We start from the raw sequence: 967,618 nt of genomic DNA, 5'->3' as shown, positions 1-967,618 counted from the left end.
GGTGCAACTTCCTGGATTTCCTAGATCCAGGGCTGGACTCTTGACACAAGCCTGTCTATCAAGGTATTTCATTTTTCTGGTCAGAGATATTTGTTCGGCATTAGGCATGGATCAAGATAATCCAAAGGAGATTCTGCTGGAATGATGGGACAATTGTGGGTTTTTAAAATCCAACTAATACATTTACATTTACAAAAACCAATTGACCACCAAGTATGTGATAAGATAGGTATATACTTTAATTAAAGGAGTTCTGTGGTAAGAGCTATAGAGCAGCAGTCACCAACCTTTTTGGCACCAGCGGCTGGTTTTGTGGAAGACAGTTTTTTCCAGACCCGGGGGGAGAATGGCTTCAGGACGATTCAAGTGCGTTACATTTATTGTGCACTTTATTTCTATTATGACATTATAATATGTAATGAAATAATTATATAACTCACCATAATGTAGAATCAGTGAAGCCCTGAGCTTGTTTTCCTGCAACTAGATGGTCCCATCTAGGGGTGATGGGAGACAGTGACAGATCATCAGGCATTAGAATCTCATAAGGAGCACGCTACCTAGACCCCTCCCATGTACAGTTCATAATAGGGTTCACACACCTATGAGAATCTATTGCTGCTGCCAACTGACAGGAGGCAGAGCTCACTTGCCTGGCTCACCTCTGGCTGTGTGGCCCAGTTCCTAACAGGCCACAGACCAGTACCAGTCCGTGGCCCAGGGATTGGAGACCCCTGTTTTATTGGGTCTGACAACCTAGACTGGGGTTATTAATGAGCAGCAGGTGGGGTAATCGGAGGAGGCAGGGTAGACAAAACTACTTTTGAAAATTTAAAGAATAATTCTTTGTTCTATCTCCTTTACTCAAACTGTTCCTGAAGTCTGCATATTATGTATTCATGAAGTTTGATAGTGCAAATGGTGAGTGGTCAGGGGAGGGGGGAGAGAGCAGGGAGAGGGAGAGGGAGGAAGAGAGAGAGAGAGACAGAGAGAGAGAGAGAGAGAGAGAGGCTTACAAAGAGGTTTCAGGGAATGGAGAAGAGCCCACCTGCCTCCTTTTCCTATCCCCCACCCCCATCGTAAGGCAGAGTCGTTCAGGCAACTTGTGGGAGACCAAGCTGGCCAGGAGCTGCCTCGTCACAGAGAAATAGCTTAGGATTTTTTCTCACCTTGTGAACTCTTCATTCTTTAATATCTAGCTTAACTGTCAGCAGTTAGTAGAGGACAAAGAGCACTTAGCATGGCAGGATCCCGAGTTGGTCAGACTTTGGTTCATCTCTCAGCATATGTGACCTTAGCTTGTTGCTTCACTTGTCTAAGCTGCAGAGCCTCCTATGAGAAATAGGGGTCCTATACTTACCTCATAGGACTGCTGTGAGGGAGTAAATATAATCCCATAGCCTTTGTATACAAATCAAATACAGTAAGTCCTAACTTGGACTAACTTAACCACCTGATCTTGGAAACTGTGATTTTAAGTGAAACAATGTACAGCAGGTCCTCGATAACATTGACAGAGGAAAAAAAAAGTTTTTTTAATATGTCATTTTACTTAAAGTCACAGTTTCTCAGAACTTAATGACATTGAGGATTTACTGTATGCTATCATAATTATTTCTTTATATATATAATGATCTCTTTCAATACACAGGGAGCTACTTTAATACAGGGCTACTTTATATTCTAAGTACTTAATACCTAGTACTTAACAAAATTCTTAATAATGTTGGTTAAGTATAATCAGATAATATATTATCTGGGATACATATGGGGCTGGGATTTCAAGAAATAAGTTGTCAGAGTCAGCAAGAAACCATGAAGACTTAGCAAAATTGCCTTTCCTCAGGTTCCTTCCTCCCATGACCGTAGGCTCTGAAATCCCAACACCGGGTAGCTTTATATGGTTTGAAGCAAGATTACTGCTCTTCTCCTTCTGTCTAGACAATAATTCTGAAGCCCACTCTCATCACCTGTTTCAGTGGCAGACTTTTCTCCTGGCCTCACCCAGCTCTGAGCTTTCTTAATGCACGCGCATCAAACAGCTTTAAATCTGACTGTTTTAAATTGAACTGACCAGTTGTTTTTGCCTCTTACTGACCCAGCCTAACAGATAATCTTGTGTCTTGTAGACCAAACAAATGGATGATTTAATAGGGTAAAATTCAGTCAACTGTTTAAAAACTATAAATAACTGATGCATTCATGTCTCCAATCTCTTTATTGCCTCAAATTTTATGTTGATGTAACTGTGTTTACTTTGCTTTACAAGTTAAAGCCAGCATGGTCTATAAAAAGTTAAGAGCTCTTAGAAAGACAAGACTAGATCACAAAAGTTATTTTACTACAATGCAAGATGAAAGTAGTGCTTGCTTACCAAGTGTTTCATGAGAGGTGATGATTATTAAATACATGAGCACACTTTCAGGTAAGAAAAAATAATAAAATAACCTAAAAAGTTAATAATGTCTCTTTGAATATATTATTTTGGATATCTATCTATATTTGAAGATACTTTTATTATCTAAGATTCTATTAAAGATAATTCAGCGTAAATGTATTGCTTATTTTTTGTTAAATTGGTATCCTCTAAACCAAAGTTATATAAATTAGTCATGGGTTCAGAAGAAAAAGATGGAAAGAGGAAATATACTATGATGAGAGACGCAGGAATCAATTTTTTGATATGTCACGTACTTGAAATAATTTGGCAATTGGACAATAGAGTTGTCTCTTTTATTAGCACATTCAAACAGCAGCAGAAAACAACCTTCCATTTGATTCTTACTGAGATTTATTATTTTTAATAATGCCACTTTTCAGAAGTATAGTCATGTGCTCACTTAGACAGGCTGACGAAGTGAAAACTTGTATGTGATGCAAAGTACCCTTTGGGCCATCGATTAAGACATAATATAGTGCAGTGACAAGTCAAGTCAAATGCCCACAGCAGACAACAAACCCCAGCCTCCCCTTCCCATGGCCTGGCTCCCATTTTGCACCATAGAACCCACAATGGAAATCTGGCAAGACATAGAACACATATGGCTACTGACTGACATGAAAAGTAAATTTTATTAAACATGTTTACATACATGAATTGGAATTTCATTTAAAAGCACAGGGGAGTGTTAAGACAAGTGGTCAAAATAGAAAGATACTACCCAATTATAATCAGTTGATTCTTGGCCACTAAGACAGAACGGAATCTAATAGAAGTGCACCAATGCTTCAGTTCCTCCTGCTCAGCATGGTGAGCAGTGGTCAATCTGTGCCCTGTGGAATGATGGGCAGATAATTCTGGCATGTGTAAATAATAATAAATAATTCACTTGGTGCAGGCAGTATGTCTATGAATTAAAACCTAGTGTGTACACAGTGTCTACATGTGTTACAGCCCCACAGTAGGAATCTACACCAAAATATGTATTAGAAGGAATTTGGTCCGTACTACATCACGTTTTCCGGAGGGTAAAAAATAAAGTCCATCTATAGACATTTCACCACAGACCCAGAGACTGAGTCTGGCTAAAACCTGCAAAATGTCTATAACAAAAATGGATGGCTTAGATTTCTTGGTTATTTCGGTATAGTAATTAACAAGCAAACTGTACAAGTACATGCAACATACAAGCTGGCCTATGTGGAACTAACATACATTATTAAATAACCTTTTGTTTCTTTTCTTTTTAAAATTTTTTTTTTTACAAAATGTGCATGCAGCTCTGAACAGTTCCAAGTCATGCTGCTCTATTTGTGTAATCACAAAAGTGGAGGGACTCATAAAAGGAGGGAGAACATATCAATGCACCTGCAGAGACTGCAGTTTGTAGCACATGTACAGAATGTCACAAGGGAAATTCAAGGCCAAGAGAAACTAAATGAAAATGCAAATTGAAAGTTCATTTTGTTTATTTTCCCCCCAAAAAGTAAGATACTTTGCATTAAAAAATCAAGCTTTGTGCTTGCATCAATCTCAAAGAAATGTAAACTAAAATTCAATAAAAACAATAGTTTAGTGCAGAATATTTCAACTGGAATTTCCAGTGGAATATTGAACAGCTCATACCATGCTCTTTCCAGGGCAGATGGGTGTGTCTACACTGAGGCATGGCTGAGAAGCCTGGGCGTAGCTCAAAGTGTCTTAGGCTCAAATCCATTCCTAGTCACCATTTTTGGGAAGTCAAAGTATGGTTTATACACATGAGCATTTTTTTAATATCAGGAAGAAAAAGGCATTACAAGGAGTGTTTTCAAAGTACAATTATGCAGTTAGTTTTAGTCCCCAGCATTAGTTGCAGATTGACTTCTTTAAAAGTCTTCCATGCAAAACAATGGAAACCATAAATTAATTTTCTAGAATGCAAACAGATAGGCTCTTCATTAAAAAAGTACTTCTGTGATTATTTATTTTGGAAGATAACTTTTTGTCTCTTGGGTATCCACACATAAGACTTTAAATAATTATAAAATGAAAGCTAGTGAAACCCTTCCTTGGCTTCACCTTATGTAGCTGTTTAACACTTTGGGGAGATGCTACAGAGACTACTTCAGCCCTTTTTTTTGGTACTTTTGGAAAAAAGAAGGGAAGAATCTCTGTTAGCATCATGAGGCCTGTCATGACACAGCCAAAAAAAACTAGTGGAAATAACAGATGTGGTGAAAACAAAACAAAAAAGAAACGAAAACCAACAAACAACACACAAATAAACAAAACACACAAAAGAACAAAACAACTCAAACATCAGGGAAATAACACTGCTTGTGGTCTGTGCAGAAACGTGTAGAATACAACTTTTCACAGAGTGAGAGTTTCCAGTTTGTTCAATATGGTGTGTGTGTGTGTGCATGTGTGTGTGTACGTGTATGCGTGGATTTAAAGTTTCCTCTTTTTCTATTTGTTAGAAGCATCAGTGACTCTCACCAGCATGTTGATTCTTCCTGTAAATTTGATAGATTGCCTTGTTCTGTCATATGAAGCCATGTTTTAAATAACAATTGGGACATATTATTGAAAAACTACTACAGGCAAAACACAAGTTGATTGTCTGTCTCCAACAATGCTTTCGATCATGAAATATGTGGTTCAGATTATTATCCTGAAAAGTAGAGTTTTATTGGAATGACTCTGGTATGAGTTCACTATGATCGAATACAGGGAGGCCCAGTTGAACTTTCCAGAGATGACTGGGAAGCCCGCCGGGTGAGGGGAGTGAGTGTGGGATCCACCAGTGAGGACGGTGGGAACAATTTGTACCATCCGATCACCATGCTGGACAGGTCGAGTTCTTCCAACAAGATCTGAGCCACACCCATAAAGCATTTGTGGTCCATTCTGCCATAGTCTCCCCAGACAATCACCTGCAGAGATAGAGAAATGCAACATTACCTGGACTTCTCTCTGCTTCACATTCGAAGGGCTCAAAGCAACTATGCTGTAAAAGTGGGCCAGTCAGTGAAGCAGAGGAAAAGAATAATCAATACAACTATCACCAAGGAGAAGGCACAGATAAGAAGATACACTAACCTTAAGGTGCTCATAGACACTTCACAATAATTTTAGTCTGATGGAATGAAGGATTGTGTGTTCCTAGTCAATGAGGAGTATTATCTACATAAGCCATGTTAAAGAAATAAATACATAAGAGTATTTTTATATGAATGCAACACCTTTCTTGTGTAACTACTATCTAATTAGCGATGTACAGGACCATAAAAATCTAAAAATTAAAATTTGTGCAATTTAGGAGGGCAAGATGAGCAATCCAACTCAGTATACCATGGAATGTATGTACCAGAAAGTATGTACAAAGAATGAGAGTATTCATTTGATTTCTTTCATATTATGGTCTTTTTAGTGAAGGGGTAGGTCAAAAAATAATTGTGAGCTGGTACCTTTTGAGGACTTGCCTGCCAATTTTGATTTAGATGATTAATATTTCAATTAGATCATTAAAAATTACCACAATCTAGGTCAACTTCTATTGGCTACTAGTGTCAGACAAGCCTTCCATTTCACATACTCCCAGGTTCTATTTTCTAATACTTCAGTCGTCTGTAAAGGTTCTCAACTGAACTCATTCACCTGTTTTACACAAGCAGAGTTGGTGGTGAATCATGTCTTCAAAATTTACTGAGTAACTTTGTGAAATTACTTTACCTCTTGAATCTCAGACATAATCTTTAAAATGGGGATAATGATACTTATTGCACATGTTAGTTACAAAATTTAAATAATGTATATAAGCACCTAGAAATGCATCTGGCACTCCACCAGGGCTCAATATTTGCTGGTGTCTGCACACTTCTCTTTTCCTCTCCCTCTTCCTCTTTGTACCCCATGTTTGGTATATAGCAATGCTCAACCAACTATTATTAACATTGTTTTGTTTGCTATATCTGTATCTATCTATCATCTATCTATCTAGTGAGGACATTATCTATCTATTTATTATCTATCTATCTAGTGAGGAGTGAGGAGGGCTGGGAACAGGGCAAAGCTACAAGGAGAGGATAGAGAGAGAAAAGACAAGAAGAGAGAGAGATAAAATAAAATTGTTCTCTATTAGACCCACCAAATATTTTTGATATTATATATTATTTATATTATAAACTAACCATTTGAATTTTGTATACTCAAGAATATTATCCTACATTTATCTTTACCAAATTTTATTCTCTTTGTGTTTGACCATCTCTTCGATGTATGGATAAAACAGACATTTCAATGTAAAAAGCCAAACAAACTATTACTGACCTGAAGAACTTTACCCTGTGGACTTTCATCAAAAACCAGAGACTGCTGATACAAAGGATCAAGGGTTTTTCGTGCAATTCTTGTCTTCTTCTTGGCTATACAGGCCCCATTTTCCAAAAGATATACTTTGACATATGGAGCTAAACAAAGGTATATTAACATATAGAAATTATTCCTTAAATTCAACTATTTTTTTAATTAGAGAATTCCCTATTAGAGAATTAGAGATGCTTACTGAAAGTTTCCCATTGACTGTTTAAATTACTTAAAATTTCCATTGCTCCATAAATTCTGTTCCTTAAATCTATATGTTACCATTACTGCCATTTTCCTCATTTTGACTCAATGTATACAAAGTTATTTGAAGACTTTGACTTACTTGGGTTACAATGCAGGTTTATATCTTAAAGCTCATTGTTCCCTTTTTATGATTAGAACTATATTCTTTTTTTCTTTTGCCTTTCTAAGTGTGCAAAAAGAAAATAATTGACACAAGCTAAGAAACGACCATAACTAAACTTTAAAAAAAATTTTATAACATACTTCCTAACACCTTCTGAAAGAATAACTGTGCAAGGAAAACCCAAATCCGTTTTAATAACATCAAAGAACACAGAAACACTGCTTTTTTAATCAATCAGATGATGCAAAACAGAGCATATGAAATTCAAATGCAGCAAATGTTTTTATTTGTTTGCCTATTAAATAGTCCCTTCACCAAATTCAGGAATACTTCTCCTTACCAGGTGTAGATTTGGAACCAGGCTTTTGTGTGAGGCTTCGTGCTCTAATGACTTCCACTTCTAATTGGCCCTTTTTGTCCTCCATTCCAATTTGTATATCACCTGTAAATGGAAAGGAGCAAGATGTGTTTCAGCTTCTTTGCAGTTATGTGCAGTTAAAACAAAAAGGAGAGCCCGTAACAGACTACAGATTTTTATCTTCATGATTTTGATAAGAAACTAATACTTAGACCCCTCACTCCACAATCCACTTTTCTTTCTCAGTTTCCAAATCAAATCTGGAAGCCATTCTCTTATTTTTTCTGGTATTAATACCTCTTATGAGATTTGCAAATTAGTTAATAAATGACTATAACAACACTAAAGTATTTCTATAATTCTTGTACTTAATAAGATTTCTTACTCTTATTTCATCCAGTATATAATAAAAAATTGTAACCATATGTATTTTCATTATCCAGAGAAAGCCACCATTAATATTTGGTGAATATCCTAGCATTCTTATACTTCTATCAATCTCTCTGCCTGTCTATCTATCTATCTATTTATCTATCTATCAGCAATCATGATCATACACCATCATTTTATTGACTGTATGGACTACTGCATGGACATGTCATTACCTATTAAATCAGACTCCTATTGATGGAAATAAAGGTAATTTACATAAACTATTTTATAGTGCAGTGTATGTAAATAGGGTTATAATGAACAGTTTTATAGGAATTCTTGTACGCATTCTTGTATCAGTTATTTTTTGAACATAAAATTCCAAGATTTTAAATTTTCATATCTAATAGTATGGACATCCAAAAATTCCATGCATACTGCCAACTCCTCCAGAAAGGCTGTACCAGTTTGCACTATCACCAGAAATATAGCTCTTCCTGCTTCCCACACTCTAACATTGGTATTAGCAATATGTCTAATATCAGTATCAAAAATATGCTTAATTTTTGCCAATCTGGTTAAAACGATATTTTAATTTGCATTTCTTTGATTATTAAGGAGCACTATGTAGCCCATGTATAGTTTGATACAAAATTAGATTAGCAACTAGAATGAGTCCCTTCCTTTTTATTTCATGAAAATATTTGTTTCATAATTTTCATGTCTCTTGAGTTCATATTTATTAGAACTCATCTGTGAAAATATCTGGGTGTATTCTCCCCATTTTTTGGTAAGTAGAATGTTAAATACTGGTAGTTATAGTTCTACTCAGGTTTTTTCAGCTTTCTATTTACTCTTAAATTCTTTGTGGTAGGTTATAGTTTTTAACAACTGTCCATCTTAAATAAATTTCCAAATTTTAAGCTTTATTTATTTATTTATTTATTTATTTTTTGAGACAGAGGCTTCCTCTGTCGTCCAGGTTGGAGTGCAGTGGTGTGATCTTGGCTCACTGTAACCTCCATCTCCTGGGCTCAAGCGATTCTCCTGCCTCAGTCTCCTGAGTAGCTGGGACTACCGGCATGTGCCACCATGCCTGGCTATATTTTGTATTTTTAGTGGAGACAGGGTTTTGCCATGTGGGTCAGGCTGGTCTCAAACTCCTGACCTCCGGTGATCTGCCTGCCTTGGCCTCCCAAAGTGCTGGGATTACAGGTGTGAGCCACCGTGTCCAGCCTAAGCATTTGTATAAGTGGTATCATTCAGCAATTTTCCTTCTTCACTTAGTAATATTTTCTTAGATATCCATCCAAGTTGATGTGTTGAGATCTAGGACATTCCCTTTAATTTCTCTATAATATTCCATTACATGAATGTCATATTTATTTATCTACTCTCCAATTAGGGGTCTTGGTTTTCCTATTTGGTGCTGCTACAAAAAAATGCTGCAAAGAGTTTCTTGAGGATATGTAAATTAGAAGTTGTATTGCTGGGTCACAGCACATCTACATTTTTATTTTTACTAGATGCTGCCATATTATTCCAATTGGTGACTGCACCAAATTATGCTTCTAATAGTAGTGTATCAGAATGCATATTTCTGAATGTCTTTGCTACTTATATTGAAAGATTTAAAGAATTTGGACAATCTGATGTGCACGTGTGTTTTGTAGAAACGTTAACAGATAAGTAAACTCCACTCTATTTTCAGTCTGATAATTTTCTATCATAAATTAAAACTGAATTTTATCAAACTTTTTTTGCATACTTAAGATGGTCATTTTTTCTTTTTTATTACAGCAATGTGATCAATTATATTAGTTTTCAAATATTAAACCAACCATGTGTTCATAAAAAAAATCCCATTTGGTTGTGATAATATTATTTTTAGCATTGCTGAATTTGCTTTTCTTGGGGTTCATGAGGGTCTCTGGAAAGTATGACTATATTTATTTTCAGTTCTGAAAATTTTTCAATTATATATATAATTTTTATTGTTACATTTTATTGTCTTTATTTTCCATTTTACTTTTTATTTATTGATACATAATATGTACATAATATATGTACATATTTTTGAGGTATGTGTGATAATTTAATACATTCATATACTTTGTTATGATCAAATCAGTGTAATTGGGATATCATTACCTTAAATATTTGTTTTTTCTTTTATGCTAGAAACGTGAATAATTCTCACTCAACCATTATATTTTCAATGGCTTCTGGCCTATACTCCTTCTTTCTCTATTCTGGGACTAATTAGACATATATTAGACCTCACTTTTCTGCTCGGTCTTATAACTTCTTATTCATATTTTCCATTATTTTATGTGTCCAATTAATTCTGGATACTTTCTTATGGCTCTGTCCTCCAATTAACCATTAACCAATTCTCTCCTCAACTCTGTCTAAACTGCTGGTAATTCATCCATTGAATTCTTAAGTTTAGTTTATTTTTCAATTCTATAATTTCTATTGGGCTCTTAAAGATTTGAGTTTTCTGATGAAATTCTCCATCATGTTTTTTATTTTAGGTAATCTTCTTTTTCTTCTTCATGACTTGAGATGATGTCCTGAAATTGCATGAAGAAGCTTTTCCTTGTTTGTTTGTTTTGTACAGATTGTTCAGTTCACCACTCAGTGTGCTCTTTCAATCTCTCAGGTTTTATGTTTTTCTTAAAACAGTTCAGGCATCATTATTTTTCTCCAAAAACTGTCTCTCTATTCTCTTTTTAGGCTCCTATTAGAGTAAGTTTGAGCTTTTTGGTTTATTCTTCCTACATCCTGAATTCTCCTCTCTTACAAAAGATTTTTTTTTAATTTAAATAAGCCATGTTATTGGTGGTATTCTATAGTTCTTGTAGCTAATTATATCTTAAGCTTTATTCAGTATACTATTTAGCTCATTCAGAGTTTTAAATTTTAAGTCACTATATTTCCCATTCTCTAACTTTCTTTCTTAAAATATATATACTTCTTTTTTGTTTAATAATCTCTTGGTGTTTTTCTCTGTGGATTATATGATACTTTATCTCTGAAAATTTCTAAGTTATTTTTACTTAGTTGAATCATTTCCATTTTCTCAGGCATGGATTCTCTTTATTTGTCTGGTCAGTTGATCAACTTTGTTGTTCTAGACATTCATTAGTTTTATAATTCTGTTTTAGACCTCAGTTCCTAGAAGTCTTTTGTTCTCTTTTTGTCCTTTTAATATTTCTTAAAGATTTCTTTTTAAATCACACACATATCCCCAACTGTTCTATAAAACCTGTTATGTTTATGCATAACTAACTTCTACCTGTCTCTCAACTTCTTGTCTTCCAAAAATTATTGCTTCCAAAATTTTCAATATTTTTATCTGATTTACTTTCTGGAATTTGCCTCCTTATTTGTAAGCACTATACTTATATTTTCCTTTTTGCAGTTTTAGATATTATTATTGACTTCAATTTTGATCTCTTTCACTGCCTTCCTACCCCTACTACATACTTGACAATTTCTGTCATCCCATTCTCCCAATATTAATATTTATATTATTTTGACTATGTAACCTTATGCATAACTTTGTGAACTAGAATATTATAACTACTTCTTATTTCTTAGACAGACCTTCTTTTTCCCTACACTTAATTAGTATCTTTTAAAAAAGCATTTGCTTACATTTTTATGAAGACCTCACTAGTTCAAATCTTAGTTTCTCCTGGTTGTTTATCTCTTCCATAAAAATCAAACCCATTAGGTATTCTATAGATTTTATCTCATGAAGTCTGACATGATGCAATTTGAATGCTGCTTTGAAACCTAGCTGCAGCTATCTTTAGTTCTTCCTTTGCTATCATCCTGGGTATCCCAATCATATTTACCTTGTGAGGAAGCATTTATTTTTTGGTTCCATCTTTTTTTTTTTTTTTTAGTTCATAATTTTGAAAAGTCGTTTAGTTCATTCGGTCAAAGTAAATCTTCAAGTAGCTTTCTGAGAAATGTTAGAAATGAGGAAAATGATTTGAGGCCTTGCTTGGGGCCGAGTATATACCTACTCTAGCCTCAAAATTACGTGATAGTTTGGCTGGCTTTTGTATTCTAGGTTGGAAATCTCTTGTTACTCCGAATTCTGAAGGTAATGCTCACAGTCTTCTGGCTTCCAGTATATTGAAGAATCCAATGAAAATACGAAGAGCTCAATGAGAATCTGATTTTTTTTTTTTCTTGGAGACGGAGTCTCGCTCTGTCGCCCAGGCTGGAGTGCAGTGCCCTGATCTGGGCTCACTGCAAGCTCCACCTCCTGGGTTCACACCATTCTCCTGCCTCAGCCTCCCAAGTAGCTGGGACTACAGGCGCCCACCACTATGCCCAGCTAATTTTTTTTGTATTTTTAGTAGAGACGGGGGTTTCACCGTGTTAGCCAGGATGGTCTCGATCTCCTGACCTTGTGATCCACCTGTCTCGGCCTCCCAAAGTGCTGGGATTACAGGCGTGAGCCACAGCGCCCCGCGAGAATCTGATTTTTGATAGTTTTTTTGTAAAATTATTTTTCCTCTTAGGAGGCTTGCATGATTTTCTATCAAGCCTCAGTATTGTGAAATTCCACTATGTTGTGTCTTCAAGCTGATCTATTTTCATGCATTTTGCTGAAGTTCTTTCCCACTGCAAGATTACAGACAGATTAACTTAAGTGTTCTCCAGTACTTTTTAGTGTTTTTCTCCACCTTCCCTTTTCTTTTTTATAGTTGAGTCTAAAATATTAACTTTTTTGGTAAGTTGTGTAGGCATGAGGGAATTCCATTAATTTTTTCACACAGGTAAATAGTTATGTTACTATACTTTACTGAACAGTCTTTTTTTTTTTTCTTCCATGCTGTGAAATGCCACCCTTGTCCTACATTTACATCTATTATATCAGGGTTTCTGGTAATTCAAATATTTATGGCTAATTTTACTTCCTTTTTCATAATATCTCAAATTAGAAAAATGCACTTGAAATTAGAATAGTTGTTTGCAAACAGTAACTGTAGCTAAAATGTTGCTTCTCACTTGTATTGCTATTACACAATTTTAAATATTTTAAATGACTTTGTCAAACACAAAACATCAATTTTCCTGTAGAAAAAAAAAATGATTCTTACCCATTGCAGGGGTGGCAAGGGTTTGGCGGCCAACAAGCTGGGCTGGTCCCAATCCATCAAGAAAATCACTGAATTGACTGTCAGCTCCCAGTCGCACTCCAGGAAATATTAAACTATCAGCAAAAGGATAAAAACCAAAGGAAAAAACCCATGAAATCTTCTAGAATTCTTTTCACTAGTTTCCACTTGACTAATTATGATCATGAAACATAAATATTACTTAGACAATCTGTTTTTTTAATTGATTCTTTGCATTGCCTTTGAGCCAAGCATATGAGGCTTAACATTGACTGAGGAAAGGTGTAAACTCTCAATTTAACACCTAATGCCCTATTCAAGAGGGCTCAGTTATAGTTTTTAATATACCAAGTTCCAAATCCTTATATAAATGTGTTGCTGACAAAAAAACATAAGATGTGAATTTTTATATCATAAACTTCACACAGATACTTGCTCATGAACATTAGGTAACATTCATGCTAAATTTTTAAAGTGGCCAATAATTTCTTGAATAAATGTTCAAGTTCTTATTTATAAACATTTAATTGATTCAAAGATGAATTATTTGAGACTTTTATTTGGTTCCAATGGAAATTAATTGGTTAAAAAATCTGTATTTCTTCCTATAATACAACTTCCTGATAGCCCCAGGATGTAAGCTGCACAAGGGCAGTGCCTGTTCTCTTCTTGTTGACTGATGTAGTTATCACTGGGTAATGACAACTATGCTCAGTATGTGATAGGCATTCAATAAGCATTTTTTGAATGAGCATATTTCTATAGAGACTTACTCTTTCCATTGTGCTTTCACATCTATTATTTCTTTTAACCAAGGGAATTAAATGGGACACAGATTATAATCCCATCCAGAGACCATGAAAATAAATCCAAGAGATTAAGTGGTTTATGATGGAGGCAAATTTTATTTGTTACTTTTTTATATCAGAAAATGATGTGTTCAAGTCTCATTTGTATATTACTTTATGCTACTTCATCAAATATGGGTATTTTGTCAGTAAGTTTATCTCTGTAACTTTCATACCTGCTGATTTTTGTTCTTATATTCCTTACTGGAAACATGCATAACAAGCCAATCATTTGACCAAACAGAGACCAACTAGTTTCAGGAATGGGAAAGAATATCACAAACAGTAACTTGGCATAATTCTGTTAAATTTTCTAAACAATATAGAAAAATTCCAGTAAAGACAAGAAATTAGAAATATCAAATTGGTATATGAGTAATGTGAATGGTAATGAACAAATAATTATGGAAAATTTATATGTGGTGAATCTCCATGTAATCCAAAACAACACATTAATTACTTATTTGTAAGATCCACTACCTCAGTAAAAAGTCAATTTTACCAGAAATATTCTCAAGCATAGGAAGAAGCAGGTTTTGTGCAGGATCCATATGAAATGGTAAAAAAAAAAAAAAAAGAAAGAAAAAGAATCGAACAGAGTAAATTTTTAAAAATCGTATTCTATTTTTTCAGAATTAACTAAAACATTTTAGTCAGAAAAATAATGAAGCTGATAGACCCTGGATTATTTCCTAAGGTAAAAATGAGTCAGCAATGTTTTAAAAACAAGAAAATGTAACTTACATATATGACAGTGTTAGACTTAGAAAAGCTTAGGGTCCAAAATAGCTTGGAGAAAATTAAGAAAATGGGAAATCAGTTCCTTACTTATAAATTTTAATTTGGACTTTGGTGACAGGGACAGACTATGAGTTTCCCATATGAAAGAGTCCATTACCTGTGGCATTTGTGCACTAAACATCCGGTAAGGAACTAGTCTGGGCTTTCCTAGATGGAGGAAATCAATTTGTTCATGTGGACTCAGAATTTCTTCACCCTTTGAAAGGTATGAATGACCAGGTGTAGAGGTGTGTCCATGTGTACTTACTTATAAGCCATCAGGGTGGTTTAAAATGGATGGTTGAACTTCTGATTAAATAGAGAAGCTGCACAGTAACAGTGGCTTTGTTATCTTACTGATTAGTACACAATTCCTGGTTCCACAGCCATGCAGACGTGCTGACAGCACTTACTTGCCCTCAGAGCTGTAACTGTTGATGCTGCCGTCAGTAGACTCTCGGCTCGGCTGCCTTACCATCTTTCTCATTTCAGCTGCCATGCCTGTTTCTGTGCTTCTCTGGATGGTACTTTTTAACTTTTTGTGGCCAGACTCTGACAGGAGAGAGTAAAAGAAACTCTAAGTTTTATTTAGACAGTTTACTCCTGAATATCAATTGATCCTGCAAATACAATAGTTAATTTTACACATAATTACAAATTTAATCAGAAAAATAGTAACCTAAGGGAGTACTTTGCTTGATTCAGGCTCCTTGCCAAAGTATGCTTGGCTAAGGGGAGTACCACTGGATGCTATGCCATGGCCACAGTTTCAGTGACTGCCTAAATCTCAATCAGCCAAAATGAAATCATTGTATTATTGATGGTGACAACTTCAATGAAAATCTGAATTTGGCACCCAACTGTTATGTGGAAAGATAATGGTGAACAATCTAATAGGTTTCTCCTAATACGGAATTCACTAAATGTGTATGAATAGTCCTAAAGGACAGGTCGTGTTCTTTTAAGGAGAAGGTGCATTTGGAACCCAGTATGAAAAATACCACAGTTTTACTGTCACGTATCAGCAATCCTCATAAAGAGAAACTAGTATTTTAATTGATGATTTTTGCAGCACTTTAACATACACTATATAATATTTATACTTATTTATACTCCATATAGATTATGGAGTTAGGTGTAACAGGTTTTATCTTAATTCAAAGACTACACAGCTATCTCATGGCCTTTTGACTCAGCTGCATGAGTTCTGACTGGCAGTTTGGGGTGTACACCTCCATTTGTACTGGGAATTACATACATTTGCATTTCAGTTCTTGATAAGCTCAGAGGAATTTTCCTGAGCCACTTTGAAATGCACTAACCAGCATTCTATTCATAGCACGGAAATAAATTCTAAAATATTTACTTGCTTACATGTATAAGCAGTATCAGTAGGTTAGGAAAACTGTTAGACTTTATTACATCTATACGTCCTATATAAATTTCTGGTTTTTGCTTTAGTTTCTGTATAGTATCATATAATACCCATTAATAATATATGAAAAATGCTCTATATACATAATTACATACATAACTACTATATAAACACATTAACTTTTCAATCCACATAAAACCTTTACAAAGCAGGTACCTAAATACACTCTTAGATAAGCCATTTGAAACACTGCATTTTTTCCCTCTCATTTTTGGTCACTGGATTCCTTTTGTAAATTGTCTAATCTAAGATATAACAGGTTATGCTATATGAACTTAATGCTGATCCTTCCTACACATTTAGTATGTTCATTAAAATTTTTATTTCTTATTGTTCTTAACCTTTTTATTGCTCTTTTTGCTTACAAAGACAATATATGTATGTTACAAAATATTTAAATGTTACAGAAATTGCCAACATTGAATGCCCCCTATAATTTCACCACTCAAGGAAGACAATGGTTAGTAATTTGGGAACTATTTTTTCTTTATACCTATACAAGCTTCTTCACTTGGCTACTGTGATCCACATTCTCCATTTTTCCTTCTTTGACATTGGTTGTTACTTCTCAGTCTCTTCTGCTGGATTTTTCCTCTTTGAGATTTTTAGAAATAGACAATCCCTAGACCTCAGGCCTCAGACCTTTTGCTTTCTTCTACACTTACTTCCTAGGTGATCTCTAACATAGCTTTAACATAGCTAACAAAGCCACCTATGCCCTTGTGCCTCCCAAATATACATCAAGGTCTTAGCCTTTCCCATAAATGCTGAAGTCATTAATCCAATTGCCTAGTAGCTCCATTTACAGATCTAATAGGCACTTCAACATTAACATATCCAAGACAGAACTCTTCCCCACCTCCACCACACTACCACCTCCTACTACTAAATCCTCCTCCCACAGTAAATGGTACTACAATTCACTTGGGTGATAAGGCCTAAATCCTTGTAATCATCTTTGATTCCTCTAACACACCCCACACCCAATCCATCAGCAAATCCTCTTGGCTTTGCCTTCAAAATGCATCACAAATCTGGTCATTCTTCTTCCTCTCCACAGCTCCAACCCTATGTCCAGACACTATCATCACTCAAAAGAGCAGTGCCATACCCGTACAGCTAGTGTCACTGCTTCTATTCCTTTCCTCCTCAGAATATTCTTGACATAACAGCCATGGTGAGTCTTTAAAAATGTAAATCTGAATATATCATTCCCCTGCTCAAGATCTTATAATGATTAATCACCAAAGTAAAATGAAAATCCAAAATTGTTATCGTGGCCCAGGAAATGCCATATCATCTGGTCCTTGGGCATCTCACATCTCATCTTCTGCCCCTCATTCCATATGATCAATGCTCTCCAGTCACACTGTCTTCCCTGCATTTCCTCAAGCCTGCAAGCATGCTGCTTCTGGGCCTTTTTTACTTCTGTTTGTCTCTTCTGACTTTCTTGCCTTGCTCCTTATTCAGATTTCTGCTTCAAGACAGGCTGTCTCCTCAGGGAGGCTTTGTATAGTATCCCTTTGCTGTGCTTTTTCTTCAAAGCACTGCTTTATCTGCCATTAAACCTTTATCTGTTTGTGGTCTGTTTTCCAATTAGAATTTAATTTCTATGCGAGCAGGGTCATTGTGAGTATTGTTCACTGTTATTCCTTGTATCTAGAACAGGGGTATAAACTGTTGATAGTGAAATCACACCACATATACTAATGTGCAATTTTCACATTCCATTTAATATAATGTAACACAAACAGGTATATATTTATTCTTTTTAAAGATTGCACTATTCCATTTTATGACTATGTGGTTCATCATTAAACCATCTCTTTATTGATGGGCTATTGGATATTTCCAGTTGTTATAGGAGAGCTTCTACAGAATGAATTACTAGAAGTTGAAATGCTACTGAAAGGGTAGGAATCTGTTTAATTTAAATAGCTATTTCTAAATTCCCCTTTAGAAACATTGTAGTGATTTATACTCCTACCAAGAGTCACATGGATGTTCCCACTTACCTACCTATGGCTCAAGAATTCTCTACCTATCCCCTTTTTGGACTCTTGTCTTGCCCACTTGACTTGTCATTGTGGAACGTGAACACTTACCGAAGGCAGGGACTTCATCTATGGCCATTGTAAATGCTGTTTAGTTTAGTTTTGGCATTTATTCATTTATATGTTGATTCCTTTCTAGAGGTAATTCATTTGTGAAGTCACTATGGTAGAGCAGTGGCCACTCATGGCCACATACTGGCCCGATCTCACTTGAAGGACAGGGGTAAGCCCCAGGGGTATATTACCAAAGTATTGAGCCAAGATGAATTACAAGTGTTTATCCAAGACAGCATGAGATAATAAAATCTGGGTAGAACACCAGTTATTGAAAATCACGAGGATCATGGCTAGAGAAATTGCAGGAACTTTAAATCTAAACGGTGAGGTGCTGCTGAAAACTGGAGGAGAAACAGTTAAGAGGATCAACAATATGGCGGGTTCAGGTTAGAGTGTTAGTTCATTCTGTTTTTTGTTCATTCATCTATCCTATAAATATTTATGGAGCATCTATTATGTGTCATACACTGCTCGAGGTGCTGGAGATATATGGATGGATGAGAAATTTCCTGCTTTAAAGGAGCGTAGATTCTAGTTTGCGTGTGTATACAAGAAAGACAGCGAATAGGACGAGCGCGGTGGCTCATGCCTGTAATCCCAGCACTTTGGGAGGCCGAGGCGGGTGGATCACGAGGTCAGGAGATCGAGACCATCCTGGCTAACATGGTGAAACCCTGTCTCTACTAAAAATACAAAAAAATTAGCCGGGTGTGGTGGCGGGCGCCTGTAGTCCCAGCTACTCAGGAGGCTGAGGCAGAAGAATGGCGTGAACCTGGAAGGCGGAGCTTGCAGTGAGCGGAGATTGCGCCACTGCACTCCAGCCTGGGCGACTGATCAAGACTCCGTCTCAAAAAAAAAAAAGAAAGAAAGACAGTGAAACAAAGAAGATACAATATCGCTGATAGGGAAAAAATTAGGCAGGATGAGAGGGGTAGAGAGTGATGAGGTAGAGCGGGAATTGTTTTGTTTGAAAAGGAGCCAGGGTCTGATTAAGCAGGGCAGGGGGAAGTGACGACACAAGCCATGAGGAAAGAGGGAAGCAGTACACTGCGGGGATCAGTCCTGGTGACGGGAGGCTGTGAGTAATGGTGGCTGTGGCAGAGGGGAAGGGGAAGGCTGCAGTCTTGCAAGTAGTGCACAGGTCCCCAGGCTTCCTCTCCAGTCTTTGTAATGTCGATGTTGACTCCAACCCAGAGGCTCTGTCACCAGTGATCTCGGGCTCTGTGTGTTGCTGGCAGTCCAGATGATGGTGAAGTGCAGACTGTCAATAACTGATTTCTCTTGCATTATCTAACACAGGTTTCACATGATTGTTGTTTATTACATATTTGGTGACAAATGAAAATGAAAACTGAAAAGAAAAACTTTAAAAGTGAATAATCTTTATTCATTTGTATATTTTAGTTGGGATATCAAGTTTTCTTAAAGAAGGGTATATCTACAGGGTGTCTCAAAATTCTTACAGCAGTTTTAAACTTTACTAGCTTCCACGGTGTAAAGGACACAAATGCTTGAAAAACATCATTTGAGGGGCTAGTTATTGAATTTTCTTTTATATTTACTTGATTTTGTGAATTTGAATATTTTTAATATTAAAGTTTTTGTTTTCGTCCTGCTGAATGAAGATGGCAGATGAACTGACATCTAACTGTTGTCTTATTCATATTAATAAATATTCATGAAAAGAGCTTCAATTGATTAAGCAATATAAAGGTCCAGGCAGAAACTCAATAAACAGTTCTAGTTTTAAATTTGCCTTATTTAAATTCATAAGGGCCCCAATATTAATTTGGAATGTGAGGATTAGAAGAAACATTGTTTTATAGATGTGGAAACTAAATCTGGAGAAACAGAATTCATGCAACAAATTCGTTCAGCCCTTACTCTGGGTCCAGTCTTTTCCAGATGCTGGTAATACAGCAATGAGCACAACAGACAAAATCCCTGCCCCAATGGAGGTTACATTCTAGTGGATATAATGACTTGCTTAACATCACATTAGTTAGCAGCAAAAGCTGAATTAGAAACCTGTCTTTCTAAATCTTAGTCTTGCAATCATTCCATTATACAACATTTTAGGAAAATGTAAAGTCTGGTCTTTTTTATTTTGCAAATAGAACAATGGTTATCTACACAGGTATTTTTATGTATACATTCACATATGGCTTTACAAGTTAGTTTGTAAAAGTTTGTTAAAAAGCACATATATTCTATACAAGCACAAATGTATAATTATCTGCATCTATGTACATATACTGTAATTATAACAAACGTGTTACATCTATGTAATATGTTTAATGTCAATATAGTCCATTAAAATATGTACAATATTAGAAAATGCTTTTATGCTTTTAGGAATGCCATCATTATTAATTATTTGTATCCATTGAAGAATCATTAACCTTATAAAGACATAAAGTCTACTACAAATTATGACATGAAACCTTTGATTTGTGAACACCATCTGAAGTATTCTATTAAGAATAAAAAAGATTAGAAAAGTACTGCATTTTAATATTCTCTAGTCACATGAAAAATTACTAAAATCCAAAATGTCTGGGGGCAATATTTCACCCGTGTTCCGGAAGGGCAAACTTTCTCTCAAAGAGTATTCCAAGAGGTGTCATATTTACAGGTGAACTCTTTCTCTCTTTGCTTATTTAGAGATATGTGTTATATTTAGAAACATCCACTGACTTATTAATTCATTCTATAAATACTCATTAAACACCAAGAACCTATGATATAGGCATTGTTCTAGGTGCTTCAGATACAACAGTAATAAGATAGAATAGGGAATACAATAAACATGTATTTTTAAGTTAGGACCATGAGAAACAGGTCAAGGCTAGAAAGATAGAGAGATAGAATATATTGACATGCAGATACAATTAAAATCTATGCTGCTAAATATAAGAACCTGGGGAGGAAATACACATAAAGAGTAAAGAGAACGGAGCTTGGAATATTCCCACAGTTAGAGGTACAGAAGAAAATCAGGACTGTCAAGGAGGCTGAATAGGAGGACCTTTTAAGGTGGGGGAAAAGCAGTAAGTGCAATGGTACAGAAATCAGAAGAAGTAAGTGTGTCAAGAACTAAAAAAATAATGTTGATTACTACTTAAGAGGTTTAGTAAGAAAAAAATATAGACATGACCACAGTGCTTGGCTTCATGGAGATAACTGACTGAGAGGAGTAGATTCAGTGAAGCAGTAAGGTTAGGTGCCTGAAAGGAGTGGCCAGTCAGAAGAGGGAATGAGAGGTGAGTAAATAGAGACAGCTCCTATGACTATTTTGTAAAGGTTTGTCGTGATTGAGAGGTAGTGTTTGGAAAGTCACACAGTATTAGGGGAGGTTGTCCTTTTCTTTAAGATGTGTGGTAGTAGAGCTTGTTTCTATGTAGATTGGAATAATTAGATGAACAGGGAAAAACACATTGTTAGACTTAACATTATCGGTTGGAGAGATGTATAAAGATAGAAAACATCAGATAAATCATCTTCCAATCAAAGCAGTCTCTGAGGCCAAAGCAGTCTCTGATGGAACTGGATACACTATCCAACTCCATCAATTAATTGGAAAAATCAATAAAAGAGTATCACCTGATTAAGCAATTTAGGTCCAAAATAAATGCAATAATGGTTTGTTAACTCACAAAAACAAAGTATCAAGTAAGCATAACCTTTTTGGTTATTCTGAAATAATATTTTTTTTTATTTTTGAGGTGACAAATTCAGTTATTTTGTAAAAATTAATTATTTTTTTAAGAGACAGGGTCTTGCTAGGTCTCAGTAACAAGATCACAGTAAGCTATGATTATGCCATCACTAGGCTGGAGTGCAGTGGTGTGATCACAGCTTACTGTTACCTTAAACTCCTGGGCTCAAGCGATCCTCTCCTCTCAGCCTTCTGAACAGCCAGGACTACAGGCACATGCCACCACACCTGACTAATTGTTTTAGTTTTTTTTTTTTTTTTTAGAGATGGGGTCTTGCTATGTTGCCCAGGCTGGTCTTCAACCCCTGGCCTCAAGTGATCCTCCCATCTCAGCTTCCCAAAGTGCTGGGATTACAGGCATGAGCCACTGTGCCTGGCCAAAATTCAGTTGTTTTTTTCTTTCTTTTTGTGGAACCGCAGTGAGAACTTGAAAATTCAGTTTAAAAAAAATTGTTGTGGTTAGTATATTATACTTGTTCATTTTGTCCTTTAGTCATTCAACAAACTATTTCCTTAGTGCTTTGTGCCCCAGTACTGTATATGTAAGTGTGAAAAGGAAAGAAACCCATCAACCATTTCATAGTCTAGAAGGAGACATAGACAAGTAAAAGTCTCATTGTGATGTGGTATAAGTGCTGTGCAGTGGGTTTATTTTATATGTATTTAACTTTATGTATTTATGTTATGTAAATTCAATGATATGAAGAGAAGAAGAGAAGGGGAGAGAATAATTCAAGCAGTGAGTGTGAGTCGCAGCTTGCAATGCCACTTAATGAGCATGTAAACTGGAGAGATCATGAGCTGAGAAATACAAATCTTCTTTGTTTCAGTTCCTCAAGATAATTCTTGTGTTTATGAAGATTTCTAAAAAAAGGCTGCCTAAAAGCAAGCCAATGGCTTTATCTGGATTCAAACAAAACAGCACCAATGTAGTCAAACTGTGTAAAAGCAGACAGTATTGGACTTATTGAGAGACTGTAGATTGCTATTCAAGAGATTTTCACAGGAAATTTTAACTCTGTGTAGAGGTAGAGGATGGATGGAGGCAGGGTGGAAGGGAATTGTATAGTTCTATTTCAAGCCAGGAGAGCAGCATAGGTAAAGGTCCTGAAGAGAAAGAGTATGGTCCCTCGAGATAACTACATTTCCTGAATCACCAGAGTTAATTTAATGGTGAGTGAAGATAGTGAGGTGTGAAGCCAGAGAAGTAAACACTGGAGGGTCTTTTATCTAAGGCCCTCAGGGTGCACAGTGACATATCATTTGAACTGATGTTGTATTGTTATTAATGCTATCCTTAATAATCTCAAGGTCCTGGTCTTCCTTATACAATTTTACCCATATACAATTGTGTGTAGTTTGTATTACATGCAATATAATATAGTAATATTGTCATCTATCTCCAACAATTATTATTTAAAAGAAAATATGCAGCAGCTCTCCTATGTTGATGCCAGATGCTTCCAATGCGTGGTAACCATATAGTTGGAATTTTTTATTAGTCTTCCCTAATAGTGCCATCATTTTCTTTAGTATTTAAGCAAATAAACACAAATGTTCCTTTTGTGTTGTGCCAAGGTTTTTGAATATATTTTATCCTAAGCCAGATAAGTACAACTTGTAAAAATTTCATAGGTTGGAGGATTATTTTTAGAAAATGGCACAAGAGTTCTTTGGCTTTCATTGCTTTCCTCATTTTCTCTCACTTATTCTCCAGGTTAATCCTATCAGTCATAAACTCCACTATTTTCCTTCCATTTTCCCATTTTCCAAAGATATTTCTAATGAAAGAATACAGTGGTCAAGAAACTAAAAACAGTATCATTCTGAGTATTTTTGTGAGATAGATGGAATCATTCTTTTGATGATATTTTCCTTCAAGAGAATATTTCAAATCTTTCCTAGTGATGTACTTATCCACTTTTATTGCATTTCCCTAACCCAAAAGATATAAAATGTTTTATTTTGTTACAATGTACTTTAAGTTATTTACAGATACTACTTCAGAAAAGGATTCATCTGTTCGAACATTGACCTTTATTTTTATTTTCAGCTCTTCCATGGCTAATAGCTATTCTTTCATTAAAAACCTGGTATTGCTATGATTGACTATAAAGCCTTGCCTGTCAGATCTGCTTAAATCACTCAGTTACACTTACATTTTCAGCAAAACATTAGCTAACATAACTTTGATTTTTCCATTTGCTGAGCTATTGAAAGTATAAACAATAGCAAGTTCAACATGGCTTTTCATGTTTTAAATAATCTTCATATTAAACTTAAAAAGGCTGCCCAAAAATATTTAAGTAAAGAGATTTGTGTACACTGAAACATACCATCTGTACTACCTCTTATTTTGGCTAAAGCCAGATAAGAGACCGGGAAACATCCAGATGCTGAACTTCTCACTCGTGTAAATTGTTTGATTTCACAGCTTCAATGTTTCCAAAGTATTTCTAGTGTTGGGAGCTAAATTATGTCCCTCTAAAACACATGTTGAAGCCCTAACCACTGTACCTCAGAATGTGACTGTAGTTGTAGAAAAGGCCTTTTAAAGCAGTGATTAAGTTAGAACGAGATCATTAAAGTTGACCCTAATCCAATTTGACTGGTGTTCTTATAAGAGCTGGAGATCAGGCCTCACAGAGACACCAGGGGCCACCGGCACAAGAGGGACCACCCTAGGAAGACGCAACAAAATGGTGGCCAACAGCAAGCCAAGGAGAGAGCCTCAGAAGAAACCAAACCTGCTGACACATCGATCATGAACTTTTGACCTCTCGAATGTTAAGAAAATAAATATCTGCTCTTTAAGCCATCCAGTCTATGGCATTTTGTTACAGCAGCCCTAGTAAATAAACACATTTAGGGAGTGGATTTTATTATTTTATCATGTTATTTAATAATTGTGATGATTTAGATACTTTAAGCATGTGGGGATAAATAATCACCTAAATTGCTGAGGATGAGATTAAGCCCCAAATACTGGAATGGACTTGTTTTTCAGGTTGCCTTAAATAAGAAGTGGTCTGAAGGCCAGGCATGGTGGCTTATGCCTGTAATCCCAGCACTTTGGAAGGCCGACGTGGGAGGATTGCTTGAGTCTAGGAGTTCAAGACCAGTCTGGGCAACACAGCGAGACCCTATCTCAACTAAAAAAAAAAGTAATCTGAAGTATTACACGGGTATACTGAAATCATTTATTAACAACTCTTGACAACAGGAAGATAAAGGCTCAGATTTTATTTGCTCAGTAGTAGTAAAAATAGCACATTTACTTCACATTCGTTTTCTTTACTCTTCTTTGGTCTAAGTTAATACCTCAGATGAAGCTGGATTTCATTTACTAAGCATAAACCTAGAATATCTCCTTACTGTCTACCACCCTGACTATAATAATAAAGTAATACTTCAGGTTGAAGCCTAGAAAGAAGCAAATGCTTTATTGCATTGTTTCATATATATATATATTATACTTTAAGTTATAGGGTACATGTACACAACAAGCAGGTTTGTTACATATGTATACATGTGCCATGTTGGTGTGCTGCACCCATTAACTCATCATTTACATTAGGTATTCCTCCTAATGCTATCCCTCCCCCATCCTCCCACCCCACGACAAACCCCAGTGTGTGACGTTCCCCACCCTGTGTCCAAGTGTTCCCATTGTTCAATTCCCACCTATGAGTGAGAACATGCGGTGTTTGGTTTTCTATCCTTGCGATAGTTTGCTTAGAATGATGGTTTCCAGCTTCATCCATGTCCCTACAAAGGACATGAACTCATCCTTTTTTATGGCTGCAAGTATTCCATGGTGTATATGTGCCATATTTTCTTAATCCAGTCTATCACTGATGGGCATTTGGGTTGGTTCCAAGTCTTTGCTATTGTGAATATATATTTTTAAAAACTTTTATTTAAACTCAAGGTTTTGGGGAATCTTTCCTCCTATCCAATCTCAATAGGCAGACTAATATTCCAAGTGGAGCCTGGACCAGAAGTGGTTTGAGGGGCAACTCTGGACTCAGAATGCCTGGATTCAAGTACCAGCTCTACCACTTACTAGTTCTGTGCCTGCAGGCAGCCTACTGAGCCTTTTACACCTTAGTTTCCTCATCTATGAAATGGGGGAATCAAAATACCTAGCTCATAGGGTTGAGTATTAAACGAGATAATTCATGTAAAGCACTCAGGAAAGTGCCTGGAACCTATTTAAAGTTATCTATTGTTACAGAATAAGATCTCAAAGTATTCTGCACAGATTACGTCTTCAAGTAGAATAATGCCAATTCTCCTTGCTCCATTCAAAGCACATGTTCTTTCCGGGCCTCACATTTAATTCCAAATGCTATTTAGAATGCCGTAAAATTAAGCTACAACATGTCACAGATAATTACATGTGCCCCCAATATCTGTTCATTCTCACCATTTGTTTTACTGGTAAACTTCCTATCCTCTAAGTTAAGGACTGACCACATTTCCCTTCCCTCCTCTGCTCTTGAAGGCATGGGGACATGATGGTGGGAGCTAGAGCAGCTACTTTGGGTCTAGGATAGGAGAATTTGATGAAGCTGGCGAAGCCTACTCCTCTGACATAAAGGAGTCGCCATAACAGCCCAGACTGGGATGACCACTGGGACTATTATGTAAGAGTCTTGATTAAACACTATCTGTGGGTGCCTTGTTACAGCACCCTATCGTGTACCACAGAAGATAATATTCTAAATCAAACCCAGTGTGGATTTTTGAAGTAATAAAATTAGTTTTAGGAATAATAAAGAATACTCTCAGTTCTGTAGCTTCAGATAGAACATTTTAGCCCTCTACAGTTTCATGTTTGGAAGAATAAGGCTCCTCTTCTAATAAGAGAGTTAATGGAAATTTTTCTTCCCCACAAAGTCTCAGAGAATGTTGGGTTAGAGGGGACGATTCTAGCAATAAACACCGTTTATTAAATACCCTCATGGCACCCCACAGGGTACAATAAACAGAGGTGTCCTTTTCTTTTTCTTTTCTTGTCTTTTGAGACGGCATCTCACTCTGTCGCCCAGGCTGGAGTGAAGTGGCATGATCTCGGCTCACTGCAAACTCCATCCCCCAGGTTTAAGCGATTCTCCTGCCTCAGCCTCCTGAATAGCTGGGATTATAGGCACCTACCACCACGCCTGGCTAATTACTATTATTATTATTATTTTAGTAGAGACAGAATTTTTCCATGTTGGCCAGGCTGGTCGTGAACTCCTGACCTCAGGTGATCCACCCGCCTTGGCCTCCCAAAGTGCTGGGATTACAGGCATAAGCCACTACACCTGCCCTGAGGTGTTCTTTTCTAATAGTTTAATATTCTGAAACAAACACACATGTATGAAGTTCTTAATTATTGTGTGGAAATGACTGTACTGCACAAGTTATAGATAGAAGAGAGGGTTTTAGGTCACAAAGAAAATTAAGAAAAAGTGTTTTCTATATTCTGTAAAATGGAATAGATTCTCTGTACTTCTTACCACATTCCACAAAATAAATTAGATGGATTTTCATCAAAAGTGGGGTGGTTTGATTTAGAATAGAAGCTATGCAGTATTGTGAAATTCCTGTTGGGAGACCCAGCAGGGCAACTTAAAGAGATAGGCAGCAATTCTTGAGAAAACCTGAAACAGAAGTACAATTGATCTAGGAGAGATGTGGCATATGTAATTAGTTATCACTAAAGAAGCCCCCACACTGAAAATTAAAATCACAGCATCAGGTACTCTAAATGGTAGGGTGATAAGGGATAATTGGGCAGTTTCCTGTTGGGGGACTCAATGTACCTTGAAACAACAGCAGAGCAGGTATTTATTTATTCTTGAGTGCTTATGATTTTCCCAATTCACAATGGAGAGGCAGACAGCATGTGTAAGTATACTTTTGTAAGGATGGGTGAGGTAAACACTTAGAACAACTTACACGACCATTACTGAGAAGTCAACATTAATATTGTTCATATGAAGTAGTTAAATGTTACAAGGAAAGAATAAAATATGTTTGATGATCTCCTAAAGGCAAAGTTTGTGTAAAGAGGAATTTTGATTCCTTTACATCTTTTAGTTGTATACATTGATCATATCAGGATTGGCCATGATTTCCTAAGAAACAAGATGAATATATGTCTGTATATATAAAATAAAAATTCACAAAGATGAAATCAGTGAGTTAGTTAATCAATACAGGCAGTTTATAAGAATATATTATGTTCAAGACACTATGAAAAGATAGTATCAGTTTGGCCTTCAAACCTCTGCTTGGGGCCCTACTCTGTTCTTGCTTTCAAGGGTCTTGCTCTGCCCTCTTCTTATCTTACCTCTTCACATAGCATATAGCCTTCCCTGTCCCATAGACCAAGAGGGGGCCAAGAGGATGTGCCCACCCAGAGTCCATGCCCACTCAGAGCCCATGTTCCCTTCTGAACTAACCTTCAGATCCATGGGATCCTAGAATTTCCTGCCTCAATGGCCCTGCATCCAATCCCAGAGCTAGCCCAGATGTCTTTCTAGGGTTTACTCTCCTGAGGATGGATAGTATCAGCAGTGTGCACACCCTAAATTCCAAGTGGCAGTGGACACAGCTTGAACACGTGCGCAAGGACACTCAAGGTACAGGACGGAGCCAAGGTTTGGGAACAGAAGAAGGTGGGTGACAGCTTTCAGCAGGAGGTGGGGTAAGCCAAGCCCAAGCACAGAACTCTGGAGAGCCTGAGAATTCTAAATTGAAATGTGACCTCCTTGGTCATTAAAAAGATATTTTTGTCAAGGAAGGAGACTAAAAGACCTTTTATTTAGCATTTTGTTAGTTTGGTTTATAACTTTTAAATGGCATATATGAATGTGTACTTCCATTTATTGCTCAGGGCCTCCAGTAAGCCTAGAATCTCTCAAGCGTAAAACTGTCCCATGCTTCATAAACAATGAATCCTTTATTTTGATCCATTTGAAGGAACTATCATTAGAACAAGTCTGTTGCATAATTTTGTTTGGAGTTTTGGTCAGACTCTGAAAAACCTGTGATAAATTTCTGTGATTAAAAACCCAGGGAAATCTTATATGAGTAGCAAAATCTGATTCTCTTTTTTTTTTTGAGACAGAGTCTCTCTCTGTCACCCAGGCTGGAGTGCAATGATGCGATTTTGGCTCACTGCAACCTCTGCCTCCTGGGCTCTAGTCATCCTTCCACCTTAGTCTCCCAAGTAGCTGGGACTACAGGCATGCACCACTACGCCCAGCTAATTTTTGTATGATTTTGTAGAGACAGGGTTTCATCATGCTGCCCAGGCTGGTCTTGAGCTCCCGATATCTGCCTGCCTCGGCCTCCCCCAGTGCTGGGATTACAGGAATGAGCCACGGAGCCCAGCCCTTCTTCTTTTTTATAGAGTTTTTTTCTCTCCTTAGTTCAGAAGACTTGGGGGCCGACAAGGAAAGGAGCAGATGTGGAAGAGTAACAGGTCTTACTGGAGACTCAATTCTCACATTAACACACCGGGGACTGGGAAAATCTATAGACCCAGACAAAATATTCCTCATGGAAGTGAGGCAGGATGACAGCAGGGTAGTCAGAGGTTTAGGGTAGCAAAACTTACACTTCACAGACTAAAACAAGGGTATGCTAGCACATATTGTAATGACTGGTTTACGATCCTCACATAATTGGGTGAATATTTCTCTATACATTTTTAATAGAATGTGAAAGCATTATTTACAAAGATTTGATTTAAGAAGAGATTAAAAGAAAATTGGGGTGCTAGGGTCAGTCCCTCCAAAACTTATTGGAAATCATATAGTCTTTTTTCTAACTTCAGAATTTTCATGAAAAAGTAAATTCAGATGTACCAGAAACCATCTCTTTTCTCTTGCATTTATAAAACCAAGAGGCAAGAATGTGGTCAGAGATATTTACCACTGCTAACTTAAAAATATTCCATTTCCATTTTATTAAAAGGGAAATTTGGAATTTTATTGGCAGATAATTCAGTAGGCAAAGATTACAAACATTTTCACCAGTAAGCTCCCAAGGAGCAAGCCAGCAAAAACTGCAGAGATCCCCTACAGGCCATATCTTAGTTACAAAGCAATCCAAATCCAATCCAGGTTTGGGTCCCTTGTGTACCCAAACCTTGCCCCAGTCCCTCCAGAAGTACCTGCATACAACTCTAGGAGATTCTGTCATCATAGAAAAAGCAAATTCAACTGTGAAAAGCAATAACTACTCAAGGTAGCTGCACTCTCCCAAAATATTATCATCTAGAAATGTTTCACTCTGTTTAGTTATATCATAATTGGAGGCTTATTTGGATTTATGATAACTAACCACATGTGGCTGGTACAAGTTAGTTCATCAGTGTAATTTCTAACATCCAGCTGACATACCTATTCTAGAGGAAATGTAATGAAAACTTAAAAAAAAAGTTATATATTTACTGAGTGATCAGAAAGGTCATTTATGCTTTTAGAGGAGAAAAAAGTATCAAGATTATTTAGTAGGTATAGAACGAGTTATTAGTAAATACAGGAGAAATTCTGTAAAATGTAAGAAGAGAGATAAAAATCAATTAATTAGAGAGAGAGGCCAAGAGAAAATCAGAAACGCTAAACTTGATGAGGCAAAGAGCTCATGAGAGTGAGGGTGGCCATCAGCACAATGTGATTCTGACTGGCTAGTCCTTTTAAAGCAGGGGTCCCCAACCTCTGGGTCATGGACTGGTACCAGTCTGTGGCCTGTTGGGAACCAGACTGCACAGAGGAGGTGAGTAGTGGGCGAAGCTTCATCTGTATTTACAGCTGCTCCCCATTGTTTGCATTACTGCCTGAGCTCCACCTCCTGACAGCTCAGAGGCAGCATTAGATTCTCATAAGAGAATGAACCCTATTGTGAACTGTGCATCTGAGGCATCTAGGCTGTGCATTCTTTTTGAGAATCTAATACCTGATCTGTCACTCTCTCCCATCACCCCCAGATGGGACTGTTTAGTTGTAGGAAAACAAGCTCAGGGCTCCCACTGATTCTACATTATGGTGAGTTGTATAATTATTTCATTATATATTGCAATGTAATAATAATAGAAATAAAGGGCATAATAAAAGTAAGGCACTTTAATCATCCTGAAATCATCCTCCCCCTTTACCCCCTGGTCCATGGAAAAATTGTCTTCCACAAAACTGGTCCCTGGTTTTGTGCCAAAAAGGTTGCTGACTGCTGTTTTAACGCAAAATACTCTGACCACTTCATTTCAGACTGGCACTGAGATCTACTCTAGCTCAAAGTATGGATATGACAAGAGAGAAAATAGGCAAATAATGTAAATTGTGCTAATTTGAGGCCTGGCCACACAGGCCTTGGTAGTAATTTGAGGGCAGGTTGTGTGACACCAATGAAGAATCATTCCATGACTGGGAAGAATATAACTTATGCATAAAAACTTAATTAGAGCCTGTGTGCCCTAAGGGTTTTGGGAAACTGCTGACTGGTTGCTTTTCCACTGACTGTGGTCAGAATAGGTACTAAATAACAAAACATAGTTGCATATCTGAAGACCAAAAGAAAACTCTTAGGACATAAAAAGAAATGGTTTGGTGGTGAGAATTGGTACAATGAAGTATTAAAAACTTTAGGTCTTTAGGGCCGGGCGCAGTGGCTCACGCCTGTAATCCCAGCACTATGGGAGGCCGGAGCGGGCGGATCACGAGGTCAAGAGATCGAGACCATCCTGGCCAACACGCTGAAACCCCATGTCTACTAAAAATACAAAAATTAGCTGGGTGTGGTGGTGCATACTTGTAGTCACAGCTACTTGGGAGGCTGAGGCAGAAGAATTGCTTGAAACTGGGAGGCAGAGGTTGCAGTGAGCTGAGATCCCGCCACTGCACTCCAGCCTGGCGACAGAGTGAGACTTCAACTCAAAAAAAAAATAAATAAATAAATAACAAAATTAGGTCTTTAGTTTTCATCTCACTACTCATCTTTTAAAAATTAGATGAACATGAACTTGAAATATGCAATACAATAAAAAGTATACTGATGAAGAAAAAATCTGGTGGATTAAGGTTTACCAATCTTCAGAACTGCATTACTGTATCTTAAGGAATTGACTAAATTACTTCAAGTACAGTATTTAATGATTCTGTGGGAGAAAAAAAAAATGTGCCTAAGCAGATGTCTAAGCTTTAATGAATGAAAACGTTAACAAAATGTGACATAAGAATGATAACATATTACTGACTCTAATTTAATTTGACATCCTTAGCAGAATCAATTACTTTCTGCCTCTCTTCCTTCCAGTTTGCTTATTACTTTCAAGGCATTGTCCTCAATTGACTATAAACAATGACAATCCTGATAATTTGAGGAGTAGGAGGTGTGTTCAGTGTTAATCACACACAAAAATGTTTGATTCTGGTTCAGCCACACTTCAATAAGTGGGAATGAACAAACATGGCCATGAATGTGGAATTGATAACTCTTCCTGAGAAGGAAAACACTGTAATTCACAAGGTAAAAACAAACCTGATACTTTTTCATTAGAGCAGGAGTATATTTATAAGAATATTAAATACTGGCTTATGCAATACTAAAGCAGTACTAAAAATAAGCACTGAGCTGAAAACCCTGAAATTCAAATTATAGGTGGGTTAAATTGATCCATTTTAGAATAGAACAGATCAGAAACTTAGCATTGAAACCTTAAAAATAAATGACGGAATCCAAAGTCTGATCAAAGAATCCAAGGTGCAGTAAGGTTAAACCCTTAGCCGGTGGTTACTTAGCTCCTTACCAACACAATGAAAATTAGAGCCTTAATCTTTCCACTTCTAAGTCTTTGACCTTTACTGTAGATAAAACTTTAATTTTAATTTTGTTTAAAAAAGAATTGTCTTATTATGTAAGCAGTGGACTGTGTCCTTTATTCCCAGGATTGTTTGTTTCAGAAATAACACACATTGTTACACTCCATTTGTTCACACTCTTAACAGGCCAAGTCCAACCTCCAGTGACTTTAGCATCTCCCTGCTTCAATAAATTGTTATGTAACAGGTCATGCAACCTGGCGGCAGCCATATATAGTTTCCCAACAATGAATAGCAAACCAATCGCTGAAGATTAGACACAGTCCAGAGAAACCACTTTTAGTTCTTTCCGATGTTCTTAGAAACAGGGAGATTTTGTTTGCAAACCTAATTCTTAAGTATGCTCCTTCAAATTGCCCCTACAAAGGTACAAAAAGGAGAAAAGTACTGTATGTCCCTGTTTACTCTAAATTCTTGGTAAATTGATTTTGGCTGTATTTCTCTGTACAATAAGTTCACATTTTTTGGAAAGAAAATAAGCAGTCAAGTTCTAAATCAATCTCAGGAAAAAAGAACATTTTTGTAGATTTTAATGTTTCACCTACCATTTGCTAAGTTAAACACATAAAAAAATCTTTAAAACATTAAAAAGACGGAACCCTAGAAAGCATGGCAAAAATAATTATCTCAGGAGTACATTAACAATTTTGATGAGAAATGATGGGTAATTTTGTAAAGGTTAAATACCATGGAAATATATATCATCAATCTCAATTATTGAATGAGATACTTTTACCTTTTATTTCCCTCTCAAGAAACCACACACAATATAATATTGACATGAAAATTCATGATTCTTACCAACACACGTTTATGGCCTGTCCAACACAGATTATGAGGTCTGATTCTGACCCAGAAATTTCAAACAGGCTTCTAGAACCACAGGCCCAGAATCCTTGGCCCAGGTATTTTAGATTCTTATTTTGAAACAGCCGTTAAGGTTGCTGCCTTTATTCTAATACTCCACATTCTGACTTGCTGTGAGCCCAAGATGATCTAGACTGTCTCCTGGTTAGACTGCAACCCAGAGTAGAATAATTATATTCATAAAGAATTCCACTATTTGATAAATATTTTCAGTTTTTTGGATGAGGAAACCAAGGATGAGAGAGGTTAAATTATTTTGCTGAGATCATCGCCAGTAAATGGCAGAATTAGAACTCACATTCAGGGGTTCTAGCTCCAAGTTACCAAAAGCTTTGCCACTTAAAAGGCACCAGGTGAACTATGGCTAAGGGGCTCGTCTATCTACACAGGGACTGGTTGGGTCCTGCCCATTGCCTCTTAACTTCCTCTTGAATGCTGGCCAGCACTTCAGGACGTGACCTAACAAACTACATTTCTGTCTTCCTAACTCTGGCCTTCAACTGATTCCTGATTCCTTCTACCTTTCTGGTGTCCTTGGGAGAGAAGTTAGTCAACTTTTCAGGGTATACTTCACACTTCAACTACATATGCAAATAAACATAAAACTGTACAATTCAAATATGGACATAGTTTCAAGTCTTAATTAAAGTTGTCTCTTTTAAGTAGAGCACTTTAAAGTAGTGCTCTACTAGAAAGAAAAACAGGATGACAGTTTGCTTACACATCTTAGCATCTGCAGAAATCATGTTTCTCCAGAAGAGTACTGTTATTTTACCAGAGTAATAATCCACGAATTTTTTTCAAAGACACATATTTTGACTTACTAGCGCTTGTAATTAATCCTATGATAGCATATGGCTGGGGGGATGTCACACATAGGTGAAATATCAATTAAATAAATTTGCATAAGAACCACCCATAATAGACCCTCCAGACCACACATGTGCACACACAGCACACACACACATACATACACATACAGACACAGACACACAGAGATATGAGAGAAAAGGAATAGCTTTCATTGTTATAAATACTTTAAATGCTTTTGATCAGAGTTGACAAATATAATTTTAAAATTTCAAGTTTTTCATATAAAAAATCTCATATTTTTAGGAGAAGGCAGATTTTCTCATATCCGTTTGTCTTTAACTTTCATGGGAAGACAAATTTCTCCCATACTTCCTCCCAACTACATTCTTCTCTACATCAAACCTCTCCTCCTTTTCTGTACTGGGAGAAGGTATCCCTCCTCTTCCTCTGCAGCATTCCTATCATATAGTTCCTTTCCTCCCTTTTCTTCTCTACTTTCTTCTCTTTATTTGTACTCTTTAAGCCCCAGTACTCCCCAAATTTCTTTTTTCACAAGCTGCTTATAAATATTTATGTCTGCTTTCTAAATGCTATCCATACATGTACAAATATTCATACCTTCACTCCCCAAATATATATGCAGCACTTAAATGGTATTGTTATAAGCACTGTAGATTAAAAATTAAAAGACACTTACAACCTGGTGGGGGAGGAAGGAAACCATATAAGCAATTCTATTTCAGTAGAATCAGAAGTAAAAAATATTCCTAAGTGAGAGATGAGACAGGGGATCAAGTTAGCATCTCTCCTGGGGTAAGTTAAAGAACTTCCTGCTGAGGAGGAGATACTTGAACTATAATTTGAAAGTTAAATATAACTTGCTAGACAGATGAGAAAGGCAAAGGGCATTCATGATTGTGGGGGCAAAGGTCCCGAATGGTCTTTTCACTAAGTAATCATAACAGTTGTACCTCTAATTCATTATTATCTACTGTGTCTTGAAATACCTGAGATTTGGAAACCCTTTTAACAATCTTACTTAAATTGTACTTTCAAAGTTCACAATAAAACCACTAGCCTCTTCTCAGGGCAAATTCTGTCTGAAACTTTGGTAGCAAGGACCCCAAATACAGGTGGAAAACAGGGGAACCAATGCTGTGTTCCCTGCCCCACTGGAAATCTTGGAAAACCAGGGAGAAAGTGTAGCAAACAGAGGAACAACTATGACTATGTGCTATTTTAGTTCTTTTCTTAGCTCTTTAATCTTTTTCCCTTTATCTTTAACTCTTCTTTCTTCTGCCCCTTAAAAATGGTTTCTTCCAAGAATTAATCTTTGATGCAGAAGTTCTACAGCCTTCTCTGAGGATCTCCTTAACTCTCTGAAGATCTTCTTAACTCTTCATGTGGATAACTCCCAGGGTGGTATCTCTAATCTCCATAACTTTCATGAGTTGCAAATCTTAATTTCCAATAGACTTCTGGCTGCTTTCACCTAGAAATCCTACCAGCATCTTAGTGTTTACAATACTTTGGGGTTTTCTGATGTGTCAACTTGGCCAGGCTACTGTTGCCAGTTAATCTGGGGTTTCAATCAAACGCAAATTTGGGTGTTGCTGTGAAGGTATTTTGTAGCTGTGAATACAGTCTACAATCACTTGACTTTAAGTAAGGGAGATTATTTCAGATAATTTGAGTGTGCCTAATTCAATCAGTGGAAAGCCCTTAAGAGCAGAGTCGAGGCTTCCCTGACAGAAGAAAATCTACCTGTGGACTGCAGCTTCAGCCGGTGCCTGAGAGCTCTAGTGTACCCTTCTCTCATGACCTGCCCTAGAGACTTGCCTAGCCACTCCTCACAGTCATATAAGGCAGTTTCTTGTAACACATCTTTGAATATACATGTCCTACAGATTCTGCTTCACTGGGTAGAATCTGACTGAGATATACAGACCCAAATCGGCCTCCTATGAACTTCCCATTTCTGGTAAAGGCACTGCTCTCTATCACTCACTATCCTCTCACTATCAAAACATGACTGTTAATCTTAACTGCCTTATCTCCTCTACCTGTTCCTCCCTTCTTATTTCAATTGGTCTTCCCATATTGAGATTCTTATCATTTCAATTGGCTTGGTACAACCATAACAGCTTAATTTTCATAGAGATGGCATATTGATCTCTTGTTCAAATTTTACTGGTTCTCCCCTAGTCTACCATAACATTTACTGTGCTCCCATACTAGATTCACACCACCTTTGCCATATTTACCTCTTCCTACTCCCTGACAGCAACCCTCTGCTCCAACCAAGCTGGTTACATCCTGTTTCCTCTGTATGAGCTGGCATGTTCTGCCTCCAAGCTTTTCCTTATCCCATTTACTTGGGATGTCCTTTCCTGTGTTTCCCCTACCAATCCTTTAAGATTGCCTCAAAACATCTTCCCAACAACCAAGTGTGACCACCCTAAGCTGTAGTGATACTGCTCTCTGAACTCCTATATTATTTTCCCTGTAAATAAATAATTGACCATGAACTACTCTATGAAAACAGATTAATGCAATGAACTTTAAATCTTTCCCTTTTATCTAACTTGTCATCTGAATGTATATGCTTCTAAATCTCTCCCCTCAACACACTCCTGCCAGAGTGCTTTGTGAAGACTCGTGCTTACTACATCTTCATTGAGTGAGCTGGTGACTGAATTTTAGTAACTAAAACTTATAACATTAACTGTGTATGTATCTTCAAAGAAGCCCAAAGTGGAGGCCAAGGCGGGTGGATCACGAGGTCAGGAAATCGAGACCATCCTGGCTAACACGGTGAAATCCCTTCTCTACTAAAAATACAAAAAAAAAAAAAAAAAAAAAAATTATCTGGGCGTGGTAGTCCCAGCTACTCAGGAGGCTGAGGCAGGAGAATGGCATGAACCTGTGAGGCGGAGCTTACAGTGAGCCGAGATCGCGCCACTGCACTCCAGCCTGGGTGAGAGAGCGAGACTCTGTCTCAAAAAAAAAAAAAAAAAAAAAAAATCAGACAACACTGATTCTGTACTGTTGGTCTTACACCAAGTTTATAACACAAGGGGGAAAAAAGAAACTTTTTTACGTAGGTAGAAAAACAATTTCTTGCTGCCTATAAATATTAAACAAGCACAGATAAGAAATAAGAGGACATTTTATGCAGTTGGTTAAGCACAATGATGGCATAAAACCAAATAGATGTTAAGATTCCTTTTAAGACAAATGAATGAAACTAAATTGGAATTATGGGAGGCAAAAATATAAATTACAAATGTATTAAAGCCATCCTAAGTACATTTATACCTTTATTCCACGGATAAGCCCTGCTTCTGAAGGTAATTATTAAATAAAATTGAAATTAGGAATTAATTTCATACAAGTATTACTCAGAATATAAAAAAATATATAAATAAAACACAAGCAACATGTAGATGACTCTTCTTGGATAATCTATGAAACCCTTCATTTGCAAAAGTATTCTCCATCATATTTTGATTGACAGTTCTTTTAGAAAGAAGTAAGAAAGGAAGTTACTGATAAATATGGATAGTACTGCACAGATTATATGTTTAGTCTTTGGAGAACAGCACTGTTTTTGAATATATATATGTATGTAAGACTGTCCTTTTCAAACTCTAGTGGTGACAACTGTACACTTTCAATTTCAGCCAGGGTGTTTGTGACATCAGAGTATCAGTGAATAAGAAAATGATTCTAGAAATAAATTATGAGGTTATACTTCTACCCACACTTTTTCTGAAAGCACAAAATAAATCTATTTTTGAAATTTCATCAAATTATTAACACATATGTTTCCTTTGGATCTAAAAGCTGACATTTCCCTGGTCCTTGCCTGAAAATAACAAAATAAAAGGCAAAATTTTGGAAGCCTAAATAGAAAATGTGACTGATAATTTCAAAATGCAAAGTAAATATACTTCTGAATTTCCAAAAGAAATGCTCATATATTTGCACTGAATTGTACCTAGAAGGGCTATATTGTATACAGTATAGCTGACAAATTTTAAATAAGAATAAAGTTGCTTTAAAGAAAAATATAACTTTATGATACCATTAAGATTTATGTTTTGGTAGTAATGAGTTTAAGGACTGCTCAACTTCAAATCCAGCTTTAAAATCCTGTAAGTCTAGCTTTAAATTTAATCATATTTGGATATTAAATGTTATAAATAAATCTACTGTTGCAACATCATTTTTTAATTATTTCGTCCACTGCATAATTTTTATGTTTTTTCATTTTCATTTAATTATTTGCAATCTGAAGTATAACACTACCTTTGAAAACCGTTAAACAACACTGAAAGCTTCAGACAAATATAGAAATTTGGCTTTTGGCTAGGTTTTATGAAAAGTTATAAATAAACAAACTCCCCTTATAACTTAGTAAATACATATAAGGAACATAGACTTACCTTGTCTATCTTGAAAAAATTAAGTATCAGCATTAAATTGTTCTCTGGGGAAAACTGAATGCCAAAGAAGCTTTGACCTGGTTTAAATAACTTGTGCGGTGGCTGGCTGGAATATCTGTCTGAGCTGTCTGTGAACTGTCTTCTCTGTCTCTCTCCCATTCTCTCTCCTCCTCCCTCACCCTCCGACTCTCTCTCCTTCTCATGCATATACAGAATATAATTAAATTGCTTCTGTCAAGAGTGCTTCTTTCCTATAGCTTATTGTAAGACCATGAAGTACAACATCACTAAGCAAATTTGCCATGTGTCATAAATTTGAAAACTGCTAAAGGGCCACAATTTGAAAACTGCCACAGTCACAACATTTTAAACAAACTATGTAACAAAGACATTTAAATCAAATGAAACAAAAATATGTTGCTTACTTTATTAAATATAATATAGCTTCTCCAATTGGGTAAGAAATCTCAGAGAAGTAAAGCTCAGGGCTAATACGTGATTTCCAGGATAAGTTTGTTTAAAAGGTTTTTACACAATTAAGGGGAAGGTTCCATATCGATCTCTTGTGTTGTACTCACTTGGCACTTGTAATACACATTTAATACACTTAAGCTGTCAAAATTATCACTTTCAATATATACTTATTAAACACTGATAGGTTTCAGCTGCTTTCCCTGTGTCGTTTCACGTCCCACCCTACTGCCACGAGAAAAACACTGGAACACTGGAAATGGAAAAACTTAGAAAAAAAAGGTTCTAACTTCTGTTGAGCACTTTTTACATACCATGCCTTATGCTTAGAGCTTCACACACATTTCCATTAACCCTCATCATAATTCTCTGGTATTGGTATTGCTGTTTTACATGCATGAGAGGTTCAGAGAGTTAAGAAGTAGTAAGTGTCACAGCTACCACCACAAGTGAAAACAAAACCCTCCAAAACACAACCAAATTCTAAGGCCCGTCTTCTTCAAACGTGTGTAAGCTCTTTAAGCTCTTTTTATAACATCATGTTCATGGAAGGAATATGGAAACAACAGGATCATTTTACCGTAAGAGCATATTTCTGTGTGGCTCCTCCTCACCTCCATAGTGGCACTAAGGAATTAAAAACATTAGAGTCTAGAGTGTTCTGTTTTTCCTCTTTTTCCCTCCAGGGCTATGTCAACAGCATGAAGGAGTAAAAGTCAGCAAGAGTGATCATTTTTCATGGTTAACCAGGATAATCCTGGTTTATGCCTGTTCTAGCATATTACTAATGGTGGCCCTCTTTTACTTACAAAGATATTCCAGTTTGGATGCTAAATTATATAGTCAATAGACATATAAGTGGTAGAGCAATACAAGTTAAACTAAACCTGCCTCAAAACTGCAAGTGATATTTTGGAATTTTGACAGGACTGTTATTAAAATTGAAATGGCAAGGGATGAAGTGTATGTAATTCAAAAGTTTAGCCTACTGGTACCTTGGTAAACAATGTATCTGCCTCTCAGAACTTGGAGTATTTATCTGGGTTTATAGAAGGCTGCCATATCCATGTGGAATGCCATGGTTGGGTGCCCTGAATAAAGGTGGAATATAAACAGTGTTAAAATCCTGCCAGAGGACCCCAGCAGGGAAGAGAAGGCACAGAGAAAGAACGTAAAAGAATGGCTTCCTCAAGCACATACTGCAAATTTGAACAAATCAGAAATGAAATAACCTCATAGAACTTGTGGTTGGGCAAAGAGCACTTTTGTGCCTTAGAGCCCCTCACTGGCTGGGCACCTCTGTGCAAAGACCAAACCACACAATTAGGTGGAGACTCTGGGTAGAAAGCTACGGGAGCAGATGCTATTGGTATCCTGGCTATGCCCCGTTGACATTCACTGTTCCTGTATGCAAGGATGCTGTCTTACTGGAAGCACCTCCAACCCTCTGCTGAGGGTTCCTTCCAATTGTGTAGTCAGCTGTGAGCTGTTGACATTCACTGTTCCTGTATGCAAGGATGCTGTCTTACTGGAAGCACCTCCAACCCTCTGCTGAGGGTTCCTTCCAATTGTGTAGTCAGCTGTGAGCATAAGGAAAGCAGGCCTGAAGAAGTCAGTGACTCTGCAAGCAGTCCCATAGCCAAGGACAAATGAGAGATGTTGGATAAATCCTACAATTTCCTCACGCTCAGAGGAAACACTTCTCATAGTCTCCCATAGAACCCCAATTGCCTACAGCAGAAATCTGATAATTAAACACCGTATTTTGACTTCCTTTCCCTGTCTCATTTCCCCACAATCAATACTCGTGCTTCCCGGGGATCACCTCTCAAATAAACTACTTGCACTCAAATCTTTGTTTCAGGGTCTGTTTTTAGGGGAGCCTGACCAACACAGTTGCCAAAGAGAAGCTTACTCTACCTTTTAAGGCTGGAGGACTATGTGGTTTAGCCAATATTTGAGAAAGATAAGAGAATTTTTCATGAATTAGTCAATTGATTAGTATTTTATAAAGATTAGAATGACATAACTTTTATGTCACAGATTATAAATGATACACATTTCACAGGTAGCATGCGGGGACTGCACATAGAGTACAGCCTCCTTCAGATACTCATGCTCTATGGAATAATTTTTATATGGCTATCCATCTTGACTATTTTTAAAGGTGTAATTAGATCTTGATCAACAGAGAAATGTATCCCAGTGATACATTTCCTCGTTATAATGTATCAGAAGGGGCAGTAAGCTTTTACAAAACAGTGTAAAAAGCTGGATAAAGATATGCAAAAACCACAGAGAAAACAAGTGATGTCACTGGCAATATTAGGGCAGAAAAACAGGAAAGCCAGAATAGAGTTATTTTAATAGAAGTAAAAGAGAGGGCTTGGCCTATTGCCAGGCTTGAAAAGGCAAAAAGAAAGGCCCAGAGTGGAGGAGTTGATGCCAGGTGACTCATCTCAAGACACCTCATGTTCCATGGAATCTGGTGAGGAAGGCATGGTGCCTCTGGGATCAGCAGTCTTGGAGTGTTTAAGCCCACAGGAACGGGAAGCTGTGTGGGATGAGGTTGCCTTTCCTCCCCCACACTACCACCAAGTACTAAATCAAATAATCTTTAAAATCAGTTAAAGAAATCTTGGTGTGATTTGAGAAGGAGCTTTTTAATACCCGAATTATCCCTTTAACCAGTTGGTTGATGCCTGAAATGCCTATATTTAGGGAAACTGTTTTCATTATACAATTTGAAATAAAATGCAAACCCCTGGTTAAAGAAACAAGCCAAATGAATCTCAGCACAAAAGCAGTCAATGAGGTATGCTTTCAATCTTTTTTGTATGTTTCCAGTAGTGCTTAATAAATAATATTTTTTAAAAAAGAGTCATTGTCAATGAAAAGGCATGCATATCAGAATTCTTTTTAGAAGCGAATTAACTTGTCTTTATATATTTCAACTCCAAATATTTCTCTTCATCCTAACTCATTTTCTTAAATCCACTCTTGCCATTTCCTCTTGCCCCAGCCCCATTCTCCAAACAGGAAAATCTTTAAATCTGCAAATCAAATTATGCACTATCTTTGCTCAAAACCCTTCAATGGCATTCTACTGCACTTTAGATGAAACCAAAATTGCAAACATGGTCACAAAGCCTTACTGGAGCTGGCCCTAACTTGCTCTTAAGAATGTTTTTGCGCCACTTTTTCCCTTTCTCCCTATACTCTACTGTTTTGACCTTTTTTTACTTCCTTAAAATTAGTTTCACCTTTTCCATCATAGGTCTTATCTATAATATTCCTTTTGTATGAGGTCCTCTTCTTTCCCTTGCACTACTCCCTTCTGCCTTGCACACCCTTTCTAATCCCTCAGGTCCTGAAGTAGCAGCTTCATTGCCACCAGTCTAGGTTAAGTCCCCGTGTAGGACACTCACAGGGCCCTATACCTCTTCATAACATTTAATGCATTTGAGATGACCATCCTGTTTCTGTCTTCTTGTTACATTACAAGATCCATGAGGGTAAGGACCATGTCTGTCCTGCTTATTACTGTATTCACTAAGCCCAGCATAGTGCCTGGCATGTACCAGATTTTTAATAAATATATTTTGAATGAACAAATGAGGAGGGACTTGATCCAAGGTCTTCTGGTCCCAAATTCCATATTCTTTGTGCTACAACTCCCAGAACACATGGAATTGAACAACTGAACTATAGGGAAAATGACATAAATAAATAAATAAAGATGAAGAGATGGTTAGAAATCAAACTTTGAAGACAAAATTTTGACAAGAGTTCTACCTATTTATTTTTAGTCAAAAGATATAGAAGTGCTGAATGAAGCATTTTATCATGCAGTTGTTTTATCTACTATATGGGTATATTAAACAACTGGGGATAAAATTAGTTGGGATTAAGTGAGATGCAGTTCGCTTTTTTTTAAATTTGTATTTTGTTGTCTTCCCCCCTCATTACACATAAGTATACATTTTAGTGTCTAATTTTGTATTCATAATTTTATTTCTTCATTTTCTTAAAGAGGGCTTTCCACAAAATTCCGACCCTGTAAAACCTAAATCTGTCTCTGGTAAGTAAAATAATCTCCTCCATACCATGATGTCCCGACTTGGAGCAAAGGAACCATGGAGCCAGTCCAGTAATAAATATGGTAATACTCATTTTAAAATTTCTTTATGCTTTATCCTTAAAGAAAACTTAAGTGGTTGATTAGCAGACTTGTACTACTTCATCCTAAATTAAATTGGTAAGAAAACAATATGTTTAGTTTCTACTATTCAGAAACTGTGACCTAGGGAAAGATTGGTATGAAAAAAAAATTCCTTTCCCTTTCTCAGTGTATATAGTACAACTCTTTGTTACATTTAAACTATATCCATGGATATCAGTCTGCTTTGGAATCCTCTGCTAGCATTAAAGATGGAAATAAAACCATTAATTTGGGCCAAAAAATTACAATACAATACAATACAATACAGTAATGGTCTTCCAAAGATGTTCATGTCCTAATGTTTACAACCTATGAACATGTTAAGCTATGTTACATGGCAATGGGGAATTGTGCTGGCAGATGGAATTAAGCTTGCCAAACAGTTAAAGTTATCCTGGATTATCTGAGTGAAGGCAGTATAATCACAAGAGTCTTTATAAGAGGAAGAGGGAGGCAGAAGTGATGTGAGAAAGACTTCATTAGCATTGCTGGCTTTGATGATAAAAGAAGCCAAGGAATGTGGGCAGCCACTAGAGGCTAGGAAGGCAAGAAAATAAGTTCTCTCTTAGAGCCTCCAGAAGTAATAATTTGGTGCAAAAGCAATTGCGGTATTTATCATTACTCTTAATTAATTAAGGGTGATAATTGCAAAAAACACACTTACTTTTGTGCCAAGCTCATAACACAGCCTTGACTGTGTTGTTGAAATACTTTGAAAATACTTGAAATACTTGAAAATACTTTGACCCATTTTAGACTTCTGACCCCTGGAATAAGATATAAAATTTGTGATTTTTGTTAATTTATTAAGTAGCAATAAGAAAGTAATAGCAGCCGGGTGCAGTGGCTCACACCTGTAATCCCAGCACTTTGGGAGGCCGAGGCGGGTGGATCACTTGAAGTCAGGAGTTCGAGACCAGCCTGGCCAACATGGTGAAACCCCGTCTCTACTAAAAATACAAAAAATAGCAGGGCGTGGCGGCATGTGCCTGTAATCCCAGCTACTTGGGAGGCTGAGGCAGGAGTATTGCTTGAACCGGAGACGGTGGTTGCAGTGAGCTGAGTCGTGCCACTGTACTCCAGCCTGGGCAACAGAGTGAGAATCTGTCTCAAAAAAAAAAAAAAAAAAAAAAAAAAAAAAAAAAAAAAAAGAAAGAAAGACCCGTTCCTACAGAAGATTACTCAAAAAGTTATCACTTTACAAAAGGAACCTCCCTAAATTTCTCTTTTATTTATAAGAAGATCTCATGATCTCATGATCCAAATCCTGAGAATAATATGAAGGTTTCCAAATAACTTTAAAAAAAAAAAAAAAACCTACCACTTAAACAGAGGATTTCTAAGGCTAGGAAACATATCCACTATACCCATTATTATGTTCTCACCTATGGAAAATAGAGTTGTTTGTAATTAGAATGCATTTAGTCAAATATTTATTAAGTATTAAAGAACTATGCACAAAAAATAAAACGCCGTCTTTTTTCCTATCTTGTTTAGATAGCTGGACTGTAACCACGGTTTTATATATATAGTAAAAAAATATAGTATACATATATAGTATAGAATATATTAAATATATAAATATAGTATGCATATACACACATATACATGTAGATATGTATTTCCCTTTTATTAAGACTCTTTGCAAATCTAGATTTAAATCCAAATGCTAGCACTGATACGACTTTTGGTAAGTTATTTAAGTTTCTTTTTAAGTAAAGTGGAAATTGCTCAGTTTCCTGGGAGGAATGGAAATGACAGATTTATCCACTGAATAACAGTGTACTGTAGACCCTCTGGCATTTTCTCACAAATACAGATTCCAAGTAATAACATTTCCATATATGTTTGAAAGCAGATGCTAACAGAAAGACTATTGTACAGAAAGACACAGTGCTCTGGTCAGAAGGTATGTGATAAATAGAACAGATTAATCTTATGAAAATAGAAACTTGTAATTAGCATTAACTATGATTATTCAGAGGGTGTTTATAGTCTATTATTTGATACAAATCAAAATACTACAAAAGCTAGATGCTGCTTCTTGCTTTTCAAGGTATGGTGAGGAAGGGATGAAATGTAGGAGTCACTCAGTGAGTAAGCAGAAACTAGTCTCTGCTTGGCAGTTTGAGATGGCTATACAATTTGAATTTGGAGGGTGAACAAAACTCTGACTTGTAAATTTTTCTGTTTTAGCCCAATCACTCCAATTAAGGCAAATAGACTTATCTGATAAATTTTATACAACTTGCGTTAGAAATCTATGAAAACTATTGCATATTAAGTCTCCATGTTAAGGTCTCTGTAGTTAAAAGAGTACACGATGCTGTCAGAGAGTTGGGTAAAACAAGTATTTTATATGGTGGGTTGTTGTCATGATTTTGGACAATAATTCTTTAGATATCTGCTCATGGGAAGAAATCACTTTAAAACATAATAACGTATTTTGAAACTCAAACTTGGGATGCACTTTGTGATTTATGTGTTGTGTTATTTCTCTCACATGACCCTTGAAGGAAGATTTTCAACTGGAAAGGAACCCTTGCTATTTTACACATTTAGTTAAAAGAAATGCACATCAAAATATAGTAGTCAATTAATTTTCTTGTACTAGGGACGTTTTGATGACTCTATGGGTGCTATATGTTAATTTAATGAGCTTTGCTATTTATATTATAGTGTGAAATGGTCAATATTAAGGCAGGTCATTGAAGACGTGCCTAACTGGCTTTGTGATATTTGGAAAGGTCAGTCTCTGGATTAAAGAAAAAAAAAAAGCAAATTGCTTTTAGGGAAACAGCCTGTTGCATGGCAAGAGTGATTCTATCTTGAAGTGAAGCCACCCTAATAACCGATGTTTGACTCCCACATGTAAAGGTGTTCTCAGTAACATCTTTAAACAATGCCTGCAGCACAGATAATCATGAAGATGTTTATCTAATCTCCCCAGTGGTCATTTGGTAAGAAAGTCTGAAGATGTGACCAGCACATTGAAAGCTTGCTATATAAAGAATTCTTCCTGGAGATTGGTGCAATGATCCACCATCTTGCAGCCACCTGAGACATCACTTCTGTTTGTAAGTCCCTAGTTAATAATTCTTTCTGATAAACTGTATTTGTTAGCCTCTTTCTTTGGCCTCTCAGCTCTGTTGGCCTTTGGTGGTAGGTTTGCATTTACTTGCTCAACACAGAACATTGCTTTCTAATGATGTAAGTTAAAAGTAAAGATGAAGCCTAGAGAACACAATAAATAGGAGATTAAAGAATGACCCTTAGGTGGCCTCTTTGAGGTTTAAGATGTCTCATCTGATCTGATATTTATGGCTAAGGCTCTGTTATGCCCTCTGAGGGCAGTCAGTGTATTATCTGAAGACCTACCTATGGACTTAGGTAGCACCTAGGTAGTTAGCTGGAGCCTGATGTGTCAGATCACTGTACCACTAAACTTCCCACATCTATTCTTTCCCTCTTTCTCTCCTGTAACAATGCAAAAGGTGTCTTTCCTCTTGCTGGATGTGATCCCTCCTGCCTTCAATCAATAGACAAGGCTCTATTGATTAATTCTCTCATCTTTTTATCTTAAAATCTTCCTTTCAATAGAATATAAGTATTTTAAAACCCATGCTCTTCCTTGACAAACTTAACTGCCTCCCCTTCTTTGTTCATATCTCAGAGAACAATTTTTAAACAAATGTCTTCTTTCTCTGTCCCCACGTAATCTCTGGAAAGTGTAATATTTTGCAAACACAAATTCTGTTGAATTTATCAAAGCAGTCTTTGCTAACCAGTAATTCTGGAATCTCAGCAGCCACTTCAAAATATTTGTTCCAGTTCTCATACAAATGAGAACTTTACTTTGTATTAGAAAAATACTCACTAAAAAAAAGAGAAAAGTACTCACTTAAAAAAAGAGAAAAATACTCATTGAAATGTTTCAGAAATAATGATCTTAAAAACAGAATTGTAAAGATTTCTCTATCACTTTCATTATCTACCTTGACTCCTGGCCATAGTCTTTAATTATATTTTGTTGGATTATATTTTACAGTACCTATGCTTCTAATCTATCAGCACCTTTTTTTTTCTTTCTGTTCTTTACTCACTTCTATGAGCAGCAAAAGGGAAAAAATAATTTCATATATAAATCCAGTAATTGTTTTGGGACTCTACTGTGCTGTACAGACAAGGTGGTGATACTGTTTAAAATGAATTGTTTCCTAACAGGCACCAGCTGTGTTTGAAATCAATGTATAATGTGTGAAAGTTACAGTTGCATAAAAGTGAAATGTAAAGACGTTGAGCATCACTCAGAAACTGCTATTTTTTGATGTCTCAATCTCTATGAAGAACCAGACCTAATATATGTTTATCTTTAGAGAAAATTAAAAAGTTAGGTGACACTTTTAGCATTGTCAATTACCAATAATGCAAATTTCAGAACATTTCAGAGTGGAATTATGACTGAGATACGGTTATGAGCAAGTTTGGTTCCAAGCTTACAGAAGTGCTAAATGTTGAATATCACATATATGTAAAAATCAAGTAAAGAAGGATTTGATTAAAGTCACTGTTGTGAAAAACAAGTTACAGAACCATAGACTGAAGAGCTTGGAAGTATTAAAGACCCTGTAGAATCCAATCCCATGATCCTGCTGCAAAGAAAACTGGCTGAAAAGGTGAAAAGAAAATTGCCAAAGTCATATAGCTAGCCTCTGGCAGAGAGGCACCTGAAATCCAGGTCTGTTGACTCTCAGTACGGTACATATTCTAATACAAGTAAACATAAATACAGAACAATCCCCTAAGTCTATTTGTTACACCTTAGAATATTCTACCCATAAAATATTCCTATCCCAGGACGAGAGGCTGGTGCAGTTCATGTATGTGCACCACTCAGCAGCAGAACTGATCCTTCATCTGAGTAAAGAGATGGTGGATTGCAGGATGCCCTTGGGCTGCTATGAGAACATTTCAGCCCAAAGTGCTGGTCCCACTCACCCTCCAACTGAACCTAGTTGAGGATTAAACATCAAAGCAACCCCAAACCTGCAAGGTTAATGGGAAATATTTTCTCTAGAGGCTCCATGGAAAAGAATCTTTATTCTCTGGCCCACAGGCTAAACTGAACTCAATACAAATTACTGAATAGCTTAGACAAATTTTGGTGCCAGGTAAAAAGAAGTTTGATATCTGTGGTATTTAGCTGTGCTTTATCCTGTAGTCACAGATCCTATAGCTGCAATAAAAAATCTTTGCTGTTCACCCACAGATATGTATGTCTGGCTTTAAAATTTTGAATTATATTCATAGGAGGAATTAAGCAGTGTTTCAGAGGATATTTGAAGCTCAAAGATAAAGGTAGAATTTAGAGAAGAATGCTCTTTTATACTAAAATATTTTGGAAAATTTTTGATAGTAAACATTAGTATATGATAAGCAGAAGGCTAAAGTCTCATTTTATTTTATTTTATTTTTTATTATTATTATTTTTTGAGACGGAGTTTTGCTCTTGTCACCCAGGCTGGAGTATAGTGGCGTAATCTTGGCTCACTGCAACCTCTGCCTCTGGGGTTCAAGCGATTCTCCTGCCTCAGCCTCCTGAGTAGCTGGGATTACAGGTACCTGCCACCACACCCAGCTAATTTTTTGTATTTTTAGTAGAGATGGGGTTTCATCATTTTAGCCAGACTGGTCTTGAACTCCTGACCTCAGGTGATCCACCTGCCTCGGACTCCCAAAGTGCAGGTATTACAGGTGTAAGCCACCGTGCCTGGACACATCTCATTATTTTTTAGATAAAATTGAAGACTTAAAAGAATATTCCTCTTTTAGCTGCTGTTTGAGGCTATGCCCTGTCTTTCTGGAGATAGGCACTACTTCCCTTTGCCATTAGAGGCCTTTCAGTGGAAGAGTTTAAGAAACACAGAACATCATTTTTTTTTTTTTTTAAACTTACCTAGGCAGTACATTTCCAAATTCCAAAAAGCAAGCCATAGAATTTCAAGTCTTCTTGAAGCTTAGTGATTTGGAGTTAAAGTAGTTTTTAGTTCATACATTCCAAAGATAGGAAATAATTATGTTCTAAAGATACCGTTAAGGTCAGTTGTCAGCATAAAGTGGACATAATTTAGAGATTGTTGTGTCAACTGACTGGATATATAATGTTAACCTGTGTTTGGTGTATCACAGGAAAGCTTAATATAGTAGACTGGAATCACCTTCCAGATTATGTGGAAGAATTACGTCAATGATGATATACAATATTCTTTGTACTTTTTGAGATGTCTAAGCCAAATAAGTATCTAGAACGCAACAACAGAATCTTCTGAGAATCAACAGTGGGAGTCGTTATGTGTAATCACAGAAACGTCAAAAGTGTATTTTATCAGCAAATCTGATTATTATGCTCATTATGATATTTTTGTTATTGTTGGGGGAGGAAGGAAAGATGGTTATAAATGACAGGTATCGAATTAGACATGTCAGAAGACTTCATAGAGAGCTCAACGATTCATTTAACCAAGCAATAAACCACTGGGAAACTAGATGGGAGACATGTATGTTTATTAAAATATCATGCAGAATAGGAGGTGGAAATATCCAACATCTCGAACTGGCAGTCTCTAACCTGATAACATAACTGCTGCACAATTTTTCAGTGTAAAAAATCAGCTGCTTGTTCTAAAGGTGTTTTCACCCATCTTTATGCATACAAAAGAGGAATAATAACACAATTCGCCTTTTGGATATAAGGAAAAAAGGAACAATCAAGGAACAATAATTTTAATAATTTAAAAATCTTTACAACCCCAAATATATTGTAATGCTATTATTTTCCAGGTTATTTTTGCTCTAACAACAGTATGTAAATACATATATTTTCTTGTTTTGAGAAGTTAAGATTTAGTTGTAATACAAGTAAATCCTCTAAATAAACTATTTTTTAAGGGTATGATAAATTGTAATACTTACAGGGATTTTTATGTAAGTACTGAAAGATGAAGTTTAGAGACAATATAAAAGTTTAGAGACAATATAAAATCAACTATGGATTGACTAGAAGATAGTTGCATGTCCCTTTAACCCGTATTTTCATTTTGTCAAAAATTATTAAGTGACACAACTGTTGTTTAAAAACAGAAAATAAAACTTTAGTTAAGTATACAAAATGAAAGTATTCACTCTCCTTTCTAAGATATTGTCTACCTTATTGGTTGATAGCATTTTCGGTGCACTATTACAACACATAACAGTTCTCCCCACACCAATTTGGCTATATAGGTCTATGAACATTCCTCGCGTTTAATATTTAAACATGCCACTGAGCACAAAAAAAAGAATTAAAAAAGTAAAATCTAACATTGGCAGTTGGGTTTTATGTATAAAGTAGCAACAGGGCAGACCTCAGGTGATGTTTAGACTTACTTCTTGGCCTAGACTTATGTTAACAAAACCCCAAAAGGTCTAAAGCACTAAAGAGGTCTGCCAACTACACTTAGATGTGGGTAGATGTTCTATGGGTTTACAAATACAAGGTGAATAAAACTGAATATACCCATCAGAATCTTTATATTCTACATAGCAAAAGAGTACTAGGAAAAATTAGAAATAAATCAAGTCTCCTATAGTTAATCAACAGCAACTCTCTCACTTAAAAAGTAACACTGGGCATAGCATACAGAGCATCTAAGAAACAAAATGTATGCAATTCCAAATTTTAGATATTACACATTTTACTTCTTTTTGTTAAAGATGTGCTCTGTAATCATTACAATTATTTTAACTACAGCAAATACATGAGTAGGTTAAAAATTGGTATCTCATATATCCCATAAATATATATACCTTTTATGTACATACAAAAATTAAAAAAAATTGGGCTTAGTGTTAGAAGTAAATTTAATAAAATAGAGTTCTAGCTTAAGAGCTAGAATTTTCCATAGTGAGAAAACTGTCCCCATGGAGTAGCTAAGAAGACAGAATATGTAGGCGCAAAGCCTGGGTTTTATTTATTTGTTTGTTTGTTTATTTATTTATTGAGACGGAGTCTCACTCTGTTGCCCAGGCTGGAGTGGAGTGGCATGATGTCAGCACACTGCAACCTCTGCCTCCCAGGTTCAAGTGATCCTCCTGCCTCAGTCTCCCTAGTAGCTGGGATTGCAGGCACGTGCCACCACGCCCGGCTAATTTTTGTATTTGCAGTAGAGACGGGGTTTTACCATGTTGGCCAGGATGGTCTCTAACTCCTGACCTCAGGTGATTCACCTTCCTCGGCCTCCCAAATTGCTGGGATTACAGGTGTGAGCCACCGTGCCCGGCCAAAGCCTGAGTTTTAATACTAGCTCTGCCAACCCCCAGTTACTTAATCTTTATACCTTAATTTCCTTACTGTATACAGGAAAAATGTTAGCAGAACCTATTCCATTGGCTTGTTTTAAAGATTAAATAGTGTTGATAAAACAACCTGGAAGAGTAAATGATATATAAATGTACATGCCTGTTATTTGTAGACATAAACAAGCCAGAAGTAGTAACTGAGTATCAGAGGTGAGAGAGAAGAGAGAGAAAAAGAGCAAAATAATGTGTGCTTTGTGACGTGACCACTTCCCAATCACCTTCCCTCCAATCCCCCCATGACTAACAGTTTCTTCATCAAAGTCTGTTAAACTCATAAAGCCTGGACATGAACAAACGTTTTTTGTTCTGTTTTGTTTTATAAAGCAAGGAAATGGCTAAGCTTTATGCAGTCTATGTTGTATTGAACAGGGGAACCTGGACTCTAAGAGTCAAAAGAGGCCAGGAAATTTTAAAACTGACGAATGAATAGAAATTGTGGGGTCAGTTTTGGATTCTGACAGGCTTTGAAACTCGGATAAAGGGGCTCTCAAATTACATTCTCAGTGCACAAATTTTACAGTAACATAAGAAAGCACCAGTATTTTCAGACTCTACTTTAGAACAGAATTAAAACTCAGCCAGATGTGGTGGCTCATGCCTGTAATCCCAGCACTTTGGGAGGCTGAGGCTGGTGGATCACCCGAGGTCAGGAGTTCGAGACCAGCCTGACCAACATGGTGAAACCCCGTCTCTACTAAAAATAAAAAAACTAGCTGAGCGTGGTGGTGGGTGCCTATAATCCCAGCTACTCAGGAGGCAGGAGAATCACTTGAACCCGGGAGGCGGAAGTTGCAGTGAGCCGAGATCTCGCCATTGCACTTTGCACTCCAGCCTGGGCAACAAGATTGACACTCCATCTCAAAAAAAAAAAAAAAAAAAAAAGAATGTAAACTCTCAAATGACTTAATTATTTATAATGAAAGCCTTTTCAAGTTGTGTGTGTGACAGTCAGTTAGTGGTTTCTCCCCTTTCCAGTTACAGAATTCATAGTAAGTGGTTGCTAAGTCAGAGATTGTATTTCTCGGCTCCCATCCCTAGCATCTAGGCTTGGTCATGTGATTAACTGTCATTAATAGAGCATTAATAGGAATGATGTGTGATGCTTCTAGAACAAGGCTTTTAGTAGTCAGATATATGTTCTCCATTTCCCTTTTATACTTTTGCGATATGGATTCGAATGACAAAAATGCATAACATGTAAAGAACCTGGGCACCTGAACCACTGCACAGAGGAGAGTTGACTGCCTGCCATGAGCATCTGCCTCAAATTATTAAATTAACAATAAATAGAATTTTACTAAATGTGAGCCTTTATACTTTTAGGGTAAATTTTTATAAAAACTAGAATTATGTTAGCTAATATATCAAATTACTTGAGGATGATATAATAGTATGATGGCTAAGAATAAATTCTACCACACAAATACTGTGTCTATCAGTTATTAGCTATGTGATCCTGGGCAAATTAATCTTTCTGAGTTTTAGTTTCCTTATCTAAATAAAATGATGATAATAATGGTACCTGTTTTAGAGTGCTAGAATTGTGCCAGTATGACTCATTGTATGTACCTGATAAACCCAGTCTTCATTAATATCTACAATTAGGCTTATCCCTGTGGATGAGTGAATTAGCTAAATAAGCAGAACAAATGAATCCAGTTTTCTTGTAAGTATACAGAAGCATTCTGAACAGTTTAAGATAGTCTACCAAGAAGCTGGCATGGTTGTACAGTAAAATGGTTGCAGAGTCAGAAGGTTCACTGACAGTGCCACCTCCTCGGCCAACTTCAATGACATGCCCCATTTAGAGCACAGACTCTGTAGCCCAACTGCTGGATTCAAATTCCAGCTCTGCCCTTACTATGTGAACTCAGGCATGTTACATACCTCTCTGTGTTTCAATTTCCTCATAAGTAAATGGGACTAATAAAGTGAGGCATATCACTGAAGGTGAAAAATAGTGGTGTGCTTCAGCTTAGTCTTAGGGTATAAAATTATACAGATATACATGTTATAATTTTCTCCTTGTAAAAAAATGAAGTCCAAATTAAATATTTTTCTGGTTATAAATGACAAAATGCTCACCATCGACACTGAAGATTCTGGATATTTACAGGCAATTATACATTTAACTAGTATATAATAGCATTTTACACATACTGAAGGCATGTGGTATAGTGGTTAAGGACTGAGGCTATAGGCACAGACTAAAATTCTAATTATTTCTTTGCCACTTACTAGCTGTGTGACAATGGTTAAGTGACTTAACTTCTCTCAGCTTCTGTGTTTTCCTTGAAGAATCCAGCCAATTGTCAAGGTCCTGTGTCACAGTCTCTTGTATCAATGTCATAGGGTTGCTGACAGGGTTAAATGTGACAATACACATTATAAGCCTTACAAAGGACAAGTTTACATAATATGGGCTGAACAACTCTTAGCCATTCTTATTAGTAATTATTAGGCACTTGATCAATATCTGTGGAATGAATGAAATAAATGTTTGACATCACCTAAACATGACTGTCAGTGATGAGTGAAAATAAAAACAGTAGCCATTTAAGTTCAGTGGAAAATGATTGCTGGTTTCAGGCAGTGCTGACCTAAAAATTTAATGGTGGGAACAAAGGTAAAGCTTAAAACAGAGCTAATGGAATTTGGTTTTTTTTACATCTTGGGGAGGTGAGTAGGATACAACTAAGAATAAATAAGATAAATGCAATATGATATGTTACTAAAAACAAATTCTCTAAAAAATTACATTTCATATACCATGTATATAAATATGAAATATTTATGCTCCTTTAAAATTGTATTTAATTCTCACAATTATTTTTTAGATGAGAAGAAAGTGAATTATTAAGAATATATTAAAATTTATGGAAACTTTGAGGAATAAAAAGCAGATATTTATATTCTACTTTAAAAGTCACTTTCTTCCAGACGCTTTCCTTAGTTAATGCATTCCTAATCTTTCCCAATCTGATCAGCCTTTTATTTTAAAAGCTTTCAATAATTTTGCACTCTGAGCTGGTGAGCATGAAAGGGCTTTGTAAAAGCTAAAGTTCTATAAAGAAAGAATCTCTCTTTGCCTGTTGATATACTACTTAGTAAATGAGCTTGTAAATAACTCCAGGGCAAGATAAATGCTTTTACTTCTTATGTACCATAAAGAGTGCTCAGTGCCAAATTCTAAAGGGCATAGGATATTTTCAAATGCTTCAGCCAAAGGGTATGCAATGGGTAACAACTATGAAAATATAAAAGCAGAACAAAAGAACAGACAACTGGCATTACTTTAAATAATGTCACTAAGCCATTTACAGAGTAAAAAGCTGCCTGCTGTATTGTGCTATCTGGGCCAGTGAATCTAGGACATGCTGAATATGAAAAGAAAAGCACAGGCAGAGGCTCTAGAAGACATGCTGTTGCCTCCAGTGCCATCAGCAGAAAGGAGCCAACAGAGCTCACTTATTACAGAGCCACTTTGATTTAGGCACCAAGGGACTCATCATTGAAGCTACAAACCTCTTAGAAATTAAAGTCAATACTTGCAATTGCACTGAGAGCAAATTCAAGCAGCTCTGGAAAAAATATGCTTTATTATCATGGTCAACACATTTACTGCAACATCAAAATATCTGAATTTAGTCTTTTTTCCTTCCTTTTTTCTGTGTACAAAAATCAGATTTTTAAAATTCTGTGATTTATTAAATATTTTTCCCACAAAAATATACTTTTCAAACTGTGATTTGAATGAGAATAAAGAATGATCCATGAGAAGACAGAATTATTAAGCATTATAGAAAGCCAAAAAACTGAAGTGAGAGTAAATTTTTACTTCAAAGGTAAATTTTTCCTACTATTTTCCTTGCTATTCACAACAATCTTCTCAATAAGTCTCCAAAACCTATGACAATTAGTATGTTTTCTTCTTTGATTAGCTGAAGATCACAGAATCCTACACTAGTTATAAATCTCCATAAATTTTATGTAATATTTTCTTAAAATGATTCTTCTGTTTTTTTTTTTCCTTTTTAAAAACAATTGAATAATAGGTTGAGTGTATTTCCCAAGGTAGAAACTATAAACAGGAACTAGCATTTTCAGCAGCAGGTTAAGTTACCTAAAGATGATTAACTTTGTTTTGGCTTTATTTTTCCTGTGGGTTTCTAATCAACCCTTTCCGGTAAGTTTCTAATCAATATCCTTTCCTTTAAAGAATCCTTCCTCATTAGAGTATTTACATCCATTTTCAGTTTCCATAATGCAGGTAGACAGGTCAAATATTCATTCTTACAATTTCAAATTCAGAGTGATAAAAATATTAATATATATGTTCATTTTTATATTTCCCAACTAATATACTTTTACATCTTACATCACTAGATATAGCAGTGTTTCAATGCAACTATATGCCTATTTATAAATGTAACTTTAGTTATTACAAATAAGTTTTAATCTCTTTCAGTTGAAACTTTCCTAAATGTAGTATAATTATTTACTATTTGATTACTTGTCAGAATCTTCATAGTTTCAAATTAAGAGAAAAATAAGTATGGTATTTCCATTTACAAAAACATCCTATGGCACTGACTTTGAATCTGGAATACAGAATGTTTTTTACCTCCTTGTAGACCTAGAACATAAAGTCGGTTAAGCTTCACTAAAACTATGACTAATCATTGGGTGTACCACATTTTTCGGTTGTAAGAAAATAATCTTTACAGTATAAATGATTTTGTAATGAGTATCACAATGTACTGCTTCAATATCAGAGGTTTGTTTCCCAAGTAAGAATTCACTAGCTTACTTGAAAAGCAGTTACAGTAGATCCTTTGTTCACAAGCCTCCTCTGGCCCTATGCCCAACAAAAGAAAGATTCCCAAAAAATCTGGGCATTTTTGCTTAAACACTTAAGTATTTTCATAAGGTTAATAAACCTTTTATAAATGATATAAAAGGATGTTGTAAATTAATATCTTTATCAATCATTATTATTTCTCATAAATGTACATTTTTATCTTTCAATAATTTTCTAATAAAATATTACTTTATTTGACATTTACTGTAATGGTAAAGTAGTTAAATCAGCACCAATTCTGGAGGATCCACAAGGGGGAGAGGGCAGTAAAGGGAGTGAGTGCTGAAAAAAAGTACCTATCGGGTACAGTGTTTACTATTTGGGTGATGGGTACACTAGAAGCCCAAACCTCACCATTATGCAATTTATCCATGTAACAAACCTGCAAATGTACCCTCTGAATCTATTAAAAAATCAAAATCTTAAAATGATAATTATTTATTCTTGCTTATAAAAGAGTTAATATTTAAAAGCAATAAGGTAGAATTAACTGGTTAAATCTATCGAGAGCAATGTTCAGGTGCTTTTGAAGTGATATATAAGCAAAGAAGAGAAAGAAAGGAAAAGGGAGGTTGCAAAGTAATAGACAAATCACTTCTACAGTCGTCCGACAGTAAACGTTGGGGATTGACTCCAGGATGACCACCATGTATACCAAAATCAAAGCTATCCCTCTGCATATGCAGGTTTCTATAATATTTCCCATGAATACTTTATTTTGGATTTGCATTTGTTTGACAAAAAAATTTGTGTATAAGCGGGCCTGCGAAGCTCAAACTGCATTGTTTAAGAGTCAACTGTACTTGTTACAACTTAAAAAACATGTTTTTATTTCCTAAGAATAACAAACCAAACATAGAAGAAAAATTTACCCACTAAGAAGAGCTTGCTTGTCACAATGTTAAATGAAATATTATACCATGATTTGATCAATTAATTACCATTTGAGCATTATGTTTTGACTAAGCAAACATCACATTCACCTATCTAACAGATGTTTATCAAGATTCTTCTGCATTAAATGCACTGTTGTGAAAGACCAGAAAAAACCTGTTGCGTGGTCATTACCCTTGATTTACTTCGGAGTTCATTTTGTGACATGAATTCTGCAGATGTAAACAGCACCACATGAGAACTCCCTAAAAGTCTTATAGGACTTAAAAAAATTACTTTTGGTCCTGGTAGGAAGTTGATATTTGGTTAGGGCTTGAATGAAGAGAAAGATTTTGACAGACAAACTGACAGATTAAGAATTTTCTGGGTAGAGCACCTGTAGAGAGGTACAAAGAAAGAAGCTTTAAGTTGTGTTCTGTGAACCCCAGGAAGATAGGTCTGACGCATAGAAAGAAATGAAGTTACACATTTGAGAGATGGAACATAAGTAAGAATCATTTGCTCATGTCAAATAAAAGTGGACATTTTTTACTACTATTTTTCTGTTACATACATCACATTGGTTTCACATGTGCACAATATCTGTGGCCTACACCATAAGTTAAATTATTAAAATAAGTTCATATCTATAAACTTTCTGTGATCTACTAAGAACAGTTTGGGGAAATCGAATAGACAGAATTCAGACTGCAGTGAGGGGGACTGAGTGGCCTCAGAAAAAAAGGGAATACAGAAAACTCTTCCAAAAGTTTCTTTCATTCCAGAAAACTTTTCTGTATGTGGTACAGGCTTTGTGCTACATACTGGGATACAATCACTGAAATCACAGACTTGGTCCTTGAGCCCCCAACTGGGAAAATTAGGGTTGAGTGACGTGCTTTTACTACTTTATGTAAACAGCTAAGCCAGGTATCAATTTTAGGGCAAAGTTGAAGATATAAAGAGTCTTATCTATGGGGGCATAAGTCTTCGTTCTGAGAATCACTGTGTCTAACAAGAGATATCAATAGACGTATGGTATAAATGTAAACATGACAGGTATATGGAAAAAAATAAAGTCATGGAAGTAGGGTAAATTAACTCCTGACTCTGAGAAGCAGAGAACAATGATAGAAATGATTATTGTTTACTAATACCTTCTTCTGCATTGCAGGCACTAAGTTGTTGGCCTACAGCAGACCTTAAGGAATGTTCTCCTTAAAGGACCAGACAGTAAATATTTATAACTTTGTGGATTAAGCGGTCTCTGACTTTGTAGCACGCAAGTAGCCATAGACAACATGTAAATGAATGAAGATGGCTGTATTTCAATAAAACTATGTTTATTAACATAAAAATTTGATTTCTCAGAATTTTCACATATCACAAAATATTATTCTCATTTTTATTTTTTTAAACCATTTAAAAAACATAAAAATATTTATTCTCTGATGGGCCCTAAAAACCAGACTCTAAGCCAGACTTTGGTGACCTCTAACCTAATAGAGTGAAGGCTGAGTAACAGAGCAGAAGGGAGGGAACTGGCAAAAAGAAAACTTGGATTTCTGTCTGGCAGATTATGCCTAATTTGGGATGAACATACTTCTGGGAGTTCATAAACATCTTTCATGTTTGTTTACACAGTGGCATATGTGAACAAGTGCAATTTACTGAGGCTAGGACTAACAGATTTCACCAGATCCTCAAAGGTGGACTTGACTTGAGGAACTTTGAGAAATACTGACTTAGAAGAACTCAAGCGTTAGATCCTAAGATTCTATTCTTGTATTCTATTAACTACATGTAATGAACAGATAAAAATATTAGCTGGATTAATCTGCCTCTGACTGCCATTCATGAACGATGTCACTGATACCTTTTCTTTATCTACTTACCCTTGTATTTGGTTCCCCAGAATTATTAAAACTGCTAATTATTATTACTGATCCCTTGTCAGGTACTTTGCTAAACTGTTTAAAACATTTATTTAATCTCCACAACAGTCTTCTGAGGTAGGTACCATTTATGGTTCCATATTATAGTTGCGAAAATGGAGGCTCAAAAAGGACCTTTAACTTTTTGTTTTCTGCAGGAGTCTCTTCTAGATCCTCTTTACTTGTATTTTATACTTCTTTCCTAAGTAACTTCATTGATTTCAATTGCCAGTTCTATGTTGTTGATCCTCAAATTGCCTAAAACACATTTCCTATGATGGTCCCAAGCTCAACACTGCCAGAATTGGCAAATGTGGTCCTTTCCCAACAACCACCCTCTTAGTAAATGGCAACATCACGTAACCTTATCTCTAATATTCCTCTTCTCCCTATTGCCCAAATGCTCAGATGCAAAAGACTGTTTATTCTAAGATATAATTCTAAGCTCCTTCCAGTTCCACCCTAGTACAAGCATCCCGTGATGGTGTACTAAGTGGTCTTAAATACACATTTTTTAAAGTGAAAAAAGGCAAGATTATAAAACAAAATTAAATATTATAAATCTATGCTTGTTTAAAAAATCTATATCAAAAAGGTATCTCTCTGTGTGAACATACAGTTGGAACGGAATTATAGTAAAGTGGTTAAGAACATAAGCTCTACTTCAACTTTTAAGAGTTGTGATACCTCAGACAAGTCATGGAACCTGTAAAATGCAAATAATAAGAGTATTTCATGGCTGTTTTTTGTGAATTGAAGGAATTAACACATGTAAAAAATTAAAACACTGGTTGGCATGTAAGAATTGCTCACTAAATCACAACTATTATTGCTAATGGTTTTATCAATATTAATAATACAAATGCATAGAAAGATTATCCAATAATAAACTATCATTTTCACACTGACTTTGCAATTAGTGGTGATACCACAGGAGTTTTATATATCTTCTTTTTGCCTTTCTGTATTTAAAATGTGAAAATCAATCAACAAAAATCTCTATGAAAAAGCACTCTGAATTAAATAAGGATGTATTAAAATTGGTCATCTTAAAAATAATCAGACACATTTCTTGTTACTTCTTTAGCTGCCTGAAATGTTTTGTGACACCTATTTTGAAACTGATCTCATGCTTAACAATCATCTTAGTATAGTTAAAAATATCACCATGTGTAATTATTTTAGTGCTAAGTGTTGTGCTTTGAAGGCACTTAATAAATTTAGTTTCCTTTCCTCCTCCAAACCCTGAAATACAAATTAATTATAAAAATTAATTCCACTGAAATCAATAATTTTTTCTGCCAAGCCAACCTAAAAGTATATCTATATCTTAGCCAAACGTAAAATTTATATTTCAGAGCAAGGAAAAGAACAAACATAGACCAGCTGGAGTATGTTTGAAAATACTAATCCTTATTAGGGCATCTCTTTAGAAGATGAGTTACTTTAGCTGAATTGAATCTCTATTAACAGTAGTGAATTCCTAAGGCAGACAGCAACAGTAAATAAAAGAACCCATGCTTACATTCATTTGATGGTTTCGCCGACTTGAGAATCATTTCTGGTACCATGATTTTGTGTTCAGGAAACAAAGAACATGAAACATTACATTCTTCAGAATGTTTTTCTTGTGCCATTAAACGAATCAAGTAAATGAGGCAATAAGGCACAAATAAGGAATTTAGATTTCAGCAATATTTTGATCCACTGTAGCTTTCAGTTTCTGAAACTTCGGAAGGGCCTACATACTTTGTAAGAATTTTTGGCTTATATTGTTAATAATCAACAGAGCCAAGAAAACATTTCTTAGAATGTTCAAAGACACCACATTAGCCTTCCTTCCCTGCAGCTATAACATTATTTTTCTAAGAGAAAAGGCAGAGAGTCTTCACAAAGCCATACCAGACTTAAAATTACCAGAGAACATTTTGGTAAACTGTATTGGTTAGAAGGAGAAAAATAAGTCCTAGGGCAAATGTCATCCATTTTCCCAAGGTAAATAAAGTAGGCTCTCCAGGAAGGTGCTCATTTGATTTATTTCATGACTTGCATTACCTGTGTGACTTTTGGGTAATAAAACTGGAAAAAATTAACAGAAGGAGATTTAATATTTTTCAAATTTGTTGGCATAATTATTGTCTAAGGACAATAAGAATTTTAAAATAATACCTTGAACTCATTGTAAATTAGCTTATTCAAGCACTATCCCTTTAGATGTGAGTTACAGTTATATCAGTGTATATTATTCATTTCTTGACAGTAGAACAAGGAAAATTTTGATAGTTTCTATATATGATTTCATCTTGAGAAGTTAGTGATACACCTTGGAAATTCATAAACACTTATTAACCCATTTTGAAATCTAACATCTATAAATCTACCTAAAACACCTTAGAATACTTATATTATTGCCTGTATAATCTTGTAGAATAGTGAACTCCATATGGTTTTGAACTCCACTATGGACCTCCTGAAGTCTTTCATTCCCTTGATTATAATGAAAGAATTATTTAATTTCCTAGAAATAAATTGCCAAAGCAAAAAAAATAAAAAGCCATTTAGAGCCATATTAAGAAAAAGAATGAGCCAGGTGTGGTGACTCATGCCAGTAATCCCAGGACTTTGGGAGGCTGAGGCAGGAAGATCATTTGAGGCCAGGAGTTCAAGACCACAAAAAAAAAAAAAAAAAAAAAAAAAAAAAAAAAAAAAAAAAGAAGAAGAAGAAGAAAGAAAAGAAAGGAGTAAGATTTTCTTATTTCCTTGAGAAGACACAATATTAATAGATAAGAATGAAAGAGCAGAGCTTCAATTTTCTCCAATAATAATAATAATAATATGCATGCTAAAAAGAGTCAAACTAAACAGTAAATAGCAGCCCAAGACAGGTGAATCATTAAATGGGCTTAAGAATCTAGACTTAACCAGATATTTTCTCTAAGTCTTAAAGAATGTGGCAATATATTCTCAAAGAATCTTATGGTCATTTCAGACACCTTGGCAAGGACACTGGAGATGCACAAAGGCAGGGGATGACAATCTTGAAAGACAAAAGAACAGCTAATGTGAACCAGATACCTGCAAGGGAAGCCTTGATCCCTGATAAATGTTTTTTTAAAGTTACTTTCCACATGACTTGCATTATCCAAACTTAGCTGGAAAAGTGCTGCTCAGCAGGATTTTATTGATACCAATTAATTTCTTACAACATTGCTCACCCTATATCCTCACTCTCTCCATTTGTTAATACCTCATTTGCACTGAGAAGATCAAGCAGCCTCTGACTCAAGCTCCTTCAGCTTTCAATATCCCCATTGCAATATTCCTTTGTATTTCAGCCATTTCCTCTTTTCTGTCATACTCAAGGAAAAAAATCAACCTTCTCTGTCTCCAAGAATAAACTTGTGTTCTTGAATTATCGCCTCTGTTCTCTGGAACTCTGCACAATTAAAATTATTTGTATCATCTTTCAGTCTCTCCATCTAGAGGTGTTATATCCACTCTTCACCTGGAAAAATGATCAGATTCCTTTGTTCTGAAACATGTGTGCCCACACACACACACACACACACACACCCCTCTTACTCTTACTACTCCCTCAATTACAGAGTCTGGTACAAGAAAAGTGCTAATAAATGTTGGTAGAATCAAAGAAAAAAGGACTGCTACATTTGATCTCTTTCCTTCCTAATGCTAAGCTCCCTGAAGAAAAGTTCATAAGAGTTACCTCTATTTATCCATCTTGCCAGCCCCAGCACCATGCATGTGAACAGATTTTAGGGATGGTGAAGGCAGCCTCACTCTAACCCATTGTAGACCTTCTAGCCCTATCCCCTTGGGCTCCCACCCAGAGTATATCCTGTTCTAGCCTTTCCCACCCATGACAAGAACTGCGTGCTAAATCTAATTGTGGAGAGGAAAGAGATGAATGAGATGGTTAGAGAGAAGGAGCTGAAATGAATGACAAAATGGAGAGTGGAGTGGGCAGCAAGTTGACAGTGAAGTCAGAGAGCTCTATTTAGGAATTCAGAAAAACAAACTGTTCAAATAATTGGGGACAACATATAGAGTTAGAGGGTCTTAAACAGGGTCTTGAAGGAAAGGATCTGCACAGGGGAGAAATAAACTTTGATAGTGGAAAAATATTGGAAAGGTACAGAATACCTATTACTAAAGAAGCATACAAGTGATTTTTAACACATTCATAGCACATCATAATTGACAATTGTTTGAAAATTGTGAAAGAGTCCTGCAATATTTTCCATAATTAGAATATAAACATCAACATCTTGTCAGTATTTGGAGAAAAGATATTATGCTAACAAACTATTCTCAGCTGTTAATGATATAATAAATAATTTTACTAAATGGTTAGAACAAATCATCTACCAATTCTGTATGTGCCCTCATCCTAGGGACTTAGATCCTTGACCAATTTGTCTCCCCACTACCTTTGATAACATACATAAATAGAACTAGATTTTATTATTTCGGGCATTTTACTTTATGTTTTTTCACTTTGTTGCTTGGTTCATGTGTATTTCAGGTGGGAATGATTTCCTTCCAGTGTAAATGATACTTCTATATTTGAAACACCCACTGTGCCTGGGCTAGTACTGCAGATACAGTTACCCAATAGTACAAGTTAAAGTAAATTGAGTAATTTCTAGTTTATAAAGCTGATATTTTACATTTATAGATGTCTTCTTCATAAAACTTAAAAGTTCTATTAGAAATCATAGTCTCAGTTGTACGGAGCTTATTTGATTTGAGATCTGTCCTGAGATGAGGTAACCACTGGAATTAGAGAAATATTTCATATAGTTTTAGATTCCACACAGATTTCTTTCTCATATCCCAGGAAACTAAGCACTATTTTCAACATTTAATCAATGGCCAGGGCAATCAGGCAGGAGAAGGGAATAAAGGGCATTCAATTAGGAAAAGAGGAAGTCAAATTGTCCCTGTTTGAAGATGACATGATTGTATACCTAGAAAACCCCATCGTCTCAGCCCAAAATCTCCTTAAGCTGTAAACAACTTCAGCAAAGTCTCAGGATACAAAATCAATGTGCAAAAACCACAAGAATTTTTATACACCAATAACAGACAAATGGAGAGCCAAATCATGAGTGAACTCCCATTCACAATTGCTTCAAAGAGAATAAAATACCTAGGAATCCAACTTACAAGGGATGTGAAGGACCTCTTCAAGGAGAACTATAAACCACTGCTCAACGAAATAAAAGAGGATACAAACAAATGGAAGAACATTCCATGCTCATGGATAGGAAGAATCAATATTGTGAAAATGGCCATACTGCCCAAGGTAATTTATACATTCAATGCCATCCCCATCAAGCTACCAATGACTTTCTTCACAGAATTGGAAAAAACTACTTTAAAGTTCATATGGAACCAAAAAAGAGCCCGCATTGCCAAGTCAACCCTAAGCCAAAAGAACAAAGCTGGAGGCATCACGCTACCTGACTTCAAACTATACTACAAGGCTACAGAAACGAAAATAGCATGGTACTGGTACCAAAATAGAGATATAGACCAATGGAACAGAACAGAGCCCTCAGAAATAATGCCACATATCTACAACTATCTGATCTTTGACAAACCTGACAAAAACAAGAAATGGGGAAAGGATTCCCTATTTAATAAATGGTGCTGGGAAAACTGGCTAGCCATATGTAGAAAGCTGAAACTGGATCCCTTCCTTATACCTTATATAAAAATTAATTCAAGATGGATTAAAGACTTAAACGTTAGACCTAAAACCATAAAAACCCTAGAAGAAAACATAGGCAATACCATTCAGGACATAGGCATGGGCAAGGACTTCATGTCTAAAACACCAAAAGCAATGGCAACAAAAGCCAAAATTGACAAATGGGATCTAATTAAACTAAAGAGCTTCTGCACAGCAAAAGAAACCACCATCAGAGTGAACAGGCAACCTACAGAATGGGAGAAAATTTTTGCAACCTACTCATCTGACAAAGGGCTAATATCCAGAATCTACAATGAACTCAAACAAATTGACAAGAAAAAAACAAAGAACCCCATCAACAAGTGGGCGAAGGATATGAACAGACACTTCTCAAAAGAAGACATTTATTCAGCCAAAAACCACATGAAAAAATGCTCATCATCACTGGCCATCAGAGAAATGCAAATCAAAACCACAGTCAGATACCATCTCAAACCAGTTAGAATGGTGATCATTAAAAAGTCAGGAAACAACAGGTGCTGGAGAGGATGTGGAGAAATAGGAACACTTTTACACTGTTGGTGGGACTGTAAACTAGTTCAACCATTGTGGAAGACAGTGTGGCAATTCCTCAGGGATCTAGAACTAGAAATACCATTTGACCCAGCCATCCCATTACTGGGTATATACCCAAAGGACTATAAATCATGCTGCTATAAAGACACATGCACACGTATGTTTATTGCGGCACTATTCACAATACCAAAGACTTGGAACCAACCCAAATGTCCAACGATAGACTGGATGAAGAAAATGTGGCACATATACACCATGGAATACTATGCAGCCATAAAAAAATGATGAGTTCACGTCCTTTGTAGGGACATGGATGAAGCTGGAAACCATCATTCTCAGCAAACTATTGCAAGGACAAAAAAAGCAAACACTGCATGTTCTCACTCATAGCTGGGAATTGAACAATGAGAACACATGGACAAAGGAAGGGGAACATCACACACTGGGGACTGTTGTGGGGTGGGGGGATGGAGGAGGGATAGCATTAGGAGATATACCTAATGCTAAATGATGAGTTAATGGGTGCAGCACACCAACATGGCACATGTATACATATGTAACAAACCTGCACGTTGTGCACATGTGCCCTAAAACTTAAAGTATAATTTTAAAAAAAGATATAAATAATTCAGAAAATGAAAAAAAAGTACTCTTCCCTCAGTTGTGCAAAGTCCTTCCTTGTGTACTTATCCTGATTTATTTGTGTTTTTATGCTCAGGCTTTACCTCTTCAAGAAAGCCTCTTGGAATGAGTCTCGTCCTTTCCTGTGCTTCCGTTCTACCACTCTGACACTTGTATTTAATATAATTGTCTTTTCTGAGCTGAAATATTTATATGTGATTTGCTCTATGATACTGTGATATCCTTGAGAGCAGGAACAGTATGCCATTCATCCCTTTATCCCTAGCTCTTATCCCAGTGCCTGGCATGATGCCTAGCATGTACTAACCACATAGATGTTCAATAAATGCTTGAACTTATTTCAAAATCTCAAATGTGCTTGCACTCACTTTCTCTCTCTCTTTCTCTCTCTCTCTCTCTCTCTCTCTCTCTCTCTCTCTCTCTCTCTCTCTTCACAAATTGGTTAAAAGCATGGGTTTGGCACCAGGTAGCCTGGGTTTAAATTCAGGCCCAATCAGTTATGAGACCTTGGGCAAATTACCCAATCCCTCTAAGTCTCAGTGTCTTCAACTTTAAAACGGGAATAATATGTCTTGTGTGTTTTGGCTGCATAAATGTCTTCTTTTGAGAAGTGTCTGTTCATATCCTTCGCCCACTTGTTGATGGGGTTGTTTTTTTCTTGTAAATTTGTTTGAGTTCATTGTAGATGCTGGATATTAGCCCTTTGTCAGATGAGTAGGTGGCAAAAATTTTCTCCCATTCTGTAGGTGGCCTGTTCACTCTGATGGTGGTTTCTTTTGCTGTGCAGAAGCTCTTTAGTTTAATTAGATCCCATTTGTCAATTTTGGCTTTTGTTGCCATTGCTTTTGGTGTTTTAGACATGAAGTCCTTGCCCATGCCTATGTCCTGAATGGCATTGCCTAGGTTTTCTTAAGACACATGAAAAAATGCTCACCATCACTGGCCATCAGAGAAATGCAAATCAAAACCACAATCAGATACCATCTTACACCAGTTAAAATGGTGATCATTAAAAAGTCAGGAAACAACAGGTGCTGGAGAGGATGTGGAGAAACAGGAACACTTTTACACTGCTGGTGGGACTGTAAACTACTTCAACCATTGTGGAAGTCAGTGTGGCGTTTCCTCAGGGATCTAGAACTAGAAATACCATTTGACCCAGCCATCCCATTACTGGGTATATACCCAAAGGACTATAAATCATGCTGCTATAAAGACACATGCACACGTATGTTTATTGCGGCACTATTCACAATAGCAAAGACTTGGAACCAACCTAAATGTCCAACAATGATAGATTGGATTAAGGAAATGTGGCAGATATACACCATGGAATACTATGCAGCTATAAAAAACGATGAGTTCTTATCCTTTGTATGGACATGGATGAAGCTGGAAACCATCATTCTCAGCAAACTATCACAAGGACAAAAAACCAAACACCGCATGTTCTCACTCATAGGTGGGAATTGAACAATGAGAACACATGGACAAAGGAAGGGGAACATCACACACCAGGGCCTGTTGTGGGGTGGGGGGAGGGGGGAGGGATAGCATTAGGAGATATACCTAATGCTAAATGACGAGTTAATGGGTGCAGCACACCAACATGGCACATGTATACATATGTAAGAAACCTGCACATTGTGCACATGTACCCTAAAACTTAAAGTATAATTTAAAAAATAAATAAAATGAAATAAAAAAAGAAAAAAATGGGAATAATAACATTTCATAAGTTTCTTGTGACCAATGAAGGAGCGAAATTGTATACACTCACACAAACATAACTTAAGAGAGCATGGAAAAAGCTCTAGAAATGTAGACATATTACTTTTATCCACTTAGAAACATGAATACTTATCATTCTTATGATACTGATTAGTATAATTTCAAAAGTGTATTTAGAAATGACTTTGCACAGATTTGTAGAACCTTCCCAATAATGCCTTCATTTTCAAGTGAGGAGAAGATATAGGATATTATATGGAATATTATACAGTTAGTATTGAGTGAGGGGAGACAATTCCTTACATTACACAGGCTGGGCCACTAAAATCAACAGAGATTAAAAACTTTACATTTTAAAACCCAACCTGCAGTTTACCTAGAGGTTCATTCAATTCCAAAATATTTCTGGCTTGGGGACATTTTCTTAAAATTTACCATTCTTTACTACGTCATACCCTTTCTATCTATATTGAAAGTAAGGGCTGAAAATTAAGAGAATCCGAAGTTATTTTAAGAGAGACATCTAAGAGGGGCTTTCTTATGGGAGATTAAAATTAAGTAATATTTCATGGGGGAAGAGGAATCCAGAAATACAGATCTCATGGTCAATGCAGAATTTGAAGCAATAAAAACTAACATTTCTTAGAATAATTCTGAATTTTGTTAAATCTCTGTAGGAGAGATGAAAGATAATCCAATTAATGGGAAAAAATCACTAGGGGAAGTCCTAAGAAAGAGAAATATCAGGCTATGCACTAAAACAAAGAGGAGTGATAATTGAGGGTTATCAACATTTGTCACTTGCTTTAGAAAGATCAAGAAGATTGAAATCTAAGGATAGGCTATCAAATGAAAGGTAAAATTATTATGTAGAAAGAGAAGCATAAAATTTTACACATAGAAAGTTCACAGGAGGACATCCCATTCAACCCATCATTATATAAGAAAACTGAGTTGTAGAGAGAAGTCAAAGTTCATTCATTGAGTCACTTTGGAACAGAACTACATATTTTGGTATCTTGGCTTCATAATCCCATTTCCTTTTTGCACCTGTACACTGGAATCCAGTCTCTGAAAAGAGGATATTCCATGAAGTTGTTAACAATACATCTTCTGGGAAGGAAGATATTATTTGAAGTCAACATCTGACCATAACTGAGATAAAACATAAATGAAAAAAGCAAAGAGGCTAAGTGTTTTGATGACCATAATTTGAACCCATTACTTATTAATACAAAGATGAGCCACAAGTATAGTTTTTATGCAAAATTGCTGCTGTGTTTTATAAGAAAACTATGCTCAAGTAATGAATGATAGGGTACTAACTAGCTAGAGGGGAAAAGAGGGTAAAGAGGGAGAAGAGAGAGAAAAAGACAGACTGGAAAGTTGAGGGAAGAAGTAAAACCAACTCGTAAACTTACAATCTCTCACATAGGAAACACTGGTTTCCTTCAAGGACATCAAATAACGTTTCCATTTCATTTAAGTATTTTGAAGTCTGGTGGTCAAAACCTTCTCCACCACCTCATGCTGTAAAGAATTACTTCAATACCAATAAAATCTATCCATCTGACAAAGGGCTAATAACCAGAATCTAGAAAGAACTTAAACAAATTTACAAGAGAAGAACAACCCCATCATAAAATGGGCAAAGAATATGAACAAACACTTCTCAAGAGAAGACATTTAATGTGGCCAACAAACGTATGAAAAAAAAGCTCATCATCACTGGTCATTAGAGAAATGCAAATCAAAACCACAATGAGATACCATCTCAAGCAAGTTAGAATGGCAATCATTATAAAGTCAGGAAACAACAGATGCTTGAGAGGATGTGGAGAAATGGGAACACTTTTACACTGTTGGTGGGAATGTAAATTAGTTCAATCATTGTGGAAGACAGTGTGGCGATTCCTCAAGCATCTAGAACCAGAAATACCATTTGACCCAGCAATCCCATTACTGGGTATATATCCAAAGGATTATAAATCATTCTACTATAAAGACACATGCACATGTATGTTTATTCCAACACCATTCACAATAGCAAAGACTTGGAACCAACCCAAATGCCCATCAATGGGACTAGGTAAAGAAAATGTGGCACACATACACAATGGAATACTATGCAGCCATAAAAAAGGATGAGTTCATGTCCTTTGCAGGGACATGGATGAAGCTGGAAACCACCATTCTCAGCAAACTAACACAAGAACAGAAAACCAAACACTAAATGTTCTCACTTATAAGTGGGAGTTAAACAATGAGAACACATGGACACAGGGAAAGGAACATCACACACCGGGGCCTGTCAGCAGGTGGGGGCCTAGGGGAGGGATAGCAGAAATATCTCCTAGGAGGCCTAGGAGAAATATCTAATGTAGATGTGGGTTGATGGGTGCAGCAAACCATCACGGCACGTGTATACCTATGTAACAAACCTGCACTTTCTGCGCATGTATCCCAGAGCTTAAAGTGTAATTTAAAAAACAAACAAACAAAACACCAAAAACCAGGAAGCACCACCATAAAAAATTTAAACAAAAGAAACAACACAAATGAAAAATGCCTCTTATACTTACTGTAAAGGAACTTGACTCTAAAGAAGACAAATAATTCTCCTTCATAACAAATAGAACAGCTCATCTGATTGGAAGGGCAAAGATGCAGATCTATCACAGGGATGCTAGCTATTCTAAGTTCATTCTAATCCTGTAATTTTAAGACATGACTCAAATTTCCTACTTCTAATTTATTTGCCAATATATCCAGTAGAATGAATAATTTAAAATAGGTACTTTCCAGAATGCTGAGTGAGATATAAAAAGGATTTTGTGAAAGCTTTTTGGTATAAGTAAATTTTGTGATAAGGCTCTTGCTATTAAGGAACAGAAAATGGAACCAATGTTGGTTTTAAGAGAAAAACAGTTGCTGGCTATTTAAATTGCTTCAATGTTTCACTTACCTTTGATTTTACATAGTATTGAGCATAGTAATGAATAATCTAATCTGTCTGGCCAATTTTATATAATTTTAAGCAGTGTTTTGTTATATTTTACAATACAAAAATAGCCACTCTCCCTTTTGTATTTGCTTTTTAAATATATACCTTTAGGACATTAAGCTTTTAAATTTATAAGCAGCAGAAAATATCTGAAACACATATTTGTATTAAAACATTACTCCTTGCATAAAACCACTGACCCATTTTTCTAAAGTAAAAATCACTGCTGGGTTTTTACTTACATTGAAACTATAGCAAGTACAGTTCAATTATTATATTTATACAGTACCTTGAAGAGTATATGTCACGTTGCACAACTGACCTTCTTTTCTATAAAAAGTATAGACATAGCCAAAAATAAGTAATTGAATTATGGAACATTTTGAAAAAGAGAACCCTGTTGCTTTTGTTGCATGTAAATAAATTTGGATGTTTAATACTTCTTTGCATTTCCTTGCATATTTGCAAATATGACCTTAATTTTTTTAATTAAAAAATCTGTCCACTTTACAGATTTAAAAGTGATACCTTGTGAAGAGAGCTGTACAGAAAAAATAAACGCATAAATTTAGCAGATTTTCAGAGACAGAAAAATAAATTTTCTTTTCAAAGAAGAACCAAATATGCCACAATTCCATCACAAGCCATAGCATGAAGATCAAGTTTTTCTCTCCATAAAAGAATTGAGTTGTTTAGGTTGAATTCACATCACTCACCTGTTTGACTAAGCTGGGATGTGCTTCTACTCCTTCGAGACACTATGGCAACCACTTTGGCACTAAGGCTGGATCTCCGTTTCTTTCCACCTGCTCCAACTGTACCCACAGCTGTGTCTGACTGGCTGCCGTCATTATGCTCCAGTGTGTACATCTCTCCACTGACACTGGTGCTCTTCATGATGGATCTTCCTGAAGTCCCCATCCGTCTGCCTTGCATTTTGGGGGTAAATGAACTATATTTACAAAGTAAAAACATATATGCATCCATAAATTACAGGTCAGCATCACTGAAATTCTAAATCTAATTTATTTTGAAATAATCCAGACACATTTTTAGGGAGAAAACGCAGTTGAGTAGTGGATCTATACCTACAAATACTTTAGTATCACACCACCACCTGCAAAGTATTTATTACTAGACATGGCTTAAAACAATGCCATTTCAACATGGAATAATTTATAATCTTTTTAAAGATTGTAAAAATAAGTACAACAAATGCCATGCATGGGGAGATGAATGTTACTGACCAATTTTGTAAACAGTATAGTTACTATGTTACCAGAGAAAAACTAAAATATTTCAATTATTAAGAAAAGTTCATATATATTCCACAGAGAAAAATATTTTTAAAAACTTACACTCCTTAAATGTGCCAAATAACAAGGCTTAAGAAATGAAAACAGTATTTGTTCTAATTTCCCTTTGGGATTCTAACTAACACATCTTGCTTAATGAGTCTAAGACTGCAAAGAAAGCAAAAACTAAAACTAAAACAACAACAACAAAATGCTTTTGGATTAAGTTTTCCCTCCTCCTTCCTTGTCCCCTCATGCTCCACTTCCTCCACACAAACTTCTTCATCTCATTTCCTTCTTTCAGTGCCTCACACTTGCATGATGTAGGCTGATTTCTTTTTACTTTTTTCTTTCCTATCAAAACTTGTCTATGTTACCAGCTTGTACCAGTTTACCTGAATAGATTCCTTCTCTCCCCAAAGAATATATTATTGTTAATTATTTTATGCAGCATAGAAAGTTAGCTGGGAAAAACTCCTTTCTACTAGCCAAAGTAAACTACGTCTGAGAGTTGAGGAGAGGTAGGGCAAGCAAGCAGGGAGCATGGATGTTAGGATTCTTTTTTTTTTTTTTATACTTCAAGTTTTAGGGTACATGTGCACAATGTGCCGGTTAGTTACATATGTATACATGTGCCATGCTGGTGTGCTGCACCCATTAACTCGTCATTTAGCATTAGGTATATCTCCTAATGCTATCCCTCCCCCCTCCCCCCACCCCACAACAGTCCCCAGAGTGTGATATTCCCCTTCCTGTGTCCATGTGTTCTCATTGTTCAATTCCCATCTATGAGTGAGAACGTGCGGTGTTTGGTTTTTTGTCCTTGCGATAGTTTACTGAGAATGATGTTAGGATTCTTACAACCTTTTAAATTACAATGCATATGCAGCTTTATTATCCATCTAGACCAGTACATTTCTCTCTAATAAAAACCTGGTTTGATACACCTAAAATGACCCTCTTAATTTTATGTTTCCTCAAAATATTTGCAAAAACTATATGACCCTTATTACCATTTTGATCTTCTTCATTTTCTACTTCTTGTTTTGAACTACAAAATACACACTAGCTGATATAGCATCTTTAACAGTGAGGACATTTAATATGTGAGTCAGAATAAATCCTAATATGATTATAAATTATAAAACAGAAAGTCTTGGGATTATGTAACAAGTTTGTTGTCATATATAAAGAGAGAGAAATTGGTATGAGGTGAGTTCATAAAGGTGGGAGAGCAAAATCAGCAAGGAGAGTTTATAAGCTATGGAAAAGAGGTAAGACTGGTCCTTAGGATCCTTCATGGATTGTGAATTGAAAATTGAGACCTCTACTTGATGAGGACAATTTGTAATTTTTAATACTTAGCTGCATTACTTGAACTTGTCCACATCAAAATTCTGATAATAATAAATGATTCTTATTCTTTCAACTTATTCCAGTCAGTTTTTCATTAACTCAAAATTTTAAGTCATTTGCAAATCTGATAATTTTGCTATGCATTTTATGTACATTTTTCGAGACACAAATGAGAGTATTATTATGTATGATCAGTCCCAAACTGTTTCCTGTGGGATTTATATTCCCAACTCCAGGAGACTTTCTTTCCTGATAAGTATTATGGTCAATTTCTTCTGTGTCTTCACCAACATATTTGAATGCATTATCTAATATGCCACCCATCCTTAAGGCTACTCTATCTGCTTTTCTTTACTATTTTACTTGCAGAATTCTGCTGGAGAATCTACAGAAATGTCAGGATTTGGTCAATTTCATAGTTACAATGTCCATGCTCAATCGAATGCCTACAACAGAGAAAGCAGTGGTTTCTCATCTCTCATCAATTATTTTAGCCCACTCTCCACAATGGTTATTGAAAACTTCTCTTCTGATGATTTTCTAACCTTTAAAGGAAAGTATGAATTAATTAACATGTACCCTTTTTTCTTCCCATTATTTCCATAAAGATGGAATTCTATTACAGCTTGAAATTTCCATCTCTAATATCAGTCACAAAAAAACACCATTGTGAAATTCTGGGCAATGTTCTTTAGTTTATAAAGAAGTTTAAGAGTATAGGGAAATGTCTACTATCATATTTTATTATTAAAATTTAAGATGAACTGGGAAGATTCAAAAGTTTATTTCACGGATATCCAATTTTAGCAGTGAAATATTCTACAATTTTGACAAATAAAAGTTCTGGAAAAAACAGAAAAATATGTATAACAAGTGTTATCATTGGGAGGGGGTTAAGTTATATGAAAAATGATTGGCTGAATAAAATATGAGTTTTTTTCTCAAAAAATATATGTCTAGATGCTTAAAAGCATTCTTTTATGAGGACCTGTGTAGCTTCCTAAACAGTCTATAATATTATAATATTCAATGAAAAACATTTAAGGTATTTTCATTTCTTCTAACTGAGGAGGCAGTTCATAGAATCTAATCAGTCAGATTAATCTAATCAATCTGAAGATTACAGCACAAATATGCTTTCTACTGCCCCATTTCTTACCTTTCATTTGTTCTGCTTCTGTTTCTTGAAAAATTATTCCTATTGCTCATACATATCTGAATCTTTTAAGACACATCTTAAGGTTTTCTGCTTTATAAAGCTACTCAGTCTCTCTAGCTTCATGACTGTTGTCTCCTGGTCCTTTGTTTTACATTTTGTACTGGTTATATTGGGATTCTGATATTTCATAACAGCATGCACTTTATGCACCACTAAAACTGCTACAGCCCCCTTCCCATTGCTGAATGAATAGATTTATGAGTAGGAAGTGAAAAAAAGTGATCAGTATAGAAATATACTGTGCTATAACCCATCTTTAAAAGTCAAACAAAATCCCTTTCCTTTTGATCCCCCCCTTCTTGTAGACTTTTTGCTGAAAAATCTCAAGTAGTTATTTATATATCCTCTCCTCCTATTTTTTTCTGAAGTAATTTGAATCAGGCTTTGTCCCTAACGTTTCACTAAAACTGTCTTTTATCAGTCGCTAATAACTCCACACAGCAAATCCTGTCACTTACCAGTCTTTATCCTCTTGACCTGTCAATATGTCATGCATTTGTCAAAGAATTTGATTCCCTTGTCTTGAAATACTTTATTCTAATGGATTTTCCAAACTCGTGCCTCACTGGCAGGACCTTGATCCTCTTTTATCACTAAATGTAGGAGCTCCTCAATGCCCAGCCCTTTGGCCTATATTCTTCTACATGAACTGAACTCCATAGATGTCTCACCTGGTTCCAAGCATTATGTAGTATCTATATGCTGCAGATCCCAATTGTTTTCCTGCACCTTGTACTTAGCCCTGGACTCCAGATTTATATATCTAGCTGTCAACTGACGTATCTGCTTGGATATATCTAATAAGGCTCTCAAACATAAAGTGTTCAACCCTCAAAAAACCTGCTCCCTCTCCAATCTTCCATATCACATTATAGGCACCCATCTACCCAACTGCTCAGAGTAAGAACAAAATATCCAATCTTGGAAGTAAGACAAACCCAACCAACCAACCAAATTGGTTTTCTGGCCACTTTTCTTGAGCATTCCCTAACATGCTTGTGCATTGGCTGTGCATTGGCTAACAAGAGCACCTAAGGGTCATTTGACTCTCTACAGAAGTGTAAAATTTTGACTTAGTATTTACTCTTATAATTGTAGTCCAAACATTTTATATTCTTTGTAAAGTTAGATGTTAATTTGAAAAAAAAAACTAATAAAGGGCATATGATTACTATCTGGCTCTAGAGTGGATAACTGGTAAGTCATAGTTTCATTGACTTAGAATACATTATCCAGTTTTGAATCTAACTTAGTAATCTAATTTTAGTATTCCATTTTTCCCCAATAACTATATGTACATGTACAAAATTACAAGGGTTTCTTGGATCATCTTTGGAAACAGCTTGTTATACTGTCGGTTTTCTCACTAATTAATTAAAGCTCCAACATTTGCTATTTTTCTGGTGATTAGTGTTTTAATTTGGAGAATTATGTTCTGATAGTACTGGAAGTCCCACCAAAGACACTTAAATGAACTCCCTACTTAAGCCAATTAGCTGTGTTGTCCAAGCAGGACATTTCATGGGCTCTATAAGCCCAAGGATGCCTTTTCCTGGCTTCTAGATTTAACCTCAAGAGGCAACAGCACAGTCTTCTTTCTGTTTTCTTTTTTTCTGACTCTGGTTTTCTATGCATGTCTTTGTTTTGTTTTGTTTTGTTTTCTTTTGTTTTGTTTCTTTCTGGTTCCAGTTCTTGGCAAGACTGGCTCTGATTCTGCATTGCTTATGACTAATAATACTTTCCCAACTAGTGGCAGTAACAATAGGGAATCTACCTATGGGTGAAATCTGTCAGATGGCTGGCCAACAGATTTCAGTGTTAGGAATACATTGAAAGCTGGGTGGCAGATGACAGAAAATCTAGTTTGGTAGAATTTTTGCAAGTATTTTTTTTTGAATGCTACTAAAAACTCACATCACTCAAGAAATATATTGTGCACACTGAAAGAAGAAAAACCCTTTAAAATATAGGCTTAGATTCCTGTGTTAATTTTAACCCTATAGCTGAGTGGTAACACTGAACCTGCTAGTTCTGTTTGCTAAAAAAAAATATTTTTAATTGGTGACAAAAACATTCTTACTTTGTGTATACCATAGGGATAGTTGTCCAAGTAGCAAATATTAGATCCCAAGGTATTTTGTTTTTATACTTTTGTTTTAAAAATAAGTTTTAATTTTCGATTTCATGGGTACATAGTAGCTATATATATTTATGGGGTACATAAGATTTTTTGGGGGGAGTTCTTTTTTTATTACACTTTAGGTTCTGAGATACATGTGCAGAACATGAAGGTTTGTTACATAGGTATATACGTGCCATGGTGGTTTGCTGCACCCATCAAACCCATCATCTACATTAGGTATTTCTCCTAATGCTATCCCTCCCATAGCCCCCTACCCCCTGACAGGCCTTGGTGTGTGATGTTCCCCTCCCTGTGTTGTCATTGTTCAACTCCCACTTATGAGTGAGAACATGTGGTGTTTGATTTTCTGTTCCTGTGTTAGTTTGCTGAGAATGATGATTTCCAGCTTCATCCATGTCCCTGCAAAGGACATGAATTCACCCTTTTATGGCTGCATAGTATTCCATGGTGCATATGTGCCACATGTTCTTTATCCAGTTCTATCACTGATTGGCATTTGGGTTGGTTCCAAGTCTTTGCTATTGTGAATATTGCTGTAATAAACATACTTGTGCATGTGTCTTTATAGTAGAATGGTATTTTACATTTAATAGAACTTCTGTTCTGATTGATCTGTACAGGTAAGTACTTACCTAATTCTAGCATAGAGAATTAAAGAATCCCAGAGAAGAAAGAAACTCAACTTCTAATACTTTAAAAATGCTACCATTTTAAGAAAATTCCCTTTTCAAAAAATTGCTAACTCAGTAGAATCAAAGTGAATTCTTGAAGATAGCAAAGTAGTTTGATAATTTTGGCTTAACAGCAGGTTTATGAAAACCACAATGATATTCTACTTTAAATGTACTAGGATGGCTATAATAAAAAATAGACAATAACAAAGGTTGACTAGAATTAGGAGAAACTGGAGCCGTCAACATTGCTGATGGGGATGTAAAGTGATGCAGCTGCTTTAGAAAATATGATGGCACTTTAAATATAGGTAAACTGGAGCTACCATATGATCCAGCAATTCCATTCCTAAGTATATACTTAAGAGAATCGAAAATATATATCTACACAAACATATATGAACTATTCATATCAAAATTATTCGCAAAAGTCAAAAAGTGGATGGAAACAAAACAAATGCCCATCAACTGATGAATAGAGAAACAAAATGTGTTAAATCCATACAATGAAATATTATCAACCATAAAAAGAAATGAATTTTGGGGACCTCATACTGATAGGTATGGAAAATGAGATCTGGTGGTAATAACACTTTGGTCCACATTATAAATTACACATATGATTTGGTATGAAATAATTAAGCATTAAATGGAAAAGGTGATAAAGTGTCTATACACATTCAGCCAAATCAAAGATGCCATCAGTATTAAGACACATCATTATTTTATGTATTTTTTTGGTGGCTTAAAACAACACAAATTTATTATCTTTCAGTTCTGGAGGTCAGAAGCCCTAAAATCAAGGTGTCAGCTGGGCTGTGTTTCATCTGGAGGCTTTAGGGGAGAATATGTTTCTTTGCCTTTTCTAGTTTATGTAGGCTGCCCAAATTCCTTAACTGATGGCCCCTTCCTCTGTCATCAAAGGGAACAATGGCTGGTTGCATACATGTGGAATCACTGTGACCTCTGCTTCTATTGTCATATCTCTGTCTTTGACTGACTCTGCTCCCTCCTTTTTTCACTTATAAGCACTCCTGTTACTACACTGGGCCCACTGGATAACCTTGTACAAGCTCCCTACTTTAAATTCAGACGATAGCAACCTTAATTCCATCTGACACCCCAATTCCCCATTTTTCTGAGGATTATGATATAGGAACCCTTTGTCGGGGGCACATTGTTCTGCCTATCAGACCAAGTAATTCTGGAATGGGGGTATGGAGTCTCTCTCCTAAGAAAGAAAAATGCTAATTAAACGATGACATGCCATCAATTGTAGAATATGTACTGATTGTATAGATGGTAAAATACAAACAAGTAATGTGGATAAAATCAATTAAATTATGGTAACAGACAAACAAGAAACCAATTTAAACAAGAATTTTTAAAAATAATAAAATAACATTAAAGCATCAGAAGCTTACTTTCCCAAACATAGACTGTTACTTATAGATACAGAAGTGATGGGTAATGTAAGACAATCAAATCTGTACCTTCATTTGCCAGACTTTGGCCCATTATTACAATGTAAGGAGGCTGACACAACGTTTTGGAAGAGGATAAAAAACAGAAGTCCTAAAACACCTTCTTTCAGAAAGCAAGAATGTTTTCAGAAGACACGAGGGGCTATGTCAGGATAGTTCCCACTCTTCATGACAAACTTAGCTTAAAAACAATTACAATCAATTTACATACATTCAATCCACTAAAAGAACCTAAAAGTCTACCATAATTCTATTGTAAGCCTTAAGAAGGAACAAGTAGTATAAAGAATAATAATGCATATAAGTTCACAATGATGTTTACAAAAATTTTAAAAGTTAAATAACAAAAATTATATGAGCCCTACACTTACATCTGGATCAATACACAAATTACTAACCACAAACAGTAGATCAATATTGTTGATCAATATTAAGAAGCCATCTCCAGGCATCCATCCTATAATTTTCAGTGGTCATAACACAGGGACTGGTGATTAATAATCAAGGTGGCATTAAATACCTCCTAAAGGTGTCTGGTGGACCTATTTTGATAATAAGAATCAGAACTAAAAAATGAACTCAAGTTAGATCACTATTTATATTCAATCTCTTCAAGTAAGCTGGACCTTAAGAAGTAATGATCTCTGTAATTTTTATTAAATCTCATTCCCACACACATACATGTGTTGAGTTTTATGTGAAGCTATAAGTAGTCTTCAGTGTTGAGGGCTTATGCACATTTTGTTAGTTTATTCCTAGGTCTTAGATTTATTTCTAGGTATTTTATATTTCTGACTATATTACATTGATGGCATTTTGTAAATTTCATTTCCTAGGTTTGTTTGTTGCTAGTACATAAAAATAAAATTCCTTTTCATACGTTAACCTTATACCCAGTGACTTTGCAAAATTCATTAATTCTAATAGTTATATATATATTTATATAGACTTCTATGTTCTTTTAGTGGATTGAATATATGTAAATGGACTGTAATTGTTTTTAAGCTAAGTTTGTCATGAAGAGAAATATTTTATATATTTCCTATATGCATAATCACATAAACTGTAAATAATGATCTATGAATTCATCCATCATTTATCATCCCTCTCTCTATCTGGATTCAATTTGCTAAAATTTTGTTTGGGGTCTCTCTATTTTAATGAGAGATTTTGTCCTATTTTTTCTATCTTGTAATGTCCTTACCAAATGCATCAAGGAAAGGCTGCCATCACCGAGTTTCAAAATGTTCCTTAGGAAAAAATTGTGGAAGATAAGAGTATTTATTCTTTAAATATTTGTAATTATCAGGATCTACCTGGGTCAGGATATTTCTTGGTGAAAAGGTTGAAAACAATTACAGAATCATTTAAGAAACTAAATATAGAACTCTTCAGCTTTTTAGTTTATTCTTATGTCATTTTTAGTAAGTTGTACTTTTCAGAAAATTTGTATATTTCATGTAAGTCAGGGTTAGGAAAATTTATTTTGTAAAGGGCCAGAGAGTAAATATTTCATACTGACTCTGTTGCAACCACTCGACTCTGTTGCAACCACTCAATTGTTGTGGCGGGAAAACAGCCATAGACAATATATTAGGAAATGGGCATAGATGTGTTCCAGTAAACTTTTATTCACAATAATAGGCAGTGGGCCAGATTTAGCCTGCTGGCCATAGTTTGCTCACTGTGATCGGAATTGAAAAACTTACCATCGTAAGTTGTTTACAATATCATTTATATATCTATAATATGTATTATTGTCCCTTTTCATTCTATGATATTGGTAATTTTTACTGAGTACATTTACTTTTGATGCAATTATTGATACAGATGTAGATCCATCCACCACTTTCTGTTTATTTGTAGTCATCCCATCTGTTTGTTGTTTTACTTCTCCTTTTGCCTAATTAGGTATTTTTATTATTCCACACTTTTTCAACTATTAGCATCTGAGTTGTGCATTCTTCTATTATGCTATTAGTGACTACCCTAAAGATTAAAATATGCACTTTGACTTACTTAAATCCTCAAGTTAGACATTTTAACCAATTTCAAAATAATGCAAGATCTGTACAATAACTTACTTCCATTTACTCCCCTCCCACCTTTCACTCAGGTATTTTATATATTTTTCACGTCTACATATGTTTTAACTACCACAAGATGTTGTTTTTATCATTATGAACTCTTTCCAATGTTCTTCATTCTTCCTCAAGGCTAGTGCTTCCAACTGGAGATACTTTTCTTCAACATGAACTCCCATTAGTATTTTTTGTAGTGCTGGTCACCTCGTGATGAATTCTCTTTGCTATCTATCTATCTATCTATCTATCTATCTATCTATCTATCTATCTATGCATGCATGCACTCATTTATTTATTTCCTGAAAGACATTTCTGGGTAATATTTACTAAGCATAAAATTGTAAGTTGGACATTTTTGTTTTTTCCTTTCAGAATTCTTTCTTTTGGCCATTCCACCAAATTTGGGGTCTCATAATATGTGCTGAAATTTCAGCTAGTCATATCTTTGCTTCTCCAAAGATATTATCTCTTTTTTCCCCTGAGATTCTTTTAAGAAATGTTTTTCTTTAGTTTTCTGTACTTTGATTACAATAATGCTGATTTTTTTCTCTCTTACATATATTATTGGGTATGTAAAGATTTCAGATTTGTAATTTGATGTCTTTTATCAGTCCTGGAAAATTGTCGGTCTGTAATTCAGTATTCAAGTGTTGCTTCTGTCATTTCCTCTCCTTCTGGGACTCTATATACATTAGAATTTTTCATCATGTTCAACTTGTTTATATTCTCCTCCAATTTCTGTCTCTTCTCTCTGTACATCAACTCCTATACTTTCTACTGACTAGTTCATTAATTCTTGGTTTTACTGTTTTTCATATGTCATTAAACCCACTATTACTTTTTTTTAATTTTTAAATTATAATTTAATTTTTTAAAATGGATTCCAGGTCTCTGTTAAATAATCCATCCTCCTTTGATTTCTTTAACATATTAATCACAGATATTTTAAAGTCTCTCTCTATTTGATAACTCTTGTTACAAGTGTTTAGCCAGGTAGTCCTTTTTTTCATTGTTAAACATGACTCATAAATTTTAATCAGATGTAAAACTGTGTGGATGAAACCCTGTGGAGGCTCAGGATGATATTATTTTCCTCCAAAATAGGTAAAATTCTCATTTGATTGACAGAAAGATTTCATCTTGTTCTTGTACAGAGTTTGGGTTTAAAGATTTGCTATTATTCACAGAGTGTAATGCTTATTTCTAGAGTTTGGCCCTTCTGAGATATTTAAAAGAAACCAAAAGTGTTTGTCATACCCCTCTAACTATGGGAACTTGAAGTCCAATCCATCTCCCCAGCACTGGCAGCTGCTGGAATTTGTGCTTGGCTCTTTGGCCTTCCAGCTGCTGCTTTTTGTTTGCTTTCCTGGAAACGTCCCTGTGCATAGACAGCTCACTGGTCAACGTATGAAGGAAATCTATAGCAAAATTTGAAGCCTTCCACCCTCACAATTTCCCATTTCTCTGTCAGTTCCTGAATTGTGAAATTTATTTTCTCAGCCTAGTAAGTAAGAACACTGCTCTCTGCTTAAGGCTCTATTATCCTATGTCACCAAATTGGAAAGTAACTTCAGAGGAAACTAGGATGAACTTACCGCTTACCTTGTGTTTTCCCCTCCTTTCAAAAATTGAAACTACTCAAATTTCTGCCTGCTTTGTTGCTCTCAAAGGCCTTCCAATAGTTTTTGCTGTTGTTGTTCATTATTTTTTCTTGTTCAGCTTTTATAGTTTTATATGTGGAGAAGTTAGTCTGATATAAACTATACTGTCATGCCTGGGGAACTGGGACCATGTAATATTATTGCTTATTTTTGAATAAGGGTAGAATTAGACCAGTTATGTTGCTATCAAAATGTTCATAGGATTTCATAATGAAGACATACGTTAAAATCATGCTATACCAGTTTATTTGTAAATTATACTGAATAGCTTTTGCCACATTGATTCCTATATACAGTCCCCCAATACCCTGCTTCTGCCACAGAATGGCAGACCTGAGATGGTCCTCTTCTGAGTCCATGTAGTCTGCTACTATGAGGTATAAAATACTGTTTCAAGGTGCTCCAGGGCTAAAACTTCCCCTAGCTCTTACATATTCTAGAAGGGAATTTTTCATTGGGCTTTTTAAGGCTGTGACATTTATTTTAGAGAGCTTCACATTCTGTTCAATAGCTGAACAAGTAAGCATCTATTTTTGGCATTTCCTCTCATTTTGGTTCAGATTTCACTGAATTTGAAAATTGCTTTCTATAGCTTATTATTTACAGATGTGGTTAAATCCTAGTTTCATGTTAGATGGAGTTTTTAGTCTTTTTAGTCTTCTTATAAAATTGAGGTGAGTAAACACATCTGTTCTCTGTAACTTTAAATCTGTGATCATGAGTTCTCTTTGAGAAGTAAAATGAGTAGGCCTTGATGACTCATTTGAACGTGCATTCCCATTGGGAGTGATACTGTCCCCAGAAGGGGATAACTGATTCTTGATGAAGGTAGAGGGAACAAAAAAATCTTAGATAATACAATGGTTAGTGGTCCTCCAAAGGCCTGCAGTATATAAATAGTATGTCTCTAGTATTAAAATTTCATGTAAGGAGGGCAATTAGGAAAGGAACACCTAAAAGATCCCTTAGGGGAGTGATAATAAAAAAGGATTGAGAAATATTGAATTAGGAAGAGGACTGGGGAGAGGTAAAAATCTGGGTGGCTTCCAGTTCTTCGATTTGGGAACTGGGTGGATAATGGTGTAAAAAGCATATAATTATTCTGTTAAAATACTAAACAAGCCAATAATGTTTTCATACTTGTTCTAAGAAATGTTGTTTTACAAGTAACCAGTTAAAAATACATCTGCTCATGTATTTCTAATCTATTGTAAATGCAACACATACAAAAAACAAACGCATACTTAAACAAAAGCTGATATACATACTCAGTGAATACCAAAACATGAGAAAACAATGACTTACATCATGTATGGACCATAAAACTATATAAATGAGTCACAAATAATAAAGTCATAAAATTAAAGATGAATACACACAAATGCTGCCTTGATATATCTGTTGTAGTTTACAAAGTAACAAATACTACAACTAATTTGTTGTATTAGTGATTCAGAAAGCTTTGAAAATATTTCCACTAATTATAAGAAAATAGCATATATGCCATCTTGAGGATACATCAAGGTCTATGCTTTCTTTATTCATTATGCTGCATAAGTAGTACGTATACAGTTAGCAAATATCAATCAATCCACACTTGGTTATCATGTCTATGCTTTAAGAGAGTCTAGCTGAAATCAAGGTAATCATATGTTAAAATGAGTAAAGAAACAAAGCTTTAAATGATGACTTTCTAAATGAATAAAAAAAAGTAAAAATATACTTTAAAAATTTTACTATATTGCTTTAAATTGAACATATATCAAGAGTAGTATAAAAAAGCATAGTATAAAGTCTATTAACTGTACAAGCTGAAGTAATGAGCTTGGAAATAATATATATTTCCCTGGACAATCTATATAATGCTATTTAAAGCTAAAATGCTAAAAAACAATAATAAGTATTTATCTCATATACCAAGTGTATAATAAACATAATATATAGTAGAAAAACAGACCAACTAAAACCAATATAGAACATTCTGGTAGTTTTCTTTTTCTTTGGAATTTGTTTTTTCTTAGTGTATTATACTGAAGTTTCACTATACATTGCATAATCCTTCAGCCAAATTATGGTACTATCTGAATTTTAAAAACAGGTAATAACTAGAGAAGTAGACCACATCTCATATTTTAATTTTCTCCTTGGAAGTAATAGCACTAGAATTTACTGTGCCATATATTTTGGTTTACAATATGTTTTTAAAGCAGCAGTGCCTGGCTTCCTTTTTAAAAATAAACTACTTCACAGACTTCTGTTGTACTAAACAAATACTAGTAGAACTGCTTTAGTTGAAGTTGCTGAAGTCCTACAGTCTAGGAATTCTCCTCCCCGTTTAGTTTTTCTCCTGCTCCTTGGACAACTTTCTCCTGTCTATCAGGCAATTCTTGGAGACAATAAGGTTCATTAGAACACCAACAGTCCATGGGCATAACTTTGAAAACCACTCTAATAAAACTGAACTCGTCAAGTGTCAAATCCAACTGTTAAATTCATCCAACTCACCATGAAGCACTGTGAAGTGGATAAGTTAAATATTAGTAATCAAAATTCGAATTTTAAATGCTGTTGCACTATATTATGTGTTAGCCGTCTCTCAGAAGACATTCAAGGATGACTTAAAAGTATAAAGTAACTTACCTAATACTTCATACCATGTATGCAGTAACTGAGTTATAAAGCACAATGCTATATTTTCAAAGTATTCTGATATACACTATTTCATTTTATTCTCAGTCTGGTAAGGTAGGAGTGGCAGGCATGATTCGCATTTTTCAGACGAATATACATTTAATATTATTATTACACTTGTATGAAAATCCACTAAAAACATAGATCTAGGAATCATGTGCTTTGTTTTATACTAGATAGTGTACGGCACCTGCGTATAAGATGTACCCAATAAATGACTGGTGAATAAGTAAATGAATAAATCTATGACTAAGTGAAAAAAAAATCAAGGTCTAAAGAAGTTGTACACTTGTTGAATGAAGCTCTCAATATTGGTTAGTAGAAGTACTGAGCCATAGCTGACAGAACCAAAGATTCACATCTGAGTCAAAAGCAGTCTTTAAGGGCAGGCTGGTAGTCTTCACTGGCATAGGAACTCTGATCACAAGATGCTGTTTATTCAGCAATCACTAACCACTCCCTTAACTTCAGGCTCACTTCATTCTTCTCCCTTATATTCAATATCCTCTGAGACTTCAGAATCTCTTTCTCAGTTTGAGCTGTATCAACCTTTACCTCCCACATTAGTTCTTCATTCTCCTGCTTCCATTACACCTCATGACTGAAATGGTCCTGTCTCTGCTGGCGCTCTCTTCTTTCCTGAAAGTTTTCCAGTTCTTGGCTCCCTTCACCATCTCCTTCTATGTTCCTGATTTTTATTTTTCTTAAGCCCCTTAGATATTACTTCCAGTTCAACATCCAACTCTGCTTGCTCTGCCTTGGCATTTGCCCTCTAACTTGGGATAAAGTCTCTAGGGCCATGATCCTTCTTACTTTTCACACCTACATGTTTTTTCTTATTTATTAATTATTTTTAAATATTATCCTTTTCAAGTAAGCAAATTTAAAAAAAATTTTTTAAAAATGGTAACACATCAAATATGAACTATTTCTGGCAGTATGGTAGATGATATATTCTGATTCTAAAAAATCCTTTCACTTCCAAATGCCTAGTAATTATGATGGGAAAATTACAACAAATGCCTGTTAAAATACCAACTTGAGGTCACAAGAAAGAAAGGCATATGTCCTTAGCCAAAAACCAAACGAGAACTAAAACAGGTCAGTAAGTGAATGATGAATCTTTGGAAACCTTTCAGGTCTAGTGAGGAGTTAGAACTGAAATCCTCATGAGTCAAGACCCTTAAAGAACAACAAGGAAAAACGTGTGTCTCAGTCTAAGCTCTCACAGACCCTCACTGGTGGCTTTCTAATGCACTTTTCTCAGAGAGGAGAATGATCCAGAATGAAGGTCTAAGATGCATGAAAAATGGTTAGCAAAGAAACTAGAATACATATGGTTTAATATAAGGCATTTAAAAAAATAACATGCAATAAGGGGAAAATGAACCAATCTATAATTAAAACATTGTACAAGAATATGCAATTGGGGGAGGGATAGTAGCACAGCGAAGCATATGACAGTCATTTTTTTTCCTAGGAGAAAGTAGAGGTAATTATTAATTTTAAATTGACTACTTAACAAAATTTATATGCTTGAGAAACTAGTCAGTAAAAATCACAGAAACTGCATAATTTCCAGTGTAATGGAGGGGGGAAATGAAAGAAAAATAATTCAATTAAAAACCGATCAGGAAAGAGAAAAAATAGAATAAGAAAAATTAAAAGCATACACCAATATAGAAGTAATTCCAAGTCTATAAGAATCAAAATAAATGCAAATTGATAAGCTAGCCAATTAAATGATAGAGATTGTGTGGTCAGAAAAAAATTAAACCTAGCTATTTGCTGTTTACGTGAGTATAACACATTGGTCATAGAAAAGTTGACACAAAAAGATGTGAACAGTGAATAGTTAGATTGAACACTAACTGAAAATAGCTTGTGTTATCATGTAAGAAAAATTGACTTTAAAACAAAATAATACTATAAGGAATAAAGAGATTTATTACATAATGATAAAAGGTTAAATCGCCAGAAAGACAAAATAATTCTGAACTTGAACCTAATTAAGTAATCTCATATAAGAAAAAATGGACAGAATAATAAAGAAGTTGACAAATCCTCTTCATAGATCTTAACTGAGCATTTTCAGTAAATACCAAATCGAATAGGCAAAAGAGTAGTAAAGCCATTCAGTGTAGATAATAAGCTTCATGTATTGGATATATAGATAACTCTAACTCAAGATTTTCATATGCATCACAAAAATCCAAGGATTACTTTTGAATTTTATCCTGTATTGCCTTACTGAATTGAAGAACTATTGTGAAATAAGGGGCATTTGAAATTATTTTCTATAACACTTTTCAAACATAACTGTAATATCAAGATTGACATTCCAGAATATATTAACTTCTATATTTGTTATCACAACTTAAAATATAAAATAATTTAACCTATATTGTTTTAAAATCCTCAAATAAATAGAAGAACATTCCTTTCAGTATATGCTTACTGATTATTATGCCTACTGACATCAAATGCCAAATTTTACTAAATGTATAGTTGTGGACCCTGCAAAGCTCCAGGCCAAGGGCAACTTCTGGGCGGTTGACATAAGCCTGATCCCAGCAGAGTCACTATGGTGGCAGAACACAGCCCTGTGCAGGTGCTGGCAGAACTGGGGTGCATGTGGAGCCTTCACCAAGGACCTGGGGCCCTACTTGCTGCGAGATGCTCCCAGTCCCCTGCTGCCACCCCGTGAGGGCTTCAGCATCAAGTCCCTGCTAGGGGACTCTGGGGAGGGGGCACCCTGGTCGGGACTGGTGCCACAGAGCAGCCCAGCTCCTTCAGGCATGGGGAGCAGTGGGGAGGAGGTGGTGCCCACCCCACCCCTGCCCTCCTCTGAGAGGCCTCTGTGGCCTCTCTGCCCTCTTCCCAGCCCCATAAGAATGGAGGGGGAGGCTTCCCAGCAGGGAGCCACTGGGCCCTCGACCCTCTCCACAGAGCCTAGGGCCTGGTCTCTCCACTCTACTGCAGGACACCTCAGTTCTTGGGTGGCTGTCCAGTGGGGGACACAGGGCCTCCCCCTGGGGGCAGCTGCCCACCTCCTACTTGCCTATCTACACTCTCAATGTGGTAATGCCCTTGGCACCACCACCCACCTACTGTCCCCAGTGTCTACCGTCAACCGGCCCTGCCTACTAGGGAGTGGCCTCTGAAACCAGAGGGCCCCCAGGACTGCTCTGGGATCTAGACACCCTCTTCCAGGAGGTGCCACCGAATAAAAGCATCTATGACATTTGGGTCAGCCACGCTTGGGACCTGGTGGCTCCTGCTCCAGGCTGGTTGCTCTCTTGGTGCAGCCTGTGAGGCTCCTAAGGCAGGGGCTCCTCCTCCCTCCACCTCCCATCCCCAGCTTCTTGATAGGGAGCCAAGGCCAGGAGGGTGTCTGCAACCACAGCAGCCTCAAAACACCAGGCAGCAGCCTTGCTGAGCATCCACGGTATTTATTGGACTACCCCACACGTGGTTGTGGCCAGCTGGGCATGACCCTGATCCTGGTCATGCCTCTGTTTCCCCTACACCCAGAGGCAAGGCTAGAGGAGCAGGGCTGAGCCTGGAATAGCCCTTCCTTGTCTCCTCTTCTCTGTCCACCACCCATCCATCTGTCACCAGGTATCACCTCCCCTCCTGTGCTCCAAGCTGGGGGAGGGAGAGCCTAATGGTAGATCCAGCCTGAAGTCCTGCCCTCTCTCATCTGTCTGGGAAGGAGGTAGCACCTTTTTTGGGAAAAAGGTTAGGGAGTAGACTGGACCCTACATGGTCATGGTGGTGGGGAAGATAACAGGAATTTACAATTTTTTTTGTTTTGTTTGTTTTAAAAAGAAGATAATAAAGTCCTTACACATGATAGGAACTAAAAACTTTGCTGCTTATTATTACAACTTATATGTAAATATATTCTATCATTATAATTAATTAGCTGAGTAAACAGAACTATAAAAAATATGCAGATGTTAGTTGCTAAAAAGTAAAGAAGAAACAGTAATATATTAAGAAAAATTATTCCTCATAGTGTTACCTATAAGGGCAGGGAATATTTACATCTGAAGAGCCTGCAATGCTTGTTCACAGGACTTTGATGCTTTTATGCTGATGTCATTTTATTCTTTATCATTCCAAACTATCATCTCTCAGGTTTTTACCACAGGATTGACGATGGAAGCAAAATAACTCCATGTGTTTGTGTGTCTCTCTCTGTGTGTGTGTGTGTACTGCTGCATGTGTGTCTATGAGAATATGTAGACAGAAGAATGCATATGAAGGGATAACTAGTCTACGAATGTCAGAAGAGAAGACGTGTCACATCTTATTTTTTCTCTCTATTCTTCCTAATTATTCTAAGAGCAAATATGTACCGCATATGACAAATCACTGACATATAGTATGAGATTACAAGAAAAGTAGCTCTTTATGTTAGCTTAAGGGGAAACTTGTTTAACTATTAGCTGTAGTGCTTAAATTTACATAATCCACTTACATAAAATAAACTCTCAGTTTATACGGGTTTTAAACTACAAAGAAGGGAAAGGAAGCTGAAAACAAAAAAGTGCTTAGAGAAAGTAGATTTATCACTAAGAAGTTTATTTATACTCTTTTTAGGTCCACCCCTCTTCCCACCATCTTCACTAAATATGAAAATTCATATGAAGCAATGAAGCAAAAATATCCTCTATCTTTTGCTTCTTGTCATGATATGGTTATAGTCCATGCTGATTTGTTGAGTTGCCATGTTCTCCACAAAGTAACACTGGTTCCAATACACTACTAACATGTAGTTTTCCCCATTCTCCTTGTATAAAATCATAGTCTCTTGTCATTGTTTTCCTATTCTTTCTAAAAGAAATCACATAGCCAAATTTTATAGGAAGATAAATTTTTGAAGAATCCTACTTCTGAAATTTTAGGAGAATGAAAATGAACTCACAAGTTATTCTATACAATTGGTTAGTAATACAAATTCTATTCACTAGTAATACTTTAAAGCATAGGGCTCAAGGTACTTGGCTCTACAGTGAATACAAACAAAAATTACTTCAAATTGTTTTCAGTGAATAAGGTAAAAAAAAAAGTCCTTGGTTACATCCTATTTATTACATTCTTTGGTAATTCAACAGTTTTAAAAACATTCTATCTTATTAAGAATTCAATAAAAAGGAATCTATAAGAATACTTCTTACCCCTTGATCTTAGCTTAATATGGCTACATTCTTGAGCTCTTATAATTCTTCCTTAAATTTTAAAGAACTTTATATTCTTTTAGAGTCAGATGCTGAGAACACCAAAAGTAAAGATAAAAGATTTTCTACTAATATCTTTATCAGTTGAAATTGCTCATGTTAGATTATCAGAGTATGAAATTGTTAAATAACAGCAGGATGATTACTTTTAATTTGCTTCAACAAACAAGAGAGAATTTTCAAAATTCAATTCATTGTACATCATCAAAATGTGCACTAACATCAGACTTTCAGAGTATTGGAAAAGTGTTTGTTCATATTTTTAACACTTATATTTATTGGACCTCTCATCAACACCAAAATTCCTTAAATTGTAATACATTTTTAGGTTACATGACTATAACTATATGAAACTTTGACTTCTGAAAACTAGTAAAGAACTAATACAAAATATGTTTTGTCCATAATCAATCTGCTTTAGTTTAGATAGCACTTGGATGTCTGGGGTCTTTTCCCTTTCAGCAGGGTATTTGTCTTTTAAGAATACAAAAGCACTACTGGTGACTTAAACAAAATTGACGCAAATGCCTTTCAACTCATAACGTAACTAGGGATGTCTATTTTGTTAACACATCCACTACACCCACATACACACACACACCCATGTTGATTTATTTGTGTAGCTGTCACACTATAATGACATTGTTGAGTAGTTGCCACAAAGACTGTTCTGCAAAGCCTGAAATATTTACTGTCTGTCCCTTTAAAGAATACACTTTCTGATGTTGGACTAAAGGAAGGGAATTTAATCATATTAGAGGAAACTACTACAAATGTGACTCAGAGTGATCTCTAAAATTGTGACTAGGGTTATAAGCTGTATCTGATAGTAGTCAATACTAAACATTCTGTTGGCAATACTACATAGTAGTCGATAAATACTTAACCCACTGTGACCTAAACTGTATTATAGAAAAAATATTCAGGAAGCTAGTTGTATTTTTATATCACAGATAAAGATCCAGTTTATATAAACAGTATTGCCAACTCACCTGATTCTACCCCTGGGGCGCTCAGATTGCTCTGACATAAAGCTTGTGCTGCTGAGGCGTGAGGCACTGCTGGTTCGGGAAATGGCGGAAACATCACTGACATCACTATCTGATGATTTGGCAGAGACGTTATCACAGCTTCTGTACTGATCTTTATGTATGTTATACTAAAGATTAAAAACAAGAAAGTGTGAGCTCCATCATTAGACAATGGAAAAAACATAGATGGTGAGATGAATGACTACTTAGCCCACACCAAATAAAGGTGTACCTTCATAAAAGTAGCTGTAATATCTAAAATAATCCAAATCTAAATATCTAAAATAATATCTAAAATAATATCTAAAATAATCCAAATATGATTTCCAATATAAAAGCATTATCCTTTGAGTGGTAGGAGATGGCTTATGAAGACTGAAATATAAATTAAACACAATCATTAAATGCCTGATTGGAAAAGTCATTAAATTATTTGTACATATTTAGAACCTCAAAAGTGTATTATTCATTTTTTTCTAGTACATACGCTTCTTTTTTGTTTTCATTTTCATTCTTGTCCATTTTATTCACCTTCTACTCTAGTCAAAGTATAGGCTGAGCATTCCTAATCAAAAAATTCAAAATCTGAAGTGCTCCAAAATCCAAAACTTTTTGAGCACTGACATGATGCGCAAAAGAAATGCTCAGTGGAGGGGACTGTGGTGGGGAGGGGGGAGGGGGGAGGGATAGCATTGGGAGATATACCTAATGCTAGATGACGAGTTAGTGGGTGCAGCGCACCAGCATGGCACATGTATACATATGTAACTAACCTGCACAATGTGCACATGTACCCTAAAACTTAAAGTATAATAAAAAAATAATAATAATAAAAAAAAAAAAAAAAGAAATGCTCAGTGGAACATTTTGGATTTTCAGATTAGGATGCTCAACTGGAAAATATATAATGTATATAGAAAAAATATACCAAAATATGAAAAAATCCAAAATATGAAACACCTCTGGTCCCAAGCATTTTGGGTAAGGGATACTTGACCTGTATAGACTGCTTCCACCTGTATATAGTTTTTGATACTTTCTAAAACTAGTCAATTTTGTTAAATACTTTCTAAGACATTATAGTGTCTCTAACATTTCTTAAAAATATATAACTTTTCAAAAACAAGGGCTGATATAAACTGAGCAAAGAGGCAGTGACTGGTCTTTAGCTTTCTACTATGGCTTCATTAGACAGTTTCAGATTTAACCTACTAACTTAGAATCAAAAGTAGAATATTGGATCCTTATTAAAATTTCATTGTACATTATATCTTTTATTCAAAGATGCCTTTAAATTTGTCTCTGATATTCATTTCCTAAAATTTTAGGAATCATCAAATAAAAGATTAAAATATGCAAAGCTGTCAAAGCAGTTAATCTACTCTTATTTCTACTTCACTGTCTTATTGTGATGAACCACACAGTGAATAGCTTATATATTACATATTATTTTTATATATGTTATAATTGTAATAAATAGGTTACATAACTATAAATAACTGAAAGATACCTAAAATGTGAGTAGTTTTCTTAGATACTGGAAGGTAAGATACTATAACTTCTTCTGTAAAACAAAATAACATATGGGTGTTTGTTTCTTAACAAGCAATTTAATTTTAGATTTATGAGAAATAAAGTATGAAATATCAAATGTTTATTAAACCTGTAGAAAAAGTCATCTATCCTTTGTGATGTTCCATGTCAGAGGAATTTTAATGAATTTGAACTGTCTTGCTAAAACATACTAAATTAACTGATGCTACAACCTGGATTTATATGTACTAAAAAGAAGATTAGACAATAACACTTAAAAATTACCCTAGAGAAAGGTCTCATGTTTATTTAATAATTTCTTACATGAGAGTAGTTTAGGACTGAAACATTAAATGTGAGTTTTGTTCTTGTTTTTGGAGACAGATTCTCCCTCTGTTGCCCAGGCTGGAGTGCAGTGGCGCGATCCTGGCTCACTCCAACCTTCACCTCCCAGATTTAAGCAATTCTCCTGCCTCAGCCTCCCAACTAGCTGGGACTACAGGCGCACGGTGCCATGCCTGGCTAGTTTTTTGTATTTTTGTAGAGACGGGGTTTCACCGTGTTACCCAGGCTGGTCTTAAACTCCTGACCTCAGACAATCCACCCACCTCGGCCTCCCTAAATGTGAGTTTTATTTCTTTACCTCTCATGTGTATGTGTTGATAAAAGAATTTCATATCAGGCATGAAAATAATTCCCAACATATAGGATATATATACAATTAGTTTTCCCAAGGATTTTTCATAATTGTGTGATTTATCTCTCAAAGTCATATGCCAAATTAGAATTCAAAGGAAATTCATATGTTATTATATCTAAACTGAGCTATTAATATTTATATGATTTCATGTTTGATCTAAAATTAATGTGATTTAAGACAATGTATTGAAAGCAATGTGACAATATGGTTTACCAGCAAATTCAGTTATATTTAATAACATGATTCTGACTAACACAATTCATTTTAATCAGATCTGTTTTCAATTTACAGAGTATATGTGCTAAAAACTCAATTATGTTCAAAGAGTAGAACCTGAATTTAACACTGTTGCTGCATTACAAACACAACTCCTGTATTATTGGTTTTTTGAAACACTGTGCTAAAAGAGAGATGCTATGTAATTATTGTCTCCAAATGTATTGGGATGATACCTTGCCCATGACAGAATATGAAATAATCCCTGTTTTGGGTGTTAGCATTGTGCTGATACCCAGAGCAAATGCTCCCCTTATTTGATATTTGACAATATTAAGCAGTGTACACTAAAGCATAAAGGTATGTGAATGCATATGAAAATATTTTTCCAACAAAAATATTTTTAGTTGGAAATAAGCCAAAAGATGGCTTTACTTAAGCCATCTTTTCTTCAACCTTTTTGTATACAGACCTTTGTTATTCCAGAAAGTGGACAAAAAGGGATTTCAAAAATTATGTCATAATACATTTTTTAATATTGAGATAAAGAATAATCTATCATTCTGATATGATATCACAGTTTTATTCACATTGATTATTTGAAGAAAGTGAAATACTTTTATATTCACTTTTAACTAATATGTTAACATTTTAATCACTTTGAATTTCATCAGGCATGATGTTAAATTTTGAATGTAACAATTTAATATTTTAATGGAAATACATAAAATATATTTTGAGGAACATAATTCCTCAGAAGGAATTTCTACCGATCCTACAGAGGGGAAATAAGTCATTGATGTGAGGGAAATAATTAAATACTACTATTTTTAGAAGTAAGTAATAATAAACACTCTTCAGCTACCTACAAAACCCATCACATCACTCTTGGTTGCTGTTCCTGGGTTACATAAACACAAACATAAACATTCTTTAAATTGTGAGTACCTAAATGTGAATTCACCTCTAATTATGAATTTCACTTCATCATTAAGGTATGCCACTCTGTATACCACCAATAAAAAAAAAAAATAGAATGGTGACACATTTCAAGGATACCTAAACAGCATTGTTGTGCTTTTTCAAAAGCAAAGTTAGTCCTAATTCCTTACTCAGGATGGATGTTAGGGTCATTTAGTCTTCTAAAAGACATACTAGGTTTCAAGAAGCATCTCAGGAATTACGGTTGTCTGACAATGTTTTGCCCTGAAAAAAAGTCCAGTTCTACTAGTGGTTGGTTAAAAGTATTTGAGAATAGTTAACTAACTTTGGCTTGGCATAAATTTCAACTAATGTTCGTTGCTTCGTCCAAAATGTCAAATGGATTAAGATACTAAAAAAGAGTCAATAACAGAATAAAGTTCAAAATTTAATGAATATAAAATTTGTGCCAATACTGGCTCTTAATTATAGCCATAAAAATAGATCTTTATAAAATAGTTATAAAATACTTGATGTAGAAGAATAAAAATGAAAAAGATAATTTCTCAAGTATATGCAAAAGGCTTGAATTAACAAAAATGGCTACTGAAAACAAAAAATTCTATTGTATGTGTTAGTATATAATATAAATATTAGAGATGTGGAGAGTATTTTATCTTCTACTTGACATATAAGAAAAGGCTAATCATTTGTTTTATTTTATATAATTTCCTATCCTATATTCTTACAAGTTTTTAAAGCTACCATATCTTTGATCTCATATTTAGTTATTACAATTTTATTTAACATAGTAGTATCTATTCAGTAAGTTCCATAGTATCTGAAAGTAATAGGTTTTAAAATAGTCAAATGCAAAGAGAGAGAGGAAAAGAAAAAGGGTGCCTATGCAAAGGAGGGAGGAAAGATAGAATATGCTAATCTAATTTTTAGGTAAATTGAAAGCCACATGGAGACCTTTGAATCAATCTAGAGTAATGTGTTCATTTCAATGATGTAAGTAGAACAAAGTCATACCCTAAGTCCCAAATCCATTGTTATAGGCCTCTTCACTATACAGAGAGGCCCTACTAATTTTAATACAAATTTTAATTAATTACCTCTTTCATTCTGAGCCCCAGTTGTCATAAATTTGGTAAATAAGTGAGCTGGAGTAGAAGATTTTGAGTTATTTTCAAGTTTTTAATGTTATGAGTCAGAGAATTTGGAGTTTGCACACCTACCTTTGGTTTACTATGACTACTAGTGGTGGTTTCGACTTCTGAGTACTTCATTTTGTTGATTTTTTGGATCGACTAATTAATGATCAGAATCCCAGCTCAGGAAGATCCAGAAAGGCTTTCAGTATTTTACTCTGATTCTTTACTTGCCTCCTTCTTGTTTCCTATACTGGCTCTACCTCTCCTTGCTGTTCTATTTGACCTCATCTTTTGAAATAAAGCTAAGAAACTGATAAAAATTTCCAGCTTAAAAGGAGCATTTCCAGTTTAAAGAAACTTTCAAATAACTGCATCCAACTGTAGAGGGAAAACAAAACCCCAAATTACCCTGCCTTCTAATTCTCACTGCATTTGTAGTAAGAAAACAAAAACGATGATGATATCTATGAAGACAGATAAGTAGGCTGATTAGGTGATAATACCATAAATAACAAGTTGCAGACAAGATAAACCTGTACGGAGCTGAAATAGGCAATACTACGGGACATCAGGTTATTTTGCTTACCATTTTTTTGGTAAGACTCTTAGGGAGTTGGGCATCACTGAATCACAGTGACCCTCCACACTGTCTCATTTGGAAGCCCTTCTGCATCTAACCTAACATGTAAAGTGACAGACTGTATCAAACACACATGACTCTATGGTAGTCTTGGTGATAAATCGTATTTTGTAGCCACCTCTTTTTATTTTATTTTTTTATTAGTCACAGAATATCTGGAAAGATAATGAACCACTTACACTGCTTAAAAATAATTAGATTTTTCTAGGTCCATATTTCAAGCTAATAATATTAATTTAGTGTAGTTTTATTTACTTTTGATTTCTAATAGCTTATTACCTCCCAAAGAGTTTGTTGATATTAAATTACAACAAAGGTCAACCTTTAATGGCTGCTGCTACTTTTGTAGTATTCTATAAAGAAAAAAAGCTTTTAAATAAACCAGATAATATATTTAAAATTACTTCATGAAGAACAAAAATCTATGCTATTTTATTTAAAATTATCAGATATTAGCAGTTTATAAACTCCTTGGTGTTTCCTTAGAAAATATTATTGAAATAAAAATTAAATGCTTATTAGCACTTGAAATTGTGTAAATTTCAGCTTCTAGAAGTTTGAAATCAGTTACTTTTCTTACTAAAGACAGAGCTGTAAGAAATCTCAAATCACATAATTTTTATCATTCACAAATATCAATAGTCAAATATCAATCCAAAGTTGTATTTAAGACTATAAATATATACCTTAATATCTTAAATAGAATATTTAAATAATGTTCAAGCAACAAAATGGCTTCATATATCTTGCTTATTTATGTGAATTTGACTAATGCTAATCAATCATTAAGTGATTTTAATATCAAATATTTACATATTTTTAGAAAAAAATCAAATCCAAGTTAATATTTCAATGAAGTTATATCACACGAAAATATCAAGAGGAAAGAGTTTTTTGTTTTTTCGGCTTTGGTAGAAATTATGATGCAGGACTATCATTTAATGATACCTTTTCTTTTTTTGTTTTTTTAGATGGAGTCTTGCTCTGTCACCCAGGCTGGTGTGCAGTGGTGCGATCTCGGCTCACTGCAACTTCCGCCTCCCAGGTTCAAGGGATTCTCCTACCTCAGCCTCCCAAGTAGCTGGGATTACAGGCACACACCACCACGCCCGGCTAATTTTTGTATTTTTTAGTAGAGATGGGGTTTAACCATGTTGGCTGGTCTTGAACTTCTGACCTTAGGTGATGTGCCTGCCTTGGCCTCCCAAACTGCTGGGAGTACAGGTGTGAGCTACCGTGCCCGGCCCAAATGATCACTTCTCTTATATAATTCGGTGCTTTCTAATCCTGCCTGGTACACACACTACACATTTTTAAAAGGGAAACTATTTGTTGGATACTACTAATTTTACCTTGGAATATTGCTCGCGATCAAGTTCTTGACTAGAACCAGACCCTGTTGTCTGCTTAAATCGATGCACTTTCATTTTCATCTGTCTTGTTCGCTCCTCCACTACTAAGCTTGCTGCAAAAACACATAATGGAAGCCTATTAAAACATGTGAAGAACCTTTCAGGAACTGAATGGTTTAAGATTTCAATGCTTTTGAAATGACTTCAATTAAATAAAATTTAGAAATAACACATGATTAATAAATTAAACAAAAATGCAGAATATACAGTACTAGCAACTGTTAATCTAAAGATGAACATGATTCAAATTACACAGAATGGGGAACGTAAATGTTAGTAACAAAATATACTCTATTTCTTGATTTTATATGAAATATTTTCAATTTCCTTCATAAATTATTATGCAAAACCAAATTTAATTGTAAAAATGTTTTCAATTTAAACAACTGTTTGTTGCATGTACATATATAGAGAAAACAAGTATGCATACTTAGCACATCGCACTATATGCACATGCTTACATGCATGCACACACCCACTTAACACCCTCAGCTAACAGTAGTCACCTAAAAATTGTTTTAATTAATAAGTATCTACTTTATTGAGGCATTCTTATAAATCTTTAATTTCTGTCCGTGGCTTCTCATGACTATTTCCCAGTCCCTAAAACTGACTTACTAAAAGATTAGCTCACTATTCCTTATGGCTATATCCGGACCACATAAATGAAATTCGTAAGTTTGAAAATGAATACATGACTTTTAGCCCTTTAATTTATAATATGTAAAGAATACTTTTAAGCTTTTATTAATCTCCTAAGTAGCAGAGGAGGGCAAGAATTACAGCCTTTGATAAAGTATGAATTATTCTAAGTTAGAATCCACCATCAGCAACATCACTTCAAAACCTTGCCTTTAAATTTTGCATTTTTACAAATGAAGGAGAAAGAAACAGCTAAGGTACAGTCATGCGTAGGGTAAACGACTCAAAAGCTTATACCTATGTTGTATGAGACTTATGTTTACTTTATACAACATTTGCCAACTTCCCAGACAACTCAACTTCTGCAACAAGTATTCAGATTTTTAAGTTGTAGGGCTGTGTGTGTGTGTGTGTGTGTGTGTGAGCATGCGCGTGTGTGTGTATGGAAAATTGCTTATTGGTCACTGATGTAGTGGGAACTTCTGCCAAGAGACTAATGGTTTACAAGTTAATGGAAATGTTGATATGTTTGATTGACTTGGCTGCTGATTTTATCTCTTACAAGGAGTTCATAAAGATATTTGCTGACAATTTTTTTCCATTGCAATGACTAAATGTGGCCTATCATCCTTGATTATAAAACGCCAACACACACTTTAAAAAAAGAAATCATTCTGTAACTTTTATTGTGTTCAAGTGCAGACCAATAGCCCAAGAGATAATAAAATTTGGAATTTGTGGCTAAGTGTTTTAATCATACTTTTATCAGTAAATTATAAAATGTTTCACTTTGTTTAAATTCAGCAAATTAGATAACCAATCTCAAATCCCTAACAACCCTTAGTTATGCAAACTAAGCAATGATACACCCCTGCTTTAATAATGTTGACTTCAGAGATAATAAATGGTGACTATTATTACCATTACAGGATAGTTCAATGGAGAGCTTGAGCAATGTGCTTCAGAAATTCATTACTTGGCAACATATAAGGAGTTAAAAGGAGTATTATACAGTAAAATGCTATGTAACAGTAATTAGAAACTGAGACAGTTATTGAAAAATGTGAGTTATATTTACAAAAGACATATGCAATATAGAAAATGTGAAAATATCTGTTCTCTGTCTTTTGCCTATGGTGTGAGTACTTCTGGGTACATGCTCAATCATTTGCTTTGAGTTTTGAGTAAGTCAAATGGACTGCAAATTTAGTTCTGCTCTATAATTAAAGCTTAAAGCAACTCAAAACAATCTCAATTTGTAATAAAAACAGACTTAAATGGTGTTAGCTTAACTATTCTCATAAAATGATATTAACTTTATTTAAAAATATGTTGACATTGATTAGCCCACAGCTTTGCAAGCTTCACTTTTAGTGCCACGTAATTTTCAGGGTAGATGGTTACTTAGACACGGATAATTATATCCCAATAGCTACTGGCCAGAAGCAGTCTGACACAGATCTAGGGACTGAACCTTGCTAGGACAACACTTCATTTCTCTAAACATTAATAGGATTACTTAGCTTATGCTATAGCTGCATTTAAATCTTTATTTGCAAAATGTAAAACTAAATCATAAAAAGACTGGTAATACAACTAACATGAACCTAAAAATGGTTCTAAATGATTTCATTTTACCTCCCTCAAATCATTACTATACTATATTTACTCCCAATGAAGTTAAAACTGACCTTATTTAATCTGTGAAAGGAAAAAAAAATCTCCAAATTAACATTATGATTCAAAATGATGAGTAGACTCCCTTGACTCTCAATCAAAGATGTAGTTGCTATGCTATCCTCACTGCTTGCTCTCGGATTCCAACAACAAAACCAAAATGCTAATAGCTTATCATTATTTACTCGTAGCAAAAAGCCAAATAATTACATAGTATCACACACTTTTTTAGTACTTTTCATTATTTCCCAATGACATGTGCCTTAGTGCATATTCTGAAATAACTGTTTATACAAGTTATTGTGCTTCAGTACAAGTTTTTTCATAATCACTGAAAAACCTTCAGTGTAAATGTGGAAATTCTTTAACTTTGCTAAAGATTTTACCATGTTTATTTTTCAACTATGTATCTAGAATAAAATGACATTATTTCTGTATTGCAGATGTGTCAAGCCAAATATTAAGACAAATTTATAAAATAAGATAATTACCACAAATTTGAACCAGAAGGCACGATTCCAATAAATTATATGATTTATATGGAGAATAGTAGTAATGATTAAAAGTTAATTGAATTCTTGAAATGTGACTGTCTCTCTAGTATCTTAGTATAAGTAAAATTAACTGTAACTCAGACAGCTCAAATATCTTCCTTTAAAAAAAGATTACTGTCATTTAAAATTTTTATATTATTTTAACAATTTTAAACCCAAGAGCAAAACTAAAATAGTAAATAAAGTATTTTCCAATTACCCCACAAATCCTAGCATTACATTCACATTTTAGGAACATTCTGAATGTTAATAGTATTGTAAACTAACTAAATCATTAAAATGCCAGTTGCTATTTCTTTATAGAAAATTTAAAACTGGGAGGCCCTGTGGTTTTTATTTTTAAAAATTTCATAAATGCCACATAATCAAGAGCTAAATAATAACTTTCATTTTTTACAAGAAATGTAATTATCATGCAATTTCATTTAGTCTTTTAATGAAAATTTAGCTTATGTATAATAAAGTCGAAAGATAAAGATATTTACTATAGACTATATTTCAGCATTAATTATAGATTTTGTGATTATAGATCAAAAATGTATGTATCCTAGTTCCTCAGATGTAATATTACAATTTTATAAAAATGGGGTTGAAGGGTTGAAATATTTCACTATAAGGTACCACCTGAATTACGTGTCTTATGTTTTAAAAAAATGGTACTTTCAAAAAGCACTTATTAGTTTACAAAAATGTATTTATTGAACAAGATCCATTTTATTTATTCCAACTTTATATACATTGTTCTTTCCAAACTATGGCTTTTTTAATATTAATCTATGTATGTCACAAATCAATTCAATGTTAAAATTAAGAAAGTATAAAACTGGAACTTATTTTTAAGAGTTAAATGAAAACCATATCTGTGAAATAATTTCTTGTCTTCTAAAGCTCAACAAGAAGGAATCTGACTGGAGTATGCAAGATAAGAAAAATAAATATAATTTACAAAGTACTGTAATTATTACAATTTTCAAAAGTAAAGTATTAGTATTAAAAATAAAGATATTAAAATAACTACTCTTTTCACATTCTTTGCTAAGGATTCCTAATTTAGTGTTATCAATGATCTTTAACAAATCTATGAAGAAACTAAAATCATTTTATAATCTTGTTTGTCCTTTATGCATTTTTCTAGATCTATCCCTTTCATATTATTAAAAGGCCTATGACTTTAAAAAACCCTCAAAAATCCTTAATAAATCTTCCCTAATCCATCATTTAAAATTTTCTATAATATAACCTCCTTCAAAGAGATAAAGTAATTTTCTAGGAAACCTCTTTGACTTATCACATATTTGTAATTTGCTTTAAAATATTGTAAACATTATAGTTATACATAGTTTAGAACGCTTATAATTTAAACTTGCATTAATATATTTAAAATATTCATAAATTTAATTTATATAAAAATAAATTTGTTTGGATCTCAAAATTCCTTAAATCTTTCACATTTCTCTCTATGCACCTTGAAATTAAAATGAATTTGAAATTTCAGACGTTTGTGTTTATAGGCAAAAAATAATTTATATTAATATATTGTTAAACCTAATATTTTCAAGCATTAGATGAAATATGACTGTAAAAGGACAGAAATAAGTAGAACTTTTATATTATTAAATATATTAATGTAAAAATTATTTTTTAACAAGTTCAGCTCATATATGTATCAAAGTTGACACATGATAACACCTGGACAGGATATTTAAGCCTGTCTAGTTAACTATGATGTGCTATCATATTTTGTGAATGAAAAAACTAGCATCTCTGCTTCCTTGCTGTATAGCAACACAATGAGAGCTCCATGATAGTGCAGTCCCATTCTTGTTCCAGTACATCTCTCAGGAAGAGCAGTGATAAATGACCGCTTATTTGGAAGTTGTCAGGTAGACAGAAGAATATAAATGACACACCTCCTATGCTTCAGTTATTGACTGCAGTGGAAAAAAAAAGCTGAGATTAACAAGAAAAGATGAAAAAGGTTTAGCTAATTGAATCAGTATAGACTATACCAAGACTGAATAGGAAGATCAGATCTGATACATTAAATATCAGAAATATTTAATGTATAAACTATATCTTAAAATATATCAAGAAAGATGGTTTATTTGAAAATTCAAAAATACAATACTAGTCTCTGCCCACAGTTTTTTAGACTTTAGAGAAATAGGAATTGTTTATATGGATAAGCATTCTGCATATACCTGGAATCAATGTGGCAAAATAGTAAGAACCTAGGAATGGGAATTACTAGGCATAGATTACAGTCCTAGATCCATCACCATTCATCAGTTCCTCAATGTTCCTTTGATCAATTCCTGATATATCCCTCCATTACAGAGTTTTTATCTGTAAAAAGAAGAGACTGCTCAGAGAAACTTCCAGCAGTTGTAGTCTATGATTCTATAGTATTTCAATAGGGTATTGTTAAAATACTTTTCTTATATTTGCAAAAATAGGAATCTCAATGACTTTGTCTCTTGCTTTATTACCTAATTTCCAGATTTTAAAATTTTCCAATTGACTATAGGTATCACGAGGAAAAAAATTCACCAGTTGTATTTTACACCACTATTTTCTATCATGTTATTTTCCCAATTTAAAAAACATCTGTTCAGGATTGATTCCAGGAACCCACCCACCACATGTACCAAAATTCACGGATGCTCAAGTTTCTTATATATTTTTATTTTTTTTATTTTATTTTTATTTTTATTTTTTTTTATTTTTTATTTTTTATTATACTTTAAGTTTTAGGGTACATGTGCCATAGTATTTGTATATAACCTAAGCACCTCATCTCATATACTTTCATCTCTAGGTTACTTATAAGAGCTAATACAAGGAAAATGTCATGTAAATAGTGCCTATATGCATTTTTCTAAATCTATCCCTTTCGTATTATTAAATGGCTTACAACTTAAAAAAATCTCATGAATCTGTTATACTGTATTGTTTATAGAATAATGACAAGAAAAAAAAGTCTGTACATATTCAGTACAGATGCTACCAATCATTTTCCCCCCAAACATTTTTGATCCATGGTTGGTTAAAGCCACCATTGTGGAACCCATGGATACTGTGGGCCAACTGCAATGTTTTATTTTCATGCTGATCCTTATTTTTGGAGTCATGCAAACATAGTGAGAGACTTTGATGTAGTGCATACCCAACTTCTACATCTTCACACACATATATACTATACATAAAGATTAAATTTTAAAATATTTTGACTACATAGAAACGCCCTAGTTCTGGCACATTTTCTTGGAATAAAATGACCCCTTTCAACTTGTAAGTGTAAAAATGTTCCAAGTAGTTTCCCATTTTCCCTTATATAATTCTCTTGGATGTTAAGGATTATGCTACAGTAATATAAACAATAAAATAACATCTATCCAGCATCTACCAATAAAATAAACATTTACCCATCATCTACCAATAAAGCATACATCTACCAGCATGAGAAACAGAAAATGCAATAAGTGAGTAACACATAAGTGAAAATACCACATTGCCTTACGGACTTTTAAAGCAAAGCACCTATGTTTAGATAAGTGAAATTTAACATTGGCATAGGTGAAAGAGGCAATTTGTATATATAATCACTTAAGTCTCACTGCAGCCAAAACCACAAGACCATCTCCTGTTTTAGCACACCTATTCCCATTGAACTATCTAAAACGAAGCTCAGGATGTCCAACTCCAGACATAATTTCTCAATGTAAAACTGCCAATTCTCAGAGTGTCACTGAAAATACTAGTCATTGGCAAGTAAGAAAGTCAGGCTCTTATAAAAGAATTTGTTATATATCTTGTCCTTTAGGGTTATACAAAGTTAAACAGTTTTTAAAAGCATGTTTAGGTTTTGAGAGGGAACACTATCTCCCATAAGATGCACTTCAAATACAATTTTTACATAAAGCAACCTGTGTAATTAAGCCTTCTTTGGGGGATAACAAAACCAATCACTGAGGAAGCCATGTTATTTATACCAAGTGATCTCTAAAATGTTTAGCCATAATTTCTCATTACTCCAATAATACTAATGGATACAGAATCTATCCTGAAAGACTTGATTGGCACAATTCTGCTAAATTTAAATTTGATTTTTGAAAGTCTTTTCCTGTGTTTTACAATATTTGGGGAACATATACAACTTTAGAGAAAATACATCAAAGAGCCTGTCCATGGTTAGACATTTGTTTTCCTCAATTAGGTCTCTCTTGCAAGTTGTGTCTTGGTTAACATGTGTTAAATCCTTTGAAGCTTTAAAAGCCTATGATACTATAAATAAACACATCTGAATCACCAAATGGGAAAACAGGGTCAAAAGCATTACTTCTGAATTTTTCTAATCAATCTGCTTAACCCTCTGGGATCCTGAAGTTTAAAGAGAAGGCTACAATGACAATATATTTATAAGATTGTGCCAAAAAAAGAGATGGATAAATTACTTTTCCTAATGGAGCTCTAAATATTTATGAGTAAATATTCATTAAGATTCATAATAAGTGTTCAGGAGAAGCAATGCCGAGGAATATTAAGAAACTTGTATTTTTGAAATCTTAACACACAATAACAGAAAATGATTCACCTGGACTAATATGCATCTACTACTACTAATAAAAATGTAAATAAAACTGAGACCTTTGCTACTTAATGACAGTTAAAAGAATGCTGATTCTGAAAAACACAAAAATTGGTTTACTTATTTTAAAAAGAGTACATAATTTGTTCTTATAGTGTTTCACAACCACAGTACACTATTGAAATGTGCTTTTTATTTATACAACTGTACAAAAAATGCTAAAATTAATGTTTTTCGCTTCTTTACTTGAATTCCACTAAAGCAAAGTTAATGCTCATAAGTTTCATGGAAAATATAGTTTGCATAACTTAGCATTCAAACTGTTCTTGCTGACATTTAAAGAAGGAAAACACAGTTAACTTACTTGAGAACTTATTAAAGAAACCTGGTACTTAAAAAAAATATAGTTGACTAGAGACAATCCTAATGATCTAGTTACAATCTCTATGATCTAGTTACAATAATTATCACATATTTTATTAGTGAAACAGAAAAGCAAAAAGCACCAAAATGCTATTTACTTTGTTCCTATAAATAATAATTTACTTACTTTAATTGCCTTTCATTCTCCATGTGTATAAATTACACACTATTATGATTAAGGAAATTCATATTTGTAGAAGAGATAATATGATGTGTTTTGTTATGATTCAAAATTGCTTCCAAGAGCCAAAAACTTAATGCACTTAAAAAATAGTATCTAAAGGCATATAAATCATAAATTTATTACGACAATAACATTTTTCTCACCTTGAAGTCATTTAATTTCTGGTTCAGTTTTGATCTTCTTATATCATTATTTCGATGCCCCCAAACTACATTCATGGGCTCTTTAAAACTGTCCAAGAAATGTAGCAGAGAGGGAAAAATTGGCTTACTTTTAGAATGAATAATTTAAAATAGGCCTATAAAGCAGTTTGTGAAGACTAAAATGATATGGTCTTTCAGCTTTCAACATAAAAGAGGGAGTTAAAATGTAAACAAAGTACTACGAACATTTATAGTCCCTTGGTTAACTTTTCAAGCCAAAGGATGTGTTATCTTTGTTAGCTTTGTTAACTTTCAAGCCAAAGGATGTGTTATCTTTGTTAGCTTTGTTAACTTTCAAGCCAAAGGATTTGTTATCTGTATGGCAATTGGAGGAGCAGGCCAGATGTAGAAGGTTTAACTGAATGCTGCAAAATTGGGTCAATAGGGAAAGGGAGGAGAAACTAAGTGGGCTTCTCCAAAATCCCAGTGCTGAGTGGTGATTGTTACAGGAACGTGGTGTGGAGCACAGAACATGGGCTGTGGATTCAAAATCTGGTTCTGCCTCACAGCAGCTTTTTTACCTTTGGCATTCAACTTAACCTCTTTCACTCTATTTCAATAAAACAGGGGTGAAAAAAACCTTCCTTGCAGTTGTAAATGTGTTACTATAATTACGTGGTGATGCAGGCAAAGCAGTTACTCAGTAAATGCTGTCTGAATGTTGAAGAGCCTACAGAGCAAAGTGGATGAGAACAAGTTCCCTGGAGAGGGATCTGTGTCTCGTTTCCTATTCTATCATTTACAAAATGAAATACTGACTGATAAGGGGCCAAGTTTTTAACCTAACTTTTAGCTTTTCGGCAGGAAAATAAAGATACTAATAGTTAGGTCTCAAGTTGTTGTGAAAATAAAATGAGATAAATATGTAACACTTTTAGTAGAGTCACTGACATATAGTAAGTGCTCAGTATAGCCTATCTACCATTAGTAATGCTTTGAGTATTTTACACTTCTCTTTATGTGACTTTAAAAACATATGCTGTAAAATTAATAGACTGGTGCCCTATAGGGTAACCAACCATCCTCGTTTGCTTAGAACTGTCCCAGTTTCAGCACTGAAAGTCTTGCATCTTGGGAAAACTCTCAGTCCCTGACAAACTGGAACCACTGGTTGTCCTACAAGTTCATCTACAGTTAATCAAAAATAAACCCTAATGAACCCCTTGGCTTGTGTACTGGTCTTCATTTATCCGGGATGTACTCACAATAACCTGAATTCTCTAATAAGATAGATCCCAGCAAAGACAAACTTCAGCTCACAGAAGTAGGATTTCTATGCTGTGAACTTTTCCTTTCTTTTGGGTTACGTGAGCTTAAAATACGATTTTAATGAAATTTCTTGACCTTGCTTCTATTCTTTCAAAGTTTTGAGAGCCACGTTCAGTGGCTAAACTGTGTTATCTTAAATCCCTAAGGAGAGGCGCAGCATTCTTTTTCTGACCTATACCTTCCTGGACGCATTTTGGGATGTGCTTCTTTGGTTATTTCTAAAAACGTGGTCTATTCTGTGAGGCATTTCTACATCCTGTTTCCAAGGAACGCTTGGAGGGGTGAAGACATCTCTCAGCCAGGACACACTGACTGTATAAAAACATAAACTGACATGTTCTGCACAGAGGCCCTAAATGTGCATATTTCATGCAGACTTTAGGTTATACTTATGGATTTTGTTTTGTTTTATTTAGCTAGGTACAGCTTTTGCCTAGTAATATATATGGAAAGGGCTCTAAATGAAGAATTATTACATTTTTCTTTCTTTTGGATGGAATTAGATCATGGCCCATTTCTAATATGAATCTAATACTTTTAGCCCACTAAAATTTATCTTGCAAATCCAACTACATTCTTCTGACCTAAGTAAAGTACATTGGTCATTCTTGTACTACTGAATCTAATGTTGTGTTTTCAATATCTGACATAAAAATGCAGCAGGATGGCTAGAAATCTATGCAAAATCTATGGCCAAAACATCTTGATCTCACTGAATTTTTTAATTTTTTAATTAATATATGTATTGCCTAATATATCAGACACTACGCCAGAATAATATATATATGTATAGTGCCTGAATATAAATATTGTTAAATACATTTTTATAAATACAGATTAAATATGTAATTGAAACTGTTCTCTTTGTAATACCGAGATACATAATGCATAACTAAATATGCTAAGGGCGAGAAATAATATATTTGGTATTTGTACTTACTAAAATAGGATACACCAACATGTAGAGGAAAAGGTCGAAAGTAAAAAGATCTGGGTTTGTAGTCTACTACTGACAAGCAGTTTGGGCAAATGTCATAATCTCTTTGAACTTGTGTCCTTATTCCTAAAATAGGAATGATGTTACTTTCAGAACTAGCTTTGAGTTAATTTGTTGTTACTATGGGCAACAAATTAATTCAATCAGTCCACTTTCAAATATTGAGAAAATGTACTTTTATTAAATTATACAGAATTATATAATTATTAAATATAATTAACCTTATCACATTAAGCTGAAAACTCATGTTCAAATAGTTAATTATCAGGCCAACAGCAACTCTGAACAGAAAATGGTGTGGGCAGCATATGACTGTAGGGGGAAGCCTGCAACCTATTTGAAATTCAAGTGCAAAGACCAAAAATGCTGAATGGTTTTCTTCTCCCATGACTCTCAGAAAGATAAAATTAATGGGTATTTCAACAGTATTGAGGCAAACAGAAGTAACATTTAGGCAGCAGCTTCTCAGATGTATGACTGCAGCCAGGGCCAGAACATTCACTAAGGTTACCACTATCTGGAAAGTAAAATCCAGAGATTTTCTACTTTTACCAGGTATTACCCTGAATAGAATTAAATCTTTTATCTATGAGAGCAGGGAAATGCAAACAAACAGAAACAAAGAAAATGTCATTTTCCTAGGAGAATTGTTTTCTAGTTGTCAGTACAGATAAATAAATTTTTAAAAAAACATTAATTTTAAATAAAATTTTTTAAAAACATTAATTTTAAAGTAATCTCTTCTTTGATGTGAACATAGAATATGAAATAATTAATATCAAATACACTACAAAATCATTTGAGGAAAATAGCTACCTGTTAATTTTGCTCATTATTTCAATAAATACAGTTATATAACTCTTGTATATTATATTTTTAAAAGTAACAATATTAAATGGTTAAAAAGTTATGTTAATATTTACCTTTTGTGGAAGAGTTATATTTTTCTTGTTCTTCAATGAATTAAATGCACATAATGATGGAAACAAAAGAAAGAAATCAGCAAATTTATAGTTAGACATGGAAAAGTGAATTAACACAATGGCATGAATAATTAAAATGCATAACATATAATGTGACATGATAAATTGCAATGAAAAACCATGAGTTCCCAAATATGGTACTAAAATTAATCAAAGAAAGAATGAATACAGCAATTTAAAGATTTAAAATGAAACAAAAACATTGGGAAATTAGTATGTTTGGCATTTGAAAAATATATTCTGTATTATTTTTTCTTTCCTTTTAAGAGCTGTATAAAACTTCAGTACCAATTTTATTAAAACATCTTAACTTGAATCCATTGTGATTTTTTTTGGAAAAGCATTTAAAAGCATACTTAATTTTCATAACAAAAATTTTTATCATTTCAAAAATGAAAGTTCATATGATAAAGGCTCATATGATAAAATGAAATTTATTTTTTTATCTGATAAGCAAAAAATAAATTCCATTTTTACACTTTGTTTGCACCATGGAAACTATTCTGTAACATTTTCCACATGAAAGAAAATTCTAATTTAAGTAATCCTTTTTTCTTCTGAAATTAATTAGATTAAAATACCCCAAAGTAAAATTAGTTGTTTTGTAGAGACTATACTTCTTAGACATTTTATAAGGCTTTATATCCACCTCTTTGTTTTGTATTATTTACAGAGGACTAATGGCCTGTTTCTGTATTTCTGAAGAGGAATATCATTGGAGTTTTAGATAGGTGATATAATAATGGAAGATATAAAACATAATTAACACATCATTTACTGTTAGTTTGTGAATCATCTCTAAATCCTTCTTTAAAAGATCCAGTTGAGCACAAAAAAGTTACTGGTTGGCTTCAGAAATCCATTTTTATACAACCAATTAAGTTATCTTCAGCCTTACTCTACATAAGGGATATGCTGGGATATTGTGTTGAAATATAACCAGAAAAATTTTGTGGAAGTCTTTGCTTTCAATTATCACATACCATTAGAGTTACTTAAATTATAAGGCTACTTTTTCAAGTACTCTACCGCAAAAATCTGTATTGTGATCACCTCTTTGTTTTTCCCCTAAATCTACTTCAACATAATCTGGCTCTATGTAGCAAATAGGCTAGCATTCTCAATTTTTAAAATGAACTTTAAAACACCTTTTCAAAAATTGATTAAACATGTGTTTCCAAATGATATGTTAGCCTTTAAGAGATACTGCCTTTATGGTATAAATAGAGAGTGGTATATTTGATTTATAAGAAAAAAAATACTTCCAGTGAAACAGTCAAATTGTCCTGGCATACATTCCAAAATCAGTAATGTAGATAACTGTACCCAGAAACGGTATATGAATAAAATTATTTTATAAGTGCCTCAAGAAGGTGTATCAGTATCTAGTAATCTAAACCATTTGAAATATTTGTTCTTACCAATCAGCTGCTTATCAAATTATTTCTAAACAGAAAATCACCCTTTGTTAAAAATTTTTTAAAAATGGGAAGGAAGTCAAGTGCAGTAGGGGCTTAACCAATTGTAACAGACTGTGGTCAGCATTAATCTTCATGGGAGATGGAACTAAAATTTAACAAGTAATTTCAAAATAATAAAATGGCATAATTCTACAGCCTTAAGAACAACAATGAAATCAATCTTAAATAGAACATGCTAAATCCTATCTAACTCATAAATCAAATTAAAATTTACTTTTTTAAACATATTTTAGGACAAACAAAGCTGTCATGTGGACTGTTCATTTTGAAATAGAACCATAAAAAGATGATGGCAGACAGTATAATCATTTACCAAAAGTCCCAAAGCACATATTTATATCATAAAAAACACCAACCAGGTCTCTTTTATTTATAGAACATTTAGATATATAGATATATAAAATACATGCTTGTTGTCACATTTTTTAAAAGCTGTATGTATATAACTCTAAAGATCATATATTTCAGGAAACTCAAATAACCAAAATGTTTATTAGTGTATTTGTCATATTAAATATCAAAGTAACTCCACCAATGTAGTCATTCCCTTCTTCCCACCTCAATTCAATCCTTACAAATTGATGATTTCTCTGAAAGACAACTGTGAATATGAATATCATAAACAGTAACATTTATATTAACAATAGAACATGAGCTTTTTTAAAAAACCAAAATCCAACATACAATACAACTTATTTTGTGGAAGGAATTCTTATTTCTACAGAAATAATGTAATCAGAATCTCACTATAGGAGAGTTATATGCAGTACCCTTATATGCTTTTGAACCCATAAAATGTTTTATTTGCAACTGGAGGAAATGCAAAGAATTTTAGGAGCACATGACTTTTAGAATATCAATCTTTAGCAAAATATGATCGGTAAGACCGAGTTTGTAACTAAACACCCACATTTGTAGTTCTTTCAGTTGTGCAACAGGAGCTCATGAATAGATAATTTAAATAAACACCAACTTTTGTTTTAAAAAATAAATTTTAAAACAATTTCATCTGGGTTATTGTCAGATTAATTATGAATAATTTTAAAATGTTCCCAGAGAGGAGAGGAAAAATGTTAAACATGTCAATGAATAATTCCAATGAATTAACTGCGATTTTAAAAAAGAAAGTCAGAGTTTCACAATGCATCATATTTTCATGATTCACTAAATGAATACCTTTTTAGCAACCCTGAAAACTAAAGCATGGAGTATCAATAGAATGTATTTTAAAAAATATAAACTCAGAGTTTATCACACCAGTGTTACTCTATTAATAAGTTGATACCTTTAAAAATCTACACTAAGTTTTCCATAATCAAGTATTCTGCATGGCAATCTATGCCACATCAGTCTTTGAAACAATGCATTTACCTTCTGAGATCTTTGACATATGTGTGATACATTCAGTAAATCACTTGAATTAAGTGAGAAAAACATGTACCCCCGTACCCTCAATATAAAATGAAATGCAAGTTTTCCATCAGCAACAATAACACTGCTGAAAAAAATATTCAAAGTGTTAACCTTTCAGTTGTTTCATAGGGATAAAGGTTTTTAATAAATATCTTAAAAGTAATTCTACTACATTTATATTACAATCCCAAAGTAGAAATTATTTTAGTAAATTGCTTACCAAATCCCTGATTAAAAATATGTGATAAAAAATAATGATAACAAGTCATGTCATCTACTAAGATACGTGATAGCACTTTGGGTCACATGAAGAATACTATTTTAACGTAGTGTCTAAATCATCTAGCTCAGGTAGTTTAGAGAATTTAGTTTCTACTAAAATCAGACCGTATACATTCTCTCTCTCTTTCTCTTTCTTTGTTGCTCAGAAAATGAAATAATATATGCATAAAATAAGGAAATCTTTAAGCAATATGAACTGCTGAAGACACTAAAACATGTGTTCTGTCATTTTTTTCATCATCAAACTTAAAATATAGGCTACTGCTAATCAAGTTAAATTAAAAAATTTGTAAAGGATTCAGTATGATTAATTTTTAAAAAATCTTTTAAAAGGTAAAATATTCTTTTAACACATAAAATGCCATATTGCAATGAGATTTTTAAATTTTATTTTTTTCCTTTGTCACTTTGGAATAAGATGTTTCTAGGCCTAAATCCCTTCTGTTAAATGACCATCTAAAATTCAATCATCCAGCAAAACTCACTCAGCAAAAACTGAGTGCATGCCATGAACCACTGTCACTAGGTGTTGGGGATAAAACTGTAAGAAAATCAAATTTTTAGGATGCAGCAAACTACATATAATCAAAATACTATTCATTTAATAAAAGGGGTATAAATAGAGGAGGTACTCAAATCCAAGATTTTTGGACAATGATCTCTCTTTATCGGATACCTTGTTCTATACTGCCGCTTCTCACTGGCACTTGTGGGAGCTGTCTTCCCCTGCGACTGCTGAACGATGTGTCTGCTGGAGGAGATTGTGTTGGACTTCTCTGACGGTGCATTCTGCAGGCAAAAAGCAAAGCGGGCATGAAACAATGAAATTCCAATGTGGTCTGACAAAAATCTTTTCCTCCTTTCTGTTACGATTAAAATAGACATAAACCCCCTCACTGGGCCAATGGGAGCAGAATCAAACACTTTTTATGATATGTGTAAATGGAATATTACAAAAAGGGGTTAAATGAGATAGGGCAATGTGCACCACACACAGTTCTACATAATGAATTCTTAAACTGAGCAGAATCCAATTCACTTCTTTTCATTAACTTTCTATTAAGTTGTTCTACCTGGGCAAGTTATTCAGTTTTGGCAGTACTGAACCAAATACATCTAATTACAGCCTCTGGATCTTAACAATATGGATAAATGAGGCAAGAAAGGCTGTTGCCTAAACTGCTACTCTTAAATTGATATTGACTATAGAATTATTTATAACTGCTAAGAATTCTAGCTGCAGACTTTTATAAATTACCACTCACTTGTACTTTATTTCTAAATAGGAACAAATTTGAAAGATATTTAAAATAATCCTGGACATATGTTATGAAATACACTGGTGCTAGCATTAAAATTACAAATAAAAGTTTGAGAAGTGTGCCGATATATTACTACTGCCCAGGATTAAGCGGACCTCCATCTGTTGGCATTTAAACACTTTTCAAACTGAAGAACTTTAAAACACTCTTAACACTTTACTGAACACATATAAAAGATTTTTAAAATTTCCTCTTATGCTTTTTAAAGTAAGCACACATTTAACTCCAAGTAATTTATCATAAAAATTTCACATAATTAAAAAAATTATATATGAATATGCCACAAACAGATGAAAGGACATAACACAGCCAAATTTAATTTTCAATGAGAGCTAATTGGCAGAAACTATAGTATACCACCAGCACAGTGAAGATAGATGCAAGTAATAGAGGATGTGAGAGAGATTTAAGTGTCACAAAGAAAGGATTAAAAGTTATGGTGTCAAAATGAGTGAAAGCTTCAAGTGCTCAGGAAGGTACAACACCACACCAACACCCGGAGGCAGGACATGAATGCTGAGGGGGACACTGAATAGCGACCTTGTCAGAAGCGGAGAAGGTGGCGCCGACCCTCCAGGGACAAGGTGGTGCATAGAACACAGTGTTCTGATACTAGAGTGCTCACTCGACCTTGAGCGAGCAGGATGTTTTCCCCTAATGACTGGCTGATCAGTTGCTCTTGGGGCTGCGTGTCCCCTTCTAGAAAGACATGTTGGGAGAACCCTAAAACATTAGGGCCAAAAAAGATCTTCAGTCAGCAGGTTCACATTAACTTTGATACCAACACATTCGTCCAAGGAAAACCTGGTTACTCGTACATGACAGTAATTTCAAAGAAGAGAACCCATCACGCAATTATTGAAATGGAATTCAAATCAAACTGACAAGTTATTATTGCAAATGTGAACGCCATGTGGTTTTTAAAGACTAATTGGTGTTGCTCTAATGTAATAAACCTCTTGTATGTTCCACCAACAGCAGAGACTCCTGTCTCTGTTTTTTTTGTTTTGTTTTGTTTTGTTTTATAGAGCTGTATCTCAAGTGACTACAACACAGCTGCACAGATAGCAAGAGCTCAATAAAGGTATGTTGCTTGAATGAGTGACTGTAATTAGGATGATGAATACAGGAAAGCTTCAAGTGCTTGCCTTCAAGAAGAAATACTGTAGGCCTCTATATTTTTACAATGTTCATAATTTTACTCTGTAATAAGCAAGACTATGCCAAAAACAACAAAAGAAGCCTGCCTTTTGAGGTTAGTCTAAGTAGACAAAAATTAAAACAATATAAGGTGGAGAATGCTCCATTAATTATACACCTGATTAAATATAAATGGCTGAAATATGGATAAAAACATGTTCTCTCAGATATAACAATACCTGAAAATGTATGTGTCCATATTTTGACAACTATATTACTATGGCGTTTAAAATTATTATAAAGCCAATTAATGAATTAAAAATAAACAACTGATGTTTATATAGATGTACTTATTTTTTAATGCATGCTTTTGCCTTTTTCATTGATTTTGGTTATTTATTTTAAATAAAATGCATGATTAAAACACCTAGCAGGTATTATTTTGACAGAAAGAATAAAATGATACCTCATCCCTTTTTAAAGCAATACTGTAAAATTCACTTAGTGACTAAAAATGTGTGAGAATAAAGAATACATATTTATCACCAAAAGCACATAAAGGAGTGTCATTCAACTTCTATTCAGATTGGCAATTTTTCTTTTAAGTAAAATGATTTTTATAGCTATAATGATTTTGATTCTGAGTACCTTATTCATTCAAGAACAACAAAACAGGAAAATGTCAGGTTGAAGATAACAAAAAGATGTTCAGCTTAGGTCTTTAATAAAGGCGTATTTTACTTTCTTGAGCTATAAATTAATGCTTTATCACGTCGTAATTCAAATGCTGAAACCTGGGCTGTTACCTCAATTTCCAAATTAAAATAAAAAGTAACTCATAGTGTTCTATATATTAAAACTGTTTATTCCAAATTGGCTTTTCACATTAACTCAACTACATAGAATGAATTTCTATGGGATAGAGTACATGATCAAGTCCTTTCCAGTGATGAGAGTTTTATCTATTACTCTTTAAAAGTCATTATCATGACAATAAACTTCAATCTTTGTTCAAGATACTCTTTCTAAATGTGGCTCGCAAATGGAATTATACAGTTTTCACCTTAGTACTGAGAAATTTCACGGATATTACAATTTCACTTAAATCTTGCTCCACTCCTTAAAGCAATTCACAAGCACTAAAAGAAAAACTCAAATGTGACTTGAAATGTAAAAAATTTCGGTGAACTTTCTGTGGCATCAAACTAAATGGCAAAAGTATAAAAAGCAATTTCAGGAGCAAATAAATGGCTTCCTGGGTGAATATTCACAGCTCAACCACATATAGTGTTCCATCTCCTGAGCCACGAGGCTTGCAGTGTCTGAAAACAGCCTGTAATGTTTGAGGTTAATCGTTTAGCACAAGATATGTTTTTTTCTTTGACATGAAAAGTCCCTCAATAATAAAAGAGTTCCCGCCCCCAGCCACTCTGTAACAAGCATGAGATCACAGACCAAAGGAGAAGCGTAGAAAGCCACTTTGCCAGAGGAAGAAAGGAATGTGGTAGCAATGCTGAATTATGAAGGGGAAGCTGGGTAGAGGAAAAATGCAGAGCTTAGAGAGAGAAGAGCAAGGTTTTGCAGAGGAGAGATAATAGAACCAAGTATAGTTTGTTTTTAGGCAAGAGGAAAGGACAATTAATCAAGAAATTCTGAGGTACAGAGTGTAAAGTTGAAAGAATCCAGGCTGTTGTGCCCTGATCTTTTCAATGAAATGGGATGTGCTAAGAATGTAAGGATGTAAGAAGAATGATAGAGATTTAGAACAACCTGTTAGAGAATGAAACAGGGAGTGTAGGATGGATAAATAACATAACAGTAACAGCTATTCCTTACTGAGCATCAATATAGGGTCATCTATTCATGCCAGGAACTGAAAGTGTTTGTGCGCATATGCAGGCATGCATGTATTCATGCATATATGTATCTATAGGTTTATACACACAAGTATATACATATGTACCTTTTTGTATTCTCACACACTAAGAAGCGTTATTACTATTTTATTTTATTTTATTTATTTTATTTTATTTTATTATGACTGAGGGTCATAGAGTGACCTGGAGAAAGATAAACAGCTAAAATGTGGTAGAGGCAGGATCCACACAGGTCTGTCCAGCTCCAATGCTTGCTCTCTTTTCTGTCTAGTGAGATAGGATTGTTTGTGTATCATGAGAAAAAAGTGGTAATTTCACATCTCAGGATGTACCATGAATCTTTTAACACAAACCATATGTCCAAGTATCAAATTATTTGGCAGGACTTAACAGAACTGTGTTTGAGAGTTTGTGGAATCAAAATATATGGACAATGGTATTTAACAAATACCTACTCTATTATGTATATTTACATCTCCTCATTTTTAAAAAATGAGGTTTGCGGCCGCGCGTGGTGGCTCATGCCACTATGGGAGGCTGAGGCAGGTGGATCACAAGGTCAGGAGTTCAAGAGCAGCCTGACCAACATGGTGAAACCCCGTCTCTACTAAAAATACAAAAATTAGCCGGGCGTGTAGCGCGCACCTGTAATCCAGCTACTCAGGAGGCTGAGGCAGGAGAATCACTTGAACCCAGGAGGCAGAGGCTGCAGTGAGCCAACATCGTGTGATCACACTCCAGCCTGGGTGACAGAGCAAGACTCCATCTCCAAAAAAAAAAAAAAAAAGTTTGCAGAGCAAAAGTTTAATTCAAACTTATGTATGCCTGACCCTAAGTTTACCATCTTCAAGTATGTATCTAAACATTTACCACTAAGTTCAATCCATGCCTACTCTCCTTCATCTAAGACTAGAGTTTTGATTTACACTTAAGTAAAACATACTTCTCAATAAAAATTTGCGTCTTTAGTCAGACATTTTTGTTGCTGCAAATGGACTTGCAGTAAATTGCTTCTACCAAAGCCTAAAAGCAATGTAGTTCTGTTATTTGTTTTTGTTTTTAAACAACTTGTTAAAGAATGGACATGTATGTGGTATTTAAGGTCAAATTTTCAAAGTGGTTCCTACTGTGCTGGTCCGTTACAGGCCTGCACAGGCTCTTTTGCAATAACACACCATAAAATGCATATGTAAGCAATTCTAAATAGTAGTCCAAATAAAGAAATAAGGCATCCCCAAGTTAGAATGTAGAGTGTAGTTTCTACAGGAAGAAAAGTCACTAGAATGGAATGCAGAAATGATGGGCAGCAGTTCTCACGGGTGAATTCACATGAAGATGAAAAGCTAGACTTTTATCTTATCAAGAAGCTTCCCAAGAAAATATGATGCATTTCTTTAAGTGGCTTGACACAAAAAATATAAATCAGTTCTACTTGTCTCCTAACGACAACTGGTCATCATCTCTTTCAAAATATATTCTTAAAAGGCTATCTGTCATGAGGTTACATTTGTTGAGGGCAATAAAAGGCCTTTAAAATTATGATCATTAAACAGCAAATTTCGCCAGAAACCAGTGCAAAACTGTGTAGTATGACTCCTTTTGGGAAGTTATCAACTCTCAAAGGCCAGGAGTCAGTGTCCAAAGCATTTATACTGTGTCTTCGGTTCACGTGTAGCTTGATGTAAATTCAAGGTATCTTCTTGATAGCTCTTATTCAGAGCTAACATAAATTAGAAAACCCAGGCCAGTTCTTCTTTTGTAACCTGCTATTCAACAATTCACAAAGAAACTAGGCATGTAGTTTACACTCTAATAAAAATCAATGAAAAGCTTTAATTATAATCAAACACATCTAAAAGGTTACAGCTTTCTACTTTAAACTATAAGCAAAGGAAAGGCAAGAGTACTATGAATATGATTCATAAGTGTCATACATTTGAAAATGAAAGTCAATCAAATCCTTGCTATTCTGATTGGAGGATTTGTGTTTATCCACAGATTACATTTCAGAGTTGCAAAGGCAGATGCCTCAATATCATTAATCTGGAGTTAAGCACCTCCAGCTGACACTGGCATCATCTATCATTTTCTAAAATAGTATCTTATTGCCAAAAAAACTTGTTCACTGATGTATCCTTAATATATAACTACACACAGTAGTCACTCAACTAGCATTTTTTTTTTTTTTTTGAGATGGAGTTTTGCTCTTGTTGCCCAGGCTGGAGTGTAATGGCGCAATCTTGGCTCACCGCAACCTCCGCCTCCTAGGTTCAAGCAATTCTCCTGCCTCAGCCTCCCGAGTAGCTGGGATTACAGGCATGTGCCACCAGGCCCAGCTACTTTTGTATTTTTAGTAGAGATGGGGTTTCTCCATGTTGGTCAGGTTAGTCTCAAACTCCCGACCTCAGGTGATCTGCCTGCCTTGGCCTCCCAAAGTGCTGGTATTACAGGTGTGAGCCACCATGACCAGACTCAACTAGTATTTTTAAAAAATGAATGAAAGAATACTGAATAGAATTAAAAGAATACAACTTCAAGGAAAAGGTTTAATCATGTCAAAATAATTGAAATTGTGTAGAGGGGGCTGAAAATGATGGTTGAAGATTGAAAATTTATCTAAGAAATTATAGTTATTTACAATGATGGTAAAGAAATTGCAGTTAACTGAGCTGGGATTAAAGAATGTGAAAATACAAACATTGTTTCATCAAAGGCTATCTATCTATCGATTGATCAATTTCCTTCCTCAAAGTCCAACTCCTTGTACTACTCAACACTTTTCATGGGTCCCCTGTACCCTTATTCCATTGTGAATCAAGTTCCCTAAATAGTCAATTTCTCCATGGACCACTGTCCAGAAATAAATTTCATCTCCCTTTTACCTACCACATCCCTTGATATGTCTCACACCTACTCATTTTTCAGATCTCAACTCAGTGTTAACATCCTCTGGAAAGCTTTTCTTTTTTGCTACTTGCTATTTTACTACTTGAACTTAGCACATAGTTGGTATATATCTGTTAACTGAATGAATCACTGAATTGTACAAATTCTATCTCTACTAGGCCTATTGAGATAGCCTGGCTGATGCCTTGCATCTACCCCTAGATCCTTTGATCTACCTTCCAAAAATCAGTCAAAGTGATCTATAATTTTGGAACTCAAAACTGATCCTCTGCCTCCCATGTTTAAAGCACATCTGTGGCTCACAGATCAATAAAGAAGTTGAAATTCTTTAGCATGGTATTAACATGGCATAGTGATGTCATTCATTTAACCTCTCAGAATTTCTCCAATTTTATTTTCAGGCCTCTTTTCTATCCACTGAATCCTGTTCTCCATCCCAAAACTGGTACCATTTCCCCAAACTCAAGATAGTATTTCCAATCTCAGTGTTTTCTCACGTTGTCCCCTCTCAGAATACTCCACTCTTCACACATACTTTTATGTATCTGGATTTAGCTCAAGGGACATCTGTTTATGAAGCATTTCCTAATTTCATCCTTACTGCACAACTTTCCTTGTGTTCATACTGTACCTGTGCATGCCTCTATAATGAAAGCTATGATACTTGAATATACTCATTCATTTACATCTGTGTCCCTTTACATGCTCTCAGTCATTGTTGGATAAATGAATGGGTGAATGAATATATGTTAGTTGCAATTCTTAGGTCTTTTAACACTATGTTAAAAAAAAGTGTCAATATGTTGTACCTAAAAATACTTAAAACCTTTGTGGAATTGGACAAATTGCAAACAAAAGGTTAGTAATCCCTTATAATTTTACATTAACTCAATGTATATCCTTGGTTATAATATACCAGTAGAATATTAGAATATACATTTGTAGAAAAGTGATTTTTTTAAAAGATGGCATTATTTAGATAAATAAGACAGTCAATAATTTGCATATTCCAGGCACTACATTCATTGGTAACATTTAAAAGATATCAGAAACAAAATATTAATGTCCTAATATGTATATAGGAATGAGTATGGATTTAATCCTTATTAGTAATCAGAATGATCACTAAGAGAAATACATAATTATTTTTTAAACCCTAAGATTTAAGAACCGCCTTGAAATTATCCTTCTCTTACTTCTTCAATGAGATCATTTCCATTTAGGGGTAGGTTTAGTTACATGAATGCCTTTAAACATCACAATTTGTGTTTAAGAACTGATCATGTAAAATGAGAGTGACAGCACCCCTAAATATATTCATAAAATGGAAGATGTCAGCACACCACAACACCAAGCCTACCTTTCTGCATCAGAGGCAGTGCCTTTCCTAGTCTGTTTTTGGATGCTAGATCTTTCAGACTTTCTGGAGTGCCTGTGGAATGAAATGTTAAACACAAAATATATGATGAATAAAGCTACATTAACATCATACAATGATAAACACAATAGACATGAAAAATGGCAACTATATTACCTAAATGATTTTGTCAGTCAGTACTTTTCAAAACTAAATAAACAAATAAATGAATGAATGAATGAATAAAATGAAAACCAGAATTGGTGCCAAGTGGAAGACACAAGTTGCCCAATAGAAGACACGAGAAGCTGACATTTCATTAGTCTAGACAAGTATGTCTACAACAATGATCTAATATGAACCCCTACTGAGCAACTCGGCCTCTGCTGATGAGCAAACAAATGCAATGGTGAAATGTAATAATGATAAATGTGATGATGGTAATAGTTTAGGTGCTGAAAGGCTTCAAAGGGGTGAAATGCCCCCTACTTTTACAAGTTGAAACTTGGTGCTACAAAGATTTTTTTTGTTTTGTCCCCCACAAATTGTGAAGAAAAGAGAAGAAAAATGCTACAGTTAAAGATGTTTTATATAAATGAAAGTATTTATATAAAGTATTAAAATCATTTTAAAATTTTTCATAAAGATGCTTTTATAAATTACATAGCATTTTTAAAAGCACATAGCATTTTAATCACATTACAAATCATATTCCCCAGTTTATTCTACTTTTTAAAAGTACATATGTGCACTGAACACTTGAAATGCATTTTTCCCACAGAAATAATTTTTCTATAAAAAGTTTGCTTCCCCACAGCAGCTTACATATGTCTAATTAGCCTAAAATGTCTTCAGTACCATATATTTGAAATAAGTAATGTAAAATATTGTGGTCAAGAAGCTCACATTTATTACAAAAAAAGAGAGAGAAACCCTAGGAATGTGCATTTAATATTAATTATTAATTATCTACAAATTAAGCTTATTTTTCTTTACTGATATCCCTTTCTCCCAACAATGTTGAGAAAAATATCTGTCTTTACTTATTAATGTGTGAAATCCTAATTAAGTATCTAGTATATACCAAGTTCTGCTAGGCACTAGGAACACATATCAAGGTACAAGCCTTCACAGGCTGTTACAGAGTTCTGGGACTGCTCATCTCTCCCAATCTCTTCCGCTTTCGCCAGAAATTGTGTTCACACTCTCTTGCCCCTTCAATTCAGGGTTTCAGCTGTGTGTTTTCAGACTCATGTTAATCTGACATACCACTTTTAAGATAAAAAAGGAAGAAATAGAGGAGTGAGACATCATATTCCCTTACCGGTTGGAAAAGAGCGTACTCAATATATTGAGGGATAACTATGTCAGGCACTGAGGGGGATATGAACTTACTTAAACTCCATGAAAATCCTTTAAGAATGTGTCATTTCCATTTTATAGGTGAAGAAACAGGCTCAGGGAAAAGCTACTCAGTTAGAAAGTGGCAAAGCTAGGATTAAAATCTAAGTTTATCTGGCTCCTAAGCTGTTTCTGTTCTATACTATACAGCAAAGAGAGTGGAAGAGAGAGATTCTGGCACATGCCGTATGTGTGTATCTGTTCTGGAAGGAAGAAATGAAACCATGAAATCAGGTGCTGGGATATCACTAACAGATGACTCTCTCTCTCTGACATTAAGGTTCTTATTTACTTTATTGCTTCTGTGGTCAGGAGAGGGGATCATGGGTGGTAGGGGGGCAGAGATTTCATGATTGATTTCATGGCTGAAATCAATGAGACATGGTTGTTGGGAATGGAATCTTGTTCCTGAAGCACAGGGAAGAAGGCATAAGCATAGTGGGAGGATGAGAAGTAAGGGGAGAAGAAAGGATTAGTAATTAGATCTGCAGGCTCAGGAGGTATTGGAGCTCAAAATAAAAATAGTTATGGGAAATTTATGCTTGGTCCCCACAGTGCTCAAGGCAACTGACTGGAAGATCAAATGCTCCTTTTCTCATCTTCAGCACAAGTAGAGCAGATGAGAGTGGAGAGATTCAGGAAGACCCACAAAACTCACTGTCATTAAAATTTCCACTCATTCATTCATTCATCCAACAAACACTTGTGCATGTATATATACTAGGCACTGTTCTAGGTGGTTGGAATATGTCTGTGGAAAAAAATACACAATTCTCTCTACCTTCAAGAAATGTACACTTTGTTGATACAAGACAAAAAATAAACAACAAAAAGTAGCTCAAACAAGTACATTATATAGTATGGGAAAAGGTGATACATGTCAACAACAAAAGTAAACCAGGGTAAGAAGGTGGGAGTTTAGGGGCAGGGGCATATTGCAATTTTAAGTAGGGTGGTTGGAAAGGACTTATTGAAATGGTGACATTTTAGCAAAGATGTAAAGTGAAGGAGATACCCATGTATATTGTTAGAGAAAAAGTATCTCAGGAAAAGGGAAGAAATAATAAGAAATAATAAGAAGGCAGGGGTCAAGAGAGGTGATTCAGATGAAAAATTTTGCAGGAGAAGGCAGAGAAATTGTGTAGAATCTGGTGGACCCTTGAATAAAACTTCTGCACAATCAAAGGGCTATAGGCATCTTTTTGAAATAGCCTGCTTTTCTTCTGATCCCTGGCAACTTCTATTAATTTCTAGACCCAAGTGATATTTCATTTCCTCTGTGAAACTTTCAAACTCTTCCTCCTCTTTTCATCTCCTAAAATGTAATGGATTCATATATTAGATTATCACAGCAATCAATGATTGTTGTAACAGTGATTATGATATTAATAATATATAACATTTACTGAGAGCTTTCTCTGTGATAGCATGTTCACTTTATCTGCATTATCTCATATAATCTTCTTTCCAATCCAGAGGTAGGTACTACTCTTTTATCCTTTTTAAGAATAAGAAAATTGAGAGTTAGAGAATACTTTCTCGCTTACATGGTCATTCAACATCTAGCCAGGAGGTGAACTGAGAGTCCATAATCTGAACAACAGTAATCATGTTGTATCTCTGGCATAAATGGCTAAAATAATGAACTGGGTGTAATCTCAGCTCTGTTCTGGCTAGCCAGGCGATTTTGGTGAAATTACTTAATGTCTCTGTGCTTCAGTTTTCTTTTACCTAAAAAGTGGCAATAATACCACTACCACTGCACACACACACAGGTTTTGCTAATTTTAAATATTTCAGTAGTACTCAGTATTGTAGTATTTGTAGTATTACACAGAACTAGAATTGACTATGTTTTTTGCATTACTTGGAATTAGCAAGTGGTGCTATTAAAATATTGCTTTAAATATTTGTTTCTTGAAGGCAAAGGGTTTTCTTACTCATCTATAAAAATATAAAACTTAGAGCCAGTGCTCTATAACTGGATAACAAATATTCATGCAAAGGCTCATAATCTAACCTTTTAATTTTTGTTTTCATTTTTAACCCTCTTATTGAGGATGCCCCTTTTTTCTCTTCAAATATCAATGAAATTTACCTCCATTAAAGATTCTTCTAAAGATAACTACAAAGGATATGTCTTTATAATTCTTCTAACCCCTTAAAAGAATATGTAAATTAAGTTAAAATGATATGTGCTTAATTGCAATAATTTTCTGTAAAGGAGCAGAGAATAAAATAGAAAATTCTAATGTTATTTTCTATTTTGAATCCAAATTATAGCCAAAATATTGTATATTTTAACACAGCCATGTCTTAGAATAAATTGGATTGAGATATGTAAAATAGGAAAGGTTAGAACAATCCACCTATATTCATGTACCATACTACTGAAACTATTAATTGTGTAATCACAAAATAGATCATACTAAAATGAATTACTTTCTACCTTATACCACTTTAAGTTCCCTGTGGTCAGGAATTGTGTCTGTTTGGATTATCAGTGTAATATCAACACCTAGCATATGGTAGTTGCTCAATAATTATTTGTTGAATGGATAGTTTAAAAGGTAATATTTTGAGTATTATCATTAAATTTGAAAGCCCAAAAATTACAATAAAAAAGAACTAACTAGGGCTATAAAATCTAGTTTGCCTCAAATGAAATAAATTAAAAAATAAAACTGCATAATTTTCTGGCCTTCAGCAAAATATAAAATACTTAAATACAACATGACCTTTGGTTTACTGAATAATACATAATGAACTGTCAGTCATTATCGAGGGCCTAATGTATGTTTTAACATGATGCAACAAGGCAGTATAGACTCAATTTTAGAGTCTATAGGACATTAAAATTCAGCTTTCCCATGTATAACCAGTTAAGTTTAGAGATGAGGAAACTTAGTCCACAAAAGTTTAAGTGTCTTATCCAAGCTATGACAGACCTTAATAAGTTGATGAGGATAACACCATCACACCCTTATGTGCTTAAGTTCTCTGCTGACTCTGCCACATGTTCATTTTGAATGATTAGATGTTTATTTGAGAGATCCCTGGGCACGAGTGAACAAGACAACACTGTTTCAGTGTTTTCATTATGTCTTATTTTTAGTTTAAACATGATTTTTTGTTCTGGCATAAATTTTTTATCTTTACAACATTATTCATAAAGAATATTTACTTGGTTTTAAACATGCAAGAATCAGGAATCTTGAGTTTTTCTCCCTTTATTCACAACTTAATAGTTGTGTGATTTTTTGCCTTATGCTTTCTAGTTCACAATGTACTAAAGAAATTCTTTTAAAGCTATAAAAGTACATTCAACTGTAAGGTATAAAAGCAATTATTTTATTATTAAATCAAAGCTAGAGTAAAAATCAGAAAATGGGATGTTTCTACTTAAACCCCAATTCTTTTGAAGTTCCATTTTCTGTGATTATTTCCTTTCTATTAATTTAGTGTGAAGATTTGTAAAATGAACTGATGAAAAACAGAGGTAATTGTTAAAATCTATGTGTTTTCTTTTCCTTTTCAATAACTAATTTCAGTTAGGGTAACTCTCTAAAGACGTTGGTAAATAAAGCTTTTCTGAAGGCATTAAAATTTTATTAAAGGACAAAATTAATAAAATCATAATTATTTAAGACTATTTTATAACAATGAAAACATAGTCTGTTCTGCCTTGGAAATACTGTAACAAAAGTCTACTACATAACGTTTTCACTTAATTAGAGCTAACACTGATATCATAAGAATATATCTGTCTATATTTTGGCTTACTACTTACATGGCTTATACTGTCTTAATGTGCAAAGCAAATCTCTATCACCCTATTTACTCATTAAGTTTGGGAAGGAAAAATTAAATTTGAATAGAATCAACCTAAATAAGAGATGTTCCTATGCAGTGAAGATGGATGCATGCAATTAAGATACATTTACCTTCCTGTATATTATTGATATTTATGTATACGACTGTAGCTATTAAATAGACTCACCATATTTTAGTTCATGGATACACTTTGTTCATTCAAAGAAAGAGTATTTTTGAAAAGCACAGATAATAAAGGATATTATAGAACAAAAAGAAATAATAAGTAATATACTATATTTATTTATAAGTGGTTCTACACTAACTTTGAAAATATGTGGCAACTGCCATGAATCCTGGAAGCAAAAAGTTTGTGATTTGTTTGTCCCAGAATATTTTCAAAGGAGAAATAAGATTAATTCATTTTATATCAAAAGAAACCACTTGATACTCTTGGTTGAGGATTCTTATAGACAAGTAGCTGCTACCAACTAATAGGTATAGGAAACTACACAAATTTGGTTATCTGCAAAAGAAACTAGAGCCACTTTAGCAGAACAACTCAGGAATTAAACATAGTGGGATGCTTTACTTAATTGAAAAATTTAAAGTTCTGGAAATAAGATTATTTAACCAAATATTTTTGGTATTTGAGTCATGCACTACTAAATTGTACCCTTAAAAATCATATATAGATAGATAGATAGATAGATAGATAGATAGATAGATAGATTAAAAACCATTCTCAATCAAAATATTGAAGATAGTCACTGCAGTGATTTGTAAAGCCAGTGACATGTTAAAATATACCTCAAAATGTACCCAATGAAAATATTGCATTTTCTTGAATAAAACATTTACCAAAATAAAGTTTTATTTAATAATAACTTACACTAGCCTTTCATTCTTAAAGACGATTGATTAAACTGTAAGCACTAAACTCAGAACTCTGATGCTTCAGGGCCATATTAAAATATATTTTTTCTAAATGGCTACTTACAAATTTTGGTTAATTTCAAGCTACAACTCAATCTACATTTAATTTACACTCATATAATTACGTATATATAGGTTCATTAGCATTTTCATGTATTAAAATAATGTTATTTCTAAAGAGATGCTTTGTTATTGGAATGATGATTTTTTAAGGGTCAACATTTTTAGAAATAAAACTACAAGGAAATTTTCACTACAATTTTAAAATCGAAAACATCCCCTGGGATTCCAAATTTATGTATTTTTTCTTCATCAATGTTTTAAATTTCCTCAATTTCTAGAAAATATTCTTAGATAAAAGTACCTTCATGTTAATTCCAAATAAATCTATGGTATCACTTGAGAAAAACTGAGAATGCTTACTGTTAAATTATGGAGAAATGGTTCTCTAAAAATTATGTATCTGTGTACACATATATGCTGTGGGAAACAAGAGGGCAACTAAATGCTTTTCAATTTATTTGAATGTACTGGATAACTCTCTTAAGGAATAATTTACGTTCTGCATTACAATGTTATTTTCAAAATAATCAACTATGGCCCTGATAGAAGATATCCAAAGTTGAATTGTATAAATTGTCATTAACTTTAGAATATTTTCCTGGCTACCAGTGTCCAACAATAAAAGTCACCTAACGCTGAAATTCTTATGAACATTCACTATATCCAAATCTGATGCCATATTTACTTCATTTAGAAATTGGTAGAAACTTCTGAATGAGTAAATAAAGCTGATGAGAAATGAAATGCCAACGTTCATTACGATTTGCCAAGTGGTTGACATAGTAACCTATGAATGTAGCATTAGTGGACATAATTTATTTCTCATTTTATACGTACATATTTGTCTTATATTTTAATAAAATTGTATTGTAAATAATTCTCTATTCTCTATAGTAATAAATAATAGTATCAAGAGATGTAAAGTGTATTTATTTTGGTCGAACATAGGACTTATCTATAAATATGTTACCATAAAAAAGCAAAACATGTATTCAAAATTATGTATTTAATAATAATTTATCTTAATAATCTTATCTAAAAGGATCATTTCTGGTCCCAAAATCTACTCTTATAGTTATATATACTATCGAGACAATCAAATGGAATAATTCATATACCACTAAATTAAGCTAATAACATCTCGTGTATGTAAGAACTGAAAGTATTATTTGAATTTCCATTTTGCTTAATCAATGCCCAGATAAACTTACATTTATATTCATTACAAAGATCATCATGTTTAATTTTCCTATACTCAATCAATACAGAAGATGAAATCTACTATTTTATTTGTTTTGGAACACATACAAAGGTTTTCTAGAATTATCTTTTCTTTTTTTCTTTTCTTGGGGATCGGAGGGGGCAGGTTCTCACTCTGTTGCCCAGGCTGGAATGCAGTGGTATGACCATGGCTCACTACAACCTTGACCTCCTGGGCTCACAGACTGTGTGTGCACCTCACCCTTCTGAGTAGCTGGGACTACAGGCATGTGCCACCACACCCAGCTAATTTTGAAACTGTTTGCAGAGATGCAGTCTCACTGTGGTGCCCAGGCTGATCTCAAACTCCTGGGCTCAAGTAATCCTCCCCACTTGGCCCTGGCATCTCAAAGTGCTGGGATTGCAAGTGTGAGCTACCATGCCTGGCACAGAAGTATCTTTTCTAAAAGAAAATTCTAAGTTCCCTGATGGCCAGGACTTTGCCTGTCTTAATCACTGTTGTGACCTAGCCATTTGGATAGGGTGCATAGTAGGGGTACAATAAGTTTTTATTGAATAAATGAGTAGCAATATAGATATAAATTTTTATTGAATTTACACAATTATTTTATATTCTTTTTTGAGAAGACTCTACATTTGTAATACTTTTTAGATTGGTTACTAGTTTTTCTAGTCCGAGAATTTCTATCCTAGAAATCAGACAGTAGCAGAAAGAATTATATTTAATTTCCAAATATGTAAATATAAACCATATTGAGGCAAGTATCTTAGAGATTAAAAGATGCTAAAATGTTCCTGAAACCTTCATAAAATATCAGTTTGTAGTCTTTTCCAGTATTTGTAAAACAACCTTAATTTTTTTCTTGGTGACAATGTTTCCTTTTTCTTTCAAGCTAAAATCCTGAGGATATCTTGATTGTTTACAAATACATAAAATAAATTGTGTCACGGTTAACTAGGGCTTAAATTACTCTGCCGTACGCACACACACTAAAAAAAATCTGTACATTTACATGACTAATTATGCTGCTTCTGAGATACCACATCTACTTATCTGCTGAATAAATATTACCAATGCGTTGGCTGAATTTCTGCTTGAACCAGAAGAGAAGCATCTCAAACACCCAAAAACCTTTGTGACCAGTCAGGAAAAAACATTTAAAGATAAAGCCTATATATACACACATATATATATATATATACCATAAAATAGGAAAACTGGGTCAACTTCACACTGAGAAGAATAACAAAGTAATGGAAAATATATGTTGTGGCACTTCTGACATATCAGCATAAAGTGGATTCAAAGCACTGATGCTATTTTTAAAAACCTACCTTGGGGACTGACCCCTTAGCCCTGGACAATATTGTGTTTAACAATACAATATTTATAAAATATATAAAAACCAGGTATTTTGCTTAATAAGACAGACATTATTTAATATAATCAAAGCCTAAACTTCATTGTTAACAAGTGTACACAGCAGCAAAACAAGACAACTGAGATAAAACCATCAACCAATATAACATATAGGCTCTGTGACAGATTTTAATATACTCTAAAGCACCTGAGAATTTTTATTTACTTGTCAACAAAAACAGTATTTAAATTTGTTTCCAGAAATTCAAAACACAATCAAATGCTCTTCAAAACAGAACATCCTTTCAATGGATCCTGACTTCACTGTGTTTAAACTCTGCCATTTGTATGCTATCCTCATTTCAGTAAATATTCTGAGGTGCTTTACTAGAGTTGGCTACATCTAACATATCTGGCTCTGGCTCCTGGAATAAAGTACATCATATTCAACATTTCTCTTGGTTATCCTTCAGTTGGTGGCCTATAAGCTTCTAGAAGCCACTTGTCTGTGAGGAGGAGTTGACTAGTACCTGTCATTCTCCGGAGACGCATGCTGGATTTGAATCCTGGGACTAGGAGGTCGTCTCCTATCTAGGGAGGGGGACCATCTACCCCTGTTTGCCCAGTGAACAAGACAGGAAAAAACAGGACATTTAGTAACTCCTAAAATAAAAGAATACATGGAACAAGAGGACTGGAAAAGCACCCCATAAAGGCAAAGTGTAGATTCTTTGCTCCATAATTTAAAATCTTCACTGTTATAAGCCTTGGAAAGATAAGTTACAATACTTTAAGAACATAAAACCTATAATCTTATAAGTGAATAAAGAAACAATTTATTTAGGAAGATGTTTGGAATCCGCCTATTAAGTGTAGTTTTTTTCTTCCAAAATGTGCTTCTATGTGCATATTTAATCTATAAATATACAAATATTAATGTAACTTTAAGTTCTTAAAGATGCATCTTTAGGAATATGGCTTATGTTTGAATAAATAGGTTTAATAAGCTACCAATGATTTTGTGATACCAGGCCTTGAAATTACTGGGTAGAGTTGCAAAGGTGGGGATGTGTGAATTTAATACAAAGTAAGGAGCACAGTTAAGTAGAAGAAATAAAAGTGTTCTTCAGTGTTGAAACAGTGACATGAAGAAATAATTCATGGGAAAACTACCAGTGAATTCTTAAGTTTTCTTGTCAAAAACCACAGGGCTAATTACTGAACTTTAAAAGCTGTAAGTAAACGATACTGATAAATAAAAGCAAAGAACATAGATACATGAAATGATAAATTAGCATTAATTTTTTTTTAGTTTCACTGGTTTTTATTTGCAAAAGTATGTCAATTAAATGGATGCTTTTTAGCTCAGCATTTACAATAATACTTTTCTTGCGATTAACAGTAAACACAAGTTAGAAAACTGTTTCATTCCTTTGTTAAGCTACCTTTAGATTCTGTCTGTGCACAGACACAAATTTCAAACATCTAGTTAAAACTGAGGAAATAAGACACTGAATGGGTCAGAATTAAAATTTTTTATTTATTATATATGAAAATTCTAACAGGATATTTTTCTCTAGATATTGGCTTTCTTGTATGAAAGAAGGAATAACTGGATAGTCTTAAAGGACTCATTTAGGTATAAGATTTTATAATTATCCAAAGGAGTCTAGTCATACCATTTCAAAAAGAAAGTTTTCTTTTTGAAAACTTGCCAGATATAACTTGGTTTACTGAATATTTTAGACCATCTGGCCAAACATAGCAAAGGGCTTCTGTCACTCAGGATATGCGAGGTCATCAGATACTCAATTCTGAAATTCTCTGGAAGCCTTTGTTTAATCTATCTTAAATAGACAAACTTGGCATGATTCAAGTCAGGCTTTGAAGAAGCCATGAAGCAAGTGAAAATACTGAATAGCAGATTTTGAGCAGAAGATAAAAATGTGTGGAACATACTCTTAAAGGTGATAAATGTTGATGAAATAACATTTTGCATTAATTTTATTTAATTTTTAAAAATTATTTAAAGGATTGGTCAATCCAATCTGAATGTTTTGAAAAGTTTCTTTTCACTGTACTGGCTTTTGTTTATAGATAAAATGAAGAAATAGTTGTAAAATAATTGGAAAAGAATTACAACGACGGCATTTTCTACATTAAGGTATATACTCAGTTATGTTAAAACTTTTGGTGTTATTTGGAAACACAAATATAGACTTCGTATTTTTCTGTGAAGTAACAATATTAACTGGACAGAATTATGAATAACCTTGCTTCCTAGGGCAAAATTCCAGTCCTTGTGCTTATTTAAACATAAAAGTAAAGAAAAAGCAAGTAAAAACGGCATAATTATGAAACATGCAGTGAAAGCTGTGGAGGAGAAAGATGTACATTTAGAAACAAGCAATTGTGAATGCAAGCGATTAAAAGGTAATTTTAAACGAATATTTGGTTTAATACACGTATATTTGTACACTTAGAGTCCTTCTGAATATGCTGATATGTAGTACCAATATAATAAATCTGTTTGCTTTTTCCCACATACAGTGGATACAACAAGAGCAGGATCAATTTATATCCAAGCTTTTGTCCTAAGAAAAGATGTCACTTAAGTTTTAATAACACATCTTTGTAAGTTTTAAATATACTAGCATATTTTATATGCTTTCTATAATAGGTGCTACTTCTGGTTTTTTTTCCTATTACAAGGAATGACCAAAATTAGAATCTTTATCTCTCTTCCCAACTCTGGTTATTGAGAAATATACATAGCTTCAACTTTCATTTCTATTTTCATTTTACCAGCTAATATGGCAGGCTACGTTGGAGATTTTAATCATAAAGTTGAACTAAACCGGTCCTTTCTTGATTTGTATTTCCAAACCAGCCTACCTAAAAGTTCATTGCTTAGTTACTTAGTAAATTATTCATACTTTAGTATCACGTATTCTAAATTCATTAATTGAGGAACATCTATTTCTTGGGAGCCCACTCCTTTCACTGTGATCAGAAGAAAAGAAGAAAGATCACTCTGGAGGCTACAGGATTGAATAAACAGGCTGTGAACTCCCTGCAGAAGGAAATACAGTGAGGCTTTTTTTTTTTTTGATAATTGCATCCATTATGCATAGCACAGAATAAACAAATATTTGTGAATGTTTAAGTAAATAATGACATAAGGCTATTGGCTTTGGGGATAAAGAATAATGAGAACCTTAACCAAGAAATAAACAGTGCTATTGACATAAGGGGATTGAGAATTGATAGGCCTCAGAAAGCAATTAAATGATACTTATGTTGCAGCTCTTCCCTCTCCCCCAGGCATTGATAAACTTTAAAACAAATGTATATGTGTATTATTAATACCTGTACTTGCATATACACACGTCTTTCAATGGTGCATATCTCTTGGCAGAACATGGCTAAGAAGCTTAACTATCTAAAAAAGGCATTAAATAAAAATGTAAATCATTAATTCCATAAATAGCACAAATTAAAAATATGAGGTATTGCAACATTAGAAACCAAAACAAATGAGATAACTGATTATACACATATATATTTTTATTGTGTTTTCAATTAATAACTTTAGTCCTTAAAATTTTTTCCCTATTAAACTAAATTTCACTTATTAACATATATATATATATATATATATATTTTTTTTTTTTTTTCTTGAGATGGAGTCTTGCTCTGTCACCCAGGCTAGAGTGCAGTGGCACCATCTTGGCTCAGTGCAACCTCTGCTCCCCGGGTTCAAGCGATTCTCCTGCCTCAGCCTCTCTAGTAGCTGGGACCACAGGCGCACACCGCCACGCCCGGCTACTTTTTGTATTTTTCATAGAGACGGGGCTTCACCATGTTGGTCAGGCTGGTCTCAAATTCCTGACCTAGTGATCCGCCCGCCTCAGCCTCCCAAAGTGCTGGGATTACAGGCATGAGCCACCACGGCAGTACTTCTACTTTGAAACAAGATCTATGATACATATTTCAATTCGATATGTAACTATTGATTTTTAGGTAGGAACCTCCTTTCCCTTAAGTCTCATGTTTCCATTTTGAGGGAAATTCATTCAAGTAAGCCTTTCCTCATTGCACCCCAAGGAAGAAAGAGTGGCTTATATGATAGGTGACCATGGTAAAGAATTGGGCACAGGAAACTTAGCCCTTTCTGGATTCCTTTTTCCAAATTATGATGCCTGCAAACAGCACAACAAACAAACTTGTAAAGCAGTGATGAGATCTGAGGCCTGACCCTGTAGCAGAAGTTTGTGTGGCTCAGTGAATCTGGCTGATTCTGGGATTAGTTATTAGCCATCTTGCAGACTCAAAGCCACAGCTTTCAATTCTGTTCAAAGTACTTATATTGAAAATTAAATCTCCCATCTTTCTAGTACTTGGGTCTAACTCACAGCTCAATCCAACTTTGAAGTGAAAAGTAGAAGGTGTTTTTTAAGCCCCTAAACTCCCCAAATGAACGATTTACCAAGTAAAAAATACATCATGTTGTCACTATAGATGGAAAAGAGAAATAGGATATTATCCCTGCCCTCAATTAGAAATTATAACATTAAAAACCAAACAAAATGAGATAACTGATTACACACATATGTATTTTTATTGTCTGTTCTAATTATTCATTTTAGTCCTTAAATATTTTTCCAATATTGTTTTAAACTAAATTTAACTTATTTTAATTAATACACATAGTTATACTCTGAAACAAGACCTATGATATCTACTTCAATTCAATTTATAGCTGTTGATTTTTAGCCAAGAACTTCCTTTCCCTTAAGGCTAGTGTGTGTGTTTCTTCCACTATATGGTGATATCGTGGAAGAATATCACAATATAGTGGAAGACACAAAGATACTACAGTACTAAATAAAATACAACGTATTTTAATAGAAGTATATAAAATTAGGTGGGCCCAGAAAAGATAGTAAATAATTCTGACTGGCAAAAGAAAAGGAAGTATGTGCGTGTGTTGGTGGCGGGACTGAGGACAGGGGAGGAGGTTAAGAAGGGTTTTACAAAGATATGGTATTTAACCTATATTTTTGAACAGTGAGCAGAATTTTTAATCAGACAACAAAGGAAGAAGAATATTTTAATTTTAATAGGAAGAAAATGAGATATAAGTTAATAAAGACTATTAGAACTTAAGAAAATTAATGGGAGCAGGAGTGTCACTGGAACTGGAGAAGGGCTATCTATTAATATATTCAAGGTGAGGGACCTGTTCCGAAGGAATTGATTGAATTTATTGTGACTGAATTTGTGACGGAGCAGGAAGAGAAGTAGTTCCAGATTGTGTGGCTGGTTATACGTCAAAACCATAAAATGAGAGAAAAATTTAGAAAGAGGAAGGATTTTGCTGTAAAGGGACTGAAGGGGAGATAATGAAGTTGATTTAGACATCATCATTTAGAAATTTAGGCCTGACAGGGTCTGGTCAATCATAGTGGAGGGTTGTCTTCATATGTATTGGAGTGGGCACCTTTTATAGAAATAAAATTTAAGGAACAGTACAGTATGGGTGGGGCAAAAGAAGAAAACTGGAGGTGGAGCTAGGGAAATACCTATCTTTATAGGACAGCGGAGTAAGACAAGCCTTCAAAGGAGACATCATAACAGAGGTTTAAGAAAATCTGTAGAGGTACTTAATGGAAGAGAGATTCAAGTGACAGGGTGGGTAATGTAAAATGTTGCAAGATGTTGCTGAACAACTAGGGAGCCAATGTAAACCACAGAAGAATTTCAGTACAGCTACAGATTACAGGAATTACTGGAAGGTAAAAATGCAGGCGGTAAGTATAAACTACCCTTTCATAAGCCTTCATCAAGGATGTGATTGCTCTGAAAGGCCAAGGAAGAAGGTAAACCATCCAAGAAAAGTAAGTTTTCTCTAGTGGCTCTAAAAATCATTGCTTCTGAACATGTAAGTAACAATTTGTTTGAAAACCTAGAAAAGCAAAGGTTAATAGCAGGCCTGTAACTCACTCCTTGCCAATCAGGGAAGCAAGGGAAATGGGAAGATATAAATGATAAATTATTTCTTATTACAAATAAACCTCAAATATATTGATTTAAGAAGCATAACTGAATTGGAATAATTCACTGAATTATGGTAACCCATAAGCATGTTTTCCATCTGTGTAATCAACAGAACATGAAATGGAGGTGCTCCTAAACTAAAACGGTTTCCTTTCCAAACTGCGTTTTACATGCATTATTCAAAACTCGTCTGTTAAAGTTGGCCAAACCATGTAACAAGGGAGAAACGATAGGTGTATCTGATGGTTTTCAACTCCTTCAGGAAAAGAATGCTGCTCTTTTATCTTCTGATTCATTAGAAAAGTATTATATTGAGTACTGAGTGTGTTTGGCAATTTCACCCTTTATCTTAACAGAAAACTTGTGTTAAAGGTTAGGAGTTAAGTTGGTATAAAGGCATGTAAATGTTAATCAAAATCATTTGACCATACATAGTTGACAAATTTGTAGAAATAATGTTCATCTCTTAAGAATATAAAATTAAGTTTTTAAAACATTTGCTCGAACATTTTATCTACTATGTATATATTAGGCATTAATACAATAATCCCTGCGGTAAATTAGAAAAATTAAGTAGCCTCGAAAACCCTCTAAGCCTCCCTTCTCCTACTCTCCGCATACTGTCTGGGGGCTTTAGATGCACTCTCCAAAGATAACAAAGTCACCACTCTTGATATTGTTATCTTCTGCTTCAAAGCTGCTTCATAGGCATGTTCACAAAGGGTACTTGTAGTCTCTATCCTCCAAACCAATAAGCATCTACAGCTTCTGTAATTACTTGATGAAACCTTATCTAAGTTTTATTTTACATTACATAAAATAATTGTTTATTTTACATTACATAAAATAATTGCTGTTCTTCTTGGCAATAAAGTGATCCCAATAAACTTAGGATCATTGATAATACTAAGACTTGTTTCATTGAGTTTTTAAATGAAAAATTCCTTTTTATTCAATATGTAGAGTGAATATATGTTTTCAATATTTTTTCTTCTTTTATTCAAGGTAAATACACTCACTTGGACTTTACAACAATCTGTACAATAACTGTCCCTAGATTATTTGCCTGCTGGTTGACCTGCTTTAAGGGTATTATCTGACAGATTAAATTTGCCAACATGGAGATTTATAAACTCTGTGGCTTCAGTGTCACAAGGGAACATATGCTAGATAGGCTCACCATAAGAATAGACCTGCACTGTCCAGTACAGGAGCCACAAACCACATGAAGCCAATGAGCACCGTAATGTGGTTAGTCCAAAGTGGGAGTGGTGCAAGTACAAACTATCTTTAGTATCTATGGCTTATTATGCTGTAAAAAAGGGAGTGCAAAATATCTAATAGTTTGTATAATAATGACATGTGAAAATTATATTTTGAATATACAGGGTTAAAAATTAAAATTAACTTAATCCTTTTAGTATGGCTACTACAAAATATTAAAGTATCAGCTTGCATTATGTTTCTATCAGATGGCACTGATATGGGTAATATTAAAAATGTCAGGCTGCTATGGTCAGAAGATTCCACTGACTTGAGAATTTCTATCCTTGTTTTACTACTAACCAGAAACATATAAGAAAATAATAACTAAACATATTTTAAAATTTTCTTGCTACTCTTGAAATTATTTGGGGAAGGGGTTATATTTGACTAAAGAGAATGATAAAACAATTCCAATTACGATTTTAGAGACTCTATAGTCCTTTCAACTAAAATTTATATTACAAAAGTAAAGGGATACAAGACAGAAATTAAATTTCACTTTTTTCTATTACACATTTTACAAATGTAAAAGAATACACAATTTTAAAGTAAATTCTTAAGGCGCTAAAACAAGGTATATACACACGTGTACCTATTGTTCAATTCCAGAAATAAATATCTCATAAATAAATGAATAGACTCAGATTAGAAAGTTACCTAAAGAAAAGCTTTAAGTAGCCTACTAAGAAGGAGGAGCGGGTTACATTAGTACAACTAAATATTTTTCTTCAGGATTTGTAAAGAGGTAGTATGCAAATGTCTTCTGAATGACTTCTAATTAAAAAGAGATAGCCATTATAAACAAGACTATCAATTATAACTAAGTCTATTAAAATTATAACTAAGTCTATTAAAAGAGTTCCATCACAGTGGAAAAATTAGATGCTTACAGCTAGGAGACAGTGTAACACAACATCAATGAATATATTTGAATTGAAATCAGAATTTATTAATTAAAGTTTTAAGCAAAATTGTCTGTGTACATATATATGTATTTCTTTTTGTTAGGCATCAGGAAATTTATGAATAACATCATTTTTTGTTGTCAAAGTATAATTTAAGGTAAAACATTATATCAAAGAGTAGATTGATTAAAAATGAATGTAGATATACAAAGGAAGTATTCTATTTAAAAATACTTCCTGTTATGAGTTTATAGAAGATTGTTGTTAAACCTATAAATACTATTTATCAGTGGTACTAAGAGGAAAGTGATCCTCCCCTTCGGATAATTCACTGGACCTTATAACATTATCAGCATACTGAAGGTTTCCTGAATAGTCAATAAAATGACTGAACAGCAACAAAAGGGGAAAAGCAGCAGCCAGAAGCAGTTACAAATTACACCACACCATTTGCAACAACATTCATAGAAATATGTGTATGTGTACCCTTGGGTTTATCCACATACGCATATCTCTAAATAGACATGTATAATAAGGGAAGGGGAAATGTAGACAGTTAGCAAAGTGTACATGAATGAATAAACCTGTAAGGCTGTCATGAAACAAAACAAAGTGACTGAAAAAAATCACTAGTACAAATGATAAGAAATTAAGAAAGTCTTTATTTTATACCTTTCTCGTTCTGGTGAATGCAAACTAGTATCTGGTCTCAAGCAGTTGGTACTAGCACTCCTAGCCCTGTCAAGAAAGGGCTGCAGTTCACTAGTGCCAGTGCATTGCATCCAGTGGTAGAAGAGAAAGACAGAGAAAACAAAGAAAGGAAGACCATGTTAGAGAGTAAAGCATAAAATAATGTCCCCTTTACACAAAATGTAGAATCACTGGGATTCCGTTCATAAGGGTGTGAGAGAGTTGACAGAATGACAAGTGTAAAATTTTGTTTAGAAAATGAAGCTAAACAAAGATTATGCTTAAATTGCTTTGCATAATTTTTAAAAGTGTCTCAGACTGAAAAATGAGACTAAATCACACCTACTTATGAAAAAAACTGGATACAGAAAGCACTAAAACAAAATGCCTAAAATTTCATTACCAGGAACAGATGCCACACCAAAACAAAATGAAGGACATCAGAGGAGAAATAATTTTACAACTCAACTTTTTTGGTTCACAACAATAAACAAGGGAAACGGAAGATATCACTTCCAAATGTTCTTACCTAACCAGTATTTCATCAGTAAATCTCAATACTGTTGAGTTAAAGCATTCATGATGAAGGGAAATGTCCTGTCTAGTCACTGATTTGGTCTTAGTATGTGCAGGCAGAATTGAGCTTCACAAATTAAAATTACACAAAAATAAAATAAAATAAATTATAATTAAAATCAACAAGTACAACAATATACAAATGACAAAGCAACTAGAATTCTGACATTTGAGTTAGTAGATGTCATTCAGAGAATTATTCTAGTACTAAGTTTTATAGTTAAAACGATTTTAGATATCATTAATTTAATGTCTCTCACTGTATAATTATTTCAAAAGAATATTTTATTAGAATGTAAATTTCCTATTTAATATTTTATTAGAATGTGAATTTTCTATTTTTAGTAGGCAAGGGATTAGGAATTACTTTATAACTGGGTGGGACTCACTGTTAGGGCTCTTACCTGTAAATATTCCAGTGAGAACTGCTCTGTAATAAAGGCATCTTGGGAGGTAATGTTTTATAGTGCCTAACAAGATGTCTGGAACGTAGCAAAACAAACACGCAGGAAACAGAAAAATATATATGAAACCAATTTTATTAAGATATTCAGAAAGTAGGAGGCCTATAAAGCTATATAGATAAATCTTTTGTCATTTTTTTCTCAAAAGAACCACAATAACTATTTGAAGGGAAGACTACAATTATTAAAATATGAAATCATAGACACTTGACTTCATAAAATACTCAAAATTATTATTTAATTATCTGAATTAGAAAAATACCTGCTAACCAAACTCTATGAATTATCATTGATCAATATGTAAATGTGCTACTTAATCTCTGATTTAATATTATGCCTACTTCTACGAAAGTAAACAACTCATAGCTAAAAGTAAAAATCAACTAATTTATATAATTTTAGAGTTACAATATGACTAAAAGAATTAATGTTCTAAAACAAAACAAAGTGTTGACTAGCATTCCAGGGACAAAGCTGGTCATAGTATCAGACTGCAGCAAAAAAAGGAAACAGAAAAAGGCCAAGAAGTGATTGCAGAGGAGCAAGCTCTTTCTACTTATCAGCTTCTGTCTGGATCCAGACCCAACCACAGGAAATTTTCCTTTGGAAGTAGGGTAAGATAGGCATTAGATGCAAACCAGAATATGGATTTTGAATTGGCAGAAAATTGGCCCAACGGCATCTGATTCCTTTAAAATCTGTGAGGGTTTCTGGACTGTCTATGCCATGAAGGACAAACTAGGTCCAGCTATATATTTTTTTGATAATTTAATAATGTTCTATAAATTTAATTACTAATTATGAAAATCCATCATCTATCTCAGCTAGCAGTAAAGCATAATCAAGAGGGAAGGGAATAAACATTTATCAAAGGCTTCCTAAACATCAAACACCTCACTGGTTTAATCATGTTTATATTAATGATCAAATCAAAGGAAATCCCTTAAAACTTCAGTTAAAAAATGAACTAAAATGCCATTTTCTTTTCTTTTCTTTTTTGAGACAGAGTCTCACTCTTGTTATCTAGGCTGGAGTGCAATGGTGTGATCTTGGCTCACTGCAACCTCTGCCTCCTGGGTTCAGGCAAATCTCCTCTCTCAGCCTCCCAAGTAGCTGGGATTACAAGCACCTGCCACCATGCCCACCTAATTTGTGTGTGTGTGTGTGTGTGTGTGTGTGTTTTAGTAGAGACGGGGTTTCACCATGTTGGCCACACTGGTCTCAAACTCCTGACCTCAAGTGATCTGCCCGCTTCAGCTTCCTCCTGATTAAGTACAAGTTGAGGATAAATTTTACTGAAACTAAGGATTTAGCCTCCTTTCTAGACAGTCGAGTCTTCTTTTCAACTCCTAACCTCAGGCAAATATCTTTAGTAATAGGTTGCTATAAAACTTTTCTAAGCATTGCTTCAAAAGTGATTTTTTTTTCAAGAATGGGATCAACATAGAATGGGAAACAGCTAGAAAATAGCACAAAATGTATAGTCTGAATGTTCAAGTTCCTGCCTTGGCTTTGCCACTTATTGGCTGTGACCTGGGTAATTCGATTAAGTCTCCAAGCCTGTTTCTACATCCACAAAATGTGGGAAATAACTTCCACTTAACAGGGGTGTGTGGTAACATGTACACAATATTTAGGACACAGTAGGATACAGTAAGGCAACTATAGCATTTTCTCTATACTACCACTTCCTCGAGACACGTTTTACAAAAAAAAGGTTGGGAAATTAAACAATTTGGGAGAAAAGAAACTAAACATACAGATTTCTTTAGAACATGACTTTAATATGCTGTGTGTATTAAATTTCAAGGTAGACACTTTCAGTTGCAAAGTTTCCAAAATGTATTTGACTCACAAAAACTCTTATTGGTGAAACATCTCATAGGACAAGTTTTCATATTTTTGGAAAAACTAGTTAAACAGAAGATATCAAATAGATCTGATTTTGAATCCTTACTCTGTTAGTTGTAAAATAAACTTTCTTAGCTTTTTTCCTCATCTCTAAAATCAGGATAATAATATTCATAACATATAATTACTGTCAGGAAATTGACAAAGTACATTAAATATTTAACACCGTGCTTGTTATTAAATAAATGTTATTTTCCTTATGTTTACTAGAGACTAGTAAATCCTCAGATTTTATTTTTATAAGTCCTAAGTGAACATGGTATGATGTATTTTGAAAGCTTTAGATTTTAGCCATGGATAGTTATATAAATAATAAGTGTCCATAGTTTATATGAAACCAAACTATATTATTGATATATCCATATAAAGTTGTTGTTATTTATATGTACATATTTTGACATTCATTTTTATACAGATATAAATTAATGTTTTTATAAATACATGAATATAAACACAGAAGAGATTATATATACATACATGCACATATTTTTGAACTCATGTTGTCTCTATCTCCATACTTTTAGCATTACACATTAGAGAATGAAAGACAGGAAAGAGAAAAGACACTGGTGACATATGTTTCGCACTGACACATTTGGCTAGCTCAGCTTCCTTCCACTCCCTATCTTATTGTCGTAGTACCTGTCCACAGGATGTTATCTGCCTCGCTGAATACTCATTTATTTTTAAATTGTATACATACAAATGTGATTATTTGCTTAAATCAGGAAATGCAAAGTCAACATACAGAGACTATTAAATAGGACTTGTGGAGCTCAGAATTATTAGCAAAGCACCAATCTTAAGGATAAGATTATATAAAATGATGCAACTATTATATAATATTATATAAGTATATAATATTTTACAAGTACAAAATAAGGGAAAGAAAAATATTTTTAGTTATTATATTTAGACCACTGGTGTGAGTATCCTAGAAATATTCACACACTGAGTGCCAGGCACACACTAAGTAGCTTAAAATATAAGGATTTTTTTTGTGTTTGTTTTGTGTGCATGTTTTTTATTTCTTTTGAAGCTTTAGTCACATCAAGAGGAGTGTGAGAAAACTTTCAGAATTAGTAAATAAACCATTATTTTAAGAAACTGTTTGTCAAGAACAAGTAATAATAAACCTGGATAGTTCATGCTTTGACTTTCAGTAGGTTTTTACAATATGCATGATTTTACATTTTTTTCTCAGCAAGCAGAACTAATATTTCCTCGATTTTTTCCTGTGGCACTCCAAGCAAACATGGCAGTAGTTATGAGTAGTATAACTTCAGACTGTAAAAAGTTCAAACAATTTTTATTAGCCCAATTTTGTTTGCATTATTGGGCAGAACTACATATTACACACAGACATAATAAATCATGCATTTGTCTTTGCATCCCAAGTACTGCGGTAATACCTCTTTCTTTCTCTTTCCTCTTGCTTTTTATTGGCTAAAATATTTGAGTTCGATTATTATGTGTTAGTTTGTTTCACTGACTTACTACTTCCTTAACTTCTATATTCATTTCAAATATACATTAAGTATTTATAGAATATGTTCCATGAGTAATCTGTAAGAAGTTTTACTTGGATATGAAATTAAAGATGTAATAAGATTAACATAAAGCATCAGGCTCTAAGCTCCAATTTAGAAGCAAAAATTATATCTTTTGTCGCTTCTAAAGAGGCATTCATACTGTTATATGCCTTTGTGGGAAAGTTTGTACTGCAGCATTTCTGACAACTGGTGGGCTAGGATAGTTAAGATCAGGTTGAATATCTTCACTTTTCATCAAGAAAGAAGCTGAAGCTCAGCCATTAAAAGTGAACTGTTAAAGATTTTATCAAAAGCAAACAGAATATAAACAACAATAAATTCTAAAAGAAAATAAAAAAGGCTAAAACAGAGCAAACTTACAATTATGAAACAATGACACTGCCATACACAGATTAGACCTCTTGTGACTAGACAGGAATATGTGTGGGAAAGTTGGGGGCACTCACAGTGAGCATTTAGAATTTTAATTGCAGAAACTGGTTCCTCAGTTTTAGGAACGCAAACAGTCCCAGAGAGGCCCACCAGTCTCTGGATTTTTGAATCTACAGATGGCAAAGTAGTCAGCCTGAATCGGAACTGAAATATATTTGGAACCTTTTCCATAACCTCAATATAAAACAAAACAAATTTCAAATACTTGGGAAATTTATTTGACTTGCTTGTAATAATACCACTAAGGGAGAGACGGAAGAATAATAGAATGGAAAGAGAGTCATCACACACAGTCACCATTACCAAATCCCTGTATTTACCTGGTAGTATGTAGGCATTCTGCACTTCGTCCTCGTTTTGCTCTGGGCAGCATAAGAAGCTCACTGCACAGACAGGATGGGTGGTGAGTGAAACAGATAAATTATGAGACATGGGTTATGCCAATGGTATGCCAATGAAAACATGAAAAGGGAAGAAACCAGATTGTCTGCACTAGCATATTTGCTTGAGAGGTTAAATAAAAATAAACATAAAAGCATTTAAAAAATTTAAACAATAAAGTACAAATATTATGGTTGAAGTCCTAGCTGTTGCTGATTTGCCATTGTATTTCAAAATGATTTTATAGAATATTAAAACAAAACAAAATTAAATATTCCTCAAATAAGATATACGACTCTGTTTCCAATTATAGACAACTGAGTATTTTTTTAATACTATAAATTTGGCCTGATACTAATGGGAATTCTGAACATTTTTATAACTTTATAACAAATTAAAGCGTGATAGTTTTCTTGGCTTTTATAGCCACTGAAAATGCAATACCATATTATGTTTCTTATTAACCAACTAACAATATAATTGATTAGAATTTTTATTTTACAATTAATACTTTATCTATATCCAAATTAATTTCACTATATTGACTGCCCTGGTCAAGTAGCCCTGTGTTTTCCCTCCTCACCTAAATTCATGGTGGCCCAAATGAATGTTGATAAAATAGCCCTCATTCAACTCAAGCTGAGATGTCTGGAATCCTATTCCTCAGAGCAGCTCTTCATCCTAGTACCTATTGTGACTCCATTCTTGAAGGTCACAACGCTACTTTCCACAGTAGGATGGCAATTAGGTAGATTAAGAAGTTCTACTTTGTGTCCTTGACTCCATGGCGAAAAATTATTTAGCACCACTATCATGACCCTTCTCCTCACTGAAAGTTTCTCCATTTTAAAAAGCCAGAAGAGAATATTCAACAAGGTGGGTATTATAAAACCTTAAATCAGATCCTGAGCTTATAATCAGGCTAATTGTACAGGTATATGGTTACTTCAAGAAGAAAGTCTGTGGGCATGCAGAGCAACAGATTCATAATGTAGACTTATAGTAATTATTTCCGTGAAATATTAGTTCACAAATGCAGAATTAAATCTAAGCACATATCCCCATAAGAACCCATCTCAATAATTTGTATTCTATAGACATTTTCTAGAAAGAGATTTTATGAAAAGAGGTATATAACGGAAACATTATTATTGAAGTTCTCATAGAAACTCTGCAATTAACTTTCAAATGGCATGTATCCACAATGTTTTAAATTATATAAATAACATAATTTTTATGATTACTTCATACCTCAAATATTGTGACCCACAATAAATAAAATATTTGAAAACTCCTTATGCAGACTCCCTTCTATAATTTAGGTCAATATCTAAGTCAACAAGCTGTACCTTTAAAGCTGTCTAAGCATAAATTCTGATTTTGTAAAAGAAATTGGATAATTATAACAATATAATATTAGCCAAATATTTCCTAGAGTTGCATTTCTATTACAATATGTTAACAGTTGTTGCTTGAGAGCAGCTCATTTTTGAGTGATAAATACTTTTACTCTCTAATGTGCTATGCCACAATATCTGTATATATTAAAACAGAACAAAAAATTCATAACGTTGAGATCATAATTTTGACAAATACCTGTCTTGTTCTGATAAATACTGACTATCCACATCTCTGGTTCTATGATCAACTGGACTTCGGGAGGCATCATGGTGTCTGGTTGGAGAACGTGACCTTCTTGTTGGATGAATTTCATCTAAACTCCTAAAATGATTACAAAATTCTTATGTGTCAAATTGTATCATCTTCCCAAAACAGGCAGACAGACTAAAGTGAAGGAACTGAGAGTAATATGCAAGTAAACACTGAAAAGTATTTGCATCATAATCAAAACCTACTTTTAATGAGTTAAGGGTATTTGCTTTCTATGAGTTTTTGCCTGTGGCTGCATTTCTCCAACCTTCTTTCATACTTCTATCAAAATCAATTTTCATCGGCATAATTAATTACAATTTCAGGAGTGTATATCAGAGTAAAATGAAGTAGAGCACTGTATGTTTTATTTATGTTTCCAAGCATTTAAAGTGCTTCAAAGAGACAATCCTAAATCTCTTCAAAGTCCATTCTGTCTCTTAACCTTATCCTCTTCGCCACTTCTCTCCACAATTCTGATTTGTTACAATTTTTTTTCTAACAAGAAAGAAAACTAGCAAAGAGAATACCAGACAATTATTCAAAAACTATTCCTGGGACATAAACAACTTCTGCTCCCTGGGAAATTTCTTCAGATTAAACAACAGACTGTCACATAGGTTGGATAAAGAATAAAAAAAATTTTGCCTACAGTTAATTCTGAAAAAAATAATTTGACCAAACTATTTTTTCATTTCAGTTAGTTTTGCAGCAATTTACACTGCATTATAATAAAAATGTACTGTCAGGGACACTGAGCCCATTTCAAAGCCTACCTCTGTAATGGCACATTTGGTAAACGTGAACGCGGCTTTCCCTGATCATTGCCGCGATGAGGAGATACTGAACGTGAGCGGTGATGAGTTGTTCTTTGCTGTTCTGGCACAGTTAATGTTGTAGATTTACTTTCTCTAGCACTAGACCTATAGCCTACTGGCAAAAGTACACACAGAAAAAATTTAGTCAGTATTCTTCTATAATGCAAACATTAACACAGGAATATAAAATTATTCTAAAGCAGCCATTGATCTATGAAGAATAAATGTCATGCAATCAGTATTAATAGCCTTATCTTCAAAAATATTAAGTATACCTACACAGAGTGTAACATATACATGCATTGAAACAGGTTACAGTTTTGCTCAAAGGAACCATGGAGATAATAATATGAATATGACAGTTGATGCCTCAGACATTACGATGAGTTGGGATACTGTTTCAATTTAAATAATGAATGAGTTCGTGACTTAGCAACACAAATGAAGTGCTTGACATGAAACTATAGTTAATATACAAGTCAATGCTTAGAAGTTTGGTGTCTCTTTAAATTTAAATAAATTCTTCATTTCAATTTTTATTCTAGAGAATAAATTATTTTAGTTGGATTGCAGATGGCCTCTTCAATAAGAAAACAAATATATTGTTCCAGTTTTAATTAACAAAGAAGAGTAGCAGATCTTCACCATTATACTCATTGTGAATTTTGCAAACCACAAATAATACTGCAATTTTCAAATGTAGTATATGACTGAAGATGACTATCACAATAATGTAGAGAAAATGCACCCTTCTAAAGAACCAATCGCCAAATCTGCCTTACACATCTGAAACTACTCCATAATTATTTTAATTAGCATAACTAAGATAATATAGTTAACATATTGCAATTTAAAATAAATTATAACAGTCACTTTTTCCCTGAAGTAAAAAGGTTTATATTGTCTCTGATTTAGTTAAGATAAAACAGTAATCTCAAAACCAAAAGAAGAGTTTAGAGTTTAAAATTTTTTCACAAGGGTAACTGTTTTTTATTATCATAAGGAAAATAAAAAAATTATGTGGCCAAAGTAAAAAAAAAAACTATATTTACAACTACATAAAACATACATAAACCATAAATATGTTAAATTTAACTGGGAAGCTAAAACTGTTGTTCATTTTTTACTTGACAACTCTCACATTATCTCAAAAATATGTTATGAAACATCATGATTAAAGGCAGGCTAATAGTCCCTAGCAGTTTATATATTGTGAATCCATGATCTTATGCCGAATTTTAAGGGACTTCAAACATTTCATTAAGTGTACTTTGACAATATTCAGACTAAAGAAATACAAACATTTTGTCACTCTATAAAAACATGTTTAATATTCATAAATGGTATAATTTATAATTTCAAATACTTTAATTTTTTCTTATCAAAATATCAACTAAGCTATTGAGTTTTGTATAAAAAGTCTGTTATTCAGATGTAATATTATATTGTAATTTTAAGACTAGAAATTATAATATTAAGGCTAGAAAGAGACCAACTAAGTTAACATGTAGTGAATACACTATTAATACATAGCTCATTGTAAAAAAAAAAAGGGTGACTATTTATAAAGACAATTAATCCATAGTCCGAATTACTTAAACATTTTTAATTGCTATCTGGTATCAATTACACAATAATTATGGAAGGCCAATATTGACTTATGAGCCCTATTTCGAGATTTAAGTGAGTATTCAAGGTATATAAATAGATTTTGTATAATTAATTATTACAGAATAAATTTTAGAGAATTTTGGCATCTTGCTGTAAAAGGTATATAAGTGTTTCCTGGATTCTTTGTGGTTATATAGAAATTAATGCCTCTTTTATCCTTTTAACAAGGGACTTTAAGGAAACAAGTGAAATCTTGAAACTTTTAACATATTAACAACTTTTAATGTAACTTAGAAAGTTCTGAATTCAAAAAGTATACTGACGGTAATGTGTACTATTTTGGTGACTCAAAGTCATTTTGAATATAACATATGCTATAATATTCAAAGTTTTAACATTTGACTCTATAGTGAATGACCTTAAATAAATATACGTTTATAGTTCTTTGCATTTTACAAAGAAAAAGTTCTTTGCTTTTTACATTTATAGTTGCTTTTTACAAAAAATTTGATTTTCTTCACATTATGTTTACGTTATTGTTGACAACATGCACTCTATCTTCAGAACCATGACTGGGATTAAATTTTTTTTTTTTTTTTTTTTCAGATGGAGTCTCGCTCTGTCACCCGGGCTGGATGACCTTGGCTCACTGCAACCTCTGCCTCTCGTGTTCAAGTGATTCTCCTGCCTCAGCCTCCTGAATAGATAGGATTACAGGCGTGCGCCACCAGGCCCAGCTAATTTTTGTACTTTTAGTAGAGATGAAATTTCATCACATTGGGCAGGCTGGTCTCGAACTCCTGACCTTGTGATCTGCCCACCTTGGCCTCCCAAAGTGCTGGGATTACAGGTGTGAGCCACCGTGCCCGGCTGGGATGAAACTATTTTATGGTAATCCCAGTGTTTTAGTTGACTCAGGGTTAGAGACTAGAGAATTTTTTTCTCATTTTCTGGTTGAAGTTGCTAGATTCCTCACCTCAGATGAGGGCATTCTGTATATGGTTATTTTTGTTCTTCTTAACTAGCTAAAATTATTTACTTTAAATAACAATAAGGCTATAACTACAAAGTTAATAAAATGTGGCTCTGGCAGTCTCAACTGCTGAAAACCCGCTATATTTCCCTAACTGGAAAAAGATAGTAAACACATCAAATAAAAACAGAGAATTTCGTGTTCTAGAAAAGCCAAGGCATTAGGAAGTTTAAGTTTTGGCTGTAGTAGAACATTTTGTACAGAGCTTTTGAGCTTCTCTAGATAATAAACAACCAGGAACTTCCTTGAGTACATTAAACATATATAGAAGACGACTTCCATATCTAAACAAATTTTTTCTTCATATTGGATGCTAGGAAACGTAGACGCAAATTTGTAACCAACATCTAAAAGTACATAAGAATGCACTGTGCTAACTTATCACCTCACTTTATTTTAGCCTCTTGCCCTTATTTTACTGACTCATCTTTCCTCTTCATTTAAAATGTATTGCATGTTACTATGTGACTAGTTATATTTGCCATACAAATACTACCACATAATTACAATGGATCAATGAAGAGTATATCTGAAAATATTAATGAATTACATGCTCTCCTTTAATTTATGAGGAGATCTTTGAAACATAAAATATTACTTATCAGTTTTATAAGTTACTAGTCATATTCTATTAAAGTTTGACTCATTACATTTTTAAATGCTAAATAAAAATGAATAATATTATTTGAAAAATACTGCTTTGTATGATAACAGAGATTATGCATGTTTGCAAACACTTTGAGGGACATGGTATATTTCAGTATGGAATATAAGTATATTTAGAATTCAGTGCTCCTTGGTGGTACTCAAGCACTAATCCCATCTCTAGTGGATTCCATAACTCACTTTGACTTCTCACAAGGCGTTATCCATGTTGCTCTCTCAGAGAAAGAGGAAGAAACTCATCATTTGTGCAAGCATTTATTTAATTGGCCATTTATTTATTCATCATTTACTTCCCTGTCTCATAACTAAAAATATGAAATTTCAGGTGAATAAAATTTGGGAACCACTCACCGAAGCAAACTCTATTTAGATAAATTGGTAATGACAACATTAAGGCTGACTAATAGTTAAGATTCTGTTAGAGGTGATGATTTTTCTACCAGGTATAATCTAATTCCTATTTGAATATCCCAAATGAATTTAAATTTATAATCACTTTACTCTTTGAATTTCATGACAAACTAATATGATGTTACATTTTGTGTGAACCTTTCTGTTGAGAATGTGTGTAATTACTATGGCCTTCTAAGAAATAAAAACAGAGAGCAAAAATGAATTTCTCTCCAGTATGATCTAAATCTCTCACTGATACACTGACATCAAAGGTTAATATATAAGTATATAGATTTTCACAGCACTAGATTTATAATAATAAATTTAACAATATTTTCTACTTTCACACAGTGATTAAATACTACATTTTTGGCCAGGCATGGTGGCTCACACCTGTAATCCCAGCACTTTGGGAGGCCGAGGTGGGCGGATCATGAGGTCAAGAGAACAAGACCATCCTGGCCAACACGGTGAAATCCAGTCTCTACTGAAAACATAAAAATTAGCTGTATATGGTGGTGCACACCTGTAGTCCCAGCTACTCGGGAGGCTGAGGCAGGAGAATCACTTGAACCTGGGAGGTGGAGGGTGCAGTGAGCTGAGATTGTGCCACTGTACTCCAGCCTAGCGACAGAGTGAGACTCCGTCTCAAATTAATAAATAAATAACTACCATATATTCTCTGAATTATAGGGAACAAATGAAACCTGATTTTAGAGAACTCTCCATAATTTTCTCCCAGTTTTAATAGTTGTATGCATCTCTCCAAACTGTGAAGTTAGTATCATAGAATCTACCAATTTGAGCAAAACCATTGCCCTCAAATTAAGTACACTGCCATCTGAGAAATTATGTAAATAAAGGGCATACATATCAAGGGCATATATATATATATACTGTCTTTAAAAACTGCCTTTAAAATTCATATTTATACATTTTAAGACTGTCTCTTTCATTTCTTCTTATTTGCATATTTACTTCTCCTCTCATTAGTAAATTTTTAAAAAGTATAGAATTAGTGCCAAGAAAGTAAGTCTTTACCACTTGATTTTACACTTTTCTGACAGAAGTCAGATGAGAAACATTTAAACCCTACAACATCACAAAAGTTTTACTAACTTACACAATGACAAAGAGATGTTCACTTCAAATTAATACTTAATCTTTCTTAAACATATTATTGTATTAAAACATATACACACATTCTAGGTATAATCAGTGGGAACACATCACAAAAGCTTTAAAAGTTACAGCCATGCCACATGCAATTTTAAACCCCGCCATGCACCTTTCTCAGTATATTCCATGGAGGGCTACATTATTTTCAGAAATGGTGGAAGGAAAATCATAGAAATGCAAATATAAAACACAGAAAAATGGAATTTTTATTTAATAACCCCATCTTTTCAAAATAAAATTCGTATTTTCACTTACGCTCAGAGCATTGTGAAATAATGATTTGTTTCACTAGTTAGACATGTTTCTACAGAAGAACCTCACTATGGGAATGCTAATTAGTAGAGACTAGTCCATTTAAAACTTTCTTAATAATTTGAAATGTAAGTCACCATGGAATAATATAATACTGATTTCTCTGTGCTATAAATCTTCAGTTTAGTATCCTAAAGAGGTCTGGAAGCTGACAGAGAAAACAAGCAAAGCAGCACAGTGAAGCAGGGTCATGCTCCTCACCCACGCACCTGGAGGAACTACGCCAATACCATCATCAACCTCATAATCTGAGATGTCACTATCACTGATTCGCTGAGATCCTGCACAACAGTAAGGCAAAGAGATACTTCTGTGTCTGGTTGGTTTATGAAACGTAAAGAGCACTGTCAAACTTTTTTTAAAAAGTGAATTGCATTATTACTGAAAACTTATGAAGACTAATACAGTAAACACTGAGCTAATTTTAAAAGAAATGTTTGTTCTCTAAGGATAACATTTTATCAGTATTTTTTTCCTCATTACACCAAAGACATATAGAAACAAGGGGACTTCACAGAATAAGATTTTCAGATTAATTCTTTAATCAAAATATTATACTAAAAGCCTTCAGCACAGTATATACAGTACATTGTTTTCTACACAATTAAGTGCTTTCCTCTGCAGTTCAGAGATAATAGGGCTGAGTGGAAAGGTTCAGAGACATTTCTTGGCTGGAGCTCTATTCAGCCTATATTAATGAAAAAACATCAGGGCCCTTTATAAAATATTTATGTTTAGCTCCCCAAATTAGTCATTATACTTCATTAAACATTAACTTTGAGGAAATTACTGATCAGGGAAGCATCAACATGAAATATTTAATTATGTGAGAAAAATAATTTAGTTCCAGGTTACCAAAATGAGGCTTCTTTCAGCTGTTAACTTAGAAATGTAGTTATGACACAAAAATTAATAAGTACAGAAAAAAATAGCTTTTCCCAATCACTAGATGAATAGCAATAAACATACCTTCTAATATTTTAAACAACATTTCTTATGAATAACTATTAAAATATCTTTGAACTGGCTGGGCATGGTGGCTCACGCCTGTAATCCCAGCACTTTGGGAGGCCGAGCCGGATGGATCACAAGGTCAGGAGTTCAAGATCAGGCTGGCCAAAATGGTGAAACCCCATCTCTACTAAATATACAAAAATAAATTAGCCAGGCGTGGTGGCGCACTTCTGTAATCCTAGCTACTCCAGTGGCTGAGGCAGGAGAATTGCTTAAACCCGGGAGGTGCAGGTTGCAGTGAGCCGAGATCACGCCAACGCACTCCAGCCTGGGCAACAGAGTGAGACTCTCTCTCGGTGGGGGAGAAAAAATCTTTGAACTATAAAGTTATTAAGACTTCACAGGTGGCAACTCACCAGTGATGACAGAAATTATTCCATCAGTCAATAACCAACAGCTCAACTGGCCCTGTGCAAGAATTTTAATTCAGAGGTTTTTGGCTTGCAGCTCTGCAATTACTCTGCTATGCTATCTACATTATTTTCATTGTGAAAATGTAGAAATAGTTTTGCCAAGTTTCTTCATAAAGATGAACAATTTTCCAGTATTTTGATCTCTAATAAAACATTTAAAAAATCTTGAATTATTAATCACTAATTAGATCATTACAGCATAATTACTTTGTGGCAACTAAAAGGACCTTAACCTACTTTGTAGCTTTTTGCTAGAGCTTTCTCCATGAATATGTCGCCTTGGCATGAAAGGTGATGGCTGAGGCAGAGGTAGTGAAGACTCATCATGTGTCTGAAGTTTATACCAATGCGGTTCATCATCTAAAAGCGCTGTCTCCAATTCTATGAGGATCTGAGAGGGTAATTCTCAAATTAAATCAAGTACCTTTATCAAAACATAATGTAATAGTAATCATAATAAATATCACAACACTTTATTAACTATTTGACTTGAGTTTTTAAAATATACATCACCTCTCCAAGAAATTCACTTTCTTCTTCTTGCACTCTTGGTTGGTCCCACACAGTTATTTCTAACATTCGTTCTCTAAAATCTCTACGATGTACATGTGAATAGACAAAAGTTTGGTTCCATTTTGGTTCTAGTATTTTCTTTACTGTTTTGGTCCTCCTTTTACTTTTATCACTGAAAAATAAGTATGTTTTGTAAATGAAAAAGCAAGTACATGCTGCCATCTACTGTAGTTACATGTAACACTGCCATTGATATTTATATTATTTTAACTAATAACTCATTGAAAGTCTATAAAAAGATAATAGAGTTTAATAATATTCTAACTTCAATTACAATATAAGCAGTAGTTGTAATTATAGGGACACATACAAAGGTACATTCTAAATGATGTGTCGCTATCAAAGACTAATATACCTATAAACAAGGTAATAGATTTTTTTAATTGACAGATTATTTTCAACTATTTCCAACACAATTTCCAACACTTGAGGGACTTCTTTTTTCAGAGATAATGTACTTTTATCTCCTCAGAATTAGCTATTATATTTTTTAAAAACATCCCAAAAGAGAAAATTCTACCTTTTCTATTAGTACAGATTTTAAGATTTTTTTTTTCTAAAATTATTCACTACCTTCTATCTGGAAGAAAATACATTTTTACATAGGGATTTCGAGGACGTCCATCTACTCTAGCAGGTAGATCTGTTGCTTGCAGAACATTTACAATCAGCTGGTGTCCCACTTTATCATACCACAACTTCACCTAGGAGCAATGAGGAAAGGAATTATTTGTAAAAATCATGAGGCATTACAATTTTACATAAAACAAAATTAAAGTTATATTTAAATGAGGAAATTTTGAATTACAATATAATGCAATTACAGATATTTCTAAAAACACATCAATTTGAAAGCATAAACACACAGAACTTTACTTTTCTCTTTGAGTACTTTAAACATAACCTACAACTGGCAGGCCTTCAGTGTTACTGTATATTCTCACATATCATTTTATAAAATAAAACTAATAATAATTTTTCCAAAAAACTAAGGGAAGAGGGAGACATAAAATCATTATTACTGTTCTTAAATGTTAAAAATAAGAGTTTGAAGATTATATGTGTCTAAATTATTATAGCGTGACTAAATGCTTTCTCTGGTGTCACAGGTAGTTAAAATTAAAAAAAAAACCAAGAGTTTGGACATTAGGAATAAGAAATACAAAGAATTAGAAGAGATCATAAAACATATTTACTGTGGGCCTATTTTATACAGGCACCGTTAAGTATTTCCTGGTATTTTTTCTCACTTATTTTTTTATTTTTTAGAGACATGGTCTCACTCTGTCACAGGCTGGAATGCAGTGGCATGATCATAGCTCACTGCAGCCTCAAACTGCTGGAACCAACAATTCTCCCAGTTCAGCCTCCCAAGTAGATGGAACCACAGGTGTACATCATCATGTCTGGCCATTTTTTTAAATTTTTTGTGGAATCGGGGGTCTTGCTATGTTGCCAGGCTGGTCTTGAACTCTTCAGTCTCTCAAAGTGCTGGGATTAAAGGTGTGAACCACTGCACCAAGCCGTCATTTAATTTTTAGAATTAAACTATTACAGGTTATCTTTCATGAGAGAAGGAGGAAAAAACTAAGGATACAATACACAAATGACATCTTCAAACTACAAGAAGGCCAAATGATATTTCTATTAACCAAGATTTCATGACAGTAGACCAAAGAATAATGGGGAAGTAACATACTAAAATCCTATTGTCAAACTCACAAGAATTGGAATTTTATCAGTCATTATTACAGTATCTGCCCTGGCAGTGGTGATGACACTTTAACAATGTTAACTTTAATTTTTTTCCTTTAATTTAGAAGTTACTTTTCATTTTATGTTTAAGTAAGCATATGCTGTTAATAGGTATATGTTAGAACATATTTGAGAGTCATTAAAACAAAATAAACTAATTTAACATAGGATTAGCTTTTCATGGTAAGGAACAGATTAAGAATTCAAACCTGGATCTGTGTAAATCCATTTCTCTGATTCCCAATTGATACCTAAGATGGGGTTTCACAGAACCAGAATGGGTTTCCATCCTCTTTTAAAATATGTGGAGAATATGAGAGATTTACACATACATTGAAGAAAAAGATGGCCGGCAGATAAACCCAAAGGGTATTACAAAGATATTCAATATACTAAAAATAAAAGTTAAAACCATAAAAGCCCTTGAGCAATAAGCTTACATATATCTTCTCTGTCTCATTAAAATCAAGAGAAAACCACAAAGGCAAACCACAGAAATCCACACATTATCAGAGGAGCAAAAGGTCATTATTTGTGTAACAATTTGAAACAAATAGTTTGAAGTCCTTAAATTATAATATCAACATCACATTTTCCATCATAATCTACAAATATGTGGTTCTTCATTATACTTAACCCTAGTTTCTTCACTCCAGGTTTCCCCAGATCACATAATAAGGCAATAGTGAGAAAATGGTAGCTTTTTCAGAGAGCTTTCAGTGGCAACGAAGAGTTTTGCCAAATGCCTTAGGAAGTTGAAAAGAATATTCCAAATTTAGGCTCTTCAGGCTCTAGGCTCATAAGGTTATTACATAAATGGGGTATGAACTCCTAATATTATGTGTAAACAATTATTTACCTTAGAAACTTTTACATAGCACACAAAAAATATGAACTCTTTATTTACTTATGTTACCATTCATCAATTAATGTTCAGAGTATCTGGCACACTGCAAGCACTCAGTAAGTATTTCTGAATAAATATGTGAATAAAGGAATAATAAAAATTGCATGAAAAACTAATGAAGTATATTATGGTGTTAAATGACTATGTATTTATTGCAGGCTTCAAGGAAAGGCGAACATATTTAAAGACAGACTCAGACAGTGTATGCAAATACTAACAGCCTCCAACATGTACAAAAAATACATACAGAAAGTTGCCCTGGTAAGACTTGTGGGGCATCTTTTAGAGCTCCAGGACTTGTTGGAGAAATAACAGAAATGGAAGGCCTTTCCATCTTCTGAGATTCAAAGGAACTTGAACCTAAAATGAGAAAAAAAAGTAAGTAATATTTGTAAGTGTAGGAAATATTTTTAATAAAATGTTAAATGCATCCTTTATTTGTATAAAACCATAATTACTATCACTGATAACAGAACCTACTTTTAATGGGATATATTGTCTTTAGTTGTCTATTTAAAAAATATTAAGAATGATATAATGAAGTATTATGCTTATTTCAACTGGAAAGAATTGATCTACATTTCTGGAGTGCATGGTATTGCACAGGCTCTTGCATGACTTCACATATGGGTAAAAGTCTGCTTCAGAGATAAAGAAGATAGTGCCTGTTAACACTAATTATCTTGGCTAATGGATCATCTATTATAAACTGTCCTTACTGAGAAATTAAAATGAATGCATACATAATATAATTTATAAGCCACATCTAAGCCAAGACTTTGCCACTGTTTTAAAATCAGATATACCATCTATCTTAGGTTTGTTTTTTTTTTTTTTTTTTTGAGACAGAGTTTCGCTCCTGTTGCCCAGGCTGGAGTGCAATGGCACGATCTTGGCTCACCGCAACCTCCACCTCACAGGTTCAAGCAATTCTTCTGCCTCAGCCTCCTGAGTAGCTGGGATTACAGGCATGCACCACCACGTCCGGCTAATTTTGTATTTTTAGTAGAGACGGGGTTTCTCCATGTTGAGGCTGGTCTCGAACTCCTGACCTCAGGTGATCCGCCCGCCTCGGCCTCCCCATCTATCTTAGTTTTGATCTTATAAATGAGTATCCTGAACCTCTGAAAATGCTGCTTCAAGTAATTCACCACTAGTGATTTGTTTCAACTTCACATGGAGGAGGCTGGGTCTCCTCTCAGCCACTTGGTGGAGTTCTTCACTGTTCCAAGTATACCCTGACACAGAGAGCAATATAGAGTGTTTATAGAAGGCTATTGATCCAGCAAGTACAACCTTGAACTCACCACCATTCAAACTTAGCCAATGCTTCATTGAGAAATACTGTTTATGAAGCATTGCCTGAGTATGTGCAATCCGCACATTTTTTTCTATAAGTACAAATTAATTCTCATGTCATCCTTTTGTGCCCTCCGAAAACATTTAGTGATAAAAAACAGCTATATAAAATTGTTACTATGTGTCTTTTCCCAGGTATATTTAAAATACATTTTCCTTAAGTCTCAGAACAGGAACACTGTTATTTCTAATAATGCTTGTTTGTAATATTATGGCAATCAGTGTATTTTTTAATCATATCAATAATATAAATTATGCAATTAGTCCCACTTCCCTCTTTGTATTGGTCACCAGAAAGCTCAAAGCCAAAACTGGGTCCACCTCTAGCAGAACATGATGGTATGCATTTTATATGATAACCTAGTGTCTGTTTCCTTGTTTATCCTACTTTCATATTTTCTTCTCCCTTCTAATCACTATCACTGGTTTTCCCCTAAATCACCTTTTATTTTCTATTTCTTTAACTTGGGTTCTGTAAGAACACCTGGGGAATCAAGCCCAAGTATTAACTTAATTCCCATCCATTGCAAAGTAAATATTTGGGTCACTTCTGCATTATCATTGAAAACTTAATTGTCTATATTTTATTGCACACAATATCATCTTCTGTCATACAGAAACGACTTAAATTCCCATATAGATAATTCTTTCAACCCTCTGGTTTCACAATCTCTTGACCTATTATGTTTAATGAAGTTTACTCCACCCATTCACTTCCAAAATCAATCCACACACTTTGTTATTCAGTAATACAATTATTTGTTCAAGTGTCTACCTAGTTTCTTCACTAGGCTGCTCTTGAGACTGAGCTGCTTAGCAATCAAACTGAATAATCCAGTATCACAATAAATGTTAATGTAACTAGAACTATTCCTGATATATTAAGCTCTGTAAGGGTCCTGACTGTTATGATGCTGAAGAGTATTCCCAGTAAAGATTTTTTTTTTTAATCACATAAAAAAGTAGAGGAAGAAAAATCCTGAAGTAGGACTTCTTTGGATTTCCAGTTATTGCCATCATTGCCAACATCTAGTACCAATGGAGACATCTTTAGTATAGTAACCCCAATTCATTATATCAAATAACTAAAGAAAATTAGAAATCTTTACTTTCAATTAGTTCAATACTTTTATAATAACAAAGAAACCTTATACTCACTGGACTCCAGTGGAGGGTGGGAGCTCTCAGGAATCCGGGGAATGTCACTAAAAGAAACAGGATATGGTGAAAATCCCATTAGTTAAATGACCCTGCCTGAGGCAATCATAGCCCATTATACGTGATGTGAAAAATCCTGCTGGGTCTTTACAGGTGTGGAAATGAATAGGAGTTACTATTAAGGCAACTACTAACGTGCATGAATGTCAAACACCACACAAAAAAAACTGCAATAAAAAAGTTTTTACATATTTAAGAGCAAAACACTTTAACATGACAACAATCAGACTAATATTGTGGTTAAAATCACCACAATATTTTTACTACCAAAACAGCAGGTTTTGGAAATAAAAAATGTTAAAGGTAATACTTTCCTTCAATTATAGGAAATCAAAATGACACAAATTTTACAAATCAGTAATATGCTTTACAAACACATCTGAAAGAGTTTACCGAGTGAAAGGGATGGGAACATCTCAATAATAAAATGATGTGGTGAATATCATGGGCAAAGTTAAATGAAAAGGATGAGTTGCTTTGGAAAGTAAAAATGGTTCAAGCTTGCAACAAAAAAGCCAAATTATTTTATATATGTGAATATATAATATATATACACATATATACCCTTTATAGAGATTCATATCTCTATACTGAAGTTAGCTAAATATATGACTATTTACTATATGGTTAGAAAGTGACTTGTGAGACCACCCATTCCTGCCACACTGACAAATTACTCTGAAGAAATATATGTACTATAATCTCAACTTAATCCATTACCCACTATGACCTTAAGAACCCTAGATCACCTTGGTTTAGGTATTATACTGCATAGGACTATTTTACTTCTCATTTTCCAAAGACGTTTTAATATCAATTTAAGATTAACAATATGCAAATATTAACATGACATATTAAAGCAGACTGGAGTTAGCTAGTCCCAACAAAATTATAAGCATATTTTTTAAGAATTTCTAACCACCTACCTTATGAGCTGACTTCACTTTTTCTTTTCACTTTTGGGGGGAATGAAAACAAAAAGAGTTTTCCCTGTTTGTTCTCTGCAGTTGTCATTTTGACTATTTTGTGCAAAGTAATTCTCATAACCAACTATAATTTATACTTCCTAAAAATGACAATCTGGCCTATGCTGTGTATTTTATAAATTTTATTATATATTTTTGTATGACTATACATTTATATAAAATCATTTGAATGAATTAAAAGACTAATTTACAATACCCAAAACACAGAAAAAACTATATATTCTGCTACTTTCTTCCAAATTAATGCAAGCAAATAAAAGTAAATTGTAAAAAAATCCAGGAACAATTTTTAGATAGTATGACTTCTTAAAAAATCAGCCTCATAGTCCATTATGAAATCAGAATTTGAAGTTCTAAAGCCAGGTACAAACTTTGGAATTTACATGCCTGTGAAAAAAGAATGGTGGCAAAGTTGTTGAAAATATGTTAAAGTGACTTTTAGTTAAAATTTATTTATGTTAATTGCTTCAGCAATATTTTCAGGCATAAATTTCCACTGGATGTTTACATATCCAGTGGAATTCTTTATTAGTTCTATTTACCAGTTAGGTAGTAGAGTAGTTTTAATAACAATTAAAAGCATAAAGGTCAAGGATATTGTATTTGGTGGGTTCACAAAAAAAGTCAATACCTCAAGATGGCTGATGCCTCTTAGTGTGTACTGATCAATGTGCTTGTAAGTTATATTTAGAATGATTCCTGAAATCACTATGCCACTACATTATGAATAAATATTTTCTTTTTCCTTTAATTATAGTTGTTAAACAGGACTACATTAAATATTATTATTAAAACATAGCTTTCCAGCCTGGGTAACAGAACAAGACCATGTCTTTAAAAAAAAAAAAAAAAGAAGCTAAAATTATTTTTCTAGGATTCCAATAATGTATTCACTAGAAAGAAAGTTGATACCACCTTTGATTCTGATTCAATTATAATCTTTGTATTCCATGTCCTTTGAATTCTATAATCTTTAAATTATAATTTTTGTATTCCATGTTCCTTTCAATTCTATAATCTATAATAGTTTAGAATTTGGCTGTGCAGATGATTACTTCTTAATTAATTTTCATAAAAAGTAAAAATAATGTTATTCCAGTCTACTTTAATTGTCTGTTACTTTTTTAAGTCACCATGAATCAATTGTTTTTGCTGTTTACTTTTAAACCACTATATATTTGAAAGTATTTGGCAAGTGCACAATGCTTGATTCTAAACTTTAGCTTTCATACTTTTGATTCATTTTCCAATTTACTTACCTCTTTTCCAGCCTTATATTTACCTCAGCACTAGAACATATGTCATGTAAAACTAGCATAAATTGTAGTATTGTTATTTTAAAAATCTACATGGAAATGTACAACACTTTTGCAAATGTCTTCAGTGTTCACTCTTAATAATAACCAGTTAAAATTGGTTAAAAGCTTGCCTTTATTTTAGAGTTTTATATATTAATATTATTTGATATATGATCATACATTTTCATTCTTTGAGAATTATGATAATTATATCTTCTTGTATGTTTTGCATTGACATATATTCATGAGGCCAATACAAATTAAAGGTTAGCATTTTTTCAACATAAAAAGCCTTGAAATAATGGCTGTATTAAATTTTGGAGAATAGGGAAAAAAAGAATCATTTCCAAGAACACATTCAAACATTAAGCCAAGTATAATAAAACAGTTCAAAACGCCTTTAAAAATTATAGACTGGCAAAATGAATATTTATTTTGGACCATGTGGGTTTGCCAGAAAAAGGCAACGATACGGGGAAATCTATATACATACATAGAAAATATCCCACTGGCTATAGATAATTAAATTGTACTGAAAATTGAGGTTTTAAAAATATCATTATGACCAATTAAAATGTTAAAATATTTAACACTTCTTGCTTGATTTTAAATAAAAGTTGAAATTACTCATGGTTAAAGAGACAGAAAAAATATTTTATTCTTTCGTAGAATAATAAAAAGTTCATGTAGACATATGAAATCATTAATATTTTAAATATCACAAGAAGAGGAGTTTGTTAGTGCCTCTCTTAAAGGAAATACTACTTATTAAATTAGAATTACTTAAATATATCTGCCATTAAAAGAAAATATTTTACTTTATATTTCACTTGCAAAAAGTACATATTGATATTTTTTGATATTACAATTGTTAAAGTGTGGAGCTTCTAAAATGTAGTGAGGTAAACTCAGAATTCCAGTTAAAAAATTAAGAAATTTTTAATAATCTAAAAATGTATGCCCATAATTGATGCAAAAACTATCCATGTTAACATGTACTGTATGAATGTATAAAATTCTTTTAAAAACCCTACTAATACATGTAATTTACTAAACTTAAGAAGTAAGTTTTTTTAGCCTTACCCAATAGGCCTTGAAACAATAATTTCAACTTGAGGTTCTGATTTTGATTCTAAAATAATGTTGTAAACTTCTTCATTTGTAGCTCCCGGCAGGGGTTTACCATTCCATTCTAGAACTTCATCCCCTTGAATTTAAAAAAAAGGGTATTTTTTTACCTTATATATTCTGTTTATTTTTCGTATCTTTTCTCTTTTTTAACAAAGAAATGCAAAACATATACAAATAGTCTAATTGTCTAGGCTCTGCTTTCAAAAGCAAATTGATTGCCATATAATGTCAGCTAAATGGTTCTTCTAAACACTTTTTCTTTTCTTTTGTTTTTCTTTTTTTCCCCCAGAATATTACTGGTGACTGGAAACAGTACAATACAAAACTACCTTTATCTTTTGAGATATACCAGAAATCATATAAAAATAATCTCATGCTATGGGATGGAATTAGCACAGCCTATTTGGAAACATTAAAAAATAATAATTAGCAGCATGCCCTCCATATAATAAATGTAGGCGGCTCTATTTTTGAAAGATTCTTATTAAACTGTGCATAAATCCTGTTTTATTTTTGGAAGAAAGAGCAATTAATATTTGTTAGCATGAGTTTCCCAATTACAAGTCATGCTTCAGTGTCTTCACCAGATGCACAACAGAATAAAAATGCATGAAAGGATTTGAATTCACGCCCATCAGTTAACGCAGGTAGCTATGGCAAAATTACAAAGCAAGCAGATGTAAAACTGTTGCATGACAGTTAACCCACTTCCAGATGTTCAAAACACATATGTACTATACATAATCTATATTGTGAACATTAAAGTACAATTAGAACACACTTTAAAATAACAAAACATTAATACAGTACATAGTTGTTAAATATTCTAAGATTAATCAAGGGGAGTTAAAAGATGTTGCATTAAAAAAATACAGGCTAACAACTTACAGTTGTTATTTTAACTAGGGTTTTCACACCATAGGTCACGTGAAAAAAAGTATTTATTTTCATAAATATTTAAGAAGTTGTAGGTACCAAATGGTTCTCTGCCTTAGATTCTTCACTTCAAAATGGTAGTCTCAGCTGAAATATTTCAACCTCGATGCACTGAGGTGTCTTAATTTGTTGATGCTCATGCTTATTTTGTTGTTCTCAGTGTCTAGAACATTTTATGAGCAAAGTAAATTTGTGTTGAAATACTGGATCAATATCATCAGTATACATTTTATAGCCAAGTATAAGCATAAAATCTTTTCAATGTGTACCTAGAATTTTTTAAATAAAAGTAGGAAAATTGCTTTGCTAGTATTACTTTAAAGTAATTATTTTTTCCAATTGTTTGCTCACTGAAGAGTAAAAAGTAAATATGCAAAAAGTACATGATGCTGCTTTGGTTTGGTAAAATACTATGGTAATCACCAATTCTTTTTTTTGAGATGGAGTTTCACTCCTGTTGCCCAGGCTGGAGTGCAGTGGCGCAATCTCGGCTCACTGCAACCTCCGCCTCCCAGGTTCAAGCGATCCTCCTGTCTCAGCCTCCTGAGTAGCTAGGATTACAAGCATGCACCACCACGCCCAGCTAATTTTTGTATTTTTAGTACAGACGGGGTTTCACCATGTTGGCCAGGCTGGCCAGGTCTCCTGAACTCCTAAACTCAGGTGATGCACCCGCCTCAGCCTCCCAAAGTGCTGGGATTACAGGTGTGAGTCACCGTACCTGGCCACCAATTCTAATAGACTGCCCTAAGCTGTTACCTAGAAAAGCTTTTCAAATAGGCAATGAATATACTTCACTGTAAAAAAAAAAAAGAAAGAAAAAAGAAAAATAATAATTACAAATTTATAATATATTAAGAATGCTTTCAAAATTTTTTGACCAAGAAACAAAGTTGACATCATGATCCTGTACACATATAATATGAACATGTATATATGTACGTGTGTATATATATTCATATTATATGACTACATACATATATATATACACTAAAAAACATTTATGAAACAATACTTACCCTGATTTTTCTATTCTATTATGTTCTACTTCAATTTTTTAAAGTGGTAGATGCAAACGATTAAATTGATTTTACTACCCAATAATGAGTTGCAACCAGCAGTTTGCAAAAGCACTGCATTTTAAAACTCTCCTTTTTATAAGCGGCAACCTGGACGCATAACTTTTAATATCAAATTAAGTTAATACATACGTTTATTTACAGATTAATAATTCCTAAACCATAATGCTTTTTTTTACATTATTTATGTATGGATAATCAAGCAGGGATGTAGACAATGAGGGTACAAAGATGAAAATGACATTTTATCTGTCTTTAAATTTGGTCGTGAAGAAATGATAAAGAAACAACTCTAATAAAATATTTTATATGCAACAATAGAAGTTCATTTGAGGACCAGAAATAGAGTCAAGTGGTGCCAGGGACATAGTAGTTAGTTATTGTTCCAGGTGAGATATTAGGAACCACTTCAGAATTAAGGCAACTTCAGATGAATTGTGAAGGATGGAAAGGCCTTCAACAGGAGTAGTAGAAAACTAGGTAGACAAGAGGCATTGACCACATCTTCTAGGTGGGAAACAGCCTGACAGGAACCTACAGGTGGACCAACATCCTGGACAGCTGAAAGTGTTAGTAGAGGACAAGGCTACAGAGCTTTGACTTGAACAAATGATAACTAGGAAACACCGAAGGATCTTCATAATAAACAGAGTGTCAGTGTCATTTTTGTGTTTTAGAAGGTTAAATGAAGTAGCAGTAGAGTGCACAGACTTAAAGGGGGGCAGGACTGGATAAAGATATTGCAAGATTAAAGCAAGATTGCAAATGTTAAATAAAAGTCACATTGATTGCACCGTAGTTTTATAGGCTAAGGATGTTTATATGCAAATAATTCTATTTGCATAAATGCAAATATTTAGTCAGTTCCTAAATTATAATGTAAATCAAATAGGATATATGATTGAGTCTGCAAAATCACTTCACTTTCTTCGAATACATAAATTGCTTAGAATGAAAAGTACACTTGTCTGTTTTATATTTCTTTAAGTTGAGCTTTTAACATTTCAGATTTAAGTTTCTCAGGCTCTTGGCTCATAAGGGTGTTAAATGAAATGAATCACTAACAGATATTTTATATAGAACACCCCTCTTCTTTTACTTCCTAAGTAACTTCCTATTAAAACATAATAATGTGTTTATAATGTGTATATAATGTTTATAATGTGGTCTGCAAACTCAGGTTTCTGTAGTTAAAGTTATTTTACATTAGCCAACAAGGGATTCTCAGACTTTCTGAGGCTTATTTTTGAGTCATTAGACAAACACACACTCAGTTTACTGACAGAGTCAACCCTGATTGAGTTATTTTCCTACTGAATCATAACTGGTCCTTCATAAGAAATAACAGTGTAACATATCTCTATACATATTCAAAGTTGTATAGCAAATGGAGAAAAATCCGATTAGAGTTTTCTTCCTATACACCTGCACAGCAAGTCCTTGTCAAATTAAAAAAAAAATGAAAATGATTTTGAACTGATATCCTGGTAAACAAATATACTGAAAAGTCTTTAAGAGTTCTAGAATATTTTGCCAAAGTTTTCAAGAATCACAAACTTAAGGCTTAAAAGTTAAGAATATCACCTGGAAATGTACTCTTTGTGTTATGGGTTATTAATCTTTAATTCTACAGCTCAGCCAACTCTGTTTCCTTTATAGTTGTCTGGCAAATACATAAACAGCCATCTAACCAAAAGATTCCTACTAAGCTCTGCAGTCAAGTCAACTGGAAGAAATATTTTAATGTGATTTTAACAAAAATGAAAAGCAAACAATTTACCAAAAATGGATTTTAAAATGTGTTACTATTTAATATATGATACATTTACATATATTAAATAATTTCATCGTGTCATGTTCAGTTATAGGGCAACAAAAATAAATTTCTAAATACTAAGAATTAGCACATCTACATGAGTCACTTTTAAATTTACTAATATTTTATTATACAATCTGTATAAGAAATGTGATTATGATTATGCTTTATAAAAAACACTGCCCCTGAATAAGTGTTTTAGGACCACTCTGAAAAAAATTTGGTAATTACTGTAGCTTAAAATATAAACTAAATAACTAAATAGTGATATAAGATTTTTTTCTCAAAGATAAATTGTTTTAGATTTCAAGTTTTGTAGCAATATTATGACGTCATCTACAAAGATGAGTAATTCTTCTATATTTTACATCTATTTATTTTTATAAAAAGAAGATTCCTACCCTTACTCTCCAGATTGCTGCTGATGTAGAGTTACTTATTATTGCAATTGGTAAATATTTATATCAGGAAATAAGTCTTTATTCATGCATTAAAATTTAGTGACTTAATTGATATATACATACATACATGTATGTATGTATGTATATATAAAACTAACCCCAAATTGAAAACCACCAATTCATGTTCATGCATGGAGAACACACTGTTTAAATATTAAAAAAAGAAACTTTACCTGCTCTTAGGTGTCCAACTACATCTGCTAGGCTACCCTTCTTTACTTTGGTGATGAAAGCACCAAGTCGTCCTAAGTCAGTCATTTTTCCTCCAACAACCTGGATAATTACAAATTTATAAGTTTCCAAGACTCATACTAAAACATAAGCTTATTAGTTTGAGGAATTAATCCTACATTCTTTTATGATATACTTGAAATTGCATGTAGAAACATTAATGAAGTGAAGCACTTTTTTTTTTTTTTGAGATGGGATCTTGCTCTGTCACCCAGTATGGAATGCAGTGGCATGATCACAGCTCACTGCAGCCTCGACCTCCCAGGCTCAAGTGATCCTTTAACTTTGGCCTACCAAGTAGCCTAGACCACAGGCATACACCACCACGCCCAGCTAATTTTTAAAATTATTTGTAGAGACAAGGTCTTGCTATGTTGCCCAGACTGATCTTGAACTCCTGGGCTCAAGCAGTCCTCCTGCCTCGGCCTCCCAAAGTGTTGAGATTACAGGTGTGAGCCACCAGGGCTTCACCTACATTTTTGATTAAAGTAGCTGGGAGCACAGTTTTGAAAACAAAACATCTCATATTTGAGATGACTATGTGTCTAAGGAAGTTTGTGTACTGATTTCTTTCTTTCTCTTTTCTTTCTTTCCCTTCCTCCCTCCCTCCCTTCCTTCCTTCCTTTTTTTTTTCTCTCTCTCTTTTTTTTGAGACAAGGCCTCACTCTGTCACCCACAGAGGAGTGCGTTGATGTGATCATAGATGGCTGCAGCCGTGAACTCCCAGGCTCAAGTGTTGCTCCCACCTCAGGCTCCCAAATAGCTGGGACTACAGGCATGTACAGACACTACAGTCAGATAATTTTTTAATTTTAATTTTGTAGAGAAGGGGTCTCGCTATGTTGACCAGGCTGGTTCCTAACTCCTGGGCTCAAGTGACCCTCTCACCTTTGCCTTCCAAAGTGTTGAGATTAAAGGCATGAGCCACTGCATCCAGGCTGTAGTGATTTCTTAAAAGCAAGCTTGTCCAACCCGCTGTCAGTGGGCCACAAGTGGCCCAGGATGACTTTGAATGCAGCCCAATAGAAATTTGTAAACTTCCTTAAAACATTGCTTTTTTTTTTTTTTTTTTTTTTTTTTAGCTCATCAGCTATTGTTAGTGTTGATATACTTTATGTGTGACCCAAGACAATTTTTCTTCCTCCAATGTTGCTCAGGGAAGCTAAAAGATTAAATAGCCCTGTCTTAAAGTGACCTAACAATAAAAGGGCACCATAAATAATGCATATACATAGAAGACAAGTGCCAGGTCTTCCCTACTTAGTATCAAACAGCAAGTGTTTGACACTGTTTACATTAAAATTCATTTTTCTTTATCATCCAAATTCATGTGTACCAGTTGAATTATTATTTCTACATGAAGATAATATCCCATTGTCAAGATCAGTTCTTGATCAGATCTTAATCTCTTTTGTATATGTGTAGTAAAATGTAGGTCTATGACTATAAAGACTGTAGATTCAAAGCAAGAAAATAACACCTCTGGGAAGCAATTTACCATTGTGCAAAGCTTAATAGCCTAAATGCATCTCTGCAGCTGACCATCTCATCTGAAACATGTATCTATGCCCATAAGACTATCAAAGTCTGAGTTTTATTATAGAATATTTTAAAATCTATGTTTAAGTTCTTCCAATGCAGGGGCTCAAATATATATAATTTAAAATGAAGAGAATATCACCAAAAGTTGAGATTCATCCACAATTCTTAGTGGCATACCCATTAGTGGAGGTAATCAGAATTATTTCATAGCAGGAGTAGTTAACGGTAATAATCAATAAGACAGCACTATTAAGTACATTAATTTTTAAAAAATTCTTACAAAACTATTGTAATTAGAAAGTGATCCCTTTAATGATGTTTATGTTGCTGCTTAAGTTACAACAAAAGTCCACATTATCTATGCTACTTTCCATTTAAATCTTTTTAATGCAAAAAATCATCCTGAACTTTATAGTCAGAAGAAAATACATTAGTTTCCCTAAATTTTATTCAATTTTCCTAACACATCTATATGCTATATCAATAAAATTATATAAAATATTTAAATGACATTTAAAAATCATTGCCAGAAACTCCGATGAATGCAGACCATACTGTAATTCACCCTTTAAGAAACATTTTAAACCAGCATACTTACTTTCAGACCCAGCAATGCACCTGAGTCTTTGGGCATGGTTGTTCTCTTGTTAAGAATAACACGTCCAATTAATCGGTCCCCCTCTTTAGATGGTTGCCACGTTACAGGATGCTGTTAAAACATGAATGAGTTTAAAAAGTAATATATACAGAATGTAGTGCATTCAGCTATAAAAAGAATGAAGTCTTGTCATTAGAGGTAACATGGATAGAACTGCAGAACATTATGTTAAGTGAAATAAGCCAGGAATATGTTAGTTCCCACATGAAAGTTAAGCACTGCATGTTCTCACTCACATGTGGAAGCTAAAAAAATGTTGATGTCGTAGTAGTACAAAGTAAAATAGAGGATAATAGAGGCTGGGAAGGTAGGGAGAAGGAAAGGGTAGGGAGAGATTTGTTAAAGAATATACAATTACAGCTATACAGGAGGAATAAGTTCTGGTGTTCTATAGCACTATAGGATGACTATAGTTAATAATATATAGTTTCCAAAAGCTAGAAGGAGGACATTGAATGTTCCCAATACAAAGAAATGATAAATGTTTGAGATGATGGATATGCTAATTATCCTGATGTGATCACTATACATTACAGGTGCTGACACATCACTATGCACTGCATAAATATGTACAATTATTGTGTCAATTAAAAAATAAAATAAAAGAGAATAGGAACAACTGGCAGAGTAACTTAGAAATCATTACTGAAAAATATTTTCATTTATAATATCAACCTAAAAATATTTTAAAATCCTAAGGAATTGATAAACAAACTGGGCATATCCAGACAAAAATATTATTCAGTGATAAAAACAAACATAAAAGCATTATCAAACCACAAAAAGACAGGGAAGAACCTTAAATGCATATTGCTAAGTGAAAGAAGCAAATCTGAACAAGCTATAAACTGTATGATTCTAACCATGTGACATTCTGGAAAAGGAAAAACTATAGAAACTAAATGATCAGTGGCTGTCAGGGACTCAGTGGGGAAGAAAGGAGAGAGGGATGAATAAGTGGTGCCAGGGATTTTTAGATCAGTGAAACTATTCTGTGTGATACTGTAACGGTGGACGCATGACATTATAAATGTGTTAAAACCCACAGAATGTATAACATGAAGAAGGTACCCTAATGTACACTATGGACTTTAGTCAATAATAATAATACATCAATATTGGCTCATCAGTTGTAACAAATGGACCACACTAATGCAAGATGTTAATAACAAGGTAAACAGGTGGAAAGGGGTGGAGTAAGGAAGTGTATGGGAATTCTGTACTTTCTCCTCAATTTTTCTGTAAACTTAAAACTGCTCGAAAAAGGCCTATTAAATTTTTAAAAAATAAACAACTTGCTTTCTTTCCTATAGACACAAGTTATTGGTTGCAGCATGATGCAATTTCTTCAGTTAAAAGACACTCTAGAGGAAATTATTTCAGTGGACTCCATCCTTGGCTTATAACAATTTTCATTTAGAACTATATTTTATTTGTAGCAGAAATTTATACTAAAAGTTTCTTAAAGTGGTTGGCAAATAAGTATACATTTTTAAATAGTTCTAAAATGGAATTAATTGAAATTTAAAAATATATCTGCTTACATAAAACAACTGATTCTGTATGTTGACTTGTTAATGTCAATATCCATAACCAAACATCTCAATCTTACTTATAGTAATTATTTAATAATTGTTTTTTACTTAATTTAAAATTTGTTATAATTATCCAGTAATAACTTTTTTCTTCAAAATTGTACTATCTTAAATGAAATCAATATTTGCCCTTACCAAATGAATAATAGAGCAGATATCACATATCAGACAAAGGACAATTAACGAGCACACATATTCCCTAAACTCCAAACACACTTTCCAGAAAACTTACCGAACTAATAGGTGATGTCTCCCGGCTGTGCCACGTGGCAGGATCCAACCAGTAATAATCCAAATCACCTGTGCAATACAAAAAGAATGAAAAGTGTAATGGTATTAAAGAGAAGAGTGTATCACTTTAAGCTTTACTTCTTCAATCTATAAAGTAAAGAGTTTTAGTATCATAAGCTTGAGCGTGTACATTGCAGAATGATGCACACCTGTGTTGCAAAGGTTGTGACTTGAATCACTGGAATGAATGTATGCTACAAATGCACTTCATACAATGAATGACTACCTTTTTCTCTCATAAATCAGTCTGGAAACATATAAATGTACAGAAAAAAAAAAAACAGGGTTAATCTGCCCCTCCTAGCCTTAAAGGACAGTCCATACCCAGCCACAACCTGCTATCTAGTGATGCTGGCTAAAATTTTATTCATTGACATGAGGTAAGTACTAAAATATAGTGTCTCTCTTTATACTTTCTGAACTAAATAATATCTTTCAAAATTATTATCTGATCTTTATCTTCTCTCATCAACTAAAAAACATAACATACATTTTTTGGGACACAGTGATGAGTAAATAAATATGAAAAATAACTTTTTCCAAAAGACTGGCTACAAATGACAGAGTACTCAAAAGTTCTAACTTTGTAAATATGTGTTTATGAACCTTTATTTTTGATCTTTTGGCTTAACAATATAATGCTAAAGAAGGCATCTGAGAAAAACTGAAAAAACTTCAATGGAAAGTATCAGTGCTTTCAGTATTTGTATAGGATGAAAGGCCGGAGAAAAATTGGGTAACCTACATGAGAAGAGATATTAGGGAAAGCAGGGGAATAATTCCCTTTTAAATTTTCAACATCAGATTAACTCAATAAAATTTTTCTCTGCATAGATCTTGAAAGAGAAAAACATAAAGTGAGTAAAGCATGCTAGTTAATAATGAGCTATCAACTGTTGGGAAAATATGCTTGGTTGATGCCTGTAAAGATCATAGGTAAGGAATTGTATGTACATGACAGGCATTGCAGATACAGGCACTATAAACAAAATGCTACATGAAATAATTTTTAATAATATTTAAAATATTCAGGCACTTCAATTCCATACACTTCAATCCATACACTTCAATTTTTTAGGAACTGCTTCCCTTTTCCTTAAATGTTATTTATACAGGTACTACAATAAACATTTTTCAAATATTCATGTAGATTACAGTAGTATATTCTATGCAGGGGTTAATATTAGAAATTTCATTAGAAAAAACTATATTCTGTTAAAATTTACTTCACATAGATTCCATATCTCTCTCCAAATCACATACTTTAAAAATGTATACATGGTTTGATGCCAAAAAAGATAAATCTCTATACTCCTACTGGGCCACCTCAGTTAATGGAATATTAGGAAGTCAGAAAAGAACTTTTCTTCTCTTTCATATTTACTGTTTGTAAAAGTTCACGACTATTCTTAAAGTAGCTCTCTCTTTAGTATTATGACAGCTTGTTCTGAAAGAAAAACTATATTAATAAAATTGAAATTACTACTAACACAAATGTTATAATTCAAAAGGTAATTATTGCAATTTGTAAAACTCTATCCTATAATTTCATATACTTAGTAAAAATGCCTAATGACTTCCTGAATGCTGATTCATTTTGAAATTCTGTGAAAATTAATAGAAACACTGAGATATTTGAAGAGAAAGAAAATTATATTTCCCCCCCAAAAGAAAAATTGATCATTAATTCAAAAGCTACCTTAAAAAGTCTTTGAAGTTTAAAAAAATGACAAAAATTCTTTCTACTTTAAACACTTCAAGAAAACAAAAGTTTATTGTATCCCTCAATAACCTGACTTAGGTCTTGAAAACTACTCGTCAGGATTCTTCTCTGGTTCATGCCCCAATTTCTCATATGGCGGTTCAACCCCTTGTTTCGCTCATATTATCCTAAGTAAATCTATTAATATTATAAATCAAATATGAGTAAAACATGGAGTTGAACCACCATATGAGATACATATATTCGTGAATATTCGATCTGCAAAAAACTGTTCTTATAGGCAAAGGACCAAAAGCTGATGTTTCTGGGTAAGATTCAATGGTGATACTCAACACACTTTATTATGAAAACAGTGCTATCAAGCAGTGCTATTCTATGATATATAAGCTTCGTAGAATAATGATGCTGAATGAAGAATCTAATTTAATTGCTTTGGTACTGGATAAGTATTACACATAGTCTGTCAGATGATTCCAGTGAGGAGCCAGGACTCATACAGTATCCCGTAATAAAATGGATGCTACAGATATTGCAGCTTAAACAAATTTTATTTTTTCCAACTTTGGCCATACACAGTTTTGTAGCCATCTACTAAATATTGCTAACAAATGTAAATGTAAAAAACACATTCATTATTTTAGCATACAATATTTGTATATATTTTAGTATACAATTATACTTCCTTCATATTCTGAATGGCTAATAGTTTTCTTATCACTAATTTCATCATTACCCATTAAAATATAACACTTTTGCTTAAAGACTTACAAAAAATAAAATCTAAAATCTAAATACTTAGTTGTAAACTACCTTTGTTTGTTCTATCCCTCTAATTACTGTTTGAAAAATATTACTGAACTTTTAAGCACTCTTAATTTGTCTTTATAACTAAGATTTCACTATTATTAACGGAATAAGCAACACTCAACAAAACATGCTCCTAAAATATTCAGAGTCTAATATTTCATTAACACAAAACATTTTCCTTGATTACTTTTGTAATAGTTGATTAAAGATATTGGCTGCCAGGTGGCATAGCTGCAAAATGATAAATTCATGGTATTTGCTTAGGGAGTCAATACAAAAGCACCTTGGTCCTCACAGTCAATAAAACGTCCTAGGAACTAATTCACTATTACCATTAATTTAGAATCAGGAAATATGTCAGCTGCTTGTGTCTATGGAAATGTCTCAAGTTCATAACTAGCCAAGTTCAATGAAGTGTTATAATTTTGAGCATTATTTTTTGTGAGCGATTTTAAAATTTTTATACTATCCCTTGTGAAAAAGTAGGTTATTAAACTTAATAAACACCCAACTATCAGTGCAGAAATAAAAGTCAGCTAAATTACACATAAATTTTCTCTAAAGAGAACCAGTGTTTCCTAAACCCAGGTCATTATGATTAGAGTATGTAACAAGGCATAAACATGTATCTCTATCTCTATAATTTAGAATTGTGTATCATGATGTCTAGTGTTAAAGCGCAGTGGATTTCAATAAGATCAATCAATGCCAATTAAACAAAAATGCCTTCAAAATAATATACAGGCACGATTGAGCATGTGTATGTTAAAAATATAAAAAAACCATTCCTCTAATTTCAAATATTAAATATCTATTTAGCAATTTACATGACAGCTCTACTTGACCAAGTGGAATGTGTACCTAATGTGCAGGTAGTAAAGGAAAGCTTATCTGTCCCAAAGCCTTGAAGTATTAGAAAATTTGAACTTCTTGACTATCTCTAGAAGTAATATGCAGCATATTTTTAACATCATTATAATGAATAATAATAAAAGATGGAATTCAAAGCAATTCTAAGATTGGCTCACAGCAACTCACAGCAATGAATAGCAATTTCAAATACATACATGTGGTCACCTTCAAAAAGAGATTGTTCTTTCTAGATATTAATAGAATAGATTTTCATTCAAAAAAATGTAAATTTCACAGACCAAAAATCAGAATTATCCTTCCCAGGTATTTCCTGAACCTCTTAAAATATTTTCCTCTTTTACTTTTTTGAGTCCTCTATAGCAGGATGTGAGTTGGAACTAAATGAAGCATTGAACAAAATATGTTTATTGAATGTTTTTATGCACTGCATACACAAAAAGCCAACTGAGTTCTAAGAATAGGTTTTTAAGTTGAGACAAGGTAAGATATTGACACGTGGACACATACCATGGTCAGCATACGTGAGTTAAATACTGTTTTAGTTACACTGTGATATTAAAAATATAAACATTTTAATATTTTACAGGGATATTCATTTGGGAAACAGTCTCATAGACAAGAGTTAAAATCTGAAGTCTAAGAACTAAGATAAACTCTTAATTCTGGATTAATATACTGAAAATACATTTTGAAATGTTTCTTCATATTTTAGAAGTCTATTTAAGATGTTTCCATGCCTGCAATGGAAACTTACCCTAAATTATACATAATAGAGGAGCTAACTTTGGGATAAATAAGCAATAATTTTCTATACAGCAAAGTCCTAGAAAGTCTAATTTCACCTAACTACAGGTCAGGGATAAGAAATAAATATTATTTAATAGGGCTTATTATCTAGGCATTACAATAAAATGCGAAGATACACTTGTTAAATTTAATCATTAATCATACAATCTATAAAATATTAAAGTGTATTTTATAAATAAATCTATGTGTACTGTTGCAAAATTTACATAAATTATCTTTCACAACTGAATTACTGTCATTCATGATTGAATTATTGTCAAAGTTCCTAGTATAGTGAAAATACTGGTCCTCAAATACTTTCTGTTAATTTTATTCTAAATTCAGGCCAATATTCACTCCCTAAACATATCGGAAGGCAAACACTGCATAAAATTAGGTAATACAGATTTTTGTCCCTTGAGCTCAAGGCCCAAAGCAGGGCTAGAGGCCTCTTCAGACCACCGGGCTTCAGCAAGAACTTCTTTAACAATTTTAAGTAACTTAAAATCAAATTTCTGGTTTTGGTTCCAGGACCAAAAAAAAAGGTATAAATCATTGGGAGAGTTGCATATTATCTCTAGCCATTAGGAGTTTGTTAGCGCTATTGTTTTCTAAATGCATGTTAGAAATTTCAGTTTGGATGGCAGCTATGTTTACCACCAAAGATACTCAACATAAATAACAATCAAAGAAACACAAATCAAAACCACAATGAGATAGCACCTCATACCTGTTAGGATGGCCTATTATAAAAATTTAAAAAGAAGTCAGTGTTGATGAGAATGTGGAGAAATTTTGGAACCTTTCTACATGGCTGATGGGAATGTAATCAGTACAGTCACTATGGAAAACAGTATAAACTTTCCTCAAAGAATTAAAAATAGAACTACCATATGGTCTAGCAATACCACTTCTTATCCAAAGGAATTGAGATCAGAATCTCAAAGATATTTCTGCATTCCCATGTTCACTGCAGCACTATTCACTATAGCCAAGAGGTTGAAACAATGTTCACTGACAAATGAATAAAGAAAACGTGGTATAAACATACAACATAGTATTACTAAGCCTTGAAAAAGAAGGAAATCCTGCCATTTTTGACAACATGGATGAAACTTCAGAACATTGTGCTAAGTGAAATAAGCCAGATAAGAAGGAAAATATTATATGAGGAATATAATGAGGAGTATAAGTAGTATTATATGAGGAATCTAAAATAGTCAAATTCATGGAAACAGAGAATAGAGTGGTGGTTGCTAGCAGATGGGGAACAGGGGAAACGGGGAGGTATAAGTCAAAAGGTACAAAGTTTCAGTAACACAAGATGAATAAACCCTAGAGATTTACTGTATAGAATTGTGTCTAGAGTTAACAATACTGTGTGTCATACTTAAAAATTTGCTAAGAAGGTAAATCTTAACTTTAAGTGTTCTTATTACAAAAAAGATAATAATAAACAGGGTGGAAGTTTTGGAGGTGACGGATATGTTTATGGCACAGAATGTGGTGCTAGTTTTATGAGTGGATATTTCTCTCCAAACTCATTAAGTTGTATACAATAAATATGCACAGTTTTTTCTATGTCAAATATACCTCAATGAAGTGGTTTTTAAAAAAAGAAAAATATTTCCCTTTTAAAAGTTCCCCTTTGTTCATAATTGCACTCTGCTTCCATCCTAAAACCAAAAACATCCCCTGTGTCTTTCTCTCTGATATGTAACTTTGATAATTCAGGTAAACTGAAGTATTATTAAGTTGATTCATGTAAATGCATCAATTATTATTTATTAAGTTATTGGTGTGACAAAGATATTTGTATTCAGAAAATATTCGTACTCAATGAAACCTCCGGAGTTGAACTACCCCAGAGAGTGATTAAATATTTGTTTGAAGCCCTGTGGTGCCATCCTTATGTTTTATAATTTTAGGACACAGGCAAGGAAACCCAGTAGCTGGTCCAGGAAAGGGAAACTTTATTAACATATTTGGTAGAGGCAGTACTTTTTCTGGTTGTATGTATAGTTTGTTGAATTTGAGAGCAAATTTTTGGGATGCAAACACCACCATGACACAACTCTACAAAGCAGTTATATTGAACTCAGAATCAAAATTTCTGGCTGAATCATGAGCTCAGTCATTCGACTCAGAAGATAACTCTCATAGAACCCCTCTTTCTTCTGAGGGTAGAATGAGATAATGTGCACGAAACTGCATTATAACTATAGAGCACCACAGAAATCCACATTGTCAGAGTATAAAAATGTATACTAAAACATTTTGCATTTTTATATAATTATAAGCATTTCTGTCAATTCTAATAGCACGTACAAACTAAGAAAAATATATTTTTCTACCCAGCAGTTTACTTATTTGAAATCTTGAGTAATCAACAAAACTTCATTATGTTTTAATTTCTCCATCAACATTATATGCTAATATTTATAATCATATTCATATAACACTTATAAAATCAGCGATTATGCAGTAAAAAGAACTTTGTACTCCGAGTTGGAGACTTGTGACTAATCCTAAATCTGCCATATTAGGTGCATTCTCTTGATAATATCTCCTCATCTCTATTAACCTTGTCCTCTTTTACAAAATAAGAATAGTGCCTTTCCTCACAAACACTTCATGAGGATTAACTGAGATACGTCAGTGTTGTGAATTGTAAAGGAGTTTAGAAATAGAGCTTAATGTCTCATTACACACTTGAGATGAAGAATATGAAATCATGGTGTTAGAGATCAGACTTACAGTTAATTAGTGATTGTAACCAAAATATATGTAATATCTGTAATCTTTGCAAAACATGCTTTGAAATGGGCTTAGAAAAATGCCGAAGTCCTATTGTTTGTAAAAATTATTAATTGGCCAGATTGTTCAAGATATCCCTAACAATGTTTCCTTGAAGCCAGCTTGTATTATATCTTAAAAATTATTTAGTAGACATTAGATGTAAAATATATTTTAATATTTATTTTCTAATAGGTTGTAAGCTTCCTAACTTCCGGTAATTCATTTTTTAGTTTGTATTCCTTTAAAAATTATCTAAACAATACCAGGATTGATGGTAGTAAGAAAATAACTATTGTAATTTTAAACATGAAATAGGGTCACCGTAGATAATGGGGCTTTGAGAAAACAGAAAACATTGTGGGTTTGCTTTGAAAAGGGTAATCGATATTGAGAAATTAAAAGAAATTGGAGACAGTAAACATCAGTCATCAGATTAATTCTTCCTAGTTTTAAAAGTTATGTACATTTATATAAATTTAGATTTTGAGATCACATGAAGCTTTGGGGTCCAGAAACATTCCCAAAACACCATGATGTTCAATGCCATCTTTCTTACCTCTATATTGGCCTGGTGCTATAATGCCTTAGATAAATTTTATAAATTAAAATTCCGGAAAACTTGAACAACAAACACACAAACACATACGCACACATGCATGCGCACACAACTTTGTGCCTTAGGATTATAAAATAAGAATGTGGTCATGGTCTTCAAGAAATCTAGACCATACTGTATTATCTGTATTAAATGACAATGAAAATGTATCTGAAGATAAGTCTTCAAGGTCATTGATAATGGCCAAAATGCTTTCCACACAAAACAGTTTGGAGAAGAATAAATTTCATGTGTAAATATGACCTGAGGCCTAATAACTGAGAAATTTCTCTCCCAGAATCTAAATATAGAATAGTAAGGTAACCTGGATAACAAATCACAAAATTGACAATCTTAGGGATACTTGTTTTGTTTCAACACAATGACTCTTCATAAATAAGAATTTGGGAAGTGCTGTACACAGAAGGAAATATTTTACTGCAACTTTCCAACTGACCAGGCTTCCACATTGACACTGAGTATTCCATTCACGTGGGAGAACAGGTTGTCAAGTGCAAAGTCTCGGAATAACCAGCCAGGAAACCCTGTGGAAAAAATTGGGGTTTATTTGTTTTCATTGTTTGGGGACTGGATGTTAACCATAGGTTTAAGAAATTGTTGTGCTGGGCAAGTTCACAGCAAAGACATTACAAGAACAAACTCTACATATAAATATCTTTGATAAAGGAAAATGTTAGTCCTTATCCAGACCCAGGCAACACTAGCAAAACAGCATTAAGTTGAAATAATATTCTGAATGTCAAATCAATTTTTACCTGCCTCTATATCCCAAAGACAAGGAAATTAAAAATGTAAAGACGGATACATGCTTTTAGTGATATAAATGAAAATAGTAAAATGATAATAAAGATGAATTTTAAGGATATGTAGAACAAAACAGAAGTAATTATGTGGGACTGATACTTCTTATTTTAAAATATACTATTAATCTACAAAAAAGTAGAAAAGTTTATACTGTAGCAAACAGTGGATAATATAAACAAGTTTTGACACCAGAGATCCCTCAAGTGACTATGAATAGTTTGTTTTTGCCTTTCTTTTCTGTTTTATTCTACTTATTTTTTGGTTTGTTTGTCTTTGTTTTTATTTTGGCTATGCAAACAAATAATTTATAGATACATTAAAGGACTTTATTTTTAAGTTGGAAATTCTTTGACTGGCAGTGGAAAATCACCAGACACAGAAGTTTGGAGAACATTTTATTTTATGCCTTGGCATTGTTTTTGAGAAAACTTCTAGATAGCCATATTAATAAAACTCCAAAACTACAGCTATAGGAAATCAGGTTGCAAAACATTGCAGTCACTGGTCTAAATCTCTGACTCAATGAAAAAGTGGTCAAGCTTTATAAAGTCACGTTCTTTCAACTGTACTCCAACTCCATGTGACAGAAGTAAATAATTTAAATAAGATAAACCACAAAAAATGAGGATAAAGAAGCAATATCAACAAATCCATATAGATTGTATATACATGTTTCATTAAAAAGCAAACTACGTTAATGTCGGTCAAAGACTAACTTATTGACTTAAGAAAGGAATTATCTCCCAGGGGTCCTAAATATTTGACTGAATAAACAGTTTTAAATCTATATTTCCAATATAATTATTTAAAAATATCTTCCTGTTGGAACTGTTACTTTAAAAAATAAGTAAGCCTCACTGACCTAGACTAAAATTGTTCAACACTGGTTTCTTGGCTTTGTCACAGATGCAAGAGAATCCAATTCCCAGATTTACTGGCTGTTTAAATATATGACTTCACAATAACTAGCTGCATGGAACTACCTGCAAGTACACTTTAGAGAGTTTATCCTTGAAGATACTGCCCTACAAATTTTTGAAATGTTTAACACAAAGCAACAATATATACAGAAGTCTTTGTGAGGGCTATGTGGTAAATCAATTTATATTTTCTAAAACAAAACTACGAATTAATTCACACCATCAAACAACCATGCACCTGGAACACACTATATTTCTAGACAGTCCCTCTCCCCTCACTGCACCTACAGTTCCTTTTATTGTACTGTCCTTTATCATTACTATATCAGGTTGTTTACTATATGGATCATGGTGACGATGATTCTCATATGGATCATGCTGCTTCTGCTCCTGCTGATAATCTCCTCTATGAAATAACAGAAAAGAAACTTTCTTTTGGTGTTGGTATCAGGAATAATTAGTGTGCACTTATGCAACTGGCTTTTTTTTTTTTTTGAGACGAAGTCTCGCTCTGTCGCCCAGGCTGGAGTGCAGTGGCGCGATCTCGGCTCACTGCAAACTCCACCTCCCAGGTTTACACCATTCACCTGCCTCAGCCTCCCGAGTAACTGGGACTACAGGTGCCCACCACCACGCCTGGCTAATTTTTTTTGTATTTTTAGTATAGACAGAGTTTCACCGTGTTAGCCAGGATGGTCTCGATTTCCTGACCTCGTGATCCACCCACCTCAGCCTCCCAAAGTGCTGGGATTACAGGTGTGAGCCACCACGCCTGGCCTGCAACTGGCTTATTTTGTATTAAAGATGTTGTGCATTTGTAATGAATGACACTTTTTTGTGTTGGGATATTTGTGATTAAATATGCAGCCTAATTTTCTACCCTTATTTCCCCTTACTGATCTTTTCTATGTATTTTAAATTTATTTCACTTGGCTACATTTTTACATTTTCGCAGCTACTGTAAATCACTTTTGATATTAAAATAGGCTTTAAAATGATATTAACATAGCAATTAAAATCTGACTAAATGATATGTACACAATATAATTTATTATATTTATTGTAACTCTATTTTCATTAAAATGCAGTTTTCCCTCCTTCAAACTCAAAATAACTTTGATTCAACAGAAAACAACAAAATGGAACTGATGTGCAGGTATTACTTTACAGTAAATAGCAAGTTATCTTAATTTATTTGAGAGTCTTGCCAAAGGATGGGAAGTAAGTGAAAAGGTCTTCTCATCTGGCAAAAAGCAATAGAACAAAATCTGAGCTCCTAGACTTTATTCCTAGAAAAACACACTAGCACCTCGCTCATAACTTTATAGCCACAATAATACAAGAGTTTCTTTGGTATTCAACCCCACAAAACCATTAAAGATGCACACTGTAAATGGGAAAATGGTTTGTTCAAACAAGCACATTGACAGCAATAATTATTAACAAGAAAGTGGGCAGGGAAACCTAAACAAACAAATACACAAAAACAAACAAATCAGCTAAGAGTCTATGTGCCCTCAACACTGTGATACTGTGTGTAGCTCTATGAACATAATTGTGTTAAAGAGTGCATGAACAGTTATATATGAAAACAACTGGATTAAAGGGCAAAACATTGATGTTAAAACAATATCCATTAGGCAACAACTAAAAATATTACAGCATGTAAATTTTTATAAAAACAAGGATGAAATCCCTTTATAGCCCTCCTAATTAAAAACAAAGGTTGGTAAATTATAATTCTGATGAGATAAACTTTAATTAAAACAATATAAACAAATAGCAATATCATAACAATAAGCTGGTTGGCAAATATCTGGCACATCGAAAAACTCAGCTGTAAATAAGAAGAGATCAGAAGCTAAGTTTTTACAATTAAGTCATTATTTATCAACGCAACAAAAAGCAGAAACATACAGCAACTGTTTATTAAATATTGCTTCAGATTAATCATGAATTTAACTTAAAGATTAAATGCACTGTAAATAACTCTTATCCCTTTGCATGTTCTATTTCCTGATATTTTTTGAATGCAGTACAAAAAAATGGAAAAGATCAAGTGCTCTTTGCATAATACTCCCCACACAGAGTAGCTGAATTGTCTTTTAAAGATTCTTAAATCAATGTCTTTTAAGAAAGAGCAAACCAAGTGAACAAAACTATCTTTTTAGAGAATTATGTAACTGAATTAAATTGTGAAATTAAGAGACATTAGGTCAAAAAAATAAAATTGCAAACCATTAGCACTGATAAACTATTCAATAACACTAAATCTGAAAATTAAAATTACCATTTGAAAGATTACATTTATAAAAAATTAAATTGAATATTATTTCAGTAATGTTAAGAAGTCAATTTTTCATATTTTATAATTTTTTATAAATCCATAACAAAACGTTCCCAATTGAGACATAAGGTGACATCACTCACAAAGACAGTAAATATGTTTAACTCAGTTCTGTCAATAAAAATGTGCACATTGAAGATTGACCTAATAATATCACCAATCTTAACAATATAAAATCATTCTATTTCACCTAACTTCTGTACAAACCAACCCAAATGCTAGCTAAAATATCTTATTGATCACAGCAGGACTGAGCTGGAGAAATATAGAATCCATGAGAAATACCAAATTATAGTAATTATAATAATCTCAGTATTAAGAAAAAATATCATAGCTTAATTTTATCTTTTATAAAACAAGGCATTATGTTATATACAGGTATACTATAAATAAAACTAAAGGCTGATCTCCATTTCAAAATAAAAGAGCCAGTCAATAGCACCTCCTAAACTCAACCTCAGTTTCTTTTTAACTGGCAAGACCATAAGTAGCATTTAGCTTATAAATAAAATGTTTATTATTCACGTTTGAAATATATTTGTAAAGAATTTGTGATAATTGTTGCAACTGTATTCTAATGGCTTAGTTTTCAAATGAGAAACTCATTACTACCCTAGGCTAGCCATTTTGCATTATTTACAGTTGAAAGGGACTAAAAACACTGAAAAACATCTTATTGGCCTTTATAATTTCCATTATTACCAAGAAGTTCTATGGTTCTATTTGTTTCTCAAAGTGATGTACTAACAGTTTTAATGAGAAAAAAAAAATCACACACACACACACACACACACACACACACACACACACACTCACCCCAGATCTTCGGGCCTACCATAATCTCTGACATAATTATCACTGTATCACATTTTAGATCACACATATGGATGTGTACTTAGTTCACAAGTATGCAAACTGTATCCATTGCAATTTAGCTTTGTTAAACCATCCAGGAAATCTGTGGAGAATAAAGATATTACGTTTAAAGACTCTATATAGCAAACTCAAAGGGGACAGCTTCAAGCAAAAACTTCAGAAAGACTATTCTTGTTACAAACCACATGTTTCTTACCAATACTCAAAGGGTCTTTCAGATTAAATAGATGTTTTAGAGCCCCTTATTCTGTGCTTAATTTTTCCATCACTTTTATGTCTTAATTGACTAGCTCTGATTACAGTAAAATCTCATAATAACAAACCTTACATAGAGATCTCTATAACTAAATGTCTGCCTAAAACAAAACTAGCCTCTGAAATCAAGAAATCACAACGTATTTGTCAAAGAAGCCTATTGTCAAGAGAAACCTAGTCTCTGTCAAGCCATTCTAAACAGAAACAAGCTCAATGAATTTGCAGTCATTCCTAATGTCTTTGCTTATGCCAATGATCTGTCTAATCATCATATATTTATCTTTTGGAGATTTAAGCTTTGGGTGTATTTGTTTATGATATAAAATGGCAGAGCCAATGAAAACACCAACTAGTAACTAAGGTTTTTTTGTTGTTGTTTTGTTTTTTTAGCAAGAGCAATTTGAAGCTGGTCTTGAGTTTATTCACTAACCATAGATGAGAAGTGGTGTACCTTTGTGTAGGCAGGACTTTTTCTACCACTGAATGTCAAGTACTTCTTTGTTGTGACTTTTAAGGAAAGGATTATAAACCTGAGTTATGCAAGTCCTTTTACATGGTCCATAATTACATTTAGGGGATCCACACACTCTTTTAAATTGCAAGTAAAATTTTGTGTGCAAAAGTATTTTTTCCCTCAAGAGTCCATTGCTTCCTTTATTTCTCAAAGGCCTCTGATCTCTCCCCAAATTAAGAACAAATGGTTAAAGGGACTAAAGGAATGAGTGACCCTGAGTAGGGTATTATGATATGGACTTGTTGCTTTACCTTTAGCTCCCAGAATTATCCTCTCTTGCAGGTCCTCAGCCTCAGCAGTATGCTTTCATGAAGATCACTATTTAAGCCAGGCACTTAGGAAATCAAAAAACCATACTCAGAGAAAATGAGCTTTGTGAGTACATATAGAGAGCAAGGGAACTCACCTCAAAAAGCACTTTCATGACCTAGCAACACTCCAATGAATTATATTTTTCAAAAGCCTTTAATATAGAATAGGCAAGAGAAATATCACACACAAATGTACTAACATCTCTTCTCTGATGAATACCTTAGACAATTTCAGATATATGCTAAATAGGAAAATATAGAAAATATAATAATAAACTTTATATAATCTAAATAAATGATTACAGAACATAATCCTGAAATAAAAGTAAAAAAAAAAATTAAGTGGATAAAAAAGTTGTTGCAATTTGAACCTACTCAGAAGAACAAGTTTCAAGGGCTAAGCATTCTCTAGAGAGAAAAACCACAAACATTGCAGGGCTAACAGCCTCTTGTAACAAAAACAAACAAAAAAAACCCCTCAAAGCTATTTATAAGCCTAAAATATAAGACAGATATTATAGTATTGAAATACATTTGTTAAAACTCACCAGTCATTATATCAATATACCCCCTTTTCTGAAGTCAGTTTTGAAATTTGTTCAATGTTTACAGTTCATCATATGAATTTATTTCCCAGATATTCAAGACTCATAGAAGTCACGTAAAACCTTCTCTAAAACTTAAATTAACTACGCAATCAAGATTTTTGGTTACACTTCTGCAAGTAATTGACCCACTCATAATTATGATGATTCCCTTCTTAAAGACAAAAGATTGGCCTACGTGAAGCAGGTTATATAATATCTAAAACCATTTCATTAGCCTACAACTTACAGGCATGATGATAAGTATTTAAAAGTTTTCTTGACAATTATCATAGTATCAAATAATTACAAATTCTTTCATTAATTTATCTTCTTTGATAAATTGACATGCTTCTTCCCAATCTCCCTAGCCTTAGAAAATTGAGAATGGCAAGCATTTGTTTTACTTATTAAAAGTGTTTACAGATGACCTGGGGAAGGATAGGGGAGAATATATATTTGCTGTTCATTGAGATTAATTTTTGTTTTTGTTTTCCAAATGACTTCTTCATTTCTCTAACAGAACCCTCCTTGCCAGGAACATTCACAGGTAATACTTCAAAATGAAAATATCTATTCTCCTTGAAGATCTTCCTAACTATGCACTAATAAACAGCAGCACCCCATAAAATCAGGAAGTTGGAAGAGACTTGAGCAGACAAACTTCTATGGAATTCATAATCACTTTACTAATAAAGTTATTGCCCTCATAAATATATGTGTAGAGACTATAATTCAGACTGGTTCCTCAGAACTAGACAGAGAAATCAATCACATTGTTTCTCTTTTTCTTTCGTCTCTCATGTACATATATGTGGGAACATGAACCATCATTGCCTCAGCCTTCCTCTCATAATGGTGGGTGTCTATTATTAAGAAGAAACAGCAAGTATAAACATCAACAGAAGATTCATGATCATTATAAACTGGCAATTATTAGCCACTCTGTAAGCACATTGTTCAATTTACAATAAAATCCTTCCATCCTCACTAAAGAATATATTTAATTAGGCTAGACTCACAAACATTAACTAGTATTTGGTAGGCAGCAATCTGATTCATATTTTTGCCAGTGGAAGGTGGCTACTTTTCCAGTTGCCTCTGACCCTTTGGATTTTGAGCTTGCCTTCAGCACAAAGTAGACCTCTTGAAAAACATTTGCTGAGAAAAGAAGGCAGGAGCTCTCTTCAGCTGCCCTCAGCAATACACACTGAACCTGAGGGGGAGCAAGGGAGCAGTGAGGACAGCCCTTGTCCCTGGCCGACTTTCAGAGAGCCCCAGTGCCTCTCTGCGTCCAGGTCCTCATCAGGCTGCAGCACAACTGTGATGCCTCTTTCCTCTCCCAAGGAGTGCAGTCTTAATAGTAGGTGCCCTCGGGACACCTCAAACTTACTCAATGCCTATTTGGCAAAATAGTTACAATGAAGCCAATTAAAAAAAAAAAAAAGCAAAAAAACCGCTGTATTTACCTCTTGTATTAGGAAAACTGCATACCTTTGAACATTTAATAATTGTGTCTTTTTTCTACATGAAAATCATCAATAGATGATCTTGAGCATCTGAAAAAATGTTTTGCCATTCCTACAGAGAATAACAGGAGAGTCTTTTTCCAAACTGGCAGAAGGGAAACAAGGGCCAGAAGGGGTTAGTCACTAGTTACTCTTTTAACCCAAGGTCACACACCTAAATCTTTGATGCAAAAGATTACACTTCTCTTTCCTTCTTTGTGTCTTGGGCTCTCTGTTCCCCTCATCTGAACAGTTTTCCCTTTAGTCCACAGCTTAACATCACCGAAAACACAGGCATTTCCACGAATGTGTTCTATAATCAGGACTGTCAATTAGGAGAAACCAAACCTGGTCAGCATTTTTTCTAAACACTTGAAAAGAACAATCTATATTTACTTAAATCTTTGTATTTTCAAGAAGATTAAGCTCTGACATTTTCTAATTTTAGTGAAAGTCACTAAATAGGGAAAGCAAACTCTTTGATCCATCAGAGAAGAAAAATGTATCTTTCTGAATTAATTGTATATTATCTATATATCTCAAGTTAAGACTTAAATGTAATACTAAAATGTATATAATTTAATGTGTACTTCAGATAAACATTTAAATCATAAAAATAACTTTATGTAATACAAGTAATCATTATTGCATCCTAAAATTACATATTTATATAAAGCAAAACATCCTTATTCTCTACTGATAGAATCTAAATGAAACATTTTAGTATCTTACTCTTTTGGATAATTAAACAATAAATTACATTAACTTTACATTTATCCATAGATTAATATAATTTAGTTTACCTGTTCCTGAGTGCAATGTATGAAGTAGTAGAAACTGCAGAAACCCAGCAAACATAACAGCAGCATCGGAGTGGTTAACTAAATGCCACTGGCATCAAATCATTAAATTTCAGCTAGCAATGGCAGCAAATGCACAACACAATTTAAAAATCCACCAAAATACAACATTTTAAATAAAATTCCCTGTGGTCCTTGCATTCTAAATCAAAGCCAAAAAAGCCTGCAGTGTCCAACATTATACAACAGTGACACTAAACAAGGCCATAAGTGCTGCTGTCATCAAAACAGATCTCTGCAGTGAACAGATTCTCATTGATTACAGCATTAATCTATAGTGCTCTGTGCTGTACTAAAGTGGCTCCCAGTGTAGCATACACTAAAGCTCTTTTAGCTCCTCAATTAACCATTTCCTAAAACAATGCACAGAAGCTGCTACCTTCCTGAAGCCAGAGAGATGAAACGTTGTGGTCCTTAAAGCTAACACAGAAGAAAAGACTCAGGCAAATGTTCAGGAGCTCATCTTGTACCCACTGACACTCACTGGGATACCCATGGGTTAAGATGACAAGGTTGAGCAGATGCCTGTCAGACCACAGAAAACTCACCTGAAATGATTTGGTCCCATTATCAATCACTGGCAATGGTCCTGCCAAGCCCTGTGTAACAGATCATTTCCTCTGCAGTTTCCCTAACTGAGGAATCTTACTCAGCTCAATGACAACTGGCACCAGTAAGCATAAACCAAGAGTATACACAATTGATTGTTGGGAACACAGGCAAAAGTGCTTCTTCAGGCTTTTCTGGTATGGCCAGCCTAGTGCTAATGGTGGCTCATCTCCAGAGGGCAAAAGGACAACCTCAAACAGGTTTTGCCAGAGAGCTGGGGACAGGAGAAGGTGGCTCGTATTTCTGATATTTTTAAAGATGCATATTTTTGAGGACTGTAGATGCATAATTCATAATACAATAGATTTTTTTTTCTCACTGAGACACAGAATAATTATCCTCTCATTGGGTCACCTACATTTTACTTCATCCACCCATATTTTGTGTTACAGAACAACAGCAACAGTAACAACAAAATTAGTTGATTTGAAATTATGTTACTATCTCAATTACATTTTTATTGTAGTACAACATTCAGATCCCAGAAACAGCAATGAATAATGATACACTTCTCTAATCATCTAGGGATTATTTGCTGAAAAATCAAGGTGGACTGCTTCTACTTTGTTTTAGAAAATGAAATGGCCAAATGAGGATAGAGAGAAAATTAGGAACATCTTTCATTTATTTAAAACAAATGGTGCTGTGTTTACTTAAATTACATGTACTTGTCAAAAATAATTATCTCATGAGAAAAAAAATTAAAACTGAGCCATGGATCATCTCATTACCAAAACAACTGCAAAATATCAGCCTTAAATGAAATGACTAATTTGAACAATTTTTCTCTCTTAAAAGAACATATTTACGGTCTCACTCAGAATCTGTTTGCTTTTTTTTCTTTTCCCAAACTTCCGCCTATGCTTAAAGCTGGCTGTAGTCAAAACCTGACCAAGTTATTGTTGGGAAAAGCGAAAGGGAAACAAACATTAATTGAATGCTTATTAAGTGCCAAATATTATACTATTAATTTTATTTAATTTATTTCTCATAGGCATATGGAAAAATCAACAACACTTATCCCATATTAGAGATGGAGTTTAGAAAAGCTAATTAAATTGCCCGAAGTCCATGATTTATAAGTAGCAGAGTTGGGATTTGAACTTGGTTTTGTCTGTTTTGAAAGCCATGTATGAGCTTTTCACTACACCACAGTAGTTAGGAGTTACTGCAATTATTTTGTTGAATTACTTCAAAGTTATGTCAGTTTTTGTGAAAGTACTCGTGACTTGTTGGAGGTGCAGCGGGGGGCCTATAATGATATACTTCTATTTCCCATGTTTTGAGGTGGTGAAGATTTTCCGGAGCAGCTATTGGGGCTGAAGTCTTATACTTGCTGAACTTAAGTTGCTTCCATTATGATATGGTCATTAAGAAGACATACAGATGGCATGATCTAGAGATAGACCTGCTGGTCCAGCAAGTATACAGAAGAGAACCAATAGAAAGGGAGTCAAAACTTTCAACAACCAATATACTCATTTTGTCTGGTTGAAATCGCTACCATATAATGTTCTTTGACTAGAATTTAAGAATGCATGAATCAGGCTGGGAGCAGAGGCTCACGCCTATAATACCAACACTTTGGGAGGCCGAGGCGGGTGGATCACCGGAGGTCAGGAGTTTGAAACAGCCTGGCCAACATGGTGAAACCCCATCTCTACTAAAAATACAAAAAATTAGCTGCGTGTGGTGGTGGGTGCCTGTAATCCCAGCTACTTGGGAGGCTGAGGCAGGAGAATCGCTTGAACCCAGGAGACAGAGGTTGCAACGAGCCAAGATCGCACCATTGCACGCCAGCCTGGGTGACAGAGCAAGATTCCATCTCCCAAAAAAAAAGAATGCATGAATCATATAAGCCTATGTAGGCTCAAGTCAACTGAAATAAAACATTTTAATACACTGCATGTGTCTATTGTTGTGCTTGAGTTTTGAGATTTAAAAAAATATTTATTTCTCTATTCCTATTTCTTTTCTCTTGTTTATTATCCAGTATGGGCTTACTTCAAATTATAAAGTCATTTTGAATGTCATTAATCTAATATTTGTCCCTCATTCCATCTCATGAATTCATATTAATTTAGTATACTTACCGTGAGTTCCCCAAAGTGCCTTAAGAAAATTTATCAAATAGTAACAAATTGCATTTCTAACAGAAAATACAGGGTTTACCAAGTATTTTCTGTTAGAAAAGCAATTTTTTACCAAACCCTGTTTGGATTTATTAAGTATTTTCTGTTAGAAATGCAATTTGTTACCAAACCTTGTTTGGTTTATTAAGTATTTTCTGTTAGAAATGCAATTTAATAAACCAAACAGGGTTTATTAATCAAAATGGTATTCATAGATTTCAAAATTACAGAATCAAAGCAGAGAATCAATATTAGAAGAGATTAATGTTGACCTTATTCTAAAATATCCTTACTTATTTCTGGGTACCACATACTATGAGCTTTCATGCATAGTAGCAAGTGTTATTCACTGGAGCCACTGTCTAGGTAAAAGTAGAAAAAATCCTTCTATTTTCATTTTTTAAATTCCAAAATTTATGTTAACAATATTTACTCATTTAAAATATTTCTACAACGCTTCCATCTTGAGCTATATATATCTTTCTTCTGGGTTATATATTTCACAGCCTCATACTTAGTTGTGATTCCACAGCTATATCAAAGACCAGAAAACTGATTTCCCTTGGGAGAGAATACATAAAACCTAACATCAAATGCAATTTTGAGCTTGCTTCATATATTCCATTTGACCTTGTGCTATTGTAGTTTAGGTCAAGGCCTGCATTTGTGAAAAGGTTTTGGTACTTTCGCAAGAACCCAGGAACCATTATTTTAAAAAAGTGACACAAACTTCCTATTTTTGCATTGACATTCCACTAATGATTACTGCAATTTGTCATGTATTTCTCATTCTTTGTATGAGATAGTAAAGCATGGAACACATTTACAGAAAAGAAAACCCATGCACAATTAAGTAGCCTGCTATTTTTTTTAAATTATTTTCACAGAACATTGATTTTCTAATCTTCAAATCTCCCTTGATGTGGCTATTACACAGGAATCAATCATAAACATAATTAATCATCTTAAAATCTTTAGGGCTATATTATAAACCCTACAATCTCATTTCAGAGTAACAGATTAAAGATAAAGTTGGTAACTGGAAACTTTATTCAATTAAGAACACTGTGCACCTGACACACAGAGAATAGAAATATTTTGACTGGAAAATAGATACAGAGGGAGTGTTAAATACAGATTTAGGTACAACTGGGACAAAATGAAGTGGGATTACCATTATCTATTGCTTACCAGCAACTGCTCGTCGAGCTTCAATTGTTCCCTCTTCGGAATCAACAGACCTCACTTCTTCCCACCCTTCTGAAGAGACATGAATCCCAGGTGCACACATGACAGCAAACTTGCAAATAAATCCAGCTTGAGAGATTTAAGCCTTGCTGTTTAAACCACTCTCTGCTGCTCAAGATCTTATCTAAGAAGAGTGTGAAGCGCCTCCTTCATCACTCTGCTTATATCATTGAACAACAGGACCAGCAGAAAATGGAAACTGAAATAAAACATTGGTGTGAGAACAAGAAAGTCTCCTTGCATGACTGACTCAGGTCACTGCAGGCACTGTGCAGTTACCCAAAGGACTGCTTGGATAAAATACTGTAGACAAGCTTCGGTGGGCCTGGTGGTGTGGGGACTGGTAGCATTTACTGAGGAGAAGCATATTGGCATCTCTGTTGGGTTTTAACCAGATCCACAGGATTCAGGAAATAAGCTCTCTGCCAGATGACACTATGCTCCTAGCCATTCCTTCTGTTTACTTATCGCCCAAATTACTCTAACTAGTGTCCTTTGTCGTGCTGTGAGCTTATTTGTGGAGAAGGCTAAATAAAGGATTTTTATGACAATGAAATGGCCATTGGCCCATAGAATGATTTCTTAACCTAACTCTTCTGCTTTTGTTCAGTACCATTAAAATTAATTAAATGGGAGAACTTATTATTATATCTTTGATTTATGAAGAAAAACACTTTTGTTTCTTCTTGAAATATTTGAACTTAGGCTGTATTTTTAACTGTTACATATTCTTTAAATAGTACTTACCTCTTATTACATAAACTTTTTAAGGTAGCTTCCCTCTTCCTATTATTTTTCTATCAGATGCAAATACATATATATGTGAATATATTATATATAGATTCCTATTATATGTGACATGCTACAAAACTAATACACATTTCTGAAATATGAAGAGCTGTACCTTCTGATAAATGAGATGCATATTCCTAATTTATGAAAAAAATTATATATTTTTATCTACCTTAACTGTAGTCTTTTCACTAAAACAAACTAAAAATTTCACATGTAATTTTAATTTAAGCATATTTTCCTGCAGGTAATTATTATTTTTTTGGATTTCAATACAGAAAATGTTGTAAATAGCAAAAATAACACAATCACCTTGCATTTGCCTATATTTCATACTTCCTAAATAATATTCATATGCTTCAAAATGAATCTGAGAGGTAACAAAGATGGATAGCATTAACGAGAGAATCAACCATGTAGAGAAACAGACATGGAGTATTACCAAGACTGGTTTATCCTGGAAATGAAATTCCTAAGTCACTAACCTAAGGCTTCTACTTCACCAAACATTCATTTTCAAATTAAACTTTGGTACTAATATGACAGCCAGAAAGTACAGATAAAAACCTATTACAATCAAATGCCAATATTTTTAATGTTGAAATATTGATCACATATAATATCTTAGAAATTCCTTTTTATTCCTCCATAGTCCTATTAATTCCATATGCAAAATTAATCTGATTTTCAAATCACAAATCTCCTACAAGTATCCTTTGAAGTAATAATCAATAATGTATTGATTTTCTAAGTTCCATACACCACCAGCGTATTAAGGACAGTATTGAAGTACTATATGAAAAATGTATATATTATTTCCAAACTCTTCCAAAGTACTTTCAAAAGCTGAAAAACATCTCTACTAATCTACAGCTGACTCACTTATGTAATATCCTGTTGCTCACAATTATATCTTGTAAAAAATGTATACTTCCATATAGACAAATATGCTAATCATTTTAAATAATGAGAATGTCTACATAATTTACTTTGATAGGATGTAAATCTAGCATCTCATTCTTTATGGGACTACAGAATGAAGACTGCCCAGGTAGAACTAACACATTACTACTGAGTTTACTGGCTAAATCTGCTGTGTGAGCCCTGCTATATTGTATTAATGTATTGGCGCTTAAGAAACAATAGCAGGACAAACTCTGGACAGAAGAGGGCAAATATATTGTCTTTTAATCTGTACATGTGGAAACTCCAGATCCTTTTAGTAATACCAAGATTCTTAATCTTTACAACCAGTAGTAGAATATAATATTTATGAAAGGTTATGGCATAAAAACATGTTCAGGTTCACGATACCTCCTCTGAGAGGTTTTCATTGACTAAACCCAATGCACATTAATCTTTTTATTGTTTAGCACTTCCCTTTAGGTCTTCAAGGGACAGTCAGCCTTGCATAATATTTCATTCTGTTATTTCTTCCAATTTTCACTGATCCCTGCATGCATGCATTCAGAACTTCTTTCATCAAACAAAAATTCTGAGTATCAACTATACTAAGCACTGGAGTAAAAGAAAAAATACATAGAACAGGTCTGTGCCTCAAAGGTTTATTGCTATTATTATTCCCATGTTACAGATGAGGAAACCGAGGCTTAGGTATGATAAATGACATATAAAGTCAGTGGCAACACCAGAATTTGAATTCAACAAAAGCAATAATAATCAAAGCTAATATCACTTTAGATTACCACTTCCTTAAATTTGGGGACTCTCACTTAATATCTGGTTCAAGGCTGTGTTCTTGGCAGTTTGTGATTGAGGCAAATAAATCTGCACTAAGTAGAACATACATTATGCTGTTGGCTAAGATCCTCCATGAGAATATAGTATAGCTATGCCATGTCTTGATCTCACAACACCAGTTTACAGAGATGTTAGCAGATGGTTTAAAATAAAAGGGCCCCAATCACATGTATTCAGGACACACTGCATATTCTATTCTTTTCTAGAAAAATAACAAGGCACGTTACCAGAAAAGGTGGTCAGAAGTCCTGCATTGAGGACATTTTTAACTAAAGTTAGCACTGGCTAAACTTACTTGAGCATAAACAATATTTTTGGAAATATTTACTAAGCCTGCTATTTTGCAGAAATAGTTGGAAAAATGCTTGCATTATCAATACTGTGTATTCTGATTTTTGTTAAGCTATCCTAAGGAACAAGAAAGAGAAGTATTGGATCCCATTTCATAGATTAAGAGTTGATGTTTAGGACCATGTTGTTCCTTTGGGTAGTTTCTGTAATAAAAGGGACTCATGTCTTGTTCTGTCACTGGGATATCTGTGATTCAGCTACCACAAATTATCAGCTCAGCTCTCCTTTTCCTGACCCAGATGGACAGCTTCTGTACCAAAGTTCCATTTATTCAACTCTACATAATCAAATGGGCAAATGTTTTTTGTTTTATGTTTCTTTTTTTTTTTTTTTTGAGACAGAGTCTCACTCTGTCGCCCAGACTGGAGTGCAGTGGCGTGATCTCAGCTCACCGCAAGCTCTGCCTCCCGGGTTCATGCCATTCTCCTGCCTCAGCCTCCCGAGTAGCCGGGACTACAGGCGCCTGCCACCACATCCAGCTATTTTTTTGTATTTTTAGTAGAGACAGTGTTTCATCGTGTTAGCCAGGATGGTCTCAATCTCCTAACCTCGTGATCCATCCGCCTTGGCCTTCCAAAGTGCTGGGATTACAGGCATGAGCCACCGTGCCCGGCCTGTGTTTATTTCTTTTGCTGAAACTTAAAATATTTCAAGACAAAGTCCAACTGACATAGCCCAGTAAATTCCGATTGCATACAGCTAAAAACAGAATAAATCAATATTCAAGACACAATTTGTGGAGTAACAATAACAAGATAGAAGGCAAAATTAGTTTCGAAGACATAAGAATTCTCAAAATGTTAGGATGTGGGAAATTAATATATTTAGTTCAATTTCTTCCAGGATTGAGAACCTCTTTCATAATTACAATTTCCTGAGTTATAAGGCTTCAATGCCTCTTATATCACTATTTACAGGCTTCCCACAAGGGTGATTTGGACATTAGAAGCAACTCCGGTTATAAAATGCCTAACTGGAAAAATTTAAAAGGTTAAAAAAGATTCAAAGTATTTGACGCTATCTATCAAGGGGGCTCTGGATCCCAAATTGCTCTGAAATTCAAATTCAAATTAAGTTACAGGTATGTAAATTATTGTTTTCAAAGTGTAGTAATGATGCCATATATAATATAAATGAATATGAGTATCCAATGAATTCTATTCTTTGTTTTACAGTGTGTTAAAGGAAAAGCATGTTTAAAAGAGATCTTCAATGAGAACTGGTCTGTATCATTTGCTTTGATTTGTGATGTCTTCTAAGCTACAGAGCCCTAAAGCTTCCAGACCCTGACCCAACCATATGGAGTAATTGAGGCAATTACTGGATATGGAATAAAGGGGATCAGAATAGCAAACATGTCAAAATGTCAGACAGTGCCAGGATGTGATCCAGGGTTGAGTAGGGAATTTTTCAGAGATAATATTTTTAAGATATTTGGAGAGAAGACGTTTGGGTAGGAAAGGAACATCAAGAAAGATATAAAAGGTAAGTTTGTAGTGTGCCTAATTAATAAACCTTTTTCACCTACTACCATGGAATGTCTCTCCTCCAATTTTTACCTTCTGACTGATCTTACACATTACCTACAGGAGACCTTTTGAGTGCTTTTCATGGTGATTAGATATTTAAAGGATAATCAGAAGTTGACAATTTCAGCCTCAAGCTTGGCACAAATGTTTTAGTCATTACTGTATTTCTCTGTAAAAGACAAAAAACATGTCAGAAGAAAAAGGATTCCAATTTACAAAGCCAACATTTTAGCTCTCTGAGCTCCATTTCTTAGCATTTGCCTGTTCTTTGTAACTTTAATAATTGATCTTACGGGAATGGAAAAAGTTTTGAGCTTAAAACTGGATGGGAAAGGTATTATAGAATGAGGTATCACTGACCAAGGACCAAATTTAATGTTATTTTCTTGATGCGGGACTACATTACAATGTAGGCAATATAAATTCAGTCTATAAAATCCACTTAATGAACAGGTGAGCAGAATGAGACTTCAATTTATTACAACAGACTTGTTGCTTGTTTTTGTTTTCACCCACGGTTCAGATAGAAATAAGATTACTCATTTACCTAAGCTGTGTCAAGTTTTATATTCATCCTTCTTTCATTACGGAGAAAGCACTCTGAGTGTCCTGGTCTTGTATAAAGATGCAAGGTTAAAAAAGAGGTTAAAAAATTGCCATTTCCGCTTCTTAGGAGGGAAACATTCTCATGGCCCTGTGTGGTTTAAAAATGCAAGCCCCCAACCATTATAAGTCTTGATTTATCCAGGCATATTGCTGAAGTATCACCTCACATACTTACAGATCTAATTTTCTCATTTCATTTCTGGCACTTGGAGATTAGAGATTCCTCTTTCACACAAACTCCACTATGCCTTAAAAAATGTTATCTTTATGAATCATTTATAGGTTTTTCTCAGTGGAATTTGGGGGGTTTGGGGAGAATTTGTTTGTTTGTTTGTTTGTTTTGCCTACGTTTAATTTCCTCAGCCTTGGCAGCAATGTTGGTGTAAACTGGAAGTAATTTCAAATGGTGTCCTAGTTAGTTTTTTCCCTTTGATATGTTGACAGTTTTAAATCTGATTTGTCAGTTCAAATGCCATTAAATAGATATATTTATTTGTCCTCACAGAACTACAATTCAAGTAATGCTATCTGAAGTAATAGTGCCTTCTTTATCATCCTATTGCCCACACACCTAGTTGCTTCCTAGGTATAGTCATGGACATCAGCTATTTCTCCACAAAAAAAATCAACAAATTAAAGAAGCTAAGTAGAAATGTTAGGCAAAATATGATAAGACTTAAAATACCAAGTTATTAAAGAAAGCACATAGTCAAGTAGAGTCAAGATCATTTACATGATGTACAAGCTAAGTAATTAAATGCTACACAGGAGCGTATGTCACACTCTATTATTTCTACACATCATTCTACTTTTCTATTTATATGTATCCACCTGTTGTCCTCTCTATGTGAGAAGTATTTTGAAAATCTATTAGGAATTAAACAAAACAAATCAAAACCAGTGGTTTTCCAGAATAGAAGGCTCCCTAAATTCTATCTCAGCTGAATTTCTAACCAAATAACATAAAGGCCAGTACTTTCTCTGGGTTATACCTTGCCTATAGGACCAGACTACTTCTTGCTTGTTTATTCCTCTCTCAAATAATTTTCAAAAATTTTTCTTAAAAATATTTATGAACTTTGTGTCAAGATATAAATACACATAGTCTTCTACCTCTAAAACAATATTTATTTCAAAAAATAAATAGTCATACTACAAAACATAAATAAGATAAATGCAGAGCTGGAATCTTTAAAATGCAAAGTGGTGAAAGTGGCTGAAGCCACCCAGCCCACTGAAAGGTAGTGCAGGTGGGTAGAGGCTACTGTCGCTGCAATGTCCTGTCCTGCCAGTAGAGAAGTCAGTCCAGGCCTAAAGCTCCTCCCATTAATTAGGCTAAAAGTAACCCCAGTCAATCTCTCCCAGGGTTGCCACTTGCAATGTGCTATATACCCTGTGACTTGGGATCAAGGTACTGGAAACTATGGAAGAAAAAAGTCTATGCTATATACGCAACTAGAATATCATTCAAGAAATGATAACAAACTAATGGCTTCTTACTACCCCCAGACGCTCACTGAAAAAATTAACAAAGGACATGCCCTGACAAGAAGAAAAATAAAGCAGAAAGGGAAAATGAGAAGTAACCAAGAACAATGAAATCATTTAAACATGTTGGCAATTAAGTATTAACTATAATAATAACACTGATATCTATTTATGTGAATATTGAAACACAAGTTGAACTTAAATTCCAAATCATATCATAGAAGACAGAATAAAGACAGTAAATTTTTGAGAAAAGTGAAAGCATGCTAAAGTCTTCTTTCATAGACATATGATTTAATTTTAGATTTTACTAAAAAGTTCTAAAATTAAGTACTTCATTGAAAAGTGAAGGTTTGCATTAAATGATAGAAATGAAATGCATAATGCCTTAAGCTCTAAAAGAAATGAAGAGACACGGAAAACAACTTGATCGGTCTTTAAGAATGCGTGAAAGGTAAAAAAGCAAAGCCAAGGAATGAATGGTAAATAGAAAACCTAAGCAAATACAAATACAAGAGAATATAACTATGGTAGGGGTTTAAAAACACACACAAAAAGAGACAACAGAAAAAAATATAAGTATACTCATTTTGGTATATATCCTGTTAGTTCTCTGTGCACATATGTAATCATTTTTTCAAAAACATACCATATAGTATAGATATAATTAGCAATCCCTTTCCCTCAAGTATCACAAATATATTTTTATGTCATTAAATATAACAATATATAACAAGATTTTCATGGCTACACAATATTCCTATAATCAGTGCTTTTTAACCAGTATCTTATTGTTGGAAACTAAGCTGACTTCCAGTGTTTATATTATAGAGTTTGTTATCATAAAAAATACTTGTCCATATCTATCATAAAGTATTTATTATGCCAAGATACTCTTTGTGATGCAATCACATTTTATAAACTAAATTTATAAATAAGTCAGTTAGAGGTAATGATTGCAGCTATTAAATAAATTTGACAAGTTGACTCATTATTTGGGTTACAGAAAAGTTCTTACATGATTTCAGTTCCAAACACCAGGCTTGGTTGAGTTTGAACCACTCCGATCACTATTCTAGTTCCCCCATTAATTGTGAAATACACAATCTCATGCTCAATTCAACTCAGTTTCCCAAAAGTCCCTAATTTCTAACCTAACTCATGGTTTCCCAAAGAAAGAGCTGTCTTGGCAGCCCCTACACCTAATTTAGAGCTCTTATTCTTTCTGGGGATTATGCCAATTAAAATTTCCCTTCTGATCACTTAGCTGTCAGTCTGCGCTTCCTAACCTGTTTTGTGTTTCACTATTATTATTGATGTTATTGATGTTGCTTTATTTCTTTCTTAAATCTAATAGCAATTCTCTCTTAATAACTCAGGTAGTTTTTTCCGTGCATAATTTTTTTTCTCTGTCATTAGAATACACACTAAATTAATGTCTAATGGTAGGAATATTACAGTTACCTCTTTGTAGTTCAAAAATTAATGTCCAAATTACTAAAATAATTAAAGAAACAGAATCCTGAGAACACAGAAATAATTACTTCTCTGTAATTAGGAGAAGTTTCCGTAATTACACAAGAAACAAAGTAAATAATGTCTTGTCATCCAATGAAAAGGTACTTATTGACCTAAGTAATTTTTCCCAAATGCATGGCCATTAAATCAATAAACTTAACAGATATGCCAAGAATTAGAAGACAAGAAAAGTTACCCTTTTTCAAACCCAATCATCCTCAGCAGTACTTTTATATACATCTTTTCTCCCTATGAAATTATAAAATTTATTAGTTTCTTACTTTCTAATTACTTCTATAAATTAAAAAAGAAACATTCAACAATGTACAACTTAATCCAACAACTATAATTCCATGTATGTAACTATAAACTATCACTTTAGTAACCATAAAACAATATATAAATGTAGAAAGATGATTTCTCCATTTATGCTTATAATTAATTTCCCTTAGGAAAGCACATGCAAACATTAAGAATAAAATTGGGTATTCAAAGAGAACGATTGACGAGAAGGCGAAATTTGATTTTAGTTTTAAATCACAGCTAGAGATAGAGGACATTTTAAAAAGGCAGAACACTGCCAAATAATGGAGATGGAAAAGTGTATGGTAAGTGTGAAATACAGGAAATAAATGCTAATCAGTCAGGAAGAACAGAGTTCTAGAGGTGATTGTGTCAAGACACAAGACACTGTGAAGATTGAAGGGCATGGCTGAAGTTTTTTGGATTTCATTCTGTATATAATGATAACCTAATCTACAGGAGTTTCACCACCGCACCGACTGGAATGACAAAGTGTTAGGACAGTTACAATTACTACCTTTGTATGATCCTCAAGACTCTGAGCAAAACTTTCCCATTTATTATCTCAAAGTAGACAGGACTTTCAGTTTCTGTTCCAAATATATGCAAAGTCACTCTTCTGTTCCTTAATCCCTCCCTCATTTATGTGCTCCCAAGCACTACAGAGCTATCCCAGGCAGAATTCACGCCTGCTAGTCAGTCAGAAAGTGAAGGTTAAGAAGTTCCAAAATATACCTGGATTCATATAACTCTGTATTTTATTCCCCAAACATAAGTTAAATCATTTTGGATACTTTCCCAGTCAAATGTGTCTTCAAATTAATATTCAACTTTTTATTGGAAGCTCATCTTATGATACCAAAAAAAAATTCTCATGGGAGGACTAGCACTTCATAATTTATGAAGGGTCAGGTTTGAGATTTGCCAATAACAATAGTCAGGCCCCAACCCATAACACTAAAATCAAAATCTCTGGGCTTGGGACCTGAATACTAGCAGGTTTTTCAAAAATCTCCTCCCTCAAGTGATTGCAACGTGCACTGAACTTATTCAACTACACATTAAAATAAATTTGGGGCACTGCTCCACATTGACTAAACTAGATTAGTTTTTGGTGCTACTCCAGCACATATTTTTAAATGCTCCTCAGATAATTTTAAAAGTACATAAAAATTTTAGGATCACTGATCTAATCCAACCCTCTCCTTCTGTTGCCCAAGGTAACCCAGTTCTTGACAGAACTAGGATAACCTGTTCCCTCAACCTGTAACCTCTGGGCTCTTTTCTCTCTACAGGTCTATAAGCTTATTCTTCCTAGAACAGTGTGTATGCTTGTCTTTCTTTCTTCATGCCAGTCTCCCTCACTAGAATGACACATTGGTTCTTTCTGCCCCAAATCTACCCCAGCTCTAATATTAAATGTCAGCATTCAAGCATCCTTCCTCACTACTGTAAAATATATTATCTATGCATCCTATTTGGTGCCTTAGAAATAATATTTATGGGGCCAGGTGCGGTGGCTCACGCCTGTAATCCCAGCACTTTGGGAGGCTGAGGTGGGCAGATCACAGGGTCAGGAGATCAAGACCATCCTGGCTAACACAGTGAAACCCCGCCTCTATTAAAAATACAAAAAATTAGCCAAATGTGGTGGCAGGCACCTGTAATCCCAGCTACTCGGAAGGCTGAAGCAGGAGAATGGCGTGAACCTAGGAGACGGAGCATGCAGTGAGTCAGGATCGCACCACCACACTCTGGCCTGGCGACAGAGGGAGACTCCGTCTCAAAAAATAAAAAATAAAAAAAGAAAGAAAGAATATTTATGGAGTACTTGCTATGTATCAGGTACAAGGCACACAGAGCCATGAATAATCTCATTTAATCTTTACAACTACTCCATGCGGTATGTGCAATTATTATTTCCAGGTTCTAAAACGATTGAACTTGAGACTTAGAGAGGGGTTAAGTAACATGTCCTGGGTTATCAGTCTCTGGCTATGCCTAAAACTTATTTATGACCTCATGATCTGGGATATTAAACCCTCTTCATAAAGCAACCGCTCAATAAGGTTCTTCATGATCATGTTTTTCATAGACAACCATGGAGACAAATGCCAAAATCAGTATTTATCATGTACGTACACAAACATCTACAGGACTTGGTCTCTTTCCTCCTATGAATATTATCATTGAGTTGAATTATGTCCCCCTCCAAACTCATCTGTTGATGTCCTAACCCCTATTACCTCCGACTGTAACTATATTTGGAGACAGAGTCTTTAAAGATGCAATTAAACCAAAATGAGGCCATTAGGGAGGTTCCTAATCCAATATGACTGGTATCCTTACAAGAAGAGGAAATTTGGACACAACATGCAGAGAGAGAAGATCATGAGAAGATACAGGGAAAAGTCAGTCATCTATAAACCAGGGAGAAAGGCCTGGAACAGATCCTTCCCCAGGTTCCTCCAAAGGAACCAACCCTGCCAACACCCTGATCTCAGACTTCCAGCCTCCAGAACTATGAGAAAATAAATCCCTGTTGTTTAGGACACCCAGTCTGCAGTATCCTGTTATGGTAACCCTTGGAAACTAATACAATTATTATCTCATGTGGTACACAGCAACCTCAGAAGGGTTTACTGGAATTAAAATTAGATCTGCCCTTTGGGATGAAACATGTGCTTTTAAAAAAGACACAATTGCACAAGTTTAGCTCAGTAGTTAAAACAAGACATACAAAGAAGATGGCTAAATACAATAAACCTAGAATAGCAGTAAGAATCAGAAATGCCCCACGAGGTATGAATAAGTATGATATGGAAGGTAGTATCTGGATTTCCAATACAGTAGTTGACATCAGTCAGTATCTAGGGATCCAGCTTCTATCTAACTCCTGGACAGGGATTGGTGACGGCAAGCAAAAGCTTCAGTTCTGAAGACTTGGGCAACAGAATCAGATTCGGTCACAAGATCTAGGGAAATGGATCTAATAACCAAAATAAGGCACAACCCTGGAACGTGGTCTCAGGAATATGTTAAAAGTTAGATTGTTAGGGTTGAGCCCAGACTGCAGACAGAATAAGTAGAAGGACTGAGTAAATGCTTGTCCTCAGAGGGTACAAGATGAGTTTCAAGCTCTTCCATCTGCATATAATAAAGGGTTTCAAAGGCAAGAAATTCGGCAGATCTCAATACCCATGTTTCCTTCTCTGATCAACAGTGTGTGAAAGGAGAGATTTTTGTTTGCTTCTGAACCCTCTTCCAGGTCTGAGATTTCTGTTATTCTGTTAAATTGAACCAAAAGTAAGGACAATCTTTTCATTCACTGGATAAAATGGGTCAAAAACACTGCAGTATGATTCTGCATTTTAAAAGGATACCAAAGAACAACTTACTGAGGTAAAACAGGTGATACTGAAATCTTCAATATCAAATCTTTTTCTAAATGAACTTTGAAGCGTAAATGTTTCCCCTTAAAATGACCTTTAGTTACACATCTTTTTAAAAGTTCTATATTAAAGTTGTAAGCATATATTACACGTAAAATTTGTATGATTATTTTTGAAAATGTAGCCCTGATGTTAATTTAGTTTCTCCTGATTCAAGAATAGAAATTTCTTTCAAATGCAACTAAATGACTAATATTTCTAGCCATGGACTAATTTGGAAGAAATATTATTGGGTATAATCATGTTAGATTTACCAACTTAATTTCTTTCCTTTTTATAGAACTTATGTTTCGTCATAACTCCTGTTTTAGAATCAAGGAGACTTTTTTTGGTCGTTTATATATTAGGCAGAAATTGAAACTGAAAATCCAGCCTCTCACCATGATTTCCAAATTTTTCTTAATGCATATTCTTAGAAATTAGAAATTGGCATGTTAGCTCAGACCACACACACACACACACACACACACACACACAATTGTGTCCTTTCAATCTCTTCTCAAGATTTAAATTGCACAGATGATTAAAACGGCTAATGTCCACTCCATATCCACAGTAAGAAGAAATTAGTTCTCAGACTTTCTCTAAGTCATTAAACTGAAGCATCTAATGCCCCAAGTCATATGTCTCCTTTTCAGTAGCTAAGAGGGAGAACTGTTTATCCTTCCCTCATCAATGGCAGACAGTAGTCTCTCTTCTGTTTTATGCCTATTCTCATCTCTATCCTTCATAAGACCAGAAAAAGTCAGGCCAGGTAAAACTGTTGAGCATTAGTGCTAAATGTCAACCTGTCCAACTGTCCAAATGTTTCCCTATGGCAATTTCTTTCCTCTTTTGGAGTAATTAAAGAAGAAATTACAGAAAGCCTTTCATTGAAGGTTAAGAAGTGGAGGTAGAGGTCTCTGAAAGTGTGTTCCTCACCTTGTGTGGGAAAGGGCCCAGGGCAGATGTAGATAAAAGGGAAAAGCACAAAAGAAATCAGGTGGACTCTTTTGAGAGGGCCACTGAGGTCAGGGACTATGCTCTAAGCAATATACTCCCCAAACCTGGTAAGTGCCTGTCATATAGTGGAAGCTCAATGAAAAATTAATATATGAAGAGAAAGGAAAGAGAAACTAGTATAAAAAGAGAAGTCAAGGCTTTTACAGTTCCATGTGAACCCACTGCTTTTTGATGTTCTGATTGCTAAAATACCAATTATGGAAGGCCCTAGAAGACACCAAAATTGGTTACTTGCAATTTAATAAAAGAAATATTAGATAGAATTTTTTATTTTCTTATTTTAAAGGATATCAAATTAATGCATGCGTATGATAAAAATTAAAATAAATAAGAGCTTCCCATGCATAACTATAGTAATTGATTTCTCCTCATATCCCTTCTTCCCACAGTATCAATTCTACTTCCCAACCTTATTTTTAGATATTTTCTTAGTCGTTCTAATGGAAAACATCCTAATTTTAAAATAATTTGTCTCTATATGTTGACTGCTTTATTTGTAATATTATCTACTGGTTTCTAATTTTAAAATATTACCTATTGTTAAAACTGATTAAAGACAAGATGCTCACTTTATTTACATCATTTTGGTTTCAGAAGCCAATAGTTTTATCTTTCTACAATTCTATATTTAAACATACTTAATCCTCTATTTCTTGTCCTAAAATCTGAACACAATCTTTTAACTCTTCAATATTTTACATAAGACTATTCATATTCCTGCCTATCTCTCCACCTCTGCCCTCTCCAGAGCACTTCAACTCCCATATCTGTCAGTTTTACCTTTATTTCGATGCCGACACAGTATTCATATTCAATTGTGTTGACATTTTTAAGTATTAAATGAAAAAAAGGGTTTATTCTAAAAATTGAAAACCAATAAGCAACTTTTACAATATCATTACATCTAAATACCCTAGAACCAAGAAAATGGCAATAATGTGCAAGGGCTAAATTTCCTTTTCTATAGATGCACTGTCAGGCACTCAGAGAAAAATGTAGTTAAGTTTATGGCCCAATTGGCTGTATCAGTTACTTAAATTACATCATATTTTTTCTTGCTTCACATTTGGACAAGGATTTTTTTAAGTTTTTTTTTTATCAATTTTAATTGCCCCTTTTTATTGTTGAAAGAAGACACAGCCTTTCTTTAACAAGTCTATGATGTCATGTAACTCATTCATTAGTCATTGGATATTTCTTGGAATCCATGACCTTCTTCTTAATACAGACTTTCTTATTGGAGCCTCCTGGAAATGACCTCCAGTTTTAATCTGAACAAACTTCTTTTTGCACATGTCATTCAGGGACTTCCTTGCATTGAATTTCTGGGTTAGTTCTACTATTTCTTGTTTATTATTTGTCTTGACTACATGATTATTATTCAGTTTTCTTGGGTGCATATATCCTTAAATAACATTCTCAGAACGAGAATAAAATGCAGGTTTTCTGAGAACTTTGAAGTTGATAGTTTAGATGAATACAGAATTGCGGTTTCAAAATTACTTTGCTCATAATTGATTCTGTATATTTTTATTAACACATAATATTTATACATAATTATGAGGTACATGTACTATTTTGTTACACGCATAGCATATGTAATGACCAAGTCAGGGTATTTAAGATATCCATTATCTCACGTATTTATTGTTTCTATATGTTGGGAACATTTTAAGTCCTCTCTTCTAGCTATTTTGAAATATGAAATATATTGTTGTTAACTATAGTATACTTACTCTACTATCAAACATTAGATCTTATTCCTTCTATCTAACTGTAAGTTTGTACCCATTGAGCAGCCTCTCTTTTCCATCCCTCTCCCCTCAACACACCCTTCCCCATGTCTGGTAATTATCACTCTACTCTCTACCTCCATGAAATCAATTCTATTAGCTCCCACATATGAGTGAGAGTATATGATGTTTGCTTTCTTTGCCTGACTTATTTCACTTAACCTCCAGTTCCATCCATGTTACTGCAGATGATGATGATTATTATTTCATAATAACCTCCAGTTCCATCCATGTTACTGCAAATAAGAGGATTTCATTCTTTCATATGGGCGAATCGTATTTAATTGCGTATATGCACATTTTCTTTACCCATTCATGCACCGATGGACACTTAGTTTGATTCAGTATCTTTGCTATTGTGAATAGTGCTTCAATAAACATGTGAGCGCAGGCATCCCTTTGATATTCTGATTTCCTTTCCTTTGGATAAATACCAGTAGTGGGACTACTGGATTATATGGTTGTTCTATTTTGTTTTTAGAGAAATCTCAAAATTTTGAAGGCATTCATCAACTGTAGTTTATGTTCAGTCTGTAGTTCATCATTGCTGATGAGAACTATAAAGGCAGTTAACTCTTTTTTGTATATGACCTGGTTTATTTTTTAACCTCCAAAAGCTTATACATTTTTCCCCTTTTCCTTGGCATCTTTAATGGTGTTGGAGTTCCTCTTATGTTTCACAATTATAATCTTTGTACTCATCTTTGGGCATCCCCATGGCTGTATGGGCTTCCTCATAGGTAAGTTTAATGGTTGCCTCTTTGTAGTTTCAAAATTCATCATTTTTACTTCAGCTTTTGTTTTAATGCCTAAGATCAGGTTATTTTATTTCCTGGCTTGGAGAACTGTCCAGATACCATACCTGTAGGCAAGTGTGTGATACTGAGTTTGGTCATATAATCTTGTATTTGGTCCAGTCACCTTTGTCCAAGCACTTCAATGCTATAAATTTTGGTACCCAGAGCTTTCTCTTTATCTTGAGTTCTGTTAATAACTTTAATACTTAAAAAAGTATTTTACACAGAATATTTGTGTGTTTGGGTGAACAAATTTCCCTGTGGGTTAGACATTTCAGGAAGTATTATACTAAACTTGAGCAACATGTGTGGCATTTTGTTCTGTTTGTTTTTTAAGCATTCTTCTGCTCTTGAATGATCTCTTATTTCCAGGGTCAATGTGTCTTGGTTTATCGTGGTTCTTCCTATCTTTTGGGTTTTGTTGTTCATTCACATTTAAAATGAGCGACCAATCAGTGGATTTTCCCGTGTGGCTGGTGAGTGTTTCCACGTAGATCATTTTAGATAGGCTGCTCTGGTAGATACTAAGTGTATCTCTGACATTTGTGAATAGAGTATGTGAATGGATAGCTTTCACTTTAGGATGAATGAGGTGTGAAGCTCAACTTTAGGATGGTATGGATGGGGGTTCCACAGTGGGGAGGCACCTACTCCTAGTATCTGATTTTTGCTCAAGCAGTGTGCTGAATTGCTTCTTGATATTTACCTAGGATTTAAATCTTGGGCCTTTAGTGTGTGCAAGGCAATAAAGAGGAAGGGGGAATGGTAAGAAGAGTGATGTAAAAGTGTGTGTCAACAAATACTGAATGAACATGCCAACCTGAAGTGCCCCCTTTCACTTCAGCTCCATTGAATCTGATGTCTCTGAGCCTGAAGTCTTCACAAGATGCTTTATGGCAAATAGCTCTCTACTCCACCACCACACCCTCATGCCTACCTGACAAGCTCTTATGTGGAAAAGCAGGCTATATTCGCCTTTCCATCTGCTATAAACATCTCATCTACTCATAGTTCACCTTTTCTCATCACTTTTATGAGTATTTTATGGGAGTCTCATGGAGTAAGAAAAACAAATGCTGAGATTTGACAGCCATTTGAAGAGAAAGCTCCTTTTAACCCATTTCCTGTATAGGTTAAAAAAAAAAAAAAGTGCAGCTGGCTGCCAGCACAGAACTTTTAGGGCAAACGGGAAATGGGTTAAGTTGTAATTGTTTTAAGGTTACAATTTTTAAAATATATGTAGCTAAATTCTTACCACAGAGCCTGATTTTGTTTTGAAGCATCCTGTCTCTCTATAAAGTCCCCAGTTAGATAGATAGATAGATAGATAGATAGACAGATAGATAGATAGATAGACAGACAGACAGACAGACAGACAGACAGACAGAGGAAATAGCCATGGTCCTTGCATTCATGTCATTTTCAATTGACTAGCTAGAAGAGTGCACTCATAATGCAGTAGGTTCTTTTTAGATATTTATTAAATAAATTAATACATGAATAAATAACAGCCAAATTTTTGAATTGCAAACCCTCTTAATGTTACAAGAAAAAATACCAGGACTATGAGAAGAACACAAAATGAATTATTTGCTCCCAGGAAATATACATAAACCAATAACTTCTTGATATGGTTAGGCTTTGTGTCCCCACCCAAATCTCATCTTGAATTGTAATCCCCATGATCCACATGTATCAATAGAGAGACCCGGTGGGAGGTGATGGATCATGGGGGCGGTGTCCCCCATGCTGTTCTCATGATAGTGAGTTCTCACAAGATCTGATGGTTTTATAAGTATCTGACAGTTCCTCCTTCATACTCTCGCTCTCTCTCACCTGCCGTCATGTAAGACGTGCCTCTTCCCCTTCCATCATGATTCTAAGTTTCTTGAGGCCTCCCCAGCCATGCAGAACTATGAGTCAATTAAACCTCTTTATAAACTACCCAGTCTTAGGCAGTTCTTTATAGCAGTAAGAGAATGGACTAATACACTTCTAGTCAAAATTATAAGCACTATGTGAGCAGTATGCATTATACTGCTGAAGCCCAAAGAGGATACTCCCAGTACGTTTAGTTTAAGAACTAAGTGACCATATAAAGCATTGCATAAGTTACATTTAAAGGATGTATCATCTTATAAGAGTTCCCGATTCCCCAATGATTGTCAGGTACCCAAACTTAACAGGCAATTATTCATATTGCCACAATCTACACTTGGTACCCTAACACCATCTCTATATTTAGGGGTAAAAGTCACATCTGTTATTAAGGGTCCTCAGTCTTATTCAGCTACTCATTGTTTGATATTCTTGCATGTATCATTTCTTAGACTAATCCAGAAACCTTATGCTCCTCAAAAGACTGCTAAACACTGCCTAGCAGTAACAGCTATAAACCAACCAACTGCCCCTTGTTATACAGGTTGACATCTGAAGCCATTCACAAAGCACTGTAGAAATTCAAAGGCATAATTAATTTGTGTTGTACTTTCTCAGTTTACTGAAAGTCAGCATGGAGAAGATAAAGAAGGAAGGAAATCCTGTTATCCTATGCCAGGCTCTTCTTCCAACTCCCTGCCTTAGGATTTATATATTAAGTTCCTTAAGTATAAGTGGCTTTCCCTTGGATCAAGACAGCACCTTAATTTCACTGTTTACTCTTAGGCCTCTTTACTCAATTCCTCACAGGCACGAACCTTCAGTATGAATCTTCAGTAGACCTTCTTTCAATGAATTATATTACATATTTCATTTAACTTTAACTGTTATTTTATAAGCAGGATTTAGTTCACTTTTTCTTCCATTTAGAGAGATTTATATTAGTTAGTATTTATAAGCTAAAAGACAAGAGACGCCCAATTTTTCTCACCTGGCAATAGCAGTATGAATGGCAATCACTTGTAAAACGTGGTTGTTAATCTCAATTTTTAGATAATCCCACCAGATAGAGCCCATTGTTAATCAGTGTGTGTGTGTGCTTTGCATGTGTATTCAAAGGAATTAAACTATATTTGAAAGATTATATTGACTATAAAGGCTGTGTTATCTTTCAGATGCCATTTTGACCAGGTTATCTTTTGGTTTTGTGAGACAGCAAAACACATAGGAATATTATATCAATACATCAAGGAGAAATGTCCCTTTGAGGCATTTATCAAGTTGTATTTTATTGTGTAATTATTCCTTATTGTTTATTTTTCTCAATAGAATATAAACTCCATTAGAGTAGGGAGCATATTTATCTTTTTTTTTAACCTCAGTAAATACATAGAAAATGTGAAATACCTTTTTTTAACAAACATAAGAACAAACTCAGCATAAAATACAAATAATAGTATATATCTATGACAATAATAGTACACATATATTAAGTAGTTACCATATGCCAGGTACTGTGTTAAATGTTTAACTTATATGTGTAACTGATAAACTGTCCTTTTAAATTTTATTCCATGAGGATAATCTTCCCCCACCTGAAATTCAAAAATGACATACTATTCTTTTTAACAAATCTAATTCTGTGAAGAATGACATTGGTAATTTCATAGGAATTGCATTGAATTTGTATATTGCTTTGGATGGTTATGGTCATTTTAACCATACTGATTCTTCTGCTACACGAGCATGAAATGTTTCTCGATTTGTTTGTGTCATCTATTTATTTCATCGGTGTTTTGTAGTTCTCCTTGCAGAGATCTTTTACCTCCTTGGTTAAATGTATTCCTATAGAACACATCTTCCACAAAGTATTAGATTTTCAATTGTCATTTAAACTAAATATCAAGAAAACTTGAATTACTCTAAAAAAAAATTTCTTCCCAGATCATCCTTTACCTTCTCACTCTATTGGGGCTCATAACATACGAAACTGTTTCTTTTCCCTTTTCTTTGTATATTACAGATATTGATAATTATCTCATAATTATGATAATAAACATATATGGTATTAGTACCACAGGCAAAATAAAGATATGAAGAATGTTAATTTAGCATCCTATTATAGATGCATTATCTCATCCAAACCACTCAACAACCTTATGAGGTAGATACTTTTATTTCAATTGTGCTAATAAGAAAGTGGAGATTTATGGAAGTTAAGTAACTTGTGCAGTGTCACAAGGTGCTGGAGATTATCACGGCTGGTTCCCAAAATCACCCTTAGTAGGCAATGGTGGGGTTTGCTAATAAAGTTATTAATAGCTATTACAGATGGCATTTCTAATTAAGTTTGAAATAAGCAAATGTCCATGCTACAGTGATAAAAGGTGTTGCTCTTTGTGTTTCATTTTGTAAAGGCTGAGATTGGTTAAAATATTAGAGTAGGATGACCACTTTAAGGTATAGTCACACAATTTATTTGAGAATGAGATCATTTATGTTAAGAGGAACCAGGTTGTCTTTATCAGATAAATGAGCGTCTGGTATCCTTGTGTTCCCAGATGCACAGGTTTAACACTAACTTCAGAGATGTGTACAACCCAAATGGTAACCAAAGTCTCCAGAATGATAAATTCCCAAGGAGGGGAAACAGCATGGTGAGACAATAAGTTCTTCACATCAGACAAGCTCCAACCCTCCAACTACCCATGCCACCAGTCAGGTTTCTTTCATCATCTGCTGTTATTGTAAATAATTTTAGAATTTAACTATGTCTGATTCCATGCTCACTGTGATTTATAACACATATTCAATAAAAACTGGTGAAGAGCCCTTTAAGGAATGGGAGAATATACATATTGTGATGGTTAATACTGAGTGTTAACTTTATTGGATTGAAGGATGCAAAGCATTATTCTGGGTGTGTCTGTGTGGGTACTACCAAAGGAGATTAACATTTGAATCAGTGGACTTGGAAAGGCAGACCACCCTCAATCTGAGTGGGCACAATCTCATAAGCTGCCAGCACAGCCAGAATAAAAGCAGGTAGAAGAACATGAAAAGACTAGACTGGCTTAGCCTTTCAGCCCTCCATCTGTGCAACTGGAATAATTAGATACTAAGGTGGCAGGAGCCAAGGGCAGCACTCAACCATCAAAGGCAAGGTGGGCATAGCTACCATAATGGACAGCAGAGGCAAAGCAGCAATCGGAATAGCCTGACTCACGTAGAGCTCTGGCATTGGCTAATTAATCACAGTGTTCCTAGAAGTGAAATTGATAGGACGCCTACTGCATTCTTAATTTATATAAGCAGAAAACTTCCAGGTTGAGTGGACAAAAGACTAATTTGAATTATTAAAACAGAGAATCACAGCCCTTCAATCAATTTCCAGACCTGAGACAGTTTACAGACCCAGCACCCATTGAATGAAGGGAAAGCTGGGTGCTCTTGAGAAAGGACCCCACTACACTATTGACAATTTATGCTGTTACTCTTTCTTCTATCCTTCCCCAAGGAGACCTCCAGCCTTTTACCAGGGTAACTGTGCATTGGAGGAAGGAAAAAATGATCAGACAGTTCAGGAACTACTAGACACTGGCTCTGAGCTGACACTGATTCCAGGGAACACAGCACGTCACTGTGGTCCTCCAGTTTAAGTAAGGGCTTATGGAGGTCAGGTAATTAATGGAGTTTTAACTCAGATCCAACTTACAGTGGGTCCAGTGGGTCCCCGGACACATCCTGTGGCCATTTCCCCAGTAACAGAATGCATAATTGGCACAGACGTACTTAGCAGCTGGCAGAACCCCCACGTTGGCTCCCTGACTGGTAGGGTGAGGACTATTATGGTAGGAAAGGCCAAATGGAAGCCTGTAGAGCTGCCTCTACCTAGAAAAATAGTAAATCAAAAACAATATCACATCCCTGGAGTGACTGAAGAGATTAGTGCCATCATCGAGTACTTGAAAGACCCAGGGGTGGTGATGCCCACCACATCCCCGTTCAACTCTCCTATTTGGCCTGTGCAGAAGACAGATGGATCTTGGAGAACGACAGTGAATTATCATAAGCTTAACCAAGTTGTGGTGACTCCAATTGCAGCTGCTATACCAGATGTGGTTTCATTACTTGAGCAAATTAACACATCTCCTGGTACTTGGTATGCGGCCACTGATTTGGCAAATGCCTTTTTCTCTATTCTTGTCCATAAGGCCCATCAAAAGCAATTTGCCTTCAGCTGGCAAGGCCAGCAATATACCTTTACTGTTCTACCTCAGGGGTATATCAACTCTCTGGCTTTGTGTCATAATCTTGTTCTGAGAGAGCTTGATTGCTTTTCCCTTCTACAAGGTATCACACTGGTCCATTACATTGATGACATTATGCTGACTGGATCCTGTGAGCATGAAGTAGCAAACACACTGGACTTACTGATGAAACATTTGTATGCCAGAGGATGGGAAATAAATTCGACTAAAATTCAGGGACCTTCTACCTCAGTAAAATTTCTAGGGGTCCTGTGGTGTGGGGCTTGTCAAGATATTCCCTCTAAGGAAGGTAAAGGATAAGTAGCTGCATTTGGCAACCTTCTACAACCAAGAAAGAAGCATAACACCTAGTGGGCCTATTTGGATTTTGGAGGCAACACATTCCTCATTTGGGTGTGTTACTCTGCCCATCTATCAGGTGACCCAAAAGGCTGCTAGTTTTGAGTGGGGTCCAGAATAGAAGAAGACTCTACAACAGGTCCAGGCTGCTGTGCAAGCTGCTCTGTCACTTGGTTCATATGATCCAGCAGATCCAATGGTGTCTGAGGTGTCAGTGGCAGATAGAGATGCTGTTTGGAGCCTTTGGCAGGCACCCATAGGTGAATCACAGCAGAAGCTTCTAGGATTTTGGAGCAAGGCCCTGCTGTCTTCTGCAGATAACTACGCTCCTTCTGAGAGACAGCCTCTTGGCCTGTTCCTGGGCTTTACTGGAAACTGAATGTTTGGCCATGGGTCAAGTCACCACGCAACCTGAACTGCCTATCGTGAAATGGGTACTTTCTGACCCATCTAGCCATAAACTGGGGCCCAGCAGCATTCCATCATCAAACGGAAGTGGTATATATGTGATCAGGCTCAAGCACGTCCTGAGGCACAAGTAAGTTACATGAGGAAGTGGCTCAAATGCCCATCATCTCCACTCCTGCCACCCTGCCTTCTCCCCCACAGCGTGCACCTATGGTCTCATCAGGAGTTTCCTACAATCAGTTGACAGAGGAAGAGGAGACTAGAGCCTGGTTCACAGATGGTTCTGCACCATATGCAGGCACCAAATGAAGGCAGACAGCTCCAGCACTATAGCCCCTACAGCCCCTTTCTTTCTTTCTTTTTTTTTTTTTTTTTTGAGACAGAGTTTTACTCTTGTTGCCAAGGCTGGAGTGCAATGGCGCAATCTCAGCTCACGGCAACCTCTGCCTCCCGGGTTCAAATGATTCTCCTGCCTCAGCCTCCCGAGTAGCTGGGATTACAGGCATGCACCAATATGCCCGGCTAATTTTGTATTTTTAGTAGAGATGGGGTTTCTCCATGTTGGTCAGGCTGGTCTCAAATTCTTGACCTCAGGTGATCTGCCCGCCTCGGCCTCCCAAAGTGCTGGGATTACAGGCATGAGCCAGCTTCCCCAGCCTACTACACCCCCTTTTTAGGACATCCCTGAAGGACAGCAGTGAAGGGAAATCTTCCCAGTGGGCAGAACTTCGACCAGTGTACCTGGTTGTACACTTTGCATGAAGGAGAAATGGCCAGATGTGTGATTACATACTGATTCACAGGCTATGGCCAATGGTTTGGCTGGATGGTCAGGGACTTGGAAGAAGCATGACTGGAAAATCGGTGACAAAGAAATTTGGGGAAGAGGTACGTGGATGGAACTCTCTGAGTGGTCAAAAACTGAAGATATTTGTATCCCATATGAGTGTTCACCAACAGGTGACCTCCACAGAGAAGGATTTTAATAATCAAGTGGATAGGATCACTCGTTCTGTGGACAACACTCAGCCTCCTCTTTCCCCAGCCACCTCTGTCATCGCCCAATGGGCCCATGAACACAGTGGCCATGGTGGCAGGAATGGAGGTTACGCATGGGCTCAGCAACATGGACTTCCACTCACCAAGGCTGACCTGGCTATGGCCACTGCCGAGTGCCCAATTTGCCAGCAGCAGAGACCAACACTGAGCCCTTAATATGGCACCATTCCTTGGGGTGATCAGCCAGCTACTTGGTGGCAGGTTGATTACACTCGACCTCTTCCATCATGGAAAGGGCAGTGGTTTGTCCTCACTGGAACAGACACTTACTCCAGATATGGGTTTGCCTATCCTGCATGCAATGCTGCTGCCAAGGCTACCATCCATGGACTCATGGAATGCCTTATCTACTGTCATGGTATTCCACACAACATTGCCTCTGATGAAGGTACTCACTTTACGGCTAAAGAAGTGCAGCAGTGGGCTCATGCTCATGAAATTCACTGGTCTTACCATGTTCCCCATCATCCTGAAGCAGCTGGATTGATAGAACAGTGGAATGGCCTTTTGAAGTCGCAATGACAACACCAACTAGGTGATAATACTTTGCAGGGCTCGGGCAAAGTTCTCCAGAGGGCTGTGTATGCTCTGAATCAGTGTCCAATACATGGTACTATTTCTCCCTTAGCCAGGATTCACAGGTCCAGGAATCAAAAGGTAGAAGTGGAAGTGGCAACACTCACCATCATCCCTAGAGACCCACTAGCAAAATTTTTGCTTCCTGTTCCCATAACATTATGTTCTGCTGGTCTAAAGGTCTTAGTTCCAGAGGAAGAAACCTGTCACCAGGAGACACAACGATTCCATTAAACTGTAAGTTAATATTGCCACCTGGCCACTCCTACCTTTAAGTCAACAGGCCAAGAAGGGAATTGCAGTGTTGGCTTGGGTGAATGACCTGGACTATCAAGATGAAATCAGTCTACTACTCCATAATGGAGGTAAGGAAGAGTATGCATGGAATACAGGAGATCCCTTAGGGCGTCTCTTAGTATTACCATGCCCTGTGATTGAGGTAAATGGAAAACTACAACAGCCCAATCCAGGCAGGATTACAAATGGCCCAGACCCTCAGGAATGATGGTTTGGGTGACTCTACCAGGTAAAAAACCACAAACTGCTGAGGTGCTTGCAGAAGGCAAAGGAAATAAAGAATGGGTAGTAGAAGGTAGTCATCAATTCCAGCTATGGCCATGTGACCAAGTGCAGAAATGAGAACTGTAATTGTCATGAGTATTTCTTATTTTGTTAAGAACATATTTGTGCATGTATACACTTGTACTAAGAAAATATCTTCATCTTATTTCCTTTTTCCTTTATCATGTGACATAAGATTTATTGACTTCATATCAGCATTTCAGTGTTGTTAACTCTATGTAACAGCATTTGGGTTGGGGATTGGTACTTCCTGGTTGTACGAAGGATAGTTGTATTATGTTCGGCATAATTATTACCTTATTATTGTCTTTATTTGAAGATTACGTATGATTTCAGATGTGTATGGGTTCAAGTTGACAAGGGTGGACTTGTGATGGTTAATATCGAGTGTCAACTTGACAGGATTGAAGGATGCAAAGTATTGTTCCTGGGTTGTCTGTGAGGGTGTTGCCAAAGGAGATTAACATTTGAGTCAGTGGACTGGGAAAGGCCGACCCACACTCAATCTGCACAGGAACAATCTCATCAGTTCCCAGCACGGCCAGAATAAAAGCAGGCAGAAGAACATGAAAAGGCTAGACTGGCTTAGTCTTTCAGCCTTCCACCTGTGTGGGATGTTTCCTGCCCTCCAACATCTGACTGCAAGTTCTTCACCTTTGGGACTCAGACTGGCTTTCTTGCTCTTCAGCTTGCAGACAGCCTATGGTGGGACCTCACCTTGTGACCCTGTGAGTCAATACTCCTTAATAAACTCCCCTTTATATATACATCTATCCTGTAGCTCTGTCCCTCTAGAGAACCCTAATACACATATCAATCTCCATCAAGAGGTTTCTGGGCTGGGCGCGATGGCTCCCACCTGTAATCCCAGCACTTTGGGAGGCCGAGGTGGGCGGATCACGAGGTCAGGAGATCAAGACCAACCTGACCAACATGGTGAAATCCTGTCTCTACTAAAAATACATAAATTAGCTGGGTATGGTGGTGCGCACCTACAGTCCCAGCTACTCGGGAGGCAGAGGCAGTAGAATCACTTGAACTCAGGAAGCAGAGGTTGCAGGGAGGCAGAGGTTGCAGTGAGCCAAGATCACATCACTGTACTCCGCCTGGTGACAGACCGAGACTCTGTCTCAAAAAAAAAAAAAAAAAAAAAAAGGATATCTGGACACAAATTAAGTATATCTACATTTCTATTTAATACCTACTTTATTACCTCAGGGAAAAATATGTGCTCATACAACAATATTAAGGCACAAAAGGCAGTCAAGAGAGTCTACCTGCCATTTGACTTTTTACAAGCCTATAAATAATATGCAACTTATAAAGAGAAGTCATTGGAAGGTGAGCTGACTGATCCCATATACATATATTACATTCCAAAGATACTATTTTAAGTTGGGTTGCAGCAATAATAACAGAATGAGCCCTCCCTTCCTTCCTTCCTTCCTTCCTTCCTCTCTTCCTTCCTTCCTTCCTCTCTTCCTCTCCTTCTCTCTTTCCTTCTTGACGGAGTCTCGCTCTATCGCCCAGGCTGGAGTGCAGTGGCACAATCTCGGCTCACCGCAACCTCCACCTCACAGGTTCAAGCAATTCTCCTGTGTCAGCCTCTCAAGTAGCCTACAGGCGCATGCCACCACACCTGGCTAATTTTTTGTATTTTAGTAGAGATGGGGTTTCACCATGTTGCCCAGGCTGGTCTCGAACTCCTGAGCTCAGAAAATCCCTCCACCTCGGCCTCCCAAAGTGCTGGAATTACAGGGGAGAGCCACTGCGCCCGGCCAGAATGAGCTTTCTTAATTGTTCCTATATATAGTATGAGATTGTTCGGACACATATATATGGGGGGGGGGGTACATATATACATGCAGTTCGGACATAGAATGAGGAAGTGAAGTAATTCTTAAATTATAATATTTTGTATATAATTTATTATGCAATTTGGCAATTACAAACAAAGCCTAAAGCTGCAAACAGTCCCCCTAAATACAAAAACATTAAGAAACACTGAAGGGCTCCAACACTTCTACAAGGATGATAACCAGCACCATTAAATTTAGGACTGTGGCCACTTTAAATCTGAGTGAACAGAAGCAAAATGAGGAGAATCTTCAAACTAAGCACATAATTTTAATATTACATTGAAACCTTTTCTATATAAGCACTATCTAATGGAACTTTTTGTGATAATCATTCTCGAGCACCAGGCTTTTTGGCTAGTTCTTCAGAAGAAGGGGAGTTTTAAGTTCATTTATTTAATTTAAATAGCTACATGGGGCTACAGCATTATATAGTGAAAATTCAGACCATCACACAATATTCCCACAACTTTTGGAGTATGAACTTTTTACCTCAAAGTTACTACCCAAAACACCATACATAACACCTTGCTTGATACAAAACTTGTGAAGTACAGTTGATGCTTGAATAACACAGGGGTTAGGGGTTGACCCCCAAGTAGTCAGAAATCTGAGTATAACTTTTGACTCCAGAAAACCTTAACTACTAATAGCCTACTGTTGACAGGAACCTACTGTTTACTGATAGCATAAACAGTCAATTAACACAAATGTTGTATGTTATATGTATCATATACTCTATTCTCACAATAAAGTAAGCAATAGAAAAGAAAAGTTATTAAGGAAACCACAAAGAAGATAACATATATTTACTAGTCATTAAGTAAAAGTGGATCACCAAAAATGTCTTCATCCTAAAGGTTTTCATCCTCGTCGTCTTCACATTGAGGAGAAGGAAAAAGAGCCTTGCTGTCTCTGGATGTCAGAGGCAAAAGAGGTGGAGGAGATGGGAGGGGAAGCAGAAGAGGCAGGCACACCTGGTGTAACTTTATGGCAATGCATAGTAATTTCTGTCTGACATTTTTGCTTTTTTGTTTCTCTAAAAATTGGTTTTTGTATGGTACCAATCCTTTTTCCACCATTTGCTTTAGTGTCATTGTCTCTATCATAGAAGGATCCATGTGGTAAAAGAAGTCAAAAGGAGTCCTGAACAACAGGAACCCTCTACCAGACTGTCTAATGTCAATCTGTTTTCTGGCACTGCTTCTTTTACCTCTTCTTCCTCAGTGTCTGTCATTGCTTAAGAAGCACTCATCCATCAAGTTATCTTCTGTTAATCCCTCTGGTGTGGTGTCTATTAACTCTGGAATCTATATTTAGAAACCTTTCACCCCACACCTTTTTTTTTCATCATATCCACAATCTCTTTCATGATTTCCTTGATTTGCCAGTGAAGTCATGCACAACATCTGATACAGTTTTCTCTAGAAGGAATGAATTGTTTTGGGTCTGATGGCTTTCATGTTTTTTTCTATAACAACGATGGCATCTTCAATGGTGTAATCCTTCCAGATTTTCATGATATTCTATTCATCGGGGTTCTCTTCCACAGTGTTACAATCTTGTCCATACAGTACTATGTGAAATGAGCCTTTAAGGTCCAGAAGCCAAACTGGAATCTTTGTGTTTGAAGGCAAGTAGACCACTTCAACACCTTTCGTGTTGAACTCATGGGGTTCTGGGTAGCTAGGGGCATTGTTCAATATAAAAAGAACTTTAAAAGACAGTCCCTTACTAGCAATGTTCTTCCTGACTTCAGGGACAAAACATCCATGTATCTAGTCCAGGAAAATAACTCTTGTCTAGGCCTTCTTGTACAACCAAAAGGCTGGCAGTTATTGTTTATTTTTTCCCTTCAACACTCAGGGGGTTAATAGTTTTATACACAGAGGCAGCCCTTACTGCATTTGCACAAAACAGTAGAGCTAGCCTAACCCTTCCTGCCTTAAATACTAGTGCTTGCTTCTCTTCCTTACTACTAAATGTCCTTTTTGGCACTTTTTTTTTTTTTTTTTTTTTTTTTTTTTTTTTCAGAATAAAGCACCTTGCATTAAAAACCTGTTCAGGCACATATCCTTTCTCCTCAATAATTTTCTTAATGGCATCTAGAACTCATCTCTGCTGGTCCACAGAAGCTGCTTCTACTTTTGACATTTTTTAAAAGCCAAACCTCTTCCTTAAATGATCAAGCCATCCTTTTCCGGCATTAAATTCTCTAGCTTTAGGTCCTTGACTATCCTTCTGCTTTGTTATATGACGACTTTGCTTTTTCCTAATATTAGAGTCTATAGATACACATTTTTATAGCAATCCTGCAGCCACATAAAAGCTGCATTTTTAAGGCAAGATAAAAGTTTTTCACAAAAAGTGCACGGGTTTTGCTCCTGCTGACGTAGCTGCAGCAACAGCGTCACAAATTTCTTTTTCAACAATAGTCCTTACACTGGTTGAATTTATCTTGAAATGGTGGGCAACTGCAGCTGCAGACCTCAATCTGCGGTACACATCAAGCAATTCAACTTTTTCTTGTAATGTCATGACGTTGCTTCTTGGGAGCACTTCTAGTGTCACTAATGACACTCTGTATGGGTCTCATGATATTATTCAAAGTTAGTGGTATCGCACTAAACATCACAAAAAATACGTGAGAACCACAAGATACCACGCAATTTACTGGAGAAAGAAACTGCTCAAAGGGAGATGATAAGCAACACAGGGCATTTTAAAGTGGTGCTCGCAACACTAAAATCACTGGAAGAGGCTAAGGAAATTATTATAGTAATACAGTATGCACTACAGTTAATTTCATGCAGCTATGATTTAATACCGCATGTTTACATATTTACATTTCTTCCCACTGCAAATGGCGCCATGTAGTCTATAAGTGTGTGTTTAAGGTTTTATCATTTTTAACTTTTTATAATAGATTCATGTACATTTTATGGTAGCAAATGATAAAACAGACTAGTATCTATATATATTGTATGCATTCATGACATACCTAACTTTTTCTTAGTTTATTAAAATATTGCCAGGCTACCCGGTTCGTCCACAAGTTTTTAAAATTGCTGCAATTCTCAAAAAAAAATCCAGTATATTTATTGAAAAAACATCCATATATAAGTGGACCCATGCAGTTCAAATCCGTATTGTCCAAGAATAAACTGTAATCTGTTCACAACTCGTGAGAAAGGTTAATTTGAAGTTTGAAAAAAAAAAAAATCTACCTTTGCAACTGTAATATTACGTAACTGATGTGGTTTTTTTTTTAATGTCTACTTCCTTTATAAGGCATAATTTTCATTTTCTAGCAAACAAATTGTTTTTCACAGAATAATAAATCCACTCTAAAATAATATCTTAAAAATATTAGACTGCATACCAAATTTACCAGAATGACAGAATGCAAAATCACCAAGAACTTTTGTAGCCTAAATTTGGAGCTTGTTGTGTTTTAAAATCCCACAAATCAATCAATAAAATTAAATTAATAAAAATAAGACCTTCCACTGGCGGTAACGCTATCTTATCTGTGAGCATTCCCAGCCTCAATGCTGAACCCAGCAACTAGCCTAGCACCTGCACCTCTGCCCACGCCTCTTCACTTGGCTGAAGTCCCCGCACGGCCGGCGCCGCCCCCTTACCTTTCTCGCTGACGCTCTCGCTCTCCAGCTCCACGTCCTCGCAGCTGGTGTACTCGGGCGTCGACACGCCCTCCTCCTCAGAGCTGCTCACCGACATCTGCCGCTTCTTGCCGCCTCTCTTGGACCGGTGCGGCTTGGGCGGGGACGGCCGCACCGACTCGGACTGGTCTGAGCTCAAAGAGTCGTTCCGCAGCATGGTCTCCACCTTCTCGCGCTTGGCCTTCCGCATGAGGACCGCCGAGCTGGGGTCCAGGCGGCTCTGCTTCCTGAGGGGCTCCTGGGCTTTGAGCTCCGGGGCTTCTGCGGGAACCGGCCCATGTCTGGGCGCCGGCGGGCTGTGGTTCGTTAGCTGCTTGGCGCCCGGCGCCCTGGTCTCCGCAGTTCTCTCAGCCGAGTAAGCCCGCGGCGAGTCCGGCGGCGAGGCCCTGGCTGCCGCCGGCGCGCGTTTGCCGGCCTTGCCCTCCGGCAGCGCCGCGCCCGCCTCGGTGCGCGGGAGCGCCACGTCGCTGTGGCGCCGCTCGTGCCTGGCGCGGGACACCCGGGCGTGCATGCGCATCTGCTGCTCCTCAGGCGGCGGTTTCACCGGGTACCGAGCCAGGTTCGGGTCGCTGCGGTACCTGGTCTGATAGTCCTCCTCTTTTCTTTGCTTTTCCTCATCCGCCGCTTTGCCCTCATCCCGTTTTTCTGGCGTGTCTGGGTAATCCTGTGATCGCCCTTTCTCAAGCCTTCGGCTTTCCCGCCTTTCTTTGCGCTCCCGTTCTTCGACGGCCCCCTCCACGGGCTGCGCTGAGGTCTTTGGCACGCGTTTCCGCTCGCTCTTCAGGGCTCCTTTGCCATTCTGCTCGGAAAGCCCTGGGGTCTTCTTTCTATGATATACAAAGGAACGTCAAGGAGAGCAATTTATAAAGACTAGACATAAAAAACATGTTTTCTTCTCATTCCAGTCTTAAATCATTTCAGTTACAATAATTAGTTATAGGGATTTGGATCTGAAGGTGGAACTGTAAGGGTGTTGGAATTTTACAAGGTAAGGGATCTAATGGGAACACATATTAATTATTACCAAATATAGTTTTCATAAGAGTGTGATGCTTGTACTACATTTAGCAGCTCATTGAAGCATAGTTGCTCTTGTTAGAAGTTTACATTGAATCAATCTACTTTTCTTGAAATGCTGAAAAATACTTACCTTGCAAGGTTCATGTGAGGATTAGAGACACCATCTGTGAAGATGTTTTATGAAAGGGTAGAGTGTCATGCAAATGGAAGGAGTTCTCCAGTGTCTCTGATTCTTTGCTCTACTAATTATACTTTTTCTCATCTCTACCTTTAATTTTCTGTTTCTAACTCCTTGACAGTACAAAATATGGTCAAGAATTCTTCAGTAATTTAAAACAAATAAACAGTGTCTCTTTCAATCTTGCTTCTCCCTGAAGTTGCCCAGCTCTTTACACCGGCCACCTCTCTTCCTGCTCCTGTACTTCCCAATTCCTCATTGCTTTTCTGTGAATTTATATCATTAGTAAAGGTATTTGTCCCTATCAATCTTCTTCAAATTTTAACTAAAAAGTCAGAACAAAAAGTATCTATTCAGCCCTTATTCTTGAAATTTTTGTAGTTTTTCACTATATGTCAAAAACAGAACTCTTTTCTCTTTAGAAACTTTACAGCTCCAAATTCTCTATCTTATTTAAAGATATCATCTTCCAACCAGTTCCAAACTGCAGCTTCAGTATTTTTGTCTCTTCTTCTCCCACAACAATTTGTCACCAAATGCTGTTAATTCTACCTTCCCTGAGATATCTCTGGTGTCCTTTCTATCCTTTCTCCAAATAGCTTAGTTACACTTATTCTCTTGTACTGCCCTCTTATACGCTGTGTAGCTCCTCTACAACTCCTGAGTATCTTACAAAGCTTAATTCAGAAGTCACTTCCTCTTTCCTAGGGCTCTCAAAATACTATACATATTGCCTAGCTTTGATCAAATTAGCATCCTTGTTAATTGCCTAGGTGTCTGTCTTCCCTAGATTAGTGTGTGGTCTCTTCCCTAGGATTTGTCAGAAAAGGGACCAGGTATGTTCTAATCATCTTTATGCCCTCTGGTTCCTGGCACAGTGTTTATCTGTAGTAAATACACAATGACTACTGGCTTGAATAATAGTTACATTCACTGAAAGCCTACCATGTGCCAGCTTGGGAACACATGTTCTCTTTTAATACCTGCCACAACCCTGCAAGTGAGTTTTTACTGCCTATTGTGGCAGAGCCAGGACTAGAATCCAGACCTATTTAACTTTGAAGTCCTTGATCTTTTACTGTATGGGCTTTGCTTGAAAAGGGGTTCAAAAGCTTTCCTTGGAGCCTCCTTTCTCCAAGTAATGGTTACACATACAAAAACAATAAGCCCAGTCTAGGTGCTAACAAAAGTCCTGGCCCCAAAATCATGAGCCTCATGAAGATAAGGGCTCTGTCTTCTTTGTCAACACTTTTTCCCAGTGCATAGATTCATGTTTGCCCATGAATACATTTTTGAATGAATCAATCAAAGTAAATAATCTGATCATATTCGTCCCTGTTTAAATATTCAGTGGCTTCCCTTTCACCTACAATAAAAGCTATAAAATGTAACCTGTCCCTTCACTACCTCACCAGCCTTTTCTCCCCCACATTCCCTCTGCTACTTGCACTGTAGCCACCAGCTATCCTTTAGGAGGCCCTCACGTTGGGTTTGTTCCTTCAGGCCATGTGCCTATGCAGATACCTGGAGCACCCATCCTTCCCTTCTCCTGGTTAATTCCAAAGTCACTCTTTAGAGCTCAGCATAAAAGAAATACCCTTAAAGAAGGCTTCTCTGATGTGTCCACATACTTTCTGATAGGTCAGATTCCCCCATCACATCCTCTCAGAGCACACTTTTAATTAAAGGGCTAGGTTTATAAGTGAAACATGATCTAAGAGCTTTTCTGAGTTCATCATTGGAAGTTGGTAGCTCAGCTGGGTGACTTAGTTCATGTTTACATCTGTGCATGATATGAAAGAAATGCTTTCAACAAAGGTCTCCTAAGGAATACATTCTGGAGATAGACAACGCCCCTCAGGCCTTTTGTTTTTCCATGTAGGGCCTGAGAAGTACTACTTCCACATATTCCTCGTAATAGAAGTTAAATTCTTGAAAACGGCTTTGCTCTCCTAGCAAAATCTTGCCTTTTGCTTACAGGGTGAAAGAACTATTACCTCTCTCTAGGAGGTTCACTTCTAGACCTGGATGAAGCCTGCTTCTGTTCAGGCCCCAAGGCTTGCTGCGAGGGCTCAGCCCCTTTGCTCCTGTCTGGTGGTGCGCTGGGAGGAGCAGCATCCTGGGAGGAGGCAGCTGCTGTGCTCAGGGGTGTCTGAGACCGCGATCGCTCTTGGAGTCGTGCTTTCTTTTCTCTTGGTACCTCAGAGCCAGCACCTGTAGCTGTATCACTCAGGGTTCCATCCTGACTTGTCTGCTGAGGGCCACTTCCAAAGAACCATGCCCCAGATTTAGTTAAGATTTCTTGTTGCTTTCGACATAAATTGCATACCCACATAACCTATTTGAAGAAGAAAGAACAATATAAATTTTTATGCCCTCTTGGAAGTAATTTTTCAGTATCTTAAAATATATTTAAGAAAAAAAGAACAGTATTCATTTTCATATTTATCCTTGCAAATTTCTTGTGGAAATGGTCCTCCCACAAGTCACAGTCAAATATATGAATGCCTAGACAGGGACTTGTCTGAGACTAGAGAGCCTCTCAGCAGCCAGAGTAGAGTTTTTTTCTCAGCATTTCTGATTTGATTATTCTGAATTTCCTTTTACCATATATCTGTCATATTTTTTATAATTGACTCTGGAGTGTTAGCAAAAATGTTCTAAGCAAGGTAGTTAACTGATTAGAAAAATGTTACCAGGAAAAAAAAAGAAAAATGTTACCAGGAACTACAGAATCAATATGTAAATACATAAACCTCAGTACTTGCAAGTATTTTTAAAAAGTCTGTCTTTTCAAAAATTATCCACAATTAAAGGCAATATTAAAAATATTAACATAGAAGAAACATACAAAGTAAGCACACAAAAAAGGTCAATGTGTATATTTTCTCTAGTTTCTTAGTAATAAACTAACCTTAAGCTTATTTATGCTATAAAATATAATTTTCCATGCACATATTTACTAAAGCAATAAATCTGACTCTGAGTTTATTCATATGTGACCACTCCAATGTAATGTTCCCCAAGGAGAGCTATTGGGGAACCATCATTTAGCAACATATCCACTGATAAATTATAAGATGTAGCACCACTTAAAATAACCTATATATCTGTTCTCCATTTGATGACCTTTAAAATGAATGTAATAATGAGGACGATTATCATAATAAAAAATAATGATAGCAGCAATGACTAGCTGTCACAGGGCAAAGATAGGTGCTAACAGCTCCATGAGCTGTCTTTTCAAATATCCTCAGTACCTCTGTTTCTTTGTGCTGTGACTTTACATCGCTGCCTCAGTTACATGCCTCCAAAGGCACTTCAGGTGTTTTGTGTTTGTTTCTACTTCAGAAACTACCTCCACAGGAAAAGCTAATTACCAAACTCTAGGCTTCCTTTTCACAAATACTGACTCAATCAACACGTACTCAAAAATATTGTATCAGGATGAATAAATCATAGAAACATTAACTGATAAGTAATAGAAAATAGTAAAAGAAGCATTGTTTAGTAGGTCAAATGAAGAAAATGAACTACTGAAAATATTCAGATAAATGGGGAAAAACTGTAACTGTAGCCATAGAATAAGATTAAGCTAAAATAAGAATAAGAAAAAGACAGGAAAAAAGTAATACACTTTTTTAAAAGGAAAATACTGCAGATGAATTAAGAACTGCTTTCCAGGAAAGAAAACTCAAATGAATTATAATATAGGAAAAATTAAGACCGAAGAGAAATACTTGCTATAAAAAATTTAAAATTCATGAAGGTTAGTTGATTTATTTAGACTTTCCCAGTCATAAAATGAAGTGTACTAGGTTCAAAAAAGCAGTTAGGTATAATGTCTACACAAAGTATTATAACCAATATTACGGAATTCTCATCTACTAAGATGTCAAACAAGATGAACAATTCATTGCATAAACCTATATCAAAATAAGGATTTTATGGAAAGTAACTTCAATTTAAGTGCTAGCTAAATAAGGGTATATTTTACAAAATCTATTACTGAGTAGGTCCCTCAGAAGTCCTGATTGTTTGAACATGGGCATATTAAGGGTAACATTAAAAGGTGCAATACTCCAGGGCCAGGACCTTCATGAATAGTCAGTGACACTGAGTCTCTTCTGCCCAGAACCCTGAGTGGGGACAGGACGTGTGTGGTGGGAAGGTTTTGGTTTGTTTGTTTGTTTTTTGTCTCTTTAGCTGACAGACCATAATAAGAAAGTTTGAAATCGTGTAATTCAACAAGATTGGTATGAAATTTTGACTATTTTACATCAAATAAGAAGACGTTAAATTTGTATTTCTCAGACTAATAATAAGCAACTTATTACTCATCATTTAAAGTAGGTTCTTTTCAGCCAGGTGTGGTGGCTGATGCCTGTAATCCCAGCACTTTGGGAGGCTGAGGGGAGCAGATCACCTGAGGTCAGGAGTTCGAGACCAGCCAGGCCAACATGGTGAAATCCTGTCTCTACTAAAAAATACAAAAATTAGCCGGGCATGGTGGTGCACGCCTATAATCCCAGCTACTTGGGAGGCTGAGGCAGAAGAATCACTTGAACCCGGAAGGCAGAGGTTTCAGTGAGCTGAGATCCCGCCACTGTTCTCCAGCCTGGACGATAGAGTGAGACTCCATCTCAAAATAAATAATAAGAAATAAAATCAAGTAGGTTCTTTTCTACAGAAATATCAAGGTATACTTAGGATAAATATGCAGTTTTTAAAAAACCAGAAAACACAAATTTACAATTATAAAGTTTCTAAAATTGAATAAAGCTAAATAAAGAAGCAGAAAGGAGCACAATAATACTGATAGAAGGGTAAAGGATACTCTTCATTTTACATTTGAATATTCTCTAGAAATCATTATCACAATCTTATTTTGATTGCTTCACATTGTTAAATGTTACAAAAAATGGGTCAGTGAGAACTAACTGCCAGATTTGGGCATGTTCCAAATTTTGAGTATGTGCAGAACTGCTACCAGATCAATTAAAAGAAACACAATTTATTATTATTAAATAAGTTGAATTTTAAAATTTAATTTAATTTCCAATTTATTCAAAAGGTTACAATTAGTGACTATGTCAAAACAGCATAGGCATTTTAAATTCTATTCTTAAAATACTTTGTATTCATTTAAGTCTGTGATGCTTTGTTAATTTTTTTCTGTTTTTAACATTTAGTAAAATACTGTATAATTCCAAACTTTTTCTATGTCTTATTTCCTTGTACACCACAACATTTTTAAATTTGTATTTTTAAATTAACTATAAGTGTAGTCAATCCATCCTCCAAACTGAAAGTAAAATTAACCATGACAATGTTAAAATATTTATTTTTATCAAAATATCACCTCCCAGTCTTTATTTTCAGTTCTACAAATTAATCATACCACAAATTTTACAAATAAAAATAAATTGCTCATATGAGTTATAAAGAAAAATATATAATATTACAATAGAATATTGTCATACATTTCAACACAGTTAATACCAAACATTGCAGACCTCTACAGTACATTTTTTGAAGTCAGTATTAAGTATTATATTTGCCTGAAGCTATAGATAATACAAGAGTGCTGTAGGGAGTCATTTTTAACAGATTTTTTTTAGAAAAGAGGATAAGACGTAACTTTGCCTACAAAAAAATGCTATTTATTTAAAGCACACAAACACACCTTTTAGAAATTGCACTATGCAGGATTATACCCTGATTAAATACCCTGGGATGTGTTCCAAACTAATCTAAACTAAAGTAGGCCTGTGCAATAACTTATCTTAACAATTTACAGATGTTAAGCAATCACACACAAACTCAATTCAAATACTATCGTGAAGTTACATGACTTTTGAAACACCATGCCACATATCAGAAAATATGCAGGATTGAAAATTGTATTCTGACCTTTTGCTGTAACTGCATTTTTAATTGTCTTTTCCTCTTAATTCTTAAGAAGTACAATAAACTATTTTATAAAACCCATAGGAATTTTTTACCCAGAGAAATAAAAATTGCAACACTTTCTACTATACATATACAGAAAATTCCATAGATAAAACCACAAGTTTGGCAGAAAAACTAAAAAGGTATTCGAGTGGAAGAAATATTAAAATATTTACAGGGCCGGACACACAGAACAAAAGAAATGTGCCCTTGATTTATTCTTGATGATATTACTAAGGTGATTCATGACGAGGTCTAGAATAATTTCTTTTTTTTTTGGAGGGGGGATGGAGTTTCGCTCCTGTTGCCCAGGCTGGAGTGCAGTGTCGCGATCTCGGCTCACTGCAACCTCCGCCTCTTGGGTTCAAGCGATTCTCCTGCCCCAGCCTCCCGAGTAGCTGAGATTACAGGCACCTGCCACCATGCCCAGCTAATTTTTGTATTTTTAGTAGAGACGGTGTTTCACCATGTTGGTCAGGCTGGTCTCAAACTCCTGACCTCAGGTGATCCACCCTCCTCAGCCTCCCAAAGTGCTGGGATAACAGGCGTGAGCCACTGCACCCAACTCAGAGTTCTTATATTAACACAAATGTCTTCCTTATAAGAATCCATCTGAGGTATTTAGTATTATAACATAAAGAATAAATATAAGCATGAAGGTTTAGAAAAAGAGATTGTGATTCAATTTTCATTTGATACTTTTACAGATAAATTTTAAGATCAATTTTCAATGAATATAGGATGTTTTTAAAAATTATTATGGTACCATTTTGAAAAACATGAAAAAGAAGACGAGATAGTCAATTACAGTTGCTCATTTTCCTTTCTCTATTCAGTAAGCACTCTAGCAGAAACTGGGGGCAAAATTATCAAGGTAATATTTCAACTTTGTTGACAAAAGTAGATGAGAGGGTAGAAAAGAGTAGATGTCAGAATAAATGAGAATGAGTTCTCTTTGGTTCTCGTAGTGTGAATGTGTATGTGGGTGGGAATGGGTGGGTGTATGTGGGTATGTTTCTCTTAGTCTTTTATTGTTGTTATTGCTATTTCATAAATTTATTTCCCTTTGGAAGTTTATAAAATATGTGGTTTTATGAAAGACAAAAATATGATATAGAATGTTTCTTTTTAATGGGTAAATCACTTCCAATTCCACTCTTACTATTAGCATTTTAATACAATTTTCTATGCAAATTTAAAATAACTGAGATTCCACTGTAACTCTATATCCTATTTATATATTTAATATTATAGCACAAGTATTTCTATGTGATTCTAAACGTTTCTAAAGCATTTTAATATCTACAAAATATTCTATAGAGCTGGAATATCACTTACCTAGTCCTTAAACTGCTTATAACCTTTCACATTAACACAGAACTCTGCAGTGAAAAGTGTGTTGATCAAACTTTTTTTCATATTTATGGTCTTTTTTTAGGATACATTAGAAAAAATCAAATTATTTGGTAAAATTTTAGAATATTTAAAGCTCCTCTCATATAATCACTGTGTGGTAACAGTTGGGGCTCTCTGTATAATTTGCAAAATAGCTTCCCAAAAGGGGTGCTACATTGTAACCCAAAAGTGACAATATCAATTCTGCACTTTAAAATCTAATGACTTAATAATGCCCCCAAACCCTATACTCTTACAAATGTTTCAAATTTGAAATAATACAGTGAGATTCATTTAGATAATAGAACCATAAACCCCACAGCAAAAGAGGACTCTCAAGGAAGGGAGATAACAATGAATTTCTGCTAAGTGTATGTATGTAAAAGGGTGGTAAGTGAAACAAAATGGAGGAAGCTGTAGCTCAAATCACAGATGGAGGAGGGCCGTAACCAAGAACGGAGCTGATTTTCTCTGAAGAACCCACGAGAAGATCTAGGTTAGATGGCAGATACTATGGCAGGAGAGAAGTGAGAAATAGAATTAAAACAGATGACTATTTGTCTTTTTTTTTTTAAGTTTATTTTCCATATGCAGAATGACCACTTTCCCACAAATCTGAAACAGACAGGTGTTGTTGACCTGCAAAGAGCCTCTCTCATTCTGGCAGGTAGGTTTTCTCCATCCTAATGGCTGGTTCTCCAGTTGTTCACTTAAAAACACCTCCCACATATGCACACACAAACACACACCCCAATCATCCATTCTCATGCCTCGCTTTTGTTTATTCCCCTATATATGGCTAATCAAGGAACACTAAACTATTAAAATAAAAACTATAACATTAAAGAGAAAGGCTAAAATCAACATAGAGAAGAATTAATGTTGGAAGAGTAAGAGATAATTCCAGGAAATATCTTAAAGAAACCTTAAAATAACCTTTAATTAGTGTTCAGATGTCAACCTTAAAAGAGCTTTTAAAATTAATGGTAAAACTGTCTCAATAAAAGAAGAATTTAAAAGAAAGGATGTATGAAAAAACAAGAGATAAGAAAACACATGAGATAAAATGTTAGAGAGATAAAACACATGAAATAAAAAACATGAGATAAAAGTTCTAGAAAAAAAGAACAAAATATGGAGGGGAATAAAGTTGCAAAAATAATAGAAGACAAATTCCCAGAATGGAGAAGTCATTGCATATTAATACAATGAATGGAAAAAGAAACCACCAAGATAAAAATCATTATGAAATTTCAATATAACAAAGCTAAAAAAAAGATCCTAAAAGTTTCCAGAAAGAAAATGTTGGGTCCTAGAGAAAGGTATAGGAAATAGAATGGTATCAGAATTCCCATCAGCAATACTGGATGTTTGAAGACAAGGGTGAAATACTATCAATAGTCTTCAGGAAAATGATATGGGTCCTGAAATTTTATATATAGGTAAACCATCAATCAAATATAAGGCAGTTTAAGAAATCTTCAGAATTTGGAAGAACTTGGAAAATTTACCACTCACATATCCTTGTTAGCAAAACAAAATCTACCAAGAAAGAGGGAATCCAGGAAGCAAATGGTTTTCACAGAAGAGCAGATGTTAAGGGAAGTCTCATGATGAAGAGCCCTCTTTGAAACCCTAGAGAGAAATTTCGAGCAGGAGGATGGAGACTCTAGAATGAGGATTCTGGGAGCAAAAATTAAATAAACCAGAAGACAACAGCAACAACACAAAAGGCAAATTGATCAAATGCATAGTGCGATTTTGAACACAAAACAAATGAAACAAAAACTTCATAGGATAAAGGAATTTAGCTAAAGGGAGGACCCATTTATATTTGAAGCTAAGAACATTTCCCATCAAGTAGGACAGTGGTCATGGTATCCGATCCATAGAATATGAAGCATAATCTAAATTCATTGCTTGGCTCTGGTTAATGACTGTGTTAAGCTGCAGAAGTGAACCATAGAAGAAACAAAATAGAGATTTTGGGTGGAAGGACAGAGGAGTGTCCAAATGACATCTTTGTGCTTTAGTATCTTCCTTTATTTTTATATGTCATTGCAATACTATATGAGCTGTGAAGAGTTTATTAGCCCAAATATAAATGCTTAATAGTGCCTTGTCTCTCATGAATAGACAAAGTTGGGGAAGAATAGTCAAAAGACTTTTGCTCTTTAATATTAGCCTTCTATTTCATCTTTTATCCACATATACACAGTTACATAGTTATATGTGGTATTACATATAGCTATACATTTATCCTTTAACATATTCATAACATGATTAAAAATATTTTTTGATCATTTACCATTTATTGATGATTTTATCATTTTTTTATTCATTTAAGTTGTACCATTAAGGTAAACACTTTGTTTCGAATGTTTTCCGTGTTTGTTAGCATGTAAACTAATCAGGTTTTTTGTGTATTTATCAATTAAATTCATAGTATTTCTTACCAATTTAATTGATTTATTAACTCCTTGATATAGTTTTTTATTAATTTTGTTGCTTGCCATATTGGTTTTTTTCTGTTACCATAAAGATGGTTTTCATTTTATATCATCTATTCTATTATTCTCTTCCTTTGCAATCCTTCTGTTGTACTTTAGCTCAGAAAGTGCTTTTATAAATATTCACTTTTATTTTCATTGACTATTTATATGGTTGAACATTTTACATTGTCTTTCTTGATCTCTCAGAATCTATTTTGAAGTATAACAAGAGTTAGGGAACTACACTCATTTCTTTTCATAGATAACCGTCTCAACATGTTTACTGAAGGATACTTCATTTCACTATCAACCTGCAAAGAAGAGTGATCTCTAGAGTTAAATTGCCTAGGTTCTCATCTCACGTCCATCTGTCAATCCACTTACTTGCAATTCACTCAGGCCAACTTGCAAAGCCTCCCAAAGACTCATTGTCATCATCTATAGACAGGGGGTAATAATAGTTCCTATCTCACTGAGTTGTTTTGAGAATTAAATGAAATAATACATCTAAATTGCTTAGCATAGTGCCCGAAATATAGTAAGAAAGCATTATCAGCATTATAATGGTTATTTTATCATTATCAGAAAGGTTTGGGGGGGCTATCAGATTCATACAATATCAGTAAGAAAATTATTTTTTCCCATGGAGGTGTGTGTGTGTATGTGTGTGTATATATATATATACACACACATATATATATACACACACACATATGTAATATATATTTATACATTATATATGTATGTATATGTATTAGGTATAAATATATGTATTATATATAAATTCAATATGAATTATATTACATTATTTAAAGTTTCTACATTTTAAAGTTGAGTTTACACACTATCTAATGGTCTGTCACTCACTTTTCTTGTTTCTGTAAATGACTAAAATTTTTATTACCCTGATTCTGTGCAGGTAATGGCAGGTAAGAGGCAGCAATGAATACTGAATCATGGTTAAGGAGCAGCTCTTGGAGGTAGAATATATAGGCCTGAATCCTTATTTGCTGACGTTCTCATTATCTCACCTAGGACAGCTTATATCTTCTCTCTGTGCTTCAGTATCCTCATTTATAAAATAGGGAAAATAATAATAATGATTTCATAGACTCTATGTTAGGATTGAGTTATACAAAACTGTGTTTGACACATAGTAAACATTCAATAATATTTTTATTAGCATCATACAACATTTATTGCTGATGTGTCTTCAAACTAAAGGTAAATAAATATTATTTTATTTTGCAATATAAAGTGATACACTCAGTACATATTATTGATTTCCACAAATATTTTAGGTGCCTGTTATGTGTTAGGCATTGTTTTAGGTTCTAGGGATGCAGCACTGAAAAAAATAGACAAAAATTCTCCCCCCGGAGTTTATGTTCCAGTGAAAAAAGACAGAAACAAAACATAATGGTAGGCTGGGTGCAGTGGCTCATCCTAGCACTTTGGGAGGCTGAGGCGGGTGGATCACAAGGTCAAGAGTTTGAGACCAGCCTGGCCAACATAGTGAAACCCTATCTCTACTAAAAATACAAAAAATTAGCCAGGCGTGGTGGTGGGCACCTGTAATCCCAGCTACTCAGCAGGCTGAGGCAGGAGCATCGCTTGAACCTGGGAGGCGGAGGTTGCAGTGAGCAGAGATCACACCCTTGCACGCCAGCCTGGGCAACAGTGCAAGACTCTGACTCAAAAAAAAGAAAAAAAAATAAAAAAAACCCATAATGGTAAACATATGTGGTATTATAGATGGTGATAAGTACTGAGGAATAAATGCAAAAGAAAAGGCATTGGGCACTCCGAGTGGTGGTAGAGTACAATATAAAATTGGCTAGTCAAAGAAAACTACATTGAGAAAGTGATATTTGACTAAGAGTAAGCTATGCAGGTATCTGGAGGAAAGCATCTCAGGCTGTAAAAACAGTAAATAAAAAGGACTTTGTGGAGCTTATACCTGGTGGTTTCAAGGCACAGGTGGAGCCGAGTAAGTGATGGTTCAGGTCGTATAAGATATGTTCAGTAAAGTAATGAGTCAGACCCAGTAGGTCTTTGTGGACTATAGCAATGACTTTGACTTTTATGATGAGTAATGACGAGCCATTGGAAGATTCTGAGGAGAGAAGTCATCTCATATATCTTTTGTTTTTGAGACAGGGACTCACTCTGTCACCTAGGCTGGAGTGCAGTGGCACCATCACAGCTCACTGCAGCCTCAACCTCCTTGGCTTAGGTGATCCATCCGCCTCTTCCTCCCAAGTAGCTGGGACCACAGGCAGGCACCACGCTCAGCTAATTTTTGTTTTTTTTGTGTTTTTTTGGTAGAGACAGGCTTTCACCATGTTGCCCAGGCTGATCTTGAACTCCTGAGCTCAAGCAATCTGCCCGCCTTGGCCTCCGAAAGTGCTGCAATTACAGGCATGTGCCACCGTGCCCAGATATAACTTGGGTTTTAATAGGATCTCTTTGGTTGTTGATTGAGAATAAAATATAGGGAATCAATTATGAAATATTTGTGACTTGAATTCTATTACTGCAATTTTTGCTCTCTTTTAGCTCATCTTCACAAAATGTGTTCTCTCATTCCTTTAGTTTACCTTTTTGTGTTACTTTGTTGGAGGTGTTACCTCTGATAGACAGCACAAGACTGAAATGTATTTTGGATCCAACTGATAATTTTTGTGTTATGATAGCACCTGAATATGCAGCAATCCTTATTTCTCTGTCTTATCTGAGGTCCTCCATTGATCAAAAGTAAATGCATAGACTCATGCACTGAATTTCATACTTTCTGCCCATTGAGTACCTCACTTATCATTGACTCCTTTATTTTCCTGAGCCTTCAATCTCATCTTCTCTACTACTCCCTTCCTCTTGGCATATAACCACAAAAGTATACAAAATAATCAAGACTTTTCTTCCAGTAATAACAATTTGAACCTCCTCTTTCTCGTCACTTTTTTCATTATCCTCCTTAAAACCAAGCCACTTGTTAAAGTAACCTAAACTCATAGCCTCTCAACTTTCTCACACCTCATTTCCTCCCACCATTTTGAAATCTGACTCATCCCTACAATTACACTTTCCTTCCAAGGACATTAGTGATTCCTTCCATAGTGCCAGTTCTACTTAGTGCAACTTTTTAACTCTCATCTTAATAAGTTCTTTTGAGTATTTGGAATTCCTAACCATCCCTCATTTTTGGTTTCTAAAATTCAGTGACAATTTTCTTTTCTGGTCTTTTTCCTATTTGTATCACCTCTTCTCATATTCCTGGCTAAAATCTTCCTTCTTTACTCTTTTATTAAATGTTGATGTTACACAGGACTCAATTCTTGCTCTTCTACATTTGTTACTTAAATAGGCTTCATGAAAGATGTAAAGTTTTCCAAACATTTTGATCTCAAGCCCTCTGAAAAAATATTTTTGAGAAGGCTTATATAATAAATATTTGTGTAATGCATTATGCATGCCTATTAGAATAACACAGTATTTGCATTGTAAAACATGCAGAAGTAGAAATTAAAATAAGATAAAAATATAAATAGAATTTCAATTTTATTTTGTACCCAAAAAGAATACCTTGCACTATAAACTGCTGACTCTAAAATCATAATTTCTAGCTCAGACATCTTTACAATTATCCAAATCCATTTATATTCTTATTTACTATATATGGCCACTTAAATGTTAAACAGGAGCCTCAAACTTAAAATATACAAAACAGAAATGATCATGCTTCTCAGAAACTTTCTTGTCCAGTACTTCTTGTTTTAGTTAACAGTACCACCATCTGCAGAGTAACCCAATATATTGATCAAAAATTGATCTTAGCCTACCCTTGTTACAGTAGACAGACATGAGCAGGGCAGGAGAGGGCTCCCCGCCACCACCAGGAATGTCAGGCGACTATCAGGTGATGGTCAGGCAAAGTTGTTAACTGTCTCTCTAAAATAATAATTAATCTCAGCCAGCGCCAGGAAAAGGCAGTCTCCCACTAGAAAAACAAAAACAAAAACAAAAAACCCTGAAACTAGTGATCAGCAGCTTCCCAATAAGATCTCAGGAGTTGGGTGAGTGGGCTCAAGCATGTGCACTATGAGACAAAATGACAGAGTTTGACTGGTATATGACCATGGTCTAGGAATGCTAGACTGGTAAAGGAAGAACAACTCAAGTGAGCATTGCGTATAATTCCAGTAAATACACTGTGCATGTTCCCCTCCCAAGTGCTAGCACGCCACTGCACATGCGGACAGCCCACCCCAAACGAATAATCAGGAAAGAAGGGACACAAGACCTTAGAAGTATGCCAACATATAAAACCCCAGTCCAAACTTCAAACCATGCATTTGATCTCACCAGTCACTTGCTTAGTCCTCTTCCAAGTATACTTTATTTCCTTTCATTTCTGCTCCAAAGCTTTTAAATAAACTTTCACTCTTGCTATAAAACTTGCCTTAGTCTCTTCATCTGCCTTATACCCCTCAGTCAAATTCTTTCATCTAAGAAGGCAAGAATTGAGGTTGCTGCACACCCATAAGGATTTGCCACTGCTAACACCCTTTCCCCAATCTTTCATCAAATCTTCTTAATTCTGATTCTGGAACACAGTGACTCAAATTTATTCCCTCATGTCTATCCCCATTGTACTGCCTTATTTGGGCCATCATCTCTAATAGCAATATCCTAATTGATGTTCTTGCCTCTTTTATTGCTCCTGCAATAAATTATCCATACCATTTCCAGATCTTTCAAAATTTTAGATTGCCAAAAATCACATAAACAAGAAAATAATAAATATTAGAGTGAAAATAAATGAAATATAAACTAAAAAAAAATAAAACCTAGAAAAAAATCAATGGACCCAAAAATTTGCTTATTGAAAGGATTAATAAAATTGATAAAATCCCACAGCACTGGTCAAGAAAAATAACAGAAAATATAATTACTCAAAGAAAGGAGAGCACTACAGAGCCTAGAATTATTAAAAATACAAATAAGAGAATACTATGAACAACTGTATGTCAATAAATTCAGTAACATGAATAGAGAAATTTCTCAAAAACTCAAACTACCAAAACTGATGCAAAAAAGAAACTGAAAACCCAAATAGTCCTTTAGCTATTAAAAAAGTTGAATTAATAATTGAAAGCCAATTTTTAATGAAAATGCCAGAACCAAATATCTTCATTGGCAAATTCCTTAAAACATATTTAAAGAGCGAATGATATCAATCTTACTTGAAGTTTACTATTTAAAAAGAGGGAGGAGAACCACATTCGCTTCTGAACTCACTTTATCAGATCAGCTTAGCCCTAATACTAAAGTCCTAACACAACAAATTTTTGAAAATGATTAAAAATAAAATTAAAAACTAATGTCTCTCAAACAGGGAAGCAAAAACATTTAAGAAAAAAACTACCAAACTTAATACAGTACTATATAACCATATAAAAACATTATTACAAAGTGAGATTTATCCTAGCAATGCAAATTTATATACACATATATATGCAAAATAAACATATTTTATATATAAAATATATGTGTATGTGTGTATAAATATATATTTAAGAAAAAGTATTGACAAAATCCAACACTTTTAATGAGAAAAAATGCTCAACAAACTAGACATAAAAAAGATTTCAGAATAATTCCTGAATATGATAAAGTAATCATCAAAAAACCTACCACTAACAGTACATTTAAGGATAGAAGGCAAATGTTCTCTACTTAAGATCAGGAACAAGGCAAATATATATACTTTTTAAACCTCTATACGCCAGTGTAATAGAGATCATAACAAATATAATCAAGCAATAAAAATAAACAAAGATTAAAAGGGAAAAAGTAAATCCATCTTTGCAGAAGTTATGATAGTATATGTAGGAAATCCAAAAAAAATCTACAAAACACTATTGAGACTAATAAATTAGTTTAGCAATTAGCAAGATACTAAGTCAATAAACATAAGCAATTTTATTTCCATACACCAGAAGCAAACAATTAAGAGAGTTACTTTTTTTTTTTTTTTAAATAGAGACGGGATCTCATTACGCTGCCTAAGCTGGTCTCAAACTCCTCAGCTCAAGTGATCCTCCCGCCTTGGACTCCCAAATCTCTGGGATTACAGGTGTGAGCCACTATGCTCTACCTAGCAAGATAATTTTTAAAAATACAGTTTATTTGTAAATACCCAAAAAACAAAATTCATAAGGATAAATTTAACAAAATATGTCCAAGAGATTTACACTAACATTTACAAAATATTGCTGGGAAAATATTGCTGAGAAAAGTATCCCTACAAAATTTGTATGTTGAAGCTCTAATTCTGAATGTGGCTGTATTGTGAGGGACTACAAAGAGGTAATCAAGTTTAAATAAAATCAGGTCATACAGGTGTAGGCCTAGCTCAATAGGATTAGTGTTCTCAAAAAAAAAAAAAGACACCAAGGAGTTCATCTGTCTCTCTTTCTCTCTGTCTCTGTCTCTGTCTCTGTCTCTGTCTCTCTCTCTGTGTATGTGTGCATGTGTGTGTGTATTTGTGTATTTCTCTCTCTAGCTCTCTTTTCACATAAGCCCAGAGGAAGGTCCTCTGAGGACAGGGTGAGAAGGTAGCCAACTACAATTCAGTAAGAGAGCTTTCAACAGAAACTAACCCTGTCAGCACCTTGTTATTGGACTTCTCAGTCTCCAGAACTGTGAGAAAATAATTTTACATTATTTAAGCTACCCAGCTTATGGTATTTTGTTATGGAAACCCAAACATATTAATACAAAGAGCAAAATAAATGCAGACATATACCATACTTAATGACTGAAAAACTCAGTATTGTTAAGATGCCAGTTCCCCCAAATAATAGGTACCAGTAGGATACCAGAGGTCAGGAGAGAAAAGTTTAGATATTTTTCCCTCTGTATTACTGGTAGTTTTGACCATTACTTCATCCCATCATGGTTCCTTTTGGGTGGCCTCCTCATTCATTATTCTCTTATGACCCTACTAGCAGCATTTTTTCTCCTTACTCATTAGATCTAGGTATATTCATGGGTTCCAGCTTCAAATCTGTTCAATCTCTGATTGAATTAAAATAATCTGCCTCTTCTCTTACTGCATGCAAGGAGCAAAAGTACATTGTCTCCGTGGGTAACAGGACATAAACCTCAAATTATATCTATAATTTTTCAAGAAAAATATAAGGCATCCCTACGTAGGCAATACCACATGAAAAGACAGAGACATACACAGATAGATATAAAGGCAGAAAGAGAGGAAGACAGAGAGAGAGAGAGGGAAACATACATAATGAAAATAGACCAACCGACCCACAGGAGATACAGAGATAATGGAGTGGATGTGTAAGGCACATATTTCAATATGTTGTTTGACAAGTTCAGTAAGTTACATAAAAACATGGAGAATTTAAACAGAGAACCAGGAATTACATAAAAGAAATGAAAATTCTAGAACTCAAACTAAACATTAAATGAACTTATGTAATTAAGAACTAAGTAGACTTGTGTATTTTCAAATTAGACAAAACAGAATATAAGATCAGTAAGATTAGTGAACTCAAATTAGAATAAAATACATAGCCTTAAGTAGGGAGAATAAAATGTAAAATACAAAACAAAGATGATTACAATAAACACACGAAATATGGAAAAAATATTTAATATATGTATAATTGGACTCTCAGAAGGAAATAATATAGAGTATGGAGCAGAAGCAATACTTCTGGCCATGGTTTCCCAAAATCAGTTGCTATGAATTTAAAGTTATTGTCACCCCAAGTTCATTTATTGAAGCCCTTATCTGAAATATATTTGGAGTTGGGGTCTTTGGAGGGTAATTAGGTTTACTTGAGGTTATGAGTGTGAAACCTCCATGATGGGATCAATTCCTTTATAAGAAGAAAGAGACCACACTGTTCTCTCCCTGCCATTTGTAGATATAGTAAGAAGGTTGTTGTTTGCAAACCAGGATTTGAGACAACAAATCTGCTGTTATATTGATGTTGAACTTCTAGTCTCTAGACCTGTGAGAGAGACATGTTTGTTTTTCAAGCCACATAATCTATGGTATATTGTTATAGCAGCTGGAACTGTCTAATAAACCAATGAGAGACATTATGCCAACAGATTTAAGAACTGCTGCAAACCATCAGTAGAATAAATACAAAGAAAACAACATATAGGAACATCATAATAAAACTACAGAAAAATACAAACTTTTGTGGAGCCAAGATGGCTAAATAGGAACAGCTCCAGTCTACAGCTCCAGGCGTGAGCGATGCAGAAGATGGGTGATTTCTGCATTTCCAACTGAGGTACCGGGTTCATCTCACTGGGGAGTGTCAGACAGTGGGTGCAGGACAGTGGGTGCAGTGCACCGAGTGTGAGCCAAAGCAGGGTGAGGCATTGCCTCACCCAGGAAGCACAAGGGGTCAGGGAATTCCTTTTCCTAGTCAAAGAAAGGGGTGACAGATGGCACCTGGAAAATCGGGTCACTCCCACCCTAATACTGCACTTTGCCAACAGTCTTAGCAAATGGCACAACAGGAGACTATATCCTGCACTTGGCTCGGAGGGTCCTACGCCCACGAAGTCTCGCTGATTGCTAGCACAGCAGTCTGAGATCAAACTGCAAGGCAGCAGTGAGGCTGGGGGAGGGGCACCCACTATTGCCAAGGCTTGAGTAGGTAAACAAAGTGGCCGGGAAGCTCCAACTGGGTGGAGCCCACCACAGCTCAAGGAGACCTGCCAGCCTCTATAAACTCCACCTCTGGGGGCAGGGCATAGCCAAACAAAAGGCAGCAGAAACCTCTGCAGACTTAAATGTCCCTGTCTGACAGCTTGGAAGACAGTATTGGTTCTCCCAGCACGCAGCTGGAGATCTGAGAATGGACAGACTGCATCCTCAAGTGGGTCCCTGACCACCGAGTAGCCTAACTGGGAGGCCCCCCCAAGTAGGGGCAGATTGACACCTCACATGGCCGGGTACTCCTCTGAGACAAAACTTCCAGAGGAACAATCAGGCAGCAACATTTGCTGTTCACCAATATCTGCTGTTCTGCAGCCTCCACTGATGATACCCAGGCAAACAGGGTCTGGAGTAGACCTCCAGCAAACTCCAACAGACCTGCAGCTGAGGGTCCTGCCTGCTAAAAGGAAAACTAACAAACAGAAAGGACATCCACACCAAAAACCCATCTATACATCACCATCATCAAAGACCAAAGGTAGATAAAACCACAAAGGTGGGGAAAAACCAGAGCAGAAAAACTGGAAACTAAAAATCAGAGTGCCTCTCCTCCTCCAAAGGAACAGAGCTCCTCACCAGCAATGAAACAAAGCTGGACGGAGAATGACTTTGATGAGTTGAGAGAAGAAGGCTTCAGATGATCAAACTACTCTGAACTAAAGGAGGAAGTTTGAACCCATGGCAAAGAAGTTAAAAACCTTGAAAAAAAATTAGACAAATGGCTAACTAGAATAACCAATGCAGAGAAGTCCTTAAAGGACCTGATGGAGCTGAAAACCATGGCACGAGAACTATGTGACGAATGCAGAAGCCTCAGTAGACGATTCGATCAACTGGAAGAAACGGTATCAGTGATGGAAGATGAAATGAAATGAAGTGAGAAGAGAAGATTAGAGAAAAAAATAATAAAAAGAAATGAACAAAGGCTCCAAGAAATATGGGACTATGTGAAAAGACCAAATCTACGTCTGATAGGTATACCTGAAAGTCACAGGGAGCATGGAACCAAGTTGGAAAACACTCTGCAGGATATTATCCAGGAGAACTTCCCCAATCTGGCAAGGCAAGCCAACGTTCAAATTCAGGAAACACAGAGAATGACACAAAGATACTCCTCGAGAAGAGCAACTACAAGACACATAATTGTCAGATTCACCAAAGATGAAATGAAGGAAAAAATGTTAAGGGCAGCCAGAGAGAAAGGTCGGGTTACCCACAAAGGGAAGCCCATCAGACTAACAGCGGATCTCTCAGCAGAAACTCTACAAGCCAGAAGAGAGTGGGGGCCAATATTCAACATTCTTAAAGAAAAGAATTTTCAACCCAGAATTTCATATCCAGCCAAACTAAGTTTCAGAAGTGAAGGAGAAATAAAATCCTTTACAGACAAGCAAATGCTGAGAGATTTTGTCACCACCAGGCCTGCCTTACAAGAGCTCCTGAAGGAAGCACTAAACATGGAAAGGAACAATCGGTACCAGCCACTGCGAAAACATACCAAATTGTAAAGACCATCAAGGCTAGGAAAAAACTGCATCAACTAACGAGCAAAATAACCAGCTAAAATCATAATGACAGGATCAAATTCATACATAACAATATTAACCTTAAATGTGAATGGGCTAAATGCTCCAATTAAAAGACACAGACTGGCAAATTGGATAAAGAGTCAAGACCCATCAGTGTGCTCTATTCAGGAACCCATCTCACATGCAGAGACACACATAGCCTCAAAATAAAGGGATGAAGGAAGAAATACCAAGCAAATGGAAAACAAAAAAAGGCAGGGGTTGCAATCCTGGTCTCTGATAAAACAGACTTTCCACCAACAAAGATCAAAAGAGACAAAGAAGGCCATTACATAATGGTAAAGGGATCAATTCAAGAAGAAGAGCTAACTATCCTAAATATATATGCACCCAATACAGGAGCACCCAGATTCATAAGGCAAGTCCTTAGACACCCACAAAGAGACTTAGACTCCCACACAATAATAATGGGAGATTTAACACCCCACTATCAACGATTGACAGGTCAACGAGACAGAAAGTTAACAAGGATATCCAGGAACTGAACTCAGCTCTGCACCAAGCGGACCTAATAGACATCTACAGAACTCTCCACCCCAAATCAACAGAATATACATTCTTTTCAGCACCACATCACACTTATTCCAAAATTGACCACATAGTTGGAAGTAAAGCTCTCCTCAGCAAATGTGAAAGGACAGAAATCACAACAAACTGTCTCTCAGACCACAGTGCAATCAAACTAGAAATCAGGCTTAAGAAACTCACTCAAAACTGCTCAACTTCATGGAAACTGAACAACCTCCTCCTGAATGACTACTGGGTACATAATGAAATGAAGGCAGAAATAAAGATGTTATTTGAAACCAGTGAGAACAAAGACACAACATACCAGAATCTCTGGGACACATTCAAAGCAGTGTTTAGAGGGAAATTTATAGCCCTAAATGCCCACAAGAGAAAGCAGGAAAGATCTAAAATTGACACCCTAACATCACAATTAAAAGAACTAGAGAAGCAAGAGCAAACACATTCAAAAGCTAACAGAAGGCAAGAAATAACTAAGATCAGAGCCGAACTGAAGGACACAGAGACATAAAAAACCCTTCAAAAAAATCAATGAATCCAGGAGCTCGTTTTTTGAAAAGATCAACAAAATTGATAGACTGCTAGCAAGACTAATAAAGAAGAAAAGTGAGAAGAATCAAACAGATGCAATAAAAACTGATAAAGGGGATATCACCACCAATCCCACAGAAATAGAAACTACCATCAGAGAATACTATACATACCTCTATGCAAATAAACTAGAAAATCTAGAAGAAATGGATAAATTCCTTGACACATACACCCTCCCAAAACTAAACCAGGAAGAAGTGGAATCTCTTAATAGACCAATAACCGCCTCTGAAATTGAGGCAATAATTAATAGCCTACCAACCAAAAAAAGTCCAGAACCAGATGGATTCACAGCCAAATTCTACCAGAGATACAAGAAGGAGCTGGTACCGTTCCTTCTGAAACTATTCCAATCAATAGAAAAAGAGGGAATCCTCCCTAACTCATTTTATGAGGCCAGCATCATCCTGACACCAAAGCCTGGCAGAGACACAACAAAAAAAGAGAATTTCAGACCAATATCCCTGATGAACATCGAAACAAAAATCCTCAATAAAATACTGGCAAACCAAATCCAGCAGCACATCAAAAAACTTACCCACCATGATCAAGTGGGCTTCATCCCTGGGATGCAAGGCTGGTTCAACACATGAAAATCAATAAACGTAAGCCAGCATATAAACAGAACCAAAGACAAAAACCACAAGATTATCTCAATAGATGCAGAAAAGGCATTTGACAAAATTCAACAGCCCTTCATGCTAAAAACTCTCAATAAATTAGGTATTGATGGGATGCATCTCAAAATAATAAGAGCTATCTATGACAAACCCACAGCCAATATCATACTGAATGGGCAAAAACTGGAAGCATTCCCTTTGAAAACTGGCACAAGACAGGGATGCCCTCTCTCACCACTCCTATTCAACATAGTGTTGGAAGTTCTGGCCAGGGCAATCAGGCAAGAGAAGGAAATAAAGGGTATTCAATTAGGAAGCAACGAAGTCAAATTGTCCCTGTTGGCAGATGACATGATTGTATATCTAGAAAACCCCATTGTCTCAGCCCAAAATCTCTTTAAGCTGATAGGCAACTTCAGCAAAGTCTCAGGATACAAAATCAATTTGCAAAAATCACAAGCATTCTTATACACCAACAAAAGACAAACAGAGAGCCAAATCATGAGTGAACTCTCATTCACAATTGCTTCAAAGAGAATAAAATACCTAGGAATCCAACTTACAAGGGATGTGAAGGACCTCTTCAAGGAGAACTACAAACCACTGCTCAATGAAATAAAAGAGGACACAAACAAATGGAAGAACATTCCATGCTCATGGATAGGAAGAATCAATATCGTGAAAATGGCCATACTGCCCAAGGTAATTTATAGATTCAATGCCATCCCCATCAAGCTACCAACGACTTTCTTGACAGAATTGGAAAAAACCACTTTAAAGTTCACATGGAACCAAAAAAGAGCCTGCATTGCCAAGTCAATCCTAAGCCAAAAGAACAAAGCTGGAGGCATCACACTATCTGACTTCAAACTATACTTCAAGGCTACAATAACCAAAACAGCATGGTACTGGTACCAAAACAGAGATATAGACCAATGGAACAGAACAGAGCCCTCAGAAATAATGCTGCCTATCTACAACTATCTGATCTTTGACAAACCTGATAAAAACAAGAAATGGGGAAAGGATTCCCTATTTAATAAATGGTGCTGGGAAAACTGGCTAGCCATATGTAGAAAGCTGAAACTGGATCCTTTCCTTACACCTTATACAAAAATTAATTCAAGATGGATTAAAGATTTAAATGTTAGACCTAGAACCATAAAAACCCTACAAGAAAACGTAGGCAATACCATTCAGAACATAGGCATGGGCAAGGACTTCATGTCTAAAACACCAAAAGCAATGGCAACAAAAGCCAAAATTGACAAATGGGATCTAACTAAAGAGCTTCTGCACAGCAAAAGAAACCACCATCAGAGTGAACAGGCAACCTACAGAATGGGAGAAAATTTTTGCAATCTACTTATCTGACAAAGGGCTAATATCCAGAATCTACAGTGAACTCAAATTTACAAGAAAAAAACAAACAACCCCATCAACAAGTGCGTGAAAGATATGAACAGACACTTCTCAAAAGAAGACATTTATGCAGCGAAAAGGCACATGAAAAAATGCTCATCATCACTGGCCATCAGAGAAATGCAAATCAAAACCACAGTCAGATACCATCTCACACCAGTTAGAATGGCGATCATTAGAAAGTCAGGAAACAACAGGTGCTGGAGAGGATGTGGAGAAATAGGAACACTTTTACACTGTTGGAGGGACCGTAAACTACTTCAACCATTGTGGAAGTCAGTGTGGCGATTCCTCAGGGATCTAGAACTAGAAATACCATTTGACCCAGCCATTCCATTACTGGGTATATACCCAAAGGATTATAAATCAGCTGCTATAAAGACACATGCACACGTATGTTTATTGTGGCACCATTCACAATAGCAAAGACCTGGAACCAACCCAATGCCCAACAATGATAGACTGGATTAAGAAAATGTGGCACATATACACCATGGAATACTATGCAGCCATAAAAATGATGAGTTCATATCCTTTGTAGGGACATGGATGAAGCTGGAAACCATCATTCTCAGCAAACTATTGCAAGGACAAGAAACCAAACACCGCATGTTCTCACTCATAGGTGGGAATTGAGCAATGAGAACACATGGACACAGGAAGGGGAACATCACACACCAGGGCCTGTTGTGGGTTGCGGGGAGGGGGGAGGGATAGCATTAGGAGATATACCTAATGTTAAATGACGAGTTAATGGGTGCAGCACACCAACATGGCACATGTATACATATGTAACAAACCTGCACGTTGTGCACATGTACCCTAAAACTTAAAGTATAATAAAAAAATACAATCATTTTAAAACAACCAGAGATAAAAGACACATTATTTTCAAAGGAGTAACCATAATATTGTTAACTAACTTCTCAACATAACAGAAGAAAAGACAATGCAATTATACTTTGGTGATGAAGGAAAATAAATGTCAAATGGAATTCTGTAACAGGAAAACATGTTTTTAAAAATAAAGGCATTTTGATTCAAACAAAAAGTGAATGTGTTACCAGAAGAATCACAGGAAAAGAAATACTAAAGAGTGTTTTTAGCTGAAGGAAAATGAAGCTAAATGGAAATAAAAATACAGGAAAGAATAAACAGCAACAGTTGGTAAATATAAATGAATATTGATGACAAACAAGCATAATTTAACATATTTGTCATTATAATAAATCACACAATAATAACATAAAATATTTGTGGGGATAAGCTATGTTAATGGTGAATGAGGTTCTTATATTGTGGTAAATATGTTAGTATATACTAAGCATTAATAACATAAGATTTTATGAATAACAAAATAATAGCAATAGAGTGTATTACTGGCAAGAAAATGAAAAGATAGAATGCTAATATAACTAATTCAAAAGAAGGTAATAAAATGGGAAATAGAAAATATAAAGATGACAAATTTCAATACAAATATAGTGCCACCTACAGTATGCAAGACAATTAAATCTTCCCATTTAAACAATCATCACAATGGACTGTGTAAACAACCTAAGCCAATGATTTGCTAATTAGAAGAAAGACTACTAGAACATAAGGATACAGAAAGATAGAGTAAAAGAAATATTATACAAACACTAAACAGAAGAAAACTAGTATGGTTATAATAACGATAGTACAGCCATCACACAAAGTAGACTTGATGCAGTAAACCTTACTAGAGATGAAAAGGACCATTTAATTATGATGAAAAATTAATTCACCCAAAAGACACACAACTCTGATTTCATATGCAGTAACAACATAGTCTCAACCTATATAAACTTAAATAAAAAAATAGGCAAATCACAAATACAGTGGGAGACAGAAACACATCTGTAACTGACAGAACATACAGAATAAAAACAGCAAGGATATAGAAGAGTTGGACAAAATTTGATCTCACTGACACATATAAAAAGAGCTGTGCTTGTTAACTACAGAATAACAAATATAAATATGTTGTTCTACAAATGCTCTATATATTTGATGCAGTCTGTTCCCCACATGCCTGACACATAAATCCCGAAAAGGTTTTCCAGAATTGTATAAAGAGAGTCTAAAATTATCATGGACATTCTGAAGACAAAGAAGAACCAAAACAATCTTGAAAGAGAAAAATTTCAGAGACTTATACTGTTTTTTATTCCAGCATTCCTAAGTACAGACAGATTGCTTTTTTAAGCATCAGTGCTACTAGACCAATTGCACAGTTATTTCTATATTATTTAGGCAGATGATTATTATCTGCTCTAAAAGAAATTAGTATAAGATACCTATACATGATTACATCTTGGATTATCTGGTAGTCTTGCATTCATGTAATTTAATTATTTCCATAAATGTCAATTAATAAAATGTTTAATTACATGTGGATAAATGCTTTCACACTTGTAAGCATTTTCACATTAATCCATTTGCATTTTTTCTCAGCTTTAATTGTAACTGACAAATAAAATTATATATATTTGAGATATACCAAGTGATGTTTTTAATACATAAACATTGTAAAATGATTACCACAATCAAGGTATCAACATATCCATTACCTTAAGTAGTAGTAGTTACCTTTTCTCCGCCTGTGTGGGGAGGTAGAACACTTAAGATCTATTCTCTCACCAGATTTCAAGTATACAATACACTATTATTCAGTACCGTCAACATGCTGTATTTTAGGCATCCAGACCTATTGATCATAACTCAAAGATAGTACCCTTTTACCTACTTCTCCCCATTTCCTTCATCCCCCAGGCCCTGCCTAGTAATCATTCTTCTGGTCTCTGTGAGTTCAACTTTTTCAGATTCCATATACAAGTGATAAGTGGTATATTTCTTTCTAAATAAGTGGTATTTTTCTAGCTTATTTCACTTAACATGATATCCTCCAGGTTCATCCAGGTTGTCACAAATAATAGGAATGCCTTCTTTTTTAAGGCCGAATAATATTACATTGTATGTTTTTATCACATTTTCTTCATCTGTGAGTGGACATTTAGGTTGTTGCCACTTCTTGGTTATTGTGAATAACACCACAATGAACATGGAAGTGCAAATATCTCTTCAAAATATTGATTTCATTTGCTCTTGATGTATATCCAGAAGTGAGATTGCTGGATCATATAGTACTTCTATTTATAATTTTCTGAGGGAACTCCATACTGTTTTCCATAGTGGCTATGTCAATTTACATTCCTACCAACAGGGTATAAGTGTTATTTTTTTCTCCATATCCTCACCAACACTTGTTATCTTCTAACATTTTGATAATAGGTGTGAGGTGATATCTCATGGTGGTTGTGGTTTCCATTTCTCTGATGATTAGTGATGTTGAGCCCCTACTGATATACCTACGGGCCAGTGATATGGTTTGGCTCTGTGTCCCCACCCAAATCTCATCTTGAGTTGTAACTCCCATAATTCCCACGTGTCATGGGAGGAACCTGGTGGGAGGTGATTGAATTATGGGGTCAGGTATTTCCTGAACTGTTCTCGTGATAGTGAATGAGTCTCACTAGATCTGATGGTTTTAAAAAATGGGAATTTGCCTGCACAAGTGCTCTCTTTGCCTGCTGCCATCCAAATAAGAAATGATTTGCTGCTCCTTGCCTTCCACCATGATTGTGGGGCTTCCCCAGCCATGTGGAACTGTAAGTCCAATTAAACCTCCTTCTTTTGTAAATTGCCCAGTCTTGGGTATGTTTTTATCAGAAGCGTGAAAATGGACTAATACAGTATATTGGTACCAAGAATGGGGTGTTGCTGAAAAGATACCTGAAAATGTGGAAGCAACTTTGGAACTGGGTAACAGGCAGAGGTTGGAACAGTTCGGAGGGCTCAGAGAGATGATTTAGGGTATCTGGAGGAAGAAATTTCTAAGCAGCAAAGCATTCAAGAGGTAACTTGGGTGCTGTTAAAAACGTTCAATTTTATAAGGGAAGCAGAGCATAAAAGTGTGAAAAATTTGCAGCCTGACAATGTGATAGAAAAAGGATTAATTCCCAAGACAATGAGAAAAATGTCTCCAGGACATGTTAGAGGACTTCACGGCAGCTCCTCTCATCACAGGCCTGGAGGCCTAGGAGAAAATGGTTTCCTGGCCAGCCAGCAATCTATGCAAGATGCTTATTTTTAGTGTCAGCAGCAAGATTCTTGGGGACACATTTGGGGTGCCCATGAGAGGGTTAAGGGGTGTCAACATGAGAGGAGTTAATTGTCAGGCTTCCTGATAGAATCCATGGAGTGGTAAGTAGAGCCCACAGCCTCTCTTCCTGCTCCCAGCCTCTCTCAACCATTCGGCTATGATGATTATCTCAGTAATCTGGGTGAAGCAAGAAAGAAGTGGGCCTCTAGGGCAGCATCTTGCACACCAGAAGGAGCCAGGAGTTCAAACACTATGTTCTCATTTTTCCCCATGGGATAAATAGTGGGCCAAAAGTCTCTCTTAGCACTGAGCTGTACCACCTTGAGGAAAGTGGGATACAAGAAGTGAAACTGTTCTTTTTATCCTCTTTGATGTTTCTATTCTTAAATTTCTTGCTTTGATGATGTGCTGGAACTTCAGTGAACTCCTAGATTCTCACAAATGTACTCTTATCTGTGGGTAGTTGTCAAAGTTGATACTTGCACAAAGGCATGATAATAGAAAGAGTCTAGTCTCTCGTCTTGCTGATGTTACTCATTCAACTCACCAGGTTGTTCTCATTTGTTAACTTCTCATATTATGTTTTGACATATTTTTGCCTTTACATTGGTCTTTAGATTTTTTGCTATTTTGGTCATTGTTTTCATCTCTAATAAACTGCAATTCCTTGACAGGTGAATCTTTTTCCTTTTCTTTTATCAAACATCATATGTCCTAGGCATAACTAATGCCATGTATTTTATAATTATACAATCAATACATCCATCTATCCATCAGTTGTCTGCAAGCATAGCAACATAGTCCTTCATAGAAGGAGCCAAAAACCTCAAGCAAAAGATAAAATAGAAAGATTTTGCTGTCTGTAAAACACATAACTTTTTCCACATGTAATTATTCTCCTAGCATGCAAATTTGTAGCTATTTCATATACAGCTATTCCTTATATCTTGTCTGTGTGAGTGCGTGCGTGTGTGTATTTTTTTTTCTTTCCAGGAATCAAGCACTCTGCTAAGCAGAGATATTATGAAGTAGTATAATTACTTGCATATTCAAGATAATAATTATGTTCCTTCATTAGGTAAGAGTTATGTTCTCAATAGCATCTCCTCCTGCAATTTTATACCTAGCTAGCATGCAAAGAAGTTCTATTTTTTCATGCCTTATACATTTCAATATTTTGTACGTTTTTAAAATTTTAAACTATAAAAAAGTTTATATAGGATTACAACCACCTGTACAAACAAATGAATGCAGCTGTTTGTTATACTCATCAGATTTCTCAAAATATTTAAGAAGATACCAGTATAAATGGGCAGACCCAATCAAATTAGGTCTTCTTCCATAGCCCCTCCTCTGAATGTTTTCTAAAGTTCCTCTGGAATATTATCCCTTGGCGCAGTAAGTGCACAAGCTTTGTATGACTGCAAGTATATTGGGGGTAGTTTTATCTGATTATTATATAATGCAGTAATGTCCACTTTGATTTCATTGCATAATTTATTGTAAAAAATCTATAGATTATTTACTTCAGTATTTTTAGAGCTAATAGAGATTAGAACATGGCCATGTAAACATTTAATTTATTTTATACTAGAAAATGATATGTTATTGTGGTTCTTACAAACTTAGAGATTTTTAAAAGTCTTAGGATTGTTTAAGGTTTAAAATATTTGACCAAAATAGGGTGTAGTTCTTTCAAATGTCAAGGGTTTGCTCTTTCAAATGTCAAGGGTTTGCTCTATACTGAAAAAAAATCTCCTTACTGGTTGCTTTAGAAGTTCCTGATTCAGTTCTAGAATTTGAAGATGAAAAAAAATCAACCAGTCCAACTCTCTTATTTTGAATATAAGTAAATTGATTCAGAAGTGTCATAAATTGTCCATGGTCTCACATGCAATTCGTTATGAGGTTTATTGGAGGACATAGGGGAATATATACATATATTCCATACATATACATAGGGAATATATACATATATATACACACACACATATATATACATATATAAACATATATTCCATATATACATATATATACATATATACCATATATACATATATAAACCTATATTCCATATATATACATATATATACCTATATTCCATATATATACACTCACATATATATACATATATTCCATATGTATCTCTATGGAATATATATGTCTTTCCTCCTAATGTAAGGTTCCACTTGTGCCAGAATCTCCATGAGTGCTGTGATAATATCAAACACATGCAAGCACATATTTACAAGCACATGCACATACATTGTAGATATACACTGCACAAGAACACTGGGAAAATCTGTAGTATAAATCCAAAGTTGGTGATACAGTTGGAGAACAGAACCATAAAAAATGCCTTAAAGATGTCAGAAAAGCACGCAGATGATTTCACAAAGAGCTGCATAGCATAGTGGCTAAGAGTCACCTCTGTCACTTAACCAATTGTGATCTTAGACAAGCTACCCAACTGTTCTCTGCTTCAGTTTTCTTGTCTGTACAATAGGCATAGTGATAGTACCTCTCCCATAGGTATGTTGTAAGAGTTAAATTAGCATTTGTGAAGTGCTTGGAATAATGCCTAACACATAGTAAGTGCTATAAAAATGTTGGTTAAGAAAATGAAATATGGCATTTAAAAATGTGCATGTCGCATCCAACCCATGTGATATAGTTTGGATGTTTGTTCCCTCCAAATCTCATGGTGAAATGTAATCCCTCATATTTGAGGTGGGGCCTGATAGGGTTTGGATCGTGGGGGAGAATCTCTCAGTAATGCTTGGTGCCATTCTCATGGTAATCAGCGAGTCCTCCTTATGAGTTCATGGGAGAGCTCTCTTAAAAGAGTGTGGCACCTCCCCCATCTCTCTTTGTTCTCAATCTGGCCATGTGCTACACTGGTTCCTCCTTTGCCTCCCACCATGTTTGGAACTTCCTGAGGCCCTCACCAGAAGTGGATACTGACACCACACTTCTGTACATCCTGCAGAACTGTGAGCCAGTTAAACTTCTTTTCCTTACAAATGACCTAGCCTCAAGTATTTCATTATAGCAACACAAAAACTAATACATCATGCTATCCTTTCTTAAAGTAAAATGTCCTGCCCTATATGCAATGACATATTTCAGGAAAAGAGAGAGACAGTTAGACAGACAGATAGAGAGAGATATATGATACTCCTTTTCTTGGTTACAGAAAAACAAAGAATTAGTGACAAGAGCCCATATTGTATTGGCAAGGATTTGCATCTGATATAAGGAAGAACTTATTGACAACACAAGATGCCAAATACAGCTCAGAAAATAAGGACTGCAAGTTTTTCTTCCCTATCAGATTATTGTTAGTTCACTAATATGAGTAGGTTGTAATGAGGAAGCTATAGAAAAATCAGAAACCCTCTCAAGATTTCTTCTTTATAATTTTAAGACTCAGATATCACATCTTTAGACTTTCATCCTGATTCCGCTGGTTACATGTTCCATTAAAATAGAATATATGGGCCGGGTGCAGTGGCTCACGCCTGTAATCCCAGCACTTTGGGAGGCAGAGGCGGGCGGATCACGAGGTCAGGAGATCGAGACCATCCTGGCTAACACGGTGAAACCCCGTCTCTACTAAAAATACAAAAAATTAGCCGGGCATGGTGGCGGGAGCCTGTAGTCCCAGCTACTTGGGAGGCTGAGGCAGGAGAATGGTGTGAACCTGGGAGGTGGAGCTTGCAGTGAGCTGAGATTGCGCCACTGCACTCCAGCCTGGGTGACAGAGCGAGACTCCGTCTCAAAAAAAAGAAAAAAAAATAGAATATATGTCTTTCCAACTTTATGTTAATTGCTTTCAGAAACCCTAAACAAAAATGATTTCAAATGCATTTATGACTGTCACCATGGTCCATCTAAACCAAATATAACAATAATTCTGTCTGCAATTATTACATTCCTCAAGGTTAAAAAGCAGAAAAAGACATCAAATGGCACAATATAATCTGGAACCTGTGGCCCTTCACCTTAGAGCAGATGTCCTCAATTTGAGGAAAAGAGCATGAGGGGAAGCCTGAAAAGTAGAATGGAAAGGAAAACAAAAAGTCAGACTTAGGGGAATGAGACATGGGAATAGTAATGAACAAACAAAATGAACAGGCAATTACTATTGCATATTCATTTACTTCAATTCCTACGAAACTAGTTCATGACATTAGATCACATGTAAGGTGACACACTTCTGGCTATACTAGCTTGAGAGATTTCTGCACAATAACCTGTATCTATGATTAATGAGGACAATGGAGTCAAATATTCTTGAATATTTTTCCTCACAAATACGAGAAAAAGTCTTCACAACCCATATTTCAATGTCTTCAATATCTTATGTCCTGATAATAGTGGCAGGAGGCAGACAAATCCTAAACAGATAGGGGTGGGTCCCTGGTGAAACCCCACCTTCAAGCCAAAAGACAGTTTAAAGTCTGAAAGCCAAAATACAAGTCAAATCCACAGACCAAATTGAGAACCTCTCTTCCCATTTGGTGCTTTCTTCTAATTGATCCTCACCCTTCACATATTTTACATATACCTACCTTTCCATAATTGTTTTTTTTTACACTGTCATGCCCACCTTTGACTGGCCTTTTTTTAGCCTTTTTTTTTTGCATAGTCACAAACCAATCAGCATGCCCTCCCTATTCTGAGCCCATAAAAGCCCCAGGCCCAGCCACACTGAGAGAAACCACTTGACTTCAGATGGGGGACCACCCTCACATCCCCTCTCTGCTGAGAGCTGTTCTGTCATGAAATAAAATTCCTCTCCACCCCCCTCACCTTTCGATTGTCAGTGTAACCTCATTCTTCTTGGATGCAGAAAAAGAACTTGGGAGCCACTGAACATGAGTATGAGCTGTAAAACAGGCAGGCTAGGTCATGCCCAACCACAGGCTGAACATGGATCCCCTGGTGAGCACAGAATACAGGCTGGTCTGCAAGCCAGGTGTGGCCCAGTGGGCCGAGTGAATGAGACACATCCTGCAGCAGGCCTAGGGCCAAGAAAGGCTCAAGCAAGGATGTTGCTGGCTGTGGAAGCCCCCAGCTAGCAAACTTAACAAGAAAAATCCTGCATCATTTCTAGGGGCTCATCCAGGATTGTCAGAGGGTGAGTGAATGTGGGCATATAATTCTTCACTTTTTTCCCAAGACTTTTTGTCCTCAGACTTTTTTCTGAAGGCAGATAAGCACTGTACCTCCAATTAGCCAGTTAAGAGTGAATGGCATGGCTACAGAGGACAGGATGTGGGGAGGGCTCTGCTACCACCCCTCACCCCCATCACTCTCAGGTGTAAGGAATCTTCACTTTGTTTCCCTTCACAGACGTCTAGCTGTCACATGGGATCAGAATAAGGTCCTGAGGAAACTGAAGGCATCTGGCCAAGGCAACACCTCATTGTCATCCTAAGGCCCCTAGACCGGCTCCAGTCTGCAGCTGGAGGGGGTGTTAGGGTGTCAGCCAAGATGCCCAGACTTTTCAATGGTACTTTTTTTCTTTCTTTCATGGATTGTGATGGCTGCTAGCTCTTCTTTTATAATGTTAAAGGTGCTGTTGCAAACTACACAGATATTACTGGGTAGAATGGGCACTTGGCCCAGTCATAAGAAATGCAGTTTCTGTCTATTCTTAGAAACAGGGAGGATGCAGCAATTAAAGTTTTTTTTTCCCCCTGTTGAAGGAATCCATTTGCATAGAACAAGAGGCTTTTTCCCACAGGCACTTAAGCTGTTTTTTTTCTTTCCTCCACCATGTCAGGAGTTCACAAAGTCCTGTGAATAAAGGGAGCTTTTCTACGTGGCAGATTTTTTTTTTCCTTTGGGGAGGCATCTTACTAGGGCAGGTTCCCAATTCCTGGGACTCCTTTTCTCTCCCTTGTTTGAGGAGGCCCTGGTTCCACAACTTCACCTTAGCACTCTGCTTATGATAGGGAAGCAACAGAGAAGTGGCCCCAACTACCCCCACCAGTCACTGACTGCAAACATGAGGGTCACCTTGGACTTAATTTAATGAGTCTGTGTACCCTACTGAGGCACCTTTTTGTCCCAAACTCAATCCTGAGCTTTGGATTGAAGCCCTAGAAAAAAAAAAAAAAAACCCAAGTCTCCGCAAACCCAAAGGTTAGTGACAGCACAAGTCTAGGGGCACAACATAGTTAAGCATAACTAATTCCTGCTGACTTGGCTCCCCACTTCATGGAAGGAGGTCATGCTCGTATCCATGGCATAGATGAGGTATAGGGAACTCAAGGTTACTGACAGCAGGGAGTATAGACCAGTGCATTAGGTGAGTGCAAATAATCCTACCCTCTAGGCCTTCCTGCTACGTGGTGAAGGTCACACTGGCACCCATGGATGGCACTGCCAAGGTCACCAGGACTCGAGGATATAAGGATAGAAGAGAAAATGGGGACATCTTTTTTTTTCTCCCCCTCTTGTACCCCAGGTTTTTCTAGAAAGAGAAAGGAACAAAGGGATGCCTTTTCCTCCTTTTTCCAGATGGTTAACCAAACATCTTCAGTCTGTACTTCTCTTGAGTGCATCTTGAATCATTGGGACTCTTTGGAAAATAAATGCTTTCTTTTTCCTTTTTCTCCTTTATCCTCTCTTCCCAGATGGTTAATTGTGTCCCTGTACCACAGGACACACCCCTCAGATGCATCCCCCAAACTGGAAAAAGCTTAATTTCCTGAAGCCTTAAACTGTTTGGCTTAAAAATGAGCTGGTAAGAAATTACAAATTTAGCTGAGCAATCTCTTGAGGAGGGGCTAACTTTTACAACATGAAGGTAACCTCTTTGTCTGTTTCCCCATCACAGGACTCCAGGGTCAATAGGGCTCCACAGTGTAGGGGAATGGAACCCAGAAGCCTGAGATGCTGGCAAAAACATAAAATTTCTTGCCAGTTGGACTTCTGGCCACTCTCTGTGCAAAATAGTTGCAGGAATGGTAAAAATCTTTGTATTTTCTGTCCCTCTATGAGTTCAAAACCCAGAAGTATTGGCCATATACCATGGCTAAGGTCAGGTAATAAAAGATTCAAAAGGACTTTTTTAAAAACAGAGCACTATAGTTAAAAGTCAGCTTAATTAAAAGTGGATATTCAAGCTATAGGTATATTTAAAAGGCCTTTATGTCTTTTCTCTTTGTGGATCTTGTTTTGCCAGAAAAAGATTCTTTTCTTCTCAGTCAATGGAATTATTTTTCTTCACTGTTAATGCACACACACATGAGAGGCCCTAGAATAGCTTTTGATAGCCTGGGACTCCTTGGGAAACAGAGGAGGTGCCACTGACCCTGTGTTGGAAAAAATTTCTGTTTTCCTCATGGAACCCCCAGGATAGAGCCCTCTCAAAATTTGTTTCTGTCTTTCAGATATGCCTGCTTATTAGGTCCTAGAAACCACATGCTTTCCTAGCCCTGTTTCTTCAAGGGCTCCACCCTGAGGCCAGTAATCCAATTAAGAAACTGCCCAATGAAAAATCTTACAACTACTCAATTTTCTGTCTCTCTGTGTAGTTATATATGTGTTATGTATGTGATGTTTATTTAGAAGAGCTCTAATTAATTGACTAAAGAAAAATAAATGCATAGATCAAATATTTTTGAAGGAAAAATTAAAGCTGTAATGCCTTTTAATTCATATGACTTTAATCTTTGAGAAATAAAAACAGCTTTAAAGATTATTGGTAAAGTAAAAATGTCTTCAAAATGTAGACATGCGGTCTAAATTATACAGGTCAGATATTAGGTTTGCTAAATGCTTTAAGGTCATAAACTGCTTCTTCGGCTTTTGAAAATCGTTTGACTTGCCTGCTTTACAGTTGGTAAGGTCTGGGGACATACGGAGTTAACCACGCCCCTGATTATGCTGGAAAGAGTCAGACCATATCTACACCTAGTACATAATTAAAATAACTTACTAGGTTTTACATCAAAATTTAAAATTGCTAAGAATTACCATTATAACTTGTAATTGAGACTACTTAAAATAGATTTACATGATAGGTATGTAAGGAAAGTAAAATGTGTTTTTAGTAAAAGATTATAAGAAGGCATGGGAATATAAATTTTTGTCTAGGTTAGAGGGTTAAAGGATTGTTTTAAATTAAATAAATCTAAAGGTTTGAACAAGGTGTGGAAGGTTTGTAAAAATTAATCTTGTAAAAGAAATTCTGTGTATGAACATATTGACTAAATTCAAAAGGTTATTATTTGGTTTTTCAATTTGGTAAATTGAACACTGAAATAAAAGCACAACAGGGTTTTCTTAAGGCACTAACCTTCTCTTTAACAAAAATTTGTAAAGGTTTATAAAAGATTTATAAGAATTTCACCTCATGGTCAAACTGGTTAAGATTTATCCTTAAGGTTTTATTTAAAAAATGGGCTTGACCTTAATGGTAGAGTAATGCAAGGATGAAATTAAGCTTTCTACCTCTTGAACAAGATTTTCGTGTAACATAAAAGGATAATGAAAGATTTTTTTTTGCCTTGCAAATAAACTACTGAAGAAAGAAGGGAAAGACACGTGACAGATTTTTTGGAAAGCTAAGTCTTCCCTCCTGATGAGTAAAGATTTTGCCTTTTTAAAAATATTTGAGACAATGCCGGTTTCCGATAGCTGTAGAAATTGTGACATTAAAATAGAGGAAAAATATTCAGGACTCATGAATGTCATGCAGAACAAGAATTAACTGAATGAACTAAACTAATAAAGGACTGAAGTAATCATTTTTTACTTTTTGCTTAAAATATTGCTGATCCTTTGTTTCTCAGAGTCAAGAAAATTTTTATTTTGAACTATTTACAGCTTTTAACAATTGAGTAAGGTATACTTCTCTGAACAAAATTTCCAGCGTATTTGTTTCTCTCTGCCTGGTTTCTCCACAATTTGGAAACGATTTGTGAGTATTCTTAACTTATGACAATATAGCTATTTGCATAAGTGCAATAAGAATCCGTTTTCTCTTGCAACAGGATGCAATTGGAGAAACTGTTTTTTGTTTGTTGTTGTTTGTTTGTTTTTGCCAAAGCTTTGACTGGAAGGGTGTGCTTCCCTTTAAGGAATCAAGCTTGACTTGCAGAGCCAATAAAAGCCCCTTGGGAACACTGGCCTCATAACTTGTCTACACAGTCTTTATACGGGGTTCCTAACCTGTGGTCAGTAAAGAATGTAACTTTCTTTTTTGATTTTTTTTTGAGATGGAGTCTCACTCTGTCACCAGGCTGGGGTGCAGTGGCGTGATCTGGGCTCACTGCAACCTCTGCCTCCCAGGTTCAAGTGATTCTCCTGCCTCAGCCTCCCGAGTAGCTGGGACTACAGGAGCGTGCCACCAGGCCCAGCTAATTTTTGTATTTTTAGTAAAGACAGGCTTTCACCATGTTGACCAGGTGGACTTGATCTGTTGGCCTTGTGGACCGCCTGCCTCAGCCTCCCAAAGTGCTGAGATTATAGGCGTGAGCTGACACACCTGGCCAAAAATGTCACTTTCTAATAGGCCCAGGAGCCCAAGTTATCTTGGGGACATCAAGAAGAGAGGAATTTACCCAATTCATAGGTATTTGAAGGTGCAAACCCATGGCTGGGCTTGGCTTTAAAAGGTCTTATCTGAGATTCCTTATGAAGCAGAATTCCATCAAAGCCAATTTTAAAAAGCCTATGGGAAACATAATTATTTTTGCTGCACTTTATGCAAATAATCAGGCCAAGTATAAGACTAAAGTTTATTTTACAAACAACCCAGTTCTATTATGATTTGTTTTTAACAAAAGAACTGGAGAGAGAAAAATTATGCTACTCAGGAGGCTGAGGCAGGAGAATCACTTGAACACAGGAGGCAGAGGTTGTGGTGAGCCAAGATCACTGCACTCCAGCTTGTGTGACAAGAGCGAAACTCCATCTCGAAAAAAAAAAAGAAAAAAGAAAGAAAAAAAACCTTATCATACACTTGTCATTACATTCTAGTCTCATTAGTTGTTTTTAAGTTTTTGTCTGCATTTTAGACTAACCCTCATTCCTGTGAACCAACCAGTGATCTCCAGCTGTAGCTCAAAAGAAATAAAAGGGATGGGTAATGTAAAAAACTAGATCAATATTCTAATTCTGGGCAATTATCCTGCAAATCCTGCCAGGTGCTGGGGGTAAATGGGGTGTCTTTAACCTGGAGGCTTCTTTTTTTTTTGGAAAAGAAGACCATGGGAGCTAACCAAAGCGAAGCCCCATGCACCCAAATCTTAGCAGGCACAACTGTAGCCACCAATTATCTGGTCATGTCAGCAGCCTTAGGACTTTTAAGCTGTCTTTATCCTCTACTTTCATTTTGATAAATGTCTACGTCTTGATACATGTCTCTTCACGGAGGACCCCAGAGGGCAAAGTGACCAAGAAAAATACTGCATCACTGATATTTCATGAAGACAGGAGACACATTCTTTAGAGCTTCCATCTCAAACTCCTGCTCTACTCAAGAAGTTAAGTAGATGTTACTCCTTATTTATTCTCTAACAGAGTGCATATTAGCTGCTTTTCTGAAATTCAGAACCATTGAGGCATTGGCAAGAAGTAATCTTGAGTAAAAATGAATATGGCCTTAAAGTACACTACTTTGTTAATGGCCAACTGCTTGAATAACACTTAATAGATGCATAATGAATAGTTGTCATTTTTGTTGTGACTGTATCTTAAATTGGTTAAATAATGATATGCTGCTTTAGTAATACTGGCCTGCATTCGCTGCTATAGTGGAAGAACTGGAAGCCATGAATTTCATGCAATAATTTTATCCACCCAAAATACTGTGGTCCAGGATATGTTTACTTGCTATTATTGCCATCCTCACCTTTCTTTACTTTTCCCTGTCCTTTTACTCACCAATTCCAGGATACATATGCTATCCTTTAATTTCTAAAAACTATAGATGGCTCAGAGTTTTCATTCAAGAAATGGGGCTTTATGCAGTAATGTGTCATTTGTTGAAGTGCATGCTTCTAGCAGAAAAGATGTAAAAATACGATAATGTAGAAAGTATTAAGTATGTTTAGAAATTGATTGTATCCTCTTTGGCATTGTCTGGAGCCAACCTCTGCTCAAACTGGAGTTTGATCTTCACAGGCAGTGCTAAACATCAACTAAACACCAACACAGCGTGATAGAAGGCTGGTTCATCACCAAGGTTTCAACATAGAACATTCCTTTCTCTGCCTTCAGTGCCATAGCCCATAATCACAGAAGCTGTGAAATACTGCACACATTTCCACATTCCATTGCTGACAGCCTCTTGACTTCATCCTGACTTCCACCAAGATCTACCTTCTGGAATTGACCATTTTTTCCCAAATATCAAGGCCATAGGTTGAGATATTGTGAACCCAGTATTTTGCTTTGGACTCTCTTTATGATGCCCAGCTCTCATTAAGTAATTTAAGCTGACTATCTTTTCTCCAAAACTATGGCACTTAAACAATATCCTATTTGGATATGGCTTAAATTGAAATAGAAACAAGGCTAAATCCATATCCCAGTCATCTAAAATGTATTTCTTTCTCTCAGAAACCACAACTACGTATATATTTAAAAAGAAATAATATATCTTTCTGCTCATAGTCTTGAGATAAATATCACATTTAAGAGAATTTTATCACTAGCCTATATGTTAGAAACAAATGGAAACAGCTTTCAATAAAGGAAAACAGGCACATCAACCACCATGAACACTACATTCCGGACATAATTTTATCCACTACATACCAGTACATCACAACATCACAATTCTTTGATCACGATTATCATGGTGATCAAAGAATTTGCAAAAATAGCCTGCTTAATAAAACTGTCCTATGGAGAAAGCTGTTTGCATAAATTTCTCTACTTCTAATAAATTAGTATTAGAAGAGTTTTAACCATGTACTTCATATACTAGGTTAAATTGTTATTCCCTTCCTAAGTCCATATGTATTATTGTTGGTTACAATGTTTATTAAAAATGTCATCTACAAGTTTTTATAAAGTTTTTGTAAGCGTCCTCCTGCTGTTTATTTCACACCTGCTAGCATAATCCTTCCTTTATGGTGCTCTGTTTAGTTACCATGGAAATGATATTATAATAAAGCAGAAACAACTGTCATTGCAAGATGATTCCTGCTTAATTTTAAGCTGGCGATAACCTCATTTCTATATACATAATGGAAAATGTTATTTGACAGTGATTTCACACTAAGATCAGTCTGTGACCACTCATAAAAGAGCTATCTTTTATTGATGATCTGGGGTAGCTCTGATAGATTTTGAAAACAATATATGAATAATTGTCTCCTTTTTTCAGGAAGTAGAAAGAGGTAATATCATAGACAAGGAATTTACCATCTAACCTGTTAAAATACATAAAACGATGTTCTACTACTTTCTGTCAGAATATCACTTTAAAATAGCAACAAAATACCACATATTTTGTTCCAAGGAAAAAATAATGTGTTTTCATTTAAAATGGCACTGTAGGGGGGGAATCACCATCTTTGGAGTTAGGCATACCTGCTTTGTAAATATAGCAGGTCAATTTACTTTTCTCCTATAAAGGGAGGACAATAATGTTTAACCCAATGATTTTTTTTTCTGCCAGAAGAGATAAAATATTAAATGGCTTGATATTTAGAGGGGCCAGATTAAATTAATTTCCAGTCACATACTTAGTGTACAAATTTAAAAACAGTGATCTCTTATAGGACATCATACAAAATTTAAAAGACCCACTAGCAACTAAGACAAATGCAGTATGTCACTTTTAATAGATGTTTTAAAAGCATGATATAAAATATTTTATCAAACAACACAAAGTAAAAATATTTTTATTACAAAAATGTTAGAACTTAAAGGAAGCTAATAGGCCACCTAATTCAATACCTGTTACTTTCTAGGAAAGGAAACTACATTTAGATAACTTGTCCACAGTGATACATTTTACTAATAGCTCAGCTGAGGTGAGAACCAACCACTTTAATCCAAGTCTAGTGACTTATCATGAAATTCTGAAAAACACATTTTAAAAATATAACACCAAAGATTTTTTTCACTATGCTTAAACACTTATTTAAAACTTTAAAACTTTAGTACTTACTCTATCACGGGTTATTTAAATTGTGTGGTAAAATTTAAATAAATTTATAAAATGTCAAAATGTAAGGAAAATTAATTAGGACTCTCCTTATTTTCTTTCATTTGAAGGCAAGTTTTATTCTTCTGAGTACTAAGCATGCTGGACACCATTCAACACTATTATTCTTAGGGAAAATGTAACTTATTAATGAGAACTTTGCCTCAAATTGCAGCCTCTAATTTACCAAGTGTCACAATAATGGATTATCAGATTTACTAGTCATTTGACTTAAATACCCAAAACCTGGAAGTACATTTAAACTTTTTTTGAGGGGGAGGAGGGAATTTGGAAATTTAATAGCATTAAAAGTTCCACTGGAGTTATTTTCTAGTAACAGCATGCTGATGGCCTTCATGCTCAACTGTCTGGCACTATGTCACTGATGCTTTTATTATCCCTCCCATATATTCATAGACCATACAGTTTCTCAATGAATCTTTATCTAAACTCCACAACTGTGTCATTAGATGGCTAACTTTATAGATTTGTTTCAAATAGTTTGTTAAACTATTAGTGAAAACATCTACTCCTAGAAGATATGCAGAAATGTCTATCAAAATATTGTTGGAAATATTGGAAGTCATACCCACCTTAAAATACAGATATGTATAACCTACTACTCATCAACTGGGTAAATTACCAAGTTTTTCCTGCCATCCTGTGGAAGGATAGAGAACATCACCATCTTAAGAAATAAATTCCTCCCTCCTTGAAGACTTGTTCCCAACTTACTTTTCTCAACCCCAAACCCTTAGGAAAACTATGTACTTTTGCTAAAAAGTATCTTTACATCTATATGACAACAGGAAAACAGTTATATTTGAGTATATATCGTATAAATGTTGATGTCTCTTAAGGACAGAAATACGAAATTGAACTAAAATGGTCTGTAATCCTTGATAATCTGAAGATGGGAAATGCAATCCAAATGTCTTCTTTTCTGATCTCAAAAACTCTGGGAAGTTAGAGGTCTTACAGCACTAACACACATAACAGGGCTCTGCTTTCTTGTTGGAGAAATCAAAGTGCTTTTTCTCACACACTCAGACAAAATACAAATAACTATCATAAAGGGTGCAAGGTGTTAAGTTTTAAATATAGTAATCATGCCAAGTGGAAATATTTAACCATTATCTGTCATACTGTATGACAGGGACATGTTCTCTTCCTGATGCTTTGTAAATTCTACCAGGGAAAATATTAAAGAATTTTTAAAATTCTAAATGTACTGAAATACCTTGGAATTATTTGATATCTAGATAACCTCCTTACAGACTGTAGCCTCTGTTTAACTATGTTACCAATATAATTTGTGATTTTTAATTCTGTTACTACTTGGCAGATAGGATTATACAGAAACTAAAATAATAGTGTTCCTTGCTGATAATTATACATTTAAAAGCATTAAAGTGAAGACAATATTCTTTAGAAAGGTTGGCAGTTCAAGTGATTTTTTTTAAATAAAAAAGGTCACAATAGAATAAATCAGTCTTTTATAGATTACTGATCAGAACAGTTTTCTAAACCAAGATAGCTCCACTTAGTCAGAGCTCAGACGTCCACAAGAATGAGGAACATTTTTCTTTCATAGTAGTAGAAATAAGGTAAGCTGTTCCCTGTCTGGACCAATGCTACATTTATCCCACAAAGTTAAATACAAAGAAATTAACTTGCTGTTTCCTTCATGACTGTTCATGTAATATCTTAAATCAATCTTCAAGCCTCTTATGTAAAATTAAGGCCTTTAATTAAATTTAAGCTAGAATTTGTTTAGGTGATTTGGAAGAATGTAACTAAAAACATGCTTCCTGAATTAATTTGGAAAGATGAGAGATTGATTTGCATTTGGTCTGTGATTTTTAAATAACTTAATAAAACAACAATGTACACATTAGGGAAATGTATTCTTTTGAAAAAATATTAAAAATAAAGAACTATATATATTAAGAACTGAAATCTGAAACTTTCCCTTCATACCAAATCTATTATAATTTAGTCCATCCACATAACATTTAATATATATTATTTAGTGTCTATTATGTGCCAGGTACTAACCAGACCCTAGGGAAACAAGTCTCCATGATCACAAAGCTTATAATCTAGTGGGAAGAAGCAGATACACTGACAATATATACTATGTTAGGTAGTGCTATATGAAATGTAAATTAGCACAAAGGGCCAGTGCAGAGTAGGAGCAGTGGGTGGGCAGTGCTTTTTAAGAAGTTTTTAGAAAGGGCCTCTTTGATGAGATGCCAAATGAGCAGAGGCACAAACCTTGGGCCAGACTTATAAAGGAAGTCATTCTAGGTATAGGAAACTGAAAATGTCAAGACCTTACTTGGTGTGCTCATGAACAGCAAAGTAACCAGTGTGTGAAGGGGATTACATGAGAGGATGAGATCAAGTTGGGAGAGGTGTGGTGAAGACGAGGAGCCCTACAGCTCTAATAGGACTTTTTAGGTCCTAGAAAAGGCCAGAGTCTTTTCATATGTATCCTTCCAACACTATATGCACACATACACACACACACAGACACACAGAAACAGGCATGTATCTTTATGTATACCTACATGTGTGTATCTACATATATATACATATAAACATTTATATGCATTTATGTTTGTGTTTATAGGAATTTTAATTTAGTTATTATAAAATACAGCACTGCTCATCTGTAATTTCCCTAGAATTTAAAAATATAAAAGTAGAATTGTTCATGGTAAACTCCTTTTAAATGTTCATGGAGGCTAACAAATTGCCCTTCACAACAAGCAGTAGTAACCTACACTTCCACCAGCAACATATGATAGTGACCACTTCTCAAAACCCCCAACAACACTGGGTGTTATTAGTCTTCTGAATTTTTGTCAATCTGATAGTGAAAATGATTTTTCATTGCTCATTATAGTTGATTTTTTAAAATATATTTCTTCATTTTTTGTAATGTGCCTTATGCAAATTTACTTTTTATATTTTTTTGTTGAATTATTTTTTATTTAAGAGTGTCTATTTAGTTGTTTTTGTTTTGCCTCCCTTGTTCTCATCCCACTTCTCTGACTTTAACCAATGTCAACAGCCAGATGTGTATGCCTTCTCAGCTTTCTCCTGTTCATACAAACATATAGAAACATTTTTACACATATATAAAATTATTTGATTTTCATTTATTTGAAAAATCCAGAAAAAGCAGATTTATAGAGATAAAAAGTAGATTAGTTTTTGCCTGAAGCTGGGGAGAGGAATGAGGATTAATTGTAAATGGGCTTAAGGGATTTTATTGGGGAGATTAAAATGTTCTAAAACTGATTTGTACTGATGATTGCATTACTCTGTAACGTTACCAAGAAACACTGAAAGTTACTAAGAAACATTAAATTGTACATTTGAAAATAATAAGTTTCATTTGTATATATCAATTAACTTCTTTAAAGAAAATGATGTATACACATTTCTAGCAACTTGCTTTTTTAGATAAAAATGTATCATAGATATCCCTACAAGTTAAAAGGAGGAAAGTCTACCTACCTTTTTGAACCGTCTATACACATATACATACACACACACACACAGACTCACATACGATCTTTGCATTAAGATTGTATAGACTTTGCCGGGCGCGGTGGCTCACGCCTGTAATCCCAGCACTTGGGGAGGCCAAGGCGGGTGGATCACGAGGTCAGGAGATCGAGACCATCCTGGCTAACATGGTGAAACCCCGTCTCTACTAAAAATACAAAAAATTAGCCGGGCGTGGTGGTGGGCATCTGTAGTCCCAGTTACTCGGGAGGGTGAGGCAGGAGAATGGTGTAAACCCGGGAGGCGGAGCTTGCAGTGAGCCGAGATCGCGCCACTGCACTCCAGCCTGGGCGACAGAGCAAGACTCCGTCTCAAAAAAAAAAAAAAAAAAAAAGATTGTATAGACTTAATTTTTGCAGACAACTTTGCATCTTAATTTTAGGACAGAAGAACAAAACAAGAAAGCTATAAAGTAAACACACAATATCAGATTGGAATATATATATATTTAAAATGCATTTAATATATAAAATGCTAATGTACTTAATATACAAAGAATGCTTACAAATGGACAAGAAAAATACAACTCAATAGAAAAATAAGCAAAGGTTATGAGCAAATAATTCTCAGAAAAATAAAAATTAAACGTCTCAAAACACATGAAATAATGCATAAGCTTAACAAATCAAAGAAATACAAATAATTAAATTAATAATAAAATGTTAATTTATATGTATCATGTTCACAAGATTCCAAGAAAAGTATTAACATTTATTATTGGTGCTATGTGAGAAATGTATACTTTCAAACACTGCTGAATTGCTAAAACATTTTTGGAAAGCAGTTTGAAAATAACTTTTTTCTGGAATTTATTCTTATAAAATGCTACTAAGAATATATGCACAAGGAAAACTGTGGTATTGTTCTTAAAAACCCTTGAAACAACAAGAATGATGAATAAATTATGGGATATACATATGGGATTTTTCGAATTTATATTTAGCCACCTCACTAAATTTCTCAATAATTTTCATTATGGTATACAACTTTATAGTCAACAAAAAGATACATCTTTACTTCTTTCTCTCCACTTTTATTCTAGTTATTTTATTTTATTGCCTTATTATATTAACTAAAACATCCAAGACTATGTTAAATGATAATCGGTTAGTGTCCCATGTCTTGATTTTTATTAATATAGTTTTAGTGTTTCACCTGTAAAAATAATAAGTGTTGTTAATTTTTGGTAAATGTTCCTATTTATATTTAGGAGGCTTATTATATTTAAAGCTAGTGTTTCATTAGAAATGGCTGTCAATTTTACCAAACATTTTTCAAGCATGTATTGATTTAATCATATAATTTTATACTTTACTTGTTTGATACACTGAGTTATGTTGTTAGATTTTTTTGGTGTTAAGTCATCCTTATCTTCCTGAAGTAAATATTATTTGATCATTTTTTGCACTAAATTTTGGAGTGATTATTTTAGAAACAGAATGTAAAAGGTAAACTTTCTGAATGTTTTCACGTCCAAAAATTTGTTAACTTTGCCCTCACAACCAGTTAGATACAGAATTCTCGATTTCAAAAATTTATGTTTGTTTCAGAACAGTGAATATATTGCTTAATTAACTTCTAACATTTTGTTAAAGATAAATCAGAATGCAATGTTTCTCCTTTCTTTGTAAGTAAACCTTTTCATTTTTTTTTCTTGAAATATTTTAGGATTCTTCTGTTTATACTAAGAGTAATAAAATTCCACCAAGACGCATATTTGTGTAAGTATTTTTTCAACAATCATGCTTAACAATTTGGGAATATTTTCCTCCATTTTTGTATTTATGTTCTCGATTATTTTCTTTTTTCATCTTCTGGAACTCCTATTACTTGAAGTTAGACTTCCTTGATTAAGCATCTATGACTAACTCTTCTAACATTCTATTTGTTTTTCTTAAACCAGTGAAAATATCATATATTTATCTTATAGATTACTGATTCTGTCCTCAGTTCTGTCTGTTATTTACCAGTTCTATTGACTTTTAAAGATAATTTTTGCAAATCTATTTTAATTCCTAACTCATTCTTATCCTCTCATTGCCCCTTTCCTCAGCAGACTGTTTTTATTTGGTGTATGCAAATCTTTGTTATTTCAAATGTCATGGAATCATCTTTGTTCATTCTGGAATGAATTTCTTCTGCCATTGTGCAGGTAATAGGGTTATTTTCTAAAGGTCCCCATCTTCTAAACAGATGGGGTCACCATGGGTTTGGTGTAAATGGGTAGGTATCTTGACTGACTGGCTTTGTTTTATCACTTAGGCATCTTACACATGTGCAGAATGGCAGTGACCACCCACTGCTACCCAAACCCGCAAAAACATTTCTCAATTTTTCACTTATTGAAACAAAGTTGGCTGTTCTCTGATTGTAGAATATCCTAGTGAATTTCCCTGTGATGTAGCTGCTTTAACTTCTTTTCTTCTCCTTTCCACGTCAGTTTTGGATATCAAGTTACCTCAGGCTCTCCTATTCCCTCATACCCTGACACCCACACTAAACATTCATTCTCAGACACCAATGCCCATTCTAAGCATCTTCCTCAAATAAGTAGCTAAATTTCCTTAGAGTACTGTCTACAAGTTCTCAAGTGTTAGAGAGTTAGCTGCTGCATTTTTTCTTTAAGTGGACATGTAAGGAGTAGTGTTGGGAGGTGAGGTGAATTCAAATGTTCTTGACAGTATGCATGATATTTTTGACAGTGAGGTGACATTATGCATGATAATTGCACTGACAGTTTCCCCTTCTTTTAAGATTTATATTGAGTATCATTAAACATAATAAACTCTCCAGCTTTTATCTTTGTAATAATTTTCTATTGCTTGTGTTTTGAGCTGACATGTGGTTTGCTTTTATTAATGAACTCTTTTGGGCTTTCTGTCTTTGAGGAGTATCTAAAAAGTTATGGTCTGCTAATAACACCTTTTCTTACACTTAACTTTGTTCTGAATTCTCCTTGTTATTTAAAGGAATTTTGGGTGGGTGGTGAGGTGTTTATATATGTGTTCTATGCAGCATTTTGATCCAGTCTTCTGCATTATATATTTATTATTATCATTTAATGAAAATTTTGTGCTTGAACTAAATGTACTGAAACTGAATGTCACATTCTGGAAAGCCTTTATCTCTCCAGGTTGAATAATCACTCCCTTTCTTTCTCCCATTTAACTTACTCAAAACATCTAAAACATCTGTGACCCTTACTGGTATTTGTTTATGTTTGTCTATCCATTAAGTGTGTTGTCCTTGAGATTAGGGAGAATGTATTTTTATTTCTTTTTTAGAACTTAATTATTGAAAACTAAGTGATCAAATTTTATTACTATCACTATCAAATGTGACAGTCAAATGAAAAATAGACTAGCCTACCTCATCTTAGGAATTTATAATGTGTATCATGTTAAGCACATTATAAATGCTAGTAATCATCCCCAAATACTAAGTAGAGAATATTATTGCCTCTATGAATAAGAAACTGAGACTCAGTGTAGTTACATAGACCATCCTAAGTTACCAAACTCATGAGTAGAGAAGCCAGGTTTTAATTCTTTTACACTTCTAAGTTCAGAATCCTAACTATGTTTTTCTGTTATTTTCCTGAACAGTAATAATATCAATATTAAAGTGTATTAAAATCTGAAATTCTCATCTCAAAATAAATCTACACAAGCTAATGTTGTAAGAATAAAGATATAAAGCTGTGTGTAATGCTGAGAATGAAGGAAAAATGAAAATCCACATATATACATATTTTTATAAATATAAATATATATCACAATAAAAATTCACAATAATAAAGTATGTATTTTTTCTGTATGAAGGTAAGGCTTAAACATTACCCTATAAACAACCAGGAACCTGATGAATAAATTATATTGAAATACTAATGGTTTATGATTTAGGATACAAATCTTTCCAAAATGTATAACATATCTGCAGTATTGTCTTTAAAAGAAGACATTGAAAATTAGAAATATAATCATTACTATCATCATTTATTGAAGGCCTAATATATTAAAGGTGCTGTATGTATATTATTGATCACTCTTATATTAACCTAGAAAAATAGGCATTACTAACTCCACTTTGCAAATGAAAAAACTGAGGCATTGAGAGTTGAAATCATTTACCTAAAGTTATCCAACTAATAAGTATGCAGCCAGGATCTGAGTCCTCAGCTGCCTAACACCATATCCCACCCTCTGTAACTATCTTTCATGCTTTTGGAAGATGACAAAGGAAAGATTTTGGATTTCCATTATGTGCTAGGTATCCTGATAGGGAATTTTCCCACCTGCATTATTTACTCTATCTAGGGAGGTTGTTGCTATGACTGCCTCATAGACCAAGAACAAACAAACAAAAAACCTAGTTGCAGAAAACTTGGTGTCATCCACAGTCAGTGAGTAGATGAGCTGAGATTTGAAACTACTCCAAATGGAGTATATTTGACTCTAAATTACATACTTTTTTCTCTCTCTATAGCCATCACTGGAAGAAGTGGATTTATTTGCTCATGCTGCAGCAAGGGAGAACTGTAAATAGTCAAGTCCAACTGATATGTGCAAGCCAGCTGCACTGTGCATGTCAGATCCAGACTGCAAGTTTTTGAATTCTTGTGTCTGTTTTTCTAGTTTTGAATATCCTCTGAAGTTGTAAGATTCTTGTCACCCAGCATATCTGCTAAATTGGAGCAGCCTTTCTTTTTTTCTAACGCATTCTACAAACTTGAAGGCTAGCAACAAAACCTAGATTTTAAGAGCTATGAATGACTGAGCCACTGCATTCTAGCCTGGGGAACAGAGTGAGACTCTGTATCAGGGAAAAAAAAAAAGAGAGAGAAAAGAAAAAAAAGAGAGAGCTATGAATAAACTATGAGTACACTAAGTTCTCTTATGAATTAATGGCATGGATTTGACATGATCAAATTATTTGTGAAATTCCACATTATCTTTTTGCTTATTTCCTGTTGCCTGTCTGTTTTTCAGACAGCATTCTCAAAGTGATGCATGAAGCAGGTCAAGCATGGCCTGGAGCAATTGTGCTGTGACTCAATTTTCTCATTTGTCATGAGGAGATAGTAATAGGGTTGTCTTGACAATTAATAAAAAACATATGGATATTTTACACACATATACAACAAATAACACTGTATTAATATTATGTGCTCAATAAATATTAGTCCAAAAATATCTGTTTTTCAGACAAGAAAGGTGAAGTTGATAGAGAGCTGAGTTTTGGATAAATGAGATATTACTTCATTACTAAACCACATTCTATGTTTAGAACATAATATGATAGTATAAGATGTTTGGGGTGGGCCCAAGAAATTTACATTTAAATGAGTCTCTTAAGAGATTTGTCTGCACTGGCCTAGAGTTTAAAGTGACCATATTTGAGTAATACCATTCTCCAACTGAAGCATGTAGCAAGTCAAGCATGACCTGGAGCAATTGTGCTATGACTCAATTTTCTCATGTGTCACATGGAGATAGTAATAAGGTTACCTTAACAACTAAATAAAAATATATGGATATATGACATACACATATGCAACTAAGAACACTACAATAATATTATGTACTCAATAAATATTAGTCCAAAAATGTCTGCCTCAACAACTGGTGATATTTTCAAGTAATACATGTTTTATGAATTAACTTGTTGTGGGAAGTCAGGGACCCCAAACAGAGGGACCGACTGAAGCCATGGCAGAAGAACATGGATTGTGAAGATATCATGACATTTATTAGTTCCCCAAATTAATACTTTTATAATTTCTTATGCCTGTCTTTACTGCAATCTCTAAACTTAAATTGTGAAGATTTCATGGACACTTATCACTTCCCCAATCAATACCTTGTGATTTCCTATGCCTGTCTTTACTTTAATCTCTTAATCCTGTCATCTCCTAAGCAGAGGAGGATGTATGTCGCCTCAGGACCTTGTGATAATTGCGTTAACTGCACAAATTGTAGAGCACGTGTATTTAAACAATATGAAATCTTGGCACCTTGAAAAAAGAACAGGATAACAACAATGTTTAGGGAACAAGAGAGATAACCTTAAACTCTGACCTCCGGTGAGCCAGGCAGAACAGAGCCATATTTCTCTTCTTTCAAAAGCAAATGGGAGAAATATCACTGAATTGTTTTTCTCAGCAAGGAACATCCCTGGGAAAGAGAATAAGCGCCTAGGGGTGGGTCTATACACGGCCCCCTTGGGTGTGGTCGTCTTCTATGGTCAAGACTGTAGGGATGAAATAAACCCCAGTCTCCCATAGTGCTCCCAGGCTTATTAGGAAGAGGAAATTCCTGCCTAATAAATTTTGGTCAGACCAGTTGCTCTCAAAGCCCTGTCTCCTGATAAGATGTTATCAATGACAATGGTGCCCAAAACTTCATTAGCAATTTTAATTTTGCCCCAGTCCTGTGGTCCTGTGATCTCGCCCTGCCTCCATTTGCCTTGTGATATTCTATTACCTTGTGAAGTACGTGATCTTTGTGACCCACACCCTATTGGTACACTCCCTCCCCTTTTGAAAGTCCCTAATAAAAACATGCTGGTTTTGTGGCTTGTGGGACATCACGGAACATACCGACATGTGATGTCTCCCCCGGACGCCCAGCTTTAAAATTTCTCTCTTTTGTACTCTGTCCCTTTATTTCTCAAACCTGCCGACACTTAGGGAAAACAGAAAAGAACCTACGTGACTATCAGGGCAGGTTTCCCTGATATTAACTTTATGATATTATTGACACTAATTGTCAATAATGCTAATTTAGTCACAGTTGTTAGGTCATCATACTCCTACTTTATCTTTAGAGAGAAACAGGTCCGCTTTCCACTATGCTCAGTATAGGAGAATTCTAACTCTCTTAATGTTGAAGAATGAAGATTAATGAATCTCTCCTTTCCAATCACAGTTTGAAATATCAACAGATGTAGGAGATGGTACTTTCTCCATTAGAAAGGAAGGAACCAAGTCAAAAAGATATATTAAGAACACCATAGGAAATTAATCAATGCCTGGGAAACCAAATTGATCAATTTCTATTTCCTTCTTTCCCTCTCATTTTTAACTTTGCACTTTCTGAACTGTTGAATTTCTTTGAAATAACAAGATAGAATATTTCCTGTTTTGGGGAGTCTCTCAAGGCTTTTTGATAAATATTTTGCCAATTTCTTTATTTTTGTAAAGAAATGCCTGGCCTTCGTATCCCTTACTATGGGCTTATAAATATTATTTTTCAGTGCCTTAGTGTATTTTCCTCAAGGCATATCAAAATGTCAATATTTTTACCTTTTATGAACTCCCCAAATAGTTGTGGGACATAATATTTTCCTGCAACACAAATGTCTATCATATATGTATTCCAAAATATATTTAAAAGCAATGTGGTGTTGGTGGAAGAAAAGATAATAACTAAAACAATAAAAGGACTAAACTAAAAATTTACAATAACACTATCATCTTGCTGCTACCATAATAGAATTTAGTGGATCAAGCAGCACAATATCCCCAAAACACATGTCTCTAAGGAGATTATCCATCATTATGACCTACTTTCATAATCGGTTCCTATCTTGATATTATACTTTAAAAACAGAAGCAGAATATACACAATTTAGGCTTAATGGCACAGCAGTAGCACTGTTAAATTTTGACCTAAAAATATTCAAACCTCACAGAAAAGAAATGAATATATGAATAAGGTAAAAAATGATTTTCTCTGAAAAGTAAGGTGAGTATACAAAATAATACATTCAGAAAAAAAGTAGCTGGGAATGGCTTACACCACATAAAAGTAAATGTCATTCAACATATTAAAAAATAAGGTTTCTGGAATAATCATCTAGTCAGAGAGTTTGGGCTCACACAAATAATTGGTGCATTCAGAGAAAACAATAATTTCAACTTCAAAATAGCCAGCAAGATAAGTAAATAAATAAATAAATATATTTTTCCAGAGTAAGTGAAACAAAATCAGTTGAGATTTCTAACTAAAATCAACTTATTAAACTGGTTTTAATTCTACTTATTTTACAAGACTGAAAATGATATTATCCTGAAATAATGTAGGTAGAAAAGAAAACTTGTAAAGAAGGAATCATAGAAAAGTCATACATCACAATAATTGAACAGAAATCATAAGTAACAAATGATCTAGTTTTGCACTGTGACCTACCAGGCCATGTTTTGTTTATTAAAATTCATGTATGTTTCTCGAGACCATTTGGTCAGGCAGCCCTAAAGTAATGGTTGAATGCAGTTACCATTTTACCACAAAGATTACAAGCCAACAAAGCTGAACTGTCCATTTTTTTTAGCAGTTTTCTCTGGTTTAATACATTTTAAGAGAAGTAAATCACATAGGGTCCCATCTGCATTAAATGAGCAGTACTGATTAAGGCTTATCTAGATCTTTCTGTTCTACTTAGAATCCAAATCATATGCAAGAAAACATAAACTAGAAAACTCTTATAAAATATAATCTGATATTAGAAATTTCTTACTATTTTTATGGGCTCAATAGCTCTGAGAAGTATGTATTGGGTAATAATGTTGTTCTTATTTTTACAAGTAAGCAAAAAAATCTAGGGAAGCTGTGATTTTTCTTTTTTTCAGGTGACAGGACTGCAACTCAGACCAAAATGATCCAACTCCTAGTGTGTCACTAATCTCATCATCCTAAACATGGCTACCTCTTATACCCAGTGAAAATTATTAATTCTCTATATAGTGAAATGTATATGCCATTTGACACACAGATTCACATGCTGCTGAGGTAATTATGGAATATTACGATGCTTCACGGATAATATTTCATAAGGATAGATCAATATAAATGGTTCTTTAACCATATGTAAACTTGCCACCAGTTTAACTTTTCAAAGATAATTTTAGGGCAAGACAGATAAAAAGACACAGCCTTCCTGGAGTCCAGAAGAGCTAACAGAGAATATTAAAAACAATTTTGAAGGAAACAATTTAAAATGTGGAGGAAACATCCGTAAAATTTGTTAAAGGCAGTAATGAAATGGGAACAATAATTATGCTATGTTACAGATTCTGACTTGATTTAATGTCATAAAATGATCTGGAATTACTGTATGCAATGTGGGAATATTAAAGATGAATATTATTCTCACAAAGGAAATTAACACCTCAATGATGTATATGGTAGTAAAGCTACAGAAGGAAGAAATATTTCCACAAAAAAATTGCTGTGTCTGGTCAGTTTGGTTTATTTCAAACATATTTAAGGAGTAAAAGTAATGATAGTGGTGTGGTGGAAAGTAATTTAAGATATTAATCTGTGTTTGTTGTTCCTGGATTTTTGCAGTCACATTCAAATCAGACAAAATATTAAATATTCTTGATTTATTTGTCTCAGGGACTTCGTATTTTTTCTGTACAATAGAAAACACATTGTGAATTTTAAGACAGGAATCCTGGAAGATTCCCCATTCTTGAAGAAACTGGAGGCTGGCAGCCTGGGGACCAGCAGAGACTCACTCGTGGTTAGCTAGTCATGTCCTGGGAAATGTGGTAACACTTAAGAGGATGGCTGTGTTCTGGGTATAGGGAAGCTCTGTAAGGGCAAATACATTTTTTTTAAAGGGGGCAAATCCAATTTTTTTTTTAAAAAAAGGACAAGAAGCGGGGAGGGGAGGGGAAGGAAGTGGAGAGGACAGGAAGAGACAGTTTTCCTTCTTAAAAGTAAGTGAAAGGACTCTCTCCTTCTCTGGTTTTCTTGGAGCATTTAATTCAAAATTTCTCTGTCCTTTGAAATGTATGTACATCTTTTTTAAGGTTAAATAAGACTTTTGCCAGCTTTAACACCCAGTATTGTCTTTTTTAAGGACCTGGAGCCATTTGTTTGAAATGCAATCATCCAGGAAGATAGCGCCCCTCTCTAGGTTTGTGAGGAAGAGTAGTCTAACTTCAGCAGGCACCTTGCTCCACATTGCCAAATAACCTCTTGTCATAAGGATAGGAGAAGCTTATTTTCCCTTTGGACAAAGCCAATTCCCTGACATACATTAGTTATCAATTTACCCAAATTACCAATTTAGGGCAGACTATGTGCGCTAACTGCTGCTGCCAAGTCTTCTTACTAGAGGATTAGTTATTTTTAATCTTGAGAACATGTATGGAGTGGGTTGTATCTACTTGGTTGTATGTAAGCATAAGATTTATTTCTGTCTGTGCAATCTCAGCAGATTGCCTGTGATAGGCATCACATATTGGCTTAATGCTTATTCAACAAAAAAGTGTTTTCTTTCTCTACTACCTTCATGGAGAAGATTTCTGGGTTGGAAGAAGATTTTATTTTTAATTATATTTCCCTCAAAAGCTGGACCAGAGGAACAGGGCTTCAGCTTCATCAAACATAGCCATGCTTCAATTAAGGCACAGAACCTCTGGAGAGTGTCTGTACTAGCCAGTGTAGACTTGATGACTGGAGGGGCCTTTATAATGCTTTGATAGTGTCTATATAAGGCACGTCTCTGAGGTCCTGGGAGAATTGGAGGACTAAATTTCAATGATTACTGAGACTGAATTCCTTGCTGGCCTCACAAAATAAATTCTCAAGACATAATTAAGTTAATGAAAATCAATTAAGATAATTTAAATAACTTTATGTACACTGCACAGTTTTTATCCCTAAAAGTTGAAAAACAGAATACATTTCAGCAGAATATACACAAGTGACACAAAACACACAAGGAGGAAAAAAAAAACATCACAGCATGTACTGGTATTAGCCTATGAGAAAGAAGAATGCAGATATAGTTGGTGAAGTAAATTGAAGCTCACAAATTAAAAACTACTGATATTTTCCTTTTGCTGAAAAGAGACAAATATAAAATATTAACATCAATAATACCATCACTATGCACCAAAATATATGGAAAAATACTCTGGTAATGGGGAAATATGCATTGGGGTAGGTGTTTCTTCTCTGATATAAGCAAATTTATAAAACATGAATATAGAGAAGCTTTGAGAAGGAACTTTGGATCTTCATTCTCAAAATTATGCAAACTGGATCTTCATTCTCAAAATTATGCATGTGCATGTATCTTTTTCACATAATGACTTCTTTCCTTTGGTAGATACCCAGTAGTGGGATTGCTGAATCATATGGCACTTCAACTTTTAGTTGTTTAAGGAATCTCCAAACTGTTTTCCATAGTTGTACTAGTTTACCTTCCTACCAGCAGTGTAGCAGTGTTCCCTATTCACCACATCCAGGTCACCATCTTTTTTTTTTTTTTTTTTTTTTAACTTTTTAATTAAAGCCATTCTTGCAGGTGGTATATCATTGTGGTTTTAATTTACATTTTCCTGATAATCAGTGATGCTGAGCATTTTTTCATATATTTGTTTGCCACTTGTATATCTTCTTTTGAGAACTGTCTATTCATATTCTTTGCCCACGTTTTGATGGAATTATTTTTTGTTTGTTTGTTTTTCTTGTTGATTTGTTTGAGTTCCTTGTAGATTTAGGATATTAGTCCTTTGTTGAATGCATAGTTTGTGAAGCTCTTCCCCCATTTTGTGGGTTGTCGGCTTACTCTGCTGATTATTTCTTTTGTTGTGCAGAAGCTTTTCAGTTTAATTATGTCCCATTTATTCATTACTGTTTTTGTTGCATTTGCTTTTGGGGTCTTAGTCATGAACTTTTTGCCAAACTAATGTCTAGAAGAGTTTTTCCAATGTTATCTTCCAGAATACTTATGGTTTCAGGTCTTAGATTTAAGTCTTTGATTCATCTTGAGCTGATTTTTGTTTAAGGTAAGAAGTGAGGATCAAGTTTCATTCTTCTACATGTGGCTTGTCAGTTTTCCCAGTACCATTTATTGAACAGGGTGCCCTTTCTCCAATTTTTGTTCTTGTATGCTTTATTAAAGATCAGTTGGCTGAGGAGTTCCAAGATGGCCGAATAGGAACAACTCTGGTCTGCAGCTCCCAGTGAGATCGACACAGAAGATGGGTGATTTCACATTTCCAACTGAGATACCTGGTTCATCTCACTGGGAATGGTTGGACAGTGGGTGCAGCCCACAGAGGGTGAGCCAAAGCAGGGCGGGGGGTCGCCTCACCCAGGAAGCGCAAGGGGTCAGGGGATTTCCCTTTCCTAGCCAAGGGAAGCCGTGACAGATGGTACCTGGAAAATCGGGACTCTCCCTCCCTAATACTGCACTTTTCCAATGGTCTTAGCAAACAGCACACCAGGAGATTATATCCCACACATGGCTTGGTGGGTCCCACGTCCACAGAGCCTTGCTCACTGCTAGCACAGCAGTCTGAGATCCAACTGCGAGGTGGCAGCCTGGGCTGGGGGAGGGGTATCCACCATTGCTGAGGCTTGAGTAGTTAAACAAAGCATCCAGGAAGCTCGAACTGGGTGGACTCCACTGCAGCTCAGTGAGGCCTGCCTGCATCTGTAGACTCCACCTCTGGGGGCAGGGTATAGCTGAACAAAAGGTAGTAGAAACTTCTGCAGACTTAAACGTCCCTGTCTGACAGCTCTGAAAAGAGCAGTGGATCTCCTAGCATGGAGTTTGAGATCTGAGAATAGACAGACTGCCTTCTCAAGTGGGTCCCTGACCCCTGTGTAGCCTAACTGGGAGACACCTGCCAGCAGGGGTCGACTGACACCTCATACAGCCGGGTGCCCCTCTGAGACGAAGCTTCCAGAGGAAGGATCAGGCAGCAATATTTGCTGTTCTGCAGCCTCTGCTGGTGATACCCAGGCAAACAGGGCCTGGAATGGACTGCCAGCAAACTCCAGGAGACCTGTAGCTGAGGGTCCTAACTGTTAGAAGGAAAACTAACAAAAAGAAAGGAATAGCATAAATAGCAACAAAAAGGTCATCTACACCAAAACCCCATCTATATGTCACCATCATCAAAGATCAAAATTAGATAAAACCAGAAAGATGTGGAGAAACCAGAGCAGAAAAGCTAAAAATTCTAAAATCCAGAGTGCCTCTTCTCCTCCAAAGGACTGCAGCTCCTCACCAGCAATGGAACAAAGCTGGACAGAGAATGACTTTGACGAGTTGACAGAAGTAGGCTTCAGAAGGTCGACAATAACAAACTTCTTCGAGCTAAAGGAGGGTGTTTGAACCCATCGCAAGGAAGCTAAAAACCTTGAAAAAAGATTAGATGAATGGCTAACTAGAAAAAACAGCATAGAGAAGACCTTAAATGACCTGATGGAGCTGAAAACCATGGCACGAGAACTATGTGATATATGCACAAGCTTCAGTAGCCGATTGGATCACGTGGAAGAAAGGGTATCAGAGATTGGAGATCAAATGAATGAAATGAAGTGAGAAAAGAAGTCTGGAGAAAAAAGAGTAAAAAGAAACAAACAAAGCCTCCAAGAAGTATGGGATTATGGGAATAGATGAAATCTTCATTTGATTGGTGTACCTGAAAGTGATGGGGAGAATGGAACCAAGTTGGAAAACACTCTGCAGGATATTATCCAGGAGAACTTCCCCAACCTAGCAAGGCTGGCCAACATTCAATTTCAGGAAATATAGAGAACACCACAAAGATACTCTTTGAGAAGAGCAACCCCAAGACACATAATTGTCAGATTCACCAAGGTTGAAATGAAGGAAAAATCCTTGAGGGCAGCCTGAGAGAAAGGTCGGGTTACCCACAAAGGGAAGTCCGTCAGACTAACAGTGGATCTTTCAGCAGAAACTCTACAAGCCAGAAGAGAGTGGGGGCCAATATTCAACATTCTTAAAGAAAAGAATTTTCAACCCAGATTTTCATATCCAGCCAAACTAAGCTTCATAAATGAAGGAGAAATAAAATCCTTTACAGACAAGCAAATGCTGAGAGATTTTGTCACCACCAGGCCTGCCCTAAAAGAGCTCCTGAAGGAAGCACTAAACACGGAAAGGAACAACTGGTACCAGCCACTGCAAAAACATGCCAAATTGTAAACACCATTGATGCTAGGAAGAAACTGCATCAACTAACAAGCAAAATAACCAGCTAACATCATAACGACAGGATCAAATTCACACATAACAATATTAACCTTAAACGTAAGTGGGCTAAATGCTCCAATTAAAAGACACAGACTGGCAAATTGGATAAAGAGTCAAGACCCATCAGTGTGCTGTATTCAGGAGAGCCATCTCACATGCAGAGACACACATAGCCTCAAAATAAAAGGATGGAGGAAGATCTACCAAGCAAATGGAAAACAAAAAAAAGCAGGGGTTGCAATCCTAGACTCTGATAAAACAGACTTTAAACCGACAAAGATCAAAAGAGACAAAGAAGGCCATTATATAATGGTAAAGGGATCAATTCAAGAAGAAGAGCTAACTATCCTAAATATATATGCACCCAATACAGGAGCACCCAGATTCATAAGGCAAGTCCTTAGAGACCTACAAAGAGACTTAGACTCCCTCACAATAATAATGGGAGACTTTAACACCCCACTGTCAATATTAGACAGATCAACAAGACAGAAAGTTAACAAGGATATCCAGGAATTGAACTCAGCTCTGCACCAAGTGGACCTAATAGACATCTACAGAACTCTCCACCCCAAATCAACAGAATATACATTCTTTTCAGCACCACATCACACTTATTCCAAAACTGACCACATGGTGGGAAGTAAAGCACTCCTCAGCAAATGTAAAAGAACAGAAATCACAACAAACTATCTCTCAGACCACAGTGCAATCAAACTAGAACTCAGGATTAAGAAACTCACTCAAAACCGCTCAACTACATGGAAACTGAACAACCTGCTCCTGAATGATTACTGGGTAAATAACGAAATGAAGGCAGAAATAAAGATGTTCTTTGAAACCAACGAGAACAAAGACACAACATATCATAATCTCTGGGATACATTTAAAGCAGTGTGTAGAGGGAAATCTATAGCACTAAATGCCCACAAGAGAAAGCGGGAAAGATCTACAATTGACACCCTAACATCACATTAAAAGAGCTAGAGAAGCAAGAGCAACCAAATTCAAAAGCTAGCAGAAGACAAGAAACAACTAAGATCTGAGCAGAATTAAAGGAGATAGAGACACAAAAAAACCTTCAAAAAATCAATGAATCCAGGAGCTGGTTTTTGGAAAAGATCAACAAAATAGACCACTAGCAAGACTAATAAAGAAGAAAAGAGAGAAGAATCAAATACATGCAATAAAAAATGATAAAGGGGATATCACCACTGATCCCACAGAAATACAAACTACCATCAGAGAATACTATAAACACCTCTGCACAAATAAACTAGAAAATCTAGAAGAAATGAGTAAATTCCTGGACACATACACCTTCCGAAGGCTAAACCAGGAAGAAGTTGAATCCTGGAATACACCAATAACAGGCTCTGAAATTGAGGCAATAATTAATACCCTAAAAACCAAAAAAAGTCCAGGACCAGACAAATTCACAGCCAAATTCCAACAGAGGCACAAAGAGGAGCTGGTACCATTCCTTCTGAAACTATTCCAATAAATAGAAAAAGAGGGAATCCGGCTGGGTGTGGTGGCTCACGCCCGTAATCCCAGCACTTTGGGAGGCCGAGGTGGGCGGATCATGAGGTCAGGAGATCAAGACCATCCTGGCTAACACGGTGAAACCCCGTCTCTACTAAAAATACAAAAAAAATTAGCCAGGTGCAGTGGCAGGCACCTGTACTCCCAGCTACTTAAGAAGCTGAGGCAGGAGAATGGCATGAACCTGGGAGGTGGAGCTTGCAGTGAGCCAAGATAGCGCCACTGCAGTGCAGCCTGGGAGAAAGAGTGAGACTCCATCTCAAAAAAAAAAAAAAAAAAAAAAGAAAAAGAAAAAAGAAAAAGAGGGAATCCTCCCTAACTCATTTTATGAGGCCAGCATCATCCTGATACCAAAGCCTGGCAGAGACACAACAAAAAAAAGAGAATTTTAGACAAATATCCCTGATGAACATCTATAAGAAAATTCCTCAATAAAATACTGGCAAACCAAATCCAGCAGCACATCAAATAGCTTATCCACCATGATCAAGTTGGCTTCATCCCTGGGATGCAAGGCTGGTTCTACATATGCAAATAAATAAACGTAATCCATCACATAAACAGAACCAAAGACAAAAACCACATGATTATCTCAATAGGTGCAGAAAAGTCCTTCGACAAAATTCAACAGCCCTTTATCCTAAAAGCTCCCAATAAACTAGGTATTGATAGGACATATCTCAAAATAATAAGAACTATTTATGACAAACCCACAGCCAATATCATACTGAATGGGCAAAAACTGGAAGCATTCCCTTTGAAAACTAGCACAAGACAGGGATGCCCTCTCTCACCAATCCTATTCAACATAGCGTTGGAAGTTCTGACCAGGGCAATCAGACAACAGAAAGAAATAAAGGGTATTCAATTAGGAAAAGAGGAAGTCAAATTGTCCCTGTTTGCAGATGACATGATTGTGTACTCAGAAAACCCCACTGTCACAGCCCCAAATCTCCTTAAGCTGATAAGCAACTTCAGAAAAGTCTCAGGATGCAAAATCAATGTACAAAAATCACAAGCATTCCTATACACCAACAACAGACAAACAGAGAGCCAAATCATGAGTGAACTCCCATTCACAATTGTTTCAAAGAGAATAAAACACCTAGGAATCCAACTTACAATGGATGTGAAGGAGGTCTTCAAGGAAAACTGCAAACCACTGCTCAATGAAATAAAAGAGGACACAAACAAATGGAACAACATTCCATGCTCATGGGTAGGAAGAATCAATATCATGAAAATGGCCATACTGCCCAAACTAATTATAGATTCAATGCCATCCCCATCAAGCTACCAATGATTTTCTTCACAGAATTGGAAAAAACTACTTTGAAGTTCTTATGGAACTGAAAAAGAGACCATGTTGCCAAGACAATCCTAAGTAAAAAGAACAAAGCTGGTGGCATCACACCACCTGACTTCAAACTATACTACAAGGCTACAGTAACCAAAACAGCATGCTACTGGTACAAAAACAGAGATATAGACCAATGGAACAGAACAGAGGCCTCAGAAATAACACCACATATCTACAACCATCTAGTCTTTGACAAACTTAACAAAAACAAGAAATGGGGAAACGATTCCCTATTTAATAAATGGTGTTGGGAAAACTGGCTAGCTATATGTAGAAAGCTGTTAACTGCATCCCTTCCTTAAACCTTATACAAAAATTAATTCAAGATGGATTAAAGACTTAAATGTTAGACCTAAAACCATAAAAACCCTAGAAGAAAACCTAGGCAATACCATTCAGGACATAGGCATGGGCAAGGACTTCATGACTAAAACACCAAAAGCAATGGCAACAAAAGCCAAAATAGACAAATGGGATCTAATTAAACTAAAGAGCTTCTGCACAGCAAAAGAAACTACTATCAGAGTGAACAGGCAACCTACAAAATGGGAGAAAATTTTTGCAATCTACCCATCTGCCAAAGGGCTATATCCAGAATCTGCAAAGAACTTTAACAAATTTACAATAAAAATCAAACAACCCCATCAACAAGTGGGCGAAGGATATGAACAGACACTTCTCAAAAGAAGACGTTTATGCAGCCAACAGACACATGAAAAAATGCTCATCATCACTGGCCATCAGAGAAATGGAAATCAAAACCACAATGAGATACCATCTCACACCAGTTAGAATGGCAATCATTAAAAAGTCAGGAAACAACAGGTGCTGGAGAGGATGTGGAGAAATAGGAACACTTTTACACTGTTGGTGCGACTGTAAACTAGTTCAACCATTGTGGAAGACAGTGTGGCGATTCTTCAGGGATCTAGAACTAGAAATACCATTTGACCCAGCCATCCCATTACTGTGTATATACCCAAAGGATTATAAATCATGCTGCTATAAAGACACATGCACACATATGTTTATTGGGACACTATTCACAATGGTAAAGACTTGGAACCAACCCAAATGTCCATCAATGATAGACTGGATTAAGAAAATGTGGCACATGTACATCATGGAATACTATGCAGCCATAAAAAATGATGAGTTCATGTCCTTTGTAGGGACATGGATGAAGCTGGAAACCATCATTCCGAGGAAACTATCACAAGGACAGAAAGCCAAACACCACATGTTCTCATTCATAGGTGGGAATTGAACAATGAGAATACTTGGACACAGGAGGGGGAACATCACACACAGGGGCCTGTTGTGGGGTTGGGGGAGGGGGGAAGGATAGCATTAAAGAAATACCTGATGTAAATGACGAGTTAATGGGTGCAGCACACCAACATGGTACATGTATACATATGTAACAAACCTGCACATTGTGCACATGTACCCTAGAACTTAAAGTATTAAAAAAAAATCAGTTGGCTATAAGTATTTGGCTTTATGTCTTGATTCTCTATTGTGTTCCACTGGTCTATTTTTATACCAGTACCATGCTGTTTTGGTAACTATAGCCTTGTAGTATAATTTGAAGTTGGGTAATGTGATGCTTCCAGATTTGTTCCTTTTCTAAGTGTTGCTTTGGCTATTCAGGCTCTTTTTTGGTTCCATATAAATTTTAGAATTGTGTTTTCTAATTCTGTGAAGAATGATGATGGGAATTGCCCTAAATCTGTAGATTGCTTTGGGTATTATTGTCATTTTCACAACATTGATTCTACTCATCCATGAGCATGGGATGTGTTTTCATTTTTTGTGTGTCATCTATTATTTTTTTAGCAGCATTTTGCACTTTCCTCGTACAGGTCTTTTACCTGCTTGGTTAAGTATTTTATAAATTTTTTGCAGCTGTTGTGAAAGGGATTGAGGTCTTTATTTGATTCTCAGCTCAGTCATTGTTGGTGTGTAGCAGTGTCACTGATTTGTGTACATTGATTTTGTATCCTGAGACTTCACTGAATTCGTTTATAAGCTCTAGGAGCTTTTTGGATGAGTCTTTAAGGTGTTTTAGGTATACAATCATATCATTGGCGAACAGCAACTGTTTGACTTCCTCTTCTCCAATTTGGATGTCCTTTATTTCTTTCTCTTGTCTGATTGGTCTGGCCAGGACTTCCAGTATGATGCTGAATGGAAGTGGTGAAAGTGGGTATCCTTGTCTTGTTTCAGTTCTCAGTGGAAATGCTTTCAACTTTTCCCCACTCAGTATAATGTTCATTGTGGATCCATCATATAGGGCTTTTATTACTTTGAAGTAGGTACCTTTTATGACTATGTTGTTGAGGGTTTTTATCGTAAAGGAATGCTGGATTTTGTGAAATGCTTTTTCTACATCTATTGAGATAATCATATGATTTTTGTTTTACTTCTGTATATGTGATGTGTCACATTTATTGACTTGCTTATGTTAAAACATCCCTGCATACCTGGTATGAAACCCACTTGATCATAATGTATTATCTTTTTGATATGCTGTTGGATTTAGTTAGCTAGTATTTTGTTGAAGATTTTTGCATCTATGTTCATCAGGAATATCAGTCCATAGTTTTCTTTCTTTGTTATGTCCTTTCCTGGTTTTGGTATTAGGGTAATACTGGCTTCATAGAATGTTTAGGGAGGATTCCATCTTTCTATATCTTTTGGAATAGTTTCAGTAATATTGGTACCAATTCTTTGAGTGCCTGATAGAATTCAGCTGTGATTCCATCTGGCCCTGGACTTTTACTTACTGGCAATTTTTTTTAATTACTGAAAAAAAAATAACATAGGGGGAATCAGTGGAAAAAACCTCCTATAATGGCAGATACCACTGCTTGTTATTGATCTGTTCTGGGTTTCTATGTCTTCCTGATTTAATCTAGAAGTATTGTATATTTCCAGGAATGTATCCATCTCTTCTAGATTTTCCAGTTTGTGTGCATAATGGTTTTTATAGTAGCTTTGAATGATCTTTTGTATTTCTGTGGTATCAGTCATAATATCTCCAGTTTTGTTTGTAATTGGGCATATTTGGATCTTATTTCTTCTTTTGTTGGTTAATCTTACCAATGGTCTATTGATTTTGTATATCTTTTTAAATAATTGATTTTTAGTTTCATATCTCTTTTGTATTATTTTACTTCAATTTCATTTAGTTTTGCTCTGATCTTTGTTATTTCTTTTCTTCTGTTAGGTTTGGGTTGAGTTTATTCTTGTTTCTCTAGTTCCTTGAGATGTGACATTAGGTTGTCTATTTGTGGTATTTCAGACTTTTTGATGCAGGCATTTAACGCTATGAACTTTCCTCTTAACATTGCTTTTGCCGTATCCCAGAGGTTTTGATAAGTTGTGTTACTACTACCATTCATTTCAAAGAATTTTTTAATTCCATCTTCATTTCATTGTTAACCTAAATATAATTTTCAAGAGTATATTATTTAATTTCCATGTATTTCTATAGTTTTGAGGGTTCCTTTTAGAGTTGCTTTCCAGTTTTATTCCACTGTGGTCTGAGAAGATACTTGATATGATTTCAATTTTCTTAAATTTATTTAGACTTGTTTTGGTCTATCTTGGAGAATGTTACATGTGCTGATGAGAACCATAATAGTGAGAGGCTTTAATATTCCACTGACAGGACTAGACAGATCATCAAGAGAGAAAGTCAACAAAGAAACAATAGACTTAAACTATACCAGAGAACAAACAGACTTAACAGATACTTACAGAACATTCTTACTGCTTCTTTTGTTCCACTTAGGACTGATTGGCAGTAATGATCAGAAGAGAGAGCTATTGTACTAAAGAGGGGTCAGAAACTTATGACCTACAGGCCAAATCCTGCCTGCCATCCATTTTCTATGGCCCAGGAACTAAGAGAAAGATTATTAGAAATGCAGATTTTTTAGCCCCATTCCAAACCTACTGAATTAAAATTTCTGGGAGTGACACCAACAAATCTACCTTTAAACAAGCCCCTCAGAAGATTTGTATACACTTGCTTAGAGTTTAAAGTGACCAGATACGAGGAACGGAATTCTCCAAGACAAGCATAGAGCAAATCAAACATGACCTGGAGCAATTGGGTTGTGACTCAATTTTCTCATCTGTCACATGGAGATATTAATAAGGTTGTCATGATGATTAAATAAAAACACACGAATCTATGATATACACACACACTTACAACAGACAGCACTGTAACAATATTATGTGCTCAATAAATATTAGTCTAAAAATGTCTGCCTCCACAGTTGGTGATATTTTCAATGGTAATGTTTTGTAAATTAATAGCTATTATATTTTAATGGTGAGAGAAGAAATTTAAAAATTGATATTTCATGACACATAAAATTTCAGTTTCCATATGTAAATTTATTGGATCATGGCCACATCTATTTGTATTATCTATGGCTATATAGAGGCATAAAGACAAATGTGAGTAGTTGTAACTGAGACTGTAAAGCTCACAAAGCCTAAGATATTTACTCTCTCATCCTTTACAGAAAAAGTCTGCAGACCTCTATAAAGTAGGGAAATTAAGATGATTAAATAGTTGCCTAAATGTAAGTAAGTGGGGATTTGAAAGAGTAAATCATGTGAGTATAAATTTGTGGAACTGCATCCTGCGTTACATTTATATGAAACAGTACAACTGTCTTCAGACTACTTCCAGTTTTCTTGGATTCTGACAATGGTCTTTGGGCTAGTTCTCTTTCATCTCGTTTTTGTACACCTTGACCCCCACTCAGAATTAGTTTCTGATGTGACAACATCCCTTCCCCCAACATCTGTACTTACACATCTTGATGACTCTTGTTACCAGCCTAATAAAGATCACCATGGTCTAAGCCAAACAGTAAGAGAACTGGTGTTGGGTACTGCCTATTTTTCTGTATAAAAGTTGAGGCAGAGATACTTCAAGTGAGTTGCCAATCCTTAGAAGACAGTTTAGATTGTGACTAAACTCAGATTCTCTAGCATTCACTGCAGTGCTTCTCACTCTAGTCCAGACTGCCTCAGTAGTCATCTCAGCAATGTCACAAGAAATACATTAAGTAGGAATAGAAAAGATGTATACTATTCCTAAACAAAAATATATAGTAATTACATATTTATATTGTCAGTAAGAATTATTTCTGCTAGCCATAGTCTCTAGTTCTAAAATATGTTTAAACATGTACAATTATATCTGTAACACAATTTAGAATGAAATATTTTAAAGATATTTTTGAAGACTTCTGTGAATGCAAGCAAAAAAAAGCTGGGTTCAAATGAAAGCATCTTAATATAAGAAATAAAAGATATGAAAAAAGAAATAAAGGATATTAATGAACCTCGAGATGTGATTTTTGCATATATACCGTACATTAAATAATATTAACCCCACAGTTGAGTGAGATGTAGGAAATTAGTTATTTGCTATATCCAATTCACATAGTACAATTTGTTACAAAGTTTTAGCTTCCTGAAATTAAAAAGCAAAAATAACACCAGCAAAAGCCTTTAAAAATCACAAAAACATAGGGTAACTTATTATGGAATAATATTATTTTAGAAAATCATATTTACTCAAATACTTTCTAATGCATTAACCAAAAGTCTAAGCGGGAAGAAATTCTTACAGAGCATTGACAAACCTAGATAAAGGCAATCTCAAATATAGGTAACAAATTTAATCGCTTTGTAAATTCATCAACTTGACACTGTACATTTGATTGACATACGAAGGACAGCAAAAATACTATATACATTATGTATTTAGGTCACAGAATTCTCAATAGATGCTCTTTCTAATAAAAAAGTGAATTAAAATAATGGATGAAATCAGTTTCCAATAATACTATTCTTTGTTTAAAATGTGCTATTTTAGGTATGTCTAAGAAAATTGAATGTCTGTAATCAAACTCATATGCCAATCAAAGGTATGAATTTAAGCAATACATTCCAATTAATAATAAATCACTGACCAAGAAGTGTAAGATTAAGAAACATTCATGAAACAGAAACTGGGTTACTTGAAAGATTTGAGTGAATGGTCCAAAACAATAAAATTTATCTGTTTCCACTTATCATATATGCAGCGTTCAGTAGGTAATTTATATTTGGACATGGATAAACAAAAAAGCTGGTGGGAGCCTCTTTTTATTCTGCTCAACTGAAGTATCTTCTAGAACTTTGTGTGAGGAAGAAGACCAAACATCCCTCTCATACCACAAAATCTGAATAGAGTAGAGAATGCAAAGCCAGAGATCATAGGTTTGATAAGACAGCTCCACAACAATAGCTAAGTACAGTTCTAATGATTTTATTTTAGGAAACATATCCTAAAATACAAAATTATGTTTTATAGTTTTAAACACTGGAGTTTCAAAACAACTTAATTAAGGAAAAAAAAGGTACAGAGAAGTGCCATTCATTCATTCACTCATTCATTCAAAGTTCACTGAGTGCTTACTATACTTTCAGCACTATAAAGGCTGAGCAAAAGCACCATGAAAATTAAGCATGGCTCATGTCACCCAAGCAAACAGCAAAGTGAAGGAATTAACAAAAAAAATTTGATATTTCCTTTAAAATCTGTTATAAGCAGCATAAAATTTTTATAACAATAATTTATCTTGACATAAATTAATCAAATGATCTTATTTTAAAAGTCAGGAGCTCTGAGGTACGTGCCCTGGATTTTCAACCACATGCTGTCAACTTTATGATGTATAGAAAATCACTAAACTTCTCTGGCCTCACTTTTCTTATATACCTATAAAGAATTTTGCCTGTAATAACTAATACGACTCCAGTGCGAATACAATTCCATGAAATAATGCATATTAGAAACTACTCTGTACACATTTAAAATAATACACAAATTTAAAAACAAATTATAAAAGTATATTTTTGACTTACTTACATTTACTACATTGTGTCAAGTCAAATTCTAATTTCCTCATTTTCTCTAATCATCACAATATCTTACTTCACCAATGACAAAGTAGCTACAGTTCAACAATGAGTTTCTACATTTGAAACTTTTTTCTCTTTAAAATAATTTCGAGATGCATTAAAGAATAGTTACTTAATGTTCATTTGATATTTGACATAATTATAGTTCATAAAACAGTCTCATTATTAAAAAATGAATATACTACAGGTTACATTATTGGTGTCTTTTTATGTATTTTAGGGCAAGGAGTGAAATGATTAAAAAGTGTCTTGCATACAGCATTTATTGCATAGGACTAACCACTAATTGAGAATCCTATATTTTTCTTTGATATTTCAATATCATTTGCATTTTTGCTGTGTATTTTCCCATTGCAGTCACTAGGATACAAACTCACTGAATTTCACTAATGGGTGATCAGCCCAGTTACAGTTGCAAATATTAAGAATTAAAGAAGAAAAAACACTTGGGGTTTATAAGAAAGAAAATAAAAGTACTAAAGTAATATTTGAATATATTTACCAAAAAAGTAATTTTTAATTCTTTTTTGCTGCTTATTCTAGAATTCAAAAGAAAGTTTAAAAATTAATCGTGTAAAATGTCAACATAAAAGCTAAAAGTTATTCAATTGGCAGAGGGCTACTATTCTATTCAAGGCCTTTCATTATTTTTCCAAAAGTTCAACTTTATCAAAATTACTCAACAAAGTTTCAGTTCAAAAACACAATTTCCTAATATTTCAAATGCTATAAAAGCATAAAAATAAGAATAAAATATAGACATATTCCATGCCACAAGGATGGAAATCATTAATCAAGTAGAAACCTTGAGAAAATTTTGGAAGTCATACAGACGAGAATCAAGCCTAGTAAAACAATGGTCAATCCATGATCCAAGATGGATGAACGGAAACCTTTGAAATAAACAGATTTTCCCCAGAGAACCCTAAACTAAATGACACATGATCCTAGAGCAAGGATAGATTGGGGGTGAAGTGGGTGAGGGCAGAAAAAGCCTTTAATAACTATACCATGACTCTGCACACTGCCCTGTGGCTGCAAATTTCATTTATTTCATTACCTTTCCATGGCAAATATAGCATACCAGGTACAGCAGGGCTTTGCCTGTTGGGATTCTCAAGGTACAGGGATTGTGCCAATTTAGAAGTGATACTTTGCCCTGGTAACATGAAGCTGACTCCACAAACTCAGAAGTCAAACACTTACTTCTCAATATTCATCACATATTTAGAGTGGCTACCTGTGCCAGGCAAGTTTGTTGGCACTGAGAATACTGCAAAGTTAAAGTCCCCCTTTTCTACAGAGCTGGCAATGAACAAAGAAAGAGGTAGATATATATTTCACAGGGTGAAGTACTGTGGAGAAAAATCAAACATGGTAAAAAGAAAGGATGTTCTATGGTTGGGCTGTGGCTACAATTTTACATGGAGTAATTACAGTGGGCCTCTTTGATAAGGTAATGTTTGAGCAGAGACCTGAAGAGAGTTTGGGAGTGAGGAGTGGAAATAATGTTCCAGGAAAAGAGAGTTATGCTAGCAGCCTGAGGCAGGGCTTTGTTTAGTATGCACTGGGGCCAGGAAGAATACAGTGAGCAGAAGGTAGCAGGCAGATAGGACAGTGACAGGAGAGGATGTGTGTATGTGTGGAGTACAGATGATGCAGGGTGTTGGGTACAATTGTAGGGGTCTTTGCTTTCACTTTGGATGAGATGGGAAGCCATTGGAGGGTTCTGAGCAGAGATGTACATGGCATGGTCTGGTTTACACATTCAAACAATTATTCTTGCTCAGATTTGTCTTTGGGAGTGGGGTGGGGGATGAGGGGTTGAGAAGGAAAGGCCAATTAGGGGTTCAACGCAATAAACCAGACTAGATGGTGTCTTGGACCAGTTTGGTGAAAGTGGAGGTGGTAAGAAGAGGTTGCATTGTGGATATATTTTGAAGACAGAGCCAAATTCCTGATGAATTGGATGCAGGGGGAGGAAAGGTCAGGAGGAATCCAAGGTTTTTAGTTTTGTTAACTTTAATAATGTTTTAGTCATTTGCTACAGTGAAGAAGGCTGGAATAAGCTGGTTTGGAGAGCTAAAGCAGGGATTGGGTTTTACACGTTAAATTTGAGATGCTTATTAAACATCTGCTAATATATTTGACTACCAGGCTGAAGCCTCTTTGGTGGTCTCCTCACTGTTTACTAGGACAATTAGAACTCTGTTATAGATACTTGGAAGTTCAGAGGCACCTCCAGAGGCTGGAGACAAGTATGATCCATGGGACAACTGTGGGGAAAGAAATCTGAATCCCCTGAACAGTACTGAGGATGCTACCAAAGGAATGCAGACTAGGAATGCTAGAGTGGGAGTGGCCCAGAGAGAGACCTCTCCCAGAAACCCTGCCCTGAACTCCCTGCTGCCTGGCATCCTACTTGTTGCATCTTTCATAGACTTTTCAAGAAATGGACAGATGGGACTCATAGAAAAGTAAAACTCCCCTCTTTATCTAAAACTAAAATTTAGAAGAAGATCAATATAAAAGTCCAAAAACAAACCAATGGATGAAAACTTGAAAAAGTGGAACTTTACTGAGGAATCACAGCAAATGTTTCTCTAAGAGACAGCCATATTATACAGTATTACAAGAATTTGGGGAAATCACATTAAAAAGAAAACTGCAATTCATATTCTTAAGGAGTTATGAGAAGACATTTCTTCCACGAAAACAGGGCAACCTGCTATCAACAAAATTTTGTTTTCAGATTATTCAAATTTACCTGGATGAATAATCATATAAGAGTAGCTTTGAGATTTTGAAAAATATTACTAACGGAAGGTGGTGAAGATGATGAGAAAAAGTATGAGAAGGTAGGTACAGACAATTCAACATACATTGGGTAATAGAAAGGAGAGGTCAAAGTAGGTAGGTGAGAAACAATGATCAAGGATAAAGAAAGACATGCCTACAGATCAAAAGAACACACAAAGAACTAAGCAACTTTAATAAGACACTGACAATTATCCATGTCTTTATACAATTTTTTCTTTTATCTTGAATACAAGGAAACATTAAAGACATCCAAAACAGACTCATCAAAATTACTTTGCTTTTTAAAGAATAGTTTTGAGGTGGAAACACAAGAAGTGCTAATATACAATTTCTTAATTTATTTTAGACACTCCCTATTACCTTTTATACACCATAACCACTAATTCATCTTAGGATCACAACTTCTACTCTTCACTAAAAACTGAAACCTAGGTATTGATGGGACGTATCTCAAAATACTAAGAGCTATCTATGACAAACCCACAGCCAATATCATACTGAATGGGCAAAAACTGGAAGCATTCCCTTTGAAAACCGGCACAAGACAGGGATGCCCTCTCTCACCACTCCTATTCAACATAGTGTTGGAAGTTCTGGCCAGGGCAATCAGGCAGGAGGAGGAAATAAAGGGTATTCAATAAGGAAAAGAGGAAGTCAAATTGTCCCTGTTTGCAGATGACATGATGGTATATCTAGAAAACCCCACTGTCTCAGCCCAAAATCTCCTTAAGCTGATAAGCAACTTCAGCGAAGTCTCAGTATAAAAAAATCAATGTACAAAAATCACAAGCATTCTTATACACCAATAACAGACAAACAGAGAGCTAAATCATGAGTGAACTCCCATTCACAATTGCTTCAAAGAGAATAAAATACCTAGGAATCCAACTTACAAGGGATGTGAAGGACCTCTTCAAGGAGAACTACAAACCACTGCTCAAAGAAATAAAAGAGGATACAAACAAATGGAAGAACATTCCATGCTCATGGGTAGGAAGAATCAATATCATGAAAATGGCCATACTGCCCAAGGTAATTTATAGATTCAATGCCATCCCCATCAAGCTACCAATGACTGTCTTCACAGAATTGGAAAAAACTACTTTAAAGTTCATATGGAACCAAAAAAGGGCCGGCATTGCCAAGTCAATCCTAAGCCAAAAGAACAAAGCTGGAGGCATCACGCTACCTGACTTCAAACTATACTACAAGGCTACAGTAACCAAAACAGCATGCTACTGGTACCAAAACAGAGATATAGATAAATGGAACAGAACAGAGCCCTCAGAAATAACGCCACATATCTACAACTATCTGATCTTTGACAAAGCTGAGAAAAACAAGCAATGGGGAAAGGATTCCCTATTTAATAAATGGTGCTGGGAAAACTGGCTAGCCATATGTAGAAAGCTGAAACTGGATCCCTTCCTTAAACCTTATACAAAAATTAATTCAAGATGGATTAAAGACTTAAACATTAGACCTAAAACCATAAAAACCCTAGAAGAAAACCTAGGCATTACCATTCAGGACATAGGCATGGGCAAGGACTTCATGTCTAAAACACCAAAGGCAATGGCAACAAAAGCCAAAATTGACAAATAGGATCTAATTAAACTAAAGAGCTTCTGCACAGCAAAAGAAACTACCATCAGAGTGAATAGGCAACCTACAGCATGGGAGAAAATTTTCGCAACCTACTCATCTGACAAAGGGCTAATATCCAGAATCTACAATGAACTCAAACAAATCTACAAGAAAAAAACAAACAACCCCATCAAAAAGTGGGTGAAGGATATGAACAGACACTTCTCAAAAGAAGACATTTATTCAACCAAAAAACACATGAAAAAATGCCCACCATCACTGGCCATCAGAGAAATGCAAATCAAAACCACAATGAGATACCATCTCACACCAGTTAGAATGGCAATCATTAAAAAGTCAGGAAACAACAGGTGCTGGAGAGGATGTGGAGAAATAGGAACACTTTTACACTGTTGGTGGGACTGTAAACTAGTTCAACCATTGTGGAAGTCAGTGTGGCGATTCCTCAGGGATCTAGAACTAGAAATACCATTTGACCCAGCCATCCCATTACTGGGTATATACCCAAAGGACTATAAATCATGCTGCTATGAAGACACATGCACACGTATGTTTATTGTGGCACTATTCACAATAGCAAAGACTTGGAACCAACCCAAATGTCCAACAATGATAGATTGGATTAAGAAAATGTGGCACATATACACCACGGAATACTATGCAGCCATAAAAAATGATGAGTTCATGTCCTTTGTAGGGACATGGATGAAATGGGAAATCTTCATTCTCAGTAAACTATCGCAAGAACAAAAAACCAAACACCGCATATTCTCACTCATAGGTGGGAACTGAACAATGAGAACACATGGACACAGGAAGGGGAATATCACACTCTAGGGACTGTGGTGGGGTGGGGGGAGGGGGGAGGGATAGCTTTAGGACATATACCTAATGCTAAATGACGAGTTAATGGGTGCAGCACACCAGCATGGCACATGCATACACATGTAACTAACCTGCACATTGTGCACATGTACTCTAAAACTTAAAGTATAATAATAATAAAATAAAATAAAATAAACTGAAACTTTAGTTTTAAAGTTTCAAAGTTAGAGGAAAAATAGAATCAAATATAGATTGGGAAAAATGAGATACATGTACTTGTAGTTAACCCACAGTGAGGGCAGGAGGATAGTCTTTTGTTTCCTCAATCTCCATGAAAAGAGGGAACTTTAAATAAAAAATAAGGGAACATATGATCTTGGTAGATAATAGAAATGAAATAGTAAGTTAGGTGATAGTATTGTTTTGTTTCTTAAAATAGTTTAGCGGTGATGATATAGTCAAAGAGTAACAATTAAAAACAATAGAACTGGGTAGGGCCCAGTGGCTCACAACTGTAATCCTAGCACTTTGGGAGGCAGAGGCAGGAGGATCACTTGAGCCCACAAGTTCCAAACCAGCCTGGGCAACATGGTAAAACCCCAGTCTCCACACACAGGCACACAAAATTATCCAAGCATGGTGGCAGGCACCTGTAGTCCCAGCTGCAGGAAGCGAAGATGGCCTCAGCCACCTCAGTCCCAGCTACAGGAGATTTCACTTCAGTCCCAGTTACAGAAGGGTGAGGTAGGATGATGGCCTGAGCCCAGGGAAGTCAAGGCTGCAGTAAGCCCTGATCATGGCACTGCACTAGAGCCTGGGCAACAGAGTGAGACCCTGTCTCAAAAACAAAACACAATAAAACAAAACAAACAAACAAACAAAAAACAGAAAGGAATCGGGCTGATACCAGCAAATGCTAAGGCTGTTGTGGAATCTCTGATATAAACATCACAGGAATTAGGCCTTGTGATCAATCTAGTGTTTGAGAAAGACATGCCTAATAAACATTAGTTTCTAAGAATGATTTACTGCAGCTACCACTATTAATATTTAATACACATATAATATGTCAGAATTGAAACGAACCTATTTCTTCTCTCATTTAATTAGCATTTTCCCAACAAATATGAAATTTATTTGGTATATTTTGTGTAAATGTCTTCTCATAACCCCTTAACTGGCCCCTACCCAGTTCCATTGTTTTTAATTGTCCTTTGACCATATCATCACCACTGAACTATTTTAAGAAGCAAAACAGTACTGTCACCTAACTTAGTATTTCATTTCTTTCTTTCTTTCTTTTTTCTTTTGAGATGGAGTCTTACTCTGTTGCCCAGGCTGGAGTACAGCGATGCGATCTTGGCTCACTGCAACCTCCACCTCTCAGGTTCAAGCAATCCTCCCACCTCAGCCTCCCAAGTAGCTGGTAGTACAGGCACCTGCCACCACGCCTGGTTAATTTTTGTATTTTTAGTAGAAACAGGGTTTTGCCATGTTGGCCAGGCTGGTCTCGAACTCCTGACCTCAGGTGATCCACTCCCCGCGGCCTCCCAAAGTGCTGGGATTACGGGCGTGAGCTACCGCGCCTGGCGGGGTTTCATTTCTATTATCCACCAGGATTTTATGTTCTTTTATTTGTTCTTCAAGCCAGGTGCTTATCAGAGTATTCAAGGGTGTATATATTCTCTCCTTACCTGCCAGAAACTCACACATCAAAATGGAATCTGTGATAATGATGAAGTGTAAATGATGCAGAAAGAGCTAATTCTGGCTGGGACACTCAGGGAGCACTCTGCATGGAGGATGGCATTTGAGTTGCTCTGACCCTTTGATAGACAGCTCTTCATCAATTGGAAAAAGTTTGACAAAAAGTACTTCAACAAAGAGAAAAACTGAAAATAGGTATGAAAGTATATAAGAGAAAGATATACTAAGAGAAGTTAGTAGTTATTGATAGCTGGTAAGTGAAGTTAATCTGCATATGATGCATAAATCTCATATACAAGAGTCCTCCCAAATGGTCCTTTGACATCTAATAACAATTTAAGCATCTCTAGCAATAGTAAATTTTAAAGAGAACTAAAATACATAGATTTCAGAAGATATATTTTTATGGGGAACAATCATAAACTAGTCTGACACGTAATTTAACAAAGTAATTGTAAAAAGTAATACAAGTTTTAACCATGTCTAAAAGTAAAATAAAACAAACAAACAAATAATAAAAACAGCAACAAACAAAAGAAGAAAAATCCCAACTACCGATCTGAGGCTTGACTTACTGCCCTACCTAGAAACTTCTGTGATACTGTCCGTCAAGTGCATCTTCTCCTTGTGATTGTCATTCCTGGTTTAGCTTGTACTGAAAAACATTATAATTGCACATTGGCTCAGTGACTGACATTGTTGGTCTTCTGTGTTTCTATGTAGTTTAAAAGACACAGACATTTTCAAATTCCGTAGAAGTAGTTGAAGAGTCACAAGGCATATCATTTTCTCCCTGAAAGATTTAGTTTTCTACTCTTTCCCATGTAATTTGCTGTAACAGCACTTTATTGGTCAATAAAAACAACTTGATTGATTTTTATAAAAATCAATCTTTTATAACAATCTTTTATAAGTCTTTTACAACAAAGATGTTCATAAATTAAATGCACAAAATTATTTTGCCACCATTATAAAGTGATTCAAAAGGATTACTTTCTGAAAACAAAATATTTGCTGTTGAAGTTTACATATGAAAAAACTATTGCATATATACATACAAAAACAAAATAAATCGGCCAATGAATAAATGTATTTGTTAAATGCCTTAGTAAGGCCATATATAAAAACAAGGACTTTTTAAGATCTACATATCTAATTTCAAGTTATGGTTACAAGCTTTAGAACATATTTTTAAAGTTTTTAAAGTAACTGCAAAACTAATAAATTTAGAACATATTTTCCAAAATTTAAAAAATATCTTCAAAACTGCTTTAATAAATAGAATATGAGGAATAGTTATGGCCTAGTAGACTTGAGGCTTATAAGAAAATCGGCACAAGATGCTTTTGGCACTAAAAGGTTTGGTGGGGTGCTGGCTGAATTACTAGACAGTTGTCATCCTGTACACTAAGGGGAAATCTGAGGGAATTCTATTTATTCTTTAATATAACATTCATAAAATTATTATGCATCAACATAGCATTATAGTTATACTATACGTATACATATGCATATAGATACACATTTTAAGCTGAATTTATTAAATAATAAACTTGCAAAAGAAAGTGTTTATTATCTGCATTGCATATTAACTATTTAACCTAATGTAGTCATAATAAAATTAAATTAAAAATCCCTGAATAAATGAATAAATGAATGAGTTCATGTAACCCAAGGAATAGAATTTACTCTTAATTATAATAATTAATTTTAGTGGCTGCTTGGTTAAACAAAAGTAAGCTTAGTGATGAAATGCAATTGAATTTTCTTGAATACAAATAACTTTTATATTAAGATGAACAGAAAGAGAGCATCTTGGCATGAATTACCATGTAAAATGCATTTTTTGAAAAGAATGAGATAGTAATTTTGAAATAAAAATAATTATATATGAGACCACTGATGACAGTAAGCCAACAAATGAATAAATAAATGAATAAAAAATGAATAAAAAGGCTGCTGTGGTGGCTTACACTTGTAATTCCAGTACTTTGGGAGGCCAAAGCAGGAGGATCGCTTGAGCCCAGGAGTTCGAGACCAGCACTGGCAACATAGGAAGGCCCTATAACTACAAAAATTTTTAAAAAAAAATTTTTTTTTAATTAGCCAGGCACACCTGTGGTCCTAGCTGCTCAGGAGACTGAGGTGGAAAGATGGTTTGAGCCTAGGAGGTTTAGGTTGCCATGAGCTGTGATTGCACCACTGCACTCCAGTCTGTGTGATAGAGACTCTGTCTCAAAAATAAATAACTCAATAAATAAATAAGTGAATGGATGAATTAACACAAAACTATGAAGAGTCTATTTGAGTAGCTCCAGATTGGTAATGTGAGGACCTCTGCAGATCCTTCTCCCCAGCAAAACAACTACAACTAATAAAAATTATTATTTTTTAAGAAACAGCTATTTAAAGTATCTGAAAATTGTCTGAAGTGTATACAGCAAATGTAGAAACATCTGTTAGAGAAACTCTACTAAATTTTTATAAGAACAGCAAGAGACTTGAGCCACAACCAACTTCCTTTCTTCTCTGCTCCATGCTCAGCAAGATGCAAATTCTATTCTTGGTAGGTACAGCCAAGTGAATGGGCTCTCTCTCTCCCCAGTTCTGAAAGACTACAGTATCAGTCCCAGAGGGAACGGCTACCAACATTTCTTATCCCCATTTCCAGCTCCATGGTGCAGAAGCTCCATTATAAGTAACTGCTGTTGAGTGGTCAGGAGCTCCCTGTCCATGAAATCTGTTGGATGGCAGGTATGTGGCATATATTGAAAGTTGGGTGGCAGATGACAGAAAATTTGGTTGTCAATATTTATGCGCATCTGTTTGAATGCTACTGAAAGTTCGCTAGAGAAAATATATTATGCACCATGAAAGAATAGCCTTTTAAAGTAGGCACTTAAGTTTCTCTGCTAATCTTGGACCTATGGCTGAGAGGTAAAACTGAAACTGCTAGTTCTCTTTGTGAGCTTAAAAAGCAGTCTTTTCATCTGGTCATAAAAATCTCTTACTTTGCATCCTAGGGATAGTTAGTCCAGACAGACAGATATTAAATTCCAAGTAATCTTAAATTTCAGAGTTCCTGTTTGGATTGACTTATACGGATTAATAAGTACCTATATAATTCTAATTTAGAGAAATAAAGAATCCCCAGAGAAGAAAAAAATTGAACTTCTAAAACTTTGAATATGTCTTAAAAAATTCATTCTCAAGAAATTACTAAGCTAGAAGCATTTTTATGGATGAATAAAAGTTCACACAGAGGAGATGTCAAACAAGTTTGATAATTTTGGCTAAAAAAAGTTTTATGATAACCACAATGAGATACTACTTCATTCCCTTGCAATATGATGGCTCCTAATCAAAAAGACAATAACAAACATTGATAAAAATGTGGAGAAATTGAAACCCCCATTTATTGCTATGCAGCTGCTTGGGGAAAGTTTGGCAGTTCCTCAAAAGGACAAACATAGAGTTTTCATGTGACCCAGTAATTCCACTCCTAGATACATAAACGTAAGATTTGACAACATATGTTCACAAAAATATCAAGAATTTTGTCCATAGTCCTTAACTTTTTGGAAGCTCTTTCTACCATAGCCCTTTCCTTATACTAGAAAAGGCTAATTTTCTAACCCTTGAGCAGCTCCCATAGTCCTACTATGAATCCTTATTTAATACTGATTTGAAAAATTATAATTTCTTGAAACAGATTTTATAACTGTACTAAAAGATGATGCGGGAAGGTACAAAACCAAGACTAACCAGAACTTTGATAATATGCAATAATATGCAATATGCAATAATCATATGAAGTTTAAAGAATAGTAATGCTGAATGCAAGAGGTTAAAACAGGCTAGCAAATCTCAAAAACAGGCTAGCAAATTTCAAAAATAGATTTGTCATAAAAAATTCACAGCTTTCTGAATTATCTTCCATAAAAGTTTCTGCAATTTGATGTTTTATTCCTCTCTAGGATAAGCTCAGCAAAACCAGACAACTTGTGAAATCTAATCAGCCAAATTGCCAAATGAAAGTTCTCTTGATACATTCTAAACTTTTCTTATTGATGTATTTATCTATATTTATAAACTTTCTATATAGACCTATGTTATTTTTCTGGAAAGAATTTCAAAAGAACTTTTGTCAGAGAAATCTATCAAAACATCCAGATAAAAACAAGAAAACATAAAAGTGGGTCCAGGCAAACTCTTATAATCACTCTTTCAAAAGATTGAAGGTTGTAAATTAGGATCATATGCTTCATCATGCCATGAGCTAAATATGGATAACTCTGAGAAGACTTTTCATAACAAGAATAAATATTTAATGCAATCATGCAAATCATTTTTAAAATGGTTATTTTTCTTGGTTGCCTTTAATGCTAGCCAGAGAAAGAAACAAATCATCACTTTGGTATTTAAGAGTTGAGTCTTTGAGAGTAATGTTTTTTTAAGCTGTTAAGAATCAACCATCCCACAGACAACACCTTATAATACAGCCAGGTTCAAATTCAGTTGGCACTATACCATTCAAGCCAACATCCTGTCCCATCCAAGCCAATTCCCACCTTTTATAAGCCTTTCTATAAAAGCATATTTATTTACTAACATATCATTTATTATGATGTCTTAAAACAAACTTCAGTGGACAGTTACGAAAAACTAGTTGAAAAATTGTAACTTCGTCAATTTAGTGTCTTGTTATTACTTTGATATAAAAATTATTTTTTATATGTGATACTTAAAAGGTAGGTATGTGCAGCTTTCATATGTTGAAAGAATAAGAAAATAGTAAGGTTCCCATTACTGGGTGTATACCCAAAGGATTATAAGTCATGCCAATATAAAGACACATGCACATGTATGTTTATTGTGGCACTATTCACAATAGCAAAGACTTGGAACCAACACAAATGTCCATCAATGATAGACTGGATTAAGAAAATGTGGCACATATACACCATCAAATACTATGCAGCCATAAAAAATGGATGAGTTCATATCCTTTGCAGGGACATGGATGAAGCTGGAAACCATCATTCTCAGCAAACTATCACAAGGACAGAAATCCAAACACCGCATCTTCTCACTCATAGGTGGGGACTGAACGAGAAGATCACTTGGACACAGAGTGGGGAACATCACACCAGTTGTGGGGTAAGGGGCTGGGGGAGGTATAGCATTAGGAGTAGTACCTAACGTAAATGATGAGTTGATGGGTGCAGCAAACCAAGATGGCACATGTATACTTATGTATCAAACTTGTACGTTGTGCACATGTACCCTAGAACTTAAAGTTTAATAATAATAATAAAAGGATTTCTCATCAAGTAAGTTTGGAAACAATGGGTAAAATAAAGGTAAACAACAGGTAAAAAAAAAAAAAAAAAAAAAAGAAAATAGTAAGGTTCTGTTTTTCAGAGTAATGCTAACATTTATTGTAGAATAATCTTAACTTATAAAACCTGACACTTTCTTTGTGAAAATACAGATGAACAAGAAACGTAGCAAGTTCATTTTAGTTGCTATATTCATCAACCAATCATCCCTACTAAAAAAATAGTGATGAAAATTTATGGGAAATCCCAAAGGAATTAAGTTTGCAGGATTCAATTCAGTTGGCTTAGCAGCAGCAAAGTGTTAAATATTATCAAGAGAGCTATCTAAATTCAATCCTCTGCCACCAAATAGTAAAACAAAGATAAAAGTAATTTAAACTGGCTATGGGAAATTTTAGAGTATTGCTATATATTTAGGCTTCAAGGAGGGCTTTTAATGAAGTAAAAAATATAATCATAATTTTGCCAATGAGAGTGTGCACTTGACAACATAATTTTCTTTTATCAACCATTACATATGCCCATCACAAAGTCATTCTTTATGACAGCAATTTTCTTTATAAGTAAATACAAAATCTTCCAAGTTATTATTAGATATGATTTAGGCTGAGGATGAAGTTTTAAAATAAAATATTGCTGATATGGAAAATATGACAATAATTTTGCTGGGCTTAACAAAGGAAACATTTATAAATTAGCTGTTCTTAGGACTTCATATCACATACTCCTTTATTTTAATCACAGTTCTTCACCAATTTACCAGATCAAGTAGAATGTATTATTATTATATTGATCAAGATGAAGATTACTTTTAGAAAAGTTTTATTCACCCTTATCTCTCTTCCCTTTCCACCCATACCAACACCACACACATGTAAATTATAATTTCTCTACTAAAAATAAAAAAGATTAGAGGAATAGGGAAAGAACTGGCAATAAAGTATTTCATTTAATAGTCAGTTATTCTCTTTAACATGGCTAAGACAAAATGTGGCTTCAGTTTCCCTTGGCTAGAAAGGCCATTCATTGAACTCCTTCAATAAGCTAAAATGGTGTTTAAAGAAATTATGACAGAGTACTTAAAAATAAAGTGATAGATATATACATTCTAACCAAAGTGAAGAAAATAATTGAAAGTGATTATATTTTACAGGTCTTTCCACTCTATTTTTAGTCTGAGTCCACAAAACCCACCTGTATTCTCATTACATTATAATCATAACAAGCACAAATAACCCACCATTATGGGTAATGCTGTCAAAGGGATAGTGAGTTTGGCCAGCCCTACAGGAGAGCAGTTTAAATTTTATCACCAAATCTGCCTAAACACCAGCATTATTTACTTACACTTTTACTCTTTAAAGGAACTTTACCCACGTTTCGACTGTGAACTCATCCAAAGTAATAATATTGATGAAATTGGCATTATAATAATATCCCCTAAAATTATCCCACATACAATCAATGGTACAGACAAAAATAAATACCAAAAATAGATTATCCTATATAATTTTTCAACTCTATTTCTTTTTCATAGAAAAAATCAATAAGCATATCCTAGCATAAATTTAGAAACACAGATTAATGTTCAATTTAATGTCAGGCTTGCTAATTATGCACTGCAGTGTATCATATAAGCTTTAAAATTTTTGAACAAAGGCAGCTCAGTTGATATATTAAACCTGAAATACTCATTGTCTCATTCTCATATTGGTAGATTAATGAGCTGCGAGGAAGTTTACACCAAATGAAGGTGTATAGTATGTATAAAATTTACACCAAATGAAGGTGTATAGTAATTTACACCAAATGAAGGTGTATAGTGTGTATACAAAGGAAAGGCTGACTGAACATTCTACTTGGAGCCTATCTTCCCAGGCACAAAGAGCCTCTGTGGTTTCTACAGCTGATAAGAGTTAAAAGTGACCTTTTACTCTCCTAACAAGTTATTCATATTCATAGGAGAGAAGAAAAAGGCAAAATGTGGTTCAGTATGACAACTCTGCTACTTGTGTTCTATAGAAAAATAATTATACTTTGGCCTTTTTACTTGAATTTGATCCATTCCCTTTACTAAGTGTTTTCCATTCCTTCTGCAATAAAGTTTCAAATCACCTGCCTTTGCATGCTGAAAAAGGTAGAGCCCATTAGAATTTATTGTTTCTGAAAGTAGTTGGAATAATCATCAAAACTCAGAGTCAAGCAGATAAATGAGCTTGCAATGATATAAATTATATTAAAATTTCACTGTCATCATGAACTCAAACTATCCAGACTTTATCTATTAATATCAAACTCTGTAATGCTCCTAAATGTTCATTTTTTTCATGAGAGCTGGAAATGAGCTCTTCCTAGTATATAATTTCTTGTGAAATATAGTTATTAACAATACTAGGTGCAACATTCACTTAATAAAGTTCACAACAATACAATAACAAATGATAGAAAAGAAAGTATGGATTCTAACCACTTTGTCCTCCTTTGGGAAAGCATCCAAGGAAGCAGAGTAGAGAAAGAAGACAAAGAAAAGGAAAACAAAATTGAGCCATGTATTAATAAATTGGTTTTAAGAAAACAATTCTGTGTTTCTTCAAAGTATTAAAGCACAACTATTTTGAAAAGTAAATGTTTACTTTTCCTAAAAAATAGTAATTGTTCAATCCTTCATTGAAAATGCAAACATTATGGGTCCTGCTATATGTTAGATACAAGAGTTAGGCACAATAATTTCCTAATATTTTAGAACTTGGATTAGTAAATCTAGATTTAAAATATTCTTCATAAAGAAGGTTAATTCACTACCACATGTAGTCTACCTATTATTGAAAAATATTTTATTAAAATGCATAAAATTGTATCAATAATTTTGTCAAATTATTGTTAAAATATTGATAGTCACAATTTGGGAAAATGTAAAGAATGAGAAATGTTTATAATAAATAAAAATGGGAAGAGAAATATGTTAACTATTTTGGCAATAAATTATTCCACAGGCAATATTTATTTGTGATACACATTTCAACGTTTGTTATAGAAAAAAACAACTTTATACAACGTTTTTGTCTTGTGCTCCAAATGAAATATCTTAAGATGTGTGCTTTCTTTTATTTTGTTCCTTTAAATATTTTTTCCAAGATTGGATGGGTTTAGTAAAGATGAACTACACTAGGCGTGAGTGTCCTCTCCAAAGCGTAAGTACCTCCTAGCTCAATTTTCTTTAAACACCCTCTCCTTTTTAAGACCTGATGACTTTAATATATCAATCATTAACTGTATTGCTATTGGCATGTCTCAAACCTATAATGGGAAGTTAAAAGCATTTAACAGTTGTGGGTGCTTAGCAAGCACTAGCACTCAGCTGATCTGCGCCTCATTGTTCACTGCGAACATCTTTTCAGACTGAACAATGTCCTTACCACATGGGTTGTTAAGTATTTTGATGTTGCCTCCAAGTTTTACCTGTAAGAATGTATTCCAAAATAGTGTATTAAAGAGCACTATAGAAGGGGAATTTAACAAATAGATCTTATGTACTTTCTATGTGCCAGATACAACCTTAATATCCAAGTTTATTTTAGAAAGCCTATAAGGTGGCATATGATGATTGCCTGTAACAAACCACTATTAGGAGAGGAAAAGAAAACTTATGGAGTCATAAGAATGGGACCCTAAAGAAAGATTAAATATACATATCATAAAGACCTAGATTTTAGTTATTTTTATTTAATTTTCATAACACCCATACAAGGTAAATATTACTATCCAGTCTTCATAGGTAAAGAAACTGTTCAGAGAAGTTATCTTCCTAAAGCCACAGAGGTAGTAACAGTCTCACCTTAAAGTATAAGATATATTGATCGGCCAGGTGCAGTGGCTCACACCTGTAATCCCAGCCCTTTGGGAAGCCGAGACGGGTGGATCACCTGAGGTCAGGAGTTCGAGATCAGCCTGGTCAACATGGTGAAACCCCGTCTCTACTAAAAATACAAAAATTAGCTAGGCATGGTGGCAGCCACCTGTAATCTCAGCTACTCGGGAGGCTGAGGTGGGAGAAGCACTTGAATCCAGGAGGTGGAGATGGCGGTGAGCCAAATGCCACTGCAATCCAGCCTGGGTGACAGAGCAAGACTCTGTCTCAAGAAAAAAAAAAAAAAAAAAAAGATATATTGATCATACTCAGTGTCTTAAGTCCACTGGAATAAATTTTAGAATATCTGACTTGTAACTCAACTAGACTACTAAAGAATATAATGTTGATTGGGAGGTTTGCTTTAAATTTAACTGTAATGTGAAAATTAGAGAAATATCAAGAGGGCTTAAAGATTTCGTGTTATTTTTAAACATGACTTCGTATTATAATCTATTAATGATTAGATAATATGACAAATTCTTTACAGGAACACTGGGAATTCTTTAGCTACATGCTTGTAACTGTTCTACATTAAGCTGCAGATCTCTATCAAGGAAAACTCAGATTTCCCTATAAATAATTATACTGAACTATTTTAGAGAATATGATAAAGTATAACATTAAAATGTATTCTAAACTAAATATTTATTAGAATTACTCTAGTATTTCATAAATAATAATATTGGTTCCTATCATATTAGCATCTTAACGCTTCAAAAATTGCATTTATTTAAAGTACTGGCATAACAGGAGTAGCTCTTATTTAAGCCAAATAAGGAAACATCATCAGGTAAGAATATATCTTATAGAGAAGAAAATGAGAAGTGCAAATCTCAATAGACTTTAAATATCTAAATAATTTCCATGAGATAAGCTTGCCACTGTATTTCTTTAACATGTCAGTAAATCTGAATTTACTCTCATAGAGGCTAATCATTGCTTAATATATGACATTCAGTTATTTTGCATTTTACGTGCATTCAATCTGAATACTAATGTTACAGAAATCAAAAGTAGTTAACTTTTTTAAAAGAATTGGTCATAACTTTCAAGAGTTTTATAACTTATGATAATATTAAATCTACATTAACTGCATTTTTCAAAAACCAAATGAATTCTCACAGGTAATCTGTTGGTTTTGAATTGGAATCATGTATTAAGAAACAAAGATAAAGTAAGTTCTTTTTAGGAATTACTTTCATCAGTATTCCACTACCTTATTAAGGACATGAACAAAATGAGGGAGGTTCATTTTAATGTGTATGTTTATGCACATGTCTGCTTTCTAAGATGCACGTGTTCTCATGTTTGGAAGGCGTAATAGTTTTTATCCACATTCACAACGCCCCTTATGTTCATGGAATACTCACGTTGTTTGACCGTAGAGACACGCGGCCTCCGCAGCGCGCACAGAACTTAGTGCGACAATAGGAGCAGAGATGACCGCACCCATCAGCAAACTTTGTTTTATGACAGATTCCACAAGTCGGAGCATCGTCTTTGTGCTCGCCCTGGTAACGCCGCGCTTCTTCCCCTATTTTTCTCACTTGTTCCTTATAGCTTTCAAACTGTTGATGCAATCTCCTAGGCAAAAGAGAAAATGGTAGCAAACTAAGTAAATAGTGGAAGACAAAACCAAGAACAAACAAAACAAGGAATATTTCCTAACAAAAAGGAAGCATAGCTATTTGAACTAAAGCAAAACATACAAAACTATTTTCCCCACTAACCTTACCTTCAAAGGTAGGATATGTATTAGCATGATTCCATAATCCCTGTTTTGCTTATTAGCACTGAACTATGTGTATGTAGAAGCTACATAAGCCCTGTTTGTCGCCAGCAATGAAATTTGAGTATCTATTCCATGCCTGTTTCTTTTAGATGTTTCAAAATATTTCAACTGAGAGCTCAACACTTTACAACTACAGTCATGTGTGCATATAACTGAAACAAAAATTACACAAAATATTTAGCCTAAATACATATGATGTACTCTACTATTTTCTATCCTATTCTAACTTTAATACTGAATATAATTCAAAAATAAGTTTGTCACAATAAATTGATTCCATGACCCAGTATTTGAGCATGATGCATACTTTGACAAATACTGTTTTAGACTATGTTGCTGGGCAATCTGTCTTCTATCCCCCATTCCTGGAGGCTACTTATCTATTTGGGATCAAGTATCTAATTTAATACAGTACACAGAATGTTAGCTTTTACATTATATTTGAGCTCCTAGTTCTTGCTGTTCACATCAAGAGTTCTAAATCTTACCTTGTAGATATGCAGATTTTTACATAGTTCAATTTTTCATTATTTTAACCCGGTAATATGTATGAAGCTTGCTAGCAACCACTCCTGATTAACTACTGACTGTGGGGACAACTAAAGTTGTCTAGGGAAACCTCCCATTAGAATGTTCACATTTAATGTGATTAAAGTCTCCTCCCATCGACATCAGTTCAAATCCCAATCTTAAATCTCTATAAATAGAACTGTTTGCTGTTCTGAATAGAACACAAGAACATCCAGTGAATGCCCCAGTGGAAGGATGTCTTGGTTTTGAAAATGAGAACTGAGAGTTGTCCTGAGCCTAGCCAATAGTCATTGGCTATTTCGCCAAAAGAGGGACTCCTGCTCAAATTCATCTGGGTATCTGAGCTAGTTTTCTGGATTTGAGTATTCCCTAGGACACAGAGTACACAGATGCTTTTGTTAATTCAGGCAGTTAGTTTGACGTTCTCAATCTAAGATAACTGTGAGGAACTGATACTCCCTGGAAATAGAATCAAATAAGTTAGGTCCAGGTACTGCAGTGTTTGAGGTATTGAGACTTCATTATATTTTCTTTTTAACCTTAATAGCTCTTAAGCAGAACTTCTGTGATTACTTTAAAAATTCTCAAATCCCTTTGCTGCTTTGCCAGTTGACACCTTTTCTATTTAATTCCAATAATTAAAGCAAACATCCAAGCACCAGCACATAACAGTGTAGTTTAGGATCTGAAATATTTCCCAATTTAAAGGCCAGCTAATATCACTTCATAAAGGAATATATGTGATATTTCATTTAATGAATGCAAGAATATCTGGTCAATTTATCGAAGAGTTATTTGATACACTGAACTTTTTATACTTTAAGTATAATTAATCTAGGGTCAAGCTAGTAGAAAACAACTGTGGGCACTTGTTATTTCAAAAGTTATCATGCAAAATGGCACCGGCAATCTTACTTCTTCCACTAAAGAAAATTATTTTAAGGAAGGGCTGGGCGCGGTGGCTCACGCCTGTAATCCCAGCACTTTGGGAGGCCGAGGCGGGCAGATCATGAGGTCAGGAGATCAAGACAATCCTGGCTAACACGGTGAAACCCCGTCTCTACTAAAAATACAAAAAAAAAAAAAAAAAAAAAAAAAAAAAGTCGGGCGTGGTGGCGGGGGCTGTAGTCCCTGCTACTTGGGAGGCTGAGGCAGGAGAATGGCATGAACCCGGGAGGCAGAGCTTGCAGTGAGCTGAGATCGCACCACTGCACTCCAGCCTGGGTGACAGAGCGAGGCTCTGTCAAAATAAATAAATAAGTAAAATAATAATAATAATTAAGTAATAAGAGCAAGGAAATATATCTAACCAAGGAAACTCTAAGCAGAGAGTACATAAATAAATATTTATTGTGAGAACCACCAAATCAAATCTATTTAAGTAAATATAAATAAGAAGGAGAAAACTAGGCTAAGGAAAAAGTTTCCCTATACACTTATTCTAAAATATAGAACATGATGTAGTATGAGTGTTGGCAAACTTTTTGGAATAAAGCCAGACTGTAAATATTTTAGACTTTGAGGGTCATGTAGTTTCTTTTGCAACTGCTCATTTCTGCTGTAGTAGGAAAGTAGCCACAGATAGTATGTAAATGAATGAATGTAAATATGCTCCAATGAAACTTTATTTACAAAAACAGATAGTAGTCCAGATTTTGCCCATACAGCAGTTTGTCAATTCCTCATTAGTATGTGCTTTATGCTAAGATATAATGGCTTGAAAACCAAAGCCTCTGTGTGTTTTTAAATTCAAACATACGGGAATTTTATATGGTGCAATCAAAAGGGAACCTGTTTCAGGAAATCTTTGTACAATATATACAGGCAGGGCACTGACCACTGAGATAAAACCTTACTCTATTGCAATCTCATAGCATTTCATTTGGGTCACTCATAGACCATTTAATATTTTTACTATGTTTTATTACTGTACATAACACCTCTCTTCTACCAAACAGTAAACAATATTGGAAATGCAGTTTAGCAAATAGTTCAGGCATACACTTCCTTCGTAGCAGCCAATACACACACATATTTGCTGAATGGAAAATTTATACATATAGGTATTATTTTTCTTAGTCTGTTTTGAGAAAAAAGTCCATACAACTTACAAACAAGTTCATATTGAGGACAACATATCCTAATACACCCTACTTCACAAAACACTGAAAATTCTGGGTGTAATATTTAAAAAGATAACTTTTAATGTACGTTTGAGCTGGAAAGTATGCAAATTCTCAAAGGACAAAAATGAAAGAGAAGCAGTAATTCAGAAAAGTAACGTATCTCTGAAGCAGATGCCAAGAAACATGTACTGAGGTTCTATGACCAAGAACTTCAGTTTTAACTCCTGTACAAGTGATTGGAAATAAAATTTTAGTTAGGTATTCACCAAAAATAATTGAAATAGAGTGTATGATATCCAAACCAGTAGCGGAAAAAATACGGAATTAGAAAAAAGTCAATCTAAAAGAAGATAAGAGTTAAAATAAATAAATACATAAACATAGACAAAGCAGAACATTTAAATATTACAGTATGACATGGTAAAAAAAATCTAACACATGAGGAATCACAAGTGTTATACATTACAAGACGCATCATCAAAAGACAAAGATCACATTAGATTTTAAAAATCCAGCTAAATGAAGTTTTGAAGAGATATACCCAAAATATAAAGGCACAGAATGTTTGAAATAAAAGGATAGAAAAAAGAGATCTCAGGGAATTATTAAGAAAAACAAACAGACAAGCAAAAAAACAAAAACTGGTATAGAACTTAAATTTAAAAGCATTACTACAGAGTGTAAACTACTAGTAAAAAGTATTCATTTTATTTTGCACATGACAATGATAAACCTAATTGCATATAACATATGTATATCTATCCAGTAGATTAAACTTACTAGTTAATCTTGTTGAGTTCTCTGTGTGTGTGTGTGTGTATACATATATGTATATACATATATACACACATGCATATATATACTCACATACATATGCTTAATACATATCTAAACTTTTCCCAAACTCTCTAGGACCCGCAATTCCTAAAATCGTTTTATTTCTTAAGCTAATGGCGGAGGGGTTACATGATGTAGTTTATTTTTTCTTTACACCTTACATGTATGTTTTATAATACTGTTTTGTATGTATGAATGATTTAATATTAGAAAGAAAAAGATTCAGATTCAGTTCTGTCTCATCAAATAGCATTGAATAGCAAATCAGGGCTACATAGAATTGAAGGTCTCCTGGCTGTGACAGATGGGCAGGCAGCAATTATTCCTTTTCTAGTTGGTCATGGCAAGTGAGTTGGTTGGATGAGACTTCTCCACTGAGGTATGACGGTGAGATCTCTAGCTTCTCACTTTCTCCATGGGGGATCTTGGAGTAGGTCCTAAGGAAGACAGCCACCAGGGCACCATGTTCTTCTCCCAGAGGGACATACCTAAGTGGCCTGGGGCAGCTTTTCACCAAGTGCTTCATCCCAAAGCTCATGAGGCCATTCACACAGCCATCACTCCAAACTCTACAGTGAATCACATCCTTCTCAATGCTGGCCCTTGGTGACCTGTACCCATCTATGCCCTCCTCTCATGTGCTTTAGAAATTCCTTTTTTGTTTCAGCAGCAGGTCTTGTTTAAACTACTGGTATAGACGTCCCAGTAGGGAGTATAATGAGAGAAGAAAGAGCTTGCTTTTTCTCAGTCTATAACTCTCTTAATCTTCAAATATTTTTTCTTTCTGGGTTTCTTCCTTTACTTACAGATAAAATTCTCTTATTCTGCTCTGGAAGAAAAAGTCCAGCTCAGGTCCCTGTCAACTTCTCCAACTTATTTCCTGCAATGCTCCTTATTTTACCAGCCAATATTATGGAAGGAAGGAAGGGAGGGAGGGAGGGAGGGAAGGAAGGAGGAAAGGGAGGTAGGGCATTCCTCACTCCTACGTCCTTAAAATCTACCTATTCCATAACCTGCACTGTTCTATTAAATTGTTCTCTTAAAATACAACCTTAATGCCCTTTTCTCAATTCATATTCCCCTTACATTACTCTGATATCTCATGTTGTCAAGATGCTGTCCTCATAATAAAATGTGCCTTTGGAAGCAAGATACTGGTAGTGAAACCATAAACAGCACATTTATTTTTTGTATCTGATGTTTTAATGCTTTAATCTATATCAGATTTGTGACAGTGTTCTATCATGAATAATAAATGGAAATATATATTTTATTAAGTGGTCTTACAGTAAATGTGGGACTGCAAATGTAAAACCTTTTTGTGAAATTTATTTGTACACTTCGATTTTAGAATTAACAATGTATTCTTATTGACTAGTGAGGTTAACAAAATATATGATCACAAATCACAGATTTAAATTATCCACATGGAAAATGGAGAGTATTGTAAAATACACAATGCTATCAAAAGAAAAGCATTGATATTGAAACTTTCTCCCAGGATATGAGGTTCTGTTTTTTTTTCATTGTTTCACTATATAATAATTGTTGCATTATTTTAATAATTGTACATTCAATTCAAGAAACTCTAAAATTCAATTTGTAAAAAAGTTGTTTGGGTGATTAATAGTATATATTTTGAAAGAAACAAAGATGAATGCCTAAAAAACTAAATATTATTCTATAAATGTCTGAAAATCTAAATATCATGCTATGAATGCAAAATAAATAATTTAAACAAGCAATTATTGATGACATTTGTACAAATTAATATGTATTTGTTGAACAAGTAAATCATAATAGTGGAATGTAGAGAAATCCTTCTAATTAGTGCAGAAATTCACATTTTTCTATTTGGTATTTTTTCTTCTCCCATTCCCAAAGTAATGAGAATCTAGGAGAAAATTCTACCTTTCTTCCTGGATTTCCTTTATGAAGTCTAGGCAAATAGAACTGGATTTTTCCAGAGGAGGAAAGGATGGAAGCTATTGTTTTAAAGTTTTAAAACTCCAAGTGGTAGGTTCTGAGAGCAGGTGAGGGCTTTCTCTGAGATAAAAGCAGGGCAGAAGCCAGGATAGTTTGCATGCAGGACTTCCAAAAGGAGGATTGCTTTAGGATGTGTATACAATGGTGGAAGGGCATAGGTGCTGAAAACAATAAGCATGGCCTCTGTTTCCCTTGTCGCCTTTGGCACAGAAAACAGATCAGTACCATCATGCGTTCCCTTCGTCAACCTTAGCACATGGGCACCACCAAGTCCTTATGAAGTTAGTGGCATGGATATTAAAGCCAGGAGAGTTGTTCTGAGAATGATGGACTGATTAAGAGCCTCCAAAAAACATGGGGGTTGTCCAAGAGGGAGCCCTAATAATGACTGAAATTCAATGTTTTGCTAGTCTAGTAGGTTGGAGGCTTGTTTATACACATTTTGACATCACACTATACTGTTGAACATAAATTCACAGTTCTTGACTTCAATGAATGTATAATCAATTTAGAAAGTAAGTTATACATAAATATAAATTAGCAGTTCATGACAGCATGTACCAGTGTCAAAGAAGGACAGTAAGTCATATAGTTTTACAGTTAAAAAACTCTTTGTTGTCCCCACAACACAATTGTCCCCCTTTTAGTGAAATTGCCTTTTTGATTCCACTCTATAATACAGGAGCTATAAAATTTTGCAAAATTTCAAGGGTCACTATTTTTTTTTTAAATGATGTTTGTACATCGTGGCTTCTTGTGTCAGAGTTGAGTAGAAAATAACAAACAGCACAGTCTTTTAGACAAAAAGGTTAAATAATGGAGTTTTCTGCTACAAAATAGTTGGAAGAGGGATGGTTGTGGGGTCTTGGATTGATCTCTTGGAATGCCCCTCAAAACAAAATCACAAGCTAACTACTCAAAGTTCCACCATCAGGCCAGGCACAGTGGCGCATGCCTGTAATTTCAGCACTTTGAGAGGCCAAGGTGGGCGAATCACTTGAGCCTAGGAATTTGAGAAATGCCTGGGCAACAAAGCTAGACCCAATCTCTATAAAAAAAATTTTTTTTTAAATTATACTTTAAGTTTTAGGGTACATGTGCACATTGTGCAGGTTAGTTACATATGTATACGTGTGCCATGCTGGTGCGCTGCACCTACTAACTCGTCATCTAGCATTAGGTATATCTCCCAATGCTATCCCTCCCCCCTCCCCCCACCCCACCACAGTCCCCAGAGTGTGATATTCTCCTTCCTGTGTTCATGTGATCTCATTGTTCAATTCCCACCTATGAGTGAGAATATGCGGTGTTTGGTTTTTTGTTCTTGTGATAGTTTACTGAGAATGATGATTTCCAATTTCATCCATGTCCCTACAAAAGACATGAACTCATCATTTTTTATGGCTGCATAGTATTCCATGGTGTATATGTGCCACATTTTCTTAATCCAGTCTATCATTGTTGGACATTTGGGCTGGTTCCAAGTCTTTGCTATTGTGAATAGTGCCGCAATAAACATACGTGTGCATGTGTCTTTATAGCAGCATGATTTATAGTCATTTGGGTATATACCCAGTAATGGGATGGCTGGGTCAAATGGTATTTCTAGTTCTAGATAAAAATATATTAGCCAGGCATGGTGGTGCATGTCTGTAGACCCAGCTACTCAGGAGGCTGACATGGTAGGATTGTTTGAGCCTCGGAGGTCAAGGCTACAGTGAGCCATGATCATGCCACTGCACTCCAGCCTGGTTGACAGGGTGAGACCCTGTCTAATACAAAAAACAAAACAAAACAAAAATACCAAATTCCTCAATCAGGAAGCCGTAGAAATCAGAAACCTACTGTCCAAATGGCTAGTGTTAGTGTCCTACCACCTCAGCTAAGGTATTCTGATCCAGAAGCCACCACAAGAGCCACAGCAGGAGATCCCGGGAAAATGATGCCCAGTGTGTTGTCGTGGCTCTGCATCTAATTCAGTTTCAATTCAAATCTCATGCAAGCCCATTTGACTGATGGAACCTAAATTACATCAGGAATTCTAGCTGCAGGAGAGTCTATGAAATTCAGTTTTCAGATTTCTAGCTTTTTCGTAAGGCTTCCTAAAATGATTTTGAAATGTATATTGTGAGGGTCAGTCTTCCACTTCAGCTACAATCCTCTAATCTATGTCAAATTGCTTAATTCCTTCCACTGTACCAGGGGTGAACAATATCTGAGTCTAAGTCTAAGATCTCCCTTTCCCATTCATTTTCCATTTTATCTCTCTCCCCTCCCTCTCTTCCCCTCCTTTCCTTCCCCTCCTCACCTCTCCTTCCCTCTCTTCTCTTCTCTCCTCTCCCTCCCTTTCTTTTTCTTCATCATACACTAAGCATACATTACTATGGAAAGCATTTTGCCACCACCAGGAAATTTAAAAAATAGATTCAGTTCCCCAAGCAAATTACTTATATGAGGGGTCTTCAAAAAGTTCATAGAAAATTAGTATTACTAAAAAAGTATGCATTTTCAAAACTTTCTTGCACCAAAATGAACTTGTAATAACTGTTATAACATGTCTGAAAAGTACCTACTAATAGTTTGAGGCACTAAGAAGGATAAAACATAAGTTTGAAAAGAGCTTCTATGAGAGCAACATGAATTCCTCTAAAACTGAAGCAAGAACAAACATGAAATTTCAAGTGACCGGGCACAGTGGCTCACGTCTGCAATCCCAGCACTTTGGGAGGCTGAGGCAGGTAGATCACCTAAGGTCAGGAGTTCGAGACCAGCCGGGAGCCGGGCCAACATGGTGAAACCCCATCTCTACTAAAAATTACAAAAAATTAGCTGGGTGTGGTGGCAGGCGCCTGTAATCCTAGCTACTCAGAAAGCTGAGGCAGGAGAATCGTTTGAACCTGGGAGGCAAAGGTTGCAGTGAGCCGAGATCAGGCCATTGCACTTCAGCCTGGGTGACAAGAGTGAGACTCGGTCTCAAAATAAATAAATAAATAAATAAATAAAGTAAGTAAGTAAATAAATAAAATAAAAATTAATGCAAGTGAAGTTTGGGCAGAAGAATGGTGAAATCACTGACACTTTATGAAAAATTTATGGAACAATATTCCCAATAAGTCAGCAGTTTACAAGTGGATGACTCATTTTTAGAAGGAATGAGATGATGTTGAAGATGAAGCCTGTAGTAGCAGACCACATACATCAATTTGTGAGGAAAAAAATCATTTTGTTCATATCCTAATTGAAGGGTACTGATAATTAACAGCAGAAATAGTAGCCAGCACGATAGACATCTCAATTGGTTCAGCTTACACAATTCTGACTGGAAAATTAAAGTTGACCAAAGTTTCCATTTGATGGGTGCCAAAACCATTGCACCCAGATCAGCTGCAGAGAAGAGCAGAGTTTTCAATGGAAATTTTAAAGTGGGATAAATACGCTAAAGTATTTATTTGAAGATTTGTTAATAGTAGATGAAATATGGCTTTATGAGTATGATCCTGAAAACAAAGCACAATCAAAAGAATGGCCTTCAAGAGGTGGAAGTGGTCCAGTCAAAGTAAAAGCAGACCAGTCAAAAGCAAATGTCATGGCAACAGTTTCTTGGGATGCTCAAGCCATTTTGCTTGCTCACTTTCTGGGGAGCCAAGGAATGATGACATCTGCTTATTATGAGAGCGTTTTGATAAAGTTAGTCAACCTTTAGTAGAAAAAGTCCCAGGGAAATGCCATCTGAGAGTCCTTCTCCACCATGACAATGTTCTTGCTCATTCCTCTCATCAAACAAGGGCAATTCTGCCAGAGTTTTGATAGGCAATCATTAGGCATCTACCTTACAGTCCTAAATTGAATTCTTCTAACTTCCTTTTGTTTCCTAATCTTAAAATGTCTGTGAAGGGCACTAATTTTTCTTCAGTTAAAGTTATAAAAAATACTGCATTGGCATGGTAAAATCCCCAGGACTCTCAGTTCTTTAGGGATAAACTAAATGGCTGGTATCATGGGTTATAAAAGCATCTTGAACTTCATGGATCTTATGTTGAGAAATAAAGTTTGTAATTTTTTATTTTTAATATCTTTTTTTCTGCAAGCTTTGTGGATATATGTACTTGTGTCTGTCTCGCTCATTTTATCTGGTTAAGAAGCTGCAGGGACAGCAAATCAACGTAAAACTTGGACTGAGATACAAGGTACATATGCAATCAAACAAACAAACAACCTCCTTTCTGTAGTGATTTAATGCACAGCACAAATCTATCACCTGTGAATGAAGGCCCTCATTATTCTTAGCTTGTATTATTTCATTAGCTTTCTAACTAGGCTTCCTGCCGATGGTTTCCATCATTCTAGTGCATCTTTCATACCGCCTGAATGATCTTCCTAATAAACTGAACCAATCATGTCAATCTACTGATTAAATATCATCTCTGAGGTAGTTCAATTTCTCATCCTGTGGTACAAGGTCCCCACTTACTTATCTATTAGCATCTCTCACATACGTTTTCTCATACATCTTACACTACAATCAAATTAAACTTTCCAGCTGTTTGTCAGACACAGTAGAATCTTCCAAACATCAATTCAACAAACATCTACTGAGGTCTGTTGCACAACCCACACTCCTTAAGCCTCTGGGAGTACAAAGAAAGTAGCATAAGAAGGTCTTGAGTTTCTATTATTTTATTACCTGATATTATAAATACAAGTTGTTTACAGGTGTCAGGCATATGCATAGTATCCTGCAAAAAGAAGCAATTGCAATTGCAAACGTATGTAACTCAGATGAAATCGCTTTTACAGCAGTGTATTTTTCCTTCAGCCTTGAACTTCCTTTCATAGCTTGAACTCTTACCAAGTGTCATTAAAAATTATCAATACTTTACTAATCTAAATTTACTTAGGTGAATTTTTCACCTAACACCAGCTGTAGGAATATAATATGCTATTCTAGATATGAGCATACAGGCTCTCCTTTGGAAGAAGTATGAATTATTCTACCATTTGCCTTTGTCGTCTCCTTCAACGCTTTTTGTGAATCACTTCTGAAATTTAAGAAATGTAGTTGTACAAGCTTAAAACCAAGGTTTTCTTCTTTGCCAGGACTTGGGGTTCATCACTATGGCATTCGCTTAAGCACTTTTCTTAGAGTGAGACAAGATGAAGGAAGGATTCCAAAACCCAGTGTAAAATGAAAACATTTGGGAAAATATAGACACAGGAGAAACTCCGAAGATTAGTGGGTACAATTTCCTCATTTTATAAATGGGAAAATTTAGGGACACGCTTTATGTGCCTTACATAAGGCTGGTAAAATGGTTGGTGATAATTAGGTCCTCTATTTCAAACTTTCCACTACACCATTCTATTTTCAGAATGCTAATTTTAATTATGGCTAAAGGAACAGAAAGTTATTGCTTTGTAAGAGGTGTTTCCTTGGTATCCTCAAACTTAATATGCATCAGAATTATCTAAGGGGCTTGTTAAAATGCAAATTTTTGGACAAACCTACAGAGCTTCTGATTCAGTAGGTTTGGGATAAATTCCAGGAAGGAGCTTTTTTAGTAGTTCTGGTGCAAATTATCCAGAGACCACCATGTGGCAGAGACTGCAAACATTAAGAATAAACTTGAAAATGAAGGCAATTTTTTCACAGATCTGTCATCTCATTTCATAAAAATAATCATCCCAATGAAACTTTAAGCATAAATGCAAAATCTGGGGCACTACCCCTCTGAAAATATGCTGAATAATTTAATATTATGTTATATACACATATTTAACCTGATATCCATCACTGTTTAAAACTTACAATTTTATGAATCACAGAAATGTGCACATTTGTATATGTGAGTTTTAAAAAGCATCACAGTGTTTTGTACACAGGCTTAAACATAGGTTGCTTCAGAGGCAATATTCTAAATATCTCAGTAATTCAGAAATTTACCCCAGATGTTATTGAGTAATTTTTGAAAATTACTACAGTTCTACAAATTATCAGTTTGTATCTAAAAACGTATTTGGTCTTTAGTTTAAAATGAGTATACTTTTTTCTTATTGCAAATGTCCAGCAGATGGCACTAAAGCATTTTATTTTTGCATTCAATTCTGTCACAGTTATTTAAATTACTTTTCTTTACAACATCTTATGTGTTAAAAAAAATTTAGTACAATCAGCAGGAGATTTGACTTATTAGGAAAATGTGTTTTCAGAGTTGGCTGAAAAAGAACAAGAGAAAAATTTATAAAATGTTGCAATTTCTGCTCTTTTGCAGATGACTATCATTCTACATACCCTTTTAAAAAATTATATATTAAGGGTTTTTGTATATTTTTCTATTGTTGGTAGTTTTTATGGTCCCCCATTTAGCATTGTTAAAAATGAAGTTCATCCAATCAGCATCCCACAGTGTTCTGAAAGCACTGAGAGATGACACTTACAAAAAATAAGAGCATAACCGATGATTAGCTATTAGTGTTTTATAGTCTATTGCTTCAGTCAAGCATTTATTTTTAATTCCATTTTCAATTTACCATAGGAGGCCACTCCTGAGTAAGCATTAAATGAAGACATCTGAGGACATGGAGGCCCACTAGCATAGATTTGTTTTCTGCTGCACTCCATCTCCCAATAAATACCTTCACAGTGTTCCTGAATGCTGTGAGGTGCTACATGTGTAGAAGGCTCATGTGCTGGGTCCTAGAAATACTGTTTCTAGATTATGGAACAATATCACTGCTTTCTAATATTGGAGATATATCAGAGGTCTGAAACTGAAAACCTCTTCAAGAAAGGGTCATTTTAATATTTTGACAAACAAGTTATCTCATTCACAGTACAATTCAAGAGAAGAAAATCAAGTAAAATTATGAGAAATCATAAAGTAGGATATGAATTAGGAATATAATTTTTAAAAGGAATGAAGTAAGTTTTAAGAAAATAATCTTAATAGGTAATATTGGGATCATCTATATAACAGATATGTAATCAACTGATATTAAATAGGTCTAATCATACTCCATGCAAACTTTTCCAGAATGTGTCACGTGATCATGCCAACCTAACTAATGCATAAAGAGCAAACTCCATGTGTTGGCAATTTAGAAGACAGTGGTGTCTACACATATGAGCAAGCCAAAGTGTTAAGTAACCAATTCATGCTTGCATCTTCTGGAATGCACAACACACTGTAAACATTGCCTTTGCTCTATTGTTGACTATCTTCACCAAATTGCTTTGTTATGTTACTATAAGGAGGGAAAAAAACCAACCCAACTACATTATACAACTGGACACGTTTTGGAAGGAATTAAATATAATAGTTCAGGCATAAGTGTGAGTCTGGCCTGGTCAGGATCAAATCTAGTTCTATTTCTCAGCTTCATGACCATGAGGAAGTTATTTAAACTCTGTTCCTCAGTCTCCTCATTTATGAACTGGTGATAATAATAGCAACTTTGTAAGATTATTGGGAGGGTTAATTGAGATAATCAATGTAAAGTGCTTAGCACCGTGTCTAGCCTATGGCAAAAGCTCAATAAATATTAGCTATTATTATTATATGTAGACATAGATAATACATGAGGGAAACAGAGTACTTCGCTTTTAAGTTTCTGAGTACACTTAGCTGATAACTTTGGGAGGCAGTGATGACTGGCAGGATTTCCTGGCAGATGGGGATCAGTATGAGTGGCTTGGATGATCTATCAATAGACCACTAGCGAGGGGCAAATAGGTCATCTTGTGAGATGGAAGTCAGAGTGAAAAATGAGCCCACAAGCAAAATTTGTTTTGTGGAAACTCCAGAAGATACAACCACTGGTGGAACACGTGTAATTTTGTCTGAAAATTTTTTCGGCATTTTTACGGTCATTGCTGATTCACAACAAACAAAAAAAAAAGAAAGGAGATTCTAAAAATCTGATATTTATAAAAAGAGTATTATCATTAGTATTATCACTGCACTGATAAATGTAAATTGGCTGAATCACAAATATTTCCAATGCTCTGAAATTCTTGGTGAATGAATGATATACAGAAAAATTTTAACGTGAAAGACTTGTTTTCCTTTTCATGTTTAATATCTGATAAATTTACATACATCAAATGCATCCTTCTTATTAGTGAGTTAACCAAATTTTGTTGCCTTTTCTTCTTTTAGGTGAAAAACTATGTTCAGGCATGTGTTACCTAAGGGAGGGGGGCTTTCAACATTACTTTGACAAAGTATCATTACCTTACATTTTTAATATTTGATCAGAATAATTCCTTTAAAACATCAATGGTCCTATAAAGCTCTTCAACCTGCTTTGTTTCTCAGAAATCACAGAGCCACAAGGGAATAAATGAGAAGTGCAATGTCCCCTAATTTCCAGAACATCTAATGGCTTCATCTCCCTGGACAAACTCTTCTGTTGGTAAAGTTTGTGCTCACCCATTCTGGTTACCAGGGTCTCTATGTGGCCACTTGTGACATTCCTGTCTTGTCTGTTCAGAGGTTCTGAACACCCACTTATCCCTAGTGAGGGTATAATGAAGATATGCCGCTCCTACTCTGAGTGTAGAAGGAAAGTATATTACTTGCTTCTTGACCCCAAGAAGTGAGTGCACAAGCATATTTCTTAGTTTTAGATTTAATCTCCATGTGCGCCAATACTTGAGAAAAGAGCAGAGCCCAGTGGTTCTAGTGCCAAATTTCCTGGGTTCAAAACTTTCTTGGGCTCTTCCTCCTATTAGCTTCTGATCTGGCCAGTTATTTAACATGCAAAGACTCCACCTCTTCCTCTGTAAAAGGAGGATAATAATGCCTACCTACTGTGGGGTTGTTGTGAGGATTAAAATGGCTAATATGTATGTGCAAAGCACTTAGGGAGGTGTGAGACAATAGTAAGTACTCAGTAAAATATTAGCTATTTTATAATGTATAGAGGAAACAGTGAACAAAAATCAGATAAAACGTCTATTATGGTCCTGTGAAGTGTAACATTATTCAATGGATTGAAATACATAAATAGGATCTAGAACTATGAAATAAAATACACAGATTGAATCCAGATTCTTAAAAGCAGTGCCATCAAATATTCTATTTGTAAAGCTTAAGTTGAATAGCTGAGTAATAAAAAATTTATTCCAAAAAGCCTTCCTCTTTTTCAGTTTTAAAAGCAGAAGAATACAAGCTTCCTGAATTTTAGTTGCACAGTATACTGAATTAGTCAGCCATCATTAGGTACAGTATTTTCTAATGCATTCTGGAGTGCATTTCAAGGCAAGTGACAAGATGTAATTTTCTTCCCATTACATTTGCTAATGATGACATCTGTTTTCATCATTTAATTAAAATACATTGTTAATATGCATATAAAACCTAACTATCATCTAAATAATATAACAGGTGTTGTAAATAACTTAAGTTCTTTTATATCCACGAAAGAGAGATCATAAAACCAATAATTCAAATATTACTGCTAATGTAGAATATAAAATTCCAGAGACTATCAGAAGGATTTTTAATTTATACAAATGCAGATGTATTCTATATCTGTCCCATGTAACCCAGAACCCCTACCACTGTTTAATCAACTGCAGACAACCTCTTCTACCCTCACCAGCCACTGCTTGGTAATAATCAAGTCTATTTTTAAAACTTACCATTTTATGGTATGGTATATTTAGATACTAAAAAAAAGTGTCATAATGCTTTCACTAATCACAGTGCACACAAAGCTAGGAGCAGTCATTTTACCTTTCATAATATTGCACCATCTATGCGAAACTTTGAATAATATCAAGGTACTTTGAATTTGAACCGCATTTAATTCAATAGACTGTGTCAGAACACTGGACAGAAAATCTTGCAGTTTTTGTCACTGTCATGATCCAATCAAATTAACCATGATCTAATTCCAACTCAACAGTTCTATTGATTTTGTAGCAATTGGTCAAAATGAAAACACTTTGCTGTACTTCACTTATGAGCAACACCCTATTTTATCTATTTTTGGTCATTTCCTTTGAGTATTTGAGTAATCCCCTCTGATAAATCATCTTAACCTTAAAATCTGGGTCTCATCCTTTCTTACCCAATTCAGTAACCCCTGCATCAAGTCCCTTAGAACAGGCAATTGGTAAATATTTAGAGTTCAATTGAACTGAAAGCTATTCAGTGGAGTAGCCCAGGAAACGCACCCTGTGTGTGATGCTAAGGAGAAATCTACTTGTCCTCTGACTCTTTAAGTTTTATTGCCCTTTGCCCTTCTTAGGGTTAAACTTAGCATATTGAAAACATTGTAGCTACTCAGAGTGAAATTCATATTATATTATCATCTGAGGACTTTGAATGCTAAGTAATGTTTTGTTACTACTGATTTCCCTGTTTTTTTAAAGTGTAAGTAAGGTAGTTAGAGAAGGCTTCACCAAAAGGTGAAATTTGAGCAAAGACCTGAAGGAGGTGAGGGAGCACATTACAGAGAGAGGGGCTTGGCAGAGGACGCAGCAAATGTGAAAGGCCTGAGGTGGGAGCCCACCTGGTGAGGCTGAGGCAAAGCGGGTGGGCGCCTGTGGTAGGAAAGGACTGAGCAAGGGCAGAGGAGGAAGAGGGTACACAGGTTATGTGAGCTTTCTTCATCATCATCGGGATTTGGCTTTTACTCTGGGTGAATGGGAAGCCACTGGAAGAGTCTGAGCAGAGGAATCAGATAACTGGACTTACATTTTCATACGCTCCCTCTGGCTCCTATGTTTGTAATAGAAGACAGCAAGGAGGAAAGCTGACTCCAGTCAGGAGGCCTGGCAATAATCCAGCTTACAGACAATGGAAGTCTGGACCATAGCTCTGATAGTGGAGGTGGGGAGTGTTCAGTTACATCTTCCTTCTACCTTGCTTTAACTCTCCCAGAGTCTGTGCAGGTAGGCATATTTTATGTTCATGACTGTTATGTACTTTGCTTTGTATTTTATTTTATTTTTGAGATGGAGTTGCGCTGTGTTGCCCAGGCTGGAGTGCAGTGGCATGATCTCGGCTCACTGCAACCTCTGCCTCCTGGGTTCCAGCGATTCTCCTGCCTCAGCCTCCCAAGTAGCTGGGATTACAGGCATCTGCCACCATGCCTGGCTAATTTCTGTATTTTTTTTTTTTTTAGTAGAGACACGGTTTCACCATGTTGGCCAGGTTGCTCTTGAACTCCTGACCTCAAGTGATCCACCTGCCTCAGCCTCCCAAAGTGTTGGCATTACAGGAATGAGCCACCGTGCCCAGCCCGTTTTGTTTTTTAAAAAAAGATTGTCAGGTTGCATTTTTCTATTTTATTTTATTGATTGATTGAATTTTGAGACAGAGTCTCTGTCTGTCACCCTGGCTGGAGTGCAGTGACACAATCACAGCTCACTGTAGCCTCAATCGCCTGGCTCAGGCAATCCTCCCATGTCAGCCTCCCAAGTAGCTGGGACTACAAGCACGCCCCACCATGCCTGGCTAATTTTTAAATTTTTTTGTAGAGACAGGGTCTCACTATGTTATCCAGGCTGGTCTCCAACTCCTGGGTTCAACTGATCCTCCTGCCTTGGCCTCCTAAAATGCTGGGATTACAGGCATGAGCCACCTCACCCAGCTGTATTTTTCTACTTCATACTGTGCATGTTTTCTCAGCATCAAAGACAATTATTGCCAAATCACACCAAGTGAAGGGTGTTCAACTTTCTGAGCCTGAGTGACATCAAAGAAAACTGTGTCTCATAATTGGAAGAGGGTGCAGAAGTATGATAATATATTATCTCATAGTTAAAAAATCCATATTTATTTGACACTCTATTGGCTTCATGAATGAAGTATCCACCTGACACCTACCCAGCATCTGAAACCTGGCAATCACTATAACATGAAGGTAGACCCTGCTTGATACATCAAACAGCTTAAAAGTTCCCAGAAATTTTAATTATTTTATATGTGCTATTAATATTGTGTAAGGAATCTGAATACACAGTAATCCCACATCTGGAAATCTTATGTAAGTAGTGTTCCTTCAACCTCTTTTTGTTTCTTCTTGCTTCAGTGCTAAGCCCCAGTGGTCATACCTTTTTAGTCCATGTACAAATCAAGGTAGAGGTTATATTAAATGGTTATTAGAATGCAGGCTCTATGAAGGAATAAAAACAGCTCCAACTCTTAAGGGCTTTTTAAATCATCTTTTTCTGTTTGTTTTGTAATAGATTCCACCTTTTCTTAGGAAGTTATACAAACGTGAACTGTGATGTGATAAAGTTAACTTCCTCAAATATGTTAAATGCTTAGTATGTATAGTGTTTGGGTGTATCTGTGTGTATGTGTGTATAGATATACATACACATATAAATATATTAAAAAAACTTTGTTAGATGATCCAGGATACTGCAGAGCCTCAAGGTCTTCCATTTAATATGAGTTCTCATTGTGCAATGCTATAAATTTAGATATGGAAAGTAGGCATGTATAATTGGTTCAGATGCTGAGAAAATGCTCCTTTAAATAAAGGAGCATTGTTTTTGTTTGCTTGTTTTTTTGTGTTTGTTTTTGCTTCTCCTAAGTCTAGGAGAAAGCTTCTACCTAATGAAGCAAACAGGTAGTGAACTAAAGATAGGTTTGGTATAGCAACCTGTCTCAACTTCCGATATAGGCACTAGTCTCTGCATAGTAAGCTCTGGGCATGGCTGCTGCAGCCACTACCAGTTTTGTAAGGATAAGTATCCTTGCCAATATAACAAGAAAATATTTCACAGAAAAAAGGGAACTTGCAAGGAAGATAATACATGAAGTATTAGGGAATAGAACTGGAAGGAAAGAGAGAGAAATAGGGAGAGCTCAGATTAACTACAGGCAAAGAGTGAGGTAACATTTCATAGTAATTACTTGCATCTAAAACCTGGTGTGTACAGTATGTCTCCTGCCTAAAAATAATTTAAACAGCCTGGCTAAGAGCACCGCTAATTTGTCACTGTGTGCAACCTGCTGCTCACCTTTCTATAGTATCTGTGTGAAAAGGCATTTTAAATCCTACTATAACCACATAATCCAAACATCACCAAATGATCAGATTGCAAGCTTCATTTAGAAATGCTCTCAAGTCTAAGGATACATGGATTATTATAGTTTTTAACAGATTGCTTTCAAAACCCAAAGATTTCTGGGTTTTGTTTTAGCTTTAAATACCATCATAGTAAACAAAAGCGTAGAGGCATGAGGCAAGGGGGGATTGTGTTATAAATTTTAGAAAATTTCACTATCATCTAAAGTGAAGCTATCCCCTTTCTTTTACTCCTAGGTTAATGAAAGCCCAGAAAAGGGTTTCGTTGAATGTCCATGGTCAGCATCCCCTAAGTAAGGGCATTATTACCAGATACAAGCCAGGGCTGGAACAAAGGCTCTGCCAGTGATTTGCTGAGTGATCATGAATAAGTGAATTAGTCCATCTAAGCTTTATTTCCCTCATCTGTAAATTGAGGGTAGTAACTGTACCTCTTAGGACTTTAGAGAATGTTGGTGTAATATCTGACACAGCTTTAATGCTTAGTAGATCTCAGTTCTCTTTCACCACTTTCAACTTTCAGAGGAGTGTGTTTTGCTCCTTATTCTGTTTCTACAGAAAAGGGTAGGAGAGAGGAATGGAAAGACCAATAAAGTAAGAAGACCTAAGTGTGAGTTGTGGTTTTGTCTCTTACATCCCGGACAACTTTGGACATAGCCCCTTAGCACTTCTGAACTGGGATTCTTTCTGTCTCTTAAGAGTGATACATTCATAAATTCAACACATAATAATTGAGCATCTACTGCATACCAGGTGCTTTTGAGGCACTGGTGATATAAACATGAACAAAACTAAGTCCTTGTTCACAGAAAACTTGTAGGTAACTAAGAGAGGCAGGTGATAAATCAGATTAACAAAAGAACATGGAGAAATAGCAGGTAGCTTTAATAGCTAGGAAGACAAATAAAAGAGAGAAACATACAGACACGCCCCTGGCTAGGGGTAGGACATGGCTACATAGACAGGATTGTCAGGGAAGCCTGAGTGAGGAGTGGGATCCTGAAGGACGAGGAGAAACACGCCTTCCACTCATGTGGGGAAGAGGATTCCAGGCAGATGGAGCAGCCCGTGCAAAGGCTGGACAGGAAAGAGCTTGGGTCAGGGCAGACGAGGCAGAGTGGAGTGGGGATTGGAGATGAGGTCAGTTACATGAAGTCAAGAAGGCCTTGAGAACCATGGAGGGAATTTTTTATTTTCTTCTAAGCGGAATGGGAGGTCACTGAAGGACTTTTATTGACAAATTTATGTGATGGGACAGAGAATTGAAAGAATCCCTTTGTTTTTCCCAGGGAAACCAGACCATAAGCAAGGCAGTCCGGGAGAGAGGCAAGCCACATGGTTCTTTGAAAGAGTGCTTATGCTGGAGGTAGTAAGGAAAAGTCAAGCTGAGGATTTTTTTAAGCCCTCACACCAATGTAAAATATTATTTCAGTGCAGAAAATTATTTCCCAGGATAGCATCATCCCTGGAAGTCTCTGGAGCGCACTTTATTTTTAACCACTTACTAGCTCTGTAACACTAAATAAATTACTCTACCTCCTTTAACCCTCAGTGTTATCGACTGAATATTCAAATGTTAAATTGAACCCAGAATTCAAATATTAAAACCCTACCCCTCAGTGGAGGAGTCATATTTGGAAGTGGGGCATTTGAAAGGTAATTAGGTGGAGATGAGGCCATATGGGTGGGGCTCTCAAGGTGGGATGAGTGTCCATATAATACTTGGAAGAGAAACCAGAACCCTCTCCCTCTCTCCACCATGTGAGAGCACAGTGAGAAGGGGGCCATCTGCAAGCCAGGAAGATGGCCCTTGGCAGGGAACAAAATTGATGGGCACCTTTATCATGGACTTTAAGCCACCCAGCCAATGGTATTTTGTAATGGAAGCCTAAGCTAATATACTGAGTTTCCTCATCGGTAAAATGGGGATAATAGTATTGTTTTTTCCATACTATTGTTGTGAGATCTCAATGAAATAAGGTAAGTAAAGGACTTAGCACAGTGTCTGGATAAATAGCAGCCACAATTAATGTAATTTAAAATCCTCTCAAGTCATAATGATTAATAAGGGTAAATTCCTAGGAATAGTAATTTTAAAAGTCTTAAAGCTTGCCAGTGAATATTTACAATAAATGAAGTTCACATGTAATTACACATGAACAAACAGGTCACATACTCGCATATTTACTCATAGAGAATTTTTTTATTTCTTTTTTCCTCTAGCTGGATGAATATGTTAAAGGTCTAGTCTAAAAGAACAGCCTTCATGGAAGAATTCTATAAAAACAATTCTTACTATTTAATTTTTAAAAACTTATTCAGAACTATAAGACAGATAGCTCTGTAACACTAAGCAAATTACTCTACCTCCTTTAACCCTCAGTGTTATGGACTGAATATCTGTGTTCCCCCAGAATTTTTGAACTTTTGTGTTATTTAGAGACCCACAGAAGGGATTTCTAATGAACTGATGAGAATTATAGATGGGCTGGTGAGCATTCTGTTTTCATCTTTCTAATCTTAGTTAAATAATTTTTTTTAACTTCATTAAGCATGGATGCCAGGATTAAAGCTCTTTACATGATAGTCCATGTAGAAGTGAAAAATGAAGTTTACCACAACCAGAATATGACATAAAGTAACATCTCTTCCAAATGATTATTACATGTTTCTTAAAATGATTTCTGAATAATGGACTTTATCATTAGAAGGATATCTCCCCTTTTTCCTGTCTGAAAATACTTAAAGAGGCTGAGTACAGTGGCTCATGCTTGTGATCTCAGCAATTTAGGAGGTTGAGGCAGGAGGATCGTTTGAGCCCAGGAGTTCAAAACCAGCCTGGAAAAACTAGTAAGACACTCTCTCTACATGTTTTTTGTTTTGTTTTGTTTTGTTTTTTTAATTAGTTAGGTGTGGTGGTATATACCTGCGGTCCTAGATACTTGGGAGTCTGAGGTGGGAAGAGTGCTTGAGCCCAGAAGGTCGAGGCTGCAGTGAGCTGTGATTGCACCACTGCACTCTATCCTGGGTGACAGAGCAAGACCCTGTCTCAAAATAAAAGACTGAAGCCAGGCACAGTGGCTCCTATCTGTCTTTCCAGCTACTTCGGGGATGAGCAGGACTATGCCTTGAACTCAAGAATTTGAGATCAGCCTTGGTAATACTGTGAGATTTGATGTCTTAATTTTTTTAATTAAAAAGAAATAAAAAAGAAAATACTTAAAAGGATAACTGCAATTGCACAGCTTCCATTAATTAATCCATAGACTTCATGTCTACGAATTCACTGATGGATATTTGCTTATGTTAATTACACCCAGAAATCAGTTTACACCCTTGGAAAGTACTTACTGTTTACAGCAGCAGCTATCTAAACTGCAGAAACAATACACATACTTTAATTACCTTAGCTCAATCATCTTCAAGATACTTCCCTGCTAACGGACACAATGTTTCACTCTAATATGATATATTTTTTTCCCCTTTGGAGGCAGGATCTCACTCTCATGCCCAGGCTGGAATGCAGTGGCACAATCACGGCTCACTGCAGCTTTGACTTCCCAGGCTCAGGTAATTCTACCACCTCAGCCTCCTGAGTAGGTGGGACTACAGGTGTGGGCCACCATGTCCGGCTAATTTTTCATATATTTTGTAGAGATGGGGTTTTGCCATATTGCCCAGGCTGGTCTCGAACTCCTGTACTCAAGTGATCCACCCACCTCGGACTTCCTAAGTGCTGGGATTACAGGCATGAGCCACTGTACTCAGCCTCTAATATGATTTTCAATAAGTCAAATCTACATTTTAGTATTTCTGCTTCTGCCTAGATTTCAAACAAAAGAAAAATATACCAAGAACACAAAAAATAACTATGAATACCAGCTATGTAACACAATCCATTATGAATGTTGCTTTGTGGGTATCTTATTTCATGAATCCCTTTAGCATATCTAGTTAGAATACTACCTCTCTTAAGGTAGTAACAGGCAAATGGAGAGTGGGTCAGAGAATGTGCCCTACTCCCTTACCAGAAATATATGAGACTTAAAGGTTCCAGACCATTTTTGTGTCATGGACTCCTTCGGCAGTTTATGGATCCCTTCTCAGATTAATATTTTTAAGCATATATCATAAAATACATAGAATAATAAAGGCAATCAATTATGTCTAAAATGCTATCAAAATATTAAATAAACAAAATTTTAATGTAGGCATACATACAGTCATTTTAAGTTATTGGACACATTAAGGAGAATACTTTAAAAAATGGAATATAATAAACTGATGTGTACTTAAGGGGGCAAAGCAATGACCTAGCTATAGTGATATTCATTGCCTAACACCACAGAGTTAACAAATGAGGGAACCATGGACCAGAGAAGTAATTACATAGATAAAGGCAGAACTGAACAAAATCCAGGCCACTCACTCAGCAGTGAGTAGAATACTTAGTTGTGTTTGATTGACCAGAAAAGCCACTCTTTTTGAATAGTCATTTGACCTGGACACCAAAGTTAACATGCTTCCCTTTGTGAAATTTAATATGGCATTTTTCAATAGCGAGAAGCAATCAGACGCTCAGTGTTAAGTTTCATGTGAAAGAAAAATGGTGGAGATAGAAGTCTGATATCTATCAAGAGCGAAACCCATCATTTGGCATGAGAAGTATTTTTATCTTTACTGAATTTTTGGCTCGCATTTTGAATTCATCTCAGTGGAAAATTCATGTTGCATTCAGTATTTTTCTCTTTATTCTGCTAGCAATGAGTCTCAGTTTTAACCTTCAAGTATTTGTTCTGATTTCGTTGAGATAAGTGTTTAGCTCTGGCAAGGATAAGATTTGCATTTTATTTGTATGAAGAGCCAATACGGATTCATACAACAAGAGATGTTTAGAGTGACAAGAGCTAAGACACAAAGGATGAAATTTCCAGTTTAAATTTTGCAGGTGCTAAAACACAAAAACAAAACCCCCTAAAAATGGCATGGATGACAAAAATACAAATGCTGCTCAAGAAAGGAGCACAGGTTTAAAGAGATACTGCTGAGTATCTCAAGCCATTTGCTCCACAGTCAGGGCTCGAAATACCCTTCTGAAAGCCCCAAGAGGTATTTCTCTATGGATTTTGCTCTCTCAAAATTTGTAAAACAATAAATATTGTTTTATTTTTCTTGGAGAACCAGGGAATAAGAAAAAAATATGTTTGGCTTACATTCTGCTCTGCATGAGGGCTCTGTCTATTTTGCTCACTGATAATATCCCAAGGAGACAGAACAATTCAGAAGTTCAATAAATATTTGTTGAATGAAATGTTGATGAGTTTTTTAAGCTGGAGGAATACAGTCCAAGAAATTTCCAGTAACTTATCTCATGGCTGAATCACCCAGGAGTTAAGTTACTATAGAAGGGTGGTGTTGACACTAGTTTTCATTTTACTGGGCTGGGAGCTGCTTGAGGGCAGGAATCTTTTTTTGCTCATCTTTGTAACCCCCTTCACACCTTGCTTTGCATTGTGGTTTCCCAAGGTGCTCCTTAAGTGTTGAATGAATAACAAATGAATGTTGTTCTAGCAAGCATTTTTCTTCCCTGCCATACATATCTACTTTCCTAACTGATACTTGTTCCTGCTTGTTTCATTACCTAGAACCTCTGTGCCTTACCACCACTTATCCAAATTCAAACCAATCTTCAAAGCTGCTTTCAGAGCTCACTTCCTTCTGGAGGTCTTCACTGATCCCACTTTCTTTGAATGACTATAGAGTTTCAGCTTAGGTACCATTCCTCCTGATGTTTTATGTCGCTCTGTCTTGTTTGCAAAATTCCTTTGTCTCCTGGAAGCCATATCTTGGATTCCCTTTGTATCCTTCACAATTATTTAAAAAATACTCTGCAAATAGTGAATGCTCAATGAATATTAAAATATGTGCATAATACAAGAAAATTATTCTCTGAGACACTTCATGTAGAGAGAGATTTTAGGTGTAATTTAATCTAAATTTCCTTCTGATCCTTAAATCCCTTCAACATCATCCTGACCCAGAGTTCTTCCAGACTCTGCCCACACCTTCAAGGGAGATAAGGGAATCACCTTGTGAGGCATATAATTCCATCTTTACAATAATTAGTGTTTTTTTATATTGAGCTTAACATGTCTGCACTATCTCCATAACTGGCATTACCCTTTTGGCTTATTCAGAATAAACCTAACCCTTTTTCCACATGACATTAATCCAGATATTTGAAGACTGCTATCTGTTATGTCCTTCCCTGAGTCTTCTTTTCCTCAGGCTAAGTCATTTACTATTTGGAACGATTTTTTAGCCCTTCACCACCCTAATAGTTCCCCCATGAAAATGCTTCAGATATCTATCCCATTATGAAAGTAGGACATCTCAAACTGGAATCAATTATTTAGGTGTAGTCTTTCTATTCCTTATTTTATATTCTATACTTCTATTTATAGGTCCATATCACATTAGATTTTTCTTGGTCATAATCATACAACTGATACATATTTGAACTTAATGTCAACTAAAACTCCAACATCATTTTTACACTTCCAAAAGCTAAATTGCTCTAATTGTGTGGTTGTTTTATTTATGCAAACATATAGGACCTTACTGTCTCACCTGTTGAATTTTCTCTTGCTAGATCTAACCCATAACTCCATAAGGACAAAATACTTTTAGATTGTGACTATCTTATCTAACTTACTGTTTCTCCAAGTTTTCTTTCTTTCTTTGTTTTTTAAAGATAAGGTCTCACTCTGTCACCCAGGCTGGAGTGTAGTGGTGCCTGTAATCAGGGCTCACTGCTGCCTTAATTCCCGGGCTCAAGTTATCCTCCCACCTCAGCCTCCCAAGCAGCTGGGACTACAGGCATGAATGACCACACCTGGTTAATTTGTTAAATTTTTTTGTAGAGACTGGGGAGTCTCACCATGTTGCCCAGGCTGATCTCGAACTTCTGGCCTCACGTGACTCTTCTGCCTCACCTCCCAAAGTGCTGTGATTACAGGCATGAGCCACTGTGCTGAGCCTATTTCTCCTAGATTTATATCTTGTGAAATGTAATGTATATTCTGTTCTCATCACCATAGGCAAACTTTTTCCTGAGGACATCTGTGTTCTAATAAAACTTATTTGTACCCATTGAAATTTAAATTTCATGTAATTTTCATGTTACAATGTATTATTCTTTGGATTTCCTTCAACCATTTAAAAATGTAGAAGTCATTCATACCTCACAGGCTATACAAAAACAGGTGGGTTTGCTGACTCCTAATCTAAAAGTGATGTGAATGTGAGGGCCTTTGTCAAAGCTCCTTGACATGCACAAAAACCTCCCTCCAGGTTATTCCTTCATAACGAGGGCTTAGCAATAAAATTGACCAAAGAAATTTTAAAATGTAAAGTTGCGGCTCTACCCCCCAAAAATCTTGTTCAGTGGTTCAGGAGAGTTGCTTGGGAATGTGTATTTTGAAAACACTCCCTGGACGTCTCTTACGTACAGCACAGGTTTTAAAACTTGATTTTAAAGTTGTTGTTAAGAATAAGAAATTCAAAATTTTGAATTTCTTTTGAAGAATGTCTTTATTGTTTTTATGACTAAGTACTGAGAATATAATGGTGAGCAACACAGGCAACAGTACTTGCCCTAATAGACTTCATCATATAATGATATTTTGTTGAAATCATTTATTATAATGCCTTTCCTCCAGTTGACCATAAGCTCCTTAGGGCTAATACCATTGTATTATTCATAATCAGAAATCAATACGAGTTCATCAATGTAATACTATTTCATATGATTATATGAATAAAAGGAAATATGAAATATGAATAAAAATAATTCATATGATTTTCCATTTTACATATTTTTAAACGACAGATTTCAAACGACCTCTTTTATTAAATGATCCAAGAATTGTCTATGTGCTAATTTTTACACACAATCTTGCTGATCATTGTATTATTAGTCCCTAGAATCTTGCCTAGCATATAGAATATTTGTTATTCAAGTATGTTAATTAAATACATTAATATAAGAGAATAATATGCAAGGTATTAAAGGAAAAATTGGGAAGGTATGATAAGCAAAACAAGTATGTCAAATTAAAATGTATGCTGAAACTATTGATAACATAATTTAAGTGTCATACATGTTTTCCTGGGAGCAACAATTCATATAGTTATTCTGAGCACTGTATCTGCACCTCCATCTCATCCCAACACATACAAACAAATCAAATTAAGTTAAGCATGGACCAGAAAACAAAACCAAGAATGCTTGCGTGGATAGGAGTGGTCTTGACTGCTGTAGTGATGATCTAAGATGAACTTTTCAATCTGAAGCCTCAATTCACTAGTAAAAAACGAAAATCATATAATTGGCCTACGCTCAAAGATACTGTAAGAACAAAAGAGAGAGCTTCATCTCTCAGGAGCATCAAGAATAAAGAAGGTTTTGAGCAGCAACATATAGATCATAGGGTGAGTAAAGCAAGTGCTCACCTGCATTAATGCAGGAAACAAAGCATTGACTTCATATTCAAAAGAAACAGAAACAAATGCATCAGTTTTTAAAATCCTGAGACATATATTTTTCATTTACCTTTGCCACAACACTAACTTTCAGAACTAAAGCTTCCTCAAATAATTTCAATCTGATATTTATCACAAACATGGTTGAATTTGCCCTTACAGGCTCAACAAACCACCAGAGACTTCTATTAGAGAAGCTGGACAGTGAGCTACAGTTTGTTAGCTCCCTGACTGTTCAGGGCCTTCAGCTACCTTTCCCCTTTGCACTGCCACAACAGAAGCTGCTGCTATTCTAATACTATAGCAGCGTTAACAGCAGCAAAGCACCTAAGTGCCACTGGCATCTCCTACAGCAGTAAAATCAGAAGCAGGGAAAATTAGGTCCAGCTTCCCATTTTTCCCCCAACTCAGTAGAGCATTAAAGTCATGCTTCCACAGTATGACAATATTACATTCACTTCCTTAGCTGTTACAACCATTGTTAGCCTCCACTGTACATCCAGTGTACTTTAATTGTATTACTCCCAAACACCTCACCATCTATTATAGATTACTCCCTCAGTTTGTTATTTCTGGAGGTTTCCTCTTTCTCTGCTTGCTTCAGTTCAATTCCTTTCAGCAGTCTCATCAGCTCATTGCACCTCATAAATTTTTTTTTTTTTTTTTTTTTGAGACAGAGTCTTGCTCTGTCGCCCAGGCTGGAGTACAGTGGCATGATCTCGGCTCACTGCAAGCTCCGCCTCCCGAGTTCACGTCATTCTCCTGCCTCAACCTCCCGAGTAGCTGGGACTACAGGCGCCTGCCACCACGCCCAGCTAATTTTTTGTATTTTTAGGAGAGACGGGGTTTCACTGTGGTCTCGATCTCCTGACCTCGTGATCCGCCCGCTTCAGTCTCCCAAAGTGCTCGGCTTACAGGCATGAGCCACCACGCCCCGCCAGCACCTCATAAATTCCTATTGGGCATTGCCACTTCTTGTTCATCATTGATGATACTGTTGCAATTCTGGCCATCTCCTTTCAATCTTCTCATAGCTTTGAACTGTTTCTCTCTCATTTACTCCCCCTACTCCTCCACTTCTCCCAGCTTTATTGCTATCTGCTTTCTCTTCCTCACCTCTTTTCTGCCTTTGAGGACAACTGAGCAGACCTGCAATTAGTGTGTAAGAGTAAAGAAAATATTTTATCTATCAGTGCTTAAGCACGATGATTTTTTGTGGACCAAAAAGTGGTTTCAAATTGTTTTGCATAATAATTACCCATACCATGTAAACTGAAAATCAATTTAAAAAAAGCTACAAAGGTTAACAGAAAAAAGAATTGAGGCTGGTTTCATGGCAGAGGTTTGTGAGGCAGATGGAACATGGTAGAATATTACTGGATATTAGAACATTTTCTAGTATACTTGTTACCATGGACCAAAAAAATTGGTCCCTTGCCCTGTGGGATGTTTTTATCTTCTTCCAGGCCTGAAAAAGAAGAGTCACTGGCCCACCAGTGACATCAGCCAAATCTTGTGATCAAAAGAGTGACATCCTTTCATTTAAATCACCTTCTGTTGTATGATTCCTGAAAAGTTTGGGTCAAGCATGAACTTCTAATGATACTGTGATTCTGGGCAAGTTATCCATCTTTCTAATCTCTCAGTTATTCCATTTGTAAAATGGAAACATTGCCCTCACATAATTTATGAGGAATATATAAATAGATTTTTAAAAGTACTTGACTCACATTAATGAAGAATATAACAGGCTCTGATTTTCTAATGTGTATCATTGGAAAAGAGTATAGTACTCAGTATGCTCCAGGCAATATATGTTAAGTGATTTCATTCATTTATTCTTATTTTGAAAAATCTATATTGCAAATCTGCCATGTGCCAGGTACTATTGTAGGCACTGGGGATATCATGTTGAGTAAGACAAAGACCATGAACTCAAGGGGTATATGTTCTAGATGGAGAGAGAGCACATAAACAAATAAAGACATCACACAACAAATAATAGATGCTATGATCACTGAGTAAGAGGTTGGAGAGTAACTAGGCATGTGGGAGGGCAGTTTTAGATAAATTATCCTAAAAAGTCCTGACCAGCCCCTCTATGAGCAAGTGAATTTGAATAGAGATGAAAATAAGGTGAGGCAACAGGTCATGCAAATATCTAAGGGAGAATATTCTAGGTAGAGGGAATAGCAAGTAAAAAGGCACTGAGGGAGGAACAAGCTTGAAGTAACTAAGTAACAGCAGGAAGGTGAGTGGAGCAGCCTCAGCATGAGCAAGGTATTCAGGAGAAACTGAATACATGGCCGGTGGCAGATGCTGTAGGGTCATATTATCAATGACAAATTGCATACATTTTATGCTTAGTGGGATGAGACCTGACTGTAGTATTTTAATCAGGGGAGAGACATGATCTCATTGAAAGATGTACATGATCACTCTGGCTTTTTCTGGGGTCAGGAGGAATCCATAGTCAAGAGTAGGGGGTAGAAAGAGCAGATATGAATTGCTCTGGTGAAGAAGATGGGGTTCACCTAAGCAATTCATATCTGTAGTATGAAGTGGAGGATGGTCTAGGGTGATAGCAAGGGAGGTATTGAAAATGGCCAGATTCAGGTCTTATTTTGAAGGTAGAGCTCACAGAATTTAGTAACGTATCAGCTAGAAGGTATGAATGAAAGAGAAGTTTTAAGGGTGCCTCCTAAGTTTTTGACTCCAGCAATTAGGTAAATTGTGAAAATTAGAAAGCCAGGGGAGGAGTTTATTTGAGGGAGAAAATTCAAGAGTAGCATCTAGATTAAGTTAGGTTTGAGAGGCCTACTAGATATGTGAATGAAGATGTTGAATAAGCAGTTATTTACAAGTATTGGGCCCTCGGGAAAGTGGTTTGGGGTAGAGATACACATGTAAGTCTTGCTTAATGCTCATATTGTTCTAAGATATAAAAACTATTATTATCTCAGTTTTACAGAAGAGAAAACAGGCTTGAAGAAATGAAATAATTTGCTTTTGAGCACAGGGAAGAGTTATAAAGAAAACAAAAGAAGAAAAGGATCCAGTTTCTTTATAAATAGGTGGACTAATATTTGGGTTGGCCGAGGAGATAAATCCATCTGCAGTCAGTAGCAAAAATCTGAAAATGTATGATGACAAAACAAACTTGGATATTGACTGAGATTCAATCATAGCATTTATTATAATACTGAATGACCTCATAAAGAAGATTCCAGTTTTACAGTCAGTGAAATGCAAGGAAATATTTTATCAAGTCACAGGTACATAATAGGTCCAATCTGCCAAGGATGTACCTGGAAAGCAACGAAGAAAACTGAAAACTCTAAATATTTTTTTCTCGGCTAACTACATATTTAAAGGGAATATTGAAATCTGTAGATATGTAAGAAGATAATGAATCATTTACCAACTTGTGTGTATCTCAAATGCACTTAAATATCTCAAGAAAGGAGGTTGTCCACATACTTAGTTTAATCTGAGTTCCTCCATGGTCTTCACCTGCATATATACAACTACCCCTGAGAAAAAGTTCAATGGAATGGAAAAGGCATGTGTTCCTGTACTTAATCTTGGAGTATTCCCAAAACAATATAAATTCAGTTGGAATATCCACATCCAAAGTTCCTTTTTTTTTTTTTTCGGCTTCTCATTCTATTGTTTCTCTCTCAACATTATTTCTGATTTCTATTCTGCAAGCGATTATTTCTCAACTTTCATAAATATAGCATATCTGGTTAAAAGCATGACTTCTTGACTCAGCTAGCCTGAATGTGAATCTCAGCTCCATCATTTACCATTATATGGTCAAAGGCAAGTCATAGAACCTTTCTGTGCCTTACAGAAACTTTCACCTGTAAAATGGACATGATAATTAAATCTTCCTCATATGAGTATCAATTGAGATAAATAAAGGCAAAACCTTTGATAAAGTACATGGCATGGAGTAAGAGATCAATAAAAGTTTAACATTATTATTGTTGTTATTCTATTATTTCTATTATTTTTACATGTACTTAGAATTCCAAGTGTCCTTGGTCTCTTTTTTCCTAGGAGAGGAATAAACAACTAACAAAAAGATAAAAATTATAAAAAGTAAAATTAACAACATTAATAATTTTAAAAAGTTAACATTTAAAAGGACAAAAGGTTTTTGACAAACCTTTTGCAATTTCTATTAGTAAAATTAGGCAGTGTTATTATTCTTTCATACATGTCTTCAGCAGATATCGATGGGATGTTGTGATTCAACTACTCATAAAAATAATTCCTTCTTCTGTCAAGTTACTCGTAATACAAGTGCAGATGAGACAGGAGCCTTGACAAGAATTTGGTATCCATTAGGCACCACAAAATCACTCTCAGGCTTGGGTTTGGCCTAAGACCTGTTTAGCTCCAAATGGCTCTCTTTTTGCTCCATGTTAATCCATGGAAGACTTCCCTGCACCTTTCACCAGGACATGTTCTCTAATCACAGATAATTAATAACTAATCATATCACCATAATTTAGATGAACAACATAAACAGATATTTTAAACAGGACTTCAAATAAATAACCTTCATACTATTGCTCTCTATTATATACTGAAAATGAATAACAATATTTTAAAGAGGTGACTGTAGTATACACCACGCCTGTTACAGCAAACGCATGCCTGCAAAAGGCATACACTACCACAAAATCACTCTCAGGCTTGGGTTTGGCCTAAGACCTGTTTAGCTCCAAATGGCTCTCTTTTTGCTCCATGTTAATCCATGGAAGACTTCCCTGCACCTTTCACCAGGACATGTTCTCTAATCACAGATAATTAATAACTAATCATATCACCATAATTTAGATGAACAACATAAACAGATATTTTAAACAGGACTTCAAATAAATAACCTTCATACTATTGCTCTCTATTATATACTGAAAATGAATAACAATATTTTAAAGAGGTGACTGTAGTATACACCACGCCTGTTACAGCAAACGCATGCCTGCAAAAGGCATACACTAGAAAAAACAGGAACAAAATGCAGGCGTTGAATGTCCAAACCGTAACCCCAAACAAAATTCATCATTTTAACTTTCTTTCAAACAGAACCCCGCACCTGTATTTATACAAGAGACTCCTAAGGTGGTCCTTCAGAGCCCAGCCTGCCCTGAGCACATCTTAAATCCACTCTCAGCTGCTGAAAAACATTTTTTTTAAACTTCATCATCTGAAAAACAAAGTCTAGCTCTTTTATTTGCCAGATGAAGTCCAGTGAGGTTAAATCGCTTGATCAAGATGACGCACCCAGCTGTGCTGGAACCACATTGTCACAGCATTGCATTCACAGCTTCCTGTCAAGTGGGCTGATCTTCTTCCCTTTATGCATTTCTTCCTTCCTTCCCTACCTCCCTCCCTCCCAGAGGACAGAGTGTTACAGGATAAGTCATATCCCCTCAACAATTCATATGCTGAAGTCCTAACTCCCAGTACCTCAAAATGTAATTCCTTCCTTCCTTCGTTCCTTCCTTCGTTCCTCCCTTCCTTCCTTCCTTCCCTCTCTCTCTCTCTTTCTTTCTTTCTATGGAGTTTTGCTCTTGTTGCCCAGGCTGGAGTGCAATGGCACGATCTCAGCTCACTGCAACCTCCGCCTCCTGGGTTCAAGCAACTCTCCCGCCTCAGCCTCCCAAGTTGCTGGGATTACAGGCACCTGCCACTATGCCTGGCTAATTTTTGTGTTTTTAGTAGAGACGGAGTTTCGCCATGTTGGCCAGGCTGGTCTCGAACTCCTGACCTCAGGTGATCCACCCACCTCAACCTCCCAAAGTACTGGAATTACAGGTGTGAGCCACCACATCCAGCCAAGTAATTTCATTAGACTAATTTAATATGACTGGACTCCTTATAAAAGGAGATTAGGACAGACAAGTAAAGAGGTAAAGAGGGAAGATGATGTGAGAACACAGGGAAAAGATAGTGATCTACAAGCCAATGAGGCCTCAGAAGGAACCACACAGCCACACTTCAATCCCAGACTTCTTGCTTCCAGAAGCCATCCAGTCTGTGGTACTTTGTTACAGCAGCCCTAGCAAACTGATGGCAACTTTAGTTTTTACAGATAAAACGAATACAAACTAAAACAGAGATGAGATTTAAGAAACATGCAGTGGCCACATCATTAAGAACCACATTTAAAAATGTGAAATTTCACCTAGAAGTAAATGTGAATCACCTGCCTAGAATGAGACACCACTATAGTTGGAGGGTCCCTCCTCTGATCTATTCCACACGGATTGCTTCCTACTTTATCCAGTCCTTGAGTGTTGTGACTTCCTTGGTCGGTCTCCCACTAGTGGACAACATTCACCAGTTCCTTCAGGGTTTGAAGGTATGCCCAAAGTCCTGCTCTGGTTAACATCTGCTACTCCAGATTTTAACTTGCTTTGTATTTCCCTAGTACAGTTTGGGTTGTGTGCTTTTACACTTATTGTTTCAGGTATTGTCGCAGACGCTGTTGGTGTCCCTCCCACGTTCCCTTCCTCTACTTCACTGGGGAGTCACATTCCCCCAGCTCCCATCACTTGCATTTCTGTGCCTGAGGGCTTTCTCTGACCACTGGAGCCTGCTTTGCCTAAAGTGCAGAGCAGAAATAAGGTAAGGGGGAATTAATACTTCCTCTCCCATGACTGATAGGGGTTTGTAAATATATACTCCTGCTCCTTTGTCCCTTTTAGTGTGATAACTCTGAAGCTTGTATTTTCAACATGTTCCTAAGTGTTGTTTTCCTGGAATTAAGTTCATTCTTCATCTTCCTTGTCATATCTGTTGTTATGGGTTGAATTATGACCTCCCAAAAAAAGATATGTTGGAGTCTTAAAGTCCTAATCCCAAGTACCTCTGAATGTGACTATTTGGAAAACAGAGTCCTTATAAAGTAATTAAGTTAAAACGAGATTATTAGACAGAGCCCCAATCCATTAGGGCTTACGAAAAGGGGAAATTTGGCCACAGAGACAGAGAAGTACAGAGGAAAGATGATGTGCCTTGTGAAGATGGCGGTTGTAGTGATGCCTCTACAAACCAAGGGACACCTGACACTACCAGGAGCTACAGAAATGATATGGAACCATTCTGTCCCTAGTGCCTCCACAGGGAGCATGGCCCTGCTAATCCCCAAATTCTGATGTCTGGCTTCCAGCACTGTGCGGCAATACATTTCTGTTGCTATAAGCCCCCCAGTTTTTGGCACTTTGTTAAGGCAGCCCTAGGAAATCATTATACCTGTCTTCTCACTTTACCATTCTCCTACAGGTAGCTCCTTTACCTCCCAAATAAACTACTTGAACTCGAACTATTATCTCAGAGTCTGCTTAACTAAAATGTATTTTTCCAATTAGGTTTTGAGATTCTTTAGAATAAACGGGGTTTCTGCTGTTTTTAACCCATCTGATAACTAGCAAACTATTCTCCATATAGTCAGTACTTAACAAAGGTTTGGAAAGGAAGTGAGACAGGGATGGAAAGAAGGAGGCAAGAAGGGAGAAAGTGGTATAAAAAAAGCCATAGGATCCAAGTAGTTTGTGCACATAAACATAGATAATTGAAAAAAATAATACAGACCAAATAAGTTGAACTACTATTTGGAAATGGCCAGTTTATTGTTGTGTCACAAGGACAGAATTGTCATACTCAGTTGCCTCATGACTCCTTTTAAATAAAATATAAAATATTAAGAAATAAATGGAAAAAAACCCTAAATCTAATAATGAATTTGAAAACATTTTCAAAGTTCCCTGTTAGATAGATACTACGTAAGTTTAAATGCTATTCATTGCAGGCTATATTCCTCTGTCCCAATAGTCCCCTGAGAGATTTAAAGTGCCAACATAAAATGGTTTCTTTTCTACCGTGAGTAAAAGTCAAGCACAAGTTATCCCCGTAGTTCTTGCTGACATAGCTGTGCTGAATAATTATATTTATGAACACTGCCATGAATATATTTATGAGAATGCAATTGTTTCTGTCTTTAAAAAGAATTAAAGATTCCCCCTAGGGGAAAAATAAAAATGTTATTGTGTTATCAATCTTTTCTAGAATTACTGGTAACATATTTCAAATATTAAAAAAAAATACTTTTACTTGAACTTTATGCATGTAATACATTGACCACCTTTGGCGGCTCTTTTGATTTTACAGTCAGCTATTTTCTCAGAGATGCTGAAACAGGCTTAGCGGAAAACTAGAGGAGGGTCCAGGAACAAAGGGTGAACTCCAGGCCTCTCCATCTACCACCACTGCCTTATCTATACCCACACTTTGACAAGAAACAGAAGAAAAGCCAGAAGAGGATCAGAAGTCAGAAAGCGGGTAATGCACAGCCGCTGAGTGAGTGCAAAGCGGACCAGTCCATCCGTGGAAACAAACAGACTGTCAACCCATACTTTCTATTAAACATAATCCAAATGTAAGCACATGCTTTTGAGTTAGCAACATTGAGCAATGACCAGCCTAACTGTGTAACTAAAAGGATATTAAATTTTTTGGTGTCATGCCTCAATATTTCCAGTTAAGCTTCGCATTTAATCCTGTTAATCTAATCTTTAATACCACATTATAATTTTGAATTAACAGTTTTTTTATAGTTTGTATATGATAGTATTATAATGTCAACAAAGATATAGTGCAGGTATTTCATAATTCCTTCTGAATTATTTTAGTAGGTCTGAGTTATTAAGAACCAAGCTATATCATGGTAATTATGGAAAAAAAAGATTAAATAAGAAGGTCAAATATTTGATTATATACAAGGCTCTAGAGTTCCAAATAATCACATACCTCACACAAATCAATATTTTAAATACACACATCTATCATTTACCTAATTGAAATGCAAAGATCAATATCAATATCTGCGTCTCAGAAGATGTTACTTACATAAAGTATACTGGAAAAAAAGAAGAAAATTTTCTCATTCAACAAATAATTATTGAGTGGCAAATAAATATACGGAAACGTGTTAAGTACATGTGGAATTCAAAGTGAACAAGATTTAGACCCTGTCCAGTAGTTGAAAAAAGCCTTGGTCACACATAATTTCAGTATAAAAGATTATACATTCAGTAATTTGAAAGTCAGAAAAATCAGTGTTATGAGTCTAAAAGAGGGAAGAACTACTACCATCTTCGCTGTTCAGGGAAGATATAACTGAGATGCTGAACCAGGCTTAGAGGACCTAAAAAAATGGCTTTGGTATTTGTACCCAACTACAGATGGGAAGGAATTTGAGGGAGAAGAAAATGCATAAGAAAGAGAAGAGGTATAAATGCACAAGCTGTGATCTGGTAACAAGTAGCCCTACTTAATTAGAACAATAGTACCCAGTGGTGGAGAGCAGAAAATAAGGCAGAACAAAACAGGTAGAGGCCAGAACAGGAAGGCCTTGGAGGTCAGATCACAGAGTCAATGAGGAGCTGAGGAAGCTTATTAGAAGTGGGAGAGTGGCACACTTACTGTAATGCAGATGGAAGTTTAATCTGGAGGCAGAGTGTAGGATGCACTGAAATAGTGTTTAGATCGGGGCTGCAAATTCAAGTTCTTATCAAGGTCAGGAAGATTCTGTAAAAAGCAGCTTCAGGCTGGGCGCAGTGGTTCATGCCTGTAATCCCAGCACTTTGGGAGTCTGAGACGGGTGGATCACCTGAGGTCGGGAGTTTGAGAGCAGCCTGACCAACATGGAGAAACCCCGTCTCTACTTAAAAAAAAAAAATAATAATAATAATAATCAAAATTAGCTGGCTGTGGTGGCGCATCCCTGTAATCCTAGCTACTCGGGAGGCTGAGGCAGGAGAATTGCTTGAACCCAGGAGGCGGAGGTTGTGGTGAGCTGAGATCGTGCCATTGCACTCCAGCCTGGGCAAGAAGAGCAAAACTCCATCTCAAAAAATAAAAATAAAAATAAAAAGCCGCTTCATTGAGGACCTACTCAGTTCTAGCTCATATGAAATTTGGCATATCCAATTCTGCCAAATATTTCAGTTATTCCAGAAAAACTGCAAATCCAGATTTTGATGTGAAATTTTCTAATTCATAAATTTAAAATAATTCACATTTAATTGATTGATTCATTGACTGATGACTGAAAGACGAATTCAGTTCACGGGCTGTCAGTTTTTAACAGGACCACCACTAATAAGTACATTAGAATGATTTTAGCATAAATTAATAAGGCATCAAATTGTATAGTGGCATTATGTTTAACTATTCCTTCTTACAGCTTAATCAATCAATAAATTGAATTTTAATACATAGTAGTTAACAAGTCTAAACCAATATGATTTAGAAGGTATTTTAAATACCTGGTAGAGGGCCAGATATGGTGGCTCACACCTGTAATTCCAGCACTTTGGGAGGCCGAGGGGGGTGGATGGCTTGAGCCCAGGAGTTCAAGACCAGCCTAGGCAACATGGCAAAACCCCGTCTCAACAAAAAGTTTAAAAAATTAGCAGGGTGTGGTAGCAGAAACCTGTGGTTTCAAGCTACTCAGGAGGCAGAGGAGGGAGGATTGCTTGAGCCCAAGAGGTCAAGGCTGCAGTGAGCTGTGATTGTAGCTCTATACTGCAGCATGGGCAACAGAGCGAGAGCCTGTCTCAAAAAAATTAAAAATAAAACAAAATGCCTAGCAGAAACCTGTCATAGTTATATGAATTCATGAAACATATAACTTTTGTATGAAAAATCTAATAGAACCATGTCATTGTTATATTCTCTGTATATACCATATAGTTGTTCCCAGTGATAATCATGAATTTAAATTTAGAAATAAGAAGACAGTACAGGTAGTAGATACATAGTTCTGAATGGAGGTTCCTTTTACTATCACTATTAATATGTTTAAATGAGTAAATTAATAGCTCTGTTGTAGTACTTTAAACACCCAGTCAGGAGGCTGTTTTCTTCCACAGCTAGTTTTAATAATGCAAATATTTTCAATGTTTATTATACAGATAAAGAGGTCATCTGGTACTACTTTAATAAATATTTTCAGACCAAGTGCACTGCTTCTGTGAATTATGTGAAGCAAAACATTTTTCCCAAAACTTTGTGTTTCTCATGTTCATGTTAAGCTTTTTTATAAGGTGTGCTCATAGAATTTGGGATGTCCTCGGCAAGAAATAAGAGGAAGGAGGACTCCTCTGAATGGGTCCACAGACCTGCTGTCAATAATTCAAGAAAAAGGTCTTTGGGGAGGAACCAGAACCTAGGAGAGAACCCAAAGCAGGAAGAGAGAAAACACCAATTTCTGGGCTACCCTCTCCTCTACATGAACCTCTAGGAGCACAAACACATATGAAAGGATTCCTACAAGGGATGGGAGAAAAAAGACAGACTCAGTCAGGTGGAGATACAATGAGAACCTGGCAGGCAGTGCAACCCCAGAGGGGCTTCCAAAATGAAGATGGGTAGACCATTTTGTAATCAAACCACGTAATCAAGATGTTTATCAGTTTCTGGGTATTTCTATCTATAATCTTGGAGCCTTTTGTAAAATTTTGTTTAAATGATACAGATGGGTGTCATCTCTGAAAAGAAGAATCACACAGAACATTTGTCTTTACAGAACCTCTCTGAGGCTAGTCTGAGAGTTTCAATGGTGATGAGTGAGAAATCCAAAAAGTAAGGTAAGTTCTGGGAATAAAGGTCAAGATCAGAAAGTCATGCTGTGAAGTCTTTTCTCTATATACATTTTACAAGATCAGGGTTTGATTATTTTGCTTTAAGAGGACCAGTTGGTTTCCCTAACAACTTTATATCCACCTTCAGGGGAATCAAGTAAGTACTTTATAAATTCATGAGATTGTTGGAAATATTTTGTAAAGCAATACTGATTTCTAAGCAACTATGCAACTGCACCTGTATTAAGTAGGGAAGCCTCTACATGGGTGGATATGTAAATATGTTCTCCAACAGCCTTAACAATTGTTATTCTGGCTGGTGTCTAAACAAATGATCACTTTTACTAGGGTTACCTTCATCCCAGTTTGCCTGGGACAGTTTCTGTTGGGATATTTTTGTCAAAAGTGTACTGGTTTGGGGCTGGGCGTGGTGTCTCACGCCTGTAATCCCAGCACTTTGGGAGGCTGAGACGGGCAGATCACGAAGTCAGGAGATCGAGACCATCCTGGTTAACACGGTGAAACCCTGTCTCTACTAAAAATACAAAAAATTAGCTAGGCGTGGTGGCGGGCGCCTGTAGTCCCAGCTACTCAGGAGGCTGAAGCAGGAGAATGGCGTAAACCTGGGAGGTGGAGCTTGCAGTGAGCCGAGATGGCACCACTGCACTCCAGCCTGGGCAACAGAGCGAAACTCTGTCTCAAAAAAAGAAAAAAAAAAAAAAGAAAAATAAGGTGTACTGGTTTGGACAATAATTACATAACAACAGAACCTTTAACTAGTAGAGAAGGTTATCCCCATACAGCCATGTCAAAGAATCTGAGCCTGAATTTGCTGCATCCAAACACTGCTAATGATTCTCTTTTAGTTAGATAATATATGCCACAGTTTTGTTGGCGTGGTAGTATCCATTCTTCTGTATTTGTCGTATGTATTGGTTATATGGTTGGAGGTCCAGAAAGCAGTGAATTCAGACAATGTTATCTCAGCACCAAACGAAATCCACCAGTTTGGAGAGCCACAACTGAATATGTGAGTTTGAATTTTTTTTAACTTTTACTTTAAGTTTGGGGTACAAATGCAGGTTTGTTACATAGGCAAACTTGTGTCATGGGGGTTTGTTGTACAGATTATTTAATCACCCAGTTATTAAGCCAAGTACCCATTAGTTATTTTTCCTTTCCCTCCTCCCACCCTCCACCCTCTGATAGGCTCTTCTTAAGCATAGCTTCAGAAAAATATCTGCAGATTACTTTGTGTTAGAAAAGTAATGTAGATTATAATATATATTTTCCTTGTTTTAGCTGTCATGAAACAGAATTATTTTAGAATCTAGGTGTGCAAATTAGCTTTTCTTGGATATCCTTTAATATCTACTGTATATAGTTTAGGTAATCTATTTATTATTTAACCTTAATTTTCTTATTTTCTATTATGTTTAACTTATAAACAACTTCAACTTCCTTTGTAAAAGTAAAAGTGCTAAATGAATACTGAAATTAAGGATTGAGACAAATATTCTAAGACAACTACCCATTTAAAAGATAATGGTCATATTTGTCATTAGAGGCCAAATGCAGCACTCATAGGGCTGGCATGGTAGAATTAAGCTTTTAGGCAAGAGAGTCATTCATATACTGAAGTCAAAATATGAAAATATGAAAGTAAAAAGTCTACCGTCTTTCCAGTTTGGAGGAGAAAAATCAGAGCAACAACTTCAGTTATGCATAATAATGCATAAGGCATTCTTTTATAGTATGTTTTAAACTTCCATAATTTACATTTTTAAATTTATGTTTTAACTTTTATTTTAGGTTCAGGGGTACATGTACAGGTTTGTTAGACATGTAAACTGCATGTCATGGGTGTTTGGTATACAGATGATTTTGTCACCCAGGTAATAAGCATAGTACCTGATAAGTAGCTTTTTTTGATCCTCACTGCCTCCCACCCTCCACCCTCAAGTAGGCCCTGGTGTCTGTCATTCTCTTCTTCGTGTACATATGCACTCAGTGTTTAACTCCCACTTGTAAGGGAAAAAATATGGTATTTATTTTTCTGTTCATGTGTCAGTTTGCTTAGGATAATGGCCTCCAGCTCCATCCATGTTGCTGCAAAGGGCATGATCTCTTCTTTTTTATGGCTGCATAGTATTCCATGGTGCATATGTACCACATTTTCTTTATCCAGTCTACTATTGATGGGCATTTAGGTTGATTTCATATCTTTGCTATCGTGAATACTGCTGCGATGAACATATGCATGCATGTGTCTTTATGGTAGAACAACTTTTATTCCTTTGGGCGTATACTCAATAATGGGATTCCTGGGTCAAATGTTAATTCTGTTTTAAGTTCTTTGGGAAATAACCAAACTGCTTTTCATGATGGATAAACTAATTTACATTTCCACCAGTAGTTCATAAGCATTCCCTTTTGTCCACAACCTTACCAGCATCTGTTATTTTTTCACGTTTAATAATAGCCATTCGACTGAAGTGAGATGATATCTCATTATGATTTTGATTTTGATTTCTCTAATAATTAGTGATGTAAAAATAATAAGATCCATCTATGAAAAACCCATGGCCAACATCATACTGAATGGACAAAAACTGGAGGCAATCCCATTGAACACCAGAACAAGACAAGGATGCCAACTCTCACCACTCCTATTCAGCACAGTGCTGGAAATCCTAGCCAGAGCAATAAGGCAAGAGAAAAATATAAAAGCATCTAAATAGGAAGAGAAGAAGTCAAACTATATCTGTTTACAGTATTTTTGAAAATGTCTTTGGGTTACTCGTGTAAATACAAACTGTGTGACTTTTGGCAAGAAAATTCACATCTTTGAATCAGTTTCTTCATCTTTAAAGGAAGATTAAGATCTCCCTCATGTACTTGTGAGAAATAAATATAATAATATATAAGGAACACCCAGGAGTGTGCTCTGAATGTAGCAGGTGCTCATGAAATGCCACTATTATTCTATTTTAAAAAGAAATAAAAAGCAATTTCTTGACAGTCACAAAGTTTACATCCCAAGGCCTCTGTGAACTCCCCAATTCTCAAATGTCCCTCTATTATTTCATGATGAAAATAATAGAGGGACATTACACCTTATACAAAAATTAACTCAAGATGGATTAAAGACTTAAATGTAAAACTCAAAACCATAAAAATCTTAGAAGAAAACCTAGGCAATACCATTCAGGACATAGGCATGGGCAAAGACTTCATGATGAAATGCCAAAAGCAATTGCAACAAAAGCCAAAGTTGGCAAATGGGATCTAGTTAAACTAAAGAGCTTCTGCACAGCAAAAGAACTACCATCAGAGTGAATAGGCAACCTACAGAACGGGAGAACATTTTTGCAATCTACTCATCTGAAAAAGGTCTAATATCCAGAATCTATAAGGAACTTAAACAAATTTACAAGAAAAAAATCAAATAACCCATCAAAGAGTGGGCAAAGGATATGAACAGACACTTCTCAAAAGAAGACATTTATGCAGCCAACAAACATGAAAAAAAGTTCATTATCACTGATCTCTAGAGAAATGCAAATCAAAACTACGATGAGATACCATCTCATGCCAGTCAGAATGGCAATTATTAAAAAGTCAAGAAACAATAGATGTTGGCGAGGCTGTGGAGAAATAGGAACGCTTTTACACTGTTGGTGGGAATGTAAATTAGTTCAACCATTGTGGAAGACAGTGTTGTGATTCCTCAAGGATCAAGAACCAGAAATACCATTTAAGCCAGCAATCCCATTACTGAGTATATACCCAAAGGAATATAAATCATTCTACTATAAAGACACATGCACACATATGTTTATTGCAGCACTGTTTACAATACAAAGACATGGAACCAACCCAAATGCCCACCAATGATAGACTGCATAAAGAAAATGTGGCACATATATACCATGGAATATTATGCAGCCATGAAAATGAATGAGATCATGTCATTTGCAGGGACATGGATGCAACAGGAAGCCATCAACCTCAGCAAACTAACACAGGAACAGAAAACCAAACACCACGTTTTCTCACTCATAAGTAGGAGATGAACAATGAGAACGAATGGACAAAGGGAGGGGAACAACACATACCAGGGCCAGTTTAGGGGGTGGTGGGCAAGGGGAGGGAGAGCAATTAGGACAAATAGCTAATGCATGCAGGGCTTAAAACCTCGATGAAAGGTTGATAGGTCCAGCAAACCACCATGGCACACGTATAATGTAACAAACTACACATTCTGCATTTGTATCCTGGAACTTAAAGTAAAATAAAAAAATAAAAATAAAAATAATACAATGAAATTTGGGGATGGGTTTCAATACTCTGTGAAACAGTTTCATGAATTATTACTGCTTGATTGTATTTACAGAGTATTGTAAACTTATTCATGTCATATATATTAATTACTGCCAAATCCGATATTCTACTCTTAAGTTTTGTAAACCTGAATTTATTTCCTGATTCAAAAGCATTATTTCCTTAGACTTCTTTGTGTTCTTTTCTATTCCAATACCAGCCATTAAAATAGGCTTCATTTCCAGGACCATTCTTCACAAAGGAATGAAATGCACCTCACTTGGGGAGAATAACTGCATATATCTTTATGTGTATAGTCCATGAATTTTCAAGCAGATGCCAAAAACACTCTATGTAGATGGCAAGCATTCTGTGTAATCTTTACTCCTGTCTATCTTATCTCATGGTCAAAACAATCCAAATCTGTGTCTACAAAGTAACAAACCAGTACAGGAACGGGGCTGATTGGGTCACTCGTAAAGAGTAAGGTATTTCTCCACCAAAGCCAAGGGTCTACTGATTCTCTGTTTTCTTTCCCAGAAATTTGAGAAACACAGAAAGAAATTAAATAGGCAACGTAAATATGCCATCTAAAAAATCAGATTGAAGGAGACTATGGTGCAAACATTTCTACATGAGCTACAGTTACCAGAATGTATCTATGAGCCATGGGGAGGAAAGAAACACAGTTCAAAGAGTCTGGTCATGGTGAGGAACATAGGGACTGGGGACACTTTAGAGAGAGGAGTCAGACCTATGCCAAGGTTGGTTAGACTTTGGGATAGATCCTGAGAGAAATGCTTATAGAAACAGCCTGGGTTCTGGGACGTAATTAAACTTGGAAGGTTCACTTCAGGAAGTATGAGGCTATCGTTCAGCTCTTCCTGTCTCTCCAGCTAGTAAATGGGTTAAATAACATTAACCCTGTGGTCCAACATAGTAGAACTAGTGTAACTGCAGGGATCCTCTCACTCAGAAGCAAATTCCCCACCAGCTTGTGAATACAACCTTTGTGCTTTCCCTTTTCATACTAAAAGTGTAAACTGACAAACAACAGATCAAATAAAGCATCTTATATGGTATAATTATGTTTGTGCTATATTACTAGTCAAGCAACAACTAAATCAACAAGGAAGAGAATAACACATACGCAAAAAATAGATGCTTTACCTATAGCATCTCATTTAGCTCTCATTAAACCTCAGTAAATCTCATATTATTTTTACACATAAGGAAATTGAGATTAAATGATTTGCCCAATGTATGCAAGTGACAAAACTGAAATACAAAATCTAGGTTGGTCCAATTTCAAAGTCCATGATATTTACAGTCCACCATGCTTACACTCCAAAGAAATGTAGATGATGAATATTTTCTAATTTTAATAGATGAAAAAGAGTGAAAGCAGGCCAATGAGTGGTCAACCAAGGAAGTACACCTGCGGAGATAAAAAAGTGGAAGTGAAAGTTTCCAGAGTTCCTCTAAATACTCTTGTCCCTATTTCTCACTATTACTCTGTTCCTTCTACATCATTCCTCCTGGAATTCCGCAAGATACTACAGTATCCCTTAAGCAACCTAGATGGAGTTCCCTGACTTACGATGGAAAATATCCTACTATATACATGTGCTACAGAGGTAGCAGGTCTTTAACTGGTAACCAAGCAAGCTGGAGGAGCTTCAAATCCCTCTAATATTGTGAGGACTACACTCTCATCTTGTTGGAAGACAGAATCAACATTTCATTTGAGAAAGTGCAACTGTATTCCAGAGGACTCAATACAGTTTTAACCACTTGAAACTATGTACACCACTATCTTTACAATAAATAGCTTTAGAATTCTGCGATTTGCCATTGATTGTGAAATTTTCGCAAAGCATAATATATCATGAAGAGTGCATAAAATTATTCATTTGTTTCCACCTTGTTTGAATCCACCACTAATCTGTGAGCATCATTTTTTAAAACTTCTTTGGTCATCTAATAAATCTACTACTGATTATGCTTGGGTGTACTAAATTGAAAAAAAAAACAGCTAAATGGGCACTAAATTATATAATACTTTGCAAGATTAACCACTTTTGTAGTTAATTAGACAACAGAAGGAGAGCACACTAAAATAATTATCATTTGTTTTAATAGGCTTTTTATTTAGACAGAAAGTAAATTTACTAGGATCTTACCATCTCTGGGGTCAGTGATTTACTGTCTTGTAGTTGATACCAAGCTTTAATGAGGCTTCACAGCATTATGACTTGGAATTCTCACTGGTAAGAGGAATATTCTCAGGTGTGTCCTCTAAGAGTCACACCCTACTGTTTTAGGATTAGGCTTTCACAAGCCACGACTAGGCATTACATCTAACAAGCGTCAAGAGGAAGTAGTTAGAACTCAGCCTCTCTCGCTAGATTACCCAGATTTAAATTCTGGCTCTACCACTTACTAGCGTGTGACCTTGGACAGACAAGACAAACTCGTCTGGGCCTCAGTTTCAAATGAGTTAGGTAATACCTCTAAACACATAGTAAACGATCACTATTACTAGAAGGATAATGTAAAGTCCTTCCTTCTCTCCCTACCCTTCACAAAACAGAATGAGATTATTGCAAAGATGGTGCCTTGATAAAAGAAAAGTTGAGGAAGAAAACCCTAAAATTTCCAGGGCCAAGTTCAAAGTGGGTCCTATTCTTCATACCCTCAAAGGCAAAAGAAGACAAAGCAGTCTCTGGCCTTTGTCAGAGTGAGATAACGAAAAGGGTAGGAGGAAAAAAGAAACGATCTTTTGGAAGAGGTACTGAATTGACATAGTGGCGACTCTCTCTTCACTCTCCCTTCAATTTCACACTTCCTTTTTTCAAGTGTGAAATTTGATAATTCACACTGGATTCACACTGATAATTCTGTCCACTGACTTGGGAACTGGTGATTGCTTCTTGTCTCAAAGGTATATCTGATGTCATTGGAACTGGAGAAAGGGGCAATATGAAGAGTGCTAGCAGACTGCATTCCCACCATTTGGCAAGGAAAGATAGAAAGATGATAAAATAGAGTCATTCCTGGATGTCCCACACTGGAGCACTGTGCAGGTTCCCATAGAGCCTTCTAAAAGTCTACCACATAAACCTTACGAAAAGACAGACATTTGGATATACACCCCACAGAGGGCTCATCAGTGGGAGTCAGAGAAGCAGTGATGACTCCCCAAAGGAGGCCAGACACACCCTGGATGCCACAGGAGGACTGTCTTCTCCCCTCCCAGCTCCAAGCCCCAGTACTAGGAGGACAAGGCAGGGAGGAGGGAGTCAAGTATCTGAGGAGAGAAGACACACTCACACCCCAAAGCCTACACCCTCCACCACAGGTCTGGGCCACAGTGACATATACTGAGGAGACAGGGGAGAGAGCAAGGTGTGGAAGGAAGAAACTTGGGATTAAATGTGAGTCCGAAATATTGAAGAGGATGGATAACTCACTCTTGATACCAGCTTATTTTTACTAAATGAAAGTGACTGAGAAGTGACAGAATTGGATGGAGAAGGCTTTAAGAGAGATGAATTCATAGTAGGAGAATAACAGCAGGAGAATCCTCAGGAGGCAGTTTTCACTGGAAAAAAACAAATAATTTGATGTCTAGTCCTTGTGAGTTGAGAGTTGTCAATCAAAACATTTTCTTAAAAAAATAGATATTACAATCTCTGCCACGGTCAAGAACACTACGCAGATCTGTGCTCAGGATCATCCTCCGCTCAGCCCAGATCCATCCCTCAGCAGAACCGATGGTGGTGGGGTGTGTGTATGTGTGAAGGGGTGGGGGTCAGGTGCAAACTCTTTATCACTAATTAACATTTTAGCCTCTTAAAAATCATTTTTCCTTTTCCCTAAGTAATTCTCTAAGTTCTGGGAAGCAGAGTCATCCTATTCTCTTTAATTTTTCTGACCATGCCTTCATCATGGCTTCTTCAATTTTACACTTAAAAAGAGAATTTTCACAAGAGTAATATATACTTACTCACTCAATGTGGAGCTTATGACATAAAATAAGTGCTTTTTCTGAAAAAAACTGAAAATATTAGAAAATGCTAAAAATAGATAGCAAGGATCAATAATGGAACCACTAAGAAATATTACTGTACTTCTCCTTTCTTAATTATCCTTTAATATTTTCTTCAACATTATCCTTAATATTTTTCCCCAAATGAAAGCCGTATGTCTACAAAGCAAAAATTATACCCAAAGTCTTTTTAAGGGTTGGGAGTGAAGTAAGAACTTATTTTATGTTGTTTGCTGACCTTACCTCATACCTCAGTATTATGCAAACCTAAGCAATTTGGGAAACTGTTCTTTCTCTTTTGCTTAAGTTAAGCAATGACACTTAATCCTCCCACTTTGTCAATTCCTGATACTACACTTGCTGTTATTAGAATGTTCACTATCTTACTGCTGTTGAATTTGACCATATCTGAAATAAAGTATAATCAGATGTTGCAATTTGTGATGGATGCTTCTGTAATAAGAAGTTCTCAGTCATCTCTGCCCTCATGCTAAACCATAAGAGGGGTTGAGTTCCCAAATACGGGCTCTGAACTCTGGAAGTTCATTCCAACCCAGTCAGTGAACACATAAGGAAAAAAAAAAAACTTGTTTCCCCACAACAGGGCAAGGCAGTATTTTCCCGGTTCTTATGTCCTTTATGGGGCCCACGCTGCCAGGATTCAGACACTTTTGTTTCTTCAACCTCTTATTTTGATTCTGGATCCCCTGAACTTGAATTCTGATCTTGGTCTCTGGCCCTGTGCCCTCCTGAATCAGTGTAAAAGCTTGGTCTGCTCTGAGCTCAGCCCCTGGTGGTCCTGCTTTTTAGCCTCACTCTGAGTCCTCTGCATCAGCAGCACTCCACCTTCTCCCCTATGTCCAGCCTCCCAGCTTTGTGCAATCTTTGCCTGCATCCCTTTTCTTCCCTGTCTCACCTGCCAAAGCCCTGGATCATGCCCACCATGAGGGCAGGATAGGGACAGCAAGTCAGGGGCAAAAAGCCAACACATGATAGGGCTTATACAGACTGCAGTCCACCCCTTCCTCAAATATTTTAACTCCAGTGGGAATTCGAGTTTAATCTCAGACATAAGAAATGAATTTACTCTCTGGTCTCAACCTATTTTCATGATTAAATTTTTAAAGGTAAGAAAATAACTTTGATAGGAGGATACCGTTTTTCATTAACATTTTTACATTTAACCTATTTCCTAGCAGGCTCTTGATGGAACACCTCATCCACCAGGTCCAGATCCTTCATTATGGTAGTATCACCTACTGCTGCAGATTCAGGTTTGTCTTTTCTCAAACTTTTTTTTCTATTTTATTTTGTTTTCTACATCCTATAGATGTTATCACACAACTCTTGAGAAGGCAACTTTTAGTCCACATTTTTTCTGAAAGTCACTGATGAATGGAAACATATTATTGTCAGCTTTAAAGAATACTGTGCTTTTGGCTCAGGACTCAGGAGAAGGCCACAGTGTTAGCCAAAAAGGACACATGCCATCTTGGCTAAGCCCCAGCAAAGGAACTTCGTTGGAAGAAAGCAAGCACTCACCCATGAAGCTGATAATTTTTAAATGTTTTAGTGGGAAATCCTTCTGCTTTGGATGCAAGAGCTCTGGTTCAGGGCTAGATTTTTGGACTATGAGTCAAAATAGCTCTTGTTATATTTGCCACATGAAGATTTTTTAAATACTTACTTTGTGCTCCATTGTCCACCATTCGTACTTAAAAACATTGCATTTTGTTTATCTTCTGTCTCTCTCCAATAAAATGTAGCTTCATGAGAGTGGGATTTTTGTTTGCTTTGTTCAGTTTGTGTTCCAAATACATAGAAAAGTGCCAAGCACTCCGCAAATAATTTTTGAATGTATAAGTTGTTTTGCTAGTAGTAGTGATGGGTTTGAATCCATTACTACTTGCTTACTAACTGGAATAATAGAAGTAGAAAGCAAATAAAGACAAACTGCCCAATAAACCCAAAGATTTTGGTGAATAGTCCCAAGCAGTATCCAACTGACTTATTCAGTCACAAACCACACAAAGAGAATAGAATTAACAAAGACTTTCTGATTGGGAAGACGATGTTAAAAGTAACCTAATTCAATCATGTAATTGATACTAACTTCTTGTTTGTTTTAGTGGCCTAGTGTAAATTTTATCAAAGCAGGGAATTTAGATTATTTGTATGCCCTCTAATTTATTCCATTCCAGATTGCCAATGAGGCCAAAATAGCTGCAAACTAGCCCGCACGGTTTATAGATCTAGTAGCTACATGCTTTAAAAGCTGTTTCTCTGTTCCATTAAACTTCTTTCTTTCATATATTATGCTTAAATCTTTAGCTTTGAGATTACAAGGTGTTTAGTTCAGGCAGATTAACAAACTGCTTAAGGCTGGTGCAAATTAAAATAAGGTAGCTCAGCAATGTCTAATGTGATCATCATTTCTAGAATTACTCCAGCCCAGAATCCCTCCTCTGCAGCATTTATCAGGCCTTCAAAGAAATGGAGAAGCTGAAAATTCCATGATTTGCATTGGGAATTAATTTGGAATTGTTAAGTGTCACAATGGTGCTTCTCAGAAATAAAGCTCTACTAAGTAGTTATGTCTGATGAGCTTATTCAAAGAATCTCAAAACTGCAACAGAAGCACAAATAGAAAATCAATCTGCAAGTTGGAGGGTCACAAAAAAGCAATGAGGAGCTAAAACTAGAAACCTGAAGTTGCTTTAAAAAATATCTATTGTTTCTTTACACAGGACACTGTAAATTAAAAACATTTCATTTTAGGCTATATAACAGTAAAACAGACTTTTTTTGGTCAAACATATATCATAATCTTCCTACAGTGAAAAAGGTATTTGAGTAATTTATTTAATAAATATTATTTACTTTCCTGAGTCATATGACTTCAAACTTTATTTCCTTAATACAAAACAAAAAGCATTATTTGGGGTAATTTATTTGTATTATTGTAGTTTTTTATATAACACTATAGCTTATAGTTAAAGAACAGAGAAGTATAAATATGGGAGCAGAAGTTGTTAAAATAGTCGCAGACATCTATTTTATATGATCTATTGGCCTGAAACAAATATTTAAGGCAAATATTTCTTACAAAAGTAAGAAATATTCTTCTGGAATTCCTTGTTTTCAAAAATGCATTTTAAAATTCCAATTCTCAGTACGAATTTTCAAATGAATAACTGGCACCTGCCCTGAACCCCCAATTTATAGTAAACAACCTTGCCCTGTTCCATAGAAATGACATGGGTAATTGGGTAAGATTCACCTCAAGTCCTCCCACATCTTGTTTGCAAATATACCTTTCCCTGTTCCCATCCTTCTGTGTGGCCTAGTAGGCAATAGTTTTCTTCTAATCAAGGCTAATCCCTCTTAATGTGTTTGGATGTGGATCCCTGCAATATTCTCAGCAATACTGTTTTCAAACTTTTCAGGAATTATTGACTCCAGCATCTAAACATGGTCAAAGTTCTTCCATGTCAACACCTTCCCCCAACAATAAAATCTCTACCCTATCTCACTCCCCTCCGAACCCCTTTTCACACACACACAATGATGGATATGAGAACAGCACCAGGCAGCACTTTCTGAACCAACCAGAGGGTTACGTAAATAGAAAACCTGATACTAAGGTTAATATCATCATAGGCTGGTCCCAGGAGTTCAACAACTTCCTGAGAGCTCAAAAGAGACACATAAGTGCTGAATCAGTCACTATCAGTCCAATTATTAAACCACTTATCTGTGAAGCAAAATATTATACTTTGCTTTTACATTAGCAGTGATAATTTTTTAAAAGAAAATTATGTCTCTGACATTATTCCAAAGACACACACACTGTAAGGGAAAATTTCTGTTATCAGAACATTAAAAACAAATGTATTTCAAAAATAACAATACTGAAATTTAGCATAACATCTTAAATTAAAGGGTGCCAATTTAAAAAAAAAAACTTAACACCAATAAATAATACAAAGACCCAAATTGAGGGAGGGGAAAGAATAAAGAATATATATAAAAAATTCAAAATGGAAACATTATAAATGGCCAATAAACATCTGGAAAATATTTACATTTACTATTAGTAGTAAAAAAATACAAATGAAAATAATAAAAAAGAACCACTTATTACCTATAAAGCTGGAAAAGATTTTAAAACATACGATGTCCTATGCATCTGTGGAAATAGTCACTGTCATGAAAATCGGCACAGCCTTTAAGGAAGACATTTGTCAATATAACGAAAGCATTAAACTTGTTTAATTTATTCTAATTCATTTTAATAAAATAGCATTGTAGCTTTTTTAATAATTACAAATGCTGAAAGCATTTTAAATAACTTAGAATATATTTTATCCGTGAGATTAAATACTATGGATTTCCCAGTCTACTAAAGTGAAATAAAAATTGTTTTCTTCAGGTCTTAGAGTTTTTAAGATAATGAATATGTTTGGTGAATCTCTAAGAGGGATCTAGTGTTCCTCTGTCTTTTATTTTTTATGTCAGGTTAATTAAATAAAATTTAATGCAATATAATACGACATCATATTTTAGTGTACAGTTTGATGCATTTTGACAATAAAGATATAAAACATTATCATCTTTACAAGTACCCTTATATCCCTTTGCAGTCAATTCCCACTCTCTCCCCGAGTCACTGTTTTCTGACCTTATCATTTTTGCTTTTCTTAGCATTTTATATGAATAGAATCCTATAGAATGTAGCCTTTTGGGTCTGACTTCTTTTACTTAGCATGATGTTTTTGATATTCATCAGTGTTGTTGTATGTATCAATGGTTTGTTCCTTTTTATTGCTTACTAGTAGTAGTATAGATATACCATAATTTGTTTATTCATTCACCAGCCAAGACATTTGAGTTGTTTACAGATTGTGGCTATTATGAATAAAACTGTTATGAACATTGGCATATATATCTGTGTGCACATGTGAGTTTTTCTTCCTCTTGGCTAAATATCTAAGAGTTTGATTGCTGGGAAATATATTAAACATATATTTAACTTAAGGAATTGCCAAACTGCTTTCCAAAGTAGCTTTCCATTTTATGTTCCCAACATCAACCTATGATAATCTCAACTACACCAAGATTTTGTCCACACTTGTTAATGTTTGTGTTTTTAATTTTAGCCACTCTAGTGGGTATGAAGGGTAGGCTGCTGTGGTTTTGATTTATATTTCTCTGATGACTAAAGATGTTGCACATCTTTTCATATGCTAATTTGCCATGATCATCTTTGAAGGGTTTGTTCAAATATTTTGCCCATTATCAGGGGGGTCGTTTGCTGTCTTATTATTTAGTTATTTTTGGTATATGTCTTTTATTAAAAATGTGCTTTATAAACTTTTTCTTTAAGTCTGGTTTTCAGTCATTTTCTGAACAGTGTCTTTCAAGGAATGGAAATTTTAATTTTGATGAAATACAATTTATCAATTTTTTCCTTTTATGTTTTATGCTTTTGTGGCCATTCCAAGAAATGTTCACCCAATTAAAAGACAAAACTATTTTCTCTGATGTTTTATTTTAATAGTTTTCTAGTTTTAGCTCTGATACTTAGGTTTATAATCCATTTTGAGTTAATTTTTATATACGGTGTGAGGTAAAGGTCTAATTTTTTTGTTGTTTTCTTTTGTAGATGGATATCTAGTTGTTTCAGCAATGTCTATTGAATTACTTTAGCATATTTGAAAAGTTCTCCACACTTAATTTAAAAACCTATTTATTTTTAAACATTTACTGATTTCTCAGAAAAATACACACCAGTTTTTAATAAATCCTTTAATAAATTTTTAATAATATATTAAAATGTTAATTAAATCATTAAAAAGAAAAAGCTGGCAAAGCAAAACAGTGTATACATATCTGGACTACATGTGCCAAAATATACACACAGGGGTTGTTGGGTTAATCATGGGTAATTTTACTTTTCTTTTATGTATTTCATTAAATTTTTCTTCATTAATGTATATATAAATTATAATAAACACTTTGAAATTTTATTCATTAAATTTTTGATTCAATGCTTCTTCAGAGTTACCTTTTTATTTAAGCTATGAGTAGAATTAATAATTACATCAGTAAATAAAGTAAGGTTGTACTCAGTCAGGCAGAAAAGGGGAAAAAAAGTCTAGTTAATAGTACGTTAGCATTTACTAAAAGCAACATCAGATTATATTTGACAATTTTACTGTGAAATTAATATTCTCAAAGGAACACACTCAGAATTTTAAAGTTAAACCAAATGTTCTCAACAGAACATATCCTTAAGAAGATAAAAAGTCAATGAATGATTTAGCCATAAAATTTCATTGTGCCATAACATCCAATTTTAATGTTGTTCTAGTTTTGACCTCCGTCCTCACACTCACAGGTCATCAGGAACTTTCCACTAGTATCATACAGTCCATACAAAACATAAAGAATAATTGTTTGATTTTCTTTTAAAAGATTTTCTTCCTAGATTTTAAAGTAGAAAGATAAAAATGACAACGATCAACATTTCTCTTTCTTTATCATACCTTTTCTCTTTCCTATTTCATAAGAATGATAGTTTTGGCAGGGAGAAACTTGCCTTTTCAGGAATTTCTTATTTGCATTCACAGTGTCAGTGATGTAAGTGATCTTGCAGGCGTGTGTGTGTGTGTGTGTGCGTGCAAGTTCTATGACTATAGCATTATACAGCACAGAGTCTAAGATAAACTGAAACATGGCAAAAATTATAATTAGTACCAAGTGGGTGTAGTGTAAGAGCTAAAAAAGCAAAGTAAAAGTTGGAATTCATTTTCATATCCAATTCAAGTGTCTGAAGCTAGCTCTTGGGTGATTTCTGATTGTTAAAATTATATTTCTTTTGAGCATTTTGAGTAGTAAAAGGATATTGCTTTTTCCACTGACTAATTTCACGGAATACTTATTTGGCCAAGTATTGTGGGTGGTCATTCTACATCTTATTCAAACATCATTTGGGGAAAATCTGGGGACCCATTTTTAAGTTTTTATCATGGTCTGCATGTTAAGAGCATTTATAATGTGAAAGGGAAAGGCAACTCCATTAGAAATACTCCTAAAGATAGAACAGATTGTTATTTATTTGTAAATCCTAAGCACAATATGTTAACCTCAACAGAGGAAAAACTTAGAAAAGAAATGCAGCATGCAGAGAAAGTACAAGTGTTACACAGCACTGTTAGTAATTTGGAAAAATTGGAGACACCCTATGTGGTATGTGGGTAAAGTATTTTAAAAATAAATTACTGCACATGTATACAAGGAAATATTCTCCAAATATTAAATATAATGTGGTTCAAGAACACTCATTGATATAAAATGTTATATATAATTTAAGACCTGACTAAACATGGAAATAAAATTGGGACTAATTTTTATAACTGTTTTTTATTTATCCAGTGTCTTAAAAAATCTTTGTAAGTAACAGTAGAAACTTGTGAGATCTTAAGGCACAGCTGTTGGAATAATACTTCCGTAAAAGTATGTTGCCATAGCCTTTCTCCATAAGAGGGCAGCTCCTGATCAGCAGGGTTTCTTCTCTCAACTGTAGCAAGTGTGCAGCAGAGACCTCTTTCTACTATTAATACAAGACACTTTAGCTTTCTATAGTGTCTGATCTGGGTTGAAAGTTTAGTCAATTTGTGACAAAACTAATAGCAATATTGTGTGTTATCTTAAAATATGCTCATTTAGAAAAAATGTTTTCGTGATACCAAGAAATATTTAACTATAAGAAGACAAAAATATAAAGCAAGACTTGGGCTTCTCAGATACAAATGTTGTAAGTAAAATTTTCCTATCATGGGGAGAAGTAGGCTAACATAATGGTTTAGAGTTGAAGTCTGGCGTTAGGTCAGTCTTGGTGTGAATCCTTGCTCTGCCATTTATCAGTTGTGTTTACATATGCAAATTACCTTATTAAGTCTCCGTTTCCTTAACTGTTAAATAAAATAAGAAGAGTATCTATCCTATAGGGTTATTGTGAAGATTCAACGATGAAATACAAGGAAGATATGTGTTTTGTGTCTGCACAGCATTGAGCATGTGCTCAGTAATAAATATACATCAATGCTAGGGGTCCATACTCCCTGATAACTCATGCATATGCTATAGTTATTTTTTGTTCAGTGAAGGCTTAGTTGTGTGGAAGGAGACCTCACTTGCATGGAAGAGGGAGTGAGGCCACGTCTTATTAGACAAGAGAGAGTAATAGCAGCAGTATAATTTAAAATGTATTAGTAAAACAAATTTCATACACATATAAAGTTTCATAAAGCCCTAAAGTTGAGATACAACCTAAGAAAAGAGTTTGATCTCATTTTTCCGCTTTTTAATAGATAAGCATCCTCCCTTCATCTTAAGTCATCAAGATAAAAACTATAACTTTTGATACCATATCCAGACAGCTTTTTAGGATTTCACAATGTACAACTTTCTTATAAAGCCTTTTCAAAACCTCTCTTTATTATCTAAAAATGAATAAAAATCTACAAAATTTGTTGGCATTGGCTGACTTTAGCAGGTATAGCCAGGTATTCAGGTTTTTCTTCATGGCCAGAATGCAATGCTCTGTCTTCTCAATAAGTGTGATTCCAATCAGATGGACAGATAGACAGAAAGAACTTCAGTTTGTTTATTTTTTCAAAATTGAATAATTATGTGCATAAAGCCCATCTGGAGCTACTTAATGTGTATTCCTATGTGCATACACACATACACATATAAGCACACAAGCATCTGTAAGCATGAAGTCAGTCATTATACTCTAAAAACAAATATTAAAGGTCAATTTGTATCATCTATAAGGTAAGCAGGACAATTTAAAAAGAAAACATCTGAAACGATCGCCAGATAACAAATAGGCTTTTGGGGGGTTGTAGGGTTGTAGGGACACACCAAATATTTTTTAAACCATATTATTATTAATAAAATAAATTACATCTTTGAACATCTGAAAGGAATTTATAAAATTAAAGTTCAAATTTAAATGAATACTAGAAAAATTAAGAGTAAACAAAAGTAAAGTGAAACAATAAAATGGTCTTTTACCTAACAATCTACTATTTTTTAGATTTATTTTAGCTTTTCAAGTTTGTTTAGTCATTAGGTGCTAGTGTATGGTACTAACATTCTTTTAATTGTAGATTCTGTAGCTTGCTGAGACATCTCATCCTAAAACTACTTACATATTTTATGTAATAGTAATCAAAATATATGAAACAGTACGGGTCTAATTTTCAGGTTGTTACCTATGTCCCCCAAATATACTAGCCCAAATCGTAAATTTCAGTTCAAGAAATTGTCTAACTTGACTTCAGGCTTAACTCTCAGGGCATAGTGTTTCTCATCTGTAAAATAAAAGTATTGTCCTAAATGCTAGAATTCAAAATCTAGACAGGCATTTCCAAACATCACATTATCATCATGCTGCCTAGGAAAGCCTGTGACTACTATTCATTAAGTCCTGTTATTGCTTTCACTTTAGCTCCAAACAACAGATGGCTGAAAACTGTAACTGGACACCAGGGTCTATCTTCACTAGTCTTCCAGGGGAATTATCATGCATAAGGGAAAATGGGACGTAAGAATACAAAGTATAGAAGTGGAGAAAGAACGTAGTTCTACTCTTCATTTTGCAGATGAGAAAGTTAAGGTCCCTAGGTACTAAGTACCTTCTATCCAGTATCATAGAGCCTAACAGTAGCAAAATAATTATTTAAAAAATTTTTTGTGTTAGTAGCTAAACCTATGTGCTGTAAACAATGCTAATTTGCAGTGTCTGTGAGTTTAAGTTACCAGTTCTGGCTTACAGCCTTTAGTTATGCAAAAAAAGTGAAAACAATGTTAAGACAAATATTGTAATAATTTGTATGATCCAGTATTTCTTTCTCCTGCCTTATTAAGCCTGCCCACCAAAGAATGCCATATTAATTATACCATTTTTTTTAAGTAGAGTGAATGCTTTGAATCATTGTACCTGTATTAGATAAGTGTCTCTGATACAATACGCACTGGCCTAAAACTTCCTTTGGGGTATTAAAAATAATAATAACCCATTAATATTTCTGAATATACATTTTAAAATGCAAACCAATAACTCCACCCAAATCACAGAACCAGATAGAATATCCGATACAAAAAATATTTTGTCCCAAAACTCCCCTGGATGTTGGATCACAGAGAGTCTTGGTGCTTGGGAGGCAGAGGTACTTTGGAAGCATTTAATGAAGGGCACCTTTTTCTGAGCAGTAAGGAAGTGCTTCAATATTTTAACAATATGGCTCACCTGCAGATGAAGCCATCAGCCTTGCCTGAATACCAAGAATCATTTAAAACCCACTAAAATGTCAACACACTTTGATCAATCCATTTACAGGTTCTTCATACTGTCAAAATGAATGTCAGGTACAAAGGAAGATCTGCTTCAGAAAAAAATTAACATTTTCTCTCTGTGTTTGTAAGATTAAGAGAAATATGCCTCATATTTTTTGCTTTTCATTGCCAAAAATATATAAGAATCATTAAATTGGTTTCTATATTTGACACCAATGATGACAATATGCTATAATGTTTCAATCAACATTATTTGAAACAGGTATGTTGCTAATTCACACCTGCACTTATGAAAAATACTGGTACTTCTTCTTTTGGAAAGCCCTTAATGAATGGTAGTTTCTGGAGAAGAAATGAATACAAACAAAAGAGCATTCAAAAACCACTTGAAAACTGTTAGGAAAAGTCAAATAAGGTCATTTTCAATATTGAATTGTCAGTGAAATCCTATTTTAATTTTTTTCAGATTATCACTGCTAATTAAAAGAAATATTTTTTCAAGTTATAAACCGTAAATATATCAGGAGACACCTAAGAGGGAGATACTTTAAAACAATCATTGTACAAGAAGACTCTTATAGCCCAGCCAGTTCAGGGCAATAGGAAAACACCTCATTATGGTAACTTGAAGAAATCCCAACACAAACCACATAAGAGCCTTGGATACTTCATTCCCAGCAGGTTCTTGCAAAGTGCAGAACAGCGAGACATATCCTTGTTATTTCTGATGTACTTGCAGCCTGAACACTCTTCCTTTGAGGAACAAAATATGCAGTTGGGGCTATCTGTTACTGACGCTACTTTCACCACACAACCATTGATTTGCCGCATAACTGACCTTGATTCTTTCCCCTTCATAACCCCTAATAAATGGTTAAGTAAACATTTGTTTTAAAACTCCCTATTTCCCATTTCAATATGAGCTTATAAATGTTCAGTGGTTAAGGCCTAATACATCAGTTTCTATTTGAATTTCTACATTTAAGGTGTTTAAGCCCTAACACGTCTTTAAAGTGACATGAACATTTGAAGGGTATTCTTATCTTTAAACATTGCACTGAATTATGAAAAACTGTTTTCCCAAAGGTTTTGAATACTATCTTTTGTATGGCTCTGATATGACAGTGTTTACAAATTACCACAGATTATCAAAAGCCTACTTAAAAAAGAGACTTGCTATTCATTTCTAGAAATATCTTTGTAACGTCACTGTGGTTAATATATCTGGGTTTTTCATATCTCTGTTGTTTAACCTTTTTTACTGAAGACTTCCATAGTGTCCTTGGAAAATTGGGGGTGGGGAAGTTATACATAGATTTTATATATATATATATATTTTTTTTTTTTTTTTTTGCTTGTTTGTTCAACAGAGAACTGAATCAAAACTGATTCTCCCCATACCTCCAAAGAGGCTGGGATCATAGGTTAGATCAATAACTGAAGAAACGCTTTCATTGTACACGTCAGAGTGCCCAGATATCTTAAGAGATGAGCAACTCGAGGTGCAGTTCAGGACATATATGCCATGTAATACCAAATGTTAAAGGTCATCAGTTGTTGATGTGGTTCTAATTGATACACAGAAACAGCTTCATTTCATCTGAGGCAATTGATGTCTCTCAAATCAACCAAAAATAGGAACAGTGAGGTGAAAACTGTTTGTTCTCTGATAAAGTAAGAACATAAAAAAGCCTACTATTGACCAGCAAAAGCACTGCCTTAAAACAAACAAACAAACACCAAAAGAAAGAACAAAAAACCCAAAGGGGCACAAGAAAACTTTTGAAGGTGATGGATATGTTTACTATCTTGATTGTAATATTGGTTTCATGGTCTACACATATGTCCAAACTCATCAAATTGTATATATTAAATATATGTAGTTTTTTTTATATATCTCTATTACACCTCAATAAAGCTGTTAAAAAAAAAACTAAAACCTCAAGGGATCATCTGTATTTTGTTAATATACTCTTTGTATTGGTTACTGCTCTTATTTAACTTTAACCCTTTGGGCTCTTTTCCTAAAACTGCACAGGGTGACAAACTAAAATGCTGTGCCTTAGAACAGCAAAAGCCCTGGATTACATTTCTCATTATGAGAATACCAAAGTGTTTTTAGAATATCCAACTCTTTTTTTTAATGCCTGCCTATACACGCCCCCAAATGCCACTAAATCCTGACAGTCACTTCCTTCTCCCAGTGCCACCTGCTCCCTGAACACCCACCCACGAGCTGCTAAAATCCTCCCGTCACCTCAGCCACATGCCAAAATAGAATGCTGCCTGCCACCCCCACCCCCAACCTCCAAACCGCCTTTGCTATAAGGAAGTAAATATACATAACTCAGTTCACTAAGGATTTTATAATGGCAAAGGGTGATGGCAAAGGGTTCTGGGCCTGATAGCTGGAAAGAACTTCATCATTTTAATATGTACAAATCACAGCTGTTGTTTCTGGTATGAATGTGATACTTACTCAGAGATTCTGGTTGCTACGAGAAAGTTCAGGCTAAGATTTACTGATTGATCTAAAAGCAAAGTGGAGGTTATACCTCCCACTATAGCATTAAAAATTCCCATGTTGCCCCCTTTCATTTCTAGCTTGAGAACAACTCTACATGCGTGACAACTTTAACAGCTCTGCACTTTAGATGGCTTCAGCTTGTTTGAACCTAAAAAGCACAAAGCTTTTTGAAGAATATATCTAGTTATTACTCCATTCTTTAAACAACTATTTACCTACTATATGTCATGCACAGTGAGGATATTGTGTTAAATATGTGGTTGCTCCTAATATGGAGATTATAATTTGCTTCGAAGCTCAGTTATTAAGTGAAAATATTTTCCAATATTTTATTAGATTTATTTTAGACTCAGACTTACAGAGCTGAGGATGGAAGTAGATCTGTTTACTTTGTAGGCTTTGGTATAAGTTTCAAACAGCAGCTTTGGGTACAGGAACTATACTTACTTGTCTTTGTATCTCCTATGCCTTGCATAGTCCTTGGGCATGAATGAATGAATAGATAAGTGCAGGGATGCATGAATAAACATACAAACAGTTCTGTGAAGAAATGAATGGGTACGATTTTCCAGAGTAGATATTCCCGACATTACTGCAAACCAGGAGAGTCTTGCCTTTCTGTATTACATTTCACTTCTCCTTATCTACAGCTTTTGGAAAATTAAGAAACTCCTTAACTAAATTCCAGCTCTTAAAAGAACAAGTAATAGGTCTCCCTAGGTCTCACAGAAGACTAGGAACACACAATGATTCACTCTTTGCCACAGTCATGCTAAGAGACTAACATAAAGGAAATTGATCTGGATCATGTTGCCATAAATTGTTGGCAGAATTTTATGAATTTGAGTATTTCAGGGAAAAATATGCAGCTTTTCTGTGCCTTAGAGTATTATAACGGATTTGAATCCACCAAATAACAATACAACAGCTACCTACTTCTTTAGTTAAATTTAAAGCAGGTAAAGTACTACTTTATTATTTTTTTTTAAAGGACCTTTCTATTCAAAAGTATTACTTGGTCTTTTCTGTCCAAAAGTATTACTGAGATAAATACATCAGTTTCCCCTGTGGCTTTTCCAAAATTTAACACACTACAGCCACTAAATTTGGAAACATATCCCAAACTTTGCTGGTATAAACCCCTACCTGGAATTACCAGAACTGAAGTGGAAAGCTACTCTTTCTCTTCTTCCCATGAGTGAATAATTAACCCTCTTGGGAAGTCACTAAGGCAACCTGAGGCTTAACAGGACTGATTTTCTTGAGTCACTGAAAGGATTGCATAAACACACGAATTCAAATAATAATTTTCTACTGTGGGCACATTTTTCTAATTAATCTTAAAAAGATGAGAGAAGAAATGGGGGCTGAATCTCAGACATGGTATCACTGAAGGAAGTAAGACAGAAACTTGGATATTTGTCTTTGTTGCTAAGTTAAAGGAGGGGGGTCTAATGCCCTTTAAAAACATTAAAGCACCAACCTTACAAAGCATTGAATGTTTTGCCTTTGAGTCTTCCATAAAATTACCAAAAATCTATATCTAAATTATAGCTTTTTATCACATTCTTAATCACATATACTCTGATAAAGGTTGGGAAATAATCAGCCCTCACCATTTGTAGGTATCTGATATATTAACAACACCATGAAGAATAACAAGGTAATAATAGGCAATTCTTATTAGACCCTTACCAATTTGAGGCATTGTTAGAAATTCTTTACAGAGATCTTCATAAATTCTTACTACAGCCTTTGATGTAGCTATCATTACCATAATCCCTTTTTACAGATAAAGACATTGAGGAACAAAAAAGTTACTTGCCCAGAGTAACATAGCAAGTTGGTGGTGCAGCAAGGATTTAAACCAAGCAGTATGGCTCTCGGCTGTCAGCAACTGGCAATGGATAACTAGTTGAATATAGTAAACAATTAGTACTATTGGAGATTGTTATTATGGTTTATAATGTCCAAACAGAAGCATTTCAAAGTTCTTGTATTCAATTAATTTGCTCATTTAAATAACCAAACAATTATGCATCTTAATTATGCAATTAATTTACATACCTGTATATTTCATATTTACATACCTGTATAACATCAGACTGAGAGCTGGAAGACTTGGGATCCATCTCAGTTTATTAACCTAACTCGTTAATAAGTCACTTAACATCAGAAGCTGTGGCTCATTTCTTAGTGATAATAAAAATTACTTAGACAAAGTGACATTTAATATTTCTTGCAACTCCAAATTCCTAGAATTCTGTTGTCTCTTGATATTTGTTCTATCTGCTTGATAATACCTCAGATAATGAGGAAGCAATTCCATAATTTTACAGTTTACCACTTTAAAAACAGAGTTTTAAAAGCCAGCGTATGGAGCACCACACCTGTTCCAGGAAAACATAATTCCTGAGAGCTGCAAAACACATTTCCATAGTTTCCCAGTCTGAGAAATACTGATTAAAAAAACTCAGGTCTTGTACCATGGAAATATCTTGTATTTGTGAATCATCCTTACAAAATAGAAATTTGCTTTTTATTATTAATAAGCGGGATTGACAGATTTAGCAAATAAGTATAGAGGACAGCAGTTAAATTTGAATTTTGGATAAACAAAGAATAACTTTTTAGTATGTCCTACTGAGGGACATCCCTATATAAGGGATAAGTATGTCCCATACTAAAAGTTTTAGGGACATAATAAAAATCATTCATTGTTTATCAGAAATTTAAATTTTACTGGGTACTTGTAATTTTTTCTGGCAATTTTACCAGTAAATGAATCACTCATTTGAGGTGAAAACACAAAAACAAAACCAAAATAATTAGAACTTATGAACCACTGAGCATGCATGTGAGAAATGCTAGTCTAAGGTATCATTTAATTTTCCTCATTTTGTAGACATCTGTGCCTACCCAACACCAAATTATCACTTATATAGAAAAAGACTAAATTATAATACTAGTTACTATTCAAACAGGCTATGGGCAGTAAAATATATTTTTTTAAAATTTCTATAAACCAACCCTCTCAGAGTTGTTCTTTAATTTCCTAATGGTTTTTCTTTAGTCACTGTTACGCTAGTAGAAAGGAATGCTCATGCCAAACAACAAAATAAAGAACATGGCCGGGCACGGTAGCTCACATCTGTAATCCCAGCACTTTGGGAGGCTGAGGCGTGTGGATCACCTGAGGTCAGGAGTTCGAAACCAGTCTGGCCAACGTGGTGAAACCCCGTCTCTACTAAAAATACAAAAATTAGCCGGGCATAGTGGCACCTGCCTGTACTTCCAGCTACTCGGGAGGCTGAGGCAGGAGAATCGCTTGAACCTGGGAGGCGGAGGTAGCAGTGAGCCGAGATCACACCTTTGCACTACTCCAGCCTGGGCAACAAGAGCAAAACTCAGTCTAAAAGGAAAAAAAAAATTGGCAATTTTGGAAGAGATGACCACTGAAATTTGTTTTTGAAAAGAGGCACATGATGTGATAAGTATAGATGTAAATGATTGTTTATTAGGTAATTAACATGCAACAATTACATGCCCAGGGTAGGGCAAGCAATAGGCAGGAGCTTATTTGGTGGAATAAGGGCAAGATGCCCACGCATAACCCCACACTGCCACTGAGGTCAGCATACTGTAACATGCAACTTGTCAAGAGGGCTTTAATTTGGATGGTTAGTGAACAGAAGGTAACTAGGCAGCCGTGATTTTGTTTTTTGAACTGTAGATCTAAGGTGAACAAAGAAATACAAAGATGAATTCTGGAAAATGCAACATCCAGTTACAAAGAAACGGGAGGGTCAGGCAAGCCTGGAATGTTCATTTTCTTCTTCACTTTCTGAAAAATGTCTACATATCTTTTAGGACCCAATTCCAGTGTTCCTCCTCTGCAAATCTTTCTCAGTCTTTTGTCATCCCATCTGCATAAATCCCTGCAGGCCTGGCTAGTTATTTCTTCTTTAGAACTCCCTGGTACTTTTTATATACCCTTCAGTGCTCCCACATAGCCAGTGTCTTATTAGATTGAGTTAGGTGTCCACATGTCTGTTTTCCCCTACAAGGCAAATGCTATTTGAGAATAGGAGTTATGCCACTCATAAGGGCACATAGATCCTTCTGAATAAATGCATAAGTGGTCATGTGAGATAGAGGGTAGAAATAATCAGACATATAGATCATAGAATTTTACATACAAGATCTTTTATTCAGATACCACTCTTTCGTGGTCTGCTTCCCATTGTGAATTTATTTTATTTTTTTAAATTCTACATTTCTTCTTAAGGAGTGGGGGTGAAATGTGATTGAAATGCAATAGAGCATTTTTATTTACAGAGGATTTATACAGACAGAACTCTTCTTAAACAAACCCTCATGAATAAATATAAATCCATGATGTGCCAGGGGTATCCTGTCTTCTCTCCCAGATACCATTCATTTCCAGCTAAAATGAAAGAGCCCAGTACTCTAGGACAAGCCAAACTTAAACCCATATATATCAGTATAATGTGAGTACTGCAGAGAGAGCTCCAGGAAGCTAAAGTCTATTTGAGGAGTCTGGAAATTCACACATGAAACAACTGAGGAAGACAGTACTTTTAACTGACAACGAATCAGTTCTTGCTGTATTTTTAGTCCTCTCATACATTCCATTCTTTCTGTTTAATTACGGGTGATTCATTGTTTCTAAGGCCACACGGAAATACCCACACACATGCACACATTTCCATGCACACATACCTCCCCACAAACACACACCCCTACACACACACACCTCTCACTCTCTCCTATACAACTTTGCTTAAGTTCTTTAGACCCTGCATTCCTTCCTTTCCCCTGATATAAATGCATCATTAGTCTCCAGTATGACCCTCTACAAGAAGACTTCCTTGAATATATTCCTCATTGTTTTCTCTTAAAGCCAATATTTTACATTATATTATAAAACTTTGCTTATGCATTCTAATTATTTTATGTATGCTTATTATTTCCATCTCTATTATTACAGCTTCAAAGGCAAAACCTTTCTCTTCTAATCTGCTTTTTCTCACCCTTAATAACACAGAGTATATTGCTGTGCATCTAATAAATGTCCAAGTAATAGATATTTGAGTAATAAATAAATAAAGAACTAAATAGAAATAAATAGGTGTTGAAATGTAAGGATTTCAGGATTTCACCACAAATGAATCTTACTGACATTCAGAGGAGCTTTTACCTCTGCCTGGCATTAACCACCACATACTTCAGAAGCTGGACCATAATGCCGTAGGTTTGTTTTTATTGTTTTCTGAGTGTTTACTCATATGAAATTTTTTCCTATCCAACTATTTCCCCCGGATTTTAGTTTACATCAATTCAAGAGAATCTGAGTTCTATAATTACTTTCCTATATTGAGAAACATTTTCTATATTTTTAATCCCAGTTGCAAGAATAACACTTCCTTATTTGGAATCACTAGCAAATTATACTCAAGCATAAACTGCTATTCTAAGCTATAAATGAAAATGCTTTCTTGGGTGGATGAGTTGAGATATAAATAATGGGGTAGGGGCTCTGACAGAAGTATTGTTTAATCATTTATATACTGCTAAATATATACAGGAAGTGGTGGAACTAAAATCCCCACACTTCCCTCAGACAGAAAATCAGAGGTGATATCTCTTCTTTTAGCACTTCTTTTAATGTAGCTTCAAGCTGTCATCTTATAGTTTGTTCTTATTGCTATTTATGACCATCTGTGTAATCTTTGGTCACATGGGAGTGATCACAGGTAAACTAAAGGTTTGCAAAAGAAAGTTTCATAATTACAAGATATAATGTTAAAAACTGTCATGCCATGTGTTGTATTTATTTTACTTACTTGTTCTTATTCTAACAAGAAGACCTCAAAGCCTTCACATGAGATTTGTTAGAAAGGGATGGTAGACAAATAATAGAACCAAAGTTAAAAATCCATAGAAAGTATGTTTCAATTGCTTCTGTGCTCTTTACTTTGTGTGCCGTCTTTCCTAACAATAGAAGAGTAAGACAAAGAGAGTTTGAACTAAATCTTTCTTTGATCTGTGATCTATTTTGGTGAAAATAGAATGGAAATAAAAGTTAGCAATTGAAAGTAATGTTTCTTAAATTTTGCCTTTCTATTTATATGGCATAATTGTTTTGTTTAAAAAGATCACATGGATTTTGAATTCAAAGATTTCTTTACATCATTTAAAATTTTAGAAAAGTGAATATAACATTAAAAATTCCACTTAAAAACTAAATCTCAAGTTTATTATAATAATTAAAATGTAATTGTGTAGTGTATCTTTTAAAATTCATGTTATTTTATAATCATAGAAATAAATGATGGCCTATGACATGGCAAATTAATGCAAAAAACTACGGAAAAATGTCACTGCAATTATAAATTTTAACATAACACATCTAGATTCCATTATGTTTTAATACATTACTTTCAAACATCCATTATGATAGTCCTAACACTACAACAGCTTAAGTAAAAATAAAAGGTCAAAAGTATATTCTGCTAAAATTATAGATAAAGTCTCTTTATTAATTAATAGAGGGAAAAGTCTCTCTGAATCAAGTAAAATAATTTTAGCAACCAATAGCCACATCAAAATGTAGTCCAAAGACCCACAGCATCACATTACCTGAAGCTTGTTAGACATGCAGAATCTTGGGCACCACCACATCCTAATGAATCAAACTCTGCATTTTAGCTAAAACCCTAAGGTGATTTGCATGTTCATTAAAGATTGAAAAGCACTGGTCCATATTTTGAAATTAAAGAACATTCATATCTATGACATGGTCTGGCCCTGAATAAACTTTTGACATTGATTTCCTTTAGTCTTCCTTTGGCATCTCGGGTCCTTACTTGCATGTGACTTCTCGAGGCCAAATCGTATCTAGATTGTTCTCTACATGCATCTTGTCCCTTCTTTGAAATATGCCATTTCTAGTTCCCATTCGCTCACATGTTCTCTTTTTATGTGACAATGTTAATTGAGATATCTACCTGCTTTGCCTAAGTATGACATCACTCAACAAATATAACAGCAGGAACTTACATTAGCTACATCTTTGGAATTGCTTAATATCTTAATTTTGGAGATAATAAAATGCCAGGAGCTAGAGTGTTCGAGCATATGGGACAGATGTTTTGGTATTCCTCCATCTCCCACCTTCATCTCACTACTTCAAAGATTTTGGTGCTAACTTGCAGAAAGTCCTAGCCTGTTCAGACTTCCATAACAAAATATTCTATAATGGATAATTTATAAATAACAGAAATTTATTTCTCACAGTTCTAGAGGCTGGGAAGTCCAATATCATGATGCCAACAAATTCAGTGTCTGGTGAGGGCCCTGTTCCTTCTGGATGTCACCTTCTTGCTGTGTCCTTACATGTCAGAGGGGCAAGGCACCTCCCTCCATTCAGCCTCGTTTGTAATGGCCCTAATTCCTCATGACTTAATCACATCCTAAAGGCCCAACCTCTTACATTGGCAATGAAGTTTCAACATATAAATTTGTGAGGAGACACATTCAGACTATAATATGTAGAAACTATTATTTATAACTTAACATGAAAATTATATGGAGAGCTACTTATCTAACTTATAAAAATCACAAAGTATTTTTTCTGCATTTGATCCAAATATTTGCTGCATTTGACCAAAAACCTCAATAGTTTTATTGAGACTTTGGTACGTAAAATGCAGAAAGAGAGGTGATAGGATCAAGCCACATCATAGAAAATAATAAAGCAAAAATTCCTCTTGGATTTTGTTTGCTGAAGCTTAAAGAGTTTCCAAGCAAAACTCTTTTCCATATTCCCTTTTCACATGAACTGTGGTTACCAAGCAAACTCTTTAAACTTCAATAAAAACTTTAATGTCAGATATGAGAAGACAAAAGTCTAACAACTTGATTATCCATTTTCTTCAGTACCACTATGGCACATTTCTGACTATAAGTAAAGCTAGTGTCCAACTGGTTCTGCAGAATATAAAGGAAAGATGAGCACACAGAAGGTGCGCAATACATGTATGTTTATTGAATCTCCATCTTTACACAGACTTTTCTTTCAGCATCCAGATGATTTTAAGAGTCTGTATGTTTGGTAAAATAAATATGTATTCTGAATACTTCTGAGTACTTTTAGTCTCTAAAATATTTTAAGAAATATCCTATTTTAATCTAAGGAAATTCAACTAAAATAACTGAAAGACATCCATGCTTTCGTTTGTCTTTTTAGCAGGGAGTTTGGTAGAAAGGTGTGTTGACTCATCACCAATGTGATAATGCAGAAGCTGAAAAAGGAAGCATTTCATTTTCCATCATGTTGAAAATGGTATTGATTTAGGACAAGACTGTCAAACATTACTCAGCTTCCATTGTTGGCCTATCTGGCAGATTCTAGATTTCCAAATTATATATGAAATTTCACACTGCAAAATATATTTTCAAATTCTTAGGTTGTTACAGATATTAAAAATTAAATATTTACAAGAAATATCTACATAGTTAAGTTATAGTAACCAAATAATTACATAGACTTCTTAGGTCTATATATTTACTAGTTTAACAAACATAACTAAATATTTATTTCTTATGAGATATTCTTCTAGAAATGTTACATTAGAAATATTATGACAAAAGTGTTAAGAATTACACTGGGCTACATGATTCTTTTTACTAAATTAATATTGCATTACTAGATAGGACCAATTATTGTTGACTGCTTGGCTAAATCAAATAATCATTGTACTTAACACATCCAGTCAGAATTCAGAATATGTTTCCCTCCATTTAATAACAATTTGATAGCCTATACAACCTGGTACATATCAGTTTGATTAGGCTTTTCTTTAATCTGAATTCTAAAGATAAGTAATTTTGCACACTGTTCTTACTGAGCAAAAACAAATATACATGGAAATGAAAACGGATGTCTCCAATATACTTAATGCCTCAACAGAATAGCAAAAGACAACAATCAAGACTATTATTATTGATGCTACCATGAAAATCTATTAGATAAGTATCCAAAATCTAAATCATGCAAGGTATATCTGATAATCCTTGAGTTTCTAATTTCTCCTATACTCCCATTAAAAAAACCCATAAAAATTGAAACTGTTGTTATTGGATTAAAGCATGGGATATAGTCTCAGGTGATAACTTTATGACAGTAAGAAGCTATCTATGAAAGAGGCTGAGACCAAGGAAATTTCTTAGGGCTGTTTTTTTTAAATGAAGAGAGAGTCAAGTGTACATTTCTAAGTGTAGAGTATTCCTTTAGTTCATTTCCAAGAACTTGATAGGGAGATAGAACTACAGGTCATGTAAAAAGGGAATATTTATATTAGATTGTTATCAGCAAATAATAAACCTGCTTTGATATACATATATTATTTACATTCTCTGAGGGCATTCCCAAGAAGTACCTGTTATATGTGTCATATTAATTTTTAAGAGTTTTGGTGGTAGAGATGTGGTCAAATTGATCATTTTGTATAGCTCATTCTAGTGGTTGTCCCTTCAGAGAGGCAAAAATTGTTTGCCCCAGCCACAGGGCCACATGACCTATTTGGCAATTCAAGTCTTCCAGGCTAATGAACCACAAGGCCTCCTGGGCTCAGGTTCCGGGTTCATCTATTTCCGATGTAAGATTGAGTTTGCGTAGCAGCCAATAAACCAGAAGAATGCCAATTTGGTCTTAGAATGCATAGAAAATTAAGGGGTCACATTACACAATAAAAAAAGTCTTGCCTGTCCAAATAATTTTGCCAATATTAATATATTAGTACATTTTAAATCATTCATATTTATATGCACACATGATTAAAATTCATTAATGTATTGTTCTTCATTTTTCTCACTGAATTTAGAGCTTAAACTGCAGATGATGGATGAAAATGATTTTCCCATCTGATTTTCTGTACATTCCAAATTTTCTAATATGAACACTTTTTATTTGAATTAGAAGATCAAAAGTCTTGGGAGAATCAGAAGTAATTTAGAAATGACTTTTGCCCTCAAAGGCTTTAAAAGCTTTTTGAAGAGATATGAAATGAACTTATAAAATGGTGATACAAGGCAGTATACAAAAAGTGCCACTACATAGTGAAAACAAAATACTATTTAATTTTTTGAGGGGTTGTGTGAGGTGATGGTGGAAATGATCTTTCTATCTGTTGATTAGATAAGGTTTTCATGTATAAGTTTTCATTTAAGTTGTTCCTAGAAGAAAGGAATGGTAGAACATCTGGGCAAATTTCTCTAGAAACAAAGGACATATTCCTATATATGTTATTTTACATAATTTGTGAGGTTTGAAGAGTTCCAAAAACCCAAATGGACTCCACATTGGTAGATTCTTCCCTAGTCAAAAAGAATAGTTTGAAAAAAAAAAAGTTGGGGGGGCAGTGCGGGGGAAGAAGAATACATTAGGCACAGAATTTTTGAGTCTACAATGCCAGGCTATGGTGTTTATACATTGTTCAATTGACAATAAAGAATCACCAAAGTTTTGTAAAAGGGAATTTAGATATAATATACTATAGGCCACCAGCTGGTATGTGATAAATCTGAGGTGGAAAGTAGAGCCATCAGATTCAACATCTGTGCTCTTTCAGGCCCAATACACTGCCTCTCTATGCTGAACAAATAATAAAATGTTGCTGTTTTTCTTGAAATGTGGTAGCCAACCTCCAAAATAGCCACTGAAAATCCACACCTGTAAAATTCGGGCTCTATGTAGGCCTTCTCTGCATTGACGCAGGGCTGGTCTGTAAGGCTAATAAAATATGAAGTAAGTGACAGTATGCAATTTCTAAGTCTGGGTCATAAAGACATTGCAGCTTCTGCCTTGATTTCTTGGGTTTCTTGCTCTAGAGGAGGTTAGCTGCCATCTTGGGAGGATACACAAGTGGCTCCATGGAGAGATCCATCTGTAGAAGGATGACCTTTTCCAGCACCAAGTTGCCAGTCATATCAGTGAATCACTTTGGAAGTGAATCTTCCAGCACTAGTCAAGTCTTTAGTTGAATATAGCATCAGCTAACATCTGACTGTAACCTCATGAAAGAATCCAAGCCTGAACCGCTCATAGAAATTTTTCTCAAATTCCTGACCTATAGAAGCCATGAGATACAAGAGACGATTATAGTTGTTGGGAGACACTACATTTAGGGGTAATTTATGCGAGTGAAGCAATAGATAACTAGTACAAAAAGGTCCTAGCCATCAACTCAACTGGGAGTTCTACTAGACAAAATATTATTTTGGAAAATTAGTGCAACTGTGTGCACTATGTGTGCAGTATGGACACACATTCCATTATAGGTAGAATAATGGTGTGTGGTATATTACTTATATCACATTATAGTTAAGAGTATTATCTAGCAATATATAAATATTTTGCAAACTACTAGCTTCATTTTAGAGAAGCAGCAGAGGCAGGACATTGAAGTAGATTAACCTGTTTTTAAATTTCAGCTCTTCCACCTATGTGAGTAAATCCCTTCACTTCTTCACACTATGTGTGAGTGTGAAGCTGCCCTACTTACCATCACAAAGAAGGATCCTTGGGGAAAAACCAAACTCAAAGAAGCAAATGTCTGTAAAAGTCTAAAATAAATATAAGGAGCACGTGGCAAAAAAGGAACGCAGACTTTGGCCAGGTGCGGTGGCTCGTGTCTGTAATCCCAGCACTTGGGAGAGCAAGACGGGCAGATCACTTGAGGTCAGGAGTTCGAGACCAGCCTGGCCAACATGGTGAAACCCTGTCTCTACTAAAAATACAAAAATTAGCCAGGTATGGTGGCAGAAGCCTGTAGTCCCAGCTACTCTGGGGGCTGAGGCTGGAGAATTGCTTGAACCCAGGAGGCGGAGCTTGCTGTGAGCCGAGATAGTGCCATTGCACTCCAGGCTGGGCAACAGAGAGACTCTGCCTCAAAAAAAACAAACAAACAAACAAAAAAAACCCACAGATTTTAAGAATCCTGAGTTCAAATCTCTGCTCTACTATATATTATTTAATATATTATTTATGTGACATTGGACAAGTCAGTTGTTCTAAATTTCAATTTATTACTATTCTATTCAGAAAAAAATAGGAAAGTACTATGAGACTTAAATTGATAATATACGGGACAGTGCCCAATATTTGCTTGTTATAGAGTAGGCTTTGTAAGTATTACATTTTACTTTAAGTTATTTTGGTTTTATTAAGTTGAAAGCTGGTGGAGATATTATTTGTAGCCTAGTGATCATCTGCAGACCCCTGAAAACTGAGAAAATGTAAAGAAGCCATTGCTGACTAAATATATTGACAATGATATTAGGTGAAATCCTGGGAGCTAAATTTTAATACAAGTAACAAATATTATTTGAGTGCCTTGTATATGTCAAACACTTTACATTCATTATTTCATTTAATCTTCATAATAACTTTATGAGGTCAGGATTGGCATCTCCATTTCACAAATGAAGAGACTAAGACTAAGAGATGATGTGTAAATTTTGATAAAGTCAAAGTCTATTAGATTCAGAAGCAGGAGTGCATCTTGCTAGAGAAAACTACAATAAGAGTAAAAAATGAGAATTTGTAGAGAAATCCTAGGAACAGAAGAAGATGGGCATACATTACAATGAGGAACAAAGAAGCCAAGAAGGAAGAAAGAGCTAAGAAAATAAAATAAAAAACCAGTAGGCAGAAAGAGAGATGTAGTAAGAGAAATGCTTGAGAGGCAAGTAAAGGAACTTTGCTTCGTAAGTTCACCTGCAGATTTCCTTTAAAGCTAATTAGTACATTAAAATCATGTTTTATAGGCTGATTTTTGTGATAAGTTATTGAGACACTAAAGCTTTGTAGTTTCACCTCATTAAGACACAGTCTTCTCCTCCTAGATGGACATGTTTTTGAAGGAGTCAACCTTTCACATGTTAGCTTACAAAAAATGTTCAGTATAGTGTCTGAAACATATTATGTGCTTAACACTTGATTCTTATTAAATAATATTTAGTACATGTAAAGTGTATTTATTTAAATATCTCTATGAGTTAATATCTCTATGAAGTAAATATCTCTATGAAGTAAACATCTCTATGAAGTAAATATCTCTATAAATTCAGCATGAAATAAATTTGGTTTCAATATTTTACACAAACAAGATACCTGCATAGTACAACGATACTATGTAACAATTCTGTCTAATCCAAATCAATGAAATTCTTGACTTAGCTACAAATAGCATAGGAATGAAAAAAAACTTACAAATTAAAAAAGATCACAAAGCTATGTCTCCCATATCTCAAATAACATCATACTTACTGAAAGTTTTTCTCTTTCTCTATTTTTTAAACATTGACTAGAAAAAAAGTTTTATCAAATAAGGACACATTTTCCTACAGGAAATATATGTAAATCTAGATTTCTTGAGAGTGAATTTTAGATACTTTAATAACAAAAAAACCCTACAACTACAAAATATTGTAACAATTTAAGTTATTGGAATTACATATGAATTATTTAAAACTATCAAGTGTGTTAAAAACTTCAATTACATTAGAAAGCTACTGTGCTATTTATTTAAAACACGTAAGTATGACACTGTTCTATATCATAATCAGACCTAAAATGTATATGTTAGCTATCAAATCAAATGTTTAACAATATTTTTCTTACTCTTTCAGAGTGTAAATGAGTCTTTTGCATGATTTGGGTAATTTAAATCACATTGAAAAGCTTCCCAGTTAAGATTAAATGACTATTTTTTTCCTTTGTTGAATTTCTCTGTAGAAAGCAAAATAATTCAAAAATCACTCCAAACAGAAACAGCCTGCAATTCTCAACTGTTTCCACAGATGGAGAACTCATGCACGAGTAAGCAGTCAAAGGTAAGGGAATGAAAGGACTAAAATCTGTACATTTATGTGTATCTGGATGTGTGTGTTTAATGTCACTTATAAAAATCATCTTTCAATATTCATATTACATTAAGAATACATTATGAATAAAGCCTCTGCCTTTCTAGTCAGTCTCCTCCCCACTGTGTCCTCCTGCTTTAGGATTCATTCATTAGAGGCATTCCTCTTTATTTGCACCTAATATGTTACAGAAAATGGGTTTGATAGTAAGTTTTCAGATAGAGAGAGTCTTTGTTTCAATATTTTAAATGGGAAAAAAATGATAAAGAGTTTAAAGCCTATCCAAAAATCTCAAACCAATTTCATCGAACACGACTAAAATCTTCTTAAACATACTTAACAATTCACCAAGGTTTTCTGCATAATGTAAAGCATTTAAGACACTAATTGCCTAATTATTTAATGCTTAATGAGCTTACATATTTTGTCTGAAGTTAACAACAATACACTAAGGTATTGAATATTTTTCTTCTATACTACAACAAATATGTAATATAAATGTACCTAATGTATTAGAATATGTTAGAAAGGTGGATCACCTACTCTCCTTATAAGTTTTTCACATTCACATAAACATTTACATGTAATAATTTGGGAAAGATAATAATGATAATGCCCAAGTTTGAACAAGGGGAACAGGGGACTCCATCTTGTTGGGAGAACTGCTAAGATACCCCTGCAGCATGCTCCACCTTTATGTGTAAACAACTTAAACGTTTTGCTGTCAATGGCTGCAAGTTACAGTGAGTTTTCAATTAAACTATAAATTTTCTGTAAATATTTTTTGGAAAACAATATAGCTTAAAGTTAAAACATCACACACTAATATTATCATTTTATTATTAACACTTCATAGTTCTTTTCACTTTCGCTCCTAGCTGGGTGGGATTTTATTATACTTAGTTGTCCCCTAATATCCATTCTTTCTCTCTTTCATAACAAGATAACCTATCATTCTACTCGAGGATAAAACTGCTTGGAAGAAAAATTGTATTTTCAAACTCTCAGTATATGCAGGTATGGATGGCCATGGGCCACTTTTTAGTCAATGGGATACGTGCCAATGTACTATGTACAACTTCTGGGACTTACTCCTCAAAGGTGAGGGTGAGTTCTGCATTCTCCCCTTCCTGCTTTCTGATGGTTCCATGCAGACCTAACTGTATACCAGCAGCCACTTGGGACCATAAGAGAGCTTGGGAATGAAAGCCACAAACAGGAGAGTAACAGGACAGGAGAGAAGCCTGAGCTCTGGACCTGGTGAGGCACCACACAATTCCTACTATACCTTGTTAGACCTGAGAGAAAAATAAATTTTGATCTTGTTATTTGGGGTATTCTGTTGTTATTACTACTGCCAGACAAATATAACCCCAACTGACACTGTGTTCTTTCTTCGTGCACCAGGTATACTGGGCTTAAGTTTTACACATAACTTACTACATGCTGCTGCTATTATCTGTTCATCTAGATAAGGACCTCAAGGACAGGGATTGCATCATATTTACCCTTGTATACTCCAAGCATATGGAAAATAGTATAGATCTGATAAATGTTTAAAGAGTTGTTGTATACCAAATTGAGTATATCACTGGCAAATACTGTTCATCAACATCTGTCAGCTTCAATACCCAAAGCCCCTATAATCACATTTTGAAAGCTTCTAGTATATTTGCACTAAACAACAATTTATTTCAGTACAAACATGTGAATTCTTTAATTTCAACAGAAGGAAACACATTTATTAAGATTATTGTTTAAAAAAATTATGGTCTCACATAGAATGCCTTCTTAGAGGGAGAAGTAAGAGACAATTTCAATCTAAAGTGAGCCAACTCTTTATGATGAAATATGGGGCAAGATCATTAACTTTTATCGATATATGGGCATGTTCTTATGAATGTAGCCAAATTAGAGAGTGACTGAATCATCTATTCTATCACATTCACTACAACTTTAGTTAGAAAATGAATCTGGAATATCTTGGAATTAAAATAAAACAGATACAGTAATCAGTACAGTATCACATATAGCAGGTACTCAGTGATAACATATTAAAAGAGTGGCTAGTATTCTAACAGGTTTTAGTTTCAGAAAAGAATGCTCACATTTAAAATGTGGGTAAATTCAGTCAGATTCCTTGTTGGAGTCTGGGCATCTTACTTGCACTCTTTTATCTAGTTTAAGCCATGTTCTCCAACTTGCTTCACCAAAGTACTCTTTGCGAGTTCCCAGCACTATCCCACTAAAGAGACAGTAGTTCTTTGCCATATATTATTGTTCTTTGAGAATTTCATGGGAAGAATAGTCCAACATTTCTGACTTCTCCAGCCACAAACCATCAAATACCATTGAAATATCAAGTGCACTGCAAATGGGGAAATAAAAGGAGAGCAGGAATTGACCAACAGATGTAGTGAAGGAAGGAGAGTGAGAAGACCCCTAGGAGGCAGTGACCCTGAGGCATAAAGGACTTTGGCATAAGAAAGCAGCAGAAGGCAAGGGCTGCTGGTACATGGTGCAAAGAGGCTGAGTGGGCCAAGGGCTTGGGTTTAGAACATGGCTTTCCAAACAATTGAAGATGTTTTTACAAAGATAACACCAATAGGTTTTAAGCAGGAAAAACTATGTGATTTTAAGGGTTTACTTTGGCTATTGTGCAGACTATTTGAAAAGGATTTTGCAATGCAGACACCTTATTATCTCCAGTACCTCTAAAGAAGGTAGGACAAACTTGCATCATAGAATGTTATCATTATAGTATTAGTAGCAATTATTAATTAATACTAATTGACTGCTATATTAAAAAGAGTAAGAACTGACTATATGTAGAACTAACTTTGATATGTTATTCCAAATAAGTGTAATTACTGTTATTGTCAAATAAGAAAACACTCTGAGAAGTTGAGTGACTTGTTGTGGAAGCGACAGAGCAGGATTTGAACCCCAGTTTTCTGCCTCTGAAGCCTAAGCTCTTTGGGATGGTGTTACATCAGTTCTCAGAGTTATAGAATATCTGGTATAGTTTGGCAAAGCAAGACATGCCCTCAATCCTCAAGGATCTTACAAGACAATGGTGAATACTACATTAGGACCAACTATCTGGACAATATATGTAAATTCACATGCCTATGTGGGGAAAAAAACTACAATTAACCAGACTTCAAAAACTAAACTGGTAAAATGCCATCACTCTCATCCCCCTCCAAAGACATAGGACCCACATTCCCACGGAGCCAAGATTCAGCACAGAAACCAAGAAGAACAGGAAAGGGAAAATATATTTAAATAATTTCCTAGTTCCTTTAGTCAGATTATCAAGGTGAAATAATTTTCCAGAATGTTAAGTCTACAGCCATTCAAATTACATTACAAAAATCCAAAATATAAATCCACATTTGATTAGTCTATGTTTTGCATTATCTCTATCACAAATTCCCTCAAATAGAAAATGTAAAAGGGTTTTACTATAGTGATCGCTGTAACACCTGCAAAGGTTTTTATATATAAGAAAAGATTGTCACATGTTATTCATAACATGACAATGTCACATGATTTTCTCCTTTTAATTTTCTTATCTGATCCTCACTTGAGCACTGGCAAGTGAACACAGTAAATATTAGTGACCTCATTTGCTGACCAAGGTTTGTGTTGACTGCAATCTATAAAGGGATCTCAGATATAACAACAGTTTAATGCCTAAATAAACTTCTAAATTGAAAGCCAATTACACTATACTGACAGCACGTGTATACATGTACAAACACCTACAAATCTGATTTCATTCAAAATTCATATAAGTATTTTCATCCTATGGGTTTGGAGTTATCATACCTCAAACATGAAGTAATACCACATAAGGAATTTTTAGTATGAAAATATAGTAAGAGCCATAAGGTTTGCACTTCTCTTACAACAACTCCAGGATACATCAACACAGGGCAGGAATCACACTGCCGCCTCTTAGTCAATTTCTTACCTAATCAAGCAGGTCATCTAAAAAGCCAGTGGAGGCCTTCTTCCCTAATGGCTATGATTGTGCATTCCAACTCAGCATCTTTTCTGACATCTATTAAAATGCTGAGCACTATAGTCAAAGATATGGCACATAATTCCTTGAAATTATAAATTTTACATTCTTGGGGAGAATATCTGCTCAATCAAACAATTATTTCTATATTGCTGAACCAAATGGCCAAATCTCAATCCTCATCTGCTCACTGTCTTCCTTGAGACACTCTTCACTGGCTTCCAGGTTACTACACTCTCCGGGTTTCCTGTTTTTCTCTCCAGCCTCTAAACGGAGAAATGTCCCACGGCTCACACCTGGGATCATTGCTATTTTCTCCCAATACTCTCATCCTTGGTAATCTTCCCAGCCCATGGCTTTAAATGACATCTGTATCCTGATAACTCTCAGTATATTTATCCAGCTCAGACATCTTCCTAAACTCTAGATTTGTGTATATAAATGCCTATTCTATAACTCCATCTATGATGTCTAATAGGCACCTCAGATTTATCTTGTCTAAAATCAAGCTATTGATATTTCAACCTCCACCCCTACCAACACACACACACAAACACATAAATCCATTTCTTTAAAAGTCGTCCCCATCTCAGTAAATGGAAACTCCATTTTTATGTTTGTTGAGACCAAAAAAACTTAATTATTCTTGACTCTTTTTCCTTACACTCCATATTTTATCTGTCAGGAAATCCTTTCAATTCTACTTCCAAAATATATCTAAAATTCAACTAATACTTAAAACCTAGGCTGCTACTACCCTTAGCAAAGTCATTGCCTCTCATCTATATTACTTCAATAGCCCTCAAGTAATATCCTTGTTTCTAGCCTGCACTCTTATGGGTTGTTTAGCCCAGCAGCTACAGTGATATGGTTCAAATGTACCTCAGATCATATCACTTCTCAGGCCAAACTCTTCAAGTGTCTCCCTACTTCACACAAAGCAGAATCCAAAGTGCCTCCATTGGCTAATAAAGATCTGCCACTTTGAAACCTCTTTGGCCTTGATTCTGCTGCAAGCACACATGCCTCCCCAGTGATCCAGGCACAGTTCCATTTTGTGGATATTGCACTTGCATGTCCTTCTGCCCAGAATGGCTCACACACAATTCTTTCAGGTTGTTACTGAAATGTCACTTTCTTAGTTAAGCCCTTTCTTGGGTACCTACATATTATTGCAATATGTTGCAGCAATACTCCCTGCCCCTATTCTCTTTATTTTGAAAATTTTCTCCTTAAGTATTTTTGAAAATTAAACTGCATCTATTTATCATGACTCTTCCTTAACAGTATTTATCTTTCTTATTTACTACTGTATCTCTAGAATCCAGAACAGTTTCCAATACATAATAAATGCTCTGAAATATTTTTAAATAAATAAACAAATGCCACCATTGTGATGCACTGTGTACATCCACCATGCTAATGTTTTTACCTTACTTTATTTTTAATATCAGTTCTCCATTGTGTGCATTATTTCTTATTTAAAATAAAGAAATTTGTCTCTTTCACATCCAATTGGTAAAATGGAAAGAGTCACATCTACAGAGGCACTGTATACCATCTCAAGAAGCAAAGTATAGTTTTTATCAAACTACCATAATGGCATTTGTGTTATTTACAAAAAAGCAAATTATTATTACCACTGTTTTCACTGGCAATATATTTCAGCCTTAATGTGCTCCCATTAAAATGAAATTTAAGTATTAATAACTGAATCAAAATATGTAAATATTAAGATAGAGCAGGGACAAAAATAGGGAATAAACACTAAGAGAAAGAGATGGAAGCATGTTCTCTTACATCAGTTGTAGTGAACACATGTTGTCTCTGCCTATGTCTATACCAGGGGCCATCATGAGTAGACCCTACAGGGTGTGTTGGTATATGCGCTTTTCTCAAGAGGCAATCTTTTAAAGATTTAATGGACTGAACTCAGCTAATAATATCAAATATTTTAGTTATGTCTATTAGCACATTACCATTTCCTCACCAGAGCAAAGATAATCAGGATTCCCACTGTATAAGAATTGCCAGGGTCCCGTGTCAATGGTACATACTCACAAACTGACTACCCAGAATGTTTTATTCTCCCTATTATAAGCATTGAAGGTAATTTTAATTCTCATCTACATCATATCATCATCTACTTTGTGTTCACATAAATGTACAACTGTCTCCTCAAAATATTGCAGATCATTCTCTTTCTGTCAAATACAGTTAAAAGAAGACTACAGAAAAAAAGCACTTCTAGAATAAAAAATAAGGGCCTTCAAAAATTATATCCTCCATAAAAGCAATAAGAACACTGGCAAAATTTGTCAAAATCAATTTTTTGAGAACTTTTGAAATTAACCACAAGCTTTCAACAATCCAAGGAGCAATTATTCAAGAAAAGATATTGAATAAGATGGAAAGAACAGTATGTTTTATGCTATTTTCACTTTCACTTATTCCATTCCTTTCTTCCTATCTACAACAGCCTTCAAAACCAGCTGCCCCAAGAAACAAAGTATCTGTAAATACTAAAAGCCCAGAAGGTAGCTTGTAGAAGGAATTCAAAAAAGAAGAGCAAACTAAACCAAAAGCAAATGGAAGGAAGACAATAATAAAGACATGAGCAGAAATAAATGAAATGGAGAGTAAAAAACAATACTACCCTGACATCAAAAGACAAACATATGATCCAAAAAGGAAACTGCAGACCAATACCCCTTATAAAAAAGTCATCAACAAATTACCAGCAAACTAAATCCAGCCACACGTAAAAAAGATTATGTACACCATGGCCAAATATAACTTATCAAAGGAATGCAAGGTTGGTTTAACATCTGAAAGTTAATTAATATATCACATTCATAGAATAAAAGATAAAAACCACACGGTCATCCAAAAGATGCAGATAAAGCATTTGAAACAACCCCAAATCTTCCATAATAAAATAATCAGTAAACTAAAATAGAACTTTCTCAATTTGATAAATGTCCTCTATGAGAAGCACCTAATATACTTTTTTCTTTTTTGAGACAGAGTCTCGCTCTGTCACCCAGCCTGGAGTACAATGGCGCGATCTCGGCTCACTGCAACCTCTGCCTCCCGGGTTCATGCCATTCTCCTGCCTCAGCCTCCCAAGTAGCTGGGACTACAGGCACCCGCCATCATGCCCAGCTAATTTTTTGTATTTTTAGTAGAGACAGGGTTTCACCATGTTAGCCAGGATGGTCTCGATCTCCTGACCTCGTGATCTGCCTGCCTCAGCCTCCCAAAGTGCTGGGATTACAGGCATGAGCTACCGCGCCTGGCCAGCAGAGACATATTAAGTTATTTCACCTGTGACATTAACAAGACCAGATTGTCTGCTCTTACCACTTCTGTTAAAAAATTGTGCTAAAGAATGTAGGCTGGGAAGTTAGGCAAGAAAAATAAATAAAAGATATCCAGAAAAGATGGAAAGCAACAAAGAATACTATTCCTATTTGCAGATAACATGATCTTCTATATAGAAAATTCTAAGCAGGCCACAAATAACTTGTTAGGATTAATAAACAAGCTCAGCAAGGGTGATGAATACAAGATCAATATACAAAAAATCAGTTATACAGTTTGGACATCCCTGATCCAAAAATTCAAGATTCAAAATGCTCAAAAATCAAAAACTTTTTGAGCACCAACATAATACCACATTGGAAAATTGCACACCTGACCTCATGTGATGTGTTGCAGTCAAAACGCAGGCAAAACTTTGTTTCATGCAAAAAATTATTTCAAATATTGTATAAAATTACCTTCAGGCTATATGCATAATGTGTATATGAAATATAAAGAATTTCATGTTTAGACTTTCATCCCATCCCCAAGGTATCTCCTTGTTTATATGCAAATATTCCAAAATAAAAAAAAAAATGCAAAATGCAAAACCTTTCTGGTCCCAAGCATTTTGGCTAAGGGATATTCAACTTTTATTTCTATACTCTAGCAGTTAACAATATAATACAATAATAAAAAGACAAATAACCTAATAAAAAATCTGAGCCGGAAAAGAAATAGGCAGGGAATTTGATTAGATATTTCTCCAAAGAGGATATATCATGAAAGGATGCTTGACCTTATTATTCATTAGGGATTTGCAAATAAAAACCACAATGAGATATCACTTCATACCCACTAAGACAGCTAAAATCAAGATCACTGATAATGACAAGGCAAGGATGTGGAAAAATTAGAAAACTCATTCATAGCCTGTGGGATTATAAAATGATGCAGCCACTTTGGAAAACGGCTTTTCAGTTCCACAAAATGTTAAACATAGAGTTACCACATGACTATTTATACATCAAAAAAAATTGAAAACAAATGCCTACACAAAAACCTATACATGAATGTTCATAGCAACATTATTTATGATAGCCAAGAAATGGAAATAACCCAAATGTCCAACAACTGATGACCAGATAAATAAAATTGGTATATCCATACAATGGAATATTATCCAGCAATAAAAAAGAATGAAATATTTATATATGCTCCATGCAACATCAAGGATGAACCTTGAAAGATTATGCTAAATGATATGGTTTGGCGGTGTCCCACCCAAATCTCATCTTGAATTGTAGTTTCCATAATCCCCACGTGTCATAGGAGGGACCAGATAGAGATAACTGAATCATGGGGGTGGTTTCTGCCATGCTGTTCTCCTAATAGTCAGTGAGTTCTCACAAGATCTAATGGTTTTATAAGGGGCTTACCCCTTCACTTGCCACTCACTTCTCTTCCTGTCATGTGAAGGACATGTTTGCTTCCCTTTCCACCATGATTATAAGTTTCCTGAGGCCTCCCCAGCCATGCTGAACTGTAAGTCAATCAAACCTCTTTGCTTTATAAATTACCCAGTCTCGAGTATGTCTTTATTAGCAGTGTGAGAATGGACTAATACACTAAGTGAAAACAAGTCAGTCATAAAAGACCATATATTGTGTGATTCCATTTATGTGACATGTCTAGGTTCAGCAAATCCACAGAGACAGAAAGTAGATTAGTGGTTACCAAGGATTAGGTGTAAAATACATGGGGAACAATTGCTAATAAGTATGGGTTTTCTTTTTGGGGTGATGAAAATGTACTGCAATTACATAGTGCTGAAGGTTGCACAACTTTGTGAATAAACTAAAAACCAGTGAACTGCACACTTTAATACAGCGAATTTTATAGTATGTAGATTATATATCAGTAAAGATGTTATTTTAAAAGAAGACTACTCAGTTTAAGCTTTCCTAAATCTAGCATTTGAAATGAAGGAGAAACTGAGCCAAGAAGTAAAATGACAGACCTAGCCTTATAAACGTCACTGCTGTCTCCTTAGGCAAACTGCTTGCCTCTCTCCTGGATTTTCAGGACACTTAGTCCACATTTTCACACAACAATCACAGTATATTGTCATCATATGTTCCCAGGTCAGTCTTTTTCAGTCTTTTTCATTTCTCTAGTTACTTGTAAGGATCACATATTTTGTCTTATACTATCTACATAGCCATGGCATTTAGCACAGTTAATATATACACTGGACATTCAAAAGATGGTTGGTGAATAAAAGGTCAGAATAATCAGAATTAGAGTAAAACATTCTCAATTATAAATCCTGTACTTATTATGGCATAATATTTATAAATTATATTGCTGTTTTTTTCATGGGCAAAGACCAACGTTCAGAGATTTGTTAGCTGTCTCCAGACAGGCGTAGGCAATATTGGGGTTATTTTCTGGGCATTCTCTAAATAGGTCTAATTGGCACAATATATGTGTGATTGGCACACAAATATGTGAATAGGTTTATATAGTTATAGTGCTTGAAGGGACTTTAAGAGTCATTGGGATAAAATCCACCCTAGCAGTGTTTAAGAAACCAAAAACTAAAGTAGTGGTTTGCACAGCGTCACCTACATAGACATAGAGAGAGGCATAATTTAAACACAGGTGTCTTGATTCCAAATGCAGTGATGCCTTTGCAAAACATGCTCTAAGACCAAATAACCCTAGAATGCATGCTTTCACAAAATGAATGGTCTCAACATACAATTTAACCCAAACACCTCTAATTTATTGCCTGAGCCCATAATACCAGAAATATAACAGAGTGGTCTTTTCTAAGACATAATTTAAGTCATGTGATTCTCTAGCTTAAAGGTCTCAAAGGCTTCACATCACATTCCAAATCCAATCTAGATTCTTTACCAATGCCAAGCAGCTTTATTATAACCTTGCTGTGTACATCTCTCCACCCTTACCTTGTGGCATCATTCCCTTGAGCATTCTCAGGTCCTCTCAGGTCCCAGCATACATCAAGTTCTCTTCTATGCCTCAAAACATATACCCAGGTTGCTTTTTCTTCCCACAAGCTCCACTTCTGTTATTTGTTTTTAATGACTAGTTATTAATCCTTCAAGTTTCAACTTCATAATTTTTTCAGTTTTTTTTATTATACTTTAAGTTTTAGAGTACATGTGCACAATGTGCAGGTTTGTTACATATGTATACATGTGCCATGTTAGTGTGCTGCACCCATTAACTCGTCATTTACATTAGGTATATCTCCTAATGCTATCCCACCCCCTTCCCCCCACCCTACAACAGGGCCCAGTGTGTCATGTTCCCCTTCCTGTGTCCACGTGTTCTCATTGTTCAATTCCCACCTATGAGTGACAACATGCGGTGTTTGGTTTTTTGTCCTTGTGATAGTTTGCTGAGAATGATGGTTTCCAGCTTCCTCCATGTCCGTACAAAGGACACGAACTCATCAGTTTTTATGGCTGCATAGTATTCCATGGTGTATATGTGCCACATTTTCTTTATGCAGTCTATCATTGTTGGACATTTGGGTTGGATCCAAGTCTTTGCTATTGTGAATAGTGCCACAATAAACATATGTGTGCATGTGTCTTTATAGCAGCATGATTTATAGTCCTTTGGGTATATACCCAGTAATGGGATGGCTGGGTCAAATGATATTTCTAGTTCTAGATCCCTGAGGAATCACCACACTGACTTCCACAATGGTTGAGCTAGTTTACAGTCCCACCAACAGTGTAAAAGTGTTCCTATTTCTCCACATCTTCTCCAGCACCTGTTGTTTCCAGACTTTTTAATGATTGCCATTCTAACTGGTCAGAGATGGTATCTCGTTGTGGTTTTGATTTGCATTTCTCTGATGGTCAGTGATGGTGAGCATTTTTTCATGTGTCTTTTGGCTGCATAAATGTCTTCTTTTGAGAAGTGTCTGTTCATATCCTTTGCCCACTTTTTGATGGGGTTGTTTGTTTTTTTCTTGTAAATTTGTTTGAGTTCTTTTTAGATTCTGGATATTAGCCCTTTGTCAGATGAGTAGATTGTGAAAATTTTCTCCCATTTTGTAGGTTGCCTGTTCACTCTGATGGTAGTTTCTTTTGCTGTGCAGAAGCTCTTTAGTTTGATTAGATCCCATTTGTCAATTTTAACTTTTGTTGTCATTGCTTTTGGTGTTTTAGACATGAAGTCCTTGCCCATGCCTATGTCCTGAATGGTATTGCCTAGGTTTTCTTCTAGGGTTTTTATGGTTTTAGGTCCAACATTTAAGTCTTTAATCTATCTTGAATTAATTTTTGTATAAGGTGTAAGGAAGGGATCCAGTTTCAGCTTTCTACATATGGCTAGCCAGTTTTCCCAGCACCATTTATTAAATAGGGAATCCTTTCCCCATTTCTTGTTTTTGTCAGGTTTGTCAAAGATCAGATAGTTGTAGATGTGTGGCATTATTCCTGAGGGCTCTGTTCTATTCCATTGGTCTATATCTCTGTTTTGGTACCAGTAGCATGCTGTTTTGGTTACTGCAGCCTTGAAGTATAGTCTGAAATCACAAAGTGTGAAGACTCCAGCTTTGTTCTTTTGGCTAACGATTGACTTGGCAATGCAGGCTCTTTTTTGGTTCCATATGAACTTTAAAGTAGTTTTTTCCAATTCTGTGAAGGAAGTCATTGGTAGCTTGATGGGGATGGCATTGAATCTATAAATTACCTTGGGCAGTATGGCCATTTTCAGGATATTGATTCTTCCTACCTATGAATATGGAATGTTCTTCCATTTGTTTGTATCCTCTTTTATTTCATTGAGCAGTGGTTTGTAGTTCTCCTTGAAGAGGTCCTTCACATCCCTTGTAAGTTGGATTCCTAGGTATTTTATTCTCTTTGAAGCAATTGTGAATGGGAGTTCACTCATGATTTGGCTCTCTGTTTGTCTGTTATTGGTGTATAAGAATGCTTGATTTTTGCACATTGATTTTGTATCCTGAGACTTTGCTGAAGTTGCTTATCAGCTTAAAGAGATTTTGGGCTGAGACAATGGGGTTTTCTAGATATACAATCATAACATCTGCAAACAGGGACAATTTGACTTCCTCTTTTCCTAATTGAATACCCTTTATTTCCTTCTCCTGCCTGATTGCCCTGGCCAGAACTTCCAACACTATGTTGAATAGGAGCGGTGAGAGAGGGCATCCCTGTCTTGTGCCAGTTTTCAAAGGGAATGCTTCCAGTTTTTGCCCATTCAGTATGATATTGGCTGTGGGTTTGTCATAGATAGCTCTTATTATTTTGAGATATGTCCCATCGATACCTAATTTATTAAAAGTTTTTAGCATGAAGGGCTGTTGAATTTTGTCAATGGACTTTTCTGCATCTATTGAGATAATCATGTGGTTTTTTTCTTCGCTTCTGTTTATATGCTGGATTACGTTTATTGATTTGCATATGTTGAACCAGCCTTGCATCCCAGGATGAAGCCCACTTGATCATGGTGGATAAGCTTTTTGATGTGTTGCTGGATTCAGTTTGCCAGTATTTTATTGAGGATTTTTGCATCGATGTTCATCAGGGATATTGGTCTAAAATTCTCTTTTTTGTTGTTGTTGTGTCTCTGCCAGGCTTTCGTATGAGGATGCTGCTGCCCTCATAAAATGAGTTAGGGAGGATTCCCTCTTTTTCTATTGATTGGAATAGTTTCAGAAGGAATGGTACCAGCTCTTCCTTGTACCTCTGGTAGAATTCGGCTGTGAATCTGTCTGGTCCTGGATTTTTTTGGTTGGGAAGCTATTAATTATTGCCTCAATTTCAGAGCCTGTTATTGGTCTATTCACAGATTCAACTTCTTCCTGGTTTAGTCTTGGGAGGGTGTATGTGTCGAGGAATTTATCCATTTCTTCTAGATTTTCTAGTTTATTTGCGTAGTGGTGTTTATAGCATTCTCTGATAGTAGTTTGTATTTCTGTGGGATCAGTGGTGATATCCCCTTTATCATTTTTTATTGAGTCTATTTGATTCTTCTCTCTTTTCTGCTTTATTAGTCTTGCTAGCGGTCTGTCAATTTTGTTGATCTTTTCAAAAAACCAGCTCCTGGATTAATTGATTTTTTGAAAGGTTTTTTGTGTCTCTATCTCCTTCAGTTCTGCTCTGATCTTAGTTATTTCTTGCCTTCTGCTAGCTTTTGAATGTGTTTGCTTTTGCTTGTCTAGCTCTTTTAATTGTGATGTTAGGGTGTCTATTTTAGATCTTTCCTGCTTTCTCTTGTGGGCATTTACTGCTATAAATTTCCCTCTACACACTGCTTTAAATGTGTCCCAGAGATTCTGGTATGTTGTGTCTTTGTTCTTGTTGGTTTCAAAGAACATCTTTATTTCTGCCTTCATTTCGTTATGTATCCAGTAGTCATTCAGGAGCAGGTTGTTCAGTTTCCATGTAGTTGAGTTGTTTTGAGTGAGTTTCTTAATCCTGAGTTCTAGTTTGATTGCACTGTGGTCTGAGAGAGAGTTTGTTACAATTTCTGTTCTTTTACATTTGCTGAGGAGAGCTTTACTTCCAACTATGTGGTCAATTTTGGAATGAATGTGGTGTGGTGCTGAGAAGAATGTATATTCTGTTGGTTTGGGGTGGAGAGTTCTGTAGGTGTCTCTTAAGTCCGCTTGGTGCAGAGCTGAGTTCAATTCCTGGGTATCCTTGTTAACTTTCTGTCTCGTTGATCTGTCTAATGTTGACAGTGGGGTGTTAAAGTCTCCCATTATTATTGTGTGGGAGTCTAAGTCTCTTTGTAGGTCTCTAAGGACTTGCTTTATGAATCTGGGTGCTCCTGTATTGCATGCATATATATTTAGGATAGTTAGCTCTTCTTATTGAATTGATCCCTTTACTATTATGTAATGGCCTTCTTTGTCTCTTTCGATGTTTGTTGGTTTACAGTCTGTTTTATCAGAGGCTAGGATTGCAACCCCTGCCTTTTTTTGTTTTCCATTTGCTTGGTAGATCTTCCTCCATCCTTTTATTTTGAGCCTATATGTGTCTCTGTATGTGAGATGGGTCTCCTGAATAGAGCACACTGATGGGTCTTGACTCTTTATCCAATTTGCCAGTTTGTGTCTTTTAATTGGAGCATTTAGCCCATTTACATTGAAGGTTAATATTGTTATGTGTGAATTTGATCCTGTCATTATGATGTTAGCTGGTTATTTTGCTCGTTAGTTGATGCAGTTTCTTCCTAGCCTCGAAGGTCTTTACAATTTGACATGTTTTTGCAGTGGCTGGTACCAGTTGTTTCTTTCCGTGTTTAGTGCTTCCTTCAGGAGCTCTTTTAGGGCAGGCCTGGTGGTGACAAAATCTCTCAGCATTTGCTTGTCTGTAAAGTATTTTATTTCTCCTTCACTTATGAAGCTTAGTTTGGCTGGATATGAAATTCTGGGTTAAAAATTCTTTTCTTTAAGAATGTTGAATATTAGTCCCCACTCTGTTCTGGCTTGTAGAGTTTCTGCCGAGAGATCAGCTGCTAGTCTGATGGGCTTCCCTTTGTGGGTAACCCGACCTTTCTCTCTGGCAACCCTTAACATATTTTCCTTCATTTCAACTTTGGTGAATCTGACAATTATGTGTCTTGGAGTTGCTCTTCTCGAACAGTATCTTTGTGGAGTTCTCTGTATTTCCTGAATTTGAATGTTGGCCTGCCTTGCTAGATTGGGGAAGCTCTCCTGGATAACATCCTGCAGTGTTTTCCAACTTGGTTCCATTCTCCCCATCACTTTCAGGTACACCAATCAGATATAGATTTGGTCTTTTCACATAGTCCCGTATTTCTTGGAGGCTTTGTTTGTTTCTTTTTATTCTTTTTCTCTAAACTTCTCTTCTCGCTTCATTTCGTTCATTTGATTTTCCATCACTGATACCCTTTCTTCCAGTTGATCAAATCAGCTACTGAAGCTTGTGCATTCGTCACGTAGTTCTCGTGCCATGGTTTTCAGCTCCATCAGGTCCTTTAAGGACTTCTTTGCATTGGTTATTCTAGTTATCCATTTGTCTAATCTGTTTTCAAGGTTTTTAACTTCTTTGCCATGGGTTCAAACTCCCTCCTTTAGCTCAGAGAAGTTTGATTGTCTGAAGCCTTCTTCTCTCAGCTCGTCAAAGTCATTATCCATCCAGCTTTGTTCCATTGCTGGTGAGGAGCTGCATTCCTTTGGAGGAGGAGAGACACTCTGAGTTTTAGAATTTTCAGTTTTTCTGCTCTGTTTTTTCCCCATCTTTGTGGTTTTATCTACCTTTGGTCTTTGATGATGGTGATGTACAGATGGGATTTTGGTGTGGATGTCCTTTCTGTTTTTTAGTTTTCCTTCTAACAGTCAGAACCCTCAGGTGCAGGTCTGTTGGAGTTTGCTGGAGGTCCACTCCAGACCCTGTTTGCCTGGCTATCAGCAGCGGAGGCTGCAGAACAGCGAATATCAGTGAACAGCAAATGTTGCTGCGTGATCGTTCCTCTGGAAGTTTTGTCTCAAAGGAGTACCCAGCCATGTGAGGTGTCAGTCTGCCCCTACTTGGGGGTCCTCCCAGTTAGGCTACTTGGGTGTCAGGGACCCACTTGAAAAGGCAGTCTGTCCGTTCTCAGATCTCCAGCTGCGTGCTGGGAGAACGACTACTTTCTTCCAAGCTGTCAGACAGGGACATTTAAGTCTGCAGAGGTTTCTTCTGTCTTTTGTTTGGTTATGCCCTGCCCCCAGAGGTGGAGTCTACAAAGGCAGGCAGACCTCCTTCATCTGTGATGGGCTCCACCAAGTTTGAGCTTCCCGGCCGCTTTGTTTACCTACTCAAACCTCAGCAATGGCAGGCGCCCCTCCCCCAGCCTCACTGCTGCCTTGCAGCTTGACCTCAGACTGCTGTGCTAGCAATGAGCAAGGCTCCATGGGCATAGGACCCTCTGAGCCATGCACGGGATATAATATCCTGGTGTGCCGTTTGCTAAGACCATTGGAAAAGCGCAGTATTAGGGTGGGAGTGACCCGATTTTCCAGGTGCCATCTGTCACCCCTTTCCTTGGCTAGGAAAGGGAATTCCCTTACCCCTTGCCCTGGGTGAGGCAATGCCTCGCCCTGCCTCGGATCACACTTGGTGCACTGCACCCACTGTCCTGCACCCACTTTCCAACACTCCCCAGTAGATGAACCCAGTACCTCAGCTGGAAATGCAGAAATCCTTCATCTTCTGCATTGCTCACGCTGGGAGCTGTAGACTGGAGCTGTTCCTATTTGGCCATCTTGGAACCGCCCTCCAAGTCTCAACTTTAATGTTATCTTCCTAAATAGGTGCTTCTTGAAAACCCTAACTAAGTTGCAACAGAATGAATGTTTGGGTCCCCTGCAACATTCATATGTTGAAATATTAATCCCCAATAGGATGGTATTATGAGGTGGATCCCCTGGGAGGTAATTAGATCATGAGGGCAGAGCCCTTATGAATGGAATTGGTGCTGTGATAAGAATGGACATGTGAGTTTGCTTCCGCTCTCTGCTCTTCACCACTTGAGAGTAAAGCAAGAAGGCCATCGGTAAACCAGGAAGCAAGCCCTCACTTCCAGAACCCAACCATGCTGTCAACATTATCTTGGACTTCCAACCTCCAAAACTGTGAAAAATAAATTTCTGTAGTTTAGTAGCCAACCATTCTATCGTAATTTGCCATGGCAACTTGAATTGACTAAGACTTCAGTCTTTCCATTTACTATATGTTGTGTTACATTGATAGAACTCCAATTTCGTAAATATCTCATTTACTTGGTTTCTGAACCATATTTTTCCTCCCACTAATCTACATGTCCCATGTCAGGAGAGGTCAAACTATCGAATTCCTTACTTTATCTCTAGTATGAAGCTCAGAAGAGCCATCCAGCATGTTTTTTAGTTGAATAAGCAAATACTGTTAAAAACAGCCTTCTTTACCAGCACAACAGGCCTTTGAATTCCAGAAGTACTGTAATAGAGGCAAGTCAGTGTCTTTCCTGGTACCTGATTATGGTTTTAGTCTATTTACTTGCCTGAATTTAAGGGAAAGCAAATACAATTTTCTCAAACAGTAAATAATATTTAAGCTAAAATAAGTAACCTGTTTCCCAGCAATTGATTAATCAGCAAATACTTACTGATCAGCTCTGTATTAGTTCCTAAGGGGTAAAGAAAAGAAAAATCACTTTCAAGCTACCAATGACTTTCTTCACAGAATTGGAAAAAACTACTTTAATGTTCATATGGAACCAAAAAAGAGCCCGCATCGCCAAGTCAATCCTAAGCCAAAAGAACAAAGCTGGAGGCATCACGCTACCTGACTTCAAACTATACTACAAGGCTACAGTAACCAAAACAGCATGCTACTGTTACCAAAACAGAGATATAGAACAATGGAACAGAACAGAGCCCTCAGAAATAACGCCGCATATCTAAAACTATCTGATCTTTGACAAACCTGACAAAAACAAGCAATGGGGAAAGGATTCCCTATTTAATAAATGGTGCTGGGAAAACTGGCTAGCCATATGTAGAAAGCTGAAACTGGATCCCTTCCTTACACCTTATACAAAAATTAATTCAAGATGGATTAAAGACTTAAACGTTAGACCTAAAACCATAAAAACCCTAGAAGAAAACCTAGGCATTACCATTCAGGACATAGGCATGGGCAAGGACTTCATGTCTAAAACACCAAAAGCAATGACAACAAAAGCCAAAATTGACAAATGGGATCTAATTAAACTAAAGAGCTTCTGCACAGCAAAAGAAACTACCATCAGAGTGAACAGGCAACCTACAGAATGGGAGAAAATTTTCACGACCTACTCATCTGACAAAGGGCTAATATCCAGAATCTACAAAGAACTCAAACAAATTTACAAGAAAAAACAAACAACCCCATCAAAAAGTGGGCGAAGGATATGAACAGACACTTCTCAAAAGAAGACATTTATGCAGCCAAAAGACACATGAAAAAATGCTCACCATCACTGACCATCAGAGAAATGCAAATCAAAACCACAATGAGATACCATCTCACACCAGTTAGAATGGCAATCATTAAAAAGTCTGGAAACAACAGGTGCTGGAGAGGATGTGGAGAAATCGGAACACTTTTACACTGTTGGTGGGACTGTAAACTAGTTCAACCATTGTGGAAGTCAGTGTGGTGATTCCTCAGGGATCTAGAACTAGAAATACCATTTGATCCAGCCATCCTATTACTGGGTATATACCCAAAGGACTATAAATCATGCTGCTATAAAGACACATGCACATATATGTTTATTGCGGCACTATTCACAATAGCAAAGACTTGGAGCCAACCCAAATGTCCAACAATGATAGACTGGATTAAGAAAATGTGGCACATATACACCATGGAATACTATGCAGCCATAAAAAATGATGAGTTCATGTCCTTTGTAGGGACATGGATGAAATGGGAAATCATCATTCTCAGTAAACTATCACAAGGACAAAAAACCAAACACCTCATGTTCTCACTCAGAGGTGGGAATTGAACAATGAGGACACATGGACACAGGAAGGGTAACGTCACACTCTGGGGACTGTTGTGGGGTGGGGGGAGGGGGGAGGGATAGCATTAGGAGATACACCTAATGCTAAATGACGAGTTAATGGGTGCAGCACACCAGCATGGCACATGTATACATATGTAACTAACCTGCAGATTGTGCACATGTACCCTAAAACTTAAAGTATAATAATAATTAAAAAAAAGAAAGGAAAATTGAAAAAAAAAGAAAAATGATCTTTAGCCTCATTCCTCAAATTGCTTAAAATTGAATTGAAGAAAAAGAACGACCACTGTGAACAGTTAATTAAAAGTACATAGCTATATTCAGTAGGTGACTTGACCACTTTTGTTGGAGACATACATTTTGGACAGTCATATAGCAGGGATACTTTAGGTAGAGAGTCTACATAAATTCTTATCACACACACAGATACACACACACACACACACACAGACACACACCTGCAAGCAAAATTGTATATCGATAACTTTATTATTTTTTCTTTCCCAGAAACCCATTGCTAGCTAAATCTGTTAACTTTAGTAAGCTGAAAATTAGGTGTCAGAGAAAATAGAAAGGAATAGTGAGGAAGATGGCTCAACTGTCATTCATTCATTCATTCATTCATGTATTCATCCACTCAGGCAAGCAGGAAGGCATTCTGTGAAGTACTGTGGCGAGTAAGACAGTCATGATCACTGCCCTATGGAACTTAAAATCGGATACCAAGAAATATAGAAAAGGAGAGCATTTCAGGAAGGAAAAGTTTAGGTAAGGGTGTCCAGTGCTACAGAAATATTAAGGAGAACTAAGGCAAGAAAAGAGCCATAAGATCTGACAATGAAGAGATCTCTAAGCACATCAGGGTGTCGATGAGATCATTCCCTCTATACCCAACCTATCACAGTCACCCCCATAATCACCCTAAGTGTTATTTTGAGTCCTCCCTCATCTCTTCCCCTACTTCAGCCACGGAGTTCTCGTAATTCTCTTATAATCTGGCCACCCTGTAAGCTGACTGCTCTGGAGAAAAGATAAAAATGGATATTTCGTTAGTGGCTAGAAAGCATACCTGTGACCCCACTGGTGCAGGAGATAGAGACAGAAGTAAGGAGACTAGCAGCTTCAGACCCACAGATTCTGCTATGTAAAAGGACAATTACTCCACTGAGTCTTTATTCCTTTATGGGATTTCTGACATGGGATGTAGCCATTTTCTTTCATTGGATGAAAGGGTAAACAACACTCCAGGTGAGTTCTATTTTTTTCCTGTACTTCTGACTTTCAACTTCATCTACTCATCACTCATCCTACCCAATCCTATTTTTGTTACATCCTGCCTGATCCTGCCCTGAGTTCCCCGTTCACACAGCTCTGCGGGTTCCACAGGCATCACTGGTGATCTTGTTTCTGAATGCACAAGCTTTTTGCCTTTGCTCAGTGAAATCCAACTTTGTCACTGCCACCTCCTCAGGCTGCCACGCATGCTTCCCTGACTGGGATGATGTGCTTATAGGAGCGCTGTGGCAGCGTCTGCGCACTCCTACCCCATGCAACTTTGGTCTTTTGTTCTCTCCAGTCCCACTGAGGTATTTTTAAACATTTTATCTTTAGGATGCTATTTTGAACCTTTTTTTTTTCCCTTTTCCAGACTTCTGGGGTATTGTTGCCAAGTCTGACAATAATGGTGCCACGGCTGCTACATCACCTTTCATATTCTATACATTTTAGAACTTTGTAATTTTTTTTTTTTTCCTAATAACATCTTTTCCTCCTGTTGGAGCCTTAGTAACAGCTGCTCCCAGGACAGAGTTCAAGCAACTTTTAAAAACGTTCTGATACTTCCTATTTTTTGACATTTTTTTCCTTTATGTTCCTTAACCTACTGCCATTTGTAACTTTTTTATAAGTAATAACTCAGCATGCATTTAGCAGCAAGACGGACTGATGAGAGCCAGAAAATGGAGTGTGAGATCTCATCTTTGGCTTTCTTACCAACACAGTGGCAAACTTTAACAAACTTCTCCCCTACCATGTCCTTAGTTTTAACTTAATGACTTTTTAAAGTCATTTGAACAGCTTACATTATAGAGATATGGAGATAAAATGAACATTTTAAGCTCTTTTGAGGATTTCCATATCCTCATCCTCATAATTCATTCATTTACTTATTTATTTTGTGGAATGTTCTGTACCACATTTTAAGCAGAATAAGATCCTTCTACTATCCAAAATATCACAGGGATGTCCCTGGTTACTGACAGTCATGAAACCTCAAAGAATACAAATTCATTAAAACTTAGCCCTAGAAAACTATTTATACTGCTGCAGACAACCATAATATGTCATGTTTGATACAATATACAATCAAAATCAGTATTCGATTAGTCAAAGTTTTAGTCTATAGTAACCTATAGGAATAAATGCTTGCCTTTCCCCCATCCTTCTTTATGCTTATTACTTAGCAAAATTTTGTTGTTTATATAATACGATCACATTAGATATTATTCCTTCCCTAACAAAGAGCACATTCAGGTGTATATGGGGCAGGGGGTGAGTAGGGAGAAGAGAGAAAAAGGCATCAGTAACAATAAATACTAATATAATTAGTTCTAAAATGGTAACATGTCCAAGAATGGTGGATCATAGAGAACAAAATGCCAATTATGAGGATGAGATTATATGTGAACTGCAATCTAATGTCTGAGTAACGTTTTTTCATATGTAGAAGAATGGAAAATTCGTTTCAGGACAAGAGAAGAACAAAGTAAAATATATCGATGTGTAAGAATGCATGAGGATGAAGACTGGAAGAGCATGATAAGAATGTGCAGTGAGGCTGGGGTGACAGAAAGCCTGGAAATGTAGTGTGTGGTCAGGCTCTAGAGGGTCATATATAGTATGCTAAGGAGATCAAGTTTCCTCCTTTAGGTAATTCTGATATTTTCAGCTTCAGATAATGAGTGAAATTGATGACCTTAATTGAACTGAGAAACAGTGACTAGAAGCAGAGAATATGAATTTATGAATTTTTTTTACAGGTGTTTTAAATTTAGGATGACCACAGACTACAAAGACAGCAATATTTAGTTGACAGAATGTACAACATAATGTATCTCTGTATGTGCAACATAATAGTAGTTAAAAAAAAATTTGAGAAGTGGGCAGAAGAGGTTTGACAGAAAAAGACTTTGAGGGAAGGATTATTGAGGAGGATGTGGGAAGGTTAATAGCTGTAAAAGTAATGAGAAGAGAGAATTTCATAAAAGATAGGACTATAAACAATGGCAAATGTCTAAAGCTGAGGAAGTCTGATGACAATAAACATAAAACAGAGTTGGTAACTGGAAATGTATTTGTGGCTAGAGGGGGCAGCCTTGAATGCAATGGCAAGAGCAGCAGTCAAACTTTAAGACTTTAGAAGCAGCCCTCCCTTTGATGAGGTGTGGTAGAAAAGAGAAGGAAGATAGAACATCAGTAGAAGTAGGGTAGATGCATTAGGGAAAGGCTCATCCACTTGTTTATTTGCAAATGGTAAGAGTATTTAAGTGTGATTATGGGTTGTAGAAAAGATTGTAGAGAAGAGAAACAGAAAATGAAAGAATGTAGTAGCAATCATTACACTAAGTCTCAGAGGTGATAAACTTATTAGTCATTTATTTTCCAAAAACAGTGTTATAAATCTGCTAGATATGCTTGAGGAATATATTTATGTAACTTGAAATTTTGTCATATCTTGAACTCAGTTGATGAAAAATAAATTACCTACAGGAGAAAATTTGGGTTGTTATTTTATACTATATCCCAAGAACTTTTTGCATCACTTGTGAATCAGGATATGTTTTTCCACTTGATTTATAAGATGTATTAATATCATATAAGATTTATGTTATTAATATATCATATCATATACTGATATCCAAGAAGGATAGGGTAAATTGAAAGTTTACACTGTTTTTTTCCCTCATTTGATCCATTCTCAGAAACTGATTAAAATGACTAAAAAGAACAAATTAGAGAAGAAAAGTTCATCAATGCTAAAAATAATGAACAACAGATTAGTGTCTTAAATTTTGAGAACTATCTGGTAGAGAGTATTTCAATCTAAAGTGTAATAAGATGGTGGAATCTGACATTCAACTATCCTTCTTCAGAACAGTACAATGACACAGGAACTGGAAGAAATTATGAAAAAATCAACATCCAATTATGAGAACGATAGGCTAGAAATATGTGCTGACTACAAAAGATGAAAATACTTCACTAAGACATCTTACCCCACAACCAACAAAAAGTAATTAGAAAATTCAGGTAATTGTCCTGCCTGCTTAATGCCACACTAGTAAACATCGTTTAATTTAAAAGAGGTGTGCATTAAATATTATTAAAGGTGGACGATTTTAATTACCAAAGAATTACACCTTCTTACCTCAAAAGGCCAGATTGAGACCAAATTTCAAGCTGTCAATGTTTATATACTATTAAAACCATCCAAGGTTAGGATTCTTGCCAATTTATTTTGCAGAATCAACAGAATTCTGAAAGGAAAACTTAACAAAGATAGCACAAATACATAATTTGTAGAACAAAAGATAATAATTTCATATCCTTATCTTTGACTGAATCTTTGTGTATTTTTTTGTTCATCCCACCAACTAATAGCCAGGACTATGTATGCTTTGTGTATTGATAACACTAGTAGCATTCTCATTCAAGTCAGGAACAAAACAAGGATCATCGTCATCATCATTAGTATTTAGTATTGTTCTGGGAGTCCTTTCCAATGTATTTCAATATGCACATAAAATTAAAAATCTAAAAATTAGAAAAGAGAAAGCAAGATTACCAACATTTGGTATGATAGTCTATCTTGAAAGAATAACAAACAAATAAAATTATATATTTAAATTAGATTTTGATTAGGTGATCAGTTATAATCTATCTTAAAATAAAGATATTTCTATAGTCAGAGAAAAATATTGTAAAAGGGATCATATTAAAAAGTAGAAAAAACATCATAACAATATCCTAACTTGAATTGCAAAAGACCTACATAGAAAACTACAGAACTAATCCAATAGACATAAAAATAAATGAGAAAAAGGGTAATGCTAATCTTGATCTGGAATTAGAAGACAATATTGAAAGAGGCAAATTCATTTATAAATTTAGTTTAATGAATGAGAGGTTCATTGGAATCTGACAGATTTATTCTAAAGCTCATCCTGGAAAATAAATATAGAATAGTCAGAATGTATTTGAAATGGCAAGGAAATGAGGAGCTCCTTGCTCTTTGCTTTTTTAAGTATGAAAGTGTATTTTAAAGTAATACCGATGAACACAATATAGTATTCAAAAATAGATCTGAAAGAAAAAGAGACTCTAAAACTATCAACATGCAGATAGACATATGACAAATGTGCAATTTCAAATCGATGATATGGATTTACTTATTTAGCCTTTTATTCAGCAAAGATTTATTGAGCAACAACAACTTACTAGGCATTATTCTAAATATTGAACAGGGAGTGGGAAAGAGATTAAAGTTCTCTGCTCTCTTAGAGTTTACATTCTAATGGAGGAGACATGCCATAAACAAACAGATTCACAACTCAGCTAAAGTAGTGATGAGCAACATAAGGAATAATAGCATAGCACAGGGAAGAGGCGCGAGAACCAGTGCTGCTCTAGCGCTGCTCTAGATGAAGGCACCAGGAAAGCTCCTTCTGAACAAAGGAAACAGGAAACTGAAGAGTGGAGGGACAGCCACCCATGCACATGTCCAGGAGAGCAGTAAATAAGTGAGTCGACCACTGAGGCCGATTACAATAATATTCTAAATTTTAGAAACAAAAATATTGAAAATCCACATAAAGTAGGTAAATGTTCCTAAATAATAAAGTGCTGAGAAACATTCTAAGCATAATACCATATCGAAAGGGAGAAGGCAGTGGCAGGAGACCCACAGATCCCATCCTGAGAGAAGCTTCTCTAATCTTTGCCGGTAATCATTAAACATTTTAGATGCCAATATTTTTTACTGGCAATGCTGGACATGAACAAATGTCCAGCATTTGTTCATGCTGGACAACTTCCTTCAATTTTTATACATTTTAATATTATTCCACCATTAAAAGTTTTTAAGAAGAGCAAGCTAATTTACTTGTTTTTCTCTAGAATAGAGTGGCACAGTAGTAACCACAGAGATAGGTTTAAAAAAGTCACCTGGATATGTTGTACCTATTTTGTTTTCCTATCAACTTCACTTAGCATTTTAAAAACTCTGAGATTCTAAAATAGGAGCCTGTATTAGCCAGCTTCTCTTATAAGAACATGCATATTTGTAATGGTTCCTGTTGCCTGTAATTGCATTAACATTTCCTTTTTCTCTTTTTACCATTCTATATAGAACACGCATCTAACTTGCTGTGATGAGATAAAATTATTTTCATGTTTGCAGTTCTTATGCAATAACACCTCCTTCAAAACACCTCATTCCCCAAAGTGCTATTTAAATTCTGTGACGATTTCTAACATTTCAGCCTAATTGTTTAGGCTTTAGAGAAGAAATTAATGAAAGGGACAACAATTTAAAGCACATGAGCTTTGTTCACACTTCATTAATTATTTTAAATGGCTATTTTATTTTATGGCTTTTGCATTCCTTTTGAATTTTAGCTGGCTTGCTTTCTATAACCAGGAATTTTGATACTGTATTCAAAGAAACCTTGCTGCATATAGGTATCATCTAGTTTATAAATATATTTATTTCTACTTCTTATTATTCTAAAATGAAGCTAAATTTGAAAACTTATGTCAAGGTTTAATCATTTTAGGGGCAGGTAATGGAGTTCTTCATTAATATGAAAAAGTTTATTTTATCCCTATTCTAAAATTACATGAAAGTGAACTTTGCCTTTCTTCAAAAGTAATTAATTTACTTCATATTATACATTCTGTGCAGAGTAGTCATTAAGAAATGTTTCAGACAAAATGTTTTTATTGCTTTAAGGAAAAAGAGATTTATCAAAATAAATTTAAAATTTCAGTAAGACCACACTGATGAAAATTGATCTGTCATTCCATATGCACACTTTATGATTATAGAGCAGTTACTACATCTGATTAGTTATTACCTATCAATTATAAAATCTACAAATTAATTTCATTATTAATTTGAAACGTATCATTAATCAAATCCAGCGCAATTTTAATGGGCAGAGTATAAAGTATCTTTGCAGTAAGACTCCTTTTTTTCCCCAAGAAATGCTCCTCCAGCAGCATGATGGATCTCCAAGGTTGTGTTGCCTTGTTTTTGTCACCTCTATCTACGCAGAGGTTGTGCCAGGAAGAACCCCTGGTGTGTACCTTCACAGTCCCTCTGCACAAAGACAATAGACATCAGTGAAGTGATCACAGGCACTATGACTGGGAGATAATGTAGGCTCATGGATGAGCTTGTCATTTTCTGCCATCTTTATAAGTAGTGCAGAGAAAATATCCGTTCAAAGAGAAAGGAATAAAGTACAAATTAGGAAAGAGAGCTTTAGGTCTTGATATACCCCCGAATCTCTCCATTAAATTCTCTTTCCTTTAGCAATTGTAAGTTTGATTCTGCTAGTTATAAATTTGAAAAACATAATAGTGAAAGTATAGAGTGTAAAGGTATAAAACACAAGCACTTAGCATTAGTAGGCAGGCAAAGTTTTAATAAGGTTTTGAACTTAGACATAGATGCTATTTATAGCCAATTTGATTATATAAAAATGGGATTGACTTAACGTCATGGTATATGTTGAATACAAAATTTTAGGTTTGAAGTTGTTATAGACAAAATGTTTGAGGCTCTCCAAATTTTGTATGTTGAAGTCCGAACCTCTTGTGTGGCTATACTTGGGAGATGGCGCCTCTAAGGAAAAGATGGTTAAATTATGGTTAAATGATGCCTTGGTCTGATAGGATTGGTGTCCTTAAAAGAACAGATGTCTGGGAGTGGTGGCTCACGCCTGTAATCTCAACACTTTGGGAGGTGGGTGGATCACTGAGATCAGGAGTTTGAGACCAGCCTGGCTAACATGATGAAATTCCGTCTCTATTAAAATAACAAAAATTAGCCAGGCATGGTGGCACTCACCTGTACTCTGGAGGCTGAGGAAGGAGAATCGCTTGAACTGGGAAGGCAGAGGGTGCAGTGTGCCAAGATCACGCCACTGCACTCCAGCCTGAGCGACAAAGCAAGACTCTGTCTAAAAAAAAATATGTGAATAGATAGATACCAGAGAGCTCAAGCTCTCTTCTTTTGCATGCAGTAAGGCACCAAGGGAAGGCCATGTGAGGACATAAGATGGCAGCCATTTATAAGCCAGTAACAGCTCTTACCAGAAAACCCAGAAGAAACTGATGTTGGACTTCCAGCCTCCAGAACTGTGAGAAAGTATATTTATGTTGTCTAAGCCACTGAGTCTATGAGCTTTTGTTATGGCAGCACAAGAAAACTAATACAAAAAAGATAATCTAGAACACATCCAGTAAACACACACACACAAACAAACACAAACAAGCAGACAGACCCAGACACAAACATACACACACACACACACACATACACGTCATATTACAGATTAAAATAATCAGAAACCAGAGACAAAACAGCTTGCCTCAGTTCATACTGCATCACTGTAAAAGGGGATAGTGATTTACAATTTACTTATCCTCAAGAGTACAAAGAAAATATAGTCTGAGGCAGAAATGATGGAGGAACTAGCTTAACATTTGGAAATTCAATTTGGAAACAGTCATTTCTAAATTAATTTCCTTTTAGTTTTGAACAGTGCATTTCAGACATAAGCTCAGCTTTTAAAGTTCTGCTTCAACTTCTCTCTGTTTTTTATAAATAATTCCTGAGGAGTGGCTCAATGGACCTCCCCTACATCACATGTCTTTTCTTCCCAGAGAAACATGGCTCACCCTTCATGATAGAGTGTTAGATCTACACTATGAAGAATTCTGTGATGCTAGCTTACTTCTTGATATGTTAATAGATCTCACATAATTCAGAACATCTATTTCTTTCTAACAAAGGCAATATTTCAAAATAATTTCTTTGCTGAAGACTAGAACAAAAGAGTTGGCTTTGAGATGCAAAAGCAAAACAAGGCCTTTGTGTTCTGGGCAGTATACCCGCCCTTCCCTTCCCCAGGCACTTAGTATCATGGTTCAGCTTTAGAGAAAGAAGCATGCAAGGCAACAAACATAATTTAAGGGAGAAATTATAACTCATCTTTTTAATATGTATAAAGTACAATCTTCATTCCACTAGCAAAACTGGACTGCCACTTCAGTTTATTTTCCTTTATTCAAAAGAATAGCTGGTGAGATTGACACATTCTTTTGGGTAGCTATGATGACAAGGTGAAGCATTCTGAGGCAGCTAAGTAGAAAAATACCATTTGGATAAGGCTCAGGAATAGATTGAGACTCCTTGGGCATTTAAAAAACTATATTTAAGACATGACAAAATGTCCCCATTATATTATCAAAATGACTTGTCTAAAGAGTGCTCTTAAAATGCCTTATACCAATACCATGCTGTGTCTTATGTTTTATTCTTCTTGAGGGCAGCTACTTTCTATTGGCACATTTATCCTTCCAATGACAATTATCTAGTAGTTTAATGCCATTATTTGAACAACAGCTAGCCTATCAACATATGGTAAGGTAAAGAAGCCAAGAGGGTTTCTACTACATGTATTTGCTGGAAATATTTTCTCTTCTTTTCTAATAAAATGTTTTGCCAAACCCCAAATGATTTTTGCTTTATCTTTCTGAAATCAATTTTAAAGTAGTAACACTAAATTCCCCACATAAATCCTCCATATTGAAAATGACAAGGGAGATAAAAATAAACAAAAGTAGCTAGGGGAATTCCCATTACCATCTCCCATGAGCTGTCTTGATAAAACAAACTATAACCATCACTGATCATTCTCCACTCTCACTGACTTAAGAGTACAATGCTCTTGAATTGTAGTCACACAAAGATACATTTTTAGAAAATAAAGCATTTCAAAAAATCACAGTGAGAATATTGACTATCAAAATTGCTTAAACATTGTTCATTTAACCAACAATAGTTTTAAAAAATCTTCAATTTGTGACCATTTAATAGAAATAAAAATATATTGTGTGCATATCTGAGCCATAATTTCTGAAAGAACTCCAGTTTTTAGAATCGTAAGGAAATAGCCCCCTACCACTATATGAAATCTAGATAGAATCCCCTATATACCAAACTCTATAAACTTTGCAATTTGAAAATAATTGTAAACCTAGAAAAGAATAAAAACGGTTGATGTAGGTTCAACTTGAAACTCACACAGAGCTGTCACTGTCTGTATGCTGTGAGTGGACATGTTCACCTGGATTGTTGTTGCTTTGTCCTCAGGTTTCTGGTTGTTTTGTCCTTATGTACCAAAGACAGAAAGAAGAAACAGAGACCTTTCACTCCATGGTTAATTTCTACCAAGGAAGTCTTCCCATTTAAAAAATAGGCCAACTTAAGATGCCAATCACACCAAAAATATGCCAAGTCAAAATGCCAATCACACCAAAATAGCAATGTTCCTGTTTATATTTCTGCTTTGCATGTCATGAACTTTGGGCATGAGAACAAACAGAAATGAGCATAGATTCCACCTGAAGCTTTCCCTCTCTACATAGTGTTGAAAACAAAACAAAAGAAAATTTAAATAAAGTCACAGAACAGAGGGGCCTTGAGAGACTTTGTGGCCAGTTACTGTCTGGGACCTGTAGGCAAAACAGTCTTCTTTTCTCTCTTTTAAAATGATGGGGACTGAGTCTTAAAAACCTCTCTTAACAGATCATTCTGGTGTTATAACTACCTGAACACCAAGAAGCAGCTTTACCTATAACTAATCAACATCTCAACTGATTTTATTAAATCCAATTTCTCCTTAACAATCTTGTGTGTGTTTAGATTAAAAGAACCTGATTGAAGTGCACTTGCTCATTTAAATTCCAATTAGCAGTCCTCTGAAAGTGAAATGTGGCTCACACCTGTAATCCCTGCGCTTTGGAAGGCCAAGACCGGTGGACCGCTGGAGCCTAGGAGTTCCAGATAAATCTAGGAAACATGGTGAAACCCGATCTCTACAAAAGATACAAAAACTTAGCCAGGTGTGGTGGTGGGCACCTGTAGTCCCAGCTACCCGGGACACTGAGATGGGAGGATCACCTGAGCCCAGGAGGTTGAGGCTGCAGTGAGCCATGAGCTGTGATCATGCTACTGCACTCCCTACTGGGCAACAGAGTAAAACTGAGCCTCAAAAAAAATCAAAGGAAAAAAGAAGAGGAAGAGGAAGAAGAAGAAGAAGGAGAAGGAGGAGGAGAAGGAGAAGAGGAAGAAGAAGAAGAAGAAGAAGAAGAAGAAGAAGAAGAAGGAGAAGAGGAAGAAGAAGAAGAAGAAGAAGAAGAAGAAGAAGAAGAAGAAGAAGAAGAAGAAGAAGAAGAAGAAGAAGAAGAAGGAAGAAGAAGAAAAGAAGAAGAAAGAAGAAGAAGAGGAAGAAGAAGAAGAAGCGGAGGAGGAGGGGAGGAGGAAGAGGAGGAGGAGAAGAAGAAAAAGAAAGGAAGGAAGAAAGGAGAAAGAAAGAGAAAGAAAGAAAGAAAAGCAAGCAAAGAAAGAAAAAGGAAAAAAGATTAAACTATATTCTCCAGATAGGCCTTGGCTGTCATGCATAACATTCCTGGTGCAAATTGGCACCAATGATTCCACTGCAGTGGAGGCAAGTACCTCTGACAGTCAGGAAAACCCCACCCAAACTCCCTGTGTACCACTGGGCAGGATATTCTAATCTGACGTCTCCGAACCTCAATGGCATTACAGGTCATGCAAGGGAGCTGAATTAGATGATCCTTTCAACCTCTTTTAGCTCTAAAATCCTGACTTCTCTATTTCATATAATTTCTTTTTTTTTTCTTTTTCTTTTTTGAGATGGAGTTTCACTCTTGTTGCTGAGGCTGGAGTGCAGTGGCATGATCTCAGCTCACTGCAACCTTTGCCTCCCCGTTAAAGCGATTCTCCTGCCTCAGCCTCCCAAGTAGCTGGGATTACAGGCACCTGCCACCACGCCTGGCTAACTTTTTGTATTTTTATTAGAGACAGGCTTTCACCATGTTAGCCAGGCTGGTCTCAAACTCCTGATCTCAGGTGATCCACCCGCCTTGGCCTCCCAAAGTGTTGGGATTGCAGGCATGAGCCACTGGGCCCGGCCTATTTTATACAATTTTAAGGGTTAACATACAAGTAATTTTTTAAATAAGTAAGTTCTCATAACAATACATTTGTACTTCCCACTAGATATATGAAGTCTCTAAACTACAGTACTTTATTTCTCCCTTGTTAATGTAACATATAAAGGATTCTGCATTTCATTTGAGCACTAGACTGAAACTCTGTTATGAAATAGAATATCCTTAAAGCAGGAATCGGTCTGATATCTTTCATAATATTTAACCTAGTGATTTGTATACAGCATGTGCTTGTGTTCAATGACTAAATGAATACTAAATAAACTACACTCAATTTGGGGAATATTTGTTGATCACAGTCATTTGTATGACCTAAAAATACGGAAACAATCTGGGTTTCAGGATGTGCTACTAAAAAAGAATATGGCCAAGTAAATGATAAAGTAAACAGTATAGAATTAGGCATTTTTAAAAGACATGTTCAGATGTTCTGGGGAAATCGACATAAAATGCTGTTAAAAAACTAAAGTTTTTTTTTTAATTAAAAAGACAAGTGATTCATATAGTCCAGAGGCAATTTCAAAAATAAAGTCTGCAATTTAAAGGAAGGCATTTATAAAAATAAAGTGGTTACTATATTCCTTTCAGTATGGCTTAGTGAAGCAAGTCCTAGATAAAATAAATAGAATATAGCTGAGGCTGGTAATTTTGACCTTATAAAAAAACCATTGATCTTTCTGTATTCATTTTGTTTCCTCAAATATAGTTTGAGACCAAAATCTAATGTACATAAACATATTTTAGAGCATTGTTAGATATGCTTTCTTAGATGTGACAGCATTCTGTTATCTTAATTGTTTTAAAATATATTTTATGAAGCCTTATAAGACTGGTCTGCTATTATCAATAGATGATATTATTTGAGAATACCACTATCAAACTCGAAATGAAACCCACAGTCTTAACCATGTCCTGCATGACCTGGCCTAAGCCTGCTCCTCCAGCCTCACCCCAGGCCACACTAACTGTCGCTCAGAGTGTTCCAGGGACACGTTCCTTCTGATCTCGGAGCTTACTGCCCATCCTGTCAGGGACACCCGCATCCCAGCTTTTCCCAGACTGCTTCTCCTCACTTTTCAGCCCCCAGGTCTCTCATGGAAGCCATCTCTGATTTCTTTATTAAATTAGGCCCCTCTGGGCCTCTGCAGGCTGGAGGAGCAGGCTTAGGCCAGGTCATGCAGGGCACACAGAGACTGCAGGTTTTATTTCAAGCTTGATAGTGGCATTCTCAAATAATATCACCTGTTAATAATAGCTGACCACAGTCTTACAAGGCTTCATTAAATGTATTTATTTAATTATCTTTAATTCAATTTGTTTAATGAAACAAATTAAGTATAAAATGTGACTTTATCTTAAATAAAATTATGCCCTTGGAGCAAAACAAAACTTCAATGCCTGTAACCCTGTAGTGAGTGAAGCCTCACCGTGCAATTAAGTGCATTGTAAATAAGCTGCACGTATCAGTGTTTCATTCCAAAGGATAGGGAAGATGTTGTTAGTGAAGATTTCTGGAGCTTATGGAACATTTCTGGAGTTTGTGGAGTTTATGTCATTCTGGGTGACATTCAAATAAAACTGTGTAAATCTATATTTGTAAATATATAAATACATAAAATAAATAGAGGCTCTGATAGGAGGTAGGAATTAAATGAATAGGGGCAATGGTAGAGAATAGCAGAGGGGCCTACTTTAATACAGAAATCAGAGATGGATTCCATGAGAGACCTTGGGGCTGAAAAGTGAGGAGACACAGTCTGGGAGAAGCTGGGACGTGGGTGTCCCTGACACGATGGACAGCATGCTCTGAGATCAGAAGCCATATGTCCCTGGAACACTTTGAGTGAGGGTTAGTGTGGCCTGAGGTGGGGTTGGAGGAGCAGGCTTAGGCCAGGTCATGCAGGACACAGCAAAGACTGTGCATCTTATTTCGAGTTTGACAGTGGAATAGCTCCTATTCCATGATAGGGAGGGCCTTATCTTTCTAACTTACTGTTCTATTCCTGGTTGCTAGCATGGTACCTGGTATGTAGCAGATGCTCAACATATATCTACTGAATTAATGAATCGATCAATGATTACCACCAAATGTAATCAAGAAACTGTAGCACCTACATTCTTATCCATTTGGAATAAATTGATTGCAACTGTTTGCCAATATTTTGTTTGTAACTAATTGTAATTGCAATTTTTCTCATGCTTTGAGATGAGACAAATTAAGTATAAAATGTGAATTCATCTTAAATAAAGTTATGCCCTTAGAGCAAAACAAAACTTCAATGCAGGCTACCCCCTGGTGAGTGAAGCTTCACCCATGAAATTAAGTGCTTTGTAAATAAGCTGCACATATCAGTGTTTCATTCCAAAGGATAGGGAGATGTTGTTAGTGAAGATTTCTGGAGTTTATGGAACTTGAGGCAGTAATAATGACTGCCTATAATGAAAATAACAGTTAGCAAATATTGAGCACCTGTTATGTGCTAGTCACTGTACTAAAGAAGCATTATTTTTAATTTGAGTCAGTTTAATTAGAAAGTAATATATGCTTATTGTAGCAATTCAGGCAAGAGCAGTGTTCTAGTAGAATGATCTCCTCCTCTCCCTTCCCATGTGTATAATGCACCACTATTGACAATGGTATGCATATACTTCCATACTTCTTCCATTGTTTATACATTAGTCTTTGGTGTTGGATTTTTAAAGAGCTAGCTACAAACTGGTGTTGGCAATCCAGCTGCTCAGAGCTAGCGTACCTTTTATTAAGCTGTGCCTTTTCCTTACAAGTTGTTTAAAAATTGTTTAATAATCGGAATCAGTCCCACTTAGGCATGTCTATATGATGCTGTTGTATTAACAAATGGCCCCCACATGTAAATAGTAACATACAAATTACTTTATTCACATAAAAATATCCCGTTCCTATGTTTTCTAATAAAAAAATTAAAAAAAGTTACCAATAGTTGTAATAACGGTTACTCTGTATTACAGTTTGCTATAGGCCAGTCACAATTGTATAGTTTAATTAATTATTCCAACAACTCTCTAGGTTCACCCATTGTTTAGTTGAAGATGCTCAATTCTTTTCAGGAGCTCCTAAGAATAACAAGAATTTCACAGCAGGGCAATACCATAATTTATTCAGCCTTTTCCTATGGGTAGACATTCATGTTTTTCCAATTTATCACAGTAAACACTTTTTGTATATATATTATTACATACTGACATCTGATTTCTGCCTGAAATATTCCCAGAAATGGGATTACTAGCTCAATGAGTATACACAGGTTTTTTTTTTTTTAATTCCTAAGTAAAGAATTTCGGATTTTGAATTTAGTTCTCATGGACCCCAAAGAACTTGGATAGGCAAAGCAGAAACTGGATGGAATTTTGAATGAAAAGAATAAGATAGACAAGGAAATGGCAATAGGAAACAACAAGATGAACCCATGTGGCAATCAGGATTCAGACTCAGTAAAGCTGGTGGTATAATTTTGGGGCAATTAGATATGAAAAATTGGTTACTGAAAGCAGGCTAGCATGAATCTTGATGTCAACTGAAAGAATTTAGATTTGCTGCTATAGGAAGCAAAGAACCATTTATAATTATTATTGTGACATTTGCAATAATGGGACAAATGATTAAGCATCCTTTCAGAATTGGAAGAAAAAAAAAACTCCAGCAGTCTGCTGACCCACACATATTTGAGCATGGTGTTCTTTTCCAGACCATATGGACTTTGGCAGTCTTACTTTCCTTAGAAACTCCTTGAGTAACAGAACTAGAACAACACTCACTGTTCAAATGCAAATGCCTTCTCATCAACTCAAAATTGCTCCTATTATCAAGTTTGAGAAATATGACAACAGCAAAAGCCCTCTAAGGACACAATCAATGACACACCACAGGCAACTCTCTATTCCCAGCCCTTTCTTCTCTTCACAAAATGAAGCCAGAAAGGCTACTCAGCCAATCAACCTCAAACCCTTGACTAATAAGTCCACCTTCCTCCCAGTCTACATATCTTTGTTTTCTATTGTAGCCGACCCTTCTGGATTGATAATGATATTGTGTATCTCTCATCAACCACTAGATCCAGCCAAGTGTAGTCTTATTATAGCACAAAAGGTCAAGCCCCTAGGTATCTGTGGTGTTTGGTATTTGTTGTGAACTGAATGTTTGTACCGTCCCAAAATTCATATGTTGTAGTCTAATACCCAATGGGATGGTATTGGGAAGTGGAACCTTTGAGAGTTAAGTCATGTGGCAGAGCCCTCATAAATGGGATTAGTGCCCTGTATAAGAGGAGACACAAGAGAGTTTGCTTCTTCTATCTCTGCTCTCCGCCTGTGAGGACACCATATGAAGATAGCTGTCTGTAAACCAAGAAGAGGGTCCTCAACAGAACTTGATCAATTCTGGCACGCTGATCTCAGACTTTCAGCCTCCAGAACTATGAGAAATAAATGTCTGCTTTTAAAGCTACCTAGTCAAAAGCATTTTTTTAATAGCAGCCTGGAACTAAGATGACATTTTACAGAAGCCCCTAGGTTTATACAGTATCATTTATAACATAACAATTGCTCTACCAAAAAAATGTGGAGGAGCTTGACATGAAAGCAAGATAATCCATCACCTCTACCATATACAAAGTCTAACCACTCTGCATATTTCTCCTTGACTATTTTTACTTCTTCTGTATGTCATGTAAATATAAATATTCTCTATGGCTCCATCATTTATCCTCTTCTCCAAATACTCTGTAAACGCTATCATCTACACCCTGAGCATCAGTGTCACCTTAAGTCAGGAGCCCCAAAATTTTTAGACACAAATTCTGCCCAGAGTTTCAGACCCTTAGTTATGATTCCCTATTGGACATTTTTACTGAGTCAAAAGCACTCTCACACAGCAGCACCCTTGGGCTATTGCCCATTCCAACTGATTGATATTCATTCTAATGCAATGCCCACACTGGACTGGTGGAAAAATATTTTTCATATCATGCCTGGTCACAACACATCCAATTTAGAATATCCCAAATGGAATCCCTCAATTATTTCTACTGCTTCTTATCAACTACACATCTTTTGTTTCTCTCTCAGTTAATGGTGCCATCAACTCCATTGCCCAAATAAGAAACTTCAGAGTCATTTCTATTTTCTCCTCATTCAACATCTATATCCAGTCATGATGTCTAGTTGTTTCTGCACTAGATTCTTATTTATAATCCATGCTCTTCTCCCCACGACAAGGCATCATCAGTTTCTTGATCACACATTGCCATCACTCATCTGGCCTATTGCCTTAGCCTTCTATCTGGTTGTCCTAATTCCACCATCTCCATTTTCCTGATTTTGTCCACCAGAAATATTTAGAAATGATTCAGTCAGACGAGGAATAAGAAAAATCATGGTATGCATATTATTAAAACAAACAAACAAGCTTCCTATTATGAGCCATTCTTTGTGCTAGACATTATGGACACCATGAGAAAAGACCTAGTATCTCTCTACTGAGAGGGTGAAACATTAAAAAAAAACAAAACAAAAAAAAAACCCAAAGTTGTGATGGCTTCTTGACATCAAGTTAAGTTTGAATTTCTGATGTACAACAAATAATTTTTCAGTATACGTATGCCCAAGTATTGAATAAGACATACTTTTATGAAAAAAATATTAACTGTATCTGAAACTTAAATTTCATGAGGGTTGGTATTTTTACTTGCTAAATCTAGCAATTCTAAGTGTAATAAAGGATGACATATGTTAAAGTAAAGATATTCAAAGTATAGAACTACTACAAAGTAGAGAGACTAACCCTGCCTAGGAGGCATAAGCAGCTTTTGGAAAGAAATGACACTAGTTAAAGTGATTAAAAGAAGTTTACTGGTGTGTGTGTGTGTCCATACACATACATGTATGTCTCAGACATAGCGAGGGGCACTCCAGGCAGAGCAAAGAACATTTACAAAGGCAAGAAGGAGAGACTCAACAGAGTGTGTTTGCAGTGGTGTGCTGATAAATGTTTAACGGCTGTTTCTCAAAAACTAAATAAATAAAAACAGAAAAGAAAAAAGAAAGTACCAATTACTGAATTATAGGGTTTGTCAATTTCCATGGTGTAAATACTCCCACCCAAGACATATTTCAAACTTTAAATAGGATGTTACTTTAACATGGAATTGGTAAAAGATGTGTAGTGCAGTATTTCCATCATGAAGATATAATATATAATGGACGTACATAACTCAAGAGCATAGACCGTGACATGTATCAAAATAATTAGGAAGTTGGTGAGTTGAGAATTTACCTTTATTTTAATATAATTTATCTATTTTATTTTATTTTAGACAGGGTGTCACTCTGTTACCCAGGCTGCAGTGCAGTGGTGTATCATAGCCCACCATAACCTTGAACTCCTGGGCTCAAGTGACCCTCCCACCACAGCCTCCCGAGTAGCTGGGACTACAGGCATACGCCACCATGCCTGGCTAATGTTTTATTTTTTAATTTTTTTGGAGACAGAAGTCTCACTATGTTGCCCAGGCTAGTCTCAAATTTCTGGGCTCAAGCAATTCTCTTGCCATGGCCTCCCAAAGAGTTGGGATTACAAGCATGAGCCATCACGCCCAGTCATAATTCAGTTTTAATAATAGCCCTATTTAAACTAGATTGCAAACTTTTTGAATATCTAACAGTTGACTCTCCCAAGCTAGTATGGGCTGTCTCATGTACATTGCTGTGTGCTGGTGAACTACAATCTGTATTGGTGGAGTACAAAGTGCTTGTGTGAAGGAGGAAGAGTGTAGGAGTGCTAAGGAATAGGGAAGGGGAGGATGTTGGACCTTCCTTTTATACCACCCTCATCAGCTTATAGATAGATGGATAGGCAATAATGATGATAGATACAAACATAATAGATAGATAGATATGTACATACATACATACATACATACACAGATGGATACATAGATATGAAGGTTTACAATCTCAACTTACAGGACTCAACTTACAATGTTCTGCTTGTTTCTATGCAATGAAATAAAAAGAGCACCTGGAAACAGACGTCTGAGTAATAGCTCCATCAAGTACTGGTAACCAGTTTGAGCATTAATTTTCTCAAAGCACAAAGTATAATATAATAATGCCTTCTTCTCTGGGAAAAAAATTAACTAAGGTTTAATGTGTTGAGGGCTTGTAAATTATAAATTGCCAGATAAAAAATTTTAGTATCACTGTGGTTTCTACATTTTTTTCATAAGATTGTGCATTTGCTGCTTCTGTAAAAGGTAGAGACACAGCCCTATTTGTCACAGTGTAGCTCCAGCAGTACAGTTTTTTTTTTCTTTTCCTTCAAAGATCATCCTCTTAACATTAGCTTTGAGTCCCTCTAGGCATGTCCACAACCTTTACTTCCCATTTCCCTTTCTGTGCCTCCTTCTATTTCATCTAAGAATTATTTAGCATTTCAGAATAGAGAGATGTTTTTTAAGCCTTTTTGCATTCTTCTCAGGCTGATAGAAACATATTAGAGAAATCCAATGTTCAATTAAAAATACAGTTTCCTTGTCTCTAATACATTCTGGTTATAGCTATTGAAATAACCAACTATACTTACAATTGATTATACATAAATCAATCAATAAGTAAAAATTGACATATTTCATAAGTTACAGAATGTTACTGAAAGCATGTGGAAACCTATGATAAACACATAATAGCAATTAGCAAAGATAAGATAAATGCCATGAAATCCAGACATTGGAATTTAGGCTTCACATAATAGGCAACAGCAAACCAAAATACATTTTTTAATCAGACAGTAATATGATAAAAATGGAATTTAAGAAAGAACATCTTTTAAATATACAAGATGGTTTGCTATGTAAGTAGCTTCTTCATATTTGTACTTAAAATTTATCCACGATTTATTTCCCCCAAGTTTTGTGTAGTTAGTAGACATAAAATCTGTGCAGAAAAAACATAAATCAGTCCCTGTGCTCCACATCTGAGCATTCAGGACAGTCTGGAAAGAAAACAAAGAAGATGGCAAGTAGTCATTTCTCTTGTTGTGTATTCTGCAACATCCCTCTTCTGGTAACCACATCTGATGACTTATTTACTTTTAACTGAGAATTTACTTAGGCTGGCTGTACAATCTCAAATTTTCTTAAAAGAAAAATGTCATAGTCCCTATGCCAATGTTGAAAGAAAAGAAAAAAAAATCAAGTTTATGTCAATAATAAAAAACCCTTTTTTTCTGATTATACAATACTGACTGGGCCTTTCCCTGTATAACTTAATCTCTAAACTTAATATTTAAATGAGAAATAGAAAGACAGACCAAGTGTGAGAGTGAGAGCATAAGCACGCTCTTGGTGGTTTCATTCTGGTATCCAATCCCACTTAAGAACCTATTGACCCTTTTTTACAACAATTAGGAAAATAATAGAGAACTAAAATAGAGCTCATAAACTTACAGCAGATCCAAGAAACACACAAATAAGAGGTAGAACATAATGTGTGCTCTAGGAAGGCAGGTATAACCAAAGCTCAGGGAAGAAAAAATTTTGGTGAAGGGGGTGGTCAAGTACGTTTTGGAGGAAATTGTTTTGGAGCAGAGACTTGAGTCACAGGCAGGATTATCATTGGTGGAAAAAGAGGAGTGGGTGAGATATTAAAACAAGCAGTGGCAAAAGCTCAGGGTGGAAATAGAAGGGAAGGACATCTTCAATGAGTAGGGAATATTGTGGTTTTGTAAAACATTTAGACCAGAGAAGTTAGTGTTGAAGAGAAGACAATCAGGCACTGTGCAGGCAGGACTTAATTTATACATGGACTATTGGACCTAAAGGCCTTCAGAGAGGGCAGGTGCTCTGAGCAAAGCTGGGTGGGATGAATTAGACTAGCAAAGGAATAGAAGACAAAAGGCCAAGGGGTATCCAACCCCATGCAAAAAGGAGAGCCTGAAATATGAGGATGGGAGTGAGAACTGACAGAAGGAACAGATGTGAGACGATTCAGAGATTCAGAATTAGACCTGACAGGACATAGTGACTGATTACACTTAGGGAGCACACAAGGAAGTGGGGAGCTGAAGATGACTCAGGGGTTTCCCATCTGCATGACTGTGAGAATGGAAATGTCATAAATAGATGAGAGAAGGTGAAGAAGGATGCATGAGTGTGATTGTGCTTGGGTTTGTTGGGGTGTGATGTGGAAGGAAATACTGAGCTCAGTTCCATTTTAACTTGGAACAAACAACATAATATTTGAGCACCCTTATGTGTAAAGTAGCATGCACTGTAGAAGGCAAGAACTTTAAATTTTGTGTTAATACCTACAGTCACACACACCCTGAAATAGAACTCAAAGTCACATGTTTTCCAAGCCTGAACATTTCTCATAAATGTGGCCCAAGATTATCAGCTGAGGTATCATACTAACAAGGTCTCATAGTAAAATAAGACTGCAAAGAACCAGTCCAAGTATTTTAACACTTTTAATGCTTCAAAGGATAATAGAAGGTGGAAATGGCTCCCTGGAATTGCATGGAAATGCAGAGTTAGAAAAATCAAAGTGATAAAATGAAAGATGCCTTTATTCTCCTCCCTGATCCTCCATATCCTCTACTCCATAATGTTTAGCGGCTTGGTTTGCCATTATCAATAAGGGAGATAATATAATCCATCTTGAAATCATTTGTCAATTGGCATTCAGTATTCAAATCAAATCAAATCATAGTTCAAACCAAAAAAAAAAAGCAATTTATATCAAGTTCCAATGGCATAGCTTAGTAGTATGCATTATAGTACACCAATGACTTCCCCGCAATACAGTCTCTTTCTTCAAGAGGTGAGCACTGCAGGTGGGGAGACAAGGCAAAAGAAATGAAAAAGTGAATGATTTAAAAAAAAAATAAACTAAGGCAACCAGAGAAAACATATCCCAAGATAGCACACGACTTACTGCCAAATGACTAGTGCTCTTTAAAAGTATTGCCGGATTAGAGATTAAACCCCCTTTCTGCAAGCAAAATAAAGAAGAGCCTTCATGGTTCATAAATAAGGAAACTTAGATGAAAACATTACCAATGGCAATTTTGTACATTCTCTGTCAACTTTCATCTTTTCTATGAATTTTTTCTAATGTGGGGTGAATACCACAAAGAGTGTGACCTACTCACTGATTATATATTATGTCTACCATATTAGAATGAATTATTTGAATTAAGAATCCTATGGTATTCTTGTATTCTAACCCCACTAGATCCTAGCCCAAGATTGAGCAAGAAGAATGCTGCCAATGAATCCTGACCTGAATAGTTAAAATGAATAACCAGAAGTTAGTGGGTAAATGAATGTGATTATTAGTGGGTAGATGAACATGAGCAAATGATTTTCTTTTATGTGCCTCAGTTTCCTCATATGTAAAATGGAGACAGTAACAATACTTTATAAAGTTTCATGAGGGTTAAATGCACATAAAGTGCCTAAAACACAACAGCATATAATTGCAGTTATTGTTACCAGAGTTGATAGAAAATCAGCAAAAAGCTAAAATTAGACACTCTTCTGCTTTAATCTTATGCAGAACTTAGACTGGTGAGAAGTTTTGAAAATTTAGATGTGTGCTCTTCTTCTTTTTGATGTTCCCATATGGAATGATTCTTTCCATTGTGCCACAGAATCTTCTTTTCTGTGGATTTCTCTCAGGAATCAGAAAAGAAATGCATACTTTAGGAATGTAATTCCCTAGAAGTACTTGCCTTTTCTATCCTTATTTTTTATTAACTCTCCTTTGGTAATTCCCGGTCCCAAAATCTCAGAAAATTTTTGTCTTATCTCTTACTTGTCCCTTTCATAACTACATCCACTTGTCATTAAGGCGTACCAGTTTCTTCTTTCAAATGTCTCTCTCATCCATTTTTTCTGGAGTCATTGCCATTATTCTTACTATTATTAGCCATGTCTCATCTATTTTAATCATCTACTAATTGGTCCCTTTTTCTCCAGGAATGCCGTACGCTCATCCATCATGCATATTCCTGAAAAATTCATTATCCTGAAACTTTCCTTTCAACTAGATAGCTCCATGTTCAGATACTTTGGTGTCTCCCTTCAGAGTAAAATCCATTTATCAAAGCTGGACTTCAAGGACATTCATAAACTGGCCTCAACCGCCTTTCACAGGTTTGTATTCCTCCAACTCATTGGCCAAATATGCTTTTCAAATCAGACTATATATTCAATGTCCCCCTTGCCTGACGGCTTCATTCTGACTCCTGAACTTTTACCCACATTAATAATGTTTAAGATTTGTTATACATATAATACATGAGTGCATTCATTTATTCACCATTATCATTTTCCACTAAATGCACATTAATTCACTGCATGCTTTGCCCAAGGTCCTAGGCATTATCTTTTTCTTTTATTTAATATCTTCCTTCTCACACTAGTGCAGTAGCCAGTGGGTACCGATCTCAGTTGCCACCAGTAGAGTCCACACCACCATTATATTTTGCCTCCTTTGGCTATAAGCTTCCTGTTTTTTCACAACAACCAACTATTTTCTTGGCACGGGCAGACTGTTCTCATCCTGGACAAATGACTCTGTAGAAGAGCAGAGGAAATAGCAGTGATTCACAGAGTAACCAGGCTGAGCCCTGAGGCACAGCAACTTTCTAATAATAATATTGCCAATATTTATTTATCCTTGCAATATCCGTACATGAGTTTTGAAAGAGAGGTCCAATTCAGTGATATTCACATTAATTTTGACTTATAAAATTATCACCCATCCCATCTAATCTTCATTTTTACTGAGCATATTAGTGGTACATATCAGTGATTCTAAATCAAGAGAATATGCCAAAATCACTTAGGAAAATTTTCCAAATACACGTTTCCTGGCTACCCTACTCATGCATAGTAAGGAGCATTTGATACATAATGGGGTAGTATGTCATGGAATATAAACTTCTAAAAAGTGATTCTATGCATTTTTACATCATTCCCCTGAATAAGAAACATACAGAGATAAAGATACAGTCTATGTTTTGAGAGGATTGACCAAAAAAATTGTTCTCAAATTGTGTCAAGTACACTGTAAGATCATGGTAAATATTTGTTAAATTAACAAAATAAATGAATAATGTAGAGATTTTTCACTGCTATTTGAGTAGAATATATGAACAATATTTATATAGTACTTTATGGAATACACAATGCTGTCATGTATATGTCTAAAATTTCACGGATTTTCAGGTCTAGAGTTCAGTTATCTTCCCCTGTCCTGCTGGGTGACCCTGGGTCAAGCCACTAACATAGGTCATGTTTTGTCTTCCATATGCCAGCCAAGTACAAGCATCATCAAATCTCAGTTGTTGCCACATCATGTGGCTTAATGTAAAGCTGCCATTAAATACACTCAATCAAAAGTCTGCTTGGGCTTGCATGACCTTAGTTACATACACATACACACACACACATACATAGTAGAACTACTTAAGTTCTACTCTTCCAGAACTAAATGCTTTTAATAGTCAAGAAATTGAAGAGGGCACCATCTTCTCTGAGCATTCAGAAAGAGAAAAACACAATATTATCATTAAAATAGCTATGGCAGAACAAGGGGCTTTGTAAGACTTTGTGAATTGGCATAGAACGATTTGCATAAGCCAGCAAATCATATAAAAAGAATGAAGACTATAAAAGCCACACAATTTTTTAAAATTCTGTCACTTCCTAATTATAACTATGAATTGGAAATGTCAGTGTTCCTAGAATTCTCTATTTTCAAATTACTGGCTCTACTGACTTTATTCTAAAATGCGAAAACATTTTTTTTCCTAGTTGGACATTTTTTCTAATATCAATAGAAAATTGATATTGATCCCTACTGCAGGTGGTAATACAACTATAGCCTGTGACATTAAACATCTCTTATTTTATGTGAAAACAACTTTTAACGAAGCAAGAAATTAAAACTCAATGCAATTTTGTTATAAACATGGCTAAAAATAGTATAGAGAAGGCCTGTCTCAGAAAAATAACTTCATTCATGATAAAATATATGACTAAAAGATCCTTTGCATATGACATATTCTTTTTCTTCTTGACTGGATTTTACTCAGTAAATGAGATATATTTTTAAAAGGTGCAATATTTGTATCTAGCATATATTTTAAAAATCAGTTTCTTCACGGGTATCCAAACACCTAGAAAATTATTGAATCTTCTGTCCCAACAGACTATCAGAGTAAAAAAAATCACAATAAAAAATTTTAAATAAGTTTAAATAAGTGGAAAAATCTAGCACTTTCAATTTTTATTCAATTTTACTTTCATAATTTTTGTCTTCAATATTTGAAGTGCTATATAAGTATACCTACAGTAATACAAGTGAGATTTCTAAAGTATTCAACAATAGATACCATTTAAGATACAATTGCATCCATAGTAGGATGCTTAGGATTTCATGAGAAAATATGTACATATGCATTCCGCATTCAAAGAACAGTGACCCTCTTAAGCATATTAGAGATTAGACATACGATTAGAGCCTCCTCCCCTTAGTGCACAGAAGTTCCTCTTCTCTATTCTCCCTCACTGCTTTCAAAACTTCATGACTTTTGGCATGTGGCCAAATTCCACATGCTTCATCTCAGCTGCCACCAGTAGAGTCCAGACCACCATTATATTTTGCCTTAACTGCCACAACTGTCTCCTAAAAGTTCTCTTTCCTTACAACCCGTTTGCTATGCAACACTGGATCATGATTCCCCCTTCTTTAAAGTGCTTTAAGGGTTTCTCAATATAAGTCTTAGATAAAATCCAAAGACCCGCAAGAGCTCTAGGATGGAACCCTTGCTTGTCTCAGCCATTGCCCTCTTTCTCCTCACTTGCTTTCTCTGGCCTTCTTTACTTCCCTAAACATGATACTCTGTTTTCCACATAAAGACCATTTCACATACCATCATCCTTTCTGCCTGGAATTCCCTTTTCCTGGCTCTTTACAGGGCTGATTTCTATCTTTCAAGTCTCTTTTTAAATGTCACCTCCTCTTAGAGCCTTCCTTGAGCAGTCTTTCTAAATAGTTTTCCCAGTGTAGCTCTCTTTCATTGCATTCAGGTTAGGCCTTTGTTAAAATAGAAGGGTTTTATCATCTATTTTTGTTTGTTGTTTAGATTGTCTCCTCCCATACCCCAAGCTTTACAAGGACAAAGACTCTGCTTTGTTCATGATAATATCCAGGGCCTGGCAATATGCTATGCACACAGTACAAACTAAATATTTGTTGAAGAGAGAATAAATAGGCCAATTCATTGCATAAAAGCAGTGAATTGTTTCCTCTACTGCATACTCTTCCACCAGTTGAAGAAATTCATTTCTCTTCCTTTTAATGCTATCTTCTCAGCCAAAGCTGTTTTAACAGTGAAGGAAAGACCACATGGCTCAGCAGCAGCAAGGGTGCAAGAGCTCCCAAAACAGAGAAAGGTGGGCCAGTTTCCAATGTTTATAGGGTCTTTCCCAGACATTGAGAGAAATTATATTCATGATGGGGATGTGTCTGAGGTGGTAACAGTCTACAAGTGGATTATCCATTCTTTTGTGTTGTCCCTGACATTTCTGCCATCCGCTATTGTAGGACACAGAGTTGTGAACATTAGACCACGCAGTCTGAAGATCATGTCTAGTATGCAGAGCTTAAAGTCATAGAGAAATAATGACAAGAGCTTTCATCCAACTATTCACAATATCAAAGACCCATTCACACTTTTGTTTAATCTTTTAATTGATGTAAGACATAAATCTGAGATGTGATTATAAATAAGAAATCATATTTTCAAGCATAAAAATATATATTTCCTAAACTGCTATGGGAAAAGTATACACACAAACACATGTATAAAAACACACACATCATATATAAAAACTATCTCAAAATGAATCAAAGACCTAAATGTAAGATCTAAAAGTATAAAACTCTCAGAAGAAAACACAGGGGGAAATCTTAATGGCATTTGATATGAGAATGATTTCCTGGATGCAAGACCAAAACCACAAATAACCAAAGAAAAAATAGATCAATTAGACTTCATCAAAATTAAAAACTTGTGCTTCAAAAGTACTATCAAGAAAATGAAAAGACTATTCACTAAATGGGAGACAATATTGCAAATCATTTATGTGACAAAGATCTTCTATCCATTACATGTGAAGAACACTTATAACTCAAAAATAAAACAGACAAATAACTCATATTTTGAAAGACAGATCATCCTTAAAGAAAACCCAATTTTATTCTTAAAACGGAAGAAAATATTTTGATAGATATTTCTCCAAAGAAGATATAGAAATAGCCAATAAGCCCATGAAAAGTTCATCAATATCATTATTCACTAGGGAAACACAAATGAAAACCACAGTAAGACACTACTTTATACCCACTGGGATGTCCATAATATAAAAGACAGACAATAACAAGTGTTAACAAGAATTTAGGGAAATTGGAATTCTCTTATTGATAGGAATGTAAAATAATGCAGCTACTTTGAAATACAGCTTAGCAGGTCCTCAAAAAGTTAAACATACAGTTACCATATGACCCAGCAATTTTATTCCTAGGTATATACTCAAGAGAATTGAGAACATCCATATCCCCAAAAACCTGTACCTAAATGCTAATAGCAATATTATTAATAATATAGTCAAAAAGTAGAGACAATCCAAATGTCCATTAACTGATGGATGAATAAACAAACCTGATATGTCGATACAATCACTGGGCAATAAAAGGGATAAAGTACAGATACAAGCTCTGAGTCTAGAAAACATTATACTAAATGAAAAAAGCCAGATATAAACAGACACATATAATATGATTCCATTTATAGGAAATGTTCAGAATAGGCACACTCATAAATATAGAAAGTAATGGTTTCAGATGCTGTATTTTGAGGAGAATGGGGTAATGAAAGCTAAAAGGTATGAAATTTCTTTTTCAGGGTGATGAAAACATTCCTGAATTACATAATGATGATGGCTGCACAGCTTTTTGAAAACCACTAAATTGTACTCTTTAAAAAGGTGAATTGTATGGTATGTGCATTGTATCTCAATTTTTTAAAAACAGGTAATCACCAGCAAAAACTACAAACAAAACAAAACATCAGAATTTACTGATTCATGTACCATGATTCAATTTACTCCTGATAATGTCACCTTCCACAGAAAAGCAAACATAATTTGGCTAAGCATAGTTTTTCCTTGGCTATCATATTCTCTTTCTGGATTTTCACCTTCAAATTCTAACTTTATTAGTTCTAGGGTGACCAACCATTCAGTCTGCCCAGGTCTAACAGAAGTTCTCAGGACATGGGAGTTTTAGTGCTAAAATACGGAAAGTTCCAGAAAAACCGGGACAAGTTTGTTTTTGCATGACATTGCATAATTTTCTTAAGTCCTCCAATCCTCGGTTAAGTACTGGTTATACCCACTATAGACTGTTTATTTTTTGTATATATGAAATGTTTATATATTGACAGAATTTTTAATAACATATGATGTTTATCACCTAGTCTATGCAAAACAATGACATAACACTTATGTCTCGATATCACTGGTGTCTGGCTTTTTAAAAAAATTTATTTTTCCATAAGTTATTGGGGTACAGGTGGTATTTGGGTTACATGAGTAAGTTCTTTAGGTGGAGATTTGTGAGAACCTGGTGCACCCATCACCCGTTTATATTCCTTCCTTTTATCTCTACACCTCCTCCCAATGCTATTTCACTTGTTTTAATGGTTTATGTTATAAGGTAATTGCTTACAAATTAATGTATCTTTTCTAAGTCTCTCCTGAGTTTGAAATAGAATAGCCAACTGTTTTCTGAGTGTTGCAATTGGAGATTTCCTTGGCTACTAATACTCGAATCTAATGCTGTGTGTAAACCTGCCTTAGTGCCTAAATTAGCTCTCTTCTTGATTTTATCATATCCATTTAATCTCTTGAGCTAAAATGACTTATCTTGCCTCCTTTGTTTTCTTATCACATCTAATGAATCACTATACTCTAATTATACCACACATGAAATTTTCTCAAATCTTCTCTACTTCCTGCCTCTCCTACCTGGTCCCCCTAACATATGTGCCTGAGACTGAAGAGTAGCCAAGTCTTTCTCGGACTTTTTAAATCCATGATAACTCTGAAAAACACACAAAAAAGATTATTTTAAATCAAATTTCAAAATAAAACGCAGTATTAAAAGTAAAACCAAAGCCAAGGTACGAGTTGCTTATTTTCTCCAAATTAGATAACTGTCCTATTCTTCTGATGCAGTACTTCCTGCCTCTGATCTTTCTCCCTCTTTAACACACTTACACCTATACGCACCCCCACACACAAATTCCCACCCACCCACGAAACCACATACACAGATACACACACACTGCAGTGAATTCCTATAATTTTATGTTACCTTGGCATCCATTTTAAATATAAATTGAACGTTCTCATACCAGAAGCAGAGTTTAGCCACCATTGGCACAGCTGCCAGTTCTCTGCCTCCTCCCTGTTCCTTGAGGTGATCAATCCAGATCTACCTCATACAACTGCCTCCTGGTGAAACAACTTCCCATGGGACAGCTAGTTACAAGATATGTGATTTGCCCACTGACCCCCAACACCTCCCCAGATATGCCACAGGGACCACCTCTCAGTACAGCATGACTCCACTGAGCTAGTGCCCCCTTGCTCTATCTACACTGACCAATTAGAACTCCATGAGGAAAACCTGCGTGGGTAAGAGCCTGGACACCAGTAAAGGCTCTGGCCTATGAGTCCCTCACTCTCTCTCTCTTGCTCTCCACTAGCTAGTTGCACGTGTATTTCTAAGACAGCTCCCAGCTTCCTATTGGCCCTTGGAGGTATGCCGGCCCCTTCTCGCCAGGATCTATCAGTGACACACTGCTTCTGTTATTTCATGTGTTTTATTGTGTTGCCTCCTCTGTGTCTCACTTGACTGACACACCTGAACCTAACTCTCCTCCTAGCCAGGGCTCTCCTGGACAACTCTCCTGACATCTTGGTAGGAATAAACTGGACACAGGTCAGTTAAGAGCCACAGGGGTATCTGCCATTATGAACAAGTTTCCTTTGAGAGGGGCATTTGGTCACAGGTCAGTCACTTTAGCATTAGGCCGTTCACAAAGATGAAGAACTATTCCATGAAAGGCACACTGTAAACATCCATGACCACCCACCTGGAGCCCCATTGACACAGGGCTAGAGTTTATAGCCACTGTTGAGAGAGACCTTAAGACCAAATAAGAACAATACAATGCATACAGATTCCAGTAGTCAGTATATGGTTTAAATTACCCCAGCACAACCTGATGTTCTGGGTCTCAGGGTACTTGTTTTCTGCTTCTGGAAGATGGTACCTAAATTTACATACCTACTAAACTATTCAGTCTTTAAAATCCATATTACTGGCTGGGCGCAGTGGCTCACACCTGTAATCCCAGCACTTTGGGAGGCCAAGGTGGGTGGATCACGAAGTCAGGAGTTCAAGACCAGCCTGACCAACATGGTGAAACCCTGTCTCTACTAAAAATACAAAAAGTAGCTGGGTGTGGTGGCACATGCCTGTAATCCCAGCTACTTGGGAGGCAGAAGAATCACTTGAACCCGGGAGGCAGAGGTTGCAGTGAGCTGAGATTATGCCACTGCACTCCAGCCTGGGTGGCAGAGCAAGACTCCGTCTCAAAAAACAAACAAACAAAAAATCCGTATTACTGTTGCAGCTCTGTAAATCCTTCCCTGACCACATCAAGCCCAAACAGAATAAATCATTTTCTCTTTTTAAATGCATTTTAGTATTGTATTTATTATTCAGTATTATAATTTATTTGATTATCTAACTATCTTCTCCTCCCCCAACTTGAGAAGAAACTCTTAAGAAAAAGATTCTATCTCATTTATATATCTCATTTTTCTATCTTATACCCAAGGAATAGCAGGCATATGACTCAATTCATTGAACTCCAGTAATATCTTGATATATTTATTACTTTGATTAAGTGATGACAACTCAGGCAGCATGCTTAAAATATGACTGAGTGACATTTTAACAATAACTTAAAAGGAACACTTGGATAGTTTATGTACATAGTTATCAAAAATATAAAGTATATTGACATGTGTATCCATCAGTCTAGACTTGCATAATAGAATACACCAAGTGATATGAGTACTATCACCCTGCTTCCTGTCTCTCTACCAACTACTCTTTTTCTTTTTCCCTACTCGGTTGAGCTTTTAGAGAAAGTCATGTACATTTACCCTCTCCTTTTCCTGACTTCTCATTTCCTCCTCAAGCCTACAGAAGTACAGCATTTCCACCCACTTATATATTGAAAATGCTATGGTAAATGCCACCAATGGCCTCTATATGACCAAAACCAAAGCACACTTTTCATCCCTTATTTCTTGATTTTCTGCTGCATTTAACACTGTTGGGCATTCCCCTTGAATCCCTCTACTACCTTGGCTTCTGGTTCTTTAACTACTACTTCTTGGCTGAGTTGGGGGACCCTCATACTTTACCCATTCCTTAAACATTGCTTTTACCTAGGGCTCGCTCTTATTTTTTTTTCTATGTATCCTGTGGTGATGTCATCTATTTCCCCAGTTAACTGAGTGCTAAAGGTTAACAGAGCCAACCTCTTGTTAGATATATATGCTTGGATAACTTACAGGTATTACAAAATCACTATATGAAAATCTGAACTCACCACTGTCCATCTGATATGGTTTGGGTGTGTTCCCAACCCAAATCTTATCTTGAATTCCCATGTATTGGCGGAGGGACCCAGTGGGAGGTAATTGAATCATGAGGGCAGGTCTTTCCCATGCTGTTCTCATGATAGTGAATAAGTTTCATGAGATCTGATGATAACATGAGGGGGAGTTTCCCTGCACAAGCTCTTCTCTTGTCTGCTGCCATGTGAGATGTGCCTTTCACCTTCCAGCATGATTGTGAGACCTCCCCAGCCATGTGGAACTGTAAGTCCAATAAACCTCTTTATTTTGTAAAATGCCCAGTCTCAGGTATTTCTTTATCAGTAGCATGAAAACAGGCTAATACACCATCTATGCCTAGATTTGGTTTACAGCTTTAATTCAACTTCTTGGTAGTGGCTCTTAGTCACCCAAGCCATTAATATGGTAATCCCCCTAAACTCTTTCCTTAAAACCCATATTCAATTGGCAATCAAGCATTGCCCATTTTACTTCTCACTTAGCTCTTGAAACGTCTCCTTCTCATAACCTCTATTACTCCTTCCTCTAAGTTAAGACCTTATTATCTTTCCCTGACCTATTGCAATAATTTGTTAATTGATTTACTTGTCTCTAGTTTTGCCCACTTCACATTCATAGTCCATTTTCCCTACTTCTCTCAAAGCAAATAATACATATTATCTATACACACACATCCACTGATAAAGCAAATCTGATTATGCCATTCCTCTAATTAAAACCCATTAATGCAATCCTCATAACTGCAATGTTTATTAAATTTTATATTTTGACACAGTTACCATATTGAGAAATCTAAGTTCTGTCCTAAAATACTAACCTGGGAGGCACTCATATTTTCTATTTTCTTTTATTTTTTAAAAATATATTAAAAGAGGTCTGGTCACTAGCCTCTATTGATTTTCAGACCCACTGAAAATCATAAATTACAAATTTAAAAATACTGATCTATAAGCTAAATCCTGTCCTCAATTACCCTCTCCCAATTTATTTTTGTCCTTTCCATGTTAACCTAAAAAGGGATTTATGTGGCTATGGAGAGTTCCATTCACAAACATTACTCTCTACAGAGAATCAGCTATCATAAGGAATGAAAGCAAACTTTAAATTCTTCAAGTCACTGGCAGAGAAGTTCATTATTTTAAACAGAAAAGAATTGAGTGAGCAAAGAGACTGTCAAAAAGCAGGACCCAAAGAATCTATAGTTGCTTCTTCTCGGCCACTAAACTCAAAGAGCCACAGGGAAGTTTCCACTAGGTGCAATTAAAGTGACGACAGATTTCTACAACTGTGAAGGTGAAAACAAAGTAAGAGAAAAATTATCTAATGTCTTGTTTTGGAGGATGGCAAATGCTAGTTCATATCTAATAATGTGTAATTTAAAATGAACTTTGGAATAGGTGAGACCAATTAAAATGAAACCTCGATACGTGGAATATAAAGAGATTTTTAAATCAATGTTAATTCCTCAAAGAATTTGAATTCTAAAATAAATAAAATGTTTTCTAATTCCTAGAATATAAGATGAAAACTGGGGATGTAAGTTTTCTATGAATTATCCAAAAAGTTCCATCATACAAAAATGGCTTTACATACAGTCAGAATATCTATAGGCAAAAGAAAAATGACAACATCATTTAAAGTACTTCTTCCAAGTTTGTACTTTTTAAAATGTAATTATCAATCATTTTTACTGTTGCTAATTCAAAACTATTTTTATTTCTTGGAAAATACTGATTAAATGTGGAAGATGATATTCAAGTATACTTATTGGGGTAAAACCTATAACACCTATTAAGCCTCCTGAAATTTACCACATTTCATATCCTAAAACATAAATAATTTTAAATGATATGTTACTGTATGTAATATACAAAATATAAGCATTTCAATGACCAAATAAAGGGTAAAGCAGGGAGTAGAGAAGAAATCAAATCAGTCAACTCTGAGTTTCAAATGTGAATGAAACTCTTTCTGTTGGTCATTTAATTAATCATTAGGATCTACACTTAAGAATTCAATAATAAAAATGAAACTAGATGGACAATCCACTTTTGTTTTTGTTTTTGTTTTTGTTTTTGTTTTTGTTTTGAGACAGGGTCTCACTCTGTCACCCAGGCTGGAGTACAGTGGCACGATCTTGGCTTACTGCAGCCTCCACCTCACAGGTTCAGGTGATTTTCCTGCCTCAGCCTCCCAAGTAGCTGGGATTACAGATGCCCACTACCACGCCCAGCTAATTTTTGTATTTTTAGTGGAGACGGGGTTTCACCATATTGGCCAGGCTGGTCCCAAACTCCATACCTCAGGTGATCTACCCGCCTCAGCCTTCAAAAGTGCTGGGATTACGGGCATGAGCCACCGTGCCCAGCCGACAATTAACTTTTAAAAATTGTCAGTTACCTTTAAATAATATATGTTGAGGGTTAGATAATGGACTACCTATGCATTTCCCTTAAACACACTGGCCCCCACTCAGCACCCTGTCTGTATCTTGCCTCCGTACTTCTCTGAGGTGTTATATTCCAGCTCATACACATTCCAAATCTAAAACAATCAAACAAACAAAAAAAGAATTGCTGTCATTTTAGAGCCCTAAGAAAACTGTCCCTTTTCTTCAACTAGTTTAATCCTTTCAATACGGTATTAGAAACATCACTTAACAAAAATATTAAATCCAGAGCTCAGCTAATTTTATTTAATTCAACAGTAGCCTTTTTGTTACATATACAACAGCAGCCAGAGTATCTACTCTCACATGCAATGTGAATAAATCTGTAACCATGATCTGTGTAAGAGACGACATTTTCAGTCAATAAAACCAATGCCATACTCACGGTGAAGGTTGGTGGGGCTGGTTTTCAGCATTTCTTGGTGTTTTGCAGGCAGCAGGCTTCGCCATGTCCCTGACAACACACCTGGGGCGCATGATAGACAGCACAACGCACTATTAATTATAAAAAGGGTAGAACACATCTAGAAATTAAACACGGTACTGAAAAACAATCTAAGGGAAAGTCTTTGAAAGCCCCTTCAACATTAACCTTGGGGCCCCAGCAAAGCCCTTGGAGTTGGAAACCTTTGACTCAGGCTTCCAAAAGCTCAATTATACCCGAATAAAATCTGTGCTAGCCTCTGTATTTGACTTTCCTTTTAGCATCAATAACATGATTGTCAGCAGCTTTTCCCATAGCAGAAAAGCTACTGAAAGCTTTGGCATGACCATATGAAGATGTCTGAAAGCTTAAAAATAGGAACAGCTGTTGCGTTGATATGTTAAATTTTGAGCAGGATATTCTGTGACTTTTGCTATTTTACTAAAAAATATAGACTTTTCTTTCACACCATCAATGACCACACAGGTCTTTCTGTTTATGCAAAAAGATCTGAGAGGCCTCAAGGCATCCCCCTTGTTCAAAATTTCCTCATGCTAGGAGGGGAGGAAAAGATCAAAGAAATGTTCATATATAAAGAGTGTGTGTGTGTGTGTGTGTAAAAGAAGAAAAGGTACCTCCAAAATGTGAAAAAAAGTAATTAAATGTCTTTGTGCCTTAAGTCATGCATCACAAAATAAATGCAGATGGTAGACAATATAACAAAGCTCCAAAGGGCAGCAGGAGGAGATATTCCTACTTTCATGAAAACAGGGCTTACAGAGCACTGGTGACATTTATTGGCAGAAATCAGAAAACACCTCCATCTGAGGATGAACATGGATGACCCAGATATTCCTTCTTCTCAAAATCTTTAAAATAAACATGGCTTTGAATAGAGAAGGCTTGGTTATAAAACTTAGACCTCACATCTTAGTCTTTGCTAAACAGAATGCCCCTTAGGATCCAGAAGGCTTCAAATATGAATCTGGTTCTTAAGAGCTTTCATGGAGGCTTCTTGGAGATTTGACTACCCTGCTCATATTTAAGGCCAGTCATATTATTCCAGAAGTGGATCACCGGTGAGGCAGTGGTAGATAAACTGTTTTCCCAGAGCTTAAGGCTGCATGGCAAATTTCTCCACTTCTGAAAGAAATAATACAGGAAAACATGGACACAACGCACAGAAACGTGCACACACACACTGCTCATTCCAAACAAGGTCAGTAAGACTCCGAAATCAATATGTTACATGACAAGAAAAGAAAACGGTGCTATTTCAAAACCTCAACACACCTTCCCTTTGGCATAAAAGTTTTAAAAACTGGTGTTCATCAAGAGTTGATGCTAAACTTTCAATGAATTGGTCAAGAGATGTGAGTCAACAACATCCACAGAAACCACAAAGCCTTGTGTTCTTTCCCCGGTGTGGTGGGAGAAGGCCAATCATGCATCAGCCTTCAAAACATTCAGGAATGCAGTTGCTAGGGAAGTGTAATGTCCTAGGATTTCTGAGCTCTGAAATTTTAATATAACTTACACAAGCTAAAATGTCCAGTAAGTTAAACTTCAAAGCATTCGAAAATCTTTAGCAATTCTCACTTAACTAAAAATAGCATATGCAGCATTTTTTTTTTCTTTTTTTGAGATGGAGTCTCGCTCTGTTGCCTAGGATGGAGTGCAGTGGTGCAATCTCCACTCACTGCAAGCTCCATCTCCCAGGTTCACGTCATTCTCCTGCCTCAGCCTCCTGAGTAGCTGGGACTACAGGCACCCACCACCACGCCTGGTTAATTTTTTGTATTTTTAGTAGAGACGGGGTTTCACCGTGTTAGCCAGGATGGTCTCGATCTCCTGACCTCGTGATCCACCCGCTTTGGCCTCCCAAAGTGCTGGGACTACAGGCGTGAGCCACTGCGCCTGGCCGCAGCATTTTTAATCTACATGCACTGATTTGTGAAAATATCTGAAATATCACCAACTTGGAAAAATTCTAAAGAATTAAATCTATGAGAAATCTTAATTCATCTCTTTTTTTCCCCTCAAGTCTTAGGTATTCATACAAAGCTTTCAAATAAAACAAATCTACTACTTAAGAGTTTTTAAAAATATGTGCTGAAGTAACTATTTTCTAACAAATATAAGGTATTAAGCAACACTAAAGATAGGTTTGTAAGCAAACATTTTTTTCTTCTGACTAAAAGGCCCTATCTGCTGGGCATGGTGGCTCACGCCTGTAATCCAGCACTTTGGAAGGCTGAGGCCAGTGGATCAGTTGAGGTCAAGAGTTTGAGACCAGACTGGCCAACATGGTGAAACCCCATCTCTACTAAAAAATTACGAAATTTAGCCGGGTGTGTGGCGTATGCCTGTAGTCCCAGCTATTCAGAAGGCTGAGGCAGGAGAACTGCTTAAACCGGGAGGCAGAGGTTGCAATGAGCTGAGATCGTGCCACTGCACTCCAGACTGGGCGACAGAGCGAGACTCCAACTCAAATAAAAAAATAAAACAAAATAACAATTTAAAAAGGGCCCTATCTTTGTAAGAAAATTCTTGTCTAATCTCAAGTCCCAGTGGTTTTGGTTTAAAATTACAAGTTAATATACTGTTTCTGTCTATGTATGTTATAGAATCTTTCTGATAAAAACTTCATTCAATTTTTTGAATTTTAAAGTTTTATTGAATAATAAAAATAAACACATTAATATTCAAAAGCAATATATTTAGAATTAATCTGAATATAACAGGAAAACAACACATTTTCCATAATAAGATATATCCTGGCCACAGGACAAATATTCAAGAATAGAGCAATGTAGCTAGCTATTGAATCTGCGTTTTGAAGGGAGGAAACTAATTGTTTCAGGTTGCTAATCATTTACCCAATTTCGGGGGCTTCTAATCACAAGATTTTTGTTTGCTTGTGTGGATTACCATTTCTTTAAAATTATAATTGAATTGGATCATAGTTTGGAAGGATAAAACCTTAATAGTTTTGACCGTTTTAACATATGGAAACTGTGTAACCTCAGCAATTTCCACTATCTCCTATGCATTAGACTTGGTATAATAATATAAACCCCTCATACTTTAAGAGACACAACAATGATATTTCAGTATGTTGCAGCTTTTAAGGGGTCTGTCTCTGTGTGTAATTCACTCCTTCAGCCCGACATAAGGAGACCACAAAAGCTGCCACAATGCTGACTTCCCAGAATTACCACGGATTGAAGGACTAGGAATTCAAAGAGTTTGACCTCTTATTTTTTGCAAAGTCTTTAATTACTCAGATTTATCAGATTGGGGCTCTTCGACAGTCTTCTAACTGCATGTGAGCATTCCCTCATCACTGAAGCATCACTGAAGATTTATGCAAATAAGACATTCTGCAACCGCCTCAGGGGAATGCTCCTCCTGACTCCGCCCTCAGCGCTGCTGGGTTTTATGAATGACTGCAATCAATGCGATGAATGGTTGCCAACTGCCCACTCAGCCACTTCCACTCTTCAGTGCACGTACACACGGGAGAAACTAACATTGCCACAAGCCTGCAGATGAAGCTATGGCAAGGCTTTCATCTCTCCAAACAGGAACTAAATGTGCTTTCAGATACTTAGAGTATGTGAATTAAAAATTCTAAATGCCTTCAAGAAACACAATTTACATAATTACTTTCTCTCTTTTGACTTTCCATTTTGGTGCCTGCAATCACTACCCTCTACCCTCCCTCCCCAAAAAAAACCACCACTATTTTATGTGAAACTTTATCTGAATTTGAACTTTAAATGGTTTTATCTTTCATGACTAATGTCAGGAAACTAGTTACTGTGCAGGAAGCGGCCAAATAGTAGACTATAGGACATTTACATTTCTGTTCTTAATGTTACGGTTTTTGAATTTTCCTATCATAAATGGAGACAATTATCTCCAAACAGTGTTGGGGAAATACATGTGTTTGTGTCTACTTCCCAAGTGTTATTGTAGGGTCCACATTGGTCCTAAGAGACCTTAGGAGCAGTTAAGATAATATAAGGTTGACAAAATGAAATGTTTTTCAAATATACAATTTTCTGATTTGCTAATCACTGATTAAAAGTAACCAGAAACAGACAAGAAGAGACTTCAGGGGCTCTGTAGCTGGCCACCTTTCCTTCTACACCCCCCATTCAGTGCTTCATGCCATTCTTCAACATGACATTAACCATAAAGTACCCCAAATACATGCAACATTCCTATTTCCTGCCTGATTCTTTCTTCTTAACTCCAGTCAGACATCTAACTGCCTCCTCAACATTTTTACTTGGGTATTTAACAGACCTCTCAAAATCAGCATTTCCAAAATAGAACTTTTCATTTTTTTTTTTTCCCCTAAACCTGATCCTCCAGCAACCATCTCCACCTTGGCTGATCATAACTACATTTCTCCAGCAGTTCAAGTGAAAATCTTTAGACTTGACTCCTTGTTTTCTCTCACATCCTGTGTCCTAATACCAGACTGGACGTATTTTCTAAATTTATGTAGAATTTCACCATTTATCAACCCCTCCACTATTGCCACCCTGTCCTGAGCCAATATTGTCTTTCATTTGAATTCTCACCATAGATTTTTAACTGGTCACCCAGCATTTACTATTGTTCTCCTCCTGGAGTCTATTCTCAACACAACAGCCAGAGTGACTCTTTTGAAAGATAAATCAGGTCCTGCCACCTCTACCCAATAGTTCCCTACTTTACTCACAAGGAAGTGCCAGAGTCCTTAGGATAGCATCAGGACTCCCATCACTAATCCCTCCATCTACCTTCCTGCCTTGAAATCTCTGCACCAACCTTTCCTGCTGTCTGGAATGCTCTTCCCAATACTGGTATGACTAAACCCCTTACTTCTTTAAAGTCTTTGCTCAATTGTCGAGTTTTTGATGGTTCCTACCCTAATTATCCTACTTACTACTACAATCTGCTCCCCTCACCACATCCAGATATTTCCATGCACCCTTCATGTTGCTCTACTGTTTTCTGAGATGTACTGTCTCCTACTGCTGAAATACGAACTACTCAGGATCAGAGGTCTTTGTCTGTTTGGATCACTGACATATGCTAAGAGCCTAGAACAGTGTCTTACATGTAATAGCAACTCACCACATATTTGTTAAATGAATAAAGAAGATAAAAAGAATGAAAATCTATAGATTTGAAGCTTCAGTAACTAATTTAACATGGTAAAACACAGTGATTTAAAACAGATTCTAGGTAATAGTTTTTGTCATATTATAGCAAGTTTCTATAAAATATTTATAAAATAAAAATAACCAAAAAGTTTTATGATTTGATTAACTTCACTAAATTTGTGTTCATATGGTTTGAGTAAGGTTCACTCTCTTTCTGAACAAGAAAAAGAGTATTTCACAGAATATGACCTATTTAGTGGAAAGGACTCTTTAATATCCAATTACTGCTTTGAACCAGTGAAATACTATTTAACATCTGATGTATCAATATTTTATCAAATAAGACATTAAAGTAATTACATATGGGGAAATTTCTTAATAGTAAAGAGAAAATTAATCCTCTTTTTCTGATTTTTTCTAAAGAGAGTAGGAAAATAAGAAGAACTTCTACATATTTAATACCTATCATGTACCAAAATTCTCACAGCATATCTCACGTATTCTTCTTACCACCCTGCTGGAGCATATGATTCTCCTACTTGGCCGATGAAGAAACTATGGATCTAAGAGGTTAAATTATTTTTCCAATGATAAATGGCAAATGTTCATACCTTAAGAAGTCAGGATTTTAATCAAGGTTGGTTTAGTATTAAAACTAATGTCCTTTCCACCATTCCAGGCAGCCCTCTGTCTTTAATACTTAAAAGATGAATGGAAACTGATAAACATCAACTGTGAAGTTACAGAGTCCAGCAACCTCAGACGTGTTTCAATATCATTGATTTCCTGATATAGGTATATTGATGAAAGTATTCAAATCATCCTACATAATTCAGTGTTCTTTAAACATTATTCTAGTATTACCAGACCATATTCACGAAATATTACATAAAAGCAGAACAATGGTGACATCAGAATATTGACCTGGTTAAACTAGAAGTGTAAAGTGACCTTAAGCCCAATGGCAATACTGCAATACTACGAAATGTGAAATGCAAGACAAATTATCTGGTACGTAGAGAAAGGGTTTCTATAATACAAAAAAATAAAGGTGAAAAGACAAAAGATTCATTTGCAAGACAAGTAGAATGCAATTGATAAAAATATCTTCAAATATATATTTTAAAGGAGGTCTTTAAAAGCAACCTCATTTCCATTCACAAATTCTAAATGAGGAAAAGCTGAAGAATATTATTTTAAAACTCATTTTATATAAAAATTTGTATATTCATGTCAATTATCAGTGAACAAATGAACGTGATGACTGTTACCCATAAGATGAAGATGGAACAGTGAAAATTCTACACCATAAGGGAAAAGTGAATGTTGACATTTCAAAAAGCCAGATGTACTAATCACAAACCATCAGGTCCTGTTACACCACCAGTGTGCATTCAGGGAAGCTTCAGGAGTTTATCAGAGTAATTTTTACTTTCAAAAGGCATGGAAGATAGCTGCAGTAGGTTCCTAGTTATAAGGCAAGGGAAACCAGCTGGCCATTTTTAACAGTGAGTGATGAGAAATGTTGACCTTCCCCTGAAGAGGCCAGGAAATTATTCACAAAACAATATGAAAAGTCTAGGATTCTAAAATAAAAGTGATAATAAACTAAAGATTCACTACAAAGATTAATAAGAGATTTTAAGTTTTGGAAATCCATTTTTTTAAAGACTGATAAGAAAAGAAAATAATAGGTAAAAAGTCAAGTCTCTGGTCTTCTTAATCATTGAAATCTACCCCATTTATCATCCTTTAGATCTCCAGAATAAAAACAGGCTTGATTCTATAAGTTTCTCATATTGTCTCCAAGATTTTGGCAACATGTCCAATTAACCTCTTTTTACTCAAGCTATTGTTTTCTGTTAACATAATCAGTTTATTTCTCCATTCAGCAATTCTTAAAATGTAATACTTACTTTACTTACTTATGGATTTATATCTGCCATCATTCCCTACATATTCATTCTCCCATTTGCTTTTATTTTCTACTTACTAACCTGCATTCATTCTCCAAAAACCATGTGCTGCCTGCAAATCCAACACAACTTTTGAAAAACTTAGAATGCCAGAAATTTTCTGCCACTAAACCTGCAAAGGAAAACCTGTTCATTCCATATGATAACAAAACAAAACAAAACAAAACAAAACAAAACAAAACAGAACCTATCCACTGAGAAGTAAGGAATTTCCAGAAGAGGAAGCAACAGTCAGTGTATCAGAGGGAGGTATCAAATAAGATGAGGTCTGAAATCATGCTTTGAACTCTCCAGAAGGAGAAAGAGGTGAAGCTCAAGTGGAACTGCAGTGGGCTGAAGAGAAATAGGGTGATGTGAAAATAAAGAGAAAATGAAGATAATTGCTACAAACATAGATGAAAGCTGTACTGAGAAAAGAGGGTATAATGAAGGGAAGATGGTCTTTTTTACTTATGGGTACAAATCTAGGTGAGTAATTACCCATGGGAAAGGGAGAAGTTAAAGATACAGAAAGAGAGGAGAGAAGGGGAAGTGGAAGCAAGCGGTAGGGTGAGGAAGGGGAAGAGGGAGAGAAGAGGAGAAGAGTTTAGTGACGAAACAAAGTTGCTGAGGAGGTAAAGACGGATTACATGAAATAAACACATAAGGGATTATTTCTCAAAATGTCACCTTTCATTTGACCATAATGGCCATCTCCATTTTCTTCCAGAAAGATCCATGCAGGACAATGCTGCATTAGATTCATTTTGGAAAGGTTTAGAGAATGAAAATTATTTCTCTACCTCTTCACGTATTTCTAACTCAGTTCCTAGAGGCAGAAACTTTGCCTCGATACTTCTTTCCCACCTGTACCTGTGCCAGAGGTGGGGAAGAAGGGAGACATCTGAGAGGGCGCTCTCTTTCCACCTATCATTCACTAATAGTTATGTTTTCACTATTTAGTGGGGTCACTATGTCTTCTGCAGGAAGAAATTGGCAGTTTCCTCTTTGGCTTGTTGGGTGCAAAAAAAAAATTTTTTTTTCACTTCTTCTTGAGTACCCAGCTTCTCTACAGGAAGCGCTCTTGGGCAGGCCTGGGTAGGGCAGACTCTGCCAGGCTTCTAACTCTAGCTAACTCTCTTTCTTTCTCACTAACCCATGTCTACTTGAATATTTAGGTAAACACATCTGAAGCCTGCTTAGAAGGGTTAGTCTTTTAGATTTAGAGTGAGTTTTTTTTAAAAAAAGAAAACTAATTTGGGAATGACAATCTACAGTAATTAGAGAGGACATGAGAAAAACTACAAGGACATCTAATATTTCCAGCAAGGTAGGAAATATAGTCTGGATCCACAGATTTAGCCTGTTTTGTTCCACGACCCATGACAGAAGGTGCTTCCGTGTGAAACATCATCATGGGCTTTAGTTGTATAAACAAAAGTCCCAGTCATTTTATTTTCCACTAAAGAAAGCATATTGATCAAAAAGTGAAAATGACAGTATTACAGGAATAATCTTGGAACTAACATAGGTTATCTTAAAGATAAAATTGTTTATAGCTTTTAGTATTTCCATTTCTACTAGTAAAGAATTCCAGCACCCCTCACAGCTAGCTTATGTGCCTTACAGCCCCATTGAAAACCACTAGTCTCACCTGCTGGCTTTGTCCCAAGCCAGGCTGTGTGTAGTCTCTCCATCATAAGAAACAATCACCGACTTCATTGAGAGAGAGGTGAGAGATTGTTTAGTAGGCAATAACATCAACTTAAACAGGTATATTAACTCTCTCAAAGAGAAGCAAATAACTAAAAATGGTCTTGATTAACTTAAAAAATCAATTCAGCAAAACAAGATGAATGTCAAGAAATGTAAACCTATTTAGATATGAAAAGCAATAAACAACAAAACAGGAAAACAACAGTTAATAATACCAGCTAAGATTTCTGGCACCTACAGTGGGCCTGGAACCATGCTCCGAATCCCACATGCTTTTGGTCATGTCACATAGTCACATATCATATATTATGACTGGTGCTTTGTGAGTTTAAAAAGGATAATGTCACCCAAATTACAAAATTTATTTGTGAAATACCATAGTTTCTTCTTAGAAGCACAGTTCATCATTTCAAAATTACCTGATATCTGTGAAGTATTTTGTGTTGAGCAAATAAATTATTTCATTATCATTCAAGATGTAGCAGGAGCCACAAAATTACAATAGAATATTTCGAGTTGTAAGCATTAGTCTTTAATTCACATCCCCTTCCCACATTGCAACGTTGTAAAAGAGTAAGAGATAGTTATCAGATAATGGTTGTCCACACTTTAAATGTTCAGGATAAAAAAATGAAATTTGGTAGCAGAGGGGGAAATTGATGCCATTTGTAAGGATAATTGCCAGAGCTATTTTACAACTACGAGTTTTCTGTTTTCTATTTGTTTCACAAAACCACAGCTCTTTGAATAATGTTTTTAGGTACTCTATGTATGTAAGTATGTCTTTTCCGCACAAAGCATTCATTTTCCTCCCTCATCTGGGAGCCCAATAGCTGAATAAATATCTACTGAGAGGTCCCACAATGGTTCCTTGGTGGGATTTAAGTGGATTTTAAATAGCTAAAATAAAATGGGAAAATGGAACTTGGAAAAGCATTAATGAACTATTTCAGGAACTACTTTCAATTAATTGTAACTATTTTTTCAACTGATTCACCTGCCTAGAAAGTTAGAGAAAAACTGGAGCCAATGAGATATGAAAATGTGTTATTACCTGGGCTTTTACTTTTGTAAAAATATTAAAGTGCCACATGAGAAATATACACCTTTCATTTTCTATTGTGAATGAATATTTCTTTATTTTGTCAAGAGGTCACAGGCCTCTTTTTCCTAAAATATGACCAAAAAAAGGAAATCAAATCAATTTGACACTTACATGGCAACTTTAATACTGGAATATGATTGCTTCTTTGTCTATCTTTTGCATGTAGAATGAGAAAAGCAAATAAATCTTGTAAATAACTTTTTCATCCCCTTCATCCAAATTGATGGAAATATGAACAAACATTTAGGGAAATATGGATGAATAGTATGGCATTTGAAAAGATAATCTAGCAAACAGGATTTCTTACTCCTCACTGACAAAGGTGAACATGCTCTAAGACATCTGCTTCCCCCTTGACCTGATAGGGCTGTCATTTTTGTGGCCTCACCTGAGCTAATTATTCCTGAACTGTCATTTCCAGACTTCACCTCCCATTACCTGTCATGTATTAAATCTGTATCTACCAAAAATTCACAATTCCTATTATATCTTATTTCCTAAGTCAGGTAAATCTACGTCACAGTTTTAGAACATCATTTTGTCACTTTGATCTCCATTCCATATCCTACTTTTCTTACCTCAAATTACCTGACCACTTCTCCCATTCCTTTAATTTTTAGTCCTTTCAAAACTCAAATGTAATGAACTCCAGAAATAATTTCAGACTGAGTACTCTCATTTATCCACCACCAACTTCTTCAGGAAGCACACGTTCTTATATAGGCATAAGAGAATTTGTTTAATAGCAACAATCCAACTACTGGGAAAAAGTTCAAGAAATGTCTACATTGGAAATATATGAAATGGTAGTGTGTTTCACAGCTTCACTGGGAAACCCTGATGATTATGACATCGAATCTTTACATAGTGATTGGATGTAATCAATGAACAAATACAGGAAACCTGCTCTGTGCCACGTACCATGACAAATGTTATGATCACCAACAAAAAACAAGTCACTCTATTCATCAATAATAGTAGCAATAATAATAACTTAGATTTATTAAGCACTTATGATAGGGACTCGTTTAAGCTCTTTATATGCATTAACTCATTTGATCCTCAAAGCAACTCTATGTGGTAAGAAGGTTAAATAACAACATCTTGATAAAGCCTTTATACAGCTCTGCCCTGTATAAGTTGCCATAGCATTAGATTCACAAGCTCAACTCTTATTTTATTACTAAACCATTTTATTTCCTTGAAGTTGCTTAAATTAATTTTTAATTAAAATTTAATTATATCCAAATACAGATAAAAACAACAAGATCAAGCATAGGAATCTTGAATTAATACTATAATAAAGGCTGACTCTTTTTCCCCTAAAATGTCATTTAAAATATATTTATTTTATCGGCTAAAAATTTAGTTTATTATACTTTTAATATGTCTATACACTGTCATGTCATTTAGTGTTCTTGAGGGTTGTAAAATAATTTTAATTATATTATCACGTATAACCAATATTCACCTTGCTCTTCAGTGTGTCACTTCCAGAGTTCTAATTAACCCTGGTATTTACTTTGCATGTACTTATTTATAGATTCATGTATATAGAAAAACATCAGAGGGTTTCAAACTCTAAGACTGAAATTTGTCACCACTTTTGTCAAAGTCATTAACTTGTTCATTAGCATTCATGCTTCTACTGCAGGCAAACCTAAAACTACAGAGAATTCATCAGCCTTGGGATAGCAACTCTATTGTTAAAAATTCCTTACTATTGGAATATTATTTTAAAAATGTTTACTGAAATCTGCCTTTATGTAACTTTCATACATCACTCCTATAACTTTGCTCTTGAAAAGCTGCATAGAGTAAGTTTGCTGCTTTTCTAAAAGACCATCTCTGCATAAATTTAAATTCAGTGGTCCTGTTTCCCCTTTATCCTCTCTTCACTTCTGTTTTTCACCAGTCCATCAACTATCTCTCACTAGGCATATATTCCAGAGACCTAACTACTCTAGAGAAGTTTTAGGTTAATAACTTTCTTAAAAGTTGACTCCCTTTGTTGTGCAATATTTTTACTCTAGGTCCAATACAAATGCAGATTTTACAAACTTCTCTAATAACCAGGCCATATACAAAGGCCAACTGACAGAAATGAAATTCAGGGCAAATTATCTATGAATGGCTTCCAAACCTGGCTATATATCAGAAATATCTAAAGAAACTTTTAAAGCAAAGACTTCTTTGGGTCCCAGCTCAGACCTACAGAGCTGGGATTTGGGCTCAGAAATTTTCACATTATTAGCTCTCCTGGGTGACTCTAATGTGTTCAAGCAGGTGTTTGGGAACTGCTGTTGAAGAATGAGCCATTCATTCGCGCAACTAGATGAAATGAGTCTTTTCCTTAGAGGAAGCTAAACCACAAGAGGACTCCATAACTTGGACCACGTTATCATAGTCGGTCATAAAAGAGCTTTCCCTGAACTCCATTTTAATGTTATACCCTCAGCTTTTATGAGAGGTCGATAGAAGAAATAGCTGTATGAAGTCGGTTTCTGTCTTTACTGTAAAATAGTGGTGAAGTCACTGACTACTGCATCAGTTTGATTCCATTCTAATAAACTCCACATTAATTTTTTCAAAATCTAACACCAAGAAAAGTGATATTCCTCTTATATTACAAATGTTTATCATGATTTGTTTTGGTCAGGGATCAAAGGAAGCTCAGAGCAAAACTTAAAAGTTTACTATAATAACTCTGTTTACATAGTAAACATGTTAATAATATAAATTTTTTCTTGGTTGTAAGTTTCAACTTATATTATGTTAAGGCTTTATGTGAAATCCTGTCAAGAGATGCAAAATAGAATTGTGGAAAGAAAGAAAGAAAGAGAAAGATTAAAACCTAATAATACAACAATCTTAAAATCCTAAAGTACTTTTGCATTTCCTAAATTAGATATGTGGGAAAATTTAATCCTTGCAGTAAGAAGACTACATATGTCATGCTAACAGTAGAGTGGAAATATTACAGATTAAACATTTCTACTGTTCATACATACATTTCATATATATATATATTTTAGGCAAATAACTATATCTTCTTTTACCTATAGAGAAATTTTGTGAGACATTGTCTCTAAAACTACATAATTACCTCATTGAAAAACTTTTCTACCTTTTCCTCTTATATATAACATTAAGTAGTAAATTAGCCAATTAAAACATTGGCAAGAACCAGTAAACGTGACACTGTCTTTATCAATTCAAATCACCCATAGTTTGTTGCTATGTAACTCAAAATAACCCCCTTACTTTAGAAGTAATCTTTTAGTTTTGACACTAAGTAGTTAAGAATTACTGATCTTTCCCTAACAATAAAAATTTAAATACTAAACTTTATCAAAATCTTAACAATTTTCCCCAAAGACACTATTAAAATTAAAAATATGCACTCCTAGACTCAGAGGAAATATTTGCATTACATATCTTAAACATACATTACATATAATTAGGGGCATATGTACATACACATATACATTACATATATGTACACAGATAGGACTTGAATCCAGAATACATAAAGAATAACTATAAATCAATAACAAAGCAACCTATCCTATGACGTAGGAATTGATTTCTCAATATTTACCCAAGAGAAATAAAAATATAGGTCTACAAATTGATTTGTACCAGAATGTTCATAAGTCGGGCACAGTGGCTCATGCCTGTAATCCCAGCACTTTGGGAGGCTGAGATGGGAGGATCACCTGAGGTCAGGAGTTCGAGACCACCCTGGCCAACATGGTGAAACCCCGTTTCTACTAAAAATACAAAAGTTAGCCAGGCTTGATGGCTGGCACCTGTAATCCCAGCTACCCAGGAGGCTGAGGCAGGAGAATCGCTTGAACCTGGGAGGCAGAGGTTGCAGTGAGCTGAGATCACGCCACTGCACTCCAGCCTGGATGACAGAGCGAGACTCTGTCTCATAAAAAAATAAAAATGTCCATAGAATATTCATAGTAGTCTTATTCATAATAGCTTAAAATTAGTGATAATCTAGGTGTCCATCAATAGAATAACTAACTAAAAAAATCATGGCATATTCATAGAATAAAATATATTTTTAACACATGCAATGATATGGATGTATTTCAAATATTTTTAGAGCAAAGAAGCCAGACACAAGAGTTCTTACTATATAATTCAATTTTTATAAAGCCTAAGAATAGGTAAAAAGTAATCAATGATGACAAGAATCAGAAAGTAGTCACCTCTAGGTGTGTGTGTGTGTGTGTGTGTGTGGAGTGTGTGTGTGTGTGTGTGGAGTGTGTGTGTGTGCTGAGGAGTGGTATTGTGATGTTTTATAGGTTGGTTTGAGTTGTGGTAACACAGCTGATGCAACTGTGAACACTCATCAGACTAAGAACTTCAGATCTGTGGATTTTACTTTATGTAAGTTATATCTCAATAAAGAAGTAAAAAAAAAAAGAAAAATTACTAATCGACTAAAAAAAGTCAAAATTCTACTAATTTAAGGATATGTCATCCTTCATGCCAGTAGAATATAATTTAATGTGCTTTGGAAAGCAATCACTCCAATAAACAACTATGGAAGTCAAATAATTAATACACTTTTTCAAAGAAAATAATTTACTTCTTTTTACCATGTTGGAATCAGAAGGATAAATGTAAATACAGTTAAAGCTAAGAAACAGGTTTATGTAGGAAAATTTTGCATCAAGATGAATTGTTTCATATACATGAAAATCTTAAAGGAGCTTTAAAGCAGAGTTCAGGAAAAGTCCAAACCATGCTACTGTATGTTAAAAAAGCATTACCTGTTATGTAGATTATTTGAAAGGTAAATTTGCATTCAGTATTTCTCAGAAAATATTAGTTAAGATTATACTAAGATTTATTGCTGGGAAAATCCTAAAATTGATATTTTGAAAGGCTTTATCTACATTCTCTGTAGAACCAAAATATGTCTTATATCATATATCTTATGATAAGGAAAAGGACATTTATTTTCTAACAAATCATGGGCATTAGCTGCAGTTTCTAACAGCAACATCTCATACCAAAGGCTTTAAAAATTATTTTAATTAGAAACATACCTAAAAAGGCAAAAAAAATCATGAAAGTCTCATCTACTCCTATTACTTTAAAAATTAGATAAATAAGTGGAAGTTGTCCATCACTATGTTCTAACCCTGTTTAACCCTTCGAAAGGCATAGATAGTTTAAGACCCTAAAGGTAAAAAGCAACAGTCCTTTAATTCAGTCTGTTTGGCTGGGGAGAAGCATGAAAATAGTCTCAGAGCTGTAATTCTCACATCCTTATTAGAGCTGCTGCAACTCAGTGGTCTCAACAGAAGAGCAGGTGCATTTGCTTTGGCTTTCTTCCTCATTGAAAACTCAGCCCTAAGTGGTTTGAGAATCCTGGAGAGTCAGCTGGAAGTCACTAAATTAAGCTATTTCAATGTACTGTTATTCTAATAGGTAAGTATGTTTTTATATTTAGGAAAGAAACTAATTCTGAAAGGGAAAGTACAGTGGTAATGGGAGGATATGAAATAATGGAAAAATAATGAGAAATAAGTCAGAATGTTAACATGCTTTCAAAAACAATTTACATCAATGGATCTACTTCTCTACACTTAATGCTTTTTCCCCCCTGCTTAAAGTATTGTTCAAAAATATTGACTCATTTTTACCTCCACCCCACCGTCCTACTTCTTTGTTACCAAGTTTAGCTATGCCATTTGCTTTAAACTCACAGTAGCCAAGGTGTATTTATTTCCCACCATGTGAACTGGGCCTTGCCACGTGACTTGCCTTGGACAATGGGATGTTAGCAAATAACACAAGAAAGGGCTTAAGATGTGCTCCTTGACCGGGCGAGGTGCCTCACACCTGTAATTCCAGAACTTTGGGAAGTTAACGCGGGTGGATGGCTTGAGGTCAGGAGTTCAAGACCAGCCTGGCTAACATAGGGAAAATCAGTCTCTACTAAAAATACAAAACATTAGCTGGGTGTGGTGGTGTGCACCTGTTAATTCCAGCTCCTTGGGAGGCTGAGGAAGGATAATCGCTTGAACCCAGGAGGCAGAGGTTGAAGTGAGCCGAGATCGCACCAATGCAGTCCAGCCTGGGCGACAAAGTGAGACTCTGTCTCAAAAAATAAAATGAAAAAAAAAAAAAAGATGCGCTTCTGCATTGGAGCTTGCCTTCTTGACTGCCATTACTGTGAGACAAACCTGAAACACATGGGACAAATCTGAGCCCAATCTGCAGCTTGAAGGCCAGGACTTGCCAAGCCTAGCATAGGTGACTTCCACCCAGCCAACCTGAGGAAGCATGAGTAACCCCAGCTGAGATCAGCAGGGACCCTCCAGCTGTCCCACAGACCACCTGAGAAATAAACGCTGTGCCCTGAGATTCATATTTCTCCTCTCTGCTCCAGAATCATTACTTAGCCCTGTGGGGATATCCAGCTATGTGATTTCAAAAAAGACGTTTCCTCCCATTGCAGCAGATCCAAACTTCCTAGCATATTCTCATGATGCCCAAGTTCCAGTTTTCCTGGTGTTTCGCAGTAGGAACCTGCCCTAGGGCTGCTCTCTGAGGGGACACCACCTTCCTCCATCAGCTACTTACCTCATTCAATATAGATTCCCAAGGGCCTCACGAATTTCCCGATTTCAGAAGTGAATTTGTAGTAGTATCAATGAGAATGATTAGAGTCTCTGTGATAGACAGGACATTGTTTTATTCATTACTATATCTCTAGTTCCTAGAAAATTGTCTGGCACATAATAGGTGCTCAATATATATTTGCTGAACAACTGAATAAACATACTGGAACTTTTTTTTCAATATAGATAATGACTATATTTAGCAGGTCACTTTGATACATTCACCCAAATGACAGAGTTACTAGAGAATTTTGGCATAGAGTGATGGTGGGAAGTGGGAGCAGTGGGAGGTAAGCTGGAGATTCACAAGGCTTTTCCTAGGGTTCCATAAATAATCCCACATAGGTTTCCCAACAACTCCACCTAAGAGTACATAACACTGTACATTAGACATTGTAAGTCAGGGTCAGGCCTGCCCATGATGGAACTGTCATAGGGCCACCAATCTGGACTGTCTTTTAACACTTCATCTGACTTCATTCCATGAGACCTGGGTGGAGAAAGCATGACAACCTCACATCCACATTCAATTGTCCAATTTTCACCTTACTAGGGAGCAGGGATATTGTCTTATAAAGAAAGGCAAGTGTGGTAGGGCAACAGGGCAAGGAGTCAAAAGACTTGAGTTCAAGGCTTGGTTTATCACATGACTGAGTAGAAAATTTTAGGTAAACAGGCCAAGCATGGTGGCTCACGCCTATAATCCCAGCACTTTGGGAGAGTGCTGGGATTTGAGGCAGGGGATGGCTTGAGCCCAACAGTTCGAGACCAGCTTGGGCAACACAGAAAGACCCTGTCACTATTAAAAAAAAAAAAAAAAACAATTAGCTAAGCGTGGTGGTGCACAACTGTGGTCCTAGCTACTTAGGAGGCTGAGGCAGGAGGATCCTTTGAGCCCAGAAGGTCAAGGCTGCAGTGAGCCATGACTGCATCACTGCACTCCTGCCTGGGTGACAGAGTGGAGACTCTGTCACACACACAAAAAAAAAAAAGAAAGAAAGAAAAAGAAAAGTGGAAAAAATGGTCTTTTACTCTACTTGAAATGTTACATTAGAAAGGCACTCCAAAATTTTTGGTTGAATGTAAGAATGTAGTTGAGTGAATGTCATTATTAATACAGTGATGGCAATGTTGTCAGCATCAGGTGATTCTGAAAACAAGAAAAAACAAAACAAAACCTCCCGCAATAAAGAGCTAACCAAGTTGAAGTTGATACAAGCTTTAGGTAGAAAAATAATTAAAGAAAACAAGTCTTCATTTACCATGTTATCCATCCACTAAAGGAAACATAATCTGAACAGTCCATCATAGATAAGAAAAGGGAAAAAAGTATAAAAACAGCATCTTAACCTTCATATGTGCTTATTTTGATTTATCACGTCTTCCAATCTTACAACTGTGGACTGACCATTAGTGTATTTGATGTTTGCATGCTGATTTTAAGAAAGAATTTAAATGCCAAGATTTACAGCTATTTAACAGTATATGTCTTCTCATTTAAAATGTTATAACATCTTAAAATGCTGGCTTTCTTTGTCAAGGCAGCCCAATAAAATATGTAAATAAGAAAAACCAGCATGCACAAAAGCCATGCTTCAGGCATTCTTCCTTTTGAGTTTTCCTTTTTTTTAATTTAAAAAGAAAGTCATGTTATTTCTTCACTTTGGAAAAAAATGCATCAGACCATAATACTTAAAAACTAGCTGTAAAGGTAGAAGCTGCCTCAGTAGGAAAAAAATGTTTCTGGAGGGAAACAAGCTATTTTAAAAATAAATCTTGAAATGTTTGGACAAATCTTAGTTCTCAGACACACATACAGAAATTAGAGAAGAAACTTCCAAAATTATTCTAATAACTTTGCAACTGAAGGTTTCCTAAAGGTTGTTCTTTTAATTCACATCTTGACTTAGTTTGCTATCACCAAATCCTAATGATAGGCTCAAATGTCCAGTGTCTACTACTGTGAACAGGGAGGCTAAACACTCAATATCCAAGTTCTGGTTTTCTCCTTTCTGGAATTATTTTCTGGGTTGCAATTCTTGACTAGTTTCTGGTGTTCTTACTACCTAGAGGTTTCCATTATAACTGCTTTTTTTTCAGATTAAGGTATAATCTATACAATAAAATTCACCTGTTTTAAGTGTACGGTTAGAGATGCTTTAACAAATATACACAGTCCTGTAGCCATCACCATAGTAAAAATAAGAACACTTGTATCACCCAAAAGACTTCTCTACTATCTCTTGTAGTCAACCTCCTTCCCCTTTCCTCATTAGACCCCATGATAATCAATGATGTCTGTTTCATCTCTATAATGTTGCCCTTTCTAGAGTGTCAAGTAAATGAAATAATCTAATATGTAGTTTTTTGTCTGACTTCTTTCACTTAGCATAATTTTTTGAGATTTATTTGCGTTTGCATGTATCAGTAGTTGGTTCCTTTTTCTTTGTGAGTAGTGCTCTACCTTATGGATTTACCATGACTTGTTTATTCATTTACCAGGTGATGGCCATTTTATTGTGTCTAGCTTTTGTCTATTATGAATAAACCTGTTATGAATATTGAAGCCATGTCTTTGTGAAGGCATATATTTTCATTTCTCCCTAGTAAATACCTAGGAGTGGAACTGTTGGATCATATGGCAAGTGTATGTTAATTTATAAGAAACTGTCAAACTGTTCTCCAAAATGGCTATACCATTTTAGATTTTTGCCAGCAGTGTAAAAGAATTCCAGTTACTCTGTCCTTGACTGTTAAATGGAAATCTTATAATTAAACACTGTATGTAATACCACATGATGACTTGACAACTCATAGCCATTTGAGTTAAGTAAGTTTAACATTTACGGAGATTATCAGCATGGCTAGCTCATTTCATTTTTCCTATATGTCTGTGAAGAGGGTATACTTATTATTCTTCGTTTTCAGATGAGAAAACTGAAGTTTAGAGGGGCGACTTTGCCCACAAAACAAGTGACAAATTTGAAACATTATCTGAGGTGGTCTATAGCCTCAGTCATAGCCTACTTCAGTGTGTAAAAGAAAATTGGTGGTTGCTTGCAAAAAATGTATTTAATGATGCATGGCGAATAGAGCAGTTGTTCTCTCTCACTCTTTTTTCTCCCCATCGTTGGAGAAAGAAGAGAAAAAGATCATCATATAATTTAGAGGACCTTTCTTGTTAACTTGCTATGCCCAGAACCAGGAATTTAGGAGGTGATGTCCCCAAAAATTATACATCCTAATATAGGGTACTGAGATCAGAGTTGCAAGTCATGTTCATTCTTTCATTCCTATTTCAATATATCCTGAATCTGCACTAGCATATTGCATTGAAAGGCATAAAAATACACCCATAAGCACTTAGATGGACAAATTCTCATACTACAAAAAGGCATTCAGCAGAGTTTGAAATGTACTTTAATCACCAGGGACAAGGCAGCCTTTACATATGATGGTTGTACTTGAAGCCCTGCTAATTGTCCCTTGCCTCTGCTTTGCAGGCCTGAATTAGCTTATGCCCTCACTCTATTTATAGGTTTGATGAGTAAACTTAGATTCTCCTTAATCTTCAAAGACTGAAAACATAAGGGGATATGAATTGGAAAGGTCAGCATTACAGAATCTTTACACTTCCCCAGGGCATCCCTGTTCTGACAGCCCAGAGGAGTTCGCAGGTCACTTCAGCCTGTAGTGTTCTTTCCTGTCTTCTCCTCTAGGTTAGCTGTTCCCATCCCCACTGCCCAACCTATTATCCTCTCCATCAATGAAATTATTATGGCCTATGTAGTATTACTAGTAATAATTATAAAAATCATGTTTTTCACACTCATTATGTGCCAATCACTTTGTTAAGAGCATTAAATCTTCACAACATCGTTATGAGGTTGGTCTTATTGTCTCTAATTTACAGAGGAGAAATTGTGTATCATCAGAAAGCCATGTAGCATGTGCCATGTCAGGTAGGCAGGGGCTCTGTTCTATACTGTTCACATTCAAGAAGGCTTTACGATTAGTGTCATCATAAATTGCCAGGGTAAAAGGGAGAGAAAGGTGGCAAACTGAACACTGCCTCCTAAGTGCTTCTATTAAGAAATATTCAGTGTTACTTATTTTTATATTTTGTTGGTCAAAGTAAGTTGCATGATCATGCCTAATTTAAGAGATTGGAGAAGCATAATCCTAGCAAGTGCACAGAAGAAAGAAAACCAAAAATATCTGATGAACAACACTAATGATCAGAACAACTCATCTAATATCCTCAGCATTTAGTAATATGTATGAGGCCTGTTTGATGGATGCTGGAGAAACGAACTAAATGAATATTTTCACTGTATGGTGTATAAGATACACAACCTGTGACTCTTTGCTAATAATATTGATTTCAATTGATGTCTCATGAAATTAATCCCATTACTTCAGTATCTTGAACACATTCACTTATCCACCTTGAATATATTCACCTATAATTATTTAGTAAGAATTTAATGAGAGATTAGTGTGCTAGGTACTTGTTAAGCTAAAACTAGTTATGAAATATAATGCCTGTCTGCTAAGAAATTTAGAGTGCCTGTACAAACATATCTACTATGATATATAGTACACTCATATATAATATATATGTGTATGTATATGTTTGTATTTTGTTAATTTTATTTTTAATTGACAAGTATAAATTGTACATGTTTATGGTTTGTAACATATTTCATATATGTATACACTATGCAGTGGCTAAACTATATGCCTTTCCTAAAATACTTATTGTTTTCTTGTGGCAAGAACATTTAAAATCTACTTTTAGCAATATTAAATTATACAATATATTGTTATTAACGGCAGCCATCATGATGTAATATAAATCTCTTAAACTTATTGCTCCTATCTAAATGAAATGTTATGTCATTTGACCAACATCTCCCCAATCCTCTCACTCACCCCAACTTCTGATAACCACCATTTTATTCTTTGTTTCTGAGTTTGACTTTTACACTCCACATATAAGTGAAATCATGCGGTATTTGTCTTTTTGTACCTGGCTTATTTCAATTAGCATAATGTTCTTTAGGTTGAACTATGTTGTCAAAAATGACAGGATTTTCTTTTATAAGGTTGAACAGTATTCCATTATGTATATATACCACCTTTTCTTTATCCATTGATCTGTTCATGTACAGAGGTTGATTCTATATCTTGGCTATTGTGAATAATGTTTCAATGAACATGGGAGTACAGATATATATTCACCAAACTGATTTCATATTTTTTGGATATATATATCCAATAGTGGCATTGCTGGAGAGAAAAGGGTTCCCTTTTCTCTATATCCTTGCCAACACTTGTTACCATTCATCTTTTTTGTATTAGCCATTTTAACGGTGTAAAGTGATATCTCACTGTGGTTTTAATTTGCATTTTTCTGAGAATTAGTGATGTTGAGCACTTTTTCACATATCTGATGGCCAGTGGTATGTCTTCTTTTGAGAAATGTTTGTTTAGGTCTTTTGTCCATTTTTTAATCAGGTTATTTATCTTTTTGCTACTGAGTTGTTTGAGTTCCTTTTGTATTTTGGATACTAACCTCTTATCAGATGTACATTTTGCAAATATATTCTCTAAAACCCTAGGTTGTCTCCTCACTCTGTTTATTGTTCTCTTGGCTGTGCAGAAGCTTTTTAGCTTGATATCATCCCACTTGTCTATTTGTTTTTGCTATCGTTGCCTATACTTTTGGGGTCATACCCAAAAATTATTTTCCCAGGCCAATGTCACAGAGCTTTTCCTCTAAGTTTTTCTTGTAATAGTTTTAGAGTTTCAGGTCTTACATTTAAGTGTTTAATTCATTTTGAGTTGATTTTTGTATATGGTGTGAAAAGAGGGCTTAATTTCTTTCTTCTTCAAGTGGATATCTAGGTTTCCCAGCACCATTTATTGAAGAAACTGCCTTTTCCCCATTGTGTGTTCTTAGCATCTTTGTCAAAGACAAATTGACCATAAATGCATGAATTTATTTCCATGCTCTTTATTCTGTTCCATTGATCTACATGTTTGTTTTTATGCCAGCACTATGCTGTTTTGATTACTACAGTTTTGTGGTAAATTTTCAAATTAGATAGTGTGATGGCCCTAGCTTTGTTCTTCTTGTTCAAGATTGCTTTGGCTAGTCAGGGTCTTTTGTGGTTTCATATGGATTTTAGAATTGTATTTTTCTGTTTACTTAAAAAATGTCATTGGAATTTTGATAGGGATTGCATTGAATCTGTAAATCATTCCAACCCATGAACACAGGTATCTTTCCATTTATTTGTGTCTTCTTCAATTTCATAGATCAATGCTTTATAATTTTAAGTGTATAGATCTTTCACCTTCTTGGTTAAATTTATTCCACAGTATTTTATTTTATTTTTTGAAGCAAGTGTAGATCGGATTATTTTCTTGATTTCTCTTTTGGATTTTGCTTTTGTATCAGGTAACTTTACTCAATTCATTCATCAGTTCAAACAGTTTTTTGGTGGAATATTTAAGGTTTTCTGAAACCCCATCTCCACTAAAAAATACAAAAATTAGCTGAGCGTAGTGGCAGGTACCTGTAATCTCAGCTACTTGGGAGGCTGAGGCAGGAGAATTGCTTGAACCCAGGAAGCGGAGGTTGCAGTGAGTTGAGATCATGCCACTGCACTCCAGCCTGGGTGACAAGAGTGAAACTCCATCTCCAAAAAAAAAAAAAAAAAAAAAAGATTACATCATCTGCAAACAAAGACAATTTAACTTCTTCCTTTCCAATTTGGATACCTTTTCTTTCTTTCTTTTGCTTAATTGCTCTGGCTAGGGCATCCAGTATTATGTTGAATAGAAGTGGTGTGAGTGGGCATCCTTGTCTTGTTTCTGATCTTAGGAGAAAAGGTTTCAACTTTTCACTGGTGAGTATGATGTTAGCTATGGGCTTGTCATATATGATCTTTATTGTGTTCATGTATTCAATACTCTGAGGCCTGGGAGGCTTATTTATTTGTACTGTCAATAGAATTCCTTCCCTCTAGCTCTGGATTGGTCTTGCCAATGAAAGGGACACACAGGCAAACTAGAAGGTGAAGAGTGAGCTGGATGAGGTATTTATCCCCACAGCACCCTGCCTTTTAGATCATATCCATGTGTATGTCCCTCCAGTGCTGTGTCCCTTTACTGAGAGCTGCAACCCTCAATATCTCTTTTTTTCCCCATAGCTGTCTTTCTGTCTTTCAGTATTCTTTCTCCTTATTCTTTCAGGACTGGGGAGGCACAGTCCTCTGCTGTTACTGGCTCTGAATTACTTCACCATCTTTTGCTGCTTGTCGTAAGTGCTGCCCACATTTTTGTAGCTAGTCTTTTTATTAAAATCTGTCCAAATTACCACTTTTTCCGTGCCATCTCTTTCCTACTAGAACCCTACTAGTACAGGAGATAATTTAGATAGAGGTCTTGAAAGTTTGCACATAGTAACTCAGGAAAACATAGATGTTATACTTTTCTGTATGGGGCCAAATCTGCAGGACCCTTCCCTTTACCACCTCTGTTACTATCTAGACCCCTGTTACTACCTTTAAGATAACAACGCAATGTCTAAATAATTCATTGAAAGTCAGTGGTACATTGTCAAAAAAGAGCCTTTTCTATAATCTAGATAAAGATCAATGTATGATCTGAATGCCAGTGCATACATTGTAATATTTTAGTTGAGTACTCTTAGGCCGACATCTCACATGATTTCTATGTAGATCACGAGATAAAGTCCACACACCAATGTTACAAACGGATTTTATTGATAATGTTATGAAATCTTTAGCCTGTTTTTCATAAAAATTCTCCAGCCTTATTTCCCATTATTTTCTCTCACTTCTCAATGGTCTCACTACTTTTCTGCCTCACACCAGGATGGTAACTTCCCTTTCTCTTCTCTCTAACACCCACTTCACACCAACTGTACATTTTCTAATATTACTCCATCTTCCTCAACATAGCCTTCAATCCCTCTCTCACATCAGAGTTAAGCAAAGCTTCCCAGAATGGTTGCACGTTATGCCCTGACAAGTGCCGGCTTGTCCTCCACTCCCAACACTGTGCCCCAGGTAGGAGGCTACAACCTCAAGAGAAAGGGGTGCCTCTTCTTCTCTACACAATTCTATGCTTATACATCTATTTTCTAACAATCTTCTCAAAACTATGCACACAGCATTCACTTACAAGTCTTAAGCAATACAGAATCACATACATGTACGTAGTCTATTTTTAAATACTAAACATCTCATTAGTTAATTTTTGTAATAAGACGCATTATGAAGATGAAAATAATACCTAATTCATCTTAGATTTTACATTAACCATAATAGTATTTTACCAAGTAATAGATGTAATGTTTAAAGAGTTTGACAGGCATCATCTATTTTAGGCATTATATTTTATGTAGGCATGATATGTTTCAAGAAAATTAAGTAAAAATGATTAATTAAAAAGTTTTAAAGGAATTTGATTTCCTATATTACACGTTAAAATTTCTAACTAAACAATTTGTATCTGTTGAATAATATTAGAATAACTTAAGTTTATCAGTTTGTAAGTTCCTATCACTTAATAGACTGAAGCCATTAAAGACTTTGGATTGGCAATTTTACATGTGAGGGCTTCCACTCAAAGAATGGATCATAACTTTAGTGTTCAAATACGCCATCGGAAAGCTGATACGCTGAAATGATTTGGAAGCAAAATAACTATGACAGCTACAATTTTGACATTTATAATAATTAACTGCTGCTTTTGAAAGGAAAAAATGCTTCTTGCCTATATTATTATATATTAACTGCCCTTTAGTAACCAGCTTGCATTATGCTGCATTCACACTAACAGCCGGTCCTTTGATGTGTACAGAATCACTGCATCATTAGAATTACTGATTATTAAAGCAGTGCTAAATTTAAGCACAGGTAAAAATTCAACAAATTAAAGAGGAAAGTTTGTCCTTCTCAAAGAGTGACTGGTTCCTCATCCATGTTGAACATTTTTTCACAGAAATCGCAAATTCCAACCCCTCTCAGAATGATGAGTCTTTGGGCAAAAAGTGTTTGGGATAACCCAGTGGGAAATTATATATAAAGTCATCCCTCCTAGACAACCTTAAAATTAACAGAAATCAACAAATTGTTCCCAAAGGAATCTTGTTCTGATTGATCACCAGTATAATGGGTTTCAAATAGCTAAGCATAGTCAGAAATTATGGTAACCAAATTAGAAAATTATAGTTAAAATTTGAGGGTACAATGTCGCCTAAAAATAGTTCAAGCTACAAATGAAAATTAATTATTTACAACTCAGTGGTGGGTAAAAATATTTTTTCTTTCTTTTCATAAAGACATGCCAGTACTATTTTAGTAGTAACCATGGTATGTGAGAACATATTCAAATAAACTGGACGGTATCTTGACTCTTTAAAATACAAGTTATAATATATTTTGACTTACATCTTATCTTAATACATGTCTTTCCCTTTTAGTACTCATTTTCCCTTTTTAAAGCACAAGTCGTTAAATACTTATGGTTAGTTTTAATATTTATATAAATTTACATTTAATATTTGTACACATTTTTCACTTAAAAGTAGTGCTCAAAATTAGTGCATGTTTAGATAAATTGTCCATGGATAAACATATATATTCAGAGATTCAGAAAAAATTATAATTTATAAGCATCTAATTTTTATATGTGATATTCTTTTTTTATTCTTGATTCAAAGCTAATTTTTTTGTCACTTTTGATATCTCTTTACAAAATACCAGGTAACTTCTGATAATATAGTAACAGGTTATACATTTTTAAAAAGCAAACAAAAAACCCTCCAGGAATCTAAAAGAGCTACCTGTATCTCTGTGTTGCTTAACAAATGTTACAATTAAACATAGCATAAAACTATAACCATAATATATAACATACATAAAATATGCTGTGGAAAAATAACAAAGTATTTTACTATACATGTTTGAATATTTTGACATCCAAATAAAAAATTCCAATTGCCAGAATATATGTATAATATCTATATAAACCAAGGAAAATGACCTCTACTAAAAATATTTAACTAAATTTAGAGTGATCAATTTTAGGTGTCATTTACAACCTAAATGATTCCTCTCTATGGAGTCTAGTCAAGGGAGGATTTAAGCAGTTCATTTTTAATTCTTATATTAATGGCACAGCAATGAACATAGAATTAGTTGCCTGACTCAGTTTTAGCAGTTATGGAGTTACCTATACTGGCCTTACACACAGAGTCAATGATTGCCATATGCTATGTTTAAGGCCGTGACAAGGAATTCCATGAAGATCTGCAGAATAAAAGAAAGTGCTCTCAGTCTCCACTCTGGCACCATGGTGGTGCATACTGTCACTCCTCAACATTCTAAAGCATAGTACTAGAAAACCCAGAAAGAAAGGGAAAGAAGATAATTTGACCAATCAGTGCCTACACCTACATCTACCAAGAATTTGTTCTTTCAAAGGCAAGCTGTCAACTGGCAGAAAAGACAGTCTTGTAAAACTGGCATCAAATTAGAAGAGTACTGATGGGAAGTGACTGCTAACTTCCTGTATGGTCCTGGACCCCCTATTCCAGATCACGAAGCCTAGGCTTGCCCTGGATTGGTGTAGCACCTGGTCAAAAGCTGTAATGTATGAGTTCTGAAAGATAATGTCCCTCGAAAACCAAGCAGACAATTCAAGCCAAGTTTTACTCAGAAGAATCTGGGCAGAGAAGCAGTAAGTAGGAATGTGACAAGTAGATTCAAAGCAGACATAATATGGAGCAAAAGGCTAGCTCCACCAGCTGGAGATATTGTGGAGGAAAGGGCTGACTTCTGTGCAGCAAGAAACAGAAGAAAGGATGAGGGAACTCAGAAGATGGCATAAGAAGGGGAAGAAAACCCTGCATATTAGACCACAGCAAAAAATAAAATCAAATTGCTACATCAATCATCAAAAATGAGGGACAAGTAAAGAAATGTAAATAAAACATGGAATGTGAAACAATAACAGAACAATATTTATAACACACTTCTATGTAAAAAAGCAGGTGATAATGGATATTACAATTATGATTGCCACTTTTGTAAAACAAATGTGTATAACTAGCAAAAGATGGGATAGATAAATCCAACAGAATGCAAACAGTAATTATCTTTAAGTAGTGGGTAAATTTTATTTTCTTTCTCTTAGTTTAGGTACAATACTTTTATACAATAAAAATTATTTTTATAATTAGAAAAACATATTTATTCATAAAAAGGATAAATGGACAATTACATAGGTTTATTCGGTGAGTACTGAACTAAATATGCCCCGGTGAAAAAAAACTACATTGATACATCATGATATAAGGAAAAAGGAATTATATTTGTCAAAATCATAGACCTGAACAAGCCAGCCTTAAGGTTCTCCTCAACTTGACTAAATTTTCGACAAGTTTCTTCCTGACTATGAGACCCTGACTTCCCATTTCTCAAAGCATTTACTTAAAAAAAAACCTTGCAATTATAAACTTTTTCTCAGCCCTTTTGAGACATAAATCTTCTGAGCCTCTTGCCAGTTTCACAACCCTAACATGTCTTTTTTCAAGGATCTGGGAGCCATCCCTTTGAAATGTAATCTTAACAGAAGATAGTGCCCCTAACTCCCTTCTCTGTGGAATGGGGAAACCTAACTTCCATTAAGTGCCAATTATCAAACACAGATGGCCTAATTCCATTGGCCAACTTACCTCGCCAAATCTTCCATTACTTTTCCATGAGCTCACCCTAGCACTTGAAAATCCTTCTGCATTTTGTTTTAGCAGAATTCAGTTCAATCTCTCTCCCCTATTGCAATAGTTTTAACCCTTATTGCAATAGTCTTGAATAAAGTCTTCCTTGCCCATTTAACTCTGCACAGTACATTTTTCTTTGACAGACCACACTTTACTTGTGGGCAAGTTTACTGTGCTTTTAAAAGCACTCTCTTTGACCCATTCCATGAGATTGGTAGTTCAGCATTCTTCTTCACTCTTCCATCCATGCAACCATATTGATATAGTAATATCCTAAGGTTTAAATTTTTGCAGAGAGTTTAGATTTTTGCTGGACTCCATGTGTGAACCCTGTGTTTAGCAGAATTTCCAGTGTGATTTTGAAAAATTCTGCCAGCTGATAGTACAGTAACATTTTATTTCATCTTTGGATATATGCTACTATAGTAATGCTTGTGAAAGGAGCAAGAACAGAAATATGGATGTGATTGGAAGAAAGAATTCCAGAATCTCAGTTATAATGCCATCCCATAGCCCCAAACACCACTGTAATTCCTAGTAAGAATGATCATTATAACTTGAGTAGTTATTAAGGAACAGACACCATCCTTCATGACAATGGTCTCATTTAATGTTCATAGCAACACAGTGAGGTGAATATGGTGATTACCATCATTCAGATAAGGAAATTAAAAATCAGAGAACTTTATTAATTTGTCTAAGTTCACACAGATACTTAGTAACAGAGCAGGTATCTAACTCCAGGCCCAGTAGCTCCATTTACCACTATTTGGTTATTTCAAATTGAGTTATTTATCTCAGGAGGCCAAATTAGAGTTAGTAATATTAACCACTGTTTGAATGTCTCCTCCAAAACTCATATGGTAACTTAACTGCTATTGTAACAGTATTAAGAGGTGGAAACTTTAAGTGGTTATTAGGTCATGAAAGCTCTGCCCTCATGAATAAATTAGATCAATTATAATGGAGTTTGGTCCCCTTTATCCCTCTTTGTCTCTTGCACTCTCACTTTCTCTACCATTTGTTGCCTTCCACTTTGTTATGATGCAGCAGGAAGGCCCTTAACCAGATGCAGCCCCTCCATCTTGAAATTCCCAGCCTCCAGAATTGTGAGGCAAATATACCTCTATTTTTAATAAATTATCTAGTCTGTGATATTCTGTAATAGCTGCAGAAAACAGAGTAAAAGAGAAAATTGGTACTGGAAGTGGGCTTGTTGCTATAACAAATATCTGAAAATGTGGAAGCAGCTTTGGAAGAGGGTCATGTGTACAGATTGGAAGAAACTGGAGAAGTGGGCTACCAAAAGCCTGTATTGCCAGGAGTAGAGCATAAAGATTGATCCTGGTTAGAGCTCAGGAGAGGAGAGCTGTAGGAAAAGTCTAGAACTTCTTAAAGATTACTTGAGTGATCAGAATGTTGATAGAAATATGGAAAGCAAAGGCCATTCTTATGACATCGCAGATGGTACTAAGGAACAAGATATTGGAAACTGGAGTAAAGGCCATCTTTGTTATATAGTTGCAAAGAATTTGGCATAACTGTGTCCACATCCTAGGAATTTATGGAGTGCATAATTTAAGAGAGATAAATTAGGATATCTGGTAGAAGAAATACCTAAACAGCAAAACATTCAGCATTCAGGCTGCTGGGTGGCTTCTTTTAACTGCATACAGTGAGATGTGAGAGGAAAGAAATGACTTAAAGACAGAATTTATAACTTAAAAGGAAGTAGAATGAAAAGATTTGGAAAATTCACAGCCTGACCATGTAAAGAGTGAAAAGATGTTTTTTAGGAGAGCAAACCGAGGGTGTGATCAAAGGACTGTTTGATATAAAGATAAGTATAGATAAAAGGAATCCAGGTACTATGCCTTCAAAAGACAATAGGAGAAAGACCCTAAAAGCATTTCAGAGACATTCAAGGTTGCCCCTCCCATCACAGGTCCAGAGCTGTAGGAAGGCAGGAATGTTTCAGGGGGTGGGCCCAGCGTACCCACCATGTTCACTCCCAGAGCCACCTCAGGTTTCTGCTCCCTGAATTCTGGCACAGTGCTCTGCGGCCACTCCAGCCACAGCTCATGCATGTCCAGGTGTGGCTTGACCTGCCACTCTGGAAGATACAAGCCATAAACATGAACGGAATCCATGTGGTGCTAATTTTTCAGGCATGCAGAATGCAACAGTTGTGTAGGCATAGTGTTGTCTACATAGACGTCAAAGAATGTCATGGACAGAAACTATTGTGGGGTGAGGCCATGACAGAGAGCCCCTACTAGGGCAATGCCAAATGCACATGTGAAGTCAGAGCTGCCACAGAGTCCCCACAAGGGCAATGTTTAGTGGAGGCATGAAAGCAAGGCCACCTCAGAGACCCTAGAACAGTACATCCACCACTAGCATGCAACTCTAGCATGGGAAGGCTGCAGGCACAACTCCAACCTACCCCCTCAGTGTGACCTGGATGTGGGACATGGAGTCAAAGGAGATTATTCTCCAGCTTTAAGACTAAATTTTGTTTACACTCTTGGGTTTTCGACTTACTTGGGACCAGTTACTCCTTTATTCTTGCCTGTATCTCCCTTTTGGAATGAGAATGTTTATCCTGTGGCTGTCTCACCATTGTATTTTGGAAGTAGACAACATGTCTGATTTCACAGCTAGAGGGAATTTGCCTCAGGACGAATCATGCCTTGAGTCTCACCCCTATTTTATTCAGATGAGACTCCGGATTTTGGACTTTAGAGTTGAAGCTGGAATGAGTTAAGATTCTAGAGGCTAATGGAATGGAATGAATATATTTTGTATGTGAGAAGTACATGAGTTTAGGGGACCCAGGGTAGAATTCTATGATTTAAATGTCCTCTTCATAATTTATGTTGAAATATAACTGACATTGAAACAATATTAAGAGGTGGGACCTTTAAGAGGTGATTAGGTCATTAGGCTCTGTCCTCGTGAATGGACTGATGCCATTATCACAGGAGTTCAGCCCCCATTTTCCCTCTCTGTCTCATGTACTCTCACCCTCTCTCACCATGTGATGCCTTCTGTCATGTTATGATGCAGCAAAAAGGCCCTCACCAGCTGTGGCCCTTAATCTTAAAATTCCCACCTCTGGCCAGGTGTGGTGGTTCATCACTGTAATCCCAGCACTTTGGGAGGCCCAGGAAGGCAGACTGCTTGAGCCCAGGAGTTTGAAACCAGCCTGGGAAACGTTGCAAAACCCTGTCTCTATAAAAAATACAAAAATTAGCTGGGCGTGCACCTGTGGTTTCAGTTACTCAGGATTCTAAGGTGGGAGAATCGCTTGAGCCTGGGAGGTTGAGGCCACAGTGAGTTGTGATTGCACCAGTGCACTCTAGCCTGGGTGACACAGTAAGACTCTACCTTAAAAAATCAATTAATTAAATTAAAAAAAATTCCATCTACAGAACTATAAGCCAAATACATTTCTATTCTTTATAAATTACCTATTCTGTGGCAATCTGGCATAACAGCAGAAAATGGACTAAGACACTGGTCCCCATTAGTTTGACTCTGAAAAGTGCTTGCCTCTGTTAAGCCTACACAGGTAAGTTGAGGCAGAAAAGCCAATAGTTACACTGGCTAACAGGAAAGCACCGACCATCAGCTGGTGAGACCAAAGAGGTAAGCCAGAGAGTGATGCCTCTTCTCAAGCTCCTCCAGATTCCCAGAGTTTTACAGAAGAACTGGACAGTGATAGAAAGCTAATACTTTAGTCTTCTCTGACTGTGAGCCATTTGACTACACCACTGTTCAGCTGATGGTTAAGAGAACTGTAAAAGGACTTGGGGAGTGACTTCTAATTCTACTGTACACACAACCCTCTTTAGCAAAAGTGGGCTTTACAGAGATTCCTTATTCAGAATCAGTTTTACAAAATGGATGCGGCACTGGATAAAGAGTAGTCACCAGAAGGCATTTTATTCCCCAAAGCCAAAAACAATCTTCTAAGACTTCTCTCATCTACCAGATCATTCTCTAAACTCAGCTATTTGTGTGCTTAATTCCAACATAAAAACACGAAAATCTAGGGCATGTTCCATAGAGGAAGCTCTATTTTCTTTCTCAAGATAATACTGTTCATTGTTCTAAATTACTATTTCCAAAGGGAAGAACTGAACTAAACATTCTGCTTTGTGTGGGCATTTTATTGGCTTTTTGTTGATTAGTTTTGCTTTAGGTGGTGTAGGGAGGCAGCTGGTTAACTAATCCACAGGTGCAGAACCCTTTTCCTCGTACTTTACAGTCATCAGTCCCTTATAACCATCCCTCACAACTTCCTTTTCTTCAAGCTTAAAACTGTGTTCTATCAGCGCCCAAAGGACAGTCACTGGGATTTCTCAGTATTTTCTTTCTGAGATATGAACTGGAGAAGTTACCTGGTCAGCTTCCAGCATAAACAGCCATGATTAATTTTTCAATAGTTCATACTTTCAGTTGTGATTCTTTGGTGCTCCCGGTGAAAGATTACTTCAGGAAAATTTCTATGTCCATAATATTTTAGAGAGAACAGCAGAAATCATGAGAGGGAGATTTTGAAATTGTGTTCACAGAATCTACTTTAAACTTTTAGTCATGGCTTTGACAGAACAGGAGAAAGTCCAGCCAGTTCCTGCAGCCCTCAGTTACAACTCGTATTTGTACATATTTTTAAGAGCATATCAGGATGGGTCTGAGTCCAGACAGGACAGACAGAGCAATAAATAGGAAGAGAGGCCAACAGCAAACGGGCGAGAGGGAAAATATTTATAAATGCAAGAACAAGCTATTTTGTTCCTTTAATTTGCCCAGCTACCACATCTACACCAAACCATATTTGCTTAAGAAAACCCTATGCTTTTTAAAACATTTTTTAACAGATTTTAATTATGTGATTATAAATTTTTTATTTTTTTCTTATCAAAATGAAAACAACACATATGTGAAAATATATGGCATCAGAAAAATTCTTCATAACACTTAAATCAGGTAAGATTGTGTCTGACATACTATTAATTGATACATAAATTATCTTGTCTTGCTTACAGAATAAGATATGGGGTGGAAAGGAAATCCTTTTGCCTCATCAATCCATATGACTTGATAAAATATTGACTCCTCATCTCTGTTTGAATTCAAGAGTTTTCAATATAACACCTAACTTAGTATCTGAGAAGTGAGAGGAAAGGGTTAATTCTTTAGGTTAATTTTTGTCTCACTCAGAACTGCAAGGAAAGCTCCAAGGAAACCAATCCATCTGGCTACCTTAGGATGATGCTTTCTCTCTGTATATTTTTTCCCCACTCAAACTGCACTTACTTAATTTGTCTTTTTATTCAACTTGCTTACTTTATCACTGGTCTCAATGTTAAAAATAGTTCAATAAATCATGCTGCTATAAAGACACATGCACACGTATGTTTATTGCGGCATTATTCACAATAGCAAAGACTTGGAACCAACCCAAATGTCCAACAATGATAGACTGGATTAAGAAAATGTGGCACATATACACCATGGAATACTATGCAGCCATAAAAATGATGAGTTCATATCCTTTGTAGGGACATGGATGAAATTGGAAACCATCATTCTCAGTAAACTATCGCAAGAACAAAAAACCAAACACCGCATATTCTCACTCATAGGTGGGAATTGAACAATGAGATCACATGGACACAGGAAGGGGAATATCATACTCTGGGGACTGTGGTGGGGAGGGGGGAGGGGGGAGGGATAGCATTGGGAGATATACCTAATGCTAGATGACGAGTTAGTGGGTGCAGTGCACCAGCATGGCACATGTATACATATGTAACTAACCTGCACAATGTGCACATGTACCCTAAAACTTAAAGTATAATAAAAAAAAAAAAAAAGAAAACTAGGAAAAAAAAAATAGTTCAATTTTAGGGTTTTAATTCTGAATTTTATCTCACCTCTATTGTTACAGGCGAACATACATGCACACATGAACACAAATACACACTAATTCTAGAAGAAAAGGTGGTTTTTCTACAAATACAATTCAGGGGCATTTATAAATAAACATAATAATGGCAGAGCACTCCAATAATCGCACAGGTGTGCTAATAAAATGCACAGGTGTGCTTCAGATATTTAATATTAAACAGCAGGAATTTGGTGTCATTTGAGAGTTATTCTTAGGAGACTGAGTCCAAGATCAAAGTCTGCATTAACCTTTTTTCCTCTTCAATTAGCCAGCACTAATATAATCCCGCTAATATTGATTCCCCTTCCTTCCCACAATGACTAATCTATAAATCTCAGTAATGCTAGCAATGCCCACCTACAATTAGTGTGATTAGTGAACTACTGTATTTATCTCAAAAGATAAACATATGGTAATTAAAAGATAACTGTTAAGTATAAAACATTGAGGGCTGCTAACATTACAACCTAAAAACAAACGTGTAACAGCATTAGAAGTTACAGTGACGAGCAGGGTAAACAGCTAGGGAGGGTGACTGAGTACAGTAGGGTATTTTTAGGTAGATAATTGTAATACTTGAAAGCTGACAAACTGTGATTCATCGCAACCTATATTCAGTGTTAATATGTTCCATATTTATTTCTGGCTTTTATGTTAGGCGCCAAGAGTTTTCAAACCACTCTGACTATAAACTTGAAAACAAAGACAACAGTTATGTGTTTTAAATGATTTGCTGAAGCAAATACCAGAGGTAATGTTGGGTCAAGCTGATATAAAAGTGCTCTAGGGAACTCTTGGAATTTAATTTTAACTGAACTAAGCACACACTGATGCTCACCCTTTTACTCCCACATCCCGGATCTTCTGCACAGGGTTGAGAGAGAACTTAAAACTGTACTGCCATGGAAACTTGAGGAGGTGGGAGAGTTCTCCAGACATTAATTCAAGTATACCTTTACCTGCAATCATCAAAGTTATGGATTTCCCTTAGTCCAGTAAGGCCCACAAAGTAAGAGGTTCAGGTTGGACTTTTGTTTTGCATATTGTGTTTTTATAAAATTATTAAATAATTAAAAGATATATTAAGGTGTTCCTAAGATTTGAAATTATTTCAAATGGATAGTAATTGGATGGTATCAGCTCTGGAATGACTGTGTTAGAATGGAAATCTGATTGGAAGAAAGTCCTATGAAACTCTTTTGAAGCTAATTTCATATTGTATTTTAATACAATTTGTGTGTGTGTGTGTGTGTGTGTGTGTGTGTGTGTGTGTGTGTGATTGAGGAAGAGCTGATAGACATTTATATGAGGGAAGTAGGGCAGCTAAAATCCTCTCCCTCACACCATCTCTTCTCTCTGCCACTGGTATTTTGGTCTTCAAAAATTCAAAGGGAAATTATGTATCAATAAAAAAGTCCATTTCCGTTTCCAGTGTAATGCAGATGGTCAAATACATAGATGCATATTTCTCCATAATAACTGAATACTTTGTCAGATAATTGCAATTACTATTTGTTGAACAAATAATATAGATTAGAGCATCTACTGTGTGCCAGGCACCATGATTGACTCTGTGATACAAAGATCAACGACTCAGTAGATCAGAGTCAACTGGGGAGAAAGACAAGAAAACACACGGGGAAAAGAGTGAGATGATGAATGCCGAGGTGAAAACAGACAAACCTACTAGGGTACATGATAGGATACCTCAGGTAGAAGTGGAGTCAGAGGAGGTTTCACAACAGACATAGCCCCAGAAATTAATCTACTTCTGTTTCACAATTTTTCCACCCTTCACTGCTTCCTGTTCTATCCTCTTTCTCTTTATCTTCCACCTTACTCCCCACTCTCCCATTCTTTACACATATCTGAAGCACTGATGATATGCCTTTGATAATAAGAAGTACAAATCACTAGAATGCAAATTCCTTGATGGGATGGATTATTGTCAGTTTGGGTCGCTATTATATCCTTTAATGCCTAGAACAGCACCTTGCACATAAAAGTATGTGCTCAGTAAAATGTATTTCAAAAAGGAGTATTAGGAGCCCAATGAAGAATTTTAAATTTATGTTCCTTTTGCTCCTCTATCTTTTTTTATAATTTTTTCCAAACATGTCACTTTTATGAAGTTTCTTTTCTCAAATTAACTTACTTCCTAATCTCACTCCACAAAATTTTACCATGGGATCATGATAATACATGCCTATAGTTCCAGCTGCTCCGGAGGCTAAAGGAGAAGGATTGCTTAAGCCCAGGAGTTAGAGACTAGCCTGAGTGAGCAACATAGTGCACAGTAAAACCCCATCTCTTTTTATTATTATTATTTTTTATTTGAAGTTCAGGGGTACAAGTGTAGGTTTGTTACACAGGTAAACTTGTGTCACAGGGGTTTGTTTTACAGATTATTTCATCGCCCGGATTTTAAGTCTAGCATCCATTAGTTATTTTTCCTGATCTTCTCCCTCCTCCCACCCTCAACCCTCTGAAAAGCCCCATTGTGTGTTGTTCCCCTCTATGTGTTCATGTAGTCTCATCATTTAGCTCCTACTTATAAGTGAGAACATGCAGTATTTAGTTTTCTGTTCATGCCTTAGTATGCTAAGAATAATGGCCTCCAGCTCCAACCATCTCCCTGCAAATAACACAATCTCATTCTTTTTTATGGCTGCATGGTATTCCGTGGTTATATGCATCACATTTTCTTTAGCCAGTCTATCATTGATGGGCATTTAAGTTGATTATACATCTTTGCTATTGTGAATAGTGCTGCAATGAACATACGTGTGCATGTGTCTTTATAATAGTATGATTTATATTCCTTTGGGTATATACACAGTAATGGGGTTGCTGAGTCAAATGGTAATTCTGTCTTTAGGTCTTTGAGGAATTGCCACTCTGTCTTCCACAATGGTTGAACTAATTTACACTTCCACCAACAGTGTATAAGCATTCCTTTTTATCCACAACCTTGCCTGCATCTGCTATTTTTTGGACTTCTTAATAATAGCCATTCTGACTGGTGTAAGATGGTATCTCATTGTGGTTTTGATTTTTGCGTTTCTCTAATGATCAGTGATGTTAAAGCTTTTTTTTATACAATTGCTGGCTGCATGTATACCATTCCGGGACATAGGCACAGGCAAATATTTCATGACAAAGATGCCAAAAGCATTTACAACGAAAGTAAAAATTGACAAATGGGATCTAATAAAACTAAAGAGCTTCTTCACAGCGAAAGAAACTATCAATAGAGTAAACAGACAAACTATAGAATGGGAGAAAATTTCTGCAAACTATGCATCCAACAAGGGTCTAATATCCAGGGTATATAAGGAACTTAAACAAATTTACAAGAAAAAAAAAGGAACCCTATTAAAAAGTGGGCAAAGGACACGAACAGACACTTTTCAAAAGACCTTGTCTCTTAAAAGAAAAAATCCGTGGCATGTTGTAGAACATTTGAATGTCAAGATATGTTTCCTTGAATGACACTCACTAGTCATCACTAATGATGAATTTGTTGTTATTATTATTATTAGATGACAGATAATTCAATATATCTGCAAATGGCTATTTTTAAATTCCTCTATACATTGTAGAGCTTACTCACTGAAAATAAGATTGTGTTTCTTTGGGTCAAATCTTATATTACTGTCAGATTTTCTTGCTGTTCTCTTTTATATTTCATAAGCATATGTAAATTAGAGTTTGGATGTAAATGCCCTGTATTTAAATATATGACATTAAGCAAGTATTTCTCCTGAGGTCTTACATGACCGCTTTAAATGCAAAATAATTTGATGAAATTATTTAGGGCTATTTTTGAACTGGAAAGCATTAAGTTCCTTAAGGGTCAATGTATTTGAATTTGGTGTTTTAAATAGCAGTTATACAGGAATACATGAAACTATGAACACAAAAATCTATTCCAAGTGTCAAAAACACTAGTGTCAATAATATGCATTTAGTTATATCAGGATTTATTTCTATTTTTAGTGGCTTCATAATATAAAAGGGTCAATATGAGGCCAATCTCTGCTTTGCATATTGAGTAGATGCTGGTCTTTGTGCTTACACTGGTTCTGCTTTTAATCCATTCTGACTTTTCCAGTCCTGACCTTTACCTTAAAGAATCTAAACACTTATACCAGATATCTTCAGATTTGGATTGTGCTAACATTATTTCCATTTGTAAATCTTCAGGCAAGCTTCAGAGCATAGAGAAAAGATAGTTTTGATTTTCGTTATGAAAAGGAATTTTGAGTTTGTCAAAGACAAGGGAAATCATAGGGGACACATATTTGGACCTGATTCACTCAAAAACCAGTAAAATATTATACAGAAGATCAGCAGAAAAGAAATTAAAGGAGCCTGGATTCTGATCATGGCTCATAGCCTTCAAAGTAACTACCTGCTGGGCTTCAGTTTTCATCTATAAAACAAGGTAATAGACTGACTAATCTCTAGGGTCTTTCCATCAGCAATAGAATTCTGATTCTACGAAATGTTCAGACCTTCTAAAATCTGAAAGACTAGCATAACAAAAATGATACCAAGTTTTATTGAATTTCAGGTTTTATTATAATAACCTTATTGTTTATCATGTCTGTTATGTCAATTTTAAAAATATTCTAAAATAAATTAAGATGGAAGATATCATATTTAAATAGTCTTGAAATATGTCTCTAAATGTTAATTAGAGCTTTTCTCAATGCCACCATTTAGCGTTATTACAATACTCTTCTGTCCTTTTCTCAGTAGGCAAAGAGTGAGAAATAGTATTGGTAGAAATGAGAATACAACAACATAATGAACTATAAACATTTCAATAGGCCACCTAGTTTATTTTCTTTTTTACACATACACATTTTCATGTATTCACACCCTTATTCCCATTCACTTGGGACTTTCAGGATTTACACAATAAAACCAAGTCTATCTTAATCTGACAATACTTGTCATCATCTGCATAATGTCATTGACCATTAAAATATTACTCATTATTTCCTCAAATATACAAATAAAAGTTCTCAAAACTAGACTGAAATATTCTGGGTTTTTTTTTCTCGGCAATTGGAATAGACATTTCACACCAAGTTTTACAGAGTCCTGGAGCAAATTAGAATCATTCTTATTCTTTCTCACGTGATGCCAGTCCAATTAATTTTAATATTAGATGTTAAACATGATAACTTTCATATCTTTCGCGGCCTCAACTGAACTTTTAGAAAATTTTTTTTTTTATAATTTAGGGTTTTCAAAACCTCCCTCTAGTGCTGAACTGACCCAGATCTTTTATACTGTATCTTCATTCCATTCCAAATCTTCTCCCTTCTGATTAAAATGGACTTTATGGGAACCAAGTCCTCTTTGAATAATTTCCTGCCTAAATACAAGACAGGCTTTTCAGAATAGTATATACTGGTTTTCTCCCTTACTAAAATATGTGCTCACCAACTTGTTAAATAGTCTTTTTTCTCTCCAATAATTTTCTTTATTATCATTTTCTCACACTTTCCCCCATTTGACTTCTCCAAATAAAATGTACTTTGTTCTAAATGTGGCATATAAGAGTTTTTAAAAATACAAAATAAAAGCTATCTGCTCCCATGCTGTCACCTCTATGCTCTGATTACCTTCTACCTTCTTTTGAATTACCAAAGTGTTAGTCATTAACTCATGGAGCCAATACTGACCACCAACTGTGTCAGCTCTACACCTGACCCTAGGAACACAGCATGAATTCAAATAGCCTGAAGCTCTGCTCTCATGGAGAGTACCCTCTACCAGGGAAGAGAAACATGAATTAAATAATGATGTAAAAAAACAGAAGATAGACAGTGCAACCCAGACAAGTGCTAAGGAGAGGTGCAAGATGCTGCAATTTCTCTCTTTACTTTCACTAACCAAATTCAGCCTGAAAATGAACCCTTTCAGTCTCTTACCAAAAAATAGCACGATGTGAGCATGTTTTTGACATGTAGTAAATTCTTGATGACACATTAACTTGGCAAAATTTTTCTTTTGAGATTTATTAAACTTTTTCTTGCTTCCTCTCTATTTTTCCCCAGGAAACATCTCATTCAAAATAAGCTATTCTGTGTCAATGATTTTCAACACTGGCTGCATGTTAAAATCATCTGGATGACTTTACTAAGCCCAGGTTCCACCCCTGTAGATTCAAATTCAACTGATGTAGCCTGGGAATCTAGACTTTTAAAATCTAATGTGCAGTCAAGATTGAGAAACACAGCTGTATGCAGTGCTCTCTAGAAATTCAAGGACTTGATGAAGAAAAAAAGTATTAGCTAATTTTTAGTCAAAATGATAGATTAGTAAAGAATATATAGATATAAATGTTATTTGAGTGAAATTTCAGTTTGTACATGTTCTTTTCTATAAGAATAGGTATAAACTAAAATTTTCTATAACTCAGTAATTAATGTTGATTTTAATATACCCTCCATAGGATAATCAGATAAAAGATGGAAAAAATAAATTCAAATTTAATCAGTTTAGAGGATATATGTAGAAAGATGGACTTTGAGCATTATTTCAAATAATGACAAGGAAAAACTATCAATAAAGAATTGGTTAAATAAACATTGTTACACGAATACAGTAACATTTAAAATAGTAATGTCATTCTACACATTCTGAATAAAAGGATGATCGGGGTATACTGTTAAATCTTTTAAAAATCGGATTTCAAGAGTTTAATGAAATTATTTATCTGTTGTACCTATATGTGTATACAAAGATGTACGTATAAATACTTATAAATTTGTTTATATATGCAAAGAATGAATGTCTGGAATCATCACATACTTTTCTGCAGAATGTGATTGGGGCAGGGCAAAGAGTTTGTCTTTTCATTCGTACACTAACATATTGCTCAGCTGTTACAAAAATGCGCATGCATTCTATTATTTGAAAAATGTAAGATTCCGATTTCTGCAATTTCTGCAGACCATACTAACTTTCTAGCTTATGAAAAATATGAAGACTCTTCCATGATTTCAACCATAAAATAACTGTAGAATTCTGTAAAAGATTGTGTAGTTTCAAAAATAAAATTGGCAAGTGGCAATTTATAAATGCTTTCTGCCTACCTGGCAATTGAATTCTATTTTTCAAATATTATAAATTTGTCTTTAATTTTTTATTTTAACATATGTGGTTTTAGGATACTGATGCTAATACATTCCTCTTTTTTCAAAGTAATGATAAAGTTCAAAAAAGAAGAGCTAACCATTAGTTGGTATGTGGCCAGAATATTAAGGAGTATAGATTTCCCTAGAAATTAAACAATAATCTTCAGTATCATTCAATAATATATTTCCCTACTGTGTAATCAAAAATAATCCTAACACATTTTCACACAGTCAAGTTCACAGTCATGTATTTCATACTGTATGCCCTTGAGAATTTCAATGAATTTTGTCTAATCAGTCAATTAATAACATCTGCCTTTATTCACCCAAGACTAGCCTTTTAATTCTAACTCACTGTGACTTTTTTTTATTCATCACAGGATACACTTATACATATTCAACATTGTTTGAGTTTATTATTTTATGCAGTTAACTGTAATAATTTTACAAACCATTGCACAAAATTGTGCAGTAACAAGCAAGAAAATTGTGAATCAGTCCGAATGTCTTTATCCTTCAGAGTAACTCTGTTAAGTTTATATTTAAGTAGCCATGTTCTGTTAATCTAAAATAGAAGGTTGCTGAAGAGAGTAGAGTGGTACACAGGTATTGAGAAAGATTCTTCTATTCTCTCCATTTTCCTGTCTTAGAGTGAATACATATGTGGATAAATTATTAATTGCCATTCATTTCTTCTAAATTTTTTTCTGCCTTCTTTCTGTACCTCTAATCAGTTCAGATAAAGTTCACTTTGGAATGGCAGTACTTTGGAATGGCAATATGGCAAAGTGAAAAGAACACTGACTTTGGATCCAGACTCAGGATATAGCTTGGTTTGCCATTTATTGGGTGTATAAGCTTCACTCTGTTTTCTAATATTTGAAAGGAATTTAATAACACTATTCATCCTTCTATTCTACACCCAGCACAATGCCTATTATCTCTGCTGGTCTAGGTGGTATTTAACAAATATTATATCCTGATTTTGTAAAATGATATCATGAAACGTACCTATGTAGTTAAAATTCACATCATGACTAATACAAAAGTTACTAGGCTGGTGTTAACTTAGAAGTTAAACACTTAGAAGTGTTTGGGCTGCTGTTATATCTTGAATTCTATAATAGGTTTATTCATTAACTTAATTGACGGGTATCAACCATATCCCCAAAGTAAGTAATAGGAATATTTGGTCTTTCATTATAGTGAAGAAATGAGAGACAAGTTTGGGTTTGTTTGTACAATGCTGAGCAGAGATCTATGTGGACATTTAAAAATTAAATCAGCTTTATATAGATGACTTTATAGCAGTATTTTAATGTGTGTTATATTCTTTCATACTTGAAAATATTGGGTCTTTAAATCTGTGTCATTATTAATGTGACCTGAGATGGAAGACTTTTGTACAGCTAAACATGGGAAAGTTTTCTAGAGGAGAAAAATATTTTTAGTTTAGCAATTCAAAGTTCATATCTAAAGTTCCTTAATTAATTGGGCACTTCACCAATTCTCTATCTAATAGATTAAACATATAATAGAATCTTTGGTGATATTTTAAAAAGCACCAGAAGGGCTGGGCGCAGTGGCTCAAACCTGTAATCCCAGCACTTTGGGAGGCCAAGGCAGGTGGATCACAAGGTCAAGAGATGGAGACCATCCTGGCCGACATGGTGAAACCCCTGCACTCCAGCCTGGTGACAGAGTGAGACTCGGTCTCAACAACAACAACAATAAAAAGAGTGTATTGACTTTTGAGAGTAACGGTTGAAATGGGGAGAGAGCAGAAATGTTCTGTTTTTTGATATGCTGGGTGGTTACAAGGATGTATTCACTTTATGAAAATGTATCAAGTTGTCTATTTATGATATGTTAACTTTTCTTCATGTATATTTCAGTAAAAACATTTCTTGTAAAAAAATCCACAGGGATAATACCTGTAAAATAATGTAATTGGTAAGACAACAACATGGTTGTCCAAAGACATAATCACTTGGACTAAAGCCAATCCTTAGTTTTGAAAGTTTTTACAAAGTCCTATTTTAATGTCGAAATTTTTCTTTCTTTATTCAAATTAGATTCTGCAGTAATCCAGTCACTAACTTAAACAGCTGGACCATTTTGCACCTTTGCCTTTCCCACAAATTCTGCTCTATGACATTATAATTTGTAATATCAACCAACATGGTGGTTAGAAATTTCATCTAACTAGTCAAATTTTATATACCACATCAAATAGATATTCCAGCTTAGTAGAACACCAATTGTCTATTAAATCATTGTTCTCAATTGCATTTATACCTAATTACCTGCTCTTTAGCAATCATTTTTCCCAGCAGCCTTACCTCCATAATTCCTGTTTCAAACAAAAAAGGAAAATAACATTTAACTTAACGTATGCCTGACCATTTCCTGATTTCTTTTCTCATGAGATCTCTATGAAGTCTCATCAACTCCATCATTTTACAAATAATAAATGGAGCTCTGTCATCGCCTTTATCACACTGATTTCACTATATTGCAGCTAGGGAGGGAGGGCAGGCAACGGATGGATAAGGTCAGACAGAGTCACATTTAATCATCCAAACTGACAAATCCAATTGTTCGAAAGGTGTAATAGTACCAAAATAAAAGAGGGCAGAAAACCTCAAAAGTGAAATTAGTATTCTTTCCAAATTATTCCTCATTAACCCATTATCATTGAAAGAAAAATATTATATATACCAATTTCCAATAAGCAGTTATTTAAACATTGATGTATGCACTTGAGTTCTCATTCACCACCTACTAGGTACTAGGCAATTCACATGCCAAGACAGCACTGCACAGTCCCTACCACTGAGTAACCCAGACTCTGTTACAGAACATTCTTGTAAAGGAAGAAATGTAACATCTTAATATTCGAAGTAGCATGCTATTGGTGAAGGCAACACCCTCAAAGAGATTTTTTAGCAATATTTTCTTACACTTAAATTTTTTTTTTTTTTTTTTTTTTTTTTTTTTTTTTTTTTGGAGACAGGGTCTTGCTCTGTTGCTCAGGCTGCAGTGTGGTGGCACGATCTCGGCTCACTGCAACCTCCTCCTGGGCTAAAACCATCCTCCAACCTGAGCCTCCTGAGTAGCTGGGCCTATAGGCACACATCACCATACTCAGCTAATTTTCTGCATTTTTTTTTTTTTGCAGAGATGGGGTTTTGCTGTGTTGGCCAGTCCGGTCTCAAATTCCTGGACTTAAGCAATCAGCCAGTCTTTGCCTCCCAAAATGCTGGGATTACAAGCATGAGCCACCACGCCCAGTCTATTTTCTTATGTTTAAAACAAATAAAGAAAGATAAAAATGCAGAGACAGGAACAAATCTTTATTGACTTGTGATAAATTATTAGTTCACAATCTTTACGTCCTCTTTACGTCCCTAAATTCCTTTACTGGAACTAACCTGAGGATAAGTCCCTGCAGATGATATTACCAAGCTGGTTACTGGGTGGGCAAAGCTCATTTCCCTTAGAGGCAAAAATAGAAACTTGTTCTTTTTTAAATAGTGAATCTTCTTTCAGCCTGTCTACCAAACGTTTTGTAGAGAGCTGAGGACATTATATGTGTTTTGTATTCTTCCTCATATTATAAACTCTAACCTAGGTCCCAATTACCAGATATTTTGATGGTAGAATTTATCCAATAGCAAAATAAAACTACTTCAAGTGTGAAACATGCAAGTGCCTAATAAGACAAAACTACAGTCAAACAAACAATTTAGCAGAAAGTGAGGGCAAAAAGAATACAATGGCAAGGAAAGATAGTTTAGTAAGATCTTTCAGGGAAAATGTATAACATGATTAGCTAATTACCAAAACAAGAGTAGAATCAGTCCCTCTTTTCTAAGCAGAAAAAGCATCATAATATATCTAGGTAGTGTGATTCCTCAAATGCCATTTTAAGAAGTCACAAAGGCCAGGCGCAGTGGCTCACATCTGTAATCCCAGCACTTTGGGAGGCTGAGGTGGGTGGATCGCCTGAGGTCAGCAGTTCAAGACCAGCCTGATCAACATGAAGACACCCCGTCTCTACTAAAAATACAAAATTAGCCGGGCATGGTGGCACATGAGTAATCCCAGCTACTTGGGAGGCTGAGGCAGGAGAATCGCTTGAACCTGGGAGGCTGTGATTGCGGTGAGCCAAGATCACGCCACTGCACTCCAGCTGGGCAACAAGAGCGAAACTCTGTCTCAAAAAAAAAAAAAAGAAAAGTCACAAAAAGAGGTATAGTATTAGGCAGCATGCTGAGGTGTGGAACTTGCCCTGTAACCATTATCAACAGGCATGTCTTTACCACAGGGTGGAGATGACAGTGACGCATGCCCCTTTCCATTTAATATGGCTTAAGGAGACTGAGAAAGACAGTGCCCCCATCTAACCACCTTGTATCCTGAAGAAAATCCTCACCACATAAGACAGTTGTAGGATCAGAATTCTAAACGAGAATTCTAACGCCTTTCAATCAAACAAAGAGCACTGCATGATTTTTTGCTTGTTATTAAATATTAATGCCCCTCATGAATCTATCACTTGCTAGCCTATTAAGGTGAATTAGGAGTTGAACTCTAAAGAAGTTGTGAACTGTTTAGAAACTGTTTTAAATATAGAAACCTATCTGCGGAAACTGTAGAACATTACAGATGGAACATGAGTGTCTTGAGATCTGGAAGAGTAGGATGGAAGCTGAGGGAGGAGAGAGAGGCCCTGACAGTGGACAGGAGAAAAGTCCTAAATATCAATTTCACTTATCTCACAAGTTAGCCCACAGGCAGATCTTGGGTGCCAGCCAATTAAACACTAATTTTTTTTAAGCTGTCGTTTTTATGGAGCATGTACACCTTAGGCATATTCTCATATTTTATTTTATTTATTCCTCCATGGAGTCTGGTCACTGCTCCTATTGAGCACAAGAAATTACTGCTGAGAAAATAAGATGACTTTTCCAAGGTCATAATTAGCAGGCAGCAATATCCATTTCTGCTAACATCTACTAACATCCTACTCCATTTCTACTAACACATAACCTAAATACTCCTCTCATAGGAATAAACTATATGAGCTTTCCTTCTCCTCCTTTTTCTTCTCTTCCTCTTCTTCCTCCTCCTGTTTTATACCTTACTTCATTCAAAAAGGATTTTGGGAGAATATTATTCAGCCATAAAAAGGAATGAAACTTTGACATATGCTAGAAAATAGATGGAGCTTGAAAACATTCTGGTTTTTGTTTTGTTTTGTCTTTGAGACAGGATCTCGCTCTATCATCCAGGCTGAGTGCAGTGATGGGGTCATGTCTCACTGCAGCCTAAACCTCCAAGGCTCAATCGATCCACCTGCCTCAAAAATAAGCCACACACAGAAAGACAAATATTGCATGAGTGCATTTATATGACGTACCTAAAATAGGCAAATTCATAGAGACAGAAAGTATAATAGAGTTACCAGGAGATGAGAGGAGAGGGGAAGAGCAAGTTATTGTTTATTGGGTACTGGGTTTTTCTTGAGGACCAAGATATAGTTGAGTATAGATACTGATGATGATCACATAACACTGTGAGTGTATTAATGCCATTGAATTGTACATTTTACAAATGCTTAAAATGATAAGTATTATGTTATATATATATTAGCACAATGAAAAATGACTTGAGGAAGAACTAAGAAATGTAAAAACAGCATTATGTATATGTGAGAAGTGGAACTATGTGGAAATAAGAACAGGAAAATAGACCGAAGTTGGGTGAGTATACATATGTATGCCACTGGATTCTATATAGTGATTAAAGGTAAGATGCAAATTTAGTTCTGGTTTTCTTGGCAACCAAAACAAAAATTTACAATATCCACAAAATGACAACCAGAACAATCACTTGAGATAAGTGCTGGTAAAGAAACCAGAGAGAAATGTCATCAGAAATTCCCATAAAGGAAATACCTCAAGATGTGGTGGCCAGTTTCCTCAACTGCATTTGCGTAATAAAGACAAAAATAGGTTTCTTTATGGTTGCTATCTGTATTAAATGACTACTTTTTTTTACACTTATGGTTCCCACTAGAGGAAGTATGCTATATATACAAAGTTTAGATTTTGAATGATTCACTACTTATGAAAAAAGCCTTCAAAAACTTGTCATCTCTTTTTCATAAGCAAATTTGTTTTAATGCTTGCTAATTCAGTAGGCAAACTTCCTGTAAGGCCAAAATGCAATTCAGTAAGTATGATTGTGCAAGAGGCCAAATCAAGTCTCTGTTTGTGAATCACTATGCTCAGAACAATTGTCTGTAAAGTTTAATACTTGCATTGGAAAATGGGAGTTTGGAACTTTAGCTTCCCTTTGACAAGAAAGTAGCTAAATAATGGCTTGTGGGTGCGGTGGCTCATGCCTGTAATCCCAGCACTTTGGGAGGCCAAGGTGGGTGGATCACGAGGTCAGGGGTTCAAGACCAGCCTGACCAACATGGTGAAACGCCGTCTCTACTAAAAATACAAAAATTAGCTGGGCATGGTGGCGGGCGCCTCTAATCCCAGCTACTCAGGAGGCTGAGGCAGGAGAATTGCTTGAACCTGGGAGGCAGAGGTTGCAGTGAGCTGAGACTGCACTCCAGCCTGGGTGACAGAGCAAGACTCTGTCTCAAAAAATAAAATAAAATAAAATAATGGCTTGTATTGAAGACCAGAGTTTTAGTTAACAACCTCACTGACTTCAATGAGACCAGGGAGAGGCATGTCTGCCTCCGCTGCACAGATGTCCTCCTATCCAGGACTTCTAGAAGAATGGCTTTGGTTATTGTTAATATGAATTACATGTGCAAATAATCACCCATTAGAAGTATCTGATATATGTCTCAGGAAGGGCAAATAAGTAATAAGTACTTTTTAAAAATATTACAACACCTTATTTGTTGGTTTGTTTAATTAACAGTGGGTACCTTTCTCTTTCTTGTTCTTAGCAAGGAATATGATTGACTATTTTTTGTAAGGAAAGACAAAATACAAAAGCAGAACTGCAGTTCATTTTGTTGTGTAACTAGGCTCATTTAATGCTGGCTAGTTAAGCTATAGATCTAAAAGTCAACTGGAGAAAGCAGGTGACTTATAGGAAAATTTATTGATAGTGTTATTTAGTCTCAGGGCATAATACCTCATTTGTATAAAAACATTGATGGAATGAGTTAATTCTCATAAACAGAGTACCCACTAATTAAATTTTACCTACATAAGCACCAAGAGTTTGTTCATTTAATTATTTGGGTAGAAAATCTTTCTAAATTACATTTGTCACTGGATTTTTTTTGGTCATTTTTAAAAATTAAACTTTTTATTTTGTAATAATTTTAAGTTTATGAAAAAGTTATAAAGATAGTAAAGAGAGTTCACATAACTCTTCATTCTGTGTCCCTTAATGTTATATATTACCAGACATATTGTACTATGAAATCAACCGTGCTATATGACTATTAACTAAACTACAGACTTTATTTGGATTTCACCAGTTTTACTACTAATGTCCTTTCACAGTTCCAGAATCCAATTCAGGATACTACATTGCATTTTAGTGCAACTGATTTTTAAACCAAGAATTTCTAATGTGAATTAATCTTCTCTGAAAGACTCATGTTTCAACATTATAAGCATCAATTATACTAAACCATAATTTACTGATTCCTTTAGGGTTTGTTGAAATGAGTTGCACTCTTTGGATCTTATATTAACTGGCCCCAGACAGCTGTACATTTGAGTATATTCTCATGTTTATGGTGTTTTTATTGTCTGTTTCTTCCCCTGGTGGCAAAATATTGTTGTTTTGTTGGTCATCATAGTCAGAGTTGAAGCTTGGAGTTGAAGTCAGAGTTGTGGTGCTTGTTGTTACTTATGTTGTTTGGCTATCATCCATCAATTGCAAAGGATCAAAATCCAGCAACATATTTTGAGTTCTTGTTCTTAACCTCTTTGGATTTTCTGACACCATTGAACAGCCCTTTCATTCTTTAAAACATTCTCATTTTTCTCTTGGATTCAGTAACATTACAGTCTTCGGGGCTTACTCTTTAGCTGGCTCTCACCGCCCCGTATCTACCTCAATCTCTGGCTACTCCACGTCATTCTCCTTCCATAATGTAAATAGGCTATGAAGTTGCATCACTGACATTATTTACTTCTCTCTTCTACTCACCCTTTCCATGGCTTGCTTATCCATTCTCATGACTTTCACCATAAGCAGTATCCTGATGACTCCCAAGTGCCAGTCTTAAATTTTAAATTGCCTACTAGACAACTTTACCTAGATGCTAGCTGGCATTTCAAACTGCCAGCTGGCATTTCAATATGCCAAAACCGAACTGATAATCTTCCCACCCATAATTGTTTTTTTTTCCTTCCTGTGTCCTCTGTTTATATTTATTATACCATGCTCTCCCAGGTTAGCCACGGTCAAAATTTTGCCATTTTCCTGACCCCCATTTATCTTTTCCTCAATACCACATCTAATCAGTTGTCCACATTTATTGACTGAATCTCTATTAGTTTCATTTATTTTTCCCACCTATCTCTCCCCACTGACACTATCACTAGTAGCACCAACCATAGTGGGCACTTATAAGTTATAAAACAAATATAAATTGCCCTTTGCCTGTGCTATTTTAATACCTCCTAACTTGACTCTTTTCCCCAAACTCTTCCTCCTCCAATAATGGACACTGGGATGCATAATTTATATTCCTGAAACCCACATCTAACTACGTTGTTCTTTTGTTTAAAAACTTAAGGTATGCCTTTAAGACTTGCTTTAATCTTTGCTGCCTAAGAGTGAAAGGCGTTTGCTTGGCATTAGTATCCTTCTATCTGACTACAGCCTTCTCTCTTTCTTACCCAGCCTTCTCTCTGGCCCTAGTCAGATAGAAGGATGCTAATGCCAAGCAAACGCCTTTCACTCTAACATCTACTACCCTCCTGGTCTGTACCCATTTAATTTACCTCTTATCAGTTTCAATGCATGAACTGTCCTGGCTCTATAGTCTTTTCTTCCTCTTTTCTGCTCAAGCTCATCCACAGTGGCTTATGCAAAGACTTTGATCCCATTATTATGCCCTTTCTTCTGTACACCATCAAGATTTTTCTTTTAAACTCTTAATTGGTCTGTTCTCAACAGCACATGCACTGTGATATTTCTCCTTTAAAAGAAAAACTTAAACCTCATGACCCTGTCAAATTATCCCCATACTTCTGTCCCCTCTACATCAAAACTCTTTAAAAGAATTGTCCATCTTTGCAATTTCACATTCTTTCTGGAATCCACTCCAATTATGTTTTTGTCTTCACCATTGCAAGGGTCTTGCTCTTGACAAGGGTACTAGTGACCTCCACAGTGTCTAATTCAGCAGGCAACTGTCAACCTTCATTTTTACTCCCTTCCTCAGAAGCATCTGGCAGGATTAGTTAATTCTACCCTTCTTAAAAATGATTCTCCATTTGGCTACCAGAACTCTACACTTTCCTGGTCATCTTCTGTCTCATTGATCACCTCTCTCTATCTCCTCTACTGGCTCTGCATCCTCTTCTCTCCATTTAATAATTAGCACTCCCACAGCTAATCTTCACCTCTCCTCTCTTCTTCATCTCCTTTAGTCTTGGTGATCTAATTCAAGTTCCGTGGCTTCCTAAAACATCTACAATCTGACCACTCCAAATTTATATCCCCAGCCCCAAATACTTCCCTAAACTCCCCAACTTGAATATTCGACTACGTACTTAGCATCTCCAACTGCATAGCTAATCATCATCTCAAAGTTTTCATGTCCCAAAATGCTACCCATCAATTGGACCTCCTCTCCAAGTGAACACCATCACAGCAAATGGTACCTTAGTCATCCAGATGCCCAGGCCCCAAAGTGGAAACATCATAGACTCCTTTGTTCTACTAACACTAAATCAAACCTATAAGAAAATCTTTTCGCTTCACTTTTGAAATATGTTTTGTAGTCAATCGCTCAAACACCAGCCCATCCTCATTACTGCTTTGGTTGGTTCAAGCTATAACCGTCTCTCACCTGAATATCTGCAATAAACTACTGAATGGTCTCTTAAGGTCCACACTTGTCTCCTCACAGTATATTCTTCAGACAGAATCCTGTCACTCCCCTGATTCAGCCTCTGCTGGCTTTTCGTTATTTAGAATTTATAATTCCTTGCTGAAAATTTTGTCCAACCAAGCCCTAGGTGACCTTCTTCCCTCTTCTTTAGTCTCTTAGCTTAATCCTTTCTCCCTGGCTCATGGAACTTCCATCACACAGACTTACCAGCTACTCTCAACATGTAAGCACTCTGCTACCTCATGCCATTTTCACTACTTGTTCCCTATGCCTGGAATTCTTCTCCACTAGATGTTAGCACTGTTCATTTCTCTGTTTCATTCAGGTTTTGGCTCAAATTATCCTGTTCTCAGGGAAGGCTTTCCTGACAATCCTACCTGAAACAGCAGCTCCTATTTTTCTCTATCCCTTTATTCCGCCTCCCTTTATACACTTACCTCATATAATGATACATAACTAATTAATGGTAATAGCCAGTGTTTACATAGCCCTTATGTGACAGGCACTGTTTTAAGCTCCTTATGTGTATTTAACTCATTTAATCTTAAAACAACCCTACGAAGTAAGTAATTTTATTATTACCAATTTACATATAGAGAAACAAGCACAGAGAGGTTAAAAATCTGTCATGGTCACACAGTAGGCAGCAGAATGGTAATGTAAGTCTTTTTCCAAACACTGGAATATAAACACCTCCAATTCCATAATACTACATTTACTTCCTAGAATGCAAGCTCTGTGAGGGTAGGAACATTGGCTGTCATTACTGTAATATCTTCTGAACCACAGGCACTCAATTAATAAATATTAAATGAAGAAATAAAGCCTCTGGTTGTCCCACTTCCCATCCTAACTGGCAATAACTAACTAATTAACTGACTTACTTAATTACATCACAACCTAGACAAGTTAGAATAAACGAGCTCAGTGTGAGCCTGCAAGTCTGCCTATGAATCAAGTCTTTAAGATAAAATTTACTAACTGAGCAATATCCCTTTTGAATTCTCAAGGCATCTTTCAAAAAAGTATTCCGGTTCACTATAATTCTAGAAAGGAATGATCTCCACATTACAAAATTAATTATATACTCAGAAATCCAGAGCAATAATAATTTTATAAGGGTAATTTTAAAATCAGCTTAGAATTACTCAAAGATAGAGTGAATTCTTAGAATACAAATACCAGTTGGTTCAGGTGACTCATTAACCACTGGAAGGAGAGCAGGCAGTACATTTTTAGAAGAGATAGAGAAAAGTAAAATTTTATTACCGCTTCGTAGGACAATGGTTTCAGCTATGCAGTCTGTGAGAAAATACTCTGTAACATTGGAAACAGCCTACAAACACTCTAATCAATGAAATTATCTTTTTGAATGCTAGTTACTCTAGTTGGCTTTTGCTAGAAACAACTTGACTATTGAGTGAAAACCTATCCTGGGAGCTCATTCCAGCTTTTTCAAGCATTAACCCACAAAACTCTTAAACTCTTCACATTGGAAGTGAGAAATTCCTATTCTGCTTTCTAAATATTGCCATTTTTCTCACCACTAATTTTCCTCCATACCCATTTTATTTATCAAAGAATTTGAGAGTGCTGATATGGTTTGGCTGTGTCCCCACCCAAATCTCATCTTGAATTGTAGCTCCCACAATTCCTATGTGTTGTGGGATGGACCCGGTGGGAGGTAATTGAATCATGGGGGGGAGGGTCTTTCCCTGGCTGGTCTCATGATAATGAATAAGTCTCATGAGATCTGATGGTTTTATAAAGGAGAGTTCCCCTGCACACACTCTCTTGACTGCTGCCATATAAGACATGACTTTGCTCCTCCTTTGCCTTCTGCCATGATTGTGAGGCCTTCCCAGCCATGTGGAATTGTGAGTCCATCAAACCTCTTTCCTTTATAAATTATCCAGTCTCAGGTATGTCTTTATTGGCGGTGTGAGAACAGACTAATACAAGTACTCACTATGTGTCTGTCACTGTTTTAAATGCTTTATAAATACTAACTCATGTAATCCTCCAAACAATCCTGTGAGAAGAGGAAACTGAGTCAGAGAGAAGCTAAGTGACTTGCCTAAGCTCTGCTATCTCCCTGACATTCTTAGTAGCCATATTTGTTATATGTGAGGGAGAAGAAACAGAGTTTGTGGAGCAAGGGATACTAGGTGTTCTCAAGTGAAAAAGATTCACAGGTGTGTGGAAAGAAGGCATGTGAACAATCGGAAAATAGCTTGGACCACCTACACAGAGCAAACACATTCCATGATGCTGGCCTTTTACATTCAGAACTATTATTTAAAGAAAGGCAGGTTATCTCATATGTCACTAGACTGATTTCTTCTGGATCAGCCTGACCGTAGTTGGAAAGTGGAGATAAAAGTGAAAAGTATATGTGACAGAATTGGGGAAGGATAAAAAGTAATATATGGAAAAGAAAGAAAACATATACATACATATCATTAGTCAGTATAACTGTAAATGAAAAGTTGTCAATATATAAGGGTACATGATTTAGACAGATAGGAAAACATTGAATAATACCCACAAATAAGAATAGAAGGCCTTGGGTCTGTATGCAAAATTTAGGGATACTTTCGCCATGTGGAAATTGATGTCATCATTATAAAAAAACAAGCTCCTCAAATAGAATTAAATCAAAATAGTACATTTCCTTTTATACTTAAACTCATTCAAATATTTGCTGAGTGTCCACTGTATTTAAGGTACTCTGATAGTGATGTAGGCAGCACAAAGCTTGTTAACTTAGGATGACTATGACCCTCATGCAACCTAAAGCCAGCAAAAGAGGCCCTAAATTTGTAGCATGTTTTGTTTCTTAACATTTGATTTGTTTGGATTTGAGAAGCTTGTAATCAGAGGCCATTTATCCCTAAAGAGTTAACTTTGCCCTGTAAAGAACAAATAAAATTATGGTGCCTCAGATAGATCTCAAAGCCTTTTGGCAAAGTGCGATGGAGACTACAATGATTTCTCGATTCAGTGGTTTTATAGAATAAGAAGTCTGTGTTTTGTAATCAGTAAGTATTAGCTAACATAGGTTTATAAACATATCTGAATTACTCTAAATATAAATTCTAAAATATCTAAATTACTCTTAACATAAACATCTAAGAATAACTTGAGGCATTTATCATTAAAATTAGATATTTAATCACACCCTAATTCTACTTTTAGTTTTGAGGACTAATTCAACCTAACCTTTTTGTTAGTTAGAATTAGAAATTTCTGACTGTGTTATTTGTTCTAAACTCTATGACCAAGTTTTAATTTTTAAAGAAGTCCTTGTATCCACTCTTAAATTTTTTGTGGAAAAAAGAAATCTCTAACTTCCTGTTTGTCAGAAGGAATATCTGGTTTGGCATTCTAAGTTTTCTCTTATAAGCTTATGAATATTTGCAACTGGCCAAAAAAAGAGAGAAAACATTGTTTATAGTAGAAGCATAATCTGCCTGGTACATGGCAAACCCTGGGATCATATTTTCCTATTCACAAAGAAATATACAAGTCACTCTCATAGATGAAGGGAAAACTATATATTGCACATTCATCCTGAAACAGGAAAAGCAGAAGTCATACATTCAGAGCACAATGAAATAGGACTCTGCCTTTCCTAAAATGGGCAGTAAAGAGTGGAGTACAGCTGGTCAGCTATCCTTATTCCCCACCACACCCCAATGACTACTTTGGCTCTTCTTCTGAAGGAGTTGGTTAGTAGTGCTATAGATACGCTTTTAGCTATCATAAGGTCACTTTCTACCATACCTGAGTTGTAGAGAAAGGAAGTGTCCCTCTTACCCTAACCCCAGCTGTGTAGCCCCATTTGCCCAGGGGTGTCCTCAGGAGTTGAGGAGAGAGAAGTGTGCTGGCATTAGGTTCAGGGCTCAATGGAAGGCCTGGAACTCACAGATTGGGAAATGATTCCTACATCCTACATACCAGAAACCACATGACACAAACCCATATGTTAAAATTCTTCCTAGAAGTGTTCTTTTCTTTACTTTTCCTGCTTTACTCCTTAAAGGGAGATCTTGAGTCATTTCTAAGCTCCTATGAATAGTCCCTTAGCAACCATTTTAAATAGGATTAGCTGTAACTGTTTTCTATTTAAGGGTGTTACATTATGGAATTCCCAGTATAGACAAAGAGATGGGGCGGGGGCAGGAGAAATATAAAATATATTCTTTAAGCACATTCAAGTAGATTGCAAAACTTATAAAAAGATAAATTGATTTTCCCAAAACAACATTATTGTCTATAAAAAGCATTTAGTGTCTGTCAAAATACATTTGGTGCTCTACCAAGTAACCGTCCCTTCAAGCCCCTCCTTTTTGCATCATGTCAATTCATCTATTTGTCTATGGATTGAGGTGCCAAGCCTAATTATCTCCCTGGAACTTTTTTTAATAAGACCCACATTTAAATATTTTACAACATACAATTATATTACTAATTTTTAATGATAAAATATTTCACATATTTCAAGTAAATAGACATCTTTTAATAAAAACAGACAATATAGAAACTTTGGGCTATATGAAGGCATTAGCACATACATAGATTTAGTAATTCAATCAAAGGAGCTTTTGGTTGAATAAAGAAAAAGAGAATCTGAGTCCATTTGCCTTAAAAAGTTCAAACCACACCTGATTAGATTCAATTGTTTTCAGAACAAAGGATGGTGCGTGAAATTTAAGAAGCTTCCATGAAGCTCATTTTTCACATTTGTTTTTACTTAGAATTTTGAAATAAAGGTATTGGTCTTTTGTTTGCAAAATAATACTGAAACATCAAATCCTTCTTTCCCATGCCACTGGCTTCACAGTAGACAGCAAATACTTTTCTCCTTTAAATTCTATTTATTTTGCTAATAGATTTTTCTATTGGGCAATATGATTCAGTACCTGACACATAATACCTAATAAATATTTGTTCAATTAAATTAAATGTTTAACCTTGTGTTCATTTCTAAGGTCTAATATTTGCCAAATGTTTCATCGAGACCTCTTGAACACCTTCTTTACCATTTAAGATGTTCTTGGTCATTGCAACGAGTCACTGCTCTGAGAAGCTTATGGAACTATCCTTAAGAATAACGCTATGACATTTTAAATAAATATGTAATCATATGAAAAAAGTCATTAAAGACACTCAGGCTTTATAAACTATTACAATTTAATAGCAGTTATAATAACAGCAATAACAAGGTAGATTACATAAATTCTACTGTAGCATTTTACATCTGTATTTTATGTTTGCTTTATTGGAGACACAACAAAGCAAGAAATAAATAGCCCAGGGAAGGGAGGAATGGTGAGAAATAATTAATTTGGGTATCAGAGATTTGTATTCAAATGTTTCAGTAACAAAACAAATTATGACTAACTGAAAAATGTGTTATCTTAAACAAGAAAATTGTCTTTGCCTCTTTGAAACGTGTATTTCCTTCTGATGTAGGTTTATAGACCACAGAAGAGGCAGGGTTAAGTTCCATATTTTAAGCTAACTTCTTCGTCTTCAGTTTTCTTCTATACCTAATTCCAAATTCTTCTCTTGACTCAACTGACTAGGTTCAAGATATGAACCTGAAGACTTAATAAAAATCTTATATCCACAGAAAAGCAGTAAAAATTTCAGAACATTGTTTTTGATACTGAATACAAAAGTTTTGACATTGGTGAGGGGAAAGCATTTTCTCCTTTCAGCAGAAGTACCATTGATAGGAGTTCACTCCCAGGGGTCTTAAACCAAGGTAAAGGGAGGTCAAATTTAAGAAATATCAAATGTAAAAAATAGCAAGGCCAAAAATGGAAATCCCTTCAAGACCTGAAATATGTGTTTCTTGCTTATATACTGACTTATCAGGACCAATGTCTTATAATTTGAAAGCACCAACAGATGTTTAACAAATAAACATCCTTCAGTACTTCACCTTTAGACTGATATGTGTTAAGCAAAGATCTCAAAACTTTTGCATGTTCAAAGCTTTGGTGAATGAGATTTTGTGAGAACAACAGTAGCCTATTTCCATAGAGTTGATCCATGGAGAAAAGAGAAATACTTCATTTAAATGAATGTTTATATTTCCAGTGCTAAATCCACCAAGGGCCAGAGTATGGGGACCTAAGGGAAGCTTCTTTCCTTTACTATTGCCAAGTGACCACAAGGACAATCCATCTGCATCATACAAGCATCTAACTTATAAGAATTTAACCATATGCATGAGACAGAGAGATAGATAAGAAAATTGTTTTAAATAGTGGGCAGAAGTCCATTTACCATTCTAATTCTCTCCATAAGTATTTACCCTAAATCAGCCTAAAGATCTTCTACCCAAGGGGCAAACTCAGTTCCCGTGTGGCTCTCATCCACAGATGAACTCTCCAAGTTGAGTAAGACTATGGTATTCAATGAGTTCAATGACACATGGACACATTTTTTAATGCAACATGGCCCTTAAAACATAAGCCAACAATGGAATCTGGAGCTCAACAGAACTGCGTAATTCAACGTCAAAGGGCAAACTGCCTGTGTGGGACGTACTATGATGTTTGTCTTCAATATGGCTTCTTCCAAAGAGGTTTTCAACAATACTCAAGTGGCACCTTCTATACTGTTCTACCTTTAGAACCTAATGCCTAAATTAGATTTGACTCCTCTATAACCTTCATCCTGGCACAGCTTTAATCACCCTGATATCCCTTTATCTTCCTTCAATCTAATCTTCCTATTGGAGCCAGATTGATCATCTCATCCTCCAGAGCTGCCAATTCTCCCCAAGTTCTTCTCCACTGTTTACTAGGCCAAAAGATAGTGAAAAATTAATTAAACTTTGGCTCAGGGTAAATGCTCAAATTATCAGAGGGCACCTTTTACATGCTTTCCTTGGAATATTCAAACTCACTTAGAAATTACCCCAACCAGCATCCTTTGTTCCCTGTGTGTGCACTCTGCCAGAGGCACACAGTACGTATGCAAAGGTTCTCCACAAACAACATTATGTGTGCTACACATCACCAAAAAACATATATGAAGTATCTCTAAAATCAATCCTGGATAATGAGGGATACAGAACAGAGTGAAGGGAGTAGGTGCTTTGATAAGACCTAGAAAGTGAGTAGGAAGGAGTATGTTCAAGTCATAAAATTTGGACAGTATTCATAATGTGGCCTAGTGTGTACGCATGGACTGGACATTGTATACCAACTGGCTACCACTGCCTGGGCCAGATCCTGTTTTCAGCCCAGGGATCCCATAGTCAGCATATTGACTAAAATATGTCCAGTCCAAGAATGCACAATATTTTGCTGTGTTCCAAAGCTTCCAGAGTCAGACAAATACACTGAAACCTTTGTTTTACTTTGTGTTCTTTCCTCCTAAAATAATATATTTTTAAAATGCAGAGTTTTTGTATTTCTACTTAAACCTAAGGTTGTCAGCTTATCTAATAGACATTACGTTAAATGGGTAGTCATTTTTAATTTTCTCCTGACCAGGAGAAAAGTGTGTGCAGATAAGTACCTCTCTCTCTCTTTCTGATTTTCACAGCCTTCCAGAGGTTCTTACTACTGAAAAGTTATTTGCCATACCTGAGTTAACTTTTCCCTGCTACCTTTTAGATCTTTGAACAAAGACCTAGACAGTCACACTGACATCCTCTGACCATTTAACTTACAGCAAATAATTAGTGTTTAGAAAGAGGTGAGTTGACTCCTCATCCGGGCTGCTTTTTTGTGTTCTATGAGAGGAGGGCAGACAGGATCACACCAACAATACGCAGATTGTTGTGCCAGCAAGCACATTTTAGAATCCAAACTGTATTTAATAAAAGGCAGAGTCTACTTTAAATTTTTTTTCTGATCCAAACAATATAAATTTTATTATCAGCATTATCAATAATTACAAACCACTTCAGATAAATTAAAAACTAGCTCTGACATATACATAAAAAATAGAGCTTCCTGAGAGTTTAATAGGCTTGGCAGTAAGTTACAGAATCACATAATTATTGTTAATTTTAGTACACCTCTGTATTTTCTAATGCAAGCCAGCGCCAAAACATTATTTTAATTAAGTAATTAATTAAAATGAATAAAACATTCTTGAAAACTCAGAGACCCTAGAGGGTTAGATTAGAGACAGCAGAATCAAGATTAGAATCAAGGAATTCCTCAGCTAACTTGTGATTTGGATGTCAATTTGCCTCACAGAATTCAGAGAGTCAACTCTTCATATATGTCAAAATGCATGTCATGAAAGGTATGCCACTAAACACACTCCGTGGTATCTATCACTTAATGTTAGAAAAAGACTATTTCATCAATATATTGAAAACTTTAAGTATGAAATAAACAGCAGGCTGGGCACTTTGGAAGGGTTGAGCACTTCCCGGCACTTTGGAAGGCCGAGGCAGGTGGATTACTTGAGGTCAAGAGTTTGAGACCAGCCTGGCCAACCTGGTGAAACCCCGTCTCTACTAAAAATACAAGAAAAGAAAATTAACTGGGCATGGTGGTGGGTGCCTGTAGTCCCATCTGCTCCAGAGGCTGAGGCAGAAGGATCCCTTCAACCCAGAAGGCAGAGTTTGCAGTGAGTCAAGATTGTGCCACTGCACTCCAGCCTGAGCAACAAAGCGAGACTCTGCCTCAAAATAAAATAAAATAAAAAGAAATACAGTAGAATCTAAATATTGATATATGAGGAAATCAAGAAAGTTTAGATTAAATTATTGTTGATTTTCTCTAATCATCTCTTACAGGTTTAAATACATACTCTTTGCAAAACAAACACTTTTACTCATTGACTTTGGCTCTGGGTCTTAATTTTCTAAACAAAAATATATGGTGGTAGGAGAAACACTGTAAAAATGTTAATTACAAGATGAAAAGGTTCATTTAGGCTTGAACAAAACATATCGTAACATCATGCTGAAGGGAAAATAACAGGGGGTGTTCAAAATTTACCAATGACTGTGCTGCCAATGCAGCATCCTCTTCCTTTCTAAATGTGCTTTCTGCCTCACCCAGGGTTACCGTTTTGTCTGTAACACCTCACAGCCTATGAGTAAATTAGATACTTATATGCAGCCACCCATTTAAAGTTAGAGAAGTTGACTGCACCCTGACAGGAAGGCTCTCTAAGAAGGAGCAGTCATGTAGAGGAGGCTCATATGAAGCAGTGTCCACCTCCTATCTGTACCACTCCTCTCCAGGTCTCCCTCCCAGTATCCCTGAGGCAGATGGCACAAAGGGCTGGGTTCATCCAGCAGGAGAGAGCCCTAAGGGCCAGACAAGAAAAATCACTCCTCTCTGGAAATGACTGGCATTATAGACCAACGATGCCTCATTTCTCTCTTCTGGGAAAATTCCCCACTGGGGCTCTCATATTTCTGTCTCCTGTAATGAGAAGAAGGAGAGAGCAAAGAAAGGAAAAAAGAAGATAAAGTGACTAAATTTCTCCCAAGTTAGCCATCAATTCTTCCCTAAAGGAATAAAAACAGAAACTAAAAGCCAAGGAGTTGCCTCTTTGGGGTCAGGGTAGAGGCAGGGGCCCAGGACCAGCCTTGGTCTTGAACCAAGAGTCCAAAAAGGTAAATAGAAACACATTGCCTACTTTTCATGCCATGTGGTGTGAAAGGTTTAGCAATGCCTGCTATAATAAAGGCAAAAGTCTCTTACTTTCAAATTTGAAGGAAAAACAATTAAGGACTAATTCTCAGGGTTACACAAATCCTTTTTAAGTCATTTCCAGCTTAAGTATAAATAAAATTCTGGAAGGATTTTATCTTTTAGAAAATTTTCATAAATGCTATGGAAAATATATCCAACTTACTAGAGTTTCACCAACAAAACACAGGTCTTTGTTCCATGCACTTGATTTTCTCATGAGTTAAATGTAGATAATTTGACATATAAGTGGTATTATGGAAGTATGTATATATGCTGTGAGCTAAAACTTGGTATTGATAGTTAGAAATTTTTATTACACATTGGATTATTTTTTGAGTATTTTTATTACACCTTTGATCTCAGCAAAGGTGTAGAGCTGTGATGTCTGTATTTTTAAAATATTAGAAAAATTTTTAACTTTCTATCACTTCTAATTTTGTGTGAAAATGTCAGCATTATGTCAGCTGTTCTGTGCTGTAAGTCCACATTATACCTACATTCAAGCAACATTTTAGAGAGCATTTTTAATATTTTTACAGCATTTATTTTAAATATTTACTCAGGAATGCCATTGATTAAGGGTGAAAAATCTGTTAATTGTTTAAGTAAGGTATTCTTATACAGTGAGTTTTCCTAGTTGGAGGTATTCCTCCATGCTAAAAACTCAAGATAGGGTATTTTTTTCCATTGAAGACAGACCATATGAATAATGTATATAAATTCCCATGCATTCATATGAGATTATAAACTGAAGGGGTAAGCCAAAATGCTTCCTTAGTAAAACAACAAATGTGAGGAATTAAATCTGTAAGCATAATGCAGGGTAAATCTATTCCAAAGTGCTGCTAAAAGAAGGTTTACTACCCTAGTTCAAAAGAAAGCACCCAACTTCTGTGTATTCCCAAAGCTCAGGTAACTGCATTGTGCTAAAATCACTACAATGAATAAGAGTCTTCTGGCTTAGCACAATGTAAGAACCAAAGCTCCAATTGTGATTCAAAATTCCTTTAAACAGTGCTCACACAGTGTAGATGCACCTGTCTTTATACTCAAAGAGATGTGAATACTGAGTGTGTAGTACTATTTGAATTCACATTGTTATAAAATAATCATTATTATAGCCAAAAGTTGTTAATGTTGCCCATATGTGAGAAGCTGTGCTAAGTGTATTCTTAATATATTACCATTGTTATCCTATTTGCTTCTCCCACCCATCCCCATTTCACAAATAAGACAATTGGGAGGGGTTTAAATGACCTATCAGGATCATATAGTAAAAGTGGTGGATCTCAGGATTCGAACCCAGGCCTCATTGATTTAGAAATCCACACACTCAGGCACTCCGCTCCATGCATCCCATAATAATTATTACTACTACTAGTGGTAAGAGTTTACATTAGAGAAATTCTCAGTTATTACCTGCATTTTAGTATCCAGTTGTAATAATAGTTAACTTTGTTTCCCAGTTCTGTGGAACATTTACTACTTGTGCTGTGTAACCTTTATTTAAATTATTTTTTCTGTTTTCTTTTCTGTAAAGTAGGGATAGCATCCATAACTGTCACACCAACTGCACGGAGTCAGAGTAAGAATAACAAGGAGTGCACATATGAGCACTTTTTGCTGTTGGTGTAATGTTATTTGTTGATTATGACACTGTGCTATAAAACAAACATACTGTACTCTGAGAGGAGAATTTGCTCAACACTAAAGGTTATAAGTGAGAAAGAAGTGAAGTCCAAACAAGGCCCACATATTAGACTTAAAATAACTGTTAGGAGGTTTGTGTCCCTTCTCCAAGATAGAAGCCATTGTTTAAGACACTCCCTAGACAGTCATTTCCATGCCAAAATTTTCAGAATATTCTCAGTTGACAATCTCACTGTCACTTCAGGCCAGACTGAAAGTTAGAAAAATGGGTTCTAGATCTTATTCTGATGTTAGGAAATCACTGGAGCTTTCTGGGACACACTGGAGTACAGGCATAAGGAGGACAGGGACTTTGTCCCTATAGCCCCAAAATATTGGTTAGATGGTTGTGTAAAACTCCATAGCTTTAAAAGGAGGGTGATAGAGTAGATGAGTAGTTATCAGATATTTCTTTTTGCAGCAGAACTCATTTTCCCCACAAAATACAAAACAGATAAAGATAGAGAGCTGGGAATCAAGCAGTAGGGTGTAGAGCCAAGACACCTGGAGCCTGCCCTGTTGCCTTCTTGTCCAGTCAACATTATTCCCCAACACTCTGGGATAACTGCACCAGACACAGTGTGGAAACCACTGATCTGGCTGCTCACGCTCTTCTCACTCAAATCCCAGGCATCCCAGTTTTTTTCTGTCTTCAACAAGTTAATTTTTTTTTTAATCAAGGAAAGTAAACTAGGTACATTTTTGGAAACAGGTAGCTTAATTGATAAAATATTAATTTATTAAATTATTCTAACTTAAATTTCTGAAATTAGTGCTCAGCAAATATCTCATGTGCTCTCCTACATTTCCTATCATCTCCTGCAGTTGCCTGGTCCTGGCCAATGGCAACAATAATGTATGTTAATTCTACCTGCTCTTTCCCTCTCTTCCCCAGCTGTGGCCATGTGTTTCAGGGATCACTGCTTCAAGATAGAAGAGGGCCACCTGATTTACACTGAACTATGCTAGTGAGAAAGTTGTATCATGCTAGGTTACTGAGAAGTGAAAGTTGTTTGTCTTAATTTTTCTAACAAAAACACACTGCTAATTTAGTGGAGATATTTGGACTAAATTATGGAATAGATCTTCTAAAATGTACCACTCTATTTTCCCATATAAAAAAAAAAGTCCTCAGAGTTTAGTGCTAACAGAAGGCACCCACACCAAAGGAAGAGGTAAGGACTGTTTTTGGAACAATGGCTTAAATGGGAGGAGGGAATTTTCCAAAGACCATATGCCATAGTTGCCCTATAACTTAGGTCACTGAAGTAAAATCCCATTATTGCATATCTTCAATACTCTATAAGATTCCTGCTATATTGTCTTATTTACAAAAAATTAGTGAAATGAAATCTTATAGAGCTAAAGATTTCATGAAACCAAACCTTTCAAATTAAATGTCCTCAGTGAAGTCACTACCCTCCACAACTCTTATTCATTGCCTCACAGGCATTTGCAAGTGTTCTATAGATAGACTTGTAATTTAAGATTTGGATGATGTTGTAAATCCCCAAAAGAGGTCCACAATCTGGACAGTCTTACCAGTTGACTTATATATTCCATTTTGTCAATAAATCTTAGGTTTCTCATCATCCTATAGTTGACTTGATATTTAACCTGTGAATTCCTTTAATGTTTAGGTAGTTAAGAAATATTAGCTTTCCCAAACTTGTTATTTTAATTTTCAGCTAAAATCAGTGAGTGGATGCTGCACTAAGCCCAGATGTCCATTGTGAGGCTGGGGTCTTACTCCTCCAGATGTCAGGATGCTATTAGCTATCAGACTTCCCTTTGAAATTGCCCTCTGCTAAACCCAGCCACCTCTCCTAAGGCTAGATCCTCTTCCCCAGGCAGCCTAAATCCAGTGACTGGTCAAAGCAAGATATTCCAGCTAGTCTCAGAACTCCCAAGGGACTCATTGAGGCCTTACTGTATTTGTATTATAGCCCACTTTCTCCTACTTTCCAATCTGTTGACTTCCCTTCCCACACAGGTGTTGATCCTGAAAGTACTCCCTAATAAGCGTCTTGCACAATAATCTCCAAATCAGAGTCTGCTTCTGAGGGGCCTGGCCTAAAACAAATCCAAATTACTCTGCAACCATGAAATGGGAAACAAGTCAAACTAGTGTGGTCAGAGCTTTCCCTATCACACTGTGGGTATCAGACTGTCCCTCATGGTAAAAGATCTGAAGGAAATAATGCCATTCTTTATTCTGTATCCTCCAAACCTTTCAAATAATAATAAACAAGGTCATCCCAGGTGAAAGGACAAAAACATAAACTGACTAGATGAAAGATACATGTGAAAAAGAGGAAGGATAATTTATCTTGTTGGAAGAATGCCAATTTATGGAGACTGCATATGAATTTGTGTACATGTACATGCATATATACATACATGTATGAAAACAGATGTATTAATTTCTGAAATGGAAATATCTTTTTTTTTGTCTCAACATGGAAACTCAAAACTTAGTCTATTTCTAGTGCAGACTTAATATGCATGCAGACTTAGTCAAATTCCGTGTAGGGAAAAAAAAACACACACACACACACACTACTAATCCTTATCAGGGCTCTTTTGGTTGGGAGAAACAGAAACCTACTCAAATGAAGTCAGTTTAAGATTACATAGTGATTGTTTTTTCCCCGTAAATTTGTTTACATTCCTTGTAGACTCTGGATATTAGACCTTTGTCAGATTGATAGATTGCAAAAAATTCCTCCCATTCTGTAGGCTGTCTGTTCACTCTGATCATAGTTTCTCTTGCTATGCAGAAGCTCTTTAGTTTAATTAAATCCCACTTGTCAATTTTTGCTTTTGTTGCAATTGCTTTTGACGTTTTGGTCATGAAATCTTTGCCTATGCCTGTATCCTGAATGGTATTGCCTAGATTTTCTTCTAGGGTTTTTATAGTTTTGAGTTTTACACAACTCCATTAAAAAGTGGGCAAAGGACATGAACAGACACTTTTAAAGAAGATATTCATGCGGCCAATCAACATATGATAAAAAAGCTCAACATCGCCAATCATTAGAGAAACACAAATCAAAACCACAATGAGATACCACCTCACGCCAGTCAGAATGGCGATTATTGAAAAGTCAAGAAACAACAGATGCTGGTGGGGTTGCAGAGAAAAAGGAATGCTTCTACACTGTTGGTGGGAATGTAAATTAGTTCAACCATTGTGGAAGACAGTGTGGCAATTCCTCAAAGATATAGACTCAGAAATAGCATTTGACCCAGCAATCCCATCACTGGGTATATGCCCAAAGGAATATAAATCATCATATTATAAAGACACATGCACATGTATGTTCACTGCTTCATTATTCACAATAGCAAAGACATGGAATTAACCCAAATGGCCACCAGTGATAGACTGGATAAAGAAAGTGTGAAACATATACGCCACAGAATACTATGCAGTCATAAAAAGGAATGAAATCCTGTCCTTTGCAGGTACATGAATGGAGCTGGAAGCCATTATCCTCAGCAAACTAACACAGGAACAGAAAACCGAATATCACATGTTTTCACTTATAAGTGGGAGCTGAACAATGAGAACACATGGACACATGGAGAGAAACAATACACGCTGGGGCCTGTCGGGGGCAGGGGAGGGAGAGCATCAGGAAGAATAGCTAAAGTATGCTGAGCTTAATATCTAGGAGGTGGGTTGATCTGAGTGCAGCAAACCAGCAACTACCTACAACAAATCTGCACATCCTGCACATGTACTCCAGAACTTAAAATAACAGTTGAAGAAAAAAAGAAAGATCACATACATAGGAAATTGTTGACCCAGGTTTCACAATGATTCAGCTTGAGAGGTCAAATCAAAGACTCTTCTCTTTGTGTCTCATGGGCCAAAAAGCCTCTCTTATCTGCATGCTTTTGTCAGTCTCTCCCTTTCTGTTGACTCATCTTATACATGACCCAGCATGGCTTCATCTGTAGATCAGTAATCAATTGTCTTGCTGATAAACCCACACTCTTGCTCCCCAACTCAACTATTTCAGACTTTTTTCTTTATCCTCAAATCTCAAACTCCCCTCACTCTCAAAAGATGAGCCAACTCCTACTTACAGAAAAAATAGAAACAGACAGAAGGTCCCTCATCTTTTCTTTCCCGTCACAAAATACACTCTCTCTTTTATTCAAACCACCTCCTCCACTGTATTCTCTCCTTCTTTGATTTCTAAACATTCTTAACTTTATCCATTTAAATTCTATCTTAAAGAAACCCAAATTGAACTCCTCATTCTCCTCTAGCTATCTTCTCATGCTTCTTTCCCCTTCTTAGCCAAGCTCCTTGAAAGATTTACATGCAACAACTATGTTTTTATTCATCTTTCTCCCATTCTACCCATTCCAATCTAGCGCTGACCCCATAAATTTGTAGAAAAAGCCTTTCCTGAAGTTACCAGTGATCTCCTTGTTACCGAATACAATAGCTCTTTCGTAGTTCTCATCCTATTTGATGTCTCTGCAGAATTCATTTTAAAAAAATTGATTCAGGTAAAATTTAAATACAGTGAAATGCACACGTAGTAAGTAAACAGTTTGGTCAGTTTTGACAAATGCATACATATGTATAATACATACCTCTATCAATATTTAAGATATTTACATCCCTCCAGAAAGTCACCTCCTGCCCCTTTCCAGCCAGTCCTTCACCCTTGCCACCATAGAGGAGCCTACCAATCTCATATCCACCACCATAGATTAGCTTTCCCTATTTTGGAGCTTCATATGAATGGAATCAATCATGCAGTCTGCCTGATTTGTGTCTGGCTTTTCCTATCTACCATAATGTTTTTGAGATTCATCCATGTTGTTTATGTATCAATGTTTTATTCCTGTTTATTGTGGAATAGTAAATTTTTCATTGTGTGAGTATTTCACAGCTTTTAAATTCATTCTACTGATGGACGTCTGAGCTATTTCAATTTTAGGGTCATTAACAGTAAGGTTGCTATGAAGATTCTTAAATAAGTCTTTTTGTCAGTGTATGTTCTCATTTTTCTTATATAAATATCTAGGAATGGAATTCCTATGTCATAGTGTAGATGCACGCTAAATTCTTTAAGAAACTGCCAGAGTTTTCTCAAGTGGCTCTATCATGCCCACAATCAATATATAAGACTTTTAGTTTCTCATTATCTTTATCAACATTAGGTGATTCCAGTCTTCCTTGTTTGTTCATCTAATTTTAGCTATCATAGTCAGTGTGCCTTAGCCTCCTCAAAATACTCTCTTCCCTTTGATTTAGTGAGACAAGGCTCTCCTGGTTTTTATCCTATATCTCTGGCCATTTCTTCTTTAATGCTTTTGCAGGGCTATTGTCCTCTATCAATTTTTAAAAGTGAAACTTCATTAAAGCTTACTCCTAGGCTTTCTTATTGTCTGAATTTAATCACTCAGCCTCACCCATAGCTTCATGGCCATCTGTGTACACATGACTCATAAATTTACATTTCTAACCCATACTCTCTTCTGAGTTCCTGACCTTTAACCTGCTTAATATCTCTCTCGGATTTCTCAAAGTTACCACAAAGCCAAATAACCAGGACTAAATTTGGGATCTCTCTTCCATCACTCCAGATACTCCCAAAACTTGGTGGCACAAGTCTGACATCAACCCATATTCAATCAATTAAAACAACAATAACAGTTGTGGTTTTTGCTTCCCAAATCTCTCTCAAATTTTAACATTTTGCCATCACCACCAAAGTTTCTGCTTCTAACATCTGCCACCTGGATTTCTACAGTAGCCTCCCAGCTGGTCTCTACACATACATGCCCCCGGACTTCATCTAATCTGCTCTTGATACTTCAGCCAGAATGATCTTTTAAAAATGCTAATAAGATTATATCATATCTCTCTTCAAAACCCTTTGGCTCTTAAAATAAAGAAAAAACTCTAAAACATGACCTGGTGGGCCCTACCATGTCTAGTTTCTGCCTACCTCTCCAAATTCTTCTCAAACCACACTCCTGCCTTTTGCAGACTTTTTCATCTTCCACAAGACTGGCTTCTTTCCAGTGCTTCAGGCTCACCACTCCCCCTTCCATCACTGGCTCTCATTCTTTACTTCTAGAGGGTACTTCACCCCTATTTGCCTGCTTAACTTCTGTTCATTCTCAGATCTTAGCTCAGTCCTTACTGTCATTTCCATGGGAAGCACACCTGGATAACCTGATCTTAGTCAAAATTCCTGATAAAGTATTATTTTATCAAAATATTATACAATGTTCTGTGCTGCCTTTATCATAGATTTTAATTTTACGTGGGTGATTATTCAAGAAAATTTACTTCCTTCTACAAAAGGCTATTAATTCTAGTACCACACCTAGCATATCATGAGTAGCGCTCAATCTATTTTTGCTTCAAGAACAAATGAATGTGGATAATTCATTTTCTTTGGCCCTCTGATGATTTTCTATTTAAAAATTTGAAAGACACTCTCATTAGTATTTGGCCAGTCGATAAATCACCTGGCCTTGGGCCAACTGTCCACCATTAGTCCAGTTAGCTACAGCCATGTTGGGATCATATGGATGTAGGGCTGCTTCTTCCAGAATAGCCACTGGCATAAAATCCACAGAAAGGGCTGTGGGTGCAAAAGGTAATGCAAGTCATGTCTAGATCATACAAATATACAAATTCTGGTAAATTAGATAGAATTAACTTCCTTAAGACTTTATAGAAGAATCTTTCAAGTCTTCAGGGATGTGGGTATGTGAGATTATATGTATGGAGGCACAGGTGAGATGAGAGTATATATATATGTGTGTGTGTGTGTGTGTGTGTGTGTGTGTGTGTATACAAATACAAGTTCTTAGATATATATGTGAGTAGCCATTCACACCACATCCCACTAACTTTCCTTGAATTACTGACCCACAGTAATTGAAGTCAAACCTCCAAGTGAAGAGGAACCAAAGAAAGCTCTTCTTTGTAAGCAAAAATCAACTGGCTTTTAAGAGTAAAAAAAACCAAAACATTATTTTAATATATACATAATTCAAAAGCATAATAGGAAAAGTTATTTGGAATCATAAATAAATTACTGCTAGTAAAAATGTACCTTTCAGGGGAAAATTTAAAATTAAAAATAAAATTATCACAATTAAGAAATGTTGATACAGCTTAAATAAAATTTCAACAAATATGATTCCAAAGGGAATCTTTAAATAAAATATTTCTTAGTCCCTGGCAATAATGTACTTATATAATCTGGCAATAATTTACTTATATATTATTTACTTAATAAAACCAAATTCAAAATGAACAAAGTAATTATAAGTTCTCATGGAGTTTTCTATAACAAATAGTATCTCAAAGAGAAAGCAAATAAAAACAGAAATGAAAAAAATTAAATGTTTGAATGCGTTGGTAGTTAAAATGGAACCAAGTGTAAAAAGGGTGACGGTGGAAAAAAACCACTGTACTAGGACACAGAAGACCTGGAGTCTTATCCCTAGCTCTCTCAGTAATGAAAAATGAAATCCTGAGTCTCTGGCCTCAGTTTTCTCTTCTTAGAGTAAAAATAAATCCTCAGTGGCTAGAATGTTTATTGCCATCTTTCCTGCCAACTCTTATCAGTTGATGGCCTGGAGCACTATGTTCAGAAAGGTTCTGAGGCATCTGACATGTATTAGTGATGCTGCTTTAGGTACACGTATTTGCAGGTGAGCTGAGAATTTACCAGTGATGGATGACATAGTCACTGAGTTCCCACTCACACCTCAACTCAGCCTAATTCTGAAATGCAAAAGTCAGTGCTGTTGTGTCCTGGGCACACAGGCTATACAATTTAGTTCAACAGCACTTGCTGGAGGCCTATTATGTATGGGTTACAGAGTTGGGCAATGAAAATGAAAAGATGATTAATATAAGATACCTTCCTTCAAGGATTTTAAGTCTAGAAGATGGCTTAACTGAGGTATCCTTTTTTATTAAAAAATATAATCAGTAGAATGCTTTCTGGCAATACACTACTGATCTAATTCTAAATATCAAATCAGAAAACTAACAGTACTATGTTATAAACTGTCATGGAAGTTAGTGATGTTTTATTTCAAAGAAAATGTTTCCATTAAGCATGTCTGTCCAGAGGATTACTTTTTAAAATATATCATTTACATCCTCACTTATATTCAAATACTTTAAGAATGCTGTCTTTCAAAAACCTAAGAATGATAAATCAAGATACAACAGGCCATCAAAAATTACATGTTAATTTTACCTTATAATGTCTAGTATCCAATATATTTTCCTCATAAGTTCTGGTCAACCTGGTTCTCTCGGTAACTAAAAGCACTCAACTCACTGCTTGTTTTCAAAATTTGCTGACTGAATTCCCGTGGTTAGAATAATCGTCCCACTCTATCCTCCTACTTATACCGTTAGCAGCCCTGGGTGACTCCTCCAGTCCACATTTCTTGAATCTAATTCATTCATTCATTCATTCATTCATCCATCCATATACAATTTTAAAAATTGGGCACCTATTCTATGCCAGGCAATATGCTTATATGAGGGATTCAAATAAGAATGGTCCTCCTTTCCAGAATTTATGCTGTACTGAGAGGACACTGTTAAGAGAAAGAGGTTATAGAAAAATCAAATAAAACAATCAAAAGAGGTTAAGACGAATACCAAAATCTATTTGAGAAGTCTGGGAAGATATACCAGATAAGGTGTCACTTGAGCTAATTCAAAAGGCTAGGTAAAACTTAGTCAGATTTAAAAGGATATTTCTGATGGAGAGAAAAGTATGAGTTGGGTTACCATGTTGTGAAATAGCAATTACCCTTGAAAACTAGTTCAGCAAGTTTATGGCAGGAATGTATTCACGGACCAAAGAACAGAAATAGCAAGTAGGATCCAGATTACAAAGTTTAAACTTTACTCTGAAAGCAAGCGGGTTTTATGGGAGAGACATGATCAGGCGAATTTTAGAAAGATTCCTCTGGCAGCAATGTGGAGATCAGATCAGATGGGAGGAATTTTGATTAGTGGCAGAAAAATGAATCAAGAGGTTCCTTCAGGCATCCAGATAAGTACTGAAGAGAGCCTACATTAAGGTAATGACAATGGGATTGGAAAATAAGACAGACATTTAAAAGATTCCAAAAGATTAAATCTGTAGGATTTGATGATGGGTGAAGTGAGGAGTTGCAGTGGTGATGCTACCCACACAGACAAGAAATACAGAGACACTGCGTTTAGGCAGAAAGTCAAGAAATTTATAACAGGACACAATAAAGTTAAAGTGCCTATAGGACACTCAGGTAGAGAAATTTAACAGGTGGTTAAGGACATGAATCCAGAATTTAGTAGTAAATTCTAATGCAGTAATATAGATCTAGGGATTATTGACATATACATGGTTGGAGCCATTGACGGAGATACACAAGGACCTGCATATAAAATGGGAGAATATGGAGAATAGGACCCCATGAGAACGCCAACATTTGAGATTCAAGAGAAGATAAAATAGAAGCATTTAGAAACATTGAACGCAAATCAAAAGGATATGGAATTATAGAAGCAAGGGCAAGAGGGAGCTTCAAAAGATTCTTCACCTCTTATCATAACCACCACTCAATTTGCACTATTTTGTGTTCTTGAGTATTTAGTCTTTTCCCAAAGTGCGTATGTCATATTTTTTTAAATTTGCACAACCTTACTAGCAAAAGTATCTGCTTCTTGTGGCCTGGTACCATGTTTACTTCTCTTCTATTGCATGTGGACCTCCTATAGCCTTTAACTATGCTGCATTTATGGAAGTCAGGGACTAGATAGCCCCTGGACTGATTATCCATCATAGTTGTACCCAATAGTGACTGTTAAAGCTTAGGCTTTTGGAGCTCTAAATACCATAAAATCCCTTTCTAATGCTTGTGTCTGGCATGATACTTAGACCATAATATCTTTTTCAGACTAGCATCAAGTTTTTACTTCAGGTTGCTATATATTAGGTGGCTAGATTTGACCTAGGGTATGCAGACAGCTGTAAATTGAAATATCCATTCTTAATATAAGAAGACTTTACTGTATTTTATTTTTCAAAATTACACTTTTATGAAAACTGTCACAATCATGAATAATATAAAATTAGAATCTCTTTAGGATTTTGGATCTTACTAAAATTTCAATATCTAAAATAAATGAGACTGTTCATTTCAATATCCCTTTATTTCAGATACTAGGATGTAAAATGTCTTCATTTTTTCCCAGAAACAAAGGAGTTAGGAAAGAAGGCTTAAGCTCCAATATATTGCAATACAGAGATAGCCAAGGAAGATAAATCTGCTAAGCTGTGTGAAATATAAAAGGAAAAGCCATTTGGTTACTTTACTTTTGTTTTCATCTCTTTCTACCAATACGCTAAGTAATCTTTCTGACCTGGATAGAACCTCTAAATGTGGATATATACTACCATATAGTTAAAGAAACCCAATACATTGATTTTTACATACCCTAGGTACTTCATATACAATCTGCCTATTTTTTCCAGAATAAAAACCACATAAATTGAAAACAAAACAGCTAGACATCCTATCAAAGAGTTTCTTTCTTTCTTTCTTTCTTTCTTTCTTTCTTTCTTTCTTTTTTTTTTTTTGAGAGGGAGTCTTGCTCTATCACCCAGGCTGGAGTGCAGAGGCACAATCTCAGCTTACTGCAACCTCCGCCTCCCGGGTTCAAGAAATTCTCCTGCCTCAGCCTCCCAAGTAGCTGGGATTACAGGCATGCATCACCACGCCGGCTAATTTTTTTATTTTTAGTAGAGATGGGGTTTCGCCATATTGGCCAGTCTGGTCTCAAACTCCTGACCTCAGGTGATACGCCCTTCTCAGCCTCCCAAAGTGCTGGGATTGCAGGCGTGAGCCACCGCACCCGGCCTCAAAGAGTTTCTTGTTACATTGGTTAAAAGCTGTGTTTAAACAACAAAAACAATAATATGGCACACAATGCTTGTGCACCAATAACTTACAACTTTAAAATATATTCTTGAGATTAAGAATAGTCTTCAAATATTAAGCAATACTGCTTTAAGTACAGAAAGCCATATGTAGGTACGTAAGTTGTGAACTAATCAAATAGACGATGTAAAGTCCAGCAAATACAGCAAGAAAACTCCATCAAGATTACTACATTAGTTTCCACTTGTGAGTGTGTATATTATGCATGAGAGTCCATTAAAAGAAGCTAAGTAGTGTGAGACTTTTATATGACAGTACAGATATCTTAATTGGTTTTCAATTTACATACCTTCTCTATGTAAATATACTATCATCTTCCAGATGATAATTAAATTACCTGGCATAATGATGGGTAATACAAACAAATACTAAATAATGTATAAATCATTAGCATGGTATTATTTTCTATATTACACAAAATATCTTTCATTCGTTATGCTTTAAAATAGCTAATATTATAATTAAGTGCATTGATTACTTACATATTGCATGAAATTACTTTCTATAACATTACCTTATTTTACTATCTAAAATCAGAGGAATTATCAAAATATTACAAATAACATGCAATTACTTTCTGTAACATTACCTCATTTTGCCATCTAAACTCAGAGGAATATCAAAATATTACATCCCAAAATCTATTTAAATAAATTCTCACACATTAAAGATGTCTTTGGTAAACTGCAGGCTGCTCTTTGCAAGGCTCAAAGGAGAATTCTCATAAAGACAGTCCTGTATGAAGTCGCAATTCATAACTACTATTATTTGAAAAATGTTTTGAAATTTTAAATTCAGCTTTGCCATAAAAAGCATCATTCTGTTGAGATTCCATAAAAGAGAATACCTTATTTCCTTTTTTTTTTCAGACAGAGTCTCACTCTGTTGCCCAGGCTGGACTGCAGTGGCAGGATCTCAGCTCATTGCAGCCTCTGCCTCCTGGTTTCAAGCGATTCTTCTGCTTCAGCCTCCTGAGTACCTGGGATTACAGGTGCACTCCACCATACCAGGTTAATTTTTTGTATTTTTAGTAGAGACGGGGTTTTACCATGTTGGCCAGGCTGGTCTCAAACTCCTGAGCTCAAGTGATCCACCCGCTTTGGCCTCCCAAAGTGTTGGGATTACGGGAGTGAGCCACCACGCCTGGCTGATAATACCTCATTCTCAGAAAAAGTGTTCTCCATTTACCAAACAATGATCAAGATTTTATATCTACCACTTGCTTGAATTACGTATTGTTGAGATATATTTTAACACTGTTAATTGCTTGATTTTCTGAAGTTATAAATGAAGAATTTGGGGAAGAGAAAGCAAGATTTAAAAAGAGGAAGACAATATAATTTGTCATCCGGGTTGAAACTCAAAATTGAGAGAAGGGGTTACCATACATAATAATAGCAGGAAATTGGTATAAACAGATAAAGGAAAATCAACACGTACAGTCACCTTCCTTTTAAACAGCTCTATTTTGCCTTTAAGTAAGCATTCGTATGAACAGGAAGTTTTCACAATATTGCAACAGAAGCAGAAACACCTAAAATCAATTCTGCAGAATAACCCCCTCTTGCTGTCCACAGAAAAGTAATCTAGTCGAAATAAGTGTATATAAACTCGATGTAAGAATGTGAGAATATAAATACAGAAAACCTAAGGCATCCAATAAAGAATCTTAAAAAGTTCTTAAACACATGCAATTTATTACATCACTCAATGGTAAACTGACATGAAAGAAAACTACCTGACAAATATACATGACCCCTTATTCAGCTAATTCTGAAAATGAAGAACTTATTAAACCCAGTGACACTAAAATTATTACTGTATTTCTCCAAATTTTTTTCTGTAAAAGATGAGGAAATTACCCCAAGCTAATTTCTCTTCTCATTTTTGAATTAGGATTGCCTTTTAGATCTTTCAAACTTTATCACTTTGCCCACATTGCTTTTTGTGCTAAAAACATATACGAGCTATTTAATGAGAGGGGGGAAAAAAAAGAAAAGAAAGAAGGTAAATATAGTCTCAGACCAAGCCCTGAACTCATTTTACCTTTTAACTCCTTGTCAAATTCTCACACTGGGAGCTGCAACCCTGGCAACACTGCATTGCTAGCATGAAAGGATAGGTGGGCTCTTCTCCAAGAGCTCATCTTCCCAAGCCCCCTAGTACCTTCAAAGACTACTGGAAAATATAATCTTGGTGTTCTACAGTTTTAACAAATAAGCATAATAATGGCACCTTTCTTGGAAACAGCAATTTGGAGGATACGATGCCTCCACTATCATTTTAAAGCTTCACAGATTAGAAGGACTGCCATTATAAATTCCACTTTACATATAAAATCTGACGCTTGGATGGATTATCTTGACAATGTTCACACCTATAAAAAGTCATAATGTTAAGACCAGAATCTAGTCCAGTGTTCTATCCAACTATCCAACACTCACCTCTTTTTCTGACTACGGCAGTTTTAAAACGATAGGAACTCAGCCAACATTGGGCTGTAAGCAGAGGATTCGCCTTTATTCTACCCCAGCAGCCTAATGCCTGACCTGATTCTAATACCTGAAACAATGGTCTTGTTGAATTAAATATCATATGACACTTTGTTAGAAATAGCCTATTTAATAAATAAAATTCAGAACAATAGTGGCAAACAAAGATAACTCATGGTTAGGTGGAATGGTGGGAAAATGCTATGGTATTAGGGAACCCTGTGGGCAAAACAGCAAGCAGATAAGGAAAACTCCAGGTACAAATGGGGTTAGAGAGTCACCTGGGGCCAGAACTGCGGAAGCCAGACAGTTCTGGAGAGTCCACCCTCAGAAAAGGGTGGAACATGTTACTAGCCACATGAAGCTCCTCTCTCACTCCTTTAAGTTTTGTTCTCTGGACTCCAGAATCAAATGTCATGAGCAAAGGGTCAGGAAGGTGCCAAGCTAGTTCTGGGAATTTCACTAACATTGGAAAACTAATAAATACTCACAGGCTAGAATTCTCTTCAAGAGGTGAGCCTGGGTGAGTAAAATTTGTAAAGCATCCAGTCAAATGCATAATACATAGAAGGTACACGATAAATGTTAGTTTCCTTTCCAACAGATGAGGGAAACAAATCATAATAGCCAGCACTCAATGCACTTTTTTAAAGACTTAAAAGAACAATAATGGTTTGAGGTCAGTGTACATGGATTCTGGATTCATTATGCTAGCTGCCACGTGCCTCAGGCAAATTTACTTTGATTCTCAGGACCAACTCTAAAATACCCAACTCACAGGACCAAATGTATAAAAGTAGAAAACAGCCCATGAGGACAAATTAAATGCAATACAATTGACTTTATAAGCCATGGTACTGCAACCTCATCCATCTGCTTATTACAGGTATGGGCGGATAATAATATGATTTTAGGAATTCATATTTGATATCTTTCCAGGAAGCTCACTGCACAAGTTTACAAAAATTGTTCTCCTCATTTAAAAAGTTGAGCAAATAACATTCCCAAGACATTATGCTTCTATTAGTCAAGTCAGCAGTAGCACATCCAGCCCACACTGGTTTCCATATTCTCCTTCTAATTTAGTAATGTATTTACTTAAATAATGCCTTTTTCATATTTTTGGGTGTAAGATATTAAAATCTTTTCAAACCCTAATGAAAATATGATACCTGCATACATAGGAACTCTATCCTCATCCCCCTCAAGGTTCCCCAGATTTTCCTTCCACTTTTCTTCTTTTCCCAGTTGGTAACTGGGATCTCTCATAATGAACCTTATGGATACATTTCAGGCCACAGTATTATATTTGTGTAAAGTAAGTAAAAGGAGGAGGAAAGCTGAAGTTACAGGAATTCTTCTCATTCTACTTTCTGTCTCCTTTCCAGGAAAAAAGTAGTAATTATGGATGATTAGAAAGCAAATGCTAGGTGACCTGTTAAGAAGAGAAGGAGAAGCCCAAAGTCAATACTCTTTATAAATCAATTCATACCATGGACTGAAGGATTTGTAGGAAAAAAATGAAACTTCATACAATCTCAATTTAATTTTCTTGCCCATGTTTGCACAGTAAGTGGCAGAACTAGAACTAGAACCTAAAAACACTCGGATACAAACTTAATGGTCTTTCCACTACACTGTGATGCTTTTTATTACCTTCTAACACTCTATGAAAGAGTATAGGTGAAGCCCCAGGCTCTGCTGTGATCACCAGCTGATCTGAATCAGCCTAATTTTTTGCCAAGCCACTTCTCTGCAACTGAGAAAAAGACTATAAATTCATTTAAAGAAAATATAAATGAAATATAAGCTGCTTCTTGGTAGGAAGACAGTGTAGTGTACGGGAAAATACTTGGATTTAGACTAAAAGGTCTGATTTTGAATCATGATTGGACCATGTTATGTGAGTCAGTTTAGGATATTACTGAAATTCTCTGAGTGTAGTGTGAGGATGTGAGAATTATATTATTTGGTTTACCTTCTGCACAGGCTATTGTGAGAATCCAAATATTTATACTTATAATAAACTTGAGCACAGTTTAACTATTTGGCATTAGATTAAATAACTTAAAATAAGAGCTAGTGTGAGGTTAATGTTCAATAAATGTTAGCTATTTACATTATATTCCAATATGGTACTCGATTCTCATCCTCAAACCATCGCCTTAACTCTCTACATTTTTTCTCTTCTCTTACTATTCGGTAGCTGCTTTCTCTATGAAGTGTTTTTGTTTTGTTTTGTTTTGTTTTTTTGTTGTTTTTTTTTTTACAAAAAGGAGTAAGATCCTAGATCTAATGAGATCTTCTCTGATTTAGGTCCCAGATAATGCAGTTTTCAGCCTATGTAATATATTGGCTCATGATGTCTAGTAACAGTTACTTGAAGGAGTATTCATCGAGAAAGTTAGGTTTCAGAAAGCCTTCAGAACACACGTGTGTGTGCGTGCATGCATGCACGCACACACACACACTCACATCCAAAACACTATTAAGATTAAGAAAAGACCTCTAATTTGCAGATAATTAAGTCAATCATTAAACATAATTTGTGGGAGCCAACTATTTCCAGTTATATGGCCATTAAACGTAAAATTAGTGTACTTTGCCAACAAAATGAATTCTTTTTATGATAAAGTACTTTCAATTTCAAATAAAATTCTTCTAAAATCTTGATTTTAAAGTAGCTTGATTTTTTTCCATTTATACATATTTAAAGACATTCTCAAAACCAAATTCAACTAGTAATTTACAATCAAGGCCAATGAAACTTACAAATACATTTTAATTGATATTTTATAATGTTGGTTTCACATATTCATCCATCATTTTCTATTTTCTCTCTGCGCCTATTTTTATACATTGTGAAAAGAGACAGCATGCACAGTAGGTAGCTTAAGGAGATAGTTCTGCACCAATAACACAAGTGAATTTTAAGTCTAATTGCCGTATTGCCAGAACTTAAGCTTTGTAGGGCGTTTTGTGAAAGTAATTTCTCAGATGTGTGATTATGATCACCCATAATTACCACAAAAACTTTTCTCTGATGTAACAATATTTTAAAGCCCTGTTAAAAGAATCCTGTTTTCCAATCTATTTTAACACAAAGTTTTAAAAAGGCCACCATCTATGACTATGTGTCATTATGTCCTCATATATATGTGTCATCTAAATAGTTCCCATTATCCCCAGTTTTTAAGACATAAAGTGTCCCCTATAAAAAAAAATTACAGCACTTTTCCACTAATTGCAGACAATATGACAGGCTTACATGGCAGCAAACTGGGATTCCAAAACACTCACCAATCTGTCACTGAACAAAAGGCCAAGACATTAGCAGAGGAGGCTGATGGATAAAGTTAATACAGAGGTCCAGGATTATAGAGAGCTGTTGTATAACAGCATCATATACAGTGATATTTTGTGAATCCATGCAACAAAGGAACAATATATGCAAGCCAGTAGAAAGCAGTCACAGGAAAAGCAGCGGAAAAGATGTGTTAGACATGAGCAGTTGGACAGTGCTCCTAATTTTTATTTGCCCATATAAGCCCATACAATCTTATAATTGCTGTCCTTTGGCAGTTAGCAGGTTTGGAATTCTGTCCTAAAACTCACCCACTCCCACTTAAAATCCCTCACTCTCCACCATGCTTGAGACAGCCAATGAAGAGGCGTGATGGCCACTACTTGCACTGTGCCTTCCCCTTCCTATCCGGACTCTGGCAAGCAGCAGCCTATATTTTCCACTAGCTACTGGAGGCCTCCATCCACCTGCTGTCTGCAGCAAACAGCAAAAGGAACAGCAGCAAACCTGTAAATCCTGACAAGCAGAAAAGGTGTTCAGGACAGGTGGCAGGGGCTGCAACCAGTGAGTACAGACGGACTGACAACCAGACAGACAGACAGCAGCACTATCAGACACCATCCATTACTTCCAGTCTCAGAAGAGGGGAAGCCTGCAGCACCAGGGACGTCATTCTTCCACTAGGGACAGGCAGCAGATTAACGAGGGTTCTGCCTCCCTCAAGCCGGCAGGCTTAAAGTATTTGATTTTTGGATGAGAAGGAGCAGGGAATTCAGAAACCTGCTGCTCTTTATAGAACCAGGCCAGCTCTGGCCTTCGGAGTTAATGGCCCTTTTCTGAATCTACAATGAAAGAACAGGAATGACTGGATTTCTACTATTTTGCTGTGACCTAACAGCCACATCTCTCCCTCAGTATCCCCCTCCCCTATCTGAGTGTCAGTTGCCCTGGTTGGGGAACCATCGGTCTGTGAATGCAGCCTCCCTCCATTCCTCTCCTATGAGGCACTGCTGCACTGAGGGGAAGCAGAAGAAATCTTCTTCGGCAGCATCTTCTCTCGAGGAGGCACTTCTAGGGGGTGGGGGAGAGGCCATGCAGAATGCGCTCTGTGTCTGGGTTTCACCCCTGCTCCCTCCCCACCCCTCTTTTGCTATCAGCTAACTCCAGATGCAACAGGTTCCTTTTGGCTCTTCATGCCAATCCCCTGGCCCCAGATACACCTTCCAGCCTAAGCAGGGGACACCAAGGAGTCAGTCACAGTCAGGGCCCCTAAATTCCCCTGCTTCAGAGTGAAAACTTTCCTGAATACATGAAGACTTCCCAAGAAAAGGCAGGGTTGAAGCCTCCTTCAGCTCTACTCTATGGGTGATGCTAAGCAAGGAAAGCCCCGTCTCTCTGCCAGTCCCTTGTAAGCAGTTTTGTCTGAGGCAAGCAGCAGCACAGTGTCACACACTCCTGCACCACCAGCAAGTAGTCCCATCTTCTCCCCATCCCCAGGAAAATGGGGCACCAGACAGAAATCCCTTGAAGGGTTGATGCGCTCTAAAGAAGTGAGGAGGAGTGCAAATTCCCAATCCCTTATTGGACTGTTTCCTCCAGGAACTGAACAGGCCCCAGAGGTCTCTTGGAAACCACTAAAGAGGAACCGCTATGTTATTCAGGCCAGAGTCCCTGTCAGCTTCTCCCATGATTAAAAACTTTGTATTGCCAGTGGCATTACATATGGAGAAGAGAATCTGTCTTCACACAGGTATGCTGTGTAGAAGACTCTGAATAAAAGGTTAAAGAGAAGCTGGGGAGGCAGGTTACCAAAGATGGCAACTGCCCAAAAAAAGACCCAACCTTGATCTGTGAGATGAATGATTACTAAAATGAACACTAAAAATAAGCATTTTTATTATATAAATATAGGCACCCTTCACTGGGGTAACCCCGACCAGCTAAACAACTCCAAGAAGAGAAGAGGAGCTGTCCTCAGCACCTCTTCATCCTGCCTCCCCTTGTTTCTACTCATCCCCTGCCCCCTAACCTGCTCCCAGCCCAGGGACCTTCCACTTGGGTGGGATCAGCACCTCTCAGCTTCTGCACTTCCCACCACGAGCGTGGCCCCCGTCCACCCATCCCTCCTCTGCACCCCAGTCTCAAGACATCCTCCCCCGGCCTTTGGGTTCCTGGATCTGTGGCATATCCCCTCCCTCCTCCGGTCCCCTGACCTCTTCCCTGCTCAAGCCCCGCGCCCCTGGCCCAAGGCGGGCGCCTCCGTCCGCACCCAGCACCCTGGCCGCCCCTTCCCCACACTCAGCCGCGAGGACTAGGGGAGTGAGTGGTGAATGGACGGATGGAGGCACGGAGGCATGGATGGCGCGGCTGGGGCTGGCTTACTTGAGCATGGCTTCTTCTTTTTCCTCCTCTTCCTTCTGCCGGTCCATCACTGCCATGATAATGTTCCTCTCCTCTTCGGTCAGGTGGCTTAGGTCGGGCAGCTCTTGCATGGGGGGAGGCACCGTGGGTGGGCGAGGACCGCGGGGCCCCACGGCCGAGGACATTTTCGTGGCCTGCCCGCCCCCTCTGCTCGCTCTCTGGCTCTCACCTTTCGGATGCACGCCCAGCAGCTGCGCCCCTGCTTCCCCCTCACAGCGGAGCCCTAGCGGCGGCGGCAGGAGGAGGAGCAGCGGCGGCGGCGGCAGCAGCAGCAGCAGCAGAGCCGGGGAGAGCGAGAACCCAGTCTTTCATGGTTGTTTGCATCCACCCAGCCCCGGATGCTGCCTTTGTTTTGGTCGCCCTAGCGAAGCTCGGGGCCGCCCGGCCGCCTCCCGCAGCCCAGCCTCGGCCGGCGGGGGCGGGCAGGCGGAGGCGCGGCGGGAGAGGCGAGGGGGCGAGGGCTCGCGCCAGGCTCCGCCGATCCGGGCGTCTCCGGCGGGGCGCGGGGCGGGGGCGGGGCTGGGGCTGGGGCTGGGGCGGCCGCTGCCGCCGTGGAGGCTGCTCCCAGGCTCTGCTGCCTCCAATTTGGGGCTGCGGGAGGGAGAGGGAGAGTTTGGATGTCAGTTAGGCGGAGTCTCAGAGGCTTCCATCCAGGGTGATGCCGCTGCTCTCGCAGACATAGCTGCCAGCCACTCAGTCCCGGCGCCGCTCCGCCCACGGGCACCCACCCGCCCACTCCCCGGGTCCGAGCCACGCGTGCCCCGGCCGCTCCCCCCACACTCGCCAACGTGCACAGCACCTCGCTCTATCCCCAGGTACCCCTCACCCATGAGTCATCCTCCCTCTTCTGGTCCCTCGCCTATGTCATCCTCCCCAGCCCTATTTTGCATGGGTCGCATTAATCATCATCATCCTCGCTACCATCTTCATCATAGAGCATTAATATTATTTGAGCAACCACAATGTTCTGAACAGCAGAATGGAACACCCTGTGGATACATTTTCTTTTTCCTCCCTGCCACCGTGTCTTTCTTATTTACTAGTTAAGTGTTCACAGCCACAACAATGTGATTTTTTGGATGCTTTTGATACACACACACACACACACACACACACACACACACACACACACACACATCCTCCAACAGCCTGGATTTTCTGGGTATTTGTACTCATCAATGCAGTGTCTTTCTTGACCCGTCCTCGCTAGGACTGTTCTGCAGTGTATCAAGATGCCCCACAACACGGTAAATCTTTAATTTGTGTTTTTTGGCTCTAGGTAGCCCCATCACATCACATAACTGCTCTCTGGTGCTTACACATGAGTTATCTACTCTAATTCCTCTAATGATGTTCGCTATCATCATACTCACTCACATGTAGTTCAGAGTATCTCTGTAGGTACTTCCCAAGAAACACTGATCCCAGATAAGAAAAACACTCAACCATATCCTATTGTATTTAAGAAGCTTCTGCTAATGCCTAGCCCAATGATCGGCATTAAGAATGAGCTTCTCTTGCTGATAAAGGCAGAAATAAATAGGCAATCTTTTCAAAATAGGTAATGTTATCAGCTTTGAAACCTGGAGACTGAATTTTCTTGATATAATTATAAAAGAATCAATATAGAAAAGGGTTTAAATTGAACAACAATTTCCTAGTCAAGACTCCTTAGCAATGATGATGAGAGAATTGATATGTTTCTCTCCTAGGCTATTTTTTTAACTTAATTTAACTTAAAGTTCTGGAGTACATGTGCTCCAGAGTTCTGGAGTACATGTTACATAGGTAAACATGTGTCATGGTGGTTTGCTGCACCTATCAACCCATCACCTAGGTATTAAGCCCCATATACATTAGCTATTTGTCCTGATTCTCTCCCTGTGCCCCACCACAGGCTGCAGTGTGTGGTGTTCCTCTCCCCGTGTCCGGGTGTTCTCATTGTTGAACTCCCATTTATAAGTGGGAACATGGTGTTTGATTTTCTGTTCCTGTGTTAGTTTGCTGAGAATAATGGCTTCCAGCTCAAACCACGTCCCTGCAAAGGACATGATCTCATTCCTTTTTATGGCTGAATAGTGTTCCATGGTGTGTATATGTACTACATTTTCTTTATCCAGTCTGTCATTGACAGGCATTTGGGTTGATTCCATGTCTTTGCTATTTTGAATAGTGCTGCAATGAACATACATGTGCATGTATCTTTATAATGATTTATATTCCTTTTGGCATATACCCAGTGATGGGATTGCTGGGTTAAATGGTATTTCTGGTTCTAGGTCCTTGAGGACTCGCCACACTGTCTTCCACAATGACTGAACTAATTTACATTCCCACCAACAGTGTAAAAGTGTTCCTATTTCTCCACAGCCTCACCAGCATTTGTTGTATCTTGACTTTTAATGATAGCCATTCTGACTGGCATGAGATGGTATCTCATTGTGATTTTGATTTGCATTTCATTAAGGATGTGATTTTGAACTTTTTTTATATGTTTGTTGCCTGCATAAATGTCTTCTTTTGAGAAGTGTCTATTCATGTCCTTTGCCCACTTTTTAGTGGGGTTGTTTGTTATTTTTCTTGTAAATTTATTTAAGTTCCTTGTAGATTCTGGATATTAGACCTTTGTCAGGAGGATGGATTGCAAAAATTTTCTCTCATTCTGTAGGTTGTCTGTTCACCTTGATGATAGTTTATTTTGCTGTTTAGAATAGCTCCAGAAGGAAGTCAGCACTCATTTTTTTCCTCCAAGCCTAACTTTGTTAATGGAGAAGAAAATGACTAGGATGATGATATTTATTAATCTTAAAATCTTCAAGTTTAAGGAACTTAAGACTTTAGTTGATTTCCCATAAAATGCAGGAGTTGCTTCTACATGGACACATCTATTTGAATACTTTCAGTAGTGGAAGGTTCACTTCCTCTGAATTCCATTGCTACATCTAACTCCCTCTTCTTACTGAAAACCTTTCAAATATTTGACACAGTTATCATGTCCTCTTCAATCTTCTCCAGAGTAAATCTTCACAGTTTATCCAACCAGTATAGCCTATTTTAAAGACTGATCATTTGGTCATCTGCCTTTGAAGACATTTAAATTTTTTTCACTAGCCTTCCACAATATGTATCAAGAATATGTGTAACCAAGAACAGTGCCTGACACTTAGTGAATGCCCAATAACACAGTATAGTCATTATTTTTATTTGTGTAACTTAATATTGCTCTAACTTTTTGATGGCCATATCACTTATAAGAATGTCACTGAAATAAACATGTAGTCCACTAAAAGTTTCAGTTATTTTTCATAAGCTCTGCTGTACAGCCAGATTTCCCCTTTCCTATAATTAAGCAATCGTTGACATTTTATGATTTTATGATCTTGGGCAAATCACTTAACCTCTCTGAACTCTGTTTCTTCATCTGCAAAATGGGGATAAAGATATTTATCTCACAATAGAAGAAAAGTATTAAATAAGAAGACGTGTGAAGCATCTAACTATGGGCTTAACACTTTGTAGTTCTCTTTTTCTTATTTCTTTCTCTTTCCAAGAGATGTATTAGGTCATCCCTCAATTATTAATATACAGAAGGAAGTAGAAATGTAGATGACATATTTGTTCTACCAGATGCTTTTCTCTCTGTCAGTCAGTCAGGAAATGCAGCGATACAATGGACAAATTCCTTGTTCTCAAGAGGTTTACAATCTAGTTGGTTCTAATAAAATTCTTCTAAAATACAAGTAAAGGAATTATAAAGCTTCAGTAGACATTAGAACTAGCTGAGGAAAGTTCTTGAAGTCAAGGACCTAATGAACAAGTAACAGCAGTGCTTTAATTTGCTCCAATTGTCATTACAAAATACCACAGACCGGGTAGCTTAAATAACAGAAATTATTATTCTCTCCCAGTTCTGGAGGCTAGAAATCCAAGATCTAGGTGTCAACAGGTTTGATTTCTCCCAAGGCCTCTCTCTTACTTAGGCTTGTTTTGGCCACCTTCTTGCTGTGTCCTCACATGGCCTTTTATCTGTGCACATGCATCCCTGGTGTCTCTCCCTCTACTTATAAGGGCACTAGTTTTATTGGATTAGGGACCCTCCTTTATTTAACCTTAATTATCTCTTTAATGTGGACCCTATCTCCAAATGCAGTCACATGCTAAGGTACTGGAGGATAGGACTCAGACATATGAATTTGAGAGGGATACAATTCAGTCCGTAATATGTGGTTTCCATTCATTAAAATTACTGTAAGAAATGATGATTGATGTGTATTATCTGGATAACTTAATGAAGAGAAATCTATTTCTCAATCATCTTTATAGTTATTTCCCTGGGCTCCATGTGTCTTTGTGAAATAAATGAGTGCATAAATGAATGAGTAAATGAGTAAATTAGTAGAGCCTTGATTCAGCCCATCAGTGTCTCCTCTTCTATCAGGAATCTCATCCATTACAGAGGGGTTCAGAACCAATTTCTAAAACCCAAGAGAAGTGTCTTCACAGATTTACCTCCAGAAAAAGAGAACTTATCTGCACTTAGATAAGTGAGCAAATACCCAAAGTAGGTGTGCCAAAGTGTGTAGCACAGATTAGTTTCTGAAAATGCTCAATCAGTGTGGAAAAATGTTCATAATACCTCTCTCTTACACCTTAATAAATAAAAACAATGCTAACAAGCAAGTATTCACTGCAATAAAGAAATCTGTCTTACCTGGTTTGGTTTGGCATTTCCCAAATGGATTAGACCATAGAATTATGTTCTTCCCTGATGGAGGAAACACGCTTTAGACAAGCTTTGGGAAAAACCTTGAGTTACAGGCCTGGTATGCAAAGATATTAATCAAAGAAACAGGAAACTTTGGATGTGATTATCCTTGTTCAACCAATGATATCTGTAGAAACACATCTTAAATCTCTAGTCATAAAATATGTATCAAATGCCCTTAAATTCAACAGTAACATTATTTTTAGGATATTAGTCAGAAACTATGACATACACAAAGCTCCTGAAAGGTAGGTATTTCGCTCTCCTTTCCACTGATGCTCTCACATCATCTTTTCTCAAAATAACTCTAAAGTTTGACACTCCTGTTAATTGTTAATTTAACTTAATAGCTGAGGTAATAACTTCAGAATAAAAAATTATTGACATGGTGTTAGGTTCAAACCCTCACACTACCACTTTATAGCTGTAGCAGAGTGAATACTATCCCTCCTACAAAACCATGTTCATCCAGAAACACAGAAAGTGACCATACAGATTGAAAATAGTTAAAATGCACTCATATTGGATTAGAATGGGTGCTGAACCCAATGACTGGCATTTTATAAATGGAAAGAACACACAGACACACAGGGAAGGCCACATATGAAGACACAGAGAGACACTGAGGAAAGAAGGCCATGTGGAGACACAGGCAGAAAATGGAGTTATATTGTCACAAGCCTAGGAATGGCGGGAGCCACCAGAAACTAGAAGGGGCAAGGAATCATTCTCCCTGGGAGACTTTAGAGAGAGCATGATCCTGCTGACATCTTGATTTTGGACTCCTATCCTCAACAACTGTGAGAGGATACATTTCTGTTGTTTTAAGCCACGCAGTGTGGGGTACTTTGTTATGGCAGCCCTAGGAAACTAATGCAATAGCTATGTAAGTTTTGATGAATTCATAAACTTTTCTGAGCCTTATTTTACTCTTCTGTGACATGGAAATAAAAATGATTAGCTTCCAGGGATTTAGTAGGGATGAAAGGTTGTGAATATGTATATAGTGCTTGGAAAATAGAAGGAACTCCATTCATTCATTCTTTCGGTATTTCCCAAACACCTGCTTTGTGTGAGGTGCTGAGGGTGATATGGTAGGGAAAAAAGCATATAAGGGCCCTACAGAGGATTGACAAAACTATGGCCCACGAGCCAAATTTAGCCAAATGACTGTTTTTTGTTGTTGTTGTTGTTTTGTAAATAATGTTTCATTGGAGCACAGCCACACCAATTGTTTTATGTATTGTTGACAGCTGTTTTCATGCTATAGGGGTAGAGTTGAGCAGATGCAACAGAAGCCATATGTCTCATAAAGCCTAAAATATTTACAATCTGCCTCTTTATAGAAAAAAGTTTGTTGACCCTTGCTGTAGATGCTGACAATGAAATTGGAGAAAATAGGCATAAATAAATAAACACACAAGAACAATTAGTGTGTAATAATTACTCCAGAAAAAACTTGCCAGATATAATAAAGCCTAACTGTTGGGAAAATAGGTAGCCATGGAAATCTTAAGAAGGGGTCCTGTAGGGCAGAGTTTTGAAGGATAAAAAGGAACTAGCCTAAGAAGAGCTCAACACGGAGTGTAACAAGCAGAGGAAAGCTGAAGACAAAGCCCTGAGTCAGGAAACAGTAGTGTTCTGGAGGAACAGAAAGTAGGCCAATGAGGCAGGACCATTGCGAAGGGAGGAGAAAATGGCAGGAGATGAGCTCGCAGAGGGCCTGGTCAGCCAGGTCAAGGAGTGAAATTTTATTCTTGTACAATGGGAAGCCACTGAAGAGCTTAAGTAAGAAGTTAAACGATACGCTTTGCATTTTGGAAAAGATTATTCCTTCTGTGGGTGGCAAGAAAACTGTGGCAGCAAAGGAGTGCAGAAACAGGAACTCTGGTTAGGAGAAATTAAAGTGGCTTGGGCTGGTGTAGTGTGATATGAATGGAGAAAAGTGGACACATGCAAGATGTGCTTTGCAAATAGAGCCTGGAGATCTGTTGAGTGATGAGGCATGGAGTGTATGAAGAGAAGATCAATTACGATTCCTTGTTTGGTTCGAGCGGTAAGTCAGTTGGTCGTGGTTCCATATGGTGAGATGGGGAATTTGGGTGTGTGCTGAGAAGGAACAGGTGGTGAGTTAGGGATATCAAGAGCCTTTCATCATCATTTTGTCATCATCATCACTACTATCATCATCAGCAGCAAAACTTTCAAAAGGAGAAATATGTTTGAATTTAATTTGTTAATTGATTTCTCTGGCCAATTTTTTTCCCTAAAATTTAAAAAAGCAATGTTTCTTTTTCTTTTGAAAATTCTATCAAAGATTGGCTTGAAGACTGAAAGGGGCTTTGCAGCTCTCTTGATGATGGGAAAAGTGAAGATTCCATTAATGTCTAATCAGTAGAAATTTGTGCACACATGCACATTCACATAAGAACTAAGAACAAGGTACTAATTAATTTCTACTCCAAAAAATAAGCCAGTAACAGATTTGTGGTTTCAAGATTTTGTACACACAAGCTATAATTGTTTTTAATTTCTAGAAAGTTTTGAAATAAATTATTTCGGAATGTCTGCAATACCTAATGAGATGGAATCTTGGCTAACCAATGAACTCAAATCCTAGAGTTTTGACTTAAGTTATCATCACGTCCACCTATGATTTTTCAGCACTCTGTTGTGAGCACCACCATAATATATTAAACAATAAAATGCTTAACATATAAGGTAATCATATGTCTTGATTTTTCCAGGACCATCTGAGTTAGACCCTGTTGTACTGGCATTAATTATCAGCAGCACCTCCTTTCACTTAAAAGTGTCCTAGTTTGTATGATAGATTATATTGCCACCCTATTTATACACAGTTATAGTAATTTGCAAAAATACAGGCTTTTGGCTTCAAAGAACATTTGGCTCGGAAGAGATTTCACTGAATGTATTTGGCTGAAACTAGATATCATATTTTGGCTCAAATTCAGCCAAATACCTATTTTAATCTGATTTTTGGTAAGTTTCCACTATTGTCATTTATTTCATGAGGAATTCAATCAGTGGGAATGTTTTTGTCCTTGGACCTAGAATAAGGGACATAATTCTGTTCTTTTCTGGTTGGTCATACCAGCCATGGATATACTTCCTCCAAGGATTAACATTCTTAGCTATTTTTAGTTTGAGGTATTTTTCTTCAATACTTGTCTCCTGATTCAAAATCAGAGTTCACAGCCTCTGTGCATTCTTTTCAGGCTGATCACCTTCCATATTAGTCAAACTTACCATGTTTAATTGGCAATGTTTTAGAACAATTTCTCCACATTCTATTCTCTTCCAATTTCCTTTTTTTTTTTGCATTCATTAATTTCTTGTGAGTTATTTAATTTTGATTTTATCTGATATGAAGAGTCTTCATTTTAGATATGTTAACAATTTATTGGCTTTAGTCTTCTGAGAGTGTCTTCTGCAAGTTAATGCTGGATGAACTGAAGTGCCAAAGACTTTTTATGCATGTATGTATGTATGTATGTATGTATGTATGTATGTATGTATTGAGATGGGGTCTTGCTATGTTGCAGAGGCTAGTCTCGAACTCCTGGCCTCAGGGGATCCTTCCACCTTGGCCTTTCAAAGTACCGAGATTACGGGGTGAGCCACTGAGCCCAGCTGAAGTGCCAAAGTCTTGAGCTCATTCTCCCCAGTCCAGCTTTTGAGTAAGACTCTTCTCCAGTTGTGATGGATCTCTGCTTGAGAATATGACATATTAAATTGACTTTAAAAGAAAATGTTACCTTTACCATCTAAAAAGCTAAAAACATTCACTTTCCTAAGTGGAAATGGATTTGGGTAATAATATCTAAGGCTAGATTATTTCATAAGCACTAGTTTTTTAGTAAGTTGGAAAACACAATTACTAGATTTAATCTTTATTAATTATATTTTTATTAAAATAATGTTTGATTTAAACAGAGATACTTAAAAATCAGATTTAAATAAACACTCCATCCTAGAATGCTCTAATTTGAAACCCTGAGACTGTTTCCTGGGAAGATTTTTTGACTATTTTCCTCTTTTCCACTGTCTACTTTGAGATGGGCAATCCAACCCCACACAAAGAAGCCCTAGACAAAACTCCTTTCTATCCATAGTGGCACAGTCCTTGCAGGCAAAGAGGAAATCTGATAGAGGAATACAGGGATTTGGCTCCTTATTCAGGCACTAATCAGGCCTACAGACTTGAGCATGTCACTTAATCTCCCTGAGTTTGAATTTTCTTAGCTGTAAGATGGAAAGTTATATTTCCTTTAAATATACCCAGCTTTTGCATAAAAGTAATAACATGTACTGAGCCTATTAAATGTTCCTGGCCTTTGTTAAATGTTCTAGATGCATTATCATATTTTTTCTTCTAACAATGGGTATGCATTATTAATATCCTTTGGGGTTCTATTATATTAGCATGACTGATGTAGATCATTGTCCTTCATCTTCTGTTTCACAGCACCAGGAGATGGACCAAGTATTTTCCTTGGTCCCTCAAGTAGTGCAGCTTTCAGATTATTATTCTCCTTCCAATTTGTACAATGTGTTCTACTCTGTTGCGTACACCCCTTTCTCCTTTTCAGAATTGTTCTACCACGCCCTGATCTCATTTACCAAAGACTTTAGTTCACAGTCTTCCTTTTCACCCCAAGATCTGCTCTCATGGGAAATATATTCAACATCCCCATAGATGATCCATCTAATACCTTGATCACTGCATATCTCAATTTTCTCAAATCTACTCCATTCAGCATCCATTTTCATGGCCATTCCCTAGACTCTGGTATAAACTGTATCATTTCCAAAAGTCCCCAATTCAAATCTCCCTTTATTGACTACAAATACCATTACTCTCTACAGTTCTTTGATAAATTGGATACCTAAAATCCACTGATACCTTATTTTTTATGTTTTAGTCTGATTTGAGTTTTACTTACCTTCATATTCAGCTGATATTATATAATTCCTTCTTTAGTGATATAAAATCCAATTTCTCCTCATGTGGTTATCTCCCTCTAGTATTTTTGAAGAGGGAAGCAAGCAGAGTGTGCTGTCTCATGTATTCTCTTAGTTGGACTGCCTGCTTCCTGCTACTTCTCTGGCCATCTTTATCTTCTCTCTGCCATGGCCAACTGCACAATTTCCTCAAGATCAACTGGAACTTGGAGATTACAGACCCTCAGCATCCTGGTTTATGGTGCTTCAGAACCATTATAGTGAAGGGGTAAGAAAGATAAGGCCATTTTCACCTTGTCTTGACTCTTATTTTCATCTACCATCTCCACAGAGAGTTAGGAGGGTATCTCAGACTTTATCAAGGTGAGTGTCTTAGTTCATTTGGGCTGCAACAACAAAATATTATAGACTGGGTAGCTTATAAACAACATAAATTCATTTCTGAGAGTTCCGAAGACTGAGAAGTCCAAGATCAAGGTGACAGGAGAATTGTTGTCTGGTGAGAATCATCTTCTGGTTCATTGAAGGTCTCATCTTGTTGCATTCCCACAAGACAGAAGAAGCAAACAAGCTCCCTCATCCTTCTTTTTAAGGGCACCAAGCCTATTCATGAGGGCTCTCTCCATGATATACCTCCTGAAGACTTCACCTCTTCACATGATCACATCGGGGACTGGGTTTCAACATATACATTTTGGGGGCACACAAACATCTGGACCATAGCAGTGAATATATCAGACTTTATCAAAAATATAGTAGGAACCAAAGCAAACTGCAAAATATAAGGGAAGGAATTTAAATTGAATGCTATATGTGACCTTATTTTAGTTCAAGGAAAAGCTATCAAGCAGTTAAGTTTTTCCCAGTTTATTACCTCATGGGAGTATCCATTTCTAAAGGTATTCTCTTTTCCCTAGATTTACTTCTCTCTATTTCTCTCCATCTTCAAAACTGAGCAGTTCAAAGGCTCCACTCACCTTTCTACTGACTGAATTTTACATCTACCCTTATTTATCCCTGGTCACCCTATCCCCACTCCCTTAGCTTTATATGTCCCCAGGGATCCAGCTAGATAGAACTTGCAATGCTGTGTAAGTTTAAATAATGATATGTGATGTTTTATTATTCTTTCAATTAATGGTACTGGAAGGCTAAGGTGCTAAAGAAGTATTAAACCTAAAAGCATTCATCAACCACACATACAGTTTCACAAGACACAGTGGTATGAAAAAGGGTACTGAACCAAGAGACTGGTTGTCTGGATTCTGGTTCCACACTGATGGTGTGATCTTGAACAAATTACTTAATATTCCTAGGCCTCAGTTTCCTACTTTGTAAAATTACATATTTCACCAGTAGTGTTTAAGGATCTAGAAATCTCCAACATTCTAAAGTACAAAAAGGTAGTGAACAATATATGGCAGGCAGTATTTAACAGAGTTTAAGAATTCTTTTATGAAGTAAGAGTATCATATAATGAAAAGGTATGTTAAGGAAAACCAGAAATATTAACCTAGCAAATTTATTGGAATCAAAGCTGATCATTTATCTCCTGGTTGACCATAAGCTTGAGAAAAGAAAAAAAGAAAAAGAAGAAAAAAACCTAATTATTTTTCAAAATCGTTAGTCATTAGAGAAATGAAAATTAAATCCACAATGAGATATCACTACATACCTATTAGAACTAAAATTTAAATAGTGACAGTGGCAAATACTGGCAAGGATGCAGAGAAAATAAGTCTCACATATATTGCTGGTGGAAACGTAAAATGTTATAGCCACTTTGGAAAATTGTCTAGTTGTTTCTTATAGAATTAAACTTGCACTTACTATATGACCCAGCAGTCACATTAGTGAGCACTACTCCCAGAGAAATGAAAACATATGTTCACACAAAAAGCTATAAATATACCTGTTGTAGCAGATGTTTTAGTAATAGCAAATAAATTTTAACAAACCAAATGTTCTTCTGTGGGTAAATGGTTAAAGAAATCCTGGAATTGGCATACCTGTGGAATGTTACTAAGCAATAAAAAAGTAATGAACTGTTAATACGTGCAACAACTCAGATGGATCTTAAGAGAATTATATGGAGTGAAAAAAGATGAGAGCAAACAGTCACATGCTGTATATTTTCACTTATATAACATTCTCTAATTGATACAATTATACAGGTGGAGAATAGATTAGTGGTTGCTAGGGGATAGGGATGAGATAATATAATGGATGTGAATATAAATGTATAGCATGAACATGAGGTGGTTTCTTTATGCTGATAAAACAGCAGGTAGTGATTACCTGAATCTATACATGAGATATAATTGCTAGAACTACACCCTTTCACCTCACCCTCATACATATACGAATCAATGTTTAAAAAATAATGCAAATGGGGCTGAGCACCATGGCTCACACCTGTAATCCCAGCACTTTGGGAGGCCGAGGCGGGTGGATCACCTGAGGTCAGGAGTTCGAGACCAGCCGGGACAACATGGCAAAACCCTGTCTCTACTACAATACAAAAAATAGCTGAGTGTGGTGGCAGGCACCTGTATTCCCAGCTACTCAGGAGTCTGAGGTAGGAGAATTGCTTGAACCTGGGAGGCGGAGGTTGCAGTGAGCCAAGATCATACCACTGCACTCCAGCCTGGGAGACAGAGTGAGACTCTATCTCTAAATAAATAAATAAATAAATAAATAAAATGGAATGGGTCTGGTTAACAGAATTGTACCAAAGTTAATTCCCTCCAGGTTTTAATATTCTACTACAGTTATATAAAATGTCACCATTGAGGGAAACTGAGTGATGGTACATTGGATTCTACTATTTTTGCAGTCTTCTGTGGGTCTATAAATATTTCGAAATAAAAGCTTAAAAAGTTGCCATTTATCTTAGTTCATATTTACATCGAATAGTGCTCGCATCTACATCTATTTTACCCCTATAAATGTGTGGCTTTGGGGGTTGACCCCAGTTTCAGAATTGGGACTTAGTTGCCTAAGCCATGCTGTGAACTGTCTTTTTCTCACCATAGTGTATAGCATTACCTTGGCCACAGGTACTGATTGAAAAGTTGGCCTGTGGCTGTTGATAGGTAGGCACATTCTATGCAGTTGATGTTGAAAATAACACATCATTTCATTCTACACCAAAATACATTTCATCCATGTAATGTTTAAGTTATATATTTTATCCCTTCTCTGTTATAGTACAAACTATGCAGTGAGTATAGTATAACAATAATGATCCTACTGCAAGATATAGATGAGCATAATAGAATTAACAAAATCATAGTCATGAAATCACTAGTCTCATGAAGCCTTTGGGAATTCTGATATCCATGGCAACATATTATCTCCATTTCCTTCTAGACTTAACTTTCTGCATGTTTTCCTCAATCCATAAACTTAACCTTATATTTTTCAGTCAACTGTACTTCAGAAATCTTACATGTAGTACCTTCTGATTTTTCCAATGGAATCTATACTGTAGTGGATGTTGTCATATTTCACTGAGATCCCCCTTCAGAACTGAAGTACATATCACCGCTGAGGCCACTAGTTTGGCTGATCACAAATCACAGCTGTGTCCTGAGACTAAGAAAGCACTCTTGCCTTATATACCCTTCTGAGAAGAAGTGTTCTTGTTCAATGACTGGCTAATATCGCAAAATTACAAATAATCAGCCTTTTCATTTGGTATAAGGAGGAGGGCATCTTAACCTTAGAGGTCCCTGCGCAATTGGTGGAGTTTACAGTTGCAGCTGTGTGGCAGCTAAATTTTCTTCCTGCCCAATTCATATTTTCTTTCTCCATCACAGGTGTTCTCTAAAGTATACCACAGTAAACCTCCTGCATGCTAATCATAGTTTCAGAATATGTTTCCCTGGGAACCTGAACTTCAACAGTTTCTACCACAAATGGTTCAATAAAGTAGACTCAGAAATGTAATTGTGGAGCTGAATCACCTGCTGGCCAGCTGACAATGAAGAACCTATCACTAATTGTAGGCAGAATATGTATAGCCCCTGCCATTTAGCAATAATGCAATTGTTACAATTTGTATTGGTAGTGAGCTGGGATGGGACACCAACAGACAGGACTTCACTTATGAGTGCAATATCCCAGGCATTTGAGAGGCACGGGAGAAGTATAACTATGAAGACTATGGAATCGGATGGTTTCTGTTAGGTTTCACTGATGCATTGGAGAAAGACATTGAGTGCCTTAGGGTGATTAATCACCAATAATGTCTAGGTGTAAAAGTCAAAGGGCCTCCTTGGTGGCTGATATAGTTTGAATGTGTTCTTTCCAAAATTCAGGTGTTGCCAGTGTGATAGTATTAAGAGGTGGGCCTTTACGAGGTGATTAGCCATGAGGATTTTGTCTTCGTTAATGGGATCAAAGTTCATAGAAAAGAAGCTACACCTAACATTCAGTTAGCTTGTCCTTCCCCTTCCACCTTTTGCCCTGTAAAGACACAACATTCCTCTCCTCTGTAGGATGCAGCAATAATGCACCATCTTAAAAGCAGAAACCAGCACTCACCAGAAAACCAAACCTATAAGCACCTTTATCTTGGACTTCCAACCCTCCAGAACTATGAGAAAATATGTTTCTGTTCTTTATAAGTTATCCAGTCTCAGTTATTTTGTTATAGCAGCACAAAACAGATGAAGATAGCAGCATGTAAAAAACAGCCTCATCTCCTGCAGCTGGAAAACAGAAAAAAAGATGAAATTCAGACCCAGGTCGGAATTCTAATAGTAATAAAACATTTTAGTTGATTTAATTCTCAACTTCAGTAACCCTGCTCCACCAAGATCAGAGCTTGAATTGAAGGCTCAGAACCTTGAGACATGGGATAAGAATATGTAAGTCTATGCATTCAAAAAGGTTAAATACCCAGATTACCTTGAACTCTCTGAGCCAAAATAGCTCATTCCTTTGTGTTAAAGGCTAGGGGTCCTCATCTGAAGACAGATTCAGTATTCTCATAAGATATTACCTCACCTTTCTTTCTGACCACCTGACCAATGGTAACTATGGTTAAGTCATAATATAACCCAGCCAGAGTAATGCTGAGCCTGTTTACAGAGAACAGGGACTATACTCTGAAGGAATGCTAGGACCTTGCCAACAGGTATCAGTAGGAGTTGAGAAGTACTTACAGTCCTGGATCCTGAATGTACCAGATCAAGAGAGACTGGAAATAAAGTTACATAGTGGAATGTTTATCAATGTGGATATAGAAGCACTTCCTCATGATACAGGATGCACATCCTCACAAGGATTCTGGGAGACAGTGCTGACACATTCCTGGGATTACTCTTGGAAACATGGAGAAAAGTGTCAGACCACAATAAGTGAATTAGAAATGCCAGAACTTCTGGGGCAGACAGCGGGAGACGGGATCAAAAAAATCAGAGAAAGGAGCATGCTAGAGTGGATTTACAATAGAAGGCCAAAAAAACCAACAGCCAAATATCTTCTGAACAAGAGCCTGGAGTATACTCCATTTACCAAAACAATAAGAAATAAGCTTGTGGAACAGGCACCAGCACCTTTAAAACCTCAATTGTGACTGCCCTCTCTATGCCAGAAGTGATATTAAGAGATGCTGTTATAGACTAGGCTCCCTGACAGAAGTGAGGATGACAGGATGCCAAAATTATAGAGGTCAGACGGATACAGTTATAATAAGCAAGAAGGTTGAAGGGGTGGCAGTTGTGGAAATGGCTAATTGCTTTATCTTTACAAATCTACAAAATAAGGATTTGCCCCATCTATATAATTTAAAGAAAGGATAGTGACATTTCTAGGGCCATCTCAGTTTCAGAGCTCCTTATAGGATTGGCTGAAGTCACTGTTATACTTCCCTTCATCACAGTCCAGCCTTTTGCTTTGGTCAGTCCTACGTCCCTTGTTTCCTCCCCGGTGTTGATCCCAAGAAAACTTTATAATAAATACTTCCTATGCACAAATATCAGAGTCTTACAGTCTGTTTCTTGGAGAACCTGACCTGTAAAACATACATCGCACTTCTCAATGCCTTATGCACATTTATTCAAATCACCATCTGTGATCACTAAATCCTCCATCCCAGGAAGCCCATCTACTCCTGCCTGTGTGAATAGAATGACAGCTAACCAACCTGGGCTCCAGGATCTCCCGCTTAGATTAAGCCTTCATTCATAGGCTACTTTGCTCCCTGTCTTAGTCTGTTTGAGCTGCTATAACAAAATACCACAGACTGGGTAATTTATAAACATTATAAATTTATTTCTCACAGTTCTGGAGGCTGGGAAGTGAAAGGTCAAGGTGTCTGGTAAGGGCCTTCTTGCTGCATCCTCACATGGGAGAAGGTGGAAGAGAAATATGGGGTGAACTCTGTTCTCACATAGCAGAAGAATGGAAGAGAGTGAACCCATTCCTGCAAGCTCTTTTTATAAGGCCTTAATCAATTCATGAGGGAGGTTCCCTCATGACTCAACCATCTTCTAATACCATCACCTTTGTGATTAGGTTTCAACATGAATTTTGGAGAAGAAACCACATTCAAACCATAGCACTCTTTTTTTTTTTTTTCTTCTACAATGTTGACTGCACCTATGTCCAACCCTGGTTAACCCTTTTTTTCTCTAGCAGGATATTAAATGACAAATTTTTCTGATTGGACTGGGCCTATCAGATGACCCTGTTGGTGACATTCTCCTTCCTTGGCTGCCATGATGTTAGATAGTTTGGGAGCACTTTAGTCTCCCTGAGTGACCCCTCCTTGGTTTATTTAATGATTTCTCTCTTCTCTCTCCCCATCTGGTGGGTGGCACATATTTTGTCACCTGGTCTCTGACTATACTATTGCATAGATCTCACTCAGTCCCAGGCCTTCAACTCTTGTATTTAGGCAAGTGACTTTTACATTTCCAGCCCAATTTTCTCTCCCAGCATTCAGTTCCACATTTCCAATGGCTAAATAGGCAGGCCCACCATCACCTCAAAGATAAAATGTCTAATAATAAACTAATATTAAGCTTCTTACCAAAACTAATTTTTTCTCGACCCTCTTATTTAAACATTTTCTTAAGAAAAATATCCTCAATCCCATATGGTCATCTATTTTCTACCCATTTATTTATTCTTTTACTAAATAAACCCTTAATGACCATTCACTAATTGTCAGATGTGCTATAAATGGGTGTACAGACATAGTCTCTGCCATAATAAAGATTACAATGCAGTGAGAAAGAATCAGTCAATAATTAATTAAAATTATTAAAAGTACTGTGAAGGGGAAGTAATCCACAGGAATATAAAACATTTGGGTTCTAAAACCTCTGCCCAAATGAATAGGAAATAGCTAGGCAAAGAGGTAGGGAGAGAGAGGGCATCTGGAAAAGCTTTTATGTGAGAAGAATTTTAGGGTATTTGAGTAACTGAAGCAAGGTTAATCTATCTAAAGGATCACTATCAAATAGAACATTCTGCATTGATGCAAGCTCTATGCAATGTCTAACACAATAGCCACTAGTACATATGGTTATTGAGTGCTTGAAATCTGGTTATTGCAACTGAGAAACTAAATTTTAAATTTTAACTAACATAGTCACATGTGACAATTGGTTACTGTATTGGATATTAAAGGTATTGAACATTACCATCATTGCAGAGAGTTCTATGGAATATTGCTTCCATAAAGAATCATGAGTGTGTGATCAGACTATAGGGTAGTTAATGCCATGTAAAAGCTTGTAGGTAACAACGAATTCTGGCCCTAATAAGAAGGGGGAGGGAAGTCACAGAAGAGTTAAAGGCAGGGCTGAGATTTTCCGATTGCATTGAACAGATTGCTCTATCCCTGACAACCAGTAGTTTGAGCAGCAGAAGTGTGTGGACCAATATATATATTTATAAATCGTGTCATATGTTTAGTGAAGTAGATTGAGACAACAAGCAGCAACGTGGGCTCATACATTTATCAAAGAATGGACTATATTGAATGAAAACTACAGTTTTTCATTCATAGTTGCTGCCCTCGTTGGCTGAATTGACAATTTCTGAAGTCAGAGATTACTATACTTCTCTTTGATTCACAATTCCTATGATTGAGACTCATCAGATTTTACTATGACCCTTACTTTATTTTTATAGCCATTCATTTCCCTTTTTTTTGTTTGTGAGGCCTGGCACCAATCTCTTGAGTTTTTGCAATGGCAGATGAGGTTGGCTAGCCTTCCCAAGCTGGCTGGCCATACTCAGGAAAATGAAGGAAAATAATATTTCAAAGGCAAACTTGAGTTTAGTTATGGCTTCTTCTGTTCCAGGGCTTCCTGTACTTCCCCCTGCCGCTTCTTGGGATGGGGTCTTGCTGTATTGCCCAGTCTGGAGTGCAGTGGCATGGGTGTGTCTCACTGCAGCCTTGAACTCCTGGGCTCAAGGCATCCTCCTGCCTCAGCCTTCTGAGTAGCTGGAAGTGGGGGGCTAATTCTTTATGTTTTTATAGCTATGAGGTCTCACTATATTGCTCAGGTTGGTCTTGAATTCCTGGCCTCAAGTGATCCTTCTGCTTTGGCTCCCCAAAGTGCTGGGATTACAGGCATGAGCCACCATCCCCAGCCCTGGCCTCCTATACTTGCCTCAGCAGTCCCATTTGTCAGGCTTAGCTTAGAGCCCCTTCTAAGGCTTTGACTTCTACTTACTCCCTGAGTCATGAGAAATAATCTAGTACTGGCCTCCAGTCTCCAAGTGAATCCTGTGTCCAGGTCCAGGTGACCTTAGCATACTCATATGTTCCAGACTAAAGCTCCTATTTTTGAAAACTTATATTTTTGAACCTTTACTTTATGATCCACAATTTTCCAAAACCCATCCAAACTATTAGAGCTTCTCTTCTTTTTACTTCCATATGTGATCTCTCTCTCCCTGTTTTATTCCCTTCCTCCCTCTTCCTTTAATTCTCGCTCTATGCCTCAAATTTGAGTATTATTCTACTTATTAACTTTAATTACAAGTAATACTACTATTTTCTAAGACTTAACTACTGGAATATTAGAATCTATCATTGATATTTTTAGGATAAATGTATCCCCTCAACCTGTATCATACTTAATTTATAAAAATATATTTTGTGGAATATTTACTTGTATCAAGAAAATTCTCTAACTATGTGCCCAAACTACAAAAGCCTAAATATCATTTTTCTGATAATGTTTTTGGACTCAGCAAGTGAAAAGTATAGTATAATTTACTCAAATATCAATGCTTCCCAGAAAGGAACTGCCTTACAGTTCTTTTTTGCTTTCTTATATTTGTAATAATAGAATAGTCTTGGTTTTCCCAGACAAGGAAGTAAATCTTCCCTGTTGTGATCCAAACATTTTCTAGGAACTTTAAGGAAATTCATATTTTAATACCAAGTAGAGATCATTTTTCCCTTTTCTCCTTGATCATTCTCACATAGAACTCAATCAAGCAGAATCATATGTTGAATATCAAATGTTAATAAGTGTGATAATTTTGACAAAGGCCAAGTTGACCTGCTCCAACGAAAATAAAAACAATGCCCTCCTGTCCTGACCCCACTTGTTCAGGAGGAGAAACTGAGGTATTACATCATGGTGCTGCTTACACTTTACATGCTACAGTAATCAATACTGCCTGGCTAGATTTGATCAATATATATTCAGAGCCTATGATGTCACTGGGCAGATAATGCATGGTGGCAATCAATGGAAAGATGAAAAACTATATGGGGGTTTCTAGATTCAGTTTGACATGAAAAGAGCTTGGAAGCTGTCACTGCCATCCTCACAATAAGAACCAAAGAGAACAAACAGAAAATTAATGACTTTTCTTAGATCCATTAGAGAACTGAGTTTGCAGGGCAAACTACTACCCTGAAATCTCAAAACACAAGTGAACACAGAAAATCACAGCTGAGATGAGCCTATTGGGAGCAGAACCACTGGGGCCAGTAACTGGTAGGAAAACTTTAATGGTAATTTTGACTAATTGCTGGGGGCTGAGTGTGGACTAGTGTGAGAATGGGGAATTCCTGGAGGCTGCTGTCTTAGGAGGAGCCCCACATTTCATCTATTTTACCTTGAGGAACCCCACCAGGTTCTCAGAGCCAAAAAACAAAACAAAACAAAAACACTCTTGTGGCTCTAATGAGATGGAAATTAATTTTTTTGCAATACACCCAGAGTTTTCTTCATTGAAAAGAGCTACTCTCTAGGGAAAAGACTTTACCATAGCCTTATTACACCTAAGGAGAAGGGTATTTATTCAATTTTAGAAAACTTTAGTCTTGCAATCTCTTTCCTACAGGGAGGAGAAAAGTTAGGAAACACTGTGAAGGTCACATTCTAGGGATAAAGGTCTAATGAAAAACTGAGATTTAATCAAAAGATCATGAAGTACTCTCCTTCCTCCATAATTGATCACCAAAGCAACAGAGTTCCAACAAATAAGACTGGATTATAGCTGCAAATGCTGCAAAGCACAAAAACTATTTAAGGAGGTGTTCGAGGGAAACCCACAGGAAAATAAAAATGAAAATCCTAGAGGAACTTAAAGCCTCTGGCAACTACAGCCACAGCAAACAGTAAACACAGCCAACTCCTAGCCATATCAACCAAAACCTCACACTACAGGCCTTTCTCTTCAATTCGTATTGAAGAGAATAAGAAGCTATTCTTTTAATAAGAAGTTACAAAGTGTGCCAAAAGGCAAGAAAGAGCATATTCAGAAGCGACAAAGCCAGCAGTAGAACCAGACCTAGATATAAACACAGACTTTGGAATTATCAGTAGGAAACTGAAAATACCTATGATTTATATGTTAAGGGGTCTAATGGAAAAAGTAGACAACATGCAAGAACAAGTGGGTAGCATAAGCACAGAGATGAAACCTCTAATAAAAAATAAAAAATGATAGATATCAAAGACACTAACAGTAATGATAATCAGAATATCTAAGCACTGTGGAACAATTTCAAAACCTGTAATATGTGCATAAATATTAGAAGCAGAAGAAAGAGCAGAGCAGAAGACATATTTAAGGAAAAATGGCTGAGAACTTTACAAAAATTGATGACAAACATCAAACCACAGATCCAGGAGGCTCAGAGAATGCCAAGAAGAGTAAATAATGATTAAAAAAACTATTCTTTGGTTTATCATATTCAAACTATAGACAACCAAAAACACATAAGGATGAGAATTACAGTGAACTTCTCCTCAGAAAACATGTAAGCAAGAAGAGAGTGTAATGAAATTCTTAAAATGTTAAAAGAAAAAATGCTACCAACATAGGATTCTATATCTAGCAAAACTATCCTTCAAAAGTGAAGGAGAAATTAAGACTCTCTCAAACAAACATTGAGGGAATTCATTTCCATAGGCATGTTCTGTAAGATATGTTAAAAAAATATTCTTCAAGAAGAAGGAAATTCATCTAAGTCAGAAACGTGGATCTGCATTTAAAAAGAAGATAAGACAAGGAATAAACAAAGGTAAAATAAAATATTTTATTTTTATTATTTTAGTTGACCTAAATGATAACAATTTAAAAAAAATAATAGCCATGGTTTGTGTTATTATAGCTTATAGATATTATAGCTTATAGATATTATAAATATTATAGCTTATAGATATTATAGCTTATAGATAAGTGCAATAAATGATAAAAATGGGAAAAGGAAATTGGGAATACTCTATTAAGAGGTACCTGCAATGCACACGAAGTGGTAGAATGTTATTTAAACATGCTTGGATTAATGGTGAATGTATACTGTGAGCTCTGAGGCAACAACTTAAAACTGAGAAAAAGGAAAAAAAACTCTAATTAATATTCTAAGAAAGAACCAAAAGGGAAGCATATAAAATGCTTCATTATTACGCAACCAGAGAAGTCAGACAGAGAGTAGAGGAAGCAACAAAAACAAGAGAAAGAAATAGTGAACAGTTACAAGCATGGTAGACATGAATCTAACTGTATCAGTAATCATTTTAAGTATGAATGGTCTAAAAACACCAATTAAAGGACAGAGATTGTCAGAGTAGATTTTTTCAAAAACACCCAACTATATGCTGTCTATAAAATCTCACTTTAAATACACAGTCATGCGGAGTAAAAAAAAAAATAAATTGACCCATTTGCAATAAGATACAAAAAATAGGAATATACGGAATACATTTAACCAAGGAGGTGAAAAATCTCTGCCCTGAAAACTATAAAACATTTATCAAAAAAAGAAGTAAACACAAATGAAAAGCTTTCCCATATTTATGGATTGAAAGAATAAATATTGTAAAAATGCTCATATTATCCAAAACAACATACAGATTCAGTGCAATTCCTATCAAAATACCAATGACATTCTTCACAGAAATGGAAAAAATAATTCTAACATTTGTATGGCTCCACAACAGACTATGAATAGCCAAAGTAATCTTGCACAAAAAAAGCACAGTTGGAAGCATGACACTACCTGATTTCAAAATATACTACAAAACTATATTAAACAAAATATCATTGTACTAGCATTAAAACAGACATATCACCCAATGGAACAGAATAAAGAGGCCCAGAAATAAATCCAGGCATTAACAACCAACTGATTTTTGACAAAGATGCTAAAAATACATAACAATCAAAGGAAAATCTCTTCAATAAGTGGTTTTGAGAAAACTGGGTATACTTTTGCAAAAAAAAACAAAAAACAAAAAAAAAAACAAAATCAGATCCTTATATCTTACCACATATAAAAATTGACTCAAGTGGATTAAAAATTTAAATGTAAAACCCAAAACTATGAAACTACTGGAAGAAATTATAGGTGAGAAGTTATATGACATTAGTCTGGACAGTGGTTTTTAGATATGACCTCACAAGCAGAGACAACAAAAGTAAAAATAGACAAATGGGACTACATCAAACTAAAAATCTTCTGCACAACAAAGGAAACAATCAACAGAGTGAAGAGACAACCTATGGAATAGAAGAAAATATTTGCAAACTATACATCTGATGAGGAATTAATATACAAAATATCAGTCATGTACTACATAACAATGTTTCTGTCAGCAACAAACCATTGTCCGATAAGGTTATAATACCATATTTTTACTGTTCTTTTTTAGTTTAGATACACAAATACTTACCATTGTACTACAATTGCCCATAGTATTCAGTACAATAACATGCTGTACAGGTTTGTGACCTAGGAGCAATAGGCTATACCATCTATATTTGTATAAGTATACTCTATGATGTTCACATAACAAAATCACATAACGTATTCCTCAAAACATATAATCATATTTTAGCTATGTATTGCTGTATAAGGAACTCAACTCAATAGCAAGAAAATAAATAATCCAATGTAAAAATGAGTAAAAACCTGAATAAACATTTTTCAAAAGAAGATATACAAATGGCCAAGAGGTATATGAAAACCTGTTTATCAGTAATCATCCAGGAAATGCAAATCAAAATTACAATGAAATATCACCACTTCTGTTATAATGGCTGTTATCAAAAATACAAAAGATAATGAGTGTTGGCAAGGATATGGAGAAATAGGAAGCATTGCACACTGTTGGCAGGAATGCATATGATTATTACCATTATAGAAAAAAGTATGGAATTTTCTCAAAATATTAAAAATAATACTCCACATGATCCAGCAATTCCATTACTGAGTAAATATCCATAGGATATGAAATCAGTTTGTCAAAAATATATGGCACTCTCATGATTATTCCAATGCTACTCACAAAAGACAGGAGATAAACTCAAGTGTCCATCATTGAATGAACAGATGGATAAAAATTGCGTGGTATATTTGCACAATGGAATATAATTCAGCCATAAAACAGAACAAAATCTTGTCATTTGTGATAACATGGATAAACCCAGAGGATATTACGTTAAGTGAAATAGGCCAGGCACAAAAAGACAAATAATGCATGGTCTCACTCATGTGGAGTCTAAAATAGTTCATCTCAAAAAAGTAAAGAGTAGGATGGTGGTGAATTCATCCATTTTCACATGGCTATAAAGATACTATCTGATACTGAATAATTTATAAAGAAATGAAGTTTAATTGACTCACAGTTCCACATGGCTGGAGAGGCCTCAGGAAATTAACAATCATGGTGGAAGGTAAAGGGGACGCAAGGTACTTCTTATATGGTGGCAGGAGAGAGACAGCAAGGGAAACTGCCACTTTTTAAACTATCACATCTCACAAGAACTCCCTCCTTATCACAAGAACAGCATTGTGAAACCACTCCCATGAGCCAATCAGCTCCTACTGTTTATCTCCCTCCACGCATGAAGATTACAATTTGAGATCTCATTCAAGATGAGATTGGGGTGGGGATATTAGAGGCTGGGATAGTTAGAAAGGAGGGGAAGATGGGAAGATGTTCTTCAAAGAGTATATAATTATATTTGGGTATGAGGAATAAGTTCAAGAGTTCTATTATATAGCATGGTGACTTTAGGAAATGATGATATATTGTATTATTGAAAAATGCAAAGAGAGTAGATATTATGTGCTCTCACCAAAAAAAAAAAAAAAGATAACTGTGTAAGGTAATGCATTTGTTAATTAGCTAGATTTAACTATTTCACAATATAAATATACTTCAAAATCTCATGTTGTATGCAATAAATACATGCAATTTTATCTATCAAATAAAAAACTACCAATGATATTCTTTACTGAGAAAGATATACCATGCTATTACTAATCGAAAGAAAGTGGGAGTAGCTATATCAATTTCAAAGTATATTTCAGAACAAGAAAAATTATCAGGGAAAAAGATAGCATAACATAATGATAAAGAGATCAAATGTCCAAGAAGACATAACATTTTTTAGCCTGTATGAACCTAACATCAGAATATCAAAATACATGAGAAAAAAACTGATAGAATTTCAAGGAGAAATAGACCTATGCACTACTATAGTTGCAGGCTTCAATGCCCTTCCTTCAGTAATTGATAGATCAAGGAGTCAGAATGCCAGTAAGGATATAGTTGACCTTAAGAGTACTTATCAATCTACTTGATCAAATTGGCATTTATAGATGACTCCTTCCAACAACAGCAGAATACAAATTCTCCTCAAGCTCATGTAGAAGACAGACTAAGATGAATCATATTCTGGAGCATAAAACACACCTTAAAATTTTTAAGTGAATAGAAATAATATGAAAAATGTTCTCAGAAGATGACAGAAGTAAATAAGAAATCAATAACAGACAGCTGGAAAATACTCAGATACTTGGAGATTGAATAACACATTTCTAAATAACACATGAGTCTAAGAACTCTCAAGATAAATTAAGAAATATTTTAAACCAAATGAAAATACAGCATATTAGAAATTGAGCGATACAGCAAAGACTTGTTTAGAGGAAAATTTTTATCATTAAGTGCATATATTAGTAAAAAATAAAGAGCTAAAATAATAATCTAAGCTTCCATTTTATTAAACCAGAGAAGGAAGCATAATTTAAGCTTAAAGCAAGCAGAACAAAAGAAATAAAAAATAAAGCAAAAATCAGTGATATGGAAAACAGTAGAGAAAATCAATGAGCTCAAAAACTGGTGTTTTTGAAAAGATTGATAAAATGGATAAACTGCTATCCAGGCTATTCAAAAATTAGTGAGAGAGAGAAATTGCTAATATCAGAAATGAAAAAGCAGTCATCACTACTGAACCCATGAACATTAAAAGGACAATGAATAAACATAAACAACCCTATGCTCACACATTTGATGATTTAAAGGAAATGGACCAATTATTTGGCAGTCATAAACTGCCAAAACTTACATAAGGAAAAGTAGATCATATAAATGGGCCTATATCTATTATATAAATTTAATATGTAATTAATAGTCTAAAAAAGAAAGCACTAGACCTAAATAGTTTCACTGTTGAATTCTACTTCACTTAAAGAAGATATGATATCAATTCTTCATCATGTATCTAGAAAATAGAAGCCAAGGGAATAGTTCTAAACTTACTTAACTAAGCTATCATTACCCTAATACCAAAACCAGGTAAAGACATTATTAAAAAAAAAAAAAAGAAAAGAAAAGAAACTACACACCACTCTCTCTTTTGTACACAGATGCAAATATCCTCAGGAAAATCGTAGTAAATCAAATCCAATAATATACAAAATAATTATACCAAGTGGTATGTAAGCTGAATTGATATTCAAAAATCAGATAATAGAATCTGCCATATCAACAGAGTAAAGAAGAAAAATAACATAAACATATCAATAGATGTAGAAAAAATATTTTACATGTTTGATAATATCAAAGCATGATTCATGAAAATAGCATTGGTAAGTCAGGCTTTTAAAATTGTCATGATTAAAAACTCTCAGGAAACTAGGAACATAGGAAAACTTCATCAACTTGATTAAAAAACATCTATAAAAAATCTACAGCTAACATGATACTTAATTGTGGGAAGCAGGGCATTTTCATTCTCCCTATGATCAGGAATAAGGCACGGATATCCCCTCTTACTATTTCTATTCCAGATCATACTGGAAGTCCTAGCCAGTGAAATGGGTTATAAAATGTAAATACAGATGAGAGTAAGAAATAAAACTTTCCTTGTTTACAGATGATTATATAAGTAAAGAACCTCAAAGAAGAAGACAAAAAAACTCCTAGAATTAACTAGAGATTATAGTAAGTTTGCAGAATTGAATTACTTTCTTCTACATTAGCAAAAAAGATTGAAATTTGAGATTTTAAAAATTAAAATAGCACCCCCAAAAAGAGAAGTGCTTAGGTATAAATGTAATAAAATATGTATAGGATCTGTATACAGAAAACTACAAAACACCAATGAGATAAAGCAAATTTGATCTAAATATTAATAAACAGAGACATAGTTCATATTCTTTGGTAGGAAGGTTCAGGACTGTTAAGATGTTGATTCTTCCTAAATTTACCGGTAGGTTTACCTCAGTTTTAATCAATATTCCACAAGCTATTACATAAATACCTACAAACTGATTCTAAAGTTCATATGGAAAGGCAAAAGCCAAAAATAGTTAAAAAAAAAAAAAGTCAAGAATGATGGTTTCCAGCTTCATTCTTGTCCCTGAAAAGGACATGAACTCATCCTTTTTATGGCTTTGTTGTATTCCATGGTGTATATGTGCCATATTTTCTTTATGCAGTCTATTATTGATGGACATTTGGGTTGGTACAGTCTTTGCTATTGTGAATAGTGTCACAATAAACATACATGTTCATGTGTCTTTATAGTAACATGATTTATAATCCTTTAGGTATATACCCAGTAATGGGATTGCTGGGTCAAATGGTATTTCTAGTTCTGGATCCTTGAGAAATTGTCACACTGTCTTCCACAATGGTTGAACTAATTTACACTCCCACCAACAGTGTAAAAGCATTCCTATTTCTCCACATCTTCTCCAGCATCTGTTGTTTCCTGACTTTTTAATGATCACCATTCTAACTGGCGTGAGATAGTATCTCACTGTGGTTTTGATTTGCATTTCTCTGATGACCAGTGATGATGAGCATTTTTTCATATGTCTGTTGGCTGCATAAATGTCTTCTTTTGAGAAGAGTCTGTTCATATCCTTTGCCCACTTTTTGATGGGGTTTTTTTTTCTTGTAAATTTGTTTAAGTTCTTTGTAGATTCTGGATATTAGCCCTTTGTCAGATGGATAGTTTGCAAAAATTTTCTCCCATTCTGTATGTTGCCTGTTCACTCTGAACATGCACGTTGTGCACATGTACCCTAGAACTTAAAGTATAATTAAAAATAAGAATAATAATAGTAAAAACCAAGAAGAACACAGCTGTAGGACCCCACAGCCAGACTTCAAGACTTAAAACAAAGTTCCAGCAATCAAGACAGTGTGTTATTAGCGAAATTATAGAAACATAGTTCAAAGGAACAGAATACAGAGCCCAGAAACAGATCCACACAATTACAGTCAACTAATCTTTGACAAAGGAGCAAAGACAATTCAATGGAGACAAAGTAGTTCTTTAAACAGATAGTGCAGAACAATTGGGCATTCATATGCAAAAATGATGAATCTAGACATCAATTTTACACTTTTTACAGATATTAACTAAAGGTAAATCATAGATCTACATGTACAGTGCAAAACTATGCAACTTATAGAATAACACATTCGAAAAATCTTAGTGACTTTGGGCTTAATGATGAGTTTTTGGATAACATCAAAAGCATGATGATTAAAGAAAGAATGATGTTACGCATTTTTGAATAAAAAACTTCTTTGTGAAAAAATACTGCTAAGAGAATGAAAAGACAAGCCACAGTCTGGAAGAAAATATTTACAAATACACATATCAAATATTAGATTTATATACACATATTTGCAAAATACATATCTAATCATATTGGACTTGTATCCAAAGCATGCAAAAAAACTTCTTAAAACTCAAATAACAAGAACAAAATCAACCCAAATGAAAATGGGCAAAATATTTGATTTGAACAGACATCTCACTAAAAAAGATCTACTGATGACAAAAAAAAAAGTATGACAAACAACTTACTATTACAGAATTGTGTATTAAAACAATGGGATACACTACACAGCTATTAGGAAGGCTAAAATGAGGAAAAAAACAAACAAACAAACTGAAAATGCAGTCAAGAATGCTGAGCAACAGGAATTCTCCTTCATTGCTAGTGGAAATACAAAATGGTGCAACCACTTTAGAAGACAATTTTGACAGTTTCCTACAAAGCCAAACATACAATCCAGCAATTGCTTTTCTAGGTATTTAACCAATTCAGTTGAAAACATAACCACATAAAAATCTGCATGCAAATACACAGCTTTACACATAATCACCAAAAACTAGAAACCATCAAAATATCCTTTAATAGGTGAATGGATAATCAAACATCAGTACATTCATGCAATGAAATACTATTCAGCAATAAAATGGAGTGAGCTATCAAGCCACAAACACATGGATGAACTTTAAACACATATTACTAAGGAAAAAAGCAGGTCTAAAAAGGCTACATATTATATGATTATAATTATGACATTCTGTAAAAGGCAAAGCTATAGAGAGAGTACAAGACCAGTGATTGCCAGTGGGAAGGGGGATTGAATAGATGAAACATAGGAATATTTTTAATGTAGTGAAACTATTCTGAATGTTCTGTAATGGTGAAGACATGGCATAATACATTTGCCATAACCCATAGAGCTGTACAATACAGAGTGAATCTTAATACATGCTAATTAAAAATATATTTAGAAGGTTGACAGAAGGTCACAGGAAAGAATAAAGATTGTGATAAGAAAATCTAAGCATATTACCCATGTGTGAAACAACTTCACTGAAGACAGTAGTGTAAAAGGTACTGGTGTAAGTAACTTTCAAAATGTAAGAAGAAACATTATTCTCACTTGATAAAGTTACTACCTGTGGGAGTACAGGTTAACAGTTCTGATAATGGAATTGAATAATTATGTCATGAGATGGCAGTACATGGGAACCATGTTTCTCCCTGCCAGAGCAAGACTTATAGATAAACAAGGAAAGGAGGCTTGAATAATCCCTGTGGGAAGAGCCGTTTTACCAGATTGCCCTGGCTTCTCACTGTGTCCTCAGTTGGTGGAGACAGAGGGAGCTCTGCTGTCTCTTCCTCTTCTTATAAGGACGCTAACCCCATCCTGGAACCCCACCTCATAACCTCATCCAAACCCAATTACTCCCAAAGGCCCCACCTCCAAACACCACCACATTGGGGTTAGGACTTCAACAAAAGAATTCTGGGGAGACAAAAACATTCAGTGCATTACAGAATTAAAACCCAAAGTATAAAATAAAATAGCCATGATTTCATATTGATAAAATAAATGATTGAATAAATAAATAAATGGGGGAGTAAAACAAACATCCTATGCAGAAGAATTCCAAATAATTTATTTGGGTACTTCACCCTCAAGAAGGGAGCATAGGCCGGGCGCGGTGGCTCATGCCTGTAATCCCAGCACTTTGGGAGGCCGAGGCAGATGGATCACGAGGTCAAGAGATAGAGACCATTCTGGCTAACACGGTGAAACCCCGTCTCTACTAAAAAAAAAAAAAAAAAAAAAAAAAAAAAAAAAAAAAAAAAAAAAAAAATTAGCAGGGTGTGGTGACGGGGGCCTGTAGTCCCAGCTACTCCAGAGGCTGAGGCAGGGGAATGGCGTGAGCCCGGGAGGCGGAGCTTACAGTGAGCCGAGATTGCGCCACTGCACTCCAGCCCGGGCTAGACAGCGAGACTCCATCTCAAAAAAAAAAAAAAAAAAAAAGAAGGGAGCATAATTTCCCACTCTGTAAGTGTGGAAAACCCAGTGAGTTGTTTTTGTTTGTTTGTTTGTTTGTTTGTTTTTGAGACTGAGTTTCGCTCTTGTTGCCCAAGCTGAAGTGCAATGGTGCGATCTCGGCTCACCGCAACCTCCGCCTCCCGGGTTCACGCCATTCTCCTGCCTCAGCCTCCCAAGTAGCTGGGACTACAGGCGCCCACCACCACGCCCGGCTAATTTTTTGTATTTTTAGTAGAGAGGGAGTTTCACCGTATTAGCCAGGATGGTCTCCATCTACTGACCTTGTGATCCGCCCGCCTTGGCTTCCCAAAGTGTTGGGATTACAGGCATGAGCCACCGCACCCAGCCGGAGCTAAGTTTCATAAATGAAAGCTTCTGAGTGAGGGAAGGATGCAGAGTGTTCCTTTAGGAAGAGGAATCTGGGGATGGCAATGTGAAAGCAGAGCAGGGATCACTATGTGGCGAGTGCCTTCTGTTCTATATATGCAGGACATGGCAAGGATGTGAATAGGGATGGCGCAGTGGGATGGAAACTGGAGGAAGGTGGCTGAGAGGAAGAAAAAGCAAGCAGGTGTGGAGGCAAGAAAGCGGTAATAGTTTATGGCACAATCTGCTTAACTAACATTAACTTAACGAATATTGCTTAACTAATATTAAATGCTTAACTAATATTGATTCTCTTTCTTTTTCCATGCTAACTGAACATTCCGATTCTGTTGAGGGTCACAGTGATTTCAGTCAAAAATACTTTTCATATTCCCTTGCCTGTAGGAGTGCCATGTGGTCCAGTTTATCCAATGAGATGTAAGCAGAAATCTAATGGGAAATGGTTATTTTCCTGATTAAAAGACGACAGTCTCTGCTAGCATCTCCCTTTTGTCTTTTCCCCCCACCCACTTCCTTTAACATCGGAAACGGACATAGACATGATGTCTAGAGTTGTAGCAATCATCTTGTAAACAAGGGGATGAATGCCACATACAGGGAAAGGTAGAAACAGACAGAATCTTCATAACATTGTACAGCTATCTCTGAACTTCATTTTACATGACAGGAAAATAAAATATTTAGTTAAACCAGTGTGGTTGGATTTCTTCTACAATCCTAATTGAAAAAGAGTAAAAGGTCACTCTAAGAGTTTAAGCCCTAACAAATTAGGAAATAATGCCTTGTTAATTCCCAATCCAGGGTAATCGGATAAGAACCAGAAGAGGGCTCTACTCCAGCAAGGGAAATCTTCCTAAAATAGGGGCATTGCCGCTTGGAATTGGAGCCAGGGCACCGTGAGTCATTAGACATGTTCTCATTCAGGTTGTATAAGCGCCTAAATGTGCTTTGCATTCTGACAGGTCAGGTCTATCACTCTCCCTACGATAGTAGCCACCATTGCTCAAGCCACTTCAAAATTAAGTAAATTGTCACTAGTCCTTTTCCATGCAGTGGTGGTAAGAAAGAAAGCAACTCCTCATTAGGTAGCCAAATCCTCCGTGTACCCATGAGGAAGGCACTGGTCTCCATGCCTGGCTGCTTTATCACCTGGGCTCCTCCTCTGCCTGCCACATAGATCTGACAGAATGGTCTATGGGGATAATGGTCTAATTAATAATCTATGAGGCCTAATGGTCTAAGGGGATACATGATGGTTTATACAGATCTAATTCATTTCAAATTCTCTTACACCTGAGTTTCCGAGCCCGGAAATAATCATCATCCCTTAATTCCCTAATTGAAGCCTAGCAATCTGTCAACATTTCTGTGAGGACAAGGGGTATGTCCTGACAACAGCCACCAAGCTATCTCTTATACCCTCCCACAAATTGCAGTAAATACATTAAATGAGATTTTGACTATTTTGCAGTTTTACTTCAACCTGTTGGGACTACAGAACTGGAGAAGCAAGACACAAAGCACAGCTAATTAATTAACTCGATAAATATTTGTTGAATGCCTGCAATTTGCCTAGCACTGTTGTAAGAGCTGGTGACACAGAAGTAAACAAAATATGCAAAAATCATGCCCTCATGAAATATATAGAGATGAGACAGAAAATAAATAAAATATATATTGTGTCGGAGATTGTGTTTCTGAGAAAGATACAATACGATAAAGAGTAAAGAGAACGAATGCTGAAAAAGGAACAGTCAATAGTTAAATAAAGTGGTTGTTGGATAATAAGGCCTCCTGAGAAGATAATATTTGAAAGCAATCTGAAGAAGGAATGAGAGGGAGCCACACAGATAATCAAACATGAGGGATGCATTATGAACTTTCCTGAGGAAGCAGACACTGGCTCTTTTCATCAAGTCAAATGATTAGAGCAATATATTTACCCTGGAAAATGTACTGACACTGTCCATGTTTTTTGTACATAGTCATTGTGAAAAAAATATTTTTAATTGCACACTTGACACTGAAGATACATCCCATTCTGGCAAATGAGTTAAATAAAGTCTTAACACATGATATGTTATAAGACTACATGTAGTAAAAAATAAAACATAATAAGTAACATGGGAAAATGCAGGAATATTTTAGTGGGAAAACAAGGCTATTCACAGATATAATTTTTGTTAATGGAACAAATCAAGGGTTTTTCTTAAAATTTTCCTGTAATCACAACTATATGATCATACAGAAAAGGAAAAATAGCAAATTATTGTTAATTCCATTAAGTAAGCTCTAGAAGTATATTTGAAGTAATCCCACTTTATTTAACACTGGTAAAGTAAGAGGCTGCCCTGCTGAGCAGGATGAAATACCTCTGTGTGTAGCTTTATTTTCACAGCAAATCTGCAAATAAGTGGAGCCAACCATCAGCAGTTCTGTGACATCCACAGAGTTTGTTTTCAGGGTCATCAATTTCCAGGCCGTACCTGACCCCTAATTTGTTTTTATTTATATTGGCAACACATACAGCATTTACTATGTGTCAGGTACTAAGGGATTTTAAACGATAATAATGGGGGTGATGGTGATAAAAATAATGGCTACTGTTTTCAATGTCTGTCTAAACACCAACATTTTGCTTCATTTGATCTCCTTAGCAACTCCACGAGGTAGATATGAATATTTCCTCATTTTTCAGATGAGGGCATTAAATTGTAAATATGTTATGTCACTTGCTTACCACGGCATGGCTAGAAGGTAGGAAAAGCAAAGTGCAAAACTAGATCCGCCTAATAATATCAATTTCAATCTCATACAAAGCAAAGTAAAAACATAAGACAAAGGGGCACTTAAGTTATATTTTAGTTAAGCCCCATCTTGAAGGTAAACTGGAATTAGTCATTTTGGAGTCATTTGTGTGCTGCGGGAGGGGAGAGCAGAAAGATATGTGATGCTTGAATTTCAGAGCTTTTTGAGGACAACCCAGGCCCCAGCCCGGATACCGCTGCTGGAGGCCTGCTCCCAGCATGTCTTCCAGAAGCTGGGTTTGCTCAGGATTTCCTGGCATTCCTCTCCCTCACATTTCCCCCTGAATGCTGGTCAGAGTCCTCTCCCTATCTCCTTATCATAGGCCTCTATATATTAGTTTCCTATTGCTGTTATAACAAATTACCGCAAATTTAGTGGCTTAAAATACAATAAATATATGCTTTTATAGTTCTGAAGGTCAGAAATCCAAAGCGGTTGAACTTGGCCAGAATTAGGGAGTAATCAAGCCTGTGTTTCTTCTAGAGGCTCCAGGGAATAATCCATTCATTACCTTTTCCAGCTACAGGAGTCCAAGTGTCCTCCTGCACTCTTTGGCCCATGGTTCTGAATGACTCTGATGTCTGCCTCCATTGTCACATCTCCTTTTCTTACTCTCATATCTTGTTCTTTCCCTTGTAAGGACATTTGTGATTATATGAGTTTACCTAGACAGCCCAGGATAATCTCTCCATCTCGAGATCCTTAATCACATCTGCCAAGTTCATTTTGGATCAGTAAGTGCACACATTTGGGGGTCATCATGCTGCTTACCACACTCTACCTTAGCTATCTATATTCTTAGCTTTTATTTTTGGAACAATTTGACATTTAATAATATTTCCAAAAACATCCCTTCCCCTCAGATATTTTAGAATGTATCCTGGGCCATTCTACTGCTTCCCTACTCTTGTTTATGAGGTTTTAGTAAACTGTCCTCTACTAAGTTTAAGTACTCTGGATTGACGGATTTTTAAAACATGACTTCCTTTTTAAAAAAATATTTGTGTCTGTCGATATCTTACCATGATAAATCAAATCCATGGCTAATCACCAGCAAAGTATCTTTAGTTAGGTTAAAATTTCAAGTCAAACATATATATTTTGTCTTTTGATCAATCATTATCAGAGCTAATGGGATAATCTTATGACTGAAATACTCATCTAGAAAAAAAGGAATGCAAGAAGAAATCATGTGTTTTCCAACTGAGAAGAACAGGGAAATTCTTAGGCCCTAAACTGCATCCAAATATTAAAATAAAGGTCATTAACTTCACATCTGGGTGTGTAAGAGGCATGTGGATACTCAGCCAAGATCTGCCATCAATCCTACTCACCAGATAGTGAGACACATCAGAAGTTATACGTGGAAACTAAACATTGAGAACACAAGGACACAACAAAGGGAGCAATAGACACCAGGGCCTACTTGAGTCTGAAGGTGGGAAGAGGGTGAAGATTGAAAAGCTACCTAATGGTACCATTGGCAAATGGTATTATGCCAATTACCTGGGTGACAAAATTATCTGCGCATCAAACTCCTGCGACACACAATTTACCCATGTAACAAACCTGCACACGTCCCCACTGAACCTAAAAGTTGGAAGAAAAAAAAGAAATTTCCAAGTCAAATTACCTAAAGCATGCATGCTCATGATCGGTGATTGATAGCTTTAAAAGCCCAATGTGGAATGAAGTACTGATGCACGTCACAACATGGATAAACCTCAGATGCATTATGCTTGGTGAAAGAAGCCAGACACTAAAGAACATATACTCCACAATTCCATCTATATGAAAAGTCCAAAAAAGGCAAATCTATAGAGACAGAAAGTAAATCAGTGTTTGCTTAGGGAAAGGGAGTGATCGTAAATGGGCAGAAGACTTTTTTTTTGGAGTGATGCAAATATTCTAAAATTAGATTGTAGTAGTGGTTGCGCAATTCAGTGATTCTGTAGTCATTGAATTAGTGGTGGTTGCACAATTCAATGATTCCGTAATCTTTGAATTATATGTATAAAATGGGTAAACTGTATGATATGTAAATTATACTTCAATAAAGCTGTTAATAGCAAAAAGTCCAGTGAATTGATTATACACCCAACATTTATTTCTAAATATATTTCACTTTAAAAACTATTGTATAATGATGCTTGATGTGAGGTATTTTATAACAGAGAAGAGTTATAAGCAGTTTATATGTTCAACAATAGGATTAGTTTAGTAAATTATGGTAGAGCCATGTGATGAATTCTCTGTGTGTAGAAGATAAAATTATGTCTAGAAGACTAATAAAATGAGAAGATGCTCATGTCATATGCCAAATGAAAAAACAGACTACTAAATCTCTATGCTTTACGACCCCAAGTTTTTACATAACATAACACACGTGTGTTCACATAGTGCATGTTGTTAACCCCTTGTACTATTCCTGTTGTTCCTCTCATTGATTTAGTCAACAGGAGGGATCTGTTGGAGTGACTAACAGTTGTTCTAATTCTAAACCCATTGACATAGGCCATCAAGAAAAAATGTTTTGTCATTGCCTAATACAAAGTTTTCTGTGCAACAATGTCAGTAAATAGAGAACAGATGAAGATGTATGCATTTTTAATTGCTATGGTGATTGGCACTGGTTGAGACAAACCACTGGAAGAAACAAATGCACATCCCATACAAAAGTTATCTTTCATGCAAGTCTAGTTAAACCAATTTATACATAATGCAAAATTTTCCCAAAAGATGTCATATTCTGACTGTAGTACGCATACTCGTCCCTGCCAATCAAGGTGTCTGCTTCTACTATTTATTTCATTTGCAAGTGTTTTGTTTTTATTTTCTAATTCAACATTATTAGAAGATACTAGCCCCATCGCTACAATCATAGGAATTAGGGTGTGTGTGTCACTGCAAACACTTAACTCTACTCAATTCATTCAAAATAGATTCCTGGGATTCTCTCTCCTTGTTTGTCTCTTCACAAGTTCTCATTAACCTGTACATTTCTTCTTTAATTTTACTAATTTCTCTCATGTTATTTCTACCAATTTACCTTGATAGCATACCCTTGTCCAATGCAGCAGTTTTACCATCTGATTAATAGTGTCCTTCTAACCTATTTGCACAATAACTTCTAGAAATTAGTTTAAAAAATGTAATAATGGTTTCCTCTGGATGATGAGATGACAAGACATTTTTTATTTTTTCTTTATATTGTTTTGTATATGCCAAATAAATTTTTCATTTTGCATACCATATAAAACTATATTTTTCATTTATAACCTAAAAGTTAATGCTATTAATTTCTTATTCATATTTCTTTTGTTTCTTCACATAAAAACAACTGCAGACAGTAATGGTGCAGTATCTTAACTTTGGCACTACTTTGACATTTTGGGCTAGATAATTCTTTGTTGTGAAGATGATCCTGTGCATTATAAGATGTTTAGTAGTATCCCTGGCCACTGCCCACTAAATGCCAGTAGCAACCTCTGCTTGTGACAATTAAAATGTCTCCACACATTGCCAAATATCCCCTCCTGGGGGTAGGAGAAGGACACAATCAGCACAGGTTAAGAATCACTCTTCTAGAGCTTCCTTCTCTGTCCCTTCTGCACTATTTCCATTTTATATCATTTATCTTTAGTTTCTCCAGGGATGTAGAATGTGTAATCCTCTGTGGACAGGGCCTGGTTTCCCTAGTATGTAAATGTCCTTGTGGACCACATCCTTTTTTCCTCTGGAGATCTAGGAACCCACAAACAATTGTCTGGGTAAATACTCAAAGCACAGGAAACTTTCATAATCTGTATGTATCTGCTATACCTTCTCCCAGCCCATTCATTCTCCAAACTTGGTCTGTAATGAGTATTAAATCACAATGAGAATACTAACAACCAGTGATAAATGAAGTTCTTCTTGCAAATTACAATTCACTACATGTAATTTTTAAAGATTTTGATAAGTTTATCAGCTGTTGTACATTGCACTAACCTTTAAAACTAGCTTATGTGTCATTGGTTTATTTTACAAAACTATATTTCCTATCCATTTTCACAATGAAAATAGTACCTTAAGGTTTCAATATTACCTTAAAGTTCATCTTGAATGTTAGGGCAAATGATGGAGAACTTCCACTTGTTATTTGAACATTCAATTAATAACAATAATTGTTTAATTAACAAATATAAATAATTGGCTTGTGTACTCAGATGCATGAATCATAAAAAAGAAATGCTTATTAGTTTAGTTTTAGCAGTTTTAAAACTCAATTGCTTTCTAAATCAATAATTCACAGTATATCTTTAATAATCATTGCATAATGAGCCACCGAAAAGTTTGTCTTCAAGTTATGCACTAATTTTAAAAATATTTCCATCATCCAATAATACAAATGTTAGGCTAAATTCACTTCCTTTGTAAATACTGAAATACCAGATGCCTTCTATAACAAAACAAAAGCATAACACTTGAATAATTTATCACATGAGGTACCTAATTTTCATCGTTATATTTGAGTTTTACAGAATGATAATCATGACTTCAGGTGCAGCATTCTCTCTACCCCACACATCCTTCCTTCTTGTCTCTGCCTGGAAAAAAATCTATTCTCTCTTCAAAATGCAGCTTTATTTTTTCTCTGCCTTTATGAAATTCCCCTTGACTACCTGGGACAGAGTTACTGGTCCCCCCGATCTTCTTATAGTTTTTTCATCTATTAAAGCCCTTGTTACACTGTATTTATATCACTTCTCCCCATGTGACTTTTCCCATTCTAACCTATAATGTACCAGAGGGCAGAGATCCTTAATATTTTTTATTCTTTAACAAGCATTTATTAAACACCTAATTTGGTGCAGGCACCAGGCTAATAGCTAGAGATACAGAAAAACATAATTCTACTTACAAGTTGCTTACCATCCAGGGAGGAGATAGAAAAACAAATACAATATACCGAGGAGAGTAACATGATGCAGTCAAGCATGGGGTGTCTGCAATCATATGGGTTGAGCATCTCTGCCCAGACAGGGATTCAGAGAAGGATTACTGAAAGCAGCAGCATCTAAATTGAGTTGCAACAAATGAAGAGGCATCATCTGCACTGGCGGAGAGTGGTTAGTAAGAAAAGTTGGGGTGGGATCAGGAACAAGGGTTAGGATGGGTGTTTCAGGAATGAAATACTGGGTGTGGAGGCTGCACTGGAGGTCTTGGACTTCTCTCTGCTTCATCACTTCCTCTTGATTGCTTGTATCTTTGAAATTATTAGCAAGCTTTCTAGGGATAAGAGCCCTGATTCACATGAGTTTGATTTTATAGTGCGATCCTCTGTGTTATCTTGAAATGAAAGAAAAGCAGATAATAAGTCTGAATATAGAGATTTAATGCATGTTGGAGCGAAAGAGATGGACATAGAGGAAGTTGCTGTTTGATCAAAGAAGAGGTAAAGATAATCTTTTGAGAGTAATTCATGAGGAAAGAATCATGATGAAGTTATATAACAAATATGTGGGAACGGAAAATGGAGATGACCATATAAACAAGAATTTTAGGAAAGCTTGACTGAGGTTAGATCATGGGCATCTGGTGTCTCCAATGTGCAGTTGTGTGCACATTTTCTCCAACAGTACTAAGCAACCTGGGTACAACTGCAGAAAAGATAGAGGATTGCACTACGTGAGTGTAGTGTATTTTTTTCTGTAGCTAAGCAGCAAAAAAGTTGCAGATATTGTTAAAAACCATAAGGCCAATTTAGTCTTTGTTCCCATTCCCCACCATATCCCACCCATTGGTACAAAATATGAACATGGTTGGCCACTTAATATAAACATAGGTTGCTGCTAATAGACAACCAATTCTGTCCTTAATACAAAAAGGATAGAATTATGCATCACCTCTCTTCCTTTAATAGAACATTAACCCATGACTTTCTGCATTAAAAGGAAATTATGGGGTTTTTCAAAGTCATTATAAGTATGGGTGGATCTCCTACAAATAGCAGATGCACTCACAAAAAGTCATGAGTAAGCTAAAGTTTTATTAAGAAAACCCCCAAATTCATCAGAGATGCCCACCATTGAAAACACTCTTGTTTGAAAATCTAAGCCAGGTATTGGCAAACTTTTTTTGGTAAGTTCCACATAGTAAATATATTAGGCTTTGCATGCCATATGATCTTTGTTGTAACTACTCAACTCTGCCTTTGTATCAGAAAAGTAGCCATAGGAAAAATGTAAATGAGTGGACATGACTGTGTTCCAATATAGTTTTATTTGCAGAAACAAGTGGTCTGCAGATGATAGTTTACCAGCCCTGGATATAAACTAAGGTTGTGTTTCTTTTCGGTAAAATAAGTAGTCATGATCTAATCTATTGTTGCATAAATATTTACTTTTATGTTGCTTACTTAAATTAAGAACTATATTTTAAGTAATGTATTTTTCTCTAAGTAATTGTAAGAGTGAAAGATAAAGATGGCATGATTCTGTACATATATTGAACCAAAATGTTCATAGTTAATTTATCATTAGCAAAATGCTTTTTGGAATCCCTAAAATTATACCTGGAAGCCCTATACCGTAATAATTAGCAAAAAGACTGAATTTGAAATTGCTAGTTTTCCAGATGGAATACTACTTCTTGGATCTTCGGATAAATGTTTTGTGAAAGCAGCATAATTACCGACAGACAGCACAACATTCCTCCAATTTTTAGGGAAATGGTCCTTAGCCTGTGATGACAGCATGGATATGCTCCTTTTCAGAAGAAAGTAGAAATTATTATGCCTTAGAGTTAACTGTAGTAGCTTTTGTATTTGGTGTGGGAATAACTTAGACAGCAGTTCAGTAATAGTTGCAGTTTTTTAAAAAAAAATTTGTGTTTATTAGCATGATTTATCTTGATTTATTCTATGATATTTTATAGTTACAGCATAAGTAACCGAATTTCAAGGCAAGACAGGAGCTTATTCTTTAATGAAGATGGCACAGCTTCAGTTCTGGAGAGCCTGGTGTTGGAGGTAGCTGTGAGCTCCTTGGGGAGTCTCCTACTAGAGGCAGTGATAGTCACAGAGCCCTGGAAGCAAAACAGAAGCCCACTGGTACTATAGCCATCACCAGCTTAGGAAAAGATGAAGGTGGAAAGAAATTCCTTGGGGAAGACTTCCAGAGACAATATTCTCAGAAGAACCAGTACCAACATTCAAATGTCTAAACACATGACCAAAGGCTAGCTGAGAGGTTAGTTGTTCTAAGACATCTGCTCATAATTGCCCTGATGCCTAATTATTTACCATAAATTGTGTTATCATAGAATTTAATGTGTTAACATAATTCTCATATTTCTTTCACTTACTAAACTTTTAATCTCAATTATAATTTTTTCCTCACAAATTACATCTGTGAAACCATTGTCATTATTTAAAAAGAGAAAAGAGATAAAGAGAAACTAAAACCATTTTTTACATGACAGCTATGTTTCCTCTCTTTTGTATGTTAGCCATTTATCTATTGTATATAGTGATATACACAATATAGTCATTCTGGTTGGGAAAAAACACTTATATCACGAGATCATCGTACAGGAACATGACCAAGTATTATAAAGCACCTCTTGAAATTCTGAGCTCGGCCTATTGATCTGACATCTACATTCTGCTTATTTTCCTATTACTGTATCACTGCTAATATTGGTAAAACATTGCTGTATACATAGAGTGATATTTGTAAAGGATAATTGTTTTAGCATATTGGAAGCTTATCACCTTTAAGAAGTGGAATACTGTTAAAAAATGTATTAGTGTGACCATTCTCAGGTAGTTGAGTGGTGAGTCAGTTATAAGCACCTACACAGTTAGAATAGACTTATTGCAAGAGAAACCTCGATATGCTTCCATTGAACAGTGAGGAAAAAGGAGACAGATGGGGTAGGATGGTAGAAATTTGGTTCTTAAACACCTAACCACACATCACAGCCCTCTGTAACACTACTGATGAGGCAAAATTAGTCATAGTATATAGATGATTGTGTAAGAGGCTTATTGAATTTATTTTAAAGATTTAGATGAATAATTTCAGATAACTAATGAGAAAGTTAAACATTTCAGTTTTAAGAAGAGCTATAGGATGATTTTCAGGTACAGGGTGAAAGTTTATGAGCTGAAATAAAGTGATGTAAACTTCAGCTCTCTGCCTTACGCAAGAAACACAAATCCTTTTAAAAAGGTATTGTTACTCCTAGAAACAAACAAATTACCTAAACTGACCCTAGGTGAAACAGAAAATCTTGTAGAAATCCGAATTTAAAGATAAACAAAGGAGATACTTTGGTTTCTCATTCAGCATGAAAGAAGCTTGGAAGTCTTCCTTTCATCGTAACAAAAAGTAAAGCTAAACAAAATGAAATATCAACAACTCTTCATAGATCTGTCAGAGAAGTGAAGTCACAGGGCAAACTGCTGCCCCACAAATGGGATGAATTGACAGGTGAATACAAAGAATCACCAAGTTACCAGAGCACAAGTAGAAACCTCTGAGGGGCCCACTACCACAGTAGTAGGAAAACCTAAACTACAATTAACGAATTGCTTCGAGGTAAACGTGGACAAGTCAGAGAGTTAAAAACTCCAGGAAGACCCAATTATGGGGGGAGGGGCACACACATTTGTGACTTTTACCTCTAGGAGATCAACCAGGTTCTCAAAGGAAAGATTGAAGAAAAATTCCCTCATACTAGTGGCCTAGGGAGGGGAAATTAACCATTTTGAAATACACGAGAGCCTTATGTTATTTTTAAGGTCTGCCCTCAAGAGAAACTATTTACCAAAGCATAAACTATCAGGTTTTTCTCAGTACCTAACCAACCTGGGGCAAGAAAAATACCCAACTAGAGCCCTCTCCAGCCTCTCATGTAGAAGAATGGAAATATCCAACTCCAGCCAATTCTACTCATCCCAGCCCACCTTAAGGAGGGAAAAACTGAGAAGCACTTGTGAAGTTTATAGTCTATAGGCAAAGGCTCAGAGCAAGAGCATTTATCAGAGATAAAGAAGGGCATTACATAATGATAAAGGGATCAATTCTTTAAGAAGACATAAAAATTCTTAATGTGTATGCACCTAACTACAGAGCATTAAAATATTGGAGGCAAAAACTAATAGGGTTTCAAGGAGGGGTAGATGAATCCACAATTATTGTTGAAGACTTCAACACTCTTCTATTAGAAATGGACAGATCCAGCAGGCAAAAAATCCATAATGACATAGTTGAAGTAAATAGCAACACCAATAAACTGACTATTCAACAACAGCTGATTACACATTCTTCTAAAACTCACTCAGAGTATTTACCAAGAGAGAGTACATTCTGATGCATAAACACACCTTAACAAATTAAAAAGAATAGAGATAATACAATGTCTGCTCTCAAAGAACAATGGAATTAAACTACAAGTCAACAATAGAAAGATATTTGAGAAATTCCCAAATGCTTGGAGATCAAATAGCACACTTTCAAATAACACTTGAGACAAAGAAGAAATATCAAAAAAAATGTAAAAGTATTTTGAATTAAATGAAAATGAAAATCAAACTTATCAAAATGTGTGGGTTGCAGTGAAAGCAGTGCTTAGAGGGAAATTTATAGCATCCAACACATATATTAGAATAGAATAAATATCTAAAAGTAATTATTTAAGTTCTACTTTAGGAAACCAGAAAAAGAGGAGAAAATGAAATCCAAATTAAGCAGAAGAAAATAAATAATAAAGGTTACAGCAGAAATCAATGAAATTGAAAATAGGAAATCAATAGAGAAGATCAACAAAATTGAAAACTAGTTTTGTGGAAAGATCAATAAAATGTATAAACCTCTAGCCGGGGTAACTAAGAAAAAAAGAAAGAACATACAAATTATTAATATCAGAAGTGAAAGAGGATATCACTACAGATCTTATGAACATTAAGTGGATAATAAATATTATGAACAACTCTATGTCCACAAATTTGATAACCTAGATGAAATGTACCAATTCCTTGAAAAACATGATTGGACAAAACTCACACAAGAATAAATAGACAATTTGAATAGCTCCATATCTATTTTTAAAATTGAATCTATAGTTAATAACCCTCCAAAGCAGAAAGAACCAAGCCCCAATGGGCTTACTGGCAAATTCTACCAAATTGTTAAGGAAAAAATTATATAAATTCTCTGTAATCTTTTCTCTTCAAAATGCAGAGGAAATTCTTTCCAATTCATTCTGTGAGACTGATCAGACTAAGGCATTTAAATCAGACCAAAATCAGACAACGGCATTAAAAGACAAAAACGAAACCAACCAACCAAACAAACAAACAACAAAACCCACTACAGACTAATATCTCTCATAAATACCAGGGTCAAAATCTTCAACAAAGTCTCAGTAAATCAAATCTAATAATGTATGAAAAGAACTAAACACCATGACCAAGTGGGATCTATCTTAGGTATGCAAGGCTGGTTCTAAATTCAAAAATGTAATTCATCACATCAGCAAGCTAAAGAAGAAAATCACATTATCATATCAATGGATGTAGAAAAAGCATTTGACAAAATCTACCATCTATTCACAATTAAAAAAAAATTCCCAGCAAGCTGGGAATAGAGGGGAATTTCCTAAACTTCATAAAGAACATTGCAAAAAACCTACAGCTAATGTTATACTTAATGCTGAGAAACTAGAGGCTTTCCCTCTAAGACCAGGAACAAGATAAAGAATGTCTTCTCTCACAACCTTCTTACAACATCACACTGAAAATCTGAATTGATGCAATTAAACAAGAAGGGAAATAAAAGATATACTGATTGGAAAGGAAGAAACAAAACTGTCTTTGTTCATAGAAAACATGATTGTGTACAAAGTTGAAAAGAATTGACACACAGACACACAAACAATGTTTGGAACTTATAAGCAATTACACTGAGGTTGCAAGATACAAAGTGAATATGTAAAAGTTAATCACTTTCCTATATACCAGCAACGAAAAAGTGGAATTTGAAATTGAAAACAAAATACTATTTACATTAGTACCCTACAAAGTGAAATACTTAGGTATAAATCTAATATGCAAAAGATCTATATGAGGAAAACTACAAAACTCTATTAAAACAGATCAAAGATGTAATAAATAAATGAAGAGATAGCCCATGTTTATAGATAAGAAGACTGAGTACATCAAAATGTCAGTTCTTCTCGACTTGATCTATAGGTACAATGGAATCCCAGTGAAAATTCCAGCAAGTTATTTTGTGTTTATTGATAACCTGTTTTGAAAGTATACGGAGAGGCAAAAGACCTAGAGCAGCCACCATTTGAAGGAGAAGTTGAAGGACTAACACTATATGACTTCAATACTTACTATAAAGCCGCAGTAATCACAATAGTGCAGTACTGGTGGAAGAACAAATACATCAATAGAACAGAATGGAGAGCCAAGAAATAGACCTACATAAATGTCTGATGTTCAGTAAAGGAGCAAAGGCAATATAATGGAGCAAAGATAGTCTTTTCAAAACACGAACCTAGAACAACTGAATATCCACATGCAAGAACAATTAATCTAGACACCTTACACCTTTCCCAAAAATTAACTCAACATGGATCACAGACCTAAATGTAAAATGCAAAACTGTAAAACTCCTAGAAGATGACATAGGAGAAAACCTCAATGACCTTGGGTGTGGCAATAACACCAAAGGCACAAACCATCAAATAAATAATCGATTAGCTGGACTTTATTAAAATTAACAAACTTCTGTTCTGTGAAAGACACTGTCAAGAGGATGAGAATACAAGCTGCAGACTGGAAGAAAACATTTGCAAACTGCATATGTGAAACCGTATCCAAAATATACAAATAATTCTTTAAACTCAACAATAAGAAAACAAACAACACATCTTAAAAGGGGGCAAAAGACCTGAACAAGCACTTCATCAAAGAAGTTATATTGATGGCAAATAAGCATAAGAAAAGATACTTAGCAACATATGTTCCTAGGGAATTGCAAACTATGAAATACCACTACACATCTATCAGAATGGCCAAAATCCAAAACAATAACACCCCCAAATACTGGCAAGAATGTGGAGCCACAGGGACTCTATTTCATTGCTAGTGGGAATGCAAAATAGTACAGCCATGTTGGAAGACAGTTTGGCAATTTAGTTTTAGAGAAACTAAACACACTCTTTCCATATGATCCATAAATTGCCTTGCTTGGTATTTATCCAGATTAATTGAAAACTTATGTCTGCATAAAAACTATCACATGAATGTTTATAGGAGGCTTATTTATAATTGCCAAACCTTGGAAGCAACCAGGATGTTCCATAGCAGGTGAATGAATAAATAAACTTTGTGACATTAAGACAATGGAATATTCAGCATTAAAAAAGAAGTGATTTATCAAGTAATGAAACAAAATGCAGGAAACTTAGATGGATATTACTAAGTCAAAAAGGCCAATCTAAAAAGGCTACATATTGCATGATTTTAACTACATGACATTTTGGAAAAGGCAAATCAATGGAGAGAGTAAAAGTATCAGTGGTTGTTGGGTGGAGGGACAGATCTATTTTTAGTGCTTAAGTTATTCTGCATGATACTATATTGGTGAGTATATGTCATTACACATTTGTTAAAGTCCATAGAATGTATGATACCAAGAGAAAATCCTAATGTAAACTATGGAATTTGGGTGATAATTTTGTGTCAACATAGGTTCATAAATTATAAGAAATGCTCCATTCTGGTACAGAATTTTGATACTGGGAGATGCTATGTTTATGTGGGGGAAGGGGTATGTGTGAAATCTCTGTACCATCCTTCAATTTTGCTGTGAACCTAAAACTGCTCTAAATAATCAAGTCTTTTTTTTTTTGAAAAATGGGCAATGTACTTGAATAGACAATTCTCCAAAGAAGATATGCAAATAGCCAATAAGCACATGGAAAGATACTTAACATCATTAGTCACTGGGGAAATGCAAATCAAAACCACAATGAGGTCTCACTTTACACCTATTAGGATGGCTGTAATAAAAATAATAAAAAAGAAAATAAGTTTTGGCAGGAACATGAAGAAATTGGTACTCTCATACACTACTGGTGAAAATGTAAAATAGTGCAGCCACTGTGGAAAACAGTTTGGCAATTTTCCAAAAAGTTAAACAGAATTACATATGATCAGACAATTCCACTTCTAGGTATATACCTCAAACCATTGAAAGCAGGGACTCAAACAGATATTTGTACGTCAGTGTTCATTGCAGCACTATTCGAATTAGCCAAAAGACGTAAATAACACAAGGGTCCATTAACACATGAGTAAATAAACAAAATGTGTTATATATGTATAGTGGAATATTATTCAGCTATGAAAAGGATAGAAGTTCTGATACATGCTCCAACGTAGATGAACTTTGGAAACACTATGCTAAGTGAAATGGGTGAGTCCCAATAGGACAAAATATTGTATGATTCAATTTACATGAAATATCTAAAATAGGCAAATTCATAGAGACAGAAAACAAATAAGAAGTTACCAGGGGCTGGCAGGAAGTTGTTTTTTAATAGTCACAGTGTTTCTGTTTGGGATGATAGAAGAAGTTTTGGAAACAGATAATGATGATGGTTGTACAACATTGTGAATGTACTTAGAACCACTGAATTGTATAGTTAAAATGGTTAAAATCACAAATTTTATGTAATATATATATTTTTACCACAATAAAAATGTTTTAAAAAAGGAATTGCTAGATATGAGCATTAGAGAAGGGGGGAAGTTGCTTTTTTCCCTTTCCTGAAAAGGTTATGTAACTTTATTTGAAGGAAGTGAATCCTTAGCAAGAAATGGCTCAAAGGAGAGTTTTCTGAGAAATACATATATACATGTGTATGTATTTTAAGCATATATATGTATTTTAAGCATGCATATATATACACACACACATATGTGTATATATACATACACACACACACACACACACACACACATATATATATGCTTAAAAGATGTTTTCAATAACAATTAGGCAAAGGAATAATTTCCAGCACAGAAAAATTTCCTAAAGCCTAAGTAGTTTTCACTTTAAATTGCCTTCCCGTCTTCATAAAACACCTAAGACTAAAACTACTCTTGAATTATATAAAGCTTTGTTTCTTCTTAATATGGCTCGGATTGTTTATATCAATAAGGCTCTATAATCAATACCATGCAAGAAGCTATTTTTAAAAATTATTTGATTGAAAAAATAGTGAAATGTTCAAAATTATCTTTTAATGCCTACCCAATTTATCTGAGAGTTTACCTGTTCGACACAAAAATCACTTAGCAAAGCCTGGAAGAGAAGAGTTTAATAACCTCACTGAGGCATTGATTTTCACCAGAGTAAAGGTAGTTTTAAAAATAAGTTTTGTATAATTTGAGATATCATTGTTTATATTTTCCCCCATTTTTCTCCCTTTTTCTGTAAAGAAACCACTAGCTGTTCATGCCCATGAGAAACTGTATGACAGAGTCAAAATCAAAATAACATGGAAGTCTCTCTGATTTTTGCTTTCTGAAAGCCTAGGCTCTTAGGAGAACTTAGAACATTTAAAGATGATTTAAAAGGGAGAAACGAATTTGAAGACATAGACAGAATGTCTAGAAAAACCAAAGACCCAAGATTAAAAAGAGATTTTCGCAGCTGGTTAGGTAGAACCAAGAGAGAGGACTATGGTTCTGAAGATAAAAGAGAAGCTATATCTTCCTTCCTAAGCAATACTTTTGGTCACAGACATTCTTGCAATAGAGCCGTAGGTCCCAGTGCACAACCACTGAACCTGAAAAGGAAAGGCGGATATGGGTGATGTTGGTCTCTATAGCATCTGCTAGATCTATGATGGAGAACTAATGTCCCTCAGCTCACTCTCTACCAATGTCTTGGTTCTGTCTCTAAATGGACAGACGTTCAGTTTTCTACTAGATCAGTAAAATAGTAGCTTGAGGTTAGATACTAATTTGAGTTATAAAAAATGAAAAGAGACTTGCACAGCTAAGTTGGTAGACTGTGATTTATGCTTGCCACAAAAGCAAGCATATACATGCCCTACTTAATTAAAAAGCTGCATAATTTCTTTGGTGGCAACTCCGATAAATTAAAACCTGGGAATGCACACAATAATCTTTTCTAAGGAAATATGGAGCATGTGGCAGGAATAATCAGAAATTTTCTGCCTGGTTTTAAGGTGGAAATAGATTTCATAATCATGATGTCACAATTACATTTTACTTCAGGAAAACGGAGGATTTCTAGCAATAAACTATTTTGCTCTCTTTATTCACTCAGCAGATAATTATTCAATACTGCTGTGTAACAACCATTGTTTCAGGTTTTATGATACCTGATAAATAAAACAGACAAATATCTCGCCAAAGTGGAAGGGGAAACATAATAAACAATAAGTGTAATAAATAACAAAAAATAGAGTACATTAGAATGTAGTAAGTGCTATAGAATTCAAGAATGGATGTTTGGGTAGATTGTAATTTTAATAGGTTGGCAAAGGAAGACCTCTTAAGAAGAAGGTGAAGGAGTTAGCCAAGTATAAACATGGAAGTTAGTCTAATTATACCCAATAAAGCTTTAAAGTTTGTAAGAAATAAAGCTCAGGAAGTTTCTGTCTGTACTTGGTTACTCTGATAAACATGCGAAGTTTGTTGCAAGTGACACTGGTTATAAAAGCATTTCCAAAAATATTTTCAAAAAGCATAAAGGTACTCTAAGAGATTCGTCATATATTTTTGGCACCAAAAAAGGATGCTCTAGGGTCATTAAGAATGAAGTAGAAGACCTAATGTATTAATGGCAAAATATGGTGGTTGTATTCCAATAAAACTTTATTTATAGTCACTTAAATTTTAATTTCAAATATTTTCAAGTGTCATAAAATATTATTATTCTTTTGATCTTCTTTTTCAGTCATTTAAACACATAAAAGCCATTCTTGGCTTACCAGTCATATAAAAATAGGTGGACTGGATTTGGTCTGAGGCCCTGATTATGCCTACCGTTGCTCAAAATATTGAACCTCAGGACTTGAAAAAATGTCCTTATTTTGTAAATCCTTTACCAAAAGACCAACCACAGTCTGGGGCACTGAATTGACCTAAACCAGGCTCGCTGATTCCTGCCAAGCCAGCACCAATGTGCGTTGTCACAAGCATTGTTCCCTTCCAAAGAGCAATGCCTTAATACAGGCAGACTTACTAGAGGAATAAGCAAAATGAAAAGAAAAAAAAGCAATGCTCCCAGCCTATGTGTCAATATAAGCTTATGCTAAACAAAAAGAAGTAAATAAATAGTTTTTAGGCTCAAAGTTAATTGTCTATGGCTATATGATTTACTTTTTAAAATTTTAATGAAGGATTTTATGTTACTTTGTTTAGATACCATCTCAATTTGTTATTTCTAGCTATTGTGTTCTTCTAGATTTCTGATTTTGCCACTTAACATGTTAACCATTCTCCTAATTCTGCTGCCTCCAGATGTGCTAAGCATGACATGTTTATCTTCAATTAAGTTGTTGATGAAATATTAAACAGGGCAGAGCTGAAGACAGAGCTACCTGAACCCTGTAATCAAGACCATAAATCAACTTCACCATTTATTTCCACATGTCTACAATATATTCATGAGAGACTTTGTCTAATGCCTCAGAATACACTGTATTTTCATTATGTTTAAAAGGAAATAAAATTAAATTGGCTGATAAGACATGTTCTTAGAAAATTCATAATGTTTTTAGTGAACTCCTTTTATCAGTTGTCACTAGCCATATGCCTAATAAATAGTTGTAAAATTTTACTGAGAATTTATGTTAAACCCATGTTATTTCCAGTCAGAATTTACTGCTTTCTTGAACTTTGAAAATTAAAAGCTCATTCATCTCTCATATTCTTAATCCTCTTTTTTGATCCACAACTCCATATAATGACTAGCCTTGATTATATAATCATATCTGCAAGCATTTTCTGTACTTCGAAATGAAATTCATCAGTGCCTGGAAACTTGAACTCATTTAAAGCAGCTAGGTATGTTTTTGCTTTCAATAAAAAGCAGCTGATACAGCCCCAAATTCTTCCAAATCTGCCTGTAATTCTCAACGTTTTGTCTGGGTCTCTCATCGGCTTGCCTTTTCCTTTTCCAATCTCTGGAAAACTGCCTCCTCCATTTATCAGAGTAATCTCAAAATTTAAAAGGTTAGAGTCTTTGAAGTTTTTAAAGTTTAACATATTTCCTTCCACATGCCATATCAAGTATGTTATAGAACCCATAGAGAAAAATTCATTTTAGTAGAATTGGAATCTAATTTTATTAAAAACTGGACTTTGTCATGGGGAACATAGGGTAGAAGAATCTCTGCTTCATCTCTAGAGACTCTGTGGTAATCTCTTAGAATCTCACAATGCGAAAACTCCTGATAAGTTTTAAGCTCAAAATGTTGACGTGCATTACCTCCCTAAACATCAGTCTCTGTGCTTCTGAGCTACCATGAGCATCTGAAGTTCCTGATCTGTCTCCTGACAGATTGTGGTTCAAGCAAGTGTCCAATATAGAAACATGAAAACTTCAAACATTTAGACTAACCTTAATCGGCATAGTCTCAAGGATTTATAGTATTAAGACCAAGATATGAGGTTTTAAATCTATACTCTTTGAGATGGGATCTCACATTTTCTTTCTTTTTTTTTTTTCATTTACTATAGGTATTATAAATATGTCACTCTATACATTCACACTAGGTATTGTAAATATACCATGTCAGATCAGCTTCTCAAATGTTTGTTCACACTAAAGACTCCAAATGATATAAGGCAGAATTTGGTTGCCATGGGAAATGTGAAAGCAGGAAACCAAATGCACCTAAACCCTGCATTAAGAAAGGGGGGCAAGGTGCTGTGGCTCACACCTGTAGTCCCAGCACTTTGGCAGATCATTTGAGCCCAGGAGTTCAAGACCAGCCTGGGCAACATGGCAAGACCTCATCTCTACAAAAAAGAAAAAAAGAAAGAAGAGCAAAGAAAAAGAAATTAGCTGCCCATGGTGGCACATGTCTGTAGACCCAACTACTCATCAGGTTGAGGTGGGAAGATCTCTTGAGTCTGGGAAGTCGAAGCTGCAGTGAGCTGTGGTCACACCAGCCTGGGTGACAGAAGACAGAGAGAGTCCCAGTCAAAAAAAAGGACAGCCTGGCACACTGAGACTGCTCTGCCCATGAAATTTAGATGCACAGTTTCTGCCAAATGCTGACACTGGAGCAGAAGAATCAAGAACTCTACTCTCTGCTAACAGACAAAGTATTGTCCTGAATAACAAGAAATAGCAATCTATTGCAGAGGGATGGAGATAGCTTGGGAGAGACCTGCTTCAGTGGCACAGAAGATGGAGGAGGAACAATGAAAACCATTCTCTGGTCATCCTGATCTCAGTCAAGTCATAAGATATCAGCAATTTACCATTGGGGGAATTTGAAGCCTATGAAACACTGAAAGTAATTATGGCAACAAGAAAACTCAACCCTGGTTTAAAACTACTGACCGGATCTACTTAACCCCCACATTAAAGGCCTAAAAGTTGAAGAGGCATACCCGTTTGGGACATATGTACAGTTTTCTCATTTTGACTGTTTTGTTACACATAATATCTGTCACTCAATCAAATACCATAAGATAGATATAAAAATAAGAAGGAAGGGCCCATTTTTCAATACATGAAAGAGTCAACAGAATCAGACCCAGAGATAGGCCAGACATTGGAACTATCTAAAATGGACTTCAAAGTAATTATGATGAATATGCTAAAGAATCTAGTGGAAAAGGTAAAATACATATATGAACAGAAAAGGAGTTTTAAGAATCAAATGAAACCTCTAGAAAGGAAAACCATGATAACAGAGGAGTTTTTTGAGGGGCTTATTTACAACCTGATTACAATAGAGAAAACAATTCGTGAGCTTGATTATAAGTCAATAAAATTTACTCAAACAGAAAAAAATTTAAAATTAGAATGGGACAAAAAGAACAAAGCATGTTGGAGTTATGGGTCAATATCAAACTAGCATACTTTTAAATGGAGTCCCAAAAGGAGAGAGAATGAGAAAAAATGATGGAAGAAATATCTAATGAATAATAGATGAGAATTTTGCAAAAGTAATAAAATACAACAAACCACAAATTGAAAAATCTCAGAAAATTATAAATGAAGTAAATATAAATAGAAACTCATGCAGACATATCGTAGCCAAACTGCTGAAATCCAAAGATAAAAATAAAATATTGAAGGCATCCAGAAAAAAATAGATATTTTGTATGGTAGAACAGAGAATGACAGAAGACTTGTATTCAGAAACTTATATAAGGCCCAACACACAATGGTGCAACATTGTAAATTACTGACAGAAGAAAATAAAATTTGTCAACCTAAAATTCTAGATCCAACAAAAATAAATTTCAAAAGCTTAAGTGAAATAAAGAATTATTTAGAAAAGCAAAAAAAGAATTTATTTCCAACAGAAAAGGACTGTTTTTAAGAGAAATGCTTCAAAACTAAAAAAAAGATTATATATAGAAATCTGAATCTACACAAAGGAATAAAAAAACTGAAAATTATAAAATTGATAATAAATTTTACAATACATTTTGGATCTTTTTAATCCCTTTGAAAGATAGTTGACATATTAAAACAAAAATATTAACAATGTATTATGGATTTACAAAATTTTTACAAGTAAAATATATGATAAAGATTGTACAAAGAAAGAGAGGAAACTTAATGTAACTAAAAGGTCTTTATGCTATATGTAAACTGACACAGTATTAATTGCAAGTAGACCATAATATGTAAAAGAAAATAAAAGTATATTTTAATTCTGAAGCAACCATTAAAAATATAAAACACAGAAGTATAACTAGTCTATAAATGAAATAAAAGGGAATCATAAACATAATCCAAAAAGGAAGCAGAAAAAGAGAAAAGGACAAAGAAAATTAGATCAAAATCACAAATGATAGCCTAACAATAGGTTTAAACCCAATTCTATAAAATTTACATTAAATGTAAATGATCTCATCATGTCTATTAAAAGGCAGAGATTGCCAGACTTGATAAATATGTAAGTCCCACTTACTAATGGTCTACAATAAACCTACCCTAATATAAACTTATACATAGGGTGAAAGTAAAAGAATTCAAAAAAGATATACCATCCAAGCCTGATCAGAAGAAATCTGGAGTGGCTTTATTAATATCAGATGAAGAAGACTTTAGAACAAAGAGTAGAAGCAGGGTTAAACAGGGATGTTACATGATGAAAAGAGGGTCAAGCCAAGAATGAAAAAAAATTCTAAATATGCACACATTTAATAACAATACATCAAAATAGATAAAACAAAAACTTCTAGAAATGAAAGGAGATATAAACACATCCACAATTATACCTGGGGATTTAAACATAACTCATTTGGTAATTGATGTAAGTAAAAAAAAAGAATATAGAAAATTTGAATAATACTATTAACCAACATGAATGAATTTACATTTAATTTACATTTATAAGACTTTTTTTTGGAGAGGAGGAGCCAAGATGGCCGAATAGGAACAGCTCTGGTCTACAGCTTGCAGCGTGAGCGACGCAGAGCGGGTGATTTCTGCATTTCCATCTGAGGTACTGGGTCCATCTCACTAGGGAGTGCCAGACAGTGGGCGCAGGTCAGTGGGTGTGTGCACCGTGCGCCAGCCAAAGCAGTGCGAGACATTGCCTTGCTCAGGAAGCACAAAGGGTCAGGGAGTTCCCTTTCCTAGTCAAAGAAAGGGGTGACGGATGGCACCTGGAAAATCGGGTCACTCCCACTGGAATACTGCGCTTTTCCGACGGGCTTAAAAAATGGCACACCACGAGATTATATCCCGCACCTGGATTGGAGGGTCTTACGCCCACGGAGTCTCGCTGATTGCTAGCACAGCAGTCTGAGATCAAACTGCAAGGCAGCAGCAAGGCTCGGGGACGGGCGCCCGCCATTGCCCGGGCTTGTTTAGGTAAACAAAGCAGTTGGGAAGCTCGAACTGGGTGGAGCTCACCACAGCTCAAGGAGGCCTGCCTGCCTCTGTAGGCTCCACCTCTGGGGGCAGGGCACAGACAACAAAAAGACAGCAGTAACCTCTGCAGACTTAAATGTCCCTGTCTGACAGCTTTGAAGAGAGCAGTGGTTCTCCCAGTACGCAGCTGGAGATCTGAGAACGGGCAGACTGCCTCCTCAAGTGGGTCCCTGACCCCTGACCCCCGAGCAGCCTAACTGGGAGGCACCCCCCAGCAGGGACACACTGACACCTCACATGGCAGGGTACTCCAACAGACCTGCAGCTGAGGGTCCTGTCTGTTAGAAGGAAAACTAACAAACAGAAAGGACACCCACACCAAAAACCCATCTGTACATCACCATCATCAAAGACCAAAAGTAGATAAAACCACAAAGATGGGGAAAAAACAGAACAGAAAAACTGGAAACTCTAAAAAGCAGAGCGCCTCTCCACCTCCAAAGGAACGCAGTTCCTCACCAGCAACGGAACAAAGCTGGATGGAGAATAACTTTGACAAGCTGAGAGAAGAAGGCTTCAGACGATCAAATTACTCTGAGCTACAGGAGGACATTCAAACCAAAGGCAAAGAAGTTGAGAACTTTGAAAAAAATTTAGAAGAATGTGTAACTAGAATAACCAATACAGAGAAGTGCTTAAAGGAGCTGATGGAGCTGAAAAACAAGGCTCAAGAACTATGTGAAGAATGCAGAAGCTTCAGGAGCCCATGCGATCAACTGGAAGAAAGGCTATCAGCTATGAAAGATGAAATGAATGAAATGAAGTGAGAAGGGAAGTTCAGAGAAAAAAGAATAAAAAGAAACGAGCAAAGCCTCCAAGAAATATGGGACTATGTGAAAAGACCAAATCTACGTCTGATTGGTGTACCTGAAAGTGATGGGGAGAATGGAACCAAGTTGGAAAACACTCTGCAGGATATTATCCAGGAGAACTTCCCCAATCTAGCAAGGCAGGCCAACATTCAGATTCAGGAAATACAGAGAACGCCACAAAGATACTCCTCGAGAAGAGCAACTCCAAGACACATAATTGTCAGATTCACCAAAGTTGAAATGAAGGAAAAAATGTTGAGGGCAGCCAGAGAGAAAGGTCGGATTACCCACAAAGGGAAGCCCATCAGACTAACAGCGGATCTCTCAGCAGAAACCCTACAAGCCAGAAGAGAGTGGGGACCAATATTCAACATTCTTAAAGAAAAGAATTTTCAACCCAGAATTTCATATCCAGCCAAACTAAGCTTCATAAGTGAAGGAGAAATAAAATACTTTACAGACAAGCAAATGCTGAGAGATTTTGTCACCACCAGGCCTGCCCTAAAAGAGCTCCTGAAGGAAGCACTAAACATGGAAAGAAACAACTGGTACCAGCTGCTGCAAAATCATGCCAAAATGTAAAGACCATCGAGACTAGGAAGAAACTGCATCAACTAACGAGCAAAATAACCAGCTAACATCATAATGACAGGATCAAATTCACACATAACAGTATTAACTTTAAATGTAAATGGACTAAATGCTCCAATTAAAAGACACAGACTGGCAAATTGGATAAAGAGTCAAGACCCATCAGTGTGCTGTATTCAGGAAACCCATCTCACGTGCAGAGACACATATAGGCTCAAAATAAAAGGATGGAGGAAGATCTACCAAGCAAATGGAAAACAAAAAAAGGCAGGGGTTGCAATCCTAGTCTCTGATAAAACAGACTTTAAACCAACAAAGATCAAAAGAGACAAAGAAGTCCATTACATAATGGTAAAGGGATCAATTCGACAAGAAGAGCTAACTATCCTAAATATATATGCACCCAATACAGGAGCACCCAGATTCATAAAGAAGTCCTGAGTGACCTACAAGAGACTTAGACTCCCACACATTAATAATGGGAGACTTTAACACCCCATTGTCAACATTAAACAGATCAATGAGACAGAAAGTCAACAAGGATACCCAGGAATTGAACTCAGCTCTGCACCAAGCAGACCTAATAGACATCTACAGAACTCTCCACCCCATATCAACAGAATATACATTTTTTTCAGCACCACACCACACCTATTCCAAAATTGACCACATAGTTGGAAGTAAAGCTCTCCTCAGCAAATGTAAAAGAACAGAAATTATAACAAACTATCTCTCAGACCACAGTGCAATCAAACTAGAACTCAGGATTAAGAATCTCACTCAAAACCGCTCAACTACATGGAAACTGAACAACCTGCTCCTGAATGACTACTGGGTACATAACGAAATGAAGGCAGAAATAAAGATGTTCTTTGAAACCAACGAGAACAAAGACACAACATACCAGAATCTCTGGGACACATTCAAAGCAGTGTGTAGAGGGAAATTTATAGCACAAAATGCCCACAAGAGAAAGCAAGAATGATCCAAAATTGACACCCTAACATCACAATTAAAAGAACTAGAAAAGCAAGAGCAAACACATTCAAAAGCTAGCAGAAGGCAAGAAATAACTAAAATCGGAGCAGAACTGAAGGAAATAGAGACACAAAAAACCCTTCAAAAAATTAATGAATCCAGGAGCTGGTTTTTTGAAAGGATCAACAAAATAGACCGCTAGCAAGACTAATAAAGAAAAAAAGAGAGAAGAATCAAATAGATGCAATAAAAAATGATAAAGGGGATACCACCACCGATCCCACAGAAATACAAACTACCATCAGAGAATACTACAAACACCTCTACGCAAATAAACTAGAAAATCTAGAAGAAATGGATAAATTCCTGGACACATACCCTCTCCCAAGACTAAACCAGGAAGAAGTTGAATCTCTCAATAGACCAATAGCAGGAGCTGAAATTGTGGCAATAATCAATAGCTTACCAATCAAAAAGAGTCCAGGACCAGATGGATTCACAGCCGAATTCTACCAGAGTTACAAGGAGGAACTGGCACCACTCCTTCTGAAACTATTCCAATCAATAAAAAACGAGGGAATCCTCCCGAACTCATTTTATGAGGCCAGCATCATTCTGATACCAAAGCCGGGCAGAGACACAACCAAAAAAGAGAATTTTAGACCAATATCCTTGATGAACATTGATGCAAAAATCCTCAATAAAATACTGGCAAACCGAATCCAGCAGCACATCAAAAAGCTTATCCACCATGATCAAGTGGGCTTCATCCCGGGGATGCAAGTCTGGTTCAATATACGCAAATCAATAAATGTAATCCAGCATATAAACAGAACCAAAGACAGAAACCACATGATTATCTCAACAGATGCAGAAAAGGCCTTTGACAAAATTCAACTGCCCTTCATGCTAAAAACTATCAATAAATTAGGTATTGATGGGACGTATTTCAAAATAATAAGAGCTATCTATGACAAACCCACAGCCAATATCATACTGAATGGGCAAAAACTGGAAGCATTCCCTTTGAAAACTGGCGCAAGACAGGGATGCCCTCTCTCACCACTCCGATTCAACATAGTGTTGGAAGTTCTGGCCAGGGCCGTTAGGCAGGAGAAGGAAATAAAGGGTATTCAATTGGGAAAAGAGGAAGTCAAATTGTCCCTGTTTGCAGATGACATGATTGTATATCTAGAAAACCCCATTGTCTCAGCCCAAAATCTCCTTAAGCTGATAAGCAACTTCAGCAAAGTCTCAGGATACAAAAACAATGTACAGAAATCACCAGCATTCTTATACACCAACAAAAGACAAACAGAGAGCCAAATCATGAGTGAACTCCCATTCACAATTGCTTCAAACAGAATAAAATACCTAGGAATCCAACTTACAAGGGATGTGAAGGACCTCTTCAAGGAGAACTACAAACCACTGCTCAATGAAATAAAAGAGGATACAAACAAATGGAAGAACCCTCCATGCTCATGGGTAGGAAGAATCAATATCGTGAAAATGGCCATACTGCCCAAGGTAATTTACAGATTCAATGCCATCCCCATCAAGCTACCAATGTCTTTCTTCACAGAATTGGAAAAAACTACTTTAAAGTTCATTTGGAACCAAAAAAGAGCCCGCATTGCCAAGTCAATCCTAAGCCAAAAGAACAAAGCTGGAGTCATCACACTACCTGACTTCAAACTATACTACAAGGCTACAGTAACCAAAACAGCATGGTACTGGTACCAAAATAGAGATATAGATCAATGGAACAGAGCAGAGCCCTCAGAAATAATGCCGCATATCTACAACTATCTGATCTTTGACAAACCTGAGAAAAACAAGCAATGGGGAAAGGATTCCCTATTTAATAAATCATGCTGGGAAAACTGGCTAGCCATATGTAGAAAGCTGAAACTGGATCCCTTCCTTACACCTTATATAAAAATCAATTCAAGATGGATTAAAGACTTAAACGTTAGACCTAAAACCATAAAAACCCTAGAAGAAAACCTAGGCATTACCATTCAGGACACAGGCATGGGCAAGGACTTCATGTCTAAAACACCAAAAGCAATGGCAACAAAAGCCAAAATCGACAAATGGGATCGAATTCAACTAAAGAGCTTTTGCACAGCAAAAGAAACTACCATCAGAGTGAACAAGCAACCTACAAAATGGGAGAAAATTTTCGCAACCTACTCATCTGACAAAGGGCTAATATCCAGAATCTACAATGAACTCAAACAAATTTACAAGAAAAAAACAAACAACCCCATCAAAAAGTGGGCTAAGGATATGAACAGACACTTCTCAAAAGAAGACATTTATGCAGCTAAACAACATATGAAAAAATGCTCATCATCACTGGCCATCAGAGAAATGCAAATCAAAACCACAATGAGATACCATCTCACACCAGTTAGAATGGCAGTCATTAAGAAGTCAGGAAACAACAGGTGCTGGAGAGGATGTGGAGAAATAGGAACACTTTTACACTGTTGGTGGGACTGTAAACTAGTTCAACCATTGTGGAAGTCAGTGTGGCGATTCCTCAGGGATCTAGAACTAGAAATACCATTTGACCCAGCCATCCCATTACTGGGTATATACCCAAAGGATTTTAAATCATGCTGCTATAAAGACACATGCACACATATGTTTATTGCGGCATTATTCACAATAGCAAAGACTTGGAACCAACCCAAATGTCCAACAATGATAGACTGGATTAAGAAAATGTGGCACATATACACCATGGAATACTATGCAGCCATAAAAAATGATGAGTTCATGTCCTTTGTAGAGACATGGATGAAATTGGAAATCATTGTCAGTAAAATATCGCAAGAACAAAAAACCAAACACCGCGTATTCTCACTCATAGGTGGGAATTGAACAATGAGATCACATGGACACAGGAAGGGGAACATCACACTCTGGGGACTGTGGTGGGGTGGGGGGAGTGGGGAGGGTTAGCATTGGGAGATATACCTAATGCTAGATGAGGAGTTAGTGGGTGCAGTGCACCAGCATGGCACATGTATACATATGTAACTAACCTGCACATTGTGCACATGTACCCTAAAACTTAAAGTATAATAATAATAAAAAAAAAGAAGTTATGGAAAAAAAAAATAATAATAATTTAAATAAAAAAAGGTTCAAATTCTGGAAAATCAACTAGATCAATCTATGTAAATAACTTGCTCTTAAAAGTTTAGTATGATTTAAATTTATGTACTAAAATTGTGTTATAAAATTATAATAAAAATCTAAATTTTTGATGTATCTATATTTAAAAAATAAATAAATAAATAAAATAAAAATAAAAATAAAAGACTTTTTTTTTTTTTTTGAGACAGAGTCTCCCTCTGTCACCCAGTCTGGAGTGCATGGTGCGATCTCCGCTTACTGCAAGCTCTGCCTCCCAGGTTCACACCCTTCTCTTGCCTCAGCCTCCTGAGTAGCTGGAACTACAGGTGCCCACCACCACGTCTGGTTAATTTTTTTTGTATTTTTAGTAGAGACAGGGTTTCACCGTGTTAGCCAGGATGGTCTCGATCTCCTGACCTCGTGATCTACCTGCCTTGGCCTCCCAAAGTGCTGGGATTACAGGCGTTAGCCACCGTGCCTGGCTCATTTATAAGACTTTCTATCCAACAACAGTGGAACGCACATTCTTTTGAAGTATTCATGATAATAGTCACTGAGATAGACTATTTTCTGGGCCATCAAAGAAATCTCAATAACTAATTAAGAAATAAAATTATGCAACACATATTCTCTGAGTACACTGGAATTAAACTAGAAATATGTCTAGAAAATACACAGATACATACTTATAAATAGAAAATGGACCCAAAATTCAAATTAGTCAGAGAATAAAAATATTCTGTAATGAATGAACATGAACACACAACATATCAAAATTTATGTAGTGTAGCTAAATGCTAATGAGAAATTTAAAGCATTAAATGCATATATTAGAAAAGGAAATATGTCTCAGATAAATACTATGATCTTCCATCTTAAATTAGAAAGAGAAAAAATGAGGATACTAAACTGGAAGTAAACATAAGGAAGGAAATGGTGAAGACAACAGCAGAGATCAATGAAACAGAAAATAGAAAATAATGAACAAAATCAGTGTAACAACAAGTAGTTTTTAATATCAACAAAATGATAAGCCTCAAGCTAGAATTATCAAGAAACAAAGAAAGCACCAATTAACAAACAAGATCATAAATCAAAAAGAACATCAGAGCACATCCAGCAGACAATAGAAAGATGGTAAGAGAATATTATGCAACTGTATTCCAATAAATTCAATAAATTAAATGAAACAAACTAATTCTTTACAGTACATATATTCCCAAAGCTCACACAGGAAGAAATCGATTACTTGAAAGCTCTGTGTTTATTAAGGAAATGGAATTCATGGTTAACAACCTTCCTCCAAGGAAAATCCAGGTCCAGATGGCTTCACCAGAGAACTCTACAAACACATAGAGAGGAAATAATACCAGCCCCACACAAACTCTTCCAGAAAGTAGAAGAGATGGAATGTATCCCAACACATTTTTTGATGCCCGTATTACTCTGATACAAAAACAAGAGAGATGCCTTGTACACAAAACAGTGACAAAGGGTCATTCTCATGAATGTAGATGTAAGCATCTTTAACAAAATATTAACAAAGTGATTCCAATAATATATTTAAAAAATAATATCTAATTGCTAACGTATATTTATCCCAGAAACACAAGATAAGTTCAACATCTAAAATCAATCAAAATAATTCACCACATTAACAGACCAAAAAAGAATAAAACAAAACATATCTCAACAGTCCAGAGAAAGCATTTGGCAAAGTTCAATATTAATTCATGATGAAAACTATTAGCAAATTAGTAATGAAGATAATTTGCTAAACGTAATTAAAGAATTAGACTAGGAAACCTACAACCTACAGCCTACGGGGGATAGGTTACTAAGTACTTTCACTTTTTAAATTCAACATTTCACTAGAGGTCCTAGTTAGTGTAACACGAAAAATAAAGGAAAGGAATACAGATGGGAAAAGAAGAAATGTATATAAGATACTAAAGAACCTGTAAAAAGTTATCATAACTAAATAACTTCACCAAGGTTACAGATTTCAAGGTCACAATGCCAGAATCAATTTTTTTTTTTTTTTTGAGGCTGAGTCTTGCTCTGTCCCCCAGGCTGGAGGTGCAATGGTGCAATCTTGGCTCACTGCAAGTTCCGCCTCCCAGGTTCACACCATTCTCCTGCCTCAGCCTCCCGAGTAGCTGGGACTACAGGTGCCCGCCACCATGCCCAGCTATTTTTTTTTGTATTTTTAGTAGAGACGGGGTTTCACCATGTTAACCAGGATGGTCTCAATCTCCTGACCTTGTGATCCACCTGCCTTGGCCTCCCAAAGTGCTGGGATTACAGGTGTGAGCCAACACACCGGGCCCAATCAATATTATTTCTATATGTAAATATGTGTGTGTGTATATATATATATATATATATATATATATATATATATATATATATATGGTGTTTGCTTCTCTCTCTCTCTCTATATATATATACACACACACACACATAGAAACCTATATATATATATGGTGTTTGCTTCTGTCTTTCCCTACTACCCTATTTTTGTTTTTTTAATCTTAAGGTTTTAAGATCAAATTTAAAATTTTATCATGAATAATTCATTTCTTCTATTTTTTAAAGTTATTTACTACTTTTCCAGTTTCTTAATTTTAACATTTCATATATTGATTTTAAAACTTGCTGTTGTACATTTTAAGAATACAATTTATTCTGAGTTTAGTTTATGTAGATGCCATATATTTTTATGTTGTCCCCTCCTTTCTTGAATTTTTTAATGAACTTGTAATTTTAGTTTTGATTATTTGTTTCTTAAAATCTTTGTTTTTTGCAGGAGAGGTTTTATTGTTTGCTTGTCTCATTGATTACTATATATAAAGTTTATTACATTAAAAAATTTTTTTTTATAATTAGATCAAACTGTATGAAATTACCAATATTTTACTGCTTTGATCTATAAAAATGGCTATTCTGTGTGATTCAGTCTAACACATGATTAGTTTGGTGTTTTATGGACATAATAGAAAAATGTCTTGAGTATAGATACAAATGCATATATACCTATATGTATATTTATATGAATAAAAACTGAGCTCATTTAGTCAATCTTCAAATACCGTTTTGATTTCTTTTATCTACTGATGTTTAAGTTCTGAAAAAATGTATTAAAATCTAACACCATAATTTTGTGCACAAATTTTTAGCTCTTCTAAAAATTTCATGATTTTCTAGAAGAATTTATTTTGTTTATTAAACCACCATGATGTTTGGTACATAAATATTAACATGTATTTTATAATTTTGAGAGGCTATCAATAATTAGGTGGATTAAATGAACCATCTTGCGAATGTCAGTCATTCTCTTTACTCAGCCACCTGCTACTTGCCAAATGGACCCATGTACAAAGTGACCATGAAGGCGGTGATAGAGGCTTATGCAGGGACTTAAGAGCAGGGCATCTACCCCATCAAGTGTGAGACAACTACCACCACTGCTAAATGCCCAACCTACCAACATTAGGAGCCAATGTTTAATTGTCAATAATCATCATGCCCTGGGGGGACCAGCTGTTCCTTGGTCCCCCTACTTTAACCCATAAATTACATCAGATCTGCTTCATCATAGTAGAGGTGAAGATATATCCTCAGAGCAAAAGCCACATGTTCCAGATATAGATTTGACTTCCATGGCTGTCGCACGCTTTTGCTAGCACCATCATCTATGAACTTTCAAATTGCCATAGTGACTGTTTTCAGTCCACATAACATTGTTTCCACTTAAGTGACTCATTTCACCACAAAAGAAACATAACAACTGTGACAATGTTTCTGAATTGCAGTAATCTTACAACTGACTCCATTTCTCAGAAATTGCTGGCTCAGCAGAATGATAAAATGGCTCATGGAAGATTCAGTTATACTGCCATCTGCAAAATTACACCTTGCAGAATTGGTGTGTTCTGCCATAGAACAGGGTATAGTCAAAATAAACACATCTGGGAATCATGAGTAGATATATCATCACTCCTAATTATAATATACCTGCTAAGGTTGCCTCCTATTTTTGTATTACTGGTCTCTGTTGGTTTAGAGGACTTTGTTTCTAAAGAAACACTTCCATCAACAGATACAATAAAAATATCCCTGCTAATTGGAAACAAAAAGAAATATAGGACAGCATAATAATATTACTCATTGATGTAACATTTTGTGCAATGGAACAATTTCACATAACACATTAGCCTGCTAAATCTATTTACTGCCTTACAAGTTAATAATTTGGTTACTGGATTGCAAAGTGTGACCTACAGGCCAAATCTAGACCTACAGCACAACAGACAGGGGTACCACTGTGAACTGCAGAGAACAAGAGGCAGAGTTTCCCCTCTGCCCTGTTTTCTCCTGGTGCCCATTGCTTTCCTCCCCAGTCAGCAGCCTGCCTTGCTACTGCTGGCAACTTCCCAGGTGGACACCAGTCAGTGACTTAGTTCAGGGCCTTGCAACTCAGCTAGTAAACTTGCCTCCAGTCACAGAGAGAGAGAGAAAAAAAAATTTATATAAATTGATATCTTAAATGTGTAATTTGAAAATTTATGTAAGTAAATAAGTTAGTCAACAAATACAGTTAAAAAGTTAAATGTTAATAGCTTTGCGATTTTTAATTTAGCTTTTAGTTTAAAATTTGTACTTAGTCTTATACTGAATTAAAATAATTATTCTTTTTGCAAATAAAACACAGATATACATATCTATTATATACATAGAGTATATAAACAGATATAGACTACACCTGTGATATTAAAATTTGATGGGTGAGTGATCAGGAAAAATATTTTTAAAGGCTCCTTAAAGGGGCAGTAATAATAATAATTAATAATAATAAATGGATTGAGAAATACAGCCTTGAGGCAACTACTCAACAAAAAGCTCAGAAGTAAACAGCAGATGGGGCTTGCCTTTTGACTTATCAGATGTTTCCTATTCCACTAGGGCCTGGGACAATTTTTCCAAAACTCACTAAATAAGTCCCTAGTCCTCTTGAACTATGAAGGTTTGGGCAACTAAGTTAGAAAAATAAAACTTTATCTAACAGCAGGGTATAAGCTGTAAAGTTTGAACATTAGTGTCATGAAGTTCTGCTAATGTTAATTCTGTAATATTGCATAGATACTCCATTTCCTTTAAGATTCAGTGTTCTGCCAACTCCACTTATTTTCTAGGCAGATTTAAATAATGCCTCGAATATGAGTGGAATTCCATTCAAAATTACCCAAGTAAAAATTATCCTAAATATAGTTAACACAGCCTCTCATCTAAGTCTCCCTCTCAAAAATAACATTGGTGTTGTAGATCTTATTACTAATTGCTTCCTGATATTACAGCCTTTTCATAGGAGTTGATTCAAAGTTGATTTTCAGTGGTTGATAGTTTGGCTCTATGTCCCCAACCAGATCTCATCTCTAATTGTAATCCCTATAATCCCCACATGTTGAGGGAGGAACCTGGTGGGAGGTGATTGGATCATGGGGGCAGTCTCCCCCTAGGCTGTTCTCCTGATAATGAATGAGTTCTCAGGAGATCTGATGGTTTTAAAAAGTGTTTGGCAGTTCCCCCCTGTGCTCTTCTCTCTCTTACCTGCTGCTATGTAAGACATGCCTGCTTTCACTTCCACCATGATTGCACATTTCCTGAGGCCTCCCCTGCCATGTGGAACTGTGAGTCAATTAAACTTCTTTTCTTTATAAATTACCCAGTCTCAGGCAGTCCTTTATAGCAGTGTGAAAACAGACCAATACAGTGGGCTAGGTAGTTAGGCTGTCAGACAGTGAAAACAAAACAGAATTTTGATTGTCCTTGTAAAGGGAATTGAGAGAGTAGGGTAGAGTTCGTGAACCATATGTGTGCTCTGGGGAAACCAGAAGGCTCCTCGGTACATTTAGACTCTTAAGTGACACTGACTCATGTGTACATGGATTAAAAGAGTGCTATTTTTTTTCTATAAGTCATCTGGTTTTTTTTTTTTTTAATTGCTTCCAATTCCTTGTTTTACTCTGGATGGTTGAAACTGAAGATGTCTGACTCCCAGGTAATTGGGTACATCACCTCAAGTAATTAAGTGCTAAATGGAATCTTAAGTACTAGAACATATACAGTACTTTAGAGTAGGAAATGATTAGTGAGGGCTTCTTATGAGAGGTGAAACTTCAGCTCTGTCTTGAATAAAATACATGATATGAATGAAGGAGAGAATAGCATAGCATTCTGGGAGAAAGTTGCAGCAGGAACAAAGGCAAAAGAGAGAAACCAGCAAATCCCAATTGGTGCACACTAAATAATCTGGATGTAGAGAAGGGTTAATTTCAGAAAACAGAGATGCCAGGATGGGCACAGAATATGACAGGCCTTAGATTCCTGTTAATTTCTTTACTGGTCCTCTTCTATTAATACTTGACTCTCGAAGTTCATCATAACACAAGATTTAACTCTATTTTTGTTTTCCACTGTTAACTCAAGAATTATTCTCTTTTTCTTTATCATACCACTTCACATCATGTCCCCTGATGGTATAAGATTTATAGTAGTTAGTCTTTCCTTTTTAACCCTCTAGTTTAAATTAATTCTTCCTATTCTCACCTTGTTTGTTTTTTTTTGTCTTTTTTTCCAACGTTCACTCTCCTCCCAGCCTTCTCCCTTCAGTAGGCCTCAGTGTCCATTGTTGTCCTGCTGTACTCAATATTTAGCTCCCACTCATAAGTTAGAACATGTGGTATTCTGATTTCTGTTCTTCCATTAGTTCACTTAGGATAATGACGTCCAGCTTCATCCATGTTGCTGCAAAGGACATGAGTTCATTCTTTCTTTTGGCTGCATAGTATTCCATAATGTATATGTACCACAGTTTCTTTAGCCAATCCATTGTTGATGGGCATCTATGTTGTTTCCATGTCTTTGCTCTTGTGAATGGTGCTGCAATGAATATAGTACATGTGTCTTTGGTAGAATAATTTATTTTCATTTGGGTATACACCCATCAAAGATTGCTGGGTTGAATGGTAATTCTGTTTTAAGTTCTTTGAGAAATATCCTAACTGCTTTCCACAGTAGCTGAACTAATTTACATTCCCACCAGCAGAGTATAAGCATTCCCTTTTCTCTGGAGCTTCACCTGCATGTGTTGTTTTATAACTTTTTAATAATAGCTATTCTGACTGATGTGAGAAGGTATCTCATTGTGGTTTCAATTTGCATTTCTCTGATGATTAGTGATGTTGAACACTTTTTCATGTTTGTGGCTGCTTGTATGTTTTCTTTTAAGAAGTGTCTGTTCATGTATTTTGCCCACTTTTTAATGGGGTTATTTGTTTTTTGCTTGTTAAACTTGAATTCCTTATAAATTCTGGATACTAGATGTTTGTTGAATGTAAAATTTGTGAATATTTCCCCCCCTTCTGTAGATTGTCTTTTTACTCTGTTGATAGTTCCTTTTGCTGGACAGAAGTACTTTAGTTTAACTCAGTCTTACTTACCAATTTTTCCTCTTGGTGCAGTTGATTTTGAAGATTTCATCATAAATTTTCTTTTTAATTTCTCTAATGATTAGTGATGTTGAGCCTTCTTTCACATGCTTGTTTATTCTCTCCTTTTACATCTCCACTTTTGATTGGGTAGTAAAGATGAAAACAGAAATCATTGAGAAATGTAAAGCAGCAGAAATCGGGGAGTATAAAGAATATTTCTTAGAGGAAACTGTATTTGCACCGGCCCTAAAGTGAGAATAAGCACAGATACTTGTCAGGAACCAAGAAGATAGTATAGATACATTTTAGAGAGCAAGCAGAGGGAAGTGCAAAAGAAAGAGGCAGAAGCTCGGGCCAGACCATGCCAAGCCTTGCAGATGCAGCTAAGGCATTTGTGTTTGTTATGAAAGCAATGACAAGTCATTGAAAGCACAATTTGAGTAGGAGTTTAGGGAAGAGTTGAGGGTAATAGGATTTTTTTTTTTTTTTTTTGGAGGAAAAAATTCTCTGACTACACAGTACAAATGGATCTTAGGAAGCTTGGGCAAATGTGGGGCAGCTCGTTCAGAGATGACTGCAATGGTCCAAAGAAGAGAGAATGGCAACTTGGACTAATTGCAGTGCAGACATGGAGAGAACTGAGTAGATGAAAGGAATGGCTGGTTGAAGCAATGCTCAGAGGCATGTAAAGGTTTTATGAGCTTGATTCTTACAGAGGACATTTTTATTTCAAAAAGCACATTTTAAAAATTTTCTGAATTTCTTATTTGTGAACAGGTTTTGTAGGTCAGGTTGTCTAGCCTGCCCACAGCTTGCCCACGTACCAAGTCCAAGTTACCCTAGTGAGGGGATCTTCCTCCTTAGGTCTCATCTTATAACTGTAGGGCTCATTTTAAAAAATATTTTTTATTAAGTATTAAGTAGAAACAAACCAATATTTATAAATTATCTGGAAACTACATGATTATGTCAATAGATGCAGAAAAGGCCTTTGACAAAATTCAACTGCCCTTCATGCTAAAAACTCTCAATAAATTAGGTATTGATGGGACGTATCTCAAAATCATAAGAGCTATTTATGACAAACCCACAGCCAATGTCATACTGAATGGGCAAAAACTGGAAGCATTCCCTTTGAAAACTGGCACAAGACAGGGATGCCCTCTCTCACCACTCCTATTCAACATAGTGTTGGAAGTTCTGGCCAGGGCAATGAAGCAGAAGAAAGAAATAAAGGGAATTCAATTAGGAAAAGAGGAAGTCAAATTGGCCCTGTTTGCAGATGACATGATGGTATATTTAGAAAAACCTATCGTCTCAGCCTAAAATCTCTTTAAGCTGATAAGCAACTTCAGCAAAGTCTCAGGATACAAAATCAATGTGCAAAAATCACAGGCATTCTTATACACCCATAACAGACAAACAGAGAGCCAAATCATGAGTGAACTCCCATTCACAATTGCCTCAAAGAGAATAAAATACTTAGGAATCCAGCTTACAAGGGATGTGAAGGAGGTCTTCAAGGAGAACTACAAACCACTGCTCAATGAAATAAAAGAGGACACAAACAAATGGAAGAACCTTCCATGCTCATGGACAGGAAGAATCAATATCATGAAAATGGCCATACTGCCCAAGGTAATTTATAGATTCAACGCCATCCCCATCAAGCTACCAATGACTTTCTTCACAGAATTGGAAAAAACTACTTTAAAGTTCATATGGAACCAAAAAAGAGCCCAGATTGCCAAGACAATCCTAAGCCAAAAGAACAATGCTGGAGGCATCACACTACCTGACTTCAAACTATACTATCAGACTATAGTAACCAAAACAGCATGGTACTAGTACCAAAATAGAGATATAGATCAGTGGAACAGAACAGAGCCCTCAGAAATAATGCCACACATCTACAACCATCTGATCTTTGACAAACCTGAGAAAAAGAAGCAATGGGGAAAGGATTCCCTATTTAATAAATCGTGCTGGGAAAACTGGCTAGCCATATGTAGAAAGCTGAAACTGGATCCCTTCCTTACATCTTATACAAAAATCAATTCAAGATGGATTAAAGACTTAAATGTTAGACCTAAAACCATAAAAACCCTAGAAGAAAACCTAGGCAATACCATTCAGGACATAGGTGTGGGCAAGGACTTCATGTCTAAAACACCAAAAGCAATGGCAACAAAAGCCAAAATTGACAAATGGGATCTAATTAAAGAGCTTCTGCACAGCAAAAGAAACTACCATCAGAGTGAACAGGCAACATACAGAATGGGAGAAAAATTTTGCAATCTACTCATCTGCAAAAGGGCTAGTATCCAGAATCTATAATGAACTCAAACAAATTTACAAGAAAAAAACAAACAACCCCATCAAAAAGTGGGCAAAGGATATGAACAGACACTTCTCAAAAGAAGACATTTATGTAGCCAACAGACACATGAAAAAATGCTCATCATCACTGGCCATCAGAGAAATGCAAATCAAAACCACAATGGGATACCATCTCACACCAGTTAGAATGGCGATCATTAAAAAGTCAGGAAACAACAGGTGCTGGAGAGGATGTGGAGAAATAGGAACACTTTTACACTGTTGGTGGGACTGTAAACTAGTTCAACCATTGTGGCAGACAATGTAGCAATTCCTCAGGGATCTAGAACTAGAAATACCATTTGACCCAGCCATCCCATTACTGGGTATATACCCAAAGGATTTTAAATCATGTTGCTATAAAGACATATGCACACGTATGTTTATTGTGGCACTATTCACAATAGCAAAGACGTGGAGCCAACTCAAATGTCCATCAATGATAGACTGGATTAAGAAAATGTGGCACATATACACCATGGAATACTATGCAGCCATAAAAAAGGATGAGTTCCTGTCCTTTGTAGGGACATGAATGAAGCTGGAAACCATCATTCTCAGGAAACTATCGCAAGGAAAAAAAAAACAAACACCACATGTTCTCACTCATAGGTGGGAATTGAACAATGAGAATGCTTGGATACAGGAAGGGGAATATCATACATCTGGGCCTGTCAAGGGGTGGGGGGCGGAGGGAGGGAGAGCATTAGGAGATATAACTGACGTAAATGACGAGTTAATGGGTGCAGCACACCAACATGGCGCATGTATACATATGTAACAAACCTGCACATCGTGCACATGTACCCTGAACTTAAAGTATAATAATAAATAAATAAATAATCTCTAAGATACAAATGTACTAATGCTGTGGACATTCCTACACTCACAACCCAATATCAGAAGAGAAAATTATTTTCGTTGATGCATGCATGCCCCTTTCTGATTCCATCAGAAAAAAAAATTATTTTTTCTCTTTCTCTCTGAAAAAAAACACCATCCTGATGTTGTATTTTATTTATTTGCTTTGCTTTATACTTTTACCATATACCTATTTATCTATAATAGTATATTATTTATTTCTGCATGTTTTTTAAATTTTAAAAAATATAGCACTGATTATTTTCTTTTATTTCAATATTATTTTCCAAAGATTTGTCAGTATTACTGCATATAGCTATAATTTAATTTTTATTACTTTTTAGGACTTCATTGTATGAATATACCATAATTTGGCCATTTTACTTTTAATGTCATTTGTGTTATGCATACCTTTTTAAAAAATAATACATTTTTATTTCAGAGAGTGCATCTATGAAGATTTCTGCATCTATTTCCAGATGCACAGTCTCCATAGTTTCTGTATTATACAAAAAACTAGTACTAGAACTCTTGGGTTGTACAGTATGTTCATCTTCAACTATAGTATATATGCCTAATTGTATTCCAAAGTGGTTGTACCAAGTTACACTTGCACCTGCAGTACACGAGTACTCTAATCATAACACTATATTCACTTCAATACTTAATATTTTCAGGTAACTTTTTTCACTTTTTACTTTATAGATTCTATTTTATATTTATTTCCTATTACATTAGCTTCTTCTCTGATCTGTATTATCTTCTTCCTTCCATTTCCTTTGGGTATATTATGTTGTTCTTTATTAACTTTCTATGTTAGATGTTTAGGAAATTCATCTACACAATTTCTATATTTCTAATGTATGCACTCTAAATGTCTCTTTAAATACTATTTAGCCAGATACCACAAATTTGACTATTGTATGGTTTTATTATCATTTAATCTAATTTTTAAAATTTTAATTAATATTTAATCTATGTTATTTTCTTAGAGTTTTGTGGTTTTAGGTTTTTTACTTATTTTGAATTGATTTTTGTGTATGGTGTAAGATAAGTTTTCAGTTTCATGTTTTTGCAGGTGGAAAACTAGTTTTCCCAGAAAAATTTATTGAATAGGTTATCCATTCCCCATTGTTTCCTCCTGGTGCCCTTGTCAAAAATTATTTGGCCATACGTGTTTGGATTTATTTCTGGGAACTGTCTTCCATTTCATTAGCCTATGTGTCTGTTTTCATGCCAGCACCACATTGTATTGATTACCATAGCTTTGCAATATAATTTTAAATTATAAAATGTAATGCCTCCAACTTTGTTTTACTTTCTCAAGATTGCTCTAGCTATTCAGGGTATTTTTGTGGTTCCATACAAATTTTAGGATTGTTTTTTCTATTTCTGTGAAGAATACCATTGGAGTTCTTATAGAGATTGCATTAAATCTATATATTGTTTTGGATAGTATGGACATTTTAAGCACATTTTTTCCATCCATGAACATAGGATACCTTTTCATTTATTTGTATCTGCTTCAAATTCTTTCATTAATATTTTACTGTCTTCAGTGTATAAATATTTCACCTCCTTGGTTAAACTTATTCCTAGGTACTTTTAAAAAATGCTATTGTAAGTGGGATTGTTTCCTTGATTTTTTTTCAGCTAGGTTGTTATTTGTTTGGAATTGCTACTAATTTTTGTATGTAGATTTCTGTGTTCTTCAACTTTATTTTCTAGTTCTAACAGTGTGTGTGTGTGTGTGTTTGTGTGTGAAGTTTTGGGGGTTTTCTATATATAAAACTATACCATTGGTAAATAGTGAAAATTGCACTTCTTCATTTCTGATTTAAATGCCTTCTATTTCATTTTTCTTTTCTGATTGTTCTTGCTAGTACTTCCATTACTATGTTGAATAGAAGTGAAAGGAGTGGGCATCCTTGCCTTGTTCTGAATCTTAGTGGAAAAGCTTTCAGTTTTTCTCTGTTGATTATGAAATTAGCTGTGGGGTTTTCATAAACAGCTTTTATTGTGTTGAGGAACTTTCCTTCTCTACTCTAAGTGTTAAAAGCTTTTATCATGAAAGAATGATGAAGTTTGTTGAATGCTTTAAATGATCATGTGGTTTTTATCTTTTATTTTGTTAATTTGATGTATCATATTGTTTGATCTGTGAATATTAAACCAGCCTTGCATGCCCAAAATGAATCTTACTTGTTTAGGATGTACAATCTTTTTGATGTGTTGTTGAATTTGGTTTGCTAATATTTATTGAGTATTTTTGTATTGATATTTAGAAGAGATATTGGCTTGTGGGTTTTTTTTTTTAGAAAAAATATTGGCTTGTGGAGTGTATTTGCCTTGCTTAGGTATCAATATGATGCTGGCCTCATGAACTGTCCTTGGAAGCATTTCCTCTGCTCCATTTTTTTGGAAGAATTGAAGAAGTCTTAGTCATAATTATTCTTTGAATGTTTGGTAGAGTTCAGCCATGAAGCCATCTGGTCCTGGGTTTTTCTTTATTGGAAGTTTTTTAATTACTTATTCAATCTCTTTTTTGTTATTGGTCTTCTCAAGTTTTCTATTTCTTCCAGATTCAATCTTGGTAGGTCACATTTTTCAACAAATTTATCCTTTTTCTCTAGGTTATTCAATTTGTTGGGACATAACTATTCATAATAGTCTCTTATAATTCTTATTTCTGAGGCATCTGTTGTAAGATCTCTACTTCTTTTTCTGATTTTGTTTATTTGAGCCTTCTTTCTTTTTCTTTCTTAGTATAGCTAGAAGTTTGACAATTTTGTTTATTTTATCTAAGAATCAACTATTGGTTATACTAATTTTATACCATTTTTCTGCTCTCTATTTGATTTATTTCTGTTCTATTCTTTTTTATTTCTTCCTCTCTGCTAACTTTGGGCTTGGTATTTTATTATTTCTCTTGCTTCTTGCATTATAATTCAAGGCTATTTATTTGAAATGTATCTTCTTTTTTAACGTAGGCATTTATATCTCAAGGTATTTTAAAATTTCCTTTTGGTATTTTTTGGCTCATTGGAACATGTTGCTTAATTCCCACATATTTGGAAAATTTCTAAGAATCTTTTGGTTATTGATTTCTAGTTACATACAGTTGTCAAAAACAATATAGATATAATTTGAATCTTCTTGAATTTGTTAAAACTTGTTTTGTGGCCTAACATATGTTCTATTTTGGAGACCGTTCCATGTACACTAGATAAGGGTGTACAGTCTGTTGCTGTTGGATAAAAAGTTCTATGTATGTCTGTCAGGCCCATTTGGTCTAAAGTACAGTTCAAGCCCAGCATTTCCTTGTTAATGTTGTCTGATTGATTTGTTCATTGTTGAAAGAGGGATATTTAAGTCTCATACTATTATTGTATTGCTATCTGTTTCTTCCTTTATGTCCATTAATATTTGCTTTATATATTTAGATGTCCCAATGTTGGGAGCATATATATTTATATTTGCTATGTTCCCTTGATAAATTGAGTCATTATCATTAAATAATGACTATCTTTGACTCTTATAATAGTTTTTGACTTGGAGTCTTTTTTATCTCATATAAGTACAACCACCCCTGCTTTATATTTGTAACTGCTTGCATGAAATATTTTCTTTAATCCCTTTATTTTCAGCCTATGTGTGTCCTTAAAGCTAAAAAATGACTCTTCTAGGCAGCATATAGTTATATCTCATTGTTTTAAATTCATTTAGTCACTGTGTCTTTTGGTTCGAAAATTTAATTTACTTACATTCAAGGTTATTTTTGATAGGTAAAAACTTAATCTTACCAATTTGTTAATTGTTTTCTGGTTGTTTTGTAGATCCTGTGTTCCTTTTTTCCCCTCTTCATGCATATATTTGCAATTTGGTAATTTTTCTATAGTGCTGTTTTGATTCCTCTCTCTTTCTCGTTTGTGTATGCAATGTCATTTCTTACTTTGTGTTTTCTGAGACTTACATTGACTGTCTCGTCATTAAAATAGATTATCTTATGCGGATAGCAATTTAATTTAGGTAACATACATGTATCTAGACTTTTACCCCCTAGACACACACAATTTATATTTTTCTTGCAAAAATTTACATTTTTTCTTATTGTGTATTTATTTATTTATTTATTTATTTATTTATTTGAGATGGAGTCTCACTCTGTGGCCCAGGCTGGAGTGCAGTGGCATTATCTCAGCTCACTGCAACCTCCGCCTCCTGGGTTCAAGCGATTCTCCTGTCTCAGCCTCCCAAGTAGCTGGGACTACAGATGTGTGCCACCATGCCCAGCTAAGTTTTTGTATTTTTTAGTAGAGTCAGGGTTTCACTCTGTTAGCCAGGATGGTCTCGATCTCCTGACCTTGTGATCCATCCACCTTGGCCTCTTAAAGTTCTGGGATTACAGGTGTGAGCCACCATGCCTGGCCTGTGTATTCCTTTATTACTTATTGTAGCTATTATAGTTATTTTGGGCCATTTGTTTTTTTACCTGTATACTAGATATTTGAAATATTTATACATCACCATCACAATAATGGAGTGTCATGAATTTGATTATGAATTTACCTCAATGAGTGAGTTTTATGCTTTTATATGTTTTTGTGTTTGTAATTATTGTTCCTTCTCTTCCAGTAGAAGCATTCTTTTAAGAATTTCTTAATGTCAGTCTAGTAGTTATAAATTCCCTCAGATTTTGCTTGTTTAAGAAAGACTTTATATCTCTTTCATAACTGAAAGGTAGCATTTCTGGGTATAGTATTCTTGTCTAGAAGATTTCTTTTTCTTTCAGCAGTATAAATACATCATCTCATTCTCTGCTAGCCTGCTAATTTTCTGCTGAGAAACTCACTGAGAGTCTAATGCAGTTCCCCTGTATGAGATTTGATGCTTTTCTATTGCTGCTTTTAGAATTCTTTCCTTGTCTTTGAGTTTTGACAGTTTGAAATAATGTTCCTAGGAGAGAACCCTTTTGGGGTGTATCTATTTGAGTACTTTTGAGCTTCAGCGGATCTGGATGTCTATATCTCTCCCAAGACTTGGGGAAGTTTTCAGCAATTCTTTCCTTAAATAAGACTTTTGTGCCATTATTCGTTTCTTTTTCCTCTGTGACTCCCATGATGCCAAAATTTATTCACTTAATTTTGTCCCATAAGTCCAATAGACTTACTTTGCTCTTTTTCATTCTTTTTCTTTTTTATTCTCCTGGTTTATTTTAAAATACATGTATTCATTCTAACTGGTGTGAGATGGTATCTCATTGTGGTTTTGATTTGCATTTTTCTGATAGCCAGTGATGATGAGCATTTTTTCATCTGTTTTTTGGCTGCATAAATGTCTTCTTTTGAGAAGTGTCTGTTCATATCCTCTGCCCACTTTTTGATGGGGTTGTTTTCATTGTAGATTCTGGATATTAGCCCTTTGTCAGATGAGTAGGTTGCAAAAATTTTCTCCCATTCTGTAGGTTGCCTGTTTACTCTGATGGTAGTTTCTTTTGCTGTGCAGAAGCTCTTTAGTTTAATTAGATCCCATTTGTCAATTTTGGCTTTTGTTGCCATTGCTTTAGAATGGCAATCATTAAAAACTCAGGAAACAACAGGTGCTGGAGAGGATTTGGAGAAATAGGACCACTTTTACACTGTTGGTGGGACTGTAAACTAGTTCAACCATTGTGGAAGTCAGTGTGGTGATTCCTCAGGGATCTAGAACTAGAAATACCATTTGACCCAGCCATCCCATTACTGGGTATATACCCAAAGGATTACAAATCATGCTACTATAAAGACAGATGCACATGTATGTTTATAGTGGCACTATTCACAATAGCAAAGACTTGGAACCAACCCAAACGTCCAACAACAATAGACTGGATTAAGAAAATGTGGCACATATACACCATGGAATACTATGCAGCCATAAAAAATGATGAGTTCATGTCCTTTGTAGGCACATGGATGAATCTGGAAACCATCATTCTCAGCAAACTATCACAAGGACAAAAAACCAAACACCGCATGTTCTCACTCACAGGTGGGAATTGAACAATGAGAACACATGGACAAAGGAAGGGGAACATCACACACCGGGGACTGTTATGGGGTGGGGGGAGGGGGGGAGGGATAGCATTAGAAGATATACCTAATGCTAAATGACGAGTTAATGGGTGCGGCACACCAACATGGCACATGTATACATATGTAACATACCTGCACGTTGTGCACATGTACCCTAAAACTTAAAGTATAATAATAGTAAAATAAAATAAAGACATGTATTCAAATTCAGAGAGTCTTTCTTCTGCTTGATCTAGTCTGATGTTGAAGTTCTTAGCTGCATTTTTTATTTCATTCATTGAATTCTTCAGTTCCAAAATTTCTGCTTCTTTCTTTTTCATTACATTTATTTTTGTGTTGAATTTCTCATTTAGACCATGAATTGCTTTTCTAATTTCCTTGAATTGTCTATCTGTATTTTCCTGTATCTTATTGTAGTTTCTTAAGACCATTATTTTGGATTCATTTTCAGACAATTTATAAATTTCCATTTCTTTGGGGTCAGTTACTGGAAAAACATTATGTTCCTTTGTGGTGACAAGTTTTCTTGCTTTTTCATGTTTCTTGTGTCCTAGCATTGATATCCATGCAGATGGGGTAAAAGACCCCTCTTCCAATTTCATAAAGTGTGTTTTGTAAGGAAACACTATCATCTGCAGATGTGTCTTAGGATATCATTTGAGTAAGGTAGGTTGGCTCTGGTTCTGGGTGGGTGTAGTAGTGTTCCATGTGTGCAGCTTCTTCAGCTGTAATCTGTGTCAACAGTGGCTGCAGGTGCCTCAGCAGCCTAGGCTGCAGGGCTTTGTGGCATTTGTGGTGCAAGGTAGATTGTGCCATGTCAGTTCAGGCACTGAGGGGGCACAGCTGATTTGCTGACTCAAGTGTGGCTTCCCTGGGGGTGGGGTGCCAGGATGATCAGTGTGCTGAGTGGCTGCAACCACTATTTCAACTTGAACATGGCTTCCCACTTCACTTTATTTTTAACCTATGAAAGAAATGTGTTTCCTCAAACTTAAATAAAGAACAGTTCATGGTTATAAACCAAGGCAGAGTTTTTCACTCAATTCAATGCCAAGATTTGAGACATGTAATTTTTTCTTCTTGTAGTTTATAACAGGTGTTATTTTTACTGTATTCTTACACAGGAGCCCTTTGGAGTCCCAGACTTTTATGAACATGTTTCCAATGATATTTTCCCCATTGTTCTACCTCTGAGTTTTGTCTCCTGACCCTGTGCCCCATTGGCCATAACAATCAAATCTTAAGTTTAATCTCTTTTATTTCCCCATTTATGAATATGCCTGATATGGTCTGGCCATGTCGCCACCCAAATCTCATCTTGAATTGTAACTCCCACAATTCCCACATGTCGAGGGAGGTGACTGAATTATGGGGGTGGGTCTTTCCCATGCTGTTCTTATGATAGTGAATGAGTCATGTGAGATCTGATGATTTTTAAAAAGGAGACTTTCTCTGCACAAGTTCTATTCTCTTGTCTGCCACCATGTGAGATGTGCCTTTCACCATCTGCCATGATTTTGAGGCCTCCCCAGCCATGTGGAACTGTAAGTCCAATAAACCTCTCTCTTTCTTTTGTAAATTGCCCAGTCTCAGGTATGTCTTTATCAGCAGTGTGAAAATGGACTAATACAATGCCTCTTGATAAATACAAGCTTCCTTTCTTTTCTCTCTTACAACATGTTTTAAGTTTCACTGTTTTTTTCTAAAATTTTCCTTTTTAAAGTAAGGGTTCAGGAAGTGAATGATTCTTTGTAACTGTGTATTTAATCTGTCAGTATTCAATACTTGTTTTAATTAAAATGAGTAAGCTCAATAAATACAGATTCTATTGTTAGTATATCTGAAAAGTCTTGGTATAGAAGGTTTAGCAATACAAATTCATGTTTTCAGGAATATATTCAGTACTGTAAACCTAGCATTGGAAATTCATCAACTACTGTCATTTTATATTACTTCAGTAGTATTCAGAAATTTTTTTTCAAATATATGTTTTTGTCAAATAATCCTACCTAGTTACTTTGTATAAAATTTTGCTGCTATGCTATTACAAATAAATTTACACATATTTTAAAAATATCTACTGTTGAAAGTATAAGCAAAATAAATTAGATACAAAAACAATGTTATTAGTAAAAGTGACCAAGGTCAGTGAGTAAAAGCAAGACAGAAATAGAATGGTAAAATAATAAGAAAATTAATCATCCAAAAAAAGTATGTCTCAAAAGATAACATCTTGCAGCTTTAGGGCCCTTCCAGTATTATGCTCACCTAAGGTGACAAGTCTTTGGACTAGACTGTCCAGCACCCTATCCACTTTTTATGATTTAAATGTATGTTGAAGCCTTTGTCCAGAGCAATAGGTTTGAATGCATTTTTTACAAAGCTGACTATCCTGTTACCACAGTCACCTACATGTTGAAAATGACAAGTGAATCAGGCTTATATAAAATGCTACAAGGTACACAAAAAAATAGAAATAATAGTCACATGATATTTTTCTCTGCTGTTTTCCCCATTGTAAATAATGCATTAGCTAGTCCTTGTTTTGCCTGAGACATTAAGAAACACTAAAATTTAACATTTAAGTTGACACACCAAAGATTCTATTTCTAATAAAGTACATTATATGTAGAGTTATATACATATCCATCTGTGAATCAGTAGCATCATGATAATATACTTTAACTTGTATATTACTTTATAATTAAAAAGCATTTCATGTATAACATCACAGTCTTGTTTCATCCATAGAAAACCTGTTGAATAGGCAAATAAAGTATTATTATCCTCTTTTGTACAAATTGGAAAAGTGAGTCACAGGAGTAATATGTAAATATATCAAGGTCTCACAGCTAATAAGTGGCAGCAAAAGAATACTATTTTTGCTTGGATATATTCAGACTTGAGCACTCTGGAAGCCCAAAAGCATGGGAGAATATTATAATAGAGGCATACTCCAGGCCTGGGGCAAAGGGAGGAACTGGAGAACTAACCAATAAGAATACTCTACTGCCTCCTAACAAATTCTACAAGTGATTATTATTAGAACATCCAGTTACGTGGGAAGCAATGAATGTGGTTAATAGGTAATATTTAAGAGTTGGATCTACAGCAACAATGATTCTGAGCTCTCTTTCCGTATAGCTAAGATCCAGGCAAGGAAGTATGGATAGGGTAAAATAGCTTCTAGAATGATACTGAAAAGTATAAGGAAAAACATGTGGGCCTCTGCTAAATGAACTGCAAGTTTAAAGTTGATCCAAGCCCATAAAGATTTTGTATTAATTGGAAAGATGGTCAATTAAGGAATCAGAGCAGAATCTGAGTCCTACAGCCTGACAATAATCAGGGAATGTTGCAATACTGTTACTACACACAGGTAAGAGTTTCACCTTGGTGCATTAGTCCCTGCTTTTAATTGATTAAAAGGATGACTTGGTTGGGATTAAGAAGAATCAATGGCGTTAGATTATCTGTTCTCAAATGAAGGGGAGTGGCTTAGTTTCAGCTGTTACTTGGGCATCTCTCATCCCTTCTCTTAAATAAGGTCAAGATTTAAAAAGTGTGATGCTGGTAGAAGATATTTTCTGGTCATTGGTTCAGCTATAGTTAACCTGATGCTCCATTATTCCAAATGCATCCTGGGGGCATAAAGTGAATGCACAGGATTTAGATTCAACAAGGGTTTCACATGTTTTGGCACAGCGAAATTTTTTTTTTTTTTAAGAGAAACAGACTTTCTGAATTAGATGGGTGATTTTTTTTCAATGATGAAATCTGCTATTTTGTATCTTGATGCTTTTAACTCATTAAAGAGGTCATGGGTTGAACTTAAAGCAAGAATCCTTAATCTTTAAAGCCATTAAATTAAAAACATGGAGAAGAAATGGAAATCCAGCTACTGAAAAGATTTAGCGAAATATAGGAATGGGACATAGTTATTTTCTAAATGTTGTATAGGTGATATTCAATATAAATACATATGAACATAATGATCACAGGACTATTGCAGAAGTGGTAGAATCTTTGTGAACCTGGTCAAATCCATGAGCAAGCATTCCCTTGGAAGTCCTGGACTACAGTGAGAAGCAGTGTGAGAGCTTGCCACCTGCTAGTGCTTGCGACCCTCATGGGAAGGTACAGTGGATATGGGCATGGTTCTTCCAATTACAGAAGCCTGAGAATAAGAATTTTAGAAATAAGAGTATTCACTATAGTTTAAAGTAATGCTGAGAAGGTACAAAAATGGGCCTACTGGCTTTTTCAATTACAAGTCAGTGTTAGGATGAGCATGTAATTTATTTCCAAACTGAGAGAGTTTTGAGATTAAAACAGAATGCTACCAATCATTATGCTGAGACAACAGGTGTACACTGGGACTGTCCCTGGAATTCTTGAAATATAGTCACTTGAGACATTCATGATCTGTGCCAGTAAAAGATTTAGATGATGGGTTTAGAAGTATGGGCTAATAACAATGACAATTTCCAGCACAAACTAAGTACTGTGTATTATCATTTTTAAGTAGTTAAAAGTATCTCGTTTAATTTTCACAGCAATCCTAAGATGTAGGTACAATCATAACGTTCATTTTACAAATGAAGTTATTGTAGCATATAAAATTAAAAATATTTAACCAATGTCACAAAGTCAGGAGGTGTAAGATAAAGAGTAGAAACTGTGTTGTATGGCTTCAGAGCCCACATTCCAAACTACTATGCTATGTGCTGCCTAATCATGAGTGTATTAGTCTGTTTTCATGCTGCTAATAAAGACATACACAAGACTGGGTAATTTATAAAGAAAAAGAGGTTTAATGGACACACGGCTGGAGAGACCTCACAATCATGGTGAAAGGTGAAGGAGGAGCAAAGACATGTCTTACATGGTGGCATGGAAGAGAGTGTGGGCAGGGGAATGGCCTTTTATAAAATAATGAGAACTCATGAGATTTATTCACTATCATGACAACAGCATGGGAAAGACCCGGCCCCATGATTCAATTACCTCTCACCAGGTCCCTGTCATGACATGTGGGAATTATAGGAGCTACAATTCAAAATGAGATTTGGGTGAGGACACAGCCAAACCATATCAATGAGTTAGAGAAGGATGGGGTGAAGTAGATGGCAATGGAAAAGGCAGATGTTATCCTATTGTTTTTCTTTCTTAGTTACCTTTTTAGTGGCTTTTTAGAGAATGAAAGGAAAAAAATAGTGGTACCTAGAGGATCCTTAGGTTTATGAAAGGAATATGGGGAGACAAACATTTATATACTGAGATTGAGGATCCAAAGAAGAGATAAATCTATAAAGTATAAGAGAGAAAAGGAGCAAGGCCTCCTTCCTAATGATCTCATTGGCTTTGCCCAAGCACTCAGATAAGATACTTCTTCAATGTACAGAGGATTTTGCACACATGCCTCAGCTATGTATGCCCAATGAAGAAACACTATCAGTAAAGTTCATTACTTAAGATCATGATTACATCTGTATGATAAAGTGTCTTGTCTATAAAATAGTTTGTTAAATGAATAAGCTAAAATTAATTTTATAAATTGTGAATAAGCTTTTAGGTTTTAGTGATTTTTTTCTTTTAATTTGACTGTTCTTAGTTAAAAGAAATTCTCTTTTAAATAGAGATTGTGGATCATCATGGCAGATGGGAGGCAGGGCTAGATTAAAGTTCCAACTCAGATGGACAGAGCAGGGTGCAGAGGCTTGCATTGTGAATTTTTCCTCCAGAACAACTGCAGGAATGAATCAGGAATCCTGAGAGGACCCACAGACCCTCTAAAGGAAGAGGACTGCTCCCCCAGGACTCAGGAGACACCCCAAATACTGTGAGTCCCCAAACTGCGGAAGTGGCAAAGGGAGATCCTCCAGCCCCAAACACAGATCCGCATGGGGGAAAATGAAGGTCTAGTTTGTGGGAGAAGACTCTGACCTTACCTGGAACTGAGTCAATTTAGAGAGCTGAGTGAAATATAAGGCTAGATGAAGGAGGCAAAAAGGGCCTGGGAGCTTGCTGGGTCTCTGAGGAGGCCATTCCTGCCTGGCATCACACAGATCGTTTGGGTGGGTGGCCAGAGGTGTGGGCAAAATGTCACAGGGAGAAGGAAGTCTCCACCTAAACTTTGTAACAATTTGCATCAGTTGAGAAGCTTCCTGGCCAGAATTTTGGGGAGGGTGTGAATCTGGTATGCAGACTCCATAGGCAGTGGAAGAAATAAAGCCCTTTTCTTTTGCAGCTGGGAGCTAGGTAGCCTGGGTCAAGTTGTCAGCCCTACTTTCCCACTGCCTGGAATCAGACTTGGTGCTGTTAGTCAGGGGGCATGGTGGGAGTAAGACCAGCCCTTCAGATTGTGTGGGAGCTAGGTGAGGCCTATGACTGCCAGCTTTCCCCCACTTCCCTGACAACCTGCATTACTAAGCAGAGGCAGCCATAATCCTCCTAGGTACAGAATTCCATTGACCTGGGAACATTATCCCCATCCCCCACAGTAGATGCAGCAAGACCCACCCAAGGAGAGTCTGAGCTCACACATGTATAGCCCTGCCACCACCTGATGGTCCTTCCCTAACCACCCTTGTAGCTGAAGACAAAGGACATATATTATTGGGAGTTCTAGGGCCCCACCCACCATTGATTCTCTCCATACTACCACAGCTAATGCTCTCTGGAAAGCCCCACCTCCTGGCAGGAAGCCAACCAGCACAAAAATAGAGCATTAAACCACCACAAGTAAGAACCCTCACAGAGTCCATTTCACTCTCCTACCACCTCCACCAGAACAGGTGATGGTATCCACAGCTGAGAGAACCACAGATGGTTCACATCATGGAACTCTATGCAGACAACCCCCAATACCAGCCCAGACCTTGGTAGACTTGCTGGGTGGCTAGATCCAGAAGAGAGATAACAATCTCTATAGTTTGGCTCTCAGGAAGCCACATCCATAGGAAAAGGGGGAGAGTACTACATCAAGGAAACACCACAAGGGATAAAAGAATCTGAACAACAGCCTTCAGCCCTAGACCTTCCATCTGACACAGCCCACCCAAATGAGAAGGAACCAGAAAACCAACCCTGGTAATATGACAAAACAAGGCTCTTTAACACCCCCAAAATATCACACTAGCTCACCAGCAATGGATCCAAACCAAGAAGAAATCCCTGATTTACCTGGAAAAGAATTCAGGAGGTTCGTTATCAAGCTAATCAGGGAGGCAAGAGAGAAACGTGAAGCCCAATGCAAGGAAATCCAAAAAATGATACAAGAAGTGAAAGGAGAAATATTCAAGGAAATAGATAGCAAAAAGAAACAACAATCAAAACTTCAGGAAACATTGGACACATTTATAGATATGCAAAATGCTCTGGAAAGTCTCAGCAATAGAATTGAACAAGTAGAAGAAAGAAATTCGGAGCTTGAAGACAAGGTCTTTGAATTGACCCAATCCAACAAAGACAAAGAAAAAAGAATAAGAATATATGAACAAAGCTTCAGTGAAGTCCGGGATTATGTAAAATGACCAAACCTAAGAATAATTGGTGTGCCAGAGGAAAAAGAGGAACCTAAAAGTTTGGAAAACATATTTGAAGGAATAATTGAGGAAAACTTCCCCAGTCTTGCTAGAGACCTAGACATCCAAATACAAGAAGCACAAAGAACACCTGGGAAATTCATTGCAAAAATATCATCGCCTAGGCGTATTATCATCAGGTTACCTAAAGTTAAGATGAAGGAAAAAATCTTAAGAGCTGTGAGACGAAAACACCAGGTAACCTATAAAGGAAAATCTATCAGATTAACAACAGAAACCTTACAAGCTAGAAGGCATTAAGGCTCTATCTTTAGGCTCCTAAACAAAACAATTATCAGCCAAGAATTTTGTGTGCAGTGAAACTAAGCATCATATATAAGGGAAAGAGTCAGTCTTCTTCAGACAAACAAATGCTGAGAGAATTTGCCACTACCAGGCCACCACTATGAGAACTTCTAAAAGGAGCTCTAAATCTTAAACAAATCCTGGAAACACATCAAAACAGAACCTCTTTAAAGCATAAATTTCACAGGACTTATAAAACAAAAATCCAATTTAAAAAGCAAAAACAAAAACCAAAAAACCAAGGTACACAGGCAACAAATAGCACAACAAGTGTAGTGGTACCTCATATCTCAATACTAACATTGAATGTAAATGGCCTAAATGCTCCAAAAAAGATACAGTAAAAGATAACTACTTAAAATGCCACTTAAAAGATAACTACTGAATAAATAAGAATTCTCCAACCAAAAATCTGCTGCCTTCAAGAGACTCACCTAACACATACAGACTCACATAATCTTAAAGTAAAGGGGTGGGAAAAGGAATTTCATGCAAATGGACACAAAAGCATGTGGAGGTAGCTATTCTTACATCAGACAAACTTTAAAGCAACAGCAGTGAAAAATAACAAAGAGGAACATTATATAATGGTAAAAGGCCTTGTCCATCAGGAAAATATCACAATCCTAAAAATATATGCACCTAACACTGGTGCTCCCAAATTTATGAAACAATTACTAATAGACCTAAGAAATGAAATAGACAGCAACACCATAATAGTGGGAGCCTTCAATACTCCAGTGACAGCACTAGAGAGGTCATCAAGACAGAAAGTCAAGAAAGATACAATGGATTTAAATTATACCTTGGAACAAATGCACTTAACAGATATATACAGAACATTCTATCCAATAACCACAGAATTCACATTCTATTCAATAGCACATGGAATTTTCTCCAAGATAGACCATATGATGTCTATAAAATTCTCAATAATTTTAAGAAAATTGAAATTATATCAAGCACTCTCTCAGATCACAGTGGAATAAAACTGGAAATCAACTCCAAAAGGAACCTTCAAAACCATGCAAATACATGGAAATTAAATAACCTGCTCCTGAATAATCATTGGGTCAAGAATGAAATCAAGTTGGAAATTAAAAAATTCTTCAAACTGAATGATAATCATGACACAACCAATCAAAATCTCTGGAACACAGCAAAGGTAGTGCCAAGAGTAAAGTTCATAGCCCTAAATTCCTACATCAAAAAAATTGAAAAAGCACAAACTGACACGCTTAGTTCACAACTCAAGGAACTAGAGAAACCAAACCCAAACCCAGCAGAAGAAAGGAAATAACCAAGATCAGAGCAGAACTAAATGAAATTGAAACAAAAAAATACAAATATAAATGAAACAAAAAGCTGGTTTTTGAAAAGATAAATAAAATTTATAGATCATTAACAAGATTAACCAAGACAAGAAGAGAGAAAATCCAAATAATCTCAGTAAGAAATGAAATGGGAGATATTACAACTGACACCACTGAGACATAAAAGGTCATTCAAGGCTACTATAAACATCTTTATGAACATAAACTAGAAAACCTAGAAGCGATGGATAAACTCCTGAAAAAATACAACCCCCTTAGCTTAAATCAGGGAGAATTAGATACCCTGTACAGACCAATAACAAGCAGTGAGATTGAAATGATAATTTGAAAATTACCAACACAAAAAAAGTCCAGGACTAGATCGATTCACAGCAGAATTCTGCCAAACATTCAAAGAAGAATTGGTACCAATCCTATTGACACTATTCCACAAGATAGAGAAAGAGGGAAGCCTCCCTAATTCATTCTGTGAAGCTAGCATCACCCTAGTACCAAAACCATGAAAGGACATAACCAAAAAAGAAAACCACAGACGGATATCCCTGATGAACATAGATGCTAAAATCCTTAACAAAATACTAGCTAACCGAATCCAGCAACATAAGAAAAGGATAATCCACCATGATCAAGTGGGCTTCATACCAGGGATGCAGGGATGTTTTAACATCTGCAAGTCAATAAATGTGATACACCACATAAACATAATTAAACAAAAATCGCATGATCATCTCAATAGATTCAGAAAAATCATTTGACAAAATCCAGCATTGCTTTGTGATTAAAATTCTCAGCAAACTTGGCATACAAGTGACATACTTCATTGTAATAAAATCCATCTATGACAAACCCACAGCCATCATAGTGAAACGAGAAAGTTGAAAGCATTCCCCCTGAGAACTGTAACAAGACAAGGATGCCTACTCTCACCATTCCTCTTCAACGTAGTACTGGAACTCCTAGGCAGAGCAATCAGACAAGAGAAAGAAATAAAGGACTTCAAAATTGGTAAAGAGGAAATCAAACTGTCACTGTTTGCTGATGATATGATCATTTACCTCAAAAACCCTAACAACTCCTCCAGAAAGCTCCTAGAACTGATAAAAGAATTCAGCAAAGTTTCTGGATACAAGATTAATGTACACAAATGAGTAGCTCTTCAATACACCAACAGCCATCAAGTGGAGAATCAAATCAAGAACTCAACCCGTTTTACAATAGGACCAAATATATGTGTGTATATATATATATATATATATATGTATAACTATATATATATGTGTGTGTGTGTATATATATGTGTGTGTATATATATATGTTTGTGTATATATATGTGTGTGTATATGTGTGTGTGTATATATATATATGTGTATATATATATATACACACACACACAAACACACACTCTTAGGAATACACCTAACCAAGGGAGTGAAAGACCTCTATGAGGAAAACTACAAAACACTGTTGAAAGAAATCATAGATGACACAAACAAGTGGAAACACATCCCATGCTCATGGATGGGTAGAATCAATATTGTGAAAATGACCATACTGTAAAAGCAATCTACAAATTGAATACAATCCCCATCAAAATACCACCATCATTCATCACAGAATTAGAAAAAACAACTCTGAAATATTCATAGGAACCCAAAAAGAGCCCACATAGTGAAAGCAAGACTGAGCAAAAAGAACAAATCTGGAGGCATCACCTGATTTCAAACTATACTATAAGGCCATAGTCTCCAAAACAGCATGGTACTGGTACAAAAATAGGCACATAGACAAATGAAACAGAATAGAGAACCCAGAAATAAACCAAATACTTACAGCCAACTGATCTTCAACAAAGCAAACAAAAACATAAAATGGGGAAAGGACACCCTTTTCAACAAATGGTGCTAGCCAACATGTGGAAGAATAAAACTGGATCCTCATCTCTCACCTTATGCAAAAATCAACTCAAGATGGATTAAGGTCTTAAATCTAAGAGCTGAAACTCTTAAAATTCTAGAAGATAACATTGGAAAACCCCTTCTAGACCTTGGCTTAGGCAAGGATTTCATGACCAAGAACCCACAAGCAAATGCAATGAAAACAATGATAAATTGTTGGGACTTAATTAAACTAAAGAGATTTTGCATGCCAAAAGGATCAGTCAACAGAGTAAACAGACAATCTACAGTGGAGAAAATCTTCACAATCTATACATCTCACAAAGGACTAATATCCAGAATCTACAACGAACTCAAACAAATCAGCAAGAAAAAATACAAACAATTCCATCAAAAAGTGGGCTAAGGACATGAATAGACATTTCTTAGAAGAAGACATACAAATGGCCAAGATCGTGAAAAAATTCTCAACATCACTAATGATCAGGGAAATGCAAATCAAAACCACAATGCAATACCACCTTAGTCCTGCAAGAACAGCCATAATCAAAAAATCAAAAAACAGTAGATGTTGGCATGGATGCGGTGATCAGGGAACACTTCTACAGTGCTGGTGAGAATGTAAACTAGTACAACCACTATGGAAAACCATGTGGAGATTCCTTAAAGAACTAAAAGTAGAAGTACCATTTGATCCAGCAATCCCACTACTGGGTATCTACTGAGATGAAAAGAAGTCATTATACGAAAAAGATATTTGCACAGGCATATTTATAGCAGTGCAATTCACAGTTGCAAAATCGTGGAACCAACCCAAATGCCCATCAATCAATAAGCGGGTAAAGAAACCCACTCAGCTGGGTTTGAAGGACTGCTACTCAGCTATAAAAAGGAATGAATTAATGGCATTCACAGTGACCTGGATGAGATTAGAGACTATTATTCTAAGTGAAGTAACTCAGGAATGGAAAACCAAATATCATATGTTCGAACTGAAATTAAGCTATGAGGACACAAAGGCATAAGAATGATACAATGGACTTCGAGGATTTGGGGAGAAGGGTGAGAGAGGGGTGAGGCATAAAAGACTACAAATGGGGAGCAGTGTATATTGCTCGGATGATGAGTGCACCAAAATCTCATAAATCACCACAAAAGAACTTACTCATACAAGCAAACAATACCTGTACCCCAATAACCTATGGAAAAATAAAATAAAATAAAATAATAAAATAAAATAAAATAGTGTCACACACATCATTAAATATTATGTATCATAATTTATAAATATTATTATATATAAATATCTTTCTAATAGACACCCAATTTATAAAATGTAGTGGAATATGTTGAAAACGTATGTATATACCAATGCACAAAGCTAAAATTTTTAATACTGAAGGTATTTCACATCTCAAAATATCAGAGAACTCAATAAAAAGTTTTCCCCATTGCATTTAAGATATTGTTTATTTAAAAATTTATTTACATGGAAACTTTTAAACAATTTGATTGAAACTTAGTTAAAAATAATAGAAAAGTATATCTAGTAGACAAATTTATCCATTTGTAAATTCTTTAAACAAATATTTATTTAATGACTACTGAGTTCTGTCCTATAGGGATATAGTAATGAATCAAATAGGCCAAGCCCCTGCTCTCCTGGAGCTAAGATTCTAGCAAGCAATTAGCAGAGATAAGAACATTGGTGGATTTGAAAATATGGCTGTGCCATCTAGTGTTTTTTCAGTCATGCCTAGTCCATGAGGTGAAGATTTCTCCATTGGATCACACACATATGTAACACGGGGCCAGATTCCCACTCTGTGCTACATCTTACTATCACATGAAAAGTTCTCTGGCTCTCCTCTTTCCTGCACAGACATATGTCATATTTTAATAACTGAATGCATTAGCATCTCATGTAACTGGACTTAAAAGTAGTACACAAAGATAGGATAAATTCTGGTGTTCTGTTTGTGCAGGAGGGTGAACGTAGTTAACAATAATGTATTGTATATTACAAAATGGCTAGAAGAGAAGATATTAATTGTTCTCACCACAAAAAAGATACATTTTTGAGATGGATATGCTAATTATCCTGACTTGATCATTACACAAGGTATACACGTATTGCCCTAAATATGTGTAATTATTATTATTGTCAATTAAAACTAAAATAAAACTTTAAAAATTATGATGTATTTTAGACTACATCTAATTTTATTTCTTGGTTCACAAAATTATGGAGCTGATTTAGTTGGAATCAATTAGATCTTAGGGCTATAAAATAAGTATTTTGCAAGGAAACAAACAATAAAATCACCAAACTTATGTAACTCTCCCTATAGAGTGATGTGAGTAGAGGTCAAAAAACTTCCTATCTTCCCTGATAACCAGTGACCCCACTTTATTCCTGGACTTACACTCCTATAGCTTCTAACATCCCAAATGTACTTTTCAAAGTTTGAGGATTCTGCCTCTTTTGACAATTTCTCTGTATTTACCACTTAGATTTATTAACTTTCTGTAAATTCTTTCATTTGCCAAGACTACCACTACTGTTTTGAAATGTGTATTTTCAAATGTTAGAAACTAATTTTCTATATATCTGGTTCTCAGTCCTCACTTTATCTTTAAGTGTTCCTTTTAATATTTTCAGTTATCCATTTAGCATATTTATTCCAGAGACTACATTCAGATACCCTAAAACTGGGAATCATTGCAATCCAAACCTACATTGTTTTGATTTAGGGGTTCTAAATAAGTCTAGTCTTAATGTCTAGGGTAGTGATAAATTAGTATCAGGACTTTAAGTTGGGTAATGCAGACACAGATAAGATAATCTTTAAGACAAGTTGAGTTGGATCCATGTTTAAATTTGTGGAATAAGTTCACTTGGCAACCTGGCGCAGTTACCATCCTTTGTGGCAGCTGACCACAGAGAGCTCATCTACAGAATGGATTGCCATTCTTTCAATTCCTACACATTTTCTTGTTTTGCTTCTGGAAAACCCCTACATTATAAATTGTGAACATAGATGGTCAGTGGAACTGAAGGTGATGATGTTGATGGTCACCCCACAGGCAGCCTGCAACATACTAATTTACTTCTAGAAAACATGAAATGCCAGGTATGTCATGCTGGTGGTATGGAGGAGCCATCGTGATTTCCTCAGGATACTGAGTGAACCTTATTATTTTGTGATCTGTTTGAGCTGGTGTTGAATGAATGACAAGAATAGTGATTTCTTTCTAAGATGGAGATTCCCTTTTGTGATGAACTTTTCTTATTGAATTTTAAGAGCTTCGCTTTAGATCAGTTTTGCTTAGTATTATAATATTAGAATCCATGAGGCAAATGATTTCTAGTTTGTCCAAAGATATAAAAATGTTATAAGTGTCTGACATATATTTTATCAACAAGTCAATTACTAGAGTTGCAGAGGTAATTCTTGTTTTTTTCTATTGTAAACTTTTTTGGGTTAGTCTCCTGCCTTATACTTTTCTGTAATTGTTTCTTTTCCTGTTTGATGACTATCACCATGTTTTACACATCTCAGGTTTTCAATATGCATCTGTTAAATAAATCACGGCTTCAGAAAACATTCTGAAGCCTTTCAGTACTGATATTTTCGGATATTTAGCTTGCAGTTTGAATTTAAAAAATTGTTCAGTTTCTTAACGATTAGGTTTTCAGCTTTCTGAAGTCAAAAGGAAAAAAGACTGCCTTATAATCAATTCCAATTTTCCAACTTTTAACACAATTTAACATATGAATTTCAGTTGACAGTTGGTGTGTGTCCTATATCCTCTTCATTGCAAGCTTGCTAAAAGGTGATATCCAAAAATATGAAATTCAATAAAAGATGTGTGAAAATAAATGCCACTTGATTTCAGTATTTACTTTGTGATGAAATTCTCACTTCACATTTCTTGAAGTAGCTTCCAGTTTTCTAAATGTTGCATTCCCAAAATAAACATGTAAACAATGAAATGATGATGACAAATGTACAGTCTGAGAGTTGGAGAAACCTTAAAAAATGAATGCTATAGTTTAGACATGAAGGATTCAGTTGTGAGCTCACAGAAGCATGCGTTACTTTAAGGCATTTATTTCTAATGCAAGTGTCTTCTTAAATTATAGTTTTGCATATCTGGACTTCCTTTAAAGTGCAGACTTATCATAAGTATGATAAAATAAATGGGATATTTGAATGTCTGCAGGTAAAAAACACAAAGGAAAAACCTTTCGCCCTTTAAAACATATATTCTATGTGGGGGGAAACACAAATGTGTGTGCATGCACACACACAAACACACACATGCACACATATTCAGGCTGCACCTTTACAAAAAAAAATCTATTTCTGTGATGCATGAAGACAAGCCTATGGTACATTGCTGGTAAAAAAAAAAAATACATATATATATGCATTTTTACTCTTAGACTCCTCCATCTCATCTGGCTATGTTTTCCTCCATCCTTTGGATAAATGGAGTGCCCATCTCAGTATTTTACACAAATAATGCCTTCTATAATTTCTGCCTCATACATCAAAATTATCTCCTCCCTTTCATCCAAAATATTTGGGAAGAAACTTTAAAGGACTGGCCAGGATGTAGATGGGTGTTGGGGTTCAATCAGGCTGGTAGGAAAAATATTAGAGATATTTACAGAGATAGACACAAATCTCCTTGGAAGGCTGAGAAGTTTGCATAACTTCAATAACAGATCTGGCTGAAGTCAGCCTGGTCCCTTTACCATTAGTTAAACAAGTTAAAGTAGTAATAAAGGAAGACAGAGTAGTTTACCTAGCTAGCTTGTTTACTCATATGATCTTAAGACTAACCTTTGAGGTATGGCAGGTGCTTAAGTGCTTTTTACTTGGGAAGTCCACAATGTCAATTACCCTCTAACGGTGTTGACTCAAGCCTTTGTTAATTAATCTTACTGAATAAATGCGAATCTCACTAGCTGATCAGAGCCATATTCACAGCTGTTTACAGAACTCAGCAGGGAGTCTGTAAGATGCTTGGACACCCTCAGCTGGACTGGCAAAGCGGAATATCTGTGTGTCAGTGTACTTCATTCATCCGTCCTCAGGTCAGGGGTCTGCAAGGGATAGACCCCTCGCAGCTGCTGCCCCCGTGAGAGGACCGTTGCCGCAGGTGGGCATAGGAACAGGGAGAGAGGCAGCTGGTGTACAGATCATCCTCTTACATGCATTTCAGTGTCATAATTTTATAGAGTACTTGCTTCAGATGCTACAATTTTCTACATTTTATATTAGCATGTAGAAAAAAATTCTGAAATTAGAAGTATTTGCAAAAGCACCTAGAACTACATAAATACACTCAGTAAATATTTATTAGGTTAGTATTCATGAAGTACATACGCGAATAAAAAGCATATCCAAACAGAAAGAGAAAGTGTGTTTGAGTTGCTCAGAATGATGGTGTTAGCAGAAATAATGAAGCTCTAATTGCAAAGTTGTCAACACTTGGCACATCCATTTTAAGTGTATCTCTCTTTTAGATGCATTTTATTTGTGACAAATGTTACCAGCATTTTACATGGAAATATTAAGTCCTTTCCCTCTTCATGGAAAGCTTAAATATTTCAGAATTTTGTAACTTTAAATAACTTTAGAGATTATGCCTGTAAAGTTCCACATTTTGCAGATGAGGAAACTGCTACTTAGTGGAAGAAACAAGGTTAGCATGCATATCTCCCAAGCAACAGTCTTGGAATTTTTTTAATGCTGACACAGGTCAACATGAAAACATAGAAATCACTATATTGGAGAATACAGTTTAAGGGGGAAAAAGTTCAAAATTAGGATTCTGAAACTCACCAAGAACATCTTATCATTTATGAAATTTTGTTCAGGATTTGCACTCAATTCTTGGTCAGAGAGCTCACACATTGCCATCTCATTAGGGTCAGTCAATGGATGTTAGATTCATCCTTTTGGGGAGTATATATTTCTGTCTTTCATTGAAGGATTAGTTATTTACTCCAGTTTTCTATGTATGGCCTGTTTGGTTTTTATTGAATATATTTGCTTAATCTTTACCACTAGATCGCTGCCTCCTTTCCTGCTCTAGTTGGCACCTTAAGCCCAAGGTTGCTTTAGTTCAGGTAAATGATTGGAGTGCAGCCTGTCCTGAAATGGGGAGGTTCCAAAGGATTTATCCCAAGAATGTGTCAAGGCTTTCTAGGGGTTTATGCCCAGGGATCTAGGGATTTATGAACCAGGGAATTTATGCATATTGAACCAGGGAATCTCCTACCCCATGATGATGCTGAAGAGCCACTCTGATTTAGCATCTCCCTTAGCTGAGTAGCAGAGCAGAGTTTCCAGGGCTGGGGATGGTAGTGTGTCCAGATTTGGTGGGTTCTTGGTCTCGCTGACTTCAAGAATGAAGCCATGGACCCTCACGGTGAGTCTTACAGTTCTTAAAGATAGTGTGCCCGGCGTTTTTTCCTTAAGATGTTCACAGGTGTCCAGAGTTTCTTCCTTCTGGTGGGTTCGTGGTCTCACTGACTTCAGGAGTGAAGCTGCAGACCTTCACAGTGAGTGTTACAGCTCTTAAAGGTGGCACGTCCAGAGTTGTTCATTTCTCCCAGTGGGTTTGTGGTCTCGCTGGCTTCAGGAGAGAAGCTGCAGACCTTTGCAGTGAGTGTTACAGCTCATAAAGGTAGTGCAGACCCAAAGAGTGAGCAGCAGCAAGATTTATTGCAAAGAGCAAAAGAACAAAGCTTCCACAGCGTGGAAGGGGACCCCACCGGGTTGCTGCTGCTGGCTCAGGTGACCAGCTTTTATTCCCTTATTTGGCCCCACCCACATCCTGCTGATGGGTCCATTTTACAGAGTGCTTATTGGTCTATTTTTACAGAGTGCTTATTGGTGCGTTTACAAACCTTTAGCTAGACACAGAGCGCTGATTGGTGCGTTTACAATCCTTTAGCTAGACAGAAAAGTTCTCTAAGTCCCCATCCAACCCAGAAGCCCAGCCAGCTTCACCTCTCAATACCCCCTCTAAACAGGACACCCCAAATGCTGTTGGGAATTGGCCAATGACCGCTCTAGCTACTTCCTGCTGGATAGGGGCGAAGAAGGGGCCCTGCAGTTGTAGTGTCCTCCAGAGGGGAATTCTTTAGGCCAGTGAAAGGGACAGTGGGTTGGTCCAGGGGTCCTCGGTAGAAGTTGTTAGTTGAGCTCATTTAGGGTTCCATTCGTAAGACCATCTGTAGCTTGATGGCCTCGATTCTACAGGAAACAACTTTGACAAGGAGGTTAAAAATATAGGGCCCAAAGGCAAGTAATAGCAAGATAACTGCCGTGGGACCTAGAAAGGGGAGAAGCCATGTTGCCCAACTCCAGAGGTTGGTATAAGAGTTTGAAAGGCATTGTCTGATTTCAGAAGCCTTTTCCTGTAAACGCCGGGCAGCATCTCTTACTATCCCTGACTGGTTAGTGTAAAAACAACACTCTTTCCCTAAGCAAGTGTAGAGTCCTCCTGTCTCAGCAGTGAGGAAGTCTAGGCCTCAGTGGTTTTGGAGAATCACTGCTGCCAAAGAGTCTGTTTGGGACTGTAGAGTAAGGATAGATTTTGTTATTTCTTGCAAACTGTCTGAGAAATCCTTTGAGTGTGTGTGGTAGTAGGATAACGAAGTAGATAAACTGGCTATTCCAGTTCCTGTAGCAGTAGCCACTTCTAACCCTATAAGTAGGGGTATTAGTTGTATGGCTCTGTGCTGACAGACTTGAGCTTTGAGCAGTACTGATAGGGTCTCATTTCCACAAGATTAGAAATTAGGATAATGTATGTTTACACTGTTAACTTTTAGCAAACTTTACTTTTGTTGAAAACCTTGTAAGTTTGGGATTCCAATTATTCTTTGCTGTTAATAAGACCTCATTGGGTCCATGTTAACTTAAAATTGGTATAGATGGCTCCTTCCTGATTCGGTAAGTACTTTAAGGTTTGGCTGAGTGCAAACAGCTTGCACATTTGAGCAGACCAATTATTAGGCAATTTTCCTAACTCTGCTTCTACAAGAGTTTCCTCATCATTTACTGAATATCCATTGTGTCTTTTTTCCTTAATCGCCAGGGAGGAACCATGTATCATCCTGTCCTGAAGGGAGTTCCTCCTAGATCTGGTCGGACCTTTGTATGGCAATTAATTAAAATTTAGATCCCCTGTTAGGAAACCTGCTGGGTTAAGGATTTTTGATAGGAAGGCTACAGGTTGTCAGTGGCCTCAGTGCTTTCAGGCTATGCCCTTGTTTACACTGACAACAAGGTGGAGTGTTATAGGGTTACAGAGAAGACCTCCATTATCGATTATAGGTTTTAAATTTACCCTGGCTTTTAAAGGAATAGGGAACACTGTTTCTTCTTGACTACTTATATCTCTCTTTCCCTTTGACTTCTTCTGTCTCTTCCTCTCTGTCTCTCTCTTTGATGTTCTGTCTCTCTGTCTCTTCCTCTCTGTCTCCTTCTCTTTGACTTCCTTTCTCTTTCTCTCTCTCCCTCTTTGTCTCTCTGTTTCTTCCTCTCTCTTTCTCTCTCTCCCTCTTTGTCTCTCTGTCTCTTCCTCTCTCTTTCTCTCTCTCCCTCTTTGTCTCTCTGTCTCTTCCTCTCTCTTTCTCTCTGTCTCTTTCTGTCTCTTCCTCTCTCTTTCTCTCTGGTTCTTTCTGTCTCTTTCTCTCTCTTTCTCTCTGGCTGTTTCTGTCTCTTTCTCTCTCTTTCTCTCTGGTTCTTTCTGTCTCTTTCTCTCTCTTTCTCTCTGGCTGTTTCTGTCTCTTTCTCTCTTTCCTTCTGTTTTTGACTTTGTCTCTCTCTTTCTCTCTGCTTGTCTTTCCTTGCCTCTGCCAGCTGCTTATGATGCTGTTCTCCCCTCTCCTTCCCCTTTCTGTTGGCTTCAGCAGTGTAAGACTGCCACCTCCTTGGGTTTTTGCACGAGTGCAATAACTCCATGATTTCCTTGTGGCAGTTAATTGGGGTTCCCCCAGAGGTTAGGAACTCCCTTTCTTTCCATATTGCAGCATGGGCATGTAGGCTTAGATAAGCATACTATCTGTATACACATTTATTCTTCTTCCCTTTCCCAGTTCTAAGGCTTGGGTAAGTGCCACTAGTTCTCCTAACTGGGTGCTGGTCCCTGGGAGAAGAGGCTTACTTTCAAGTATGGTTACATCACTAACCATGGCATAAGCTGCCCTTCGTATCCCATTCTCCACAAATGAACTTTCATCGGTATATAGGTTAAGGTCAGGATTAGCTAAGGGGACTTCTAAGAGATCATCTTGGGCAGCATAAGTCTAGACTATAAGTTGTTGGCAGTCATGCTCGATTGGTTCCCCATCCTCTGGGAGAAAAGTGGCAGGGTTGAGGGCCACACATGTGCATATTTGAAGCACCGGTCCCTCAAGGAGTAGTGCCTGGTATCTAAGTAGGCGGTTGTCTGATAGCCATAAACTTCCTTTGGCACCTAGTATGCCATTTACATCATGAGTAGTCCAGACAGTGAGATCCTTTCCTTGTGTGATTTTGATAGCCTCTGACACTAAGACAGCCACTGCTGCAACTACCCTTAAACAGTGAGGCCAGCCTTTTGCTACTACATCAATTTCCTTACTTAGGTGTGCCACTGATGTGGGGTTGTCCCACGAGTCTGAGTAAGGACTCCAAGAGTTATTCCTGCTCTCCCTGTGACATATAAAGAGAAGTTTTCTCCTGTGGGAAGGCTTAAGGCTGGGGATTGAGTTTGTTCCTTCCAATGCCCAGACTTCAGGGTTGATTCCCTCCTCAAGCAGGGGACAACAAATGGGTAACTAGTTCCCCATATTCATGTAGCTAATAGCTCCAGGTTTGGCTAATATATCCCCCCTTAATAAGGGTGTGGGACTTTCAAGCATAACAAGAAAGGCATGTGAAAAGAGCAAAGTCTGCCAATTACAACTGAGGAGGTGGGAGAAATACCTGGTTACAGGCTGTCCCAGGATTCCTTGAATGGTAACGGACCTTGAGGACAGTTGTCCCGGACATGAGATTAACACTGAGAAGGCCGCACCAGTGTCCAGGAGGAAGTCAATTTCCTGGCCTTCAATGCTTAAACATACCCGTGACTCAGTGAGGGTGATGACATGAGCTGGCGCTTGCCCTGGGCACCCTCAGTCCTGTTGTTGGATCATCTGGTTGGGGGCTTCTTACCCAGAGAACCTTTGTCCTCTAGGGCAGTGCACCTTCCAGTGATTGCCTCAGCATAGCGGACATGGACTGGGGGTGGCTTGTTTCTCATTGGACAATCTTTTTAAAAGTGTCCTTGTAAACCACACTGACAACAAGCCCTACCAGGTGATTGGCCTTCTCCATTTTCTGTACTCTTTGAACCACCAAGGTTTGTTTGTCTGAGGGCCATGACTAAGGCTGTGGCCTTTCTCTGATCTCGCTTTTACTTTTGGGCCTGTTCCTCTTGGTCCCTATTATAGAACACCAAGGTTGCCAGGTTTAATAATGCCTCTAGATTTTGTCCAGGGCCCAGGGCTCACTTTTGGAGCTTTCTCCTGATATCTGTGGCTGACTGGGTAATAAACTTACCTTTTAGGATCAATTGGCCCTCCAGTGAGTTGGGTGATGGAGGAGTATATTTTCTTAAGGCCTCCCATAGCCACTCGAGGAAGGCAGAAGGATTTTCTTCCTTTCCCTGAGTTATGGTGGACATCATTGAATAATTCATGGGCTTTTTCATAATTCTCCTTAGTCCTTCTAGAACACAGGTCAGCAGATGTTTACGACTCCAGTCCCCATGATCTGAGTCTAGATCCCAGTGGGGATCCATATTGGGGACAGCTTGCTGACCAGTAGGGAATTTGTCCCTTTCTTCAGCTGTCATTTTATCATTTACTTGACTAAGATACCAGGTATCTCCAAATGCTCGGGCTGCAGCTAAAGCCGCATTCTTTTCATTGAAGGCCAGGGTTTGATCTAACAATAGCATGACATTTCTCCAAGTGAGATAGAAGGTTTGCCCTAGCCCCTGTAGGACATCTATATACCTATCAGGATCATCTGAAAACTTCCCCAGGTCTGCCTTGATCTGCTTTAAATCAAAGAGGGAGAAGGAGACATGTACCCGGGTTGGGCCAAATTCCCCTCCCCCTACAGCTTGAAGGGGACATAACCGATAGCCCAGGGGGTTTTGTGGTCCTTTGGAGATTTCTTTGCTTATTTCCTTCTGGGAAGGGGAGATTACAGGAGGCTTATCATTAACAGGAAGGGGAGCTATAAGGAGGCTAGGATACGGAGGTAAGCTGAGAGGTCCTCCTGTGGGATATAAATTGCAAGCTTTGCATGTATTCTCCTTCAGTGAAAAGAAAGCTTGGACATAAGGTATTTCACTCAATTTGCCTTCCCTCTTACAGAAAAGGTCAAGCTGCAGTATAGTATTGTAATTTATACTTCCCTCAGGTGGCCATTTTTCCCTATCAGAGAGAGAATATTGGGGCCAAGCTGTAGTGCAGAAAAAAATGAGCTGCCTCTTTTTCAGGGTTTGTGGGTCAAATTGGTCCCAATGGCCTAGGATGCATTTCAAGGGTGAGCCTGTTGATGCCTGAGTGTTTCCCATCTGAAGGACAAAACTGCCTGCAGTTTTGGTTTGTTTTTTTGTTTGTTTCTCCCCTGCCCAAGAACCTGCAACAGTCCCCGGACCCTGCTGATCGGAATAGTTGTGCTCACTAATGCAGCAGCAGAAACACCTCTTGCCCAAGAATCTGCAATGGTCCCTGGACCCTGCTGAACAGAATAGTTGCATTCACTGACACAGCAGCAGAAACACTAGTTTTCCTCCTAGACCACAAGGAGGACTGGGGAAGGTTGGATTTAGTGGCCCTTACTGATGCATTCTCAAAAACCTGTTAGAGTTAGAGTCCTAAGCATTCTCCTTTTAGTATTGGGATTTTACTCATGCCCTATAAAGATGTGATGCCCCAAAAATGAAGTGGAGGGCTATACCCTGAGGGAGGGAAGGGATTTCCAGTGTTGGAAGGGTGAGCCTTTTGTCCTCGCTTATATGAATAGGAAAGATAGAATTTCTGAGGCTCCCCATATCCTAGCTTCAGGAATAGCTTTTGTTAGGCCTGCTTGTCTGAGGAGGGATCCTAAAATTCCAGATAGTCCCCCTACAATGAAGCTTTGGGCAAAAATTATGTCTTTCTGATTGGTGAGCCCGGGTGCCTAAAGAAGGCAACAGAGTCCTGAAGTTTATACTAGAAATCATTCTTATAAGATAAACTAGAAAAGCACCAGAGACAGGGAGTGGTTTCTAGAAGCAGGACTATCCTCAGAGAAGAGAGGTGAGAGAAAGTTTGTCTGACAAGCATTAGGACCCAGGAGGCAAGGATTAGGATAGATAGGATAGAGGGGAGAGTCTCACTTGGGTGACGTGACTTTGAGAGTTCTGCTCATGGCCACAGTGTCAACCAACTTATTGTCAGGACCCTGGAGCTGAATGGCTTTCCTCTCTGTCAACCCTCAGCTCAGCCCAGAAGTACAGGAAAAGCGGAAGCTGGTTCTAGGCAAACAAACACTCACAACTCCAAAGAGTCGGGGGTTGTTAGAGAGCCCTTTCCCAGAAAGGCTGATCCCTGTGTCTTTAGTCTGGTCACTGCACTAGTCACTTTTAACTGGCTGGCAGGTGCCCGGTATTTAGCCCCCAAATTCTAAGGAAAGATAGGACAGAATAGCAAGTGAAAGGGGTCCGATGGTACTCACTACTTGGTGATTGTCCCTTCGTGGTCACCAAAATGTGTCCAGAATTGGTGAGTCCTTGATCTCACTGACTTCAAGAATGAAGCCCTGGACCTTGCAGTAAGTGTTACAGTTCTTAAAGATGGCATGTCCTGAGTTTGTTCCTTCAAATGTTCAGATGTGCCTGGAGTTTCTTCCTTCCGGTGGGTTCGTGGTCTCGCTGACTTCAGAACTGAAGCTGCAGACCTTCGCCGTGAGTGCTACAATTCTTAAAGGTGGTGTGTCCGGAGTTGTTCATTCCTCCTGGTGGGTTCGTGGTCTCGCTGACTTCAGGAGTGAAGCTGCAGGCCTTCGCAGTGAGTGTTACAGCTCTTAAAGGTGGCACATTCAGAGTTCTTCATTCCTCCCAGTTGGTTCATGGTCTCGCTGACTTCAGGATTGAAGATGCAGACCTTCGCGGTGAGTGTTACAGCTCTTAAAGGTAGTGCTGACACAAAGAGTGAGCAGCAGCAAGATTTATTGTGAAAAGCGAAAGAACAAAGCTTCCACAGCATGGAAGGGGACCCCAGCGGGTTGCCACTGCTGGCTTGGGTGGCCAGCTTTTATTCCCTTATTTGGCCCCACTCACATCCTGCTGATTGGTCCATTTTACAGAGTGCTGACTGGTCCATTTTACAGAGTGCTGATTGGTCCATTTTACAGAGTGCTTATTGGTCTATTTTTACAGAGTGCTGATTGGTGTGTTTACAAACCTTTAGCTAGACACAGAGCGCTGATTGGTGTGTTTACAATCCTCTAGCTAGACAGAAAAGTTCTCCAAGTCCCCACCCCACCCGGAAGCCCAGCCGACTTCACCTCTCAGTAGTTCTATCCTTTGTCTCTGGCTGTCCTCAGGGATTTTTCTCTCTTCACATATTTATAATTCTCCCAGAACTCTTGGCTTAAAGCAAAGATGAGTCTGCTGAAAAGGCACCCAAGATGGGGTGAAATGGCTAACAGCCTCAATCTGACATTTTCCAGTTTAGAAACTATGGGTTGGAGGAGACTTTCCAAGTGTTTGGTACCAAGCAGAATGGGAGATTGGGCATTGTGGATGTAGAAGTCTGATTCTCTTACCCTCTGCTTGAAATTTTTTCACTTCTCTGTGGCTGTGGGAACTATTTCATCCTTATACTTGAGTTATGGTACATTGCTGGTAAAAATCTCAGTGTTGGCTGGGTGTGGTGACTCACGCCCATAATCCCAGCACTTTGGGAGGTTAAGGCAGGCAGATCATGAGGTCAGGAGATTGAGACCATCCTGGCCAACACAGTGAAACCCCGTCTCTACTAAAAATACAAAACATTTGCTAGGCATGGTGGCATGTGACTGTAATCCCAGCTACTTGAGAGGCTGAGGCAGGAGAATTGTTTGAACCTGGGAGGCGGAGATTGCAGTGAGCTGAGATTGCACCACTGCACTCCAGCCTGGGTAAGAGAGTGAGACTCCATCTCAAAAAAAAAAAAAAAAAACTCAGTGTTATATGTTTGTTTTTGGTTTTCTGTGTTGAGGGGATGTGAGGGAGCAAAGCCAGTTTGCTTCTATGCTGCCATTTTGGAAATAGCAATTTGTGAGGCTTGCCATGATTAAAAGTTTCCCAAGGCCTTCCAAGCCATGTTTCTTGTACAGCCTATGGAAATTTGAGCCAACTAAACCTTTCTTCTTTATAAATTACACAGTCTCAGGTAGTTCTTTATAGCAGTGCAAGAACAAACTAATATAGAAAATTGGTACCAGGAGTGGGGCATTGCTATAAAGATACTTGAAAATGTAGAAATAGCTTTGGAACTGAGTAATGCACAGAGGCTGGAACCATTTGGATGGCTCAGAAGAACACAGGAAAATGAAGAAAAGTTTGGAACTTCCTAGTGTCTTCTTGAATGACCAAAATGCTGATAGTGATCTGTACAGAGATGGCCAGGTTGATGAGGTTTCAGATGGAGATGAGCAAATTATTGGGAACTGAAGCTAAGGTCACTTTTGTTATGCACTAGCAAATAACCCAGTGGCATTGTGCCCCTGCTGTAGGGATCTGTGGAACTTTGAACTTGAGAGTGAAGATTTAGGGTATCTAGTGGAAGAAATTTCTAAGCAGTATAGTGTTCAAGATGTGGCCTGGTTGCTTCTAAAAGCCTATTCACACATATGGAAACAAAGAAATGACCTGAAACTGAAACTTATATTTAAAAGGGAAGCAGAGTGTAAAAGTTTGGAAAATTCATAGCTAGGACATACGTTAGAAAAGAAAACCCCATTTTCAGGGAAAGAATTGAAGCAGGCTGCAGAAATTGGCATAACTAAAAGGAAGGCAAGGAGCAATAGCCAAGACAATGGGAAAAAGGCCCTGAAGATACTTCAGAGACCTCTGCAGCAGCCCCTCCAGTCACAGGCCTGGAGGTCTAGGAGGGAAGAATAATTTCATAGGCCAGGCCCAGGGACGTGCTACAGTGTGCAGCCTCCTGACAGTTTGCACCATACACCTAGAAAAGCCACAGACACTCAACAGAAGCCTGTGAAAGCCGCCATGGGTGCTTTTCCTGCAAAGTCTCAGGGGCAGAGCTGCCCAAGGTCTTGGAAGCCCACCCCTTGCACAGTGTGCCCTGGATGTAAAGCATGTAGTCAAAGGAGATTGTTTTGGAGTTTTAAGATTTAATGACTTTCCTCCTAGGTTTTGGACTTGCCTGAGGCCTGTAGCCCCTTTCTTTTGGCTGATTTCTGCCTTTCGGAATTTGAGTATTTACCCAATGCCTGTATCCCCATTGTACCTTGAAAGTAACTAACTTGTTTTTTATTTAACAGGCTCATAGGCAGAAGGGAGTTGTCTTGTCTCAGATGAGACTTTGGACTGTGGACTTTTGAGTTAAGAACTTGGGGGACTGTTAAGAAAGGATGATTGTATTTTGCAATGTGAGAAGAACATGAGGTTTGGGAGGGGTCAGGGTGGAAAAACGTGGTTTGGATTCGTGTCCCCACTGAAATCACATGTCAGATTATAATCTCCAGTGTTGGAAGAGGTGCCTGAAAGGAGGTAATTGAACCATGGGGGTAGAATTTCCTCATGCTATTCTTGTGATAATGAGCAAATTATCATGAGATGTGGTTGTTTAAAAGTGTACAGCACCTCCCTCTTCTCGCTCTTCCTCCTTCTCTTGCCTTGTAAGACATGCCTGCTTCCCCTTCACCTTCTGCCATGAATCTAAGTTTCCTGAGGCCTCCCCAGAAGCAGAAGCCTACAGGACCTGCAGAAACATGAGACAATTAAGCCTCTTTTCTTTGTAAATTTTCCAGTCTCAGGTATTTCTTTACAGCAGTGTGAGAACAGACAAATACAGAAAATAAACAATAGATAATAGGGACTACTAGAGAGGATTGGAAAGGGGGGTAAGGGATGAACTACCTATTGGACATAGTGCTCACTACCTGGGTGTTGGGATCATTCTTACCCCAAACCTCAGTGTCACACAACATACCCATGTAACTAAACTGCACATGTACTCTGTGAATCTAACATAAAAGTTGAAATTATTAAGAAAAAGAAATAATCCAATAAAAATGGGCAAAAGATCTGAAAAAATAATTCTCAAAAGAAGACATATGAATGGCCAACAGGTATGTGAAAAACTGCCCAACAGCTCTAACCATCAGAGAAATGCAAATCAGTGTCAGGATGAGATATTATTTTACCTCAGTTAAAATGGCTTGTATCAAAAAGACAGGCAATAATAGACACTGTGAGGAAATGGAGAAGGGGAAACCCTAGTATACTGTTGGTGGGAATGTAAATTAGTACAGCCACTATGGATAATGGTCTAGAAGTTTCTCAAGAAAACTAAAACTATAACTACCATATGATCCAGCAATTATACTACTGGGTATATATCCAAAGGAAATGAAATTCCAGGCTCAAAGTATTATCTGCCCTCCCATGTTTATTGTAGCAATATTTACACCAACCAAAATACGAAATCAATGTAAGTGCCCATCAACATGTGAATGGATGAAGAAAATGTGATACATATACACAAGGGAATATTAGTCATAAGAAGAAGGAAATCATATCATTTGCAGCAACATACGTGGAACTGGAGGCCATTATAATAAGTAAAATAACCCAAACCCAGAGAAACAAATATCACATGTTCTCACTCACATGTGGGAGGTTAAAAAGTGAATCTCATGAAGACAGACATTAGGATGGCGGTTAGCCGAGGTCAGAAAGGGTAGGAAGGAGAGAGGGATAAAGAGGGGGAAAAAAATATACTTATTACCACTGAACTGTACACTTAAAAATGGTAAAGATGATAAATTATATATGTATATTTTACCCAAATTATAAATAAACAAACAAATGAATGAATAAATAAATAAAAGATTTGCCCTGAAAATAGTAGTCCAGTTTTTTATTGACAGTGGATCCAATTTAGAAAAGTTGGAATTAATTTTATGCAATAGTGATTTAAAATCTCCGTATGATCAGCAGGGAGAAAACACATTTTATACCAGAGGAATTATGGTATCTTTGGCTCACAAATTATACCATATAAGCATCACTAGATGATCTACCTATTTGGGCAGTTTTATGCCCTAAGCAGTTATAAACATTGAAACTCACCTTTTCAAATCTGCTCCAATGCTCCTGTCATACTGAATGCTGACATGCAGTTTCATACTCTCATTTCATAAAGAATGAGGACATTAGAGCTTAAGATGAACTCAAAGTTATAGCCAGGAGCCATAAATTCGATTTATCTTAGTCCCCCATAATATTATTTTGTTTGTTTGTTTTAAGACAGCATCTTACTTTGTCACCAAGGCTAGAGTACAGTGACATGATCTTGGCTCACTGCAGCCTTGACCTCCTGGGCTCAAGTGATCCTCCTACTTCAGCCTCCTGAGTAGCTGGAACCACAGGCACATGCTACCCTGCCTGGCTAATTTTTGTATTTTTGTAGAAATGGGGTTTTGCCATGTTGCCTAGGCTGGTCTCAAACTCCTAGCTCAAGCAATCCATTTGCCTCAGCCTCCCAAAGTGTTAGAATTACAGGTGTGAACCACTTGCCTGCCTCCCTTCCCATAATATTCTCTATAATATTCAACTTATAATACTCAAAAATAGTTGATTGAATGAACACACATAGCAATGTAAAAGCCATAAATATGGTTGTTTAAGCTACCCCCATCCATCAGAACTTTCATATTTTAAATTTCATTTATTATTATTATTTTTGAGACAGGGTCTGGCTCTGTTGCCCTGGCTGGAGTGCAGTGGCGCAATCTTGGCTCACTGCAATTTCCACCTCCCAGGCTCAAACCATCTTCCCACATCAGCCTCCCAATTAGCTGGTACCACAGGTGCATGCCATTATGCCCAGCTAATTTTTTGTATTTTTGGTAGAGATTGGGTTTCACCTTGTTGCCCAGGCTGGTCTTGAATTCCTGAGCTCCAGCAATCCTCCTTCCTTGGCCTCCCAAAGTGCTAGAATTACAGGTATGAGCAACCTGGGCCAGAGCTTCCATATTCTATCACACAATTTGGAAGAGACAGGAAACAACTTTTTAATCTTTATAATTCTAACTGCTCACCCACACCAACTCTGGATTGGGATCAGATGTTGACTACTGGCTGTCTAAGAAAATATGGGGTGCTCTGCCTACACTTTGGTAACATCAAAAGACACCAGTGAAATAGTACAAAAGGGATAAATACCTCCTGGTTCAGTGCTTCCCTGATGTCAGTAATCCAACAGTGCACAGCCTGCTTTCATGTTTTTCATACTGAGTGTTCAAGTAAGAGTTTGGGTCTTAAACAATGGGTCTGTGGCAAAAAAAAAAAAAAAAGTAGAATAAAGGTTAAAAAGTATTACTAAGGCTTCTCAACATTAAACTTCAATGAAAAGAGAAGATATACATGTGATAAAAATTGAACTGACCTATCACATGCCCCCTTATAAATATGACCTTGACTCTTGCCAAGAAGTATATTAATAGTCAGATTGCTTCAGGGAAGATCTTTCCTGAGTCATACTTGCCCCAGGAAAGCAAAACACTTCATTTAAATAATGATTTTCATAAATATATAATATAGGGCAAAATGTACCTTGGATTGGAGTATATAAATACTAAGTTACATTTTAAAAATCTGTGCACCTGCTCTAAAATGAGTGTATTCGTGAGAAAATTGACTTTGTTACAACTTATTAAAAAATTGTAACCTAAAAAACTTATATCACATGTGGAAATAATGGCCACCACTGTTTTTGACTAGTGTTCAGCATCTTTTTAATTGTAGTTATATAGGTGTTAAGAAAGGTGAAAATTAATGATAGGATGCTATAAAATTGAGAAAATATGTAAAAGAATTAGTAAAAATAGAGACTTTTAAGGAGATTTTAATGCAAAAATTATGATCTAAACAAACATTTTTCTGTGAATCAAAAGCTATCTGACGGGAATCCCTAAATACAAGGATAAGGAAAATAACCAGACAGAAAAATTACATCAATGATTTACGAGGCATAAATTGAAGCTACTATTATGTACCATAAAAATATACTGTGAACTAAAATGATATACTAGAGACCAATCTTCCTATCATTTAAAAGCAAACTTTAAAAATAAATGAGTTGGGATTTTCACTTCCAGTCAAGGTAGACTAAAAAGGACTGGATTTGCTCTGCCATCTGAAATTGTCACAAGACCAGACAAGATATCTGCAGAACAGTTTTCAGGATACCACCCATCAGGTAATAAAAACCAATAATCTCTGAGAAATGGCATGCAAGTGAGGGGATCCCTACAATTCTCTCAGGCAATTTCCTTGAGTGAATATCTAGGATGCAGTGAAGGGAGGATTTAACCCAAGTGGACCCTAGCAGAATTTCAGAGTTGATTAGATGGAACTGAGCATCCAGAGAGACACAGCTAGAGTGTGTACAAGTAATGGAAAGGAGAGAACTGCACATGGGGACAACTCTGAAGATCTGCAGAGGGTCCTTTCAAATACTTAGCTGAGTACTGACTAACACATGTGTGTAAGAACACTATCTAATGTTTGAAAAAGAATTGGAACAGTACCTGGTGGTCATACAGGGCTTAAAATAGTACCCATACTCCCCAGCAGACTGAAAAAAAAAAACTCATAATTCTCAGGCCATTGAGTAAAGTACTCAGACTGGTCTTGAATAGTAATGAAGAACAATTAGCCCTAGACTAACCACTGAAATGATCACATCTAAAAATATTATACACACTACATGAAAGAATCCAGCTGCTTCCAATAACTTAGCTGTATCTCAGAACACAACTTAGGAGTATTTATATGTATACAAAAATTTCCAGCACTCAACAAGGCAGAATTCACAATATCTGATACCCAATCAAAGGGCATACACAGAAACAGGAAAATATAACCCATAATGGGGAATCTCACCTAATTGAAACTGACTCAGATGTGATATTGATATTAGAATTAGCAGACAAGATCATTAAAAAAATTAAAACAACTTCCATATATTTGAGAAGTTAAGTAGAGACATGAATAATGTAAAAATACAAATCAAGCTCCTAGTGATGAAAATTGTAATGTCTGAGATGAAAAATACACAGAATTGAATCAATGTCAGATTAATGCCAGCCATTGAAGAATAAATAATTAGTAAACTTAAAGATATAACAATAGAAACTACTTGAAAAAAACCTTGAAAGAGAAAAAAGAATCAAAATAAAAGAAGCACCATTGAGCTAGGACAATATCAAATGTATTCATATATGTGTAAATGGTGTCTCCAAAGGATAGAAAGGAGAAAGAACAGAAAAAAAAATTTGAAAAAATAATGACCAAATATGTTTCCAAAGTTTATGAAATTATAGATACACGAATACAAGAGGCTGAACAAATCCTAAGCACAAGAAAGATAAAGATTATACTAATACACATCTAATCAAATTGTTCAAAATCATTGATAACAAGAAAAATCTTAAAGGTAGTGAGATAAAAAAGACACACCATGTAAAAAGAAATAAAGATGAGGATGACAGCAGATTTCTTATTGTAAAAAATTCAAGCTGGTAAGTTAGTGGAAAAACACAAAAAACACTGAAAGAAAACTCAGTATAAAATTCATTAGACATCAGAAATATATTTAAAATCAAAGGCGAGGATATATAAAAACTGAAAGAATTCATCACCAGAAAACTATCACTAAAAGAACTGTTACAGGAAGTACTTCAGGCAGAAGGAAAATGATGCTGCATGAAAATCTGGATCTATACAAGGAACAAGCACTACTAGAAATGATAACTATGTGAGTCAATAGATACAATATTTTTCTTATTATTTAAACCTCTGTTAAAATATCTGACACTTTAGCAAAAATAACAACAATGTATTGTAGTGTTTATAACATATGTATACTTGAAATATATGACAACAATATCATAAAGGCTATTTATGGAAGGGAAGACATGAAAGTATTGTCTTATACTACATATTAAGTGCTAAAATATTGTTTGAAGGTAGGCTGTGATAAGTTAAAGATGTATATTATGAACCCTAAAGCAACAACTGAAATGACAAAACTAGTTATTAACTAATATGCCAATAAAAGAAATACAATAAAATAATTTTTTTAAAATACAAAGGAAGACAGAAAAAGAAGAAAAATAAATAACCAAGGGGAAAAGTAGAAAACAAATAGCAGGATAATAGATGAACAATTAATCAAATCAATAATCACTTTAAATACAAATGGCCTAAACACCCTAAGTAAAAGATAAAGATTGTTGTATTGATTTTTTAAAAAAACACAAGACCCAACAATATATTGCATAGAATAAATGTATTTTAAATACAAAGACAAATATAAGTCAAAAATACAAGACTGAAAAATATATACCATGGTAATAATACAAAAATAAAGCTTCAGTGTCTGTATTAGTATCAGACAAGGCAGGTTTCTGAGCAAAGGATATTGCCAGGGCTACAAAATATAATTTCATAATGATAAAAGCATCAATGTGTCAAAAGGACATAACAATCCTAAACGTTTATGCAGCAAATAACACAAAGTACCAAAGCCCATTCAAAAAGAAATGGTCAACATAAATTGAATTTATAATTTAAAACTTTTCACAAAGAAAACTCTAAGCTCAGATGATTTCATTAGAAAATTCTACCAAGCATTTAAAAATGAAGTCATATGAATTATACCCCAATTTATTCAGAAAAATGTAAACAAGTTATCTCTCATTCCCTGAGGCCAGCATTTCCCTGATCATGAAAATACACAAAGACATTACAAGAAAATAAAACTACAAACCAATACACATCACGAACAGAGATGTGCAATTTTTTAACAAAATGATATCAATTCAAAACCAATGCAGGCTTGGTTTAACATTCAAAATAAATCAGTATAATTCATCATATTAAAACATGTTTAAAAAGCAAACAGCTGATCATATTAATAAAGAAAAACATTTGACAAAGCCAAACATCCACTCCAGATGAAAACTCTCAGAGAACTTTGAATGAAAGAAAACTTTCTTAACCTGACAAACATTATTGTTGAGAAAATTATGGTTAACATCATATTTATTCATGGAAGACCAGATGCTTTACCCGTAAGTTCAGAATCAAAAGAAGAATGTCTATTTTTAACTCTATTTAACATTGCACTAGTGGTTCTAGAGAGTAGAATAAAATAAGAAAGAAAATAATGCCATACAGCCTGATAAACGAAGAAGTAAAACTGTCTTTCTGTACAGTTAATATGTTTGTTCATGTAGAAAAATCAATAGAATCTACAAATAAGCTACCAGAACTAATGAGTTTTATAATGTTTCAGGATACAAGATAAATACAAAAAAGCAATCATAGTTCTATATACTAGCAACAAACACTTAGAAATTGAGATTCAAAAACAATATAGTTTGCAACAGCATCAAAAATAGGAACACATCTGTATATGACAAAACATAGATTAGACTTGTACAGTGAAATCTCTGTAACATTGCAGAGAGAACTTAAAGAAGATCTAAATAAATGGAAAGATATGCTTTCTCCTAGGTTGGAAGGCTCAATATTGTGAAGAAGACAGTTTTCACCAAAAAGATCTATAGACTAACCATGATCTCAACAAAAATCTCAGGGTTGTGTTTGTTTTCAGAAAATGAGATGGAGATCTAAAATTCATATGGATCTGCAAAGACCTAGAATAGCCTAAACAATTTTGAAAAAATAAAGTAGAAAGGAAAACATTATTTGATTTAAAAAACTATTACAAAGCTATAGTAACAACGACAGGGTGGTATTAAACTTAGACAAAAATATTAATGGAACAGAATAGAGAGCTCAGAGGTAGACATATATATTTGATTTTTTCCAAAGAAGCAAAATTGACTCAGTAGATCAATGATAGGCTTTTCAATGAATGGAACTGAAACAACCAGATATCCCTATGCCAAAAAATCTTAACTTAGTCCATACTCATTCCAAATACCAAAACTACTCAACTTGGCCATAGAACAAAAGTAAATTCTAAAACTTTTAACATTTCTGTGAGAAAACATAAAAGAAATCACTATGACTTTAAGTTTGGCAAAATTACCTTGGATAAAGCACTAAACTTTTGATCTATTAAAGAAAATATTGATAAGTTAAACTTCATCAAAATTTTAAAATATTGCCCTTTGAAAACATTTTTAAAAGAATATAAAAACACAAGCCACAGGCTGAGAGAAAATAATTGCAAAGAATATGTATAATACTGAACTTTTATCCAAAATCTATAATGAACTTTCAAAACTCACTAATAAGAAACCCATATACATGGGCAAAAAACTTGAACACTGTCCCAGAGAAGATATACATATGGTAAACGAGCACATGAAAAAAATATTCAACATCATAATGATTAGGAAAATACAAACTAAATGCACAATGAGATACCACTACATACCTATTAGAATGTCTAAAATTTTAAAAAATAATGGAACATACTATGAGTTGATGACCATGTGGGGCAACTGGCTACACCACAGGTGGAATTATAAAAATGGCAAACTACTTTACAAAATAGTTTGGCAATTTCTTAAAAATTAAATATACCCATACATGTTTATCAGGCCATTCCAATTCTAGGTATTTATTCAAGAGAAATAGAAGCATATGTTTATTTAAGAACTTGGAGTTGTATGCCAATGTTTATAGCAGATTTATTTGTAATAGCCAGCAATTGAAAACAACTTAATTATCCATCAACAGGTGAATGGATAAATAAAATTTTGGTTTCTGTACAATGAACTACTATTCATCAAGGGAAAACAATAAACTACTGATACATGCAATAACACGAATAAATCTCATTATAATTATGGTTAGGGCAAGAAGCCAGGCCAAAAAGTACATATTACATAATTTCCTTTATATAAAACTCTAAGAAATATAAACTAACCTGACGCAAAGCAAATCAGTAGTTGTCTGGGGACAGGTGGAGCACATTAATAATGACTATACATGTACTTTCTCATTGCCAATATATAAGGTTAACTCAGATTTCAGATTTACAATTTGTTGTACACAAGGTACAGGCAGAAAGAGGCAAGCAAGGCAGACCTGACCAGGAACTCCAATAGGAGGAAAATAATTATATGAATTGAAAATGAATACTGTTACTGGAGGCTGTGAACACAGCCTTTCCGCCCTGCCCACAAGCCTAGTTTAGCAATGGCCACATTCTTCAAAGTGATAATGAAATAGGAAGGAACTCACCCTAAGACCAAAAGATCATCACATAAAATATTAAGTTGTCTTTCCATATGGCCTCTATCTGGTCACAACAGAGACCAACATTTGCACCTTGACATCTCAGCTGTGGTTTTGTTATTTTCATTCTTTCTGAGCACTAACAGAACAACTTATTATTGTGATACAGTGTCTTTCATGTTCTGTTCCTTACCTACCTCTTCAGTCTTACACCAAGCCATATTTTATCAACCTCCAAACTACTTCAGTTCTCCTAAAGAACCAGGCTTGTTCATAATTCTATGCATTTGCATACAGCACTTTAGGGATGCCAAATAATTTGGATTCAATCTGAAGGCAATAGGAAGTTTTGAAGCAAGTCAAGGTGGGCAGTGACATAGTTACATTTGCATTTTAAAAAGATGGATCCAGGCTTGAGCTGGGTTGTTTGGACAAGTGGAACTATGTCTTCTAGGCCTATCTATATGGGTACTTTATAGATTGCCTGTGGTCTCCTCTATGGTGGGAAGTAGGTGATAATTATGCTAAACCATCCTTTACAAGAAGAAGGAAAGAATATTTAGGTTTGAGATGCATATTCTTACAGGTACAAATGTGAAGGACTTCCTCCTGCTCACTGGGTTCAGAACTTTTCCAGTGGGAGCAAGTTGTTAGCATTCAGTTTCAATAAATATTTTGGAGGTTTGAAATAATTCTGAAGAATTATGAGAAAGCAAATAGTTATTTAAGATTTCCATGCTGCAATAGGGTTTGTGACCATACCTTTTTTTTTTTTTGAAACAAACCATACAGTTGTGTGCATTTAATCAAATTATTTAACAGCTTGGGTATACAGCAAAAAAGCCAGAGATTGTATTAATTTAGTCTTAAGGATTGGCAGGGTAAGTATAGTAGAATTGCCAATTTTTTACAAATATGGGGATGACACCAGAAAGTTATGGAAAGTTTGGAGAAGCAGAAGGGGAAAGGCAGTGAGATAGAGAGTGGATATGACTATTGAACTAAGTTGTAGGGAAAAGTTTCATGCAGTTGGTGGTGGACCCATACACTGGCTGAGTCTACTTCATCCCCTCTCATTTTCTCCCAGAGTCACTGTAATATGACTTCTCTGTTGCACCAAGCATCTGCTTCACCAAGGTAAACAATGCCCTCATTATTGAATAAACTCTTGTCTTCTTAGTCCTTACCTTCCCTGACATCAGGAAAACCAGATCCCTATCCCAAGCCTGAGACCCACATATAAAATTTCATTAAGTATATTTGTCTTGGGCCAGGCATGGTGGCTCACACCTGTAATCCCAGCACTTTGGGAGGCCGAGGCGGGCGATCACCTGAGATCAGGAGTTCGAGACCAGCCTGGCCAACATGGCAAAACCCCATCTCTACTAAAAATACAAAAATTAGCCAGACGTGGTGGCACACGCCTGTAATCCCAGCTACTCAGGAGGCTGAGGCAGGAGAATCACTTGAATCCGGGAAGTGGAGGTTGCAGTGCACAGAGATTGCGCCACTGCACTTCAGCCTGGGCAACAAGGCAAGACTCCGTCTCAAAAGAAAACAAAACAAACAACAAACAACAACAACAAAAAATACACCCACACAGAACATTTTGACTCGGATGTTTGGGAGGTACTTCAAACTCTCAGAACTTTGCTTGTCCAAGCCTGAAACTTTACCATTCTCCTGGAGTTTTAATCTCAGGATATAATACCATTGTTCATCTGGGGACCCAACCCTGAAACATGGGAGACTTTTTTCCTCACACTGCAGTCAACCAATCTAGAATTCCTGTCAGTTATACCTCCTAAATATCCTTCAATCGCATCCTGTTCCGTTTTCAAACTGATTGGTATCTTTTCAGCTGTGGATGCTATGGATCATTCTCTTCAAAGGCAATTTTTCCTTGGTCTCTATAGCCTAGTACTTTAGTGGTTTTAGTGTTTTTCCACCTGATCACTCCTCAGACTCTTTTTGATAATAATTTTCCTATCCATTTCTCAAATGTTGATTCCTAAGCCAGCTGTTCTTCTCATTTTTACACATACTGTGGCTATTCACTAACCCCCAGGTACTCTACTACAATTTATGCTCCCAAATATACATTTAAAAGTCATACTGACTTTCTGAGTTTCAGATTCCCACTGTCTACTGATCATATTGGATTATCATTGACAAACTCAGTATCCCTAAATATCACATCATGTTCTCCATACCCACTTCTTTGTTAACATCCATCATTTTATTACCATTTCTGATAACTTTTTAATTGGTCTTCTTGCCTCTAGTCTTTCCATACTCCAGCCAGAATTATTTTTCCATAATGCAAATTTGATCTGTCAATTTTTTTCTTCCTAAAAAGGCAATGGTGGCTCTTTGTTGCCCTTCAATTAAAATTCCAAATTCTTAACATGGCTATTCAGGACTCCTCCTACAATTCTCTCCAACATTATCTTTCTCCGTGCTGTGTTCCAACTAGCTGACCTTCTTTCAATTACTGACTCTTTCATCTTGTGTCTTTGCACACCTCATTCTCACTTTACCTTGTTTCCAACTTATTCTTTATGTCCTCTCATGTAGGACTTGGCACATCATAGGGCATAAAGGCACACATTACATTTCATAGAATGAATCAGTGTCTTAATAATGTTGACCATCTTAACTCATAATATGAGTTTTTTTTCAAAGACAATTCTAGATAAACCAGGCATATTTTATATATCTCTTTATCTTTGTTCAAAAATAAATCTCTTCCAAAATGTCAGTAGAGGAATAAATGAGGTATAAAACTGAAAGGAACAGAAAATGAGAGCATCAGCAGATGAGAGACTTCAACCCATTGTTAGAATATAAACAGCAGGCAGAGGAGAGATGAGTGACATGGAAGAGCAGAGAAACTTGAACTTAAATGCAGACAGAAGGGATACAATAAGAAGAAAGCAGAACTGCTCATAGAACTGCAGCTTGTCTCAGAATTTCCATAGGTGTGATTACTGTGAAAGACAAGGATGACATTGAAGCCAGAAAAAAAAGAATTGGTTATAGTCCTGCACAAGGAACAATTAGGTCTTCAGGTCCTCAGCACTGCCCCTAAACAGTCCAATTTCTGCCCCAGCCCTACATGAGCATGGAGATTTATTATTTTTTTGTCTGGAAAATTGGAACCAGAGAAGGGGACTCAGGGACAGTAGAAGAGCACATAAGTGGGTATGGGTTAAGAAATAGAAAAGTTAATTTAAAATAGTCATACTGGGAGGTAAAATCTTCTCCTACTTCCCTTCATCTACTTATCTCCCCCAACACTTGCAACTAGGCTTATATCATGAAGTGCAAAATAGTGGCAGGAGAGAGGAACACTTCTCAGGCTTCCATTTCACTATGCTGACTATGCTACAGTGAAGTCCAACAACCAACAAGCCATGTCATGCAAATAGTGCTTCCAATCAGCTTCTTAGTGCCTCACTCTAAAAGGAGCTGAGAGCTAAGAATCCCCTGAAAGTTGAGGAAAGCCAGAAGTCAAGAAATGCAGACTAGGAAATCACAATGTACCCAGATTATACAGAAGCAAAGGAAGGTAACATGTTATTCTTATCACTTTTAGGTTATGAAACACTATTACATCCATGAAACAAGTAAGAGTTGCCACAAAAAAAGACCAATAAAATCACAAGAAAGTATCTTGGAAATGTAATCGTTTAGGATCTACAGAATTTTGCTGTGGTAACAACAAAAAAACTCAAGAATTTAACACAATGAAAATTTATTTCTTGTTTGTACCATCTGTTGTTAACCTGGGTGATTCTCCAACATCGTTATTCTCTCTATGGAGTCTTAGCTTCTCCACTAGGCTGCTCCAAACTTGTGAAGTTTCTATTTAAATATGATGCTTCTGGGTTCACCATGGAAGGGAAAGAGAACATGGACAATCACATAGCAGCTCTTAAATGGTTTTACCCTAAGTCCCTGTATTTCATTCACTAAACCAAGTCACATAGCTTCTTTGAAGTATAAGGACACAAGGAATTGTAATCATTTCACATGTTCAGGAAAGAGAGGAGAGCCATATATGTTGATGAGCACCAGTAATATCTACCCAAGATATCTAATTGAGACAACTCCCAGAAAGTAGAACAAAAGGGCAAAGGGATGAAGAGTAGAAGAGAAAATATAAGAAAATATCAGGATAATTCTAAAGGTTTCAGTGTCCAACTAAAATACCCAAGTAACAGAAACAGATATGTTCAAAAATAATAGCAATAATACAAAACATTTACTAAAACCAAAAGCCATACATCAATGAATTAAAATGGTCTACTGAAGTTAAGCAGAATACATGAAAAAAGAAAAAGACACACTAAGACACAGCATTATGAATTTCACAATACCTAGAATAAAGAGACAATCTTTAAAATTTTCCAGAGTGGAACAACATAGATTACATAAAAATGGAATACAAATTAGAATGACATCAGTTTTTCAACATCACTTTGAGAAGCAAAATTGCAAAATTCTGAGTGAAATAATTTTTACGCTAGATTTTTAGACTGTTGGTTAAATAATGAGGAAGTAGAATTAAAAATATGCAGATTTAAAAGATCTCAAAATTTTACCTCCTAGGCATCCTTTCTTAGAAAGTAAAACAAGGGTATGAGCTACAAAACCAAGAAGTTAACCAAGAAAGGGGAAGGCATGGGGGTCCTGCTATCAGGAGACTCCACACAGAAAAGAGGCAAAAGGAAGTCTCTGGATGCTGGTGCAGGGAAGTTCCAAGATGGCATCTGCAAGCAGGCCTTGAGAACCACCAATCTGGACTGAACTGGAGGAATCAGAGCTCTGGGAGGAAAGTCTCTAGAAAAAATTTAAAAATGAAACATAAGACTATAGGGCAAATTGCACTAAGAAGTTGTAAGAAAGTTGTGGAAAGAATTAGTAATCTTTACAAATAAAACTCATCAAATGACAAAACAAGCTAATTATTAACTTCAGGATGATCAAAAATTTGTACAAGAAAAGAAATTATTGTGCAGTATTTGGTAGAGTAAGAACAACATTCACATAATCATAGTAATTTAAACATAGAATATTTGATTTACCCTTTATGGGAAAGAAGCAGTGCAAGGAAGAGACTGGATTTCAAGTTAAATTGTCTGTCTTCAAATAAAAAGGTAATGGCCAAACCTCACTAATAAATAAAAGCAGAATAAGAATACTAGCTAGAAATATGAAAGCAGATGCCAGAGAAACAGGTAAAAGCGTTAAATGTGATTGTTTATAAGGATCAAAACTAGGGGACAGGGCAAGGGCACAGTAAAAGCCTGCCATTTAGAACACACTGACTTTTTAAGCTGTGTGCAAGTATTAGCTTGGCAAACAACTTTTGAATCATTTAAAAATATTTTGCAAGTTATTTTAAAAAAATAAAGGGGGAAATGTGGTACTCAGAAGTAACAGTAGAAATAATAATGAATTCTTTGTTACAGCAGCACTTATATCCACAACTGAATTACTCAAACCCTTTGTAAGGGGGAATTTCTGCTGGGATTTTTTATTTGCTTTGACAATCTTAATGTTTTGTTTTGAATGGAGTCGTTGCTGAGCTCTGTGACATGTTGAACACCTCACCAAGTTCAGAGGCACATGTGGCAAGGGCAGTCCAGATTCTAAAAGGAAAAAGGGAATTAGGGACCTCTGAGAACAAATCAGGGACACAGGAAGGCTGGTAGCTCAAAGAAATGAGAAATTGAATTAAAAAGTTTTCATTGAATAGCTTAGACCTCCCAGCCATCACGCTTCATTGTCACCTGCTGGAAAAAGATCACACTAGGTGAGATCAGCCCTTTGAGTGGGAGTTGTGTGTATGAGAGAGGAAGGGGAAAGAAAGGAAAGGAAGGAAGAGCCAATTTATTAGGTCAGATTTCTATTCTCAGATAAGCCACCTCTTTTAACTGTACTTAATTACTTCTTTTTTCATTTCAAACATTTACTACAGGGCCTTCAGGGATACTGAGAGTTTCCTTCATAGGTATGCAGTGATATTTGATACAGATTTTTAATGTATTACAATTGATAAGGCAAAGAGCCCACTAAGTTATACCCTCCACAAAGACATTCCAAACAAGTTCTGGAGATTTTTGCCTAAGTAAATAAGAACAGAGCTGTGCGTAGTGTTTTTCTGCTGCACATAATGGAATCTTACAAGCAACCTGAGCAATAAGGTCGGGGCAAGGGCTTCCAGAGACTGGGATTCATTGGCACCTCACTGAAACCCATGTCCTACTTCTAAATGTGTGTAAATGGAGAGATTGAGTTTGCTACAAACGATTTTGCTTTATAAGCAACCTTAATGGAGATAGAGGAATACCAGAAAGACCTTTTTATCACTACAAGAAGTAACAGCCAAACAGGTCATGAGAGCAAGGGCACAGTCAGGAGCTTCTGCTTCAGGAAAACTCATGTTGTAACAGTATTCCTTTAGAGATGGGAATGAACTATTTTGAGCTCTTTGATTTTCTATGAAAAAGAGAATACTTTTGAACATGCAATATATGTCTCTCTTTTTTAAAGTTGGCTGTCTGAAGAGAAGGCCTTAGAGAGAAGACTAACAGAGACAGCTCCTAGTAATTCCTAGAAGGTCACTGGAAAGCTGATTTGCATGGCTCAAGATGCATGTGGAAGCTGTGGGCTTGATTCAGATGGCCACCACTGCCCTACAGTTATAGCACGTTCTCTTCCTTGTAAGAGTTCTCTAGACCCTTAATATTGAGGGGTAAACCTATCACATCTAAGTGTTAATGACAAATTTTGTTGTCACTTCACTCATGGCTTGACTGTTTAATTTAGAACCAGAGAGAAGGCCAAGGCATATTGGATTTCCTACCCTGATTTACGGGAGGGAGGTTGTCTTGGGTCAGAAGGTCCTACCCAGTTCTCATCACATCTGAGATTTTATATTTGCAAATTCTGACAATGCACACAAAGGTGGTTACAAAATTAACTATTATGGTGCTTGTCTTATAGTAGGTATTTAGAATACTTTTAAAATTTGAACTTCATAGAAATAATTATCTTAGAAAGTTAAAAAGAATGCTTAGAGGGGTAGGATGGTATGCCTTTTTTGTATCAACTCAGACAAGATTTGTTGAAGAATCAAGTTTAGAGTTTAGATTTAAGTTTAGGTACAAGAGTCACACTTAATAGGGAGCAGGGAGGGACAAGTCTAGACATAGGGAATATTTTGAGCAAAAATTCAGAAGCAGGATAGGTGACCCTTGTAATATAACTGCCATATAATACCCAGGGCCAGCGTTTTACAACCTGAAAGAAGATGTCATAAATACTGATGATTTGGCAGCAAAAGCAACCCCAAGTGGCCTCTTCAAGGTCTATGTAACTTCAGATCTTCTCTCGTCACTCTCTGCCTCACTCATTCAATTTATAGGCAGCAGTAAGTCATTCCTCATCCCCTTCCACCCCTTAACTAAGTGGCCCTATGACCTTCTTAGGGGTGGAAATCAAAATGAGAGAGATGAATTTAAAAAACAACAAAATTAAGTACATTTTTAGTTAAGTGTCAGGTTGATAGCTTTATGCTATTTAAATAGATTTATAATCTTGCAAATAGATTATGGCAATTGCCCCAAAACAAAAGAACACATGACAGACTCCAGAAATTCTACTTTTCAGCATGAGATAAAAACAAAATAGATCTTGTCATTGTACATGGATGAAAATGCAATAAAAATAAGTGATTTGATCATCCTACTGAGTGGCACTGAGACAAAATCTTCTTTATTATGTGTGATATGGGATTTGATGACAAGAATCATAAAATGAAGACCAGAGATCAGTATAGAGTGTAATGTGTAATGTATAACCTTGTCTCGGGGAATTTCTCTAATCATCTCTTGAACTGAAGTTAAGAATTGGGTAAAAATTAACTAAAAGAAACTATAATTCCTATTATCCTTTCTCAAGTTAATACGACAAGCTCTTAGTACCTGTAGGTATTAGGAAACTTGCTGCAGTCAGCTCTGCCTCTTAGAAAAAGCCAGTGAATCAACCAGCTTTTTGCCCTCTGCTAGTTGCAGTGTCATGGAAACAAAGACTTGATCCACAAAGCCAGCCAGGTCATTTAAAATATCCACCCTTTCAAAGAAAAGACATACAAAGACTGTTTTATAGTTTCGGATATTTTTATAAGCAGCAGAGTATTTAAACCTGACCCATTTTTTTTCTGATATAACAAATTGTGAGCAATAACCATAATAGTAAAGGCAAAATTACTTTTATTCTTTGTTGCATCAGAAAAAAATCAAATTATTTGGCCTTTTGCTCTCCTTTTACATATCAACAATTTTAGCAGTTCATAGGTTGGCAGTATATTATTTCTGATATGCAAAATTGAATCTATGAAATACATACATAGGGACTTTTTTGAAGTCAGATTTATATTGGCTCCTAAGTATATAAGTCCTATTCCCTCAAAGGAGAGAATGGAGAAATTGTGATTGTAGAGAAAAAAGCATTTGATTCAGCTTCCTAAGACTTGAATTCAGAGGCTTAGAATTAGGGAAGATCTTAGAGACCATCTGGTGCTAGCCAAATCCCACATTTTACAAAAAAGGAAACAAAATTCTGAGAGATTGAAGTGGGGAAGATGGAGCTAGCACCCTCCCACTCAATTGGGTGGTTCTGTCCATGAAGAACTCTGTTGCCCTGGATCAGTCAGTTACCTTTCTTAGATACCTAACTGTAAACCAAGGGATGGAGGAGACTAAATTTATGTGCTGTAAGGGTTAAGGTACAGCAACTTCCACATTGTGTATGTACTATAAGGGGCATATATGAAAATTAGGAGAAGTGCTCAATCTAGGAAACTTAATTCAAATTAAAGCAACACCAATATCAACAATATACCTATGTGCTGGCTGCTCTTCAACCAGTCCCCACCATCCAGTGAACAAATAATATATCCACTGGCCATACTTATCCCTGGAGCTGTGGAACCTCCCCTTGATTTTCCAAGGTGCCTTCAGTATCTACACGTATGGCTCTTTCCAGTTATGAAAAATTCCACGAAGCTATACTACAACACACACCTCTCTCCAGTTTACATTATCCCATATCATCCTTTAGTGTCTCCCATCTTTTTCTTTTGAAAGTAACAGATAAACAAAAGAGCAGACAATGTGTCAGTATGTTGTTAAAAGTGAAAACCAAATAAGCAAGGTGTACTGACCTTCTACATAGTGGTAATGACATATGCAACTTATTGAAATCATAAATTACAAATATGATTATCTATTGTATAAAATATGATTTGCAGACATGATCACAATAAATTTTCACAACAGTTGTATGAAGTAGTTTCATTATTTTTTTATAGACAAGTAAACTAAATCTCAGAATGGTAGAGAGACTTCCTCAAATGCGCCCACCCCAAAAATGGAGAAGTCCATTTTCAAAACCAGATCTTTTTTCAAGCCAATGCTTTCTCACTAAACGATAATTAATTATTTTTTCTAATAAGAGGTGAATAGAACACCTACAGAAAACTATCTAATACAATGAAGAGCATTCTTTAGTCTTGCTTGTTTCTGCAATGGTGGATATAAACGTAAGATTTAAATTGGGGGATCAAAAGTACCGGCATTTGTAGGTTTTCTATGTCATACATACAATTTTATGCAACATTTTAGTTTCTGAAGTTCTATATAATTGATTTTCTGTTATATTAGGGAATATTCTTCTAAAAATGATTTTAGTGATTCAGTTTCCTTCCTGATTTTTCACATGAGGGATTCTGACTAGGAAACTTGGGAAGGCTTCACTCAGGAAGTAAAATTTCAGTTGGCATTTGAAGAATGTTTAATTGCTTGTATTTCCAACCTGTTAGGTTAAATTTTTTGTCCCTTTCCCCAGGTCAAGCTCTGTAAACCACAATTGTATAAAAACAAACAAACAAAAAAACTGGACAAAAACCTACCTTTAGTGGAATCAAAAAATATGTTATTTGCAATATCAATATTTTAAACACATCTTTGATAAATGAAATAAGGGTATTCTATCATAACAATATGAATACTTGCATGCTGATTCCTCTTAAGAAAGTGGGGTCACATCTGTATTATTTGAGACTTTGAATATAAAGAGAACATTTAGATGAGGAATAAGACACTGAAGCAGATTTTTTTTCTGTGTCAAAACTATACACCAACTTGTAAGTGGCTTCCATGTAATTAGTTGAGGATTTATTTATCATCTATTTACATGCTTATTTTGTATTAAAATCATAAATTAATCAGGATCCTTAATGGAAGCTAGTCCAGGCACATGGAATACAGCCTGAAAAAGAGAAATAAAAGGGAGCAAAAAGTAAAAAGAAGACATTTATAGATTCTACTAACTTTAAAGCCCCTAAAAGTTTCTTTCCTGATGATGATCTGACTCTCTGGCCCATTTCATTTCAGTAAGGGCTGAACCAAATTACCTCCACCTACCACCTCACTCTGATGTCAGGCTTATGCTAGTTTATGGTTTTTGTTTGTTTATTCACTCTCAGATCTCCCTCTCTTGATGTCTCTAAACTTGGGCAGGTAACTTTATTCTAACTCCTAGTTGCATCCTTTGTATGACAATCTGATTTCAGGAGTCTTGACCTTGGCTTGTGCCTAGACTCATTAAATCAATCCCAGTGAGATTGATAACAGAAATCTCATAGCAAAGAAAGGTACCTCTCTGCTATGATGTGTGTCCCCAACAATGTATTTGTTGGAAACTTGATCCCCAATGCAATGTTGTTGGGAGGTGGGGTCAAGTGGAATGTGCTTGAGTCAAGGGGGAACCATACGCCTGAATGGATTAATGCCATTACTGCTGCCGTGGGTTCATATTCTTGGAAGTAGGTGTTCCCTTTCTCCCATGTGATACATTTGCCATGATATAATACAACAAGAAGGTCCTCACCAGATGCCTGCACCTTGATTTTGGACTACTGAGCCTCTAGAACTATGAGAAAAATAATTTCTGTTCTTTGTAAGTTACCTAGTCTCAGGTATCCTGTTACAGCAGCCCAAAATGAACTAAGACACTCTCTTTCCCTAATTGTTCCAATTCATCTGACAATTATATTTTGAATCCTCAAAGTATTTGGGCAAACCTTTTCACATTTTCTTCATTAGTTGAAATATTTATTGTGTTACTAATATGATATAGAGTATAACAGGTATTCAATAAAAACTGGAAACTGGTTAGATGTTTTAGAAACTGGTTTTTGATTCCTACGCAGCAACCACTCTGATCAACATGGTCATTATTTTAGCATTTAACTAAATGTGTTAGTTTCATGTGTTTCATTAAACCCTGAAGACGAAGGTAGATACAGGTTTGAAAGTACACAGAATATGAACTCTAACTTCAAAGCATTTAAATTCTGTCAAGGGTAACAGCTGTGAAAACAAATCAAGTACAATTGAAAATTAAATAAAAAATGATAAAAGAAGTGAAATCAGAATATCATGAGTACACAGATGAAAACATAGTTAATTTAGGGTTTTATGGTGTATTTAAGCAAGGAAGTGGCATTCGAGTTCAGACTTAGAGAATGAAAATCATTTAACAACAAAGTGTGAAGATGTTGAAATACATCAGGCATCATGCATTCAGTGAGGGGCTAATTGGAACTGGGCAGAGGGCTTTGGGGGCTGTAGTAAGAAATATGTCAGAATTGAATGTCACCTCTGTGCTGACTCTTGCGGACACAAATCAATGAGAATGAATGGCCTGCTTTGTGGGGTATATAGTACACCAGGGAGTATCTATTACATTGAACCCAGTCCTGTCCTTTTCTGGCACACCATAAATTGCAAACACTTGTAGAATAGAATTGTAACCCAGGAGCTCCCTTGGGGTTGCTTGCTCCCTTTTCAAATATGCAGGCTTTCCTAACTGACAAGGAAATCAGAAGTTTGGTCTCAGTCTTCAGCCTAGAAACTTTCTGGTACATCTTTGTACCAGGTAGGTCTTCCTGCTGTGCTGACTCCTCTGCAGGTGCTCTCTAGCATGACCTATGAACCCTTATGTAAAGCCATAGTGCCCTTGCTAATCCACTACCCCAACTTCCCCTCTATGAACACAAGCTCAGAAAGGAATGGGTCAGAAAGAACCCCCTTCTTGCCACCATATTCTTTTGATCTCCATTAGATTAATACTCCAGCCTGCACAAGCACATACAAATATATTACTGAAGGAGCAGAGGAATTTTAGAAAGGAATTTAATACAAATAAATATGAGGTAAAAGTTCTAGTTACTGTGAACTTTCTCTTAAATCTCAAATTCTAAACAATTTGGAATAATGGTGAGCCAAGGGAAAAGCCTGAAGAGAACTTTTTAGAGAGACCGGGAAAGGTGTTTACTAAGTGGGGAGATTGGTATCTTAGCCCCAGTTCAATGGTAACCTCTACAGTTGATTATGGGTAGTTTTTAAACATCTCATCAGTAATAGCCCTAAAATGAAACAAATAATAATATTAGCCAGAAAATAAATGCAGACTGTGAAAAATCTTCATTGAGCTTCATATATACATAAACATGTCAGTAAAAAGTAAAGTAACAATAAAATTTTTATTTATTATTGCATTTCGAGATGGAGTCTCGGTCTGTTGTTCAGGCTAGAGTGCAGTGGCGCGATCTCAGCTCACTGCAACTTCTGCTTCCCAGGTTCAAGCAATTATCCCACCTCAGCCAATTATCCCACCTCAGCCTCCTGAGTAGCTGGGACTACAGGTGCACATCACTACACCTGGCTAAATTTTTGCATTTTGAGTAGAGATGGGGTTTCCCCATGTTGGCCAGGCTGGTCTCAAACTCCTGACCTCAGGTGATCTGCCTATCTGGGCCTCCCAAAGTGCTGGGATTACAGGCATGAGCCACCACGCACGGCCAAAATTAATATTATAGTACAAAAAAGAAATATACAACAAATGAACATTTTAATTACATTAATATATACATCGTAAAATTCTATCTATATATTGATTTGTCACAGTAATGAATAACATTACAATTTAGCACAATTAAATAAAAAGTAAGAGCACAAGCCATTTTTTAAAGGAATGTTTCCATTTTAAAAATATTATTCAAAGTTAATAAAGTGTTTTTTGTCTTGTTTTGTTTTGTTTTTGAGACAGAGTCACTCTCTGTTGCTCAGGCCAGAGTGCAGTGGTGCGATCTCAACTCACTGCAACCTCTGCCTCCTGGGTTGAAACGATTCTTGTGCCTCAGCCTCCTGAGTAGCTGGGACTGCGGGCATGCGCCACCACACCCGGCTAATTTTTGTGTTTTTAGTAGAGATGGGGTTTCAGCATGTTGGCCAGGTTGGTCTCGAGCTCCTGACCTCAAGTGATCTGCCCACCGTGGCCTCCCAAAGTGCTGGGATTACAGGCGAGAGCCACTGTGTCCGGCCTTAAAGTTAATGAAGTGTTTTATGAGTAAACCAATATTTATATTTACCAAACAAAAATATTGCCCCTTGCAGTTTGCACCTATTTCACTGTTTTAAATTTTAAACACAAATACAAACTCCAAGAGGTCACAATGAATGACAGGAATGAAGTAACTTGTGTTCTGTTCCTTTGCCGATATGATCACTGTGTGGTCACTGTTTATTTGTAATCTACCATTTAAATGCAGGAATATGTAGTACCACAGGGGGTGGAGACACAAACCACACTTGAAGTGAGCGTCAACCATTACATACTATTAGGAAGTTACTCTCAAATATGAATCCCTGAAGCCAAGACTTTGTCTATCAGGGGGCAACTGTATAAGTAAGGATTCTCCAAATTAATGTCCTTATGGAGTCCTTTGCTGAAGGATAAGTAGTAACAATATGCTAATTTGAAGCCTATTATGTATTATTAATACTCAAAAAGAACTTAGACTAACAAAATATTTTTTCACAAGGAATACGTTATCACTGATACTGTTTAGAGTTTTCAAGTGCCTAGTAATAATTTTAAAAACTGACTTTTGGTGAGTTTTATTACTGTTTTAAAATTTTTACACCAAATGCTTCTCCTTATTATCTGCACCCAGGGAGACATCCCCTATTGCCACTGCCCTAGCTAAATGGCTACTGAGCTGTAGGAATTTTGATATTCTCCTCAACTATTCAGAATAGAGCACAAGGGATATTGAGAGAACTTGAGATATGCACCCAGGAATATTAAGACTACATGTGCATTTCAAAACTTTCAGCTGCTTTTCACCTGGGGAGTCAAGTGGATGCCACAGCACTTAGCTTGACTCAAGTCATTTGGAATGACTCCACCTAGAAAGCATTTTGTGGGGGAGAGGGGACTCCAGGAGAAAAGGTAAAGATGTGTTACAGGAAGCAAGAGATCAGGAAATCAGCCAGAGAGAATAACACCATATTGGGGAAGAGTGCAGTATGCAGGTTCTCAGAAGGGGATCTCTAGAGAGATGCTCTATGGAAGACCAGGTATTTGTGTACCTACCATGACATGCCAGTCCCCAAGAAGGAATCACAAGCCACATTGGCTAAATAAAAAGACATTACTCTTTTCCTTCTTCTTTCTCTTCTTTTCTGCCTCTCCTCTCTCAAACTTGGAGAAGCCAGAGGAATAGCATAGTACATGGGAGAGAAAGAAGAGAAAGATGAAAGTCAAAATTACAACCCATCCTTATTTTTTCTGCTGTTCTTCATTCTCTGGATCAAACCTGGGCTCTAAAAAGGGAATAATCTTAGAATGTATTTAAAGTAGCCTAAGATTTTACTGATAATGAATATGTTTTTTACACCTAAAAGTAATCTAAAATTATGACATTAGCCAAGTGCTGACAGATCTTATGGAACTTATTTCAAAGCAATGAAAGAGAAAAATAAAGTGTGCACTGCTGAGCTCAGCCCATCAACAAAACTGGTTACAGTATAATCCCATCCATAAACTAAACTAGTCTATCAAAGAATGATGTGGGAGACTGATAAGCCTTGTCTGATCCCTTAAGACCATTATACATCTTTGACTTTATTCATAATGCTTGCAGACATGCAAGATCTTCCTGCTTCAAGTTTCTTGATCTCTGCTCCACCAACAAAACCTCTTTTTTTTTTTTTCATTTGAATGAAGAACTTACAGAGCTCTTACAATCAGATTTGGAAAATATACAACTCTACAGTCTTCTAGCTCTATTCTCACCTCCTTAATTATTCTGAAAGCTCCAGATCCCATGCAAAATGGCCTTTGGGGAGGGAAAAGAACACTGCGTTCCTTTCTCTTCCCTTCCTCTTTCTGCAGTGTCCTCCTTTCCCAATCCACCCCACGTTTAGCCCCATGTAGGGAAGAGAGTCACTGCAGGTTCCCTTTGCGATCTGTTTTCTTCAGTACAAACTTCTTTAGGGGCTTAGGTTCATTGCCAGGCTCGCTCCATCAGGCAGCTGCCGCTAAGCACTCAGCCCACTTTCTCTTCCCTGCTTATTAGCACTTTGCCTAAGCTCCTGTTAGTAATTCCCTTTCCTATTTTGTGACACCTGGAGTATTTTCAATTATCTCAAGGAGTATCATGTAATTCTCAAAAATTCTCTAAGCCAAATCAAACTTTAAACCACTTTAAATAACAAAACTATGCTTTACAGCATTATAATGAAGGTAATACACTATTCATACAGTTTGGGGGGCGTGATGACCCAAGGGTGGATACTGACTTGTTCATATTGTTGTTTCTTCCACTTTAACAAAAAAGCTCACAATGTGTGATGAGCACATTCAAATGTTGCAGGAAGGGGTCTGGAAGATGTTTTTAGTGCTGTGAAGATGAGTGACAACAGAGTGAGTACAGATAGAGCCAGAAAGGATCAATAAGACCTTTGTCAAATCATGCGAACTCTTTCAAGATTAGATATAAACTTGCTGCCCCATAACTTTTTATCTTAGCACTTTATACTTAGGAGGTGCTGTTATAGGGACTTGGTGACATTATTTTATTTAATATGTACAACAGCCTTATGATGCATACATAATACTTATCCTTACTTACTGATGAAGAAGCAGGCTTAGAATAGTAAACCTTAGTAATAGTAAATACTGAATCCTGACCCTAGAGATCTTTCCACAATATGATGCCTTTTTAAAAACAACAAAGTAAAAATATTTCTAGTGAGCCTATCTTCCTTAGTAGGGGGTGGGGGGATTGTGTAGCTTATAGCTACATATTTAGCAGGTTCTATATATCAGGAACGTTAGCTATGCAATTTCTGAGCATCTCAATTGTCCTGTTGTGAAGAAACAGTGTGATGGAGCCAGCTCACACCAGCTAGTGAGAGTTGATTGTTATATTTTCAGAACTTTTTGAGATAGTTAGTAAACATTATCCTTATTAAAAATTAAATTATATAAACTCACATTAAAAATAAATTGCATTAAGAACACAGGTATTAAATTTTTAAAAAATACTTCCTAATTATTTTAGGACATTTTATATAAATTATGCTCTTGAGTCTCCTTGTACTTTTTGTATACATGTAGTGGAAACATACAATGGTGTGCTACTGCACTTCTCTTCCCAACTCCATGTTTAGTGACATCACATAGGGGGCTTCAAATTGGCCATGGCAAGAGTCTTTATATCATAGAAATCAACCACACTAAAAAGAGCTTGATATACCTTAGCCTACTTTTCATTAAAACAGGAAACAGCTGACCATTTCTTGCTTCTATGTGTCAGTAGCTATTACATGAATAGGACAAAAAATTTAGAAAACATTCTTTCAGTATTTGATAACTATTATTAGATTCAACAAAGAATTCATTCACATCATTGATGAATGAGTGAAATTCTAGCATGTCTTCACTGTTTCATTTTTGTCTTACTCATTAACATAAATAAAATTATCAACCAATATTCACATCAGAACTACATTCACTTGTCAATGACATGAAGAGTTTCTTTGCTGAATTGGATAGTAATCAAGCATTTATTCATAGTCTGATATTGTGATGCTGTTGTTGGATTATAAAAATGATAGTGGATTTATAAAGAAATGGCAAATCACATGGAAATTACTATGGTTAGGTGCACTTTGCAAAAAATAATATTGCGTATCTTATTATTTGTACTGTCTATATCAAAAATTTATAATAAAGTTAAATAGGTATAAATATGGAAACACTTTCCAGAAAGAGTCAATTGTTAATTATTTACCAGCACACCACTGGTATGAGTATTATTACCTGCATCTTACAGAGTAGGAGACTGGGGCTCAGAAATTGTACTTACCTGCCCAAGGTTGAACCACTAGTAAGTGCAAGAGATATGACTGACTAGAACTCAGGATTGCCTGAATAAAACACATACTCCTTTCTTCAATGTTTTGACTTAGGGTTGATACCTAAATTTATTATAATGACTTTGCTTTCACTTTTAGGTTTGAGTCTGCAAGACCAGTTAGAATTGCTTTGCCTCTCTCCTCTTCCAGATTGCAGGTGTTCAACTTCAGGTGAAAGGCAGTTGTCACCTCATATAGGTGGGTTCGGATGGTTGACTCTCCTTTTGTGTCCTGTCCTCACCATCACCATCAGGACAGGAGAGAATCAAATGATGGTGTGAAAAGGGATTAGATGCTAGAATAAGGAGAGATTGATGTTCAAATCTTCATTTGACTGTATAATCTATAATTTTAAACTTCAGTTTCCTGCCTTTTAGGATTGTTGTCTTAAACATCACATGTGAAAGCACTTTACATACAGCAGGGTACAAGTAAGAGGAGCCACAAATTCAGATACTTCAAGAGACTGAGTAAGAGAATGAAAATGACCCAGTGTCAAGTAACAGTAAGTGGTGGGGATAGGGTGGACTGGAGAATTTATAATTGTGGCTTCCAAATTAACTTCCCTGCAGAACAGATTGAAGCTGGAGTCTTCTGTGACTGATGTAAGCCCAAGAAGATAGCAAAGTAGATGTGTTTTGAAAAACACATAATTTAGGGAAGGATCCTAAAAGAGTACAAAAACCTAAGTGGGAATTAGTGCCATTGAAATATCCAAATAGTCATCAAGTTTTGCTTCATTAAATTAGTGAGGCTTTTTCCCTTAAACTTGGAAAGAATGGTCTTGTTCTGTTGTATATTTTTAAATTGACCAGGGCTCTTTTAGGCCTTACATTTCTAACTCTACAACTCTGTCACCTTTCTGCTTCTACAGGCTTCCTGTATAACCTAATCATCATTGAAGCAACAAATAGCGGTCCATTTACTACCTCTATTTACCAGTGACAGAAACCCCAGTTGTTATTCCACAGTCTCTATATGGCTCCCCTATTGCTTCCTCTGCTAATTTCAAAAGAAAGCATTGAAAAACATCTTATAATATGCTAACCTATTTTCAAACTGTGTTAACTTTTCAAAATAGGGACTCCATAGCTCCTAAGAATTTCATTAAAAATTGTATGTATGTAAAACTTGACATGCATATAAAAAGTACTAAAATATATCCATATTATTTTAAAATGATAATAAAATAAACGCTTACGGACTTTATTTCTTCTGGGGTTTTTTTGGCCAGGATGGAGGAAAAAGAACAAGATTTGTACTCCTGCCTGAAACAATCTGTACACTCTGCCCTCCCAACACACATGATAAAATATATGAAAAAAAATGGTTTTCAAGAAACTGGATGTCAGGAAATGAAGGGCTATGATCTGTGAGGAACAGGAATTGAATGAGACAAGACATAAACTTGTCCCAGCGTAGTTTTTGAGAGAGTGTCTAGGCCATAACCCAAGAAGGAAGAAGCAGGATAAGCAGGGAGAACTCCCTGGGTTGGGAAGACAGAGATGAAAGTCTGGGGATAGCAAGGCAGCTAGAATTCCTAGGATAGAGCACCACAGAGCACTTTAAACAGACAAAATAATACATGCCATCTACAGTGGTGTCAAATAACATCAAATGATTAGGAATACATCTAAAGAAAAATTTAGTGTACTTCTGTAAACGAATATGTACTCACTCTAATCCATATTATTGAGAATAATGTAAAGAAGATATGAATAAATTGAGAAATATTCCATATTAATTGAATGGAAGACTTAATATTATTAAGATGTCAATCATCACCAACAGAAGGACTAAAAAAAAAGAAAAAAAAGGATACTTCTAAGTGTTAGTGAGCATGTAGAACAATTAAAACTCATGCACTGCTGATGAAAATATAAGCGATTAAACGACTTTGGAAAAATGTTTGGCAATATCTACTAAAGCTGATCATATACATGCCCTATTATCTAGCAATAATATCTAGATACATGTTTAATTAAATTGCATACATATGTTCACTAGGAGACATGTATAGTAATGTTATAGGCTCTATTCATAACAGCTAAAAATCAGAAGTATTCACATGCCTATCAAGAGTAGAATATACAAATAAATTGGAATGTACTTCCACAATGGAATCCCACACAGCAACGAGAATGGATAATCTAAAAATATATGTTAGCCAGGCGCAGTGGCTCACGCTTGTAATCCCAGCACTTTGGGAGGCTGAGGTGGGCAGATCACAAGGTCAAGAGATGGAGACCATCCTGGCCAACATGGTGAAACCCTGTCTCTACTAAAAATACAAAAAATTAGCTGGGCGGGGTGGCACATGCCTGTAGTCCCACCTACTCGGGAGGCTGGGCAGGAGGATCCCTTGAACCAGGGAGGCAAAGGTTGCAGTGACCTGAGATTGCACCACTGCACCCCAGCCTGGCGACAGAAAGACACTCCATCACAAAAAACAAAACAAAACAAAATATATATATATATGCTACAAAATGGATAAATTGCATGCCTGTAAGGTTGAGTGATGGAAGCAAAACACAATAGAAAACATACTATGTGATTTCATTCCCTTCAAAATATATACAAAATTAGTCTAGGCAGTTACCTTGGGTGTAAGTGATTAGAAGGGAACGTTAAGTATTCTGGGTGCTGATGATGTTTCTAGGCATGGGTTACAGGAGTCCTCTCAATTGTGAAAACTCATAAAATTATACATTTTAAATATGTGCATTTTTCTGTATGTATATGTTAATAAAAAGCTTTTTTAAGTTTTGATATCTGAAGTGTCAGCTTTATACTACTCCGTAGAAAATTCTACATCTTGGAAACTCTAAAACTATAAAATGTTTTATAAACAGAGAACAAAACTAAATAAAGCTAACATAGTCCTCTAAAAAGCAGCAGTTTTAAATCAATTGCTATAATGATTGCTATATTGACAAATACAATTTCACAAATCTACTTTAGTTTTTTGACAGCCCATTTTCTCTTTTCAAAATTGCTTCTTTTCTAACTATAAACTAATACACACTTATTGTGGAGAATTCAAGAAAGAATTATGGAAAGGTAAAGGGAAGATTATAGAAATCACTTGTTTTAAACACAATATTTTGTCATATAACCTGTCAAATATATGAGTATGTGTAATTAAATTGTCTATATTTATAAATATATACAGTTTTGGTGTTCCCTCTATATATTAGGTAACATATTCTACATTTCATTTTATGTGCTGCTTTTTTATACTAACCATTACGATATGAGTATTTAAATGTAATTTAAAAATTTTCCTGACTGACTCTCTTTTCGGACTCAGCCCGCCTGCACCCAGGTGAAATAAACAGCCTTGTTGCTCACACAAAGCCTGTTTGGTGGTCTCTTCACAAGGATGCGAGTGAAATTTTGGTGCTGTGACTCGGATTGGGGGCCTCCCATGGGAGATCAATCCCCTGTCCTCCTGCTCTTTGCTCCGTGAGAAAGATCCACCTATGACCTCAGGTCCTCAGACCCACCAGCCCAAGGAACATCACACCAATTTTAAATCAGGTAAGCGGCCTCTTTTTACTCTCTTCTTCAACCTCCCTCACTATCCCTCAACTTCTTTCTCCTTTCAATCTTGGCACCACACTTCAATCTCTCCCTTCTCTTAATTTCAGTTCCTTTCCTTTTCTTGTAGAGATAGGAGATGCATTTTATCCGTGGACCCAAAACTCCAGCATGGGTCACAGACTTGGGAAGACAGTCTTCCCTTGGTGTTTAATCACACGGGGACACCTGCCTGATTATTCACCCACATTTCAGAGATATCTGATCATGCGGGGACACCTGCCTTGGTCCTTCACCCTTAGTGGCAAGTACAGCTTTTCTGGGTGGCAAGAACCCCCAGACCCCTTCTCTCCGTGTCCCTATCCCTTCTCCACTTTCCTGCGGGGGCAAGCACCCCCCACACCTTCTCTCCATGTCTCTACTCTCTTTTTTCTCTGGGCTTGCCTCCTTCAATATGGGCAGCCTTCCACCCTCCATTCCTCCTTCTTCTCCCTTAGCCTGTGTTCTCAGTAACTTAAAACCTCTTCAACTCACACCTGACCTAAACCTAAATGCCTTATTTTCTTCTACAATGCCGCTTGACCCCAATACAAACACAACAGTGGTTCCAAATAGCCAGAAAACAGCACTTTTGATTTTTCCATCCTACAAGACCTAGATAATTCTTATCGTAAAATAGGCAAATGGTCTGAGGTGCCTGATGTCCAGGCATTCTTTTACACATTGTTCCCTCCCTAGTCTCTGTTCCCAATGTGACTCATCCCAAATCCTCCTTCTTTCCCTCCCACCTGTCCTCGGAGTCCCAACCCCAAGTGTCGCTGAGTCTTTCTAATCTTCCTTTTCTACAGACCCATCTGACTTCTCCCCTCCTCCCCAGGCTGCTCCTCGCCAGACCGAGCCAGGTCCCAACTCTTCCTCAGCCTCTGCTCCCCCACCCTATAATCCTTTTATTACCTCCCCTCCTCACACCCTGTCCAGCTTACAGTTTTGTTCTGCGACTAGCCCTCCCGCACCTGCCCAGCAATTTCCTCTTAAAAAGATGGCTGGAGCTAAAGGCATAGTCAAGGTTAATGCTCCTTTTTCTTTATCCGACCTCTCCCAAAATCAGTTAGCATTTAGGCTCTTTTTCATCAAATATGAAGAACCCAGCCCAGTTCATGGCTCGTTCGGCAGCAACCCTGAGACAGTCCTAGACCCTAAAAGGTCAAAAGGCAGTCTTATTCTCAATATACATTTTATTACCCAATCTGCTCCTGACATTAAATAAAACTCCAAAAATTAAATTCCGGCCCTCAAACCCCACAACAGGACTTAATTAACCTCGCCTTCAAGGTGTACAATAATAGAGTAAAGGCAGCCAAGTAGCAATGTATTTCTGAGTTGCAATTCCTTGTCTCCACTGTGAGAGAAACCCCAGCCACATCTCTAGCACACAACAACTTCAAAACAGCTGAACCGCTGCTGCCAGGGGTTCCTCCAGAATCTCCTCCCCCAGGAACTTGCTACAAGTGCCAGAAATCTGACCACTGGGCCAAGGAATGCCCACAGACCGGGATTCCTCCTAAGCCGTGTCCCAGCTGTGCGGGACCCCACTGGAAGTCAGACTGTTCAACTTACCTGGCAGCCACTTCCAGAGCCCCTGGAACTCTGGCCCAAGGCTCTCTGACTGACTCCTTCCCAGATCTTCTCAGCTTAGCAGCTGAAGACTGACACTGCCCGATCGCCTCGGAAGCCTACAGGACCATCACAGATGCTCTGGGTAACTCTCACAGTGGAAGGTAAGTCCGTCCCCTTCTTAATCAATACAGAGCCTACCCACTCCACATTACCTTCTTTTCAAGGGCCTGTTTCCCTTATCTCCATAACTGTTGTGGGTATTGACGGCCAGGCTTCTAAACCTCTTAAAACTCCCCAACTCTGGTGCCAACTTAGACAACATTTTTTTATGCACTCTTTTTTATTTATCCCCACCTGCCCAGTTCCCTTATTAGGCCAAAACATTTTAACTAAATTTTCTGCTTCCCTGACTGTTCCTGGACTACAGCCACACCTCATTGCCACCCCTTTCCCCAGTTCAAGGCCTCCTTCGCATCCTCCTCTCCTATCCCCCCACTTTAACCCACAAGTATAGGACACCTCTACTCCCTCCTTGGCGACTGATCACGCACTTCTTACCATCCCATTAAAACCTAATCACCCTTACCCCACTCAATGCCAATATCCCATCCCACAGCACGCTTTAAGAGGATTAAAGCCTGTTATCACTCACCTGTTACAGCATGGCCTTTTAAAGCCTATAAACTCTCCTTACAATTCCCCCATTTTACCTGTCCTAAAACCAGACAAGGCTTACAGGTTAGTTCAGGATCTGTGCCTTATCAACCAAATTGTTTTGCCTATCCACCCCATGGTGCCAAACCCATATACTCTCCTATCCTCAATACCTCCCTCCACAACCCAATATTCTGTTATGGATTTCAAACATGCTTTCTTTACTATTCCTTTGCACCCTTCATCCCAGCCTCTCTTCACTTTCACTTGGACTGACCCTGACACCCATCAGGCTCAGCAAATTACCTGGGCTGTACTGCCGCAAGCCTTCACAGACAGCCCCCATTACTTCAGTTAAGCCCAAATTTCTTCCTCATCTTTTACCTATCTCGGCGTAATTGTCATAAAAACACACATGCTTTCCCTGCCAATAGTGTCCGACTGATCTCTCAAACCCCTACACCTTCTACAAAACAATTCCTTTCCTTCCTAGGCATGGTTGGATACTTTCGATTTTAGATACCTGGTTTTGCCATCCTAAAAAACCATTATATAAACCCACAAAAGGAAACCTAGCTGATCCCATAGATTCTAAATCCTTTTCCCACTCCTCTTTCCTTTCCTTGAAGACAGCTTTAGAGACTGCCCCCACCCTAGCTCTCTCTGACTCATCCCAGCCCTTTTCATTACCCACAGCTGAAGTGCAGGGCTGTGCAGTCAGAATTCTTACACAAGAACCAGGACCGCGCCCTGTAGCCTTTTTATCCAAACAACTTGACCTTACTGTTTTGCCTAGCCCTGAAGTCTGCATGCAGCAGCCACTGCCACCCTGATACTTTTAGAGGCCCTTAAAATCACAAACTATGCTCAACTCACTGTCTACAGTTCTCATAACTTCCAAAATCTATTTTCTTCCTCACACCTGACACATATACTTTCTGCTCCCCAGCTCCTTCAGCTGTACTCACTCTTTGTTGAGCCTCCCACAGTTACCATTGTTCCTGGCCTGGACTTCAGTCCTGCCTCCCACATTATTCCTGATGCCACACCTGACCCCTATGACTGTATCTCTCTGATCCACCTGACATTCACCCCATTTCCCCATATTTCCTTCTTTCCTGTTTCTCACCCTGATCACACTTGGTATATTGATGGCAGTTCCACCAGGCCTAATCGCCACACACCAGCAAAGGCAGGCTATGCTACAATACAAGCCACTAGCCCGCCTCTTAGAACCTCTCATTTCCTTTCCATTGTGGAAATCTATCCTCAAGGAAATAACTTCTCAGTGTTCCATCTGCTATTCTACTACTCCTCAGGGATTATTCAGGCCCCCTCCCTTCCCTACACATCAACCTGGGGATTTGCCCCCGCCCAGGACTGGCAAATTGGCTTTACTCACATGCCTCAAGTCAGGAAACTAAAATACCTCTTGGTCTGGGTAAACACTTTCACTGGATAGGTAGAGGCCTTTCCCACAGGGTCTAAGAAGGCCACCACGGTCATTTCTTCCCTTCTGTCAGACATAATTCCTCAGTTTGGGCTTCCCATCTCTATACAGTCCTATAACGGACTGGCCTTTATTAGTCAAATCACCCAAGCAGTTTCTCAGGCTCTTAGTATTCAGTGAACTAATGGTCTTTTAAAAGCACACCTCACCAAGCTCAGCCACCAACTTAAAAAGGACTGGACAATACTTTTACGACTTGCCCTTCTCAGAATTCGGGCCTATCCTCGGAATGCTACAGGGTACAGCCCATTTGAGCTCCTGTATAGACGCTCCTTTTTATTAGGCCCCAGTCTCATTCCAGACACCAGACCAACTTGGACTGCGCCCCCCTACCAAAAAAAACAAAAAAACAAAAAAACAAAACTTGTCATCCCTTCTATCTTCTGTCTGTCATACTCCTTTTCACCGTTCTCAACTACTCATAAATGCCCTGCTCTTGTTTACACTGCTGGTTTACACTGTTTCTACAAGCCATCACAGCTGATATCTCCTGGTGCTATCCCCAAACTGCCACTCTTAACTCCCTCTTAAAGTAAATAAATAATCTTTGCTGGCAGGGCTATGCTGAACCTCCTTAGGCACTCTCTAGTTAGATGTCCTGGGTCCTTCCAATTCTTAGTCCTTTAATACCTGTTTTTCTCCTTGTCTTATTCCATTCTTTTTTCAATTCATACAAAACCGTATCCAGGCCATCACCAATAATTCTATACAACAAATGTTTCTTCTAATAACCCCACAATATCACACCTTACCACAAAGTCTTCCTTCAGCTTAATCTCTCCCACTCTAGGTTCCCACACCGCCCCTAATCCCACGGGAAGCAGCCCTGAGAAACATCGCCCATTATGTCTCCATACCACCCCCAAAAATTTTCGCTGCCCCAACACTTCAACACTATTATGTTTTATTTTTCTTATTAATGTAAGAAGACAGGAATGTCAGGCCTCTGAGCCCAAGCTAAGCCATCATATCCCCTGTAACCTGCACGTATACATCCAGATGGCCTGAAGTAACTGAAGAATCACAAAAGAAGTAATATTTAAATGGCCTGTTCCTGCCTTAACTGATGACATTCCACCACAAAAGAAGTGAAAGTGGCTGGTCCTTGCCTTAACTGATGACATTACCTTGTGAAATTCCTTCTCCTGGCTCATCCTGGCTCAAAAAGCTCCCCCACTGAGCACCTTGTGACCCCCCACTCCTGCCCGCCAGACAACAATCCCCCTTTTTCCTTTACTTACCCAAATCTTATAAAACGGCCCCACCCCCATCTCCCTTCGCTGACTCTCTCCTCAGACTCAGCCCACTTGCACCCAAGTGAAATAAACAGCCTTGTTGCTCACACACACAAAAAAAAATAAAATAAAATTTCCTAAACACAATTTGAATGGATCTAAATAATCCATATCAATACACTAAATTAAATTACTGTTATTCATCTTATTATTTGTATTAAATTGCTTCCAAATGTGTCATTATAAGGAACATTGCAGTGAACATCTTTGCACATATATCTTCATGAGTACTGTTTACTTAGAATAAATTTATCAAAGACAAGTTGTTAATTTAAAATATGTGATTTGTTCAAGACACTTTATATACATATATATATATATATAAAATTTTGGAAGAATTGGGACCAGCATGCATTCTCAATAATTATATGAGAATTGTAGTTTCCCTGAATCTTTACTAAAAATAAACTTTTTTTGCATTTGTTGTTTCCGTATTTGCAATAATTATTTGGTAGACAAAAAGTGTGTATTTTAATTTTTCTTGGTTTTTAATGAAAATAAATGTATTTTAGTCATTTGCATCTTTTTAAGCATTGTGTATTAAGGTGAGCTAATATCAAGTAAAGTCTGAAATAAACAGAGGTTTATTTATCACCCTGTCCAGTAGGTGTTAAGTTGGCAGGTGGACACAAGCTGTTTGAGACCCAGGCTCTGCCACCCCCTAAATCTTTATTATTGAGATTGGGTCATACCACACAGGCAGAATAGGAAAGATGGAGAAAGGGGAAGGTGCAGTATGCAGACCCTCTGAAAAGCCCTGGCCTTGAAGTGGCACATCATTTCTGTTTCTCTTCTACTGGAGATGACTTAGACATGTGGCCATGAGGTAGGCTGGGAATGAGTCTAGCCATGTGCCAGACTACATTTCTGTCACTACTGAAAAGAGGGAAATTTTGTTGGCCAACTGGCACTCTCTGCCATGATGCCCTTTGTTCACCTTAATGGGTAGATTTAGTGAGTTTTCTCCATGAAATCTTTATATATAAATGACAAAAAATTGCTGTATATGTTACAAATATGTTTTCTGATTTACCCTGCTTTTTCCTTGAATTGGAATAATAACACAGAATTCTTTACTTCTTGTAATAAAAATATAAATTATTTCCTTTGAGTGTTCTTGCATTCCTTTTATATGTAGAATTTAATTTTCCATCTCAAGATCAGTAAAAGAACCTTTCATATTGTCTTTCTTTTTCCTAATAGATTTATTATGTCTTCCATTTAACTTTTTAATATCTCTGTAATCCATTTTGATAAAGCAGCATCACTGATGAAAGAACATTTAACTATATACATATTTAGCATAGTTTATTAATTCTTCTCCCAAATATTTTATGATACCATGTTTATCACACACTAATTTTCTATATATGCCTTATCTATTTCTGAGCTATCTAGTCTGATCTCTTTGAGCTTGGACATCTTCTCTCAGAACCACATGTTTCTAATTAATGAGGTTTTTTATTTTTACATCTGGTAGTACATTTCCCACTCGTGACAATTTTTTCCCCAAAATGGCTATTTTTATCAGAATAAACTTGAAATCACCTGTGAGTTTCCAAAACGTATTGATATCTCTATCATGTATCTATCTATCCACCTATTTTCTCATTGACATTCTTATTGAATTGCATTCAACATTAAAATTGGTTTGAATATTAAGATATTCAATCTCTTCAATTCAGGAACATAATGTCTTTCATTTATTCAAGTTTTTAGTTTTTTTTTTCTTTTTAAATGTCGTTTGGTAAAGACTTCATGTTTTTTCTTTAACTTTGCATGAGAGCAGGGTCTCTTTTTGCTCACAGCAAGAATTAATAGCCACAAGTAATTAGATAAAACAATAAACACTTGTTGAGCATCTGTCATGTTTCTAGCACTGTGCTGGCTTGAGGGATTACCAAAAATGAAAAAAAGTATAGTTGCTGTCCTGAAAAGATTTCCAGGTCCAGTAGTTAAAGAAAAAATATAAGTACATTATTATTATATAACATGTATAAGATCACCTAAAAAAAAAGATGCATTTAGAAACCTTTTTGTAGAATTCTTCATAAACTTCCCTTCCCATTTCTTTACACGCAAATGAGGTCATTCAGCAAACACTTTTGAGTGTCTACAGGAGACTCTGTTGCATTCCCTCTTTGATGGTCACTAGAAGTAGAACATAGCCTCTGTCCTTCGTTAGTACATAACCAGCAAATGAACATGATCAAGGTATCTACAGCAATGTTAACTCCTTTGGAAATGGCTCAAATAGCTCCACATTTGATAATTACAAATCTATCCATCATAAATATCAACTGGTAAAAGTTGAGTACTTCGAATAAAGAGAGAAGTTAGGGGTGGTAAATATTCTTCACATATTCTCTTTAAAATTTGTTTTATTTTTAGCCTCCATAATTTTTTCAATAATTTTTTATCTGATGATTTTAAAAATTGAATTAATTTTTAGATTTTCATCATATCCAATCATTTTTCCTTTTCCCATAATAACAAAGTGCTGATCTTCCCCTTTTTGATAAACTTGATAAACTGTGGTGGAGAAAATGCAAGCAAATATCTGAAAATAGTGTAAGGTGGTTGGAAGAAAGTTTGGAGGTGGGGGTGGGGTGGAGATAAAAGCAGGAGGATACAGAGCCTCTCACTGCATGGGCCCAGCCTGAGCCTCCTGAGAAGCATTTGGCCTCGCTCACTTGTGCTGACGCTTGCTCACAAAGGAGGGAAGTTTCATTTCACTCCCACTCACATGCTCTAGTTTCATATCTGAAACCGTGACTGATAGGATGTGATTAGGTGCAGTCTCAAGACATCGAGTTACCTCTTTAATGAGATTCCTCATCCTGAGCTTTTTTCAGAGCGTGTACTGATAAACATTGGTCATTTCTGTAAGTTGCCTCTAAAATGTTGCTTATTGCACAAAATAACTAAAGCGAATTGTTTTATTCAAGAGGCTTGCCTGGTTAAAACCAACATTTCTGTCGCCAATAATGAACAAAAATATATCCATATTTTAAAATGAGATAGTATTACTCACATTTTTTATTTAGAGTTAATATTTAAAGTTTTTTTCCTTCCTAAAATGTTGGAAATATTCTTCAAGAAATTCATACTCATGCTCAGTTTCTTAAATTAATATTATAGTTTTTAAAGAGCAGGTCCTGCTGCTTAATAGGTCTCTGATCCATAGCACTGACTCCCAACCTGGAACCTAGTAGGTGCTCAATAAACATGGAATTGCATGCCCAGATAGTCTTAGTCTCTCAATCTAGAGCTTTCCCTTACAGCTTTAAGTTAACTCTAAAAACCAGGGAATAAGGGATCACTTTCAACTGGTCTCATGTAAATTTTTACATCTTTAATAGTTAGAGTAGAATTCTAGTCTAAAATACAATTTTTAAACTTTAATGTAATATACTATCTATATGACTGTAAAAGTCTGCAGATAATATATTCCCTACAGTCTGTGACATTAATGTGTTCTCTTTAGCCCCTATCATGGTCCATTTAGAGTTTCCTCCAGGGAAAAGATGTAGATATTTTCTGTTTCCTACTCTGTCTCCCTAAGAACATGCCAGTGCATAATAATGATGATATTAGTACTTGTGAAATAGCCATCAGTTCTAAAGGGATTAGTAACCAGGGAAAAGGAGTCTCTAAATGAGTTGTAATGGAGATCATGAACAGTAAATTAAAATAAAGGAAAGCAAACAAATGAAACCCTTCCACAACAACCTCCAAAGGTGGGAAAGTGCAATGAACTGATTTTAATTGATTTTCCTCTTTAAATGTTCAAATTTGAAAGGGAGTAATCCAACATGAAAAAAAAATACATAAAGAAAGGAAACAGAAAGCAAGTCAGATATATACTATGCCTACAGATTTCAGATCTGAGATGGCAGGTTAAGATGTGGAGTTGCCCGTGTGTATCTTTAGCAGGGTTAAAAGACTGGGGACCTGACAAAGGTCATGAGGTTGCACTAGCACTGCCTCCTCTAAGCCAGCCTTCAGCTACTTTACCTTCTTTTGGCATCATTTGTTTTTGACTTTTGTCCTTTACCTCTCACTCAGCTCCCTTATGGCATTTCCTGTTTAACCATTCACATTAAACCATAGCTGCATCCCTTCCAGTAAACCACTACCTTCTGTGGAATATATCTAACACTTGCTCACTCTTTGTTTCTTGCATGACTCTGGAATGTCTCTGGTTTTTGTCCTGTGTCAACACACGGATGACCCAATCATCATGCAGGTAACATTTAAAGACCAAAGCATTTTATATATAATCCATCTAAGAAATCAAGAAAGCCTCTTATTCATTTTTTAAAGGTCATCTACATTCCTTTGCACTTTTAACAGGTTAATTTGTCTTCAAAATATTTATAATAGAATCATGTTATACGCGAAGTGAGATTTTACCCTATTTGCAAGGTAGCAAGTTAGCCTGGTACAGTTTCATGGATGCCGGTAAAAGACATGAGACTCCTGGGTCAGAAATAAAGAACTTTATTACTCTTAGCAATAGCAGTAGCACAAATTGTCAACATCTATGTCAGTTTCCTGAGCCCAATTTCCACAGGGTCATGTGAAGAAGACTGGGTGATGCTTGTCCATGCAGAGGGTTATGTTACAGAAGAGAACCCCAAAGTTAGGGAACTTCAATTTTTTTTTCAGTTGACATTATGCTTGTCCTTTGCTGTGGAGGAAGAGACTATATTTAATACACTGGACAGTAAGCACATGTGCCCTTTAATCTGGAGGAAGACACTATCTCTATCTTTCAAGACTGTTCTCAGTACAAACATTTGTGGAAAGACAGTCTAGGACAAAGGCAGTTAGTGCCGCCACTTACAAGCAATCAGAAATATGAAAGACCCATAAAATATTGTTTGCTAACAGTAGGGCTAAGAATAGAACACATGGAAGAGGGCTGCCCTGGGTGCAAGCAAGATAGATATTCAGCATCTTCAATAATATCAGTGATCAATGCTCTTCCCTGAAAACAAAATACAACAAAACAAATTTTTTTGCTCTAATTTTACATTTGTTTCAATTACAGGTGAGTTGAATAATATATGAGTAATATTCAAATTAGAATATTTGATTATTTATCCTTAAATAAAAATAACATGTACATCAGAGTTAATTTGGGGAAACTTTCAGTTATACAGTAAGTGTTCCAACACACAAGACTGTCACATATGTTCCTTTATAGAGTAAGTTTTCAAAAGGATGCAAATAATTCAGCATAATTCAAGCTCACTTTGGGTGTAGTTTGTAAGTCCAACCCATGAAGGACAACGCATTTCAGAGTTAAAACATTTAAAAGCACAAGGATCATAAAGACAAAGAGATACAACTTGAGTTAATTCAATTCTGCCATGCTGTGTGACTGTTTGGAGGATTTTAACTGTGTCTAATTGTTTTTCCATTGCAAAGACATTTGAAAGCTAATACAGTTAATCCTGGGGGGAAATACATGTTGAAATTTCAAGAATTTTTTATGAATGAAATTTTTACAAATCTCTGTCAGATGTATCCTTATGTTTAAAACTTGTCTTAATAATTGGAATAGCTGTTGCTTAATGAAAATGAAACTTTTTAAAAATTAAAATTAATAAGTGTTAATTAATGAAGTATAAGTAAAGATGGATTGAATCTATATATACTGTCTATTGAACACGTATGTGCACAAAAAAGACAGCAATTATGACAAAATCATTGACAAATTTATAAAACTGTCTTGAAACAGAAACTGTAATTTTATTATTCTTTGCTGTGACAACCCAACATTTAGGTACAAGTTTTTTCTCCTTTTTCAAAAGACTTATTAGTGTAATTGAACAGTATCAAACCATTAGTTTTTTCCTTTTTGTACTTTTATAGTTTTTGTAGTTAAAATTTTTACTGGCATGATTATATATATGAAGTTAAATAGAAAATCTTATTTTCTGGCCATTAATATTATTTATTTTATTTTATGATTATTACTGAACATAGTTTTGCTCTATGGGAGAGAGAACTGATAAAGCAAACAAACAAATAAAACTATCTTCCCCGGGTGTCAAATGTACTACTGTAGGGCTATCAACAATGAGCCAGCACAAAGATTATGACTAACCACTAGTCTGAATAAACATAACTGAGTCTTCAGTATTAACAAAATCTAAAGTGACTGAAAATCATAGGATTGATTGGGGTTATTGTTAAGAGAGCCATCCTCCAGAGTAAAACAGGAATTCTGCAGCACACAGATAGTATAGTTACTGGGATGATCAAACTGTTTTTTTCATACCTCAATAAGTCAAAGCTCCTCATTATACCAGTTATGTTCTACTTCCTTGTTCCAGCTATCATGCAAGAGTCCTTGAAACAATCTTGGTTGCAATCTACAACCTTGGTTACATCAATTGCCAAGCCCTTAGTTTGTTGTGCCTATGTATTTTATTAATATATTAATACAATTACTTGTTACCACAATTTCAATATGCAATTATTACACCCATTTTATAGCTTGAATTATTTCATTAAGCACACTCACCTTAAGAAGTTGATCCAGAAGTAAAACTTTTCTAAAGAGCCCACCCTAACCCCCCCAAAATGTGCACTGTAGCTTCTAATCACACATTAAAACAGCTAAGTTAGCTGAGGTAGAGTAGAATTCACTAAACTAGTGTAAATAGATAGATGTATAGATAAATGATATAACTGGGACATTGTATGTCTTCATAGTACCTACATTCATTATTAGAAAAATATTACTACAGAATTGAAATTATCCTTACTATAGAGACATGTTAATTGCAATTATAAGCATTAGATTTAGCGAGAAAAGCAAGATCACACATAGATTTCTTCTCCAATTTCCCTAAGTATGATGTTTTATGCAATCTTTAGCTTATATATATTTTTGTTTCTTTTGTCATATAAAAATTCATGAAATATATAGGCAACTAAATTTTCATAAGTATGACAGTTTTAAGTTTCTTGTAAATAAATTCAGTAATTATGCTATATCAAATTTAATGAAGTATTGCAATTGTTATCTCTTTATTGTAGTATGAAATTTAGCCCCGCATGATGGGGTTGAGGGCTCTGGATTGATTTGCTGCCTTTTCTGTTCATCTTTAATGAAAATGAAAATATAAGTATTTTCTTCAAGTGACTGAGAATTGCAAAGAAAGATACAAAATACCTGAAAATATCGACAGGTCCTAAATCTCTTAATCCAAATAAGAAGAAAACATTAGCAATTCAGTGTCTTCCCAATGGACAGAAAACTCAATAAGAAAAAGAGTGGTTCCACATATTATTCTATCAGACTTCTCTTGTATTTTGTTTTTAATTACATCATTTAAACAGAGGTAAAAATAACCCAGTAATACAAGGGAAATGGAAATGATTAGAAACCCCAAGATGGGAGAAAACACTGCTGGAATTCTTCAGTGAGCAAAGAATAGCTCTAGATATAAGTGGACTCTTAAAGATAATCTCTACTTTGTAAGAAATTTATCACAGTATTTTAAAGCCCTTCTTGACTTAAATTCTACCTCTTTACAATGGCATAAAGGAAGCAATATTAAGAACGAATTATATCTGTAGTCAGTCTTGAGGCTAGACAATCATCAATGCTACATTTGCCAGGCATCTCCCAGAATCTTTTCAGAGGTTCTAAACTGTCAGGCAAAGATGTAATTCTCCATGGGAATTAGACAGGAGAGGAGAAATATGACCAGTCTCTCACCCTTATTAATGCCTGTGCAGACCAGGGTCCTGTTAGCATATTCCAATAATCTAACTTATTTAGAGGACCCCTTTCTAACAGTTTCTCTTTCTGTGGGACACACACACACACACACACACACACACACATATGACTGATAGGGAGGAAGAAAAAAGTTTTCTAGATCCACAAAAGTTCAGGCTAGATACATGACTCACGGTAAGTTGTATACAACGCCAAAGCCACCTTTAGACCACTTGGAAATATGATTGCCTGCAGAGTGTCTGTCACAGCCTGAATTGTGTTTCATACAAAATTCCTAAGTAGAATGTGGAAGCCCTAACCCCCAGCATCTCTGCAGGTGACTGTATCTGGGATCTTTAAAGAGTATTTAAAGAGGTCATTAAACTAAAAGGAGGTCAGTGGGGTGGGCCCATTCAATATGACTGTTATTCTTTTAAGTAGAGGAAATGAGGACACAGATACACTCAGAGAAAAGAACATGGGAAGACACAGGAAGAAGATGGCCATCTATAAGCCAAAAGGAAAAGTCTCAGAAAAAAACAATCTAGCAACAGCTTGATCTTGAGCTTCTGGACTCCAAAATGGTGAGAAAATGAATTTCTGTTGTTTAAGCCACCCAGGCAGTGGTACTGTGTTATGGCAGCCCTGGAAAACTAATGCAGTTCCACGAACCCCTACTGAGGTCCAGGAATGCCATGGCAGTAGACTGCATTCACAAGTTCATTCACCAATGTTTTTGGAGAACCTGACATGCACTGTGCTAATATTTCTGGCTACACAGATGAATGTGAGACCAAGTTCTTTAACGTCACCGCCCTTCTAAATTTTCATGGACAAAGCACGCTGCCACACTGATACCAGTGAAAAACCCAGGGCTTTGAGTCCAAATGACTGATTTCCCCAGATCACCGGCTTCCCTCTCCTCTATGTTCTGAACCTTCTTCCCCTAATCCCTTGTTTGAATTATCCATAACCACAAGCAGCAACACTGAAAGCTTTCTGACCTTTAAAGAAGCATTTGAACAGATGTTCACCTCACTAATAAACAAGGAAATGCAAATGGAATAAAACAATGAGATGCGATGTTTAACCCTTCAGATATACATACTTGGAAGGTGCAGGTTATATTTAAATTATTTGAAGAAGTATTCTCAGAATATATCAATGCGATACGAGGATTACTTGAGATATTATAAATGATACACAAAGAATGAACAACTTTATTTTGCAAACTGGGTTCACCAAAGAAAACAAATATTTTACTGCACTACGCCTCAGGCTCTTTAATCACAAATGTGCCTCAAGAATCTCTCATGCAGCAGTTATCAGTGTTTGCTACACATTAAAATCACCTGGGGATTTTTTTTTAATTTTTAAAAATTCTGATGCCTTGGTCTGACCCCCAGAAGTTCCGACTTAATTGGTATGATGTATAGCATGAACATCCAGATTTTTTAAGCTTTTCTACATGACTTTAATGTGCAGCCAAATCTGGGAACCTCTGTATTCTATAAATAAAAGAGAAAGAGAATGTTGAGTTTTCCCAAATTAGTGAACCATACAGGTTTTGGAGTTTTTGTTGTTGGCTTCTTTACCAACCACCTACCAGCATCTCTAGAGGCCATCACTCTATCAGGCCAGCAGCTTCTACATGGTGCGGTATGTGATAGAAACAGTGGATCCCATGGTCCTGCAGTGGCCCTATAGGTCCTGTGGTTTTATGCAATGTTAGGCAGTTTCCTATATTTTTGAATTGAACACTCTGTAAGCTTGAATAGTAGTGGTGTTCAAGTCCTAAAGGCAGGAAAGCCAAACAGATTGCTGATATATTCATTAATTTTAGTCAAGATGAATTGCTGTCTGTAGGAGAGTAGAAGGGGTTCAATAACATCAACTTTCTACTAAGTGGCTGGCTGGTGTTCTCAAAGGATGGTGCCATATCAGGAGCTTGGGATGGTCAGTGTTGCTTGGCAAACTGAACACTTGACAGCAGCAGCAATTGTTGTCAGCTTAAGTGTATGAGAGTTTGTCTTAGTCTATTTTTTCTGCTATAACAAAATACCTTAGACTGTATAATTTATAAAAAACCAAAATTTATTTCTTACAGTTCTGGAGGCTGAGAAGTCCAAGGTCAAAATACCAGCAAATTCAGTGCCTGGTTAGGGCTGCTCACTGATTGCAAGATGGCACCTTGTTGCTGTGTCCTCACATGGCAGACAGCAGAAGGGCAAGAAAATACTCCCTTTAACATTGAGCCCTTTTATAAGGATGCTAATCCCATTAATGATAATAGGTTCCATTCAGGATGGAGGTGACTTAAGCACCTTCCAAAGGCCATACCTCTTAATACTTTTGCATTGAGAATTAAGTTTCAACATGAATTTTGGAGGACACACTATCATTTATACAATAACAGAGTAGTACAATTGGATAGCCTTTATCCCTGCACCACAATACTCTCTTTATGCTCCCATGGGGCTAACACTAGGGTAGCTGTAACAGAGATTGTATGACAACTAGCTGACTCATTACACACTTTTGGAGATAATGTGTCTCTGGCGTTTGTTAATATATAATGCAAAAATCTTCACACTCTGTGCCTCTTGCCTTGTTTGTGCCCAATAGTAGATATAATACTTCTGTGCTATAAAAGATTGCTACAAGACCCATGCAACCCTGTAGAATCTAGCTCATAATGAACAGTTAAGGACATATGGTTACTTATTCCATGGCCAGGGACTCTGTTTCTATCAGGATGCAATAGCATGCTGGGAGCTGATTTTTGAATAGTTTTAAATTTTCTGCTGCAGATGACATGGTTTTGCTCCAAAACTCTTGAGTTCTATCTTGTGATTCTAATATATGAGCTTGCCATGAACTCCATTGTGGCATCTTTTCCCATCATGGTTTCCTCTAATGGATGAGATCTGCTAGGTCACAAGGTCTATGTGACAGGAACATCTGGACTACAACCATTAACTCCTAGATCCCTTTTCTCTTATGAGCCTTCCTCTATGTCACTCAGTAAATGGGTCTAAGCACTACTCCTATGTGAGTAATATGCCCCCTCCAGAACTTGAGAATCCAAGGAAGCTTCTAGGGCATTATGCTACCTTCTTAGCTGTGAGAAGTGAGAGATGTAGTATGATCCTATATTTGTATTAATCTGTTCTAGCAAATTTGTATTTGGTATATCTAATTTGTTTCATCTGTTCTAGCAAAGCTATCATATCTAGCACAGCAGGTATAAATGATACTATTTGTTTGGCTAAGTTTGTAGTATTCCACTGCTACCCTCTAGTATCCATGTCATTTATACAGGGAAAGGTGGTGAATTAGTGAAGATATGATGGCAAATCCCTTCCTTGTATATTAAGGTCCTTATGGGAGGCACTAATCCCTGATGTCTCCTCAGGATGCAATGTTGTTTTTGATTTACTATCTTGATTTGGGGAGTGAGGATGGGGCAGCACTTTGGGAGGCTGAGGCGGGAAGATCACCTGAGGACACGAGTTCGAGACTAGTCTGGCCAACATGGTGAAACCCTGTCTCTACTTAAAATACAAAAATTAGCTTGGCATGGTGGTGGGTGCCTGTAATCACAGCTACTCGGGAGGCTAAGACAGGAGAATTGTTTGAACCCAGGAAGCGGAAGTTGCAGTGAGCTGAGATCGTGCCATTGCACTCCAGCCTGAGTGACAAGAGTGGAACTCTGTCTCAAAAAAAAAAAAAAAAAAAAAAAAGTTTCTACCTGGCTCCTGTGATAGTTCTTACTCCACAGGTCAAAGAACCAGTGTGAGTTTCTGTAACTACAAAATATGTCCACTGTAAAATACATTGACAAACCAGGAAAATGATCCCTGCGTGGGTGGGTGGATATAGACAGCCCACTGTGAGCTGTATGGACCTGAGCCAAAACTCCATTCATTACCTGTTGCCCATGCACCTTCTACTCTAAGAGAAGGAACAAGATGACAAAATTTTGGTGGGTTTCCAGAAATAAGTGTCAACACAAATATAGTGTTGAATAGCTCTCAAAGCTGTTAACACTGTCTTTTAATCAATGTATGATAACCTGAGTAAATGGTGGAAGGTCCTTTTGGGAGAGGAAAGCAGGGATAACTACTCTACATGCAATTGTCGTGGTGTTGCAGAGTTCTTCCTCCTAGAAACTCAGCCTCTCCTTCAGTTGTGGCTTCTGGGTCTGAAAACTAGCCCAAGTATATAAACTGATCAAGGGAACTGTAGTAGTTTATTGGGTACTGCCTCAGCCCCTTAAATATCCACCTTGATTTCTTTGGGTTGTACAGATTAAACAAAACCCTCATTTGGTTCCCATCTATCTTGCCTCTGGGATTATCATTCTGTTTTATTAAACATCATCATAGCTTTCTGAAAGTCAGGGTCTCTCGAGTGCCACTTTGTCCTTGATGCTCATTACAATAATTGTGACATTAACTAGGTATCTAGTTAATAACTGGGTACCTAATTAATCATTCTTTATATAAAATTCTCTCTGTTTACATAACTGATGTGGTTTTTGTCTCTTGAATTGTCCTTGGTCGATAAATAAAATAAATATTTGCTAATGGACCAGTAAATCTATTCCTATTGGGATTCTTCCACAACATTTTCAGGGAGAATACCCACAGGACTTTTGTTATAGAAATTCCTATCATCTGGAATATTAATTTCATTTTTATATGTAGCTCAATGACCATGATTTCATGGTTCTACTTGCTCATTGTTCTTTTTTATTGTCTCTATATTGAATGAAAGTATTATTTTGTCCTCTTAACTATAGTGGCTTATCTAAACTATATAGGAGTTTCTGTTCCGTGTGAAATTCAGCCTTCAAGGTTTAAAACCAGTAACAGAAATATATTTCTCATCTTTATGACACCATTGCTACATGGAGAAGCAATTTGTGGTCTCAATATCATTCTCTATATTAGTTTCCACAAATATAGAAACAAATTTGTTACTTGGTGATAATCAAATAGCCTGCTGATAAATTAACAGAGAATTTAGTGCTTGACATGTTCAGAACCCTCTAAACACCTAAGCGTTAGTTCTCCCATTTTGTAATCTTGCATCAAGTGTGATGTTGAGGGTAACCCAAGCCAATTTTGAACATTAAAGTTAATATTACTCAAGTGATCTCACTTCTGTTCAAGAAAATAAAAATTGCTTCCTAACAATCTGACAACACAGTGCTGAATTAAATGTGGCATCTCCTTGGCATATTTACCAGTTTTAAAATCATAATCTGGAACAAACAGAAATTTAAAGCAACACAATACCAACTAAAAGAGAGCCCCACACCCGTTTGATTTCTAACCTGTAAAAATAAATTAAATAGATGTTGACATTTACATAAGCTAAATTGGAATGTCAATTTGCTTCTAAACATCAGATGTAGTCTTTGACATGTGAAACCTAAGAAGGAGGATCAGAATTAACACCTCTTAATCGAGTGCAAATTGTTCACAAGGATACTGAGCTAGAAAAGTAGTTCTGTTGATGGAAAACACCCATCTCTCTTGTTGGAGGTGTAGAATTTCTTCAAAATAAGTGCATCCGTTGTCTTAAAGTATTTCCTTGCTTATCTTTTGTGTAAAGGAATTTTCCTCCATTTTATAATGTATCTTCATTAATCTTGAGTTGAAAGTAAGCTTCTTAATATTATTGGTACTTCGTTGATGTGTATTAATCAATATAAAATTGGAGGTTAAGCAAAAAATTAATTGGTGAGTTTAAACAGAGAACACAGCTCAGAATATCACACCCCCTAAATTCTATCTTACTTGTCCCTGTCTCCCTTACTCTATTTCCTGGTGATAAATTTTGCTGCATTTGTAAGTGGTGCTAAAATGACATAAAGAAGGTGAAGTATTCAAATGAAACTGACTCTCACAAAACAGGATGCTCATCTAAGGATAGACAACAGAGTGAAGATTTAGGGAGAATGCTATATCTCATGATTTTGATGATCATCTCATCAGATCTTTATTTTCCATCTATTTTGACATTCTTCTTGCCCATTCCTGAGTTTAAGCACTCCCCAGGGACTTCTAGAATCCTAGCAACTACACATTCATGGTTTTTGTTTTCTTTTCTTTAATGTCAGCTCTAAGATTAGAGGATAGTCTTGGTTTAGACAGGTACCCTGGATCATTTACAGATGCAATTATAACGTCAACCCACTGGTGGGCTCCAGTCTTAGTTCTCAGCACAAGGAGAATTGCAACAACATTATTTCTTTTGGCTTTTAAAATATTTCTGTAGAATGAAAGGCATTTCATTCCAAAATAGGTCATTTGAAGCATGTCTACAGTGGAAAGGGCTATATTTTTGCAGCCTCATTTCAAAGTTATTGATAAACAAAGCAAGCAATGTGCAAAAATACCAATGAGGTTTGGGTTCTGCTCAATAAAAACAAGTTAAATCTAAATTTAGGTTTTTGCCACGTCATTAGCCAAGCCCCAGTTGTTCCTAGGTATTGCAGCACATATGGTCTGCAAGATCACCCACAGTCTTCAGGCTTCCTATTAGATGACCATATGGACTGGCTGAAGTCCCAGGGAGCAAGAGAGCCATCCAGACATCCCATTGTCCAGCATTTCAGAGTGTTTTTGCTGTGTGCATTTATCAGTGTATATTTTCTCCAATTATAGGTTTTTTCAAACTCATAATTTGGTATGTTTTAAAACATTTTGATTTTTTTAAATCTTACTTTAAGTTATGGGATACATGTGCAGAACATGAAGGTTTGTTACATGTGCCTTGGTGGTTTGCTGCACCCATCAACCCGTTATCTAGGTTTTAAGCCCCGCAAGCATTAGGTGTTTGTCCTAAGGCTCTCCCTCCCCTTGGCAGGGGACCCCCTCACAGGCCCCAGTGAGTGATGTTCCCCTGCCTGTGTCCATGTGTTCTCATTGTTCAACTCCTACTTATGAGTGAGAACAAACATTTTGATTTTCAAATAACATTAAGTTCTTTTTCCTGACTATAGCCAATACCATTTATTTGACATCAACAATAATAATATATAGTCAACTAACACTAAAATAAAGCTTTGTAATTTTAATAATTTAATTGAATGATTTTAGGCTTGATCAAACTGTGATATTTCTTTTTAAGTGGTCATTAAGTATTCTTTGTAAGAATTTCATTTTAAATTATTTTTCACTTATATACAAAGTATTTTGCATTACATTAAAAAATGAAAATGCAAGTAGTTCAAATATTTTATTTTTAGCCTTTATAGTTTTATAATACTATTTCATGGTTTTTAAATTATATGTATTACACACTATATAAAGGTATATATGATATAGAGATATATAGAGGAGCATGGGTTTATGTGTGCATACCTGTCTGTCCATTTATCTCTCTATATTCTAAGTTTATAGAGGAAGAGAAAAGTGAAATGATTTAAACATGTACTATGTGTCAGACCTATTTTTTCACTTTTAATATATTAGCTCATTTCATTCCTACAAGATAGGAGAATTAAACATAGAATAATAAGAACTCAGTAAGTTTAGACTGTGTTGCAATTTGTTGTTTTAATTTGCTGTTTCATCCTTCCAATAATATATGAGGCTTTCTAATACATTATACATTAAACAGTGGTAAAATTGATCTTCCACAGACACAATTATAAGGCAAAATAGAAAGTGGAAAGAACAGCACCTTTAAATCAAATCAGACCTGGGTTCTAATCTTGCTACGCATTCTTAAAGCAAATTACTTAATTTTTCTTCTCTATAAAATAGACATATGAACATTCACTTGATAGGGTTGTCTTGAAGATTAATTCAAATCACTTATGGAAAGTTCTTGACTTATGATTAGGATTTATTTAATCAATACCCACCCCTTACTTTTTTTTTTTTTTTGGAGACGGAGTCTTGCTCTTGTCGCCCAGGCTGGAGTGCAGTGGTGCAATCTTGGCTCACTGCAACCTCCGCCTCCCAGGTTCAAGTGATTCTCCTGCCTCATCTTCCCTAGTAGCTGGGATTACAGGCACCCGCCACCACACCTGGATACTTTTTGTATTTTTAGTAGAGACGAGGTTTTGTCATGTTGGCCAGGCTGGTCTTGAACTCCTGATCTCAAGTGATCCGCCCACCTCAGCCTCCCAAAGTGCTGGGATTACAGGCGTGAGCCACCACTCCTGGCCAATAAATACTTGCTCCTTACTTTTACTAGTGTTAATATTTGGCAATTTACCTGAAATCTTGGAAAGTCAGTTTGTTACAAACATTGGGATAATAATTTCTATCCTCAGAGTGATTGGGAGATTGTAAAAGATTATATGTGTAAATTAAATTTAATATACAGTAAATTGTTATTTCTGTTGCTGCATAGGAAATAATGGAACAAGAATTTCTAATTAGGAATTTACATCTTTGATTAAAAGTCATTATTATTATGGATATCAAAAATGAATTGAAAGCAGTCATTATATCCATCAATATAACCATCAATATAAATATCCTCAAGTTTGTTTATAATTGATCTGGAATGACAAATTTCAGAGGACTTTAGCAGGATGAGGCTCTCCTATCAGTAACAGTTTTTGATTAAAGAATCGCAAGTGCATTGCTCCAAATAGCTATTAAGAGAGACCTTGCCCTGTGCTAATACTGCCTGATCATTGACAGGTTGAAACCAGACCATTCTATTCCCAGACTTTGACAAACAACTACTATCTCATAATTAGGTTTGCAGAATTTAATTACAATTTGGATGTGCAGAAACAAGGTAAAGTTTTCATCCATATATGATTACATAGTCTTTAGAAGTTCTCACTTACAAGTTGTCAAGTACAGCCATGTAGTCTCTGGGGATTATTCATCTGCTTTCTGCTTGCCCTCATTCATGGCTGGTGGAATTCATGACTGGTGAAATGTGCAGTGTGATCTTGGCTTGGTCAGAACTAGGTGAAGCTCCCTGGCTGATTGGGTCCCTTCTCAACTTCTGTGCCCTAAAGACCTCTAAATCTGCACACTTTCTCCATTCAGTGCCTTGGCCTGGTCATTTACCCTCAGCCTCCGTTGCCATAAAGGACCTGATGGCTGGCCCTCTACACCTCAATTTAGCATTCATGCCCCATGGTAACTCTGGGTAATATGGGAGAACAAAAATGCCTCAGGCCTTTAATTTCTCCCTGAGCCTTCCAGTTGATGTTGCCACGCCCTAGTTGTTTAGGGGAAGCTAAAGAAAGTGTCTCTTTCCCAAGTTAAAAATTAGGAGTGCAGGCAAGAGTACCCCAAGTCCATGCCTATCAGCAGATGCCCTTGCTTGGCACCCAGGGCACTGTATGCTAGCATGAGACCCTTCCTTATCAGCCCTTAGTGAGCTAAGCACATAGAAAGTAAAATCTGGACATATATATCTGATTAGCTCTGATAGCTCTTTCTCCTTGTGCCTGTTACTTGTTCCATTATCCACAGGCATTGGAAAGAGCCTGAGTTTCCTTTTACTTTCCCTACATCAAATCCTTCTATCTGACTATAAAGCCAATTTAAACCCTTGGTATGCTACATGAGAGCTAAAGGAATCGGAAAATCCTTTTCCAGAAAAATAACATGACTTGAAAGGATATGTTTCTAACTTTGAGCATCCAAAGCTGCATCCTACCTGTATTTTTTTGTTTACATTTATCTTGTTACAGCCTTAATTTCCGTACCCTAAGTTTTTCTTCCAAAAGATGGCTCTGGGCAATTAGGGTGACATTCATAGTTATGAGAGCACAGTAAAAGAGAAATATTAATAATTGCTTTTAGATATTACCCCCTAGTAAACATAGCATATCTTGGTTTAATGAAGGGAGAGCTGGAATTCTTTTTCTTTATTATTATTTCAATCTAGCAGGCCTAGCAAGGTTGGTTAATAGAAGAAACTACACTTAAATATATTAACATAAGATAACAGTTATTTTCCTATTACAAAATGAAATTTAGCATTTACTCTACAAACACTCGAGTGTCTATTATGAGTCTACCACTGTACTACCTGTTGGTGACACAGATATGCAAGATCCTGCTTTCCTGTGCAAAGCGCTTGCAGTTTATTAGGAAGGAAAAAGCAGTCCAAAAATTATAAATATAAGTGCTTTTATTGAATTCTTAAGTCAGTGTCATTCAAAGCACACTATGGGAGAATACAGTAAGTACATTGTCTTAACTTTTGTGTCCTCCACTATACTTACTAAAGTGCTTTAAATTCAATTCTGTTGAATTCATTTGAGTGCTCCCAAGTGTGACTGTGCCAAGAAAGACATTTCTCAGAATTGGATAGCAGATTAGTAGGAACATCTCTTACCGTTTCCAAGATTTTGAGGTTCTAGCCACTGAAATATGAACAATAGTTTCTTATCTTTCCTCTTTATTGTATCATATTAATGGAACATCCCTTATTCTAAAACATCCAAATAAATTATTTTCCAAAAGTATATGGTTCCTGTATATGATCACATCTACCTGTCTGAAATTTTTAGACTATAATACTATGTTGTTGTTTGCCTGCTGCTGACCACACTCAAAGAGAAGGAGAATTTCAAGAAATATTTACCTAGCATAAACCATTAAATGAATCAAGAGAGTCTCGGGAATCAGATTCACAGCAAGAAGAATCTGCTTTCCAGCAAGCAGTTGATGAGCCTACCATGTGGTATTAAAAACACACATACAATATTGAAATGAATAGAAATGTATCACTCCCCAATTCTTTTCTCTTAGAAAAAGTTTTACAAAACTAAGGCACGTTCTTGTGAACTTTCATCCTCAACATCACAACAATATTCCAAAATAAGAAATTTGCTTAAGATTCTATTTGTTTTCACACTTTCCTAATTAAAAACCTGTCCATGTACTGCAGTTAAGTTTAGACGACAAACACTAGTCAAGGGTATTTTAAAGTTTTAATTTTCCAGTTTGTGGCTTTTGAATTTGGGTTTTGATATAGGCAAAAGTTCTTTGGAGGCTTTATGGTATACAATTTCAGAACATTTTTCTTTCTTGAATTAGGGAAGAAAAAAACAGTAAGGGAGCAGCAGTTTCTGCTTCTTGTGCAGTAACAAGTTATTGTTGCAAGTCTTTTTATTCCTAAATCTTCTGGTACAGAGATTTCATAAGGAATAAAAATGAATCAAAATTGGCAGAACACAAAGTACATAGTCATGGAACCTAGGCAGCTCCAGAGGCACGTGGCACTTCACACAAAAAAATAAGTTTCGACATTCCACATTGTTGCTGCTCTGAAGAGAAAAGCTCAAAGCTCAAAGGAATCGCTTCAAGCTGAAACCAGGTGACAAACCTTTGCATCTGAAGATACATAAGTATAAACAAATGTGGTTTTCCCTAAAGCTATTACATAAATTTGGAATCTAATAACTGGCAGTTTAAAGCAAAAAAGAATAATTGACTTGTTACTGGCAGTGATTCACTTTCCTGAGGTTTTTTATCTCTTTGCCTAAGACTTTGTGGCACTTTAATAATTCCACTTCTCAGTCCAAATATTACAACTAATAAGAGTAAGGAGCAGGTATTTATTGGCCAGTAGTGGTGGCTCACGCCTGTAATCTCAGCATTTTGGGAGGCGAGGCAGGTGAATCACCTGAGCTTAGGAGTTTGAGACCAGGCTGGCCAACATGGTGAAACCCAGTCTCTTCTAAAAATACAAAAATTAGCTGGGTATGGTGGCATGTGTCTGTAGTCCCAGCTACTAGGGAAGCTGAGGCAAGAGAATAGCTTGAACCCAGGAGAGGAGGCAGAGGTGTGGTGAGCTGAGATCATGTTATTGCACTCCAGCCTGGGCCACAAGAGTGAAATTCTGACTCAAAAGTAATAATAAAAATAATAATTCCACTTCTCAAACTCCTACTCTACTTTTTATATATCACTACAAAAGTTAATGTAAAATTCCCCTAAAACATGTTACTGAATTGTTTTGATAATTAAGTATTGTCTTAAATATGATGAATTTATCCACAATCCTTCTATTATAGAATTTTCTTTAAAGATTTATTTTTCAGAATTTCCTAATATAGCATATTTGACAATAATATGTGTTATTTAAAATTTGGAAAGAAAGCTAAGTCCCAAAAAGAGTCTCATGTATGTCACCCTCCCAAAGGAATTGGATCAATTAACTATTAAGAAACAAAGAAGGCAGAAAATGTTTTCCTAGGGCTTACAATGATTACTATATCTGGTTAATTAAATGTGGTGAGTATATGAAATGAATGATTGGCCAAATCTCAAAATGATCGGAGAAATCCAATTCCTTCCAGTACATTTACTTGCTAGCTCAGGATTTTTAAAAGTAAAGCATCTAACATTCCTTTTAGCACTTTTGCATTCTCATTCTAGAATTACAAACAACAATACCAAGGCAGACAGATGCAGCAATTTGTCCAAACCTAAAAATCCAGAAAGACATAATAAGCTTAAGATTCAAAATATCTGCCTCCCCAGGCCACTCTGGCATTCACCTCTGTGAGTGTCACTTCCTCTTACAGGCCACGTGGAAGAATCTTCCCTCTTCTAAGCATGTCTCTAGAGATGCCACAGTTTCTCTTCCCCTCATCTCTGATGCCATCCCCAATGACTCCAGGGTGCAAGAGAGAAATGTCAATCACCCAACAGGCTCCTGAATAGAAACCAAAGTCCTAGAAACCACAAGGAGACAGGGCAGCAAAAGTGGAAGGAGTATAGGTTGAGAGAAGTGTCAGAGGGAAGCCGTCACATTTTTTCTCTCTGGGGCTCATTCTTTCACCTCTTGATCTTTCTGTTATCAATTCTCTTAGGTTATTAGTATCATGGAAAGAGTAGGTAGGCTTGCTTTTCAGTTTCAACTCTGGCACAGATTAACTGACTAACTTCAAGAAACCAATCTGCCTTCTTGATTTCCTTTTCCATAGAATGCATTGATAAAAATCACTGTTCACTCAGCCTCACTGGATTTGCAACCATGTACAATAAGCTTATGCAAAAGTTCAGATATTTTGTAAGTGGAAAGTCTTGGTAGAGGTTTTTAACCTGAGAGCTGAAGCCTATTACTATTCAGGGCATTTCCTTCTACTAGGCAAGGCTGTTGAAAGAAACAAATTCAAGTTCAGAGGATCACTAAATAAAATAGCATCAAAACAAATTGGGGAAAGATGGTCACAAAGTGCTTGAAATAACCATCTTACTTAGGAGGAGTGTTTCTAATTAACTCAAGAATAGGTAATGAGTTTCTAGAATTAAAGTATTCTGTTTCTGAACACTAGTGAATATGAACTACCAAATACTTGTCCTTTGGCTTTCTTTTCTGGGCACTTCATATAGATCACTAACCTCCTGGTAGCAAATTGCCAGTCAGATCCTCTGATTTTTATTACCTAAGATCCACTTACTACCAGTTACTACTAGTACTACTTATCACATACTTAATTCTAGTCATGTAGCCCAACACAGTATCTTGTAGAAAACAGTTTTGATGTATTTGTTGAAGTGAAACCCTTCTACCTGGACATATATTCTGATCTATTAAATAGAGACTTGAAATATGTTACCACCTACACTGGAGTAGGATAAATTCCATCTGCAAAAGGATAACTTCATTCATTATTATCTCCAGTTTCAAAGTCTTTCCTGACCTTGTCCCCACTTTGCTGTGTCTACATGTATTGATTATGAAGGATGAAAGAAAGTCTTCTTTCTTCAGACCAATTGAAATATCAGAATGGTTGAGACCCCTGTGACTTTTGCTACTAAACAGGACAAAGAAATACATGACAGATGCTGTTAATAAACCCATGTGAGTGAGGCAGAGCCCCATATCCTCAACTATAGGAAATGGAAAAGGCCTGAAAAAATTGAGATGCACATTAATTAGTAAACTACCAAATTGCTGTAGACTGAATATTTATGTCCTACCCAAATTCACACATTGACACCTAATCCCCAATGTGACAGTGTTTGGATGTGGGGCCTTTAAGAGATGATTAGATCATGAGGGTGGAGACTTCATGAATGGGATTAGTGCCCCTGATAAAAAAAAAGTACCCAGAGATCTCCCTTACCTCTACTACCATGTGAAGATACAGGAAGAAGATGCTATTTATGAACCTAGAAGCAGGCCTTCACCAGACACCAAATCTGCCATTGCCTTCATCTTGAACTTCCCAGCCTCCAGAACCGTGCAAAATAAATGTTCATTGTTTACAAGCCACACAGTTTATGATGTTCTGTTATAGTAGCCCATACTGACTAAAGCACAAATGTACTGGCACTTAAGTCTTCTTGAAGATCAAAAAGCCTGCATGGCTGTTGGCATGGTCACCTTACTGGCAGCACTCTTGGCACCATCATGCTATTGGCAAGTTATTCCACAATCCCCACCCAGTACCTGCTCTCTGCTTTATCTCTCCATTAGGTGTATTTCCTGGGATATGGAAGGGACAGAAAAGGGAAGTGAGGCGCTCAATCACAGGAAAATTCCTGGAGGCTACCTAATACTCTGTGTATTCACATGGAACTGGAAAAATGGTATCATTATGCTGCACTTTTGACCACTTCTCTCTTGGGGGTGATATGCTGTTTCTTCTTGGCTCCTTGCTGCTTATGTATTACAATTGTTTAAGTCCAGCTGAAATCTTCCCTCCTCCCTGAAAGCTTCTCTACACATTCTATAAAATCCTGGTTGGACTCTTCTATCAAATCCTGCAGCAGATGCCCCATATTCTAATTTATGTCATAATTTCACTATTTTGAAATTTTCTCAATTTATATGTATCCCCAACTAGATCAAAATAATTTGAATGCAGCATAATCTAATCTAGGTTCTCTCTACTGGAACACTATCAGCATTTCAGGTCAGATAATTCTTTGTTGTGGGCGTCTGTCCTGTGCATTGTAGGATATTTAGGAGCATTCTTGGCCTATACCGACTGGAAGCCAGTAGCACTCTGAGTAGTGACAATGAAAAATGTCTCCAGACATTGCTGAATATCCCCTGTAAATCAAAAACCAAGTAATTGAAAAGACAAAATTTCCCTTGGTTGAAGACTACTGATCTACCCTGATGTTGAAATATTTTTTATGTTTGTTATTAAAACATAAATTTAGGTGTAACACTTGATTTTTATCAACTGTAATTTCCATACTAAAATAGTACAGGCTGACCGTCTGCAAGTATCTGAAGATGACTACGCCTTTAGGGGCCTGGAGCCTCTGGGAGGAATACCAGAAGGCTGAGCCCAAATCCCTAAGAAATGTTCAGGCTCTTCCTTCTCTCAGTAGGAGAATCCTAATGGTAAGGAAGGCCAGCCAGAGATGATAAATGCCCCCAACATTCAAAGTGGATGCCTGATCAACTTGGCTAAAGTTGCTTTGGCTTAAAAAGTCATATAGATAAAGCCTTTGGAACTGTTGGTGACAAAAGCCTCTCCAGGGTTGTATTTAATATACTGCTGGCTCCAGGGTGCTCTACTCCGTAAGTGCTCTGACCTCAGCTTGGGCTGCTATCTTGTAGACATCTCTCTTCTACCCCCTACACACTCTACTTCAGAGTACAAGTTGGCTTCCGTCATCAGTGATAAAAGAATCTATTGTGACCTGGAGCTTAAGATGGAGTAGTCCTCAGTCAGTGGTTTTGGCTGCCTGGCTCAGGTGGCTGAGCCCTCCAGTTATACATTCCAGAATTAAATCCCCATAAAACCCAATACCAACTTAAATGGTATATTAGTCACTGATGACTTGGCTAATGAATGAGTCCCAGGAAATTTGTTAGATCTTCTGTGATGACCATATGTGCCTGGTTGATCATTAAGGTCAGAGTCAGCAGGCTATTTGCTTTATCCCACTCATGAGCTCCAGGCTCTTGGAGTCCTAGAATTTCTTTGCAGATTCTATTCATAGTACTCTTCTGTCTGGACTTAAAACTAAAGACATATCTGTTTATCCCTATTCCTGAACACCCTTAAGAAAGTAGGTCAGTTTGCTGTGTTTTAATTGTAAAGCATCTTGTGAGTCTCTGTAAAAGAAGCCGAGTAAGTGCTTGTTGTTGTCAGGGTAATTATTTCCTAAGGAATGCACACACTCTGACTTTGCCAATGAAATCACTCCACAAGACACATAATTTAAACCACCATTTTATCTTATTTGTTGAATTAAGTAACAGGAGGAAAGCTAGCCTTTAAAGCAGGCTAGAAAAGAAAGGCCAGAGTTTCTACATATAATTCCCATCAATGAAAATTTGCTTTATGATACATTATTTTTCCTTTCAAATTATTGTTGTTAGGTTAAAATAGATGCACACATGGATGTAGAGTGCTGAGTGACAATACAAAGCACACATTCTTTCTTAAATTTTTATTTTAGGTTTGGGGGTACACATGAAGGTTTGTTACGGAGGTAAACGTGTGTCATGGGGGTTTGTTGTACATATTATTTCATCACCCAGGTATTAAGCTCTGTACCCAATAGATATCTTTTCTGCTCCTCTCCCATGTTTTTTGCATTTACTTTTTGATAACGTCATTGTCTTTTCATAAAAGAGGAAAAAAGATACTAAAAACTATAGTTAGGAAAAAAAAACAGTGCTTCCCCAACTCTAACTTAACCGTATATTTTTGCTGGTCATTTCCACATGGTCATATGTGTCCAAGCCAGGAACTACATAAAGCGTTGCTTTAGAACGGCAGATTTTTGCTCCATGTGGCGCATTTTAAGTAGATTCCATCTAGCAGAGAGTGGACCCATTGGTGTATTTCATGACATTAGAGGTTTCCTTAAAGAACAATGCAAAAGAAGGAAAAACAAATGGAAGAATGTATTGATTAGCTTGACACAAATTATCTAGAGAAAGTTGCTGCCTGGATAGCTGAATAAACCAAGTAATTGAAAAGATCAGTTAACAGCTTTTAATCTTACGAAAATTTCTGGTGTAGCAGACAAATGTGGAAAAAAGGAATATTGAATTACTCATCAAGATTTTCTTATTTTATTTTAGAAGTCTCTTAGGGCTTTGGATAGCCTAGATTATAGCTGCTTCTTTGTGCCAAGCCTTACTCACTCTTCCAATGATGAGGTCCAGGGCATGCTACCCTAAAATAGCTGAAGCTGAGGAATTTGGGAAAACCACAAGGTAGAAAGTTCATTCTCATCTTCCTCTACCCTCTTCTTGTAAAACAGGTCATAACACCTAGGAAGGTTTTTCTGACCTTCCCCTAAAGCAAGTCATAAGACCCTCTTGTGAGAAATGCTCTCCCTATATCCAGAGGAAAGGACCATCCTTATCTTTGAAGATGAAAGGACACAGAGAGGAACAAACAGGCTTTTCTAAATTTCCCCTAGTTTCCATTAGATTATATCCCCTTTATTCCATCGTATTTCTCCACGGTGGTCCACTCTTCAAACCTTCAATAAAATACAGTCATGTTTAACTGTTGCTTTGAGTCTTTATTTCCTTATGAAGGCTCCTGTATCACATACAAATTTGTATATTATATACAAATTAAATAAATCGGTATGCTATTCTTTTGCCAATCTGTCTTTTGTTATAGGGGCCTCAGCTATGAACCTAGGATAGATGAAGGAAAGATGTTTATCCTCTCCTACACTGACATTCATTTACCTTGAAGGAAAATTGCCTACACAAGTTTTAGAGCAGTTCATGTCAGTTACATGTTCATGCCACGCCCCCTGTGCTAATAGAAAGTGATTAGAAGTAGTATGGCTCGGTTGAAAAGAAGCACTTTTTAAACCCTGGGACACTTGGGTTAAGGTGCACCATAAGTCCGTCCCAGCCAGCAGGAAGGAATGTTGAAGGGAAGAGTTTAGACTATTTTATAATCACTCAGGTTTAGAGGGGAAGCAAAAGTTTTTGGCCATTTCATAAATATTTTATTATTTGGAAACTTCATGGTCAAAATACAAGCAACATGATCTTGCTTAAACAGAAGAGTCAATAACCGACCTTTGAGGTCTCCGTTGTGAAGAGTAAAAGGGCACAGGATTATGGGCCTTCTATTTAGTTAATAGGTGTCAACAAAGGTGATTACTTTTCATATACTATAACTTTGTTTACATAAGACAGGAAATGTGTTACCATTTATAGTGTTTATGTATGAGTCTGTGCTAAGGGCTTTAAGTATATTAATACTAGCAGCTGTATTAAAAGAGGTCTCTCTAGAGTTGTCAGGTAAAGTACAGAATGGCCAGTTAGATTTGAATTTCAAATGAACATTCAACACTTTTTACATAAGCATATCCCAAATTTTGTCTGAAACATACTTATACTGAAAAAAAAATCCATTGTTTATCTGAAACTCAAATTTAACTGGTTTTTCTATATCCTTATTTGCTAAATCTAATAACCCTAAATCTTAGCCCTTATAGGTTAAAGTCAAAATATGGAAGAATTGGGTTCATAGTCATTCAGAGACAGAAACCAGACTTTCTAAGAACACAAATAATGGATCTATTGCTCAGTTACATTAACCAAATACATAACGTTCTATTTAATTACAGTTAAAAAAAACAGGTTGCTAAATACCCAGGTTAGCATGATAGGCCCACACAATCTCTGTAAGCACATCTATATCATACTGAGATCAGGTAAAATTGGTTTTCAAGTACAAGAAGCTCATTGGAATGTGTGAATGTTTTATGGTTTAAGACTAAAACAGGCTAAAGTATTAATCACACAGTTGGAAACTTGGCAATGGGAACTTAATATTAAAAAAAATCTACTGGCTCAAATTTCCTGTTTCCCAAAAGTACCCAGATGGGTTCTGCTAATATTTGTCTCTGTGACTTCTTTTCCTAAGCTCCCATGGGCTGTCCAACCCCCTACCTTGGAGTGACACATCCTTCCGTTAGCTGTATTAATAGCTCCAGTCATATTACGTCAACTCCTGCTGCTAGAAGAGACTGTTTTTACCCATTATGTGATGATTTTAAAGTTTAACTCTCAAAAGGCAATCATATTTCTTTCACTTCCAAATTCTTAAAGAACATTTCACTGAACTCCTCATGTATTTACTGTACTGACTTGAGAGGTAGATTTTCTATAATACTATTTTCTCTTAATAAGGGAAATGCTGATCATCTTTTGTTTCAAGCCAAGTGTTTATCTGTATCTCATTTAATGCTCACTAAAAATCTTGGGAGAAACAGAGCACAGTATAGAGTAGCAGAACAGTGTCTAAATATAGGTCTGTCTTGGAATCTACTATATCACTATAGCACTAGTTCCCACTTTTAAGTAAAATGTTTACTATGGAATATCATGTAAAAGAAAAAAAAGATAAAACAAAGCTGGACAAATTTAGCTTCTCCTGTGGCTGAAGTATTCTAGGAGATATAAATAAACCATGGCTGGTGACCACTATGATACTATAAAGAAATGAGCACCAGCTTTGGAGTACTAAAGATCTCGATTAGAATCATACCTCCATCACTGGGGTGAGGGTAGTAGTCAAAGAGATCAATGTGGACATTGTTATGGGCTAAATTGTGTCCCCCAACAAAATGCATAATTTGACATCCTAACTCATAGTACTTCAGAATGTGACTGTGGAGATACAGTCTTTAAAAAGGTAATTAAGTTAAAATGAAATTATTCATGTGGGCCCTAATCTGACTAGTGTCCTTTCAAGAAGAGGAAATTAGGACAGCCAACTGAAAACCCGAGGAAGGCCCCAGAAGAAATAAACCCTGCCAACACCTTGATCTCAGACTTCTGAACTTTAGAACTGTGAGAAAATAACCCACCCAGTCTGCGGTACTTTTTTATGGCAGCCCTAGCAAACATTTCTTAACAGCTTAGATCCTAGGTTTTTTTATTTTTTTAAAGGCGTAATCCCCATGGGCTTGATGTGATCATTCAATAATTAAGTGCCTAGCATGATGCTTTGAAAAATGAATTTGCTCAAGGAATATAAGAACTATATTTTTCACTTAAGCTCACAACATGAACTGGCATATTTATTAATTATCCTTGGCAAATTCATTAAGGATCCGTTAGGTGCAAATACACAAATCAATATCACATTCCCAGTGTTTTTCTTCTGATGGAAGATGGGAGGGCAGTATTTGTTATCCCCAGTGAGTGCTTTATACACTGTATTTTCTTGATTCTGCAATGCATATTTTAAAGCACCCTTTTTATTTTAGAACAGTTTTAGATTTGCAGAAAAATTGCAAAGATAGTGCAGAGTTCCCATCTCCCCCAAACCCCATTTTACCTATTATTAACAGCTTACATTAGTGTGGTACATTTGTTACAATTAATTATTAACAATGATACATTATTAACTAAAATTCATACTTTATTCAGATTTCCTCACCATTTACCTAATGTGATTTTTCTCCTCCAGAATCCCATACAGCATACCATATTACATTTAGTGATCCTGTATCCTTAGGCTCTTCTTTACTGTTAATTTCTCAGGTTTTCCTTGTCTTTGAGAGTTTTGAGGAGTACGGGTCAGGTATATCATAAGATGCCCTTCTATTGGGGTTTGCTGCTGTTTTCTTAATGAAACTGAAAGTTAATGAAACTTAATGAAACTGAAGTTATGGCTTTGGGGAAGGAAGACCACAGAGGTAAAGTGTCATTTTCATCACATCATATTAAGGGTATGTACTATCAACATGACATATCACTGTTGATGCTGACTTCGATTACCTGGCTGAGGTAGTGTTTGTCAAGTTTCTCTACTACAAAGTTTTTTACTCCTTTCTATGCAGTACTTCTTTGAAGGAAGTCCCTATGCACAGTCCACACTTAAGAAGTAGAGAGAGGCTGAAGCGGGTGGGTCACTTGTGGCCAGAAGTTCAAGACCAGCCTGGCCAAAGCAGTGAAACCCTGTCTCTACTAAAAATACACAAATTGGACGGGTGTGCTGCTGCACACCTGTAATTCCAGCTACTTGGGAGTCTCACTTTGTCATCCAGGCTCCTTGAGTGCAGTGGCACGATCTCAGCTCACTGCAGCCTCTGCCTCCTGGGTTCAAATGATTCTCCTGCCTCGGCCTCCCAAGTAGCTAGGAGAATCATTTGAACCCAGGAGGCAGAGGCTGCAGTGAGCTGAGATTGTGCCACTGCACTCAAGCAGCCTGGATGACAAAGTGAGACTTGGTCTAAAAGAAACAAACAAACCAAAAACAGTAGAGAGTTATGTGCTACCTCCTTGATGGCAGAGTACCTACATAAATTACTTGGAATTTTCCTGCAAGGCAGATTTCTCTATTCTCCCCAATTTATTTATTCAATTATTTATATAAGTGTGGACTTACAGATATTTATTTTATACTTTGGGCCATGATACAGTATTATTAGTTTGGTGCAAATGTTACTCTTTTTGCCATTGAAAGTAATGGCAAAAACCGCAATAGCTTTTGCACCAACATAATACATTTTTTTGTTGCTCGAATTGTTCTGGCTTTGACCATTGTTGTTATTTCTTTTTTTCCTGATCAGTATTTCTTTATCTCCAATTAGTGCTTTGCATACTGTATTTTGTTCATTCTATGATACACAATTTTTATGTCTGAAATTTATATAACTAATAACATCCGATAATTACAATTGGTGGTGATTTTTTGTTCCTTAGTCACATCTAAAATAATAGTGTTCCTTTCAATAAATGGCATCTTAGATTCAACGAAACTCAGAAATTGCTAAATAATAAGAAATACTTTTCTAGGATAGTGTATTCAATTCTTAGCACCCTTGCCCTGTCAAGCTCTGACATTTTATAGAGAAAATTTTCTTCAGAGATTGTTTTTGTTTGATCTTTTTGATTTACTGTAGACATGTTGCTTTTTCTCTTGATCATTTGAACACATGTACATTGATCTACTGAAACAAAGAATTTATGTTCAGGCATGAGAATATCAGCAATGGTCATTGCCTAACCCTGTTGGCTAATTCTGAGATTCAGGTGCTCTTATCTTCCTACTGGCATCCATTTAAGGCCATCCATTGACAGGCAAACTGTATATGATTGGAACAATAATAAGTAGGACATATTTTATAATTCTAGTCTCTTCCATTTTAGTAATAATTTTAGTGTGGATAGAGGGGTTTCAATTTGCTTATTGTAGGATTTTATTTCATATCACTTACAAACATGAAGATGTATCATTATACCTGGCTTGATAGCTGAACTCAATTATTTTAAATACCTTTTTTCACTTATTAATACAGTTATTCAGCACCATTTATATGTCCAGTTCTATGCTCCTAGGTTTCTGTGTTTGCCCTTTAAGCAGCAAAAGTAAACTTCACTAGTATTTAGAGATTGTCTGAGGAACATTTATTTAATGACACTTCATAACAAGCACAAAATATTTTAAATATATTCTCTCTGAAAATTATAGAAAATATCAAATGAGTAAATTTTTGAATAGCTAATTTTAGTCTTTCTTAAATAGCTTCTAAGCAGAAAGTTTTCCAAGATCGAGTAAACTGAATTCTGCAATAACAGTTAGCCTTGTCAGTAACTCCATGAAGTAAAATATCAATCCTCACATCATATATAGGAAATTGAGGCTCAGAGATATTAAGTATGACTTAGTGACAAACGAGTAATCAATATGTCCAGCACTGATACACTAATAAAACCCTCATTTTGGGAGGCTGAGGTGGGCGGATCACCTGAGGTTAGGAGTTCAAGACTAGCCTGGCCAACATAGTGAAACCCTGTCTCTACTAAACTAAAAAAATTAGCCAGGTGTGATGGCATGTGCATGTAGTCCCAGATACTCAGGAGGCTGAGGGAGGAGAATCCCTTGAACCCAGGAGGTGGAGGTTGCAGTGAGCCAAGATTGTGCCACTGCACTCCAGCCTGGGGGACAGAGTGAGACTCTGTCTCAAAAAAAAAAAATTCATAAACCAGGCCATAGGCCATATGTTGATATGCTATTTATTCACCAAAAACATTAAGGTAACTTAGCATATAAGCAAATAAATCATACAGTAGTTCTGATGCTTTTATAATGTCAAAGAGGGTACATTTTTTTCCATAGTGTTAATGCTTGTCATCAAACACATTTAGAAACTCTTCTGATGAAATCTAGTAGCTACTGAAGGGCTGTTCTTCAAGCATTCATGACAAAAGTGTATAAAAATTGAAATCTTTATGAAAAAAGACACCACCGACATTTAATTATATGATGCTTTTGCAAAAATATAATCGGATAAATGAAAACAAAATTTAATTTTCTGTAATGATTAGATCTTTTCATTGAGCAACAAAAGACATTTTTAGTACTTAAATAGTATATTAAATTTACAAAGCACTTTATATTCATTAATAATTCCCCCAAAAACCCAACAAGAGAGATGGTTTGGGCAATTTTCAATAATGTTAGTTGGTTCCAAATATAGGGGAAAAAGCATAGATGAAGGTAATTTGGCTAATGCAAGGACTAATGAGAGCCACAAAATACACACCTGAAAGGAGAAGAGTCTCTTATTATTATCAATTTTTCTTTCATGTTAGAGTCTCCCATATGGCACATTGCCAAATATATTTCTACCAAAAGTTATTTTGCATGTTACATTTCTCAGTTACAACCAAATACATGAAAATTTCAGTCAACTTCATGCCCTCAAAAAATTAATTATTCTACAGAATATGTATGATACCAAATTGATTACAATAATAGAGGTAGAAATCAATGTTACCCAAAGAGTGTACCCAGGAGTCTAGGTTATTTTCTTTAAACAATCTTAGCTAGCCCTTAATGATTTTTGCTGGCCCAGCTGCATTTTGTAGTGATACTGATTTAGATCAATGTTACTCTACTACTAGGTATAAGGTCCAAAGATGTTTATTATGTTTATACCTGGCAAATTCTATTGTGTGCATGCAGTAGTGATTGACAGTATCCCACAGAATAAAGAGACAAATTTCAGTCTGTAGGAGATTTTAAAAACCAAGAATTAGTAAGAGTTTACATCTTTATTGTTGTAGGTCTCAAATCAGTTTTTATTCAATTTATTTAAGGAAATCCTAAAAATTAAAAACATACCGGAGACAGTTTTTATAAATAATATATACTTCTAGAGAAAATTCTGGGTTAATTATTCAGCACAATATTTATATGTAACCTCCACTCTGTGTATTTTAAGATAGTTCATTTTGAAACTGCTCTAATAAGCATTTTCATAATAAAGAACAAGTTATTATTAGATGTAAAGGCATATTGTCCGTGAATATTTGTATTCTTGTCTTTGGAGATTAGTGAAAATTAGTGAAGTGGAGATTAGTGAAAATTAGTGAAAAGTACAGAATTCTGTACATAGATTATAATTTTCTTGATACAGAAAGTTAACAGACCTTTAGGAAAAAACAAATCCTATTTTACCATAATCGTATTAACTAATAGATTTCCTCTCTGGATGAGCCACTAGAGGCATTTGTGAGGAATTTTTAAACTGCCCTATTCCTAGGAATCACCTAAAATGCTAGTTTAAAAAATCTGATTCAAGAGCAAAATGGTATAGCCACCTTGGAAAACAATTTGGCAGCTTCTCATAAAGTTAGACATAAACTTTTTGTATGACCCAGCAAACCCACTCATGGGTATTTACCCTGGAGAAATGAAAATTTATATTCTCAAAAAAACCTGTACATAAATGTATGTAGCAGCTTTATTTGTAATTGTCCAAACCTAGGAACAAAGCAAATGTGCTGTAATGGATGAATGGATCAACCAACCCTGCTCCATCGCCACAGTGGAGTGCTCCTCAGCAACCAAGGGGAAGGCACCACGGATACCTGCAACAGCTTGGATAAATCTCAAAGGCATCACGAGGAGATGGAGCCAGTTCCGAAATGTAAGATGTTATATGTTTCCATTTATTTATATTCTTGACAAAAACCATAGTAATGGAGAACAGAGCAGTACCGTAGGGGTTAGTTATAGGGATGTAATCACAAAGGGATAACATAGGGACCTTTTGGGGAATGAGGAAACAGTTTTGCATCCTGATTATGATGGTGGTTCCATGAATCTGTACATGTATTAAGCCTCTTAGAACTTCATACCCCCCAAAATCAATGTTACTGCATATTAACAAATAAAGTCCAAGGCTCTCACACTCAAAGTATTTGACTTAGTAGGCCTGAAGCAGAGCTTAGGAATCTGACTTTTAACACCATAAACACAGATGCATGTTCAAGTAGTTCCAGCAAAGGTGATTCATACTTTAAAAAACATCATTTTAGAAGAAAATGCATTGGACTTAAAGTTAGAAGATTATAGTATCCTGCCAATTAATAGCTGTGTGACTTTGGATACTATTATCACTTGAATTGTGACCCCCTCCCAAATACGTCCTAAACCCCAGTAACTCAGAACGTGACCTTATTTGGAGGCTGGGTCTTTATAGAGGTAATCAAGTTAAAATAATGTCATTAGTTTGGGTGTTCCTCCAGTATAACCAGTGTTCTTTAAAAAAAAAAATGAAAATTTGGACACAGAGACATGCACACAGGTAGAACACGTGAATATTACAGCTGAGACTGGGTTGAAGCATCTACAAGCCAAAGAATGCCAAAGATTGCTAGCAAACTGCCAGAAGCTGGGGAATAGGCATAGAACAGATTCTGTCTCACAGCTCACAGAAAGAACCAGCCCTGCACAGACCTTAATTTCAGACTTCTAGACTCCAGAACTGTGAGACAATAAGTTTTTCTGTTGTTTAAACCAACCAATTTGCAATACTTTAATATGGCAGCCCTAGAACAACTTTCTTATTGATCTCCTCAGGAATTATTGAAACTAAGTGAGATAATACCTGTGCATTAGTTAAGAACTCAGTTGAGAAATCACAAATATCAATGACTTAAGCAATATAAGAATTTGTTTCTTTCTTTGAGAACAAAAATACACTGAGTAGGCAGGTCCAGATTTGTGTGGTGGTTTGATATTATCAGGGGCTAAACCTGCTTCTGCTTTTTTATTCTTTCATCCTTACGTTATGAACCTTCTCCTCATACTGGTAATATGGATGCTGAGTTCCGGCAAATACATCATAGTCCCTTGCAAAAGGAGAAGGGCAAATAGCAAAAGGAACAAGAGTAAAAAAAGAAAACAAGTAAAATCCCTGTCCTTTAAAAACTTCCAAAGTCCCACTCAGTAACTTTCAATTACATCAATTCTGTTTTATTGGTTGGTACTTACTGACTTATCTTCAAGGGAGTCTGGGTAGTTCATTATAGCTGATAAGATTGAACCTGCCTCCCATTCCAGGTTTTAGCTTTCTTAGTAAAGAAAGAGAGAATGCATATCAGAGGGGAAAAGTATATAAAAGCAATCTGTAAATTATTTCACATTTCTCAATTGGAATACAGTATTATTATTTCTTTACGTGCCTTTAAAAACATATCTGTAGGCTAGGCATAGTGGTACATGCCTATAGCCACATACTCAAGAGGCTAAGGTGAGAAAATCGCTTGAGCCCAGAAGTGGCTGAGTGAGAGTTCACTCAGTGGGTCCAGAGACTGCCATGAGCCATGATCGTACCTCTGCACTTCAGCCTGGGTGACAGAGCAATGCTCTGTCTCAAAAACAAACAAATGAAAACCCTCTAATTATAATGGAAAAAAATTCACATTTGAGGACATGTTGTTTTCAATGTCAAATGCTATACTTACCCTCTAAACAAGTCATTCTCCAATTTTTTCTCTTCAGGACCCTCTTACACTTTTAACACTGTTAAAGCACCCAAAGAGTTTTTGTTTAAATACATTATATTTCTTGATATATGTACCATTTTAGAGATTAGATTATTAGATTAAACATGAATATGTACCATAGTAGAGATTAAAAGTTAGTGGTTTCACATACAGATTTCTTAATTCATTTAAAAATAATAAACCCATTACATATTAACATAAATTTCGTATTTTTATGAAAATTAACTATATTTTCAAACAAAGCAAGTGAGAAGAGTGGTGTTGTTTTACATTTTTGCTAATCTCTTTCATGCCTGGCTTAATAGAAGACAGCTGGATTCTCATAACTGATCCTAAATTAAATCGAATATGGTATGTTGTTTTGGTTAAAGTACATAAAGAAAATCTGACTTCACAGAGATACGTAGTCAAAAAAAGGAAAAGAATTTAAGAGCCTTTTCAAATAATCATGGATATCCTTCATTAATACTACATCAACACTTAATAGGTAGTAATTTCTTAAAGATTACTTGCAATGTGGAATCTAAAATCATTACGATCAACTTTCACACTCTATTACATTAAAATTGAGCAGTCTACCTTTCACTTTGAATGGATCTCTTACTCATGTGTGATTTTAATTTCATAGAATCCTGAAAATGTCTCAGAAACCCGCAGGGGTCCACAGACTTTGAAAATTATTGCTTTAAATAAATCATTAGGATTATTCACTTTGAAGTTTGGGTTGTTCTAATTCTGCAATTAATAGAGTTTTAGACATGGGAAAAGTTTATATTGGCCAACCAGAATCCTCATTTTATAGATAAAAATACAAGAATCAAGACGCTTTATCCTGATTACAATGGCAGTTTATTAATTCATTCAAGTATTTACCAAGCACCATTATGTGCAGAGCTAGAAACAGAAGCCAACTCTTCACCAATGCTCTTTCTATTAATACATATTGCATATGCTCTGCTTTCATTTATAACTGAGGGGCCTCAGATCTAACTTTTGTATTTATTAGATTTTTTTCCACTTTCCTTCCTTGTGCTTGAGTTTTTACGATAAAGACAGACAAACTGGTGCCTTATGACAACATGCAACTTACAACATTTCTTGTTCTTAAATTCCCAATAGTAATTTTACATGTAATAGGGACATTTTTGTGAAACTGAATATTAGGACTTGAAAGACTGTGGCAGGTGTATATTTCTCATTGAATTCCATATACTCCTCTTAATTTCCCAGCTACTATGAAGTTAGGGTTGCTATTAATATACAAGGCAGACATGACACATGCCACTTCAAGAGCAATGCATTTAAAAGCTGGTGCACTAGAATAATCTCACTCTCTTTTCTCTTGCCTAGACAGACATGGAGGTCTTGAAATGAGACGTTAAGCCACAGTTTGGAAAACAAAATCTGGATTTTTTTAACTTACTACATGCAGGAACCTGATTTAGAAATACTATAGACTTTGAATGATAAATAACTTTTGTTGTATTTAGCCACTGATAATTTATTTATTACTATAACATAGCCCAGCCTTCCCTGACTAATATAAAGGCAGAACTAAGAAGATTAACTCAACGTGATTAGAAATAATAAAATGCATTGTTTAATTAAATGTTTTGAGCCTGATAACAGTTCTAATTCTCAGTACAGCTGTTTTCTGTTTTCTTCTGGGGGAAGGAGGAAAAGAAGATGAATTAAAAATCAGGAGATTGTACTTTCTACAATGAGGTGAAGCAATAATAACCCTCACATAGCCTTAAAAATAAACAGGAAATTAACCAAAAGCAGGTAGGTTCATAAAAACACAGATTGAATTTAAACTCTCACTTGATCTTTTAATAGTATAAAAATTCTAAATTCTCATTAACTGACTCAAATTCATGATAAGGATGAGATATTAAGTAACCATATTACAAGCAAAACAAAACAAACAATAAGCAAAGTCTGTTGGCTAGAATCAGAGCCATAGCTTCCCTCATGAAATTTTGTCTCTCATCATCTGACAAAGGAAGAAATACGTTTGTGTTCTTTTGTGAAAGAGGAATTTGTATTATTTAGGCTTTGAACTCTAGCTGAATGAGCCCCTTCAACAAGCAAGAAGGTAACCCATGTTCACTGAATGAATGTTTTTACTCGAGAGCATCCTGAGGGTAATAAAGTCATGCAGGCCTTCAACCTGAGTTACTGAAATGTGCTGTCTTTTGAGTCCTTCTATGTAAAATGTTAGTAATAGTTTACAATTCTGATTTTCTATATATTAGTTTTCTATTGCTCCCATAACAATTACCACAATCTTCATAGTTTAAAAACACACATTTATGGCCAGGTGTGGTGGCTCACACCTGTAATCCCAGCACTTTGGGAGGCCGAGGCAGGTGGATCACGAGGTCAGGAGATCGAGACCATCCAGGCCAACACGGTGAAAGCCTGTCTCTACTAAAAATAAAAAATGAAAAAATAGCTGGGTGTGGTGGCACATGCCTGTAATCCCAGCAACTCAGGAGGGTGAGGTGAGAATCGCTTGAACCCAGGAGGCAGAGGTTGCAGTGAGCCGAGATCGTGCCAGTGCACTCCAGCCTGTCTAGAGATCGAGACTCTGTCTCAAAAAAAAAAAAAAAAAAAAATTATCGTGTGGTTCTATAGGTTAAAAGTCTAAATTCTGGCCGGGCGTGGTGGCTCATGCCTGTAATCCCAGTACTTTGGGAGGCCGAGGCAGGCGGATCATGAAGTCAGGAGATCGAGACCATCCTGGCTAACATGGTGAAACTCCATCTCTACTAAAAATACAAAAAAATTTAGCCAGGCGTGGTGGCGGGCGCCTGTAGTCCCAGCTACTCGGGAGGCTGAGGCAGGAGAATGGCGTGAACCCAGGAGGCAGAGCTTGCAGTGAGTCGAGATCCCGCCACTGAACTCCAGCCTGGGCGACAGAGCAAGACTCCGTCTAAAAAAAAAGTCCAAATTCAAGGGCTAAATTCTAGGTATCAGCAGGCCTCATTCCTTTTCGGAGGCTCTAGTGGAGAAGTCTTTGCCTTTTCTAGTTTCTAGAAGCTACTCATATTCCTCAGACCATGGTCCTCTCTCCATCTTCAGAGCCAACAAGTTTGTATCTCTCCAGCTCTTCTTATGTAGTCATGGCTCCCTCTGACTACACAGGGAAGAGGTCCCCTGCTTTTAAGAATTGATGGGTTAGGCCGGGCGCAGTGGCTCATGCCCGTAATCCCAGCACTTTGGGAGGCCGAGGTGGGTGGATCACGAGGTCAGGAGATCGAGACCATCGTGGCTAACACAGTGAAACCCCGTCTCTACTAAAAATACAAAACAACTAGCCGGATGTGGTGGTGGGCGCCTGTAGTCCCAGCTACTCGAGAGGCTGAGGCAGGAGAATGATGTGAACCCAGGAGGCAGAACTTGCAGTGAGCCGAGATCGCGCCACTGCACTCCAGCCTGGGCGACAGAGCGAGACTCCGCCTCAAAAAAAAAAAAAAAAAAAAAATTCATGGGTTAAAATGAGTCCACCTGCATACTTCAGAATAAGTCTTTAAGACTTCCCATTTCAAAGTCTTTAATTTTAATCACATCTGCAAAGTTCTTTTTGTCACGTAGAGTAACATACTGACCTGTTCTAGGGATTAGGACTTGGACATCCAAGGGGTAAGAAGAGGACATTCTGCCATCTATATTTTATAAAGAACCTGATCTCTAGAAGAAGCGCTTCACCTAGAACTCAGAGACCTCTCTATGGACATACCCCTTACTTCAGGCCAAATGTGGGCAAATATTTAACTTTTCTGGGCTTTGCCAGGCAAACTATAGTTAATAATACCTTAGCTGGCTGAAGGTACAAAAGTGGACAGCATGAATTCTTGTGGGTTCCTTCTTGCTACAAAATCTGTAATTACATTATTTTAATATGGAAACTCAAGTCTATATTTGGGAGAATACAGAAGCTTAATCAAGTAGAAGAATAATTTAACAAAAATGAATAAATGGTAACATTTATTCATTTATCTATTTTCCTGTTAAGTTTCCCAGTCTCTCCTTCTTCTACTTGATTAAGCTTCTAAATTTCCCCCTACCAGCAATCTTCCTTATCAACTTCAATCTTACCATGTTCATTTCACTTGGGGCAATATTCTGTATCAGATGAAAGGAGAAAGTGATAAATCAGACAAACGAATTAATTTAGCTAATAGTTTAACAAGCTTGTTTATTGTGCCTTAATTATACAAATAGAGTACCTCCAGGAGGAACCTGGATGGCAGGAATTCCAACAGAATGGTCATCACATAACTGATGGATTCCTCAAATCTCTCCCACCAGTTGCTCTGTGGAAACTTGGATGCAAGAGCGATCAGGAGTACAAATGTTAAAGTCAGACTTACGTTTCAATCCCTTCTCTTCTACTTACAAGTTATATTTCAGACAAATTTCTTAACCTCTCTGAGCCTCAACTGCATTATCTATAATAATATCTAATTCACAGTGTTGTTATAAAGGTTAAGTCAGATAACGTGTTTAAAGTGGCTACAATCATAAATTGCATAAAAGTACATTCAATAAATACCGAGTATTGTAGATATTTTTGTTGATCCTGCTTTACTATATTGACCAGCCTTCCCAGTGGACTGATGCAGTCAGGTCTCTCAATTCTTCCACATTCAATCACCAAGAATTCATTGAGCATCCATTTGTGCAAGATGCTGGGGATGTAGAAGACAGCCACATTGATAAATTGCCTTACATAGTGGAGCTTGCATTCTAATCAAGGGGAAATAGACAAAAACAAAACAATACAAATGAAAAAACAGGAACATACAAACAATATTATTTCAGATTGTGACAAGTGCAGTGAAGGAGAGAAAGAGGGTAATGTGACCATGACTAGTTGGGTAGGGTGGAGAGGAGATATGGGATGGTCAGGGAGAATGCAGCTTAGGATATGACATTTCAGCTGCCACCCAAAAGACAGATCTGAGCCAGGAAAGTGAACAGCAAATGTAAACAAACCGAGACAGGACAGAGGATCATGTGTTGGAGAAACGGGAGTCTTGTAGGCAATGGTGAAAGTGGTAGGAAATGATGCTGAAGAATGGGGCAGGGGCCAGATTATTCAAGGTGTTAGGGCCTTGAGTAAACACTGAGGATTTTACTCTAAAAGTAATGACGAAACATCAAACTATGATATTTAAGGATAACATGCCTTCATATGCAATTTTACCAAATGATAGAGGGAATAGATTTGAATGTAGAAGGAAGAGATGGGTTGACAAGAGTGGAGTCAGAGAGACTAGGAAGTTATTTCTGTATTCCTGAGAAAAGATTACAGAGGTTAAACATAGCATGACCTGTGTTTAATCTGTTAGGAGTGGCTGACATATTAAAGATACATATTCATCACAGAACAGTAAGATTTGCATTATATTGGGACAGTGAAGTAAAATTTATCCTAGAAAGAGAACCTTCAAGGACGTTTCATTGGGTTTTGGCTCAAATTTATGGGTGGAGGGCAGTGGCATTTACTTCATTAGATAAAGAATAGAAAAGGAACAGCATTAGAAGGTGGTTGGAAAATAGGGACCAGAGTTCCCTTTTGGACATATTTATGAGCTATTAGACCTAATGACAACATGACAGGGGGTCAAAGAAGATCTCTAAGTCGGTCAGAATGACAATCAGTTCCCCTCTAATCTGTGTGCCTTCCTTCTTGTATGCCAGTAGCTTCCTTGACATACCTGTCATGGATGCATCTCCCTGTCCTGATGATTGTGCTGGTTCCTCAGGCCCTACTGGTCTGTGAGTGAGCTCCTTGGGTACATCTTTGTATCTCTAGGTAAGACTCAATGCCTAGCCTAATGTAATAGCCCAAAATCATGCCCTCCAAATAAATGAATGTATTGGTGCTTTGTACTTTAGCTTATCATTTCTAAGTCCAAGGATTCCATTCTCTATTAGAAAAGTGTCTTCTCTGAAGATAACAAGGGTCTGCTCCAATGTCCCCAATAAGTTATCTATTATTAATGGTTTCTATCCTTTCATATGTGCCCAAACAATGTTACCAGTAATTTTATCAACAAATCCAAAATTCTAATCTTTAATGGAATGGAAAATTGTTTTCTTGTGGCCCAGGAAGGAGATGATTAGGAATCCAGTATAATGCAGGGAGAAGTTCCCAGAAACACAAATTTTCCACTTGGTTTATGCAACTGGACAGGATGTTGTGTGTCTTCAGGAAGGGAAATATGGTATTTACAGTGAAGGGAAAGGAATGATCCATATAGTGAATAGTCTTACAGTTTTCATAATATATTTCTCTGAACATGAATCAGAAGCAAGTCTGCTTGATACATGGAATTAATGGTAAAATCAGGGTAGAAAATTTTGAGTACATGCAATTCCTTTCATGGAGATTCACAATAACTATTAAAGGTTCTAGGAAGTCTCAATGACTCCTGTTTAATGCTGACTGGCACAGAATTTTCCAATTTTATTTGATCTCACAATACTTTTCATTTTTAATAACACTTTCAAAGTGCCTTAGAACTAGTGTTTTTGGAACATGCAGAGCTGACACAATCATGTCAGTGATTGATGAAAAGGCAGACCCAAGCCAAGAATGCATACACTTTAATGCAAGTAAAGTATATAATAGATATATCTGCAGAACAGGGACACAACAATGCTACCTTCACAGCTATACAAAAGGGCAAGAATTCCACCTGATGGGACTGAGCATTCCATGAAGCTCCTGAGAGCGCCTCAACTGTTCTGCATACCGGCTCCACACCTGCCTGCTCACCAGGTGAAGTACATTGCAGCTTATTCCCGAAAGTTCAGCACTCAGGTGTATATCTCTTCTGCCATGCCTAAAGGCTGCACTTGCAATCCAGCCTCCGGTCTCAGATCAATATCTCACAGTATTAACTCAGCAGGCTCATCTTTCTTTGTCATTGTAAGACACATCTTATACCTCAGCCAGAGTAGAGCAAATGCTCCTTACTAATACTTCAATAACTACTTGAACTAGTCAATGAGAGGATAGTATTGTTCTAATTAAACAAATAAAAGCAGTCCACTTTTAGTCCACTTTCCCTTTAATCATTTGACTTAACCCATTTTTTCACCTATGAGAAACTGGGCTCCTACTAAATTGGCTATTGACCTATATGATCTTCTCCAGCGGCTTATAGCATTTTACTCTTTTCAAGCATTATTATGGACTCATGACCTTTTCCAAACTCGATTGGTTCAAAATAATGGTATTGTTTTCCTTTAGACATTCAAATTATCAGTATTAGGAAACCAGCAGCATTCACTTCCTGTTTTGTCTTTTCTGACACTGCTGAAGGCTCTTCCTCTGTCTCTCTGAAAGTTTCTTGCTTTCTGTTGAGATGTCACAGCTCATCTGGGCTTTGCTTGTCCCAAGACATAAAATTGGATTCTGAGTCTGGATTTTTTTTTTCAGTGGAGAACAATATTCTAGGTCAACATAATCAGCCAGTGGTGAATAAGTGTATGTGCCAATAATAAGTGGAGGAGGAACAGAGAAGCTGTCAGCCCTCTCATAAAAAAAAATAATAATAACCATTTTCTCAAAGAACAATGAGTCATGTTGATGCTTCCAATTAATATCTATATTTTTCCAGGTTTTATATATTCAATGCTTATTTTTTCCAGGTTTTATATATTCACAAACGTATGTTGGCATATATGTAAGGTGTGATGAGTATGTCTGTTTTAAGCAATAAAACACTCTAGAACCTTACAATTTTGTGTGACCTTTCCTGATATCACCCTACTCTCTCCTCCAACATCTGAATGTAGTCACTATCAAGAAGTTTGTGTTTATCATATCCTTACTTTTTAAAAATAGTTTTACCACATATCCCTAGCAATGTATACTTAAACAATACATTATCTTTATCTATTTATGAACTCTACAGAATATACATTCTTCTGCAGCTTGATTTTTGCTCAGTATTGTTCTTGAGATTTATCCACATTGACACTTACAGATGAAGGTCATTTATCTTCACCACTATAGAAATTTGCTATTGTCTGACGATACAATAGTTTATTCCTTGGCAGAAGAAAATTTGGGTTGTTAACCAATGTTTTATTCTTAAAAATGTTGCTATTAGGTGCATTACTGTACTCATCTCTGAGTATATATATCAAATAATTTATTTTAGGTATGTGTCTCAAAATGGAATTTCTCCAATGAAAATACATGCCCATTTTTACCTTCTTTCGATACAATCAAATGCTTTAGACTATCTTTTTAAATTTTACATTGTCACCAGCAAAGTATAAAGTATCCACTTGCTTTCTATTTATGCTTGTTCATCTTTATCATTTGTGCTAACTAGATAAATGTGGTATGATATCTTAAAATTTTTGATATACACTTTCCTGAATATGGGTGAAATTGGGCATCTTTTCCTATGCTTATTAACCACTTGGGTTTCCTCTTCTGTGAAGTCGTGGTGTCTCATAGGACCAGTGCTCCATCTGGTTCTTAATTCTTCAGGAATGTCTTTGCTTTTCCATGTAAATGTAAGGCTCAGCTAGACAAGTTGCACTGCAATGGCTTGGGATTTTGAACAGAATCTAGTACTTCTCAACCTGAGAAGAATAGTTATATTTTATACGATGTGTCTTTTATCCATAAACATGTCTCCATTCATCAGATCTTCCTTAATGACTTCCAATAAAATATGAAATTTATAATTTTCTCAATAAATGCCTTGAAAGTTTAAGTTGAATTATGTCCAGGCATTTAACATTTTGTTCAGTTTTAATTGTATGTTTTTATAAATTACTTTTTTATATTTATAAATGCAATTGTCTTAGATTCTATAACTAGAAACATTGTTAAGTCATCTCAATAGTTCTAATATATTACTGGTGAATGTTTTCTGTTTGTCTATACAGACAACTGTGTTACCTATGAATAATGATGGTTTTATTTTCTTCCTTCCTAATCCTTTTATTTTTTTCATGCTTTACTTCGCTAGCCAGGACAATTAATTCAATGTTGAATAAAAGTGATAATATCATTCTTTTATTGTTTCTAATCTAAAATGAAATACTTTAAGCAATTCTTTATTAATCTGATGTGCCTCCAGATTTATTTAGAGGCACAATTCACCTGGCCTCTAGGTGAATTCAGAAGTTCCCTTATGCATGAAAAGACAGTTAAAAATAAAAAGATATTAAAATTGCCCTTAAATACATGGAAAGACGTTCAAACTCACTCATGACTAAAGAGATGAAAATTAAAACATTTCTTATCAGGCTTGTGACTATTAAAAAGTATGACAATATAATCTGTGGGGAAGCTACTGGGGAAACAGGAACTGACATATATTGGTGGTAAGAATGCAAACCTGTGTGATGCTTCTCGAGGGGAATTTGGAAATACCAGCAATATTATATATACCCTTATCTTTTGACCCAGCTATTCTACTTGTAGGAATTCACCCTGAAGATACATCTCCAGCAACACCAAAATACATATGCAACACTATTTGAAATTGTAAATTATTAGTAACAACCTAAATATCCTTATATAGGAGAATGGATTAAAAAACCATAGTAGATCCACAAAGTGGAGTTATATCAAGTTGTAAAAAATGAAATATCTCTATGAATAGATACAAACTTATTTCTCAGATATATTGTTGAATGAAAAAAGTAAAATGTAAAAGGTTATCTATTGTATGCTACCTTTCCTATTAAAAGAAAGAGGAATAAGAAAATTTATATATCTTTTCATGTCTGGAAAAAGTAAAAAAAGATTAGAAAAGATAAACCAGAAATTAGTGAGACTGGTTACTGTGACAAGCTAATAATGGCTCCCACAGATTTGTTCATGCCTTAATCCCCAGAACCTGTGATTATTACCTTAGTTGGGAAAATGGTTTATAAATATTATTTAGAATGTTTAGGTGGGAAGATTATTCTGGATTATCTGATTAGGCCTTAAATGTAATCACAAAGGTCCTTCTAAGGAAGAGGCAGCCTGGAGTTTCACTCAGACACACAGAGAACAAGGTGATGGGAAGGCATAAAAAGAGACTGGAGTGATGTGGCTACAGCCAAGGAACTCTAGCAATGCTGGGCAGCCACCTGAAATGGGAAGAAACTAGGATTTAATTCTCACCCAGATCCTCAGGAGACAGGGCAGAGGCTAGAATACATTCAGAGATGGGATTGGAATAATCAGCATGAACTCATGATTTTAATATATATTTAAATATATATTTATAAGCAGACATGTGTGTAAATATTAATATATATTCATAGTTATACTTTCTAGCTCAGTTTTGCTGATGGAGGCCTAAAAACAGTAATACCAGTAACACAAAGTACATCTTGCACCCAGATCTTCATTTCTAATTATCATTCTCCAATAAAAAGAACTAGAGTTTCTTGAAGAAATGGCTGATTCTCAGGCTGGACACATAAAGTACATGATGAGCCTGGAACATCTTTTCAGCCTAGAAAAGAAGAAAGTGCTCCAAAAAATGATGGGGATATTTTAAAAGGTCATAGGACGGAACTTGAAGTGGCACCCAATTATCAAAACTAGGACAATTTGAAGAATAAAAGATATAATGGGAGTAATGAATTATAACCCAGAGAGTATACAAATATTCACAAGTCTGTATTGAACATAAATACATGAATTAATAAATAAAAGGGGAGGAATAGAAGCTCTTCCTCACAGTTGAATTTCAATTATTAGACAAAGATATAATCTTGAAAATCAAAGATGACCATTTTAGCAAATCCCACAGTAATAATTTTTTGCAGTCAAGCATCATCAATGGATATTGAAAATTGCAGGCAAAAGTGTGGTGGGAAACAGAATATTTACACAATCAAAAAGTATTTCCACAAGACACCTATTTAGAAAGAGGAAAATAGTATCTTTACAATGAATAAAACCCCAGCAAACCCTATCTTAACGAGTTGAATAAAGATAACATTCTCATTAAGGAGACATATCAATATTATAAGTTTCCTAGTAGGATGTACACAGATGGTACCTCGCCTCTGTGATGTTCTTGCTAAAAATGTGAAACCTGAGTTTAACAATTGGGAGTCATAACACAAACCTAAATTAAGGAACACGCTACAAAATACAGACACACCTCAGGATATTGTGGGTTTGGTTCCACATCATTGCAATAAAGTAAATATAATGATAAAGGGAGTCACAAGAATATTTTGGCTTCCTAGTGCATACAAAAGTTATGTTTACACTATATTGTAGTCTATTAAGTATACGATAGCATTATGTCTACAAGAACAATATACATGCTTTAATTAAAACTTACTTCATTGCTAAAAAAAAAATAAAAGACAGTAACAATCATCCGAGCCTGCAGCGAGTCATAATCTTTTTGCTGGTAGAGGGTCCTGCTTCCACGATGCTGGCTGCTGACTTATCAGGGTGGTAGCTGTTGAAGGCTGAGTGATTGTGGCAATTTCTTAAAATAAAACAACAATGAAGAAGTTTACTGCATAGATTGAATCTCCTTTTACAAAAGATTTCTGTGCAGCATCCCATACTGTTTGATACAATTTTACTCAGAGTAGAACTTCTTTCAAAATTGGAGTTAATCCTCTCAAACCTTGCCACTGCTTTATCAACTACATTTATGTAATATTTTAAACCTTTGTTGTCATTTCAACAATGCTCACAGAATCTTCACTGGGAGTTGATTTTATCTCAAGAAACCACTTTCTTTGCTCATCCATAAGAAGCAACTCCTCATCTGTTACACTGAGTCATGAGATTGCAGCAATTCAGTCATATGTTCAGGCTTCAGTTTTAATTCTATTATTTCTTTTTTATTATGTTTAATTATTATCAGTACATAATAGTTGTATATATTTATGGGCTATATGTGATGTTTTGATACAGGTATACAATGTGTTATGAAGAAATCAGGATAATTGAAGTATTCATCACTTCAAGCATTTATCATTTCTTTGTGTTAGAAATATTTTGATTCTACACTTAATTATTTTAAAATATATGATATTATTATAACTATAGTCACCCTATTGTGCTATCAAATACTAGATCTTATTTATTCTCTCTAACTGCATTTTTCTACCCATTAACTATCTCCAATTTATCCCCACCTCCCTGTCACCCTTCTAAGTCTCTGGTAACAATCATTTACATTTGCAGTGACTTCCTCCACCAAAGTCTTGAAGTCCTCAAAGTCATCCATGAGAGTTGGAAGCAACTTCTTCCAAGTTCCTTTTAAGGTTGATACTTGACCTCCTCCCATGAACCATGAACGTTCTTACTGGTGTCTAGAAGGGTGAGACATTTTTAGAGGTTTTCAATTTACTTTGCCCAGATCCATCAGAGGAATCATTATCTATGGCAGCTATAGCCTTACAAAAATATTTCTTAAATAATAAGACTTGACAGTCAAAATTACTCTTCGGTCCATGGGCTAGAGAATGGATGTTGCATTAAAGCAACATTAATTTCCTTCTACATCACAGCTTTTGGATGACCAGGTGCCTTCCTTCCTCATCTCCATCGCAGCTTTTGGATGACCAGGTGCATTGTCAATGAGCATTAATATTTTGAAAGGAATCTTTTCTCCCTAGTAGCAGGTCTCAACAGTGGGCTTAAAATATTCGGTAACTATGCTGTAAACATATGCTGGGGTCAAGTTGTTTCATTTATAGAACACAGGCAGAGTAGATTTAGAGTAATTCTGAAAGAAGCCCTAGGATTCTCAGAATGGTAAATGAGAATTGGTTTCAACTTAAAGTCGCCAGCTGCGTTAGCCCCTACCAAGAAAGTTAACCTGTCATTTGAAGCTAGGCATTGAATTCTCCTTTCTAGCTATGAAAGTCCTGGATGGCAGTTCCTTCCAATAAAAGATAATTTTATCTAAATTAAAAATCTGTTTAGTGTAACCACCTTTATCAATTGTCTTAGCTAGATCTTCAGATAACTTGCTGCAGCTTCTCTACCAGCACTTGCTGTTTCACCTTGCACTTTTATGTTCTGTAGAGACCTTCTGTCTTTAAACCTCCTGCACCAACCTTGCTAGCTTCAAACTTTTCTTCTGCAGCTTCCTCATCTTTCTCAGCCTTCACAGAATTGAAGAGATTTAAGGTCTTTCTCTGGGTTAGGCTTTGGCTTAAGGGAATGTTACGGCTGGTTTGGTCTTCTATCCAAACCACTTAAACTTTCTCCATATCAGCAATAAGGCTACTTACTTGCTTATCATTCATGTTCACTGAAGTAGCACTTTGAATTTTTTTCATGAACTTTTCCTTTACATTCACAACTTGGCTACCTGGTGCAAGAGGTCTAGCTTTCAGCCCATTTCAACTTTCTACATGCCCTCCTCACTAAGTTAATTATTTTTAGCTTTTGATTTAAAGTGAGAGACCTGAAACTCTTCCTTTCACTTGAACACTTACAGGACATTGTAGGGTTGATAACTGGCCTAATTTCCATACTGTTGTGTCTCAGGGAATAGAAAGTCCAAGAAAAGGAAGAAAGACAGAGAAAACCAGTCAGTGGAGTAGTCAGAACAGATACAATATTTAGTAAGTTTGCAGTTTTATATGGGCATTGATCACAGAACCTCTAAATAATTAACAGTGACATCAAAGATCATTGATCATAGATCACTGTAGCATATGAAATGAAAAAATATAAAATATTGCAAAAATTACTAAAATGTGACACAGAAACATGAAGTGAGCATATACTATTATAAACATTATACCAACAGACTTTCTCAATGCAGGGTTGTCACAAAACTTCAATTTGTAAAAAACACAGTTATCTGTGAAGCGCAATAAAGCAACATGCAGTAAAACAAGGTGTGCCTATAACTGGCCATTATTCTTCAAAAGTATCAAGTTTATAAAAGCAAAGAAAAAACTGAGAAACGAATAGTGACAAAGGAGATATGAAAAATAAATCAGTGTCTGGTTCTGGATTAAATTCTGTCTCAGAGAAAGTAAATTAGTGGGATAATTGATGACATTTTAATAAGGACTGTAGATTACTCAATAAGTATTGTATTGATGTTAACTTCTGTGTTTTGATAGTTGCACTTTGGTTATGTAAGATCTTAACATTTGGATAAGCTGAGAAAGTGTATACAGAAATCCTTTTGCAAGTTTTTGGTAAGTTAAACTTGTTTCATAAGGAACAATTTCTTAATTAAAAATTTAAAAGTTCTCATGTATTCTTCATTTGCTAATATTTTCAATTGAAATATTCAATTTTGAATTTTATTCACAAGAACAAGATCATGTCCTTTGCAGGAACATGGATGGGGCTGGAGGCCATTATCAAACTAATGCAGGAACAGAAAACCAAATACCGCCTATTCTCACTTATAAGTGGGAGCTAAATGATGAGAACACTTGGACACATAGAGTGGAACGACACTCTCTAGGCCTCTCTATAGGAGGGTGGAGGATGGGAGAAGGGAGAGAATCAGGAAAAATAACTAATGGGTACTACACTTAACACTTGGGTGATGAAATAATCTGTACAACAAAACCCCATGACACAAGTTTACCTATGTAAGAAACCTGCACATGTACCCCTAAATGCAAAAGTTAAAAAATAATTTTTTTTTAAAAAAAGAGAATTGTATCAAATGATTTCCCTGCATCTATCATGATGGTAGTATTTTTTTCTTTCATCGGTTAGTATGGTAAACTACATTATTTTACTTTTCTAGCGCTAATCAAAACTCGCACTCTTGGCATAAAACAACTTTGTCATCAAATATTATCTTTTCAAATATTGCTGTATTGGTTTTGGTCTTGTTTGGAATTTTTGTATCTGTATTAATGAGTAAGATTGGCTGTCATATTTCTCTCTTGTACTGCTCCTGCTTGTTTTGTTTCAATTTCATAATATCTTCTCAAAGCAAGTTGGAGGGTTTTTACTTTTGTTTGTACACTGAATTCATCTGAATATTATGTTTTACTATATTATAGTCCATTGTTCTATTTTCAGAAATATCTCTCTTCCCTAGCCCTGTACTTTCTGAAAACAGTATGCTTTCTGACCCCGCTGCTGTGGACTTGGTCACGTGACTTGCTCAGTCTAATGAAATGTGAGTGGATGTAATATGTGCCACATCCAAGAAGGAGCCATAATACAACTGGATACATATGCAGTCTTTCTTCTTCCTGTGTCCCCTATGGTGAGAAAGGCACATCCAGGATAGAGAAAGTTTCCTCAGTTTGAGTCCCAGAATTAGAAGACACATGTAGAGGGCATGATTCTAAAGCACAGCTAGAGAAGAGCTACAGCAAAGCTGCAGCAAAATAATATTATCATGTGAGCAAGAAATATGACATGCTGCATAAGACACTGCTACTTTATGATTTCTTGTATGTAGTATAACCTGGCAAAAATTGACTAATATTCTATGCCTTAAATATTTTGTAGAACTTACATATAAAATAGTTTCGATGGTTTATTTATGGGGAAGTTTTAAAATACTGATTAAATTTCCTTAATGGTTATAAGACTATTCAAGATTTCTATCTTTTCTTAAGTCAATTTGATAATAAAATTCTTAGAATTTCATCTATATTTTCAAGCTTACTGATACAACTTTTTCTATAACTTCTTTTTATCTTCCTGATGACAGTAGAACTTAGGTACCAGTTTGTATTCCCTCATATTGCAAATTTGAGCCTTCTTTCTTTCTCTCATTTTTTGTTTTCCTTTTTTTTGGAAACGGGGGTGAATGTACCTAGAGATTTGCAAATATATTACTTTTCCAAGAGCCATTCTTTAGCTTTGTTGATTTTATGAGGCAGAATTAGCTTAGATGACAGAGACAAGGAAATTCCAATTAACAGTTGCTTGATAAATGTAGAATTTTATCCCTGTCTCCCAGAAAGTTCAGACAGGGATCTTTAAGTCAGACTAGTGCCTTTATTCATGGAGACCTTAAGTATTAGGTTTATTCCAGTACATCATTTTACCTTTGTTCTCATGGTCCAAAAGAGAGGAAAAGCAAAGTAAGAAAGGAGCAAAGACATTCAGTAGCTCTCTTTGAAGGAAGATTCTCCAAAGCTTCTACAGAACATGTCCACTTACTCATGATTGGCCAGAATATATTCCCATAACTATACCTAGTTGCAATTGCATTTATTATCAAAGTGTATTCCCATAATTACACCTAGTTGCAATTGCATTTATTATTCTAGGCCACCTTATGCCTATCTAAATATTGGATGCTGTATTAATAAGAATAAACATAGAATAGATATTAAGGAAAAATTATTAATCCTTGTAATTACTGCTTGTAATTGATCTTTACTATTATATATAAATTTTCTAATTCTGCTTATTTTTATTAACTTTCCTTCTTCAAAACTTGAAGTTAATCTTGTTGCTCATATTTTTACCAGTAAAAATAGCTAATTAATATTCAGAATAGAAGAGGTTGGTACAAATTTTTTTGCATCTTATAGTTTAAAAACATATGATTACCCTTGTAACTTATGTCTATTAAATATGAAAGTGAAATAAATATTAGCTCTCTAACACCCAAATTCATCTTATTTTCTTCCAACTATTATAATAATTTATTACTTTCCAGAACAAAGACTGGCCATATTTGTAACTTCAAGAATTTTTATTTTCATTTCCTACTTCTCTGCATTTTCTAACTTTTCTTCAATAAAAATCTGTTGCATTTTAATCAAGAAAAAAATATTTAACCAAAGATAATGAAAATCAAAGATAATGAAAATTATCTATAAAATATTAACAAAAGCTATAACTACTACCCCATATAGAACAAAACAAAAATGAGCAAGAAAACCAAATAAAATTGAGATATATATTAGAAAAAGAGAATTAAATTGAATCGATTAAATTAATTAATACTAGAAAATTGTCATCATTAGCCTCAAATAAAAATATATTAAATTCAAAATATCTTGACACATTAATTAGTAAAGAAAATATAAGTAATGATGACATTGCTGATTGCAAAAGACATCAGATCATGTTGAATTGTCTAACGTGTCTCTATTGCTTCCTGATTCCCCTGATTTATGCCAAATATACCCTGTGGCAACAAACCAGTCATGGGACCACACAACATTTATTGGACGTCTACAATCACAGCCAAATCAATATTTCTCAGTCGTATTGCTAACAGAAGTGCTGATTAACAGCCACCTAAGTGAGTCTTATTAGTGTATTTACTCAGACAGAAAATTAGCAAATTCCATTTACCCAAATCATTACCATACGCTCATCCAACACCTAATCAATGACCATCTCCTTCTCTCTTCCTCTGTGAGGTACTGCGTCTCTTAAGTTAGAATTCCATTTCCTAAAGTACTCAACATCCTTTGTCATTATTGACCAATTTAAACATTTTGGATTATAACCTGCAGAACACCCTGGGAACTGCACACATAAAGTTCTGAGAATTTATAAACAGATGAAGTGTTTTCTCAGGAATACAAATCAAATAGGAACTAACTGTTAGAAAGGTAAAGACAGTCAAATCTGGAAATTGTAAAAAATATAAATTTTAATTTTATATTTTGGAAATTGCTGGAGGAATATTATTGAAAGTAATTTGTGGTTAAAGATACTGTAAAAAAAAAAAAAAAAGTCCCGGTTTATGTAAAACATGTCTTAGCACATTAACAGAGAATATTACTTCTCAGGACATTAGACCAATTAGACTCATATGCCTTGACTTTTTTATTTTTTTGTACAGACATACAAATTTAAAAAATATATTCTTGCTAAGCCCATTGCCTCATGACTTCTGCCTACTGTTGTGTCTGTGTCTTTTCAGCATCTGCTTCTACTGGTAACACCCTCAACTTTCTCAGTATCTCTCATTTAAAGTTTCTGAGATAATCCCCAGGTTACTTGACCTCAAAGCCATTTTCCCAGCCTATTACTGTACTTTCCTACATCAATATCCACATCCAATTCCATCACGTGTGATCAAGGCTGAGGTCATGCAGTACCAGTCAGGTAGCTTATTAAGGGACTACCTAGGGATACTTCCCTCATCGGGAAATGTGCAAGTTTCCTCAGAAGGGAACTGTGAGCATGGCAACCATTTTGAGGCTGGTTTTGCCTACTATGGGTGTGTGACAAAATCGATGGGCAGTCTTCCTGAAAGGACAAATCGTTATGTGAAGCAAAGACCAATCGAGACAACAGTTTCCCTGTACAGACATCTTTGTGAAAAAACATAACTCACTTGAGATAAAGGAGCACCTATTATTCTGGCCCATATCATTTCGGGCCTATGTGTTGAGAGAAGGGATTTCTGCGGGATTCTGTCAGAAGGGTAACGTGTTTTCTTTCTCTCACCCTCCACATATGTATAGATAGGTAAATAGATAAATAGATATTTTTCACTTTCAGAATGTTAATAAATGTGATGATATAATACAATTAATTGTTCCTAATATTAGTGTTCTGACTGCGCCCCCACCCCCCACAGTATTGGAATAGCTTGTGGAAGAAATAGCTACTATAAATTTAATTGGACAAACTTTTATTTCAGTTATCCTCTAGATTTATATCTTAGTCAACAACAATTGAGAGGTAGTGATTGTCTAAAGTCCTGAGTGGAGAAGAATTCTGAATACAAATCTAGGCTCAGTGGGAAATGGGGCAATGACTGTTCAGCAGTGTATGTCATGGGAACAAAAGGAGAGAGTGGCAGGGTATATGCTTGACTTGACGCCTTGAACTTAGATGGCACCCCTGTTGTAGTAACTAAGATGATTTCTTAGATACCTTGAAAGGAAGGACCGGGCCCGGTGGCTCACGCTTGTAATCCCAGCACTTTGGGAGGCCGAGGCAGGCTGATCACCTGAGGTTGGGAGTTCAAGACCAACCTGACCAACATGGAGAAACGCCGTCTCTACTAAAAATACAAAAACAAAAAAATTAGCTGGGCATGGTGGTGCATGCCTGTAATATCAACTACTCAGGAGGCTGAGGCAGGAGAACTGCTTGAACCCAAGAGGCGGAGGTTGCGGTGAGCCAAGATCGTGCCATTGCACTCCAGCCTGGGCAACAGGAGCAAAACTCCGTCTCAAAAAATAAATAAATAAATAAATAAATAAATAAATAAATAAATAAAAGAAAAGAAAGATACTTTGAAAGGAAGAGCGGTAAACTAGCCAGAGAAGACTGGGTTTGGAGTTAGATTTTGTCTGAATATAGGCTCTGTAACTTTTATTTATGTTATATTTTACTTTTAAAAAAGTATAAAAATATTTTACTTTAATACAATAATATAATTTTACAATTTAATTTTTTTCAATATCTCATGAGCAGCTACTATGCATCAGTCATTGTTTTTGGTTATGGTAATAAAATGCTAAGCAAAAAAAGACATAAGCTCTGCCTTATAGATCAGTAAAACAATAATCAAACAATCATAAAAATAAGTACACATTACAATTGAGGATAACCATTAGGAAGATGTACCAGATGTCATAAAAGTTTATGGTGAGATGATATAGCTATTTAGTAACAGTGTGATCTTGGACAAGTTACTTAACCTCTCTGAGCCTCTATATAATGAGGGCTAAAAATATGTCATAGGGATTTGTAAAAATTAGCTAACAATATACCCAGTATATATAATGTGTATAGGTAGCTAATTTATATTATTATACCTTAAAACACATAATTTATAGAATATACACATGTCCATCGAAATATCCTATTTAGTGGTTGTACATGATGTATATTAGTTGCTACGGATATATGCAGACATTCTATTTTTTCGCTGCCCATATATATTCTATGAATTCCTTACAATCTATGTTAGCAGTGCTGCTTGACAGAGAAAATTGATATAATAACAGGAAACATACTACTTTCACCAAGAAAATGGAAGAATAATCAGCACTGATAATCACACAAAATTGCTAAGTGGAAAGAAGGTCCAAGAATGTGTTGCAAGATTGTGGACTAGCCCAAAGTATCAAGAAGAGAGGATACTTGCATTCGAGCTCCTTCTTCCTGGAAAATAAAGAATTTGTTCCACTCTACAATAAGAATAAGATGATTAAGATACTTAATAAGAAAAAGAAAAAATTTAGGTAGGGTAACTGGCAATTAGAACTTGTTGAACACAATGGGAAAGCAAGGGGAAAAAGTTGAAGACAGGGGCAAGCAGAGATCCTCTTCATAACCCTTGGGAGTCTTGGCCATGTGAGTACACACTTCAGGGGCAGACATCACAGGTTCTAATCTCAACTTTGCTAATAACTAGTTGTATAACCTTGGGAAGGTTAGTTGTTAATTTTTCTGTGCCTCTCTCTTCTCATCTGTAAAATGGAAAACATATGATTTGCCTTATTGGGTTAAATGAAATGATATAACTAAGGTACTTAGCACAGTGCTTGGAACATATAAGTAGGTACTATATAAGCTGTAGCTACCATTACTGTTGATATTATTATTATTATTAATAAAGCATTTATAGACTCCTTTAGATGAAAGCACCACAATGGAAATAAAGGATGTTTTTCAGTAAGAAATCTAAGCTACTTCCACCTTTGATTTTTAGCCACCAATTAAAGTCAAAATTGTATCAGTTACATATGTTCTCAGCTACAAGTGACAGCTTTTACTTCCCTAGGAAGTATGATTTAATCAATAAAGACATTTAATTATCTTATATACGTAAGACTAGTGGTGAGGGTTTACTGATTTGGTACAGAACTGCAACAGTATCACACAAAACCAAGTCTCTTACTATCCTTCTCCTCTGCCATCCTCAGCTGATTGGCTTTTCCCCTCATGATAACAAGATGGCTATTGCAGCTATTAATGCAAACATATGATATCTGGCAAAGGGGAATGGAATTTTCATTACTTGGATCTAAACAGCTTGCCATTCTATACAAAACTGGAATTCTATTAAAAAAGAAGGAGATATGGCTGCTGGCAGGCAGCTAACAATGTCTAACACAATCTTCATGGTTTAAAAATGTTCTGGGTTGTACTTTCAAAGACAAATGAAATTACCTGTAGCAAGTTAAAGTATATGTAATATTTAGATACAAAGATCACAAGTGATTGGATGAAAAAAGACAGAAGCATTGTCAGTGCTTTGGGCAACTTTTCACAGTGAATTTTAAGCATAATGTGTGCATAAAAACATAAATTTAGTTTCAGAAATGCAAATGAAGCACCTGGAATACCTGAAAATAACATAACTAGGTTTCTTATATTATCACTCCTGATCATATGTATTATCTGAGTTATAAAAAATGTTTTGAAATGATACTTAAACTCAACTTATCCTAATCCTTCTCTAAAAAACTATTCTCCTTTCTCTGCCTCCTCATAAAGCAAAACTCTGCAAAGTGGTGACTCCTCTGTCTGTACTTCCATTAATGCTGTTCTCTCTTGAATACTCTCCAGTAAGACTCATGACCATTGTTCCACCAATCTCCTCTTGTCAAGATCATCATTCACATCCATGCTGCTAAATGGAATGGTCACTCAATATCTGACACAGGTCATCACGCCCACCTTCAAACAGTTTCTTCAACTCCTAACACACTGGTGTTTTCTGCTAGTCCTCCTTTACTGAATCCTCCTTACTTTCTCAACTTTCAGATGCTGGAGAGCCTCCTTAGGATCCTGAAAGAATCAGACCTTTGAGCTTCTTCTCTTCTTCAGCCACACACACGCTCTAGATGGTGCATCCAGTCCAATTGCTTTAAATATCATCTGTAATGCCAAACATGTCTAAAATTAAATTTCCACTCAATACTTTTCACTTGAGCTCTGGAGTCCTGTATGTCAAATAGGCATCTCCAACTTAGCACACCCAAACCTATTCTTCTCATCATTCCCAAACCCACCATCAAAACTTGACCCTTACATGGGGTGTTCCCTAGATTAGTATTTGATTCTACACTTCACCCAGTTGCTCAGGCCCTGAACTTTGAAATCATCCTTGACTCATTCTTCTCTTCCTCCTTGCTGTAGTATTTACTTGGAAAAAGATCAGAAGCTATTGGAGAATTTCGAACAGAGGAGTGAAATAATCTGATTTCCTTCTGAACCTTCTCCTTGATCATAACTGGATGAATTCAAATAGCTCTACAAAATGCCTATGTTTCTATTTATGGAACATATCCTCCATATATTGTGCATCTTTCTCTCTCTCCCTCTTACTCTGCTTCATTCCTCTTCTTTTATTCCTTTAATCCAACAGCATCCACATTCTTGCTATTTTCCTGGATTTTGCTCCTTAGTCAGTCAACTGACAAATTCTGTAGGCTCTATGCTCAAAACCTATCTTGATTATAACCACTTATCACATTTATCCTATCATTGGGCTCCAAATCACTCTTGTCTAGCATTTGTTTATCACTATAACTGGTCTTCCTAATTCTGCCTTTCCTCCTACAATCTGTTCTCCACACAAGAGCTAAAACAATCTTTTAAAAATATAAATCAGCTCATTTCACGCCTCTGTTCAAAACTCTCCAATAGCTTTCGATCTTCTTCCAAGTAAGTCCTACAGTAACCTCTAAAGCCCTCTACATACTCTCCTATCTCCTCTTTCTCCACCTTCACAATTCTAAATATTCCAAGCATGCTCTTGTTCCTTCTAGCTAGCATGTTCTTCTCCTAGATAACCACGTGGCTATTTCTCTTCTCCTACATGTTTCTCTTCAAATACCTTCCATTAGAGTGGTCTTCCCTAACCACCTGTCTAAACATTGAATTTAACTCAAGATGGATTAAAGATGTAGATGTAAGATCCCATCCCTCTTTATTCTGCTTAACTTTTCTCCACAGCCCTTATAACTAACCGACATACATATTTGTTTGCTTATTGTTTGTGTGTTCACACCAAAATGCTTGCAACACAAGATCAGGACCTTGTGTCTGTGTTATTCACTGCCGTACTCAGGATGCAGAGTGGTGTCTGGCTACTAGTAGGTGTTTATTTCGTATGTATTGAGAGTATTGAGAGTGAGTTAATCCAAGAATGGCTATTTGCCGAGTAACTACTTTTTATTTTTATTTTTTTTGAGACGGAGTCTCGCTATGTCCCCCAGGCTGGAGTGCAGTGGTGCGATCTCAGCTCACTGCAACCTCCTCCTCCTCATGCCATTCTCCTGCCTCAGCCTCCCGAGTAGCTGGGACTACAGGTGCCCACCACCGCACTCAGCTAATTTTTTGTATTTTTAGTAGAGACGGGGTTTCACCGTGTTAGCCAGGATGGTCTTGATCTCCTGACTTCGTGATCCACCTGCCTCGGCCTCCCAAAGTGCTGCGATTACAGGTGTGAGCTACTGCACCTGGCCTCATTCCCCTTCTTTCATTCCTTTAAGCTTCCACATTCTTGCTATTGCCCTGGATTTAGCGATTATATCCTCTGCTGGTTGTCTTTTCACATCTTTCATTACTGCTTAGAAATAATATAATAATGATGTTTCCTTTCTCAGTCTCTGGCCTTTGTTATTTTCCTTACTTTGTTCTAAGGTGATTTCATCTCATAACTGTTAAATTGCCATCTACATAATCACAGCATTTTAGGTCCCAATATCTAACTGATTTCATCACAATGACTAATGACAAAGTCAAATTCAACATCACTGAAAAGATTAAGGACACCATTTGTCCTCTTAAATCTTTTCCACTCTCCTTTTTCTGATCTGCACTACTTATTCTCTTCTTCTGTACTTCTCAAACTTGCAAGTTTGATTCTCTTTTTTCCTCTTTGTCTTCAAAATTATCTGCTTATACAAACAAACAAACAAACAAACAAACAAAAGTGGAAACCTCACATTACCTGACTTCAAACTATGCAATTACAAAAGGTATTATAAAAGGCTGTAGTCACCAAAATAGCATAGTACTGATACAAAGACACACAGATCAGTGGAACAGATAGAGAACCTAAGAAATAAAGCCACACAGCTACACAGTCATCACATCTTCAACAATGTTGACAAAAATAAACAATGGAGGAAGGACTCTTTATTTAATAAATAGTGCTGGGATAGCGGCTAGCCATATGCAGAAGAATGAAGCTGGATTCCTACCTTTCATTATATGCAGAATTTAACTCAAGATGGATTAAAGATGTAGACGTAAGATCTCAAAGTATAAGAATCCTAGAAGAAAACCTATGAAAGGCCAACTTGGACATCAGCTTTGGCAAGGAATTTATTACCAAATCCTAAATGCTTTTTGAGGAAAAGCAATTAAACAAAAACAAAAATTGACAAGTGGGATCTAATTAAACTAAAGAGCTTAAGCACAGCAAAAGAAACTACCAACAGAGTAAACAGGCAACCTAGAAAATGGGAGAAAATATTCACAAACTGTGCATCCAAAAAGGTCTGATATCCAGAATCCATAAGGAACTTAAACAATTCAACAATTAAAAAGAAAACCCCATTAAAAAGTGAGCAAAAAAAATGAATGGACACATCTCAAAAGAAGACATGCACACATATTTAAAAAATGCTCAGCATCACTAATCATTAAAAAAATGCAAATCAAAACCACAATGAGATAGCATCTCACACCCATCAGAACAGCTATTACCAAAATGCCCAGAACTTATACGTCTTTTTCCAGAGTTCTGATGATAAGCATTTGGAGTGCATTTATTCCTCCAGATAATAAATGTATGTTCAAGAACTTTTGTGTTTTTAAGGCATTAATAAAGCCTTCAGTAACATTAAATACAAAAAAAAAATCCCCAAAACAACAGACTTTTGTGAGGCTATGTGAAAAGGGAACACTGCTTGTGGGAATATATTTTAGTTCAACCATTGTGGCAAGCAGTTTTGAGATTTCTCAAAGAACTTAGCACTACCACTTGACCCAGCAATCCCATTACGGGCTATATATCCAAAAGAAAATAAATATTTCCACCAGAAAGACATATTCACTTATTATTGCAGCACTATTAACAATAGCAAAGGCATGGAATCAACCTAGGTGCCCATCAATGGTGGATTCGATAAAGAAATTGTGGAATACAGATACCGTGGAATACAGCCACACACACACAAAAAGAACTAAACCATGTCCTTTGCAGAAAACCAAATACTGGCTATTCTTGCTTATAAGTGGGAGCTACACACTGGGTACATATGGACACAAAGATGACAACCAGAGACACTGGGGACTACTAGATGGAGGAGGATGAGAAGGGGGGAAGAATTGAAAAACTTACTAGTGGGTGCTATGCTCACTGCCTGGGTAACAGGATCATTTTTACCCCAAGCCTCAGCATCATGCAATATATTCATGTAACAAATCTGCACATGTACCCTCTGAATCAAAATAAAAGTTTTAATTTTCCTAAAATTATCAGCTTACACATAAGAGTTATGAACAACTGCTTGTAAGTAAGTTTATTTCAAATGGCTTGGTTTTTAGCTATAAATTATATACTGGGTTGAAATCAAAACATAAAATTATTTGGAAGGCTGTACTGCAAATAAAACAACATAGAATTATAAGGAAAAAATCAGTCTTAAATTACAACACTATCAAGGCAGATCAGGCTAAAATAAAAGTTTCAAATCTATTGATACTTTTTCCCCTTAGCTCAAAAATCTATGCTTTCCTTTCATCTTGTTAACTGAAACATGTTTTTATATAAACTTTCGTAATTACCTGCTACTCACTGGGGTTTAAAGCTTGTTCACTAATCCTTTTCAGTTGTATAGTGTTTAGAGTTTGAAATCCATATTTATAACCTTAAAAGCACTGAACTTTATAATAGCACTGGGAGGTAAATATAATCATTCCCCCCATATAGATGAGAACATAAGGACTAAGGAAGGTTAATTTTCTCGTTTATGTCACATAGCTTAGAAAGGGTGCCAAAGCTAGAATACAGGTGTCCCGAGACTTGGACAATTGCTAGATTGGGCTATCTCACAGACGTCTCTAGAATAGAACATTCATAAAAATATATACAAAACATTCTGTCCATCATCAGGGAGTAATTTTTCTATAATGACATAGCAAATGTACACAATGCATTTTTTTCTCAATATGTGTGTGTGAGTATGTATTTGTATAGCTCTACTTTGCTTTGTGGAAGTGTGATTTGAGTTTGCCCTCCTCAAGTGTTTAATAACCTTATATTTATATTTGTGGAGAGACAGAGAGAGATATATTAGGGAATGTTTGGAGACCCCAGTGTTCAGATTGTAATTCTTATTTCAATTAGCTAACCAGGTTAGATTCTGTAAATCTAACATAGAATGAAAAAGATAAGCTGAAATACCTTGAGCTTTTATTTATCTTCCTGGACCTCAACTTCCTCATCTAATAAAATGAAGGAAGTCTCATTCATGATAATAATAAAACCTATAATGAATTGAGTACTTACTTTAGGCCAAGCACAATTACATTTATTATCACATTTGATATTTGCAAAAATCCCTCGAGAAGGAGACTGTTAGTATCTCTGTTTTACAGGTGGTGAAACTGAGTCTCACCTAAGGTGACACAGCTGATGAGTGGCAGATTAGGATATGGCCCTTTGTCTGTTCTATCCAAAAGTTTATACTCATAAGTCTCAAGTTGTGATGTCCCTCACTGCTCCAACTCTCTGTTATTTCTAAAGTCCCTTGCAGCAAGGATACCGTGTCTGGAATTGATGGGTTCTTGGTCTCACTGACTTCAAGAATGAAGCCACGGACCGTCGCAGTGAGTGTTACAGTTCTTAAAGGCTGCATGTCCGGAGTTTGTTCCTTCTCATGTTCGGATGTGTTCAGAGTTTCTTCCTTCTGGTGGGGTTCGCGGTCTCGCTAGCTCAGGAATGAAGCCACGGACCCTCGCAGTGAGTGTTACAGCTCTTAAGGCGGCGCGTCTGGAGCGTCTGGAGTTGTTCGTTCCTCCCGGTGGGTTCATGGTCTTGCTGGCTTCAGGAGTGAAGCTGTAGACCTTCGCGGTAAGTGTTACAGCTCATAAAGGCAGCGTGGACCCAAAGAGTGAGCAGCAGCAAGATTTACTGCAAAGAGTGAAAGAACAAAGCTTCCACAGTGTGGAAGGGGACCCCAGCGGGTTGCCATTGCTGGCTTGGGCAGCCTGCTTTTATTCTCTTATCTGGCCCCACCCACATCCTGCTGATTGGTAGAGCCCAGTGGTCTGTTTTGACAGGGTGCTGATTTGTGCCTTTACAATCCCTGAGCTAGACACAAAGGTTCTCCACAGTCCCCACCAGATTAGCTAGATACAGAGTGTCCACACAAAGGTTCTCCAAGTCCCCACCAGAGTAGCTAGATACAGAGTGCCGATTGGTGCATTCACGAACCCTGAGCTAGACACAGGGCGCTGATTGGTGTGTTTACAAACCTTGAGCTAGATACAGAGTGCCGATTGGTGTATTTATAATCCCTTAGCTAGACATAAAGGTTCTCCAAGTCCCCACCAGACTCAGGAGCCCAGCTGGCTTCACCCAGTGGATCGTGCACCACGGCTGCAGGTGGAGCTGCCTGCCAGTCCCGTGCTGTGCGCCCGCACTCCTCAGTCCTTGGGTGCTCGATGGGACTGGGCGCTGCGGAGCAGGGGGCAGCGCTAGTCGGGAAGGCTCTGGCGGCACAGGAGCCCATGGAGAAGGGGGGCCTCAGGCATGGCGGGCTGCAGGTCCCGAGCCCTGCCCTGGGGGAAGGCAGCTAAGGCCCCGTGAGAAATTGAGCACAGCAGCTGCTGGCCCAGGTGCTAAGCCCCTCACTGCCTGGGCCAGCCGCCAGTTCAGCTCCGAGTGGGGGATCCGCCAAGCCCACGCCCACCCAGAACTCCCGCTGGCCTGCAAGCACCGCGTGCAGCCCTGGTTCCTGCCTGCACCTCTCCCTCTACACCTCCCTGCAAGCTCAGGGAGCCGGCTGCAGCCTTGGCCAGCCCAGAAAGGGGCTCCCACAGCGGTGGGCTGAAGGGCTCCTCAAGTGCCGCCAAAGTGGGAGCCCAGGCAGAGGAGGCGCGGAGAGCGAGCAAGGGCTGTGAGGGCTGCCAGCACGCTGTCACCTGTCAATACCTCATTATTTTATTCTCTTAAACAGACATGAAATTATTTTCTGTTTTCTCATTAACCATTGAAATGTTCAGGACTTTTTTCCTTTATTATGAAATCAATATTTGTTGATTAAATTAAATAACTAGGCAAGGAACCAATAAGTGGGAAGCCATTGGAAGTTCTTAAATTGATATTGGATGTTGCCAAATTAAGAAAGCTCATCATTTCAGGAGAACTTGGTTAATAAAATTTCAATTAAAGCAAAATCATATAGTTTCATTAACTACAATGACAAACCTATACTCCCAACATACTCTCCTTTAGAACATTTACATTGGAATAACTTTTCAACTATAGATGTTTGTAATACATGCAATTGAAAGTTCTAGATTTATCTCCACAAATGTTTAAAATTTACATATTTATTATTTTTAGTTAAATATATTAATATTAGGTTAACCATTTTAATCTTAGGATGTCAAATCATATGCTATATAAAACATTTTTTCAGTATGATGTTTAAATTAAAAGAAAACTTTTAAAAAGTTTTTGGGATTGGTACTTTTCCTGCTGGAACTGACACAAGAATAATAGTAACCAGAATTAATATCTCATTAGTTGTTTCTAAATAACTAAAATGAGGTTCAGAAGACCAACACTTAACTTTAATTCTGAAGTCTTAATTCTCCAGTTATTTCATATTCTAATGTAATCTTTATTTTCATACACTTTGATTTATGCACTATTAAAATTCTGCTATTAAGGAAAGAGAAATATAATTAGGAAATAATTTGATCTTTCTAGATAGATCATCTAAAATTTTTGCTTTAAAATAAAATTTACCTATGTGCATGGTAAATTTACCAATTTTCCTATGTGAGACAAGAAAAATAGTTAAGAGACAAATAAAAAAAATCCAAATTGAAGCATACCAGAATTTGGAGTCTAATATTTTAAAGCATAAAAGAGTCAGGCAATTCAAACAAGAACTTTTGAGTTTCCTGAAAATCAAGAAAGCATTAAATAATGAAAATGTTGACCACAGGTACCAGTTAATAATTTGTTTAAATTAATTTTTATTCACAATTGCTTTTGAAGAACCTCCATTGCTTTGGTACTTAAGGATAATCTTCAATAGTAAATAGAAAATAATTGTCCCACAAAATATGAATTGGTCTTAACATATGTACCCATGCCATACCCTTAAACCGACTTCAAAATGTTCCTAACACCAGTGGGCCAACAAAGTAACGTAGTTGCTTATGGCAAATGTTTTTTACCTTTAAAAGATACTTGAAAGATACCTTTCCAAGTCTCTGGATCTTCAACAGCTTCCTGTTACAGCCAGAGCACCATCCATTAGGTTCTCAAGTCATTGCTTTTCACCAACTTAAGACTGACCCCAACTTTCCATCTGGTTTCAAACTTTTGAAAAAGGCTTAGCCCTCATATGAGTCTCTGAGATCTCTGGCTGTTTCACACAGGCTCAAACTAGACATGGACCTGGGAAAAGTCCTTGACCTTCCTCCTGGATGCTACTTTTTCCCCTTGCCAGAACCAAAAGTCCTGCACACCCAAGTCATTTCTACAGAGAAGTTCCACTCATGCACCCCTGAGCCTTCATACCTGAACTGAAAGGAGAGGTCTCATGAAAAGATTCACAGCAGATGATGATGATGGAAAGGAAATGTGCACCACAGTAGAAGAGGGAAAGGTGCCCAGGAAATTCAGAGGCTCGGGGCAGTAGGAATTTTCAGCAGCAGCATCTGCTAGAAGCGAATGTTTGTCTGGGATCCCAAGTGCGCAGGCTGGGAAAGCACCCATAGCAGCTGCCCCAGTCCAGAAATCTTTTGAGAAGAATTCCCCAGGGGAGAAAATGTGAAAAAATGGATTACTATGTGAGATCATGGATATGTTAATTTGCTTCACTATGGTAACTATTTTTACTAGCTATATGTATCCACAAACAGCATATTGTATACCTTAAATATACACACACAGAAAAACTTTAATTTTAAAAAACAAGGGAAATTAAAAGTTGGAAGCAGGAGTTACAGACTGGAGGGACATCAGAGGATGAGGCAGAAGGAGAAACAAGAGTCTCGGGTCAAGAACTTCAAACAGCTCTTTACAGTTGAGAAGGGAGAGGACTCAACAGAAAGGATCAATTTGAGTGAAGACTTCTTTTGGCTTTTGCTGAAGGACTTTCTTAGTCTTTTCTTCTATGTTTTTTGACATAACCCCAATTCTACTTTCCCACAAATTTAATTTTTAATGGAAAATAAGTATGGATTCCAAATGAAAAAAAATGATTCTACATCTGGAGAAAGGTGAATTTTGTCCTTGAAATATTATGTTCTCTTTAGTCTAATCAAAGACTGAATAAAATCTTCTTTTGAAAGGAAATCACAGTAACAGTCTTTTTTTCTTTCACAAAAGGGAATTCATTCCATCAGTCTTGATTCATTAAAACAGATTGAAATTGTATCTACTTTGTCTCTGTTGACCTTCATCTTTGAATGAGGCTTTGTACGCTCTTATAATAAATTTCTCCTGAGATTTTTGGTGTCAGTTGCAATTTCCAGGAATTAATAATAATAAAAAAGAATGCTTTGTGAGTATCAGAAACAGAAAATTGAGAAAGCCCTATTTCTTCTTCTTTCAGGATATTATTGAACAATGAAATGAGCACTGAATAAGAACCAGAATTTAGGCTGGCATCCCAGGACTACAACTTTCTGTGTTTGACCCCAGGCAAGTCACTTACGCTTTCTCAGCCTTAGCTTCCTCACCTGGAGAACAAAGCTAATGATGCTTGCCAATTCAAAAAGTAAATAACATACACATAGTCAAAAACACATAAAGTATTCAACTTAATTAGTAAACAAATAAATAAAATTAAACTATCTATCGAGTTAGCAATAACCTCTCCAAATATCCAGTGTTGGTGAAGGCTAAATGAGACAGGCACTTTCACACTCTGTCAGAAACAAGATGGTATTGCATACCAGGAATCTTAAAAAGGTTCATGTAATTTAACTCAGCAGATCTCTTTCTAGGAATGTATCTCAAGGACTTCATTTTAAAAACAGACTACACTGTATTCACAATGATAGTTATAAAGTTTATAACAGTGAAAAGTTTGAATCCTAAATATTTGGAGAAAATTCCCATATAAAACAGACCACAGGTGTACACAACAAACCAAACTCATAATACAATATATGTATATTGATAAATATACCCATGGGCTTTAGAAAGCAGTTTTAACCTATTTCAGTGCCCTCATCAGCTGCTGAATATGAAATGAGCTTATAGTTCTTTTTATATTCCAACTGTAACTCAAGTCCCCACTGGTGTGTTTGTCAAAACTTTGCTCTGCTCCGAGTTTCTAGCAGCTGTTCTGGAAGTTTCCAGGAGCCCATACATGCTCCAGGAGAGCCCTTCAGCTGCTTTCCATCTCCCCTGGCTCCCACGGCCACTCGCTCACTTGGCTACAGATGGTTGTCCATCAGAACAACTAGTGACCATGACTGAAGTGCCCCTCTGGCCTATGGAGGAGGCACTTTCTCCTCTGTTGCCTCAGCACAACCGAGAACAACTATGACATTTATTATGTCTCTCTGAGAACTCAGGGATAAGGGAAGGGCAGCCCAGAAAGGATCCCAAACCCCACCTTAAGGACCTACCAGGACCCAAGAAGATCACACACAGTGAGGGGCCCTCAACCCTTCCCAAAAGGACTCTCCATATATCAGAAATGAGGTGTAACCCAAGCCCACTGCCCACATGCTCATACCTCAAGAGAGAAGATGCTGTCCATGCCTTAGGCTGATTGGGGAGATGGGGTCTCACTCTGTCACCTGGGCTAGAGTGAAGTAGCACAATCATAGCTCACTGCAGTCTCAAACTGTTGGTCTCAAACGATCCTCCCACCTTAGCCTCCCAAGGAGCTGTGACTACAGATGTGCGCTACCACCCCAGGCTCTTATCCCCATTAATGTGGACTGTCTGACTCCTATAGTTAGGATCAGAGCTCAACTCACTTCTCAAAGTTTGTGTTAGTCAACCTTAAATAACACCAATAGTCTAGTCAGTGTGGTGCTGTGCAAGCTCATTCCAGTACCTCGTTTGGAAAGGTGAACAGATTACGTTTGAATATTCCCCCTACCATAGTTCAAGTCCTGATTTCCAACAAGCAGCTTCTTAGATAAAAAAATCGAGGGAGTTACTAAGACAGGAGTTGGCAAACTAAGCTCACTGGCCAAATCTGGCCAGCTGCTTGCTTTGTAAATAGAGTTTTATTGGGACAAAACCATGCCTATCATTTACATACTGTTCATGACTGTTTCTGTGCTGCAATAGCAGAGATGAAGAGTGGCAAAAGAGACCGTGTAACCTGTAAAGCCTAAAATATTTGCTATCTGGGCCTTTGAAGAACATGTTTGCCAATCTCTGATCTTAAATCAGGAAATACAGCCATAGATTAGGAGACAGAAGCTGGCCTCCTGGTGAATAAGCCCAGGCAACTAACCTGCACCAGAGAATTATAAACTGAACCTGCACCAGAGAATTATAGACCCAATAAAAGAGAATCAAGAAAGAGAACAAGATGAAAGAAGATGATGTAGGAGATTCAGTGGCTCACTCTGTAAATACCCAACTGATTTCACAAGGTCAAACCTGGGGCTAACAGAGCAGACAAAGCTTTGCTGCAAATGTGATAATAACCTGTTTTGAAAACCTCACTCTGCCGTCTCCCACAGTGGTAACCAGGATAAAGATGGGACTTTCATAATGCAACTAACACAAAGCTGTTTGAAGACAGGGGTGATCTGGAAAGGAATCGAGTGTTCCAGGTTCTGGAGTGCTTCTTAACATGCCTCCTGTCTGCATCTGCAACTCTGCATCTGCACCTGGCTTCCATTACAGTTCTTTTTTTTTTTTTTTTTTTTTTTTTTTTTCCTTTTGAGGCAGAGTCTCTCTCTGTTGCCCAGGCTGGAGTACAGTGGCATGATCTCGGCTCACTGCAACCTCTGCCCCCTGGGTTCAAGCAATTCTTGTGCCTCAGCCTCCTGAGTAGCTGGGATTACAGGCTTGTGCCACCATGTCTGGCTAATTTTTATTTTATTTTGTATTTTTAGTAGAGGTGGGATTTTGCCATGTTGGCCAGGCTGGTCTGGAACTTCTGGCCTCAAGTGATCCACCCTCCTTGGCTTCTCAAAGTGCTGGGATTACAGGCGTGAGCCACCGCGCCTGGCCTTCCATTACAATTTTAAGATGACATCTTACCAGGCTAAGCACTGTACACAGAATGGGTGTGCACAGATTACACCTTTGTCTAGTTTTCAGAAATTGATTTAATTTATATTTTGATCCTCTCTCTGCATTCTTCCTGAAGTTGGCTCTGCATCCAACCAGATGATCAAGTTTGAACATTGATAAGGTATGGGATGAAGGGAGCGCAAGAGGTCGAGATCCTCAACTGTTGTTTCACATGATTAGCTCTCAGGTCTTCTTTTATTCCTATCTACAAGTTATTCACAGATCCAGTTTCAACCCTTGCTACTTTTTCTCAGCTCTCAAGAATAAAGAACTTATTCTGTCCTCCCACCATATATGGAGAACTAGAAACTTTATGAGGTTAGCTGGGGTCTTGTGTTCCTAGGGACATCACCGAAATTGTTTCTTGGGACTTGTCTCATCCCCAGGGATCAACTAACAAATCAACCAAGAAAAGGGGACACAAGTTCTCTCTTCTCTCAGGCCTGTCAGGGGTTCTGTTCCTGCACTCACTCCTGGGGAGGGAAGGAACAAGGCCCATTCCTCACAGGCTGCCTCCTGGTCCCCAAGAACCCTTAGTTTCCTTTCCAAGTCAGAAGGAAACTAAGAGTTCCTTTCCAAGTCAGAAGGAAACTAAGAGTTCCTTCTCTCCCCTTAGTTTTTTTTTCCCCTAAAATTCGAATGCAGAAAGACTGCATCATGTTTTTGTCTCAAATTTATTGTTTGCTACCCTTAGTCCTTTCTATTACTGGCAGGGCCTGAACCCTTGAAATTTAAAAGCCAGAAATAGCTCCTCCTCTGCTGCTTTTTGCCAGCACATTCTTTAGCAATCTAAAGCCATGAATCCAGAATAACCTCTCACCTTGAATTGACAATAGAGGAAAAAAGGGGAACAGAGAATGCCAGGGGAAACTTAGCTAAAATTTTGCTAATATTTCAAAAACATAATCCCACTGAAACCAATTGCTCTAGTTCTCTCTAAATAATGGAATATGCCATAGATCAATATCAAGATATAGATATATATCAAGATGATACATGTTTTGTAAGATTTTTTATAAATTAGTAAAAAGAAAGTAAAAACTTGGCAAAGGACACAAAATAGTAATCTACAAAAAGAAGCAGGCCGGGTGCAGTGGCTCATGCCTGTAATCTCAACACTTTTTGGGAGGCCTAGGTGGTTGGATCACCTGAGGTCAGGAGTTCGAGACCAGCCTGACCAACATGGTGAAACCCCATCTCTACTAAAAATACAAAAAATTAGCCAGGCATGATGGTGGGTGCCTATAATCCAAGCTACTCAGAAGGCTCAAGCAGGAGAATTGCATGAACCTGGAGGCGGAAGTTGTAGTGAGCCGAGATCGTGCCACTGCACTCCAGCCTGGGCAACAAGAGCAAAACTCCATCTCAAAAAAAAAAAAAAAAAAAAAAAAATGAAGCAATACAGATGCCATATATAAATGTATACCAAATATGTTAACAGTAAATAGAAGTAAAATCTCCTAGGGATATTCATAGGGATGCAGCTTCAGAGGCCCCACTCTTGATATGTTGATGTAGAATTTCAAAGAAGAAATTTGGAAATCTGCATTTTCAGTTAAGCACCCACAAATATTTCTAGAGCCTACTAAAGTGTGGGTCCCACTGGTACTGAGGAAATTATACTTGTTCAGGGATATTAGAGTATGACTAAATCAGGATGACAAACGATCCTAATCAGGAAGTTAAACTTTAAATTATCTAAAGTAGGAATCAAAATACTGACAGAAAGAAAACACTACCATTACCACCAACAGCAGCAACAACCAACCAACCACATCTGTAGATGGTATTCTACTGAGAGGACATTTCCTTCTCTCTCCTATGATCTTGTATCCAAGATTCCAATGTATTATCCTGTGCTTTGTATCCTCTTACCTCCTTATACCACAATTTTTCCTTAGTTTTTTTAATTAAAATTTTGATTGCTACTATTTAATTTTAAATCTTTACATACCTGCATATTATCCTTATCTAAAAATATTTCTTTTGCCTCAACTTGGAGAGCAGAGATAATCAGTTATTGGTTTTCAGGTTTTTGAACTTGTACACAATGCCTTGATTAATTTACAGAATTCAACAGCTAACACAGAAATTATAATACCTGCCTAAATGAACATACATCTCACATGAAAACCAAATATGTTTTCAGTAGTCCTGTTACTAGGTGACATCTAGATGCACGAAATGTGAATAACACAGTGATGGCATTCCATAGGTAAATGTGGGTCAACGGAGCCTAAATGAAATTCTCTGGAAATAGACTTGTTTAAAGCAGCCCGCTCTGTGGTGGTAATTACATTTGCATTTATTAACCAAATGTAAACAGGATATGCTATAAAGGAAAGGAAAGTGAGAAATAGTTCTACCATCACAAGAAGATTCCATTTAGAGCACTGCCATCATCTCTTGGCAGAAATATCTTGTTGGCTTCATTTTGGAGCAGATTGCTTTGATCTCCTCTCCATTCCAAAATTTGGGTGCCAAGCTCTATAACTAGTATGTGAATGCCAATGTTTGTTAACTGACCAGAAAACAAAAAAGTCACATTCTAACAAACGATATCTGTGTTATTAGAACAGTTCTTGTCCCTAAATATTAATTGGAAAGCCTTTATGAAAGTTGAAGGGAAGTTCTGGTTTAGAATGTAATAGAATATGCAGATACAATATTTAGTATTTTTCTTAACCTGCTCTACATCCAACTACTACTCTCTTTTCCCATGCTTATGTAACACTTTAAAAAATTCATCTATGATTTCACAGGTTGTGTTGTACCATAATCACCTGTTTAGATGTCTATCCCAGCTCCTCAATCATGAGCAACTTGAGGAAACCATCTCTGGCACTATTACATCTAGCATAGTATATGCTTAATAAATGTTAGCTGAGCAAATGGGTAATTCCATAATAAAAGAATAACAAAGCCATGCTTACATATTTATGTCTAGCCAGAGTGTATACAAATGATGGAACAAACCATCTTATTCAGTGTGTAAGATAAATAGTGTCAACAGCATATGTTAGTTCTTATCAGATACAAAATTCAATTAAAAATTTCATGCAGTGTAGGTACTCATTAAATATGACCAATTGATTTGCTCTTCCATTTGTACATGGTGAAGGAGTTCTGCACAAAATCTTTTAGAGGTAACTGTCATGCAGCTGGCTCAGGTGTAACTTCTGTTGTAGACAGCTTTAGCTTATCTTTATTCACCATAAAAAAATCCTTTCTCATCAAAAGCAGCAGCAAGAAATATAGATTTTATTTCCTATATATTTTTTCAGTAGATTCTCCTGAAGATTTTAAGGGGGATGGTTTAAATGCACACCCCACAGAAATCAGCTTAGTTAATATTACATTCCATATGTGTTCTTCTCCAAATCCCTCTTCTGCCACACTACTATCCAGGATTCCTATCATTCTCTCTAACCTTCCACGCTCAATGGCTTCACCCTCATCTTCTACAGGCTTTGCCATGCATCTTCCATCATAAGTTTCTCTTGGACCAGATCCAGCAGACAGGCCACCTTTTAAGTAATTAAAAATACTATCATCTCGTTATGTTTAAAACCTCTCATTAAGTAGCAATTAGTCAAAATAAACTTGAAGGCGAATAGAAAATATTTCAATCCAGGTATTTGGATATTCTAAATTAAAAATACTTCTTAAAATTTAGAATAAACCTTTGAAAAATTCCAAAGATTCAAAAAGTGATGAATACCTATTATATAGAAACTTTTTTCTAATTCTAATACTCCTATTATTATGGTCCAAATTTTTATGATTCTTTAATTCTTTTTTAATACACTTTAGAATAGGTAGTATCAGAGGAATAGAGGTGAAATGTTTATCAGTTAACTCAATAGATTCAACTGTGTTCTTGAATGCAGTGATAGGTGCAAACAAATGAGATCCTATGTTCATAGATAATAATCTTGAGTGGTGAGAATGTGTGTCTTATTATCTTTTGTGTTTTTCCTTACTGTAAAATTTTCTTTTAAAAATTTCTTGTTTCCTCAAGCATTCTGTAGTCAAAGATCCCTTCTAGCTCCCCTAGTTTTCTTCCATGTCATGTGGTAACTTTCTTCTCATTTAGCCTCCAACCCTTCTTTCCTTGACACTCCTTTGCAAATCCTCTTCCTCCTTCTACTGCCTCTCATCTGTGAGCAGTTCTCCAATCCAGCCCTCAGACAGTCTTTCTGATGGGAAATCCCAGGAAAAGGGGGCCACCCATAAAAGCCAGGTACTTGAGTAGGTAAACAAAGTTGGAAGGTGAGAGTCCTGCCAGCAGCTTAGTTATTTGCTTACAGCAGGTTCCCTAACAAATCTGTGCTCACCTGAAAAGGTGCTCTTATCAAAGCAGGGGAAAATACTTGACACAGATGGGAATGTCCATTATCAAAACTTATTAAAGCCTGCAGCATTTAGAAGGTAAGCATTACAATCAGTAAAAATCAGAAAGTATGCAATGGCAGATTTCAATAGGACAATCCTTGCTTATTAACAAAGTGATCTCTTTGAGTGCACCCTGAGTCTTGGAAGCAAATGACTCCAGAAACTCCAGACACCTCAGCACTACCAGGGAATCTGAGCCATTCCCCCCACCCAACTGGGCAGAAGTAAAATCTGGGAAGGGTGTTCTCTGACAGCAAGAGATGTACAGCCTATTAGCATATCCTTATTTAAGGGGAATCTATTACTACCTCACAAATAAATTATACAGGGCAATTAAATATCTCAAAATTGAAAATGTTCAATAATGATAATTTCCCAAAAGCATTTTATAAACACTGCTGAGGGAAATTACCGTTTTCTTTTCTCCAAACTGTCCAAGCAAAAATTTCACTGGACTAAGTTAAACAGACAAGGAAGACTACCAGAATCCATTCTGAATTCAACTCTGCCAAATAAAAAGGGGCACTGGAGAGTTTTTAAGAGCTATGGGGAGAGGAAAGGCATTGTAGGATATCTGTGTTTGCTAACTGGCCTTACCTAAAAGAGATGTAAACTTTCTCTTATCTTCAAGATAAAATTCCCAAGGAAGCTAGGCTCCTACCCTCGCATCAATACTGGGCAATACCTGATATCCCAGCCATAGCCACTTACACTATCTTCCTTAATTACACTTTAAAGGGATAGCTTACGGGTTCTTCAGAAAGACATTCCTGACTTGCAAAACTGGCAAGAGGCTGGGACATTTATAAACCTTTCAGAGGGGCAGAGAAAGAATTTGCAATGACAAGTTTTCTACAGTAAACACTCTAAGCAAACGAAGATCAGAGGCCTAGAGTTGGGAAGAAGATTATCCAATGTTTAATCAAGGTAAGGGGAACTCTAAGCCCATCTTGCTCACGGTATTTGCAGGGTTGACTCTCACTATTCAAAGAGAATAATTCATGCACGGCTTAAAAGAAGGGTAATTAGAGCAATACTACCCCTACAGCAATGCCTCCTCTTAGTAAAATGTTCTAAGATCATTGTCAATAAAATCTCATTTGGAATTTATTGTTTTCAAGTTAATTAAAAAGGAACATGTTTGCTTTAAAAAGAACTATTTAATCTCCAACAATATGCAAAAACCTTACAATGGCTTCTGTTATGATTTTGAAATATTCCTTGGGTAACAGTGTTGATTAATCCTGAAAAAAGGATTTAATTGTATTACATAACTTTGGATAAGCAAATAATTTCTATTAAGATGTGTCTTTATTCAGCAGTTGAGCTATTCATAAGATACCTGAAATAAACACTAAATTTGGATCAGTGAAAATATTTTCTCTTTCTTTAGGCTATCGTTACCTTTCAAAAAATATTTTAAATTCTTATTATAGGCAAAGAATAATACCTCCAGATTTAATGAGTAAAAACATGAATAAGGCAAATCTTTGCTCTTAAACTCACACACTATCAAAATAGTTTACAAACATCACCTTGTAGCTCTAATACCAGGTAGTTTGAAATTAGTGCCATAAATGAATGTGAATTGCTGAGGCATTATCGAAACAGGAAAAATTAAATCCTGTTATGTCTCTTTCAGCTCACAAGTATTTTGGTCAAGTATTAAAAGGCTGCAAGTAACATAAGCCTCTGATTTTTCAACAAAAAGAGTGAAACATTAGCAAGCATAAATTTATCTCATGGAACCCAAGGCTAGCCTTCAGAAGCAAATCGATCCAGAAACTGGATAATAAAGAACCCAAAATTACTCTTTGTCTTTTTGAAGTGTCATGGTCTCTTATTTCTGCTTTTCTCCCTTTAGTTTTCTCTTTTTCTAAAAAAATTGCTTTCTCTACTTTGACATGCACAAGGCCAAGCATGATTGACCCAGACCTTAATTTGCATCACTTCTCAGTTCAAGAGCTAATAAAAACTGACCCATGCCTCGAAGACCCAAATCCAAATGCCCTGAAGAGAATGCTTGGAAGTATTTGGGCCTAAGTGGCCTAGCTTGGGCCAGGCATGCATCTTAGTCCAAACTTGCAATATTGTGATATAATAAGAAATATATATTTGGTCTTTGCCCTTTGTTGCAGATAGGGGTGTTACGAGAATCTTTTGTTCTAATATTTGGTCTCTGACCTAGTTCCTGACACAGAGCTCCTAACTCCTCGGCAATTTTCTGAGTGATAGGAGTATCTGGCATAGAGCTCTTAAGTCCCTTGGAATTTCCTCAATTATATGAGTGTCTTTTATTCTAATGAGGTAACACTTGGTGGGCTCCCGGATAGGATGGGAGGAGGTGGTTGCCAGAAGAATGAACTATGTGATTAAGGGCTGGAACTCTCAGCCCTACTCTCAGACCTCTGGGAAGGGGAGAGGTACTAAAGGTTGAGTTGATCATCAATTGTCAGTGATATAATCAATCATGCTTTTATAATGAAGCCTCCATAAAAATGTAAAAAGAGAGGTTCCCTATAGCTAAACGCATGAAGGTGCCTGAAGGGTGTCTTACGCAGAGGGCTTCCACGCCCCTTCCCACATAACTAGTCCTATGCAGCTCTTTATCTGTTATTCTGTATCTTGTGTAATATTCCTTATATTAAACTGATAAACATAAGTAAATGTTTCCCTGAGTTCTGTGAGTTGTCCTAGCAAATTAATTGAAGTTAAGAAGGGAGTAATGGTTACTCCAGTTTATAGCTGGTCAGTAAAAAGTATGAGGGACGACTTACTACTACTTGCAATTGGCATGTGAAGTGGGGGCAGTCTTGTGGGAATGAACCCTTAACTTGTACAATCTTATTCTAACTCCAAGTGAATAGTGTCAGAATTAAGTTAAATTGTAAAACATCCAGTCAGTATACACTGGAGAATTGTTTGGTGTGTGGTGAAAAACACCCGTATATCCCGTGTCAAAAGTGTTAAGTGGTGAATTTGAGAGTAGGAAAAACACTTTTTTCCTTTCTATCTCAAAGAAAACTATAACTAGAGGTTAAGGTACTGAGATACAATGAGGCCCACCACTATAATCGGGAGAAAAATTTCCCAAAGGAAACATATGTTAGGACATTAACCCAAAATAAGTCTAAGACAACAAGATAGATACTACCAAGAAGAACTCTCTTCAATAAACCTATTCTGTGGCATTTCCTCTTAGCAGAGATGAGGTTCTAAAGTCTGCACATATTGCAAAACTAAGTAGAGACAACATTACCTTTGAACTATCTTAAATAGCTCTAAATCCCTTCGTGTGTGGTTTACATTAATACAACCCTAGAATCTTATAGCATGCTTTTGCTACAAATGGAAAATAACTGGCTATTGACACAACTGGCTAAAACAACAAGAAGGAAAACGTGCCATCTCACAAATGGCTCCAGGATTTGTCAGTTTGGTCATTTGGTGACATTATAAGCAGCAAAGTTCTTTTCATCTTTCTGTTCTGCCATCTTCAGCATGTCTGACTGCCCCCAAGCGAGTGCCCTTTGTGCTCATAAATAGCCACAGCAGACCAGGCACCAATTCATAAAGGATGATATCCAAAATCTCTTCCTTATTCATCTAATTTAAGGCTTTCCCAAAGCCTTCTCAGCCTTCTCCCTCTAAGTCTCAGTCAGAAATGTGGCAGAATCTACCCTAAACAAACTCTGGGCTGGTGGGGCTGGATCACTGTAGTCGGTTTCTAACAGTCAAAATTTACTCAGCAGCCATTATGGGCCAACCTGGACACCATACAGAACTAAGCTTCTTTCAGTGTGGCAAAAGAAAAAAAGGAATAATTTGGAATTCAATTAGTATACTTTTGGTTCTAGCTGTGTTTATTTTAGGTCTAATTAAGAAAAAGAAAACAGTGAAAATAAACCTTAAGTTCACTAAGCCTAATGAAACTTCAAGATTATATACTTACAGAAATCATTTTTTTTTGTATACTGTATATTGACATCCTGTGACCTGGTGATCTGAAATACTCTTTGGGAACTTCTTGTCAAGGATATATAATTGAGGCTCTAAAGCCTAAAGAAATGAAGCAAAATTACTATTTTAGGCCAAATGGAAGATAGAAATAAACTTACGCAGCTTGTGAAAAAGTCATTTGGGTAAAATGGAAGAATACTTTTTCACTGGCCCAGTCATTCTGTGGCGTATATTACAGGGGCCTCAAGGGATCATGCTGCCCTCAGGCCCTTTGAGAACCCACCAGCAAAAGCTAAGGGTTATATACCATGCCTCTCCTCTAGGACATCAACGGGGTCACATCTGGCTAATTGGAAGACCCACCTTCGCATATCTATTTACACTAAATTCCTAGTAGACTGAGAGACATTGAAATACCTACGCTATGGGAATTTGACTCCAGGCAGCAAAAAAAAAAAAAAAAAAATTATTTATATCTTAAAGTTCTTGTCTATACCTTCGTACAGATTTTCTATCTAAAAAACTGTGCTAGTTTATTGTACTTAACTATAACCTTCTTGAGAGCAGATCTTTGATATCCACAGCATTATGTTTGTGGCCAGGGTCTACTGCCCACAAAGTGTCCAGTAAATGAAAAGAACATTTTCTTTCTTTACCCAGTTCTACACCTTTACCCAAGTCACAATAGTAAGCCAGTTGTCTTGTAAGTGCATAAATGTCATCAATAACAGCACAACCCTTGTAAAATGTTGCATAAAAACAAACATATATAAAGCCTGATGGTAAAATTGAACAGAATATACTCAGTCCTCAAGGAGGTCGTGCCACTCCCTAAATGTAGATTGTACATAATGACTTCCCTAGAAACAGAGGCCTACCTTGGAGATATTGCGGGTTCAGTTCCAGATCACTGCAATGGAAGAATGTCACAATAAAGAGAGTCATAGGAATTTTTTGGTTTGCACTGCATATAAAAGTTATGTTTATATTATACTATGGTCTCTTAAATGTGCAACAACATTATGTCTAAAAAAATGTATATACATTAATTTAAAAATACTTTATTCCCCAAAATTGCTAATGATCATCTGACTCTTCAGTGAGTCACAATGTTTTTGCTGTTTGAGGGTCTTGCCTTGACATTGATCACTGCTGACTGATCACAGTAGTAGATGATGAAGGTTGAGTGGCTGTGGCAATTTCTTGAAATAAAACAACAATACAGTTTACCACAGCAAGTGACTCTTCCTTTCTCTATAGCATACAATGCTGTTTGATAGCATTTTACTCCTGAAAGAACTGTCAACATTTTAGTCAAACCTCTCAAATCCTGCCACTGCTTTACCAGCTAAGTTTCTGTAATATTGTAAATCCTTTGTTGTCATTTCAACAATGTTCACAGAATCTTCAGTATGGGTAGGTTCCATCTCAAGAAACCATTTTCTTTGCTCCTCCATAAGAAGCAACTCTTTATCCATTCAAGTTTGATGGTGAGATTGCAGCAATTCAGTCATATCTTCAGGCCCAGCTTCTAATTCTAATTCCCTTGCTATTTCTCCCACATCTGTAGTGACTTCCTCCATTGAAGTTTTGAGCCCCTCTCCCCCAGTCATCAAATTCTTCCAAACAATTAATGTGGTTTAAAATATTTAGGAAACCATGGCATAAACAGATGTGCTGTCATCCAAGCTTCTTTTTTTCCCTTTATAGAGCACAGGTAAAGTACTATAATTCTTAATGGCCCTAGGATTTTCATAATGATAAAGGAGCACTGACTTCAACTTAAAAGTCACCAGCTGCATTAGCTCCAAACAAGGGAGTCAGACCGCCCTGTGAAGATTTGAAACCAGGCATTGACTTCTCCTAGCCATGAAAGTACTAGATGATATCTTTATCCAATAGAAAGCTGTTTCATTTAGATTAAAAATATGCTGTTTACTGTAGCCACTTTTATCAATTATCTAAGCTAGATATTCTGGATAACTTATTGAAGTTTCTCCATCAGCACTTGCTCTTTCACCTTACACCTTTATGGAAACTGCTTCTTTCCTTAAATCTCATGAACCAACCTCTGCTAGCTTCAAACGTTTCTTCTGCAGTTTCCTTAACTTTCTCAACCTTCGTAGACTTGAAATGTCTTATGCTGGTTTAGGCTTTGGCTTAAGGGAGTATTGTGGCTGATTTGATCTTCTATCCAGACCACCTGAACTTTCTCCATATCAGCAATAAGGCTGTTTTGCTTTCTTATCATTTGTGTGTTTACTAGAGTAGCACTTTTAATTTCCTTCAAAAAACTTTTTCTTTGCATTCACCACTTGGCTAACTTTTGGCCCATGAGGTCTAGCTTTCAGCCTGTCTTGGCTTTCTACATGGCCTTCTCACTAACCTTAATCATTTCCAGCTTTTAATAAAGTGAAAGACGTGTGACTCTTCCTTTCACTCAGAGGCCACTGGAATTTTGTTAATAGGACTAATTTCAATATTATTGCGTCTCAGGGAATAGGGAGGCCTGAAGAGACAGAGAGAGATGGGGAAATGGCCAGTCACTGAAGCAGTCAGAACACTCCCAACATTTAGCAATTAAGTTCATCATCTTATATGTGCATGGGTCATGGTACCCTAAAACAATTATGATAATAATATCAAAGATGGGTGAATTAACAATCACTGATCACAGATCACCACAACAGATAAAATAATAATGAAAATTTGAAATATTGTGAGAAGGACCAAAATGTAACCCAGAGACATGAAGTGAGCAAATACTGTCAGGAAAGTGGAGCTGATAGACTTGCTTGGTGCAGGGTTTACACAAGCCATTACTTTATAATAAATGCAACATCTACAGACTGCAATGAAGTGAAGCACAATCAATGAGGCTGCCTGTGATACCTTATAAAAAGGGGGGAAAAGAGTAACATTTCAGTGGAAAAACTTGACAAACATTACTTCAGCCAGGTGGTCAAGATCAGCATCAACAGTGAAAAGTCATTTTGACAGTAAGTACTTTGAATATGATGTGATAAGAATGGTATTCTTATAGTTTTTCTGTCCAAAACACATTGCCCCAGTCTAGTCATGAGAAAAACCTCAGCTCATCCCAATAGGAGGGCATCTTACAATTTATCTAACTGGTACTCCTCAGAGCTCTCAAGATCATCAAGAACAAGGATCACCTGAGAAATTGTCACAGCCAAGAGGAGCCTAAGGAGACACGATGACTTAAGGTGATGTGATATCCTGGATAGGATCCTGGAACAGAAAAAGGATCTTAGGTAAAAAGTAAGGAAATCTGAATCCAGTATGGGCATTACTTAAAAATAATATATCAATATTGGCTCATTAATTGGAATAAATGTACCATACTGATGATAAGAAGTTAGTAATAGGGAAACTGGATGTGGGGTACGTGGTAACTATCTGAACTATTGGAATTTTTCTGTACCTCTAAACCTGTTCAAAAAATAGTTTATTTGTTTTTTTAAATTGGGAAGAATAACATATCTACCATTTATCACTAGGAATTTGGTACTTTCTATAAAGATGTTGGAATGGGTCACTGGAGGAAACATATGGGTCTCCAGAGCAGATACAATTGCCTAGATCTTTACCTCATGCTAGTCTGGAAGAAGAGAAATGCAGTCCCCAAACTGTGGCATTTCGATAGATTATCAGCCCTTTGTGAGTCTCCAAAGAGACACCACATACCTTCTTAATGGGGAAGAGTGTATAAAGGGTAAGGTTGGAGACTAGGCAAGTCAGTCTGGTGAAGGTTGCCCACATAGTATGTACAAAAGGAGCACTCCCTGGCATCAGGTCTTTTCTCTACATTGTCTATTGTCACGCAACTAGGGAGAAAGCAGGAAGACCACTAACACTTGGTTGACAGGCCTGGAAGAATCAATCCAAATCCCCTGAACTTTAAAACTCTCCTCCCAGAGTTTTGTCTCCTCAGAACCAATAAAGATGCACAATATTTTCTTGAATTAAAAAAAGTTTACATTACAGTACTAATCTTCTCCAACAAATTTTTAGAAGTTTTAAACCAGTTCTACCTAAGACAGATAAATAACAAATGAAATAAAGGATGAGGTTGCCTGGAGCTGGCTCAACTACTTTGTGTGCTGGTTATAGAATGAGAACATTCTACTTTTTAAATTACAAATGTTATAAACACTGGAAAAAGAGACTGAAAGATAACACATGGTATTCAGTCAGAAACAGCTGCATAGAGCCAATCTAGATGCCTGTTTCTTTCTGATTCACAAGGTATATTTTAAGGATCCTGAGAATTCTTGTCATGGAAACCTGCTTAACTTTGCTTAACCCAGCCTTTTCTAACATTATTTGAAGAAAAATTCATTTTTTTGTGGTTATCTCATAGTGATTAGTGTCTGTAAAACACTCTGTGAAAATCACCCGAGATTAAAAGTTATAAAAAAATTAGACTTAGGTCATGGCTGTAAATCAATGAACATGCATATTTTACTCTACAGATAATTCTTAGTAAATTAAGAAGTATTGCATCTCACTACCCACTCTGTAAGTCCCTATTAAAATGTTCAGACTGGATGTGCAACAATGAGCAGAGAAAGAAGGTGCTCTCTCTCTATGAATAATTCTTTTTTCAGAGAGGAAGATTTGCACCAATTGTGTATGTGTGTGCATATGATTATCTTTGTACAACAACTCTGAAGATTCTAGGACTGCTCGTTCTATCAGGTTATCTGTGTCACTGCTTCTTCCAACTATTCACTGATCGTTCATTTTAAACTGTCTGCCATTGCTGGTTCATTCTGTTTCTTTTCCAGAAGTGCGGGATTCCAGAGATCAGCAGACAAATATGGCTCTACTCCTGCCTTCAACGAGTTCTCACAACTAACCAGGAGCATTTCTTCCTTTACGAATGTTATTTTAAAGGAGTTCTAAAACAATAGGTTGTATATATTACTACTTATTATTCATTTATTTGACAAATATTTATTGAGGATCTACTATATGCCAAGCGCTGTTTCATGTACTGGAGACAGTGATGGATCAAAGTTCATGCCCTCGTGGAGCTTACATTACATGTGGGAGATAAATATATACATGAGCAAATAATGTGTCAGGGGCATTGAATGCCATGAAAAAATGAAACAAGGTAAAGGGGGTAGAAATGGAAAGGAGAGTGTTATTTTATTTAGTGATGTCAGGAAAGATGCATCAATAAAGTGGCATTGGAGCAGAGATCTGAAGGCAATAAAGGAGCTGGCCATGCCAAAATTATGGAGAAAAGTGTTCCAGTGGGAAAGCATAGCCAGGCCCTGAGATGGGAATGTGCTTGACGTGTCCTAGGAATAGCAGAGATGGCCAGTGCAGCTGAAGTAAGGGATGGGTGTAGGAGATCGGGGCAAAAAGCGTGGTAAAGAAGCAAAGCCAGATCATGGTGGGATTTTCATTCACAGTTAATACTTTGAATTTTACTTTCATTCAAATTGGGAAGCCATTTTAGAAATTATTTTTTAAACATTTTATTGGGATTAATGTTCTAATTTCTCTGATTTTCCTATTTTTTGCATAAAAATATCAAACCACAATAATCGGCAAAATTACAATGACAGAAACATACTCATCAAAATTAAATTCTGAAATTTTTTTTCTCTAGTTCAATGTTCTCCTCTTAGCAGCACCAAAATGATACATTATTTTCCAAGTTCTATGATATTTTGCTATAGATTTTAACTTAAAAAATTATACATTCTTACTTTCAATAATGACTTTGAACTTTACTACTTCTGGCTAAGTTTTACATTTTTTGATTAATCATTCATAGAGGTCTATCCTTTCCTTTCAATTTTCATTTCAGCCCTCAAATCCTCAAATACATAGGTTTATAGTTTCCTATTTCTCAAAGTCGTTATGCTGCAAGATTCTCCTTCCTTTGCAATGGTCCATCTCTTCACTGATTTATCCTCTATCCTCAATTCTTCATTGTCTTCGACTAATTTAATTTATGAAAAAAATCCACAGTATTTCAAAGGAATCTTTTCCCATTAGCCAAGGTTGTTCACCAGCCAAGAAACCCTTAGGGCCAACCAAATTACCCATCAAATCTTGATGAAGCTTGGAGAGATATAGAATTTGCTTCCTTCTGTTGGCTAACATATAAATGTAGCAATAATATTTTGTAACCTAAATTCATTACCAATTATGGACATATCAGATATTCTATTTTGGAATGCGTTGCATATTAACTTACAAGAAAAGAATTCCAAAGCCTGCCATCAAATTCTTCTTTGTGTCACTTGACAACGAGGCACTAAAAACAATTACAACACATGGATATATCCCAAGATCATGAGCCATAGTTTTATATAGAAACCGAGGGTTTTAAAAGCTTAAAGCAGTTGAATTAACAAATCATTGAATAAGTCAAAATAAATAGTTCACAAATTGTCAACCAAAATGTACACATAATTTTGATTAGGGAAAGAGCACATTAATAAATTTGACCCATGACCTTAACTTAAAGGAACTCATCTGTTATCAATATAAATTTAAAGCAGCACAAACAGACACATTCTTCTTGTCACAACAGACAAACCCAAATTGTTTGCTTGAAATATATGAATTTCCAGTCTTTCTCTGAAAATTTTCTTTTAGTTCACTTTTGAGAATTAGTAACTAAATTGTATAAAACATATCTGTACTACTCCCTAATAATATTTAAGTACATATATATTCTTAAGGATATATATAAATTCAAATATATATTATATATAAATACATACTATATATAAATATATATATGGTATGTTTATACAGAGGATATATATATGTCTACTCCTCATCCTGTTAAGATATTGTTTTTTTCCAAAATAGCATTTGATAATTCACATTAAAATATGGGGGATAGTAACAACTTCTAAAGGACTCTCAATGCTTGGCTGATGGGAGCTTAAAACAGGATCATGAGGAAAATGTAGTGATACTGTTTTGTCATTCATGTTTAAAGACACTTCAGTGCCTACTTTTTCCTGGTGCTCTGATAGGCACAATGGAGAATGGAAAAACAATGTGGTTCTGGACCTCAAGCAGCATGTCAGTAGTGGAAGAGATAAGGTGCACAATAACTAGATACAAAGTAGGATGTGAAAGGTATAATGTGTGACAACAGAAACATCTGGGACTTAAGGGGAGATAGTGATCATTTCCACTTGAGAATGTTCTAGAGACTGCTTGTAAATAGAAAAATGATCATTAGCATAGCTACATTAATAATTACCTAAATAGGTTGAAAGAAAATAGAGTGGCAGTGAACAAAACTGATTCTTTGGATCCTGACAGAATCTTATTAAAATGGTGTCAGATAAAACATTACAGGGAGCCCATAACTAAAAGACACCTTGTTGATGTGGCTATGATATGCAAATTAACCAATCTGACAATCTCATCAATATGATTCCTAAGAGTTTTATATTAGTTTTGCTTAGCAATTTTACTTTATAGTTTGTCATTATTTTTTAAGTTTTAAAGAAGCTATTTATCTCTAATTTATGCAACCTGTGTGCCAAAACTTTTGAAGCTTTTAGGTTGCTCAGTCATGGCTACAAAATAACTAGCATGAAACCTAAGGTTCTGGGATAAAATATTTAGCTAGAAATTTTAAAGCCTAGTTAATACATTTAACACAAAAACTTATATAATAATAATGATGATAATGAATGTGACTCATGATAACCATTAGAGTTGAATAAAAATTAAATTAATGATGGTTTTAAAACATAAAATGATCATTTCAAGGGAAGATTAGTTTTGTGTGACCATATGGTGCAAACACAGAATAGAATTTGATGCCATGAAGAGGCACTGTGATAATACACAGGCAAACATTTCTCCTGTATTTGACTCAGTTATCAGATATTCAGGAATTCTCCACTGTCTAAGGTTAACCACCTCCCTACTCCTCTCAGCATGAGATACCAGACCTCTCACACTTGCGGCTGTGCCTCTTTTTCTAGTATCCATCTCATCTACACTTTGCTTTAACAAGGTTCTTGGGTTTTTTTGTTTGTTTCTTTTTTTTATTTTTTTTAATACAGCACGCCTTTCCTTATCGTGACTTTTGCTGCCTGGAGTATAGACCCTTCTCCATATCTATGGGCAAAGTAACCCCATCAAGGCCCAACTAAAACGTGACTTCTATCATTAAGTAAAATAGTTACTACAGCCTTAAACTTGACTAGACGTTGTGCTACATCTTAAATAATTCACAGGGGCAGTGAGAAGAGTGCAGACATTGCAAAGAAATACACAGAGGACGCAACCACTGGAGGTACTGCGGTCAGGAGCAGTGAACGTGAACGAAAGGAAGGAAACTGGAACCAAGCAAAATAAGGAAAAGCAGAGAAACCAATGCAGGCAGCTAGCTCAAGGGGTGTGTGTTTGTGTGTAAGGGTATGGAGAAGGGAAAACAGTGGTTCAGGGGGTAACTAGGAATCCCATGCAGTAATGTGGCAAATTCAGACTTCGTTCCTACAGAGATCAATCTTTTTTTCATGTTTCCTTGTTCTCATTTATTTTAATTGTAAATGTCTTTATTGAGATATAACTCACATACCACACAATTCACCCATTTAAAATATGCAATTTTATGTTTTTAATACATTCACAGATATATGCAACTATCATCACAACTTTAAATCATTTTTGTCACTTCACCAAGAAATCCCTTATCTTTTAGCCATCATCCTTTCCTCTGTCCCCATTGTCACAGCCCTAAGCAAGCACCAATCTACTTTCCGTTTCTATAGATGTGACTATTAAGTGTCAAAATCATATACTATGTGGTCTGTGTGACAAGATTCTTTCACTTATGTGATGGTTAGCTTTAGGTGTCATCTTGAGTGAATTAAGGGATACCCAAATGGCTGGTAAACATCATTTCTGTGTATGTCTGTGAGAGTGTTTCCAGAAGAATAAATAAATGGATTGAGTAAAATGATTCACCCTCACTGAATAGGCTGAGGGTTGAGTCATGCATCTTCTCCTGATCATAGTGTGTTAGTTCGTTTTCACACTACTGATAAAGACATACCCAAGACTGATGGTTTTAAAACACAAAATTTACAAAAGAAAAAGGTATAATGGACTTACAGTTCCACATGGCTTGGTAGGGCTCACAATCATGGCAGAAGGCAAGGAGGAGCAAGTCACATCTTACATGGATGGAGGCAGGCAAAGAGAGAGAGAGCCTATACAGGGAAACTCCCATTTTTAAAACCATCAGATCTCATGAGACTTATTCACTATCACGACAACAGCACAGGAAACACCTGCCTTCATGATTCAATTACCTCCCACTGGGTTCCTCCCATGACACGTGGGAATTATGGGAGTTACAACTCAAGATGAGATTTGGGTGGGGACATGGCCAAACTATATCACATGGACATTAGAACTTCAGGTTCTCTGGCCTTTTGATTCTGGGACTCGCACTAGCCACTACCCTTCCCCACCAGCTTTTGGTCTCAAACTGAGAATCACACCATCAGCTCCCCTGGTTGACTTGAAAAGTGGACTCAGCCACCCTACCATCTTCTTTGGTTCTTCAGCTTGCAAATGGCACATCATGGGACTTCTCTGCCTCCAAAATCATGTGAGCCACTTCACCTAATAAATCCTCTCTCAATTATCTGTTCGTATATATTCTATTTTTTGTCGTTTTTCTGGAGAACCCTAGTTAATACAACATAGGATATGTTTATGAGGTTCCATGTTGTATCAGAAGTCAGTATCTTAACAGGTAGACTAACCCATTAGAAGGTAGAATCTACCATTGCAAGTGGTGGAACAAAAAACCATGTCTCAAAAACATCCACCCTCTCAGAACAACTTTGTAAGAGTTAAACAAAGTATGAGAATTCCCTATAAAATTGGCTTCAATTTAGAGCAGGTCTTCATGTCCAAGGAGGACTTCAACACTAAGATGAATAAACAAAATACCAGACTAGTTACTGACTAGGCCAATAAAGATGGAGGCAGTAAAGTCTAGGCAACAAAGAATGGTGTCTCCTGACATCCCAAATATAAAGTCTGGCAACAAAGCAAACTATAGACTAAACGCAATTATTGCAGTCTCATAGCTCCTCCTTATTTTTATATCATAGATAATGAAACAAATTAACAATAGCAAAAAATAAAAACCTGTAGGTCTTCTGTAATAAACATAAAAAGAACAACACAATAGGCTTGTTTTGGTTATTATAAACTATCAATGTCATTATGATCATGAGAAATAGAATCACTTCAGAATAAGACTTTTTCATGAGGCAAGAATTGTTTACTTACTAATTTGGGAATGATGTACTATTTTCTATAACATCTGTTCATTGTTCATATATTGGTAAACTTACAATACTCTGTCCTTGACAAAGAGGGACAGTTAAAGTTCTTAAGTAAAAATTTGAAAAATGAAAGTGCATATTGACCTACCAGATTCCTACTGGTTTTAAAAACAGATAAAATATTTATATTGTTCAGGATTTTTATAACTAGTTTACTGTTAATTTGAAAATTTGAAGATCTTATATAAACCAGAAGTATTTCAAATTCATAATGCTTTCACTTTACTATAAAATATTAGAAATTAAAATCAGTAGCAATTGTTTCATAAATATAAACAGATTTTTGCATTATTTAAATTTTTTTGTATAATTTAAGGTTTTCAATAGCCCATGCCTTTTCTCTAATGTGTAGAGATTAGATGTGGAAAAGGGACTACACTCCAGGGAGTTCACATTAGGTATATTCAGGTAGAGCTAGCCTTCATATTAATATATAATTTCAGGTAAATATTTTAATGTTAAAGTTTTTAAAAGCACTACATGATTAAGCTCATTGTTATTATTTTAATGAAACCTTTATTGTGACATAATTCACATATAATAAAGTTCATCTCTTTAAATTATAAAGTGTAATGGTTATTCCATGGTTTTAAATGCAAAATCACCACCTTTACTTTAGAGTCAACACCTCTCTTTCTCTAATGGGCACTAATAACCAAAGCTAGAAATCTTTGTTTGATCTTTTTTGCCCTTCTTTTTTACCCTCTTTATGAAATATGTCAAAATCACTTTTCAATCAACTTTTGAAATGTTCACTGGTCTCCTCCCTGTGGTTAGAAACATTACTTAATTCCTTCCACTATTCCTTTAATTTTTTTCTCTATCAGGAATGCTTTCTCCTCCCTTCTGTCTGCTATCCAAATCTCATCCATCTAAAATCCTATAAGATTGTTCTCTATCATACAAATATGTATGTGTTATATAAATATATACATACATTTTATGCAAATATTAGAAATACAAATTTGCCACCTTAAGATATCATACATTTTCAAAGATAACTCGCACACTTATCCTTATTGTGTTGCTGAAACACCAGGCAGTCTAGGTCCTGCTGCTCACAGCACAGAAAGCCAGTGACTGAGAAGATGGGTACTGTCAAGGAAGAAGGCTTTAATCTGGTGCTGCAGTCAAGGAGAAAGGAGCCCAGTCTCAAATCCATCTCCCCAACCAACTAAAACTAGGGGTTTATATAGCAGGGAAGAAATGTAACAATGTGTAAGAAAACAGGCACTAGGGAAGGGCAAGGAAGCAATCATGATGAATAAGGGGTTGAGCATCTCATTGTCTGTATGTGGCAAACTGGTGAGTTTCAGTTTTTTGATACTTTTCTGAGAGGCCTGAAGGTCATTTCCTGAGGAAGGAACTCAGATAAAACAAATATAAGGTTCAAGCTTTAAGACCATAAAGGTTAACTTAATCCTCAGGATGAGGATATTAAAAATGTGATTTTTGAATCAGTTGGAAAACCAGTAAAAGTCAAGTCAATAAAGCTGGGCAATAGTATCTTCAGGTTTTAAAAAAGTATGTCAGTAAGAGACAGGTAGTCTCATGTGGTTTTGTAACTTACTCTGAAAGCAAATCCACATGACAGCATTCCAAATTTGTTATGCTGTGGCAGTTCCAACGGACTTAGTTTGCCAAAGTGACCCTTTGAATGACAATATCTTTTTGAGTACACAAATTATGTTTTGTATTTTAATCACACCAATCAGCCACATATTATTCAAAAATTATTGTTTTATATGTTGTCTTCTAAAAATCAAAGATTGTAAGCTCCGTGAGGTCAGAATTTTTGCCTAATATGTTCATATTCTTCACAACGCATAATAGTTTTATTTCTAAGGAAGTGGCTATTGTGGATTCACTGACAGAAGTCCACACGATGTGTACAGTGCTTCATGATATAATTCAAGAATCAGAGAGATGGCCCACATATTTTAAACAACTTTTGATTTTGCTATGAGATTTACATAATGAGTTTTCATTATAAGATCTAAAAGTCCCTGAGGAACAAAGACAAAAGCAATTTTTAAAAAAAAAAAAAAAGAATAAAATGGTAAACTGCATTTGCAGAATTGCTTTTGGGTACTGGAATATACAAGAAATGAATTAATGAAAAATACTGGAGTGATAAGTTTTATATTATGATCCCAAGAGATGTTATGATACAAGCAAAACTAATCAATGTAGATTATTCAGTTATTATTTCTACTTCAAGGGGATTCCTGAATCATTAAACTTAGTAATTTCTATAGCTACTATGGGTCTCTGATTATATTGCTCACCTAATGAAACAGTTAACAGATTACCACACTGAAAGTTCTCAAGGGGGAAAATGTCTAAAATATTCATCTTTTAAATTTCAAGTCTTTAATCAGGATTGTTAGCTAGGGTGGACTTAATGAAGTTTCATCATGTACCTAAATTCAACTTTTAGGACATGAAGATTTTTTGTATTTTATTTTTAAAAACATAGCAATAGATATTTTTATGATATTTAAAAGGGAAAGTTTGTATGGCCACAAGATTTGAAGTAAGCATTTATAGAAACAAAGCATTAGTTCTTGAAGTTTAAGGGAAAAGCTGACAATATAATTGTATAACTGGGCGCTTTCCTAATCTTTCTACGTCTGCACCCTGTTCTCTTTAAGGAAGTGAACACCATGAATACCTTTTTGAGGTGTCAGTCTCTTCATGGAACCCCTCCTACAGGATAGGGTTCACCTCCTACAGGATTGAATACCCCTCCCTTACTAAATCTTTTGGACCAGAAAGGAAATATCCTTAGAACTACATACTAACTTTGGATAGGAAACTGATGCCATGAAATACTTTCTCATCTAAATCTTATCTTTTGATGTCTAGTGGTTGGTTGAGTGGTGGGTTAGCTTCTGTGCATATAAAAGTTGACGTGTGATTTTCAAGGTAGTAGGGTGATGGTACTATACAGTTTGCAAAAACAGGACCAGTAATATGTTGTTAAGAGTGAGAAACAAATAATATGAAGCTCATAGTGCTGTACTAGTTATATGTTGTTACAGGTGGGAAACAAATAATATGAAGCTCATAGTGCAAGCAGAAAAAGTTAAACTCTATACAATCATTTTAGTCCAGTGGGACAATCATTTAAAAAGGTTGAGAAATGCAGGGTAAGCCACCTAGAAACAAGTTATTTAACCCTAGTAAAGATTGCTTACTTTTTGACCACACTGACCAACTCTACTCTTTTTGTTTGTTTTTGACTCTCGAATGTGAAATGCTTGTACAAATAATCCATACATACATTTAGTTTAATGTGTTAACAATTGAAAATTATTTTGAAAACAAAACTCATATATGATACTCTTCACTCCTTTCTGCAATAAGGAATTATGCTGTTTTATTCTAGAAGAGGGATCCTTAAAGCACTCTTCTAAGAAAAGTACATTGTGGATGATGTGAATGAATAGAATCCCCATAAATGTGGAAGAAACTCATATGCTCTACCATTATCCTTTCTCTGGGGGTCTACACTAAAATCCATTTGCAGACCACATTGCCTGTGATAGGGTGTGAACTGAAAACCTGGACTTTCTCTCTAAGTCCAATCCCGTGGTTCAATCACTTGTAATTGATATTTATGTATAAAATAATACAATACAGCTCCGCATTTTAAATTACTTAGGCTAAACAGAATACACAAGTATTGCCCATGAATAAGGCATTTGAATTATTTACATGTTAATTTCAAGCTTAACCAAACCTTTTTATTAAACTAATCTTATTCTTTACTCCTTCTCTCACTCACATAGACCAAAAATATAAAGAAAGAATATATCTGAAGCCAAATCAACTCATATTGTTTTCAAATGTTTGCCTTACATGAAGATATATTTTAAGCAGATATTTGACATCCATTATTTGACTCCTCCAGAGGATCTTATCATCCACTCATTGCACTTGATATCAAAGCAAATATCAGTGTACAGACTGACTCAGGTCTTTATGTTATATACTGCTGCATGTAATCAATTTGGCATACAATATATGGTTTACATTATTTGGAACAAATTTTTGTTTCAAAAACTGTTGCTTGTAACCTATTCTATAAGCCCTATATTTTAGATAAACAGTATTTCTATTTACCATGGAGAAATAGGACTCCAAGAGAAGCTTGCTGTAGAAATTCAGTAAATATTTGAAATTGAACTGATTCTACATTAGTTATATCTTTCAGGAAAAGTGGTAAATCAGAAATCTTTTACCTCTCTGAACCAAGGAAGGTAAGAATTTAGGAACTGCCAGAGAGAGCCTAACATAGCCGTATTCTTAAATTTAGTATTTATTATTACCACTTAATATGTGCTACTGAGCAAAACATATTTCCGAGTCCACAGTCTAGTCAGAGAGAAGTCAAGTAGCCCAATGCCATCCTATAAGGTGCACTGATGACGGTCAGTATGGAAAGCTAGAGCAACAGAAAAGGAGTGCATAGCCAGGCCTCATGAGAGGAACTGAGGATAAGTAGTCAGGGAGTGCTTCTGAGAGTAGTAGACTCTGACATGACTGAGTTTTGGAGGAGAGAAGTGAGATGAGGGGTGAATTGAGTGAGTGCAGACACTACTGCCAGAAACAACAGCACATACAATGACTCAGAGACACAGACAAAGAGTTTGCTCAAGGAACTTCAGGTAATTCAGTATGGGTAGAATAAGAGGAGTTGGAGAAGAAAATGGGGGAATAGTAAAAGTTAAGAACTTAATTTGCTATTTTATGGAGTTTGGAATTAATCTTTAAGGCAATGGGAAATCACTGAAGGCTTGTAAGTGAAGGAGTGACATGATCCGATTTACACAACCTGAGGAGCACCCTTGATCCTTGCTAGTGTGGACTGGGAGAACAAGAGAGAAGTTAGAGCCACTGGGCCAATGGGAAAGTGAATCAGTTTAAATTTTTACTGTGAAGTTTTAACAGTCAGCTTTAAGTATAATGAACTTCCTTTATGTTAAAATCTCTAGCTAAATGTAAATACCATATCTCTTTCCCAACACTAATGTATTTAGCTGCCATTCTTAGCCTGAACCAGTACTCTCTGTGCTTCCTTCTATCATGCTGGTCACTAACACTGGACAAGATACACCCACTGCTCTCATGGAAGCTGCGAATGGAGACTGTGGGAAGTGTTTTCAGGGAGGACAAGCCCAACTCATGTCATCAGGCAGACTGGAATCAAATCTTGGCTTTAGCAGCTTTAGCTTTGTGGCCTTGGGAAATTCCTTAAACTCTCGGAGCCTTGGTTTTCTCACCTTCAAAATGGAAACCAAAATATCTAGCAAGGTTGTAAGAATTGAAGATCATGTACACAGGGCTTCTAGCACAGAGTAAACCCTTGAGCAGTATACACATTTTATTATTAAAGACAAAATGTACATAAAAGACAACATTAAGACAAATTTCCTATTTTCTAGTTGCTCTTTTGAAGAAAAAAAGACATTGGCAGGAGCTCACAGTAGAGGAATGGGGCCTGAGACTCTCCTGTCACTCTGCTTCCAGGTCATTAGTGCTTGTGAGTAGCTAAGCAGCTGAGCTGCTCCAGAAAACCTATGCAAAACAATCTTGGTTTTAACTATGTAATCAACATGACAGGGCCATGGCTGAAATAAATATGAATGCTATGGCCAGGTGGCCTTGGGGATTGTGGAGTGCAATTAACCTGCCCACTCCCATTCCCAGAACTCTTCTCAGAGAGGTAATTTCCTTGTCACTCGTTGAGTTTGGTTCTGGCTATTAATTCCAAGCAGCATTTGTGCTTCCTCAGTGTGGTCCTGATCAGTACCACTTCCAGAGATCAGAGGAAACTAAATGAAGACTGTCTGAAGCATCAATTCCCCTTCCAAACCTTTCAGAAATTTCAAAAGATGTTAGTGAGCAGGGTAGTGTAGGAGGAGAGTTGGCACTTTTCTCCTATTTTCATAGGAATATAATGATCAGACCCACCCATTTCTGAATGTAATGAGGTTGCAATCCTCAGTCTAAGCAGAAAAACCTAGGTAGAGGGCAAATGGGGAATTCTATCCCTAGCAGTGCCGTGTGACAGCTTTGGGTAGAAGGTATGGAACCAGAGAAGGAAAGACTTCTACCTAACTGGGTTCCAATTCACGTTCATTTGGTACTGTTTCTTCTTTCTATTCCTAAAGTCAGGAAAATCAGAAAAATACTTCCCTCCATAGCTGCAGCTGGCATTTTTGCAGTGATCATTAGTAGAACATGTTGGCAGTGGAAACAGCTTTAGCATTTGCAGAACTGGCTGTCATTTGTGCCAAAAGCAAGTAGGAATAGAAATAGTAACACCAATATTGTTATTACCATACCAGAAGTCAGCTAGCTATCCTGTGCCTATAGCTTTCGTAAGTCACGCCTAATACCCTTATCTCATCTGACCTTCATCTCACATTGTGTATGTGAAATGGGAGAGCAGCAGAAAGTGGGTTGAAAGGAAAAAAAAAACTTGTCACTGAGTTTGAATAGCCAGCTTGACATTGCAGCCCCCGACTATCTATTTGCAAAGGGTTTACCTCTTTTAATTGCAATAAAAACTTTAAAAGTAAACCCATTTTAGTGGAAGATTAATTAGTAGAAAATTTCCAGAAAGCAGTTTAGATAATCTGACCATATTTACCAATAGCCTTTTCAAAAATTCGTATTTCATCCAGAATGCCATTTTTAAGACTATACACTAAAGAAATAGTTTTAAATGCACACAAGGATTTTTAAGTACAAAAATGTATATGACAGATATTTATAATAAAAAAGAAATAATTGAATAAACATCCATAAAGTGTAAAATAGTCATTAATTTGAATATATTCAGTTCTTAAAGGGGTTTTATAGAACTTTAAATGACATGAGAAAAACACTTACTGTTTTCTCTTTTTCTCAATACAAGGAAGAGTTCCACTCAAGTTATCACAAGTAAGGGGAATTTTTTCATAAGGATACACATGAAGTGAAACTAGCAAGGATTTTAAAAGCCATCAGGAATTGGGAGAGAAGCTGCTAATCTGTCCACTCTGCATCTCTTTTTCTTCCAAAGCCATCCCATTAATTCTCTTTCTGCCAATAGGAAGGCTAACACACATGCCCACGTGTTTCCAGATATGGCAGTTTATCATTGCCTTTCAGCTTGGGTTAAGTAAAGAGTAGTTTCCCTCTGAAAGGCCTGTGGAGAGCTAGGAACATTGATGGTGATGTTAAATAAAGCAGGAATCAAAACTACATTTATGGTATCAACATTCACTGACTCACTCAACACGTATGCACTGAACACTCACCATAAGGTGGCAACGTTGGCATGCATAGTCCTTGCTCTCACAGCTCTTCTAGCTTAGAGAATAAAGGCAATTCAAATCCATGTTCATGGTGCTACAGTACACATGTGTGCATGATAGGAGAGCATCCTGAAAGAGATCCCAACTCAAACTTGGAGAAACATCAGAAAAGCATGTCCAGTTAATTTTTCTCCAGAAAGTAGTTTAGTGTAGCTATTTGAAGTTGTGTGTTTTTAAGGGGTTATAACTTAATGTGTTAGGGGGTATGAAGAATTTTGTAAGCCAGAATAAAAACTGTTAGTCTTCTGAGTAGCAATGGAACTATGATAAGTTTCGGCAGGGGAGAGAGGTGATCAAATTTGCAAGTTACAAAAATCCATAAATTCACTGTAGATAATGTACTGGCTGATGGGCAGCCTGGAGTCAGAGGGCCCAGTGGGAGACTTTATTAACAATAGCAGCAAAGTTGAAGGAGCCCATACTAGAGCTAGTACAAGTGGAGGGGGAGCAAACTACATGAACTTGAAAGATGCATAGCATCAACTGAACTTGGAGAATGATAATTTGTGTGGGATGAGTGAGGGAAAGGAGTCAAGGATAAAGCCCAGTTTTATAGCTTAGTGTAATTAACTGAGATTGAAAACAAAGAGGTAAGTGAGGGAAAGATAATGAGTTCAATGTTAAATACATTGAGTTTGTAGTGAGAATGAGACATCTAGGGGTGATGCCCAGGAGGATATTCGATCTATGCATCTGAAATGCAGAAAGGGGTCAGAACTGCTGGAAACAGAGTTTGATATGTCATATGCATATGGGCCATACTTCAAATAATGAATATGCATAAGAGTCTGAGAATTAAATTATAATTTTTAATTATAATCTTTATAATTAAAAAATAAGAAAAAAAAGGAGCCGAGCGCAAGGCACAAACATATCTGAAGCACACAAAAAGAAAGAAAGAGAAACTCATGCAGGAAGGAGATGGAAATAGCCTTCAAAGAGGGAGGGAAATAATCCAGTGTACAGCATTGTCACCGAATTCAAGAAGAGAGAACATCAGGAAACAAGAATGACTTGGTGATAAGAAATCAATTTATAAAATATATATTAAGTCAAAGGAGAAAAATGATATAATCATATCAACAGATGAGAAAAAGTCACTGGTAGAATCTAATGAATATTATAATGGCAAGTGCTCCTTTAACATAATCATACATATGTATATATGCATGTGTATTTATATATGTGTATATATGCGGTGTTGTGTGTTTTGGGAGTCTCCAAGACCACTCTAGTTTTGATAGTTTACTAGGAGAACTCGGCATATAGTTGTATATTCAGGACTCGGCATATAGTTGTATATTCTCACAGCTATGATTTATTACGGTGAAAGGATATAAAATGAAACTAGCAAAGGAAAAAAGGGCACAGGGTGAAATCCAGGGTCCTCTCCCAGTGGAGTCAGACAGGATGAGCTTAATTCCTCCAGCAATGAGTTATAACAACACAAGTGAAATGTCTACCAGGGATGTTCATTAGAAGCTCAGGGCCCCAGTTTTTTATTGGGAGCTGGTCACACAGACACTGTCTGCCTAGTATTTTCTAAAACCTCAGAAGGAAAGATGTTCAGCATAAACCATATTGTTTGCACAGTTTAGGCATATAAGGTATTCTTAACAGGAAATGGTAGGAATCCTACCATGATCCAGATGCCACCCAAGGGCCAACCTTGCAAGCAAGTCTTTCTACAGAGGGCAGTCTCATGTTTGCCATGTTAACTCTTCTCTCTCTCTCTCTCTGTGTGTATGTATGTGTCTCCGTGTATGTGTGTTTGTGTGTGAGAGAGAGAGAATGATGGTTGCATACACATTAGAAAATTAGGAGAGATGCCTGCTCTTTCCATTATTACTGAATATTGTTCTGAAAGTATTAAACAATATAATTAAGAAGGAAGAAATCAGACAGAATAAATATTGTAAAGTAGGTAATGTTACTTAAGAATAATACAATTTTATATTTGAAAATTATAGAAAATCAGTTCTAGCTTTGCACAGTGGCAGTATCACAGCCACTGAGGTCTGAGATGCAATTATTGCTCATTGAAAACTTTTCCCAAAACCCCTGTCATGATGACTTGCAATATAGTTGACATTGGTAATTTTTGACAGTCTCTAAGGAGACCGATTTTTTAAAAAAGAAGAAAATCAGTTCTAGAAAGTATCAAGATAATAAAATGATTTGGAAATTTTAAAAATATACCAGAAAAATTAGAATATGTAATAAAAATCAGAAAAGATAAATGATCTGAGAATGCACTTTGAGGAAATTGCAGGAAGTCAATTCAGTGTGTGTGAATAGGTCCAGACCATATCAGGAAGAAGTGAGAAACCAGTATGACTATAGCTGAGAGTAAGGTAATAGAGAATGAATAATGAGGCTGGAGAGTGAAAATCGGGGCATAACATGCAGGGCTTTGTAAGCCATGATTGGGATTTTTAAAATTCCATTCTTAAAGCAATAGAAAATTTCTGAAGAGTTTAAAAAGTTTTAAAATACAATAACATTTGCACTCCGAAAGCATCATTCTAGCTGCAAATATGGAAATAGTTTTGAGGTGAGCCAGATACATAAGCTTTGGATGGAGATTTACAAGAATAATATCTACTATAGAATGAAATCCCGACAATAGATTCTAATAGTTTAGGGTGATGGCAGTAAAGATGAAAGAAAACTAGAATAATTTAGTGATATTTAGGAAATACAACTGGTAGCACTCTGTAATTAATGGGATGTGAGGATGAGAGTGAGTGAGGAGCTTCAATGACTTCCAGATTTCTGGATTACACAGCTGTACAGATGAGAGCATCATTTTGTGAGATTAAAAAACACTGAGGACATAACTCAAATAGACTAAATTCATAACTTGAATCCTTTTTTCTTAAAACTATTATTTTAACATGTGTTTCAATAGCTATTTTGAAACTCAGAAAACTGAGGAATGATTTTTTAAATTCTTTTATTCTCTGAAGACATGGGCTCACATCATCTGAAGGGGGATGGCCAAAGGGCAATAAAAAAAATTACCATGAGTTAGAAGAACATTTTTAAGTGTACCAAAATAGTACCATGTCAAATATAAAGTTTTTATCTAATGAAATTATAAGCAGAAACCTAATTGTGCCCTTCTCTGGAATGGTACACTGGGAAAGCAGATTTGAGTTTCTCTTAAGTATCGTGTGAATGTTTTACATGAATTTGTATTTCTGATTAAAAAAATTAAAAAGTCATCTTGGAAAAAATAAAGTTGATTGTCTGTTTTACTTAAAGTAAAAAACTGAAAGGAGTAGGAAATGTCAAACAGTAATCAAAAGCAGAGTTCAAGCAAGGTACAGGCTAGAAAGTGTCCACCACATTTAGGAGAAGGGAGGTAATCGGTGACCCTGTGGAGCTAAGATTCAGGGGTTTGCAGAACATCCAGACAGCAACAGCTTGTGAAGTGACACAAGATAAAGTGGAAACTTAAATATTTTGAGAAACTGGCCAGCAAGTGAAATAGGAGCTAGATGGTAGCCAAAGAAAAAAACAAAGTCTGGAAATACGCTGTTATTGTTTAATTTTCATAAAAGATGTATACATGTTTAATTGCTAATGAAGAAGTTTCAAGAGATTAGAAATTAAAATTTTAAAAATATTAAGTAATTTGAAAATAATGTAATGAAATATACCAAGATAAAATATATTTTTTATGCCTGGATTTGGGAATCTGGAACAATTTTAAAACTTTTATTAGAATTATAGGAATTTTAAAAATTTACTCTAGTAAAAAAAAGATCTTATATTGAGAAAAATAAGGACAGTCAGCCTCATTTTACAAAGAAAAAAAAAAGAATGCAGGTCTCCAGGATTCTACCCTCTGCATATGAGCTGAGGGGCCAGAATCTAAGTGATTTGTATAATGCTCTGTCCTGACTGCTCCTTTCCACCCAGGAGCAAGATCATTGTAAAAATTTCATTCTACATGATGCTAGAGGGCTAAAAGTTTATAAAACAATGTTTAAATGGAAAATAAATGTTAAAAAATTATAATGAAGATTTCCATGTCATCCTATATCTAAAGGTAGGAGACACATTTCACCCTATACCTCTCACCTAATAACACCTAAAAACCCGGGACAAAATATGTAAAACAAACATAAGAAGATTCTGAAATGTGAAGAAAAGAAGGCATCCTTCTTAGAGATGTTATACTCAAGAAATAAACTGGCAGGATGTTTTCTGCCTCCTAAATATCCTAGCCTGGACACTGGAAAATTTCACAAGCTAGAAAGAATGGTAAGTGCACAACCCCAAAAAGCAAAACAAAACAAACAAAAACCAACCAACAAAACAAAACAAAATAAGCCTATGTTCTTTAGCCAAAGGACCTGGAAGGGAGTGCCTATGCAGGGCATAACCTTTTGGGTGACACCAGAAACACTCCAGAGAAAAAAAAGTGCCCTCCCCCACCCTGTCATTTACAGCAGCTGAAACCAGGACTATGTCAGCAGACGTTACCACCACAACCCAGTAGCAACTACATGGTGCTCCCTCTTGGATGATAGGTGTCTGTGGAGGCTTTGTGTGTGAGAGGGGCCTGACTGCCATGCCAGCCTGGTATTAATGAGTAACATGATCTAAATACAATAAAAAGTAACTTATCTTGCCAAGAACCAGAACAATGTCAAGTTTAATGAGAAAAACCAATCAACAGACACAACATCAACACAGCACAGATATTGGAATGATCTGACCAGATTTTAAAGCATCTATAATTTTTTTAAAAATACCTCAAAAAGCAACTATGAACCCTCTTGAAATGATAAAAAAAACCACAAACATTCTCAGAAAAAAAAACCATATAAAAAAGAACCAAATGGAAATTTAAGAACGGAAAATACAAGAACAACAAAAACAAAAATTCCTGCTTTCAGTATTGGTGGAATAGCTGATATTGACCAATACTCCCATAATGAACCATTAGAAAATTTAGACTAAAGCATAAAAACATCTATTTGAAGGAATGAATGACAGACCAGAGGAGACAGGACATGAGACACAGAATTTCAGAGCGAAAATAAACTCATTTAGGTGAACATTATACTCTGCAGCACTTTTTCACTGGAGACATTTGCTATTTTTTAAGCAGGAGGAAAAAAAAGAAAAGAAAAGCAGAAAGAGTTTGCTAACAGAAACCTGAGATGAGATTTTGGGGAGGCTCGGAAGGCAGAACTTGGAGTTCAGGGATATCCATGCAGGTTGGACTTGAAGAAAAATTAATCCAGAGAGAAACAAAACAGAGCTGGGGAGTCCAATACCTTGATTCATGTTTCCCTTGAAGGAATGTGCTATCTGTTGAGCAGCACAGAAGCTTGAGGAAGAGATGCCAAGCACAAAGCAGTGTCCAGTTCTCTGGAAAGATGAGCAGAGATCTTGGAAAAATAATAAAGATAGGAAAAAAAAAATGGAGTCCAGAGCTCTCTACGGAGAAGGGGCCCTGATCAACATCTAAGATTTCTGGCAAATGTCAGAAAGAACAGTATCATAGGAGTGAAAATAAGTTGGAAACAGAGTGGATCTCACAAAACTGAATTAATTCCAGTCCAGCTTCCTGTACTTTAACTGCCTGTGAGAAAGCAAAATAAATTCTCTCTGGAAGAGTAAAACAGCAGCCAATGCCTCCAAATATCTCTAATATTTTTTATTATTCAATCTTCTATAACACATAGGAATGTCAAGAAATAAGACAGGATTAGCAAACCCAAGAGAAAAAAAGTCAGTAAAAATATGTGGTGATCTATTTTTCATCAATATTAGGTGATTAAGATACTGAAGTTGTCAGAGGAGACTTTAAAATAACTAATTCAATGCTCAGGAAAATAAATGAAAAGATAGAAAATGTCACCACAACATTGGACTCTACTAAAATGTCAAATCAAATCTACAAAAAATTATTAAAATGTAATCAAATGCAAAGGGCAACAACTAATTTTTAGAAACAAAATTACAGATTTATTGCAGCAGAAGAAAAGGATAGCAAACTACAAGACTAGTCAATAGAAAATGTCCAGATTAAACCAAACTAAAAAATAGTTTAAAAATTTTAAAAACCAACTTGAGAAAAATGTGAGACATAGTGAAAAGTCCTAGTATATGTGCAATTGTAGTCCCAGCACAGGCGATAGAGAATTATGACAGAAGTAATACATAAAATGACCAAACTTTTCCCAAAATGATGAAAGACATTATGCTACAGATTCAGAAATCTACAAATCTGTAGAAGAATAAATTTAAACTAAAAGAAAATCACACAGAGGTGCCTCATAGTTGAACTTCTGAAAGTCAAAAACAAAACAAAACAACAGCATTTAAAGCAGTCAAAGGAAAATGGCATATTACCTTCAAATGAACAATGACACTGCTAAAAATCAACTTCTCAGAAGAAATTATATAAAACAGAAGAAAATTATATTAATAAAGAGATTAAAGAAAATAACTTTGAAATTCTATATCATTAAAAAGGTTTTTTTTTCAGTTTGTATAATTTTATGGGCTACAAGTGTCATTTTGTTACATGGATAGATTGTGTAGTTAGTGGTGAATTCAAAGCTTTTAGGGTATCCATCGCTTGAATAATGTACATTGTACCCACTAAGTAGTTTCTCATCATACAATCTCCTCCCACAGCTTGCAACCTTGGAAGTATCCATTGTCTAACATTCCACACTCTTGCATCCATGCGTACACATTGTTTAGCTCCCACTTATAAATGAAAATATGCAGTGTTTGTCTTTCTGTGTCTGAGTTGTTTCATTTAAGATAATGACCTCCAGTTCCATCTACATTGCTGCAAAAGAAATGATTTCATTTTTTATGGTTGCATTGTATCCCATTGCATATATATGCCATGTTTTTCTTATCTAGTCATCCACTGATGGACACTTAGGTTGATTCCATATCTTTGCTATGGTGAATAGCGTCATTATAAACATATGAGTGCAGGTGTCCTTGTGATATAATGATTTATTTCCCTTAGGGATAGATACCCAATAGTGGGATTGCTGGATCAAATGGTAGTTCTACGTTTAGTTCTTTGAGAAATCGTCATACTATTTTCCATAGAGGTTGTACTAATTCACATTCCCATCCACAGTGTATTAGCCTTTCTTTTCTCCACATCTTCTCTGGCATCTGTTATTTTTTGACTTTTTAGTAATAGCCAATCTGACTGATGTAAAATAGTATCTTGTTGTGGTTTTAATTTGTATTTCTCTGGTTATTAGTGATGTTGAGCATTCTTCATATGCTCATTGGTCATCTGTATGTCTTCTTTTGAAAAATGTTTATTCATGTCCTTTCCCTATTTTTAATGGATTTTTTTAGTTATTTGAATCCTTTGTAAATTCTGGATATTAGCCCCCGTTGGGTGCATAGTTTGCTATTTCTCCGTATGTGTGTCTCTCTCAAGATACTGGCACTTTGATCTTGGACTTCCCAGCCTCCAGAACTATGAGAAATAAATTTCTATTTATTATAAATTACCTAACCTGTGATAGTCTGTTATAGTAACACAAAATGGACTAAGAAAAAAATTGGTATAGAAAAGAGAGGCTGTTGTTATTCATCAAGACAATGGGAGAATAAGCCAGGAAGCATTTCAGAGATCTTTGAGGCTGCACCTCTGATCATAGGCCCAGAGCAAGGCCTTGGGGCAAGGTTTTCAGAGAGGCACTCTTGAGACCTCAGCGTTTGTTGCCCTGTGCCACCTCATGTCTCATCTCTGCTCCCCACATTCTGGCAGAGCACCCCTCAGTCACCCCAGCCATGGCTTAAGTGGGACTAGGTGCAGCTTGGACTGCTACTCTGGAGAGTGCAAGCAATAAACCTTGGCAGCATCCACATAGTGCTAATTCTACAGGCCCGCAGAGTGTGTGGGCTATTGGGCCATGGCAGCCACCTGGATTTTAAAGAATGTATCAGGCAGCCTGGGGGCTTAGGCAAAATCCTGCTGCAGGAGGGGTGCCACCACAGAGTTCCCACTAGGGCAATTCCCAGCAGAGCTGTAAGGTTGAAGCCACTTCGGAGTCCTTACTAGGCTTAGTAAAGTGGTGGGGATGGGACCACCCCTGAAACCACAGAGCTGTAAAGCTACCAGCTTGAAATTCCAGTCTGGGAGAGCTGCAGGGATGAGCCTCCCCATAAGAGCTGCTTCATGGGCTGAGCCCAGCAAAGCCATGGGGGGCAGGGCTATCCAAGTCTTTGGGGACCAAACCCTTGCTCCAGTGTGCCCAGAGGTAATACAAAGAGTTATTACAAAGAGGTAATACAAAGATTATTCTGGAGTCTGAAGATTTCATGCTGTTTGTCTTGTTGGCTTTAGGACTTACTTGGAACCAGTTTCCCCTTTCTTTTCACTTATTTATCCCTTTTGAAATGGAAATGTCTAGCCTGTCCCACCATTGTATTTTAGAAGTGGATACATTTTTATTTCAGTCTCACAGATGGAGGAGAACTTGTCTCAGAATGAATCATGTTTTGAGTCTCATTTATATCTGATTTTAAAGGAGACTTTGGATTTTAGAGTTCCTGCTAGAATGAGTTAAGACTTTGGGGGCTATTGGAATAGAATGAACGTAGTTTGCACATGAGAAGGACATGAATTTGAGGGACCAGAGGCAGATGATATGATGCGAATGTGTTCCCCCAAAGTTTTTCTGTTGAAAATTTGATCCTTAATGTGACAATGTTGGAAGATAGAACCTTGATGAATAGCCTAATGCTGCTTTTTTTTTTTTTTTTTTTTCAGGAATGGGTTTGTCACCTTGGGAGTGAGAATAATAAGTTCAGTTCTCTTCTCTCTCTCTCTCTCCCTCTCTTTCCTACTACCTCTCTCCCCCTCTCCCTTTCCTGCTCCCTCTCTCCCCCCTCCCTTTCTCACTCCCTCTCCCTTTCTTGCTCCCTCTCTCCCTTTCTTGCTCCCTCTCTCCCACTCTCCCTTTCCTGCTCCCTCTCTCCCCACTCCCTTTCTCACTCCCTCTCTCCCTTTCTCGCTCCCTCTCTCCCCGTCCCTCTCTCGCTCCTTCTCTCCCCTTCTCCCTTTCTCACTCCCTCTCTCCCCATCACCCTTTCCCACTCCCTCTTTCCTCCTCTCCCTTTCCCACTCCCTTTCTCCTTTTTTTTGCTTTTCCACATGGGATAATGCAGCAAGAAGGCCCTCATCAGATGCTGGCACTTTGGTCTTAGACTTTCCAGCCTCCAGAACTGTAAGAAATAAATTTCTATTCGTTATAAATTACTCAGTCTGTGGTATTCTGTTATAGCAGCACTAAAAAGACTAAGACAATACCTAAAGGAATTGAAATCAGTATATTAAACAGATATGAGCACACCCATGCTCATTGCAGCATTATTCACAATAGCAAAAATAGAGATACAACCTATGTGTCCATCAACAGATTAATGAATAAAGAAAAAATGTGGCATATATACATAACATACAAAAAATGTGGCATATATACATAATTAATAAGGATTATTAATTAGCCTTAGAAAAGAAGGAAATACTGCCATTTGTGACAACATGGATGAAACTAGAAAATATTATGTTACGTGAAATGAACCAGGCACAGAAAGACAAATACCATATGATCTCACTTGTACTTGGAACCTAAACAAGCTGAATTCATAGAAGTAGAGAATAGAGGCCGAGCGCGGTGGCTCACGCCTGTAATCCCAGCACTTTGGGAGGCCGAGGCAGGTGGATCACGAGATCATGAGATAGAGACCATACTGGCTAACATGGTGAAACCCCGTCTCTACTAAAAATACAAAAAAAAAATTAGCCGGGTGTGGTGGTGGGCGCCTGTAGTCCCAGCTACTCGGGAGGCTGAGGCAGGAGAATGGCGTGAACCCAGGAGGCGGAGCTTGCAGTGAGCCAAGATTGCACCACTGCACTCCAGCCTGGGCGACTGAGCAAGACTCCATCTCAGAAAAAAAAAAAAAAAAAAGTAGAGAATAGAATAGTGGTTACCAGGTGCTGAGGAGAAAGTTTGATGGAGAGAAGAGAGATGTTGGTCAAAGGTTACAAAGTTTCAGTTAGACAGGAGGAATAAATTTTAGTGATCCTTTGTACAGAATGATAACTATAGTTGATAATAATGTATTGTATGTTTCAAAACTGCTAAAAGAGTAGATTATAAATGTTCTCACCACACCAAAAAACATAAGAGAGGTAACAAATATTTTAATTAGCTTATGTAATCATTCTACAATGTGAATATATCAAAACATCACATTGCATATGGTGCATGAATATATACATATTTATGTGTATATATATAATTTATCCCATAAATATATACAATTATTTGTCGGTTAAAAATAGAATAAAAATTTAAAAACATGAATTTAAAAATCAGAAATAAAAAAAGAAAAAATAGGGAAATACAAAATTATAGTTGGAAGATTTAATACATCACTCTTGGTAACTGATAGAAGAGGTAAATACAAAAGCAATAAAGATACAAATGACTTGAACATCCCTAAATTTGATAAACTTGCCTTAATTGAGATATTTAGAATACTGCCCTTGATATTGGCATTTTTCTCAAGCATGTTTGGTATATTTACCAAAACTGATTGTTTGAACCATAGAACAAGTTTCCAAAAATATTGAAGAATTGACATCATATAGACTATGCCTTCTATTGCCATTTTTATTCAACATTATACTTGAGGTCCTAATCAGTGTAATAAGGTTAGAACAAAAATGTTTAAATCCTAAAAATTTGGAAAAAGTTCTTTATTATTCCTAATTTTGTATATATAGAAAGAGTCAAAAGAATCTACAAACCATTATAATTAATAAGTGCATTTAGCAACATGGCTGGATACAAAATCATTTGTGTCTCTATGTATGGCAAAATTTAGACAATAAAATTAAACAAGATAATGTGAACATACAAAGTTAATTCATAAAAGAGAAAAATGAGATAAAACTAAAATCTTACAATTAGATATTGAGTAAAATTGGTAAATGTGATCTGACAACAAAAGCTGTATACAAAGAAAAAAATGAAAGTACAGAATTGTACCTTTAATAGAATTAATATACCAGTGAAACAAAGAAAAATAAGATAGAAAAACAGTTTAATTCTGCTAAGGACTAATGCCATTTACTTGCTTTTAATATATTTTTATAATCTTTTATCCTCTATTGTTTTCTCATTTTCTTCTACTTTGTTGTGCTTTATAAGGTGTTATTCTGATTCTGCTTCCAACTATTTCTTTTAAACTCTCAGTTTAAACTTTATTTAAAGTTTTCTATTTCATCTTAAAATGTATACGTACATTTTATCCCATATCAGTATATTAGTATTTAGTATAAACTTACATATTTATTATATAAACAAGTACATTAGTAATTTAATCAATGTTTGACCGCCCCCCACCCCACCTCAGAGTTAAGTTGATGCTGTACTATATTTCCCTCGAAACCTCAAAAGCTCAGAAGGTATGTTACCTCAATTTGCAGAACCTAACCTTCTATTTCCCTTGAAAATGAAAGCTGGTTACGAAATGCGTAAGGCAAAAAATTATGGCGTTTGCTGAAAGTCTGATGCTAATAGTTAAGTTGAGGAATCCTTTACCTGAATACTTCCTCTAGAAAAGAGATGTGCCTGCAAATAATTTCTGGATACAATAAAGAATACCAAGTACCAAAAGTGAGGATGCTGCTGAGCACAGGTTAACACTATATATCATATATTGTCTGGGACTCCTGGGGATAAAAGGCAGGGAAGACTCCAAGCTTTCACCTTTTTCAGTATTTGTCATTCCATGTGGGTTTTTACCCCTTCATTTGCTGTCACTTTGATAAAATCTTCTGAACTCACCTACTCTTTCATTCTAGATGCTTCTTCCCTCTCTCTCCACATCTTCCATAATATCTTGCCATGCTGTTAACGCTGTTATCCTGGTGTTTGTGTTTTCAGAAGGCTTGAACTACTACAAATGTTGTGCCCCTCAGAATACATACCAAGAGACACGGGCATAACCATCACTGATCACACAATTAGGCCAGTCAAGTGGGTGACAAACAAAGGGGAGGCAGTTGGGCAAACCAGTGTATTTTAGAATGCACAAAGGTTAAATAGGTTCCTTACTTAAGGAATGAAGAAAGCGAAATCACTCAGTGAGACTGTGAGTCATACCACACTATTTTGTGTAGGTTGGTGTTACCTACTTCTATAATCAACCTATTTCTTTATTTATCCTCTGTGTAGCCTACATGGAGAAACACAAAACTATTACTGTTAAACTCCTGCAGATTGGAGTAATTTATTGGTAAAAATATGGAAATAAAAAATGCATGTGTGATTATGAAAAGTTTTATTTCTTATTTTATAATATATTTTCTTACAAGATCACTAAAAATCACTTAGGAAGGCACTTCTTTTTTTAAGCTTTTCTCTGGAATCATTGTACTATGGTCTATTTTTTAATACAGGAAATGAAAGTTTCCATTGTGGAAAACAAGCTTGGTGTTCTGCAACTCACAGGCCATCACAGAGTGTTCTAGAAAGTGTGTCATTTCCTTTTTTAATCTTTTTTTGATAGTTAATCAATTTCCTCTATCTTATAAATATCACACAAATATATTGGCCAAAGAACATACACAGAGAAAGAACAGATATTTGTATAAAATTCATTTCCATGTTCCAATGTGTGCACCTCCTAAAAGCAAGTAAAGGCAGTCCAGAACACCTAATTTTGTGAATTTTTGAAGTTTTTATTTGTAAGTTCTATTTAGTCATTATTTGAGGGAGGTGCTCAAATACCCAAAGACAATTAATCCTAACAAAGAATACGTAATCAACAATCTTTAACTTAACTTCCTTTCAGTGCTAAGTAGAAATAAATAATTTTTTAAAAACAGGAAACTAGTACTCAATTTGTATGTAACAATTTGTTACATACAAGTCAATTTGTATGTAACAATTTGTTACATACAAGTCAATTTGTATGTAACAATTTGTTACATACAAGTCAATTTGTATGTAACAATTTGTTACATACAAGTCAATTTGTAGGTAACAATTGTAGAATACAAAATACAAAGAACTAAATCAACTTTATAACAATCTCCAAGACAAATAAATTTCCATCAAATACAGAAATTTGACTGTATTAGGCAACTGTGATAATTTCTAGGCCCCTGAAGTTTGCTGTATTCAGGAGATACAGGTAGGTTCCCTTCTCCAGAGGGCAGTGATAACCAAAAGCCTTAGTAATCTTTGACATTTCCCTCTCCTAGCTCTCAAATGTCTGTGTCAATGATTTCAAATTGTATGTATTGTTTAAATTTATCCTCTTCTTAGTTGTGGTTCCTATCCAAAGCTGCAGACTTAAGACTACTTCTCCCGCTTCAGACCTATATTTCTACAAAGAGCAAGTCTCAGATAACAACCATTGCAAAAATTCAAATGTTATCATAACTATTATTTTCTCTTTGGACAACTGAATCCTAAAATTTAACTAACTTTAACTGCCACGATTAACAATCTTTGACTACACTAACTAGTACTCACCTTTCCTTTAAATTCCCTTTTCAACAAAATTGAAAAAGTATATATGTGTTACTGGACCAAAGGCAAGGGACAGTAGCGATCAGTTTTTAAAACTTACTTTATTGCACATGCCATAACTCACCAATGTAAAAAAAATGCTCTTTTTATATTTCACAAAGCATATATTATCTCTGAGACATTCCCTGAAATCCAACTCAGTAGTTTTTGGGTGGAGCTCAGAGATACTTATTCAACAAGTTCAAGTGATTCTGATGTCCAACAAAGTTTAAGAACAATTAAAGTGGTAAGGACAACTAGATATAGAATTTTTAAAAGATCAATTTTGGATAAATATGGTATTTTTCCTTAAAAGGAATCTTCTACCTGCTTTTTCCTTTTAGCAGTAAATTTAAATGCAAGTTACTCCTTGAGACTCCTCACTTGATCCATAGAAAGAGCCAAGGGGAACTCCCTCAAAACTCTCTTATGTCCTAAAATTTTATTTTTGCTTGTAACAGCATGTCAAGCAATACAGAGCTACCATTATCTTTGGGGCAAAATTTGGATAAAATATTCATCATTTTTTTGTCTTTTAAGTATTTTCAACAATATCATTTTTTATACTAGAGCAACTACTATCATTCAGAAAGACACTTAATACCATCTGCAGAAACTCAATCTGAGCTTTTAAAGCTTGAGATTCATCTTTCTTCTTGCCTACTTCTCTGGTCCTAGAAACACTGATCAATAGAAAACAATTTGTCACCCCAAATATAGTATACAATTTCCTTGTGGGATTTTAAATCGAAGGTATATCTGTATTCGTCATTTTATGTGTGAAAAATATAAGAGAAATAAAACTTTGTCCATTATATTAACGCCTTCTAGTCCTCTCATATTGAAGCATTGGTTGGATTCTTAATCCTCTATTGTCTCAAGATACTAGAGCTCTTTCACGAGCAGAAATCCATTTAGATAACAACCTTCAATCATGTGATCCAAATGTCCAGGTGCTACACCAACTTGGTATGCCCTCATCTGTCAACCTTAATCACTCACCATCTCATATCACAGGCTCCCAGCATCCTTCTTTTAAATTCTTCTTTACAGATTATTTTCAGAAACACCTTCTTACTAAAAGTTACCTTTTGTGTATTGAGCAGTTAATGTCTCTTTTTAATGATATTATTGTTGAATACCTGTTTTTTCATCACTTAATCACTTACTTACTCTTACCCAATGAACTTGAAATTCACAGAATCTAAAGTCTCAAAATCCTCAGACACTGTTTATGTAAACAAAACTATAAAATATGAGAAAATTGACTTATGTTCTACTCTTGTAAGGTTTGTTGTTATTCATTTGTTTTGCCATTGTTTCATTCACATGAATATACGAATTAGATTAGTATTTGCTTCAGAGGATAACCTGTCCTAAAGATAATTAAAATACTTCCAGTCCAGCTATTTAAGTCCATTTTTTTTTCTCCCAATAGCCAGGGACACCTATCTGAATGCAAATATATTAATGACATGTTCTTTAATGATTCCTCCATTGTGAATCTCTACCATAAAGTTGGAACTCCTTGGCAGGATGACAGACAAGACCTTTCATATTTTGGTCATGTTTTCTGCACCCCTTATTTGTAATTATGCTTCTGCAAGACATACACTTGATTATAGTTGAAATACACACACACATACTCACAAACACACGTGTCTTTCCTCTCTATCTATACTCTACACTTATGTTGGTCTTACTGTCTTACTTCTTCAACCTATAAATGAGCTCAGGTCAACCTCTAAGAAAATCTTTCATGATCCCAGTTCCAGAATGAATTATATGACTCATCTTGGTGCTCCTATAGCACTGTGTCTATTTTCTATCACTGCATTTGATGTTACTGTGTTTCATTGTCTATTAATACATCTTCTTGCCTGCTATTAGTGAACTTCTTGAGACAGGTACTCCATCTTATTTATCTTTTATTCTTCTGGTTGGTATCAATGGGTGCTCATAAATGTTGGTTGAATAGATGAAATAATTAATGTATAAATACATAAGCTCAGTTAATGTGGTAGCCTAGAGAAAGAAACATGCTTAAATAGAAATAGGTTCCTCTGTTAGCAAATAGGCCATGAGTTTGGTATTCCAAGTATTTAAAGGCAAGATTTGTTTCATAAAGTTCTATGTACCTTTTTAAATATTCTTTTCCTAAGTAATATTTTTTTCATTCTGACCATTTTCATTTTTAAAAGCTTAATCATAAAATAATACAATATTATGTCTTCTTTTTTTCAGTGGTAGCATAGAGGGTACTAGAGAACATGTGGTGTGTGGGATTAGCGTGGGAAGACCTGGCTGACTTCCCATTTTTCATGTACTATCTGTGAATTTGATTAGGCCACCCAACTCCTCAATGCCTTAATTTATGTGTGTACAATGGTATAATAATACTAATCCACACTACTCATTAGATTTCAGTGCAGATCAAATAAGACAGCTATGTGAGAATATCAGTAAGAAGTGTTTTTTTTTTTTTTTTTTGATGATACTGTCCTTTCCCCAGTGTGTGCCCTTGGGGCCTTTGTCAGAACAGTTGACTACAAATGCATAGATTTATTTCTAGGTTCACTATGCTGTTCCTTTGGTCTCTATGTCTGTTTTCATGGAAGTACCATGCTGTTTTGGTTACTATTCCTTTGCAGCATATTTTGAAGTCAGGTAGTGTGATGCCTCCAGCTTTGTTCTTTTTGTTCAAGATTGCTTTAGCTATTCTGAGTCTTTTGTGGTTCCATATAAATTTTAGGATTGTTTTTCTATATCTGTGAAGAAAATCATTGTTGTTTTCATAGGGATTACATTGAAGCTGCAGATTACTTTGGGTAATATGGACATTTAAAAAATATTAATTCTTCCAATCCATGAATGTAAGATATCTTTTCATTTATTTGTGTCCTCTTTAATTTATTTTATCAATATTTTATAGTTTTTAATGTAGAGATCTTCCACCCCCTTGATTAAATTTATTCCTAGGTATTGTATTTTTTATAGCTATTATCAGTGGGATTGTTTTCTTGATTTCCTTTTCAAATAGTTTGCTATTGGCATTTAGAAAAGGTACTAATTTGGGGGATGTTCATTTTGTGTCCCACAAATTTACTGATCTTTCTTATTACTTCTAAGAGTTTTTGGTGGAGTCCATCAGATTTTCTATATATAAGGTCATATAATCTGCAAAGAGGACAATTTGACTTCTTCCTTTCCAATTTAGATGCCCTTTATTTCTTAATCTTGCCTAATTGCTCTTGCTAAGTCTTCCAGTACTATATTGAATAAGAGTGATGAGAATGGGCATTCTTGTCTTATTTCAGATTTTAGAGGAAAAGCTTTCAACTTTTCCCATTCAATATGTTAGCTGTGGGTTTGTCATGTATGACCTTTACTGTGTTGAGGCATGTTCCTTCTATTTTTAATTTGTGCAGAGTTTTTATCATAAAGGAATGTTGAATTATATCAAATGCTTTATCTGCATCTATTGAGATAATCATATGGCTTTTGTCCTTTATTCTGTTAATATGATGTATGATGCTTATTGATTTGCATATGTTGAATCATCCTTCAATCTCTGGAATAATCCCACTTGATCACGGTGAAAAATATTTTTGAGGTACTGTTGGATTCAGTTTGTTAATATTTTGTTAACAATTTGTGAAAAATTGAATATTCATATGCAGAAGAATGAAACTAGGCCTCTATTTCTCATCACTTACAAAAATAAACTCAATATGGAATAAGATTTAAATGTAAGATCTAACACTATGAAACTACTAGAAGAAAACCCAGAAGAAATGCTTTATGATATTGGTCTGAACAAGGATTTTTAAGATTAGACTAGACTTCCAAAGCACAAGAAACAAAAGCAAAAATAGACAAATGAGATTACATCAAATTACAAAGCTTCTGCACAGAAAAGGAAATAATCAACAGAATGAAGAGACAAGCTACAGAATGGGAGAAAATGTGTGTAAACTACGTATCTGACAAGGATTACTTTTAAGAATATACAAGGAAATCAAACAACTCAACAGCAAAAGAGGAAAACCCCACAAATAAACCAATTAAAAATGGGCAAAGGATCTGAACAGACATTTCTCAAAAGATGACATACAAATGGTCAACAACTATATGAAAAAAAAAGTTCACTGTCATTAATCATCAGGGAAATGCAAATTAAAAGCACAAATAGATTCATCTCAACCCAATCGAGAGGACTATTACCAAAACAACAAAAAAGGCTGGGAAGCAGAGCAAGATGACTGAATAGAAGCCTCCAGCAAATGCTGCCCCTCTCCATGCAGGAACACCAAATTGAACAACTATCTACAAAAGAAAGCACTTTTATAAGAACCAAAAATCAGGTGAATGACCACAGTACCTGGTTTTAACATTACATCAATAAAAGAAGCACTGAAAAGGGAAGAAAAGACAGACTTGAATTGCCAACACCACTCTTCCTGCAACCCCCTGGAGCAGCAGCAGCTGTGTGGTGCAGACAGAGAATCTGTGCACTTGAGTGAGGGAGAGCACAGTGATTGTGGGACTTTGCATTGGAACTCAGTGCTGCCTGTCAGAGTGGAAAGCAACACAGGGCAGAAATCGCCAGTGACTGCAGAGGCCACAGGGCTGGTGACCATTTAGACCAGCCCTAGCCAGAGGGAAATCTTCTATCCCAGTGGTTGGAATGTGAGTTCCCAAAAGCCCTGACACTATGGGCTAAAGTGCTCTGAGATCCTAAATAAACTTGAAAGGCGGTGTAGAAAAGAGCTGAAATTCCTAGACATGTCCTGGTGCTGTGCTAGGCTCAAAGCCAGTGAATTTGGGATGCATGCAAGCTAGTGAGCCATTGGCGAGCGTAACCAAGCGAGTGCTTGTGTTGCCCTCTCCCAGCCTCAGGCAGCACAGCTCACAGCTCCGGGAGAGACTCCTTCCTTCTGCTTGAGGAGTGGAGGGGAATAGTAAAAAGGATTTTGTCTTGCAAGTTGGATACCAGCTCAGCCATCGTAGAACAGGGCACCTGGCAGATTCCTGAGGCCCCCATTCTAAGCCCTAGCTCCTGGACATTTCTAGACACACCCTAGGCTAGAAGGATACCCACAGTCTTAAAGGGAAGGACTGAGTCCTGGCAGGATTCATAACCTGCTGACTAAAAAGCCTTAGGCCTTGAATAACCATCAGTGTTACCCAGGCAGTACTCACTGCAGGCCTTGAATGAGACCCTGCACTATGCTGATTTTGTGTTACCCAGCACATTCACAGATGTGGTGGCCATGAGAAGAGACTCATTTGGCTTGAGAAAAGGAGAGACAAGAATAAAGGGAACTTAGCCTTGCAGCCTTGCAGCTTGGTTATCAGTTCAGCCACAGTGAAGAAGAGCACCAAGCAGGCTCCTGGAGTACTCAATTCCAGGCCTTGACTCCTGATTGACTCTGGACCAGAGGGTAGTCCACTGCCCTGAAGTAAGAAACTCATGCCTAGCAGCATTCACCACAAGCTGGCTGAATGGCCCTTCGTCCTTGAGTGAAAACTGGCAGTAGCCAGGTAGTACTTGCTATGGCCCTGGGGCAGTGGTGGCCACAGAAAGAGGCTCCTTCTGCTTATGGAAAGGAGAGGGAAGAGTAAGAAGTACTTTGTCATGTGGTTGGGGTGCCAGCTCAGTTGTAGTAGAATAGAGCACCAAGTAGATTCCTAAGGTTACTGACTCCAGGCCATGGCTCCAGGACAACATTTCTGGACCTTCCTTAGACAAAGAGGGAGCTTGCTGCCCTGAAGGGAGGGCCACAAGCCTGGCTGGATTCATCACTTGCTGATTGTAGAGTCCTAGAGCCTTGAAGTAACATTGGTGGTAACCAGGAAGTGATCCTGGCAGGCCTTGGGTGACACCCAGTGATATGTAGGCTTCAGGCCTGACCCAGTGCAGCCCCAGTGGTGGCGGCAACAGGGATCGTGTGTCACTCCTCCCCCACCAGGCTGCAGGCAGCTTAGCATGGAGAGCAAAACTTCATTTTTTGGGGAGAAAGTCAGGGATGAGAACAAGAGTCTCTACCTAGTAATCCAGGGGAAGCTCTTGATTCTACTCAAGACCTCCAAGGTGGTAGCTCTATGAGTCTGCAAGAGCCACAGAATTATGGGCTTGAGGTGCCCCCTAAGGCAGATATAGCTGCAGTGACAAAAGATATAGATCACAGCACCCAAGTCCCTTCAAATACCTGGAAAGCCTTCCCAAAAAGGATGAGCATACAGAGGCCCAGACCACAAAAATGATAATAAATACCCAAGCCACTGAAGCCCAGACACCAACCAACATCCACAAGCATGAAGACCACACAGAAAAAACATGATCTCACCAAACCAACTAAATAAGGCACCAGCAACCAATCACAAAGTGAAAGAGATATGTGATCTTTCATACAGAGAATTCAATAGTTGTGTTAAGGAAGCTCAATGAAATTCAAGACAACACAGAGAAGGAATTCAGAATCCTATCAGATAAATTTAACAAAGATTAAAATAATTTAAAAGAATCAAGCAGGAATTCTGGAGCTGAAAAATTCAATTAACATATTAGAGAATGTATTGGAGTCTCTGAACAGCAGAACTAATCTAACAGAAGAAAGAATTAGTGAGCTTGAATTCAGGCTATTTGAAAATACAGTCAGAGGAGACAAAAGAAAAAAAGAATAAAAAAGAATAAAGCATGCCTACGAAACTCAGAAAGTAGCCTCAAGAGGGCAAATCTAAGAGTTATTGGCCCTAAAGGGAGGGTAGAGAGCTAGATAGGGGTAGAAAGTTTATTCAAAGGGTTAGTGACAGAGAACTTCTGAAACCTAGAGATATATATCAATGTTCAAACACAAGAAAGTTATAGAATACCTAGCAGATTTAACCCAAGGAAGGCTGCCTGAAGACATTTAATAATCACACTCCCAAAGATCAAGGATAAAGAGAGGATCCTAAAAGCAGTAAGGGAAAAGAAACAAATAATATACATAGGAGTTCCAACATGTCTGGAAGCAAACTTCAGTGGAAACCTAACAGGACAGGGGAGAGTGGCATAACATATTTGAAGTGCTAAAGGAAAAAAAACAACAACACACACACACTCACTTTTATCCTGGGATGGTATATCTAGTGAAAGTATTCTGCAAACATGAAGGAGAAATAAAGACTTTCTCAGACAAACAAAAGCTGAGGAACTCCATTAACACCGCATCTGTCTGATAAGAAATGCTAAAGGGATTTCTTCAATCTGAAAGAAAAGGATGCTAATTAGCAAAAAAAAGCATCTGAAGGTACAAAACTCATTGGTTATTAGAAGTAAGCAGACACAGAATATTATAACACCTTAATTGTGGTGTGTAAATTACTAATATCTTGAGTAGAAAGATTAAAGAAGAATCTATCAAATTAATAACCACAAATTTTCAAGCCATAGAAAGTATAATAAAGTATAAATAGAAACAACAAAAAGTAAGAAAGCAGGGGTGCTGAAGTTAAAGGGTAGAATTTTAATTGGTTTACTCTTTGCTTGCTTGTTAGTTTATTTTTGAAATCACCATTAAGTTGTTATCAGTTTAAAATAATGGGTTATAAGACGTTATTTGCAAGCCGTATGGTAACCTCAACTCCAAAAACATAAAACACAAAAAAATAAAAAGCAGGAAATTAAAACACACTACCAGAGAAAATCGCCTTCACAAAAAGAAAGACAGGAAGGAAAGATGGAAAGAAGAGAAGACTACAAAACAACCAGGAAACAAATAACAAAATGGCAATAGTAAGACCTTATCAATAATAACATTGAATGCAAATAGACTAACCTCTCCAATTAAATGACTTACAATGGCTGAATGGACTAAAAAATAAGCCCTGTTGATCTGTTGCCTGTAAGATACACACTTCACCTATAAACACACACACAGACTGAAACTAAAGGCATGGAAAAAGATATTCCATGCCAATAGAAATCAAAAAAGAGCAAGAGCAGCTATACTTTAATCAGAAAAAAATAGATTTTAAGACAAAAACTATAAAAAGAGAAAAAGAAGGTCATTATGTAACAATAAAAAGGTCAATTTGGCAAGGGGGTATAAAAATTATAAATATATATGAACCCAACAGTGGAGCATCCAGATATATAAACCAAATATTGTTATAGCTTGAAAGATATTGACCCCAATATGATAATAGCTGGAGACTTCAATACCACATTTTCAGAAATTGACAGGTCATACAGACAAAAAATTAGCAAAGAAATACCAGACTTAATGAGCACTATACATCAAATGTACATAAGAGATATTTACAGAACATTTTATCCAATGCCTGCAGAATACACATTCTTCTCCTCAGCACATGGATCATTCTCAAGGGTAGACCATATGTTAAGCCACAAAAAAGTCTTAAAAATTCAAAAAATTGAAATCATATCAAGTATTTTTTCTGATCACAATGGAAATACACCAGTAATCAATAATAAGAGGAACTTTGGAAACTATACCAATACATGAAAATGAAACAATATTCTCCCAAATGACCAGTGGGTCAATGAAGACATTGAGAAGGAAATTGAAAAATTCCTTGAAACAAATGATAATGGAAATACAATATACCAACACCTGTGGGATACAGTGAAAGCAGTATTAAGAGAAAAGTTTATAGCTATAAATTCCTACATCAAAACAGTAGAAAAACTTAAAATAAACAATCTAACAATACATCTTAAAGAATCAGAAAAGCAAGAGAAAGCCAAACCCAAAACTAGTAGAAGAAAAGAAATAATAGAAATCAGAGCAGAAATAAATGAAATTGAAACAAAAGATATAAAAGATCAACAAAGTGAAAAGTTGATTTTTTAAAACATAAGCAAAACCACAAAACTTTAGCAAGATTCAGAAAAAGAGAGAGAATACCCAAATAAATAAATTCAGAGATGAAGAAGGAGACTTTACAGTGGATACTGCAGAAATTCAAAGGACCATTAGGGGCTACTATGAATAACAATCTGCCAATAAATTGAAAAACCGAGAAGAAATGGATAAATTCCTAGACAAATACAACCTACCAAGACTGAACCATGGAGAAACCTAACACCTGAATAGGCCATTAACAATTACTGAGATCAAAGCCATAATAAAAAGTCTCCCAGCAGAGAAAAGTCTGGGACATGATGGTTTCACTGCTGAATTTTACCAAACATTTAAAGAAAAACTAATACCAATTCTACTCAAACTGTTCTAAAAAATAGAGGCAGAGGGAATGCTTCCAAACTCATTCTATGAGACCAGTATCACCCTGATACCAAAACCAGACTAAAACACATCAAAAAAAGAAAATTACAGGCCAATATCTCTGATAAATATTGGTGCAAAAACCTCAATAAAACACCAGCAAACTAAATTTAACAACACATTTAAAAGATTATTCATCATTACCAGGTGAGGTTTATCACAGGGATGCAAGGATGGTTCAACATATACAAATCAATCAATGTGATACATCATATCAACAGAATGAAAGACAAGAACCATATAATCATTTCAATTGATGCTGAAAAAGCATTTGATAAAATTCAACATTCTTCATGATAAAAAAAAGCCTCAAAAAACTAGGCATAGAAGGAACATAGCTCAACACAATAAAAGCCATATATGACAGACACACAGCTAGTATCATACCAAATGGGAACTAATGGAAAGCTTTTGCAGTTATACAAGAGAAAGACATAAAAGGCATCTAAATTGAAAAGGAAGAAGTCAAATCATCCTTGTTTGAAGATGATATGATCTTATATTTGGGAAAACCTGAAGACTTTACCAAAAAACCATTAGAGCTGATAAATTCAGTAAAGTTGCAGGATACAAAATAAGCATACAAAAATCAGTAGCATTTCTATATGCCAACATCAAACTATCTGAAACTGAAATCAAAAAAGCTATTCCATGTTCATGGACTTAAAGAATCAATATTGTTAAAATATCCATACTACCCAAAGCAATCTACATATTCAATGCAATTTCTGTCAAAATACCAATGACATTCTCCACAGAAATAGAAAAAATAATTCTAATATTTATATAGAACCATAAAAGACTAAGAATAGCCAAAGCCATCCTGAGCAAAAAGAACACAACTGGAGGAAGCATAATACCTGACTTTCAGTTATACTACAGGGCTATAGTAACTAAAACAGCATGGGACTGGGTTAAAAAAAAAAAAAAGACACATAGACCAATGCAACAGAATAGAGAACCCAGAAATAAACCCATACATCTACAGTAAACTCATTCTTTGACAAAAGTGCCAAAAGCATACACTGAGGAAGGGACAGACACCTCAATAAATTGTCCTGGGAAAACTGAATATCCATGTGAAGAAGAATGAGACTATACCCCTATCTCTCATCATATACAAAAATCAAATCAAAGTGTATTAAAAACTTAAATCCAAGACCTCAAGCTATGAAGAAAGAGATATATACAACCTCTGTTTATTGCATCACTATTCACAATAGCAAAGATTTGGAAGCAACCTAAGTTTCCATCAACAGATGAATGGGTAAAGAGAATGTAGTATGTATATACACAATGGAATACTATTTGGCCATAAAAAAGAATAAAATTCTGTCATTCATGGCAACATGGATGAGCCTGGAGGACATCATGTTAAATGAAATAAGTCAGGCACAGAAAGATAAATACCATACTTTCTCAGTCATATGTGGGAGCTAAAAAAGTTGAGCTCATAAAAGTGGAGAGTACAACTGTGCTTATTAGAGGCTGGGATGTGGGCAGGGTAGGGAGAGTTTGGTTAATAATACAAAATTGCAGCTAGAGAAGGGGAATAAGTTCTAGTGTTTTATAATACTCTAGGGTGACTATAGCTGAGGATAATTTCTTATATACTTTCAAATAGCAAAAAGAGGATTTTGAATGTTCCTAACACAAATAAATAATAAATGTTTGAGGTGAACATTTACACCTTATACATTACACATTATATAAAGTATGACAGTATCACTCTGTATCCCATAAATATGTAGAATTATGTGTTAATTTTAAAAACTCCAAAATCAAAGCAAGAGTGTATTAATAGCTCATTTTCAAAAAGTGGGAGATGCCTGTTCTTCCTGGCAGTCTGTAGCTTCCTGTGCACCAATTTAGAACCAGGTAGGGAGGAGGAAGGAGTTTACTAGCCTAGCTACTCCAAATCTCTTTCGTCAATTACTTTCCCTGACCAATTCCTCAGTTTCTTCGCCCCACTTCTTTATCTTTTAACTGTCAGCTTGTACACCCTCTCCCCAACTGCTCCAATGTTTGCCTTAGATGCCTCCTCCATGTGAATTAAGTTGAATTTTCTTTTCATTTTATTTTTCTGTGATGTAATTTTTCTCCATTCTATCTTTTCTTAACATTTCTGGTTTGTTGATGGCAATTTTTCTTGTTTTCCAAGGATATTTTTGACTTTTTAAAAGTATCTCCTTTATCATTTTGTAAGATTTTTGGTGGTTGGTAGGGTGTAGGTGTGTGTGCTTGGTTGGTTATTTTGATCCAATCTTTATTAAATAGTGTGTGGGGGGAGAATCTCTTTGTTTTTGCTTTTCTGTCCTATTTCTCAGGTTATTCTGTTCTCCTCTAAATGATTTTTTAAAGGAAAAAGAAAAACTAAGAATTGAGCTGAATACTGGATACCTTCTTCACTTATACATTTTTGTCTCTACTCTCTTTGTTCTGGAAATAAAAGGCCAAATAAACTAAATATATTCACAGTGTGGGAAAAAAAGACAAAAAAGAACAAATGCTGGTGAGGATGTGGAGCAAAGGGAACTCAGACACTGTGGGTGGGAATGTAAACTAGTACAGCCATTATGGAAAACAGTATCAAGGTTCCTCAAAACATTAAATACCGTATCATCCAGCAATCCCACTTAGCATATATTCAAAGGAAATGAAATCAGTATGTTGAGGAGATATCTGAACTATTATGTTTATTGCAGCATTATTCACAATAGCCAAGATTTGTAATCAACCTAAGTGTCCATCAACAGATGAATGGATACTAATATATTTGCACAATGGAATACTATTCAGCCATTAAAAAAGAATGGAATTCTGTAGTTTAGAGCAACATGGATGAGCCTGGGGGACGTTATGTTAGGTAGGATAAGCCAGACACAGAAAGACAAATACTGCATGATCTTATTCCTATGTAGAATCTAAAAAAGTGGATCTAGTAGAAGCAGAGATTAGAATGGTGGTTTCCAGGGTCTGGCAAGGATAAGGAGGAGGGCTAATGGGGGGAGGTTGGTCAATGGGTACAATGTTATAGTTAGAAAGAAGAAATAAGTTCTAGTGTTCCATTGCACATAGAGTGGCCGTAATTAAAAATAATATATTGTACATTTCAAAATACCTTGGAGAGAAGATTTTGAATGTTCTCACCACAAAGAAATGACAAATGTTTGACCTGATAAATATGCTAATTACCCTAATTTGATCATTATATATTGTAGACATGTAAAAACATCACACTGCACCCCATAATATGTACAATTGTTATTTTTCAATTAAAAAAATAAAATTTCAATTAAGACGTGCTTTTTGACTGGGCGCAGTGGCTCACGCCTGTAATCCTGGCACTTTGGGAGGCCAAAGGGGGTGGATCACGAGGTCAAGAGATTAAGACCACCCTGGCCAACATAGGGAAACCCCATCTTTACTAAAAACACAAAAATAAGCTGGACATGGTGGCACATGTCTGTAGTCCCAGCTACTCAGGAGGCTGAAGCAGGAGAATCACTTGAACCCGGGAGGAGGAGGTTGCAGTGAGCTGAGATCATGCCACTGCACTCTAGCCTGGTGACAGAGTGAGACTCCATCTCAAAAAAAAAAAAAAGTGCTTCTTTTTTTCTTTTCTAAACCCCTTGGTTTTATATGATTCCCCACTCAGTATGGAGTTATATTAATTCAAACAGCCCAATATCTGAAGCACTTAAATATTCATTAAAATCATTATTTATGTTCCTCATTGAACATAAATTTGTAAACCACAAGCTCTTAAAATTCCCTTGTACAGCCCCATTCTTCTTGCACTTCACTTGTCTTTTCTCTCATACCTGGCCTGAAGCTTCATTCTTCACACCTCATTTTCAACTCTGCACTAAAAGCTTTTACCCAACCAGTGAAGGCTTTCCCCTCACTCCTCATTTGCTCCATCAATATCTTCTATTAAGGGGTCAGAAAAAAACCTGCCCACAAATACTCATACATTTGTAGTTCATATTCCAGTTTTATATACATGATGGGTAGAGCTCTAAAGAGCATGTACATTTCCTCCTGAGCCTGCCCCTGACAGAGAGATTATAGTCTCTCGGCACTCTATACCTCCACAGTCATAACCCTGATCACACTTAACTGCCACAGCCAACCTCTTAGTACAGGGGACAAACACAAGCATCCTTTTTTCTAATTCAATCATTCGTTCATTCAATGCTTTTAAATATCATCTCTGTGCCAGATACTACACTAACAATGAAAATTCTGGCCTCTGACTTCAGAGATTTCAAAAATACAGTGGAAGAAATATACATGAAAATACCATTTATGTTACCATCTCATAAGTAAAATAAATTAGTTAACCTTAATTTTTCTCCTTTGGGCTAGTCACTGCACAAAGATACTATGATAGAGTGGTGAAAAGCGCAAGTGCTAAAGATATATATGTAATACAAGGAACATTCTGGGAAGAGATGTAGTCTAGGAGACCCAGCAGGTGTCCCTGAAGAAAGTATCTTCAAGCTTTTACCTGAAGAATGACTAGGATTTTACCAAACCTGAGGCAAAACAATTGGCATGTCTGGAGGTCTAGAGGCCAGATAGAATTGAACATAGTAACAGCTGAAAAAAGTTTATTATCTTAGAAACATATACAGAGAGTGGAAAGGAATATACTGGAAAGGTATGCAGGCACAGGACATGGAAGGGCTGGAAAAAACAAGGGCTTTACCATAAAGTCAAGGGGAAATTACTGACGAGTTTTAAATAGACAGATTTGAATTTTTGGAATTTCATCATCCTGATTCAGGGCAGACTACAGACTACTTTAAACTCTGGGGGACCAATGCTTAGGGGACTTCACTGGTCTAAATAGATAAGCTGGTATTGTAGATTAGGGTGATGGTCATCAAATGGGAGAAAACTGATGTATGTAGAGATGCTTAGAAGATGGAATTAAAGTATTTGAAATTCATTGGATAGACAATATAGAGAGAAAGTGGGGTTTCTGGATTGATTAGAGGGAAACAGTGATTGAGATAAGGACACTGGAGGAGAAGCAAATTTGGAAAGGAAGATGGTGAATTCAATTCAAGCTATTTTAGAGACATTTAGGAAAAGATTTCAAATAAGTACTATGTTAGCCTGTTCTCACACTGCTAATAAAGACATACCCAAGACTGGGTAATTTATAAAGGAAAGAGGTTTAATTGACTCACAGTTTTCAGGGATGAGGAGCCTCAGGAAACATACAATCATGGCAGAAGGGGAAGCAAACATATCCTTCTTCACATGGCAGCAGGAAAAAGTGCCAAGCAAAGAGGAAAAAGGCCGTTATAAAACCATCAGATCTCGTAGTAATTCACTCACTATCACGAGAGAAGTATGGGGGAACCACCCCATGATTCAATTACCTACCACCAGGTCCATACTACAACACATGGGAATTATGGGATTACAATTCAAAATGAAATTTTGGTGGGGACACAAAGACAAACTATATCATTCTGTCCCTGGTCCCTTCCAAATCTCATGTCTTCACATTTCAAAACACAACCATGCCTTCCCAACAGTTCCCCCAAGTCTTAACTCATTCCAGCATTAACCCAAAAGTCCAAGTCTAAAATGTCATCTGAGACAAGGGCAAGTCCCTTCGACATATGAGCCTGTAAAACCAAATCAAGCTAGTTATTTCTTAGATGCAATGGGGGTACAGGCATTGGGTAAATACACCCATTTCAAGTGGGAGAAATTGGCCAAAACAAAGAGGCTACAGGCGCCATGCAACTCACAATCCAATAGGGCAGTATTAAACCTTAAAGCTTCAAAATGATTTCCTTTGACTCCGTGTCTCACATCCACATATCACTCTGATGCAAGAAGTGGGCTCCCATGTCCTTGGGAAGCTCTGCTCCTGTGGCTTTGCAGGGTACAGCACCCCTCCCAGCTGCTTTCACAGGCTGACATTGAGTGCCTGTGGCATTTCCAGGTACACAGTGCAAGCTGTTAGTGGACATATCATTCTGGGGTCTGTAGGATGGTGGCCGTCTTCTCACAGCTACACTAGGGAGTACCACAGAGGGGACTGCTGTGTGGGGGATTTGACCCCACATTTAGCTTCTGCACTGCCATAGCAGAGGTTCTGCATGAGGGCTCCACCCCTGCAGCAAACTTATGCCTGGACATCCAGGAGTTTCCATACCTCCTCTGAAATCTAGGCAGAAGTTCCCAAACCTCAATTCTTTACCTCTGTGCACCCATAGGCTCAACACCACATGTAAGCTGCCAAGGTTTGGGGGTTGCACCCTCTGAAGCAATGGCCTGAGTTGTACCTTGACTCTTTTCAGTCACAGCTGGAGCTGAAGCAGCTGGGACACAGGCCACCATGACCTGAGGCTGCACAAAGCAGAGAGGCCCTGGGCCTGGCCCAGGAAACCACTTTTCCCTCATAGGCCTCCAGGCCTGTGATGGGAGGGGCTGCTGGGAAGATCTCTGACATACTCTGGAGACATTATCCCCATTGTCTTGGTGATTAACATGCATCTCCTCATTACTTATGCAAATTTCTGCAGCCAGCTTGAATTTCTCCCCAAAGACAGGTTTTTATTTTCTATTACATCATCAGGCTGCAAATTTTCCAAACTTTTATGCTCTGCTTCCTCTTGAATGCTTTGCTGTTTAGGAATTTCTTCTGCCAGGTACCCTAAATCATCTCTCTCAAGTTCAAAGTTCTACAGATCTCTAGGATGGGGCAAACTGCCACTAGTCTCTTTGCAAAAGCATAACAGAATCACCTTTGCTCCAGTTCCCCAGAAGTCCCTCTCCATCTGAGACCATCTCAGCCTGGAATTCATTGTCTGTATCACTATCAGCATTTTGGTCAAAACCATTCAACAATCTCTAGGAAGTTCCAAACTTTCCCACACCTTGCTGTCTTCTCAGCCTTCCAAGCCTCTGGGAAGTTCCAAATATTCCCACATTTTTATGTCTTCTTCTGAACCCTCTAAACTGTTCCAAACTCTGCCTGTTACCCAGTTCCAAAGTCACTTCCACAATTTTGGGTATCCTTGTAGCAGTACCCCACTCTCTGTGATACCAGTTTACTGTGTTAGTCCTTTCTCATGCTGCTAATGAAGACATACTTGAGAGTGGGTAATTTATAGAGGAAAGAGGTTTAATTGACTCAAAGTTCAGTATGGCTGGGGAGGCCTCAGAAAACTTACAATCATGGTGGAAGGGGAAACAAACACATCCTTCTTCACATGGCAGCAGGAAGAAGGAGAGTCGAGCAAAGAGGGAAAAGCCCCTTAAAAAACCATCAGATCTCATGAGAACTCACTCACTATCATGAGAACAGCATGGGGGAAACTGCCCCCATGATTCAATTACCTCCCACCAGGTTCTTCCCACAACATGTGGGAATTATGGGATTACAATTCAAGATGAGATTTGGGTGGAGACACAAAGCCAAACCATATCAAGTACTTAATGCACCATGTGAAGCTCAGGAGTAAGGGTTAGATGTTGCTTTAGGAGTAATCCAAAAATGAAAAGTCCAACAACTGAAAGTGATCATTGGATTTAGCAATAAATAGGCCATTGAAGATGTTAGTGAAAGTGGTTTGAGAGGAGGGGAGAACCGGGAACAAGGAATGGAGTAAGGACAAAGAGCCTCAGTCATACTAGCTTGTATAATAGATCATCCCCAGAATATTGTGTGGCTTGATACATTGAACTTTCATTCTCTCTTCATAGTGGACTAAATCCAAGCAGTAACACAGGGACACAGGTTCTTCCCATTTTGCGGTGCAATCATTTTCAATAAATAGTCTTCAAGGTCAGAAGGGCAAGAGAGTGAAGTCTTGCATGTGAGAGCCTTTTATGAAATATTAGAGCAGCATTTATCCCTTCCATCCATATTCAATTGGCTACAATCAAAGTGGTACCCCTCAACTGCAAGAACTAGGAAATCATTTAATGGGCACCTAAGAAGAAGAAGAGAAGCCCAAAAGTTAAAAAGCATTAGCATTCACCTGCACAACAAGAAACTATCTTTGGCAGGATGGAAGCAGACTGGAAGAACAGAGAGGAGAATTCTAGGACATTTTAAAAGAAAGTGATGTTCAACTTGAGCCTTGAAGAACAGTTCACTAGGAAATCAGGGATGGCATTCTGGGACTCAAGAACAGACTGTCAAGGGCATAGCTCGTTCATACATATGTTCAAGGGCATAGCTACATCTATGTAGCTATACATAGATCATGGATCGTAAGGGAGATACAGGGAGAAGTGCAATCGGAAGTGAAGGAGTCTGCCATGTAATCCTACATGTGAAAGAAAGCTACCTTTCAAAATAGTTATCAGTATTTCACCCCAAGGAAATTTCCAGACAAATTTGCAATCAATCTCTAAGATCTGCTTTAGGTGCAAACAATAAGAAAATGGAAAAACAACAAACTTTGTATGTTTTCTTTTGTTTCTTCTCCTTTCACAATGTTTATTATATTCTACTACATGTAAAATGAACTCTCCATAATCATGTATCTAATACATAGAAATACTACACAAAGACTTTCTCTTTAAGGTTTGATTTTTAAAATTTGTTTTCTTTATTTATCCTCTCCTAGCTTTATTATTTAATCCTCAATGAGAATGTTGGCAAGTTTAACTGGGAATCTTAGAAAACATTGTTGCCACTTTCTTACCAGAATTCCATTAAAAAATTACCTTGCTATAATGTGAATTTCTATTGCAACTACTTTTAATAGTTTTTCTAAAAAGTTAAAAAAATTTTAAGAAGATGAACCTGAAAAGGGCACATCAGGACAATATTTTTTGTTTCATTAAGAAGCAACAACAACAAAATGTGATCGGCAGCACTATTAAGGATAATTAGAAGTGTAATTATTCCAGAGAATTTTAGATTTAATTGTCACTTCACTGCACATGTTATTCAAATACCTGCCAGTCTCTCTCCAAAGATGTCAAAATCAATGGCAAAAATAATATCTAATTAATTGATTTGTGAAGCTGTATATTTCAAAATTAACATGTGACCCAGTATGAATTTTATTTATGAATTTTTTATATTTCAACTATTTCCAGAAGACATTGAGTTCATTGTAATTAAAAATTATTAGCTATATATTAATAAAATCCTTTTCCATGAAATCTTCTATTTATGACTGAGATTATTGAAACTTAGATTAGATTTATTAGGTTTTAATATTCTTGTTTGCAAAATGAAAAGTGAAATAAGTTTCGATTCTAATAGAGTCAGTAGATGATATATGAAAAAAATATTTTTACAAACATTCTCCAGGAGTAGAAAACTTTAAATGAAGACTGAAATGGAAGAATTGCAAATAGAGACAAAAACCTACCAAGGCAAAACGAATTCCAGATTATCACACATGCAAGCATCTTAATCAATGATTCTGTTTGTGTTTTTCATGTCACTTGAGAATCCTCATTCTTGGCATTCCCTGAAGCATCTACAGAGACAGAAAGGCTATACTGTCTCAGGTTGTATCTATTTACACCACACACCTGGAGGAAACTCAAAAATTCATCAATAATTCCAAATATTCTGCCGCTTATTATGAAGACACTGCGAAAGAAGAAAGAGTGCCACCTAGTGAATTCCTTCAGGAATCTTTCCTAACAGTCATTCATTTGATACCCTTCTGAGGGTATCTACTCAGAGCTATGTACTGGGTACATACTTCTTTTGAGCCACTCATGCTCCTAGCAGCCTTCCCACTGCCCTGTTCCCTTACACTTGGTGTCCTGTGTCTGGAATGACTATGCTCTTCTTCTTCACACCTGCTAAAATTTTACAAGACACAGTTTAAATGGTGCCTCCTTGTTAAGACTTTTCCAACTGCCCCTTTTCCCAAGTAGAGTTACTTTCTTGGGGGCTTTGTGCTTCTACCACATTATCTATTATCCTCCTGTCTCATATGTGTGTGTATGTGGCACATACTCTGCTACTATTTTTTTAGATGTCTGTACATCACATTCTGTATATTTTAAGGGCAGAAGCAATATCTGTCATATAATAAATGCTCAATTAATGTTTGTTGCATGAATCAAAAGACTAATTTTAAAAGGGTCACTTTCATTTTGTAGTACTAGTACCCATTACCCTGCTCAAGCAATCTAGATTTTAGAATATGTTTTGATAGTATCAGAGATATTGATGACTTCTATTGTATCTTTAAATTGGTAGTCATCGGCAAATTGACTCTCTAAGATAATGTTTATCTGCTATGGACATCTTTACTGCTAGATGAAAATACGAGAATAACTAACAGACTCTATGTGTCAGCCCTTGATTACTTTATAAAACTAAAAACAGACTCACAGGATACTCAATGAATGTTTGTGAATAAGTTAATAAATTCATGTTGTTAAGAACTTCAGGCCGGGCTCAGTGGCTCATGCCTATAATCCCAGCATGCTGGGCGGCCAAGGCAGGTGGATCACGAGGTCTGGAGTTCAAGACCAGCCTGGCCAAGATGGTGAAACCCTGTCTCCACTAAAAATACAAAAAAATTTAGCCAGACGTGGTGTTGAGCACCTATAATCCCAGCTACTTGGGAGGCTGAGGCGGAGAATTGCTTGAACCCGGGAGGCAGAGGTTGCAGTGAGCCGAGATCATGCCACTGCACTCCAGCCTGGGTGACAGTGTGAGACTCTGTCTCAAAACAAAACAAAACAAAACAGAATAAACAAACAAAAAAAGAACTTAATCCATATTAGGGGCTATGTCAGGAAAAACAGATGATGAGAACATGATCACTAATAGACCTGGAGAAACCCCAGTGAGAAGTTCTGCACTCGCCATCCTGCAATGCACTGTACACACTCCCCAGCTTTGCACCTCAAAGTTATGCCACAACATAAAGAAAGTTTAGTGTCAGAGGCAAACAACAAGAAGTGAAATGAACCAAACAGAGCTTAACAGTACAAGGTATAGGGGAGATCCAGGAAGGCCTCTGGGTCCAAGGGTTCACAGAGGAACCACAGGGAGAAGATCAGGGCTTGGTCTACAGGGAGACCAGGGAATGGGTGCTCCTGGAATCCCACTTCATGTAGATTTCTATTTTTCTATTTTAGAAATGTAAAATGAAGTGGGATTCTAAATTAGAAATCAGGCAGTTGGAGGAAAGTCCAAATAGGTAAGAGGATTAAGAACTCAGATGAGAATACAAGTGTATTCTTAATCACAGTTGGGCCAAAAAATTAGATAGCAGGAGGAAGGTGCCAGCAAAAAGAAAACAGCTAAATACTGCCCCCAAAGTCTTGTCAAAACAGAAATCTGTCTCATATTTAAAGTACCCTATACTTCAGAGAAAAGAGGAACACAAATGCTTCTCAAACTTGGCTGCATACATTTTTTAAATCTCAATATCCAGGTCACACCCCATAACAATTCAGAATCTCTGGGGTTGGGATCTGGGTTTCAGAACTTTCTTAAAGCACCCTACTTAATTATAATCGCTAGCCAGAATTATGACCACTGCTCTAGTGTGACAGGCAAGCAGAATAATTTTGTCAGGCCATCTCTGAAGAAAACCAAACTCCCAGGTTGATAACCAATCAGCTGCTTTCAGGCCATGGACCGGAAGAGGACTGACATAGCCAGGAGGTTCAACGTTATGTTGAAAGCCCCAGGATCCAGCAGAGAAGGCTGTGGAGATGGCAGGAGATCTAACCCAGAAGAATTAAAGCAAGACTAGAAGCAGAGTAGAAGCAAGTCTGGCCTGGGGCCTTTCTGGAAACCGGCAACCAAACCACACTTTGGATCAGAACCAGGAGAGTGATTCAAAGTAGGAGATTGCACCAGAGATTAAAACAAGGCAATCAGTGGAGACGTTACTGTAAAATAATAATTACTGTATGCCATGTATTTTCTGTGCCTTTGCTAGGTCTCGCTGAAAAAACAAGTCTATAACTGGAAGATGCATCTGTTTTTGTTGTTTTTGTTATTTTTGTTTAACATATACTTCTGGGTGGAGGAGTAGAGGGCTATAGAGATAGGATGAAAAGCCCAAAGGAGAGAGCATCTTAATGAAAGGAAAATTTTATTGATGATGAAATATAAATCTTTAGTTTCCTCCAGGTGTATGTATGAGTAGTTGAAGGACTGTTTGAAGAAACTTTTGAATTAAAAATAGACTGATTAAAGGCAAAATAATTTAAATGATTATACAATTCAAAGAATCTAAGTGAAAACATATTATTGCCTTGTATGTTTATCATCCCTATTTTTTATGGAATCTATTTAAAAACATAGATGTGAGATTTACTTTACTATGTAAATATTTATGATTAATTTTGCTTATGGTATTTTCCATCTTATTTTATATGACTCATTTCAAATATGAAGACTGTTTCAAAAAAAGTGAATAAAAATTCCCATTAAACAAAATAAGTATGCATAGGAGGTTATAAAAACTAAGTGATAATATATAATTTTCCAAAATAGACTGTGACAGTCTCCATCAAAACTACTATAAATTTACAAAAACACGCAGATAATATCCTGGCATAAGCTGCTCTCACCTTTTCATACTTTTTGCATCTGCTTAAATAATAGTATTTTGAGAATCTCTGGTTAAACATCAATTTTCTTCTGCATCAAGAGAGAAAACAATCAGTGGTATCTTTATATAATACAAAAGTAAAACATAATAATAAAAACCCAATCAACTTCACCACATTAAAAGAACTGATCTACAAATACATGCAACAATATGGATAAACTTCACAAACAATACATGAGAAAAACAAAAGCCAAAAGAGGACTTACTGTGTGAGTCTGTTTATCAGAGAAATAGGTAGAACTGTTTCTGCTATTAAATATCAGGACAGTGTTTAGCCTTGAGAGTGGGAACAACTGGGGGCTTCAGCTCAAGTGGGAATAATTGGGGGTAATGTTCTATTTCCTCATCTTGTCCTCATTGTCTGAGTATAGTCAGTTTGTAAAAAGTTAATGCAGAATACATTCTGATAGGTGTACCTTTCTGTAGATATATTATGCTTTGATAAAATGTTACTTTTCAAAATCCCACCAGAAGTGCCCTTATATGCCCATTTTTTACCATAATGGATCAAATTAGAAGCAGCATGAAAGACTGTTTATCATCCTGGATTTGGAGTCTGGTAGCTTGTGTTTGAGTCTTGCCTCTATTACCAGCTGTGTGGTCTTGGGAAATGACCTAAACTCTCCAGAATCCAGGCACCTCATTATAAAAGGTGATTTTAAAAGCCTCACCTCAGAGAATTATTGGGAAGGGAAGTATAAATGATGATTATAAAATAGCACTGTTTCTAGTACACGGCTGGATAAATGTGAGCTTCAGTTCCATATGTATTCCCTTCACGTATGGGGAACCTTAAAATATTTCATAACATCTACTAGATCTGTTATATTGATATCGTTTATTCATTTCTATCCTTCTCCCCTCAGTTCTATTACAAACTCAGTAAAGGCAGAGAGAATGCCTCATCATGGAGGTGGAGAGTTCGCACGACTAAAGGTGTTAGGCGGATGTAGAAATCAGCCAGGTGATCTTCATGAAGGAATTCTAGGCCTGGGGCACACCCAACATAAAACATTCAAATTAAATGGAAATATATGTAAACACTCCAATAGCCAAACAGAACCCCTCTGCAGGGAAGGACTAGCCCATGGTTTCTTATCCTTACTTAGAAATCATACTCTTTAACATCATGGGCATTGTAGTCATATACCACCTCATTCTTTTCTAGCTTTGCCTCTTAGCTGTTTTACCTTGAGCAAGTTATTTTACCTTCATAAGCTTCATTTTATTCGTTTGTAAAATGGAGATTATAACATTTTACATGCTGCATTGTGAGGATTAGATGGAGTTATTCTGCTCACACCTGGCACATATTTATTGTAGCTAGGGAAAATAGTGTTATTTTATATCTCCCAGCTCCTTGATTGATGGGCAGAACTAAAACACAGTCAAGAGGCAAACATAATACTAAAGAAAAACAAAACAAAGCAAAAAAATAAAAACTCTGTGATTTCCTTGACTGGTTGATTGATCAAACAATAGATGGATACTATTTTGTGTATTAGAAAAATAATAAGCATTTTTTCAACTCAATTCCTAATGAAACTTGACTGCTGACTACAGACTATACATAATTTTGATTTATTTTGCCAAGATCTGTGATTAAATTTTATTTAGTCCATATTTGTTAATTATTACACGCTTTGATGCAGAAAATGCAAACCTAGGAAGCCCCTGACTTAAGCTATGGTCTTGGAATAGGATGATGCTATCTAGTGCATGACCTTGGCTTGCCCAAACTCCATTAATTTCATTCAAACAATACTAAGCATGTAGAATATACACGCACATTCATGGGCATATAAGAAGCTATAAATGTTATTAAAGCTCAGTTCCTTCTATAAAGAGTCCTGGAATGAACTAAAGGAGTGTATTAGTCCATTTTCACGCTGCGGATAAAAACATACCCAAGACTGGGCAATTTACAAAAGAAAGAGTTTTAATGGACTTACAGTTCCACATGGCTGGGGAGGCCTCACAATCATGACGGAAGGCAAGGAGGAGTAAATCACATCTTACATGGATGGCAGCAGGCAAAGATAGAGAGCTTGTGCAGAAAAACTCCCATTTTTAAAACCATTAGATCTTGTGAGATTTATTCACTATCATGAGAACAGCATGGGAAAGACCTGCCCCCATGATCCAGTTATCTCCCACCAGGTCCCCCCAAGAACACGTGGGAATTATGGAAGCTACAAGATGAGATTTGGGTGGGGACACGGAGCTAAACCATATCAGGGGGATATATTATGCATTTCTAGAACTATCTATATGTAGAACTAGCACCAGGCAGATTTGATTTGACTAAGTAAAATCTTTCAAATGCGAAGGTATCTGGGAACACAAGGAAGGCAATAAAGTCATCATCCAGTCAGGTGTGTAGAGAGGGAAATACATAGAAAAGATAACTTTGGAAGAGTAACTATTTGTAGGAGGTGGAGAAAGAAAGATGACCCAGAAAGAACACATTAAGAAAAGTGAACTCAGAGACAGAAGGAAAATAATGAAAAAATAATTTATTCTTTGAAAGTCGGTAGAAAATAAGGCATTTAAGAAGAAATGTTGGACAGCACCTTCGAACATTTGAATGGATAACGAGGATAGAGAGCAGGCTACTAGTTTTGCTGTGACTTGTTATTTGGATCACTAGTGACCTTTTCAAGAGCAGTCTCAGTAGAATGCTGAAAAAAAGCATTAAGGGGGAATTGGCAAGTGATTTTGAATATGTAGCTTATTCTTTTGGGAAGTTAGATTATCACAAATAAGAGAAGTGTAGACCGGTCAAAGGAAGAGAGCTGGTGATATAGTTTGGATGTGTGTCCCTGCCCTAATCTCATGTTGAATCGTAATCCCCAATATTGGAGGTGGGGCCTGGTGGGAGGTGGTTGGATCATGGAGGTGGATTTCTCATGAATGGTTTAGCACCATTCCACATGGTACTGTTCTCACAATAGTGAGTGAGTTCTTGTGAGAGCTTGTTGTTTAAAAGGGTAGCACCTCCCCACTCTCTTTCTTGCTCCTGCTTCACCATGTGTCATGCCTGCTCCCCCTTTGTCTTTTGCCATGATTGTAAATTTGCTGAGATGTCCCCAGGAGCCAAAGTGATGCCAGCACCATGCTTCCTGTAGAGCTTGCAGAACTGTGATCCAATTAAACCTCTTTTCTTTATAAATTACCCAGTTTCAGGTATTTAGTTATAGCAAAGTGTGAACAGCTTAAAACAGTTGAGGAAAGAGTAACTATACAGATTATGTGAGGGAATTTCAAATGTATCCTAAGCCTTCAAATGTGCTGAGGTGAGGGGCAGGAAAGGAGGTAGACACGTGGTCAGATTGTGTCTGGGAAAATCCCCCCACCCATAACGGAGAGAATTAATGGAATTTTGTTCTGATTTTGGTTTGAGGCTTGGGGGTTATTTATTTTTTACAATGTCCCTTCAGAGGTTGCAAAAGGGAATCATTGTAATAAGAGAGTGAGTGAGGCTGGAATAAAACAAACAGGAGATGATCAAAGGATATTGTACCAAATCACAAGGCAGGGAACTACTTCCACCAAGGTAAGAGTCAACAAAGAGAAGAACAAATACAGAGGATCGTTTTTAAAAATTTGTGTGCATGTGCGTGTTATCTTTTGTGTAGAAGGTATAAATCAGGGAATTGATAGTCTTTATCCAGTGGTGAGGTAAAAGCAAAATTGGCCTTTTCAGAGACAGAGCAGAAGTGAATCTTCAAGGGGATTGCAAAGGTTGGGAGAGTCACTGCAAGAAAAGTGACTTATGGAGATGAATCAACTAGCCCTGAGCAGTGTCTTAACACCCACCTTAGGGTAAGCACTGATGTGCAGTGGAAAAGCTGGCAGACACAATTCCTGGGCCTTTCTACAGCAACGTGTACCAGCATGGAACTGTGGAAACCAATGGAGTGGATGGGGTGCATGTGAGAGCAGTGTTAAATAAGGAAGCCAGCCAAGCAGCGATGTCCAGTCAGGAGGGAAGATGCAGTGTGGGGATAGGAGACGACACCAAGAGGAACTACTAAAAACAATGTTTAGTCGACAGATGGCAGAGTGTGGGCAGAAAGGGGTGTTTCCAAATCCCAGGATTGACATAAAGTAGTTTTAAAGGATAAGAAGATATTAATCAATTAGCAAATAAAAGTGAATCTTTTTATTTTAGAAAAGCAAGTCTTCTTAGAGGAGAAGAGCTTAGGACAAATACTATATTGTGGCCACAAAATAAAGCAGTATAAGGAAGATCAGGAACCTGGAGTAGAAATGGAGGATGGGGGCTCGGGGAAGGGCTGGTTAATATATGTTCGTCATAGAAAGCCTCACTGATGAAGTGACACTGGAAAAGACACCAGAATAAAGGTAGAGGCCATGAAGTTATCTGGAGGAAGGTGTTACAGAGAAAGGGAGAATGGCCCTCTATTGAGAATGTACTCTGGTGTTCAAGGAATAGCAAAGATGCCAGTGTTGCCAGAACAGAACGAAAGAGAAAGTATTATCCATCACTGGTATAGATACTGTTAGTCAAATTCAAACATTCAGTTTTTTAGGATAAGGTGCATCTAATTTTCTTACATTTTACAGAGAGGTTTCTGGTTTTATTTATGATATATTTATAGATTATGTTTTGTTTGTAACATTTTTTATTATAAGGACAAATGTTGGAGGGTTAGAGCCAGTAGAAAGGAAGTTGGAAATACAGAAGAAAGACTGGTGAATTGGTCTAGTGAGTCTCTAAAGGGAACAAGAAAACGTGGGATTTAGAACATGCGAGCATGGATTAGTCTTGGATGGGAGGGAAGGGGATAAAGACAGGCACAGTTGCAGATGTGTGTATAGGAAGCGATTTGAGTCTTGATAGATTCACTAGTCTCAGGTGAGATCTCTCCAGTTAAGAATGATGAAGACTGTGGAGGCAGAGTAGGCAACTTAAAGAGAACAATTTGGATTTGGAAGAACAGTTGGAATGAATGGAAGAGTGTGCTGAACAAGTATGTGCCAAGGATTGCTAAGTGTCATGGAGCATCCATGTTAAGCTTGGACAGTACATATCTTGGGGGTCAACAGCCCACATAGTTGCATGATTTTCTCCAGCGTTTCCTTGAAAGCTAAAAGATAAATTCCGATTTTTATGGAAACCAGCCCCCTTCCTAAACAAGATGCAGCAGGAAAATGTATAGGCTGCCTCTCTGTTATAAATGTAACACTTGCAGAATATTAAATACACATTCACTGATTTAATCATTGGTTACTGAGTGTCCTCTAAATGCTATGAGTAAAAACTAGAAACAGTGGTCTAATGGAAATAAGACATTAATCAAATTAGCTCACAAATAAATGGAAAATCACAGTAGTGGAAAAGAAAAGGAAAGGAAAAGACAAAGGAGCCATAACAGCATCTAACAGTGATTTTTTTCCCATTGCAGGATGGACTAAGAAGCCTTCCCAGAGGGAGGAAGAAGAGATTGAGCAAATATCTGAAGACTGAGTAGGAGTTCTTTAGAGGAAAAGAGTGAGAGAATCGTAGCCTAGGTAGAGAAAACAACATATGCACAAACCTTGGGGTGGGAAGGAGGGGAGAGCACAGTAAGTACCAGGGCCTGAAAGCCAGCAAGAGGAAGAGCAGAGTTAGATTCTGAAGATAACAGAGCAGGTCTTGAGGGTCATGCTGAGTATTTCCCTTTATCATTAGAGCAAAGGAAGACATTGAACTTGTCAGCAGGAGAATCTAGTGAGCAGATTTGCATTTCTCAAAGACCACCGTGAGTGAAAGGTGGACATCGGGGGGTTCTGCAGGAGCCTCTCCAAGAGATAACAGGTCTGAGATTGGTGAGAAAGGGGCAGGGGTGAGGGAGGCAACAAAGTGAATGGTTGCAAGAGACAATTTGAAGTTAAAACTAATACAGATTAAGTATAGTGGATTGAATAAAAAGCATCAGAGAGGAAGAGAGGAAAGTAAAATCACCTGGGTTTCATCTCATTCAACAGGCTAGATGGTACAGCTTTGGGGATTGTAGAGGAAGCTCATGAGTTCAGCTTCTGTCATATTCAAATTTGTACAATCAGAGTAGGAACACTTACACAATGCACTTGGCATTAAAATAATTTGAAGTAATAAATTTGTTGACAGCATTAAATATAACCTACATTCTAGTATTTGGTTCTGATATTACATATGTCTCTTCAGATTTTGCCTTTTGTATCTACATGGAATGATAATATTGAATGACAACACTCTCATCTGCAGAGAGGCGTTCATGGTACAATAACCTGCTTTCTATTAGGGAGCCAAAACTTAACGCCATTTTACAGGTTAGGAAATTGCAGAAGAAAGAAGTCAGGAGCAGCATATAAAGAAAGAATACCGGGTTAGCTATCTGGAGTCCTAGACAGCTCAGCAGTTAACTAACTCTCTGACTTTCAGCCACTGCTGAACCCCTCGAAACCTTAGTTTATTCACTTTTTAATGCAAGATACAAAGAAAGAATAAATGGGTTGAACTATGATCTCTCCAGAGGATCTTCCAGCCATAAACCTTAAAGGAATTACTTGAGAACATAAAAAATTACACAGTAAGTAACTGAGGTTTATATTCTGTATTTCTAGATTTCTGAGTTACTATGTGAGGGCAGAGTTCTTTTCCCCAAATAGAAAAAAAATTAAAAAGAAGAAAGAAACAGGTTCTAAAGTAAATAACAGGTTTGAAAGTGAAAGGCTTAAAGGCAACAGAGGTCAAGATATGTAGGTAAGAAGAGAAAAAAATTGATACTTTATGTATTATCAAAGAAATGCCAAGAACAAGGCCACTAAATCAATAAACAGTAGAAAGATGTTACAAGAAGTAAAAAACAATGGAAGAATGACAATTAGCTATTAACAACAGCAAAAAAAAAAAAATCCCTATAGTTTATTAGCATGGGATATGCTATATTAGGGCAAAACAAGATTTTCTTCAGTGTTGCTATTATAAATCTGAACAGTCATCGCAACTTTTATTGTTTCTTTTTTCTTGTTATTAAAATAATCTGCATCATTTTTAAATGTAAAAATTTAACAAAATGTAAAGAAAACACTCTTAATTTCATCTACTCTAGAGATTAACGTTTTATTTCCTTTTACTTTTACTGTTTTGAATAGCAATAATATTTATAAATAGAAGATTGGGAATGACACACAGCCTATATAATTGTGTGTACTGCTGTAAATATTGTTCATCATTTATGTTAACATTCATCTTTCCTAAATATTTTTCAAACATTTCGTGCATACTAAGTAATTATTTGGATGTTTCATAATTCAATAAATTGCAACTCCCAACTCTAGGGAGGCCCTTCAAAGTTTTATATACCCTGCCTATGTAAAAGTTTTACATACCCTGCCCAGATTGCTTCTGGGATGGACATGTAGCACAGCTGGGCTAATCGAAAGTTTTAGTAGAAATTTTGCAGGAATTATTGGAAAAAAGGTTTATTTCTTTAGGATGAAACTGAGCTGACAATTAAATAAGCACCAGCTAAGAACACTAGGTAGGGGAAAGAGAAAAAGAAGAGTGAGAGAAGGAGAGGGAGAGAGGAAGAGAGAGTGGGAGAGGGAGGGAGGGAGGGAGGTAGAGAGGGAGAGAGGGAGAGAGGGAGATAGAGGGAGAGAGGGAGAGAGGGAGAGAGAGCGAGAGAGAGCGAGAGAGAGAGAGAGACAGTCAGAGTGAGAGTCAATGAGCGAGAGTGCTGATGAGATGACAGTCTATAGGCCAGCCCGACCCCCTTTCCTCCTCTCAGCACTGTAGTGCTGGTTGTTACCTAGAAACAAACAAATGCAAATCCCATTCTGGAAACCCTGCAGAACATATATATATAACTTTTTTTTTTTTTTTTTTGAGATGGAGTCTCTCTCTGTCACCCAGGCTGGAGTGCAGTGGCACAATCTCGGCTCACTACAACCTCCACCTCCTGGGTTCAAGCAATTTTCCTCCCTCAGCCTCCCGAGGTTGGGAGTTACAGGCATGTGCCACCATACTCGGCTAATTTTTGTATTTTTAGTAGAGATGGGGTTTCACCATATTGGCCAGGCTGGTCTCAAACTCCTGACCTTGTGATTCGCCCACCTCTGCCTCCCAAAGTGCTGGGATTACAGGCATGAGCCACCACACCCAGCCAGAATATATTTTTTAAAAATCTTTATTTGTATTACCTTAAAAGCCCAGGGATTTTACATAGTGCTTCATGCAGAGAGCTTTCCAAAAAAAAAACAGTTTAGATGTTTGTCTGTCTTCTTAAAACTTCTCAATCTAGGTGGCTACAAAAAGTCTCTTCACTTTCTTCCAGAGCCTTTATTGCCCATCTTCCATTCTGCCCTCCACTTGGCCACTGGGCTTGGGAACCTCTGTCCTATTCTCAGCCCTGCATATAGAATCTGGTCTACCTTGCTGAAGCTCTTCCCTCACAGGGAACAGCTCTCTGGAACTCTGGTGAAGAACTCTTCCACTTTGTGCCACACAGAACTGCTAGTTCAGGATCTAACTTCCCTGCTAGACTAAAAGCTCCATGTGAGCCACCATCTTGTTTATTCGTTACTCTATAGCCACCATCTAACATAGTGCAGAACACATGATTAAACCCAACAAATATTTGCTGACTGAATGAATATGTAGACTTTCCCAGCATGCAGTGGAAGAGGAGCTGTGAAAGATTGCGACCAGGATGGAAGAGGAGAGGAGAGTGGGCAAGGGAAAGGAGAAGGCAAAGAGCAGACAGTAGAGTATTAGAAAGCATAAACAGTATTTTTCAGTCAAACCAGAGAATCTCTATTTTCAGACCCATTTCTTTCTTTTCTTCCATTGTCATTTCATCAATTTATCATTCCGCTAATCCATTCATCAATTGCACTGTGAAAAGTAACAGGACAAAGCTTTCCGGTTCCCAAACACAAGTGGCTACTCTCTGATATGCTGCGAGGTTCACCCCGCAATCTCTGACCATGCCACTGCTATTGTCTTCCTGCAGAAAAGGATATTTGCAAATGTTAAAGAGAACATCCTGATTGAGATTTTCTACCTGAAGTCAGAAGAATTATAAGAACTTTGAAATAGAGAGCACTTTAAAGAGAAAGCAAGCAGATTCTAAAGCATTTGTGTATCAAGAATACTCATGGCTTTGTCCTTTATGAAGGAAATTCTGAGTTTTTCTTGATAGAAAACATGTGTAAGAAGAATCAGTGATACTCAATGTCATCTAAATGTCAGAAAGAAAAACATGTAGGGAATCTTCTCTGTAGGGAATTCCATTTTTTAGAAGGCAGAGTTTAGCTTTTGTTTTTGTTTTTAGCTGCTGCAAGAAAAGAAGAAACAACTTGTGTTTTGACATTAAGTTTGGCAAATATAATCATCTGAATTTAGCTTTCAGCCAATCTAACTTAATTTGTATCTTAAGATCCTAAACTTGGTTTAGAAAAAGTTATCACTCCTAGCATATCCCAAAATAATACAGACAAACATATGTGAGAGAAAAGATAGTCACCAATACATTTTTTAGAAATCATATCTCTTTTTTTTTTTTTTTTTTTTTTTTTTTTTACCACCAGTACCAGTACGAAATGGAAATGACCTATCACAAAGCATAATTTTATGAAGACTTATCCAGTTTGGGTAATAGGAGGGTGAGTGAGCCTGCATTCCCTGCTGTCTACATTCTAGAATTAATTACTAGCAATTATCCTGAATCTAATACATATTTTTTAACCAACATTCCTATGTGAGAACATGTCTTCTTCCCTCTTCCACAACCACAGCACCTATTCCTTCCGCTCAAGCAGAGTCTATTATTATGCTCAAAATTAACCTCATTTAATTTAATGAATATTAAAAAAAAACACTTCCACCTAAATGGGAGTAAACGTAAAGTGATGTAAGAGAAAGAAAAAGGGGCAAAGTTGTAGGATATAAGAGGAACTCTTCCACAGCATGTCAGCTTAACATAGAAATAATGGGTTATATTTGAACCCCTGAAGGAAACTTTTGTAGTTAAACCTCTATAAAATGTAGCCAACAGACTGGTCCATGTGATCACTGGGACAAAATTTTCCTTGGATTTTCTAATGCTTTATGTAAGTTCTTAGAGATTTAGGTATGTCCTCTAAAGTTTAACCTCAGATATTAGTAAAAGCCCCTGCCTGATGGTGTGGGGAAGATATTACACAAGGGTGTGTCACAGCCAGCTTCTCCTCATACATAAGTTTGCATTAGGATCAGCCTGTCAGCTATGTGAAACACCTAGTTATGATACATAATAGAAAAATGACAAAGTATTTCCCACTCTAAGTTCACATAGCATGACTACTATTACAAAACCTAAGCAAATCACTTTGGTAAATAATATGCCCGGGGAATAAATAACTATTGGAAAAACATTTCTGTATTTTATTAACTGAGTTAATGAAGCACTGTATCCTGGACCTTAGAGATCTAAATCTATTTTAAAAACACAAAACAGGATGGGCATGGTGGCTCACGCCTGTAATCCCAGCACTTTGGGAGGCCGAGGCGGGTGGATCACAAGGTCAGGAGTTCAAGACCAGCCTGACCAACATGGTGCAACCCCGTCTCTGCTAAAAATACAAAAAAATTAGCCAGGCATGGTGGCTACTCAGGAGGCTGAGGCAGGAGAATCTCTTGAACCCAGGAGGCGGAAGTTGCAGTAAGCTGAGATCATGCCACTGCACTCCAGCCTGGGCAACAGAGTGAGACACCGTCTTAATTAAAAAAAAAAAAAGAAAAAGAAAAGAAAAGAAAAAGAAAGAAAAATAAAAAAAACACACAGAACATTGTACAGGGCTGAATGGTGGCCCTAATAAAGGTATGTGTGCATCTTAGTCCCCAGAACTTGTGCGTGCTGCCTTATTTGGAGAAAGGGTCTTTGCAGATGTAATTAAGTTAAGGATCTTGAGATAAGGAGATCACTTTGGGTTATTCAGATAAAACCTAAATCCAATGACAAGCATCCTTATAAATGATACAAAGCAGAGAATACAGGTATATAAAGGAGAAGGTAATGTGAAGATGGAGGCAGTGATATAGCCATAAGCCCAGGAATAAGGGCAGCCACCAGAAGCCGGGAGAGGCAAAGAGCCCCTGAGGGAGTACAGCCCTGCCAGTTGTTGAACTTCTGGCCTCCAAAACTGTGAGACAATAAATTTCCATTTTTTTAAAGCACCCAGTTTGTAGTGATTTGTTACGGCAGCCCTAGGAAACTAATACAGCCATCTAGATTATTCTGTCTTTAAAACTCATATAGAGAATAAATTCCAGCTATAGAGAAAACCCTGGACTGGTTGTCAAGATAGATGGCTTCTTTTACAGGTACACCCAGAATTCACTGTGACGTTGAGCAAGAATCTTGGCTTTACTGTTAATCAATTTCTTTCTATGGAGTTGAACTAGATGATCTTAAAGCTTCCTTTAAAATCTACATTTTAAAGCCCTCAAATCTACATTTCTGGTAATAAGTGACAGTGTAGCACACTGAAGGACAAGCACAACTAGCATTGAATGAACTTAGTCACACCCACAGACAAGTCCTTAAACACACACACACATATTTTTACAAGCGAATTTTAGGTTTTTGTTGGAGAGAAGGAAGACATAACAAGATTAGCTATAATTGTTATCATTTATTATGCCAAATGTTACTTCATGTACTCCTCATGATAAATCCTGCTGCAGTCCAGGTCCAGTCAGGAGATAGAAACCATATAATGGTTAAACAGGGAAAGTTGAATATAAAGAATAATTAAACTATAATAAAGTAGAAACTAAAAGATAAGAAGAAATTTTATATAGTACTCCAGGACTGATAGTAACCAATAAAGGAAATTTGGAAGAGGGTAAGACTTTGTTGGAGAAGGGGTGGTTCAACCACTAGACAGTGGAGACGTTTGATAATTTAGCCAGGCTAGAATTGGTCTAGAGTTGCTGGACAAATGACAGGCCACCTTCCAGAGTGTAAGTAGTGGGCATGTGAGCAGGAATTGTTGGCATGAATATGCAGTGGGAATCTGGGCACCGGCTAGGCCTTCAGAGTGAAGGGAATGTGGCAGAGAATGCAGAAGGAATGACTACCTGTTTTGTGAGTCTCTGGGCCCTGGCAGCTGCATACAAGCTGCACAGTGCTCCAGGTTCCATGTAAAGTGAGCTGCAGAATGGGCATTGTCAGGCCTAGGCTGCAAGATCACAGAGAGACTGCATCCTGAGCCTGTGGCTGGGACAGTCTCTACCAGATGGCCTCACACCCACACTGCTCATCTCCCCATCCCACACCAGAAATTGCAGGAAACCTCTTCCTTCCCATTGTCCTTCCAGCATCCTCTATTAAGAAAACCTAGCATTGTGCTCAATTTAAGTTAGAAATGCTTTAAAAACTCCTGTTATCACAGAACATATGCTGAAGAGTGCATGTGGAAATGAGAGGCAATAAATTAATAACTGACACACTTGCAAAGTAACTATTATCTATACTTGCGCAGGACACACCAAGGCTTGGAGACATGAATGCAGCCGGGAATGATAGAGCTGGAAATTATGTTCAGCACCCCAAATGATTGGTAATTTCTAAAACTAGGCTCTAACCACACCCCAAGAGCACTATGATGAAAACTGTCCACTCAAAGTATTTTGTAGATGGTTCTGTATTTTGAATCCATTATTAGACTTCTTATGATCATCTGGTAAAACTATTTGATTAGAATTTTCCCATGCTCTTTTTGTTGACACAAAGAGGCAAATGGGAAAACCATTCCTATTTTCTAACCACCTCTTCCTCTCCATACTGGGTTAAATGTCTCTCTCCTCCTGAATAAATGGCTCCCTCTTCTTAGCAAATGCATCTGTGGATTTCTTCAAAGCACTCATCACACCCTAATGTAATTATCTGCTACCTGTGTGTTCTTCACCCTAAATTGCAACCTCCTCAGCTGTGGAGGCTGATCTTTGCAGTTCCAGGACTTAGGTCACTGCCCTGACTCACAATAGATATTTAATATAAGGGTGTTGAACCAAACCAAAGAGAACAAATTTACCTCAGGTATTTATTCAAATAAGTCATTGCTAGGATAGAACTCAGGGTCGAGACTGTCCACTGATCAAGGGGTTAAAGGACACACACCAATCAGTGCCACAGGGTCTTTGATGGCATACAGGGTCTACAGCAAAGGATCAGAGAGTGAATTTCCAAAGCAATGTCCTGGAGGGAGGCCCAACATGCTCAGAAAGACCAGGCCAAGCAAAAACCTTAATCAAGGGCAAGGTACCAAGTGTCAAAAGAAAAATTGAGAGTATGTAGTTGGAGGATTTGAAGTCCTGAAACACAAGGAGAGCTGCTATGAGGGAATATTGCAAGCAGGTGAAAGAGAGGAGGTTTGGACTGATTCCCCGTGTGATAAGCCCTGACAGCTTTTAACTCTCAGCACATGTTTATGGAGTTTTGTGGAGTTGATTTAAAGGGTTAGGAATGGTACACAGAGCACATTCTCCAACATTATAACAAACTGGCTGGCTCATTCTTTTTAAGGTCTCTCACATGGGTGTCTACAGTCATTTACATGTTTAGGTGTGACCCCACTTTAACAGATCAGATCCATAGCCATAGGCAAGGTGCCGGGGAAACCACATTCTCATCCCTGTAGCAAATACGACTTTAATCAAGTCACTTTATAATACCATTCGGTACTTCTACTCTTGTGTTTATCTAAGTCCCCTCTTCTCATTCTCCCAGTTCCTTGGAGAATACTGCCTTGCCTGTCCCTCCCTACTCCATCTTCTTCTGAGACTAATGTTCTAATTTCCATGTGTTTTCCCAGGTTACCTACATCCAGGTCTTCCAAAAGTTACAGTCTTCCTGGATCTGGAGTGTTCTATTTACTGCCAGACCTTCCTTCCCACCTGTAAGCCATCTATTACTTCCTGTTGGATTCTTAGTTGTCACCTCCCCACTAGCCAAGACCTTTCCTGCTTGCTCTCCTGGAACCTCCTCTGGACTGTATGCCAGCCCCGATGTGGGAATATATCTGTGTCTGGTTTTCTAGATGCTGAATATCTTTTATCTAATCAATATACTGACCATTGAGCCCCAGTGAAACCACATTAGCCACATCTACAGTGCTACAAAGTGATTACTAATGTTCAACACTTTGACCTAGATACACTACTTGAATCATAGATATATGAAAAATATAAACTTAATTAAGTTCACAAAAGCTTAATTACATCAAATTTTCTCTAGTTACCAGGAATATAATCAATATTAGAAAATTTTTCAATGCAAGGAATAAAACAAGAGGCATCAAACTAATATTAGTTTAACCAAAAACTCAATTAATCATAACACCCATTGCACTCAAACATTTTATTGTCAGTAATCAGTTATAACACCACTCCAAACAAAGTATGTAGGTTTTCGTATATATATAAATATACATATCACCACTGTTTCGATCCCAAATGTGGTTAACAGACTTCCACAATCGCTGTTCTGGAAATTCTTTTTTTTTTCTTTTTTTGGCTCATTTCTCCTCACAAAAATTTGATATGTAGGACGATATAATTTTAACATCAATTTTCGCTATGAAGAGACATAACGAGAATCTGGAAGAGATCCTCTGCTTACAGGGCTTGCAGGATATCTTCTAAGTGAGTCCAGATTGAATTTTGAGCACAAGTAAGTCTCTAACAATTTACTGTAAGCACCAAAAGTTTTCAAATTTTTACTTTATTTTTTGACATATTTAAAAATTTGAATAACTGTACTTTCACTCCCAATCAAGACAGGTAACCAGGACCAGATATACTCACTATCATTAGACAACTAAGAAACTAGTCTAAATATATTTTAGACATCAAAAAACAGACAGTGTGAGAAAGATCTCTGAGAGATGGGAAACAAACTAAGTGAGCCCCAGGATGTCCCCACTTACTGCTTGCAGAGTGTTTCCTGGCCACCGTGCTGGGAGTCTGAAGGTCTTCCTGCGCTGAGGAGACGGAGTTGAGAATTCAGAGGCAAAGGTGGATGGAATTTGCAGAGCAAAATACTGGATAGGAAAGAGTTGCACAGAGAGAGGAGAATGACCAAGAGAGTTGCACAGAGAGGGTGAGAGAGAAAGAGAAAGGGAGAGAAAGAGAAAAACAGAGAGAGAGAGAGAGAGAGATCCAGAGATTGGTAGAGGGCTTCAGCTGGGTACGGATGAGCACCTGTGTGTGAGGAAGCCACCTGAGCAGGGAGAGAACTAGTAGCAAGGAGCAAGCAGGAGAAACTCCAGAGCTCACACAAGGTGGGAAATAGTTCATATTCCCACCAGCCAAAATAGGGGGAAAAATCATAATAAAATAGGCATTAGGTAGAGTATTTGGAAGAGTATTGCCCCAGTGTGAGGAGTATTTTGTCCTAAATTTAACACTCTGGTCTCACCTAACAAAGCTTAAAAGGAGCAACTTTAGGGATCAAACTGTTTCCAAGTAACTTAACTGCAACCCAGAAGAAAGCTTAAGAATATTTAAAAGAACACAAAAATAATATCAGCACTGAACAACATGAAATTCACACCTGTCATCCAGTCAAAAATTACAGATATACAAAGAAGTGAGAAATACAACCCATATAATGAAGGAAAAAATAATCAATAGAAACAGCCTCCAAAGTACAAAGTAGCATAGATGATAGAATTAGTAAAAAGGGATATTAAAACAGTTATTGTAGCTATATGCCATATGGTCAAAATCTGAATAACTTAATTACTCTTGGCAATAATACTGCTCATTGAGTTTTAAAATATGGCTATCTACAACATGAAAGCATTCTTATTTTGTTGTTTTTGTTACAGAAAATTTCAGGGACTGTAGTGCCTATATACTTCAGTTATTTTTTCCTTTTTTAAACACGAACATTTTTCTATATTGCATAGGCTAGGAAGTTAAAATATTTCTGTCTGCTGAATTCAAAAGAAAAAATTTGTTGCTGCTTGGACTTAATTCTCTACTTACATCAATGTTTTACAGAACTACCAGTGTCAAAGCACATTGGAATTTTTACTATTGTATAGTAGAATTTAGTTAAAAGCCAAGGAGTAAGCAGAAGAAGAAAAAAGAAAGTCAGAAAACATATCATACTGCAATGCTTAGCATACCGGAAACACATTCATGGCCATGGTGTCTGTCAATAAAAATGAGGGCATATCCTGAATTACAGCCAGGTCTAATGAGCCTTGAGGTGAGTATCATGCATGCTTAAGCAATGAATTACACCCAATCCAGATATCTAGAGTATTATTCATTTTATTTCCTGGCTCACAAAATAATATCTCCACAGCTGGCCAAATTACTCAAACCTTAAAGTACCTCACACATGGGGCCCAGTCTAGCTCCTTCAGCTACCTCAGAAAGAGCTCAGTGGGGGAATGAGTAGTGCTGGGAGGAGTGCAGGCTATGCTGCCCAAATTTTTACTATACCCCAACATCTGTCAGTACTACAAACAATGCAGAGACATAAGGAAGTGGTGATAATTCTTATTATTGAGTTGTCCTCACTTTTACCCCTTTCTCCCTGTTGATTTCATCAGCTCATCCCAAATCACTCTATGTACCTCTGATAGACAACTCATCTTTAGATGTCAGTTTCTTTATGTCACTCAGAACTATAATGGTCTTCTGTTACTTTAAAATGTCAGGTCGGAATTCATGTTTCTTATAATTAAGGTCATTAAATATGTGGCCTGATTCTCCTTTAAAAGTATCCTAGACTCAGCAGTCAAGCTTTCTAAGTACCAATCTTGGCTCTACTATTCTTTGGCTGTGTGACCTTAGGCACTAAGCCCCAGCTTCCTCATCAGTAAAATGGAGATGAAAATGGTGCTATCTACTTCACCGATTTTTGGTTAAAGATGAAGAGAGATAATTTATGTAGGACATTTAGCATTGTAAGCACTTTATAAATGATAGCTATTTTTACATGTTCAAATATATTTACCTTTCTTTCAGAACAGGAACATTCTTTCTCCCAATAGGGATATTTATTATAGACTGCTCGTCAACACAGACACACACACACACAAACACACACTCATTTCTATCTCTGCTTGTTCTCATGCTCGTCTTTTTCTAAAATCTGTGCCACTTGTTGGTTAACCTATCCATACTTTAAGAGTCACCACCAGTCCCACCTGAATTATTAAAGCTTCCGAACCACTCTAAACCCCCGTTATAACTCTTTTTTTTAATTTCGAAATGCGAGTGATTATATTCTCTAGTAAAGCAATTTTTACATACTGATTTTTAATTTAAAAAATATTTGATATCTTTTCATATATGTATTTTGTCTCCCCAGTAATAATCTGAGATCCATAATGACAAAGAACTATGACTATGTTTTTCACAGATGATTCTTTCCCTTTTGGTAGATATTACAATGTTCAACTTGGGAAATCATTACTTATTGATTTATTAAATGCAAGACAAAATTTCAAAAAACATGAACAACTTTTAATGAGTTTATATGGTAAGAAATTGACTTAAAGGTGTCGAAGAGGACAGGGCATGAATTTGGCCTGGGTGACATACCAAAGAAGAAAGATGCAAGAAATGAAAATATAGTACATTTGAGGTTTCTCTTCTATGTCTGAAGTTTGAAAATGAAGTATAATAACTTTCTCTCTCATAGTGTTTTGGTTTTCATTTCTCAGCTTTAATTCTAATACTCTCTGCATACCAGAGATGCGTATTTAAGCAGTTCTTTCATTGCCTGGCCCTAGAAGTAAAAATGCATTAGTCAGTAAGCAGTTAGCTACAAAAGTAAAAGTAAATTAAAAATTTAAAAAGCCTCTGAATTGAGAGATAAGATAAAGAAAAATTTTCTGAATTTTGAAATCTAACAAAAATCAACAGTTGATGAATATCAACATGGCAGAATTAACTTACAATGGGAAAGGTTTTTATTTTTTTATTTTTTTGTCTAGAAATGAACCCACCATATCCAATCGAGAATACATAGCATTTCTTTAAAACAACATACATAATTATTGATTTGGTATTAGAGAAAGCTGTTGCCAAGTCAATCATATTGTAATATAATAGCCTGAAATATGGTATCTTAAATCCATAATCCTGCACAAATTCTAAAACTAGAGAGCCATAAAGCAGTAAGTTAACAGATTTTATTCAGTTGTCTCCAGAAAAGGATGCTTCTTCTAACCCTCAAGGAGCAATAGGTGTCATTGAGGTTGAGATATTTGCAAATAGAAAAAGTGAAGAGCATCCACTAACCTGGGTTGTTGGAAATGTGTCCCAAGAATGTCTATGACCTTTGTTCCATTTTGATGCTGAGTGATCAACATTCTGATCTCTAATTTGATTTCCTAAATGAGTTCAACAAACAGGCTAAAAATTGGCTCTGTGAACATATGGTCAGTTGGCTATTGTGCAAGATTTCAAATTCTGTGTATAGTCATATGTGATATATGGCTGAAAATCAGCTTCTTATGAATCTAGTGATTATGGGTCATCACTGAGACTGAGCTCACATGTGGGAGAAATAATAAAATTGTATCTTAAAGTTCAGAGCTTGAGTCTAGTCCCAAAACCTAGTGACCCATCAGGAGCTGCAGCAGTGCTGAAAATATGACTGACTTTGTTATTTGGATCACAATGACGATTCTCTCCCTCTGCCCGGAATACCCTTTCCTGCCTCATGGCCTGATTTACACTCAACAACCCCAGTTAGCTTTCTTTGGCCTATTTTCCCAATCCCCCCACCCCCATACTCCTGCGATTGGCTGCTCTTACCTGGTACTCTTTGGAAACATTGTTGGTACTGCACCTGTATATTATTTTTAAGTGATCCAATTATTTGTCTGTTTAACTGCAGTGTTCTTTAAATGAAGGTTGGGCCTTATGCATCTTTAAATTCTTAGTGCCTAGCATTGTGCTTAATACCTGGAGAGACACTTTTGAGTTTAAAAATGTTCTGTTATAAGCTCCTATATGTAGGAAACAATAGTCTTTTCTATGTAAATACTTTTACAGATATTTGAATTAAATTTCCTACTAGAGCTCAACTTTCATAACATTTGCATAAATGAAGTTCCAAATATGGGGTGATTCTTGGGTCAACAAATGGTTATATTTCCCAGTAAATATATTTTAAAATGCATATTTTATATGACACTTATACAGTATGTTTTGTGTACAAAGAATTATTCTAAGTGCTTTATAAATATTAACTTGAATTATCCTCATATCAAATCTATGAAAGAGGTGATTTTACTACCCCCACCTACTACTGGGGAAATGGAAATACACAGAAATTATTTAATATGTAACTTGGCCAAGATTGCTCAGCTAATAAGGGCAAGAACCAGGACTTGAATCCAGGCAACCTGGCTCAGAGCCCTGGCTGCCCCTGCAGCTCTAATGGATTTGCCAGTAAGTCTCCATCCACAAAATGAGTGGGCATATTTGTATGCAGAAGCCTTAATATATATATAGGTCATTTCCTCCCTTTTCCCCTTGTCTAGTCCTCTTAAACAGATGTCTTTTAAACTTCACATGTTAGACAACTATTTTATTGAATTACTTGCCTCTGAGGAGCCTGACCTATTTTACAAAAGGAAAAATAAAAAACAAAAATAAAAACAAGAGCTCAGTAATCCTCGCTAAATCCAATGAGGACTATAATGCTAAGAAAAGGAAATATTTTTAAATGGGTATTAGCTAAAGTCTTACTCCTTTAGGACAAGACTGAATAATGATTTCATTCTGCCCTGAGAATGAAAAAAAAAATGTTCCTGTAAGTCTTGGAAAGGAAGCAAAAGATCTAAGGGCTTTCAATAAAAACCTTCCATTTCCATTTTTTTGAAATTCAAATCCTGCGATGATTAGCTGCAGCTGACCTTAACTCTTTACAGTGCTTAGGGAGACTTATACTATCATAGAAATCAGAAATCAAATAAATTAGGCTCTCCTTTCAGATCAACACTTTCAATGGCAGCTGGAAGAAACCATCTATAGGCTAGTTAGCCCCAAAAAGCTTTTTTTCAGAAGCATATTTGACAAAAGGAGTGGGGCTTCTCTGCTGGGACTGCAATCCAGTCATAAAGAAGAAAAGCAATAAAAAGAAAGCTGCCAAGACTAATTGAAAACTGTATAATAAAAGGAATGTTATCAATTAAATTGTTGTGTTCCTTAAAAGGATCAATAGGGGTCAAAGAAAAGATATCTTGCCACTGTTTAGAAAATTGATCAGGAAAACTCCTCAGGAGACTAACTTGGAAAACTGTATCTCTAGCAAGCAAATGTGTAAGGAACACATTATGTGCTCAAATAAGCCCTTATCTTGTCTATTGGAAAATGAGAAAATTCCTGTTACCAAAGAAGATTGGGAGGGACCTATGATTTGCAACGTTGGAGTAGTAGGGACAAGATTTACCCTCTAACCTGGAGCAACAACAACAACAAAAAGGCAAAATGTATAAAACAATGCTTTTCAAGATACTAGACTTTTCGGCAACAAAATACAGTGACCACTGAGAGACAGGAAATGAATGGGGTGAGGCTTGTGACTGCCCTAGTGTATTGCCTTGATAGAAATTCCAGATCATGGAGCAGAGAGGGAGAAACCAAGTGGAGTTCTCTCTAAATTGGGGAGAAGAAGGCAGTTAGAATTCTTGGAAGAGAGTACTGGAGAGCAGAAAGATACACAGAGAAAAAATTTCTGCATATTTGCAAAGAGTCCCCTCCAGTATTCAGCTGTCTCCTACTGTTCATTGCATGAATGCAGGGAAACTACACTTAACCAGAAAAATAACTATCCAAAAGGATTCGTGGTAACAGTTCATGTACATAAATACAGTTACTGTGTCTGGTGCTCCTCCTCTCTTTAGATCACCCACTCATATTTCTACCTGGTACCATCTTCCTTATTCCTGAAGGAGTTTATGTAACATTTCTTGTAGTGAGGGTCTGCAGGTGATGAATTATTTTAGCTTTCATAGGTCTGAAGAGGACTTTATTTTGTCTCCATTGTGAATTCTGGGTATAGAATTCCAGAGTTTTATTGTTGTTGATGTTGTTTTGTTTTTTGTCTTCCAGTATTTTTAAAATGTTGTGTTACTGTCTTCTTGCTTCCATTGCTTCTGATGACATATTGATGTCAAACTTATATTTGTTACTCTATATCGTGTGTGTGTGTGTGTGTGTCTTTATTCTCTGGTTGCTTTTAAGATTTCTCTCCTTATCTCTGGCTTTGAACAACTTGATTGTGATGTGCCTTGATGTAGTCTTTGTTTCTTGTGTTTCAAGTTGATTGAACTTCTTGGATATGTCAGTTCATGGTTTTCAACAAATTTCGAAAAATTCTGGCCATTTTTCTTCAAATACTTTTGATCTCTCTGTTTTCCTCACATTCAAGGATTTTGTTTGAAGTTATCCCACAACTCACTGATGCTCAGATTATTTTTTTTAATTATTATTTTTGTCTGTGTTTTATTTTGGTTAATATTGCTATATCTTTCAGATCATCAATCTTTTCTTCTACAATGTTTAATCTGCCATAATGCTATCCCACTGTATATTTTTTATCTCCCATTTTGTAGTTTTCTTCTCTAGACATTTGATTTGGGTCTTTTTCTTTATATTGTCTATGTTTTTGCTTAACTTATAAATGTACGAAATAAAGTTATAATAGCTGTTTTAATGTTCTCATATGAAAATTTTAACATCAGTTCTGGGTCAATTTTGATAGATTAATTCTTTTCTCTTCATAGGTCCTATTTTCTTCCTTCTTGGCATGATCAGTAATTATTTATTAGGTCTCAAGAATTATGAATTTTACCTTGTTTGTTGCTGGATATTTTTGTCTTCCTATAAATAGTACTTAAGGTTTTTTTTTTTTTTTCCTGTGATGCAGTTAAGTTACTTGGAAACAGTTTGATCCCCTTGGGCCTTGCTTTTTATATTTGTTAGGTGGGACCAGGTCATATTTAGTTTAGAGCTAATTATTCTCTAATGCTATGTGGATTATGAGACTGTCTAGTCTGTCTAGTGTGAACAAACACAATTTAGGGTCTGATATGAGCCACATGAACTGTTATAGCTAAACCTTTTGGATAGTTCTTTTTCTGGCCTAGCATAGTTTTCTCACATTCATGCACTAAACAGTACTCAGCTGAAAACTGTAGGAGACTGTTTGCAAATACCTAGAGTTCTCTCCCTATGTATCTTTCTGTTTTCCAGGAGTGTCTTCTAAGATTCTAACTGCTTTGCTCTTCCTAGTTGAGAAAATCTGCTGGGCTCCACTTGGTTTCTCCCTCCTTGCCCAAGATCTGGAATTTCTGTCAAGGCAGTAAACTGGGGAAGTCATAGGGTTCACCTCATTTTCCTGTCTCTCAATGGTCACTATATTTTGTTGCCTGAAGTCCAGTATCTTAAAAAACATTGTTTTGTATATTTTTACCTTTTGTTGTTGTTGTTTCAGGTTAGAGTGTAAATCTGGTCCTTACTACTCCAATGTTGCAAATCAGAAGTTCCTTCCAATCTTCTTTTGTAATAAGAATGTCCTCATTTTATAATAGAAAAGATAAGAGCTCATTTAGGCAGTTTGTTTCTTACACATTTACTTGCTAAAGGCACTATTTTCCAATCTCCTAAAGTGTCTTCCTGACCAATTTTCTAAATACCTTACATTATTTTCAAATATTAATTCAAAATGAATCATAGACGTAAATGTAAAACCTACAAATATAAAACTTCAAAGAGAAAACATGCAAAATCTTTGATACCTGGGATTAGGCAAAGAGTGACTACATTGAACTCCAAAAGCCAAATCTCTAAAACCAAAATTAATAAATTGGACTTCATCATAATTAAAGTATCCTCTTCCAAAAGCTCTGTTAAGAAAATTAAAAGACAAGTCACAGATCAGGAAAAAATATTTTCAAATTATATATCTGATAAAGAGCTTGTATTCAGAATACATAAAGAAGTTCTACAACTCAATAATAATAAGATAAGCAACCAAATTAAAATAAAGGCAAAAAATTTGAATCAACATTTTGCCAAATAATATATACAAATGGATAATTAGCATGTAAAAAGATGTTCAAAATCATTAGTCATTAGAAAAATGAAAATTAAAACCACATAAGGTAACACTATGTATCGACTAGAATGGTTATAATCAAAAAGACTGACAATGCTGAGTGTTGGCAAAGATGCGAAAAAAACTGGCAACCTCATGAGTTGCTGGTGGAAATGTAAAATGATACAGCTACTTGAACAAATAATATGGCAATTTCTTAAAATATTAAACATGAACTTACTGTAAATTCCAGTAATTCTACTCCAAAGTGTCAATCTACCCAAGAGAAATGAAAACTTACGTCCACATGGTTGTATGTGAATGTTCACAACATCACTATTCATAGTAGCTAAAAACTGAAAACAATTCAATGCCCATAAAGTAGTGAATGTATCAACAAAATGTATGTATTGATACCACACAATACGTTCATGAATTAAAATGAAAGAAACACTTATAAATGCTATAACATGGATGATTCTCAAAAACGTTATGCTAAGTAGAGGGAGTCATACTATAAAGACTACAGATTGCATAATTTCACTTATCTGAAATTTCCAGTAACAGCAAGTCTATAAAAGTGGTAAGCAAATCAGTGGTTTCCTGGGGCTGAGGAACAAGGAATGGTTACAAATGTGTTTGAAGGATATTTTGGGGATGGTAGGAGGTTCTAAAACTAGATGGGTGCACAATTCTATAAATGTACTAAAAATCATTTGTCACTTACAAAGCATGAATTTGATTGCATGTAAATTATAACTTAATAAGACTTATTTTCCCTCCAATTATTGTCAATAAACCAACAACAAAGGTAAATTCAATGAGTCTATATTTAATAATTTTTTCCAAAATAATGAGATTTTATCAAGAAATTAAAAATCTGGGCTCTTTTTTTAGTTTGGGGAGGAATATAAATTATTGATTTTTTCTAGAAAACAAAACTATAAGCAAAAAATGGGCAAGGCAAATTGCTAATCTTCAGCAATTATACATTAATATATATTTGTTAAATTATTCAGAGAGCGATCACAATCCTATAATGTGGATAGACAAAATAGATTTAATTCATTTCATAAGTTGAAGAAACCTAAGGCTGCATTAAGTTCAAAGGGTTTGTCAGAAGTCGTGAGATCTCTAATTGTAGGAAAATTGTAATTTTCCTTATAATGACTGCTCACTTATGTTTGAATTTTCCTCCACAACTCTCCAAGAGCTTGTCAAATCCCTGCTGAAAGATCCTTCATACCAGAGAACTTGTTATCCTCAATAGGAAAAGTTTTCTTCTTTACAAAGGACAGGCATCTAGAAAGACCAAACATGAACTCTGTAGCTTCCATCTACAACATGAAACTAATTGGTAGAAAGAGGTCTCTACCAATATCCTGATATCCTGACTTCTACAAATTCACACATGTTCACTATACAAATATTGTATATAAAAAATATCAGTGGACACAATCCGGATCTTAGAGTCCCAATTCTCCATCAAATACAAGTTCCTTGAGAACTTGTATCAAGGTTCATCATATTCACCATTGTATACCTAGAGCCTGTCACAGTGCCTGATAATTTAAGCACTCAGTCAATAATTTTGAACCAAACTTAGAATTTTATAATACAAAACATGCCTATGTAAATCACCTGAAAATTTTTCTAATGTCCCTATTCCATAAACATATTTATTTTATGCTGCTTTTTGCAGAGATGAATATCTTTTCTTGTTATACGTTACATATAAACAAAATGTGGATATGTGTTAGAGTGGGTAAGGCAGGAACTATATGATAAAAGTAATGATTTTACTGATATGACTATGAATGGGTCCGAAACTTGCCACTTTCAAAGTGAGCTTTGTTAACAATTACTTTTATTAGAAAACAATCCTGAGATAGTGTTTATCACCATGCTTAGACTCCAAATTATCAGAAGCCTTAAATCATGAGAAGTTTTATTTTGAACTATATAGTGATAGCAACAGTCATAGTAACAATCAACATGTGATCCTGAGAGTGCCCTCTACTCTAAGTTATTAAAGAATAATAGCTTCTATTGTTACACATAGAGAAAGAATAAGTTGCCATTTTAAAAATCCACAATTTTAGAAGTCAGGAGACCTACATTGAAATCTGGCTCATATTAGCTGTGGTGAACTCATGCAACAACCTCTCTTTGCTTATCAAAAAACAAGAGGATTCCCACAATCTATGCATGATGAGGTAGTTGTGAAGCTCAAACAAGATAGTGGATATGAAAGTGATTGGGAAACTCTAAAGTACTTATCAAAAGTGAGAGATATGTACTAAATTGCTAAAAAAAATTATCCATGTTTATCACATTATATAATTCTTCAATAATCCAAATATTCAGTTCCCTGAGATAGCAAGTTTGTTCTATTTTTTCATGCTATCAATTTTACAAATGAATGTCACTACTCAGTGTGACAAAGTCCATGCCTTAAATGTTGCAACCAGTACCTTACGCCAAGAAAGCATAAGGCATTCTTTGCTTGTAATAATCACTTAAGAAAAATATTTATTTGAAGAGATGCTCTCAGATATCCTTCAATTATCATTTAAAAGAAGATTAATTCTATGGCAACTTTTACAAATTATCTACATATATTTTTTTACTTAAAGTTTGGCATGCATGGCTCATTTAAATTGGTGGTTTTTAAATGGGTTTCTTAAAATTCTTGAACACCATTGGCAATCTCATGTAAGTGAGAAAATCTATATCCAATAAAGAGCACATATGAACACACATTTGAAATTCTGCTTATAATATCAGTAATTCACAGACCTTGTGTGGCCTAACAATTGGTCTATAGTTCACAGACCCAGGTTAAGAAATTCTGTTTTAAATTTGTGTGAACATTCTTAAATAGCATAATTAAATGCTATATAATAAATTATGTCTCTTACTTTCTTTTTAGATTGTTTAAATAACAGTTTTCTACATTTGCAAATTTAAAGCCCTTATTCTGACTTTATTCTGACTTAATTTGTCTACTCAGCAAATAAACACAAAGTCATTATTCAATATGAGATAGCATTTTTAAGAGTAATGAGGTGGAAAATTAATTAAATGTGGCTGAAAGTTATGAATGATTTAACTAAACACTGTAGGGTAGGGATAGGTGGTCTTTCTGAAGCCCTTTACCTTTTGCAAAATTATTCCTGTAACTCAAAACAGCAATCACAAATGTTCCAGGAACTTAGGCCAAAGCCTTTCTCTCATTTCTTTGGATATTAGCAATGCTGGTGTTTCCAAATAGACTGTGCAATTTCCACATATATTGTGTGTTATACATTAAATCTGATAAGTATATTTATGGATGTATCCATGGATCTCAGACCCTCTTTTCCAGGCCCTGCCAAGAATTTGACTCTCTCCTACAATAGTGCTGATTAAAATCTTGCCTACCAAACAACCCAATTAAGTGTGCACTGGGTTAGTTTCCATGAAAGTAAATGCATAGTTTTAAGAAAAAAGTGTCTTGGTTCTCAATCATTTCTATACAGATATAATCACCAGCATAACTGAGACCTTTCCCAGGATTATTCAGAAAATTAATGCACATATAGCTGTTTGGTTTTGGTTTAGAAAGATATACTGTATGGAAAACAGATTCTTTAATCTTTTTCATAGTTCTAGTCTGCTAAAATTCTCAGAGTTAACTACAATCAGATTTTTTTTTTAATTTGGAGAGAGCTGTTACACATGACCCACTAGCAAAATCCATTTTTAGTTTAAAATTGATATCTATTTATGTTGTAACAGATTGTGTAATCACTGGATCTAAAACACTCAGCAGTCTGCCTACATTTAGGAGGCAAGTATCTGTATCTCACAGGCAGTCTTGCAGATTTTTCCAGGGAGTTGGTTCTCATTTCCATCCTTCATCATCCTTAAAAAGGGATAAAAAATTTTCTTTCCACAAACTAAACATGACCAAAAGTTTTTCTCAGATAACCACATGGCCAAAATATATTCTGTTTTAACCCTAAAGCATTAGCCAATAAGGCAAAAATCTAGTACTAGATGTCAGGAAGTACTCTGCCTTCTGTCTTTAGAAAAGCCTTCAGTTTTAGTGAAAATAAAGAGAAAGTTGAACTAAGAATTTGGCAGCCAAGGAGATCTGACATCCAAATATTTTTAAAATATTTTAACTTATAGTAGAAACACATTCTTTCTCATCAACCCTATCACCACCCCATTCCTGATGCCAAGTGAGCAATTGTGATGCTATTTTCAAAACAACTATAGAGAGCGATATTGAGCCCTAAGAGCAAGAAACAGCGTTTTCTAGATCAAGGGGTATCTGTTTCCTTAGGCCGTTGGACTAAAATGCTGAGCTTTGCCTCTCGAAAGTGTATATGATGTGTGCTTTGGTGCAATTAGGAAACTTTAGATAAGTGGCAGAATAGACACCTGTCTCTCATGCCCTACCTGGTGTTTAAGCAGCCAGCTGTGAAAACTCAGTTAGAAAAAAATGTCAAGAAGGACATTTTGGGTACCATTCTTTCACTCCTCTTATCTGGTTGGCCTGCCTTCTCTCTTTCATGAAAACCCAGCACCTTTAGGTTCACTGTACCTGCACCACGACATAATCTGCAAAGCAAATGCCAATAAAGGGCTATAAAGATGCCTTTGATGTGTGTAAAGGGGGCTTACCAGATAGGCTCACTTCAACGTATATCTGGCCTCTAATACCCAACCTTCCGTACCAGATGCTCAGTCAATCCTGGCTGCAGGAATTGAGGAATGTTGACTGAAGACAACTTAACAGCATACATCCTCCCAAGGGCTTGTGTGATTTAGCAAGTGCTAGAGCCTCAAACTGAAGTAATCAAGACTAGAAAATAGATATCCACGACCAGTCAGCCTGAAGCGGGAAGCATAAGTGTCCCTTAAGAACACCAAATCACTCTATATCCCATACATTTAGGATGGTTCTGTGTCTTCGGAATAGGTATCCCCTGCATGTCTTCCAGTCCTCAAGTAAGGGCCAAAACAAACACTAACTCTACCTCCATTTAGTCCCTCCCTCAGGTCAGAGCAAGACCTAGTGGTGCAGCCTGGAAAGCAGGTTGGAAGTAGATAGTGGACACTGAGGAGAACAGCAGTCTCGGACTTCTTGAAGGAAGACTATGTGCTCCATTCTTCACCACTGAACACCTACAGAACAGAAAAGAGAACTGACTCTGTGTTCCTTCTGTGTCCACCATTAATTAAGGGTCTAGATCTAAACATCAATGAATGGAATAAAGTTAGTTAACATTCTTTAGCATTTAGTATAAGCCCAGTCTTGTTCTAAATGCTTTTCACTCATTAATGTAATCTTCACAACAACACCAACAATAGATTTTACTATTACCTGCCCCTCTTCCATTTGATGAATGAACTGTGCCCAAAATAACACAGCTTTTAGGAAGTGAAGCCAACAACAAAATAAAAGAAATAATATTTATTGATAGCTCATCATGTGATGAGCATGGGCTTTACATGTAATATCTCATTTAGTTCTCACCACAACCTTACGAAATAGGCACTATTACTATTGCCATTTTACAAATGTGGAAAATAGGTTTGAAATGATTTCATAACTTGTCCAAACTTTCACAGCTGTAAGTGACAGGGCCAGAATTCAAACCCAAGGATGTAGTTGGATGTAGAATTGTTCCAATTTCTATATTTATATGATGGAGTTGGAAATCTTCAAAATATTTAAAAGATGGGGACAGTTGTTTGGAGACAGGACAGGAGAAGCTGGAACATTCTTGCCTTTTCTGCTCCGGGAAGCCTAAGAAGATGGGCCAAGCCCTATGGTCAGCAAGAGAAGTAACAAGGGGCATTGAACAGTGAAAAGACTGTTAGGTGGAAGCAACCCTGGCAGGAGGTGCCTTGGAATCTCACAGGCCCTGGAAGGGGGCTTCCCCAAATGTCACCTGCTAAGATGGGCAGACAACTGGACACCTTCAGCTGAACTTCTCTTCCGGGAGAGGGAGGGGAACTGGAAACTCCAGGTCCTTTCTTTCAATATCTTACCCTGACGCACAATCTTCTATTGTCTGTATTTTCATCTCTAACCACACCCCACTTGGATTTTGCTCCCTGGCAGCAAAAGGCATTACTTACATTTCAGCATTTATGTTTAACATTATTTTTCAAATCAGTTGAATTGATAAAGCGCCGAACCAAATCAAATTAGCAACTTTTTTCACGAGTTGCTCCCATCGCTAATAGTTACAAGGTTTTAAACTCTTACCCATTAATCCCCAGATAAATTGTAATGGGTGGGGAGGAGGACCTTGGGATCTCCATTTAGAAAAGGTGTGTTGCATTGTACCTTATTTCTAACTCTCAGCAGTTTTCATATGATCGTGATTCACAGAAGTGATGAGGAAATTATGTTAATTAACAAGGTTAAAATTCCAGACTATGCTCCTAGTGTGATTCATGCTGTACATTACTAGGGGGGAAAAAGGCTAAAAACCAATATTTTAAAACTGCATTGTAATTGTATTTTTGACAGAAGTCTAACACACCAATACCAGAAAGCGGCTGCCCCAAATGCATTCAAAGAGCCAGTCATGTTTTTGAGGATTTTAAAACACCTTGTATTTTAGGACGCTATAAATAAGGGGCTGAGAGGTAGGTCGGTCATGGAGGTTCCATAACGGTCCAGGGGGGGATAAATTATTTAGAAGTGCCGACATTGGGAAAATGCTGCAGGGTTTAAACAGAAAATTAGTGAATCATCATAATCAACCAGACGGGCCAATGGTGGGTTCTTGGAAGTGGGGTTAGAATTCTGCCGAACTGAACTCTGGTGGCGAATGGGAAATGGGCCCGCGGTACCTTCTGCAACTGGTGCTGCCTGTCCTCTGCGTTTTGGGGAGGACAGCGCCCCGCAGTTCCACCCTGGGAGACCCCAGCTTCCCACGGTCTACAGGCACAAAATGGAATTCCTTCAATGGGGAACTCTCGCAGGCCTTGCACCTTTCTTCCCTTCTGCCTCTCAGGTTGCCGCCGCCGCCGCCACCACTTGCTCCCTTCCCCAAGCGCATTTCGCTGCGCGGGGACCAGAGGCTAAAAAGCTCAGCTGGAAAGCTACAGTGGGGCGGCGCCAGCGCGGAGACTGGCTCCGCGAGCGCAAGGTCCTGGATGAATTGGGAGGGAAGGAGCGCCCGGCCGGCCTGGGTTCCTGAAACGCCGCCGCTGCGCGCAGAGTGCAATGGGGAAGCCGGAGACCCACTAGTGCGCCTGGCTGGCGAGTTGGCGGCTGCTTCAGTTGATGTTGCATGGTCAATGTCGTGTTGCAACTGGTGCCTGCTGCTAAAAGAGACACCGCCACATTCTTCCCAATGACCAAAGATTAATTTCGGTCATTGCTAGGATTGAGAGGAAATAATTTAAAGGGCATAATGTGTTTGAAGATATGTGGCCTTTAATATATATCTCCTTACTTTATTAAAATTTCCTGACACTTGAATATAGTACTAACGATCTGCACGTATTATATGGAAGTGCACCATATTGAAAAATAATAACACAAAAATTGCACAAAAATTCTTAAAAACATATTTTTTTTTCCTAGTAGCTTTACAGTTTCGGATCTTACATTTAAGTCTTTATTTTTGAGTTGATTTTTGTATATAGTGTGAGATAAGGGCCTAGTACTATTCAGTTTTCCAACATCATTTATTGAAGAGGCTGCTATTGTACAACATGGGGACTATACTTAATAACAATGTATTGTGTACTTGAAAATTGCTGAGAGTGGATTTTAAGTATTCTCACCACAAATTAATAAGTATGTGTGGTAATGCATATACTAATTAGCTTGATTTAGCCATTTCACAATATATACATATTTCAAAACTTTATGTTGTGTACCATAAATGTATACAGTTTTAATTTGTAAATTAAAATAGAAACAAAAAAATGTATAACAAAGAAACAAAAATGGAAGATTATGTGATTGAAGCCCTTTGCAAAGCAGAAATGTTTCTAAAACTCTCCCGGAATTACTGTGTGGTTTGTTTAGCATCCAAAGTGTGTGTTTTAATGTGCTCAGCCGCTCTTGGGCCTTGAGAATCAAGCCTGTAATCAAGATCACTGAGCGACTGGCATCTTCATAGGAAGCAATTGACAGAAGACTCAGGATGAATGGAAGATGGACTCTCCCTGCCTTTCCACACCAAAAATATACTTCAGAGGATTATTTCTTATAACGTGAAAATTTCTTATAATTAATTGTAAGAGAGACGTTTTTTGTAGAGCTGAGCACCAAAACAACACAGATTTATGCCTAAACTATATCAATTCCATTAAAATGAACACAATTATTTCAGGCGCTAACATGAATTACTACATACCATGGCTGCTGACTGGGATTCTTCAGATCTTTCCTGGTTATTCCTGTGTTAAAGACTATGCTCACAAAAATGTGTACAGATGACAGAACATGTAATACCAAAAACAGAAAAAGAAGACTGAAATAATGCAAATGAAGCAGCTCAGGGTATTCTGAGAGGAAAACTTAAGGTCAACAGAGGCCAATGTGACAGCTATAAGGATGACCCCTAAGGACTCTTTTTTGTAGTGTTAGTGGGGAGAAAATCCTAAAAAATCTAAATCAGACCTTGTATCAGCAAAGAAATGCTTCATAAGTTGGAGTAGAGATATAAATTAAACTCTAGTTGACTTCTCTACACAAGGACAGGAATATCTCAAGATCGACTTTATCATCAGGTTCTAGATGTTCTGTTCTGGGGTTGGGGGCTATAGGAGTTTCAAGGTGAGTCCAGGCTCCGCAGAGAACCTTCTCTATAACTTTGATCTAGTTCCCTCTGGATGCCTTGGATTTCCCTCTTGGAAACTAAAGAAGAGAGCAGAAGATTCCCTGGGCCTGTCTACATCCACCACTCTATCATTCTACACAGTATGCACCAGGGCAGGGGAAGTCTGTCCTAGAAGCCTCACAAGATAACTGGGAGACTAAATGGTAAACAGGAGCCAGGCCCTGAAAAAAATCAAGAGGTACCAAGTTTTGATAAAGGCCTATATTTAAGGCATGGAATAAATTCAGGCTGAGTCACAAATAAGAGTTTTGAAAAAGATAATAAGGAAATGGCCAGGTGCAACCGTTCACGCCTGTAATCTCAGCACTTGGGGAGGCTGAAGTGGGCGGATCACCTGAGGTCAGGAGTTCAAGACCAGCCTAGCCAGCATGGTGAAACCTCGTCTCTACTAAAAATACAAAAACTAGCCAGGCGTGGTGATGTGCCTGTAATCCCAGCTACTCGGGAGACTGAGGTGGGAGAATTGCCTGAACCCAGGAGGCGGAGGTTGCAGTGAGCCAAGATCATGCCACTGCACTGCCTGGAGCAAGACTCCATCTCAAAAAAAAAAAAAAAAAAAAAAAAAAAGAGAAAGAGAGAATAAGGAAACCATGCTTATTTCCTATCCACTCAACAGAACGTTAAGTGCCTCCTTGCCTGACCAGGATCATTGAGTCGGATAAAGGCAGATGGATTCCCTGCTTTCACCTTTCTTAGCCTGGAGAAATGCAGAAACAGAAGTACAAATGGGAAGCAGATTCAACAAAGTGCAAGCAACGTGGATCTCCCTGGGTGGTAAAGTCACGGGTGATATTTATGAATTTCTGATTAGTTCGCCATGTTTTCCACATTTTTACAACGAGCATGTATTGTTTTTCATATATATATATACACACACGTATATATATATATAAACACACACACACACACATATATATATATATTTTCCCCTTGGACCATAAAATTTTATCGGCAGATCAGGGGAAGAGCAGGGGGTAAGGGTCCCTTCCTTCCCATCTCCCTACCCAGGAGACACCCTCCGAAGGACAGCAGAAGCCCCTTAGCCTGCTGCCTCAGAGGACCTTGGAGGCGGACAGGTTGTTGTAGTGATCTTTCTGGCCCTCGAGCAGGCTGCGGTAGGTGGAGATCTCCTGCTCCAGCCGCGACTTGATGTCCGTGAACTGCTGGTAATCCTGATTCTGCTGCTCACTATCAGCTCGCACATCGCCCAGCTGGGCTTCAATACAGTTGATCAGCGGCTGGATCTGCGCCAGCTGGACTCCAAAGCGCACCTCCGTTTCTGCCAGTGTGCCTTCCAAGGCGGCTTTCATGCTCAGCCGTGACTGCAGCTCAAGACCCTGGAGGGTGCGCCGCAGATCAGCGACCTTGGACCGGCTCATCTGGAGCTGATCTGTGTGGCCAGCGACCTCCCGGTTCAATTCTTCAGTCCGGCTGGTGAACCAGGCTTCAGTATCCTTCCAGTTCTGCTCCGCCATGACCTCGTATTGGCTTCGCATGTCACTCAGGATCTTGGCGGGATCGGTGCCCTGAGCTGAATCCACCTCCCCACTGACCTGGCCTCCCACTTGGCCCCTCAGCCCACTGATTTCCTTCTCATGGTTCTTCTTCAGGTAGGCCAGCTATTCCTTCAGGCCTTCGATCTGCATCTCCAGGTCGGTAATGGCCAGGGTCAGCTCGTCCAGCACCCTGCGCAGGCCGTTGATGTCGGCCTCCGCGCTCATGCGCAGAGCCTGCTCCGTCTCAATCTTGGTTTGGAAGTCATCTGCAGCCAGACGGGCGTTGTCGATCTCCAGGACAATCCTGGAGTTCTCAATGGTGGCACCAAGAATCTTGTCCCGCAGGTCCTGGATAGTCTTGTAGTAGTGGCTGTAGTCACGGGAGGGCCCGGGCCCCTGCTTCTGGTACCAGTCGCGGATCTTCACCGCCAGTTCGCTGTTGGCTGCCTCCAGGGCGCGCACCTTGTCCAGGAGGCCAGAGGGTCGCTGAGGTTCTGCATATTGAGCTTCTCGTTGCCCGCCAGCAGCCCGTGGGACGCGGCCAAGACGCCGCCGTAGCCCCCCAAGGAGGACGAGGACAGACACGAAGCGGGCGGAGGACACGGACACGCCGCAGTCTCCGGAGCCCTAGTGCATGCTGAGCGCGCGAAAGGCAACCTCCGCCGCAAAACTCACGGAGCCACCACCCAGGCTCCGGAGGGACTACTTGGCCTACGACTGGCGATAGCTGTAGGAAGTCATGGCGAGGCGGAGCACGGACGGAGCGACCCTGGTCCCAGAGGCTGCGATTCGAGGGAGGAGCCATACATTTTTTTAAAAAATAGCTACTTTACATAAATATCAGATTATATGTTTATCACTGTTGTACAAGCACTTGACGAGGGAAATGACCGCTCAACAGATAAGCTACCTAAGGCGGAGGTTAAATGGCTTATTAAGATCACAGAACTGGCCGGCAGCGGTGTCTCACGCCTATAATACCAGCACTTTGGGAGGCCGAGGCGAGCGGATCACGAGGTCAGGAGATCGACAGCATCCTGGCCAACATGGTGAAACCCCATCTCTACTAAAACCACAAAAATTAGCTAGGCGTGGTGGCGCACGCCTGTAGTCCCAGCTACCCAGCTAATCAGGAGGCTGAGGCAGGAGAATGGCTTGAACCCGGGAGGCAGAGGTTGCAGTGAACCAACATCAGTTGCCACTGCACTCTAGCCTGGCGACAAAGCGAGACTCCGTCTAAAACAAAAACAAAAACAAAAAAACAACAAAAAAGCACAGAACTATAGTGAAGAAGAAAGATGGCGGACGCACATAACTGCATATTACCAAAAGATTTTTTGTTTCTTTTCTTTTTCCTTTTTGCAAGAGAACCGGGATTAAAATCTAAGCTTTCTAAGTCTCCGGATCTGTACCCTCTCCACCAGTTGACAGTCTGCTAATAACAATATGCACTCTCAAGGATCAAGATAAGCACTGCAATATATTCATTCACAAAATAATGAAATGTAAGAAACCTATATATGAAAAACATTTTCATGTCTCACTCTCTTGCTTTTACTCTGTCACTATTCCTTTTTAATTTTTTATTTCTTTTTATTTATTTTATATCTCTATTAAAGGCTTACCCTTAAATTGTATTTGGAAAATAAATAAAAGGAAAAATCACATATTCTCATTATACTAAAATGACTACTGTTGATAAGCAAGTTAGGTATGGTCAGACTTAAAATATAGATTGAAGCATGCATAAAATTCACTTTATGTGCCTACAAGTCAAAAGTCATCGGACACACTCTCCAATTATAGGAAGTGCTCTAAAATCTAGATGCTTCTCACACAGGCAACTCTGCGGTTTTCTCTGGGGTGAATAGCAGCATCAACCCCTTCTATCTGTAACCATAAGACAACAAATTCCCTGCATTTTCCAATTTTTTCTTCATCTTCTACGTCCTCACTTGGGTTATTGTAAAAATCAAAAGAAATTAAAGAAATAGGTAAAGTAACTTGTTATGTTTGCTATTAGCAATAGCCTTGACACGTTCTCACTTTTTCAAGAAACCTTCATTTACAGCCCTATGGGGAGTAACCTCCCCTCTGCCGTTCTGCTAGCATTTTCTTTTTACCTCTAATAATGCAGAAATTGGGTATGTCTTGAGTTAGAATTATTTATGTATGTGTGTCTATTTTCTACCCTGGATTATAGGCCCCTTCTGAGCGGGGATCATATTTTATTCATTGTGTTTTGCCCACATTGGGCAGGGGGACTTGTACTGTGAGAGCACTTTGCCAAGTGTAAAGCACTATCAACTTGATGATGATTTGCATCAAGCATTATTCTGAATTGTATTGCATTCTTTGTCAGTGAGGGTCATTACTACTTCTCTCCTAGAGCAACGTTTATGAAGTTAGAAGTTAGGAAATTCTCTTTTCAATGAGAGAGCAGGCCCAGATGGCAGAAATGTGGAGTCCAGATACATCTTCTCATTGTTCTCCCTGGAACAGATCCACTTTCCTAAAGATGGAATTGTCTTTTTGCCTTAGTCGCAATGTAAGTAAATAGAAGTCACCTTTTCTAATGATACACTTCCTCTTTCATGATTTCTTAGACAAAGGCATGAACACACAAAACTTCCCATTATCTAAGTAACTGAGGCAGTGAAGAGTAAGGAAGTATTGAAGAAAATGCATGGTTTATGACTTCTTTTTCAGTGGTTTGGAAATTCAAAGCTATGGAGAAGGGCAAACCATGGAAGGCTATTCCTGTAAATGCCCTCAGCACTCACTTAGTTCAAGTCTTTTGTTCACACCTAAGGAAAATGAAATAGAGAAAAGTGAAGAAACATGCTCAAAAATTATGTGGTGAGAGGAAGAATCTCTGTTCTGAAATGAAATTTAGGTCAACCTATATGAAAAGTGAGGGGTCAATTTGAAATGATTTCGGAGTCTTCTAATTTTAGGCATCGTACCTTTCTAATACCAAGCGTTATCTTGCCTTTGCTGCCACAAAGCTGACAGAAGGAGAAGAAGCCAGGACAGACAGGGGAGCGAAACAGTATCTTTAAATGAAGCTTCAGGAAATGCTGTTCTGAGGCCTCCCCAGAAGGCCTAAAGCTGAAAAGATTCCTGTAGAGAAGGTCACACTGAAACTCAAGTTTCGAGAACATTATGCGTTTCTTTAGGCTGCAGGATCATTGTTGTCCCAGGGTACCTGCAGCTAGTAGGACCAACTGCAAATGCAGGCAACCTTGATTGCACCTGACATGGGGCCAGATCTGTCAGTGATATGAAAATACTTACTTTATCTCCTTCCTCTTTATCACACACTTGTTATTTGCTTTCTATATCAGCTGCGCAGAAATTGGCTGTCTTTAATCACATTCCTGTCTCCATTTCATTACCTCCCCATCCCTATCTTCTGCACATCATCGCTTGTGCTTCCCTGTTTCTGGTTCCATTGTCAGCCTCACCATCCTTCCCTGCATGAATCTGACACATCCAGATTGATTTCAACATGATCTCCTCACTGATAGAAAATGCAGAAAGGCAAAAAAAAAAAAAAAAAAAAAAGAAAGAAAAAACCAACAACAACAACAACAACAAAAACACCAAAAAGAAAACACTTCTCATCCTCCCATCCCTAAGTCACAAATGGCAGAAAATCACATGTTAAAATTAATTAAACACAAATATACATAGTATCTGATCAGAAAAAGTAAAAAAGTAGAGGGCTGTGGTTAAGAGGGAAGACTCTGAAGCCAGATTTTCTGGTTCAAACCCTGGCTCTGCCACTCCATCACTTAAGTTCTGTGTGTCTCAGTTTATCCAACTTTAAAATGAGAATGATGATGGTATCGACTTCATTAGTTACAGTAGTGGTTTGGCTGTATAATAATAAGAACAAAAGTAATAGCCACTTACATGAAATAGAAGTTTGCTTCTCTTCAATACAGGAGTCAAGGGCTGATAAGGTGGCACCATGATTCTGTGGAGTTTGACTCCTTGTGTCTTTTTATTCTGCTCTCTCAAAAGGTGGCTTCCATCTCATGGACCATGATGGCTATTCCAGCTGCCACCCGGATATCTGCATTCTAGCTAGCAGAAGAGGATAAGAAAAAAGGGAATATGTCCTCATTTCCTTTAGGAGTATGATCCAGAAGTTCCCACATCACTCCCACTCACAATCCCATTGGCCAGAACCTAGTCAATGGCCACATCTAGTTTCAAGGGATGCCACATGCCTTGCTAAAACTTTATCACTATAGCAAGAGGGGAGAACAGATACTGGGGGGGAAAACTAGTAATCTCTGTCACCCCAGTGATTTAAAGCTGTGCAGATTAAAATAATTACATACAAAAACACTTAAAACAGTGCCTAAAACATAGTAAACCTGTGATGATTGTTAACTATTAAAACAATAACACTACTAGTGAATTACTATTCACTAGTGTTTTCTTACTACTTTTGTACTATATGTTCATGGACAGTGAGAATCATGCAAAGTATTTAGACCCCTTAACTTAAAAATAACTATGCATTAATATGAAATATACGTTAATTTTTTAAAACAAAACCAAATGAAAATTAAGAGAACGAAACTGTCTATCTAACCTTTCAATTATAAAAAGCTGCATAATTGTTATGGAACCAGTTTTGAGCAGTAGAATTTTTCTGTGTTATTTTCAGAAAATCTATATGTATACATCAAGATATTAACTAGGGAAATTAGAAACTGTGGAATTCAAAAAAATCAATGTTTATACGGGCCTATGATTGCTTATGTTTGAAGGGCACTGAGTTTCTTAACAGAAAGAGTTTACAATTATAGAGCTATTTTCTTTACAAAAGATCAAAAGATTTAATTTGCTGGCCTAGCACTTCTTTAATCCAGAAACACACCCAACAGTGTTCTCTAACACCTATGAGTATTTCTGACAGAATAAGGAAAGCCTCCTAATCTAAATGTGAAAACAAAAAAAAAAAATGGAAGTAATCTTTTTAAACCAGCAAGTGACACAACTTTGGCCTGATTCGCTGTGTATAAATTAGACTCTCTTCTCATATAAGAATCTTAGTTTCTTAAGGTTATCTCTAGCTCCTTAGGACAGTACAGAAGTTGATTTTTCTACCTTATGGATTAATTTATATTTTTATACTGTTTGTTACCATGAAACTTCATTAGAGTCTTAGAGATCTAGGTAGAACAGAGTGCTGGTTTTGGAGCCAGACTATCTGGGTTTAAATCCTAACTTTACTTACTGGCTGTGTGACCTTGGGCAAGTTACTTAACCTCTGTGTACATTAGATTTGTCATCTGAAAATAGAAACAATAATAGTATGTACCCTATACAGTAATTATGATGACTAATTAAAATAATATGCACAAAATTTTTGGAGCAGAAGCATTCAGGAAGTGTTGGCTATTTAATTATTAATATTAACCAAGTCTTCTGAAAGTTTTACAGCATTGCAAATGTTAACCCTTTACTTTCACAAGGCTTTACCAACCACACAATTCTTTTATATCCACTGTCTCATTTTGTCTTCACTACTGTTCTCAACTGGGGTCAGTATCTCCATCTTAAACACAAGAAAATGGAGCCTCACCGACAGGAAATAACTTGTCTAAAGTCACCAGCCCTTCAAACCATAGAGCTGGGGTTCAAGTCTATGACTTGGCGCTCTTACAAATAAGCTTCCCTCCGCTTTAATCAGAGGAACACCAGTGGCGATGATACAGGAAACTGGAGTAATACGGTCCAGGCAGCTCTTATGGAAATAATCCTGAGCTATGCCATGTGACCATGCCTTTCTGGACACTCCTGATTAGGCCAGGGAGCGAGCACACAACTTGAGGGCAGTGCAAAAGCTCTACCCAGAGATGACAGCCACTTTCTATTCCAATCAGATTTTCTCTTTCAGAAATGTGTACATTTTTAGGCCTGACATTGGCCTGGGAAAGAGACTCACTCCTGCTCCATAATCTTTATCACTCCCCACCTCAATTCCTTAACGTAGGCAATTTTATTAATAATGAAAACATCATTTTAAGGCCCTTTTCAAACCTCATGCCTGCCCTTGAGTCTCAGCCATACAGAAATCCTAAAGATGCCACTAAAAGGAGACTTGAGCAGTTCTTACCAGAAGCTGGAAACATACAAAGGGAGGCCAGGGTGCTCAGGTGGCAACATTCAGAAAGATGGCCCTGTGGTAATGTGGCTGGTAGCACCAGTACAGAGTGTGTTTCTGAATTATGTTAAACGCAAAAGATGAACAATATCTAAGTTCCTAGGGGCTAAAAGTTAACCCAGTTCCAGTTTCTGACTCAGCGTTAAATTCTGCCTATCTGGAAACCCATGAGTCTTGCTTCTTTAAGCTCCACAGGGCCTCCCTTGTTATTACACGAATGGCCCAAAGTAATTTGATTGAATCTTTTTTTCTTGCCACAAAGCCTAAGACAGAGAGATATGTAAAATATGCATTAAAAGCTATGTTAGGACTCTTTGAAACAAAAGTATTCTTTATTTTACATATTAAGCCATATAGACAGAGACACAAAGGGAGCTGATCTGCAATGAGACAGAAGAATGAGGCAGAAGCATCAGGAAAAAAATGCAGAGCAGCAGAATCCTTCCTTTCAGCTCGTCTTTCCCTTAGGTTTTCTGACACCCAGTGGCCTTATAACAAATTCTATTTCGGGGGCTTAAGCTAGCTCAAATCAGATTTCTGTAGTTTACTACCAAAAATAGACCTAATGCCTATGTTTCTCATCTCAGAAATCTGTGGGGAATTCAACTGGATTCACTCTGGATGTGCAATTCAGATATAAATACATAAATTAGCTCCAAATAGGCTATCTGAGAAACCTAGCGAGGCATTAGGTTTCACTGAAAATTATGAAATTAACTGTAACTGTCTTTGGTTTTGAGAAGATAGTCATGCACCCAGTGATATTCAACTAGGGTGACAATTGGCAGACAATGTTTCATAAATACTGTAATGTTTCTGAGCAAAGAGCACTGGCACCTGGGTTAACAGATAATTGAGGCCAGGCACAGTGGCTCACGCCTGTAATCCTAGCACTTTTCGAGGCCGAGGCGGCCGGATCACTTGAGGTCAGGAGTTCGAGACCAGCCTGGTCAACATGGCAAAACCCCATCTCTACTAAAAATACAAAAATTAGCCAGGCATGGTGGCACGTGCCTGTAATCCCAGCAACCCAGGAGGCTGAGGCAGGAGAATCGCTGGAACCCGGGAGGTGGAGGCTGCAGTGAGCCAAGATTGCACCACTGCACTCCAGCCTGGGTGACAAGCAAAACTCCATCTCAACAAAAAAACAAAACCAACAACAACAACAAAAAACAGATAACTGAATAGCAATCTTAAAGACAGATACCTCCAGAGACCCATAGATATTTAGCTCCTGGGAGTCACTCACTTACATTCCAGAGTGGTGAAGGTGATGAAGTAGACACCTTCCCCTTCTGTCCCCGGATAGGATTGGTTCACATTCCAGAGCAAAGTTATCTCTAACTCTATCTCTCTAACTCTTTCTTTCTCTCCCCAGCAAAGAGGATGTGCAGGCATGCCAGCTGCCCTATGTAAGTTCTGAGTTTCACAATGTGGTGTTCTCTCTTGTGCCACCTGTGCAGGTATATCTGACTCTCACAAAATTGCCACATGGGGAATTGGAGTGTGGGAACTGACCAAAGATGCTCTATTAAGAGAGATAAGAGATCTGTTTTCAGATCTGACTAGAGGTCTTGTATTTCTGTTAGAGTGTAAAAGCATGCACACACACATAAATATGTACATACACACATACATGTATGCACATATGCAGACATATGGTGGCAGGCTAATTTGTTAGCTTGCAAGTATGTTAATGTCTCTAACTGTGTTCAGTTTCAAACTTAACACTACATTCCAGATTGCCCAAGACAGTCCTAGTTTGTTCCTGTTATCCAGAGTAATTAATATGTCTTCTTTCAATCTCAAAAGTGTCCCTGTTTTGAAAGATAAAGTACATGGCCATCCAACATGTGACCCATATAATCTCAAGAAGGATCTTCAGGAAAGTACAATATTACCTAATTTTTTTGCAGTATTTGATATTTGGTAATTTACTCCTTTAATTTGCCAGTTCAGGTTATTCTGGTTACATTGCCAGCGAAATAGTAAAATTGTTCCTTGAGGCGTCTACCTTTCAATTTCTGTAGAACTTGATGCTAGTGTTGAAGCACAGATCATCTTCTGCTTTGTTGTATAGCATATTTACTATACTTTTGTCCCCTGTACTTGTCCACAATATATTTCTTCATACATGTGTCTACTGACATTCATAGCGTGGAGTTCTACAAATAAATGATATATCTTTTGGATAAGGTAAATGATTATCCCCAAGTTTAATTGCTTCAAGATTCAGACTGTTTTCAGGTTTACTAACAATATGATTTACCAATGCCAAAGTTGTGCAGCACCAACTCTCATCTTGCAGTTTAAACAGGTTTGCTATTGGTTTTCCTCTACAAATGGAAGATCAAGACACAACATTAAATCATTTATCCCAGGTTAGTTGCAAAAGGGAAAACAAAATCACAAAATATAGCTACTAGAATTCCTGTTCAGCATTCTATCCTCAGTATGAATACATGTTTCTATGTTATGTGCTTGCTTTGTGGACAACTCTGTGTGGCTGTATTTCATTCATTATAAGACGTGTATGAAATATTGAGCTGCCTTCAGTCTAATAACACAGCATTAATAATATTTCATTCTTAAGGATCATGTTTTATTTATAAAAGATAGGGGAAAGAAAACTGAAAGAGATACAGCTAAACAATAGAAGTAGGTATGACAGCTAGAGATTTTGGCAAAACAATCATAAGCTGGAAAAAAAAAACAAGAGTAAAGGTATCACTATTGATATTAATAATATATACATACATATATAAAGATAGTTCCAGAATTAGAAATTTTGTTCAGACCTAGGATGGGAATGTGAATGCATTTAATTAAGTTACAATTTTTTTTAACCACCGGAAGGAGCATACTCCTCAAATTTAAAAACTAACACATATTAAATTTAATTTGATTTAAATTACAAAATTTTCTACAACTGGAAGAGCTGGGTTCGCCCACAAATTACAAAAATAATGTGTTTTCTTTGCCATTCACTCCCAGACAAAAATGTGAGGATTCTGTGGGGATGCAGGTGAGTAATATTTCCAGAGCCTGCTTAAGTAGGTAGCTGAGTGGGTAGCACGGGTTCCGAATGAACAAAGAAAAACCATGTTAAATTTATGCCCATGTAGTCTGAAAGAAAACAAATATTTAGTGGCCTAGCCCAACCCCCTTATTGTACTGAAGCAGAATTATGCAATGGATTGGGATGCAGAGCTGTAATTAGAAGTTGGGTGGCCTTATGTTTACTGGAATGCCGCACCAACTCCACTGTGACGCACGGTAGTGTTTCTTCATAGTGTTCCTTATAAAGAAACAGGGAGAAGTGGGAATAATGAAGGGAAAATGAGGGAGGAGAGAGAGAGACACATGATCTCATCTATATTCACTGTAATTAATCTACCAAAACTATTTGTTCTGGTCCCTGAATTCAAATTCAGATAGTCTGAAAAGAGAACCCAAGCTTTTAAACACTCATGCAAAACTACCTTTCCTGAAACATTTAATAATATTAATAAATATATCTTACTTTTCAGTCTATCAGGTTCATGTAATTATATAGTACTGTAATATGTTTGATTTAACGTATAACCATTGGCCTATGGGGTTTGAAATCCAGATCTTCCATTATATTACTTAGGTCACTGAGACTATGGAATAGAACTAGGGTGAGAGCAGTTTCTGTTAACCTTCCTCCCCTTTTCCCAGAGGCAGGGAGAGAATTATTCTGTGCAAAGGGCCTTAGGCTCTTTGGAGGACAGCTGCCATAATAATATGTATTTATAATCATTTTGGAAATGAATAAGGTAAGGGAATGTTAGTAGCACTAGTAACTAATCCAATTCTGAATTTTGAGAGTAAATGTCTGAACTCTAATTCTTCCTATGTCAGTTTTGGGTATTATAAAATACAACCCAATTATAAAATGTTTCATTATAGCAGTCTTTTTGCTGTGGACCTAGTGGTGTGCGGAGTTTTTCTCTCACTGTAAAACAGATACCCCATAACCAATAAAAACTAATTGTTAACAGGACCCTGCTGTGATGTTTAATATACAGGGAAAAAAAAAGAAAGAAAGAAGAAAATCTAAACTGCAGCCTTAGGCTGGAAGTCTGCAGCTCAGCCATTTTGCATTGTAACCAGCCTAATATATTAAATATTTAGGCTTAGGGGATCTGTGAGAGTTTAGACCCAGCTATAATATTGGATTAACAATCAGGAAAAATAACTTACCATCTCAGAAGCGAAATTAAAGTAACAATAAACTATGTGATTGACTGAATGTTATAACTTTGAGCTATGTTTCAAAGATGTTCATCTTCCCATTGTCTCAAATAGTGAGAGTAAATTCATCATTTAATGTAATTTATCCAGTAACAAACAACCCAAGAATAAGAAAGCCTAATAAATTGTATAAATGTATTTTATTGATGCACAGCATTTTACATAACTCTATGTACATAGAAATATACCTCATTAATCCAGACACCACAATTTAGAGAATGAGTTAATATAGTTACTGAATAGTTTAGAAGTTGCTCAGACATAAGATCTCTGTTAGGATTAATGACGCAGCACTTAAACAAGTCAAGTCTGAAAGGGAGAGGAAGAAGCTCAATGTCTTAAGATCCTTTTAGTTTGATTTTTGTAACTGGATTACTATTTTGGAATTAAAGTGTTGATAGTAAGTTGTGTTAAAACTCACTGGATAAGAAAGTATTGGGAAGCCAAATATTAATAGCATTGCTATTTGAACCTGATGAAGGTTTGAATCTCAGCTCTGCTCTCCCACTTATCTAGCCAAGCAAGTTATATTTAATGAAATTCTGCCTTTAGTGAACAAATGGGGAGAAACAGTTGCAATTCATTATCTCACTTATATATGGAATCTAAAAATGTCAAACTTACAGAAGCAGAGACTAGAATGGTGGTTGCCAAGGGTTGTGGGCGTGGAAAGAGGGGAGATGCTCGTTAAAGAGTACAAAGTCTCAGTTAAGATGAATACATTCTGAAGATCTATTGTACAGTATAGTCACTATAATTCGTAATAATGTATTGTATACTTGAAATTGCTAAGAAATTAGATTTTAATAGTTCTCATCACAAAAAATAGGTATGTGAGATAAAAGTTGCTAATAAGGTTGATTTAATAATTTCAAAATGTATACAGATATCAAAGCATCAGATTTTACATTGTAAATACATACATTTTTTATTTCTCAATTATACTTTAATAAAGCAGGTGGAAAACACTTGGAATGGAGTCTGTTCAAGAAAATCTTGACCATATGGTCATCATGTATATGTTCTTCCTAAAACTGATTCCAATATACACTGATTCATTAAATTACAGAAACCCAAACTATCCTTGACACTCAGGTATTTATTCCACAAATAAATTCCACCGCTGGTCCAAAATGATCCTAAAAGAAGACTGCCTGTGGGGTAGAAAGGAGAGACTCATCGCTCATAAAGGCCTGGAGAACAATTAATTTTGGCAAGTCTTTGAATATCTCAGAGCTTCATTGTCCTTTATTAATAAAATGGAGATAATGGAAACTCATAGGGTTCTGGGAAGAATTCAGTTAAATGAAATAATACTTCAATAAATAGTAACTTTTATTGATAGGCAAGATATTAATATTAGCATAATTTTAAAAACAAATACTTGGTATAGATGTTCTAATTATAGTCACTTGAACATATCTAAGAAATTGAAATTCAAATTACTTTTTTAAGCTGAAACTAGCATCACTTGTTAATCCATTCTACTGTCCTTTAATAGTGTTAAAGAAGCTATGTTGCTCTTAATCTTTGCAGGTCAAAATTCAAAATGTAAATTATGTGCCTAAAATCACATGGCTAGATTATATCCCACGTCTTGATTCCTAGTCAATGATCTTTCTGTTATAATGATGGCTTTTATTCCTCTTCTTTTTGTTCTCTTTATTTTTCAACAGCAGAATTATTTTTTCAAATGAAATCTTGCCTTGAGTCACAATACTTAAAACAGAAAAAGTGTAAAGGGATCATTCTCCTTTCACCAATACTTTCTTTTAACAATTTCACACCTTTCATACCTTTTTTGGGAAACCCTAAGGCTCTGTGAAATACAGGCTGCAAACTGTTGGGTTCTAGACTGCTGCGCTGTTTCTAAATGGCTCATTTGGGAGGAGAGGTTAAAAAAGTGAATATTCTTATTCACATTTTAAAGTAATAAATCTGGGCATGATACCATATTTTTCAAGGCTTTTCTATTATGAATTATTGAAGAAATTTAGGTTCAAGTATTAAACCTTATTACAAGGCTTTTTCTTCATGAAGCTTATGTGATAAAATATGTTCATCTAATTTAGAAGTGAGTACACTTTTTCCTGTTATTTTCTAGCCTCTTTAATACCTTTCATGCCATTTTATTTCTTCTAAAAATGTCAATTAGAATGAGTGTATATATATATGTATATGTGTGTGGGTATATATATGTGTATATATATGTATGTATATATGTATGTATGTGTACATACATACATATATATGTAAGTGTATACATATACATATATGTACGTGTATACATATACATATATATGTACGTGTATACATATACATATATGTACATATATACATATACATACATATATGTATGTGTATACATACTATATATGTATATATGTACATATGTATGTATGTATATATGTATATACCCACACACATATATATATAGCTTGCTCTTATATATGTAAGATATAAGAGAGCAAGCAATAAAGAAAATAAGTGCCTAGTATAGTTAGGCTAGTACTAAGGCTTTTATAGTTATTTTCTCACTTGATTCTTACGTAACATGAATGTACCTAGGTCTCAAATGCCCATGGATAAGAATGAGGCTGTATTAATGTTAATATCCAGTCTTTTTTCTCTGTGTCCCACCTGCTCACTACAGAATTCCTAATCTCTTGAAAACCTCCATTCATGTATTGCTGAATATATAGTATGTACAATATGTGTTCATGAACTCACTGAGTGATCACCTATCATTGGCTTCTTCCCTTCATCTTTCACCAGTGTTGCCTGCCCTCTGCACTGCCCTGGATGCCTCTGCCTCCCCAACCTCTGCATCCACGAAGAGCAGAATCTTCCCAGAATGAAAATGCAAACTAGGCAAGGCGCAGTGGCCCATGTCTGTAATCTCAGCACTTTGGGAGGCCAAGGCAGGTGGATTGCTTGAGGCCAGGAGTTCCAGACTAGCCTGGGCAACATAGCAAAACCCTATCTCTACTAAAAATACAAAAATTAGCCAAGTGTGGTGGTGCACACCTGTAAACACAGCTTCTTGGAAGGCTGAGGCATGACAATTGCTTGAACCCAGGAAGCAGAGGTTACAGTGAGCCAAGAGTGTACCACTGCACCCCAGCCTGAATGATACAAGACTCTGTCTCAAAAAAAAAAAAAAAAAAAGCAACCTATGGAGTAGGAGGAAATATTTGCAGACTATATATCTAATAGGCATTAATCTCCAAAATATACATAAGGAACTAATAATTTGATTTAAAATTGGGCTAAAAACTTAAATAGACATTTCTCCAAAGATATATAACTGGACGACAGATATATAAAAAGATGCTCAATGTCACTATTCATCAGGGAGATGCAAATCAAAACCACAATGATATATCCTCACACCTCTGTAAGGATGGCTATTATCATAAAAACAAAAGACAACAAGTATTGGTAAGAATGTGGAGAAATTGGAACCCTTGCACCCTGTTGGGAGGAATGTAAAATGGTGCAGCCACTATGGAAAACAGTATGGAGGTTCCTCAAAATATTAAAAATAGAACTACCATCCAATCCAGCAATCCCATGACTGGGTATATATCTGAAAGAACTGAAATCAGGATCCGAATGAGATACCTGCACTCCCATATTCACTGCAGCACTATTTATAATAACCAAGATGTAGAAACAACCTAAGTGTTTATTGAAATATGAATCAATAAAGAAAATGTGGCATATACATATAATGGGATACTATTCAACCTTTAAAAAAATGAAATTCTGGCTGGGTGCGGTGGCTCATGCCTGTAATCCCAGCGCTTTGAGAGGCCAAGGTGGGTGGATCACCTGAGGTCGGGAGTTCGAGACCAGCCTGACCAACATGGAGAAACCCCGTCTCTACTGAAAATACAAAATTAACCAGGCGTGGTGGTGCATGCCTGTAATCTCAGTTACTTGGGAGGCTGAGGCAGGAGAATAGCTTGAACCCAGGAGCGGAGGTTGTGGTGAGCCAAGATTGCACCATTGCACTCCAGCCTGGACAATGAGAGTGAAACTCCGTCTCAAAAAAAAAAAAAAAAATCCACAAAATGGACAACATGGATGAGCCTTGCGGACGTTATGCTAAGTGAAATAAGCCAGTCACAGAAAGATAAATACCGTAAGATTCCATTTATATAGGGTATCTAGAGTGGTCAGACTCATAGAATCACAACGTGGAATGTTGGTTACCAGGGGCCGAAGGGAGGATGAAATAGGAAGTTATTAATCAATAGGGTTAAAGTTTCCATTAAACAAGATGAATAAGCTCTAAAGATTCCCTGTACAACATATACCTCTGATAAATTACAATGTATTGCACACTTAAACATTTGTTAAGAGGGCAGGTCTTATGCTAAGTATTCTTACCACAGTTAAAAAGAAAAGAATCCTCTCAATTCACCTCTGCTCCTGAGATGGCTCTTGACATCTGGTAGCATGAAAGGACTGAGATGGAAACCACCACAGCTCCACTGAGGAATGCTCTGGGGAATGGAACAGCATAATTAGTTGGAACCTAAAGTATTACAAATTGCGAGAGCACCTTCAACTCTCAGGAAACTCTTGAGTCAGAACTTTTTGTAATCATTTCCTGAGCTCTGTCCAGAATGACTGGTCCCCTCATAGCACTTCCCATTGCGAATAAAGTGGATTCATTGTATTACACTTCTTCTCCCCCTTACGAATTCTCAGGGCTTCCAAAATCACATCATCAAAATTGTCTTGTTTGTCATACTTTGCCCAAGCCAGCTAAAAATTATTTGTTTCTGAATCTTGGTTGTGAACAAAGTTCAGGGATTTTTGGTTTTGTTTGTTTAGTTTATTGTTTTTGTTTGTTTGTTTTTGTATTTCATATTTGTATTTCCTAGAAGTTTTCTCATTTCAAAGATAAAGCAGGATATTTAAATAGATACTTAGGGAAGAGGGAATATTGCTTAACTCATGCCAGACCTAAGTCTCAGTTACAATACGAAACATACTTCTATCAACCTTGGGTGTTATTATCCCCATTTTACAGAATAAAAAGAGGTACAAAGTAATGATGTAACCTATGAAGCAACATAGCTAGCAAATGACATGGCTGAGATTTGAGCCCAAGTAGGCTCTGATTAGAAAGCTCATGATGTTTTCCTATTTGACAATATTTCTCTTTACTATTACGCTGTATTTAGGCTAAGCTAACTTGCACTAGGTAGCAAGTGGAGGATGTTTGCTATTTAATGAAGGCCCTGTGTTTCAGTAGCTTTAGACCTTATATCATGGTTCTAGCAACAAATTTGCAAGGTACATTTTGCCATCCCCATTTACTTATGAGGACTATCCTGAATCTGGCTGCCCAAAATCAGATTCTGAAATGAAGATTCTTGTGCGAGCGATTTTTGAAAGAAGAACTCCCAACAAAATAGGGAAGAGGGTGAGGGAATCAAGGAAAAGGACAGAAAGAAGCCAGATATTCGTAGGATTTCAGTCAAAGTCCTGCTTCATGAAACCTCGTATGGCAAGAGACCTCTGCAATGGCAGGCAAGACTTTCTAACTCCCACAACTGTCAGTCATCAGCTAAGGACCACGGAGGTGTAAGGATGGGGGCTGGGTGTGAAAATGAACTAGCAGGCCAACAGAAGTCAGGGTAAGGGCCCACCAAGATAGTAAAAGGGACACCAGAAGATCTAGGTGGAGCACCACTTTGCATATTGTAAAGTAAAGTAACTTGCTAAAGTTCACAGAGACAGCGGGAATCTGAGCCAAGATTCCACGGCAGATACTTTCTGTAATACCCTACTAATGTTATCTAATAACAAAATTTATCTCCTAAAAAAGATTATTTGGTTTTAGAAAGTTTGAATTGTCAGATAACTATCAATGTCTGTAGAAGTTAGCTGGGGATATGCACATCGTGACTATACATTTTTGATATCCTTGAATTATATAGTTTCAGATAGTTTTTAAAATGATTGTTGAATGAATTATTAAATGTATGTTCTAAGGTATTTAACCTTATAAATTCAACAATCAGGAAAAAATATTTTAAGGTTGTATGTCTCCATTTGTTTCCTGGCTTTCTCCTGTATTTTTTTTAAACAGCTTTCTTAAGGTAAAATTGACATAAATAAAGTGCCCAATTATATATATATGGGTGTATTATGAAATCACACCACAATCAAAATAAAGATCGTATCTATCACCGGCAAAACGTTCCTCATGTCCCTCCTTCCCATTCTTCCTCATACCACTCACCCATCTCCCATTATCAGGCAACAATGATCTGAATTTGGTCACTGTAGATTCATTCGCATTGTCTAGAAAGTTATATATTAATAAATAAAATCACAAGGTTTATACTCCATTTCTCTGGCTTCTTTCACTCAGCATAATTATTTTGAGATTCATTCATGGGCGTCCAAACTTTTGCCTTCCCTGGGCCACACTGGAAGGAGAATTGTCTTGGGCCACACATAAAATACACCAACACTGACTATAGCTGATGAGTTTAAAAAAAAAAAAAAAAAAAAAAGGTTTGTGGATAATTTTCGTGATATGTGCCACCACAGATAAGCAAAAAAGTTTTCACATTCCAAGGGTTGGACACAGCTGAAAGTTATACTATGTATCTATAGGTTACTCATTATTATGAATTAGTAGTATCCAACTGGACAATCGGGACATGAGCATATTTATTTAATCACATCTGGATGGACATTTCTGTTGTTCCCAGCTTGGGAATATTACAAATAAAGCTGCTATGAACATTTGTACAAAACTCTTTGTGTGAATGTATGTTTACATTTCTTTGGGGTAAACACCTAGGAATAGAATGACTGGATTGTATAGTAGGGAATATATTATAATAGATCCCCTTATTCATGGAAGATGTGTTTCAAGACCCCCAGTGGATGCCTGAAACCATGTATAATATCAGACTCTATATATACAGTACTATGTTTTATTCTATACATGCATGTTTATGATAAAGTTTAATTTATAAATTAGGCACAGTAAGAGATTAACCATAATAATTAATAATATGATAAAATAATACTAAGACAGTAGGTCTCATAACCAAGATGGCTACTAAGTGACTGATGGGCATGTAGTATATACAGCACACAAATACTGGACAAAGGGGTGATTCATGTCTTAGGCAAAGCAGGGCAGAGTGGTAAAGATTTCATCATGCTACTCAGAATGGTGTGCAATTCTTGATTTAAAACTTATGAATTGTTTATTTCTAAAGTTTTCCATTTAATATTTTTGGACCACAGTTAACTGCAGACACCTGGAACTGTGGGAAACAAAACTGAAGATAAGAGAGAAGTACTGTATCTATTTAACTTTTAAACAAAGTACCAAATTGTTTTCCAAAGTGTTTGCAACTTTTTACATTCCCACCAGCAATGCATGAGTTCTAGTTCTTTCACATACATGCCAACACTTGGTAAATTTAGTTTGTCTTTTTTATTTTAATGATTGTAAAATGTTTATAATGGTATAGTGTCATTTTTATTTGCATTTCTCTCATGACCACTGATGGTCAACATCTTTTTTGTGTGTGCTTACTTGCCATCCTTATATCTTGATTACTGAAATGTCTCTCCAAGCATTTTTCCAATTTTTACCTTAGGTTGTTTTCTGTCTTAACACATTTGGAATACTATAACAAAATATTATAGACTGGGTGGCAAAAAACAACAAAAATTTATTTCTCATAGTTCTGGAGGCTGGGAAGTCCAAGGCACCAGCAGATTTAGTGGCTGGTGAGGGCCTGCTGCCTATTTCACAGACAATCATCTTCTCCCTATATCCTCACATGGCAGAAAGGGTGAGGGAGCCCTCCTAAGTGTCTTTTATGAGAGTATTTATCACCTATTGATAAACCGTCACAATAGGGGTTAAGATTTCAAGATATGAGTTGGGAGTGGGTGCACAAATATTCACCCTATAGCATTTTCTTAACTTTGAGTTTGAGAGTTCTTTGTGTAATCTGGATACGAGATTTTTATTAGATTTGAAAATACTTTCTCAAAATCTGTGGCTTTTTTTTTCATTCTCTAAACAGTATCTTTGAAAAAGCAGTTTTAAATTTACATGAAGTCAAATTAATTATAGCTTTGGTATATTATCTCAGCAAATTCTGCCTAACCCAAAGTAACAAATATTTTCTCATATGCTTACTTCTATAAGTTGCCTGGTTTGAGTTTTACATTTAGTGTTATAATCCGTTTTGAGTAAACTTTTATATATGTTATGAGACATAAACGGAAGTTATTTTTTGGGCATATGGATACGGTCTTTTTTCAGTATCATTCAGTGCAAACAATATTCTCTCTCAACTGAATTTACACTTCACCTTTGTTGAATAGCCTTTGTTCATATATGTGTGAATCTATTTTTGAGTTCTTTATCCTTTTCCATTATTCTATTTCCCTCTCTTAATGCAAATACCACACTGTCTTAATTACTGTAGCTTTATAAGATTCTTGAAGTCGGGTAATTTTGATTCTACAACTTCCTTCTTTTTCAAGGTTGTTTGGTCTATTCTCAACCCTCTGCATTTTCACATGAATTTTAATGCCAGTTTCTGAACTTCGCAAAACAAAAACAAAAACCCCTCCGGCATTTTTATTGAATTGATTCTGTAAACCAATTTGGGAGATTTAACGTCTTAACAGTATTGAGCCTCTGAACTCATAGACATATTATGTTTCCCTATTTACTTAGGGCTTCTTGAATTTCTCTCAGTTATGTTTTGCAATTTTCAGTATGTGGATCCTGGGCATCTTTTGTCAGATTTATTTCCAGGTATTAAATATTTTGATGCTATTTTAAATGATATTTTAAATTGTAATATCAGATTTTTTTATTGCTAGTATACACAATTGATTTTTTTAAAAGTGATCCTGTATCCTGTAACCTTGCCATTAGCATTTATTAGTCCTGGTATTTTTTTAATAGATTCCATCTATGAGTTTTGCTTCATGTATTTTGAAGCTGTTATTAGATGCATGAAAACATTTTGTATTTCTAAGTCTTCCTAAAGAATTGATCCTTTATCATTATGAAATAACTTTCTTTATCCATGAATATATTTATACATAGATTTCAGAGCAAGAGTTTTTCTGATACTAATATATCCATTCCAGGTTTTCTTAGTTAATGTTCATATGGTATATGTTTTCTAAGCTTTCATTTATTTATTTTTTACCTATTTGTATCTTTATTTTTAAAGGGTGTTTTTTGTAGGCAGCATAGAGCTGACTCTTGGTTTGTTATCCAGTCTGATAACTGCTGATTTAATTGAAGTGTTTAGATAATCTACATTAAATATTATTATTGATATGGTCAGATTTAAACCTATAATTTTGATATTTGTTTTATATTTATTCCATCTGTTTTTTTCTTCCCTTTCTGAATTAATTTAACGTTTTAAGTGATTCAATTACAACTTCAATTGGCTTATTAAATCTAGCTCTTTATTTTTTATTTTAGTAGTGGCTGTAGGATTTATAGTATACATCTTTAACTTATCACAGTATATTTTTAAGTTATATTATACTACTTTGTTATAGCATAAGAATGTTACAGTGTTACGTTACTCAAACTCTCATCCTTGCTTTTGTGTTATTATTACAAGATGTTTTACATTTTCAAATGCTATAAACTCCACACTACTTTGCAATTGTTTTTGTTTTAACAGCCAATTATTTTTTGAACAGATTTTTTACAATAGGAAAAAAAATCTCATACACTTATTCATGCAGTTATAATTTTCAGTGCTTGCTGTTTCTTTGTGTAAATCTGTATTTCCATTTGATATATTTCTCCCTCTCACTAAAGGACTTTTTTTGATGCTTCCTGTATTGCAGACCTGCTAATGATGAATTTTTTTCAGCTTTTTAAAATATTCTATGAAATTTTTATTTCATTTAAGTTTTCAAATATATTTTTACTATGGAATTTGGGGTTAATGTTTTTTCTTATATAACATAAAAATGTTGCTTCACTGTCTTCTCACTTGCATTGTTGATGAAAATAAAATTCTGTCATTCTTTGTTTCTCTTATGTGTCTTTTTGTTCTGGCTGATCTTAAGATTTTCTCTTCCCAGTAGTTTTAGCAATCTGATAAAAATGTGCTTTCTTGCAATTTTCTTCATAATTTTTGTGCTTGGGATTTATTGAATTTCTTGAATATGTGCGTTTATGGCTTTTATCAATTTAGAAAAATCTTGACCATTATTTCTTCGAATTTTTTTTTATTTTCTCTCTCTTCAGGGATTCTAATTGCATACATAGATCACTTAATATTTCTCTACAGCTTATCAATGTCCTGTACTTTGTTATTTGATTCTTTTTCCTCTGTGTGTTTTACTTTGAATTATTTCTATTGCTTTAACTTCAAGTTCACTATATTTTCTTCCACAATGCTAATTTGTCATCAGTCCTATCCATCATACTTTTCAACTCACACATTTCAGTTTTCATCTCTAGAAATTTGATTTGGGCATTTTTTATATCTTACATGTATTCACTTAACTTTTGGAACATATTATGTACAACCATAATAATTGTTTAATGTCCTCTTCTGCTATTCTATTTTCGATGTCAATTCTTGGTCAGTTTCAATTGCTTATTCTTTTCATTATGGATCTTGATTTTCTGCTTCTTGCATGCATAATAATTTTTATTGGATGCCAGACATTGTGTTACCTTGTTGAGGACTGAATTTTTTGTATTGCTATAAATATTCTCAGCTTTTGTTCTAGGATACAATTATCTGCAAACAGTTTGAGTAAGTCAGATCCTGCTTTTAAGATTTGTTATGCAGGACTGGAGCCGTGCTCAGTCTATGGCTATTTCCTACAACTGAAGAAAGGTCCTGTGTACTTTACTCAATGCCCTATTAAGTAAAGATTTTTTATTCCAGCAGGTAGAAACTGGCACTATTCTTAGCCCTGTGTAATTGCTGGATACTATTCCCTCTAATCCTTTCAAGGAGTTATTTTCTGGACCTTGAGTAGTTTGCTCACTTGAATACACTGATCAGGACTCTTTTTTTTTTTTTTTTTTTTTTTTTTTTTTTTTTTTGAGACGGAGTCTCGCTCTGTCACCCAGGCTGGAGTGCAGTGGCGTGATCTCTGCTCACTGCAAGCTCCGCCTCCTGGGTTCACCCCATTCTCCTACCTCAGCCTCCTGAGTAGCTGGGACTACAGGCGCCCGCCACCACGCTTGGCTAATTTTTTGTATTTTTAGTAGAGACGGGGTTTCACTGTGTTCGCCAGGATGGTCTCAATCTCCTGACCTTGTGATCCACCCGCCTCAGCCTTCCAAACTTCTGGGATTACAGGCGTGAGCCACCGCGCCCGGCCAGGACTCTTTAACTTTAACTTCAAGTTCATTATATTTACTTCTGCAATGCTAATATCCAAAGATACCAAAGAATACCTTATTCAGATCTTCAGAGTTATTTCTCTGTACAGATCTGTCTTATCCTGCATCCTAGTCCAGCAAATTCTAGTAACTATATTCTCTTGGACTGTTAGCTCTGTCTCCTCAACCCAGGGAGATCACTGGGTTCCCCTCCCTACACCACAACCTGGAAACACACTCAAGGTTCTAATGTTGTACACCTTGTTCATTTCCTCTCTCCCAGGAATCACTGTGATGCATTGCCTGATGTCCACTACATTGAAAACCATTGTTTCTGCACAGCAAAAGAAACTACGATCAGAGTGAACAGGCAACCTACAACACGGGAGAAAATTTTCACAACCTACTCATCTGACAAAGGGCTAATATCCACAATCTACAATGAACTCAAACAAATTTACAAGAAAAAAACAAACAACCCCATCCAAAAGTGGGCGAAGGATATGAACAGACACTTCTCAAAAGAAGACATTTATGCAGCCAAAAGACACATGAAAAAATGCTCATCATCACTGGACATCAGAGAAATGCAAATCAAAACCACAATGAGATACCATCTCACACCAGTTCGAATGGCAATCATTAAAAATCAGGAAACAACAGGTGCTGGAGAGGATGTGGAGAAATAGGAACACTTTTACACTGTTGGTGGGACTGTAAACTAGTTCAACCATTGTGGAAGTCAGTGTGGTGATTCCTCAGGGATCTAGAACTAGAAATATCATTTGACCCAGCCATCCCATTACTGGGTATATACCCAAAGGACTATAAATCACGCTGCTATAAAGACACATGCACACGTATGTTTATTGCGGCACTATTCACAATAGCAAAGACTTGGAACCAACTCAAATGTCCAACAACGATAGACTGGATTAAGAAAATGTGGCACATATACACCATGGAATACTATTCAGCCATAAAAAATGATGAGTTCATGTCCTTTGTAGGGACATGGATGAAATTGGAAATCATCATTCTCAGTAAACTATCGCAAGGACAAAAAACCAAACACTGCATGTTCTCACTCATAGGTGGGAATTGAACAATGAGAACTCATGGACACAGGAAGGGGAACATCACACTCTGGGGGTTGTTGTGGAGTGGGGGGAGGGGGAAAGGATAGCATTAGGAGATATACCTAATGCTAAATGACAAGTTAACGGGTGCAGCACACCAGCATGGCACATGTATACATATGTAACTAACCTGCACATTGTGCACATGTACCCTAAAACTTAAAGTATAATAATAATAAAATAAAAAAAAAGAAAACCATTGTTTCATATTTGTACTTTTTTTTTGTTTGGCCAGACTGTAAATCCAGTTCCTGTTATTACATCTCGATTGAAAGCATAACTTCCTCATGATTTTTTAAAATTAGAAATATGGTTACTTTAGACATGTAGGAGTAAGAAGAAAATTGCCAAATACAAAGATAAACCTCAATAAGGTGTCACCTTTGAGAATTCAAGGACAATACAAAGACACAAGTAATAGGGGATAACAGGAAAAGATAGCACATCATAAATAGTTCTGAATCAACAAAGCACAAAGATTTTTCCTTTTTAAACATTTCATACGACAACAGTAGCAGCATCGTCTGGTCACAGTATATTTATATAAGGCTGACCTGCCTTAAAATGCATGAACCAACCTTTATTTAGAATTAATTTTTGATCCTTTAACCTTTTATAAATTCTTAGCTTCAAAATGTCAAAAAGCTTCAAAAGTTTACTCAAAGTGATGTAATTACTTTTCATGGTCAAATTCTGCATTGTGCTTTTGAATCGTGACTATGATTATGACACCTGTTTTAACTTACTTTTTTTTTTTTTTTTTTTTTGAGACAGAGTCTTGCTCTGTCCCCAGGCTGGAGTGCAGTGGCATGATCTTGACTCACTGCAAGCTCCACTTCCCGGATTCATGCCATTCTTCTGCCTCAGCCTCCTGAGTAGCTGGGACTACGGGTGCCAGCCACCACGCCCAGCTAATTTTTTGTATTTTTAGTAGAGATGGGGTTTCACCATGTTAGCCAGGATGGTCTCCATCTCCTGACCTCGTGATCCACCTGCCTTGGCCTCCCAAAGTGCTGGGATTACAGGCGTGAGCCACCATGCCCGGCCCAACGTATGCTACCTTTCTTATATTTCGTGTACATTGTAAATGGAAGTGACTTAAGAGTGATTTTGTATTGATTCAATTTACTACAATGTTACGTCTAAACAAATATTGTCCTGCAATACCTAAACCATTAAGCAAATAATTTTGGAATTGATCTCGAAAAAAAAAATTTGAGCCAACCAGAAAATCTGTCCAATTATTTTACCTCTTATTTCCTGCCTGCACTCTTAGCTTCTGCTCCGTTTTGCTCTATACTTTGCCCTACGAAGCTTGAGCAAGCAAAAACAAACAAACAAACAAACAACCAAAACGCATGTAAGGATCTGCAGGTAGGTATTCATTACTAAGAGCTGTGCCCAACAGATGGCAGAGGTGATAAGGTCTTAGTGAACCGAGCACTAAACCCAGTCAAAAATGAAGATGATGAGTAATGTCAGCAAGATGGCTGACTAAAGGTGCCTAATGCTTGTCACCTCATAAAAAGGACCAAAACAATAAATAAGCAACTACATTTCAGCTAGAGTCTAAAGGAGAGCACTGGAGTATGGGCGGGGGTGGAGGTGGTAAAGAAAATGATATGGAGAACAGAAACTCAGATTGGTAGCATAGAGAAGGGAAGAAAATGACACACCTCTTCCATCTCATCTCCCTAGTTGAGATCAGCTCCAAACTAAGAAAGACTCCTCCATGCAGGGAAAAGGTAAACAGGATAAACAGGAGGCCCCCTCCGTTTGCCACTCCATTACCACTGTAGATACCTGAAGTCTCTACTACTGGACAATTCTGCAGTAATACAAGGCCCTGAGCCAAGTTTAGGGAACTGCCTGGAGTTCACATGGCTGCATTATTCCAGAGGAGGAACCCACCCCAAACCCCCAGGACCCATCAACCCCACTGTGATGCAAGCTGCTCTGGCACACTGCCAAATTGAAACTGAAGTCACTGCTAGAGTACATTCTGCTCAGGGGGACAGTAGCCACTGTGCTCCTCCATTTCTGAGGCTGCACTGCCATTCCACCATGCTCACACTCCTGGCTACAGTGCCACAATATCAATAATTTGGAAGCTAGGCAGTATAACAGCTGTAAGCCCAACACCCAAGCCAATGTAGTGTCCTATTCTCCAGTGTACAGGTGGTTCTGCACAACAGGGATGCTGAGGCAAAACCAATGAACCCCCTTCGTTTGAGAAGCAGCCCACTGTCCTGGCCCCAGCAAAGCCATACCACTGCCACCACAAACTTCTATAGCCGAGGCCACTGAGAAACTCACAGGCATCACTGGCATTGATTACAGCTGAAGAAACCCCATAAGCATACTCTGCACCTACCTAGAACCAAAGCCAATGCACACTACTCAGCTGACATCCTAGGACACATCTGCAAGGAAAAAAAAAATAACTTTCTCTAAAAAAGCTACCCCATAAAAATGCAAGAAACAACTCTCCCACCAGATGTTGATATCCCACCAGATATCAAGATAGGGACACAAGAAACAAAAAAGCAAGAAAACATAACATCCTCAAAGAAGCACAATAATTCTCTGATAACTGACCTCAAAAAGCAAAAGAAAATTTAGGAAATGCCTGAAAGGGAGTTTAAAATAATAATTTTAAGGAAATTCAATGAGACACAAGAGAATACAGGAAATGAAATGAGGAAAATAATTCATAATCTGAATGAGACAGTCAACAAAGAGACAGATATTATTATAAGGAACTAAACAGAATTCTTAGAGCTGAAGAATTCAATAAATGAAAGGAACAATACAACTCAATACAACTACCACCTACAACAGCAGACTGGATCAAGCAAAAAAAAAAAAGGAATTTTTGAATTTAAAGACAGATATTTTGAGATAACCCATTCAGAGAAAACAAAAATTAAAAAGAATAAAGAATGCCTACAGATCTTATGAGACACCATTAAGTAAATATTCACTATGCAATTTTCAGAAGGAGGAGATAGGGAAAGGCACAGGAAGCTTATTTAACAAAATAATAGCTTAAAATTTCCCAAATCTTCTGAAAGATATAGACATCAGACCTAGGAAGCTTAATGGTCAAATTCAATGCAAACAGGTCATCCCCAAGGGACATTATGATCAAACTTGAAAAGTCAAAGACAAAGACAGAATTCTAACATTAGCAAAAGAAAAGTGTCAAGTCAGATATAAGGGAATCCCCATTAGACTATGAGCACATTTCTTAGCAGAACCTTGTAGGCCAGCAGACAATAGGACAATATAATCAAAGTGCTGAAAGAAAAAAGAAATAGTTTATCTTGTCATCACTGCTCTGAGTTCTCTGCTCCTAGACACCCAACATCTGTGGTGCTGTGACTGGCAGGTATTGGGATATCCATAGCTAAGATGCCAGGATCCTGAGAAGCCTATAAATGGACAAATAAAATTGGGTGATGTGGCCACATAAAAATCATCATGTGCCCTCAGGTTCCTGACCAACCTGGTGCTTCTGCATGTGGTCCTGCATGGCTTGGTGTGCCCCCTTATCTTGGATCTACTTACAGAAACATTATAATAACAAAGAAGTCCTGGCTGCAGCTGGTGCTCTCTTGAAAGTGCCAAATCCTGACTGGAGACTAACCAACTTAGGTTATTATAGCAACTCATGACAGAATAACCCTGATCCTAGGAAGAAGAAGACAACAGCTAATTCCACTGCCTGCAACATCCTGGATAACCAGAGGTTTTTTTTTTTTTCCTTCTGAGACAGATTCTTGGTCTGTTGCCCAGGATGGAGTGCAGTGGCATGATCTCCACTCACTGCAACCACCACCTACTGGGTTCAAGTGATTCTCCTGCCTCAGCTTCCCCAGTAGGTAGGACTACAGGCACACACCACCACACCTGGCTATTTTTTGTATTTTTAGTAGAGACGAGGTTTTGCCACGTTGACCAGGGTTCTCAAACTCCTGACCTCAGGTGATCCACCCGCCTCGGCCTCCCAAAGTGCTGGGATTACAGGCGTGAGCCACCATGCCTGGCCAACCAGAAGTGTTGAGTGTGTCCACACAACAAATTCACTGCTAGCATAACCAGCATTAGAGAAAGCCAGAACACTAAACATATCTACAACCAAGGACTCTCACAGAGTCTACGTCACCTCCACTAGAGCGGGTGCTGGTATCCATGGCTGGGAGATCTGAAGACAGATTACATCACAGTACTCTTTGCAGACATTCCCCAGCACCAGCCCAGAGCCCAGTATCCCCACTGGGTGGCTAGAGCCAGAAGAGCAATAACAATCATTGCAGTCTGGCTCTTAGGAAGCCCCATCCCCAGGGGAAGGAGGAGAGCACCATATCAAGGAATCACCCTGTGGACAAGATAATCTGAACAGCAGGCCTTGAGTTCCAGACTTCCTAATAAAATAGTTCACCCAAATGAGAAGGAACCAGAAAAGTAATTCCAGTAAGATGACCAAACAGGGCTCTGTAACACCCACAAAAAATAATACCAGCTCCCCAGCAATGGATCCAAACCAAGAAGAAATCTCTGAATTGCCAGATAAATAATTCAGAAGGTTGTTTATTAAGCTACTCAAGGGGATACCAGAGAAGGGTGAAAAACAACTTAAAGAAATTTAAAAAACAATACAAGATATGGATGAAAAATTCTCCAGAAAAATAGATCTTATAAGAAAAAACAATCACGACTTCTGGAAATGAAAGACAAACTTAGAGAAATACAAACTGCACTGGAAAGTTTCAACACTAAACTAGAACAAGTAGAAGAATAAACTTCAGAGCTTGAAGGCAGGCTTTAGAATTAACCCAATCAGACAAAGACAAAGAAAAAAGATTTTAATAAATGAACAAAACTTCATAAATGAAGGAGCGATAAAGTCTTTTTCAGACAAAGGCTGAGAGAATTCACCACTACTAACCCAGAATTACAAAAAAATGCTAAAATGAGTTCTAAATCTTGGGAAAAAAACCTTGAAATATACCAAAATAGAACTTCCTGTATTAGTCCATTCTCATGCTTCTCTGAAGTAATACCTGGGAATGGATAATTTATAAAGAACACAGATTTAATTGACTCACACTTCTTCATGGCTGGGGAGGCCTCAGGAAACTTACAATCATGGTGGAAGTCACCTCTTCACAGAGGAGCAGGAGAATGAGGGCCAAGAGAAGGGGGAAGCCCCTTATAAAACCATCAGATCTCGTGAGAACTCACTTGCTATCACAAGAACATCATGGGGAAAACTGTCCATGATTCAATTATCTCCACCTGGTCCCACCCTTGACGCATGGGGATTATTAGAATTCAAGGTGAAATTTGGGTGAGGACACAGAGCCAAACCATATTATTCCACCCCGTCCCCTCCCAAATCTCATGTCTTCACATTTCAAAACACAATCATGCCCTTTCAACAGTCCCCCAAATTTTAACTCATTAACTCAAAAGTGCACAATCCAAAGTCTCACCTGAGACAAGGCAAGTTTTCAAAACTAATCATGTTTTTCCCCAAATCGCCCCAAAGTCTTAACTCGTTCCAGATTTAATTCAAAAGTCCAATTCCAAAGTCTCATCTGAGACAAGGAAAGTGCCTTCTGTCTATTAGCCTGTAAAATCAAAAGCAAGTTAGTTACTTCTTTGATAAAATGGGGGTACAGACATTGGGTGAATATACCCATTCTAAAAAGGAGAAATAAGCCAAAACAAAGGGGCTACAGGCCCATACAAGTCTGAAATCCAGTAGGGCAGTCTTCTAAACTTAAAGTTCCAAAATGATCTCCTTTGACTCTATGTCTCACATCCAGGTAATGCTGATGCAAGAGGTTGGCTCCCATGGCCTTGGGAAGCTCCTCCCCTATGGCTTTGCAGGGAACAGCCCCTCTCCCAGCTGCTTTCATGGGCTGGCACTGAGTGTGACTTTTCCAGCACACAGTGCAAGCTGTCGGTGGATCTACCATTCTGGGGTCTGGAGGTCCACTAGGCAGTGCTGCAGTGTGGGAGCTTCAACCCTACATTTCCTCTGCACTGCCCTAGCAAAGGTTCTCCATGAGGGCTCCTTCCCTGCAGCAAACTTCTGTCTGGACGTCCTGGAATTTCCATACATCCTCTGACATCTAGGTGGAGATTCCCAAACCTCAATTCTTGACTTCTGTGTGCCCACAGGCTCAACACCACATGGAAGCTGCCAAGGTTTGGGGCTTGCACTCTCTGAAACCATGGCCAGAACTGTATCTTGGCCCCTTTTTGCCATGGCTGGAGCACCTAGGACACAGGGCACGAAGTCCCTAGGCTGCACACAGCAGGGGACCATGGGACCATCACATGAAACCATTTTTATCTCCTAGGCCTCCTGGCCTGTGATGGGAGGGGCTGCTGTGAAAGTCCCTGATATGCCGTGGAAACATTTTCCCCATTGTCTTGGTGATTAACATTTGGCTCCTCATTACTTATGCAAATTTCTACAGCATACTTGAATTTTGCCCAAGAAAAAGGGTTTTTCTCTTCTATTGCACCATCAAGGTGCAAATTTTCCAAACTTTTATGCTCTGCTTCTTCTTGAATGCTTTGCTGCTTGGAAATTTCTTCTGCCAGATACACTAAATCATCTCTCTCAAGGTCAAAGTTCCAAAGAACTCCAGGGCAGGGGCAAAATGCCATCAGTCTCTTTGCTAAAGAGTAGCAAGAATCACCATTATTCCAGTTCCCAACAAGTTCCTCATCTCCATCTGAGACTACCTCAGCCTGGACTTCATTGTCCACATCACTATCAGCGTTTTGGTCAAAGCCACTTAGCAAGTCTCTAGGAAGTTCAAAACTTTCCTACATCTTTCTATCTTCTGAGCCCTCCAAGTGTCTAGGAAGTTCTAAGCTTTCCCACATTTTCCTGTCTTCTTTCAAGCCTTCCAAACTGTTTCAACCTCTGCCTGTTTTCCAGTTCCAAAGTCACTTCCAGATTTTTGGGTATTCTTATAGCAGCACCCTACTCTCTGCAGTATCAATTTAATGCATTAATGCATTCTCAAGCTGCTATGAAGAAATACCCAAGACTGGGTTATTTATAAGGAAAAGAGGTTTAATTGACTCACAGTTAGGCATGGCTTGGGAGGTCTCAGGAAACTTACAATAATGTTGGAAGCACCTCTTTATGGGGTGGCAGGAGAGAGAATGACTGCCAAGTGAAGGGGGAAGCCCTTTATAAAACCATCAAATCTCATGAAAACTCACTCACTATCGTAAGACCAGCATGGGAGAAACTGTGCCCATGATTCAATTATCTCTACCTGCTCCCACCCTTGAAACATAAGGATTAATATAATTCAAGATGAGATTTGGGTGGGTACACAGAACCAAACCATATTATCTCCTTAAAGCATAAATTTTACAAGGCCTATAGAACAATAACTCACACACAAAACAAAAGATACTAAGACAACAACTAACATGATGAGTATAACAGTACCCTACATCTCAATACTAATGTCGAGTGATGTAAATGGCCTAAATACTCCACTTAAAGATACAAATGGCAGAAAGGATAAAAATCCACCCAGCAAGTATCTTCTGTCTCTAAGAAACTATCTAACACATACGAGCTCACATAAACTTAAGGTAAAGGGGTGGAAAAAGATACTCCACCAAATGAAACCTAAAGCAAGCAGGAGTAGCTATTCTTATATCAGACAAAACAAACTTGAAGCAAAAAGAATAAAACAAAAACAGAGAGACATTATATAATGATAAAAGATTAGTCCAACAGGATAAATATATATTTATATTTATCCTAAATAAATATATATATATTTCGGATTGTGATATTTTATATATATATATATAAAACACTTGAGCTCCCAAATTCATAAAACAATTACTACTATACCTAAGAAATGAGATAGACAGCAACACAATAATAGTGGGGAACTTCAATACTCCACTGACAGCACTAGACAGGTCATCAAGACAAAAAGTAAACAAAGAAACAATGAATTTAAACTACCCTAGAACAAATGGACTTAACAGATATTTACAGAACATTCTAGCCTACAACTGCATAATATACATTCTTTTCATCAGCATATGAAACATCCTTCAAGATACACCATGTGATGGGTGACAAAACAAGTCTCAATAAATTCAAGAAAATCAAAATTGGTTGGGCATGGTGGCTCACACCTGTAATCCCAGCACTTTGGGAGGCCAAGGTGGGTGGATCCCCTGAGGTCAGGAGTTCGAGACCAGACTGGCCAACATGGCAAAACCTCATCTCTACTAAAAATACAAAAAAAAAAAAAAAAAAAATTAGGCTGGGGTGGTGGCACACGCCTGTAGTCACAGCTACTCAGGGAGGCTGAGATAGGAGAATCACTTGAACCCGGGAGACAGAGGTTGCAGTGAGCCGAGATCACACCACTGCACTCCAGCCTGGATGACAGAGAGAAACTCTGTCTCGAAAAAAAAAAGAAAAAGAAAATCAAAATTACATTATGTCCTCTCACACCACAGTGGAATAAAAGTGGAAATTAACTCCAAAAGGAATCTTCAAAACTATACAAATATTTGGAAATTAAATAATCTGCTCTTGAATGATCTTTGAGTCAACAATAAAATCAAGGCAGAAATTTAAAAACTCTTTGAGCTGAACAGTAATAGTGAGTGACACAACTTATCGAAACTTCTGGGATACAGCAAAAGTGGTGCTAAGAGGAAAGTTCACAGCATTAACTGCCTATATCAAAGTCTGAAAGAGCACAAATAGACCATTTAAGATCACACCTCAAGGAACTAGAGAAATAAGAACAAGCCAAACTGAAGCCCAGCAGGAGAAAAGATATAACAAATACCACAGCAGAACTAAGTGAAATTGAAATAAAAAAAAATTAAAAAAGAAAGAAAAAGCTGGTTCTCTGAAAAGATAAACAAAATTGATAGACCACTAGCAAGACTAAACAAGAAAAGAAGACAGAAGATCCAAATAAGTTCAATTAGAAACAAAATGAGATATATTACAACTGATACCACAGAAATATAAAAAATTATTCAATGCTACTACGAACACCTTTACATGCACAAAGTAGAAAATCTAGAGAAGATGGATAAATCCTGGAAATATATACAACCCTTCTAATTAAATCAGAAAGAAATAGAAACTCTGACCAGACCAATAACAAATGGTGAGATTAAATCAGTAATAAAAAAAAATTGCCAACAATAACAAAAAGTCCAGGACCAGATGGGTTCACAACTGAATTCTACCAGATATTCAAAGCATTGGTACCAATCTTTCTGAAACTATTCCAAAAGATAGTGAAATAGAGAGCCCTCCCTAAATCATTCTATGAAGCCAGTCCTGCCCTAATACAAAAATCCGAAAAGGACAATAAAAAAGGAAAACTACAGACCAATATCCCTGATGAATATAGATGCAAAAATCCTCAGCAAAATACTAAATGCTAGCTAACTGCATCCAACAGCATATCAAAAAGATAATACACCATGATCAAGTGGGTTTTATACCAGTGATAAAAGGATGTTTTACATACTGAAGTCCATAAATGTGAGAAAGAGAAAAAAAATCAAAGCTTAGCACTGCAGAAAACCAGCAAGCCAGAAAGTTAAATGAATGAACAAATGAATGAATGAATGAACGAATGAAAGAAAGAGAAAGAAAGAACGAAACAACCAGAAAAACACTTAACAAAATGGCTAGAGTAAGTCCTTATCAATCAATAATAACCTTGAATATAAATGAATTAAATTATTCAATTAAAAGATATATAGTGGTTAAATATTTCTTCAAAAAATCAAGACTTAACTATATGCTGCTTACAAGAACTCACTTCACCTGTAAGACCACACATAGACTGAAAGTGAAGGGATGAATATAAGCTACACTTATATCAAATAAAATTAACTTTAAATCCAAAACTGTAGAAACAAAATATTTATCATTATATAATGATAAAGGAATTGGTTCAGCAAGAGGATATAACAATCATAAATATTTATGCACCCAACATCAGTGCACCCAAATATATAAAGGAAATATTAGTAGATCTAAAGAGACTACAATACAATAATAAGAGGAGATGTCAGGCTGCTGCCATGTTGTAGGATGCTGAAGGCTAGTATGCATTGACATGGTGGTTACTCTGAGTCTCTAGGTGGACTTGAATGTCTGTGTTGCCATTCCTCACTGTGGGTTCATGATCTAGCGGGTGGCAGGCCCAGGCCCTATCATCTGGGAGCTGGAATGCAATTCTGACTAGGAGCCAGAGGAATGGAAGCTAAAGGAGGTGGAGAGATACCAGCTCCTCCCTGGGCCCTCAGCTTGAAGCAGGGCCTCATGCCCTGGCACCCCAGGCCACACCCCCTTGGTTCCAGGTGTCCTGCTGCTACCTGCACAGGGGCCCTTGTTTCTTCTTACCCAATGTCCAGAGCACAGTGTCAGGTGTCCAGCTCCCCTGGGACCACTAGTCCCTTCACTAGTGACATACTTCATCACCAGTTTAGAGAGTTCGGCATGCTCACAGGCAGTTATTATTCTAAGTGTTAGGTTTCTGGGTTTACAGAGCAGCTCCAAGCTGGCAGATACGGACCGATTGCCCTTGCTATCAAGAGAAGAGGGCTAGGTGCCCCATGATTTAGCCTGAGGCTCTTCAAACATCCATCCTGCTTCCATACATGGCTTCTGCCATTGGCTCTCTCCCCTAGCACCCTGCAATGACAGAAAAAAGCAATCCGATTCCAGAAAATTTGGAGGCAAATGGAGACACCTGGTGCTCTGCCCAGAACCCTGACATGGGAACCCATGGAGTAGATCCAGTATTTACACAAGGAATTTGCAGAGTCCTGGTCAGTTCCCAGGTTGACTGAAGGCTTTAATGTCAGCACTGATGTGATCTCAAGAGTTTTAAAAAGCAAGTTTGTACCCACATTGGAGCTGAAACTGAAGCAGGATCAAAAAGTCCTTAAGAAAACTGGGGTTGCCCACTTGCTCCAGCAGCTCCAGGGCTCTGGAAATACCTCAAAGCTACTCCCTGCAGGCCACTCTGTCTCAGGCTCTTTGCTTATGCCAGGGCATGAAGCCTCATCCAAAGACCCGAATCACACCATAGCTTTGAAAGTGATAGAGTCAAACACTCACAGGACAAATGTACGAAGGAGATGGAAGGGAAGGAATAACGGAAGCCAGAATCTGGAGAAGGAGAGCTATGTGCCTCTTGCTGCAGCCCTAGGTCATCAGAGAGAGCTGCAGAAGTACTCCAGTGCTTCTGAGAGCACCAGAAGAACTGACGATGGTAGGCTGCCAAGTGATCAGAAGCTGGAGAAGTTGAAGGCAGGGGAGCCGGGTCGCTTCAGCAGCAAAGTAGTGAGGAGGCGAGAGTTCTTTGACAGAAACAGGAACTTCCTGTACGGAATTTGAGCTGGGGCTTGGCTTGTGGAGATCCCTCGTGAAACACAGCTGAGCAATTATTAACATATATGGAGCAGCCTATATTTCTGTGTGTGGATAAGCCACCTTAGATTAGCAAGAAGTGATGAGCCTGGACTGTGGGAGGAAAAAGCTGTTTTGGGATATTCAAACTTCCTGTGTCAGGGCTCCCAGTCTGACCTCTGTAGATCTTCAGTACTCACCCTTCATGCTTGGGCTCACTATGTGTTGAAAACCAGCCTGTGTCGCATGTGTTGTTACAATTTTCTGTGATACTTGCAATATGTGTTTGGGGGAAAGTGGGGAAAAAAATAGCGGATGTCAACACCCCATTTTCAATAATGGACAGATCATCCAGGCAGAAAATCAACATAGAAACATTGGATTTTGACTGCTCTTCAGACCAAATGAATCTAACAGACATTTACAGAACATTCCATGAAATAACTGTGGAATACACATTCTTCTCAACTGCAAATGGAATATTCTCCAGGATAAATATGTTAGGCTACAAAACAAGTCTAACAAATTTAAGGAAATAGAGATCATATCAAGTATATTTTCTGACCAAAATGATATAAAAATAGAAACAATAACAGGAGAAACTTCACAAACTTTGCAAATACATGGAAATTTAAAAACAAGCTCCTAAATAAACAATGGATCAAAGAAGAAATTAGAAGGTGAATTTAATATTTTCTTGAGAAAAAAGAAAACGGAAAAAATAACATACTAAAACCTATGGGATATAGCAGAAACTGTTATAAAAGGGAGTTTACACCAATAAACAGCTTCATTAAAAAAAATCTCTAATAAACGACTTAATGTTGTAACTCAAGAAACTGGACAAAAATAAGAACAAACTAAACCAAAAAAAATAGGAGAAGAAAGAAAATAATAAAGACCAGAGCAGAAATAAATGAAATAGACACTAGAAAAACAATACAAAATATTAACAAAGACTCCGTTTTTTAGAAAAGATAAACAAAATGAACAATTCTTGACCAGTTACGGTGGCTCACGCCTATAATCCCAGCACTTTGGGAGGCTGAGGCAGGCGGATCAATTGAGGTCAGGAGTTCGAGACCAGCCTGGCCAACATGGTGAAACCCCGTCTTTACTAAAAATACAAAAATTAGTGAGGCGTGGTGGTGCACGCCTGCAGTCCCAGCTACTCAGGTGTCTGAGACACAAGCATCACTTGAACCCGGCAAGCAGAGGTTGCAGTGAGCAGACATCATGCCACTGTACTCCAGCCTGGGTGACAGAGTGAGACTCTATCTAAAATGACAAAAAAAACAAAAAAGAACAATTAATTAGCTAAACCAAAAAAAAAAAAAAAGAGGAAAGACACAAATAAAATCAGACTTGAATAATTATATGTCAACAAACTGAATAACCAGACGAAATATATAAATTCCTAGACACATACAATTTACCTAGATTGGATTATGAAGAGAAAGAAATCTAAACAGACCAATAATGATGAGGAAATAGAAGCAGTAAAAAAAATCTCTCATCAACAAAAAGCCTGGGACCTGACAGCTTCACTGCTGAATTCTACCTAATATTTAAAGAAAACCTAATACAAATTATTCTCAAACTATGCTAGAAAATTGGAGAGAATACTTTCAGACTTATTCTGTGAGGTCAGTATTACCCTCATACCAAAACCAGACAAGGATACAATAAAAAAAAAACTATAGAGTTTCCTGATGAACATACAAGCAAAAATCCTCAACAAAATACTAGCAAATTGAATTCAATAGAATATCAAAAAGATCATTCACTATGATCAAGTGGGATTCATCCAAGGGATGCAAGACTTGTTCAACATATGCAAATCAATAATGTTATACATCACATTAACAGAAAGAAGGACAAAAACCCTATGATCATTTCCATAGATGGTGAAAAAAATTGACAAAATTCAACATCTGTTCATGATTAAAAAAAAAAAACTCTCAACAAATGAGGTATAGAAAGTATGTATCCCAATGCAATAAAGGCCATATATGACAGACTCACAGATAACATCATACTGAATGAGAAAAAGCTAAGAGCTTTTCCTTTGAGATCTGGAATAAAACAAGGACAACCACTTTCACCACTTCTATTCAACATAGTACTGGAAGTCTTAGCCAGAGCAACTAGGCAGGATAGATAAATAAATGGGAAAAGAAGAAGTCAAATTGTCTCTGTTTGCAGATTACACGATTTTATATATAGAAAACTCTAACAACTCCACCAAAAGCTATTAGAACCCATACATGAATTCAGTAAAACTGCATAATACAAAATCAACCTATAAAAATCAGTAGCATTTGTATACACCAATAGCAAAGTATCTGAAAATGAAATCAAGAAACAATCTCATTTACAATAACTACAAAAAAAACCCAGGAATATATTTAACCAAGAAGGTAAAAGATCTTTATAATGAAAACCAGAAAACACTGATGAAAGAAATTTAGGAGGACACATAAATAGAAAAATATCCCATGTTCATGGATTGGAAAAATTAATGTTTTTAAAATGTCATACTACTTAAAGCAATCTATAGGTTCTGTGCAATGCCTATCAAAATATCAATGACATTCTTCACAGAAATAGGAAAAAAATTCTAAAATTCATATGGAATCACAAAAGACCCCAAATAGCCAAAGGCATCTTGAGTAAAATAACAAAACTGGAGGCGTCGTACTACCTGACTTCAAAATATACTACAAAGCTGTTGTAACCAAAGATGCATAATACTGGCATAAAAACAGAAACATAAACCAATGAAACAGAATAGAGAGGATTTTCAATGTTCTCACCACAAACAAATGGTAAATGTTTGAGATGATGGATATGTTAATTACCCTAATTTGATCATTTACCAATGTATACATGTATTGAAACATCACATTGTGCCCCATAAATATGTGTAATTATTATGTGTCAATTAAAATGACACAATTAAGATGACACAAATAATACGTGCTCTGGTGTCTAATGCACTGGTGTCAGTTGGTGACATGAGAACAAATTCCTGAGTTCTGTGCATATGAATCATCCAACTTGAGTGGCAGAAGGTTACAGAATTAACATACACAATACAATTTAGAGAACCTAGGGCACTAAAAAATAATTAGGAGAGAACTTTGCTGCTCAACCACAGTTAAATTTTATGTGAATCATACCTAAGATAAAAGTAGTAGTTATCAAGAGCTTATCAAGGGTCTGGCACTGTCATCCACATTGGACATACATATCTACCTCAATCATCACAACAATTTTGGAAGAGTGATACTCTAGTTCATATTCCACAGATAAGAAAACTGAGGCACTAATTATGTGGCAGAATTGTTATTTGAATTCAAGTCTCATTCCAAAGACTTTTTCCTTCTTTTTTATGTATTCATTTTTAATACAAGTAGATGTAAAGGATACAGAAGTGAAAAGGTTAAAAAATGACATAAAATAAAAAGTAAGTCACTCTCCTGTCTTTATCCCCAGATTAACAGTTCCTCTCTCAAGTGAAAATCACTTTGTTAGTTTATGTGTACTTCTAGAGATCTATTACCAACTATCATGGTGGAATATTTTCTTTCTCATTTCAGTTTTATTAGTTTTTGCCTCATGTATTTTGTCAGTCTGTTCTCAGGTTCATGAAAGTTTAGCGTTGTTATATCTTCTTAGAGAATGGACTCCTGTATCATTATGTAATGCTCCTCTATATCCCTAATAATCTTTCTTGTTCTGAAATTCACTTTGTGTGATATTAATGTGGCTCTTCCAGCTTTCTTTTGATGAGTGTCAGGATCGTATTTATTCCTCCATTCCTTTACTTTTAACTTATCTGAGTTTTATATTTAACATAAGATTCATTCCTTGCAGCCAACATTTACTTGGGTCTTCTTTTTTTTAATCCATTCTGACAATCTTTGTCTTTTAGTTGATATATTTAGACCTCTCACATTTAAAGTGATTATTGATATAAAGGATTAATATCTATTGTCTTTATAACTATTTTCTATGTGTTGCATTGATTCCTTGTTTTTTGTTCTTCCCCCACTGCTGTGGACTGAGTGCTGTTTCCCTCAAATTCATGTGTTGAAGTCCCTAATGGATGGTATTTAGAGACAGAGCCTTTGGGAGATAGTTGGGGTCAGATGAGGCCATGAGAGCAGTGCCCTCATGATGGGATCGGTATCCTAACAAGAAGAGATGCCAGAGAGCTTGCTCTCTCTTTTTATCTCTCTACCATGTGAGGACAGAGAGAGTAAGTACGTATCTGCAAGCCGGGAAGCAAGCCTTCACCAGAACCATGCTATATCATCCTGGTCTCAGATTTCCAGCCTCCAGAACTGTAAGAAAATAAATGTATGTTGTTTAAGGCATCTACATTAAAATATATTGTTATGGTAGCCCTAGCTAACTAAGATACCTACTTTTTATGCCACCTGGATACTGGGAGGCTTGATTCACTGGGGGCATTATTGTAAAAATCTACCCTAGTCTTTCTGTTGGCCCCATGGATTCACATCTCTTCCACACACCAGATTTACTCACCACCTCTGAAGACCCCCAAAATTTCATCCACTCACTGCATCGGGCTTGAAGTCCAGGCTATAGTCATCTGCATGAGGTCCTGATGCAAATGAGGCTTCTTAGGTGAAATTTCTCAAGGGCAGCATTTTGAGAGAAGCTCTTCTTAAGCCATGGATCTGTGAACTAAGTAGTTATTTTCATGCCACACATCCAAAATACATTGGTGAGACGGGGAGATGATAACTTCAATCAGACTCTCACATTCCAAAGAGAGAGCAACAGAGGCATCATAGCAGTCACCGATTTATAACAATTACGCAATCCTGCCAGGCACTTGTTGTCAAGGCCCACAACTCTGGGAATGGGGAATTTTCTGTGATAGAGGTCAGTTCTGTTTCTTACCAGTGGTTCCTTAATGCCTTATTTTCCTTAGCATTGTCTTTGATTTTTAGCCATTTTAATACAACATGAATTTGCTTAAATTTGGTAGCACTTGCACTTCCTGAATCTTTACTTTGGAGAATTTAACATAGTTATGTCCATAGATATTCCTTCTGCCTCATCCTCTCTCTTCCCCATTTCTGAAATTTCAATTATACAAAAGTTTAATCATCTCACTGAGTCTCATGCTGCTCTTGCATTTTCATTTGTTTTTTGATACTTATGACTTCCACATTAACCCTGTTAACAATAACAGAGCCAGAGCAAGAACACTCAGCTGAGCTGAGATGTACTGGAATATCCAGCACTTGTTCCAGATGAGTTTGTTGACTCCTTGGACCATTAGGTCTGAAAGAATAGAAGGCTGAATTTACTCTTGAGTAAAACTAATGATATGCTGTTGCTAGAGAGAGAAAGACAGAGAGAGAGAGACCATTTAGATATCAAACAAAGAAAAGAAGGTCCATTATTGAAAAAAAGAGTGGGGGAATAAGGAGGGGAACCAGGTGCATAGAGGGAAGTATTGCGCAAAACCTGGATTATAAGAAATATTAGCACTTCTCTTATTTTCAGTTCAGCATCCTTAGTCCAGACAAATCTTTCCAGACATTCTATTTCAGCATAGTATATCATCATCCAGTTTTTATCACTACCCAATTAAGGAAGAAAAAAAGAAAACATGGATAAAGAGGTAATGCATACATGGAAGTTCTCTCTCTCTCTCTCTCTCTCACTTTATCAATCTTCAATAACTTAGGACAAGAAAACTTTTATGAGATTTTCCCATTTATTCACAGCTACTCTAAAACACATGTCCCAAGAATGTGCAGAATTTGCTACATAGTCTTGTGCCCCCACTACGTACAACTAAATGAAGATTTTAGTAGGTAAGGAAGTGGAGTAAGTATGCTGTAAGCTAGCTATTGATACTTCCAAAATAACCACTTTCAGCTTACTAAAAGATGATGAGGCAAATCAGTATCTTACAGGAGCTTGATTTGGTAGGAAAGTAAATGGACTTCTTCCTTCAAATGAAAACAAAGGAGTTCTGAATTCATCTGAAAAACAAGACTTTACTAGCACAAAGAAGATATTCAGTTTAGTGTGTTAAAATAGATAAAATAAGTAAACGAGAAAAACAAACAAACAAACAAAAAACCCTTGAAATATGCTATAGCAAAAAATGGTGCTGCACTTAGGCCCAGAAATCGATACCAAATATGTCACTTACACACTTTGTGACCTTTGGCCAAATATTTACACACATTAAACCTCAAATTTTACAACTTTAAAACGGAGAGACAGATGCAGGCAAACTCTGCCTCCATTATTATTTTATTAGAAGGATAAAATGAGATAAAGTGTATGAAGGCATTTTGTAAATCTCTGAGCACTGTGCAAATGTAAGACATTATTTTTGTACTGATACCTATTATGAGAAAAATAAAAGATTAATTCAAGACATATTGCATGGTTATGAAAAACTCTGTACTTTAAGATATTCAGTTAATTTTAAGGGTCCTCATTGCTATAGACATGAACATTTAATCAGTCACTGGAAGAAGAAAAAAAAAAATCCAAAAGAAACTGCCTAAGAAAAACCGATAAAACAAAGTCATGCCATGTTTGCTTCACAATTTTCTTTCAGCATTCTTTCACCCTTCCTGGCTGCATGCTTTGCGTACTTGGAGTTTTAGGCCATTGAAAATATGTATATTTGTTGAATGGAAATGATGCAAGAGAAATAGATGCCATTATTGTGGTTGGTAAAAATCTAGCTTAAGGGACAGTGTCTGCAGTCAAATGTGGAGCTAACCCAGTAAAGCTCGGTTTGCTCTGTTATAGAAATGGGATGCTGAATCTGCATGGGAGTAAAGAACATTCTTTCCCTTAGGACTTTGTCACTTCTGCCGATACACCTCACTGGTTTTATCTTTCAGATCAAATCTTTAAAATAAGAGAAACATAGGAAATCATTGGTACAGGGATAGAAAATTGGGAGGTTACCATAAAATAAACTTAATTTTTAGCTTTTTTACATTGTTGCAAGTGTAAGCACGAAATAGGAACAGGAGTTTTCTTGCTTACTTAGCAATGTCCTATTTCCTTAGCTATTCTTAAAGACTGAGTAAGAACACCTTTATGTCATTCTCCTTCCTGATTCTAAAAATAGTGGGCAAAAGTAATGTCATAGAGATAATGTAAAAATAACTGCCATTTATTAAGCATCTACTTCAGACCAGTATCTACTGTCTTATTACATTATTACACTTTGGGAGCATTCCAGGCAGATTTCATAATTCTCATTTAGGGATAAGAAAACCAAGTTTCAGAAGGTTAAATAATTTAAACAGGTAACACAACTAGTAAGTGGCAAAGTGCAAAAAAAAAAAAAAAAAAAAAAAAAAACTTTATGGAATGATGGAATGACTCTTTACTTGCTAGGAAAATTTGTTAGCCAGGTAACAGGGCATTTGGGGAATGAGAATACTGGTTTATTTAATTTCTTGATAGCTGAAGAATAATCAGAAAATGTGTTGTTATAACCATTGACACAAATATCTGCTTGTAATATCCACTTTTCTTTCTTTTTATGTAGGGGATGCAGCCAGTTTAAAACCTTTTGGAATAAAGACAGGGGCTAACAGAGTAGGAAAAATGGGAAGCAAAGAGAAGAGGGAAGAAGATAAGGGGCAAAAGAAGAAACTAAAACATAATTGATTAATATTGATTTTTGATTATTATTTCAGGGCATCACGTCATTATTTTATACACGAATTCTATGTGTAATTGAATGAGATGCAGGACACTGAGGTGATTCTACTGTGGAACCTTGTTTTATTAGTCAGGACTTTTCAGTTGCAAGAGAAAGAAATCCCAAATTAAACCAGTTTTGTTAAACAGTGGGATGGTGGGGGAGTTTGCTGGGGAGGGATTTATTTGGCTCATGTAATTAATTGGAAAGTCCATGAAAAGAGGCTAATTTGTTGTTGTTGTTGTTGTTGTTTTGTTTGCCACAGCCACAGCTGGGAATTCAAATATCATTTTCTTTCTCACTGCCCTCTTAGTTTTACTTTTCTTAATGGTACCTTAATTTTCTCATCTGTTCAAAATATGCAAAGAAAACTGTCACCACTGTGCATTATAACCAAATGTAGCAACCCAAAAACCTGGACAAAAGTTTTGATCAAAAAAAAAATTAATGCTCTTCCTAGGTGTTGGTAAACTTTACTTTGAATACAACGTTGTAAATTTGGTACATTTCAATGGCTTATGGGTACTAGGATATCAGCAATTTAATTGGCAGTTTCAGTGTGTTGTGCAACATGCCCCTGCTCAAAAACTAGGACCTGAGATGATTCTCAACAGGAAACATAGATACACAAAATCACCTTAAAGATACTAGCTTCAGGTATGCCAGGATTGGCTGTTATATATTAAAAGATTTTTCTTTATATAAATGAAAATTTTGTCAGAAAGGTACTGATCTGCTATGGAAGCAAAATTAGAAATAAAAACTTTGGTATTATTCATCTAAGAAGTCTCTGGGTAAGAGGATCTTTGAACAGAATATCTGACTGGTTGGTTCTCTTTCATTGAGATGATGGCCATACAGCAGAAGGATCATGGGCTTTGCAATCAGGTAAGTCTTTCATCCACCATACGAATATTTCCTTAGCACCTACTACGTGCCAAATACCTTTTCTAGACACTCAAGGTATGTCAGTGAGCAAAAAAGAGAGCCCCCTACTCTATGTAACAGATGACAATAAGCATTAAGCATAACAGGTAAATCATATAGTATTTCAGAAACCAAATAAGTACTACAAAAATGAAAACAAGAAACAGGATATAATTAATTTCAATGATCAAGGAGATTTTGTTGAAAAGCGATATTTGAGAAATGATCTGAAGGTGGCAAGGAAGTCTGCAAGTGGCTATCTGAGGGATAACACTCTATGCAGGGAATAGCTATAGCAACTGCCTCAAAGATAGGAACATTGCTGGTACTTTTGAGGAATTTCAAGAAGGCCAGGGTGACAGGAGTTGAGTGAAGACATGGAAAAGTAGCAAGAGATACAATCAAAAGAAGAGGTTACTGTATGCCATTGTAAGGATGCCTGCAGTAATTCAAGTGTGAGATGACAGTGGCAGGGTCTGGGGTGGTGGTAATGAAAGTGGTAGGAAGTCATTCTGGATATATTTCGAAAGGAGAGAAAAATATGATTTCTTGAAAGATTGGATGTGGAATGTTAGAGAGACAGCTGTCAAGAACATCACCAAGGCTTTTGGCCTGAAAAGTTTCAGGCCTTACTAGCCATGCCTTCAATGGTAGTTTACTTTATCTCTCAGTTTTCTCCATGGTAAAATGGGGCTCAAATGGTACCAAACACACAGAATGTTTGTGAAGCTATTAAATGAGATACTGTTTGCAGAGCATCTGGCACATAGTAGACACCAAACAAGTTGTCATTATAAGCCACTTCCCTTCTGTGACTCACTTATCAAGCCAACTTCAGAATACGATTTAGCCTTCTCTCACGTTGACTTCAGAGAAAGGCTACACCAGCCAGAAAACACAAGAATCTAGGAACCTAGTCCACTCAGCAGTTACTGTTTTTATTGTAAATGCACTGTTAGTCCAGTTTTGTACTTGAGTCTTTCTGAGCTCCCATATTCTCAGTACAACCCTGAGAGATCAATCAATCCCCAGTAGTTGGAAGAGTCTGAGCCAGTGGAGCCTATGCCTGTGCTGCAGAGTTTTCCCTGAAATTTGAACCCTTTTAGTGAACAGTCTCTCTTAAACATATCCTGGCTCTGCTAGGAGTTTTTCTTTAATCAAATTAAGGCACACATCTAAAACTGAGACTTACCTAGACATTTTGGGAAATTTATCAACAGTATTACTTTAATTTCAGTAAACTAGATTTAGAGACACTGGTTGTACTCATAGTGTAAATATTTGAAGAAATTTTATTTTTTCAAAGGCATTTATTATATCAAAAAAGAACATTTTAATGTAATGTGATTATATTAAAATTACAAGAACAGCTACCATCTCTTGAACATCATCTACCATGTAACAGGCACTATACTCAACATTTCACATTGTATAATCTCATTTAGCCCTCAACACAATCCTTTAAGGCAATATTAGTTTAGCTGGGCAGGCAGGGTCTAGAACCCAGTGTCTGCATATGTTTCATAAGCAACAAAGACCCTTGTGAAGCCATATGTCTCTATTACCTTAGATCATGTTTTTGTTGTTTCCATTTGTTTGCTTGTCTAGCGGAGAGGAGAGGAGGTTGTTTTGTTTTGTTTTGCTTTGTCTGTTATTCACTATCATGCAAATAATAGATCATGTTTATCTTTGGCTCTTTTTTGCTTGTTTGTTACTCTTTGTTTACTGATCCACTCTTTGCCCCCAACCAGACTTCAGAGCACTAGGAATGGGGAGGAAACCGGAAGTAGCTGCAATTTCCAAAATACGTTCTGCGGAGCCCCGGGCTTACAAGTGGCTACCTTAAAAATGAGTCCTCACCCAAAGAAAGTCTTACAATAAAGAAAATAGTTTTAATCGTGTTTCATCTAGTAGTTTCCAAAATTTTTTGACCACACAGCCCTCTTATATTGAAAAATAATTATTGACATTCCTGAGACTAGTTCTGAGCAGCAAATAGTAAGAATCTTCTTGTTACTCAATTCAAACTGCTGAAAATCTTTGCAATCCAAGGCGGAAAAGTGAGTAATGATGCTGTTTGTCGGGATGACAGATCAAGCATTAAATTTAGAATCTGAATCAAAAAGCTGCTCATGCAGAATACAGGGCAGCTTCAAAAATATGCCTTAAAATCCTGTCACTCAGATTTGTCCTTGTATAATGCCTAGGAGTGGCTGGACGTGGCATTTGCCTCTTCACCTCTCACCCCTGTCTGACCTACATATATTCTAGCCCCACAAGAACCATATTTCACATTCAGATAAATGAGAACCAACACATGAAAAGGGAACAAGCCCCACCTTATTATTACCCATCTTCAGGAGGAGCTTGAAATGATTTTTTCATTTCAATAGTTTTTGGGGAACAGGTATGTTTTGGTTAAATAGATGGGTCTTTAGTGGTGATTTCTGAGATTTTAGTGCACTCTTGTCACTCAAGCAGTGTACACTGTACCCAATATGTAGTATTTTATCCCCCATCCCCTTTCAACCTTCCCCACTGAGTCCCCAAAGTCGATCATATCATTCTTATACTTTGGCGTCCTCAAGCTTAGCTCCCACTTTTAAGTGAGAACATACGATATTTGATTTTCCATTCCTGAGTTACTTCACTTAGAATAATGGCCTCCGACTGCATGCAAGTTGCTGCAGAAAACATTTTGTTCCTTGTTATGGCTGAGTAGCATTTCATGGGGTATATATACCATATTTTCTTTATCCATTCATTGGTCGATTGGCACTTAGGTTGCTTCCATATATTTGTAATTGTGAATTGTGCTGTTATAAACGTGTGTGCATGTATGTTTTTTATATTAATACAATGACTTCCTTTCTTTTTGATAGATACCCAGTAATGGGGTAGCTGGATCAAATGGTAGTTCTACTTTTAGTTATTACTATTTTTTTTTTTGAGATGGAGTTTCACTCTTGTTGCCCAGGCTAGAGTGCAATGGCGCCATCACAGCTCATTGCAACCTCTGCCTCCAGGGTTCAAGTGATTCTCCTGCCTCAGCCTTCCGAGTAGCTGGGATTACAGGCGCGGCCACCACACCTGGCTAATTTGGTATTTTTAGTCAAGACAGGGTTTCTTCATGTTGATCAGGCTTGTCTACTTTTATTTCTTTAAGAAATGTCCATACTGTTTTTCATAGTGGTTGTACTAATTTACATTCCTACTAGCAGTGTAAAAGTGTTCACTTTTCACCACATCCATGCCAACATCTATTGTTTTTTGACTTTTTAATTGTGGACATTCTTGCGGAAGTAAGGTGGTATTAGATTGGTGCAAAAGTAATTGCGGTTTTGCCTTAAAAGTAATGGCAAAAACCACAATTACTTTTGCAACAACCTAATATCTCATTGTGGTTTTAATTTGAATTTCCCTAATGATTAGTGACTTTGAGCATGTTTTTCATGTTTGTTGGCTGTTTGTATATCTTTATTTTTCAAAATCCTACTGAAACTATTCCAAAAGATAGAGAAAGAAGAAATCCTCCCTAAATCATTCTTGAAATAATTTTTTCTTTTTATGAAAAGGAAGCCACCCTCCCAAACCACTTCTCACCAATTCCTACCAATAATGGCAGAAAGTATAACACTGGGCAAAGCTTCTCTACCTGTGGTCCCACTCCTTGTTCCACCCCCAATCTGACTCACTCTACCACCCCACTGTGAACACCAGGCCAGTTACTAATGACAGTGTCCACTACTTGGTTTCTGGTAGTCCTATTTCTGCAGTGTTGGAATCAAATTATTGGTTTAAATTAAAGATTTTATTAATTTAACTTAATGACTAGCTTAGTTAATATCTGGAAGAGCTTTTTGTTATTTGAAAAGAGCACTTACCATCACTTTTATTTTATTTAATGTCCAATTTATTAAACTTATACTGCATTTCCAAAACTATGAAAATTAAATTTCCTTAAACAGTTAAACATTGATTAAAGCTTTACTTAATTAAAGTCACTTCCATTATTTAAACAATAATTATAATTCTACTATGACTAATTCTTTTGAATATTTTTAAATTCTAAAAACAAGAGATAAAATGTGTACAAATCCAGTGAGTATAAAATGTATTGCTACACTTACACCTATTTTGTAAAAAGCTGGACTCTGAGTTTATTTTTTCTCAGTATTTCTTCATTATTTTATATTTTTCTCATTTTTGTTTTTATGCCTTCTTGTATTATAGCATGTTTTTGAAACTGAACCTGCTTCCTCCTCGTCCAATTAACATCTCAGATTTGTTGAGGTTCTAGGATTTGGGTAACCAACCAATTGCTTTTTGGCTGGGCAAAGAATCTGCCTACTTCTGCCAAAATGAGTCACATGTGAGCTCTAGTCATCTCTCTGAATTGTTTGTTTTGCTTTTTATAGTTAAATCTTATATTTTAGCTCACTAAGGCTCTTTAACTTCATTTTTTCCACCTAGGATTTTTGCAACCTAGCATCTCACGTTCTCTTCTGCATTTCCTTTTCAATCTTGCATGCCCAGTGTTTTATAACTCATCTCATCATTTTGTGTAGACCTGAACTGCTAACATTATCAGAAACTCACATATGTTTTGTTATGGCATATTATTAGAGGCACCATTGAGGTTTCATCTCATAGAAAATAAGTCACAGGGCTTGCTCAGTTGTTTATTCCTATATCTCTTGTTAGTTAATTCGCAATCTTAGTACCCCTAGTGTTGATTTCTTCCTACTTGATTATTGCGTGAACCAACACTTCTGAATGTGGGACCCTGTTGTATCTGGTTGTTCAATGTACTCAGTAGTACCAAAAATTCTTGGTCCAGTTACTACATTTCTCATATCTATTTGACTCACTCACTTTCAAATTACACAGAATAAAAGAAATGCATATCTATACTTTATAAATATAAATTTAATAATAAATCAAGATATTCATATATAAATATTCTCTACTAATTAAAGACAGTACAACAAATACCATTAAATTTTTATTTCTTCTCACTTATAGGTGGGAGCTGAACAATGAGATCACATGGACACAGGGAGGGGAGCAACACACACTGGCACCTGTCAGGCGGTGGCATGGGGGATAGGAGAGCATTAGTAAAAATAGCTGATCCATGCTGGGCTTAATACCCGGGTGATGGCTTGATAGGTGCAGCGAACCACCATGGCACATGTTTACCTATGTAACAAACCTGCACATCTTGCACATGTACCCCAGAACTTCAAACAAAAATAAACATTAAAACAGATTTTCTTTGCTCTTCGAATTATTGTGCCCCTTATAATAGACATCTCTTAAATTTTCAAGAATTAAAAAATACTTATTTCCATTAACTCAAATCGGATTGTCACAACTTCATCAAAAGGAGCTTCATTAAGCTGCGCTTTTGTTTTTTTAGCACTACCCCCAACATCCTTGAAAAGATTTCTTGCTTTCCAGCAATAGTAAGATGGTCTTTGCTTATTTTGAATTTTCCATTGCCTAAGGTATGGAATCGGCTACTTCCCTAGGAACGCTGGCATTTCTCTGTGAAGACAATATAAGAGACCAAATCTGTGCACATAGCTATGTGGATTCCCATGTCAGTGGTGGGCAAATACACCACTGCTCCTCTTGGCCACTTTTCATATAGACCTGGAGAGAATATTCCTTTTAAAGTTCATAAGTTTACTTTGGTTTTTCCAATATGACATGATAAATTGTTGCTCCTTAGGTTTTTTTTAAAGACCAAGACTCCAAACCAATGGACATACCCCATATTTATAAACCCCTAATAAGTCATTTGCCATTAGCTTGTATCCCACTGTAGTTATGGGGCTTCTGTATGAATCAGGCTCACATTTTCTCCTTCATGACTGGAATAATTGGGGTCCCACAAGTGCCAGAACTCCTCCCTGACCCATTCTTTGCCATCGACTTGTTTGCTATCCATAGCACATTACCTGTTCAAACTCTGAAGTTTCTAATCTTTTCATTGCTCCTTCTACCTTCTGAGCAATCAAAGGTCCTCATGACAAATCAAGAATTTTCAGAAATTCTACTTTTAGCAGAACTATATTTCTGGTAGATAATTACATTTGCATCTTTCTTTTTCCTTTGTAAGTAAAATTTCCTTATCAGTGAAATGCTCTGTTAAGAATTAGACACTTTCCCAAGCTATAAAGATTTAGAGAGATGCAGTAGGTGGGACATTTGTCCAATCTTCCTAGTCCTTGAGCAACATTTCTGAAGGATCCCAGCTACTAAACAGGAAAGTGGGCCCACAGGCAAGCCACTTAGAAAATGTATATCCTGGATGGTAGCAGCTCTTCTCCTCTTAGTATTTCCCCAGGGGACTTCATTACCTGAATGGAATACTTTTTCCTGCCATAGTAAGAGGCACTTAGTCCTTTGGCAAATCTTAGCCATTTGCTATTTCCTCCAGTAAGTAAATAGGATAAACTGCCTCCTCTGAGGTGTTCTTTGCTGCTCAGTGCCATCCAAGTATCTCCTGGAAAAAAATAGTCTGGAGATATTAATACTATTCACTACCATTATCATTACATTACCAAGCATATATCACAAATTGAGGACTATTGTTACATATAATCTCAATTAATCTTAACAACTGCTTGCAATAATATCACTTTTATTCCATTTTTCCAGATAAGAAAACATAGATGTAGAAAGCTGAATTCACCCACCTTGAAAGTGGCAGCACAGGAATTAGAACTCACAATATCACCTCTGAGTCTATATTCTTAGCCATTAGCTTGACTTCCTTGTTCCTTTTCATCCTTTCTCACACCCCCTAATTTCACGTTTAGAGAATGAGTCCCCAAAACAGATTTTATATTTCATTAGCCTAATCATAGCACAATTCTATTTAGGTACAGTCCTAGCAACAGCAACCATTCCTTATTTTTAGATTGTAATTGACAGTAACCTAGAGACCACATGCCATTTCTGAACTATGCCCATTAAGTTTATATAACATCAAAAGCTCAACTTCTCTTATTGTTCACCTACAACTTCCCTTCTGCCCTCTTATAGGTAAAATCAATTACAGCATCCTGTTCTTGCCTTTCACATATTGTCAAATCATTTCTCACACTACATGCTTAGACTAATTGTGTGAATTCCACTCCCCTGAGTTACTGGCTTTGAAAGGTTGCTGAGCTCTGTCACGACCTGGCCACCAACGTGTACACAATCTTCCTAAAATGCTGCCATGGCCTCATTTTGTATTAACTCTTTTCTGTTACTGTGAGGTTATTTCTTCTCTCAGCTCAAATTTTCCCTTTCACCAGCAACTTCATGTTCAAACATGGTATCAGCGATGATTTCATTAGAGTATGCTACAAAAAGAGTGAGGTTGAAATATTAAGAATATACATATATGAATCAACTTCTTGGAAGATAGGTATTTATTATGCACCAAACGTGGGAAAAGAAAACAAAGGAACAGCAGAAACCAACATTAGAGAGAGAGATACATACATGCATTTATGCATATATGAACATGTGTTTTCTTCAATATATCATAAGTTCTCATGACTGTCAAATTTTTAAAAATCCAATTTGAACAGAGGATAATGTTTAAACACTCCAACTTTTGCAAATAACTTTAACATTTCAGTGTTACCTCCCTAGATCTTTCTGATGAGAATTGACATTGGGTTATTCAGAACTTGCAGAGGCCTCAGACTGGGACAATAGACACACAAATTCACATTCTCTTGGACCAGGCGGCTGTACATTTTGAACTTTGTTTAGATATTCAGTGGACTTTCATAATAAATACCAGTAAGAATCTTTTCTATTCCACCTCTGTTTCTCCCCATCTTATTACCTAATGCATGCTTTAAGTTCTCATTTATAATATCGGTAATGACTTCCATGATTGTGAATAATAAAATATCAAAGAATGCCATCAAGGTAGCATAATGGAATTTAAATGGTACTACAAAAATATTCTCAGCATGTATTAGAGAATTCTAAATTAGGAAGAGATCTAATAGGTACCGAAAACAGTTCCTTCATTTTACACTTAGGAAATTTAGGTGTTTGTTTATAGATAATAATGATAATAGCTTTTAATAATAATAATATATTTTATTAATAATAGTAGCTCTGTAATTCCTGACAAAATTTAGAAGCAAATTTAAAACTTTTAGTTTGGGTTAGAGTGGGAAAATGTGAAAAATATCAGGATTCATTGCATTTCTGAAACAATACTGGCTCCATCTGGTGGCCAAAGTAATAATTCCCAGTCAATAATGTGTTTATGATTAATACACTATGCTTTCTTGAATTGAAAATGGGTCCAAATATTGAAGAATTTAGAATATAATCCTAAATTCTTATATATTTAATCTATAGATGGTTACAGTTGCTACCTGTGATTAATTTCTTCCAAAGCGTATATGATTAATAAACTGTAAGTTGAAATTGAAAAAGAGCCAAAAATCTAGTTTAGAAAAATGAAGATAATTTCTCAACTATCTTCTGAGAAAAATTTGTATTCATCTAAAAATATATTAATATATTTTTTATGAAAAACGGAAACAAAATCCATTACTTTTTAATCAAGGCAATATAATTAGTACCAATTTATTATTTAATATGTATTACCAATTAAAATGTAAAACTCAACATAAATTATTTAGTGATTTCAAAAATCAATGAGGTTAGTACCATATTAGCATTTGTTCCTGTTCTTTGAACTAAGAAACTAAAACCAAATGAGTTAGGCTGTTGTATTCTCGTAGGGAAAATCTACTTTGTTTTTATTATTAAATAAACACAGGCATTCTTTCCTGCTATTCTGTGGAAATTTTGAAATTTCAAGCTAATTGTTTTGTGTTAGTGTCTATTTTAGAACAAGAGGCTTCAACTTTCTTTGGATTCTGAAAAGAGCTTCTAGCACCTTAATCATTTATGAAACTGTGTACTAGTCACACAAGTGGGTTCAGTTTTTGAAAATTCATCAAGTTGTGCACTTAAAATATGCTTGTATATTATACTTGAAAATGAAAATAACATTTTTGGAAGTTTAAGAACCATTGTTTTTATGTCCCCAAATTTAATATATACTAATAATTAGCCCTACCATAAGCTGAGTTGAATATATGGTAAAGGTTATTAAAACCTTCTGAAAATCAGTTTCACTAAATTTAAAGTATAAATAACGTCCCATGGGTTGTTAAGAAAACTACTATATAAAATTAAAATTGTCTGGAACTTCATGCTTGCTTCTGAAAGCTACTCAGACGGCTTCTCACGAATTCTTCCTCCACAGCTGGCCAAGTGATGTTTAGAATCATCGATGCACTCGCTGCCTGAGGAATGGAATTATATGTTTATTCTCACTATCTTCATAAGAAAGGAAACTTAAGAAAATAAGGAAAATAAAAGATATGCACAGTTTAGATAGTATTACAGCACCAGTGTCAAAATATGGCTTTTCAATACCTCTGTGCTGATTATTTATTTATTGCCTCTCAGGTCCAAATTCACCTGGTTTTTCGGCTATAAAAACGGATCTGGGCCCTTTAAATATATATATCAGCCGTCCCTGAAGCTTTGTGAGTAGAAGGTGCTAGAGAGACACTGCAGGAGAAAAAGAATTTTGCTTTCTGGTTCCAGGGTACTCACTCAGCAGGTTCCAGCACTGGGTGCTTATGGTACTCACAGCATCACCAATGTCCAGTTTCTGCAGTCTACAGTAGTCAGTAGCACTCAGCAGCCAGTAGCTCTTTCCAGCAACCCTCCCCTCCCACGCAGTGAATTTGTAGCAGAGCGCTTCCAACTCCTGTGGCATGTGCGGCATCTCCTGCGTTCAGTTCCGTCAGGATATGGTAGTCAGCGCACTCAGCTTCCTCGCCCACTATCCCTTTATATGGTTTGTTATGGAGCTCCTCCTGTGAACTAGCTCCCCATGAACAGCTTTCCCGGCTCTCTCGAGGGAGGATTGGCAACAAGTTCTGCCCACAGGACACCACAGCAACTCCTCTGTCAGCCAGTGAGCCAGGGAAGTGATCCTTCCCAACAAAGTTTGGATCTAGCACCTGAGCTCTCTCAGCCTGAGGGCTCGCTCCAACCTGAGCTCTCTCAGACCGAGAGCAGTGTCTCTCCTTACACTGTTATTCATATATTCTTTCCGATTCTTTCCAGTTCTTATTGCCCAACCCCTTGTATTCTAATCCCCATTCTAGTTAATAATTCTTTATATGAAACTTTCCGTGTTCAACTTACTGCATGGTTACTCTCTCCTGATTGGGTCCAGACTAACACAGCCTCTTATTTTTCACTCAGCTAAGATGAGTAAAGGAATCTATTACGTATATGAAAGGAACAATAACTAGATCGCATTCATTCAATAGAATACTTGATCTGGTTACACACAGCTGTGTGGCTTGCTAAGTTTTCTTCTCAAGGATCTAAAATATATGAAGAGTAGAAACTAATCCTTAATTGATGGGATTCATGCAAACATTACTGATTTGTGCATGTGTAAAATACAGAAATTTGTAAATCAGTTATTTGTACAATGAAGCTCTGGAACATTTTGAGAGTTATTTAACTAATCAGATATGGTTCTTTTAAGGAAAGATGTCCAAAGACATCTTGAAAATAAAAAGGATGAGTCACACTAGGGATAATAAGGTTAGATTATTGTGGTAGTCATTTTCCATTGGCAAACCAGGCTCTCCCACTCTCAACCTGTTGTTTGTGTGGGTTTGACCTAGTCCAAACATTCATCCCTCCCCAGGCCCTCCAGCTCCTCCAAGATATTGAGATGGTGGGAATGTGACACAGGCCCAGCTAATCAGCTCTTCATCCTCTGACCATGATGATTAGTTTAAGATGGACAAATAAAACAAATCTGTCTAATGAATGTGATCTGATATATTTTGCTGGAATTTTTGGAAAAAAAAAGGTCTCTTTTGGTTGGGGTTGCCGAGTTGCTAGGAAGTGAGCCTGAATCTGCTAGTCACTATTTTTGCCAGTGCATGGGAGGAACCAGTGTGATAAAGAGGGAAACACAGGAAAACAGAATCAAAAGATTTAAAAACGGATTCTAGATGACATCATTTGGTGACTTGGATCTGGCCTCTGGCTGCAGATATCTAAAGTTTTCAGAAACATAAGACAATAAATGCCCTAAGTCAGTTTGAGTTTTATTCTGTCAGTTGTGAATAGAGTCCTGACAGCTGCAATTACGGTGATTTGAATAACTGAGGCCTTTAGATCAAAGACCTAAGTAATTCATTGTTTCCTAGGTTAAAGTCCAAGAGTGAATTTTGGTCAGGTATGTGTCACATGCTTACTTTGTATACAGTACTCTATGCTAGAGAATGGGCATTCGAATTGCCAAATCTAAGAAATGTTTCAGGGATGATTGATGTCATTACCAGAGTGGATGCTTCTACACTTTGGTGTTCAGTAACAAAGCTGCATTATTCTGGGTCAGGCAATCATTCCTAAAATATTAGGAATAAACACTGGGCGAAATGGCCAAACATAGTGTTTTATGCTGCAATTTTTTTTTTTTGCAATCTGTGACCTATTGTTTCTTATTACTTTCACCAACTGATGTTGGTAGAGATATTGAGATAGAAATAAACTACGAAAATATAGCTTGATTTCAGACGATCAAAAACGTAAAAGTGTAGTCATTAAAGTCTTCCGCTCCTCTCCTTGTCTCCCTAACAGCAGCATTAGCATGCTGCCCCCGATGACATGTATTGTGTCACCTAACATGATTGATTAAGGGATATATTTTTAAATTTCACCACTGCCTTTATTTTTATTTTTTTATTTTCTAGGCTGCTTGTCACATGCCCCAAATCTGTGAATGGTTTGTATAAAATAAAAAGGCATATTTTAAAAGAAATACAATGTGTGACATAATGACAAAAGCCAGAAAATTGTGCGTCCCGACGGACATGCCACTCTTCACTCAGGTCCCTGCTTTGTTTTCTTCAGCTAGGAGAGTGACAGGCTGAAGGGCCTGGTGTTTGTCAGTTTATGTCACAACTGTGATATTTAAACATAGGCTTCTTTGTAGCTATTTTCTTCCATCCAAAATCTTTTTGGAAATGTGCCAAATATACATTTACTCAAACAAACACAAAAGGTCAATTTTTCTCCCCGCCTTCCCTTTAAAGCAAAATATTGCTTAGTTAAAATCCATTAACTAATGTTAGTTTTTATGATCTAATCTGTTTTTAGGTGTTGAAATTATCTTCTCTATGCTTATTTCTATTTATTATAACTAGTATTCTTTTGTACTTAAAATTCAAAGTTCAGTGCCAGTGTTTTTTAAAACTCTATAATTCTTTTATCTCTATGAATGCTTTTCAAGAGGGATATGTGCTTACAGTAGTGTTTACATGGCAATCTTGGATTAATGTTATTTGTTACATAATGTCAACTTTTAAATGTATCATTTTAAATACATCTATCAAGAGATAGATTCTTATAAAACTATTGTAGGATACTACTAATCTGTGTTACAATGTACTATATGTTCACAGTGAGTTGTCAGTTATAAGAACTATAGTTTTTTAATGATGTAATAATAAAACAACATATTTTTCATGTTGTTTATTGGCACTTTGTCCAAAAAGCTGACACTCTTTTTCTTGACACGAACATTAAACATTACAAAACTAAAACCTGTTTTACAAGTATTCTAAAATAAAGCAACTTCTTATCACTCAGAGCTGAACAGAATAGAATGTTTCTTTTTTTTTTTTCTGTGATCAAAAGATAGCTTTAATGACTGACTAGGTATAGCCACTTTCAGTAAGGACATTAATATTTCTGGAATTCCTAAGGACATACTATTGAATAAATGAGGGTTTTCTCCCAAAAAAATTGTAGAAGGAAAATGTTTGCAGTGTTTTCAACTGCTGAAACTTTAAATGTATTGTAAATAGTTAAAAATATGAATTACTAACAAAATTGAGGTATGGTTGTTCTACAGTTAGTTACACATTATTATTTAGATCATGTTAATTTTAATCTACATATTTTCTATTGCTAAAACATTTGAAATTTTCATAATAAAATATATGTCACCAAAATCATCAGGATAAAGCAACATTAGCCAATTAAAAAGGTATTAAGATAATTGTACCTGAAAAAAAGATAAGCTAAGAACAGCTTATATAAATTTTTCCAGGCAAGGCAAAAAATAAGCTATAATACATTATATAATGATCAACCAACATAAGGAAGTGTAGTAATTTAACATAAGAGATAAACATGTTCAAGCTCCAATCCCCAAAATTTGATTGTTTCAAAGTTTAAAGAAGAAAAAGTTAACTCTATTATTTTTCATATATAAAACTTTTTCAAAAATACCAAAAAGTTTATCATAGGACCGGCTTTCATTTATTAACTACCCATAATAGCCAAGATTAGTAGTTCAATCTTTCTGTTGTGAAAAAGTGTTTATGAAGCAATAAAGTATATTTTTAGGTAAATGACTCTAATCGATATGTAGGTCATACACAGAAAAGATCAAGAATTAAACAGCTTGTAGTTCAGTGGTTTCCGACCTGTTCTGGGCCAAGCTCTAGAAATTCTGTTCTAGGGCCTCCATACTTAGCTGGCCATTCTCCACAGAACTCTTCATTCTCATCACCCTCCCTCATTTCAACAAAAGCAGCTCTGCTTTTATATACTTTAGCCCTCTGCATGAAATTTTATCTAAGGCACAGTTTCCAAGCTAAAAATGGTAAGTCATTCAGATTCAACTTCAGGCAACCTTTTGTAGCTAGTTTTTTCAACATTTCTTAATACTTCTTATCATTCTAAGAGGAAGTCATTATTATATCTATTTTACTGAAAAGAGGAAACTGAGAATTTAAAAGGAAGTTTATGAGTGGAGAAGAGGTCAGTTTCCTGAAAGGCCAGAAAGTTGGGGTTTTGAAATCATTGAGGAATGTGATGGGAATGTGTTCTGGAGACCAGCAGTAATCTGGGAGTCTTTAAGAAAGAAGGAGAGTGATGCAGAGGCTGGTCAATGACTGCTGCAAAGAGTAGATACTAGAATCTAATAGGAAATTCAGTCCCAGAGATTTTTAGGACAGAGAAAGAGTCAAAGGTCTAGAAGCAGCAATGAAGAGCAAGAAAGATATCTATGCCCCCTCCCAAGACCAAGGTATGAAAGAAAACGTGACCTCAGGGAAGAACCAGATGTCAGCTAGAACAACATCAAGGGAATATTATCAGCAAAGAAGTTGGGGACAAAGATTTATGCTGATGACTAAGCAAAAGTTCCAGAGGGCACAGTGAGAGGATTTTAGGTATTGAGGGGAGGTTGAAGGTGGAGTTAGAAAAGGAAAGTGTAGCACCATGGCAGCTTCCAGTGGTAGTTGACATAAACAGGAATGGTAAGAGTTTTCCTGTTGGTCCCATCGAAGCTACGAGTATTAGGAAAGAAAGAGAAGGATCTTGAAGGAGAGCCCAGATAATTAGGTCTCCCCCTTGACCCCTGCTGATGAAATAACGGACTCTATACAGGGATAGGTTTGCACTAAGTACCTGGGTTTACCGCTAAGTTCTGCAAATGGGGCAAAAAGCCTTCGAGGGGCAGACTCGCCCCTCGTGTGGGAGGGCTGTCATTTCAACATTTCTAACAGATGTATGGAGGCCAGAAGAGGGGTAGCCCCACTCTGAAAATCATGAGTGTTTCCTCTTGACTTCTGCCAGTTCTTGAGCTTACAAGTTACATATCCAGCTTGCAAGATAAATTATCCCTTGGTCCTATTTTGAAAACTCCCTGGAAGCATATTCTGATAGGTCCACTTTGAGTCTGGGTCTAATTATCTGTAACCAGGCCCAAATGATAATGTTGTAGAAAGTGACTACGAAGAGCCCCTCAGTATGATGGAGGGAGGCAGATAAGGGAGTGCTTGCATGCTGGGCCAACACTCCAACAGGTGTTGATTAGGGGTTTGATCAAACATAGCTTTAAAAGACTTTTTGACGGCTGGTGTCTGTCAACAATTGGTGATAGAAATAGGTAATGTTAATGGCAAACTCGGCATACACATGTTCCCAACTTTGTGCCAAACAGCAATTTAGACTTTCATGATGCAGAATTAAGAGAGGAGAGAAAGAGAAATGACCTAGAATGGCTGAAGGAATTTTATGGAAAAGAAATACTTGGGAATAGCTGCATGGTATGCAGGCAAAGTAGATAGGAAAGGAAAATAGGATTTTAAGAAGCATTTATGTGGACACATATTATGTCATGATGTTTAACAACCATAAAAAATAATTTTAACTCCTTTGAAAATACTTTTGCCGCTGGATGTGTTCCAGTGCTGTGACCCCAAGCTCAGGCCAGTCCACATGGATTGTGGCTTCAGCGAATTTCAATAAGTATGAAGAAAGAGCTGGGTTTCTGGAAACAGGGGGACTTGTGCAATGAAAACTGGACACCTAAGTAGAGACATCTTAAATAATTGGAGATACGAACTTGAAGTTCAAATGAGAGGTCAGGGAATTTATAAACATAGAGCTGAATGTGAACCTTGAGACTGAATTAGTTATGCATATACAGAGAGAAAAACAGCTGTGAGGGACTGAGCCTCATAAAAGACTCGCAATTGAGATGCACAGAAAGAAAAAGAAGACATAAAAGATAGAAACATCAAGAGCTATGTGGTTTATCATGGCAGAAATCAGAGGACAATATGCCAGGAACAAGGAAGAAGTCAGATACTATAAGAATTTTAAAGAACTCAAGAAGCTTCAATGGGAAGCATGCCCTTAGTATCTTTGACAGATGTCCTTCCGGATGAGCAATCCCTGTTATGGGAAGCTCTTCTCAAGGATAGTGCACTCCACTACTGAACCAGTTTAGTTGTTATAGGTAATCTTGCATTCTTGTGATTATATTGCCCTCAACAGGGGGAGAATTGGTTCTTAGGGTTAATCCAAAATAATTTTACTTTTTGTGTAAATATATGTGCATAAACATATACATATGCAGTATATCTGTACTATTAAAACTTAACTGCAAGCCAGGAACACTGGCTTACATCTGTAATCCCAACACTTTAGAAGGTCATAAATGGGAAGATCTATTGAAGCCAGGAGTTCAAGACGAGCCTGGGCAACAAATCAAAACTCTGTCTCTAAAAAAAAAACAAAAACAAAAACAAAAATTAGCCAGAGGTGGTGGTGTATGCTTGTAGTTCTAGCTACTCCAGAAGCTGAGGCAGGAGGATTGCTTGAGCCCAGGGGTTTGAGGTTACAGTGAGCTATGATCACGCCGCTGCACTCCAGCTGGGTAACAGGCTGGAGTTACCATACCATATAATACCATACCATATAATAATAATAATAATTATTATTATTATTATTATAAAAACTTCATTGTGAAGTAAGGGTGAGCAGCAATTAGGAAAAAAAGTCTTTAAAGTCTTCTTAATAAAAGGTAGTTGAGATTCACTGTCTTCTATTAATCTGCAGGTAGTAAATTTCAGTGGCTTAAAAGAACCACGCCTATGTTGCTGTTAGTGTTTTGTGAGGTGTAAGGGATGTGATGGTAGCAGTTTGGGCGGAGTCTGCTCAAACAGCTACTCTTAGATTCTAGCTGACAAGGCTACAGGATTTTGTGGCTGCTGTCATTACGGAACACTTTCTTGATGGGAGAGCAACTGGAAAATCACTCATGGCATTTACTGTTTAAGCTAGAGATCACACTCATCTCTTTTGCTCACATTTCATTATCCAGAACAAGACACACACACACTGTGTAAATTCAGGAGGACTTGGAAATATAGGGGAGCAACTATTTAGTGAGCATCATGATGTCTATAGTCTTGTCATACCTAGCTGAAAACTGCCTCTTTAGAACAACTCACAGTGGTCCTTGAATGGCACCTTAGAGCAACACATTGCCACCTTATTCCCTCTTCTGCAAAAGAGAAAATTAATTCTCTTTAAATACCTTTCGCCATCTCTAACATGAGAAAATTACCAACACGTTTATCAAACCACTGCCCTGGGGCACGTATCCCCACCTACCTGGATGTTGTATTTCAAGAAACAAATTCAACTGCATGCTTATGTTTCTAAGTAATGTTAAAGTTTTTATGCTTCTAGAAATTCTACATGGAGTATAGTGTATAGTAAGATCATGTGCCCAGATCTAAGTATGAATTTTTCAATGCTGTCCAGTTATTTTTTCTTTCGCCACACTATTTTATGTGCTGATACTGAGCTGTGGTCAGCCAAAACCTGAGCTATTTTTTACACATTCTGCCACAAAGCAAAAAAGACATTGTTTTTATCAAGGATTAGATACAGATGGATAAAATGTATCTGTATGATGCACTTTCTAGTAGGTTATCTTGTTTGTTTGCTTCTCTTTTGTTTAAAAAAAAAGTTAAAAATGAGAATAGAAAAAGCAATGACTATTTAAAACAACTTACAATTTTATGTTTTTCTTAAAAAATAAGTCCCACTAGAATTGAGCCGTGTGTTTGGTGCTTGCGTCTTTGTGGTTTTTTGTTTGTTTGGTTTTTGGTTTTTTCGAAGTAACTATGCCTTCATGCAGCTTCTGAGGCTTGCCCCAAGCACAATGGCTAATCAAGTAGGTGAAAATCAAGTGCCTACGATTTTCAGCCGCTTGTATTCTTAAGACATTGTCTCAAGTCTTTTCCAGATTTCAGTGACAATTATTGTTGTACTTCTTGTTCCTTTTTACACCCTTTATTCTAATATCAAAGTTCACCTTCTCACTTTCTAGATCAAAAAATACTTACGTGGAAGACACTTTGTAACTATGAAAAATAAATGTTACAAGTCAAATTTTCCTCATACAGTAAAGTTTCTTACCTCCCTTCCAGCTGTCAAGGAGCTTCCAAAGAGAGAGAGAGAAAAAAACATTGAAAAAGACTTGTGAGGCAACTAGTAGAATTTACATGGACCTGTGGGAGACTCTCAGAAAAGAACCCTTAGAAGGAGAGAGACTTCAACTTTGTCAATATTATTTGGAAAAGTACGCTAATTGGGGGAAGGAACTTTACATTTTTCCACATTTGGGATATAATAAGAACAGAAGTAAAGTAGTAGTGACGAAGTTGCATGACCAAACAGACTAAAGGGACTAAATGAATAGAGAAACTTCACCTGAAACCCAGAGTTTGTGCTGAGGGTAATGAAAGATATGGTTAGAAAGAGAGGTTTCAGTCATGTTACGCTGAAAACAGAGTTTGGACTTGGCACTGAAGGGCCATTAAAGACTTGTGTAGAGAGAAGTGACATGATCAGTCAATTTTTATGACAAGTGTTATGATAGCAGTATCTGAAATAAATTTCAGTAGAGATACAATGGCAATAGGAAAAGGAATTAGAAAATGAATGCACTAGTCCAGTGTGATATGACAAGAGCCTGGACTGGGGCTAGAGAACCAGAGTGAAAATAAAAGGAAACATAAAATGTGGGAAAGGTTATGAGAGGAATAAAAGTCAGGCTTCATTAATTGACTACAAGTGAGAGAAGAATAATAGAAAAGAGGCTTCTAGTCAATATAATAGAGTAAGATGCCAAGTGAAATACTCCTCTTCCATTTTTACCATTGAGAAATATACCACAACCACAAAAGTAAATCCATAGCTGAGCTGAACTAAAAGTCAGAGTGGTAATAGGGAGTTAAATCTGAAGGCTTAACACGAGAATCAGGATGGATAGTAACACTTGCCCTAGGAAGCTCACTGAGAGCTGGAGCTGAAATCCTAGAATCAAGAAGGTTCACCCTATAGGCAAAACAGATATGAGAAAACCAGCACCTACCAGACTCTGGAAAGCAATTGGAAAGCTTGTCAAAATACCAGGTCCATGGGTAAAAAATATTTAACTATGAGAAATAGGAAAATCAGGCCTGTGCCACATGTATGTGTAGTTAGTATTAAAGCAACCCATATGGTACAGAAACCCCTTTCTGAGAAATTAACTTAAAAACAATCTGGAACAAGTGAAAATCCATTAGTTCCCTGCAGAAGCAAACACTAATTACTCTCTAAGGTTTCTCATACAATCTATGACAGAAATTACAATTCACAGAGTAAAATGGATCACTATCATTGAGAGTCAGCTGAAGGAGAAAAGAAACAACAGTTTGTACTTGTGAAACAAGTGATAATAGATTTTAAAAGAGACGGAGTCAACAATGACTAGACAATCAAACTTGAATGATTAGAAAAAAATGGCTAAAACTCTTATAGAAACATTCCTCATCTTTTTTATTCCCAGAGAAAAGACCCCAAAACGACCAAACCTGCTGGAGAGTGAAAAGGAAACCTGAGAAAGGGGAGAGCCAGAAAAGCAAAAACCGAACTTGACACTTAAATTTAGCTCAAGTCTCTGGATAATCTCTGAACTAAACACTTATGAAACAAACAGAAAGTAACTTGCAGCTAAGAAGTAACTTATATTTGAGCTGTCAACAACTGCAGACATGAAAGTATACAATTTGAGTCCAACCAAGTCAACTATGGACTAAAACAAAAACTTCAACACTCTTTAAAGCAATATGATGGATTCTAGAGTCTATACAACATAATATTTATAACGTCCAGGGTACAATCCAAAATTATTCAACAAAAGTCCAGAAAATATGACCCATTGCTAAGGAAAAAGACAATCAACAAATGCCAACTCTGAGATGACCCAGATGTTGGAATTATCAGGTAAGGACTACAAAACAGCTATTATAATTCTCTTCAGTTAAGTAAAGAAAAATATGTTCATAAGTGAGAAGAATTTACTTGAAAATCTTAATAGCAGAATGGAAATTACAGTAGAAAGAGTAAGTGAACTTAAAGACAGATCAATAAAAATTATTCAGTGAGAAAAACAGGAAGCAAGAGGAGGAAAAGGAGGAGGAAGAAGAGAGAGAGAGAAATTCTACCAAGCAAGAACAGAGCTTCAGGAATCTGCGGCACAATTTCTGAAGGTCTTTATATGGTAGCTAGAGTCCCAAAAAGGAGATAGAGATTGGAGATGGACATTCTCAAATGCAAAATACAAAATATTTATCAATATAATGCCTGAAAGCATTTAAAAAATGGCAAAACCCATAAATTTACATATTCAAGAAGTTCAGTAAACTCCAAACAGGATTAGTTAGAAGAAAACCATGGCTAAGAACATGATGGTCCAACTTTTGGAAACCAAAGATAACAAGTATATCTTAAAAATGGCTACAGAAAAATGTCACCTTACATATGGGAAAATAATGATTTAAATGGTCACTTGCCTCTCAGAAACGATAAAGACCAGAAACCAATAAAACAATGTTCTTAATGTACTGAAAGAAAATAAACTGTTGATCCAAAATTCTAAATCCAGCAAGAATGAAGGTGAAATAAAGATATTTTCAGATTGTAAAACAAATAAAAACTGTAAGGGAACTTATTGCCTCCAGATCTGTATTGAAGGGAATTCATCAAGCTAAAGAGAAATGATACCAGAAAAAAATTCAAAAATAGACTTCATGCCAAGAGTACTACTAAATATAAAGAGAAACATTTTGTAATAAAAAAGATTCAGTTCATCAGTAGGACATAAAAATAATACATGGATATGTGCCAAATGACAGAGCCTCAAAACACATAAAGCAAAAATTAATAGAATTAGTGGAATAAATATTTCCACAATTTTGAGAGGAGAATGTTACACTCTTGTCTAAACAATTGATAGAAAATTGAGACTAAAAATTCATTGGAAACATAGAAGAACTAGAAAGCATTACCACATGGATCTAATTGACATTTATGCAACATTATATTCAGAAAACTTCTCCATGAAAGACAAAGAACAGTACAGTCTCTATAATTCCATTTACATAAAATGTAAATGAATCTATAGTGACAAAAAAATCACATCAGTTGTTGCCTAGGACAGAGAGCAGAGAGACATGGAATGGGGAGTGAGGAATCTTCTGGGATTGATGCAAGTTTGCTGTGTCTTTATTGTGAGGGTAGTTTCATGGGTGTGTATAACTGTCAGAACTTATCGAGCTGTGCACCTACATGGATGGAGTTTATTGTATATGAAATATTTCACTTATTGAGTTGATAAGAAAAATAAATATTGAATATCTTGAATTTGAAAAGAACATAAATAATATAATCCTATTTTTCTAATATTTTAAAATTTATCTCCCTATTGATTTATGCATAGAGAGATTTCCTAAGTAACTCTTCTTAAATGTTTATGATTGTGATTTTGAGGAGGTAGAAAATTAGAGGTAAGATTATTTTTCTAAGTTTTCAATATTGCTTATATTTCCTTCTATAATAACCATTTGTCATCTTTACAAAATCAATAAGTAATTTTTGAAAGTGAATTGTTAATGAGGATATGAAAACAGCATAATAGAACCCTTCTTTCATAAGGTTGACAGCAAATAGAAGCAAAAAATTATAACATGACTATGGGATATATTAAAATCTTTTGTTTTCACAAAAGAGAAAAATCTTTAACTATGTGAAATAGAGTTGTGGAGGAATGCTTCACTTTCCCCTCACAGATCCTTGAACTTTGTTTTCCTCTGTAGTAGCTAATTAATCTGTGAAGCAAATTTATGCCAACAGTCAAATAATTATTACAAAGATTTTCTGCTAGTCAATGTCAAATTTCCATTTCATTGAAATGAAGGAGATTCAATCCCTTTTTCCTAAGGGGCATTAATGTTGCAAAATAAATAATTTGCAATACAAAATAGGGTATGAAATAGGTGCTCAATTTAATTTTAGTAAACAAATGAATACATGAATGAAGAAACAATAGCTTTCTATTATCACTGAAATTATGCTCCATCAGTAATTGCATATTCCACCCCAGCATTATGTCTGACCCACCTTTCAAGACCTTTAAGTTGGTGGTGATTTAGTTACAAGATCAGTTTCTCAAATGATAAGAGAGGCTGTATATAAAGTACATCATTATACCATAAATGAGATTTTATACTTCAGTGCATATCATGACACCTGTGTACATACTGAGGGACATACAACTTTATAACCATATGTCAGAAATCCAGAATAAGATTCTGTCTCTCAGCAGTTCTTGAAACTGAATTACAATGTTCAACAGTAGTAACTAAGCTTCCATGAAATACATTATGAACCAGGAATAGTTTGCCTTTTGAAGTATCTTAACCATCACCCATTTCTGGTTTTATTATTTTATACATGAAACAAAAACACAAATCAATGGTAAACATAAGCCCAACTGCCAGGAAATGATGAAAAGTGAAAATTTTAATCACTATGTTTATAAAAAATGTTATAAATATCATCCAGATATTTAAATAAATGAGGTTTCTTAACTGCAGATTTTCAGTTTTAACTAAGAACTAATCATTCTTAAAAGTCCCTCTAGGTAAGTATTTGTAACTTTTTTCAAAATAACCTATTTTTGTGATATTACTTTTGGCCAAAACTTGAAATATTAGATGCTGTTGCCATTAGCAACAAAAAACATACATAAGTAAAGCAGTATTCATAAGATAAATCTAACAAGATAAGGGGTCATGCTCCTGACCCATTATGAATTCAAAGAGTTATAGAGTTCATAAGGTTCAAAGCTGTGAAGACCATACCAATTTTAGGCATTATCATGCCTGCTATAGGAATCTAATTGTAAAATCTCATATGACATATCTTTCTTCAAGAGAGAAGAAGAAAAGTTACGGTTCTGAATTACACATTATCAAAAGACTTTTGGTCACATAGCTAGGAAGTTTAAAAAATACAGATGCCAGATCCTACTCTGAGATTGATGTGCTGGTATGAGATGTCCCTAGGCATTAGGATTTTTTTTGGGTGGGGGGGAGGGGGATGGAGTCTCGCCCTGTCACCTAGGCTGGAGTGCAATGGCACAATCTCGGCTCACTGCAACCTCCGCCTCCCGGGTTCAAACGATTCTCCTGCTACAGCCTCCCGAGTAGCTGGGATTACAGGTGCCCACCACCATGCCCAGCTAAGTTTTGTATTTTTAGTAGAGATGGGGTTTCATTATGTTGGCCAGGCTGGTCTCGAACACCTGACCTCATGATCCACCTGCCTCGGCCTCCCAAAGTGCTGGAATTACAGGCGTGAGCCACTGCACCCAGCCAGAATTTTTAAAAACTGCAGCTATAGAACTATTGCGCTGGAATATCCTGAAACCTTTCTGTTCAAGAGCTAAGTAACTTCTCTGTTATCAATAATAAAGAGATTTATTTGTTTCTAGCAATCATATGTAATTTTGTCATTATCTTGAGGTTCCTATTTAACTGGCAACAAGAAACAGTGACTGAAGTTTGGGAATAAACTATAGAATCCTATGAGAGCTGTAGAGTGAGAAAGTCAACTAAAAGCATTGAGGAAATCACATGTTTTTCCTTACAAAGATGATAAAGCAAATACTTGATACATACACCACTCATATTTGACCAAAAAGCTTAAACATTAATATTTTAAGTTGCAAAACCAAAAAGTATGTTACTGAAATGCAAATTATGTTTGTATGTGTATGTATTTACGTGTGTGTGTGTGTGTGTGTGTGTATGTATAGTCACGTACCTCATGACAATGTTTGGTCATCAAGGGGCCACATCTACAATGGCAGTCCCATGAGATTATAATGAAGCTGAAAAATTCCTACCTAGGTATGTCATAACATCATAGCATAACCCATTACCAATATGTGTTTGGTGATAAAGGGGTAAACAAACCTACTGCACCACCAGTTATATAAAATTATAGCACATACAATTATGTGCAGTACATAATACTTGATAATAAAGATTATGTGACTGGTTTATGTATTTACTATGCTATGCTTTTAGTCATTATTTTAGAGAATACTCCTTCTATTTACTTTTTTTAAAAGGTTAACTGTAAAGCAACCTCAGGCAAGTCCTTCAGGGAGGATCCCAGAAGTAATTGTCATCATAGAAGATGACAGCTCCATGTGTGCTATTATCCCTCAAGACCTTCCAGTAGGACAAGACGTGGAGGTGAAAGACAGTAATATTCATGATCCTGACTCTGTGTAGGACTACACTAATGTGTGTTTGTGCCTTAGTTTTTAACAAAAAAGTTTAAGTAGTTTTTAAAAAGTAATAATAAAATTTGAAAACCAAAAACTTACAGAAAATGGATATAAAGAAAGGAAACATTTTTGTATAGAAGTACAATGTGTTTGTGTTTTAAGCTAAATATTTATAAGACAGTTTAATAGTTAAAAAAATTAAGTTTACAAAGTAAAAAAGCTACAGTAAGCTAAAGTTAATTTATTATTGAAGAAGGAAAACTGTTTTTATAAATATAGTGTGGTCTAAATGTATAGTGTTTATATCATCTACAGTAACATCGTAGGCCTTCACATTCACTCTCCACTCACTCACCAGCTCACCCAGAGCAATTTCCAGTCCTGAGAGCTTCATTCCTATTAAGTGCCCTAAATAGATGTACCCTTATTTATCTTTACTCTGTAATTTTACTGTATCTTTTCTATTTTTAAATATGTTTAGATGCATGAATACTTACCATTGTGTTACAATTGCCTACGATATTCAGTACAGTAACATGTTATCCAGGTTTGGAGCTTAGGCTATTCTATAGAGCCTCAGTGTGTAGTAGGCTATACCATCTAAGTTTGTGTAAATACCGTTCTGTGATGTTTGCACAAAGACAAAATCTTCTAATGATGCATTTCTCAGAACTGCCCCTGTCATTAAGTGACATATGACTGTATATACATACACATACATATACACATATATATTTACATATATCTAATAAGTACATGTATATCATTTAAAATGACCTCCCCTCAAGAAATATCAATCTTAGCTTTTTGAGACATAAATTTTCAAGTTTATTTATACTTATATTTAACATAGCAGTAATGCATGCACCTGAAATAAAATTTTGAAGTGACCTAAAACTAATATTGTTATTAAATTTTTCAAATATTTGTCTATGTCCAAATAATAATTTTTAAAGGGTAAACATCACCTAACATTATTTTCAATTGGTAAACTACTTTTAGAGCAGTTTTGGGTTCACAGCAAAATTGAACAGAAAGTAGAGAGTTCACGTATACCTTCTGCCCCTGCATATGCCTCCCTTACTATTAACATTTGGCACCAAAGTGGTACATATTTAAACATCCATGAACTTAGAATGATGCATCGTTATCACCTAGAGCCCGAAGCTTACCTTAGGGTTCACTCTTGGTGTTGTACATTCTTAACATATTACTTTGCCATATTTGCTTAACTTGTTTTTGTTTAAAAAAATAAAACATTACATATTCAGTTAAAGCCCTTTTGTACCTCCTCACTCCCTTCTTTTTACACAGTATGAGTGCCCACATGCACACACAGCCACCCATTGCCCTCACCATCTTTGTAAAGATAAACAATATTTTAATGTTGGTGGATGTTTTGCTCTCCTTTAAAAAATAATCTTACTACATATGCATGTATAGTATAGTATAACATAGTATGCTATAATATAGTGGTATAATTTCTTAAACTTTTACTCGACTTTCTCAACTAAATGTGTTTAAAGTTGTGACAAGGGAAAGCATACGATATATATAATTTTGTAAGTTGCTTTTGTCACATGACATGTTTTCATGATAAACCCATGCTGATATATATGAATCTAGTTTATTTAAATTGCCATACGATATTTTATTTGCTAACTATATCAAGCTATATGTATTTTTCTGCTGATGGATACATAAATTATGTGCTCTTTTCTGAATTTATAAATAATACTACAAATAATACATATTCTTTCTGCATATCTATGTTCATGTGCCAATGTTTCCCTACATTACATAGACCTAGGAGGAGAATTTTAAGGTTTTAAGGTATACATATCTTCAGTTTTCCTAGGTATTGGTAAACTATTCTCCAATGTGGTTATGACAATTTATATTCTTACCAACAGCTGGCATTGTTAAACTTTTAATTTTGGTCTTTCTGATAGTTTGAAAATTGACTGTTGTCTTAATTTGCATTTCTCTAATTACAATTTAGGCTGCATATTCTTTCAAATGATTGCTAGTCATTCAGGTGTCCTCTTTCAAGAATTGCCCTTTAATCTTTGCTTGTTTTCCATTGGATTTTAAATCTTTTTCTCATTGACTGTAGGAGTGTAAGAGCTCTCTATGTACTCTGGTTACTAATCTTTTGTCTGCTGTATGTGTCCCACATACCTTTCCTGTTTGATTACTTACTTTCCTTTTTTTTTTTTTTTGAGATGGCATCTCTGTCTGTTGCCCAGGCTGGAGTGCAGTGGCACAATTTTGGTTCACTAGAACCTCTGCCTCCCAGGTTCAAGCAATTCTCCTGTCTCAGCCTTCTGAGCAACTGGGACTACAGGCACATGCCACCACGCCTGGCTAATTTTTGTATTTTTAGTAGAGACAGGGTTCCACCATATTGGTCAGGCTGGCCTCGAACTCCTGAACTGACGTGATCCTCCAGCCTCAGCCTCCCGAAGTGCTGGGATTACAGGTGTGAGCCACCACACCTGGCCTTATTACTTACTTTCAACCTGTGTATGATGTCTAATGTCATACAAATTTTTAATTTTAATATATTGCACTTATTAATCTTTTCCTTTATGATTTATGCTCTTTGTGTATGCACTTAGATTTACTTCCACAGACTAGAAACATAACTATTTGGTTTAAAAAAAATTGTAAATATGTTGAAACTTGATAAAACATTCAAATTGTTTGAATTATTGAAGAGTTAGTACCTTCACCATCAATGTGTGAGAGAACTGATTTACCATATTATTGTAATGGTTAATCTTATGTGTCAACTTGGCTAGGCCACAGTTCCCAGATGTCTGGTCAAACACATCTGGATTTTGCTGTGAAGGCATTTTCTACATGAGATTAACATTTAAATCAGTTAGTAAGCTTTGAGTAAAGCAGATTACCCTCCATAATGTGAGTGAGCCTCATTCAATCATTAAAAGTCTTAAGAAAAAAAAAACTGACCTCTCCTAAGGAAGAGGAAATTCTACAAAAAGGCTGCCTTCAGCCTCAAACTGCAATATCAACTTTTTCCTGGGTGTCTAGACAGCTGGCTTATCCTGTAGATTTTGGATTCGTCAGGCTACACAATCACACTGAGCCAATTCCTTAAAATAAATCACTCTCTCTCTCTCTCTCTCTCTCTCTCTCTCTATATATATATATATATATACACACATCCTATTGGTTCCGTTTCCCTGGGGAACTCTGACTAATATAGTTATATTACACAATGTTTTATTTCCTTGTAAGTTAGATATATATGTAGCCCAGTGTCATTCATGGTTAATATGAGATGTCAGCCTTTCTGATTCCAGTTTTTCTATTAGAATCATGTTTTAATTTCAAGCGTAATATTCACTTCCTTTGTCTCCTTTGATCATCATGTTGGTCTTTCCCATGAGTTGGTTGACATTTCATTTGGATGGACTCCTTATAAAATGAGGCCCCTATTAATAAAAATTTTGTACTTAGAAAGTTCATTTCCACCCACCAGATTTCTTCATATTACCCTGTATTTTTAAAATCACTGGTATACATAATTGATTAGCTGGAGTACATTTATGTTTTCTAATTTTCCAGTAAACTAATAGTAGTATTTAAATAAAATGTACCTTACAAGTACAAACCAATTTCTAATTATTTAATTTGTCTGTTTGAATGTGGTTCAAGGGGATATTTCTGTACTAATAAAGATAGCAATAATTTTTATTGCTGTAGTTATTTTTAGGTTTAGGAATATTTCAAAAAATGTATTCTAAAAATCAGCTTTTGTAGCATTTTGTATATGACCATATCTATGTGAATGTGTAGAACAAAATCCTTTTCTTATCTATATAAAATATTTTTTATTTTAATTTGATGCTTTATTTAAAATATAGCTTGAACAGCATAATGAACTTTCAATAAACAATCTCATGGACTGAAAATGGGAAACTTGCTGTTGTTCCAACTCCCACAGTAACCAAACTAGCTTTATTCACATTCCACACCAATAGCCAATGCCATTCATGGAACAAAATAATTGCTGATAGCAACAGAAATATTTCTAAACTACCCTCTTCTTTTTATTCACATCTGTTCAGCATTTGAATGAATTTTAATTTTGTTTTAGAGAATGTGCTTAACTGTATATTAAGTAGCTAGGATCTGTGTGTGTGAATGAGTGAGAGAACAGCTGATTTACGGGGCTGTAACATAATATGGCCACAGTGACCCATGCTGGTCTTTCCCTTGTAGGATAAAGTATAAGAGAACTTGCTATTAGTTTTCAACCATAAACAGTACCCATAGTTGTGTGCCTTATCATTTTCAAATCATGAGGTGTTATTGTTAAAAATACATGCTGACATTAAAAATAGGTACTGAATGCCTAAGATTTTTCACAAGGCTTGATTGTATTCCAGTGAAAACTGCCTTTTGATTTTCATATTTATCAGGACCATATTTTCTATGCAGAAAGAACGTAGCAATAGAGAAATAAGCTGCTTTTTAGTGTTATCTTCATGAAGAAGTAACTATAACTGGAACTCAGAAAGCCTTAAATAAAAGTCTCCATAAGACACAATAATTTAAGAGAAAAGAGTTCATTTCACACAGCCAGGTATCTGCCAGTATTTGCTGCCTTCCCAAGCAAAACAACTCTAATAAACTTGAGTGAGGTCATGAGCAGTAAGAATCTCTTGAAGCTGCTGAATGCTGAATGCTTTTTAAAGAAATGTCCAATAAAGTATGTCATATCACAAAGATAGGTCCAGTTATTACCTTTTTTTTTTCACATGAAAAACCTGAAGTCAACAGTGGTTTCTCAACCACATGGCTCACAGCTGAGTTGTCCTTAATTTCCCTTTCCCACATACCCCACACCAATTCCATTAGCAAGTCCTGTCAGCCTTATCTTCAAAATATATCCCAAGTCCAACCAGTTCTTACCACTTCACTGCTGCCACCCTAGTTCAATTGGCAACTATCACTTTTCAGAACAGCTGCAACAGCCTCTAATTTCTCTTTTTGTATGCATTCCCACCCTCCGACTATCCAGTGTCTACACACAGCCAGAAAGATCTTTCCAACGTTTAAATCAGATCATGTGCCTCCTCTAGCCACAAATCCTCCAATGACTTCCCATTACCTTCAGGGCTTTTTGTGATTAGCCCCTTCCTATATCTCTGATTTTACCTTGCTCAACTTTCTCCCCAATTCACCATCCTCCAGCCAAATTGGGTAGCTTTCTGTGCTTCAAACATGCCAATCTTCCTGACTCAGGGTCTTTGTCCCTACTCCTGCTTCTTTCTGGGTTTCTTTTCCTTCAGATCTTTTCATGATTGATTTTTTTTAAGAGACAGGGTCTCGCTATGTTGGCCAAGTTGTTCTTGAGGTCTTGAACTCCTGGCCTCAAGCAATTCTCCCACCTCAGTCTCCCAAAGTGCTAGGATTACAGGCATAGGCCACCGCACCCAGCCATGATTGCTTCTTTATGCTCAGTCTTGTCTCAACTCAAGTGTTACTTCCTCAGAGAGGTTCCCAGTCTTAGCAAAGCAGCTTTTCCCCCATTCCTCTATCATATTGTTCTCCTTTATCTTCTTCATAACACTATTGACATCTGAAATTATTTTATTTATTATGTGTTTATCACTTCCTCAATATTAGTTATCAATCACTGCATAATTATGTAAAACTTCGCAGCTTGAAACAACAACAATCATTTATTATCTCACATACTTTTTTGTGAGTTAAGAATTTGGGAGTGGCTTAGTTGGGTTGTTCTGCCTCAGAGTCTCATACGAGGTTGCAGTTAGATGTCAGCCAGGGCTGCAGTCATCTGAAGACTTGACTGGGGCTAGAAAATCTGATTTTAAGATGGCTGACACACATGGTAGGCAGGCTTATGCTGGTGACCAGACAGAAGTCTCAATTCCTTGCCACATGGATTTCTCCACAGGGCTGCGGGAGTGTCCTCACAATATGGCAGCTGGATTCCCCAAGAGCAAGTGATCCAAGAGAAAGCAAGGCAGAAATCACAATGTGCTTTTTTATCTAGACTTGGAAGTAACACGTGGTTGTTCCAGCACTGTCCTATAGTTTATACAGGTCATCCCTATTCAATGTGAGAAAGGACTAGACTAGGGCATGAATATATATATATATAAAATATATATCACATGAATATATATATATTGAATATATATGAATATATATTCATATGATATATATATAAAGAGGCAAAAATCATTTGGGGGGCACTTTGGATGCTGGCTGACACACCCTGGAAATCCTGACTCTGTCCTGTTTAAAAATATCCCTACTGACCAGGAAAATATCTGATGCTCAGTAAATGATTAATAGTTGACCAGCTAGTTAATGGAAGATTTGTATCTCAGTTTCTGAGTTTGTGTTCATGCATATGTGTGTTTGTAAAAAACACTAACTGGGAATCAGCGGAAGTGAGTTCCTTCTTAGCTTTGTCCTGACTTGGTCATGTGCCCATGTATAAGTCACTTAACCTTCATGATCTTCAATAGCTTCATCTATAAAATGGGAATAATATGTATCCTGTCTCATTCCCACATTTGCTATAAACATTGTGTAATGGTAACTTCGCTCAATTTGGATTCAGAATAACAAATTCTGGATTCAAATCTCGTGGTAGTAAAGTTGTGTCACATTAGTCCTCACCCTCCATTTCCTTTTTAACAGAACAAATAGGTTAAATTAGATCATCTGTAATGTTCTTCAGATTCTATAGTCTCTATGGCTAATGCAACAAATGATGTAATTTGAGGGCACTTTAAGAAACAGTATTGTGTGGTTTTGCAAAGAACATTATTATTATTGCCAAAAGAGTCACAACACAAGTCAACCTGTCATTAAAGTAGCAGTTTGGCATTCTGACTGAGGGATGGGCAGGCCAGCACGGCAATGCCACACATTGTTAGAAGGGCCTAGAGGACAATTAGGGGTGGAATTGGCAATTACTGGCAATCCCGACTTCTGTTGATCGTGCTGTTGCTACCACTTCGCAGGCTCCACTTCAGCTGGCTAAAACCTTGCCAATGGCCTCTGAGGTTTCTGATTTGATGGCCCAGATAATTCAAGAAAGTGTGAGGAAAAACTTTCTCACCAGGGCCCCAGAGGGCACCCTTGCACCTTTCTAGAAACGAAGGGTAACAGCCTCAACCACAAGTCAGCTGTGATTTGTGAGTACTATAAACACAGACTTATTTTAGAATTCTGGTCAGCCTCTCTCAGTCCCCACATGTACTCATGGACCTCAGCCAAGAACAATTCCCCTCCCTAAATTGTAAGAAATCTTCAAAGGCCACCAAATCACTAAATGCAAAAGACTCTTGGTAAAACTCCTTCATCATAAGATGTCATTTAATATTCTCTCTGCTTTTGTTTTAAAACTTGTTTATCAGAAGTCAGTAAGAATTGAGGCAATAACACCTATCACATTTGTACTTCAGGCATGTTTGTTTTTTCAATATCATTTGAAAACTAAGATTTGTAGGTTTTGCAAAACACATTTTTTTTATTTGGCATAGAGACAGTTTAACTTTGAGATCTCTCACTAATTGTTTTTCTTACTAAAACAGCTTCAACTTTGGCAATCATAACCCACTTGGTCCTCATAGTGGACAATACACTTAGCAGCCTGTATTTTATATATATATACACACATTATACATAGTAACAGAAAAGTAAATGTCTACAGAAATGTTATTGTTTATATCTTGTATGAATAATATTTCCCATACTTCTAAGAACTCAGAAACATATCTTTCATCTGTATTTAGAATAAACTCTGGGGTGTAAAATTCTGAACAATGATGTAACTGATATATTTGAACAAACATCTGTAAAGCAAGACAAAGTGTCATTGATTTGTTTGTGGAACTAGACCATTTGAAGTCAAGTATGTGGATCTTAGTGGCTTACTTGTCAGCATTCTTACCAGTGGTGGCTAGTTAAAATAAGCTTAAAACATTCAAGCATATTAACACAGCTCTGGGCATAGGACCCAAAAGAAAACATTAGGATTCAAAGCAATACAAAACAGTGCTACCAATTACACTGCATTACACTTCTTAGATTTTTGATGCTTAATCCCTCAAAGCCGCCTTGAACCATGTGCTGAAGCCACCAAGAGTGTTGAATGAAAAAATCCAAGGGGATTAAGGAGTCATTTCCGCTAGAGAGAAACACGTTTTCTCAGCTGTTCTGGTTTCTATGAGGAGGGATTTTCCCTAAACACTTCTGCCCTATTTCTGTTCCTTTACTCCCTTTCTCCTGGGGAGCAGAGTAATCTATCGTACTGGGAATTTAAGGGTAAATTTGGCATGCTGAGCTCAGTTTCACCCGCCATCATTTTTGGAAGAAAGAGACCCTCTGCTCCTTCATTCTTAAATCCTATCTGGCAAGCTAACGCCCCCCCCCCCCCCCCCCGCTACCCCGCAAGCTGGGGAGGCTCACTAGGCTCCAGCATTATAAATAGAGTGGATAAGTCTCTGAGGGTCAGTTAGCAGAATAGTTCTTTCTCACAAAGAACAAACTTCAACTTTCCCAATATTTTGGGATTCCATCTGTCAATCTTTATCTTATACTGTGTAACAGTATCTTACAGTATCCAATGGTGTCCAACAAACCAATTAACAGAAAAGTTTCTCCACATTTTTTATATCCCCCAAATCTAGCCCACACTTGCAGCTATATACTGAGTTTGAAGAAATACACATGTTAAGAAGGTATATAGTTAAGGTTGAGACTTAAGAAAATGCTCTTGATACCATGTTAAGTGAAAAGAGAGGTAAAAATTTTGTCCATATTGTGAACACTGCATTAAGCATTCATGAAAGTCCACTTTTTTTTTGCAAAATCATGAGTATTTTATTGAGTTTTATAAAATATTTTTTTCATGTTTTAGTTGGTTCTCTCCCTACTGAAATACATCTTATTATATTTTCGAATAAGTTTCCTAAGCAGAGACCTCTTGCTTAGCATACAACTCTGAAGAAAAAAAGCTATTTTGTGTAGAAAGCAAAATAGTTGTTTTATAATCAGCAAATGCAGTATCTACAAATACTGTTATTTATTTTATCCAGTCAATATAGAGGAAATGAACTTTCTAGTGTTTCTTCCTTATCTGCGTTTTTTCTTCTTTACTCCATACTTTTTTCTATGCTTTGAAATCATATTCAAAGTCCCATTTCTTTATTTTTATTGTTATTTTTGAGACAGCCTCATTCTGTTGCCAAGACTGGAGTGCAGTGGCATGATATCGGATCACTGCAACCTTCACATCCTGGGTTCAAGCAATTCTCATGCCTCAGTCTCCCAAGTAGCTGGGATTACAGTCACCCACAACCACACTTGTCTAATTTTTGTATTTTTAGTAGACACAGGTTTTATACATGCCGCCCAGGCTGGTCTCAAACTCCTGGCCTCAAGTGATCCACCCACCTCAGCCTCCCAAAGTTCTGGGATTACAAGCGTGAGCCACCACGCCAGCCAAAGGTCCCATTTCTTTCTTGACAGCCACTGTCAGGAACTCTGATCTGAGTCAAATAGAAGTTGGACGGGATTATGAAAAATTTTGAGGGCTGCCTCAATTCAAGCACCTAAGTGAGTCCATGAGAATATTATTATTTGTCTTTAATATTTGTAATATTCCTGCAATTATATTGACATCTATATAATGAAGCTAGGAGAATCACATATACAGCATTGAGGTGGACTGCTCATTGCTATTATATTGAAATGAAGAGAAAACTAATTTTCAGGAGGAAAATTTTATATCACTCACCACCTAAATGTTTCAGTTAATATTAAGGTCTAAATTTATTAATAGTTCTACCTTTTTAGCCTATATTCAGTCTACAGGCTAGTAGGAAATGTTCCATGTAACGTGTGTGTGTGTGTGCGCGCACCCGCATGGGTTTAAAAAACAGGTGTGAATTGAGGATGCTCTGATTTGAATGCCTGTGTCAGTGTTTGAATGCCTGTGTCAGTGTTTTTTCAGCCTCTTCTATAGTACACCTGGGCATTTAAATCTACTTTCTCAGGCTTTACTTGAGAATCACGAGAGACTCATCATTTGCTTTCAAAGCACTCCTGCCTGTTGAGTTCCTCAGCTAACTTGGTTTATTCCTTAAAAGCCACAGCAGCCATCTTTTTCTTAATTTTTCAGGATATAACAAGAAAAGGTGACAGATCCACAACTTTGTTTAATATTCTTCCTCTGAAACTACTTAGGATTTTGAAATTACAGAATAGGCCAAGAAGAAATATTTAAGGTGATTTGTTTCAAGCGGGAAGTGAACAGGATATGGCAGGACCCAACATGAAATGGAATAAAAGAAAGGGGAAATGAACAAATGAAAGATGCTTTGGATTAAGAAGTAAAAGTAGAAATTAGGTGATGAAGACCTTTCATCAGAGAGTTAAATAATTTTTGATTTACTTAGACTATAAGGAGAAATGTGAGGTTCTTTTAAAGCAGTTTTCATTTCGTTCACTATGTCAAGATTTTTGTTTCTTTTATTTTATGATTATTATTTATTATGAAAGAGCATTAAAACATTAAAGGAATTTCTAAACATAAAAACACTGTTTCCCATTACCCTAACACACTGATCATTTGTGTCACTTCCTTGAGCCATCTTCTTCACCCTCAGGCCAGATCAGGTAACCTATTTAAAGCTCTCTATACTTGTTTTCACAAATTTAGCCCAGTTGAACATGAAATTTTTACCCTTGATTGTATGCCCAACATCTAACGTTGTGTGTGACACATAGTAGGTATTCAATATTTTGATAAAAATGAATGATGAATAAATATTCCTCTTAATTATTCATCCTTGAACTCCATATGTCCTAATGCCTCACCAGTTTATAGATATAAATGAAAACATTTAAATCATCAAACTGAATTTCATTAGCTTTAAGGCCTCACTTGCTTGTGAAGGAATTCCTGGATCCTAAAATATCCCTCTTAAATATTTAAATTCCCAAGATTCTCCCTGGTCTCTGCTCCTCCAAAGAACAGGTCTCTGTCAATCCTACCAGCACCAAGGCTCTCAATGCCATATGGAAAAAGAAAAATAGTTTCTTCCTCCCTCTGTCTGCACTTTGATGTACTCAGTTACAAATGCCCCACAATAATACCACTTGGTCTCTGATATGTTACAAAGCTTAACAGGCACACAGTCCCTTCCTCTCTATGGTAAACCCAAGCTGGCAAATGAGAGTCAATGGACTCCATATGAGTCGATCGGTTCAGACAGTAGAGAGAAAATGGTGTCTTCCAGTCCGCATGCCGGCTTTTATACCTATGCATTTAGGAAACCTGTTTACCCAGCAGTTTTGTCTTGATATGAACATACTTGGTATGTTGGTGGGGGCTCTGATTTTTGTTTTGTTCCCATCACTGTACTTAACCATAATCTGAAGATTTTTTTTAATCCCCTAATTGTATCTCTGGAAGATGTTGTAGCTTTCTGGTCCCTTTTAGATATTAGAACAGCCTCATTCAACTCTTCACATTTCAAATTCTACTGTTGTATTTCTTCTTCCCCATAGCTAAGGCTTAGTCTTTAACCTGGGAGGGTCTGTAGTTCTTAAGAGACATGGTCTGCTCTTTTACTCATCCCATCCCTCTTCCAGCGAGCTGTCACATGGGAAGAAGAAATAGAAGAAATGGCAGGGGTCATACATAGCTGGCTGCCCGATGCTGAGGGAAGGTGACCCTAGAATCTATTTCTCGAAGTCTCCACCAATGTGAGACTCTCTACATAATTGTTATGCACAATTTTTTAGGGGCAATCTTCAGCTTTGCTGTGATCTCTCCTTTACTTAATAACCCTTCGGAGAGGATCAACCACATCTCTCTTTTGGCTACAACAGGGACCTATGCCTCCAAACCCCTCCATAGGGGAGGGCATCATCTGAACAGCTCCATATCATCTATATTTTCTGCTGCCTCTTTCTCAAGTGTTATGCACCTTCTTTTGTTGTTGTTGTTGTTGTTTCTTTGAGACAGGATCTTGAGCCATGGCAGCTCCTGAGGTCCTTGTGTGGGAACCCTGATGGACTAGGAGTTAGTCCATCAGGTGGCCACGTTCCCTTCATGTTCCTCCCATGTAACCTACAACCCTGGTGACTCCACTGATGCAGCTACTCCAGTGAGGCTTCTGCCTTATGAAATGACCGGGTGAGAAATAAGCACCAGTCTTCATGTTCACATTTGGACCCCTAACTCCAGGGAAAAAACATCAAGATCTCCTGAGATCTCCCTCACCTTCTGTCCAGGGGATGTGTCAGGTGGCTCTATCAGTTCTGCAGCTCAATAAACATTTAGTCAAGAATGAGGTGCCTGTTGTCCCCTTCTTGCAATTCACGATTTCTCTTCAAATCTCTCTCCCTCTTTGCTTTTGTTGAAGGGAGAGCCAGCTGCCTATGAAAATGCATGCTCCCCTTTTGTGATGTATATATGTCTCTAAGAGACCATGACCCATTCAGAGACTGTGTTTCCCAGTCCCCCTGTCATGTAGGTAGGACCATGTGACTTGGTCTTACCAATGAAATACAAATGAAGGTGATGTATCTGCACCAGGCCCAAGCCTTTAAGAAGCGGTAACTTCTCTCTGCTCTCTTCTGCAGTTGGATGAAGAGGACTTTAATGCCCTGAGGGATGGTCAAGATACAGAATGCAAGAAGCTTTGATTCCTAATTGACTCCATAGAGAAAAGCCATTGCTGACCAATAATACACACATGGATTTTATGTGAGCAAAATGTAAATCACTATTGTGTTACGACTGTTCTGCATTCTTTTAACAGTACCCAGAAGTACCCCCAAATAATATACGTAGGCCAGGCACAGTGGCTCATGCCTGTAATCCCAGCATTTTGGGAGTCCAAGGTGGGCAGATCACAAGGTCAGGAGTTCAAGACCAGCCTGGCCAGCATGGTGAAACCCTGTCTCTACTAAAAATACAAAAATTAGCCAGGCATGGTGGCAGACACCTGTAATCACAACTACTTGGAAGGCTGAGGCAGGAGAATTGCTTGAACCTCAGGAGGCAGACGTTGCAGTGAGCCAAGATCATGCCACTGCACTTCAGCCTGGGCAACAGAGCAAGACTCTGTCTCAAATATATATATATATATATATATATGTGTGTGTGTGTGTGTGTGTGTGTGTGTGTATGTAATACGTCTGTGAGAGAAGGCAAAGAGTTTTTACGTAGTCACTGAAGCTCACAAGGCCAGACTTCTAAATGAGTTATAGAGATGCCTAGATCCAATTGTTGGATATTTTCTTTGAAATACAGGTCATTAACTGGCCTTTATTTCATCAGCTTTGAGCCCTAGTCATTGCCATGATCACAATCATTATTACCACCTCACAGCTAAACTTTGCGTGCCAGAAACCATTCTTATCGTGTTATATGTATTAGCTTATTTAATTCTCACACAACCACATTTTAAAGATGAAGAAACTGAAGCACAAAGAAGTTTACAGAATCTGCTGAAGGTTACATCAGGAAGTGGTGCAACCAGGACTCAAACCCAGGTAGTCTTGTTCTAAAGCCCAAGTTTTTAACAACTAATGTATACAGTCTACAACTTCAAAGTACTCTCACATGTTCCAGGACTTTAAGAATAGTCCTAGTCAGCGTCTTCTGCTATGTGTATCTTTATGTAGTTATATAACTCATGTTTCCCTAGACCATATGTAGTAAATATACACATTAAAAATGCAGTGGCAAAATAGGTATTCTCCCATTTAATTCAGGAACCATGTGTTTCCAAATGGCCCTGCCATTCCTCTCTTGTGTCTAATTGCATCTGTTCTGACCACAGCTTGAGTCTCTGTAATAGAAATGAGTCTGGCCTCACTTCTATACCAGCCTTTACTACTCTGAATAGAAAAATGGTTCTACTCTTAACATTATCAAAACTTCTTTTTAGAATACAAGACAGAAAGTTCTTACCTTCTTTGTAGCACGCACACATCCACACACAGACACACAAACACACACACACACATTGTTCAGCTCATTTATGTGACTTCTTTTCCATTTTTAGCTTCTCTTCAAACTTGGCACAAGTGCTTGAGAATGGGGGAAAAAGGCTATGGAGAGAGGTTGAGTTTGAAGAAAATCCAAGTGATATTCGCTAAATATTGCAATCAAAATGGCCTCTACCCTTGCCTTCTGTCTTCACCTCTCACCCAAACCTCTACCAGTGTCGCTGCACCAAGCTTGTGAATCATGGTGCTCTCTCTGGCTTATTTGGCGAACTTCCCAATAGCAACATGTACAGCCCTTGTACCCTCTCCATCCTCCCTAGCCCATATTTCTTTTGAGTCTCAGTGACAGTACCAGTCACAAACCCCAATATGTTCAACTATTGCCTCTCTGGAAGTGCTATTTAAGTTGTCACAGAAATAGAATCCCCAACAGCACTCACTCCCCAGTTAGTCCATCTAAAAAAATAGAGAATGTTTAGATTAAGTTGAATTCAAAGCAACCCCCACAGCTAAAGTCCTTACTCTGGAACTGTGGCTGTGATTTTAACCTTAAAGTAGAGAAAACTCTCGCTCTGCTTTCTTTTACATTATTTCATGGTAATCTTTCATGTATCAACATTGGCTTTCTAGTTTTTATTTTAATAGTTTCATTCGATCACAAAGTTTGAAAATAACATAGGTAATTATTCTTTTGTTAATAAACATTAAGGATTTTTTTGGGTCCCACTTCAGTTTATTTTCGCTAAGGAAAAAAATTACTACTATGGTATTTTCAAAAAACTTATTGAAATATTAATCCTGGTTCTCTAGGGGAAAAAGTACCTTTATGAAGTAGTAATTTCCTACAGGATCTCAGAGTATCAGCTAGTGGCTTCAAGGCTGAGTCTATAAAACTATGTGTGGTAAGTTTAAAGGTGCCTATTTGTTAAATGATAAACTTATGAACAAGATTTTTCAGACTGTATTTACCTGGGGATTCTGGGTCCTCTGAAGAGGCCAATAATTGTGAGAATTGCTTGATAACTCAAGTATTCCTGGAATTTCCAGAGTGTTATGAAGTTTGATTATTAAACCTAACTTTGGCAAAGAAGGCAATGATGTTTTTTGCAATCTATTGCTGTTACTACCTTCTCCCCAACTGCACTGAGGTTTTTATGTAGAAGAACCACGGGGCTTGAATAAACACAGCAGAAGACTCAGCAATAAGAGGCCTCACTGAGCGCAAAGGAGCATGGCCCCTGGGTCCAAGGCCCAGGGTGAGCAAGAAGAGGAGGAAACTGAATCTTCTGTGAGACCACATTTTAAGAAGAATGTGGTTAAGATACAAAAGTTGTAGCTGGAAAAGCAATGCAGAGGGCAAAGTCTCATGTAAAAAGCAAGGGTAAAAATGGAAGAAACACGTGATAGGATCGGAACTCCAAAAAATGGAGAGTTAGTCAGGATGGAACATTCAGAACAGGTATAAGAAACAGCTTTACGGTAGCTGTTGCAACTTAAAAAGATCATGGTGTGACACTCTATTAACAAGTATTATTACAGGTTAATGATAATCTAGTTATATAATAATAAACTGAAGGTTATAGAGGATCTAAATGTGCTTCCAAGTGCTAAAAAATAAAATCTTTCATCAAATCTAAGATGCTATTGTGTGTAAGATGTATCTGAATGTTAGAGGGTTAAGATGTGGAATCAGGTGTGACTTAGAACCTAAGATATATGGTAAAGTGAATTCTCTTCCATATAATTTAAAATGCTGGATATTTTATTATACCACGATTCTTTGAAAGTGGTGCAATATATAGTATATTTTGTAGTTACGTACCCATTCCACAGATTATTTAATAAATCCCTGAAGTGAAACACACTACACAACAATCTCTAAAGGCAGAGAATTAAAGGGGACATGGATCATGTTTTCCCAGATCATATTGTTTTGTAATAATTTGATCAAATACCCTATCTACAAATACCATATCTTTTGTTATCTTAGGATGGGCTGGGCCTTAATGGTCTCAAATTGACCCTCAAATCTCAGTAGAGTAATCCAACAAAGGTTTTATACTAGATCAGCTCACATCACGGTCTGATTCTGTCAGGAAGCCTTTCCTCATCTTGGAACAACAAAGTCTGGAGCATAGAGTCTCCTGGGCTACTACAGCAGGGAAGAGACATGGAGGGAACCTATTGAGACCGTTAGCAGCCTTGGTCTGAAGCTCGCTTTGTTCCTCTGCTTGTGGTCATTGGTGGAGCATTCATCTAGGCCAACTGAACTGCAAGAGAAGCTGGGGACTATTGAAAATCAGAATGGAGATTTCTGAACACTATTTCTGGGATAGGAGTTATTTATTAAATGGCTTTACTTGGACAGAAATCCTCTAAACACTATGTGTTTTCATGAAGCAATCAATGAAGAAGTTGCCTGACTCCATGATTGACATCTGTGCTCCACGTTTGCTCTCCTTGATATATCTTTTTGAAAATAAGTGGCATCTTTTTCTAGCTTCATATTTTATAAATAACATACTCTTCTGTAAAAATAAAATATAATTTATTTACAATAATCTCATTAGGCATGAACATCACTTTTGAAGTATCGTGGACAAAGTATTTAGAACCATATAAAAATTATAATTATGGCTATGCAAGCTCCTCTTTGGATCTCAGGCTTTAAAGATTTAAACATATAGCACAACAAATAACATTAGGTATGACAAAGCTACTGCATCCCCAGGCCCAGGGAGTACCATTTGTGTGTACTGGGAGTAAGTGGTGTGTGCAGGGTCATCTGAAAAGAGCAAGGCAAGCCTACCCCTGGAGTTGTAGGACACACAGCAGCCCAGGGTGGAAACCTGAAAAAAATACTCATTTTAATCTTTATTGAAAAACATTATCTGCCCTGAAACTATAATTATGGACTCTCAAGAAGAGAGCAACTTTATGGAATAAAATTAGAGACGAGTTTTGCCTAAAACACTCTATTTAAAATGACGTAAAAATGAACGAATAAAGGAATTTAACTGCTGGCCTGAAAATGTAAACATAGAAATAAATAAAAATAGAAACACAGTCCCTAGCATTTTAGAACAAGGCCAAGAAAATGGAGATTTTAACAGCAGAAACCATTAAAATTTTTGATGCCTCACCACAAGAAGGTGGAAGCTTCCCCACTCCTGAATTGTTTCAACTGCCTGCTTTCTTTCTTTTGTTTGTTGTTTGTTTGTTTTAGAGACAGTGTGTCATTCTCTCACCCTGGCAGGAGTGCAGAGTGCCATCATAGCTCCCTGCAACCTTGAACTCCTAGGCCCAAGTGGTCCTCCCACCTCAGCCTCCCAAAATGCTAGTATTACCGGTATGAGCCACAATGCCCAGCCACTTTCAATTATCTTCTTTCACTCTCTCTCGAGTCTGATTATATATTGTTACTAATTTTTAACAAACATGCCAGAGTTTTGCATTTAAATGAATGTTGTTTCAGTCTAAGTAGTCATCTTGGGAGGCTGTGGGTTAATTTGATTGATGTTATCATTGTCCAAATATTTTTGGAAACTCCTCTTTTGGAATTGCCTTCAAAGTCAACATCACATACTTTGGAACAGTGACAAATCAATGTCCTAAAAGGAAGACTCTTATTTGAAGCCACCAAATGTTCTTTGAAGTTAAATTTATTACCTAAAGGAAATTATCCAGCTTATTAATATCACTTTAAATTCTAAGATATATATGAGAAGATATGACCTTAATAGTAATTATGATTTTATACAACCTACACACAGGTATGAAAGATACTTTGATAAAATGTTTTGAGCAAAAATAGCTAGTGTTAATGTTGTTGGTAGCTATCAGTCCATGGAAATATCTATAAAGTCTACTATATTTACTTAAAATTGTTTTTTGGCTTTTTTTTTTAATTACACTTTATGTTTTCAGGTACAAATTCTCTGTTTGAGCATTCTAACCAAATAAGGCCAGATGACTTATTGACCCTTCCACCAGTTTTTAAAATTATGGTGTCATTTTGTATTTCCACTACCTTAAAATAACTATATAACCAAATTAAACTCATTAGGATTTTATATTCAATTAACATTAACAGTTTTTAAAAAAATATATATAGTTTTGTAATAGTTTTAAAAAGCATGAGATGAAAGGAAAAAGCAATAGATTTGAGGTACCTAATTAATGCCAGGCACTCAGCCTGACTGAAACCAGAAGATAACTGGAGTGGGGAGAACCCAAGCCAAGTGTGTACTTGGATCTTCCTTTTGGATGAAGGCACAGTGGGGCTTCTCAAACCAGGATGGGACAGACCTTCCTGGGTGCCCTGTTGATTTGTCCCTCAAACCACACAGCGAAAGTTACCTCCCACTGGGAAGATGCCATAGGAAGGCCTGATTTCCCACCACTAATGCTGCTGAAGCTCAGGCTTGTTGGTTGTTTTGTTTTAGAGACAGGGTCTGGCTCTGTTGCACAGGCTGGAGTGAGTGGTGTGATCATAGCTCACTGCAGCCTCCAACTCCTGGGCTCAAGTGATCCTCCTGCCTCACCTTTCCACATTCCACCTGCTGGGATTACAAGTGTGAGTCACCACACTGGGCCTGAAACAGAGACTAAATGTCCCAATCATGGCCACTGGATACTGAGAGAAAAATTTCTGTGTATGGATGGGAAGGGTGAGGCTTGGTAGGCATAGCTTTTGAGACAGGAAGAGGAAGCCCCTCTTTTCTCCTCCAGATTGTGATTTGGGGAAAGCCAGGAGAATCTCAAGAGTCCTGCCACTCAAAACTAACCATCCTATATAATGCATCAAAATCTCATTATATTTATTTTTATTTATTTTATTTATTTATTTGAGATGGAGTCTTGCTCTGTTGCCCAGGCTGGAGTGCAGTGGTACAATCTTGGCTCACTGCAACCTCCACCTCCTGGGTTCAAGCGATTCTCCTGCCCCAGCCTCCTGAATAGCTGGGATTACAGGCACGTGCCACCACACCCAGCTAATTTTTGTATTTTTAGTAGAAATGGGATTTCACCATGTTGACCAGTCTGATCTCGAACTCCTGACCTTGTGATCCGCCTGCCTTGGCCTCCCAAAGTGCTGAGATTACAGGCATGAACCACCGTGCCCGGCCATCATTATTTTTAATAGATCTATAATGTCCCATATTATTAGCATATCATAATTTATTCAACTATTCCCTCTGTAATGAACATTCAACTTGTTTTCAGGTTTTTGCCACCTGAAAAATCACCTGTTTATTACAGAGCTTTTACTTTATAAGTAATAAACCCTTTAATAGACATGTGTTTATGTACTGGTAATTCCTCAATTGGGATTGCTAAATAAAAGTGTATGATGTTTTAAATTGTAATAGCCATTTCCAGTTTAATTTCTAAAAAGGTTTGAGCAAGTCACACTCCCAGCAGCTAAGTAGAGGGCCTACTTCACTAATGTTGGACAGTGTTACCTTTTCTTCTTTAAATTTTTGCTTATCTGGTGTGTGAAATATTCCATCTAATTTTCTTATATTTTTCATTTCCTTGATTCACTAGTGAAAATACAATGTTTGTGGTCCATTTTCTTTTCTTTATTTACAACTTCTTTTAGTAGTCATTTGTACATTAGGAATATCACTTACATGTCTTCTGATGGCATTCTGACTGCATATATTTTTCCCAATCCATTGTTTTGTATAAGATATGTCTTCAAATACACACAAATACACACACACACAGTCATGCACCGCATAATGACATTTCAGTTAATGTTGGACCTCTTTTACGATGGTGTTCCTGTAAGATTATTGGTCCTATAAGATTATAATACTGTATTTTTGCACTACCTTTTCTATATTCAGATATGTTTACATATTAAAAACTTACCACTGTGTTACAATTGCATACAGTATTCAGTAAAGACACAAGCTGCAAAGGTTTATAGCCTAGAAGCAATAGGCTATGCCATATAGGCATGTAGTAGGCTATACCATCTAAGTTTGTGTAAGCACTCTATGATGTTTGCACAGTGGTGGAATCACCTCATGATTTATTTCTCAAAATGTATCCCCATTGTTCAGTAATGCATGACTATATATGTATATATGTACACACACACATATATATATATTCCTTCATTCTAATCCAGTTAAATATAACCATGTTTTCTTGCTAAGTTTCCTACCTACCTTAACATCTCTCTTGACCAAAATTGTACACGTATTTTTAAATATTTTGTTTTATTTTTAATTTTTACATTTTGTTTATATTAAAATTTCATTTAAAGATAGGGTCAAGGAGGAACCCCCTAGAAGCTGATGAGCCTTGTAAGTTCCAGTAGTTTCCAACTCATCTTTAGGTCATTTCTTCCTCACAAATCATTCCTTTCTCATGCAAATATTTCTCCTGTTTCCATCAATATACTTGGAAATAACCACTTTTCTTTTAAAATAGTGAATCCAAAATTTGTATCGAATTTCCCCCGATTAATTAAAATAAATTTACTTCAACAAGCACTCTCTATTGCTGTCTGCTGTGCATCGGGTGTTGGGGAAACATTGGCAGAGATACAGATAGGGGAAAATGTGACATGGCAGTTTTCCATAGGGCACTTCCAAACTTGATAAGATGTTCTTTTTCAGACCAAAGCTCTACAAAGTTTACAGTTCAACTTTATATCAAGGGACCAATTTTTCACACACGAATCATCATTTAAAATTTGGTGGTGAAAAGGGAAATGGCAGAAAAATTTTGTGGAGTGGGGGTTGTCTCTTTTGTTCTCTTGTGGGAAAAACAAAAAACAAAATAAAATGTGACTGTTGCTTCCTTCCCCCACATCCCAAACTCTATGTGGTTTAGAGGAAGGAAGTGTTCAGGAGAGAAATCAGTTTCCTAAAGTTTTTACAACCAAAAGACTTAGGGGATTGAATTTTTTTCTAAAATAACAACTGCAAACGGATATTTATATAAAGAGTTAGGTCAAACCTAAGAACTAAGAGTTTATTTTTAGATTTCTGCTTGGCCAAGGGGGAAATATGGTAAATGAGCCTCATGTTCTTAAATGGGCATGCGATGGAACTCAAAAGATTTCAGAAATCTGAGAAAATGCACTTAAGAGCATCAGTTTCTGTAGGCATTATTAGAAACCCCTAGACAATAACAATATTACTACGGGTTTTCTTCCTTCCCCGCCGGCCCCCAAAGTTACTTTCAGTTTTAGTGCTCTGGTCTCTACATTCTTGAAGATACCAAAACAAAAAGAATAAAGATTATGTAAACATAGAAGATATAAATAGAATGTCAAGTGACTTTAGCTGCACAGGTGGTGAAGCTGTGCTTTCTGTGGGGCAGCCACCAGCCCTGTGTGGCTATGAAGCATTTAAATGTGGCAAGTCCAGATTGAGATCTGCAGAAGCATTTAGTACACATTGGATTTAAAAGTGAAGTATGAAAAAATACAAAATATCTCATTAAAATGTTTATATTGATTACATATTGAAACGGTCATACTTTAGACATAGTTGGTTCTATAAAAATATATTATTAAAATTAATTGCACCCATTTCTTTTTTCCTTTTTTAAGTGTGACTACAAGAATATTTAAAATTGCATCTGTAACTCAGAAAATCTTTCTGTTATATAACAGTGGTACAGTATTGGAATTAAGAGCTGGGCTCTGAAGTAAACCTACCTGGATTCATAGTTGGGCTACTGACACACAGGCCAGATGACCTTGGGTAAGTTCCACAGGCAATCTGTGCATCAAATTTCATATTTATAAAACTATGAAGGATAAAAGCTTTCCTATTTCAGAGGGCTGTTTGAGCATAAAGCGTTCAGAGCCTGGCACAGTGTAAGAATTCACTAAGGCTTCGTTCTGTTATTTTTACTTCAGAATCCAAAAAAGCAAACACTTTTTTTCTGTAAGAGAGAAGCTCTAAAAATAAACAACAAAAAAAAATTAAAATCAGAAATTTATGCTTCCCCCACCTTCCTTCCCCATTCTTTGCAGCCAACTTATTACATTGAGGAAAAAAATCAAACTATCCTTCTAAAACAAAATATTTTCAAGATGTGAGATTGTCTGTTAGGCATTTTTTACCCCCCATAGCTGTGCCCAGTTCTCTGAGAAGACCAATGCAATTAGAGAAAACTATAGATTTTTCCTTTCTATTAATACATCTCATACAGAATTATTGGCTGTAGTATTGGATCTGACTTTAGAAAAAAATAAGAGCATGTATCTGATGCCCCTGACATCATGGAAGTGAGCCTGAAAACAATAATAGTTACAAGGCATAACTTGAAGTTATTGTGGGTTCAGTTCTAGACCACTGCAATAAAGTAGACAACACGATAAAAGGAGCCATACTATTTTTTTTGTTTCCCAGTGCATTTAAAAGTTATGTTTATACTATACTGCAATCTATTAAGTGTGCAATAGCATTATGTCTAAAAAATGTACTTACCTTAATTTTAGAATACTTTATTTCTAAAAAATTCTAATGATCATCTGAGCTTTGAATGGGTCCTAATCTTTTGCTGGTAGAGGGTCATGCCTCGACGACCACTGCTGATCAGGATGGTGATTGCTAAAAGTTGGGATGGCTACAGCACTTTTTAAAAATAAGGCAACAATGAAGTTTGTCACATTGATTGAATTTCCCTTTCACAAAAGATTTCTCTGTAGTGTATGATGCTGTTTGATAACATTTTACCCACAAGAGAACTTCTTTCAAAATTGGAGTCACTCCTCTTAAAACCTGCCACTGCTTTATCAACTAAGTTTATGTAATATTCCAGATTCCTTGTTGTCATTTCAACACTGTTCACAGTATCTTCACCAAGAGTAGATTCTATCTCAAGAAACCACTTTCTTTGCTCAGCCATAAGAAGCAACTTCTTATCCATTCAAGTTTTAACATGAGATTGGAGGAATCCAGTTCAATCTTCAAGCTGAACTTATAATATCAGTTCTCTTGCTATTTCCACCACATCTACAGTTCCTTCCTACACTGAAGTCTTGAACCCTCAAAAGCATCCACGGAGATTGAAATCAACTTCTTCCAAACTCCTGTTAATGTTGATATTTTGACCTCCTCCCATAAATTATGAATGGTCTTTCTGACATCTAGAATGGCAAATCCTTTCCAGAAGGTTTTCAATTTACCCAGATTCATCAAGAAATCACTATCTATGGCAGCTATAGTCTTATGAAATGCATTTCTTAAAAAATAAGACTTGAAAGCCAAAATTACTACTTGACCCATGGGCTGCAGAAAGGACACTGTGTTAGCAGCATGAAAATAACATTAATCTCCTTATACATCTCCATCAGAGGTCTTAGGTGACCAGGTGCATTGTCAATGAGCAGTAATGTTTTGAAAGGAATCTTCTTTTCCAAGCAATGTGTCTCAACAGTGAGATGAAGATATTCAGTAAACTATGCTGTTAACGGATTTCCTTTACCTAGGCTTTGTTGTTCCACTTATAAAGCACAGGCAGAATAGATTTAGCATAATTCTTAAGGGCCTTCAGATTTTTGGAATGGCAAATGAGCACTGGCATCAACTTAAAGTCATCAAGTTGCATTAGCCCCTCACAAGACAGTCAGCCTATCCTGTGGAGCTTTGAAACCAGGCATTGACTTATTTTCTCTACCTATAAGAGTCCTAGATGGCATCTTCTTCCAAGAGAGGGTTTTTTTTGTCTTCTTTGGAAATCTGTTGTTTAGTGTAGCCACGTTCATAAATTATCTTAGCTAGATCTTCTGAATAACTTGCTATAGTTTCTACATCAGCACTTGTTGCTCGGCTCTACCCTTTTATGTTATAAAGATGGTTTCTTTTCTTAGACCTCATGAACCAACCTCTGTTAGCTTCAAACTTTTCTTCTGCAGCTTCCTCATCTCTCTCAGCCTTCATAGAACTGAAGAGTTGGGACCTTGATCTGGATTAAGCTTTGGCTTAACAGAATGTTGTGGCTGGTTCAGTCTTCTATCCAGACCATCAGACTTTCTCCATATCAGCAATAAGACTGTTTTTCTTTCTTGGCATTCATGTGTTCACTGGAGTAACACGTTTAATTTCCTTCAAAAAGTTTTTCTTTATGTTCACAACCTGACTAACTGGTGCAAGGGACCTAGCTTTTGGCCTATCTTAGCTTTCGATATGTCTTCCTTGTTGAGCTTAATCATTTCTAGCTTTCTATTTAAAGTAAGAGACATGCAACTCTTCCTTTCCCTTAAACACTTAGAAGCCATTGTGTGGTTATTAACTGGCCAATATCAATATTGTTGTGTCTCAGGGAGGCCTGAGGAGAGGCAGAATGATGGGGAAATGGCCATTTAGTGGAGCAGTCAGAACACACACACCATTGATCAATTATGTTATTCAATTATGGCAGTTCACGGTGCCCCAAAACTATTACAATAGTAATATCAAAGATCACTGATCACAGATCACCACAATAATAATGAAAAAATATTTTTCATTATTATGAAATAATTTTTATTTATATAATAATTTAATCAAAATTATTTGAAGACTTTTGTTAATTTATTCAAAATTATTTCATATAAATAATTTCAAATTTTTCAATATTATTAAAATAGTGCAGTAGTTACTAATATGTGACAGAAAGACATGCAGTGAGCACATGCTGTTGGAAAAATAGCACCAATAGACTTGAACAATGAAAAGTTACCACAAATCTTCAATTTGTAAAAAACACAGTATCTGTGAAGCCCAAGAAAGGAAAGCACAAGAAAACAAAGTATGCCTGTACTTCTGCAGAGCTTTTTCTACTTGTGAAGCATTATGCCCAAGTGCTTTACATGTTTTATCTCATTTAAATTCATACAACAATCCACTGGAATAAGTATTATTATTTTCTCCATTTGATGGTGAGATGGTATCTTGGAGAGGTTAAGTAATTGCTAGAAGTCACATAGTTAGTGACAGGGTAAAGATTAGGTCTAATCTGGGTCTACTAAAGACATATATTGCTAGGGGGTCTTATTATTTCTCAGACAACTATCAATAGGTCTGCACAGATCACAGCCTCGTGGAGAAAAAAAAATGCTCTTATCCTGTAGCAAGGATATTACATAAGTGAAAGAGAAACAGTTATTAGGCTCATCACATTGTTTCTGCTAGAGCATGACTTCAGAAATTAAGTTATTTTCAAAATTTCTTGCAGTTCACTCTGTATGATGGTGATGTTTTTGAGATAATTTCACAGCACATAATGTAACACTTAGCATATAGTTACTGCTTATTTAATGATTGTTGAATAAATAATCGTATGAGTATGTGTGCCACTAGCTTTTCCTAACCAGAGCTTATCATCTGAACCACAAAGCACAAAAATATTCTGAGTGATTATTTACTCAATCTTTTCAAGTATTTATATAGCAAACACCATTCAAGATCCACAGGTGATAAGTTAATTTATTACATGCAATAGATGACTTAGGACAATGGGGCTTAATTCACTCTTGGAATCCTATAAAGAACTATACTTAAATTAATCCATGGTCTTTGAGGGTTACCTTAACTTTAGTCGGGGTGGCAAACTACAGCCTGTGCCAAATATGACCTATAGACTGTTTTTATAAGACCTCTGAGCTGAGAAAGCTTTTAAAAATTTAAAGGCTTATTTTAAAAATTGAATAATGTGCAACACAGGCCATATGTAGCTTGCCATGCCTAAAATATGTACTATCTGACTCCTTTCAGAAAAAAAAAATTAATCTCTGCTTTTGGTCATAGTACCTATATATCCAAGCAGAGCAACAGCTAACTTAACTGTTATTATTTGAGAAGTCCCCTAAGACACACGGCCTATAAAGTATTTGCTACCAATCTATCTTCAGATATAACAGTCATACTTGTTTTCACTTGTACGTTGAGCATTAAAACAGCAGCCTTGCCAACCCTCATCCTCCACTAAAGGCCCTTGCACAGCAGCATGGCATAGTAAGTAATGCCATAGACTCAGAGTGACATGAGTACCAATTTCAGCTATTATTAGGTATTGCTTATTAGGTGAGAAAATTGGACATGTCAGAGATAATTTCTTCATTCATCAGTAATTTGCACAGCAGAGTCTCATAAATAATACTTCTTGGTACATACCATGTGTATTGGATATCTATTGCTGTGTATCAAATTACCCTGAAATGCAGTAGCTGGATAAAACAACATTTACTGTCTCACAATTTTGTTGTTCAGGAATCCAGGCATGGCTTAGCTGGGTCCTCTATCTAGCTCATGGTCTCTTACAGGATAAAATTGAGGTGTCAGCTGTATCTCCAGTCATCTCAAGATTCAGCTGGGATAAGATCTGATTCCAAGATCATTCACCAGTTGTCAGCAGGATTCAGGTCCTTGGCAGCTGTTGTCAGAGGCTGCCACCAGTTCTCTGTCGTATGAGCTTTTCCATAGGGTAATTCAGAATACTGTAGTTAGTTTCCTTAAACTGAGGAAGCAAGCAAATGCCAGCAAGACAGAAGTCACGGTCTCTTGTAAACTAATTTCAGAAGTGATATCCCATCACCTTTGTTGTATTCTATTCACTAAAAGCAAGTTACTAAGTCCAACCCACACTCAAGGGGAGTAGACTACAGAATCTTATTACCAGGAGGTGGGGATTGTTGGTTAGCATCCTAAAAGGCTGCCCAATACATCATGATTGTCATGAGCAGGGAGTACATAGGATGGAAACCTATTCGTGATATTACCAGAAAAAAATGCAAAAACTATTTGGAATATATCAGCATCTCAAGGAAGGCGTATGTTGAACATCACAGCTCTGCAATAAAACAGAAGTGAACACACTCCTTTGTTCTGTGACTTACAAACTATATATTTTTGGACAAGATACTTTATGTCTCTGAGTCTCTGTAAAACCTACGTTGCAGAATAGATGTAAAGATTAAAATAGATAAGACCAAAAACACCTAGCACAGTACTTGGCAAATGGTATATGGTCAATAACAATAGTTACCATTATTTTCCTTCTTATATATATCCTAGTCTATCCAACTAGAAATCAATATTTTTAAAACCATATAGCTCTGTATAAAGACAACGACATCTAGGAATGATGTTTCAATGAAAACAGTGTTGCAATAAAAATAATATCTTACGTTAGTTTGGCACTTTTCACTCAACAAAGTGTTTTCACAAACTTTATCTTACTTGATCCTCACAAGGTGTGTGAAGGCAGTTTGGGGCTTATCAAGGCTCATCTTTGTAAAACAGGAAAACTAAGAAACAGAAAGGTTAAATAAATTACCCAGGATTGCACAATAAATCAGTATATCAGGACAAGGATCTCTGAAAAGATGTGGAAGGGATTAGGAGTGTCTGGTGGTGGTAGGACCAAAAACATACTGAAACCAGAAGTACCAGTAAGGCAGGGGGCCACTTAAATCCAAAGAGTTCTATGGATGGAGTAAACCTGTGACTCAGCAGTCAGGAAGGCGAGGGCAGTCAGAGCTTCCCCTGATCAGAGCTTAGGGCAAATATGTGAAAGACAAAAAAAAAAGCCAGAGTTCAGGGCAAACATGTGAAAGAAAAAAAAAAGCCAGAGCTCAGGGCAAATATGTGAAAGAAAAAAAAAGCACTCAGAGAATGACCATGTTGCCAATGCAGAAGAACAAGGCAAGGGAAGGTCAGGCAAGGCTGATTTTCAAAATTTTTGTCAGATAAATTTCTTTCATTTAATTGATTGAGAACTATAAAAAGACATCAGAAAAGCAGTCAGGAACCTGTAAATCAGGGGAGGATGTAGGCAGTAGGCGGAGCGAATCAGGAAAGGGATTTGGAATGGCACTGACAATCAAAGTCATGCTCCACTAAGAACTGTGAATTAACTTAAAGTAAATACAGTGAGTATATCCAGATATACGGATATGTAGATATACAATATCCAGATATACAGACAACATGGGGATATTGTCAACTACAGTCTGTATACAACTCCATTTAGGTTATAGTTCATGATGTAAAAAGAAACCTTTAGGCCCAACTTAAAATACATATAGTTTCATGGTACACCTCCCCAACTTCATCTCCCCCACATTGTGCATACAACAGAGAATCATACAATGGCCCCAACCAAGGGACCTCGTGGGCATTCCATATAATACTTAAGACACATTTTGACAGAATATAATATAACTCTACAAGTTATGTTTTTAGAAAGAGTATTTTCATGGGATGGTTAACACCAAAATTCATTTGGAAAATAAGATACTGCCAACCTACATGCTGAGACACAAACATTTCTTTCTCCAAGGGCTTCACCTCAACAACATGCCACCTTAGTAGAATATCTTTGCGAACCTTTATAAACTATATATATATAAAAAAAATTCTCCCTGTGAGAAATTTGTTTCACTGTAATCTGACTTAACACCATAGCCTAAGTTACATGAGAAAAAAAAAATGAGTATTTCTCTTAGGATATAAAAAAACAAGAGACATAAGTAAGACTGTTCTTCTTAAAGCCTTTGTAAAAATGGGATGGGCTATAAACACACATGTATTTATTTTATAAGACAAAATTGCTGTACCCAAGTTGCCCCAAATCTAGAAAACTGAAGAAACATGTAAATTACCCACCTCAATAATGAATAATAAATGCTTAGAGGTGATGATAGGGCCTAGAGGAATTAAAAACAAAGGGGACTTTTGAGCAGAGGGAACACTTAAGTAGAGCTTCAAGAGACTAGCAAATGTTAAGGATGCAGCTGTTAAAAGAAAAACTATAGCCGAATTAAATTTAAAAGAGTTTAACTGAGCAAAGAACGATTCGCAAGTCAGGCAGCCTGTCGAGCCAGAGTTGGCTCAGAGACTCCAGCACAGCCAACATGGTGGAAGAAGAGTTATGGACAGAAAAAGGAAAATGACATACAGAAAAGGAAAGTAAGATACAGAGAAAGCTGGATTGGTTACAGCTCGACGTTTGCCTTATCTGAACACAATTTGAACAGCTGGCCACCTTTGAGGAACTTGGTGATTGGCACAGGCATAGACTACAGTCTGTATACAACTCCTTGTAGGTTATAGTTCATGATGTTCAGAGAAAGCTTTAGACCCAACTTAAAATACGTAAGGAGGCAGCTTAAGGCTAAACTTCATTTAACAGTAATGAAACATAGCAATTAGCTCAATGGCTGGGACACCAGTGTACGAAGAGGAACATTGTCTTAGTCTGTTGAGACTGCTTTGTTACAAAGTACCAAAACAAAGGAACAGAAATATATTTATCACAGTTCTGGAGGCTGGGAAGCCCAAGACCAAGAAGCTGACAGAGTTAGTGTCTGGTGAAGGCCCTCTTTCTGGTTCATAGATGGCACCTTCTCACTGTGTCCTCAAATGGTAGAGGAGCAAACAAGCTCTCTGAGCCCTCTTTTATAAGAGCACTAAGCCCATTAATGAGGCCCTGCCCTCATGACCTTATCACCTCCCAAAAGCCTAACCTCCTACTATCATCATCTTGGGAGTTAGGATATAAATTTGAGGGGGGAAACAAACATTCAATCCAGAGCAGACATTAATAGGTTGGTCTACAGAGGTTAAGGCATTAAACCTTGAGGAGTTAAGGAGTCAGGACTCTTTCCTGATAGCAACCTAGTTCTTTATGGATTAATTTTAAGTAGAGAAATGACAAGATCAGATTTGTATTTTAGAAAAATCACTTGGAGTCAGAGACAGGGATGGAATAATAGGGAAAAGACTTTTAGCAAAGTAATTTATTCCTGGAGAAGCTTCTGAGAAAAGGATGTACCTAATCAAAACAATCTAATTTTATGCATACTCTTCCACTGTAGGTTTTGTACCTGGTTCTATTTTTAACCCATTGTTAGTGATTCCTGTTACAGACACATCTATTTTAGACTGGAAACTACTTTAATTGGTACCCTGGGTGATGAGGTCTTTTCAGAATATGAGGTATTGTGATTAACTTCACTTATTCACTAGCTCCCTAAAGACACACTGTAATTGGGTTTGATGGCCACTGTATTTTTTTGTCATTTATAGTTGGGTTTATGTTCTTTTTCAGGAATAATAACCAAAAAATAGAGTCTTTATAGAAATAATGAGCCATAGAAGAATTTTTTACCATTTGTTAATGGCATCTGCCAGTCTGCTTGGCCATGCATGACAATAAATGCTATCTTTCTTGCTTTATGAAAATGACAAATTGAAATATGACTTCACTTTAAAATGCATTTGGAAAGGAATAAGACACATATCATATGTATCATAAGAACAATAAAGCATAAGAGAGTTTCACCTGACTTTTCACACCTCTTTTTGGACTTCTTTAGTTGTAAAAAAGAAAAGGTATGGAAATTACTAAATGACACACAATAGGCAGCTGACACCCATAGAGCTGAATATGTAATTCTGTGGCCTTAGGGAACTAGATATTGTTTTTGCGTGTGTGAGGGGAGAAATAGTGGCCCAGAATCTATAAAACAAAAATACTGTCATGGACCTATGATTTATGCCACAGATGATCTTAAATGTTTACTTTTTCTAAATTTCCAGAAGTAAATACCAAGTACTGAGCATCGGTGCTGTGCAGAAATCATTAGTGCTGTTCACCCAAAATTTGGGGTTTTCTTCTCAAGCAGATGGTAAGGCTGTAGTTTCCCGCCCCTTTTAAATGAAAAGCACCCAAGTGACTCACTTTGGTCAAAAAACTATTTTTAAAAAGTGACGTGTGCTATATCTGAGGAGAGGTTTTAAGATGCAGTGGCTCTCTTATCCCTCTGGCATTGTGGTTCTCCATCAGTCTGGGTCCCTGGGTGACTACCAGAGACCCATTTTAGACCTGACAGACAAGTAACAAAGCAAGAAAGGAATGTGTATTTTTATGGCAGCAAAACATCTATCTTGAATGATACAGAAATAAGTACCTAGACATGAGTGCTACCATAGCAAATAAGCCTAAAATATATGGTAGAGGCTAACAACCGGGCAGTAGACAGCAAGCAGACTGCCACTGGAGACGAGAATGATAGTGATCGTTGTAATGCAGTAGCAAAACAGTTGGTAAAACTGTTGCCTGGGATAACATGGAAGATAGAAAATGTAGCTCTAGAGAATAAGATAGGAAAACAGTGTTAGTGATATGTATTGATTATAATTGGCTGTACAGTCATGCACTGCATAATGATGTTTCAGTCAACAATAGACCACATATATAACAGCGGTCCTATATGATTATAATGTATTTTTACCATGTCTTTTCTATATTTAGATATGTTTAAATATACAAATACCTACCACTGCATTATAATTGCCTACAGCATTCAGTACAGTAACATGCTGTCCAGGTTTATAGCCTAGGAGCAATAGCCTATACCATATAGCCTAAGTGTGTAGTAGGCTCTACCATCTAGGTTTGTGTAAGTACATCCTGTAATGTTCACACAACAACAAAATCATCAAACAATGCATTTCTCAGAACATATCCCTGTCATTAAATGATGCATGACTGTGTTTGACAGGGCACCACAAAAAGAGATGACTTCAGAAACAATCAGGGAGGTTGCAAACATTAATAAAAGAAAATAGGGGCTGGGCGCAGTGGCTCACGCCTGTAATCCTAGCACTTTGGGAGGCCGAGGCAGGCGGATCACTTGAGCTCAGGAGTTTGAGGCCACCCTGGGCAACATAGTGAAACCACCCTCCCATCTCTACTAAAATACAAAAATTAGCCGGGCATGGTGATGCGCACTTGTAGTCCCAGATACTCGGGAGGCTAAGGCACTAGAATTGCTTGAACCCAGGAGGCGGAGGTTGGAGTGAGCCAAGGTCGCGTCACTGCACCACAACCTGGGCGACAGAGCAAGACTGTCTCAAAAAAAAAAGGAAGTGTCCAGGAATTTGGGAACCTGCAGGATTGCAGAAGGTGATTTTCTCTCTTCAACAGTTAAAAGATGAAACTAGAGGCTTTGAAGCAAAAGTCACCTGGAATTCTGCCTTGGGTCAAGGATCATATCAAGGATGTTATGGGATGAATTTTATACCCTTCAAGATTCACATGTTGAAGTTCCAACCTCTAGCATCTCAGAATGTAACCCTATTTGGAAATATGGCCTTTAAAAGGGTGATTAAGTTAAAAGAAGCTGTTTGGGTGGGGCCCTAATCCAATCTAGTTCTTATAAGGAGAGAGAAATGCTGGGTGTGAGAGTTGTTCTATGTACCAATTTGAGTGGCCCACTGGGTGACCCATATTAAACATTTTTCTGAGTGTGTCTGGGAGAGTGTCTCTCAATGAGACTAGCACTGGAATCAGTGGACTCAGCAAAGTTGATTGCCCTCCCAATGTAGCTAGATGTCATTCTATGTGTTGTGGGCCTGAATAGAACAAAAGGCAAAGGAAGGGGGAATTCAACCCATTTTTCCTGACTCTCTGCTTAAGCTGAGACATCTCATCTTATCTTCTGCCCTAGGACTGGGATTTGCATCATTGGCTCTCCAGGTTCTCAGGCCTTTGAACTCAGATTGAATTGTATCACCCACTTTCCTGAGTCTTCAGCTTGTAGATGGCAGACTGTGGACTTCTCAGTCTCCATAATCATGTGAGCCAGTTCTGTATGATAGATAGATAGATAGATGATGATAGATAGATGATAGATAGATAGATAGATAGATAGATAGATAGATAGATAGATATAGATAGATAGATAGATAGATAGATAGATAGATAGATAGATAGATAGACAGACAGATTCCCTATGGGTTCAGTTTCTCTGGAGAACCCTAATACACTAGAAATATATACACAGAGAAAATACCATGTAAGGATACAACAAGAAGGCAAGCATCTGCAAGCCCAGGAGAGAGGCCACAGGAGAAAGCAAACTGCCAACACCTTGATCTTAGACTTTCAGCTTCCAGAACTGTGAGAATATACATTTCTGTGGTTTACACCACTCAGTCTAAAATGTTGTGATAGCAGCCCTAACCTACTAATAAAAGGAAATGGCCGCCAGATGCGGTGGCTCACACCTGTAATCCCAGCACTTTGGGAGGCCGAGGCGGGTGGCTCACTTGAGGCTAGGAGTTCAAGACCAGCCTGGCCAACATGGTGAAACCCCATCTCTACTAAAAATGCAAAAATTAGCCGGGCCTGGTGACACACGCCTGTAATCCCAGCTACTCAGGAGGCTGAAGCAGGAGAATCTCTTGCACCCGGCAGGCAGAGATTTCATGAGTGGAGATACCACCACTGCATTCCAGCCTGGGTGACAGAGCAAGACCCTGTCTCAAAAAATAAAAAAGGAAATGTCCATCACATCACTGAATGAAATAAGATGTTTCCACAAAAACCAGTAAATGGGTTCAGTTCAGTTGGACCAGGTATCACAGACATCAAAGATTTCAAAATTAAGTCAAGAGGAAGAGAGAGGCATGGGAGCAAAGAAGAATATAAATATGGTACATCTAAGAAATATGTCAAGAGAAGACCTTTGGGTGGCCATTGACACATCTAGTTGTTTGAATCAAATAGAAATGAAGCTTTGTCAGTTTGGCAGGAAGTAGATGGCATACACAAATTATGTAACTGAAGGAAATGTAATAAAGAAGTAGTCTACAGAAACATATCAGAGGTAAGGTACCGATTAGGAATGATGAGGTACTCAGGAATTAGCAACCACAGGAAACCTTTGCCACCCCTAGGCCTCAAGGACAAAGGGACAGCACTGTGCGGAAGGATCCTGGTGAGGTCTGGAGCCAGGGAAGAAAAACCTTTAGACAGGAGCTAAGACCAGCTGAGTAAGGCAGCCACTGCCAGGATTGTGAAAAGGTTGAGGAAGGGAATGTCAGGATAGGGATAAATACTGCAACCTCTCTCCCTCTCAAATCCTGCCCTCCAATTTCCTACCTGTGTCTCCCACTTGCCCAACCAACAAAAATCCAGAGTATAAGGAATTCTGGATAATGCAGTCCACAGAGGTCAGCTCCTGGGACACAGAATAAGGCAGAGAAGGGAATATATTTAAAGGGCAGAGAATAACCAACACAGAAACTTATTCAATATTTTAAAAAGACATACTGGTGAAAAAGAAACAAGCCTGGACTGACAAAGTGACTGTGTGAGACTTTAAATTGTCCTGGAGCCCCCAGTCTTCTGTAGGCCAAATGTAGGAAAGCTGCTCATCTCTCTTGAGTTGAAGACTTGGAGCCTAATCAAGCAATATTTCCCATCACCTGGGGACCATCCCTTCTGCCCAGCACATTCATTTGGTTTCTATGGATCAGTGATTCCTGTGTATCTCCCTTTCCTTCCCTTTCTGAATGGGAGTATTTATGAAGTTATCGTGCTCTTGCTTTTGCCATTGCATATCAGATGTATAGGGGACAGGTAACTTGTCTTATAGTTCATAGATCTCTGGGTCATAAGGAACCACACTGGACCTGCATGGTGCTGTGACTGAATGGCACTTTAGCGTGTTCTGCCTCTGGGAGGCAGTAAATGTACATATCGTGAAGGAAGAAAAGAAAACTTTATGTTTGTTAGCTAGACAGATGTCCAGTGGTAGTCATTAGTGCTATTCTGCATTTCCCCACCCAGCCAAATTTTCCTGGTAACATGACTTGCTCTGGCAAATAAAATGTGAGCAGAGGTGAGATGGGTGTAATTCACTGCACACTCTCTTTCCCTTTCCTTTTGGCACAGCCACACACAAGTTCAGGATGGTAGCTCCTCCATCTGATTGGGTCACTGAGGGCCCACAATATGTGGAGGTAATGAATATACATCATTAGCAAGAAATAAACTTCAACTGTTTAAGTCACTGAGAGGTTTGGGGGTTACATGTTGCCACCATGCTATCCTAGCCAATCCTAAGTGGTACATGTAGACAGTGAATTAATTAGCACCTGTATTTTAGACTATGTAGTAGTCACTGCTGGGGTGGAAACAGTAACTTTAGAATCCTGAATATCAATATCTTTATTGCCATTCTTTAGGGCTAGCTATGTTAATTGTGAAACAAATGCAATTTGATTATCATCTCCACCCTCCTCATGCCCAGTAAAAAACTTCCCTGTCCTATTCCTTCTTGGGTATAATGTGAATTGATCTGAATCATAATGGCTAATAATAAGTGTGTGTTTCTCCTTTCACCAGGACTCAGAGAAATCTTCCAATGTGGCAGCACATTTCTCAGCCTCAAGTATACTACAGTCAACGAGACAGATGTAGCCCCCACTCTCATAAAGCCCCTTCTAGCAGGAGGAACAGACAATGATGTGAGTGACTCAGCCACATTAGTGGGGAGGCTGAAGGAGTCTTCTCTGAAGAGCTAACAGTAAAAGTAAAATCTGAACAACAGGGGACCAGCCATGTGAAAACAGGGAGAAAGAAAATCTAGGGAGGTAAAACAACTTGTACAGAGTGCCCTACCACAGGAATGAGCTTGGCACATTTGAAGAACAGCTCATAGTCCACAGTAGAGTATGGTGGTTGAAGGGGCAAGTAATAGAAGCCTTTTGAAGAATAGGCAGGTCCAGATCATAGAAGGCTTTATAAGCTAGGGTAAGGAGTTTGGGATTTATTCTAAATGGGAAAACACTAGAGGATTTTGAGCACCAGAGGGATGTGATTTTATTAAGTTGTAAAAAGTTCACCCTAACTGAAGTGTGGAGAATGAATTAAGAGGGGGCAAGTGTAGAAGGAAATGGACCCAGGAGAAATGCACTGCAGCAGCCCAGGTAAGAGGTTGGAATGATGGCGAGAAGAGGACAGGTTTGGGATGTTTTAAGGTGGGTTTGACACATCTTAATGACACATTGCATGAAAAGATGAGGGAATCAAGAATAACTCTCAGACGTTGGCTTCAGCTACTGGGTGGAAATTGGTGCCATTTTACTAAGCTGGGCTAAATGTCAACTAAGGTGTTTTGATAACATTTGCATTTAATTGTGGCCTTTAATGTCTTTAGCAGGAACATGAATATTTAGGAGATTGCAGAAATAGTAGGGGAAATACTTTTGAAATGCTGAGAGGAGAATATTTCCTTCCTTAAAAAAAAAAAAAAGAAAGAAAGCAAAACTGATTTTCTGAATTTGGCAATGAAAGCTGGACCTCCTCAATGGCATGAGGTGATATGACCTTTTCCTGCTAGATTCACCCCTCCACTTGGCAAAATCTTCTCTTTGGCCCAAAGAGCAAGAAGGAAGGGGAAATCCTGATTTTCCTTTAATGCTTGATCCAAATATGACTCTTCCTTTGGTATCTTTGAGCATGTCTTTGACACAGCATGAACATTTAAATATGAAACAGATGTAAGACATACCATGAAACTCAATTTTTTAGTTTACCGAGACATAACTTTTCCCCAACTTTCTGTCCACTATAGATCTCTTTTAAATTCCTTATCCTCCCTCAGGAGGTGGAGATAGTGGGCTGTTGGGAGTCCCTGTTATCTTAGCACATCCACCGTCCAAACACTCAGTCCAAGACCTCTCCTTTCATCTAGCCTGGTGTTCAAATTCTCCCTCTTTCTCTTACTCAAGGCCTCCCCTTTCTTGAATGAATGATGCTGGGGATAACCCCTTCCCTATCCAGAGGACTGTGGTATCTGCCTCTTTAAGTTCAAAACAATCACATACAAGCAATACACATGCACTTGCTGGGGCAGGAAGGGGTGGGATCCTTTCCTTCCTTTAGCCTTTTGGCATCTCAAATTAGTCTATGTGAAAGGCCTTCTCTTTACAGACACCTAATGATTAAGAAGTCAGACTCTGGGGAGAGACCACCAGTTTTCAAATCTTATCCCTATTGCTTACTAGATGAGTGAACTTAAGCATTTATTTAACCTCTCTGAGCCTCAGTTCTTCTTATGAAGATCAGGGATAATAGTACCAATCTCACAGGGTTGTTGTGAGGATTAAATGAGATGGTATATGTAAAATGCTTACCCCAATGACTAGTTCTTAGTAAATTCTCAATATACATTAGCTATTATTATTATTATTACAGAAATATCATCATCATCATTATCATCATCATGATTATCATCATCCCAGTTCATATTGAAATCAAGATGTACAATCGTGGTTACAAATTTTTCATAGACTCAACCCAGAAATAGAGTGCTTTGGTGCAATATCTGGGGCATATGCATAGAGGATCATAAATAAATTAATAACTAAGTTTCTTTCTGTATTTCCTCTATGAATCTATAAATATATTCCTTTCTTGTATACTAAAAATAAAAATTAAATTCATGATTTCTAAGGCCATGCATTTTAAACGTTTTAGGTGTCCACTTGATATTAACTCTGTTAGTATAAAATTTCCCAAATATTCACCTAATCCTATCCCTTCCAGCTTTGTTATAACTAACAGTTGCCTCTTTCATAGTTGCCACTATGTAATATCAAATGAGCACCCTTCTGTTATAAGTTCACTATAGAGTAGTTGTTTGCAGATTGCTCTTAATAACAGTACAGTTTTGTTCTGAACCTATGATTCATGAACAAGTTTGAAAACAAAAAGGCAGAAGATGAACTATAAATCCTAATGCTGGGAGAGAGAACCAGGCTATTCAGGCAGATAAACCTCAGATATCTCAGAATTGTGATCTTCTGGGTCCTCATTATTATTCTCGGCAGCAGGGAGAATTGAAAATAGTTGCATTTCTACAATGGATAAACAGGTAGCTTATATAAGATCTTTCTGTTTGGGTCAAAAATAGAAATATAAATAAAAACAATGAAACCGTCAAATAGTAAAGATATTCTTGAATCAGAAGAGCCAGGGTTCAGCTGTACTTGCAATAAGGCCCATTGAGGGAGCCAGTCATTCTAAAATATCCCTTCATTTTATTCATTTTTCTCTTTAAAAGACAAAAAACAAAACAAGACAAAACCACCAAAGAGAGGAGACACGTTATATAATCTACACACTGGAAGCCTAACCATTTTTATTTCTTATTGCAGTTTGAATTGGAAAGGAACACAAAGTCCTAGAACATGGTAATTCATCTCCTGTTTCTTTGTCTGCAACTACAAGTAGGAGATAGTTCAGAACCATGCCAATCAGAAAACACAACAAAGCTGTATTAGCTTCTTATTTGTTTACTGACAGATCACAGGCCACTTCCCTGGAATCTCAGACATCCTGTTAGGTCTTAGAGGCTCCATCCAGGCATACCTAGAGAACTTCAGAAAAGAAAGGGCGTTTGAAAGGGCTCCTCTTTTTGTTCTGTGAACATATCATAGTTGAGTTGAGTTTTTAAAATATTCTCCACCCTTGTTTGTTTCTTAATGCAATACCAAGATGTAATTTGTATGGAAGCCAAAACTAGAGACATGCTGAATATGTGAATACTGAGGAAGTGGTTTCCTTAGCAATAACAGGCATGTGAAAGTCAAAACTTCCTTTCCTTCTCATGTGACCTTTTTCATAGCAATTCAGATAGAGGACAATGGAATTGAATTCCAAGCACCCACAGTATTCATGAATTGCTAAGCAATGATTCACCAAGTACCCAAATTACTCTAGACTGCTTGAGCATTTTATTAGTGAAATTGCTTTGTATTTAAAATTTCCTTCCTCATTTTGTACATCAGTTTTCCTTATTCCTACAGGCCACTTTTCCACCACTTTGAGACAACAGACATAAATAGAGCAGTACCAAGTAGTGATTAGTATAAGGACTTCAGAATATCAGAGTGTCAGAGCAAAACATTTCATACAATATTCATAACTATTTCCTTCCTTTGGAAACATTAGCTACTAGATGCATATAGAAAAAGTTTGCTCGATAGCTAGCTAAAGTTTGTTATTTCCTCAAAATAAATAATATAACTTAATTTGGGGGAATTCACTCAGTTGTATTTTAGAAACACTGAAGTTTTCTTTTGTTCTAATTACCGATGTATTTTGACCCACTCATCCTGGAAAAAAAAAAGTGCTACATTTGGCTTACAAATTGCACATTTGGCTTAGTCCTCAAAGGTGGTAATTTATTTAACAATACATTACACATGGACACAGGAAGGGGAATATCACACTCTGGGGACTGTGGTGGGGAGGGGGGAGGGGGGAGGGACAGCACTGGGAGATATACCTAATGCTAGATGACGAGTTAGTGGGTGCAGCGCACCAGCATGGCACATGTATACATATGTAACTAACCTGCACAGTGTGCACATGTACCCTAAAACTTAAAGTATAATAATAAAAAAAAAACAATACATTAGCAAGCTGGGACCTTCAAGTGGTATTTTTTTTTTGCCTTTGATTAAATTGTAGTGTTTTGAGGAACATAGACAAGGCAGTCTTATGAACTCTTATTTCTCTTTATAGTCTGTGAATTGTGAATTTCAAAAGGACTAACGTTACTTAACTTCTTTCAAAATTCTATTAAGTGACTCTGCAGTGAGTGTTGCCAGACAGACCTAATACCCAGGTAGCTGTAGGTCTGTGATCCTGATCCTCTGTGCTCCTGATATTTGTGTTTCACAGGGCTGTAATAGTGGCTCTCATACTGGGTTATTATAAGTATTCATAAAGTGTGTAAAGCAAATGGACTAAGTAGAAAGGCACCGTAGCAACCCAGGTGGGAGGTCATCATGATGGAGGCAAGAAGGCAGATTTCGGATGTTTTAAGGTGGATTTGATGCATCTTAATAATAAATTATATGAATGGATGGAGAGAATCAAGGATAACTCTAAGATTTTGGCTTCAGCAACTGGGTGGATATTGGTGCCATTTAACTAAGCTGGGCTGGATGCAATAAGGTGCTTTGATAACATTTGCATTTAACTGTGATTTTTAATGCCTTAACTGAGGACCACAAGTACTTGGGGAATTGCAGAAGTAGTAGGGGAAATATATTAGAAGAGTGAGTGTTGCAAAGTAGCTGCTCAATAAACATTAGTTCTCCTTTCCCCTATCTGTCTCTTTGTTGTGACATTGACTTTGTTGTGACAGTCAATTTAACCTAAACTGCTCCTAGTTTAATGGCTCTTCTGGACTCAGAAGTAGTGCAACATACAGCCTTCATATTCAAGTGGCCCCAATCGTTATCTTCCTTAATAGTAAATAAGAGGTGAGTCTTAATAAAAGTATAAGGATCTCCAGTGAATTCACTATCTAACCACTCTCTACAGGGCTTGTGAGATTGTTTAACAAAGACAGTCTGAGTGGCCCAGGCAAGCAGGGTAATTTTCCACACCTTCAGACAAATACAGTGGAGATACAAAGTTTGCAATGTTCTTATTTGGCCCCCACACACTGCACTCTGGCAGTGAGAGAGGTCAGGCTTTCAGAAGGTTATTTCTGAATCTAGACAAGCATCCCACAGTGTGTGTGCACTGCTTACCCTCAGTGAAAAGTGGTTCTCATTTTTAGTGCCATGAATCCTATGATCATCCCCTCCCTTTTCTAACCAAAGCTGGTTCTGGAAGGTGGGCACTACCCCACAGTGTTGATTTGGCTAGTCCTGCGCCACTGTAGCCAAAGTCACTGAGAAAGTACTTGATTATCTTTAGGAGTAGAACAGCCAGGGTAAGCCAGTGGGAAAATGTTACAGAATGACAAGTAAGTGCTTGCTAAAATATTTTTGGTGCTCACTTCAGGTTGACTCAGCAGGTCAAAGAAATGTGAATCCAGAAGTTAGGAGTGACCTTGGCTAAGTCACTTTATCTCTCCAGCCATTGAAAGCTTGGATTAAATCATAGGCTTTAGAGCTAGGTTCCATGGAGCTTTGGAGTTCTGTTATACCTGTCACAGGATAGGGACCATTGATAAAAGATACTCTTAGCAGATGAGAATCTGGACATCTGGGCTCGGAGAAGCTTTGATTTTACCTGTTTTTATACACTGATTTAATTTGTTTAAAAATATCCATGAGCGAAAAGGAAAAAATAATTAAAAGTATACGCTAGATGATTTCTAATTTCTTTTGAATCTGGACATTCTAAAATTGTTACAAGAACAGGTATATAGATTGTAATTCATATAAGAACCAGTTAACAAATATAAAACAACAATAACATGAATCACCAGCACTGTTTCATAACCAAAGATTATTCTCCTAATCTTAGCCAGAGTCTTATAAATGTCTATTTTTGTCCAAAGAGTATTGAGAAAGATATAATAGATAATTCAGAGTAAATCTGTGGCAACTAGGAGAAGAAATTTTAAAAAAGAGAGAGAGAGCAAACATGAGGTTAAGAAGCTTGTAATCAGTGAGGTTCTCCCTCTAACTTAGGGAGAAAAAGTTCCTAATACCAGCAATGCATATTGGCCGAACTCATTCTTACCTATTTTGCTAATTTTTTTTTTGACCTTTAAAAATGTCATAGGCACTGTTGGGTGTTCAAAGTGAAGGTCTTAAAGGAAATAATACTTTGTCCACATCATTGGGCAACATTAGGAAGAATCAGAGCCACAAAGGGATGAAGACAACCCTCTTTGTAGCCATGTAGTGGTTCTATCAGTAACAGCTGGAGTCAATCTCTCTGTGCAGCATATTTTTAAGAGGTGAGTTGTTTGATACCTGCTCCCCATTATCCAGCATCTTCAGAAAAGGCTGAAGCAGCCTTGCAGTTTTTCTGGCACGGTTTTACCCCTATTAAAAAGGCTATTGTTGAACTGTTCAAATTGGGATGCTTTGATTGTTAGCACGTTCAGTACTCTGTGATTACCGTAATTACAGACCTGTGAAGGTCAAACTGACAAAACTGAATATAAACTGGAACTGAATATAAACTGGGACAACTCACTGCATTAGTTCTTTTTGCACTCTTTGGTTGTTGTTGTTGTTGTTGTTGTTGTTCCCTGTTGCTGTTGTTGTTGTTGTAAGAGTTGCCAAGTGTTAAATCTATAATAGAAAATAAAAATGAAAGTCATCAATTTTACAGTTTGGCTTTGGCTACGTAGAATCAGTACTCAAGGAACTAAAAGGAATGCTCCATTGTACTTTCAGGTCCAGTTATACTTTTGGGTCATTACCTTCCTCCATAGTCATGGTCTTGAGTTCATGTGATGTATCCAGGTATGTTTTTAAAGTGGGTCATGAGTCTTCCATGTTTTGCAGAATTTTCCTTATTTTTCTCTTTGCAGGAACATGACGCTAAATACAAAATACAATTTTTGTTTGTATATGTATAGAGGAATATGTAGCAGAAATAGTTCTCATGTAAGGGGAACCCACACAATTATACAAAAATAAACGAAACGGTCTCCCGATAATTGCATGGCCAAAGACCAGAATAAAATTACTTCTCAGGTACACTAAATACAAACTAGTCTTTATTTTCCTTTGTCCTCATTGATGGCTTCAAACAATAGTTTTAAGTAATAATTAAGTAAAAATAGAGGCTATTATCTTATATGCCATGTGGAGGCATGAAAAAAGGTAGAAAACAAAATAAATATAAATTCTGTCTACACAACAGAGAATGCTGTTTGCATAGTGCCAGGAAAAAGTTTGGGGTCAGGACAAAAGCTATGTCTAAATGAAGCCAAAATAGAAAAGCCGGATGGAAATTAATCAATTCACAAAATCCAGATGTTTCATCTACTGAGATCCAGCCATCTGAATTTTGGCTGCCTGAAATGTTCATGTTTCCTCCAGATGTTTGCTTTCAGGTAGACATAATCATAATGTCCCATGCTTAATTTCATTATAATTTACCATATTGTTCAAAATGTTAAGTGTTCTCTGGCTAATGACAAGGATAAGGATAAAAAAAACACTATTTTTCATGTTTTAGTAGAAATGGCATGGTTAAAGGATGATTGTTTAAAGGATAAAATAATGACTCTTATAAAGTATAAAATGAACATGTGTCACAAACTTTATTTCACTCATCAATTAATAAGGAAAATGTTACAACTGGTTCAAAGAAGAATCCCAAGGAGATATATATATATATATATATATATATATATATATATATCCATTCATACAAATATATATACAGTAAGGAACTTTGAAGTGAAATAACAAACAGATGCAAAGTGGGTCTGTTCATAGGGCAATAGACTACTGCATTTTAGCAGATATAATTAATTTTTATTTCTATGGACAAGAGTCATATGCATTTTTACCAGTTTTCTACAACTTTCTGAGTTGTAAAGTAGTCCAAAGACAGTGGAAGGCAGAGATAACCCAGAAGAATGCACTAAATAGAACACTTGCTAATCTTTTTTATTCCTATTTCAAAGTCTTTAAACTTTTTTCGTTAAATATTTTGTTTACTAAACTAAAATTATTTATGTATGCAAACATTTCTGAATTTCCGTGGTACTTTCAGTTAGCATCACATAATTTGCCACTTGCTTGGACACTCCTAATTCTATTCTTGATTACTGCATATATCTTGCCTCACACACTATGTTGCAATTCCTCATTTTAAAATTGCCTCCTATTCACTCCATTGGTGAGGAAAGGATTTCTCTGTAGTGTTATGGGAATGGCCAAATACATAATACTTCACACTGGACAAGTGAGATCAACAGCAGTGTATTAGTCGTATGTACTCACAGACCACGGGAGAGGGACGCCATGCCAACAGGGTCACATGGAGCCTGTGCTCAGGAACAGAGCGGATGACAAGGATTGTGGGAGGCAGGCTTTGTACTGTCAAGAGGATGAGGTGCCCCCTGACTCCCATGAGAGTATATGAGTGATTTGTTTGAACAATTCCACAACTGGAAGCCACTAGTCAGAAATAAGCAGGAAATGCATCCAGACTGTTTGATAAGGAGGGTTGTTTGACTAGGGGGACGATATCCACAGGAACAAGAGTGAGAACAATGCTTAGACCCTTTGAGATCCTACCAATTTTACCAGAGGTCAAGGCAGCACATAATATTGAGCCTCAATTTTAAGCCTTGCACCACAATTCTTGAGAGCAGCAACTAAACTTATCCAATGAATTAACAATTCGTTGAGCTCCTATGATGTGCCAGATACTCTTCCAGGCTCTGGGCATGCAGCAGTGGGAACAAATGTTAAAAGATCTTTGTCCTACATTCTAGGGAGAGTCAATAAACGAAAGAGAAAAAATACTTAGTATGATAGATAGTGATAAGGGCAATGAAGAAATTTGAAGCAGAGGATGAAGAAAGAAGTGCAGAATAATGGGGGTGGGGTGCTATGTTGAAATTTTAAATACCGTGTGGGGGAGCCTTTACTAAGATGACATTTGAGGTAGGACCCAAAGAGGTAAGCCATGAGGATATCAGGGAAACGAGCTTGGAGATGGAAAGACCAGCATCATAGCCCTCCACAGCAGAAGAATGTTCTCAGGTTCGAGGAAAGTAAGGGGTTCAGTATGGCCAAAATGCCCTAAGCTAGAGGAAAAGCAGAAAGAAATGGGGTCACATTGAGATACAGGGGTTAGAGCACAAATTGTGCAGTGCCCCCTAGCATTTGATTTTTACTGAAAGATGGGAACCCAGAAAAGGGATGTGGGTAAAAGAATGGCCTGCTATTTGACCAACTTTTCTTTTCATCTCTCGAAGAGCCTAGCAAAGTACTGAGCACATAAAGGCTGCTGAATATATTGTGACTGGTTAATTGTAAAGGGAGCAACCCCTTTCTTCACTGCTTTCCACAACTTTTTACCTTAATCACAATTAGATGCAGGTTTATTTCTACCTAAAAATATACTTACTGCAGAGATATGGACACTAACAAAGTTCAGTTTATACAGAGTCAAGGTGTGAGCCAAAACCCATCTCTTTACTGATGAGGCCTGGATCTCTCATTAAAATATCACAGGTATAATAGAAACTAGCACACTTACATACAGTGAAGGATACAGCCCATGCAAATTCTAGAATTTTCTACAGACCTCTACCATAGGACAAGGGACATTTGAAATTTAATATATCAGACACATTTCACCTAGCTTTTATTCTTCATAATTTTTTTAATTTTTAATTTTAATTTTTATAAGTTCATAGTAGGCGTATACATTTATGGGGTACATGAGATGTTTTGATACAGACTTGCAATGCATAATAATTATCACATCCTTCATAAATTTTATTTACATAGTGGAAATATGTTTCAAGCTGTGGAGCATTTATAAATTTATACTGGGATAGCATCTTAAAAATTTTCCCTTCTATGAATAAGTTCACATGGAAAAACAGTATATGTTATAAATTCTGAAATCAGCAACTTGACTCTATATTGTGCAGTTTGACAGACAGGACTCATAATTTAGTTCAGTCATGGCTTTCCTGAGTAAATATAGATCTATCACTGACATAATTAGCCAATCTTCATTTTCTCCCACCTTGGTCATAGATTTGATTTTTTATCATTAGCATTTAGAGAGAGTAGCATGTATAATACAATAAAGAGTTGGATATGGGACGGAAAAATAGGAGGAATCCCTTCACCTGCTGCAGGAATGTGTCATTCTGAACCCTAAAGCTGATTCTATTTGGTTTTAACAAGGTATCATCTCCAAATCCTATCATGTTATATTATGTTAGAAACATTAAGTTACAATGGAAGAGTCCCAGTAAGTGGAGAAAGTTGAAGGTTGTCCGATAAAATTAGGCAAGGGTTCACATGCATGCTTTGTCACACACTTCACTGCAGACACATCTGAAAATGCACCCCCAACACCCCTAACATTGTCTTCCTGGAAAGCACCGTTTATTAACAGGACTCAAACATGAACTACTCAATAAAGATCTTTCTTCCTCTGTTCCTCCCTCCCAGAACTGACAATGCATTCATTGTACCCTATAAACAATTTCATTACTGATAATATGTACCTCTAAGTCTGTTTCTCCTATTGGACTGGAAGCAATTTAAAGACAGTGACCTCACTTTTATTATCTTTTTATCCTGAACTCCCAGCACAATGCCTGGCACACGTAGGACTGAAGAAATATTGTTAATTATTTAATGTTATCACACTCACTAGATCCAACATGATAACATGAGAGAAGGAAATTCTACTTCAGCTCCATAATTTGAGAAAGGTCATTCTTCTTTCTTAGAGGCAGCACCATTACATAACAGAGTCACCACTAGTGGCAGTAGAGTTTGGTGTGTAAGAAGAAATGGGCTGGGCACAGTGGTTCATGCCTGTAATCCCAGCACTTTGGGAGGCTGAGGCGGTCAGATCACTTGAGGTCAGGAGTTCTCAAGACCAGCCTGGCCTACATGGCAAAACCCTGTCACAACTAAAAATACAAAACTTAGCCAGGCGTGGTGGTACAAGCCTGTAATCACGGCTATTCAGGGGACTGAGGCAGGAGAATCATTTGAACCTGAGAGGCAGAGGGTGCAGAGAACTGAACTGAGATCGCGCCACTGCACTCCAGCCTAGGAGACAGAGTGAGACTCCATCTCAAAAAATAAAAATGAAGAAGAAGAAAGGGATCACTAGCCTTTAAATAATTCTGTCTCAGCATTATGATACAAGTTTTTTATTTAATGAAGGTATTTTCATCTTCTCTTCAGCAGTAGCATCACTTAAAAATCCATTACGTATAAGAGGTGGTGTCTTTGAAAGTGGATCTAAAGATTTCCCAACTTTCTGAGACTCTAAGGGTTGAGCTGAAATTTGTCTTTCGTGAAGAGTCTTGCTTTGTGTGAGAGAGACCATTCTGTAGGGCCTTTTTAAGTCATGCACGTGTAATGAATTTACTTAGTCCTTGAGAAAGTTCTGACTGGTGAAACATTCAAATGCCATACTTTTGAATGGAATTTATACATTCTGTGTTCTGGTTTTGTTTTGTTTTGTTTTTCAAGCAATGGTTGGCTTCTTGGAGGACAGAATGACACTTCTAGGACCATTATAATATCCAATAATGTTTCCTCTTATAGGCCCAGATATAGGGAGTTGGGGCTCTATATTTTAGGAGGAGAGGACCTAAGAAAGAAACTATGGACCATGGTTGGGCGCCACACTATGGCAACTGTCAGGGACAAGAAGGAGAGACCAAAGGGGTCCTTTGAAAAATAATATAGACTCTGACAGTGATAGGTTAAACTCTTTTTCCCAACTCAGAAACAGAAAGCCAAATACTGCATGTTCTAACTTCAAAGTGGGAGTTAAATACTGTGTACACATGGACATAGAGTGTGGAATGATAGGCATGGGAGACTAGGAAGGGTGGGGAGGGTGAAAGGGGGGTGGGTGATGAGAAATTATTTAATGGATACAAGGCACACTATTCTGGTGGTGGATACACTAAAAGCACTGAGTTCACCACTACACAATATAGTAAGGTAACAAAATCGCACTTGCACCCCTTAAATTTATACAAACTTTTAAAAGTGGTGTTCCCTTCTGTATTATAAATCCCCTATCATATCTTGCAAGTCTTCATTTACTTTGTCAAACACGATATCTTTGTGTTTGGGAACTAAAGGAATAGTGGCTGCAGCTTAGAAAAGCGTAATGAGATAATTGGTGGGGTGTGGCCTTAGAGTGGTGGTCCCTGGTAGCAAGTGACAAGTGGAAGCCAGAGAAGCTTTATGCAGCATTTAGACACTCACTAGGGATTCCCAGAAATGTTGGGGAACAGCCCTAGAATTCCTACAGTCAGGCAGGTTGGGAACTCAGCTGGTTGTTACTATCAAAAGAAAGGGGAGCCTTGGAAACCAGAGAAATGAGAAGCACTTGGGTGACAACAGATGGCTTTTTTCAAAAGAAAGTTAAGGTAAGACTAAAATAAGTATACATTACACTATGTCTCTCCTAAGGAGCAACAAAGTTCAAGTGCATGTTCTTGGGTTACCTTTCTGTCTTTACTCCTGAGGACTAAGAGTCCCCAGAGACTGGCAGATGCCTCCAGAAAGATGAACATCTAGTCAGAAGAGAAGGCAAATGAGAAGGAGGAACACAGGGAGAAACTGGAGAGGTACCCTGAGTGGTGAGAGAATGCTTCAGGGCTCTCTTAGCGGCTTGGACTAAGAACAGAGGTGATAATTATTCTAAGGAACAGGTAGCAGGGCACAGGCTCTGTCCAATCAGGACAGCTGAACCAGCCAATCAGAATGGACAGGGCACAGGCACTGACCAATCAGGACAGCCAAACCAGTCAATCATAATGGACAGGGCCACGAGCAGCCAGTAAGGCTGAAGGTTCACAGGGAGTCCCACAGACACGAGGGGTCTCCAGTCCTCCCTACATGTATATGTCAATCACTCTAATCAGATGGACCACTCACTAGTGAAAAGCACCCTGCCTTCTGAGGGTGGATTTGTGCATCATCACTGGTAAGGAATTTTACCATTTTGGTCAGTCTCTTTCCCCCCGTGCCTCTTTTTCCTCCCCCCTTCTCTACTGGGCTCATTTATGAGCTATTTTTTCTCTCTTCCTGCTTTTCCAGTGTGTTCTGCAGCATGCACTCAGCTCTTTGGAATTCTGTGGGTGGCGAGGGTTTTCTCCTCCATTTCATGTGCTCAGTGATGTGGAAAGAGAAGTATGAACTCTGACACTTTCCTTTTGCGAACATTTTGATGAAAGGACAAGTGATAGTCACAAATTTCAAAACATGTGGCAGGGGAGATGTAGAAGACACCTCATTTGTTACCAGCAGCAGCTTCTTTCTCAGATCATCCCAAAATGCTGGCATGTGCCCAACAGCTTAATTTGGAGAGAATCCTATTTTATTCAAGCCTCAGATAGAATAGGCTATGAATGGTTCATTGGATAAATACTCATTCTCTCCCTCCTCTAAGCCCTAGGTCTGTCCCTCTTGCACCCTCGTCATCTTTGCTATTTCTCTTTCATTAAATTCCTTTGAAGTTGTGGATTATTTTTTCTGTCTTTGAACATTCCTTCTGGCTAGTGGATTTCAGAAGTGCAAGTGCTTTAAACTTTTCTTTCCCCTTTTGAATTAATACTGTACTCCACATTTTTTTCTTTCCATTTCTGGGGGACCAACTACTGTGTTGTTTTATATTGCATTTTCATTTCAGAACTATTTGAAAATGGAACTCATGCCATGCACGTGAATATTTTGCTTCCTCTTAGCTGATTTAATCAGCATGGATACCATTATTCATGCAATTGCATGAATAATTTATCTCACTGTTGTAAAAGTTTAATAAAAGTTTTCTTGTCTTTATCAAATTCCATGTTACTCTTTGTTCATTTTATAGCAGCAACATAATCAGAATATAAAGCAGCTCATATCAAAAAGCAATGAATGGCATAGACTTTATTAGAGCTCTTGTGTTATTTTGTATTGCCATTTTACCTATGATTGAATAAGATTTTATATATGAAGAAAATGAGATAGATCTATTGAGCTCAGCATGACCAGCACTAACCAATCCATTCCACTTTTGATTAGAAAAATTTGGAGTCACATTATTACAACTAAGATGCCCAGCCTTATTTGTACTATCCAACAGAACATGTGTTTCTTGTTCATGCACATGTGTGTATATATATATGGGACTCTTCTACCCACTGTGTAATACTATTTTATGACTAACTCTTAATCCAGAATAATTGGTATTTCTTGCATAAAGAAAGGCACCAGAACAAATATTATTTGTTCACAGTTGATTTTTCTGTTATAGCCACAAATTAGCCACTTTCAATCAGTGAAATTACTCTACAGATTAAAAGTATTTTGATAACATTTACATGTTTTCCTTTAATGTGAGAGCAGCAAACCTTATAAACAAGAACCATCGACACAATAGAGGATTAAGTATCTATACACAAGAGCAATACATGGTAGCTTAAAGTAATGGCACCTCTTCTGTGGAATATTCATTGATCTTTGGAAGAAATAGTAGCAATTTTACAAAATAAAATAAAATTACTAAATATATTGTGCCTGCTCTCTCTTGCATGCACTCTCTCTCTTAAACATCATGCCTTATTTTGGTCTTTCTATAGTCATAGAGATTTAGGAAATGGTAGAAGTTCTAGAAGAGAGACAGAAAAAGGACTGAAGGCATAAATATTTGTGTGTATATAAAATATTATATATAATACATACCAATATATAATAAATTAAAAGGTTACTAAGTATGAAGCTATATAAAAAGATTATTTGCATGTATTTATGAAGAAGGGTGTTTCAGTTGTAATTTTTTAAAAATTTGCTTCAGAACAAATCAAAAGTAATGGATTTTACTTGAATTAAAAGATTTAAGATCTGGAAGAGGCATCAGTCATATTCATATTGCTTAGTTATGGTAACGCCTAAAACAATTATTTGAATGTTTCCTGAAATTTTTTTTTTTTTTTTAAATGGAGTCTCACTCCATCGCCCAGGCTGGAGTGCAGTGACACAATCTCGGCTCACTGCACGCTCCACCGCCCAGGTTCACGCCATTCTCCTGCTTCAGCTTCCCAAGTAGCTGGGACTACAGGCACCCGCCACCACACCCGGCTAATTTTGTTTTTGTATTTTTAGTAGAGACAGGGTTTCACCATGTTAGCCAGGATGGTCTCAATCTCCTGACCTCGTGATCCGCCTGCCTCAGACTCCCAAAGTGCTGGGATTACAGGCATGAGCCACCGTGCCTGGCCAAAAATTTTTATAATTCAATTTATGTGATTGTGATTAAGTTCCACATCTTTATTAACACATGATGAATAACATCAATATTTGGCATTGTTTACAAACATCAAAAATAACCCTGAAAAATTGAAGGAGGAAAGTAATGTATTATAAAGATATGAGAGCTTCTGGTTAGGATGCACAAAGTCAAGAGACCACTGCTCTCATCCTAACCAAGTAACAAAGGAAACAAGCCAGAGAAGTTATAAAGGTATGATTTTTTTTTTGCATTAGATTACTAAAGACAAAAACAAAATCTAAATAAATTAAATTCCAGAAAGAGAAAAGCCCTTTCTATGAGAGAAGAACCCAAAATCTGTGGATATGTAAGGAGAAAGAGCAAACCCGCTATAGACAGAGGTAAGGAGAAGCTAGCCAAAATTTTAATAAAGATTTAATAGCTATGTGTGGCTAGCCTGATGTATGAGATTCCAAGGAGGTCTGTGAGAGTGCACTTACACACCCAGCTGCCAGTCTTATTTCACAATGCCTTCACTGAACACATGTAGTAGCTTGCAGAAGAATAGGAGCACAGGAAGAGGGCAGAGAGAGCTTCCTGCACCTCAGGCCCTTAATGAGTGCACAACAGTGCTTCTCCAATGCCTGGGAACAAGGAAAGAAGGTAGAAAGATGTTTCCTCTAAAGTGGATCAATTACACAGAAACCAAAAGCTGGAGGCACAATAGTTGAACTGAGAAATATCAGCCACAAGTCATTCAGAGCCTTACTTGAGTGCAAGATAGTAGCATGCCAAAACCTAAGGGCAAAGCAGCAAAGTATGAAGAGATTTTGTGAGGCTTAGAAAGTCAGAAGCAGAGCTAAAGAGACAAAAGACCACCACAGGAATCCCCAAATGTGGGTAGTATAGTCACTGGGATGTAAAACATAAAGACATTTCCAGAATTATACAGTGCCCAGATAAACTAGTTCCAATGCTGCCTGTAAAACATTTGAAACATGTGGTGAATTAACAGATCTAACAAAAGCTACAACAAACCTCAGACCCAGCTCAATTATACATCAGATTGCTTTAGCTTCATCACTTGCAGCCAGTCACAAGAACAGACATTTCTTTTCCCTGAGTAAATAATAGATATGTACTTTTACACACAATTTCTGGCATAAAAAATTGTGTGATATAAAAACAAGCAGAGTAATACGACCCATAATCAATTCAATAAATAATCAATAGAAGTAGACCCAAATGTGACCACAATATTAGAATTAGCAAATAAAACATCTGATATAAAAATGTTAAATTTTTTTAAGAAAAACTAATGGAAAACATGGTTCACATGTGGGAACAGATGCCAGATTTCATTTTAGTAGAGTACTGGGAACATAAAAACAAAGAAAAATCCTAGGATTTGGAAACCCAATAGCATAAATGAAGAATTTATTTGATTTGTTTTACAGCAGCCTAGAAAAAGCAAAAGAAAGGATAAGTGAATTGGAATTACCTAAACTAAAATGAAAAAAGAAAAAAAAATTAGGAACTGAGAAAAGCAACCAATCCCCAGTCTGTGGCACTGTATCAAATGGTCAACATATGTGTATTGTATTCCTAAAAGTAGAACAGAAATAAAATGGTGCCAAAGAAATAATTTGAAGAGACATTGGCTAAGAAACATCAAAAACTGATGGAAGTTATCAACCCACAGATCCAAAACCAAATATGTAGTGAACCTCAAACCATATAAATACAAAGTCAAGCCTCAAGAAAACGAAGATAAAAAGAAAATCTTAAAAGCAGCCACCACACACATGCATATGCACACATAACACACACACACACACACACACACACACTACATTTAGAAGAAAAAGAAAAAGAAGAATATGACAGACTTCTCAACAGAAACAATGGAAGTTAACTGACAATGGCATGACACCTTTAAAAAGCTGAAAGAAAGAATTACACTATCAATTTAGAATTCTGTACCCCATAAAAACATTCTTCCAAAATTAAGGTGAAATAGAGATATTTTAAGATAGATACAACTTGAGAGAATTTGGCTTTAGAAGACATTCACTTAAGGAAATGTTGAAAGAAGTTTTTTGGGTATATCAGACAATATCTAGTGAAACATACGTTACACATCTCAGGTCATATGGTTGTCTGGTGTTTCATATTCAGATGCTCAATTTCTACAAAGTATCTCTAGCAAACCATGAACTATTTTCAAAAGAAGAATAGTATACTGATGAAGAGGTCATTACTTTTCTCCAGCCTTTCTGTTGTGATTTTTTTTTCTATTAGACCTTACCACAAGCTTCATGTCTCATCCTGCTCCTCCATAAAAAATTTTAAGAATTATTCAATCCATTGTAAGAGTTAAATGAGGGAGGTGCTCATAGGAAGCCTGAACTAGCTGAAGCCTCTTTTCCTCCCTCTGGAGCATATTTGTTGTGAAGACACCTCAAACTATATCATAAAAATTATAGTTGAAGCAAATAAAATATGTATGATGAGTTATAGTACTCTCTGAAATAACATAGTAATTCGTTTACTAAATATCATATTCTAGTAATTCATTGCTGACTGTCAAACTACCCCAAAACTTAATGGTTTAAAACAGCAACAGTCATTTGTTTTACTGACAAATCTGCAATTTACACAGGGCATGACAGGGGAAGTGCATTTGTTTTCCACAGAATGTCAGACAAAGTAGCTTGAGTAGGGCTAAATAATTCACTGTTCAGTCACATAAGTGGCAAGTTGGTGATAGCTGTTGGCTGGGACTTAGCTGAGATGGTTGGTTTGGGACTCCTCAGTTTCTCTCACATGGGCTTCTTGGGCTTCCTGACAGCATGGTTGCTCAGTTTTAAGAGCAAAAATTCCTGTAATACAGCACATAGAACCTGCTAATCTCTTAAAGCATGACCCAGGAAGCTGCCACAGCATCACTTCCACTGTGTTCCATTACTCCAAACAGTCACCAGCCCCTCTTTCTCAAGTCAAGGGACAGGGTAAAGACTCTACCTTTTAATGAGATAAGTGTCACAGAAATCTGTGTTTCTCTTTAATCCACCACACATCCATTACGCCCTTTACATTTTCATAGCCTTTGACAGTCTAAAAAACACTTTCCTACACATTTCTCATTTGGTCTTCATAACTACTATTCACATAAAAAGGGTAGAAATATTTATCCCCAGTTTACATAAAAAACTGAGGTTCAGAGACATTAAGTGACTATCTCAGCTTATCCTATGAAGTAAAAACCCGACCGTAAGTTTTCCAATTCTAAATCTAGATTTATTATTATCTTCATTATAATGTACAAAATAATTTTATTTCAGGCTCAATATGTAGTAGGAAACCTACATGTCTACTTTTTATGAACAATAGATTTGTCATCCAATGACAGAATCATGTCTCTGCAAAATTTGGTAAGAATGCCTCAACCTCATGATTGGAATCAAGGGGTCTAAAGACACCCTTGCCACAAACCATCTCACCCTGTTACATAGAGTTTGGGTATGCTGTTCAACCTGTTACAAATATACCAAATCATCCCCTTTTTCAAGCTAAACCTCTAATTACCTCAGCTGGAGTTTCCGTATCCCTTTTCTGGATTATTTTTCTGCATTACTTATTGCTCTAGCACTCTTGACATTTATCATACACTATCTCATGTAACGTATTTGAGTATCTCTTGTCTCCACAATTTAAGATCCTGGAGGCTGTGAGAGAGTGAATCATATTTCTTTTTCTTTGTCTACAGGGCCCAGCATGGTAGTTTATACATGGAAATTGCTCAATAAATATCTGTTTGAAGAAACAGATAAGCAGTTTCAAGAGAGTGTGTGTGGTACACATTGTTCAGATTTGTTGAAACTCCTTTATTTTATTAGTTCTAAAATAATCTTTCTCAAGCTTCACTAGGCAAAGCCTGTTCTTGGTCGACTACACAGCATATTCATCCCAATGACAACTTTCAAATTTGGATAGACTTTATTCAAATACCATTTCAGTTTTGAAACTAAGATTAAGTAATAAGCAACCATTGAATAGAAACAGATGACCAAAGAGCCATCTAAAAATGCATCTTTGTTTTGCTTTAATGGAAAGCAAATTAAAATTAGCCTTTCATGACCAAAATAAAGCTCATTTTCAGTTTAAAAAACTTATTGGTTGATTATGTGGAAATAACTTTTATAAATATAAGATAAATTTTCTGATTTCCTCTGACATACAAAAATTAGAGCTATTGAAAACCATGTATTTAAGCTGAAAACATTAAAACAATTTTTATTATTATTATTATACTTTAAGTTTTAGGGTACATGTGCACAACATGCAGGTTTGTCACATATGTATACATGTGCCATGTTGGTGTGCTGCACCCATTAACTCCTCATTTAGCATTAGGTATATCTCCTAATGCTATCCCTCCCCCCTCCCCCCACCCCACAACAGGCCCCGGTGTGTGATGTTCCCCTTCCTGTGTCCATGTGTTCTCATTGTTCACTTCCCACCTATGAGAACGTGCGGTGTTTGGTTTTTTGTCCTTGCCATAGTTTGCTGAGAATGATGGTTTCCAGTTTCATCCATGTCCCTACAAAGGACATGAACTCATCATTTTTATGGCTGCATAGTATTCCATGGTGCATATGTGCCACATTTTCTTAATCCAGTCTATCATTGCTGGACATTTGGGTTGGTTCCAAGTCTTTTAAAAATCTGCTAGGAGAACAGGTGCAGGACGGAAATGTCTCATCTAGCATTGCATTAATTAAGGCAACACTAGTTACAGTAACAATACACCACCAGATCTTAGGCAAAACATCAGTTTATTTCTCACTTATCTAACAGTCCAATCTGGATGTTTCTAGTCAGGCACTGATGGAGGGACTCAGTCTCCTTCCACCAGTGGTTCAACCATGACTCTCCAGGTTAATCCAGAAATCAAAAACAGACACAAAGGAGATTGTATAAGAAAATAAAATTCAGTCTCAAAAAAATGAGTTATTACTCCTTTTGTCCTTTTAAACCATTAAGTAATAAACTAACAGCTGAACATTAACCACTAGAGCTCTAAAATGAAAGATTTCAGATGAAATGAAAAACAATTCATGAATATTGCTGGTAGCTTACTTAGATCATACCTTACTCTCTGTCCATATAATTGTTTTTGCCTCTTTGCCTTGATAAAACGTAAAACTCTACTAGCTGATTTTGTTTTTCTTTTGTCTTCTCAGATGCAGAACTATGATTTTCTTTTGAAATCAATTTTATATTACTTTCTATAAAGATAGTTCTATTCTGCTGAATTAAAGATTTGATTTACTTTAATACTTCTACTTAAATCCTGCAGTTTGCAAAACGTGATGTATCCCCTGTGAAAAGTAACTCTGAATTTACTTCATCATCAGTCACTCAAGTAACTTCATTTAAACTCAATGCTTATGATTTTAATTACCCAGTAAATAGATACTATAAACAGATACCATTATATCATCACATCGACTATGTAATGGAGATTTTCAGTCAAGGTAGTGCCATCAGTTCATGCTTTGATGCATCCCTCTGCTCCAAATGTGTGCCAATAACATGTTGAAATTTTTTTAAAAGAAAGCCAAACACTAAGTCCAAGATTAAAAAATATGATAAACAATTCTGTGGCTCAGAAACAGCAGAAATAAAAATAGATGAACCAGAATAAGTTACAGATCTGGTAGGGTCCTAGTTTAGAAGCAGGCAACACTGAGCAGGTGCTTGCTCTCCTGGTTCAAAGCAGAGATTTGAACCAGGTATCAATTGAAGTTAGTGGCTATGGTGAGTCTGCCCTCTTCTCTGATCAAAAGCGGCTCAGAACATACTACTGATTATTAACAATGGCTAAGCATTACAGCAAGCTGTGAATATAGAGATGCTGAAGGAGGAAAGAATCTTGTGACTACACAAACAACTCTCCTGGTTTGATGACTGGATTCACAAGAATCCTATAGTCATCAAGAAGGAAAACCTCATCAATCGAAACTGCCATTGTAAGACCAGTTTCTATACTGCAGTGCTGAGACCCAGTGGTGATAACTACAAAACAGCTAGACAGGAGAGAGGAAAGACACTGGAAGAGAGAAAAAGGGAAGAATAACATTTAACAAACAAAACCCTTCTCAAAATGAGCCCTTATTTCAAAGTTCTAAAACCCACGAGGAAATGCAATTCTAGGGAAGACAGCCCTCCAGATGAAATTAATGCTGTACAACAGTCTGAAAAAGAGTTGTTTTAAAGTATGTTTAAAGTGATCAAAACTTTAAAATGAAAATCCATAACTCATTTAAAGCAGGGGTGTGCAAATTTTTTTTTTTTGTAAGGTGCTAGGTGGTAAATACTTTTTGTCTTTGCTGGCCACACAGTCTTTTTTTTACTACTCAACTGTACTATTATAGCAAAAAAGCAGCCATAGACATAAAGATGCTCCTCAATCTATGATGTGGTTATGTCTTGATAAACCCATCAAAGGCTGAAAATAGCTTCAGTCAAAAATGGATTTAATACACCTAGCCCACCAAACATGATAGCTTAGCTTATTCTATCATAAACATACTCAGAACACTTAAACATTAGCCTACATTTGGAAATTATCTAACACAAAGCCTATTTTATAATAAAGTGTTAAATATCTCATGTGGTTTATTGAATACTGTACTGAAAGTGAAAAACAGAAGAGTTATATGGGTACTACCATTAATATATTATACATAGCTGGAAGCACTACTGGAAAGTCAAAAAACTGTAAATTGAACCATAGTAAGTTGGGGACACTCTGTACATAAATGAATAAGCATGTGTGTGTTTCAATAAACCCTTACTTATAGAAACTAGCAGTGACCCAGATATAGACCATGGGCCACGGTTTGTAGACCCCTAATGTAAAGAATCATTAAATTATGAAACAAAATTAGGCAGAAATGTAATAGGAACTGGAGATATGAAAAAAGATTAGAGTCTTGAAATTTAAAATGTGCCCATGAATATAAAAACACAATCAAGAAGGAAACTGATAAATTATTTATTTTAAGCAAAGAAAAAAAGAGAGATAGTTAAAGCCCATTAATGTTTTCTTGAATTTGGGTACAAGATTAAAATATTACATACATTTAGACTTTGTTTAAAAAAGTGAAACACAATAATCCTGCAGTATTTGTGAGGGATTAGTGCCAGGATTTCCTGTGGATACCAAAACCCATTGATGTTCAGGTCTCTGACATAAAACAGTGTAATATTTACATATAACCTATGAACATCCTCCTGTATGCTTTAAATCATCTCTAGATAACTTGAAATGTCTCATACAATATAAGTGCTATGTAAATACTTGTTTTACTCTATTGTTTTGGAGAATAACGACAAGAGAAACTCTGCACATGTTCAGTACAGATGTCTTTTTTTCAAATATTTTCAATTCATGCTTGGTTGAATCCACAGATGCAGAACCCACAGATATGGAGGCCAACTGTGTAGTTAAGTAGATAGGTTTAAAGCATATTTAAGAACAACCATTAAAAGCATAAGAATATATTGTATGGTTTTCAACCCAACAGAGGGGAATAAAGGTATTCAATAGGACTATACACAAATATCCTTTTCTACCTGGGCACATGATAGCATTGCATTTCCTTGCCCATTTGAATTTAGGTATTCAGGTAACTATAATACTTGAATTTAGTGGCCAAGTAACTACTTGTAGTCAATGGGGGTGGAAGTGCCCTGTGTCACTTCTAGATGGAAGCTTGAAGAGCCAGTGAGTGTTTGGCATATTCTCTTTTATTTGCCTTTCTTAGGGAAGTGTGTGTTGAGATGGAGCCTTCATCGGTTTGGGTTTCTGAGAGACTAAATAAGCCAATGTATAATGATCATACAAAATGGGTGAGAAATAACTTTGAATTGAAGCCACTGATAGTTTAAGCTTTGTTATTGTAGTAGCCCATGCTTTTCCTGTTAGGATTTAAGCAGTCAAATTGAAAACATGAAAGGGGAAAACTAAAGGTAAAGAAGTAGGCTGGCAAAGAGAAAACAATATAATAGTGAAACTAAACATATCATAAACCACAAGCAGATAACATGAGATTAAACTCATCCATTAAAAGAAAAATTTGTCAGATTAAAATAAAATTAAACATAGACCTCTTAAAACATGCTTTACAAGTGACACATACACAGTGCATTAGTTCAGGTTCTCCAAGAAGCAGACACCAAGAAGAGACAAAATTAGATGTGTAAGAAATTTATTGGAGAAATGTTTGTAAAGTAAAAGGGAGAAGAGGAGAAGGAACTCTTCAGCCTGTCATGCAGGTCTGACCCCTGTGAAAGGGAGAGGGAATGTAGGATTGAATAGGAAGACTCTTAAACCACGATCCAGTTCCAAGGCATTTTTGACACTCTAATTGGGAGTCCTTAGGACAAAGTCACCTGGTTGTGGAGTTCCATGTGTTCCAGAAATGGACCTGCATTAGTTCTCCTGTTATGCTCAGTTGCTGCTTGAGTAGCCTGTGGGAAATGTGGCCTTAACATGAACACAGTGGTGGACCCAGAAGAACAGCAGCTGGGACACCTGGTTGATTATGCTCCCTGAGCAGGAGATATGAGCCATGGATTTTCATGTCTAATACAAATAGAAAGTTAAATAAAGGGATGAGAAACTTCCATGAAGCAAAACCTAAACAAAAGAAAGTAGTGTAAGAACATTAATATCGAACAGAATAGTTAAAGGCTAAAAGCATTTAAAAGAATAAAGAAACTAAATAGTGAGGGAAACTGTGTTGGCTTTGTGCAGTCATTTTAGCTAATCTGAAACTAGACTTTCCAGAATCCCCATCCCTGTATGCTTCCAGATTAGGGCGGGCCTCAATAGAAATTTGCATGAAATTTGGAAGGCAGGAGTTAAGTAACAACCATATTTGTGCTCTGCAGCTCAGCTGTTGCAGCACCTGGGGCAGCAGCTGGTCCCAGAGCTCCTCTGACTCTTGCTGGACCTCTTCCCACAGCTTCTGTGACTTCTGCACCAACATGTGCAGCTCTGTGGCAAAGGGCTTCAGCTTCCCCTACAGGTGATTAATATCATCAAATGTGGAGGCCTGAAGGCAGTGAGACAGACACAGTTTCCAGTGTGTCCTCTGAGTTTTCATTGTCTTCTCACAGCTTCTGGCTTATTCCTGCTCTCCCCATTTCATGTCCACTTTCCTTCCTGTTGATCCTGCTGCCTTTAGGTGCAGCCCCAGACAAGCAGCAGCACAGACAGTTTAGCCAGAGCCCACAGTTGTTTATGGTCCAACCCTTATAATAAATCCCTTCCTCAACATTACTCAAAGTCTTCCTGATTTTCTGATCACACCCTAACTGATAGGAAGAATTATCAAAGACAATTAGACCACGAAGAATAACAAGGAGAAACTCTGCAAATCACAATCATAGTATAGAGGTTTAACATACTTTTACTAGAAACTGAGGGATTAAGTACATAACAAATTAGTAAATATCTAAAAAATAAAAAGAGCAAATATATAAAACATACAATATAAACAACATTGATGATATATGTATATTATCTACATATAACCCAGAAAATAGAAAAAGAAAATTTCAGTATACAGGAACAATATTGTTCACAAAGTAGGGTTCAATAAACTGTAAAGAAATTATATTATACAAAACACGTTCTTTGAGAACAATTATAAATTATGAATAAAAATATAGTAAAATATATATTAGAAACTGAAACTTCTAAATAATCCTTGAATCAAAGAGGAAATAGAAATGGAAATTACAAAATTTTTAGAATGAAATTTTTATGTACTGTATAAAAAATGTGTGTGATAAAGCCAATGTACATTCACAGACGTAAGTGCATGTATTAAAACAAAACAATATGAAAAAGAATTTCAAAATATCCAGTGTATTCAATTCAAAAAAACTAAAAAAGAACAGCAAAGTAAACATAAAGAAAGTAAAAAAATAATAATAAAAATGAAAGCAAAAAATGTATATATAAAACTTAGCTGGGCGTGGTGGCCCATGCCTGTAATCCCAGCACTTTGGGAGGCCAAGGCATTTGGATCACAAGGTCAGGAGTTTGAGACCAGCCTGGCCAACATGGTAAACCCCGTCTCTACTAAAAATACAAAAATTAGCTGGATGTGGTGGCACACGCCTGTAATCCCAGCTACTCAGGAGGCTGAGGCAGGAGAATTGCTTGAACCTGGGAGGCAGAGGTTGCAGTGAGCCAAGATCACACCACTGCACTCCAGCCTGGGTGACAGAGTGAGACTCCATCTCGGGAAAAAAAAAATATATATGTATATATATAGATATATAAAAATACATAATATATATAATGTATACATATTATATATGTATATGTATACATATAAATATACATATACATATATACATATACACAGAGCAAAGCCACATCAGTTATATATATGTACATATGTGTATATATATAAAATACATAATATATATAATATATACATATATACATATATAACTGACATGGTTTTGCTCTGCGTACCCACTTAAATCTCATCAAGAATTGTAATCCCCACGTGTTGAGGGAAGGATCTGGTGGGAGATGATTGGATTATGGGGGCGGTTTCCCCCATGCTGGCTTATAATAGTGAATTAGTTCTCATGAGGTCTGATGGTTTAAAAGGTGCAGTTTCCCCTGGCTCACTCTCTCTCCTGCTGCCTTGTGAAGAAGATGCCTTCCTTTCCCTTTGTCTTCCACCATGACTGTAAGTTTTCTGAGGCCTCCCCAGCCCTGCAGAACTGTGAGTCAATTAAACCTCTTTTGTTTATAAATTACCCTGTCTTTATAGCAGGTAGTATATTTATAGCAGTGTGAAAATGGACTAAACAAAAGCTAAGAAACAACAGAATGAATCAGGAAAACTACCTAGAACCTCTGGAAATACTATTTAAGAAACAGAGAGGTGATATGATAAACTATCTTAAAAATTAAAAGAGGACTAATTGCAGATATTAGAAAGATTTTAAACAGTCATATGATATACCAGGAAAAATTTTTGGCAAATAAGTTTTACAACTTTGATGGAATGAATACTATTTAGGAAAATATAAATCACTAACAGAAACTCAAGACGAAAAGGAGAACCACAATAAAGCAACAAACCTGAATGGAATTATATTGTTAATAGTTAGATTATTATTATATTCCCACAAAAGGGCTGAGGTCCAAATTGCATTAGTAGTAATCTTGACTCCAAGGAAAAAATTATTATTGTTTTATATAAACTGTTGTAGAAAACCACAGGAACAATAGCAACAAAACAATAATCAATACCTGGCAAGGAATATACAAGAAAGCATTTCACTTATAAATTGTACATAAGTGTTTCACTTATAAATATAGATTCCAAAATATTAAATAAAATGCAAGCAAATGTCACTAAGCTATCTATTAAAAATAAATATATCATGAATATATCATGAGATTTTATGATGCCGAACCATCTTGGCACCCCTAGGTGCCAAGAGTAATAAGTAAAGGACAGAAACTACAGAAGCATCTAGGTAAATGCTGGAAACATATATAAATTTTTTATAATTGCACTTATAATAAAAAAATTTAATAAATTCAGAAGAGAAGGCTATTTCCTTATCCTAACTTTAAAAATCTATTAAAAACCTAAAACAAACATTGTCCTTAATTGTAAAACTTAGGGGCATTATTTTAAATCAGAAACAAGATAAAAGAGACTACTATCACCATTTTATTCAACGTTTTATTGGAAGTCCTATACATTGCAATAAGATAAGCAAAAGAAATAAAAGATACAAGTATTAGAAAGAAGGATATGACTCTCTTTATTTGCAGATGATATGATTGCATGGAAAAGCCATAGAAATATAAAAAATATTTTAAATATTGAGAAATCAGGAAAGTTTTCTGCTTATCTAATCAGCATACAAAATAAATAGCAACTCAATACACCAGCAATAACCACTAAGATAGATGCTGTAGATGCTAGGGTTCTAACAAAATATGGATGGAGAGACTCAATAATATGAAGTTAAAAAAGCATTTCCTCAAAATTTATCTATAAATGCAATATGATTATTTTTAAGAAATTTGACATTGTTATCATAAAATTCATTTGGAAAACTAAAGGGCCAGGAATAGCCAAGACAACTCTGAAGATGAGCATTAAATGGGGATTTGTCCTATAAGATAGCAATTTCTATATTTATAATGATTAAAAAAGTAATGTATTAAGCCAAGGACAGACAAATTGACAAAGAGTACAGAATACAGAGATCAGAAATAGACTCAGACATATCTCAAATAATGTTGTGTAACAGAATTGTCATTACAAATTAGTTGGGAATTATGAATTATCCAATAAATGATGCAGCAACAATTGGTTTTTCTCATGGCAGTGAGGGGGAATCAGATATAAATCCCTACTGTACAGGAAAATAAATTTCAGGCTTATTAAATACCTACAAGTGAAAACTAAAACTTTTAGAAGAAAAAAAAATTTTTAAACATGTTTATGAGTTTAAAGTAGGGGAGAATTTCTTAAATGGGGCTTAATAAGCCAAAACTCTTAAAGAAAAATATTGATAAACATGACATTAAAATAAAAAATGAAAACCTTATTTGTGTCTGTATTAGTCTGTTCTCAGACTGCTATAAAGAAGTACCTGAGACTAGGTCATCCATGAAGAAAAGAAGTTTAACTGACTCACAGTTCCTCAGGCTTAACAGGAAGCATGACTGGAGGCCTTAGAAAATTTGTAATCATGGCAGAAAGCAAAGGGGAACAAGCACCTTCTCACCAAATGGCAGGAGAGAAAGAGAGAGAGAAGGGGGAAGTGCTACACACATTTAAACAGCCAGATCTCTTGTAAGAACTCTATCATGTGACAGCACTAGGGGGGTGTTGCTAAACCATTAGAAACCACCCCCATGATCCAATCACCTCCCACCAGGCCTCACATTGAACACATGGGGATTACAATTCCACATGAGATTTGGATGGGGACATAGAGCCAAACAATCTCAGTGTCCCAATACACCCTGAACAAAATGAAAAGCAAAGAACAGACACGAATATGAAATTTGCAAAGGCTCTGAGTTATACTTTTTAGTTTACATGAAATTAATTTATATTATCTTTTATCTTTTTAAAATTTAAATCAACAGTTATATTTGAAGAGTGGACATTGCATCTCTGTGTGACTAATTTCTTCAGTTTTTTCTAATTTCTAAGATGAACAAACTTTTATTTTATAATTTTTAAAAAAAACTTAGTATCCCACTGAATTTATGTTGAAGATATGTTATCATTCTTCCAGGGTTGAAAACATGTTTATGCTTTTTAATAAAACTATAAATAAAAACATTTTTATAGTTACCTCAAATAACTTCTGTAGCTTTTGAAGTACTCAACATGTGTAATTCAAATGAAGGATAATGCTCCAGACTCAGCCCTTTTGTTAAAAACAGTGAGTAGGATATCAGTGACAACCTGTGAGCTCTGTTCCAAGCCAGAATTAAGTGCAAACACAGAACTCTTGCAATAGTTCAGTATGTGTTCTGTGAACTCTGGGTTTAGAGTGGTGTTCTTAGGCTCAGGCCCACTTGAGTGCACCTTTCAGTTACATGTTCTCTCCTCATGTTGCTTCTTAATTATTTGGCAAAGACAGTTTTTCCAGGCCAGTAGTAAAGATTTCTTTAAATTAACTGGGGAACAGTAGTGCTGGAAACACGGGGAGTTTAAATTAATAGCACTGTAACATTCCCATTTCTAGTACCATATGGTTAAAATAAGCTGAAGGGAAAGGCAGCATATGGTTTATTTCTTTCACTAGAAATTTCTGTTTAGTAGTGACATACTTGGAAGCAGTTTGAAATGGAGAGTTCATGTTTGAAGAGCCTCAAAGAAGTTGTTCTATTAAATTCCGTTGACAATAAAAGTGCAAAAGGGATCTTGTCAAGTCCCCCCTACCACCATGGTCATCATAAGAATAAACACGGTGTCAGAGAAACTGGGCCATGAAGACAAGGGAATCCTTCAGAGTGGAGTGATTCCTAGCACTCTATGACATTGACAAAGGAAAAGGTAAGTGAAAAAAAAACCATTAACACAGTTTCTAAACTTCTACTGTGCTTCAATTAGAATCTGAGTCACAGTGGAATGCCTGCATTCAGTTAAGTGATTACAAGAATAAACCATGTTCTCTCCTATTCAGAATATGCTTTCTCTAGGTTTTATTTTCTTGCCTACATAATTACAGCACCTGTATGCTTTTGCTGCCAGTACAAGTTTTGGATTAGGATAGAAGTAAGGAAATTTGCTATTTATGTGTGTGTGTATGTGTATATGTGTGTGCCTTAATTCATCTAACATTCATCTGACTGTAGAGACAGCATTGTGCAATAGAAACTAAATAGGTTTTGGAAGCAGGTAGACCTAGGTCAAATCCTGTTTCTTCCACTTAGGTATTGTATCCTTGACAAGTTACTTAGTGAATTTGATTTCTTATCTGTAAAATAGAAATTATAATACTTAACAGAGAGTAATTATAAAAAGTAAGGATTACTTAAATGTGTCAAGTATATGGTACATAGTAAATAATCATCTTCTCTACTGGGTAGGGTAAGCTAATAATAAGCTGTCAGTTTTTCAATAGTCTTACAGGTCATTTAAGTCTTTTTGGAAATGCTAGTATCTGAAAGAACTGAAATGTGTCTACAATTGGATATCTAACCTCTTTAAATAAAATTCCCTTAAAATAATTAACTATTTTGTTCACATTATACTTAAAGTTTATGCTCATCAAAATTATACTTTATCAAAGCAATAAAATTGGTTTAAATGTTGTTCATATGAATTTTTACTTGGACATATTTGTATATATCAACAAAATATATATGTACTTCGCAAAGATCTTCTGAGTCTCTTGAAATATTGAGCATATTCTTGATTGAAAATCTAGGCTGGGTGCGGTGGCTTAAGCTTGTAATCCCAGAACTTTGGGAGGCCGAGGCGGGCAGATCACCTGAGGTCAGGAGTTCGAGACCAGTCTGGCCAACATGGTGAAACCCAGTCTCTACTAAAAATACAAAAACTATCTGGGTGCGGTGGCAGGCTCCTATAATCCCAGCTACTCAGGATGCTGAGGCAGGAGAATCACTTGAACCTGGGAGGCGGAGGTTGCAGTGAGCCAAGATTGTGCCATTGCACTTCAGCCTGGGTGACAAGAGTGAAGCTCTGTCTCAAAAAACAAAAACAAAACAAAACAAAAAAGGAAATCTAGAATACAGCAAATAATAGGTTCTGAGCTTAACTTTCTGAAGATTTAATCTAAGATCCACACATAATAGATAAGAAAATAAGTTCTTCATCAACAGATCAAAGCCTTTGTTTGAGATAAATCCACTTCTTTTATTTATTCAATTATTTTTCCATCCAGTCAATCAAGAAATAATTATCAAGAGCCAACCAGATTTTGGCCTGGCACAGTGGCTCCTGCCTGTAATCCCAGCATTTTGGGGAGGCCAAGGGGGGATCACCTGAGCTCTGGAGTTCAAGACCAGCCTGGGCAACAGTGAAACACTGTCTCTACAAAAAAAAAAAAAAAAAAAAATTAGCTGGATGTGGTGGCAGATGCCTGCAGTCCTAGCTACTTAGGTGGCTGAGGCATGAGAATGACTTGAGCTGAGGAGGCAGAGGTTGCAGTGAGTGGAGACCACACCACTGCACTCCAGCCTGGGTGACAGAGCAAGACTCTGTTTCAAAAAAAAAAAAAAGCCAACCAGATTTTAATTACTAACTACTATATTTGATCACTTGACAACTAGCTTAAAAGCCAGGGCTCTTCCATCTCCATAGGCTTGCATCACCCACCTGCCTTCCTCCACTGAATTCTCTTCTGAATTACCAATTCCTCCACGAGGAATGGTATGCTTCTTCTATACAAAACCAGAAAACTGTCCTTTTCACCCTTTTATCTAATCACATAACACTTTGGAATTCTTAAAGTCACTCTTCAGGGGAAACAACATATTAATAAGTTGTACAATTGCAGACATAACTCACAACCTACTCAATATTTTCTGAACATCTGTGTTATTTGTATCAATAGCAATGGCATTTTTAGAAAAGAAAGAAACTATTAACTTACTTATTTTAAGACAAATAATGCTCTCACATGAAACTTGTTTAGTTGCTTTTGTGACAATAAATAATAACTCCTTGGGTGTATTTATCTGTGAAAGATAATACTAAGTGTGAGAAGATAGAATGGCTATTGACTGGACATAGGGATTGCTATGCTAAAAGGCCCTTAAGGCTGCAAGAACAGTCAGAGAAGGCAGTTGCAGAAAGAAGAGATTTAACTATGAGCACTGGGAGATGGGTGTGAAGAGGTTAAATAGGGATAATGGAATTAAGTGGAGGAAAGTTGTATTAGTATAACACCTTCTCCAATGCCACCATCAAACCCCCTGAACTTAAGTAAAATTAAAATATTCAAAAGTAGTAAAAGTGATATAAATTTTAGGTGGCCACAAAAGAATGAAATAAAACTCATCTATAAGTTTTAATACAATTTAGCAGCCAAAAGCCTTGCTTCTATCAATTCCCTATTAACCAGTGGTTGCCACTATACAGACAGGGATTGAAGTATTGAAGTCTTAGTTGGTAGGCTTTCTTATCACATAAATTCCTTTTATTCTTTAAAGTTATAAAGACTAAAGATTAAAACAATGGGGCTAAAACATTCTGATGAATATTTGGAATACTAACATAGAAATAACATGACACCAACTCTCTCCAAATGGCTAAACTAGCATCTTGCCAATGTCTTTATTGGTAGTAAAAGCAGTTCCAAAATATGTGTTGGTATTTCATCATTTCTAACTTAGAATTTATAGTTCATTAGTTCCACTGATACAATGGTGTAGAATAGTAAGTTCATATTTCAGTTTGATAAATGTGTATATGTTTGAATGATGGAAAGATATGGAGGTGCTTTAGGCTCCCAGACCAACCTACTGAACCTTGTTAACCTATCATGTCCCTGACTATAGAATCGACCTATACTGATGCTATATAAAGCCTACCTCAAATACCGTCTTTTATAACGATATCTCTTAAGATGTTTCAGGGCAATGTTTTATCTATTTATGTGTATTCATTCATATGCTATGCACACCACACACATATATATGCACATATAGTTCACAGTCTAAGTTGGTGAATAGGATCGCGTTCACCAGCTTTTATGGAGCAGGAGCACTTTTCGTCATAATTCCATAAAGTAGTTCTAGGGACTTCCCATTTTTGTTTTCTGATACAAAACCCAGTGGTACAACACAATTTTCCTTGTGAGTAGATTGTCTGTATTGCTTTGATGCTTTCTGATATAGTTTGGATATTTGTCCCCACCCAAATCTCATGTTGAAATGTAATCCCCAGTGTTGGAAGTGAACCCTGTGGGAGATATTTGGATCTTGGGGGCGGACCTGTCATGAGTGCTCGGGCCATCCCCTTGGTGATAACTGAGCTCTCACTCGGAGTTCACATGTGATCTGGTCATTTAAAAGTGTCTGGCACCTCCCCACCCAACCTCCTGCTTTCACCATGTGTTGTGTAAGCTCCTGCTTTGTCTTCCACTATAATTGTAAGTTTCCTGAGGCCTCCCCAAAAGCAGATGCTGGTGTCATGCTTCCTGTATAGCCGGCAGAACTGTGAGCCAATTAAACCTCTTTTCTTATAAATTACCCAGACTCAGGTATTTCTTTATATCAATGTAACAATGGCCTAATACACTTTCTTTGTTGGACAGTTTTATTTATTTTTTATTATTTTTATTTTTTTGAGACCAAGTTTTGTTCTTGTTGCCCAGGCTGGAGTGCAGTGGCGTGATCTCAGCTCACTGCAACCTGTGCCTACTAGGTTCAAGCAATTCTCCTGCCTCAGCCTCCCGAGTATCTGGGACTCCAGGCGTGCACCACCATGCTCAGCTAATTTTTGTATTTTTTAGTAGAGACAGGGTTTCACCATGTTGGCCAGGCTGGTCTCAAACTCCTGACCTCAGGTGATCCACCCGCCTTGGCCTCCCAACGTGTTGGGATTACAGGTGTGAGCCACTGTGCCCGGCCTGTTGGACAGTTTTAATGATCTATTCAAACTGATGTTCTGTCACATCTAGCAGGTCTCAAGGGAATGTCCTCTTTGTTGATCAGGGATAACTTTTTGGTCCCTAGGGATGCCTTCTCAGTTGATGTCTTGCTCTTGTGAGGCAGCTCAATGTGGGAGCACCTCTCAAATAGCCTCTCTGGAAGAATGTTCATTGCTAAGCTGTTCAGTGCAAATCCTTCTTTGGTTGGTTCTCAGCTTTAACAGGTCTCCATCTTCACGCCCCAAAGATTTATTGATTATCTTTCTGATCACCTTCCTCATTGATATATTGATCTATGATTATTTACTAAATCTTGATTATAATAGGTTCTATTTTGCTTTCATTGTCACATCACTTTGTAAAAATTTTAATTGAAGTGGAACATTCATACCCAAAGTACACATAAACATATCATAGCTCAATGAATTTTCATAAAATGAGTGCTCCTGTGTAACCAACACTCAGATCAAAAAGCAAAAGGTTACCAGCACCCCAATAGCCTCCCTGTACACAAGGATAATAATTATCCTGATTCCTAACAGCAGAGATTAGTTTTGCTTATTTTTGTACTTTATGTAAATGGAATCATACAGTATATATTATTTTGTGTGTCTAGCTTTTTTTTTACACTCCACATGTTTGTGAGATTCATCCATATTGTCACAAGTAGAGGTAGATCTTTTGTTTTCATTGCTGTAGGGTATGCTGTGGTGTGAATATACAACAATTTGTTCTCTCATTTTATTGTTAGGGGCATTTGAGTAGTTCCCAGTTTGGGGCTATTATGTGAGTACTGCTATGAATATTCTAGTACCTGCATTTGGTGTTTGTACATACACATTTCTGTTGGGTATATACCTAAAAGAGGAGTTGCTGAGTCATAGGGTATACAGATGGTCAGCTTTTATTACCATCAGTTTTGAAGCTGCTATAAAATTATGATGAACTACACAAAACTACTACATAAAACAGGGTTTCTTGGGAAATAATGTCTTCACATTTTCAATTTAATACATGCCTATATGTTATTTGCTACATACTAGCCTGTCTTCTCAGCATTCTATAAATTTGTATTTATTTTATAATCCTCTTGACTACCTCATGAGGTTGATAGCACACCCAGTGAGTAGCAGAACCAGAATTTGAATCCAAGCAGTCTGGCATTAAAGCCTGAGGTTGACTTTTAATATTATTTTCAGATGGTACTAGTAAATATTTAATAAATACCAGCTATCTTCATTTCACCACCCTTGGGCAGACAAGGTGTTTGCTTGTCATGGGAGTTAGAGCTCTAGTGCCCATGTTATCCTCCTGGACTGTGAAACTCCTGCATGTTTCTCAGTGGTGAGATCCCCATATTTTTCTTTCCTTGGATCCTGTACGCTGGCCTTATTTTTTCCCCTTCCACAAAAACTATCTGAGTTTTGGAGGAGGATCTCTCTTCTTCCTACCCACGAAGGAACAGAACAATTTCATGGTTTCCCTTGCACTTCCACAGGTTTGGAAAATTTCTGTGCCAGTAGGACTGGGGGACATACACATGCTTCCTTCTCAAGCTAACATTCCCATCCTTGCCCTCCCTGCCCCTTCTCCCCAGACAGATACCCACAGTTGTTTTCCCTTCTTAGGGAAAGATAAGAAGCAGAGCCAGTGTGGTGTTGTGTACCTGTAGTCTCAGCTACACAGGAAGCTGAGGGGGAAGCTTGAGCCTAGGAGTCGACCAGCCTGGACAACATAGCAAGATTCTGTCTGAACAAAAAAAGAAAGAAAGAAAGAAAGAAAGAAAGAAAGAAAGAAAGAAAGAGAGAGAGAAAGAAAGAGGGAGGGAGGGAGGGAGACAGAGAAAGAAAGAAAGAAGCATTTATGATGCTTTCATTCATATCGCAAATTTGTTTAGTACTTACTATGGCCCAGAAAGCACTAAGCATTGTGATAGATGTAAAATGGAATGAACAAGAACAAATGATCTTAAAAGGCATAATGTCTAAGTGAAGAAATGAGTAAGATTTCACTTAAAAAGTATGGTATATGAAGCATATGCGAAGAAGGAGTGAGATTAAAAACTTTTAACATCTATCAAAGCATAAGCATTGAATGAGACTGCATGTGTGTGCAGCCAACAGCAGAGCTGCAGCAGTTAGTAGCCTCTGAATACCAGCCCAGCATGTGCAAGGGATGATACTAGATGGAGCCTATCAGCAGACCACGAACACTCAAATGCCAAGTGACATGCTCGGCTTTATGCTCTAGGCCCTGCAGAGCCACAGAGCAGTTCTGAGTATGGTTATGATACAATAGAGCTATGTTTGGGGCTTGTTTCTCAGCCTTTAATCTACTGGCAACCCAAAGCCACAGAATAAAGAGATTGTTCTTTCCTATTCTCTTGTAACTATTTCTCAACAACCTATGACCCACACGTTGGCATATAATTTTTTCAAACACTAGAGCTTGATCAGATAAAGACCAGATCTGGTTAGCTGTGTTTAGACATTTCAAATGTTGTGTAGTTGTCATCCCCCAAGAAGCAGATAGCCAGCTGAGATTTTGACTTGTGTGTGCCAAAGAACAACTGAAACAAAAAGCTCACAAGGGGATGCACAATATGACTGGAATTTCCCTCTGCCAGCTGGCTGCCCGGACACTTGTGCTTCTTTTCATAATGTTTCCCATTTTGAAGGCTGCTGAGTAAGCCAAAGAAGCAAAAGTTACACTGGGGACTGGGCAAATCCCAGTGGAGTCAAACAAATGGAAGAATGTGGAAAGATGTGTCAAAGAGACACATCCTTTGGGCTAATCTTCATTAGCATGTCCTCTTTAGCACTATTCCTTTTCATTGTATTTTTTTCTTTTGAGAAAGTGTCTGTTAATTTCTCTCATATGAAATGAGCACTGTTTCATCTACCAAGGATAAGTTGGCCAAAGTTAACAGCTTGTTTACAAAACAGGATTGAAAAATCTCTTGGCTCACTGTTTGCAGGGAGGATGGCATGATGGGTATTGTGTAGGCCCTGATGTTAGACTGCCTGTGTGTGATTTCTGGCTCCACAAGACACTTGCTGTGAGATCTTGGGAAGGTTTCTTATCATCATTTTTCTCATCTGTAAAATGAAGATAATTTTCGCTACCTCATTTGGGGTACTGAGGATTAAATAAGTTACAATTTATGTAGAAAAGAACCTGACATGTAGTAAGCACACAAAAAATGTGAGTTGTGGCCAGGCGCAGTGGCTCACGCCTATAATCCCAGCACTTTGGGAGGCTAAGGCGGGCGGATCACGAGGTAAAGAGATCGAGACCATCCTGGCCAACATGGTGAAACCCCCATCTTTACTAAAAATACAAAAATTAGCTGGGCATGGTGGCGCATGCCTGTAATCCCAACTACTCAGGAGGCTGAGGCAGGAGAATTGCATGAACCCAGGAGGCGGAGGTAGCAGTCAGCCCAGATCACACCACTGCACTCCAGCCTGGGCGACAGAGCAAGACTCTGTCTCAAAAAAAAAAAAAAAAGTTAGTTGTTTGTTGTTTCTCTTAGTATTATTGTATTCATTCTTTTGAGAAAGTGTCTGCTAATTTATCTCATATGAACTGAGAACTGTTTCTTCTAGCAAGGATAAGTTTGCTAAAGTTATCCCCATATTTGTCTAGATCTCTATTTCTCAATAGGAAGGAATAAATATCCTTTTGTTAATAAAGTCTATCTACGTGCCACAAACTACTAAAGATACATGTATCTCTCCCAAGTATAAATTACTCAAAAAAAAACTAAAACTTTTAGAAATGTAATAGAGAGTCAAATATTTTTGCATATTTTTTCTCGAAGATGACAGGTCTCCATTAAACTCTCTTTCTATTTTTCTGGACAAGCTAGCCTACACTGCATGAAAACAAGTAATACTTCTCTAATCATAAAAAAGATATCTAAAAGATCATTAAAATACTTGTTCACTTATCAAATAAAAATATGTAATCAATAATATTGATTATTCTTAAAACAATAAATATGAGAGTATCACCCTTGGCTGAACATGTAACTCTTTCCCCTGACTACTCCTCAAGGAACAGTTGCAAAGGTATGCTTTGCAGAGAGAGCAGACATCTCAGAGGGAGCTGCACTGGTCAGAGATGCACTTCACAAATGGTTATAAATACTGGTTTTAAAAGGGAATAGTGCTCAGGTGCTAAGAAAAAGGGAAAAGCATCAGCCTAGAAATCATGTGACTTGGATTACAGTGTTGATTTTTGGAGTGGCTTTCTGTTTGATTATAACACAATGCCATTGCTTTTTGTCTCATGTTGATCATCTTTAAGATCGAAATGGTTTAAGTTTTCTTTACAGTGAAGCTAAGATATTAAAAAATATTAAAATAAAATTAAACTGCGAAATGCTTTGAGTACCACAACGCAATCTAAGATTGATACTGAAGAACATATCATACACAACGACAGATGGCACTCTTTCTTAGTTTCAATAAGATCTGCATGACCAGCTGATTGTTGTGTTATTTTGTAAGGAAGTAGGTCAGCAGGAAGCACCAAGCTGGAAAAAAAGAAAAAAAAAAACACCAGTATGTGAGTGATGATCAAATCTTTGAATTATTCATTTTCCTCATTGATTGTATAATTGAGTAATATGGATACAAAATTCCAAAGTGCCCTCCAGAATTCACGATATCAGGGCAACAAGCAAGTCTCTCTGGCTTGAAAGGATCCTTTTAAAATATACGAAGGGTCTGGTTTTAAGGAAAAACCCAAATAGCAGTGTCTGTGAAGCTTTTCCCAACTTCTCACGTAAATTTGTTTAAAGTTAAAGAAAAAGATGAAAATACAAGGAAAGGAAACTAAGACTGTCAGCCAAACCTGTGCCAGGATTTGAGAGAAACCTCCAGGAATATCGAACAATTGGGCAGAAAGAGGAAAATGCTAGGAATTTTACTTTTTCATGTACTACAACTTCCCAGCTGGACAGAAAGTCAGGATTTGAGGATTAGGAAGAAAACTTCATCATAAGCAGTAGAACTGTCAATTAGAACATACGGCATTAATTGGGCTAAGAGCTGGCATATTAGCCTATCAGTACTCCCAGTGGAAAAAATCATGGTGCTGAGATGTACTGACGTATAACATTTGCATTAAAAATATGGTTATATGAATGTGAATAGAAACAGAAGAATCAAAACCCACAATGAACTGAAAATAGTACAACTGAAAGAAAAGGGAAAAGGAACACAATTCTCAACTCCTATATTAAAAACACACCTGTTAAAGTTGCTTTAACTACTTCAGATGATGTTCATCATCGTTTATAGCATGCAAGAAAGTATTTTCTCTATGAAATAGGGGCAGAAATTTATAAAGAGAATAAAAGAAATGAAAGTGAGGTAAGAGTAAAAGAGACGTGAGTGATTTTAAAAAAAGACGTACTAGTACATTAAAAATGTACTTGTAAAACTCAGAAATTCCACTCAGACAAGAACCCCTAGAGATACTCTTGTTTAAGTGCACCAGGAGTTATACATGTGTGTTTATAGCAATTTGTAATAGCAAAAGTCTCATAACAACCCCAGTGTTCATCAATAAAGTAGTAGATAAATGAGCGCATTTTTGAACAGTTAAAATATTCAATAGTTGAATTAAATTCATAAGAAAAGCAATATGTCCCAGAATTTGCACTGTGGAAAATCAAATCAGGAATTTTAAGGACACGCCTGAGTAGTTTCCCCAGAAAGCAGAGTAAAATGAAAAAGATGGAAATATCCTCAGAAAGAAGATGGTAGTCACGGAAGATGAAGAACCAAAGCTCAACCTAAGAGTTACAGATAATCTCAAGAAAAAGAAACATAAGCAATTTGAATAGATGCGATGATGAAAAATGTCCCAGATGGAAAAAGAAACTGTACATAAATAACACCATTAAAGGACCTGAGAAGTAAGATAAAAAATGTTCATTATATTAAGGGCAGAAATCAATGGGAAAGAAATAAAATACAACTACCTTGAGTTATGTTCTGTTAAAAAATAAAGTTAATTTTTAAAAATTTTTTATTTCCATAGGTTATTGGGGGAATAGGTGGTGTTTCATTACATAAGTTCTTGAGTGGTGACTTGTGAAATTGTGGTGCGCCCATCACACTAGCAGTATACACTGTACCCAATGTGTAGTCTTTTATCCCTCACTCCCTTCCCACCCTTTCCCCCTGAGTCTCCAAACTCCATTGTGTCCTTCTTATACTTTTGCATCCTTATAGCTTAGCTCCCACTTATGAGTGAGAACATATAGTGTTTGGTTTTCCATTCCTGAGTTACTTCACTTGGAATAACACTCACCAGACCAGGCACGGTGGTGCACGCCTATAATCCCAGCACTTTGGGAGGCCAAGGCAAGTGGATTGCCTGAGGTCAGGAGTTTGAGACCAGCCTGGCCAACATGGTGAAACCCCATCTCTGCTAAAAATACAAAAAAAATTAGGCAGGCCTGGTGGCATACAGCTGTAATCCCAGCTGCTCGGGAGGCTGAGGCAGGAGAATTGCTTGAACCAGGGAGGTGGAGGTTGTAGTGAGCTGAGATTGCACCACTTCACTCCAGCCTGGGTGACAGAGCGAGACTCCATCTCAAAAAAAATAAAAATAAAAAATAATAAATATATATATATATAATATACTCTCCAATCTCAATCAGGTTGCTGTGAATGCCATTAATTCATTCCTTTTTATGGATGAGTTAGTATTCCATCATATATTTATATACCACAGTTTATTCACTCACGGATTGATGGGCATTTGGGTTGGTTCCACAGTTTTGCAATCGTGAATTGTGCTGCTATAAACATGAATGTGCAAGTATCTTCTTTGTATAATCACTTCTTTTCCTCTGGGTAGATACACAGTAATGGGATTGCTGGATTAAATGGGGTAGTTCTACTTTTAGTTCTTTAAGGAATTTCCTCACCGTTTTACATAATGGTTGTACTAGTTTACATTCCTATCAGCAGTGTAGAAGTACTCCCTGTTCACTGCATCCACACCAACATCTATTATTTTTTGATTTTTTGATTATGGCCATTCTTGCAGGAGTAAGGTGCTATTGCATTGTGGTTTTGATTTGCGTTTCCCTGATCATTAGTGATGTTGAGCATTTTTTCATATGTTCTTGGCCATTTGAATATCTTCTTTTGAGAATTGTCTATTCATGTCCTTAGCCCACTTTTTGATGATATTGTTTTTTTCTTGGTGATTTGTTTGAGTTTGTTGTAGATTCTGGATATTAATCCTTTATCAGATATATAGATTGTGAAGATTTTCTCCCACTCTGTGGGTTGTCTGTTTACTCTGCTGACTGTTCCTTTTGCTGTGCAAAAGCTCTTTAGTTTAGTTCAGTCCCAGCTATTTATTTTTGTTTTTGTTGCATTTGCTTTTGGATTGTTGGTCATGAAATGCTTGCCTAAGCCAATGTCTAGAAGGGTTTTTCCGATGTTATCTTCTAGAAACTGCAGACTTTCAGGTCCTAGATTTAAATCCTTAATCCATCTTGAATTGATTTTTATATAAGGTGAGAGATGAGGATCCAGTTTCATTCTCCTACATGTGGCTTACCAATTATCCCAGCACCATTTGTTGAATAGGGTGTCCTTTCCCCACTTCATGTTTTTGTTTGCTTTGTCAAAGATCAGTTGGCTGTAAGTATTTGAGTTTATTTCTGGATTCTCTGTTCTGTTTCAATGGTCTATGTGCCTATTTTTATACCAGTACCATGCAGTTTGGGTGACTATGGCCTTATAGTGTAGTTTGAAATCAGGTAATGTGATGCCTCCAGATTTGTTCTTTTTGTTTAGTCTTTCTTCAGCTATGCAGGCTCTTTTTTGGTTCCATATGAATTTTAAAATTGTTTTTTCTAGTTCTGTGAAGAATGATGGTGATATTTTGATGGGAATTCCATGAAATGTGTAGATTCCTTTTGGCAGTGCGAGGTGAAGCCAGCTGGACTCCCTGGGCTGAGTGGGGACTTGGAGAACTTTTCTGTCTTACAAGAGGATTGTAAAATGCACCAATCAGCACTCTGTAGCTAGCTAGAGGTTTGTAAAACGGACCAATCAGCACTCCGTAAAATGGACCAATCAGCACTCTGTAAAATGGACCAATCAACACTCTGTAAAATGGACCAATCAGCAGGACATGGGCAGGAACAAATAAGGGAATCAAAGCTGGCCAACCCAGCCAACAGCAGCACCCTGTTCAGGTTCTCTTCCACCTGTGAAAGCTTTGTTCTTTCACTCTCTGCAATAAATCTTGCTGCTGCTCACTCTTTGGGTCTGTGCCAGCTTTAAGAGCTGTAACACTCACTGCGAAGGTCTGCAGCTTCATTCTTGACATCAGCGAGACCACAAATCCACTGGAAGGAACCAACTCCGGACACAGCAGTATGGTCATTTTCACAATGTTGATTCTATCCATCCATGAGCATGGGATGCATTTCCATTTGTGTCATTTATGTTTTCTTTCAGCAGTGTTTTATAGTTTTCCTTGTAGAGGCCTTTCACCTCCTTGGTTAGGTATATTCGTAAGTATTATATATTTTTTTGCAGCTATTGTAAAAGGGGTTGAGTTCTTGATTTGATTCTCTGCTTGGTTGCTGTTGGTGTATAGGAGAGCTATTCATTTGTGTACCTTAATCTTGTATCCAGAAACTTTGCTGAATTCTTTTATCAGTTCTAGGAGCTTTCTGAAGGAGTCTTTAGGGTTTTCAAGGTAAACAATCATATCATCAGCAAACAGTGACAGTCTGACTTCCTCTTTACCAATTTGGATGACCTTTATTTCTTTCTCTTGTCTAATTGCTTTGGCTAGAACTTCCAGTACTATGTTGAAAAGAAGTGGTAAGGGTGGGCGTCCTTGTCTCATTTCAGTTCTCAGAGGGAAAGCTTTCAACTTTTCCCCACTCAGTATAATGTTGGCTGTGGGTTTGTCACAGATGGCTTTTATTACATTGATGTATGTCCCTTGTATGCTGATTTTGCTGAGAGTTTTAATCATAAAGCAATGCTGGATTTTGTCAAATGCTTTTTCTGAGTCTATTGAGATGATCATATGATTTTTGTTTTTAATTCTGTTTATGTGGTGTACCACATTTATTGACATGTGTATGTTAAACCATCCCTGCATCCCTGGTGTGAAACCTACTTGATCATGATGGATTATCTTTTTGATATGTTGTTGGATTCAGTTAGCTAGTATTTTTTGTTAAGGATTTTTGCACCTAGGTCCATCAGGGATATTGGTCTGTAGTTTTCTTTTTTGATTATGTCCCTTCCTGGTTTTTGCATTAGGGTGATACTGGCTTCATAGAATGAATTAAGGAGGATTCCCTCTTTCTCTATCTTGTGGAATAGTGTCAATAGGATTGGTACCAATGCTTCTTTGAATGTCTGGTAGAATTCTTCTGTGAATTCATCTGGTCCTGGACTTTTTTTTGTGGGTAATTTTTTTAATTACCATTTCAACCTCACTACTTGTTATTGGTCTGTTCAGGATATCTAATTCTTCCTGATTTAAGCTAGGAGGGTTGTAGCATTCCAGGAATTTATCCATCTCCTCTTGGTTTTCTAGTTTATGCACATAAAGGTGTTTATAGTAACCTTGAATGATCTTTTGTATTTCTGCAGTGTCAGTTGTAGTATCTCCTGTTTTGTTTCTAGTTGGGCTTATTTGGATTTTCTGTCTTCTTTTCTTGGTTAACCTTGCTAATGGTCTATCAATTTTATTTATCTTTTCCAAGAACCAGCTTTTTGTTTCACTTATCTTTTATATTATTTTTTCATTTCAATTTCATTTAGTTCTGCTCTGATCTTGGTTATTTCCTTTCTTCTGCTAGATTTGGATTTGGTTTGTTCTTGTTTCCCCAGTTCCTTGAGGTATGACCTTAGATTGTCTGTCTGTGCTCTTCCAGACTTTCCTGTGTAGGCGTTTAGGGCTATGAACTTTCCTCTTAGCACTGTCTTTGCTGTATCC

At 36.3% G+C, this 967,618-nt stretch overlaps 2 protein-coding genes, 3 long non-coding RNA genes, 1 other non-coding gene and 3 pseudogenes across 55 annotated transcripts; 5 read left to right on the top strand and 4 right to left on the bottom strand.

Moving 5' to 3' along the window:
* Nucleotides 1-3,053: 3,053 nt before the first annotated feature.
* On the bottom strand, nt 3,054-520,708 carry RIMS1 (regulating synaptic membrane exocytosis 1). Of its 50 annotated transcripts, none has more exons than XR_010158065.1 (34): nt 520,223-520,708; nt 437,982-438,062; nt 309,707-309,920; nt 306,894-306,905; nt 225,883-226,223; nt 222,649-223,514; nt 172,013-172,080; nt 170,126-170,236; nt 167,928-168,027; nt 163,415-163,538; nt 159,988-160,034; nt 157,718-157,830; nt 155,382-155,512; nt 154,749-154,920; nt 154,473-154,626; nt 153,018-153,089; nt 147,573-147,729; nt 146,743-146,868; nt 145,086-145,148; nt 139,812-139,901; nt 131,439-131,522; nt 122,118-122,189; nt 115,374-115,556; nt 114,188-114,300; nt 110,276-110,305; nt 109,296-109,418; nt 98,756-98,868; nt 92,198-92,364; nt 72,072-72,284; nt 15,073-15,211; nt 13,014-13,126; nt 7,498-7,599; nt 6,755-6,894; nt 3,054-5,358 (listed from the first exon to the last, which is right to left on the bottom strand). XR_010158065.1 is itself a non-coding variant. In XM_016955814.3 (34 exons), exons 1-34 carry the CDS (start codon nt 520,384-520,386, stop codon nt 5,140-5,142), a joined length of 5,040 nt encoding a protein of 1,679 aa, XP_016811303.1. In that variant the 5' UTR covers nt 520,387-520,708; the 3' UTR covers nt 3,054-5,139. The 50 variants fall into 50 exon arrangements, 49 of the variants coding, with proteins under 49 accessions (XP_016811303.1, XP_016811287.1, XP_016811285.1 ...); XM_016955814.3 differs by having other exon boundaries at nt 72,072-72,307; XM_016955798.3 differs by having other exon boundaries at nt 72,072-72,280.
* Nucleotides 22,004-24,741, top strand: LOC134810320 (uncharacterized). Its single transcript, XR_010158066.1, has 2 exons — nt 22,004-22,381; nt 24,548-24,741. It is a non-coding gene; the product is annotated as an uncharacterized LOC134810320 (long non-coding RNA).
* Nucleotides 88,443-89,274, top strand: LOC129144189 (forkhead box protein H1-like; annotated as a pseudogene).
* A 98,081-nt stretch (nt 520,709-618,789) lies between the features above and the next one.
* Nucleotides 618,790-620,055, bottom strand: LOC134810334 (uncharacterized). The gene has a single exon (XM_063813270.1). The coding sequence runs from the start codon at nt 620,053-620,055 to the stop codon at nt 618,790-618,792; it is 1,266 nt and encodes a 421-aa protein (XP_063669340.1).
* Nucleotides 620,056-754,679: 134,624 nt separating this feature from the next.
* Nucleotides 754,680-754,817, top strand: LOC112209557 (U4 spliceosomal RNA). Its single transcript, XR_002944396.1, has one exon. It is a non-coding gene; the product is annotated as a U4 spliceosomal RNA (small nuclear RNA).
* A 66,259-nt stretch (nt 754,818-821,076) lies between these two features.
* LOC462816 (keratin, type I cytoskeletal 19-like) lies at nt 821,077-822,399 on the bottom strand (annotated as a pseudogene).
* Nucleotides 822,400-854,814: 32,415 nt separating this feature from the next.
* Nucleotides 854,815-856,100, top strand: LOC472053 (neugrin-like; annotated as a pseudogene).
* Nucleotides 856,101-902,255: 46,155 nt separating this feature from the next.
* LOC107975305 (uncharacterized) lies at nt 902,256-926,078 on the top strand. Its single transcript, XR_001718730.3, has 4 exons — nt 902,256-902,431; nt 910,530-910,620; nt 919,450-919,538; nt 924,047-926,078. It is a non-coding gene; the product is annotated as an uncharacterized LOC107975305 (long non-coding RNA).
* A 736-nt stretch (nt 926,079-926,814) lies between these two features.
* On the bottom strand, nt 926,815-931,004 carry LOC134810239 (uncharacterized). The gene is made up of 3 exons (XR_010157841.1): nt 930,888-931,004; nt 930,659-930,756; nt 926,815-927,084 (listed from the first exon to the last, which is right to left on the bottom strand). It is a non-coding gene; the product is annotated as an uncharacterized LOC134810239 (long non-coding RNA).
* Between the last annotated feature and the right edge of the window lie 36,614 nt (nt 931,005-967,618).

Source organism: Pan troglodytes, chromosome 5, assembly GCF_028858775.2.
Source record: "Pan troglodytes isolate AG18354 chromosome 5, NHGRI_mPanTro3-v2.0_pri, whole genome shotgun sequence".
NCBI lineage: Eukaryota > Metazoa > Chordata > Mammalia > Primates > Hominidae > Pan > Pan troglodytes.
Note: the sequence above shows the minus strand (reverse complement) of the source record. Positions and strands in the feature narration are given on the sequence as shown.

Bases quoted from the DNA above. Each gene is read 5' to 3' on its own strand.
- RIMS1 (XM_016955814.3), bottom strand. From the start codon at position 520,386: ATGTCCTCGGCCGTGGGGCCCCGCGGTCCTCGCCCACCCACGGTGCCT. The intron at 122,190-131,438 runs GTACTAGTCAAC...TTCATTCCACAG, and splicing joins GCGTCTCCGGAGAATGACAG to GCACTCCAGAAAGTCTGAAA. The intron at 92,365-98,755 runs GTAAAATTAGTA...TTTAATCTTTAG, and splicing joins ATCGCGAGCAATATTCCAAG to TATAACATACATAAAGATCA.
- LOC134810334 (XM_063813270.1), bottom strand. From the start codon at position 620,055: ATGCAACTATTCTGTTCAGCAGGGTCCAGGGACCATTGCAGATTCTTG.